General features: G+C 29.6%; 3 protein-coding genes across 13 annotated transcripts; 1 reads left to right on the top strand and 2 right to left on the bottom strand.

The window, feature by feature from the left end:
- Positions 1-22,412: 22,412 nt before the first annotated feature.
- On the bottom strand, positions 22,413-612,977 carry LOC129960044 (zinc finger protein rotund-like). Of its 6 annotated transcripts, none has more exons than XM_056073063.1 (9): positions 341,839-342,402; positions 303,328-303,468; positions 223,110-223,158; positions 167,098-167,354; positions 62,352-62,574; positions 35,125-35,309; positions 34,552-34,684; positions 24,454-24,621; positions 22,413-23,261 (listed from the first exon to the last, which is right to left on the bottom strand). In XM_056073063.1, exons 1-9 carry the CDS (start codon positions 342,142-342,144, stop codon positions 22,957-22,959), a joined length of 1,767 nt encoding a protein of 588 aa, XP_055929038.1. In that variant the 5' UTR covers positions 342,145-342,402; the 3' UTR covers positions 22,413-22,956. The 6 variants fall into 6 exon arrangements, with proteins under 6 accessions (XP_055929038.1, XP_055929037.1, XP_055929041.1 ...); XM_056073062.1 differs by having other exon boundaries at positions 24,454-24,651; XM_056073066.1 differs by lacking the exon at positions 24,454-24,621.
- Positions 612,978-871,780: 258,803 nt separating this feature from the next.
- LOC129960075 (ATP-dependent translocase ABCB1-like) lies at positions 871,781-926,927 on the bottom strand. Of its 4 annotated transcripts, none has more exons than XM_056073162.1 (27): positions 926,595-926,927; positions 916,934-916,988; positions 915,196-915,379; positions 914,155-914,276; positions 913,692-913,825; positions 913,337-913,508; positions 910,914-911,038; positions 910,476-910,592; positions 909,155-909,209; positions 905,570-905,683; positions 903,321-903,431; positions 902,396-902,521; positions 902,052-902,255; positions 899,497-899,667; positions 894,147-894,348; positions 893,715-893,830; positions 892,024-892,167; positions 891,827-891,928; positions 890,179-890,340; positions 889,862-890,065; positions 887,678-887,778; positions 882,682-882,822; positions 878,385-878,541; positions 876,956-877,150; positions 874,328-874,531; positions 874,073-874,219; positions 871,781-872,412 (listed from the first exon to the last, which is right to left on the bottom strand). In XM_056073162.1, the coding sequence occupies exons 1-27, from the start codon at positions 926,705-926,707 to the stop codon at positions 872,218-872,220; spliced, it is 3,873 nt and encodes a 1,290-aa protein (XP_055929137.1). In that variant the 5' UTR covers positions 926,708-926,927; the 3' UTR covers positions 871,781-872,217. The 4 variants fall into 4 exon arrangements, with proteins under 4 accessions (XP_055929137.1, XP_055929138.1, XP_055929139.1 ...); XM_056073163.1 differs by lacking the exon at positions 926,595-926,927 and adding an exon at positions 917,997-918,037; XM_056073164.1 differs by lacking the exon at positions 926,595-926,927 and adding an exon at positions 918,034-918,100 and having other exon boundaries at positions 871,782-872,412.
- Positions 926,928-940,019: 13,092 nt separating this feature from the next.
- LOC129960972 (putative leucine-rich repeat-containing protein DDB_G0290503) lies at positions 940,020-1,041,948 on the top strand. Of its 3 annotated transcripts, none has more exons than XM_056074753.1 (21): positions 940,020-940,133; positions 1,003,402-1,003,529; positions 1,006,781-1,006,908; positions 1,010,864-1,011,691; positions 1,015,292-1,015,387; positions 1,015,928-1,016,140; positions 1,016,251-1,016,425; positions 1,017,116-1,019,646; positions 1,024,724-1,025,033; positions 1,025,202-1,025,316; positions 1,025,403-1,025,565; positions 1,025,842-1,025,942; positions 1,026,828-1,026,939; positions 1,029,441-1,029,588; positions 1,033,940-1,034,046; positions 1,034,155-1,034,360; positions 1,034,698-1,034,746; positions 1,035,543-1,035,671; positions 1,036,672-1,036,749; positions 1,039,958-1,040,023; positions 1,041,744-1,041,948. In XM_056074753.1, the coding sequence occupies exons 2-21, from the start codon at positions 1,003,463-1,003,465 to the stop codon at positions 1,041,777-1,041,779; spliced, it is 5,658 nt and encodes a 1,885-aa protein (XP_055930728.1). In that variant the 5' UTR covers positions 940,020-940,133; positions 1,003,402-1,003,462; the 3' UTR covers positions 1,041,780-1,041,948. The 3 variants fall into 3 exon arrangements, 2 of the variants coding, with proteins under 2 accessions (XP_055930728.1, XP_055930727.1); XM_056074752.1 differs by lacking the exon at positions 940,020-940,133 and adding an exon at positions 998,072-998,170; XR_008783734.1 differs by lacking the exons at positions 940,020-940,133; positions 1,039,958-1,040,023; positions 1,041,744-1,041,948 and adding an exon at positions 998,072-998,170 and having other exon boundaries at positions 1,034,702-1,034,746.
- The last annotated feature ends 111,485 nt before the right edge of the window (positions 1,041,949-1,153,433 follow it).

Here is a 1,153,433-nt window from a genome sequence, read left to right on the forward strand (position 1 = left end):
TAGTTTCTTGGGATCGTAATCGCAATATTTGCGTTTGTTTATGATAGTTATCAGACAGCTCAAGTGATACGGTGTATCGATACGACGAGACTAATATAGCGAGTTTGGTTTTTTATGGGCTTTTTCCTAAACCATAGTAAATTCGTCTGGTTATCTTCGCATAGACACCCGTTTTTCATTCGGTACTGAAATGGTGAAGATTGATCAACTCTATAATGTTTTTTGAAATTTCTACTTCTTATGTTTTGGAAATTTTTTATTGGTTTAAAATAGTTGCTACTTAACGGTGTCTAAATGAACTGAAAGAAAGAACATATGTACCATTCATCTTCAAGTGATCAAGGCACAAGGGAATAAATTAAGTGGTGTGATATAGTAAAAGAATTGTGCGTATTAAAATAATTTATATAAAACTAGTTTTTACATCAAAAATATTATATATGAAATTATTTTAATTTTGAGCAACGCCGGTATATCATTTAGTAATGTAATATAATTTAACATTAGAGTAGTAAAGTATAATTCCTTTTAATAAATTTATAATCTTGCAAAACTACCTGGAATGAATAAGAGACGATTTTTGTGATGTTCAAACCAAAAGTTTAATTAGTGTGAACTTTTTTTGGTAGATAGAATAAAATCTTTGAACCAACCAGAACAAAACCTGAGTTGGCAGGATTAATTAAGATCATACCGAGCTGCACACATTTTAAGGAAATAAAATACTTCCTTGATTTAAGAATGAAGTGGTTAAAAAAGTGAAATTATAAAATGGTATGCTATTGCCAATTCAATTGATATGGAAGACATTCTTTGTAGTTCTACATTGTAATCGCGAAGTAAGAATATTTTTATTTACATAATTCTTAATCTTTTAACTGTTTTGTTAACTATTATCCGATTAGATGATAAGTTTCGTTTCGGAAATGTTCTATCTTTCTTGATTCTACCAACAATTCATAGAATACTTGAAGTGCTTGTGGATTATGCATTATTTTTGTATCGAATTATGTAATATTAGAATAATTTAATGTTAGTATATAAGTTTAAAAAGCGATGATTCAATGCACGTTTGATGGATGGACTCGACGATAGGGGCTAGGTCTAAAGTACAAATTTTTATGTCATAAAATACACATAGTACACATCTTTTAAATTTGATTAAAAAACCATCAGTTTATATTTTGTTATTAATTTTTTTTGCTTATAGAACAGATTCCAAACTTCGTAATATGGAGTTTACTAAAGTATGTGTTGTCTTCATCAAAACCAAACATGAAGAATCCTAGAAATGACGATTTTCAGGTTATTATAGTTTCACATAATTTGCCATAACAAATCAAGGCTGTTGAAAATTTTCCTTTTAAAACTAACTCAATTATATAAGACATTAAGTTCTGAAAAACAGCAAGATCTTTCTCTTCAGTTTTTATTTTCTTAGAAATTTGACATTTATCGACTTATTTCGTCAGGTTCCGAAATAAACCTTTGTCTATTTCTCTTGTAAAACTACTTTTAAATGTCCTTTCTTCTTAAAATCGTATTTTTAAATTTAAATAGATTTTTCCGATTGAGGTCATTTGAGGTTTTCCTATGAAAGTATGTTCTTAAAATTATGGCGAGGTATTTAATTACATTACAAAAACAATAACTGAATAATTTTAGCTACATGCTTTGGGGTATTGTTTTGCTTGCTCACATTATATATATTCATTGCATATAAAACATTTTATTATATTCAAATATTTCATTTTATTTATGATGGCATCAATAAAAAGTAAATTTAATTTACTTTTTGAAGACATTCAATCTAATGCAAGAATCGAACCCCCGATCACTAGTAGGAATTGTGTCTTGGTTAATGAATTAGAATTTTATTTCCTTCTACCATAACAAAATTAAATTATTTAAAAAAATCTGTACAAGTTTATTTAACATATATCTACATTTAGTCTCAAAAGTAAGCACATATGTGCAGCAGCAGTATCTTTATCTTTTAAAGAAAAATCAAACTTACGATATAGCTAGTTAAAAAATAATTATTTATTTCAATAAAATTATACTTTATTACAACATTAAAGCCATTACGAAAATATGAAATTTTAATTTTAAAGCTGGGAGAGATAGGAGGTCCGTCCCAAAATAGCCTTGTCTTGCTTCAAAACGGGAAGTTAAAATAACAAAAATAAAAACAAGTTTAACTGAAAATAATATGTATTTTACATTACAAAAGTTAATATTTAAACAGAAACAAAATAATAACAATTTCTTTAGAAAATTATAAAAATTAGCAATGTTTTGGGGAGTCTGGCCTTAATTATACTTTCATTCTTGACAATATTAAGTTCATTTAACTTTGGATAACAGAAGATGGTGTATATTATCTGCCATTTCTTCAGAAGAATTTTATTGAAATCATGATTTAATTTTGATTGTTTTGAATTTTGATGATGTTTAAGTTTTTTAATTTGCCGATTCAGGTGATTCTAGAAATGGTCAATGTGAGTAAAATCTAGTGGCCTTTGTGAGATTTTCAGTCGATTCTTTGTATTATAGAAGTACATTCCTGTTATACTCGAGTAGTGTACATGGAATCATTATTTTGTTGGAATTATCATTAAATTGTCTCAAAATTGCATGATTTCTATAATTGGTTGTCTATATCAAATGCTAATGTTGGCGTGTTAATTAGTGGACATTTTGTACAATCATTCGACTTTCGTGCTTACGGTCATCCGACTTTTTCAATTCGGATTGCCGACACCCTGCTCTTGTTTTTTACTTTTTGAGTACTATCTACAGCTTGAATTTTTTTCTATGATTTTTTGCACAGTTTCAGAACTTCTAATGACTATGTGCTTTTGAATTTTTCTTCTTTCTTCTGAACTTTTAAATTTCAATCCTGGTATAGCTCAATACCACTTGGTGCCATTGATGAATCAATGAACATTTAAATCCTCAGCAGCTGAAAATCAATACAAAACTTTCTTAAAAATATGATAAAACGGAAAAAGTGTTGTGTTTAACTTTTAAGAATGTTGTGGACTCTCAAAATGCGTATATAATTTTGTTATACATATTTTATTGATGGAAAAGAAAGCGAATTAAAAAATTAAAACGAAATTAGAAGAGTATTAATAACCAGCTATGTTTAATAGGTTAATTCAAAACAATGAATAAAAACCTCCAAAGCAATTATGTTGCATTTATTTGAAAAATATAGAATTCATGACTTAAAATGTAAGGCGCATATTTACTTTTGTAGCTGGCTCTATGATATCAACCAGCAATAATGATATTTCCTCCAAAAGATACGTATATAATGTGTTTTGTATTTCCGCATTATTATACGACAGCGAAATTTTATAATTTCAGAATTGCTTATTGTAGAGAATTTTAATTAGCAAGGAATTACGAGAAACGAAATTCACTTAATACTGCAATGTTTCGAATTCAAGGAACTCGGCTCAATGACAGTTTAATTTGTGATAGCTTTCAAAATAAACTGTCTTATAATACGTGAGTGGTGAGTGTCTAAACCTATACGAAAAGACAGGAGGACATGTTGAAGATCATTAGGAAATATCGCTCCAGGCTGGCGAATTTTTCCCCCTTTTTTGTCTCGGAAGAGGCATTACCCAAAGAAGTTTGATTTAAAAAAGAACCCGGAAAAACCTTATTAAAAACTAAATTTTCAATGATGAGCAAGATGGATCAACTTAAATATTATCATAAGTTCTCCCTTTTTAGTTCTCGTAGTTTCTAGTATATTTATCTAGAGACATTTTGTATTCAGAGTTGAGATTTATTTTAAAAAATAGTGTTTTTCTTATCTTCAAATTACGGCTTGTTTTTTCAAATTTAAATGACTGTAAGCACCAGGTATAACATCAGAACATCTCAGGTTGGAATAAATTTGATGTAACTTTTTTTTTGTATGGTTTACAATATAAATTGCAAAGAGAGTAAAATGACTAGGTTAAGCCTTATAAACATTAATAATAATTTACGATTACGATTATTTTAATAATCGTTTTTACTCCAACAAATTTTATGGATGTGAATGTTATGTGAATAATCTGTGATAAACTAAATCATCTGTTTAGTTTAAAGATTAGTACTGGTTTGTGAATATTTAACTTTGGTTGTATAAATATTTGTATATTCAAATTAGTTACAAATATACGATTCGTGTCTTTAAATAAAAAAATATGAAATTTTTAAATAAAGAACTAGTATTTTATTTATAATGTACTTAAAATAATTTTAAGGTTACGAAAAATAATTTTTAGATAAATATTTGTTGATTTTTTCGAATTTATTATTCATAAAATCTATACATTTGATAAAAATTTGGATTTATATGCATAAGAAATAAGCATATTAATTAAAGTAAAAGAAAAAAAGATCGTATTCATTCGTTTCTCAGAGTAATTATAATGAGTTACGTAAATTAGAAGAATAATAGATTGCATCATTATTTGTGTTGTTCAAAATAGTTTTATAAAATTGCAACAATATGAATGAAGAAGACAGCTTAAAGAATGTAAGAAAGAGAGGTAAAATTGTACAAAAAAAAAAAAAATAGTTCGCATTTTGATAACTGAAACTGAGATAAACATTGGTTTTTTTCCCCCCCGAGATTTAATTAACACATTTTGTGTCGCATCTACCATTTTCATATTATGAAAATGACGTAGTTTTGTGTGAAAATGACGTAGCAAAATGCGTTTATGAATTTACCTTATTGCGAGATTTTTTATCAATAAAATGTGTTTCACCTAGGAAATAATTTAGAATTCATCATCTTAAGTTTGGAAGCTGAATCTAAATTAACAGTCATCAAAATCGTTAAAGATTGCGTGTTTATATAGTATAACGTAGAAATGCAAAAATAGACAAAAAAAAATCAATGAAACGGGAAGGAAAACGAATTACATAATAAAAAATAAAAATAAAATGGAAAAGATTTTTGTTTCAAGCTACTCTAAAGAAATTCTTTCCATTACTCTTTATTTCCAGCACTATTTCTTACCTTTTTGTTTTTGAATTTCGATGTATTTTTGGATAGAAAGATATACATCTTTTAACCCTACATAGGTGCCGGCATTCAATGGTGTCAATTTGTGTAACGTTGCAGTCACATGATAAGCAAAAATGCGCATATCTCTAAACGCAATTAAATTATCCATGTTTGACAGCCCAATGTTTTTCTTTCTTGCGTCTTATGATTTATTTGTATATTGTTCTTAGTGTTAATTGCAAAATGTGAATTGTTATTGTCCAATTTTTGGATATTATAATTTGAAAAAGAAAAACGATTGTTTCAAGAACATTGTTCAAGTTTTTCTCAGCAATTCTGAGTTTTTAAAAATATGGGCTGCAGAAAATCGAAGGTAAGCTCTTAAACTTATTTCATAGTGCTTAGTGTTCCTTTAGGCATTAAGAGTTTTCGAACAGAGTAAGAAACATATTCATTTACTAACTTATAAAAATATTAGTTTAATAAATAATGTAGGGGTAAAATCAATTAAATATTTCAAATTTAGATTGCAATTCCTTTACAGTGCTTGCTAACATGAATGATCTCAGTCTCGAGTCAAATGATTTTAAATTTATAAAATTAAATAATTAATAAAAGAATATAATATAATTTATTTAACGCTTTAGAGTCAGAATTAAGAATTAGTTTATCAAAAATAAATAAATAAAATAAAATAAAAATTATTTCGATCGGCATATAAGAATTTTTTTTCATTATGAGCAGCATGGCTTTTGCGCCATAAAAATCTCCAAATTCCATCATAAGCAGCAATTATACAATGTATAGGTAAGTTCGAAATTTGAATTGACAAATACTTTATCATGCGATTCCATTATTCCTTAAAATTCTGCGAGCTATTCTATTATAGTATTGCATATAAATAGCAGTTTGCTCCATTTTAAAAGTATTTGAACCTGCTGAATGAAAATAATGCAAGAAATAACAATTAAAAACAATCCGTGATTTTATAAAGGAAAGAAGTACAAAACTTACGATGGGTGAAACATAAAATACCCTTAAACATGTAATAAAATATATAAATAATGAAAAGGCATAGTAACCCTTCCCCTCTTGTTTTTGAATAACATATTCCTAATATAAAGACACATTAAAGATTGCTTTGAAAGCGAACATCAGTTTTAGGAAGTTAATCTTTGAAAGTAAAAACAGAGTTTTATTGATGAATTGATTTTTTTTTCTTGAAGCTATATTCGGATGGTTATTTCAACAAAAACTTCTGCAGTTTAATTTTATATGAATGACATATTAAATTTCTGACAGGAATATTGGTTACTGTGACAGGCAATGTACATAAGGCAACAGGCACACAAAAGATGTTCTATTTAGATGATTAAGTAAAAATCTTGGCACATTTGTGATGCATTCTAATTATTTTTGAAAAACTGAAATGAATCATTTATTGAAATTATATGATTGTGTTAAAAATAGTGATAAATAATGGGTTGAATCAAGTGGTCGGAGTTTTAATTGTTTTTGAAAAACAAACTGTAACAGTTTTTGAACTGCTATTTTTGTAGTTACTTGAGATGTATTCGCTATCTGGTTCCTTTGACGATACTTTGTTTCATTTTTCCTTTAACCAGACGGATAGGAACATAAACGACTTTAAAAGGCTATCCATTCCCTCCAGGTTTTTTAAAAATTGTTTTTATTTTTCTGTGTGTAGTAAATTATTTCAGTTGAAGGTTTAGAAGAGCTATCTTTATAAAAATAGCGGTAATAGATATTTTCTTTATTATGATGAAAAGTATTAAATTATGTTTACTGTAATGTATTTGCTTTCTTCTTTCATACATGAAAAGTTGTGCAAGTTTGTAAAGAAGATGTATGAGGAGCTAAATGCTATTAACATGCATCTATTGGAAAAAACTTCTATAAAACAAAAAACCATGAGAAGATTTAAAATACCTTTATTTCTTTTGTAGATGGGAAAATGCATTATTATTATTTTACACTTTTCTTTTTCACTTGCGTTGCATGTTTATAAAAAATTTATTTGTTACTCGTTCCCTCATATGATAGATTTTTGAAATTTTGAATATTTGTCTATACTTGATGACAGCATACTATTTTAGCGTCTTCAGTACTAAATTATCAGCTATCGAGTGATTAAAATATGTGTTTCACCTGATGGTGAATTTGAGAAAAACTGAATTTGAACTACCTTGATGCTGATAACGATGAATTAAAAATTAAAAAAACAATTAAAATGAAAATTCTATTTTTAACAATGTAATAAAGGTGCCTTTTGAAAAAAAATTAAATTTTCAGAAGAAAGCGTTAGGTGATTTATTACCCACGACTATTACACACTAACACATTTGCTTGAATTAATACATTTGTTAGAAAATTTGACGGATAAATCAGGACAACTTAATCGATTTATTTAGATTCTTTTTTTAGATTTTCAACATTGTTATGTAAAAAGTATTTTGGTGGTCCATCACGATTTGAAATATCTCTAAAATGTCTCAAATGAATTAAGGTGACGCACTAGAGTCGAGATTTGTCTCCATGTTTACCTTAAAGTTTTAATTTTTGTTTATAATAATTTGTTTTTAGTTGCAATGCTAACTATTGTGATGAAATTTTATGATATCTTATTTGTGTTTATAAATGATGAAAAAGCTGCCGTTTTCTTTCTTGACATAAATGTTAAATAATTTTTTTGTGTAATATTATTGACATGTAGGGATATACATAGCGTGGAATACTTAATCCAAACGTTAGAAAGATGCTGGCATAAATTTGGCTTAATTTATCTCCCATAGAATGTATTTAATTCGTTTGTTCATCATTATATAAAATTTTCAAATATTAACTGTCTTTCTGTTTATATATAAATTTGTGGTAAAGGAAAAAGCACGAAGGAGATCATTTAATAATTTCAGCTGAAATGGAGCACGAATGATAAAAGTTTCAAATGCCCTATTCTAAAGAAACGGTCATTTCATACTAACAACGTTTTTCTTCCATTTTTTTGCTTAATTTGAAAGAAGATTCCAATATCTTCATGTGTAACATTACAAGGTCCACCTGCTTGAAGGTGAAATTCAGAGATTTCAAAATTTTACTACATCCTGAAATTTCTTCTCTTCGTATTGCAGTCAGAATTCACTAAGCCAAGGATCTTGATTACATGAAATGAAATACCCACCCCAAAAGCGATGTCTCGCACCCTATGTGCGAGACATCATATTGAATTTAAAGGGGCTGAGTTCACATAATTTCGACAGCATTAAGGAATCGATATTAATCACGATTACATTAAGCGATGATTATTGTATATGCATATTTTCCCAACATTTTTATCTATATGTGGTTGCGTTTAGTAAGTAAACTAAAAATGTGAACCATTGGGATTATTTGGTTATTTCAGACACCATTAAATATTTATTGAAATGTTCCAGAATGTTACAATTCTGCTTCCATATAACCTAGTGTAATAAAAATTAATTTAATTCATTTTGATTAATGCGACTACATTCAAATCAACAAAAAAGTATTTCGATGCTTTTTGTATTTTTTTTAGTTGATGTTGTAACTTAAACGATAAAAAAAAAAATAATGATTTTAGAGTTTCATAATCAAACCAATGTAAGAAATCGAGTATTTTTAATTTGCCAATTTCGATGTTTTAGAAGATAAACCCATTTCAAGTAGCACTAAAATATTTCTTTAATGTTGTTACTGTATTTTGCAAAGTACAGTCGCCGGAAAAAAAAGGAGCCGCCCAGTCTTACTCTGACGTCTTCAGTCATAAAAAAGAAAAAGGTATCATTCGAAAGGAATTAGGTTTGTCCTCAGTTATCTGAACAATCTTGATTTGTCAAATAATTCTGTTTAAACGCATTAAAGCGCTTTTCTTATATGCCCTTTGGAAAATAATTTTAAACTTCCAAGAACGAATACAAAATTTAAACATATATTCATTATGAAAATCTTAAGTATAATTACGCTGTTTTTGATAAATTAATTTAGATGTATTATTATGATTTGTAACTCTTTTTGTTCTCCCTTTTCTCTACTTAATATACTTGGATGATAAATGTCAGTTAAATTGAATGGATTTTGTTGTGTTTAATGGGAAAAAATTTTAATATAAACTTTTGATTATTAAGCTGGATATTTCTACGAAATTATTTTCATAATTATACGTATAATAATTATTCCCATAATTACGCCTGCTTTCATTCCAGAAACAGCAAAGTATGTGATGAATAATAGCTTAAAAAATATGTAATAACGATAATATAATTTAAAGATATGTAGAGTAAATGAATGAATCTTTATAATGAAGTTCTGTTATTTACGTTTCATGTCTGTTAAAAGCACGTATCCTGTTGCATATAATGGAATTTTTCGCAATCAAAAAATATTTGTATGGAACACTAAGTTGCTGATAAAACATGATTTACATTTATTAGGGAATTATTTTTTTATATGCTCATAAAATGGAGTGATGTATCATTTCATGTCTATTATGAGTAGCAAGTAATAATGAAAGAATAGTATATACTGAAAAAGAAATGTATGAATAAAGCGTAAAAAGGATAAAAATCCTTATTTTTTCTCTCTCAATAATTTTAACACTAAGATTAATATCTTTTAAACAATTAAAAAATGCATTGAATATTATTTCTTTCAATTATCCAACCAACATTTTCCCTTTTGATGTTTTCATCGTAATGGCGATTCAAGCTCAGATGCAAGTTAAACAAAGTGTAGACTACAAATGTTTTTAAAATGTCTCAAAAATACTATTACTGACGTACAAAGAATATCTAAATCTTTCATATCTAAGTATAGAAACAATCCTTTAACAGAAAATGTCATATCTCCCTATATAATCATGGTATATTAATAAAAATTTGTATTCAGGGTAATTTTTCCACGAAGAATCTATTCGTAATATCAAAAACGGTACAGCCATAGGTAATTACAAAGTTTCTACAATTTTAAACATGTAAACAGTCTTCTACAAACATTTTATCCACAGTATCCTTAGTATCCTTGCTAGCTTTAAAATGGCATTCTAAGTTTTCTTGTACAATAATCAAAAGAAGAATAAAGCTGTGTATCCCCTTTTTTTATTTCCGCGACTGTACCTCTAAATTATATAATATATGAACTGAACCCATTTAGTTGTTTAACGTCATTTTGTGTATTCTCTTTACTTTTAAAGTTTATATCATTATATTTTTTGACTAAATGGAAAGAAAAAGAAAATTATGTATTTCTTGGATAAATTCCAGAAAGATCCATAGTGAACATGAACTGTGATTTTGAGTCGAATTATGTTACAATGTATTCCGTCAGGATGATAATTCACTTTCTTACTTAGGGTAACAGAAATCGCGTCTCATTTATTCTATACAGTATCGTGGTTTACATTATTAATAGATTGATTTAAATAAATTATATCATTGTAGTGTTACATATAAATATAAACACGTTTCTTTATAAAAGGATTAAGATCTACAATCCAGCGCAGCATCTAAATACCGATTACAAATGCCTGATCGTTAGCGGGTTGAGACGAAATATTTTAAAAAGGAAATGCTCTAAATGTTATACCTTACTTTACCTTAAGTCTGAGCACATGGATTTTTTTCTGGGAGTTTCTCGTCTAAATTAAAAACTTCAGAAATGTTTGCATTCTTACTTTTGTTTTCTGTTATTTTTTTTCTAATGTATAAATGATCACACTGGTGTGATGGTAAAACATCAACTTCAGGGCCGAAGAGTTCGAGATTCGAACGCACTAAAACTTTCGACTTGTATGTGGACCTAGTGTACTTTAAGATCAAGGTTATTGTAGGCAAAATGCTTTCCTATTCGTACAATGAGATAGTTTAGAAAGAAAAGTGTCAGTTCAGGCATCGTCCTAATCGTTCGGAAACGGTTCAAAATTATGAGGTCCATCCCAATTTAGTTCTTATGTGTTGCATCAAAACTTGACTTGAGTATAACCAAACAAAACCGTACGTGCATGTAACATAAAGAATCATTCTAGATAACATTTTTTTTTTGTCGAACTTCTCTAGAGATGAGTGAGTCAAGTTAAAAATGTTATTTCAAAACAATATTTCGGTTTCCGCATTCGGGGGAAGATTTACAAATCATGCTCCTTGTGGCCGGAAAAAACTTTTCCCTGTCATGTAACTATATAAACAAATTTTATATTTCAGTCTAGTATAGATATTTAGATATTTATGAAGATAACTAGAAGAAATTATTGCTGTGTTATACAGTGTCTCTTCAATTATTAAGATTTCAGATTTCTATGGGGCTCAATTATTTCTAAAATTTATTTTTTTTGTTACATTTGTCAACTTTTTCTATTATAAAATAAAAGAATTCTTAATTTTCCCCCCATCATCACTATTCCCAAGAAACTATCAGGATTGTGCTGCAGGCGAGAAGTAATTGCATTGGTATGCAGAGAATTGTATACGGAAAAGTAATTCGATGAATATTTATTCAAATAATAAAAGGACATTTTATTGCTCAGTTAAATAAATGAATATAATTGTTTTAAGTTGGATTTTCTCGGACAAATTAATCTACAACTTCTTACCATTCTGTAGGTATTTTTAAAAAGCAAAATTTTTAGAAAATGTTTGCACCGTTTTGAATTTTGTCTGAGAGGAGACATCCGAGTGAAAAGGGTTAATATTTGATACTTTTCCTGTCCTAGTTTCTGTAATTATTTTACAACATTTAGCTTTTGATGCATATCCCTGAATCAAAATTTTATCGTGAAGAATGAGATTCGAGTTCATCCTGTGCAATCCTTAATAGACTTCATTTCTAAGCCTTTAATCGGACGATTTAGAGCCCCGTCTATATTATTTTAATATAGTGACTTATGCCCCACGCTCAGTCTACATTAAAGAATTCATATAATCACCATGTACGATTTTCTGTAGATAACCATTAATATATTAATATATATATTCACGTTCGACGTTTTCACAGCAAACAAGGCTTCTGTTGTTGTTAACTATTTGTGAGATGATGTAATTATAGAGATTATTTCTGTGCGCCATGCTCTCATTTTGAAAAATGAACTAGCACATTTATTTACAATGCATGAATGTTATTTCATGTTTGTTTTGCTCGTTTCATATAGGTTAGAATTTTTGATCCTGAATTTTTTGCAAGTACAATATTCATATTTTGTACTTCTAAGAAAATGATATACTTTGTTAAACAGGTTTCTAATAAGAAAAAAAAGCCAATTTTCAAAATCAATATATAATTCTGACTTATTTTCGCTTTTGGTGTAAACATGAGATTCCATATTCATGGCTAATGTAAACAAATTAGAAATATTCATTGGTTGCAAAAATTTAATTTTTTTCTCTACTCACGGAATTTTGAAAACCAAGATAGATGGTATTATTTGTTAAGCAAAGATATTCTGTTTTGTTAATGTGTTGTCATTTTTTATTTAACCAAGAACCCTCAAAATTTGCGAGAAGTTTATACATTTCACTTCACCACACTGAATTTGCATAACGTTTATGGCTGTGACTAAATGACTAACAAGTATAAATGGATATGTGTGCTACATGGGCAAATCTGTTTTGTGGTTTGTCCACTCCTCACCCTAATACTTGTGAGAAAAATAAATTGACGGGCAACATCCGGCAAAAATAACGCATGTAGCTTATTTTGAGAAATATCGAGGCTACCAGAAGCACTTCATACTTTCATTTACTAATAGAAATGTAATCTCCATAGTATGGCTAGCAAGAATACAAATTCGACGTAAATCGAAGCTACTTTTATCCTGTTCCAAATGGCTGCTTTTGGTCATTTACCACAATTACAGCTTTGCTATGTTCCGGGGCAGTTCTAACTAAAATTAGTTCTATAAAGCCGTGAAATTACTAAATGCACAGTAATGTATTGAGTTTCACAACCAGTAGGGTTGATTGCCTGGAGCCGTTGCTGTGTACGTTTCACTGCGTAATCGGTAATGATATAGCCTATTTCGCCTCGATATCTCAGTTGCATAGAATGACAGTTTGTTCTAGTTTTAGAATTTGTTCCAGCAAATTATTATTCTTGGCAGTGAGGAAAGTTCGTTATTAAACAAAGAAAAATAATTCCTACTTTCTTGTGTAGCAGTTTTGTTATATTTTGAAGTAATTATTAATTTGAGTTACTTGAAAGAACTGTTATTTTTCCTGATTAACGCAATGTGTTTTGATAAATTTGAATATGAAATTTTGATGAATTGTAATATCAATAATTTATCATTTGTTTAAAGCGTCGTTGTTTACAAAGTTTTTGTAATCGTATCATATAACCAGTTTCATAATTATTTTTAAATGTTATTTAAAAGAGTGTCGGTTTACAGATACTGTTGTTTATTAACCCTCAAACAGGAGCATCTCTGAACATCTATTTGAGATGACCTTTAGCGACCATGATGATAGACCCATTCAGAGGTTTAATAAATGCATGCTTCTTAAAATCACTAAAATCAAAACTTCTGAAAATGACAGAAGCATTTTAAAAGATCCTGATTATTTTTAGGATTATGACAAACGATTCCGCATACCTATCGTATGATTATGATACATTTGAGATGCAAATCATTCGCAAGTTAGAAATTGCGTTTTCGAGTAACCTTGAAGGAACAAAATGCCACTTGAGTCCTTTTATCAGCTAGTTTTGCAAACGAATTTCTCATATTGTTGAACAAAATAGGTATATTTTAAGGTTACTCACCGTAAATATAATTCAAAACATACTTTTTAAGTGTAATTGTATTCTTCAAAGGGTAAATATGTATAATTTAAGCAATATTACTATAATTTTTAAACTTATTTTATACGTTGCTCGCAAAATGGGGCGAATAGTCTTTCAATACATGAGCTTCATGTGCCTTATCGTTTTTTGTTATTTCATTTTCAGCAGATATTTATATAAGTATAATAATAAATACTATTATTTTGAGCCTGCATCCTGTTAGAGGCATTCAAACTCTGCATCAAAGGTAATTATTCATTAAATTAAGATAAAATTCTTCCAATTTGTTTTCATAATTTTCCAAGAAATAAATTGAATTTGTTGCTTTTTTTGTTATACCTAATTTGTAAAGCAATGTTTAATGTTTTTGCTGAATGTCATGAAATTTTACTGAATAGAAATTGCATAATCGCAATTTTCCCTTAATTTTTGGAAATCTTTGTATATTTATCATGTCAAAATTAATCTGAAATTTGAGGAATAGGCTGAATGTTCTTTTATGAAACTGAAAAAAATGTTTTGAAGTGAAAGTTCATCTTTCAGAGTAGAGAAATAGAAAAGTTTTTTTTTTTTTTTTTTTTTCTGACAGAATGCATTTATGATAATTGTTCATAAATTTTATGGGGCCGATTAATTTTGAAAGCTATAATTTTATTTAGAAGTTTCAGAAAAAATAGTTTATAAAACGTAGAATTGTTATTTAAGAAAGAGCCTCGAATAATTAATTTATTAAGTTGAATAAGGTAATATTTGAATATACAATAGTGAATACTCATTATGTTAAACTACGTTTAAGCATCTTAAATTTGTAAATAAACGCGAAGTGCGTCATTTTTAATATATGATTATTCGAAGTGTATTTTATAGAGGAATGGGTGTTTGTTGCTGTGAAGTAATATACAAGACAAATCTTATTTTAAAAATGTGATTGACGTTTATTCTGCTTACAGAGCAGTGTGTTTGTATACAATATATTTTAATCACTAGTAATAAATATGACACTATATGCTAAGGATACACAAGAAGAAATAATTTCTGAAAGACAATATTTGCACATGGCGACTAAGCAAGCACATTCTTGCTACACATTGCATAGTCCATCAAACAATCACAGAAGCAGAGCGCTAAAACACCTACAGTAGACGACATCAGCAGCATGAGCAGGATTAAAAGCAACCAATACCAACAACTGAAATGACAATCTTCAATCACCACCCATTCCTAAAGGAAAACACATTTCTTCTTATTTTTTTTTGGCAATGTACTGTTTAACCGTGTGTAATATGCCGGATGCCACAAAATAGTACACACCGTCGACAGTTGGAATCTTTATATTACACTTTTCTGCCTAGTATACTACAGTACAAAATATGTAGATAATTGTTTACAAAACTAGTTGCGCAATCCAAGCGTGTTGTCTTAATAGCTTATAATTCGATCGCGTTCTTCACCTACAAGTATAGTTGATGTTTCCAAAAGGAAACTGCATGATTATGAGGTGATCTACCTTAATATCACACACTTAAAAATAGAAACTTGTATGGCTCTACCTCCTATGCAGTAGTAGAGAGGCAGGTCGAAGAGAATTTATTTTCAGTGCATGTTTTAGAGGAATCAAAAATCAATGATTATAAGGCAGTAATCAAGAAGACTTAGAACATTTTAGATTTTTAATTTATGGGGAAAATATACGCTTATACTTTTTCTCTGTAAGGGATCATTAAAATAATTCGTTAATAACTACGAAAAATGAAACAAGACGCACGATAATAAAATCAAATTGTGCATTCGTTATATTATGCGATAAACATTTTAAAATTGTGGAAATTTGTACGTGAATAACATGGTTTGCGCAACTATATTGCCTTTTGATACGCTTAGATTTTAATGATTAGATTTAATTTTTAACTGATTTCTCATTCTTGGTTGGCTTTTATCCAATTAATCAATAAAAATATCTACAAAGTACAAATCAGTAGGAAGTCTGCAAGTTGTTGCAAAATGGATTGCTTTTGCAATAGCGCAGATTTGTTTTTATATCTATTTTCGATATATCGAGACGACCAGGAACCTACCAATGCACATTACACTGCTTAAAGCAGATATACATAATATCGTTTTTTTAAATTTTATTTATTTATTATTCGATTAAACAGTGAAGTTATATGATAAACGCTTTAAATATAACTTGAAAAATCTCAGAAAAAAGTGTTATTTTCACTATTTATATTTTGTGCTACGCCAACCACGAGCTACGACAGTCAAAAACTTAACACTAGTGTAGAAAGGGCAGAAACTTTGAGTTTTTGATTTTTGATTCCGAAGTATCCAGCAATGCAATACTGGAATTTTAACACACAAACACTGCGATAGAGCATGTAGAAAATGATTCTAAGAAAACGCAAAAAAGTCTGAGCTTATAAAAATAGTCTCTCATACGATTTGACAACCATTGCTGCCACTTTCAACTAGGATTGCTTTCTAGCTAGCCACCCAACGATTCACCTTATGTGGATCCTCATTTCAGGAAATGCTGTCCCACACTTAAATTCACACTGTTTGGATTGCATTTCTTTCGCTCATTTAAAGACAATATATATCGTATCTAGATACATAGCCTACGAATAACTCTCAGTAGCGGCTCTTTACACTGTATTCAAAGACAATTTTTTTTAGGAATTTTTTGTATTTGGCAAGATATCTCGTTTCAAGAGCGCAACTCACTTCATGTTAAAACACTTTGTGTACTTTTCAATGCACTGATTCTTTCTATAATAACTTAAAATTAAAAAAAATAGAGTTTAATTTATCTAATCAGATGACACCTTTTATTTCGGGAAAGTGTTTTTATATCAATTCAACTAAGTCCATAAAGTAATTAAGTGGTTTTTGGATTCCATCCAATGTTTGAATCTAATTATAATGCCTACGAATGACCCAATTTCAATTTATTTCAAAAATACAATATTTTAATGCTTGTGTAACGCACAAGAGCAATGGTTAAAGGATCAAATTTATTAATTTTAAGATGTTATATTGTTTAATTTCTAAACTAAAGGTTGCAATGAAAAAAATAATAATAAATGACACCAAAGAGACTTGGATTCTTAGTCATTTATTTACTTTTTTGTATCTATGTTTCTCAGTTGCAATGAACAATTTTAACGAAATTGAACTTTTTGACAATTTAATCATGAGAAATTTAGTAAATTTGTGTGTTGATCACACAACATAAAACCATAAGGATTTTTCTATTAAAATGTTTTGACAGTTTAAATGAAATACTAATATGATACATTAAAATTTTTAGTTGAAACATTTTGATGAAAGAAATCTTTTTTCTCATATCCCCCCCCCTTTTCACTCATTGATGTTGAACGATGCAATGTATAGAATTATAAACAGCATGCTTTGGTGGTGTAAAGACGGGAAGGATAAAAAATCTACTTTAAAAGTAACTCCTAGTAAGAAACGTTATCTTACACGAAAAGAAATTCACATAATTTGACTCTAAATGTTGGTTGCTTCATAAATAAAAATCAGTCTAAAATAATTCTTGTTTCAAAAATGAAAAAGAAAATGAACAAGAAATTTTCATGCTTTTATTATTAGAGATATATTTGAGATAGTATGGTTTGAGACGCGAGAACTGCATATACATTATATCATTAATAATTCTGCTTTTAAATTGAAATCTTGAGAGTCTTAAAACGTGTGAAAATTACAGTACTTCTTGAAGATCTTAACACCTTTTTATAAGTGAACCTTAAAATGTGCGTACATTTGTGTTTTTTTTCGTACAATTTAATTGCGTTTCAGCTGATAGTATATATATATTTTTTTGTTTAGGAGTGTTCCTGCGTTTCATTCCACATTGTCTCTAGCTTACATAATACAGGAATGGAAGATGTACACTAAAACAGTACACATTGTTTTGCCAATTAGTTCTTATGCGCTCTCGTAACATATTTAGAACAAACTTTTCCCTCTAAAAATCACAGGAAAAGCTTCAATATTTAAATGATGATAGTGAAAACTATGCTAGGAATACCACTTCTGGGTATCATTTAAGTTCAAAAAACAGTGCTGTAGTTAAACATACATCATATTATATATATGTACAAGTTAAATGAAAACAAGACAGCAAAAGTTATTACAAATTCATTACTAACGGACGAACATAATAAAATGTTGAGAAACAAATGAGTCCAATAAGAGATTTCTATGCATACAATACTAAGTTTGAATATTAAAGTAAGCAAAAAACAAAGTTATTAAGGAAATGGTTGATGACAAAGCTAGGAATCAAAGATTTTCTCTATGCGCTAAATTTGATACTTTGAATAGGGATAAATATAGTTGTGAACTAATCGAAAATCTTGGTATCTTGTTTCTTGAGCCGTAGTTGTGTTAGGGAGACAGGATGCCCGTGCTATTTATTTTAAAAATGTTTTGAGGACTTATTAACGCATATGTTTGCGACTAGACTCTGTTTTCTCGTCCATCACGCGAATTTAGTTTGGGAGCCTCTTTGAGGACGACGCCTGGTTCGATGATATCACTTCCAACTACGGCTCAAGAGGAAACCAAGATTATGAATTTATTACTTCATAAGCAGCATTTTTTATCGAAAGTTTTCATCAAGCATTTTTCACTTTCAGTTGGGGGAGACAATCACTTAGTGAAAAAATGAAACTGTACTGACTCTCAAAATTGAAAAAACAAAAATTTTCAAAATGTAACTTACCGGTTACAAAATGTACACTGTACCACAAATTTTTCATGTATATAGCAATCTAAAAATCTTTATTTAAATAAAATTAAATCGTATTTACTTAGGACAGCAAAAAAAAGAGCCCGTAGATTTAGAAGCGTTTCTTTCCAACGGCAATAAGACTCAAGTTTTGTGAGAAATAAATAATACCGTACCTTTTAAGAGCTCGGGATATATTTCAAGTTGCTTTCATCTTAACTTACCTTTTAGATGGGGATACAAAAAGTCTAACAGGAAAAAATGACATTTGTTAAATTTCAAATTAAAAGCCAATTTAATATTCTTCTTGACAAGCATGTAAATTGCATTTAATCAAATTTAAAAAGAAAAAAAAATTGTTTTGAAATACATTTATTTATTCAGCAATTCTTTCTCTTTGGTATTTATTTACCTGTTATATATCATACACATGATTTTTAGCAGTCTTCAAGCAGTAGTTTATACTTTGTTTTGTTTATTCATATTTTTTAAAGATATAAAGTTAAAGTTATTTTTTATAGAATAAAAAGTAATCAAGAATATTTGTTGGATTGATTAAATTTCTTTGCGATTTTAAGGAATGCAGGTGAAACGTCTCTATTTTAGAGAGTTCGGAATTTATGACGATCATTGGAGTCGTAATTATACAAAGTGTAGCTACACCGACTTTGAACTCGTTAAACGTTAGCTGTAACTCTGTTTCAAAATGGATTAAACAAAATTACTTACTCTAAAGAGCCCTAGAGATTAAGATAGAGTTCTTCTGCATTTGTTCATGCTATGTGAATTTTAATTTTCACATTTAAATTGATTTACAGTTTTCATGCTAAATGTTAGATTATGCAATTTCTAATATTTCTGTTGTACGTAATCTCGATTATACTATGTTTTACAATTAAATGTTCACTTGATATCTGAAAAAGTTCCAGCGTTCTTACAGTTGATGCACTTTAAGTTAAAAGTTTAAAATTTTCAGAATTTTAACAAATAACATCTAAATTTTTCTTCTAATTTTCTAAAAGTTTTTTTTCTCCATAGAATTTGCTTACATAAAGTTTTTATTTATATAAATTGCATAGATATTATATTATATGGCCTTGAATTAACCAAAAAAGCATTACATATTTTTTCTAACAAATGCCCAGAAAGGTCCAAATGCTTGTAAAAATTTCGATGATACGGATTTTGAAATCTTATTAGGAAAATGTTCCTTAATACATAGTTCTCTTATCCATTATTTGTAATTTTTTCCAGTATGATACAATTTTTATTAATTCTTTGCTTGATCTGCATTTAGTCACGATACATTCTGTATCTTTGTTTTAGAAGAAGTGACATCATCGCTCCAAGATTGGTCGTCAAAGAGGCAATCCTAAAACTGAAATGCGTGTATATTTAACGTCGTGATATAGTTTCGAGAAACAGCAGCTTACTCAAACATTTGCGTAGACATCTAAGTTTGAATATTAGCACTGGGCATCATTTTAATTTAGAATGCTTAAAGTAATAAATTCATTTTTGGCAAAGATTCACTTAAAGTTTTTTTACAAGTTAGGACAATAAAATGAAAGAGCAACCATTTCCAATAAAAAGTTTGAGCTGTCAAAAAACAACAGCTTGACAAGAAATAATTGCACTCTAACAACACTTACATATTTAATTGTATAAATGTAAAAAGAAAGAAAACAAAAGCATATATGCATACAATATATATAAAAATTCGGGAGCTTTATTGCAGGTTATATAGGAATCAAGTTTTCTCTATGTTTATCTCATTCTCATTATAGTTCCTTAATAGTAGTTCAAAGTCAGAGAAGTCAATGACAAACAGTTTCCTTAAAAAATAAGGTTTCCATAGTGGAAGTGATACTTTTTACTTGCTCTACATTTCTTCTCTTCTATAATTTCAGTTACATGCCCCAAGGTGTTTTCTTTTGAATTTTCTGCCTTCAGGAAAAATGGAATACCTATTATTCTTCACCAATTGATCTGTGCCATCGAGTAAGAATCCTGTAAACAGCTCCAAAGACAGCAACGCCGTAATAAAATTACGTAACATCTAAAACATTTTAAGGAACCAGATTGTGTTCAATTCAATACTTTATGGAGTGTTAAACACTTTTCAATGGAGGCACGAAATCTTGTAAACAATTTCAATGAGATCGGGTTAGGAACCGGGGCACAACATTGAGTCATGTCAGAAAGTGATTCATATAAAGTTGATAACATAATGTAACACCAATCCCACAATATGATGTAACTAACAAGAAAATTGGCACAAATGTTTACTTGAAATACAAGATTAAACAGCATAATTGTGAACGATATAAAAGTTAGATATATGCGATAATAATATAAGTAGATTAATTTTATAATATAAGGAAACGTTTGAAAGAAATATATAGTCAAGGATTTAGAGTGCTATGCACTTATTTACATCACTTCAAAACACTTTGGACATATGATGCGAGTGTTCAAGATTAACCGGAGTGACATTCATAAGAGAAGAAGAATAATGCATAGTTTATGAGAACTGATGGAAAAAACAGAAAGACAAAGGGGAAAAAGACAGTCGGTACTTATTATAAATAATACATTCATGAAGTTAGATATGTCGCTTTTATAGGTTGAACGTCCAGGAACACGAGCAGGCTTAAAGCAGTCATAATTCGTTTTCTTTCAGGAAAATTTAACTGAATTATTTTTTGGTGAAATTAACATTAACATTTTAGAGAGAATTCTCAGAAACCATGCATTAGATAAACCTATAAAGAAACAGTTGTAAAAACCAAAAACGAAAACATTCTTATAGTTGATCAGATATCACAGCTAAAGCATAATAGAAACACAAGCTACTAAATCTTTGAATTGTATTTTGGCATTAAAATTGTGGTTTAAGTTGGGACCACACTAATCACCCTGTAAAATTCTAAGCTTGGAGAGGCATTTGCAATAGGTGCGTGTGCCACATTTGACATATTTAGAGCATGTAGTCAGTGTAAAATCAGTTTCTGTTGATTATTAACTTTCATTAAGTTAGAGAAAAATGGTTGGTACAGCGGCAAATGCTGATAAGTGCATCAAGGCCTTTCGAAGCAACATGAAGATTGAGCTATTTTCACGTACATAGTTTACTTTTGGAAATGCTAGTCTTATTCACACGCATAGATAAAACAATAAAAAATAAATGCAAAAACAAATTCGAAATAAGCTCAAAGCAAAAAAGACTAAGTATTCAAAGCTTAAAAAATCATACGATTTAAAAATAAGCAACAAACTTAACATTACAAATTTTATGAAATAGTGGAACACCTTTTTAATAAAATAAGTTATAAAAAAAATCAAGCAGTAAAAAGCACAGTTACAACACACGACTTAAAAGCAAAAATAAAATTAAACAAAAATACAAAAAATTGCATTGCGTAAAAGATTTAAAAAATATTCTTAAATTTATTCTAAAAGCAGAAAAAGTATAGTGGCAGTTTTAAACGTAGCTCAAAAATAAATATTCTTTGATAAATAAATAGCAAGAAAAACTATATGTTAAATTAATACGCATATTAAAGTTTCTAACAATTGTCAATAATTCTCATATAACTCAGTATAAACTTCCAACATAAAATTTAACGTTGATAAACGTTTTAAGTAGTGCAAATTTTTAAAAAAAAGCATATATTTTTTTTTATGCAAAAATATTTTAACTTGTAAACATTGCAAATACAAAAACAAATATTTGATTTCTCATTTGGAATGAAAACATAAATGTTAATCGAGAGCACCATAAAATATGTTGATATAAATAATGCTATATCGAAAAATTGGCTTGGTACACACAATTTTAACAATCTAAGAATAAATAGAATATGAAGAGGCAATTTTCCCATTCACAAATGAAATGAAAGCTGAAATATAAAGCGTTATAAATGATATAAACATTTTGGCAAGAAGTCATCAAAATATCATATAATTCAAAGAAAACAGAAATCAGTCAAGACGAAACACCATACGCACTGCGCTTTATAAATTCTTGTCGTAAATCTTGATATAAAACTCTACAACTTTCAAGGCGTATACAGACGGCATTTCAGAATACCGAACTGTTGAGTCTTTGCAACGAATGTCGGTTGTGTAACGTAACAGTCGATAGTCAGTCACAAATAGGAATCGTATATTTCAAGGACGCCTTTTTTCATCTTTTGCAGAACCATGCACTTTTCGACTATTTGCCAATGTCTTAGGAATGCTCGAAGACCTAAGTTGCTGTACTGGCATGAGAACTGGATCTTAAAAGATTGAACTAAAGTATCTCGTGAAACGTTCATACAAGCAGAAACGAGTTTCTTTTGATGAATTAAAAATCCCTTCGAACAGGCTACTGGCCGTGGTGAGGACCGAGCAAAGGAAGTGGCTGGACACCGTGCATGTCTGTTCCACCGAGAGATCCCCCGTGCCCCACCATGGAGTGACTTGGGGAGGAAAGTCCAGGATGATTTTGCCCCATGTGAGATATGGGCCCTAAAGATCCAAGTCCAGAGGGCCCAGGTCCCCCATGTAGTGGAGGAGGCATGCCAGGAACGTCTTTCTGGCGTCTCTCGGCGGCCGCCCTACTCAAAACGTATTGGGCAGCAAATTGATGCTTGGGATCCATCCTCATGTTTTCCATGTGGTGCAAGAGACCTAGAAGAAGCGATTCACCCCGTTACATTTCAGATTAGTCTTTAAGAGATAATTTTTACTAGAAACCAATGGGGCCAATTCATGCTTAAGTGTTGGACATTAAAGCTCCGTGCTTTTTAAGATCTATTGTGATTCTCACTGTTTGCAGTTGTAGCACAACTTAGGACCCTATGGAGTTAGATGTTAAATGAGTTATGTTTATTATTTGACATCACGTGAATTGACTCCATTAGTATGTATTTTTTTAAAATAACAACTAGAACATACTTTAAAAATAAAAACAAAATTTAAATTATAAAAATAAAAAAAGTCGCCCGACATCACAAAATATCTATATATATTCGCCAAAGCACATGGTTTCTATCGTTTCGAAATTTATAGTGCATTTTGAACTTAAAAATGCTGTAAAATGATATTAAAAGCACATAAACAACAATAGTCACATGTACAGTCAGTTAGTTACATTGAAATACAAAGAAAAGCAAGGACAGAAAACAGGACACGGTTGTTAAGTTGAATATCTTTTAAAGCGTAGATATTAGATAACCTAAAAGAAGATGTGAGCAGTAGAAAATCGGTCTTTCTTAATTGTTTAATAGTTTTACATTTGATCCATTGTTTTGAAAATTAGATAAAATGTAGCAGCTTTATAAAAAAATTGTTAACCGTACTATTAAAAGCTATTTTAATGAGTGTCCAATGAAATAAATATTGCTCCAAGCAAAAATTTTGAATAAAAGTATCTTTAAAGTTGCCAAAATTTGATACAATAATACATTATGTATTGTGAATTAAAATTAATTGTAATATTTTCAATAACTGTTGTTTCTTTAATGCAAATTTAACTAACATCTGCTGAATTACGTTCTGGGCAATTCACTAAAAAATTTTTTAATAAAAAAAAACCATTAGGAATTTTAGAAGTTTGGCAATATGGGATAAAATTTTTTATAAACTCATGGAGTTGGCATGACTAGAATTAAAAAGGTTTGAAAAATCTAAATGAGAGATCAAAATTTTTAATATGGCAATTCTAATATACGACCTGGCATTCTTCATATTACTTTACCGTTCCGAAATCAGCATAATCCACATGCAACCTGATAGCCCTTGGAAGTTGAACTTAACTCCGTTCAACTTTAAGAATTGGATATTCATGTATAACTAATACTCCATGGAATAGAAACGTTACCTGACTCTTGTGTAAAGACACTCTGACACACGGTACAGGGCCACATTCTCAGTGGCGTGCTCATGCCAGAAGCTTCCGGGTGGCCAGCGATATGCTTCCTCAGGGATCCTTCGTTCACGTAAGTCTTGCCGCATACTGGACACGGATGACTTGTCGTGCGTCTTCGGCCTGTGGGGGTTACAACGTGCAGAAAAGATGCTATAACAAAGATAGTTGCCTTCTGAATTTTTACCTGTCATTTTACTAGTGCTGAAGCAGCACATATTTAATTAGATTGAGATTGCTTTATCTGCAGTTGATATATTTTGTTTACTTGCTGAAAAATGAGCACTCTTTCTTTCCCTTTTTTTTTAACGATCCCTGGAAGTTCTCATATTTCAAGACATGATTTTTAAAATGTACCATTTGATTGAAAAATTCAAATTTGAGGATGAATTTAAATTGTTTCTGTAATTTTAAGTGCTTTTTCGACTGCTAATGTATGCTAAGTTTTGAGGTTCAATACAGGGGCTGAATATGATGAAACAGCTGGAAGCATCTGGAATAAAAGTACGGCGACATGTTTTTCTAGATAGACTTTCTCTTCCGTAACGTTTGCCGATTACTCACAACTAAAGTAGACGTTAATTAAATACAAGCATGGTTGTGTGGAATTGTCAGTTTGTAGATGGTTTTGAATCTGAAGTTTAAATGGATGAAAAGGTTCGGTTTCAGAAACAAATGTTTCTAAATACAAAAATTTAGTTATCAGCAGTGGTGAATCTACAGAGTAGAAATAAATGGCAAAATACCAGGGACTCAAAATCGTAGGCGGATCGGATCCAAGGTATCACGATCACACTGCTACTGTCCAACTTTTAAAGATTGAAAAATGGGCCTCATTTTAAATTTTTCTGAGGAAGGCCTCACACTGTTTAGCCATGGCATTGATATTCAGATTAATTTCGAAATCCTATGTTTCTGAAAATTGCGCTTTTTATCATTTTAACATTTTCCAACATTGCAGATGTTTGACAAAATTCTCTGTAGTTTCCTTTATAGCATAGAAAAAACTTTTCAGAAATCATTCATGAATGCTCATATTAGCAGCTGCTATCAAACCTCAAAACCTGGCAAACATTAACGAAATTTCTGGACAAGTTTAAGAGTTTTTTTAGCATACATCTGATAAATATTTGTTAGCATACGTTTTGTTTGTGTGTAAAAAGAATACATGTACTGCTCGTTCATGTAATATAATTTCGTATAAGATTTTCTGTTCTAAATTTTTTTTATCCTGGACCTTGTACCAAAACACCAACCTAACCATACTATTACTATATTTTTAGTACGGAAAATGCATCAAAAATGTTTTTTTAAATAAATTCCTCAATATATTCATTATATGTGTTGCATTCCTAATATTTGAAAATCTTCTTAGAGAAAAATGTGCATTGCTGAACAAAAAGATGCAGCTAAAAGAATTAATAAAAAAAAAAATCTGCTTTGAAGAAACAAAAACTAAATACAGCATCTTTGATTTAAAAATGTCATCATGTTTATAGAAAAGCTCTAATTTTTTGTCATAACTGTCTTTACAATTCTATATTTTTGAAAGCATTATTAAGTTTTAACGTTTTATCTAAACTTAATTTCATATTCTTTACCGAATAGGATATTTTGTAATTTATGAAAAAAAAAATATTAAATTCTTTCCTTTCAAAGAATAACAAAAAATTTGTCCAGATACTGATTATTTCTGAAATATAATTGTATTCATGTCCTTCAAGTGTGTCTATAAATTATGTTTATTAAATAACTGCACTTAACAAATATGTTTTTAACGTCGTAAATAACGTCGTCGTTTGCAATAACGCATGACATTATTAAAATACTTATGCAGTATTATTGTTCATTGATTTTTTTTTCTGAAAAAATGTTTTTATTAATTTTTGCTGAAATCCCTTTTTAAAATTATATTCTCGTAGGAAAAGATCGGAAGGAATATACTTAATCATTTTAGCAATGAGCTGAATGAGAGGCTGATTGAAAAGGTCCCGTTCAGACCAATTAATAAGTTATTAGCCTAGTTTTCGAATAAATTTGTAAATCTTGCAAATTCTATTAATTATAGAATATAAGGGTGGTGTTAACCTTTTATCAAGTATAATTGGTCCTGTTCTATTCTGTTACGTTCACTTATTTATTACCGCATTTATAGACACTGAGTCTCTCCTTAAATAATGTACAGAAAAGTGTATTTTGCGCTATCATGTGTCATTATAATCACTTTTACACACACTGTTATAAAGTTACTAAAAATCGTCAGCATGGTGTTAAATAAAAATGTGTTGAAATGATAAATTAATGTGATTTGTTTATTAAAAATGAGACCTCCTATTTTTTACTGCCTATGACCTTAAAATTCTGAAATCCGAAACAACTTGTATGCATCTGAACTGAATAATCTTTTGTTTATAACTATCTTTTAAAATGATATTATTTTAATGAAAAACTGAAAAATCTAAATGATTTGCGTATTGCCTATTTTGCTTGGGATACTTTCTTCTATAATTCTGTCAAATATTTACTATATAGTTAATTATTTTCAAACCCTTTGAGCTTAGTAACTAGTAAAAGCAAGTAAAAATGGATATACACAGATTATAGCAAAACAGATAGGAAACTAGCAAGATAAAGAACAGTATGCTTCATACACCCGTGATAGATTGTTAATGAATTAATAAGCATTTAATTAGATTAAAGAGAAAAATACTAATAGCTAAAAAAGAAAAAATAGTGCTCATTTTTAATAGTATGCAACCTTAGAGTTAAAGCACTTTCATACTGCAAATCTTATTTTTTAAGAAACTCATATAAAATTTAAAACCACTAGATTCAATTATAAAAATTTACATTTTTCATATAAAATAAGTTTGCAGTATCAAAGAGATTTGTAAATATATAGAATTAGAGACTATTGTAAGAGCAAAAGCAGGTAAATGAGTCACGATAGTAATCTAATAGGACCGTATTAAAGTAGGTTAGTAGAAACTTCTTTTAGAGATAGGACTCAAGAGGTAAAACTCCTCAAAGGGTTTGACCGTATTAAGTAGGGGGAAAAATTGACTACCTAAGTCAAAAATGATTTTTCAGAAAAAGAAAACTCTCTTTCCTTGATTACTATCGAGTGATTAGTGACTTTTCAGGAGGGAAAAACATTCTTCCATTGATGATTGTAAAGTAATTGGTAACTTTTCAAAACAGTTAGTAACTTTAAAGTTCCTTATTATTGAGTGAACAGTGATTTCTCTAGAAAAAAAAATAGTCTCTCATTCATGTTACTTTCATTTTATTAAGTAATATATCGAGATGCCGTTGAGCTTTTTCAGGCGACAAAAATGTCGCCACAGTTAAAACAGTACAATTCACAGCTAAATAATAAGTAAAATATTCTAAGGAGAGCAACAATGAAGTGGAACACTTCTTGAATACAAAAATTATCCACTGTAATATGTCTGGCGAAGAAGCAAAAGAAACATTTTTGCAAACGGGAAAGCACTCATCCAAATATAGAATTGCAACCACATTCTAAATAAGTCAAATAACATGCAAAATAATAATAATCTATGTGACAACGAACAGAAAGCAATTTATATGCATGACTTTAAAAAACATTCAGAGAAGAATGCATTAATAACGAAATTCTGAGTTTTAAATAAAGAAATAAAAAAATATTAACTCCATTTAACTCTCAGGAGGGGGAGAATTCCAACAAAAATTAATTTCTGTTGCCAAATTTTTAACTATCTTTATTTTTTGAGGTCATAGATTTAATAAATGAAATATCAAGTTTAAACTCTGAAACCTATACTAATACCTTTTTTTTTTTGCTTTAACAGCTTAGTAAAGTTTTCTTATATGCATTAGTTAAGCTTTATTTTAAAATCATAGTTTTAATGATTTTGATTAATATGAGTAAACACATTTTAAAATGACTTTTCGTTAATCTTTAGAGCTTAAATGAGAAATATAAACTTTAATGCGCGAATATGTATTTCAACTATTTGGTAGATTTTTCTCCATTTTTTCTCAAAGAAATAAAATCGCAAAATGTTTGCAAAGTTAATAGCGTGTGATAATAAAATGAAGGGATATACAATTCTATAGCAAAGATGAGAACTTACCATGCAGCACAAATAAAAAAAATAAGCTAATAAGTAGATTTAATTGCATCAATACCCTGTTTCACGATATAAATTTGGTTTGATAGAGTTAACATGATCAGAAAGGATTAATTCAGAAATGGTAACTGTCGTCACAGGAACTTAAAAGTACACAAATCAAAAGAATCACAACAAGCACTTAACGCTTTCATTTTTAGTAACAGCATGGAATACCGCAAGACTCTAACTACAGAGGAGGTATCTAATTATAGAAATAATTTTTAATTAATTATATTTTTTCGAACAGAAAGACAATTGCCAGATTATTAACTATTGATCAATTTAAGTTTTTTTTAATGTCTGTAATACCTAAAAAAACTGAAAAATATACTGAATATATTTTAAGTAAATCGATCGAATGTTCTCACTACTTAAATCATTTTCAAGAATTTATAATCATATCAGACTTTCAAAAGTGCAAGTAAACTTACTACATGAAATTGGAGAAAGTCATCCTTAATTGTGCAATGTGTAGGATTATTGCAAATTTATTTCAGAATTTTGCAGATAAATTATTTAATACTTATTCTATTTATGAAGAAATATGATCGAAACAAAATAATAAATATATGAAGTGCAAACATACATTAAAGTCAAGAAATGTCTTCTGAATCATATTTTCTAAAAATTCAAATCTAATTCGCAATAATTTATCAGATTATAGTATATCTTTCATCCATAATTGATTTTGAATTGAATTGAGAAAGATAATTCATGAACCAAGTATTTAAAGTCTGGATTATCGATTAAATTCTAAAAAAAAAAAAAAAATATTCTTAACTTAAATAAAGCCCAAAATTTAATAATGCAATTGGATGTTTGAATTAATGCGGTATGTTGTTACTAAAAATTCAAATGAACACATTTTGCAAGTTGCATAAAATAAAACGGAACATTTAAATAAAAAGAAACAAGCAAAATTAAACAATAATATTTGAAAGCCATGCATCAAAAACTAGCAAAATTCTTACTCAGTTTTATGCATACATAAAGACAAACATTCTAATAATATAATATCAAAATAATAAAAATATGCAACACAAAAGAAAACAAAGAAATGCTTCATATATACAATTGATTATTTGATTCCATGAGGATAAACATTCTTAATATTTATAGAGGGAAAATAGGAAACAAATTTAAATCCCTCAGAAAATTTAATAATAATTCATGAAAATTTATAGTACTTATAAAATAACTATTAATAGTATTCACATTAAGCTTATTTTATGGCTAAATTAGTATTTGAAAAACTCATATTTCTTTGTTAAAAGTCATGTAATTTTTAGTATTTTTGATAAAGAATTTTCCAAAATTTTCAAAGAAGGGTTCTAAGTAAAAAAAAGACATTTTTTTTTTTTCATATTCAACATTGCCTTGAATTGAACCAATACCCAAGAAAATTCATATAAATTATTGAGGATTACAAATTTACAAAATGAAATGAAATACTAAATTAAAATTTATAGTTCCCTTAATTCGATACAAAACAATTTGATGTTTTATAATTATATTATTGTTCACTTTTAGGTTTAATTTATTTTAGTTCAAGTCTCTTTTTCAACTTACACGAATTTAAAATTTTGCTCAAATAATCAATTTATATTTTATGAAGCACATAATAATGTTTAATAATAAGCTTTCACAGGTAAAAAAAATATAAAGCAACCAGTAAACAAAAGCTTTACAATAACAATGACATAATGAAAAGAAATATAAAACATAAAAATGATAACACAGACAAAAAAAACTTAAACAAAAAAAAAGCTAAAGACATAATATAAAAGTTAAAATATAGATTTTGCTGCTTATCTATCATTTACAGTTCTTTCATTAAGCATAGAAATACCACGCTATAAGACAAACTGTACAAAACTGGTAACCAGAAAAGATATTTACAGGAGTTTTAAGAAAGCTAAAGCTTATTTAATGAATAATTGCACCTACATTAACAAATGAACATTCTACCACATATGTAAAAAAAAAAAGGGCTAAAAGACTGAGATAACTAAGCTAATAGTTTTTTTCCCCTTTATCTGAACAGGAACATTGATAGTACGGTATTATACTTATTGCTCTCATTGAGCTTAGTAGATTGGTTTGTGGTTTTACTTTAATATTTTTTTTTTCATTCGCGCTAAAGCTGCACCGAGTGTGTGGCGCACTATGGCGTCACATAAATACAGACACATGCGCTTTTAAAAGCCCATTTTTGCTATATAATCAGTTTAGCTCAATATACTTCACAGCTAAAACTATAATGAAGCTGAAATATTTTGTAATAAACACTTTTAAAGCGAAAAAAAAAAGTAATAGACCAAGAAATTTCTATATTTTTATAATTAAAGAATATTTTTTATCGTAAAGGAAGTTATGTATTTATCTTAGCTGCTCTACATTTTTGATCTCAGGAAAGAAATAAAACAAAATAGTATCTCTAAATTAACTGACTATAATTTAATCACATTTAAAAACATTAAGAATTAAATCTATTCTTAAAAATTATTTGTAGCTTTAAATAACTTTCAGTAGGATTAGAAATCTATCACAGAAAGAAAAGAAATTTTTGGCATACAACTTAAATTGCCTTAAACAACAATTAATCGTCCCAAAGCGCAGATAAGATTTTTTTTTTTTCGTTTCATACAGTAACAATAGGTCAAACTAACAACTCACTCACGGCCACAAGACTACAAAAAGCAAAAATATATATTCTAAAATGTCTAAAAAAAAAACGAATTATAGAACTGTCCACAAAGTAAATGAGATCTTTAGCTGTAATGTGCGATGAAAATCTTGAAAAAAAAAGATAAAAGTATTTTTAATTTAATTAAAAAATAATACAAAAAATATTTTAAGATATGATAATGATACAGCATCCCCCACAAAGCAATTAAGCTAAAAATTTGCTCGAACTGTTAACGTGTAAACTTTTTGTTCGACATTTCGTGTTAAAAGAAAAAAAAATGTGTGCATAAAAAATATCGATGGATTATTTGATGGTATAAATATAACAAAACGCGCCCAAATATATTCATGAGTAATGAATGAAAGATAAATTAATTTATTTTATATCCATCTAAATGATTTTGCAGTAACAATGTTTAAGAGTATCATTGCCTTTATTGCGAATTCTTTGAGTATTTAAATCTTAATAATTCTAAAAATAAAAGCTATGAAACAAATATTTAAAAACACATTAAGTAACTGGAATACTTAAAACGAAAAGGTAAAGATATATTTAAGTATAATAGGCGTATTTGGCTAGAATAAAAGCGTTCATCGGTCTTTTTTTTCTGTTCGCATACAGACATAGAACTCAAAACGGTCTAAACAGAGGATATATTGACCAAATGAGCCCAATAACATTAAAAGAAGTTCTTTATATACAAACATTATAACATCAATTGCACCAGTAAAAAAATTTCAAAATTTATAAAGTCTAATTAATATAATAAAGCATAATAACAATAAATATATAAGCTTTTGAATTAGTCAATCAACTTTTGAAATTTTAAACTAAAAAGTAATTTGATTAATACTGGATTTGATTAAATATATAAAGAAAATAAAATATTGCGACTACTTCACTAATATTATACACATCTATAAATTTGATAACTAATTTAAAATAACATTTTCATAATAAACACTTAGACTTATATAACATTTCATAAAATACGAATAAATAAGGGTAGACTGATGCACGATAGACTCTTGAAAAAGAAAATAAGTAAACTTTCAAAACAATTTTATAATTTTTTCCAGTATTTTTATACTTAAAAGTTCAAGAGCCAAACATCAATTTACCCTTGCACATACAAAACTAATACCTATTCACAAAATGCGTATAATTTGTGACATTCCAAATAGTGTTTGCTAAAGAATTGTGGGATATTCATAATAACGATAATAATGTGATATCGATTTCACACGGGGGAACCAGCATTTTATGTGTGAAAACTAAATAGCACCATGAGTATAAAAAGTGCGATTTGTATTGGAAAATACGAAAACTTAAACAAGAATTGTCATTTTTTAATTCATTTTAAATTTGAAATAAGCAAGCTGGAAGAGTAAAAGAAAACCCTTCATCCATATCTTAAATGGGAGGAAACCTTTTTAAAATCAAATTGTGGAACTTTTATCAGTTATCAATGTATTATTACATCTTTGAGCCATTCTCTAATATTAATTTATTATATCAAGAAAAGAATGAACTTTTAAAATTAACTCTGAATGAATTCTACTTGTCCTTATATTAAAAAATATAAGATGAATAACGCTGTGATGTATTATTTATCTAATTATGTATTAATATGCTCAGATTAACACTTCTCCTTTTATAGTTGAAGCACATGCATGCTTTTATGAAACCAATATCATTTTAAAAATCATTGTTAAATTAGAAATACATATAATCAAATGAAGTAAATTAATGCATAATTAAATGTTAAACTCATAATCAAATAAATAGTCATTTAAAGTTATTCTCAGTTTCGCGATTTTCATTGATATGTATATATTCCGATACAGAGAAATATTTCTGACTTTTGTAAAGTATGTCAATTATATTGGATAAGAAGCTTGCATTTGATCATACATTTAATCTAAAAGTTTAAAAAATTATGAAATATATTTTTAAATTACCACCCTTGCTCTCTCGTCTATTAGCTTCATTTTTTTTTATATAAGTATTCACTATATTTTTCTTTTTGATATTAATTTAATATTAAGAAGAAATTTTTGTTGGATAATTAGCTCAATGAAATGCAATTTATTTTCTGTCAATACAGGTCAATCAGCCAGTTTAATTTTCTTGGTTTTAAGAAGAGGGATTGATATATAAATTTACGGGTTTTTCTCCCATAAAAATTGAGGTGATTAAGAAAGAAAGAAAAAAAAACTCATGGTAATAATTTCAAACATGCTTCGAAAACGATTGATTGTAATAATGATACCGCGATTGTATGTAGTAAAGCATAATTCGAAAGCACAGAATTTTCACTGCATGATATAAATCAAGACATCCCATATAGGGGAGTCAAGCGGAGGCTTGAAGAATTTCACAATGCCTTATTTATTAAGAGTCTTCATTAATAAGTAGTTAAGGAAAATCACGATTTGTGATGTATACTGTTTGTTTAATATTTGGCTGCATAACTATTTTAAACTACATTAATTTTCTTTAATCGTTGACTAATACTTTTTTTTTGTTGCTATTTCGACATATAGGGCTGTAACAAAATTTTTTGAAGGAAAGAAAAAAAAATTAGAAAAGATATTTTTATTTATATCCATTGATAATCGTATTTTGTTCTACAACTCTGAAATATATCCCTCACAACATGATTATGCTAAAATTGATTTTCTCTATTTGTTCAAAGGTAGTGTCATAAAGACATTCGTTTCCATGAAGTTTCTTTACGATTCTGTGGAACTGAAACGTTTTTTAGAGATTATCATTAATGAATGGGGAAAACTCAGACTGTGAATTCATGGTGCTATTTCAGTTTTTACAGGTTAAGGAAAGATGGTTGTGCTCTGCCCAAAGCATGATGAGCATAGTGGTTCTGAGGGTGATTCAGGTGGTGATGGGAGCTCAATGCATGACCAGGATGGTGACCTCCCACCACAGAGGGCACCACGAAAGGTCCCATACCCATTCCCAATTGTGACATGAGTGTGGCAGTAGAACTGGTCAAAGAATTGCCATAAGAAGAGGTTGGGCCTGATATGGAGATACTGGTGTTGGGGTGAGGAGCAGGACTGGGAGAAGGGCTGTTGGGGAAGTTGACACTTCCAGGATTGGGATGCCCTATAATGGTGTTGGATGTCGAGATGATGATGGAGTCGCTAGTACGGAAGCGGGTTCGGCCCCGTTTTTTCTTACTTGGAGTGCCAGAAGCATTAGGATCCTTGTGGGCCGTACGCATGTGATCCATCAAGGCCTCGGCGTTCAAACATATTTTATGACAAACGGGACATGACTGAGAATTGGCCCCTCCAATAAGAGCCGCATGTTGCTGGAAAAAATAATAAAATAGAAAATATTATGAATATATCAAAATCAATGATAGTAATTAGAAACATTTATCAACTATACTAATAGGGGTAATCGAAAAGTTTTCCAGCACTTTTCGAAAAGAAAATCCAGCACTTTTTTAACATAAACAATGGTTTGTTATCATATAATTAGCAGTATTTCTTTAGGGGAATTTCTTTACATTTCTCTAGCAATTCCGCTCGTTTTTTATTTACTTTATAGTAGCCTTCTATAAATAAATAAATGTTGAAATAATTCAAATAAGTGTGGTTATTGAAGCAGTCGGCTGTTTTCAAAGTCGCCATTTGAAAAAAATGTGGCAACCTTACAACATGCAGCTGATTTAGCTTCAAATTTTATCTTATAGAAAGCAATTAATTTCTCAGATTTCCCCCATGTATTAAAGAATAAAATATTTACCTTTGATCTGTGCGTTCGGAGACTGCTTTCCGAAGCAAAACCTTTCCCACAGATGTTGCAATGGAAAGGCCTATTTTTGGCACGTTCCATCTGACTGTCATGGTTCCGTAAGTGCTGCTGAAGATTAGATAATTGGATGAACGCCCGACCGCATTCAGGAAGGTGGCATTTATACGGTCTTTCACCTGAAACAGAAGAAAATGTACTTATTAAAGATAAGCTTGCGTTTTTTTTTTCAGCTATATATTTTGTTTTTAAATGACTGCTCGCATCAGGCGCATTTAATATTTCATTTCAACTTATTATTTGCACCTTTTATTATTTATATATTTTATTAGGATTTTTGTCTTAAAATGAAATGGCAGATTTCTTATACTCCAATTTTCAACAATAAATATGAGAAAAATTAACGGCATTTCACTCAGTCAGTATTTTATAAGATATATGGCCCCTTATTCATAATGTAGTAGAAAAAACACGCAACATTCGATGTTTCTGCTCATTATTGTCAGTAACATCAAAACAAAGAAAAGAGTTGTTTCACAATTAAAAGTGACAATTCTTTTATTTCACGAAATATTTCATATTTTCCTCAATAAAGAGATGAAAGGCTTTGCACAATAAAACTCGTTCACAGAAATAAATAATTGAAATGCATTCATTTGTCTCATTATGTATGTAAAATTAATATCAACAGATAAATTTTAAGTAACAAATCTTCTTGGAATCTACATTTCATTTAAAATTGAAACAATGTTTCTCCCTCTCTCTCAATTTATAATAATGGATCTTCAATAATACAAAATATAAAAAAAAGCCATTACCTTATAATGGGAGTTTTACTCCTTACTTAAACATCTGTTGCAACTGTATTAATTTAAATTCTCAGCATAAATAACTATTTGCACAAATAATCTCAAGCGAAAGTGAGAATCTAAAAGGGATTATTTATTCACCAGAAATAACACAAGTGCCACGCAACGCTATCAAAATGTCTAATCTGGGCATTTTTATTTCCAATTAAATAGAAGAAAATAGAGGCAATAGGGGTTGTGAGCGAGGTTTTGTGCAAGAGAAAGAGAGAATTACAATTTCAAACTGATAAGTTCATCGCTTTGACAGCGCTTTTAATTTCCATTAAACGATGGATACGCATGGTTGAATTGCAGCATAAACACGGATATAAAATCGTGTGAAATTTTCGAGTTCTGTTTGTCGATTTTGGAGACGGAAGAAAATAAAAAGATTTCTTCTTCTTTTCCATTTGAAGATTTTCCGAGGCAATCACTTAATGAGATATTTGTCTATTCCTGAAGCGTGTTTGTGTGAAATGAAGCGAAGGAAGAGACAGCGCTTTGATAAACACCCCACCCCCTCCGATCTATTGATTCAGCACCACCCCTTTCCTCCTCTTATTCTTCCACAGGTTTTTCTGCGGAACAAAGTATCACGGACTTAAGCTCAGGGTTGTAGGATTTTGCTTCGGCGAGTCGATCCAAGTTTTAAAATTCCACGAGAAGGGGTTTTTCTAATCGGCGATGTTTGTGCAAGGCTCATCCTTTTGCAAATATCTCTCCCACCCCCTTCAGCATTCCACTGCAGCAGCAACCCACGCTTTCACAAGCGCTTGCCGCTTAGATAGTTACGTGGTGGGGGATTTTATTGCATCGTTGGGGGAGGGGGGTAAGCTCAGGTAAAACCTTTGGTGTGATGACAGAAAAGAGTTGAATATCGTCGAACTCAGTTAATTGGAGAGTATTAACTTATAAGGGATAAGCAAACACGCTTTCATTGTTGGCCTGGTTGCCTTGGAGATATGCTTTTGCAAAAGGGATCCGAGAGAAAACGCCAGTATGCAACAGCTGCACACCCCCCACGGTATGGGGAAGATAGAAGTAAGAGCAAGGGAGAGAGAAAAGAGGCCGGTGAGGGGATTTCTGGGAAGCTACCGATAGAACTAATTAGTGGATAATGGAGATTTGCATTCTCTCACCCCGTCCCCTTTAAGGGGGGCACTTGGGGGTCCCCCACCCGCTTTTACTCTGTAATTACAAACCTGCGAGGATCGAGAGTAATTAACAGGGGAATTAAAGAGAAGGGACAAACAACGCCAGGGTCTTTTCGTCATCGTTGTCTTTGAACTGCCGCTTTTCATCCGCTCTCTTCTTCCATCCGTCGCTGGATGGGTTTTGTGCAGAATAAGTCGCTTTATCTCTCTCTCTCTCTCTCTCGCTTTAATTAAAACAGAAAAATTCGGAAAAGTGCCGAGCTAATCTATGAAAGAATAATAGATGTTGTCCTAAGGGAAAGAGCTGCCGACACTGAGATACCATCGCCCACACCCCTTCTACCTGTTCCTTTCTCCCTCGAAAAAAATATGAACGGAAGGCCTACCTTTTCCAAAGGATAAACACCACTCTTCTCGATAAGACTCCGATTTTTTGTTTAGGAGAGAGCTTGACGGCCTTTTAAATGATGGTGTTTTGCCTGGATTTGGGCCACGTTCTTTAGAGCGCACAATAAAATCGCTCCCAGTTAAGAGACATGCTTTGGTTCCTGATGGATTATTCAAAGCTCTAGGCGTACATCGCACAGTTATTGAATCATTATGAGATTCCACTTTCTCAATGACAGACATTTAGAAAAGGGCTCGAAATTAGCTTTCATTAAGAGCTCTTTTTGTGGAAAAACTCTTCAGATGTTGCTTGATAGTCTTTTAATTGTTAGTGCTTAGAATTCGAGTCTTATTCTTCTGAGAGTACAATAAAATAGCTTCGGGTAAGGAGTAAAAAAAGTGGGGTAAAAAACCCCAGTGTTTGGTCTCTGATGAATCATTTCGGGTTCAAAACACTGCATCATTTAGCTCTAAAATCATTCAGAGTTTTAAAAACAAAACAAAAAAAATTGCCCAAAGATATTTTAAAGTTTTAAATGCAGCGTATATTGTATGACATATCTCTTTGTTTATCATGAAATTTTCAAACTTAGAATCCATACAATTAATGAAAGAGCTAGAAAATATTTTTTTATAATGCATTATTAAAAGAAACAGCATTTCTTTTCTCGGAAGCGTTTAACAGACTTCACATCATTATTTCTTCATAAATATTAGTGTCACTATTTTATAAAATAATAACGATAAAAAACTAAACCAATACTCATTATTTTGATTTTATTGTAATAAAGGGAATTTCAGAAAAGTATAAATGCCTAAATAAGTAACTGTCTCCTCACAAACTTTTATTTAAGGACAAATTTAAAGGTGATTTTTATATAAGATTTGTGCATTAGAAATTAAGATTCGTCATTCTTCATAAGATTCGACATTATATATATTTAAAAATAATTAATTATTTATCGAATATAAAAGAAAATTTATTTTAATATCTCTTAGTAAGAAGTATTTACTAATGCTTTGTAATGATTTGAAATTTTATTTCAATGTCTTTTAAAAGTACCCAAAATTGAAAAAAAATAAAGGCAGAAATGACGACTGATAACAAATCATTAACATTAATTTAAAACAAATGAATATACCAATTTTAAATGCAATCTAGTCTTACGGTTTGACTAGAGATTTGTCAGATTACCGAAGAGCGTTTTTATTTAACTCATTCTGTGATTTGTCAAGATTTTAAACAACCGCAGGATGTTGCTACTAGATGTGCAGTAATTAAACATAACGTTTGGTTATGATGCATTCGATTCGAATGAGTATTTTTTGCTTTAATTTCTAAAATCACTTCTGTTTCTTATTAATATAACGATAAGAACAGAATTGTACAATTAATAAAAGGGGATGTCTTCATTTGAACGTTTCACAATCAAAGAAATATATATATATATATATATATATAATTATTTAAAATCTTTATATTACGATAAATGAAGTGATGATAATGTCCAATGTATGATATTATTTGGGTATGGTATATCCTGCATGATAAACACACATGACATGAACCTTACGACATAAACACCCTAAGGATTTGTTTTCGCTATGTCACCTGAGACTGGAGCTCAAGACATATGCATACTTCCCTATATATCCCCTAAAGTTTCACCATTAAAATATAGAAAGCTAAGTGGTTGGCATTTTAATAAGAAATGCATTAATTTTGACAATGGGTAACATAATATCCACTGCCAAAATAAATGTTTCAATCATATTCAGATATGATTAAAAATTACTTTCTTCTAGTCTCTAAATTAATAATTGGTCTGATAAACTGATTTATCCAGATGCTCTGATCACTATCATCTACAGATATAACGAAAATTTCAGTTTTACATTTACATTGTGTAAAATCAAGGATTTATTAAGTTCATTTTGAACAAACGTAAGCTACATCTTTATTTCAAAATTTTTAAAATGCAGTTTCATTCAATGTAGTAAATGGTTCAATGAAATGCAACTTAAATAATGCACATGCTAACGATTGCAGACATCTAATTTCACTAAAACTAGATGTGTAATTTAATATAATATGTGATAAAGGTAGATTTAATATACATATATTTATAAATTAAACAGCTATTTTCCTCATGAATTTTAAAATTGGTAAAGCTACAATTAATATACATTTAAATAAGGTGTCACAGCGAATTATTTTATTTACATCAAATGCAATAAAGGGTATACTTTTGAATGCTTTAAGGCCGTTAATTTTCATACTACTTGTAGAACGTATTGGCGGTAAAATAATTATTCACCTAAATTAAATATTTATTCATTTTGAAATATCATGTGCAAATATTTCTACATCAAACTGCCATCAAGAAGTAGAAATTGAAAAATATTTATGCATTCATTGAATCAATTTTTAGCAAATTATTAAATAAAAACTTCCTATTAGAAATGCTGTACTTTCACATATCATATTAGAATTATAACATCAAAATTAAAGCTGCAAGCCCTTTCTTTCTGAATTTTGAACCCTATAAAATAGCTCTGAGATTTAATTTGAAAATATTATGACAAACGATCATCATTCCACTTTTCCCCCAAGGCGTATATAACTTGCCCACCTGTTGCATCAATGCGATTTTGAATACAAGGATTCAGTTTCGTTGTAGGGGGTCGCAAGATGATTTTAATTACTTTACTAAACTCATGAACTAAGCCTTTTTCTTAATTTTCTGTCAGACATTTAACACAAAAAATTTTTTCAAAAGGAGATCCTATATTTTATAGCGAAATAACACAAAAACAAACTATCAGCAGCCAAATAAAATGAATTCTAATAATGCATTTTAAGATCTTTCGTTCTAAGAAAATATATTATTAATTATCGTGTATTAAATACTGATCGAATTCAACCATTATAATAAATTATAATCAGCAAAGAAAATACATTGTACATGTTTGTAATATAATGTTGTAAATAATATTCCGGCTCACTTCGTTCTTATCTGATAAAATGTAAATTCTTTCTCCTCCTCCTCCTCTTGAGCATTGCTCCTTCTATTTGCTTTTATCTATATATTGAATCGAAGGAAAAAAAAGGGCAGTTTCTTCTTGTCGATAATAGATGGCAGCAGGGACCTTAGAAATTTTTCTGTCCCCGAGAAATGGACGGGACTTCAGAAATTAGCAACAACTTAGATGAAGTAATGTCACAAACAAGTTTCACAATTCGGGTTTACAAAAGCTGAGGGTTAAAAAATTTAAGAAATAAAGAATAATTTATAATTTTATGTTTGCATATAGATGAAATAAATCTATAAAGGTTAAAGAAACTATATAGAGTCACATAGGGTTTTTGAGATTCTATCTTTGAGAAGGAGAAGTGATTAGAAAACTTATTAAGTCAAGAATAATTTATAATTTTAGGTTTACAAATGGAGGGCACAAATTTATAAATCTCTCAATACGTTCAGGTATTCGAAATAAATTATAATCAGACAAGTTCTGAGAGCATATAATGATGAAAATTAATCAAATTTTAAAATGTCACATCATTAATTACGTATCTCAACGTCTAAAGCATTTTAATGAATCGGTGCCAGATAGTGATCTATAAGTGATCGAGTTTGCTTATGATTCAAGCACTTGATTAATAGAGTTGCGCTGGGAAATAAATTATAACGATGTAGTGGAGATATTAACATAGCAAATACTTCAATTTCAGGCGAAAAAATAACTTATGAAATTGTATGATTAATGGAACTCTTGACACAGTGATTGCAATCGAATCCTATAGGAATCGAATGATTTGAGCGATTGATTAATTTATTTTTTGGAAGATGATGAGTATAGTTTTAAATAACAAGCAAGTGAACTGCAAATGCATTTTAATCTTTTAAAAATCGGCAAAGATGTTTAGCATGGAAATTTACTTTTTAATAATGTGTATCAATATTATCTAAAAAATCCAGTTTAATTTCCATTATATTTATTAGATGAAGCATTTAAAAGAGGAAGAATAAAGAGGAAAAATTACCGTTCTTTATAGATTTTTTAAAAAAATTAATAAGCAAGGAATCTTTTGCAGATATTTCTAAAAATGCACTAAAAAACCTTCGTTCAATCCAGAAATTTCTTTTGGGGATGAATTTAAAGTAAAATATTACTTTTTATAAAATTTGGCACATAATCCACGGAAGTGCATCAAAACATTTCAAATCAAAAATGCATCAAACAGAATAGCAATAAACTGCATGACACGGTTGTTTTTACACCAATAATGAATCGTAATTTTGTTAGCACAGTGTGTCAATTGATACGATTGTGTTAATATCAAAAATTATTTGATTATCAGGCCTATCAGAAGAGTGCGATTTACGTAATTGCAGACTATAAAACACACACGAAGAAACACTATGAGAGGTTTGGCCAAAAAGTACAGGGGCTTGTGCTCTATCCCGCCCCAATCTAAAACATGCAAAGTGAAGTTTTAGTGTTACTGACCTTGAAACCTCCCACGCATGCGTCAAAAGATCGCAGCTCCCGCCATTTCAATACTATATAATTTTGCAAAATGTATGTGCTGTACTGTCGTCGTATTTGGTATGGTACAATAAATGATATGGAAACTGCACTCGAATTCTTTGAATGCTAGATCTCATTGAATCATAACCCCAGACCCATGATTCATCCACTACGACAATCATTTTCAAAAGTGTTCTCAATTTTCTGTGTATTCAAGGAGATCGACCATAGCAGAAAGCCTGTAATTTTTTTTTGTTGCTTGTTTGCTTGGTTCTCTAGAGATTAACTTCAGCGCAAACTCTGCAAATATACATCAATCTTAAGCTCAGAATGGACTGAGCTAAATCATATCTAATGACGCATTTTTTCAGATAACTTAAGAATAATGATTCAATGACTTTCACAAACAGGTGAACTCAAATCTTAACACTTTCATCTCTGTGCTGGAAGGATAATCTTTTATATGGCTCATGCAAAAGGTAGTTTTTTTTTAGCAAAATGATCGTTTTAGTCAATTGTATCACTTCAATTGCTAACTTCAAAACAATGTTAAATAAAAAAAAGTTAGCATCAGCAAGTAATAATGAAATATTTTGTGGGAAGACACATATTTTAGCAAAATAGGATTTTCAGGCATTCTTCCAGCATAATATACTGAATAATAAATTCCCTCCACAAAAACCCAATTAAAAGAGATCTGGTATATTTAGATATTTTAAATATGGTACAGTCAATTAATCAGGAAGATTAATTGGAAACAAATGAAAAAAAGAAGACATTTTTAATCTGTTATTCTTTGATGCAAGCCACCCTGTGTTTTTTAAAACCTTTTTCAAATTTATCTTTTAAACATTCTTTGAAAATGAACGGATCAAATTCGAAATTTTCAAGAAAACACTCGCACTAAGTCTATTACTGTGATTTAATATTTATTCTGACAGACCATGTTGATTTAATATTTACTCTGGCAAACTATGCTGATCTAATATTTATTCTGAAAAAACAATCGACCTGTTTGAGTGAATATTTCAAATTATTGAACAAAATAGTGAACAAACAACAATGCTTTCGAAATTTATACTTAGTTAATAAATTTATCATATATCCTTTATTTATCATATTTTTTAAAATTTAGTAATTTCTGCTTCACTTAGAATTTTTTAGCAAAAGTATCCCTCTTAGGTTACTGTATCTGTTGAAAACAATACGGAAAGAAGAATAGCCAGTACCAACAAATAGCACTGCAGTATTGAGCTCTGTGGGACGATATCTCTTTTGGCAAAACATAATTTCCTGGCATTCTGGGCATGATATCCTGAATAAAAAAGTTCCTTACGAAAACACCATTAAAAGGGGCCTGGTTCCTAAGCCAGACCAGCTCAATAGGCAATCTAGCTTGGGGTTCCATCATCGGGATAATATTGATCTCCGCTATACGCATGACAAGGTCGCCAAAGTAAGCAATTATCGAAATAACGCCCCATTGGCAAAATCCTCACTAGACCAGGGGATCCCGGCAAAAAGTGTTAGCCCCCGCCAGCCCAGCATTAATTACTGCTTCTAATCGATTTAAATGATCGAAACGAAGCATACGCGCTTATTTCATTTAGGGTATGTTAGAATTGGTTCCAGCCAGGATATTGAAGGCGTCAACGGGAAGAAAAAAAAAACTAAAATACAGCTTAAGAGTATCATTAATTAGATTTAATCCTTCTAAAAGATTCCTTTTTTTCTTCTTCTTATTTTCATTTGGTACTTTTTTTTTTTGGTTGGCTTGAAAATTCCAAGTGAAGTGAAGCTTCTTAACTGAAGGATAAAATTAGTTAAGTACAAATAAGTACGATTAAAAATGTAAAATTAGGTTAAAAGCTGTTTCGATTAGATTGCTCCCAGAGTTGAAAAGGCATAAAAAATTAATATTAAAATTTTTGTACATTAATCTATAATACTAGATTAAACTCTTAATCAAAGTCTGAAAGGGATTGTGATAATTTTGAATAACAAAAGTAATCAGTGTGAAATATCTTCTTATTACCTTTATTAGCATTAAAAGGTATCATTAAATATAAAGTTAATGTAAATACACTCAAAAATATTTCTTTGTGGAATGGGTAAAAAATGCCATTTTAGAATTATTAATCTTGAATTTAAAATGGCATGATAATTAAAATAGGAAAAAAGTTTTTAAAAAATGAAATAATTTTAAAAATGATCAGAATATTTAATATTTTATTCTCAAAGTAATATGATTTGATTTGACATTTTATATCCATGAAAAAAGATTAATGCTATTTCGATAAAATCTAACAGCACGAGCACTTTTTGAAACGAAGTTTTCCGTTATTACTTAAAATTGCAAAGGAAAGATAGGAATTTTTATTAAAATATAGTTTAAAAATATGTTTTGTAGAAAAAATTTGTGGAATAAAATTTTAACAAATATTCTTGAGGAATAAATTTTAACAAAAACAAATATATAAATATTCCTAAATAAGCCTGAAATTGAAGAAAGATTTACTTTGTCAGGAGATAAAAGGAAAAGAATTCTCCTTTCTGTCCTTTCCATCTCTAATTTTATAAGGTTTTGAAGAAAGATAGTGCAGAAATAATGCAACTAATTAGAAATTTAGATATCACAAGCATAGAATAAAAAGTCCCTTTTGAATTTTTAATTTGTGAGCTGTTATGCAGTACTTCGGTATAGTATAGTAGTATACAAATTGGAAAACATTCAACACAAAATCTGTTTGATATGAAGAGACTGTATTCCGCCTAGTTATAGTTTTTTTTTCTACCTTCGATTGTAAGTTTTTAAGTAAGTTTTAATCCCCAAAATTTTCCCCTTCCCCTCCTTGAGCTGGATGGTCCATTTACATCCTCGACCATAATACCCCCCCCCTCCCGAACATATCACTCGCTAATTCCAATCTGTTAAAATCTGCTCAAATAATCGTGTTTACAAGACAACGTAAATAATACAAAATGTAATATATTTAAACGAGGGGTGGTTTCGGTTCCTAGGGATGTGATGGAAAAAAACAGTAGAAGTACATTAAATAGTATTTCGATTAAAATGTGTGTTCCGCTTTTGTAAAAAATTTTTCGAATTACTTGTCTGAATTACATCTAAGCACAAAGCTTCTTCTGAATTAATTTATTCACGCTTCTAAATTATTTTCAAAAATTCTATAAAGAAAAACTTTAGACGTAAGTTTTTTTTTTCTTTTAATCTATTATTGCTACAAAAACACTTTTACAGAGATTCCGTTTGCATGAAACGGAATGGTGAACTTTGCTGAAAGTTCATCATGAGTACTCAACTGAAAGATGCTTCTCTTGCTTATGCTCTAACCCTGCAGTAAAAGTACTTTCACAGAAATCGTGCTCGCACGTATACTATTTTGTAATCACAATAAGCGAGATGTTTTTGTAATTTTCGTAATAAAGAATTATGCATACAAAATTAAATGATAAAAAGAGCTAATTTTAAACATAGTAAACTAGATAAATATTTTTGCAGACGACAACGCTGAATATTCATAAGTAAAATTATATTTTTGTGAATGTCTGATTTTACATTCTTTAAAATAAAGCAAATAGATTAATCATCATAAATATTCATTAATAATAGGTGGTATAAATCAGAATATCAGACATCGAAATAACTCTTCATTGCAATGCATTTTTTATAAGTATTAAAGAATTGGGCATTATTTCTGACGAATAGTTTTGTATTCACATCAGAAGTTATTTTTACAAAGTCAAGCTCATTTAAAAACAGAGAACTAACTTATTTTTCACGTAGAAGATTTACATACCATATCTAAAATTAAATAAATTCCTTAATGAATATCAGCATAAAATAACAAAAAAATAATAAGTAATAATAAATTGCTTTTAATTTTCGAAAGTATTTAAATTGTAAATTTTAAATGAAAATATTTGAAAAATACTTAACAATTTTATTTCCCTCTATAAAAACTGAATTCTGTTATTTCTTGTAAATACAGCAATATTCCAAAATAAAGAACAATTTTAATATATTTAAATTTAATTTGGGTAAAAAGATGCATAATAAATATTTGCACACCAAACAGATAAAACTAATTATAAACAAATTCCTTTAATAAACATAAAACTATCAGCAATGTATAACACAGTAAAGATGACTAATGAATAAAACAATTCATTATTTACATTTGCAGATCATGTTTTACGAGAGGGTTTAATTCAAAACCTACGACGCTTTAAGAACTGTTTTATTTCATGTGTCCGAACAAAAGCCCATTAGTAGTTTTTCCTAAGAACTTAACAACAGTAAAAAATGGATGCATAATGATGCAAGTGGAACTTAACATCTTTAATTTAGACACAAATTCTAAGGTAAACACATGAAAAAAAAGTTGGTTATTATGTCTTGGCTATTTTTTAGAAAAAGGACGCAAAAAATATCCCAAAGGAAAATATGATTTTTTAAGGACGCGGTGCCGTGATAATAATTTAAAAGTTTTTTTAGGGTTCCGTTTGCTAATGGAAGAAAGCTAAGTAAATAGAAAAACGTTTTCTGCTATTGTTAAAGAGTAGCTGGCAGTAACAAACATTTGAAGAAAACATATTTTATTCAGGCTATTATCATAGAAATTAGTTTCGCTATATTTGCTACATTGATTTCATCTATATATGCAGAGCTAAAAATGCATGTATTTTCAGTTCTGTTTAATATATACTGGGTAAATACAAAACAAAACTGTGTTTTTTTTTTTTTTGGTTTTTTTCATTATTGCTAATAAATGCAGAAAAATATTTTCCTTCTAAAAGACATCATCCCAGCTTTTAATAAAAACTCGTCGTTAAAAGCAACATGTACAGTATACATATGTACATTTCGCAAGCTTGATTAATTTTTATTAGTAAACATGTTCAGTTTATAATATAAGTTCATATATATGCAGTTCAATTTTACAAACTCATAATGAATAATCTTAAAATTAGAAAATGATAATAAAAAATTTAATTCATTTTCTTATTAAACGAAGTAAATACAAGAGTTATTATTTTCAAGTCTGCAGACGACATCAAAGAACTTTCAGTTAATATTTATTATTTTTAACAACATGGTTTGTGGTAAAATAGGCTAGACGTGAAAAAAAATTTAGAACATTCCTTAAAAAACATTTCAACATAAATTGAAAATTTTTGTTTCAAAGTCATCATTTTTGTTGAAGCACTATTGCTAATTATACAGTGTATGGTTTCATTTTGAACTATTTTTTCAAATAAGTTTACCATCCTATTTTTTTATTCGAACTTGAACAATACGTTTTGTTATTGCTGGTTTTGAGATTATGGATGCCTAAAATATTTTTATAGAAGGAACAAATGGAAGATACAAAATAAGGATACTATAAAATGCAGGAAATTAAACTGGGCTTTTTGAAATGATTTTATGGTACACCTTTCTAAATATTAATAAAAAAATTACTTCATTCTTGATAAGACCATAAATTAATTCATTAATTAAAATTTTGAAGTATTTTAACGATTTTTGATAAAATATCAAACTTAGGACCATATTTTTGGACAGCACTTTCATTTTAAGGGAAACAAAAAAGATTTTTTAAAAATCTCATTTCATATGGCTTCCAATGGATTAATAATTAAGGATCGGGCATCTCTGGGAAAGCTCGCGGTTATTAATTTAGTCGTTTAATACACACTATTCATATTTTTCGCTTCAATTTGGAACAGCCGCTCCACAAATATACTAATTTTCCTTTTTAAATTTCTTGGTTTCCTGCTAACCAAAAATTATATGAACCAATCTTAATTTTTTTTCTTCTTTTGAACTTTACTTAGCTCAGTAGAGGGAAGGATAGTTTTAGGAATTTTTTACACCTCTCCCGTATCTGAATCTTACGAAAATAATATTAATCATCTTATATTTCAAGAATATTGTTTTCAAATTTCAGGTTGCTATTCTGTTTAATAAACAATTAATAAATTTGTGGGAAATGCATTTAAATAACTGAGAGAAAAACTCCATAAATTTATTTTTAACTATTCATAAAAACTAAGATTATGATAATGATAATATATTTTTTTTGAATTGATAAGAGTAGCTTTATTAATAATCAATAATAAAGTAATCATCTAAAGAAACAGAAATTTTAGACCTCAATTAAAGTAAGTTGAAAGAAATAATGGAATCGATATACCATTTTTCATATTTTTATATTACACTAATATAAAGGTATTTGAGTCATGATTAGCATGACCGTTCACTAGCCAACTACATGGTGAAATAAAAATATTAAAAATGAAATGTGATGGCAATAAAATATCTATATTGATGATTAAATAATATAGTCCCTTTTGAGAATTTTAGAAAATTTGAAAGTTTTATTTCGGTGCGTTCCAGAAGTCAAATTGAGATTTATTATAGAGAAAGAATATTTTCTTCTGATATAATCAAAAGGTTGATGCAAAGAAAACTAGGAGCATGAAAATGAGAGTTTTCTTGCGATAAGAAATCAAATCAGTGGTACTAAATTCTAATCATAAATGCCGATACAAAGATCATTAAAAAAGTGAAGAGATAAGCTTGATTTATTCGATGATTTAGCTGTTAAGAATATTCTGTGAATATTATTAGTCCAGGAGAATGCTTCGGGGTATTATAATTGTGGGTAGTTAATTGTTCTGAGAAATGGTTATTTTTAATAGTTTGATCTAAATATTAGAAGAAATAACCGTTTCTCAGAATAAACTTAAAAAACAGTTTTTGAAATGAAGATTATTGAAAATCAAAATAGTAAACATTTTTTTAAAAATTATTCTCCACCATTTTAGTTTTTAATTCATGATTTATCATTATAAATACCACAGAATCTTGAAATCAATTTTTCTTAAATTCACAAACAGGTGGCGCCGCTGTTATGAAATCAAAATTAAATTAGATTAATCTATTTAAAAAAAAAGAGAGGAAAAAGGAAAACATTGTGGGGAAGAAAGGGATAATTTTCTTTTTTTTGTCTAAGCATCAGGAATAAAAGGTTATGAAAAATAATAAAATAGTTAATAAAATATGTGGAACTAGCTAATGAAATGAAAGATATCCTCTAACCACTTAGATTCACCATAATTTTTTGGAGAACCGCAAGTGACCATAGGGATTTCAACAGACAAAAGAAGTGTTATTTCTGCAAATGCCTAAAAGGTCATGGAAGAAAACAAGAAGAGAAAAATTCCTTGTTCATCAAGAAATCAATACACAATTCATTTCTATGTATTTTTGCAAACAAATAAAGAAACAAGAGAAGAAGAGAAGAGAGAGAGAAGTAGAAAAGAAAAAAAATTCAGGGTTTAATTATTTTTCCATTGAACACTGTTAATTAAAAAACGGCGTCTGCTAGTAAAAAGGATTATAATCATTAATGAACTAATAGAAATGACCTATTAAATAAAGGATATCCTTTTATTACCTTTAGATTTGTCATAATTTTGGACGTGCTGCAGTGGTCAGATACAGAGTGTTGCCAAACTTTAAGGAGAGAAACTACGCCCCCTCCCCCAAAACACCTAAAGGGTTAATAAAGAAACCGAGGGAAAAAAAATTCCCACTTTCGTCAAGAAGTCAGTCCACGGATACTCATTTCTATGTGTTTTGCATATAAGTGTCGAAACGAGAGGTATGAAAAAAAAGCTCAGTCCCAAATAAAAAGCAAAGAGAGAGAGAGAGAGAGCAGGACGGAAAAAGAAAAAGATGGAAAAAATCCGGGGGTTTAACATATTCTCGATTGAGCATCAGTGCTTTAGTAGAGGAATTTGGGGGTGTAATCTGGAGCGGTGAGGTGGCTCCAAAGCGTGTGATGAGGCCCCCTACGACATATGCATGACCATGATTAATGCGAGAAAAAATAGTTCCCGGAGCCGGAGGAAAAAGATCGGAGCAAACCGGAAGAGCCCACCTGCGGAAGTGTGATACGTATCCGCGGAGATTCCGTGTCACTGTCACGGAGCCGTGATTGATGCGCAGACTGATGCGAGGAGCGAAGCACTTGACGCGCCTGGATGGCGACCTCATCAGCTGGCTCCAGCTGCACGACCCGCGATTCAGCTGGGGAGAGAAAGTCTCAGCTAGGGATTAGTTAGGGAGATAGGCGAATCAAACTCCCCAGGATGAAAAGAGATGAAATCGTACCCCCGCGCCTCTCCTCCGAGAGAGAAAAAATGTAAAAAAAATCTAAGGGGGCGGAAGAAACCCAGTGTGGATAAAAAGCGATAAAAAGATAAACGCCACCCCAGTATACACTACACCCTCCGAAATTGTGCGGATTAAAAAAGAATAAAACAAAACAACATTTTTATCTTTCCGGGCATTTTTTAAAATTCTTTTTTTTAAAGACCCTACTTTACCCCCTTCTTTCTTCTACGGGGGAGTTTTTGGATAGAATAATACGGAGGTTTGAGGTAATATAATAAGACATTGAAATTTTTAAAAAAAATATCTGACGGATTTTTTTTTTTTTTTTTTTTTTGAAAGAAGGAATTCTTTTGATTTGGAATCTTTCTTTTCTTTCGAATATCTATCTACTACACCTCCCCCTCCCCTTCATCCATCCACTTATCACTCATTGTTTATTTCAATTTTCAAATTTTCAAAAAATGCAATTTTGTTTGACTGAAATTTTGTGAGTTATAAGGCTATTCAAATGGAGTCATATCGACAACATAATACTTTTTTATTGTAATATTTCTGACAGCGAGTATTAGATGATTACTAGAAAGTATTAAAATCTGCATTTGAAACAAAAATAATGTTTGATGTTTAATTTTACATCTTAATTTACAAGCTGATATACAATAATTTAAAAAATTAAAACTCAATAAGATTAGGTGTTTTTTTTTTAATTCCTGGGAAAGATTTAAAAATCTGCAACTCATTTTTATTCTGAATTTTTAAATTTTACAAAAAGTTTTTGTTTGACTGAATATATTTTAAAGTAAGAAAAAAATTATAAAATTTACTGTTAAAATTATTTGTTTGATTAAAATTTTAAAGGAAATGCACAGCGAAATAAATATTTTTCAAAATTATTGAGTAATTATAAAAATTGTACATCTCAGAAGAATATAAATATTCTATAAAATACAATAATATACGCATGCAAATAAAAAAATATTTTTTCAGATTAATTTCAGATTAACTTAATTTACATACTAATCCACCCTATTATGTATATTATAAAATTAAAAAAAAAAATCATTTTTATTTTTCTGGGAATTTTTAAAACCCTACTTTTCTCCAATTGCCATTTTCATTTCTCAAAATTTCGGAAAAAGAATTTTTGCTTGATTGGAATTTTAAGGGGAAAAAAAACGAATTATGGGTTTAATAAGTTAATTTAATTAAATGTGAAATATTTTTTAAAATTATTATATTATTTTGAGATTATACATATAAGGTGAATTTATAAAATATTGATCTAAAATAGATTTTTTTTATATAAAGTTCTTCCTTCATGGTTGTTATATAACTCCATTTGCATAATCATAATAAAATTGTGCGGAATAAAAAAAAATGAATAAAAAAATTAACTCCCACCGGAAATTTTTTAAAGAACCTTATTTAATGCTTTTTTTTAAATTGGCAATGGGATTATAGGAAGATAAATAATACCACGTGATATTAGAGTGATTAAGTGATATTAGCATGTAAAATATTTTTTTTCAATTTAATTTTACAGGCGAATTTTTCTTGATCATTAAAATAAATTTCTGATTAATTGAAATAATTTTGTTGTACATTTCAGCTCGAAAACTAAAAGAAGACATTTGCAACAATTTATTTTTGTATATAGCGTCATTAATACTTGTTACTTAATCAGAAAAGAAAAAAATTAATAAGATAGTTGGATTATCTTCTTGAATATTTAATATACTACTATTAAACAGAATCTTCAATATTTTGAATCTGGGAACTCTATTTTTTAATCCTTCAGTAATACAAAATTTTATCAGAATTGAAAATTTCTCAAATATCCCAATTTTCTGAAAAAACAAATATTCAAATAATAACTAAAAAAGAAATTTCATGGATTAAAAATTTATGCTAAAGACAGTAAAAAGGAGTCTACAAATTTATATACAGAAGAAAAGTTTAAATTGAGCATGTTTTCAGTCTTTCACAAACTGATTTAACACGGTTTAAATTACAGGCAACTAATCACTTTGTTAAATCATAATTGCCCTTTAAATTTACATTTGAATAGCATGTATTCACTTATCAAAACTGCAAGACTCTAGGAAATTACCAATTACAGCTTATAAATATATCGCAGCATTTATAAACCGTCACCACATTAAGTATATATGCACAATATACATAGCCCAAATTACACAGAGCTGCTTATATTTAGACAGAGTTATGTACATATGAAGTGCATATTAGTTCCAATTTGTATAAATGCAATATGTGGTTTTAACCGTTTGACTATAGTACATAGAAAGTTTTGCTGAAAACTTTGAAACAATTTATATAATTCGGATTTTTAGAAATAGTAAGGGAACTATGAGATAACAAGATTTCCACATGCCAACGACTTTTGTAGTAGATAGTTGTTCATGTAAACATTTTTTTTTAAATAATTGATCATTTCTAGTCTCCATTTTTCTTGGCACTAATGGAGTTATTAGGAAGTCATTTTAGCAAATATTATTAGTTTAAAGAAAGAATATCATTTTGTGTGTATATATAGAAGAATAGTAACTTAATAAAAAGATTTTCCATTTTTCAATACTTTTCAATAAAAACATGTCCCCAGGGAAAATTATGAGCAATTCACTAGCTGCTAGAAGATAAACTTTGTTATAACAAACTTTTCACTTTCTTGTACGCATTTACTTGAAATAAATTTAAAATTAAATTAAATTTTTTGAAAATCAACAGTATTGCTAAGAAAATTCAAAAATTATTCTCAATATTAAACAACTGAGGATTAAATACAAATGTTTATTTGAAATATCAAAGGTTCGGTATGCATATTCTAGAGTATAAACATACAATTTATCAATAAATAAATCACAAATTTTGAATTTTTTCTTTAAAATTCTGTTTTTCAGAATACAATTTATCAACAGTTAAAATCATTTTGTTTCTCGTAGTAAATACATACAATATTTCTTTCAATATATTGCCATCATTTTGAGATAAAGTAAAGGGAAAAAATTAATATATAGCAAAAAATGATCAATTTTAAAAAGAGAAAAAAGGACCAAAACCGTTTTGTTTAGATATTATAATTGAAGAATATTTCCGTCATTAAAATATAAACAAAAAAAAATTTGCATAGCTACATTTACAAGAGCAAAGGAAAATAAAATAATTAATACACACATTTAAAAATTAACTTTTTTCTTTTTATCAGAAGTTTTCTAAGATTTAAATCCGGAGAAAAATATATCATCACCTACCACGTATCTACCCGAGCTTTCAATTTTCAACATCTCCCGAATCAAAATATTGCTAGCAGTATAAAATCCAAAACACCGTATAAATATTTCAACGTTTAAACACCCTCAATGTTTTAAACTTCGGACCGATAGCAACAACTAACGAGCATGTGCATATTAATTCAATTTGTTACTTTTTTTTATCTGAGGTCCGCAGGTTACTTTTATTTTTATGTAAAACCTCGGCTATCATCTTGAATAAATGAACACAACGAGGCTCTTCATAGGCGGCCGTTATTCCCTTCGCTCCCCGGGATTTATCTCTTTATCCCACCTTACGTATCATCCCCCCTCCCCACTACGCCAGGTGTAAAAATTGCATCATCGAGTTATGACCAAACTAAATGCGAAGTAAATGAGTATAGGTAGGGCTTTTTATGCATTATAGGGCGCAACCAAATAGATGGGGCTTTTGCATGGGCGAAAAATCTCTTTCCTTCACGTCCAATAGCAATGGAGGGGTAGGAAAAAAAAGTCGCCTCTGCAGTGACAAATGGGGCTTTGACTGTGTAACGACCGGCCGACTGACGGGTAGAAAAAGAGATCAGAACGCGTTAAAGGTGCTCAACTCTCAAATAGAGAGCGAGAGAGTATTTTGATAGAGGATAGATCAGGATATCGCGCCCAACTATCAAATAGGAAAAACGGACGTTGAATGGGAAACGTAAAGCGGGTTTGATGAAGTGTATGGGGAGAGTAGGGATAGAGGCGGAGAGGAAGGAAGTCGCGCGGCTTCAAGTTGAAAAATAAGACCAGCCTCAGCAGTTAATGGCAGGGTTTGATGATGGGTATATTTATCAACAGTAGCCTCTACTCAGGACTTTCAGCTCGGAGTGGTTTTTTAACGTGAGAAAGAGGGCTGAAATGCAAAGGGGAGGGAAAAATAAATAAGGTGCGTTCTTAAACATGCTGGATGTAAATTTTATGTAAAAAAAATGTATATGGTTTTGGAGCAAAAAAATTTTTCAATTTGAAAACTTTCCTTATGAATATTTGCGTTGGTAAATGACAAATACATGCACAGGTTTGTACGTAAACATTTTTTTTTTATTATTATTATTAATGCGAGGTCCTCAAATGAATCCGCATACCACTAAAATTACAAGAAGATATGAAATTTTCTAAAAAGAAACCCATATTTTTTAAATTTTTCTGGGTTAATTTGAAATTTTGTAGTGACACTTTCATCATTTTTTAATCTGACAAGCGGAAATAAATAAAAGAAAATAGAATAAGTAATTAGATGACATAAAATACAAGTTAAAACGAAATACACGTAATTTCCAATGCTTTCATACTACAATTATTTGATATGCTAATTAAAAATTTATGGCTTTTAGAAATGAATTGAGGTTGGATCGCATACAAGTAGTTCAATACTTTAAAATATTATTATGTAATATTTTCCTCACAAAGTCATTAAATTTTGAAAATATCGTTCAAAGACACATAATTTCTCAAAGTTACAGTTAATAAGTTTTATGAAAGATAAATAGATAGTATTTTAAGCAGCTTATTTAAATCCATAGGATATCACTAATAATTAATTAATTTAAATGTTGTATAATTTTGACTAAGACGAAACACAAAAATACCCCATTAATTGTGGAGAAAAAGCAAGCATTTTTAAATAATAATTACTTCCCCTAAAAAAGCACCATAACTTTTTTTGGATCTTTTAAAATAAAATTTGAGTAAAGAAACGAAAAGAAAAGTAAAATAAATAAATAAATAAAACTAAAAATAATAAAGATAATATCTTCAATTTTTAACAACATTTATAATTTTTCAAGACGAATTCCGAGAATCAAAAGATATTAAATCGATTTCATACTTTTAAAGGGGGAAAAAAATGCGTCTCAAATAAGCCTAAACTATAAAACTATATGTATATATGTACATTTGTTCCCTTCCTTTAAGGGGAAAAAAAAAAATCAGAATTCAGTTGCTTCTGCTTCAAATTAACGGTCAAGAGTTTTACACACAAAAAAAGAAGAAAATCATGAAATTATTTTTAAAAATATTTTCCCTTCAAAAAGTTTCCTTATTTTTTATATAAATTTAAAAAGCAACAACAACAATATTTTTCGGTTTTTCATTGGGGGCTCTCTTCGTATATATGTGTTCAGTCAAACTGTTTTGAAGACCTCAAAAACGTATACGGAAAAGTTCTGAAAAGAGAGCAAGAAATTGCCGTTTTTCTGGCAAAATCGGAGTGATGAAGGTTTTTTTAAAAAACGAAAAAGGAAAAGATCGGATGAAAGACAGAACGCTCATCCGCCATGCTGTCTGTGGAGTTCTGACGTCACCGAACTTTCAAAGAGCAATGATAAGGGTTGCCATATTTCGAAGAGACCTCGCCTTATATTTGGCGCAAGATATGGCTCATTAAAAGCGAGTCGATCTAATTTAGAAAGAAATTCTAATTTAAAAGTTTGAAGGAAGAAATGCTTTTAGAAAATGAATAGTGCTACTTCTACAGGAGATTATCCATGTAAAATTGAATATTAGCTCTAAAAAGAGGTTTCATTAAGATAAAAACTAAATGTAATTAAAAAAAATTCGAAGCTTAAAAAATAGGAAGTAAAACATGTTAACAGGAAATATAAACTGTATGTTTTTTTTCTTGGGGAGGGAGAGGCCATCTTTAAGAATGAAATTGAATTGCAGGATTTAAAAGTTTTTATTAAGACAGGAAAAAAAAAAGAAAAAGGATGGAATAAAAGACTATCTTCAAATGCAAAAAATGATTAAAATACTGTATAAAAGAAACGAAGGAAAAAAAATGAGAAACTAACTAGCTGCGTTTCAAGCTTTTTAAGTACATTTGTTTTTGAAAAAAAAATAAATGTTTTTTTTTATTTTATTTTATAGGTTCTTAGAAAAAAAATGTGATACATAAAAAAAAACCAAGCCTGAAGTTTCAGATTCATATCTACAAAGGTAAACTTACAACAGGACATTAAAAAATACGAGAAAAAAATATTTAAATCAATCGGTAACCCACAAAACATAAAAAAAAGTTGTAAAACAAGAAGCATTAAAATTAAGGCAAGATTAGGCGCGAAACTTTTTGATGTATGTGGCAGTGAAAAATACCCAGAAGGATCATCTCCCTTGCGATTGCGCTTCTGCGTAACTTTTTCCCCGCAAAATCACGCCAACATCTCCACCCGATGGCGATCTATTCCCTATATAAATCCTATGTAAAAAACACAGTAAGCCAAATGGCGAAATTTGGCTTTTAAAATACGCGCCCAGCGTTGGTAACCTTGGGCGTGGACAGTGGGTAGCGTTGTCCAATGGGAAGAAGCGACCAGCACTCGTGCCATAAATCACAGCAGTGACAGATATTTGACAGCCGATGATGGATGTCCGTGCATAGTAAATGGCGCATTGATTTCTGTCCCTCCCCCCTGCACCCAACAAGCAGGGGGGGAAGCGCCTTTATTCAGCCGTCAAGATCGAGTATAATGGATGGCTTTTCCAAACCCTGGGGGTCACCAGCGATGTACTTCTTACAGCCTGCCTGCGACAGTCTTCTTAACGAGAATATAAGAAGGCCAGCCTGCCTTCGCTAATATCCTTGTCGGATTGGGGGGAGGGGTAAAGGGATTTAGTACTGGGGGAGGGGGGCAGCTCTGACTCGACTAGGGATTGTCTCGAGTGACCTATCACTCGATTTTTATTTTCTACACGCATTCAGGGGACGAAAACTTTGGGGACGATTTTCTTCTGCGGTTTTTTTACCATAAAGGAAAACTTGGAAGGTCCAACATATCGGTAATAAGTATATTATTATTTTGTTTATTTACATTATTATTATTTTTAATGGCTGATCATAAAGAATTGGATGGGTGAGAGGTTTTATTGGGCAACCCTTTACCTCTCAATTTCTATTAGACGTTATGGAATTTTGTTGAATTAAAAGTGTCAACAGCAGCGTGCAAACCACTCATGTTTAAGGTGTGGAGGGCGTATCTGTCAAATGGAGCGGTAGTTGCGATATTTCGCGTGTCACCTAAGCAGCGTAGCTTTTTATAGCCTGCCCTGTCTATCTTATTGCTTAAGCATTTCTGACAGGCAGAGAAGTTGCGATGCTGGGGCGTTCCGAAACATTTTAAAGAGTTAAAAAGGTTATTGTGGATATTTTAAGAGGCAGTGGGAAATTGATAATTAAAAAAGAATATAGAGGACAGCAACAAATTATTGTAAACAGCGTCAATAATTAACATGAAATGGGCAACTATTAAACAAAAAGAGAAAAAATTATTTTCAATAAAATTTAATATCCACATATCGATTCAAACTAATATAAAATACACATTTTATGTGCACGCATTTTTCTTTGAACTTAACATGCTATAAAAATTTTGCGAGAGTTTTTTTTTTTTTTTATTTTTTTATATGAATGTATGGTACCAGTTAAATTTACTGTAGAGATTTTTTTTTCTCACTTAACTTTTAAAAAGATGTTTGTTGTTTAAATACAACACAAAAATATATAATTAAAAAAACTGAAAAGATAATCAAATTGATATGACATATCTTACTTTTAACTCTAACTTTAGCATTTATGATTTATCCAGACTTTTTAAGACTTTTCTTTACCGAAAAACCTTCGCAACTCGAAATAAAAGTTTGAGGAGTCTAATGAAATTTACTCAACATAGTTATTTGATAAATATCTTTCTTATTCTTCTCAAGCCAGTTGAAGAACTGATGAGTAATTGCTCTTTTCCCCTCCAAATTTTCTCGATATTTCTATGAATTGTAAAAAATGAAAATTGTAAATTTATCGTTTCCACCGCCTTGTAATGATTATGATCGTATTGACAATAATTTGAAAGTCACTAAAAATGCTAAAATTTAGCTAACAGAAATTTCAACGTATAAATATAAATTACGATTCTTCTCATGGTATTCGAAAAAAATGGTAGGGGCAGGTAGGTAAATATATATTCTTTTTCATAGAATGTTAAAAATGTATTGACGGTTATTAAGTTTATTTTTACACAATATTCCATGATATGTATAATTTTTAGGATTTACTGCACAATATTTTACTTAAAACATTTTTATTTATTATAATAAATGTTAGTCAAATATTTTAATTAGGAAATTAACTATAATAAATTAGTCTTGAGATTACGGATAAACGAGTTCCAAAATTTTATTTTAAAACGGGAATTTAAGCAAAAAAACAGGAAAGACTTTTTCAGACTTTTTTTTTTTTGTCCTCTTCGTACTGGTTAATAATATTTTAGTATTTATTTGTTCTCTTTTTGATTTTTGCTGTAATTTTTTACTCTTTGTTCGGGTTGATGATTTATCCACACATTTTTCTTCTGCGCGTGGTTGATGATTTACCTATACATTTTTCTTCTGCGCATGGTTGATGATGTGCCAGTAAATTTTCTCTATTTACGTAAGGGTTGATGCAACCGCTATACATTTATACTATTAGTTTCATTTTCCTTGCAGAGCTAATCTCTGTGTAGTTTTATCACCCAGTAATATTTCACCCACTTATAATTCAATATGTGATAATTAGCTTTATTGTAAATGAGGGGAAAATAAAGAATGTCGAATTTAAGCCCAAACAATGAAAACGTCGATAATTGGGATTCTTAGAAGACAAGTTCTGTAAATTTGATTATGTACTTCTTTTCTGCTGTCCCTAAATTAATAAAAATAATTTAATTCGTGAATAAAATTATTTTTAGAGCTGAAATTTTATATCGGGGTGAAAAAAATTCCTAGGAAAATCTTTAACTGCGATCTGCTAAAAATGGTTATTGGCCTTTAACTATCATTATCTGCCTTTATAAGTAAAAAAACCTCTCCATATTACATGTCGTGATACAATAACACATACTATCGTATACATATATCGTGACACAATAACACAATAACGCATACTATCAGCGTAGCAATCAGATATCCATCAGATCAGAACCTCGAGGGAAATAAAATCTATAACTTTATTTGTATGATAGAGATCTTAGACTCTCAGAAATAAACGGAATTGATTCACCAATTTTTCTATCGTCTAAAGCAAAATATAATATACATTTTTAAAATTAAACTTATATCATGAATCGATACCAAACAATGAAAAAGTCGATGATCAGAAACTCTTAAGTCATCCAGAAAGCAGGTTTGGAAAGTTCGACTTTCTTTGTTTACGTATCCCATTTTTCTGTTGGTTCCCGATGTCCATCAATCATTAAAAATAATTTCATCCGGAACATAATTCAAGCCAGAGTTTCACAGTGAGGTGAAAAAGAATCTCTAGGTAAAGCGTCAACTGTGATCTGTCAAAAATGGCCATCGGCCATAAATTTCGATATCAGCAAATGTCCCATACCAAGACGAATGCGCGGACGATTGATCCTTGTTAAAAGTTTCATTTACTCTGCCCCACGGTTTAAATTTATTCCCTAAAAAACAATATCTTCGTTTCTCCGTGATTGAGAACAGTTTGGGACGAAGGGGAGAGGAGAAATATCGGGGAGAAAATTGAGTGGAAAAAAAGGGGGGGGGCGAAAAAAAGAAAGAAAAGAAAACTTGTCGCAGAGGCTGGTCGTAGCACACAATAGCTATCTTAATGCACTTACTTTACACGAGTGAATGCCTGGATATTGATTATCAATTTTTGTCTCTTTTCCAAAAGAACAAGTTGTTAGCTGTATGTGAAAAAGATGGACTTTTACCAATTTAAAAAAATCTGGTTAAATCTCTCGTTATTCTTTTCTTTTGGACGGTTTTCTATACTTCGAACTTTGGTAAAATAAATATAAGTATAAAAAAATTCATTTAGGTTGCCATAATTTTGAGTTGACCAAGGAACTAGGAAAACGAATGAGGTTTTGCTAATGAAAATGCAATGGTGACATTTGTTGCATATTTTTTTTCTTCCGTTTAGATCCAACAATTATTTTTAATATTAGATTGCATATGAGTAAATTAAAATCGCGCAATTGTGACATTTTTTTGCATATTTTCGAAACCCCTTTATAACGAGCAAAGGATTATTATATTGAACTGTAAACACGTTTAAATAAAGAGCTAAAACTTGTTTTGATAACTACGCAAAAGTGGATGTTTTAGAGACAAGCGCCATGTATTGCTTATTTACAGATATCTGACTATACTCGTAAAAATAACTTTATTTTGAAATCAATTAATGCCACTGTTCGAAACAAATAAGCTAAAATTAGCGAAAAACATCTTAGAATAGACTCAAATTTGATAGTAGCCCAAAGTTACAAGTCGTAATTACAAAATCTTAATTGCATGATTATGCTGATTTGAAGAAATTAGTTATTTGATAATGAAAATACTCTTTTCTTATCTGACTAATAGATTAGAACGAGTAGGACACTGAACTCCTATTTACGAGTAAATAACTATTCCCAATATGATTTTAAAATGATATTAATTATTATTTATATGAAAATTAAGTACAACTTAAATATGGATAAAACAAAGCATTTTAAAAATTCATAAATGTTTTCCTTTAGTTAACTCAAAGATTAATTAAATAAACTATTCTGAAACTGAAACCAAATTTTGTAAAATTTATTATTGATAATAGAATCTCGGCTGTCGAGAGGGTTGCAGAATCAAGACCCCATTCCATCAACGTCCGCCATTTTGAAATTCGTTCAACTAAGTTCCTATTGACATTATAAAAAAAAATTCTGCTTTCAAAAACGATTATCTACAGATCTTAATTTCTGGCATCTTATTACATGCCATAAACAAGAGAAATATATTTAAAAAATGACTAGACCATTAATTAATCTTACTACAATGTAAATAGCTATTTGACTAAAGATAGCAAAGCATATCTGCATGTAAAAGTAATAAAACAAATAACCATTTGGACTTGAAGCATTTAATTAAAATTTCTTAATGTAATTATTAAATTCAAATTATAATTAATTAATATTTCATGCTTTTATTTATTTATTATTATTCAGGTGAGAAAAAGTTGGAGAAAATATTTTACCTTCGAAAAGGGATTGGATGTGAAAATTTTTTTCAATGTCCTAAACAGTCAATGAATATTCATTTTTCATTTGTTTTTTACTATAATCCTTGCTAAATTGCTTTTGATTGATTCATTTGTTTGGTTCATTAACGAAAATAAAAATATTCTTTGAATTTCATCATTTTATGTTTCTGCACCAATTAATAAAAAATAAGACAATTTAAAAAATTATGCTCCATCAATAATGATTTAAAATCTGTCATAATTTAAGGTGTATAAATCTTTGAGATAAATAATTTCACAATGCACATAAATTAAGAAAAAAAAAAGTTAAACCAATAGGATAATAAAGGAAGTTAACCGATTAAAATGAATTTATTTAATAGATATATAAAATAATAAAAAAATTAAATTTAATAAATTAATAAACCCCTAATATGTTTCGTTTCCAATAAATCTGTAAACACAGAGGCAACATCGAGGCGTATAAACTTTTAATTTTGATTGATTTAAATCGCAATATATATTTACTGATTGTATGTGTGCTCATAGTATGCAATGTTCAAACACCTTTAAAACGAAGCTTACTGTTATTTATACGCAACTTTATAGCAGCGTTACTTATCCAACTATTTGGAATAATTTAAACGCAGCATCAATTATCTTCAAAGCAATGATAAGAAAAAATGGTTTCGATCAATACATTTTAACCCTCTAATGACGGTTCGGCTAGTTTCGAACGATCAGATGCTTGCAGTTTAAGGAAGAAGGATAATAGAGCCTTACCTGTGTGTAGGCGAGTGTGTTGCTGAACGTGAGAGAGTTGTTTAAAGCGCCTGTCACAATAGGAGCATTTGTAGGGTTTTTCCCCCGTGTGGATCCTTATGTGTTGCGTTAACTGATGATTGGAGGAGAAAGATTTGAGACACTGCTGGCACTGGTGGGGTTTAACTTCTCCTCTGTGGATTTCCCTTGCATGGTGCTGCATAGCCGACTTGTGCAGGAAGATCTGAAACAAAAAACACACCGTTTATTGAAAACTATTAACATTCAAAGCGAAACTACATATTGGTTGATCATAAGACGACGTGAAACAATGCATGAAAGACATATGCTATAAAAGGTTTTGTTTATTCAAATTAATATTTTATTTTAAAAGCAAATGAGGGATATTTTAAGACAGACCTCGGAATTATGAGCAATCGTTTGATGGCCAAAATGATATCTAAGCTGGCGTTTTCCTAAATAAACTTCTACATGTAGTATTGGGGAGAATAAGAGAGAAACCAAGCAGTTAGATGAAAAATTCAAAATTTCTTTTGTTCCTCTTCATATCGTATTTTTCTTAATTTTTAGAAGTTGGAAACGACATATATTAGTTTAAGTTAGCACTTAAAAGTTTAAATTTTAAAGACTTTTTTAAAAAATAGTATACGTATATATATTTTGATGTCATAATACATACATATAGAACAGACAATTCATCTTCCAAGCACTCTGAATACAATAGAAGTTGTGAAAAACAAAGAAATTATTCGTCAATTTTTTTTAAAATGAAAAGTTTTATAAACTTCACACCGAAGTCACTTTTTTCCAGGGAAAAAAACACTTCTAACGTAAGAGAATTTCACTTGTGGCTGAAAGCATCTTTTTTAAATTGAGGGGTGAGACAGAAAAACATAATTTCCTGAAACACAATAAGGAAAAAAAAAAAAATGTTCGAATTTAAGGAAGAAAACCCTTGTTTTACACCTCATTTCCCCTAAACAGATCAAAAGGCTCCAATTTATGAAGACCAACTTATTTTTGAGTCTGACGGAAAAAAACCCTCTTCCTCCAAGAGCTTTTTTCACTTCTTTGTGTCTTAGCTGGTAGCTTTTCTTCAGGTTGAATTAGATATGACCGATAACAAGGCCTTTGGGCGAGTCTGCAGCCCAGAGCTGTTTCAGATTAAGACAAAAGAAATGATGGAACGGCAAAAAATAATAATAATAACGTAAAGATGTTTGTATATATGTCTTGTTTAGGACTTTTTTCCTACTCTGCTTTTTTGTTCCATTCCTTCGTAGCTTAACTCTATTTTGTCCCGGGTATTGACAACAATGAAAATTACAACTCGTCAGCTTGCCGTGCAATAATGAGGTTCGTCGTCTTCCTTCTGAAAACATTTTTTTCTTCCTTTTCTTATATCTTACCTTAACTCTGATCAATTCCTCCCCCTTTACCCCTCCCTATCCTGATCCCCATTTATCCTGCAAGGACAAACGAATGAAGTCTCGCTGATCTGTGGAATCTGATGCCCCTGTGTCTTCATCCCAAGAGATTGGACTAGTTACAAACTGTTCATGCTGTCGTACTTTTCACCTTTTCATTGGGATACCTATTACTTTTCTTTTCCCCTGCCTTCAGCCGTGGTGTTTCAACCGTTTCTGACAAATCTTGTTAGGGCCTAGCTTCTGTACTGGGGGCTGCAATTCAAAGACAGCAGACTCTGGGACCAGGCTGGGTTAAGCTTTTTGGGGAGGGGGAATTTTTCGTGTAAAGGTAAAGCTGGCTTTGGCTTCATTTTTGCTCTCAACTAATTTGAAGCGGCTTAAGGAAGTGTCCTTCTTGCGCGGTGGAGATAGGTGAGGATTTTACTAGGGTGGTGGTTCTCTTAGAAGATTGTGGCACTGACAGCTTTCCTCGAGTTTTGCCAACCTTTCCTTTAGCTGGATCTTCTTTCTTTCGGAAGGGAGGATTAACTAATCTTCATCTTAGGGTTCGTAGGAGCGGAAGAAAATGACAAATTATTCGAGAATCGCTTAATAATCATTTGTGCTCCGTTGGCGATCGAGCATCAGGAGAATGGTTGGACAGCAGCCTAAACCGTGGGATTTCCATAAATATTAATCTATGAATGCTTTTGACAGGAACCTTCCGATGGACGCTCAATTACTATGATTCACAGGATCTATGAAATGAGACATAATAGATTTTGCAACTCGATATCTAATGGAGCAAAGCATCTTATTCGGATGGAAGCTAATAAATTGTGTGAAGGAAATGCGTTGACCACTGCTGAGATTATTTTTGAAGAAGAATGAAAGATAGGCGAATGAAGATGAATTCATAATATTTCCTTTTCACAATTAAAAGAAAAATTATTGTTTCTATTTTTTTCATTCATACTGAGCTATATAAATGGAAGAACACAGCAATTTGGAGGGAATTTCATTGCAATTTGCTGATTAATATAAATACACGGTGATTAATTTTATCAGTTAAATTAATTATAAGCTGAGATAAGATTTCAGACATTTTAACGAATTTAGAAAATTGACTGCTTTGTATTCAGAATTTAAAATGGCTTAAACTTATTTAAACTTGGTTAATGAAAACCAAAAGTATCGCCTGAATATGGATTCAAGTGACATTTTCATTGTTTATTTTATTTCGAGTAAAAAAAAAAATGTTTTATTCTATATTATTCAAATTCATAAACTTTATTTCAATAATATATGGACCCTGCGATAGAAATTCTAAATTAATTATAGCATTAGATTGATTATAAAACACATTAGTCCCTTACTTAATATCGGTACTTTTTAATTTTTTTGGCATAAAGTTTTTAATTTTAGTAGTTTTATTATTTGAATTAACTGAACAAAGCATAAGTTTATTATGAATATATTCACTTCATAACTAAAAAATGATACCAGTTTAATTAGTTTCTTCTGAAAGTTACGATTCACTTAATTTGCAATCATACTATATGTATTGGTATACTTTAAACTGAAAGTTCTTGCGTAAAAATATGAATAAAGCAGCTCCTAATGAGGAAGAGGTATTCAGTTAGGATGTGTCGCAAATAATTGGATAAAGACAAAAGACTTAAAAAACTGAAAACATCTTTTCATATAAGCTGCCCTCGGAAATTTATTATTACTCTTAATTTCATTAAAACATTTAAGTTAACAATTTGTTGCATTATTTTCATAAACTAAAATCAAAGTTTACATACGTTTTCAATGGAGATTGTGTAAAATGACAATTTCTCATACAGTTAAAACATTATCCAAGTTTTCTTGATAAAATTTTCATCTGATATTAATTAAATAAATAATATATTAAAAACTCGTCTATTTAAAAAAAAAATAAAGCTATTTATTTATATAACAATGAAATTCGGAAGATTCATTCTAGTTTTCGGTATACTATTTTAGTTTTTTAGAATCCAAATTTACGTATGGAATATAATTTACGAAATATACTTTGGAGTTTTTCAAAATTCTACTGGCAATAGAAAATCAAATGAGACCAAAATTACAATCAAATTAGATTCATGAAACCAAAAACATTTACTTAAGCTGCAAATTTCTGTTCATAAATAAACTGTACACTTAAAATTTCCCTGAAAAATGTAAATATAACTTGAAGCAGTCTATTAATATTTATTTTCGTAAGATGTATATTAGACAAAATACTCCTATTGATTAAAAGCATATTTCAAAAGAATAAATAACCTTAAGAATTGCTCTTGAGAAAAAAATAAGGGAAGGGAAAAACTAATTCATTTGGGTGAATGTTTTCCCCCTGTCCTTAAAGCCAAATTTATCATAAGAAATCTATTAAAAGGCAGCATGCTGAAACAATTCTTCTTGAAGCAATTGACAATTGCGTCGTAGAGTATAAGCAGATAAAAAGCAGCAGTAATACTCTTTTTTTAATCGGTTCAATATAAGAGTCCGAAGAAAGAAAGATCTCTCCATAGGATCATTTCAGAAGAAAATAGAGCAATAACCATTTTGCGAGTAGAATCAGTTAGTCTACTAATTCTCAACGGCTCTGTGTCTCGAAAAGGGAGCTTATCTACGAAAGAAACGACTTTTTCACCCTGAATCTTTCGAAGCTTTGAACTCTGATTAAACCTTGTCTGTCATAGTAAGCTACCTTGACATTCCAGATAAAGAGAAGAGAGTCCGATTTGGCCAGAGCAGCTCAATAGAAAAAGACAAAGAAAAAAAAATCACTGAGAAAGAAGAAAATAAGAAGAATTTGGGTTTAAAAAATTTATTTGGTGATTTTTTTTTCATTGAGAGGGAAGCTAAGTGATCGTAAAATCATTGGAGGTTTTTATAATAGCAAGAATTGTTTCGGATATTTTGTTTATTATTATTCCGTGTTTCAACTTACGCTCTTTTTTTTCTGCACTGTGTCAGAATTACTAAGGTTTCCAAAAAGTTTTCCACATAATACTACAAATTTTTTTTCGTAAGGATTTTCCCTTCCCACTTTTTTAATTTCAAAGTATTTCTCGCTTTTTTTTTTATATATTTCTTTGAGCTGTTTGAAGTGGTGTGAAATTGAACGAGACATTTGTATTTTTAGAGTTAAATTAAATCATAATATGCAATATTAGAATTTCTTTTTAATGCACATTAAAGAAGATTTTGATGCCGAATGACAATATCCAATATTTAATATAAAGTTAATTACCTATTAAAATGTCAGATATTTTTTAAAGAGTACAAACCCATATTTCAACGTTAAAATGATTTATAGTTATATTCAAATTAATTATACAATTAAAATATTCTTGGGAAGTAGTTGACAAAAATATATATTGCTCCAGCATTATTATTTTATTTCATAATATATGGCAATTTGTGTATTTGTAACACTCTTCATATTACCAGAAGTAAAATTTTAACTATTCAAAAATTTCTTAACCCAAACGCAGTGATTTCAGTTTGTTTGGTTTATCGATATCCTTGCATTATTCAAATTCATTAACCTCAATTTATCTTCACGCCTCGAGCAGCGTATAAATTAAGCCTGAAATATTCCAATATAAATTGGTGGGAGAAGCGTTGCATATAAATTGCAATTAGCTTCATTGCAACTGTATTTGAATTTATTCCGAAGTATTGCATATAAATAGCGATTAGAAATGTCTTAGTTTTATACAAAAAAAAAATCGTCGAAAATTGGATGATTAATAAGATAACAATTTTTATTGATCGATTTGAGTTTTTAAATTAGATTTTGAATAATTTTAATATTATATTTCATTCATAAAAAAAGGAATCGGGCAATGACTTTTAAAAATTACTATTTGTCAAACTAAGCCACAATCAGACAAATATGAAGCAAAATAATTTTGTTCCATCTATACTTGGCGATAGATTTATTTCGTTTCTATGACACCCTGAGTCCAGAAAGTCCTTATATATGACCTCTCCAATTGACCGTTATTCCCCTTACACACTAAGCATAATAGCTCAAGTACACTTCACTGAATGACCTAAAGATTGCTCTTTATGACTGTAGCAATGAGTCCGAGAAACAACTTTTAGCAGAATTCTGAGTCACCAGAATGTGTTCGGTTCGTTTGTGTTAAGAGATGCATTTCTAGTGGCTGTTCAGAATTATATTTAAACTATGCGGATCAACAAACAGAAAAAGAAAATATTTGCACTTTTCGTTCTGAATTTATGGAATAATAGAGGTAATTTTTACCCGAGTCAAGAAGCAAAGGTTGAACTAATCAGTTATCGGCCATAATAAAATGATTAACTGTAAATAATACCAAGAAATTAAACTTAATAGCTGATGCATTTCCACCATAATGCCCATAAATTTCTTATTCATTTAAATTCAAAAACAGCTTATTAATTTCATTTAAAAAAGAAAAAATAATCTTAAGAATATAGGTTTTGTTTACACAAGAAATAGTTAACATCAACGATTACTTGAAGTTACGCATTAATGAAACTTTGATAGACTTAATAATTTTATTTTTCTGAATAATGAATTTTTAATTGAGCTTTATTCACTTTCATATCAACTACGGGTTCAATAATTTTTCTGAAGCATTTCTAAAATTTAAAACATTGTCATTCACTTCGCAAAAGTTCCGCGTATATATTTTCAAAAAATGAGATTAAAGTTGCAATTTCGACAATAAAACATATGTTTAATAAGCAATTTTGAGGTAAATTTTAAAACACGATAGAAATATTTTTGTTGCTACTATTTAATCCATGGGATTAATATAATGCGTATTAATCTACAATCAAAAATTTCACAATTATATTTCCTTACAAATAGTGTAAAATTTGTATTCCAACAGTAAATACAATTATGCCCAATAAAATTTTTTTACAGAAAATGTTAGCTAAACAATCCTCTATTGATATTTTACGTGGAACTAAAATGATATATCTTTATAAATTACCATATATTAACAAAAAGATACATAAACTATATAGGATCAAATTTATTGAAACCTTCATGTTGATAAAATGTTCAAGGATTGTGAATAAAGAACTAGTTTGTGACAAAAGAATAATCAAATTAACTTTGATATGGCATTAAAGGTACTGTCATGTGAAGAAAAAACTATCTGCATATTAAGAATAGATTTGCGAAGAATTTAAATTAGTAATAGTTAGTCGTAAAATCATTGTCGGTTCAGTGCTATTTTCGCTTCGCTATTTATGCTATTTCGCTACTTTTGGCAAAAATGAAAGTAAAGTTGGCATTTCCGCAATGAAAAGTTTCTTGCACAACAAGTAGTTTTACAGAAACTGAAAACCTGGAATTTGTTTTACTCGCGTTTTAGTATTACTACAGCAAATTTAAAAAAAAAAAAAAAAAATCCATATTACATGAAATTATTTACGTTCTAAATTTATAGAAATCATTTACAGTTACTTTTCCCGAATGCAAAAAAGAAATCAAAAGAGGATGAATAATATGTCAACAATAGAAAACAAAAATTTTGATAATTAAATGTTTAAAAAGTCACTAAATGATATAACATAAAGCAATAATTTACCAATTGAGGTTTAATATTAAAAGTTTAAATTTGCAACTGCTGATCAAGAACGATAAAGAAACAAACAAAAAAATATGGAATAGGACTATAGTGTTGCAAAAGGGGAAAAAATCCAAGGAAATAAAACAAATATTTTAAATTATTTGTTCATTTCATACATTTTAAATATAAACTTTTTGAATTCTATTTCAACAATTCTTAGATATAAAATTTTTTATTCAATATATTAACACTGAAAAGTATAGTTATGTTGTGTACTATATGTAACTAATAAGACTCTACGTGCTGAAAATAGTGTTACAAACTGTTATTTAAAATATTAATAAAATATTTTATTAATTAAATAATAATTTATAAATTATTATAAATTTTAATTTATAAATATAATTAACTAATAGTTAATAATATAATTATTATTAACTATTTATTAGTTAATAATATAATTATTATTAACTATTAGTTAATAATTTATAAAATATTTTATTAATTAAACAAATATTTCTTCCAAACAGCATTTTTTATTTATATTTCTCGAGATAAAAGTATAAAAATAAAATAGAACTCTGACGGAAGATCCTCAAGAGTCAAACATGATTGATCCTTTTCGACGAAAGACATTAATTATTAATATATTTTTATCATCATCCTGCAAGTAATTCAAAAAGAAATAATTCTTTAAGTTTTTACATAAAGGATGAATTTTATCACTTCAACTGTAGTAAAAAGTGGATTACTCAAGGATTTATTTGACTTATTTTAAGAGATGACTTATTTAACGACTTATTTGACTTATTAGTAAGAGGCCATGAAAATAATTTACTTTCGAAAAACAATATTAAAATGGACAAAGAAAAGAAAAAACACATCGGAAACAATATTAAAAGAGATCATGCAAACATTTTTGGGGGGTGGGAGGAAAGATATTGAAGGAGTTTATGAAAGTGAAATCGTATCAACGGAGAAGATTGTCGAATCTGTATCAAAGACCTAAGAGCTTTGTAAATGTCAATATGCAACTAAGTCACATATTTTGATCTCAGTTGCAACAATGATTTGGTTTCTGAACCTGATAAATGTAAAAATTTGGCTGAAACGATGTGTAAGACATGGATTATTCTTGGTTCCATTTTCTAAACTAATCAATAAGATATATCGAAGAATATATTATTGAATTTCTATGTATATCATCAAAATCTATTTTTTTAAACTTATCGCTGTAAAATCAGGTTGGGAGAGCATGGTAAAACGATCCTATGGTTATGTTTAGATCTGGACCCTCCTCGGGCCTAATTTTTGCTGCTGATCAATAGCAAAATGTCACCCAGATCGTTATGGGGAAGCGATCAGTAATTAAAAAGGGCGGGATATAATTTCGAGATCTTACCACACGGAGATATCGCATTAATAGGGGAGGAAAAATATCTAAGGTATAGGTGTTTTGGGCCATAGTGAGAGGACTTGCATATCAATAAATTAATATTAATGGCTCGACTGGGCTGATGAAGGAGTAAAAGAGCGAATGAAGAACGAGAGATTAAAAAAAAAAAGACTTACAGAAGCGAAAGAAGAAAAAAGAAAAGAGCGCGCGAGTGAGAGAGGGAAAACTATCGCTAATTTAATTAGTCCCGTTTATAGGATGAGGCTGGTCGTCCGTAAATGTGCATTCTTGCAGGAAATGTTTTCCCCTTCACTAAAAACGAAACAAGTTAGTGAAAAACGCAACCGAGCTTTAAATGTGTTTAATTAGTGTTCGCGGCAATCTCAGCCCATTACTAGAGACCCCCCTCCTTTTCTTCTTACTCTTCAAATTCAGCCGTTTTTTTGTCTATCCCTTATCAGGAATCACAGAACCTGAAAGGCGGAGAAAACTTTAAGAGAAGAGATGAATGAAGTACGATGATGCACAGCCTCCCCCCCCCCCAACTCTCCATCTACTTTCAAGCATCCACGTTCGTAAGAGGATGTTGGAAAAGGGGAGGTGGGGGCTGGGGTGAAGCAAAATTCGTCAGAGAGGAAAACTTTTCCTGTGTACTCGTGGGTAAGAAGAGTTCTGGAGCTGGCGAAAGAAGGTGAGTGGGAAAGAAGTGGGCTGTTGGAAAAGCATGGCGGATGAGATGCGCCGCTGTTGCCATAGTAATGGGAAACGCGCCCCGCAGCGCCATCTGTCAGTTCCTGTTCAAAATTACACTATACTGAAAAACTGACCGATTAAACCAAATTTTGCATATTCAATTTATTTCATCTTAACATAGTACCAATCGAAGTTCATGTAGTGATTATTAGCCTGTTGAGCGCAGTCCGAAGAGAAAGGTAAATAGCACTATCAAAAAAGTTATAAAGTAACACTCCAAAACAATAGTTATTTGAAATAAAAATAAATAAATTCATATTCTTCATGGCGTCCAAGTATTCTTGGACATACCATAAAATTATGAAAATGAAATTAGGAACAGCAACGAGGAATTACGGGAATGAGGAATATTGTCATTCCAGAATCCGATAGATGGCACTATGTATGACATGATGATGGTTTAATGAGAAAATTTCATTTAGTAGTCACATCATGCTATTTTCAAAATTTTCTTAAATTTTTTTATGGAGAATTATGGAAAGATTGTGTGTGTCAGATGCCTTGCCATAATTTGCAAGGTTTAAGGCAATGTATCAATGTCGCTATTCAATCTGCCAAACGCTTGCAAATGCATACCGTGAAATTGAGTACCACTTTGATATACTATACGAACCCAAAGGATCTCGCATTGAAATTTATGAACTTTAACAGCTCTTGTGTAAGCTTCTATATTTTTAATTACATAATTTTGCATTATGCCTAAAATTTATTGGACACCCTGTATTTATATATAAAAAATATTACCTATAAAAAATAACAGTAAACAACATAAAAAGTACTTTCATATCAATAATTTAAAATCGTAAAATTAATTGTAATGGAGTGTCAGACTCTAATAAAATATTACGAGGAGAACTGTGCGAATTATATATCTAAAGTAGGATTGCAGATTGATCGCAAAAGATTGATATCTGTTGGGTAATTCTATTTTCCACAATAGAATTTCTAAAAACGTACTTGGTTCAGTACTTTTTGGGCACTGAATGATGTAAAAACTATTAGATGGAGAATAAATTAATTTCTCAGAAAATTTCGTTTCAGATTAACCATCTAATTAAATTATTCGTGTGAATTTTTGTTTGGTTTTCTTAAAAAATTATGAGCTAAAATAAATTATAAAAGTTAAAAACAAATTCAAAAATTACATGTAATCTACAAATATCAGCTCTGAAGGCTTTTAGTTGAATCAAAATGGCAACGCATTCCCAAATGCAGAAGATGCCGTCTAAATAGAGAGTAAGAAAAACAAAAAAGTTGAGGAGTTAATATCGAAATTAGAAAATTCGATTGAGACGGGTGGGCGAAGTTTAACTAAAACCAATGATAAAGTAATACTAACATATTTTATATAATATATAAAAAAAAATTGCAAAAACTCTAAAATTTTGCTGACTATTGCTTAGTTTATTTTTTCACATTCGAATTTATAAAAAAATAAGTCATTATTCTTCTGACCCTGAAGCAATGTAAAAGCAGTCGATTCTGAAATTAATTGATTCGTCAGAAATCTTATCATTAGATTGATATCCAAGTTCGAAAGTACATGAATATTTAAAAAGTAAGATTTTAATCATCAGTCATATTTAGATGAAAAGGACGATATCTCATCTGGCATTCTAATCTCCAAACTTCCACGCTACAGAGCAGTGCAGTGACGTAGCGAGAGTAACTAACATGAAAGGCAAAATATGATCCCTGTCGCATCATAGATTCAGCAAGTATATATGTAAAAATGGCGAAAATTTTTGCCACCTCAGGATATTTGACTTTAAAAAGCGACATAAATGCAAAAATGTTTTGTGCTCATATCACCTCATAAGACTGGTTACCGGAGCATCTATATTTACCTTGCCTCACGATTTCTGCATTACTGCATCAATGTAAAAATTGTATCTCTCGATTTAATTTTACGTCCATTAAACCCACGTTGAATCAGTCTTGATTCAATAAAATCTTTAATCTTCAAAAATTTTCAAAGTAAAAGCTTAAATAAAAGGTTACCCTAGCTCTGAGCGTCTATGAATTTATTTGAAAAATAATTATCATTAATACATTTAAATTTTAGTTATGTTTCCGAATAAAAAATAAAATGTTGTTGTTCAAAAGAAAAAGTAACAAGATCAAAATAAAGTCTTTCACATGGAATTCTCATTTTCCAAAGTAAAATTTATATTAGTGATAACTTTTAATAAAATTAAAACGAAATTTTTGAGATATAATTATATTTGAATTATATAACTAGGTACATCTGGAAGGGTGGTAGAGAAATGTATAAAAAATCTTTATATTCTTTTCCTAATTAATCAATTATCGAAAATAATTTATATCATGGGTACTCAAAACTCGTTGAATATGATACCATATAAATAATAATAAATATATGTTCCATCATGAAAACATTTCTTCGTTAAAAGTCAATGAATCTTTAATGGAGTGATTATAACCAAAGATAAAACTTCTCAAATTTGTAATGTTCATTTATATTTGTAAATAAAATCATTATATTATAATAAAATTTAAATATACTATATATTTAGTAAATATTAAATAGCAAATATTATTATTGATGAGGAGCGTTGTGAGGAAAGAGAAAGGGCAAGCTGCAGTAATGCTACAAATGCGCCAAGCTAAATTCCTGGAAAAATCTACTGCTCTAATCTCTTATTTACTATAAATCTACTATTTCGAAATCAATACCAGAGTTGTAATTAGCATATAGCCAATGTGGATGTCATCACAGGCAGCAATTAATCTCTCATTCCTAAAGTCATTCGAGTTCAAGTACTTCAGAGCATTGAAACGCCTGCATTCCTTTTTCAGAGATAAGAAATATTCCTTACCCTTTCAAAAACCGCAATAACTGCCCATGTCCTTAAGGAATTGATATAGAAAAGAGAACCCAGCTTAGCTGATATCTATTAAGTAAACTTATGCTTGGGTACACTTAGAGAATTCTCAGAAAACCTCTCTATCCCTTTTACCCATGAACGAGCGTCTCTAACAAACAAAGCACACGCAACGGATATTCAATTAATCACATAGGGAAAGGGGGAAGAAATATTCATGTGATACCCAAGCATTTCGGGTGCCGATTGTAATTTCGGTGAATGGACCTTGGTGCTTTTCATCGTTGATAGAGTTAGAGTTATGTGTCTAATATAAGTATCTGAATAATAAAGATTAAAGCAAAATTTATGAGGGGCGTCACTTTATATTCATTTTGAACATGCATTTAGACCTTTTGTATAAAAATTGTCTCCCACTTAAATAATGCAATGTTGCATAGTGCCACAATACCAAGTAGTACAAATGTACTACTTGGTATTGTAGCATGTCACATTGGTGCCATACCACATTAGTGTCAATGTAGCATGTGCCGCAGTCCTGCTCTATAGTTTGAAAAGCCCTGTTTTATATAATTTTCCACAATTGTTTGGTGTGATTTGATTTAGAAAAGACAATACAATAATGAAATATAAATTTTCACTTCAGATTTCGAATAAAATGATACAATGAATATGTCGAGAATAATCGCGGTTGGGAAATAGTTTTTTTTTAACTAGGCAATCAACAGAAATATTATTGCAAACTAGGAATTAAAAAACAAGAATAGGATTGGTAGCAAGAGAATCACAGGAAGGATCGAGAATTCGAATTCCAGTTCCGCCTTATGCTGTTTGAACCTCATGGTTGTGGAATTTCAGTATGGTTCAAAGGTTTGAGAATTGTGGAATTGTCCTTACCATAACAACGACGGTTGAATGTTACTGTGTCTTTACTATTCCACGCTGCGTACTTATAAGAACGAAAGATTAATACTGAAAATTAATAATTAAAAAAATCGAAGAATATTGAAGTTTGTTCAAGTAATATAACTGTCACATGACAAATACAATTATGCATGCCATCTAATTGTACGTTGTATAAGCTTTTTCTATATCAAGATAGGCAATGGATTACCAAACTGAATTAGTGCAACGTATGTGACTTGTATAATGTGAGCATGAATTGATGCATTTATAATTTAATACATATAACAATCTACAAGTTCTATAAATTCTCAATATTAGAGACTTCAAATTCAATACCACTAATTTCTTATTCTTCGGTGTTATTCGTGATTAGAAAAGAATAAAATTTAATCATTCTTTACAATTTCGCACTGGCTTAAAGAACAGCTATTTTTTCTCCACAGCACTTCACTCAGAGAACTGCCCAAAAGGTTGCTTTCCCTTCACCATTGTTTATTAGATCGATAAGGATATTATTAAGTTAAGGATTTGTATAATAACGGATTAATCCATCAAATTAAGCCTCTCCTTCTTTATTAAAATGATTCTTTATTCAGAAGAAAAATGTTTCACTGATCAGACCACACACTCTTCGCTAAGAAACAATGCCTCTGGGTGGTCCATTCATATACTTATGTAATAGTTTTCTACCACAATTGCGTTGGATCTGAATTAATGAACAGATGCCTTTTCAATGCGGATTGCTAAAGCTTCTGAAAGCAGAAATTCACTATTTGAAGTTTTGTATTATATTCTTTTTTTAGTATTAGTTATCCGATATCTTTAATTATCTAATTTTGGTTATTACGCAAAATTGTAGTAAAGTTAATTGATTAGAAAGTAACAAATGAGCAAAATTTACAGAGCACAAGAACATTATATTTCAAATGATAAATTAATGGGCGAAGGTTCGATGAAAATTCAAATGAAATAAATATTTAATGATGCGAATATTTCACACAATAAAAGCTCAAATAAATTGTAGATGGTTGAAAATTCAAATGAAATGCATTGATAATGATGTGAATGTTATATACAATGAATGTCTAAATAAATGATTAGTTTGATGATTGAACCCTTGATAGCGAGAAAGCTATAAGTAAATTAAATTTTTCAATTATTTAACAATTCATATTGATTATCAAATTAAAAAATTAAATTATTTAATAATACAAAATTAGCGCAGTGTTCTATAACTGCGCTAATAAGTGTTCTATAACTGAATACAACGATTTTTTTTTCAGAAAATAAACATTGTTTTTAATTCTTTTGTTTTTTTTTAGAAATTCAAAAATTAAGTTTAGAATTTCACTAAAATATCAAGACTTGATATTTCACATCTAGATTCCAGTAAGTGGTTAGATTTAATTAGAACTGGTTTTTAATCATTTAAAGTTTTACTTATTTTCGAATACTAAATAAAACTTATGAGTGTAGTCATTATGTAATCCACTCTTATGGCTCAAAGTTTTAACTTTTTTTCTTTCAGTTCAAACAATGATCATCGAAATATATCCACTCCCTGTTCTTTTTAAAGATGTGTAAAGAGCAAAAGAGGTCAGAATTTTTATTATAAATTTTATATACATATATATATATATATGCTTATTGTTGTTTCATCAGCTTCTTTACGTTTCTAAATATGCAAATAGCCATACGAAATCGCGCATTTCGTGTTTAAAAGCAAATGAGCTCGGTAAATGATTTTTTCCTTTATAAATCTTCATTTTTTAAAATATAAAATTTTTATAATATCGCGATTGTTACTTATGACTTCTAAAGATTACTGGAAAATCTAAATTGCTTCTAAACAGTTTTTTAAAAATGAATGACATATTTAGTTTTAAAGAATATTTAATTTGCTAGTAAAAGACAGTTATAAAGACAATAATCTTAAATTTCTATAACGTATTTTTTTAAGTCAAATAATACCAGACTAGCATTTGCGCACGTCCTGATGCAAGATGTTTTATAGTAGGTAATTTGCAGCTGTTACAAACGAATTTGCTCATTTATCCCTGTTGTATGCTCATTTATTAAATACAATTTAGCATACTAAGTTATATTATTATTTCCACTCGTGTCTTAAGGGATTAAGGCTAGGCATCGCTGAGGAACTCGATTTAGAAAAAGAAAATGACTGTGTTCTCAATTCATATAGTTCAAAAACTAGTATACCGATGGCACTTTAACAGAAAATTCCTCCTTGCGGTCTGATTGATTGCTGGTGGTTTTCCTCCACCCGAAACACAAATGTGGGCGAGTTTTCCTTGAACTTATAGATATTTATAAGAGCTAAATAAGACATCTAACAGCTGATACCCATGCTCTATTATCACTTTGACCACAAGAAGTTACCACAAAGGCATTTATTATTGGCTTTAATGATTCACTGGCTCAAGGAATTGTTTCTTATTTACGCTAGAACAAATGTCATTATTCAACAATAATAACAATTTATATATTATACCGTTGTAAGCTGTGTATATATAGTAATTCATTTTGTTTTAAAAATATCAAAGCTATTCTCAAGATCTCTATATTAAAAGCGATTTAAAAAATTTGCTCGCCACTGGAGGGGCTGATAGCGAAATATCTTACATACTTCTTTTCCATATTTGAAAGAGGGTTGCAACATATATAAGCCCAGAGAAATTCAGGAAAAATATAAAATAAAAACACCAAATTATATCAAAACATTACGTCAAAAACATGTACCATTATATCAAAATCATTCAATAACTTGGGGCATACTGGGTAAGGGTAAAAAGAGAATATGGTTCCTACAAAATATCAACGACCATTTTATTTATATCCAACTTTTGCAATATAATACTTTAAAAATGAATAATACAATCGAAATTTTCCTGAAGAAATCATGGCATTCATACATTTAACTAGTTACAATTCCGAAAATGCAATCGATTTATCAAAAATAAGGATATAAAAGTTATGTTTTGGCGACATAATTTCAGATTTGGCGGTGAGATGAATTGAGTGATTCGGCAGTCTCTTTCTTTGGCTTGCTTTCTACACACAGAATGGATGCGAGACGCAGAGACTACAGGAAAAAATCTCAGGAGGCACACGACCCTGGTCCAGGTAAACATTGAGGATCTTTTTTTTCCCGCCAAGTCTCTCCGCGTCTTCTGTTCCCCTGGGTATGAAACATCAAAGGAGTTGCCAAAAAGACAAGGATGCAAAAAAAAATATCATCTCGATATTGGCGCAGCTGGCGCTGAAAAAAATATTACGAAAACAAAAAATATATATAAAAAAAGGAGGGAAGAGAATAAATAAAAGTAAAAGAGAAAACGTAGTGCCGAAGACGACGACGGAGACTTCAGGAATAATATGAAAGTCAGATGGGAAAGCAAAAATAAACAGAAACAACAAGACCGAGACATTGGGCAGAAGGGAAAAAAATGGCGATCTCTGGATTTTGAAAGTACCTCCGTCGGAACGTTTGCTCCGATCCCATATGACGTAATGTTACACAGATCTAAAAGTCGCTTTCAGCAGAGAGAGTATCCAGACTATCTAAAGTCACAAAAGCACCAAGAAAAGATTAAACATCTGCCCGTACACGAAGGTATACAGAATTCCAGTCAAATCTTACGAAATAGGCTTATACAAAACTGAGCGATAAAGAAAGAAATAAAGGGCACAGAAAATTATTAATTAGACAGTAAAAAATATATCAAATATTTAGAAATCAAATTCTTCATCGGATTCGAGGGGATTGTCTAGTAATTCTATGGTGTAGTATAGAATATATAAGCTATTTCTGTATAAATTGAAGATTAGTAAAAATTTACTATTTTCATTTCTTAATAATTTTATGAAGGTGTTAAAATAATGCCTGTACTATTTTTTTCCTAATAGTCTGGCGGGCGGAAATATCTATGGTATAAGATTCATTTAATATACTTTTACTCTGTTGTATTTCTCTTGCATTGTATTGTATGTTGATCTCTCATTGTATCATTTTTTTAATTTAATAATTTTGCTTTCAAACACATTTATTATAGGTTTAGTATAAATGAATGACTGAATACTAAACAATTATATATTTAAAATTCTTACACGATACATAATCAGTAATACATGAAAATTAAAAACTTCCTTTTTTTTAATTACAAGTGTTCGGTGTATGAACTTTTTGTAATATGAAAAAAAAAAATTAAACTATAGTCAAATTTATTCCTCGCATTTTGAAATTTTGCATTGTCAATGATGATTAATGCATCACTGATGTATTACGTGACTGTTTTCGGCAGTGGGGACTTATAAACAAGGTCTTTGATGTAATTCCTTAAAAAAAAACACACATATTAGACAAAATCCTGCGATCTTGATGATCATGTGACGATGAGTAATCCAGCTTTGCCAGAAAACCCAATCCTGTTTTGTAGAAACTCCTCATTTAAGTAGACTACGAACATAGAAACCCCAACAGTACAGAGCCTCATCTTGTTGAAAGATAAAATTCGTACTATCGTCACAAAACTGTGTAAATAACCATACAACATGTCCAGATAATTGCCATCTGTTGAAAGTACTTGGAAATGAAATATGTGACATTCTCTTTATTTTCGTGTTTCACTGTTTATATTACGTGTAATAGTTTTAAAAATATAAATTTGTAAAATCCGGTCATTCGTTTATGCTAATATTACATATCAAAAATAATTCTATTATCTTTTAAAAGTTCTTCAGTTATCTTTTGTAGCCCCCTGCAATATTGAATAAAACTGAATCTTGAATATTTCACATCTATTGTCATTTAATTTATTTGCCTTTATAAGTAATGGCTTTTTAAATTCATTTACTCTTATTTTTCTAGGATTTGTAATTATTTCATTTGTATGATATTCGTGTTCCACTGTTATTGTTCGTTACTGTCAGACAGATATTTCATTTTTTTTTCGAATTTTTTTTAAAAATTATATCCATTTAAAATTGTTTTATTTGCGTAAATTTTAATTACACGTGTAAAATTTAATGCGTTATCATTTTTCACAGCAGCTAATTGCATTTTATTCCCTTGAAAACTCAAGAATAAATATGTCTCTATAAAATTTCTGAAATTTAGATATATATTCTAATTTACAATCTTTTTTGTTATGAGAAAAAATTTCTAACCTCTACATATACAAAATAATTTAGTTTGAAATATGTTTGACTGGAATTCTATACAAGATTGTGGACGTATGTGGCCTTTCTTGTGTTTATCAATCATTTAATCATTTCAATCTCTTACCACATTATATTGTATTTCTCAATTTTTTACAAGTCATCAACATTTTTTTAAATTTTCAAAGAGCTGATTTATTTTGTATCGTGCAATTTTACCTTTTTACTCGCGTTGCGCTTTAGATATTTGATCAGAATTTTGTGCATTATTGGAAAAAAGTTATTTAGCTTTAAATGGATGTTTTAATAATATTAGTTAATCATTAAAATGCTACTATAAATGCTCTTCAGATTTTCGGCATTTAAGAAATTTACCTACTCTTATTAGACATAGAAAAAAAAAGGAATATTCTTTCAATTTTATAAAATGATTTTGTGTAATTTATATAATATTTTATACATATATTAACTTTTCTTCTTTCATTACTTTACTACATTTCATTCCATTCCATTTCATGAGATTTTCAATTATTCGATTTTTTTTCATTGATATTCGTGCATGTCTCTTATTTTTAAACACATTTACGAAATATAATTTCGGAAAATACTATTTTGATTGCACGAGTTTGAAAGAAATTAAATGTATCGTTGTGGCCACAAGTAGTCTTCATATGATTTTAGTCCCTTATCATGATATTATATATGCTATTTTCAATATTTTGTAATGCATTATCATTTATTAGATTCTAAGACATCGGATTTATTCTTCAATGTATAATTAATAATTAGATGTGGCTTTCTTTTTCTATGATATTTAATTTTGCGAAAAGCAACTTCTTTTAAGATTTGATTGAAAATACTGTGTACCATAATACGAATCTTGTAATGAAGTGTTGATGTCTTTAGATAAATTCGGTATTATGAATACTTTTATCAAAATTTTACAAAGCATTACATTTTATTTGAATACTCTTGTTGTTGTTACTAATCTCGGAATCATCTAGCTATACTCTGATTGTGTTTGCAATCTAAAACCATTTTCTTTGCCCAATTTTTAAAATGAATATATTGCATTTAGATTTTCAGCTCGAATCAGCTCAGTTTTAAAAGATTTTCGTATAAGTTCTACTCGTCAACTGAAAGATTATAGTCTTTCAAAAATGTTATGCTTAAAAGGTAATAACTGTACTAGAAAAAAAAATATATTCTAACGTATTATTTCCGTCCTTCTAAAGATAGGAAACTAAATGTGAATGCAAAATATTGTTATGTAGGGGTGCATTTTCTATTGTACCATCACAAAAGAGGTATTCGATGTTCGTTCATTTCAGTGTTTCAATAGGGAATTCTGGATGTTTAAACCTCGTGGGAAATGATAGAATCATTTTTTTTTTAATTTCGGATAAATAATTCTTAATGACTGAAAAGAAAATTTAATTTGAACGTAAATAATTTTTTGTAAAAAAAAATTGAAGGCGATGAACAAACATAACAAGACGCAATATTTTTATTGACTCTTAATTTTAAAAAAAGCTAAAGTCAAACAACGAACAGTTGCTATATAAACTGCGCTTAACATAAAGACTACTTAATAAACAAAAGAAGGAAACAAAGAAGATTTTTTTTCTCATATCTGTACTCCTATTCATAATGTTCGGCAGCCTGATAATCAAATTTACTTCTGTGCCAAGTGCATTTCAATTATTTCATAATATATGAATTTTATTTTATAGGTAGTGTTATTATGCTAGATTGCATTGTTGCATATAAGGTGCTAGAAGGGGTGTTAAAATAACAGAAAAACAGGGAAAATAGGTATGTAGTGCAAATACATAGTAATGTTATTGATTTCAATCTATTACAACACCCCATATGATTATCAGCAGTCAAATAACTCGCTATAGCAGATATATCTTTTTATTTTTAATATGCTTTGTTGTTTACTTTCATTTATTTCTGTTGTTTTATCACTTTAAAAATTCTTCAAACATGTGAATCATTTTTAATAAATTAAATATAAAATCAATTTTAAATATATAAATGAACTCCATGAAAAAAAAATCTTTTTAAAGCATTTTAGAGTATTTTTCTTTCTTTTTTTTAAGAATATTTCAATGACTTCTTCTTACTAACAGTTGATTTTTAAAAACTAGTATTTCATTCTGATTAAATAAGAAGTAATACAAGGAAATAAAAGATTTAATTAATTACAGGACGCATCATTTTCTTTGCTTTTAGGCGAAAAAAAAAATCTTATTTTTACCCAAAGAATAAAATGGAATTTCCCATTAAAAAGTGTACATAAAAAAATAAAAAATAATCATCATCTTGGAATATTTGTACAACTTTCATGAAAATATATAAATTAATACTAAATTTACTTGAACAAACATATTTTTCTGTGTAAAGAGTGTTTTCATTTTTATTGAGACCAGACAAGAGCAAAAATCTCAGCACTAGTAATAGATAATTCCAATAGATGGCGCCTATTGTACAACATTTTGATTTTTCTGAAAACTTGGGAGTTTTTCGCCAGCTTCTAAATTTCTGCTACTGAAAACGGGAGAAGCCGGCAATAAATCTCTGAACTGACAGCTTATACATATTAAAAAATTATGAGCCAGCAAAAATAAAAGTTAAGCATATTAGTCAAATTTTTGTTTTTACAGTTCTTTATGTCTGTAATAGAAAAAAATTCGATATTTTGATATCAAATATTTCAGAATCGGCAAATTTGAGAATAATGTCAATAATTCGAAGTTTCCAAATAGCTATTTTTTTTAAATAAATAAATAATGTGTCATGATTTTTCAGGCATCTAAAAAAAAATCCGAAAATCTAAATTAGTAATTTGTTCTGAAAAATGACCAGAACCATTCCAAATCAGTTAAAAAACAAAAAAAGTCCCGATATGAAAAATAAATTCTGTAATCTATGTTAAATAACCTTTTTTAGATTTTTTATTAATTTTTTTATTTGTTTGACTTACTATTTTAATCAAATTATATTCTACAATTACTTATTGTCTTTGAAATAAAGGATTTTAAATGCTTTTAGAAAAATACATAGCCGAAGGACAAGTCGGTTTTTAGACGTGAAAATGATTTATAGAATTTCATCAATAAATGTACATGACATTACAAGTTTTTCATCAATTTAAAACTAGGCGCAAGACAAAAAAAAAATGTAATCACATATAACTTTGTCTTATTTCCCAATGTTGATTTGTTTAGAAAACTATTTTAATTTACAATATTTTACTAAGTCATACCAAAAAGCAGAATTCAAATGATAGTTTCATTTATTTTCCAATTAATAATTCATTTACTTATTTTATTTCTAAATGTATATCTTGGCATTAAAAAAAGTTTTTTTCAGACAAAAATGGGTAAAGCTTTGAAAATAATTTACTTTTTATATTCAATAGCATTTACTTAGAAAGTAATAAAAATTAATTCCAATTTCTTTATATGCATAGGTTATCTTTCTAAAACAATATTATTTTTTTTCACAAATATCTAAGAATAGATTGTTTAAAATAAGAATATTTCTGTAAATGCTTTTTTTCTATTACCCCCTTTCTATTTTAACATAATATTTGATAAACTGTCCTATCTTTACAAAGCAATTATTTTAAATGAAACAAAAGCGGAACATTTTTTGTGGGAGGGGGGGGGGAGAAATTAACATTGTTTTTTCACAAATATCTAAGAATAGATTGTATAAAATATTAGTACATTTCTGAAAATGCTTTTTTCCTATTATAACCCTTTCTATTTTAACATAATATATGACATACTGTCATTTCTTTAGAAGGAATTTTTTTTAAATAAAAAAAAGGGTGAAAAAAATTTTTTTTGGAGGGGGGAGCTAGCTTGGAATCTTTCGAACATGACTCTTAGCAGTATATATATATATATATATATATATATATATATATATATATATATGATCAGAATAGGTCCAAGTTGCCTGGTGATAAGGTTTCAGTTGCAACATTAAAGTGTTGCTCCACGTCCGAAATCTGATTCTACCAAAGATTCACCAGATTGTTTAGGTCTAAATTTGATGTACAGGATCAAACTTCCTGATTGACAATCTTCCTGTCTACAGTTTAAAATTATTTACAAAATCTGTCCCCAAAGAGTCTTGTGTTTCTTCAAAATAGCATATTAATATGACAATTTAAAATACCGTTTATATAATTTAAATAACCGTTTAAAATGGTTTATATAATGGAATGTAAAGAATTATGTTTTTTTAATTTCACCCTGTAAGGAATTTTTCATAAACGTTGGGTATGGTGGGAATGTCTTGAATCTGAATTCACTTTGCAAACTTTAGAAATAAAAACTACTCTGTTTTCAAAACGAATAGTTTTATCAATGATTTATATGGTTAAGTATCGAATAAATTTCAAATAATCTATTAGCAATCTTGAAAGTTTTATAAACGAGTGTCTTATGAGTTAATTTTAATCTACAGCAATATTTCATAATAAAAAATAAAACGCCATCCCTATCTAAGCATTTATAATCTTTATATATCTAATTCATTTTTACAAAGAACTTAGAATTGAATGATATACAATGTTAGCAAAATTCTTTCTGTACAGTCTCTCTCATCACTTCCTTTCTACTGTAAAATCAGATTTGTCATCGTGTTCTTTATTTGCAAAGTAAATTTTTGAAATGAAAAAAAAAAAAAAAAAAAAACCCTGGAACATATTTTTTTTTCCGACTCGAAATCTTTCAATGAACACTGTTCCTGACGAATTCTGTGCATGGTCCGAATGCAAAAGAGTTCGAAATGTTCCATTAGCAATCCTGAGGGTTTTAAAAGCGGGTATTTTTTGGCGCCTCGAAGCCTTTCTGGTGTTAAAGTAAACTAACCAAACTCAGATGAAACCAGCGCGAGAGATAAAACGAGTTTCCGTCAGAAGACGCTTTCAGAGCTTTTTCCAGCGGCATGTCCACAGCTATTGACTCAGGGCCTTCAACGATGTTGGTAAAACAGTCAAAGTCTGTACAGCGTAAAGAGTAAGGATACAGTTAATGCACCGTTACAGATCAATATGCAAATAGTCCCGAGGCCACTCTTGCGTACGTAAGACTTTAAATATTAGGATTCCTTTCTTTGGTCTTCGTAATGAACGGTAACTTTGATTGGTAAAGAAAGAGAAAAAAAAACGAGACCCGTTCAAACCCAATTTGTACACATCAACATAGAATATTTTTACTGTTCAGTTTGCTCCGGAGTTACTTGGGTGTACATCAGCAAATGTATCTTTCGAAAAGGACCCAAACTTTACGGAAAAATAAATAAATTTTGTTGCAGTTCGCTTTCTGCGACGGGTTAAAAGGGTGGAAAAGAGGTTAGAAAAAAGCTTTTAACGCAAATAAATCATACTAAGGGTTTGGGAGCTCCGGTTTTCCGAAAAGTCAAAGATAAGATCGTTTGGAACAAGTCCCGGGGGTTGAAACCTTTTCCGATTCGTGGCTTTCTCTTTCAGATTAATAAATTTCACGACGCAATCTTATTTCGTCCTTATTTTTGCACTCGCCAAAGATTCTCGTTCGAAAAGACGAATGATGGGCGGCAGACGTAGAAAAAGCGCTAACAGCCGCATCGTGCGATTTATCATACATCAGTTACGATATATTGCAGTGTCATTGCTATCGGACGACATCAAAGACGCGACTCAAAAACTCGACCTAAAACGAATGAAAGCTGAAATTAACAAGACACTATGACTCGCAGCGGTAGATGACTTCGCGATTTTTTTTACACCCAAAATGATATTTGAAGATTACACTGTGGAAGAAAGTTTTTCTTCAAATTCCGAAAACAGCAATCTAATACTGTGACATTCAGTAATGAGATTGGAGAATGAAGGGACGTTAAAGATTTTTAACTTTTTTCATTGGAGCTTAAAAATCAAATGTAAAATTTAGTGCAGGGATTCATAGCCTTTTTCCTCTTGAATTCTCCTTCCAAACCCGTTTACATAAACTAATGCTTTCTTTTTTAAAAAAGCAGCTTTTAAAAGTACCATTTTTAGTTAGTGGTGTAACAGACTAAGAAAGGAAAATTTTTCAACCCAAAAGAAAGCAAACATATTACAAAAAGAAGTACATATTTGCGTTAACCATTGATAATGTAATGACTTTGCATTTCACGAGCCTTTTACTAACTCTTTGATGTCGAACTCAATAAGCTAGTTAGATAGAACTCTACATTGGGAACTCTTTGTTTTGATCTATTAAAGAACTAACAAAGCATTAGAGATGTTTAAATATTATGCTTAATTTTGCATTTAATGATGATGGTTATGACTAATAAATATTTACAAATAAAAAACATTTATTCGATGAAGGTGTCGTGTGTGACAACAGAGAATTCGTAATCCTAAATGTAATATATGAAAAATTCGTAACATATGTTATACAGGTCATTAGCCAGTTTCAAAATGATTAGTGAGACCCTTCAACCTGCTTTAACGCATTTAGTTTAGTCAAAATAATCGTTAATATGATTCTGTATTAAGTTTATTGAAGTACTTTTTTTTATTTTGAAAGCATGATAATAAAATCTTACTCCAGTGTTTAAATCTTAGAAAAAAATTGAAAGAGGCCTATTTATTTAAAAATTATACTGATGTCAAATTTCTAATATTTATTGAAACGATAAATTGATGGTTTCTTTTAAGAAAGCAGTTTTAAAAAAATCTAAGTATTTTCGTTCTTTCATTCCATTTTTTCAATGTATCGTTGATTATTTACTCAGAATACCTCTAACAGTATTAAATGCATCCGAAGGGATAGGTTAAAAATTGCTCAGGAGGAAAATTCAGATAATGTTTACAAATAGGGTAAATATTTTAGAATTCAGTGAAAGATCACAGGAACTATTTGCTATTTGATTGCTCAACTAGTCTGCGTATATTAGTTTTGATTAAATATCTGAAATAGTAAAGAAATTTCGCTGAATAGAAAATTCAAAATTGGATTTGGGAAGTCTGCAATATCGCCAAACTGATCAAAAAGTTTTTTAATGAGGAGTCTGATATATTGAATAAAACTCTAATTAACGTGATACTAAGCAATAATTTTTTTTTTTTTTTTTTTTTTGCAGAAAAACCGAGTAAGACTAAAATATTATATGGTTTAATTTAAGCAAACATTAGAGAAATGCTAGAAATTATGCAACATAATTTTACTAAATTTTTTACAAAAATAACTTGTACATTTTTGTAAAAATTTTGTACATTTTTGTAAAAATTTTGTACATTACATGTACATTTTTGTACAAAATAACTTGCACATTTTTGTACATTTTATTATGTATACAAATACATTTTATTATGTTTGTACAAATGTTATTTTGTACATTTTTGTACATTTTGTACTTGTAAATTTTTTACAAAAATAAGTTTGTAAATATTTTACTAAGAAATTAATCACATACAAAAATTTTAACTTAAAATTTTTTTTATGAGTTGAATTTTCTAATAATAACACTATTAAATTAAATGCTTCAAATAAGTATTTATATAATTTGTCTTAATTATTATGTAAGGATATATATAATGAATATAAATAAATCTACACTTGTTATTTTTATTTTATATTCACAAAAGTTAAGTTCATCACTTTGTTACTTTGATTAAAAAAATCTAATTTAACAGCCTACAAAAAAAATTTAACAGAAAAAAAGTAAGTAATTTTAAGAAATCTAATCAAATTGTTTCATTCATTCATATATATATATATATATATATATATATATATATATATATATATATATATATATATATATATATATATATATATATATATAAGTTTTACAGAATTGCTAGAAATAATGCAATATAATTTTAATAAAAGTCTCTGAAAATTAAAAATTAATTGGTTTGTGGAAATTTGGCAAAATTATACAAACATACTTGGTACTAGTTAATTTTTAATGCGTTTAATTTCCGAACTAATTATATAAAAAATTTTATTTCAGTTTTTAAAATCTTTTTATTGTAAAGGAAATAATATTCTGAATATTTCGTATAAAATAAATACAATCCATCATGTTTAAGTTCTGATTATAATTCTAAGTATCTCAGTTATATTTTTTTTCTAAAATAACTGAGTGGTGTTCATTTAAACATGTAAAATTTTTCTTCATTAAATTCATATGGAGATAAAATGTTTACTTACTCTATTTAAAATGAATCTGCAAAATGAGTTATTTTTAATGATCCTTCATTTCGAAGATTCTTGTAAATTCTTAGCGCTATTTTTAATTCGATTAAGGAACTATATATAAGTATAAAACTGCAATTACTTTTTTAAAAAAACATTCGAAGATAAGAAATCCAAGTTCAATTCAGATAATAAAATTAGATGGTTCTAGTTCTTAGTTAAAACAGCTTTTATCAGAGTAAATTTTTACGTCTTTTCCCACGTCCACTTTGTCTAGTTTAATTTTTTCGTAATTCGAAAAAGGCGTCTATCCCGTCCATTGCAGCTGCTTTTCACAACTGAGAACAATTATTGCTTCTGAGCGAAAGCATATCTACCCTTACCCTTTAGGGCATTTTTTTTTAAACTTTACCCTTTCTTGTATAGGCTGAAAAGCCTTTCACAAGGGGTTACTAAGCGCTGCACAAACACGCTGAAACAGTTTGTTTGCCTGAAGCCCCTACTTAAATTTAGATTTAGTGCAAATATTTTCTTTATTATTTTTCATGTCAGTAATCATAGTAAAGTGTTGAAGAATGGGAGCAAAGAAAAAAAATAAAGATGATCTGTGAATTTTTTTTTTTTTTAATTTACTGTCAATAACGGAAAAGCATATTTTGAGTGTGAATAATCCTCACTTCTAGGAAATAGCTCATGAGTACATATTTAAGAGTGGAAATTTTGGATTTTAATATGCTATGATATTATATTAAGATGTTGCAAGAACACTTGGTTTAAACGGTGCATTTACTTGTTTTAGTTAAACATGATTAAATATGGAAATAAAAATTTATTAAAATTAATTTATTTCTTTGTTATTATTTTAAACTAGAATAATAAAAAAAATATATATATTTTGAAATTTCCTCAAATATTTTAGGAATGGTGTGTTTCTGAAAATGATTTTAGGTATTTTTTGCAGTATGTGTTTAGTTTATGCAATTTTTCTGACTATAATAATCTTATTTCTTTTTCGCATTGTTTTGTCAAACAGTGTTGTGAAGAAAATACTTAAGATTTATAAGGCATGAAAAAAGTGTCTGTTTTTATTTAAAGTTAGTGATGTTTAATTATATCACTGAATTGAATAATGTTTGATAACATCACTGAAAAGAAAAAAAAAAAAAAACAATACATCTGTCTAAAATATACTAGAAGTAAAAAAAATAATAATAATAATTTATATTTAAAGCCAATGATGTTTAATAACATAACTGGAATAGCAATGCTTGTTGACATCAATGGAAAATAGCATGTTTGTTTGAAAGAATTTTCACCATAAAAGATACAAACAATTAACAACAAAAAAAAATGTGCATGAGAAGAAATTGACATTAAATTATACAAAAAATTTTTAAAAATGAGCCAAATTTATTTTAATAAACTTTATAATTGGTTTCATTGAATATTGTAGTTACTGAGTTGAAAATATCGTGTGATATTTTCATTTAGCATGAAAAATGAAAGCGATAAACAATCCTTATTTTAGTCTTAACAATCATGATTCAAAATTTACTTCACGATGTTTTGGGTTTTTTTTAAAAAAAAGATTTAAACTTGGAATCTATAACAACTAAAATAAACAACTAATATTTTCTAAAGAATGCTATCTAAGCTTTACTAAAATCCATGTTAGTTTCCAAGAGTGAATTTAATTTTGTATGACAAATCAAGAATGAAGTTTATGTAAGTATGCATTGTGGGGGGCATTCAAAAGTAAACGATTCAATAAACTAAATGCATACGTTTACAAACCTTCATCGTTAAACATGTCTCTATTTGCTAATTAACGTCAAAATTCATCTGCGATTGTATACTTTGGAAAGGAATGAAAAGACATACTTAAATGAATACTGGCAATGAAAATCTGCATGAAAAGGTCGGCTACTCGTAATAAATCAAGCCGCAATTGTCAACATCAAAAGAATAACAATGAATGAAATGTTGACACTCTAAACGGAGTTTTGCTTACATTTTGACTTAAATGTGTGACTAAAATAGAACAATATAAGCTTTACTTGTTCTGCGTAAACCTTTATTTGTTATAGTGACACTTTTTGATTGATATTTTATACATTATATCCTCAAATCTGTTCAAGAAAATAGTAATTGTTATTTCAATTCCTTGGAAAACTATATAAAAAAACTTTAAATAGACATGTCATATTTATACACTCCTGTTTATGATTAGTTAAGATATAAATGCATAAATATTTAATTTAGCTTATAATAAACTTAAAACGTGATTTTTGTTGATTTTAAGCAGTTGTATGCAAAATATTTTAAAAGCATATTCCAGGGCGAGGAATTGGATAATAACACTCATATGCATGAAAAACAGAAAAAATGTCTCTCATAGAATTATTTTACCATAAAAATCCTTTCTGAAGCTACCGTTATGAATAAGAATAATATTGTAGTTTAGGCAACGCACTCTTTTCAGATATACTGTAGAATTTTTTAACAGCATGATAAATTAAACATTTGATAGACAACTTTATGACTTCATTATACTAAATATCAAGTAATGCGACAAGCATAATATGTTATATTGTTGTGTGACCAATTATAACACGTTAATTTTCTTGTAACTTCTTAGAAAATAAAAAAGAAAGATTTGGGGATGGAAAGTTTAAAAATAGAACACCATTTTAGAGACCCCGCTTTATTATTGGTTCTGTGCACTACATTTGCTGTATGTAGCTACATAATTAAAATATCTCACTTCTGATTAAAGACGTCGAAAGTATTCTATCAAAGGTCATTCACTATATTAGAGCATTGCGGGATAAGCTTTGGACTGATTTCCTTTTAAGACAAAATATTCTTAGTAAAAATGAAATCTTGTGAACTCCGTATACGTTGCTCTATATGAAATAGTGTGAGAAAAAAAATCCTGTTTTGGATTTGTTTATAATTGTTTTAGGATTTTGGATTTGTTGGATTTTTCCTGTTCCAAATCCTGTTTAGGATTTTATACGTACTACTAATGTAGGATAAATATATAAACTTCATAAAATGGTGAAATATTCCAAATATGCAAGATACAAAAATGTCTTTTGAGCGATATAAAAATGTCTTTGCACGAATGTCCCGAAATTTTGTTTCGCTAATTCTTCTATGTGAGTATATTAAATTAATTAAAACTGAATTTTTGAAACTGAATCTCCTTTTAAAGAATTTTTAGACAGTAAACAAACTCGGTATAATTTTGGGTCAATTTTAAGGTGCGCGGTTAAAACTTTTAACTTGGATAAACAGCATAAAATTGTTGATTTTAATTCTTATGTTGGGACAATTTAATTACAAAATGTGGAAAACTTTTAACTGGCTTGAACAACATAAAATTGTTGATTTTAATTCTTATATGATGCAACTCGTATTCTTCTACTCATATGAACGAGTGAAGAATGCTAGGTTATAAACAATTTTTTGAGAACGCCTTTTGGTAAATTCTTCAATACCTGCTAAGCAAATTACAACTATTTCGATTATAAATTCATTAATGACTATCAATTAGGCCCAAATTTGTTTTTTTTGTAATAATTGAAATCATGATTTTTGTTTGTTATTTCATTTGCACTTGATTATATTGGACAGCGACATATTTCCACCACAATATATATATATATATATTATAGATGATTTGCTAAACACATAAATTTTTTAACCTCCCACTAACAAGTCAGAGACACTAATAAAAATTTATAAAATTGAGAAATAAAAGAATGTTAAATCGGTTGAAATGTACTAAAGATGACGAGTGACTGGTTCATTGTTCATAAATGAGCAACTATTAATCAAATGCAAAGATTGAAAAAAAATTTGAAATGCGTTTTAAATCCGTAATATTTTGCTGTAGAAAATCTCTTTCGCGGTGAAGGTAAACAGAAGAAATGAAATATCCATAATATATGGAATCGTATACACATCAATTGGGATTTAAAAATCGTATCGCTCCTAACTCCAATATATGCATTTTAGATAATTCATCCTCGTTTAACTTTACCAGCTCTTATCGATAAACACCTGTGTTTTCGAAAAAAATTATCGTCAGTAATTTACAATTGCCTGGCACAGCATGGCTAACTATGATTCTTGTACCATAAATTCCCAATCCTCATCTAATTCCAACAACTATCTACCGTCCAAACAATGCAACAGTCTACAAAACAAACACCCAGCACTACAATCATTCGTTGTTGCAGAACGAAAAAGGAGGAGAACCGAGCAAAAATCTTTCCGATCTAAACCATTCCAAGCCCCAAACGTTCGAGAAGGTTTTTAAAAAGAGATAAAACTAAGAAAGCGGCTCGTGCGAAAGGTTATCGCCTATTTGGAAAGGTAAATAGTAAATTGCTACACTGTGTATCTGATAATGGCAAGTATGTCCCTGGGGTGGGAAGAGGCTCGCAAAAGCTTTTAGGCAGCAACAGCTGTTTGGCAGACAGGCAATATGAAAATGAAGCGACCCGAAGACTCAATGAAAGAGAATAAGACCATCACGAGGCAAAGCGGTTTTGTTTCTGATTCGTCAATGTGTAATTTGTTTGCTTCAACCGTCGAGGCGCTTTGTTCCGCTCACATGAATATACGACGAAAATTCTGTTTACCCAGATTAACTAGCTGGAGAAGCGAGTTAAAAGTTATTACGTGAAGCTATTTATTGCCAATAAAGCGGGTGTGCATGCGACGAAGAATGAAAAGGTAGACGACGATGGCAGAAAAAGAATACGTTGCTACCTACACACACACACTGGTGCAGTCGTCGGTAAGCGTTCTGTGTCGGTTAATTGATATCGCAAGTAGCTTTGTTGCTCATCGTAAGTAAACGTTCGGTGGGAACACAAAACGGAATAAGCGAGAGGAAATGATGGAATTACAATGAAAAAGGGATCCAAAATCATGTGGAAGAGATTCATTAAGCGGAAATCGAATGAAGATTCAGTAAAGACATACTTGAGAACAGTGTGTCTGGATGGCTCTTGAATAATGTTAAATGAGTGGAAATAAAAAGCGTTGTAGTATATTTAATGCAAGGGCTGTAGAATCGCTTTAAGGAAGGATGAGAAATTGAGATTGAAGAAAAAATGCATATATAAATGGTCAGATTATATTGCTTTTTGAAGCAAGATTTTGACTGACTTTAATTACAAATCAATTAATCCGATTAATTTGAAAACCTAGCATTTATAATTTTAAATTGCATCATTAATCCTGTTTTTTGTGTAGAAGAGTTTTGAAATTTTCCTACAACAAATCTCTATTTTAAAGATTTAAATGAACATTTTTTCATTGGAAATTCCTTTATAACGAGTGTTTATGTTTCTAAAAAAACGAAAGAATAATGAAAAAATTCAAATACTTGCATATACATTGTATCGGTTTTATATTATAAACTACATTAAAAACAATGAAGTTTTCAAGCTTATAAACAAACCTTGTAATAGATAGTTTTTTTTTAAACTTGTTAAACTTATAAGGGAATCAGAAAACTGAACGAAAATAACAATAAAAATCAATATTTAACTATTTTTCTCTCGTAATTAAAAGTTCTCCAGGATTAAATTAATTTGTAATAACTTGTTTTTTTGTACAATTTGTTTATTTAAATCAAAAAGTTTAAAGATATTTATATAAAACAAAAATTTCTTAAGGAGAAAAAAAAACTGGTTTTAAAATTATAAAATGTCTATAAGCTTTCCGGTTCATTTTCAAATTTTGAGTTTCTCCATTTAAAAAAATGTAGAAAAGAACTAGTGAATTCTTTATTTCAACTTGAAGAACTTATTCTCGGTGGTTAATATTATACAATTGTTACCACGACAAAATTTGCATCGCCAACAATGGATGATAATGTCTATATTTTTTTTATTTCATTATTTTATGAAACTCATCAACAAGTAACCAATGAACGCCTAATCACGTAATTTTTCGATATAAAAATAAAACGAAACTCTTAATCAAACTTTCGCATTTAGAATTTAACAAAGATATATAAAGTAACACCAGTAAAGCGCTTATGTGACCCACTCTACTTTAAAGATGAAAATGTATTTAATCATTTAATACGAATATTATTAACATAATGTAAAAAAAAATGAAAAAAAGTGCAGAAATTGATCACCTGGCTATTACAGAGCAATTAAATTGAAGATAAGTAAATATATATTTATGAGTGTTTTAGCTTAGATTAAATTAAATATTTATTCAGATATCTGTAAGAAAGTGTGTATTTTAAATTATGTTTCCGGGGAATATTCATTAATTGTTAAAAACGCTAAGTTACATACGTTTAAATTCAGTAAAAGAGGTTATGGTTTAAACGTTTTCAAAGATTAAATACAGAAGACAATCATAGTATTTAACTTAACAGAGGTGAACAATAAGTATCATTTAAAATATTCTATAATACTGAATAAATATATTTTTATTCTGATGTGTGCATTTAAAAGTTCTCGAAATGTTAAATAAATTTATGTTTTTAAATAAAAAATATTTTTAGAATCTAAGACTAAAAGAATCTCTCTCCTTCTCTTAAAACGATTTTGGCTAATATTGTTCCTTATGGTATTAAATATTGTACCTCAGAATAATTTTTAATTTGAATTGCATAAATATTGTACTGTATTTCTGGATATTTGATATTCTTGTCATGAATTAAATTTAAAGCAAACTAAATTTTTAATCTCCCAAAAATTAGGAAATTTATATCATGAATAAACTATTAATGTTTTTAACTTTTTAATGGATCTCTCATTTTCTGATTAAATTAACATTAAACTGAACGATTATATTTGAAAGTATGATTAGTCTTGATAAAATGAGAAATCATACTCAAGATGCATTAGTAAATTCGATTCAGAAAATGACTTTAAGTATTTTAGTGACAGGAAAGGGGAGGCAAGGGAGATAAATAAACAGGGCTTAAGTGTTGGACGCTTTAAGGAGACATTATATCAATAAAGTTATATCAGTCTTTAACGAAAATAATAACAGAAGGGGACGAGAAAAAAAGCATATGCTCAGGGCGCCACTTACTTAGATATAAAAAGTGCCATTGAGGCCCCAATGTTAAAAATTAGAAATTAATTAGAATCCATATGGTTAATTATGTATATACTATCGTGTTGACATGGCATAAAAGTTTGGAAAATGTGATATCGATAAAGAAGCATCATTATTTAAATATAGTTAGAAATATAAAATGTTTTTTTTTCGAAATATTCTGGTAGTTTTAGAAAAGAATGCGTTGATCTAGCAAAATAACAAACTAGTGGTGTATAATAACATTTCTTTAATTTTAAATTGAAAATTTTATGTGTGTCATGCTTAAAAAAGAAGTTCTACCTATATTTGGTGACACTATCAACAAGTTTCTTTTGGGAGCTCGAAGAAAAATATTTTTTCTGAAAGGCATCTCGTTATGTTTAAATTCTTTTCATACCTTTGCTAACTCGGACGAATAATAATTTTTTTTTCACAGCATAAGCGCTTGACTTAGAAACCGATACTCGAAATGAGGGAAGTTCCCCGTTTTTTCTAGGGCAAAAAAGCATATTTCGCATATTTACCGAAAAGGAATGTTAGAATGACAACTCCACGGAAATTCACAACGTAGGTTCTTTTTTTCTTGTTTTTTGGTCTTACTATAAAAAAAAAGCTTTTTTGTTTTATTCCAATTTTAATCGCCAGTGTTGGTTACAACGAAAAAAATGGGGGAAGGAAAAAGGGAATAAAGGAATTCAAGTGGATCTTTGTTGCTTCTTCTCGATGAAAAGAACTTCGGTGTGTTTTCTTCACCAAGTGATGTCCTGTGCCATCGAGAGATCCTGCAACTAACAATCGTAATCAAGTTAGAAACCCCTGGCGGAAAGCATTTAAAAAACTGTACAAATAAAATCCACTTCCCCCTTCAATCGAGATGCCCTATTCTTATAGGGGGTGGCGAGGGTACAAGTGAATTGGTGATATTTTTGAAGGGTGGGAAAATGTCCCAGAGTTATCTTTTGTGAGAAGGCTGGATTGCTCCTTCTTCAAACAAAGGTACCATACAATGCTTTGTTGGGAGCAGGAAAGAGCCATTGTTTTTGGAGGATCATCATCTCCCTTCCTGGACTTACACTTTAAGAGAAACAGCCGTGTGCAAATTTTCGCTCCCTTTCCTCTTGACAAGAAGCTTTTATTTTCTCTCCAAGGCAAGATAAACTTTTTTGCTGTGTGTTGTTATTTGGGACCGCACATTTTTCTACGCGGCTGCCCCCTTCAAGATTTCGCAGCCACTACCTATTGTAAGAAGAAGACTTGGATAGAAAAAAAGTGGGCATTTTCCCCAAACAATGCGTCCATGTGGACAACCTGGGGTTATTTCTTTGACGGCGTTGAGTGCATATGGTGAGTGCTTGAAATTTAAACTGCCACTTGTCCGCGACGCAGATAGGAATCTTCCAACACAATTACTGTTTTCGGATGAAGGACGAGCCTTCTATAGTAATTGACTTCGAAGAAAACGCTTCAGACACTCTCTCAACGTGGATCCGACCTGAGACAAAAAATAAGGGGGAAAAAAAAGTTATGCATATTTCCAAAGATTACACGAGACGTTTGTATTCAGTTCCTTACGAGTGCTATCGTTTTCAGCATTTGTTGCATGCAGCTAAAATAAATAAATGCCGTCCTAATTTTTTTTTTTTTTTTTTTTTTTTTTTTTTTTTTTTTTTGAGTGAGACATGTTTTGAAGGTTTCTGATACTGATATAGTGTGAAAAAAAATTAACTCAAAGTTGTGAAATAACAAATATTTCTCATCTTTTACACTGTCGCTTTCAGAAGGAATTGTTCAAAATAGTTTTTATAGGAATTTTTTTTCATTGGCAAAATTAATCAAATAATATTTTTTTCCCCATCTTATTTTCAAATTTAAGAAAATGAGTTTCCAAATTCCATAACTCAGTTTTTAACTATAATCTCAAGATTTTCTTGGTAGTATTTGGATAAAATCGTATAATACATGATCGAAGTATGTATTTCTTGAAATGATAATCATTAAATGATTTTAAAAAAAAGCATTTTGTCTAATATCTCTAAAAAACCCTTAATAACACATTTGCAAAGAAATGAATTAATTAGAAACACAACCACTTGGACAAAATAAGATATATTATTCATCCTATCAGAAACAACACACATCTTTATTTGCTCAAAGTAGTTAGGTTCTAAATTATATCATAATGATAATGTTGAGAAAGCTTCATTTTGTCATCATTTTTAAGCTCAAAATAAAGGGTGTCTATAAGATAACTTTCCCTGTTTGGAGGCCTCTTCAGCTGAAACAAATGAACGGAATTAAACCTGATATATACTGACTGTAGAAGGTACATGATATGATTCGGTAACCACGAAACGAACTACCACCGCCATGCCAAAGCGTCCGGGGTAACAACAAAGTCAAACGCGAGATGAATGCAATGTGTCCCCCAATTATGGCAGAGCCATGCACTTACCATCCACGAAAGGGTACAACTTGACATCAGAAGGGATGTAGCTATACCTCCCCCCCCCCAACTATTATTATACTTATCGGGGAGGTGAGAACCTGCTTATTATATGACAACTTCTCATCCCATACTTGAGGTTCCACCCAGTGGGACAGAATGACTTGATAAAAAAAAACTATCAAAAGTTTCCGACAGGAGAGATTCTTGAGCTGCTGGAACAGCAGATGAGTCAATAATTACAATGAATGCCCGGAAAATGGATTATGTTAAATCTCATTGATGTTCGAGTGATAAAAAAGTGCACATGCAGAATTGAAAGACATATAATGTCAAACTCGCAGAAAATTATCTATTACTAATCAGTAATAGAGTCTCCGGCCCAAGTACAATATAGTGCAACAGCATTTCTGGGGACTCATTTTCTTCTTTCTTTCTTCTTTAAGGAATTCATCTCCCCAAGCCTTTCAAAGTTTGCTAAGAAATTTGGCTTCAATCTATTCATTAGTTTTAACTGTGTATACCACTGAATAAGTAAAGTTATTTTATAGCCACTGTAGAATTTTCTGAATATCACTCACTCAATACAGCTGTTTATAGAATTAAACAGTCGCAATTTTTAACTTATTGTATCATGCAAAATTAATGCAAGATCAATCAGTGAACATATCAATGGTTATTATTTTATCTGCTTATATTCAGCAGGTAACAATCCACTTATCATTTCATAAAATAGCTTTTAGTTTCATCTAACTGATAAGAATAACAGACTATGAAGAGTTTCCTAAGTTGTTTATAAATTATACGACGAAGAGCTTTTGTGGTTTTGTTACAAAATATAAAATTCCTAAAAATGTTTGAAATAAATAACGTGATATTGTTTCAGTCTAGAACATTTTCGCGGTAAATATTTTTTCTATAATTCTTAAGGTTGGAGAATATTTGACTTAAAAAAATTTAATCCTTTGTTAGGATTTAAAAAATAGAGATTTTGTTTTATCTTCAAAAAATTTGAGGTCCCGAAAAGTTTTACTGTTTCAAAGTAAGCATAAACATAGGAAAATAAAATACTCAAATAACGCGTTAGCTGAGCTTAAATGTAGTAAGTTTAATTTAAAACAACTATCTGATAAAATCTGTGAAATATTTTAACTCAGATTGATTCGCCATTTCTCTATTTATAAATGCTAAAGAATTTTTTGCTTGTATTTTTCGAAAGCACGTGCTTTCACATTTTCACACTCCACACTTTTCCCATATATCATTAGTTCATAAAACTTATTCAGATAGAAGCAGTTCATTAAGGCATATACAAATGTATGGCAAAAATTTCAAAACTAAACTACAGTAATATTTCATAATAAAGGAAAATTAGTAGAATTATTAGCGCTTAAAAATTGCGTTATTTCAAAACTAATTCAGTCCATAAAATTTGTAATTTTTAGTTAAATATAATCATGTACAGGAAAAAACTTTTTTATAAATTTTTCCATCGATTTTTTTTTATTCGCGTAAAATTTAATTTTTCAAGACTAGGTACACTCTGATAAAGGCATAAAAAAGTGGTGAACAGAAGAATAAGTTTCAATCCAATACAATATTCTAATATATCACATTCCTTAAACTATCAAAGCGATTGCGGTCACATTTAAAGTGAAACTGAAAACGAAAAGTCTTTCTCCAGGGTAAGTCTCACAAGTCTCAACATAAATGTAGCAAGCTATAAAGAACACTAAAAAGAAGAAAGAATATGGCAGCAAACGGCTGAACTTAACACCACTCCCGGAATTTTTTGCACACCAGGGAAAAACTGCGTAACAAAAGAGAAAGGTGTAGTACAAATGTAGGTCAAAACAGGTGCAATTTTTTTTAGATTAGGGACAAAACCCCTAAGCAGACTACAATAAAAAGACGAATTTGTAATTTTTCTCGTGACCTAGTTCGAATACAATGTAGAAAGAATTTGCTCTCCCAGGGTGAAAGGGTTGGAATTTTATTAAAACTTTTTTTCATGCAATAGCGGAAGTGTGTGCTTTTTCTTTGGTGGTAGAAATTTTTTGGGAGGTTTTTGTGCCGAAGAAAGTCAGTTCGGTTAGTTACCATGGACCTATTTTAAAACATCACATTCAGAAAAACTGGTTCAAGTTCAATATTGGTAGCTTCGCAGCTGCCATGGTGGTGCTGTTTTTCCCCGCTGTGCCGTATGGCCTTTTCTGGTTTAATTCACCGTTCATGCCATTAACGGATTGTATAATGCCAGATGTGTACGTGTACATACCCAGATACAAAACGCTAAGAGCTTTTAAATGTATGTGCTTCGCGAGGTAACTTTCTTTACAAAAAGAATATTCTACAGAAAAGTAAGACATCAGAAGCATAAATGGCGTGTAGAATTGATTTAAAGTGATAAACTGATGTATCTTGCTTTATAAATCTGAATGGAAGTCATGTATATCAACTTCTGATTATCAATAATACTTAACATTTACGCGTTCATTGATGATCGGACTGAAAATTTATAATCTTTTGTGTAAAAAGTAAAAGTTACCAAAGACAGATCCAAGACAGGGCGCTAGGCTTGAAATGGGAACTCGATACATATTATATATATAATCTTCCAATAGACATTTCCCCCATTTTTCCTACGTTTTCACTTTGAAAATAAATTAATACGTAATCTTCCTTGTAACAATGGAAAAACTTTTCGAAATTTTGGTATACGATACAACAACAGTATTGATCATAATTCCATTCACATCATTTTTTAAAAATGCAAGAAAAATTTTAAAAATATATATAATAATGTAACTTCTTATTTCATTAATAAATCATGTACAAAGGTTTGTTTTGGAAATACTTTCTGTGCTATTTTGAATAAAACATTAAAATTTTTTTTAAAAAAAATCGAGGCTAAACTTCATGCACAAGTTTTTTAATTGTAAAATGAAATACACCATATATTTTATGGGCTAATCAATTAACACAATATTAAAATGAAAATATTAATAAAATGTAGTTAAAAAATTAAGAATTTATGAAATTAAATTTGAATACGTAATGTCTGACATGGCGCAAAGATGAAGTACTTACGTGTGATGCATTTAAAGGGTCCATAAAAATTTCATATTCATATGGCCTCAACGAGTTTGATCTTTATTAAGAGTTACAAAGTATAAATTCGATTTGTAAAAGTTACATCCACTTTTTGAAAAAAAATTAAATTTGGAAAATTCTTATACATTTCCTAAAATCATTGGAAAGAATTCCGACGAAAAATATTATACGGATTAATAAAAAATGTTAGATCAGTTTTGGACAAAAATTATGTAAAGATCTTAGCCAATTATTTGATTTATTGGTTCTTATTTCATCATATATCTATACGAATATTATAAAAGGCAGCAAATTGCGCGGAAAGCTATAGGATGAGAAATTATTCGTACGTCCAACCTCCTATAAGCGCTGAATTTATTACCATTTGTTTTGAAACCATATTATGCGAAACTAACGTACTTAGCACAATTATAACACAGGGAGGGAAAATCCATGCTCTAAAGAAAATATTCAAACAATTTGAAATGTACTTTGTAAAAATCATGTTTTCGGAGATCAAACAGCTTTTAACCCTTTCTAGGGCCGTGGGAAGTATGCTTACCACCAAATTCATCAATGTTGTGTGAAGTTTTGTAGTTTGACGTAAGTTCTGACAAATTTTTTAATAAGATACAAATTTAGATGCTTTAGTTCTTTATCTCACACAAAATAGCGCGTCTTGATTTGTTACTTAATTACTAATTAACACAAATAATTAATTAATTAAAGCAAATTTACCTAATAAGCTAAATGAATCCATTTTTTTAAGCCAGTCTCGATCCTAAAAGTATTTTAATATACCCTGACTAGAAAAAAATGGCCTTTTAAAGGGTTAATATGAATGCTCAAGAAAAGAATAAACAATAAAGATGGTTTATAAATAAATAATGAATGGAACATAATTTATATGACTTCAAAAAGTGCAAACCGTTTCAAATTCTTTCATTAATTACATAAGATGTGATTATGCAAAATTTAAAATTTGTTAAATGATGAATAGAAAAAGAATATATAAGAATTTATATGAGAATTCTAGACAAAATTTTAGCTTTGTTTGTAATTTCTCAATGGCGGAGGAAATTGCAGCTTTCTTAAATATTTTACAATTACTCAGAAATATTTACGAAAGTTTCGTTTGAATTGTAATGAATAATTCATATCTCCCGTCATAATATTTTACAATCAATAAAATTTTACAATACTTAGAGTTGCTGTAATATCCCAAGAAAATAGAATTTAATAACCATAGCTATCTATAAAAATAAAAAAAGTAAAAGTAAAATAAAAGATTATCAGAAAATAAATTTAACAGGTGTTAGTGTGCCATCCCTATTGAACAATTAAAAAATGTCCTTGCAATCGTATATAACGAAATTCATGCTTTATATCTGAATGCGTGTTAAAATTTCTCAGAAAAATCTCATCCGATCCTACCACCTGTCTAATCATTAAAAGTTTATATCTAAAACACTCGGAAGCTGTAAACTATTTCAAAATGCCATAGCTCAGCTGCTAATCTGGTTTCTGAAATCGCTCCAAAAGCTTTTCGCGTCTGTTAACAAACACTTTCGAATATTCGAATTACGTCATCCGGAGGGACAGGTTGACACGAACATAGCCGTGAGAAAGGGGATGGTGGGAGATGCAAACGGGGAGCAAGGTGTGTGACCTACTAAAATCGCTTCTATTAATCGCTTTTTGGGTACAATAGGTATTTTGAACGCAATCATGGGAAATCCTTAACCAATGAAATTAAATTACTGACTTCACCTTAAAATGAGGAATAATGCGTATGCGAAAGTGTAATGATTTTTTTGGATCCGTAGATTAATTCATTATAAAGCTATAATTAATTCTATATTAAAGTTATATTAATTCTATGATCCACACTACTGTGAAATCCTTGAAAGATTCGCTGTTTTTGAGGAAATTCTAAATCTGTTAGGGAGTGGGGGGGGGGTCATGCAGTATGAAACGTTGGAGTTCGATCATAGCTCAAAACCATGATCAATCGAATAGAAATAATTAATTTTGAAGGAAAACTAGTGTTGTGAGTCAGTAGCATCAATCATTTCTTAAAAATAAGACTTTTTTTTTATGCAGATCGTTATTTGAAAAAAAAAAAAAAAGAGAGGTTGAGTTTTTTTTTTATTATGATATATATATATTTATAAAAGTTACTATGATAAGAATTATAATTCAAAGTAAGTATTGGCGATTTAACCACTTTCACATAAAAATAAGAAAGCGTTATATCTTTTTTAAGTTAATAAAAAATATTTTGTTTAGAAAATACCTTGGAACTTTAAAATATGCTTTGATACTAACCATGAAAGAGATTTCAAAATACCAGCAATGTTTAAGCCAATCCCTTAATTAGAAATCTTGAAAAATTAATAAGTTCCAAGTATTTTTCCTTCTTCAAAAAATATTGAACAATAAACCTCATCTATTTATTAGACGTCGATTGAAAACGATTCCTTTTGTAAATAATATAAAATCTCGAAAATTCATGAGAATCCCTTCATTCTAATTGAAAGATTATCTGAAACAGTCAAAACTTAGATCACAAGTTAAGGAAATATTTCTGTATCAGAATTTCACTACCTTATTCTTCATTTCATATATTTCCATAATTAAATTCAAGTTTATTAAGCCTGAGTAAGATTTTCTTTTTATACAGATAATTTTATCTGCTCTTATGTAAATTATATGACCATTAGAATAAATCATGAACTGACAAAGACACCGAGAATATTAATTATATATATTCTATATGATATTTTTAAAATTTAAGAAGAAAGGTATACAACTAAATATTCTATTTTACCTAGTTCAAGAGGTGAAAACAGGCTTCAATTAGTTTAAGCTTAATTTCAAGAAGTGAAATGTTTTCTCTTTATGTTTGATTAACTTTTCGATATACAGAATAACTTTCATCAATTATTTCTGCAATATAATTTATTATTTATTACAAACAATTGCGAATTTAAATAAAAAAAGGGAGAAAAAGTTTTAATATGTGATTTATTGACATGTCCAACTTGCTAGTATTATTAATCAGAGTTTGATAAACGATTCCATTTCCGAAATAAGTTATAACTTCTTCCTTTCAAGCACGGAGCCTTCATTCAATCTTCAGCAATTGCGATTGTATTAGGCGTTTTAACAGCTGCTTTGGTAATAGAGATGAATGACTTCAATCAAAATATAAGATTACTATTAAGAGGCTGCGATTTTCTCGCATCTTCAATGACATTTCATCCGATGATCATCATTTAGCTCACATATAATCACACTCAGAATTTCCAAGAAGTTACCACGAAGAGTCATAGTCAAATTAATAATTTGGAGTGGGGTTCTAACAAAACTAAATATTCGAACGAGGGGTTAAGAAAGAGGTTGATATCATTAAGGGGCCTTTTCTTTTTAAGTGATTAGAAGGCCTGAAAGCATTCCTGTAGCGTGGGAAAGCGATTGTTTCGGAAGTTTATAGTCGCCTCACCAGTAATCTTCTGAAGGGAAGCTGTAGAAAAGCCAAAAATTGGACTCGATGCTATCTGAAAAGCGCTCCAGAGCACGACGGTTTGGTAGAAAAGCACCTGCTCCCTTGCAGCTGCCTCGTGTTAGACGTGACTTTGCTATCGCTCACACAATTGCTATCGATGGATTGTCTCAGATTTCTTGTCTCGTAGGAATCAATGAAGTGGCGTGGAAGGCGGAAATTAATGTAAGATTGCTGTTTTACCATCCAGACAACGAGACCATTAAATACATGAGCTATGAAAGTATGAAGAAGATTAAGAAATAGATGAGAAAATATTTTAGATAAATGTAAAGTGTTACAGTAATTATAAAGAGACAAGATATAATAGAAAACTTAAGACGTTTATCCTAAAAAAGGAAAATTTCCATTTCCATTGGTTTTTACTGAAAGATTAACCATAAGTTTCCATAAGGCACTCTTTTAAACGAAATCTTTCTTTGAAATTTTATAAATGCTAATAGATGATAAGTAGCGATGGATTATCTAAGTTTTTTTTTGCTGTTACTTCCCTTGAAGGAAAAGTGTAAGCAGAAAAATATGTCATTCCTACTTTCAGGTTTTTGTTTTGTCGGAATGAACTTATCTTTAGAAGATTAGTTCCTATCCTTAGAAGATATGATTCGATTCTTAGCAATGCGCCCAAAAATACATGATAGTTACTCTTCCCATATTTTTATGTGGTATGTTTTTCTGTATTCCTTGAATAAATAATAGTTTCGACATCGCATTTGAATTGACATCAACACATTCTTGTCAATAGAATCACTAATGTAGTGAGAAGGCGAACCTCAATATAATTTTTTTTGCACTGAGAATTTTATGCATAAATAAACTCTTCAGCGATAGCCAAACCCTTCAACACATAAACTAAATTATTGTAATCAAAGAAATAAAGAATAGAATGGAAAATATTCAGATTATAACAATAGGGAGATCTTAAAGACTTAGAAATAAAACTGCTATACTCAAATTATTCGAAATTACATTGACAATGAATAATAGTATGAATGCAATTTCAATATTCAGATAACAATTATACGTATTCATTTTTGTGATAAATTTATAAAATATGTTTTCTTATTTCAAATTTAAAAATATATGTCACATTTAACAATATTAAGAAAATACTAATTTTGATCCAAACATTTAGAAAATATTTTTAAAAAATGGTAAGTAACAAATAATAAAGTTTAATACTGTAAAGAAAAATTTGTTTTAAAGAAATTTTTAGGTAAGAGAATTATATGAGCCATTTTTTCAGAAAAAAAAAATCTTCTTTTGAATATAATAAAGAATAATTTTAAGTAAAAAATAATATATTTTTTTTAATAATTTTTAAGAATAAGCTTGATATTTTTTGCGGTAGCAAATGGTAGATTTCATTTTTTGATACAGATGATACGTATTTACTACGCTAAGAAATACAGAGCAATTTTTTCACCCAAATCGGCAAATTCAATTACCAAATGGAACTTAATGATTGAATCACAAATTACCCGGAAGACATCTTTCGCAAGTTTTAAAAAATGCTGAAAAGTATCGCTTCAAATGTCATGTAGCACAATTTTTTTTTCTGGCGATTTTAAAATTCAAATCGTGCATTAATTAACCATACAGCTACAGAATAAAAGATCTGGAAAGGTGCATCGCATGATCTTTACACATGAAGAGAAGGTTTATGGACTGGCATTAATGAATCTTTCACGGATCCAGCATTTTTTCAATGGCTTACCTAGATGCAAATAGGTAAATTTTGATGAGATTCATGGCAAAAATGCGTCTGCTTTTAAACGGCCACTCTTTCTGCCGACGCAGTTCTTTTGGAGAAGCTCCCGTTATTAACAGTAGGTTAACCTTCTAACTTCTTCAAGTAAAAGAAGAGCGGTTGTTCGGTGAGTTGCTGCTGTATATACTCAATGTCTTGATATCTGTCGATAAATCAAAGGCATGTGAAAATTTCTTGACTAAGCGGTCAGACAGTTGTAAAAATGCCCCTTAAAACCTCTTTTTAAGCTAATAGGAATTATGGAGATTTTGGAGGAGTTAATTTCTAGATCCGCTCAGAAAAGTTTCGTACAAGCAAGACCTTACGTATAATAATAATAAGAAAGGGAGCAAGAGAGGGGGGAAGGAAAGGAAGAAAAATTTTTACCACCCGGGCGATCTTTTATTTTATAAAAATGAAAATAATTACTTGGGGCAAAGTTTCCCCAAAAACCCCAGCAACTGTGTTCCCAACACGTGCGGCGACATTAGTGCTTTTCCTAATTACGCAGCCAAGAAACAGGCCAATTAAAAACGCAAACACGAGGCCCTGGCGCAAGCTGATTATTTCAAAAAGAGGGGGCGTCTTGAGGGGGGGTGGCTTAATTACGCTGCCCATTATCGTGATGTTGATTATCTTAATCAGAAGCCAAAAATATCTGTTCAGCTCTCCTTCGGAGACGAGCGGTAGAAAAATGCCGTAATAAAAGCATTTTGTGTGCTGGAGGATCGCACTCTTCTTATTTCGTCTAAAGACGAACAAAACAGAGTTTAATTATTCCGGCTAAACTGTTCTCGGTTTCCAGGTGTTCGGGTTCCCGCGCTATCCAACACGGAATTCATAAAACAGTTGCAAATTAAAATGTAGCTCAGCGCTAAAACTATCTCGTCTTTTCGTTTAAGTGCGGATAAAAATTTGCAAATCTTTTAATAAAAATCCTCATAAAACATTTCAACTTGGCGAATAAGAAAGATATAGAGTTAATCAAGACGCAACAGTTCGCACGAAACTCCACACGACTTTAAATACCGGCCAATAAGGAACTCGCCCTCCTCTGCTCCCTTTGCAGCCTTTTTTTTTAACCCTTTAGATGGCCTGCTTATGAATATTGCGGAAGGAACTAGATTGTGAATCACTTACTTCCGAAGTCAACCGATGTCATTTCTTCCAAGCAATTTACGACTGGAAGAATAGGGCTCTTAACATTGCGTGAGATCGATTTAGCTACGTTTTTAAGGTTTTCTGGTACTTTGATGTTTTTTTCTTTGTTTGTAAGTCATGGAACAGATTTCAACAAGTATAGAATTAAATTAGGGATTTTATTTTCGATTATTGTGAGAAAGGTTTTTTTTTTTTTTTTTTTTTTTTTTTTTTTTGTAAATCCTTACATTCCTATTTTCTGTTAGACAATAAAATATGTTCTACGAGTTCTGAGGTAAATTAAAAATGAACACATTTCAGCAGCTTGAGGTATTATCTAAAATGTCAGGGAAACTTTAGCTGCTTTTTAAGGCGACTTTTGTCGATTGAACACAAATGCCATCTAAATATGGTTCTTTTCACTTCTGAAACTTCTCTTATTCTAGAATTTTTGAATCTATGGCTTTACAAAAAAGGCAGTAATAAAGTCAGTTACACATTTCGATTCTTTGTTAGAAAAACAAAATTGTATTCTACATGTTTTACTGCATATTCTTAAATTCTTATTCCAAAATTAAGCTGTTTATAAGAATTTCCTTAACAAGGTCTAAAATAATGTAGAGAATTTACCATCTTTTGTTAAGAGAAGGCTGGCAATAATTTCGCAAACACAGAATTTTTCAAATATATTACTCTGATCTACGAGTTTAACAGTAAATTATAAATAAATATTTACTAACTATAGGAGATATTCTGTCAAGCTCGGAAAATTGTTGGATAAATTTTCGTCTAATAAATGTAAATATATCAGCTTTTGTATCATGACACTAAGTTACTGAACCCCTAGTAGATGCATTTAGTCAGAACACTTCTTTCAAGAGTATATTTGAAAATTCTTTCTGTATGTAATAAGTACAACAGTATTTGGTCCCTTTTTCTATAAACGAATTCACTTTAACAAATTAATTATTTATTAGATTTAAATACTAGTTATAGCTTCAGAAAACAGCAAACAGCTTAACAGTGGAATTGTTATTTTTGTAGTATGTTTCTTAAGAGATTAAAGAATAAACTCGAATTATTTAACATTAAAAAAAATTTCAAATTATTTATATTCTTAAAATTTTCTATTTTATTCCGTTTCTTCAAATTTTGCATTTTTAATAATCGATAGGGAAACAGATAAAGAATTGTTCGTGTAATTAAAGAAATGAAAGAAATATTTAAAATTGTTAAAATGTAAGTTAATCAAACTATGTCTTTGAATTAATTTCATTTCCTCATATGTTTGGTTTTTATATATTTAGTCAATTAGCTCAGCAGTCATAGTTAAAAGAATCAAGCTGTTAAAAAAATAAACACGGAATTGTCAAAGTGTTGAAACAAGGCTTTTTACTAAGTGGAGGAAATATCTACATCTGCAAAATTCATAAGATAATGCATTACGATCTAATTTAAATAATAAAAAATAGCATATACTTAAAAAATAATAATTCAGATTATTGAGACATTTTATTTTTCATTAACGATAGTTTAAAATATTCTGCTCAAGTCATAAAGGAAAAATAATCTATTATATCATATTTGGAATGCAGTTTAAAATCCTCAACGGAAAAGATAATAAAATTAGTGTTTCCAACATAATTTTCCTTAATCGACCTTTAAAAAATTAAAATCAAATCAATCCATTTAAAATCACGCCTTTAAACAACGTTTTCTTTACAGCGACGACAATTAAAATATCGAAAAGCGAAAAGCAAGAATCGCTTATTTTTCATTTTTTTTCATAAAATGCGCATATTGTTTAAAATTCTGAAAGAAACATCAAAAAACACTTTTAAAACAGACAGTATCTAACTTTTAAGTAAATAAAATTTAATCCGAATAAACGAGTAGGCGGGAAAGATTTACGTTTTTTAAGAAAGAGATGAATACATTTTCTTGTCTTCTTTCTTAATTTTCTTTTTCCGAGGCAAAAAGACTTAAAAGGCAAAGAATTGGCAATTAAAGGAAGTCTTGGACTGGGTGGAATCTGATAGTTGCAGGAAAAATTAGGAAGAAAAAAAAAGCACTCCCAAAATCTGAGTTTATTTGAATTTGAGTGGAATTAGAATCATCTTTAAAGAAAATATTTCAATAAACATAATCTGTTAATGTTCCTTACATTAGCGGAACAATTTTAATGATACCGCGGACAAATTCATTAGCGAAAATTAACGCGGATTCATTGAAAAAGGTTTTTTTGAGGAAAAAACCCATAAACAATCAAATCAAAGAGAAAGCCAGTGTAATCTTCTGAAACTGTACTCGCATATTCTTAATCATAAATGCATTGCAAGAACAATTTTATGCTTTTTATCGGCACATTTTTATGATGATAATACACTGACAGCGCGCCGTCTGTTTTTTTTACGAGTAAAAATTTTTGCTTAACAAAACTTGGATTAAATCGTGCATCTTATTGCTTTTTTACAGAGTTTTAAGATTTTTTTTCCCCTTTTTTCTTCTTAGTTCTTCTAAAACCTCATATTAAATCTAACTCCAGTGTAAAAAGGTAAAAATCTAACTCGACGATAAGTAAGTAGAGTGAAAAAAAAAAAAAAAAAAAATGCGGGGAGGGTAACTGAAGTCATCCGACCAATCTGATGTGATCTGCTGTCAACTGTTTGCTGCGTTGCATAGCTCCCGCCAGATGGCACTATCGGTAACAAAATAAGTTCGGGATCGTTTTGAACACACTAAAATTGTTAACGGCAGAATGAGCTACAAAAACGCACTAGAAATTTAAATTACCGACTAACAAACAACCCAACCGTATACAGAATGGTGGGAAATCAGTTTAAAGGGGGTGGGGGGACTATTTAAGCCATCATGCGAATAAAATTAATTGATACAACTTTAAAACAGTTGACTATGCCTCGGAAAAACTAGTTAACAGCGCCAACCGGAAGTAAAATGATTATTTTTACGGCGTTATTACGGCTTAAAAGAAGATAAAAAAAAATAGTAAATGAAAGAAAAATGAGCAAAAAAGAAGGAAAGAAGAAAAATACAAAAAATTTATAACAGCTGAGGGGAAGGGGAGAGGGTGACGAAAAAAATTATGAATAAAATACAAAAATTAAGCATGCATGCATAGAGAGATACCCAGTTTTATAGGAACCAGCTGTTGATGAAATCTTTTCCCGGCTTTTTGGATCGCAACGTTGTCAATAAAACACTAGTTATTTCACACTGTTTTAGTTCGCCGGTGCAGTCAGCCGCACTCATTGTGAATAAAGGAGGGGAAAAAAATCAATGCAAATATCAATAGAGAGAACATCGTAATGCAGCGACTTCTTGCAATGAAGAGTTAAAAAAAATTCACTTTATTTCACCCTTTTCTTTCGATATCTATTTCTTCTCGCCGGCTTTCGAGAGAAAAAAAAAGTGACGGGGAGGGGGTCACCACTTTAGGCTGTCAGCGGTTTGAATGAATTATTAAGATTTAAAAGTCGCGGGTATTTTTGATATTTTCTTCCAGCGTCTGATCGACTTATATAAAGAGTGAGATTTTCCTAATTTTTAATACTTTTTTTCCCGTTCTTACTTTCAAAGTTACGGCTCACCTATCGCGTTATTTCGAGACTTCTTTTTTTTTCACTCGACTTGTTCTTAAAAAGTGAGAGCTATCGATTACTGCAATTAATAAAACATTTAAAATCTGTATTTTCCAAATTATTCTAATAAATGTTTCTTCTTTTTTTGCGTGTGTTTCTGTCTTTTAGTTTTAACTCAGCGTTTATTGATTGAGGGGAGTTGTATCTTTTAAAGAGACAGTGATGGCTCAGAAAAGCTTTAAAATATTACTTAATTTTTTTTTATCCAGCCTTGTTTTTCAACAAGTTACAACTCTTGCTCTTAAGAAGATCAATGAAATGGGAGTGCAAATGTTCCGTGAGGCAGCATTAGTTACCACAGTTATCAATCAATCGGTGGAACTAAATGAAAAGTAATTTTCATATGTTAGGATAAGAATTTGATGTTTTATTTTTGAAGAAGTTGGAAAAAAAATATTTTTTTTTCCCGAGGCATTAATAGATCTCATATCGTTAATAAATTACCATATCAAAAAGATAATCATGTAATATCTATAATGTGCTGAAATATATTTTAATGGAAGATTGTACCTATATGAAAAAACTAATCTCGAAAGACGACAATTTTTTTTTTCTCATTTTAGTTTTTCTATATCAAAAATTTTATCTTTTTTCCCCTTTCCTAAACGAAAAACAACTACATTTTTTTTCTGCCTGAAAATACCATTATTGACCATATACCTAAAACAACTACATTTTTTTTCTGCCTGAAAATACCATTATTGACCATATACCTAATTACGCCTCATTTTACTTTACATCATGTTAAATAAATAATAATAGCGGGAAAATCAGTCCTTATATCAATTCAAAGAAAACATTTCAAGCAGGTAAAGAATCTTGTTGCTTTCTTGGCGTTAATTTTTTTTCATCGCAAACGCTTTATGTTTAATTTTTTTAAGTTTTTTTATATGAGCAGAATAATTATTTCTATCTGGAATATTACAATAATGTAATTAAAATCGACATTCAACAATTCAAACAGTAATTGTTATGAAAGACGAATTTCAATTACAGTTTTAAATTATTTACAAATCCTTTACGTGAATTAATGTATTAATTTTAAATAAAATAACATGCACTGCATGCAAAGTTTAACTTTGCGTGATTCATTCAATCATTCATTCAATCGTTAATCAATTAATGAATGAAAACGTGTTCGAAAAATCAGTTCATAACTGAAAGAGGTATTTGTTCGAGTTTATTGAATACCGACTAATAAGAGTATGGAATCATTTTAAGAAAAAGCAGCTACTGAATATAAACGAAGAAAAATCGAATTTAAGTAGTACTTAAGCTCAATAATTTTTTTAAAAATAGTATTAATAATTGAAAAAAAAATCAGTCTCGTTTCAGAAATATTAAAAAATAACGCTAATACATCTCCTGAGGAATTAGAATTTTTAATCTGAGAAATCCTTTCAATTATTTTACATTTTACTACTTAATAGTCTATTTTAAAAACTTACTAAATGGTTAATACTTATTAAAATCAATGATAAATGCAAAAATTCAGTTAAATCCTCTCCTTAGTTCTCTTTCGTAAGAGCTGTCATTAATTTTTTACAGACTGTCTGGTTTCGTCATCGCTTTTTGTACGGTAAGTGAACATTGTTTCTTATAGAAGAAATGTAGTTATTATTAAGAAAAAGGAAATTAAAATTAGATTAGAATCTTTTAAACTTGATTTGATTGATTTTTAACATGTTTATAATGGAAATAGGAATCTCCAAATTTTTGCTTTTGAATTCCTAATTAAGATTTATCATTTCTAATTAGTGGTATGCATTAACAATTAACTATCTAAATGAAGTTTAACTATTTATGAGTAACTATACGATATAAATATATGCGCAGTATTTATAAAGATAATATAAGTTCTACAAAAATTACCTAAATGCAAGGAATAGTAATTAAAATTATTTGATTTTATAACAACACATTACCGACAGTTTTAATTCTGTTCGTTATATGATTTGGTAATTAACATTTGAAGAAAATGAGCTACCAACAGAATTTTTAACATCTATTGAAGAATGAGATTTAACCTTTTTTTTATGAAACTATTTCAACTTATTGAATTTTTTAAAAAAAGAAATTAATAAATTTCTATCCGAAAAAAAAAATTTGTGAACAGCATCATTCTTGGTGATCAATAAATGAAGTATTTTATTTTCTTATGTATCAAGAATATTTTTACACAAGCTGTAACAGTTGAAAATCATAAGCAAAACACTTAATAAAAACTGGAATGAATTTAACAGTTTTCTATAGAGAGTAAGTTCATTTCTTTCTACAAATGTATGCATCTTTTTAGTACTAAATATATCAGCGATATATCTCGGCATAAATAATTTACAAAACCTTAAAAATATATATATTAAAATATTATTGGTTTTCTAGATCATAAAAAAAATGTCCTTACATACTCTTTTGCTTCTACGTTTACTTCTATGTTTACTCTGCTTATTAATTTAAAAAATAAAGCATTATTATGCAAATATTAATTTCTTGAGGGTAGCATAATATAGATATATAGTGTAAATAATAATGCATATATTGGAAGTAATGTAGTGTAATATATATATATATATATATATATATATATATATATATATATATATATATATATATATATATATATATAAAGTAAATAGTGTAACTAAGTTAGATTTGTTTTTGAATTGGTCGATTCCTTTTGATACATTTAGTTACACATGTGTTCAGATCTCAATTTTGCCAAATAATTATGACCAAAATGATATGTATGTTAAAATATCTGCGTTAAATCCAACTGCCTATCAAAGATACTCACAAAATCCAGAAAATTAACTGCCTTGATACTTTAATAGTATTTTCATCTGACATGTTGAGCTCTTTTCCTTCTCTGCTTCATTAAAAAATGCTTGCTTGATTAAGGTTGCAATTAATTTCCCACTGCTGATCAAAAGACTCGGGAAAATATCTAGAAAAGCCGATAGTGCTCGAGACCGGGAAAATTTACTACCGGGTCCTTTTCCAATCCTTTTTCCTCACAGGACTGTGTCTTTTCCTTCTCAACTTCATTAACTGAAATAAAATTAACCGACAATGATGCAAATTTGCTCTCTCTCTACAGGAAAAAATTCCTCCTCTGTACCTTTCGCAACCTTTAAAATCAATTAATCACTGGTAGCAACCTAACAGAGAGAGAGAGCTAAAAAAAAGGACACTTCTTTTCGTGGTATATTCATGAGTCTAAATAACCACTCCAGGGCCAGAGTCCATGTGTCAGTAGTACAAGACAAGGGAGGGCAGTGCTAACTACCGGTAAACGCCCACCCAAACTTTCATTAGGGCATACTAATGCATTGAGACCCCTCCACTTCCATTCATTAAGGGAAGGGGGCATATGTGTATGCAAATGATGCAAGAACCTAGATTTGGACACGTAAAACCAGGGTCTAGTATGGAGCAGAATTATTTCTCCAAAGACTCTTGGAATTAATTTGACGAAACAGTTATATCCAGAGTAAAAACTCAATAGAAATATTTTTCTTCGGCAATTCCAAGTTTTTCTAAATATATGAAGTCTTCTTTCAGTTCAATATGTCGTTTAATTATATTTTAATTTAAAGGAAAGGCAAAATAACACAAATTTCTTAGTTTTATTGAGATGGAACAAAGCAAACCAGAGATTTCAACAATTAATTCCATTAGAAATTGCATTTAATGATAATAATGCGAAATCAGAGCTAAATATATATATAAAAACCGACATTAAGCCTTTTTACCATGTTATGAAAAATCAACAAAGAAATCTCTGAGTAAAATGTGAGTGGGTTTTATTTATTCATTGCACCTAGTCTCATAAAAGCATGTCGTTAATGAACGATTTAATTAGTAGAAATTGTTTTGGTAAATATTTACTTCAATAAGGTCTGTTATTTAAATAAATATTAATTTATATTTGTTTTATTGTTTTATTATTACATTTAATGCAATAAATAAAAAAAATGTAACATGTATTTATAAAACATTACATAACGCTAATTTTTGACTTACGTAACCTAATAGCCATTAACAGTGTATTCAAATTAAAATGTTATTTTGATGTATTTTTAAGTATTAAGTCAAATTGACTGGCTCTAATCAATCAAAAAAAGTAACGTCTTCTTAATGATTTTTTTCCAAATATTTTACAAATAGGATATAACAATACAAATGGAAACTGGGTGCATTTTATTTTGTAAAGACATTACCGTATTTCTGAATATTATATTAACAAAACGCCTAAATTCCAGACAGCTTTTCGATAAACTGATTGCGAGCCATCACACATTAAACAACGATCAAATAGTTAAATAAAACTTCAGATTTTATGTAGAATTTAAAACGTGGAATATGGCATCCAAGCGAATAACAAAATAAATATTCAATTTTATTAAGATTATGCTCGTAACAAAATCCGGCACATTCAATATTTTCCATGTTAACAAACCACACCCATAGGCCTTGTTTCAAGGCCCACAAACTTCACAGAACCATCTCTGAACCTATAAAATCCCTCCGAATTTTATTTCTCAAAAGATTGAATTTTCTAATAAAACGAATCCCCAAAGACAACTTCATTGTGGTGTCCAATAAATATTTTATGTCTTTCGAAAACTCAACCCCAACTGATAAGTCACTTTAAGGAGATAATTAACAAAGGAAACTAAATAAGCTACTACAAACTGGCGCCATTCATGTTGCTGATTAATCATGCACCCGAGACTTATTAAAATCATATCGCATGTTCGGAAATACAGATCTAAAAGTAACAGCAGAAATATATGAGGATGGAAGGCATTCTTCTGTGGCTTCCTCCCCCCCCCCAAACAGTGACAGAAGCGAAAATAGAATGCAACTGTCGCAGACAGCTGTAGCATAATTATCGGTGTTAATAGATCTTGGTCATCCAGGCACAGAACTATTATAGCAAAGCCAGCTATTGTCGCAACTTCTCTGTGTTGCATCAGTAAAGGAAAGATACCATGCAATTTATCTTTCTTCCCTCCACCCCTTCTCTTTTTCTCTTTTTTTTCCCCTTTTCCTTTTTGTTTTTCTTCTCATCTTGCTCTTTTTCGGGGTGGTGCTTTAGTACGAAGTCACTGAGTTATTCACTGACGAAATTTGATACCTTTTTGATCCTGATGCGTCGGCGTTAGCGTTTGAGAGATAAAAAAAAAGGGGGGGGACTGCACAGATTCCTCCTACGCATTTTGTAATGACAGATTAAATGTAGGTAGGGTTACCAGATGTCTTATGTTTGATGATTCAATCTTGTGCTTTATATTAGCTTTATCACGACGCCTTAATTGCTCAGAATAAAATTTCTAACAGATGCTTGTTATTCAAAGCCATATGACTTAAGAATTGCTGGCACTGTAAATAAATAGTCTAAATTATTATTATTTTTTCAAAATTCCTCTTATTATTTGTACAGAATATGTTATAGAGCAACAATATGGTAGGTTGTTCATCGACACCAAAACAGACTGTAATATAAGTGATTTTGTCACAAGTTAAAAGTCATTTTAAAATTCGTAAAAAAATTTTCATTTGATGTTTAGCTCTCTAACAATTTTGGTAAGTTGGAAAAATACGTTAATATTATTTTTGATTAATATTTTATTTGATATATTCGGTCAATCTTTAGCTTTTAATGTTTTTTTCTTTAGTAATCCATAGCTAACTCACGAGCTTTATCACGACGCCTTAATTGCAAATTATTATTTAATTAAGGCGTAAGACAAAGTAAAATAATTTACATTCAATATCTAAGAGCGGTAATAAATGTTTTTTGAAGTTTCTTTAAAAAAGAAATGCTTTTATATACAAATGAATATTGTAGATTAAGTATAAAAAATACATGCATTATTTCTCAAAATGTATGTTAACTTCAACAATAATAAGTAGAATTAAGAAGTAAAATAATTAGAATTCAATTGAAATGTTTTACTTTTGTTCAACAATTAAGGAATGGAACTAATTCGCGGCACATTGTAGTCACATTACAAACGTAACTAGGCATATTTTCTAACTACTTTTGTCTTACGATATGGTGTTATGTCATCTCTTTGCTATGCAAGGTACTCATTGAATTCCAAAATTTAAAGGTAAGGCGTAATCGATTACGTCATCAAGTCCATTTGTAAAAACAAAAATTTCATTTATTTTAATCATCCTGATTTGATTGATTTAAGAAGTTTCGGTTACAAATTCTGCATATATTAGTATTATGCTACCAAACCATTCATGTGTTTCATTTTGATTTCCACAACTGTAATGGTTTCTTTCAAATCAAAACAGGAGCATGATAACTGCACTATGGTGACACATCGCTGATTGTAGGAAATATGAGCTGAAACAAATGGAGCAGATGTTTTCATCGGAAGTGTTCGTGTAAAAGTTAGATGGAAAGAACGGAATAAACAAAAATAGTAGAATAAAAAAAAAATCTTCAGCAAAAGCAATGCGGAAAAAAAAAGTGCGAAAATGAAAAGTGTCTGTTAGGATTAATTTTACTATGCTGAATCTGTCCACATGGAAAAGTAGTCATTTTTTTAATAATTATAATAATAAAATCTTCTTTAGTTCTTATAAGCTAATTATCACACACAGTTGCAAAACGATGGAATAACATTTGCATAAAATATTTTCGTGTTTTTTATTGAAAGGAAATGAAATTAATGGAATTTAACACGCAAATATAGAAATTTAAAATAAGACTTTAAAATTTTATTTTACGTAATATAAAAAAAAATATTTTCCATTCATTACTTCCAATTTGGCACAATATGCCCCAAGATGACTCTGTGCCAACAAAGAAAAATCAAATCATATTGAAAAGACTTAAAAAAAAATACTTATAATTTTAGTTTCAAAACCTATTTTAACGTGAAGATAATTCAAAAATATATGATATTATGACATTAATTTTGAATAGTTCAGTGGTATTAAAATTTCAATCAAACCGGAAATATATAATTTAACATTCTCTTCTAAAAGGTATTTTAGATAATCATTTCTAAAAGACAGAAATCAAATAAATACTTATCGGTAAAAGAAAATGAAATATTGCATCCATCCTTTAAATTTTACAACGAATAAAATATTTTCTCGAAGAATCATGTATTCAGTTTCGTGCCCAGAGCATAAGGCTCAAAATCGAGAAGCAGAGAAATGAAGGGCTAAGGGCAATTGTGTAACGAAGCCAATTTGAAGGGGTCTCCGTTCTTCTCGAGTTTGGAGACAGTTTAATTGTTTGAAATTTCTATACAAAAGTTGAAGAACTTCTAGTACTTTTAAGGTTAAAGATCCTTCGAGTTAAGGAAGAATTACACCATTTTCGGGCAAAAACTGAGAACACTTTTTTTTTTTAATCGAAGGAAATGAAAGAATTTTGGCAGCTTTTTTTTTTTTTTTCTTTCATAAATAAAGATATTGGATTTCTTACAGAGTTTTCAGCAAGTACGAAGAAGTAGAGAGAGGTTACATATGTAAAATAGAAAATGGATTCAGAATAAAGAGTAGCAAGGACTTTAAGCGTGATTCTTGAATTTAAAAGGCAAGGCGATATGGATGCCTAAATTGTCTTAAAATTATATCACATTAAATTGCAATTATTTTTTAATTAAAATTTTCTTCATTAAGATAAATATATTTCTTCATAAAAAAAATTGCAAATAATATGGAATCACCGTGTTCAGTTCCTTAAACAATATTTTTCTACATCTAAAAATTAATAATTCAGATATCTATTTTGCATATAAATAAGAGAAAACCTTCCTTTCCTGACAAAACAGTACGGAGGAAAAATTGAAAATAACATATCTAAATATTTCATTTACATGCATAAAAAAATTAATATTCAAGGGAGAAAGATCTTTATGAGAACTGTATCATTAGTCTATACGAATATTTTCTACTTGATAACTAAATCAATTAATAAATGTGGGATAAACATAACATCCTCCTAAAATCCTCCTCCTCCCAAAGTTAACATAACCTCCTCCTAAAATCTTCTTTAGGAGGAGGTAATGTTAAATAAACCATAGGAATGTTAATGTTTTAAACTTAACTTTGCGCAATCTACTTTACAAATACTTGACGACTATATAAAACTAATTTTAGAAAACAAGTATAACTGTAGTAACTCAAAGTTATTTTAGATCTTGCCTTACTTCCATGCTGAACTGTACAACTGCAAGAAACATCTCAATTTAATTTCCTATCACCAAATTTAGCTGTTGGTAGATTTGATCTGATAAAAACGCATGGACATAGGCGAAAAAGTAAAGGAAAAATGGGAACATATTTTTGGCATTGTTTAAACTTGAAATCTATCCTTTGACCGGAGCTAAAGGATTCAGTGAAACAATCTATTTCTTACACAAAAGTTAATAAAAAACAACTAAAAAAATTCTTTGATTACAAATATCTATTATTAACATGTTTTTGTGTAGTAAATGGCATGAAATTCTATCCACTGATACAACACTATCTCATCCATAGAGACATTCTAACAATAATGTTATCATTGCAAATAAGGAGACTCGCATCATTCCCAGTTACAGAATAATAATAATCCGAAAGCCAAATAAAGAAAGGGTAAAGTATTGTTAACAATTTTTACAATAGAAAATCAGTTAGAAAAATCCACCATGCATCGCTTGTATCATTAAGTTTGGCTACAACTGCAAGGTCAAAGTGCATTATATTTTGACAAAGATGCTTGCATCGTTTATTGTACGAAACATCACCAAGCAGTCAAACAGAAGCACTTTTTTGTATAGCTTTCTAATAGTTTTTTTTTACTTAATCTTTATTCTTTAGTAATATAATTTGCAACAAATACTCGCTTTGTAAAAAAAAAAAAAAAAAAAAAAAAAAAAAAAAAACATTGCTTACAGCATTTTTTTGCTAGATTTTTCTTTGTGCAAGCTAAATGACAGACAGATAAATATTTTTTTCCCTCACTCCTGAAAGGCAGTTGGGGTGGAGTGTAGAATAACAGTTTGGTTCCACCCCCACATCTATAAACCAGTGCTACCATTGGTTCCAATATCGAAAAGATTGGTTGGGGAGGAGGAGAAAATTGTTTTGTACTGGTTTATCTGGTAGCCGGAGGACTCGCTTTTGCAAACTTGCTAAACAAAGGGGAAATCCTTCACAAAAGGAGTGGCGGCACCGATGCAGAACCTAACTCCGATCCTTGGGTTTCTTCTCTTCTCAACTTAATTGTCAATAATTATCGAAGAACTAAAAAGACGGAATCTCTTCTTTTCCCGTAGAAAAGGAAAAAGAAGAGGATTTTCCAAGGACTAAGCCAGTAGCAGAAGCCTCAGTGGACAAAGTGAGAAAACTTTTATAAACAGCGACTAATTAAAAAAAAAAAAAAAAAGGTGGGGCGCAAGGAGCAGGAGATCGCTTTGTTTTTTTCATTAGAAAACGTAGAAAAAAAAAAGCTGGCTGTCACTTAATTATTTAGGACGTAAAGTGCGTTATTTATGCGTGGCCCCTGTAGGCTGAAGACTAAGGGAGAATAGTCTGATTACTGAAGCATTAAGAAACGCTCTCTCTCTCTCTCTCCCTTTTCTTTCCACCCAACCCCTTTTATCCCCCGCTTCTTTTTATCCCTCCCCTTTTTTAACCCTCCCCTGCGTAACTATGCACGGAATCCTCTCCTCCTCTTCCTCAGTCGCATGTGTGTGTGTCTTTTCTCTCTAGAGACAAGCAGGCAACCCTTTTCTCTACAATAATTGATCGCGGCCTTAATTACCAGTTTCATTATCAAGGATCGAAGAACTGGGAGCGTGCCCTAAGGGCGTAGCGCCCGGGGGATCTACGCCACCCTATGTAAATGGCCGAAGATAACAAGAACTATGACCGCAAGAATTTCCATATTAATACCAGTTCAGAAACTTCTTCTGGCACCCTTTTTACCAGCAATGGCTTTTTAACTTAAGGCGACTTCTTTGGAGTGCCTTTTGGTAGGCATTCTTCATAAAGTTCCGTACCACACATCAGGTACTGAAATCTTTTTCATAAAATACTCGATTCCATTTCTGGAACAACTTATTTGATACATCACAAAGTTCAACCAGACAACACGAACGACCAATAATGATGCATTCCTTACTGATAACTGACGTAAACTGGCTTGTTTGTTCGATCGAAAATAATGTTAATGAAATAAGTTTGATAGTAAATTTTAATTGAAAATAAAGAGAAGTCCTTCCTTATGTACGCTTCAGTAATTAGGTTTATAAATCAAAGTGTTTGATCCTAGTCAAAATAAAACAAACTACTGATGACAAATCAGTAACTTCATGCATATTCTAAATTTAAAAGTTACTCCAACTTTTATGTGGTGCTAAAAAGATGAAACTAGTCTTATGAAATCCACTAAAGAAATATCTTCCTTGCTTTATGTTCACTAGGTACAGAAGATTCACACCATATGCGAGACATTAAAGGTGATACATATTTTTAAATTTAAAGATTGAGATGTTCACAAATGCCTAAAGAATTGCGTGCAATCAACGTTGACATAATTATGCGTTATTTGATTCAAAACGCTTTGAACTGAAGTATTATTTAAATAACTTTAAATTGGTCTCTAATTCAAAAATGAAGAAAATCGAGTTTTAAAATATTAAAATCTACTCTTTTAGAGAAATTAAAAGAATTCATTATCAAGCGATTAAAACAATCAAAAATTGTCCTAGAAATAATAAATTTAATGTAAAATAATAGAGACTTTAATAAATTTAAATACAACTATAAAAATAGATAAAGAGAAAATTTCTTCGCATATTGAAAATTATATTCGAATGGTAATTGCAGTATGCTATACTACATATATGAGATGCTGACAAGAGTTATGTTAGATATGCTATAAAATATGACAAAATTTTATTCAATGTAGTCTTCAAAAACAAAAATATATATATTTAATATTACATATGTTTATACATACAATCATTATTTACGTTTATATATATACGCGAGACATATAAAAAAGTATTGATTATTAGTATTTCGTATCGGTTTTACGGCATTATAGTTATCTCGTTTTATAAATGTTTCATCATTTAAATATATGACAAACGGAAGTGATTAATTTAAATCTCTAAAAATCGCAGATGATTACTTGGATGAAATAAGAAATGAGAGTAACTGACCTCTAAAATTATTAAAGTTAATTCGAAATAACATGCAAAAAGATAGAGAATATTATTAAATCTAAAATGCCCCTAAATAATTCTAAAAAAACATCAATAAAAAGAAGAAATATTAAGTCAGCTTTAAAGTCAAAGTTCCTAATTTAATTTACAAAATATTTAATAGAAGTATCAGTAATGTTTCTGATGATTATTAAAACCTTTTATGGTTTAAATATGATTTATGTTTACTATTTATATGTGAATAATTTGCCATTATTATAAATTTAGCATTTCTTTAAAATCCATCATATAAATAGAAATTTAAAGCTCTTCCATTTTAAAATCCAAGTGTAAAATTGGTAAAACTTTTAGAAATTATGTAAATATTTTGAATATTTTTTTTAATTTCAAAATAATAATAAACTTATTGTACACAAACACTTCAGGATTTTCGTTACATTAATTATGCAGACAAGAAATAATGCTACATTAATAACTACATTATTATTAATAATGATAATTAATTTATTACATTTAAAACAGTGTTACATTAATAATTTGTGTTACTTTAAGAGAATTAATATATGTTCAAGCAACATAAATCAACCAGATCGCAAACAAATTTATATGTTTAATATTTTAAGTATAAAACCAAGCTGCACAACTAAAAAAATAACCACAATAGAATTTCATTTAACCAACACTAACATGCCAATCTGGGTTTCATTTCTGAAGATTATCACCGTTTCTCGAATTTAGTTTTTTATTTCTTCTTCTTTATTTCATTTTCTAGAGAGTGAAACCTTACGAAAAGAAATGAATTTTATTGTTCGTGAAGAAAAACGATCAAAATGTATACTTTTAGTAAATTAATATATGTTCAAGCAACATAAATCAACCAGATCGCAAACAAATTTATATATTTAATGTTTTAAGCATAAAACCAAGCAACAAAACTAAAAAATAACCCCAATAGAATTTCATTTAACCAACACTAAAATGCCAATCTGGGTTTCATTTTTGAAGATTATCACCGTTTCTCGAATTTAGTTTTTTATTTCTTCTTCTTTATTTTCTTTTTCTAGTAAGTGAAACCTTCCGAAAAGAAATGAATTTTATTGTTCGTGAAGAAAAACGATCAAAATGTATTTCCTTGTGATTAATTCGCGTCGGAATAAATGTTGCATCTCATGTAATTAATTTGTTAATGGAGTCGAGTTTTAATTCTTTTGGGCACACTTGTTATTTGGATCTACGGTCATTCGATAACAGGAGGGGCGTTTATCCGATACGCTTCAATAAGAAATGAAATGTTTTTTCAAGCCAATTAATTAAATTTTTAAATGAGACGAACGATTCGAAAGGCAGAAAGGGAAGAAAGAAAAAAAAAAATCTCCCACAAAGCGAATATCAATCCATTTTTCATTTGTGGAGGCTTTTAAGTTTTCCCGGTCTATAAACATATAACTAAATCTTAATTTATATTAAAAAGCAACAAATAAATAAATTCTTTCATTTGGGCGACTGAAAAAAAATAATCAAAAAATGGAAAAGAAAAAGAGGCAACATCTTAATACAGTTAGCTGTGAACTGTGCAATTAATTATATTCTTTCGGTTCGGCAAGGCATCGTTCATGCTAGAAGCGCAGAAACTTTTCTATTCAAACAAATTCATTTTTTTTCTATCATCTTCAAATACGACTAATTATCTTGTCATACAAAATATTGTCCTCACTCTTTTTATGTGAATTCGCCTTGCGTCAATAAAAGGCAGGGTAAACACCGTAATTTGTAGAGAGAGAGAAAAAAAATGTACAAGAAAAAGTTCGCTTATAGAAATTCAATGGGAAACTTTTTTCCCTTTCCCATCCAGTTGCGGTTACGGCAAAGTAAATTACCAGAACTTTCGATTGATCTGAATGTGTACGTATGTGTGTCTGTGTGTGTACACGCAAGGGGGGGGGGACGAAGGCGAGAATTAAATGCGTTTCTTAATTAACAATAACAGCTAATAAAAAGGGGCGCGAATTCGTATATGCAGTCCCCATAATGCAGACACCAATTATAAGGCAGCAGAATCAGCAGCCAGTTGGGAGGGTGCTTCAATAAGTTTTCACAACGCAGAAAGCACGTCTCCGTTCGAAATGGATGGATGGGAACTTTTCTTTATAACACGGCGCTGCGATTGTGTTTCAAAACCAATCATTTTTTTTTTTTATTTGCCAGCCTTAAAAATAAAATCTTCGAGCACTTTCGATTGTATCAATACTACCATCAAGCGACCCGTGTGATACTATTTTAAATATAAGGGCACAACTTTAGTTTAAAAAAAATATCAGTCGAAAAGTCTGCGTGCTTGAAATCCTATCTGATAGACTATAAACGAAAGGGAAATGTAGTAAAAAAATGAATAATTCTATTTTTATGGCAAGAATCTAGAAGTTGGATAATTATTTATCTAGTTTTAATATCGTTAAAATGTAAATATGAAATTTAATAGTGCCTGTATTAATGATTTCAAACCATTTCACCAAGTTTATTTTGTTTGTCTCGTAAGTAACTAGAAATTTGTTATAGCAAATATCCCACAATAGAGATACTTTTCTTTTAATTTCTCGTATACAAAGTATACCAAGAGATTGGTACTGTCATAAAATTCGAGCATGAGATTTTGGCAAATCTCCACTTTCTAGACCTCTGCAATTTTGAAGTTATAGCTCTCTGCTGAACATAATAATTCAAAGATGCTACAAGTTATATGGATAAAATTTGGTATATGATCTTTACAACAAACTTGTAGATTTCTAGCAAATTTTGAGCGAAATCCATTCGGTGAATGTCTGTCTGTCCTTCCGAATATATAAACGCGATAACTCAAAAACACGATAACTCAATGACTTAAATATATGAAATTGTGTATGCGATTTTTTTTACTACAATTTTAGTTCTGTGTCAGACTTTGGTTTCAATTGGTCAGAAACAAAGATCTCCAAAATGCATATTCGTATTTCTGGTACTTGTGTGTTAACCGTTTTACAGCGATTAATCGTCACACGCTAATAGACTCTTTCGTAAACTGTTATTTGTCACTGGCATGCTATTAATAAAACATACTTACATACATTTATTGAAGAGTATGCCAGAAAGTTTCAGAGAGATCTCTCCCGTTGGTTTTTTTTCTAATCAATGAGTATTGTTTCTTTCTCTCTCTCTCTCTCTCTTTTTGAAATAGAACTTTCTCTCTTTTTTTTATAACTTGGTTCTGATAAACTAAGAAGATGTACTACAAAGTAATTTTCTTAATTAAGTGTTGTTAAAAACTTAACAAATTTGTTGCATAACTACCATCTGATACCGATGTATCGGTAAAACCTCGAAACATGAATTATCTTTTTGCAAAATGCCATATGACTATTTTTCAAAACCATTCAGCATCTCCTTACCTGTGTTTCAAATAAAATCTCGGTCATTTTTTAATGTATTAATACGACCATTATACCACCCGTCTAATACTATTTTAATCTTTAACTGTTTTGTTTCCTAAATGTATTTCCGAAATAGAAGGTATCTAGTCATCTGACTAGATGATACCTTCTATTTCGGGAATGTGTTGTCCTACTGATTCAACTAAAAATACAAAAATTATTTAAAGTGTTATTGTATTATGTTCAAGTTTTGTATAGAATTACAGAATCTTGAAATGTTTTAATGTTAGCTTATTAAATTTGAGAAAAAAATAATTAGATGCATATATGATACACGATTTGGCACTTAAAAGGTTAAATTCAAAAGCATAGCTTTTACCATTAAAAATTTTATCGAAAATGGACTTAGTTTTATTTCCTTATATAATTTTTAACTCATATTTAAAATCTTCACAAATATATAAAAGTTAAAGTCTTACAAAAAATAATTCTATCTTTGTAACAAAATTAAAGAGTAGAATAAAACTGATTCTGTATATTCTGCCATTGTTGCAAATATTTTGTAATTGACTAATGCATATATTAATAAATCATTTTACCTAATTAAGCTATTTCACTTATTTATTACGTTACTTGAAAAAATTCATAAATCTCGCCCAATGGAATCTCAACTAAGACATTCAAGACAAATAGAAAAAGCAAATCGGACATTATTGGACTTATTTAGATTCTTTTCTGGTCACTGGGCTTTAATTAAATTTTTCTATTCAGATTTATATTATATATATATATATATATATATATATATATATATATATATATATATATATATTATTGTGAATTCTGATTTTATTATAGATAAATATTGTACTTGACATTTTGTCAAAGCTTGGCTGGACTATGACAATAAGTGAATTAAATATTAAAACTGAATTTCTAAAAATTATGTTAGAAGTTTAATCATTTAGTTGCAACTCTTCGCTTTTAAGTCCTTTCTTGCTCTTTAAGGATGATACATTTCATTGAAAAATAATTCAACATTTTCCTACTTTCTTATTTCATATCAATCTAAGATCTAAATTTCATTACTAATCTTACTTTAGATCCTACTTATTTTAATATTCATCAAGCATTATTACAGTAATGATTTGATTCATGAAAAACAAAAACAAAAAGGAAAGACTAAAACACAAATCAGTCTAAAGAAACTCTAAACAAGTAATTAACGTAAGGGTATCCAGGAGAAATTAGAACTCCGACTTTTGTCTTGTTCTACAATTATAAAAACACAATTAAACGACGTTCGACACGAATTCCAGTTTTTCAAGTCAGTAAATCATTTATATGTCTAAGTAAAAAATGCAACAGGATGCAAATCAAGTGTATATCATTAAAAAAAATATTTAGTTTTGCAATGGCACTAAACAGCTTTTCGATCTGGAATAGATAGGTGAAGTCTATATGGTGATTAGGCTACTTTTAAATAAGCATTGATGTAGATATTTTTTTCTGCAGGCTCAAAACAAATGTAAGTGCACTTCTAATTTTTCACCATTTTTTTTTATAAATGTTGTTTTTATTTGTGCCAAACATAAAAGTTCAATTCCAAATCCAAAATAATAAAATAGACATGTGTGTTTTTTCCCTCTTGGAGCACGTAGTAGCCCACTTAAAAATCTGCCAAACTGAAAGCATATTTTTCATACTTTCATCAACTTAAGTTCTGACAAGTTTTTCTGGGCAATAACTTAAGAACATTCTTAAAAAAAAATTTCTTCGTATGTTAAATTCATGTGTTTAACTTTTTGCTCATAAGCGTTTTTAAGATTTTGAATCTCAAGTTAATTTTTTTTCAAATCATTCCTTTATGAATTTCATTTTGACGTTTTAAAATCCCACGAATTTAAATGACAGAAGCTGATATTTTTTAATCTTTCTTTTATGAATTTTGTTTTACACTTAACTCCCACTATTTAAAATGCCACAAGCGGGAACTTTTTTTTCCGGCAAACTAGGGACCTCAATTATGCGCAAAATAAAAACAAACTACGCCCACTCATTAAAATGAAATAAAACAAGACAAGCATATAAATAAATAAATAATAATTCTCGTCTACATTAAATTATTTGCTTTTCCTCGACACCCAATGAACAGAATAAACTAAAAGCAACCCTCTATTGATTTGTACAGCTGCGAAATGATTTCGCTTTTTCTTAAACATCTTTAAATAATAAGAGCGTTGGAACGTGAGCTTCGAATAGAATTTGGCAAGCTATTCTTGACCGCCCAGCTCATCCTTTCAACAGCAGAAAATCAAAGAGTACTTGAGAATGATCCTTTAAAAGAGAGTTAGCGTCAAGAAAATTGGAATGTGGAGGCGTCACTTCCAAATATATGATGCAGGTAAGTGAACAAGACAGCATCGTTTCTCGCAAGTTTGGTAAAGCGTGCAATGGTCAGCTGGCATCCGATCAATAGAGTTCCACCCCGCGCCCGGATTCTTAGCATTTTCTGAAGAGGCAAAGCGGGGCCGATTACTAATTACTTTTCAAATTCCACGCCTATCTAAGTGGCTGAAAGCATCCCGGCTGCTCGACACGAATTGAAAGCAAACAGGCAATTTCGGCGATGCCAAAATGCCAGCGAAAAATATACGATCTCTTTCGGTTTGTTCCAAGCCAGCAAAAATGCCGCAAGATTTCAAATTTATTCATGCATTCCCATTATGGTACGTATACAAGACCACGACATTTTTTCATAATAATACCGCTTGCTGGACAGGAATTGAAAAAAGAAAAGATAATTACGGTGATGCGAAAATGCCGTTGAACAATAAGAGATCTGTGTTGATTTTTTGCCATGTCAGCGCAGATACTGTGGGATTTAAAATGAATGCGTATGTTATTATAATGACGCATAACAAAAATACAGCATTTTTAATGCAGGTCGATCAAGCGATTGACAAATACATTATAAATATAATCATATTGAATTTCTACTACGCCTGCAGCAATTCTAAGAAATTTAAAATGTATGCATATTTTATTATAATGATATACATAATAATAATGACTTTATTTTTATTAAAACGTTTGTATGCGTTTTTACAAGAAATACACCATACGATCAACAGATCTTTAACTTCTTATACTCAAAATTTTATTTAGAATCCATGACTTGGTGTGAGGTGTGATCTAGATTTTTTTTTCTGAGATAGATAGGAAAAAAATTGAAAGGAAAACACTTTTAAAAAAACCCATAGCTCATTTGTGGGGTTTTTTCTTGACTAATTTTATGGTATAACATAGTATGGTTAACAAATACATACGTAAATGTTTATACTTTGAAGAAATTCCATAATTTTATAAGTATGAATCATATAAAAAGTATTACAACGTGTTAATCCTTTAAAACAAAGGTCCAAATTGTACCAAAAACAGTTGAATATTAAAGATAACTATTATTAAAATTACTTTTAAATTTGATAAAATTAGTTGGTAAGTAAACAATGATAATTTCAGCCCAAAAATGCATTAATGTGTGAAATATCAGTGAGATCAAACTAAAATTATAACAAAAAAGGCCACTATTTTAAAATAGTTTGATTAATACTAAAATACAAAAGCTACGAAAAAATCAAATGAAAAAAAAATGAGTAATTGGATGCGACTTTTTTCTCTCTTCTGCTTTTTAATAGATACTAAGTTTCCAATTTAAAAAACAATTAAGAATAAGTATTAATTATTATCTAAAATTATTCCATAATTTAAAATCAGTTTAGCTAACTTATAACTACATTTTGAACTACTTTAAATGCTGTTTTTAAGTATTTTCTCATCGTCCTTTGTATCTTGTATATACTGAATGCCATGTTTATGCTTTTTATACAGGAAAGAAAACTATTACAACTTTCTTTTGTTACGTTAATTGTACTTTTTAGATTCCTCCTACCTTTTTATTTCAGATATTTTACAGTTTGTTATAAAAAAACCACAACTGTAAATTGTGACTTTATCTTTTCTATTATTAGAAAATTTAGACAATTATAAAGTTAACTCTTCTAATTCCATTAGATTGATCTCTAACAGTAGCTGGTCTGACCTTTATGATATTTAGTATTCATATTTTGAATTTTCACACTATTTTCAAATCTATTACCTGCAGATAATTGACTTAAATATCTAAGTTGTTTTTTATTGGAAGCTGTGAAGAGTTTCATTCGGATTCTCCTTCGAATTAATAACGAAGATAATTCTTTGCTCTTCCCTGTTGGAGATAAATCGCCTGCCATCATAAATTCAAATTCATTTCCCTAAAGTATTTATTGAATGTTCCAGCCCCTCTGTTATTCAAAATGAATTTGACATTAAATCAATTTTACTAATTTTGAGCATCCTAAACCACATCTCATTATAATCAATAATTAACGGTTAATCAGTTAGTTCTTGACTTTCATAAATTACTCATTTTGTTTTAGCAAATGTCTGATTTGGGTTAAAGCTAAAAATACACGAATGCATATTATGTGGTATCCCGTTTTAGGAAATATAATAATGGATTAAGACTTTAAAACTATAACGGATAAAAAATATTAAATATTTTTGTAAAAATATTAAATTTATTAAAATATTAGGATAACAAAAGTTGATTATATTTTAGGTTAAGAAAGCAAAATGTTCTTTCGCCTTTTTGTACACAAAAATATGGCTATAAAGTGTTCAACATATAATCCATTTATTTGAAATGAACAGAAATACATTTTATTAAAAGTAAAAATTCAGAATTCGTTTTATATTTCTAGTTAAAATAATGTTTCTCGGGCAGTTAGATGGTGCTATTTAAGGCACGAAATAAAAACTCGAATTTTTGAAATGTTTTAAAAAGTTTCAAACAGGAATCAAATAAGGTTTCATTATTGTTTAAAAAAGTACGAAAGTAAAGCCATTATTTTGAACTTAATTTTAAACATTTTGTATTAAAATGAATAACAATATTCAATTCTCTAATAAATAAATATTAGCGAAAGCTATGGAGAAATAAATCTGCTTTTTATATTAAAATAAATAACAGAATTTTCAACCATATAAATAGATGTCCCTCCATAAAACGGATTATCAGCTTAAAAATGAACAGAACGAACAAAAATAGTCTTAATTTTCAGATTTCAATATTTAAAAAAAATAAGATTTATAATAATTATTATTGTTTTTAATTAAACTGAAACATTACAATGATAATAAGAGAGTTTTAAATCGAATTCATAAAATCCCACAGGAATTGTGAAAATTCCAATTAATTAAATTAATAGTTTTAAGCATTGGAGTACAAGATTTTAATGACTTTTGAAAAAATTACTATGTTAAGATCAGAAATAAACTATTACAAAAACGAAAAAAAAAATGTTACTCAAAATTTATTTTTCCTGACATTTATTTAACCAGTTTCTTATTTTATCTGATGAAAGAAAAGTATCAATTTCCTCAACTTAGAAAATGATCTGTTGACTTCTATGAATAAAGCAATTGATAACCATTTTCCTAGGTGATAACAAAACTCATTTCCAACTCTAAGAACTCTGCAATTCACCTCCTCCCCCCTTCTTTACCTTTGCAAAGTGATAATCCAGTTTTACAGCTGCACATCTTATAAGAAGAAGAAGAAAAAAAAATCCAAACAAACGTGCAAGAAAACAAGGAAAAAGACATAAAGTAAATGCATTGTTTATAAAGCATAAGCAAGCACTTACAACCCTAAAGACAAGCAGCGATTACCTGAGAAACAAAATAAAGCGCAGAGTCATTTAAGCTCCAGATGAAAATCCGCGGAGATCTACAGCGTCGAGAGCAAATATCATAGAGATATTTGTCAGAATTTTTTCCCTTTTCGTTAATGGTTCCATAAAATATTTAAGAAATTCAAATGATTCAGTTTTTGTGGAAGGTAATTTCGCAATACCGATAAGTGTACATCGGAAAAGAAGTAGGAACGAAAATTTCTTTTGTTATTACACTTTTTCTTCGTTTTTATCCTTCTCTTTCTCTCTTTTTTTTAATCTTTTATTCTTTCTATAAATTTCCTTTTCTCCCTTTCCCAATAAGAGTTTCAACTTTAATCTTAAACGGGCCCTAATAAAAACGAAGCACAGGTACTTATGGATAATGTCCATATTTACCGCTTCAGCACGTCATAATAGAGCGAGAAGGTTTTGCTTCCAGTCCAGAGAAGAAATGTGTGCTGAGATGCCTTTTTGTGACTATGATTAGAAGAGATTAGTGCTCTCTGATGAGAGCACAGTAACCACTTCGCATGGGGAAAACGAACTGGTCATTTAAGCACATTCTTTTTATATCTTTCTTTCTTCTTTTCAAGACTCTTTCCTCCCCTCCCTTCGATGTCTGAGATTTCTTTCAATAAGCAAATCTGCAAATGAAGTAGAAAATAGACGATATAACCTACAGTAATGATAAAAGGCACTCGTCGATTTCAATATCGTTGTTTGGGGGAAGGAAGGTTTTCCCAGTTCTTATTATGAAATAATGAGTTAACTAATTGGAAAACGTTTCTGCATTTGAAAGTAAAAATTCTGCAAGAAATTATTATGTGCCCTTTATTTCTTTTTCCGTCTGGATCGTTTTAATAAATTCTTACCGCTCAAGATTGCTTTGAAGTCCTGCTTATTAATAATCAAAGAAGGTTTTATTATTTTAGGGAGGACATTTGAAATCATATATTGCAAGAGATTCTTGATAATTTAAAAAATGAAAAACTTTCGATAAATTTTACTCGAAAAAATAATAAATAGCTGACTTTTATTGTAGCAATTCAAGGCTTTTAAGAAAGAACGCTGAAAATAAAATGAGCCTATTTAGAATTTCACTAATACAAGAGCAAAATGTTTAATTTATATAAAAGAGTGATCAAGAGCAATGGAAGAAATTCAACTTGAAATAAAATCAAAATAAATTTTAATTGTACTAATTTTTAAGAAAATGTGGAAGGATATATATATATATAAGCGGAACTGGAATGCTTTTTTAGGAGGAAAACCACATTTTTATTTGCTTTGTTTACTATCCTTGTATTTTAGTTATTATACATGAATTATAATTTTAACTTGTCAATGAAATTAAACTAACATGTAGCTTTAAAAGCAATATTTTTAAAATGGTATAATTTGTTCATTCAACATTTAAATACGTTTAGTGGGTAAAAATTATTTGGATTTTGATCAATAAATAAAAGAAATTTAACCTATATATATTTTTTAAAAACAAATTTAAGTTAAAATTATGATTCAGATTTATGAAAGAACTGAACTTATTTTTTTTTATTTCAAAAAATAATCTACGGTGAAAGCATGATTCACATTTTAATAAATATACTACTCATAATTTTGATAATCTCTAATTCTTACATGTGATAATTTTTGAAACCTTATTTAGGAAAGTATTGAGCATTTTAAGCTACATGTATGAATGGGATGGTAAAATTGTATATATATATATATATATATATATATATATATATATATATTATTTTAAATCGGTTATAATTTGGAGTTTAGTCTTTATGAAGTTTCGGAAGATGAGCGACGTTTAATCTCAGTAGAGAATTTAATGAATGAAGAAATAAATGAATAAAGAAAATAGCTCCTTTACCTGAAGAAATGACTTTTGTTAAAAAATACATTGATATTTAAAAAAATTCCTCTTTATTTTTGAAAAAAATTCGGAAATGTTGCAGTTTATGTTGCTTTTGTAAGAATGGGAGATTTTACATAGTTTGGGAAAGATTGTATGAAAATCAACAATGTAAAGCAATCTCAATGCTATCTTTTTAACTGATCAAATATTTAAATATTTTTATTTCATTTTTTTATTGTTGATCACGCATTATAAACTATAGACGATACTTTTCAATCAGCAATCCCACTATACGTTTATTTTGACTTACTATTGAAAAAAAAATATATATTGGTTGGGGGTTTTACGAAAAAAATGTATTGTAAATACATTTAAAAAATGAGGAAAAATTTCGAGTCATAATATCAAGTGGAAATGTTGTTCATTAGGAAATTACAACGAAATTCCCGTATTTCTCTACATTCTATTAAAGAAAAAAAAATCACTTACAACAGAAGAAAACCGAGGTCATTTACATCTATTCCATATAAAATTGTTAATTAACTACACTAAAATCGAGAAGCAAGGGATTGTGAAATTCCCTCCATTATTCCCACGAACTTTGTATATTTATTTAACACCAAAAACAGCACTAAATTAAAAGGAAAATCTACTTCTTTTTTTGAGTCCGAGTACTACAATAAGCCGCTCATTAGCATTTAATACTATTTGCGAAGGCTCGAAAAGCTTTCTAATTAGACTGTCTCTTAATTAAGGGGGGACCTTTAACCCAGGGCGATTGTGCGATGTCTTAAAAGGATGATTCAGGGAGGTGTTTGCGCATGGGGGAGTTTGAACTGACACGGCAACATAAGATGACCGCGAAAAACATTTCTCCCTTCCAAGTGCGAGGTTTGTACAATGTCTTCAACCATGCGGCAAGCGTGCGGGTGCATATGATTAGCCTGTTGAGGGCCGGGTCGCCATTGGTCACTCTTGGATTAACGATCGATGAATATGCACACAAGGGGTCGACTATCCTTCGCAGCAGGGGGAGGATGCGAACTTTCGAAGAAAATGCGACGATGCGCCCGCCATATTCAGAGTGCAGATTCAAACGAAGTCGAAGGCGGCGAAGCTAAAATACAGGATAGTATGAATGAAAGAAGCCCTATTTACAATCGATAGAGAAAAAAACTGGCAAAATAACATCAAAGGTTAAATCGAATTTGATGTAGTCAGGGTGATTAGGATTATAATGTATCTATTTAGTGTATAGAACGGGGGGGGGGATCGGGAATATCAGGAAAGGCCAAATCATCATGGTATGCAATTTAGAACATGAAAAACTAAATGAAGTTAAAATGAGAAAAAGTGGAAAAAATAAAATAAACTGATCTTTTTTCAGCTTGAGATCTCTCCCTATTTTACTTATATGCGTTGATTCAATTGATATTTTTGGTTTTTTCCCCCTTTTTTTCTTCCTTTTCATTTTTATTGCAGCTCCAAAGCTACTTGAAATTCATAATTAATATGCATCACGATTATAATTGAATTATTGCACGATGAGTATTGAACTATGCTTATGCAAGAGAGTTTTTCGCTATCTTTCTTCTATTATTCATTTTCGAAGATTTATAGTGCAAACCAATCGTTTCCTCAAGTTCCTAAATGCATATCACCAAATTCTGGAGTTCTTACTATCAGTTGGCTTTTCATTACAGTGTTCTGGTTAAGGATGCTTTAATTCTAATCAACCAGTACAAGAAGAAACAGTTAGTACCGGATGAAACCATTAAATTTCCAACCAATATTTTTTGGTTCATATTTCCGTTTTTCTGTCAATGTTGGAAAGTAGTAGGCAGTAAAAAAACCAGATAAACATTTTCCCCTTAATATTCAGTGAACATCAACAGTTCCAATATTTATATATCTGAAATTATTTTGATTATATTTTTTATTTAATTCTTTTTAGATACATTTTGGATTCGCTTTATTACACGAAAACGGAAAATATATTTTATCGCTGCATGAAGAATGCTTTTAATTGTAACAAGCAAGATTATATGCATATATACAATGTAGATAAGATGCACAAGAATAGAAAAATTATCTCCATAGCTTAAAAATCAAATGGAAGAACTAATTCTATTGTATTTATTTTCTAACTAAATAAAATGACGACTTACAGTATTGAGTCTTTTAACATCTTTAATTACATTTATTACTTTAACTTTATCTTAAAGATATGAGTTATGGGATTGTTTATTTTCAGTAGAATTAATTTAAAAAAAATTAAATTGCATAATCTGTACAAAACTTTGAAACAAGAGCCATTTGGTAAGCTGGGATCTACAGCGTTTGGATAGAGGGCCATTTGGTATCGTTCCACAGCTTTGTTTCAGTTAACTTAAATATCCTATTTTTATTCATAATTTTCTAGAATTATTTACGAGTAAACTGTATGTTTTTAAATATTTATAGGGTGCAGGCAGAAATTTCAAACTGAAGCCATAAATTATCCTTATTTATAAAATAAAAAAATTTACATGACCTAATTTTCTACAAAACTTAGTTTAGCATATGAATAAAAATGAAATACATCTTTTAATACAAATACGATTCATTAAGAAATATACAACACGATATTATATCGGAGAAATATAAAAATGTTTTAATGGAACCGACTAATTTTGGAAAAGAGATAAAGTACATTAAATTTCTTTTCATCAGGTTTGAAAAGAATGCAGAAAGAAATCTGAAATAATTTCTTAATACAAATTATTTTTGAAAGAATTATTAATTTGAATCTAAAACTGGAGCTAGTTTTTCCATAACGCGCTTTTTACATATCAGATGATATCAATAAAAACTTCCCTTATTATGAAACTATCAAATTTCAATATATATTTATGAAGAAGTAGAGCGTCTCACAAACATAGATGTTGAAATTAAAAAAAAAAAAAAAGGTGTTTGCTTTCGCAGAATCAATGAATTAATCAAATGTATTTGTTTGCGGAAAACATAGAAATTTCTTAGATACGGAAGAGAAACAGCTATAAGAATATACCGATAGCAACACAAACTCGCACACATGCACAAACAACATGCAAGCCGAAAAACATAACAAGTTCATTAAGTATGAGACACGATATTTTGTTGCTAAATTATAAGCTTAAAGTTTGCTTTCATGTTTATTTCTAGTGTTTCTTTTTTTCTTATTAGATAGATACACGTATGGACTTTTCTCAGAATTATCTGAAATACATGTTTATTCCAATGAAAACGATGATAACAACAAGAGTGATTACAGATTAACTTATAAAAAGCCTTATAGAACTTGCATGAAAATATTGTTTCTACTTTCCCTCCTTATCTTTCAGATCCAGAAGGGATAAAAAATATGTCGTTTTGTTTTTTTATTATTTGGTTCAAATAATGAAAAAAAAAAAAAAAGTTCTTTCAAAGTCTCCTTATAGAAAACATTCATTATATTTTTGAAAGTATCTTATAATTATTTTCAATGATTATTATTAGATACAATGGCAATAAAATGGAATTTCTTTTTCAAAGAAAATCAAATGAGCAACAATAAATATCATGGATATAACTAGAAAATGTTCTTCAGTACTAATCAGTTAGTAACTATTTATTTAATTAGGTATAAATAATAATTTTTCTATAAAGAAAAAGAAATCTCTTAAAAATTTTTTGTGCTTAAAACACCTAATTAAACATTAGGGAAAATTTAAAAATATTTCTGTATTGAAAAAAAAAAAAAAACAATATTCACAATATAAAAGTATGTTTGAAATTAAATATAAATATATAAGAACGAGATTTAAGCATCCGCAAAAATTTTAACACATTTTTAATTTATCTCCTTTATATTTAGTTATATAACAGTTAATAATAACCTATAACAGTTAATAATATAGCAACTCGTTAATGACAATTTTCAATTGCATTATCTGAGGTAAAAATGTGCAGTATGTAATAGATATTTATTTTTAAATATATACTTTTGAAACTGATAATATTAAAAGTATAAAGCTTGCGATTCAAGTTTTACAGAAAGCACCAAAAAGAATATATAAGAAATTATATTTTGTAGAATAAATTATATAAGTATGTAAATACTCATTAGCGAGATTTATTTACTGGTATTTCATATAAATTATTTATCTGATACATAAAGAAAAAAATCGATAAAATATTATTTAGCTAACCTTCTCTTTTATTTGCTGAAACTTTTTCTTTTATAATTATCTAAGCAAATAAAAGTACGTTTTTAAATATTCACTAGAAGAAATGCTTTCCATATTATTTTAATCTATGAACTTAAATAATTTCAAACTTACAATTAACGAAAGTTTTATTAATAACATGGATACCAATTTTTTAAACAATTTAAAAGGAAAGTATTAAGCAAATAAAATTCCTTACATTAATGTTTCAGCTACGGCATTCTAAAAGTCTGAAATTAAAACCGACAGCTTTAAAGTATATCGGTAGGGCTAAAAAGATATAAATTCATTTGTGAATTTTAAATGTCGGTGAATTAAGTAAAAACGCAATGAACAAATTTTAAGAACAGTGCAATTTCGGTACTTAAATAAACAAGCAAATAAATCAGAATTAAAGTTTTGTTTTTAAAACTCAGGAAGTAAGATATCTTAAGAACTAAAGCGATATATTTTCTCAATTTACCGAAAGATTAAAAATTGAGTGAATGTTTTTCTTTCCTTTATATATATATTTCGAGCACATTTTTTTAATGCAAAAGAATTTTTTTTTCCATTACAGAGTGCTTATTAACCGGATAAAACTTTTAGAGTAAGAGATAACTTTTTTAGAGTAAAAGATAATTTATATAGTTGTGATTAGGAATATGTTTTTAACATTTGCCATCAATTACATCATATCGATGTTGTGGGAAAAATAAAGTGGTAAACGAATAATGATCTTGTATTGTGTAGAGATACTGACGACTGGTTAAGATTCAAACTAGACATGCTATCAATTATGAAGATCAATATATTACAGATGCGATAATTAAGTTACTAAGAACATAGACATATTTATAAAATATTGATATACTCATTGAAAAATGTAAATAAAAATCAGAAATAAATAAAAAAAGACATTAGAAATAAAGGCTTAAAGTGATATTTATTGAAATAGCACATGACAATGTTGTACAAGGAAGGGGCACTTGAGTGACTACAAGTTGTACCTTAACCATGAACTACAGACACATGGTGCGCGTATAACAACAATTTTTCATCATTTAATTTTTTATACAATCGCCATGTGGTTGGAATTTTCGCATCTGAGGTGACAAATGGATGAGGCACCGCGAAAACACCCGACCAATGGAGAATCAGTTGCAACAAACCAATTATTTCAAACATAGACCATTCATGGAACAACGCAAAGATACGTAGAAATAAAAAATAAAAAGCAATATTTTTCAAAAGTATTATTATATTCAATACATACAGGAGTATTACAGATACTGTTAGAACACAATTCAATCGTTTAAAGTTCATAAACAGTTCACTATTCAGACTATGAGGTTCTTAGATGAATTGTTAAACTTCTGATACACAAATTTATAAGTGACTAAGTTATGATGAGACTTTCTTCACAACACAGAATCAGCATAGAGAGTTTACAACAGACTTTTAAGTGCTGCATTCATATGAGTGTTGAAACATACCAGGTATACTAAAAATATTTTCACACTGACATTCAGTTATACACTAGAGGAAACACCTTGAAAGGGAAACAAAGCGATAAAAATTTCAATATCTTGTTATCATAAACAAAATGCATCTGGCTTACACTTACTATATTAAGCAATGTTCAGTAAAATAATGGCGTATGAGGTTCTTTTATGTTATGTGCGCTGTAAGAGGCAATTCATTATCCCGAGTTTGTTATTGTTATTATTATAATTATTATTAATATGAGTTATTATTTTTGGCTTAAACCAGGTACAAAATTCATATTTCCCTGAATGTCATCTTTGCAGATGATTTCGTTGACGCGCGATAAAATAACGGAGGTATCTGCTGAACTGCTGTCTATCCCCGATGCATTTTCACAAACTCACTGAAGAACCTCACAACGGTCATGTTTCTGTAAGAAAGAAGTTGGACTTTGACTTCACAGAAAGACATCTGGGAGAATTCTGTTCATATCTGAAGCAATCCAGCTGATACGCAACGCTTTGAAACTCTTAACATCTCTCTTCCCAATAGTCTTACCGTCTACACATCTACCCTATTGTTGACTCTTATATTGAAGCTCGTGTATTGGGATTATTTGGCATGAGATATACCTTCGCTTTTTTTTCGAAATCCAGTGCTATGAAAATACGTGATTTGACTGCGGAAAAGAGACGTTAAGATTGAAATCTGGTTTACTGAAGCGCAACCCATCCTGAGGTTCCGAAAAGTTGTGAAAAGTCATTGGTGAGTTGCAACTTGCTTAAGAAATATCGAATCCTATTTACAGATACATACATGTGCTTTATAATAAGACGTGGGCTTCCTACGTATCAATGGTTATTGGCAGTAGTTCTACAGCTTTTTAAAACCCTTTTCATCACATCTTTCAGCGTGATAAAACTCCGTCGCTCGAGGTTCTGCGGTTATTACACATGGCAATGAGGATACTACAGTCAACGCTACAATGGAAATTAGTCTATGTACACGTATACAAAATTAAATCGGATAACTACACACAGTCGAATTTATTTCAACGACTCTTTTGTTTCTTTGCAATATATTGACGAATTTTAGATATTGAAGAACAATAAGATCACGACCAACTCTGAGCAAAAACGGATCAAAGTTAATTCATTCTATAGCTCATTGGTTTTCATCATTTTTTTTTTAATATTTTGAGTCGGGCCATCTGGGATAGCCCAACGCTGCGCTGCGCCGGTGGATGAGAATTCTAAAAAGACAGCTCGGGGTCGCGCGGATAAAAAGAATCTCACAGACGGATATCCATGAATACTCAGTAATGTCACCTTACACAACCATAAAAGATTATTGAAGTGAAAAGGGAATATTAATGGAGACCCCCATGGTTTCATCACAGCAAATGAGGTAATTCGAAAAGGTATTTATTGAGGTATCTAGAGAGTGAAGAGACAGTTGTCCTCGATGGATAACAGACACTCAATGCGCAGTGGAATGCATCGTGTATTTTTAACATGAAACGAAACACCACCATAGAACAGCCGAAAATATTTTACCTCTGAGTCCCTCTCTGTTGCTTTAATAATTTAAATTAATTAATCACTAGTTGAGCAATGAATACATCCCTGAACTATGTTTCTTTGAATGGGCTGTTGATGGAAGAGTTAAGTGATATGCAGAACATTGACCAATATTCCTTTGAGAGAAAAACGCATCTCTCGACTTCTAAAAGGCAGAAATGAGGTAAGAAGTTCATTTAGCTTTCAGACCATCCCATCAAGAAAGTTATTTTTGAATTATTATATTCTGAATCTGAGATACAAAGGCAGTGAAATTATCATTAAGTGAAAATCTCTGAATATATTATTTATTAAAAGTTGAAAGCTACTCTATACATTATGAAATGCGTCTATTTTACAACCGATAAAAATTATTTATTTACAATATCACTCATAATAAATGTCATTCAATCACAAAAAAACGTGAGCTCTACTAAAAAAAAAATTCCAACTTCTTTTTGCTTTGTAATTAACTGTGTTTGAAATTCAACATCAAAATAGAAGATAAATACGATTTTAACGGATTGCACTTGCCTCGAATAAAAACATTTTAAAGATTTTTTATAACGGAATATGAGAAATTTAAATTCAGAAGTGATTGCTGTATCACAATTTTAATAACTTTTATGAACTTATTAACAGTAACAATTAAATTAAGAGTACAGAATTTAGCACTTCTCTCAAAAAGTGGATAAAATCTAGTAGTATGAAACAAAATCTAGAAAATCTGAGCTAAATTCTACTCTTAGCTATATCACTTCTAAAGAATTAGTAATTTTTTAAAGTGTAAACGAGAAATCAATTAAGGTTTTAGCTAACTAAGCTAAACAACAACAGTAAAATTAATAATATTTTTAACATGATGTCATTTAAGTTTTCGAAACATAAACGAGACAGGTAATTAGTTATAAGTTTTGAAAACTATCAACATTCAGAGACATTATAAAATGTTTCAATAATGATGATAAACGAAATTCTCAAATTCTAATTAAATACTAACCTACAAACGATTAATATATCTAAGAACAGATCTAATAACACACTTTAAAACGTTTCACTGAAATGCACGTACTAAATTTAAAATGGAACTATAAGATTGCATTTGTGAGCAAAGCTCGGTTATCCTTTATTGCATGAAATATTGAGGTGATTATTTTGCCTGAGTTCATTTACAATTAAGATGCTCATCTGCATAAAATCAAAAGGTTTATGAGGAGTTGGGCAATAAACATCTTGGATGTTTTCCCTGAAGTTGTTATATTTATTGTCTCGGTGGGCAACTAATTTCTAAGACATATATAACACGAGTAGCTACACATTACAGGTTGATGGTCAAGTTTGTTAAAGAGAGAATAAAAACACCAATAAAGAAAATATTAATACAGGGTGTTTGAAAGAGATCGTCAGTATTTTAAGTTTGTTTGGTTTTATTTAAGTGCTGTACAGAACTGTAAATACAGTGAGGCTCGAAAAAGTTAAGACCCAGCACTGTATAACAATTTTTGCGAACATACAGTGTGCGATCCTTTTGACAAATATCCAAATGATAGTTGTTTAATTCATACCATATTTTATTTTCGATGGCAAGTGTTATGGTCTTTAGAGCTGTGCAATTCTTCGTTTCATTTGAGCTGTGTCAAAATAACGCTAACAGCTTATCAAAAGAAAGGTCATTGAACTGAAATGACGGCCATCATATTATATATCAAAAGTCAGGAATAACATGAACTGAGCAAAGAAAAATTTGGACACGTGCCAAAAAGAGTGCACATTGAACACTCGTACCGCCGTTGTATATTTTTGTGTTCTCTCTGTTTCGAATCACAGTGTAATTTCGTAAAGCAAGAAAGTACCATTAAAAAAGCTATCAAACCTGATTATCCATATTATGCACCCTGTATAACTGGCGATTGGGAAGTGAGTATTCATGGATGATCCTTTTTTTTTCTGTACTGTGTGGCACAGAAGGCGCGAATACAGCAACAACGTACTAACACGTACACATCACCAAAAAATTATGATACATTTACAAAACACATTTCACATGATTTTGGTTCACATGTGGATGAGTAGAAGCATTTTTATATTGACGACGAAATGATAAGCTATACTAACAAGCTGGTTATCACAGTGTCCCCAAAACATGTTTTCTTTCTGATCGGCTTATCAATTATTTTTTTTGTCTTTCAAAAACTCCAATAACAAAAACTCACAAACACTAATATAAAATATCAACATTATTGCTAGTGCAAATATCTATGACAAAAAACTACTTAAAGCTGATGAATAACGTGTTTTAACAAACTGGACTTTTTACATGTCACAATATTCCTGCCATGTTCTTTGTACGATGGTTTTCAATGTTCAATATCAAACACAGAACACAAACATAAGAAAACTATGATGAAGTGTTATTAAAACACAGACACAAATTGTTATTTTTCATTTCCACCAAAGCAATCTCGGATGCATCCGAAACTTTCCTCATCTCCAAATGACATCAGAAGCATTTAAAATACATTGAATGAAAGATTATATATATAATATATATACGTACATATATACACACACTTATATATACAGATGTATACACATATATATGTCTGCCTATCCACATATATAAGTGCTTTATATATAAGTGAATGAATGCATCACCTTATGTACGTATATATCATACGACAATACACATTAAAACAGAGAAACAACAAAAACCCAGCTCTCAAAAAAATGACAAATACGTCTCATATCTAACAAAAGAGAATGGTGATTGAGCAAATCAAAATCTGTTGTTTGGTATAAAGCTGGGAGACTTCGATTATGTACAAATCCATTCAGAGGACAATGAACACAAGGGAATGGGATACAAAACTAACAAAAATCAGGTATACAGTCCTTAAAATAAAGAGGGAATTAAGTTTATGAAAGGCAGCTGCTACTAGACGAAGAATTTTTAATTAAAAGATTGAGTAAAAATTACTAGAATTAAGATTTTTATGAAAAATGATTTCAGTAATAGAGGATAAATGCAACGTAAATTTTATTATTCTTCAGTCTTTTTTTTTTTTAACTGACAAAGTATAATTTAAGCATATAAAGAGAATTATCTAAAGCCTTTTCATTTAGCAAATTTTCAATCATTTAATTTTATTTTTAATGATTTAAATAATAAAATAGTCATTTCTGACAATATCAGATGCGAAAATCGTTTTTTTTTAAAGCTAAAACCAGTTTTGAATGATAAAAGTTAATCATTAATTCAGTAAACGTTTAAAAAAATTGTCTTAAGCTTATGGCAGTGATTTTTGAAATTTAATTCAGGATTCAATAAGATTTGAAGACAAAACCGATGACCATTGCAATCATTACAGTATTTCATAAGCAGCAGCTACCAGGGAAAAAGAAAACAGAGCTAAGAAATAACCTATTATATAAAATTAATCCTGAATACTTCCGAGATGTATCACAATTTTAAATTCTTAATTAATCAGAGCTTATTCTTTTTTTTAATTTTAAACTATACTTCTACTCCATAGATATTAGATACATTCTTCGAGAAATGCAGTCATCTTAACGCGATGAGTTTGCATTATTTTCAGTTTAATTTTTCAGGCACAGAAAATAAATAAATCTTCCGATGTAATGAAAAAAAATGACAATATGTGATAAATGAATAATAATTTTTTCAATATTATTTTAATGAATCAATACATGCTTAGGGTGCTGTACAGCAAATGAGCTGGGCTGATTTAATTTTGGAATTTATGAAGAATCTTGCTGGAAGATAAAAGACGTGATGTCTCAATTATTGTTTATAATTTCGAACGCTTCACATAATAAGACAGTTTCAGAAATGCCGCCATTGCAACCATAATATTTATTTTCTGTTTCATTTTATATGATACTAGAGGAAAGGAAAATATGATTTTAGATTTTGGATTAAAGACTTTTTTTCAGACGTTTGTCAAAGCTTTTAAAAAAATCCAACAGAATTGAGAAGCAGAAGAAAGAACTTCACCGATATTCATCTTTTGAGGTAGTACTAAAAAGAGACAAATTTCTGAAGAATGTCTCTGACTGGAGCAGATTTTTTTCACGCGTCCTCACCACTGGAGTATGATTTGAACGTTTCTTCCATTCTATCAACAATATTTTTTAAAGAATCGAGAGAGATAACTACTGAATTGAATCACCGCAACCCAGAATGAAGGTATAAAAATATATTTTTTCCCGCTTTATGCTAAAACTCTAGATATATACACACAAGAATCTGTTGTGTGTGGTTTTAAAACGGAATGCCCTTATGGTATGATTTCCTCCTTGCCCTTTCCTTCAACAAGATTAAAGGTTTCCTTTTAGCTTTACCCATTTAAGTGGCCATTCACTGCGACTCTGACATCCTGGCGCTTTCAACAAAGCATCCAGCCTTTATCGTAGCTATGGAAACCAAGATCTGGGATGAACCATAATGTTACTACAAGACATAATTATCCTGCAAATAGGGGGAAGCTACTTTAACGCGACGTACCACGCAAATTCAAAATTACTTTGATACGTTTTTTTTTTTTTTTGTTTTTTTTTTTACCTTCAGAATAGTACTTTCGAATGACGATGAAATGCTCAGTTAGAAATTAATACAGGCATTGACTATCAAGAGTAGATAAGCTAAAAGAAGATGAAGGAGGAAAAAAAAAGGAACTGTCTGTCGTCTTATTTTACTTTTGATCTGCTTTATTCATTTCTAAAAGCTTTGAAATGTCAAATGACTCGCGACATCTGAGGTACCAGAGAATTCAGTAAAGTAAAAAGAGTCATTTCTGCTATGATTTTTTTTTTATGGAAGTCGGAAGAAGCTAGGGCCGTAGGCGGCTTGTTCAAAGGGCGCACTTTTTTGGGGGGTTCTGTTTTCAGAAAAATTTTCTTATCCGATTATTTCGCAAAGTAGTAACTTAAAAATATCAAAAGTAAAATCGAATCATTTTTTTTTTTTTTTTAGAATCGGAAAAATCTTGCACTTAGGAGGATTACTTAATCATTATGGTACTTTAAAAGCATTTGAGAGGATTCAACAGACATAAAAAGTTCCCAGTTTATTTTTACAATGCAACTAGTTCCGAAAGACTTTAACAAATTTGGGATTTTTATATCGGAAAGTTAAATTATGCAATATCCCTAGAAGTTACAACAAATAACGAAATATTCACTGTCAATTGCAAATCTAAGGAATTGGTTTTGCTGTTGTCCTTTAATTCATACTACCATGGGTGAGATAATTGAAATTGTTAGTTTATCATTTACTCACAGTTGCAACAAAAGAGAAGTAATGAGAAAATTTAACTACCTTCGTTTTTTAAAATAGATTTTTTTTAATACTGTGGAGCACGCAATTTTTGCTTTCGTCCCTCGGGAGTGAAGTTGAAAAAGTTGCTGAAAAGAAGTCCTCTCTTCGGAGACAGCAACAATGTACCTATGTCTTACACACGGTTAATTATTTAATTGTTGTCTTAGAGAGGTGATCTGTAGCGCAGACAAGATTAATCAAAAGATTTGCATTCGAAAAGCTCAAGACAAAAGGCCACGTCCTTCCCCTAAGTACATCTCGATTTGCTAAAATATAAGAGCTGTTTTCTAAGAAGGCTCATCTGCTTAGTTCACTTCTTAACTAACACGAAATTAGAAACAAGCCGCAGAAACAAGAGGAGAGAAAATCTACTTTTGTTTCAGATAATGAGCCTGAAAGTCTGAAACAGGAAATTTGCATCACAATAGAATCCCTGGATAAACTTGTTTACTTTTTGGGAAGCGCAGCTTTTAAGTATGGCGTCACTTATTGTGTAGGAAATTAAGATCGGATATCAAGATAAAGAAAACAGGAATAAAAAGTCTGTTTTCAAATCGTAATCGGGACTGTTTCTTTTTCAAGCTACCATTTTAAAATCTTTTCGTCATTAAGACTCTTAGATTTTTTTTTCTTCTTCTTAATCTTTAATTTTCTAGGAAAATAGATGAATATAAATTTCGTGAATGATTAGTTGTTTCATTTTTTTTCTGGTATCTTATAATAACACATGGTATTAATTTTTGTGACCAAATAAATGACTTAAGTACAGAGTTCACTTTAATTATAAGGATAGACGATATTCTAAACCTCTGTTTAGCATGCACCAATCTCGAAAAACAAACCAGCCCCTTAAAAACTTTACTTTCTACTGGAAGAAGCAATTTACGAAATTTCCCTTCGTGTTGCTATTTTAAAATCTTTTAGCATTACCACCGAGGATTTTTATTCCAATAGATCTTCCCACGAGCAAGCAAGATAATGAATTTTGCAGTTTTTCGTAAATAAGACCTATAGATATTAATTTTTGAAGTAAATTGAGCCATCGGAGTTTTTCAAATATTTCCTGCTTAATTATTAGAATTAAAGGAGATTTCAGTTTGAGGGTGGCCCCCCTAGGATAGTGTGTAGTCTAATTTTAAGCGATGGTCTTTATCTCAGGGGAAATATCTTTCAGAAACGTAATGCTAATGGCCTTACCTTACGACTCACGTTCCTTAAGATCGTTTAATATCCTATATCATAATAGCCGGCTAAGGTTACTTTACGTCACGCATGGTAATTATGAACGTGGAGGTTGCTAACACGTTTAGCAAATACATTTTCCGTAAACATTAATCGTTTGGCGATCCCTCCCCTACGCTTTAAAACTTCTTCCATGCATCGTCCATATTTGTTTTATAAACAGTGGTTATGTTCTCTTCAGCCCATCTAGCATCGAATTACATATTAAACCGGGGAGGAAGGAGAGAAAATGATGGACGCAAAAAAAATAATAAAACAAATAAACAACAACAAAAAAATTGTGAGAACTATATTAACTCGTTTGAATTTGCATAGATAAAATAACCCACGACAAGAGTTAACGGTGTCCAACAGCTCTTATTTTTATCGAAGCATTAAAGAGTACAGGGATGGTGGTGAAAAAAAAAATATTTTCATCGCGATTTTGCAGAAATTAATGCGCACATTTTGGGAAAAGAGTAAGGGTCCAAACACGTTGTCAGGGCCTTTTGAGCCTATGGAAGAACCCAGCGATACTTTGCATTTATCTACCCACAACACGATCGAACCCTGTAATTTTGAAGTTCCCTTTTATAAGCTGCACTGCAGCAGAACTCTGTTATTACAAAAGACAGGCCACGGTATTTGATAGATGATATCTTTGTGCTCGCGATACAACAAAAATGATAAAATTAGAAAAATTCTTTTTGTTTCTTTTTTGTTTGAAAATCCTTGTTTTATTCTGTTTCTTCATCTTCATTTTAAAGGCTTTGCTGAAACATTGCCTATCTTATATTTATCGTCACTAATTACTTAACGGCATTTTCTGAGCTGTTAGCCGTTGCTAAGTTGCAAATAATTGCCCAATAAATTTTCCGCAACATTAAGATTATGTAAAAACCTATATTACTTTATTAAGTACGTTTACGCTTTATAAGTTATTTCATGAATGCTTTTAAGCTAAGTTTATTGTATTAAAATTCTTTGTTGTCGGTTTAAAATTTTCTGGAACTTCAAACTTAAAAATATAGTAATAATAGATGAATATATTATAGTGAGTAATAGATGAATATATTAAGTTACATTAAACTGAGCATTTCACATCCATTTTCTAAAAACATTTTTTTAGATTTCATGTATTTTCCCGAATGACTGGACACTGGAATTTTAAAAGTATAAAAATTGCCAAAGAAAGCCACTATAACTGGACTGAATTTTGTCAGAACAAAAATTTCACTTCTGATTTTTTTAAAAAAATTTTCCTTTTTTTTTTATTGCAATAGTTTTTTATAATATCTGTATATATATAAAAAAAATGAAGGAAATAACATTGATTGAGAATTAATTTCGGTAAAATTGTTAAGAAATTTAAAAAAGATCACAGGTTTTCTAATAAATGTTTTTTCTTTTCCAAGTAAACATGGTAGGCTCATTGAATAAGTACATTCGCCATTTCGATTCTAAAAGGAAACCTTTATCTTGCTTTTCATAATTCACACCAGATGAAAGCCCGTCTTCAACGTAAACTCTTTATATATACACATCACTTCCTTAAAAACTATGATATCCACGGAAGAAATTGGCATCTGATGCCCATACCTTAATCACCTTCTATTCTGTTTAGACAGCGTTTGACACTGTAGATACAAATACGGGGAACAGGATATTTGGAGATACATACAAAGAAGTACTGACAATGAAGTACACCTTTTAAACTCTGCGATGGACTTGTTTGACAAGCTTTAACATCAGAGTTTCAAGGAAGTCTGCCCGTAATATATCAAATTTAAAAACCAATTGAGGACAAAGCCTCGATTAAGACTAAGCAATTCTGAGAACGCTAATCGGGTTTGAGCAGCAAGGTGAAGTCAACTGAACATCAAATAGATACTGACTACTGAATATACTAAGTCAACAATATTAATAGAATAGCATATCATGATTATATCACACTGTTCCTTGCTTTTATAAATTAAAACTAGTCTTAAACTCAGAATGGAATGGGATTTTTTTTCGTTATCTTATAGAACTCCCATTTTGGGAACATAGTCATTTGAACAACAAGCATAGAGAATTAAGAACAAACATTCGAAATTAGAAATACAAAATCCTATTAGTAAAGTACTTTTCAAATAAAACAAATATATGTATAAACATCATAGAAATAAAATATTCATATCTAGTTCGAAACTGCTTTAACATAACACAAGAATTGTTTATGCATGAATATCAATATTAAACGAACATTAATTCAGAGACATCTTTTGTAATATTCACGGTTTAGAAATAGTTCACTAGGATAAATTCAAGAATACATAAAACAAACAAAGACCAAAAGTTCATCTATGCATAAAATAAATGAAAGTTAACAAATCACTTAAAAGAGGAAAACGAATAAAGGTTTCATTGTGGGATTATATTCAAATTAATTTTCCGTTATTCAGTGGACCTTCAGTCTAATATAATTATTTCCAATCGGAAAGCAATAAAGATGTGAGAGCCGAAGAATACAAACAAACTTAAAGAAAAGAGATAACAAATATTTGACATTCAGAAATAGATAAAACATTAAAATAAGGAAACATTTCAAAAGCAAGGCACTCGTTATATGTTTAACATAAGAATAAATACCTGAATTAGCACTGCTTATTTATAAACATCGAGAAAATATTATCATATAATGAAAGAAAAATATAGTATAAATGACAAAATATCTGTATTTGTAAAAATGAATAACGTTCATCACTTTTTGGTAACTCCTAATAATTGCTAATGCTCAATGTAAAAATTAGAAAGCTTTATTTTTATTAAAAAAATTTTAATAAATTAAAAATCAATTTAAGGATGAATTATTTTTGTATTCTGGTCTTATTAAATATACGCGCTTGCTGATGAAGTTAAAAGAAAGTTTAAAAAATATATAGATTTAGATTTCAAATTAAGAAGGTAAGAGTTTAGAAAATTCATATATTTACCCATATATTGAAAAAGTACTGTTGAATGATATCTGGGGGCACAATACGTATTTAAAAATGCCATGTGTCATTTTTATACTTTACAAATCTGTAATCACAGTTATGAATCAGGCCTAAGATCAACAGTTTTGTTTTCTTCAAAAATATAACTCATTTAAAATTGTAAACACTGTGTATTTAAACCGTAATCTAAACGGCTTGATCGTCAAACGAAATACAGTCTAAAATGGTTGGACCTGAAAACACAGAACACAGTACAATCAATATTACAGCTCTTACACTCACAGAAACACACATACATAGAGGCAATGGGGGCTCTAAGTCTTCAGTGCTTCACACTCGTAGCTTATACACAGTCAAAAAATTGTATTTCATCATTTAAGCTATATATTTATATTTATATATTTATATATGTATAGATATTTACATATACATATATCTCATTTATTTACGTAGAAGTTAAAGCTTTGTTCGTCTTTATATTAACATTTTCCCCGCCCAAACTTTACTATTGATTCTCCGTGCGACTATCTTTATCAGATTTTGATCTCTCACTTTTTTACTGGCCGTAATTCCCTTAACATCAATTCAATGCAACATATTAGTGCTCTGTTAAACAAACAATCAAACATTTTTTTAAAGAAAGGAAAAAGATGAAACACAACATTTTCTCTCAGAAACATTAAAAACCTTAATAGAAAAAACACACGATTACGAATAACAATCTTATAATCAAACAAACAACAGCAATTTCACTACATCAAGAAATTAACTACTATGAAATTTTTTTCCCACTCTCTGATTCGATGAAACACTCTAATAATGTACAAATGGTGAAACGGAACAAAATGAGCGGCATTTTGCTTCGATTTAAAAACATACAAATTTGAGGTATTCAGAAAAATTTCTATATTGCCACAGAGTAGAACCTGTAGACAAAAGAAACAACGAGTTCACAACACATGCAGTCTTGAAAGGTGAGTCAGTTCTGAGCAATCTGTAGATTGGATCACCAGGTACAACACTTGGTTGGACATTCAACTACAGAGATAAATGTGATTATGTATGGTGTGTTTTACTCTTTTCATTCCATTATTTTATTTTCAAAAATCCCTGATGATAAATGATGGAATCAGCACCATATCGGCTTCAGCCTATGGTTACGTAACCCGAAACATAAGAAATGTTTGAATAAACAGGTGATCTATGCCCTATTATTAAGGTTATCTATGCCCTATTATTAATTTTTAGAAAATCATGAGTAATATTTTCAAAACTTTTACAAAATTTAATTGCTTAAATGTGATTCTAAATTTAATAAAAAAATGATTTTCAAAATTTTAAAAGAAGAAAATGAAAATAAAAAAAAATTCTTATGTAAAGGGTTACGTAGCCTGACAGACTGTTTAATTACCTTAATCACTATTCCTTTTTTTTGTATTCAGCACTAAACCAAGTTGAAAATTATATGGTAACAACCACATTTGTTTAAAACAATTTGAGCCACGAAAATATTTATGTGTACTGGAATCTATGTATTTATGCCACAACATCAGTTCATTGAATGATACCACTACAAATATCTATATATGATGAGGTAAGAGAGGAGGCAAAAACGATGTTCTATGGAAATCTCACTATTACAAGAGACGTAAAAAAAGCAAGCCTTCCTCATGTTTTCTTCCCAAAAGAACATAGCTTAAGGAATCGATTCATTTTGTTATGACAATGATTAATAACTAAAGAATTTTGATTAATGAATTTTGTAATTTTACTAAGAATAAAAGAAATGGGCCAAAAACGTCAAAGTCTGGAAAGGGATTACACCAAACTGGAAAAATAAGCATTGGTGAAACTGACGATCACTCTCAGTAATTCAAGGCACCGATATGAATCAGATGGACTTTTCCCTCGGAATCACAGGTGCAAAATCACATAACCCTTTAAGTTTTGATGGCCTTAGAAGAATTGGATAGAACAAGATTTACTTATTTCTAACGACTCCCATAAGAACAAGGAGAGTGTGAGGGAAACATTCAGAGGCACCAATGCTTAAAACAGAGATTTCCGATTTCTCTTGGGGGGAGGGGGTCCCAAAGAGTGAAAAATGGGAAAGCTAGCTTTTTTCTGGTCTCCAATTCAAGCTTCTTTGTATGCATCACGCCGAATGACCAAAAAGTACCGATTAGTTTGTGATGTCGTTCTCAGAGCTATGTGACTCGTCGATCTAGATAATGAACATAGTCACGGAGAAGTTCGACTCCAAATTTTCACGATAAATTGTTCTCTCACATTCAATAAAAATGCAAAAACAATCGCAAAAAAAAAAAAAATACACAACGCTAAAATTCACCGGGAGGTTAAGAAATGTGAGGTATGTCTTCCGGTAGTCCATTATCTTTCGGAGGACAACTTGAGCTTTAAAAAGGGTTTCACTGGAGCAGATGTAAATCAGTACTTGGATGGTAGACAACAAATGCACAGACGTTGACATTAAATGAAAGTGAACGGGTGTCGAGGTGAGGTGGGAGAAAAGAATAAAGTTTGACCATTCTTCCTACAAAATAAGGATTGGAAATATCTGGTTAAAAATCTTCTCTCATCATCGACGTCACGAGCTGCTCCTTTACTGTTGTTGATTCTTATCTTTCATGGTAATCGGATGCTCTCCTCCACTCATAGTGGGCATGGATGCATAGTTCCGAATCTGGTGAAGAGAAATAAGTTGATTGGGAAACGAGCTGTGGCTCTGTTTCACTTCCATGGACCCCATTGGATTTGTGCTCTTCGGAAAATTAATGGGTTCATAAGGGAAATATGAGGTACGAGTTGCTGACGGCATAGACAGCTGAGGTCCTGAAGAAATTGGCAGCATCCCAGACTGAATGGGAGTGAATGCTGAGGTATTCTTACTCGTGGGTGGAGGATGAGGTTGTGTCATGGGCGAAGTATCGTATTGGTTTTGACCCAAGTGTGAGCCCAGGTCATGGTCCCTGCCGTTAGTATGATTGGCATTATTGGCCACCATCTGTTGCTGTTGTTGTTGCTGTTGCTGCTGCTGCTGCTGATGGCGAGGATCCATGTGGAGTCTCGCATGGTGGTCGTTCATACTATTTTGAAGACATGTCTCGGACACGTGCGGATGTAAATGATGAGAAGGTGGAGACATAGGTGAACCCATCGAGGGATCTCCCATTCCATGATGAGTATCAGATGCAACCGAAGTTGTTGTTTTAGTCCAATAATTGTCCGCGGGAGTGGGCCCACGAAGCGATTGATTGGAAGGTATATTGAGGTTATTATTATTGGTGAGAGGTGGCAACGGACGTTTCTCCAGACGGTCTGCATGCTTCTGCATATGTTTGGCAAGGTATGTTTCCTGCGTATATGACTTCCCACAAAACTGACAGATATGCGTTTTGAGGTGCTTCGACTCTTTGTGTTTCGGTATGTGCTCCAAAAGACCCGCTTCATCAGCGAAACATTTGTAGCAGCTGTTACACTTGTATGGCTTGTCTGTCTGGTGACATCGAGAGTGGGACTGTAAATTGGACAATTGCGAGAAGGCCTTGTTGCAGCCTGGTGCACGACACTTGTATGGCTTATCTCCAGTGTGCGTCCGGATATGCTGTTGGAGGTGGGACAGCTGTGTGAACTTCCTCTGGCAGATCTCGCACCGATATGGCTTGATACCCAGGTGGATACGCGTATGTTGAGACAGGTACGAGGAGTTGGCGAACGCCTTCGAGCATTGGGAGCACTTGTACGGTTTGGCCTCACGCATGTGGATTTGAGTGTGTAGCTGCAAGTCTGCCTTGGACCCAAAGATCTGGAAAGAGTAGAGAGGGATTGCAATCAGTCACGAGTTTTTGATTCGTTTCAGAAAGTGATTTTGGAAAAACTGGCCTACCACACCATTTGAAAGGTCATTACGAGGCAATTTTGAAAAAGAGTCCAAAACGAAACTTTAAAATTTTGTCCTATTTTTAATCTGCATGACTTGTTGTCAGCTTCGTTTTTTCAAAATTTGATTTAAATAATTAATCTATTAATTTTTAATAATCATTTTAAATTGCTTTTAACTTTTAAGGGGTGTCATTACAGACGCTAATTTTGTCGGCCAAGGCAGGCTGCAGCTAAACACTTTGGAGTGGCCTCTCTGGGCATGGTGTGGCTGTGGCAGTGAGCATGAACCGGATTGGCCGTGCGTGGCCACAGTAATGCCTGGAGGGGGACACACTCCTGAAGCACTGGGCCACGAAAATCCTCCAATCCGGTGCACGGCAGGAAGAAAGAGAAAAGGAAGGGAAAGACACAGAATAACATACAACATAAACACGAACACAAAATTAAAACAATTTAAATTATTATAAAAACACAGCCATACATTCATTTTATTTAAAATACGAGATAAACCAATATATTACAATGCCAGAAAATTTCGATAATATTTCTATATTCGAATTGGAATGTTTTTCTTTCATTCCGAGCAAAAATGCGTAAGACGAAAAACGAAATGATAACCATTTATGTGCTAAAGGAAAATAATATCTGACTGTCATTTTACATTTTAATTGTTATATGATTCCTCGTTTAAAATGATTCGTGAATTTTTTTATAAAAGAACAATCATTTACGAAATAAATCTATAAAAATATGGAAGTTATCATTAATGACGTGAACGGCCATATATTAAATTGATGATAATTATGATAGTAAATGAAATTTCATATCAGTCCCTAATATAAATTTTTTTAAAGTTTTGCACACTTTCTATGAATTATCCTGAGGAAATTATATTGATTATATAAAAACAGCGCGTTTAATTTCAAGGTAATTGATGACTGAATGATGACTTTAAAACCAATTGATGACTTAATTGATGACTCTAAAATGAATGTTTTGACTACATAAAATACGAAAGTAACGAAGATCAAATGTGCAATTTTTCCTGTTCTCATATTTACTCTAAATGATTTATATATGTAAGTGAAAAATGAACAGAAATTTTTTTTCTCAGAACTTGGAATCTAATTAAAAATTATAGTTTGGTTTATCAGAATTGCAGCCATCCGTTTCAACTACTTACAAAAATAAACTCAGCTTCTTTCGGTTTATAAGCAGAAATTTTTTTACTTTACTTGAAAGGAAAATAAAATTAGAACGCGCGCAATTACTAGGGGGAAAAATAAAATTGAAGCTTCATTCATATCCCAACAGATGCCGCCACTAATACGAAAATTCTTTTTCACGAAGAGAAGGAAAAGTTACTGCTCTTCGTACTACAGCGCCAAAAAAGAGAATAAAATCATTGCTTTAATGATTAATAAATTATCTGTGGATGAAATTAAAGTGACAATCACGGCAAAAATCTTTAACAGTAAAACGAAAAATAAAAAATAAAAAAAATGGTTCACTGTTAAATGTTTTTGATTAATATACAGTAGATACAATACTTAATATTTGAAAGGAATTCAATTGTGACAGAAAAAGAAATAGCGTTTAGACGTATCGAATCACAATTTTTTTTTATATTTCTTAAATCAGACCAAAATTATTTCAGATACTCTAGTTATATTTTTAAAAAAACGAATGTTAAAAGGAGTTTTTAAGAAATAATTTTAATACACAATCCAAGAAATAATATTTCATAAAGTAACACATTGTAGTTTTTAAAACAAGGAAAATTTCATATATCTGAATTGCAAATATTAACCGAGTTTTTCAGGTAGAGAATTGCATTAATTTAACTCGTACTGCAACTAGAATAACCCCATTTCAAAGAATACTGCGTGTCAATCAAACAGTATGCGCTAGAATAAAAACTTTAGAGAGTGAAAAATATCAAAAAGAAAAGAAAAGTTGGTAAAATACATAAAAGTTCACGCAAGAAAAGAAAGGCTTGTTGAAAAAGAGAAATGGCGACGATAAAAAAAAATGAAGAGGAAAGGTTGATTACATTATTTCGCCTCAAATAAAATAGATTTAAAATTCCGGGCGCGTTATTTGTTCAATTGATATCCATTACAGATTTATTTTCTTCCACCTTTATTGCATCAAATTTAACTTTTTAGCGAGCGCTCCACCACTGTTCATACTCTACACCCCATCTAATTACATTTAGTGTTCTTATTTGCGATTTGCAATTTTTTTTTATCTTACCATTTTTTTTTTCGCTCTGCTCATCCTATTATTGGCATAGAGCAAGAAAAGGAAGGCAAAGAACTAGAAAGAAGGAGATAGAAAGATGCTGGTGTAAATTATAATTTGCCTACGCCCTAAAGGCAATAACTTCAGTCGGCGCTAATATCAATTAGCCAGAACCAGATTAATATTTCCAACACGAGCTTTTGCTTTTGAACGGAAAGCTTTTGTTTTATTATTAGCTGGGTCATTTTTTTTTCTTTCGGCTTCAGTATGGGGATACAAATCTTATTTTCTTACTATCCTCACGGTTTTCTTTATTACGCCGGGTCTATTTGTTATTAAAATATGATTAGCGTTTGAAAAAAAAAAAGTTTAAATGTTGGTAATTATGAGAACAGTGATTAATTATGTCAGCACACAACGCGAAATTTATTTAGGCAAAAGATTACGAATATATATTTTTTAAATTTGCTTCCAATTGTTACTCCTTAGTCCTTCTCCCCCCCCCTCCTCCTCCTCTTTCCTATTCGGCTAAGAAGCAAAAAGTTTCCCTCCCCTCTCCTCTTTATACGTATTATGTTATTGTTTTTCTTTTCCACTAGCCCACCTCTAGGAGTATTCTTTTTGGTATTTTTTAAGCTCTTCGTTGAAGAAGTATTAACAGAAGAAAAAAAAAATAAAGATGATAAAAAATTCGTTTATAAAATGCGCCCGTGTAATACGATATACAGCCGCAAAAAAGAAAAAAAAAAAAAAAAGGAATCGTTTGCTCTTTCACACCATTGCCATCGCTCAGGAACTCGAAAAAAAATAGGATTGTTTCATAAAATGGGCTAATATATTTTTTTCTTCATTACGTTGTCTTTCCAAATCGCGAACAAAAATAAGACAATTTTATAAGAAAGCTTACTTAGGTATAATTTTTTAAATTAGTATTTTGCTACTAAATTTTATATGAGATTAACAAAATAAACTGGAACTAGGTGATAAAATAATAACTTAATGACTAATTAGCGTTTTTATTAAATTAATTTTGTAACAAGCCTAAACAAAAACTAAAAATGATACAATTCGGCTAATAAAAACTCGATGAACATAATAAATAATATTAGACAAAATATGGAATAAATATGTAATATTATTTAAAAAAAAAAGAAATTTAAATTTAAGTATAAAATTGAGTATAATAGATTTTAGTTTAAAATTTTCAACTTATTTCTATTTCGAATGCCAAAAATAGTTTTAGGAGGAAATCGGAAAAATCATGGGTAATAGATAGCCAATACAAAATAAGTTTTTTTTTTTCTATAAAAAATATCGAAACACTAGGGAAGATGCAATCCATGAATCTAAAGCTTAACATATTTCACCTATCTAAACGCCCTTTAGGGAGATTGGAAAACCCACTAAAAGCTGCCCAAGAAACGCTACCCAAATCCAGTCGATAATAAAATTTAAAATAATACCCGTTAGCCTCTCAGAGGATGTCCATCCAAACGGGGATGGCAAGCAAGGGGGATTATTTTACTATCCACCCCTCTGCGCTACCTGCTGCAACTCTCCTCCCCGCTGCCTCTTCTCCCAACTTCGCAGGGGCTCTTCTAATTAAAGCAGCTTCGTTTTCCTCAGTTGCCATTAACATCGTATTCCCGGGCTGCTGGGGGAACACGCTCGGTTGCAGCACATAATCACCATTTCCGAAGAATCACGTGCAAAACACCCGAGTGGAATTAAAAGAAATGCGTCGCTCTCTCTCTCTCAAACCAAACCGAGACTAGTTTTGTTCTGTTTTCTTCCACTTAGCATTCGACCGCCACTGAAATATTCTACACCCCTCTTCCCACCTCTCAGAAGAAAAAGACACTTCCAGCATTTCTTGGAGTGGAAAAGCAAACGGAATGGCCACCCTGTTTTGCATTGCATCGGACCAGAACCAGAGAGAGAGAAAGAGTTACCTAAAATTCGTGATATTTAAAATTAATATGAAAGTGGTCCGAAGGATAAACTGAAGAGATCATTAAAATAAAAAATTATTATTGTTGTGAGATATGTGTGTTAGAATTTAAAATAACGAGAATCAAAAGTTGGTTTCAAAATTGGCATTTTTGAAAGAATTGATTGGGAAAAGATGGTGACATTTTCTAAACATGGAGGGCAACATTATGTTAATGTTACCGCTGTAAATTACCGATAAATTTATTTCTCAGCAATTAATTTCTTAAATACCCCAGTGTTTACTTAGTTATTAAAGAATTCAACATATACTAATAAGCCTTAAACCTGAGTTTAAAGAAACTAAATTTACGATTACCACCAAAAGATGATCGAAGAAAAATTTAATTTTGTTTTGCAAAAAATTCAAATCGACTTTTAAATAGGTAATACAGTTTTTCGTTCTTCATCAAAAGCAATCACTGAACGGCAATCAATAGCACAAAAAAATATTTAAGAATATTAAAAATCATCAATAAGCCTCGATATTCTACCTACAAATGGCTCGTTAACGTAAGAGAAATGCGGAGCGCGATATTTACAAAGCCTCCACTGGGATATGCAAAAGCTTCTTCATCATCATGTTGATGGAGTAACATTAAGTAGTTCTTATCAAAACAGCTTTCAGACAGTTCTTCGCACGCGAAAAGGAACGAAAAAAATGTGCCAAAAAGAAGATGAAAGGCTTAGAACGAACCTCTACTAGTCAGAAACTAGAAAAGTGTGTTGAAAAAAAGTACCAGAACTAAGAAAGAATAGGTAAAGAGGAGAAGGGAAAAAAAATCAGTAAGACGACATCGTAAGAGGGCAACTTAAGTTAACCATTGATGGATTAATCCCTCAACAATGCAGCATCACAACGCAATACTGCTAAGGGATTCGCTATCTAGCGCCCACAAGAAGCTTGGTAGAACGGACCTTGCTAAAGATAGCAGAATACCAGGGGACTGACTTCGACGACAAAAGAGTAATGAGTCATGAAGAACGATAGGCTTAATCAGTCCCCTTGTACACAATATCCTCATCCAACCATTCATTCAAAAAAGGATAATTTACAAGAAATACAAGAATCCTCCGTCCCCCTTCTTTTATGCAGACATTCATATGTTCGGGAAATAAATTACACGACGGCAGAATAATTCGCTTCTTGTTTTGAAAAAGCACATTTCAAAAAAGTAAAATGCAACGATGCAACTGTGACACGTCATCTTATTCCGTTGGGTTCAAGGGCTTTGAATGTTAAGTTGGGGGAGGAAGTGACTTTAATGCAACTATTATGCGGGAAATGAAACCCCAACAGTGCAAAAGAGATCAATTTCTTCTTATTTCAAATGCTCAGCCGTCATGGAAGATTGACTAAGCTTCCCTACGTCTACTAAAATAAAAGTGATGAGCGAATGACACTAGCTTTTTATACATGAGGTTTTTTTTATTCATCAAAACATTTGGTGTCTATTTCTCATAACAGCTTTTAAAATAGGGATGATTTTGATGTTTTGAACTAGTTTGTTTCATCCTCATGGAGAAGGAAATGATTCAATAAAAACACTGAGAAATCTGAGACAGATTTCTGTATTTTATAAAATTTAAACATCAAATACGTTGACTATCGAGCAAATTTATACTTTTCCGCAAACAAAAAATAAGCTCAACCACATTATGAAGAATTTAAATGTCTTTTGACTAACACAGAATTTTAGAAATTATTTCTACAATTCAAATTTATTAAATTTCCATGCTTAATATGTCTTTACTCCGAGTTAAAAAAAGCTTCAGAAAAAGAAATAATTAAATGAATGTAAATAAATAAATAAAAAAATTTATAACGCTCTTTTGACAATAAGGACATTTCAAATATTCTTATCCATTTATTGATGATGCAAAAATTTTAAGTTTTGCGAAATTAGCCTTTCAGTACAATACACTGATTTTTTTATTGAGAAAACCAGCTATTTCATAAAAAATTATCATGATCAACAAAGAATAAAGAGCAAAAACCCAATCTATAGAACTTTACATAGACAGTTTCACAATATTGCAAGTTTCACCCACACCCAATGCAAACCAATAACCCAGAAGGGTGGACTTAGAATCTCCTGGATCATTCTCGATTACTCTCCCATAGTTTTTTTCCTCCAGGCAATTAAATGTCGCTCCAGTTATAATTTCCGGATAATCCCTTTAAAAAAAAGGATCGATCCGTTGAAGGGAGAAGGGGGAGACTAGAAGACTGTTAGGCAGGATGGCAGTTATTCGAAAGACTGGAGCGTCGCTCGCTTTTGCAAGCGAATAACTAATGCCGCACGGGGGTAAGTGCATTTTCGATATGGACATCATCATTAAATAAATGGTGTGAACTCTTAGCATACCGAGATCTGACAAGGACCCAAGACCCGTGATTATGTATGATTAGTTGGAGCTAAGCGATGACCGAGCTTTGTTTGCAAGAGACCAGTGTTGTAAAAAATCGCCTCCATCTTGTAAGACCAGACGCTGTTATTAGAGGACTTGGCTAATGATATTCCGGCGTTTATGCAAAGAAGGAAACAAAAACCAATGACATATTACGCTCTCGGCTATTTTCCTACATCAACTGGAAGCTATTCTTTTTTTATCTACTTTACGCAGCAGTTTTTGGTTTGTTTTCTTAATTTATAACTTTTTTGACATGATTTTTTTCTCTTCCCCCAGTTTCCTTTTTAACTTTATTGTTGACAATGAAAAGTATTAAATGATTAACTTTGTTAATGTCCAAGACTATCTTGATTCGCCTTGTTAAGTATTCATACTTTCAATTAAAGTTGAAACCTACGTTATTTGTAAGATCGAATTTTGGTTGGATATGTAATACTTTCTCGATGGCAGTTTCGATACACTATAAAACCTTTTTTTTAGCATGTTCTTTTATTAATGTTACTTTGCCGACGTTTTTTTTAAGTTTATTTTATTCTCATTCCACAAGTTCCGTTTCTTTTAACATCATTTGCCATTTCTGATTTAATTGCTGACAATGACAGTTATTAAATGATTAATACTTTTGAACAGAGTAGGAAAATATCAAATAGTTAATAATTTCACAAGAGAACTTACAAGAGTTCCTAGATCGTAAAATTCACCACTAATGAAAGCATCAATACTTGCAATTTAAATTAAAAATCTATGAATTTCAAAGATTAATTTGTTGATATAACTAAGTAATGTTTTTGCTCTTCCCAGTCTCATGTGTGATAACGAAAAGTATTAAATGATTATTTTGGTTTTTATTTTCTGGAGTTCCTTGGAGTCACCAAGCTCTGCATTAATACCTCAAATTAAAATTAAAAGGTTCGCTATTTGCCAGGAAAACGCAATATTTCTCAAAGGTAGTTTGAAAGACAATAATGCAATATAAAGGTGGGTTTTTTATTCATATATCTTTAAAATGATTGGAAACAATTAAAAGCCAATTCTGTTTCGAAGTCTTTCAAAATGCGATTTCATTTTTGTTTAATGAAGCAATTAAATTACGACAACATTCTTCACTTTAGGAACAGCATTTTCTTCCCCGATGAATATTACAAGCTTAACCGAACAATTAAATGAAACTTGATCTACACGAACAATCCTGATATTTTCCCAAATAAGCGCGTGAAAATTTTGTATAGATTTCATAGCAAATTGAAAACTTCGTTTCGCAAGACGATTCCTATTTAAATTCGAATATTTTGTTTTTACAGAGAGTATATATTCTTCCACTAGTTCATCGGCCTGTGCATTGCATGGTTAAAATAAGAGAAAGCGAATTCAAATCTAATGCAAAAGGAAGTTTCCTTTTATATACAAAAGGGACACAACAAAGGAATTACTTATAAAGGTAATTAGTCGATGATATTCAATGCCTATTGCTATGCTAATTCCACTTGGCGCCTCTCCTATTATGTTCACGAATAATTCTTATTTAAATAACAAATGAAACATAAATATGAATTATTTATGATTTTAAAAGGTAAGTAGTTTAAACTAATTAGCCAATCGTTTAGTAAAGGCATGATTATTCTATTTGTTAAAAAGTTCACTTACATTTTACAGCAAATAAATTGAAAACGTTAAAACTGGAGATTGGAACTTCAAAGCATTTGTTTTGCGAATTAGAGTAAAGGAAACAATCATTAGAATTTCGCTTAGAAGCCGACTCCATTTAAGAGCTTCTGTGCTTTTATTATTCAGTAGTCCTTTATTTTTAAACAATAGCGTACGCAATATTTAGAGTAGAAAATGTTTTCTGATAGATGCATTTTTAACAAAAACGGATGTTATTGAAATTTTTCGGATTGCATTTTAATTTTAACATAGAAAATGGAATAAAAATTGATAAATGAGATAAATAATGTGCAAACATATTTTTGTTTTGATATCTGAAAGATCGGAAGTGAAATTATACTAAAGGCGCATTAGAAAATAATTATTGGTTTTTAGGAAAATAATCAAGATTTTAGCATCACTTTGAAATTTTAGATACGAATATATAGTGAAAAGTTGTTTTAAAGAACAGAAATTTTAATATTTTTTTTTTGTTTCGACAAGAAAATGATTTATATATTAACGGTCAAAATGTATTAATATATCCAGCTCATCAAAGCTGACGATTTTAAATGTCTAAAACTGTTTTTATTATAGCTTTCTGCAATGCATGATTAATTGAACTCCACCTGATTACAAAATGATTTATGCAGCAAAAGCCTTTACAAATTTTATGAAAGCTTAATTGAATATAGCGAAATCCTAGAGAGAACAATTTAAATTATACGGTAAATTACAATTTCTTAATTAGATTAATGCCCCTCTTTTTATTTAATAGAAAGAGGAAGGAAATCCATTTTTAACCTAAGAGGAATTAAAAATTGGAATTTCTAATTAAAAAATTTCTAGTTGATTTTCAGATAACCAATTTCCTAAAACCTGATTTTATAAAACAGAAAACTCGAAAAACAATAACATTAAAGATTGAACTGCTCAGAGAAAACATATTTAAGCTATAATAATTTACAAAAACACATAAAAGAAGATAAATAACAATAATAAAAACTTTGAAAGAACTGCACATTCTGAAATATATTCAAAGAGTATTTCCAAATCGAATACTTTTCTTAATGCGGAATAATGAATTTGTCTCTAAAACGACGTCATACTTTGAAGTAGGCAGCCAATTTTGGAGGCTCTTCAGTTATTACTTCGTTACTGTAAATTTCCAATGCAATGGATCAGATTATACAAGATGGTATACAAATCAAAGTCTTTGAAAGAAGCGCTTGCTTTCGGAGCAAAAAGTAAAACAAAATAAAAATCCATCTCGACGCTAAAGGAGAACCATTAGAAGTCTGGGACAAAACTTATTCCTTTTTAGATTGTTTAGCTTTTCATGTGTAATAACTGAAGCGATGGAATTGAAATATTTAAAAGGAAGCAGAGGGGAGAGTTTTTACTTCGGTGATTTGAAAATCAGCAAACTTGTGGAGCAAATAAAAACTCCATTACATAGAATACTCTTCCAGCGGTGCCTAGAGCAAAGGGAAACAATTCGAGGCGAAAGGGGATAGATGAAAAAGTTTATGAAAGGGGAGAAGGGAGTAAAACTCATTGCTCTTTGTAGATAGATGCTCAGGTTGTGATGTCTTAAAAGTTAAATAAAAAGCTACAAAACACGACAGTAAACTTCGTAACAATTATTGATTCTGAGAGCTTTTGGCATTTAAACAGATTTTTTCGAAAAAGCTACTTGAAGTTCGGAAAACTCGAGTTTTACATTTCTCGATTTCATTTCGAAGGATCTTTTAAGTCACCTGAATAAATAAAATCGGAAAAAAATATATATGTTAGACAATATTTTATGAGTTTTTAAAATAATTTTTAAAGCAATGTCACTTCTGAGAATATGCGTATGCGTTTAAGGATACAAAATAACTCTAACTCAAAAAAAAAAAAAAAAAATGCTTCAATACACAGGAATAATTATTTATTAAATTATATTTTCCCGAGTTTTATTTTGAGACATCTTGAGAATTGATATAAAATTTAATATGTAATTATAACAAAACCCTCATTCTTTAATTTACGAGTTCTAATGATAACAAAACGAACATGTATAATAATAGAAGCATTGTCTCTAAATAACTTTACTTAGAATAGATATACATTTCACTTTTACGCAAAATGGTAAATGAAAGTCTGAGGAATAAAAAAAAAGCATGATAATGTTCTTATTTATAAAAATAATGATAATGAACATCTAATATGATCATCATTCTCACAAATACTTTAAAGAACCAGTGGACGCATGTTTATTGACTGCTTGAGCAGGAAAATACGAGTTTAAATTAACATACCAATTTTTTAATAAGGGGAAGAGATTTTTTTAAAAGAAAGAGTTTTTGGGCCACTTTTGGTGTCTTTCGCCTGAATAGGGCAGAAGTGAAAGAAAAGAGATAAGCCTGATTCGTTTTTCCATTGGAATGTTGAGAGTTAAGAGATACAGCTGAAGACAAGGGTTCTTGCTGATGGTCCTAGTAAAGTAAGTGTGAGATCTCGTCCTCTGGGATGAATGCTGACTAGGATGTTGGGGGAGACCATCTATTGTACAGGCAAGGAAGAGAGCTAGTGGGGTGTTGCTATGGTGACTTAAACGTGACGTCATGCAGGAAACATGCAGTCGTTGACCAACTCTCTTGCAGGGGAACAGCTATTTCGAACCATCACTATGCACGGTAGCATATATTCGAGAATGAGGGCCCGGTATCAAATTGATCACAGAAATCTATAGATGATTTTGATACCCACTCATTAACCGCTCGTCATTAGTACATAAACCTCAGACCCAACTACAACCGGAAGGATATGGGCTGCTTTTGAGCATTCGTGGACGCAGGATACGATGCAGTTCCCTTTGAATGGTGGCATAGATATAGGGCACAACTATGAAAGAAACAAAGCTTTGCGGCAAAATATGGGAAGTACCTGTATAGAAGAACTTCGGAAGGTTTCCATTCGTGCCTCCTTTCCTTTTAAAAAAGGAAAATACATGGCAGCATGCGCAAAGTGTATATAAGAGTAAACAGTATTAAAAAAAAGTTTTTAAAAATTTGGACTTAATTATTTTTTATTGAATATAAAATAATTAATACTCTGTCAATCAAAAAACAAGACTTGCAAAAAATCTCTTGAATTTTGTTATGAAGAAATTGTGCACGTTACCTAAATTGGCATTTAATTTTCGAATGAATTTCTAAGAACCAATCATCATATAAAGTCTTTAAATACCATGATAATTAAACACATATATGTTTTTTTCTTTCTTAAATAATTCCAGCTTCAAAGTAGAAAGAAAATTAAATTAGTTGTTAATATTACCTGGAATATGGCGAGAAACGAATGGCATATATAAATAGTTCTCAATTTTTTAAGGTCATTACTTCATCACAAAAGTGCATCAGTCATATCCGATAATAGAGGAAGAAAAGCTTTTGGAAATCAGAAGATATAATTATACCTAGACATGTTTAATTTTAAAAAGTTACGAAGATGGACATCAAATTCCGAAAAAATTAAATTCTTTTGTCGTTCTTACTTTTTTTCAACTAGAACACAGTCACTGCGCCCTTCAATAACAGAATGTTAACACCAAAGCGGGGATTATATAAAAGAACTGCACATAACTGCTTAATTTAATAAAGGTTTGTCACCTATGGGGAAGGGGGATGAGAGGAGATAACCGACTCAGATAATAAAGATCTTGTCTCAATTGCCTGAAACTGCTGGCTGTGTTTTTCTTTTCGCTTATGTTTTTATTTGTTGTTATTCCTGCCAAACGCGGATACTTGGAAGATATCGATTTAAAACAATATTTCTAGGGCCTGTCCAAAACATGGCTATTTGAAAGGTAAGTTTAGGGGGTGGTTTGGAAAGTCCGCAGTGATTTTCGTTCAAAATTAAATATAAGTACAGTTTTAAATTTTCGAATAACTACTGTGACAGGTGGTTTTTAGTAAAGTATCATGTTAGTTGTTTTTTTTTACCGTACCGTCTAAATATTCTTGCAAAACATGATATCTGGTTCATTCAATGCAGACACTCAAAGTTCTCTAAATTGGTACACTTCAAAGAAATAATCAATTTCTTTTACTTTATAAACCGAGAACTTTTTCCTAAAGTTAAGGAATTTGGAAGGATTCAAAATTATGGTCCTAAAAGAAACCAAAAATAACATTAGAAATTAAATATTAAATCTTTCCTATAAAATCTCATGTGATATTTAATTGAATTAAATACGCTCTGCGTCTTCAGTTTTCCTTTGATTACATCATGCTATAAAGATACCTAAAAGAATCTATTACACAAATCAAAATCAGTTTCATCAGACGTGGCCCTTGAATGGTTTTTGTTGTATGTCTACATATTATCTTCAGTAAAATGAGATCGGCAAAAAAATTGTTCATCTTGCAACAATTTACGCTGCGTCTTGCTATTACCCATTCAGATATATCTAAGAAGTAGAAAGAAAAGAAAGAGAAAAAGAAGACTCACCTGAGGGCACATTTTGCACTGGTACTTCCTCCCAGTGCCATTGGTGGCCACCCCTGATGGAGCTCCAGGACCCTTGGTAGCGGCGCTAATGGGTTGGGGCACCACTAGCATAGATCCGCTGGAGCTTGGGGTGGATACGGGTGGGCTTCCACTACTGGTACTGTTGGCCCTATTTCCGTGGCTACCATACAAGTTGTGCATTTGCGAGGAGTCCATGCCTCCACCGCCTCGACCTTCCTCCAGGCTGCCGCCGGGGCCTGCAAGTACATGAGTAAATAGTCAACAACTGCTAACTGATAAAGCATTGTAAAATGAAAAAATATGATAAATTCAGTCACGGAAAGAACAAACAGTAAAGATAAATAAACTGCAACAAATTACTTGGTAGAAAGTGGTCACTCATCTTCAGTTAGATTAATTTTGGATCGACACATGTCAGAACTAATTTGGCTTCCATTCGAAAGATAGTGTGTTGTAACAAAAGTTTTGTAGACTTCCATTTTGTCTCATGGTAATGATAAATTCAGTTTCGTTAGAACGAAATAATAAAACGTAATCAAATAGAAGTGAAGAATAAAAATTATTAAGTCATTTTTAAATAGAATAACTAAAGCCTTTCAATAAAACTGGTAACCCCCAGATGATTTCAAAATTAGCTTTTGTAAAAAATGGCTGTGTAAAAAAAAATTGTGTTTTAATAATTAAATTTAAAAGAAATAGAAGCTGAAACATTGGCGTATTGTCGTATGCGATAAAAGCAAGAAATATCACTTACCACTTTTACTACCGTCAAAATGACCAAGCACTTCAATGTCCACAAACAAGGAGAGAAATAGCCTTCTCCCCTAAAAGCGACTCTTTATCTTATTTATGACATATTTTACACGCCATTAAAGACACATCGTGAGACTTAAGTAGGGGATTCCAAAATCATGCCCACCCCCCTACTAGAGTAATTTTTCTTTTATTCCGGCAGACGGAGGATGCAAAAAAGGCCAACCGCTGAGATTTTCGAACTATCTACTTTTTCTTTCACAGGGGCAATTGAATCAAGCTTCCCCCGTTCCACAGAAACCAAATAAAATAAATAAAAGTAAGAAGAGAGGAGGATGGAAAAAATGTTGAGAGAAAAGATCCCCTCTATTAAATTTACGCAATAGGATAACAATCCCAACTCCCTGGGTCGTTTAAATTTGAAGAAGCGATGCTTTTCCACGTTCATGCATCATTGAACGGCAGATGAAGAATCCCCCCATCCAACCTTTCTTACATCGCATTTTAAACTTGTCAATATTTATTTCACTTTAAGTCGATTTCTTTCCACGACAAGGCCCAGCAATGTTTATTAAGCTCTTGCGCGTAAAACCCAAATTCTATTCGCGTTTACTGCGAATTCTTTACGAAGCCGATCTATCTGAGGGCAATCTATTGGATAGAGCTAGCTTAGCTCTACGCTGTTCATTTAAATGGCTGTTAATATCGAAACAACAAAGGTATAGGTAAAAATTGAAAATGAATAAATTTTCACGATTTAACATAAATTTATTTATTTTCGTTAAAATCTTATTTAATATGAATGATAATCTAAGAGATAGCAAGAATTGAAAAGTAACTCATTTTTATGTTTTAACAAGTTATTATAATTTGCCGGTTTCTTCCCAATGTTAAGTTAAGCAATGTTTATTGAGTATTCGTGAAGAAAAATGAAATTGCTGTGAATTCTATACGAAATCTTGTTTAGTTAGAAATTTATAACGATTTCGGTATACAAAAGTTAGAAATTGAAATTAAGTGAATTTCAAATTAATGATATATTTTCGTGAATAATGAAATAGGATAATTATTTCTTGTTTTTTTTAAGTATAAAGTATAAAATTGGAATTGCATTTTGTAAAATAAACCATTACCCTTATTGTTTGAATAGTTATAAACTATTTTATACGACGCAGTGCAAAAGGCATATGGCCGTTTCGCGATATATCATATTTCATTTATAGAAACTACAATAGAAAAAAATAATTACTATACCATCAATAAAATGTAAAAGTATTGCTTTTTATTTAATTTCCCTACAAATATGCATTTAGTAGTCTATTTTTGAAATGATAAAATCTATTTAAATTAACAGTCGCAAACCTTTCTTCAAAGAGCTTGTTAAGCACTAATGTCCAAATCGTATGAAACTGCCATTTGAATAATAAATGACACATTATTTTTATAAGGAGCTTTTAATTAACAGATATGTTTTTATTTTTAAAACCATAAACATATATTTAGTAAGTTACTAAGTCTTTACAACGGATAAATTATTTATTTGAAAGTTATAATTTTTTTTAAAAAAGTGATACAATTTATTAAATAAGGATTTATTCTTTACGCGGCATGACTATTATAAAAAATTCGAATATAAAAATAAAGACAGTTTATCTTATTGACGTTTAGAATTTCCGTAGAAACATTTCAACGATTGGTTACAAAAAAAGCCAAGCTAGCATTAGAAAGCAATTTAGATAAACACTGTATTACATTTTTTACATTAAAGAAAATTCATTATATCGATTCTAGTGTAATTTATCTTCTAGTGTAATTTATCAGCAAACAGAATGGAACAACATGATCATGAAATCGATATTAATTAGTTAATAACTCTTTACAAAATGACAAGACTTAATTTTTTTTTTTTTTTTTTTTGCATGGTAAAAAATAAATAACCGATTATTTCATCAGTATAGTAAAGTTTACAAGCATTCTTTAATGATGCTAATTTAGCTAGAAAACAAATTTTGCGAATATAATTTATTAATTGCTCATAATATTAATTTTGAAATGTTAATGTAAAATGTTACGAATATACCATATTTTCCATCTTAAAATGGCCAATGAAATACGACGATTGCTTTCTAAGATCCGCTTGCAAATAATGTTTTGCCATATTTCATAGTTATTATTAATAATTTTTGAAGAGACTGGTAAAATATACAAGTAGAAAGTAAAAAATGGCAAAAATAATAAAATCACTCTGATGAATAGATTTCTTTTTATTTTTGCAAATAAATTTCAGCGACTTGAAATTCGCCTTTGTACAAAAACAAATAATAAAATTCAAGATAATTGGAAATTACCACAAATAATATTGTTCTACAGGGATATTTCAGAAAATTTATTAAATTTCTTGTAGGAAAAATAGACTTTTATATGGTTATATTTTACTTATAATTATTATGCAATCACTAAATTGTTTAACAAAATGCTTTATTGTATTCGTCCAATGGTTTTTCTTGCTTTATAATAAGTATTAAGACAACAGAACGATATAAAGTCAATAATCAACAAAAGGTTTCCAAGTTACGCTTTCAATGAAAGAGGTGCTTGAAAGATAATATTTAGAAAGATTAAAGGAAAAGATGCAATATCACTATATATATAGCAGTTTTTTTATTTTATCAAAAATAAATTCACACGGATGAAAAATTCAGTCTGTAAATTTAACATCACCGTCAAAATTACTAATGACTCAAGCCTTTGACATAAGCGTTAGTTAACATGCCATTCAATTAAAGTTGAACAACAAGCAATGTTGTTTTAATATTATTTTGTCACTCTACTTGCATTCGATACGATTTTCAACTGTGTCATTAGAACTTAGGCGAATAATTTTGATTGCTCCGAATTTTAACTGGCTTTCGAAAAGTTTTGTTGATGCTTTTGGCCTAAGGATATAGATAACAGGAAGGAAAACGACTAAAGACGACTCGTGACGGAAAGATGCAAAAAATGATACATCCTATAATTAGCTTAGTTTAAAGACAACTTAGTTTAATAGGACGTTTTGAAAGAAAATTAACGAAAGCCTAAAGCACTGGAAAAGCGCGCAAACGAACTCCTAACTGCTATTCGTCTTCAATCCCAAAATTGTTTGGAATTCACTTTCGAAGAAGAATGAAAAATTCATTCGAATATTTCTCCGGTAATTGGAAATCTTCTAGTATAAATGAAATCGTGATTTAAATTATCGATACGCCATCGCAAAGCTGCTTTCTAATCGATTAACGATAAGAACATAGATTTTGAGAAGAGTATCTTTTTTTTTATCGCCCTCTTTTGGGAAAGAAAAGTGACAAATTTCGCAATCGCTCTCGAAATTCTTGTGAAGACGCTTTCAAACGCTCCAATGGATTTAAAGTTTGATTTCTTTAGTTTATTATTATTTTTTCTTCCTTATCCCTTACTTAACCTTCTTCCAGACTCATCATCTACCGTATCTCGGAGCAAATGTGACAAAAATTTCTGCTGTCTGCTGCGTTTTTCAACTCATTTTATTTTAGAGGGCACAAAAATAAGTGGTGAAAAAATCTTTAAAAAAAATCTTCCTTCACTCTCGGCTTTTCTTTCCCATGCTCGGTGATTAGGCAGAGGCAGATACTTACTTAAATCCCAACTCGTAAAACACGTAGCTCTAGGCACACTTAGGTAAGAGTTCTAGATTTAAAACATAGATTTGCAAAAATTAAAAGTAATTAAAGAACGGGAGGACTCAGTGGGGAAAAAATCCTGGGGGAGAGTTGGGGAAAAAAAAGCGTTCTTAAATCCAGGAAATAAATAAAGTTAATTCAACTTGATGTTGGCGAACGGGCAAAATACGAGTGGCTCGGAGAATGTCAGTGTAATTACAGTTTAGGCCTAGGTAAACCGGGTGATAATTTATCTTGTAGATTACTGTAATTGAGAAGGCTTCGAACAAGCCGTGATGCACCGCACAGAAAGAGCGCGGCGAAATCAATAGATCATAATTCATTTAAAGCGCACGCCGACCACTAATTATAAACATATAAATCATTAGGAAAAGTGGAAGCTCTGATCTTCCGCACTTAATCCACATCAATCCGACACTTTCGCTTGCTCCAGATAAACCACTTGCCCATTTTTCCGACGAGGAAGCTTATTTACGTAGACGTGGATATTAACTCGACTCAACAATGAACACTACTTCGCTGAAGTACACAATTGTTAACTTATTTAAATACTGCGCGATTATTGTTTGGGAAGTGTTTAATAATCACTTAATGCATATTCAGTTTTACTGTTCAGTAATTATGAATACAATGTTTTCAGCTTTCCTGATATATAATGTAAAAATAGGAATAGAATTTGATAAAAAGCAGCAACATTTCTTTGAACCTATTGCTGTGAACATAGTCTACACAATTAGCAAACTATTACTTTTAATTTGCTTCTGAATATATGTTTCAAGTCTTTCTGGAAGACTTTACGAAAATATAATGCGTACTTGAAAAAAAAATGCGATAAAGTTTCTGGAATATTTATTATTGAGTATAGGATCAACAGCAAATTAGAATATTGTCTTACTTGCAGCCAGGTAAACTGGATAACAAAATTTAATTTTTTTTAAAAATAAAACCATCTGATACGATACTAAAAAACTAAATAGCACTTTATAGAATTGGTTCGAAATAATAGCAATTTTAAATATATATTCCTATGATTATTTTGAAGCGAAATTTATTCATTAATGATAAACCATTTGTTGAAATGCAATTGTTAATAATAAGAATAAATAAAAAATAGCTAGTTTTAATGATGGATCTTTCAAACGTGATTGATTTTACAGTTGAACGTGATCACTTGATTTTACAGTTGATCTCATTGGTTGAAAAATACATAAGTGCAAACCTAGAAAAGATAATGACGTGTCAGCTACTCAAAAGAAAATATATGCAAAAATGGAAAAATCGTATATTTTATTATAATCTTCTTAACATTTTTCAGCTATGTTCTGAAAATCAGAACACGTAGAGAAATTATTTCCCAAGATTGTTTTTAAGATTATTGTAGAGAGATCACGGAATTCTTTCTACTAGCTTTGTAACACGCTGCAAGCGACCCTAATCAGCTCAAATCTACTTCTTATTTACATGATTTTTGCAGCTGAAGAAAACTCGCCATCACAATGAATATATATATATATATATATATATATATATATATATATTGACAAGACTAGAGTATATTTGAGGAAAGTTTTAAACTTACTAAAATATTTATGATTACGCGAGTTTCTATTTTTCATAAATTTATTAGTTTCATATTAAATATCATCCGGAAACATATTAATAAAAGTAATGATTGTCAAACATATTTATGTGTGTAGTATCATTAATACAATGCAGATTCCAAAGAGTAAAACTGAATCTTTATCTTTAACGAGAAAAAATTTATTACTGTCGATAATATGCCGAAGAGAACTGTATTTTTTTCTTTCTTTTTTTTTATGTGGAAGTTTTTACTTAAATTATCGGTACATGAATTAAAACATACATATTATGCATCGTCAAGGGAATACTAATTATCTTGCAAGTTTAATGAAAACATTCTGGAGTAAGATTTATAATGCTGCATATTTACTTCACTGAAAGTTGAATTAATTCTTATTAATTTCATTTAACTGTTAACAAAAAGCTCCTTTTCGTAAAATCAGACTTATCGAGTGGTGGGCGAAAAAAGAAGTTAAAAAAAAAACGGATGGCTCAGTCAAGTTGGATTGAGCATTTAATTGTCTCACAGAAATTTGAAGTTCTTCAAGAGAAATCCTTCAAAAACTAGCAAACAATTCATTCTAATTAGGCTGCAATCAAACCAAGAGGACTCTCGGAGGAAGATACAACAAAGATCTTCCCTTCAAGCCACCCATTCCTGAGCTTCTCCAAAGGAATAATTAAGTCTAAATCTGCAGAAGAAGTAGTCGGCCTTCTCAAGGAAAAAGAATTCTTTGTCTCGAAAACGGCGGAGGGATGAAGCTGACAAATTAAGGTTTTGCATCTCAGTGACAGAGGGGAACGCCTGCAGTGTTTTTACAAGCCCGTGTTATGACCAGAATCTAATTTCATTTGCCTGCTCGTACACATACACACACCCATGCAGCGAGAACGGGCGGACTCGTTTCGTTTGCCTTGCCTTTGGATGGCTGCTTGTGAAAACACTATCACAGACTCTCTCCGCTTCTTCGCTAATCAGGTTGTCTGCTTTTTTTTCACTCTCTCCTCTTTATCTCCTACTTCTGTTATTTTAAGTTTCTTGATAATTGTCACCGACAGAATTCCACCCTAGTGCTTGCTGCTCGGTACACTCGAAGCTGGCCTCTTCTTTCTCTAAGATCTTCTTGGAAGATTTTATTACTTTTCTTTCCGATGTCTGGTCAATAGATGCAATTCAAAAACCTTTCACGCCTGTTTTTCTTTCGTATCTGATACATGTATTAAAGGAATGGAAAGGAGCAAAAGGGAATGGCAACTTTATTTTAACGAGGGTTTCCGATACAGACTTTCTGTCATCAAGATCGTGGAAGTCAGACAGTAGCAGATCGAAGGATGTCGGTGAAAAAAGTTTCTTCCGTAAAAATAAAATATGTGAAGAGAAATGCAAATACAACCGATGTGCATTTTTTAATGCTTGCTATGTTGGAGACTGTATTTTGGGGCTAGAATTACGAAAACTGAAGTTGAAAATTAATTTTTAACCAAATATTGTCTTATATGAGCTGAAGTTATATTATGGTGGGGAACGGCAGATACATCATGTCGAGGTTTTATTCAAAATAAGACATAATTAAACTCACCAATTTGAGTACCTGTAGTACACAGAAGTGAAAATCACCATATTGAAAAAACAGAATTACGTCTATTGACAAATAAGAAAAGTCAAAATAGAAATTTTCTCGAGAAACTTTTAACCCAATAATTTTTCTAAAAGCTCGCTGGGGACCTTAAAGCAGTTTTTAAATAAAATTTTCCCAATCATTTTCCTCTTCTTATGAATAATCATTTTAAGAAAAAGCACATATCAAGCACCTCCTTACTCAATACCAGCACATGTCCCCCAAAATTAATACAATACAAAAAGAGGTTAATTCAGAAACGCACTTTGTTTCGCGGAAGGTCGAAACGTCAACCCCGTTTTTCACCGACCCTCCCTCCCCCCTTTCATGACATAACACACAGGGGAGCGATAAAGAAATCTGGAAGCATCCTCCCTTAATTTTTCCCTCGAGAGTCGCCGTTTTTGCGACCGCTAAAAAACGTCCAAGAAGCGACGATCTCTTCTTCGGCTTCAAAGTAGCGTCATTAGAAAGCATTTATGGCCGCACTGTCCTATTCAGAGTGACATCTCCCCTGAAGGAAGATGACGTCGACATCCCTCCTCAAAGCCAAGAGACAAAGGAGCATCTTCTCCTAGATGAAGAAAGCAGACAAGGCCACTCGAGGCATCCTCCTCGACAGCCAACACAATGTCTTCAGGGCATCTCCTTCAGTTGACACGAGCACAAAATATCGCCACTTGCCTCCCCAACAAATACGTTTGTTTCTTTTCGCCCCACTCTTTCTCGAATAAAACAGTCTTCTCGCTCCTCCAAGTACTCAGTCATTTTTTTCACTCTTTCTCAGGTCCTCTTGTGTTGACAAGACCGTCAGGTTGAAAGATCGTTTATTACTTTGTATTAAAACAGAAAACAGGCTGCTGTGCTTGATAGGGAAGTGTGCAATAACGATCAGAACATATAGATGGGGAGAGGGGGTGGAAAATTATTAAACTCGGGAACTGGATTAAAAAAATGAAGTATATAGCTTTTTATAGAAGGAGATGGAGTGATGTTTTTTTAAAAAAATTTGAAAGCGGTATTCATTGAGTTCGATTATAATTTAGAAAGACTTGACTTTTCTTGAATTCTTTTAATACAAAAAACGGATATTTTGTAAAAACTTGTTTCGAGTAAAACGAAGTCTAAATACTTTTATTTTATTTCCGTACTTTATGTGAAGCATAAATATTTTTTATCGCGTGTAATGCAGAATTAAATCAGGTATATTAAAAGAGCATTTGCTTTGGTTTTAAAATCAGTGCGAAAACAATGAATTTTGTTTCGTAATTTTTACTGTCATTAAATAAAATATTTACCTATTTTATACATAATCACAGCTTACACAGCTTGTGGTGAGTTCTAGTATAAACTTAATTATGAGGTTTTCAAGAAAGACAACAGAACTGACAGCATGTTCGTTCTTTCTAATCATTAATTAAAATGATAACACAATGTTTTTGCTTTTACCGAAGTACTATGCATAAAATAAATATGTCTAGACTGAATTAATCTATCAAAATACAGCTTTAGGATCTAGGAGGAAGGTATAGTTGTTAGATAAAAACTTACTATAGATTAAAGAGATAGAGAAAAAAATCCTTATTTGTCGAAATGAGATTTTCAAACAATATAAAATACTTTCCACTTTTGATGAATAGGTTACGAGTTGGCCAAACAGAATATAGAACTATATTTCAAATATTAAAAAAAAATGCTTGGTCAGATTAAAAACTACGCAATAATCAATAAAATGAAAAGGAATGGAGCAGATTAAGAATTCCGTAGGGTAAAAAAGAAACCTAAATTGCAAACACAAGAGAGTCGTTATTGAGCTCTTTCATAAAAACAGTCTTAACTTTTAAGAACTTTCTAATGTAAAACGAGGAAAAGAGAAACAGTAGGATGGGTGGAAGAGAATTTTCTTTATTTTTTCTTGTCGATTCTTTCACAAATCTCTTCTTTCTTAACATTTTTATGCTGCTAAACAAGTGTGCGAGACGATGCTTGAAAAAAAAAAGCACACACATACACAACACAAAACATAAAAAGATCCAGCAGCATTCAAAACTTATCCGAAGGAGGATTCTTTTCATATGAAATTAGGTTTTAAATAAACGAAAACCAGAGGGGTTTATTTTTTCTCCCAAACATCTCATTAGATTATCCGAGAGCTAAATTAAGCTTGTGGCACGAGAAAGCAGGCATTTTTCTTCATTTTCTACTTCTCTCTTGAGATCTTCCCCAGCAAAGAAAAGGACAGAACCACTAGGGATCCTTGCCTGACTCAGTGGATAATACACAGTAGTGATCTTCCTCCCAAGCCACACTTGGTGTGGATGTCGTTATTTTATTTATCATTAACTCGCATTTGAATGCACGCCATAGTTCTTAATTACGAAGAGGCAGCGAGATATTCGGGGCTCTAATCCTCCGCCGAATCCCTTCAAATATTCACTAATTAGACAAAATCTGAGGAATTAAGTCCAACGCCGGGCTTAGAAAATCGGACAAGAGGACAACACGACTCCTTGGAAAACAAAATGAAAAAGAAGCGATGGAATAATAAAAGAACAAGGAGAGTGGAGGGCCTCGGGAGAAGAAAATCGAAAAAAATAAAGAATTCTGCTCCAACAGATGGCCATGTAATCAGAAAAAGAAACTGCGTAAGCCTGGGACAAATCCTTCGGCTATATGCCGTTCGTATTTCCATTGTAATTAATATCACATTTAAACTAACAACGTCTTTTAATCCTTTGTTTTGGGATGCAAAGTATTTTTGTGAGCGAGATAGGGTAAGCCAATAAGACAATAAGCACGCTTCCTTAGACATACCACCAGTAGGCGAGTTACAACTTAAATCAATTTATTCCTCAATGCATGAAAACACTTTAGACACTTTTTTATAGGTCGTTAAAAAAGTGGGAGCACAGAGTCGAGATAGATATAAGAAAGGTAAATAAATCGTTAATCTTCACTAGATTCGGTATCAACTGGATGTTGATATATCGTTAAAGAAATGGGTACTTAATTTGGTTGTTCGTTATATAAGTACTGGAAAAGATTATGCAATATAACAGTAGCCATCAATTAGAGTTTCTATTGAAGGATAAAAAAAAAGGTTTAAAGGTTGTTTTAGGATATATATAAAAAAAACCCCTCAAATGTAATGTAGGCCAGATATAAAATTGCTCAAACAAATAAACGTTAGTTTAATACCAGTAATAGCTTTTGTTCTTCACCATTAATAGCTTTTGTCGCATATTATGCATCAGTTCTGAAGCATGATCATTGTTTATATAAAACGAATCTAAGCATCATTTTAAATCGGGTATATGTTTCAGATACAATAATTTGAAATTTCTTGTTATATTTAACAGTCTTTCTTTCAGTGATTACCTACATTAACTGAATTATAAAACAGATTTTTACAATAGATCCCCAGTAAGAAGATTATCTTTTTCAAAGGTTTCCATCATAAGAATTCGGAAAAATTTCCCTATAACTCTTAAACATGTTAATAGAAGCATATTTTATTGGATTTGATCCATGAGATCCTACGTTGTAGAGAACGTGAAAGTCTCGATCGAATTAGATGTACTAATCACCTCAAAAGAGATGGAAATGATGAGAGTTGAAATTTTCATTTCCCAATAACTCTTACTATTAAAGATAGAAAGATAATCAAATTAAGCGAATTATTGCCTCATCATAATGTAGAACTTCTGAATTAAAAGTCTTTTCACAAATACAATCTCTTAGATGTCAGGAGTTAAAAAAAATGATTTTTGACACTTATATCTGCGATTTCTTTTTTAACCTAAGACTGTGATATCTCTTTGAAAAGCTATTTTCTATTGCATTCTCTTCTCTCTCACATTCATCTTCATCGTTTAAATTATGATGAAATTAGAGGTAGAAATGGCAGAGAGGGAGGCATATTCTTTTCGTTATATCTCTGGACAAAAGGAATCTACCTTGTTATTATGGCTTACTTCGAGGATTTTTTTTTTAAACGCCACAGAAATAGCATGGATCAGGTAATAATAAATATCACCCATTCTGAATTTGTTTAGAAACATAAATAGTAGTAGATTTTAAGATTGAACAATACTTTCATTTTCAATTTTAACTAAATACACTTGATTTTGAATGAAGTTTCAAGATGGCAATGTTAAAACTGCTGCTTTAATTCCATCACAATTGAATTCATTTTTTAAGTGAAGTTTTTGAAGATATGAGTTCAGTTAAATAAGAAAATTTTCTGCTAATCTTCAAACAAATTATTTGCATGGTTTAAACCTTGGATGCATTAATAAGGGAAGACATGCTACAGAAATTTTTTAACGTTTGAATAAATAAAATGGCATTTTTAGAACACGGAATTTCATGAAATTGCATGTCATTTTCACATTAATATTATATATATATTACATAAATACCTTTGAAATAAAGTGAACTGAAAATATTAAAGCATGGCAAGAACACAAAAGTCTTTGTTCGAAGCAACGTTCGTGCTTCAGGCGATTCCGAAGAAGTGATTTTCATTGGAAACTCGGTTTTACGACTGATATAAAACACTAACGGCAAACGCAAGTGAGATTCCAAAGTTAATATATGTAAATAAAGGGTTGTAAAAAAAGAGCAACAGTTTTAGTTGATTTAATTGTATGGCATTGAAATCTGAGAAGTTCTGTTGCAGAGGATTTTTTCCCTCCTTCCACCAAGAAAAGGAATCGAGAAATAAGAAGGGGAAAAAAAAAGAGATAATTCAATTTATACTTTATTCAAAGAAAGAAAGGAAGCGTTATTTGGAGTTTCGCACATTTTTAAAAACACGCCAACCCTTACAGAAAACAAGAGTGCTTAAAAAACTCTGTTTGCTAAATAATTTCAATCGTTGCTGTATTTAAAGGGGAAAAAATGGAAAGGGTACACTGAAAAAAAAAGTCTCATTCTTGATGAAAAAAAATATATATGTTCATTGAGATGCACCAACTATTTGAATTCGACAAGTCTCAGGCAGTCATTTTTGGGGAAAACCTCTTTCTCGTATTAGTAATTCAAAGCAAGCTTGCTTTATTCATTTGTCATTTTTTTTCCCTACATGCTGCGGCAAAACCACAATCGGACGTATAACTTGAGAAAATATTAAAGTTTGAAAGTTTTCCTCCTTTTAACAAGCACTAAACGAAAACAATGGAGTCCTGAAAGAGAAGTAGATCTGCAGGAAAAAAAAATCAGACAGAAAGAGGAACATGCGATAGATGGGTAGATAAAAAATTAAAAAAAAATCCACACATGAACCAAAAAATGAAAAAAAAAAAAAAAAAAAAAGAAGGCAAACGGGCTGTGAATTTGTCGTCTAATTAAAGCTTGCCCTGCAGATGTAATAATGGAAGAACTCCTAGTCAAACTCCCTTATCCCCTCCCCCATTCTATCTTTTGCAAGCTTGAATTGCGAATGAGTGTACTTTCCAGAAAACTTGGGGGGGGGGGGGAGGTTCTCCGGTATTCTTTAATTTTTCCTGAACGGCATGCGTGTAAAAGCCATAATATAAAGCTTCCTACAGAGTAGGTAATTGGCCCGAAGAACGAAGTACGTCGAGTTTTAATAAATAAAACAAATATTCTAGAAATAAATTAAAAGCTTTTCATGATTTCTAGGAGGGATGTGAAGAAGAAAAGGAAATATATATAAATATGTACAAAAGAATGAGAATTGGGAGGGAAGACGTATTCGAGGACATGCAGCAACCGCGTCGACAATTAGTAGAAAAGGTTCATAGCTGTACTTGTGGGGACAATTTTGGACGCATACAAGCAGACATGTATAATCAAGACAGAGGGAGTTTATTGTTTGTTTGGAGTGGAAAGCCAAAAAATCTGTCTTTGGGTATAAGACTACGGGGAAAGTCTATAAGGACTTCAACAACTAAAATTAAGTTTTCATCATTAATTTTTTCATCAATTATCTGCCTTTCCACAATCGGTGAAAAATGAGAGTGAATATATATTGATATTAAAAAATAAACTTCTCAAAGTTCTGTTTTAAAATTCAATGTAGCATATACACACAAAATCAATAAGAGTTATGTTATCTCATAGTAAAATATCACATTCATTATAGTGAAGTTTTCCTACTTGCACCTCAAACAAAGATATCAAAATCGTCAAATAAGCACGAATAACAAAAACAGAAGTTTTAATGCTTGTTAAAGAAAAAATATTAAAAGCTTATATGGTCAGCGAATATTAAAAAATAAGAATGACACAAGAGCTATTGAATCTAACAGAAGTTTATCAAGGTCATTTCATTTTTTAGAAAGCTTTTTTATGAAGAATAAGTATTCATTTTATAGTTTAATGTATGTTGTTACATTAAGAAAAATTATTAAGGTAGATTAATAGTAACGCTTAATTAAAATTTAATTAAATTTAATGCCTACGAAATTTTAAGTTTATTAAAGATACTAGTTATGTATAAAATGGTTTTTTTATTGAATAGTTCCATGGTTAAAATAATTGAACTAATAAATTGCTCATTTACACAAAAACAAAATAATTTGTTCATGTCCAGAATCTTATAATTCTCAGTGGTATGAAATTTAACATTCATATCGTAACAATCAATTTTAAGCCAGTATGCAAAAAAGTAAGTAATTTAAATAAACATACAATGAGTAATTATAACATGGACATAAAAAAAGTAATTTAAATGTATGGAAGTTAGGAATTTTATATAATTTCTAAATTTTTAAATAAATATACAGCTATCCATTCTACAAAACTTTTTTTAATAAATTATATAAAAAATCATTAAAAAACTATAGCTATATTATAAATTAAATCTCATAGAGGGTTAAAAATACACGCTTCAACTAATAAACTATAATTTAGTCTCTAATATTTCTGAAGCACAATCACATTGTGTTGAGCCAAATAACTGCATATAGATAAATTGGAAAATATTTTTATGTCTAGGTTATACCAAGAGACAAAAGGAGAGAAAGGTTTTGAATATTCGTAATGATTCAAACGATTAATGACAGAAAACAGAACCATCCTGCCAAGGCATAAATCATGAGAAAAGTAGGCCGGTCCCAAAAACTCTCCGACAAAATATATATTTTTTGGAGAACTCTGAATTGTAACTGTCTCTATATATCCTTGCTGTCACGATTAGACATGGAAAAATAACACGCCTTTCTCTTCTTTAACTCTATCACCAAATCATTTAATTTGCTTTGAACTCTTCCTATTTGCCCTCGACTCCGTATTAATGAACAAATGCCTTGTCCTAACTTTTTCAATTGAAGTCTCTTTTTATGGCGAATTCCGCTTTCTTGCTCGGATGTTTTCTTCCTTTACTTTTTTTTCCCTCCCATCCTCCTACTCGCTCGCTTTTTAAAGGCCTGAACGAAAGGAATACAGGTAGGAGGTAACTTTTAACAGTGATTTAATTTTTCACCATCGTCATACCCTGGGATTCTGGCGTGGATAAAAAGGGGGAGTTTGATAGACGACGAAAAAATTTTCCGACGAAGAGAATTTTTTTTCTTCTTCTTCTTCTTTTACTTTTTTTAGTTTCTTTTTCCACTTCTGCTTGCTGGAAAACAAATATGCAAATAAGGATGATTTGACCTTAATAACAATTTGTTATATGGTATCTCGGCAGAGATAAAAAAAATATCAAAGTAGGAACAATGTTACGCTAATGCCCCGAAAGGGGAAAAAAATTACTAAATGAAAGATATCACAAAGATATACGCTCAGAGGAGGGGAAAAGACAGGGTCCTGTGTTAAGAAGACGAAGGAAAAAAGGGTTGTGATATATTTCTACAAAGAATCCGATGTCTTCCTGTTCCAGAGAACGTGTTCAACGCTTGGATTTAAGAAATAAGAAAAAGAACAGATGCAGTTATATTTTTTGCAGACATACTCGACTATCAACTTGATTTTAAAGAAAACGTTATTTCTTTTTTTAAGCAATACATGCGTTTGTTTGATAGCATTTTAGCGACTGTTTATCAAACAAGTTTCGATAAATACACTTTTCAAAATTGGTATAATGGCAATACTGATAAAATTATTGGCAATATTGATAAAATTAAAATCCTGTAGTTATTTTAATAGGAATTTTAACGATTGCTTGAGATTTAAGAAATATATGGCAATAATAGTAGCGAAGTACATACTTATTGCACTGGTAAAACTAGATTTTATAAGCAATAAACTGGGGAGAACATTTTTAAAAAATATAATGAGTGTCAGTCAAACTTAAATTTTTATCTTATTGAAAAATGACTGCCGAATTCTGATCAATCAGTCAGAAGTTTTCATAGCAATGAAAAAAAGATTACTATAACAAGGATGGAATGGTTAATTGTCAACTTATTTAATGCATATTACCATTGTTCAATTATGATATTAACATAACTAATACGTTACCGTAAAAAAATGAAAAAGCATTTAAAAAGTAATCATATCTCTTTACAATTTACAAATAAATGTCAAGAGAATAAATATCACTCTGCCATCCAATGACCAATTTGAGTGATGTCAGAAGGACAAGAAACACCCAAAGAATCAAAGAAATCCATAAACTACTCTTCAAACTCTTTAGTTCAGGATACATACATTTTTCTGAAAAACTCAACATTTTAGATTATAAAACTGGCCAAGTAGATGCGAAATCTAGCCTAGAGGAACTAACCAGTAATCATTTAATCATATTTCATGGGAAACCATTTTTAAAAAAAAAGAACCTTCCAGTATTTCCTCAGGATGACAATTTCAGAATTTTAATCGTATGCGGCACTGAGCAAAGATGGAGATCTTTCAGGCAGTAGCCCAACTGAAGGCAAGGTCCAGTAATCCTCGCCACAGCTGACCGGTACTGAGGGAAGGAAGAAGATGCAATAGTGGCGTCAAACTCAGCGTGCTTCGCTATTCAGTAGTTGTCGCAGCAGAAATTTCTCAGAATGCATGATAAACCAATATTCAATGCCCTTTCGAAATTCTAGAATGGGATAGACAGAAACGATGTAATGTGTTTATGGAATATTGCACTATCTATTCCCGCGATTTGAATAATTTATAGAACAAAACTGCAGGAAGATGCAGAGATGAATTGCTTCGCTCTAGCGCGGTAGCTATAAAACTTTTCTTAACCTTTTATATTGGACGAATACTGACTTCGTTCCTTATTAAACCATTTTTAACCAGATGTGGTAACTGAAGAGAACCAGAGATCCATTTTTAACATAATGTGGTAACTGAATGAGAAACATATTGTTAACACGTTAGATTCTTTTACAGTAAATTAATCTCGAACCGTTTTAAAAGGAAGTTAACACACGGTAAGCCATTATCATGGTATTTGTAAAGAACGTATTTTTATAACAACCAGAATAATAAATCGATTTCGCCTTTTAAAGGAACGGGTTTGTTCTGCGTTACACAACGATAGCATTCGTTTAATTTTATAATGCTTTATTAAATGAGTATTTAAGTATTCCTTAAAGAAGAAATATTTAAAGTGATTTCTTTAAAATTTAAAGAAATTAATTTAAAATAAGTCACAGAATGTTCATATATTTTGAATCAATGGATAGCAAAGAGAAAAACTATAGTTATTTGATACAAATTTAGGAGCATTATCTCTGACGTATTTACTGTTAGTAATTCTTAATTTTTTTTAATAATGATTTTAAAAAAATGTTGTCATTAAAATTATTTGCAACAAAATTAAAGATTTATAATTATTTACAACAATGTATCCAAACTGAAGCTTATTACTAGACGGCATTTACAAACAAACAATTTCAAATTTTATAATTTAAACACAATTTTAACATTATATTTGTTGCATATAATCTAAATATGCTTCCAATGCTGCAACCTTCCCTTTTAAAGACACTATCACAGATGGTTGTTTAACAAGATTTTTTGCATTATAATTAAAATTGGCGCATTATTTTTTTAATGTTATAACATTTAAAAAACACAAACTGGTAAGAACTGAAAGTGTTTAATAGTACTAATAAGAAATAGCCTATGAATTCCATCTATGTAAGTATACAAAAGCAGAGTACTTTTTAAAGTGGATGACAGGTATTAAAAAGAATCAGACCAATAGCTTTGAACTCCTAAATTAAAGTAGAGGCATATTTGTGTTGAGAGATCGATGAAATGGGACCGGAATTGATGAATGTTCTCAGCAAAAACTATAGATAAGGTCAAATTTGCACATAAAATCGACTACTTAATTCAAAAATATATCAAAGTAGCTCATTCCCAAATAGTCTTTTATGTCAAGAAAAAGAATTATCGAACTAGATGATATCAAAAATCATTCTCACTTCTACAGAAGTCAATAATGAATTTACTTTTCGCCCTCCTAATAACCCCAAAGTGCGTCCATAACACTAAGTCTTCGATAGCAAAATCTCATTTTTTCTTCTATCTTTGAAGAAAAGCTAATGTTTAATCAATGACCGAGACCCAAATCGATATTACAAAGCTGTATTTTAACGATATCCATTCTCACCCACTGAGCTAATATCGTTATATAATTATTGGAATAGGAACACTGGTGTAATGATAAAATGATAATTAACATCCTAAATTTTTCTCTTTTTTTACTCATTCCTTCAGTTCGGTCAGGTGGGGGATGAAATGTTTTTAACAGTGAGAAAGACTCGGGATTTTAAAGCATACGAGATGATATTTCTTTATACATGTACTATATGGATAAAAAAAAAATTACAGATTTGTTCTGTTTCAATTTTTACATTACATGGCAAGGTGTTATGCGTAAGTATTTTGAATAGTTATAAAATGAATTAAATCTAACATTTCGTTTTTTAATACTATTTACATTAAAGGTTTTCAATCATATGTATTAAAGATTTTCAGCTCAAACAAAAAACATCAATAAAATTTCACTCAGATCTTTCTTTGATCAGATGTTTCCACAAGTAATAATACAAAGATTCTAAACTGCTTTCCGTGTGTCTCATTCTGTCATATAGTAGCTAGCAAACAGTTGGTTGAACATTTTAATTAACAAAAATGTTTGGCTTAGACCATCTCTCTGACAAGCTCAGAAAACTACAAATTTTAAATTCTTAGCACGGATTTATATTGTTGCAACAATTATCTTTTATGACAAACTAAATCAACAAAGATTTTAACCTTTAGAATACAGATGACGTCTCTATGGGGACATTAAGTTCACATGAATATTTTAGGTTTAAAACAGATATTATACATTTATTTTATTCAAACAGTTTATAGGCAGGCCTTTACTAAGAGAGAAATATTAAATTTGGGTGCTAGTGAAAATAATTGCTTTGTTTTTGAAGAAATTTAATTGGTGAATACGAACATCAAAGTATTATAAACATCTAATTAATTTTGGATTGCAAAGGAGCGTCAAAGGATAAAAGTTTCTCCAATGTAACTAAGTTGAAAATGTTATAAATTCTAGTTTTTGTACACTTACAAAAATTGATTTTTATATTAAATAAGTATCAATTATATTTCCTTCCATTTTAATACAAAGTTATACTTTCACAATAATAATTTTGATGCTTTCTTATACAAAAACTAGTCATTTAAGAATCAACTAAAAAAGAAAATAAATGCATGAAAATAACAGTATATTAATTTCAATTATTATTTTACTTTTAAAATATTTCATGCAGAGAAGAACATTTGAAACACTATTTTAGAAATAACAATACATTCATTTTTATAATTACATAAAGTATTACCATACCAAAAATTTTAAAACCATACTGACATAAATTCCATTGAAACTTATTTATCCGTAATAGCAAAAGCACTAAAGTGCGAAATACGTGTTAGCATTTCATTGAATAATGTGAAAAATTCATTAGTTAGACGATAAATGAAAACGATAGAAAAGATCTCAACGCAATCAATGTTTTTCGCTATACTTCACGACGTTGTTTCTAATCGGAATCTCATTTGAAGAATTAATTCGGAAAGTAAATCCGAAGCCTCTCAGGTTTTTGATTACGAATAGAATGTGAAGAAAAAAAAATAAAGCGAAGTAGAAGAAGTGGAAAAAAAAGTCCTCTAGAAATAATAAAGTGTCAGAGCAATCAGACATAACTGAATTTCACGCCCCGCCAAAACGCATTGAATTCTCAAATTATCCACATTAGCAAAATTAAAAGATGTCTGGTTAGATTTTATCTGGGAAAGTAAAATTAAGGCGGCGAGTATATTATTTTTTCCAGATCGACCGCTTATTTCTGGAGTTTTTTCTTCCTCATAAAGCCGGGCATAAAGAGAATTAATTAGCTGTTAATTATGTATGCTAGTCGGCATCAATTTTCTTACCCTATACCAGGCTTAGGAAAATAGTCAGCAGTGAATCTACCTTTTTGCCCGTGGACGAATAGGATGAGTTGAAAAGTGGAGAAGGAGAGGTTAGAAATAAGAAAAACGAAAAGAAAGGGGAGAGAGAGGGTGATTATAAAAAATCTAAAAACCATGTTTCGCATAGGACGGCATAAAAAATTCACCATTCGAGCGATTCTTTTTATTTGCGCTCATACCCTAAAGCATATATAAATACATTCAGCTTGTTTGCGTAATATTTTAATCAAGGAAAACAAATATTTAGTCGCTTTGCCTGATTGCTTAGCTAGCGACAAAAATTAGCTAAATTAGTATTTATTTCATTAAAGAAGCGACGACAATTTTCTGTACGACCAAAGAAGGGAGATACAAAAGCAAACGTCAAACGCCTCAAGCCATAAGAACCCAGCACAAAACGTATTAACTTTAAATATGCCTAACAACCGCTGCAATTCTTCGCAAGAACAATAGTTTTTTCATTCACTAACAGGTTTTTGTTCTGATAGTAATGACTCAAAAGATTAAAAGAGAGGGAGAAAGAAAAAAAAAAAAAAAAAACAATCTAATTTGCTTCATCACTTTATCGCAATTTTGTTATCTTTTTACGGAAACAATATAGATATTTTTTTTAATACTACGCATAACTTCGTGATTAGCAACCCAGTTATACTTGAAAAACATTAATAAAGTGCTCCAATAGTCATTCAAAAAATGTTCGATGAAAGCAAAACAACTCAAAATTATCCAAAAACAAGTTAAAAAAAGTTTTTTATTTTTTTTTTATTGAAAAGGTAAAATTAAACAAGGTCATTAGCGATGTCTGACACGGTATTCGGAAATTGCAATTAAAAAAAAAACTTGTTTAGGTAGACAGTGAAATGATAGCAATAAAAAAACCCAATTATCCATACATAAATCATAAATGGGACTCTTAGTACGAAATAAAATCATTACCCCAACTAATATAATTGATGTTGAAAGAGCAAAAATGCAACACAATAATGTTAAAATAGTAGTTTTGAGGGATGCAACAAACAATACCATAAAATTTTATTAGAAATGGCATTAAACATTTAAATATTTGTCACATATTACCACTGCTGTAAGCTTATCAGAACATAAATTATTCTTTAATATTTTTAAAATATTATGTTTAAGTCCTTTTAAGAAATTTGATAAAAAATTTGCGTGGAATAAATAAACATCTCAAAAGTTTAACAGACCCTTAAATGAATAAATGTGAGAAAATTCCAAAAATGGAAAGTGTCAAATAATTGGATGGTGGAAAAAGTAAAATAGTTAAATTATTAAATAACTTGAAAAACAAACGATTAGAAGATTAATAAAAGCCCCATTTAATTAGAATAGTTTAGAGGAAAGTTGAAAACCAAAATAAAATTACTTTTCTACTTATAATTTTAATGATAAGTAAATACTAATTTATTTTATGTGTCCTATTTTTATATCTTTCAGATTAATAAAAAAAAAGAAAAAAAGAAAGCGCCATCCTAAAAAAATGAATACGAATAAAAAAAACGTATCATTTTGATTTTTTACAAGTAATAAAAATCGGCGACACAATGCCCAGCACTCCAGTTGGCTGCACACTCAAAATACAGTTAAACATTAGCACAGATGCCTGACGTCATAAAAAAAATGCCAGGTGCTCATACAAAAAACACAACTTAAATCAGTTATCATGTATCTATCGAAAGACTCCATTTTGCCGGAATCATGATTCACTCTCAATGTTCTGCGACTCTTTTTCTTTAAGGATGGAAATACAGGTGTAACTTTTTATCAGATACAGCTGAATTGGCTTGAACTACAAACGGTTACCTTGAGAATTATTAATATTTAAAAAGATACAGAATACCTGCTCAAAATCTACAAGTCAGTTCGGTGTCACGAACTCAAACATTTCTTATTTAAAAATAGCTCATAATACTCTCTAGAAGAAAACGAAGTGCTTCATGGTTTAGAAAAAGTAGAACAAGGAAATGATTACCTAATTGGAAAATGCCACTTCCAATACACATTAGAATGCACCATAAATATAAAAAAAATAAAATTTATGAGCTCCTTATCTATATGCACAAGTGAAAAATCAATTTACTTGCCCATCTCAAATTTCTTATAAGTGACAGAAATTGAGATTTCACACCCTGTATTTGTTTAAGTAAATTCAAGCAAATCATTCACTTTGCATACTAAATTCATAAAATTTCGCTAAAATTTTGCTATTTTTAGATATTGTGAAATGCTTTATGATGGAATAGGTATATTTTTATAAACTGCATTTTTAATATTAATTAAAATATTTAATAACACAAAGATTTATTAAAGAAGAGCAAGAAATTGTAACCGGGTGTTTATTCTCAAAATTTCTCGCAAAAAAATGGGGAATAAGCCTTCAAGAAATGACTGACCTTGTTTTTATAATTCACGAGATGAATCTATAATTTTTTTTAAACATACTGTTTGATAAATGAATTCATAAAACAAATCTAAATAAAAGTTTCGTTTTTAAAATATTGATAAAATTGCATTTAATTGTTCAGCGCATCTTTGAAAAAGAACGTATGTAATACTTCATTCCTAACAAATACAATATTATTCCAGTGAATAATAAGCACTCCTAAAGTTAACAATTAATAGCTAATTAATTAATAAATACTAACAAATCTAACTGTCATCTGAAAAAAAAAAGGAAAGATATTTTATACAAATTTGATTTTGCAAAATATGTTTACAATCTTTTTGATTATGGTGAAAATCCGGTTTTCTCTTTTTACCAAATTCTGATTTCAGTATAATAATAATAAAAAAAATTATTAATTAGAAAGAAATAGGTATAAATTTGACGTTATTTTAAACAAACAGAAATAGTATTTTAATTATAAAATATGGTAGTGGAAATAAAGAACAAATTATATATTATTTACCATAGTTCTTCGAAGCGAAACATAAAAATTATATCACATTTATTTCTTGAAAAACTTTCTTGATTCGTGTGACTCATTTACTGCAGTTATTAATAGGATATACTTATTAAAAAGAAAATTTAAGATTTCAGGAATACTTTTATACACATATTTTCATTAAATATTTCTTCCTTTTGCAGTACGAAAAAAAAATATTTAAAGCATCGAAGAGCAGAAATTGGTATTATTTCAACAGAATAATTTCATTTTAATTCAAACACGGTTGACAAATTTTAAAAAGAAATGGAAGAAATAAAACTAATGGCTTATATAAATATAACACTCTCTAAAACTTTATATTAGAGAAGTTACAAGTTTGGTTTGGGCACAATTAATTAAAATTTCATTTATAGAAATGATAGAAAAGCAGCTAAAGATTTATACTGGACAAATTCTGTATCTTCGTTTTGGAGTAGAGAGGGCAAAAACGGGGGAAAGAAATCTCAAGGAAGCATACATCTACCAAACATTAATATGAAGGGCAAATTTCGACCACCCAATATCAAATGCATAACTTTTTCAGAGAGGAAACTAGAGACAGCGAAGTGAAAGCACCAATAAAATTCTTAATATTTCTTAAATCACCAAAGGAAAGAATGCATATGCAAAAAATGACGACCACCGTTTCCGATCGTTAAGATTTCAGATATGCTTTGGAGGTTTTGCTTTTTTACCAACAAGCTGTCAGCCTTTTGAGCTTGAGTCTATTATCCTTAGACGGCTGTAAAGCAGAGTCTAGTTACAATGAGTCTATAGGGCTTAACAATAGGCAGCGCCTATAGGGAAACGACAAGCTTTACAATGCTTTTCAGAAGTGGATTCTAAGCAACTGATTATTTAGACTGCACCTCCAAATCATTTATTTTACACCTAGGTGTTATTCAAGTAGAGGTTAGTCAACTAATAAATTAGCCACATAATATTCAAATTGAATTGAGTATAACAATAAGTCAAGGGAAGCAAAGTGTGAAGAAGTGAAAGAAGTGGTTGAAGCGTCTCATTATAATTTTTACGCCTACCTCCCCTTAAATGCGAGCCTTTGAAGGAGCGTTACCGTTAGACATGGTACTATCAGAAAAAAAAAAAAAAAAGAAAGAAAATGGACGAAACTCTTTCGCCAGAGGTATCATAACAGCATTTTCAAACTTTGCTTAAATTTAATGAATTTTGATTATAGAATATAATATTGTATAAATGTTCATAGGAAAAAGTTATACATATCAGACATTACAAAGCTAGCCTAAGAATAATCCCTCCACTTTTTTGCTAGAGATGATATATAACTATTTCAAAGTCATGTTCAACTTTACACTATTACAGTGGATCAGGTCATCCATATATATATAATGAAAACAAATATTCATGATTTCTATGAGTCAAATATTAGAAAAATATGCATTAGTAATTCCGAAACTTGTTGCTAGAGATGACGCCTCAGCATTTCGATTCCTGTTCAAATTTTATACTCTTCAGCTATGAAACACAAATGAATTTCAAAGCATCTACATGCTGTTAACAAAAAGCGAAATTTTTAAATTTTTGTTCCACAAATATTAAAAAGCTAAGCATTACAATCTTTCACTCCCAATAAAGTTTTCACACAAACAAGGATTTTGGAGATTTTGTGCTCTCTCTGTAAATTAAAGAATCTAATCGCTCATTCATTAATCCGAATTCCTTTAAATCATGCTGTTACTTTGTTATCTGAACCAACTTTAATTATCAATAATTAGCCAAAACAAAAAACAGAAATAGTATTTTCTTTTTCGAATAAATATTAAATTTCTAAAAATTTGGCTATTACTTCTTTAACTAAATATTTTCTGAATTCTTAACTAAAAAATAAGACAATTTCTTTGATAAATAAGTATTTTGAAGTACATAAGCTCTAATAATCATTGATTATAATGACGGTTTTGCAAGATAGCATGCATTATTCTTAAAGCATTTATTCATATTTTTAAATTATTGCATTTTAATGATTTTTATTTATGAATGCAATAAAATGCTGCATACTTTATTTTTTAAGTACAAAGTTAACTTCTTAAATACGTGTTAATTGTTTAATCGGCCCAGTTCATAGTGCTATTACACTATTACATTAGCGAAAATATTATTCTAAATTTTCTTATATTTCGAAGCTTATGTATGAGAAATAAAGACATTACATTAGAACATCCTTAAAATTAATATGTGGGAAATTATAAAATTATTATTTTAACGAGGAAAATATTTGTCATATTCTTAGCAAAATTTCAAAATAAGCAAAAAATAGGTTCTAAGGTTGAACATTTTGTTACTACAGGTCAAATAGAATATAATCTTGTATTGGTTTATGTAAAACAAATGTAATTCTTACCATAAAAAAATATGTTTATATGGTTTTAAAACTCAGATGTCTTTGCTAGTTTTATAATACTTGTAGAATTGTAATTTTAAAACTAAAGAAGGGTCTTTATAAATTTCCAAAGTGATTTTGCGCATTCAAAAGTTGTCATATAAGAATTGTTGAATGAATTGTTAAAAACTCATCATCCCCTATTTTTTTCCCAAACTACTATATGCATAAATATATCAAAACATGCATAATCATACATTCCGTTCAAGGATTGCATTTCTTTAAGAAATCGGAAGCAGTAGAAGTCTGAATATCATAATTTAGCTTTGACTAGTCAAAAATTATTAAAATGTGCATCTAATAACCTTTTAAAATTTGAAATACTAAATCAATCCACCAAAAAAGCAGAAATAGTCGAATAAATTAAAAAATATATATATTATTTAATGTATTGTTATAAACCCTCAAACCTGGAAACACAACTTGTTCAGTTTTTAAAATGAATCCCGCGAGCAGTTATCTTTACTTCTTTCTCAGTAATATCTTAAACAAGAAACTTCTTTTTCTTCCGACACCAACTTTCAACCAACTTGTAAGACAACAAACATATTATTTACGTCACAACTTTATGAAAAGAGTGCGAGCAAATAAATGAGATGAAAAAAAGGCAAAGGAATAATTTTTCATCCAACCCTTTTCTTACAAGCATGAACAATATTCAACAACCCATTGTAATTAGGATCTTTTCTGATTGTTTGTTATTAATCAGTCGAAAGCCCCTAAATCAAAAACAATTAAGCATTCACTTGAGAAAGAGGTGGAGGACAAGAGGGGGAAAAAAGGCAAAGTGCAAGCAGAAAAAGAGAGAATAGATTATGGCCAAGTCTTCTTCCAAATTCTAAACGTCATAGTCTAAAGTAATTTATCTCATAGCCAAAACCGAAGATGCGTATCCTTTGCCAAGAGTCTGTCTACTCATTGCTCATTACACAAGGCGATCCCCTGATTATAGCGGAGTGTTGTTCCATACAAACAATACATAGCCTGGCGTACATGGCTGCTTCTATTGTGTAATGCTGGGTATCATCTTTTCTGTCTCCCAGCGATGGATAATGGCCGAGATTTGACGAGGCATGCAGCCTCCCCCTTTCCTTTGGCACCCCTTTCCTGTTCAACCCTTTCACTAGCGGCATGGAAAGGGGAAAAAATCCATCCCTACCAGAGCAGTGATTCATCAGAGAAACCCTGGAATAAATAGAAACACTTATGCTCGTTTGTGTTCCGGCTGGGAGCTTCGTTCACAAATCCAATAAGCGTTATCAAGCATCTCATTGGTCATAGAAAATTTGTTTCGTAATTTCTTTTCCATATGAAAATGAATTTTAGATTTCCCAGAGTTTTTGATCTTTATTTGTCTTCTGCTTTATAAATTCATGAATTCTCTTCATTGACTGTGATTTAATGTTAGACAATGATGGAATTGGTGGAAAATTCTGCAGCCAAAAAAATCCATGTAAATATCACTTCCATTCGCATATTTTCTACAGACTTTATATCTTCTAAATTAATGGAGCTCACGATGTCTTGGTGTTGCTGAAAGATGTTGGGTTTTTATCAGACTTATGGAACACAGTATGGCGTTTTCCTAAATTATTCAGAAATAATACACATTGCTTTCATAGACTATATACCAATACACAAGTTTTTCTAACACTGAAACTTTAATTCGTTGACCAAATTCACAAAACAGAATTAGTACCAAAAGAGGAGATCTCTTGAAAAATTATAAAAGAAACTTCATATGACTTTCCCGCGAATTCAATGCCGAAATGTTCAACTTCTAGCCAACTTCAATTTACAACTCGAAACCAATCTGAATTTGCATTTCGACCATCTTCAAGGACCAAAATTTCCAGCATATCCTGATGTCGGTGCAAAGTAAATTACTTAATATATTAAAAAGGCTGATCAGTAATTAAGACTGAGCTTACTGTCGTTACCTTAACTAAATGCTGGCATCGGCCAAAAGTTTGAATTCTTGCCGTTTTTGTATTTTAGTCCAATTCTTCAGCACTTCCATTCAGCGGATTTTCTGTCTCGCAAAAGAATGATTTGCAGCAAACAGCAAGATGATTCAACAAGAAAAACTGCAACATATTTGAGATACGACCCCTCGCATCCCCTCAATCCATCCTTTGTCACGTCATCGGTATGATATAAACCACGGATAAAGGTAAAGAAAGGGTGCGATTCGGGAGAATTTTCCCCTCCATGCTTCCGCCTCATTACTGCACCTGAGTCAGACAACATGCTGCTTGGAAGGCTGTCAGATGCATTGATTTACGATAGGAATCATATAGGTCAGATATTTGAGAGTTTTCAGAACTTTTGAGAGGGTAGCACAGGGGAATAAAAGAAAAAGAGAGCTAGAGAAAAATGATTCGGTTTAACGCCGATGTTTTGAATGGATGTTACGTCAGGGTAAAGATGAATACAAGCACTGTATTGCCTGAGGAAAAAATTGCCGCAGGAGTGTCAGAGAAAGTAGGATATTGATCCCAAATGAACTGGAAAGTAAATACCTACAAAAAAAATGCTAGAATTTATCTTTAAAATGTGTGGGCTCAAGTAGTGTTAGTACAATTCATAATACTTTTGAATTTTTAAGCATTCCATCATTCCCTTTCCTAAATTTAAAATAATTATGACACAGCTAATTTTTATGTAGAGATTTTCCTCTTTGAAAACTGTCTACCATTTTCGGCTTCAAATGTTTATTTGTTTAAAAACAAATAAATGACTAAAAATGAAATTAAAGTACGTGTTCCTAAAAAAAACTCTTGGTGATATCCGTGAAAGTGAAAGCTACAAGTTATTGAGCACATAATAAACTAACTTTGAAAACAGTGTTTCAAATTATTGTAGAAATTCAACCAATCATTAAGATCTTACCGTCAAATATAATGATTTTGATAAAAAAACTTTAAGTAATCTGAAAGAATAGTTTTCTTTTAATTTCCTATGAATATATATATTGTTTTAATGAAATAAATTTGGTCAGGAAATTTATATTTTGACCCTAATTTTAAGTAAGAAAATTTCATAATTTTCTTCGAAGTAAGAAATATCCAGTTCAAATTTCGTACGATCAAAACTACATTATCCTTCAGAAATTATTATTGATTTCTCATTTGACTTTAAAGTTCAATTGCTTAGAATCAGAATTAGAAGCAAAGTAAGACGTTTTTCGAAATATTGCAATATTATTTACATTAAAAACAAGAATTCCACAAATTTAGATCATATGATCATAATAAAAGCGAGTAGATGCTTCGTATTCTATGAAAAATCTAGATTTAAGAGACATTAACAAGATATTTTTGAGAAATATTCAATAAACATAAAAATAAAATTTGAAAATGGAAAAAAAATCTTTAAATGTGGATAAAATTTAAACAATCAAAATATAATTAGCATCAGCAGATTTTGGGATTTCATAAAATGCCATCATAAATGTCAATATCATGAAAAAAAGAGATATATCCAAAACCAAGGATTTCTACAATTTTACAATATGATACTTCGCTTTCAATTTTCTTAAATCTGTTATAATAATTTCAAAAATCTGTTATAATAATTTTAATTATCGTAAAATCTCCAAATGCCGTTTTCGTATAATTTAAATATATTTCATCTATCCATCTTTAATACATGTAAGATTAAAATGCACCCAAAGCTTCAAGAAACAAAATCAAGTTACATCTGCGCGTGACTGATGTACATCAAAGCATTGTTCCGTTTTAGCATTTTATTCTTTCGGTTTTTTTTTATTTAATTCATAGCTTTAGATATCTGTCAGGCCAGATGATAAAAAATCTGGCTTCACTCAAAATAAGTCTTTGTTTAGTCGCTCAATCTTTTTCAACAGAATATAAAGACGAAATAAACTAAACTAAAAAATTACTTTAAAATTGTTTCAACATTCTAGGTTTTTCGAAAACTACAATGACAACATTTCAAATCTAGACAAGGTAGCAAACATGTTTCAAAAATTATCTTAAACGTTTCCATAAATATACTGAAACTCATAAAAATGTTCAAATCAGTTTAAAAAAATTATGTATTATGTATACGATAAAGTATTGAAATTATAAAGATAGATATATTTCCAAAAACTTAATTCAAACTATGCCTATTTCTTAAAGAAACAGTGATAAAATAAAAGTTAGAAAAGTTTAATAATAAACATAATTAAAAATATAGTACATACCGATAAATAATAATCAGAATTAGAAAAAATTCTTAATTTTTAAATGCCTTTTTATGTTTTCATGTATTAAATATTTAAAATGCCACAGACAAAGAAAAGCATCTAACATCAAGAAAATCAGATTGCAGCTAATAATATAATTTAGAAAACTGGTATCTATCTTGAAGAATATAAACTCGGTAATTTTTAAGAATTCTCTTTCAGATGATTGAGCTAAAATCGTGAGGGAGAAAAGTGAAAAGTTTGAAAATAATGGAGAAAAGCGATTCAGAAGAAATATCATAGAAAAATGTACAAATGTGTTAGTCTAACAAATAATAATCACGGAAGTAACATGTTTTTTATATACCGATGATACTAATAATACTAAATATTCAAATTCATCAGCATTTAATAGTATAAATATTGTTTTGGTTTGATTACGCATTAGAAGAAGTTACGAATATTTCGGAAAAAACTTTTAAAATCACTGAAACAATAAGAACTTTTCTTATTTCATATGGCAAGATTTTTTTTCCAACAAGATAATAAGCACCGTTATATACTATAGACACGATTGAAAATTACCAAGATTATATATTGCAGATTAATTTGAAGTTTCATTTGTTAAAATATAAATTTTAAAAGGCTGCACATATTTCACTCAAATATGAAGAAACATTAAAAAGTTTTTTTAAATGTTTTATAACAATAAAATAACTGCTGTATAGAATAAAATTGAGATTGATTATTCTTGGTTTAAAATAAAATCAAGAATTTGTATATATATAAAATTGCGATTTATAATCTACAATTAATGTGTAAACCTTTTCATGAAAAGTTCGCACAATTTTATATTCAAAAAAAAATTCAATTGAAATTTTATATATGTTGAATAAATAAAAACGTTTTCTTTGAAATGGCAAGGTTAGGATAAATTAAAAACATTTCCTCTTGAAAAAAAAAACTTTTAAAAATACCAAAATTTAAATCTCTTTGGCCAAAATTAAACTTGCAAAATATACAGAATTGAGCAGAAATGAAAATGTTCAACCTATAATTATCAGAAGTCATAATCAGGTAAATCATATGGGGAAAATTCAAATTTGTCACAACTTCTGTTCGTAAAAGACCGAAAAATAATATTCATCAAGTGTAAAAGAAACTTGATTCCCACAAATTTTTCCTTAATATGTAAAAAAGAAAATTCATCTACCTTAATTCTTTCAAAATGAATATCGGATATAAAGTATTAGGATGCAATGCATAGAAAAATTTTTATGATGGAAAATTATTTCATAATAATTAGCGATAGTTATAAGGAATTCATTCTAAATGAATGTCCACAAAATTTTAAAAATCAACAAACTACTTTGCTTTCCATCTTTACAATATTTTAATAAATAGGTAAATTTCGTTAAAAATGAAGATAATATCTTTAATATTGTATTCACTTATGAAAAATAACTTTTTACCTATATACCAATGCTATTTTATGAACCGAAATATTTTCTATTTATAATAAAAGAATTTCAAAATAAAAAGTGCATTTTTTAAAAGAAGCTACTGATCGAAAATTAAATATGCATCTGTGTGTAAAACATCATAATATTTTCGCTATTTACCAAATTTTGAACATCTAAGCGAATTAAAGAAATTTCCTGTCCATATTTTTCACGAAAAATAAGATTAAAAAAAATAACTAAATCCTTTTAAACTTACAGTTATATACTTTAACAACATTTCAATGAAAACTTGTTTGTTCCTTTGCAAAAGTAGGAATAATTTCTTATTTCAAAATTTAAAAAGTGTAATATTATTCTTGATTTTAGATAATTATTTTTCGAAAAAGACTAGAATTATTTCGAAAGCGTTTTTATATTTTGGTTTTAGGATACAGGTTGAGTACTCTCTTTATTCTAATTTCAAAAGATGTAACTCCTTTATTGTGGATTACAAATTATTGTACGCTGCACTGAAATAAATATGTCCCACTAATCTCGGAAGAGTTAAATGAAAAAAGTTTCAGTCTTTTAAATTGATTAAACATATAAAAGTATTTTTAACTTTAAAGAAAGTTTTGAATTATTTAGAAAGTGTTTTCATATTTTGATTTTAGGATACAGGTTGAATACTGTCTTTATTCTAATTGCAAAAGATGCAACTCCTTTATTGCGGATTACAAATTATTGTACGCTGCACTGATATAAATATGTCCCACTAATCTCGGAAGAGTTAAATGAAAAAAGTTTCAGTCTTTTAAATTGATTAAACATATAAAAGTATTTTTAACTTTAAAGAAAGTTTTGAATTATTTAGAAAGTGTTTTCATATTTTGATTTTAGGATACAGGTTGAGTACTCTCTTTATTCTAATTTCAAAAGATGCAACTCCTTTATTGTGGATTACAAATTATTGTACGCTGCACTGATATAAATATGTACCACTAATCTCGGAAGAGTTAAATGAAAAAAAGAAGTTTCAGTCTTTTAAATTGATTAAACATATAAAAGTATTTTTAACTTTAAAGAAAGTTTTGAATTATTTAGAAAGTGTTTTCATATTTTGATTTTAGGATACAGGTTGAATACTGTCTTTATTCTAATTGCAAAAGATGCAACTCCTTTATTGCGGATTACAAATTATTGTACGCTGCACTGATATAAATATGTCCCACTAATCTCGGAAGAGTTAAATGAAAAAAAGAAGTTTCAGTCTTTTAAATTGATTAAACATATAAAAGTATTTTTTACTTTAAAGAAAGTTTTGTGGATTGCTTGGGATTCTATATTACAGGAAAACAGCATTCTCCTGCAGGTAACTTAAATATTAAACTTTGCTGAAAATGATGTATATATTTTATTTTAAAAACAAAAAGCAATTTAGTTTTCCCTAGGAAATAAAATGGTTTTCGAGTAGCTGAATAAATCGTACAAAAATATAACAATATCATTCCGGTAATAACTCAGACACACAATTAAAATCAAGATTTCTTAAAATCAAAATCTCTTAAATTTCATTAAAATAAAATTTAAGAGGTTACAATATGATGGATACATATAATTTTAATAAGAATAATTTTTATGAATATAAAGAAGGTCAAGCAGATGCATGAAATAAAGAATATTAAAAGAGCATCATTATAGAAAGTTCTTTGAGTATGAAAAATCAACCTATATAAAAATAAACATTTATAACACTTGATTAAGGAAAAACTAAAATTCAATATTTTGGCTACCAGTCAGTTTTATTTTTAAGTAAATCAGGAATGAAGGAATAATTATATGAAAGCCATTGTTATAGTGGGATTAAGATAAGCTGTTGGGTAGGGTAAAGACATTTTTATCTAATGTAGTAGTTTTTAAATCTTAATGCGGCTTATATTTCAATGGAATAATTGAAATAACGCAAATAAATATTAAATAAATTCATTTATATCAATATTTAAAGGAAGCTGACTAATTTTCTACTGATTTATTGTCTAGAATCTTTGTTTGTTTTAAATAGTGTAGTGAGTAACCAACTATTTTGTAACATATAATTATTTGTGCCGAAATATAAGAGAAAGTATTTTTCGTCAATTGAACGAGTGCTTTCATAAAGTAATATTATGATAACGGTAAAAACTTTACTGGAAGTAAAATAGCTATAGTTTATATTATCTAATGATTCTCCTAGGAAAAAACTCTTGTTTTGGAAGGAAGCATTTGAAATTATTGTCAGTTATGTTACATATAAAAACTAAACATTCCACTAGAAGATGCAAATTTGAAAACTGACCATAAAAATTTGTCAACCAAACACAAAATAATATACAAATGTAAGAAAACATAGAAAAATGCCATGAAAGGAATTCAATGTAAATACTTTAATGTGCAGCAATCTCTATCCATATCAAATCTATTCCATGAACCAAATATTTTTTAAATGTCTTAAACAAAACAAAACTTCCCAAATTACCAGTTCCAACTTTACTAAAGACTTATATAATTTTCCACAGTAAATAAATTAACGTCAGCTCTAAAGATTCACACCACATTCTAAACCTAAATCTCTTCACAGCAGATACAAAATAGAAAATAAAAAACTACCCGCAGTGTTTTTCATCCTCAACTCTTGCCCTTCAACTTTAAAAATTATTTATTTGAATACATAAAGATCAAGAAATACTTTTCAGAAACCAGCTAAGTAAATCAAACAGAACATCCTACAAAACACATTCCCAACTTTTTAAAAATCAAATACTTTCTGTATGCAGAAAAATTATTGCATGTTTGTAACAGGAAGCCTTAGAACTTCATATATATATTTCTAAACTTGTTTATTCTAAATCAAAACAGAATATTCACCAAACATTATTTTCCCCACTCTTAATTTAATATTTAATTTCTTCGCATGCTTGTACTGTGTACTGAAATGTCAGTAGCTACAGCAGAGTCTTCAATAATGATTCTTCAAGTTATAAAAAAGATGCACTTGACTGAGATAAGAGCAGTAATGAGATTGATGACATTCTTCAATCTTCATATTTCGCAAAATTTCATCCACAATGTCTTCATATCAAAGCAGGATCACTTGAAAAAAAATATATCTTCTTTGATGAATTGAAATTGGAATTACGAGTGATGAATATGTCTATCACTGTGAAAGACATAACCCAGAAGATCCACCGAAAAAAACTGCAGTCCTCTTCTTTTGGTTTTGACATCTTTAATTAATGTAGTTATTGAAGATCAGCAGTATATTGGCAGTATTTAAGATCAGCAGTGATTCACACCAATTTTTCTTCTTTGCCGGCAACTTTTTACTGGATTCCAAGTATGCAGATATAACATCTTGAAGAAAAGGCAGAGACCGAAGTCATATTTAAATATCTGTATCCATCCAAATTCAAATGCAACCGAAATTACCAATCATCCAAACTACCGACAAATGCCTAAAACGCTATTTCAACACTTGACATTTAATACACAATACCCATTAAACTGTAAATATAAACTTCAATACAGCTCCTAAGACAATTTTTTTCGGAACCATTTTTTCTTTTTGAAGATCCATTTAAATGTTGTCCAGTAAAATTACGTGACTACAGATTAACCACCTCGGCCAAAGATAGAGATAAAGTATAGATGTCATAACAGCTGTTGATATGTCAACAATGAAAGTAGACGAGGCGTTTTTAGAAGCATTTGAAACGCATGACGATGAGCAACAAAATGTATCATTCTCGAGGTCGACCTTTTTCAAACAAAAAAGTACTTTTTCTGTAATAGCTTCTCATAAAAAACTGTATGCCGAAACTCCATCAAACGATCGAATCAAAACTAATGTTCTTTAATATAATGCAATGTTCTACTCTAAAAGATGTTTAAAAAGCTTTGAAGTACCACTAAAACAGCTCATAGTGCTTTTTTAGAAAATAATGACCTCCTCCTACCTATCTAAAACAAAGTAAACACACATCCACATAAAAAAGTTGTTCCAGTTCTATTCGCCGACTCGTGTAAGAATTACATTTCTAACATAAGAATTCATTTTAAAAATTCAATTTGTCTCAGTTTCTTTCAAACATCGCTCATTGAATGAATCAAAAATAAAATGAAAGCTTTTACAAATGAATTATCAAAGGAAATTAACTTCCAGCTTCATTCAAAGCTCAATTCACAATTAGAAACATTTCACATCATTGTGAGAATGACCGAGAAAAAAAAAAACTATGCACGTGGTAGCCGTTGACAGATCAAAACATTACATTCGTTGATTTTGCTGAAGGTTAAAAATATTATAAAAGGAAGTGACCGAAAAAAAAGAGTTCAACGCAGAAAACCGAAACCATTCAAAATTGACCGGTAGCCATCCAAGTCCTGAGCCGGCCCACATCCCTACAAAACACGGCACGGGGAACCGAAAACGGCGCATGTAAACAAGACAACAACTCAACGGCACAGAAAAAGAATAAGTTTCCGACGAGCGCATGACGTCAGTCTCTCTCAGGAAACGAAAACAAAACTTCCAAAACAAGAGTGGAGTGCACGGCATGGGTGAGAGGAAAAGACGGTTTTCTGACGGGCCATCATTTCGAAAGGGCGGGAAAGGGAAGCTTAAAAAGCTCGGAAGTGGACGGTCCGGCAGATATTAGTATTTGTTTTTCTACCTAATTTTTCGTGTTTTTGCAGGTAAAATAAAAATACAGGTAGAAAAATACAAAGCGGGGGGTCTTAACCCTTTGATGCTGCGCGTGGTTTGCTCGGGTGGGGTCTGTTTTGGTACTTACCATGATGAGGAAACCTGAATCGTGGCTGTGTCAAAAAGTTCTTCAGTTTCTGGAGGGATATGACAGGTGTGGCGCATGCAATGCTCGTCCGTTCCATGGCCGAAGATGAACTGAGAAAGGCAAGATGACTTGGAAGAGTGGGAGTTGTGCTGTCATGGCGATAGGATGAATTCAGCATCCGTCTGCTGCTGATCGGCGGCCGCGGTGCATACAAGGGAGAGAGAGCTGTGAGTGTGAGTGGATGCAGAGGATGAATTTACTGGAAGCTAGCCACCGCGCCGGGAGGGGAGAACAGGGGGGAAGGAAAGGCAGGGCCTTTTGTCCGACGCTACTGCCTGCTGGTGTTAAAGGGTTGAGCCAATATGATGGATTTTTTCTACCCGGTTCTCTCTTGTGCGCGCGTACTACGCTTTTCCTCCAGTTACTCGCGCTCTATCCTAGTGCCGGTGTGTGTTCACCTCCACCTCCTCTCACCGTTACTCGCCATAACCCACGTGGCACACACACAACTACTACCACTGCCATAGTAACGCTATTTTTGCTTCTCGCTCCGTGTTACATTCACAAGTCGCTGCTAGTGCTCGCGGTCACATCGATTTGTTGGGGAGGCTGTTTGGTGGGGGGCATTGTCTTTGATCTATTGATTGGTCAGCGATGACTCAAAAAAGGACGAAAAAAAGGGTGTCGGGAAAAAGAAAGATTTACGGGAGATTTGTTCGGTCGTTTTGGGGGGATTTTCCGAAGCTGATCTTGACCCAGAGAGGAATTTTGCTTTTGCTTTCAAGGATAGCTATAGGGATTTTAAGAAAGTGTTAAGAAAAGGAAAACTTATTTTTTAAAACAAATAATTTATGGCAAAATAACTTTTAAAGGTTGAAATGTTTTAAAAGTTAAAAACTGTTTAAATAGCGATAACACTATAATACAAGGTTTGGCAGTAAGAAGCTAAGGTTCGACGCTCTTGCGTAAGATCACAATTTTGATTTGTTTTTAATATTTTCTTCATCATACAACTTATGTAAAAAAAAAATATTAAGGCTAATTTCCTAATATCCCTTAATATTTTTTTAAATGCCAAAAAATACGATTTCTTAAAATTCTTGGCTGCAAAATTTCTAATTAAAAAAAAAAAATCTCAAATGCTCGAAGAAAACTTCTTTGGGGCGATTTGATTTGATTCATTAGATTAAGATCTCTTTTTGAAACTATATAACAAAGTGTGATGCAAAATCTACAGTTCCGAAACTTTAACTTTTAACTTTGAAAGAAAGTAAACAATTATAATGATTTATATATAAAAAAAAAGTTAAATACTTTCTTTTGTCTTCTTAACAAGTTTTCTGTCTTTCCGGAGTATTATCATTAGTTTAAAGTGTATTACAAATGTTTCTATATAAAAATGCAGACTACAGTACTATGTTTTTACTAAGTAGATTCGATATATCTAATCCTTTAGATCTGAAATTTACTGAGATAAAAAAAAAGTCTTGCGACCAATTAAGAACTTTTATGGAGGACGTTTTTTTTTTTTTAAAAAATAAACTTCCCCGTTCACTTTACTTAAACTAAAGATTTAAGAAATTTATGTTATAGTAAAAGTAAATAACTAATTATCATTAACATTTTTTTTTACTTTTTAAAAAGTAACTTTACTTTTCAATTGCTAGAAAGCATTTCTTAAATACACAATTAAAGTTGTAGGAATTAAGATACGCTGAAAACCAACAACCCACTTTTACTAAAAACGGCCAGCCATTGCGGCTTTCTAAGTAAGAATATTTAATGCATTGTTCCGGATGAAATAGGAATAAAGCGGCGAGCTAATGCATCGTGCTGTAAAACTTAATACCAAATTAAGCAAAAGCAAATGTTTCTTTCCAAAAATTAACAAATAAGTCATTAACAGAAAGTATGGCTAAGTAGAGCCAATAATGGCTTTAATGAGAAATACACTTTTTTTCGCTCCAATGATGATTTTTTTTTATTTATTAAACAAATAATTGCTGATAAAAAAAACTTTCTGATGGCAGGAGATAAATTTTTTTTTAATCAAGTATAGAAAGAGACGGGCAAATAAGTTTTGTCGGAAGAATTAAGACGAATATTTTGCCGTTCAATCAAATTAAAGAAATGAATAAATCACCTTAAAAAACCAATCGATAGATTGTCAAAACGTGAAAATGAAATAAAAAGCCGGGGAATGTAGCATGGGATGGGTTATTTAATAGAAAAGAATGATTATAAGTTTTAAAACACGTGCATTAAGTTACCCGTAAATTTAACAGCGTTCGAGAATTAAGCAGGGGAAAGTTTTTGGAAATGTGTTAACATTTTGGGTTCCGTCCGAAAACCACATTGATTAAGATTTAGAACTAAAGATAAATAAATGAAAAAAAAAAGTTATTTGTTTTGCTCTTTTCACTTTTAAGATTTAATGTATATGAAAAAAAAAAAAAAATACAATAAAAAAAACAGAGCAAGTAAATAATGTACTATTCCCCCCACCCCTCGAATAGCAATAATTTTTTTTAAAATACAAGTATTAAAAAAATAAAAATAATGTTTCAAAATCTAGAGCTAAAGCAAGAGCAGAAATCCAACATTCTTTTCAGATAAAAACTACAAAAGAATAGATTTTTTTTATTTATAGATGTTAAATAAAAATTTTAAACGGCGAATAGGTTGTATCACAAAAAATTATCGTTATTTTAATAAGTATAAAAAATTACCAAACTTCGCAAAACTTTTATGTGGGAAAACAATCTTTTTTCATTAGATAAAAGACCTTTTCATTACAAAAAAAAGGCATTTTTTTTCAATTTGAAAAAGTCATTTAAAAAAAATAGTTGTCATTATTTTATTATTTTTCTTTCCTAGATTTTTTAAAAAAAGGAAATTAAATTCAGATATTGTGGGAAAAAATGGTTAAGAAAACGTATTAAGGAATTGACTAGACATTTTTTTTTTCTCGTGAAACATAACTATGTGCTAAAATTATTTTATTAAGTATTTTTATATATAATGACGAAGTGGTAAAATCGAGACCTTGATTAAACAGCATGATGAAAAAGTAAAGCATTAATAAATTGTCTTAGAAATTTTAAAGTATCTATCTTACGCAAAGTTTAAATAGAATTTCATCATTTTGAACGAAGATTTTTGGTAAATGCAAGAAATACAGGCAGTGAAACGAAACCGAAACTAGTAAAGAAATCGTGGAAGACCTTTGAAATGATACAATTATTTTTATCATATCTTGAACTTTAAAAACTTAAAAATTCACATACTTGCTTCACGTGCAATATAAATATGATAACTTCAGTAAATCAAAAAGGGGAGGCCTCACAATGATAGCGGAAAATGAAAATAATAATAATAATAATAACTAAATAATGGAAACAGTAAAAACTTAGCATTTTATTCACTGGAAATTATTAAATTTCTGAAAACACAATTGCAGTAGTCGTTACAGATCTATTCGCACACGATTAAATGAAATGATTAAACTCGCTATTAAATAATTTTTTTAACTTCATTTTTTCTTAAAATGAAATCTTTAAAAATGAAAGTTTTATCTGCCGCTTAAAACTATCAATAAAACCAGATACTTTCTTCCAAAAAAGCACTAATTAAGAATTTTGTATCGAACTAGCATCTCATGAAGCCAAATGCTTGCGAAACTTGATTCTTAAAATTTGCAAACGAGTTAACTGAAAATGGCTCGTCTGAAATTCTTAACCGCCGCCATTGGACGCGAGTCCCTCTGAAAACATGCGAGGGGAAGCATTGACCATCGGCCTATTCATAGCACGCGCAGGGATAGTCCAGAGAGGTAGGGGGAAGAAGAGGGGGCAAAAGAGAGGAGCTAGCCCACTGGGCAGCTGCGCGTGCAACTAGGGGAGAGAAGGGGGCAGCCCCGTTTTCCAGCACGCACGCTGGCTATTCTAAACTCCGCTGCCAATTTTCAAATATCGATCAGTTGAGAAGGGGGGAGGTCTAAAATCTACGCCTAAGGGGAAAAAGGATGGGAGGAGTAGAGGGCAGGGGGCTCGCTAAGCCTAACTAGGCTGTACCGCACCCTCCTATGGGAAATGGACCATACCGGGGGTGATCAAAGGGTTAGGCCCGTCTTTTCCCCATAGCCGCCATGACAGTTGGACCAGAATAAATTATGAAGCTTCGAGGAGGAAAGAGGCAAGTGTACGCAAAAGGATTGCAGAACCTGCGCAAAACGAGTGCTGGAAAATCTTGACCAGTTCGTTTTCGGACACCACGCGCCAATCCGATGAGGCTCACGCGAAACTGAAAACACCCCCTTCCCCAGAGGATCGAACGATGAGTAAAACCAGCATCGATTAGCTTTCCTCCTCCATAGTTTTTGGAAGATGCTCACAGTCCTTACCAACGGTACTTCAATCCACAAACACAATGGATTCAAGGAAAGAGTTAAAAAAATAATTTTTAAAAAACTATAAATATTTGCTGCCTTCAGTGACGAATTGCAGCAAACATGATGTCATCCCTTGAAAGACGAAGAATTTCGAATTCAGGAAATAGACTTTGCTGAAAAATTAATAAATCGAAGTCTCTTAATAAAGGACCCCTTTTAGAGAGCATATATCTAAACTAAGGATTTTAAAAGCTAAGGTTTATAAGTCATTTCTAAAGAATTTACAAAGCCATGATCTTAAGTCCAAAACAAACTGAGAAAAAGAATATATAGGATTCTCGCAGGATCTATGTTGAGATAAAATAAAAAGAGAGAAGAAAAGAAAACCATGTTGTCTACTTTCTCACTTGGAATCATCTACAAATCCAAATTAACTACAAAAGATAGACAGCAGTTTCAATCAAATCAAATTATCATATCAAAGGGTTATTACATCATATAAACTTGTACTTGCAGTGGATATTATATATAACAGCAATAAGTTTAATAGATATTTAAAAAGAAAACTCAGTTTTGTATTCAGATTTGTCACATCTTCAATTGAATACGATTTGATAAAATTTACTCTGAAAGTCAGAAACTTAACGACTAATATTTCAAGCAGGAATAAAAAAAAAAAAAAAAAAAAAAAACCAGGATAAAATACAATTTGTAAAGTTAATATCTTTCCTTAAAATCGAGCTTTTTTTTTTTTCAAACTACAATTAAGTTAACCCTTATTTTCACAAATTTTGATGGCTTGACACGATTGCGAAAACACCCGTTTACATCTATAACTACGTCATCCACAATGCGTAATATCAGAAGTCTTGTGTTAGTATTTGAACAATGATAATAAAGGAGTTCCGAAGGGAAGAACAACACTGTAACTGCATCAAATTCTATATAAAACATTTAGTTCAACAATATGTCCACAGCTTGTCTTTGTCCAACATACTTTGTTCTTTTCTGCTACGAAACAGGTATCAAACTATGACAAGAGTACCCAAGTAGACATCTCATGTTACTTTAGCGGCGATCTGTCACGCAAAAACGGCAACCCAATAGCCAAGATCTCGCACGCTACTACACAGAATAAATAAATAAATAAAAAAAAAACCCGACAAAAACCCACCATAAAGAATATAAAAAAAAGAGCCAAAAATATTAATAAATAACAGGTACGTTGCAAGCGATTCTCCTTCCCCCTCCCCTCCCATTCTATTTTTTATATTATTATTCTCTGCGTGAGTAGCATTTATTCTTTTATAAAGTTACTTTTTTTTTCCATACAACATTTTTTTTCCCTCCCATCGCTCTTTCATTTTTTTATGCGCACTCCCCCACACCCTGCGATGATCGAATTTAAAGAGTAAAGAAATAGCGATGCTCAATAATCGTGACATTTTTTTTTTACGATTTTTTTTTTCCTTCTTAGCTCCTCTCCGTTGTGTTTAATATTCGCATAATGGACGCTTAAGTACAGCGATCGCCCGATCACCTTTTCGTAACGTTAGTTGCTCTCGCAAATAAAGTGATTTGCGGTTAACAATAAAATTCGGGATGAAATTATTCGAGTGTCTGGAGCGGTAACTGAGATTAACATGCGTTGTGGGTGCCGTTCCGCTTAAATCATGACATCAAATATTTCATTATGACGAAGTCATTCAAACGCGAGGAGATTGAGTTAGTAATTTAAAAAAAAAATAGTAATAAAAATAAAATTAGTTATAAAACTTTTCAGAGCTTTTGAGTTTGGATGAATATATTTAATAAGAATGTAAGTGTCGGCTGGTGAAGAGGAATTTAGCCTGATGACTAATATATAAACTTATTCAACTATTTCAGGCTAAGTATTTCAATTTCATGGTTAAAGGAATATGCTGTTAAATTTAATGGATTAAAATTTTAAACCATTGTCATGAATCTTTAATTTTAATATTAAGTTTTGATTGATAATTTAAAATGTAAGTTTAAGTTTGTGTTTTATTTTTTTAAAAAAAATATATAGATATTGCTTAGAATATTATAAAAATAATATTTTTTTTTTATAAAAATTTGTTAAATTAAAGTCTATTTCCGGAGCTTTTAAAACGATTCCGAAGTCCGAATTTTTTTTAGATTACTTTAAATTTTGGCAAGCAAAAGAAGTACATAAAATTATGTTGGCGTACAATGTTTATTATAACTAGAAAAATAATTGGTTTTAAACGAAATCCTTGTCAATTCTCATTGATTACTGCACCATTTTCTAATTCCTTTTTTAACTTGTTATGAAATTTCTTTCGGGGATGCAATATCACGAGTGAATGAAGTTTAAGAAATCTTACTTTCGCAAAATTAATACGCAGGGTATGTAACAAATAATAAAACGTTCATCATCAGCGTTTAGTTCATTTTTTAGCAGAATCTGTGAACAGAAAATGCGGTATTTATTACTAATCAACGAGGTTTTCATTTTGGAATTCTGAGAAAATCGATGCATTTGAGGAAAATCTAAATGTTTTATTAAATATCTTAAATTCAAATCAACTCACTTATTAATTTTGCTTTAAAATAACAAGACAATGGTTTAAAAAACAAAAAGCCCAAAATTTTGACAACTCAATCCTTTTTTATATTAAATAATAGTTTTAAAAAAAAATCTGACTAACAGAAATTAAAGTACTCATTTTCATTTGTATGCAGGAAATACAGATGTTATTTATTTGTTAACACAGAGTTGCAGCTCATAATTATGATAAAATGTATGCATTTGAGTACCTGCCATAGTAATTAATATTACATTTTATTTTTAATCGAATGATAGAGAAAAAGATTTTTTCTCTTTCATTATTTGGTTTTGTATTATTTGTTTCTTCCGCTGGAATCGATTACTTATTCAAAAATTAGGAACTCATTAATTTATATTGATAAGAATAAATAAATTGATTTAGTATTTTAATTTCTTGAATATTTAGGAAAACATTTTTAATTGCTTTTTGGCAAAGAAGAGAAAAATACGAATTTCAAGATTTGTTTTTCATATTCCTGCTATTCCATCAGACGAAACCTAAAATTATTATTTTTTTTATTTCATTCCCTTTGTTTCTATATTTAAGTACCAAATAAAATGCAGTTTAAGTTCAAATTTGAGGCGTTATTAAAATTTCATTCAGAAATAATATCGAAATAATAAGAGAAGATTTTAAAAAAACTTTTTTTTTCTGCTGTATATCATACAGAAAATTACTAACAAAACAAGAAGTTTTTCTAGTATAATCTGAACACTATTGATCATTATTTCAAGAAAAGTTATCTCAATTTTAATTTGATTAAAAAGGATAAAAATCAACAAATTCTTCATAAATTATTTCCTTTGCTTTAAATATCTTAGAGCTGTAAAATATTTTTTGAGTTTAAAACTTGGGAACTCAATAAGAATAAAATATTAAAAAATTTGATTTAAAAAAATACAATTCTTTATATTCCCGAAGTAGACATTTTTTTAAAAAATAGTACAATAATTCGAATGCTTCAATACATATTCTGTCTTCCATTAGAATGTTTATTATTTCCAATACAGAAATTTATTCTCCTGTGGCAATGGAAAATATTAGAGAATGTATAAAATTTAACTGGTTTAGCTTTAAAAGACAATGATTAAAGCGTTCTATGACTTAATGAATTTTAACAAGATTATCAAGTCAACAGTAAAATTAAATGAAAACTTAAATAAAAATGTCATTTCCCGCCTTGAAAAACTAGGAAAATAAAAACGCTTAAAAGAGGCATACAAAATTTTGAAAAGACAGCAATAATAATGTTACGATTTTAAATACAAATTAGCTGCAGGCTTTTCAATAACTTGCTACACAGCCAATTAATTCAAATTCCAAAACTTTAATAACTCCCTTCTCTAAGAGCAACTCGATCAGACCATTTAAGTAAAAATAAACTTAATCTGTCAGTGTATGATTAAAAAAAAAAAATCTCCCTAGTTCAGTATAAGATAATAACAAAAATGCATTAAGGAATTAAGAGCATAAGAGCCTAGAGATTATTTAAACAGGGCGAATAGTTGCCGGAATGTTAATTTTTTTTAAGACATCAACAAGCGATTTGGTTATCATGTGATTACCTCTCCTATGTTCCTTTAAAAGCAGAACGATCAGAGTCACCTTAGCTCTTTATCTTCTCTTTTAATAAACAAATAAATCTTTAGTAGCTTTAAGAAAGAGAGAGAGAAGCCGTTTAGTGAAACCGAAAGGAAAAATACAACTTTTTCTTCGTCCCAAGTGAACCGATGCAAATTTGAATTTTTATTCCTTTCTTTTTTATCGAGAATAGAGTAATCATTCACTTCCTTTAAGTTTAATTTTTTGTTTTATTTTCTTGTTCGTCTATTACTGCACAGTATCCCCAAACGTGCTAAGTTCATTTTTATTATACACAACAGATACTACGAACATTCGGCTTTTTCTCTGCTTCGCTTTTGGCTTGCGGTAGCTCAGTAAAGCAATGCGGCCGAAATTTATTCGAATCTGTGAGGAAATAAAGGGTTATAAATGTGGGTTGCGTCTTTTTATGAAGTTTGCAAAAGTTGTCCCGGAAAGGATAAATAAATTTAAGGGTCGGAATGTGTTCAATTGAAAGTTTCGGGTGAAAATGGTTGGCTTTCATGATTCGTAACACATGGAGTATCCAAATGATATGTTTAAACGATAGAAGATTTGACCTGTGATTTAAAGAATGTAATGTTTTAAACTGGAAACTAAGAGAAAATCGCTGGGTTTTTTTTTTTTTTTCAGTTACTGAAGTTTTTGTTAAAACGCGAGATGTTCAACTGGTTGATTTAACAAAAGATGATTTATCTAATGCAAAGTTTTTCTTAAGTTTCAAAAAAGATACACAAGACAGATTATGTTTAGTTAAAAATGCAAGAGAGAATTATTTGCTTGTTTTTTCTATACAGTATGAGACTGACAACTGATATGGCCAAGCAAAAAATGACTTCTCCAAAATTAAGAAAATTTTTCGAAATAATCATAAAAGATAAATAAATTACAATTGTAAAATGTTTTCAACTGAAAATTGGAAATGAAAAAAGATTTGCTTGAGTAATTAAGGACGAATATTTGACTTACTCAAAACAGTACGATGCCCATAGGATAGAAAAGAAGCGAAATTTGAAGAAAAGGAAATTCTTTAAAAATGAAATTTTTTAGCTGCCTTAAAATTGAATAAAGCTTTTTGAGGATTTTTAATAGTATTTAATTTTACTAAAACGAAAAAATAATCTGAAATTTCGAAAATTACAGCGAAAGGATTGGAAAAGCAATTAGGTAGCAAAATGGTAATCAAGAGTGTAATTTAAACCATGAAAGGATGGTGATTAAATGAATACTCTGACAAAGAAAGGGGGGTGGGATGATTTAAGTAAATAATTTGTTTAAATTCTGAAAAGATACTGATTTCTAAAACATATATTTATTTATTTAAACACAGTCCGCTTAATAAATCTAACCAGAAAGTCAAAGGGGGAAAAAAAAAAAAAAAAAAAATCGATTCTTGTATCGCAGTTTTTTTTTTTTTTTTTTCATTCTTCTAAACAATACCATGATTTAAAACAAACTAGAATAACAGAGATGAAAAACAACCAACAAATCTAAGAATAGAGGCAAAATTAGAAGGATTAAAAATATCCTTGAAAAACACCAATTAACGGGAGAAAGCACAATTTAATACTACTAAGAAATCGTTAACAAATCAAAAACAAACGATTCTGTTTCAAATAGAAAAAAAAAAAAATCGGGAAAATATTTCTATTTCCTAATTAAATTGCTAATCCTTCAAAACAGAAAAGGTGAGCTAGCCACGCCATTCATTCGCAGAACTCAAATCCTCTACCCAACGCATTTTCCGCAACATTGCAGTGACCTCATCTACTCAGCCTCTATCTTCAAGCGGCCGTCTGATTTGTGGAAATATAGATGGAGCCAGGACCCAAGTCCGCAGCCCCCCACTACTGGACCCTAGAACAGCAGCCTCCCAACCTTAAACAAGGGTCATGCAGTTGCCTTGGCAACCGCGGGCGCACCTCCTCTCCCCTGCCTACAAAGGGGAGGGGGGAAAGAACCATGTCCGTCATCAGGGGTCCATTCCGACATTGATTTTAATTATTCAGAAATCCATCGGCGGCATCTTACTATTTGAATACGCAGTCGATAAAAGCCTCCTTTTGTTTACAAATCACTCTCTTCAGGATCGAAGTCACGAGGGAACGAAGCAGCACGGATAATCAGATATTAATTATTTAACTACGCTTTCCTTCGCGTAGGTGACACTTCATTGTCTCCTCCTTCTCTTTCATTAGCCCACAAACGAATGAAAACGAGCCACTGATGAGATGGCGTCCATTGCGCGGAATTAAGAACTTCTTTTCTTTGGTACGGATAGCTTGTAGCAGATTTGATGAACCAAGTAAAAATTGCTTCAGCGGCAACACATTTATTTTTGGGAAAGAGGCATTTTATAATAAAATATGCAGCTGGAATTAAGGAAGGTAATTTCTCGCTTAAAGAATAGATGAAATAATCGGGATTTGTTGATAAAAACTCTATTCTGGATCAAAGCCGAAAGGCTGCTACACGATCAAATATTAATTACTGCACTTAATTTGTCGAGTGGAAACAGAAGATTCTTCGCTGATAATCTGTGGCATTCATAAATGAAATAATTCTTTTCGCGGTATTAATGAAGCTAACACTCTACAACTACTTTTCAGTAGTCAAATATTTAGCTCTAGTGAAGAATTTTGCGCACCAAAGCTTCTGGTAAATGTATTCTTATATAAACTTATTAATAATGATAAAATAATGTAGTTAGATCGAACTAATGTTATGAAAATCGCACTGAAGAACAGACATCTGATTTGAAGTTTTCTAGGAAAAAAATGTTCATAATAAAAAGAAGAAAAACTGATGAAAGAAAAAAAAAAGAAAGAAGGAAAAACATAACTGGTGATTTTTAAAATAAGTGATTTCTGAAAATAAAGTGGCCAGACCCGTATATTTTAAAATAATCAAACCTTGTTCGCTACAAGTGATAACATTCAAATAGAAAGTTACATAGGAAACAAACACAGACATGGCTGCATGTTTATATAAAGATCTTTAAAAAATAATAAAATACAGAATAGAAAAAAAAAAATATTTCAATAACTAAAATCTGAAATGCATTATGAAAACGTAAAAGCCAATCTAACAAAAGCAATACAAATAATAAAAGATTCAACTTGAAATACAGAATGTCCCAGGAGCCAAAAACTAAACGATCAGAGAGATGCAATCAGAGGGCACAACAGTATATACCTTTAAAAAATTCTTTTCTGAATGCAACTAATGCCAAATTACGGAATCGACAACACCCACAAACCTGCATCTTCTACACTAATCGATTGTAAGATAAAAATTTTGAATCATTTAATCACTACCATTATTTCATAACTCACTTTTTTTTTCATTGCGGCCTTCGAAAGAAATATTTGTCTTGTCTATCTAACGCAATTAGTAAGCAGCCCCTTCTGATGAACGCGATAGTGTGCCAGTAGCTTCTTGCAACGGAAGGAAAATATTCGACAATTTTAATTAACTCCCCAATTACTGCTGTCCTAACTTCTGCAGAACAGCGAAGAAATTTTTCTAGCGAATTAAGAGTAAATATGGCGGGTATACAGCCTTCTTCGTAGGATTTTAATTTTCCTTCGTGTGTGTGTACTTGTCGTATTCAATAGTCGAATGAAAACAACCTAGGCATTCTGTTTTTTTTTTTTTTTTACTTCTTATTTTAATTTTTTTAATATGTTCATTTATGAATGCGTATCAGCATGTATACCTAGTGCTTATTTCTTTTAATTGCAAGCTTCCTATTTATCGGTTCTGTTTGCTTTCGCATTGAAGCTTATAATCATCAGTACGTTTCTCAAGGAAACGTTCTTTTATATTTGTAATTAAAACGAAGAAATCAAAGCAAATAGATATAATTGCGGATGAAGATTTCCTCCACTGATACCTGGAGTGTTTTAGGTGGAGGCGGAGGAGGATGAGTAAGGAGGGGAGGTGAAGTTGATTTTATTCTTCTTTTCAAATAATTAATTTTTAATTTTAAGAAGGCAAGAGAAATAAACTCAAGTCTTCGGGTCTTGTCGAAGGAAAGGATGGAGACTAAATGATTTCATGCTCCAGTGGGGGATCTAGATTATTATTCGTATAGAAAACGCCGCACTCGATGAATGCGAATGGTTTGTTTAGAAAGAGCTATGGATGATAAAAGCAATGTGAACATCCGTAATTAAACTAGCTCGACTTATAGAGAGAATGATGTTTGAAGAACTACTGTCGATGATAGAAAACCGAAATAAATATTTATTCGAATGTCGGGTAATGTTTTTAGTACAACATGAATTAAATTTCGAGTCAGAAAATTGTGAAATGAATGCAAACAATAATTCCGTCTCGTGAATTTGCCCAACGTTGCATGAAAGTTTTTATCAATGCTCAAATAAAATGTTCAGGCTTATCATAAACAGCAAGCAAAAGCAGAATTGAAGTCAGTCGATTCTAATTTTTTTTCTATCGCCTTCCATAGAAGACAAACAGTTATCTAGAAAAGTTAATATTATTTATAATTAGAGCTATATAGGATGAGTAGATATAATTTAAATTTTCACCTAGTATTTATAAATTGAAAATATAAAATTAGTTTTGGTTATTTAATACATGAATGTGAATGTTACAATGAACTGATAAAAACGGAATAAGAAATGCCTTGAGGAACAGAAAAATTTCAATTTTGATTTAAAAAAAAGGGGGGGGGGACTTCCAAACATATTTCAAATAAAATTCGAAATGAAATACAATTTTATTTTGATATTTATATGTAGCAACGATGCAATTAATTTCAATTTAATGTAGTGTCCTCAATAGAATAATTTTTTTTTTTTTAATACTATTAGGATATAAGCAGAATTTTCTTTACAGAATATTGATAAGCTCATTTTTAAAAAGTTGTAGCATATTGTAACAAATAAAAAAATAAATACAAAAAAACCCATCAAATTAATTAATAGCTCTTTTATTTTTCTATAAGATATGGAGCTATGAAGAAAAACATTTCAAGAATGTTCTCTTGATTGTGTAGCAACAATTATTTTTTACATCATGATTTTCTGAATGCTCACAAATCTTCACTTTCTATGACAGTGAGCATGAATGGTTTTCAATAAATTGTGGCTAATTTCTTTAAAATAAATTGCTTTTCGTTAACTATGGACTGTAAAAACGGACTACAGTGAAATGGTGTTGAAACTAAATACACGTGCATTGTTATTTTATTTGCATAGACAACAATTGCAATTTTAATACAAGGAAGCTTGCGACAGAACCTTACCAGAAAGGGCGGGTTGTTAAAAAGTAACTCCATAAAGGGTGTAATAAACCACACAAAAATATCTAGAAAAGCACAATTAAAATATTTTCACTGTATACTTAAAGGACAGATGGCCTTTCTTCCGTTCTACACAATTGAATGAGGTTTATACTGTTTCAAAAACCGTTGTCTCCAAACATGGAGATTTAAAATTGAAGACAAAGAAGTAAGATAAAGAGAAAAGGGGAAGTAACTGAAATTATGAAAATACAAAAAGAAAAAAAAATAATTAGAAATATATTTTAAAGCTTCCCCCTTTAAAACTTTATTAATTGTATAGTGTACCTTTCTTAAAATTGATAAAAAAAATTATTTAGATTATAAAGAATTTTATACTAGGGAAGTCTGCCTCTCATATTTAACATTAAAAAATCAAAGTGCATAAAAATACCTCAAAATAAATTAAATTCAGGCCAATAAATTACCAGAATTCAGATAGAAAAATTGGAAAAATGAATTAATTAAATTATAAAGAAAAGAAATAATTTAGTCCTGAAAAATCATGTTTCTTTTTCTTTTTTTAAAAACAAAAATTATCATCGAAAAAACACATTGATATTAGGTTAGACTAGCGCTTTAAAAGTAAGTTAAATTATTTGAAAAAATAATAAAGAAATAAATTTAATTTAAAAAAAAATTAAATTTACAGTAGTATCTTAAAATAATTATCATCGACCACAGAAGTTATTTCAAATTTCATTAATAAGTGAAAACACATTTTCTGTATAATTTTGAAATAATTATGCACAAATGACCTTTCTTAATAAAACATAATAAATAAAAATTAAAACTACGAAATAACACTAACGAAATTTGAAATAGAATCGGAGAAACGCGTGATTGAAAGCCGAGTTGCGAATTTAACCCTTTGGTCACTTATTAATCCACTGAAGTGATCGGAAGATGGCGCCACATTCGAGGGTTCCATTTAATACTTGGTCTTGCATTCAGTTCGAAAAACGTTCATTTTATTTATTTTCCTTGTATATAATTTTGTAAGGAAATTTAGCCTCATAAAAAGCCAATAAAAAAACTAACAATTAATTTCTCTAATAAATTAGTTCTAACTATTGCCAACATAAAATTAAAGAGTTCTCTGTAAAAAATAATCTATATAATATTTAGAGTTGCACAAGTGTAAAAAAAAACAACAACATTTTGAATTAATCATGGAGAGAAAAATAATGAAGTGTTCTTGAAGAAAATAAAAGACAGGAAGTTTAAATACAGGACACAAGAAATCATAATGAGTAAATTAATAAACTTAAAATAAACCTAACCAATGAGACAATGAACGATAAAAGCGCAAATTTGAGATACTTGTAAAGTTATTGAAGAAAACTAATGGTCCTTGTATGTAGTGAAAGGGAATATTTTAGAAGTATCTAGAGATAATAGACCGAGAAGGCGAGCATAGACGTTGTGTAGAAAATTTCCAGTTTTTCTAGTTCCCCGAAGTCCAATATTTGTGCTACATGGCGCATAATTCTAGGGCGCAAAAAATTAGCGCAAAAAATCTAACACAGATATTTCTCATAAACAAATAATTTTAATCAATACAACTGCTCCCTTTAAAATTATTCCTGCTAAAAAATTATGCTCTATACAAATTTCTGACTAATAAAAATTGCGAATGGAGCATTAGCAACACTATTGTTAAATAGAATAGATAAATAATGTATTAAATTTTGCTTCTGTTTTCTTCTCATTTAAATTTAAATAGAAGTACTAGCCGATATATAAAAAAATATGATCCAAGAAATAATTATATCTCTCAAGAAAACATGTCTTACAAGAAGAATATCGGCAGAGAAATTGCATTGAAGCATTCGACTTGTTTAAAAAATTAACAATCATTTATCCAAAGACCAAAGCAATGAATTCTCTAAAAAAAATAGAACATAAATGAACGCTCAAAAAATTAAAAAAGATCAAAACATCCATCGAAAATGACAGAAAAACGCGCAAAGAAAAGGAAAAAGTCTATGGTTCCTCAATATTAGTCTCTCACATTCTGCGTGACGTCACAGAGCCCTCCAATAAATTGCTCGCGGGTCACGTGGTTCAGATGACGAAACGCTGTGTTTGCAAACAAGAGATGATTTTTGCTTTTTGGCGGGGAGGAGCGAAAGGAAGATGAAGAGCAAGAAGAAGATGGTGACGTTCCTCTTCAAGGAATGCGGTGTCCCATCGATTGGGAAGGTGGAGGGAGGGGGAACAAATCGTTTTACGATTGCGGAGATATTTTAGTTTTTTTATTATTATTTTATTATTTATCCCGCTCCCCCTCCTACTTTTTTTTTCTGGCCGCTCCACCCCACATTTCGTTCCGACTCAATGACTGAGGCTTCTTTCTTTTTCTTTGCCAGCGTCCTTATGCTTTCTTTTTCCTTACTTTTTTTTTTTGTACTTTTTTTTTCTTTCTTTTTTTCTTTTTGCAAGAGCGAGTGTCCATTTCTCAAAGTGTCTACCGTTTTAGCGTCTCATTTTGTTGCCTGATTAAGTGAATAAGAGGAAAAGGATAAGAGATCCTTTGCTCTCCAATAAAACGGCAGTTAGCATCCAATAAAAGACGCAGCAGCAGAAGAAAATGTATTACAGAAAAGGGAGATTTGAACATCGCCGCTGCTAAAATAAACACTTTACTGCGACCTATTTGTCTCGGTTTTGTATTAAAATGGGAAGAAACTCAGCTCCCGCCATTCTATTCGACGCGCGCATTTTTTTTTCTTGTGCATTTAAACTCATTACAAGAAAAATTAAAGTTTTAAAGCATTAAAAATACTTCGAAGCCTTTGAAGTTTTTGTTGGCTTTTTAGATATGTGGAAATGTGCGGGACGTCACTAGATATCACTCGAAATGGCTGCGGTGGTTAAATGCTTCTTGACAGATTTTTGGCGGAGTTTCTCTTTTGATTTTGATTCCGGATTTATTTTTGCTGCCTTTTTTTTTGTGTGTGTATTTTCTGCTTCTTTTCGAATTTTTTTCCCTTGCGAAACTTTCTTTCTGACACATTCCATTGCATAATTACTCGGCGAATGTTAATTTTAATTAAAGCTGTGCAGTTGATTCAGAAATTTTATTTTCTAAATTAACTGTTTTAGCTTAAAATGCTTGAATTTGGCGAGTTTCGATTTGGCTGTTTGTTCTCAAGAAAATGCGAAAAGAAATTCAAATTATGAATACAATTAACACGATGTTGTTGAATTTTGTATTTCCGATTTTTTTTTTTTTTTTTTTTGTCGCTTAGTTCACTTAGAGAGAAAAATGTTTTTGATTAGTTTACCACGGAAAATAATTATCCGAAACACAGACTAGCTATAAGACCGACAGATGAAATTTAAGGGTACCTTGGAAAGTTTTGTTCTGTACAATTTTATTAAGTAATATGAATTGATTTAAAAGTAAGGAGAAACTCTTAATAATAAATTAATTTAATTTAGTGCGTAATTGTATTGCATGAAAGTATGAAATTAATGATATTATGTACATAAATAAAACTGCATTGAAAAACGAAGAAAAACTGAATAAAAAAGATAAACGTATAAAAGAAAGAAAAGAATGGTTTGGAATTTCAGCATATTTGAGATATAAACAAAAAAATTTCAATATAAACACAAAAAAATATTACGTATATATTATTTCAGGATTTTTCATGTTATTCGCAAGTGATTTTCAGTTAATAATAATCGATTTATCTAATAATGATCGAATTCTTCTCTTGATTATATGGACTTATACGATGCTAATGAGTTCTGTGTAATAGAAAAATAATTATTTTGGAAAGAGGATTTATTAATTTTGAAAAGCTTTCATAAGGAAGGGATATAATCATATAAAAAATCTTTCTCACTGTAGAAAATGTATAGTTCAGGGGTTGGTAAATATATATTAAAAATAATTCGAGAAATGTTTTTATGAAATATAAGTAATTTTGATTTTTAATCAGAAACCAAAAATAAGAAGAAACACTGTTTTATATTTATACTATGCTTATAAAGTATTCCACTGAAAAATAGCATTTGAAAATTCCTTACTTCTAATTTTAAAAAAAAATAGGAAACAATATAATTGAATGGTGCATATTTAAAAGATCGCGATGATTAAGAAACGTTTGCCCTTGAAATGGCACCCCTAAAAATGGCTTGTTTTTCTTGTGGGATCTTCTAAGAGAGCACTTCTTTGCTTTTTTATGTCCTGGAAAAAAGATTAAGTAGACATGCCTGAAAGGAAAACAGTTTCATCTTTATGATAGTAACTATTTCATGAATTTTATTATGAAAATTCAAAGTATAATTTACTTTGATAAGCGCCTCAATGTTAATATTAATTCGTGAGAAACACGAATGAATTCATACCTTCAGTACTTACCTTTAATTTACTTTGTGCATCTAGGCCAATTAATATTTAAAAGGTTTAACTTACCTTTCTGTTTTTCCTTCTTTTGACATTATTACAGAAAAAAAAACCCGGAAGATTTACGGCAGAATATCTTTTTTTTTAAAAAAAATCGGAACTTCATTAAAAGCTGATTTGCGCTTTATATTTCTTAAGAAGCAAAATTGAAGAGACATCAGTATTTAAAAAATAGCGAAAACAAGGAAATATTTTTAAAAAGATTCATTAATTATGAAATACAATTCAAACTATTCTTAAGGGCTTGAAAATTGGTTTAGAGTGGGTGTGTTGAAGGGATTATTAGCTATTTTGGCAAAAATGAGACCATTAAAAATTTTGAAAAGGCTTTTTAATGAACTAGAGATTAAAAGCATTATCTGACACAAACCGATTAATTAAGAGATTGAAAGATGAATTTTAAGTCAACGAAGTAATGCAAATGGAACAATGTTAAAAATAGTATCATTTATTGTCAACATGTTTTCTAGGTTGCTGCTGGAAGGGCCTTGGAATCTGTAGGTCAAAATTTAAAAAGAAAATTAGATCATGTAAAGTAAAATGTAACAGGAAGTTTCTATATCGATACTTTACACGATTTTTACTAAAATAATAAATGCAAAGTTATTTTTTCAAGCCCTTAAATACGAGCAACACAGAAAGAAGATAATAGTACAGTAACAATACGTTTAAAAGTGGCGTAGCAATAGACCCAAGGCTTACAACACAGCAACCATTTTTAAATATGATAAAAAATTCTTTTGTGAAGATAATGGGGTAAAATTATAATTCTAAGATCACATTAAAAACCTGCCGAAGAAAATTCAAAACTATACCTTTTACTCATATCGGCCAGTTTGACTTCAAATACATCATTTATTGGTTGTGAAGTGTGGAGGATTAATATTGTGCTTAACAAATATTTTTCCAATTCACAACACGTCATTATAAAAACATAATGATTTCAAAGAGAATAACTGGGCTATTGGGAACTAATATTTCATTCATATAATATTTTTTTTTTATTTAACGTCATTATAAAAACATAATAATTTCAAAGAGAATAACTGGGCTATTGGGAACTAATATTTCATTCATATAATATTTTTTTTTTATTTAACGTCATTATAAAAACATAATAATTTCAAAGAGAATAACTGGGCTATTGGGAACTAATATTTCATTCATATAATATTTTTTTTTATTTTACGTCGTTATAAAAACATAATAATTTCAAAGAGAATAACTGGGCTATTGGGAATTAATATTTCATTCATATAATATTTTTTTTATTTCACGTCATTACAAAAACATAATAATTTCAAAGAGAATAACTGGGCTATTGGGAACTAATATTTCATTCATATAATTTTTTTTTATTTCATATATAATATTTTATTTATTTCATTCAGAGCTTTCAATAATTAGACTTTCTAAATAAATTTAGGGGTTTTAGATATTCTAAAACCAAAATATAAAAATAATTATAAACAAATAAATAGAATTAAGTAGTAGTTATTCAAGCAAAAACAAATAAATAAACTACTATAGTTAATTTTTCATTTTAAACCTTTATCTTAAAAACCAAAGAAAAACTGCAAGTCACTGAGTGAATGGTCAACAGAGTATATTATTTTGAATTATTGCTTTTATAGCTATCAACAGCACAACAGAAAGAACTTAACACAGGCTTGTTTTTAGGCAATTTACAGGGACTACGTTTTCTAGCAGGAAAAGAAAACAGTCAAACATTGCCATAGGTATATTGCCCCGCCACTCTTACAACCAATAAATTATAAAATAAAATTCAATAAATGAATCCCTTACCTTTGTGCATCGTGGATGCATTGTGCTGATCGGAAGTGTTCAATTTATTCTGCAAAAGAAAGATTTTCAAGTTAAAAAAATTTATTTTCATAGGATAAAATAAACATGTTTCATTAAACTAAATTAAAGTGGTCTTTATTATGTAGAAAATCTGCTATCAGACACAAGTAACATTTTTTATTCCGTCTGAGCTAACAAGATATTAAATATTTTTTGAAAAGTAAAAATTATCAAGATAATGCTTCCTTTTGTATTTTATTTACAAGGTTGGAAATTTAACAAACTGTAATCTTCATTTTAATTTAATAATATCCATAAGATATATTTTGAATAAAGTTCCATTCTCAAAATTTAATAATCATTGCAGAAAGTATTAAACGATATAATTTGTTGTTAAATTCAGCAGAAGGGCTTTTCAGGAAGAATCACAACTTTAAAAAAATACTTTTTTAAAATAATATTCGACCCAATTGCTAAATTACATCTTTCGAACCCATCTACTAATAGAGAGTTATAATAATACTTATAACATTTGCTATCTGCCCTTTTGACCACTAGATGGCGGTAATATACAATAAATAAAGCAGTGCATTATAAAATGGAAAATCGGTTACTTGATATGACATTCGAATAAATATTTTGTTGAATAGAAAAAGAAATATTAAATTTATAAAATATGATACACTCAATACAGATTAAGGGGGGAAAACAACACTATGTTCTTGCAACCGCATACTGTACAACAACAATTTAAGATTTTCTCGCTTACATTTACGATTTTAGACTATAAAAGCGATAGAACAAAATCTCGTTTAGAAAAGTAAAGCGAATTTTTACAATGAAACAGATTTATTCTTTGCTGCATTTCAGAAGTCAATACTTTTAAAATAACTTTGTAAATTTTAATATGCATGGATTTACATAAGGAACAAACACAAAAAGGAAATATTTTTTGTCGCTACTTTTCTAAATTTTTTTCAATCCCCCCAAAAATAAAAAAAAATAAAAAAAAAGGAAACCAACAGATGTATTTAATATTTGGACTGGAAAAAAAAGACTTCAGGATTTCATTGTAGAAAATAAATATTTATTAAAGTTGATCCAACTTGAATGACTCTACAAACGAAATGATAAATAAATCATACAATTCATATAGAAAATTTTCAAATCATTTTTTATAACGGATAAATGTTCATAAAACATTCTATGATTCTGAAAAAAAAAAAGATTTGTCTGAAAGATATCGAAATTAGATAAATTATCTTGAAAATTTTTCATTAATTCTGTTTTTGTAAGTTCTTCGCATTTATACTTTTATGATAGCAGATAAGTATTATTGAGATAAGCATAATAGATATTTATATTTACGAAAAAAAATGACTTACAAGAACATTTAAAGAGTTTTTCAAAAGCAAAACAAAAACATTAATGTGTCAATATCGGTACAACTCTCATCTCTTCAATTCTCAGTATACAAAACTGAAGAAATGGAATGGCCAAACACTTCCAAGTCAATCAGGAGTTATGCAGATATAAAAGTTACAAATCGAATGGCCGATGTTTTTCTGTGTTAGGCATCAGTTTAACATAGAGAAAGAATCAACAACAGGTTATATTTACTTACATTTAACTCGTAATAAAACAATCTTCACCATTATCTATTCACCATGCAGAAAAACAAGAACATTCATTTGTTTTCTCGGCCAATTTTTATTACCCCGATAAAGATATGAAATATGTAGTATTATTTAATATATGAGACGAGGGTCGGATTTAGGCATTTTGCGGCTCTCGACAGGTTACATCATGAGGTTCCTTTCATAATAAATTGCACAATTCAGTTTAAATTAAAAATGTGTTGAAATATGAATCAATTTGTTAATTATTTATTTAAAATTATTAGAAAAGAAAAATTATTTCTTGAAAATTCATGTTTTTGTTTATTTATAATGACTTATGACAGCATAATATTCTCGTCAGAATACTATATTATTCAAGTTGACTTTCGTTGTGTAAACATACTGTAATAACTGAATAAACTTAGTGAAAGCGAAAGGAACTCGAATCAGTTATACATGAAAAAGTAATATTAGCCTTTATGATTCATAAAATTCGTATTTTTCCACCAATTTATCTAATTGTCAACTAGGTTTATACCATTTTTTTTATCAGCTTGTCGTTGTTTTTTTGTTTGCAGCTACTCCCACAGGCCAACAGTTTTAGGCAGCAACTTATTTCGCCTAGACAGAAATTCGTGCCTGCATGAGATTCACATATAATAACCTATCTAACGGTATAAGAACTATGAATTATTTGAATCCGCAATCTATTATCTCATGACAAAATTTGCGAGTATTTAAATTCCGAATGGAACTTGCAGATCCGCAGTAACGAGACAATATTTGATAGCGCTTGAAAGTCAGATGACAGCGAGTGTCGACAAAAAGAGATTAACATGAATTTTTAAAGTTCTCCAGATTACCTTAAGATACCTCCAACAATGGAAAACAAATTGCAGGCCCCGGGATTTTTGGCTTTCGGCCAAAAGCGTGGAATTAATCTAAGCGCAGACGTCTATGTTTTGGGCAATCAAAAGAACATCAATTTGGAAGCCTATTTTCTTTTCTTTTAGCCGCTCCCGCCTTCGACTTTTCGGGAAACTTCCGAGGAAGAAGTTTCTTGAAAAGTCATACGTGAAAAGTTGAAAGCTTTGGCAGTCTGCTTTTGCAGCCTATAGAATCGACCTCCCCCCCCCCCCAGCTGCTACCAGAACGTCATTCTTTTACGCATTGATCTTACATAAAATATCAATAAATACAACATTTAAACTTTCGAACGTGTGATTTATGATCAAGATGGAGGGTCCCTTTTTTTTTTTATCCTTCCTTTTGCAAAGCGCATTACCGCAAGGCTTGGGAAACAGATTAAGAAAGTATTACTTTTGAGGTGAAGTCATAGACTTGGATCTGTCCACAGAATGAATACTAAAATGTTTTTGTTGATTGTCAAAATACGAAGGGGGATACAAGAACAAGATAAACCATGCTTTAATGTGAAACATTTGAATAAGGTAGATTAGAGGTAAAGTCGTAAACTGGAGTCTATCCTTAGAATGAATGCTAAGATGTTTTTGTTGGTAGTCAAAATGCGAAAGGGGGTGCAAATACTAGTTAAACCATGCATTAATATAAAAATTTTGAATAGAGTAAATATCAGGTAGTTGATACTCATTATATACATTTAATATAATGAAGATTAAATTTTAATTTGTTGTGATCTTTTAAGAGGGAATAGGAGATGTTGAATAAGTGCGTGCAAGTTTTTCTAAATATATATTAAAGATACAAGTCTGTGATTTTTTTACAGAGATTTTTAGAGGACATTATCTTTTAAACAAAGGGAAATTACATAAAATGGTGCTTTGTTTTTTTTTTCAAAAAATTTTAATTAGGCGTCATAATGAATTTCTTAAAAAATTTCGTTTTTGATTGCAGTATTAATAATATTAAGGAATTTTTTTGTAGTAACAAAGTATACCTACATGGGATAAGTTAGGCAAATTTCAAGTAATATATAAAGTAATTTTTAAGAAAAAAGTATACACAATTTTAAATACCCCATTTTTAATTGCATTTAAGGGGGAAAAGTTTTATCTCATTTAAACATTCCAGTGACATAGCATACAATCTGCACACACTTTTTTTGTACATTCTCTTTTTTTTTTTTCAGTTTATATCTTTTATCTTTCCCCATTCAATCTTGCTGACAAAATGCATATTCTCCTCACCCAACCTCCTCATGGAATTCAAAACATATTCCGCGACTTCAAACAAATAGCTTAGAAAGAAATTGGTTTGGAACATGACACGAAACATTACTAATATTTTCATCTAGGTTCTGCGTTTGTCCACGGAAACACCATTTTGGCCAATGAGGACAAAGAATCGGCGCCTGACTTCAACCACTATATATATAAGCACTCCCATGACCTCAGCCTTATATAAATCCACAGCAAAAATCCATACTATTTAAACAAAATCACCGTTCACACGTAGACAGACCAGAAACATTACGCAAATTAGCTTAGTACACTATGCACAGATTTCTCAATGGCTAAGCCAAAGAGAATGAATTTTAGTATTTAATTTTCAGTGAACGGCTCTTTCGAGCAGCCGTTTAACATTAGAGAAAATTTTCCCCGCCTTCAATAGTCGTTGTTTTGATCCTACGCGTTTTGTACTATGTCCAATTCTTTTTAAATAATGACTTAATCATCAATTAATATAACTCATTTTTTTTAAAGATGCAATCTTAATATTTGTGAGCAACAATTAACCATATATGAGTTTCCTTCGATATGAAAATAAAATTAAATATAATCTGAGCATTTTATTTAAGATTACATTTTATATTAACGACAGAAATAATGCTTTCAATCGCTTACAAAATCCAAACAAAAGGTTTTTACTTTCTATCATCCTTACACTTATTACAACGAAATTAATTCTCTACTTCTTAGACAAGAATAATATATGAAAATTCTCATATATTTTTTCTCTTATTCGAAAACAAAATTTTTTTTTGTCATCAACTTAATTTTTACATTTAATATTTTAAAAACATATTAATCGCACATAAAACTTCAAAATCCAGGATGGTTACTTCCATCTATTTCATCATTAGTACTACATACTGTCTCCAGCAAAATGAGACCTATAATTTTTAGACCGAAAATATATGAATGAAACTTCCCAGACTCAACTTTCAAGTCAACTCGCAGAAAGAGGGAGGAAAAAAAAAAAAAAAAAAAAAAAAAAAACGAGACACAGACCGAGGTGGAAAGAGATATCTGGCAAGACTAAAATCTGGACTGATGTAAACCGGTGACAGATTCTCAGTTAAATAAAACCTAATGATGATAAATGACTAGACCCGAAGTCCGTTTTCCAGAAAATCTTGGTGCGTTACTTTCGCTACTAATTGTAGTTTCCTCCTCTCTGCTGCTTTGTTTTGAAGTTCCCCCTCTGGAAATAAGAAAAGAAATTACCGCCTCATTTTGCTCCCAGATCTGGCACTTTCTCCAATATCTGGCTCCAGAGACATTGGCCCTCCAGTGATTGTCGATATTTCGCACGGGTGCCTGCCCGATCCTTCGAATGGCCGCCTTTTTTACCCGCCCTTTCCCCAAAGACCTCTATTCACTTAAAACTAAGAAAAGGGTAAATAATTAAGCACCAGGATCAGTTGCAGTCGATGGCAAGACAAAGAGAAAGACAGACCTTCTTTTCAATTGCTGGTACCTACTTGAAGTATTTTCAAAATTCAGCAATAAATGGCAGTTGCTCGCATAAAGATAGTCATCACTCACTCGGCGTTCACACCGAAGGACGATGCATTAAGTACGACGTAATGGTATGGATATTGACTAAGGTGGTATGATTCTACCAAGGTTTTCTTACACTTAAGTTTTAATAATGCTTTTTCTACAGTTTCTTCATGCACACGTATTATAGTATTTTGTATTTTTTTTATTTCACCAAAATTCATCATATTTTATACTTGAGGATAATTTTGGTGTGCAAGAATAAGCAAAGAATCAAGTATATACGCGAGTTTTACTGATATTGGAAGTATTCTGAAAGTTGCAAAGTTGTTTTCCTGTCTATAATTTATAGTAACTTTACATACCCATCTCACTGTTAATTCAAATCATTTCAAAGTTTATGTAAATTTGATATTGGATCTCAATCTAGCAATTATTAGTCATTTTGCACTCAAATTAAACAACCGCAAATTATATATCATATAATGGCACTACTACAAGTTGATAAAAAGTCCTTTCGTCTCTCTTATTGCTTATTCACTGCTAAGTTTGTTAATAATACACATATGTGTATAAAATGCAGTTTTGAACCCCATCTATAGCATTCAGACAAATGGAAAAAAAAATCTGCAGTTTTAATATCTTACAGGACAAAATTCAAGTTATTTTGATGATAAATGATATAGTGAGTTATATGCTAATTGGAAAGTAAACCGTGTAGCTTATTAGCTTACATTTTTTAATAAACAGAGAACGAAAAAATTATGCAATCTTTTTTCGAAATCTACATTCTTGAAGACCCCGATAACGAATAAAACGTTGGAGGTTTATGCATGTAATAAATTAACGGATATTATTGATTGTCATGTATTACTTTCCTTTTAGTAAAGGAATGGTAGCAAAACTTAGTTAAGGGAAGAAAGGATAAAAAGTATCGAATAAGAGTTTAATCAAAATAATTACAGTAGAAAATATTTTTGTGCACAGGGTCAAACATTATTAAAAGTTTTCCTTAATGCTGTTACCAGTTGGATATTTTAGGTTTCAGAAAGAAGTTAAATAAAGACGGTTCAATGAAGAAAATCTTCTAAGGTATTAAATTTTAATTATTATCATTTGTATTAATACGATTCGAAGTAATCGTGGAATTATCGAAGAGAATTGAATAGAAATGAAAGATTTCCAATACTAAAGCATTTTTATAGAGTGTTTATACATTTTAATATAATAAAAAGAAAAAAAAACCTATAAAAAATTTTACTTAAAAGTTTAATGTTTGCTAGATACTGTGTTGCGCTTTTGATTTCGAATAAATACACGGATTTAAGTAAAGAAATTTCATAACTTTTTCCTGAACTTAAAGCGAATTAAAAAGAAAATCAATGCAGAGCTTTTCGTCAAAAATATTCAAAGGATAGGAAAATTCTACAGATTCGATGAAATGAAACAACTGGAAACTTAAATAGTCTCAACTAAGCAAAGAAAATTCTGCGGACATCTTGGAGAGAAGGGAAAAAAATTATCAAATCCTTTTAAAACCGTTAGCATACTAAAATCAATTTAAAAAGACTATTAAAAGATAATGTTTGGATTTGATTAAATGGAGACGAAATCAAAGCGAGTAAATTTCACACGATCAAAGCAAGTATTTAGGCGGCTTTTAAGAAAAGCAATCCCTACAGTAAGAAAGTCAATTTGTACGAGAGGCAAAAATTAGTACCTCCTCGGCGGCTGAACCAAGGCTACACGAGTTAAGGGAAAATTTTTATTGGTTTTCCGGCAAAACTCAATCGAGCTCCATCAATTTGGGAAAAACAAACTTGGGCGAAGAGCGAATGTCAATAAGACGTCATTTATAACTAAATGAAAAATATTGCCTTATTTCATTAGCGGCTGAAGGGAGAGATGGCAGAAATTGTTTACGCTTTACAGCCCCTATTGGACAGTCTTCAATCCAATTAAATGACAGAAGCGTTTTTCCGATGGTTCTGAAACGAAGTTTTAAAAGGAAAACTGGTTTCGCATCAGCTCCAGCAGCATCTTTAAAACTTCAGGAGGCAATCATATGGTTCTGCAGGCTAATAAAACCAGGATTCTTTAATATTGGGGAAGAGATTTTCCCGAGGTGCGGGTGTCGAGCTTTAGCTTTCGCTCGAAGAGGCTTAAGAGGATGAGATGATGGCAAAAGGTTGTTTTCAATGTCTTCAGACTTCAAAGACGTCGCTTTAATTACTCTGTTAGGACTCACAATCAAAATTGGAAAACGAGGGAATAAAAACCGGAGGAGAAAAGGAGGCTGAAGAAAAAAAGGGAGGAGGGAAAAAAATGCAAAATAATTTAGTGAATGAGAAAAATCAAATAAAAAAAAAGAAGGCCAAACTAAATGAGTAAAAGACAGCTCCCACGTCTAAAACCGCTCATTAAGACTTGCCTTCAAAGCACAAAAGACAGTAAAATTCTAACATCACTGGCGGCGAAATTTTCTTCAGTTTTCTGGGCTTGAACTTTCTTCTCCTTGTTCTAATAAAGGAAAAGAAGGGGCATATTCAGAGTGCTTAATTACTCTCGTAGTTCAAAGCGCTAAATCGAGAAACAACCTGTTTAAAGGATGAAAAGGGACAGCATAAAAGAAGCTCAATTTTTCAATATCTACCTGAGGACTACACTGTTGAAACGCACTACTTAATGAAAGTGAAACAAATACGGAGACATTTGAATGGCATGGTAGAAAAAGTGAAGGCGAAATACAGTGAAAAAAATAAAAGGGGGGGGCTTTAGATTTATCTTGCTTTCCTTGGATAGAAAAGAACGTTTTGAGCGTATTTGTTTCGTAACATATTCGTTAAATGTATCGCGATGAGAAGTTTTATACTTTTTTCCACCAATTATCTTTTCTACAGATCGTTTATTAATCATTCACGTTTTAATTATAAAAATTTGGGCCGAGTTTCTTTAACAGATTATTCCTTAATAATTTACTTTCTCTTTTAAGAAGAATAAATAAGAAAGCCGAATCCTCAGAGGAAATTTATGGATTGGAAATTAGACACGGTAAAAGCGAAAACGAGGTATGCGCTTTATATAAACGTTAAATCACAGAAAAATAAATTATACCATCTAAGAGAAATAAGAATTCTATTTGATTTCACAGAGATAATTTCAATATAATAAAGGAAAAATAGCTTTGCTCATCATACCATACTTTTTTACTTATTTGTTCTGGTAAATTAAATGTTATTTCAGGTTTTAATTGCAGATTATCAAGTGAGGCACTAGATTTCATCGAAACTGATTCGTATAAGCGATCTACTGAATTTTACATGTTCATTTATTTAAGCTAAGTATAACTCAAAACATAATATATTTGAATGTTCCTTTAAAAATTCATTTAGAAAAAAGAAAAGCATGTGATCAGATAAGGAAAATGAATAGAAATTTTGAGTTCAGTTACACTTTGTTTACTAATTTTATTTCCTTCATTGAAATCAAGAGAAACTTTAATATTATTGTACTTCAAAAATGGCTTCAAACCATCTGTTACAATCATTACGGAAATCATATGTTCCCAAAATCCAGTTAATTATAAAGCCCCAATCCTTTTCTAGAAAATATTCTGAAAATCAATTTTATTTCAAAAAGATTAAATTATTTATTTAAATTTAACTCTTATAACAAGCTACCATGTAAACACGGTTTATTGAGATTTACTCTTTATTACTTTCTCGTACATGAAGTATACGAAGAAAAAGAATCGTAATCGTTAAAAAATTTGAGTTCGAGATTTTGAATAATCTCAAGAGTCCGAAAAACACATGTATGGAATTAAGCCTACCTGTCGCTCTGTCCATCTCTGAATACAATAACCCAAAAACGCTTTGCGCTAAGTGGATGAAATTTGGTATATGGACTTATAACCACATTTTTAGATTTCTATTAAATTTTAAACGAAATCCATTCTGAACAAGTCCGTCTATCCTACTGTTTGAGTGCAAGTAAACACAATAAATATAAAACGTAAAGAGAAGAAAAAATTTAATATACAGGTTTAGCACCAAAAATGTAGAACTGTAGCAGATTTGGAACCGAATCTGCCAAGGGGTTGACCATCTGTAATTTGACATGCATGTAAAGTAATAATTCGTAAACTTAAAAACTCTGATAAATGAAATATGGTTCACAGTTTTAGCATCGAAATTATAGACCTTTACCAAATTTTAAACTAAATCTGTCAAAAGACAGATCGTCCGTCTCTCGGTACTTTTGCATGCTTGGAAAGGCGATAAATCAAAAGCGCAATGATTTAAATAAACGGAATTTCATAAGTGATCTTATAACTACAATTGTGGTTCTAAATCGAATTTTGATTTCTGTTGGTCGTAAAAAAGGTATACATATTCTACACACATATTCGGTTTTCTGGTATTTGTTTAATAACCTAATATAAGCAATTAATAGCAAAAAAAGTCCACCAAAGATCGCTTGCTAATAGTCTCTTTCGTAACTACCGTTCACCAATAGTATGCGTTTAGTACCAAAGTTCGCCAATAGCATGCGATTGACACAAAGTGTCAATTTTCGTTACTATTTTATGAAACACGCAATTCCTATATGCAGAACTCTGGCAGTAAAAATTTGAGCTTTCATAACGTTCATGGTCTTATTTAATTCTACAATTTTATACGAGGGAGGGGGATGGTAATTTTATTAGATAATATATGAGAAAGTTTCAGGAGATCCCTCACTCTCGCTGTCATCGGTGATAACAACAAGAGGCTCACTGATTTATTCTTTTTCATCTTACAGACCTTATTCTCTCTTCTATTAGACAATATTATATTGTAATGATTAATTTAATGTTAATTTCATTTTCTATTAATCAGATTTATTTATTAAAAATAATACACACTAATTTCTTAAAATAATCTGATTTTATTTAAAATAATACATGGATTTAACTAAGCTCATAAAAATTTTATATTTTTTTCATCGATTTTGTGTGTTTGTTATTGTTAATTCACTGAGTACATTGGATTAATTCTCTAATCAGTTAGAACAAGATAAGATTTTAATGCAGGAAGAACTTATGTACCGCAATCTATAAAGAGTTAAATAACCAATCTAAAACAGTTAATTAAAGTAGTAACATGCTTCACTGAAATATCATGTTTGCACATTATATTCCAGTAAAAATAAAATTAATTCAAAGTCCATAAATCGTAAAATATCAACATTGAATATAAATTTGCAATTCTAGATTCAATACGCATTTATGTTGCTGTTTATGTATGTCCTTGTTAATTTCAATTTTACATTATTAAGTGCACAGTTTTTTTTTTCAATTTTAAGTTCGTTTTCCTGTAATTGAAGAATGTACTTTTTAATCATTGATATTCGTAGAATTCTGAAATATTGCCGATATGAAAAAGTTATTTCCTTGATGTAAGAATTATAATCGAAGGTTTTCACAAATATAAATTAATCTTCCTACAGGCTCAACTAGATAAGTTTAATTATTATTTCTCCAAAAAGTTTTAGTTCCATTTTGATTCAGTAATATGCAGAGCAAAATTACTATCTTTCGTTACTGTGAATAATGCCAAGTCCAGCAATTTGAAAACAAAATGTCGGCAGAAATAATCGATTGTCAACTGCGTTTAAAAAAAATATCGACAGAAACTATTTCCCATTATATAATTTTTTAACAATGTAAAGATTTTATTAGATGCTTCAAACTATAAAACCAAATAAGTTAATCGAAAGAGTCTCAAATGAATGAGAAGAATCACAGGCGGAATTTCAATTCACCAGATGACCGATAGATGGCGTTAGTCTCCCTCTAAAGTTCGGCGCAAATAGTTTCTCGCTTGTGGGGGTTTTTAATCCGCGTTCTGATCTCATGAATTGAGAGCATGGCGGGAAAAAAAAATTACCTCATGAATAAAGAATTATTTAAAAAAGAAAAAACGGCGAGTGGGAAAAAGAAATCAAGGAAACATTTTTTTGTATCTTACTTCCAAAAAAATGTGGTGTAAAAATTTGAAGTAAAGGATCCACATCGATGAAAAAAATAGTCGAGAGAAAAGAAGAAATTTTGGAAGCTTGAGATCATAGAGGACCATTTAGAAAAACTATTATAGATCTTTGCAACTAAACAAAAACAATTATTCTGTACTCATTTCAACAAACAGGCATTATTTTGTAGCCAAAACGGAATACAAATAAGTTAGTTTCCTGCATATTATATATATATATATTTCAGAATCGGACAGAGCATAACAAATAACATTGAGGAACGAGATTTATATCCATTAAGACATGCGCTAATACATTATTCTTTTAAGCGCAGTTATGATGAATAGTTATTTTGGTGAATTTGAATTTACCAGGAAAGTTGTGATGAGAAAGGTGCATCTTCTTTCATAATCACACATATACCAATCTATGACAAGTTGCTAGCTTCAAGTTGGAATGTTTTCGACCCTGTAACTAATACGTACATCAGAGATGAGCATTAAACCGGTTCTACGCTATTAATACTTTCGATTTCGTAAGCTCTTCACTGCATATGAAAACTATTCACACGCGCTATCAACTTGCGAGTTTTTTTCTTCACAAAGGTTCAGGGTTGTTTGAGTTTTCCATGAGATTCACAACAAAATTTCCAAAGTTCTTAATTACAGAAATTCAGTGAATAATAAGCATATAATCATGATGCTATTTTTGTTAGATTGATAGGTAAGCTGAATTAAAATTAAGAGACATATAGAGAAAAATTACAAAAATATGTTATAAGCAGAAGTGGTTTAAAGATAATAAGAAAAAACAAAGACTTCAGAAATAAAAACTTTGCTGAAAATTATGAACCAAATAAATTTCGTCTCGAAAGATTTTGCATATCACTTTTAAAACTTTTAACAAATCACAAAAGAGTTCAAACGACTTTTAAATTTAATAAATCCAATCAAATATTATATTTGGAAATACATTAGTTTCGAAAAATTTTACCATGTTACATAAATAATTTTAGACATCTGTTTCATATTTTAAAATTAATTATTAAAATTTTTAATCAGCAGCTTGCTGGTTTATAACATTGGGATTTTTAGACATTTGATGACATATTTAATAAAAAGAAATAATCATTGTTCACAATTTTTTTTTATTTGAAATCAAAGATCTGAAAAACTGAGAAACTTGAAAAAGCTTGTGTTATTTTTTTAAAGCTTTTCAGTATTCTTGAGCACAAAGGAGACATTAAATACTATATTGCATAAAATACGGCTAATAATTAATTTAGAAATACAAAAAAAAAAAACATTCTTTTTGTAACAGTCATTCCATTCATATTATATATAAAAATGAGGAATGTCCCTCACTTTTATTACCTTGATTTTACACTAGAATTTTTTTCAATATGTTTAAAATCGTAATAATTAGCGAATAATTTAAAATTTTAAAACCTTTCATATGTTTTTAAGCAGACATTATAATATTATGCGCGATAATCACCTATTTAATTTACTATGATATCAGCAACTTATTCAGTTCACTCGCCAAAAAAAAAAATTATACCTCAATAAAATTTCTACAAAAGTTGAATTTAAAAGTTTCATTTCTACAAAAGTTGAATTTATTTGCTTAGTAACAATCAAAATTATAAACAAGAAAGCTACAATTTTTCAGAATTTAAATTTTACTCAGTAACAATTAAAATTATAAACCAGTATGCTACATTTCAACAGGAATTGAATTTATTCACTTAGTAACAGTCAAAAATAATGAATCGCCAAGCTACCTTTCTATAGAGGTTGACTTATTCACTGTGGGCAAAGTACAGCGCGTAAATACTCTTACAATTTAAACCTAGTAATTACATTCAAATTTCAATCTATTTTCATTTAAATTTATTATTAATGAATGAATAATCTTAGAAAGTTATTCGATAGTACCTTTAAAATCAAAAAGTATATTTTATTTTAATTTTCGTTTGCGATATTGCACTGAAATTCGATAAAGTTTCAAAAGAAAAAAATTACGTAGATAGAATATTGAATCTGGAATTATAAGCACCGAAACATAACGGAATATTGACACAAATGCTCGTAAAGTAAATTTTTTAAAAGTTATTTTGCATCTAAAATTCCTGTTATATCAATGATGATGAATCTCTCAAAGCATCATATATGAAAATCTGACTAAAAAACACTTAAGAACTTGGAAAGCAAATATTCGAATTTAATGCCAGCGCACAACAGACCGTCAAGTCACATGTTTTTAAAAAACTATATGAATCTTAAAGCTCCCCTTGCTTCTAATTCTCATCGATGGAAATCAAAGATTGTCAAACCGAAATCGGCCATCGCTTTCAACTTTTTCACCCAAAAAATCATCATTTAAATCCGGAGCTGTAAAACGAGATATTCTTTGATCCTCCCCTTTCTGCCCAATAAATATGAATGACGAAAAGCAGATTTATTGCTCTATAAAAAGAGCTGTTGTTTCATTGAATATTTCTTATTATTTCCCATCGAGAAAATTCCCAGATTTTTCTTCGTTTGCCTTATTTTCTCCTTGGCAGATCCCAAATGGCGCAAAGAACAGTATTGGGGGAGTGAGTATTGATTTCGTATTACTTTTTATTCATTGTTCTTCTCTCGGAAAAAGTAAAAATGGGGCGCACCTACAGAAAAGGCAACTGAGAAACAGTTCATTTCTGAAAGGAGAAATCTGAATAGATGGCACTTGCCTAATCGCTTTATTGATCATTATAACAGAGTTATGACTCTCTTTATTACTAGGCCACGCGCTCACGCTAAAATCTTCTGTCCCCCGATCCCACCCCCAAAAAACTTTTATTATTCGAATCACGATTGGGACGCTGTAACTTTAACGTGAGCAGATTTTTATAAGAAAACTACACCCCCTTTTCTTCTTGTTCTAAAAGAGATCTTTGGGAGAAATATTTATCGCAATTTCTTTCGTATTGTGCACAGATTCGAAACGCAAACACTTTAGAAACAACAAATTTATTGCGAAAAGATGGGGGGGGGGTTACAGACGCATCACTGAACAGAATGCGTAGAGGAGGATGGTTTGCAAACTTTTTTTTTTTTTTTTTCCTTAATAAAAAAGACAGGGGGATGTAACTTTTCAGCTGTTTTAAGATGGATGAAAAGTTATTCGTTACTTGTGTGTGAGCATCATGTAACTTTTCATCCATCTAGTGTTTCGTGAAATAAAAATGTTAGTATGCAAAGTAATTTGTGCTTCGTGGTACCCATTTATGGAAATGATTATAAATCGATAAAAAAAATTCTCGCGTCTTGTTTCTCTTTAAGATTAAAAGGTTTCGGCACAGCTTTTGAAAGGCTTTAAAGCCGTTCTTTTAACCGCTGAACATCTAAAGCGGTTTTTGTTTTTATATTCGAATATTAACTTGATTGCTACGGAATGGGAAATTACGAAGTTATATTTTTTTTATAAAATAACTCGGCATTACTAACATATGTGTAAAACAGGAACGCATTTCAAATCAATGTGTAATAGAATAGGAAATAATTCGAAATTTTAATTTCCATTTTTTTTAAAAATGACATCAAAAGCTCTGATCTGAAATTTAGCTTCAAACGACATCTTTATCTTTTATATACGAACTCAAACTCTATCAATATTTTCAATAGCTTGAATTTCATATTTTCGGATTTAGAATACAAGTTCATTGAAAGAAAAAGCATCACTTTGAAAGATTTTTCCCATCAAAATAATTTGAATATGTGGGTGTCTTCTTTATCGTTTAAAATAACAGTAAAAACCATAATATCTTTATGGAATTTATAAAATTTTAATTCATGCATAGAGCAACTGTTGGTCCTGAACATTTACAAATAAACTCTTTTATTGGCTAAATATCCTATTGATGTTTGCAAATTAATACTTTGGAAATTATGAAGTTATCGAGTTTTCTTTGATTCTGCCTATACTACATAAAATTAAAGAATTTGTTCATCATTTTAATCCTAATCTAAATTTTTTTCAGAAATGTCTATATATGAAAAGATGACGGATTTTATATTTGTAGATGAAATGAAAATTACATAAAAATATTCTAAACCATATTCAAATAATGGATAATTATCCGATACATACACTTTTTTTTATTTAACCCTTTCTAGGGCCGTGGGAAGTATGCTTCCCACCAAATTTATCAATTTTTGTATGAAAGTATGTAGGTTGGCATAAGTTCTGACAAATGTTTTTAGAAAAACAGAAACTTAGATGCTTCAGTTCTTTATCTTACACAAAATGATGTGTCATGATTTATTACTTAATTATTAATTAATCAAATTAAATTTATCTGATAAGCTAAATGAATCCCTTTTCTTATTCTAATTTCAAGCCTCAAAATATTTCAACATAATATGACTAGAAAAAAATGGATCTAAAGGATTAAAGTTCATTTAAATTATCATTTGCATATCTTATATAAATTGTAAATGCTGTACCAACATAGAAAAAGAGGTTAGAAATTTAAAATTTCAAAGTGGTGACATTTCTCAGAGCAGCAATATAATGTTAAGCATAAATTATGTGTTACCTTCCCTCTATATAATAAAGAGTTCATCAAATAGTGTAAAAGACACACCGAAATTTGATAATATAAACTTTCTTCAATAAAAACGAATCGTCATTTTACCTTTAAATTATTTAATTCTACATAATTCATTTGGAAACAAAGTATACCACGAATTATTTTAATCAAATAAATCACAAAATGTATAAAAAAATATCTACTTTATCATATAGACTTCAACGATGCAAATCATTAGAACAAAAAGAAATTAACACAGCGAGTACAAAAATAAAAAAATAAAACCGAACTTCTTAAAAAATAAAACCGAAGAAACGTGTTTGACATAAAATGATTTCGAGAGATGAAAATAAATTTGAGAAACATTAACATTCTCTGAAAGTAAAAGAATAAGCTTACTGATTAAACCAAGCATACAAATACCAAATTTTGATTCCCCCCTTTTCTAAATTGTTATAGGAATTTACTCACGATATACTTTAAGAGTTTTGAAGAAACGACTAACTCTTCTCTTCTTATAGCACTTCTAATAAATGCATCCTTAAAAATTAACATGATAAGGAACATATTTTGAAATCAAGCACGATAACGCGATCATTTCGAAAAACAGAAAATATTTTTTAACTTACAAATTTTTACCCTAGAGATATTTATTTATATAGATAAGCTTAAATTTAATTTTTTCATTCATTAGCGGCGAAATACAGATGGTGACAGCTGATTAGAAATGAAATTTATTGTACAGCTCGAATAATTTAATATATTTGAAAGCTAAAGATTTTTGTCTAAAATATTTAATTTTCATCGCAATCAATAAAATGCCTCATAGATTGAATTATTCAAAAGTTTTTGAAGCAAAGAAGTTTAATCTGGAACATTTCATCAGTCATAATATTATAAATAAATAAATAAAAATATATTGTTATATTGATGGACATGATTGCCATTTAAATAAATTTTTTTTTAGACACGAGCCTAATATATATTAATATAGCACATTTTTGTCAAAATTTATAATGTGTCATTAAACAGAATTAAATATTACGCATGTCACATTCGAGCGTAACGTATTTTGTTTCATATTTATATTTCATGGAAAAACATTTTTTAACTTTAATAACCCTTCTTTTAGAAATGTTTTCATTATACAAGAAAATATACGATATTTTACTAAAATTTAAACAATCAAGCACAAAAACAGTTAAACACAAAGTGATTAATTTAATATCCTACATCTGATTTACTTATTCATATTTATAAATTAGATTGAGAATTTCATATGATAAAATAATATACTTAAGTTCTGACTTAATTATTACGCTAACACCTAATATTTCTTATTTTTATATCAAGAAACCCCGAATCTCAAGGAAAAATTGAGTATCAACTGACCTTACAGTTATCCAACATCTCATTCATTTAAGTAAATATATGAATCAAAATTATTTGTTTACCTTAAAAAATCCCCTTTTCATCTTTCAAATCTTATCATTAACAAAAAAACGAAGCTGAACGAGGTTTATTTTTACAAGAAGATAAATCAAGATTTAGAGAAGCTATAATCTATAAATAAAAGATACAGATCAATAAACTGATTATGTATATTATAAACCCCAAGTCAAACATTTTTTTTCCATGAGATTTTTCCTAGATATAGATTAACCTAACATGCCACCGAAACAATAGTGAGATAAAAAAAAAATCAAACTCGTAACTCAGAGAAAATGCGCCAAAACTCTGCTTTCTCGCACTCACAAATTATACCTGAAGAGGTTAAGGAACTATATATAAAAAAAAATATTTGAGCCTAAAAAAAGTCGAAATCTAAAGCGACGGTGGTGACTTTGTTTCAAAGAAGATATTGCTGGAAGGTGGAACGATACGCGCGACGAAGTGTAACTGGAGCCGACTACCAACAAAAATGTCTCATCTTTCTTATTTTTTTCGAATGCAACGCCTTTTTTCTTCTATTGCAACTACCCATCGTCACATTTCGTCCAGCTATTCAGTAAACATAAAAATGTCACACCTAACTAAAAGCGCACATTTTACTTTTTGCCAGAGCATCGAACTGGTCACGCTCGTCGGCGAAAAAAGTATCCCGGAAAATAATAATGATTGTTATATCAAAAGTAATGCAAGCGATACTTTACAGGACTAAAAAACAACACAACAGAAAACATGTTTTATTTTTAGGGTTTACATGCTGATATGGCGTGCGGTCGAAACAAACAATACAAGCATGGAAATAGTGGGTTTCACGGAAAATAATTTGACATTTTGAGAAAAAAATATTTTTTGGAAGATTTTTGATCATACACTTTGAGTTTGTTTTCTGTAGTTGACAGAGATATAAAAATATTTTTTTTTTTAATTTTTAAGCAAAATGATAGCGTGGGAAATGTATATTTTGCATAAAACGTTTTTGTGTTTTTTACATCAAAATAATCTGACCACACCTTGATCTTGATATATTTATTCTGCTATGTTTGTTTCATTGCTCATTTCTTAGTCACTACGTTTAATTTCAAAATATATATGGTGTTTTCAAAAACAGATATACATTTGTTTTATTAACTCGAAAACAAAAAAAATATATACTAGAAATATTAGAAATTAATCGGTGACAAGCGTTTTCGTTAAATAAAAAACGAATTTTCATAAAATTCGAGTTCAGATAGGAAAACAACAAACTTGCAATTTTTTTAAACATTAAGTAACCAGTTTTGTGTTCTATAATTTAGCTTGTATGAAATAAAATAAACTATGATTCTAAGAGAAAATATCTCATCAAAAATATTGAGATTGAAATAAATAACTAAATTTTATTCTTTTTTATAATTATAATTAATGGCAATTCAAGTTGACAGCACGAATATAAACTACGAAGTATATTACTATCACGCTCAAATAAATAGTTCCAAGATTGATCCTAGGGAATATTCAGGTAACATATATTTTAATAGAATTTTAGTATCAATATTCGACGTTCTGAGTTGCAAAAGCATATTTTTGGTGAAATTTGTTTAAATTTAGGGAGTTTTTTTTCTTCTATAAGTCAAAAATGCATGGAAAAAATGTGTTATGCTCATACAGTCAAGCCATCACTCGGAATTTTCCATACACTGCCAATTTCAGTGGTGGCATAGTTTAGATTTTTTTCAATTAGAGTATTTCTAAGCTCATTAAGTTTTATTACACCTTTTAACAATTCAAACTTTCAGAAAACAGAATTTTAATTTCAACTTGCATTAAAGCTAGAATATAATATGCTATGAAACATATAATAGAGATGAATATTTATATTATATATTATTAATTACAGCATTATTTTTTTCGCATACTCATGCTTCACAAAGCTATTAGCAACTTCTTCAGATTTTAATGTGAATTTTCATGCGAAGTTCTACTTTTCATGTGAATTATAGATGAATGATTTGTATACAAAATCAACATTTTGAAATGCGACAAAAAAAAAAAAAATTGCTGTGCGAAAATTTTTACTTAAGATGAATATATTTCATTTTAAAAGGTAGAAAATTCTTTTATTACGGCGAAATTAAATGTTATTAAATTTTTAGAATAGTTTCTTACGTGGTGTGTATTTCATAATTTTCTTTTCAGTTAAAAAATGTTAGCAATAAGAAATGAGTTTCAGCTTTTAAAAATGTTGTAATTATTTTTATAAACTGAAAAAGGCATTCTAACATTTATTAGACACTTAACGAATTTCTGCGATTGGGAATTAAATATTTATGCTGAAAATCCATCATATTTGAAAAAAAAAATAATAATTCAGAGACTTTTTTTTTTTTTTTTTTTTTTACATAGACACAATGCTTTAATTTATATCCTAAAACAAGACATCTTCCATTTACTTTTTTAAAAGTTTATTACATTTATTTTAAGGAATAAAAACTGTATTATCTTGTTTTTCAAATTAAAACTATTAGAACCACCAATTATAAAAAGTGACATGTTCATAACTGTAATAAAATTTTAAAAAATTAAAAAAAAAAAAACTCAATAAAATAATGTTTTAAGTTACAAAATTAAATAACAGCAAGGTCGCAATTAATAAGCAACATAATTTTGCTACGGTAAATTTTTACAAACCGATGCAAAATCTACATTATCTGATATTCGTTGATAAAAACACAAAAAGAGTCAAGACAAAATTAGATCATGTTATCAGTAATAAATAAAAAGAATTTAAATGAGATAAAAATAATATTACCGAAGGACAAAACTAAATAACAATATTAACACTGCTAGTAAAGGGGAGAAAACCAACTTTGCAAAATATTTTTGAACGAAACTGAGATCAAAATGATCAAAAGCTGAAATACAACTTTTCCAGAAAAGTAGAGAAATAAAAGAAGCTAAAGAAATATCCAAGCAATTTTTGAAAAGATAAAGAACAATTATAGCAGGGGCAAATTGCCTCTTTTTAATCATGAATACACACGCAGAAAAGAAATACGAAAATATGCAAAATTTCTCTCCAAGAAGTTATTATAATTGATTCAATTGAAGGGACAAAACTTAATAGTAGGATAGGTCAAATGATGGGCCTCATTTTGATAATTAATACAATGCACTAAAGAAATATGAAACTATGCAAAATCTCTCTAATGAAGTTGCTATAAATGAAGTACAGGGACAGAGTTCAATAATAACAGGAAGTAGGTGGGAGGGGCGTTCACTTCTTTTCATCAATTAATAAACACGCACGTAAGAAATACGAATCTGCGCAAAATCTTTCTAAATGAAATCAGCTACAAGACCTTAATTGAGTAAAGGTTAGAATCCGATCTTTCCACGTTCGTAAATAAACAAATAAATAAAAAGGAATTAAAGAGAGATCAAAAATAGGTTTCCGAGGGGCAGAACTAAATAATAGCAAGGGCGCAACTAAAAGAGCCTTTTCGTTCGATTTAAGTACTGAAGACGATTCGCAACAAACAAATAAAGTGGATCTCGACGGAAGAAAAAAATAATCAGATAAAAAGTCGACTAAATCGTCGATAAAGGAGCGGACAAGTGGGCCCGAAAAAGCCAAAGAGCCCGCCGATGGTCCATCGACGGAAATCGAGTCACTTTCCCCGGCGTGTCTCCGGAGGGTAGGCCCGCTGCCGAGCGACGGTCGGGGCGCTGGCTTCACTTAAGACTAAAGTAGCCATGTTACAGAATCAGCAAGGGAGTTGCATGGGAAGTAAAATACAGAGGGGGAAAAAAATGACCTAATCTCGACATTGCTTTTCTTTTTCGTGCCTTCTGTTTTTCAAGATGCTCCAGCACTGAGGGGAATAAGAGAAGATTTTAAGGAAGCAATTCGCGAGAGAGAGGAAGAGAAATTGGAGGACAATATACCGGATTTTTCTGTAGCTTTAAATAGTGGACCGGGCTATATATTTGCGATTGCAAAAGGCTTGTAACGAAAGAGGAGTGAAATATTATTGGATATAACAAATGCCTTGACAAGAATACAGAGTTATTTATAACAGTGACGAAATATTTTTAAAAATCATTTAGTTAATAAGTTTATTTTATCGATATCACTTCAATACCACACAAAACATTGATAGATTTAGTTTAATAATTTTATATAAAATAATTTTAAAAATTGTAAAATAATATTCTTGTATGTAATATTGTAAATAATATTCTTTTTATAAAAAAAATTATGTTTTTAAACTAAGCAATGGATAATAGTGGTTTTTTTTAATACCAATATTAAATGAAGGGGCAGACGTATAATATATGGCAGTTCATACAAAACTTTTTAGGTAAATATATACTTTCTAGATTAAATCCGAGAAAAATTACTGAAATTCTTTTGGAATTAGATAAGGTGTTTAAGATTTATGACAAAATTCAGATTTTTCCCCTCTAAAAAGGGGCAACTATGGAATCATGAAATATTACACGCCATATAAAATTCTTCCGAATAATGCATATACTTTCAAAACTGAATTTTAGAAATATTAATGAATATTTCGAGAATCATACAGAAGATTTCTGATTAATATCCAAATAAAGCTTTTGTGAAATTGCTAAGTGCGGCACTTAGTAATAAATACTCTTAATAATAAATAAATATATTCAGGAAATTGACAAATATTTTCAGGGACTTGATTATCAAAAATTTTCACCGGTTTCTGCATTTGTATAGGATCAAATAAAAAGCGACTTGTTTACGAAGAGTCAATATTTCTTAGAGATAATTATTTTTAAGTTGGAATTACTCTTATAATCAATAGTATTAAATTAGATTTTTGACAATATTCTAACTAAGGTATGTAAAATAGCTCTGAACTGAATAAAACTTTCCACAATTTTAAAATTCAACTTTTCAGAAGTGGTTCATAAACTTTACTGTTGTTTTCTACACTTGTATTTGATTTCATGTATTTTTCTTAAAACTATGAAATTTTTGAAAAAGTCTGATATCGTGAAAGTTTCAAATTTAAGTAAGATTTTTATTGGAATTCAGATTTTAAATATGTGTGCTTATTATCTGTAAGCTTTTTGTGAGATGCTTTGGAATCTATTTCGTGGCATATCTTCGTTCGTGGCATATATCAGTTTTACATCCACAGCTCAAATAAAAAATTTGTCCTGATTATAAATATATATGTATGTCACAGTTAAAGTATGAAATCCGTTATTTTATAGAATACCTAGTTATTCCATGAAATAACTGATCGTGTCCGTTAAAGTGTAAAACTCTCTTGCATTTCATGGTTTAACTAGTTATTTCATAGAATAACGATCTGCAGCCCGTTAAAGTGTAAAATAATCTATATCATATATCTCGCACGACAAATACATTTACCTTCCACCCCTACTGCATTTATGTTTTTGTTTATTTGTTTTAGAAATAAAAAATGTTTTTGTTTTAGAAATAATGTTCTTTGTAATTCCAAGTGTCCTTTTAGTAATCCTTGTTGTAACAAATGATTTTATGGTACATTTCCATAAATACCATTTATACGCTGCATAAATTAGATAAATTGTTTCTTTTTCATTTTAATTGTCTATCATTAGTTTAATTTCATTTTAGATAAATTGTTTATTTTACACTTTAACTGTCTCTCATTAGTTAGTCTATAGAATACCTAGTTATTTCATAGAATAACTAGTTAAAGTGTCAAATTAATAACATATTACACACTTTAACGGACACGACCAGTTATTTCATGGAATAACTAGGTATTCTATGAAATAACTGCATTATATACTTTAACGGTAACATATATATATAAAACCGTTTCAATGACTCATTAAAAAATACAGGATGGCACAATTTTGATCTAAATTGTTGAAATTATAAATTGGTAAAATAACTAAATTTTGTAAAGAATAAAAAAATGATAAACGTGATTGAAAAAAAAAAAAGATTTTTTTTTTAAATCTAGACATTAAAATAAAATGTCCTTTAATTAAATGCCTTTATTAGAAGAGAAATATGGCAGTAAAATGTATTTCTTTATCATGAGCTTCAATAACAGAAAAATTGTAATTAAAAGTCCACCTACAGACTGAGTTTGTGACAGTTTAGAATCATTAAAAAATATACTATGTTGAAACTATTAAATAAATGACTTAAAATTAAAGACTATATAAGGAAATATGTAGAGGAATGAGTGATCAATAGTGAGTACTTCGCGCACCACATTTTTGTAAATTAACTACTATGTTTTTTAAAAAATGTAAATTAATGAAAACATTCTAAATAATAAAAAAAATATTATAACAGTCATTCTTGAATGACTCATATCTACTTCCACCTAAAATGCATTTTATCTAAATTTAACCAACTGAACTCAAAGCATAATTCCTGAAATAAAATACTTGAAAATTAAAGACTATATAAGGAAATATGTAGAGGAATGAGTGATCAATAGTGAGTACTTCGCGCACCACATTTTTCTAAATTAACTACTATGTTTTTTAAAATATGTAAATTACTGAAAACATTCTAAATAATAAAAAAAATATTATAACTCATATCTGCTTCCACCTAAAATGCATTTTATCTAAATTTAACCAACTGAGCTCAAAGCATAATTCCTAAAATAAAATACAGTTAATTCTTGGGAAAAAAAAGTTGAAAATAATTCAAATATAAACCTTTTAAATAGAATTTTCAACACAAATCTTTGCCTTAGAATAAAGCCATCAACGAGACGTGGTCCCTATTATTTGAAAAAAGAAACATGCTTTTCCCAGTTATTAAAAAGAAACAGAAAATTATAGAGGGTTTGCTACTTGGGCAAATTGAAGTTCAATAATTAAAAAGATGTGTTTTATGCTCTTAAAAGCATGTAAAAGAAAATACACAGACTAGGATTCCTAATTATTTCACACAGATGTACACAGTATGACTTCACGTAATAGAGATTCACTAACTGAATTATAAAAATTCGAGAAGAAATTGCTGAATGTTTAACAACAATCATCCTCTTTACCAATTAGTGGCATTAATGGGGGAAAAAAGAGAAATTGTAACAAAATGAAAATTTCATGGAATTAATGACATAAACGAGTTAAAAACATGCCAACCAGACCATAAACAACTTCACAGAATTCTATAAATAATACGAGTATTCCATTTTGCCAGTTCAAGTAGCTTGGCAATTTTAATCCACACGGTTGAAAGAAGACAGAATGGTAGAATGTTTTATTACAAATAATAAGAAGAAATTATAGTGGAAAAATGTACAAGGAAAAAGCACTTTTTCTTTAATTTGCTGTTTCCAAAATTGCCAGAATCGTTGAAGGAAAGAAAAAAAAATCTTCCAGGTATCAACCAGTCTACATATCACCGAGACAGACTGGACAAAAAAGAAATGTTTCCGATTTAAAAAAAAAAAAGCATTGTGGAAATTGATCAGAGTTCTGGACTTGTCCAATAATTGCGTTCTGATAACGGTTTGATTAACTCCGCTGTGTCAGTATAATTTCAAAATCAATTCTCTTCTTATATTTGGCCGCTCTGATTCCAAAGAATAATGAGAAATATACAATGGTGAAAACTTAGTTACGTTCAAATGAGTTGTAAATACTGTAAGAAAAGTAGCCGATGACGCTTGCCGACGACATCTCAACAGTTCCACTCGTCCATAAAGTATATGACGCTTCGATGACGCCGAGGACAAGACAATTATTAACCTGTTGCACAAGGATCTGCTCACGAAATTATCCAGCGTGAAATCGCTTTCGGTATCAATAGCAACTTGTGATTAGCCTTACATGAAAATAAGATAAAAGTAGACCACTATCTTGTCAGTTTTGAAGGCAAGAATTTCAGATTGGTTATAAAATCATAAAAAACTGATGCGGCCCGCGCAACATACCATGGAAACGACACGGAAATTAATCCTTCAATGATCCAATGAAGTAGATCTTTGATTTAATGTTAAATTATTTCATACATTTTAATGAGAACAGAATTATTAGTAAAAGTCTTCATCTGTTGAAAAAAAAAAAAAAAAAAAAAAAAACAGACACCGTAACGGCATAACATTTTATAAAGTTTCATAAAAAAAGAATGCACCATTCCTATATTAACCTTGTATATCATACGGTGCAACAAAAACAAAAATTAAATTTAAAGGATTTTCTTTTTTTAAATTAAAATATTCTTACAATAGCAAAATTATTTTAAAATGATTCAATCTGTTATAAAGAAAATACAGATATCATAAAAATATTCATTGACAGAATGTTTTACTAGGTTCACAAATTGCTAGTTAATTAAATTTTACACCAAAATAAAAGAAAAATTTAAAGTAAAATATACTTTCTTCCTTATTTCAAAAGTAAAGATCCAGAATAAAAATTTAATTAATAAATAATAGAACTGAACTGAAATTCTGTTATTAATGTTTTTCGGATCTCAAATATTATATACACGAACATATTATGTAATTAAAATATTATTACAATAGCAAAATTATTTAAAAATGATTCAATCTGTTATAAAGAAAATACAGATATCATAAAAATATTCACTGACAGAATGTTTTACAAGATTCACAAATTGCTAGTTAAATTTTACACCAAAATAAAAAAGAAATTTAAAGTAAAATAATATACTTTCTACATTATTTGAAAAGTAAAGATTCAGAATAAAAATTAAATTAATAAATAATACAAATGAACTGAAATTCTGTTATTAATTTTTTCGGATCTCTAAAATTATGTACACGAACATATTATGTAATTAAAATATTATTACAATAGTAAAATTATTTAAAAATGATTCAATCTATTATAAAGAAAATACAGATATCATAAAAAATATTCATTGACAGAATGTTTTACTAGGTTCACAAATTGCTAGTTAATTAAATTTTACACCAAAATAAAAGATAAATTTAAAGTAAAATATACTTTCTACCTTATTTCAAAAGTAAAGATCCAGAATAAAAATTTAATTAATAAATAATAGAACTGAACTGAAATTCTGTTATTAATGTTTTTCGGATCTCTAATATTATGTACACGAAAACAATTATAATTGCTTTTTAGTTAAAAAATAAAAAATTAATAATAAATGACATCAAAATGTCGAATTATAAGAATCAGAACTCAAATCCAAATATGAAATTAGATAATAATAATAGTTTCACCACTCTGGAAGCAATATATAAATTACAAATTCATAAAAATCTATCACCAGCACACTATTCTCGACGATTTACAAGTTGGTAATAGTGCATTATTACACTAAACCTTAAGATAAAAGTAACATTATTAGCCATAAAATCTTGGAACAGAAAATGTGCACTGAAAATGCTTACAAAGACATTTGAAATGGTTCACACAACGAAGAGCTAAGCACATCCATTTTACCTTTCTGCGTAAACTAAACTCTACATATTTTTCGAGAATATAATTTGAATATTGCACTCAAGTTTAAGATAATATTCCGATATTTAGATTCAGATTATCATTAATTCTTAAATCTGATCTCATCTGCAAGTAATTATTCAAGCATCATTAAATCAAAATTGATTAAATTATAATTGTGGGCTTAAACTTACTTTCATTTCCTTTTCATCTTCGGGGCTAGATGCAGACGACATGATTAAAGAACATGCAGTCGGTAGCCGGTTAAGATGGCAAATGGCATACAGCTTAGGAGCTTCATATATGAAGACAACAAAGATAGATGTCGCAACAAATGTATTTCGCAAGTCATCTCTAGTGTCCTGCTGTTTCATAGATCATTAAATTAAATTGAGAGCAGTTTCAAATTTCCTATTTTCCTCCTGTATTAACATTAATGAATAAGAATATTTAATGCGTGTAAGAATCAAACGGTTCTCCAAAAATAACGTCAAGTTCGTTGTTGGGACGACACGTGTGCTTACAAAACGGCTGAGAAGAAATCATCTACCTTCTTCGTAGGTATCATAATGAGTAGTAAAATGATCCTCTGAAACTCAAATCGTATGTTGAAACCATAATTTGTATCTGCAAGCAAACAAGTTTATTTTTTGCGTCCAATTAGATCTTTCGTTAGGACGATTCGTTTAATAAAGCAATTTATTTTCATAATTTTTATTAAAATTAAAATGTTTTGTCAATTAAATAAAATCGTGTTATTTGTTTTCTATAGTACAAATTGCATAAAGAATTAACAACCTAATATTATTTTATTTAATGTTTGCATTTAAAAGCAGTTTTCCTCCTGAACTTTTATAAGGAAATCCACTCATGCTCTGTGACAATTAAGCATTGAGAATATTTCAAAACGAGTAATTATGATAAAATGGGCTTTCTTAACAGTGAAAAAAAAATTTACCTTTGTATTTTCGCCAACTGCTAAAAAAAATTACATCATTTTCAATAAATCTGGGAAAGTTGATAAAATAGTAAATCCACTAATTACTGATTCTGAAGTGCAGAAAAATTTAGGCCAAAATAAGCTTAATTAAAAATTAGAAATTTTGGAAACTTGATAAAAAAGAAAAAAGTAAATCTACGAACAACTGATTCTGAAGTGCAGAAAAATTTCGGACAGGCATACCAAAATAAGCTAAATTAGAAAATATAAATGAGAAAAATTTCGGAAATATGAATCAAAATTCTATTATATATTTTCCATAATAGTTTTCCTTCATACTTGTAAGAAGAGGGCATAGATACAAATGTTCTCAAAAATTTTTCCACGGCAATAAATTAATGACATAGACAATCTGAAAGAATGAAAACTCTTAAATATATACATGATCATTTTCCTACATCATTCTTGAAATAAAACAAATCGAAAAATTGCTCGAAATGAAGGCCCCCCAATACGTAAAGAATAAGTAACTTTTGAAATATTACTCCAAAAAATAATAAAGGTTTACCGAATGTGTTTTATATATTTGAAATAATAAATCAGATTGAATTCCGTATTGAGGCTCTACATTTAAAAGTTTTTAAAGATAATATCATTAAAAAAATTAAATAAGTATAACCTGAAGCTCTTGTCAGCAATATTAACAGATACTACTATTATTTCTGATTCCGCAATAAGGGGAGACGACTCATTTTATTAAATATCTGTATTTCTTGAAACTCAAAAATATATCAGAAAACGGATGAAATGCAATTTTAAAATCATACAAATAAAATGATGGCAGGTAATAAATATAATTATTACAATAAAAATCCAGCTTTAAATTCTAAAAATATCCGATTTAAAATTTAGTTTCCTTCCACAGATAAATATAAAGTATGATAGGCGTGTAGTATAAATAGTGGTATTTTTTTCACTTAGTGTTACATCCTATTTTAGCTGAAGTTTAATTTAATATCACATTCATTCAACAATAGAAGGCATGTTTTAAAGCAAGAATATCGTTACTTTCCTTTAAATAATTAGCCAATATTTTTAATTAGACAATGAACCTAACATTTTCAATGGTGAGAAATGAGGACCTGCAGCGTATTCAAAGTAAAATGTGTGATTTGGCCCTCTTCTTAAGCGGCTTTCAGAAAAGACGCATTTTGTTTTGAGTATGCGAATTAAAGGATAACTTTTAGTAAAAGAAAAGAAGGGGGAAAAGCAAACATAAAAAAAGGCACGGTTGGTGGGAAGAAGAAGCGTTGCAGTGAAGCAAAACCAGCGCAGATTAAATCATTATTCCATCATTAGGCTGTTCTCCGGCAGTATAGGCGCTTCCGCTTGTCAGGTAGCATGACAGTCGCAGCTGTCGTGGAAGGGGCTCAAAAAGGGGCGGAAGGCCGGGGCGGCTGACAAGGATATCTCAGGGCTAAAAATTGTCTTCTACCTGCCATTTTGCAACCGCTCTATTTACCTTCATAATTTTTTCCTCCCCTCTCTTCTCAAACTGCAAGTAGGATCCACACTTTGTGACACGAGGCTGAAGGATTAACGCTCTCATAACATAGCGTTAAATTGCTGTGGGAATGAAAAATTTCCAGGAAAATGCTGATGAGATCCGGGATCAGCATTTTCTTGTAGGATCACGCCCTTCTTTACACGAACGGTGAATTAGACAAAGATATTGAACAGACAGAACGCCTAAACCGCAACTGACGTGAGCGAATATAATCCTTTTCAACCACCTCCCTCAGCAGCAGCATTGGGCAGCCAAACGTAGAAACCGCAATTGACGGCAGCAAATATAACCCTTTGCAACTGGATCACTAAATGTCGCATTCAAAAAGTAAATCAGTTAAATAATAACTGTAAATTCAAAAATTACACATTTTTTTTTATCCTGGACATGTTTCTTTAATATCATACTAGGGAATATTGCTATCATGTGAATGCTTCAAAATTTAAGAGGCCTAAAAGTCGTTTTCCTGTTAACCTTGTTAAAGCTATTAATTTCATGAGACTCTCTCTCTCTCAATGTAGTCTAACTTTATATTCACAGACCACTGATAAATTATCAGAATTTACATTCAGATCATAATTTATATGCACACGTCTCTGTATGATCCTACACATGATAAGCAAATCAGGTGAGACCATTTAGACTCACAAACTATAATCATATTAGCTATTGCGCTGCCCCATAGTTAACATTTAATAATTTTGAAGACTGTATTATCCCAACTGCAGCCAACAGAGGACTCATATTCTGATAAAGAAGCGTACTCTTTTTACAAAATATCGAAAAATATAGACTCAACCAAGTGCATATATTCTAGAGTTTTCATGGAATATGAGAAAGGCTAGTATACTGCCAATCTTGCAAACAGTTCACTTGAAGTGAGAATTAATATAGACACGAAACCTAGACATAAGGCCGAGGTGAGAAAAAGGACGCATTAAAATAATACTAGCATGAAATATCGCATTAAAAAAAGGTTACATAAAGGTAGAATTCAAGCCTGTGTTAGTTAGTTCTTAATGAGATAGACGCCTTGCTACAGGATATCAAAATTCGTGTTAATCTAATTCAAAATATGGAGATACAATGATATTTTATCAATATGCCATATCTCTCAGCCCAGTATCTAAAATCTGGTTTAGCTTTGGTGTATCGGCAATTTGTTTTCCGACGCTTTTTGACACTGGATAAATCGAATATTCAATCTAGTTTTTATTTTATGATTACACAACCGAAAGTGGCTACACCCAGGCACTATGCCTTCCACACGAGAAGTATCAAATCATTCAAGAAATATCAAATATATTACTAAATTAAAATTATGAAGGATGTAGGGCAAGATTTCGCCACTACAGCTTTCCTAGTATTAAACTGGTCATGCATATCAATTAAAAATCGCATATCAAATGGAATAATCATCTACAGCTCAAAAGTGCCTCAAGAAATTGATTTCCAATTCTGAACGACATATCAAATGTAACTTTATGTAAGTTAATTCGCACAAGGAAATGCCGATTGAATGAAGCCGTAAGCATTTTTACACGATTTTATCTTAACCTTGATCTTATTCACGTTTAAATAACATGCAGAGAATAGCTACTCACAATCCATATTAAATGTGAAAGAAAAATCCGCAACACAACGCGATCTCGGTTTCACTATCATCTTATATTTTCTGATCAACATTCGTCCCCCCCTCCACTCTTTTCCCCTCTCTTCTTATTAAGACGGATTGTTCATTCTTAAAGAAGCGGTGCATGAAAGAAAGTTTGGAGTAAATTTAATTCACTTAACCACTTACGAGGTCCTTATAACAGCTATACTCAATTAGAACAGTTAGAAGTGATAAGAGCAAATGATGAGTATAGGCTTTTATACAGATAAGACAACAGAAATGGAAAAGACACTAAAATGGAAAACTTTAAATGACACTTTTTGGTAGACCATTTCTCAGAAATATAAAGAACCCCTAATCACTCTCATTTGAAAAACTGAAGAGCGATGTACGATAAGGTAAAAAGCAGCTGCCACCTGTTCCATTAAGACATTAAATGAAATGCTCTAAAGTTTTATTCTAAATGTTATATAAAAAGAATATTGCGTAACGTTCGAAATTGGGATTCATTAATCCGTTATCAATATTGAATTTGCAAAAGATGACAGATTAAATACACTTAACGAGAATATTAAATAGAGTTTCAAATCTCACGTGGATTTATTAGAAAAGATATACCGAAGAAATTAAAGGAAAACTTAGATTTATATATATGAATGTATGAAAACCTCTATGAAAAGAAGTAATTTACAAAGAACGTGAATTGAACACACATTATTTCTTGGGATGAAAAAAGGGGTAAAGTTCATTTTAAAGTCTTTCCCCGGAATATAAAATATAGTAAAGATGGCTACATATTGTGGGCGAAATGAATTTAGAAACATTATATAAAGTAGATGCGACGAAAATTAGAAAAAGTTTCAACTCACATTACAAAAAATATATGTGAAATTAATAGCTAGCTTGAGGGTATGAAAGCTTAATCAAATGATGATATATCGATATCAAATAAGTCATTTAAAACTGATTCTGTATGACAATTTAGAGGTCAATTCAAAAGAATCATTTTCCTTTATGCTAACACTAATATATTTATCCTTGAATCACTTATTATCGAAAGTATTTAAATTTTAAATAATAGTTTTGCCTAGTTTCGCGTCTATTTATATACATTAACATTTATTTAAAATATATTAACGCATTTTTTAAGAGTTTTTTTACAATACATTTTCATTTGTATATTATTTGGATGTTTTATAATAGTTTTGTCTAGTTTCACATCTATTTATTTACATTAACATTTATTTAAAATATATTAACACATTTTTTAAGAGTGTTTTTATATTACATTTCCATTTGTATATTATTTGGAAACTTCAAAAGCAAGAAATAACCTTTCCATCAGTTGAAAATTTTGTTTCTACTTAGTTCCAGTTTTGATAGAGGCTATTCAGTTTGTAGAGGATTATTTTAAATACTTGAAACCTATTCATCCATGTATTGTATGGTGACGAAAATGGGATGGAGTTTATTTTTCTGAGAAGCAAAGCAGAGCATCAACCCGGGATTCAGCTCTAAACAAATGACTATAAATGAGCAAAAATTCGTAAGCGAAAGACCGAAGGAGTGTTAATTTCTTTGTGTATAAAAGATATCCCTAAAATCTGGCACATTTTAAAAAAGTTCCGGCTCGCCTGTTATTAGATGAGGCATTTTATCAACAACAGATCAAAAATGCCTTAATCCCTAAAGAGGGTGCCACAATTATTTCCATAATGGGTATGGAAACTGCTTTGTTTGGGTGATGCAACACATTGAGGAAAGGCGCCACCTTTTGGTCAAGGAATTAAGTTCCTTTACCACAATGCACAGACACAAATGGCATACCCATAAACGTCATGGGAGGACTGATATACGTTCCCGTCACTAAAGACTACTAGACTACTTTATGAGCCATTCTGTAGGTGACCCCAACCTCATGAACTGACAAAGGACCAGTTGAGAATTATCTCTAGTTATACTTACAGGTCGAAATCTGAATGAGTGCTAATCTCCCAGTTATCCGCCTTAGCTTAAATTGCCTTCTTGAAGAGCTTATGCAACTATTATGCCCCTCCCCCCACGTGAATTTCTCGTTGTGCAAGTTTTTCTAGCTCCATTAACTGTCACACCAAGAGTTCGATAGTGTTGAGTGTTAAAAGCTGCCGCCTCTGCTAGATATTCCACTTACTTTGGGTATGAATTTATGGATTCGTGCTTTAGGAAGAGTGCAACTTTCCAAAGATGGACGTGCATTCAAAATGAGAAGGATGTGGAATAAGATTTAGGTTTGTGTGGTTGTGATACCACTACGCTGGTGGTCAGATGTGGTATTTGGGAAACCATCATAAAATGGTGCAAGCAAACCATAATAAATAATTTGAAAGAAAAACATTTTTTTAAGTTTTGAAAGAAAGAGCTAAACTGCTACCATTCAGAGACGGTGAGAAAATGCGTAGTAAATATCTTAATTTTCCAAAAAAAATTTCTTTACAGCACTAGTCATAATCTTACAGATAGATGATCTTTCAGTGGAACACTTTTAAAAATGCGCCGAGACTTTCAGAAGTTATTACAATTTTTTTAATAATTTATAACGATATTTTGAGTTTAATTTTGAAAGCTTTTTATATTAAATGTTAAATACAATTTACAATAAAAAAAATTCAAAGTATATTTATGAGCTCTTCTATTGTTTTATTAACAAAATCATTTATAGGACGTACCTAATATATAAAAGACTAAGGTCAAATTAATATTCACACATATATTGTTGCAATATATCATCATATTATTTTATTGTTTCTCGGTATTAAGGAAAAATGAATGCATTTTATCGTATACTACCATTCGACAAATGGAACGATTTATTTAAAAATAAGATAAATAGATATACAAAAAATGAATATATAAATAATATTTAAATGTACATATAACTAGAATAAAAATAAAACAAAATAATTCGAAATTTATTCTTAAAAGTTCAGAACGATATTCTTTTTTCCGAATAACTACTTTGAGGCAGTAAAAGTTTATAATAAATCATCATAAAAAAAAAGTAAATCCTTAAACTTTTCAAAATGAATCGTAGATTTATAATTCAACTTATCATTTAATACCCATATTATCTTTTATGTATTTATTTGCTCGGCATTGCAAAGTGAGGTAAATAAAATGTTTAAAATTTAAATAATGTTTTAGATAATAGCGACCAAGTATTTATTGGACAAAATAAACACAAATAATATCATTACCACAAAGAACAACCTAGTTTACGGACTTAAAAAAATTCTATTTCACGACTGTCATGAGGAAAAAATATGAAATATACTGAAGATAATCATCCAGGCAACGATTAATGATCAGAGAAGATTTTAACAGGCCGTTTGTTGGTTTGGGATTTCACGATATACAGAGAAAAAAAAAAAAAAACGTGAATATTCAAAGAAAATTGTCGAATAAATATATTTTCTCACATTTGGATTGTTTTGCACAACTCTCCAGGGGAAAAACGAAATAAATCAGAAAAAATATCACTTGAAAAGAGAAAAAAAGTTAGTCCCACGTGGGAACAAATACCTTCTGTAAATCAGATAAAGATCATAGGACTTTATTTTTCCATTGTTAAGAAAAGTCTTATTGTGTATCCTAGATGTATTTAACAGAAATTAGATCTGATATGCAACAGATCAGATTCCTTAATTTTTTCCATGAAATTATTAAAAAAAATCCCATACTTTTATTATTTATCACAACATGTAACATAAAAAATTATGTTTTAGTGAACATTTTTTACTTTCAGCAAAATGTTGTGCAGAAATGGCATTTTATTTAACTGAAATTTTCTTTAAATAATCTATTTTTAATTAGTTTCTGTTTTTGTATAAGTGCCGAGAAAATAATAAGTTGATTCGAAAGTTCTACTGATAAGTAACAGATTTTTCTTAGGAGGTGGAACGATGACGACATTGGACACACGCATTAAAAAGCAACTAGTATAAGAATTCTGAAATTAAATTCTAAAACTTCATTTATCTTGAGTAACAACCTTATCGAAGTAGTGTAAATTTCCAAAAAAAGTTACTGGAAAACACGTGAATTTTCACAAATAATGCCTATTTTACACTGCAGGGGAAATTTCAGTACTATTAATAAGTATTTATTCGTAAATATATTTTAAAATAATTCATTAAGCGTAAAATATATTTATGAGATAAGAAAATTCAACCATGTTCTATGTTACTGAACTCAATGCCTATCATTTAAGAAAATAATACCTCATTTTTCAAGAATTCTGAAAGAAGTAAGTGAGAGATTTTTATCACTATCTATTAAAAACCAGATTTAAAAACGCATGTTAAAAATCAGTTAATTACCTGGTGAGACAGTACTGATTCATGACTGTTTAAACATCAGCGGCAACTTATCAAAATGTATGCTCAACAACACTTCAACTCAACAGCCAGGTTAAGTAAGGCGATCAAGAATCGCACCACAGTTTTTAACTAACTTCTCGCTCATCGATCGTTTTTAATAAAATGCATTCCGCTGTTTTGTTTTTCTTTTCCGTGCCTAACTCTTTATTTTGTTTTTCGGCATGCCTAACTTCACGAAAGGCTCATCCAAGAAAACCGGGAAGTGAAGAAAAGACTATTGGATTCTGGTTTGGCTTTTCCTACAGGATCGAGATTTATGAGCGGCGCCTATCAGACAGAAAATAAATCATTACCCTTATTATTGTTTTTCCTTCCTCGCTCTCTTTTACGGGCGTTTATTTAACGTGGAAAGAATCAATAAAATATTATTTCGGAACCGATGATGATGAATGACAGAAGGTCTACTGCGTACACATGCTGCCATCTGGTGGAACTAATAACAGACCCTGCTTCCCCCTGAAGACGTAAGCTCATTTCGAAATTAGCCCCTATCATAAAATGAAGCAAGAAATGACTAACTGGCCTCCAAAATATTCAACCTTCGAAGAAAATGATCCCTTGCTGAGGGCTGCCTTCAAAAGGCATGAGCGCTAACCAAAAATAGAAGAGGTTTGAAAAAAACATCCGAAAATTCTCCTAAAAACCTCAAATGACAAACCTCAGAGAATTTCCTTATTTGGTTGCAGTGATGCACTTACGGATATTTTTTTCGTAAAGTGCTGATTAAATTGTTTACAAATTTTTTAATGACAAAAAGCAATCAAAACTGAAACAAATGTAATAAAAGATAAAGTAGCACAGTAGATTTCAGAGGTCAGATCTCAAAGATATTGATTGATACCTTGACTAGGATTGCTTAAAACGATATTAGCGGGGGGGGGGGGGGGTATTAAACGACTTAAAAAAACTTTTTTTTAGAGAACCTCAGATAGCAACCTTGAAACTGTTTAAAACAATAAGATTCTTGGCGGAATACGTATTTGATAATACAAGAGTTCCTTTGATTTTAAAAATAATTGATATTATTACAAAAATTATGAATAAATTATCACCAGTTCAAATTAACATTGCATGAAAATCAACTCCTTCCTTCACATTTAGAATTTTTAATAACTATTACCAGTTAAATATAAAATTTTCAACTTTAAAAAAAAAATCAATCTATTGTTCAGGGTTGATTAAAAAAGTAGGCATGTTAGCGAAAATTGAGAAGGTAAATTATTTTAGCTCATATAATTGTGTTTGTGTTGTTTTAACAACATAGGCACAAATATAGAAATTAAAATTAATAATAATAATAATAATTTATTACGTCCTTCATAAGAACTAGATCATTCATTCTCTTTCATGATGTTAAACAGAATTTTAAAAAACTGATTTTAAAGATGCTGATTTATTTGTCAGAAATTTCTTTAAAAAGTATTATTAAAAGCGAAAAATGAAAGCGTTCAAGAGATTCTAAGAACAACCAAATACCTCAGAAAACAATTGAGATTTTACAGTTTGAAAATTTCAGAGAAACTCCTTTTCCTTTTAGAAATCTAATTTAATGATACTCCATTCAATCTATTTAAATTATCAAAAATAAACGAAACTGAAATAAATGGTTTTGATAATATGTCACGACCAGAAAGAAAGAGTTTTCAGAAACATGTAATTCCTTCACACAGTTTGAAAGTAAATCAATAAATCATTTCCGTAAAAACAGTACATAAAACTACCTTTCTTTTTAGAGTGAATACTTTTCATGCTTATACAAAATTTGGAATTATTTCAATGTTTTTTTAAACTGAAAATCATAAAACATTTTTTAGAAGTCAAAAAGTCGTTCTAGTATTATAACGTACAAGGAATATAAGGCAAATATAAAACACCACATAAAAAAATTAGAAAAAGGATGGCAAAAGCAAATTACATTTAAACAAATTAATTAGCTAATTATTAAAACATTACAATATATCACGCAGTTTATCAATAATCATGAAGGGTCAATATAACATGCAAAACAAACTAAATATCTTCCAAGAAATGTTGCGAACCTCAAAGCTGCTATCTTTTCAACATATATAACACTTGACAAATGGAAATTATTTTCCTGTCTTTTCTCCATGTGAAGTTTTGTCGTGTTTTTTCCATCAAATACTTTTGCAACTAATAAATTCTTTCAACCTTCCACAAAAATGTAAATAAAATAATTGAAATTTAAATCATTGAATCCATTCAAAATAGTGGATTTTTTTTTTTTTTGAAGAGTCAACAGAAACATTATTCAATGAACTGTTAGAAGACAAAAGTGACTTTCTTTCAGCTAAATATGAAAACACGCTGGTAAATATTTTAATTAGAACATCCATCACTGAGCAGTATCTGTGAGCTGTATATTTTGTAAAAGAAAATGAAAGGAAAGAAATTACTTTTTTAGAATCGAAATATTTCTTGCAGTCAAATATTGCATGGAGCTTAAAGTGTTCTTTTTTGTCATTAAAAAATCAGCAATTGAAAAGATATCATTAAATAAATCATTAATATATTATTTATATATTTATTTTACAATATGAATTTCAATTTAGATATCAGGAATTAATCTGCTATAGCAGTCTTCAGTATTGGTTTTCTGGGTTTGGCGCATCAAAGTTCATTATTTCCGTGATAAAACCCCGATAAAAATATAAAATAAAGTTATCATTGAAGTTAATAAACTATAAAATATAACTCTAATATAGCACTCATTTTATTATTAGAAATAACACGAAATAGTAAAAGTTTTAAAATTAATACTTTTAGTTTCCAAAAGCATGATTTAATATTTTTATTTATAAGTTTGTTCATGTTAGCTACTACAAAGAAAATATATTACGGAAACACGAGAATTTCGAAAAAAGGAGATAAAATGTCAAATTTTAAAATTCCTAAAATAAATTAGTAATTAAATAATATAGGAGTTTTAATCGAGTTTAATAAATGGAATATTCAAAGGAGGACTTAAAAAAATATGTTTTTATTTTACCATTATATGTCAGCACAAGAATCATAAATGCAAAATCAAGCGCCATTATTGTAACATTTCTGTTGAAAACTTTACTCGGTGTAGAGATTGCTCTCGTAAATTTCACACAAGAATTTAAATACTTCGTATTTATCTTCCATCTCCTTTTTTTAAATAATCATACATTTAATTGTTAATTTTTTTAATTCGCATGTTTTCTATGTAATACTGCAATAAATTCTTTTTTTAAATAATTGAAATGTAGAAAAGGCATTTGCTTAGTTTGTTTATTTCCGACATTGCGAAGCTTGAGGAAAAACTTCAGAAATACGAAGAAAAGATCTAAGAATTTTTTTCACAATATAGATGGCAAAATTTATCCTGATTTCAAACTCCGAAACAGTCTTTCACATATTCACGTTTGGGAAGATTTCTCCGAGCGCTTTAATGCATTACCCACTTTTATCATAATGTCTCCGAAAATATTGTCGGCGTCGAAAAAAACTTCACAGATTAAGATTAACAACGGAAACCATAAGCCGAGACCCCGAAAACTTCTAGAAACGTAAAACTCTGCAAAATTCTCTGCCGTTGTCGGTTTAAAAATTAGAGGACATTTCCGCAAAAGTAGACTTAAAGACCATTCCCACCCCCTCGGCCACCTCCTTATCGAAGTTCACTTTAAAAAGGTAAGCAACTAGCAAAGTACCCCCAGTGGCCAAAATACTCTGGATAAAAACCGAAACATAGCTTCCAAAGAACTTCAAAAACTGCAAATGCGAAAAGCTGGCCGAGCTCTTATCTTGACAAAAAGAGTTTTCTGAAACCGCCCTCGCTTGTGTAATTTACAGCTTCAAGTCCGGAAGAACGTCATTTTGGGGGCCCAGAGTTGGGTCACAGCACGAAGACGAAAGCTAGCTTTCATAGAGATGAAGAATAAAAAAAAAGTATAGAGAGAAAGAAACACCCTGAGGAATCAAGGATGGTTCTTGAACTTTCAGAGGGGAACTTAGGGGACTACAGAGACACCGATATGGGCAAGTAGAAAATACCCCCCCCCCCAACTTTTAACTCGATCCTCACTTTTTGGCGTGTTATCGCCTGCGTAAACACATGGAATAAGAAAAGTAATGACATAAAAACCTATCTCTGACAGAATAATATTGAAGATATTTCATATTTCAGGATGAATGAAAGTGAAAATTTAAAATGTTCTGCAGCATACCCCAAGCACACATTGTACGCTCTTAAATTCATATTCAGACTTCTGCTTTTGCCATTAATTGCTCTTAATTTAGTAAAAATACAGTTTCGAAGAAATACAACTTTTACAAAGGATTCGGTTACAATTTAACCCCTAGGAATTTTTTTTTAAGTGAGTTTCCCAATTGTAAAATAAAATAAGGCTACATTTTTCTGGCACTGCAACAAGGAAATATTCGTAAAGTTAACTGTTCAGTTTAGAAAAGCGTTAATAGATCTTAAATCAAACAACATTTTTACAGACTATCAGAGAAAACTATAAAAAGTTAAAAGTTAATAAGGTGTCACTGCAATAAAACCATTTATTACAATAGAATTTTGCCTTCTTTTTAGAAGTAGAAGAAACATTTGCAACCCACAACTCAGAATTATTTTAATTGCACATTAGTTTAAAAAATATTTTCAGATAGAAGATTTACTTGAAAACCTTTGTATTCGGAAAAAGGTTATTTTATTTAAGCAAAAAAACGTCGCACAATTCTAATTTTTTAAAAGTAGGACACTAATAAATTGCAGAGCCCTACAAGTGCTAGAACTTTTTACATATTTTAAAGCTAAATCTTTTGAAAATAAGCAATTAACATGCGTGAAACATTCAGATTTAAATTCATGAATTTTTTGCACATAAACATACACATGAAAGAATCATGTCATCTTTTGTTCAAAAAATTTTAAAATCCGTCTACTGTCCAAAATCTGTATTCGAGTGTTATTTATATAAATACAGAATTTTTTTTAAAAAAATGCATTGTAGAATCATTTTTTCAAGATATTAAGTTCCAAAAGGGAAGTTTTTTGATAATCATTTCGATTGACTCATATGCATAGTCCAGAATCGATCGAGATGAATCGGAACTATGGATCAAAGAATTGGCTAAGATCTTCTTTCGCAGTCTGCCCCTTCAACTCGGGCGGGAAGGGATAAAACGGGGTATAAATAACGTGTGTAAACGGCGACAATCTTGGCGCTATAAGAAGTGGAAGAGGCCTGCAACTGTAACCCTTTCCGTCTTATTCACGTTACAAGATGGTGCTGGTGTTGGATGTTATCGTGATGCCAAGGAGCAAGTGTGGAATGATTCACACAGATGAAAAAAGATCTCTCATGGATCAGTCCTGGGGACTATCAAGGTCTTCGTCCCTCTGACAGAGGTCGCCATTACAGGTCACGAGTTAGGCTTGCCAGTGCCTCACTCAGCCCTGCATCTGCCAGTAATTAATACGGACTCCGGAGTGCTGGGATTTCACGCGAACACTTTACCAAGGATATGTGTCCAAACGCTTTACCAAGCCACGTGGAATGAGGTGTTGTTCTGTTGAGTGGATTTCACTCCTCCAGGTTTTCAGTAGTTTTCTTTTGTTTTGTTTAAAAGAGGGCTTCTTTAAATCGACGGTCTCCACTCTAAGTAGGGCCGCGAAAATAAATTTTGGAATCGTGAAAATATAAGCACCGAGCGCTCCCGTCAGCTTATTTTGTGTCAGTTAAAATATGATCCAAAAGGGTACTTAGATTTAAAATATTTCATTAAATTGTAATAGATATATTTAACTAAATTCTAATTTTTTTCGTTAATTATGGTTCTCTTATTATTTATTTAAGCGAATTATTATTTATGGGTTCGTGGGATGTTTGTGAAGTTGAAATTATTTATTGAGTGGAAAATGTGTAAAAATACTCTGACTCAAGTTGGTCTTATTAAAAAGATAATAAGAAATTAAGTTATATCGACAAGAGGAAATAAGAAAAAAAAATCTAATTATAAATGAAAAGGTATTTTAATCTAAATAATAAATCTAATATAAACGGACGAGATTTGTTTCTGTCCGCTGTTAGAAGTATTAAGTAAGTTCGTTTTATATGAAAAATATGATTAACTGAAAATAAAAATGCGAATTCCCTTTATAGAACTAAGCAAAAGAAATTAAATTATAAAGAAAATTTCGTTTTTAATTTAAATAAAAAATGCTGAATAAGAGAAATTGAAAATTCCAAATTGTTCTATTTGAACTGATTGGCAAGTTTAGTCTTTGAAAAAATTAAATATTCATTGTAAAAGATTAAAAAACAATAAAAATACGATAAAGTTAACATTGTAAAAAAATTAAAAAACAATAAAAATACGATAAAGTTAATTATTTAAGTTGTTGATTAAAATAATTATGATGATGAGATATATATTTCATAATGATTCAAAGGAATTAATAGAATTAAATTGATAAAGTTACATATTCTGCACTGATGGAATTTTCAGTAGCAATTTTAGTCTATATATAAATTTCACAGATTATGATAGGAAAATATTTTCATTTATCATAAACTTCGATCTAATTATTTAAAACTACTAATTTAATATTACTATTCTTGCAATTTTAGTTAAAAATATCACTAAAAAAGCATTTTTTTCCTACAATGACTATGTAGGATTTTTAATTTCGAGTATACGAAGTGTATAGAAAGTATTGTAATCATCAAAGAATTCGAACTCGAGATTTTGCCAAATCTCCTCGTTTCAAACCTCCCTAAGAATGAAAAACACATTTTTGGAACTATATCTTGTCTGCCTGTCTATCTGTTGTCACGATAACTCAAACACGCTTTAAGCTAGAAGAATGAAATTTGTTATATGAGATTACGGTGAGATTTGTAGATTTCTGACAAATTTTTAACGAGATCCATACTCTGGAAGTGGCTGCCTGGTTGTTCGAGTATAAATGAATTCGATGACAACAAAACACAAAAATCTAGGTCGACAAAATTTGGTATACGTGTTTGGCACCTAAAATGTAGATTCTTATCAAATTCTTGAGTCCAATCCATGAAAGGTTTGGACGTCTGTGGGTTTGTATTTTCGTATAAATATAAGCGTAATAATTTAATGAAATTCTATATTTTATCTAGGAACTACAACTGTAGTTGTGTGTCGAATTTTGGTTTCTATTGGCCTGAAATAGGCGTCCAAAATACATATTCAGACGATAAATTTAGTAAAAATGTCTATATTTCATAATTATTGTTCAGATGTACCCTGCACGGCATTCGTATCCTTTACCCATGGTTCATAATTTTAAGTGAGGGGAAAGGTATAAGAAATTTATTGGAGAGTATGCTAGAAAGTTTCGCAGAGACCACTCCCGCTGGTGAAAGTACTAAAGTAATATCACTTCATATTTACGAGCAGATGGTGAATCACACAGATTTTGATTGATCCTGGGAACCAATTTATAAATTTCTACAAATGCAGATCTTGTATTTGATTTAGAAATATGCAAATAAAAAGAAAATTAATCGGGGGAAAAAAACCCTCAACGAATTTTCTTTTAAAAAAAATGGTATTAAAGATATGCTTTCACTGACTTTTCATTCCATTAAATCTTGATAATTTAAAGGAGTTCATTTCCATAAAAAAATGGAGGAAAGTAAAAAAGAAAACTAGTTCATCTTTTGAAGGTTCAGTAGTTCATTGTCAACAGGGTGGTTGATCCCAGTCGATGTAGAGCTCTTTATCTATACGGCCATACCAGACGATTCAGAGAATGCTTAAGAGTCCAAGAGATAATACAGCCAACTGTACGTGGGATTAAAACTAAAAAGAATGTGTTAAGACGAAACTCGAGTATAACCTAATCTCGTCTATCGGGTTCTTAAGTCAGAGTTCGACGATAACGGTAAATGTTAAGGTTTTACCCAAGATAGATATATTAACTATCTTGACATGACATTAAGAAAAACACAGGACTGAAGGGAAAATAATATATTTTTTTATCTCTCTCTTCCTCTGTATGTATATTATATATATATATATATATACAAGGAATGGAGATATTAAAAAAAACTATAAAAAAGACTAAATTAAATTGTGTATTTAAAGGTTCTCGTTTATTTAGCTATTTTTTTTTTAAATCAGAAATGTACCTGGTACAATTATTAATTATTTTTCAATGAAATTCTTATAATTTCAAGTTACGATGGAATAATTTCCGATCAAAAACATTATCAATCAATTTTTTTCCCATGGAATTTAGTTTTCGGAAATATACCCTCTCAAAAATGAATAATGCTTCTTATGAACAGATTTTGTATTCACATGGTATTTATAATTAAAAGAGTTATAAATGCGTCAGTTGTCAATCATTTTATGTAATAATTTTATTTTTAAATATCTGTACAAACTAACTACTGTTCTAAAACTAATTTTATTTTTAATCGCTACCAAATTCAGTTTTCGGAAAAAACATCCTCCGATATCAGTGATACGAATAATGTTTCTGATAAACCGATTTATATATTGAGAAACATTTTGGAGATTTTTTAAGAAACAAAATGATTCGAAATACCAGTTATTAAAAAATTTTAATTTTTACGTTTTTATGAATGGATAGTGCAACATCTGCTCTAAGAAAATATTTTTTAAATTTTTTTCTTCTCAAACTCATTTTTTTTATATAAATATACTCGCTCATATAATTGAAATGAATTGTGTTTCCTTGCTTCGTTCATCAATGCATGATTACACGATCAGGAATTTCAATCATCAACATGTGTCTTCAACCGATAACATCTTATACAAAATTTGTTAAATACGATAAAAGAGAATGTTTTCAAGGTTAAATTAGATTTAGAATATCCTACATTTTTTCGGTTTCTTATTTTTTAAAAAAAGACGTAATTTTAAGATATTTTCTACCTTAAATGTGTTTGTTTATCACCTCATTTCGTTACTTTGTTTTTCTGTGGAGCCAAATTGTACAAATTTTGATAAAAATGGAGTGGGGCTCCTTATGAAAATGACAGTACTTGTAATGTACAACAAGTGAGATAATTGACTACTTCTGCAGCAGTTCCTTGAAACTCAATTCATGTTTTAAAGTTAATAGTCGGATACAGTTAAATCAAAACTTTTGAAAAAAGGGGGGAAAAACTACTAGCTCATTTCAGCAATTCAAAAGTTTTCATTCAATTTATGAAAAACAGGAATATCCCTTTCCCTATACTTTATCAAAATCAACCAAGCGCTTGGTGTCCCCAATCAATAATGGAAAGAGGGAAAAAATCCTTCTAGTAGGAAAAAAGAAGCAAACTCAGAAGCATGTTGGGTGACCAAGAGTTAGTTTAGCAGGGTTGGAGAGAAAAATTCACTACCGCTACAGCACAGTCCTCATTCGCACTAATAAGCAGCAGATACAAAATGCTGAAGAAACTTTATTCTCGGTTAATTGAATTCTACGCTATTTAGGATGTGAGCAAGTCGAGAATTAGTTTTAAATTTCGTAGCAGCAGGAAAGTCTTCGGTTATTTATACTTATTTTGAAAAGGTACAGGGAAGAGAGCTACTCTAACGAGTCCTTTCACAGAACTTTGGGGGGCTCTGGAAGTGGGGGCACAGCGGGCGAATGGGTAAAAATCTGGCTCCCTGCGGAAGGGGGGGAGTAAGTAGTGAAAGAGAGGGAGATGATGAAGTGAAAAAAAAAAGGGAACTGTTAATGAAATCATTAATGCTCTGGAAGAAAGGATAAGAAGATAGAGGATAGATGCTGAAAAGAGGGAGCTACAGAAAAAGCCTGCGACCACATTTCGAGACTTCTCCAGTGGACCCTTCCTCTAATGAGAAAGGGAGCCCTGATGAGCGAAGTCGACACTAGTGACATTAAACTATAATTAGTCTGATTGACAGACCAGCAGGGTGGATCCTCTATTTTAGCTACGTTGAGAATGCGCCTAATTCGGCTGGGGTAGAAAGCAGCGCCGAATCTTAATAGCTCCATTCGCTACCTAATCACTTCAATGCCTTCGTCAATGGAAGCGCTGTGGCCTGGCCCTCCTTTTCAAACCCAACCTCCCCCTCCTTTCGTTTTCCATCTATTTTTTAGAGGCTTTTCTCTTTTCCTTTAAAGTACTCCGTCTCTCACTGCTTTCGTTTTATTGCGTTCGAATCTCTGTTAATAATGGAAAGAGTCTCTTCATTATATAGTAACCACATCCAGAAAGAAACCCCCCACTGTCTTTTCTTCAGGATACTATCGATAAATAAGCGTAAATTGCACCATTCTTTTTATTGCGTCTCACTTTCTTAGATTAGAGCAGATCAAGTCCAAGACAAATAGAGAGGGGAAAAAAATTATAAAATGTTTAGAAGTTCGCAAAAGGGGGATATAAAAAAGGGGGGAAAGGAGAGACGAGAGGGAAAAAAGAAAACAGACAGGGCAGGTGGATGAAGAAGAAGATACTTCCTATTGTCAAGCGGCTAAGCAAAGTGTATCCGTAACACCCCCACTCTTAAAGGCAAAAACGACTTGATTGGTAGATTTACACAAACAGTTTTCAAAACACCCAAGAAAAGAAAGTAATAATAGAAGTTAAGAAGAGCGTTGTACACATTAGACATTCGCGATGGAGGATAGATGAGCAAAAAAAACGGGAACCAAACAAATAAGTAAATCGAAGAACAATCCGCTTTGATTAGTCGAATCCTTTGTGAACTTTTTCTCGCTGTTCTTTTACTGGCTCAGCGTCCAGCGCCCAGGGAAATCAGCATATTAACTGAAAGGATTTCGGATTCATTTCAAAAGACACTTTGCAAAGAGCAACTGCTTATGACTGTAACTACGCTTCGTGCCAGGCATCTGCTGCAAAAAGAATTAAATCCAGAGATCTTGAAAGACATTTAAATGCCAATAGAATTTTTAGCTCAGGAAAAGAATTTGCAAGAGAAAATTCCCATAATCATTGTAAAACCGATGATGAAACGTAAGCAATTTATTTATTTTTAAATATACGGCAGGTATAGTTCATAAATTTTTAATGAAATATAGATTTCTTAGTAAAAAAGCTGTTTACATATCCCACATAGGCGGATTCATTTTCAAGATTACATTCTGATTCTTTTGGAGCAAAGAGAGTGATGAAATAAAGATGTCGAGTAACGAATAGAACATACACTATCCGTCTAATAAAGAGAAATGAAGATATTATGCTTTTAGGCTTTTAAAACAACCATAGGTCATTTTTAACTTACTAATATTAGAGATGAATTAAAAATAACAATGATAAAATATTTATAGTGTATAATTTCATAATTATTTAAATCGACAAATTTTGGACTGATAATTTCAGTTTAAAATTATATTTCAACTTTTTTTTAAATTTTGATTTTATTTCAACTAATTCTAAAATGGCATAAAATATTTTTTAATGGGCATGCAAAAGGGATTTAGAATCAAATATTTTAATCACGACTTAACATCAAATATTTTGACAAAACTGTGAGTGTATGTGTGATCTTACTTACGCTTTAGGGAGCTTTGAAAGTTAAGTCAACTAATGTAATTTACCGATTAAATAACTATACTTGATTAAATAGATTTCAAAATTTGTAAGCAAGATCTTGGAAAATGATTTCCAATTAAAAAGTTAGATATTTTGCATATACTGTCTCGATTGGAAGTGTACGCATTTATCTAATTATCGATCCAAGTTTTTGATATCCTAAACTTCAGTTAGAAAAGCCTTAAATTAACGCCCCGAAGATCGATCATCTGCAGCTTTAAATGATGAAAAAGTTATTGTTCTATTCGCAGCAGAGTACAATGATCAGGTCTAGTCTTCTTGTCTGCGGAACAGTAATATCTATCATAAAGAACAAAAGAAATTAATAAATAAATAGGGATGGAGAGACAAAGAACGAGGTAATGATTTTTCAAAAATGCTTACGATCGTTTTGTGAGACTAACAATATGCATTTGCTAAGCTCCGAACAGTTACAGTGTATTATTCAAATTGTGTTCTTGTTAAGCTTATATACCACTTTAAGAAGCATTATTTTAATGAAGGTATTTGATAAACAAGCTGCTTTACTTAAAACAGTTACCAGTACTTATTTTATTTACTTCTTGGGGGGAAAAAAAGACTATTTCATCAAAGCATTAGATTAATGTCCTGAACAGTATACAAATAGGATTCTCATTAAGACTAATAATACACGATTTGAAATATTATTTATTGAATGTGCTATGTATAGTCAATAAATATATACATGTCATTAGCATTTGATTTATTTACTTAATGAAAAGAAAAAAACAATGCTTTATGAATGCCGTGAAATACCGAAAAATGTTATATTTATATAGAATTGATTAGAAATTAGCATTGGAGTTATTTTCGAAAACAGATTATATGTTTTAGTATGCTAATAAAAGGCAAATACGCTCCCACGAAGTTTCGTTCCACAAAAATAAACATTGCCAGACAAATATTATCAAATTTCGCTTTATATTCAGTGATAATAATGAGGCTATGAAACAATAAGATAGTATAAATATGAGAAATTCGCTTTTTCAATCTTTAAAATGTATAGCATGCCACAATGTATTTCAGATACTTTGTTTACAAATTAAGCCAAACTCAAACAGAACGAGAAAACGTAAGATAATGGAATTTATAAAACAACGAATCTATTTACACAAGAAAACATGTCTGTACACATTGTTTTGTGAAATGAATTATTGTTAAACGTTTTGTTCTACCGGCGCAAAACTGAGCTACATTGATTTCAAAAGGATATAGCTTTTCGCTCAGGTCTCGTACTACTTAGAAATGCAGATTTTCGATGAAATTTTCTGTTACTTTTCGTAGTAGGGGCAAATACTATAACTTAAATTTGAAAGAGGTAAAATAAAAGATATATTTTTTAAACATTTTGATTTTTGAAACTGGTATCGAATTTATTTTCAAACGTTTATCTCAAATAAATCATGAAGTATTTGGAAGAATCAAATAACTTCAAAGAACTTACTTTATTCATTTTTTACTTATTTAAGTAGGTTATTCTGTGAAAAATATAATAAGTAATAACAGATTGGCAGTTCAAAAAATATTACAAATATGTTATTTAATACCTCTATAGGATGTGTTCTTAAGCATCTAAGGGTAATAGCAGGAGCTTCATGATATCAAGTTCGTTTTTCTTCCAAAAAGAAAGTATCAATGCACGGAATTACTTGAGTTTAAAACTAAATATTATTTAAATATACCAAATAGTTTTTTTAGTAAATAAGCACAAATTCAAGATTCTTTGACTTCTTTCAAGGAGACATCACGAGTTTATCCTGGGTTTTAACTTGAGTTGGTACTGAAAACAGCGAACGATACCTTTCATACTAGCCATGCTTTCATCTTTGATGGAAATTTTACAAAAGACTGATATATTTCATTGAAATTATATGTACTCTCATTCAAATTCCCAAATACAATTACATTTATTTCACAATACAGTACATTGATTCCAAAATAAGGCTTAAACTTTTAATTACAAAAAATGTTAATGGAAATTCCATGGAGAATCAGTAGAAGGAAAGAATAGGTAAAACAATTCTGCATTTATTAGTGATTTCTTAAGAGTTGAAAACATTCGATCAATTTTTATGCTGTAATTATATCCGACTAAAATAGGAAACCACAAGGGAAAAACCTAAATTTAAAATAAAAAATTAAGTGAATCGCAAGTTCTGGTGGCAGAATTTGCACGAACAGATTTAATTTTTTAAATTTTTAAAATTATTCCCTCAGGATATGTGAAAGGTATGATATTACACCAAATATCATATTTCGCAACGTCAAAGGATAGTAAAATTTATTGTTAATTAAAGTCACGGAATATCATTTTCTCGAAATAATTTATAAGTTCACATGTGGAAAAAGACCCCAAGAAGCATTTATATTAAAAAACTTATTGTAATATAATATAAATATGGCATATATTTTTCAAAGGAATCCATCATTTTTTTTTAACTTACAGTATCGCAATACAATCAAACTTTAAAAAATATTTCTTATAACTTTTTTTACATTTTACTTTATGATAGAGGAAACGCCCTATTAGAAATAAAATAAATACATTCATTTTTTATTGGATATAAGAATTTATCATTAAAAAAAAAAGGAAGATATTTGTAAGTTACCAAATATTTCAGTAAAGCGGCATCTGTCTCTTATATGAAGTGTTTTTCTTCTTTTTTTCAAAAAATATCTCACGGTAAACAACTTTTATTTGCCCATTACGCGTAATGAAATGCGAAAAAAGATATCTGAAAGAAATTTAAGCCTCAAAATACAAAGGACAGGAAGCCTTCACAAGGAGACTTGAGAAGACATAGTCCAAAAGAGAATGGAGGGAAGTGAACGACTAGTTAAAATTACAATCCGTGAACACCACACTTATTACTAATGTTAGTTTAAATAAAGGGTCAAGACTGACGTGCAAAAGAAAAAGTTGCGGTCTAGCCACTACCTCCTCCTCAGATTGGTATCCAGACGCTGAAATCTGCAAGGAGACATACCTCTCAAAATGACAGATTACAGCAGATCTACGCAAATCACTACTTGCAGTTCATTTAGTGAAGAAAAGAGTCTGATATGCTTTCTTCGCATGTGTGTTTTTAAGGATAGACGTCATTTTTTCTATTCTTCGTCGAGTTTCCCTGAAACGTAAGTGCAGATAAAACGATGCACCGTAGTAGATCTCATTTTCCATAGTGGAGGTGTGCAGAGGAGGCAACTGTTATACTGGCTGTGGATAGAGTTCAGTGCTTTCCGTCATTATGTGTGTTGTTGCGAGCATAATAGATTGCTCTTAAGGGTTAAGTAAACCCCATATTACTCTCAAACGGAAAGTGGAACTCTGGAAAGATGGAAAAAAGTTAAGAAAACAAGATAGGAGAAAGGAAGCAGAGGGTAAAGAAAACAGCATTCTGGATAATGACTTATGAAATTAATCGGAATATGACAGCGATGCGTAAAATTACAGGCAAAATAAACAAAAATAACGGAGGACAGTAAAATACAATTAATGAAACCTTAGAGAAGAATGCATTGTTGTGAGATATGCTTATCCACTATAATTGGATGCAACTTAAAGGGAAGGAAAAGTTTTAATGGGGGTGGGGCTTTGTGAAAAAGTGGGAAAATCTGCCGGGAGAATGGGTTTGTGTAAAAGTTTATCACTTTTTTATAAACAAACCATTTTTGAAGAATTCAAACGACAATGAATTCTCAAAAGCAAAGAACACGGAAGAAATTTGAATACATAAAGGCACAGTTACTACTATTATATACGAAAATTGCACATTAATAATTTAGAAAAAGAAATAAAAAGATAAATCAACGGAAATCGAGATGGAGTTCTGAAGAGCCAACTATCCCCTATATTCAAAATATTAAATATACAGATGAATTTTAGTAAATGAAAAAATGTGGGTATCACATAGATTTTAAAATTTTATATGATTTTATTTCTTCCATCAAAATTTTGCTTCCCGCTATGTGACTTTTAATTTTGTCATTTTGAATTTTTCACTTCTAAGTAATTTTTATGAGAAAAAAATGCAATCCAATTTAAATTCAGTTATCCTAACTTTTTTTATACAAGAGTTTTTTTTAAAGCATAAGTAATTTCTCTGATCAGAAGACAGTGAATATTTTGAATTGTATTCACTTTGAGGGAGAGGGGCGGAATAAAGATCATATTGATATTTAAGAAGCTTTGAGCAAAAGAAAATTTGTTTTGTTTTTTTAAAGCAAAGCCTATTTAAAAATTATGAGCACGCACTAACAGGTAAAAATTCATTTAATGCAATTTAACCTTACGAATTCTGTTCTAAAACTAATCCAATCTTTTAGTGTTTCCACATTTTATAATTCTTTGTGAGTACTTTGAAATTTGTACAATTACTTTTTACACGCAGAATAATTTTATCACTTATATACGTATCTCGAATAGTATTTTTAATTAAATACTCGCTAAATGTCCATAAATTTTAAATCGAGATTTCGACTTCAAAAAGGATTTCTAAGTAAAAAAGTGTTAATCGGAGTCTTAGCTTAATTTGCCAGATATATTTTAAAACGATTATTTATACAATTGAAATTATAATATTGATATACCCCTTCGTATATATAAGTATGTACTTCGTATATATAAGTATATATTTCGTATATATATAAGTTCGTCCATCTTTCTTGACGAAAAACAAAATTTGTCATGTTTTATTTTTTTATCCATTCAGAATAAAGGAAATGAAAGCTTTATTTGAAATTAATATCTATCAATCAGATAAAGCAGAACAAGAAAAATGAACAAGAAAGTAAGTTTCAGTAATAGAAAGTTGTTTAAAACAGCTATTAAATTTTATTAACTAATCGGAGACACACTCTTGTCAACCGATTACAGCGGATTCTCTCGGAGCTCCAGTGGTGTCAGGGTTCCCCTGAGAAACCTTTGAATTATTTATTGCTGTGGCAAAAGGTTGCTGAAGGGTTAAATTCTGTACGAAGGTATTAACTTCATTGCCCTTGTCAATCTCTTCATGTCGTATTCAAAGAAATTTCCAAACTATTGGCTAAATATCATAGTATTATGCTGCGTAAAAGAGTATTTTGGCTTTCGAATAAGCATAATAAAGAGAAATTAAGTTTAATTAAGAGTTAATAAGTGTGTAAATATAAGCATAAGAGTAATTAAAATTGATTCGGAGCACTCCTCTTTCAAGAGACGAAGTTTTGCGTTTGCAAATGAATAATTTGGAGCATTTAAATGTCATAACTGTTCGTTAATGCATTTAAAAGAATCACAACAGCTATGGTCTTAACATGTTTCGTATGCATCAGACATAAAACCAAACCCGATTTTTTTAGATCAACATACATTTCTAAGCTTTTCAGTTCAAGTATTTAAAGGTAAGTATTTATTGCAAATGCTTCATCTTAAAATAACAGTTATCTTTAAATTTTATATTAATTTCATTAAATGCAACGCCATAAGATTTCAATTCAGTTGAAGAATAATGGACGGTTAAAAGATAAAAATGAAATAAAACCTTTCATTATTTATTTAGCAATTAGCATTTGATTATTGCATACAAGAATTAAATACGAGTTAAAAGAAATAGTATTGAAATATCTTTAAAAATGAAGCATTTCTTATTTGAAGAAGAAAATAAAATATTTTCTGTGTTATATTTTGATTTCACAATACCCTAAATAATAATTTACCGAATTTTAGAAATGATAATATGCATCAGAATTAATAAAATGCACTTTTCCGGTAATATTTCAAAACATTTTTTAACAAAGTATACGGAGTATTTTATTTCGTTAAATTTCGTCCAAAATTTTTAAAAACATTTTTAGCTATAAAGAAAAAAAACCTTCTAATGCTGCGTTAATACAAGGCTCAAAACAGGGAAATGTCACGAATTTAATGATGGAACTCGACAGCATTTGAAATCTCTCAATTATTATGTTAATGCGTTTACGGGGCTATTTTTTCAACTATTGGATTAAATTATTCTGTCTCTACAGAGCAAAAAGAAAATCAAAAGCAGAAAAAAAATCAACGGTATAATCCCATTAACCAAGTGACTTTAATCATTATTTTACGCATTTCTTGTAAGGTTAAAAAAAAGCGCTGATTAAGCCTTTAGGTCCATACAGAGAAAAATGTTGTGAATACATATTAAAACTAAAAAACGCAACGCCAAGGAAAGAAAATATCTCACGACTTCAAATCTTGGACATTTAATTCTATGGGTATATATGATCAGGATGTTAGAACAACTTCCATATGATAATCAGTTTAACCGATTGTTGACTTTCCTACGTCTGTAACGAGATAGCTAGGATTCTTTATCTACTCATTTGAAAGAAGAAAAAAAGTATTTTAAACAAATCATAAAAAGAAAAGTCAAGAAGAAGAAACTTGATTTTAATAATTTGCAAAAAAAAAAAAAAAAAAAAAAAGCTTATAAATTTTATTGTAATGCAAACGCAAATTTAAACCTTTTGATTCAAGTAACGCCCAATTTAATACTTGAATTTGAAATTAAATAGGCATTATTAAATTATCAAATGGCGTAACAAGAAATAAAAATGGAATTTTACAGACAAATTTTAGTTCCTTTATATTATTTTGGTTTTAAAGAAAATAAAATTTTACATAAGAGCGGTAACAAAAACATGAAAATTGTATAAACAGAAATTATTTTTAATGGCAAATATTCAAAATATAATGTTTAGAATTAACGTTCCATATCTACAAGAAGTCTCTTGATCTAAAAGACAGCCCAGGCGCAACTACATATCACTGTATTCATCATTCAGTGAATTTTAACTGAAACTTTAATATTTAGAAGAGAACATTTAATTTAAATTACTCCCATTAAAGTATTTGAAAAAGTAATTAGTTTTTTTATTAAATCTTTAAAATTATGTTTTAAAGGAATAATCATTTCTGGAATAATTTGTTTTGTTTCCGATAAAGTTATTACTAACCAAAGACAATATTATTTGATTTGAAAATAATTATTAACAACATTTAGACTTAATTACTAAATTTGGAATTTATTTATTACTACTTTTTATATATAGCCTAAGGCTAAAAGAGCCCTTTCCTACTTAAATTATATTATTAAATTAATCATAAATTATTAAATTACCAAATTTATTGATTTAAATTATATTTATCCAAAAATAGGCATGTTCAAAATCTAGAGCAGCTTCTTCAGTATTATATTTAAAAAATAATAGTAATAAATTCCCACTTTTTTCATCGATGCATTAAGAAAAAAAATGAACAATTTCAACAGCCCGATCAATCAAGAATAGGCGAAACAGTCATATTGAAGCAACAGGTCTAGACAAGCGCATACCAAACGAATGAGTTATTTTGTGTTCCTATTTTCAGAAAAAAGGGCAGTTCACCACCCTCTCACTTGTCCATGATATCTCGATATTATCCAATGATAGATATAATGACTACGTCGGGGGCTGAACTCCTAATACTGAAAATGACTTTTTCCATAAACATTAAAGAAACTTCACCCTGGGTATGATCATTCTCTGTAATATCAGGTGAATGATTGGGTCAGAGCGAGATTGGGAGCTGATTGGTAAGGTGGGGCGGCTCTATTGATAAAAGCCCCACTTTTTTTTTTCTTATTCAGAGCCTCCATTTGTTTATCAAGAGTTACAGTATGCAGCCTGCACACTTACAGAAAATGACAAACTACTACTTGTAGCCATAGTAACAAAAACCACGATGATATTGAGGGAAAAAATAGTCCACGCTAATGGTTCATTAATGCTCGGCCGCAGAGATGAGATATGGCAGAAAAGACTCACTAATTCGCATTGAGGGAAACCGACCTGTCATTGGTAGGTGGAAGCCCGCTTGAAATATGGGGCTAATAATTAGTCCGCTTTTCTAGACCACGCTGGAATGTCGGTCGCTTACATTTGGCACAATATTGCAACAAATCAAAGTGAGGCTCACTCATTATGACAAAAGAATGAATCTCACAAACAAGGAAACGCAGTTTCATTGATTGTTCGACTGCGCAAAAAGGTCTTTTCGTCTACAAGGCGTTAGACGAGGGCTGTAAAAAGTGCGCTTTAAGTGCCACTACAGCGCAAAAAAGCCCTTTCGTCAACAAGACGTTAGACAAGAGTCGCAAAAATGTGTGTTTTTAGTGCCAAATAAAGATAGTTTGATGCAGCAAAACAGTTATAATAGTTTTTTTAGTTTGTCTGTGTTGAGGCAATCTGTTAAGCGAACGAGAGATTTTCAATTAAAATAAGTGTTCAGTAACTCAACAAGAAAAAAGAAATGAATGAAATTAAAATTAATTCAATGAAAAGTTATTAGTGGGACTTAAAATTGCAAAAATAATGTAGAATATTGAAATGAAATTTATTCATCATTATAAAGAGTTAATAAGATTAATAAATAATTACAGTTTCATTAGAGATACAATTTTTTAAAAGCTTCAGAATTTTACATGAAATATTTGGCAAAAAGTTCTGATGGTGGCATAAAATGGTTTAAATTATAACTGAGGTCCCATTTAAGCAAGTTTTAGTAAAATACTGAATATCTATCATTTTCTATAACGGTAAATACCTATGTCAAATGCTAAATTAAAAAATGAACAGAGCTTCTTATAAAGAGGATAACAAAAATAAACTATGGTTTATCTAATTTGATAAATAAATTTCAATTCTGAAAGTACTAAAGTTGGAGAATCTCACAAATTTTATATAATGATTTATGCTATAGCTGTGTAGAAATTTGGTGATTGAGACACATCGCTACATTGTCATCGATATCAGATTCAGAATTAAAGGCCTAAACCTAATATACCTAGGTAGTTCCGAAACGGAACGTTACTCTAAGCAAACTGAATCAGTCAATGCATTAAAAAAAATACAAATTTGATAGAAAAAGAGAAGTCCCCCAGAGAAACTAAACGAATTAAACTTTTATCTGTAATATAATTCATATGTTTAAAGATCACAAAGAAAATAGAGATAATAAATTTTGAGACAACAGCTTATCATTTTATTTTCAAAGTTACTAAAGAAAGAAAAAAAAAAGTAATGTGAAAAAGTATTACGAACGAAAGTTTTCAATTACATTTGGTCGAAATATAAATCAGCAGATTTTTAAGTGCACAAGCGCGATTCGAGAAATGAAAGACTAAAACTTTTCAACAAAAAACCTGTAGAAACACAAAAAAAATAAAAATAATAATGATACGAATCTATTGATTGATTATGAGAGGATTGATATGGAGGATAAAGATGAAGAATCTAATCAAGTGAGACGTGAAATCCGCTTGAAATAAACCGAAGTTAGAGTAACCCGAAGATAAGTCCATCAAAAAATTTAATAAAAAGAATCATCTTGGTGTATACAACCGGATAAGTCTTTCAGACAGATGGTTTCAAACCAGAAGATTTCCGAAAAGCAACAAGAAATTTTGAAATCCAATTCAAACTCCAGTGTGATTAAAAATATGGTAGATGGTGAGGAAAAGCTTTCAGATTTTTTTTCTCTAAGTGAAAGTTCGATACCAGTAATCGAGACAACTATTTATTAATATAGAAAACCTGATCATTTTTACAATGTTCATTGAAACAGCGGTGTCTATTTTGTTTTTAGACTTAAAAAAAATGTAAAATAGGTAAACAAATTTGTTTTAGTATCTGCTTTCTCCTTTCTAAAAGGTTTGTATGGCTTAAAGCATTTGAAATATAAAAATATATTGACTATATATATATATCAATATCCTTTTTTATTTTTCAATTGATTTAAGCCATATTACTAAAAATTGATAATTTAAGTGTTCACTTTAATCAGAAGATATTATTAATGGTTAATTATCATTGTTTAAGATACATTTCTTTCAGTTTATCACTTTGTCATGATAAAAATATGGATTTCTTTTATGAAAAGTTATTTTTATGGAATATTTTTTAGACTTAATTTTGTATGATGAGTTGTGCAGAGAGTGTTAAGACAATAAGCTATGAATTATGTTAAGATAATAAGATATGAATAATGTGGAATATATTTATGTGTAATATATTTAAAAACATAAAAGTTTTTAAAAGGATATACAGGCTAGATCTTTAATTTTCTTTACAATTCAAAACGATCCGTTAATCATTTTAATTAATATGATATTGTACTTATACAATAACGTAAAGCTTCACTAATTTGAATGATCGACATATCACACAGTAATTTGGATAATTCGATGCAAATTCAGCATATTATTAAACAGATCAGCATATTTATTAAAAATTCATAGCGTAACTGATGATAGTTGAACTTTAAAAAAAAAATGTACATGATTAACAGAAGTATATGATTGTAGGTACTTTTTTTTTACTTGGCATAGGCATTAGAAAATTTTGAAATTGTTACGTATAAATTATTAATTTTTATACTTAAAAAAAAAAAAAAAAAAAAAAAAAAAAAAGCTATCTTTTTCAATCCGAACTTTCCGCGTTTCATTTTTTTTTCTTTTTTTTTTTTGCCCCCAAATTATCAATATTCTACTATATAAAAATTTTTAATTAAAAATCAAAATAAACGAATCGAAAATTGTCTGTTATTTCATTTGATAATTTCGCAAGCGTTGCACATATGAAGTGTTGTCTTGGATGAAAATAATTAACATGATTTGTATGAACATTCTTGCCGTACTGAATGTGAAACAAATAAGTAGATGACTCATAAATTTGTAATCTTTTTTAATAATTAGTGTGTACCTTGAGCTTATGTTGGCAGATTCAAACATACAGCGACCCCCATGCTTTATGGGATAGATTCCTACAGAATCTTTAAGTAGAAGATATTCATATTTAAAAATATTCTTTTTTTAAATATGTTAATAATAAATGAAGCTCAAAATAAATGAACCGTTTCCATTGATTTAGTCTCATAATTTTGCTATGCTTACAAATACAAACGGTTTATAAAAAAAAATAATTCCCATGTTTTGCATTAAAATTTCTGCACACTGAATGTGAAGAAAATCGGTAGATAGTCCTCACATTTTCAATCTTTTCTTATTTCGGTATACACATTTGAAGCTTCCCTGAAAGGTCGCTATGCGCAACCCAGTTTATCACGAGCCTCCTTGGATCGAAGTGCTAATTACTGCTGAAGACTTTTTTAATTCATTAACACAAAACTCGTTTAATCACAGACGTCAGTGATGGGATAGGGCAGATGTTTTTCATGCATCCCATAGAAATGATAATTAAAAAAAAGAAAAGAAAAAGATTACGTTTTCCCTCGTTTTATGTGAACTGTGTTATTACTTAGAGAAACGAGTCTTTCACAGGGGAGAAGGGGAATATTATTAAGGGAAGGGATGCTTGTTTTCTAGAAAGGACTGGAATAAAGTGTGTTCACCCCTTTTTAATGAAAAATGCGCGTGCAGTAAGTATGGAGTCCCCTCCTATCTTAGCAAAAAGTTAAGATCTACATTATTACGTTCCACGCTTATTATTTATAATAAAAGGTTAACGCAATCATCGTGTTTTATTAAAATGCTAATAAATAAAATTTCATAAATTGATTAAAAAATTATTTCTTATTTATTTAATCCATTTTGAGTCGAAAGAAAGAAAACCATTTAAACCCGGAACCAAAAACAAAAGCGAAATCAAACCTATATTGTGTAAAATGAAATGCCACTTTTCTGCAGATGATTAAAATTTGCGAAAAGAATAAGTACCAGATTTTAAGGGAAGGAAAATAGAAAAAAAAAAAGATAAATTCTGCTTATACACGCATTCATACCAATATACTTCCATTTAAAAATATTTCCAACATCATTTATCATAGAAATGATTTAATAACGAAATTACAGATTCTCTAAAAAGCAATAAACTTTGTTACATGCCACAAGATTCTGCTTTTTGATGCATTTTTTTCACTGCTTAACATTTTCAGATTCTAGCCTTTGGCAAATCTAATGCACCGCGCAAATCATGTTGATAACAATATAATAATTTATCAATAAAATAGAGTAACAGTTTCCAGTATTGACTTGCAACTAAGTCAACATTGGCAATTAAATGGGATAGTAAATTATCTACTGTAAATCATTCAAATTAGTGTACCACTTCTACCAAAAACAATTTTCATTTAAAATGAGCTTTCCGTTTGAAAACTTTAAAGTTAAAAATGTCTTCTCTGGAATCGTAACGAGACGGTAAAAATATCACAGCCTCTCTCTAATTAATGACGGGAAACCAAACAGACAAGAGACATTTCAAGGAAGCAATTGGCAACAGCTCTCCACTAGGAAAAACTACTTTGGAAAATGCCAGAACACTGACCAATACAAGAAGTATGGTACTTATTCGAGATCCTAACTGTGATAAATAACATAGCCTTGAGACAGAAACCACCAGTACCGGATATTTATAAGAGCGTCAAACTTTTCTCTTGGGTCAGGTCTGTTTGTCAGAAGTTGAAGACTCCATTGAAAAATATGCTCTCCCCGGAACTAAGGCTTATCGGCAGTGCGTTTTCTATTGATTTAAAAGCCAGCAACGAGCCCTCTTCCACATTCGCTAATGGGCAATTCTCACAAACAGATGTCCCTGACTTGATTCTAACGATCACTGGCTACAAAGTCAGCATCTTTCCCGGAGGTTTTTACACAGAAAAAGCGACGATATGGGGGTAAATAATTAAGATAGAGAAGGGGGCGAAATGAGAAGAGAGGATAAAGACAAATGAAAACCCGGTTTTAATGCATACAGATGTCTTAGTGAAGCCCCTTCGATTGCGGCCCTAATGAGAAATAAGAACTATCTTAACGGGAGGAAGCCATTTCCTTCTTGTTGCTTATCTCTTTTGAATGCTATCAAAATGATAAAGAGAACAGAAGATAAACTCCACTTGGGTCGGAGGAATTTAAGAAGAAATTGCAGGCTACAAAGATATCAATCGCGATAGAAAAGACAAGAGGAAAAAAGTATTGATTGGGTAATTATGGACGGGCTCCATCGAGGAGATAGTCGAAGCATATAGACAGGTGGAGTTTCTTTAGTTTGGGAGGATTAAAGATTTACTTACACTTAAGATGCGCCGTAGAAAGTTCTTTATGGTGGTAATAAATACATACCATTAACGACTCGGAAGTTCGTCAACAATCAATCCAAGAAAATGATCAGATCGTCCATGTGTTTAGGGGTAATTATAATTATAATAATAAAAAGATATCAACATGGAATAAAAAAGTGGACGCGGGTAAAATCCTAAGTTATTTATTTATTTTTTTGGTTCTCTCGCTCTAGATTGCTTTTAAAGTTTTTTTTTTTTTAAACTGAAAAAAAAATTTCCCAAATAAAGTAACAGAAACTTAACAGATAAAATGATACAATAAAAAAGTAATAACAAAAAAAAAGGATGTTAGAAATTTAAATATATATATATTTATATAGTAAAACACCCTCAACACCGAATCTTAACAATGAAGAACAAATATGTCCCTAAGTTTAGCAATAACATTACAGACTATTAATAATATCAGTAAAGAAGATTAAATGAAATTGATGAAATATGCATCGATATTTTTTTATGGATTGTTGCAATTCATACAATTTTCTTTTGAAAATAGAAAAACGTGTTTATAAAAAATTACTAACAATTACAATTAGTTTCATAAGAAATAACATTATTTTAAAATTTCACATTTCACTAGTTTACTCTATTTTACATTTGAAATAGAGAAAGGTACGGATAATCGCACTTCATTGCTCATTTTTTTTTTTTTTTTTTTTTTTTTTACAAGTAACGTTTGTCCTTTTATACTAAGCGTTTCAGTGCATTTTTTTCCTTACTTGTTTAATATACCAAGTCACTTGATAGACGGAAAAAAAAGTTTTATCAGAAATCTTAGCTGTCATCCACTGCATAATTTAAGATTTTTCTTTCTTTCCATTTTGTATTTTAAGTCATTGTACTTTTTTTTTATTTCGTTTGATAATGAACGAAGAAAATCAAAACGCATAATTTAAAGATAATTTGAAACTCAAGCAAGTGAAATTAAACTTACATAATCCTTACTGCAGAATGCGCGATAGATCTGGATCTTAATTGCTTGCGAATGATCTCTCAGACATAATTTCAGTCTGAGCAACCAAGAATTGGCTCCTAATCCTATCTAGCCACCATTCAAGCCTATTAAGCCATATAAACAGAAATAAAGATGTAAAAATGGAGGAGGGGAGGGGGAATCTTCTGAAATGCAGACGCCGCTAACAAAACTTAAAACGCATTCACTTGATTTTAAGCTGCGAAAACTATTTCGCATTTTTCCTTTTATACTGGTCCAACAGGAAGTCATTATCGCAGCCTTTCTTGGCCTGATACACATGGGCCATTAAAATCAGTCGAGTTGGAATTTAATCCATCGGTCGGCTTTGCATGTTTTAAAGTTGGGCAATATGTAGGGGGTTAGGTGTGGAGGGCTGGGAGGAGGAAAAGACAGAAAACCAGTGAGCCCGACCGCAATTAGTAAATCTACACCTTGTCAGATGAAAGTTGATACGATCTTTGAGGTCATTAAAACCATCCCCGAACAGAATTTAAGGTTACTGAGCGTAGCATTTTCCACGGTGTCGAGATGCTATCTTAGCTGCTAAGATAACACTACACAATTTTTTAGTGCCCGCCTAATTAATAAAAATTGTTTTCTTTGCGCTTTGGTTTTATCTCCCTTGATTATCAATTTTTTTTTACTCCAGCTCTTAAAAAATCTAAGATCTCTCTTCTCGTCTGTATCTATAATTTTGGGAAGAATGCGGGAAGAAAAATTAGGGTTCCAATTAAAAAAAAAAATTCTTACACTTTTGCGCGGTATGTTTCAGATTGTATGAGAGGAAATTCATCAGAAATTTAGATAAATATTAACATATTAAGAGAAGGTGCAGTTGTGAGAAATATAACATCCGGTGAATATAATAATAATTATAATAAAAATATATGAAAAGTTCGTTTATACAATTTGTTTTTATAATAAGTAATATGGTGGGATAGAAATTTAGGAGGCTTTTATGTTTAATATTTAAAAAAAAAATATTAAATTAGATAATTTCCACAGATATCGTCTTAGATAATCCCTTTAATAAACATTGACGAAATTTAAATTTAACCTTAATAACCACAGACTGGAGGAAATGTAATTTCACTATACCGGCTAAATAACGCCTCCTCGTCTGATTCTTATTACAGTTGTTTTAATAAAGGATACTTAATTCTAACTTACTTATTATTAATAGTAATGGATATTTAATAGTCTCTCTTTAATGAAAGGTAATATCTACTAAATAGGAAAGGGTAATATAACTATGGTAATCATTCCATTTCTGAGCCGTAAGTGTAGTGAAGAGTTTAAGAGAACATATATTTGGGGGGAATTATTATGCAGATCGATAAAGAAAAGATTGCAAAAACGGCAGTGAAAGCCCCTTGTATATCGGGAACAATCAGATTGAAATTCAGCAGTTCTTTGGATTCAACGTCTGCGAATCCTAACAACTGCAGCTGATAAAGAAGTGTCTATCCGCCGATTATGCGATTATTATCAGAAACTCTATGACTTTTGAGTAACACATTCATGCTTTTAAATCCGAGATTGTCTGTTCTAAGTCATCCTGAATTCAGGATGGAAATCCAGTTCAAGGTCTTGGAGACAAAACGAAAAGATTAATAAGCGGAAAAGAGACGCATAGATAAAACGCATGGCAAGAAAGATCTACACACAGACTAAGAGAACGACACATCCTTTTTTTTTTCGGGCGTAGGAGGCGTAGGAGTATTTGGGCTTGAATTTTTACTGGTAAGTTGGTCGCAGCAAGTGTCAGCAGGCGCATTTGATCCCCTTTGGGGGGAAGGGAGAAGATAGGTCAGGATTTATTGCCTCGACAGCCGTCTCGCTCATGCAGCTGGGCTTACATATATATTTATATCGTGCCCTTTCGCACCCATTTCTGAAGACTCGTTAAAACAGTTGGTCAGAGGCAGTGCCATAATATTAAACACGTGTGTGTGGCTTTTCATCGGCCAGGCTCCGAGTGACTAAGTTTCGCATGCTGTTTGACAAGCCGCCTGCTTGAGTTTGAAAGACAACGTTCACAAGAAACAAGGATAGAATTAGAAGAAAGCTGCACATGACCAACATCATGAAATGTTTGCAAACATTTTGGTTTGAACTGAGTATTATGTGTGTGCACTGAACAGGAGTTAAGTTCTTAATAGGGTCAAAAGCTTTCAGTTGATATAGAAAAAGAATTAGTTGATCATACTCAGTGAGAAAAAAGTATTACATGAGAAAATTTTGTATGAACTTGGAAGTTAAAATAGCTGAAAACATTTCAAAAATAGATATATAAATAGAGAATTGACATTTAAGTCTTTTTTAATTTTTTTCTTTTAAATTATAAAAAAAAATTATAAAGGAGTGCTAAATACTTATTATTTAATAAGTCAATGCACCCGGCGTTGCTCAGGATTAAAATCATTTTGTGTGTAATATTTTCAAAGTAAAATCAAATTTTCTATAAAATATTATAACATAAAAATTTTTTAACTGTTTTTAATAAAAATCAGAACATCAATCAAACCAGAAATTCTCAAAACCAAATGATTGCTAATTTTCTCCATATGTCATTGGCATTTTTATATTAATACTGCAAAATTTGCTCACAATTGCTGAAGTATAAAAAAAGTTATTTTCGTTTAAGCGATAGCATTAAGCTTAAAATTAAAGCATGGTTAAATCACTAGAAACAATAAAAGTACTGTCAAAAAAACGAATTAAAATAAAAGTGAATTAAAAAAAACTGGTAGAGTAGCTCAAAGTGTAAAAAATAAAATTTCAAACTAATTGATAATTTAATCAATTTTTTAGGCCATTTTTTGTGAAAGTTTTATATTATTATTTCTCGTGTTTCATATAAGAAATCTGAAAAATTTGGTTTTATTCGGTCCAGTTGTTAAAAAGGTAATGTGGAACATATATACATACATAGCCGCAGTTTTATTTATGTCACAACACAGTAAATAAAAGAAATAGTTAATATTTCTGTATCATGAAACATAGTTTTATATACGTGTCCGCCGCATGTAAAATTGCATGTTGTTTTAAAGAGAAATAATTATAAGGCTTCTACCAACATTATATATGTACTTAAGTAGGTCATTGAATTTGATGATTAAAACGAAAAATAGATGCTTAATAATTTTTATATTTTCTCAATATAAGCAGAAACTACAATAGAATCGAAAGAAAATTGTGTATTTAACAAGAACAAAAGAAAAGATAGTTCGTCTTATACTATAATTATTTAAAGAATTAATGGAATATGTATAGCTTAATAAAAAACATGCTAAAAAGATTTACAGAAACAAAGAATTAAATTGCCAAATGATTTTAAATGGAAGCTCGGAAAATGCTTTAAAAGTGATTTAACTTATGAGAACATGCGAATATACAATAACTTGCAAAGCAGCTTTAATATTACACTCAGAAGTAGTCATCCAATCACAAAATTTCAGTAAAACATTTATGTCTTTTTTATTTTTTTGCGCATCTTTTTGCATTTTATTTCCTTTAGTGAAGAACAGAATGATCCGAGACGCTTTTCCAAACGTGTTGAGTCGGTTTAAGTACGAAAGTGAAAAAAAAAAAAAAAAAGAAAAAAAATCATAATTAACAGAAAAATAAAAATATCACTCTATCATAATTAATAATTGGTAAAGCCCATCGTATAAAAACAAATCAAAATAAAGTTCACATTAGAAAATAGAAGCGATTCTTGTGACAAAAAAAAGTTTAGAAGACAGGGAATGGTGGGAGGGGGTAGTTAACGATGTAAAAGCCCAAAGCCCAGTTTACACCTAAAGTTTGGAGCGAAACCTTCAGGCGCAAGAAGTGATGAGAAAGAAAAAACCTAACTGTTTTCACCCTTACGGGTTTCGATTAATTAAGCTAATAGACGACTTTTCATATTTTTTCTCTTAATAAATGGATCGCATATTTTCCGGAAAACCTTCTCAAATGAGGCACAAACAATCTTCATTTGAATATCGACGATACTTTGAGGGGGAGGGAGAGGAGAAAAAACAAAAAGAATAAAGATAGGAAGAGGAAGAAAACGTCAAGCCGCAGTCCTTTTCTTCTTAGGGGGGATGAAGGGGCATAAAAAACCCCATAAAAGATATGTGCAGGAAACCGAGAAATATTTTCCAATAATTTATAAGTGATGCATTAGCCGCTAAGGTACATTTTCTCATTTTCCAGTAAAGCTTGATGAAAAGAAAGAAAGCTTCATGATGAAAACGTCTCCGCACACTTTCCTTCTTCCAGTTCTTTCATCATTTCATCTTCATTTTATTCAATTCCCCTCCCCCTCCCCCCAATTCCCCATCATAGTTTTTTTTTCTTTATTTCCACTTCAATCTTTTCATGGGTTTGAAAATCTCAGCTCAAAATGTTTTTACTTGCAAGTGACTAAAAATGACACCAAGTAAGAAATATTAGCCGGTGACCCCAAAACAAATTGAAATCTCTTTTTTATATTTTCCCTTCTCTCCCCCTTCCCCTTTAACTGAGATAGAAAAACTAGGGAGGGAGAGAGATCGTTCGAAAGGGATGAATTCGAACAGAGATGAAGGGAAGTTGTGGTGGGGACAGATAGGGGATTGCCAATGCCTATTTGCGTTCGAATCACGCCTGAGTACGAGTCAATACACCCCTTGAATAGTTGTACCTGTCTGATTCAATTTAAACGCTTTAACCTGCTGGTTCTTGTCTAATGGATTGGGAACAGAAGTGCAGGCATTTTATGGGCAGTACATTTAAAAGTCGGTGGGATTTTTTTTTTTTTTTTTCCAAAATGTGGAAATCTAAGATCTTTAATAAGCAGCAGAAAGATAATGACGCCACTTATTATATTATTCGGTTTTCAAAATTTAACGTACGTATCCCGTATACTTAAAAAAAAATGCTTTTCTTGTAGGTTTCCATTTTGAAACTCAATTTTTTATTATATTGCAGCAAAATCACCGATATTATATTACACACACACACATATTTATATATTTATATATATATATATATATATATATATATATATATATATATATCGGTATCCCTCTCTATATATAGTGCTAAAAATCCCTAATGGAGTATAGTTGTCGTTACAAAGGAATTTCAGCATTGCTGTAAATAAATTCACATAGTTGATAAAAAAAACACAACGAATTAAGTAAGAATATACACAACTACCTAGTGTCAAAATGAATTAGATCGAATATGAACGCGTATCAAATTTACTTAAGTAATAAGAAGTTCAACATTTTACAATAGAAGTACAGTACATTATGTGTGATACCAACTGACTAATTAAAATAAGTTTGAAAGTTAGCATACGATACAAATGGCTTGTTATTATTCAAAATCATATTGTTTTCTGACGTACAACATTTAGAAACTATAAGCCACATAAAGCATGGATTACAACAAGACCACAATAAAATTATTTATCGCTTATAATAATCCTCACAATTAACTAGATTACAGTAAGGCATCTCCAACTGACGGCTAACCTAGGATGTTTTGGTTGTTCCAGCTTTTACATAGCTCTTTCATTATGTAATGCGACCTGTGAGAACAAAAGTCCTTGTCTATACTTCAGAGACATTACAGTTGATTTGAAACAGACAGCTAACACCTATAAGTTAATTTCGAATGAAAAAAAAATATGCATAGGGGGAGAGGCGAGACTACTTCTATGATTGGCATCAAGTCGCACATAAAAAAGTAGGGGGGGGGAGTATTTTTTTTTTCTTTTACTTTCTAATACTGAGATGTGGGAGGGTGGAACGTCTATTGTTGATCCCCGCTTCGAATTATCTGTAAAACAAAGAGACCCTCTGATTAACCGATGGTACTTAATTTTTATTAAAACGCTGATAAAGAAAGAATGCTTTCGGAATAAATTGTTGCCGTTTCATCTGTCTCGAAATTAATTAGTAAAGAGCTAAGAGCGGCGAGCTTCCCCATTTTTTTTAGGATGAAGATTTTAAGATGATTGAGACGGGAAAACTGAAGCTCCTCTCCACGAGACAATGCTTCCTTTACGGTCATTATAAAATTGTCTTTAAAGATTGTTTCAGTGACTTTGGACAAGAAACGAGACAGATGAGTGGCAATAATGCTTCAAGAATAATACAAACGAAAGGATAAATCGACAGATTTGTAATCGATAGATTTAAAGAAAAATAGGGTGATTTTTCGTATCCCACAAATTACTACATTACATTACATACATTAAGTAAAAAGTTTCTAGCTACCCCCCCCCCTCCCCAGAGCATTCACTCATTTTGAATGTCATATTGGTGGATTTAGTGCTTAGAACTTTTACTTCTTTCATATGCAAAACACAAACGGAAATATAAGTATTTATCTCGCTATTTTGATGCATCTTCAAAATCTCGAGATTAATACTTAACTTCCTAAATCGGTAAATATCATTTTTCAAACTATGCCTAGCTGTCTATCTATGAGCACTAAAGCTCAAATGCGCAAAAAGTTAGATATATGAAATTTGATAACAGTTTTTTTTTAATACCTAAATTCTAAATAAATCCCTAAATTACAATTCTATAAATCTAATCCTCCGTGTAGATGCTAATATCATAACCTAATGACTCAACTCAAAACATAACAAGCAAAAGAAACAAAATTTGGCATAGAGTTTTATTACTAGAATTGAGTATATCTATCCAACTGCTGAACAAATCTGACAATGGGTTGACTGTTTGTCAATCTGTCAATTCCTGCATTTGTTATTTAAAAATGCACCAAACTAGATAAATTATATTTTGAGCGGTCTTGTCACCATAACTGTATATTTGTATCAAAATTTCAACTCAAAGGCTGAAGGGAAGAGGTCATACTCACTTTTCTTCAGTGAAGTCTTTATTAAGAATAACAAATTATATCGTGTAAGTATAATAAAGAGAGAAAAAGTTAAGAACAACAAAATGCTGCTTATTTTCACTAGTTTTTTTTTTTTTTTTACCATATGTGACCACCCTCCTCCACTTACATACATTGTTACATACACTATTTACAGATACGATTAAAAAAAGGAAAATGAGAAAGTTATTATTGATTATCAATTGAAAATAATAAGAAATTTAAATACAATTAATAAATAAGTTGTTATGAATTAAATAATATCAGGAGTGATTCTTTTTCTCTCAACCAAATTTTTTTTAAAAAATATTAATAATCTCATAAAACACGTGCGTTTAAAAAATTTTCTTCCTCTCTCAAATTAAGAAGCTTTCCCATAAATATTTAATAACTGCAAAGAAGAGTGATAACAGACATTTCAAAGTTTTACTGTTATTTCAGTGTGATTTAAAACATATCCTTTGAACATAAATAAAACAGATGTCGATGAAAACTTTTAAATAAAAATTAAAGTAGTTAACATATATACCTACTGTAAAAAATAACTGTAATGAAAGAACAATGCAAATAAAGTAAATTTTTAGAAAGAACTCTATTAGCTGAAAGGCGTCCCCGGGTCTTTTCAAATTTTATTGAAATATAAGGTTTAGAAATGCAGAGCATTATTGCATCCAATTTTTAACGAAAATTTAGAGTACTTTTAAAATTCGCCACTTTTTTTTTAATTTAATGTAAGGAAGTAATTAAAAAAAATGTTGAATCTTTAGAAATCTACTAGGACATCAATGACAGGAAACACGATAATTTTAATGCATCGATTAATACCAAAAACCATGCGATGAAATGGTTAAATTTAGGACCAACCAAGAAATTACATTCTATTTTACCCCACAGAGAAAGAGAAGTGTCTGTTCCTTCCTTCAAAAACATGAAAAAACTTTTCATGTGTGTTAAAAAAAGAGCTCCTAATACATTTCCTTTAAGCAGTCGACTTATTTGATTTTAATTACATCGATTAAATTAGAAATTTCAATTTTTATTCGAAAATTCATTTAATCTATGGCATTTGCATCAAAATATATTAGGAAAAAAATATATTGTTAATAGTATTTTTCGCTTTACTTTTGAGCAAACCTCTCAAAACAATTGTTTCTTGAAAACACCACATAACGATATTTTACGATTTCCAAACCTTTCTTTCATTTTTGTGAATCAAAAAATATATATACTTGGAATATATTAGAAACAGCAGAATACTATAAATAATATTATCTTAATAAGTTCAAATTTAACATAATTTTGATAAAGAATCTTTATAAATCCAAATTTCTAAAGCCTCTATGCATTTATTCGGCCATAAAAATATTTCACTCCATTTGACATAAAATGTCCAAATAAATAAAATCCATAAACATTTTAAAACAAAAAAGCACTGTACGTTAGTTTTAAAATATGAAACAAGATTAATAAAAAAATCCATAAATATAACACGAAAAAATTTATAAAAAAACATTTCTTCAAAAACATCATTTTAGAGAAAATATTTTCAATCTACTTATTTTAAAACAAAGAAAAAGCGATACTCATTACGAAAAAGAAAATAAGGCTAATGCCAGATACAATAAATTATTGCAAGTCAACGTATACAATGCTGCAGATAAGCTTCTGACACAATCACAAAATGGCAAGCTTAAATCCTTAAAGTAGACAAGTTATTAACAAAAACTCAAAACACGCTACCCAAAGTTAGTTCCATTCGAGAAGATTTCCGCCATTTTCTTGCCAGTTAAAGCTTTCGGGTTATTATTTAGGAAAATATATTCATAGAAAGCATCACATTTTTTTATCATTATAATCATTACCGCTCTCTTAAATTTTATTTCATTTTTTTTTCTTTCTTCGCAGGTCGTCGTAATTATTTTCCACGCAGCTTAACGGGAAAACAATATCAGTTATCCTTAATAACAATAATAATGAGCGATGAAAAGTGTGCGACGAATAAAATTGGCAAATTCGTTACGCGTCTTATTTAATAAACTTGCTCCGCTGGTTTCTGTAGCGAAAAGAGGGAAGGAGAGTTTACAATTTAAATAAAGGCGCTAATATTATTCAAGGGGAATACATTTTTATAATATTAATTTAATAAGCTTGGTTGATCGAAAACAGCGGAAGAACAAAACTGCACATGCGACTAAGAATTAAAAAAATAAATAAATAAATAAAGACGTAGAGAAATTTCAAAGGCAGTTTGTTATGCATAAAGCATATATTAAGTCAAGTAACATGGCATTTGTTTTCTTTTCGTTTATTTTCGAAAACATTTCAGCGGAAGGATTCAAAAAATGTCTAAAAACTCTAATCTCGACTCTAATATTTGTGCCTTAAGAGTAGAGGATTTTTTTTCTAAATAATAAATTATGCAAATAGAAAGGTCAATAACAAGAAAAAGGCAGAAGAAATAAAAGAAAAAGGACGAAAATATTACTGATGTTAAAAAAAAAAAAAAAAAAAAATCTTACGATTGCTTAAATAAAATATTTTAGAATTTTCCTTTCTTTTGAGACTTATAAAACAAAAATTTGAGTATAACATCTTGTAGTAATCCGTGGACACATTTGAGTGCTAACATTTAACGATATAAAAGCTTGTATTCTCCTAAAAGAAGCGATTAAAAACTATTGCAAAAAGAGATTCGGTAATGAAAGACGCCTTTTCAAAATATATCTATTCAGCCGTCTCTTGATACAATACCATTTTTTATTTGATAGCTATTCTCTTGAAACCGCTTGTTTGCCAAGACATTTCAAACAACGACGGAATCCTTTGAGAGCATTACTTTAATCAGGGAAATGCACGATCTTCCTAAATGGATCATAATACACTCAGGTACGCTGGAGGATTTTTAACACCCCCAAAGCACATCGGGAATGCTATCAAACGATTCGATCTCACTTGGCTAATGGATAGACATGCAACCAGTCATTTAAGAAACGAAGAATCTGCTTCGAGACACTCTTTTAAAAGAGATCAAAGGCACAAGCAATTAATATTTTAAATCTTAGACAATGAAAGACAACAGGACACAAGCTTCGTCGACTTGTGTTTTTTCGGCAACGAAATTTGTTTGTTCGAGGATTGGAGATAGAGGAGGAGGCATTGGAGATCTTAATGCAGAAGTCATCATTCTTTATTGCATTTCAACCTTTCAAACGCAATTTAGGTTTTTTTGTTTCCCCCTTCCCCATGAGAACTCTACTTTATGGTGGACACAGTAGCACTGTTGTGTGCGCCACTTAGAGATGTAGTAATATAGCGAGATGAAACTTTAAAGAGGAAGAAAGGATAAACGGGGAAAAAAAGAGGGCTAGGAACAAGAAAAAGAATGAAATAAACAGGGGTACAAGAGGGGAAAAAATAAAGGAACCAAGATAAAAGACCGAAAGAAATGAAGCAGTTGCGAAAAGTGAAGATTATTTAAACATGCTGAAGAAGTGAGTCGAGTGGCGACATCAGGGGGTGGGAGGCAGACCCCTAGAGCCACGAGGGGTGTAGTTTAAGGTAAGTGATTGAAATGGTATTAAGAGGGAGGGGGCCAAACCTTTTCCTGAAGTCGTGGGCGAAAATAAAATTTTGTCCCCCGTTTCTCCGCCATAAAGGCTTAGAATAAATTGGCACAGCTGTAAACAGTGCCCGTCTTAAAACAAATCTTGAAGTAATTACTAGATCCCGATCGAGTCGGCCTGGCACGACGCTTCCACTTAATTTCGTACTTATGCGACCTGAAAGGCTCATCCCCGCTAGCAAATAAGGCTCAGGCTGCGAGGGATGAGGGGGGTCACCCAAAGTGAGGGAGGCAGGCCTGACTGTGGAAACTTGAGATACAAAATTACTTACACAGCCCCTTGCATAATTAACATAGGCAGGATTGAAGGATCCTAGAGGAGGGGGAAGGGAGTCTCCCCTGCTTACTTTCTTCTTCTTGTTCTTGTAGCATTCTCATCCCCCTCCGCAAAGAATACCCCCGACTCTCTGGAGCACCCGGGGTCAATTGGAAACATCTCTTCTTAAGCAGATGGACGCTTGGAATTAAAATTCCGTCATCGCTTTTAATGCAGCTCTAATTAAACAACAGCTTCATTCTTTTCTGCAAAAGTTGAAGGTTTTTATTCTTTTCCGGGCCAAGCATGTTTTAATAATTACATTAACGGCGCCGCCTTCCTTGCTGCACACTACTTACTCGACTATAGCATGAAACGCAACTTTTTACAGTTGGAAATTTTCTAATTTTCCGAGATGCTGGCTGTTTTTATTGTTATTTTTTTTTTTCTTCCCATTCTTCTTCCTCTTCACTACTCGGTGGTTACAGAATTAGAGATCTCACTTCGTTTCTCCCTAAGAACGTTCGAATAATAATTTCCCTTTTTTTTAACATCATAAGCGGGAATAATTTACTGAAGAGAGTATATTACGAAAAAATATAGAGATAACCACAAGCGGTTGTGGAATGCTCGAAATTTCGAGATGAAACCTTAAAAAAATATTTCAGCATGTTTTTTGTTTCAGCTGCATAGCATAGGCTTTCACGCATATATCGTATAATGAAAATTACGTTTATGTAGGGTTATTTCATCAAGTAGGATCAACAGTGAAATCCATAACATGAAGCACAAACCATGTAGTTAAAAAAAAAAAAAAAAAGAAAAAGAACGCTAAATTCTTTCCCTCTCTTTATTATTTTTTCTCCAAATGAAAACGCAACTAACTAACAAACTCGCATTTTTATAAATTTCGTAAGTTTATAAATGAGCTTAAAGAGACTCCAAGTATAATTATGACACTAGGGATAGTACTTAAAATATAGAGGCGAATTCTGAAACTATTAAAAGAGCATTCACGGCAAGACGTCCAGATTAAAAACACCGAAATATTCGTAGAAAGAAAAACTCTTAAAACGGTAACTTCAAAATGAGAATTATGTTTCAGCATTTAAAAGGTTGAGTCAATGCAAGGGTAACAATTCTTAATTTTCCAAAGCGTATTTTCTGCTGCTTGATGCATATTAATAGTTGTTTTAAGTTGTTGCTTCTTTCAGATGCTTAGTCTTCGGATGGAATATTTATTATAAATAAAATGGAATTTTAAAATAAATTCATATTTCTGAACAGCAACAATGAAAAAAATATTAAAAAAATAGACTACAATTAAAAGGAAAGTAAGAAAGAGGGGTAACAATGAAACGTTGTATTTGAAATATTAAAAAACTGTGACTTGCATGAGTATATCAATGCTACAACCACTTTCAAACATAAAAACAAACATCTTAATTCGTTTCATATTAGGTCAGTTTAAATATTGAGTTGAATGCCAAATTATTTCATCGAAAAGATAATTTTGAAACCAATGGGGGAAAAAAAGACATACTAGAAATTAAGTTTGAACTGGGAAAAACATCTGGAGAAGTTGAAATTTTCTGCCAATTTCTGGAACTTGGAATGTCCATGATTATTTTAGGATATTCGCCGTGATCAATTCAATCAAAATACTAAAAAAAAAACATGAAAATTATCGAAAATCTTTCAAAGCGGAATATCAATAGCCTTTGCATTGTAAGAGACTAAGAAAATGCACTTTAATACATTGATAAAACTCATACAATTAACTAACTATGTACATTACCAAAATCCTTTAATATATTCCCAAGTCAAAGAAAGAAATGCAAACAAATTCTAGAAATTTAGTGAGAAATGCCAATTTTTCTAAAATGGTAGCTGTAATTCTCTACAAATAATTACTCATTTCTTTCTGGTGAACACCATTTTATTTTCGGACACATTTTTTGTGCCACTTCATGTAGACTATTACAGATTAGGACACCTCTCACAATCGGGTGCCACGTCTAGGTACTAGCATCGTTCTTACACACTCTACGTTCTGATACACAAAAGAATTAACAGAACTTTGTACTCGACAGATACGCCATCTATCGGCGTGAAGCTGTAACAGTAGCTTATTAATACCTTAAAAATACTGAAAAATCTGCCAAAGTGAATATTAAAAGCCTTCTATTAAGCAAAGAAATCCATCACGCTACACATACGTAATATATGTCACTTAATTGAACTTGAAGAATTGCAGACAATTTTCGCAGGAAACAAACACCTCAAATTATTATCAAATGTCAATAATTCTGGATCCCCCCCCCAAAAAAAAAAGAACTGCGAAGACGAGGTAAACGCGTGAGAAAGGACTACAGGCAGCCAAAGTGGCAGGGTTGCAATCAGCTGAGCATGTTCAATGTGTCCAAGCTTCCAGTATTGCTGATTATCTGATTGAGAGTTGCGATTAATCCGTGAGTAAGCGGCTGTTTCGGAGCCCGAGGTGATGCGCGGGCGTGAGAAAGTGGAGGAGGGAGCCGTAAATCTCGAGGTGAGGGAATGTTTATGGAAGATTCTCGGCTGATGAAGAGGGAGAAAAAAGGGCCTGCTTCTTAACGCCAAGTGTCAGGAAAGCATAAAATGTCTCTCACAAGTAGTCATTTTGATCACACTTAGTGCAAAAAAACTTGTTAAAAAGCCTTGTTTAAGAGGAGGATTTTTTAAAAAAATGGTTTTTGGTTCATAAGTGAAACATTAAAGATGCTCGAATCAGTATGTCATGAAAATTAGAGCCGAAAAAAAGACGATTTAAATAAAAATTGATATAAATATAATAGTGCAATAGAAATTTGTTTCAGCCATTGATGATTTTTTTTATAAGTGTAATTTTTGAAAAGTAAGAGGAAAAAATGAAATTATTGAAAATTAATAATTGCATGAATAATACAATATTTCCATTGCTTGATACATTTCCGCAATAGTATGTTTTTTTTCTTGTAAGGAAAAAAAAACTTATTGAATCCAGAAAAAAATATAATGAAACTTAATTTTAAATAAAATTAAATCTGGTTAGGAAGCCTGCTTATTAAAAAATATTACGCCGATGTTTCTTCCGTAGCACATTAATTAATATTCATTAACCTCACAAGTTTTTCTAAAAAATTATGTTTTTATTAAATTATTACTCATCTCTGTATACACTTCTATAATTGAATATTATACGATAAATTTTATACTTCGAAATAATAAAATGGTTACATCACCGAAATATTACATATATAAATATCTTTATGTTCTTTCGTTAATGCTTTGATAAGAAAATTGCTATTTTAATCGGAGATTATGCAAATAGATCTTAATTAAAATATTTTATAATGAATGGTTTATGTAATAAAAGAAAATATTTTTTAAATGAACATATTAGTATTAATATGAAAAAAAAAAAAAAATCTTTTAACATATTTTCGACCTATTTCGAATATTAACTGAATACCCAACTATGATGAAAGGAATAAAATTAAAAACATTTTCATGGGAAAAGATAATCTTTCATTTTTTCCCTCGAAAAATAATAAGGTGGTTTTATTCCTTTTTGCAAATATTATGATTGCGTCTTTTATGAGTATATATTACATTAAGTCAATCAAATTCAGTCATATATTCTAACAAATTTAATCAAAATGATTTAAACAATTACCCGAAAGAAATTTATAAAATTACTACAAAGAATATAATCACAAGTACAAGCAGGAAGTTCTGTTATTCATTTTAGTCCCCAAATACTTCAAAGCACTTTTAAACGAAATAGCTGAAAAGATCAGAAAAAAAAAAAGAAAGAAAGAAAATTCAGTAACCAAAGGATTGCTTTACAATCTTGAGGTCTCTCGAACTGGGTAAAACATAAAATGGGGAAAGCAACTGCCTTCTCAAGGCCGTAGGTTCTGAACAGCCTTCGCAGCTGCATGAGTAGTAAGTTGACATTTCCTTATAGGCATATTTTCATTCTGGTGAGTGGGCACACAGAAACAAGCAACAGTAAACATGCTTCAAAAAATAAAACAGAATCCAATTCAGTAGAACGGCGATAAAAACCATTTCTCGCATATCAGGGACGAATCATGATTAGAATGGTTTATCAGTTTAAGTTTCCTGAATTTCTCCCCTAAGCGTGAGTTAATATCAGCAGAGGTGAGGATATCTTTCGCTCAAAAAAACATCAGGTGCTCAGTAAAACTGAGGCGTATGGCGGTGACTTTCTTCGAATGTTTGGAGAAATAAATTATTTATTTGTATTATATCAACATAATTTTAGGAGCTCATAAAGATGAGCCAAAAGGAATATAAAAATGAAATTCTCAATCAGGAAGTACTTTTAATGAACTTTTATTATATTTTAAACTATTTCCCATTCAGTTATTTATAATGCAATGGATATATAATAGACTTTTTTTTTTTTTAAAAAAAAGGCCAAAATACTGTTCTTACATACTTGATTCTGCTATTATGGACCACAAATGAGGAACAAATCTTGCTTGTTTCAGCATTTCGAAAAAAAATTGCCCCCTTGTACAACGTTTTACAGAAATATTTAGTAAAGACAGGTGGCCTGTAATAAATGCATTTCTTATCAGAAGCCTAATAAGACCCAAATATAATTTGGTCTTTAGTACCTCTTTATGTCAGGGAAAATATGCTTCGCTAATCAATAAGTCGGTACTCAAACAAATTATATCATCTAAGCTTTTTAGAAAATTGTTCCTATTAGTGGATGAAGTGATTAGTGCTAAAAAGTAGTCACTCTCGAACTTGCTTCACCTCCATTTACCTATTTCTGAACTGATAGTAAGAAACAGCTGATGCCTGTAAGCCAAACACAAAAGACTGTTTTCTTCCCCTTGTCAAGCTTAGAACGAACGAAAATCAAATATTTGTACTAGCCTGGATTGGAGCTCAGCAGTCTTCCAGTTCAAACCCAAGAGACGTTGGGAGTTTCAGGTCTTGAGCAAGAATGTTGATTGGATAGATAAAAAAGGAAAATTCACTTTTAAAATGTAATTCCAAGCAATCTCTTTATGAGCCTTTTTATGTTTTTACAGTTATAAGGGTAACTTTCCGATTAATTTTACCAAAAGGAATATTACATAATACTTATTATTCATTTCAGATTCAAATCGCTTCTGATTTCATTTTGGAAAAATTGTAGGGATTAGAGAATCACCAGATTCGATTGGTTTCTATCAGAATAATATTTCTTTAAATGGGAGACAGATTAATAATATCATTACAGTTTTAAAATAATAAGACATAATAGTTTTAATAAGCTTAAAATTTCAATTGTCGACTAAATCCAAATGTAACTTTTCTTCAGAATGCTATCATAACATACATTCTTTGTTATATTTTCAAAGTTGAGATTATTTTAAAAAGAATGTAAAATAATTTTAGAACATTAGAAAAGGTGATTAAAAATTTTTGAGGATAATATTTCAGCAGTTAAACTTATTATAATATATATGGATAATTTATTATAATATATAAATGGATATATTATTATTACTTTTATATACATAATATAGATTATAATTAGTTATAATCAAAATTAGACTGCATAATAAAATTTTAAAGTGGCAAAAGATATCGGTCTGATAGAGCGATACAGGTGAAATAAGCAAGTTTTATTGTAGAATTCTAATGCTGTGTATTTAATCCCTACATACATTAAATTATTTCTTTCTGAATTAGTAGCTATTTAGAAATGTGATGAGGCGAAAACCCTGAAGACCCATAAATGCCCTCAATGTCAAATGCCAACAGGGCGATTATGGTATCACTCCAATGTTTATTTAAAAGTGAAATAGAAACGAAAAAAATTGATCTTGTATCCGGAGGCAGTGAGAAGGAGCTGATAACCCATTCTGTAAATGATTCATTCAATTACAGGCAAAATGGGAAAAGATGAACAAAAAAAGAAGCAGATCACCTCCGGATTTGAGTAAAACAATTTAGCCGAAGTTCAGAGAGTTAAAAAGGGACGCAGAAGAAAAGGCTTATGTTCTTTTTCGAACACTCTTTGCTTTCCCATTATAATTACAGTTGTTATGGTACTTTTATCGCTTTGTTCTACAGGAAAATATTTCCGCCCGAGGCTTTTCGAGGCCGCAGTGGGCAATGGCCGAATTTTCCCCACGCCCTGGCGCCGAAGCTCTTATTGTTCGAGAACTGGAGGATGGATAGGTAAAAAAATAAATAAAATAAAAAAAAAATTCTGAACTTCAGCGACACGCAACAAACTGCTGCAGCTGGAAGCCATTTGGAAAGGTTCTCAGGTGTCGTGTACCTGATAATCACACAGGTTACGGATTACGATTCATTTAGGGATCCAGCTCGATTTTACGGTTCGAAAATCATTCTATCTCTCCTCAAAAAGCCCCTATTGTTCAACCCGGTGGGATAATTTAAGGCGATACTCCATCAAAGCGGTGCGATACATCGTCAAAGAATAAATTCAGTTCTTCTTCTACAAGAATGCATCCTTTAAGGCTCCTCGATTCGGTTTTTAATTAATTAAGATGGAGAAGAAGAATGAGAAAAAAAAATTATCATTCTTTCACAGCCTCGGGGGATGCCCGAGATATTTAGAATGGAACTAAAAACGTTCATAAAATACTAATCTACTTTAGAACAGACTGATTACGAAATTAGTATTTACCAGATCTGACATATTTAAGATACTAAACAAAGCTGCTTAAACTGACTAGACAGCCAGGGGGTCTACTGAGGTTATTTATTTTCCCAACGAACGATACAATGAATTGCTTTTAAAATTTCTTTCTTTGGCTCAGATTGAGCTTTCATCTTTAAATAGAGATAAACAATTAAATTAACGCATTAAGAACGTTTCACGCTCAGATTTCGATGATTTTTTAAAAGGAGAATCAAATTCATCGAGAAAATCCGGAATTGAAACAATTCATCATTAGTGAATGAATATCTTATGTGCTCCTAATTTAGAATAAGCGCTGAAAATCAGTTGGATATTTCGCTAGCACTTAGGTACTTTTTTTTTGCACTAATTTTTTTTTAATATTAATTAGTTTGCTCTGTTAGTAAATAATAATGTGAAATGAAAATAAAAAGAATCGGTCAAACTAGAAGAAAAAGATAATTGATTCGGTGAATTTAATTAAACTAATTTTAATATTGTTACACTAGAAATGTTGTTTGTGAATAATAATGAATGAAATGATGATATACATACTTGCTTGACAAGGGCGAAATGTATTGAGAATTTTTTAAATTTTTATTAGAATATTGAAAACAAAATCATCAATATTCAATAAAAAAAAATATTTAAAACTAAATTTCTGTGTCCAGGATTAATTTAATGTGAGCTTTTTGAATTCAAAATCAGAGTTATTTAGTTTTTTTTTAAAAAGCCTGATTGTGAAGCAAGCTCTTGAGAGGCCAAATGAAGTAAGTTTAAATATTTTTGATAAGGATTTATATGATAAAAAAATAGAAATTTTTATGTAATTTATTCGTATACAACTGTAAATTTTAAAAAGTAATCGGCTTAGTTTCGACACCCAATTTCACATTTTTTTTTATTTGAAAATGAGACTTTTTTTAGGATTAAATTCAACGGAGTATATTTAAGCTGAACTAAATTACACAGGCGGGAAACCACCTTTGAAAATCTGTTTTCGATAGATCATATTAAAACGTACCACTATACTGAAACAACATTTTTGCCAAGGCAAATTCTGCTACTCTTACATTTTACTAAAATGCGGTCGATGACCAAAATTATACTTTTTTTTTCTCATTATTTGAGCATTTTACACTTTATTTTTTTCCAACCTTCGATTTTTTTAAACCTGGTTTTGTTTTGTTAACCGAACTTCAGTTTTGATACAAGCTCAATCGTAAGAAATGATACTTTTACTAAATTCACAACCATTCATTAGCTTGAACACTCCTAGCACTCTTTAAGAGGAGTAAGCCACACAATTTCATTTTTCTTAAAAGTAACAAATGCCGATCACATCCTATAGATATCTTTAGTGTGCAGTATAACTCATGCGACATGAGTGGTGACTATTCTTGAAGTCACTGGAATCCACAACTCTCGGTAGAGGATAGAACCCGCGAATTTAAGCGGGTTCTATCCTCTACCGAGATTTACAAATCTGAAGATGAAAACTGACACCAAAAAGGATGAAACGATTTATCGGCATAATTTTCAGTTGGTAGGAGGAAATTATAATCACAAACAGTTAAAATTCTTTTTCATGGCAAATTCAAAAGCGGATAAAGTGCTTTCAGTAAACTGAGATGTCACAATTTTTGAAGTAATACACAATACGCCGTTTCTTAGTTATTTATTTCTCTGACGGATTCGCAGGCAATGATTTTAATTGAATAAAAACAGCGACATGAACTCACCAACTCTCCGTTCCAGTGATAATGGACATCCTGTGGTTCGGATATCATGGACATCCAATAGAGACCTGACGTGGTGGGTGATAGGGAACCGCTGTTGCCCGGTCCTTTACCGTGAGTATCCTGGACCGTCGACCACACCTTCTGCAAAAAAATGCAAATAAAAGTGAATAATTTATCGAATAATAAAATATATAAATGAATAAATAATATAAAAAAACCTAATGAATATAACCCACTATAATCGTATGTATTTTAATTCGATGCCATTTCATTTTTTTTCCGCAATCAAAATATTAGAAAGAAGAAAAAAAAAAAACTGTATATTACTAAGATATTTAAAAGGTGAAATTTTGGCAAATAATAAGAATCCTTTTGTGAGTACATACTTAAGGAATTGAGGAAATTTTTCAGTATCTAACGTTGAGAATAAATAAAATTTTTTCAACTAATTATTTACTTACTTTAAGGAGACAATTAGATGTTAAACTATTTTAATTACGTTAATAAATATTTCCGAAAATGGAAATTCGGTTCTTCACATTTAAAATAAAGTCTGATTACAAGTAATACCCAAGGAGTTTAATGTTTCTGTTTTGTAATGTATTATGATTTTAATTGCAAGAAGACACATTTGGAGAATAATTATTTTTTAAACTGTTTAAGCATTAATTTATAAACAAACAACGAAATACACGATTTCAAATTAGTACTCAATAAATTGATAAAAAAAATATGAGCATAAAAACTATTACAGTGATATTTTAGGCGATCAAACACGAAACATAACAAAGGCATTTTACGTTGCGTCGAAGTCACACGACAAACATAATTGCGCATGTCATCCAACACCTCACTATATCTCATCTTATTGTGTTCTGCATATCAAACCATTATTTAGTTTGTAATATGCAAGTTCGATTTCAAAATTAAATTGGCGCAGTGCACTAGACCTGAGCTATCAGAAAATGGATTCTAGAGTACCATTGAAAGAACGTTTCTGAATACTACAGAGTGGATAAACGGCACTTGGAATACAGAAATTAGTTTTCCTCCTCCCTTGTCTCCTTTGTCAACACTTGGCTTCGAAGAGATAAGGTATTTTATATATCTATACAAAATATGCGGCCTATATTTTACATTTATACAAAATATACTGCCCATATTTTACATTTATACAAAATATGCTGCCTTTATGTATACAGTGAATATATGTATATATATTATATATAGCATTATCGGTTGGGGTATTTATAACCATTTGGAGCTTCATTTGCGTTGCTAAAGGAACGTTATTTTAACAAATCAAATGCATTTTAGATGGATTAATTTAAACGCTAAATTCAATATATTAAGGAATCACTTCAAATCTAAATAATTTATAAAAGCCACTTAGAAGTTGCCTAAACATCCACCAAGAAAAGCAGACGAATTAAAAATAATAAGTCAACAGCAAAAGCCGAAAACCGCAACCTATTTCATTCTTCTTCGAACGATTACGACCTAATGATTAAAAAAAAAATGTTAATAAATCAATGGAGGCAATTTTAAAACAGCAGTCCTTTTCTTTTAGAAAAGAAGAAAAAGAATGACCAGTTTTCAGAAAAATAATATTAAAAAAAAAGGAGGAAACCTGTAGTAAATAAACAGACAAAACGTTAGTTTATGATTTCAACAGTCACGTATGAAATCAGGAAACCATGCTATTTGATGGTGACCCGAAAGTTGTTTGAACAAGCGCATAAATGTAGATTCACACTCGTCCTCTATTATCTACACTTAAACGATTAAATGGCTATTGTACGTTCCATTCAGCGCCTTTTATTCTGTAGATTGTTTCATTTTTTTCATCTTTCTTTTTCCGTCGACTAGATAAGGGAGAAAGGGGAAAAAAAAGCTAACTAGCGTAGTTGACATTACAGCTGACAGTTCTTTCCCTCCCTCAATTCAGACCTCCCTTCACCCCCTTCTTCATCGTAACCAATTAAGACTGTCATATAACAATCAACGTTCAAGAAAAAGCGCACATGAAAAAAAAAAATTACTGATTTAAAGTATGTTTTAATTTCTTTCGTTTTAAAACTGAAACCGTCGTTTTTCTTCGTTTTCCCCACTCTCTTTAACATCTCGATAGCAAGGATAAGGAATTGAGGGGGGGGGGTGTGGAAAAAATATATTAGTCTTCACATCATCAGGACTATTTTGCGGATTTTTTCAATGTTTTTTTTCCCTCAATTCCTTTTTTTTTTTTTTTTAAGAACACTAAATGATCTCTGGCGACTATATTTTTTCAGTGATTATTGTAAAATACGTGAAAAAAAATGCAAGCATTCAAAATAATAATTATTATACGAATTTAAAAAACAAAAATTATTAAATCTTTTTTTTTTTATTTTTCATAAGTATAAGCGACTCTTCGAATATTGTACGGACTATATTTTTAAAGCATGGTTTGAAAATTCGTCCTTTGTTCAGATGGTCATTTTAATGACTGTGATAAAAATATGTAAATTCAAACAATAATTATTGATATACAAGTTGAAAAAGTGATTTTTTTTAGGTTATCACTTTTTTTTACAATATAATGAGTGGCTATTAGAGCCTTTTAAGCGCCAGTTTTTTTAAATTCATTGCTTGAAAATTAATCTCTTCTGAAGCATCAAGGTATCGACCTTAACCCGACACGTTTTATTATTTTATAGTAATTCTTTTTTATAAAAAAAAATAAAATGATAATGATAAAAATATAAAAATAATGTAATTTACGATTTCGTCACGAAAACTAATAAAAAAAGCTATTATTTGATTCTGTAAGCCATTTTGTACAATTCCATTTAAATAAAACCATTTAACTTTAATTTCCAGGTAGATTTGTATGAGGCCAACTTACTTAGATCTGTAGTCAATGTTTCTCTAATGTTTTAGGAATCATTTAATGTTGTATGGAATATATATTACACTAATAAATGTGACAATAGGCATTGATTTAATTATTTTTTGCAGCATTTATCATACGTATGATATACTTTTCTTAGAATTCGCACTACTGTCTTCAAATAATTGTTATAAAAACAAAATACTTTTCAACATATTAACAATACTTCGTCAATTATTCACTTATATTATCTTAAATGCTAGCAATGTCGGAGTAACTCATTAGTTAATATATGGTTAAAATAGTTTGGTATTATAGACTCTCTCAAAACAGGATTCAGACGAATAAAGGTTTCTGCAGTTTTCATTCGACAGCATATTTGTTTTCATTATTGTTCTCAAACTTAAATGCATTCAATTTAGCAGAGTTAATTAACAATGTAAGTAGACGGCAAACGCAATTAATAATGCAACTTTTTATAAACACCTACGTACAGTGCTTTGTACGGAAGACAATCCAAATCAGAGAGGAGCAATATTGATTAAATTGTACAATTTAGCAAAACAATGAGCGTTTTCAGAACTAATGCTTATGCTCTTTTTGAATAGTCATTAGCTAATTACGATATCGAGAAAAACGTATGTTTAATTATTCAGACGAATTTCGAAAATTGAGCTCGAATAAACATTAAGAGAATCAAGTGCCTCAGTGCTTTTTAGAAACAGACAACTACGAACGCTTACAAAAGGCTAAAATATCCACATTCGACGATGGTACTGTATGTATTCGAAATGAGAAAGATCTATTCCACATTCAATAGGTTTTATGTACAAGTGTTTCTACATAAAATAGGAATAATAATCAATTTTCTTATCGCTAATGGTTAGAAAATGAACAAATTCTAAAGACGTTTAAGCAGTTTGGACTAGAACCTAGCCCGAAGAAACACTGAGAGAATTAACTGTTTCAGTTCTTTTTAGATGAAAAGAGAGCTTCCGATGCATTCAAAAGGTTACAGGACCAAATTTAAGAAATTACATATTTTTGAAATCAGAAATATTTATTTCACATTGAATAAATTCAAAGTATTTCTACATAATACAGTAATGACAAGTAATTCTTTTATTGGTAACGGTAACTATCACCAACAAAAGGTAATAAATCCTTGGGCTGAAACGACGTTATAATTTAAATGGTTCTTAAAACAACTACCGAAAATTTCGAGCGACAAATTATGAAATTAAAACAAATGAAATAAGATTTCAAAGTATCTGAACTGAATTACAAACTGATCCTAAGATACGATTAAGCCGCGCTTATCTTGACATATAAGTCAAAGAAAAAATTAGTGAAGAAACTATAAAGTTTCAGTGTAGACGAAAAGAACGATTGTAAGTAATTCACTTTCTTTTATATATTCCTTTACTGATACTTTAATTCCATAAATTTTAAAACAGAAAATATTCAAAATTATGTATTAAGATGTTAATGAAGAGAACCAAGTAAAATACGCTTAATAACATACTTGTTCTAGGATTGTTCTATTAACTAAAAAACTGAAAATTACAATTAAATTGAAAAAAAATTAAGAGAGAACAAAGTTAATAGGTATTATATATAATGATGATCAGTAGTATATAAAGTGATCTAGGTATACACGATATTTTTTTTAATTCCTGGAGCAATTTCAATAACTATGACGTCCAGACACATATTATTCTATTTAATAATCATGAAGCTGCTTGCAACTTTCTATTAACTTCAAATAGCTATTAATCATATGAAATAGTTCAATTTTTACTTTTTGATATACGAAGTATATAAGAAGTATCGTCAAAAAATTTGAACTCGAGATTTTGACTAGATTTAAACCTTCTGGAATCCGAAAAACTTATTTTTGAAATTATGTCTGTCTGTCTGAATATGATAACTCAAAAATTCTTTCAGTTAGACAGCTGAAACTGCTATACGGGCTTACAAATTTGTAGATTTCTATCAAATTTTAATCAAAACCCATTCTCATTCTCTATCTATCTATTCGAGTGCCAGTGAACTCCATAGCAATAAAACGCAAGCACCTAAATAAATAAAATTTTGTACACAAATTTAGCATTATATATATATACTAATCAAAGTTTGAAATGAATCTTCAAATGGCTGACCGTCTCTGTCTTTACTTTCGCATGTACGTAAATGCGTAACGCGTAAACGCAATGATTTCAATCAATGAAATTCAGAATGTTATCTAATGACTGTAGTTTCGCATTAAATTTTGTTGTCAATCGGCCGTCAAAACGGCTTCCAAAATGTATATTCTCCCAATTGAGTGAATAAAAATGCTATATTTCACTCTGAAGACATATTTCGTAATTACCGTTTGTCGATGCCCCTGCAAGGTATTCGTGGCCTTACCCAAGGTCCAGAATTTTATGCGGGGAGAAGAGAGATAAGACCTTTATTGTACAATATGTTAGAAAATTTAGGGGAAGCCACCCCCCGCTGTTTTTATTTTGTTTTCAAAAAAGACATGAAAAAACGGCCATTGTAGCCACATCATTAAAAATTTGCATCATGAGTAACATCTGCTTGATTATTAGTTGGTTTGGTTATAAAACAAAAATTCAATTATGGACTTGACTATTTCGAACAGAGGTATTATTTTCTTTACCGATTTCTAACTGACGACTGTAAATGAAGTAGCTAATACAGATGACACGACCCTTTTTTTTTATTATTATTGAAAATTCAATTTTCTTAGCAAATAAAAAAAAACAACAAGATAAGATAAGGAAACAATTTGGTTGATTTCATGCAGAAACGTGATTGCAGGCGCGCGCCAACAATCGTTTTGAAAGCATAACACAAAAGTAGTGAAACCAAAGTTATCTCAACCGTGACTTCTTAATGTACAGTTCGCTGCACGCTATGCTAATGAAACATGAGATCTGTATCGGAGAATATATCATGTTAGAACAATTGAAGAGACTTACAAACATCACATTAAAAAAAAAAGAAAAAGAAAGAACTGTATTTGCCTGGACTCACGCTGATGATTGCCGACTCGTGATTCGCGTGATTGCGGATCACTTGTTAGTATTCGGATCTGCTACCGTTCACCTTGTACAATCACACTTGATGACTGGATAACAGGTAACGGTATTGATATTTTGATTCGCTAAAAATAGAATGACTTTTCTTCGGAAGAAATGCTAGCTGATGCAAGTCATTAACCACTATTGCAAAATTTACTCTTTAAATTAATTAAGAATATTTAATTTTTTATACTGATTCTTAGATTCTGAAAATACAATTCTCATTTTCATCAAACCGATATTCTGTGATTTCGTGAAAAAAACTAAAATAATGCTTATTGCTGCTTTTTAGTAATTAAATCATTAGCACCCCATATTAAATATTATGAATCGAATGTTTTAATTTTTTACCATCTAAATTGAAATCACTAAAATATATTTTTTATATTTTAAAAATATGTTTCGTTCTGAAAAATATTTAATTAAAATGTAACAATATTATGCTGGCATTTATCAAATAATGCATCACTAGTTTAGGTACATATTTTAATGCAAATGATACAAAAAGATAAATAAATAATAAATATCACTTTTTATTCGACACAAAAATATTTCAAAACTATATTTTACAGTGTGTTTTTAACTAATTGTAATGTATCTGAGAAAATGCAAGCTATACTAGATTAGAAATTTATTTAAAATCAACATTTTCAGTCACATCATCTGAAAGTTTAAAGAGAAAATTGGCTAAAATCTAGATTGAAAGATAAAGCAAAAAATTTAAATCACGTTTTATGTCAGAAGTATTTTGCACATATTTTGAACTCAAAAAATACCAGGGAAATAAATCTTGCGTGTAATATAACAAGATTTCAGAAAGTTTCCAGTTCAAAGAACGGAACTTAAAAAGGATTTTAAATTCAAGACAGATCTAAGTCAACGAGCTGATAATCCCTTGTCAGAATTTTTGGATACCATAAAAACGATGAAGATAAATTCCATAACTCGGAAAAAATGCATGATTTAAAGCGAATTCTTTCATCACTCTCATAACTGAAGAGAGCTCAAGTCAAATTTTTCACTTTGAAGATCAAAAATTAATTCTAGAACAGAAAATTATATGAAAAGCAAACATAGATCTCCTTCCGTATTTGATTTTTAAATATGAGGTAGCAAACAAACTAAAATCTGATACTGAATTATGGAGAAAAAAAAAGTGTAAAATAGAAATGACCAAAAATAAGCTAGTTAAAAACACATACACTATAATTTCTACGCTAGTTTTCATGGTAATGATGCTTTTTTGACGAATTTTCTCTGCTCGGTTTAATGCTGAAACCAATACTTTCTGAATATCATTAGATCGTATATGAATTTCGCTTCATTTTCATAAATTAACTAACATATTTTTAAAAAATGCTTCACTATTTTAAAAATAATGGAAAAGGAAGAAAGAAATCTAATTGAGTACCCAATCGGCTTTCACAATATGACTTTCAAAAACAAACATCATAAAATGTTACTAATTATTATTAAAGACTTGTAACATGTAATTGCATGCCAGAATTCGCACACTTAATCTTTTTGATTAGTTAAATATAAGCAAAAGCAGCTCACTGCTATAAATACATTACAAGCGAGAGACTGGGTATATTAAAAATCTTTCTCATTTTTCAGCAAATTACCTCAAGCCTTTTCCAGAATCATAATTTCCTAAGAGAAGAGAAAAGCAATTTCATTGAAAATCCCCATAAAATAAGTTAAAATACTGGTATTCTTCCAAATTATAACGAGTCCCATTGTCGATAAGAAGTTTGTTTCAGATTCAACAATTATCGACTGCTAAATCACAATCATTCCGTCTCGATAACGCAATCAATTGAAATGTTACGATGCTAACGAAAGGTAAGTTGAAGTCTTTAATTGGTTTCTTGTCTTGGAATCTCCGACTAAATACTCTGTTGATGGCGCTTCAGCCACTAGTAAATCAGTAGCTCAGCGATTAACGACTGGCCGTACAAGACGAAATGCGGTACAATACGTGGAAGGCAAGTGTCATTGCAAACAAGGACGAGGTAAAAGCAGAAGATTCAGGAACTAAAAATCATTCTCATTTAGCGTCGGAACATTTTTCCACCTCGAATAACGACATGCTACTGCTTTTTTCTTTCTTCGTATTTACGAGCAGTGATTTCAAAGGGGTTTCTGCATTTTGGCCCCCGGCATTGACCATCCAAGGAGCGATTAGCTTTTGCTCTTAAAAATTAACTTACGCAGTTCGGAGGGAAAAGACATAGAAAGCAAAAACTTCGAAGCACGACTCTTTCCAAGAAGTGGTTGTAAATGAAAATGGCAAGCCATTGAACTCTTGTAAGAAGGACCAGTGTGGTATTAACGACGACATCTTAACTGGTTTATTGGGCATTTCATTACTTCTGATCTTAGGGAAACAACGCGGTTCAATTGAGCAGTCATTTGTCTTTAGGCGCTTTCGTTCGCGAGGTTGTTTCCTCTCCTTTTGAATCGCAAATTATTTTTCAGAGTTGCCTTTGGCTATAGAGGGAACTGAACCGACGACCTTGGTAGAAAGGGGTCAGTCACAACCACAAGCCGCAAGGACGCCACAACGGGAACACTTCTAGCCATAGGTAGCACATTACATAACATGACATGTTAATGGAAATATTATAGAATTGCAAAAAGAGGCTAACTATCGATCTTCACACAATATGCTGTGATACTATACTAGGTAGAAATTTTGAACTTGTAGATAATTTGCTTAAGTGAGATGAAATATTGTTTTTCTAATTATGTTCTTTTTCTGCATATTAGGTTGAATTTTTGGGGAATATTAAATACAATTCGTTAAACATGTCATGATGTCAAAAATTTAAGTATGGAGACCAAATAAATTCGAACCATAATTTAAAAATAATCCCCATTAACTATTATTTCATAGTATTAAGTCAAATGCTCAATTATGATTAAATTAATTTATGACTTTTTTTTTCAACAATATATATGCTTAACGAAAGTAAAACAACATAAGAATTTCAAAAATGAGAAACTTGAAAATGACAATCTTCTCTCTATATCAAAATGTAGGATAGCCTTTGAAAATAAAAATAAAAATAATATGAATATTACCATGGTTATTTTATAATTAACATTCATTCTAAAAAAGTTATTAACTTCATTTCGAAATACACAAAGCCGTCATATATCGTTGATTGGTTCTATAAAATGCAATTGTTGTAGCTACATATTCATTAAGCATCATTCCTTTTATATATAAATTAAAACAGTTATTCAATAAAATGAAATGCAAAGCGTTGAAACAGTTCAAATTACTATTTAATTCGTTACATTTGTTACACATTAGAATCGGCACTGATTAACATTATCCTCTTAATAAACGTATTAAACGACAAGTCCTTGCAGGTCTTGAAAAACTCAATTACTCTTTAAGTTCCCAGTTTGTATTCAATTGCGATGACAATGCGAAAACATAATTGACAATCGCGAAAACGCGAGAACTCTTATTTTAAAACTCTTAATGAGTTCAAACACAAAAGTGCTAAACACATCAGCAGCGGATATATTTCGGTGTCGCATGTACTCCGTCGAAATATCCTCAAGTAGTTTTAATTTCGAAAACGTAATGCGCTTAGTCTATATAAACAAAATGAAGAGATTCCAAGGACAGTGTTACATCGCACTCACTCTCAACAAAGGTTAATTACCAAACATCTTATCTCTGCTTAAATTCCACCCTAAATTCAGCCGCTAAATAACTAAAATCTGCTTAAACACTTAGATAAAACGATTTTACTTCCTTTAAGAAGGGTTGAATACGCGAGTGATGTTCGTCTTCTTTATTAAGATGTCCCTACTTTTCAGCACACTGATAAGATTCAGAACTTTCTAAATCAACATCTCGAGCAACTATATCCACCGTTTGCTAATTGCTCAGGTAAAAATGACAAAGACTCATCATCTAAGACAATTTCACGTTCCATCGACAAATCCATTCTTGGTAAGAATGAATTTTCTCTTTTTAATCCTCGACAATTAGACAGCCAATCAAGGACGTACTTACAATTTTGATCCGTAATGAGCGTGATGATATGCTAACAATGTATCGGAGAATAGTTTTTCTTAAAATGTTCTGCTGCTTACAATAAATTAGATATATTTCATAAGCAATGCAAACGTATGAAATGAAAAAAAAACGGTAAATATTTAGATGCGTGCTCAAGTTTACTAATGTTACGAAACTTTTAATTTAGTCAACTGAGAGACTTTGTAAGAGCTAATTATAAGATTTTATCTTATAAAGTCGAAAAATAAAGATTTTTCTGTACCAAGAGACATAGAAGTCTTACTTTTAGGAAATAAATGAAGAATTTCAAATTTGTTTGAAAATGATACTTTTATACCTTTGAGATTGAAATATAGAATATTTGAAAAGTCCTTCGAATCATTTCACTCATAAATTCCCATATGGAACCACGAAAGGCAATTCGTAACAATTATTTGTAACTTTCCCCACATGAGATACTTTTTGGAGTGAAAAAAATATATTGCATACTTATCCGCCAGATATTAAATAAATAGACGTAACAATACATCCTAATGACAAATATAAATAAATCAGTGAAATTGCTTAATAAGTTGTAATGGGTTAATTTTAATCAAAGTGATGTTATTCTCCAAGTAATTGTGAAGAATAGGCTTTTCCTATTTATTTATGGACTTTGTATGTAACGTTAGAAATTATTTTATTTAAAAAGTGCCCATGTAAAAAATAAACGACTCTATTGTTATTCTTTCTAAAATAGTATACATTATCATGTATTATTATACTATTTCACCATAGATATATAATTTATAGTATTAACAATAAGAAATGAATATTTTCTTTCTCAGCACAAGGGAATTCATCTCAATGAATTTTTTCCCATCATATTCATTAAGACAATTAATTAAAGAAATTAATGTGTTTTAAATGAAAAAAATTCTTTTTTTTTAATTTTGAGGTATGCATTGTTTAGTTATAAATATATGGGGGAAAAAAACCTTTGATTTCTGACGTTTAAAAATTATATACATCACAAATTTGTGAAGGTTCATTTCGAGGATATGGTAATTTTTTTATAAGACGTATTTACAATAATATACCTCTTTCTTTATATAATTTTATATCTTTCAATTTTCAGATAAAACGAAAAAATTTTTAAATATATATATTTTTCTTTTACAAAGTGCAGCAGATTTATTTAAATTTGATAGAAAATAATGACATTTTTATGCAGCCTTGCTTAAGGATAATATAGCTTAAATAGAGAGCATGATTTCATTATCAAATGTTATTAGCTTTTCAGGTCTTATCATTTCCAAATAGCGTTACAGAATTGCAAGACAAAAGTTAATAGAAAAATGAGAAGCACCTAATCAGCAAACAAAAAATTACCATGAAGGTTAAAAAATAAATAAATAAAAGAATATCATAAAGTCATTAAACTGAATTCATTTAAAAGAAACGCATGGAGTCTGAAAACTGTCCATATTGCAAGTTTCAAATGTCTTTAAATTTATTGACGGTGATAAAAAGTACAGATAGCTGAATTTATAAAAATGCAAGTCTCATAAATACGTGCGATAATTAAGAAGCACCCGATTACACTGAGGTGTGGTTTTAATTCTAAAGGGTTTGGTGTCACTATGACCTTGTGGTAGACCTGTTCGGATTTGAAATGACTCTCTTCAATTTATATAAGTCACGATTGCTTCGGCAAGGACATTACGCGAGGAGTTATAGAGGGAGATAGATATCAAAAAGGGCCTCTGGTGTTCGTCAATCAATCAGCGTCAAGCTACCAATAGAGGCTAAACAATTTCGGAAAATCTATTTCGTCCTCTAAATCTGGGGCGAAATTTTCTTTTATATTTGAGGAAAGAAACGATTTGATTTTTAGATATTGTTGAATGCTTAAAGATTCATGCTACTATAATTGCTAAATTTGTAGAATTAAAGAAAATTATATCAGCTGGATTTGATCTGTGAGGTAAACGCAGAGTAGTTTTATTGTTTAAATTAGCAATGAACACGATACGATACCGTCTTAATAAATGGAAAACAATATAAACACAAATCATCCGGAGAAATGAATTAATTCAATGTCTTAAAATTTAATTTCTCAATACCTATATAGGGCGCTACTATTTTCATATCTATTGACTATGAACTTAAATATACATTGTCCCCACTCAGACAAAGCGGTCCCGATTTTTTTTTAAATCTCTAAAGTAAAATAATTTGAATAACCTTGATTAAATTTATGGACTTAGTAATTGTAATTTTTACTAATGAAATACATTAGAAGTGTTTTTGAAAGATTATGATACCTATTTGGCAAACTTTGCTCAATCTGGATTCTCATTGGGATATCCTATAAAATAAATATCGTTGAGATATATTTAACAGAAAATACTTTTACAAGTGAAAACGTTAAAATAGAATTAATTCTAAGGAACTAAATACAAACGGAATTTCATTTATTTATCTGATCTTTGAAGATATCCATTTTCAAAAAAATTTATAATTAGGTATTCCTGAAATGGAATGAATAACAATTCGAAACTGAATCATAACTTAAAATTTTTATCAAATTCTAATCTGAATACAGCATTTTATTCAAATTATAATAATCCTTTTTGATCTCAGTATCACTTGATATAAGCGTATAATATGCTAATAAACATGAAACAAAAGCAAATTCATAAAAAAAATAACTTGGAATGCCATTTCATTTGATTTCCTCGCTCTAATTAATCTTACATATTCATGTTTGAAATCATTCGATCTTTGCAATAATACTAGACATATGCATATAAATCTAGTCACTGCAGCCAATGATATTTATTTTTAAATCTCATATGCCAACGAATAACATTCAAAGGAACAAATAATTCTCGCAATACGTCTGTACACGTTCAATAATGCATGTAAGGTTTTCGATAATACCCAAGTAATAAGATAAAAGCATTATTACTTTTCCAAATCACATATCGGGTGCTAATAGAATTGACAAAAGAATTCCTATAAGAAGCCGACAGTCCTGCAGCAATGAAATCAAATCGACGGCTTCAATGATTGTGCCTTTATGTAAGAGCGTGAAATAAACAGGCGGCGGGAATCGCACAGAATTGTTAAGTTGAGCAGCAGCAACCTGTATGAATCACCAAAACAAAACCATTCATAAAACTAAAATGCTTTAATATAAAATCGCGAAGCTGGCTTTTGTTGCAAGAGCTGAAATCGCTCACAAGCAGAGGAACAGAACTGAATTTTAATGGGCAACAAATAAAGGAAAGCAACAACGCATCACTATTCAATAGCTGGCTGATGAAAGAGACCTCATTCAAGCATCTTTATGGAGCTATAACATGCAGATCAGATTTTTCGGCGTCTTTGAATGTAGTTCCCACTGCGAGTACCGGGACAAAGCCGTTAAGAGAGTGAGACAGAATTCACCAAAATCTCTCTCTGGACAGAAAGAAAAATGTATTTTTCACAAGGAAGTGTTACTTGCTTTCCTTTTTCGTGGTTAAGCAGGTTTAAAAAAAAAAGTGAATTTTTAACGGAGGCCCTCTGCGGTTGGGGGTTTGTTAATAATTTTTTACTTTTTGCCGGGCAATTAATATTCATGTATTTAGCAATTAACATCGTGCTTTGGATTTATTAATGGTTTAGTTCCTGGATACGAGTGTTTTTTGTGGCACTGAAGTGTCATTGAAAATATGAATAATTTTAAGCGTTTTTGGAATTCCAAGGGAAATGGTGAAATGAAAAATATCAAAGAAAAATAATAAAATTAATTTTTTTTGTTAATAGATAATGCTGATTTCTATTTTAACATATAATTGAAAGTTGTTGAAGCGTAAAACTAATCCAAACAGATTCCAAACAAATTAAACGAATAATATGTGGATATTTAATGCCTCTACATAAGAAACAAATAGTGGATATAAAAAGTAATATTATACATCACTAAATTTAGCTAGAATATGCAGATAAAATGTTTCGATGTCTTTGAATATGGTTCCCACGGCGGACACCTGAATAAAATTTCAATGAGTGTAAGTCGGAATTCACCAAAGACTCGCTGGACAGAAAGAAAAATGTATTTTTCACTGGGAAGTGTTATTCGATTTTTCTTTTTATTTGTTTTTGCCATGGGCAAAAGAAGAGAATTTTTGCCAAGACAAAAGAAGAGAATTTTCAACGGGGGACTTCTGTGGTTGGGTTTTTGCTTATTTTTTAAAAAGAGTAATTAATATTCACATGTTTAAAAACAAACATCATACTTTATAGTTTTATTTTCTGTATACAAATATTTTTTCTGACACTTGTAATTGAAAATATGAATAACTCTTAACGTTTCTGTATTGTTTAATTCCTTTCACGAATTTCATGACAAATGGCGAACTTAGAAATGTAAGGCAAAAAATCGAAAACTGATATTTTTCTTTTAGAGAATTGATGTTTGTTTTAATATCAATTGAAAGTAAGTTGAGTGCAAAACCTTTGAAAAGAAATGCACCAATATATATATATATATATATATATATATATATATATATATATATATATTTAATATTTGGTATCTTTCAAATTAAATAGGTATAAAACGCAATATAACGGGTATTTAATGCCTCTATGTAAGAAAAAAGTAGTGGATATAAAAAGTAATATTATACATCACAATTACTTCACAAATACAATTTATTGGTAGAAAATTATAAGTATCTTTTAGCTAGCATATTTATTTAATTAATTAGGTTTAAATAACTTTGAAGTGATTAGAGCTTTTACAATGTTCAATATGTATGTGACGAAAATTTCTCTCCCTTTCAAGACAATTGCTTTAGCAAGAAAACAGTTTGGTCATTAATCATAATTGCACAGACAATGAAGTATATCAAGATTCAAATTTAATAAAATGCGAAATATTTAATTAAACGTTAATGGTTTTATTTTCAACAGAGTATGAAAATAAAATAAGCATTAAAAATTGAAAGTACAATAATATCTTGAATTTATTTAGGGGGATATTTAAATTTGATTCATTTCATGGATATTTTAATAACTTAATACACTTTTCTGTACAAGACAGTTTAACATTTTTGTTCAAAAGTCTACAGTAATTTATGAGGCGCTATATTTCACATATGAAGTAATTCTTAGAAAGTAATGTTTTCAATTACGAAATATATATCTAAATAATAAGCGAAGCCAAAATTCAAATTTCTATTCCTATGAATCCATTTAAAGAAACGGTTCTAGGAAACTAAATTGATCCATAAAAAAAAGAATAAATATCCAACAATTTGTACGATTTCCGAGAAATCCTTGTTTTAAGGTTTTAATGATATTCAAAATCATATTTAGTTTAAAGAAAGAAAAAAATTGGAACACAATAGGCGAAACAAGCAGAAAATCTTTATTTCAAATAAATAAATAAAATAACGAGGTCTTCATCAAAAGTTAAAACCAGCTGTGTTTAAAACAAAATGATTATGTAAAAATCAAGAGCGAACTAAAATTATGCCATAATTATACACATTTATTAAAAGATAGGATGATTATTTTTATAAACCAAATATATTTACAAAGAAAATAATAATTTTCTAACTCTTATTTTAAAGAATCAGAGAGATCAAAACAAAATTTAAAAGTTCACTCAAAAGAGAGAAAAAAAATGCTCTATAAAGAGAAATTCAACTTGAAAGAAAACAATTAAAAAGTCAACGAACTCCAGAATTTCCAGTGGACTCCTATTTTAAAGAATGAATGGGGTCCATATCGAAAGTTAAGGAGAGGGGGAGGAAAGAAGATAGAGAATAAATGAAGGAGCTCGGCAGGTTGGGGGAAAAAAATAATGCTTTAGGTTTTCTTCTAATAAAGAAAAATTAAAGCAAGGGATAAGAAAGGAATGAAGCTTCGAAGCACTTTTAATCAATTCTCTAAGAAAGTGAGACTAATGCCGAGAACATATTTCGTGTTTAAAATATTTCTCGACAAGGGAGGGGAAATCAAGCATATTACTTGAGAAGATGAGTAAATTATTAACTAAGGACAGACTCAATTAACTGTTAGTTCACCAACTCTAGATTTAAAGGAATAATCCAATGTTTAACTTAGATTTTAAGATCTTCGTTAAGATAGAAGGATTTAAGGTCCATGGATGATATCATTATTAATTTTAAAAATAGATGGATCGGTAAAAATATTATTTCGCTGTAAATTTATGTCATAATAAAAGTTCGTAAATAATGTAAGATATCTATAAAATATTTTGTTGTCAATATTTGTTATAAGCATTTTAAAAGGAATTTTGCAATTGAGGCAATCATCGTAACAATATTTATTAAAGACAATGGTATTTAATTTAAAATCCTCAATGCTAATTAAGACGAATGTGTATCTGCTAATTGGTGCTATTTAACACTGAAATGCAATATTAAGAACAAAAGAGATGAGAATGTGCATTTCGAAGAGACTGTTTAAAATTCTAATTAAATAAAAATTAAATGAGATTCTGTAGTTGTTTCGCAAAAACTTTAGAAAGCGATATTCCACTGAAATTATTATTATTATTATTTTGTTATTTCAAAAATTTTTAAAAAGTGTCTTTTTAATGATACCCATTAAGTATCATGCAATGCTTTTCCTCAATTTCAGCAATTTTCTAAAAATATATTTTGTACATGCTTTTCTTCAATATACTTCGTTGCTTCCTTGAAATTCAAACCGTTTTCATTATTTCATCTAATATTGAATTTCTTCCATTTTTAAGAGGATGATGTCACGAAATTTTATTCTATTAAGTTGATTTATGTACATAACGATAAGAGTAAGTGTAAGGCTATTAAAATTAAACTTTGATATCTATCATAATCTGATGCATGAAATTACTTTCTGAGGGAATTAAAAATATCATGTCATATACAAGAAAATTATTAATTGAAATTAAATACAAAACAATATGCTCTGCGAACCAGCTGGTCGGATTAATAGTTTAAACTTCGATATATTGAAATTTTTTAAGCCAATTCCATTCCAGTCACTGGACAAGGCATCAATCTAAATTTTAGAATATGATGAAAAAACTGAATTTTTTTTGAAATATTTTTTGTTTTGTTTTTTCACATTTGATATCAACATGAGACAGCATGTTCATGCATGTGAGGAAGGAACAGTTATATATTTTAAATTATGAAAAATGCTTTTTTTTCCCCATTCTTTTGCAAGATTTGAAAAATTGAGATAGACCTGGTAAGCAACGACACGATATTATCTAATGTATTTTAAAATAAATCAATTTGAAAATTATTGTTCTGGTTTAAAATCTAAAGTCTCACCATAATTTTAAAAAAAATTAAGTCAAAAGAATTTTTTTAAACTGTCTTCTTTTAAAAAATTTCTTGTGAAAAAAGTGCTTTAAAAAATGGGGACAATGCCTTTTAACAAGTTTGAATACAAAAAATTCAAAATTGATTCAATTGATCAATTGATTCAAAATTGATTCAATCTGAATTTTAAAAATGGGCAGCAAACATTTTTCATACATTAATGTTGAAAGAAAAATGTCAATTAATAAAAAGCAATATTAGTAAAAATATGAACACAATTTTCATCTTTCATTTACACAGGATCCAATTAGAAATATATACTTTCTGGCATAAACAGAAGTTATATTACTAGAAAGGACCATAACACCATCATTCTTACAAATTGTTAAATAATTTTTTAACTAAAAAAATTCTTGTCTCTAATTATCCTTACAGAGAATAAATTTTCATTATTGGCTCTCTAACATCAAAATCACAGTTCAAAGAACTAAGTTACAACTCCCTTCATTATATTAGAAGTCTATTAACAAGAACGAGAATAAAGAAATTCATTTCCAATAGAGAACTAAACTATATTTTATACAGAATGTGAAGATTGTATCACTTGGTATCACGTTGACTTTTCTTAGTAACCATAGTAACATCGGCTGTAGAGCATTGACATGCAAAGCGAGAACATCTGACGGTCGTAAAGAATTGAAAGGTTATCGGACTTATCAGACAAGCTAATATCATACTTTTTTACCGAGAAATTCCGATATCTGACACGCATTTCAGATATGACATTAAACGTATATGCAAAGAAATCGGCTATCGGATTGGTAGAAAAACCAAATATAAAGAAAAAGATAATATTTCTTCAATAGATAGAGTAAACTACAAAAGTTTTTATTACTAAAAGGACTTAAAATATTAAACCTCAACTAAAATGTCCTTAATTTTTTTTTTAAAAAAAGAAGTATTATAATAATAGAGGAAGGTGTTGGGCTTTTGACCACTTTTGTCTATTCTGAAATGAAATTTGAACGATTTTGTGTTCAGTACCATAATTAACCTCTTATGACTGAATTTAAACTGTTGCTATTTTTGCTATTTTAAAGAAATGGATATTTTGATTAACAAAAATATTTACCTGCTTTCACTACTTAAAAATAAGTATTATAAACATAACATAAAGCCTAAGGGCATTTTTTGATGCAATTAAGAAAAATTAGTGTATGCACGTTATATATAGACTGATAATCTTATTTTATGCTAACTCTGATTCTTCTATTCCAAACCTAAAACGAGTTATAGATTAAACTATGAAAGCATACCATGTTGTATCTCTAGCAATACGATATACCTCATACCTCTAACCAGATTAGAGGTACAATATTTCTTATTTAGAGGAAACTAGAGTTGCTTCAACGAAAATGATTTTTCTCGGATGTTTGTGAGGAAGATGGTAATTTGCATATAGCATCTCTATTTGACTCTTGATCTTATGGTTTATCAGAAGAGATTTCCATTCAGATTTTTAAAAGCACTTCAATGATGGGAAACGAATATATTTTGGGAGTCACAGGTAAATTTTCCTTTTTCATTTTTCTGTAAATTGGAAACTTTTCTCTTAAGAAAAAAAAAAATAATGAAAATATTTTTGAATTATAAACACAGTTCAATTTACAGTTTGATACACGATATTTAGCAATGTTTTAATTCAAAGTGGGTTAATATTTGGATTACTTTTTGTCCATGATTCTTTTCTTACGAGATATCTTTTCAGATTACTTTTCGATTTTCAGATTATTTCACACGACTATTAATTTTCAATTCAATAATTTAAGTTATTTAAGAAGTTTATTAGTGATATCCAACCAAATAATATCAAAGAAGGATTCAATGTTATAGTTTAAAAGTTTTGTTCCCTTTAATAATAATAATTTTACTAATCATGAGTTTATGTCGATGAAGTCACATGAACCGTAGAAAGCTTAGTCATAGACTTTCTTAGAAGAATTATTTTGAAGTGCGATGAAATACATTAAAGCTAAACAATGAATAATAACGTATAATCCATATTCACAAATATTTTCCATTTAGTGAAATTATCAATATTTTTTGTTTTGCCAGCTCAAAAATTGTATTTTTACAGTTAAAATTTGAAAAAAAAAGATTTTTCCAAACTGATTTATTATAGAAATGATAAGAAAATTTAATTCAATTCCAATAACAAATTACAAGCATTAGTAACATATTAAAAAGCAAAAGAACTCAAAAATATAAATTAATATAAACAGTTAGAATATATATGTTTCATCATCACAGTACTTTTACTTGAAAGAAGCTCAGTCTCTTTTTCTATGTATCTCAAAAAAAAAAAAAAAAAAAAAGAGAGAGAGAGAGAGAAGTATTTCCAATAATCTTTAAGGATTAATAACACTAGAACATTTCCAATTAACTTATTGAACATATAAGCTAGTAATAAGAATAATCCAATTTCTAAACTTAATTTTGAATATATTACAAATGGTGTTCAAAACAGCATCCGAAAAACACTTAAAAATTTTTTTAGCTTTAGTTGACAGCAGGATGCAGCAAGACATTCACTGACGGTTTCTTTTAGAAGTTCATCTAAATCAAAATCTATCTGAAAATTCAGAGATCTATTGAAAATTTCTATTAGAAATTTCAATAAACTTCTTTTTTTATCAATGAAGCCAATTATTGAAACTCTGATCGCTAAATATCAATAACAAGATAGCTCCCCCCTCCCCCCCCAAAAAACGGCTTAGCTATTAACCAATTAATCAAACCAAACACGATATACAAGTGAGATAGCGATCAGAACCCAAGTCACGTGCAGGCAGTCAGGTGCCAACCCGGGTCCAAGCGAAACACTTCTTTAGTAGATTTCAACTCTCATTCCTTGGGTGACAAAGACTTAGGAATGTGAAGGCAGATTTTTCATTTTCACCTCTTCTGTAACGAATTCGTTTTTCTTTACCTTTTTCTTTTTTCGAGACGAAGGGGGATGAAAGATGGGTATTAAAGGTTATCCCCACCATTAAGGGACTCTTTTCCTCGCCTTTAATTTATTAGTATAATGCTCGAATTAATGATCTGTCAAAGGTCATTCATCACATGTTAAGGTGAAAAAAGAAACTAAGTAAAAAAAACTAAAAAAAAGTTGGATATCGAAAGATCAGAAGAGGGGGAAAAATGTATGAAAATATATAAATAGATGCAAGATATAAATAAATCGATATCGATTTATTTATATAGCCGATCAGATATCTGTAGAATTCACTGTAATATTTTAATGTTTATGTTTTTTGGGTTTTTTTCTGTGGGATAAATTGCTTATGTTCACAATTTTACTACTGCGAAATAAAAATCTTCAACAAAGAAATATTGTATAAGAAAGGGAGAGAGAAATGAATTTGGCAGTAAAATTTGAAATAATATTAATATCAGAAATTTGCAGCTAATTTCTGTAATTTTTACAGGATAAAGTATTTGGCAATAGTTTGTTGTATATTAAACTTATTTCTGTTAATAAATATTAGAATGTATTTCTGAGTGCGATCAGGAAAAAAATATATAGCAATGTAATAGAATGAATTAAAAAAATAATTTAGAATTCTGCTCTCATTAATTTAATTTACACTAACGGATGTCTATTTTACAAGTTAATCTTTCAATTCTTAATTTACTGTATTTAACATCGAATAAAAAACCCCGCTAAACTGGGGAAGTTAATTCAATCTTTATTTCACCAAACAAATAATTTGTTGATATTCATTTCATGGGAAGCTTATAAATAGTTAATATAAATAATTATTCTCCATGTATGCCGATTTGAATTCTCTAGAAAATTATAAAATAACATGACAAAACCATCTTATATTTTATAAAAATACATAAAATCACTCAATTGCATTATACATATATCTGACACAACTCATAAGACAATAATTATTCTTCATTGCTTTCAAAAATTTTCGAATAGAACTCAAAATTAATGCTTTCATTTTGAGGATTACACGAACAATGCAGCTAAGCAAAGAGATACAATATCACTAGTAGCTTGGCAGTGAAATAACCTTTCTGAGTTTTCAGAAGTATAAAAAATGCCTTAATAAATTTCTCTTAATTTTTTTACTATTGTTTTACTTTACCATATGTTTGGCGCAGTATAGCCAAACCTGGCTCTTGCGCCATAAACATCAAGCTCAAATTGTTTTACTAAATATTTAAGAAACTAAAACTATTTTATATTTCTGAAATAATTTCTCTCTCTTTTTTTTTCTATCATGATCAATGTAGCTGAGCAATGGAAAGAAATACATTGCTCCATTTTCAGTTCATTTTATTATCTTCTTCGGAAGGGTATAATCTACCTCTTAAAAATCAAAAGCAATTCATTACAATGACACAGAATGACAGAAATAAACAAAAATAAGCGATTGGGTCCAAATGGTAAACTTGTGAACGTGAGGAAGCAGCCATTTGAAATGTTTCTACCAGCAAGTTTTTCTTTTTGCCTCGAAGACAAAAGTACTTCTCTAGCCACAAATCATTTGGATGTCAGAGCCGCTGAAGTCACGTGCATTTAAAAATCAATAAGGAAGTAAATAGTTTATAGAGTAATGGCGGGAAATCATTAGCAAAACGAAATGAACAGGGCTGATTACAATCCAGTGTTGCACAGAACGTGAGAGGAACAATAAACGGCAGCTTGATCAAAAAAGAAAAAAAGTGAGCAGCAATCACGATGACGCGCTGCTAGTATACGCTGATATTCCTCTCACGTTGGGTCACTTCACCTCAACCGCAAGGCCACTTAGATCACTACTTACTACAATCTACTCACACCAGGCCTCATCAACAACGATTTGGCTTCTTCACTCATGTTTTCTGTTTCATTTTTATTCCCTGCCTACCGAAATATCAAAGTTTCGTTTACTCTCAGGTTTATGAAGATTTTGGAAAGCAATTTAATATATAATGCAAAATATTAAGTATAAACTTTTATTTACCTGATCATAAGGGAATTAAGTGAATAAATGAAAGATAAGGGAAGAAATAAATTTTGTGACATTTAATATGAATTGTCAGGTTAGAAATTGTTGGATTAGAATGCTATACTTTATAAAGTATAGTAACTTTATGCTTACATAAGCGTAGAGGATCTAAGTGCATCATTTGATGAGGAAAATAAAGGTGTAAAATGAGAGATGTAAAATTTTGGGCTATTTTACGCGGATGGTGATTTGGTTTAAAAAGCAATTTAGCAATAACTATAGAAAGAAATGGATAAAGAACATCAAATTTATATCTGCCTAGAGAAAGATCAAAGTGGTAAACGAAGACATAACATTTTTTAATATTTTCACATTTTATAAATGCCTTAAAATTAATTAAGAAAATTATTGCGGACTTTTTGTCGAATTTTATAGGATGGAATTGCCTTACTATAAAATATTTAATCAGAATGGAAAAGTTTTGTTTTGGAAGTAGTTATAGTTTTACTTTAGTTTCGACTGGGCAGTATTCAAGAATCACGAATATTTTTCAACGGAAAGACAAGTATTCGAAAGTGACACGCATAAAATGAAAATAGAGGAAAACCGTCAACTACGAGACACAGTGATATCAAATATCAATATTTTATAAAATTTAAGATATATTTTCCATAATTCTCCAACCTTTAAACAAACTTTTAAGCTTTCTTTGCAATGTCGCGGACTGTTCTTAATCATTTTTAATATGCAATGCTTGGGTAGAAACACTTGAGTAATAAAATGAATCACTGGTTATATGCTGTGCTATAAAAACGTCGCTTGGCAAACAGTATAGCATACGTACGATACAGTTTCTAGGCAGCCCGAAAAAATAGGGGAACAAAAGGACTACAAGCGCCGCCACCCTCTAGGAACTAAGGAATCCTCCAAAAAGACGCGCTTTCAAATCCTTCATGATCTTAATATATATTTATAATTGGACTGTGGGGAATAGTGACGTACAATTTAAAATTTTCTGACTTATAAAATATAAGCGTAGTTAAAATGTTTAGGTTATCATCCAATGTTACTACAAAAGGATAAAAAGACTACACTCAACAATACAAGACCATTAATGTTTTTTTCCTTTCCAAGACTCCAGGTAAAAAGCTTGCATTTGCATTTAATGCATTAATAATTATTTTATAATATACTTCAATATTAAGAGGCTTATTTCATAGCGCCAGCAGTAAAAAAACGTAGGAATGGCGTTGTACAAAATTTAATTAGCGTTCAGGATTATAATAAAACAGATAATGTAACTTAACTGCTGATGCCCATCTCAATTTTGATCATATTGGAATAACCGTTTTTTGCAAAACAAATGGAAAATTTAATTCGCAGAGGCAAAACTCGGAAAAACAATCACTTGTTTTCACGTATTTATTTATACATGATCAATTTTCACTCAGCTCACCGATTATACCTTTCGTTTTTATACACGGACAACCGAAAGAGCGCTTATCGATTTTAATTGAGAAATGATTGACTAATAGGCAGGTGTAAGAAATACGATTTCGGAGTTTGGGCTTCGGAAAAAGGCAAGATGGCGTTGATAAGGCGAAATGAGTTTATCACGTGATGAGAATTTTGATGAAAGCATCACAAATAATATTCGGCACTTTCTTGTAGAAGTCTAAGAGCATGCGACACAAATTTTGGCACACCACCGCACGCGATCTCCTGAGTGCACGCATGATTCTTTTTTTCTTGCTCGTTACAATGCCTGAAATACTGCAGCATATACACAAAATAGCTTTGGATAGAATCAAAGACTATCAAGGACTTATTGAATATTGCCTGGCAATCATAGTCATAAATTTATGCAATCAAGATTTTCAACCTTAATATTACAATTTATATGCAACGGTCTAACATGCAAGTTTAAATACCCATTATGATTCATGAGTTATTTTAACTTAAATGATTTCATTTTTCTCAATTATTTTGCATGAGAAATGAATGAATTATTTTTTTAAGCTTCAAATCTTAACGTAAATAAATGTAAGCGAAGTCTTTATAATAGAACTGTATTTTAAATATCTTAGAAAGATATTAGTCCATTTGAAAATAAAAGTTGATCTTAAAAAAAAAAAAATTACGAGAACAATTTATTCATGTTCATGATGCACATTTTGAAATAATTTTTATATAAATCAGCGTCCATCAGCGTTACTCTCTTGGATTATAAATTAGGAAATAGTATTTTTCCAGCAAAAAATACATTATATATATTTTTGAATTTAATAAATATAACAGCGCTATTTATTGAATTTTAAAGAATTTAGTTATATTACAGCTAAACACCCATTAAAAAATTTAAGTGATTTATAAGCTTAAAATTTTTTTTCTATAAATATAAACACCGACTTTTGAGTCAAAGTTTCGAAATTGGCTTGAAAATTTAATTCAAGAACGAAGTAATTACTATAGAATTCAAATCATACCCAATACCTCAATTTATAAATATTCTTTTAAAATAAAAATTGTTTACTATAAGCGAAAGTTATTAACATATGAACGTAGAAGGCGCGTCTATAAATAAAATTTACGATATTTTTGCATTTGAAAGAAAAATTTTTATAAATAGAGTCAGATTTTTTCCCCATTTCATATTAGCAGTTTATTGATACAAATAAGATAAACAGTAATGTGAAAATACCTTAAAAACCGACAGCGGAAACTAATTTCTCTAACCCTTTAACAATCGCGTCCAATTATTTTTTTTAAAAAAGTTTTTGGAACCAATCAAAACACCGAAAATAACACATTACACGAGATACACAAAAGTATTGATATAACAACATGAAAACCAATATTACCTTAGAAGAATTAAAGTAAACAAGATTTCTTTTGCTAGAGGCTCAATAATAAATTTTCTAATTTATTTCACTATTATGGCTGGTTAAAAACGAGGAGAAAGCTGCTTATTTACTGTAAATGGCTTCTAACTATATGTTGCTGACCTACAATTTGTCAGCAAAGTAATTTAAATCTCGTTTTAAAAAAATTCATAACAATACAGAAAAAAAATGTAACCGAAGTCATTAAAAATTAAGAGAAATATAAATATTTTTACTACAAACACACGCGATAAACAACGAATTTTAAGAACTGAAAGATTTCTAGAAATGAGCAACTTGAATATGTACAAACAATATGTAGTAAAAGCAGAAGCGAGATTCATTAATTTTTTTAAAAAATACAATGAAGATGACAAAAAATGCTGTAGAATTTCGCCATTTAAGATATACTGCCGCCTTCAAATTTGTAATAAAATAATTTTTGAAAATAAAATATAAAAATACACTAATTTCATTTTTGAAAAGCAATTAAAACTGCATAAAGATATTAAAAATAAGTTTGTTTACTTGTCGATTTCGCTGTTTGAATTCCGAGAACCAACGTTCTTTTCCTTTTAATTAAATGTTAAAAATTGCTCGGAATGTGTAAATTCGGATGACGAATGACATGTTTTATTTGAATCAAATTAAAAAAATATTCAAAAATACCATTCTCCGTTACATTTTATAAAAAAAATTATTTTAAATGTTTTTAAGTTTATGCATGAAGTATTATGAGCTAAAAATGGAAGTTTTTCTAATGTTCATGCGTACTTAAATTAGAAAGAAGAGTGTTTTCCTACATTTCATTTATCAAGAAAGATAACAGAGCAAAAAATCTTTATTAAAATAAAAAATAAAAAATTGACTTGAAATATTTAGCCATTTTCCTATTTCATTGGCATTTCGAAGGCTTACAATTAAAAATAGATTTAGGGCAGAATTTTCGTATTCTTCAAAAATGTAAATATTTTAATTTTAATAAAACATAAAAAAACTGCACTGATATTACATATAAACACTGTGTGTGTGTGTGTGTGCATGTGCGTGTGCGAATATAATAAATTCTTAAGTTAATGCAGTGATACACAATTGATCTTTGGAATAGAAAAATTAGATCAGTTGAATTCTTCTAAGTAACATGTTTTTTATTACTCAAGTCATTTATTCAGATTAATGCACTTTTAAATTCTGTGTAATAAGAAGGATAAAGAATTTTTAAAAAATGAGCAAATCTTGAATTCATGGCCACATATATAGTGTTTCTCTGCAACAGTAAAAGGAATATTTGGCTCAATAGTGAGGAAAAAATAAGTAATTTTTTTTTTTTTTTTGAGGCTGCGGGAATATGATTTTTTTCTATTAGGCGATTTTATTAAAATTCGATTTAAGGTCATGTAATAAAAATAATTCAATAAACCCAAACTTTCGTATACAGATATAACAATTTTTAAATAATAAGAGCAAAATCAGTAACAGATCTATCTGTTACTGCCTAGGAAAAAAACTCTTGAACACTTCCTATGCGGGACTTAAAAATGTGGGAAAATTAGATTATTAATAAGAAAATTTTTTTTAGGTTGAAAAAAGTTTTATTCAAATTAATTCAGCTTCAAACTGTTAGTTATAACAAAGAACATATAAATAAACAAAGAATCCATAATCACAAACAATTTTTTTTATCAAAAAGAGGATTGAAAACTTAAGTTCTTAAAAAAGAGCAGCAAAATAACGAGTGCTATCGCAGAAGACAGTCTTATAGTCTGCCTACTTGTGATTTAACATAGCGAGAACATTGAAAGTTTAAATTTATCTGAGTTAGACAATTTTTCGTATTACAATATTTTACTCAAATTAATTCAGGTTTAAATTCTATTTGATACATTAAGAACAAATTAATAAATTCCAAATCTTTATAAGAGATAAAGCTTTTCTTTAAAATAAAAGTAGGTAAAATAAATCCTTGCGTTTGTGGCGCTTATAAACTTACTCGTGAGATTTTGCAGCATTAAAATTCTTCTGAACAAAGCTCTTTTTAAGTACAACGTGAGACGTTTCAAAAGAAAATTTATAAACTTCCTCCCTTAATAGCGTTAAAATATTTCCAAATTAGACATTTTTCGACTAGAACATTTTAATCGAATTAATGTAACTATTAATTATATATGGCATATAATGAACAAATAAATAAATACATTTTAAATCCGTAACCACCAGATGAGTGGATTAGTGTTAGAAGTGTAGTAAAAGAACTATTTATAAATTTACTTTAAAATCTCCCCCCCCCCATAAGAACATTTTATTCGTATTAATTCTATTTTCACTAACATACTATGCACAAAAATAAAGAATAAATAAATATATCTGTTATCACAGATGAAGCGTTTCTTTAAAATGAAGATGGGCAAATCGAGTGTCAAATGGGTCGTTGCGAGAAAACCCTCCTACGCAAGGGACGGTCAAGACGTGCATTAATCAGCTAATTGGGAGGACTGCGTTCTTCCCGAGAGAATTGACCATGTGGTAGGGCAAAGGGGCGGCTCAATTACCGCAATAATGGGCCAACCACCTGCGAAGGCACTTGCCGTCGCATTGATAGCTCCGCGGCCGCCGATAATAGCCGACAACATTTTTGCTCTCCATATTCAAATCGAGAGAATTAATTAGATCACTTACTGGAAAGCTTTAAAGACACTTTGAAGAGTGCGATATTACACAACCGCTGATTGTTGAACAGATGCTCTTGGGGAGAAACCCGAGGATTGTGCGGCAGCCAATTAAAAGGATTGAATGATCCGAAGCATTGGATCGCTCGGATTACTCGACTCGAGAACAGTTTTCAAGTGACTCTTTAAGGAAGAAGCAAGACAATTGCGATCGGTTTAAATCGAGTCGAAAATTCCGCTGGTTGTTGAGGTTTCGTGTTCACTTTCACGAGAAACAGAAATGAGGGGGATATCCAGCTCAGATCTTTTAGCTGAAGCTTGAGAGCACTTAGATTACCAGTTTGGGATTTGGAAAGATATGTTAAATGTTGGAAAGAGATTGCGCTTATTAAGTGATGGAAGATTAGAATTAAACTTAGTTAAGAAATTTAAAATTAAGGTTTTGATGTGAATGAAAAGCAAAACTGTGAACTACTTTTTTATCTATGGAATCTAATGCATAAGTTCGGGGGAAAAGAATCAAACTATCGAAGCATGTTCTTAAAGAAGTCTGTAAATTTAAAATTACGAGAGCGGATAAAATGATAAAGTATTTTTGAAGTATAAAATCTAAAATATTCGGAAAATATTTAATATAATGTAATATTTGTAATTTGTTTTCCTATTTTCTATTATTAATTGTATATTTTTCCCACAGCAGTTAATTATGTTTAATTACCTATGACGAACTTACATAAACCTTATCTAATATAATGATTCAAAACTATGAATTTAATGTCCATTAGCAAAAAGCAGCCAAAAATTTATCAAAATATTTTTGTAATTTTTCTAATCAAGCAATCGACTAAAACTTGCAATGAAATTAAAATTTTAAACCATAAAGTTTAGAACTGAATTCAAATTAAAAATTAAATTTATATTCAGATTTTCAAATCTTAAATTTTAACAAAAGTGATTTTTTTTTTTAAATCACATTAACAGCATAGTGTTTAGTAGAAATTGAAAATGGTTTAAGTAGAATGGATATTTATTTTTTCAAGAGGCAGAATGTTATCATTTTAAGAAGAATTTCACACATTAATCTAAAAAATATTTTCAATTATTTAAACTCTGCTTTTTGTGTTCTTAGAGGTTCATTTTTTATAAAAATAATTAATATTTTGGATGAATTAAATATTAATTGTAAGTGGGCAAACTTTCTTCATTATCAGGCGATTTTTTTTCCATTATATTACTAAACTAGCGCTGGAAGTTTCATATATAGTAAAAAAAAAATTAAAAAATTAACTAATTTTTAATGAATCAAGATTAAAATCATTTTTTCTATTGATATAACAAACAAAGTAAATTCATACAAATAATATTTCAGGGTGCATTTAATGTTTTCTAATAAAATTTGTAGCAGTATGTATTCGTTAGTAAAAGCAATATTACCAAGCCTGCAATATTTATTCAATTTGATCAATCACAAATTAGCAGAAAAAATATCTATAATTTTAATTTGAAACAAAGAAATACAATCAAACATTGCATTCGTAGCTTTGAAAATTAAATAATCAATAACAGTTTCGCTAAAGAATTACGACAATAGACAGCACTATGATAAATTAAATTAATCGACGAAAAACGCGAGTGTCGATTCCTAGATATTCCTGAATTATGTATACTGTAAACGCCACACCCAAAGTAATGAATTAATTCCAGCATCAGTAAAAAAAAAGTAATAAGAAAGAACTTATCATGAATGAAACCCTATTCTAGAATCGAATAAAAAGTGTCAACCAAATTAACAATCCCCGAATATCTTTATCAGGAGTATATCAATTCATCATCAGTTGTATACCGGTTGCCCAATAAACTGTTCGGCTTTTCCAATATTGCTCGTCGGAGAACTTTACTAATTCCAATACCACTCATTAGAAGGAAACTAATTATATATAAATTGAGCCATCTTTCCAGATCCCGGTAGTCAAAAAGGCATGACACCCGATTCCAGGCAGGTGAAGCATCGACCAATTCCATGAAAAAAAAGGAAAAAAAAGCTGGTTTCTATTTCTTGCCTTCCACGAAAAGCTGTTCTCTTAGTTTGTCACGCAAACCTCATCGGTGAACAGTAGACGTACGGACATTTAAGTAGAAGGTCCTACGGCACGACAGTCGCAAAGAGAATTGAATACTAGCCCACCCCTTCTTAATATGAGGGAAACACTTCGTGCAGAATCTTTTCAATTGAGTTTCTGGAAAGTAGATTTTCGGAATTTGTGCCTCGTTTAGACAAACACTTCGATAACAGCATGGGGAGTTATTGATGGCCATTTACATGGAGGGAAATAGAAACGTAAAAGCGTTGGCAGAAATTTATGGAGAAATGTATATCGTGGCATTTAATAATTTTATACATTAAGGTTTCAAGAAGAAAGTAAATATTCTGATGGTATTTAATTATTTAACAGTTTTTTTAAGTCAAAGGATTCTAGATAAAAGCATTTAAAGTATATATTAATAAAGCATTTAAAGTATATATTAATTATTTCTAAAAAAGACAACATAATCCTTTAAAATATAGGAAACGGTCAAATTATTAAAATAAACGATAATTAAACAAAAGATTCTATTATTTTTTATATATAAATATTTTGCATTATTAAAATATGATATTTTAAATCTGAAATTTTACAACTGTTCTATGACTCTAAATATTAATAAAAATTACAAGATAAATATTTTTTAAGCTCTTTAAATACAGATAATAAAAAGTATGAAGCTTGTTTTTAAATTGCAATAAAATATTCAGCAAAGGTCATATATTAACGAAGCTTTGTGGGGTGGGGTGGGGGGAGTGAGCAGTTTCCTATAATTCTAAGAGAAAAAAATGCGATAAAACTAAAAATGGTTAAAAATTTGCTTATTTTTACAAAGTTAAAATAAGTGAAAACTTTTGAAGCTGAGACAATATTATATATTATGAAATTATTTTTCTGAAGTATAAATTTTTCTATGTAAAATATGTTTTACAAAGTTTGGATACAAAAAGTATGTTACATTCGATAGAAACGAAAAATATTAAGCCAAGTTGAGACAAAAGATTTCATACCTCTTGCTAAAGCAATTTTTAAATAAATTATTATACTATTTTTAATATTTTTTTCTAATATTGATATACATTTTAAATGGCTAGCAGAATGCAATACTAAGGCTCTGAAATTTTACAACCAATATCATACACAATAATTAAAGGCTAACTTTATCATACAAATCAAATAATAGTTTATCGTAAAATTTTTATGGTAATTTTTTTTTCATCAGAGAATTCATGTTTAGTTTAATTGAAATAAAATATACATTAAAAACATTTTCTGAAAGATAGCTCGCTTGATATTAGTCTATTTTGTAATATTAGTTCTCAGGTTGATATTAGGCCAAAACTAAATTCTAATAACATCCCATCAAATACTGTTCTTCAAAACGGTATTCTTGCAAATTCCATGGCTTTTATAGCAAAAAAAGAATTTTTCGAATTCATTACCTCGGCACAATTAGCTATTCTTTAAAAGTTAATAACCATATGTATGGTAACGGTTTTCTTCAAATAAACCGAAAACAAGAAATGTTGATATTACTCTGAAGAAAGAAAAACCTGATAGTGGAATTTGAATACTGATGTATCTATCCACAGAGCAGCGATCCAATAATTGGGGTGTAGATTCCCCAACAGTGGAATATGCCGCCCTACAGTAATTGATCTAAGAACAATAAAAGCCAACCTTTTTTAATGTTATATATACATTTTTTCGGAGCACACATTCTTCAAGCAGAAGCGCCGAAGCCAAGATTTAAAAATAAACGTCTACTTCTACATGTTGTGTGTGAGTGAGTGTTACTGAAGCCGGGTTTTTTTTAGCAGTATCATTAATGAAACCTACGAGTCCATTATTTACGAAGCTCGTGCTAAAAGAAAAAAATAAAAGTCAAGAGAAACACTTTTTCCCCCTAGAACTGGTGAACGATTTGAACAGCTAAAAAGAAGTAAAAACGAAAGTTGTATTTTGACAAACAAACATTCAAGTATGTGGTTTTCGCAGCAATATAATAGAATAAATATTCAGTGATGATTTTGACAATAAAAGTGATTAAGAGTTGAATGTCCAAAACTTTATGCGTAAAGTTTAGCTAAGATTGTCAAAACCTAAGTATTTGAATGAAAATATTATTGCGAAAATTGCATATAAGTATGTAAGATAAGGTGTTAAAGTATACAGAAAGTTTTGTCATAAATAAATAAAAGAAATATGATGAATCAGTCCAATAAACAAAATGTTTATAAGAAATTTTTAACCAACGTTTAATTTTTTAACAATTAGAGTTGCTTAGTCATAATGAATAAAATTTTCGGCATCATCGCAAATCAATCAGCATGAAGAAGTCTCAGGATCATAATAATACTGATTAGAATATTTTATTCTAACATTATAGGAAATACTGAAATTTTAAGCGAAGAACTTTTCAAAAGTCAAAATTCCATTACTTAGATACTATAGCGACGGAGATTTAATGCCGATTCTTGATACAAATCTGTTTAGGGACAATTCGATTGAAGATAAGTCTTAAAAATGCATAAAAACTAATAAATCAGTCGATTTTGTATTTGCGTAGAGAACTTTTTTTTAGGATGATTTATCTCAAAATTTCACTTATTTCAAATATTTTCTATCTGTGAGCTTGAATTGGAATACTTCTACAAACACAGAAACGAAATCAAATTTTATTTAAAGCTTAAGATTCGAAAATGGCAAGAGGTACTTTCAGAGACATAATACATTTTACGTATTATTAACAATATTAACACATCGAACGACGACAAAGGAGTTTTTCCAGAAGGAAATACTTTCCTACTCTAATTCTTTAAGTAAAATAAGTATAATAAATATTAAGAAATCATTCATTGTAATGGTAATTTTTTTTTAATTATAAGATAAAAAAAGTTTAAACAGCCATTTTTTTAAAAATCAAATATAAGGAAGTTTTTAATTAATTCAATGTAATGTTAATATTTGTAAAATAGATATAAAATTCAATACAATTTTTCTATGTAATAATTTAAGCCATAAGTAGTCGCAATATCTCAATCAGAAAACTAAAAAATATACTAGTAGACGAGTACATATCCCACATATTCTAATGATATATTTACCCATAATCTGCCTAAAACTTCAGTGAGTGAAATTTTTTAATAATTCAAAATAAATAAAATCAAAAGTTAAATTTAAATGCAATAAAAAAATTAGATAATTAGTATCTAAAACCAGTTATTTAGTATTATACGCAAGTTTACGAAGCCGTGGATTTATCCAATCTCACCGATATACAATTAGATTATAAAAGAAAAATTCGAAACAAAAATAATTACACTTTGAATAATTACAATGATGCGTAAAAGGAGAAAGAATGACGGAGATGGACATAATTTTTTAATTACTTATTTCACGGTTTGGTAAATTTATGAGCAGAAAGAAAAGACATGGGAATTCCTTTACGCAACTCTAAGTTTTGAAACCAATATATACTAAAATGAAAGTCCTACCCACGAATATTTTCAATGTATTTGTAAGCAGATTTATTTGCATTTGGGTAAAGAGAGAACAAGTTGTAGAAAAAAGTGAAATGGATCCCAAGAGCCACATTGTTGTTGACTAGACATAATAAGTTACGTTCATAATGTATACGTTTTGTTTCCTAGTCATGTTCGAACAGTCAAGAATCTTAACTTTAGTATGAGGCAAAATAATAATAATAATAATAAAGCATATGCATATGATTTACCTACATAATGAACGCATGCTACAGATATAATATATTGTTAAAGTAGTAATAATTACCAAAGTAATAATGTTAAGAAAATTACCTACATTTAGAGCATTCTAAATTGATACATATTGCTTTTAAATTAAAATTAGGATTAATTTAGTTGAAAAATAAATTTTCAGTCTTGATACTTTTTAGTCATACCTGCTGCTAATTCATTGGATAAGGCACGCACTGCAAGTGCGCATGTAGACTTTCTCGAAGTGGATTACAAAAAAACTGCATTTTTTTCATGTGTATTTTAACAAATTTGGTGAGAAATTCATTTAAAAGTCAACAAGTTACATCGCATACCAAATTTTTTGAATTCAATGCAGTGAAATAGAAGCAAATTAAACCATAGTCTGCTACAAATTTTATAACTGATATTATTAAATTTTACTCAGACGATAATTTCAAGTACAAAATGAAATGCAGTCGAAATTTTAAAAAATCAGCTTGTAAATAAGGAAATAAAATTCTAAAAGTCAGTTACCAATATTCGCACATTCATAAGATCGAATATTCTCACATCGAGTTGACAAATTCCAAATCTTAGAACAATTACTGACACGCATACCATTTCGGTTCGTATACTAAATCTATTACACATATCAGAATTAACTTTTAACACAAAGTGAACGCATCCTTAAAATCATTATAAAAATTTATTATTGTAAAAAAGTTATTAAAAAGTGGAAATTTTGTTAGAATTCGAACACTTTTTAAAAATGCATCAAAAGTGAAAGTTTTGAGGCTAAGTTTCAACTCTCTCTCGGAACCATCTGAACGCTTTAAAATATTGACACTAGAGATAGTGATATTCGCCACTGGGTGTCAAAGACAAGAAAAGAAGAAGTGGAAGATACTTTTTGGCAAGGATCCTACTCAAATACAACCAGAAGCAAGGGCAACTGAGGTCAAAGAATACTGCGCGGCAGTAAATGGTTATTCCCCACGATGCTTCCCCACGAGATTGCTTTTTCATTAATGTCCCACTCAGTTTGATAAACATGATGAAGAACTTATAAAATTTAGAGATAATTGCAGAATTTCCCAGTTCTGAACAAAGATAGAGTGTTTTTCAAGCAAGACTGAAATGTTTTCATTGCTGACTTCAGGATTTTTTTTTTCACTTATTAGTAAGGCTCGAATAAAACTGAAAAAGTCTTTAAATAACTACAACCACTAAACTTTGACAAACAAGATAAATGATCTACGAAATCCAGAGATAATCATAATTTTAGGTCATGAGAGAGTGTATGTTTCGTTGAAGGTTGAAATGTTTTTCTTTTTTTTTTTAATGCTGTCATGGATCTCTTTTTTTTTTTTTTTTTTTTTCTCCCTGGCTTTTCTGTATGGCCCGAAATAATTTGAAGAAGTCTTAAAAAGCAATTTCTGTCAGAACTGTCTTCACGAGACTCACTTTTAAGTTTTGGTTTAATTGCCTTTTGCTTTTCTTTTAGTAACGCTAGAAGTTAAAAGAAAGTTAATTTAATTTATGGCAATTAGTAGTTATAATTAACGAACGATGATTCGATGATGTGACAAAGAAATGATTCATCACTGAAATGCATAAAGATAAGTCGAAACTCATTTCAACCTTCACCTAAAATACTGTTTGGTATTTAACTATTTTTATAATAAACTACATTTTATGTATAATATCATGGCTGTTATATATAATATCATGGCATACAGAAATCATGGCTGTTTATTCATCGGAAATTGTTATTTCATCGAAAAACTTAAGAAAAATGTCAAATTACTCAAAGAGAAGAGAATATTTTCGGCGCATTGGATTTTTTTCATACCTAACTTTTAATACTCGGCGATCTTCATGGTCTGAAGAAAATAAAGGTAAAAAATGCCTTTCACAAGCGATGCCTTCGGTTTATGAATTTCGCGAGCTAATTAAAAAAAATCACAGATTTTAATTCAATATTTTGCATTTAAATGATCTTTCAGTTTAGGAGGATTAAAGAAAATACCCAGTCAAAAATTACATTCATTTAAAAAAATTAGGGAAATTTACTATCACCAAAATAATATCAAAAGGCTATCTTTCGTAAATAAATCATGAAATTTTTGTCACGCCTAAAAAGTATCAAGAAAAAAAAAAATATTTAAAGTAAACTTTAAATGAAAACTAATTTCTCATGAAGCAATTGTTGCAAGTTCTAATTTGTACCAGTTAATCTCCAAAATTCATATAAGCTATTGTTATAAATTTTAATTTGTATGCTTGAAATCAAAAACTTCAGACAATTTTAAGGTTTTCCATAAAGAAAGGTTAATAAATTTGCAGAAAAGTCCTATTGATAATCTACATTGCATTCATTCTAATCTATTCCTATTCAGCCTCAAAATTCAGACAATTTTAAGGATTTCCATGAAGAAAGGTTAATAAATTTGCAGAAAAGTGCTATTGATAATTTACATTGCATTCAGTCTAATCTATTCCTATTCAGCCTCAAAATTCAGACCGATTAAAGGATTCTCAGAAACAAAGGTTAAAAATTATCCATCATCGATCCAAAAGCAAGGATGAAAAAGAAACGGGGGAATTTCTGCTCCCCTTTTCCAGTGGAAGGGGTTTTTTTCGAAGGGGGAATGAGCCTGCCAAAGGGGTTGCGGGCTACCACCGGCCGAACATTCCCCCAACCGCTCCAACATGACCGATCCCAGTGAGCAAGTGGGAGAAGGGGAGCACCGGGAGGAAGAAGGAGAACGATGGAAGGAGAGCAATGTCGTAAAATGCAAATCAGGTGAAGCGGAGTGTGGCGTAAAGAATCTGATCTTTATACGTCCACGCGTTATTTCACTTCCCTCGGTAAACAATTGAGGCGTTGATAGATCAAAGTGCGCGGTCGGGAGGATTGCGAAGGGAATTGATCAGCTTCTTCGATGGGCTCGACTAACATATTTTGTACGTAATAAAAAGGCAATAAAAGGTACATCTGCTTCTCTTTCTTTCGCCATTACACAAAAGGGGATCGGAAGAGGATTCAGCAGGTGAACGAAGAAGCGCTCCGGAGTTTGGCTTCGCGAAATGGAAAGAGAAGTTTGGATTTGGCTATTTATTTTCATGGTGGTAGTCTGTTATGTCACTGAAATATGAAATCTGTTATGTCATTGAATGTTTCTGTTATATCATTGAAAAGCAATCGGAAAGAAAGGCCTGACGAAGTTTAAATTAACAGCGGGTTCATTGAAAAAATTCGTATAAAAATTAATAAAGGACAATTTCTTATTATTAGGAAATTTTACATATCAGTGTCAAAATTGTTAGTGCACTTAATAATAAAAATTGCATATAAGTGTCAAAATTTTTAGTGCACTTAATAATAAAAGTTGCATATAAGTGTCAAAATTTTTAGTGCACTTAATAATAAAAGTTGCATATCAGTGTCAAAATTGTTAGTGCAATTAATAATAAAAGTCACCAATTCCGAGAATAAAGAGATGGAAGTTCGTCAGTTTTTATTCAGAGAGACTCAGGAAAATTGTAACCAGCAGACTGATGGAAAATTTTTCATTGCACGATAAATCTAAGTGTTTTAGCGAAAATTATTTTTAAATTAAGATTACGAAGAAAAACATACAGTTAGCATGAAATTATCGCAAATTTTTAAAAAACTGAAAATATTCATGTCAACCACTAACAATCCAATTTAGGATTAGTTGAAGAAAATATATTTAGAGTAGTTCTTCATTTCATCCATTTACTCAAAAATTATTTTTAACAGTTATTTTATTATCTATTTAAAACTATTAAAGATATTAACTAAACTATCTATTAAAAATATATATTTAAATGAAAGTTAATGGTGTGTTTCACTAATTCGTTATGGCACAATAAACGACAATTAAAGATTTAAAACTTTACGTTATGAAAGCGATCAGTAGGTTATGGCTGTGCATTATAATTTCATGTGCTAGGTGCAAAGGGGGAAAAAAAGCGATTTTTTTTTAAATTGATGAATTGCGAAGCTAAAATAATTTAACACTATCATCAATAAGAATAATAAAATTATTTTGGATAAATTTAACTATTAGAATATTTGCCATTAAAAATGAATGGAGAATTTAAATAACACTTTTTAATAAAAAGTTGAATCGCAACTTAAGAAAAACTAGGAGAACTGATAACAAATTAACCGAATAAAAATTTAGATGATTTGGAAAAAAACTATAAAACCAGGCAATTAATTTTTTTTTAATTTAAGAAAAACATGAAATTCAAATAAAAAAACTAAAAGTTTGTGAAAAAGGAAAGTACGGAATAAAGCAAGCATAACTACAAGCAACATTAACGAACTCAACACAGTTCTGTCGCAAAAAAATTAAGGGTAAAAAAAAAAAGCAAGATAAAGAGGTTTAAAAAAGATTCAGTTGCCAAGAACAGAAAGCAAGGTTTAAAAAAAAGGGAAGAGATAGAAGGAAAAAAATAAATAAAGAAGTTTTAGACAAGAGTGCCAATTCCACTGATTTCGAAGACTTTACCCAGAGGGAAAACGTTAAAAATCTAAGTTATTATTTTATATTTACGATAACATAAGCCCTATTTTAAAATTTATTTTTAAAAAAATGATCAAAAGTGAAGGTAGGGCTCAGGGCAAGATAAAATGTGTAATATTAACAGATAGTTCAAGTTTATCTTAAGTGACAATCAGTTTGAGCTCACTAACTAACCGCTACTAGTCTCCAAAGAGTAAAGTAATGCTCCCCCAGTGGAATGAGGAGTATCGGGATTCGAACTCAGAGTAGAAGAGTGAAAGGTGTATTTACCGAGTACATGCCGGGCGTGGAGCCTCCAAGCATCCCGAGTCGGGGCAGGGAGTCCCCCTTTTTGGTGGCAGGTAGGTAGCAGTGCGGAGATCCATAGAAGCCTCCTCCGCCGGACGAGACGGCGGGGACGCCGCCGCCACTGCCGGATGCCGGGGACGCCGTCGTCAGGGCGCCGGACGGTTCCTCCTCCTTGATGTTTTGAGGGGGCGAAGACGAATGTGGCGAGTACTGTCGAAACGTCACATGGGGCGAACCCTGTTGGTGGTGATGATGTTGTTGGTGGTGATATTCGAGGCAGGACTGCATCCGACGGCCGACGGCACGGCCGACAGTCCGTACGGTGCAATGACAGCAGTCGGATGTCCAGTGGTGGCTCACCCACTAATGTAGAAAATGCGGCCGGCGGGAGCAACGTGGGCCGGTGCGTCCGGGCGATGCTGCTGAGAGACTACCGGAATCTAGAGTGACGGAGTTGGGCGCAGCGCTCCAAAGAAGAACGGCCTCTCCCGCTCGCATTTCGTACGGAGCGAAGTGATTCAAGGAAAAGACGGCGGCTGCGCTCTCACTTCGAAGTCTCCGCCCTGCCAGCTCCGGAGCATATTTGTAGAGCGCTTCGCGGTTCTACATCGCCAGTCTCCAATTGGACGCCGAGCCAGCGCTCGCCTCCGCTTTTTTACTCCACTGGCCGGACAGATCGGCCCACCTGACTCGAAGCACAATGGCGGGCAGTTCAACACGCGAATCACTTTCAGAGGCAGTTCACGCAGGCAATCAAATGTAAATAAATAAAAGACGCGCTAGAAAGATTCATTTGTAAACACAAACAGAAAAGACAGCGGGATGGGACGAAAAATTTTTTATAGCCTCTATATGAATAGGAAAATGGCCTTTTGAAAAAATGAAAGTTCAGAGACTTTTTTATTTTTCCTTATACTTATTATTATCAATTTTTAAGGCATCGGTGCCTCATAACAAAGGAGCGTTAAATAAAATTGACTAATTATAAAATAATGATTTTTTTTCTCATAAAGACAAACAAAGAAGTTGAGAAGTTTCGGAAGAAGCGAAACTTATATTTTCCCAGCAATATTGCAACTAAATATTTTCCTATAGAAATGTATATTATAACTGCTAAAATTTTTAATATTATATATATATAAATTCAGAATGTTACAAAAAACGCAGTTTTCATTGCTAAAGTAATAATTTTTACGGACACGAAGTTCTTCTGAAAACAGAAAAAAGTCGGAACAAAAATAAAAAGTTTCAAAGTTCAAAAGTTTTTTCCTTTGCATTTTTCGTATAAGAAAATACGAAACATTCGAAAACAAGTATATCAGCAACAGCCATATTATGTCAATACTAGTAAAAGAAATTCTAAAATATAAATTTTACCTATATTTTATTTTAATTCTATTTCTTTAAAATAAATAAGAGAACAATTCAATATATTACAATGCAGTGCGCCACAGTATTCTAAATGATTCATTTTAAAGTTTTGTATTAGTCAAATAAGCGGAAATATTATACAACTCGCATGATGTTGCTAAAATAAGAATAAAAAATCCTTCTTTATTAATGAAATTTTAATTATACTATAAGATATAATAATATATTAATATAGATTTATCTTAGTCTATTAAACGCGAATGCAAGGGAAAAAAATTAAAATAACACCTTCTAAAAATTTGCAGTTCAATTTTTCCATCCATCACATTAAAAAAATAATAATTCAAAAACTTTCTTCTATTTCAAAATTTTATTGCAATATTCTTGCGAAAAACAAAAAAAAAAAACGAATTTTTAAATACATTATACTTTTGCCTTCAATATTCGTCGATTTTCATCTGACGCAATAGTTTCGGTAACATTAATAGCAAACATTTTAATTAATAAAATAAACTTTCTAAAAAATTCTGAACTTTCATAATCTCATTTGGGATGGAGTATTTACAATCTGTAAGAAATCTGTGAAAACTGATACAATCTGTAAGAAATGTATCAGTTTTGAATACTCCAGCTAATCATTTTGTAAAATAATTTAACTTTAAAAGGTGAAGCCATCAGCAATAACAATGCTCTTTTAAGCAAAAATCCTTACTTTTCAAACAAGCTAAAATATGATTTTTTTTTTAAATGATATTTACTGTACCAAAAAGAGTGAAAACGCATCGTATGCAAAATATTTACAGACGAAAATTCTTTTAATATTATATATCAATTAAAATAAAAAAATTCAAGGAGTAAACGAATTTTTAAATTTAATTATCAATACTTGGATAAATTCTATATTAGCTACTTGTACATTATAAAAAGTCAATTGTATACAATGAAAAATATATACAAGTCATTGGATTCTACGCAAATTAATTTTAGTTACAGCAAAATAATCAGAAATAAATTATATCGCTTAAAGTATCAGTAGAATCTATTACTATCTAAAACATTAAATGCGCACATTTATAAGCTATAAAAATTATTCCAAATTATGCAAATGGAGTAAAGATTTCAAATTACATTTAAAAGACGTGACATATAAGAATCTTAAAGGTAAATACGAAAAGAAGTAACACCTTTCTATAAATATTCTTATCTATATTTCATGTAAATGATATTTTTATTAACTATTTATACACTTCAAAACGTAAAAATTACAACTTTTAAAGGAAAATATTATTAAGTAAAACTCAACAGAATAAAATGCTGTTAACCGACTTCACTGAAGCAATTAGAATAAAGATCAAAAATAATGCTATTATTGCTTATAAACATCAATTTTAAATAAAAATTCATATCCGATAATAACAGGGATTTCAATACGTATGATAATGCTAAATACAATTTCGAAATTTCAAAGATCGCTAAAAAAAAAAGTATTTAACCATCCATTCATTATGTTTTTAACTTAGAGTCGCCGCAAAAGAATTATTTGATCTATGCCAACATTTTTCATAAGTGTTAAAAATTATTTTTATGCTATTTTGACGATAAAATACTATTTCGAAATAAAGCTTAATTTCAATCAACTTCGAATATCAAATAAGTGGATTAATTTGTTTATTACGAATCGTAAAAAAGACAGAATGCGGCAAAGAAATTACAAGAAAACAAGATTTTTGTCATTTGATATCAAATTCTATAATAAATTCTGTATTAAATGTTATTTATTGATTGTTAGAGACTCCTATGGAAAATATGCATTATGTCATAGTAGCAGATTACATACAACTCCTAGTTCAAGTAGCTGTTTTCATTTTAAACTAATAAACACAAAGATTTATTATGTTAGAATATCATCCATATATAAAAAGTATTCTATAAAAAATTCCGCCAGTGTTCTGACAAAATGATATCCATATAAAGCATTTTCACAAAAATATTCCTTCTCTCTGCTAACAGGCGGACAATGAGATAGCTTTTTTTAAATAATAGATACGATACCGATTACAGAGTTAAATTTATAGTTATTAACTGATAAAAAAATTTAATAATCGAATATTCGAGTAAAAAAGCTATTCGTTATTCAAATAGTAACTGTATAAAAATAGAAATTAGTATCGAGCTTTATAAAATTTATTTGTTTTTAATTAATCTGAAAAACTTTCACAAGCAGCAATTCTGAACATGAAATAACCATACATAATAGTTATTTTCTCTACATCTAAGAAACACGTGGAAATATTGAGTCATTCGTTAAATGTTTACATTTTAAATTAATTATCTAATCATTCAGACAGAAAAATAATTTTATCTGGAAAAAAATTCAATCAAGAGCAGTTTCCGGAATTTAACTAAGGATTTATGAAAATTAACTAATCTCTATATGATCATAAACTTCCATACAGAGAAAAGTGGTAACTTACTGATGGGGAAAGAGGATATTAAATGCTAATCATTAACACGAACAAATTTAGGCAAACTCTCCGGCATTTTTATTGTTATTGAAATAATTAAATTCAATTCATTTTCCGATTAGTATTTGACAAGAAACTACAAAATAAGAATATACAGATACACATTTTATACGAAACTATACTATAGGATGCGAAGCAGTTAATTGGAAGAATTCAAGATCAACAAATTTTTATAAATGTACTCCATTTAAAAGAAGCAAAAAAGTCAATTATTTAATGCAAAAAGCTTTAAAAACATAAAAGGATAAAAGTCTTTCTAGTCTATATTTTAAGATCAATTGTTGCCATCTATACACGCACGCTAAAGTAGGAACGTTAAAATTATCCATTTCAAAAACTTAAAAAAATATTTAACATTAAATTCCAAATTTGATTCCGCGCCCTAATGAGTTTTAACAAGTTACATTAGTGCATTACAAATAGCACGTTAAAATTAAAACTTTCCTAGATATTAATTTGAATTAATAAAAATTTTAATACCTTTGAAAAATTTCAAAGAATGCTTATAAACCATCTAATACAGATTTAAATTATTTTAGACTACAGAAAATTTCTCGTTCGTCCATAAAATCAATTTATTTTCCAGCGACATTTAAAACTTATCGCATCCTATATTACGATATCAGTGGAATTATCAGTTTTAATTGTCTGTATAAGATAAATCACAGAGCGAAAAAGATATATAATAACAAATACATTATCAAGATTTAAAAAAAAAAAAAAAAAAAAAAAAGAACGCAACTCTAAAAGATCCATTAAAATATAAGAACCTGGAAATTTTCTGTTTTACAATTATGAAGCGTTTTCTAACTTAACCCGCGACATTTATGCGAATCTCATTTTGTAATAAAATTTCACCGCATTATCAATTTTAATGGCCTGTATAAGATAAATTACAGCACGAGAAAGCTGTATACGAACAAATACATTTACATGACAAACAAATAAAACGCAACTCGAAAAGATACAACAGATGATGTAAAAGACAACCGAGTTGCCATGCACGCTAAACATTCTTTCGTAATTGTGAAGGTGCGAGGACAAATATGTTGCATGGAAGAGTGTGTTTGCGATGTGGGACAGAGATTAAAGACAAACAACGATTCTAATAAATTATATTGTCTTTTGCCTCATTGCCAGAAAAGAACTTCTTTCCGACAAAACGTAAGAAGGGTGGGATCCGATTGGGGGTCTGGGAGCCACTGTGTGCAGAAGGCTCAAGAAGCCACCCTACTATTGTAGTACTCTTGGGAGGGACAGTCTCCATATTGAAAAAGAATCGATTGCCAAGTCATTGGCTTTTCGACATAATTCAATTTAATAGCGAATACTTAGAAGGAAATTCAGAAAAAGCAAACTTAATATAAATTATTTAATAGGTAATATTTTAATGAGTAATAAAAAAAATCATTGCTGCTTCGATCTTTACGACAAAAAATTTATATTTGTCTAAAAAATGTTTTTTAAATCATTAGGATGTAATATTCAATCAGTATAAGCTCTTATTTCATAAAACAAGGGCCTACCAGTTTTCAGTCAGGATAATCTCAGTAGAACGAACATCAACCGACTTGCAGAAAACTTTAGGATTCACATCTAAAAATCACCTTACGGAAAAAAAAAAAAAAAAATAATTGAATGCGAATTTCCAGAAAAATAGCTACACATCATAGAAAGAAGAATTAAAGGACTTTCCGTTTTATTCAAGATAAATGTAGCTCGGTTTTTATGTAAATTGTTCCATGAAGATCAATGGTCCACTCATTGTACACGCATGCAGTCCGAGGTCTGAGGTGTAATGATAAAAAAAAAAAAAAAAAAAAAAAAAAAAGCTGGGCCAACTTTAAAAAGCTGGCATTACGAAAAAAAAAAAAAACGGACGATGAAATTTTATTTAGAAATAGAGACTTTAACATAACATTCTATACACAGAGAAATAGCAAAATCATTTTCATCCAATTTTCAAGCAATTCATAAACGTAATACAATATAGGATATAACGTAGTTATAGTTTAAAGGGGAAAAAATGTTTTTAAAGTATCATCGATTATAAATGATTTCATTAGGAACTTCTTAAATCTAAAAACCAGTTTTAATTTATAGAAGAAAAGAAGTAAATACTTCTAATTGAAAGAAAACTTTACTATTTATTCTGGAAAGGTTTTTAAGAGTACAGAGACAATTTTCCAACATTTTTTAAAACATTTTTTTATTTACGAACAAAAATATTTCCAAATGAATTTTATATATTTCCGTTTTCTGACAGATTAAAGTTAAATTTAATTTGTTTAACTGACGAAACATATCAAGATGTACAACTCATAATTAGCAGAAATACCATTCATTCAGAAAAAAAGCAAACTAAGGCAACACCTCAATATATGTCTCTCTCGCTAGACTCTAACCAAATCAATGTACGGATGCATTAAGATTTAATCCACCGCACTTAGTCAATTCAAGGTAATCTGATTCACTAATATTATATGTACAGCTTGTCATTTTAAATCAAGGCCTTCTCAAAAAGGCAACACTTTTTGACACAGCTCTAACCAGATTACTAAACCGAGACAACATATGGATTAATTATATTTTAATTGCCAGGTACAAGTCAATCAATTCTCGGTTCACCAGTATGGCGAAATAGTAATTTTGAATCAACGCTTGCTTACATTGATATGACCTCAGTTGGACACTTTCCCTCCAAACTCCCAAACCAAATTAACATATGGGTTGATAAGGATATATTTTAATCGTCTATAATTGATTAAAGGACATTTAATTCACAGTCGTAGGGAACTGTCCTATGTCCTGTGGGCTTCATTATGATAGCCGATCCCCGTATCGGAGTGTATGCTCGGCGTATTGATTGCAAGAGGTCTGATGGACTGCGGCCACAGGATGCTTTCCTGGTTCACACCTGAGCCTCCCTCTTTTGCCCCCCGAAAGTAAAAAAAAAAAATAAGGGGGGATGAATCTGTTTTCTCTGCGGGTGTTTTATCTATTGTCGTACGACACTGGGCATTTGATTTCTCTTTCTGGTAACATTCTTCGCGATTATTTTCGACTTCGGAATTGATGGTCCGGAGCGGATTGAAAACGTTTTAAAAGCGAAATCCCACTTGAATTTGTTTTGTGTCAGTACTTTCGGGGTGAAAAGACTGATGCGAGGTATGTGCATCAGTCTTGTGCAAATGTCACGGTTAGAAGAGTGCCGAGAGGCAAGAAAAAAGTTAAAATGCAAGTAAAAAAAAAAATTACGGAATGCGAAGATCTCATCAGCTGAAAACCAATTTAGTTAAAAGAGTATTTTTAAAAAAAATATATACGAAAATTAGTTTTAAAAAAAAGAGATTTTATTAATTTAATTAGTTAAATCAATGTGAATTTTTGAATGATATTAGTAGAGGTCCCTCCTGCCTTTAGTATACATAATCATTTTTATTATTCAACAATAGTATAATAAAAATGACAATAAAAAATCTTAGTTAATTTTGTTATACATATATTAATAAACAATCCAACTGAAAAAAATATTTTAAATCATATTTAGATGCAACCTTTGAAACAATTGAATTGCTATATATGTTTAAAATAATGATCGTAAAATGCAAATCAACGCTATAATAGCAACAGGAAAAAACACTATTTTGAGGATATATTGCTGGATATCAATTTGAATACATGTGCTTTAATTGTTGTGCGAGTAATTTTTTTTCCTTTGATGTGGATTGTTACAAATTCGTGGCAGTAATTTATTAAAATTTACCTTTTACCTACGAGGAACAAATCATTTTATTCTTTAACCACTTAGAAGTATCATCACTAATGTGATAGATTTTCATTAATTCAAGAAGATTTCTATCAGACTTCTTAATGAGGGAAGGCATAGATAGAAGACCCTATGGTCGGTCAAGAGAGAAAGAAATTCGTGTCTACCTCTAAATTAAAAAGGGGAGAAACTACACTTTTTTTCTCCTAAAGAATATCCACTTAAAAATTGAGTATTTTTTTTCTCTTGTAGTGGAAAGAAAACAGTTAACAACCCACTAGTAATCTAATAGAGAAAGACATAACAAGTTTGAGCAACATGTAAGAAGAAGGATATGAGTTCTATTCTCTGGTTGGGTTTTTTAACCAAAATAATTCAAAAACTGACAAACCAAGGTGAACTTGAATTGTGAAATGAATTGTCTACTACGATGGCATTAAAGTTTTTCCTCAACTAAAGCATAAATTTGGGCTAAATACTCTGACAGCCCTCTAAAGGAGGTAACCTACCTCCATGTATTCGAGCTTTCCTCTTCAGATTTAACAAAGTTGCTTAATGGTCGCTTGACCAAGAAAAGATAGCACATTTCCCCTTTTCCCATAGACCTTGATACACGGACTTTTCCAGATATTAAGACAAATAAAATTATAAATTATTGAAATGTTTTCTGATAAAGTTGGGAACAAAGCTGCATATCACCATTCAGACTTTGCGGCTCGAAGAAATAATCAAATGACATAAAAAAATTCCATATTTTCTATTCTTTTAAATACAAAATAAACATAAATACTATAGCGGTTAATGTGTGTAAAATTTGCTTGACCAATTCATAGCATCAATGTATCCAAAGAAAGGAAGAAAAGAACTTTCAAATTACTCAAAGCTTACTTAAGCTTTGGATCGCAACATCAGGATTATGGATGCATAAGTTTTTGAGGTTGTAGGTTCATAGGCAAAAAACAAATTTTGTGAAATTAGTCAAGGAAAGTTTAATTTAAAAAAATACTGTGAATTAACAAATAATTTTATTAAATTAACATTTTATGCCATGAATTCTTATTTCATGTTCTTATCTTTTTGTATAATTATCTGTTTCAGAGAATTTCGAAGGAAAAATAAAATAGCTGAATTGTTAAATAAATAAAATAATACATATCATAAATAAATAAAAACAAACAAGAACTTAAAAACTTTTAATTCTTGTAAATTAAATTATAAAACCTGCTTTGCATTTTATAAACATGTATATAACCAATTACAATAATCCATTTATTCCATAGATGCTTCTTTATTGTGAAACAAAATCTACACCCCCCCCCCAAATTTCGTTGAGGATCGTTATTCTATATATTAACGTTATAATTATATTAAATTTCCTTCCGATACCATTTTTCCTGATCAAAAATTAGCAAAATAAAAACACAAAATTAGATAATTATTTATTTCAGCTCGTATGAATGCATGTTGTATGCATTTGTATGAAAGTATCATTTGTTTTATCGAAATTATCTTTAGACAACAGACTATGAATTTTGGAAAAGTATGAACTCGGGAATTGAAAATAGTAAAACGGTTCCGAATCTTACAGTTAAGTGGATAATACATTCATAAAGCAGTCTCTAATTAAAAAAAAAAAAAAAGCGTGGCTCGGGTCATATGCCCGAAAAAATCTATTACAGTAACGTCAGTTTCTGAATCAGAGTCCCAATTTTCCCTTCATGATAGCAGCGTTCATTCCGAATTGACATACAGAAATAATAAGATAGCGACAACTTCCAGCGGAACTCCAATTACAAGACTACGCTGCGATCAAAGTCTACGGAAAGATGAAAATCGGATATCATTCGAACGTGTCTAAGGTAACAAGTATTGAAGATGAGGGATGAATCAACAATTTTTTTTTTTTTACTTGAGAATTGGATAAATAATAAAAATTTTCCGAAACGGATGGATAAGCATTCTACGGTTGAGATGATGGAACAGCAAATATTTCCAAGGACAATGATTTATATTCGAATCTTGCTAATTTGATCTTCAGAATGCCCTTAAAATCGGACTCCGCACTTCATTAAATGTTTTTCTTGTAAACAAGGAAGATAATCATACTGATGAGCATAGCGTTCCTATACTTCAGATGGTACGTTCTGCGTAACCACTGTGAAGTTTCACAAAGGTTATTTTGAGATGGAATTTACAATTTTGAGCAGAACTTGATTTCAAGAATGACATCTGAACTGCCACTTCATCCTCAGATATTCCATGTCACATCATAATGAGGAAAGTTTAACCAGCAATGACAGATTTCTCGTACACCAGGTCAGCATTTATGGAAGATTCCGGGAAGAGCTGGGCCTCGAACTCACGATCTTCCTATAGCGAACCGAGATTCTATTACCAGATCATAGCGGCCTTCTTATTATTAAAACTATTGCTATCCAAACTTAATATAGCCATATTAACGTCCCGATTTTAACGCTATGCCAGATGTTTGACTTTTTTGAAGCAATAACTTCTTACTATTAGACAGACCTGTGTGACCCCACCATTCGAAGCATAACTTTATTGGATTGAAATACTGCAACAATGTTATAAGCAGCCCGGAGAAGATCATATTTTGAATGGTGTTTAACTTCAATGCTTCGTTTGAAACATGCCAAAAGCAAATTAATAAATAGAAAAGTGAATTCCGGTGTAATTTTAGTCCAAATTGGTTAAATAAAATAACGAAGGATTATAATAAATGTTCCTGTTTTTTTTTTTATAACACAATTTTACAGTTATTTTGTCTAAAATTTCTTCAAATTTGTTTGCCTGTAAAAATTTAGTAGGATTTGTTAAATTTTATTTTCTTTAATTTATATATAAATAAAAAATAAAGTAATATACAATATTTCATTTATTAAAACATGATTATAACTAGTAATTCTGTGAACCTACGGAATTGTGCGCAAGAGTGTATGCAAAGTCTAGAAAATTGAGATTAGTTTAACTTCGATTAATTAGATTAATAATAAGGTTCGAAAACAATTTTTAAATTTTCGAAAACAATTTTGATCAAAAAAATGATGTGACTAGAATTAAGCATACGCCAAATTTTCTAACCACACTCACGGATACACATAGAAGATAAAAAGCATACACATAGAAGATAAGAAGCATTGTCGCAAAATGCTCAGATTGTTATGGAAGAAAAAATAATTTTATTAAAAAAAATTTTTTTTGACCCAGAAGATATGATAAAAATATAAAAATTGATTAGTTCTGGAAGTAAAAGATAAATATTTATAATTTTCACTTAAAAACGAATAAATTAAATAATTCATTGTGACCTTCAATAAGAAAAAAAAAAAAAATCAAGCATTTTGATTGCACGTACTTTTTATTGAATTCTTTCTTTTCAATAAAGCAAAAATAGTTTGGAATGTTACCTTGATCCAAAATCTTAAATTAAAATTTTCTAAATAAATTTTAATAGCATTAGTTGATTAATCAAAAAGTAATACTATATGTTATTTTAATAAATGAGTTATGGAAAGCATATTTATCGTTAACAAGATTTGGTGACAAGAGAAACCCGAAAAATAGAATATAAATTTATAAACATTTTAGTAAGGATAAAAAATGACCTTTAAAAATACTTACATAATAGACCGATTAATGAAAGCGAATAATATTCATAACTAAAATTATATGAAAACATAATTTTCAGAATGAAAATATTAAAAATGGAAATGAGATTAATTCATCATATGTTTAGAAAAAAGATTAAATGTATATCGATGCCGCAACATATCGTTTTTTTTTATAACAAATGCTGAGGACTTGACTTTGAACTCACCAGGGCACACCTCTGTATACCAAATTCTTTTCAATTTTTACATGCATTTCAGGATTACATCTCAGACGCAGCTGTTTGCGGAAAAGGTTTCAAAATACTGTTAAAGAAGAAACTGTCGACAGCAGAGCTGATGCGTCAAGTACTTATAAGATCATCATGGTCTTTTGCTTATGTATTATATAACTTCATTTTTTATAGCAATTTAATTTCACGTTTAAAATGCGTTGTTTTGTTGGATATTTATTTATCCATTATTATGACTATAAAAGTTTTATTTGTGCAATTTGGCTTTCATTTCTCGTACGTCTTACTGTACATAAAACCATTATCGTCCGTAAAAATATTTTTTAAAGAGAAGTCTCAAATTGAAAAGAAAAAAGTATTACTTTTTAGTTTTGGGATTTTGATACATAAAGTATTAACCTCACGTTTAAACTTTCAAGGTACAAAAGGAATAGTGGTATAAATAGCGGAAAGTATGATTAAAGAGAAACCACTTACATGGTTAAAAATGCTCAGGAGGAAATAAAAGAGGTAAACGTTTAAAAAATTCTCGTTATTAATATTATAGGGAATTTCATTCATATTCCTGTCATTTATCTCAAATATCCAATGTAAATTAATAGCCGATATTAGTTTGTTCTTGTAATTTTGTATTTAGAAGCTAGAAGACGGGTGTTTGAAATATTTTGTAATATATTCTTGTAATTTGGTTATTTTTCATAATATAGGTATAGAATTATATAAAATACAGTAAACATTCTTTCTCTATATCAAATATTTGAATTCTTCATATCCAGCATTACATTTATTCTAGAAAAAAAAAAAAAAAACGCTATTGCTTCATACCAAAATATGAAATACAAAACGAATTTCCGTTCGCAAATCTTATTCCTTTTGCCCTTTATTTGTTTTTAAGTTCAGATAAATTATAATTATTTTCACATTCTTCTTCTACAGATGGCACAATGGTTACCCAACTTCATTCCCTCATATTGGTTTTTGTTTTGTCGCTTTAATCATCTTCCCTCCCCCAGCTCAAAATGCTTTGTAAGTGCGAAACTTACGATTTTATAAATATAAATTTGAGGACTTTTATACATTATGAATACAGGGAATCCAAAGAATCAAAACAAAATAATTCTAAAAGGCGGAAATGTAAAATAATATTGTATAAAATATTTTATTTAAGAGATGAAGCAAACGAAAACTTAATTAAAAATTTGACATACACATTTTATTATGACAAAATAAAATTTTCGCAAACAGCTCAACATTAATATCACAATTCGGAAACAAAAGATGAAATACAGGAAATGCCCTATTTAAGAAATATGCATTCAATTCAAAAATTTCCACTTCCTCGAAGAATATTCGAATTAGCTGTTTCAAATAAAATCAAAAACTCAACAAAGGATGTTATCAGCTGAATTCAAAAGCCACCATATTCTGGTGTCAGAATCTATGTCGCAGGGGAGGGATTTAAATACAACAAACATTCCAAAATGTATAAACCCTGTGTCCGTTCGAGCAGGTTGCACGTTCTTCTGTTGCTGTAGTATGGGAAATGATTAAAAGCAGCCCCGTCATCTTCTCCCCACAGTTCAAAAATATTTGATCCGTTTCAAAAATATTTTAGCTTAACTTCAAAACGATACATGGCCTAATAAAGCTGAAGATATTTTGAACAAAATAATATAATATGCGGTCAATGGTACTTTTTACTGTAATTGTGGTTTCTAATACTATCAGTAGCTACGGGTAAGCTGAAAATAAAATAATAATAAAGAAGTAATATTTTCTTTTACCAGTGAAATTGCATCAAATTTATGCACGAGAAAAATAAATGCCATAAATGCATTAGGTTTTCGAAACCGCATTCTATAATATTTATGGATCACCGAAATCTAAAATTTTAATATACAAGCAATAAAATATAATTAACTAAATTGAAAATGGTTCAATTTTTTTTAAAATTTTAGAATCTTTTCGATAATTTGTTATTTTAAATGAATTATTAACCTTCAAAATTATCGCTAACCTTTCATGAGCAAATGCTTTTAAAAATGCATTAAGAGAAAATAATTTAAACGCTAAAAACGAAATAAAAGAAATTTAGAAATAACTATTCTGCTGCTCTGTTTCTTAAAATAAAAGAATCAACATTTTGAATCAATAAAAAAAAGTTTTAAAAAAACTATTGATACACGAACTCATCATAAATATATATTCAAGATAACAAAATTATCTGATTCAGAATTATCATTTCGAAAAGGAAATGAAAAAACAAATCGTCAGCAAATATCATTTCATTAATGATAAAAATACAACAAAGATTGTTTACTTCAAATTTTACTGTATTTACTTAAACTAAGGATTGTTATTATTCTGTCATAAGCTTTGAATAAATAATTTTAGTTTGAAAACACCAACTTTTACTCAAAAAAGGGGCAGAAGACTCCTTTTTTTTGGCATTTAAAAGAAGAACAATCCATAATTTTAGAATTTTTGTAGTTTTTAATTTGCATGAAATTTATCATAACAACTTCAGTATACTAATACCAGGCAAAGGGGGGGGGGAAGGAAGGAGAAAAAATATTTCACTCTCACCTGTAATCTATTTCATTGAGTAACATTCACTTCTAAAGAAAACACTCAGAAATGCATATATTTATCCGGATGTAAGAAAAAGGACGAACTTTTCAAACAAACAACTAGGTATGGAATGTTTTGCTTCAATAACGTGTTTTAGCTTGTATGCAAAAAGTAGAGTGACTTCGCTAAGAGAGAGAGAGATGGAGAAGGGGAAAAAAATCCCACAAGATAATGTCGAAATAACATAAGAAGGAGAGTCTGATAACAGGCGTAACATAAAAATAAAGAAATTTCTTGCAAGAAAAAAATAAACGGCCCCAAAGTGGAAAATTCAATGTCGTTAAACATTTGTAAGTACGTAATCGCCTTGAAAAGAGGTGAATTAAAGCAAGGAAAGTTGAAAATACCCGATTCTCGACTGAGATGAGGAAACAGGGAGAAAACATATACCATACAGCTAGAAATTTAGGTGACTGATTGATGATTTGGCATAAACTCCTATTTGCTTTTCCAACTTTGAAAAATGAAAGAGTGTAGAAAAAACTGACTGAAAGAGTGAGAAAACAATAGCTTACGGCGCGAGTGCGGGGTAAAAAAAACCGAGGCGGGATTTTTTTAAAAAATATCTCGTGTTTCGGAAATTATTGGCTACTACATAGTTTAAAAACATTTTCCCAAAGAGAAATTGAAGGGAACATGCGATGTACTGTAAAACAAAATGAATGGAAAAAAATCCTCAAGCCGAGAATCTTCTACTGTATTTTAACGCATCAATTTACTTCACACATTATGCGCAAAAAGTCTTTTAGAAGCATATAATCCCCATTTTGCGAAACATGTTTTTTTTTACACCCCGATGAAATTTTTTCGAAGGGGGACTCATTTTTTCCGTTGTGGTACATTCAAGCTATGAATTAAGATTTTGGGAAATAAATGGTAATTTCTGAATGAATTCCGTCTTAAATTGATTCAATCCATATTGAATAATAATTTATTGTTTCTCGAATATAATTCTAACATATGCGTTTCGTAATGCATTTGAAAAATCACCGAAATGATGAATTTAACAATTTGTTACGATGGAATTCCGAATATGTATTCTAATAAATATTATATATATTCTAATTATTTACAAAAGAAATTAAGAAAATTCAGGATATGTATTCTCATATATATTATATATATTCTAATTATTTACAAAAGGAATTAGGAAAATTCAGGATATGTATTCTCATATATATTATATATATTCTAATTATTTACAAAAGAAATTAGGAAAATTCAGGATATGTATTCTCATATATATTATATATATTCTAATTATTTACAAAAGGAATTAGTAAAATTCAGGATATGTATTCTCATATATATTATATATATTCTAATTATTTACAAAAGAAATTAGGAAAATTCAGGATATGTATTCTCATATATATTATATATATTCTAATTATTTACAAAAGGAATTAGTAAAATTCAGGATATGTATTCTCATATATATTATATATATTCTAATTATTTACAAAAGAAATTAGGAAAATTCAGGATATGTATTCTCATATATATTATATATATTCTAATTATTTACAAAAGAAATTAAGAAAATTCTGGACATGTATTCTAATATGTATTATATATATTCTAATTCTTTACCAAAGGAATTAAGAAAATTCACAGATTGCCAAACATGGAAAAAAAATTTACTTAAAAGAAAAGTAGTAAAACTGATTATTTTACTTTAACTAAAATGTTAACCTTCTGCTTATAAACAAGTTATATGAAAGAATGCAAAAAATCTACAAAAAGTATTGTGTGACTTGATTTTTTTAGATTTTTTTACGAATATGAGCAATGCCGTTTGTTTGTTTTTTCCCTCTAAGCAACAACTTTATTTAGAGACTAGCTAGTAAATCTGGCATTGCTTGGAATTTAAATATTTTACAGTATAAAATTTTTAATGTAAAAAATAACTGTCTAAATTCCTGTAATACACAATCTTTTTAATACATCACAACACTTGCCTGACTACTTACTCTTTGGTTTCGGGCTTTTGTAATCTCTTGAAATGGAAGCACCGTTAAATACCTACTTTAACCCTTTATTTACCGACGATTACTTAACTACTTATTACTTTTTTTTATTACTTTAAGGACCGTTTAAATCTGGCTATATTCACAATATGCATTTTCTCTAACAGTATTTGAAAGAACACGAAGATCGCACTTCCAAAAGAAAGCATTAGATGTCAATAAAAAAAAACATTAAACAAATTTATTGTTAATTTAATTAAGGTATTTTAATTAATTAAAAAGATTCTTCTGCTCGTGTTTATTTCGTACCGAAATTTAACTAAAAGTTCAAAAATAAATTTAAAGAAATTGATGGTAAAATAATTCAGTAAATAAAGGGTTAAACCAAAAAAAAATTCAAAAGATATGAAACAGAAACGCCAAAACATAATCGTAGAATAGATTAGAAATTTAACTGTTATCGTATTTCAAAACTGTTAAATTTTTAAAAAACTAATAGAAAAGGACGAAAGAAATTTAATATCACTGAAAAGGCAAAATTTTTAAGTTTAAAATGATATTAAAACATTTATAATTTGCTCCGAAATTTCTGTAGAAAAATGGCGTGCTTCATTTAACTTTTAATTAATTGAATATTTAATTAAGTTTTGCACTTTAGATAGTTGACAGTATTTTATTTTTATTTTATCTTGTCTTAAAAAATAAGTGAGCAAAAATTGAATGAAATAATTCCAATTGTTCAGGAAGAAATATGGAACATACCTACGTGGCTGCAATGACTCCTTTTTATATTAAGATTAGAAAATTGTTATATTTCATTAATTAATTTGCGACATTTAATTAATTATTTATTTTATTTCTGGTCTGAAATTGAAGTGAATAAATGTAACTCAACACCATTGCGCATTTTAACCAAATTTCACTGAATTATTTCCAAGAATTTAAAATTCCAACCAAAATGCTTATTACATTACTTTTTAAAATTAAATAGAGATCAAATCAATGTTTTAAAATATATTCAAATTACAAAATTCTAGAAAATTAGTTATTACAAAACAAAATAAAAATTTCAGTACAGAAGAGGCTATCCCTGTGTTGAAAACAAATTATGAAGAAAATCAAAACATTTCCTAAATTTCTTGCATGTTTATAAAACAAATCCAAGGTGAAAACGCCATGAGTATCATTTAAATCGGCTATGAGTGCCTAAATTACCAAAAATAGCTAATTTGAAATAGTTGATTAATGAGGTACCTTGGCCTTGGTGTTGATTTTAAGCAACCACAAAGAAGGTTTATGGCCCTGACAGCAACTTCAAATAGAAGTAGCAAGTATAAACTTCATTTAAACATGCTTTAAAAGAGATAATTAGGCTTCTCGTCTATCGATTATTAAATTAATTCAGTTTCCTGTTTTAAAGGGTGATTAATTTCTGATGAAATGCTCTAAAGATAAGAAAATTCTTCTACAATTTTCATATGGTAAGTATTCCAATCTAAATGATATTGAATCACTACAGAATATTATGCTAATGTTTAAAAAAATGTTGCTCCTCTACACAGATATAAGTTTGCCCACTTTAATCATAATCCACTCTAACCTAATAGCTTATTTCTGAATCATCAGATATGGATATAAACAGTTCAGTTTCAGTTGGAAGAATGCTTTAACTGACTATGATTCTTTTTTTTATGTTGCTTGAATTAATAAATGTGCTGCTGAAAAAAATTACAAAATATAAATTTTTTATACATTGCTTTGTTCATGTCAGTCATATACAATAAAAATACTTGAAACACTTAAAATAATATTGATGCTGAATTCACGTTTTAAATGAACATAAAAAGCGCCATTCATCTACGACCGAAATTGACTGAGCTACGAAATTTTCAGTATTACAATTTCAGACTATTTCAGTGATCGCCTAGAAGAGGACCTGCCAATCAGCAGACAATGCATATTCGGGGCGGTCATTGATTGGCTTAAAATAATGATACTTAGCTTTCATAATTCAGCAAATTTTATTCATAAAAGAGAGGAACACTTTTTGTTTAAAATACTAGTGCTAAAAATATTTTAATAAATACGATTGAAAGGACGGGAGGAACTGTATGAAATCGAGATACCAGTTTTTTCAGTAATACATTTATTGACTCAAACAGCATAAAATGCAATTACTGCGTCATTTAAAGAAATTTTCAAATTTGAAGTAAATGCCTTCTCAAACGATTTCGAAATTAGTTATTCGGCCGCATTTAAGCATATATTTTTTCCCTATACAATTCTTCTACAGTTATTTCAATTCATAATAACAACTTCTTGATAATAATTAAAATAAACTCTGAAAAAGCATTTAAGCACTGTTCTTTATGGAAACAAATCTTAACTCCCCCCCCCCATGTTTTTATGTGAACAAAACTAAAAGCAATTTTTTAACGTTATATGGTTCATAGCCATGAGGGCACAATGGCTCCATATCCGAGAAATATCAGGTTTCCCAACGCCATTTCACCATGTGTATGATGCACGTAAAATTGCATGTTTGTATAGCGTGGAAGTTTGGGGAGTTCGGAGCTTCTTAAGATATCGCCAGTAAAACAAGATCTATTTCTAATGTCCTTCGTAAACTTGAAAACTGGGCATAAATAAATGAGACAACAACAAATAAAAGGAAAAATCCCCGCAAACATTAATAATAATTTATGACATGGAATATATTTTTTGGCCGCAAACAGCTCACCAGACAGACATTTAAAGTGAAATATCATGTCGAGTTAGAAATGGGGGGAAAAAAAAAAAACGAAAAGATCAGTTCGATTTTTTTACTCATTACTATGTACCTAAAAAGGTTAAAAAAAAAAAAACAAAAAAACGGAGAAACATTTGAATGAATAGCATAGAAAAATCTCAACTACCACGTGATTCCGAGGCGAACAGCTGCAAATTGTAACGATCATTTGAACTACGTGACAAATGGTGACCAGTTCTTAAACAGTGATGCGTGGGGATTAAAGTGACTATCAAGAGGGGTGACAGTTCGGCTCTTTAGACGTAATATCTTTTTTAAAGCCCAAAGTGATCCACCCAATGGGGCTATGCCTATTTTCGTAGATTGAGTGATGTCAGGCAACATGAAGCAGGTATGTGAAGGCTGAAATGGGTGGGGAGTTATTCATCAGATAAGTATTTGTGATATTGAGCTCATTAAATAATTCTCGTACTTCTTTTGTGGAGATGGTGAATAATTGAAATAGGAAAGAAAGATCTCGCATATTTCGCTAGCGTGTTAAAATCTGCTTCTTTATCGTTAAATATGAGGCGATTTATCAGAATTTTCAGTTACGTTTATTTATCACATACTGATAGGATATATTGTTTTAATATCGGATGCGACTAATAAATTAATGTGAAAAGATTTGAAAAATTAATTTTAAGAAAATAATATCAATTTATTCTTATGAAAAATACCAAATAATTTTTGAAGGAAAGCATGGGTTCTATTATCACAGAATAACCGTTTTGAAAAATACTATTTGCATGATGTTTGTAAGATATTTTTAATATACAAGACGATTAAATTAAAATGGAATTGGGTTTGAAAAATAATCTAGATGAATTTAAGCAAATAATTTATTTCGCAAAAATAAAATATTTTTAAAACAAAAATATTTCGAAATTATATTAATTATTTTGATAAATATTAATTGTACATCATATAATAGTGGCATCAAACAACTTATGCACAGCAAAATATCAGAAATGCGTACGTAAATTGGTAGAAAAGAAACAAGAATTATACTAGGGTTTACATTAATGCGTTTTTACCAGACGCTTTTTTTTCACTCCCGTATACTTCTAAATGTAGAGCACTGAAAAGTCAGATTAATTAAAGTATTATACCTATATCCTCATATCTAAATTTTTACAATATAAACATCAAATAACTTATTTATGAAAATATAAATGCTTATGTGACTCCCAATTACTGTTAAATATTGATATTCTTATAACTAAACACCCACAAGATAAGTAAGAAAAACTGTTAAAGATATTAAAGTTCTTGGGATGTATCTGCTTTTCACAGCAATGTCTAAATGAAAATCAGATCCCATTTAAATCCTAGTTGATCTGTCTTATAATAGTTTTGAACAATTTGTACTAATAATAAATATCTAATCTGAAATAGTCATTAGATTAAAAAAGTTCAGAAAAAAAGTCAAAATAGAAAAAAATGGGTAACCGAATCGTTCAAGAAATAAGTATAAAAAATATATATACGCACAATATTCAATAACGAAAAATAAATGTCAGACACTTATTTACAATATGATGCACCAGGGCGTCGATTAATACAAATCCTTCGTCTTTTTTGAAAAATTCGCCTTTAGGGAGAGATTTTCATGTCCAGCGAAAGACACAGTGTATCCCTTTGAGGACAAATTATTGTCGTAAAAAAGTCTCCGGGAGCAAAGAGGCTTGGTTAAGAAACAAACGCTTAATAAAGTGTCGCAAGGGCCAGCTCGAAATCCCTCAATTTAACTCCGGAAGAAAAGAAATTTATATCGGGTAGACTTTTATTTTCCGGAGCGCAAAAGATCGTCGTCTGGAAAATTTCAATAGCATCTCCTCCCGGCAGGAAGAATTGTAACAGTGCCATTGCAGTCTCGGGATAAAACCCTATTCAAAAAGCTTTAGTTTGAAGGATTAGAGGCCGTCTTCGCAAGCAGAACAGAAGAAGATTTTATAAGCTTTGCCCGGACTGCGCTAAATAGAAAAGGGAGGAAAAAACGAGGAGATATCTCAGCTGTTGTTGAGTAAAAGGACAAAGGGTTTACTATTTCGCTTAAAGGATTAGTCTAAGCTAACTTTGAGATAATTGCAAACCCCCTTTTGAATTAATTGCAGACTCCAATTTCTAGTGGAATTGCCTTGCCAATAATGTCGCCAGGTTTTCTTTTGCCTCTTTTACGTAACAAAACACGCGCCTAAAAAATTAATTACTAACACCTGGAGACGAAAATATTGTTTATAAATATTGCCACAGTTGTATGAAAAGAAAAAAATGGTAATAATTAAATAACGATAAAAGCTATTGCTAAAACCTCTTATGTTCAAATCAAGAGCCAAGGCTTTACAAGCATATGTGACTTATTAAAACCTTAGTCTCGTCGCCTATTCGAGAGTGAGGCATTGTATTCGAAATGGTGAGTAGGTACAATAAAAACGAACAATGAAGGCAGTTTTGGAAAAAAAAGAGGAATAATCGTTAAGAAATTTCTTTCTCAGTCCTCGTCAAATCCTTTTGCTTCGGTTTTGTTGTTTTTATTCAAACAAATCACTTCTATTGAATCCTGTGTTTTTGGAGTTTTCGCTTGATATGAGGAATAAATTTATATTTATCGTCTAGCTTTTGTTTCAAGTGAAGTGACAAAGCAGAAATAAGGCATTCGAGAAAGAATGGATTGTGAACAAAAGGGGAAAAGGGCGCAAAAAATAAACGCAAAAAGAGACATAAGGAGTAAGTTTTTTTTCCCCTTCAGAAATTATGATAAACATATCCTTTTTAATATTCGAGAGCAGTATTTAAACCACATTTATTATCAGTGTTTATCAATTAATGTTCAATAGAATGTTAACAGAAGGACACGCAGTAAAGCAAAACAAATAATGAATGCATCTCAGGTATATAAGATCTAAAATATTTATGTGCTATTTATGACAAAAAAATCTGCAACAAGGAAAAGAAAGCGCACGTACGGAGAGGAGAATGCGTACAACATATTACATTATCAGAAAATAAATACTAATAGATTCAAGGTTTTTCTTGATTACATATTGTACATTAAAATATTAAATATTCAGTAAGAATTACATTTTGCAACACAATCCAAAATTTAAAATATTTAAAATAATCGCTTCGAAAATTCAAAATCAAAATGAATGGACGTCGAAGAATTTTCAGGCTTTTTTTTTTTTTTTTCTTAAGTAGACCTTATTATCGTTTTTTTTTATATGCACTGTTAATATAAACAGTTACTTTTATGCATATTTTGCCAAAATGATTGTTTCATTTGTATTATTCAAATATTTAGTTATTCAGTTCTGGAGATTAAGTCCGAAAAATGTATTTATCAATTTATTTACTTAATAATTACTTTCGGCATTTAAATATTATATTTTAGCAAAATTATTACAACAAAAGCCGACGAAAATATTTTTCTCTCGACTTCGAAAGTTTGTGTTGGAATTCATAGCTGCCTAGAGCTGCTAGTCTGAGAAGAAGACACAAGCAGGTCAATTGTAAACTTCATTTTTCTGGTCGCCAAATAAATAAATTTGTAAAAAAAAACCTTAAATTTTATTAATTATAAAATATCAAGAATAAATTGGCACTTTATAAAATATAATTAATGAAGTTAGGGTAAGATTCATTACGTTTATTTAGTTATTACAGCATTTATAAACAACGAATTTAACTTGAATGATAATTTATACAAAATGAGTGCCGTGCAGTTTTGGGGCATGAAAATAAATAAAAACATTCACTTTCACAAAGTCACTGAAATAACAAAAAAAAATGATAAAATAATAAAAAAACAGATATACATTTAATATTATTTAACATAAATCATTATTTGTTGATTAAGTTAAAAAAATATTGAAATTTGAATCTAAATTGATTATTCTGTTAACAGATGGGCTATGTGTACTTCCTACGGCCACAGAATACATAATGGCAAACTGAAAATACCACTGAATATAAGTAATAAAAGTATTAATTCGAATAATGTAATAAAATGGATACAAGAAGCCATTTTATTTCAAAAGTCAAGGGTAAACTCATACCAACATAAAACGAGCAAATTCACTGGAAGCTAAAATTGTAACTTAAGTCGCGACCTTTTTTAAACTGAAGAACTTGTTTGGTTTTATTGTTAGGCTTCAGGTGGTTAGAAATTAGTTTGTAATTGTATGTCTAGCTGCTTGTTGTTTTTAAACTCGACAACAAACAGGTCAAACTTTCTTTTCGACAGCTTCAATTGTATAGTGTAGTGAATAATAGCTCCAATCCGCAAAGAACTTCTAGGAGTACTTAAAGTTGATTGGCTAGGTTTCAACCAGATTGAAGAGGAATTCATGAAGATACGGATGAAGCAATTTCAAGTTCTTCATTCACAAAGAAAATTATAAGCCTTAGAATTACAAAACAAATAATTAAATATATTAGTCTAATTATACATTCACCTTACTTTTTTTTTTTAACTTTCTAACAAACGAAAAAAATATTTTAATGTTAAAAAAATTTTATTTCGATCTTTACGTTTCAGGCCATTCCGATATTGAATTATATTTTTGAAATTATATCTGTTTATATAAGAGCGTCATAACTCGAAATCATAAAAAAAGACAGACGGATGAAATTCGGTATGTAAATTTCAGACAAAAATTATCGACTTCCATTGAATTTTGGAATAAAACTGTCAATGAATTTTATATATGCCAGTCCGTCGATTAATGCACAAGCGGGCGACATAATTTAAAAACTCAGCATGCTAAATAAATGAAATTTGATGTGTCGACTTGACACCAAAACAGTAGATATATATCAAATTTTGAAAATCAATTAAGGGAAAAATGCAAAAATGCATAACCGATTATTTTCAATACACAGCGAAGTTAAGCACAAAATTCCCCGCATTTTGCATGTATATGAGAAAGAACACTACAACTAGTTAGTTATAAAAACAACAAGGTCTTTTTTCTTGAATTTAACCATACGTTGAAAAATTCTTTAATTTTTGAACAAAATCTGCGCCGTATCCTATTATTTTTTAATCCACTGCGCATTTTGTAGAAACTCACAATAAAATGAAATGCATTGAAAAAGACATTAAACAATTTTTCTTAAAATAAACTCTAATCTGGTTGCTTTCATAGTTGATTTACAAATTCAAAGTGCAACGAATTTACTAAGCAAACTGAAATAATCACATTTAAATCTAAAAGGGCCGAAAAGGCCTACTCGAGAAATATTTCAGATATGAGCAACCAAAATACTTTAACCAATAAGAAAACGAAAAACTAAATCCGTTGCCTTTCCTGGATAAACGCTTTTTGCTAAACTTATTAGTTTGTTGGTGATAAAGAAAGATAGTTTTTCTGCAGAATCTACCACTAGAGTTATAGCGTCTTTTTTCTCAACGTATCTTCTTTGTTCCAGCTCAACATAGTCACTCAAATCCGCAAATCAATCCTGACGTCGGAATGAAAGGAGATATGATATGAGAGAAAAAATAATGGAAAGATTCTCAAAGATTTTTTTCCTCGCATATTTTTTGTGTGCTTTCGAAATACTATTTTCTAATTGCCCTGTATATAAACTGGGCATGTTTCTATGGTCATAAAATTATAAGATTTTAATGCCACCAATATGAAAAAAAAAAAAAAAAAATTAAATGCATATGCATAATATTATGAAATTTTTATCAAGTATCTAAAGCATTGATTTTTTGCTACAGGAATATATTAAACAAGGATAATTTTATATCGGATTTTATTTATTATTTATTAATTTTATATCGGAGTTTATTAGTTTCATTTTAAATTGAAGTTACTTTCTCTAATAATCACCTAGCCTATTCATAAAATTGAACGTTAAATAAATTTTCATTGATTATTTTTCTTTCGATATTCACAGACGAAATTAAATTTGCCAAAAATAAATAGTAAATTATAAACTAAATACTGAATTGCTATTATTTTGAGTGTGCTAATGAACTGTAAGGATATGTGACAATCAAAGAATCATAAAAATATTCAATACATGGAACATGATGACGCACATAAACCTTTCAGGAAAGTAACAAAACACAACAGATGCAACGTAAACAATGCTCGATGAAATATTTCAGTGGAATATTTTAAATCATTTAGTTTTTCCAAGTCCAGTAAATGACTTAGTAGAATGGCACTCAAAGAATAGTTCAAGGCGTTCAATTACTCCAAAAAATTGAATCAATAGTCTTTCTAAAAGGAAAGCATTTCAGAAAACACAGAAATAAAAAGAGAAAAATAATTTTTAACTGAGAATCACTTAAACTTTGTTCGCTAAATTACAATTAGCAAAATACATTGTATAAAAACAGTCAAAAGCAAATATTATCGGAATGGAAGCAAAAAATGCTGTTCATTTTATCATGCGCTGTTGTACCAATCTTCTGACTTTTTTTTTTTTTAACTATAACGTATTAGGTATTAAAAGCAACTTCATTTATATTAAATATATATAAGTGTTTCCATGACCTTAATGTTCAATAACATGCTTGAAATGTGAAACAAACACGAAATATTAAATCAAGAACAACTAAACAATTCGCATTAAGTACTCTTAAAATTGTCAATAAACATTTATATATTGTGATAAATTTTGCTACCTGAAAAATATATTTTAAATCACTTTATAATTAAAACTTTGAAAATGCATTAAAGATAAAATTAAAAGAATGCTTTGAAATCCCTTAGAGACCCGGAGCTTTTGTCAGTGACAACATAATAATAAAAGAATAGACAATTTAATAAAACATTTCCAGCGCTCCAACACAAATATTAAACGGGTAAATATAACAATTCTCTAAAATCCCAGAAAATGCAGACTTTATAAACTGCTTTCAACAAATCTATCGCTTCTAGTGAATCGCGAGCATTAAATTCTCACCAGGACGGCCCGTAGAGAGATAGTTCTAATTTATCTACTCATCTAAACAACAAATATAATCGAAATACGAAATGTAAAGTGACTGAAAGAATGCCAAAGCACATCTGCCAGTGAAAAAATCATCACCTGTCCCGCTCCGCTCTTTCAGCTGATCCAGGCAGGCATCGTTACAAAATTTTGAACGAGTTAACAAACTCCGCCGTTTAAAGGCGCATTATGAGGCGATTCTTTTGATGGAAAATGTATAATTCAGCGATACAGAAGAGAGCTATTGGCGAAGAGATTAAACGTCGGAAAAGAGGCTCTTAGGAAAAGGAAACATAGAGATTGTTCTACAGGGACTAAAAATGTCCCGAGCTTGGAATCTCTTTTCCGAATCTCTGTAGCCGATGTCAAATATGTTGAGCCAATATTGACTTATTCCCATGTCTCTTCAGTACTTCCGACTATCTAGGGATTCGGGACTTCATCTAGTAGCATTTCCGGAGAACAGGGAAAGCTTAAATATCTCCCTGTACCGGTTTTCTTCGAGGACGCAGATTTTAATTTCGAAGCTGAAGCGCGATTTATTTTATCTATCTTCATTAAATCGGTCGATGGTAAATTCATGTGCGAATTATTCGGTTATCACCTACATGTGTCAGGGATCTTGATTACATAGCGGATGTTTTTACATTTGATACGTTCAGTAAAATTTATACTAGAAATAATGCAACGGAATTGAAATTTTCATATTTAATAAATATTAATTTGTACATAAAGCTGTATTAATGTTTTATCTGCCTTCATTTTTAAATCAGTTGACAGTAAATTCAAAGCGAGATTCGATGTCGAAAATTTGTGCAAACAGAAAGTGATGTTTTTACATTCAGTACGTTAAAATTTCATTTCTGGTTGAATACTACGGAATTAATAATTTTCGAATTTAGTACAGATTTAACATAAAATCACGCCATATTATTCAACTTTTTTTTTTTTTACTTATTTTAAACTTATTTTTTAAGTTAACCGTTACCATTCGAAAGGATATTTTGATTATAAGAACACTGTGGGTGATTATCCGACCAATATTTTTATCATAACAGAGATTATGTACATAAAAGAAAATTGATTTAGCATTCATTAAAATGATATAAATAAATAAAGATCTATTCATTTTTAAAAAAATTATGCGAGGTTTATTGCTGAAACATATCTGCAGACTGCCAAGTGACAAAAAAATTTTAACTAACATTAAGTTTTATTTAATATTGGTTTAAATGTAAGAAAATAATCGGTAGATAATTAAAATAAAATTCATAAGAAAATTGCAAAAAGAAGTACATTTTTCTAAAAAGAATAATGTCTTAACGCATGCGTTTCTCAAGTTATTCATTAAAGCAAATTATTTCAAAGTGGAATCAATGTTCAGTAAACTTAATCCACAGTTAAAAGCTACAGGTTACATGCTTTTGTAAGAAAACAATACTAAAACACTCTATAGCATTGTGTGCATGTACTACAAAGTGTTCCAGCTTTGCACAAGTCTATACTAAACACACATCTAAATGGTTCCACGTCAACATTGACATTTTAGCAACCGAATAACTATTTCATAAAAAAGATTATATTTTCGTTGATGACTTTACATTTGCAATTAACTTAAGCCTAAATAAATGAAAAATATAAACAACTAATAAAAAATGTCAGAAAAGATAATGAGGGCTCACCATCAAAATGCCTCTTCAATGTTTTTTAAAAGCAGAAAAGACCCGTCATTTCATGCTGTATGACAACCGTGACATAATTATTACTTCCCTCCACTACAATCCAGAATTATTTATCAGGTATATCTAGAACGCTTTCTTTACTTGAAAAATAGTTTTTCTAATCCACGCATATTTCAATAATACTGAATTCCGTGGTAAATAGTTTGTTGCAATGTGTTCCTATGGCGACGTTTTTCTTGTAAAAAATAACGCCTCTAACTATCGACCATCAATAGTTACTTTTTGTCAGACAAACTAGCTCATAAAAAGCATCATTCAGAGCATCATATCTCATTGTTATAACAAAATACTGAGAACCCGAGGGTGAAAAGTGACAAAAAATATATATACTAAAAAGTTAGACAAACAAAACAGAGTCGCTAGAACAAGAATTTTACTCAAAATAATGAAAAGAAAATTAATGCCAAAATAATGATATTATCAAAAACAAAATCAATATTGCGCATAAGAATCCGAGTTCGTTGTCTTCACGGCATAAAGATATTATATATATATGTATATTCATTTGGATATATTTTATATGAATTCATTGGAAATTTATTGAATTTTTCTGACTTTTAAAAGTATTAAAAACTTCAAGACCTATAAAATAATGGACAATAATTCTTTCAAATTCAAAATATGAAATTCTTCCGTCATTAAACTAAACAAGAAAATAAAGTATCCAAAAACACTAAAAGCTTCACAGTTCATTAAATAATATTATTATTACAAAATGTCTCCTTCAATGAAATAAAATAGCGCTGGGGTCATATCAAAAATGGATAGGTTGGGATAGGATAATCCAAAGATCGATGCATGGAGTTCTATTCCCTAAGGTTCTTCAAGAATACTGCTAAGGAATGTTAAAATACAAAGTTTTTAACTCCGGTACCAACTGCCATAGTTTTTACATATATGGATATTATTTAGTCTATGCTGAATAACGAAATAATTGAAGAAAAAAATGACAAAATAATAATTTCAAATTTCTATGATATCTTTAATAAGGAGTTACTAATGAAAAATAAGAAACAAGAAACAATTAAAATAAAACATCATAATTTTTAGTACAATAATAAAAATGGACCTTTAAAATGATTATTTCTTCAACTTATTTTTAAATTTAGTAATTTAACATCACTGTTCTTTTACTTCAAATCACACTTCATGGCAACACACACAAACAAATTTCTTTAACAGGCTTGCTGTCTCAAAAATATCACTAAAGCAAATTATTAAAAATTGGGGACAACAGTTAAAATCAGTATTTACTGTTATAAAATTTCACTTTTTCATTACACGTGCGCTTGTGTATATCATCTTATTCGCAATCTATCCAAAGTTCCCATTATGCAAGCTTGAGTATGTGAAATCTGTCCACTTCCTTTTGCTACTGGAGCGTTTGTGAGAGTTTTCACATGATTCCCGTTTATGCGTTCCATTTGAGGCGGAACGGAGCAGGAGCACCCTCTCTACTGTGATCGCTCTCTTCACCGTCGACATCAAAAAGATACATTTATCCGCTCCACTCTGTATCCTCGCCATCACACGCACGCAAAAAAAAATTCCGCTTAAAGCGTTCATCGAGTCTCCTTTCTGCATTATGAATATCCATTTCACGAATTACTGGAATTCATTGTTGTCCCTACGGATTGTGTAATGCTTTCAGGGAGGGTACATTTGATCGGCATTTTGTGTACTCGGTTGTTTAAATAAATTCATGGCCGATTCTAATTTGAAAAGTTTTGTTTTCTTGTGCCCGACGGATTTTCACATTCTCCTCTTTCGTCTTAAAGTAGAGAGAAATGGTAGAAGGTACGAATGAATTTTTAAAACTTGAGATATATATCTAAGTGTAGGTTGGATTGAATGCTCATTTATGAATGCGCTGGCAATGCGAGGAAAGACAGTTATTTTATGCAAAGTAAGGAGAGATAGAGGGAAAAGTCTGCAATTTTTTAACAAAAGGCATTGAAATTTCTCGAGATTATTTAATTCTCAGTATTTATATAAAAAGGAGAAGCGGTAGATAATTTAATTTGAAGTAAGCTTGTTCAAAGATAAATTTGGAAAAATGTTGTGCGAGTTTTATCATGAAAGAATTTAAATTATGTTTACAAGAATAGTTGATTCTTTTCAACGGTAATTTATAGATCAAAATTGGGCAACGCTCATATTGTATAATTATTTATTTCCAGATTTCCATACTCTCGAGTCAACTAAATCAACTCAATTTAAATGAATTTGAAATTAATTATTATAGAAAACAACTGTAATGTTTATTAAACTAACAAATGTAATAAAGTACACATTTTTAAACAAAGCGCAGGAGAGATCTGAAGCAATCTTACTATTAAAATTTAAGTTTTCTTTCTTCTGAAAAAAATATATAAAAATAAATAGCAACGAAATTCTTATTTTTTATGGTAATTCAGACATTTATGAATCCCATAAATATTATTGAAGGATAGAAAAATTAAAAAGAATATCACCGTTTTTCAATAAATTTTTTCAATTAAACTTTGTACAGCATATATAATTTTTGAAACAGAATCGTGGCGGAAGAAAGAAAAAACTCTTTGAATTTTTATTTCATCTAAGGAGGCATGATTTATATAAAAGCAGCACGGACAAAACACGTCCGTTCACAGAGCGGCACATGAGGGAAGAAACATAAGAGAGGGGGAGAATAATTTTCCCAGTGCTTAAATACTCTCGAGATTCTGATAGGGATTTCTCACACGTGTCGTTTTTGATAAGGGAAACATAGGGATCTTTTAAAAGAATGTGCCTGCTGGACAGTTTTTTTTTTTTTTTATCCCTCCACTCGGAGCGTGTGAAGGTGCAAATTTAATCATTTTTACAAAGCTTTTGTCGAATTAATTAAATAGAAAAAGTGAAATGAGATCAGGAAACAAGAGAACATTTTTAGAATGAAGTTAATATGGGCTAAATTAAGACAAAACTTTAGAAATTAATTTTAAATTAGATTTTAAAATCTCATTATATTATATATTATATTATATTATATATTATATTATATTATATATTATATTATATTATATTATATATTATATTATATTATATATTATATTATATTATATATTATATATTATATTATATATTATATTATATTATATATATTACTCTTTACATAAGAATATACGCGAAATTTCTTACAGCATCTTAAGAAACATGATTATTCCTCTGCCTTATAATTATTTAAAGACGAGATCAGAATTGAATATGGATCTCACGAAATATCACCTATTCTTACATTCTTATGTATTCTCCCCAAAGATCGGAGAAGTTTTACTACTTACAGTTAAAGTTGCTGGGGTGCAAACTTATAAGTAAAACGTTAAAATAAATTTTGATGATTGTTTTCACTATATATCAAAAATTTGTAATGCTTATCTCTTCTATATTTTCACAAGCATCGTTAATTAACAACAAACACTTTTAAATCACATTTGTCAATACAAATTTGGTATTGAGCAATTACGTACGGTTTGAAACAATTATCAACTTTTTCCACTCAAAATATTCTATTTAAAATTATATAGCCATTTCTTTGTCTAAAGTAACTTTTCTGTTCTTGCTTTGTATTTAAACAGAAAAATAAATAATTAAATTAAGCATTGGCTTATTTATTATCGGCATGATAAACAAACGGAAATAAAATTAAAATTAAAAACTTTTAAAGAGATGTTTTAAATAAAAAATGGTTTTCTTCATTATTGTTATTAGCATCAAACAGTTTGGCATAAGCACTTATTTTTAAAAATTCAAAGTTCTCAGAAACATTCAATGCTATTCACAGAAAAAGTGGCTTTATTGCTTGATTAATGCAACAAAGGAAAATAATAATATTGGAATAAACTATGGTATAGCAAAACTTCGAATCTCTCATTTACAAAAAAAAACATAATATATTTTTGTAACATCGATTTAGGTTAAGCATCTATCTAACATATAATATAAAGCATAACTACCAAACCAAAAATTTATGGTTTAAAAAAAACTCAACAAAAAAAATTAAAATTTCAACTATTATAACTAATGACTAAATTATTAAAATATTTCATATTAACTATTCTAACAATAATCGCGGTTTTACAATACAATATAAAACAAAAAGAACTAAATAAATGAAATAAGGCATTTACTTAAAATGTTTAACAAAACTGAATTCAGCTTTTAAGTCATTTTCAACAAAAAAATATTCATAAATTTTAATTTGCTCAAAAAAAGTTTTTAGTTTAATTTCTTGTATTGTTCTTATTACAAAATAAATAGACAAAATATTTCGAAACTCTTTATTGCTATAATAATAATAATATTATATATATATATATTAATACGCGGTTTACAAACCTCTGAAAAGTATACAAATAATTATATTTTTAGCTGTCTAGTCTATAGACAGAAAAAATATCCAGCGTTTGTTACTTATCCCTTATTTGAGCAGCCTGCCTAGAATATTTGAAAGAATCTAGTTATTTACGAATCATTTGTTTATCGCCTTCATTAATTCTTCACAGGGATATTCAGTCAATTTCAAAAGGCACTTTTGTTTTAAGAAGTTCTTTATTAAAAGATCAAATGTACACTAATTATTTTCAAATAAACTCCCCCAATATAAAACAAACACGAAATGAATAGATTAAAAAAAAAAAGATTCTCTCCATCCGTATACAAAGGAAAAGAGGATGAATTAATGATAAGACAAAATCGTCATAACATATGCAATCTCTGGGGGCTCTGACTAGACATCTATCTCTAGAAAAACAAGTAACTTGTTTGAGTTTGACGCGAAAACCGTATATGAAGAATAATCACCTGTAATAGAAACCCCGAGCGATATACGGCGGCAAGCTTTTTATATAAGTTCTTTGACAAAATAAGATTCGCAGCGAGTTCGAACTGATTCAAAGAATTATTCCATTTGAGCACATGAATTACTGATTAAATTTCACGATTCAAAACAGATGGTGTAGAAGATGATAAATCTTTCATCTCTTTTGCTCAAACGAAAATTACATTTTTAATTTCGCATTTCCTGAAACACATCTCACATTTTTCGCTATTTCCTTTCATGATTTTTTTTCTAACATCGTAAAAGATTAACTTAATTGAATATTTTGGGGGAAATTTTACATATAATTCGAGAATCGTGACTTCCAAAGTACTTTATACTTTTTTTAACAAACATTTCAATAAGTATGACATTTTTTTAAAAAGGCATTTTTTTTGTCTTTTGTAAAATCAAAGGTTTTATATATAAAATCGGCAAAGAAGAAATAAACTATTATTGAGGGATTTGAAACTATTGAAATGAACGATCTTTGAACCCACTCGCATATAAATTATCTTATTATTCATGCATAATATTAAACGCCAAATTTATATCAAATAGAAATGAAATTAGCAACATTTTCAATTTGATGGCAAATTAAAAAGGTTTCTTTTACAATATATGTTGAAATAATCGATAAAAATATAAATTAACTATAAATAAAACTAATTATGTTACTAATTCAAATAATAATAAATAAAGGATAAACCTATTCTATTAAAGAGCTTAGATGAAGTTTTTTCTACAGTTTTGACTTTCGACGTTTCAAGCTTAAAATATCAAGAACAAATGAAATATAAAAATGAACAATATTTTACAGAATTATTCATATGATTTAAATCAGCAAAACAGATTTCTTTATATAAAGCTGTATACATTTTTTCAGAGGAAATAAAACTACGGTACATGGATTTCAAATGCAAAATATAAATTCAGACAATGAAAACTCTTAGGAAATAAATTCATTGAACTCTAAAGCAATAAATTTATTCTTCTATTATGTTGGAAAATTAAAATTCATACTTCATAAAAACGATTTGAAATCCAATGCTTAAAATAAAATCAGTACAAATTATAATTCACATCCAACAAACTTGAATTTAGATACAAATGTACAGACCATTCTTATTCTATTCCATAGTAGAATTTCTAAGAATATGCAAGAATTACACTCGCTTTTCAGCAACTATTATTATTATTAAACATCAAAACCAAATATGCGGGATTAATCAAAAGCATTTTCATTTCGACTAAAAATTATCATTAGAATTTAGGACAAAATTAAACAGATAAAACAAATGGAAAAGAACTGCAAACATATAAACTAAAATGTGCAGTGTTTGCGTTATTGCTATGTAAAAAAATGGTTATATGGATGAATTAAATTAATTTTACTTACAAGAAAATCAAGCAAAACTTGATCCATCAAAGCCGTCCAACAAACACTACGGCCAAACATAAAGCAATAGTTATGTCTGTATCCAACAATAATGCATTCAACGATTATATATTGTTGCGTTTGCCACTAGCTATGCTGTGTCTTGCTTTTAACATAAACAGAAGGGAAGTGACTATCCTAGCTATGTTTTACTGTAACACTAACAGAAGTCAAATGGAGTAGAAATAGATAGTCAATAACTTTTTATACGACAGCAGCAAGAGACAAATTGACACATTTTATCTTTTGTCGGCTGCAAATAAGATTCCCATTTCCAGAATTGTCCGTTTGTAAAATATCTGACCTCACTAGTCTACCATTTAACTGTCACGTTCTGTACATTTTAATCTGCTTTACTTAAGATAGCATATAGAAGATTTCGCAATTGCATTTTCAGTTCTAAGTATTGAGAAAAAGAAATTGAATATAAAGTAAAGAAAACTATCACAGAAGAGCCTTTACGAAAAAAGATATGTAGGGGTGCAAAAAAGGATCAGTTTCCTATTTCAATGAAAATGTGACTGTTAGCATTAAAATGTGAAATAAGCAGCAGCCATAATCATTACTTACTCTTTTTACCAATCGTTATACCTTCAAGTTTCTGATACCAGTCTAGTCGGTAAAGGAAGCTGAGATCCCATAAAAGATAATGCTAATCTGAGACATAATATATCAATTCTAGACATAGCAGTTACCTGGTGCTCTGCCATCCAACTACCACGCTTTAAAGTTCAAGATAGAAAACACCAGTTTCGACAATCTACTATTGGTAGGGATAAGAATACCGATTGAAGAATCACGTTTTGTACGTTTTAAATGAATTCAGGTATTATATGCCTGACATTTACAAATGCACTTAAGAGAACAAAAACTGAGTCCCGAATAAGTTTTTTCAAGAAATAAAACTGTATACAATAATCTAACATCGCTGAAATATCAGATGTAATAAATTTTTATTCATTTCCTGAGTGTATAAGAGTGTCAGCATTCTATTTGGGTCAAATGACTAAGATTAAGATAAAAAAGTAATGCAAATATCACCGTATGATTTTTAATGTATCATCGCCCCATTTTTATGATCCCAACTAGCAGATGCCGGGCTTTCAGACAATAAGTGACATTATATTGTTTACAACCTCTTAAAGATGCAACAAAATAAGATAATATCAATGAAAGGCATAGCTTTTATGCGATACACCGCAATCCAACTAACCAATGATAAAAGAATACTTGTATTAACTTCTCTTAATACGTGCAAGAAAGAAGAGAACAACTATTGGTAAATACGAATGGTCAGAATATTTTCTTCTATAATATAACATGGAAAGATCTGAGTTTTCTTCTATGATGTAACAACAGATTCCACGATTCCATATTATTGCTGCAAAAAACATCCAGCCTTATTATTCTACCATCTGACTGAAGTGTCACGCATTCTACATTATTATCTTCTTCATTTCAGATAGTTTAGATTGGAATTTATTCTCTTACTCAAGAGCCTAATAAACAAGCTGAGACACGGTTTCTCAGAGGGGGAAAATGAATATAAAAATTCTATATCGAAAATTTTTTACAGTGACAAGCCCTAATTGCTCTCTGATAGCGGAGGGTCAGCGCTCTATTTCAAAAATAAAGTTATTATTAAATGTAAAGTAGTAGACCATGGTTATTAATAACACTTCGTACTTACCCTAATAAACCAAATTTTTCAATGCCAGCCTCGATGTGACAAAGATACAGGAAAACTAAAATCTCATATAGATATTTTGAATTTCAAATATGACACAATCAATTGAAAATTTAAGCCTTTAATATTTTCACTATTTTTCATATAGCACACTGATAAACTTGGGATATCCGACTACACATTACGATTTCTATATTTACCATTAACGGTACACAAGTTCAAAGATCCCATGATTCAAGTGCTCACGATATTTTTCATCCGAAAAAGATTCAGCCATCCAGTAACAAATCGCAAATGATTTAATAATTGTTCATTTCTACACAGTCTACCTTTCCACTACCTGACGGAAATGTCAAATTCTGTACATTTTAATTTGCTTCATTTTAGATAGGCTGGCATGGAATTTATAACCGCACTTAAGAGTCCAATAAACGAGCCTTAGACAATGTTCCTCAAGCAAGAAAATATACAAAAATTCCATCCTAGAAAAATCCCTCAGCGACAAGCTGTTAACCGCTCTCTGGGAGCGAAAGAGTGGCAGCATCCTATTTTAATCAAAAGGCTACCGCTCCCGTTAAAGGGTGATAAAAGTAGCTGCCCACGGCCACTAATTACCCCCAAACCCTTTCTCGCAAGTCCGACTTTTCGAGGTCAGACCTGTTGGCAGTAAGTGACCCATAGAGAGCTATAAACAGAGATTAGCATGAATAATAAATGACCTGTGTCGGGAGTGGAGAGAGATGGAAGGTCTGGATGGAGCAGGTGGTTCTGCATCTCTTCTCTCTCTCCTTCTTCTTCTCGGTAGAGAAAAGAGATAGGATGGCGGGCCGTGTTTACACGACTTTCTTTCAGGTCTATCTAAAAAGATGCTGACAACAAATGGGAGAAGGAGGAGAGTGTAATTGCACGGAACTTTTCGGTTTCTGCTTCACATCACTACTCTCCGTTTCCAATGGCTCGAAATCGAGAGGCCAAAATTTATCTAAGAAAGCTTCTGCGAAAGAGAGTGGCAAGACGGAATTAGAAAAAACGAAAAGAGGACAGAAAAAAATTATCTCTAAATTCTCCGGAACCGATCGATGTAATAGACAACAGGAGTGGAATTAGTTCCAGTCAGGACAGGATTACAGTTTGCAGAAGCTCCATTTGTCCATCTCAGACAAAGTAATAATAGCAATTCATTTGCAAACATGGTTTGATTGTAAAGTTGGCGATTATATTTTTTAAAATCATTTGATTTCCTTAGCTCCTCAAAATACAAATGACTTTTTGGAAGGATATATCGGACGAAGATAACAATGAACTTTAAATGTCATGTAAACGCTATTAGAAGAATATAATGTGTTTTCACATAAAAAATCAATATAAAATATAATTTTTTTAAAGTAATCAATTAATGTGAAATATTGTCTTCGAAATATTTATGTTGATTGTTAAGAGATGAAAACCTTATATTGGAGACATTATTATGTATCATCATCGGATCGGCAATAACAACAGAAATTTTGAAACAAAGAATTTTTAAAAAGAAAACTATGAGTTGAAACATAAAAACATATTGAAGTTAAGTTGAACGATGAATTGAAACATAAACTATTTGCTTTAATACTTTTAAAATGTATTATTATCATGATTCTCAAAGTTTTTTTTATCTTATATAGCTGTTTTGGAATCATTCATTTATATTGAATCCTTTTTTTATTACTAGAATAATTAAATATAAAATAGTGGAAAAAGTAGAAATTTCATAAAGGAAGTTGTATTTCATATAGGATTAGAATTTAAAAAAAAATTTAACTGAGAAAAGAAATGAGTGCACATATAAGCATCAACAAAAAGGATAGATTTTTTTAAAAAAATATTAAGTATTATGTTAATAATTATTTACGTAACATTTTAAAAATTAATAATAACCGCTGTAAAAACCCACGATTGAGTGTCGAGTAGTGGAATCATTCAACTTATGATGATGCTCTTTGCTTCTTGTAAGAAATTTCAAATTTCAAAATGAATTTTTATATACCGACTACCGGGAAAAAAACCCTTAGCAATATCACCTTAAAATGGGATCTAAAATTAACATTTAAACTTACATGGCATTCGCATTTATTATCGAATATTTGTGCAAAAAACCGAGCGACCCAATATATATTCTAATCATGAATTCTGTCTCCTCGAGAAAAAAATCCACCAACTTTTATCAAAAATGAAAACATATAAAAACGGTAAAATTTTAAAGATGATTAAATTGTACAAATATTTATTCCTCATAAAAGAAATAAAAATAACAATAACCAGATCATCTGAGAAGCCTTTTTGAATTTTTATGTTACAATAAAAAAACAAACTTATAAAATTTTATATACACAGAACGAGCAACATGCTTTATTGTGGGAAAAAAAAAGCATCATTTCCTTCAGATTTATTTTGGAAAGAGTTAGATATTTGATTTAAGTGTCGAGACAGAAAGAGTCGTTTATAGGACGGAAAATACTACGAAGAGAACAAATGCCTAGAGGAGGGATGTTATTCTCATTAAGCATTTCCTCAATTTAGTAGAACTTTCCCCCAAACTCGCCGATCCACCCTTCCATGACTACTAAATAATGGGGTATCATCCAAAGTGAGGCGCACCGCCGACGTTAAGAAGTGAAGACAGAGAAAGATATATCTGCGTATTCTACGGATGGTTAGCGCGATCTGCGACCTTTTGTTTTGTTGAGGTTTTATTTCATTTTACTTTTTTTTACGAACTTCGACGAAGAGGACTCCTTTTTTTTTCGGTCCCTTGTTCTTAGTGCCCGAGGCGCACCCCAATTTTCTGTAATGTAAGCCTGGTGTTGCATAGCATTCAGTAGCGTGACGTCTCGGTAAGCTGGGCACACATTGACGTTGAAACGCTGCTTGTCTGCCTTCAACGCTTGGCTGACCAGCGGTATCCCCCATGACATAGTCGGAGCCACTTTGTATTGCCATTGCATCCAGCCACACATCGGTAGGCTTAGACACTGATAGTGGTACCTGGCGGCTCTTTATCAGTGGCACGGACCCAGCTATGTCCGCTGTCACCGAGTCTTGTTTGGAGTAATGGATAGCCCTCGACTTTCGTGGGACAATAATCTAATACGAATACTAATGACTTCACTGCACTCCATGACCTATGAGTACTGACTTGAGCGTAACAAAGTAACGGAGTCATCAGACTTCTCAAGACTCGAGGCTATACAGAACTACGTGAAAATTATGTATTTGCGCTTGAATGCGTCCTCGTCTGCCTTATCTGTATTCATATGCCAAGGTATACCTATCTAACTCAAGATAATGATAAACTCAAAGATAAGCAGCGTCGTAACTCGGACTTTATTAGCCAAGTGTAAGATCTTGTCAATTTAACTATTAGATATTTTCTAAAACATAGGAAGGTTTCCCACATTTATTCAAGATCCTCTTCTACTGCATCTGTTTAATTCGTGTGGGTGTCTAAGTACAGCTCTAAAATTATACCATAAACAATTTAAATTTTCAAAATGACTTGGTGCAGTTTTGCGGTTAGTTAAAAACAAGCTTTAATCAAAAATAATTACCTTAAGAAAAGAAGAAGTGATTTGACAACATTTTATGTATTGTTTGGTATTTTACTGAAAAATAATGAAGAATTAACTAAATCAATGGAATCAAAATGTAACGAATTTAACAAGCTCAAGGATTGTTGAAGGTAAAAAATTTTTGAAACAACTTCTAGAATGACATTACTCGGAAAATTATTTAACTTTCTTTGCTTGAGTTGTTACTTAGACGTCTTATTTTGAGTCTTCGATAATACTGAAAAAGAATCTCATAATTATGAGCAGGTAATGATATCTAAACCAGCATCAAAAGTCTCAGCAGATTTCGACAAATTTAAGCATTTCATTTGGATAAAAAAAGAAAAACAAAAACAAAAAAAAAAACATGAATTACAAAAAGGTAAACTATTTCTGAAGCAATATGATGTAAAAAAATATTTTCACGCATTGAATGCTGAAACTACAAAAATGCGCCACAAACCTAAAAACTTGCGCTTTGCAATTTCTAATTCCATTTAAAAGTAATTTTGTCTCGGCTTTCTTTGTAAGCTTTGGTAGATATTTTGTTCCGCACTCCAAACAGGCCTTTCATCTCTGTCAGTAAAAGAAAACCGATAGTAGCTCAATTTGTACGCGGTTTTGATTTCGCCTTCTTTTCTCCAATCCTCAGTAGAGACAAAGATATGTCCGCTGTCATGGAGTCTTATTGGAGGTAATGGATAGTTGCGGGAGGTAGGGACATCGCGTGGGAAAAGGCTCGGAGTTATAACAAATGATCGGGGAAGGATTTCGCCAGTTCAGACCTCATAGGCTATGATTTAATTCCTTTTGGAAAGATCTCTATGTCTCTAAATGGAATGCAGCAAGAATCCCTTTTGACGTAAGCTGTATTAAACGATGGCGGCATTTTCCCAACAAATACCTTTATTCGACTTTTATTACAGAAACAATGTCAGTTGCTAATGCTACCAACGATTTATATCAATCAGTCAGTAGAAAGATTGAGAAATGTTTCCTGCTTTCAGAAATACATTTGTTAACTCATCACCGTCTTGTAGGAGGTCAATATCACTAATAAAGCATTCATAACTGTTTTATAATAAAGTATTAGAATAAATAAGAAGCGAAGACAAAAACGTTGATTGTTTATTGATTAAAATGATAAACTAAGCCAATTTAATTGATTAAATTCGATTAAAATTATCAAAAGATTTAATCTCGATTGAAAATTACCAAAAGTTGTTTCTCTGAGTAAACATTTTAATGTTAGAAACGTCATAACATATTTTAATTTTAGAAACGTCATAACATTTTAAACTTTTTAAAATTACGCTTTTTAAAAGTTATGTCAATTGAAGTTTTTTATTCGTGTGATAATTCTGCAGGAAGATGATCTAAATTCAACACCACATGTTTCAAAGACATCAGAGTTGCAGCACAGTATTTCTGAATCAAAGACAGATTCAGAAATACTATATTTATCATTCATCATGCATATGAGTTTGAACAGTGTAAAAGATTAGTATTAATATTTATTAATTATTATCAATATTGTACTAACTTCAATCCCATTTTCTGAATACAAATAAGATAGAAAAATGAAATTTTCTTCTTTCTATATATTAATAACAAATGTTAACCTTTTGAGATTCCAAGAATCCATACATTATATTTTGAAAAAAAGCAGAAGAATAATCTGCTACCCATATTCGAACACAGCAAAACCTTTTGATATAAACGAAAGAGAAATAATTGAATTGACCAATACACAAAACCTACCCATAATGTGGCATCTTCTAGCACTTAGATCATAATAGCGCATATTACTGTGTGTTTCAAGCAACAAACTGCCCGTTATTATAGCCAGTTATTGAAAGCCGTTCTTCATTTAGACGATTTTCGAAATAAAAACCATTTTCCAAAAGTCCATCAAGGTCACTCTTTAGAAATAACTGCAAAGTGAATTTCGAAATTATTCAGAAGGATCCAAGGAAATAAATTCCAGAATTACAGCCACATGGACTACATCGTAATTCATCCAACCACTAAAAAAGATATACATCCAAATTGGAAATGCACAACGACACACTATCCGTGCATTAAATACTGCGGGATTATTATTATTCTAGAAGACAACATCTCATTTGGTAAGTAAGCTAAAAGAAAAAGAAATCATGAACCAATTTCTTTATTATCATTTTAAGCTTGTATACAAAAGGGAAGAAAGTTTGTGATAATATCGTGCTAACGTTCCATCAAAGAAAAGTTGGTAAAAGTCTGAACGATTTCAAATCGGGCGGAGAGATCTGTCCAATGAAAAAATACTGAGAAGGAGGGACCCCGAACAATACCACGACGAGAGCATTATATACACATGTTTATTTTGAGATAGATAGAAGAGAAGAAGAGAGAAAGAAAAAGGAGAGAAAGAAGAAGAGATTCCGTTCGGCCTTCGGCGTGACTCGTGAGGATCCGAAGGATAAAAACACTCATCCACAAAACTGAGAAGGCGGATATGTGTCCTGGAATGAGCGCTTAATGTCTTTTCCAAGAGCGAAGCGAACTGTGTCTATCTGTACGAATCATAATGTTCAACTGTCACGCAAACAGTACTTTTAACGCTTTTAAAAGAAAGTTTCGATTCCAATCTCCGATTTTTCACTTTCTTCACTTCCATCATTTCTCGGAGAAGAGATACGATCTCCGGCTGAGTGTCATGTGTGGACTTAGCAGCGACTCGAAGTAAAAGACGGACTTGCTCCGGACAGCAGTTAAGAGCTCTTTGTTTTCGACAGAAATTATAACAGCTGACGAGCAAATTAAGGAGTCTGACTCAAATATTTTTAATATTCGGTGTTTTTGATCTTTTTCATTTTGTATGGTCTTTGCAGTGCTTTTCATTTTAAAGAGTAACTTCAAAAGTGGAGAAAAATGTGACGAATAAGATCTTGTTCATAAATTAAAACTTAGAAAACTTATTAATGTGATTAAGAAGTACAGAACAAAAAAAATCTCCACAATTCGGAAGCAGAATAATTTCACTGATAAGAAATAATTTTTGAGGATTTCGATAAAGGAATGCAAAATAAATAAAATAAAAAAATAATAAATCTTGAATCTTCACTACAGTTAAGTTTTATTTTTTAGTATCAAGAGTAGCTGCTGCTCTATATAGAGAAGTAATTTTGAAACTTCAGCTCAGTCCAAATGATCTCTGCGTTTCCTCAATCAATACTTCTATATGACTTACATTTTGGGAACAATTTCACTTGTTAATGCTATAAACGATTTATATCAATTAAATTAGTTATCAGACTTTAGTAGAAAGATCCAAAAATCTTTTTTTGCAGATAGAAATCCATTTAACTCACTGGGTAATCCCGAATAAAACACGAGTAGCTAATTTGTAATAAAAACATTCAGTAAATAATATGCACGAAAATAAACGTTAATTACCATTGTTAATTATAAACTCAATAATTTTATTTTAATATGAAAGAAGGCAACTATGAAGATTCAATTATATGTTTCCATTTATAATTATCAACACATCTAAACACGGATTTTTTCCCAAATATTAGACAAAAATCTCCATTCAATCTTAAAATCATTAAAATCACAACAGAACATGTATTAGATATTTCTGCACATTAATGTTTATCGAGATCAATATTTGAACCTAATAATGGGTTAATTCAGATTTGGCAGCCAATTTCAGAAATTACAATTTGTTTAATTTAATAAGCAAGTGATATTTTCCTTGCAAATATTGATTTGAATTGGAAAGCATTCGCAACAACAATTAAACGTTAAAAATTAGAATACTGAAATTCTAGAATGTCAAATATCTGGAATTACTAATGAGCTAAAATTTTCTAGTTAATTTTTAAAGTAAATATATGTATATCCAAGCGCATTTGCTAAGAGATTCCCTTTATATCGAAATTCTTATTATAATGAAATTTTATCATAAGTTTGGCCGGAACATTTAGTACTGAATTATCCAGAATCCAAAACATATAAAGTCATATTTATTCAAATTCGATTAATTATCTACTTATTCTTTCTGCCCTCTTCACATATACGGAACAATTTGGAAGGAAAAAAAATTATGGTCTTTGATGCATTTATTTTACAAAATTTTTAAAAACTCGCATTATGATTAACTTTTCCCCCTAAATATGATTAATCATCCATCATAGAGCATATTCCCATTCGCACTATAATTTCCCAGGGAATAACTTATACAAAATTAGTAACATTTCAGATACAAGTATTTCTATTTCGCTAGATAAAAGATACGAGTAAAATTGTTAATTTACATTTAAACGCAAAGTAATAATCGCACCCTATACTTAACACAATGAGACAAATGAATAAATTGAAGAACATTTGAAAATTTCGAGTAAATTTATTTAACTCCAATAGTATCTCTTTAGAAATCCAATTTAATATTTGTAAAACAGACGCTGAACGAGCCACCTCGAGTCATTACCATAGAGCCACTCTTCATTAAGAAGTCTTTCATTTCCTTTAGTCGCGGCAACTTAGAATTACACATGCTTCACTGCACAACACTTCTACAAAGGAATTCCATCCAAAACTTTCCTTCTATCGCTTCCTGGCCCTCCACTCTCAGTAAATTTATTTCTCGGACAATTATGTAACGAGGTACAATCTATGCCTTTTCTGCACGCCCTTATGGACATAATCCAATCACTAACTTTTTTTCTATCCGATTTACAATAACGCAACGAAATCAGACGTACTCAACGCTTTTTCTTCGCCAAAACAAAGACGAAACCAGACCATGAACAAGGTAATCATTATGGTACAATAAAAAAATGATAAATAAATAAAAAGGAAGGAGAGGAAAATTAAGTTATAACTGCGCTTACGGATGCTTTGTTGTCGCCCGGAAGAGCTAATAACATTTAAAATTCGTCGCACGTCTCCCTCAAGATAAATGTCGCCTTTCTTTTTCTCTCTCGCTCTACCCGACTCTTTTTTTTTCTTTTATTTATTTTTTTCTCCTTTAATTCCTTCCCACAATCGGTCTAGGCTAATGAAGAGAATACTTTAAATACATTATTGCAACCCTTTGAAACCAATGGAGCTTGCTTTCGAGGATACATTTCGAATAAACTTCGGCAAATTCTTTCACTTGAGCTGAAAGAGCAGGTATTCTCCTCACACACACATTACGATTGTATTCCACTTCAGTGGAGATAGTATCGAAGTATCAAGCGCATTTAACACTGATGATTTGTTCAAAGACAGAATTTTGTTCTTTTCTTTTTAATGTCAGTTGACTCAGTAACCTTAAATGACTCAGAATACTTTTTCCTAATATTGTAACGGTAAACTAAGCTAGCAAACAATAAGATTTTTTAAAATTTCAACATCAAAGATGATGTTGCTATTATTGTTATCTATTTTTTTTTCAACGGCGTAATAAAAGTCAAATTATAATCAAGGTTTACTTTGTCTGGTAGAAATCAACAAATTGAATAGGAAAATATATGAAACATTCTTCAGCAAATGTTGATAAATTCTGAAATTAATTTTAAAAAAACGCCGACTAAAACTCCGGTGTCCCTCCTGCAAAGTCTTATTTTTACAGAAAATAGAAAGGTATATTTATCTACTTTTCAGGGTATCGTTTCTTACTACAAAATTTAAATTATCATTTGTCATCCTAACCAATTAATGCAAGTCATATTCACTAACCAAACGATGTCGTTTGACTCCCGGTTCAGGGAAAGACTACTTATTTCGCACAAAACTTGTGTTGATGAAGTTTCACATTACTCATTTCTTCTGTTTAAGAGCAGACTTCAAGCTTGACTTGATCTTAGCTATTTGACAACAGTTTAAAGTATCAAGACACATTATCTAATAGATAAGCATCAAAGTGCCATGTTAGTCTGATGCATGGAAATCTGTTCGTATGCTCAGATATTGAAAAATAAATTTTGATTAGATATCAGTAATCAATTAGCAAATAACGTAGATATGAATTAAAACAACGATTAAACTCATCAAAAACTAAAAACGCTGAATCTAGACGACTTTCTTAGCCTCTTGAAAAAATAACAATAATGACACATCGCTTTTAGGTAAGAGGAACCCTAAAATCTTGAATATTATACTCTGAAACAATTCAACTTTTTTGAATATTTGGTTAACCAATCGTTCAAATATTAATTAAAATAAGTTAATTAAAATATATACACAAATCAATCTAATGCGTCATATTTGAATCATTTGATAACAGTTGGATCAGCTCTCAAACCAATATTTTAAAATACGGATTAAAGTAAACAATCCAGAAATTCTTTCAATTCTTTTTAAATTATTGATAGATAAGATATGAGGTCCCTATCGACTATTCAGAGAATTATCTATTCTTGAAATCATTCATTGCCAATAAACCTATGACTAACACAAGGGGCCAAATCAAGGAACAGGGGAGTAAAACGGTCCACTGGGTGATTAGAGAAGAAACAAATTAGTTTTGTATATGTTTTAGGACCCTGACAGCTACGTACCAGCTAGCATATAGAAATTAAAAACAAAATCCGCTAAAGTACAAAATCTGTATCATCCGTAATATACTATATATATTCTTAACCGTTAAATTATAAATTTAATTTTTTGTTAAATAAATTATTTTTAAAATATTAATGCTAATCGTTCGTTTAAAGAAGATTTCATCAGATAAATCCTTTATTCTTGAATTATTAACATGTCTCCATCGTTAACGCAATATTATACAAACCATTTCATTCACCTCTTTATCCGAGAAGCAAACAGCTTATTCGATCCTAGTGGCATACATAGCATGTGTACCAATACAAGAAAAACTTCTACAGCCTGTACCACCCGCAGCGAAAGAATTAATTAAGCATATAAATTATTTCTTTCTCCCTTCCACAATAAAATCATAAATTTATTTTTAATTAAATAAATCACTTTCAAGACGTTCTGCAAACTTAATTTATTGAAGATTTCCCGCGAAAAATCCTTTATTCTTGATCCTTTATTCCTTCTGTCTTTGATTGGCTCCCCTCCGCTTAAATCACTCCAAAATGCACCCTTTTCCTTCGAGAAACGCACGCTTTCTTCGATCCTCTCCACTCATTCCGAAGGATCGCGAGAAACTCAAGCCTGGATTTTTAATGTGAAAAGCTGACATTCGAATCATCAACAAAGTCGTGAATGGGTAGTCTGTTAAGCGAGGAGACAAAGAGAACGGCCGATTCAATTTATAGTACGCGGGAGAGGAATGAAAAAAAATATGAGCCGGGGGTAATAACTGGGGGAAGCGCAAAGAAAAACATGATCACATTTCGTCCAGCGCATGTGTTCGCAGTTAACTCTCACAGTTCTCAGTTACTTGGATGGTGATGAAAGTGTTAAAAGTCCAGTGGATAAGACCAGTATCATTTGAAAGGATGATGATCACGTGAAGAACGCACCAGTAAGCGGGAAAAATTTTGCCGTCTCTAACGGAAATCACTTCGTAAGATTATGATACGGATTTTATTTTATATTACGTAAAAGTTATTTTAAACCTTACCCGGATTTGTGGCTAAAAACAACAACGCTGCAAGGAGAAAAAGTTATTTTTGAAGACGATAACGTTTAATTTTAAAACACTGCAATTAATTAAACTAATTAGCACATTTAGTGATATTTTAAATATAATAAAACAGTTTAATATAACAATAAGAATTATGCTTTACAATACAATTTAAGTTACTTTTTTTAAATTATAAGATGCAACTGCAATTTTAGAAAATAATTTGAATGTTACGCGGGTAATAAATCATTATTTCAATTGTGTATTAAAATAAATCTTCAGTTTTTTTTAAAACAATTAAATGGATGTCAAAATTATTTAATAATTTCATTATAATCAGATATTTATAAAATCAAATTATTCAAGCCTATTTTTAAAATTAAATAAACACTGATAAAATTTCAGGAATCTATTTAAGATTCTATACAGTTAAGATTTATCAAATTTCTTCATTTTTAATAAAGTAATAATATTTAATTATTTTTTCTTAAAATATTAAAAAATTACTTTTATGTGCGCATAAATAAAAAAGATTGTCAAAACAACAAACTTTAAATAATTTACTACTCAGTTGAGAATCTACACATTGTTCACTCATTTTAATTAGAATATTATTTCTCAGATTACATATATTTATGCCCCGGAAAAAAGTAAAATTTCATTCATTTTTTTTTAACATTTTATTATGAAATGTAAAAAAATGCCAAATTATAACCACTCTATGCACATTAATTACTAAGATCCATTTTTGATCGTTGGAATATTTGTCAGTATTTATTTTTGGCGTGTACAAAAATGTACATATATTTTGCGATTAGTTTATTTTCAAGCCTATTAAAAGAAGTTTTGCTTGTTTATTCTTGTACTTAAATGCATTCATTTTAATTATTTTAGCTCACATTAGCAAGGTATTATAAAATATTCAGATTTAATAATTATAATTTTAAAGCAAGTTTATGAATGTATTTCCATGCAGGCACAACAAGGCGCCGTTTCATCTCACCTAAATTGTATACTCTTAATTCTGCTATTTCGAATATTTATTTTACATACTTAACAAACTTGAGAAGTTTTCTTTTATTAATCCACTCCAGAAAACTAGTATTCAACGCATCATAATTCTTTTTTTTTTTCATTTCCAAGATATTAAAAACGCATTTCGCATTATAGTACTTCATAGTTTTTATCGATTTCTGTATGTACAAAACTCTTCCTGGTGACATTTTATGTCTTTTCATACACTGTACGGCAGGGCTGGTTGTCGAGGAATAGGTCGCACAGATATGTATTTAATATTCTTTCAAGCGCACAAATTTTAGCCTTATGCACTTACCTTAATAGCATCAACAGGGTAGAGTTTCTTCAATGGGTTCCTATGAACTGTTTATTTTGAAAGGGCTGCAAATTCCTCCCCCTTTTTTTTTTGAAAAATTTAGATATTAGTGTAAATATTTATTTATAACTATCTAATAATTAATATCTTAAAAATAACGATGTTTCATTCAATTTAAAATTGCTCTATAAAAGAAATTGCGTAGCGATTGATTATGAGGTCTCTAAAATTGCTCGAAACAAGAAAAAATGGGTTTGTACCACTTTCAAAATAAACTGCCCATATCGTGAACAACTGCATCTCCACTATAACTCTGGGTTGTCGAAAAACTAAAACTTTAAAAAGAATCAAATCGATTCCCTTACCTTAATATCATTAATAGGGTAAAGCTTCTTCAATTGGTTCATGTCTTGAACAACTAAATCGCCAGCCTTTCCTGTGTAGTCCCTGTCTGTATCACCGCATTCGGAAGGCGGGGTATTCCGTTCGTCGTCTTCACCCGGCCGGAAAAGACCTGCAAAGACAATGCATTGCAAGAATTGGCATCTGTTATTTTTCTATGTCTGCATTTTAAAGTTAAATAATAAATTGTAAAAAACCACACATGTATTTACACTGTAACCAGATTAACAAAACAGAACAATCGGAGACTACCTTGTGTTAAATCGAAATGCTTACTATAAGTATAAAAAGAATCACTAGCTATAGGAGAACATATATTTTTCTGGTCAGTAAACGGGTATTATTCCTATATGAAAAAAGTTATTCACTTTGGTAAAATGAATGAAATACTTGCATTTCTTGATAAAGTCGGTGGATATATAAATTTCGCATTATTATGTCAATCGCTAACTTCCGTTTTAAAGAATAACTATTGAAATAACATTATTTCAGTCATAAATATTAAACAGTAATAACCAAAGCTACTGTGATTGCGCTATATAAAATTCAATATATTAATTATTTAGGTAAAAGAATTACTGTGAACAAAACAATTGTGAAAAAAGAGACTCTTATAATAGATAGCATACGACTCATCTACACGCGTGCATGCTACAACGTGCCTGCATTTAGTTACAACCCTTACTGAAAGATTCGACTATTTCTGATATTATTTACATTTAATCACTAATTTGTACAATATTTTAGTTGTTCTTCGCTAACATACAAGAATACACCACGAAGAAAACTATGCATTGATTATTTCAAATCAAAATTCTTTTGATTTTAATGAATTTGAAAAACAAAAATTCAATGGAACGGGCTAGAGAAAAAAAAATTAATAAAGTTTACACTACATTATATATCTCTACTAATAACAGAGAAGAATGCGTGCGCATGCGCATGCGTGTTGGCACTTTACATGACACATTGAGCTAGAGCTACCAAATTCGGAACAAATATTTGGGGAGGGATGCGAAACAGTATTTTATTTAAATGTTAAAGAATTAATAATTAATTTATATTAATTTGCCTTTTCACCAGAACAAAAATACTACAGCCATAAAAATTTGCATCAATTTAAAAATCATCAAATTGTCCTTTTAATGATACGAATATATTTGTCCCGCAATTTTTCCCTGAATTTTGACATTTTTTTAAAAAATATTTTTACGTAATATTTGGCAACATATTTCATCGTTAGAATGAAACTGAAAAAGTTTCCATTGTTTTAAACAAGTGATTTTCTTCCATTGTTGAATGCTAAGGAATAAAGATTCTTCTTATTATCGCCGTACTTTAGATGAGAAATCAGAAAATGAAATTATATTACCACGAAATATAACTTACTATTTGGAGATGTTACATTTACAATGACGCTATGATGACATGGTACTTAACTCATGAAGAAGAATTATGCAGACAATAAACAAAACATATATAAGGTAATTAGAATATCAAGGTCTTTCACAATTTGATGCTTCTTCCCACCCCCTTTTTTGAAAATTGATGAACTAGTTGGTCGCCAAAGGCGATTAGTATACAATAAGAATGAAGTCAATTCACACTCATGTGACAAAGGCGTCAAATGCATAGCAATTTTATTTTGGATTCCATTGCATTTCTTATAAAAGAGAAAAAGAAGTAGCGACATCGTAAAAGACAAGTCAGACGTTAGTTGGCATGTACAATTAAGTTTATCATGTGACTATGATGTGACATGAATCGTCCTACACTGAGCCATCGTTTTAGTTCAGTTATAAATTATGAATAACATAGTTTGTAAATGAAATTTTAGTACTGAGAAAACATTGTGAAAATTACTAGAATGTCTTATGTAAAAGCAAACACGAAAACAAAATGAAGGACAAAAGAAAAATATTAAAGATTTACTATAAAAAAAACCAGTGAAAAATGAAAGTAAGAGTTGCGCAAATACTAATCACCTCTAATTTAAACTTCTAAAGTACCATAAAAATGACATTTGATCTTTTAAAATTGAATTATTTCTTAATACCATAGGCATTTACAAATGTAAATAAACAAAATGGAATAAAAACACGTCTTTATTTAAAGAAAATACTTTGTTTAACTTCAATTTCCAATGTTAATAACTCCGTTTATCAAATTTAATTTGCGGGAATTACAAAAATAATAAACTAATGAGTTTTTCACCTTGCCATTTTGAATTTCACTCATAAAACAAATCCTGTTAATATACAGTTGATGTTAAAAAGCAGTTTAAGAATCTATTGCAAACCGCGCTTCGAAACAGTTTACATAATTTTAGACTGAAAAAATTTAAGGCGATTAAAAAAGAAAAAGGACATTTTTATCTGTCGCCAAATGAGTTACCCGAATTCACCCCCACTGCCGTATTCAGGTAAAAAAAAATTCTTCAACACGTTTGTGTCTTTTTATTTTTTCACATCTTTTTCCACACACACAATTATTTGCACTCTAAGTTTTCTCCTAGGCGACAAAACAAATTCCAGATAATTACGGAAGCTCTAAAAACGTGACCTATTAGAGATCGTGTTTTCGAATAGCAAACAACACGAGTCCTTAAAAGTGCAACAATATTAGATATACCCAAGGAGAGCGGATTACTCTATTTACTTTGAAGCACTTGGCAGACTCAGATGCAAGTGATTAGCTCTCGATGCCATTTACGCGAAAAAAGAGATACAATGAAATCCCAAAAGTTACTCTTTTAGAAAGACTCGCCCATTCAAGAAATCATTATTATTTCAATTTTATAACTATACGTGTAGTAAGACATACTTTTGTTAAGAACAGAAATTGTAAGTAAATGCTGATTGTGTTAGGTCACCATTTTCTATGTCTGCATTTGTCATAAAATTTTCATCTCTCACGAACAAATTTGCTAAACCTATACGATCAAATCGCATGTATGTACTTTAGAGTTAATAAGTTTTCACTTTATTATAAAGGATGATTAAATAGAATCAATGAAAAAGTTCCATTTTTGTTCCCGATACAAGGTGTCTCCCTTTTTCTAAAGATAACAAAGGATAGAGAAAAATCATTACTTCATCTGAATTCTTTCAATATGAGACTAAAAGCCTGTATTCAATGTTTAAGAAAAGAACATCATAAGAGACATATTTATCTTATTCAGATGTTTAAATAAAATTAATATCTCTTGGAGAAGGCACTTCGAAAGCAGAAATGAGAAGCTGTTTTACTCAATATGTAGGCAATCACTCGCTTCCTTTGGGAGGAACAAAAATAGTGACGCTAATTCGTTAACGGCCTTTCCGCCGATGACTGAAAGTACCTCGTTAAGGAAGAAACTGTGTAAGGGTTGCTAGTAATGAAGGGTATTTTGAACAGGTCACATTTTTCTTATTATTATCTGTGGCGGTCAAATCATTCGTGTTTTTTTTTTTGCTGGGAAGTGAATTTCTGAAGTTATTCTATGATATTAGTTTTCATGAGAGAAACGAGGTTGGGAGTAGGGAGGGAAGTTTACAAATTTTACTTTTTACAGTAGTTTTAAAGATATATGGAAAATCTGTGATAATCACAGCTAAATAAAAAGTAATAAAGAACATGATTTATCACTTTCAAGATTAATTCCAAATAAATATTACAAATTAAAGAATAAATTCTGATAAGCAATTGATAACAAATACAAAATTTCATAACGCCAGGCCAGCAAAGTCTTAGAAAAGTATGAATTTTTGAAATATTTGAAGGTCCTCTTGTAAAATGATCATTATCATACGCTTTACGTCGTATCTAGGGTAATTATTTATACTATAGTTTGGATTCTAGATTTATATATCTTCAGCTAGATAAGCCATACGAAGCATATATAACAGCATAAAAATTGTTTCTGTAGTAAACTATAATTGTTTCTGCACTACCCACTCAGGTCAAACCATTAGCAGAGCAAATACTGGTGCTCGTTACTAAACATGAGGCAGTTGATATTTTAGACACACTAAAAAAAATACGCAAAATATATTTGTGTTAACAAATAATTAGATAATTGCTATTTTGACAACCACTTTCAAAACAAACTAATAAATATTACAGGTTTGGAAATATGCTGTTACATAAAATTAATTTTGAAAGGCAGCCATTAACAACAGATATACTGATAGACGATCACTTCATCAATTTAAAAATCACATTTGCTCAACTGGAATGTCATTTTCTATTTCATCTTGGCTGGCACATCCTCCCTTCACCGCTTACAAGTAAACAGCATTTTGAAAACAAAGTACTCCCCCCTACCTCCCTCCTAAATCCCTCCCGCTTTGTAAGTTGAATGCAACACAGAAGCCAAGCCCGGAACAAACATGAGTATTACTGGAGTCATATCCTACTGTTTGCTTCTCATGAATATTTTTACAGTAAGGATCTTGTTTGACTGGAAAACGCTCTCCTAGGCGATTCGAGAATGTGCGCTACCGCTGCGCTAGTTGCTAAGGGTGGAATTTTTTTTCAGGCTCCTCGTCCGGACTAATTAGCCTGTCTTGTGCATAATGAAGAACCTCTCACGATTTTCGTGCTCTTGCCTATCCCATTCTTCTTTTTGGTGGAGGGAACCCTCAAAACCCCCGCGCGTTTTCTTCGATTGGGGACTATCCATAAAAACCGATCTCTTTGAACAACATTTTACCCTCCCTTTTCTTCTCTGGTTGAATTCCACCCACCGAAAAGGGATGCGAAGAACAATGGCACCGTCCCAACTAAATGGATTATATTTTTCTCCCCTTAGAAAAAAATGAAGCATGTTTTGTCTGATTATGGGGGAAAAAATGGCAGTAATGAAAATAAAAATCTTAGGTTTAATTTATGCATAGAGAAAAATCAAAAAGAAATGCAGCTAAGACTTTTTAAATGGTAGGGATGGCTATTAATTCAGGAATATCATAAACACTTGTTTAATGTACTGCTCGCTACGAAGTGGAGAGTTTGGGTCGAATATGCAAAAAACACTGGGGAAGTGTTAATTTTTTAGTGCTTTATTTTTAAGAACTCAAGAAAAAAACCATAATTTAATTTCTGCTAATATTTTGATAGACTGTAGATTTTATCAAAAACAGGGGAAATTTTAAGAAAATATGATATAATTAATAAGATATATTATATATATTTATACATTTTCTGTAAAATGTGTATACACAGATATATACAGATTTTAGATTAAAATTGAGAAACAGACACCCTTTTAACAATTTAGAATCCTTAGAAAAATGATACTAATAAGGAATTTTTACTAACCGCAAAAAAAAGCAACTTAATTTCTGTAAAAACCGCAAAAAAGCTAGAAAGAAATTCAGTGCATCTGAAACCTCTGAGAAAGAGAAATAAGAAGATAGAAACCCGATAATAAAATAATTACCCTTAAAAGTTAATAAAAAAATTGCGTACAAAAACCATCTGAAGCTTTTGCCAACGAATCTAATATTTAAACATCTTCCAAAAAGAGAGAAAAGAATATAAACTGTAATGGCTTACACTCGAAAGCCTCAAAGTCTTTAGTCTTTGAATACATAATGTTTAAAATAACTTTAATATTACTATTCTTTTGATATGTCACTCTTTTTCCTTTTGCATTCATTTTAAAAATTATTTTTGAGGAAGAAACTATGCCTTCAAGGTATTTTATTGATCATTTACAGAATTCTGCAATAAATTTAGTTAGTTTTATGAATACATTTTTTCTGCGATTTCATCACATAATTTTTCATTCCACTACTTTCATCAAAAATACGAAGGAAAAAATTCTTATTTCAGCAATCACTAACTTCAGCACAGCGATTCTTCTGAAGTGTATGATATCCTTATAAGTTAGTAATCAAGCATAAATTCTGTAGCATTTCAGGAATTCATGCATATATAGCAAATTAAGACATTTTTTTTTTTTTAAATTAAGGAACAAATATCACGTAACACTTTTAAAAGATTAAAAATAATTAAAAACCTTAAAAGAATTATCTGTCCACATATATCCAAAAGTAATGTATTTTCAATTAAATATGTATTCAACAGATACATATCTAGCATTTTAATCAACCCATAAATTCCTTTAATATTAATTATGTAAACTTTTAATGTCTTCTTTCGTCGTCTTCTTGAAAAAAGGTCAGAGAAAGAAAAAAAAGTAAACATTATTAGCATTTCTGAATTCCCTTTCAATAAAGATCGTCTGTATAATATTCGTAATAAATATTTTACTGTATGTTTTTTCAGTCATTCAAAAAACAAACAATGAATTTACTTGGGGTTTTGGTTGTGTTTTTTTTTAATACACAATTACATTAACATGAATGCTAAAAATATTTATAATAACCTGCACTATTCTGAGAATTAGGTATGTGTTACTGTGAATTAAGTTACAACACAGCTTCAGTATCAGTCTTTTTTAGAATTATAAAACTAATTAACTTTTAGTCTCATGACAACTTATATCTTTTTTATGCATTTCTTTATTTATTCTTTCTGACAGAATTTTAAAAATATAAAGAACAATCACGAGAGTTTAAAACAATGAAATGTCCAAAATGCTATTCCGCTTTAATATGTTAATAAGCGTAAGTTAAGTGGAGAATAAAAAACAAGAACTATCTGCTGTTTTGTACAAAAATATTCAATTCCAAATCATAAGCATAACAACGACCCTAACTAATTGTTTAAAATCATTTTCCTCTACTTAAATTCCTATTCCCGCGAAACATGAAAACACAATTATAAGCCCGAAGTATGGATACAATGTAAGATGTGCCATAATTTTAATGAACATGCTTCAAACCTTTGAAACCAACCTTCGAATGTCATAGAAACAGTGGAGGAAAAAAGTTCATCGGAAATGTAGCGAGGTGAAGTTCCTCTCTAACTGAAGTAAACTAATTAATAACGTATAAAAAAGATATCCCTAATTAATCCCAGTTTTTTAAGATACGAAAAGAGACCTTAAGTGGTAGTGTGCAATGTCTGAAGCACAAATTGGAGAAGTATGCTTGACGCTGGTTTACAACCTTCTTTTCCAACACTTAGCAATTTTTTTTTCCTCATTCGAGTATTTATTCGAGTAGAACATTGTAGTATTTTAGGGAAACTTATAGGTTATTTATTCAGGCGAACGTAATTTATCGCAGAGTCATGATGTATATAAACATTTCGTGCAAATTAAAAAGGAAAAAAAGTAAGGAGTTGGGAGGGGAAAAAAATTCATTTCTTGAGAAAATAACAATTTTTATTAGTGCATTACATATCATCTGCATCTTTCCACTTAGTTATTTTAAAGCTTTGTGTTAGAAATTGCACGGGTTTAATTGCACTGTGGTCAAGCGCAGTTTTATTTAGTTTAGTTTAATGGGTCATTTTTTTTAAGCCATAGTAGGATTGTTTTAAGGCAGACATTTAAAATTGGAATCGAGATGAGAATAATACCAGGCTATATTCACAGTAGATCGTTGATGAAATCAGGTCTCGAATGAGTAACATTCCAGGCCTGCAAACGAAGCAAGTCATAGCGGAAACAATTAAATGGGGTTGCAATTTCGAATGTTTAAACGTGTGAGTTTAGGCAAAATTATGTTTAATTACATAAAATTAAATTACCAGAAGAGCATTATGACATTGTATTTTTGCATTGTTTGATTTCATCCTAAGTAAAAAAAAAAAAAAAAAAAAAAAAGAGAGAGTACTTACTTCGGTTATTTATATGTTTCGGTATCGAGTAAATTAATAAATAATTTTATAACGTTATAGAAATTTAGGAACCAAGAATAATAAATAGAAGAATAAAGGAATGGAAAATATTCTACTTGTTTTGCACTCATAAAACTCTTTTTTGCTTGTCTAGATTGCATTTTATATTAAATAATATTGATTGTAATAAATATTTCTTTAAAATTTTTGTACTCATACATCTTAAATAAATTTTCAATCTCAAAATAAATGACTAAAAATAAAATAACAAGCATAACATCCAAATTTAATTAATAGTCTAATCACACTTAAAAATAAAATTAATGATAATTCAGATTTTTTTTATTATTTTTTTTATTTTAAATATGGATCACAATTCATTTCTTGTCTTTACTATAATAATTTTTATTTTCCTACCTGTATGGCAAATTATAGATGGAAAAAATTCTTCGAAGAAAATATATATTTTTTTTTATTAACAAGGTATATAATTTCCGGCTTGAAAGAAATCAAATTTCAAAAGACTAAGTTTCGTAAGAAAAAGAAATATTTTGAAAATTAGTGATTTTAATGTGTGTATTTAAAACAAGGAATTGGTCCACATTTTCAATCAATTCATATGATCTCGGATTCAAATTTTATTCCTTAATTTTATGCTATTATATTCTGGCCACATTTGAGTAAATTTATCTATCATACGAGTATCTTATCGATAAAATGTTTGCATGCAAGATACAAAACCCTTTTAAATAACGAACTTCATAGAGCATAGACTGATTACAGTTTATCTGAAAATATCGAATTCTTGAGAAACACATTCACGTTAAGAACAAGACGAATTTTCGCGAGATTTAATATTTTATTTTTGTTACTTCGCACCTTTAATCATCGGGATGTTTGTTTTCAATAAATATGTATCTTAGGAGTTGATGTTTTTTTAATGAAAGTCAGCAATTTATTTATGATAAGAGTGAGATACACGCAAACCATTTACTTATATTAAATAGAAAAATTTAGGAAATTTCAACACATTGACACAAATTTGTTCAAAAAATGTAGTAGCTTGTATTCTTTTTTTTTTTTTTTAATTCGTCAAAAGATGAAAAAGACTTTGCGAGAAGATGTTTAAAAAATTAAAAGCATATTCTTGCAGTATAGTTGTTAGGAAATTTGCTTTTTACATGTGGACAAAACAATATATAACTATAAAATAAAAGATCAAATTTCATTAAAAAAACGGGAGGGGGGATGCAATTTTTCCTGAGTTTTAGCTATTGAAAGTTGGATATATCTTTATAGTAATGAAAACAGACTTCACAATCCAACATCCTTATTTATATTTCTTTTCACCCATATTTATTAAACTTAACTGTAATGTCATTTTTTCTCCAGCAATAGCAATGTCCGGAGGTTCAGAACTCACGAGTTTAAGGTTTCAGACATCTTAATACATATCGACATAAATTATTTCTCGTCTTATTTTCCATTTTTATTGAATTCAAGGCATTAAAATGATGCCATTAAATGCTTATATCATTCCAGTAAACAGTCGTAAGCAATTCATTCTAATAAACAATATTTTAATATAAATATTAGAATAGCATTCTATAATTATATTTCCTGCAAACTGAAAACTAACCAGGTATGCGTTTTTCTAAGTTATTTATTTAATTCTAGATAAATTTCGTTTCTTACATTAGTGCCATAGTCACAATGAAATAGTAGGAACAGACCTCGTATTTCAAGAATCACTGACAGATACAGGACAGCAATTAGATAACTGCAACACGTACACATGCATAAGATCCAGCATAGAGATAAGTACAAAAATAAATTCTTGCACGGGGGCAGAAAAAAGGGAATCTACATTACTCGTACGAAAAAAGCGACAGTAAATTTGACATCCCGTCACCCAATATTAAGTATACTTTCGTTTTTATAGGCTTATGAACAGCGCTATTTTGTTGTATAAATCAGAAGTTCATACATAAAAAAGTCATAAACGAAAATACTAAATAATGTCTTATGATACAAGTTTAATTTAGTTAACTCCTTGACATCTTAACTCGAATCATTCTTTACTATATTCCATTGCTTATATGATAAGAGCACTAAATAACTTGGAGATGGTTAAAAGTTAAAATATAACTATTTGTTAAGTATTTGCTTCCTTGGTACAGGTGCTCTACTATATCAGAATTGTCTTGTATTTTTTTATGAATAATGAATTACCATTTCACGTCATTTCATGCATGTTTTGTACAGGTTTTCTCTATTATTGTTTCTGTTATCCGGATTCAATTATTTGTGTATTATATCTTAGTAATTGCTTCTTAACAATAGTGTAGCAAGTGTAAGCGACACAAAGGGCATAAAATGTTTTTCCCTCGTTATATTATATTATATATATATATAGCTTTAACTAAAATCTTAGTTTTAACTTAAATAAAAAAGTGACATAAGCGAATTAACATTTTGCCTCCATGCCGCTGTCCAAACCTAATGTGACGTCACACTGTGGATAAAACCACGAACAGGGAGCAAAACTTTTTATGCCGTAAATCATTCTGACGAAATATTTAAAAAATATATACAGAAAAACCAAATAAAATTTAATTTCCATTGCATTCATTATTATCAATACTACCGGTTTCATATTTATTTTCCAAACTTAACAAACATTATCGGAAGAAAATGATGTCGTGAAAACGTTTGTGATAAAATAAAAGGAAGAAAACAAGATAGTAAAAATGTTTAATTTTTGGTCTAAAATAATTATTTTAAGTATAAAAGTCCCAATATATATTCAAGAAACTGAGATATAGGGCAGTGGAGCTATAGTATGCCTTTATTCTTGAAATTCAACCCTTCATTTAAACAATGACCATCTGTATATTCAGCTAAACATTTTTTTAAATCCCCAAAATGGTGTAAAATTTAAGAAGCCAATCAAATTTATATCTAAATTGACCAAACATTTAAATGCCTTTCCAAAATTCAACTCTCGTGGAAAGAGAAATTCCGTATTAATTTAACACCGACACTTTTATTCCCCACACTTTTTAAAAACTCTCAGAGAGCCTATTTTTGATAGTTTTTAAGATATCTCCAACGGTTTCGAGTGTTCCTCAGCGCTGCACTTAGGGGCATCTGGGCAGCATTTAGACAGAACTCGAGGAAGATAAAAGTGTCATTATCCATTCGCTTCCTCCGTAAGCAAAGCAGCGCAACAAGCACGGGCGGATTTAGAAAAGTCGAGGAGGAGGGCACAGAGAAGTCTGAATATTAACTTGCTTAGGAAAAATTCCCTTGTTAAGGGGTGTAGAGGAAGAAACGGGGAGGATGGCAAAGGGAAAAAAAAGTAATCTTAGGAAATAGAAGGAACTCAGTGCCCAAAGAGGGAGTAACTTGGGTTTTAAAATGCAGAAGCTGCGAATTGAGTGAGGGAATGTGTTGAGATTATTGAAATGCGTGCCGTGTGGGGATAGATGTATACAACGCTCGAATTGAACTTAAAGAAGCAAGTGGCGGCCTAAGCTTTTCTTTTCGCCTCGGTTTCCTTCTCTCTTTCGTTCTTCTTTTTTCTTTTTTTTAAAGCCGACACGTGCAATCCAGAAAGAATTCTCCGATGGATCTACCAGTTCAGTGCGTGACGAACAGTTTTTCCCACTTGTACGCAATGCTACGTCTCAATAGGGGAGGGTTCACAAATGGCACGTTGATTTCTGGAACTGTTTCAGTGTTTTCGAATGAAGTGTTTTATTTCCCTCGAAACCCTTTGTAAAAACACAGGTGATTTTAATGTGAATTTCCTGAATGATGAACACGAGCAAATTTATTCACTTGTGGCGCTTTTTTAGTATTGTAACTAGTTTTTCTCTACTTAAAACATTAAATACATTTTCATTTACACGTCTTTAGTCGTGCACAAAATACAGCTTAGTCAATGTTAGTAAAAAAAGTATTCAATAATCATGACAACTACTTTATTGTAAAACTTTCGATTATCGATAGACAGACATCAATCCATTTAAATTATGGACTGTCACAGCTTAAAATGCTGATTGAATTTAAGTTAATTCATAGAAAAAATTATCATATTTTAATGTAAGAAAAATTTGATGACGTTAAGCGAAGACTTTTTTAACCCAATTATCATTAAATAAACAAAGCAATATGTTAATGTTTGTTATCTCAACAACCATATAAAGAAAATTTATAATAAACAGTCATCGACATAATTCGTTAGGAAAAGCCTGGTTAAAAGCATTTGACTGAATCCTAATAAGCAACGCCCTTAGGATTCAGTCCCTATAACTGTCATATCCTTGCACCATATATGTTTCCAGTATCGAATTTTTAAACTTATTGGCTAAATGATTTATAGAACTATAATTTAATACAAGATTTTCGCGTAGTATGTAAACAGTCACATGCGATAATTAGACTCGATTGATTCAATACGACACTCCTAAAGCATAATCATCTAATTTGGTTGTACAGGAAACAAAACAATGATGATAAAATTAAAAATAACAATTTAATCTATATTTGACAATAGCTAATAACCGTAACTAAATTCTTCTATACAACAAATCAGTGAGGGGAAAACAATTTAAGAGCATAAAAATACCAAACAATCTTCCTTTCTTCTTTTCACCTCTGAGTTAAAAAATAGCAACAAAAAATTCCATGAAGCGTGTGGATTTATTGATCTATACGTTGTTACACAATTAATGCAGCAGATTGATGTGATCTTGAATGTCCAAACTAAGAAGTAGAATCCACAAAACCTCAATCCATCATTTTTTACAGGCATTAAAAAACAAAAGTGAGCATGAAAAATTAGCCAGCTCACTAGACACCTCAAAATAAACAAGGAATTAAGTGTACGATTTTCTTTATTCCCGAAGAATAGAAAGTATATTCTTGATTAATTTATAACAACATATTTGCACACTAGAAATTTTTATTTATAAGTTTAGATCGAATTACACGAAAATAATTTCTTTAATAATGAGGAACAAAATTAAAAATAATTTTCTTTTGCCTGGACAGTCTGAGGATGAAAATGATACAAAAGTAAACGCCCTGAAGCAAAATTCAGTACAATTTATTCAAGAAGATTAAACCAAAAAATAAAAATGTAGAGTCAACCTATATGATACATATTCATGATTTTCTTTAAGATGTTTGGATCGAGGCAAAAGTTTGCTTTAGGAACTTTCGTCTCGATTCAAATGTAAAATATATAGCAAAAACCGCTATTAAAATTCTTCATTGTGTTTAAAAAAATATTTCCTCTGACAGGTTAACACATTTTAATAACAGCACATTAAATTTTACGCATTTCCTTGATACTATTTTAATGTGAAATTTGGCACACATTGGTCACTAGCTCATTTTATGGGAGATACTTCACCCTATTACAGTTTTTGGTTATATCTCATTATTTTATCTTGTACGTATAACCTTCTCACATAGCATTAAAAAAATTGTTCTAATGTTCTTAAAATAAATGTCCCATGTCTGGAGTTCCAATTCGACCCTGATTGTCTCTTTTCCGAGTATTTTTAGTTCCAAGCATAAAAATGAATTAAACGATTAAGTATAGAGCATCTTCTCTGCCGTCCATTTCTTTTTTTCAAATGTTCAAAGCTGGTTCAAGACAAAACAGTGATTTTCCACCTTCCTGTCTGCCAGCGCACTGTTGTAAAAAAAGTACACCTTCCGTGACTGAGGCGTGAATTGAACTTTTTTCGCACTTTGCTAGATACGAGTTGACTGGTCCATATTTCCTTTAAATTCTAAATTGAATCTTCAAAATAAAAAAAATAATTCCAAATGACAGGAAGAAGAGCCTAGACTAAAAAATTTAAAAGTGACGAAGCAGATAAATTACAAATTAAAATCCGACGCATAAAAAAGGACTTTGGGACAAAATAAAATGAAACGCATTTTTTATTTCAGACATTTATCAACAGATCATTCACATTCATTCAGAGAAACAGATCATTGATTTTAATCAACTGAACATTTAAGCATCAATGTTTGCCATAATTATTTATTAATGAATCATTCAACATTCATTCAGATCAAAAGATCATTCATTTTAATCAACTTATCATTTAAGCATCAATGCTTGTCAATTATTTATTAATGAATTTTATCCAAATGCTCATGAGAGCATAAATGCAATTCATCTAACAGCTCGGGATAATCATGCTGGCTCAATTATTGCTGCTCCAATATTTGATAATATTCTCAAACCTATATATATCAAATATTTTTCTTGTATATGTCAATTAAATAACTAGACGGACTTTTAAAATCAACCAAAAGAATACTTAAGATAAATCTCTTACAATTGCTCAGATTCTGAATTAAATGTTTACCATTTTAATTATGTTTCAGAGAATTATAATGCTAAAATTTTTAATGATGCAAATAATAAGTGTTTATTCAACTATTTCTTTGCTATATAATACATTACAAATTATGAACTCCGATATTTGTGGAGTGTTTCCAATCGCCACTCATTTAAAAACTATTTCCATTCACATTCTGCTTGCTCTATAATTATAATAAGATTTCCTTGACCAATTTGAAATCAAATTTAGAGTGATGTAGTAATAGTCATTGTCATACTAGCATATTGCAGGATTTGTAAAGCCGTGAAAGTTCATTGGTAGAATTTTGTCGTAAATGGCATATAATATTTTTGATGCGTCTCAGTTAAAAGAACAGAGGGTGATGAGTTCGAGACCCTAATAGGTATAAGTTCAGTCTCTGATCATTCTGGGTAAGATACAAACTGTAGTAGTGAATCATATGCAGTCATTTTAGTAAGTAATGTAAGTTTGGAGAATGGGGTGCTCACTCGGATGTTATCATTTGTTCTGTGACCTTGTTGACTGTTGAAAACTGATGTCTTCCAGCAGCCACAAAAAAATTTATTAACCCATAAATCAAATCACTTTGGATAAATGCTGGTACTTTTTTTTTTAAGACTTCTGGAGTTTCAAAAACTAAGAAATCAGCGAGCGTGTTTATTCAGATTTGAATTTTTTTAAATAAAATAATTCTGAATATAAATAAAGTATATGAATCACAAATAATGTCTCTATTTAATAAAATTCTTAAAAGTGCATTGTACATGATAGATATGCATGAGGAGACTTTTTTTTTTCTCAAGTAGTGAATTCTAAGTGAAATAAAAGTGTTGCCGAAGAAATGATACCTTTGATTGTTTATTTCGAAGCGAGATGGGGGAAGCAATGCAACAGATCTGGAAAAAGCAGGCCTTTTCGCAGCGGGGCCCCCGAGACGTGCTTACATCAGAAGATGTGAAAACCGTCGGGCTTTTAAGCGGCCAACCATTGGGCATGTTTAATCCAGCGTCGGCCGAAATAACAAGTCTCCCTAGTATCAAACGGTGATAGATGATGTGGGGAAGCAATCAGTAGGAAGGAAAGGAAGCAGTAGCCATGGTTACAGAACCCCTCTAGTAAATAGACGTGATGCTGCCAGTGCTTGTTAAATTGAAATCTCGGAAAAACGAGCTTCTCGCTACTAAAGAACCTTTTTGAGCTTGTTGTCACTTTTTTTTTTAGTTATTTATTTTGTCTCCCAAAACCTTCTGTTTTTCCTCTTGCCTTTAAGGAGGTGTCAAGATTGCAAGAGGGCTTCTTTTTTAATGCGATGTTTTGGCGGAATTATTTGGGGAATTTATTGTCTCCAGGGGTGAAGGGGGGGAGACAATGTCACACTTTTTTATGGCTCTAACAAGGCGAGAGGAAAAGAATCGGAATTTAACAATCGAATTATTTTAAACTCGCCTCGAATAAGTGGGTTTGTTTTATTTAGTTATTTCCCCCTCTCTCTTATTTTTCCTTCTCCAGTGTAGCGCGATTTTGGGCTTTAAATTTTTGTGCTCTGGTTGTCCTGAGTGAGCGTTAAGTTACCGCAGAGGAACTTTGGTGACGAGTAACAAGCTACAAATCCTTTTCGGGTTACCTACAGAGAATTGGAGTTTTTCTTTTTTTTTTACTTTTTTACAAATCCCATCCCTATCTACGACAGAAAGGTTTAAAGAAAAAAAAATATATTTGCAGTAAAGCTTAATAAGGTCTATAAGGCTCACCGCCGATCCGAAGATGACAGTCACATAAACCGGAACAATGTTTGCAACATTTTGTAACACGGTGTTAGGTTTATTTATTGTACTACATGTTTCTTCCAAACGCAAAAAATAACGCTTTCTTCTTTTGAAGTCCCAGCTGAATGTAAATCGGAGTAGAATGAAGGAAACAGAACGTTGTCAAAAGGAAGATGCATTATTATGGCAGTCGGGGAGGCCTCTTTTCAACTAACTTTCAAAATAACTAACTCATTAGTGACAGTTTAAAATTATGCTGCAAATGAGAGAAAAGAAAGATAAAATAGAGGAGAGAAGAAATTTAAGATTAATAAGCAAATACAGATTTCATAAGTAATAAAAAGACAAAACCATTTTCACAAAAAAAAAAAAAAAAAAAAAATGTTCCATTGTTAAGAAATTAATTCGAACAAAACATTAAATTAAGAACATTTATTCTCAAGACAATTGTTCGAGAATGAATTAAAGGTGATTAAGTGAAGTTACATTTATTATGTATAGTGACGACAATGAAATGCGATGCAATGAAAGAGAAAATAAATTCCAAGAAAAAGGCAATTTTTTTTCAGAATCATGAAGAAAAAAAAATTAAAACATACTCCCCTTTGAAGGAAAAAAAAAAATGTAAAAATTCTTGATCAAATAAATATCATTAGACGCAAGGAAAATATACTTCTGTGTGCGTAAGTGATCTAATATTTTTACCTATATATTTATCATTAATATTAAAATGAAGCAACAATCAAATGATTATACAATACTTGATTTTTGCTTCATTAAAGCAGTTAAATGTTATTCCTACTCAGTAAAGCACAAAAATAATTGATAAATATGTAATGGAATTTATTCGTCTTTTATAAGTAGATATAGCATTTTCACCTATTTGTCTTTAAATTTAACATTCAAATATATAAAGAAAATATCATATATTATTTGCTAAAAAGATTTTATAAAAACTTGTGTCTGTCAAATTTTTATCCTTCATAATATTTTTAAATTTAATTTTCCATTTTATTCTAATTAAATTCAATCAAATTATATTAACCATATTATCCATTTTCAATTGCGTAAGACACTAAGAAAGTTATAAAAATTCATTCAAAATGCTATATGTTAAAAGATAAATACAAGTGTTATTTATCACCATACAGAAATTATAGCTTTGATTGATATTTATTATGATTTTCGCATCAATGATTGAAATTATTAAATTTCATCTATCCATATGCCATAAAAGAAACAAGCGAAATCGAATTTAGCGATATCTTTATGCATCAAATAATGTATAGCAAAATTGAAGAATTTCTTAGCATGCATTATACTTGTAATAATGCCTTTAAAAAATTTACAACGTATAAATACATTTAAAAACAGATTTAACAATAAAACGATCTAATGCGATACAAAAAAAAATTTTTAATAATTATTTCCGTGCTATGTGTATTTTAGCTGAAAAGTGTATTTCATGTTAGATGTTTATTTTTTTTAATAATTCATATAATTTCATAAAAGCCACATATACACACACACATATTACATATGAGTTTAATAATAACTTGGCCCAAATTGTGTAATTGCTTTTCTACTCGTACTCAAATTTTTCTATTGAAACTATACTGATTATTCGTCTAATATAAAAATAAAATGACAAAAAGAAAACTACAAACTTTTTCAGAGATACGAAAATTAATGCCAAAGCGATACAAAAACTTAAAATGTTTGTAGTGAACATAAAGGCAAGGAAAACCCCAGTGAAAACAAAGTAAAGATCTAAAAATCGAAAAATACGATCTATAATACCTTCAACTCATGAAAAAAATCCCCTTAAGTAAGGATTCATTACTTGATCGATATGCATTACACTATCGATCTTTATACCCTAATTAAAATGACACTCCACATGAAAGGTAGATACATGAAGCCCGGCCAACCGGTACTCTTCTGAGTTAGGCACGAGGAAATAATGAAGCTTAAATTTCGAGAACGGAAATCCCTAACAACTGAGAGGGTCTCCCCTTACGGCGTAGTTTTTCTTACCCTAACTCTTTGATGCCTTACACCCTCCGACCCGTAGTTCCTTCCGTTAGACTTAAGGGTTGAATGTACCACTAGTAATGCCATTTGCGTTTGTCAATCTCGCCTCACATAGGACTCTCCCCTTACGCTACTACTACTTTATTTTTTATTTCTTATTCTAACTGAACCCACTCCCACGCATTTACTACAAGCGGGCGAGAGATAAAAGGGACATCTGGTCTCACGCTTTAGGCTCAAAGAGTTGCTGAAGATATGTCCCACTCGTGGAGTTAGTTGTCCAACGTGATTGAGACCTTCACTGGAGACTACCGAATCTGAACAGTTTTGGCGTAACACGATAATGAACGTGAGGTGAATAGAAAAAGGCAAAAGATCGTGTTGGCGAAAGAAATATGATAGTTAGGACAGGGTTTTGAAGAAAATAGAGGAAATTTCGATTGCCATGAAATATAAATCAGAAAAATTAAAGCCTCTTGAGAAGTGACAGAGCGTGCTTGTGTCAAATATTTCAACATTAAAGAGAATAAGCAACTAATTAATGTAAGACACATCTTAATTTGAAATATGACTGAAAATGCTTAAATAAATGTGTCAATTATTTTTTAGCTTCGCATTAACTATCTATTCATTGAATTACATAAAGTGCATAAGTTTGAAGTACATATATTTGAAAATTATTTAAATATGTGATTAATCTTTTAATCGCAGCGTCAGTGAATGCCTCAACTCCAATTCCCTCGTGTTTTTTTCTCTATATTTTAATAACTGTTTTAATTAAAATTTCTTGGTTCGGTCAGCATCGTGAACCCTTTTGAAACACTAAATAATTAATATGAGTATTAGTATTAATTAAATCCCTTACCACCTCTAACTTCTTTTTATGCTTTATTGAATTGTGCATTTGCTTTAACATTCCCTTCATATTAATAGTCGTATCTCAATGAATTCAGATTGGAAATTTTAGACCGTGAACGTGAATCATTAAACAAATTTTAAATCTGATTTAAAAAATTAAAGCTGAAAATTTTTATTTTAACCTGGAATCCTGATTTATACATAAAACGTTACAACTGATCACTATTATGAATACGAAGATACAAGCATTTTTTTTTCTCGAATTATTTAACAATCAAGTGACGAAAAATTTTAGAGGTGCAGAGTAAGGTAAGAGAATTGCAGTATCGCGTAGACCATATATTTTTCACAACTACGTATGTTGACGTTAGACACATATACCCCAAAATCAGTTAAAAAAAACCTACTTCTAAAACAGTAGCTAGTCAGATATTACCCTTAATATTAAAAAACTATCATTGATACCAAGATTGGAATAATAGATATGATTGGATCCAATGGAAAAGTGAAAAAGAAAAATACGTTTAAATAAGGCTTCAACTGCGAAACATTTATAGGATTTCTTTAAATAAAATTTTACTATGGAAATTGATCAAAAATAATAAGCAAGTGGAAAAATTATCCTAGAGAACTAATCTTTGGAGATTCCAAATGTCTTTCAAGGTCAGTCACAGAAGGGAAAAGATCCCGTTTTATCAAAATAAACATTAGTAGCTTAACCTTCCTCGTGCTGATTTTATTAAAGAGAGCTTGAGAGCACTAAAAACTGACCTTGTCACATCAGATTGCGTACTACAAAAAAAATCGGGAGCGCATGTTTACTAAGTTGCATTGCAGACGAAAAATACCTTAGCAAAGGATAATGAGTCTGAAGATATTTAACGAATTCACTCACACTTTGGAAATCAGTCATCTAAACAAATTCAGCTTTTTTTTTTTTTTTTTTTTTTCCCTTCTCTAGATTAAGACTTCGTGAACTTTTCCGTTTCTGACTTTCAACCTTTTAGCATTAATTAAAGAAAAATAAAAGAGTTTCAAATTGAAATACAGATTTAATAATTTAACAATAAAGCATCAAGTCCACATTTTTTTTTTTTTTTTTTTACAAAAATTGAAGAATTTGAAGGGCGAACACAATATGAAACTTTAGGCGATTCCACTTTGAACTGCTTAAATTTAAACTGTAATTTATGGCCACATGTAGTAACCTTTTTCTAAATGAGAAAATCACTTGCTACCCCCTCATTTATATGCGAAAAACACGAACTTCATGCATAGGTGGGCTTATTTTTTTTCTTCCAAATCTTAGTGCAATAAACATAAATAAGGAAATAAATTAACCAATGGCGTAAATTCGTAAGACGTCGGTCATATGACGAATGTAACTGAATACATCATGTAGCATTTCAATACAAACTGATTGATACAGTTCGGCGATGTCACGTCTTTTGCACATGCAGAATAGATTCCAAATTTACTTAATACAGAGCATTTAACGTATATTATGGATCATTTATTGACTTCATAAACTATTGATTATGCACTTTTACTATTCGCATGTTAAACGAAATAGCCTATTTCTAATATTTCAAAGAGACATTCTTCCATACATTGCACCCTGCGATTTTCGTGACAACACAAAACTGATTGTTATTAAATTGTTTATAAATAACAATTCGCGTCATTTCTAAAGTATTCAAAATATATCGTGTAGCTAAAAAGGTCTCATCTAAATTGATTTTAAAAGAAAACAGGATGACTTAGGACCAGAATGATAAGAATGGTGAAATCATCAAATTTCATTATTTTGCTGCAAGTTATCTTTGAAATGGAAACTCGCTTAGTTCAGTTTAGATTTTGAAAGGAATTAGTTAAAAATCATGAAATTGAAAATGAAATGGCGGTAGTGCCATTGAATACTTTCAAGAACAGGTGAGGGAGACTTACAATATGTGTGGAGCAAAATTAATCTATTTCAGAACCTAAAATATTTCGTTAGCAGCAGAAAGATGATCCAACATGAAGTCGCGCTGGAATGATGCCAAGAGTGGAGCAAACAACTTTTTTTTTTTTTTTTAATTTTAAATTAGTTCTTGTATCAGTGAGACAAGATTCTAAGAGAAAGCATAAATCTGCTAGTTTTGCTTGAAAAAGAATATAAATACTTTAACTTACTTGGAACGAATTTCTTGATCAAAAGAAAATCTTTAGCTTCTGGATTATTTTGATTTTAGAATTCCTAAAAATTTTACAAACAAATGTCTTTTTTTTTTTTTTTTTTTTTTTACATAATAAGTTTCATTGGTGCCACTTATATGCAAAGTTGAGAATGCGGAAACATCCCCCATTAATGTTTTTAATGTCGAAATGGAAATACGAAGGGGGAGGGGGAGATTCAAAAACGCTTTATTAAAGAATGCATCTGTTAATTTTGCAGATATATTTACGTTTAAAATTCCTATTTGCACTGAAACTCTTTTTGTACGAGGGATATGAAAGGCATAAAAGGAAACACATCAAAAGTATACCGAAACTTCATAAGTAGTTATAATATATACTGTTTGCAGCACAGTTAAAAAAAAGCAAATTATGCTATAAAAAGGAAATTCCTAAAAAATGATAAAAAAAATTAGCTGAAAACCTAACGGTATGGTAAAAATTGTTTTTTTAAAAAAAAGACAATTAATATACAAATGGGAAAGTTTTTAAATTTTTTATTTGGTTATACATTAAATATTACACATACGAAAATTTCAAAATGTATAACAATTGTTCTTCGTACATATATAATAAAACTGGGGATACAATATGAACATATTTTTTGCAGTGTTACAACGTAATATCTGATGGGTCTTCTATTGCTTTTAATTTAAATTTCTTCTTGTAAAACTTATTCATATAATGCATTTTCATAACTTTTTACATGTCACATAAATAATAGGCACATAAAGAATCGCTCAAAAATATGATATCGAGGCTGAGTTTTTGTGTTTTATGGCACAAAAGCCATTTTTGGATAAGCTGCGCCACACTCATGGAATTAAAATACGACATCGAAGAAGAGAACATAAAAAAAATGACTGTATCTAGTTTTGAATGGAGATCTTGATTAAAGTAAATATATGATTCTTTTAAACTATTTTGATTTCATGTTTCACCGAATATTCATAGTATATTTAACTAAAATCCCCATTTTTTTTACAATTAAATTTCGTCGCTGTTATTTACAAGTGCAGCTCTGATCACAAATAAATCTGACTTATACAAATGTCGTAAGAGCATTTCCATCTCCCCCCTCCAAAATCAGAAAGAGAGGGTGAATTTGAAAAGCACTTTAAGAGACAATTCACAATAATTTAAAACGCCGTTTCATTCACATGCCAATCATTAAAAAAATAAAATCATTTCTTCCATATCCTCCTAATATTTTTGCAACAGAAAAAGTAGCAAAATCTACTTTAAGCTTTACATTTGAGATCTGCAATTAAACAGACCCGATGAGGACTCTGTATGTATCAATAATACAACAAAATCCCTCCTAGACGGTAATATTTCATTCAAAATAAACATATCAGTGAAATCTAATTCTGGATTTCAAACCTCTAGATGAAATCAGAAAAGTTTCTCGAAAGAAAGCAGGTGACATTTCAGTGATTTATCCATGTTTAATTATTGCACAGAGTGAGATAGCTTCCGTGCAGAAGCTTGAAGTCTCATAAAAATGAGATCCTCGAATGATATCCAAGACAGCCTAAGGCACAAATTGTTTAAAGACATGTTATTATAAGAAAAACATATGCTCCCTGTCATTCGGTTCGTTTTAAATAAGTATACAGAACATGGCGATTGTAAAAGTATAAATGTTTGTTCTAAAGAGGAAAAGAAATTCAACTCTTCTTTCTCCATCCCTTTTAATCAAATATATGTATATATTTAAGAATTTATATCTGCGTAGTACAAGCATTCGTATCAAAATGTCACTTTGATTTTTCTTTCTTAGAAATCTTGAGTATATATGAAATCACGTTATTTAAATATCTCTGTATGTTTAGTTTGAAACTGAAAGAAAGTTTCTTAGCTGTCATTTATTTTAAAGCAGCATAGAGATTTTTATTTTAATTATTCTATTAAATAGCCAATTCACATATTATAGCAAATTTTTTTTTCCTATTCTGAGCAGTTTACATGGGAGTCCTGATAATTCTGATTCTATAATTGAGGACATGGGAGTCTTCAATTATAGAATCAGAATTATCAGGACTCCCATGTAAACTGCTCAGAAAAGGAAAAAAGTCGAAGGATTATAGCAATTAAGCAAATTAATTAAATTTATATTTATTTCAATTTAATACGCTAAAATTTAGTAATTTTATTTAATAATATAAATCGCATTTTGTTATTATATTCGATGTTAAATAATCAAGGAAAAAGTCTATATATGGTTCCTTAACAAGAGTTATAACAATAAAAATGTTATTCAACAGTTAAAATAATTTTTTTTTTAATTTCTTAAACCTTATTCATATTGTATGTGCGTGCATGAGTACGCGCATGTTTGTAAAAATTTCTATGATTTTAAAAGAAGTAGATGGGAGTTCTTGGACAATTTTTACTCTTCATGATTTTGAGGAAATTATCCAATTTTCATCGATTATCAGAATTTTCTTGTAAATGTTATGACGAGCGAAACGCCGTGTACCGAATAGGAAGAAAGGAAGAAAGCAAGAAGAAGAGATCGTGAAAAAGTATTTTGAACATATAGGTTTAGAATGAAATTTTCTGATACCCTGTTTCTTCACTGTGGGAAAATAAACTCCTACGCAATTCAGAAAAGATTGATTCAGAGTTAGATTTATTAGATAATTATTTTTAGAATGTAAATAAACTGTAATTAATACATATATATAAATAATATATCAATAACAAACCGGAATATAAAAGACAGAATAAACGCTATCAAATCGCTTTAAATGCGTTTTCAGGGAATGGAATCAGAGCGATTTCCTTTCCGGATCATTTCGTTCTTTTTAGAACTAACATTTTTTTTAAAAATTATATGTCGTTTATCGTTAAAAAAATGCATCTAGGAGAAAACTAAATTTGAATTTAGATAAGATCTGGCAGTAATTTTGGTTGCAAAAAATGATAAATTAGTTACAATATTCATATATTTCTGTACCGCTAGGTTCATTTTTGTTATGCACTTTATGATTTTTTTTATCATTTACAAAGTGAGAAATTATTTAAAATTAATAACTTAGGCCTATTTTATTACAATAAAAATTATCCAACTTCTCCAAAAATAATATTTCTAAAGAGAAGCAATAAAATTGTAATAGGAAGTTGCTATCTGATATTATTATTTTGATGCTGATATATTACATCTCAGGAAAACAACATTCGCTCTTGGGGTCATGTCTCATTGCATTTCATGACTGTTCCTATTAACATATAAAAGTCTTGAGGCTCAATATTTTTTTTTATTTGGCCATATGAAAATATCATGTACTTTATGCAAGAAACAAACTTAATGCAAAAAACATAATTAAAAACCTATGCAAGAAACAATTAAAAACATCAACAACTAATGAAAACCTTATTTGTTTCGATATAAGTATATTATTTATATGAAAGTAAATATCATCTGCACACCATTTTCTTCATATATTTTTATTTCAGTTTATTAAACAACTATTTATTTTTATCAAGTAAAATCTAAATAATATCCAAATAAAAAAAATTGAAAAAAAGAAAGAAATTTTGCCAATCTTCTCAATTGTAAATAAAGTTTAAAATATCGCAGTCACTTTCAGAACTTGTCCTGATCAGGCTCACAAACGGTCGTCAAAAGATCCTAGGTTGACAGTTTTATAATTTGTACACATATTTACTGTACTCAAAAGTCATACAATTGATTTAAAAAATCGGATGGGGAAAATCTTTTTAAAACAATATAAATATTTAGTGTTCCAAAAGTCAGAGATAGTCACACTGCACCACTGTTATATTTTATTTCCTCTCTTGCGAATAAGTGCCTCTTTTTCCGATTAAGTGAGCATTTTGTGTGAAGAGTTCTAATCAATAATCAAAGGATACACATCAAGTGCGCCATACAAATTTCAATTTTGCAATTCATGGAAAAATTTTGTAAGAATGAAAAGTTCATGATATTTTAAAATAGAATCAATGAAATGTGCAATGATTTTTGTCATAAGACCGTGATGCCAGTTTAATTATTTTCATTATTATTAAAATAAAATATTATAAGGATTAAAAGATTGTAAGGTAAGCATAATCAAATTTAAATATAAAAACATACCTACATGCTGTACGCAAGCGATCTATCACGGATGTTATCATCATAAATGACAGATACTGCATTGAATCCCAAACAAGTAAAAGTTGGCCAGCGGTCTAATCAGCTAAGACATATTTGATGAACTTAAATTGGAAGAAGGTTACGAACTCCATCTTCTAGCTATGCTCTTAACCAGAATATTTAAATGAAACTGGTCTTCTGGTGTGCTTTTAAGATGTCAGAAGTTTTTCAGATTTTCCACCAAGCGAAACACAAATATGGGCCATTTTCCCTATAAAGTTCTTCAAAAGGCAATCTTACTACGCATATTGGAGAAAACCCAGACTTTTCATCAAGTATTTTTCGCGTTCTTCGATTCCCTTTGACTAACAGAAAATATGTTCTCACTTTCCCTATATCATAAATTCTAAATTCATGGACTTGGATAGATATGCTAAAAAAGGTGAAGTTAATATCATCACCAGATGTAATATCTCTCTGAAGAACTCATATAAGGCGTTTTCTGCTTGAGAATTATTTTCACACAAAGAAGTTATTTATCCTGTAAATTTATTTGGGGTCCCAAATAATTATTGTATGGCCTCAATTATTACCACAACTCAAAGTTTTAAAAATTTCGGCTTGCATGAAAAAGATTTTTTTAAAAAAAGAGTGCATTAATATGTATGTAATGTTTAACAAAATATTAAAGCGTATGGCCTGAAGTAGCATTTCACACAAAAAAAAAATAATAAAAAAAACCCTATCTACACAGAACTAAAAAATAAAAATAAAGCAGAAAAGGAAAAACACTTTTTTAAATACTGATCCAGAGTTATTTCGGATAACTAAATGACATCATTAATAAACGGAAAACATTAATTCTCGATCTTGACCCAAATTTTAACAAAAACCCTTTCGGATAGCGAAAGAACCCGTCATAAAAAAAATTGATACACATTTTAACACTTTAAGAATAGAAAAAAGTACATCAATTACCACACGTGCACAAGTGACGGTGATATAAGGACTTAAATTCCCCTTTTACGACATTTAACAGAGTAAGAGCTCTAGTAACCACCATACATCTGGAAATCTTCTTTTCTTCCTTGCTATGCCATCCAAAAGCGTTAACTCTGGATGATTATAGTCAATTCATGGGGGGGGGGAGAAATTACTGAACGAATCCCCCTTACGTTATTAAGAAAAAAGTTTTTTTTTAAGTCTTTAAGACGCTCCACACATTGTTTATAGTTTGCTTAACATGAAGAAAATTTTCCACAGAGAGAAAAAGCAAAACCTCCTCAAAAATGGCACCATCCATAATTTGGGCAAGAAGCTCGCTGATTTAGATACGAAGAGTTTGAGGGGAAAAACTACCCACTAAAGACCCCACGATGCTATTAAAAGCAAAATGTCTCCGCAAGAAGAAGGTAAAATTAAAAGAAAATTTATATCTATATGCTGTGCTTGCGGAATGAAAAAAGCAAAAAAAAAGGCAACACACACGCAAAAAAAATAAAATAAAGATTGGGGGAAGGGAGCTAGAACAACACAAAACAAATTGTCGCGACTTTTAATGAGAGGGTAATTTAAGCTCGGGTTGATATTGGAAGAAAGTGGAGTGGCTTTTTTGAAGCGGTGGTGCATATCTTCAGAGAATGCTTATTAAGTTTGGCATGCATTACTTACTGGTGGTCAGCCGTGATTTGGGAAGGCAGCGAAGCAAAGACCACCACAATTGGTCTCGATTCCTGATATACTTGAACGCACCAAGGGCAAAGTAAGGGCATGACTTTGGTTTCAGCACAAATCGAGAAATATCCACAAATATTCGGGTTGGAGAGGTGATAAGTCATTCGAATCGACCGAAGAAAGAATTAAAGACTATTTTCCTTTGCGGCCTTTTTTTCCCCCTTCTTATTTCCCCGAATATCACACGGCTGGCAACTAGTTTGACAGTTCTTAAAAGAATTAGGCGGATGGCTCGGTTGTTATAATGACCATCCTTTCGGGAATGGAAAAAGGCGTTAAAAGAAGTTTCGTCTACCTATTCACGACAGACTCTGTTAAGAAAGATTTTGTGTTTCATTATCTACCTACTTAACTCATTTGTTGTATCACACAAAGGAAGCTATTTAAATTAGACGAACATTTATTCTTAAAGAATAAACCAGACAATTCAATGGTCTTTACAATGTTAAACAATTATTACTGTATGAACTTACTTATCAGTTAAGACTTGAAATCATTATTCCAAACAAATTTCAAAGTCAATTATTCAAATAAGAAATAAGAAAGAAATAAGATTTCCATGGTTTCCATCATCAATACAGTTTAGCATCTTTCATGCAAAATTTACCCTACAGATAATTTTTTTTTAAAAAAAGCATTTGTAATTTTTAAATTATAGAAGCTCATGCGATTCAATGCTTGGCTATATATATATATATTTTAACATATATTGCACAAAAAATGTTTTACTTAATTTCTTCATCGAACCATTTGACTGGTTGGATAAGACATGATTAAAATGATCAATTTAAAGAAAGTTTATCAATCATATACAAGCTATATTTATAGAAAGTATTATTTCAAAATTAATACATGAAAAAATCAAATTGGCCGCAAAAAGCTCTTTCTGCTTTTCAGCCATACAATGCGAATGAGATCAATTTACCTCGAAATTTCTTCCAAGAAGACATCCTCCTTACTTACTCACCACTAAAAGAAGCATTTTTTTATACTTATTTCTACAAGTTCTTTTTTCATATATAATTATTGAACATCTTTTATTTGTTGAATCATTCAAATAACGAAGTTATATTTTAGAATCATTTCAGTCATTTCATGGAATCTTAATCTCCCTATTAGGATTGGATTTATTTTATAAAATGTTTGTAAAAACTGCGTATCTTCCAACAGAAATTCATATTTAAAGAAAATTTAAATCGCACTTGAAGCATTACAAACTAAACTAATAGAAACCTAAACTTTAAAGACTTAAAATTTCGTGTTGAAATATTTATTTTCATAGACATTTGGAATAGTCTTTATGTCTTTAATACTAAGGTTTTCATTTCAATCCCGGAAATTAAACGATGCTAACATTTCTGTAAAGTTCCCTCGCATAAAACTTTCTATGTACTTTTTACATTGCTAATAGAAGTATTCCTATCCTCCATATCCATTTTCCATTAATTTTAAACACTGAAATTAAATTCTGAAACTCTAAGCGTCCATTTACCATTGCGCAACTTTAAAGAAAATGTAAAAAAATAAATAAAATATCTCAAAATTTATTAGTAGTTCTACATTTGATTTAGAATTTTAGCTGTTCAAAGAATATGAAATAAATCTATACGCTCATACAACCATATCGACATTATTAAATAATTTATTAAGTAAGCAAAAGAACATTTAGTGACTTACAAAATAAAAAGAAATGGATAAAAATATTTTTTCTTAACCTCTGTCAAATGCAAATATTTAAAAATAGTCGAAATTCAATTAATAAAAAGGGATCCTGAAACTGCAAAGGTCATTGTGTGAATATTTATCTTGTCCTCCCTCGCATTACATCTTAATTCAATTGTTACACATAACATCCCAAGTCATCTTTACAGAGTGCCTGCCAAGCTACGTTTCTATGGTGGACTCAATTAATTAGATGGGGAAAAAGTATATTATTTAAATAAAAGTACAAAATAGCAAACAAATACGCCGTTTAACTTACAACAATGTTTCTAGCCACCAAATACCTGTGTTTTAATTCTTAAAAAAATACAGAGCGGACACTATAAAAACGGCGCGATGAAACCCAAAGAAAGAAAAACACTTCTAAAAACGGCGGCAAAGTTTGTTCAAGCCTTTACTTTTTCAGTTCCACAGTTTAAGAAAATTAAAAGACTGAGGTTATCATTGAATTGGGAGGGAGTCATACTGGATGCAAACATGGCTAGGCCTAAAGCAAATAAGATGCTGTCCGAGAACCGAGAAAAAACCAATCAAAAATTAATTAAATCAAGCACTGTGCCCGAGCTTCATTAGACCCGAGGAGGTTAAATAAGTTGATTAAAATCTCTCGAAACACACGCAAGAAATGCGGAATAGTTCTTAATTATGGGGCTCTATTTCAGAGAAAACTAACCAGGTGCGCACAGTTTTTTCAACTTTTTATCCGCTCCTTTTTTTCCGATTGTCAAAATAAAGGGCGAGAATTTCAAGAGCGGGAACAAAAACAAATTACACTTCCTCGTTTAAATGGAAATGCCGACGATGGCTTCTTCGTCAGTTACTGGCAGTGGCCCTGCCTACAAAATAGATAGGCACTGACTGCACGCTTGAAAATCTTTCTTCCAAGCAAAACTCGGAACCGTGAAATTCAGCGACAACCTAGCCGGATGTTGTGAATACGAGAAAAGATTGATTGCGACATTAGATAATGTTTCTCTGTCACTGACGATCAACTGAACAAATTCAAGGTTTTCCACGAATCGGTCCGACTTATCAAATTGAGATTTTAAAACAATTTTGATTGGGTAAGTGAATCACTTGGTGAGTAAACTCTACCATCACTAACGAAGGTAAACAGTTCCGGGAAGAACAGGTTTGCATTTGTAAATTCAAAACATAAGTAATCAAAATTCGAGATAACACATCAGAAATGGAAATTTATTTACAAGTAACACTATCTACACAAAATAATATATTCGTGCACTTTTATTTCATGAAACAATTTTTTTCTTTCATATTCCTTAAGCCAATACTTAGTTAAGTATCAGCTCATGAGTTTAAAGACTTTAATTTCTTTATAGTAACAAGGGATTTGGAATAAATATAGGTACTAGAATTTCTTAAAATCGTATATTATTTAAAGAAGGGTCCTTTTCGTGTTGGAACCCTCAAATTTTGCTTGTCAATATAAATGTTATGCGAAAGAGAAACAAGACTCATGTAAACAAACCGCCTACAATGCAATAATTTTATTCAAGTACACACTAGAAAAAATATGCATTTATATACATGCTCAAAAAGAAAATTATTTTTCGGAGAAATTAGACCAAATATCAGTATTATTTTAAGATTTTATTGATACTGCAAATAGTGAACTTCGAAGCTCCGTCTCAAGCATTCAGTACTAGTGAATTTTTTAAAGGTAAGAAATATGATAAAAAATTCATATAATTTTAAAATGTAAACCAGTTTAATAAACAAATTTAAGAAACTTCAAAAATATACATTATCTAGACAATATAAAAACATTAAAGGTATATCCACTAATCTAAAGCTCGAAGAAATACTGCCTGTTGTCATTCCTGAAGACAATAAAGATGCCTGAAGCATAAAAAAATTTATTAATGATGTTAAATAATATCTATCAATCGTTTTTGTTCGAATGACAGTTGCGTATAAACTTACGCCATCATTGCGTTGCCATCTAATTCCCCAGTTTATAATTTTTAAAAAAATCAATTACTTTTGAATTCAATTGAATGCAAATGTATATAATATTAAAAACATGTAAATATTTAAAGTCAGTTTATCAGTTATAAAGTTAATTTCGATTTCAGCAAAAGTACCTTCACGAATGTACCTTACACAGACATATATTTGATCGAATATAATACTAATCAAGCTAGAACTGACTATTGTAATTAGATTTTTTGATTAGCGGGAGATATTAATTTTCATTACTTTTGCTCTACTAGGTTAATTAGCTTAAGTAGAGGAAGCTTCAAAAATCATGGCCTCAGAATAGCAAAAGTAAAAAATAAATTCGGAAATATAAAATAAAGTAGCGGCAAGTTATAAATTCTTTCCAACTTTCTCTTTTGTTAACCTCATAATAAACTTCAAATAAAACGTCTCAAATAACATTTTTATGAATATCATCTCAATAACATTTTTTATTTGTACATTTTTATGAATTCAGGTAATCAAATAATCAATAAAAAAGAAATCAGAAATACTCTGAGCAGCAATCACAAGATACTTCAAAACAAACAAAAGAGGAGCGAATGTTAAATCTGCTATGCAATTCAACAATCATTCGGTTTGATTTTTAGCTAGCGTCATTTTGTTTACAGTATAGCACGTCTTTAATATTACCCAGGCGGCTTTCACCCTTCAACAAGAGCTCTACACCGGCTGAAGAATCGGGAATCAGGTGCAAGACCGGATTTCGCAAACTAAACAATCCCGAACGGCCTGTGTGCATTGACGAGTTTTCCTGCATGCTGCTATTGAATAGATGCAGGTAAATTTAGACTTCTACAGGGGCTTTTTTTTATTAGTATTATTTTATGAAAAGCGCTGCTCATGTTGACATACGCACAGCAGCTTTCCCCAGACAGGGTGGGTGAAAGCTCGGGTATTCAGGGTTCACGACTCACCCGGTTGGATTCATTTATTGATAGAGAAGATCCCTTCCCTGTACCCCCTGCATGCATACTCAGTACCTACAAATGTATGGGACTCCAGCGGAAAAGGATCGCGACAGGAGTTTTTGAGTCCGTTTTGCTTCCTGTAATGGCCAAACAAGATCCGACTCTTCAAAAGGTGAGCTCGGTCGAAATATGCAGGCAAATAAGGTACGTTGAAATATATTTCTGATAGGAAGGAGGTGAAGCTGAAGGTTATTCGATAGCCTAACTTTTTTTTTTTATGTTCTAAGTTTTTTTTTTCCCAATCCCATTTATTTTTAGTATCAAATTCGAGCAAATAAAATCCTTGAGGGACAGACAGGTGAATGTTCAGATCAGATGCTTACGATATAAATAATGATTGTGACATAAGCCAGTTCTTCTTATTCTAATATCAGATGATCCATGAAAAATCAAAAATTAAATATCCCCGAAGAAAATAGTGCACTTACTACAGCCAACTTATAGTAAGATGTTTTTAAAAAGTTTTCCCTATAAAGTTCTTCATTTCAGGTTATGACTATTCAAATTTCTCTCGCACTCAAAAAAGGATTTCAATTCGTATATTAGTTGTTTACAGTCAACTTTTAACGAATAATTATGGCCTCCTGCATTAAACTTTAGAACTTTTGAAAACTCAAAATGAGACAAGTAAATTCATCGTCTTAATCATTATTCAGATTTCACGATTCAAAGATTAAATTCACTCTATAGAATTCTATTTATAATATTATTATTATTATTCATTTTCAGAAATACTGCACAGAAACGTGACAGACAATAACAATAGAAGACGTTCAGAGAAAAACGTGCGTCAAGTTTGTGTTTCTATCGCATAGCCAGGCTTTTGAAATATTTGTTAATCCATGATAATAGTAATGACGAAGAATTTGGAATCGGTTAATTATCTTTTCTAATAATTAAGGCAACAATATCAAAGCAAAACACTAATACAACATTAAGATTAACATAATGAAAACCAATCAAAAGCAATTTAAAATTTCAGGAAAAAGTAAATTGCACTTGATAGGTTTACACTGTATTAAATCTACACTTTAATCCAATTAATGTTGGTAAAAAAAAAAACGGGAAATCTCACGTTTATTAAAGACAACCATTTTTTATAGATCTTTGTATCGCTCCTGGTAGAGAATGCAGGTATCAATTTCTGTTTTACATCCTGACAGGCGTGTAATTGTACCATGTAAGAAAAAAAATCCTCAAAACGTTAAGAAATACCTTTTCGTTGTATTGTGAAGCAAAATATGGCCTTTTCGTACATTATAATTCCAAATAAAGAATTAAAGTATCTTTAAACAATAACATTATCATTCCTGAGTGTGCAAATCAAAAGGGCACATTGTAACAAATTGTAACTTTTCCTCTTAAAATGTATTAAATCTTGCGTATTCAGTGATTACAAAAGAAGAAAAAAAAAATTAACCAAGTTATCTCTTGAAGAAATCAGCACTAAAAATCAAAACACACTTTGGACATTAAAATATTAGTTATCCAATAGGAAACTATACTTTTCCATTCTGTTTATTTACTTTACGGTAACCTTCAAGTTTTTTTTTTCCCCTGCTGTGTTTCTCTTCACCACGATCAGCCAGACGTCGGAAAATACACCCTTTGAAAGTAAGTTTTAAGTGGCAGAATGCATTTTTATTATGCGATTATTTATCGTTGATGCATCAGGTGTAGAAGAACATCCATCTTGGTACTACGGAATGCCAAATGAGCAGTTGTGCAACCATTTTGTCTCTCTGGAACATTCAAGTCATGTGTTTTGGTATCTCAGGGAGCAGACCTGGAAATAGGATTATTATCCCGATCTCTATAATTATGTCGAGGTTCGAGTGGCCAAATGCAGTCTAATGAGAGATGAGAACTTGACGCTTGCTCATCGTCCGGAACAGTGAAAAGAAATTCGTGCATCGCTTTCCAGAAGCGATATCATTTCATGCATCAGAGAAAAAGTCCTGTCATCGACTTTCCCAGCCTCCGCGCAATCAAATACTATGATTGCCACTGGGCTGTCGGAATCCAATGAATATTTGCCACTTCACAATGGGGATTAAATGATCGAGTGTCGTGACGAAGGATGTAGTGATGAGAAATCACTTTCAATTATTGTTTTAACTCAGTTTCGTTTTGATCGTCACGGTGATTCAAAGAGCATAAAGGAATTCAATCTCAGGGCATAAACTATACCAAAAAAATCGAAAAACAATTGTTTTCCGATATTCTTAAAGAAAAGTGCGCAATTAGAAACTTCATTCCTTTTTATAAATTTATATATAACGAGTGCTATAAACAATTTTTTTCATAGAAATATATGTATACAAAAATTTGACGTGTTAAAGATAGTGAAAAATTAGAAAGCTGTTTACTTAAGGCATGAAATGGAGGATAGAAAAAATTAAACTCTTTCCATATAATAACATGTCTGGCTAAAAGGAAATGATTATAGAATTTATTATTTAAATCTTTTACAAAATCAATGTAGAAATTGGTTTAAAAAATAAAATCATTAAGATTAGTTTAAATATCTCAAATATTCTTTACATTCTTATATAGGCTGAAATGACATTAATATCCAAAATAAAAATATGTCATTATTAAGAGGTCAAAGAGTTCATCTGAAACAATATTGTTATGGATTTATAATATTAGTTTTATCATTGACGGGTTTCGTACTGGAAAACCACTATACATCTGTTGAGGTAAGAGTCATTTTAAAATGTTGATACGAACTAGAATATATTAAAAACCCAACAAATAGTCTTCAGAACAACTTAAAAAGGTGTTATGATCGATTGATAAACAAGATCTAATTCCGTGAACAATAGAATTTTTTAAGGTACGTCTAGCATTATAATATATGGTCCAAAATTATATAACAATATGAAATTAACTTTAAACGGAAAACGCCATGTAAAAAACTGAGAACATTCGTTTTATCAGCAAAATTTCACATCATTGCCAAAAAAAAAAAAAAAAGGCGCAGGTTCTGTTTACTGTTAGGACAAGGGCATTACTTCAAAGCCGCTTTGTGATTAAGACAACCCAAGTAGAGAAACGATACAGGTTTCAACTCCCACATCCGGTCATTTCTTACACAAACAACATGATAAGCTCCCAACATGTAGCAAATATAACATCAAGAGGAGGAGGTGAAGTAAGAAGAAATGACAATGACTCTCCGAAACATCAACAACGGAATAAAAACAATCATAATTTATTTCAACCCCAAAATTATTCAGTCTAAGTTTCTTCATTGCAATATTTCAAAACACATTTTACGCTATCAAATCCAGCATATACCGATAAGCAGCGGATACTGATAAAGACTTAAAGGACGCTAATGGCTTAGTTTTGTCTAGACTGGTCTAGAGCTAAGCTTGAATGATGCCGTGATTTCAACAGTGAACGATTCCCAAACAACGCCTTTTGCGGTACCAGTTACTTACGCTACATTTCAATTTTTTTTTTTTTTTTGTGGTAAACATCCTTCCCAGTTTTAAAAGAAGCAAGTGATATAAGGTAAGATTTGGATTCCGACAAAAGAATTAGTGGCCATTTACCCTTTTAGCATGAATTTCCTCTTAATACTTTTCGTTTAACCGGTGATTGTACGATTACAGTTTTTAAAAAAAATTTGGAATCGTAAGCAAAGCATTTTCACTCAAAACCATGTTTCTTTCCCCTCCCCTCCCCATTAATAAGAATTCAGTACAGAAGAAAGCGAAACAACCGTTATATAAACATCCTCGTGTCTAAAAAAATATACAGATAAAACTTTTGACTGATTATTTCCAAGGAATTGATCACTGATGCGAGAGCAACAGACATTTATTTGTAGCGGCAAAAAAAAAAAAAAAAAAACTATGAAGATATCAGTTAACTTAAGAACTAAACAATACTGATTACTAGTTGTTCAACTGTTTGAGTTAATTTTTTTTTCTCTTCTGTAAAAAAAAAAAAAAAAAAAAAAAAAAAAAATTTACAGATTGCTTGGAAAAGTCTTAACTTTTGCAGCAACTGTGAAGTTTTATTTACGTTCATGCTGCTCTTTTCTGGCAATTTCAAAAACACATTAATAATTTATAATAGTCTTCACGCTCGAATGAAATTATAATGGTACTTTAATAATTAAAAAACAAATATCTAAGAAGGGAGAAAAAAGAGTTTCATAATGCTGTTATGTAGAACGCTTGCAAACAATTTCTTAACAATAATAACTTAAGTTTTCCGCTATTCCGTCCAGTATTTCATCAATGTCTAATAAATAGATTAATCTGATACAGTATTTTGCCACCGATATATATCTTCTATAAGGTTTTGTTTTCGAATTTCTAATTTTGTTACAAAGAAAACACAGATACTCCAAAACTTTCTTTCATCAGTGTTTTAGCTCCTTGCCAAACCAACTGTTGCATTTGGCACCACTGTTACCACTCTAATACCTTGTCAACAATTGGGCCACGACGACGACACCGAGGAAGTGAAACATTTCAGATAACAATCAAGGTTAAAAATGGCATTTATTAATGAATAAATATAGCACAAAGTCTGCTAGATTTTTTTTAAATGTTTATATTTTTCAATTTTCATCAAACTTGCCTGCAGCTAAAGAATTCTTGGAACTTTATAAAAATCTTCCATGCGAATGGTTACAAAAAATATGTGAATAAGATTACTATTATTTCATTACATTAAATTCAGAGATGAAAATTCGATCCATTTGTATACGGACACCAATGTTTAAAATTTGGAATGAAAATTTACATTTTTGAATTATCATATCTTCTTTGCTATAATATATACACAATCCGTATAAATCCTATATTCTTAAAACCGTACAATTTTTGGTGATAAATTTTAAATTTTTGCATGATAAACTTTCTTCCATTATGTAAATCAGGACTTTTTTTCCCTTCAAAGTGTAAAACAATGGTATAAATGCCATTATAAATAAATCAACTAAATCCTTCGAAGAATTTTTAGAACCAGGTCGCACTATTTTATGTAATTCGTTACTATTTGATGAAACAAGATGCACTGTAAATATTTTTAAGGTATTATGTTACTTTTAAGAAATCTGAAGTTTATCAATATTTTATTTTCTTGTACCTGATATTGAAATTTATTAAATTTAATTTCAAAAGGCATTTCATCTAAATCTTTACAAAAGTGAAATTAAAATAGATTTGAGATTCTTGTTTGTTTGTTTTTATTAATTTAAAAAATATCGGTTAAATTAACTTTTTCCCTCGTTCATATTTGAGATACCAGTGACTCGGTAATAAGGTTTTGGTTGGGAAGATTCCGGGTTCGAAACCAGATTCCACCAATTATTCACCGTGTATGTAAGTATGCTGCACTTAAATCTGAAGTCGTTGGTCAAATGTCCTTTCGAATATGTGGCGCGGAAGTCTGGAGGAAAAGGGAGGGGGGTAAGTAACTGAGGTGTTCTCGCCATCCAACTGCGGTTCTAAATGAGGAGATCTGTCCCTGAACAGCTTACGCATTGCTTCAGTATGTAACATTAATATATTTACATTAGCTTCCAGACTTGATAAAAGTAAATATTTATCTAAAGAATATAAATCTTCCACTACTAAGATATCAATTGCTTACTTTGTAATTCCTGCAGTAAAAATACCTGCTTTCATTCACTTTGTGTGTGTGTGTGTGTGTGTGTGTGTGTGTGTGTGTGTGTGTGTGTGTGTGTGTGTGTGTGTGTGTGTGTGTGTGTGCAATGACTTAAATGTGCAATTGTCTTTAGAATTAATACATAATTTACGATATTAAGAGCTTTTATTGTGCACATCTGTCAGTAAGACAGGTTGGTTAAGTTTTAGCAATTCATTTCGTTCATCTTCTTGAAACAAAACTGGAATATGAAATACAAATAATAAACTGTGAACGTATAATTTTTTCTCGAAAAAAAATAAAGAAATTTATTTAAATAAGAAAACTGCGTTTTTAATTTCCCTCTATTCTTATTATCACTACATTCTACTACTTGAAAATGAGAAATTTGCAGTACACAAGATATGACAATAATTCACATGTGTTCATGTATACATGAGTGTATTTTCAGAATTTATTAGTCATGTCAGGAATAAAAGTTGTCTTCTAACAAAAAGAATATGCTTTCAATTTGCTATAAATTAATAAAATTAAAAAAAAAATAATTCGGGTTTTTAGTAATAACTCTCACACAGATTACAACAAATATTATACATATTATTAGGAAATAATTTAACTTCTATAATAGGAAATGAATAAAATAAAATTTGTGAGGAGCTATTAGGCTAAGTTTTTTTATAAAAAAAAATCAGGAATGGCAAATATAACAAAATTTTCACCACAATCATCGCTAACTATACATCAATAATCTAAAAAACAAACAAAAAAAAACCTATTCAGTATTAATTTTGTTCTTACGTGTTTCACAACATATACAAAAAGTGAAAAGAAAGTGTAGAAAATAAAAACACCACTTGTGTAAAGAAATTATTGCACAAACATTTAAATAAACAAGCAGACTTGTCAAAGTAACAGAAAAAATGATAATCGAAAATAAATAAAAATTATATTTAATATTTTTCCTACCCTTCAAAAAAAAATCGGAGATGGAATAAAAGAAAAATAAAATTAAAAAATAAAGCAACCCGCAACGCAACACAGACCCAAAATAGTTGCAAAAGAACAAAAATAAAAGGAAAAATCTCTTTTAGTGTGTGGGGAATGAAGGGGAAAAACTTCTGTCATCGTCCAGAAATCCGCGTCCTGTCTGATTGATGATTGGCCCTATTGGAGGTCACGTGACGGCCATCCCAACACGTGTGGGCAGCGAGCTGAAATTCCATCTGTGGATCCGATAGGTGGCACCACGAGTAGCGTCTCTGGGTTTGGGAGCCAAGGAAGTTTTTTTGGGACCGTCTCCCACCCACCTCAAGAGCTCCCGATAATAGATCTCGTTAAAGAAAAACATTTAGAGGATTTGCTCCATTCGATCGCTCGAGAACATTTTTGTGCAGCGCTTTTTGTACCTCTCCAATTGTTTAAACTTTTTAACGAGATGAAAGTGGAATACTCAAATGAAAACTGAGAGTAGCAAGTTGCCAAAAGTTTCTCCGGAATACCATGTGCTTGAAGCAGCCAATGAAGTTAAATTGCTCGTAATCTCAACGAAAACCCAGAATTTTATAAGGTACTGAATAATTATTATTGAGAAAGGTAACGAAGAAAGATCAACTTCTCTAATAAATTTCCAAATTTTTCCACTTACAAATCATTTGCCACCGATTCTACCTTTTTCGATTCCATCGTATACTGTAATTTGGGACGCTTTAACATAGACCTCTGGAAGATTTTGGAAGTCGGATCAACAGGGATTTCGGTATCACTGACAATGGTTCACATTTTCCGATGTCTCAAATTCAAATGAAGGGGTTGCTCTGACAAATCAAATCCTCAAGACCTGGTTTTAAATCTTACAGCGAGGGGGAAATAAATAAATAAAAAACTGAATAGACAAAAGAAGATTCGGATCTGTATTCCATTGCAGATCTGTTTGGACCTGACATCGTTAAAAGTCTTGTGGAAGGTCAAACTTCATCAAACTGATGTGGCATGAAATGCGATGCGAGATCTCTTACAAAAGAGAGCAGATCTCAAATATCACTCTCATAAGATAGCATCCTAAGTCACGAGGCCCATCGCTAATTGGTCTTTATGTGGTCTTAAAATCGAAACATAATCCAGAAATATTTCGTAAATTTCTCTGTTTCGGATCCGAAGTAATCTACAGACCATGTCAGAATATCTTCAATAATTCTATCACTGATGCCTGAATTAGAAGGCCCCGATTAACATTAAATCAAATCATCCACCAAACCTCAACAATCTGATGCGATTAAAAAGTTTGAGGAAAGGAATGTTACCACAATTGTCTCATGATCTGACCACAGTTCAAAGATGTCTACATGTATTAAGTCCTCGAATAATTTCAAAATCTTAATAATCTAAAAATCCGATTAATATCTGATTTTATAGGCAAAATTTATTCTTGCAAATACATAGCCTTCAAACAGATTAATTTTTAAGTATTTATAACATTGTGTTTTCATAGTTTTATATAAGAATCTCATTATTTATTCACTTCAAAGAAATTATAATGTCCAAAATTGTTACTAATGGCACGAAAAAATCTTGCCAAAAGAAATAAAAACTCATTCCATATGCCATTTAATGTTTGCAATCTCATTCATATAATAATAATTAAACTTTTAAAAATGATAAAACCGCATTGTTGAAATGCTTAAAAAACTTTTAACTTATTTGCAAGTTGAATTCGGAATACTCAAATGAAATTCATCGATTAAAAATTCATACAATTCCAGTAAAAATTATTATTTCATAAACAAAAGAAAGTTTCGAATCATGTTTGAATTTATAAAAAATTAATAACTGTGGAGAAATAGTACACAATTCATCAAAATACTGAAATTGATTTAAAAAGTGATCCTTAAATTTAATTTCAAAATGCTTCTTTAATAAATTAAAATACTTCCAACTAAATAATAGAATTATTCTGAAATCCATTTTTTAATTATTCTAAAAACAATACGCATCTAATAAATGTTTTTTTAACGACGAGAATGATTTTTTATCTGTTTATTTGAAAAAAATTTAAGAATGAATCTCTTTAATTAGCAAAATTATATAAATATTAAATTTTTTTACAATTAAGAAATTAATTTTGAACAACCAACAACAAAATGATCTAAGTTTCAAGTACATAAATCAATTATTATAATAGAAGGATTATAAATGGCGTGACCAATTTAAAATAAGTGGAGAATTGAAACTTAAAATTTCATGAAAAATGAAATAATAATAATAATAATTGGAAAATAGATTTTCTTAAACTCTGTGGTAAATAGAAAATAAAAAAAAACTTTAACCGATACACATTTTAAAAGAAAAAAAATGATTTGAATTGTTTACAGTAAATTTCTAATTTTTGTTAATAGTGTGGGAAAAAAATTATACATTAAAACCTTATTTCTGTAAAAGATATAACAGAATGCACATTGTTGAAGGAAAATAAAAATATGTTCATCGTTGAAATTTAAACTTAACTTATTTTTTCGATAACATTTTTTAACCCTTTGTGCATATTCAAAAACGAGTATAACATATTTCTCAAGAAAAAACTATACTAATATAAATAAAAACATCTGAAGTACAAACAAAAGTTGTTTTGTTGGATGTTTCATAAGTTAGGAGCCGGATTGTCCTACACATGTATGAAATCTCGTGAAGAAATGCAAATCAGCATAAAATTCATGCAGAAAAGAGCATAATTAGAATGCGAGATTGTGGCAAATATTGCATTTAAAAATCTACTTGTTAGTCAAAATTTTGAGTTTAACCAAAACGATAAATGCTATTAAGACTTCCGATTTCTACCGAAATCTCAATTTATAATTTTCCTTTAACAAAAACAGAAATTTTTGTGACATTCTGACAGTTTACAACTGAAGGGAGGGGGAGATCAGGCGATCTATTACAGTCATCTTATAATAAAAACCGAATTATATATTGAAAATACAATCAATAAAGAAGTTATCTGAAGCTTCCGAAGTAAGCAAAATAAGTTTTCGGAGCTACAACTGATTCCAATTTTTTTTTCAATCATATATTATATTTTCAGTATATTATATTCTTCAAATTAAATTATATTCGGTTATTATATAAAATTTATAAATTATCTTCGGTTTCTTCACTCTTCTATTCCTTCTTACATGGGACTAAAGGATGAAAAAAAAAAAAAAAAAACATTCCAAAAAATTTCGCTTTAAATTAGAAGTGATTACTTGACTGATATATAACAAAGAAGGAGTACCCGAAAACGTATGAAAGAAATAAAGGCACTAAGTCTATGCACTAATGAAATTTTAGACATCATGAAATATTTTTTAATGCTTTCAAAGTTTTCTGTCTCGTTTTGTTAAAAAAAATCTATAATTACAGTAGTTTTATTTTTACTAGCTTCTCAAAAGGCTTTATGTGAAATTTTTAAAGTTTGTCTTTTTTTAACGAAGTTTTCGATGACGGCTAATTCACTGTTTTTAGCAAAATGTAATTTCAAAACTATAATCTAAAATCACATACAGTATTCTGGATATTTAAAGTAAAGCTTCACAATGCATGGCATTTATGATTACATAGTTTCAACAAAGATCCTTTAGATATTGTATTTACCTTTGAATGGTTATGAAGAAGTGATGGCCGGGTCCAGCACTGTAGATCCGCCATTTAATGAATGCTACATCCATTGGAGATAAGACGCCTTCTACTTAAGGTGATATGAAAGTTAGGAGATGGCACACCACTTCGAGATCTTTGTTATGAATTTCGGCAATTAACTTAAGAAATAAAGTATTTTCACTTCCAAAATCATATTATCTCTTATACTGTACTTTACTATATGATTCAAAACATTCGTTTCTCAATTAAGGAAGTGTAAACAAACTTATTCACTTCTGCGTTGTGTCATTAGCGATAATCATTTCACTTTACATCTAAATATATGACGATTTAACCAGTTAACTGCTTCTACCTCTTTGGAAAATGCGTATCTAAATGTCATATATATATATATATATATATATATATATATATATAATTATAAATATAATAATTGTCATCGAATAAACTCGTCATAACGCAAAACGTTGTACTTTTTCCATGACGAGTATAATCGTCAAAAACTCGTCAAAACGCGTATACTCGTCAAAAACAGTTAATTGGTTAATCGGAATCATATTTGTCTATCCGATAACCGCAGCTGACATGCAAATATACTAGTTCCAACAGGGTATATATATACATGTCCTTACGATGCTTAATTGCTGGTAAGTAAGTTGTAGTTGTTATAGATCGCTTTTAAAAAAATCTGATCCAACATCATAATCTTATTGAACAGACCTAGCTATTATTTTTATATCTATAGTGAATCATCTTAATTGAAATGTTGTATATAGATATGAATATGTTTTTAAATACGTTCATCTTCAAATAAAAAAATATATTTGCCATTACTTCTTGTTAAGACCAATTTTCGGACAATTGTTTCTGTTCAATAAACTGCAACAAAATCAAGAATCTAGCTTCTATGCATATTTCTACAATAATCGTCTTGTCGATAATTCGTTTCTTCCGATACAATAGCCGTGTTTCTCAATGAGAAACAATGCATCTAAAAAAAATTAACATTATTTTCTAAGAAAAGATTACCCATCTTTTTAAATGATAAATGTATAAAGAATTTTTTTAAAATCCTTTCTCTTCAGCTGGCAACTCATTTTTTCATATTGATATTTCATTTTATTATCATATTGATTTTCTGTTGCAAATCTAGACACATAATGTCATCCAAATCTCGTAAAAAAAATGATTAGTAAATACCATCAAAAACCTCAAATAAATAGAATAACAAATGATCCATTTTTTTTTTTCAAAAAAATCAAATTGCATTAAAAACTGAAATTCCAGTTCCATTTTAGCTTTTTCAATATAAAATAACGTTTAACTAAATGGAGGGGGGAAAAAAGAATTATTTCCATTCGTAAATGTAAAAGAATGCTACCCTAACTTGGCATAGATTGATAAGTTAATTCTTCTTAATACATAAAGTAAAGACATTTAAAAAAAAAATTTAAAAACACATCTAAAGTGCTATATTTGATCTAACATACCTTCATGACGAAAAGAAAATTCAAAAATTCCTTAATTCCAATCTGTTCCCAGCGAAACGATCAATTTAACATGCTTAAATGTGTATGAGTTGGTTCTACTCAACTTGTCTAAGCATCTACGGCTGTAAAAGAAGATTGCAGCAGAGTGAATTTTATTTCAAGAAAATTGTGAAAAGCGGCCTGCGCTTCATCTGACCCTGGAGCTTTACGCAGAAGCTATTAAGACCTGATGAGATACCTTATTAAATGAGAGTTCATTAAGAAGCACGTGACAGGAGTATCATATGCAAAGATATAGCTCTTTCTAACGTAATGTTGTCGTTTAATTGGACGTAGATTACTCGAGTTACGTTTTTGGTGCTGTTATTTTTAGTTGGAAAAAGTTTTTTTTTTTTTTTTTTTTTTTTTCACCTTCACTTTCTTGACTCAAGAAAATATTTATACGCACTAGAGTTGGGAAACTGAATATTTTACTCGAAGCCGTTGCGTAAGAAACTGGCAATAAAATCCAATTCATTATTTTAGAATCTGTAATGATTCGAAATTACTACGTTATCATCAAATATTTAAAATGAATCTGTCTATAGCAATTTGTTTGCACTTTAAATACATATAAAATTAATAGAAATTGGAATCCTCGACATAAATTTTTCCTTCATATTTATTTTGTCTTATGATAAATGATGCTTATTTTTAATGATATATATATAAATAATCATGAATCCATTTTTACTTTGGGAAAGATTTTGAAACTTGAAACATCAAGTTAAAAGTAAAATATCATCCAATAAGATTATTCCTTTACATCAAAGTATATCTAGACTATTTAAAAAATAATACCGAAATATTTTAATTTATCAATATAGCAACTTATTAGGAACGTCTTTTGAATCAGCTCTATAGCGAAACAGCTGCTTCTTTCTTTCTTTTTTTTTTAATCTTTATTTAAACAAAAATTACATTATTGAAATAGACTTCATGGTACAAAAGTCAAATTTGTCTGCACCGCGTCAAAAATGTAGTGGGAAAGAAGGTTACGTTAGGGTAGAACCTATTAATTTTATGTTAACCCTTTTTAGGGTCGTGGGAAGTATGCTTCCCACCAAATTTATCAATCTTTGTCTGAATTTATGTAGGTTGGCATCAGTTCTGACAAATTTTTTTAGAAAGACAGAAACTTTGATGCTTCAGTTCTTTATCTCACAAAAAAATGCTGTGTCTTGATTTGTTACTTAATTATTAATTAACAAAATTAATTAATCAAATTAAATTTATCTAATAAGCTAAATTAATCCCTTTTCTTATTCTAATTTCAAGCCTAAAAATATTTAACATAATATGACTAGAAATAAATGGCCTTTAAATTGTTAAATAAGTACTGTAAATTGTGGTATTGAAAAGGGAAAGAAGTAATCTTTTCTTAATGTTTCGGGCAAAACATATAAATTATTTATTTATTTTAATTTAGATTTTTAAATTCATTTTCATTTCCGAGTAAAATTAGCTGGAGTGATTCCCTCCAAGCATTCTTACATATTTTCGAATCAAGGTCTTTTCCTTCTTCCTCCACATAAAAATGTGGATCTTATGTAAGGCAATGAATACCTTGCACGGAATTAGAGAACGATCATTACGAAAGATAGATATTTGACGTGAATCTAATGCATGAATATACATTTCGGACGCCTTTTTTTTTCCGGCTGATTGAAACCAAAATTTGAAGCGGAACTACAATTGTAGTCTCGAGATAATATATTGAATTTCCCTACATCATTGCGTTTATGAGTTGTTGTATTTGCACTCATGCGAAAATACAGACAGACAGACGATCAAACCTTTCACTGATTGGGCTAAAAACTTTATAAGAATTTATATTTTAGATGCCAAACACGAGTGTCAAATTTTATATACTTAGATTTTTGTGTTTTGTAGTCACCGAGTTCATTTGTACTCGAACAGCCAGACAGCCACTCCCTGTGAATGATTTCGTGGAAAATTTGTCAAAAATCTACAAATCTGGTCGTAAGCCTATATACCAAATTTCATCCGTCAAGCTCAATGAGTGTTTCAGTCATTGTTTTCACAGTCATTTTACGCTACACAGTCATTTGAGTCCTTTTACGTTAATCAGACTGACGCAATGCCAACAGTGCGTTTTTTGGACTCCGGGAGATGTGAAATGTGGAAATTCGTCAAAATCTAAGGAATTCGAATTTGTTAAACGAAAAAGCGAAAAAATTTAAATAACATTTTATGTCATGTATGCGATCTTTATTTATGCCTTTCTATAATATGCTAATTTGAATCGCTATAATATTAATTTTTTTAAATTTTCATAATCAACGGGGAAAAAAACAAACTAGAAACTATCCACAGTTTCACTGCAATCTACTTTCTTAAATGTAAATACAGTATATTTTAAAGAATTTTACCAACATTTCAGATATACAATATATTTGAGGAAGCAGTGTTATTATCAACCCCATATTACATTCTAACCAACTAGATATGGCTCACTTTTACTTGTTAAGTCCAAATCATTTGACAAGTTTCAAACATCTCAAAGAACCAAAGTAACTTTTAACTGTTGTTACCCTGCAGTCATTTATGAAACATAAACCTAATCTTCAAACGCAGAGCCAACCAAATATTCAGTGCTAATCAAGGAAACTCCATTGAACCCATACGAAATATCAATTCGTCTCCCCCATGTTAAGTCAATTTGCTTTCCAACCGAAGCATCTCTCCTTTTCTCTCACTCCCTTCCTTCGGTGGAAACATTAAGCGAGAGTGCAAAAAACTCGAACAAGTCCCGATTTCAAAGAACCCTTTCGGCAGCTGTAAAATACAGGGAAGACGAGTATACAAATGAGATGCAGCTATTGTAAAAATTATCCAAAAAGCAAAGAGTCGTTAGGGGGTAGTGGGTGGATCAGATGCGACTTTGTTTAATGATACCCTTAGAAAAGAGGAAGAGATTCGTGACAATTTGGTGTACGACAGAGAGCAAAGGGAACAGTGATCGCTTGATCAGGGTTGCAAGGTGCGGTCGATCAGCGCCAATGTCACCGCCAATTGAGAATTTTCAATGAAAAGAATTTGAATACAAAAGTTCCCGTTATTATTCTTTTGACCCTGAGCAGGTGCTGCGGCTCCCCCTCGTTCAATGGAAGGGCCCAGGTGGTATAACGGTTAGAGTTCGGTATGAAGGTCTTTGACACGGGTTCGAGGTCGCAAGGGCATAAATGTTCGATCAGGGAGAGAGATGTTTCATCGGAGTTTTTCTTGTGTAATTCCAAAGGAGGGCAATGAAACCCCCTCCCTCTTTGCAGCGCTCCACTCTATATCATTTTAAGCTTGTGAGCAACTTACGGCTGTGAAGCATGCAATCATTCATCTTTAAAGTTTTAATTTCAAAACAAATAGAAATGATTTTCAACATATAAATCCATTTATAAAAATCAATTCATGCTCGCGTAGCACACGCTTATATGATTTTGGAATCCACACCACATTACACAGGAGAAAAGAGGATGAGACGGCACAAAAGAGTTTCAAACAACTTGCAGTTATATACTATTAGATAACACGCTGTATTACATCTGTTATGTAACAATAACATGACATACAACTGACTCCATTATTCTTTAACTGGTTTATTTTCTCTTCTATCTAAATACATGGCACCTTCTGTTTTAAGATTCCATATTCAAATGAGAATCTATAGAATATTTTATATATATTCCACGCAAATTATTTTGTATTGAATTACAACATTTATGAATGACTTAGTTATTTAAAAGTATAAAAATTACATACATGCGATACACTGATACAAGACCACCGGCGGATAGACAAATTAAGGGGTTAAGCTGGCAACTTTAGTACGAGGATCAAAAGATATTCTAGAGATAACTTAAAGAACAACAAGGTAAGAGTTCTCGCAGCAAAACGAAGTCAACTCAAAATTCTTTCCACTACTAAGTGAAAGCAAGTGGAAATTTTACTTGTTTGCTGCTTCGTCATTCATTTACTTTTTTAATAAATTAATTGATACGTAAATTTTAAATGGAATCCGCATAGGATTTAAAACAATATTTATATTAATCATATTGATAGATGGCTATAATTTTTAAAAAATTATAATCAGCTAAAAAAATTGCTTTCGTTAGTTAATATATATTTTTTTACTTATTTTAACAAAGATAGTGCTAAAATTAGAAATAAGTGCAAAGTTAGTGCTAATATTAATTATTTCAATTTCATATTTACTACGAGATTTAAATAAAAATCTTTAAACTTTCTATCCTTAATATTTCATTGCTATTAACCTAAAAATGGATGATATACTAAGTATAAATTTTAAAAGCATACGGGGAGACTTGATTCCATATTAGCTTTTATAAAAAGAAAAGCTAATACTCAAAGCCAAAACCTCTTTAAAGGCATAAAAATTAGTTTAACAGTTTTATAAAAATTAGATTTTTTTTCTTTTTTGTTATTACTACTGAGTAGTAAATACTCCTTTGAACTCTACAATACTCCATTGAGTTTATTCTAACAACAAAGTAAATTTCGATTGCATAAGTTTCCTTTCATATTTTTTTTTAAAACCAAATTCATACTGACTGTAAAAAATTTCATAGGAAGCAAAAAACTAGAACCTTTATAGCAAAAAAAAAAAAAAAAAAAAAAAAAAAAAAAAAAAAACACCATTTAATTCAAGTAATCACAAACCATCGTGATGAAAAAACAAACAAAAAAACCTGTGTGATTTTTGATGTAAAATAGTAAAAATATATGACATTGAATCATTCATTTAAAAAACAGTAATTATGGGTCCCCTTCCCCTTTCATCAACACATTTTAAGTATATGATACAAAGTTTATAAATAAATAAATATATATATATATAAACAATTCTCTAGTACAAAATTTTGCACTTATTTTTCAAACACTTTCACACTTATTCAAACAACACAAAAAGCCCATAACGAGTTCGTTATTTACTGAAATATTCGTTAATTTTGCTGAATTCTTTTAAGCTCTCTAGATCTCTTACTCACGGGTACACGGACGAAAATTCGCCAAATGTAGAAACCTTAAGTGAAATTTGTGGAGGCAAAAAAAGAACTATCGCGGAAGTATCCACTGAATGGAAGGTCGAAATAAGAAAATTGGGGACCGATAAGAACGACCAGGGGACAGTCGCAGTGGAAGGAAGACATACATCTATCTTGACTGACTTATTGCAAGGACCACGTTTCGAGACAAGACGCTAATTAGTGGTAAACCTTTTAATTTTTCATTAAGAAGACAAATTAACGACTTGGTAATGAACGTTTTGAGAAAGAAGGCAGGGAGTAGGATAGCCGGCAGGAGGAAAAAAAACCGACTCTGTTCTTTGAGCAAGTAAGTGCCATTAAGTAATTAGCAGGACCGTTTAGCGAACATGCAGAAGATGAGGTAATTTAGAAGCCCCCCTCGAAAAGCTCCACCTTTCTTAGGTCAGCCCCAGATTTTTTCCCTCTCCACCAAAAGACGATTTTTATTCTTGATTTGGCGGGGAGGGCGGAAAAACTTGGTTTGTCACTGTCAGCCGCGCCTGCCTTGTACCCTTCCCCTGGAGACACCAACGACAACAGCGCTGACCTCATTAAAAGGAAACCGCCAAAATTTCAGGTGCCGTCGAAAGATGAGGGCCATTTGGCGGCCAAAAGAAGGGGCCCAATTTGTTACAGCAGTGGGTGGTGCCCTCGGCTTTATTAATATGCGCGATTATCTGCTGTCTGTTTCAGAGAGAGGGACACTCTTCTTATCTCATTCGTTTGCCTTGCAAATCGTCTCTGCAGAGACAAATAACCGTCATCATTACTAAAATAAAGCTATTTATTTATGGATCAACCAACATTTGTTCCTGCTTGCCTCCTACACCCACTTCGGGAAAAAAACGCGCATTATTGTGAGAACCCCTTCAGCAGATGGTAGGGTTTGCGAACCTATTTTTCAAATTTCTAGCCGTTAATGAACTGAAAATTACAATTATTTTCGGATCGACGCGAAGAACTGCAGTTTTTGTTATTTTATGTTAGTGACTTTGCCTTTAAAGAGATGGAAATGATTTTAAAGTGACACTGACATATTGCTCTTCGGAGAAAATAAAACGTCATTGCTTACAAGGAGCGACACATTTCAAACCCCTTATTTTCTTAGAAACCTAAATCTCAGCGCTAGTCAAGACCGCAAGAAAATAGGATTATGTCACATTGAGCTTTGCAAGTTCTCGTTAAAGAAGTCCTAATCTTATTTAATTGACATAACTGAAAAACGGATAGAATATCTAGTTTGCAAGACAATGAAGGCAACCTGTATGTTTGTCGGCTATTCCAAGTAATGAAGCAGAAGAGGTTTTCCCACTTCGTCCTTGAGATTTCCCGAATTTATACCCTCTCGCGAAAACCCCCTCGATCAATTCCTATAATCTACCATGTGAAGGGGTATGATTTGGATAAGGAAGTGGACTTTCTCCGCCTATTTGAGTTCATAACTGAAGCCACAAAGTCTACAACGTGATGGTGCGGTTATACTTAAAAGAGGCTACAGAGTTAAAAACAGTACACTATTTCAGTAATTGCCATAATACATCTGCAGTCCCAATTCTGATCTCTGTTGAAAATGTTCTATGAATTTGCATTGTAAAGAGAATTTAAAATCATGTAAAATTAATGAATTTAGAAATTAAACCTAAAAAAGGCTAAAATTTGGTGAAATTGACTACATGAACTGCGAAATCCAAGTTACAGCTAGGATTGAAACTGTGTTGTGTAGACATACATTCAGTATTTCAAAAAGTTACACCGTAACATATCTTTCATTGAGTACCTCACCATCCAACGTAAATTTTTTCACTTCTCTAGTTCCGCCTCTGGTTGTAATATTTTAGGAATTTTCTACATAGAATCATTGAAAAAAAGAAGCAAAATTAATATATATATATATATATAATGTTATTTACTACAATATTTTTTCTCATTTTTTCCTATAAAGATTTGATACAAGAATCGTTACATTCTTTAAAAGCCAAATCTATATCCCATTAATCCAAATCAATATGCTACTTCTTTTTATTCTGGATATGTCAAAACATCCTTCAAGATTAGAAAAGCATGATCATGCAAATTAGAAGTTACATCCTATATGCAAGATGGTTTTTAGGAAAAATAGGAGAGACAGACACTTTTTTTAAGAAAAAAATTTCGAAAAAACAATTTCATTCATTATGAAGTGTCTCAAATTCCTTCATTGAATATATTCGAAGTAATGATTCATCAGAATGGAATCGGTGTTACAAAATCGCATCTTGTATCTATCAGCTAGTAATTGAAAAGATTTCGAAATCTTTCAACTTTATATTTTCGGAAAAAATTACCAAATGCAAACAAATACTCTTCTTTCTCTTTTCAAAAAGGCATATTATGTGATGAAGTGTTACATTTGAATCAATTTCTTCGATCGTCATTGTTGGCAGGCTATTAAATCTGCAGTTAGCAATAAAAGAAGGCAAATATTAAACCGTCACATTTCGAAGCTAATCGACTGAAACAATTACTACATTTCCTTATTCTTTAAAAACTAATTGCTCATCAGATAAAAGAAAAAAGTACGCTGAGGTTCTATTGCAACATTCAAAACCACGTTACAATGTGTCTAACCAACAATATTCCCCGAAAAGAGTAATCTTAAATTAACACGTCTTCCAGAATAACTTAAAGCCATAGCTGTCAATGTCATCATCACAGACCAGAACGCTTTCATTTCCTCAGCATCAATGTTATAAAATAAAATACATACGTACAAATATAGAGTGCGAGATCAAAAAAAAAAAAAAAAAAAAAAACAATAAAAAGACCACCGAGTGGAAAAGCAGACAAGGAGCCCAAAAAGGTTTCGCGGCAGGTCCATACGCGGCATCTTTTTTAATAAGAGGTTCTAGATACCTAATAGAAGAGGAGCTGACCCTGCGGTTTTGAGTGACAGCCGCGGAGGGTGTAAATACAGGGGAGTGATGACAAGCAGAGGCGATACAGGTGGTCGTTGATTAAGTCTCAGGGAACCAGAGACTTACAGCTTCGCAATCGGAGGATAAATTCAATTTCATTCTAGTCGATCAGATGCGTCACTTGTTTCCATGATGATTCTCGTATCCGGTCTGACTCGAAATTCGCTTGTAACAATGAATCTGTTTCAAAGGGTTTTGTTACAATTTAATGCAAATGTTAAACGAATTCTCCGAAACTCAAGTTAGCGCTTTGGAAGGAAATAATAGGAAGTGCTTTGTTAGAAATATTTGTCTTAATCTTTTATAAGCTCAAAACTTTCTTTTATCTTTTAAAAATTAGAAAGATGTTTCAATAAATTACTCCGTAGAATGAATTTGTAAAAAAAGAGCTATTATTGTTCCATCCTTTTCAATAAAAAGTGTACAGGCTGAAATTCCATTTAAAGAGCGGTGTCTTAAATTAATTTATAAGATTAAAGTTTTGTTTTGAAACAACACAAGAAATATTTTGGGAAAGATCTTGTAATTTCGAATGTTAGTTATATATCGGGGATTACAAAAGAAACAAAATTTAACTTTACAAGCTTCCAAGCAACACCAGTATAAGACCCGGGCGGCGGATTTTACGTCTACCAAAACCACATACATATCAAATCTTCTAATGAATAAAAGTCTAAAATAAGTAATCCTCAAATTTTTAAACTGTCACCTTACTTTCAAACCATCGTTGTTAGACTTATGTAAACTTTCAAAATCATTTTTTTAAAATGAATATAAATTACAATAACGCTAAATGATACTTAAATAATCAATATTTAAAAAGTTATTAAGCTATTTCAACCATTATATCTTCTTACAGGAAATAATATTTTTACAACGGTTATTCTTTTATCCAGAAAATTGGTTTAAAGACAGTTTTCCCATCTTCATAATTATGAACTTATTTTGGTTTGTATAGAAGGAATAATGCTTCGAATCTTCTAAAAAGTAAGAACTTTGCTAATATGAAATATATAAAAGTTTGCGGAAAAACTATACCATTTTAAATTGTTCCAACTGAATAAATATTACCTTTCATAAATAACGCTTTTTTATTTTATATTGACTGGAAATCCAACAATTGATGTCAAATCAATTGAAGCATAACGATCATTTGGAAAAGAAATATCATTTCTTATATTAAATAAATAAAATAAATGATGCATTTTTTCCTCATCATTTCCTCAAGTTAGAGCTGAAATTTGAAAACCTTTATGATATTTTTAAAGACTATCATTTTCAAATCAATTTAAAGGTGATTTGAAAATGATAGTCTTTCTTATTGGTCACAGATAGATAGATTTTTCTTATTGGTCACAGACTAACTGTCAACTAAGCCAAGATGCCAGTAGCTGTCATAGTTCAGCAGTATCATTCCAAATGTTTGAACGGAATTTTGAAATAAACTTCTAAATATATCAATGTTTTTTCCCCCTTCATATGACATTTAACTTAAGAGGAAAAGAAAGTTACAAACCCTGTAAAAAAAGTCCAGGCATAAGGTGGGAACAATTTTGTGCGTCATTTTCCTTTCACACACACAAACACATATACACACGGGCATACAATTACGACATAAGAAATCACAAATCATGCATTCTCTAAATAAAAGAAATAATCTGTGGGGAAAAGCAAAGAACGAATTAAGAAAATTCAATTTCTTATTAGATGCAAAACTGCATATACTAGGTGTTTATAATTAAAGAATTCCTATTCAAACAAATGTAGAGAAAAACGGGAAGACTTTAGAAAGTCAATTTTCATTGGTATACATTTCAAAGCATGGGAAAACGAATGACATATAAATGAACCATTAAGAATTTTATTTTATTTTGCTATTTTTAAACTATAAAAGAATTATATAAAAAAATTGAAATGTACTATAAAAAACAATGCGTAATATAGACAATGTCGCCGTATAATAAATATTCAACTTTAAAAGTTATAAAAGGGCAATAGATTCAAGCAATTGTCATAAACACACAGATATTCATTTAATTATTGTATATAGGTTAAAGTTAGATAAAAAAAACCTTCAAAATAATTTTTTTTTAATTTTTTCTCTTCTTTCTTTTTTATTTTTTGGAGCGCCATTCATTTCCTTGTTAACTAAAATGTATACCACCAAGATTTGACCTTTTAATAATCTCTGTATTTATTTTCCTCTAAAATGCAGCCTACATGGATTTTTTAATTTTTACTACCAAAGTTATTATAGTCTTGTTCCAAAATGATTATGCAACCCATTCCATGATTGATTTAATAAAAATATAATATAAAGCAATTAATATTTCTATATTACTGAAGCCTCTTAGAATTCAATAGATAACCTATCTACTCTGCATAGCCAGTCAAATGTTGAAAAAGACTCAAACATATGAAGGAGTGCCTATTCATCCATCTAACGAAGCAACGCAAAACAAAAGGCGTCAACTTATTAAATGCAAAATTGGATCTAGCGTCTTGTTTTAAAACGTAGCCCTTTACCCTCCCATTAAACCTCGAGCGAAAGCTAAGTCCCTGTTAAAGAGGGGTCCTCTCAACCAGAGCGAGAGGAAGAGTTTGACTTCAGAAGGAAGAAGCCATTTCTTTCTTTCCACGCCGACCACTCATTAGCACAAAGAAGACACGGCCCCCACCCCTTTCTCCTTTTTGCCTCTTCTCCTCCTTTCAAAACCCCCTTTTCATTCCAAAGCCGCTGAGCAGGCTTCCGCATCTCATTGGCTGCCTGCTCACTCCCCCCCCCTCCTTCTTTAAAAGATCCATAAGAACTTCCGAAGGGGAGGGGGAGGGGGAGATAAGTAATCTGCTATGTAGATTTAAATTCCTAAAAAGGGTCGACTCTAAACATACTCTGTCAGTTGGAAAAATAAACCAGTTGTTTTTGTTTCGGGTGGGCAGATTGCGGAAAATTGAGGCAATGGTGGAAATGTTCATGAGAAATGCTTGCCGAGCATATGGAAAGTAAAAACAATTTTGGAAAAGGGATTCAGAATGGGAAAGATGATGAGTGTTATGAGTCGTTTTGATGCACGATTCAAGACTTGCGAATTTAAAGATGATTTATCATGAAACTCTCAAGCCTTCTTGTCGTAAACGAGAAAATGTATTTTAGTTAAATTAGCTCCTACATATTTTTTTTTTTGATCAAAAAGAAAAAAAACAATAAAGCAGTAAAAATACTAAATATTAAATAAATTGTACTAATGATATCAATGCTAAAAACAGGCAATGAATATTCAAACGATAAATAAAAAATAAAATAAATGGAAATGATATCCAAATAAGTACACATTAGGAAGAAATGGGGATCGAGAAAAAAAAATGTTTAGTTCAGTTATAATTATTAAGTTACTATTTAATTATAAGTTAATTAAAGTTTATAAATTTAGCTATAAGTTATGTATACTGTTTTGAAGTGACATGGGAACTACTTTGTGACGGGACGGTAATATGGGAAGAAAAATGAGCATTATTAACAGCTCGGTGAATTATAATTCGATACTTTCAAATTAAAAGTAGTTTTATGTACAGTGTTCCGTGCTTACTTGCAATACTTTATAAATAAACGGTTTTTTTTTTTTTTTTTGCAAATTAATAAAGAAAAAAAATAATTCTTTTATTTTTATTCTGATCTTTATTTTATTTCTAGTTAAAGTCAATTCCAATTGTTTTAAAATAATTACATCTATAGTCATCTGCGCTTAAAAAAGCAAGAAAAACAAACATAAATTCCAAGTATGGGTTCCAGTGAAAAAGGCAGGCAATATAGAGAGAAGGGGGGAAAAAGCGAATTTCAAATTCATCGCTTAGCTATGAACCACTCATAAGTGTCGTTTATAAGAAAAAGTCGATTATCTGTTTTATCTTCAGAATCATTTTGGGTTTTGGCAAAAAGTTTTTATCAAAAAGTTAGATTCACACAATTTTATGCATTTTTTCAAACATTTTGAACAAATTTCTTGATTATTAATATTTTTCATTTTTGCTCTTTTATAAAATATTTGTACTCACAGCATATTTGAAATTTAGATTATTATATGACAGGAGAGATGCAAAATTTGATACCTAAATCTTAAATTTAAAATGACTTTATTGTCACAACACTCGAAAGAATTTGAAAGTTATCGTAAAAACAATGGAGAAGATGAAGGAAAAAAAAAAAAAAAAAAACGTATTTAAAGGATAACTCGATGTGTCAAATGTTTGGAACGAAAAAGCAAACTTTAAGGCCCTAAAACAAAAACTCTTCAAAAAACAAAACAAAAAAAAAAAACTTTTTTGCACAATTTGTTTTTGCCAGACCAATAATACAGCCAAAATGTGTTGTTCGTTCATTCATAAGCACACACCATTGGCATCAGATTTATTTGAAGATTCTTCAAATGATATCGCAAAATTTCTAAAACTATGATCACGCATACCAAACATGAAAAAAAAAAAGTCATCCATACACAAATATATTTATACCAAAGGAAACCCCCTTCGCGAGCGAGAACAGCGCAGTTTTACGGGAGAGATTCTCTTTTTACGAGTGCGATTGTGTGGATGGAATTCGAGTCGATTTTCACGTCGGAAATTTCCGGTCGTATAGGAAAAAAAAATGAAAAACTTTGGCGAAGGTGACTTGGCGAGAAAACAGATTTTAGGCAGCCAATTAGATCGTGCAGCCGGATCAGCGACTAGAGGCGCTCTTTATCATGAAGGATGCTAAAGGGGAAAAACTGGGCAGGAGGGAAGGAGTGGGAGGGAGCGGCGCGTGCCATCAGTGATGTGTGTGTGTGTATGTATGTGCGTGCGTGTATGTGTGTATGCGTCTGATGAAGAATCCGCCCCTTTTTAAGAGCTCCCCGCCAGTCAGGGCTAGCTGGCCGCTCGATACTGGGAATACGTAATGAAGCCGTTCATAATTAATGCGTAATGGTGAACGAAGAGTAAGAGCATTGTCAGTTAATTCGACGTCACAGCGTGCTTAGTGGAGAAGGTGTAAACCAAGCTGAAATTAGCAACCCTCTTCAAGCTGGGTGATTGGGGGAGGGAGGGACCTTTTTTTCGTCCCCTCTCATTTTCTTTTCCCCCTGCCCTTAACTTGTCGTTAGAGGGGATAGGGGAAAAAAAGCAGGAGGAAAAAATCGAAACAATTTATACTCATGTACATAACGGCAGAATAACTTCAAGGGCTTTTATATACTGTGATTAGAAAAAAAATTTTTTTTTTTCTTTCTTCCTCCCTCCCCCTCTTTCACTTCGTTAAAGTGAAATTAATTCGTCCGCTATTTGAAAAATATAGGCTACAATTCCACACGCAAGTCAGAAAAGGCTCCTCGGAGCACCAGGAGAAAAAAAGTTGCAAGCTATTTAAAAGTGGCAAAAGAAAATCGTAAAAGAGTTCAATAAATCTTTTCAATCGAGCATTTGTTAAACTGCGATCATTTTTTAATGCCCTATTAAGAAAGTATAAATATATTTAAAGAATAATAAAAAAACGCGATTTAAAGGAAACGGAAGAAAAAGCAATTACAGGAATAACACATTTTTTTGTTGTTGTTCTTGATCATTTTTGTATTTGTTTCAAGTAATCAAAAAATAATTTAATAAAAAGTTAAACTTCATAACATCTTAATTTGATAATAATCGTCGAGAAGCATAATATGATATCCAAACAGATTCGACATAAACAGATATTTGCATATTTGCAATTTTTTTTTTTTTTTTTGCTCTAAAATAGCAAAGTTTTTTAAAAAAGATAAAATGACTTATGGGACGGGGCAGCGAAATTGTAAAATGTTTAGAATTGTACATTCTGATTAAAACAATAAAAATCGCTATATTATAGTAAGAACTACTTGGATTCCATTATTATGCATTATTATATAAGGGTTGCTCTAACTGCTTCGAAATCCCACTAAACTTTATAGAAAAAAACTCTTTTTAAAAAATTATAGTCATTGAAAGACTTATAAAATGCAAAGCCTCTTTTTTTAAAAAAATAAAACTTAATTATGAAGAGTCACTAACACCCATCTTTTTTCATTTCTCTTAAAATCAAAGAAACGAATACCTTTTAAAGTATCAAGAGAAATTTTGATACATCATTATTTTGCAACGAAAAATAATCGGAAATTAAATGACGCAGCGAATTAATGACAGTAAAAGGCTTTTGACAACGATGCATTAATGCAGGAGTAAATGAAAAATAATATTAAAACAATTTACGGATTAAATACAGAAAACTTATTCCGCCTATTTTTAAAACCAGACTATTAATGTTTTGTGATGATATACGCTATTTATCAGCTAAAAGGCAAAATTACTTTCCACGGTATGATAAAGTTTGAATTATTTCATTTTGAGATTGAGATAGAAATATAAATGTGATATCTTGACATAGCAAATAATATTAACATTGTTTTACAAAATATAACCTCATTATTTTCTATTATATATGTGAGTTGTGTGAGAGAGAAAGTTTATTATAAGAATAGTCATAACGGAAAAGAAATAAAGAAAAAAAGAGAAAGAGTATAAACAGAAACAAAGAAAAAAGAACAGAGGTCCAAAAGTAAATAGGGAAAAATTCAAAGGGCATACATTTGAACGAAAAACAAGAGTAAAACAGACAGAAAACGAATATTATTAATGACTGACTAGAGATCCTGATCACAATATATTTCGCTCAAAAAATTAGTTACAAGATTCATAAGATCTTCGCTTTAACACAATAACATATACATTGAGAGAAACTGATATGTTGTATGAAGGAGTGTTTACGTTTATAATTCAGTAATACTGGTAGATTACAAGTCTTGACAACGGATGAATTCACTGATTGAGAATTCAATAAAATACAAGTAACAAAATGGAATGGAAAAAAGTGGGAATCGATAAAAATAAAGTTTAATATTAAGTATATATACTAAATCTTTTTACACAAATATCATGATAAAAAAAAAGCATCGATAAATAACTGAATCTATTTTATGAGGTTTTAATTCTTCGATTTGACTACCAGCTGTTCACTGATTAATCATCTGCAAATTTGTTGCTGAAACACAAACAGGAAAAAAGCAGATGAAAGAAGCCATGAAGCTACCGCAAATGAACAACAGATTAAGAGGATTTATAGAATGAAGCGTTTTAACTTAAAATCAAATTCACACTTTATATTTTTATAAAAGAATTTTAAAAAAATCAATATTACTACTTTTCATAAAAAAAAAATGTTTTTAGCTTCACTGATTTAATTATTACAAAACGCATTTAAAGAGTTCATTACAGGATTAATTGCAATTATTCCATTCAACTTGCGAAATAAAAATAAAAAGAAAGCGCTGTTTAAAACAATCTAACAAAAAACATTTAAAATAACATTTAAGAAGTTACAATCTTATTTATAAATAATTTAAAAAACATCAATATTCAGAACTTGTTCAAGTTCAGGTGCCGATTAAGGGCATAAAAATTATAATTTTCCATACGATTCATTTAATAAACTAATTAGAAGATCCATTTTTTTTTATCTTCTCCGTTGAAAAAAAAGACAACATTATTAATAAAGAAAATAAATTTTTCGCTTACATGACTGCGCAACAAAACGTAAAAGATTATTACACATATTTTGTCAAATAATTTCATTTCCTCGAAAAATTATTACATAATTGCGTTTCACACTATCTATCAATGCTAATTCATTCATATAATTTATTCATTAATCTTTCGTGTACTAAGTGAAAACACTACCGTTATAAAACCCTTATCGCCGAATTAAAAAAAAAAGCACAATAAATACATGATTAAAAAATTTGTATAAATAAAAAAAAAGCTAATTTCAACAGCTCATAAACTAAAAGAGCGATTATTTTTTTTACAGTAATTGAAGCACGCAAACACTCAAAATCTGAGAATTTAAAAAAAAAAAAAAAAAAAAAAAATGAACTGTTTTCTTCTCAGACGAAACTTACTGTCATTCTTCTCATAACTATTGAGACAAAATTCATTGTCTCAGAACGTACCTCTTTTCTCCCCCCGACCCCAGCTCGCAAATAATAAATAGAAAAAAAAAAGTCCTCCCATTCACAAAAACTGAATCACACTATAAAAGCGAAGTAAGAAAAAAAAAAAGGAGAAAACGGTATAACCACCACTAGAAAAAAAATTAGGAATAAAAAAAAAACGATTTTTTTTTTTAATTTCAGCAGCCTCTAATTTTGTCCTTATTATTTGAGGTGTATTCTCTTATTTTTAATAGCGTATCAAAGAGAAATTAATTTACTTATCAGTCACTTTAAAAAGGCCGAAAAAGTAAAGGTGGAAAAGTTAGGATTAGGCTGAAACATATTTAGAAATGCAAATCGAGCGGGTGTGTGTGGTAGAGTGGAGGGGAGAATTAAAAAAAAAAAAAAAAAAAACGGAAACTTCTTCCATTATGGGTAAGAAAAGGAGAAAAAAAAGTAGGTTAAAAAACACACATTGCGCGACATGGCTAGCAATTTCGACTCTTTCATCACTCTTAAGAGGTGATGTTAATAAACTGTAATTATTTCATCTTCTTGGGGTAGTTTAGCATTTTTTATCGTTCTCTCCTCTTGTCTAGTGGTAGTCACATAGATATGATTTTTATCTACTCTGCGTTTTTTTCTCTGTTGTGACATTTTTCAGAGTTTATCTGCTTTCATACATTTTTTTTTCTTAGTTTGTTTTTCCTCCGTCTGCTGTAACCTGAATGTTACTAATAATAAATATGAACACATTTATACAATAAATATTAACGAAAAGTCATCAATAATATTTCAAAATATTATTTCAAACTATCGTTTTTTATCTGATTTAATTTATTTATTTAAATTAATTTTACTTTAAATAATTAAAAACATAAAACATAATTTTTTAAAAATAACATAAATTTTTTCATCGAAAATTATTAACTAGTCGGTCATTTCATACATGGACTCAAAAGACTTGGACTCAAAATTTCAAGGAATACAATTCCTTCTTAGCGCAAAGTGTTTTATTCCGTCAACATTAAGAAAATCGTTAACGGTTGGATTAATAAATTGCAGCTATTATTTTCCTTCAACAACAGCCAAGGCAGTCTTGAATGAGTTAAATTTGAAGCTCGTATCATTGTTCTTTGCTGAACTCAAAAGTTCACATTCGCATTTTTCAACCGGAAGAAAAATAAACAAAAACTTTTCAGATTCATAAAAAAAGAAATAATATATCAGGTTTACCCATTAGAGAGAAAATTAGTTTTATACAATACATTTTTAAGCCTCCAATCATATATTAGGCACTAAATGCGAGGTTCCACTATATGCATTTAACGGATGGAGGTTTGATGTAAAACTTACTACGAAAAGCCAGAACGGAAATACACGTAAAAAATAATTGTGTACAGTGTTAAGTGAAAAATGTGAATTGTGAAATAAACATTATTCATGTCTTAAAATCTGCGAAAGCCTAAAATATGCAATAGCACTCAATAAATAAATTTAAAAAAAGCTGGAATAGTCTCACCGAAACTTTCTCGCATAATCTCTTTTACCCCCCTTCCTTCCCCAATATAAAATTATGGCTATTAGATAAGACCGCGAATATCTTAAATGACATTGGTGAACGATAGTTACGAAATATAAGATCTTTGGCGTTTTTGAATCTTGCATTTTTAATGAAGCTATCGAATTTTGAACGCATTTTTGCCGACCGGTTGATACCAAAATTTAACACGTCACTACAACTGTAGTCATGCGAATTTCATTGATTTAAGTCATTGCGTTTACGAATCATTGCTTTTACATGCATGCGAAAATACACACCAACTAATGATCAACCGTTTGACAAATTTAATTCAAAAATTGATAAGAGTCGATATTATAGATGCTAGACTTGTGTATCAAATGTTATTTACCTAGTTTTTACTTTTTTGTAGTTATCAAGTTGACTTGCATTCGAACAATCAGACAAACGGACTGCCTGCGAATAAATTTCATTAACATTTTTAAAAAATCTACAAAATCACATATACGAGAAAATAATTAAAATGAAACCTTTAGTGAATATTTAAAATATATAAAAAATTTATATGAAATACAGCATACATAAAAAATAAAAAATTATATATGAAAAACATTAATGAATAAAAAAGTAAAAATTTAATTTTTCTTTCCTAGCAAATAAAAAATTATTATTAATAATAAATAATATAATATAATAATTATTATTAAAATTTACGAAAAAGTTAGCAGCACATTTTTATTATATCAATTTCAACTTCGGATTTTTTTAAGCATCATAAAGGCTGTTGTTTGCTATAACGGGACTTAAAAAGATAGATGAAAAAGAACATTTAGATATAAAATGGCATGCTTGTATCCGATTGCAATATTTGTTTTAGTATTGAAAGAGTATTTATGTTTCAAAATTCATTAATCATAACATCTTTACTTGAAAGCTGATGAAATAACTGTGAGAACTATGAGATTGTTTAAAAACAAAAGATAAATAAATTAAATTAGAAATCTGCTAAGAATTTACGCACTCATTAAAATATCCATCAATTTTTCTAAAAGATCCTTAATTGTCACATAAATCCTGAGTTACAAAATTCAGTGTAAACACATTTTCAAAAAAAAAAAAAAAAAAAAAAAAAATCCCAAGTTTCAAATTACATTAAGAACGTAATTCCTTCACGAATACGAAGCATCTACGTCTTTTGAAATTTCTGACCCCCCCCCCGAAAAAAAAGGTGTACTTTCAATTAAACAAGAGTTTATTATTTTGTAAAACTATTGCAATATTTATGTAACATGATTCCATAGCTAAAAAGCAAAATCTCAAGAATTGCTACAGCGTTTCTATTTTTCCCCCAATTAAATACTTTTCATAATGATTTCCAAAATAATGTAATAAAATGACCGCAAAACATTCTCGTTTGGCTAATGTAATAACTTATAAGCATTTATTTTTAATGAAGCCAATTTATTTTGAAAACAATACAAATATTTCCTTCTCATATATTTTTTGATTTCATCAAGTTTAAATTCAACGCCAGTTTATTTTTAAACAAACAATTATTCTAGAAAGTGGGGTTCATTAAATGAAGTTAATAATTTATCATTTATTGTCATTTAATTTAACAGATAAAATGCAGATTAAAAATTGCTTGAACAAAAACTTTAATCATTTGAAATACTTCCTTTTAAAATTCAAGATTTCTCTTTTGTAAATACTGTTAATAATAATCTATTATATTCGATTTCAACGTTAAAATCATTTTTATAATCAAAAATTTCTTTGTATTCAATTAAGTGGTTTCATTATGAATTCTGTTTGAAATCCTGGTTCTTACGCGATATTTCAATGATACTAATATATATATTTTTTGTTTTAGTTTATTTTTATGAATTCCAGAAATTATATATAAATATGTCCCAGGTAAACTACAGACTTTCTTTCAAAAATTGATCATACACTACTGCTGAAATTAAGCTATGCATATTAAAATAATTTGCTCCAGATAAACACAAAAAATCATAAAAAAAACCTAAAAAATTATTCAATTATCGCTATAAAAAGACCGAAATACACTTTTAAAGACTAAATTTATAATGAATACTTTCTTTTCTGCTCCATTAAAAAAAAAAAAAGATAAAAGATAAACACAATTAGAGTACCTTTTAGTTATAGCTGTAAAATGTATATATATTCTTTCATCCCCTGCGCTTCTGTGTCTTTTTCCCTCTCTATTTTTTTTCCCCTTGGCTTTATTTTTTAACTTTTTTTTCATTACAAACGTTTAAACGTTAAACGAGAAAATCATTCCTTTATGTTTTCTCTCACTTAAGGTTTAGTTCAACGAAGGAGAAATTATTTAAATTAAAAGTAAAAGAGAAAAAATGCTCGAATAATAGAAATAACTGTCTCGAAATCATTTATATGTAATGAAGGCAAAAAATGAAAAAAAATTAACCGCAAATGAAAAAAAAAAAAAAAAAAAAAATGTGGGGAGGAGGGAGAACACAAACGCGACAACAAGAGAAAAAAAAAATCATAACCCAAACCTTTTTATATATTTGTACGGCTAAAGAGTGTCGAGACGATTTGAGTGTTAAAATTTATTTGAAAACTTGTAAAAAATAAAACTTTAAAAAAATAATCCTGCCTTGACAAAACCGTTTGAAGTGCTAGCAGAAACACCGTATACTTTTTTAACTGTCTTTTTTTCTTTTTTTTTTTTGCTTCCCTCCCCCCTTTTTTTTTTTTTTTTTTTTCTATATCGGGCCTTTTTCTACATACTTTTTTGTTTCCGTTGAGTTTTATTTTTTGGGCCCCAGAGGACGAAAGGGAGACGAGCGTTTTGTCATGACAAAAAATAACCGAGAATCTTCCGCCCGACCCTTTCTGAGAAAAGAAACGAAAACCCAAAATAGCAGCAGGGCCCCGTCGCTCCTACAAAGGCAATGACCTAGAATCCATGGGTCGACGTGCTCGCAGGTTTTCGCTTTCCATGGCCCACCCGCCCGTATTGACAACACAGAAATGGCGGGAACTGCAACGGCTGAAAAGTCTTGTCAAATTAATAATCAAACATAAAAATTTAATCGAACTTTCTTAATTCATACATGTGATCTATCAGCTGATACGGATTTAGCATCAAATTGGGACGCTGTGGATGTATTTTATGACTCATCAAGTTCTTCTAAATTATGACATGTGGCAAAAAACGTTGGATCTTTGGTTCAGTTTCAGAAGTAATATATGAGAATATTTTAATAAATATGGACGAACAGCTGAAATTTAAATCTAAAGTGCACAAGCTGATGGGGATACAGGTTCCCAATTCTATACTCCCACAGCCCCTATTGACAACAACAATAAAGATGGGATCTGCTCGTCTCGTCTAATGTCTCGTCAAATTAGTAATAAAACATACAAATCTAACAAATACAAATAATAACAATAAATAAATAATAACAATAACAAATCAAAATACAAATTTATTTATCTGATTTACTAATTGATACTGATTTCGCATCAAATGAAAGAATTATGGAATATCTTCTGGATTCTCCATTTTCATCAAGCTTTTTCTAAATTAATTGCCTTAGGTAAGATATGGTATCTTCTCCGTTAATTTTTTAGAAATGAAGTTCAAGAAAGAATGAATAAATAAAGCAGAATGGGCTAGTTAGCTAAAATTTAAACTAGAAATTATAGGCTGAAAAAGTTGTAATTATTTCTTCACTGCATTCCATCAGTCCTAACTGAAAATATAGAAATAATAGGAACAATAAAAACTTTGTCGTCTTTTCAAAAAACAATCGAAGATACGTCATACTTTTCCCAGAATATGTAGCAAAATCTGACAGATGTTGATTTGATCAACCACTCAATAACAGAAATCATTAAATATATATAAGATTTTCTTTGAAGGAAGGCTAATGCTTCGTTTTGGTTCTTATTTATAAATAAAATTTACAAAGAAGTTAATATATACTTTGATGATAACGCTTAGTTTGACAAAATTAAAATTGAAAATCCACGGACCAACCTATTTAAGCGTTTCCACATCCTTTGTACCACCACTTAGTAACAATACAGAAATAATCGAAAAGAACAGTAAGAAAGCCATCTCATTAAATTAAAAGTTAAAAACTAATATTCCATCGGTGAGTTTTCATCCTTTTGCATGGATGCGTGGTTTTTGGAGTTTAAAGATACAAGAACAATATATAGACCTGCCGTATCAAACATATGCTAATTAAAAGATATTAGTTATATTCTAAAGTAATCGCAGCTTATTTATGGTTACAGAAACATATTTAAAAAGGAAAATAAACATTAATCAAGTAATCATAGCGTACGAGAGATTTGTTGGTCGATTGATTGCTTAATCACTCAAGAGCTGTGCTGCGTCAAGTTGACACTGAAAGATGATCTAAACAAATTAATTTGTAAAATGAAGAGCTAATATCTAATAAATAATATACAGCAATTTGGATTTAGCAGCAAATTAAAGAAATATGGATATTTTGATGATTTCCGAATATTTCAAATTGCAATGTATTCATTTTAATCTCGAAAAAAAAATCCCTATAAACACAGATTATTATTTAAGATAAAATGCAATAAAAAGTTCATCAATATGGTTCGTAAGGTGTAATTAATCAAAATTGTAATATTAAATCAATAGTTAATAATTGCTTGCAGATTTAAATTTTAAACACAGTTCACTCATCTTTATTGATAACAATAAACAGTAAAAATCAAGACGTCTCATAGAATTAATAAAAAATAATCAAAATTCCATTAAACAGTTTTCATCCTTTTGTGTGGCTGTATTATCGGATTTCTGAACTTTAAAGGATCGTTCATAAGACATCGGAGGATTGAAAATTATGGAGAAAATGCAAATTTCACGGTGCCTTAAAATCTCACTAGACTGTTTTCAAATTCATTACTCAATCATCTTGTTAAATTTATATTCATATTTAATTGTATATTTTCATGCTTTTGAATGATTGAATACAATGACCGACCAATAAAGATTTACACAAATTAGGGAACTTTTGTAAAGAAAATGCCAATTTTATGAACTCGCTTTATTACTTTGGACACAGTCTCCCAGAGATTAGAATTTCCATTGTCGAATTTTAAGAAAATTATCTATTTCAGGGGGATTTTCTCTTGTTTTATATTAATTGTTCAAATGAACAAGTAGTAAAATATTTAATTCTACCAAACCTCATATATAAAACTAAGTTCAGACACTCTTCAAATAACTTTACGGTTTAATTTGAGTTCATACCATATAGAAATACGTTTTCCGATTATTAATTCATTTGTGATATAAAAGGAAGATACCTAGTTTATACAATGACCGGAGACATTTCGTAACTAATAATTGATGCAAAATGTAAATTTGCAAGTATTAAATGATCAAAATATTTTCATGAATCTAATCTACATGGTAAGATAGTGTTTGTAACTTTCAATTTCAAAAATAAAAGTTCAATATTTGTTGCTATGGTTTGGATATTTGAATTTAATAGACGTTTTATTGTCAGATAAATTACTTGAAAGTGAATAAATTAACTTTTACATAAAAGTTAATATATCAAAATTGAAAAAAAAAACATTTTATTTATGCTAATAAACCATTCTGTTATTTTATAAATTCTTATATATATATATTTAATTTTCAGAAAGCATTAAAAAAAAAAGATTCTAGAAAATCGTAAAGGCAGTGTCTAATGAAATATGTATTGAGTATTGATTCCATAATTATTTGAATTTAGCATTTCAAACAGAAAAATGCATATTATCTAAACCATTCAGAACATTAAAAAAATATATATATGTACCATTTACATACAATATTATGCAAAATTCTAATAATTTTGTTTATTGATGTGTTATTTTGAATCTAGATATATTTTTCACCTAAATATAATTTTTTAAAACCAAAATGTTTTTCTTTATTTAAATTATATGAAAGTTCACTCGCAACATTTTTTTATCGTAAAATATAAAATATTAAAAAGAAATTTAAGTTAGCTCCCCACGGGAGGCCAAAAATTTTATGAGAAAATAATGAAGTTTATAGAGTAATAATTTAAGATTTCATACCAGTTATTCGTTTAATTTACGCTTAATATACAAAGAAAATAGAGCAGTAGCAAAAAAATATTTAAAAATTGCAACCCTTCTTCGTAATTATGAATCATCAAATGAATAAAAGAAATTTTAAAATCATAAAACTAAAGCTAGTAACAAAATTTTAAGGTATGATTAAAAAATATATATATGCATTTACCTAGGAAAAATTGATTGCTATCTGAAAAAGGTTCTAATTAAAAATGAAATGCCATTCTTGGGGAAAAGAAGTGAGAACGATATAAAAAAAGATAGTGTTAAAGTAAAAAGAGAAAGTTTTAAAAAAAAAATGCTACGAGTCCAACATAGAATTTGATACAAGTAAAAAAGTCTGTTTTTCCTTTTATTTTTTCCTTAGGGCAACACATAGTAAAAAAAAAAAAAAAAAAAAACTTTAAAAAATAAATAAAACTTTCTTCACTAATTCCTGATGGTCATCAATGAGCGAGAAAGGAAAAAAAAATTGCATATTTTCTTCGAAACAAATAAAATCCATATTTGAAAATGTAATTAATCTACCTATTCTCCGTAGTTTTGTTCACGTCATTAGATGAAACCTAGCAATTGCTCGGCATCTCCAAATGGCGTGCTACCTTTCATAAAGCCATTTTCTCAATTTCCTTCTCGAAAACTGGGAAATTGTATGTCTTTGGCATTGATTGTGCCATTTAGGTGATAAAAATGAGCGGCGAGAAAGTGATTTGTTTTGACGATGCCCGTTTGTTGCCAAAGGACTTGAAAACCTTTTATTATTCCGCAGTCTTAAGGACAGAGACAACACTCGACGCCTGAAATTACAAATTCCAGCTCGAATTAGGAGGTGCACTTGAAAGTGCTTTGCTCACATCACTAATAATCAGCTAGCGCAAAATAACTAAGGGGATGGGGATTTTTAAAATAAAAGAGGAGCTTTTTTTCCTCTTTTCGCTTTCTTCTATAAATGCCATTACAGAAACTAAGAAAATCCCATAATTAAAAAAATATTGCATTAACTAGTGATGGATGCAATAACTTTTGATTTTGTTTCAGTTAAATAGCTTCAAATGTTGGACAAAGATTGGAGTCTGTAAGGTATGTTTCATGAAGCGTGAATTAAGAATTTTCAAAGCTTTGCATTATTCATTCAAAACTTTTGATATATGTATTACTATTTTTAATTTTGCGTAGGTTAAAAGTTTCGAATACTGGGTAAATAGCAAAAAATTTGAACAATTAAATATTAAAGAATTATTCATAAACGATTGTTCAAATTTAAAACTACATCCTACTGTTGCTTTATTTGTTCTAAATATCCAGGCAGATAATCAAAAGCAGTTTTATTATTGAACATTTTTATGTGAAAGTAAAGCAAAATAAAATATAAACTAATTTTTTTAATTGTATTTTAAAACCGATATCAATAGTATTATTTGTTCAAAAATTTGAATGCACCTAACTACTTTTTATATTGTTGCAATACTAGTTTTAAAAATAAAAAATAAAAAATTGATGCCAATTTGGAAGAATGGGATGTTCAATGAAATATCAATAAAGAATAATTAAATTGAAACTTAAAATTTGTTCAAATTGTTCTGTATTTTAAATGGATACACCTGTTTTCAGTTTCATTTAGATGAAATAGTTTCAAAATTTGAGTAAAGATTGGGCCAAGCTAAAATGAAATAATTACTTGTGAAAGTTTGTAAAATTGAAAAAAATTAATTGAAAAGTTGTAAAATTGAAATAGAAATTCATTTAAATTGGTTAAAATTATAGCATTCTTTTCAAGTTTATTTTGAATAGTAAACAATAACAAACAATGGTCAACAAATTTTAATTTTAAAATTTGTAAATAACTTTAATAATTTGATAAATAAATAGAAGCAATTTTATCGGACAAAATTTTTTTTAAGGATTAAATTACTTCTGCTTTAGATTAAATTAAATGACAGAAATGTCAGCAAAGATCGAAATAAATTGAAAATCATAAAAGTTTTTAAAAATGTATGTAAAATTTGATTTTAATCATTGCACTATCCATTCCAAATTCGCCAGCATTATATTTTTAAAAGATTCTATATGATAGTTAGATTATCACTAAAGAAATTTAGATCATATATTAAAATGTTACAAGATTATTTTCATAGAATTTAGAAAATGATTTTCAAAATGATTTTCAAGCGAAATATTTATTATTCTATGAATTTCAAATACTAATAATTTTTTAACAGTCGCTTTACCTACAGTTACAGTACTGAAAGTTTAGTTGCATTAAAGAAATGTCAGTGTAAGCAGATTTTTTAAAGGATAGATAAAAATATTTTGCATACAATAAACTAAAAATTATTTCGTAAGTCTTTATTTACCTAGAAGTTAAAAAATTAACTTTAAAACACGGTCACAAAGTGTTACCGATATTGAAGTTGAATGCACGATTACATTATGAAAGCAGCTCGTGTATTTTGCAAGTGTATAAAGATGTCTTGATATCTGAATAGCCTTATCTTTATCCTTATCATCCAACAATTCGATAAAGCGAGTTTACTCAGTAGAAAATTTTAATTATCTAACACGCCTAAGTTTCAAAAGTAAAGTGAAGATAACTAGCTTACCTGTACGTTCCTGTTGTTGTCGAACCATGACGATAAAAATATAGAATATTCTTTAAAAAACAAGAACGTCGTTTTTGCCTAAGGCAGCGAATACTCCTATAAAGACATAAATCCAATTAGATATCAGAGAGTAATTGTCAAAATAATAATTAAAAATACATAAATATGTCTATAGTAGGGCTTCCTAAACATTTTTTCCCTCGTATACGACACAAATTTTGTCAGAATTTTTTTTTTTTTTTCCATAACTCTAAAACCCAATAAAAGAAGATTTAAGGCAAAATAAATAATAAAGCAATAATGAATCAGAAATAAGAAAAAAAAATTATAGGACAGCACTCTTAATAAAGACTTTAATGAAATTCTTTAAAGGGGATTTTTAAATTTTCTTCCATAGTAATGTCACATTGAGTAGGAATTATCACTTTAAGAAGCCCTCATGTGTAGATAAATTTATAAATAGATTAATTTAATAATGTAACAGAAATGCACGATTTATATCAAAGAATGTTACGGAAGAAGTCATTAAGAAATTGAAATTGATTTAGTAATAAATCACAAAAAAATAAAAAACAGCAAACATAGGTGGGCCAAACTTGAAACTTATGGCAATTTAAGTCAAATAAAATTCAAAAATCTTCAAAAGAATCATCATCAAAATAAATATGATCAAGAATCAGTCTATGAAGAAATAGAAAAACATGATTAACGCAATAATCTAAGTAAACACGTATTGATGTTAATTGAAATCATATTTTTCGGATATTCCAAGAAAAGGGAAGAAAATAAAATCTACATCAATCTAAGAAAAGCAAATAAGTATTTATAAGTGCCAACAAAATAATTTCTTGGAACTTGCAAAACCTAAAAAATAAAAATATAAAAGTTCTTTGACAAAAACTACAGATTATTTTTTTTCTGCTACGGATTAACAAATAAACATTTATTTGCTGGATGTTTAGAGGGTGTTTTTTTTTTCAACGCACATACAAGCAACGCTACATTTTATTCTTATGAATACTGCGATGGCTAAGAAGTTTCAACACATCTCTGTCAAATTAAAACTTTTAACTGTGAATTCTACCAGAACTTCAAAACATTCAAAGGGTTTTTGACAAATTACTACAGCCAAGTTGATTTCAATCGAAACATTCCAAGCACCAGACAGTAAATATTTGGCAAGCGTTTCATTTGCTGTCTTAAATTTTATATATAGTTTAGATACACAGAAACAAGTTTGGTTTTCTGAATATTTTATACTGTTTTTGTACTCCGTATACACATATATGACAGATGCTATTAAAATATTGAACGAGTTCAAATGTAAAAAGCGTTTTAAACAAACTAAAATAACTTTGTAGTTTTATTTTGATATAAATATTAAATGAAAATTCAAAGGTGTGGAAAAAGTGAATTTCATTTATGATATGTGCTTCGTGCTTGAATAAACAGTACAAGTGGAAAATTCAAGACCTTAAAAACTGACATGAAGTAATCGGAAGAAAAAAAAAATTATTCACTCAAGAAGACAGCGTTATCCCCCCCCCCTCCTGTTTTGAGCAATACTTGTTACTGCTCCCTTATTTTTTATCTAGACGTTTAAGGTGATTTTAAATTTAAGTTTAATATGTTTTTCATTGAAAATGATCTGTAAAAAAAAATTGGCATTTATCCATAAATTCATACCGATATTTTTTTAAATGCATAATTAAGTACGGGACTTGTATATTCAGATAAGCGTCTTGTCTCAAAAGAAATAAATTCGAATCTCATGTGAAAGTTTGAACCTTATTAACTAAAATTGGACCGCATGATTTAGTTTGCTGCAATTTCAACAGTTCAAATCGACAAATAGAAAAAGACAAAAATTCTTCATAGAAACTTTCGATATCAAAAGATATTTTAATTATAAGCAAATATTAAAAATTTTCTCTCTTTATGTTTCTAGAAAAATTTCATACTTCAAAGTAACTTCCAAATACGTTACATATAAAGTTTCTTGTATTAAACAATTCCATCAGATACAGATAAAATTTTTATTTAAGAAGCATGACTTTAAACGATTATTAGTAAAGTTTTTATGCTTGGTTTCTCCACAAAAATCAAGCGATAAATTTAAAGATAATAGATAAAATTCTAAAACGAGCGGGGATAAAATCTCATTGCGATTTGAAATCCCATGCGAACCATATTAGTACACTTACACACACTTCAAATGCCAACTGTATTCTAAACCAATATTAAATAAAGAAAAACTTTTATAACCTTTAGAAAATAATTACTTTATTCAACACACATAGAAATAAAAAAGAGTGTTTTGAGAAAGGAAAAAAGTTTCAATCTCAAAACTTCGTAATTGCCAGTACAATAAGCACTTTTAAAAACGAAGTCCAGATATCCCCTCTTGCAATATTTAATTCGCCATGACTTTAGATAAAAAGACAGCAAATAAAAGGAAAGAGAGCATCGGATAGTGCCGTGACAAATGATTACTTTAAAGAGACAATATGCAGAAGGAAAAACATAAAAGCAAATAACAAAACAAGTATATTCATTTGATTTTAAAAATAGAAAAAGAGCGACAGAAAATCCGACGCTGCTTCAAAATGAGAGAATAGGGCCCATTCCATATAGTTGAAGCAACGATTGGGATTAAAGTCCCGAAATACGGCGACAACGATTATTTGATCCACATTTCGACATTGTTCTCTTCCAGGAATCCCCCTCTTTTCTTTTCGAAAGAAAAAGCAAAAGCAAACAGAAAATCCCGAGGAAATCTCTATTTCCTTTCCCTTATTTCCCCGGGAAATAATTTTAGTCCCTCCCCTAGCTCCCCTCCAGTCAATTATTTCCTTAGAATTCTGTTTTTTGGAAAAATACAAACCAAGCTAAAAGTGTAATCTAGGATATCTAAAAGATTTAAATGACTGCATGAAAACTTAAACACGATAAAGTTGTATCTTTTTATCCACTTCAAAATGGATTCGAGTGGAGGAAATTGAATTTGCTTACTGTAGAAGAAAACGTAAAAGAAGTATTTGGTGCTGCTAATTTTTCTATGCAATTTCCAATCAAATGCATACTCTTTAGATAAGACTGAGATCAAAGAGAGAGCTGAAATATGTTATAAAAAAGACTCAAACGTAGACCTGCAAAATATGAAGAACAATTTTTGGTAATTTTAGAAATAATTTAGAATTCACAAAGGGATATATTTCCAGGCTTCAGAAGTTTTGGCTTATTCTACAATACCGGATTTTGAAACTCGTCAGAAGTTGTTTTTATTAAATAAGCATTATAGACATTCATAATCAGTACTATGATACATATCAAGTTCGTCCCTTTGATTTATTTTGGATTTCATTCATCTTACAATAAAAAATAGACATGACGTCATAGCTCTGTGTATGGCAACATACAATTAGATGTCTGGTGGCATGCGCAAATACATTTATCAAGAGATTGTTATATCATGGGAATTGACAACATATTGTTTTAGCAAGTATTCAAAAGTTTTTAGTAAAATTTTCAATAATATATAAAGGCAGAAAATTCTCCCAAATTTTTTTTTAAAAAAAGATATGACCATCAATTTTATTAATTTATTTTTCAAATTTAGTGTTTTCTTTTTTTTTACTATTGCTGGTATATCAATAGCATCGTTCACATTAACTTTTGACTGTAGTGTCTCCTACTGTATAATTAGACTATCCTGTGCTATTTCGAAAATGCGTAGCCGTATTCTTCCAAATAAAATTCCACTGATCAGTTGAGATGTTGATGAATTATCGATTATATACACACGCACGCACACACACACACTGATCAGTAATTTCTCTAACTAACGCGCGCCTCCCAAAATGCCATAATAAATTCGAATTAAATGTCATATTTTAACAGTATGTATTTTGATTTTTTTATTCAAGTGAATAGTAATTAATTAATACTTAAACTAACAAACATTTTAACTGAATACACAGAACATAACAAGCAATAATCTAATAAAATACCATAAAATTTGCAGGCAGATAAATGTCTAAACTTTAATCCATTTGATATTCAACCGAAAAGGCCAACTAATTTGATGACCATCAGTTTAAAGTTCACGAAATAGCGTTAAAAAAATGGAAGTAACCACCCAGAAACCTGGAATATCGTGTTTTTCAACCGTGCTGCAAAACGCGACCTTTCACCTAGCGTTTATAATTGCTTATCCATCATCATTTAAAAAAATATTATAAAGATTTTCTATAACTTGATCTCCTCACGGAAGCTACTGAGAAACCACGAGTCCCATTGGGATTCTCAACGCATATTTAATTCTTACCTCTTCGGCTTAACGGAAGATTGATTGTGAAGGCGAAATGACCAGTAGATCCTAAAATTTCCATATATAGCATTATGCTCAAGTATAAAATGCCAGTAGGCCTTATTTTTTAAGTTAAAATAATTATGAACGTTGTTTTAACGTTTCTTTAGTTAAGGGTATGAGAAATATTCAACTAGAAAAAAAAATTGCTGCATACAAGACAAAGAAAAAAAAAAACAGCAAACAATAATAATGGCTTTATCATTATAAATATCGATATCTTTTTTTAACGCTCACGATGCTTGTTTGGAATTTTTAAAAATGCCAACAGATGTCCTCCCACTAATAGACTTTCCCGACATTCTTTTCAGATACAAATACACGCAAAATCGTATTTATTGATAATAAATCTACGGTTTAAAATATTAAAGTTACAAAGAAACGGATCAGTGACATATATTTTAGTATTTACTAATGTTTTCCTATACGAATCTTTTAAAAGTGAAAGCCATCAACATCTTTGTAAATTAAATCCTTACAACACTGAGAAGGAAATAAAATATAATGTACAAGAATACATGAAATAAAAAAATATAAAAGAATGAAATAAATTAACCATTGAAGAGAAAGGTTCGGATTTTTCTTTCCCTCCTATTCCATTCAATTTTAAATAAACAGAGTAAATTCGTAGCGTTTATTTAACATTTCCATTGATACAGTTTTTCTGATTACATTGGATCCGTTGCATATTAAAATAGTCATTTAATCTTTATATTAATGATAGAAAATCAAAAGGTTAAGTTGAAACGGAAATTTAGACAGAGAAAAAGAGGAATGTTCTCCTTTCGCGTTTTGAGATTAAAAAATGTACAAGGTGATTAGAGGATACATGCAATTGTTCCGAGGAGGGAGCGAAAACTTAACTGACAAAGTGATACAGCATCTGTACAAGCAAATAATTCTGCTAATAAGTCTGCAACACCTGTAAAGAAAAGTTCATAGCTCAAAATAAATAATTAGCATTTTAGAGGATTAACTTTTTAACTAGTTTACCCATATGCTGAAACTATTTCTGACGTTTTTTATTCTTTGAGGTACACGATTTTAAAGAAAATGAAAAATCTAGTTGCACAGATATTTTTTATTATTAAAAATTAATAAAAAAAAACATTCATTTTGATTATTTAATAGAAAACATTATTCAAAATAACAAAAAAAAATAGTATTTCTATAAGACCTTTTTTACATGGTGGGACATATATATTCCCATCATTTCACAACTTCAAAATTAGTATAAGGGATCAAATAGCATACTTTTTTATTATAAAACAATTTATTCAGTTTTAACAGTTTTTAGCCCCCAAATATTAAACAATCACTAAGCCGTTCATAAATGCTATCATTCCATACAAGAATTCCGGGGAATATACAAATATTTCAAGTATTCGATGGATTCTCTTTTGAATCAAATGACGAAATAGTTTCAAAATGAAAAGTGCCATCTAATTACAAAATAGAGAAAATAAAACAATTATAGTGTTAAATAAATTAATAAGTACATCCAAAGTTCAAGAATGTTGCGCTGTATTAAATAATAAAAAAGTTATTGGACAAACCAAATTATTTAAAGAACAAAGTATTAGATTTCGTAAAGTATGCATTTTATTACACCTAATAGAATGGTATGAAACTAATTACTTTTAAGCACAGCAGTAAGTCATTAAATAAACGCCAACTCTGCAATACCAACTAATCTCAGCTGAAGTTACACAAATATCAAAAATAAAATATCACACGGCCTAGAAATCCCCATATCCCTATCAATACATCTTACATTTTAAAATTCTCAAAAGAAAACTGTATTAGAATAAATTTAGGTATCCATAATTTGATAGGGAAGGCAGTGTAATGGTGAAAACAAACTAGTAAAGAACGCAGAATCAATCGATTTTTTATCGGCAAACCTTCAAGAACAATGTACACCCCTATTTTATAGATAATCGATTCATCGGCAAGTAGATCAAATTATGAGGCATCGATTAACACATGCACATAATCAAGCTAAGCGGAAAGATTAGGAAAAGTATATTTAAGATAAGGAGAATTCTACCTATTCTCTTATTTTTCGTTCGATTTTGGAAAAACTTGTAGTTGTTTCACTTTTACTACCAACATAAGTATCCAATTCGATAAAATCACATTAAGTTCTGATATTATTCCGTAATACACAGGGAATAAAGGGTATTGGAAAAAATTGATTTCAAGGATATGTAAAAATATGTTTCAAAAGGGAGATTTAAAAGGATTTATAATTTAATAACCAATAATTTCATTATTTGTATCTGAAATATTTCATAAGTAGATTTATGGATTTATTGCTGTTGTGCTATTATTGTAAACAAAATTAATATATATATGAATTTATAATTTTTCTAAAAGAAATATTTACATTGAAGAATTATATTCCAATCATACAAGATAGCTAATGATCAAGAACTATGCAAAAATTATTAATAAACTTTTGAAAATAATTTTATAACATTCACAAATCAGGAGAAAAACTTAAAATTAAAAAGAAAAGAATGCGTTCTCTCAATTCTAACCCTTATTTATTTTACTTTTTTTAAAATTATCTAATTAGATGACGCCTTCTTTTCCTGGAATGTCCTATCTTAGTGATTAAATTAAAAATACATGTAATACTTCAGGTTTTGTGGATTATACGTAATATTTATTACGAATCATAATAGTTCTTGAATAATCTTATTTCAATTTATAAATTTTAGAAGCGATAATTCGATGCCCCTATGACGTACTGGCACGACGAACGAAAAAATAATTTTTAATTAAAATAAATAAATTATTATTACATTTGTTGATGGACTTATTCAATTTTTTTTTTTTTTTTTTTTTTTTTCATTTCTAGGAAATAATTTTTTAAGCGGGACAATAATTTCAAAAATTTAATGAACAACAATTTCGACAACGAATAAAATGAAATGAAAACAAATTTAAACATCAATTGTAAAATTTAAATAAAACAGAAATAACTCTCCATTACTTTCATCGTAAATCCACGCAACTTTTCCAAAAACTGTTTCAATGTATTTTATTTACTTGCATTTAAGACATTATATTTCAAAGTTATCAATTTGTATTCAATCTAATATATTATCTGGTTGTAAAATTAAAGACATTCGATAACAATCGGAACTTAAAAAACAATTTACGATTGTCGTTAAGAAAACTACTAAATATTATGTACCCAAAACAGAAAATTATTACTTAATGGACAAGCAGAAACAGAATAAATTTCATAGAAAAGAAATTTTAGAAAGAATGACATTAAAGGAGATAATTAAATACAAATATTTTGCTATTCGCAAAAATGACCTATTTCATCAAAAAAAGAATGAATAAAAAGAATCTAAGCAAATTTCGTTAAATAAAACCCTTATCTTTTTTCTCTCGTACTACAAACAATCTCTTTATTTTTCTTAAATTAGCATAGAGCTAAAGACAAATAGAAATCCATTAACGTTTTTCAAAAAATAATGGAGAACTAAGCTTCTGCTAGAAGGTCAGGCTGAATCAATTCGCCGGACAGTTTATTTCCGTTTTTGCATCCAAAAGCCTTCGACGAATGCCTTTAGATTAAGGGAAGATACTTTCTCATTAAAGTCCAACCTATTTAGTCAAAGACTACCCTACGAAGCCGACTGGGGCATGCAAGCAGTAGTTCGGGGGATAAGAGTTTTTCTTTCCGGCAGAAGTCCATGAATAGTAAACATGGCAGGGACTAGAAAACTCTGATGAACTTCTGTAAAATTCCACTCGAAAGACTGGTAGTCCTTCGATGCAATTAATTGGCTACTAAGGCGGAATATAATAAACACGAGCCTAGGAGGATCTATCAATTGATTCGGCAAACTTCTTGGTGAAAGACTACACAGAACAAACAGCAGAACACGTGGATACGGGAAGAAAGAAAAAGAAAGAAGAATCCTTTCCCCGACTTCTAATGTTTCCACGGAATTAGGCGATTTCAAGAGGGTAGCTTTTATTTATTTTTTATTCCTGTTTTTTAATCGGCTTTTATTTGTTTTAGAGCGTTGTTTTTCCGGTGTGTGTCAGCGCGGAACGAGAGATCTTCGTTTAGAAATAAATACTATTGAGTAAGTGCATTTATTGAAGCGCATTCTGGTAACAACTTTGGCACTCCCCTTTGGAGATCTACGTTTTCTTCATTAGGAATAAGCACAGAAAAGTATTTTAAAATGCACGGCGAGAAAATGCGGGGATAAAAAATGTGATTAAAACTCTCAAAATTAAAACACTGCAATAGACATAGGAAGAAAGACAAGAAGAAAAAAAAATTGTTAAGGAATTTGTATTCGCAGCTCAAATGAGGAACAGAAAGTGATTTTCATTAAACTAGTTTTAATTAGAATCTTTCGTTAGAGCCTCATGGGGCCGGTCATTAAGATCCCATACGATAGGTCATTTCAGACCTAGCTTTGGGCAAAAGCTTGATTAAAAAGATGAGAGCGAGAAGTCAAACAAGTCTCGCGTCATATTGTTTTTAAAAAAAACTGGTGACGAAACCAAAAATCATTAAAGTCCAGTGACAATTTAAAGAGCGGCTTGTTTCCGTTAAAGTTTTAATTCGAATTGTCAGACTGTTTTTTTTATTTTATTTTCTCAAATGAAAAAGTATTCATACTCAAGATGTCATTGAATAATAATATAACTACTTCATAAAATGATGAAAGTAATGCAATTACGGTATTGTTTGTGTTTTAACGCTGACAGAAATTTCTATATTTTTTATTCCTCTTGAATTAAAACGTGAATCAATACAAATAAGTTTAAAAAACGTTTTGTTAATATTTCAAACTTATAAATATAGATTCACAAAGATTCTTATTATAAGTGGGGGAGGGGCGGAGTCTATCAAAACTGAATCAGTGACTTTCTCAATTATTTAATACAGAAAAAATAGTGAAGTGAGATTCTAATTAATAAATGGAAAGTAATTTAGGAATAACAAAAATGGAATTATTTGAATGAAATTCATATAATGAAATTGCAGTCAAACGATCTAAAAGGAAAAATCTCTTAAAATTAAAAGTAAAAAAAATGAATGAAGAATGTAAAACACAGTTCACTAAAGTCCGGTATATTTTCCGGTTGTTGTAACATAATTCTTTTAATACAAGTATGAAAAAAATGTTTTTAAGTACATCAGAAATAAAATTTAATAACTAATTTGTACTTGTTTTAATGAAGAATACGAAGACAAATTAAATGATCCATCTGAAATCAGAAGATGCAATCATTATACTTCAAAGTAAAGCTTTCAACTAAACTGGGAAATTACTAACTTCATTTTAAATAAAAGAATGGTCGTTTATATTAGTGTTCCTTAAACATAAGATACTGATCCAGATACAGCCACTGACACTAATTTTGGAGTTTTATAGGAAACAAGTGCCTTTTCAGTATTATTAAATAAAAATAACACAAAAAAATCAATTCTGGATCTGAACAGTTCCTTAATTGTATAATTAAGCGTGTTCAATTAAATTTCTTTTTAATTCAATTATTAATGCTCCATTCTTCTATTATATATTTCTACTTAAAGATATTCACGGTGTCGTAAAATGTGATCAGCAGATTATTATTATTATTATTTTAATTTAAAATGGAGTCTCAAATAAAAGAAGTTCTCGTTTAAATAAAGTTAACTCTGTATTAAATAATTCATCAGTCATATCTATTAACATAACCAAAAAAAAGAAAATTTCTCTTGTGTTTTTTACCCCTCCTTTCTCTATTTTATTAAATCATTCTTTTGATTTCGATTTTAATTCTAACTTTTAGCCCTCAATTACATAAGTTTTCATAACTGGTAAAGACATTCATTTTTAATGTAGATATTCAAAATAACACTAATATTTTGAAAATTTTTAGAAAAAAGCAAAAAAAAATCACAATAAGATTTAATTTGATAAATAAAAGTTCCAATTCCATGGTACAAGATGAATGGGCAACAAGATACGAAACTTGCGCTGTCATTTCACCACACCAATTGTAAGCAAGCACGGAACCATGAATCTATTTCTCATCAGTGTGGATGACGGTTAATTAATTAATAAAACCTATATATAAGTGAAATATGCGATCCAGAGACTACGAAAAAGAACCTCAAACAACAATAGTCCAATGATAACATACTGACAGAGATAGAAAATATAATATAAAATAGATTCCCAATCATCCGAGATCCTTAGAATATGAAAAAGAATCCCAGTCAACGATAACAAAGATAAGAAAATGTAAAAATTGACAGGAATAATTAATATATATATATATATTATTTAAAACAGATTCCCGAAAAACGGAAGCAATAACTTGCTCTTACTTAACTTACTGTAAACACTCACATACTTACTGAAAAATTTAAAAAAATAATAAATAGAGTAAAATCAATAACATTCCAGAAAAATTACATTGTGAAGCACGTGTATCCGGCTTTGAAAGGTGGGCAAGACACAAAGTAGAGGGTAAAAAATATAAACATTCTCTCAATCTAATATTTTAAACATGAAAATTACTCAAACACCCATATTTCAAAAAATATTAAAACTTTAATCCAATTATACCGATGGCTGTAACAACCCTTGACTCGGAAGTCATAAAATAATCGCAAAGCATCGCCAAACCCAAATCAACCGCACCGAATCTTCCAACTGTTAGCACATTCTTATTTGAAATCGTTTTGCTTTTGAAAATTCCAACCGAAACGTTTAAATGAAGTAGAAAGTAACGAATGCCCACAATTCTGTTTTGAAACTCTACGCACATTTTAATGTTCCGAGTCAACAGCGCAGTAACAATTAATTTTAATTGTCACAGCATAAGATGTAATTGGGAGGACAAAAAAATGGGCTTATTTTGAATGTAACTTTTCAAGATGGTGAGTCCTAATAATCGGCTAAAGGAGCATAGTTGGAGCACAAATTAAACATTTTTAGGATTTCCAGCAGCCGAATTTCGGGTGCTAAATACTATCCGGCTCAGGTAATTATTTGCTAGCGGGAGGAGTTCCTTTGTTTTTAGGGAGGCGGGCTTTCATTGGAGCGGAATAGTTAAGGCATTCTTTTCCCCGGTAAGTGTACTTGCGCAAATCTCATCGCCCGTGCAACAAAAAATGATGAACGCTGCCTAGATTAAAATTTCAGATATGCAGGCCAGAGTAAGGAATCCGCAACCGCCCCTAGATGATGAGTGAATCAATCTCCGAGGATGTGTTCCCGGACAAAAAGTTCCCCCCGCGCAAGACGAGGCGAACGCACTAATCCAGGACAGGGATCTGACATTTTGAGAAATCGCGCCCGAATACCAGAAACCCCTGACGCGTTGTTTTCCTTTAATTTAGAAGAATCCTAGAACTAAATATGCAAATCTGAATAAAGCACGACACATCATTCCAGAGAGCGCCGCATTTCTCCGGTGACACAATTTTCCGAGCTTTTTACCTCATTCTGCTTTTTCTCCTTTTTCCTGGGCGCTATTCCAAGCTTTGCCTTCGCTAGAAAAAGTACACTTCACCTTTATGATTAATATGGAAAACAAAGCTCGCGCTCTGATAAAGCGCAAGCCTCAGATTCCGCTGATGTCTTACCTGAGTGATAGCTTAGGTAAGTAAGAGGCGAGTCAACTTAACGAGCGATCCAATCGAGAGTTTTTTCGCTTCTTGGGGAGGCAAGAATTTTTGTGAAAGATTTCAGTGGTTGACAACTTCTCTCCGAAAGTATTCGCTTTTTCCGCTTTTGCCCACAATTTATTACGTTATAGGTGACAAGCTAGATTAAGAGCATAGCCATTTTTGAACAGACACTCCTCACACGTAATCTATGGATGCCCCACGATTGGTTCCAAGAATGCTTGATATTTCGTTCGTCGCTAGAAATCATCATGCATCATGCTTTTGTCAAACGGCGAGTATGGAAAATGGATAACTCCAGTTTAAAATACTTTACAGCAGTTGTTGGGAAAGAGGACGGATCTTTTTTTCTCATCTTGAAGAACAGGTGATTTGCTAACTTTAAAGCGTTCGCTGTTCTTCTTTCATTTGGACAATTTCCGACAACTATTTAAAAAGTTCTTTTTAACTAAAATTGACTAAAAGGAACTTCGAAGGATAGTATTTTTAATCTAATCTTTGATTTTCTTTTTTCGAATATTCTATCTATTTACCTATATAGATCCAAAAAATATAAGATAAAAATTGTTTTTAAAAAGTATAAAGTAAAAAGAGGCCTGCAGGAGTTTCTTGCATTGTCTGTCATCATGCGATTTTTTTCTTTGTACAGACAGGTATAAAAAGAAGCCGAATCACTTCGATTTTTAAAATATCGCTAAGAAAACATTGGGTCTTGTATCACATGTAAGGAAAGAATGTTCTCAATAAACGGGTTTTGCTTGAATCCAACATCTTAACTTTTCACATGGTTACATGATTATTGATGGATCATAATAAACATTATATAAAACATATACATTAAAAATTAGCAGCAATATTCTTTAAAAAATGTAATAAACTTAACGTCAAAAGAACAAAACCGTAGACTTAATAATACAATTTTCTAAGTTGTCATGTTGCGAAGTTCGAAGTTGGAAAGCCGGTGCGAATGCTTTTTTTCTTCAAGGTTAGGTTTCAAAAAACAATGTATATCAATTAATAATTTTTATTCGCATGAAATGAAATGCAAATTTGTCGGATTCGTTTATTCGATTTCTTTAAATTCGTAAAATTCAAGATTTCTGTGAACATTCAACAAGTTTTAATCTAACTATACTTTGATCTATTTCAAGTAATTTGCGTTATTCTTTTTTTTAAAAAATTCAGTTAATTTTCCACATTTTAAATAACTGCATATCTTTATATTAAATAATTATATACTATTTTATGCTTGGAAAAAAATCGTGGATTGTTTTAAATACTATAAATATAGTTTGGTAAAAAAAAAAGTTCATATATATATATCCGTATTTTCTTCATTTTGTCCACAAAACTTTGCATATGACTCCGAAGAATAATCAATATGATTTACACTATTTGTGAAACAGCCTCTAAAAGAAATAGATAAAACTAGATGTTTTATCTTTTTTCCCTCTGCAAGTAGTTTGTACACCATTAAAAACCAACTAAGAGGATAGAGGGTCTAATAAATGTTCCTTCTAGTTGTCCCCTCTTATTTGCTCAAATATTTGTCGCATTGTGCTATTGTTACGCATTCTCTTTTGGGATCTGTAGAGCCGATTTCTTCCACACAAGGCATTCAACGCGTTGCTTTCAAATCACAGACCCGGCCTTTGGCTCCATCAGTATTGACACCCGTGAGAGCAAACCCCCATAGCTTAAAGACCATAACTCTCCACTCCCCCACGTACCGAATCCTCCCGACTGCCTTCTTAGTTATTTTACGGATCAGAAAATGCGAAGAAAAAGAGTAGGAGCAGCGAGCGAGCACTCCCCCCATCTTCCAGGTGTCGTGAGTTCAAAACATGATCGAACGTCGAGCAGATTTTCTCCCCTTTTTCCTTAAAGGTAAGGGGGACCATTTTCCGTGGAGCGAGATAAAATAGCCGAGAGAAAGAAAAGACCAAAAAATAAGAGTAAGAAAGAAAGAAAAAAATAAAATAAAAATAAAAAGTGGAAGAAGTTGAAAAATATCCCTTCCCCCTAAAAAGATGGAAAGCCCTTTGCCAACCTTTCCGGTAGTGGCGGTAGTGCATGTCAACCTGCGTGTAGGCTCTTGAATTAATGTAGTCTTTCCTAACCCAATCCACAGGATCTTAACAGTCATCAAACTCGTTTTTGCACCCTTCCCCAATTTTCGGGGGTGCAGGGGAGAATTTGGGTAATATAGATGAAACCCCAGTGTCATTTCCTTCCATTGATTTCTGCTCACTTTTCAACTGGGGCAGTACTCTGGGTCTCCCAAATACTTCGCTTGATTACTTAATCGATACTCGTATTGCGATCGCGGTACGCAACTCCCCTACCCTCCACACGCACACACACACTCCGTATTCTTTTTCCTTTCCTGTTCTTTTCTCTAGCAACCCCGACACAAATATCTACTATCCCTAACCTCTTCGCTTCCACGCACTCTTTCGTTAGACCTTCATCATCTTCAGACCCCTTCGGGGATGGTGCCCCCTCCCGTTGTCCATCCCTCTCCCACTTCTTGTTGCACCTTTGAACATGCTGTGGGATGTTTGGGATGTGATTTATTTCGGCTACTTTTCTATGTTGCGGGAAAGGAGTGACATGGAAAAAAAATCTTGGGAGTGAAATTTAGAATTGTAATTGGTGATGATATCCAACCTGCGTCAATGGGGAAAACAAATTAAAAACGCCATAAAACCTGAGGGGAAAAACGAAAATTGAAAAAAAAAAAAAATTAGAGAACCAACTACTTATTCCTATTAATTACTATGGCTAAATTTAAAGCAAAATTAATCTTCGCATTCAGGACTGTTTCCTACTCCGTTTGATCCTAAATAATCTTGTCACAAATTATTTTTCACACAATTGTAAATTAAAGAGTTGCATTAAAATAGTTTTAAAAGTTGGGGAAGAATGTAAATGACTTATGAATCGTTATAAAAATAAAAGATAAAACTTTAAAAATCATTTAAGAACTTTTCATTAGTGTTTAATATTTGTTTGCAGAACAAAGCATAGGGCGTATAGTATCATAAATAAATAAAGGCACTTTTCAAAAATTATAAAGAGCCAGAAAATGATTATTTTTCCAATTTTGCTGCTTATTTTACAAATGAACAAAAAACAGTCAATTTTACTCATCCTTAGTTAAAAATAAGACAGAAGAAGGTAAAATTTAAATTTAATTTTCGCTAAAATCCTAAAAGCAGAGGTTTTGTGTCTGATTTAAAATCCCGTCATGAATGTATCCCCTACCAGGAGTCTAAGGCACGATACATTTCCTCACAAAATCACACAAATCAGTATTCAAAAACAAAAGAATTTTTTTCTTTCAGTTTTCAATTTTTGTTTACTTCTAAATTATGCAGAAATTTTGCTTGCTTCTGAATTATGCCAGTTCGTTAGATTTTTATAGCGTATCAAATTTTAGATCTAAAAAGTTTAATACTCTAGTTATTCATAAAACGAAAAAAACAAACGCCCACAATTTCTTTCAACAACTTTAAATTTAGAGCGAATCTTCATACAAGAAATAACCAAGAAGTGTGACAATTAAGAAATAATAAAGGATGAAGATACGCACGCATTTATCTATCCCCGAAATTTTAAATTTATAATTGCAAGAAAATTATCTTAATTCAAATATTTTACATCTTTTACTGAGGGCAATTAAAATATTTTCCATTTTATTATAAAACGTTAAATAACTTAATTCAAGCTTAAAATCCAAACATCATTTGCTACTTGCATTTAAAATACATTCTGAATCTAAAAAATATTTAATTTTATATCAAAGAATTAGTCTTTGTAAGTGTTGAATTAATATGAATTTAAAAATCATCCAGGAATGAAAAACGAATTAGTTTTTACATATTCATTGAATGATTAATGAAGTGCTTATTAAAAAACTCCATCCTAATCCGCAGTTATTTATTTTATCCCTAAATTTAAAAGTTAGATAAATATATGCATCTGTAGAAAACATTAAAATTGCTTATTCGAATATCATTCAAGAAAATTATGTCTCAAATAAACTAAAAAAATGAGCAAAATCAAATCGGACTACAAATAAAATCAACACAAATGTATATATTCTCAGTTAGATTGAAAGTAAACGAACTTTCAGGATAATTAAAGTATATACGAAACATATATTTCTCTGTTAAGCTGTTTTGCAGAGAGACTTTTTATTGAAAGCTGAAGTATTAAAATACTGAACGTATTGCTACTAAATCTATTAATTTCATTCAGCGTTTAAATTTCGATCTTTGCAAAAATACGAAGTTTGATTTTGACACAAAGGGCAAAAACAGGACCTTCAACCGAATTTGGATTAATCAAGAGCGCTTTTATGGCGACATTTTAATGACAAAATAACTTAATGATCCAATATGTATAGACTAGGCGTTTTAAGAAAACACTGTGGTCGTCGGTGCGAAATTGATTAACATTGTCTCTTGTGACATCATTCGAAGACAGCCTAGATTTCTAATTAAAATTGATGAGATCTCTTTTAAAAACAGAGTAATAAAATCATTGCACATCGTTAATTTAATTCAGGTGGCTCATTAATTGAGATGAAAGAAAGTTTCGCATCTAAAAACTTGCAAACACCTCAGGGAAGCTAATAGAAACTCCCAAAAGAAGTCGAATCCAACATCCTGATGAATTAAATGTACGGCTTTTAGAAATCGATCGATCATGTCATACTTGTAGGAATAAATAAGTGATGGCGCACTTTTGACAAGAGATAACTCCTATTTTATGCAAATAAGCTATTTATACTCACATGAAATAAAGAATATATACATTCATTTTACCAATTAAAGAGCAATTTATATTATAATACAACATTGTGTCTCATTATATTGTCAAACAGAAACGGTCAGTTTGACAGATTTGCAATCTGTCTTTTTTGAAGAAATGAAGGAAATGCAAGCAACCAAAATAAGCACTTTTAGGAGCATCCAATATATCTTCCAAGACATTATTCTTACATTTTCACTATATGGGTTCAATAACACCCTCCTATGAGCTATTTCAAAAAGATTTGGATTATTTATATATTTTTCCCTCACTTCAAATAGTCATTCTAAGAAAAACATTTAAAATAGGTTCTATTTTCGAGAAAGTGTCTGTACGTGTCTACACAATTTGTAAACACTTTTTTCACTAAAAAATAAACTGTTTATTTTTTATGTTGTTTATGTTTAACACCCAAGCAAAAAACAGATCAGACTCAAAAATGACCAATAAATAAATTATATGCTGACCAGCTCGTCTGCATGTGATCTTTATAGATCTAAGCGCCCTCGAACAGCACAGAAAATAAAATCTATTTTCCTTTGCATTAAAAAAAATCCAACCATATTCAATACTGCTCTAAAGATTGATAACGGGAGGAGAGCATTAAAGTCCCAAGCCCAGGGCCTGCTGAGAAAAATCACCAAAGCAAACAGGGTCCGAATTACGCGGCCCACAGATTAGGCTTTCTAACGAATCGAGCATTAGCAGGGATAGGGAATCGGGCAGGAAATAAATCCATAACAGCTGATTCTGAAGATACACGCCACTCAAAGTCCAACTTCCCCAGAGTCCCAGACCTGATCCATGGTCAGGAAAGAAAAGGGTCAGAGCAAGAAGGCCCATTTCCGGGTAAAAGGTCTTAAGAGGAAAGATCGGTGGTATTTGGGAACGATCTCTCAAGTGTCAAGATGGCTCGGGATTACAGGAACAGTTCCCGGAGCTTGCCCGATACCATCTCAATCTCAGATGCTCGAGTGTTTCGCAGTCCTGGAGAAGGGGAATTAGGGGAATGCATCCTGAGTTTCAATCACCGTCACTTACGGAGCCTCAGACGGATGGCAATCAGTGAGCTTTCACTCGTTCGTCTGCTTGGCCCAAAAAGAAAACCAACGCCCTGCCATGTTTCTTAATAAAATGCAATGGTATGGCATAGATCAAAAGTTGCGCTTCCAAACTGTGGGCAGAAGCATTAACAGGAATTTTCTTTTTGACATCAAAATAACTTATTGGGAGTTATGATATTTTAAAACATCCCAGAAAGAGTTCCGAAATATATGTTAAATGATTATTGTTAAGTAAATGGGTAGTTTACATATTCCATTTTTTCAATGTCTATGTCATTCATTGTTTATTATAATGGTCATAAAAAGCATCTAAAATTAATTTATTAAATTAGGGTAGTATTTTGAAGATTATTAGAGATGGACTTCTTTATTTTGAAGCATCGTTAGATGAAAAAAATAACTAAAATGATAAATATACCCAATTAAATCTATTTGTATAGAAATATAAAATTTACGTCTTAAAGTGTGAAAATGAAATAAAATTACAATATTTGTGTTCATTATAATAACTAACTATCTGTTATTCTTTTCCCGCTTCTTTTTACTTTCATTGCGCTTTTGTAATGTAATTCGATTTGAAATTCGGTTTTCTCTTAGGTATTTAAGAATTCTGAAAGAGACAAAGAACATATTCAGTATGCATTGATGTGTTTTAACTACTATTAATGTGCTCCCGCACATTGCGCATTTTTTAAGAAAAAGAACTAGCATGCAATGACCGATTTTTTTTTAATTCCAAAGTATTAATTTCAGAACAAAACAAAATTAAATTTCACTATTAAATAACATGAATATGAACTATATCATTTTATTCAGAAATCCCGTAGATTAGATAGGCGTACAGTTTATTTTTATTCTGCTTTTTAAAAAGTATATAGAATTCAAAGTAGATATTTATTATCTTAATATAATGTATAATCCAAAAACAAACAATTATTAAATTGCATAAAAAGTGCAAATGGACAGGATTTGAACAGAGAGAATCAGAAATTCAACAATTGAACAATATGTCGTAATTTTTTTCAAAAAATCCATTACACAGTAGTTATATCTCAAAAACGTATTTGATATTTTTTATGTCAAAGATTTTATTTTGATATTCTCACTTGGCCCAGGTATTATTAAGATACATAGAAACAGAAAATTGAAAATTCTGAGAAATAAAACAAAAGCCAACATAGCTGTTTTCATTAGAGATAAAATATCTTAAACGCAATTAGCACTGTCAGATAAATCAAAAGTCAGTAAATAAGAAAAGGTCTTTTATCACTTATCGCAATAATTAAGTTTTTTAGTCTTTAATTTGTTATTATCATCATTGGGTGTATAATCCCTCATACAATCTTTAGAAATATTTTAGATATAAGAATAAAGAGTGGAATTTTTAATACTTCGGGGAAGTCTCATCAAAATAATCTGTCGGCTCATTCTCTTTTACATTGTACTTCGTGCGATTGAAACTTACAAGACTTAAAATTCGAAACTTTATAAAAAACATCTGCATCTAATACAAATTTGGATTTTGACTGCAGCACTTTTTCGAACTCAAGTAGAAGATAAATTGTCTGCGAAGAATTTTACTCCATCGCCATTCACCATTGTTCACTCTGCCGCAATATTAATTTCTAACAGTTGATGCCGAAGTACTTTTGATCCAATATACACCTCCTGGGATCCCATAATGTCTTAAGTGCAAAGGGGCTCACTTGCCATGAGGCAAGCTGATAGCCTCCCAGTCCGCTGCTTACTCATTACCTGAATCAAACACTGAATAGAGATATTTACCCAATTCATAAACATGAACATGATTTCGTTACCAATTTCCAGTAAGAGAAATTTAACTTATCAAAAAAATATTTCTCCACAAATCGTAATAATATACAAATAATTTTAAAATATTGGCAATCTTTTTCAATCCCATTCAATGTGCATAATTTAAAACCACCCCGCAATTCAATTACACCCCGAAAAGATGCTGTGGTTATAAGAAAAATTAGAAGAAACCTTTCCAATGGCATGGGAACGGGACTCAATCACGGCAAAGGAAACTGAAAAGCTCTCGAAACTTGTTCCCAGTCGTATGGGGAGGTAAGGTTTAATTTTGTTCATTGAAGAGCACACGCGGAAGATCATTTAAAAAGTATTAAAGTCAGTAAAAAAATCCCATTGAATGCATTCGCAAAATTCCTCTTAACAAAGGAAATGAGACCCTGCAAGTAATGGATAATTGTGTTATTGAGCGCGCTCCTCAAGACGATTCTAGGCAGAAAAAGTGGAGGACCAGAATGAATCCCAGAAATTAATATTCCGCCTAGAAATTCGGAGGGTACCCTTGTAGAATTCTGCCATCCCCTTAGACTCATTAGAAGCTTTACGCTGATGGATCATTAATAATGATCCTGGGCCCTACCACCCGAAATCTGACACTTCGAGGTCTAGTAATTTTTCACGACTGGGTAAAGAACGCAGCCTCCCGACCCATCAAAAAGAGATTGCAATTAATACGTATTAAAATCTTGAGAGGAAAGCTTCGAAACGCCGCTTGCGATTTCAGAACTCGTTTCAAGGAGCGGTTAAGTTATTAACCAGCGACTCGACAGGTTCCGTGGTAGGTGTAGGCGAGTGGGGTCGGAACACCTAAGTCGACGAAAAAAAACTAAGAAGACGAAGGAAACACGAAAAGTTAATGAGAATTAAATAAATTATAACTATTCAACACTCGCGATAAAGTTTCTGGCTTTGGAAGAAACTGTCGTACCAACACACTTGTACTTAATCTTACCTATGAAAGATTGGCCTTCCCTTACCAGAAGACTCTTCAAGAAGTGAAATCTGGATGGAAGAGATAGGTCTTAGTTCGGTTTGCATATAAATTCAATTATCATGAGTTGATTTTGAAAATTTTGAAACTCTGGGTTTTTTCAATATTTCGCTACTATGATTGATATTAACGGAAAAAGTGAATTATTACCGATTGATGGAAACCTACGAACTTCGAAAAATCTACTCTCCAACACTTGTGCATCGGAGCTTTTCTGATATCATTTGATAAGCAGATTTCCAGCAAGAACTTATACTTTAATTTAATTAAAACAGATTTAATGAATGCAGACTGATTTAAATTAGGATTGCATCTTAATTCAATAAGAATCGTTTTAAACGCTTCTCTATTACGTTTTGTAACAAATTAATTTTTACTATTTAGTACATTGTATTGATTGCTAACGAAGTGACCAAATAGGAATAGTACGAACGAATACTAATACGAAGTGACCAAATAGGAATGAATGAATATACTTGCCCAATTTAATAAATAAAATTTCCCAGTCAATAGAAAAGGGCTGAAATGATGTGTTAATTATCCATTTATTTGAATTCAGTCTTAAATATAAATATGTTCTATATAATTAGATTTTAAAAACATCAGTAACAGTAATTCATACTTCCTCCAAAGGAAAAAAATAATCAGAATTCTGAATTTTTGCTATCACAATTATATGCCTTCTTTCTTTATATTAAAGTAGTTAAACCGAAATTTCTTTCTTGATATGTCACATCTTGTTTAGATGACGTACATTTTTGTGTTTTATACAACCAGATCCCACAAATAGATAATTCTTATCCATATGCTCTTCGGCATATCGTTGTGCGATAGTATACTGAATGCATGTTTTCATTAAGTATTTATTAGCAAAACTCTGCGTGTTTTATTTTATTGCAATTATTATCATTATCAAGATTACAATAGTAGAACTGCATAAAAAAATTGCTAAATATAAATTTCTCAAAAAAAAAAAAAAGTCTGGCAAAGAGTGAAAATGTTTTTTTAAACATAACGATTACTATTTACTCAGAAAATTATTAAATCAACTATGAATATTTGAATCTATACATTTATATCAATCATAATTTATATTAATCCATAACCATAATTTTCATACACGTTTATAGCATGGAAGCAAGACAGATCTTCGGCATTACTGAATCGATTTAATAAAATTTTATTAAAAGCACTCATTGTATTTTCTAATATAATCCAATACGCATATGCACAAGAATGTTAGATGAGTAGCAACAAATTTAAGACATGTCATACATAATAAAGTTATTTGACCTTGTCTACTATCAAAAAGACGAAAATTATGTGTTAGTACCAAATTTTATTTCAGCCGTAACATAAACCTGACTCTGGACATAATCACCCTTACTCCATTCGGGAGACACATTCTAAATCAGAAACTAACAACATATTCAAAGGTCGTAAATTTTTTTAATAATTTATATTGCTTTTTTCTAAACAGGAAACCATTGCATTGGTCCTCTTTTTTTTGTTGTTGTTGTTGCTGTTATTTCAACTGGACCTGATCCGTAACCGAAAAATGTCCCATTTCTTCCTCCAACAAACGATGTTTATTTATTGGCTGATAAATATCAGTGGGCGGGGAGGAAATGGCCCTTAAAAGAGGGGGAAAATTTTTCCTGTTTCAGAGGCAAACTTGATAGAAAATCCCAAAATCAAATTCGAAATCTATCTTCTCTTAATGAACGTCATTCCTTTTAGCATGCCAGAAACTGAACATTAATTACACGTTGAAAGTCCTAATGACGGCGAAAAAAATTCGTTAACAGCAATTAAGTCACTTATTAATTACGTTATGATGAGAAATAAGCTTTCGTTAATCTGCCCCGAAAGCCTCCCAAAAGTAATAAAATTAGCCTAAGTATAACCAAAAGTTAATAGGATTTTTTTTCCCTCTCGCTGTCATATGCTGGATGTGGAATCCAGTCCGGTACTTAGGACCAGCTGATTATAAGAAGTGCTTCAGAGACCGGAATAAGTGCGTGCCGAAAAAAGAAACGCGTCTCTTTTTTAGTTTATTTCATTTTCTTCACCTCCAAAACAACGCGAAAACAACGCACAGCTTCCCAACCGTGCTGATTTGATGCCAGATAACGCTTTTAAATTCACTGACTTTTCGAGAACACTGTCTTCTCTAAGGCTCCTAACAACAAGGGGTACGCGAGCCACCATGTGGGGAACATAGGCAAAAAGAATGCGCTTAACAAGGAGATTGTACCGGAATTTTATCCTTAGCCATATCATTATAAAAATGGCGCCAGGTAACATCTGATGCCTAACATCTTTTGTTCTTGGATTGGGAATCTTTCGCACCCAAATATAGGGTACGTGGTCTCCGATATTGTGGGCTCCGATATTTCCAACAAAATATTTTACTTTTCTCATTAATATCGTTATAAAAATGTCTATCAAATTCTAAATAGATCCAATAAATTTTTGATATCACAGACTTTTCAATAATTAGTTTCGCTCCCAATAACGTACAGTAGACGGACAATCATAAATAGGAAGAAAATAATAAAAAGGCGCCATAAAAAGAACAAGATCTGGCAAAAATTTCTTCGCGTTATTATTAGAAAAATGGTACCTTCTGATGAGAAATAATACTTAATTTCAAAAACTTTACAACAACAATATATGAAAGAAGTAGAGAGAAGGAAGGCCATAATAAAGATAATAAAATATCTAACCAAAATGTTTACTTTTCTCATTCCTGAATTGTTATGAAAATGATAATCACATCCTAAATAATTCCAAATAATACTTTTTAAATTATCCGCTTTCCAAGTTTGAACGTAACAACATAGTGTGTCGAGCATCCAAACGAAGAAAGAAAGCATTCCATTCCAAGGAGAATAAAGTTTTCATTGAAATATAAATTTTCTTATTTATACATTATAAAATAAAGTTACTATGTCCTAAAAAATACATCCTCAATGAATTTATATGCTTCCTCAGGGATTGTAAAGGATTACGATAAAAATGGCCTTATGGCATTTACACTGAAGCATCAGTTTACCCATTCCCCAGAGCTCAGAACATTGCTAGAAGCGAAAATAATACTCATTTAATGTCCACACATGTCGGTATCGGTGGAAAAAGCTCCTTCGGTTCGAAACTCTACTTTTAGCCCTTAAACAGTCTTTGAAATTAAAACAGTCAAACTTCAACAAGCAGCCAATCTTTTAAATTTTTAGTAAAGCTAAAGAATTAAATTACAACAGAATGGTAATTTTTCACAGTTTGGTGCAAAATATATCGCTGTTACTTTAAAAATAAGTAGAAACATGCAGAAACATGACCTTGGTGATTTTTGGTCGACATTAAATTATGTAAATATGTTTTTGAACTAACATTGTATTTCATTTTCTATAAAATTTAGTTTTGAGTATATAATAGAGGTAAGTATAATCTTCTCTTCTTCGTTTCTGAAGAAACAAATAAATAACACGAAATTCTAAAGAAACTGCGAAATTTTTTATATGAAATCCGTGTTTCTCTCCATTAAATTTATCTTCTCAGAGTTAGGATTATAAGCAAATGCTCTTAAATATCACTGCAAATGATAGCTTTAAAAATTCTTTATATGGGGATTATTAATTAATTACTTTATTTTTAATTATAAGAGCAAAACAATTCCCTTTTTCACATTGACAATTTAGCATGGTCTGCCCCATAACTTAGCTTCAACTTATTTATAGATTTACCATCGATCAAATAATACCAATTATATATAAGGGGGTGGGGGCAGGTCTTCGGAAGGGCCTAGATTTTGTTAGGCCTTACATCCTCAATTCAGATGAAATGAATGGTTGATTACAAAACAAAATGCGCATAAAATTTTATTACATTAATTAATGATGTCAACGAAGATCATCAGTTAGGCGCGTCAGTTAAATTCATGTAAATAGCAGTTTATCCCTCAATAAATAGAAATTACCACAAAAAAAAGTATATTTTGCTTTCTTAATCTATAACATGGTAACCTCAACAGATTAATAACGACTCTCATCTGACTAAGCCAAGATATTTTTTTCCATAGGGCAGAATTACTTAATTCATTGTTGCCAATGACCTAATTATCCTTTATAAAAATAATATCTTTATATACTTTGTCGTGTTTTTTTTTCAACTAAAAAGATCAAAACATGGTTTATTGTTGTAATGTGTCCAAACAAAACGCAAAGACCAAACTTCCAGTTTGAATACTTAGAATAAAACAGACTTTCTATGTAAGGTCTCAAAGAAAAAGAAGAAAGGAATAAAAAAAAGGGGAGTCAATACTTTTTCTTCTTCTTTTTTTTTTTTTTTTTTTTTTTTTCTTCTTCCATTCCTCAATTGTGGTGTAAAAACAGAAGGTAAGAAGTAGGTGGATGGAAGTTGGGGCCCTCATCAATTACGGCGCGCGACCTGTCCGGTGGGGCCACAAATCAAGCGGGGCCCTCAATCACACTGGCTGGCCCTGATACCCCCTCTCTCGGGCGTGCCCTAGGTTAGAAGAGGGGTGGTTGTTAATTAATGATCGTGCTCTCAGAGTTTAGGGAAACACAGCTTTATCTAACCGGCCGCTTAGGCCTAATGTGCCAAGAATAATAATTCCTGGCACACGAGATAACGTCAACAGTGTGCCAAGAATCGGGTGGTAGGAGTTGCTTACTAGCCGATTTGCCGCCGGAATTTTTTTTTCTTCTTCTTCTTTTGAGCTCTTTAATCATTTTCGCTCACCTCTGGCCTTCCTCACACCTTTCCACTACAATTTATTGCCCAAGCAGCACCGCGGACGCTTTAAAATGTGTCATTTTGCTATAAATTCCCCCAGAGTAGTCCTCGCTGTGAAGGGTGATAAATATTCGCAAAATAAAAGGAGATTTTGCTCATTTTAAAATTGAAACCATACGTAAACAAGCCCTCGGCCTTGATTCAAATTTAACAGAATTCACAGGAAAAAAATTAGGTTGGGGTAAAACTATTATAAAAAATGAAGCATGTTATAGAATTTTAAAGGAATTTAACAAGGGGGGAAAAAACGGAGAAAGAAACTGAATAATATTACTTTAAATCCCCCCCCCCCATATCTTCATCTAAAAATAGATATGCATCAATGAAGTAAGATTTGTCTAAATTATGTCGGGCTCTAAAATAAAGATTAAAATGCCCAGTATAGTTGTCCGTAAAAATAACTTAACACTAAATAAATAATTTTCCAAAAATTCTTGTCTAATCACGAGTTGGACGAGGCATTTAAGAAGAGATTAGCAAGAGAATTCACGTACTTCAGTTCATACGGTAAACCAGATGAGTCGGTATTTCAAAATAACCCATGAAACAACTTACAGAGAAGAAGGCATGAAATACATTGCCATCCTTTAAAAATCGATATGTGTGTATATATGCTTGTATAGTAGTTAATATATTTTGAGATAAATTTCTTATTTTATGCCGAAATAAAATAAAAAGAAGCAATAAATACTTTAAAATCGGGAGAACATTGTCACAATCAAAAATTCATACTTTTTCTTAATTTTCCGTCGCACTTTCTAAAATTTATTTTTGATTAAAAGCTTCTTATAAATTTCAATCAATAAATATGAAAACAAACTTTAAGTAGTTTGTAACGCATTCTGTAAGAACAATAAATAATTTAAACTCCTGTTTACATTCTACTTGTTTTGAGTTTAATCTGATTTAATTTAGTCACATTAATGCCCAGTTTTAAAGCCCACTTTGGGACGGACCTCGAAATTTTTAACCATGGTCAGATGACGATGATGACACCTGAAATGATACACCATTCTCCAAACTTCCACACCACACCAATAAGACGACGTTTGGCACCCGACGTTAGATTTAATGTACACTGGATTCACATACAAGATGGATGTTTAGTGAAATCGTATCCCGGACCTCAAATCCTCCGGCTGCATAATATGCCGCCACGGCTTTATAACTTCTTTGAATAAAGCAAAGTCTGAAACGTGAAAGAATTAGTCTGCAATGGGTACAGAAAATCCAAAAATAAAATTTTAGATAATTTTAAACTGATAAGTATTAGATTAGAAATTTTTAAAAAAAGCTAAAATGATATGAATTCATTAGCTGTTTTTTTTTTCTTTCAAATAAATACAGAAAAATTATTTCGATAGAAAACAATAAAATGAATCCATATCATTGAACATGCTAAAAGCAACATTTTGGAAACATTAAGTAAAAAAGATAATTATACCGTGTGATAATTGTATTTAATTCGTAAATTAATTAAATTGAGGTTTGAAATACAATACATTTTAACAGCCTTCAAATAAATTTTTTGAAAGGAAAATTTACAAAACACTAGAAATTAAATAATAAAAGAAAAGAAATTTTTTCAAAAAAAAAAAAAAAACATGAAGATTTTTTAAAAAATACATTAAATTTTTGGCAATATCGGAGCACATTAATTATGGCATTATTACCTCGAAAAATTTACGATATGTTGTTGTTCTTTATTAGATTCACGTGAAACTTGCTTAAAAATAACCAAGTTCAGTTTATGTGACGTCACATATACATGATTAAAACAAATACACAGAAAATATAAAACCTTAACTAAGCTTTAACTTGGACATCATAAAGATTTGACTTGGATTCCAAAATTTAATCGGCACAGCACACGAGATATGTTTCACGTAAGCATTCTTTTCTCATTATAAAAGGAATTAAATCTTTTCTCCTTATAAAAAGGAAAGGCGATTAATCGACTTCAGGTATATTTATGTTTTTTCCCCTCAAATGGTATAATTAGTGACCTTCGCAACACATGCAATCAAATGGCTTTTTATTTTCATGCACACTAATAAAACAAAATTACACGCAACAAAATTAAATAAATATAGTAACAGTTTTCTTTCACCGAGAATTTTGAAGAGACACACGCGCCAATCAGAATACATAAGAAACAAGAACCTTCAACAACTTGACAGAAAAGTAAGCTTTGTAGGTCAAAGAGCAAGCACAACTTATCGTTTATCGTTCATTATTAAATTTCCGGATGGAAACTTGCTTTCATTTTTTCCACCTCACATCCAATCTCATCAAGGTAAAGCTTGTTTACTTGTTGCTCGGAAACAGATAACTTACATAACTACAGCTGCAAAGCATTTTCAAATCTGGGACATTAAATACCCACTCACATACGAATTGGTTGCCAATGGCGTAGAATATTCTTTGCGGTCGAAATTATTTCCAACAAATAATGTCGTGAAATCATCTACAGGATAGAAAGGTTTTTAGGCTAAGTAATAGATAGGCAATAGAACCAATTCATGCACACGAGATTAAATGCATCAAGTGCATTTAATTTTCCAATCTACTACGTATCTTATACAACATACGAACTGGTTGCCAATGGCGTAAAATATTCTTTTTAGATTAGTCGAAATTTTTCCTACAAGTAATGTGGAAACATTTTCTGTGGGATAGAAAGCGTTTTAGAATAAGTAATTGAGATTCAAAGTAATCAATTCATGCATATGTAATATGCATAAGATGCACCAGAACAATTCAATTTTGCAATTTTTACGCATCTTACAGGAAGAAAGATGTAGCATAGCAGCATAAAACAGCTTTGAGTTAAATGCGCAGTTACGTTTATCATGCATTTATACTTCCATTTGATTCCAATGAATAAAAGCGATTTATACATAAAAAAATTTTGAAAATTGAAGGGGAATGTACACCTTATACTAATATACGGCCTTCTGTCAAAATATCTATAAGTAAAAAGGGAGGTCCAGGAAGAATAAATATTCAAATTTTAAATTATCTCCGTTTTTCAATGGGTTATTTATATTTATTTAATTAAGTCACACAAAAAAAACATCTACAATTATCAGAAAACCACCATCCTAAATCCAAAAGATTATGAGTAATTATTGAAATTCAAGAAATAATTAAAAAAAAAAATGAAACCCAAAAATAGTAACAGTTCATAAAAGTGAAGAAAAAAAAATAATAATATAACTCATGATCCATCTGATTAATACTTAAAAATCTCAGTACAAAAACCGCATTAATCGAAAAAATATTTCACCTAAGACAAGTATCTTCTTAATAATTGGAAGATTCATATGAATTTTTTTTCTCGCGCGCAAATGCATCGAAATGGCAATTAAACTGAATTATCTGATGATTCCTAATCAAATAATCGAACTAATAGGCGAAAGTTCTTTTATTAAAGAGGTTTGTATTATCTATCTACCATTTCTTACGCATTACTCAAAAGTGCTGAAGACTGTAAGAGCTTTAAAGAGCATAATCTCCATGAAAAACGTGTATCTTATCGATTTGTAATTACCACAGAAATATAGCATTAAAAAAACTTTTCTAATTGTTTTAAATATACAGGTAATAAATGCTTTATATCTTTACAGAAACGTTTCGCTACAAAGTGATTAAGTAAAAGTAAGTAAAGTACGCAAAAACGGCAGCTAAGGCATTAGCTGAGGAAACTTTTGAGTTAAAGTAAATATTGAAAAGAAGAGGGGGGGGGAGTAGGGACTTTTAAAACGAAAAACTCAATTGCCTGGGAGTGGCACTATCAATGTCCGGCCTTGATGATTTCCATCGCATAAATATTTCATTTATATCTTATGCAATATAACCTGATTTACTCGCATTGACATATTGGATTTCGTAAGCAGATAGAAATTAAATACGCATTTTCTCTAAAATTTAAACAGCACATGAACTTTAAATATATATATTATTTTGTTCAATAGAAACAACTAAATTATGTTTTCTTAAAAAATAATTCATTCACATGTCTTATTATAAACACATTTATTGCTAATCGGAACAAATTAGGATATAAGATTTTAATTACGGAAAATTGCCATTTTATTAATCTGAACTAAAAAATATTTTGTCATAAATCAAGCATAATCAGGATATGAGTTAAATTTTTAATGATTTAAAAAAATCATATATACAGAACCTGCTGCATCAAAACTTCTTATGATATATAATCTTATCATAATAATATAAATGAAAGTCACTGTGGCTACGTATGTATGTTACTATTCCAACTAAATTTTCTAAATTATTCTTTAATACAAGAGAAAGAATGCCGTCAACGTTTCAAAGTACAGAAGTTAATTAAATATTTAATTAATTAGAAATGCACAGAAATTTTGCCACTTTTCTGCAGAAACATCAGAGCAAACAGTTTCATACAAAATGTTTTAATACCACTTTAAAATTCAAAATTTTACTTTTTCAGTGATACCAAATTCCCTTTTCAGTGCATCTTCATTCTTCATTTCTTCATCTTCATTAATTCCTTTAAAATTTAGCATAGACGATTTTGAAATATAGATTCAGTAAGACTCTAATCTAGTCTACGACAATTTTTAAAAAATTTTGTTTCATATCTCCTGGATTTTTTAATCTTTTTTTTGTGTGTGTGGTTTAAAGCAGTTATTTAACGATACTTAAAAGAATTTATATAACCTTCATTTTCAAGAGACTGTAAGTAACCAAACCCCAAGGGCAGTCAATCAAATGGGGTGATATAATAAAAAACATTATAATTTAAAAACAATTAGTTTTTTACATTAAAAATCTTATACACGAAAGTATTTAAATTCTGAAAAACGCCGAGTATATCAACGAAACTGAAATTAAAATTTCGACCATATTTCTGCAATATTCATACACCCTACATGCAGTTTGATAGATAGACATTGATTAACGATTTATAACGTCAAGGTCAATCTGACTGAAAAGAGTTGACGTTAGGCCGCGATTCAATATTTTGGGTCATTATCATATCTAGAACTGATATGAAAATTTTCATTTTTCAGGTGACAATTGCAAAGCGTTTCAGTGATCAGAAAATTTTATTTTCATAAACTTCTTAAGTGCATAAAAATTTCAAACTTTTTAAAAACTTTTTCTTATTTTTCGACATTTCAATAATTTAATCAGGAAAACGATGAAATGGGAAATCTATGATCTAGTGCAATCATGTCGAAAAACTGTAGGTTAAGTTCGAATGGAAACTAAAAATGAATTTTCAATCTCAAGTAAGATTTTTAATATCACGTAGAACTATAATATGGACAAAAAATTGCAACTGAAACCTGAATTTTAATAAGATGTCAACATCAAATAGAATGATTAGAGGCAGTTATAAGTTATGTAGGTGTTAAAATGCATAAAGATTAGACGATAAACCTTAAACATGATTTAATACGAAATGAAATGTCTTATGTCAATATGTCTTTATTACTATTTATAAATAAGAATATTAAATATAATCTATATAATAATATATAAATGTAATCCATATAAAATAATAGAATTCCTTTTCACTTCCTTTAAAGGTCGGCTTTTAACAAGAAAAAAGAAAGAAAAAACTAGTTAAAAAGAGGTCATTTTCCAAATATTTTATATTATATTCTTAATAATTCAATACATATATTGAAAGAATATTAAAACCAATTTAATTATGAAACGAGGACATAGCTAGTTATAAAATGTAACTTTTTATTTGAAACTAGCTACACTTTTTAAATTAAAATATCCCTTTTTTTAAAGTCAAAAAGCTTTCAAAGTAATTATATTCTCTGGCTCAGTAAGTAAAGAAGTTACCACATAAGAAAATTATCATATTGAAATTTTATTTTTGTGACTTTCAAAATAAATGAACAATAAGGGTAAATTGAATAGTTTCCAATTACCCGTCAAGTTCCAGAAGCATCATCTTCAATCACACGGCCAATCACTATTTAAGCGTCCTGTTTCGAAACACATGTCATGGTTCCAAAGTAAATTCGCCTAACTTGTTTCGAATATCTTTTGTCCATTTATACTAATATGCAAGTGTCAAAAATCGGACAAATGGCCATTCTTCATCCACGCATTCCAATGTCTTGTACAGAACTGAAGTGAAAAAACAACTCAACTCTTTCTCAATGTATAAGTTAGTAACAGATCCGTGTTATGTAAAGAAAAGATTTGTCTACGAAAAAAGATTTTTAACAAATAAACTATTGGATTTCATTCACGGCAAAGTTCTTTTTAGATAAAATAATAATATATATAAATATATTTTATTTAGTTCTCTTTTAACATAGTAAACACAGAATATTTAATGAAATTTTGCTCGTAAGTTCGCAAATGATTATATGTAAATAAGCACATACTTAAAAGAAAGTAAAATCCCACAAACTGCAATCTTGATTGCATCAGTTCATATAACGTACAAAAGGTCCCTGTCTGAAATTCTGCCTTGTGATTACCACAGGTCTCTAGAATTCGGCTGAATTACGTAGTTATATAAATCTAAATTAATTTTAATTCTCTATCCCTCTAAAAAGTAGACGCTTATAGAAACATAACATTCTTTTGGCATTTCCTATTTCGGTGATTGATTTGTGGGTGCATCTTTGTTAGCATAGTAACATAATAAACAATTATATGCTAAAGGTATAAAATGTGTCAAATCAATGAAAGTATTTATATTCTATAACTAATTCAAGTATACATTTTAAATGTATCTATCATAAAACTTTAGTTTCGTTCTTAATTTTAGTTTTTTTTAATTAAATAAATTTTCAATTTATTACTCACTGTGAAATAAAACAATTTCATCTATTTTCTCTTATGGAAATATTCTTATGAATAAAGAATATGTAATACATTGCATAAATTTTAGAAAGTAATATAGGATCGAAATTAATATAAAATTTAAAACAACCGGAAGTTTCGAGAAATGCAGGTGTCAATTGCATTTAATTATTTTTAAAAACAGCAGGAAATTGAGCTTTCGGGTTTTAATAACCTTGGCCTGCTTTCAGAATCAAATACGTTTTCATTTCAGCAGATATTAATGACGCCACGGTATTTTATCTGAGATTATTTTGTAAGGTTAATGTTTAGAAATACATTTGCAAGTTTGCGTGTCGTCTATGCGTTTGGACAGCAAAAACTTAATCGTGCCTCTTCTATAGTCGAAACATAATCTCATTACAATGGACAATCAAAAAAACCCAACACACGCAACGATATTGATTAAAGCGGCAGATCCCATTTCACATGTTTGTTTAGAAAACAAATAAAGCTATTTTCAACAATTGTCTGTTTAAAATTGATAGGAAAAAAAAAGCTACATTGTAATATAATTTCTTTCTGAACCAAACAATTCTCGCGTTGTAATTGATAGCATGAAATGTTTGCAGAAATACATGTTATCAATTAGAGCTTTTACTTTCGGACGAAACTCCATTTTTTTTATACATCAGTTCGGCAAGTACGTAATTATCTATCAAGCCTCTTGCTGAACTCCAATGTTTTCAACTACAATGCCACCTCGCCCTAAATAATAAAAAGTAAGTTAAATAATACCAGGGGAGGGGAATCGCTTAAAAAATTACTCTTCGCATCACCTAGCGTTTAGAAAGCGACGGAGATGAGCTTTTATTGATTAATATATACTTTTTTTTTCATGTAGTTCCCTCTCTCTCTTTTAGTCTCCCTGCCGTTAAGCAGCTTATCTTCTAATATATCCGACAAAGAGGCAACTAAATTCTATTATGCACGCATCAAGCAGTTGAAGAGTATAGGTTGCACATTTAGACACACTTATCTTCGGCATGTACATTCAACTACTTCTAGTGTTGGTTAAAGCAACAAAAAAGGAAAGAAAATATAAGTAGGGGAAAAAAAACTTTCAGAAAAAGCGAGATGAAGGTGAGGGGGAAAAAAAGGGTGTAGGAAGTTCTTTAAAAAAAAGTCTCGGATCGCGTAGAAAATCAGGATATGTAAAAAGTAAAGGTAAATTTTATGTGGTGACGTCACAGGTGGGAAATTAATTTTAAAGGACTACATTATGGACTAGAGTAAACAATGTTTTTTGTGTACTGTTGTTATTATGAAAGAAGCCTTTTAGGTTTATCCCGGTTTTACCAGAAATAATGGAAAGAATTGATATAAACCGTCACATTTGTTTATGGCAATAATCATTTCAAATGAATTTGGTGGCTGATTTATTGATACATAAGCTAATATATATATATTTTTAATTTCTAAAATAAAGTAATACGGAAAAAAATGAAATGTGTTGGTAAACTTACACAAAATAGAGAGAACAAAAACTTTAAAATTTTATTTCCATACGAGACTGGCAAAATATATGAGTGATTCAAATACAACAATTCTTAGCACATTTAAAAATTAAGCTAAATAAAAAAGTTAATGCGTGTAATGGGCAAATTTAGTATGTAATGATATTCATAAGGCTTTTAAAAAAATAAAATAAAACTTTAATTATTCCATTATGATTTATAGGATCAAAAATGTAGGAATATGACTTATATTTTATGAAAAGATCAAGCTATAAATAATAACATTTTGACTTAAGCATTTTAGTTTGAACACTGTAGATAATTAATTTAATCTACTTAGCATGATTAAAATTTTTAATTAAATTCAATAAAATTTCTAATTACATTCAAATTCAATTAAACTTTCTAAATTCAATATAAAGAAAATTTTGGCAACGTATATATTTTTTTTAAATACATTTTGACAATAATTTTTTTTTCTCAGGATATGCAAATAAATGGGTATTTCCTTTTACGACAAGCATGAAAAAATAAAAAAACTTGTTTGAAATGTATTGATTACATATAACTTTTACGTTTAGTTTTATTTAATTTTTTTATTCCTTAAAATATGTTCCTTTTTTTTCTGCCACGTAAATCTTATATAAGACCAAACTGTTATTAAGCGAAATATGTTACAAGATCTTTGAGAATAGTATTCATAAATAAGAACGATTATTTCAATTAAATTATCAAAGACTCAAAATGTTTAAATAAAATAATTAAATATTTAATAATAATAATTAATTTTTAATTCACTATTTTTAATTCACTGTCCATATTTATTACAATAAATAAATATGGACAGAATAGCTTTTAACAACAAGTATATTTATTACATGGAACAGAAGATTAATTACTCTCATTAAATAAATTACCTATTAATGTCTACTTAATGATTCAAGAACGAATTCATACAATTAAAGTTCCATACAACTCATATTATTATATTATTATATGTACTCAATTCCCATATTTCAATTAAGTGAGAAGATGAAAAAGATAGTAAATCAAGTTTTTGAGTCCAATTTCTAAATCTAATTTTCCCTAAAACATCATTAATTCCTATTTATAGATTACTGCTTTAGAAATGAACAGTCTAAACTGGTTCTTTATAAATAGAAATGAATTCGATGATATTTGAAATTTTAATGAAAATGTTATAGGTTATAAGTAACTACATAGAATTCTCTGAATAAATGTGCTCCTTAAAAATTAATTACTAGAAGAAATAAGAATAAACTGAAAATGTACTAAAATATACAGAGAATTCCTAAGTCGTAAAGTCATATGTTAACAAACTTTCAAATTATCGACACTATTGAGGTGAAGGGATCTGATGACTTGCAGTCAATGATGATGCTTGCCGAAATCGCCACGACTCTCATTTGCCTTGTTGCAATATATATATCTATAAACTACAGCAATATCTCCACGCAACTTTCGACTCGTTACTTACTTTCTACTATTAGGGGGATAGCTTTTTGTTGCGCTTTGGTGTACTGGTTGGACTTTCGGTAGCTCCAACTACCAACTTTAGAACTCCCCGAGTTGCTTTTGATCACGTCGGTTGGGTTGCTTTTTTTATTACTACATATCTCTGAGTTCTTTACGAAGTTTCTTTTAAATAAAATTGAAGAGTTTGAGTGAAGTTCTGTTCTCTTTTGTTGTTTCCCTCCCCCAGTGTGTTGATGTTTTCTAGAATCTTTCAGGGGCAATTGGAGGGAGAGTAAAGTACGTGCGAAGATAGAGACAAGGTTAGCAATAATTCAACTCGTTTTTTAAACTTTTGGGAAAAAGTGATTTATAAGTAATACATGTTTTTATCTGAAAGTTCTCCTCTCAAACAATAAAAAATTCCCAGCAGGAATAAGGACAAAAACACGGAATTTTTGTAATAAAATCACATATGTTGAGATGTTAGACACAAATAAAAAAAAGTACTTTGTTCTTCACAAGACAATACAATGAAGAAAATCTTTAAAGTTGAATTCTATTTCCATATATAAATGAGAAATAAAATTAATCGGGCAAGCACACTTCTGCTCTTTGCCTCACAATAATTACTTAAATTCTTTTATTTAAAATATACACTTATTTCATAAAATTGCATTAGTACAAAGCAACAATGATTGCAAGGGCAATTCAATCGACCAGTAATCTCATTCAATAAACCAGTAATGTTACTCAAGAACATAACTGCCTTTTAAACAAAAAGAAAGGTGTGAAAAAATAATACACATTGGAATTTTCAAATTAATTTTCATATGTACTCTCCTCACCCCCCCCCCCTTCTTCTTCACTTAGAGCAACAAAAGCATATTGTGGAATGCATTTCATTGGTATTAAAATGTTCCTAAATTGAAGCTTTATCATCTATTCATCTATTTTTCATCTATCTCATTTGATTAATCTGTCTTTTTTCTCGTTTTTATCTAAATGATAATCCAATTATGTTTAAAATTGCACAAAGAAGTCAGCAATTTTGACTACGATTTAAGAATTTAGGAATGTTACTAATAAATGTATAAATCTACCAGATAACCAATAATAAGTGAAAATAATACAGCAAATATAACAATAGACAAAAAAAACTAGAAAAAAATGATGAGACAGATATCAATAAATCTCTGCAATGCAGCACTCTTATGCTACAGTTTTATATCAAATTTTAAAAACTGATCATTTTAAAATGGTTTACAATAAAAATTAATTGCATTATTCACATTTTTATTTTCATTAAAAAAAGTTTCCCATTCTCGAGAAAAACTTTCCTGAATTATTTATATTAACAGATATTGACTTATATCCATCTTGCATTTTCATTGACATTTTTTTTATGTTAAAAGAAATGTAAATTAAATTAATATATCTATCTCATACTCAATAACGAAAATTCATGGTCTCAATTCTAATCTGACCAGCATAAAATAAAATTCGTTAGAATCAGCAATAAAATCCTAACGTAAAAATAATATACTTGCAAAACCATCTTGCTAATCATTTTGATATAGAAGTATTCGCAACACGGCTTACAAGAATTCTAAATAATAGTTCAAACAAGAGTCAGTAAAAGTATTCAGGAGGAATCTGGCAATCATATTTCCATTGATACAATTCATTGTCGTATTTTCTTTCAGAAATTAGACACAGTAAGTGAACTGACTTTTCCTGTTCGAAACTCGAAAGAGTCAACAGCTGGTCTATCTCATTAAAATACTGTTCCCACGATCAGCAAGCGACGCCAAATGTGACATAAAGCTGAAGTTACGATACGCGGTTCTAAAGGTAAACTAGTCGAACTGCATGTTGTGAAATACGAGTCCATGGTCATGAAATGCTAAATGACAAAGTGGAAAGGTAGGATGATCAATCTCATGAAAGTTAAAGAGGGTTTATGTTTGCAGAAAGATAATGCATTTTTCATTTTGTAGCCGAGAGACCAATCGCAACTTTAATTTAAACAGTGTTTTGAAATATAGGAAGCGAAACTAATTCTCAAGTTGATTGATACTGAAATTTCAAATATTAGTTTCGATTTCAAATTTCTGTTTTTCACAATTTTTTTAATTGTAAAACCAAAATGAGAAATATCATGAAAGAAATTAGCTCACATATTTTTTCCTTAAACATAAAAAGTGATCTTTTAAACAAGATCATAACAGCCACAATATAAAATAAAATAAATATTTTGTACATTTATCAAAGTTATTTAACTTATCGGTTCTGTTTTCTAACTACAAATTGCATAGAAAACGATTATTCCGACGATCAAAGAAATATTTGATTAATGAACTAGAGACACAATTTTTTTCGAATTTCTGAATATCAAGATTTTTTTTCAAATTAAAAAAAAAAATCGTTATTTGCCTTTTTTGGGGAAGTTGTGAAAATAATACTGAAAATGCACGACTTGATGTCCACTCAAAAATTCTACTAAATAAAGTAATAATATTACTAAATAAAATATCTAATACTACTAAATGAAAATTATTCGAATTAGGATAGATGTTTCAACTCAGTTTATGAATCGGTTATGTGATTCAATGACAATTCACTGTTCACATCACCGGAGGTGTGTCTATCACAAAATGTTACGTATTATTATTATTATTTAATGTATCGACTTATATCGCAGAAAAGCAACATAGAAAATTACAAAGTTTTAAAAGTTAAACTACAATCAAAAAGTATAAAAATAAACTATAGCATTCTTTTTCTAATAAAAAAAAAACAAAAATTCAATTAAATTTTTATTTAAGAAATTTTAAAAAGTACTTCATGACATCACAAATTACAAAAAAAAATGTATGAACTAAACATTTAATAAATATAAGTATAAACTATTATTCAAAAAAAAAGTTACATAATTAAAAAAAGATATATTTCAGTTTTAAATGAAAAAAAAGTTAAAATACAATTTCGATTTTCCCATAGTATCAATAAAAAAAACCATTTATTGCATTCATAGAGATGAAAATTTTTATTTAATTTCGTAATTGAATTTAATTAAGACATTAAATAAACTATGTTATATTACGGACAAGATACGTATAATATCATTGTTTTAATACAAACAAACGAACATGCAAATTTCACGCACACACAAAAAAACTTACTAAACAAAATCGACTCTCTTTAAATCATGAAAACCCTGAAATTTGGCGATCACGTTCTAAAATAACTGTATAAAGTCCTTTCGTAAATTAAAATTGTGTTTCAAATGGAGCAAAAAACGACTTTCAAAACGAGCAAGAGTACGAGATGTTTCGAGGACAAGTTCAAACATGAGAATCCGAAATGTTTGTAAATAACCTTTAAATGTTGAAATCCTGTATAAATTAAACTGAGGAAGAAAACAAGCATTTGGTACGTTTTAAAATATCAAATCGTCTTTTATAATCAAAAAATAAATTAAAAAAGACAGGATTTTTTTTTCAAGACTGAAACGCAACACAAATTTACAATTTATAAAGTATCATTTGCAAATATCGGGAGGATAATTATCGAAGGTGACTGGTTACAAACTGTTAAATAAACAATTTTTGAATACTAATGCGCAACATCATTGCTTATTAAATTAGAAGCCACAAGTCCATGCGCAGTGGTGAATAAAAATAATGAGGTCGTCAAAACACTTTCAAAAAATTCTTCCAATTTCTTCATAATTTGTAAGCTAAAATAATTACAGAAATAATCCAGTCTTAAAATATTTCGGCAAAATTCTTAAATATTCATTTCAACAGAATTTCCTATTAATTACCGTCAAATAACATCGCGGTTATTTTTTTCCCAACTATGCGATAACAACACATTATTTTGATGGAAATAGAGCCGTCAAATTATTTTCCACCTGAAAAGAGGTCGTTAGTTTAAATTTTTTTATTAGTCTTGTCCAACATAAATTACACTGAATTGAGAGACGACAATTCAGAAAATAACTAGACTTCCTACCCAATCAATAAATAAATCAGAAATCGTCTTATTTTTATTATTATTGAAAACTATCAAGAACTTAAAATTAAGAAAATACATTCCATTCTTTTAAATTTTTACTAATGAATGATTTGTTTTCTTATTTATTTCCCAATTTTTGGGCAGCGGCGTTTTGACGTAGGGTAGGGGTCACCAAAATATTTTCAGTTTGAAAAAGTGTCGCTAATTATAAAATCGCAGGAGCTAGTTGGAAAATAACTGTTCTATATATATTACGCAGAGTAAGAGAGGAAAATTTGGTATGATTAGTATGTCGATACTTTATGTAATCATCAAATTTTAAAAAATAAAACGTTTTACTTTTACCATAATTGAAACGTAGCATAGAATTGCAATTAAGAGAATATCGACGTCGACATACAGAAAGGAATTAAATATTGCCTACATGTTCCCACCATTCCATTTGGCGAATTGTTATTGTTTATGAGTTACAGCGACCTTGAAGGCAACTTGGCCTCCTGCGGTTGATGGCCTTCCACTACGCTTCCTGTGCGAGCTCAACACTTTTTGGCCTTGGTTAAAAGATGGCAGGAAATAGCAGGTAGATATGCACTTCGAATACAATGGTGTCGAGATGATTATGAGCAAAAGCTGAACCTAACATCTCACAATGAGATGAGAGAATAATTGCTCCCTCCTAAATTTTATGAACGTGTTGGAAAGGAGATATGAAAACTAATCAAAATTTTGACTTTTTGGAAAATGATCTGAACATAATTATAGCTTCATGAAGATAAAATAAAAATATGTCACTTTCTTAAAGTTCAGGTATAGTGAAAAGGACAACTGAAAAGATTACTTATTATATTTTGGAATAGGTCATAAATTTTTTATGAATGTATAGCGAATAATGATTCGACAGTTACAGCAAGAAGAAATGCAGTAATAATTAGTTTTAAAGAATAAAGGAAATAACAAAAATCCCATTAATAAAAATTAATCACTCACTGAAAAAAAACTTTATAGATATACCTAATTATGCCTGTTAAAAAAAGATTCGATCAATTAGAAAAAAAAATTATGAAGTAATAACTAATTTAAGAAAAATATTTTATATACAATTATTAAAAATACTATTCTGAAAGAATGGCCACTCCTACACTTTTAAGTATTATGTTTTTGTCGCAGATGTCATCTAGCTGGAGATGAAAAAAAATAATAAAATAAAATACTGAAAACTAAAAAAAGTGTGAAATCGTTCGCGATGATCCAGTCATAAGCGAAACATAAATCAAAGCCAAAAATATCTATGGTGTTGGTTACTTTTATAACATAATTAATAAATTATCGAAAAGTCCTTTCTTAACATTAATTCAATTCTGCAGTTCGCCTTTTTTAGGTTAATTAACAATATGAAGTTTTCTACTTCTTTTAATGTCAATTTATCGAATTAAACGGTACCTCGTAATTCGCCATTTTATGCATCGATGAGCTGCACTCTATACTTATAAAAAAAAAAAAAAACTCTTTACTAAGAAGGAAACAAAACAAAAAATCCGAAACTAATCTAAATTTACTCACTAAAAGTATTTTTACGGCCTTTGATATGCATTTTCATCAAGATAAGATTCCATTTATATTATTTCAAAATAATTTAAGTGCAAAAAAAAAATAATTAAAAAAAATTAAAAAAAAAACCTAACAATTCTAACTTCATAGAACAGAGTGGGTAACAGTCTTAAGATGCGAAACAGTTTTTGGCATCAGCAAAAGTCGAAATCAAAACATTAATTGAAAAATCATTAATGACATCTTACAAACTTCACTTGCTTTTTTGTTCATTGAAAAGTAATAAGTCATGAATGAAAACTTTAAATCTCAAACTTATTCTCTTATGGCAAAGATTTTACAAAATTAATTATAAAAATATAAATCAAGCATTAGCGCAATACAGAAACAGCAATTATAAAAGTCAATATAGCTGCGGAATCCTAAAGCATTTGCAATGCACCAAAGAGTAACATTTTTGAATTTTTAAAAAAGTCTTCAGAAGTTCTCGTTAACGTACCAAGTATCACGTGATATTTATTCAAACATGATACCTACTGAATACCTCGAAAAGTTTTGCAGTCATATCCTTATAAATATTTCGGTAACATCTCTCCCAACGAAAATCAGAAATACCACACCAAATCCGGCAGTATTTTTATCGGGATATCTTTTTAAGCACCAGCGCACAAATTACCAAGAAATTTTAGACTTTTCGTTGGAAGTATTCAAATTCAAAGGCGAGGAGAAAAAGAAGATGCGTTCCTTTTTCATTCGTTACATTCTTCATAAATACCCAACCTTCTAATAATAACAGACAGAAATTAAATAGCCCTTTTCACCCCTCGTTGAACATCTGTGTAAAAATATCGTGGAACATAATTTCGGCCGTAACAGTGAGGCTCCAAAACTACGCGTCGATAAATTACACGCAGCACACACAAAAACTAAGATATTAATCATCGTACTTAGAATACCGGAAGATTTCATGAGGAGTATTTTTCGAGCACCTGCAAGAGGAAGGGGGAGAAAGCTCCATAAACACTTATCTAGTTGAAGTTTTCTCGGCAAGTAAGCCTGCTGCTCTTCCATGCACGCGTATGTGCTCAGTCGCTACCACGCACATGCCCACCAAGTAAATTATTAAAAAATACATCTCGTGACATAGAGTAAATACCATCGCGCCTTTAGGCAGAAAACCTATTTTAGAACCCCATCTACTCTTTCCTTTTAAAACAAGGATCACTTTTTATTGAAAGAGAACTCTACCACCTAATTGCTGCTGCCTTTCCTTTTACTTCTTTCACTCGATGGAAATGCACCAAAAGGATCATCAGTTTCTTGTAGTACTAATATAGTCTATATGATATTTTCACAAACTTAAAAGTTTAATAAGTCTTCTTCCCCCATCTCTTTCCTTTTCTGGCAAAGCAGGGCCTTCCATCCACACTTCTTCATTCCGAATGCGATAGAATTCCGGGCATTCTCTTTTCAGCAAGCCCCTAATGCAGAATTTTTAATTACTACCGTCGTTACGGAGAGAGCGCTAATATAGGCAGAGCCGCAGGGGGAAGGGCAGGCAGGACAGGGCAGGGAGTGAGTGGATTGCATGCATTAAGTCAGAGAGAGAAAGAGCAAGAGGATGGAGAAAACCTCGGACGAAATGCCTGCAAGAAAACCTGCTCTTCCACCACTTAACCCAAGCGTGTTCTTCATCTTCTTCTTCAAGCTTTGCGCCATCAATGACCCCCGAGTCTGCTTGTCAATGAAGCCAAGAATGATCAGGGATGTTTGTTTCGCAGTGGAGAAGGGGGGATAAAAAATGCTCATCATCGGAGAGCAGTTAATCAAAGCGATTGCAGAAACGCATTCAGTCAGAACCGTGCCTTGCCTCGGATTTTATTTTATCGAGAGCATTCATTAGAGGTCTACAAGGATGCGGGCGACATTGTTGTACTACAGGACGCCTCTCATAAATCAGTTTTTGCTCTGCCTTCATTTAGGACGTTTAATCTTTAGATGTTAATCAGCGGCCTAGGACTGGAGAAAGTTGAAGACAAAGTGAGCAATTTGTGAATGCGCAAAGATGAAATTTTTGCTCAGTTGGAGAAGATCGATAAATAGTTCATATGATCACCATTCATTTGAAAAAAAAAAGCTAAGGAAAACTCTTATTTGGTTTACAGGATAAAAGTTTCTGACAATTCGTTTGCACTATATTATTTTCAAATGTTTTTAAAATAATTTGAATGACCATTTTTAAGTGTTTAATGGCATCTTAAAAGAAAATGAAAGCAATCAATTATCCTAGTAAAATATGGAAAGCAATTTCAATGTAAATTATATGTCATTAAATTTAAAATTAAATATTTAAAGTGACTTCTTTAATGAAGTTAACGAAGTTCTTACCAGGAAGACACAGTTGTTTAGGCAAATTTTAATATACATGCATTTAACATTGCAAACATGTTTTTAAAACACAAAACTTGTAGAAAAGAGATGCCTTTATGAAAATTTTATTTTAATATGAGAAAGAATTTGCTAAAACATTTTTAATAAGTTTCAAAATTTATGATAAAAGAAAAACTAAGCATGAAAAAAGAAAAACTAAATCTTAAGGTATGTTGAATAATTGTGGTAGTACGACAGTATCAAAACACGATTTCACACAAAGAAAAATAAATTATAAACATCATCTTAAACTTTTTCGACATAAAATTCTAAAGGAAATTTCACAAATTCTTCTCCTGTTACATTTTATTTCAGATTAAAATTTTCTACAGTAAAATATATGTAGGATAAAATACCTTTAAAAATATTTAATCGATTTTAAATGAGCTTATTAACAATTTAATTGAAGAGATCATGCTCTATAAAAGTTCTATAAATTTTGTTATGCTTTTATTTTTCCTTGTCAAGCAATAATTAAAAACTTTTTTTGTTGTTTAGTCTTTTTAAACGGTGTTATTAACTTCGCTTGTTTCATGTTAGTAAAGAATGAAATTTTAAAACAGATTCTTCTCTCACTTCTCAAATACTAGAGTTCTAAAACATTTCGCAATTATTGGTTCCCGATGAAAACAGAACAATTTAATAATTTTAGAGCTCCATATTATCAACAAATATATTAATTTATCTAAAAATTATTTTCACAGAGGTGACGCCATTTAGAAATTATTTTGAGAAATATTATTTTTTAGATTCCTTAATATTTGCAACAGTAAATTAAGAAATATATTCGAAAAAATTAATATAAAAAGTTTTTAAATGCCATTTTATTACAGTAGCAGAAAGTAGGAAATGATAATTTTTTAAATCGAAAATGAAGCAGCATTATTAAAAAATTAAGAGACAATGTAATCATAACAAATAAATCCTCGTATGTTCATTGAAGATTAAAATATATTATAAATGTGATTATAATTCCAATGTACGTAGAATATTTTTATCAAATCTCCCGCTTTTATGGTTGTTTTGACATCTCTATTTTTTAAATAAAAAGTTACTTGGAGTAAGAAAATAGTAATTAAAAATGAGTAATAACAATTTATACTTAGAATAAAATTTTTATTAATGCGAACTAGAATTTTTTCTATTCGAGTAGAATAGTAAATATACAGATGATATAAAAATTAAAATATCTATGGGTAGAAATCTAGATTATTTATATAAGGCAATTTACGATGAAATTTTATATGACTATTTAGAAAATAAATTTAAAGAAAGATTGTCTATTTGGTTTACGTACGGCGTTTAATTCTCGGATAAATATTGGGTGGTTTTTATGCCATAAAAATAGTTTAATTATATATATATATATATATATATATATATATATATATATATATATATATATATATATATATATATATATATATATATATATATATATATATATATTAGTTGCAAACCGCTTTCTTTAGTGTACGAAAAATTATCAAAAAAGATCGTGGAAGCTTAAGACACAGAAAACATTATGAGAGAACTATAAATAATAAAAAGGTAAGGAACATAAATTTTCATTATATAAAAGTTAAATACATCATAAAGGTGATTGCGTTCCCAACTTATTAAATATTTTAATAATAAATCTGCACCACACACTTTTACAACTTTTGCTTTAACCTCAAAATTTTAGATAAAGAAAATATTTTTTTAATACAATGATTAAAACATTTTTTATAATTATTATTTCAATATTATGTTCTGAAATAAATGCCGCATATAACTTAAATGAATTAAATCTAAAACATCTTTGTCTTTTATAAATCAGAAATAACATTATCGCAGCTTAAAAAGATCGTTGCATCAATCAATTACAAGTCATAAGATATAATTTTTGCTCATTTGAATACTTCTCCGAATTTTCAAATCGTAACTTACAATAAGATGTGCGTTTAATTTGCACCTCAACAACACAAATCAACTTCCTAATTTTGACAACAATATTTTCAAGAAATTCCGAGATATGAGATAAATGGATCACGAAAATTCATAAAGTCATCCTTTTCCGATCCATTTTAAAAACTAAAAAAAGAAATACCTGAAAATATTAGATATTTAAAATAATAGAATATATAATAATAAATAATAAATGTTTCAAAATGAAAACTTTACAGCTTTATAAAGCTTAATATATATTAATTGGACTTTAATTTTCAATCTATTCTGGTAAATCGGTTAATCTGCCTCAAGACAGCCTTCATATATTTTCGAAACGAGATTTTAATCTATCTTTTAATGTTTAAAAATAGTTAACATAAAAAGAAGTCAAATTTCTCCGTCCTCAATTAGAATCCACAAGCACGCATACACTGATTAAAATGCTAAATCTTACTTAGTTCATTTTACGTTATGCAGCATAATATACTCTGGAAGGCTATTTAAAATTGACGGACTTCTGCTCATCACCAGATTAACTCTTCAAATGGCTAACATTCAGATAGATCGTGTATTCTTGTTCAGAAGGATTTCCAAATGTAGGGCCACTAAAATTGGGTAATAAAGGAAATAGACGCCAGTGTATACCCATCTATTTCATCTTTTAATCCATTCCTGTTTGACCAGCTACTGATCCTGTTTAATTTTCCGTGTCTAAAACATATTAGGGTAGTTTAAAGGTTCCCGTTTGATACCAGCTTCCCCCTCTACAAGTTGCAACCTAACAAGCGCGTAACGTGTATGCTTCAGCGAGTGGGATGTGGCCTGCACAAGAAAAAGTCCAGTAGGGAGGGTCCATCCTTAAGGTGTCAAGCCAGCCAGGTGTCGCTACGGTCCACTGAGAAGATGTGTGCGCAATGATGGTGTTTATCGTCACGGTAACCTTCCCTTGGTAAGTCATGCATATCTGATAGAGGGGTCTCCATTTCAGCACGGTCCGGCTGATTGTTTCAAATTGCTACCTAGAGTGTGGCACTTGTTGTGCAGTCATCCGAACACACAACTCAACTCAACTCAGCTAACCTCTCCACCATCTCCCCTCTGGTTTCTTCACCTGAATCTTTTCCTTCCTCCCTCCTACTACTAAAAAGAGAAGAAAACTTCTGGTTAATGTACGAAGCCGATGTTTTCTTTGTGAAAGAGAAAAATTTTTCCTCTATCCGGTTCTTTTCCGCCGTTTTCACAGGAATTTACTGGAGCCACCAGAAAAACAATCGGTCGAAGATCGAGCAGAGGGCAAGAAGTTTACCCGTGAGAATATCTTCCGAAATCCCACTTTCCGATTCCATATGCTAAACGAATCTCAGAAACGAGCACCAACTGGGAGGGGGAAAAAATCGGTAAAACCGTTGGGACATGCATGTTGTGAAAATGGGGGGAAAAAATAATCCTCGGAAAAAAATTGGAAAAGGAGTAATTTCGTTAATTACTAAAAATAAATATTCTTCTAAAAAGTGTCCTCTAAGGACATCAAGCCACAATTTTTGCTAGACAAAAAGTTAAAAAAGGTGTACCTTACTGGCTATTAAATTCAAATTTCAAAAAAAAAAAAAAAGTGTAGAGCGCCACACAGGAATTGGTTTCAGTTCTCTAAAAGAATTTTTGAGGTCATTTTCTCTAACTAAATTAAATGGCAATAATAATAAAATAAAAAAAAATGAAAAAAGATTTTTCTCTCACCTACTCAGCTTCTTTCATTCAAGGTTTAAATTGAATTCCACTCTGAATTGGTGGAATAAAAAGAAAACGAGATTTGTTAGCAAAATATTATTTAAATAGTTGACGTATTCTGCATTCCTTTTCACCAAGCTTTCAATGACTGTTTCTATTAAATTTTCATCTATCATATTCCCAAAAAGAAAGACAATAGAGCACGCATAACTTATTTGAAATAAAGTAATCCTTTAAAATGAATCATATCTTATTTAATGCAATTGCTTTAAAAATTCAGAAGAGACTATTTAAAACGAATTCTTTCAGGTAGTTTTGCAAATTGGTATACCCATAACTTCTGACAGTGATTAAATTTAACAAACATTAAATTATCTTGTTTATTTGAATTTTCAACAGACAAAGCGGCCCCTTCTTTTAAAAACTGTAGTATAGAATGTGCAATTTGTTAATTCTTCTCTTTAGCAAACTGCTCTTTTTAATAACAGTCAACTTTTATAACTGGAAAACTCAATATAAATCACTTAAAATAATAATAAAAATTAAGTCTTGCAATATTTTTTTAGTGTAAAAATGATTGTATTTAATCACACTTCCTTCAATTACCATTTTTAAATCCCTGGGAATAGCAAATTAAGGAAAAATTCAATCGTTTAATTAAGAATAGGAGGGGGGAAATAAGTTTTCCTATGAAATAAATATGGAAATATTTACTAAGAATTTGTCCTAACAAAAACACTATATATTAGACTATAACACAAATTCCGATTTTAAGAAAATAACAAGAATGTATCGTCGATAAATGAAATGATTCAAAAAGCGTAATATAGTACAAAATATTGAATTCAATAATCGAAAAAAATGACATTAAACCCAATAATTCAAAAATACATACACCACATAGTTACTTATAATTTTAGGTAATAGACTTAATAGTTTACTTGCGCTCAAAAACCATTTGAAATGTCAATAACACTAAAATTTTATTATCATTATAACATCATTCTATTTTCGAATTTTTTTTCAATTATGAAAAACATTGTTTATATTTCTGTGTTTTTTGAGTAAACTGTGCAGCATTTATAACATAACAGATACTTATGCGGAGTAAATATTAAATTAAATTATCACATATTAATGTTTTTAATAGTAGCAGTCGAAGGAATACCAACACGCCCTTATTTTATAAATAAATATGCACACATAATATTTTTAATGTAAAAGATTCTTTAATATAAATTATTTGCAATCTTATTTTTAATAAAAATCAGAAAATATCTTATACCAAAGAATATCTTGTAGTTTCTAGAAAATTGTAGACTATTCCAAAAGATTTTTAAAAATTACAAAAAATTAATTTTTCGTAAGCTAATAATAATTTTTAAAGAATGATATAAAAATCAAAAGAAATTTTGAGTGGGAACTTAAATATTTTTTACAGCACAGAATAAGAAGGCAGGCTATTTTGAAAGTGAATTTAAATCTCCATCGACCATTAAAAGTAAGCAATCAAATTTCCAATTAAAATAAATATTTTCCAATATCAATGAAATAAAAGAAATCTTATTTATATATTTTTCTTCTCCATTATTTGCTGTTTTATATTATTTGCAAATTTAAAAAAAAAATAACTGTTAAAATAAGTGCCGTGAAACCTTCTTAAGGAATCAAAATATTAGTGAGCAAAATTTGAAAAAAACCTATTCAGTAATTTAAATTTCTATAAGGTACAAATTCCAGTTTTATTTATACATAAGTTTCAAAGTAAATAAATATAAAATAAATTTAAGTGTCAAATGCACAAAAAAATTATTACTTAAAATAATATATTCAAAGTAATAAATTACAATTTCAAATCTTTTAATTTTATAAATAAGTTTAAAATTATCAGCTGCCTAATTTGAGCAGAATGTAGCTTTTTTTAAAGTAAATTGATCAACCTTATATATAATATTAATTAATTAACCTTATATATAAAATTAATTAAAGCCGAGAAAAATAAGATCTTTTCAACGATGGGCAGATAAGTTTGCGAATGGTGGGCATCATTTTATGTAATAATATTTAGCACATCGTTCAGTAGAAGGAGCTTTAATGATTCTTGCATGAAAGATGTTTTAACTCTGTTATCTAATTTCCCTTATTACAAAATGACCCATTTATTCGCAATTACGGGGTCAGACATTTTGCAACCCTAGGCAGTGCCCATTATGAGGTCTCTTTTTTAGCAAATTTGTCAATTTCATTTGGCATTTTAATTCATTTTTAACTTAATTAATTTTTTAATTATTTATATGAGGATAATTTTTTATTTTATTAATTTTATGAAAAAAAATATAATTTTTAATTATTTATTACAATTTATAGTTGCGTATATCCATATTTGTACACGCTATTAAGTAAGCAAATGCACATTATTTGTAAATACTGTAATAAGTAAAAGAACATAATAATACAGATAGGAACCTGATCCATTAATTATACTTGACAAAATATCAATATCTTAATAATTTATGACTCATAGAGCTCCTATTTTTTGCAAATTCATTTATTTGGAAAACAACATTATTGGGCTATTCTGCCAGGAACTCTCAGTCCACTGTTCCTTCACAAACTATGCATACCAATGCCTCAACCACTGAATATATGGTTCAAATATATTTCGAATCGAATGTTTTAGGAAAAAAAAAAAAACTAAGAACACCCGTTTTATGTAAGATATCATCAACAACGCTTCGTTTAGCTATAATCGCAAATTACTAACTAAATCACCATGAACTCAATTTTTTGAAAACTCTCTGAATTTCATTCGAGTAAAGTGTATTTACTATTGTGCCGTCTTACGAGATATTGTCTAATATATACCTATCGTATTGCTTAACTTATATAATAAATTTTATACTTTAGCTTATATTTTGTCTACAAATGAGATTAAAAATATTATGTTTGATTTCCTGCCTAAATACTTCGATCATCTTGGATTGTATTTCAAAACATATGTTTGTTTGTTTTTTTACAAATAACAGTAGCCCTTCCGAGTCAGATATAAATGCCGACGCCTCATCTAGGCGTCAATTGCTAACTAAATCGCCATCGACTCGCTTATTTATTTTTTGAATAACGCATCTCATTCGAGTAAATTGTATTTACTGTTGCAACGGCTGGTGAGATATCATCTGCCCACTGTCGTTTCTTTTCTAATGCGATAGATATAATTAGAGAGCGAAGTTTTATCTCCGAGTCTTCAAGGCGATTAGATGAGTTTCATGAAATCTCAGCGAATGCATTAGTTGCGATCATAATTTAGAATTAGTCCACAAATCGAAGTGGCTTATCGTTCGGGTGGGCCTCGACAGCACTCACTGAAGCTGGCCAAAAATTTCATTAAATGAAGAAAAGACCACAACCAGATGTTTCTAATTAAGTTCTTAAACTTCATGGCTGAAGCGAAACTTCTCATTTTCTTAGAAGAGGAAATAAAGTTTCAACATTGAAAGGGAGATGATAAAAAAAGAAGATAAAGTAAGAAAGTAAAAGAAAAAGAAAAAAGCCAGGGTGCTTCATCGATTTGTCACTTACATTAGTATTATGATAGTTCCGGAGCTTTTGAAAGGGCTTGATGAAGCTGAGATTATGAGGAAGAGTTTCTTTAGGGGCTTCTTTCTCTAAGGAGGCATTCGAAAGGACGTCTTTGCTACAGAAGAGAGATTTAGCTTTTAAGCTCTTTCGGAAATTAATTCTGAATGCTTTGGAGCTGGGATTTAAGAACATATTCCAAATTGCATAACTCAGTTAGCTCACTTTAAATACGGCCAGAGAAGCAATCGATTCGTCTCCTAATTCGTTCTTTTTCTTTGGAAGAAAACCTTTCAAAATTAATACCCAGGCTTTTTCCGACCCCCCATAGCTCTTCCACCCCTCCGAACTATTTAGTAGCGGATTCGTATTTAATCAAATGTTGAAAAGTAATGATGACTTGGAAAAGAAATTGCTTCTTCAAGGTGACGACCCTCTTGCAAGTAAATACTTCAGAAGGACGAGATTTTTATCCAGCTAAAAGTTCCACTTTTTCGCTGCTTCAGAAGTTTGGAGCTTTTAATAACTTTTTACTAGCCTCGTGTTTGGGTTTTTTTGTACATTCTAACCCTCTCCTTTTCCCATCAATTGGAATATTTAACTTTCAAACACAGGCAATTACTAATAATTACTTTTCCCAACATCAATGGAAATTCGAGATTCATGATATAAGCGAAAAACAGTTATAGATGAAAATACATCTGGAGAACTTAATTGCAATGACTTTTTTTTTACGTCGCATTTGATTGAAACGAAGGCTGGAAAGGATGTGAACGTATGTGTGTGTTTTTTAACTTTTTTTCGCAGTTTTCTGTTTATAATATAAATAGTGATTAGTGTTTATGGCATTATCTATAAAAATTCTGAAATTATAATTTTGTAACATTCTTTTCGCGTTTTTCTTTAAGTGCACATTTCGTAGTTGAAAAAGTAATTTTCTATTTTTCAAAATAAATATTCTTGCCGAAAATGAAGAAATACAGCAGTTTTTACTTTTTAAATTGGTTTAATAAACAATCATTATATTTAATAAAACGGTTTCTAGAATTACTTTAGCAGTTCTTACGAATGACAATAATAATTAAAATGATTTAATTTTTAAATTACTTCATTTAATATTTCTATTCATAAGAACTGTTCTTATTGCAACAACTAAAGCTCTGGTTAGTTCTTATCTGGTAAAACACTGCGCAATCACTTTCAATAGAGCGCTCCTACGTCTATCATTAAATGAAATAAGCATAATACAACAATTAATTTAACAAAAAACATGCCTTAAAGTAGGCAAATGTTTTTCGTATTCTTAGTGACTTAAAAGTTCAATCAATTATTTGATACGTAATAATGCCAAGTCAGGCGATTATTGGACGGCCCTTTTTCTCTCGATTCCAATATAAAATTAAGTATTAAATTTAGTTTAAAATACCTGTTGAGAGATTTCATGTTCTTTTTATATTTGCTTTCATTTTTAGCACGCTTTTCACTTATTCACGGGAATGTATACTTCATTTTTAAAGAAATCACTGAAACGATATTACGACAAAGAGATCTTCTGACTTAATGGATCAAACAAAAACTATTTAAAATTTCTACATTGTTCCAATGTATCCAATAAAGAAGAACCACCCAAGTCAATGGATTCTTTGTTGCTGTAGTAGTGGTTAAGAGTTCATACTAAGCATCTATGTTGCATAATTTCAAGCATGGTTATTTAGAATACCGTATAATAATTATAACGTAACACAAAGTTGGAAACAAAAAAACTGTCATTACAGTAGCTGATGCGCAATGAATATATATTACATTAAAGTGACCCTTGCGATGTCTCGTAATTAAGACTTCATTCCGACGTCAAAAATTCATATTCATAATGACATAGCGGAGAACTAACTATCTATCACTCAATTGTTTCTCTCGTAGCAAATACATTGCCGTCTCAAAAAAGTAAAGAATTAATTTCTGATAAAGTCGTTTATATGATGATTAAAATAAATGTAGAAAAGAGGCCGCTGGATGAAAAAGAATTTTCTTCGCGCTAAGGACAATGTAAATCTAATTTCAGGTATAAAATATTGATTAATAAAAAACATTCTTTTTATAGACTAAACTAATTCGACTAAAAATTATATTTCTTTGCTGAAGATCTTTCTTATTGGAAGGAAAAACCGCACTGTAATTTATGAAAAAAACATTTAGTCATCCAGGGTATAGAATGAATTCTTTAAAGAGCCTAAAGTTTGAAACCCCTATTGATTTTTTTTTTTTTTTGAAAATTAGGGATAATTTTAGTAAATTCTATTTTTTGTAACACTAACTTTTAATCCAAAGAAATATTATTTAATACTTATTGAGTTATGGGGTTCATAATTTTTTTATTTTCATAATTCACGTCTCCTTAACTAATATTAAATCATCCGATATTCCGTTTAACTGACGCCAATTTGAAATGAATTGAAAAAGTCTTTAAATAAAAGAAAAAAATAAGCATCCAATACATTTTCTCTGTCTTTAGGTGAACCGTGTGTTAAGTAGAAGTTTATTTTTCTATTTGTAGATCTACAACTATTTTTCTATTTGTAGATCGTTTCTATTTGTAGACCAAGGTCGTTTAGACGCATGATACCCAAATGGACGAAAAGTTATCGCTTCTGAAGACTAAAAGTCTATTAAAGCGCTGTGGTAGTGAAATTGGAATTAATTTTTCAAGAATGAATTTATTAAGCTTTTAAACAACGGTTACACTTTCGACTTTAAAACAGTCAAATAAAGTAAGTAATGTTACAATGACTCAAAAAAGATTGTCTAAATTATATTGATGCAAACTTATATTGCTAGTGGAGAAAGCCTTAACCACGGACAAAATACTTCTCATTAGATGGCATCATACAGAATTAGAAAACATTAATTTATAGATGGCTGCAAATAATTATCACAATATTTTCAAAAGAAAAAAAAAACTACCCATTTTATTTTATAGATTCAATTTAATGTTATTTTACTTATATAAAGAAAAGTCAAAATGGCTATGTTGTTTTATATGTTTATTTATCTTAAAATATTGGATTTCGTGCAAGATATTAATTTTAATAAATGATGCAAAGTATTTACATAAAAATAAGATCTTTATTTCCCCCCTAATTATTCAATATTGGCAATCGTCAGTATTGAATATTATATCGGACAACCGAGCTTTCTATAACAGACAAATTTTCCCCTTCTCCCTTTTCCTTCTACTGGTGGCATTTTTCGAATCACATAAAAGCTGATTACTCTATCAAGTATAAAAACAAGTGTCATATAAAATATTGAATCAGTGTTTATAGAAACTAGCATTTTCATCGTTGATAAAAATACCTGAAATGTAATCGCAATTATCAATGAATATAATATTAATAAATGATATTTTAAACAATTTTAAATAGAAAAGTAGACAAATTAGTTTTCCAACACGTGAAATCTCAGAGATCAAGGAATGTAACCATTTTGCCTGCATTAACAACCATATCCAATAAATAATTACAACCAACTATTCGTGACATCCTTAATAAAACTTCAAAATATGATACAATGTTGAAAGAGAGATAAAACAATCCTTGGCAAAGGTATCCTTTCTTATAAGAAAATGAAGGTGAACGATTAGATATTTCGATCGGCATAAATTACCAATCGTTTAGGAACGATTAACAAATAACTTTTGATGACAGGCCGATGACAAAATCATTAGTGGCATTTCAGGGGCTAAATATTTCCGCAGGGTAAGAAGCAATTGGGGCGAGTGATAAGGGACTTTCGATTTGCCATTATGAAACAAGTCCGGGTACAAAATGTGTGTGTATTAGAATCGAATTATTTCAAGAATTAAATCCTCAGAAGCAAGGAGCTAATTGAGCAGCCACACACTACGAGCGAAAAACGATTTCACATTAAAAAACACGTTAATGCTCTTGCCTATAAGTAAAAAAAAAGATGGTTGAAAAAACTCAAATGTTATTGATTGGGAGAGGGGAAAATTAGCTGGGAAAAAATTCATTTACAATAATTTCGCGACTGGTCAATCAACCGCATGACACTTTAATTACTTTCAGAAACTTTGTTTTTAAATAATCTTCTTTCACAGAGAAAAAGGCCAATGGATATTCAACGTATTGTTGGGAGAAGACTGCTATTAAAAGGCAATGCTCTTTCCTCTCCCTCTCCCCCTTAAATCTTAATAAATCTGCTGCATTGTGGACAATTATTATTTACCTTTTTTTTTAAACCATTATACCCTTTTATTTTATTTCACGTATGGTTAAAAAACTATAATAAATTAAAAAAATTAATGCTATTTATTGCCGAAATAAAGCAGGAATGCCAGTAAAGCATATATTTACAGTTTACAGTCTATGAAACTCAAACATATGAATAGGAAAATGTGAAAAAATAACCGATAAATTAATAAACCCATTCTTTTTTTTTTTTTTTGCACATACATCAGCGATATTCTCATATTTTAAGCAAAAAATAATAATAATAATAATACATATTTTATACATGTAAAATCTGAAGATATTTGTTAAGATTTTGTATTCCGAAGAAGAAAGAAATGAAATCGGGGAAAACTGTGAAATAAATTTCGGAAATAGACTGCGCCCTTATAATCTTTAAAAAAAATCACTTAAAAATTAATTTTATTTTTACAGGAGCAACGAAAAACCAGTCCTAGAAAAAGCATAAAATTACAAATAAAGAATGTGTAAATTCGGTTATTTTAATAAGTATTATCGCTTTTTTATTCGTTTTGTGAAAGAATACACTTCTGGAACTACTTTAATGAAATTTATAAAATTTTATTCGTATTTCTTTCAGTTAAATTAAGTCTTAAGATAAATGAGTTATTTTTTTAGGTCCGAAGTGAAATTATAAAACTCAGAATTTAGGTTCCGATTACGTGTGCCATATAAATGGAACGCCAATTTCATTTTCAAATTCTACAAAAGGCGGAAAATGTTTTATTGTCAGAATTTCCAAGTATATGCTAGATTATATGTAACTTTGAGAGTGATTGTGACGTTACTACAAATAACTTTATTAAGTGAAACTGATTTTTCTCAAGAATAAGGTTTAAAACAAAATAAATGTTTATTTTTTTAAAATCAGCTTCATGGTTTCTATTGCTATCTAAACTAATAATTAAAAATACGTAGCAAAATATTCCTGAATCAAATATGAAAGAGATTTTCAAGAAAATGATGTTTTAAAATGTTATTACGTGGTTACATACATAATGAGTTCCAATAGTTTACTTCAGACTAAGTTCAGCAATACATTCTTACTTGTTAAGTTAAAGATTATTCATACAGAAATAATTTTTGCAAGAGACAAAGAAAGAAGTAAACGTATCTTTAATTCGCAGTAAAACTTTCTTCAATATCTGGATTCATTTGGGATAATTTTAACATCTTCTATAAACCAAAAGATACTTCTTTGACTAACAACTTCGAAACGCGTAAGTAGTAATTTAACTCAAATAAAACAGTAAAAAATTTGACTTTTCACACGAACTTCAGCAATTTTAAAAACTGTATATCCAAGACATCAACAAAAGTTTTTCGTATATGAACTAAAAGAATCTTTCATCATAAGGAAGAAAGAAATTGAAAAAAAAATGAATCAGGCTCATTCATAATGAATGTCATTTCACTTTGGCCCAATGCAAAGTTTGAACAGATCTAGAAGCACACACACACACACACTCGGGCATCTGTTATTCACACAAGTGTTCTTCATGATATGTTAGCACAGATCACGAACACAAGCAATATATAAGGAAACATAAATAGTTGGAACTTTACCGAAAGGTTTTTAATCTTACTGCTTCAATTAGTTTGCGGTATGTATTTAATTGCAGGAGCACCATGGTCTTTTTTTCGCTCAAAAATCCCTTAAATACAAGGGATGGCGGTGAGGTGGGCGAAAGGAGGGAGACGAAATTCTTGACGAGGAAAGGGGGGGATGAAGAAGAATGGCCTCTACCGACATAATTAGAAAATAGTCTTGACAAAAATAAAATTTTTGGTCGGAGGGAAAACTTCAAAAGCTTGACTGAAGCTCCATCTACAATTGAAAACGAAAACGTCGAGTGGTGCGGGGATCAAAGGAGATGGTGCGCTAAAAGAGGGGGACTGCACACTAAGTGGAAAGCAGCACAAATTTTGAGCGACGGCAAAACAAACAAATAAGCTAAGCGAAAGGCTCAAGTGCTTTTGCTGCTGAAAGTGACCTCGAGTGATTATGAAGAGTGTTTTAGCGCGGAACAATTTACTGACATCGGCACTCTTCACTGAAAAAACAAATAAAAATAAAATGAGAGAGAAGAAAAGGCCAAGAGATAGAAAGGGAGAATGCCTCAGGAGAGGCGAATAAGAGAAAAAAAAAAAATTTTTTTCTTTTCGAATTCCTTTTTAATTTCCGAATTATGAGGTACGTTAATTTGTCGAATGCGAAATGTTGCTCAAAGAGCACAAAATATGCAACTCTTTTTCTTTTTTTTTTTTTTTCCTTCTTCAATCCATCCTCTTCCCTTTTTCAAGTGATAACAGAAAGTGACGATATGAAATTTCAGAAATTTTTGTTCAAGAGGAAAGGTATGTCAGGTTGCAACCATCTTTTAAAAGAAAAAGAAAAAAAACTGACGTCGAATGCTTGACATCACAAAGGAAGTGTGCATTCTACTTCATTTAGGAAATCATTGTATCAATATTTTCCCATATTCGGCAGTTCTGCATAGACAAACAAAAAAAAATTATATCGGCGATTTTCAAAAGTATTTGATGATAAATATTTTAATTTCGAACAAATCTGAATATTTGCAGTGTTGATGCTTTTACAAGATTCTCGAGAGTTTTCACGGTGCATTTAGTTATTAAAAATATATCTTCTCGCTTCAGTAACCATTTACGATTACTTGATGCTTACTGGTAGCTTAATCAATATGTATAGAGCTCCGCTTTGCGCAAATAGTAGAAATATATCAGTTAGCAAGTTTGATCATCAAGCATACAAAATAAGCTTAACATAGAATCCTCTTTTTCCTTTCGCCAAATGTAATCAGTAAATCAAATTTAAAAATAAATTTTAGAAAAGCTAAATTTAATTAGTTAAACTCAGTTACTTCAATATTCAGATATTTTCTAATTTAAATAGATTGATAAATTATAAAAAAAGGATATATTAGGTAACAAATGAGACTGGATATAATCGAAATGAAACTATAATTTAAGAGTGTTTTATGTTTATTCATGTTTAAATAAGGCTTGATATGTCGATTTTTGAATATTATTTCATTAATAAAGTCAGACTTAAGCATTTCTCGGTTCAAATGTTGAATACCTGTGCCAAAATCTAAATCATTTCGATTTTTGATTCAAAAAAAAAATAATAATAATAAAATATCGCTTGTTATACGTAAAAATAATCATTAAAAAACAAATAATAAAAATCCCATTCTTCAATCCTTTGCCTAAAATAAAACCATAGGAATTGAGAATAATTAAAAAAGGAGAACAAACACAAGTCAATAATTACCCAAAGCAACTTTTCTGAAAAAAATTGCGTTTTTATAATTTATCAGGATAAGATAATTCTGCATTATCCATATTAAGCATAATTAAGGCTGAATGTCTCGCAAATGATGCTAGTTATAAATTTCAATTTTGAAATTTAAAATTGTAGTGTCAACTTACAGGGACGTTCAAACGATAGTTTCACATATCAACTAGACATCAATTACTGATCATGAGAAATCGATTGGACAATTTTCAGCCCTTTGGCTTCCAATACAAATTCCGTCTCAATATCATATCGCGTGCATGATGTAAGATTTCACAAACCTTAATATTGTCGTAGAATCAGTTCGAGATTACCCCAACATAAAATGAGTCACACAAACACATTAATCAGAAAGATGACCCTTTGTGGTAATAGATATGACAATGAGAAGTAAACAACACGTGTAGGTTTATCGCAACCCATCTAATCTTAATAGACTAAATTTAGAAGGTGTGAGCAATGTGTGAAAGAATTATCTAATTTTACTCACTCACAGTCACTAAGCTGTATCCGTCACTGAACTTTTGAACATTTCCCCATGTTTTTTTATTAAGTTTTTTCCCCCTTTTCTCTTCTAGTCCCAGATTCCAACATCTCATTTATTGTTGTTATTATTTATTTAAATTTTTCCCTTTAATCGCGGAAAAGTTTTGTTTCCACCAAGCGTAATGGCTTCCTTTCGGAACACGTTGACGTTGTTAGAAGCAGCAAAGCATTAATATTCATGGTGGGAAAAAAAAGGCTGCAAAGAATTTAGGGGAAAAAAACTGAAGTATCACAAACCGAGATAGGCCTCAGTTACCGCGGCTGCTTGAAGCTGGAAACAGATCTTAATTTCACGCAGTGAATACTGGGGTCTTCCAATCCGAGTCAGAAGAAAATAGTTTCTTTTTGTTTTTAATTTTTATTTTTTCCTAAATTTTAATTCAAAATTCTGACAGTTACAGTTCTCGACTTCATAAGGACAGTCAGTACCTGAATATTTTACTTCAGAGAAAGAAGGGAAAAAAAAGGGGGCACAGGGTTCTTTCACAAATGCGATACTCAATCATTAAAAGCAGTTTTTTCTTAAAGTTAAAAATGTGGTATTTTAATGACTCAAATATGCAAAAACGGACCGTCTTTCAGTAGGGTAGCATGATATTTGAAAAACAATAAAAAGCGTCATTTAGAGCAAGAAGTTTGAGAAAGATTCAAAGAAAATGTGAATTTCAAATAGTAAAAGAAAAAAAAATAAGGAAGAAATTAATTAAATAAAGTTGAAACCTTCATTTCTTAAATTTTGCTAAGATTTGAGAATAATACAAAAACATTCACTAAGAATATCGACCGAGTTTTAAATAGAGAAGAAACGCAGAATACTGCAATATTTTACATCATAAAGTAATGTTTTCTTATTAAAATTCCATAAAAAAAATTGCAATTCGACTGATTTCAAATACGCCTAAAAAGAAGGGAAAAAAAACATATTTCCACAACTTTCTCTTTTATGTATTTTTTTATGACAAAAATCACTTACAATGTTATCATTAGAATTTCTGCGCGTTCAAGGTTAAAACAAACTTCATCTATAGATTGCAATTACAAACATTATTATTCTTTTAACATTACTCAGTTAATTAACAGTTACTTATTATAAAAAAAAAAACCTTCGTTGATATAAAAATGTTTCATAGAAATTCATCAAACAAATATAGTAAAGATTCCCTGCATTAATTTTTAATTAAATCTTCTTTTACTTATTTTATGTACTTGCGTGTATGTGTTTGAAATCAAAATGTTGAGTGCCAGAGTATTCTTAACACTTTGACACTCGACAACGAATTAACAAGCCAAAGTGAATGATCCCTGTGCCATTATAAATTTATATGGAATAGTCAGTGTTTTAAACCATATATCAAACAAGAAAAATATAATCATGATACTTCCCAAAGAATAAAATTAAAAATTCTTGAAATGAACCTGAAGATAAAAAGAATTCGGAAGAATAACAGGTTAAAGCTTGATCATAAAACATATTTCCTCGATACTTTAGAGAAGCATAGCAATTTTTGAAAATTCACAACTGATATTTGCCATCACATTATGGGTTTTCGTAGCTATATTTATCAATACATCCCTTTTGAAATTGTTTTAGCAGATAAGAGAATGTTAATTTTAAAATAAGAGGCCAGATTTATTTCTCCTTTCTTAATGCTTACGAGAAGAAGAAGATTCGTTTTTAAAATCATTATTTTGAATTGAGCAGCTCATAACTGTCACTGCATGCCAAACAAAAGTTTGAACTTAAATCATCTCAATAACTTTCAAAAGTATAACGTCCATATATTCTAAAACTTTATTTTCCATACTTCAGGTGGGAGGTCAAATACCTAATTCCAAGATCACTGCATCTAAATGAAGACATTCTAAGAGCGAAGAAATAATTTAGACGAATTTTTAGAGACAAAGGTCACATTTGCAATCTAATTCGCCCTAGAAATTAAACAGGAAGACCTCAGTTCTTAGGTGCAATACTTTTTCGTACTCTATTTACACAAAGCGCACTCGTGAATAGAGCGAAACGAAAAAGCAAAAGAAAAAAGGTCTTAAACAGTTGATCTCCTTGAGACTCCACTCGTATTCAGATGAAGTAAGTGCTTGCAATGATGGCATGTACACCATTTGCGTTAAACGCTTTCCGTTAGTCCTAATTTCTCTATTTCTGATTGGCAACATCAGGGAGGAAGGAACAAAGCTACTACAAAGCGGGTCAGTACCAGAGATTAACATTCATTATACAGCGTGCCGAGCACTTCGTAATTTGGGGAGTCCCATCAACGAAGTACAAAGAGACAAAAAGCAATTGGAAGGCAAAATTATGCAAGCAAATGAATCGCAGTGATGCCTTCGTTCGAGAATTACGATTTTAGAAGAGGATTAAAGGAAGAAAAGACAATGTTGATGGCGCCCGATTGGAGACGAGTCTTCTGAAGACAAAGAGGTTGGACAAAAAATCGCAACGAAAATTACAAAGCCGATTAAATAAATTATAGAGATTGCGTGTGCCTGTCTGACACTTTAATGAGCATCTCCAAGCCTCAGGATAAAGTTATCGGTATGTATTAAGAAACAGAAGAAAAGCATTTAGTTTCGTTCCATCACGACCAAGCAGAAATGCAGTCAGCATGGTATTTAGCTTTTACTAACGCTAACTGGATTTCAGATGAAAGAAACACGAAAGAAATTACATGGTTATAGATTTAAAACGCGCCGTATAGATGTTTTTGAGAAAATTGTGGGCGTTAAGCGAATTATGGAGTAGAAATGGGGAAAAACAAAATTTAATTGAAAGTTCGTGAGGAGGTGGAGGGATTTCCAAAATCATACATCTTAAAAGGATTTGCATTTCAGGAGCTTAATCAAGAATTAAAATATCTGTCACATTGATTTTGACAGCATACTGCAAAAAGGCATAAATCTGATTTGATTTATTTATCAAAACCCCAAATTAAGAATTGAATTTTTTATTCAGTACTTGAGAAACGAGCAAAGAGTTTCTATAAACATTTCAAATTGGATATTTAAAATTGCACTCATGAGACATTGAAAAAGCAGCGTTTATCATAAAAAAGAAAGTACCATTTGAAAAAACTAAAATTAATTAAATAGAGCTGAACACATTGAAGTAAAAGGATAAAATAAAAAGAGTAATAATCTCTTTACGAATTTAAAGGAAGTAATGATCTTATTGTATTTATTGGAGATATCCATTTTCTTACATAAATTTTCAAATAAACAAAGAATTTTAAAAAAAATCGAAATTTTTTTCAGCAATAAAGAAGCGATCATTGTTTTGATTAGGAAAAGTCATATTTTTCGGAAATCAGAGTAATTTCTTCTCATGAAGCGACACGAAATAATTTTAAGAGAAAGAGACTATTCCAAAGATATTTGTGTGAAGTGACGCCATCCAAGATTCTTGACTTTTTATATCCTTTACAGAATCGGTAACCCGAATTTCCGATGTGGGTACATTTTAATTCCGTTTTCATTGTGTAGAATAATCGATTGTTAAGTATAATGAACAAATAATCGATTTCTGAACTTGATACTTTTAATTGCTGTTGTCTTAAAAAATATATGGATTTTATAATAGACCTCTGTTTAGTGGAAAATGTATATACTCCTTGATAATATTTTCTTTCATGGTCTTAAATCCTTTTTGAAAATCATTACTTTCTTTGAGAGAGTTGTTTCCATTTCGGAATAATATAAAATTCGGCAAAGTTTATTCTAATTAGGCAATCGTAATAAACATGTCATATTTCCGATAGTAATAATAACCTTTTTCCTAATGTAAAAATATATTTAGAGGAAACAAGCTCCATTTAATGACATATGTAAACAGAACTCAAGACAAAAAAAAATTTCAACGAATATTCATTTTAAAATCATGCGCATGCTTGGTTCAGTGTCTTTCTATTTTCAAAAATCCGCAGTATTGATTTATATTTATATTTTTCAAAAGCCTAACAGGAAAATATAATACATTTGGGATTATAATATAAAATAATACAACTTACCTGAGAACGTATACAAGTCAGGAGACGTTTGTTGGCTGTGGAAGCATTTTTCGAATAAAAGAATTCTGTAAGAAAAAACAAACATAAATTATCCTAATAATTCTGTATTAATGTTAATTATTCAAGAAAACAGTCTAACATACAAAACATCTCTAACATAAAAAGAATAATGGTGATAAAAAGTTTCAAAAAGCTTATCAGTTTAATTTTCTGTTTATATATACTATAAAATGCTATGTTTATGTGAAAATCTAAAAAAGTAGTAATAGTAAAACTAATAGTATTTTACTTACATTTTGCTTATTTATATTTTTTAAAAAATAAGTAAAATACAAATTAGGATGCTTTTAAGATTTCTTGACATTAAAAAAAAATCCAATAGACGATTATAAAAAAAAAAATCCGGAAACAAAAATAACTTATTTATATTACATAATACTCAAAAGCTTGAATTTATTTCGTTTATTTTCAAAAATTTCAACTTTCCATTCTTTTGCAGAAATGCAAAAAGTTTTTTAAACACATATTTCAGAAATTAGTTTTTAAATTAAAGCTACATTAGTATAAGTAATCCATCTGAAAAATTATATTTAAACTAGAAAAAACATTTATGCATGATTTTAATTACTAAATTAACTAGTTAATGGAAAAAAAATGTAATTGAATTTATTTATCATGCTTCGAAATTTTCATCTAATTTATTTTTTGAAAAATACGTGAGATTAAAAAATAAATGACAAAACATTCTGATAAAGCATTTTTGTCGTTTAAAAAAAAATTAGAAAAACATTAAAAAAATGTAACATTTTAAACAAAGGAAACATACAAACACATTTTTTCTTCTTATCTTAATTTTTGACGCCTATGTATTTGTACTTTTAAATATTATCTTATTTATATAAAGATATAAGCAAAAAAAAAAAAAAAAGATAGAAAACTTCCTTTATTCAAACTTTTTTTAAGAAAACGGAACAAAAAAGCAGAGTTGAACAACCATAAAAAAACATAACACTCAAATAAACACATGCCTGTAAACAATAGGAAAAAAACAACATATATTTATTAAAAGAAATACCATCTGATTCGGTATACTTTTCAATCCGTTTTTATTATTGAACCAGACGATCAAAACTAATAGACTTCGATACCTAATACCATTTTATAGAGTACACATCAATGGCCAAATTAAAAAAAAAGGGGGGTGGAAAACCGGATTTCATATTTTTACAGAACACTAAGAAAATTTTTGGTAAATAAAAAAAAAGGGGGGGGGGAGGAGGAATTGGAAAATGCAGAGAAAACATTTTATTATTATTAGTGGTTGGAGTTTCTTTTCAAAAAAGCCGTGCGCAATGAAGCTGGGAAGACAATCACACGCGCCAAATTAGCATTTAGTCAATTTGTATCCATTGAGAGAAACAAGCCGGGTGGGTTGCGTCTCAGCTGGACAAGGGAAAGATTAATAAGCCTCGGAATTTGCACGATTTGATTATCTCGGCTTGAAAAACTTTGGCAAGCCGAAACAAAAATTATTTTCGCCGCTAGTGAAATGACTTAACAAATTTAATTAAAAAGGATCAAATGGAATAATAACTAAGGGGAAAAAATCGCAAACGCTGCTGAATTGTTAAGCGATACCGACGGGAGAAAAATAGAAAGAACTGCTGGGAAATGGAATTTCGTGATTTCCTATCATCTTGAAAAAGAAAGAAAGACAGGGGAGGCATGGAAAATAATAATAATAATAAACAGTAATGCTAAGTATCCTCCTATTCCAAAGAAAAAGCAACAGAATGCGCCCCGTCTATAATAAATAATCAAATCGCTTCTACAGATGGAAAGCTTTTACAAAAGACCAATCGTTTATTATTCGACACATTATTCAATAAATGGCTGTAATTGTTTTCATATCTTTTAGATTGTAGCATATCAGGTATTTTATACGAAACACTGCCTCAGTCTATTTAATAAAACAGGCTTTCATAATGAGTATAAAAAAATAAAACATGCGAATGCCGAAGCAGTTTTTGAAAACAATGGGTGTAAATAAAATGCGACAGCGCATACGGTAACAAAAATCTTGTTTTGTAAACCGACAACGATGGGTAAACAGTTCTTGCGACTGTAGACACGTTTTCATACAAAACTCTTTTTCAAAAAATTTTTCAAACAATGTTAATATACTTTGGAAAAGGGGAAGGTGAGAAAAGCTGGGCTTTTATGCATCTTTATGCCCTACAGGCCAGCGTTTCTTATTTTTCCGATAATTAATTTACATAATATAAAACCTAACAATCTTTAGAACAATGGAGGGGGAAAAAATTCAAATGGAAAGCGAGACATTAAATTTGAAGTATAAAAAGTGGCGCGCAGTATTTAACGAAGCAAAATAGGATAGGATCTTTTAGTATTTTAACTGAAAAGGTCTAGACTGTTTATGGTTCTGCCGATGAACAACAGTGTGGTTTAGAACGACATATCTGACAGTTCAGAAATACGACAATGTCCCAATTTTTATACAAAAAGCACTTAGATTTTCTAAATAGTAATTTTATTAAGAACCGAAACAAAAAGTCTGATAACAGAAACGTTTCTTATAAACAACGCTACAAAGGAGGTTTTTTTTTTTTTTTTGTCCTTTATTATTCTTTCCCTGATAGTTGTTTTTGAGCTCAGTTTTCCATTTTCTGTTTATTTTCGAACTTAATTTTTCTCCATTTGCATATATATAAAGAGACAGAAGGTATAGAAACAAAAGATTAAAAGATAAATAAGGGGATACATATTAATTTATAGTATAATCTGAACTCTTGAATTCATTAATTTACAAATATATTAAAACTTTATACATATAATAATACAAAAAGAGCAAGTGAAAAAACGGCAATTTTAAGAAAACTTTTTTGGGGAAAATAATAGAAAGTTACGAGAATCTAACTATATATTTGCCCACATTAGCTTATTTTTTTCTGAAAACTACTAAAATGCAAGAAAAATTAAATCAAAAATTTTTAAAAAAAATTCTTTTATAAAGATACATATAAAATAAAAAAAATATTATGTATTTATTAAAGAGCTGAAGAAATATTTCTTAAATCAAGAAATGAGAGTCATGGCATTTTTCATTTATTAATAATTTGAAATATAAAGAACAATTAATTCACATTAAAAGTGTTTGGAATTTAATTGAAAGTGCAGCTCTTCAGAAATGACAATTTTACTAAATTCTCATTATTTTATTAATCTGGATTTCACTATGTTGATGTTTATTTTACATATGATAAATATACATTTGCTTTATATTTCAGTAGAAATGACATAAAGCTCTTTTAATCTTATCGACACAAAATAAACAATGTAATTACAGTAAAAGGGCTGGTCAATGATTCAAACATGTCAGTAATCAGAAATGAACATCTAATAAAACAATAAATAGTTACTTAATTGGCTAATTAATTTTATTTTTAATTCTAAATCTCATTTAATTTTCGGTGGCTTTCTATGCGTTATAATCAAGCTTATTTTTCATTTAAACATCAATTAATATGAAACATGGATCATTTGAGTTTTTATAAGACGCTTTAAACAATTCAAAGTAAAAACTAATTCCACTTTTTAATTGTTAATTTAATTTAAAATTTTTAGTTATTGCTATATAAAATGTAACCTTAAAATCATTGTATTTCATTTTTTTTACATTGATTTATATAGATTTATACAAAAGTGTCTGAAATATATATATAAAAAAATTTCATTGTAAGTTATCATATATAAACAGTCAGGAAGTTAGCTCGGTTTTCTGACTTTTTCAAGCCTAAAGGTAAGTTGATGATTTCACAACTTGTCTATGTCCCCATTGTCTGTTCTTGCATACATATAATGCTAAATGCAATATCTGCCCTCAAATATTGCGGAGGCATAATTTTCGGCCGGTGTGGTTTTTAATTAAAAGAGAATGTAAACTTCGGTACTGGATCGATTGGTCATTCCAGAGGACTGGTCAGGAATCCGATATATCGACTTCAATGACGGATTACTTTCTGTCCGACCTTCGGCAGGTGCTCCGGTTGGGATCAAGAGACTCCCTCAGCGAAGCAAAAAAAAAAAAAAAAAAAAAAAGAAATGAAAACTATTCTTATACAGGCAGCCTGTATCGACTTTAATGAGAATAAAACCAATCGACTGTACATTTACTTTACAAATTACTCACTTTATGACAGGTTTGGCTATATTTATAAAAGAAACAAAGAAAATGTCTTGCTTTACTTTAATCTCTGGTTCTAACGCAATAGCATGGTTCTGGTCATAATATTAATAAGATACAGGATGTTACAAAAGGTCTCTAACAAACTATACTGGTAAGTTACGTACACAGTTACGTTTAAAATAGAACATGAGGTCGCAGATGTAAAGGGGAACAGCTATAGGAAGAAGAAGTAGGAGGTCTTTGTCAGAAAATTAAGTAGAATACACGAGACATACTGCAACATGTGAAGCGTGTACAGCTTCAGGCGGGATATCCTTTGAACACTTACTTTAAGAACTACTCCAAATATTTCTTATTAATACAGCTTCTTATTTGACATTTTATCTGACATGCTACGTATGACTTGTAATACTGTTGATTTTGAAAATATGTCAGTTTGCTACTGTGAATTCGAATTTCATTAAACCGGTGTAAGACTTTATTTTGTGCATCCTTTCCTCTTATTTGATTCACTGACAAGTAGCCCCTGCGTTAGTGATCTTATATTATATTGTAATAATGTCTTTTTCTGTATTCCTCATTTACGCTAAAAGTTTGCAAAAGAGCTTTTAGAAAATCTTGTATAAATTATATTATAAAGACAAGATTTAATTACATTAACGCTCCATTTTAAAACTCAGTTATTCCGAGCCAGATCTTTAGTTAGCGCCGGCCAGCAGTGATAGAAAAAAAAAATCATTTTATTGAAAATACAAACCTAGTGAAGCTTACACGACGAAAAACAAAAATTTAAACTATTCTTTTGCTGCAATGTTCTGACTTCAATTAGAATAAAAATAATCGACTGTGTCTTCATTTTATAAACTGCACGTTGTAAAACACGTAGCAACTCTGCATATATATCTAAAGAAAAAAAAAGTGTTTTGCTTTACTTCAGACCTTGGTGACAGCTGCAAAAACATAGTTTGGGATTAATGTTAAATATACGTATTATTTTCTTCTTATAGATATGATTTAGTAGAAAAAAAATTAATCCTTTTCAAACAAAGAACAGCAAAAGTGACCATTAGTTATAACAGGGATTGTTAAAAGAAAGTACAAAATCAAAAATATGTCAAAGTTAAAATAAATAACTGCAGTAAAAATGTGGACCATATCTTTTCCCACTATTTATTTTCCAGTGCATTTTATTTATTCATTTGATATCCTGGTGGCGTTAAAAAAAATTTCCAAATGCTTTTATTCTTATGAATTAAACTCTTTAAATTTACATTAAACATATTTATACTATAAAAATCATGCAGCAGACATATATTACAATGGTTATTATATTAGACAGAATTCTTTTTTTTTCCCAGTATTGAGTACTAGAAAGAATGTTCATATAGTTCTAAATCTGAATTTTTTTTTTGTGCAGATACACAATGGGAGTGTTAATTAACTACGAAAAACTCATTAAATGAAATTAACCCAGTTATGATTTACGCCCCACACTTATAAAGATAAAATAATACATAATTATACAAAATTATTTTAATTTAAAATCTTCACTCATTTCAGATATTACTTCAGAATAAGAAAATAATATGTTGAAGAAAAGCAAAAAATTACTACTAAATTTTCTAACCACTACCCTCTAAAATTTAAAGAAATATATATTAGAATGATTGAAAGGAAAGAAATCTAATTTTATACTGTTCTGAAAATTACAAGCACACAGATTACAGTACACAGCGCACAAAATAGGTGTCACATTTGGTTTATGGATCCACGGCTATAAGACTGTTTGAAACTCCGCTGCTTTTTTCAAAGCCATCAGGCCTGGCTAGATGCCAAGGGAAAACACCAGGAGAACCATATTGAAAGAAATCTTGACCAAGTTAAAAAAAATAATAATAACAGAGGGTTTGAGACATATTTTTTTAAAAAAAATCTAAAAATTTACATAAAAATAATAGCAAAACTAGTTTTTATTAAATTTACAAATATTTAGGCTTTTAAATCAAAGTTAATAATATAAGGCTAAGTTATAAAGTTAATAATATAAGGCTAAGTTATAAAGTTAATAATATAATTCTCATAATATTTATATATTTCAACGTGTACAACGTTATTCATTCAACAGTCGAATATAACAATTAGTACAATTCTAAACCAAGCAAAAAAAAAATCATTCATAATTTATACTGGTACGGTTTATGATGTTTCATAATTGTAACAGGAGAGAAAGAAAATCAAAATAAATTTCAAATAAGTTCTTTTAAAATTATTACTAAGGGTTAGAGGTTGCTTGGTATTCAATAAGTAAATCTATTCATCTATGCCAAATTCCTGGTAGGAGAAATTTTATATATGATTCATTAAATTTACAAGCATATAAATTTCTAAATGAAAGTTAATAATAACAGGCAAATACTCCTAATACTTTTAACTTCATGGTATCTAGTGATACTCATTGAGCAATCGGATATGGCAATTATTCATTGATGGAAAGTTCAAATAATCCTGTCTTAATAGCGACCACTAATACTGCGATGGATTCATAACAAAGAAAGACGATGACAATAATTTTTAAGAGTGTACAAAGGTTTTTCGTAGCAGCTTAGGTAAAAAAAAATGAGTCGTAATCCCAAATGGGAAATTGAAACAATGACACTGAATGATTCTATTAAATACTTCAGTCTAAAGTGCAAAAAACATTTCAGAAAACGGTAGCAATTTGAAATAGTTCACTAGAGTTTTATAATTAAATATATTTAACAAAATTTCTTTTTATTATTGTAGCATGAAGATACAACAGTGTATTTTATTTTGTACTTACATTAAAAATTGGGTTTGAAATTCTCGCAAACGCTTTTTAAATCATTTGAGATCTCACATTACTTCTTCAACCCAAATGGGAATATAACATTTATAAATGAAGAAACCCTACCATAGTTACTTATAAAAAAATTTTTAGAACAAACTATACATGAAAATTATAATTTTTATAAACAATAATATTAAATAAAATAAATATTTATATGAACAGTTTGCAAAAAGAATAAATAATATCTCAAGACTGTCTGAAAGAAAAACTGTATCATGATCAGATACTGAGGAAGATAGTTTAGATAACATTCTAAACATTCAAATGCCAAAGAAATAAAATGTTTACGATATATAACATAATATTTCCACAAAATTCACTGAATCATGAACAGTTGTTGTATTGTATTCCACAATTGCGATTCTTAGTTGTATTACAATACTATTTTTGGTGCAGGTTATTAAACAACAATTTTTTTCTAAAAATTCCACAATCAATTAAATTATACACAGAAATACAGGCGGAAAGATATAATGCACTTGAGAAATATGGCCCAATATCTTTAATACATTCTTTCAATTTCTACGAAATTAAATTCTGCGAAAATTAAATTAATAATAAATTAAATAATTCTGCGAAAATTAAAATGTGAAACTCCTTTAAAAGTTGAATTTTAAGATCAATTTCCATATTTCCTCAAAATAAGCAACTGCGTTCATTATTTCTTATTTTCTTCAATTACTTGTCATTAATTCAGTTTGTCATTTTTAAAGAACTCTAAAATTTAAATAAATGCAATAACAAAAGGATAATATACTTCATCGGTGAAAGAATTAAAGGAAGCACCACAAATATGCAATAGAAAAGATTTAAAATTAATTTTAAACATTTTTAAGCTCTTTGAATTCTAGAAAATCAGAAATATCAATTTTCATAACTTTAACAAAAGAATCTTGCATATAATTAAGTGGACGAAAAATGACTTAATATTATTGTATCTTTTCTCTTTTAAATTAAACAAATTCTACAAATTAATTTTCTATTTTAAATTAAACAAATAATGTAAAATTAATTTTCGAAACAAATTACATCTAAATTAGTTAAAAATTGTTAAGGATATGTATTTTGACATTTGAACGAATGGTGTCATAATTTTATTGAAACTTAATCTCTCGGTTTAAGTTTGCGGATAATATATTTCTTCGAAATTCGCCACCTAAATGATGAAGTAACGGAACAATGGGACAAAGGAAATCAATATGTATAATTAACACCTCATATGTAACATATCCATCATTTAAAATTCTAAATAAGTTTAAAAGTTTGTAAAAATATGCACGAGAACAATTAATCTACTACACGTATATCGCTTATCAATATGCATACATTTGAATATTAAAAATTAATATCCACCTTCCTTCAAGAAATCAATTAAGATAAACTTAAAAGTTTTAAAAATGCGAATATCAGAAACAAGTTAGATTTTATGAAAGGAAATTAATATTCCAGAAACAATAGATTAGACACAATTCATAAAAGTCCGATTGAAAATTGGAGCATGCATTCGGCTACTCAGAATAACAAATATATTTAAAAGCTTTGTTCCTTCATAAATGAATTATTTTCAATACGAAGACATTTAAATAAAATGGCACGCAATGAGGTAAAGATATATTCACAACTGCAAATATTTCTTTCAATTCCGTAAAGAGAAGTTTAATAAATATAATTTGTATCAGATATTAATAAGACTATTTAAATTCAAACAAATTCTTTTAAGATATATTAAATCAGTGTTTAACTCTTATTTAAATCCATACATATAAATAATCTTTCAATTTAAATGATGCCTTTTTGAATTATATTTATAATTATTATTTTTCATTTCAAAGTGACCTATACTTGATTTCAATTCATTATTTTTTGCTGCCGGGGATACTGTGAAATATTTATGTCACAGAGCAAACTATAACATAAATTGCTTATAAATAATGCAAATTATAAAAACAGTAAATATAAGTAATAAAATTTTCAAATGCATATTACAGATATGCATTTGAAGGGAAAAAAGCTAATGTGTCACTTTAAAGAATATATCTGTAGCATAAAAATATGAAATTCCGGTAAAAAGTAAAAACAATTAAATTTATAATTAATAAAAAAATGCAATATGCAATCAACTCGCATTCTAATTCCGTAACGACTTTGAAATAGTATTAATTCACTAAATAACAATAATAATTTTGTAGAATTTATCATCATTATAACAACTATTTTTACTTGAAAAGAGTTGATTGCTTTTACTTACATACTGTACGAAAGGCCGAAAGCTAAATTTAACTTTTAAAATGAATTTAAATTGTATTTTTTAATATTTTTTAATGTACTAAAAAAGGGAAATGTTGAAAAATCCTTCAACAATAAAATAATGATTTCTAAAAATATGCTTTTTAATTCAAAAAATGTGACTAAAAAATTGCAATATTACTGCGACAGTTTTTAAAAGGCAAAAATCGTTTTTGAGTTTTGGGACATGGAAAACTCAATTCTAGTTCAAAAACGTATGCATTAATAAGGGAGTCAAATCAATGCGACATTTAAAAAATAATCATTTAGCTTTGATGCAAAATATTTGGAAATGTTGCATATAAATAACGATTACTTTCAGATCGTTGCTTAATACAGAAGAAATTATCCGAGATTGAAAAGTTAATTAAAGAAAAACACTTTTTTTTAAAATTACTATTTAAGAAGTGTGAGGTATATTAATCTTTAAGCAAAATATTATTTTTCTTTACTTTTCTTTCTTTCTTTCTTTTTTTTTCTTTTTTTTTTGAATGTTGCATTAAAAAAAATTAACATGAAGTAATGACGCTTAACATTCAGAAGCGATCACTATCAATGCTTAATCAAAAAGATTTCTACATACATCCGAGTAATCAAAAGATAGGAAATGATCTCTGCCCAACAGAGATACAAAACTTGAAAACTGACCCTTTTACTTCCACTAATAGCATCTCGTTTGATTCGCCCTCGGTGAACGGATTGAGTGATAATTCAGTGTAAGTGGTCTGCTATTGTCCATCATCTGTGCCTGTCAGCGATTACGGCCGATAAGGCAGAGGAAGGGAGAAGGGGACAAACGAGACTAGGGTGCGTGGCACTGATTACTGATGCATGACAAGGGATTAAATATTCACTTAGGAAACCTCAGTTACCCTAGTAATGACCGTACGTCCTCAGTGAAGGCAACTTTCACTTTTAGTTGGGATGCTTAAAGGGTCATTTTACCGCCCTGCCCGGAATGCGATTCCATTCGAGTAAAATGGGTTAGAGTGGGGACACTTCTGTTATTTGAATTGGTGGAGTTATCCTTGATCTGGTAAGGCAACCGAAGGGTGTAATTGGTACTGTTTTCAAGGGGGGCTGAGGTCGTTTATAAATAAAATTTAAGAAAAAAATGATTAACGGAATTTTATAATTTGCGTCAACGAAACATTATTTTGTTAACGTATTATTACAAAATTAGAGAATCTGAAACCACAAAGCTATTTCGGGTTTTAATTAATTTGCAATTATTTTATTTAAAAAATAACACTTATTCATTTACCAGAACAATCTCAAAACGGTGGAACAACTCGCACAATTTATGAATAAGCTCTAAAAAAATGTAGGTTATGATACAGTGAAACATCTTCTACCACACTGCGAGAAGAAAGCATTTTAAAAGCTCATTTTTTTTTCACTCGGAAAATTGTGTTGTGACTTCGATAAAAAGGAAAGAAAAGGGAATAGTAATCATTAATTAATTAAAACACAATAATATTTCACGTTTATTGGAAATTAAGAACCCGCAAACTTTATGAAATGTTTAAAAACGAGATTATTTCTTTAGTGCCATTCGCAAGTGCCATTAGAAACAACAACAATATTAAAGAATACTGAGAAATCTGAAAGAAGATGATGATATGAAAGTTTTCACGACCCTTCTCATATTCTTCGTGACCTCATCACGAATCATTCCATCATGAGGCTGGAAACGATAGTTCAAAAATTCATGGGGTATAGGATTATAAAGAAGCATTTATAGGTTCATAAGAAATCACATATATATCCTCATTTATCATCGTTCACTTCGATTCTCTCATCTCAAGATGCCTTTGAAATGGGATGCAGCGAACAAAAATCAGGAAAGGGCACTAAAGAAAAAAGTGAGACGGAAGTGTCCGTTTTTAATGCGTTCAATCTTTCTCAATGTATGAATATTTTTGCTGAGGAAAGTTTCCTTCTGGAATTCATGTCAAATTTCGAAGTAGCAGAGTAGAAAGCAGTGACAGAGTTTGGATTGATGAAAGTGAAATTTTTGGCTTTGTTCCTGCATTCTTTTTGCCTCGGGAAGCCAGGGTCGTGTGATAGCACCGTGACACATCTGGCAAGGCTGTTTGCGCTCGAATTACGCTGCTCGGAATTTTATCCAGAATATCTGTAAGAGCAACATCACTCAGAATGCTTTCGTTCAAGTGTACTACTGCTGGAATGTTTTTAACCAAAAATACTGGAGTATTAAAATACTTCTTTATGGATGTCTTAGGCGTGCATCGTAGATAAATGTAACGTTGAATCGATTCTTTTAGAACATCCGTTTCTTAATTCTCTCTTAACATCATTTTCCTCATTAAAAAATATGATAATGTTAAAAGGTTCTGTCACTTCCTTTTTATTTCATTTATAAATATGGCATCATTATAGCATTTTCCTATTATTCGAAAATCTCTAAATATTGAGAGCCATTTAAAATGAATGAATATGTTGATCACGGTTTTTGTCTAAGATGACATGAATAAATATGAAACTATAGTATTAAATAAATATTACAGAATTATCAGACATTTGTTCTAAGGAAAGGCTTTTTAAATAAATATAATTCTACTTTCGTTATATTTTCTTGGTGAACGGTTTGACTCAGTGCTGAATATTAACTATTTTCACAACTTAAAGAGAATTTTTTTGTATCTTTTCATATTAGTAAAGCTTCATTTTACTACAGATATTCTTAAATATTCGCAGCTGAATTCATGTCGGAAAAGAAAAAGAAACAACTTTTGTTTTTCTTCTTTGTTTAAGTGTTCGAACAAGTACTGGAAAATTCATAAAAATGAAGTGTTAATTAACAATAAAGAAAAGGAAATTGTCATTCAACTTATAATTCAGTTATATCAAATATATATTTCAATTGTATTTTTAAATTTAAAATGGCCCTCATGATCATATTTTAAAGCTTCATGTCATTCATTTATCCTATCGAATATAAAATGCTATTAGAAACTTAATGTGTCGCACTGACCGATGTCCGAAGATTTTAGTCTTTGCAATTCTATCCAATACAAACACTGAACGCGTAATTCCTAGTCCTTTATTCTTAACCTTAATTGCAATGAATGTCCATAATATATAAATAAAAAAAAACATAACCCATAGAATTATAAACATACCAGGATACTATCACATCCATAAGTCTTAAGTACTTACAGTATTCCCCCCAATCTCGTTTTCCCTCTCCCTAAATATTTTTTTCATCCATCTTTGCGGTGAAGTTTAATGCACTCATTGTCCGACGACCTGACAGTGGATTACTCACAATTTAGGCTCCATTGTGCGAATTATCCTCAAAGCATTGCAGCTGAGATGGTGGATAAATGTTCTAGTGTATTTGGTGTCTTGGGCAACGACAGACTGGACAGATATAACTCGGTACTGCCAGTGGACGAAGAAAAATAACTGATATCATTTCACGTAGAGGATTAATAGGATCATGGAAGAATCAATCCGAGCGCACGAGGATTAATGAAAACATTAATAAAAAATAGTGCTCTCTTTACAAGTGAAAATATTTCATCCAACTTTTTAAAAACCAAATCGAAGATAAAATGTGGAGAATGTATGCGTGTAATAAATTAAATTATTTCCACCGTTAAAACTATTTCTTTTATTCTTTTTTTTTCACCGCTTGAATTCAAAGACATGAGCATTTTTATTTTATCTACAGAATCATGTTGACCTCTGGATTTTCTCGCGTCTCTCAAAATCTAACCATCGTAACTTTAGCTGACATTGATCTGGTAAACAGAGAAGCATCCCGAACTCCATATGATTGCGAATTCTGCAGTATTCTGAAGATTCATCATTCAAATAATGGAAAAATCCCCTTTCGAATGTATAAAATCTTAGACTGTGTTACCATCTGCCTTTTATTCTTTGGCCTCTTCAAAGTAATCAAGTCACTTAGGTTCGTAGTCATGATTCCACAATATACCTTGAAAACTGTGGCTAAGATGAAAAATTTTTCCAAATGGCCAAGAAGAAAAATAAAAGATGAACTCGTTATTCTCCATCTTATTTACCACTGTTGTAACATATATTATATATTTCATACACTTTAGTCTTATTTAATTTGAAAGCAATATTTCTTTAATATGACAAAATAAAAAATAAAAACCATCTCAGTAAATATTATAATTTTCTTTCTAAAAAAATAGGAAGTCACATGCATTTCAGGAATGAGTTTGACAAATATAAAGATATTACCCACATGTTTTGGCCTATGATATCTAAATAAGGAAATTTTCGCTAATTCGTTGTTGTTGTTGTTTCTAATGGCACTTTCCATGGACAAGCTCGCTGACGAAATCAGCGATTTTAAGCTGAAGGTGCGTATCTTGTTTTTTAGTAGCGCCAACTAGGGCTAAGAGTACGTCTTAGCTACTCATGCATCACATTCGCTTGCACAGCCCCTTTATACAGGGGGGCACATTCACACATCTCACAGATGAAGAACAACCATGCCCGAACCAGGACGCCCAGATCACGGGGAAGACGCGCTACCCCTATGCCAGGACGCCGACTCGCAAACTTGTAAAATATAAGTTTAAAATTGTTTGTTTCATTTTTCAAAGTTAGACATTAGCTACACTAAGTACATATACAAAAATTAACCCTTGTATATTTGAGAAGTAAACCTAATAATAAATGAAATAATGCGGCAAATTTTGATAAAAGAAATGTACAATGCAAAAGTTTCATATGAGGTACATTTAATTTTGGTGTTGCCGGCATTTCTTACATAGATCTTAGTTAAGTGTGGATTTATGAAAAATTGGGAGAAAAATATTACTTTGTAAAGGCATGCAGGATCGAAACATGATTCAGAAGTGAAACAAAAGGCAAAAAATGCAAAATTATAATTTACTCCTTTTACGCGAGGATTAAACCAGATGAGAGTCGAAGTTCCGTTTATCTCCAAAGTCAACTTAGGGCAATGAGGGAAGACGCCCGTCCTCCTTCAAATCTTGACAATCATTCCCAAAAGCTATACAACCAACTTTTACCACTGATTCTTTTTAGGATCGGACGAAAGCAGAGAAGATTAGAATTTACATAATTATCAGAAAATTTTGGGACGAAAAAATATGGAAGATGCGAGATATTATGGCAAGAAATATTTATTAATAGAAAAGAAAATGATAGTAAAATGTAACCAGTTTTTGACTTCAATCTTAGCATTTCTCACATCTCAAGAAGGCCTTGAAGTATCAAGTTCCTCACAAAGTTATCCACTCTCATAGCTAACTAATATCATTCAAAGTGTATTTATAAACAATTCAATGAGTTTGAGTAACTTTTCCAAACAGTTCTTAGTTCGACTTAATCTGTGATTCTTGAGTTTCAGTCCTAGAAAATGAACTGGTGAATAATAGAAGTCAGTTTAAGTAAACGCAAATTTCCGATGAGTCTCTTTCGTCACGCTGCGGGCGTTTTCCTTCGTTAACTAAACCAAACCAAACAAAGCAAAAGTACACAATCAAAGAAGAGCCATATAGACCGACCCTGCCCGACGTATTAAATTTTCAAGTCGCAAACTGTACAAAGCGTTCATCATAGCCGACAGCCAACTAGAAATCCAAAAATGCAAAAATTAAAGGAGAGAAAGGGGAAGAAAATAAATTAAGAAAAAGAAAGAAAAAATTAACAAAAAACGAAAGAAAAGAGAAAGAGAGAGGGAGAGAGAAAAGATAGAAAGTATCGCAATGAACACACACAGAAACAGAAAAGAGATAGTGCAGAGACGAAGAAAAGGAAAGGAGCATTGCTGTCTTTCTGTTCACAAGGAAATATTGTTTGTAAACTGGAAATTAATTAACCAAGAGAATTCAGAGCCGAGCGCTTTTTTAAATGGAAAGAGGAGAGAAAGAGCGAGAGAGAGAGGAGGGCACACTGGAAAGAGGAGAAAGCATACGCAGCAGCAGCAACATCGAGAATGTTTTCAGAACGCGTTGGACTTGGAAAAACATTCCTCGCAAAAGGCCGCAGAGTTTTAAAGATTCTTTAAAAGAATTGTAGTCGCGGACTTGAAGAAGATTAGTCGCTGGTGACTTTCCGGGTGTGGGGAGGGGATGGGGGAAGGAAGGCACAAAGACAACAATGTGGCTGTCTTTTCGTGTCCACAACAAAACACTGGGCTTAACATCACTAGCAAGGAGGTCTCTTTTTATTCAATATGAAATACTGTACACAAATTTAACTTATTCTTTAAGGATGAAGAGAGGCCTTGGCAAAAACAAAGATAATTATGAATTATATTGCGCTTTTCAGTGTTTCTAAATAATAAGTCAAACAAAGGGAGCATCGCGCAGTTTAAATACAAACTTTTGGTCCAGCTGAGAGGGCATAATAACGATGGGGGAAGTGAAAGAGGGAGAGAAATGAGAAAAAAATTGAGTTGAAGTGGTTGCTCTGAAAATTACAATTCACTTCCTTCTCTCGTACGGCGAGAATTAAAATAGGGAAAAATCACTACAATTCTCGGACTCAAGTCAAGGAAAAAGAAAATGGAGTTAAAATGAAAACGAGCAGGAAATTTGATAAACAACGCCCTGTTTTGTTAACACAATGGCATCGTTAAAGTCTATACTTCATTGTACAATAGACATAAAAGAAAGCTGTTTTTTAAATGGTATAGTTAGCGATGAATACTTATGAAATTCTTTACAACAAATAAATAAGTAAATATAAAAACAGCAATGGAGGGGATGTTAAATATCATTGCATTTTTTTTTTTGAAATATGCAAATTAGTTTTTTTTAATTGTCTAAAATGGCCCACATTTTATATTAGTTAAAAGCGTACAGTAAAATTATGAAACAGCAACAAAAATACCATCTTATTAGTATTTAAAGCAAACACTTTTCCAAATTTTGTAAATCATGTGAGGTGGAAAAGCGTGTCACGCATGTTGAGATGCTTTTGTCACAGAATCACCAACGATGGCAGCAATATCAGCAGGCAATAATCAGAGAAATAAAAATAACGTTCGTGGTTGTTTGCAGGAACACAGTTTACATACAGCATAGTCTTACACCAAAAATTAATTTATTTAGAATATACAAATAGCTGTCTGATTTCGATAAAGTATCAGATACTTTGTGTAGCCTCGTTGTAAACGTTTAGGCAAGCGCAGCTGTGAACTCTTGCCAGTGTAAGTGGTTAAGGTCTTTTTATGACTCTTTAGATATTTACATTTCATGCACTTCCTTGCAGTAAAATATTTAAAAATTTGGATGGCAACCAATTAATAATTAAAGGTTACTATCAATATAACTAATTTACTGAAAGCTAACCTCAAAGGAATCAAACAATATTCCAATTAAAATTTTTATATCAGTCTCGCACTCCAGCATAATAATAATCTAAAACAATATAAATAGATAAAAATATTACTGACTGCGTAATCAGCAGAAAATGCGCATGGGAAAAAAAGCCCTCCCAAATTTTACAGGTACTAATGATTTTATCATGTCTAATTGCATGAAATCCTCTTCAGTCCTGCTTTAACGCTCAAAATGATGAATGTGAAATGGAACTGAACTCAAACCTTTCCATCTAAAAGGGCCCGAATCATCACGCCCTTCATATCACGGAAGGAAGTTTCCTTTTAAATAATTCTTTTAAGAAAGCCGAGATGGCTTCCTCAGGTCAGAAGGAACAAAAGATCTCGGCGAAACTATTTCAAAATTGAGAAAGTCGACTTTTGCTCTTTTAGTTCAAAACCTTTCGTTCAAAACTCTTCTGGTAGCACTTTTCACAAATTATTTCGTTACTTGCTCCTTCATCACTTCCATTTGACAGAACCAAAAACGAATAATTACTCATTTTCAGTTACGTCAAACGTTAGCTTTGAAGCCATCTGTTTACCCCATGCTCTGATTGGTCTCTTTTTTTTACGCTTTTGCTTCCCCCCCTCCCCCTTCAAACAACGGCTTGCCGAAATATTTTTGGAATGCACAATATTCTTTTATATGATCCCCTTACCTTATTATTTTTTGTTTGCTTATCTGTAGCTACCGTTGGGGTTTATTAATTTGCAAAAGCAAATAATTAGTGAGATGACGAAGAACCAAGAACGCTAGCAAGTATGCATTATTACTAGTTACAGAGAAGACCTTTAAAAGTAGGCTTCGATGCCTCACGATATAAGTAGTTTGCATTGAAAAAGAAATTCTAAAATAATACTAATAAACTAGTTAACAATAAAAATTGTCTTAATTAAATTTACGGAATACAAGTATCTTTTCTTCCACATAGACAAGCAAAGGAAATTAGCATTCTTAATTAGTAGTTGAAAGATTTAAAATTTGCAAGTGTGTTCCACATTAGTTTATGGGTAATCATACGTGGTTGTAACTTTTCATCCATTACATTCATGAAATAGTAATTAAAGCGGGGCTTGAAAGCAATATTAAAAATATCCGTAGCAAATAGTTACTTTCCTTACTCACTGCTTAAGTATTTTCTTCTTTCAACTGAAATTCATCTCAAGAAGTCCAATTTTTTTTTTAATGAATGTTAAATTTTTAATGCTTATAATCCCTCAAAACAATGATGAGTGAAAATCAAGCTACTTAAATTTAAATAAAAACAAAATTTTAACAAATGAAAATTTTATGTATTTTTATATCATGTAGACGATCTAAGAACTTTTTTGTGAATGTTTTTAAAGCTACACTGGTAGGGTGGAAATTATTTGTATTATTTAAATCGTTCTACGTAGTACTATAATATTTTAATTTCCTTTATATATTAAAAAATAAGAATGTTTTACTACTGCAGAATGCTAAATAAGTATGGCTTATGTGGTAATAGAAAATGCAATCCAGTCATTATAGAAGGAATTATTAAGTCAGAAATTTTTACACCACATGTTTATCATAATGTCTTTTTTTTTTCAAAGCAAGATAATTTCTTTTTCTTTGTTTCGCCTATTTAAATACATTTATTTAACTTTACTTATTTCATGTTTATAAAGATAGAATTTCGAAATACATTTTTCACTTACTTCCTGCTGCTCAAGAGTTTTGAAAATTTGTAAACTTGCGTGTTCCTGATGACAATACACCATTTTAATACTTTCAAAACTGAATTAGTATTTAATTGATAAATTTATTAACTTTTGACTTCGTACGAGTGATGCCATCTGAAGGGAAATTGTGAAAAATTGATTTCAAGATTCTATAATGAATTCTAAAATGAGTTAACTAAACTTTTAAAAAATTCTACTTTCACTAATTTATTCTGCTGTTTGAAATTCTATCAAAATCTACTATTTCATAATCTTCGACTTTCTTCCCTTTGCAATTTCTGAACATTATTAAGACGAAAAGTAATTTTAAAATTTAAATAACTTTGGATAATACGGTTATTAAAATTTTACCCGGAACAACGGAACCTTCCTTCAATATTATTCATAATTGATTGCTACACAGTTAAATTATATTTGGAAACTATTTCAGTTCTTTTGTTAGAAAAAACTTTTTTATCACATTGGTTAAAATTCCAAATTTTGATCTTGGTTTCGGTTTAAAAAAAAAAAATCCGCTTTCCTATTTTCCACCGACAGATTGTTTATCGACCTCGGTAATAAATATGCATAGGAATATAATACAAATAAATATACGATTAATAACTCTCTGATCTAGTATATTTCACATAGTTATTTGGTGTGTTTATAGATTTATAACTTATTAATATTCATTAAGACAAACGAAATCTTGTGCAGTAATGAGACATCAGCTATGTCAGCTTATTTTCTGGATAAAAGTTCCAATCTTGGTTAAATACTCGACATCGCATGGCATGCGAATTTTCAATTTTTTAAAACAGTGGTTGGTTCATTAGTGTTTTAATATTTCATTCCGTGGTTTTTAGATGCAAGAATCCTCAGAAGGAAATGAATCATTAACGCAGAATAAGAGAATTTTAACTATAAATACTTATTTTTAACGGATGAGGTTCGCGAAGCTACTTTTGCTAATTTTGTTGAACAGTCAAAAAGAAATTGAAAAATGTCTTCGCAAGGACTGCAAGAGGTTTGATCCAAATTTCTGCAACCTAGATTTCTGCATTTTATTGACATGGCTCATATGTCATGGATACGTTGGTGGATAAAACTCTGTTATTTTTCTTAAATTAGTTATTTTGTGTGAAACAGTGAATATGAGGTTTGGTAATAGATTTTCGCTACATAACACTTTATGGGCACAGTTCATAGATCAAGAATCCTAGGTTTGAAGAAGTTGATTTAATATTTTCAAACTGTTTATTTTCTGTGAAGAAGTAGTAACGAGGAATAGAACAAACCAAATTAAGCCCATGAAAGTTGATCGTATCAGTTACTGGACTATTAAATGAAAATGAAATTATCACATATGATATACTAAAGTTCCTGATTGGATAAGACTTTCCAAAAGTAGAAAAAGTTTTTAAAGTTCCTTTTGATATAGACTTTAAAATATAATATAGCTATAATTATAAAAATTATAAGTCAAAAATCCATCGAAAATAATTTCTCCAAAAAAGTATAGAATAACTAAGATGTGTCAAATAACTGGTGCTTTTATATTATCCAATCAGAAACTGTCAATTTCCGGATTCCAAAATATTTATTAAATTTTTAATGTATTAAATTGTATGTATTAAACTATAAAAGTAAAACTCTGACATGACTGCAGAGAATTGAACGCAATTAAATAAGAAAAAACTGTATTAAGATTTATTTTAAATACCACTGCATTTTTTAATTGAACTTTCCTGTTTAAAAAAAATAATAAAATGTTACTTAGAAAACTAATTTATGGTTTTGCTACATGCAGACTGTAAAAAGCTATATTGGTCTAGACAAAAAGGAAACACAGGATAAAAAAAGAAACAAAAAATATAATAAACACCGCATTAAAAAAAAATTAATAAAAATGTTATATAAGTACATCTTAATACTCTCGATTCAGATTTAATAAAAAAGAAAAGATATATATATAAAAAGATTTTGTAAAAGAAAAATCACAGAATATAACATTGCCCAAATTATGACTCATCAACCGCATTATCCAAAACATATCCAAATTGTTCTTTCACAAGGCTCATTTCTCGAGAAAAATAAGCTCCGTAAAGGAGCCTACTTTTTTACATTTATCAATAATCTTTTTGCTGGTCATCGGCGGATATCAATCTTGGGAGTGTTGATGATTTGTCATGTGCAGTGTGTACATGGGGTCCTGGGAAGCACCCTTTCGGCACCCTGGTCAGCGGGAGGCGACCCTATTGCCATCTTAGTCCAGCAAAGCTGAAAAGGAAGAATCCTTGATGAAGGCTTTTGTTGAAGGCGGCCTCTGTGCAAGAACCCACGCACGGGGAGTCGAAGGATCGACCAATCAGGGTGCTGGGAGCCTTGCTGTGACAACATGATTGATGAAGTGGGCGCCCAAATTTTTATCGAAAGTTCTTGTTCCCCTTTGTGCATGGTGGAGGCGTAACGGTGCAGGAAAGACGTGGCCAAGGCGATGTGCCATTACAAAACTGGGCTTTTCAAAGTTTCCCAGCGTTTGGGGAAAAGGAAAAAGGGGGTGCTAGAAAGAAAGAATAGGGAGAAGAAAGAAAGGATGCTGTGTATGGGGGGAGGGAAGAGCCCCCGTCCTGCCGTGCTTTGCTATAAGGACACGGTCGATTGTAGTTTCTTCTTGATCAAATAAGTTTACGGGCGAAACTTTGTTCTTCTTCCTCAAATACGACTCAGTTTTTCGTGTTTTTGTAGAAAAGGTTTTGTGCGGTAGTTTTTAATGCCTTCCCCCGGCCATGGCGTGTAACCTCTTTCTCTCCGCCCTGCCTTGCTTTTGTTTTCTTCTCCACCAAACCAGACTTCCCGTGTCCACTTTCAGATTTCACGCTAAAGAGAACTTTGGGAAATCAAACTCTGATCGGCCATGACCACCCTCCCCCAACATCGAAAAAAAAAGGGGGGGATCAAAAAAAAAGGAAGGAAAAAATTCCGAATAGCAATGCTGAGTAAAGTTATCCCCACTTACCCTCTTCCAAGTGGATATGTTTTATCTTTCCTACACGACCCATTTTTACAAAGTTTAAAAGGGATAGAACTCCGTAATATATGTCACCCCTCTTGAAACATTGCCGCTGACTTTAATTCACTCGGGACATAACTGCACTGGGTGATTGCTGTTGCAACAAAGTGAGTACTCGGGCTGTTACGACATTTGGAGTAGAGGGTCACACAAAACGGTCAACGATGTTACTTTTTTTTCCATCACCAGAAAATCGTTTAGATATAAAAAAAAAAAAAATATTATAGTACCAAGCAGAGAGCAGAGCTGAAAAATAGGAATTGTTGAGGGGTCCTTTTTCTCCGTAAGTGGAGCGAGAAACAGTTTGCACTTTAAAAAAACGGATCCACGGCTTTAAAGGTTCACCACAAATGTTTTGGAAACAGAGGAAAACAGAGAGAAAGCACTCTTTTAAAACAAATACTATATATATATATATATATATATATATATATATATATATATATATATATATATAATGTTTCACTACTCCTCAAATTGGAGCATTTGTTGGACTGTAAAAAAGGAACAATTTTCGCTTTTTGATGATCACGATACTGCAGTTGCAGAAACCTATGATGTATGCATAAATGGTGAATGACCTAATGACCTTCTACACGCCTTTCGGCTATGGAAATAGTTTCATGAAAGGAGATAATTTTCATTTAAAATATGGAATTTTACTAAACAAAAATCAATTACCGGTGATTAAAACTAAATTCTGTTTCCATTTATCAATTATATCTAAATACTTTGGGATTATACTGAGGATTGTGCTAATTGAATATGATGATACTCCACTAAGTTACCCTACTCATTTCAATTGGCACTGATTATAATTGTTTTCTTTTTTCACCAGTAGAAAATAATCATACCTCAAAATTATTTAAGCTTTGGAGTTATGAAAGAGCATATTTTAAAAAGCCCGTGGGAAATCTGTTAATTTTATAAAATTTAAATAAAACGATTTTGATTTTAAGCTTAGGATCCAAACACAGAAATTATCAGATGTATAATCGAAATATTTATTTCCATCAAAACTCAAAATATTTGAAAGGACTACGATGCCGTTAAACATAAAAGCAATGAAAGAAAATGTAATGAAATTAAATTATGTGTGTATGATCTAATACCAGAAAGAAATAAAAAGAATAGTGAAAATTATTTAATCCGTTTCACTCATTACAAATGGAGTATTTCACACATGCATTACTGAAAGACGTATAAATAAATTTTTCAAGAAAACAAAATAAGATTGTTCCTTTTTTCGCATATATTAGAATCCACAAGACATTTGTTTTCAAACCTCAAGGGAAAAAAAAATTATTTTCAAATCCTTTAAGATTTCAGAGCGGTAGTTGAAAAATGAATAAATTATCAACCAAAAAATACATTTAAATTAGATTATATAGAAAATACCAATATGATGAATTATTTATCAAACATAATTATGTTATTATGAATAAACAACAATTCAGAGTATAATTACTCGGATAGATAATAAATATCTTTAGTTTATAAATATTCTGTGAATCTCAAGCGTTCAGCTGATCGTGTATTTGAAGTTATTTCAATTGTAACTATAGTAAGCAAATTTCATTTGCATTAATATCTATGCTTACATTACTTTATTTTTGACAAAATATTTGATTCAAATTTAATTAATCAAGCAGATAGATAAATAAATTTTTTATTATTAATGTATTAAAAATATTTTTCATTTTTCCTCACTTAGATACGCTTTCTAAAGACCAGTGAGGAAACATTTTAAATTGTTGGAATATTATTATGAAAGATAAGTACAATTATTATTTTTTGGATTATCGTTTATTGAGAGAGTTACAATTTAATGTCAATAATTCCTCATAAACATATATGATAGTAATAATGAATTATTTTAAGATTCGAGTTGATAAAGTGTCATAAAGCAATGGTGTAAAAGTATCAATATTTGAATTTAATTCATGCAATAAAATGTAGCTTATCTTTTACACCCTGCTTACTAATTACATTACACGCAGGATGCTTTAGAACGAATTTTAGATCTTGAATTTCAAGAAATGCAGTTTTATATTACGGTTTTAAAAAAATAAATCTTAAAAATATTTTTCCCTCTTTCGAGGGAAAAAAAGTCTCATAACAAAGATGATTTTTATACATCATACAAACATTTTTTGGGCAAAGAAAAAAAATCAATAATCACAGAAAGAAACCTCCAAAAGCACCAGAAAAAAATGTATAATTACATCTGCAGAGTAACGTAAACAAAAAAAGAAAAATCGCTACTCAGACTACACAAACCACAAGCTAAAGTTTTCCACACCGTTAAATAAAATAGCACTTACTTTTTTATTTCTTTTGTTTTTCAGCTTCAATTATTTTAATTTTAAAGATGTGATCATGTAAGAAATAATGCAACGGAATTGTTAAGCATAATTTTAAAAACGGCAAGAAAATATAAAGAACAAAAATTATACATCAATCCTAATTACTTGTCTCTGTAAATAACACGCACTGATTATTCCTAATCATAATAGATCCACCAGTCACCTCACACCTGTAACAACCCCCCCCCCTTCTCGACGACGACAGCTGAAGCATATTTAGTACTTATCCAATAAAACGAGACAGACACCCGACGCATTTTAATACGCTTCCATTTAAATCTCACCCAAGTGAAACCGAAAGGACGGTCAGAGAGAGGGTCTAGAACAAAACGAGTGATGAGATGACGAGCGTGATTTTCTGCAAACCCTTAAAAACCTTTTTTCCTTTTGACCTACACGCCAGATGGTCACATAAATCAAGGGGAAGTGATTTCCGCCAGTTACGGCATTTTATGGGTGCGTTGCGGCTCCCACCATGATTAATCTTTCACCTCTCTCCCCCCACACGGAGATACGGCGTGGGAATAAGGGAGGGAAATCTCTCTCTCTGCTCCTCAGCATCTTTCATTCCACAACTCTTCCACTGGGTCCGCTGAGCAACTGTTAGCCCACATGGCTTGCCATTGAAATTTGCTTAATCGGTATGGAATTGGTTGCTTAACAATAGCGGAGATCATTTATTTGATTTAAGTATATCATACAGCCTTATGTGCCTGATTGATGGCAAACAGGTGAGGAAGGTCGGTCTTTAGTAATTTGGAGGAAAAACGCCAAAACTTATAATAACAAAATATGTTCACGTCTTTGAATATTATAATTTCAGTGTTATTTATGATTAGGCGATATCGGTAATAATATTACACTGATATTCATGATTTGGTGATTTCAGTGATTATATTTCAGTGATATTCATGATTTGGTGATTTTAGTGATTAGGTTTCAGTGATATTCATGATTTGGGGATTTTAGTGATTATATTTCAGTGATATTCATGATTTGGCGATTTTAGTGATTATATTTCAATGATATTCATGATTTGGTGATTTCAGTGATTATATTTCAGTGATATTTCCTAATCAATGAGATAATATCACTACATGTATAAATTTGCCCAAACATCTTTCGGGGGATGTTTTATTTCTTTATAATTACAGTGGGTTCATTTTGCAAGTTATTTCCCCATGTGAACTGAAATTTGCTTGGTGACTATAAAATTGGAAGCCTTTTTTTATCACTCAAAAACTAATTAGTTTATAATGTCTTGTTGGTTGCATTAACCGATTAAATTTCTTAATAAAACTAAATTAGCAACTAAAATTAGTAGTTGCGATTTCAGTAAAGGTCTGTTTATACTGTTTGAAAAAAAATGCATCATACAAGTTTTACGTCTTAAGTACGCATGCAACCTAATATCACCGTAGCGGTGCCATTGGAGCGCAAAAGATTAATAATGAAGATCAATGATTCTAATATAGACTTTTGCACATAGGAAAGCATCTTATAATTTTAGGAAAAATGTTTAACTCAAAATCAAACTAGTTCGTAAGAAATATAACTTAAATTCTTTCGCCAGGTAAGATACTATTCTATGTCTTTTATTTAAGACAACTCACTTACGAATGCAATGAAAACGACTTCGCATTTTTCTGGGGAAGCAACATTCCTCAATTGTGACAGTGAACTGCTATCCCCCATGTGAAAAAAAAAAACGCGAGTCGAAACCTATTTATATTTATGGAATTAGTAAATTGTGACAGAGAACTTTTGAAAAACTGACTTAAGTCACGTTATTTGGTTCCAATATATTATATTAGTCCTTAATAATATTGTAATTATGGATGAGGCAAAAAATTATTTTTATTTATTTGTGGTAAAACTTAATATAATCACATTTTTTCAAAAGCCGCGTACCACTTGCAGATTTAAACAAGCGAAATCAGAGGTTAAAGGCTCGATTGTCGCCGATGTAATTAGGTCAAAATGCAATTTCTTGAGGCTCGCCCAAAAACAAGCCTTGGGGAGTTTCATAACGGGATCTGAATCTAACAAATCCTTCGATCGTACCTTCTCACTTTTTTTTTTTTTTTTTTAGATAGCAGACAGCGTCGCTTGCTTTGTATGAGAATACCACCTTAACAATCTGCTGGATTGTTGGTTCACAAGAATGCCCATGTGTCAAGAATTGCTTTTTAAGTGAAATTTTTGCATCTGTAAACGATTTTTCTCCCTGTTAAATAAGATTTATTAGTTGAAAAAGAAAGAGAAGACAATCTTTCTTCTTTTCCATATATTTCTAGACAAATATAGTGGCCCAAATCTTCCTATGAGGCTACTTTTCAATTGTTATCCCACGCACAGAGCATTTTGCAAGTTGAAATTTATTTGATCATGATGAAAATGTATAATAACAGACGTGATTGATTACCTTTTAAGTGTTCTATGTTATTAAAAAAGAAGACAGCAAAAGTTTGTTTTTTTTTTATTTAAGGAGGCCCGGGACCTTAATATATATATATACATATATTTATTTATTTAACCTATCTCACTGAAATATTGCAGATATTAAAAGAAACACCATAAAAAACAGCATGCAAAATTTCATTTCGATACATTTAATTATTTCGAAGTTATGGGTACAAATACATTTAATAATAATTAATAATCTTTACGATATATGTTACTCGCGCTCTAGAATTACTTGAAAGCCATCTAATTTTTTATTAAATACTCTAACCATCTTCAAACAAAAGATGGGATTAAATTTTATGTGTGAGAAGGGAATATCATAACGAACATATATAATTTTATGGTTATGTTAATTATGGTACAAAACGTGCCCGATATTTGATATGAAAGTAGATACATTTGTTTTAATAAACAATTAATTTTTATTTCTATTACAAAATACCTTCTTCACAAATGTTTATATACTTATTTCAGCAAATATTTAAAAAATGAAGCACATGAAGCATTTTAAAATTTGGAAAATTTTCATCTTTCTTGTTTTAAGAAAACAACTTTTTAATAAATAAATGACTTAAGTTTGATATTACCAACAAAATGCTTGAAAAGTAGTTGTTTATTTAAACTTTTTCAGTATAATTAAATGATTATATAATTTTAAATGCGCTAAAATTTTGAAATTTATTCATTTAGCTGTAAACCGCAGAAAGCTTGTGCATTGTTATAAAAATAAATGATTTGATTAATATACATCAATTTCAAAATGAAATATCATTATATTATATAATTAAAATATCCTTATATTATATTTTATAAATAATGAGATATAAAAAAATTTTAGCTGTTAAAAAGGGGCCTGGCACTTTCTTTACAAATTCCAACTGCTCGTGTTTGCTCCAAAAACTGGAATTCTTTTTTTCTTTATTTTTGCACATTTGGCAATTGATATCCCTGAAAAATTAAAAATAGTTAGGGAAATCTGTCTGGTGGCCTAAAAGTGGTGACTGCAAAAACAACAACAACGGCAACAATAAGACGGAAAGAAGATTACAGAAAGAATAAAATTCAAAAACACACCGATGAAATAATCAAACACACTAATGATTTTATGTACCTAGAGGATTATTTATTTATATTTCATTTATTTATTTGAAAGTTTATTCAAGGCCGGCTCTGAAGAAGTCCTTTTATCTTGATTTTCGAAATCAGAATAAGAGGATCAAATCCTCTTATTTTGATATTCGAAGGTGACAAAAAGTGAAGAGTTTTTTTTTTTTTTTATGAACTAATTTTTTTTTCTTCTCTAAAATGACCCCTTCACATAACGAAAAGCAAAGAAAAACATGCTCCAAATGCTTAAATACTCATAATATTGTATTAATTAATTAATTAATTTAACAAGAGCTATTCAAACTCTTAAGCAACTGTATGATGCCTCTCGTGAAATTGGAAACTGCTAAGCTGATGCAAAACATTGTTGTAAAGATCAATTATTTTTCACGATATCATTTTGCAAGAAGCGAACTCAATTACTTTAAAAGTACGAAATCGCTCATTTTTTTTATTCAAATGCCAGATTAATTTATGTTGTGTAAGAAAATATTTTATTTCACAATTTAAGTATTAGTTTATCAGTTCGAAGGTTGTTTTTTCCCTCCTAATTTCACAGCAAAATTTCTTCGGTGATAATTCAAGCAACGTGATTTTATCCAACAACAAATATAAGTTATAAGTTCGAAGCTGCGAAAAAAAAAGTTCTAACATTTCTACTATAATGAAATCAAAATTGTTACAAAAACAAAACTTTTGCTTATACGTACACATGAAAAAAAAAATATCATCATACTGTAAATAAAAACAATTGCTTAACTTTGAAAGTGTGAAAATATAATTTAAATATATTGCTTGAAAAGACGTATTTAAATCATTAAGAAATTAATACAGATCAATACTGGACAATATAGAAGTATACATTAATTAGAATTTTGAAATTTGCCACGCGAATTCTGAACCACTATTTAAGTAATATATTAAATACCTAAGACCCTTAGTGAAAAAAAAAATCCATAGTTCTTTATTATCTTTTAATCATTTAATAATCACCAAGGACGCCTCTTTAAACGACATAAAATTACGCAAAACTAAAAAGGTGTGCTTCCGAAAGCACTGAGCGGAAATTTAAAATTCAGATAACAGTATACATTCCAAGCGCGTTTTACCATAATCAGACAGAAAGACTAAAGAAGCGGAAGAGAGAAAACAACAAAGCCAACGCCCCTGACGTATCACTATGAGAAAGAAATCCAATAAATTAACAAATATTTAAAAGCGGATAGCAGTTGGTGGAGGGGGGGGTGGAGCCAGGAGGGAATGGAGGACCACTCCCGCAAGAAAGATTTGTGCTGAGATTTCACCATTCGCATATCTTATCCAAAAAGCATTGATTTTCAGACTTCAGCTGTTAGCCAAATTACAGACCAAGAAGTCCTTTTACGTTAAGAGCTCGTTCATCATGATACGACCCCAAACGCTCCTGGTCTTGTGATGAATGACCCCCCCCCCTGCAGCACATACACCAACTGAAAGGGATAGCTGAAGAAGAGGGGAGTGTGGATAAGAAGCAACCCCTTTTTTCTTATCATTTTAAAACGGAGCAGCAGAAGGGATAAAACCAGATTTTCTACAGCAAACCAAAAATGAATGGGAAGGAAAGCTTCGGCAATTAAAGTTCCATTGTTGGCGAAAGGGTTCTTTTCCCTTCTCCCTCGCCACTGCTTTCTTTTCTGGAACGATGCTTTCCTCTAATTAAGAAATCATATCAGGGTAATTTTTATTAATTTAGGCATAGCAGTATGACAGATCAAAGTTCGCCAATATATAACGCTTGTTTTTGATGGAAGTTCAATTGCATGGCTTCAATAGTTTGAAAGCATTAAAACTGACTACATGTTTTTTCTTTTCTTTTTATTACTATTTCTCTCTCTTCTCAATGTATAACAATAAATGCTTTTTGCAAGAAAAGGCTACGAAAGAGGTTTTACTTCACAAGAATTAATTCGCTGCTATCTAATGTCAACACTAATATTCGAAAAGCGGGAATTTCAAATTATTAGATGGAATTGGGAGTAGAATAGATCTTCCACAGTTATTCTAAGTGGTACAGGATACTCCTGCATTATTATATAACACCGTAGTGATAAAATATCGTTTCATTTCAATGATTATAACATTATCAAATGTATGAAAGTAAGCTCTTATCAATGTATTTCATATGTTTGTAAATAAAAATGACATTTCAATACTATCGACAAAATTCTTAATCATATATCTACATAAAAGATGCCCCAATTGGCTGCACTAAACTTAGAGCAAAATATCAAAAAGTAGAAAAGAAAGTTTAAAATTTTCTGAATTAAAAAATTCTATACAGGTCCAGATTAAAGATGAAACAATTTTATTCTTCATTTTTTTTAAAGGGGGAGAAATTTCAAAGAAATTAAAGAAAAACTAAGGATAATATTTTATAAATCTATCTCCAGTCAAGCAGAGATTTGCATTTCAGGATTGTCCTTAGTCGGTAAAAAGAGTCACATCTAGGGAATTTCAACTTAAAAAAAAAGAATCTTTATAAGATGATTTGTATCAAATTTAATTCTAAATTAGAAATATTAATTAATTAACTTGCCATCTATTATTTTTAAAATATTGGATAAATATCACGTTTTACTTTATTACTACATCAAAACCAATCAGTTCTGCATGTTAAAACTATCAAAATTGAATGAAAGCTCATTACATCAAAGTAGTTGTCTCAGCAGATATTTTCTCTCTGGGATTTTAAACTATTGAATACTGCGCCATAAAATATATCTTTCTTACACTTCAAGAGTTACAAAGGAAATGTTAAGGAAATAAGTTAGAGAATAATTTAAAAAGAAGAAAAAAAATGCTGAAAGAACTTTATCTCTCTTTGAAATTTTTATAAAAATACCGAAATCAAGTTTATTCCAGTGAACCGAAAATAATTCGAACGGGAAAGTTCATAAGAGCATGAGAAACAAGAGAGAAATGAAAAAATTACAAAGGGTTAAAATTTTCACAAGAGTTTTCCGCGTATTATAATTACGACTTTTTTTTAAACACTCTCATATCTTAACATTGTTAGAGCTTAAACCGTCTTAAAAGGAATCTGGACCGATAAAAGATTTCGGATTTATAGGAATCCCGCGAGTTCAATTCGTATAGAAATTTCATAAATAATAAAGTAATAATATTAACACTGGGTATCTGCTTTTTTTGCCAAACCTATGGGCTGATTTTGATCGTCTTTTCTGAGTTGTTTTCCAAGTCCGTTAACCGGGAGTAAAAAGTCTCATTTTTATGCGTGCAATGAAGGACGCATTTCTCACGCTGCGTTTTTGTTGGGATTCCCAAGTGGGCTTGTGAAACACTGCGTAAATCAGATCGAGAAAGTGTTTACGCCAACTGTTCGAGAGGTTCATGCAAGTCAAGAAACGTAATCCAAATTAATATATTTTTTGGTAGTCGTCTCAAAATCCTATCTAATTAAAATAGGTCTACCTCAGCATAGAGAAATTGCTCTCTACCAAAAAATAAATAAAGAATAAAAAATGGTTCCCCGCTATAGGAATAAAGAGAGGCGCGAGCGTGTTCCATTCTTCAAAGTCTGGAAGTAGAGCCCAGAAGGGAATAAAGGAGTTTTCTTCGGCGAGAAATTCGTTTTAATTATCAGCGTTATTTAGCGCAGCGCCTACTCAAAAACTAGGAGCAAAAACCATTAGGCAATTTCTCTGGGAAGAAATGCGCGGCAAAAGGCGAAGCCATTTAAAAGGGAAAACAAACGCGAGCTTTAAAGGCACCGCTGCGCTGCGACAAAACGACAGAAAAATTACCTTTACAAGAAGGACCGGGCTACGCGAAGCTGGCTTAATAACGTTAATCTTTTAGGTCACGTAGAAAAGAGAAGTGAGCCTGCATCATTAAGACTTTGCCAGTTTGCTGATACTGGTCCCTGGGCACAGACAAGCAATAGACACGTAATGACTCACTGCACTCAAAATGAAAGAAGGCAAATTAGCGGCAGAGCATTTGGAAGGCTCATATTATTTTCTCCGCTTTTGCACAGTTTGTTTCAATACTTCTTATTATTATTCCTATTTCGCGGCTTTTTCTTTATTTCTTCGTTTTTATTCATCTTTCTCTAGTTAGCTTTTAAAAGAGGATGGAGTGCACCTAGGGAGACAGCGTCTTCGGCACAGCCAATCGAATAATGCGATGTTTTGCCTGAGGGGATTGGATTCAGTTAATGAAGTGAGGATACTTAGAGAAAAATTAACGCCTGCGACTTTTAGTTTGTTTCTGACTAGGTGTGTCTCGCTACCAGTAATGACGACGCTTCAATAGGGAACTAATTCCATCAACAACTCCCGTTTCACAACCCAACTTCAAAAAGCCTGGAGCAGCAACACGAGCTTGCCAGCACAACGGTACAGGGAGGGGGGTGACTTGAAAAAGCGCAGAAATATTAAAAATCTTGAAATTACAAACAAAGTTCTTAACGGCTTTTTTGTTTTAACTATCCTTTCGACTTAATTTAAAACTCTGCATTGGTTGGTCTGCTTCTTACACGTATGAGTCGATGGGTTAAAAAAAGCCTTACCTTTATTTTTATCACTTTCAGCAAAAGAACAAACATTTTCAATGGTAATAGGAAGAAAAAGGACGGACTTGTTTAAAGCGAACCATTTTAAATGTGAGAAAGAAAATTGGTTCTTATTTTTTTTAAACTCTATCTCCTTTAACTTAAAATAATATGCAATTTTCATGTATCCATTGAATTCCAAAGAAGAAGTAAAAATAAGAATGAAATAAAATAAAATTCAGGCATCATAAATAGAATACAGCGAGACGAAGTTCAAAATTTTTTTTTCATATTCTAGGAGAAGAATAAAAACTACAACTTTGTATGAAAAGAATAAAATTTAAATTCCCCAACTCTTGCGAAATCTGGTATTCCATCAAACTTCTGGTGAAGACTCAAAGATTCAAAAACTAAAATGTTGAACTTCAGATAAAAAATAAACATTATGCTTTATAGCAGTCACTCACGATACTTAACCGCTTACACTGATATTTTTATGCGGCATGCAGCCTTTACTTTATTAATATTTGATTTTTTCCCCTATAGATATCCATACGCATCTGCAGTAAATTAACAATAAAATTAAGAGAACAGAAATAGAATATTTATCATCATTAAAATTCCTTACAATTACTATTCATGAAACAATAATTGTCTCAGTCAAAGCCAAATCGATCAAATTATTCACCGCTTCATTTCACGATTTTGCCGAATAGAAAAGAGGCAGTCGACTCTCCATGGCCGAATGATCATAGCACTGGTCTCATAATCAAGAGATCGTAAGTTCGAATCCCGCTAGAGACAATGCGATTCATAGTCTGTGTAAATATTTAATCCCTTGATTTTATGTTTCCCTTTATTTCATGTTCCAGGAGATTCTGGACCTTTCTTTAGTTTACCAGATAAGTGCCTGGACTTACTGTCTCCAGAAAAGTATCTGCAACTTTCCATGCTAGTATAAAAGCAGAAGATCTGTCAGTCACTGTGTTCAGAGTTGAGTTAATAAATTGGTTTAGCTCAACTTCTTGTGTGTGTCATTGAGTTTCATATTAGAGTATCTACGTGACAATACATTAATTTAAAAACAAGTTTTGAACTCAGAAATTTCAAATATTGTGGCTGTTTGCACTATTTACAAATATTTTTATGTTAAATAAAAACATATACAAAGAATATTTAGTGGATTTATTTTTTCATTCAAAAATGCGAACGCTACAAAAATTTACTGAATTACCAGATATAAATTTAAACCGATGATACACAAATAAATTGTTTTAAAATTTTCGAATATTGGTTACATCATCATTTAAAAACTCTTAGAGTGAAGAAAATATTTACGGCATCTCGAAATTTCGAAACAAAATATTTTGTGCAAAACTAGCCAGTTGAATTCCATTTCATAGTTTAATTCTCACTTAACAAGTTATGCCATAGTTTGTTGGAATGATCACTCCTTCTTACTTTTAGCTAACATATTTCAATCATGCACACTTAAAATTTTCATTCATCCACGCCACACGATCACCAATTCATTTAGGTTTTTATGCATTTTAAATGAATTGCCCAATTTTTTTATAGAAACTTACGATGTAATGTGGAATGCAAATGCGCAAAACTGGGAAAGCAAATCAATGAAAATATTTTTAACAAAAAATATAACATAAGTCTTAAGAGACAAGACAGAACCTTCAATATAAGCAAAATATAAAGAATTTAATTTGTAAAAATCTGAAAGACAAGAACAGAAATATATATATATATATATATATATATATATATATATATATATATATATATATATATATATATATATAATTTGCGGATAAGATACCTAGTTTTAGAATGTCAGAATTAATCAAAGATAATTCTGAAATCTTAAAAGAAATACGAGACATAATTATCCTTTATTATGCATTCAAATAAGTATTTTCAAAAGTTTCAAATATAATTAATTTCACATACATGTGGAATGCCCTATAAACACAGGTGGTTGCCAAAGGAAAAAATAACAACTAGTTAAAACAATAGTATAAACAACAAGCTTTTCCGACAAGGAAATAAACGATTTTCTATAATAAAAAGGAAACTAGCATTATTAAGAAATGAATTGTTCATCACACACAAATCCTTAAGAGAATTGAAGAGAATTCCAGTTAGAGTAGCGCTCTATTAGGCCGAAAACGTCTTGCTTATTCTAATCTCCATTTAAAGAGATCAGATCCTCTGGTAAGACAACCAAATCAACAGTTACCTCATAAAAAAGTGTGTATAAGGGAGGCGGGGGAGGCAAAAAAAATTGGAGGGTGGGAGAGATAAAACTCAAGAAAAAAGAAAAGGAGTTAAAAAAAGAAAAAAATGCATTTGAAAGAAGTGCACCACTTAAGAGGCTATCAACGCGAACATTACCCCTATATAAGAGGGAGGGGAAAAAAAGAACTATCGCTGTCAAGCATCGAGTAGCACCTGTGCCTCTCAACTCCGCTCACTATCGATTGCAGCGCCACAGCCTGCAGAGCGGCAGAAGTCGCCACCATCCATACACGTCACACTCCCAACGCTATTATCACTTTTAAAACGGTCACGGCCTTGTGAAAAAAAAAGGACTAGAAGGGGGGGGGGATGAACCGAGAGACAACGTAAAAAAATGTTGATAGAGGACCTTTTAAAGACAGGTACCTAAACGCCGTTCTTACTCGAACGAAGACATACTCAGGTCAGAAAAAAAAATCAGAAGGGAAAAAAAATTAACGGTGATAATTTTTTTTCTCTTCCATATTCCCCCGGAAATAGTGCAAGAAAAGTTTCTAATAAATCACAGGCTAATAAAAACATTATTATACTTTTTACATGCATTTTATTTGCTTCTTTTTTTCTCTTTCACCCTCTCCTCCTACTTTCATTTTATGTTCGTAAGTAATAAATGTTACACTTGTTGCTTACCCTTGACGACACATTCATCAATTGAAATTAAGACTTCTCGTTTTCATATAAATAAAAATTTGAATTCTTGAAATGAAGTATAAATGGGATGAACATTTTTGCAGTTATCACTGAAATATGCCGACAGTGATAAGGATATGCATATTTACTTGCAAGAATAAATTTCACTTATTTAAAAATTATCTCGGTGAAACTTCGATAAAAACATATCTATAAACTATCTTGACAAAACACTCATCAATTGAATTTACGAAATCTCGGTTAAATGAGTAAAAATTTCAATTTCTGATATATAATATGGAGGGAAAGATATCTTTGCAGTTGCTATTGAAATGTTTTGACAGTAATGAGAACATGCTTTTTAGATAGTAAGAAATAAATTTATTAACTTAAAAAATAACTTAATGGAATTTATAATTTAATATTTCCTTTTTTTAACGCTCATGAAAGGAAATATCTTAAATTCTTGCATGAATGCAACAAATTTCAAATATCGTTTTAAAAATCAAAGAAAATATACGGCTGTTTTTCACTTTTATTTAAATAATGTCAAGAGCAATTTAAATCATTTCTCTTGACAAAGGCAAAATTACAACTGCTTTCTTTTTTTTTCAATATTCTAAATTTCTTTATGCTAAACTCATTGTACCCACCAAGATAATATATTATTGTAATAACAAATTTTCGAGTTGAATTAATAAGAAATAATCACGTTCGCTTATTCTGGACAAAAGAAATCGCACTGTTTTAATTAAATTAATTGAAGGCTACTAATTCTTATGAAATCACAAAGGAATCGTATTTTTTAATAGTTCTTGCTTATAACAATGAAGTTTCGAAGATAGAAAAATATTCGATGTCTAAATTTATTATACTCATTACTTATTTTCTATTAAAGATAAAAAGAAATGTTGGCAAGAAATAAACTGGTCCGAAGAATCATTGATAGCATAAAGCATGGAGTCTTTTGGAAGGCCGTTATATATTTTTTGAGCATTTCTTCAGCGTTGGCGAGATTTCATCAATTTGTGGGTTTAGAAATCTACTTTCATTTCTAAATCTGAAATATTTTTATATTTGTTTAATTTCGTCATTATATTTCAATATTTTAATTACTTTAATTAAGTAAAAAAAGCAATCCATGCACAGCGTGTTCATGAAAACAGTAAGGATTTGTTTCTTCTTTTAAGAGCAATATTTAAAATTAAGTCACTTTTTTCCTTCATCAATAATTGGATTCATCAATAGTTTTTTTTATATTCAAATATATTGGCTTATGGAAATTAGAAATGTAAAAAGGGTAATCAAATTTCGCTCACACGACATGAAACCATCTGCTTTGTCCCAAAATCCAATCGTGATTCTCTATTTAGGATTTTATACGCCGATTTCTTATTTATGTGTTGTTACTTTTATCACAGGATGTCCGTACTAGAGATCATGTGATTTTGTATTTACAAGAAACTCCGTAATTCAGAAAAGAATATTCAATTCCATTTCAGAATTCATTCATTATTCTAAAATAAACTTAGTGATTATGCATCACAGAAGCGATAAATAATTCAAATAAAAAATTTAATTGATAAGATCTATCAGCAGTGTAATAGGCGAATAATTTTTATTTAGCAAAGCTTTGAGTATAATATTTACTTAGAGAAAGAAAATGTTGAAATTAGATAAACATAAGAAATATTACTAATTATAAAATAATTAAAGTTATATATAATTTTCCAAAAACTTTAGTCAATTACTTTTTCCATGGACATCAATTATCAGATAAAATTCGTACTGATCGTAAAAAGATCACTTCAAAAGTGCTTCATAATATTTAAAGCAGTGCTACGAATAGAAAATATGTCCCTAAACACAATTTATCTGTACCAAAATTATCGTATGTCTTTACCCTTAAATGCATGCAATTACTTTTGTAGTTTTTACTAATTTCTTTAACTAAAAAAGTAAAAAACTAAAGGTTTTACAAAAGGTAAAAACATTTAAAATTAAAAATGAGAATCGACGTTTTCTTTTATCCAGTTTGAGGCAATAACTGAATTCAGAATGTAGTTTCCCCGAAAATCAGATCTTCTCTTAAGAGTAGTTTTCATCCTTCTAATTTACTTTCAAGGAACGTTTAAGAATGTAGCGATTACATTTTTAAATACTTTCAGAAATTTGCAAAAAAAACATTATAAAAAAAAAGGGACACAGAATAAAACTTCGCAGTCACATACTCTTCAACATCCATCCACCCATGGATCTCCATTCATCAACAGATGCATAGGTCCATGTGTGGGTGGCCCGTATGCGCTGAAGATCTTTAATGGAAAAGGGTATCGAATCTGCAACCTTTCGATTTTCAAATCGAGACACTGCCACGAGGACACCGCGGCCTTTAAATAATGAGGTCCCATTGGGAACACGTCAGATAGGAGGATGGGATGGGGCTTTTCTATCTCCACTCCGATGATCAGTCGTATCTCTGTGAGAAATGGACGCACGTGATGCGAATTAATAGGCTTTAATGGGGATTATTATACATTCAACACAGCGTCTGTTTTAATTTTCGTAGCAATACGTTCATTCTGATTACCCCGTATCTTAAGGCAGGGTGGAGCTAACTGCTTATGTTTATGGTGAATAAGACAAGGAATAGAGTCAATTTATGTGACGTCACAGGAGCATCATAAACATAACTGCAAATCGTATATAATTTCTACTTTTACATGGTTTTACTCTGCACTGTTAAGTCGCATGAGCAACGAATTCTAGAATCAAACTGCCAGATGCATTTTGCTTGTATCCCATGAGCATGAATTGCCCCGAATAAGCATGAACCGAATTTGAGAATATTTATGTATCAAAAAAAAAAAAAAAAAAAAACAGCAAATGGCATTTTTTTTAACTTCCTTTTTTTTTTTTTCGCATTTACTTGTAAACGGAATTCAAGTGTTAGCAGCAATAGTTTATCCCAAAATACCAAAACTAAAATCCATTAGATAAGTATAAAAAAAAGCAATGTGAGAACAACTAATTTGTTTTAAAACTTATTTTAAATAACTATGATTAATGAAAGCTTAGCAACGAAGTTGATTAAAAATCTGCATTTTAAATTCTTTATTACGTAATAAACAATTTATGCTCATCAAAGGTTATTAAAACGCACACATTTTCTTTATGTTGCGCTAAAATACTGCCCACGATATTATTTCCAACATTAAAATTATTTAATATCTTTCCACAAAGTGACACCACTTTTATTTTATTTTTTTACAAGCTCCCCGACAGCAAAAAAAAAAAAAAAAAAAAAAAAACTAAAGCAACTTAGTTTCCGAGGCAAAACTTAACCCCAATCTAAAGACATACAAAGTGTTCTCCGGCTGGTATGAGATTATAGCGTATTAAGGGTCTTCTTTCTTTCATTTCTTCGGGAAGATGATTGATCTTGTTCGTAGTCGGAACTGAGTGATTGAAACCTTCGCTCAATCTGAACATCCCCATTGACACCTTCAGTGACAAGTTTGCAAAAGACTCACGGTGATTGTTAGAGGAAAGAGCGTAAGGCGTTGAAATTTCTTCAAGGGAACCAAGACTTATGAATGATGCATGACGTCATTAACGAATGACGTTAAGGAGCGATATTTGCATACTAATTACGCCCTAGCCTTTCCCTGACATAGCTTAATGACAGAATTCCGCTTATGCCTAGCCTTTTGAATTAATTCTTTCTGACAATTTCCGAAACCTGGGCAAGATTTTTTTTTCAACTACCAGGACAGGCTCTTCAACTTTAGAGAATATTGCTGCTCACTTTATATTCAAAAAGTAAAAGCACTCACAAAGGAAGGTTGAATAGGCAGGCGGATCAGGGCAGAAGCCATCTAACGGTAAGCACTTGAATTAAGACGCCCTTCGTCTTTAAGTCCCTGTCAATTTCTTGCTTCAGCTAAATTGCCGCGTTTTCTTTTTAAGCCGCGAGGGGGAACGAGAGTTGACGAGCTAGACACTTCCCTAACGCAAACTTATTACTTCCCCTTTCTAATAACTTATCGGAATATAAAATTAATTTTCTTAGTTTCAAAATAGTAAAATGCTCTAATCCCGATTAACAGTTAAGCTTGAAATAATGCCTAGAGTTGTGTGAATTATTTGATGCGGTTGACAAAGGACTTATAGGACTAAAAGTGGATGTCTTAAATCAAACATTTTCTGTTTTATTCAGATTCTAATAAAACGCGAATTTTTATTAAATTATACTTGATTTTCACTAGACTAACTTGAAGGCTTTGTTTTTGTATTTGCAGTCAGTTTTCTTCTCCACAATAAATAGAGATAATCGTATTTACATAGTTTTTTTTTTCCCTCCTTTAAAAATGATGCTCAATGAAAAGAATTAAAGATAAGATTTCTGAAACGGATAACCATGATTACATCAGAAAATTTACCAAAATATTTGAGTTTTTAAAATGTATATTTTAAAATTATCCAAAATTCAATACGTTTGAGTTGTCAATGAACTTCTGCAACTATATTATTATAAAAAAAACACCCCTTTTTTTCTGAATTTTCAGCCCAGAAATAGTTTTGTATTTAACAGCAGCCTGCTAACCCTTAAATAATAACTGATAACCTTCTTATTTTTAAAACACATTAATCAAAACTAAAAGTATTTTTGAAATATAGGTATATTTCAGATGAACTTAAAATATGAGGTGAGGAGAAAATTAGAGACATATCTTTTCAATGACTTTTGCAATATAGTAAGATTTACTTTTCTTTGTCTCATGGCCCTTTAATCTTTTTTAGTACAAAAAATGGACACGGCCCCATTTTTGCCATAAAGGGTTTCGACGCCTTTAAATAAAGTTAGCAAACAAAGCATAAGCTAATGACAGATAAGAATAAATAAGCTTTTTATAAAAGTGCAATGTACTTACTTAATAATCTTGAAGTTTTTATTAATTATATTCTTATCCTAATAAATGCGGTTTTAAAGAAAATTTAGAAGAAAATCTATGGTGTCAAAATTTTGGAAACACTATCTGCGAGTGCTATCCACAGCTTAAGAGGTTCCAATATAGAGCACCGAAACACTCTTCTGTCAGTTTTTATAATTAACCACAGAAAAGGAATTTTAACCAGACAGGCGAAAACAGAGTTCCTTATTCTTCATTATTATGCGTTTAATTTCACAGAAGCGCCTCCATCGAGAGAACAAGGCAGAGATTTATTTCTGAAAAGGGTAATATATTTCCTCAGCAGGCAGGCAAGAACAAGCAAAGATTAGATTCTACTTTTTAAAATTGTGTAGCCACTTCTCCCCAATATCTTATACCAAAGGGTAAAGATTTCCGAAACCCTTTCGCTACCGAAAGAAGATCGGAAAGCGAGGAGGACTTCGTTTTGGGCTATCAGCGCGCTAGTGGTCTGTGAAGTGCTAAGTCCTATGTTGCTCTTTAGAGCAACGTGTCTATGACCTGATAAGACCACGTGGACTCTTATCAGGAGACTCACGCCCACTGTCACAAGACAAAAAATAAAACCAGTAAAAAGAAAATCATCTCTCGGAGAAGTTGGTAAAGTTCAGCATCGAAAACTTATTTTTAAGATTATTATTCGTCATCCTTCCCAGATTAGATGGAATTTAGGCGCATCCTGGAAATCTTGGAGGTTAGCAAGTAAAATGGATTAGCCATAAGCCCATTACCTGCTTGGGTTAAAAGCTTTTTTTAGTTTCAGTAGCTTAGGGCACATTCTGTTTCAAATTTGATTTCCGCTGAGCTGAAACTTTTAGCAGAACTCCATGAAAAGCACCGTGACTCTCGACCTCGATTGCATCTCTTAAAGTTTAAAAGAAATAATAACAAAAAAAATTCGTCTGAGAATTCCATTTATGGGACCACGCGAACTAATTTTCTTGTTTGAGTTGTTTTTTAGAAGAGCAACAAAATGAAATTTACTAATAAGCAACAAGTAATGGAACATATTTGTTGCCCGGTAATAACAAAGTTGTATCACCTAGAAAGCGTTTCAAAAACTTTTTTTTTTCGCATTTGGCTAAAAGGGAAATTCATGGTTTACTTAAGGAAAATCAAGAATAAAAAAGAAATAGGTCTTACGCTAATGAAAGGGTTGAATAATCCTTTCAGTAGTAAATTCCAGTAATATTTCTCTCCTACTAATGCTAAATGCTCCTCCTTTTAATAACAGTTAAAAGCAGTTATTTGAACATAGAAGCAAATAAATGATTACAACCTGCAAACAATTTAAATAGAAAAGAAATTTTTATTTCCATTATTTTCTATTTTCCTGTGACAAAATGAGTGGAAGTGTTCGCTCTTTGACAGCCTCGAATAATTATATAAAATTTTTATGCAATATATTTAAGTTTAGCTTAATAGATTAGTGACGAATATAAAGCATGCATTTTGATTTTTATCCTTATACTACTTGAGTTCAACATTAGTTAAAAATCTACGATATCATTGTCACCAAATATCAAATTTCATGTATCTAATATGTTGCTTTCAGAGCTATCCTGGTTACTTACATACAAATAGGCAATCGATTCTTCTGCAATACTGTTCAAAATTTGAGGCAGATTCGTAATTATGGGGCTAAAATCATATAACATATTTCATCCATCTAGCTCATTGGGCTTTTGAGTTACACTATTCATTTCAATATGGATGTACAGAATTTGATAGAAATCTACATTTTTGTAGTAAAATTCGTAAATGATATTCCATCCCTCTAGCTTGTTGCGTTATGAGTTTTCATGATCACAGACAAATAGACAGAATTAATGCTAAACAGGGTTTCTTGAATTCAAGGAGGTCTTAAACGGAGAACTTCCTCAAAATTTCACGATCGAATTTTGTGACGAATACTCTTAATATATTTCGCGTACGATAAAATTAAAGTAAGCAAGCTTACTTTTACTTTTTATTGTTTTACAAGCTATTGCTTACGATCTACAACACAATCCTTAGACTGGGAATCGCAACCTCATAGAAAATTTTCAATACCAAGAAAACTTTTACATCAAATGCTTTTGTCTCATTCTTTAATATTAGGTATGTAAAGGTAATAAAGAAAATCTTTTAATTTTAAAGTATTCGCAGCAGGTAATGAACGAACTATTTTAAAATAAATTTCTTTTCACTGGTCTATCATTAATACTTCATTTATGCGTTTTATTTCCTTCATTATTAACTATTGTGGGCTTTACTATACCCGAATAAAAAATTGCAAAAAAAAAAAAAAAAAAACTGACCTACACAAAACTATAGGAAATTCATGTGAGTGACAAATGCTGAATTAAGATATAAAAATTTCTAAAAATGACATAGGTAAAATTAAGTAATTAGTTTGACTCGATTTATTCAGTAAAAATATGCAAAAGACATAAAACTATATCGCGCAATGAAATTCAGTTACAGAATAAGCAACATATAAGAAAGAGTCTGAACATATTATTTTGCTAAAACAAAGTGCCATCGTATCGCTTAACATCTTTGCGCTTTTGTTTCTGAAATACCGTAAAATTAGCTAGACATGAAAAACAAAACAAAAGATATTAACAAGAGGAAACGAAAAGGAAATCTCTTCAGTTGGCTGTTCTCAATAGGTTTAGAAAAAACACATGTTTAATGAGTCGTTGAGCACAGGCTCATCGTTTACCATGGCTGCTTAGCTAGCGTGGAACTATTTCAGAAAATAATAGGCCTAAAGCAGACGTTTTTGAAGCTTAGTAGTATTAACAAAACTATTTATTGGTTGTTTATTGTTTGACCTTTTCCCGATTAGCTTCTTTCTTTTTTAACAATAGTGAAAAAATTCGTACACATAATCATGCATCAATTTCAGAAATTCGTAAAGACCACGGAAGCCTGATTATAAGGTTGGCACTCGTGAGTAGAGGATTCCAGGTTGGAACCACGATTTCACAGAACATCCGTCGTATAAAGAGAACTGGTGCATGCTAAATCCATCGAGATAAAATCTCTCCCCCCTCGTTTGGCGCAAAATTATGGAGAGGGGTTGCTGGATCGTCCCTGTCACCTAATAACAGCTCAAAACCAAAAGATCCATCCCAAACTAGCCCTCGTATTGTTTCAACATAGGGGACGTAGATGACAAACTAAGTTAAACCAAAGCTTTTTTTTTTTTTAAATTATTTACTTCCAAGCTCTGATACATTATAAAACTGGCTGACATAAATATCTTGGAAAATAAAGAAGCTTATTATTTAAGAATATTATTTAAGTAAGTAAGTTTTGATCAAAATTTACCAAAGTTTCAACATAGGAATATATCTAATTTGGTACACAGCAATAAGGCTAAAACGGAGCTGAGGAGCTAATGTCTCCTCGAAATGACAGCTAGGAATTTCCACGAATAAAACCAGCACCACGCCCGGTGGATCTATGAAAGAAAGGAGTCTTGAATTCGCAATCTCTCAACTCGGAAGTTAGATTACCGCTTCAAATAAAGATCTTTTCCATTCGCGACTCTTTTCGAGAAGCAAAAAAATAGCAATCTAAAACAGTAGAGATAATAAATAAATAAGCCAGTGGAAATGGTATCTTTCTCAAGTATTCATAACCCCCCTCCGCATAAAATTGTGAACCTTGGGCAAGTCTGTGAATTTCTTGAGTGCTCAGACTTTTATTTTCAGAGTCTCGCACATGAGAGTAGTATGTTCATATGATGGCAAAGAAAATTGGAATTTAAGTATTAATTGCATGGCATTGGTAAACAATACTTACGAAATATCAATGTTTGGCATGAATCTAGAGTGCGATCTTAGGCATTTTTTTTTTTTGTGATTAATCGCTAGCATGCGGTTAATACACAAGCACCAGAAAATCCAATACGTATTTTCATACCTTTTTCTGATCAACAGAAACAAATTTTTGACATAGAATTACAAGAGTAGTCACAAGATCATACAACAAATTTCATTTATTTGAGTCATTGCGTTTTTCAGTTATTTTTACATGCTTGTGAAAGAACAGACTGTCTATTCTTTAACAGATGAGATTCAAAATTTAATACACATCTACATTATAGGGACGAAAACCTAAGCACCAAATTTTATCCATCTAGCTATGTTTTGTAGTAATCGTGTTCACTTGTATTTGAGCATCTGTGTAGACAAATATTACTCTGAATGGATTTCGTTCAAAATTTCATTAAAACTTGAAAACTTGTTGTTAAATCCGTATACCAAATTCCATCGTTCTAGCTCAAAACGTTTTTGAATTATTGTGCTCACAGACAAAGCAACGACAGGCATAATTCCGAAAATAAGTTTTTCGAATTTACAAAAGGTCGCAAACATGGAGATTCGTTAAAGTTTCAGTTTAAAATAATAATCTTGAAAATTCTAGTGTAATCTTCTAAACAATATTTGATATCACTGATAAGAAAAGAGGCTCTTTTGACTATTTCCAAGATCCTATTTGGAATCCTGACTCAAAGTTAAGAAACCTAATTTAGTTTTAATATATGAGTCAATAAGAAGTAAAACCTAATCTCCTATTTTTATTTTATTTTATGTCCCATGATAATAAAGACCCAAAAGACCAAAATCTTAAGACCAAAGAAAATTCAATCCATTCCTTAAGACTGCATAGAATTTGGCCAAAAATCTTAATTACTTTTAAAATGCTATTCAATGCAAACATCCACAGGAATTAAAAATACCTTTTATCCACTGTGACGCACTTTGAATCTTGTTGAATAATACGCGTGCGGAGCAGTATTTAAAGGAACAATAAATTTTCACTCGAACGGGGAAATAACAAAAGAAATTGAATTAAAAATAGAGAGTGATTAAAGAAGTTCAAAGAAGAACTCATTCAGAAGCTTATTTCGAAACAGAAAATCAAATGGGCGTGCTTCTGCAGTAGCCAGGCGCAGTGCGATTAAAAAGCTTTTTACCACTCAGTCTAAAACATCAGAAACAATCATTGACTTAATTAGTAGTTTATTTCTAGGGACTTTAAAACGGAGAAACTTATTTCATTACGCGTTTTTCTTATTCCTAACTTTAAAGGCGTGTGTTTTCTTAATCATTAAAACAATTGTCGCTCAAAATTCAACCGCTAGAGAATCGCTCCCTTTTAAAGAAAACTTAGCAAGGGAGCGATTCAATATTTCGATCATTGTATACGAGAAATTAGTTTTGACCATAAATGATTGCTTCTCGGTAAGTGCAATCTGGAAACAGTTTATGGATTCAACTAAAAACGAATTAATTTAACGTGAGTTTGATAATAAGAATGAGATATGATACAACAGAATATTGCTTTGGGCTAGTAGTCTTTAAACTTTTTTTCTTTCTTTTTTCAATCAAAATTTTTTTTCGCAACATATAAAAGTCCTGTAGAAAATCTGAAAGTACATAAAAACATAAGATAAATAAAAAAAGGAAATATAATATATGTTAAATAAAAACAATTTTTATTTTAATTGGAGATTCAACAAATATGTTAAGCCAAAATGCTATCTAATATTGTTGTATAATATCTAATCATAATAATATCTTTGCTATCTAATATTGGATGATATGTCTGACGCATCAACTGTCGAAGTATCCTTGGCCTTTTTTTCAGGGGGTGGGGAATGACACCTCATAGTTAAAGATGCTTCTAATTAAAACTACACATAAAATTCATCCTGTCTTATTTCAACATCATAATATCTACGTATTGTTGAAGCGATAAAGAAATAGAGCAAGAATTTCAATTAACCCGCCAAATACATATCCCGCTATTTCCGCGGTTTGGAAGTCAATCGATTTACTGCTTAATCCCACGATTTTCAAGGGCTTCTGTATTATCATTTATTACTATAAATTTGAATGATATTTTCTATCATAGAATAGTATATAAAAATAGCTCGCTTCATTAAAAAATAATTTGTATTTACATATTGCATTTAAATAACGTTCTAAAAACACCAGTAGTTAAAGAAATAAATATATTTGCTAGTTGAAAAATAGAAAGTAAAAGAGAAATGTGATTATAACTATCTGATTGTGATATTATTATAAGCTTCAGTTTCGGAAACAAAACAGGATAAAGATCGCCTCGTATCAGTAAGAAAAGCATGAGGCCCAAGTTCTTTTTAACTAACCTTCTTAGAAAATCTAACGAAATAATGCATTAGATAACTTATCAATGGCAGTGTAAGATGCTCTTCTGTTGTTATTTATTTTTTCTAGAACTTTGCTTAGAAAACAATCCAAACCAGTTGGATAATAAAAGCACACATATTTCGATAAAAATTCAACCTTCAGATATCATTCATTTCATAGAGAGCAAAATAAATCAGTTAACCCAGGAAGGAAATAGTATACAAAGAATTATTAGAAATCACGAAATCCAAATGTTTAAACAATCTTTTAAAAAATCCAGCACAAAAATAATTAACCATGTACCTCATATTTAAACAAATGTTATTAAAGAAAAGTGCAAAAACGGTATCAGTCACATTTTTTTACGGAATTACACTTGTTACTCTTTTTTTTTTTGGGGGGGGGGCATTATATAGAACTGGAGCATTATATAGAAGCAAAAAAAAAAAAAAAAACTAGCCATTTTTTGTTATGAGTTACTATGTTACTAAAGCAATAAGAATTCTATTTCACAAAATGAAAAACATTATACATTAATTTCTCACTTAACGCGTTTTCAAGGCAAAAGCAGGCAAAACAGAAGCAACATTTGAAGTGAAACCAAAAATACTTTACACACAGTAAAAACAACGAAAAGAAAGAAAAACAAGCAAATAATTGATCATTGTTGAATTCAAATTAAAATCCCAAGAAACTATTTTATCTGTCATCACACTGATGCAAGAAAATTAATCATCGAATTCACTTTTATTTTTCTTAACCCCAAAACTAATTCACAGTTGACAGTATCTCAAAGCCCGTAATAATAATAATAATATTAAACAATGAATTAGAGCTCTTAGATTATCCTTTGTCCTTTGTTTCGCGCATAAAAACTGAAATGATAATTGCGCAATTCTCTATGAGACATTTCCAATACCATCCAGTGAATAGCCAGCAACCAATGTTTACGAAAATGAGCAGCAATGCGGAACCAACTTCAACAGTTGTTAACCTTGGTTATTTCAGAGTCAACTGTTTAGTAATATACCTGTTTTGCTCATTAACGTTAGAAGGTTAGGCGTTATAAGATAGAGGAACAACTTAAATGCCACCTCCCACAATCAAACGTATATATTCAGTTAATGCAGCTTTAGTTCTCAAGGTAAAAGTGATCACTCAACATGCGATAAGGTAACTTAAAATGAGTCCATAACTTATTGGACAGAAATGCATAAAACAAAACTAGGAAGGTAATTTACTTAAGCTTTTAAAGATAAAATGAATTAGTAATTACATGAAACAGAAGTACAATTAAATGTAATTATTTTATTCCTTGCAGTTTTTTTAATGATGATGATGATGAACGACTTTTCAATATGATGTTCCTCAAATATAGTTTAATTTTTCGTTATCTTTTCTTGCATTTTCTTCATAAAATAAATACCCTGAATTCAGAGGCGTACCTAAATAAAATAGAATCCAAAACAAATACTAAAAAAAAACACCACACCCCCTCTTTTTTTTTAAATGCAATTCTCTCATTTCATTTGCTCTGAAACTTTATACCGTTGTCGCACAAAAAAAAAAATCCATATACCATCTTAAAATTTAAAATCTCATCTTTTCAATGATATATTCAAATGAGGCGCATTCTCCTTCCCTGCCCCTTCCAGATTTTAGCAAATTAAAAAAAAATATTAATAGATTTTATTGCTGAAATTTTAATCAAATATATTTCATTGTTTATGAAATCCCTAAACCGTCTTTCTTCTGCTGAAAAAGATCATTACATTTCAAATAGATTTTTTATTCAAGAATTTTATTTTACCTCTAGACAGTTAAAGGACAGTAATAATTTTATAACTTGCATTTACTAGATATCTCTTTCTATGTGATTTTAAGATAATTTTATTTCAGGATTAGATTTGCCATACGTTATTTATTAAGAATACATGGACAATTTAGGAAATTTTTCCCAACTTCAATAAGTATAAATATTTTTAACTATACATTTCATAAGCAAATGGCAACTTCCTTATTTTACGAGTAACGGAATCTGTAGCTATTAATGTATGTAATTCTTTGATGGGATAAAACCAAATACGCAATTTTCAATCACAAAATGAATGCGATTACTGAAATAATTATAAGAATCCTATGTGAATTTAATAGATATAAAGTCGTTATATGTATAAAATTTATTTTCTAACCAATAACAATATTTTTAGATATTTACATCATATAGTTGCAACAGTTTTTTCCTGCATATATCATTATGATCATATTATATTTCAGAATTATATTTGCTGTTCAGTATATATATATATATATTTAATGTAGAAAAATTATTTAAATGAATACCATGAATGTATACATATGTATTTAATTCTAAATGTGTATTTCAACTAACTGCGAAGTAAATTCAATTCCATTCAATCTCAAGAAGTATAGATAATATCTTTTTAATAGTTCATTATTCAATCCATGCCATCTCCCATCACAGCAAAGCGTTTATTGCTTATGATTTCCGCGCTTAGCACATTTATTTACTTTTAGCGAAATTTAATTCCCGTTTTTAAGATTCAATTTAGTCCAAAGAATTTCTAATCGGTTAGCTTTTTCAAAACACTAATCACTTTTTGCAGTATAATAGGAAAGTTCGGAGAATAAAAATATGCCCTAATGAACTTATTTATATCAAGTGCAATGTGGTGTTGATTTATTCCCTTATGCTCTAATTACATAGCCTAGAAAATCTTGTGTTATCAAATGATATTCTCACGATTCGTTTATATTACGGAGATATGCCTGAAAATGTTTATTAATAAACAAAAAATATTTTTAAACGTTCATGCCTCGATTGTCAACGCCAGAGATGGAATTGGCATTAATAAATAGTGAACTGAATACTAGAAATTTTTAGATAAAAATAATATCTCGTGATGTTAAAATGATACGAAAAAAAAAAGATCCCTATTTCTAATAATGTGAATTTAAAAATAAATGCATGCTTTTCTTTTCATTGCAATTAATTTATTCCTCAATTTCATGCCCACTCACAATGGCTCTAGGGCACGCACCTTGCTTGCCCCAGCTTAGCTACGATACTGCCAGTTCAATATCTGAAAATTTAATATAAGTAACAGGTAATTTATTTTCACAATAAAACCAATATAATGCGTAATATAAATCGAAGCAGGATTTTAAGGTGCATTTTTGTTGGTCACCAACTATGCCAGCTAAAAAATTAGATGGAAGGGGACCAATAGTATTCCTAGTTTCGCTTTAAAGTCAATTATCTTTTTCCCTCAGAATTGTAAAGAAAATAACTTAATCATTCCTTCCTCAGGAAGTTTGATATAAGGATATAAAAATAAAAGCGACAACCTTACAATATAATTAAATGATGCTACAAATGTGAAGTCCTAAAACATGAAGGAGGCTCAAGAACCTTTATGAGACTAATGTAATCACAAAATGCATGATAAAAAAATTAGCAATCGCATGATTATTAATACAAAATATATTTCTAGCACTATCAATATTAAAACCATTCATCTGAATCTTTTTAATATCTTTTGAATATATGGGTAATTTCTGTATGTGTGTTTGTCGAAATAGAAATAATCAAAGTTAACATGAAAACTAACTCAATATTATATTTCAGAAGAGAAATATCTTTGTTTCTGTGATTATATATTTCTACGTGATAAATAAGAGTTGGGAACAATGGATTAAATAATCTTCAATTTACATTAAATTTTTCGTTTCAGCCTCCGTTTTTTTTTTTTTTTTTTTTTTTCTTCTTTTTCAGGGATAAAGTTCAGGAAATTACGAGAAAGTAGGAAAATACAACCTGCGTTCATTGTTCCTGTTCTAGACTTTTTTCAAGTACAAGCACATTTTCCCCTCCCATGCCCTCCACCAGCAGAAGGGTCGTTCAACTTGCTCTATTTTTCCGATCAGGTGCACAGCATGCTCAATGGAAGAATACCAAATTTTACTCAAGCTCTTCTCAATAGATTATTACAGTCCTGTTGGATTGCTATGACAATGCCTTCAAAAGTATTTAGAGACTGGAAGTACCTTTTTCTTAATTATGTTGTATACGGATCTGTGATTAAGAAAGAAAAGAAGAAAATATATTTCCCAAAGGATTGCGCAAGGAGGTAATAATGATCTTTCATAGCACAAAAGCTGGTCGTCTTGATCACCACCGGTTCTGCCCCAAAGGAGGAATACGGCAGGTGCAAAGAGTGAGACAGAGAAATCGTGACTACAATCCCCCATCCCTTTGCCCTTCCTCATTTGGTTACCCGCAAATCGTGACCCATTTGGGTCTAAAGCCTCTCTTTCTAAAGCAACTGCTTTTTAGGCTTCCAACAATAGACCTCCAGAAGTACCTTAACTCGGAATATCGCTAAGAAAAATTGTCTTATTATCAGTTGTTGAAAGTTCATCCCCATTGTTCTAGAAACTAAGTCTCTACTTAGACATAAGAGGAATAATTGCAATGGTTGTAAAATGTAGGACGCTGGGAATTTTCCCCCATGGAATAGAAACATAAAGATAAATTTTTAATAAGAAAAGGGCTTGATCGTAAACCAGAAATGAGACAGGGTGGCATGACATGTCGGTTAGCACGCTCGGCATTTTTTGGATGCCCTTTTCTAATGGAATAACGAGGTTTAGTATAGTATCTTTTGTATCAAGTTAACAGCAAGGTCATTCTGTCAAGGCACTCAGAATATAAATACAGTAGCAGCATTTTTACGATAGTTAATAGGTTATAAAAGTTTCCTCTCGACTGCTATTGAGACCATGAAAAGTAAATAAAGCCGATTGCTACGTTGTATAGAATAGTAGCTAAAGCTCGCGGGAAAAAACGGAAAACATTTGATTTAGCCACAAATGTTTCAAAAAGAAAAGGCGAAAAAATTCCATTCCTATTTTTTATACTATTTATCACATGGTGTCTCCAAATTATTGAACAAATGTTTGAAATGTTATAGATTAAAAAAAAAAAACTTAATGAGATATTAAAATGAAAGGTGTGACGGAAAATGTTCATCGCATAAAATACCTCGCTCTTATAATAAATGTTGAAGAGGGATTCCAAAAGGTCATCTTTCGTATTCATTATAATAAACAGGTTGACGTCAAAGATTAGAATTAAATGAAGTTTTGGATTTTTCTGTTACGCACAGATGTACAATAAATGTTTATAAATTTGTGTTCTTAAATAATTCTTTTATAATTGCAGAACCTTTTTTCAATTTTTATAACATGACTGCAAAATTTTTAATCGGTAATAAAGAATTAAATTTAAATCAATGAAAAATGAAACAAGCAGAACTTGTTAAGATTTCAATTTTTTGAAAATATTTCTCCAATCTTTTATTGTTAAGTTTCCCAAGAATTTATTGTTAAGCTTTTGTCTCTCAAAGAGTTAAGTTCACAGCTTTTTAAAAACAAGCAAACATATTTTTTTAAATTTAGAACAATTTAAAATGAAAAAAAAATAATAAAAATCAACTTTTTAAGATATAAATTCTTACTTAGAAAAATGTTTGCTTAGAAAATACTTTTTCAAACTATTTCTGAGACTGATTGATTTTTTTTAAAAAATTAATTCGCATTTTTTTCCATTGCAGGGAAAATGAACTATGACAGAAATTTTTCGAGAGAACACGTATCTAAATGTTATTTCACAGAAAATATCCACATTAAATTAAAAATTAATTTTCTTAAATATTATGTTTTTAAGAATAGCAAATTATACGCAGGTATGCATTTAGAAATCATTTTCACTGTGCATATTTTGAGATACAAGTATTTTCTCAAATTAACAAAGAAAATGTACAAATGCTGCATTGTTTCAAAATTAATTATCGCATTTTAAGTAATCTATTATACAACTGGTGAAGTAAATCTAATTTGCTCTCTTAAGTACAATTAAAAAATAGCGATTCTGAAATTTACAGAAAGCTGGTTCCAATATAGTATAACGCTTTTAATTATTGTGTAAATGTGCACTTACAGGTAATATTTGACACGAACTGTCATTATATCTAATGTTATTCACATGAAATTAAAAATGGATGAAAAAATATAGTTGAAGAAATTGGATCGACTTGCTTTGACCAAATTCAATTAAATATACTTGCTAGCCTTCAGTATCATAATAAGCAACCATCCAGGTTTAACAAAAAATAACACAAAAAAATGTGGTATGTTAATTCAGGTCTAAATATCTGAAATAATTAAATCTCGTAAATATTCCTTCGTAATTATAAGCCTGAGAAATAAGAATAAGACAATGTAACTCTAACCCTAATGGAGGCTAACATATAGAATTTCTAATTAAAGTGCTTATTTCAAAGACCAAACTTCAAACCAAAAAAGAGAGATTGTGAGATTTTATTTTCATAAACTATTACCATCACACGAAAATCAAAACCAAACTTTTAATTATAATGAATAATAAGCAAGTAAAAATATGTACATAAAATTTTTATAACTGCAATAATTAAATTCTACCCACTTAAATTGCTTTGAATAGCTTGCTTAATGCCTAATCAATAAACTCTTAATGCAAGCCCTTAAATGAATTTTATTCTTTTGAAACAATTTAAGCTAAACTACCATTAAATAGAAGTCCAATCGAATATTTTGAAATCAAAAATATTCCCAGCCTCATTAATTTCCAAACAAATCAGATTAATTCTGCAAAAAAAATAAAAGTCTGTAAAGAAACTTAATAACATAATACGCCATCTTAAAAATTCAAAAGCAACAAGTGCGGTTATCCTTTATAGTTTTTCAGAAACTCTTTTGCGACTAATTTGAAGTTTTTGAAAAAAAAGTTTTTACTTTGTTGCAGTTAATGCGTTTTAAATGAGGAGAAGAGTGCAAAAAAATTTAAATCAGAATTCTAATTTATGCTTTGAGCTGAAAGAAATTGACCGTTGTTGGCATTAAAGTGCGTAAAGCTCTAATCCCAAATGTTGAAAATATTTGTTTCGGTTAATTGGAAATTTAATACTATTTATATTGTCTCCGTAATTTACTTAGTTACAAAAATCTGTTAATGAGCAAACTTTTGCAATTTTTTAAATACACCATTAAATGAGAATACTTGTTTCGGAAGCTTAATAAATGGACTAGACGACAAAAATAATTTTGTCTTTAATTATTCGTGCCATAATTCTAAAATTACTTAAGTTGAATGCGAAATGAGTTAATACTTATCAGCGAGAAATACAGAAAAAAATATTTCTACACTGACATCTAAAATTTCATGGAATAAGGTAACAGCCACTGATTCAGCTTTCGGTCTTTGCAAACATTTAATTTTGTGTTAAACGAGTGCAAAATAACAATAAACAGCTTCCATTTACGATGAAAGAAAAGAAAATGATTGGAGTTAAAGAAGATATTAAAGAGCATTAAATTCCTCTTCGCTTCCTCTCCGCCTCTTCCTCTCTCTCTTCAACAAATGTCTCGCACTAACATAATCCTGATGTACGTACTAATTCAATTAACGAATCCTAGAATAAGAGAACTAGAGGTTTACGATAACTCTGCGACAAAAAGCAAAACGCCGTCTCAAAAATTGTCGAACTGTTGAGAGCTTAATTGCGAGTGCAATTAATTAAATTCATTAAACGATTATGCAGTAAATCATCATTGATGGAAAAATTCTTAACATAGTCTTACTAATAGAAATAAAATGTGTTAGCTGAAAATATATATATTCCATGAAACGGAGGGAAAAGACATTCTTTTGAATTCAAGTAATCACTGAATTGTCGAAACGAAATAATTTTGGGGAAAAAAAGGCCGCTTTAAATACTAATCAAAATGAGCAACTCGATTTAACTGGAACCGAGTAGGTTAAAGTGGCATTTACTTTACACTTGATTCATTATCCTCCCAATGTAAAATTAGTCAGCAGGCAATTTAAACATAGAATCGGAGAGACTTTTCTTATCTGTGTATCGAACTTAAATAAAGTACACAAGTATATGCACCCAAGCAAGCATAAGATGTATAAATAAGCAATATGAATTTAATTTACTAAAGAAAGCTTTCTGCAGATTTAAAATAATAAATAATGTTTTTGAGAACTATATTTACAATACTTTAAATCCGAGTAAAATAAAATGTATCGCTTAAAAAAATATTTAAATTATGTCTTTTAGGAGTCTCATGAGTATAAATGGAACACATGAACTGATTAGATAATTCGAATTTCTTTAATTACAATTTTTCGACAGTATGTAAATTTTTTGAGTCTTTTATTTTTATCATTTTCATTTAATTGTGATGAAGCGGCCAGATATTTGGAGTTTATTCCTATAAAATATGAATTTCCAATTAGGAATGTTGGAAATGGAATTAAAATATAAATATAGGAATGAAGAAATAACATATAAATATATTTGCTAAAATACGAGCACAATAGCTAAATCTTAATGCGATTACTTCGGGACTCATGAATTTTGGTAGCGTTAACCGATTGATAACAATAACCGAATTCGATAAAATCAACTATATTTTATCTTATCAAGAGAAAAGAAGAAAAAAAAAAGGCTTACTTTGACTATAATATATTTCAAAAATAACATTTGAATGATTTATTAACTGTTGCTTATCGAGAATTATTATTTAATTATTCACTTACAAATTGCTCGTATTTGTATTATTTTTTTAATTTGCAGAATTATGATTTTTGATTTCAAGCGCTTGACTCATTTCAGCTTTTATTGGAAGATTTCTTCAACATATTCATTAATGTCGAAACTATTATTGTTTAGTCTTGCTCACAAAAAGCTCATGATTTTTTAAAATTTTACAAAAATACGTCGAAGTTTCCAACTGCACCGTAGCATTCCAGGTAAACTTCCATTCCGATTAAAAATTTCAATTTTGTCTTTAATTCTTAAATCAGTTTTTTTAAAAATCCATTTTGCTTTCGTATTTCAATCTCAGACAATAATGTTTTATTTCTATTTAAGACCTGAGGTCATACCTGACATCGTAGCTACTGATTTAAATCAATCTAGGTTACTCTAGTCCAGGCAACAACAAAAAAAAAGTGAACTTTATTCCATGGGAAAAATGACTTTTAGATGTTTCCTAACAAGTGATGCAAATAATTCCGCGAACGTCAATCATTAACGAGACTGAAAATGAAGCGCTGGTGAAATATCTACTCCAAAACTGATAACATTAAACGAATATTTTTCGGCACATTTAGATACGACGGTTCGGGATCAGAGGTTACAAGCTAATAAAAACTAATATCTCTTGGATATAAAGCGAATGATAACATTAACCCGCATCGCATCAAGCGGCTTCCACTGTATTAATCTATGGTAATATGTACAAACTGTGAAATGCTGAAAAAAATAATAAGTAATTATTTTTTTCCTTATATATTACAATTAAGAGATTAAAAAAAAATACGAATTCTGTGATTGTATTGAAAAATATTTCATTTTCGAAGAAGTTTAATCTTTTATTGATACAAAATGATAAAAGCTGATGGATTCGATTTCTAGTAATCACAGTTCAAGGAATTTGTCGGTTCTACTTTTTGAACTGCGATTCGTAACATCATGGGATGAATCTCATGTTTGGATGTAAGAATGATTTAATTAGTAATAACTGTCTCAATCGATGTCAAATTTTTTATTCATTCCACATTTCCTCTGGCGATAAGAATTTCCTCTAAATTCTGAATGCGATATTTCATTAATATGATTTTCTGGGGGATAAAATGAATATTTTAATAAAATTAATTCGAATAAAGAAAATTTGTTAAATCATTTATACAAATATATAATAAAGAAAAATTAGGAAATGGAATAAAAGAAAATTTCGTATCTATAAATAGTCGTATTTTTATATAGATCTCCATTCTTCTAGCAATTAGTTATATCTGATACATATTAATTTAAACACTAATTAAAACGAACCTAACTGAACTAAATTGTTTCGAAAATATTCTCAAGATAGATATTCAGCAATAAAATCCAAATAGTAAAAAGATTGCAAAAATCAGTTCACGTATGTCATGCACTCAATTGAGAATATGAAAACAATATAATATTAATTTAGTTACTTTAGTATAATTAATTTACCACGCGCAAATTCGATTTTCCAAAAAAAAAAATTAAATTAAATTTAGCCATTTGTAACATAATTTGAGTTTTTGAAAGCGTACCTATTTTTAGGATCGAAAATTGAACTAGGCTCCCATTTTCTATCTCAAGAACAGAGTATGAAATTCTATATATAGTATATATAATCTATAATTTGGCTTCTTGTAATCGAATTTCATGGAGCTTAATGCATGAAAAATTATCATGTATGTAATATATGATTATATCCTATGCATGCAAGATAAACCTCTAAACAAGTAAGAATCTTAATATGATTATAATAAATTATTGAAGTCTAGATTGATCAAATTTTGATTTTTTAAATCAGAATTTCATATTTCCCAATTTTTGATGTAGTACTTTATATAGAAAAACCCTATAACATGCCAAGAAACTGGATTGATCATTCTTTTGAAAAAATGATGAGACGCCGCTCATTTACTTACAAATTTCAATCACCTGAAATAAAAATTATCTGTTTCATGAAACCAATTAAAAATATCTTCATGGGAATTGCAATTGAAAGTTATGAAAATGTAGCATTTTATTCACTTTGCTGCAATCGAAATAAAATGAAGAGATCATTCTCTTCTTTGAAGCGTATCGAAGAAAACATTCCTTGCAACAAATAATAGTCATTTCCGTTTTTTACCGGAAACGTTCTTTAATTAGTAAATAACACGTGCTGTCCGCGACAAGCAGAGATTACCAGAGTGGACACTGCTACAATTCTTCTCATGAGTGCTTTTGCTTCACTATGATTATTTCTCATGTACATTTTGTTTTCATGATCATTCTTGTGTAACCAATTCTGTACCATTGCTGCGCCTTCCCGACAAAAGTTCGAATTATATTTCGATATCTTATTCGTTTAAGAAATAGATGGTAAATTATATCTTTGATTTAATGCCGGTAAAACCTGAAATTCTACTATATTATTTGTCCTCGAATTAACATTCGAATAATCATTTTCGCTTTAAAAATGATTATAAATAAAATACTGTGATAAAAAATATCAGATTGTTTCAAATAAAGTACATGTATACTAGAAATCGTTTGTAAATATTTGAATTAATATTATCGTCTGAAAATAAATTTAATATTAATGCAATAAACATTTTAAAATCATCAATTTTTCAAAATGGCGAATGTAATGGCCAAAATTGTAATTAATATTTCTTTCCTCTATATAGTTTCTCCTCCAAAATATCTCAAATATTGTAAAATGTCATTAAAGACAACTGTTTTCAGTAATTCAAAAACAATACCATTTGAGTGATATAAACTGTATAAAGAATATGGAGAATTCGTCAAATATGAGTCAAATATCGGCAGACTACCCACTCTATATAACTATCACCATGTCAATCAGATCAGAGAACTGGTAGTGATTATCGTTTGATAATTAGAGATGTATTGGACAATTTTTTATATTGGAAACGATCTGAATTGTGGCGAGATAACTTAAGAATTTTGTATCATGAAACTCATAACCTCATGATTAGTAGTGACATTTTGACAAAACTATTTAACAAGTACAGTTTCACGTGCTCCGTATTCCCCAGATCTGGCTCCAGCTGCTTCTTTACTTTTATTTTTTTTTATTCCCTTATTTGGAATGAATTGCATCCTCATTGTCACTTGAATTTTTTTATGAAATAAAAAAAAATCATTATGAACCATGAAGAAGTTTCAGGAAATCAACTTTTAAGCACCTTTTCAGAACCAGAAAAGAGTAAGCAAACATGCAGTACAGTCTCAGGATATTGCTATGAAGAAGATATAATAAATATTGACAAATAAATTCATACCTTTTGCTTTATAAAATGACTCAAATACTTTTTAAATCGTTGTATGTTCATGTTTTAGTTTAAAATAAAGAATTTGTATAAGTCTCACAGCCGCTCGGTTAAAATTTTAATCTTAGCTGTAATTCATAATAAAAGTTCGATATAATTTTTGAGCAAGTATGCGGTAAACAATCCCGCATCGTTCGGTAGAATTAGATTTTTGTTTATCAAATATTATTCATATTCCTATCCGATTTTAAGTGTTTTGTTACGAAACTTAATTTAGGAAATGCGCATAAAATACACTTAGGAAATATTTTAATTTAAACAAGCAGGGAAAATTTTAGTCAAGAAGATATGACTTTATTTTATAAGTTAACAACCCGTTTCGAAATTCCATGACAGCTAGTTTGGGACTAAATTGATGCAAATTTCAATTGAGATCAACTGACTAAAGCAACACCCCAGCTGGCATTCTATTCTCCACATTACACTAAAGAAAACATTTTAATTTACGGCAATATGTTTAACGTACAGCAGATCTTTGATAGAATCGAATATAAAACCTCCGAGCCTTAACCGCAAGGTCGATGACACTATTATAGGCGACTACAGCTCTCTTAAACAAGCATGAAAATTAAGATGGAACATCAGTCAAAACAAGAAAATTATGTATATAAACTGAAAAATAAGCTGAAATAATATTATAAAGAGTACGGCATTTATACCTTCAAGTGAGGCAAATGGAATTGGATGGCAAAGGCCTCTCATGGCAGGTTGATCTCTCATTTTTAATTTTTTTTAAAACTTATTCATCAAATTATTCCTCTTCAATCTTCTAAAGATATGACATTTTTCTTACTGAATTCACCTATATAATTCAGGAGTGATTAAAATTTATCTTTCTTAATAATGATTTTAGCTTGTGTGTGCGTGTGCGTGTGCGTGTGCGTGTGTGTGTGTGTGTGTGTGTGTGTGTGTGTGTGTGTGTGTGTGTGTGTGTGTGTGTGTGTGTGTGTGCAGCAGTCTCAATAATGTTTTGCCAGAAAAAATTATTTATTCATTTTAATTATCATTTACTGATTTTTTTATTCATTTGATTCTTTAGGTTTTTCCTTCAAAAATACATATAACTGTCCAAATTTGAATTTATCATGATATAAATATAAAAAAAGCATTAATTTAAAGAAATGAAAATTTTCATTTAATTAAACGACATATTATTTATCAATTTAAGACTACACTAACACTGAAATAAGACAAAACATGAACAGTTTTATTGCCGATAGTACAAAGCACATTTAAGATAAAATAATGAAGAGTTGATTTAACAATTATCATTATGGTACCATTAACATCCCGTATATCGTAAGAGTATCTCTAGCATTTCTTTTTCAAAAGTGAAAGTAAATAGGGCAATCAATTCCATAAAAAAGTAGACAGCGATAAGGCATTAAAAAAGAAAGGGAAAAAAATCGAAAGAGGCGCATTTCGTTATTCAACAACTACTACAGGTAAAAAAAGGTATAACTTAAAGGTAAGAACATTTCCGGGTCTACATCAGCGAGAGTATATCGTACGGAATTCTGAACGACGGAACAAAATTTCTGCTGTCATTTTTGGGTCGAAGATTGAAATAAAAAAATAACCACAAATTCCGTCGGACAGATTTCTCTTATATACAAAACTGAACGTTTAGTACAAAGGACTCCACCGACAAGTATAAATTCCTCGCACCTAACGCAAATTTGAAAGGTGAAACTACTGAAGTATGTGGCAACCATTCACAACAGAGGGGACTGGTAGAGAAAGGGAGGGGTGTATAATTTTCTACGTTTGACCTTGGTTGTTAAGCCCGCATGACATACGGGAGTTGCCAGGTCCATGGGAAGGGAGGGAAGGCTCAACCTTGAAGCTTGCCTGACTGTGGGAAAGTTCGCGAGACAGGACGACTCACAATGGCAGGGCCAACAGGTTAGAAGAGCTTCTGGAGCACTAATGCGCCCATTTCCCGAGCAAGGCAGATGGCAGGATGTAACGGTAGTTGGTAGGGAATGCCTCGTATCCAGAAAGAAGCCTCATCTTGCTTGCTGCCTGATAGAGTGGAAGAAGGTCTTTGTTCCCAGCGTCCTCAGTACACTTTCAAAAAGAAGAAAGGTCGCCCTCTTCAAGAGGGCAGCTAGGCCTTAATATAACACAGAAGCAGCCCGGAAACCTTTGCCTATATTATCCGATGGGAACATGTATTCCGAAAGAGATAGCTTTTAAAATTTTCAGCTCTGATAACAATCATGATTTAAAGTGAAATACTATAAGAAAAGGCCTCTAAATTGTATAAGCATTATTAAGTGAGTGCACATCTAAGACGAAGATCAATAAAAATTCATAAAGATTCCTTAATTTATATTGTGTTTAAGAAAATTTACCTCAAATCTTCACAGGTAATTTGAGGTAATTAAGATTACCTCAAATTACCTTCTTTCCCGATTATCTCAAATCTTTCCTTAATTCAATTTATGGTATTTTGTATAATTTTTTTCTCTCGTAAATTTTATATATATAATATGGAATACTTATAAATGTTGCAATTTTAAGCTCAATGCGAAGTGTTCCTTTTACTCTCTTTTTACTTAGTGAAAAGTTCTCTTCACCAATCCTATCCAAGTGAACGAACAATTAATACAATAAATTGCAAATTTCACAATAACATATATAAATGAATACATTCAATTTTCCTGAAGCGCCTTATTCGCATTTATTTTAAATTTGAAAATAACACTCTCCTAAAATTAGATTTAAAGAAAGTTGGATCCACAAAATGATATAAGTTTCAATTCTGATTAAAGAGAATTCAAACGCCTGACTAGCAGAAATTTCTTCATGGAATACTTCAAGATAAATCTTTTTCTATGTAAAACTCATTTAAAGTGTCTAGTATTGATAATTCATCAGAATAATTAAGACAGATGACTGAAAAATATTAAACCTTACATATAAAATCTCAATTGCATCATTAAGAGTACATTTTAACAGTTCAATCGTTCAAACAAAGACTATCTTTCTTACACTTCAGCATTTGTGAACAAAATTTGCAATACAAATATTAATAGCTTATGAAGAAAATTATTTATCGGAGGTTTTTAAAAATCGTCTGGTTCAATTGATATTCTAATTTTAATTAAAAGCAGATGATAACAAGATTTTTATATTATAATATTCTATACAAAAAAAGTAGTTTTTGTAAAGTATTATACATGAAAGGATTTTAATCCCGAGCACCACCAGGTATATCAATTAGTTTCATAAATATTAAAAAAAGTAAAAAATTCATTCAGATATGGCATAATTTTATGTTGTTTTTTTTTCTTTTGTCTCGATATTATTCATATGTACAGGATCAAAGAAAGACAAGTAAATTTATAACAATACATGACTATTATAATAATTCTTACATAAGATAAAAGAGACCTATATATGGCCCATGCATTATTATGAATTCACTATTCAAGGAATTCATGCATCCGGTTTCTAATTCACCATTACTCATAACAGTTCATGAATACAGCATAAATAGAGGAAATTATATATGCTCTGTTCATAACACTTCCTTTTCAAGATATATATCCTTTTATGAATAGTGAATATAATAACTAAGTAAGAATATTTGTTTTATATGAAACATGTATGTCATAAAAGTAAAATACATTTTTGTATAGAGAATTTGAGATATTTTTAATACGAAGAAAGCAAACAGTAAAAAAGCTAAAGCCTATCTTTCAATAAAATCTTATGATAAAAATAAATTCGAATTCTTTAAACTATAAACTTTAAGTAAGTTAAAACGCATTAAAAATGGAGTTGCTTAATGGAATGTTTCTATGGAGTTTATATAATCGTGATGTAAATACCCAAAAAAGAGGGACGCATCTGAAATGAGTGAAAATATTGCAAATGTATTTGAATTCATGTGCAGAGTCGGAGCGAAATATTAAACAAGCAAATAAAATTAAAAATACATAAGTATGTTGGAATATAAACCTGCCTTGCTGATTCTATAGCAGTATTTTTGCTACAAAGACGCCGAAATTTAAAAACTTTATTCAACTACTGTCAATACAAGCAAGTTTTATGTTTAAGCTAGATCAATATGCAACAGTTGAAACATAATCTAGTCTGCAAAAATCCCTTCTATCTGAAGATTGAAAAAGGGCAGCTGAAATATATGAAAGATTAAATGTAACTCCGAGGGCTTGATGATTTAGTTGGATGGATCGGAGTGATGTCCAACCCGATAGGAGTGAATTCAATTTGTCAAAAGTGAGGGTAGGTAGGTGATAGGACAAGGTAGAGAGGCACTAAAGAAAGAGGGGGTCCCTCCAAAAGAAATTCAAGCAGGGTGCACCAACTCTTAACATACAAAATGAGAAAGAAGGGAAAAGGTAGAGGGTGGCTTTCAGAAAGAGGGGCAAAGGAGAAAGTCTGAGCATGCGCTGCAAGTGAAGTGAAGTGGACTGGGATTTTATCCCACGGTGGCTGGATGGAAAGGTAAGGAAGAAGGGATCTTTGTTACGTCACCATTGGGGGTGCCGGGTGCCTCAACTATTGTGGAAGTCGAGCCGGGATTACTCCGCAGATAAAATGGCGCATTGAAGGGAAAAACAGATAAAGGAAAGGAAAAAAAAGCAAGAAAAGAAAAAGATCTCCGCTTGGCACGGTCAGCGAAGATTGGGGATTTTTCCGCTCTCCCATCCACCATCAAAAGTCCCCGAGCCGGAGAAATTTCACGAAAAGAGCTCAGGCGAAATGGATTTCCAACACACAGAGAGGAGGAAGAATTTTTCCCACTCACCCTCTAGAATTATCTGAACGGTTAGTGAAGATTCAGGCCCTCCGGACAATCTGGACATTCTGTCGAATTGGACGGAAAGCATATTTTCCTTCCACTTAGACTTGGGTTTGCAGTTTTCCACAGCGTCATTTTGGCCGCATTGGCTAAAAAGTAGCTCAAATGAGTACAAGATTCGTTGAAGGAGGGAAAGAAGTCGAATCTTATCGAAGCGGGTTTTTTTCTCTTAATCGAATCCATTTATTGGGCCCGTCAAGTACCTTCGGAATAGAGACTTTAGATAACGAATTTATTTTATCTGCCACTAATGGATAACAACCGGAGTGGAAGCAAAGATCTCTCGGCACGAATTAAATATCTACTTTTTCCGGCACTTTTTCAAATCAGATAGAATTTCAAGAGATGCTGCTAGAAATCAAAAAAATAAACTTTTAAATGTGGGAACTTAAAATTTTTCGATGAAAAAAATTTATCATTTTTTTATCGTTTAAAATTTAAAATTTTAACTAAACTTTTAAATTCTATTTTATTAGTAAAAGGTCAGTAAAAAATTCGAAAATTCGCATTAACAAATTAAATATGCCATATAAAATATGCTTTAAAATTTCTTGACGTTTAATGATTATCATTTGACCAGCAGAGTTGTTAGAAATTCTGAAGACCTTAATAATATGCATGTAATGCCGTTTCAGTTTGAAAGAAATTGATAAAATATATTAAAACAATATTAAATTATATATAAAAAAGTTTAAACATGCTGTTCAAAAAAATTCACTCACTAACAATTTATTTATATGTATTTCTACCTCCTTTATAAATACTTTTATAAATATAAAATGAAAATAAAAGTAATGCCATTAAACGAGATAATAAAATAAAAATTAATCTTTCCTGTGACCTGAACGGCAGAAAAAAAAAGAAAAGACACCTCAAGCAATTCAATAAAAAAAGTGTTGTTTTTTTTCTCCATATTTTCTAAAAATGACTGAAATGGATGCATTCTAAGAAGAGAAGAAAAGCGAAAAGTAAGAGTGTGGCATCGTATCCTTTATATATTTCTTGGAAATGCATCAATTTTTAATTTTCATTTCTAAATGATCTTTTATATGGATATATAATTTCAGTAGCTTGTCAAACTATAATTCTTCATCTAATATGAGAATATGCAAAATTTTCTCAAATGGTGAAATAAAAAACATATAGAGAAATATTACGAACTCTAGAATTAAAATTTAAAAAATCATTAAAATTAATCCATAAAAATTCCCCAATTCCTATATTTGAGGATAAAAGAAATGTGAAACCACATTTTAAAAATAAAACAGTGCTAAAATGCAAAACATAAATTTCACAAACCAAATAATGAAACGATTATTGTAATTTTTATTAATTTATTTACTTTTATTTATTTTTTGTTCACAATACTTTTTAATTCAGATCTTCTAAATAATTTCTTATTAGCTTCTGAACTAAAACCAATTGAGTCAATTTATGTGCCATTACAGATATGCAACAAAATTAACTGCGTCTCTTATGTAACTACACGTCGTCTAATCCTTTCTTTTTTTCCCCTCGAGACACACAAAGGATACAAAACTTAAATTTGCGCGGCTTATAGGATGAGTTTCATGGGAAATGAATTGACTCAATTTAAACCTATGATGCACGATATTCACAATTTTACCGATTAAAAACGTTTCAAATTTGTTACAATATTTTGCTAATAATTTTAACATACACACAAAATAAGAACTATTGCATCCATTAACTGATTTATTTTCATGAGAATATAGAGAAGAAATGAATAATTTACATGCATATAGAATTTCATTACACAATGAAACTTCTTTAATATTATAAGCATAATAAGACTTTGAAACAATTATGAAATCTCCTAATAAAGTAGGTATTATATATTTAAACCCGAGTAAGTAGTAAATTGTATTTTAAACTGAAATTCGATAATACGTCGTTCCCGACTGATTAACTGAACGACGCACTAAAGAAGATTCATCTTATTATAATCTATGAGGAATTCAATGGTAATTAAAACAAAAAAAAAATTCAAAATGCAATTATTTTGACCCTCAAAAAACAAAATACACCAAAAGAAAGTAAAAAAAAAATCATAACTAAAAACTTAAACCTAATTATTAAATGAGCAAGCCGAAAATCTTCTATTTTCTTTGCACCAAAGAAAACAAAGGGACAACGAAAAGATTACATGAAATGATCAGACTATTAAATCTCATATCAGAGAGAAGAAGAGAAAGAAAAAACATCTTAAAAACATATCTCGAAAATAAAACGGTGATTAGAAGTAATTGTAGGCTACTTCAAGATGTGAAACGACACTGAAGAATTAACCTTTGGAAAACAAAAATAAAAGTACTAGTTCAACTAAAATTATTTGTTGCAGCGTTTTACGTAATTAAAAACGTCACTCAAAAGAGGTTGTTGAGAACCGAAACCGGAAAAGAACCGTCCATTTTGAAAAGAATCCCAGTACCAAGTCAAACATTTACTAGAAGAGGCGAAGAAAAAAAAAATGCCTCCGTTAATCACACTGATTTTAACAGGAACTAATTAAAACACGCAGTTTTTTAAGGTAGGCTAGAAATGGTTGTAAACAAATATGCAGATTCTCCTCAAGTTTTGCGCATCGATTTTCTGTTAAAAAACTAAGAAAATGAGAAATATATTTCAATGGTAGTATTAATACAGTGGGTTATAATTCGTTAGCTTGACATTAGTTTTTTTTTTCAATTAATTTTAGGATTTAAAATTATTAGCAAAACGCCAATACTACATAGATTATCTCGTAAAAATGCCTTCAGTCAGATTTTAAAAATATATTAGAGCAAAAGCCATGAAGAAAATACGTACAAAAAAAAATTCATGTTTAAGAAAAGAAAACAAAAAGCTCAATATGTTTATATGAAAAAATATCAATTTTAAGAAGTTTGTCAAACAAAGAAAAAGTCACTAAAAGTTTTTTGAAAAATTCGCTAAATCCCTTTAATTGTCAAAGTATCAAATACCAGTATAAAGCATATAACACCACTGAAAAGAAATTTTGTAAAACAGAAGGTATTACAGAAGGTATTACATTTAAACTGTTTAACTGTTATTACATTTAAACTGTTTAACTGTTATTACATTTAAACTGTTTAAACTGATAAACAGAAGGTATTACATTTAAACTATTTGAACTGTTAAACAGAAGGTATTACATCTAAACTGTTAAACAAAAAGTATTACATTTAAACTGTTAAACAGAAAGTATTACATTTAACTGCTTAAACTGTTAAATAGAAGGTATTACATTTAACTGTTTAAACTGTTAAATAGAAGGTGTTACATTTAACTGCTTAAACTGTTAAATAGAAGGTGTTACATTTAACTGTTTAAACGGTTAAATAGAAGGTATTACATTTAAACTGTTAAACAGAAGGTATTACATTTAAACTGTTAAACAGAAGGTATTACATTTAAACTGTTAAACAGAAGGCATTACATTTAAACTGATACATATATACGTATCTTCTAGCAGAACAATAATTTTTAAAAAAAGCTAATAATGGTACCATTTATAATTCCATTGAAATAAAAATTTTATTTCAGAAAATTGAGATGATATGCAATTAACATTTATTCTACTAAATAAAGTTTCATGATGAATTTTCATTTCCCAAATATTAGTTACAAACAAAGATTAAAGGAATTAAATAAATCAAAGGAGACAATTAATTCTATAATTTATCAAAACAGGAAAAAAAGATTTTAATGTTAGTTACAAGTTAATGTTAGAACAGAGTAAAAGGGAAGAATAAAGCACTTAAAAAAATGAGGGTATTCATAAAGCATGAAATACTTACATTAAAATAAAATAAAAAGTAAATTTATCGTTTCAGTGCATTCGAATTACAGACGAATTACCTCAATAAGAAAATAATATTATGACTAAATTCACACACAAACTAAATTTATTAAAATCCTGAAAAATCTAAGATTCATAAAATGATGTCAATCAATGTACTGCAACCAACCGTGACCGTATTTCTAACGGTCTGGTGAGATACTATTTTGACCTGAGGAGGAAAAAAGAACTAAACTAAAATTTAAACAAAAAGAGAGAGAGGAGGAGGAAAGGATGGTTTCAAGTATACGGGACATCTCTAAAAGTTGGGATGAGAAACGTGCTGTTTAAAGCGTGAGTCACGTAAAATTTACGTAATGCTTCTTTCAGTGTAAGCTGGAGCTGACATGAAAGAGGGGCCCCCCTAATAGAAGGGTCGTTGACCTTCTCTGACGGAAACCAGCAACCACCAGCGGGTGAGGGGACCAAACAAGGGACCTGAGGGGAAAGCGCCAAGGGGCTGGCTACTGTTGTCTGTCTAGAACGTCCCAAAGATTACACAGCATTCCAACCTCCTCAGCAATGGATACTTCAAGCTTTTGTTCGGTACAACTCATGGCACTTTTTGCGAACACCAACTACAATAGATCAGAAAAATTCCTCCCCGGTTATACGATGTTTGGTATCCGAGGGAATATCTTGGTATCTAAGGAATAACTTCCAGATTAAGTTCGTAAATGGATAGGGTATTTGTGCAACTTGCATTCTGTGTCCTAGGTTTCTGAAGAGTCACAAAAAACTTCAGACCATGGACTAATATAATTGGTATGAACCTGGTCAGAAGTTCAAGACTCTGCTGCAAGCATCTTTGATGCCGGAGATATTATTAGTTTAATTTCGGGGATAATAGTTTTTGCCATGCGACTGAGAAAGATATAAAGCTTTACATCTTCAGTAGAAATCAGGCGAAAAAAAATAACAGCATTATGTTTACTTTGTATTTAGATAAATCATAATTTTATAATATTGTTTTAATTATAATTTCGATTTTTTTTCTCTCAAGTAACTAAGGGGAATAAAAGACCAAAAATGTTCAAACACTACCTAAAGTCTGAATAAAAACAAAAACTCACTTTCACTTCTAAAAATAAGAAAAGCTGATTTTTGCTATCAACAACATTTCACTTAGTGTACAGTCCCCCCCCCCTATATTTGAAATTGACAAAAGCAACCTTCTTTACAAAAACAAATGGCAATTTTAAATACTCTTCTAATTCTGTCAAATGCTATTGTTGAAAATTTTAATCTTTCCATGGAAACGGGTTTTAAGGTGTGTTTTTTTTTATAAACATTTTCTCTGTAAGATATCAAAAGCTTATTTCAATTACATTCAGCTAATTAAGTAAATTTAAAACCTCTGGAACAAATTAGAATTAAAAATTATATATCTACGTCTAGTTATTTACAAAATTTAAATCCAAGATTGATCTGATTATCTGTAAAATGATTATAGTCCCCTAAATTATATATAAAAAGCGTGGTGGTGAAATAAGCAGAATAAATATAATCATTCTGGATAAATTTAAAGAAAATATTCAAGCATTTATGTCACTATACAGTTGATAACATAATATAAAACTTCATAATAAATCTTTGTAACGCACAATGCAAGTAAACTGTAATTATGGATTGAAATTTTGCGCACAGATATATATATTAAATGTTTATGATGATATAAGTTATTTCAGACGAGTTTATGCGCTTAATAATAAAATGAATTTTTTACATATCAATTATTGCGTAATTCCGCATTCGTTTTCATTAATAAACTTATATTTTTGTACAAATAATTAAACATTTGTACACATTCACATGTAACACATTCCCCATAACAGATAACTTGTTGATCAAAAATATTTACTAAATAAAAGACATTAGTTATATAGTATTATTATTTATTTTAGTTATAAACTTTGTATCTTTTCATATAATGCAGAGTTAGATGTATAATAATCTTGAGAATGCATATAACAGGGTAAGATGTAGTCAATACGCATTCGATGCCTCAAATGAAAATTGAAATTTTCAATGTTCACACGAAAAGAAACTCTAGAAAACTGAAATATTGAAAATAAAAACATTTATTGTAAATTTAGATTGAAGCTCCTATAAGAGCAAATGAATCAAGTATACAAAAAGTTCAGTTTATGTCTTAAAAAGAAAAAAAATTGATCAATGCATTATGCTCCATGTTGGGATAAATCGGAAAAGAAAAACCATTTCCTTTTAAGAAATTAAAATTTTTATTGCAAAAAAAAATTGTATAAATAGCAGAGTATTTTAATTTTACATATACATATTATGTAAATTTATTATCAAATACTGCATTTTTATTTGGATTTAAAACGAACATGCTATTTTATTTTATTTTTATGTAAAACAAATTTTAAAAAAACGATTCCGTAGCTACCACTTTTTTTCAACAAGAAAACACATAAAGCCAATATAGAAAAAAGATTTCGGGGCTTCCCTTTACTAATGTGTCTATGCGGAAACGACCGGTCAGTTGAAGCATCAAGACTTCCATCTTTAAATAAAATTCCACCACTCGGAACCGATCCCCGGTCGAGCGGTGTGGGTGGACTACTTTTCACCGCTGGAGCACGGAGGGGAAAAAAAGAAAAAAAAAATGCAGGCAAGGCTGGCTCTAAGAACGGGGGATTGAAAAGAAAGCAGCAAAAGAAAAGAAACTTATAATAATAAAAAACTGAAATGTCATTTGTTCCGCTAGAAGAAACCGCGGAAGAGAAGGAAAAAAATGATTAATACTTGTAAACAAGCAGTGATAGCATCTCAGGCAGCAAGGAAGAGTGGACAAAATATTTGCAAGTCTTTTATTATCTGTTGTTATGAGCCATTATGGAAGTTGGACGACGATTTCATGCTCTCGTGAATGCGGAGACGTGCCTCTAAGTGGAGGTTGTTGATACATATATTAGAGGGAAATAAATCACACTAGGAAAATTAGCTTCACTAATTCCATCTTTTGTTTTACAGTTAGCCACGCGCCGTCACACTCATTGCTCAAGCATTGGGCATACAATTTCTATATAGATTACTGATAAAGACCACTCAATAGAGCCACCATTCACTAGCCATTTAGCATCGTTTATTTACAGCAATCGTTACTGACTTAGAAGTCCAATGAGATACCTTGCTCGGTAGATTTGGTTTTTAATCATGTCCTACACATCTGAAGCTGAAACCAGATATAGCTATATTATTTTAATAATCAATATTTGTTAATATATCTTTAATGAATTTACGGACTTTAAGCAACGAATCAAAATAAACTAAGTAATCAATTTGTATCATACTAATAACATTTTATTTTCAGTCGCAGGATCACCCTTATTTAATAAAATTGATTTTTTTCCATTATACAACTATATACGATTCTTTGATACTTAAATATTCGTCATTTAATTGTTTCCTTATATTTGCCAGCATCGTATATATATATATATATTTCCTCGTGAAATCATTTCCATTTTCACACCTAATCGAATAGTACTTCTAGATAGTTACAATAACTACCCATCCTAATAAAAATAATTAAGCTTCTTATTCTGGATTCATTTGTAGATAATAAATCATTAAAACATATTTTTGAAGTAGTTGGCTTTTTTCGGTTTAATACATTAAATGTTTTCGAATAGTTCTAAAAATATTTCTGATCCTACATAGCCAAATATGACATTTCTTCTATTAAATCACACAACTTAAACGATATTTCATAAAGGAATATTTTTATGACAAATATCATATTCTTGGTATACGTTAAATGCATATATGGTTATCGTTATAATTTTTGCAGTTGTCATAAACTTTTCATAATTTTTATAAGTCTAAAGTAAATCAATAGGCGAGACGAGGAATCCAAAGTTTAACTCTCAGTTTTACTGTGTTTGCTGACTTGAGGGTCTATTAATCGTTTATCTAATCAAATGCAAGCTACTACTGTGAAAAAAATGTAAAAAAAATATTAAATTAAGGGCATCAATAGAATGAAATAAATGATAAGGGATCTGATCCAAAAAGAATATAATGTAACTTAAAAAAAAGGATGCCTAATAAATAAATCAAATTATTGCATTTGTAATGAACATAATTCTCGTAAAGTCATAGTCACACAATAAACATAGCTGTTTATGCCATTAATCCCCATTGGATTAAATGGCATACACATTTATGTTTATTTTATTATGATCCGCATGAAATAACGTTCTTTTTCCTCCTGCAATTTATGTCATATGCTTTAAACAGGAGCAGTGCATTTGCCGTGTATTATGTGCCATGAGTTGACTCTCCTTTCTAAGCTCAGTACATTATGAAAGAAAAAAATCGATAAAATCAAATAACAAAATCCAAAGATGAAATCCAACCAACAAAATTCAAAAATTCTTTAATTTGAAGCGTGTAATTTACATGCATTTCAGTACAAGCTGTATATGAATAAGAAATGCATTCGTGAAAATTAACTGGTAGTTTTCCTATTTAAATGTTAACCATCTTCACAATACCCTATCAATCACATTCCTCTATGGCAGATGTACCTCGCTACTTTATCAAAAAAAGCAGCTGTTTTCATCCACTGCGATAATAATAACGAACAGATAAAAGAAAAAGACAGATGATATATGGTAGCGAGTAGTTAGTTCATGAGACTGGAAGAGAGGGATTAAAATCCTCAGCATTTAAAAGAAACAAAACAGAATACATTTTTGGGTTTCTATTTCTATTAAGCGCTTTTGTACAAAGAGCAGATATATAACAATGTTTTTGTGACTCCTTAAATCTAACTTAAACAATAAAAAGATGGCGTACGAAGCTACATCGAACCGCTAATAAATAAATCAACATGCCCTCGACCATCTGAATTCTTTAGTACGTGCTTTTATAAGTCATAAAATAAATCAGCCATCATAAGGGAAAGGGAGGGTTAAGGAGATAATGAATGCTTATATATCTATATGACATGATCTCATAAAACTGCCTACGAGGGAATGCATTCTCATAGAAAGTTAATCTCACTCAATAGGACTGCGAACCGATTGACGGGGAATAATTTTAAGAATGGATCTTAGCAGACGCCAAAATTAAAATTGTCAAGTTTGAAGAAAAATAAATGGTAAAAATAAAACGTATTAAAGGCAAACGAAAGTTGAAAACATTAATTAAGCGATTAATTTACTCTGTTTAGCAAAATTACTCCCATTTCTCATGTTTGGGAAAAGGTAAATAAGCCAGAATAAAATTAAATGCGGAATGTAGTTAGTGAAGTAAGACCAGTTTAAAGCTTTTCGATGCTTATAGATTATGAATGGGTGATACACGTGCACTGATAATTGGCGGTACTGCTTTTACTCAAGTTTAACTCGAGGAAATGAAAAAAATTCATATAAATGGTGCAGTTCTAGAACATCTTTAGCAGAAACAAATTAACATAAATATAATATTCGCCATCAATCTTAGTTTTCTACTTTATTATTATTTACTATTATAAATACAGTTTAATACAATGATTTTTACTTACAGTTAAAACTACGAGAAATATTATGTTGAACTGCAGCTGTGAAATTATGTTTTATGATGCGTCATAATAGAAACTGGTTTTTTACTATTACTGTAATTCTGCAAATCATAATTTTTAAGAGGAATTTTTTTTATTATATAAAACTTATATGACACAAAATAGAAGAAAAAGTTTAGCGGTTTTGGCTTATTAAAAACTTTTTTTTTTCTGAAATCAAGAAATATTTAAATGTTACTTATCTTTACGTTAAAAAAAATTTTCTTTTTGAGTGATTCATTGTTTCTTTAATATTATGATATGTTTCAACCATTACAGCAAGTCCTTGAAAGACTGGCCACTCCTTGTCATTACCTATTGTTAGTTAATGCTTCCGTTTGCTTCTTATTTTCGAAATATTTTTTGCCCTCCAAAAGGCATTAAAAATTTAGAAAGCCCTAAAATTTAAAATGCTGTGAAATAAATAACGCAACAGCATTAAAGTATTTAAATTATATGAACTGCTATTATAGAAAGAAATATTTTTATATTACAATTTGTTTCCGTAATATGCCTCTTACTTCTTAATTAGAAATCTGAAGAATATAAGAATATGCAGAGTTAAAAATAATAAAATCAGAAATTCACCTCACTAGCAACATTGGAATTAATTCTCTGAAGCAATATAGTCCATAGCTATTTAAATGATTCCAAGAAAGTTATTTTGCAATCGGTACTAGGAAGTAGCATCCGATATCAAGAATTTAAACAAAACATAAAACAGAACTCGAAGCCCATTTAAGTTAAACGCCTTCGTGTTTAACGGCCATCAGTATTTCTCTCTGAATACTAATCTGCAGTAAAACAAAAGTAGTAGTTAGTTAATGAATTCTTAAGAACAGATGATTAACTCTCGTATCCGAAGCACCTAATTACAGAAATAAAAAAAATAACAAAGAAGAGGGAAAACGGTTCAAAACTAACAATACTATTTAGCCTGCTGTTTACCAGAAGAAAAGTTTAGTGGAGACACCTGAAGCTATTTTTCCAAAAAGAAATCAAACCGAACCTCCTAAGAACAATCACAATCCTTTCGTTTCTTCGCAAGCAGCGAAATTGAAGAGAAAAATGAGCAAAGATATTTCAAGACGGTTATGAAACGAAGCACGGCTGGTCACGCAACATAGAGATCAGATTCCAGCTGATTAGATGCAATTAGATCCCATGGATCAGGCTCTTGGGTATTATGGGGCAGCAGTCAAACTGCAACTGCCCTCTAAATTATAGAGAGATGAGTGAAACTTCGAGTCAATTGACTGATAAGCAAGGGGACAAACAAAGGTGACTTTAGTGTTTAGGGACGGGGGTATTATTAAGGAATTTCAGGGTTGATCCTTTCAGCAGATGGTCATACAATAATGGCTTAATAATGATTAACACATAGCCTTCATTCAAGACAGAAGGAATGCCCCAGTCCGAATGAGACATCTCAGGTGAAACGATTTGAATCATCAGTTTATATGCAAAAAATATAAAGAATACCAGTGTCGAATTACTGACATTTAAGCCCATAAAGGTAGCGAAACCCTTAATTTTTTTTATAAACATTTCAAAAAGATAAAGCTGAAATTGTTGACGTTCACTTGTACTTAATTCAATAAGACAAAAGCAACTGACATTAAATTTGATACATCCAGAGAATCCATATACAAGAATTTCCTTTTTTTACCGTTTCACATTTCACAGTAAAATCTAACTTTCCGCAATAAAAACACTTTATTTCTAAATTCTTCAAACAGTAACATTATTAAAATGCAAATAGTTATTAAAGATTATAAATAAGTTTTATTCGAGATTTGTTGAAATTTCAAAATTAAGGTTTTGAAATAGCCCATGTTTGGTGACTCTAAGATCAAATTTCCATTGCCACTGGAAACAAAGTATAAAAAAACTAAAAATCAGCCCTTATACTTTTTCAGCAAGTATCCGGCTAAAGAAAGAATATTAAAAAGTGTTATGTTGAGAAAAATGCCGCCGGGTGAAAAATCAAGGCAATAAAAAGGCCATGAAAAGCCATCTGAAAACTTGAAGACTACTGGCCTTTAACCAATGATCATGACTCATGCAAGGCAGATCTAAGAATTCCATTGTTCCCAGCTAGTAAAATCTTTAAAATAGTGTAATGGTCGACAAATGCCACTTCGACAAGCATGCAAAGACAAATAAATCCAACCATCATAAAAAGTCCACTAACAGCATATAAAGAGGATGGCGAATTTCATGGCAGTTAAAAGTATTCTTCCAAGAATTAGAAATGAAACTTCTGTCACGATTCCTTAGAAACCTCATTCTGAACGCCAATGACCAAATATAAAAGTCAAACATTTTAATTAACACCTCTAGTTCTAACAAATATGCTTGAAGGGTGAAAAAAGTCAAGCTAATTAAGCGACTGTGTCCGAAAGTCGGCTTTTTTTCGTACAAAAACGCCCCTTTTAATAGACACACGTGCATAGATATTGGAGTGAGGGAAAAAAAATCTGCAGTCTTGTAATTGGAAGCGAGACTGGAACAGGACACAAAGCCTACTCATTTATTATATCACGGTAGTAAATGTTGAAATATAGATAACGTTGTGTTTCTGGTAAAGAAAATCATTGGGACTTCGCACAAATTGAAATCTTTTGAAAAGGAGGAACAATTGTTTGATGATAAAAAGACATTTTTAAAAATCTGAAGGGTACGCGATAGAAAGGTTTTTAATAAAGTTCCCATAAGAAACATTTTGAGGAAAAACTGGCAAAAAGCGGTAAAAGTGTATGCGAAAAAAATTCAATTTAATCTCATTAACTAAGTTCAGAGGTTTTAAAAAGTTTTGGCAGCTGATTGCTGGAATCACTCACGAATTACAGTCCCTATTTTTACAGTTACCTTATCCTTTTAATGAATGCTGTATTTTAAGGTATTTATTGTATGAGGAAAATAGTTCTGACAAGTGAACGATGACCGCAAAAAAATTCTGCAATTTTTTAAACTTTTTCCGTATGAGATTAGGAGCATAAAAGAGTCCAGGGGCTCCGTCACCAAATTACATTATGTTTTCGAGAAGAAACGCGTTGTTTCCTAATTTTAATTGAATCCCTCGATTTAAAAGGCTGCTCCGGCAATCCATCGTGACAGATGCCATAGGTTTGCGGGGTTTTTTTTTTCAACGCATTTTTTTCCCTCTCTTCTTTTTAAGTAGTTCTGATTTATTTTTCTGGAAACATTTTTTTTTTTATTTTTCTGTATTTTGTTTCGGTAGCAAAGAAATAATAACTTTCGCAAATAGGTTCATTTCAGTTAAACTTGCACTTTTCATTTTTTGCATCAGTTACAAAAATTCCCTAATAATATCATGGAAAACAATTTTTTGTGCAACAAATATATAAAATAAACTTATTTCAGTAAAAGGTTTTATACAAACATTAAAGTCACTTTTAATACAAATTAAGTGAAATATATTCTTAATAAATAAGACCAAATAAAAGGGAATTTAAAGACTTCATAAACAAAGTGAATTTTGATTTTAGATGCAAAAAATTGGTTTATAGGCAAACAAATAAAAAAGGGATTTTAAATGCAAGCGCTTTAATGTTAAGCATATCTACAGATCGACACAAATGGTATTCTAGAAAAAAAACTATTATTTTATAAAATATATTTGTCCTATGCAAAGCGCATTTTCCATTTCGTCCATAAAAAACATTATTAAAAAAAACTCGATGCAAGAAAAGAATTTAAATACGATTTCTCTTATTATCAGATATACCTTACGTTAATAATCTAGAAATGAAAACGTTCGGGATTTCTTTAAAAAATATAATTTCTCGAAATAATGTATGAAAAATAAGTATGATAGAATGGATGATTTTTTCAGGCGAATATAATATCCTTCTAGCAAACATATCACGATGATAAATAATTCCATTAAAAGTATATTTTTTTGTGATTAGACCAACTTTATTGTACTTAGAACTTTGTAAAATATCGCCGTATCTACGTACTTCGACTAAAAGAACAGGTTCCTATTAACAAAATTAGTTAATATTGCTTTAATAAATCAAGTTAAAATTATGTAATCTGTAAAACAAATGAGAATACAAGAAGTTTTATTTTTTTCTAACCTTTCCTCCTTTGACATATTTCAGTTTTAAAAGAAAAGAAAAAAAATGCAAATCGACATTAAAAACAAAAATATATGAAATTCAATCTAGAAATTTACTTCATAACTTTCAATTTACATTTTTCGTAATACTCAAAATAATCATTATTTTTGTCACTCAGTTTTTAGTGTTGCATTAACTTTGAAAAGCATAATAATCAGTGACATTATAAATGAGAGAAATACAAAATAATAACTTTATTTCAATAAAAATCACAATAAATATTTTATATAACAAAGGCTTAAAATAGAAAAAAATTGAATGATTTAAAATGTATATTTAGCAGCTGATTGTTAGAGTGAGAGGAGATAAAAAGTTAAAATCATGGATCTTGTTTACTTCTATGCAAGATGAAGTGCAACGCAGAAATAACGTTTGTGGTTATTGAAAATTATAAGTGGTTTTTAATAAAAATTTTGTATGACACATAAATCAAAAAATTAAATTAAATTTAAGCAATTGCTAAAATAGTTAATTCTATAAATCCATTACTTACTTAAACCATTTTCTTTCTTTCGATCGCAAATAACACCAGTGTGTTACAACTACTTGGTGCAAAACTAACAATAACAAATTTGTGCTTTACAAGTTTGCTCACTAATGATAAAAGCATGAAATCAGTCACAGCATTAAGGAAATCCTAACTTGTTCTTCCAGAATAGTAAGATAGCTTTTTTCGGAGACGATTTGAAAGCAATCACTTTCTGGTAATAGTGCGGTCCTTTCCCCTCAGCTCCAAAGGTCAGGGCCAAATGAGGACCCCATTATAGGAAGAGATGCCATCCATCAACTATTTGGTATCTTTGTTTAGTTGAAGAGGAAATAAAATGAATGATCGAAAACACTTCGTTTTGCTTCCAACAGAAAATAAACGAAAATAAAATACCATTCAGGATCCTCTGGACAAACACGGATGACAAGGGCTTCAAGAACAATGTATCTGTAACAAACCGGTCCTTTTTCAATAAAATCACACACACCTGTTTACGCTTAACTCGCCTCTGTACAAAATGGAAATTCGCTGAATTCAAAAACGGTGACAGTGCTCACCTACTTCCACACGCCATTTTAATTGAAATTCTGATTATATATGCTTCTTGTTTACTTGTATATATATATATATATGATTCAAAGCATCAATTGAAACCCACTCGGCATCATGATGAAAATACCCGTTTATATAATTAGAATATCAAAATCCCACATTTTCCCATATACTACCATACGTTTTTGTTCCTTTATGATTATCCTACTTTATGATTTTGTGCAATGGAAACAAAGAATAAAGAAGAATTCTACCCCTTTTAAACCGTTTTTCAACGGAATCTTCTTTATATTTTTTAAATTATACTTTTCCTTTTACTAAATTATCCCAATGCTTGTTAAAATTTAGAGGCTAATATCAGCTAAAACCCATCATTAATAATACGGTCCACGTTTCATAAAACTTATTACCTTTAAATTGATGTATATTGTGTCATATCAAATGTGAAATGACGAAAAGAATATAAGTGCAACAGAAAAATTAATAGCTCTAATGCTATTATTAAATAATACAATGCTTATAATGCTAATATATTAATATAAATGGGCTTTATAATTTAGTACGAAGCAAAGCCTATTAAATTTTGTGCCTCCACACACTTTATAGTTTAGTAAGAAGGAAAACCTATTAGGGTTCATGCATTACACACATACAATCATGCAGTAAGAGAAAATAAATGTATTATGTTACACTGAATGTTAATTTGAAATGAAGATCATGTGACATAGAGGGAAATTGTCACAACAGTAACACTACGAAAGAAGAAGAAAAACGATTTTAAACTAACCTAAAGGATTCAGTTATTCATTTCTAGTGACATTGACATGAATCGATGACAAACTGATCTTTAATTAGATATATGTGGCACCACCATTAATGTATTCTGAATTAATAAGGTATTATCACACACCAAGTCTTTTGATCTTGTCAAAAGACTTTGTTCGAAAAATTTCAAACTAGCTTTTGACATTTGAAACTGTTTACATAAATTTGTTGGACACCAATCGATTTTCATCAATAAATTTGCAGAGTTCCAACATGATAATCACATACTTATATATTTAAACAATACAAAAAGATGACTAAAACTCACAAAACCTATTTGCTATCTTAGAAATTGCGATTTTTAAAATATAGTGAATCCCTGAATGAAAAATCCTACAACTGAAAGCAGCCTGAAAAAAGAATTTTGGAAAAAACCTGACCCTAGCCTCGATTTCATTTACCAGCACTCCTGCACCTAAAGCTTAAGTTCACAGAAGAATAAAGACATCCATTCATAGAGCTTAAAAGAATTTTTTTTTCAACAAGTGGTTTTATAACCAGCCAAGTAAAAAAAAATCCTCTAAAAATAAACACGGTTGACGTTTGATTTCTTGACAAGAGTCTTGATAAAGTTGACGCAGTATCTCTAGGTTAATGAACCAGAGCAGAAGGCAGTTCCCTATTATCAGTCAGATCCTCTGTTTCCACGTGTTCATACCCCCTTTACCCCTCTCCATTTTTCGTTTCCGATTTCCAAGACAAGCTGACGCAATGTGCTCTGATAACCAAAAGCTTCGATTTCCACTCGCAGATTTTTGTCTGTTTATTTTTCTTGCCAACGCTTTTTTTTTTCTTTTGTTTGGAGATTTTCATGCTATCTTATCAAAAAGGTCACTTTTGGATGGGACAAACTACTGGATGCACCTGAAAGAATCGGAACAGAAATTTAATCATATCAGCTAGGAGAGTAATAGCCTTGTGATGAGGCAATGCAGATTTATCTCGGAATATCTCTCTTTTTACGGGAATAAGCGGATCTCCGTGTTTCCTTTTATCTCTGGCCAAAATATGCTTCTCTGTCAAATCTACTTGAAAGTTAGGAAATCATTGAAAGGAAAATAAAATTTAAGAAGGTCACCAAAGTGGTGAAATTATTCTGCCATTTCATGCCGAAGAAAAAAAAAAAAAAAACGAAAATTTCAAATATCTACGTTTTTTCAAATTTATATTGATATGATAAGTAAGTATCATTTTCGAATTTGCCACTTACAAAACAACTACTAACTTCCAGAATTGCGACAATAAAATAAAAATCTCTTCCAAAATTTTTAGGTGGTAAAATATACATTATTTCCCAATTTATGCCCAGTAAAATTATTACAATTTTTTAAGTTTTTAACTGATTAGCTAACCATCATTTACAAGATTGGCGATTGATAAAAGAATCAGTATTTTCAAAAAAAAAAAAAAAAAAAAAGAGAGAGAGAGAGAGAGACAGAGAGAGAAATTAAATAAAAAGCCCTTTTTTTACAATTTCATTTCTTTAGAAACTTTGGATTTGTTCGAAATAAAACTATAACAAGTAAAACGTATTTAAAATAATAATTCATAAATTTTCTAACTTCATTAGTTAAATAGTTAATTTTTATTAGTTAATTTTAAATCTACAGTTTAAATTTTTTTTAAGATTTCAATCGAATTCTCGTTGAAAATCTTACACTCGAAACGCTGGTTATCCATAATAATTGTTGACATTTTATTAAATTTGATTCCTTCAGTCCTGTTTTTAAGAGGGAAATAAGATAAGATACGGAATGGGACGCACTATGACGAAATGTCATTTTGAAACCACACAGCATTTGAGTACACACGTTTGTGAGCACGTGGTAAAAAACTGATAGGGAGAATCGAGATTATGCAGTTCCCGGTATTTTTGTCACTGTTATTTACCCTGACAAGGTTATAAGGTGTAAAATCCTAAAAAACTTCATATATTAAGGAACAAATTTGATTCTTAAATGTTTTATTTTATTGGTTTCTTTCACAGCAAAAGATGCTTCATTGCAATATATTGCAACTTAATCTGATGTATCTTATCTGTTATCTATAATCAAATTATGTCAGCTTTATTATGGACGTTAAACTGATTCAAGATTAACAATGAAAGATCGGAAATTTTTAAAATCCTTCACTTGTTATATTCTCTCGAAAAATAAATGTTAATTTGGAAAAGAATTTATCAAACCATGGGTTGGAGATAGCTGAAAAACCTTATTAAAATGAAAATCAGGTTGAACATGTTTTTATAAGTTCTTGTTTCCTAAAAAAATTTCAAGCATAGCTTTTCATTTAAAATTATTTTCCCGATGGTTATTGGCAAAAAGTTGTCTCGAGATGTAATGACATAATTCTTTATAAGTGCTTGTTCTTAAATTTTTTATACTGTTGTGTCATCAGGAATAATATAAGAAAACAAACATAACGATCTAGAACACCCTTATAAAAACAATTTCAATTAAATCAATTCCGAGTATTAGACAGAAAATAAAAAATAATAATAAAATAGGAGGGAGGGAGGGTGAGTGGGAAATATTCGATTCTTAATTCGTATATTTCCGAAAACAGTTGCCTCGCACTCAATCTCCATGAAGCTTAAAAAATATTTCGTTCCATGGATAATACTTCATATCTGAATACATTATGTATTGTTATAAAAAAATCAATAAATGAAGTTTACAACGTTTCGTAAAAAAAGAGAAGAAAAACTGAGTACGATAATAATACAGTACGAAGAAATTCTTTAGTTTAGCATTGATTGAAGAAAATGTATTCTATTTCATCTATTAGTATGTCATTCATTAAAATTTGGTTTCGAATTAATTCTTAGTTACTAAGGAATTTTTTTTATTTGTATTTTTCTCAAACATTTCAAAGAATTAACCGATGAGAGAGAGAAAAATAGTAAGCTACGGAATTCCTTTAAATTAGCAACATTTCACTTACGTTTCAATTAATTAAGAATCATTTATAGACATTTATTCGAAAAATCAGAAAGCTATTTTCTTGATAAAGCTCAAGAACCAGATACAAAAATTCGTAGTTCTTTTTACATAAAATTTTTTTCGTACTTTATCCAACCAGGAAGCCTTGGTGTGAAAAAAAAAATATCTTCCAGACTGAGGTTTCGAATTAATTTGTACCAAGATCCCCAAATAAAAAAATACTTTTGTTTTACGAATTGTTCTAAGATAATTAAAACTTTTTGAGTTAACTAGTAAGGTAAGAAAAAAATCATCGAAACATTTCTTTTCTTTTCTTTTTTTTTAAATTTTTTTTTCTGCAATTATCAATAAAAAACGGTACAAACTGAAAAATACACGCAACGAACATCCGCAGAAAATAAAGTCCAACTGCACATGAATTCTAATTTTTCTTTGTGCAAACATAAAACATTTATAAAATATCGTATAGAACATAAAATAAAAACAAAATTTTTACCAATAACAGAAAAAGTTTTTTTTTTTTTTTTTTTTAATTTTCCAAAATCTACATTCTTTTTCTTAAATTGTCAATAATCATTTTCTTATTTAAGCTAATTTGTGGTGAAGTTGGTAACATGATCGTTTTATAGTAACTACATGCAGAAGAAATATGGGAAGATACAGTAAACAATTATAGTAGTATTCTGAAATTCGCACAAACTACGAAAAAAATTTGTAAATAGAACTATCTTCAAAAATAATAAAAATCGAATTATAACTTAAAAAGTTTATTTTATCTTCTTAACGTATTTACTGTACTTTCTATATGAAAATGCAAATTTCAAACAAATTAATGCAATTCTAAAAATTATCAAAATACTCCAGCAATAATCTTTGATTTCATATAAATATTTACGCTTCGAATTACGTTTTATGAATCCACATTAAAGATATTGTGAAAAGTTATGATAACGTATGTAGAAGTAAAAAAAAAAAAAAAATGATAGTAAAATAAAGAACTGTATTAATTCTAATAGTGAAAAATATAAAATGCATATGGAAGTCCTAACAATGTTCTTTAACGTCTCAAATCTCAGTTGCAAATAAGTGTAATAAGGAGAATGATCACCTTAATAAATCAGCGCTATTATAAGATTATTTACAGGATTTACCGGGGCATTAATGCGCTCTAAAATGTATTGAAAAATGAATGGAATATGCATATAAGAGGTAAGCTTTTGGAAGTATTTAAAAAACAAAATACCAGGTAAAAAGTTAATTTATTTTTTAAATCGGATGCAATAAATTTAAAACCAGTAACATAAATACAATATTAAGTTTTGACATCTGAACCGAAATTTTTCCCTTCAAAAAACGAGCTTTCTCAATACAACAAAATCGTAAAAACTTTTTAAATAAAATATAAACCTTCAACCAAGACTATCATATAATATAGAGAAAATTGTTTCCAAATTTCGCAACAAAACGGTTTAGAATTTTCATTTTTTCTATTAATAATAATAACTATAATTCAAAATTTTAAAAAATCACAATTTGAATTTTGTTCTCAAAGATATTGCAGACCGAGAAAATTTAGGCAAACATAGATATATCGTCAATCTTGTAAAAATCTTGTAAAATTCATTTTTTATCGGCTAAGTATTAAGTAGTAAGCCTAGACTTTTACAATTATTATCAATTCTATAAAATGAACGAATAATATTCCTTAACAACTTGCCAAAACTTTAAATCATTGATAATATTTATATAAATATTTGATCTTTAAATTAAAAAATACATTTATTCTATCGTAAGTAAGTTAATGACATAATATGAATGAAATAAACGTACGATACAATTTAATTCATTAATTTTCAAAGTAGTTGAAGATAATCAAGCAGACATGTTACGAGCTTTTCAAGTATTGAAATATGAAAACTGGTAATCGGTAGAACAATTTATTACAATGTTTCCTTTAATTATATTCAATAGATGAGGAAAATTTAAATTAGCAATTTTGTTAAAAGATTCGAGCTCAGATACACTTTCGCAATTGCTGGTATATAGTATATGGAGGAGCGAACTATTCTGGAATATTTAAGATAAGCTTTAAATAAAGGAGTCTCAAGTTCAATACAACGTGCGCTACAAATTCTATAGTAAACTTCATCGTGGGACAAGAGGACAAATTAATATATTTTATTTCAAAAATGTTTAAATCTTCATGTGATAAACGAAACAGCTGGGTCGAGTTATATTTCTTTTAAAAAATGTTTCAGAAGAGCAAGAAATTTAAATGAATTAATAAAAACTCACATTAAAATGTTCAATAAGCTTGCTAATTTAATTGCTTGGATTTAATTTTCATTTGAATTTATTTTAACATGTTTCGTAAGAAAGCACACAGAAAATTTATTAATTCGGTTTTTAACTGCTTTTTTTTTCAATAATTAGCAATACATATTATAGAGATATCAAATAGGTTAAGCGTCTTAATTTATATTTATATAATGTAAAGATTTCAACAGTAGAGGCAAAAGCGAACTTATTTAAGAAAAAGTAATATACACAGTTAAGAGCCATTGACTATCTTAAAATGTCACAAGGGAGTTAAATTCTACATTTCTGGATAATAAATAATAAATATCATTAAAAATAGCAATATCAAAATGAATATTTATTAACCGGTTCTCTAGAATACCTTTTGATTTTTAAGTTAAATTACATTAAGAATCACATTTTAAACTAAATCGCATTTAAATTGTTAAAATCTATCAAATTTTTAAAATGTGATAGTTTTTACTATTAAAATTTTTAAAATCTATCTAGTCCTCTTAACAAAAAATGGTACAGAAAATGTAAATATTATATTTCTGGATTTAAATAAATAAATAAATAAAAACTATTAACTTACTTGTCTACTAACATTTATTAACAAATTTATATAGTGTATTTGCGATTTCTGAACACAAATTATATTATACATTTTTCTGATTTCATCATCGATCGACAACATTTAAGGTACCATTCGGAAAATTATTAGGGCACCTCCAAAGTCTAACAGTTACGGTCAAACTCCCCAAAGATATCAATTTGGCTTCTAAATCCTCAAGTGAAACGTTAAACGATGAAATCCTCTCAAAACGCCCTCTTAGCATCATTAGAGGCCTCTCAAATCATGCAAAACAGGTCAACAAACAAATCACGCACCTATTTAACACCCTCTTTAAAAGCCTCCTACACGTGCGAGATGTGGGGGGCGGACCTCACCAGTTCCCCACTTAAAGTCCGGAGTCGGCTTAATGATGAACTGACCATTTCACCTTCCATTATCGCAAGCCGACCGCAAGTCATAAATTTTCGCTCTCTAGCGTGACGAAATTTTGCACTCTTCCCCCTACCCCTGCAGACAATAGATGCAAGGCCAACTGACTCATGTCATCAGGAGCCATCTTTGATCTGTGGCAGCAATGGAATGTTCATTCATGTTCATGATTTGGTAATACAAAACAGAAAGGTAATTCTGTTTCTGTCTAATATGAAACAGAGCAGACGTTATACGTTGAATTTAATAGTGTGTGTGATACAAAAGAATTTAATCTACTTGGTGTATTTTCGTTATGCAGTCAATCAGAAAATATTAGATATAACTCAAAACCTCCCCCTCCCCGCACCAAAAAAATGGAAATATATAGAAAAATACAGAAAATAAAGAGCAGGAAAGAAATGTACTAATGATGGACCACCAACAATAAGAACTAAAAAAATAAAAATAAGATGATGAAAAACTGACCAGTCTTACATATTATTGTCTTAGAAATTAACTAGAAAATGCTACACCTCTGGTAAGGATACAAAAGTCAGAAAAATCACCAAGAATTATTTAACGATAACTTATTTTCTAAAATTTAATAATTTAATTCAAAGTAACTATAATAATTTCATAATCTTTGCTACCATAAAGAATATGTAATCACTAGTATTTATAACCCAGTTTTATTAAAGTTTATATGAAAAAAAAATTTAGGTGAAAAAAATAGTATATATTTTTTAATTTGCCTTATATAAAATGATATCAGGAAAATGGATGACATATTTTATTCTCAATATTTTTTTCTTTTTTTGTTTTATATTATTTCTTTTTTTAATTATATTAATACTGTATAATTTGTTTCTCGTGCTTTTCCCGGGATATCTTTTATCTATTATTGTAAAAACCCATTTTAATCTTTTAACATTTTAAAATATTTTCAAAATGTTAAGTCACATGGTATCTGTATTATTCATCCATCTGAAAGCGCCGTCATTTATTTATCTTTCAATTAGCTTATCAAAAATTATTTGCAAAAAAATACTTCCAACCTCAATATAGAAAAATTATACATATCAATCTTTTCTAAAAAAAAGAAAAAGAAAAAAAAATGTCTAGATATAAATTTATAATAACAGCATAAATTTTTGTTGTGGGAATTTAACAATTTCCTATCAAAATAGACAAAAATAAATCCTTCTGCCATGGAATGAATTATTACGAGCATTTTTTGGAAGCCAAAAATTGTGAGATGGTCTTAAAACTTCATACCAAGAAGCTGAACTATAAAAATCAGAAAAACAACTTTTTATCATCAATATTTCTGATAATCAAGAATAGATTCTGCGTCTCTAATAAAAAAATTATGGAAATTACATTATACTTGTTTTAAAACTAAAGTAAATTTTCTTATTTTTCACATAAAGCATAAAAATTCTCATAGGCCATAGATAAATGAGAGCAGTCTGTATATCTAAACTTAACCACCACAATTTAATCAATTCCTCCTCACATGCATTTCTATAAAAAACTAAGTGTTTACCTCTTTCACGCATTTTATTTTAATAGCCATCTACTTCATTAATTCTTTTAATTAATTTTCTAGGGCTGTAAATTTGCAGTAAACGAAAAATTAGATTTAATGACAGAGTAAGTTTGAAGGTTTCAATCATATTTCATAAGATCCAACTACTTTGAAAATATCAAAACTCTGTAAGATAACTTGTTTTCTTAAAATACTTTTTAAAACAACCAATTCAATAAATGGTTACACTATTATTACAACACCACAGAAGAAATTAACAGCGATCTTTAAAATTGCTTGCCATAAAATTAAGCATTGAAAAAAAACCTTGAATTTAACAAACAGGGAGGGAGATTCCACTTTTTACCATCGTGTAAGCCGATTTCCGTTAGTAGGCAGTCGAGAAAAATACCGTTAGGGCCCCACCTTAAAAATTATAAGCTCTAGCATGCTTTTAGTGTAGGTGGGCAAAGAGCCAGTGGATGAAACAAGAGCGGTCATTAAGGTAACGATCATCCTCAGTGAAGCAGTGCAGCTAATGAGCACAGCAGGGTGGAGGGGGGGGAGACGAGCTCAGTTTGCAAACAATGTGTCCAGTACTAGAAAGGGGGGCTTCCTTTCAAAAACCTCAACCGATTACGTTAATGGTGAAAACCACTGTTAGAACGTTGACCCACTGAAAGCGAAACGAAATGTAATAATTCCAAGTGAAATTGTCTCTCTCAGATGTTTTAAAGAGTCAGTGTGTTACTGGAAATACGTTTTTATAAAGAAAGAAAAGCTAAAGCTAATTGTGAATTATAGAAATAAGGAAGAAAGATTGAAACTGCAACGTGTGTAATGTATAAAAACAAACTTTCGATTTGAAATTGAAAGTTTCACTTTTATTTAAATAATAAGATTAAAGGAGAAAAAAATATTATGTTTAAAATGAGCACTAGTAATTTAAAAATTTGCTTTGGTTTTGACTCTCTAATTGATATTATTCGGGTAGCATCATTTCCCTTTGCAGTCGTTAATAAAATCTTTTACTCTAATAATTAAATTAAATTTTTATTATCATTAATTAAAATGAATTCATAAAACACTTTCTTTACAGAAATCTGTTCCTTGTATAACATTTATAAAGTAAAATATATTTCTATGAATTTCTGGGTTTTTTTACATGTAATTATGTAACACAAATACGATGATAATTGTATTTGTTACTAATTTCATTTAATATTATATTTTTTCATAAAACAGTGCTTTCTCTTTTGTGTTAAAAAAATCTAAAACTTTGAATAAGATAACAATAAAATAAATAATAAATGCAAAACAGAATAATATATAAACAGGATAACAAAATAGGATTAATAACTAAAAAAATATGCAGAATAAAATTCACAAGCAATGAATCCTGAATTTTGATATGAGAAAAACTAATATGTAATTTAGTTTTCACATAAAACAGCTTTTTTTTTGTTATGAAAAATAAGGATAAAAGATGATTATAAAAAATTTATAATAATAATCATGAATTTGACTCGAATGGAAATAAAATTCTATCAAACTGTCATCGATTCAACAACATCAATGCTAAATTCGAAGACCCTCGAACTACTGTTTAATGCAAATTAAATTCCCACATCAACTTAAAACATGAAGAATTAGAAACAACTGCTAGTACAAGCCCCGACCCTTATTTCCAAAAAGAAAATGTACAGTTAATAAGAAATATAAAATTCCTGATACGATTCTCACTTTATTATAATAAAGTGAAAATCAGCTTAAAAAATGTTCTATTTCTTTTAATCTTTAAGAAATGAAGGGAAATCCTGTGCTTATCATATATAACTTACAGAAAAGGACTTTACATATTTCTGACACTATGGTTAAATTAGTTTTATTTGACTCAATTATATGCTATAAGATCATATGTGTTAAAAGTGCATTAACTAAATTTTGAAATGAATAAGTTACAATATATTCAAATTAATAATTTGGACTACATTTCGATCTTCATACATTTTGCACGAATGAGAAAATTATAAATTTCAATCACAATAAAATCAGAAATAGCAGTAAAAATTCAATAATAAGAAATCGATAAAATTTTAAATGAAGTTAAATCAAAAATGATTCCTTATCTTTTTTTTCCTCCACTTTTACTGAAATATTAAAAAGAATTTTCAAAGTTACGTTTTCTTGGAAGCTCATTTTCTTATTTAATTTTAGTGTCACAAATATAAAACTACTGACTTTCGTTCGCATGAAAATAAAAAAAGACTATTAAAACGGCATTCAAAGCAGCAGAATGACAAATTTATTTCACACTTTGCAATATTAAAACATTAATTAAAAAACTAAATCAATTTTCAGGAAAAACGGAAGAAAAAAAAATGTTAAGATTTTCTAAGAAATATGATACACAGTTTCGAAACGGGAAAAACCCTATGAAACAAGATAAGGCAAAAGGACATTCCATTTTAATATTATAACAGTTAAAATCATTCTAAAAAGCGTTAATTTATTTAAGTGCTCGTCAGATTCTTGTAATAGAAGAAATGAAATTCTTTATCGAATGAAAACATACATCTTATCCAATTTTCATTTAAATTCTTAGAAAAGTATTGTCTGAAAAACATTTTTTTATAGAAAAAGTAGACGATAAATCACACTATGATGTAAAAAAAAAAACGTAAATATTGTCAGCAAAAAAGATATGATAATAAAATAAAATTAGACAGAAATGCAGACAGAGATAATATTTCACAAATTGATAAAGCAAATAAGTTTTTATACGAATTTCTTTTTATATCTCTTTTGTGGACAGAAGAAATTTGTTGCTATGATTTGGTTAAGTCATGATTTAATCGAAACTAACTGTATTTCGTTACTAAGATTTAAAAGAAAAAAAAAACATTCCGGCAAAACAAAACAATTTTTTTTTTTTTTTTTTACTCATGCTGACAGCAAAATATTAAATATCTTTTAATATAATACAAAAATATTTTTTATTTAAAAATTAGAAAGGAAACGTGAGTGACAAGAGATAAATGAAATATGATTTATCACAGTAAAAAAACTTTTTAATAAAAGTTTTTATATTGAAATCACACATAATATCACAGATAAAAGTGCGCATTTGCATCTAATGCAAACGTGAAAGTGTAAAATCGAATACAAAGACAACAAGTTATAGAAAAGTACTATTTTGTTACATATTTCAATTTTTTTTTTACTCTTTATTTTTAACCAGCATTTTCATTTATCAAAGTTTAAGAAAAAAAACAACATTTATTTATGACTAGAAAAATACTGGTTTTGAAAATTTTAAATTCAATAAAACTTTAACTTCACTCATTTCAATAACCAACATAAATTTCTATCAATTTTTCTCTTTTAAACTTTTTTTACATTTAAATTATAAGGTATTGATTTGGTATAGAAATGTATGTCCTCTTACATTTCAGCCGAGAAATCCAATTCCTACAGCAAATTCAAAATATTAAAAAAAAAAAAAAAAAAAAAAAGTGAAAAAAAAAAAGATTTTGAAAAGTTTATTTTTTGTATCAAAATAGAAAAAAGAAATATCCCACGATGCGCTAAACGAAAGAAAATAAGCTTCCGAAACAGTTAAGACGGGAGAAATTGTTTTTATTTGCGGACCGACGCAGAATACCGATGAGCAGCAGAAAGCGCGGGAGTTGCCATGCGCCGGAATTTCAACCACGCTTAAAACGAAAAATACCCGCTGTCGAAAATTCTAAAACACGTGTAAGTAATTCAGAATCTACGCGCCGCCGCCGGTAACGCACCGAACAAAAGTACACAGAACAATAATAATAAATTAATCTATTTGATCCCGGTGTACTCTGACTGAAAAAGAAAAGTTTTAACCATGCCGAAAGTGAGCGCGGTTTCTCCCAACACGGACAGCTTAAAGCGAAACGATCTAGTGACTGGAATCACTGGGCGAATTTTTTTTCGCACCATTGACCGAAAAAAAAATAAATGGTAATCAATGAAAACAAGAACTCGGAAACTGGAAGCAAAAGCTTGAAACTTTCGGGGAATAGCCATTAGAGGGCAAAAATAGGAAAAATTTTACCTTCAAGGCCAAGAGTTGATGAGTAATCTCTAATCTTCTTGTTTATATTCGAGAAAAGTACCGAAGCCAACCGTCCGCCATCTTGACTGTTTTTATATGTGTGATAGTCCTGGAAGAGCCGCGTAGTTTAAAAACTCTCCTGCAGATGGCGATACTCTCAATAGGATCGTTTCTTCAATTTTCGTAAAGCGGGGTTTTCATATTTGGCCATCTATCATCGCACGCATTTTTTTTTTTTTTTTAATCTGCGATTTCTTTTTATAGGAGAAAAAGTATTTCATAATTGGCCCTGAACTTGGCGATTTTTTCTCTTACTCTTTGCAGTGAGGTTTTCTTTCTTCCTTTCCTTTTTTTTTTTTTTTTGTATGTGTGTGTCAGTACGGAATAAGATTACCGTTACTTATTTTAGACTGATCTGACTATGCTCAAGATTTATCCATAACGGGGTTGCGTTTTTTTTTTTTTCTCGTTTCATCTTTACTTTTTCCTTGTTCAATTTATAGACAATTACATTAACCCTTTAACAATTTTCGGTAATTTATAAAAAATGTATTATTAAGAAATATTAATATTTTTTTTTCGTATTATAAATAATTTTGACCAATATTTCGATTATTTTTTGACTGTGTAATATTAATGATATCAAAATATTAATTACTTATTATATCTGCTAATAATATAATTTCAACATTGTTTTATTAATAGAGTTGACTTTTCCAGACGAAATCACATTTAGGTTTTTATTATATTGTCTATGTATAAATTAAATTAAACTAGACATTAAACGTAAGTTTAACTCATATAATTAGTAAAGTGTCTATGCGCATCTAATAAAAGCATCTTCTATTATGATCTATCATATTAGCATCAACTTCATTACAAAGTTTTATTTACACATTGAATTATTATGTTTATCCAGCAAGGCAAGCGTTTTCACGTGATATTTCTTTCTCTTCATTCTCTGTTTTAATATAATTCTTATCAATTGCTTTAACAGCAACCTTTGCGGTGTTTTTTTTTTTTTTTTTGTCCCATTTGACTTTTTTGCAACATTTTTTTTTCTTGCACAATAATCTTACACTTCAAAACAAAACAATGAATTCAATTCGTTAAATTATACGGTTTCTTTGTCATATTTTTATTTAATAAAAAGAATACTTTAACGTATTTACTTTCTATTATATAAACTTTTGAAACTAAGCCACTCAACTATCGGACAAACTGTTTATTCGTTTTTTTTTTTAATTTAAAAAAAAAAAACTTTTTTATGTAAAAGAAATTAATATACCGTAACGTCTTTCACTTCACAATAAATGCACCATGATATCAGATATCACATAAACGCTTCTGTATATGCGACTTCCACTCTTAAAACTAGTTAGATAAGGAAACTAGTTTTAAAGCATTTGTAACCAAGATGGCTTATGGTTAAGCAAACAGACATCTGAAGTCTCTTCAATTTATTCGGATGTCTAAAATTATTAAAAACGTTATTTTACATCGTAATTCTTTGATGCAATTTTAGTGATTGCTTAAAGAAAAGGCATTGGAAGCTGAATAATGCCGGGTACATACTAATATAACTATAAGCATTTATTTTTAAACTATATATATTTTTTTAAATTTGCCCCTTTAAAGTTACTTATATTAAATATGCAAATTACGAAGGAAAAAATGGTTTGCAAGGGTAGCTATCAGAAAATTAGGAATTTTTTGGGCCATTTTCCTTTAACTATTTAAACTGCCATCAGATGAAGTAATTGTAGAGTAATATCGCCAATATACTGATTGCTAAAACCGACGAAGTCAAAAGAATTTTATTTGCCGGAAAATGCGATTAAAAATTCTTTTTTTTTTATTATAGGACTTTATTTTTTTTTCTTAGTATTTACTTTTGATATTTTAATTATTTTTTGCATGGTAAAAGAATTTAGGAGGGGTGAGGCTCCGAGTATCAAAGTATTTAGAATTTAAAGTGATTTGGCTACATTTTATCTCATCAACAAACACACGCACCAAAGTATAAAGCATTGTTTCTATTAAAGAATGCAATTTAATTGCCAGCAATTATAAGCGTTGAGAACTAAGTGGCGTTGAACGAAACATTAATTAAAGTCAAATGATTAGAAACTATTCTCGTGGAAATATTTTTATTAAAATATCAGCCAATGAGTCATTCACTTGTCTGGAAGGATAAGCAAAGAATGTTGTGTTGTAATTCTTCCCTAGATGATTAAATAAAAAAAGGTGAAAAAAAATCGTTTAAAAAATAATTCATTTTTAGTTTTGTTTCTTTTACTACTTCCGACAATTTCGTCTAAGTCATCTGAAAGTAAACGATCTTTATTTGTCAACATTATTTAATTATTTGTCTATCATAAATTTAGACAGTAGTATTTTATAGGTAAACTGCTATTTATTATTTATTATCAGATGAAGTTAACGAATTTGATTAAGGTACTTTTACTAAAAGGATCAATACATTATCAATATTAAGATTGGTCACTAAAGGTAGCATTGTGAAAATATTATACAGGACTTATATTAATATGCGCTATATTTTCTGTTACTTTTTCCAACACTTGAGCATATTTTTTTTTATTCTTCGGCTTGTCTATTATCAGTATGTCGAAGATCATTCCTACTGATCACGTAACACAAAAGCCACCTCCAATATCCGAGAGAAATTAATGAGCTAATTAATTTTTCATTTTCATTTTCTAAGAAGTATTTCAAATTGTAAACAATGTTTGATTTCATATATTCAAAGAATTTTAAAACATTCTGCAATCGTAGAATGTCGCATCACAAATTTGATTGAAATTTTAGTACACTCATCTTTAGAACATTGCTTTGTAGAACATTGCTTTGTTTGGGATTAATTGTCAACTATGTGTTTCATTTAATTTTTATGTTTTTTACTTCGGATAATTCAGAGTCAAATTCGTTAAAAATATTTGCGCATACAGATGCTATGGTTAATGTAATTAACCGATCTTTATTAATAATAATGGAATGATCACCTACCTTTCCAATTGCATCTGTCCAAAATTTGAAAGCGCGAGATCGAAAGGACAGTCCTATAAAGAACCAATACACAAATACTCTCCTTTATTATATTTATTATAGATGAAATTTTGTGGTCAAACAGATTAATTGCCGTTATTTCGAGTTCAGCAATAAAAATGCAAAATGGCATAAATTAATAAATAAAAATTGAAATAAATAATCTCCAAAATAAAATATAAGTTTTAGAAAATAAAATCCACAAATTTAGATATAAAAATAGTTGTGGAGGAATAGTTTCAGTTACACTAAAAGAAATTTGAATTTAAATTATAATATTTTAAACTTACAATTTATTCACCGCATTAATTTTCAAAATATGAATTAAGGCTTTCATTAAATTAAATTATGGAAAAAATATTTGTCATATCAACTTTATCCTTTATTTGAATAAAAAATATTTATTATTTGGAACAATTTCAAGTAATATTTATACATTTCTGCGAAATAGTGAATTCTTAAATGATTTTTCTTTTCAAACAATGAAACCTTATAATTATTTATAATATATTATAATATTTATATAACATATTATTTATATAAACACCTATGTTTTATAATTAATGAAGCATTTTCTTCACAATCATGGTGAGATTAAATTTAAAATAAGATATTAAAAAAAGTAGAAACTTGATAAACAAGTTATTAAACTTTAATTTAATTACTTTTGTATTTTTTTATGTCTGATTTGACATCATTGCGCAAATTAAATTGTAAAATAAATATAATTAGCATATATAAAATCATAAATAGACCACGAAGGAAGAAAATGGTGTAAATGTGATCTTTATCTGATACTGAATAATTTTAAACACCTTTCTTGAGTTCTGTTGCATGAGCTCTTCTAATCCGTCTGGAAGTGCTTGTGGAACCTTCAGAAACGAAAATACTGAGAAACATGCAAAAAGCAACACAGATTTGATCATTAGACCGTATTAGGTGATTTATATATGAAGTAAGATGGGTTTGGATAACATTCTGAAAATACATCAATTATGAATATACATTGGTAATATTTATTTATCTATAGAGCAATTTTCACATGTGTTAAGATATTTCATATTGAAGTTTAAATCAGCTATAAAAATTATTGAAAAAAATGTATAATCGTTACATAGAATTGCTACTTTATTAAAGCTTCCAGATAAAATATCATACATTTGTTTTTAACAAATTAAATTACATTTTTGATCTTTCACTGCATGAAATAAAATAAAATGATGTAAAAGTTTTCATTCCACCGGAATCTGGAAGGTCAAGGTTTAGGGGAACAGGGGATTTACCCTTTTCCCTCCTTTCGCACATGCTCTACTAAAAAAAAAAGAAAGAAAGCGAAAGTTTGTTGACACATTTTATATGCGCATAAAAAATTGGTATCGGAATATCTGTCATCTTTCCTGCCGCTGATTCCTGTTACCCTGAGAAATATGAACTTTAGGGAATGATAGGGCCTCCGTGTGGTGCCCTTGGAACAGGCAGAAAAATTCCCTCTACTCAGATGACGTCACACACGCACAAACAATAGTAGCCACGGAGCAGCTGCGTTACTTCGGCATAAAAAAAAAAAAAGTAAGGCGGGAAAATACTACCACTCGGTTGGCGAGCAAGAAAACGTGCGCTGCAAACTTAATGTTAACAGTCTAATGAATAAAATTCAATTTTCATTTTTTGCGGCATATTTTTTTTCACCTTTTTTTTATCCACTTCGCTTACACATATCGTTCTATAAGTAGGAAGGGAAAAAAAAGATTTTGTTGCTGTTGTTGATTTTTTAGATCAGGTAGTACCGTCTTCGGGATTTTTTTTATGTATATTTTTTACGCCTCACTCGTTCGAAAGCTGTTTAAGAATTCTGCAAAGGGACGCATTTAATCGCAATGTTAGTTTTCGCTTTCTTTATAATGTACGTAGTTAAAGAGTTGACAATTAAGTGATTTGACAAGATGACAAGTTAATTATAGTACTTAGAAGTAGCCTGTGGCTCACCAAAGTAAGTGAAAGCGGTGAAATGCAAAAGCAAAATGAATTAGGAAGTAGTTAAGTATTCCGCAACCTTGAACTGAAACAAGGTACACAATCAGTTTTCGACTATTCGTTCAATCATTTTATACTTAGTAACAAAGTGATCCATACATTTATTATCCATTATTGCTACATGGATGAATATTCAATGTAATCCAAATCATATATATATATATATATATATATATACAAAAAACAAAGTATTAAAAGTATTTTTTCACAAAAAAATATCTTGCGTATTTATACCTTTTTAAAAAAATCAAACTCAGCTAATAAAAATAATTACACTTATTAAAAGTACACCCAAGAAATTGAAAAAAATAATTATTACCTAATGTTTAAAAAATTATGAAAACTGAGTGATTTTTTTGTAATATTTCTCACCAGCTATCAAATATCATTCTTTTTTAAGAATTACAATTTTCTAAAAGCCAGCAAAATTAATGTTTGCTGAAAATAAATTCTTTTCTTTATGTATTGAAATACATTCAAAGGAAAAAAAAGCACTAAATATAATTTATCTCCCTTAAACAAGTCTTTTCAAGATTTAGTTTCATTTTAGATTATATAAAGAAATATTTTCTTTGCTTTTAAAAGGATGTACTTATTAAAATATTTTATCTAATGCAAATGCTTCTAATTATTTTGTCAAGTAATTTGATTTTTCCTCCAACTTTACGAAAAATTAATTTTTTTTTCTCGAAACATCAGAATATACGATTTTAAGTTTCTTACGTAGCTTGGTTTGATATACAATTAACTAATGTAAAAATAAATATGCAAAAACGTCACTTTTAACTATGGAGAATTAAATAAGAAAAAGGCAAAGCAATAGAATAATACATCCACTAAATGCCTAAAATGATGAAATGATAATAAATATTTTTTTCCATTCATGGCGAATTTTTTTTTTTTTTTTTTTTTTTTTTTGAACAATTGACGAACAACATTGTTTTTTGAATTTAAAAAAAAATCTGAAGGGAAAATGAAAACAACTAAAAAGAATGAAAGATAGAGCGACAATAAATATTATTTATATAGTTTTATCAATCAATTTTATCGTTTAAAACAATTCTAATTTTATTTTATTTTATTAATATTTATAATATATTGTTGTTTTTCTGCATTTTTCTTTTGTTGATGACATATATTTTATCATTATTTTTTTCGATCGAAATATGAGGACGAAATTTTCTTATTTAAGATTTTACACTAAAATAATTCTTGAGGTTTTCAAAAGGGATATTATTGAGAATTTAAAGAAAAAGGTTAAATAATTTAAAAAAACGGTTTTCATGTCATAAATCATTTCTGTCATCAAAATTTTAATGAAACAAAAATATTTAGTTAAAATTACTGAAAAAAATAGAAATCATTTTACAATTATGTTCTATTTTTCTTACTTATATACGTTTAATTTATTCAAAGTCAGAACAAACTTTTAATTATTTACAAATACGTATTATTCCTTTAACATTTTAAATGTTGCTTGAAAATTGACGTTTATTAATTTAAATCTGCAAACTTAGTTCTTAATAAGAAATGTAATTTTATACATACATGTGAAATAATTTATGTTTTTAATATGTGTCAAATAAAATTAATAGAAATAATTATATAACTATATAGGAAATGATATTCCTTAAAATGAAAATAAAAACTATTATCTTAGAGATAAAAAGTATATTCAGTTGATAGTTTATTTTTTAAAAAAGAAATCACAAAATGCAAAAGAATGAGATAATTTTTATATTTAAAAATTATTTTAAAATAGGAATAAGATTTAATTATACAACGTGAAAATTTTGTTATACATTTTACGCTGACACAATTTTAATCACATGTAAAATAAAAAATGGCACTTTTGAAAGTATGATTTAAAATCAAAATTTAGGTTTATTGAAATGAAAAATATGTATAGAAAAATATAAATGAATTTATTACGAAAAATATATATCGAGTTAATAAAAAACAGACTATTTTGTTCCCTTCGCATTCTAAACTTAATGAAAATGAAATAGCAGAACATGCTGTGAAGAAAGAGCAAGATTTTGAGGAGAAAGAAAAGATTGAAGATGACAAGTATAGAAAGAAGGATGCATCTGTACGATTCAAGATTTTCATAAACTTTGCCGCATTGTTCATTTATGTCAGCAGAGGATGTTATGAAGTTTCATCATGAATTATGAAGTTCACAGTAAATCTTTTAAATTCCTTGTAAGCAAGCCGAATTCGGGCCTTATGTACCACACTAATAAATGTATAGTGTTTTTGTGATAATATATTTGGAAATCTGTGATAATATGTTGCTATTTTTCTAAAATATAGAATTACGCATGCGTATTTTAATTTTAAATAATCTGTATTTTATTATTTATCTGCATATTAATTATTTAATTGTAGTGGGAAGACTGAAATCATTGGCCAACACAGTCTTCGCATGATGCAATTTCTACAGATGATATCACAAAATATGAAGTTCTTGAAGTATGTATTTTAAAAAATCCTGAAGAATCAATATCGGAACCAGGCTGATGCCTGATAACATAGGTTCTACTGTATAATCATAAAATGTATTGATATCATTTAATTTTTACAGCAACAGAAACCAAGTGCATATTCTTCAAGAATACAAAGACCAAACTTCCTTACTTGAAATATAAACTTATAAAAAATAATTTATTGAGATAAAGATGTTCATCTGAATATTATTCCACCAATGCTTTACTTCAATTCAAGATAATTTCAAAATCACAAAAATTTTGAAAATGCTTTTAGAAGTTACATTACATGGGCATTTTAAATTCCTTTTCAATAAACTAGAAATATATAAACCAGAATGAAGGCAAGAAAAAAAAAGAAAAGAAAAAAGCTTTAAAAATTTATCCACTTCTTCAATCTATAACAGCAGAAATTTGTTACATTTTTGTTTAAAATTCCCTTACATGTTTCACATAATCATACAGTAGTTAATTATACAGCTTCTTAACTTATCTGTAAGCCTGCGGCAGAATCATACGTTTAATTTGAAGTGACACGACAGACTTCGTTCTTAGAACCCATAGAAGAAAATCCATAGTTTTCCTATGTATCAATAGCAAAGGTTGATTATGTTATCGCATTCAGAAAAAAACCCTCTAGAACGATCCCAATATAGCCTCTGAGAAGATTTTGCGCTGCATCTCTAATGATGACGCTTCGATCCTCATCACTTGCATCCTTGTCATTTTCGTTTTACAACATCGTTTCACGGAGGCATTATTATCCAGGATTAACAATAAATATCAGCTAAAACTTGGGACGATTTAATTATGTAATAAAAATTTCCCGTTCGCAAATATGATTACTTGGGCTCCCTGAGGCTTAATTAGCCAGTACAATGTTAATTGGGCAGTTGCTGAATTCTCGATGGGACTCATAAGCTGAAGAATATAAAGAGAGAAGAAGCTTAGGTATGAATATGTCCTCCTCCATACAGAAAACATCTTCTATCGAAGAAGAGTTCTTGTTTTTGGAACATTTTATGCAAGGTAACCTCTCCGTTGAAAAGAAAGTGCTGACAAAATTTTTAACAAAATTCCATCTGAAGTTTGGCAATAAAAATTTTCTGGATTGTTGGGGTAGATGAATTTTCCTTATTTTAACTTCTGGAAAGATATTTCTCCCAAATATTCTACTTTTCAAAATATTATCTACTGTTTCATATTTTCACAATAACGAAAAAACCTCGGAAAATTATGGATAATATGTAAAAATTAAAATAAGCGAAAAACCTTAATGAGCTGTTAATTGATATATTACACATAATGCAATTACATTATGATAGTGAATATCTTAATGTATTTACCTAATAAAAACATTCTAATAACCTCGCTCTTAACAAAATATTGACCAATAAAGGCACCTTAAAAAACTGTTAAACAAGTTTCGAAATCACGAAAAATTTTATAATATGCTAATTTGTAGTTAAAATCTGTAAGCTTAAAATGCAAAGGATGTTTTTTTAATTTGAAAGATTTTTAAAGTTTACTAATTAACTCCGTTGTCTTTAAATATAAATTCACGTATTGCTTATTTAGCCTCTTTATGTATACATACGCTAGATGAGCCGAACTTTATGAAGTCGAAGAGAATTCTTGAGTGGAAAAAACTCAAAAATTGAATTAATGTTTTTAATTACATTCACATTTAACATTTAATTAGATTTAATGTTCTTTATATTGAAAGAAAGAGCCCAATACAGCGATCGGGAAAGTCGCAGTGTTTTAGAAATTTACCTCTTAAATCAGCAAAGAGATGATCTGGTAGGAATTCTATTCTTAGATCTGCCTTGTACAAATAATTTTATAGCCTTTTGGATTCAGCCATTTAGTTGCAAAGATTCGGCCCATTTTAAATAAAATATACTTTGCTGCCTTGATAGAAAAGATGAAAGACGAATTGCCTTGTTAGAAATGGAAAGACGAAATTAAATTATGGGCTTCAGAACGGATATAAATTTTTGATATTGTATAAGTTTAATTAATATACTTTTGGACCATGTAAAGTTACATTTTCTTTCTTTCTTAGGATAATCTAAAAAATATTAAAAATACAAAATCATTTATTGGGCGAATAATGTTATTTCGAATTTCATAGGGATTGCCTAGTCAAATTTCAATTTGACAATATAAAAAAAAAATCAAATAAGAAGAATTAAAATTTATTTTCATATAAAGATATCTATTCCTATACTTTTCATATAATTTATCTACACCAGTTATATTTGTAGAAATTTGAAATTTATAAAATTTTTCACTTGAACCTTTTAACTCCGAATAGGTTTCATTTCCTCTGTCAAAAAATTATCAATTGAAACACGATTACATTGCTTTAAATTATTTTGAAGATTAAATCAATTGTCTATAGCAAACAGTAGCAGAAAACCAACGACCATTTATAGTCTTCAACAATATTAGCCCATGAAAGCGCTCATCAACAAACTGTCACATGTACTTGTTATCTTCATTTATCTTCCTTCAATGATAAAGTTTATCAAAGCTTCAAATTCAATTAAACAATTTGAATTAAACGAAATAATTAAATTAGTTCGACTCAACATCATTAAAGAAATGACATAGGCTGCACATATCGGAGGAGGGATAATACTAAATCAGAAAGAAAGAAAAAAAATGAGTGCACTTTTTAAAGCACTTAAGAGCCCCTATACGTATCTTTGAAAGAAATGCAATTGCAAAGTGTGAGAAGGAAGTGGTCTTAGCAATTTCCCCCTTGACGAAATCGCTAGATCTTTTCACTATAACGGAGAGAGCCTGAGACATTTCACAGTCGATTCCAACACCAGTTTTCTCTGGGTAAAACATCTACCTCTAGGGTCAAAGGCCACGTTCTGGGATGGGGGACACAAAAAAGGGGGCCAGAATCTTTTTTTTTTTTTTATCTTTCAGTGAAGCGTAGCTTTTGCTGCCACCCAGAGGACCCGAATAGGGGATTTGGTTGTCATGGCGACTAATTCCTCCAGTAGTCCGGGAAAAAAAGGGGGAAAGAAAAGGCGCTGAAGGACTCAACTTGAAGGGTGCATGCTTTACAGAACACACATATATACACATTCTCACGTCTCCCAAAGAATATACATTCAACGTTAGCAGAAGCGGAATAAATAATAATTATCTGCGCAAAAGAGGCAAATCAGTTAGCTCAATGGGAGAAAAAAGAATTAGTAGCAGATTAAATAAACGAACTTAATGCAGAAATTCAATGTAAAAGGCAAATGAGTTAAATTGGATTGAATTTTATGTGGCAATGCGTCGATAAAATGCTCTAAGTATGCCTTTTCTGTGGTGTAACTCGCTCCCTTGCCGTTTGTACTATGAAATATGCACAAAGCTTTCATATTTAAAATTTTTGATTGTTAAATGTGAAAAAAGCTGCTTTTAATTTAACTTGTACTCATAATCATAAAGAAAATGTCACTTGTTAGAAGAAAACCAACATTCAGGAAATCTGCAACAATATCTCCTCATTTAAAAATTCATTAACTGAATTTCTCAAATACTTAATAATTGCAAACTACTTATAGTGGTTTATAAAGATCCAAATTGTTTGTGAAAATATGTACAAACCAATATCTAAGAAAGAGACATTTTATTTCTAGAAAATTACAAAATCGAATTTATTTTAATTCATTGATGAAGGTATAATGTAAAAATATATACGATGTAGTTTTTCGCATATATTTTTAATCATATAATAAAATAGAACCATGTTATTCATTCCATTCTGTGACCTTACAAGCAAAATTTTACATCAAAATGCTCTTACGAACTGCTCTGATGCTGCCTGCAAATGTATTGTTAGAGGCTTATTACAGAATGAAAATGTTAAGATTTATACCACAGTACCAATCTAGCATGCCATGAGGGATATTAGTACTTCACTATGACCACATAATCACCATATCTGTCATTGGTTAAGTGACAGCTCAGTATTTTTAGTATTTCCTGTTATCATAGAAAATACTTCACTATTTTCGAATTCAATTTCACAATACGGGTATTTCTTTTTTTTTCATAAAAACTACTTCCCGATCTTTAGCATAAGTTACTCCCGATTGATTTTCAATATCACTTGATAAGTCGGATATGCATCCGTATATATTTCTGTTTTGGTTTCACCAGACTGCTCAACCATTTTTAGCTGCTTTTTCCATTCAAAACAACGTTTTTGAAAAAAGCATTATTACCATTGTGCAATAATATTTCAGAAGAAGCTTAATAATAACAGTTTCAATTAATTTATAATAAAACAATGATGGATAAACATTTTTATTTCATTTTATCACAAAACTTAAAAACATTTAATAAATTTTTGTTTTCCAAATAATTATTACATGGATTGTCAAAAGGTTCGAATATTTACCAGTAAAAAGGTAACGGAAGTGCTAGGAAGTGAATTACGCTAACTAAAGCTTCTTCCCTTTAACGCAGTATTGAAGTGAAATTGAAGCTGAATTAATTAACAAGACACTATCAATAAAGCCACAATGAATTTTTTTCCCTGGAAGAATCTGATCGCAGAATTAAAATCATCGCAAAAATGTGCATGAACGAAAAATGCTTGCTTCAAAAACAAATTGGAATGATATAAGCACAAAGCACTTAAAATACTCTATATTATTTTATAGAAACCATAAAGAAAACTGAGCATAAAAACTTCTTGATTTTTAAAGGTATTAAGAGCATTTATTTCTGCACAATATAGATAAGTAAAAAATACAAAATATGAAATGTTTTCATATATCTTTTTTAACATAATACATATGTGTGCAACTTTATATCTGGTTTACCATTTTTATCATTAATTTCGATGTATTGCACATTTTATATTGATCAAATTTAAAACGTGAGAAAATTCGAAACATAAACTAAAAAGAATTTAATTTGATAAGAAATTATCATATTTCTTAATAATAAATGGTTAAGAAATCATTATTTCTAAACCCATTCAGTTTGATATTTACTGATGTGAAAGAGCCAGTTTTATACGAAGGGTTGTGAGCAACATGGGCAATGTTAATAATATAAATATAAATGTTTAGAATTTAACTTAAAATCTTAAGCAATTATCTCATATTAATTATCAATTTGTGATCTTAAAAAATACATTGAAATCAAGACTTTGAACAATACTGAGCATAAGACTGGAAAATTTTTCATACTTTGCTGAATCACAACTGTCTGTTCATCTCCTAATTAGCTCATGGCGGCTAAGTGGTAAGATTTTAAGTTCGAGATTTTATTCAACTAAAGATCCACCATGTATGTGGGTTTGTCTATTTACGTTTCATAAATTATTCAGAGTAGGGCTCCCTAATATCGATCTATCAAGATGTCTGAAGAATTGATAATCGCGTAGGTGATGTCAGGGACACACTGAAGAGGCAGCGGGAATTGTCTCCACTGAGCGCACATGCAGACACTTGACCATTAGAAAATAAAAAAGTTTAAAATTACAAAGAAAAAAAAGGCTAGAGAGTTGGATTGGTATGATATGTTATACAAATAGAAAAGAATAAAAAAATAAGCCACCTGTGTTAACCCTCTATTATACAAAAAAAAAAAGAAAAGAAAAGAAAAAAAGGAAATCCATAAAATAACGAGTGTTCCGAAGCTGCCATATAAAGTAATAGATAAAATTTGTTTTAGTGCCCTTATTTGAAAAATAAATAAATATGTAAATATAATTTGTTATGTACAATATTTTCTATTAAGAAATTTTTTAACGGTTATTTTTTCAAGAATGCATCATTTTTATAACAACTTTTTACAAAATTATAAATTTAAAAGAAAATCTGTAAAGAAAAAAAATTATAATAAAACAGCTTTTCAAGAATAGGGTCAAAGAGAGTAGGGAAAATTATTAAAACGTATCAAGTAATCAGGGAAGAGACATCGCCACGGTCGCAGAACATCTCAGCATAATTCTGGGTGTTGTCCTTGCCAAATGACCGCGATTTATAATTGCAAGATCCACTCCTAAAAAGACCCTCGTGGAGCTTCATAATTCGACGCTAATCTAATCAGGTCATTCATCTAAATAAAATATCAATTATAAGTATCCATCGAAAGACTTCCTAAAACTTGCGTCATTTTCCAGTTTTGGGATTTAATAGAAAAATATCGGATTCTCGAAAACTACACCAGGACTTTCGATTTTCAGATTCTTCAGCATTTTTAATAAAAATAGTTAAGGAATTCATTCCAACTCGAAAATTGTCATGGAATTTGATATATAGTCATTTAATTACTATTCTTGATAGCCGATGGTCACGCAAATGAATGGAGTCATGCAAATTTTTCCACCAGAAAAATGATAGAATTTTTTTTAAAAAATTAATTAATTAAAAAGCCTTTATCTACACCATATGAAAGTATGTAAAAGGAAAACCAATATTTAAAAAAATCTGTAATCTTTTCTACATAATTAGAAGTTAATTTTTTTCATTAAATCACATCAAATTAAATGCAGAGGAATCCCTTTAATAGCTTTCTCTATTTCGTTTAACAATTAAACAAATTAGAACATGCTGTGAATTAACTAGATGGGCACAATTATCTAAGGCTAAATGCAGAAACAATTAATTGTCCTCTACATTTCAAGAAGGAGCAGTAACTTTATTAAATTTATAATAAGTTTATGTTTTGATACCGTTTATTAAAAACTCGCTTCCATTTGCCTTTTGCATTTTCAATGATTTAACAACAGCGGTATAAAACTGCATCGGTAAAAATCCGTATGTATTGAAGTTGTCGGCTGCGAGCCAATCAAAAGACAACTAATAATTTTTACCTTTATTCGATAAACAAACAGAAAGGGGAAAACATTAGACTAGCTGTCATATTGTGTATAACTGATGCAGTAGAAATAATATCAATTTTAACCTAATAACTATATTATACGGAAACATTCTTTCTAAATAATCCGCTAACATTTTAAATTTAAGAAATTTCTGGAAATTTTAAAATTAAGATAAAAAAATACTTAAAAAGAGGGCAAATGGAGATTTTAAGAAATTTGCTTCAATTTGCAATGGTTACCTGTTCGCACATAAAAAAGAAACTCATTTGAAACCATTATTGATTGCTATGTCTAGTACTAGGAGACGAAAGATGAATATTAATTATAGGTAGACATGGAATATCCCAGTTTATATCTTTACATTTCTATAGAACGTTAAACAAGTACGGAGCATGTGCAAACAAAAGAATGCGGGAAAACAATCCTTCAGACGAATAAAGAACTCAAAAATTTTCAAAAGAAATCAAACATTTAATACTTTTATTTTCAATCAAAGTAACTAAAATATAAAGAAAGCAACAAAAAAAAAATCAAATTAATTTCTATGAAAGCTACATGACCAAAATAATATCGCTTTTTAAACTGTCACGTATCAATTGCAAATTATTGATTAAATTCAGTTTTTAGCAACTTAAAAAAAATAGAAATTTTAATCCAGTTTTTTTTTTTATTTTAGATTAATTCGACTTAAAATCAAAACTAGAAGTATTTGATAATATAATAATGGTTAATGCAACATGGTGGTATCCATTTCGGCACTTTTTATCAAACTTCAAAATTTCATTCAACATTGTAAAAAGCAACAAAATTTCAGAATATCCAACATAAAATTGTATTTCCGGATGATGAATTAAGTAAATATACTTGCGGAATTAAATTTACTTCATTACATTTCAAAGCGTACTCCCCTTTACAGTAATCAATCAAATTCTACGATGTTTAGTCATTACCATACAATCCGTTACTTAGTTATTAAATTTCATTTACATGCTAAAGATTGTCACTCTCAAAAACAAGAAGCAGCGAGGGAAACAATCCTTCAAACAAAAGAAAAGAAATTCACGATTTTCGATCTCTTTCTCTCTCTATCTCATTTGTATTTGTTTTGATTTAACAACAACAACAAGAGAAGAAGAAAAAAAAAGGCATTCCTAGAAAAAAATATATGTTTTGACATCCTTGTCCTCGTGGCCGTAAAATATAAAGCCACCACGTAGCATTTACAACTCTTATTTTTATTCGACAAAGAAGCTGAAGAAAAAGAGTGTAGGGAAAAAAAGAAAGTTGGGGGGAGTGCGAAGAAAGAAAGAAAGAGAATTTGTAACAGCGCCGAAGCCTTGCCATCAGTGCTTCTCTCTCTCTTCTAAGCATCCCCTTTCGTTTTTCCTCTCTCTTTAATTAGTAATCAGCTGAAGTGCATCATAAATTAAAAATTATAATTCCCGGCTTCGGGCGGGGGGAGGGAATGCATAGGCAAGTAGCTTCCAAAGCAAATGGCAGTACATCCCCGTTCGCCAGTCATTAAAAACACACACGTCAATTAGTCGATAAGACAGAGGAGACCCCGCACACAGCTTCGGGGGAAGGGGGGGAGGCCGTGCCGGCCCCTCAGCCCCCCTGTGCTTCTTCCTCCGTGCTTTTCTAGAGAGGGAGTCAAAAAAGGCGCGAGCCATTCGTGTCAACGACAGAGTAAAACCATTACTAATATCGACGAGCCCGCAAAACGCGACGGATTTTTGGCTAGTTGTTTTTGAGGGAAAAAAAATTAATGACAATATTTTTTTAAGCCAACGGGAAAAACTAAAATGTGTTGTGAAAATAAGCAATAGAAAGAGGAAGAGAGTGGAAATGAGACATTGTTTAGGAAGGGTTGGCTGCCTGGTTGGTGAGGTTGGCATATTTTTATGGAAGAAGATAACACTGGTGTCTGGAGGGGGTTTTTTAGGGGGGGGGGTAGTGTTTGTATCTGTTTCTGAGTGTAAATAAACAGTAGAAGGAAATAGAATAATTCGAGGTAAAAGAAATCTCTCAAATTTTTTATACGATCTCTGGTATACCTTAAAAATTCCTATTACAAAGACATATTTTTTAATTATAATCTTTATTTTCCTACACTTATGTAAATTTACTTTTTAATTAAAAACTTTTTTAGTGAGTTCTTAAAAATATAGGTTTTATTTTTAGAAAATCCCTTTCATAATAAAATTCTTAATAATTATTTCTTATAACGATTGTGCACAAAAAATTAAAGAAAAAAATCAACTTTCATAATATAAGAATGAAATACTGGTTGCATCAGCTTTTATATATTCAAGAAGAGAAAAATGGAGATTTTAAGAAAAGAAAGGATAGAAAAAGAGGATTATAAGAAATCTGACGATAAGGGAAGAAGATTATAAGAAATTAAAAGGTTAAAAATGACGATTACAAGACTTCAAAAGACAGAAAATGTAGATTATATATATAAAAAACTATCTGAGATTTGAAAATGGGGATTAAAAGATATCAGAGGGAAAAAATCATTATAAGAAATTAAAAGACACTAAATATAGATCATAATAAAAAATGACAGAGTATGTGGATTATGAAAAATGAAATAATAGAAGCCAGGGATTATAGTTTGTTTCTGAACATATTTTATCAAATCTGACTTTCATCATAGAGCGTTCGAATCTTATTTACATTCGTTGCAAATAATAATATATACTCTCAATAATAATTCAATCAAATAATGTGTATCTTTTTTTAGTTTTGATTACGTAATTCAATAATCTTTTTACGAAATAATTGCAAAAACAATCAATCGAATATGCTTCACATTCAAAGCAAACAACATTCTTTTTTTTTTTTTCAATCTTTTTACTGTTTGATTCAAAATTACTTTCTGAGTAGCAATTGGAAATGGTGGTTCAAATTGACGACTCTTTTGAGTGCAAAAATAAATGAAACTTTAAGAGGTAATGAACTCAATCGCATAAAATATTTTAGCTATGCAACAAAAAAAAACATGAATAATCTAATTTTAAGACTATGGTTTGAGTGAAAAATTATTCTGTACAATATTATCTGAATAAAAAAGATTTAATTTTAAATTTGAGACCTGCGCTACGTTCAAACCATTCAAAATTTTTGAGTTGTATCTATCTGGATGCATGGTATCAATGCTATAATTATGATGGTTTGTACTTTTTTTTTAATCTTCTGCATGGCCGTATAACAATATTCACTAAAAATGCATACTTTTTTTATTTTATATCATTGAACACCTATTTAGATTGATTATTAAATAATATTTAAGAAAGAAAATTCCTTAAATATATTTTTATGCCCTTCCACAACAAACCACTCAATTTCCATTTCACTTTATCCCCTTCCACAACAAACCACTCTATTTCCATTCCTATTACGAATTCACTAAAAATGCATACTTTTTTTTATTTTACATCATTGAACACCTATTTAGATTGATTATTAAATAATATTTAAGAAAGAAAATTCCTTAAATATATTTTTATTCCCTTCCACAACAAACCAAGTTTAAATAAAGTAATAAAAATATCATTCAAACAATGGCAGTCTGTTTAGTTATCAATAATATATATATATATATATATATATGTAAAGAGCAAACTTTTATTCGAATTCTAATTAGAACTTTAAAAGTTTTTCAAGATCATATTATTAAATTAATTGCATTTTTATGACATTTTTAAAAATTTAAATCATGATTATGTTTTTTTTTATTTTATAATATTCAGAATTCTTAACTAAGAATTTTGTAAGCAAAATTTTAAAATATTTTGAAGAATACTTTAGCTTATAAAACTACAGCTTTATAAAATCATTACAAAGGTACTAAACTTAATCAAAATTTAAATTATAAAAACAAGAAAAATTACAAAAAGAAAACATAATTTACAAAATTTTTCAATTAAAACATAATAAATTCGTCCATTTTACAAACTTTCATTTTGACTGTCATTTAAAATATATAAATATATCATTTCATTGTTTAATATTTGAAAATAAATATTTCCTAGAAATATTTTCCTTACACTTACATAAGTCCTTTAGCTTCAAAAAGAAAAGGAATTAATACTTAGAAATTTCATAAGAATTAGAGAAATATTTTCTTTTACTAAAGTTTTGGAATAATGTTTTTAACTTGTTGAAAATAATTTTAAACACCAATTACTCTAATATATAAATACTCTAAATATTTCAAATTCTTTCTGCTCACTTATCAGAAACCATTATTTTCCTTCTTAAAAGAGTCAAACGCTTTTATAGAAGTTTTGTATATGGTAAATTAGTAGAGAAATTAAATATTTTGCACTGTTATACATGGATAAAGAATAATTAAATGACCTCAGAAATAAGTAATTAGTTTAAAATATTTATAACTGCCTTTCATTCAAGAGATGCCCAAGAATAACTTATTATTTTACATCACATTCTACAAACATGTAATAAAACAGAAAAGTAATTGTTTAATGTTTAGAGTTAATACACAATCCTTTTCTAATTTCATTTGATCATCAAGGCCATAAAGAAAACGATGAAAGAGTTCGAATTCATATGCTTATATTTGTCATAATTGGCATTTTTTTAAAGAAAAAATAAATTCTTGTTCTATTCAAACGGTTTTTTTATGATATTGATAGTATATTTAAAAGGTACTTCAATTTTTAAAGAAAAATTAATAAAAATTATCTAAAATTATTTTGAACTCTGAAAAAGTTTCAGTATGATCTAATTTTACTATCAAGTTTTAAAAAAATGCTTCTTAAAGTTAAAATGAGATTCAGAATAATTTTTTGAATATGAATGCAAGCCAAAAAATTGTTAAATATTAAGCAAAATGGCGATACAAAATTTTTTGTGAGTCTTTGGAATTTCCTGAACAGAAAATGAAAGCAAAAACGAATAAATATGTGTGTGTGTCGATTACATTAGACTAAATTTTTCATAATGAGAATGAAATACATTTCTTGGTTTTACCATCCATGATATTTCAATACGTAGTATTAAATTAATTTGTGACTTATATGATTTATTTTATGCTTAAAGTATTATTTCAATGGTAAAACCAAAAACCTTTCTAAGAAGCAATTGATCTATTATAGTCAAATGTTTAAGCTTTTTATAAAACATTTTTGTAAATAATTATTAATATTCAGATATAAACTTAAAATAATGGAATTGGAAATATTTTAAGAAAAAAGAAGATTAAGAAAAATAATTATAAATATTAAACAACTTAACGATTATAAAATGCCTCTATAATTAACTAAAATAATCATAATGTATAAAATTATATGAAAATATATTCAATTATATGAAAATAATATGGAAATATATTCAATTATATGAAAATTATATGGAAATATATTCAATTATATGAAAATTATATGGAAATATATTCAATTATATGAAAATATGTCAATACTTACAAAAATAGGTATACGTGATTTTAAGGAGGCTCTCCTGCTAGCGAAAGAATTCAGCTTCAGGTGTTTCCAACAAGATTAATCCTTTAGGGTTTTCACATAATGCAATAATTTTTTCGAAGCTTCAATAGCAGCATTTTGTTTTTTAATGAAAAGAAAGAAGGTCTTTAAAAGGCAGGTCATATTTTAAAAAATTTTATTCCATCAATATTTTGAAAGCACCTTATAAAATATTAATGTGCTTAAAAATCAATGAAGCAATTTTCTAGTCAACAGGGAGTAGACCTTTCCCTATTGCGAATTCATTATTTGATATTAAATATATTGTTCCCACAGTTGATACTGACTTTTAAAAAAAATAAACTCCTCAAAGAACATTGGTTAATAAATAAAACCATCAGGGCATAAAATGTCGTTTTAATTGAAAAAGCTAAGAAAACAAAAAAAGAGCAAGAAAAAACAACTGTTTGCCGCCTAAGTATATATTTTAAATTGCAATGTCGCAGTCCGTCGATGGTGTTCACTAATGATAAAAGCAGTTGATTTAAATGTTTATTGTCGAATCACTTACCCATGCATTAGTTTTCTATTCTCATGAGAATCTGCTATACTTATCGGAAATGACAGTTCGGGAGTCCTCATAATTTCTAATTGCTTCGAATAGCGTTTTCGATGCAACTGGGGCTGGCATTTATCCGTTCACGCATAAAATTTTATTTGTTTGTTTTTGTTCTCTTGTCAAAATCTGTTTGTAAGTTCCCTTTCCATCTCAGTGTTTTTGCTTTTTTTTTTCCTTTCTTTTTGCGAATTTGAGAGTGGCATATAGATGAAAACATTTGGAAATGTAAATGGGAATGCAAAACAAAAGAACACGTATATGTATTTTGTAACGTAATGTAGGAGCATGAAAATGATTATAAAATGAAATCCAGCACTGTGTAGAACTCGAAATTTGCACCACAGATCTAGACAAATAATAAGTCCGAACCCAAAGCTTATTATCCCTGAATGTGTTTTGAAACCAATAGCAAATATTATATTTTCTGAATTTGCTATATGATGTGAAAAAAAGGGCAAAGATCTAGAGATAATATTCAATTTTTACTAGAAACATGTAGCATTCTGCAGATCTAATTTTGATACCTAATCTTTTTATAATCATGTTTAACCCTTTCTAGGGCCGTGGGAAGTATGCTTCCCACCAAATTTATCAATCTTTGTAGGAAATTATGTAGGTTGGCATAAGTTCTGACAAACTTTTTTAGAAAGACAGAAACTTAGATGCTTTAGTTCTTTATCTCATACAAAATGATGTGTCTTGATTTCTTACTTAATTATTAATTAACCAAATTAATTAATTAATCAAATTAAATTTATCTAATAAGCTAAATGAAACCCTTTTCTTATTCGAATTTCAAGCTTAAAAATATTTTAACATAATATGACTAGAAAAAAATGGCCCTTTAAAGGGTTAAGTAAAATATTAATATTTCATCGTATTACACTTTCTAAAGGGAAAATTGCTAACGGCTTCAAACAAGCAAAATATGAATGAATTAACTATAAATATTTGATTTCTTAGATTAATTGAATTATATTCTGAGATTATTTGGCCATATATAAAATATTAAAAAAAATTATAATTAATATAAGAAGTAATATATCTTGTAATTGCCAAAATAATATATCTTGTAATTGGAAAGGAGATATTTCCGTTACTAAATATCTCAAATTTCGGCTGCGCATTGTATTTTTCAGTTTTTAGTTTATTTTAATTTGCTAAACGCTTTTCTAATTTATTAGGTGAGTAATCTATATCATGAACGTCTCAAATGTTTTGAAACAGACGAATGTTTTAATATAATTGGTATCATCGATTAATAAATTTAAAAAAAATATTCCTTATTCGCAATTAAAATTTTCATCTTTCTTTTTAAATAGGCCTAGGGAAACTTTTAAAGTAATCTGGAGACATATTTGAAGAGTAAATGAAATTTTTTGATTTCAGTGTCTAATCAAGAGAAGTGACGACCGTTAGGGTCAGATTATCAAATAGGAAATACAGACAACTGCCTAGAGGTCCCAGTAACTTTCCGGAGAGGGGGGAGGGGAGGGTTCAGAAGATTATTATTTATGGTATTGCCAGAATGACTTGATTAGGCTTTTATTTGTTTTGCAAGAGCCTGGGATTCAAATTTAGCTAAATTAAAATAAAATCTCAGTTTAGGCTTTAGAATATTATTGTTAAGATGTGTTTTTTTTTTCTTTCTTTCTTTGATTCCCCCCCCCTTCTCTCCCTCAATTTTATATTTTTTCCCAGTTGGTTGTCCAATTCAACAAGTCATCAGCTCTGATAAACTGTTTATTATAATATTTAGGTTGTGCCATAATGTTTTGTAACATTTTAACATTTAATTGAAATTTATTTACAGCTTAAATTAAAATTATTTTACATGGGAGATATTGACATCAAATGCTTATAAAGCTATCCACAATTAAATGCTTTGTAAATCCAATTTTTCATTATATCTGTAACTAAAAATGATTATATAGAAATTATGTTAAAAATCAATACTAAATATTTGGTTTTTGAAGTTGGAAGGGGGACTAAAATTTATTTTCCGTAAGCGATCTTTCAGTGCTTAATCCGGCCCTATCAGCGGTTCAGAGTTTAATATGCATTTCTCTGAAATGAAACCAGTTACCTGTTATTATGGAAGTAAACGACATCAACTGTTTCAAATAATTTTGGCTTAAGCTGTACTGTAACTTAACATACTTTATTTACAGATCGTGATGTGTAATGGATTTTATAATTCAATCAGCGCAGAGCAGGCATTTATTACTTGGTCACGAATTAACTCCTTTATACGTTTTGAAGATTTTTTTTCTCTAAATTTTGTCAATATTTTGGAGCCGAATAGTTATATTGTTATATGTAATGTGTAATTTTTCCGAAACGTAGGTTGCTTCTTACAGTGAAATCCAATAAGACATTAATTTTCAAAAACAAGTTGTTGCGCTTCAATAAAATAGAGCCGACGGTACTACTATTTTTTTTAAATAAACCATCAATTACAACTTTTACACTTTATATTTCTATAGCAGATCTATTTTTTTTAATTTTCTTTCAGAAAAAAAAAGAATCTTTTTTTTAAATTATTATTTCTTAAAACAGAATCAGAGGAGACAAAATCTTGCTGTTAGATAAACATAATTCTTTTTACTTTCAAAATTTAGAAGAAACTATCGAATTCAAATAAACAATAATTCCAGTAATTATAAGTAAATTAGATTTATTAAAATTTTCTGAGAAATATTTAAGGGATAATAATATTGTCCAAGAAATTATTTATTTTATTCTCAAACAAATGAATTCTCTGAAAAACAATTTCGTGCTTCGCATCGGTTATATATTCTTTTTTCACTAATTTTAAAAAGGAGAAAAATAAAATTAAACCTTTCTTTTAAATATTATATCAATAGATCGAATTATATGATTAGTTTTACGAAATATACAGAAATAAATGGTTAAAATGACAGAGTATTTACATAAATTTAATTAATTACTTTTGATAAAAAGTGGATCTTTATTTTTAATTAAAGCAATGTGCCTAAAATTTCAATTAAATGACGAGAATTTAGCATTTTTTGCCTTGTACTTTACCTATCCCCCAAAAAATAAAGTTGTGTTCTATTCATTAAGAGCAAAAGTGAAGAAACTCAGCATGAATAAGAAATTAATCGAAATATTAAGGCAAATTACTCACAACAATGGATTTAAAAAAAAGCATTTCAAGGTAGGATTCATATTATCAGTTATTTCGTTACATATTTGTAACGTAAACTCACAAAATTTGGAGGAAAAAAAAGTCAGGGGAAAACAATTTGCTTGATTAAAATGAATTTTTATTGCTTTTGAAACTATGCTCAAACTTTTAATCAAACAAAATAAAAAGAACAACAGAAAGGAAGCCACCGACTAAAAAAAATAGGTCTATTTCCTAACTTTTTTATTCAGCTAACTCAGATTTCAAGCAAAAAATATCACTCGATTAATTTATTCTAATGTCTTTTCGTTGTTTAAGATAATTAATCACTAAGTATCAGATAACTACCTGCCACATGTATGAACTATTTATGTTTGGAAAAACTACTACAGTTCCCAGAGAAACTTTTTTTCAATGCAAGCAATCAACATTTAAAACAGACATATTTTCAGTGATGGAATCAAATCATCATCATCATGTTAAATGGTTTCAGCAAATACGAAATCGGAAATAAAGTAAAAGTAAATGCAATCTGTTTAAGAGATGTTTTAGAATGTTTCACGGCAATATACTTTTGTACAATATAAAAGTTTTTTTCCCTTATGAAGGAAAAAAAAATTATCTATCTGTGAAGGTAATAAACTATGAAAATAGTTTTTAAATGTTGTAAAAAAATTTTTCTAAAAACTGCAGATTAATAATTTTTTGCACATTTAATTAAACAAAATATTAAAGTCATTCATTAATTTTGAATAATCACTAAAAAGAAGCATAGTTTCTAACAATTGTTACGATTATATAAATGTTTTGAATAATTTTATAGTAAGATACAAGATATGCAATTTAATTTAGCAGTTTCAATCAAATTTTTATAATTTCGGAAACCTGTAACACTAAGATCTTAGAAATAAATCGATACATTTCGTTTTAAAATATTATATTTAGCTTTTACGTTGTACTTTAATAAAATCATTCTTGTCATTCAGATGTAATAATAAGAAAAAATGTACATCTTGTTATATAGCTCATATTGTTCTTTATAATTTATAAAATGTCTTGATTTTAACTCTTTAAACTTTTTTGATACTAAAGTTTTATATTTAAAGGACTTGGTAGGTTGGATACCTCACTCCATATCGTTCAGTTTTCTTAGAAGTTTGTATTCGTAATGCTTCTCAAATTTTATTCATAAACCTTGTTTTATAAAATTTTATTTTAAAAAAATTGATTATTTTTCAGTTTTGGCTAGAAAATTAACGTTTGTTTAAACTTTTGCCGTTTGCAACTAACATGTTTAATTATATAAAGAGACTCTTCAAGATTTTTAGTTTCTCGTACATAAAGTATAGAGAAAATATTCATCAAAATATTCGAACTCGAGATTTTGATACTTTTCACGTTTTCAGACTTCCCTGAGTTCGGAAAATACATTTTTGAAATTAGGCGTGTCTGTCTGTGAATACGATAACTCAAAAACGCTTTGCGCTAGATGGATGACATTTGGTAAATGAATTTTGGATCAAAATGAGTAGATTTCTATTAAATTTTGTACGAAATCCATTCAGAGGAAGTCTATATGGCTGTTCAAGTACAAATGAACTCAATAACTATAAAACACAGAAATCTGGATGATATAATTAGGTATACAGATTTACCATATAAATGTAGTTTCTTTTTTAAATTTTGAACCGCATTTATCAAAGAGTACACCGTTTATAGATCTGTACTTTCGCATGTATGTAAACGCAATTACAGTACACTCTCGAGTATCTGGCCTAATGTGGCGGAAGGGCAGGTCGGATAATAAAAAAGGTCGGAGTTCTATGAACTCAATTTCTTTGCCCACCAATACCATTAGACGAAGTTTTTATATATATTTTTAGACCAAAACTCGCTGTTATAATATGTATTTTCTCATTTTTTATTGAGTACTAAGTCCTACATTTATCTCTAGCCACGTCCAATGGGAACGCGGCCACGGCCAATTGAATCATAGGAGTAGTTGCCGGTAACGTGTCAAGTTAAAATAGAAGGCTCTGTACTGGTAGTTTATATACGGTACCGTACGTTCCAAGAATTCATTAGAGAAAAAGTAAGTTAAAGGATATAAACTGTTCACATTTCAACATAAATTCTGTAATCTTCACTGTAGTACACTTAAAAAAACGTTAGGCTTACCCCAAGAACACTTCTCGAATACTGTATGTATTGTGGAGTTAAAATCAGGAATAGTGGCAATAATTGAGGTACTTTACAAATTGACGAAACGATGAACAAAGAGCAGAGCGCTGCTCTTTTACTGTCACAGCTTGTATTTTGCACACGACTTGAGGAGGATCGTAAGACGCCCGCTTCCAATGCCTTGGCAATGTTGCCAATGCAACGCTTTCCCTTCCTCAATGGTAATTTAATTATGGTAAAAGAAAACTAGGCTGGATAGAACGGAAGCCGGATAGTCGCGAACAGGATACTCGGGAGTGTACTGTACTTATAAGTGCAATGACTTCAATCAATGAAATTTGGTATCTAACCTTGTATTGACAACTACAGTTTCATGTCAAGCTTTGAGGATCAAAATACATACAAAAAGGGTCCAAAATACATATAAGCATGATAGATTCAGTAAAAATGCTGGATTCACGTCTTCTATATTTCGTTATTGCTGTTCGTCAATGCTATGCAAAGCATTCGCGGTCTTACCCAAGAGTCACAATTTTTATGCGGAGGCCAGTGGGATAAGATTTGTAGTGGAGAATATATGAAAAAATTTCGGGCAGACTACTTCCGGTGTTCAGTTTGACTTTCTAATTTCATAATTTTCTCTTTTCAAAATCGTGTTTGGTAACAGCATAACCATATTGACTTTTGTGCCAAAAATTTTTTGACTTTGACTCCAACGGATCAATTATTTACATCTTATTTTAGTTATTTAATAAGATTTTTACACTATTGTGCAAATATGTGTTTTCCAAAACAATTTATCTGCTTTTTAATGCTATTTTATAAAAATTAGTGAACGAATCATGACATTTCAATTACTAAGCATTGGAATCAATTTATGTTCCCGATATACATATAAAATGCGGCAAGCTAATTTAATTTTGGTTTTTAATATGACTTTTGAAGGAGGAAAAAGGGGTAACATCATCGTACAGCATAAGACAACATATTATTAGATAGTATGAGTAGGCACAAATTGTTATATGATTGTGATGTCATTTGAATGGGCGTCATCCAACTTATCTTATTCAAACAATCAGTTTAGTCATTATGCCCTTGACAGTGGAAATTTGGCAATAAATAAATAAATAAATAAAAATAAAAAAAAACCCATTTGATTACGATTCCTTAACGAATTTCTTTTATCTAGTTATTGCAAAAATAATTAATATATAGTGAAAGTTATGTTAATTAATTTTTTTTTCACCAAATACGTTACATAACTATCCTTTTAAAAATAATTTTATTTAAATACATTATCCTTAATCCAATAACTAGAACTACTTTTTTCCCCCGATTCATTTCCCTATTCATTATCAGGTTTTATTTGCTTTCCGATTTGTATTAATGTTTACTGCTAAGAAAAATAATCTGTTTGAATGGGTATAATTTTAAAGTGAAAATCAAATAATTCTTGGCGCTCCAAGCTGCAATCCGAAAGTCCTTGAAGACTTTGATTTTGTCTCTTATGGTACTAAAATCAAAATATTTATCCACGTTAAAAGAGCTCTGAAAAAAAAAGGGGGGATAAGATCAATATTTAAAAAGAAACATTAAGTTCATCGGATTCTAGCTTCAGCGTTAGACCTAATGTCGTATAAACAACCTAGAATACCTAGAAATAAATTGTGGCTGCTCTTATAGCTCCCATGTGCATTGTTAATCTCTTTACGAATAGCACATCGCTAAACTCCCTGCTATTTACTCGAGCTCTATTTTTTTCCGTTTATTTGTTCGCCAAAAAAGAAGCATTGGCGAGCGCCATTTTGCTCTTGACGATGGAATGCTAGGGCTTAGAAAAGAAATAGAGCGCGTTTTCTTCTTTGTATAGCTGAAATAATTGCACGCACGCTCACTTCATTCAGAAGCATGGCTTGTTGGCGGATTGCATTCATTAAAATTCTAACGTGTCTGTGGTTCCGGAGAGTATTGTACTCCTCAAAAGGTCTTGCCCAAGTGCCTCGAAAGGATTAAAAAACCAGCTTCTTTATTTTTGATTAGTCGGTCTGTATGTGCGCGTGGACCGGAGTAGCTAATTAAGAAGGTATTAAACAAGCTGGTTGGTCCATACCGTTTTCTTTTTATTGTTGTTTCTGCTGTTTTTGCTTCTTGTTTACCATTCACCGACGGAGGGCCATTACTTTGTTTCACGTCCAACCGAAACAATTCGTAACTCGATTGTATACGTGGATTTACATTCCAACAAGTTCACCACTCGATGGGTAGGAAATTCACTGAAGTCATTTCACTAAATTAAATGAAACGGTATCTATGTGTTTACGATTCTGTAATCATTTGCGATCATTAGAGAAAATGAGCATCCGTTTCGCACGTATGGTTAAACTAGTTTTAGTAGGAGTATAAAGAGTATACAACAAAAAAGAGAACAGATTTATTTCAAATAGAAATATATAACGAAAGGACTGAATAAAGAAAATTTAAATTTTGAATGCATTTTTCAAGTAGATAACTCACAGGGGCTCGTTAGATTTTCAGAATTTAAAGTTACGGAAAAAGTGTAATTAACGAGTGTCCTTTCTTCTGCTGTATATCTACATACTACGGTGTGTTTTATGTTTAGCTTCATAATATAATGTAGATAATCGAGTATGCATACGGACCTCTTCACATTGACTGAAGGGGTCCAAAATTGAATAATATCTAAAAATTTTCATACCGATGCCATATATCAAATTTCATTAATAAAGATTGTTGTATTTCTTTTTAGAGTTCACATACACACGAACAGGACAGACTGACTTCTTTTCTTAATTAATAGTAATCTACCATTTTGAGCTAAAGATCTCATTCCAAATTTCATCCTTTTAGCTCGTTGTGTTATTATGCTTGCAGACAGACAGACATAATTTCAGAAATGGGTTTGTCTGACTCAAGAATATAGTAAATATGTAGTTTTCACAAAAACTTGAAATCTAAGAAATCTTGAAGAGTAGGCGGAGTACTTGGACTGAAGGTTTTTAACCTCCACACATGACATTTGGATGGGGAAAAATGACTTACTAATCAGTAAGATGATTGTACTTTGTATAATAATGCATAGTATTGAAGATAAATTAAAATATAGGAAAAGAAACAATAAAGAAGAGAAAAAGTGATATTTGCATAACGAAATAAATTGGCAAATTTGTCGGCGAAGAATTGATTTTTTTTCGACGATTTTAATGCTTTTTTTTATATGTTATGTCTATCAGAAAGAAAAAGGCAAGATAAAATAAATTAACTACAAAAAAAAACCAAACTTTATGTCATAAAATATTAGGTAATGATTTTACCTGTATTATAATCACTGATACAGGTGAGTGGGAATTGTGAATAAAAAATCTTTAATATACAGATATTTCATATCCATCAACACATTTATTAAAAATGGAAAATCAGACGATAAAATCGTTATTACAGCATGTATTTCATGTATGCAACAATAAACTGGATTAGACTGCAATAGTCATCGGTTCTTTTATTTCATATCTAAATTTTAAAATAGAATAAAAATCTGTGAAATTTGAATAACTTTAATGATATGTATCTGAGTACATTCTGAATGTTTTGTCAATTAAGGATTACAATATATTTAGTACTTTTGAACTTTTAAGCATGGTATATATGAAAATAATTTATCATAAATCATAAATCGGGAAAATAATGTTTTGATTTTTATTTGCTGCTAACCCAACGGCTTTGTAAGAAAAAATATTTAGAGTTTTTGGCTAGGTTCAGAATGAAGTGATGGAATGTTCATTCATGTAAACCTCGGCCAAAGTTGCAGCGCCCTTGTTGAACTGAGTGCAAGAAATAAAATAACAGAGATTATGTTTATGTTCAGAATGAAATGATGGAATGTTCATTCATGTAAACCTCGGCCAAAGTTGCAGCGCCCTTGTTGAACTGAATGCAAGAAATAACATAACAGAGGTTATGTTTATGTTCAGAAGGAAATGATGGGATGTTCATTCATGCAAACATCGGCCAAAGTTGCAGCGCCCTTGTTGAACTGAATACAAGAAATAACATAACAAAGAACGGCTACTCCACCTCGCTTGGAGGCATTCGGATAAACTGAATGATTGGAAAATTTCAACAGCTTAGACAGGAATTATAATTGAGTTCTAAGGGCCATCACCGGCCACGATACGAGCTGTCTTGTACACAGTCTCCTGTGAACACGGTACAATCCCTCTCGTTGGAAGCACGTTCTGTAATCGGAAGAGGATAGCCATTTCTGTACCCACCCAGGTAGCGAGAACCAACCACCATGCCAGAAGCTTCTTATCGAGTCCTCTCTCATCCTCAATATAAATAAAATAGTTTTAAATATATTGCTAATATGAATAAACATCTAAATATTATTTTCCAACCTTTGTAAAGCTGTTCATGAAATCAAAGCAGCGTTTAAAAAAATTCTGCACATAATTTTCCCATAGATATCTGGCTCTAAAATGATTAAAAAAATAGCCTCCCAAAAATTTTTCTTAATTCATCAGGATTTTTTTGACAGTTGTATTCGTTGCGATATGTTATATAGCTGTATTTATTGCAATAGATTTGTTATATTATTGCATTTACTGCGACGCAGAAATAAAAATGTAATTCACATAAAATTAAATATCAATAGAGAAAATACCTATATTTCATTACATTATATAATCTTATGAAGTATTAACCTGGTGTTATTTTAGGTTAAAAAGACCTAACTATTGTTACAATTTCATAACTGTTTTAAATCGAAGTAGAGTAAATTTTTATATTAAAAATAAAGTTCACATCCAAAGCGAGCAAAAGTGGAAAACTTGATAACCATTTATTTAACAAATACTAAATACTCCTTTGATTTATTAGTCATTTTTATGCTGATGTGAGGGAATTTTTTCATTAAAAATAAATTTGTAAATAAATGAAGAAAAATTACATTATAACTGAGAAAAAGTGGAACACATCAGTTACTCTTTTCTTTCAAACTTAAATGTCTCCTTCACGCTTCTCGTATATTTTTAAGCCTCTTTTTGATTATCCCCATCTCTAAATCATTTTGAGCTTCGTTTTTGTTTGGCGACGCTAAGACTCTATAGCGGCACTAAAGGTTAACACGTGTCTTTCCACAAAAGACAGTTCCTTTCTCCCTCATGTTGTCATATGACACTCAAGATTCTTTCAGGGCCTGATAAAAAAGATTGGAATGCCAGTTCTTCCCATTGAACCCTCCCCCCTTGGCTTTCAAATGGTTTTTGTAAAAACCGTGAAGGACCAAGCAATTCAAAAGGAATGCACTCTTAATGCTGCTCAATAGTTTATAAAGAAAATGCTATTTTTGCTATTGACGTTTTCATAAATGCTGCATTTTAAGCACAATTTGCAAACAATATAATAAAAGAATTTAATTCTGTAATAACTTCCAAAATAATGCTTCCTTTGTTTTAATCAGGGAAACCAAAAATTAATAATAACGTAGCATGCTTTTAGATTCGTATTATAATCTTTTTTAAGCGTTTTTATTGCCAGTTTTTTTATTATATTGTTCTCAAAAAACATTATATACAGAAAAACTCACTCAGTCTCAAATTGTTATGCAGATACGATATGAATCTACAAAAACGGATGTTATTCTTCAGTTTTTACAAATTCGTACTTTAAACAATTGAATAATTTTAATAAAAACTTTTAAAAATATAATTAAATTATTAAACTAAAAAGAAGATAAAATGTAATCGCTTTCTACTTCATAGTGTTTAATTTATAAATCATTCTTACAAATATCATCATATCTTGAAATCAACTTTACAAAAAATTACTGTTAAGCAGCGCTGCTGATATAAAATCCAAATTTTATTAAATTGATCATTTAAATGTCAATTTAATTTTAAAAATTATTAAATAGGTATTACCACCGAGAACACACAAATGTCAAAAAATACCCACCTTTAACGTATCCAGAAGTGACAGAAAAATCAATTTCCAAGTTTCATCTTTTTAAATATGAACAAACTAAATAAAAGAGTGTAAGAAAAAGAAAATGTGAGTGAAACAACAACAAAAAAAATTATGTATTTTTGCTATAACACTAAGTTGCTGATTTCCTTAGTTACATGATCTGATATATTTGGCCAGGATTTTTTAGGTTACAGTTCCTGCTCTCGTCATCCATATGGGGGTAACGAAATATGATTATGGAGTTGCGAAGTAACCATTTGTATAATTTAAAAAATAAACTGGTAATAAAATATTATTAAGAAAGCAGCTTCGCTAACACATTTTATAAAAAATCATCAGACAACTGTATAAAAGGAATATTTTTTTCATTTGTTATGGAGTGTTTTCCTTTCATATATATAAACTACATTTGGAGTTGCTCAAACATTTTTCAGCTGAAGATGGCGTCGGGCAAATATAAATTTTAAAACCCGATGCTTAACTAATGTCCTGCTTAGCTTTGGATTCAGTTTGAATTTTTGTGATACAAAAGTTAAATTTCTGTAGGCCTCTCTAAAAACTGCGAGAGGTATCCTGGTGATGGAATTCATTTCTGGAAGACCTTAGCTTAGTTATATTAACGTCCCGTTTTAAAGCAACACTAGGGCTATTTTGTGACGGACCTCGTAATTTTGAACAGTGGTCAGATGACGAGGATGACACCTGAGCTGGAGCCCCCTCACCAAACTTCCGCACCACACCAGCGGAAGGGCGTTTGACCCCGAAGCATTTAACGTGCACCAGACCTACTTACTTCGGTGGAATCGGGCCTCGAACTTGAAAACCTCCTGTTCTGAAGTCGAGACCTGACAACCAGGCCTCCATGGCCCTCATTTCTGGGAGAGAATTGGCACCAGAACCATAATATTTAGATTTGATTCTAACTTGATTAGTGGCTTTTAGTCCACGAAAACGTAGAAGACATTTGACGGAACTGAAACTCACTTATGAAATTTACCTATATTAAGAATCGGCGATTTCAAAGCCATACATCTGCCATTAAATAGTATAATGTAATTAATATAAATCAAATATTTAGTAACGATAATTAAATTCGTTCTTAATTGAATCCCCGCAAGAAGCTGAAGTAAATTAAATTCCAATTTGTACAGACCGGAGGTCTGCACAAATCGTTCACAATTACATTTTTGAAAAATGCAAGATTTAATATTTAAATAACTGTAGCAGGATAAAAACTGTAATTTATTATAATCCGTATCAGAAATGAATAAAGTTGTGAATAATTTGGATATAGGTAAACTTTTTTAAAGTCATGAATTGGTAGAGCTACTTAAATTATTGCTTCTTAGCTGATTAAAAATTAGATAAACAGAATGTAAGAAGGAAAAAAAAAAAAAAAAAAAAAGAAAAGAAACAATCGTCATAAAACTACAAGGGGAAAAGCATTAAAAAATCAACCAAATATTATAATAACATGTCATTTATTGTAATTACCGTATCGTTAAAAAGTAAAACGAAGTAAAATAACTAACTTAAATGCTTTACTTGCCTCTTATTTTTAAAGAATAATCTACCGTGGTGAAAAATTGAAATTTATTTATATTACGTCGTTTATTAATGTGCGTAGAAAGTTTTTTCCTCATCAGCTAAAATTTCTATCTTGTTTGTTGTTTCTCATTTCTTTGGTTTCCGTTAACTTTGCATTTTTTTTTAAAAAAAATGTTTTAAAATATATTTCAAATTTATTTTTAGTCAGGTTTTAGCATTCTTTTTAAAAGATTATGTTATAGTTACGAAATATGTAATTTGTCTTAGTTGCTCAAACTTTTAAATATATTTAAGAATTTTACATGAATTTAATCGAATCTGTTGCATTGCTTTTGTTTTGACCGTAAGTGACAAATATATAATTCAGGAATAAAATAGAAACTGTTATAACTAATATTAAAGTCATCAGTTTATAAATTATGTCCAATAGAATAAGCTCCATTTATATGTGAGCTCTAACTTTTTATTAATTCTAACTCTAATGGTAAGACAGCTCCATGGAATTAGGATTATAATACTCTGGAACTTCCAAAATGGACAAGATAGTTATAAATTAATACTATCTCTTCCATGATAGATAATAAAAAAACATATACATTACTTTAATGCCTAGCGAAAATTAGACTTAATTGCTGCAATTATATTCTCAAGGATCATGAGAAGAGCCATGCTTCAGCTTTTGATTTTTCTACAGTTGCAATAACCTTTACAATACAACATTGCACTCACTGTACGTTAATTGCTTTGATTTGGCATTTCTTCTTCGCAATCTAATACGAATTCTATCAAAATTCTTCATTTTCTAATTATAATGGGTGATATCTTATTATACATGAAGTGATATATTATATTTATTGCAATGAAAGCTTTTCATTTTCATGCTTGTCAAAAATGCATATCAAAATCTATAAATTTTCTAAAACTGTCATTATTGAATTGCTAGGTAATCAAGTTATTTCCCCCTGCAATAATTTTTAGTGTGTTTTAAAATGCATACTATATTATCAGGGGGAAAAAGAGTACTTGGTTTTGAAACTTTGCGAGACAAAAGAGGCCCCGTGATTTGTATGGCCTAAGGGATCTTAGACGGTATAGTTCTATTCTGGATATTGAATTTAACTGAAGTAGTTTGAAAGGCATCGAGACCAAATTCAAACAGTCCAGAATTTTGATTGCCGCAATGCGTAAATTTTTATAGTATTCTGGTTTCTAAAATTCTAATTCTACTGGTGAAGCCCAATCTAGGAGTCATGGAGTCATGATGAAGGAAAAGTGATGCATTCTCTATTGGTTTAAAAAAACACGCGAAGCAACTTGACAGGATCTGAGATAAAAGTGTCATTTAGCTCCAATATAAGGAGATAAGGGGACTTCTAAGAAGGCTTTCAGAGGACTGATCAGGATTTGTGTTTACCAGTCAGGCTAATCGCAGAAGCAATTTAGCGCTAAAACACATACCAGTCTATCAGTATTTGTATAATGCTGGTAAACAACACATGGGTGATGAAACACTTAACTTTCTTCCTCCGATAAACTCAAATTTACTATGTATGTTGCGATGTGAAAATATATGTAAAATTTATGAAGTGATTTTTGAAATATATTTTTTTATTCAAAATAATGGTTAAAAATAAAAATTTGAGGTGCAAAAAAAAATCTTTAATTATAGATATATTTACAGGAAATATTAAAGAGAGTACGCAAGAGCGATGGGTTTTTCCCAATCGAGACGTTTGATAATAATTCAGACAACAAAACTTCTGTTTTTTAGCTAAATTGTCATTGATAAAGATTGTTGTTGTTGTGACTTATGGTACTTTACAAGCCCGTTGGCATTTATCTGTTAGTGATTTAAGCCAAGTGAGCATCTCTTGTTTTTTCAGTAGCGCCAACTAGGGCCAAGAGTACGACTTAGCTACTTCATGCGTCACAATCGCTTGCATAACCCCTTTTTAGAAGGGGGTACATTCACACACCTCACAGATAGAACACAGAAGAAGAACAACCATGCCCGAACCAGGACTCGAAACCGGAAAGCCCAGATCACGGGGAAGACGCACTACCCTATGCCATGATGATTATAAAGTATTACAGGTAAAAGAAACCAAATACCAAAGAGAAAGAATGGATCTAGAAATTGCGCAGGTTATAAATCCAGCATGCTAATCGAGGAGGAAAGAAAATCTTTTGAAGTGCAAAAACAATATACATATTTGTTGCTGAAGAAGGATTCTTGTAAAACATACCAATCATTTAAGTATTTGTTGACTATCTAGTCATAAAAGGCTTCCACAGTTCCGAAAGAGCAACATACACGGTAATGCGAATTTTGACACGCATTTTGTGTATCGCTTTGAAACACCCTGTACGAATACATTGTATTTAAAAAGAAATTCAATAGAGCAGCATTAAATTATTTTCCTCTAACAGAGCAATAAACTTGAGTTAACTAAAAGCAGCATCAAAATGTCAGCGAAAAATGAATGGTGTTTTCCTTAAACATAATATATTAAAAACGAATACTTCCCAAAACATAGTAAAAATAAATTCAAAAATGCCCCTTTATTTAAATAAGTGGTTAAACTTACCACCAAAATATTCGCAAATGTCCTAATTATTTCCGTGTTTCCTTTCATACCACTTTGTGTATGCATTTATGATAACAAAATAAATTAGATTTCATCCAACGAAAACTTTATTTAATGATCTTCCAAGCTGTGAAATTGCGAACAATTAAATCTAGTCTCGAAGCAAAATTCAATAAATTGTCTATGTAATCTTTTGTTGAGGTATGCATAATTAAACTGTCAATGTTTAACCGAAAAATTAAATCAATAAATGAGTGAATAAAATGGACTGCTGTATTAAAATATTCTCAAATCTAACTTTAAAATGTTTATCTTAAGGAACTAATTGTTACTCCATATTATGCATAGATCATGTTTGCTGCTTTTTGAATAGAATTTATGGAAACTAGTGGCATGGTTCTTATTGAAAGTAAGAAACGGAAAATAGCCGTCTAATATTTCTAAGTTATAAGTCGCTAGTATTAAATGTATAACAAACATAAATTAAAAGATAATTTTTGGGGCATAATAATTTTTCTTGTTTGCTTTATATACATCATTTTTTTAATTTAATTTAAATATAAAAATCATTTGAAAGTTTCTCCCTCTTATCGCGGACAAGATGATCGTTTCGATTACGAGGTCGTGGAGCTACCGTGTAAACAGGTTATAGGGTTTATTTGCGTCAAAGTAATGGGATTGTTGCTGGTTAACAGCTACATCGTCAATGGCAGGATTCATGGGCTCCATGTATAAAACAATCGTAATAGAGTATATGCTGTATGATTCTTAACTCTGTTGCAGCTATCTGTAGATCTAAGGTTATTTAAAATGTCTGTATATACAGTGAAGCAAGGGAATTCTTTATGGTAACCACATGCAAAGTAATATTCCGTCTCCATTATTTCCTTCAATGAACTGGCGGTTTTAGAACTATTTATATAAACAGCAGTTGTTATTGTTTCTGTTTTTTTTCAATAAAAAGTATTTAGACTTAACAAAAGCATTACATATAAATAATAATTTAGTATTTTATACGTAAAAATTATATGAGTACCTGAAATTGGCATGTTTAAAAATATACTGGTTCCAACTTTAAAATCAATATATAAATGCATGTTAAACATATGCTAAATAATTTTTTCTAAAGTGTGACTTAAAATGAAAAACAAGTCTTACAATTTTTGAAAGGAAAAAAATTGAATTATTTAAATTGTATATTACATTTTCGCACTACTTTTAAAGAAAGCAGAAATTACCCAAAAATTGTCTAGTAAAATACAATAACTTAAAGAGAAAAACTGTAGCTAAAGAAAACATCACAAACATGTACGGAAAATTATTGATTTGGTTATTATAACCAATCCTAACAACAAGAATAATTTTGGGAAAATGCACATACAGTCAATCAAATTACTAAAGACTGCAATCGAATCTTATTCTTAGGAGTGGTATAAATACTGCAAAAGTAAAATTACCTCCGTTCAGTACAATCAAGTGTAGATATTATTCTATCTAAGCCATTAGGGCACCACTACCCTTTAAAACTCCTCTGTTCCTCCTCTAATAGTTTTATATAGAGTTAACAGTTGCACAATTGTTGTATAGCATTACTCCAACAATCAATGAAGACGAGAATCAATAAGTCCCAAGGTCTGTCAAAAAGTGCGACAACAATCTTACAATTTAACCTTTCAGTGATATGAAAAGAAAACACGCTTTCTTTCGCCCACGAGAATTCCAGTATGAAAAAGATACAAGTCCAAAAGCGTCAGATTATAAATAAAAATGCTATTTAGAGAGCAAAGTTTGCAAATAATTTTGAAACGAAACGAGTTGTTATTTATACGCAATGTAAAACAGTAGGTATAATATAATTCAAGGCTGTAACAGCAAGAAGTAAATAAATTAGTACTCAGAAATCGCAGGATGAAGATGAAAATAAATTAACTTCAAGTCCACGTAAATTAATGGATGAATAGTATCAACGAGGATAAAAAAAACTAGATTTAAAGAAAAAGAAATAATGACTCAACAATTGAGTTTTAATAAAAAATTATTAATAATATCTATATAAAACGAAGAAATGAAGTATTATTATACAAGAAGAAAGATAACGAAATATTATTTGTCCAGACAAATAATATTTTATGATATTTATTATATAAGAAGAAATATAATTAAATGCTTTTTGCCTGGACAATTTTAAATAAATCCCTCAAGTTATGGTGACTTATAAAACTATTTTTTTCTTACTGACTATCAGACAAGAGCACAAACTGTAACTCTTTTTATGATCTCGATCCCATAGTCAAAACTGCGTACCCTAAAGCTAAATCTCTCCGACTCTGCCAATTTTGAAAGAACATCTCGAAGTCTGTGAACTCTTAACAACTCATCAATTCTGATGTACAGATAGGTAAGTGAAAACGAAATAATTGTGAATAAGTGAAATAGCTGAGAAACTAATTATCAGTCTCTTTTTTTTCCCCCGATTGGCTAAAAAACGGTATAAAAATACTTCCTATCAAAAACCACTTCTTGCAGCCTTTTGAAGCATTTAACCATCTCGATAAAATTTTTATATTTATGTATCTCACACACGTGAATTCGTAATTCTTCCCTCTTTGTAAAAAATATCAATTTCAATTCGCCAAGTGCCGTGATTAAAAAAAGTTGATTTTCTACTTTTTTTTAACAGTTCAATTCTGTAAAAAAGGCTGAATCACTTCAAATTTAAAGAAAAATTAGCTACTGGCAAAAGGGAATCGTCTATGTCTCAAGTGCTAGTTTTTTCCAAAGCTCTTTATTCGGCGTGAATTGAGATTTCTATGGCAGGGGTACTCGCTTTAAACTTTTCACAAATTAACTTCTCTCACAGCATATTTAAATTCACACAAAGCTATTCCAAAAGTTATTTCATAAGACACTTGAATATTTGAAATGAATCTTTTTATACCATTCAGTATGAGATACAGAATGAATTTATACATCGCCTCTCAATAAAAATTATCAATTTTGAAATGTCTGTATTTTGTTGTTTATCTAGTAGCGATTTTGAATAGCTACTCGCGACAGAAATACCTGAAATTTTCTATTTTAAACTTGACTGAATGCCTCTGAGCCTAGTAATACACTTTTGGCAACGATTTTATGACTGCAGTACCGAAAAGTCAATTGAAAAATACTATGTTAATCTAAATAAACTTTTCTAAGCTTAATTCTATTTTAAAGGGAGAAAATGTTTTAAAAAAGGTCTGAAAGAATTCAACGCCTATTTTTTAAATTTAAAATGTGACTTAAAACAGCATTTATTTAAACGTACAATGGAATCAATTCATGCCAACTCTAAATGCTCATGTAGCATACATGAAGTTTAATTTCGAAATCTCCGACTCACTTTCAATGAGGAATAAGTACGTGATGTCTCAACATAGTACGTGACATCTCAGCATTGAACGTGCCGTCACAGCAAGACATTTTGTAGTTAGATGAATTCAGTATCAAATGCAAAATATGACGAGTCAAAAAGATTTTTTCCTCATTGTATTCAGTATTCTATTTAAAAGTTGCCGTTCACTTGATTTTTTTTTGGGGGGGAGGAGGGTTAGAGATTTGAAGCTGCTTGAAATTTTGGTTTCCAGATAATCTGTAACAAGTGATACACTGTATGAAAAATTAAAAAAGAAAAATGAAATAAACGAGGCAAATACACAAAAAAGACTGAAATTTATGGTGCAATCATTAAGATATTGCGTATGTTTTAAATAATGATCTCTAAAACTGTTCGTTGTTGAAAAGAGATTTAGGCCCCATTGAACATAATTGATGGTAGTACTATTACATACAATGCCTACCCTTTTATATGGTTTTTTGCAACGATCCATAATTGCTGTTATAGGCCTTCTAAATCAGTGTAATATAACACAGAAAGAAGATGACTGAAATCATCCATGAAAAACAGCACGGTATGATTACAACATGAGAATAAAATTTCAGGAGTGTTTGGAAAAATAACGACAGCTTAATCATATAGAAATAAAATAGGCAAAGCAAATACAATTATCTTAAGAATCACTCAATAGCGATGTCTGCAATAGCTGTTTGTCATAGAAAGATTTTCAGAAACTAAAAAAGTATTGACAAATTTTACATAGAAGGAACAAATGATCTAACCGACATTAAATGCGAAATCAAAAATTAATGTTTAGACCGAATAAACAGCCCACAAGCGAATAAATTGAAACATGTTAATAAATGTTACATGCATTAAAGTTAAAGAAACAGGCTACTTTAAATGATATTTAAATGGTTTTACACGGAATTCTGGTCAAATCAGTAAGCCAGACTCATAATAATATTTTTAACTACAAATGCTAGTCATTAAATTAGATTAAAGAAATGAGACCATAAATTTTTATATTCATCAATTGTATTAAAGATATGTATGCTATTCAAGCATCATCAATATGTCATTCTGATATACATGGCTGTCGTATAACAAAAATAGAAATTGTGACAACCGGGAAACAAACAACACAACATTTTGACAGTATGGATTTCACATTTCACAACTTAACAACCTTAGATATTATTCATATTGCTCGAATTGCTGTTTAGATTATGCTAAATGTTTCATATTATAAAACAGGGCTTAGATATAATTAATTAGGAACGAATTATCCTTGAGCTGAATTGAACAAATTATGCTACAGAAAAGGATTTTTTATCGTAATCTCAAAAAGTCATTTGAAAAAAAGTTCTATTATGTTTATTTATTTACTTTTTAATCTTGTAGAAATAATATCTTATTTTGTTTAGACTGAATTTTTTGGAATTCGATTGATTTATTTCTGAGTTTGTAATAAAGCCATAGTACTAATGCAACGGGGAAACGAATTCGTCATGCTATACAAGAGTCTAGCGCATTTTATTACAAAAAATTGCTTTACTTCTATAATTCCGAAAAGGTATTTTTATATATACATTTCAGTTTATGTGTTTACTTTTTAAAATCTTCCGTAAATTTGATTACTTGTGCAAAATTTAGAGCACTTAAATTACTATATAGCAAGAATATGATCCATTGTTTATTTCTGAATTCGTCATAAAAGAGTGGTACAAATATTACAATTGACATCAATACAACATATACTAATAATCAACGGTATATATTTCCTAATTAGAAAAGGAAGGGGAAAGGGGACTGCAAGGAGGACGATTAAATTAACATTCCTATTTGGCAAATAAATAATTAAAAAAATACAATTTCGATAAATAATTAGAACAACATTAATACTCTGTATCACATATAAGTAACTTATATCAAATATGAGTGAAAAATAAACATCCTAAACACTTACTTATATTTGATACGTTACTGCAAAGTATTAATGTTTCAAATATAAGTGATCAGTTTCCTTTACGTCTCACTATTTTCACTAAAATATTAAAATATTTGCAAAACATCGAGGCTTTGCTTCAATCACATTGTGCACAAATTTGCCTGCCGGGAAGTCTAGAGATATAATAAATTAAATTAAAACAATACATTTTCACAAAATCAATAAAATAAAAAAAAAGATTAAACATTAAATAAACCATTAACATATTAGAACTAATAAACTAAACTGATCAGTTTATTAAAAGAGCGACTTAGCAATGTAGGGCTATTAAATAGCTAAATATGTCATTGCCAATAATATGTAACATGAATTTATGACTGTTATTTCGCTTAATATTTTTTGCTTCAATTTTGGTATTTACAATGCTTTGGTGTACCTGTGAATAAAAGACATTTCATTGCTGATTCCTAACGCATAATTTTAAAAGCCTCCAATGTACGACATGCAACATATCACAGAATGTATTTCATTTCATGCAAAAATTTGTACAAACTGCATCCTAGTCCTGTGACGACTTTCTCAGCTTCTAACGGAAAATATATTGCTGTCTTTTAATATGATGGGAGCTCCCCATAACATCAATCATGACTGTGACATCCTTTTGGAATACGCAATTTCCTCAACGGCAGATTGGACGAATAGGGGCAACCAACGTCCACCGATCTCACTGTTTTTGATTTATTCGCTAGAGTTTTGGTGTAGAGTCCTTTGTATGTTTTGCCTTTGTAATGCCACATGGGTTGACGCACTGCATACATATGAATCTCTTTCAGTGATTGAACTTTAAAAGCTATCAATGTAGCTGCAAAAAAGTGTGTAAATGGAATGTGGCAGGTGGTGAAGTTCGTTAAATTGCTTTTGATCTCAAATCTAAATTTTTTGCTTATAATGAACGAATTAAATCAGCAAAAACTTTGGATATGTATACACATTCTACGCGTACCTATGCCAATGTCATTTTTTATAGCTAAAAAAAAGTTTGCATATACAAAATTTGAAGCTCCACAAAACAGTATATTTTATGTCCAAATTTTGCTATTCTTGAGACTTTCGAGAAAGGATACCAAGTGGGTCAAAATATTGAAGAAAATGACTGAGAAATAGTAGAAATTCTTTACAAGTTAAAATGTAATTAAAAAATCCAATAATCAGTTACTTGATATATTATTTATAGGTATATAAACACAATAAGATAATAGTAATATCAAATATGGATATAAAAAAAATATATGTTCCTTCATTTTCAAAGTGATAAAAAGAGATAAAAAATTAACCTCCCAAATGCCAAATAAATAAGCATGCACAAAAGTTTGTGCAAGAAACAAAGCAAATATGGGCAGATCATAATATTACACAATAAGAGAGAAAATATAATATAACAAAGAGAGAGAAAAGAGACTAAAAGCATATGAAAGCAAATATTTTTTCCGTAGTAAATATGTACATCACAAAAGCTAATGAAATGAATACTTAACTGAAATTAATTTATAAAAATTATCCTGAATACGAGAAATAAAGAATATGTAGTGCATGATTATATTATAAATATTTACTATATAGGATGTTTCAGCAGCAGGGTTACAAACTTTTAGGAGTAGGGTACACTTAGATGACTCGAAAACACATAGCAATACTGGATCGGAAATGCTTGCCAGACACAACAGATGGCGTTGCACGAGAGCGAGATTCCCGAACGTTTCGTATAAGAACATTTCTCATTTCAGTATTCCATAGCAAGATTCAATGATCGTAGCCAATGACATCACAGTTGTCCACATTAAACAGTGCATGATCATACTCCAATAACGTAGAAATGATGTTAAAATTGAGGTCAGTAGATTCAATATGCATAGTTCATCTGTAGGGGAAAATATAATTTGCCTTCTCCCATTTACGCATGTCGGAATTTCAATTGATGACATCATCAAGGCTTTATTATTATTATTTTTAATTAAAAGGAAATAAAAAATAAAAAAAAGAAAATCCTTTTTTAAAAATATTTACTTGTTCTTCCTTGATTTTTGTTTTAGTTAGGGAAGAATTTGTGTGGAATGAATATCCCCATGCTAGAATTTTACTGTTGTCCTAAATTGTAGGATGCATTTTAGTCCACTGTGAGGGCGTTTTCCAAACTTTAACATGAACTATGCATTTTGGATCTGCTGACCTCAACTATGGCACCATTGCTATATTATTGGTTAATGGTCATGTTCTATTAAATGTGGAAAGCTGTGACGTGATTGGTTATGATTGCTGAATTTTTTTTTATTGAATGATGAAATAAAGAATCTTTTAAGAAAACTCAAGATTAATTTTAATTACATTGCACTTCGAATCACAAAGCAAAAATTTGAAATTAATTGACACTGGCTGCTCAAGCATAGGCACTGCAAAATTGCTACTTCCCCGCATATTTTTAAAGTAGAAACAGTAATTTATGTACTTTTTTTATGCAAAATTTAAATTCGTCAACAATTTAACTCGATTTTTCATATCACGGTTTCTTTAGGAGAAAATGTTGTGCATCGTTACATAGATAAAGATAACTTTTAAAGTATAATCTGTATAATTAATGTTTTTCCACTTCTGCGTATGCATTGAAACGAAACGCATTCGGTACTACTACTTGGTTCGTGAAGGTTAGGAAGTGCTGTAGGTAATATAATACCATAGACGTTAAAAGCGGTGTTTAAAATGCTCTGTCATTGAAGAAAATTTAATAAAGAGCTAAAAGAAAAAAAATCAATAAAGAATAATTAAATTTAAATAAAAAGAATTAAAGATATTTGTCCAAAATTTCTGTTGTACATAAATATGAAATTAATATCTCTAATACACATGTATTTTAACTTCAGATTTTCATGATTTTTTTACTGTTCATTCACAGTTGCATATATTTTAATAAAGAAAGCAAGAACTACAAGAAAAGGAATTAAGAAAATTTATTTTGAAATTCGATTTTTAATTAAAATTAACTAAAAATAATAATTGCTTATGATTCTTTTATTAAAACTTACTTACATCAACCCCAAAAAGCTAATTATCATTTTTATTAACTAAAAATTTAATTATTAGATATTAATTAGAAAAGGTAAAATTAAAGTTATACCGAATTGTGCAATATATAGCATATAGCATGAATTATAATACCATAAACGGCTACAATACATGAAACGTCACTGTTATACCCAATCAGAATTATAACTTTTAGATACACATGAATAGAGACTGATAAACAATCAAACCTTTGGCGTATTTGGATCAAAATTTGATAGATTTCTACATTTATGATATTAAAATCATATACAAACTTTTATTTATGTATCTCATGGCACTTTCGAGTTACCATGCTTATATACGCGCCGACAGGCGAACTTCCTTTTGACACATTTGATAGACAATTTAAGACCGTATATCAAATTTCACAGTACTAGTTTGTAGCATTTTTGAATTACAGTTTTGGCAAGCAAACTAAGAGACAAACTTACATTTAGAAGTGCTTTTTTTCCGACCCAGAAAGGTCTGAAATGAGGAAATTTCTCATAATTTTGAGGAAGAAATTTTTAAGAATTCTCTATTGTATACGAAAGATAAACGCACGAGGTTATCACCCATGAAAAATGATTTATTTGTTCGGGAGGAAAATTTTTAAAAACCCTTTCAAGGATCACATTTCATATAGTGAACGTATTTTATTTATACTTTAAACTATCCAGAAAAGTATCAAACCTTAATAAAAAAAAAGGAATTGAAAATAATTGTACATTTTAGATAATGTTGCATACATTTTGATTTTTTTCAAACTTATTTTGAGTGTTTGATAGACCCTAAAATATACAAAATCAGTATCGAGTTACGTGACTGAAAGGGCAAGGTTTATTTATATTTAAGTTGATCCCATCTCAGAAGAGGAAGCGTTCTTAAACAATGAAGATGAAAATGCAGCAACTGAAGTGAAGCAGAAAATAGCTTGCGAAAGAAAGTGGTGTTATCAGATGAGTCGAAATTCAATCTCCGTCGATCATATAACAAGCATCGTTAGAGGAGGGAAATTTTATCCAGATTGTTCAAGGTCTGTACTGAAATTTCTTGAAAGCCAGAGGCTAGTTGGTTATGTTTCATTCTATATCCTACAATTATTTGGTGGCTATATCATACCAACTGTAGAGATGCGTTCCGGTTTTTGTCGACCATAATCAAATCACTTAATTCCGTCAGGCTATATATTTTCTGATAGATTTTGATTTTGCTCTGCCATCTGAATACGGCTCGAGAAGCCTTATTAAATAGCCCTTGCATACTCATAATACACATAGTTATTCTACAATATTTTTACAGATCCGTTCAATATTTACAATTTAATAAAAATATGAAAATATTATGATAGAGTTGTATGGAATAATAAACTGAAACATCTATTGTATGGAAATTATAAACTGAAACATCTATTGTATGGAAATTATAAACTGAAACATCTATTGCATGGAAGTTATAAACTGAAACGTTTATTGCATGGAAGTTATAAACTGAAACGTTTATTGCATGGAAGTTATAAACTGAAACGTCTATTGTATGGAAGTTATAAACTGAAACGTTTATTGCATGGAAGTTATAAACTGAAACATCTATTGCATGGAAATTATAAACTGAAACATTTATTGCATGGAAGTTATAAACTGAAACGTTTATTGCATGGAAGTTATAAACTGAAACGTTTATTGCATGGAAGTTATAAACTGAAACGTCTATTGTATGGAAGTTATAAACTGAAAAGTTTAAATTATATAAAGTTTACTGAATTTCATCTGTTCGCTAATTTTGATGCAGCTGTTTCTACTAATATTAAAGACGAATGTTTACGTGTTGACTCTCTATAAGCCAGACCGTTGTACAAAGAACTACCAAAACCGTATGGTGGGAGTCCACACATTTGAACATTTTCTGCACATTAAAAAATTTATTAATTAAAAAACAGGCGAGATTTTGGCGTTTCAAAGCGATAACATTAAAAAATATTAGAACACATAAATGACTTTTATATCATTTTGAAATTCAAAATATTATCTTTCCAATTATATTAATTTATTACCTTTAATTTTTTTTTCTATTTTAATCAATTTTTATAATTTTTTTGAATTTTTTTACAACATGCAACATTTTTGAAGCGAAACTCAGATCGTTTTTATTGTTACTATTAATATTTTTTTAATTGCTGGTGATCAAGATATAATAGGCTTATTTCTTCCATATTGAATAAGTTACAATAAAGACATGCTTTTAATCAAATTTTTGATTTTGTTGTACTTGTAACTAAGATTTAATATCAGAATTAAACAATGATTAAAATGTTTGTTTCTATAAAGTACATTTTCAAATACTGTAATTTTCCTATAATATGAACTTACTAATACTGTATAATAATACTGTATTTTTACTCTAATATAATTTGATGCATAAAGATATAGACAATAATTTGTTAAATGCCTATCACAATGAACAAAATGATGTAAAGTTTCTTAAACAGTATGATTTATATCTATCTAAATTTGAAGTTTAAATTCGAAATTGAAGTTAAATTTTCAGGGGAAACCATTAAGATATATATATATATATATATATATATATATATATATATATATATATATATATATATATATATATATATATATATATAAGATATTTAATAGAAATTTTTAATAATTATAAATACTGGCAAATCAATTGGTCACCAAAGGTGTTTAATATATAATATATAAAGCAAATAAAACTTAACATTAAAAAAATAAACATGTTTCATAAATTTATGTGTTGAATTTATACCCTGACAAAATCAATTATTAAGGAAAAAAAAGAGGAAGTCGGTTCATTAAATGTTTTTATCATATTAAAAGTTAATACTTGACCCTATTAAAACAGGTGTGGATACAAAATTATATCAGCTGGAACTGAATGAGTTTTGAAGTTTTAAACTCCCCTAGCACTGAATATTACATTTTTAGACATGCAAAGAATATTTATTTCATATTTTTTTCATCATAAGGAAAGTATTCGATATCCCTAAATATCATTTCAACGGGTCATACATAAAATCCAACTTGAAGGATAAGAAAGCTTGACCGAGCACTTAAAATTGTACTTTATCTTCTAAGTTATAAGGTAGAAATACTTGATTTTTGTTGTATTATGGTAAATTGCAATTCTGCTGTAACTGTTCTGGATATCAGTGATCCAAAATAAAAAAAAATACCATAATACTCACATGGAATATCTAATTTAATATCTTTTATAACTGATGGTCAAAATTTTAACACTTAATCCTCAGTTATTGCAACAGAATTTGGGGATAACCTGCAAACTACATTAGTGGTAAGTTAACGTCTTGTATGTTTGATTGTTGAAGCTTTTTCTTTCCCATGAGACTCAATTTTGTGTGCGGTGCTTTTTTTTTCTAGTATTTGATTTTAAATCTCTTCTGGCCACCATAATAATAAGGTTGGTAGTTAATAGAATAGTTTTAATTCATACAACAAACTTTAATCATCACCATAAGTCAGCTTCTGAAAAATAACACTTCGAACCAACTAACACCATAAATCGAATTTTTGAAAATAAGATTTCGGTTTCGTTTTATTAATGTCCGTTTAGAAGCAACACGATGACTATTTCGGGACAGCCCTTCTTTCTCTGAAAACAGGTCAGATGACAAGATTGATACCGAAGCTACACCTACCTTTCCAAGCATCCGGAACGCACCAAAGAAAAGACATCTAGCCCACAATATCAGATTTAACGTTTACCAAGCTCGTACGCACGACGAATCGTTGGTATAACTGGGTTTCGAACATGAAACTCTAATGCGCCATAGCCGAGATCTTACTACTAAATCACCGCAGCTTTGTGATTTCAATAAAGAATAAAATATTGAATAAATTAAGATTTTCAAAACTTATTTACGAAATTTTTTTATCTCATATACTTACTATTAGTACACATACTTACTATTAGGAAGACTGTTTTAAGCATTTTGTACATCCTATGCATCTTATTAATATTAAATCATGCATTTCAAGTATAGAGCTTTAGAACTGGCTGAATCAATCAAACCAAAAAGAAGGAATATCTTGAACTAAATCAAAGTAGCAAATAGACATAAACTGGCGCAGTAAAAGAAAATCGCTATGACAAATCAATGAAATTAATAGAAGACAAATAACCCAAACAAATCAATCAATAAAGAAAACTGCCATGGTACAGGTATAATATTTTGGAATTTTTCAAATACATTTCAAGGTTTTAATCAATTGAAAATAAAGCATTCGTTATACATTTCTTCCAACATATCCACGTTTTCACATTTTGAAAGATTTATGTACATTTCCCATCCAAATAAATAAATACAAATGTACAAAATAAAAAAAAAATGAATAATTCCTCCTATATGCTATATAATTTAAATCGGATTTTGAAACATTGAAATAAAGCATTTAGAAACAACTCAAAATGAGCTCGTCTAACTTTTCTAACTCTTAAGCATAAAAAAGCATTTTAATCAGAATTAATTCCAAAATAGGGTTTCAGTTTTGATAGCTCTTAAATGATGGCACTTAATCAACTGAATAAAAAGACTATTTGAAGACAACTAAAAGCAACAAAATTCAGAATCAGAGCTAATTAATTAAACACGTTCATTAAATGTTTTATCTAAAGGAAACTTAATCTCCCTTTCGACTGTAAAACTTAAATCCTCTTAATCTAGTAACAAGTAATATACTTTTCATTAAATCGCTAAAACTTGCTAATTTATTTTATAAATGTTAAACAATAAGTGTTTTCTAATATGGATGTTCAACGAATCAAAAACGTATGTATTTTGAAATGCCGCTTTACGTTTACAATTTTCTGTTTTATTTTGTATTTATTCATTTACTGGATCGTACTTATAAATTTATTTGCCTTTATTTTGTTTTTTACGAAGTAGAGAAAGGAGAAATAAACAAGTCTTATTTTTTTAATGAAAAAGCGCTGTGAGCGGAATGGCCTATTTTTCGAAATTCAAAAACTCATCAATCTAATGTTTTTTTTTAATATTAAGCATGGATTTACATAGAAATTTTTGGAAGTGGTTCATAAAAAGTTAGTGATAAAAGTTATTTTATATCAAATACAGGAAGTCGAAAAATAAAGTGATAAAAACTTATTTTTTCTTATAATAATCACAGCAAAGAAAGTTTATTTGATTGATTATTTATTAGTTTTCGGTTAATTATTTTTTGCATTCATTCAAAATATATGAATATACTTTTTCATATACTGCAAAGTATATGAATACTCTTTCATATACTTTGATTCACTTAAGTTAGAATTCTATTATGAACCACTTTCAGCAATTCTGTCAAGTTACCAGCTTCAATATTCACAAGATGTTAAAATAGTTGAATGCCAAAATAAATAAATGTAGGAATTATGTTTTTAATTATTCATTCCAGGAATATCTTACTAGCCGTAGACATATTATTGCTTTTATTCTTTAAAGGCATTTATCAAATTTATTATCATTTCTTTAAAATGAAATGTTAATAAGAGTGATGACAACAGTATTTCAATCAAAGTAATATAGTTCCAATTTATTTTTTAAAAGCGAGTATTTTTATGTGAATATTTTTATGTATTAAAAAAAAATTCTTAGTCCAGACATCATTATTGTAGTGTTTTGAATAAAGATAGATTTTTGGAGTTTCTTCGACCAGCTAAAGAAAGACTTTAAACTTTCATATAAAAAAAATCCCCAATCCAAATCAAATCAAACATCAATAAATAGTTAAAAGAACGCATAGCTTCAGTCCATTTAATTCAATTCAAATCGAACATCAATAAAATAGTTAAAAGAACACATAACTTCAGTCCATTTAATTCAGTTCAAATCGAACATCAATAAAATAGTTAAAAGAACACATACTTCAGTCCATTTAATTCAATGTAGCTGCTAAAATTGTTTAAAACAAATTCGATGAGGAAGAGCTTCCTCTAAAATAAGGCAATTCCTATTTTTCAACTTTCTATCTTCTGGGGGCATCAAAAAATAATTTTACTTTCTGCAGCATAAGTGTTCCTGTATTTGAATTTCCCGAAGAAATATAAACAAAGATCACTCAACTGGTTCGCCCCCAATTTCCATTTATATTAGGCGCGTTAAATCTCCAAGCAATAGCGTTAACTGTTCAGCCTTCTGTTGTCCTTCTGCTAAAAATCCATTCTTTTTCTTGCTCCTTTTCCTTATTAATTTCCATGTTACATGGTAGGAACTTTCTTCCTATTGCTTCCTCCTTTCTGACTACAGGAAATAAAAAGTAAGAAGGATAAAATCAACGTAATACCGGTATTTAAATTTTTCAATGCATTTAAACCCCTTCATTAGCATATGCCTAACACGAAGTATCGTATATGCACGTCATATATCAAACTTCTACAAGTTTGACTAGCAGAACGGAAAGCGTACCGTCTTACGGTAGAAGAGGGGAACTTTCGCAAATTCCATCAAAGGAAGTACGGGGTACGACGGGGTTTTACTGTTCAAAAGAAAGCCATTTATTGGCCTTTTTGCTTGTCAAAGCAAAACAATAAACTTCTGATTTATTTATTTTGGAAGTAATGAAAAAAATGATATTAACTCTATTCGAATAAGGATTTTGCTTGGTAAAATTCTAAAGAAAAAAAAATCAAAATAAGAATTAAAAACTGTAATATGACTGATCTCATGTAAAATTATAAAATCGTCGACTTCTTAGTAATGTGAGTTTTAATGCACTTTTTAAGAATGCGTAATTAACTTATGATTATTTCCATTGAAGTTCACTGTGAAGTTAAATTTTTTTCGATATTTTATTAATCAAATTTACACCAAAAAATTTCATATTGTAGCCATGCGTAATTCTTTAAAACAAAAATATGATATTTTATACAAAATCAAAAGCCGAAATATTAAACGTGGTGTTAGTTTAGGTTTTTTACTCGAAATTTTCGACATCCTTATCGGAATTTGATTCAACAAACCAATATCTTTTCCTTTCGAATGAATTATTATTTTATTTTTTTAAAATTCGAGATCTATTTTTAATTGATATTTGTTTCCTAAATCTTAATACTTTTATCGCTAACCAAGAAGTGTAACAATGCTGTCCACAAAATTGCACTGAATATTGGAGTTTTGATTTTTTGCATAAGAACGGAAGACACTTATTTTAACCTTCTATTTAGAATGATTTGGTATTTTATTACTTGAAAAAAAATTATCTATTTTAAAAATTTTGGTGAGAACAAAAATCGCGAATAAATTCAAATAATTTTGCTATAACGCGAACATTTGATTATACGTAATTGTACGATAACACTGTTGCCTGCAAAATTCTATGAATCTGCCCTGTTCAATGCAAGATGATTAATCAAAATTAGATAATTAGGAAAGTAATTTCAGATTTCTATCGAATCATGAAGTAATTTCATATTCTTTACAATTAAAATTTAAAATTCTACTCGAATGTAAAAAAACTTAATTTTTAGTTTTTATGAAACATTCATGTCGATGACGATTATCTGGCGTTGCAATATTTTATAAATAATTAATCACCGGGTAAATATTTCCAAATACATTATAAATCAATCTTACTCGGAAATCGTGCCATGAAAATACCGATAATTTCATATAAAAAGAATTTTTACATAATACGGATTCAGAAAATTTTCTTCAGGCAAAATACTGGAGATTGAGACGATACGATGTTTTGAGAAAGAAAAATACTTGGATTTTGAAGCATTTATTGACAATGATATTATTAGAAATATGCACATAAGTTTTAAAATTCTCGAGATTTTTTAAAACCTTTCATTTATGAGCTTTGTTAGTGAATTATTATGGTCATTTGTAAACTAATTAATATAAAAAATAATATTGTTTTGCAAAATATTGAGCTCTGTTTAAGAAATGAAATGTGAACAAAACAATAATCTCAATTATTTTAGAATTATAAACATATTTATGCTTATATGAAACAACAAAACTCAAATATTTATCGCTATGCACAAGAATAATTACTATTCTTCATTACTGAATTAGAGACACGAAATATCGCCATTATGAAAAAACGTAACAATAATTATCTAATGCAAAATGCAATTATTAATGCAAAATGGCATTTCATAAAAGATAATATAATATAATTTCATCTATATTTTAAATGCAGCTTAACGAGACACGTTAATGTGATTAAAAGTAGTTACGGAAAACTAACAATGTCGCATTGTACCTATTCCTAAAAACAGAACTAAACAAAAACTATATCAGGTAAATTAATACCAGGAAATGTTATTATTTGCAATAATAATTTGAGATATTTTCTTTCCTATAATACGTTTTGATAATAAAATTATGGTGGAGACAGACATGTATAATATTTAAGAAAATGGTTGTTTCTATTTTTGGAAATTAATATAAAATAGCTTCTATTCAAAATAATTTATAAGTTTGATTAAAAAATAGCAAATCTTGGTAAAAGCAATGCATTCAAGTCTACAGCAAGGGAACATTTTCAGACAATTCTCCCAGGGATAAATTATTAAAATTATCAATATTATTTCAATTACTGAAAGCGCAAATGAAAGGAGAATACGTTCCACTATCTAAGCTTTTGTTTATATGTCTTAGTAGTTAATTTAAATATTATAACGTCAATTTATTGTTTATGAGAGAAAGGCGTTAAAAGAATGTCTAATTTATATAAAAAAAAGGATGGTTTTAAATAAATAAATGCTGATTAAATCAGTCTGAAGGTTTTCATGTGTGATCTATCATCTTTAAAATACTTCCTTTTTATAAAACTTAAATTATTTCGTTAGAAGTAGAGAATTCAGATTTTTCTTTATTTTAACTTAGAAAATTAATAAATCTTCAAAGTTTTTATTTACTGGTATATTTATTTTTAAGAGCAAAATTTAAAAAAGTTATGCCTTTATTCTCACTTTAAAAGATAAATAAGTATGAAATTCAATTTAAATATTCCACGCGATTTAATTTTAAACTTTGAATAAGATGCTAGAGAAAATAGAACGCTATACTGCAGTACAATAAAAAGTAAATAATACAATAATTATGTAATAATGAAATACACTTCAAATCCTGTAGGCAATTTAGTTTTATAGATCATTGACCATGTTCCTGGAATAAAAAGGATCAGATGCTACAGTACATTAAAATATATAAAAAAAATTATTGAGATATACTTTATCCTGTCGGCAATTAGGTTTTAGCAAGTTTACATGCAATTAGGTTAACATGTTGCTTGAGTAAATAGGGCACGATACAATAGAACAACGAAGAAAATGTAAAATTAAATTTTGGATGAGATCCCTGGTTGTACTGACATGTAAATGTGATGTCATTTTATTTGACTTAATTGAATCCTCAAAATATACCAAACATGCTTACATGCGAGCATTAATTGGAAATCTTTTCCCAAATATGCGATATGCAGATGAAAAAGCAAAATATCGCACCTGGACACAGGGGACTCTCAACTATTATTTTTAAATTTAAATTTCGTGGTCTTTTTTGACTAAATAAAAGGGATGATAGGATCTATCTAAGTTACCTAGCGTTAAACATAAGTAAGTTATATCACTTGTTAATATTCTTATTATGATTTTTAAATAGGAACTGAAATGTTTATAACTAAACAAAGTAGCTATTAATATTACTCAGTTAAAAAATTTTAACAAAATAATGCTAAGAAAAAAGTACTGAGCAGATAACTAAAAAATAATTTCGCTGTTATTCGTAAAAAACAAGAAAATAAAAAAAAAAATATGTTTTATTTTTAAAAGAATAATTCCTGATATGCTTGATAGTGAATGAATTTGTTCGGCTGGCAGAGGGAAATATATACAGTCTTATTATTATTTTGCATTTAATTTATTAGAAGATAAAAACAAAATAAATTTAAGTAAGTTTCTAATTTCCTTTGCGCTTTAACGCTTATAACTTTTTTTCACTAAGATCCGACAATAAAATACTTGAACTAACTTCTGCACTTTAAATGTAAAAAATTCCCATCATTGTCAAGAATAAAATTTACTTTTAAATTCAAACCACATCTTATTCTTACTCATCTAAAAATTTCACAATTAACAACTGAAATCCTTCAATGATATAAAACCATCATCATAATAATAATTTTAAAAAAACTAATAAAATCTACGTTTGAAACTAAATTCCCAGTTGTTATCAAACAACAAATCCAGTTAACAGACCAAGTAATAACGTTGATTAAATGTTCGCTTTCGAAAAGATCAAAGTAAATCTTCTTAAGACAACGAAAAGATATATTCAAAGTGGAAGAAACGATGGATTCATGCATTATTTTACAGCCTAAGAAATGCATTGAAAGATGGTTACTTCGAAGCCACCAAGAACACGCCAACATACTCATAAAAATTTCATTTCCATTTGTTTATATTAAGTTTATTCACTATTCCTTTAACAGATGTTACGGCAATCACTTTTTATTCTCTTTTATGATAATACACCTCCTCAGCGATATTGGAAAAATGCATTACTCACTCTATATTAAAAACATTGGATAATTTACATGGAGTGCTAGAAAACAGGGAAGAAATTTCATGCGCATATTTACATAAAAATATAAACAACTGCTTTCACTGCACTAGTTCCATGCAATGCACAATTCTTTTATGTTTAAAATTCATTTAATACACATTTTATTATAAACATACTGCAGTTTCGCTTTTCTTAAACAGTTTTTGTCTTTTATATGAAAAGGAACTTAATACTTCTCAGAATAGGGTCGTTCTTTTCAAGCTTAAGATTATACATGATCAATGCAATTGATGATCGTATGCAATTTAGCTTTTTTGAACAATTAAGTATTTGAACAGTTTACAATAAAGAAATATTTATTAACAAAATCAACGAACATATAATATAATTTTATTTATCATATAATGAGAAAAATAAAGGTATGTGAAGAAAGTCGAAAAAACAGCTTCCGGCAGTTTTCTTTATAACGTATTGAATTTTATTGCATTAAAATCATTTGGAATAAACCAATTTATCAATATTAGAAATAAACTTTAAGTGCCAATCTTTTATCATTAAAAGTGATTTATTTTCCAACGAATAAATGAATAGACGAATAAAAACAGTATCGTGTTAAATCCATTCAAAGGACTCATTTACAGAGCGATGTCACAATCTCTTTGTAAAGGTCACTGTGAAATGCGATCTCGTTATGAAACACTTTACCTTCGACGTTTAGTGTTGTGATAGTATTACAAGTGGTAAATCTTGTTTTTTAAGAAAATTAAATTAACGAGGTACATCCATCGAAAAACATTAAGGAATAAACGGAATAAACTATTACACCAGTCAAATGAGAATAAATTGGTTTCATTAAATAAATTTCATTTATTATGTAAGAAGAAGTTGCTGTTTTGAAATCTAAGCCATAGTTATATTTCACAACATCGCCAGAACAGATTTCCTGGAAAACTGCCTCATTAATTTGATTTCACATTGTCTCTCTACACCTTTCAAAACAATCTTATAATAGAATAAATAAGAATATAATATTTCTTTTCATGTTACATTTACTCCTGATGTCTACAAAATAAATTTTACTTTAATATGTGAGTGCATTATTATTTGCTGTTTTATAAAAATTGGAGTTTTATAACTTTAATCTTTCCAATAAAGCTTCTTAAATTAAAAAGTTTGACCTTATATGTAGTTGCTGAAAACAAAAAAAATGGGGTCATATACATTTCAATCAATATTTATAGTACTAATTTGTAAAAATATTAAAAAAAAAAAAAAAAGAAACTCGTATTGATTCTACAGATTTTTTTTTTATTAGAAAATTAACATTTTTTCATTTTCTTATGGCATATATGAGTATCTGACGTAGTAAACTCATTTTTTTTCTTCGGAAAATGGTCGCGAATGAAAAAGAGTTTAAGGAACTTTCGTAACAGAATGTTTCAGAAGCCTTTCAGTTGTAAACTTAAGTTACATTTGTGTGTGTGTATGGGGGTGCGTGCGTGTGAAACCAAGGGTGCACAAATATTTTCAATCCTTTTCATACCATTGATAGTTTGACAGTCAAAGTCGTTTCATTGCTAAGTTATAAGATGATAAGCTTCTAGTACTTGATTTATTGTTCTTAACAAAGTAAAAATATCTATCATTTTAATAAAAATGAATCGAGAAAATTTGTAATCAATATTAACAATAGATTTATAGAGCCAAAATGATTTGGTAGTAGAGTGTCGGTAACAAACAGAGGGTTACGGGTTTAAAGCCCAATATTACTAGATACCTTCCTTGACCTTGAGCACTCTCTAAATTGTATGGAGCTTATCTATTGTTATTCTACTGTTGTACTGTGGAAGACAGAAGAAAGAGACGCTAATCAAGTGCTCCCGTCATATAACCACAGTTCAAATTATGAAGTCATTAATCTAATGAAGCTGACTGTATTATTATGAAAAATGTTTTGAGGGATATTTCCTATGTCGTCTGTAATTACAGTTTGTGAAGTTTTTTTTTTTTTTTATTTCATATTTGTTTTTTATAATGAAACAAACAACAACAACAAAAAAAAAATACAAACTTTTACCGAAAAGTCATTGTTTACTTTTCACAAATATCAAACAGCAACGGAAAAACTTGCAACGGACACTCTCTAATAGTAACCCTCTAACAATATCTCAGGCGGACCATTTTTCAAATACCACACAGATACTTTAATATTGCGAGTCGGTTCACTTACTTAAGAATAATTTGCGAAATAAGTTATCGCCAATTTTCTCTTGCTTGAAATCAGATATGATACCTTTTGCTAACCATGGAAACTGGAACTGAATTCTATTCGGATCCAATCAAGCCTAAGCGGACAAAAAGCTATTTTTTCGTATTGGAACTGATCAGGAGAATATTAAATAAAACAAAATCCAGAAAAAAACCCCACCTTTTTGGATGGAATATAGAAATACTCCAAAAGAAGAATTCGTGATTGTTTCCACCGGCTAACCCAAATTACGGAGAAGAAAGTGCGTTTTGTTGTCATAGTCCACATTGAAATATTTATTTGCACTTTTTTTACCCTTCACTGGTTGATATTTTTTAAAGGGATCCAAAAACTCCCTCGCGACCGACATTAAGGCGATTAGGGACTATTCCTCGCTTTTCATCAACACACAAAACGCATTTAGTTCGGCTCTGCAAAGAGTGCCATTGGGATTTCTTTCTAAAGTATGATTTATAACGAAATCTGGAAACAAAGCCACAATCAATTCCCTCTCCTCCAGTATCTTTATTAAGCGAGCGGAGATGGGGAAAAGATGCGATCCCCCTCGAAGACCACCCCCCTGCTTTTTATGAAAAAAAGCAGAACTCCTTCTTCCACCAAATAGGTCCTGTGAAGATTTCTAAGTACCAAGCATTTTCGTTTTTGCGAAGTTGGTTTTCCTTGCTGATGTATGCCTCCCCAAGAACTATTGACATTTTTATTAGGAATAATTTAAATTCATAGGTCATTATCCCTTCACTTCGCTTTCGAAGCTTCTCAATCACTTTAAGAGTTTGCTTGTAATACGGTATTGATCAATTGCAAGAAAATGTACTTATTTTGTTACGAGGTGTTAGAACACTTGCAGAAATGATTGCAAAGTGAGGGATATTCGGATATCAAAACTTCTGTGATCGTTATATTTATTGCAATATTTTGCTTTATGTTGATGGATCTACTTTCGCAAATCGTGCTTTCGAATGCATAGATTCTAGAGTCTCATCAAAATTTTCGGCTGATCATGAAATACGAGAAATTTCTGATAATGAAAAGAATTTAAATTTTTTATTGATTATGGATACCCTGATTTATTTAATTGATTCGATTTGGTTAAAAAAATACACTTGACATAATTGATCCGAGAATACCTTGAAAGCTACGAGAAAATTCAAACGTGTAAGATTTTGGAATAATTATGTTTATAGAACGATTTTGCTTAATGCTGATTAATCATCCTTGATAATAAACAAATCTAGATGCTGAATATAAAAAAATTCTAGAATCAAGTACTCAAATTCTTTGAGAGATTATAAAATAAGAACATTTTGAGATTGAAGAGAAATCTTAATCTTTATCGGTTGTTGAAGGAATGATTTATTTAATTAATTCAATTAAAAAATATTAAAATCCTAGAATTTCAAATGCAAGCAGCGTTAATAATTATTTACTACTTTTTTTCTCATTCAAATTTAAGTCCATATATTCATAAACTCAAATAAAGCATTCCGTCATCTAGACCATAATGAATCAAATCTAGAAAAAAAAATATAAACCACAGAAATACTTTTAAAATTTAATTGTTAATGCTCTAATAATTTAATAAATTATACATTTTGAATTTTCCAGTTATTCTCTCTTCTTCTTTCAATATATGTTTAACATGAGCACATTTCAGTTATTTTTTTATTATATTTTATCTCTTTCAAATGTATTTTGGAATTTTAGATAGTCAAAATCCAAATGATATTTACATGATGTTAAATATTTTTTATATTTGAAAATCAAAATTTGTTTTATTTTAACATTTTAAATTTTAACAACCTTGGATTTTTTTAAATTTTTTTTTCATATATTTCGACATTATTTCATTTATTACGTTGTCCCCAAATCTCTCATTTCTAATGAGGAAACGAATATAATAGTTTTGGTATCACTGAGGTTTATGACATTCAAATAATATATTTCATTAAATTTTTTTAAAGTGACAAGAATTCCGAATAGACAGGCGAAACGCATTATATATTTTGATAAATATCTTTATATAATAAATTTAGAAATAGAGAAAACGAAATAGGTTTCAAATAATAACCAAGTCCGTAAGCGGATTTCTATTTATTTTTTTTTTCCTTTCCTATCTCTAATTGTCATTTCACCAATATTTTCAGTGCAACTTTAATTATTAATAATGTTTTCTTGAAAAGTTTCCGTATCAAGAATCATTTTAAGGTGTAAATGAAATTAATATAATTAGGATATTGAATTTTTAATCAGTTTGGGAATGTTTAACACTATTTTCTATTAAATAGATACTGCTTTCGTTTTTGACATAATGCCACCAATTTCATAATTTAAATAATTTCAAATTCTGCTCGTTTCGAATCCTTTACAAATATTTATTAAAAAGATGACAATGTTGACCTTTATAGAAAAGATAAAAGTGTTAAAAAATTATCAGATGAACCTTTAAAAAAATTTATCCTTATTTCGAAAAGTTTTTTAATAAACTTTCTTTTATCAAAATTTTTCCAGTTCCTTAGAATACATTTAAAGTAATGAATTTCATTGTAAAAACAGAAATTGATATTTAATAATTATTTCTCACTCTAAAACTCGTGCTTCAAATGCTATTTTTATAAAATAAAAAGATTCCAAGTGATTTTTTATCCACTATTTTTTTTCTTTTGAAAGAGGTAACGAAAATTCAAGCTCACTTACTGATAGTTTTTGAAATCTCGAATGAGATACTAAAGAATTCAAAACTGTTTTAAAAATCCACGAATGTCTGATTAAAGAATAATCTAAACATCTCGAAATCATGTTATTCACCATTACACGCTTAAAGAAAATTTCCGAAATGTATATATTTGGCTTGCCATATCGGAAAACTCATTTCCTTCCATGAAAACTTGTTTTGCATTTTACGTAGGTTAGGTACACAGTTGAAAATAAGCTCAAAGGGCTGTTTGCTCGAGTTAGAAAATGACTTCATTTAATGCTCTGTTGCATTCGCAATTTGATTCGCTTTATAGTACTTTCGCTATAATTGAGTTTAAAATATATACAAGCGTTTATTAATATAAATATCCATGTTTTCTCTCTGATTATATGGCTAGAAACAATCACGCAGACAAATAAACACAGATATAATCAATCTAAATTAATCAGTTACTTCTAATGTAAAAACAAGTTTCTGTCTCGTCAATATTTTTATTCATCGCACATTACCTGTTTATCGATAAAATTTCTCAATTTCAATTAATTTCAATGAACCTCATTAAAAGTTTAGCACCTTCATTAAAACTTCAAACAGTGTACATTAATATTGAATGTTTCGACTTCAGTATCGCCGCCTACGCAAAACCCAAGAGATATGCAAATAGTATTTGATCCAAGATTGAATCCCGCCCTAAACCAACAAAAATATTAAATATCGGAGATTTTATTTCAAAACTTCATTTGCCTGTATATAATGTAAGATAAATAATCATTTTAAGGACACAAACTGTTGAATGCATTTACTGAACCGAATATATTGGATGGATTGGACCCGAAAGCTATTTTTGCTTCCTTTTGAACGTAATATATGAAATTAACCTGTATTTGTACCGCACAGTAAGAAAGACCAAATAATTTTCCTTTCAGCTTCATTTCCTAATCACATTTTGATACTTCGGTTCAGTTCATTCAGTTTTTCATTTTTTATATAACTTAAATTAAGAATACATGTTCATGCTGATCATATGACCTTTTTTTAAATTTTACACCCTACTGGTTGAACAAAAATGAAAATAGTTATAGTTATAGTTAGAAAGAATAAAAATTTTAATTTCTTTTGAGACGAGTCGAACAACTTCTTCTAAATTATAAATTAAAATAGAAAACTGGCATTTTTAACTAAGAAATGTTTGGCAATTGAAGCTCGAAATAACTAAAAATAAAACTATTTTTGATTTTTAATTAAATCCTTTACAAATCTTTATTACCCTTACATTCAGAAGTACTCTCAGTGCTTTTTTTTGTCATAGGGTGATAAAAAGTAAAATTTAATACTTTATTTTTATTATACCTCATCCCTCAACTTGCAATAAGATATCAGTGGTAAAATTACGTCCTTTAATCATATTTCCACTGGAGTTTAAAATTTAGAAAATAGACTTTCTAGAATCTTTTCCAAATGAATTTCTTATGTCACTTTTAAATATTTCAAATTATTTTTTCAATCGTATCGAGGAGCAGCCACTAGAAAAAGAAAATTCTCGCTTGCTGAACATAGGCGTCAATACTCAATTTGTCAACGAAAAAAAAATAGTATTTTATAAGTAAACTAATTTTTATTACATAAAACCCCTTATTACTAAGTAAAATGCCACTAGCAAAATTACTTCCTTTAAGAGATCTACTTTTAGTTTAAAATTCAGAAAATCCATCTTCTAGAATCTTCGTAATGCCTTTGGGATGTCATTCCACTTTTCAAGATTTCGGCGATTTCTTCAATCGGTTCGAAGGGCAGTCACTAGAAAACGCAAATTTTCGCTAACTCAACATGACCTAACAACTTTCCTTTTGCAACATCTCAGTTCAGAATGGTCGAATCACAGCAACTCAAAAGAAAATAAATGAAAAAAAGAACGAAGAGAGAGAGAGAGAGAGGGAAAAAAACATATAAAAAAAAAGGAAAAGAGGTTCGCTTAGAAATGAAAATCCTCGTGTCCTGCAGACTTATCTGGAATTTTCTGCCGGACAGAAACACCATTGGGGAAAGTACCTTTATGCACTGCAGTCCGGTTAAAAGACCTGCTTTGGAACGACCGTTGCAAGCACTTTAGATGTTGGTCAGTTGTCAATGACTTGCCTTTTGGGCGTGATACAAGAACTCTATAAATAACAAAACATCCAAAAAAAGGGAAGAAACTCGGAAACTCTGAGTGAGAAGGGAGAGATGGTAGCAAAAAAAAAAAAAAAAAGTGGCAAGTGTCGCGTTTGTGAAGCGAATTTCTACATCTTGAGAACAGTTTTGCGCCTTTTTGGCTGGCCTTCTAGATATCGCTTCCCCCCCCCCCTTCACTCGAATCTTAAACAGACACCATTTCTTCGTATTTGATTTTTCCCACTTGTTCCCAAGATATTGCGACGTTTTCGAGGGGCGCGCTCCAAGCGGAAGGCCAAATGGTCTCTCGCCCTTGAAACATTGTGAAAAAATAGAGATAGCTAAAGTTTATATTTCCTTATTTGGTAATAAAATTAGGCCTATTTTAAAGTAAATTGCAAGAAAGGTTTTGTTTTTGAAATTATAATTCCTGTCCCCACTTTTTCCATTTATTATTATTATCGAAGGTCCAAGCATGAATGTGATAGGTTTAAGTTACAGTTTAAAATTCAAGGCATCTGTAGCTTAGGTCATTTTAGTTTGGTTATTTTAAAGCTCCGATACTAGGGTTATTTTAGGATATTTGCAATTTTGATCCTTGATCAGAATAGGATCAGATCCCACTTACATTCAGGAATTTTGGCAGAATCGGATTTTGAGCCTAGAATTCTGAAATGTTGATATCCAAAGCCATAGCCATAACAAGTCTAAAAAGAGTATAAAACTTGTATAAATAAAACGTTAATGATAAAAATAATGCTATAACGCTTTAAAAAAAGGCAATTTTTATTTTTTTCCCCCATATCACTCATTCCCCAAATTATGAAATGCAAATCATAAAGATGTGGCGTTTTTGTTAGCACTCTTTTTCTCTGTAGATGGATAGTTTATAACCACTCTTTAAATACAGACATGTTTTCGAACAACTAAATTAAGTAATTATTAGTTAAATACATTACAACATATATTTATTTATTAAAGCAAGGGAAAGTCAATATGTGATTGTCATTTTATATCTTTTTAAGTAAACTAACTTTGACTGAATATTTGACATTCACAGAACCAAAAAGTCTACAGGATTTTAAAGTCGATGAAACAGTACTCGAATCGCCAATATTGGTTCAGTAACTAAAAATTGCACCAGCACAGTTAAGATTTTTTCACCTCATCATGTTTAGTTTTAATGTCATATATGCGCTAATGTTTTGTCTCTGTGGCTTCTCTTTGGCTGGCGCTCATAGCATCCATATGCTGTCTGACTCCAGAAGATAAGCCACTGTTATAATGATAGAGATTTTAAAATGAAAAAAGGAATGTTTATCAGTATTCAAATTTGAAGAAAAAAAAAACAATTCATTTGAAGTGAAGTCATTTCCGTAATCAGTTTCAAATTTAATAGAAATATTTTAATATTTAAGTAAACAAAATGAAAGCACACACATTATCAAATTTAATAGAATAATGTGCCTTCAAGAATAATCGAGGAATTTCTAGAATTTTTATTAATTGATTATTTTAACCTAATATTATTCCCCTAATTTACTAAAACTATAAAAATATAGTCTATTATGCGCAAAGTATTTTCATTAAAATCATTCTATTCTCCCCACATTGTTTTTAAAAAAATGCAATACTATTTGTTAGTTGCAACATAAAGCTCAATTAAGATATAAAATTATAACTAATTAATTAAATTTTATTTATTTTCTTCATCGAAGATACAAATTATTATCACTAATTATAGATTTTCCCTTAAAATAAATAAAAAGAAATTATAATTATGAAACATTTTAATGATTAGAAACTCATGATGAGAAATTCAAAAACAAACTATTTGAAAAATCAAGAAAAGAATAAATTTCTTCCATAAAAAAAAACAAAAAACACTGGAAACTAAAAATGAGCACGACATAAAAAAGCATGAAAGATTAGAGCTCTTTTTATTTCTGTGAAACTGAACAGAAAAGAGAATCGCTATTCAAGTTTATAGAGACATTAAGAGCTCGGAATATTAAAATCTATCTTGCTTGAACGGCATTCATTGAGATTTCAGTCAACTCATTAGTCAATTATATCCAATTTGAATATGCAAGGAAAATTTCAGACACTTGCCAGACAAATCTTATTGATCAAAGGGTAATTACAACTTAATGCATTCCTTTCAAAGAAACATCGTAAAAAACGCAGCTTAAACTAATTTAAGAGATTGAAAAAAATGTAACGGATACTTTGAGATCTGCTACGTTTTGCATATCAAATAAATTTGATATTGCATACATCAAATGTTTTTTGCCTGTGACATTTTTTAATCGGTATTTTTGTATCAAATAATAAATGGAGCAGTTTAAATTTTTAGAACAAGTAAATAAGTGATACAAGCGTCTAATTCTAATGATAATAAATCTTTTCAAAATATGAATCTATCAAAAATTAATTTCTTTAATTTTCTACCGTAACTTTGCTTCTTGATGAGATTATTTATGATGTTTATGTAATTATTCTGGCTTTCCTTTCCATGCAGATGGCTTCTTTCAAAAATTTTAATCCTTATTTTGTGATGTCAAAGAGAATTAAAATTGATAATAAAGAAAAGCTGCATCAAATACAATTATGTTTGGTAGGGATTTAATACCAATTTGAAATGCATTGTAAAATACATTGATGTTATACATTCAGGTCAACCACTTCAAACCTAAAGATTGATAGTAACCAAATTTTTAAAAAAATTAAAAATATTATGATTTTATGGGTGTGCACAGGAATTTTTAATAAGAAATATAGTTTGAATTTCAAAATTGTAGAAAAGGTAACGAAATCCTGAAAGCATAAGTTATGGATTCTTTCTCAAAAATAATACCTTTTCCTACAGCCATCCTTTCTTTTTTTCCTTCAAACTTGCTCGCAATGATTGCATTAGTCTCCCCACTCCGCCCCCACAAAAAATAACTTCATACTCTAATTTCGTATCTGAATGGTAAATATCTGCAAACCTGAGGAATATCAACTTAATGAAATTTACTTTAATATCGGAATCCCACAAAATCATTGTTATTTCTATTAGCACAAAGGTATCGCGGTGGCCTGTTGATTGCAAGATCGGATTCAATGATTATGTAGCGAATAATCGATTTCATTCGAGATATCTCTAATATTTTGAATTAGTGGAAGTTAAATCAGTCACCGTAAGTCAAATGTTTTCACACTGATGTTGCGGGAAATTTTGGCCGGCTCAGATTTCAACCTCGTCGCTTGATCACGGGTGAAAATTAGCCGAGTCTCAAATAACCTCTGACTTGCTTTAAAACGAGAAGACAGTCGAACGATAACAAAGCTCAGTAACACTAATAAGTATATTATTTCGTTTTTGCTCTAAACCTATCGAAAAATATCATAGAAAATGTCTCTCTTCGAATAATTATTACTTAGTAATCTTTATAAGATTTCATTTTAAAGAGCAGATTTTTCCATGTATTTTAAATGCGTTGCAGTATTACTTGAATGTGATTAATTTTTATTTATTATCAGAAATTTAACTGTCAAAAAATTTTCTCCTGTCGATTTTTTCATATCTATCCATAACTTGGCGTGTTTTATGTTTTTCGTCGTCGTATAAAGAAAATAGGGTTCGTATTTGGTTTTTTTTTATTTGACTTGATTAAACCAAATATTTTATATAGATTTATTATAGTGTAAAGTATAAGTAAAGTATAAATAAAGTACAGTCCATATACTAACTTACCTTTAGTTAAATCATTGCATTTTAGAGTTCTCGAGTCCACACGAAGAGAAGACGGGCGGAAAGAAGGACAGATATCATCCAAAATTTTATAGAAATCTTTAATCTTGATTTAAAAATCAGATGCTGAATTTCACTTGTCTAGCTTGATCCGTTTCCGAGTTTCTGAGTTCAAGCATAAGCAGGCGAGTAAGGCTGATAAACAAACAGACATAATTCCCAAAATGTTTATTCCAGACTGAGGAAGATCTGAAAATGGAAATTCATCAAAACATGCAAGACCAATTTTTTGGCGATTATATTACTTTCTCCTTAAAAGCATTAAAATTTTCTTTTTTAATTAACGTTAACTCTGTCGCTGGAAAAACTTATTGTGGAATATCATGCCTCATTAATTCTACGAGAATATGCGATACATTTACAGCGAAAATATAAATCTATCAAAAATTAAATTCTTTAATTTTCGACTAAAGCATTGCTTTGAGATGGAATTATTTACAATCATTAAGGAGAATGAAATATTTATTCTTGCTTTTCTCGTCGCACGTACAGAAAATTTAATCCTTAAGATACCAAGGCGAATGAGAAAAATGAGAAAATAAAACTTTGAAATGTTAATCAAATACAATTGCTTTCGGTGATGTCTTAAGACCTTTGTTAAATAAATTTCCGTTGTGAGATCAAATTCTCTTTCTCATCGCGTTTAACTCACTAATGAGGATGAGCTCTAATTCAAAATATACTGTGAGGTAAATTCTTGCTTTTAAATTGCACACTCTAGAGTTAAGTATCCGGTAATAAGCTTCATTTAAGACCTGCTTGCTCAAAGACAAAATTGCTTAACCGAAAGAATCAAAGCAATGATTAGGCATTTTTGGGTAAATTTCGCTCAAATGAGAGGCGGAGATTATTCAGTGCTTTGTTACAATTTAGTGATAATAGTGAGTTAAATAAAATTGAGCGAAATATTAGTTCTTAAATAATTGATTTCCGAGATAATGAATAAAGGGGAGATATTAGGAAATTGGAAGAAAGATAGGGGAGTACCATTGGAGGAATTTTCGTTCTGCTGTGTATTTATCAATAATAATGAATTTCATTGATGCTGGAGATAAATTTTGGGAATATTTGCCAGTACCTATGAAATTCGAGACTGAAAATAAATATAAAAATTAGTTTTTATTTAAGACTTCAAATTACTATTTAAAGGCACTTAAAACAATTCTTCGTTTTATTCAATAAAAGAACATTTTTAATATGTTACAATGTTCTTTTATTCAATAAAAGAACATTTGAAAATGTCTTCCTGAGCAAAACAATAGTAAAACAAAAAAAAAAACCTTCGATATTAATGATTTTAACTGAAAGCTTAGAAAACTAAATAATTTCAATGAATAATACTTGAAAATATATTTTTATTAATGTATTAAATCATTAATGATTAGCAGATTTTTTTAAAAATCTGCTTTCGACTTTTCAGTTTTTGATTTATAAATTCATTATTTAAAAATTATGGAATTCAATTCATTAATTAAAAATTATGAAATCACAAAAAAAACTTTTTTCAAAAATTTAATAGCTGGTGGAGCCACGCATATAGGTACTGATTCTATTTCTATAAATAATATCGAAGAAAAAAGAAAACTTATTTAAATAAACATACATAATTTGAAATATTAATATAAGTAAGCATAAAGAACTTTTTGGCATATAGTAACTTTTAGAGCATTAGGATATAGACTTTTTTGGAATATAGAATTTTAATACATACAGGAATATGGAATATAGAAATTTTAAGAGAATTAGGAACATGGAAAATTTAGATTGTAGGAATTTTTATACAACTAAGAATATAGAATTTTTAGTGTACAGGAATTTTAATAGAAAATGGAATAATGAATATTTGAAATGTAGGTATTTAGTAGAATTAAAGATATAGAATTTTCGGAATATAAAAATTTTAAGAGAATTAGGAATATAGGAATTAAGGAATAGAATTTAGAATATACGAAATCAAATAAAAGTATAGAATTTTCTGAAACGTAGTGATTTAAATATAATCAGGAATATAAAAAAATTATATATAATTAGTAATAAACCAAACTAAACTTGGAAATTTTTAAGAAAAATTTGTTAGGTATTATTATGTTTTTTTGGGCCACAAGTTTGACAACCTTGATCTAGAACAACGGAAAGATCGCGTTTTAAAAAAGTTTTATTCTAAAGTTGCATCTTAGCAAACATGCAACAAATAAAGTTTCAAAAATGGTAGGAAATCCTTATAATAATGGCTTCAAGTCATGTGAAAACGCAGTTATTTAAAAAATATAACCAAGCATACCATTCAGCTGCACAAATAGTTTGTTTAACCATTTAAGTGCGTCCTAGAATATTCAATCAATCCAAATTATCATTTGGCATATTCGACGTGTAATTTTTTATCTAATAAAAAGGAAATCTTATTCGCTCTTTTATGATTTTTTTGTAAATTTACTATGCAGCCATTTGAATTACGTTCCTCGTGTTTATGTATCATCGCTTGATTTTAAAAAGGAGGATTTGAAGGACTTTCCGGAGTTAACTGGTTAAAACATTAATACGGTATCATACGAAATCAGCAAATTGCAATTCACCTGTATCACATTAACATTAAATTACTGCTATCAAATTCTTTCATTAATTCATAATTCATATGAGAATATTTCTCTTCGTAGAAGACTAAACATAAACCGCCTGAAATTGAACCCAAAATGATGATGATCGATAAAAATCATGAAAATTTGATGTTTCCATTTGCAAATATAAAATAAAAATAAAGAAAATTTATACAAGAATGAATTAGGTGTAAATAAATACATTAATTCACTTTTCTTCAAAACCTAAATGATGATAAATTGATATCCCAACTGTACTTTCTGAACTTTGTTTAACATTTGCGCTCGTCTCATGAGGTCAGCGTTTTATTCGCAGTATTAATTTTTTACGTTTAAACAAAAAAAAAAAAAAATTGTTTTCATTTGTTCGAGCTGCAAAATATTCAACGTCAACGCAAACAAATATAAATTTTTGAAATATGTTTCATTTTCAGCTTAGCTTTAAATAATTTTTTAACTTTTCATTATAAAGCATTTTTAAATTTCCTATTGAATTCCCTTCCTTGTTTGTTTGTTTGAAGAAAAAGAAGCGATCATTCAATATGAACTTTAGATGCGACTTTACCAGCTAAAAACTGATTAAATGTTTATAATGCTTTATTGGTCGCATTCGCCGGTTAACCAGTTAACTGCGGAATTTATTTTTATTCCCTCAAGTTCCTCTTTTTAAAGTCAAGCTATGACGCACATACACGTCGAACGCAATACAAATGATTGCATTGTAAATTATGCAAAGAATCATAATAAAGCGAATATGATTTCATTTTTATTAGATAAAAAAATTACACTTCAACTACTGCAAAATGAAGATTTGTATTGACATGTATACACGTCGAGCACACATAACTGATTAAATTCTTTATAAGACAATGCAATACTTTGATTAGCAAACAAGATTAGAGTTGTGATCTCTGTCCGTACCTGATCATAATGTTTGGATAAAAAAATCGAATGGCATGTTTTAAGCCTAAAGTAACTCAATGTTCCAGAAGTGGAACCAATGGATTATTAAAAGTTAATATAAGATTTAAATTATGTAATTCCAATTAATTTTATTAAGGAGAAAATTAAAATACATATTTAATTGAGATGGAACACATGACGATGGAAAACATAATCGTTTTTTAAAAATATCAATCAAAATTAATACATAATTTATAAATTTTCGATCATGATATGAATATTTTGATACTACATCGCTGAGAAATACTATCAACTTGTTAAATTTGTCAAATGAAGTCAAATGAAAGATAGCACACTTGAGCAATCTCCCTTCTCCAAATTTCCACACCAATGGGAAAAATTTGTCACCAAAAGTGCCTTCGATTTAATGAGAATCAAATACATACATATGGTGGTTTCGAATGGCGAAAACCCCAACTACCCAACTTCAAAAGCGTGATTCTACCCAACTTCAAAAACATGATTCTACCCAACTTCAAAAGCATGATTCTACTTTCACACCATTGAGGCTTTTGTCTGATGCTGAAACATATTAAAATCCTTCTTAGTTTATTTTAATTTGCTTCAATTTATTCATTTGTTTTAAAGCTGCTTCAATAGATAAGTTTATTTCCATTTCTTTAAAGAAAACATTTATTGAAAGAAACGAAACACTTATAAAATATAAAAAAAGAATTATAGAACTAAGCCAAGTTTTACTATTTTATTTTTGAAAATATCTTAAAACCAGCTTGTAAATGCAGTGCAGTCAAAGAAACAAACAAACAAATCTGAACTTTCAGAGCTTAAGGAATTAATTTTTAATATAGCATATTTTTAAATTCATCTGCAAATTTCTATCTCGACTAAATACTTAAAGAAGTAAAACAGAAAAAAATGCAGATATTATTACACAAACTTTTGTCTTGACTAAATGTTTAACAGAACACAACTGGAAAAATAAATGCAAATCTTTTAGAAATAAATTACGTCGGAAGTTTCAATGCGTGGATGAGTTCCAATTACCTCGCAAAACTTCGCCTACGGAATCGAATCAAGGAAGTCAGTACAACGCTCATCGATTCCAACCACCGTGAAATTTATTAGAGTTATTTCCAGTCAAAAGCTATTTAAAAGAAATATATTACGTTCCTTCCTTTTGTATTCATGTCACATTTTTGACGCTTAATAAATAGATCAATGGCCACATGATAGAAACCTCAAATTACTATAATAAGGGCTATTTGTTGACTTTTGATAAGGTATATTCAAGCAATTTGTTTCGAATAATTTGACGGTGTTCTTTTTTGTTGCACGATTTTTTTCGATAACCTTTCAAAAAATAAATTGCTTCGGAAACGGTAACTTGCTTTTGGTTTATATTAAAAATTATATTTTAGAAAGTCTGCGTCATGATCAGTGCTGGTTTTATCCCTTTTGGGACAAATCTTTGGCGTATAAAAAATGATAAACGAGAGGAGAACTTCAATACTTACAAATTCCAATATGAAATTTTGCTTTTAAAAAATGATTTTATTTAATATGTATATAAGACGCTTTCACTTAAAAAATGCATATCAAACTGAAGCGGCTAAACCTTTAATTTGCGAATCACCGTCAAGAGAGCTTGTAGTAGTATCTTGAGTGTAGAAAAAAAATCAGCAAAATGGTGAAAAAAAAGATTATATCATTATTATTGTTTTTTACCCCAATCTGTACTAGATCTGTAGTATCTGTAACCCAAATAGTACAAAATTTGTTAAAGCTACTGCTTTGTGATTTTGACTACCAATTGCAATTAAAAAGAAGCTCTCTTATTTGGAACAAATTGTGAAAGCATAAAAGAAAGCTCTAAGGGTTATGCTCTGAAATTAAAACAACTTTTAGTTATAATTTGAATAAATCCTAGTAAATAAATGGGAGCATGGAATTAAATAACCTTGAAAATAATACTAAAATATATCTAGTCCCTATTAAATTTAAGGGGCCTTTAGGCAGTAGCTAATCTGTGTATTTGGCAATCTGGCACTGGTCTTCACGCATGAAATTGAATTTTCTATCCAGCTTAGATTTATTTCTAGAATTTGAAATTACCCAAAGCTTGTATTAAGAACGACATCACAATTTCGAAGCATGATCAGATGATGAAATCTGTATCAAAACAATTTCTCTACACATGTCCGAGCTTTTCTCCTCGAAGGCAAATTTGATCCTTACCAGGTCCTCATTCATGGCAGGTGTTCAATAGAATCGAATTTTGAACACAGAGTCACCCGATTCTGAGGTCGAGATTCCTTGTCCAAAACAGTCTTTCTCAGCGTAAAAGATACAATAAGGAACAGACACAGGCAGAGGAAATATTTTGGAAATATCGCTACTTTCCTCTGTTGAAATTATATATGCACGAGTGATTTAATTTGTTAAACCATCATCCGTTTTGGAGCTACTTAATTAGTACAGAAAATGGACCCCTTAATTTTGAATGCCCTACAATGATGAGGTCAATACTTGAACCAGAACAATTATTAGCCTTTCATCTAGGTATGCTGTCGTATATATATGTGAGGGTCTAATTTCTGAGAATTTAAAGATCCAGGTAACATGATAAAAATAAGATCTGCAGTAACTGCGGATCGTACAACTGTAGATCTACAACAACAACAACAGATTTCCAATAGATTTTGGTTTAGTTATATTAACATCCCGTTTTAAAGCAACACTAGGACTATTTTGGGACGGACCTCGTAATTTCGAACTGCGGTCAGATGGTGAGGACAACACGTGAGCTGGCACTCGCTCTCTAAACTTCCATATCACACCAGAGGGAGGGCGCTTGGCCTCGAAAGATTTAACGTGCACCAGACCCACTTAGGTGGAATCGGGTCTCGAATCTGAAATCCTCCAGTTCCGCTGCCGATACCTTACCACAAGGCCACCGCAGCCCACACTGTAGATTTTATATACGAAAAATCTCATTAATTCAGAAGTTTTTAAAAGAATCAAAATTATAAACAAATATATTTTTTAATGTTGTATATCCTACTTTTAATTTTCGTTTTGTAGATGTATTCATGTATTGGACATCGATCTCACATACATGACGATCTTCAATAGATGAACACAGCTACATCCGATCCCTTAGGTGAGATTCCTTGTTCAATACAGTAAGCAATACAATTAGTCATTAGTCATTGCACATCGATCAGTTGAATCAGTGAAGCAAGTAGCTATTTTCTTTTTTCAAATAAGATAAAAATTTAATTTTGAAACTCATTTTGAAAAGTAATTTACATACATATATGAAGAAAAAAATAGTGGATATTAAAAAAAGAAAAAGAAAAAAAGAAAAGAAAAAGAAACGCACGGATTAATGTATGATTCTTTTATTTTTACTTAAAGCTCAAGGACGTGATCTACTCAAAACTTTCTCCATACTCTCTAATGAAGGTGTTCTTATTCCCCACACATAAAATTGTGGATCTTGAGTAAGGTCGTGAAGTAAACAAGTGCTCAGATTTTTATTTTGAGAGTGAGAGTTAACACCAAAATTTTTTGTTTTGGAATAAAGTAGAGAAAATCGCTACTTGTACACTAATTCCATGATGCTGGTGAAAAATAGTTACATAATAGCGGTCTATGGCGTGCATCTAGAGTGCGAATTCTAGCGAGCCATACACTTGATACAAAAAACGAGGAAATGGAACACTTGTTTTAGGCGTCTTTTTTTCAACCGATTAAAACCAATATTTAGCATACAACTACAATTGTAAGATCATATAACAAATTTCATATAATTTAGTCATAGCGTTTTTTTTAGTTATTTTTACATGCTTGTGACAAACTGATTGATTGTCGATTCTTAAAGAGATGTGATTCCAAATCTAATAAGGATCTACACTATTGATGTAAAATCTGTGTACCAAATATTACCTGTCTAGCTTTTTAAGTTTTATAGTTATATTATTCACGTTTATTCAGATAATCGTACAGATAGACTTCCTCTTAATGAATTTCGTTCAAAATCAGATACATATCTACAAATTCGGAATAAAGACAATATGCCAAATTTCACCCGTCAAGCTCAAAGCAATTATGCTCACAGATAGACAGGCATAGTACCCAAAATGTGTCTTTTGAATTCAGGAAAGTCTGAAATGAGAATATTCTTTAAAATTTTAGGTTTGAATTTTTTTTAAAGATTACGTTACTTTTCTCTTTGAATATGTCGAGGAAAAATGGGAGAATATTGCAATTTTAAAAGAATTTCGCGTTTGTAGAAATGAAATTTTGTAATCAGTTTCCATGAACTTCTAGAATTCTGAAAATCTTTACAGTTTTGTGTTCTCAATGACTGCATAATACTTTAATATCATTAGAAATTAACTATTATTAATCAAATATGTTAATTAAGTGGCAGTGAATGTGAGGAAATTTGATTTATTTTTTAAGATAATTATATATAATAATGGAATAAAAAAGGAAAATAATAATAATAATAAGCTTTCAAAAACCTTTTTTACAGTACACTGCAAATTAAAAAGTATTTTTTTTAAATGAAAAATAGGTCAAAACAAAATCACAAAAGAATGGCGCGGGAAATTACACTATAAAAATTAAGAAGAATCAATATCCTAAGAAAGAAAATTTCTAATTTTCCCATTAATTGAAGATATTTAAATGTAATTTTATTTTCAAATTATCTATACTATTTCTATCTGCGTCTCGTGTCTATGCTCTCTATAAAACATGATCCAGATTTATAGAGTTATTAAAACTTTTTCAAACTTTTCTTTGGTATCTTCTTTGCGCAATTCTGAATTATTGAAGCGCAATATGAAAATTTAAGAATGAATATTTTTCATACAGGGATGGAAATTGCAAAGTGATTCAGCAACTTATGATTTGTAGTTTGGTTTATTCATAGCAATTATTTTTAGCCGGAATTAGTTTCCTTTCAAGTTTCAAATGGGATAGATGCCAAGTAAGTGAAGGACACAAGCTTCAGAACATCATTATTAAAATGGTAATGGAGTAATTAAAAATATGCATTACAATTTTTTTAACAATGTTTTAATAATTATTTAAATGTACACTCATGATCTGAGAAAGAGATAAGTATCATAAATTCCAGACTATGTCTGACCTAGTAAAATAATTAAAATTATAATTTTTTTATCATGAATTTCATGGTCAGTTCTGTTATTAGTAAAAGTAGGTTTATTATCATAACTAGAATTTGTATGTTAGTTTGAGATTTAATCGACTTTCGTAATTTACGAAAGTTCAGCATACGAAAAAAATAAAAATAAAGAGAATATTTGGAGGAGAAAAGTAAGATTGAGTTTTCAATGAATTTGCTGTCATGATAATGCAATAAATATTCCAAAATTCATCATAAAATAAAATAATATAAATCCTTGCAATAATGAAGTTAAACAAGTGAGTAAAAACAGCATCTTTCTAGTGTTTTTAAAAGGCTGTCTTTAAAATTTAATATTTTTAAATGGTTCTGAAATAAATTAATTCATCTATTAAAAACATTGTTTCAAACAGATTTTCAATAAAAAGTAATTTTTACACATTTTAACAGAAATATAAAAATTTATAAGAAAATATGCATCTAGTTGTATTATATATGCTTCGTAGGAACGGTTATTACTAGTAGGAAACACATTCATAGAAAAAAAAAACTTGATGAACAGCGTAAAAAAAAAATTTGAACACCGTGAAAAAAAAAAAAAAATTGACGAACAGCGTGAAATTTTCACATTGACTGAACATTAATCTGATAAATAAAATGCATAAAACCTATGCATTTATATGCCAGTGAGAATTCCCCTACCCCTTTCTCAATATTTATATATTTGTTTTAAACAAAATATACACAACAAAAAAAATCCCAAATATTGTTTAGAAAGTTTTATTTCGCGCACAATATAAGGCGAGACTAACTCATCTGAATAAAATAAGAACTATTCTTCCGATTTCTTATAACTTCTGCAAATCGGTTTCTCTACCAGAACTTTTCCTTTCTTTTTCTCAAGCACCCATCCATCTTTGGCCCGCGAACACTTACTTGTACCCAACTGCTTGCGTAACGTTTTCTCTAAAAAACAACCTGGCTTACTAACTCGCCGCCACTTGCCTCGTGAAAATGGCCCCATCTGAAGACTGGCCGCAGGTCCTTCTTCTCCTGTGGCCAGATAACAGATCAGATGCCTGGCCGGATCTTTTACCACTGAAGTGAGAGTAGACCATCATTGCTCTGCACGCAATTCGTAGCCAAAGGGTTGGAAGATAACAGTTAATGATGAGAGCTATTACTTGGCCATTCACAAAGGCCGTGGCGCCAAGGACGAACCCTCCCCTTTCAAATGACCCCCCTCCATTACATCTCCACCTCCGATGCCCCAAGGTGTCCACCTATCTCAGGTAGTCCACAATTGGCGGCCAACTCGCTCCTGTATACTTTCCTGCCTGCCTGTCATTTTGCTCGATGAACCTGTAAAAAAAATAATAAAAAGTGCAAGTCTGTAACAAATTGATTTAAAATATTGTCTGAGGTATGATTTATTTGTTCTTAAGGCTACTCGCCTTTTGAAAAGTGATTTTTAATTCACCGCATGCATAGATGTGATTGATAAACAAGGAAATATGTTTGTGTTAGACTGATTAATAACGTTGGCGCTTTTTTTCTTGTCCACAGCTGCATACAAATGCTTTATTTGCCATACACAGCGTCGTAACTTGTGAAAGCTACAGGCGAGTTAAAAATAAACCATGAAATGGTACAGATAAATCATCCAATATGACTGGAAAGTTACAAATTTCATAGGATATATGGGGAAAAACTTTAGATCAGCATAGTGAAGTTTTTTAAAGTACAGGTTTACAGGCTTTAAAGTAAATTATTACATATTAAATTTTTATATTAGAAATATCTTTAAGCTAATCTCACCTTCAATACAATATACATTTCACTCACCTTTTTTATTATCTAAAAAGTCTATTTATATAATGTGCATGCATATACTAGAAATGCATAATAAAAACCATATCGAAAATTATTTTGTTACTTTGTTGATGGTTTCGCATCATTATTGTTTTTTATCGGATATTAAGAATGTTAAATCACTTTAATTTAGCTGCCAAAACAGTTTTGATTGATGTAACGATAGAATGGTATGTGATGCTAACATTAACAAGTCTTTCGTCCCTGTTTTAAAAAAAATTGTTCTTATTCCTATTTTTCACATGTTCGTTTGTAAGAACCTTTTACACATTTAATTTATTTTATACTTCACTTATAAATTCTCAGAAGATTAAAATTGTTTTCATAATCCTGCTGTAATTAAAAAATATGAAACTTTCGTTATTATAATGCCTGCAAGCATATATGGGAAGTAATGCATTATATAAACAAAAACCGAAATTTGAATATTTTCGTGTTCTGGTGTATATATATATAAAAATTCTTAAAATTTATTGATTTGTGTAAGAAATATTATGAAAAGAATTTTCATTTTAAATCTTTCCAGTTTATCTCGCATTTAATTTTTTGCCATCGAAACGAAATGATATTTGAATATGTATAGGATAAAAATAGAAATGTATTGACTTTTCATGATTATTCCAACAAATGTTCTTCATGACCCAACTTAAAACAATACTTGACAAATCAAAACTAAAAATATTTATTCATGCTCAATAGAGCACAAAGGAAATTTTATGGAAAAAAAAAATACTGAAAACCATACTCTACTGAGGTCTCAATTTCTTATGAATAAAAATGAGCTAATGAGAAAAAATATTTTAAGAAACTGAGTTTTCATTTTAAAATACGATCTCTTTGGTTGATTTCTGATCTAGAGCATTTCAAAATGTGCTTTCGTATATTTGTTGGGATGTAAGGAATAAGAAAAATAACACCATGTTAAAAAATAATAGAAATAAAAAAAGTGCAAATTTTGCTTTGCCAGATAATTGTTTATGCTTTATTTTTAAAAGAGAAATAAACTAGGCAAATCGCTATTTCAATCACTTTTAATGTTTCCCATTTTTAATACCTCTTAAATTGTCTTTGAAGCTCAAAAACCAAGCAAACTATGATAGAGAAATATAATTTTTACATTACTTTCTGAAAGAGGGAATAGATTAAAAATGTAGGTACTTCAAAAGTAGACTTTCATATTTTACCAAATATCAATGAGTTACCCTTTAAATGATTGTAATAATGAGTCCGTGACTAATAAGTGTTCAACTGTTTTAAAAGTCGGCAAGCATTTTTAAATTGGGCTTACTTACACTGAAAAGGTAATTACAAATTGAGGTCAGAACTCTCTTTGATTAGTTTCTTGAAATATAAATAAGCAATCTATGAAGAAAATGCCCATTGTTCGAGAATCCATCTTACGCAAGAATTGAAACATAATCTTATGAGAATAACAAAGGCTTGATCATTATACTGTAACCTTGCCTGAAATAATCATTGCTTCTACTAGTCTTTAAGATCAGAATTATTGGATGGACCCGTCCTTGAATGAAGTATATTTATTTTCAGATAAATAATCATTTATTGCAACAGAGGCAAGAATTAAAGATTTTTTTTTTTTCGTTTTTAATCTCCTTTGTTATTTTAATATTTTCTAGCAGGGTGTTCTCTAAATGTTTTACGCACAAATAAATCTACAGACACTAAGATCGAAACATGGAATGAAATATTGATTTTTAAAAAAATGTTTATGTAGTTTTATATTTATTAAAATTATTGTTAATAATGTTTTTGTTTTGGTGTTGGGTGTAATTTAGAAATCGTAAAACTTGAATAATTCATTTGAAATGATTTTTTTAAACTTATTGTGCATGTAGATAGGCCAGTTGGAGATTACAATAATTAAACATTTATAATTTTTTTAATTGGTATATGGCTAGTTCTTATAACTTTTTCTGTTAAAATTTGTAATTTTAAAATTCATTTTAAATATTTAAAATAATTTATTCATTATTTAAAGGATTTTTGCTTTATGAAATTTAGTTTATGCTTTATGAAATTGTCAATTTTGCTTTATGAAAGTCATACTTTTTTAGAATTGTCTTATAAAAATTAAAGAGTTGTTTAGAGAGTCTAGATTATAGTTGATTTTGATGTCTAAGAAAACAGGAAATTTTAAAATTAATTTTATCCGCTGCAAATAGTAAAAAGTTATTGCTTTATTGAAATCTATGTTAATCTAAATGAATATCAAAATTAACATTTTTTAACATCTGGGATACGACAGTATTCATTACATATTACAAGCGAGTGTGTGCCACCTGTTTTGTTCATTTAACTGAATGAAGTCATTTTAGGCTGATGTGATATATTTCCAACCTGATAAGCCTAATTTAATTTTAAAATTCATTGCTATTCTTACAAGCGAAAAAAATGACATAAATTTATGTAATAGAATGACATGCGCAGTTAGCAGTTACATTAGTGAAAGAATTTACCTTTATTTTAAAGTGTTAGTTTGTGCACGTACGCATTTGTACTTATTGAAAATGATTTAGAAAAGAAATATTTATTATTGATTTTTACTGCGCTTGAAATCTGCTTCATGGCATTAAAGTGATAGTTTTGTCGCACTGTATTTTAATTCCTGATATCGGATTTTTCATGTTATCTCATAATTGTTTAAATTGGAAATGTTAAACTTTTTTTTTTTTTGCACAATTTTTTTCTCTCAAATTAATAAATAAAGAATGCAGCAGTTTTTAACTCAAAATGATGAAATAAATTTATGCTTACGAGATACACATCAGGTATGCAATGTGATTGAATTTCTAAATCGATTAAATATCTTGCGCAAAAATAAACAAAAAAGCGTAGGGCATTGTCTCCCTGAAACTTTCTCGCAAACCCTCCAATAAATTTTTCATCTCCTCCCCCCGCATAAAATTATCGATCTCGTGTAAAGCCACAAATAACTTGCATGGCATTTATGGACGATAGTTATGAAATATAGATTTTTGGCTTGAACCCAGAATATTTATGGAATTTACCACGAGAATATATATTTTGGATGCCCTTTTTTCTGACTAACACGGAATTACATCTCTAATTACAAGATAATATAGCGAATTTCATTGATTTAAGTCATTAATTTTATGAATTATTGCGTTTACATGCATGCGAAAGTACAGACATATTTGGTTCAAAATTTGTAAAGAATTTATATTTTAGATACTAAACCTGTCTACCAAATTATATCTATTAGTTCATTGGGTTTCGAAGTTACTGAGTTCATTTGTACTCGAGAAGCCAGACAGACAGACTTCCTGAGAATGGATTGTCTTCAAAATTTCATAGAAATCTACAAATTTGATCGTAATTTCATATACCAAATTTCAGCTTTCTAGATCAGAGTGTTTTGAATAATCATATTCACAGATAAGCAGACATAATGTTAAAAAATATGTCTTTCGGACCCAGTGATTTCTGAAATGTGGAGTTTCCTCAAAATCTGGAGTTCTAATCTTTTGATGATTACAACACTTCCTCTATATTCCGACAAAGCAAAAAATGTTAATTTTATGTTCTAAAAGTAGATGATGGAGTGGAAACAATGTTTTTCAAGGCATCATTTATTCACACATTTATTATTATTATGATCGCAAAGAAGAATACTGGAGCAAGAGAGCTGTTCACAAGACGTGTTTTTTTTTTAATTTCAAAATAAAACTATTTCAAAAATATCATTACAATTTTGTTGTTTAAAAAGTTTAAGAAATTACCTTAAAGTACGCTAAAAATTTCTTTGATTCAATTTTTTAAAAGTTATTAATTGTTATTTATTTTCACTTTTGGATATATGTAAAAGTTTTCTAATATAAATAGAATCTAAAGAATTTTACGAGGGTACGAGTAGAATAATTTTAAGACTTATTTGGACGCCTCTTTAAAAATTTAATTTAAGGTCTTCTTAGACTAGGACTCTCGACCAAATGCCATCTCAAAAAGGAAGTTTAGGGAAGCAAGAACCTTGAAACAACAGGCCGCTGTTATCACGACTAATGTATGATATCAATAAAAGCATACTGATTCAAAATATATTATCAAGAATTACTGCATTAACTGTTATTTAATTATCTCCCACCAATGCTTCCAATTTTTCTGCATATTTCACCAATTTATCTACATATTTTGGTTCTTCGGATTGTTGAACTGTCTTCAAATACTTTTTTTTAAAGTGGTAAAGTATTTATAGAAGTCTATATTGATTATTTACAGTCTTTATATTGGGCTTAAACCGTTTAAAAATAATAGCAATACAGAATTTAATTGCCAAGTGATAGAAATAATTATCCATAATGTTAATTATTTATAAGAAACTTTCCCATTAAATCTTTACATTTCAATTCATAGGGGGGAAGGGGACAAAAAACAGTCTTATCTAACATATTTAAGTTGTATTTATCTGAAAAAAAGCCTTGATATAAAAAAATAGAGCACTTTCCATTTGGCGTGAAAAAATGGTAAAATCCATGGAAGTTACCATTTATAGGAAATTAATCAGGAGCATAGAAAAAAAAAAAAAAACAAGATATAATAAAAACGATGAATCTGAAACGATTATTGAAATTTACTACGTAAAAGTAAATTGTTTTCATCTTAAATTAAACGTATATGAAAAACATAGCCATTCCGGCAATCACCAAAAATAAGACGATAAAATTCAAGAAGGAAACCAACTAGAAGCCCGAGAAAAACAGGATGAGATGACAAATCGATGTCTCGAATCCCGATCTGGAAAATCAGTTCGGAGATCTTAAAGGGAAGTTGTCCCTGCTGACCGAACCCAAGGTCCCAACGGCTTTTCCCTGACTCTCTATCACAGTCATTTCCCGAAGAGTTAAAAATTGGATTATTCCGTGCTTTTTGTTCGCCAGTGAGACTCATTTAAGTCAGGTAATCCTGGCGCGCAAGCGGAGGACAGCTCTTGCTAATGAAGGTACAATCAGGTTATGCTCGCTCTCTCCGGATTCCACGGTTCTAAGGAAGGGGCAATATTTGTAAACAAGCCTTGATAAGCTGTCCAAATCCTGTTAACAGCGGCACCTCGCCTTCTCACCAAGTTTTACTTCATAATTTAAATTACTAATTCTGCCGAAAAGGAAAAGAGGTGGGGGGATGAGGTAGACAAAAAAAAAATGCGCGGATAAATAAATAAAGGAAAAATAAAGTTACTAATTCTTAAACAAGGAGAAAAGAGGGCAAGAATAGGGACAAAGACGTCAGTATGCAGCAGCAGAAAGCTTTCTTCTGTTTTCTTCTTTTTTACTGGCGGAGGCCTGACGAAGGAGTCTTTTTAGAAATTAAGAATAAGCTACTAGTAGCGTAATTATTTGACGTCGCCAGCTCTTGCGAATACATCCTTAATAGGAGAAGCACTTCGTTGGACGGTGCGACAAAATAGATGAAAAACTTCTTCGTACTTAGCACGCGACTGGATATTAAGGCAGATGAGAAAAATTTTCGGCCCTTTGAAGCTCTCAATCTCATTTCCAGACTTTTCGGATGAAAATAAAAACTCCGAAATTCCTCCTGAAAAGCTTCTGACTCAATCAGCTGACTGATAAGAGGTGACAACTTTTTGTTCGGCTCTTTGTCGAGTCTTGCTGCTTTCCAATTATGCAGCATCCAATAAAATACACTTTAAATCAATATTGTTTCCTAATTTTAGTTCGTTTGCAAAGTTTCGGCTTCTTGCGAAATGTTCTTTATATGCCCTTAATGACACTTCACTTTTGCGAAATAAAGGTGAGGAATTCTGGCGCTTAATCAACAATGCTATATGAAGCAAGCGATAAAGCAAAGCTAAACCACCGTAAAGAAGTTTTAATAATTCTATAGCGAATTTATTTCCTAAATACTGAATTGATGCTCTTGCATAGGATTTTAATGCCTAAAATGATCAACTGTATTTAGAGTTTTATTATTAATGAAAAAATTTTATTAGTAAAGAGCTAATTTTTATAACAATTAAAATCTGATTATTGCATATATTTTCCATTTTTTATTATTTCAGGTTTTTTTTTTTTTTATTTATCCTTTTTCAAAAACAAAGAATATTTTTGTGCAGATAGTCGACATATGAATTAGTTATAGTAGGCATATGGGTTTTATTATTAAGGAAAAATTTTTATTAGTAAAGAGCTAATTTATATAACAATTAAAATTCGATTACTGCATACATTTTTCATTTTTTATTATTTCGAGTTTTTTTATTTACCTTTGTTTCAAAAACGGAGAATATTTTTTTGGAAATAGTCGGCATATGAATTATTTCATTCTACTCTTAATCCAGTAGTAAATTAATATATTCTTTAATAATATAACTTTTTATATTTCTTTTAGAATAATTACGATTTAAAATGCTTCAATGCTGTCTAGTAAGTTTTTGTAATTATCCTGATCTTGTCTCATTTCAATCATTTTCATCTGCATGCAACCATTAGTTTCTATTTCTCTTTCAGTTCTTTGATTACAGTTTCTAATTATGAAAAAAAGTCATTAAAATATATATTGCTTGCTTCAAACAACTCTGAATGAAATAATATTTCCAGCAGAAGATCTTCATATCGAATACGTCCCATGATTCAGATTTATAAATTTAATGACAGAATTTTTGATGAAAAACTTATGCCTGTTTGAGATATATGTTGAAAAATTGTCACTTACAAATTTAGTGATTAAATTCTTATTATTATACTTTTATTTATTAAACAGCAACTAGTCTATCCAGTATAACACAAATTATTGGACAGAATTAGAAAAAATATATTTTTTAAATCTTGATTTAAATTTTTACAACTTGATAAGTATATTTTAAATTTTTTGTGTCAATTAAAAAAATCGTATATAACGTAAAATTTTCAAACAAGTTCAACTATTTTTTAATGAAACAAATTGTAGTTTATATGGTAATATAATATAGTTTAATATAATTCAACGCTGCAGCAGTAAAAACCATATTATGCTTCCGAAATCCCTGGTGAAGATAAAAAATAGAGGTCGTCTAATCCGCGGAAATCATAGTATATGCACTTCGAGGGTTAATTCTGCATTTTTCTATCTTTAAGGACATTTTTTGAGTAGAATTCATTAATTCATATCAATCGCAATCTTAACGCGTTTTTGAAGCAACGATGAGTGATGCCAGAGTGTTTAACATCAATCATGAGCTCCGGTTGCTATTTTTCAATGGAATATTGATTTATATCAAATTTATTTATGTTAATAATTTATCGAATCGAAGAATATTAATAATTATTTAATCGAATTTATTTAATAAAAAATGTGTATTTTTGAAAACTGTGAAAATTAAAGTAGTTAATTGCTTTACATACATACATAAATATTAGAAAATTATTGCATATTTGATATTGCTTCATGCTGTTGTTATTAAAGAAAAGCATGATTTTTCTTTGAGGTAGCCCTGATTTGTTGGTTTAGCAATTAGTAAACGATTTCTCCTTCGTTATTTTATTCCATTTTCTTATAAAAGTAAAATCTATTTATTTATATGAAATATTATAATCAGGCTGTTTTATTCGTTTCGAATTTCAGTTTGTAATCACTTATTTTCTAAAATTACTAATAACGAATTTTCTTCGTAACCTGGCAAGTTGCAAATTCAAACTTTATAATTTCAGACATATCATTTAAAAATTCAGGTAAACGTGGAAAAAAATGTTTACAAAAACCAGCTTTCTGACGCAAACACATTTTTATTCAAAAGAAATAATACCGAAAATAGCAAAAAACATCTTTGCATTCACAGCATAATTTACTGCGAGAACTTCCTAATTCATTTAGTGAAAGCATAAAACTTTTCTTGCATTTTCAATGCCTTATACCATGATGGTAGGTAAAGAAGACGCTGAAAGAAACTCTTGGGCCGCAATACTACACACCCTTCTACGATATTAAGACACAGAACGAAGGTTTAAAAAAAAACCTCATATCGGGAATGAATGAAAAATAAATGAAGCTTCAAAGCTAGCTTCTGCAAATTTAATAAAAGAAAACAAAACATATTAAGGAGACTAATTAAAAAGGAGATAAAAATAATTTTTTTCTTTCTCCTTTACTTTTTAGTATATTTTTCCTTATCAAATATTTATTTCATTTAAAAAAGAAAAATGGAATAGGTCAAGAAATCCATAAGACTATGAACGAATTTCACAATAGTTTCCAATTAAATAAGATTATTGGAAGCAAGAAAAATTGAAATAAATTAATAAATCACTGACTATTCAATAAATACATTTATTTTAATAATGTGATATATCTCAGTAAGTTAATGAAATACTGACTTCAACTGACTTTTCCTTCTGAGGGAGAAAAAGATTGCCCCAAAATTGTTGCGTAACTTTAACCTTTCTTTGCATATTTGCCATCAAAAGATTTAGTGAACAAAACATTGTACTCAAAACAAGTGTACTGTAAATTGGCTTTTGCGGGCAACTTTTTTCATGAGTATTGCGTAAAAGAAATGTAGCTGTCAATATATATCATTTGAACGAGTGTGAATTTGTCATTCAGCTGTTTGTTGGGGTTGGAAGAAAAGGGCGATTTCTTGAATATTTTTTTATAATTTATCTGAGATTTTCTCTAATAAAAGCGAGTGGAGAAATTTAGAAGAGAGGGACATTAAAGCTTTTGTACAGAGCTTAACATGTATTTTTGCATGATAATGGATATTTCGATCATACTGCTTTTTAATTATTTTATATTATACATTTATACTAGGATTATTTAAAAACATTTTTCCTTCAATCTAGAGCAGGAATTATATAACCCTTATTTATTTCACAAAAAAAGATAAAATCATGGGAAGAAGGGTTTTTCGATTTTTTTCAGATACAAAACTGCAGAAGGTGTGTTTGGAAAAAAGAGATAGATTAAAAAGTATAACAACAGTATTTAATAATTATTTAAAAAATAAAACATTTAATTTTTAACAAATAAATGATGATTCCTCATCTTCAAGGAGATTCTGTTCGATATATATATATATGTACTAGCCGCCGTTGGCGACAGCCAGTTCGCCAATCTTAATGTTCGTTAAAATTTTAATAATTAAATATTTTATGCAATATCCTACTTTAATAGATTCTTCATCAAAATATTTTAAAACTTCAAATTTTGATAGTCATATAATTCACTCATAATATTATAAACGCCTTCAGTCATAACGTAATATGTATCTCTCTAATTTTCTGTTAGTTCCCGTAGAATTTATACTATAAATTAAAGTGGAAAGGATTAATCTGCAATTAATATAATATTTTTTACTGAAACAAATATTTTTTTGTAATATGATTACTGAAAACAGTCACTGAGCGTTTAAACTTTATGGGCACTAAGGAATATCTTTCTTAACTTATGTAATATTTCAAGAATTTGTCAACAAAATATTCTCAGATTCATCATGACCAGCACGATTCATTAACAATGTTTAATTTTAAATGCATCAAACACTAAGAAAATAAAACGAATCGTTTAAAATAATCTGTTGAAAACAGGTTAAAAAAAACTACTTAAAAAACGATGTACTTAAAACTATAAGCGTATACAAAAAATATATAACTAACATAAATACAATTTAATTACAAAAACATGCAACTAACCTAAAAATAATTTAAATCATCCGTTGATAATGGTTGTCATGTCAACAATCAGAACACAATGCGCATGCGTGAATTTTCAACGCCAGTTACGGCAACGCAAATGCGTGAGTTTTTCTAAGCCAGTTGGAATAACGCTATGCAGATTAGAAATTTTTAATTTCCTTTATCCTGTTTTATTTTAATTCAAAAGTACTTAAGAATGAATCTGAAAGATCGATTAATTAACAATGTTCAATTTTAAATGCATCAAACATTAAGAAAATAAATAGAATCGTATCAAATAATCAGCCGAAAAATCTTAAGCCTAGCCTCATGACTGTTGGGGAAAAAAATTGAAACCGTACTCATTTGGCGGTGGGGAAAATGAAAAGATTTTTTTGGCGGGAAAGTTAGTTTTCAATTAATAATTAAAATTCTAATTAAAAATTCAAAAAAGGGGCTATCCTATCTTTTAAGTTAGATCAAACTGCACACGGTGTGCAAATTTGATTAAAATCGGTTAAGTGGTTTAGGAGTCCATCGCGGACAAACAACGTGACACGTAATTTATATACATTAAGATGTATTATTTATATCGAAATTCTGACATTTTGACCCGAGGAGGGTGTGAAAATTTGGAGTCATGGCATGGTCAAAGCTAGTTTATAAAAGAATGAACTTTTTTCATTTTCCACACCATATTTGGATAGATAAAACTTACGTAGCTCCATTCCCATGAGAATAATTTTGTCGCAATTGGAAAGTAAATAAGAAATTCTATTGATAACACTTGAAAGAAAGTTCAATTAATAGAAATTGTCTAGTACATTTTAATTAAGTCCTTTAAATCAAAGTTTTCTTTAAAATGTTAAAAATTACTAAAGAAAAAAGCTAATTGAAATTTTCCCATTCCGGGCGAGATTATGATTGACAGTTTAAGAAATTCTGAATTTTATCATGATTTTTTTCAGTTGCATTATTTATTCCTTTTTGTATGGAAACTGATGAAAGCAGTAATTCATGTATATTCAGTTAGCTAAATATAAAGATTACACAGAGCTGTATAAATAAAAGAAATATGAAAATGGGGACTATTATGTTAGGGAAAATAAGACAAGAACCAGATTATATATTTTACTTAAACCAAATATTATATACATTTTCATGTTATTTTTCATTGGATTTTATAACATTTTTCTTAACGATTTAGCAAACTACTAATTATCTAAAATGTCACCTTTATCACTTTTTAAATTTTTCACTAAAGGAAGTGGAACGTTTTAGGCTACTCCCCCCCCCCAATTTTTATTATTTATTTACTTATTTATTACAGTTTTGGCCTTAGAATATTAGAGACATTTCACCTGTTCCAGAATTAAGTAGTATGGATAGGTTAAAATATGGAAAATTCATAAATTAACTTTAAAACATGTTAACAAAAGGACATAAGTTAAGGACATATTCTTTTAAATGTATTGTAAAGTTAGCATACATAAAATACTTTACATTGTATGGATTATGAAATTTAATACTTAACGATAGAATTTTTATTCATTTTATTTTATTGAAATTTTATTCATATTTATTTCATTGAACTTTTACACATATATTATGCTAATTTGGGAACTGTGTTTTGTGGGTATACTTATTTATGATTATTTATTTGCAAATTATTAAATCCCAACACATATTTGATTTGCTATTAAAAAATAAATACCTTAAAATAGATCTGATTTTATGCTGCTTGCATTAAAAATATTATGTTCACAAAGACAAAATAATATTTTAATACCACAACTTCAACATTCAACATTTTATAATATTTTTGTCAATTCTTGAAACTTTTTAATCAAAAACTTTTAAATTTTCATTCCTTTACTGATCGGAGATTATGAAGCAGTCTCTAGAAATGAATTCTGTAAATTTTTATTAAAAATACTTGACTCAATTCACTCAGTAGTATATATTTGTTTTGCAATGAAAGATAAAAAAAAGTATTTGCTGAAAATCTTTTTTAGCAAAACACTAGTCAAAGAATGAATATCAAAACATCGCAATAAAATTTTCATCGACATTCAAAAAAAGATTTAAGAAGTGAAGCATTTTACTTCAATAATAAATAAATCATCGAATCTGAAAACTTTAAAGCTCAAAAATTATCTTTTATAATAATCTAAACTCTCTTTGCAAAAGAGATCGTTAAGTGATCAAAATTCCATTTGAGTCTTTAATCGCCCAAGTAACAGGTAGGAAGTCGTCATTTCCATACTTCAAAAGCGAGATTTTTTTATTTCTTTTTTATATTGAAGAATTCTTTAACAAATTTTCGGATTTGAATATAAAATTCTTTAATTCATTTTTTTTTATTTATTTCGTGTTTATCATCATCCTCCATTTCGTTTTTTTTTTATTTATTTTTTTTATTAATTTTATTTTTTTTTCTTTCAACCTGAAGACGTTCTTTAAAAGACTTCCGTGCAACACTTACATAAATTAGCGTCATAAGAAGGAATCAGTCAACTTCATTCATTATTCAAAGGTCATAAAGAAAACGATTCTTCTCCGAACGTTCTTTATTTCTTCACAAAAAGAACCGAAAGAAAAAAAAATTTAAAAAATAAAATAAAACGTTTAGATTTATACACCGAATGCAGAAAAGACATAAAAAAAAAAGGTAAGTTTCCACTTGGTTCCGTGTAGCATTTTTAACGTTTGTTTTCTTTATCATCTATAAAGATTCCTGTCATTTATGATCTCAGTTTTATTTGGGAGATGAGATTCTGAGTCATCTCCAGGTTACGTGTCATGATCTGAGAAATGCCGTGAAGAACGCCTTCAGAGATGTCATTCTTTTTGATTTTCTTAACATCATATGTGTAGGGTAATGCGATTATTGCATGATGAAGATGGACGTAAACACTTATTTTCAAAATGGTCGTATATTATGCATGCCACTGGAAATTCGTTTTAAAAGCACGTTGTGAGACAATAAAGGAGGTGATGACATGTAATAAACATTCAAATGAAGCCTAATAAAAAAAAAGACAATAAAGCGTCGTATTAAAAAGTAAATTTCCACAGGTATTTATTTCATGTTGGATTTATCCAAACCATTAGTAATGATTATTAGTTACCTGAATTAACGTCATTAGTTCTTGGTGAGAATGCTTTTATTATAATTACGCACCATAAATTCTATTTCGTAGATGAAATTCTTAGAGTTCCAATGTCATGTTTTGGTCATGATCTCATAGATGTCATGGCGAATATCTTCCGAGAAGCCATTCTTTCAGAATTTGATTGCGTTTATGTAGATTTTATTGCAATTATTGCGTGATGAAAGAGGGCATAAATATTTGAAAACTGTGATTGTTCTGCAAAACAAGAGCGCTTTGTTTTAAGATTATCACAGAGGGGAAGGCATGTAGGAAGCCTTCAAATAGACCGTAATAAAATGCACATAAAACGCATGGAGTATAATGTTTCATATTAAAAGTATCTTTCTCATGTGCGCGTAGTTTTTACTTTTTTATTTCAAGAAACTAGTGATTAATATAAAGTTACTTATTTGAGCATCATAAACTGTTAGTGAGATGCTATTCGTTTTTATTAGTTTCCAAAATTTAGCGTTATAAATTTTATTTGTAGAATGATAACCTTAAGGAATTTTAATCAACTTCCTGTTATGTATTATAATATGAGCACCGTATCGAAGGATTTCAAGCGTAATTTTTACTGATTATCTTATTATTTTGTTCGGCTAATGATGTTGCTATTCCATGATGAAATAGAAGAATAATTATTGAATAAAGAAATTTATTATTTAAACATTTTTTTGAGAAGAATTAAAAATCATGAAAGCCACAGGAAGCTACGAATGATAAAGGTTATGACGTATAATTTATATTAAAAAGGCATGCTATAAAATTTTAACAAAAAATCGTAAACATAATTGAGATTAAGAAACTTTATTATTCAGTAGAATATTTTTAAGCATTATTTTATGAAAAATTAATTAAAAAATCGAAAAATAATTATAATTAATTTTAGATGTATAAAAGATTTATATAGATAGATATATTTTAGATGTATAAATTAATTTTGAACGTGAAATTATTATGGATATAATCTTAGCTGTAAAGAATACCTTCATATATGCCATTCAGATTCTCTTAACATAGCGAACAAAGGATAATGAGATTATTAAGTTTGGTTTGGTTATATTAACGTCCCGTTTGAAGCAACACTAGGGCTATTTTGGGACGGACCTCGTAATTTTGAACCTCGGTCAGATGACGAGGACGACACCTGAGCTGGCACCCCCCTCTCCACACCACACCACACTACATCAGCGGGAGGACGTTTGGTCATGACGGATTTAACGTGCAACAGACCCCCTTACACGACGGTTCTTCGGTGGAATCGGGTCTCGAACCTGAAACCCTCCAGCTCCAAAGCCGAGACCTTACCACCAGGCCACCGCGGCCTCCAAGATTATTAAATGATCAGCCTTATTAAGAAATTTATTTCGAATACAGTTTTTATTATGTAAACCATTGAATATCGCTATAAAAAGATTGTTACTTTATATTAAGACTAACCGAAATATGAGGATGAGAAGCTTCCAAAATGTTGGTTGGTTCTCGCCTCTCTGGGGGCATAGTAACGGTATGGGACTGAGTTACCTCCTGCTAATGGCAGTATGTACCTCCGAAAGAAAGTGCCTTGGCCGATGATGGTCGTTAGGACTCAATCATAGCTGTCACCTCACTGTTACCATAGCGTCCAAATCATTCAATCAATTTCTGCATACTTCGGGCTGGGAGGGTGCAATTCCAGTGTGGTTATTCCAAGTCTATCAAAAGGGTGATGGCATGTAGTAAACATTCAGTCGAACATAATGAAGGTAATTATTTTTAATTAATTAAACTGAAATTTGGAAATGCGAGTAAGAACAGTTTGATTATTATTTGTAATTTAATTTACAACTTTATTTAGATTAGTTCGGATTATTTAGTTATATTGGATTTCCTTTTTGAAGTTGTACGAATGATATTTTGGAACAGATTTCTAAAATTTGAACCATGGTCAGATGATGAGGATGATACCGGTTTCGGCTTTCCCTCTCCGAACTTCCGCATCATACCAATAATTTTATAGAGAAGAAGCAACTATGAGAACTTTCAGACTCATCATCAAGATCAAGTAATTAATTCGAGAGACGTTGTGAGGAACGCTTTTAAAAAATGTATCAGTTCTGATTTTCTTAGTATATTTTATAAAGCAGAATATGATTATATTGTAAGATAAAGCTAAATGTCATCTACTTTTTTTATCACGTAGAGTAAATTATACATAAATAATTCATTCAAAATATCGTTTTTATCGAGAAATATAAGGGATGATATACAGTAAATATATAAGAAAAAAACACGTTATAAAAGTTAGTAACTATAATAAAACACGAAGAGAAACATCATCGTGAATAACTTATCTATCGTGACTTTTTCATTCAACGAAATTTATTTAAAATAATATTTTGAGAAAAAAATATTTACGGATTCTAACAGAAACTAGTTGAATCAATATAATAAACTAGAGATACAAATTTTATTCGACAGACGAAATTCTTTGAAATTCGGAGATATCTTTGAGTAACGTGAACCAAAGGACATCGTGAAGAATGCCTTAAGAAACGTCATTCCTCACGATGCTCTTATCACGATGTGAAGATAGACTGTGATTAGTGAGTGATGAAGATGAACGTGAGCTCTTATTTTGAAGACGGTCATAAATTACGTAGGCCACGGAAAATTGCCTTTGAAAGCAGTTCCCTCGGTTTCACAGCATTTGCTGAGGAGATGTCATATTACTGATAAAAGTTAAGAAAAACAAACTTTTAAATTAAATAGATTGCTGCCTAGTTTTATAGACTTATTGAAAAAAAAATGTCTTATCTTTCAACAGATTGTTATATTTTGTTTTAAATACAGATAGAATATCTGTATTTTCTGTATTTGAAATCTTAAAATGCAAAACTTAATTCATAAAGCTGCTTTCTCATATAAATAGAGAGCTGTACGAATATGTGCATTGACATGTATTGTACATTTAGAATTAAATTGCTGAAGAGTCATTTTATTAATAAGAGAAACTATCAATTTTAAAGATTTAAAAAGAGATAGACAGAGAGACCAGTAAAAGATTGCGTTTCGTTCCTATTACGTTTTTCTACATATCAGAGTACTTAAGAAGATAATTAGCGTATTGCGTACACCGAAGTACAATAAAAGGGCATAAAATCTTGAGTCCTTTTTAAACACTTTTTAATTCAGAAGGTATGGTTCGCTCGAAATTGTCTTACGCACTCTCTAACAGAAGAATTATCACCCTCCCCACCTCCAGCCTAAAATTGTGGACGTTTGGCAAGGCCACGTATAGCATAAATGCTCAGATTTTTATTTTCAGAGTCCCATATATTGGAGTTGTGTGTTTCGTAGTTTAGTACAGAAAACGGTACTTATACATTATTAAGCTCCTTCTATATAATGAAGAATAATCGCGTAAGAGCCTATTAGCCAACGATCTTTAGAGGTTAATACAGAAGCACCAGAAAACCGAATATGTATTTTAGATGATATTTTTTACAGCCGATTAAAGACAAAATTGGATGGAAAGCTACAACTGTAGTCATAAAATCACTTAAAAATGCTCAAATATTTAAGTCTCTGCGTTTTTGAGTTATCGCGTTTAAATATTTGTGAAAGCATTGATCGACAGACAGTCAAATCCTTGATGGATTCGGTTTCAAATTTGATACATATTTATATTTTAGAGATTAAAGCTGTGCACCACATTTCCTTCATTCAGCTTTCTTATTTTTGTAATTATTGTGTTAAACTTATATCCGGTCCGGTGTAGATTTCCTTGGAACGGGTTTCGTTTGAAATTTAATGGAAATCTATAAATTTAGTGTCAAAAATCCATGCCAAATTTCATTCGTCTAGTTCAAAGCGTTTTTTTAACTATCATGTTCACAAATAGACAGACAAAATTTCGAAAATGTGCTTTTGAAACATGAAGATTTAGCAAGAGCTTGATTACGTATCTTTTATCTGATTGTTAGTATGACTACAATATTCTCTCTTTGTGTACTTTGTACACGAGAAAGTAAAAAAGAATAGAGTCAAATCGCTTAGCATTATAGTCACATCTGTCTAAAATCTGCTCGTTGACTTAATACTGAGTCATGAGGTCATATCCGACTTCGCCCCACAGGAAACGCTATGAATGCCATCATTAACTCCTTAACTGCTTTGTTTTCTACGCTATTTAATTAATTGGTGTCTTATGTTTTGGGGCTTAATTTGACACTGCTTTCGATTTTGTGAGCAACCTCAGATTATTAAATAGGCAAGGAGATAGCTACCTAGGGTCCTTCGAGATTCTGTGATCTGCACTGTGGTATTTTCAGGATATTTAATTGTTTGCTTTCGTTTTGTTTTACAAGGTTCGTGCACTCGAAACTATTCAAATTAAACTCAAATAAATATCAATTACGTTTAAGAATTTTATTTTTATGATTTTTTTTCATACTTTTTATTTTTTCAGATATCAGCGCAGCCTAATGTTTCTTGTTTCTTTCCTTACTTTGCTTTTTTTAAACATTGAATTAAATTATTTGGATTGTGTAAAAGAAATTTTTGCAATTTTTTTTAATTGTTTAAAATTACTTCCAATATTTTTTCGCGAAATAATAAAATTATCTCTCATGATGGTGAACAACAATAAGGTGTTTTATTATTTTAGTATCTCACTGTATTTGTTACTGAAAAGTAGCTAAATATGAAGATTAAATTAAAACTAATAAAACATTTCTGGTTTTAAAAATTGGAGAAGGGAAAGATCACGAAACTTATATTGCCTATGGATTCGCAAGATGTCGATGGTTTTTAACATTTTAAACAGCTCCATCTATTGACATAAATCATATTACAAACATCATTCCTTCAAATACACCAGAATATTCCAAAACAGATTACATGACACATAGCAGACATTCTTAAAATTTGATTATTTTCATTGTGACCACTGGGGCAGTACAAACGTCTTACATTATTAATGACTCGTGAAAATTAGGGAGTTTTATACCATTCCCAGCCACAAACGCATCCCTCGTTTAAAGGTGCGGCATCAGAAAAACTGATAACCCAAACACCATTGAAAATCCCGTTCTTGATTTTTCTAAATGTCTTCCTAATAAAGCGCATTCCGTTTCTCTGGTAATCCTCATTCATCAACGTTGGTGGGTTTCTGCGAAGAATCCAACCTTCTTGACGGGTGTCTTTTACAAGGAGAAAAGAAAGATAGCAAGAAGTAACTTGACTCGAGCCGTTATCTTGAAGGAGGGGAGCGGCCACGAAGATTTATAGTGTCAGCGAGAGAAGTTGTTTCTGCTGCCCTATGATCAAGACTTGACCCTTACGCTACCGAAGAAACATTGTAGCACAAATAAAGATTCACCCAATGTAACAGACATACAGACATCTCAGGCGGGGAGACCTGTCCAGTTACTTTTATCCGTAGCGCCCACTACACTCATGCTGCCGATTAATGAAATACTTCTTCACCTGGGAGGTTGGATTTTTTATTTATTTATTCTTTTGGAAAGATGTGAGAGAGTGAGGAAAACATTAGAGAGTTTATGAGACAGTTTTTTTTTTTTTTCCTTCTTCTTCTTCTTTTACCCTCGAGAAAAGGAAGAAGTTGAAGCAATGAATATTTATCGATGCTCTTAGTTCGATTTCTTTCCCCTCACCCCCACACTTTTTTTTCTGTTTAGTATTTACTGAAGATTTTTTTTGTATTCATTTTGTACGGAATAAATGTTGCGATATAAACTCAAAGTTAGCACAATTAGTTTTGAAACGTAAAGACTACGGCTAAAAATAGTACGTATTTTTAAAATATTAGTATGCATTTAAAAAATATTTGCATTTTTAGTATGCATTTTTAAACTACGCACATATTAAATGTTTTTTTTTTAAATATTTGTATGTGATAGAAATAATTCCCAAAACGCTTGGTATGTCAAACTTTCCTTTTGTGTTTATTTTTATAAATGTAACTTTTTTTAGAGCTATTTTGGGACGGACCTCCTAATTTTGAACCGCGGTTAGATGGCGAGGACAGCACCTGAGCTGGCACCCCCTCTCCAAGCTTCCACATCACACTAGCGGTTTGGCCGTTTGGCGGAGAACGTTTGGCCCCGACGGATTTAACGTACACCAGACCTTTTTACACGACGGTTCTTCGATGGAATTGGGTCTCGAACCTGAAGCCGATGAAAATCGAGGACTTATCACCAGGCCACCACGGCCTAGAGAAAAAAAAAGAGAGAGAGATACAATTGAATAACACCTCAAGTAAGTAAAAGAAATGAAAAGGCATAATTCTGTACTTATTGTTTTAATAATACCATGGGTCAATATAATTATGTAAAAAAATTCTAAGTTTAACTTATATTTACATTAAAAAAAAAAACTCACTTTTTCACAAAAGCTCTTACTTTCAGTTAATTTAAATCAAAATAAAGTGCATACAAATACAAATATTTAACATTTACGCTAACCGAAGTAGAATTTCATGTGCTAATAACATAATGACTAATATTGTATATAACTTTACTCTGGATGTGAATGTAACAGTATAAATACAGTACACTGTTACATTCATTGACGCTACGCAGTAAAATAAAGCTGAATACAGAAAAAGTGCTTTGGTTACATATCTGCAGCTTTCGAGCAATTTTGAATCATCATGTTCACATAAACTTGCACCATTAGATAAATATTGCAAAATATCTAAAAAGTTTGAGATAAATCAAAACTTGGAGGTCAAAAATACCATGATGATTAAAACGGTTTCTCTTTTGTGCACTTCGTTTACAAAAAATAAAAAAGGGCGCTTTTTTTCTTCTCCTTCTTCTAAATATGAATTTATACAACAGTATTAATGCAAATATTGCTGATGTTTGATCAAAAAGAACTTACTAAAATTAATATTACCAAATCAAAATATATAAAAAAAAACCAATGATTTGAAATCCAATATGCATAGGTAAATATTTATTATTATAATATAAAACGATTTAAAGTAACATCCAAGAAATAAAAAGTTGTTTTTTTTATTTATTTTTTTATCGTCCAATGAAATTCTAACGAATAAAGTTGAGTAAAAGAGTAAGTATTTAAGCAAGAAAAGCTACCGAATTTTCATACTAAGACTGGATTTTATATAAATAAATGACCAGTCACTCCTCTACCTGTTTTCTGCCTCTTTTACTTCTCATCCCTTTTAAGACAAACTCCAGCAATTAATTAAAATAAAATTCTTTACCCGGCAATTCCATAGAATAAATATCTTTCCACACCGTCTTTCCATTGAATACCGCGAAATCTGCCTCGAAAACTTTGAAATTCAAATATTCACCCACTATCTGTCTTCTTGGCAAACATTTATCAAATAATACTCAGCTTAGACCAGAAGGTAAATTTAAAACCCAAAGATTCTTTGAAGTTGAACTTCTGATTATATAGAATAATCAAGGAAAGAATGTTGCAAATTTAACATTCTGTAATCGTTTCAAAAGTTTGAAAAATTCTCAATGAAGCGTTTATTATTTAATTTAGGTTCGTGAATGGTTTTGAATTGCGGTCTATTAAATTCGTAAATGAATCATTTTATAAAGCTGTATCGCCAAAGTTTTTAGAATTAAAACGTTTTAATGGCATTTTTTAAGACCTCCACTGAGAAATTTACTTTCCACGAAAACTTGCAGAATCAAAGGGTTACTTTAAAAGAAACATTGACCTGAATATAAGAGATCGGTTCAATTTACAAAATTATACGATATGAATACAAAGATTTTTACTTTCCAAAAATTAATTTTTTCCTCATATTATCAGTTTTTTTATTATTATTACTTAACATTCAGCAAATATTTTCGGGAAATATCATTATTTATTTCAGAGTTTCCGAGTTTGAATTAATCATAAGTGAAAACTTTTCATTTTGAAAAATACACTTTTCTTCTGTATATCTATGACAAAAAATTTTTTCTCTCTCTTTTCCTTTCTTAAGGGTTTTAACCGCTCAGAACAAAATTGATGCTGTGTATTTTTTCACTTTAGAGTTTGCTAAACAAATAATTTTTCTACATATATAGATACAAAAATGGGATTAGGTTCTTCCTATTTTGAGATCGACTCATTTTATCGCTTAAGATTCATTATTTTCCTGCACATGCTAATTTAAATTTTGAAAAGTTTTTTGAAGTTATATCAATATCTGTATTTGAAGTTCTCTAAATAGCATAATCGTTAAAATCGCTAAAAGTATGATTTTGAAAAAAACGTTAAGAATAGATTCTAATATGAGTTACTATAACTGTAATATATTTACTAAAATAATTTCTTGTTTCATTTCTTCTAATATAATATATATAAATCATATGAAATTCAGGGTACACACTATTATAGAAATTAAGAACACAAAAACAAATCAAAATCAAAAGAAAAAAAATGGACGAAAACATCAACCAGATGGGTTAGAGGGCGTTGTCCGCGTACGTTGTACTTCGAATTTAGCATTGATCAATTAAAGTTCCAGCTATGAACGGAGAAATTCCAACTGTTTACGAAAACTGAGATGACGGACATGTTTAACATCTTAAACCACATATGCAAACCTAATATCAACTTTACAGGCACACACTCTCAAACATATGTCTCCACACGTCAGCCATGAAGGGACTGATGAAATCTAAGTCTGTTGCCCAAATTGCAAATGAAAAGAGAAACCAGTATTTGGGAGGATTTTGAGATGGTAACTATTATAATAAACCAATACTTAAAGAGTCAGAGTTCTTTCAAATTGAATGAGAGTTAGATAGGAATAATCAAAGGAACCATAAAATATATAAGATTTGTAAAAAGCAAATTCTTTTTAAAGTCAATGAAGAGCATTTTATATTTTAAATACTGCCGATTGTGGAACTTAAAGATCGATGCACCAATGTTTAAATTATAAATCAAACCTGTTTATAAACCAAGATATGGTACCGTTTGACTGTGCTCTTTTTTTAAAAAATTTTTTAGCATTTGTTATCGGATTATATCCTTTTAAAGCTTACTTAAATAGCAATAATATATTATTAAAAATAAGATATTTCCTTTTTTTTTATTTCACTTATATATACAAACTCCATGATTAGCCTAACCTGTTCTCAGTTTCAATGCGTAACATCTCTTCTTAAGTGTAGATTAACATCTCAAGCATCAGATTCATCAGGACTTTCCACTGATTACAAGCGAACGGGGATCATTTATCAAACCCAATGGCGAAATCTACATTCTTTATGAAGTGAAACAACTGTGCCCACGATCTTCTACAATCTATGCGTTAAATGTGTCAAACCCCAGCACGTGCTCTATCCCTGAGAGGCTAATATATGCGGCAAGTTAGAAAATATATGGCAGCTGGCCTCTTTTTTGAGGCGGGGCTCGACCTTGGTAGTTACTTGTCTTGGCCTAGTCACGATTCCACACCAACTCCTACAGCCAATTAGATGGTTCATTAGACGCTTTCTCACGCTCATTTACCTGTGGCAACTAACCACACTGTGAGCGGTCAATTGTCCCCCTGGGACACCTCTCTCCAAGACACCTTTAGCGCATTTGCTGACACGATTGGAATAATGACGCATGATCGAAGAATTCTGTCTTATATAACTGATTTAATGGTGATTAATCAGCTCTGTCGTCGCAATAGATTTTGCCAACTGACTTTCAGGTAGTAAATAAATTGTAAGATTATTGAAGGTGAATATTAATTAAGGGTTTCGTTATTATTAAGATGGTGATTGCAAAACGATTAACAGGAAATGGAGCACTGAATAAAACGTTGCATGTTTTTAACTAGTTAACTGCAGAATTTAAGACCCTCAAGTCCCCTTTTATAAGTCAATCATATATAGGTTAAAGCATATACAAGTCAAACGGAATAAAATTGGTTGCATACAAATAAGAAATTTTGTAAAAAGTCATAATAAAGAGAACAAGATTTTATTAGATAAAAAATTACACCTCGACCGCGCCAAAGATTTGTATTGACGTGTATATACGTCGAATGGACTTAAAAATGATACTGTAATTTAATTTTTAATCTACACATGGCTGCAAATTGAACAGAGGGATTTATAGTATTTAAATGATTAATCACTTAATTTGTTTGTGTTTCTTCTATACAAAAATATTCAAAAATCCAAAAACGTTCGTCGTTTTCCTAATGTTTTTATTTATTCACTCCAATGTGGCGATGTTTTTAATCGTTATCCACTGAAATGCTTGCGAATGAATTCAATTACTTTTGCAACGAAGCGACTTGTATTTATCACAGGTGCTATAACATTATAAAAAATTAAATTTCAAAAAATATAAAATATTTCAGGTTTCTTAAATTGTGACTGGATAAATCATAGAAATATTTTAAAATAGAAATGTTACAGGAATTAAAGTTCCATGAGTGAAAACTGCTCGTCTCAGTTTGACAGAGGCATCGGAATAATTATAAGGCATTCGAATAAAGAAATATTCAATTTTTTTCTGAACTTACTAATTTATTATTTTAATATAATTTAATTTATATAGTATATAAATTAAATTATACCTTTATTAAATTCATATTTTATCAAAATTATATTATTATAAAATTAATTATAATTTTATTAAATTAATTTATAATTTTAATTAAATCTATAGTTAATGAAACTTATTATATGGTGCTTTCCAAGTATGAAGTCTAGGTTTTTACTTTAATAAAAATCCGAGAACAGGATCTAAATGCTGTAGGTAGACAAACCAAGCATTAACAAAGGATACAGAAAAATTTTACTGTGCCATCTGTATTACTCTATGCATAGAATGCATAATTTGGATCATTTCAGATTTATTTAAGATAAACATTTATGATTATAATTATTGACAGCTTAAGAAGACAAGGAATCGCGCAATTCATACCTAATGAATTGTCTCGACGCATCTTTGGTCTATGAAAAACACGCTATAAAATTAAATACATTTGGTTTCATAGAAAGTTTTGTAGCATTTAATGTATATTAATAGTTTAAATATATTAATTAATATAATAATATACATTAAAATTATACGCTAAATTATTTAATAGGAAGTAATGACTTATTCCACGGATTTCTACGAACTGAAACTATACTATAATTGGTTAAAGTAGAAAATAATTGCTTAAAACTCTAATTTCTTGAAATGTTAATCTAAAATTATTTTTAAAAATTATGAAATAAATAATTATCATTATGAAGCTTAATAGTTAAATTTCAGCTAATCAAGTGGATTGAACTTAAAAGTCATTAGTCAGCCGCTATTTTATCAGTATTACAACAATTTGGAAAAAATATTGAAAAGTCATATATTAACTAGACATTTTAATTTCTAAATGCTCGTAAATTACTCTCGTTATAAAAATATATAATTTACTATATAAAAATTTTACTTGATCATTTTCCTTAATGGACGGTATAAATGCTATATTAGTATATTTTTTTCTTTCTGGCATTAATGCTGTACCGTTAAGACTTTAGGGATTTGATTTCCTTCCCTGCAGAGCTAATATATCTGTTATCTGATCATCCTATAGATTGCTTTATTCTCTTATATGACTTTATACCTGATGACGGAATTACTTGATAATGAGTGAAGACAAGAATAGGTATATGTATGGCTGAGAGGGGAGGCAATTCTTGTCTTTTAACGTGCAGAAAGTAGGGCTATTTAATGGACTATTAAATTTCCCTTTATTATATTTCCTATTTTCCCATACAAATGTTCAACCACTCACACGCTGGTATCTCTCTCCTTCTACGATGCTTGACGAAAGTTTCACAACTTTATCCTTTAATATCACCTAATTCAAGATGAATAAATTAACTGCTAATGAAGAAAAACAAAATAGGAAGATCCACGAGTGACGAGAGGGACAACATGAATAATCTTCAAATATCATGAAAAAAATTGAGATTCACGATATTTCTTTTAAAATTCCAATTAAATAATATATTTTGAGATTTTATTCATCCGTATTGTAATCATTAAAAGCCGGTGATCAGATCTAGATTGCGACACCAGAGGGTCATAGCGCACACAGGTCTGATGCATGTTAAAACTGATGTCGGGGGTAAGACATCTTCCCGTTCATGTTAGACGGGTGCTCGTTCTGTTGTTGTCCTCATCATCTGAGCAAATGTACTAGGTCTGACTTAAAATAACCATCATTTTACCTCAAAAGAGAAAGTCATTATAACTATTCTAAAACTAAATCTAAAGAGTATGAAAGAAATGTTATCCTTAACAAAAATGTGCACCAAATTCGCACCCTCTAATAATTAAAATAATTATTAAACACCTTCTTGCATTTACAATGAATTCCCAATAAATTTCAAATGATTCAAATTCGAGTCCCCCCCCCCTCCTCATCATGAAATAAAAAGATAATACAATTCTTTCCAAAACTGAATAGATAAAATATCCGAAACAATGTATCCAATAAATGCAATATTACAAGCTTCAAAAGCTGGAAAATTAATATCAGGGAACGATCGATAATATTAATTAGAAAATGTTATAAAACGGGAATTAAAACCATTTAAATTAAAAATCCTAAATTGGATTTCTTCAAAAAAATGTTTCAAATTTTTCGAAAAAGTGTCAAAAACTTTCCCATTATAGATATAGTTTACAAAGAAGTTTAAAAGACAATTGAGAAGCGCAAAATGAAACTCATCGACAAAAATTATTTTAAAAGGTTAGTGATCCAATCCAATCCGACAAGTTTAATTTCTGCGCGAGAAGCGAAAAAGAAATTCGTTTTCATATCACCTGACATTGTTTCAGGCACAACGGACAAAAGAAATCATGTTCCCGATTAAAAACAATCTAAGAGTGCAACGATATTGAAACATCATTATCACCAGCAAAAAGAAAATGAACCAAGGTGGAAAAGAGCTTTTAAACGTTTGTTTCCGATAGTACTCTTTTCATATTAAGAAAAAAAATAAAAAGAAATAAAAAGAAGCCGCACACACAGAGAAGGAGAAAAAAATTCTAAGGTCGTGTCAAATAAATTGAGAAAAAAATCACCGCTGTGAATGATTTTTATATATTACCTTGATTATACTAGAGAGCGGGGATGATGATCAGAAACGGCGGGGGAAACGAGACTCCTACAAGGTTGCAACATTTGGCGTGTAATCGCTTTTTTCAATAATTTAATGAAACTTGTGATTCTTACGCTTTTTTCCGGGATTTTTTAAACGAATGTTTTTTTAACTGATGATAGCGAAATCTGTCTATAAATTGAAATACGTATAATTTAAATAGATCTGTTTTGTGGTTATTTGATATTATCTAATGCTGTCTATATCAAATATGCACATAGCTCTAGAAGATACAACACAGCAATAATAATAATAACTAATTAATTTAATTTTTGTCAGACAATGGCTTCAAACCTACTCGCATCTTTTTCAACCGTTTCAACAGCGATTTTCACAGATGGTTTAAAATATTCAATTAATAATGATTAAAAATGGAATGCAGCTGCGTGGCCGCTTTTAACGTTTTCACACTTTTTATTTAACTTGACTTATTTCTCGTTTGTAACGATAAAAGTATATGACTGATTTATTACCCGCTTTTTTTATGTACAATATTTCTAAATTTTGCACAGTTGCCTGTTTTGAATGACAATACACTATATTAATATTTTCAGGCTATAATTATCGGTGAATTGTGTGGCTTTATTAAACTTTGATTCCTTATTTGAAAGTAACATGAGAAAAAGCTGATTTTAGGATTGCAAAAGGTTTATTCTAATGAATTGTAAATTAAAGAATAAAAAAAAATTAAATAATGAAAAGCAGAAAATAATTAATGTGAATAAATTTATTGAAAAGATATGTGTATTAATGTGGTAAAAAGTGTTTTTATTTAAATTATTTTCCACTTTTAAGTCTTTAGTTTATGATTTATTTTCTTAAATACTTTGAATATCGAAATCAACGTTCACTCACATCCACTACCCGGCGCCCTCATTTGTAGAAAATCATGATACTTGAGCATCATGATATTATTCATGCAATTAATCAATTAAAGTTCTCCAAATATTAAAATAATGTGACAGCATCCCGAATGTATGATTGTATAAAATTTCAAAAATGTGAAACATCAAGTAGTTACTCAAAGATCAATTGCAAGATTATATCTTTTCAAATATGAAACGAGTCAAGTTAAAGAGAAGTGTATAAAAAAAATTCCACTATTTAGTACAGTGATAATAGTGAGTTTTTAGAAGCTGCTTTTATTAAATTTATCTGTTATATTTTTATTCTCAGACATAAGACAAACACATAATTTTCCCAATAATATAACATAATTATCTATGTCATTCATTTCCAGAAATATCTTTAAAATATCTTAGTTACAATCCTCTTCATTAACTTAGTTAATGAAGTGATAATGGTAAAGTTTTATAATATGAAGTGAGAGTAATAAATATTATTTGATAATATTGCTCTTGAATATAGTTTCGTAGGGGTCGTCTGAATAGAAGTACTGTGCGTTCTAGACTCGGATTGTCCAAAGTTTTACCATGTGCAAGGGGCTTAGTACATGTTAGATCTCATGCATCCTGATAGCTCAATGAATCTCCATGAGGGTATAGCAGCAGTTTGGAGAGTGAGGTGCCGACTCAAGTATCATCTTCAGAATTTGACCTAAATTAAAAGTTGCTAAGTCTGTTGGCAAGTTACATTCATGAAATAATTATATGTTATATAGTCACATATTAAATGATTGACTATAAATTCCTTAGAAACGCTCAATCAGTTTTATGTATTTGTTTCATTTTTAGAGAAATCCTGTTTAAATTCTGAATTAGATGTAGTGCATTGCGGCATACAATATCAGCGTAACATGATACATTTCTTTCCAGATTTTATTGACATGTTTGTTTGCTTTTTAATTTAAAAACGTTTTGCTCACAACTATAAATTAAAATTTTATTGTGCGTTACTTTTTCTTGTAAATATATTTGTTATATGACCGAATATATAGGTTTAGAACTAAAAAATTGGATGAGCAATCATCTATGTAGTGTCTTTTATAAGATATAATTTGTCACAAAATTAGATTAGGGCTTCGAGCAAACAAGTATTGGATAAAAAATAAATACAATAAATCGCGTTAATGGAATATCTCGCTTTTGTCCTAGATGTAGAAAAAATAACATCTAAAGGAGTACAAGAAATAAATTGTTTCACCTTGGATAACAATTATCTATCCATAATTTAATAGAAAGAAATCAAGTATCGTTAAATTTATTATAAAAATATAGACTTTTAAAGTTCATTTCAAACTTCTAGGTGGTTAGGAAGCCAAGGTTAATAAAGGTAAGATATCTGAATAAAATTAAGTAAATAAATATAATTAAAAAATAAATTTAAAAAAATAAAATCTCTAAATATTTTTTAAAAATCTAAATTTTTTTAAGAACTAAGAAGAATGAATATTATATTTTGCTTTTTCTTTCACTAATTTTCTTTTTGGATGATTCATCCACATTATTCATACTTGGCAGGCCATATCCTATGTACAATAAAAATTGGGGATGAGAATTCCTTAGAAAATAATTGTTTTGAAATTAAACTTGGCTAATACTTTGTTTTCAACTTGAAATAGGCATTTATAAATTAAAACTAATAGATAGAAGAGAAATAGTCATTCGAGTGAGATAGAAGGGAAATAGTCGAAAATTGGATATTCCCAATTAAAATGGGAGATCTGATAGATGTTATTGGGAAACTAAGGCTCGAAATTGAATGGATATAAACTTTCACAAATTGGAAATAAGCAGAATTGTTTTTGTTATTTAAAATCTTCTCTCATGACATCACTTAAGTTTTTCTTTAGAATAAATTTAGATTTTAATTAATAAGTCCAGAAAACCAAAAATTCATCGCCTTTCGTCTAATGTAATTCAAGCCTGGAATTTTGATTTTTGACTTTACGACATAAAATTTCAGCCTGTTAAAGACTAAAAAGCAAAAGATGTTCAACGCCCGGCAAATGGTTTGGGATAAACAAGATACAAGACGGCTTATTCACAACATCTTACCGATAGCCAGCTTACAGCTGATCTAATGGACGAGGAATGAGAACCTGTTTTTCATAAGGTATAGTCCCTGTCTTCCATGTTTCCATAAATTCAATCTCACCGAAATACTAAATTGCTCTTGTAGAGAAATAGATATCCCTTTTCATCATGTTACAGAATGTTTCTGCAACATTTTTCATCATACGGCCCATCTAGCACAGAGTGTTCTAGTTCCACAAACTAGTTCCATTCTAGTTCCACAAGCAACTCAAATTCAAGAACGGTTTAGAACATGCTTCAGAACTATACAAATCTCTTCAGGCCAAATGCTCCATAAATATATCCTCAAAGTCTTCCGTCACCATTCCAGCTCAGTAATATACAGCGTTCAAGCAGAAATTCAGGAATTCCGTCATCTTTCAGATGCAAAATATCACTTATGGCCCATCGCAGCATTCTTAAGTCAACTCCATCTCTTTTACTCATCATCTTCATCGTTAGAACGGATCTCCATTCAAGCATAATATTCTATGGTTTTAGATCCAGAAACACAAAGTCTTCAAACAAAAATAGAAACTTCGAACTCTTAATTATCGGGGCAGTGCAATCAATCATCAATACAACTAAGAGGATAACCTGTAGAGCATTGATTCAAAAAAATCTCCTCCTCCTTCTTTTTATGAAATCAGTAGACGAGTTATTGAACAGACGATCAGTCTTTTGATCATTTTCCATTTCATGTCAGCAATACTACTTAAATAATCATAATCGTTAGAGTCACAAACGTATGAAGTAGCTTTATGTTATGTTAAAGACTAGATGATTTGTCGATCGCATTACCTGAAACTATATCGCTCAATATTAAAATTATGTAAATAATTAACATCATTAAAAATATTAAAAATTCAAATTAAGATAAGCGGCTTTTCTTACTTTGTTTGCCTTGTAATAATTCGACAGTTTTGAACAACATTTCTATTACATTTGTTAATCTTTCATTAAGAATGTGAATATCATTTTCTGGGATGTTCTAAGATTGCTGCTCAGATGGCGTCCTCGCTATCTGCCCATTGCTGAATATTATATTTGTTCCAAAAGAGAACTAATATAGCTTCAAAACGGAAGAATATCTAATAATTCATATTATAATAGCAACTTGTGTAAATTTATTGTGTTCAAAATTACAGTTGTATTTTAAAATAATTGATGAATGAAAAATCAATAAAACTATCCCAAATCAATGATTATTTAAAAAAAATTACTCTCTATATATCCTCTCTTTTCTAGGATTTTTTTTTCTGGTTCATTTTTTGACTTACAATTTTTTTTTCAAAAATACCAGTAATAATCGCTAAAATTAATGAATATTGGGAAATAGGAGAATAGTCAGTCCCGTTGATTTGTTTAGAAACATGAATATTTTTAAGTATTTTATAAAACGTATAATTAATTAGACACTCGACAAAAGAGAAGATTAACTCTTTCTATTCGGTTGATTTTTAAAAATCCAAGAAATTATCCTTAATTTGGTGTATCTAGTCACTATCATGCCCGCAGATGCCCTCAAGACTGGAAAAGGACTGGTACAATTCGAATTAGACGGATAATGGGGCTTTGACTACATTGCAAGATCGTCTCGATTATTCAATTCGGTTGTAAATATTGAGACAGATATTGTGACATGATATCCCGAAAAAATACACGCGATTTGAAATTTTACAAATAAAATAAATAATAAATAAGCTAGAAATTTCGTACAGTGACACACTTTTTTCAACGATACATATTTTAATTCTATTTATAAATTTTTATATAAAAGAAATTGTTTTAAAATTGTGCAAATTTATTTCATTTTGTGTGAAAGATCATATATAACAACATCATGTAAACTTTAGAAAAGAAAGAGGTCCAAGGGTATTTACATTAATAAACTGCAATCCGGTACCACGAGTGTCACAAGAACATATTTAAACAATTGTTGACATTTTTTTAAAATTTTTAACAAATTTTTTTGTTAACAAAATATTACATATTCTATGATAAATAATTTGATACCATTCATTTACATGTATATATTTATTGTAATCTTTGCCAAGGTTTAAATATGTCTCACAAATAATTTTTTTAATAATTTGCCATCTTACCTAAACCTAACCTCAAAGCCTGTCATTTCTTAGGAAGAGACAGCAATTCAATAGTTGGTATCTCATTTGACGATTCCCATTGGCATAATTTGGATGCACGATTTCCCGATCTCAATGTAGCTCTGAGCCGTTAATTCTGCTGAGTCCATTAGATACTCAAATGATCATTAACAGACTACATAATAATATGATATGAGTATGATATGCGTGACAATTCAAGGTTTTAGCAATTTCGACAAGGAATCGAACCAACAAACTTCAGTTGTAAGATCCGAGCCATAACTTTCTACTCTACTTTGATGCAGACATATCAATCAAAATTGAATCATTCATGTAGCGTTAACTCGGTTGGTATGTATATAATACGACATTAATTTTAACAGCCATAACTTCTAAATCTTTCTGGTTGCAAGTAGAATCATTTTAAAAAAACCATTTCAGTAGTAAAATCATTTTTCTTATTGTACTACAGAACCGTAATTATAAAGTAGAACATTTCTTTATATTAATTTAATATTAGTAGCAACGTTAAATTATCATTACGGTTTTTTGGAAAGAACAGAAAAATAAGGCTTGCACTGAAGCAACAAATACTTTGTAATAACTGCGCCAAATGGCGAAAGAAAAAATGGGATAGAAAAATAGTGATAGCCAGGGAAATGAGAGAGAGAAAGAGAGCCAAGACGATGTTTGGTAGTGTTAACATACCACCATGATGATAATTTCCTGTACAATATTTCTCTTGGTAATTCGTAAATTCGCCATTTAATGTTTTGTTCTATTTCAGAATCTTGTCAATCTGTTTAGCCTAAATCATCCTAGGATAAAATAAGTTTATAAATCTATAGAGAAATATTGGTGCTTTTTTTATGACCAAGACAACACAATATCTTTATGATATACGGATCCGTAAGTATATCATACTGGTCCTAAAAATAAAAATTGAACATTTTATTTCTAAATTCAAAAGGCTGATGCAAAATCATGTAGTTGGGTGTAATAAAAAATATATCTTTAATTGCATTTCAACTTATATTTTTTATTTATTTGGATTTTTAACGCAATTTATAATGCGATGGGAGTTAGAGCACAAAAGGTTTCTGACTAAATTTTTTTGACAAAAGCCATGTAGATTGAAAAATATATTGTTTTAATAATTTTATGAAATATATGCTGGAAATTTGAAAAATTTTAATGAAATTTCGGTATTATTTTGAATATAAAATTAGGCGTTCCACAAAATAGAAAATTATGATACTCTTTCAAACAACTGGGTGGTATCAAAGTCTTTGAGTAATAAAAAAATTATTCTAAAAAACTATTATAATTTGGAATATAGTACTTACGATATATTGTAAATACTTTTTAAATAGAAAAACACGACAGTAAATTTCAATACGAGCACACTTGGTAGCTCAATGGATATCAAGGCGATATTCCAATTCTCATCATGTAATATCCAAAATCTTGACTCTCTCATTATACACAGCATCAGTGATCCCAACTTTGAGTGCATTAAAGTTTTCAGTGCATTAATGCAAGCATTCTGTCTTTTATGTAAATGGCTGATTTCAATTCATGAAAATAAAGAACACGTTAAACGTTTTCCTTCGTTGACGCCATTTTGGTAACAGTCGAACATAAAATCACTATTTCTACATTGGTTATGCTATCTGTTAGACTTATGTATTTCATCTTAAAAATTTAACAATATTATATTCAAGGGTTCTTTCGTAGTAATTTTTTGTAATAATCAGAGAAAGACTTTGCGACTATCCTGTACATTGTTTTGAAGTAATCATTCACAGTTGAAATCATTCAGTTATCATTCAGAGTAATAACTCAGACTGAAAACTGAAGTAATCATTCAGTTTTCAGAATCATCCAGATTGATACTAGAAAATAGTTTCTTTACACAAATAACTGCGATAAACAGAAAAAGAATGCGAATAAACTATTATGTTTTATTAAAAAGAAATTAATTGACGATTTCTCAAAATATATCCATTATATTTGAGTTTCCAGGGCTCTTTTCTCTTTATAGAATTTTTAGAAGATTTTGATGGAGAACAAGTAATAAAGCACATTTAGATCATCTGATCCTGTATTTCAAAATGTTTTTACTGATACACGAAATTGAATTATGCTGATTATCCTAAATTATTTTCAAAATAAAAGTGTCTGACAACACTGAATTATATTGAAGTTTTACATTATACGATTCATGATACATATATGAAATCGGTATAATTTATATATATCAATGGGTACAATCAATGTTTTTTCAATAAAAAAATGATGAAATAATTAAGAATTTAAAGAGAAATAAATTTTACAACGCAAGAAAAGGAATTTGTTTCTGATTTTATGAACCTCGATTTTAATTGCTGTTTTTTTATTAGAGATAAACCCATACAATAATCAGTTTGACTTTAAATTTGAACTATTTCATAAAGAGTTATACTTCATCCTATTATTTAATTTGGTTTGTTTTGTTTAAATTTGTTAGCAAATACACTTAGGGCTATATCTATAAAATCTAATTCTTATTACAAAAGGACTATTTTTCTTTCATTGAAAGGCTCACTTCAATAAAAAGAGACCGGTTTAATTTGTTATAAGGAGAAAATTCTGATACAGCGTTAATTTCCTGGATGATTTTTTAAGGGCATTTATATTATTTTCTACATTCGTATTATTTCAAAAGTAAGCCCTTACCATATTCACCTAATTCAAAGAAGAACCCTTTTTGTCAAAATGCACATTCTGAATCCTGACTTTCTAAACGTCGCTTGTAAAAATGCAATAAAATCCAAGCCAACAATTTTCTACTCCGAGTCACTGGAATCTAGTATCACTTCTTCTTCATGTGTTCAATGCAATTTAATATTTCCTTCAAGAAATGGAAATACGAACTTTCGAAATTTATTTAAACCTATAATGCCGAATTAAATGAAAGCTCATACATTGAAATTCCTAAAATACATTTTATAATTATAGCATTCTCGAATCTAGATACATTTTCATCATTTATGGCATGAAGGTTAGAATATTTTAAAGAGAACAAAAGTTTATCAGGATTTTCATACCATGGTGGAATTTTTAAGTACTGATAAATCAGAATATCATATTTTAGAATACTTTCAACAGTTTCAAATTTCGATACATTTTTTGTTTGTTTCTTTGATTGTTTAAGAATTTTATCTCTTGGAAATACAAAATGCTTAGTATAAGGTGACTAAATGTAAAACACAAATAAAACAGCAACTAAAAGTAAAATCTCTTTGTTTTTCAAGCTATGATGTATCTCAACATGAATCGTGAGTTGAAAACATATTATACATGTGTATAAAAATATTTCGTTAAATTCTTTAACTCCGTCTGAAAGATTTCATTGGACTAACACAACAGCAGTTAAATAGTATAAAACGGGAGAAAAAAAATCTGAAAGAATTAAGGCTAGCCTCAAATAAAACAAAGTTTCTCATTAAAAATTCAAACTATTTTCCTTGAATAATAGATGAAAATTTCTCAAACTGATATCGTGTTACCTAAACCACCCCACATCTTAAACACCCAAACGAGCTATCCAGGGCTCGGCGAGTTGTTTTCTGGCATTCCGACTCATATTTCTAAACAATGCCTAAATACGAGAAGAGGCGGTTTACTTTTGTGAAATTTCTTAAATTCGAGCCGGCACTCGCTAATTGTCTGCTAGAAGTAGGCGGCTTTTAATCTTGGGGCTGGAAGAAACACGCGAGAAAAAATGCTGCAAGCACAACAATCTTGGAGATAAAACTTTTAATTTGAAGAACAAACAAGAATTAGAGCCCATCAGACAGACACCGGGCATTAAAGCATTATCAAGGTCTAGAAGGGGAAGAAAAAACAAGAGGGGGGAGGGTAGAGATTTTGTTTTGCGCGAGGAATTTCTACTAATCGGGGGAATGGGTGGGAAAGGGGCTCCCATACCTTTTAGCACTAATTGCCACAATAAACATGAAATGAAAGCAAGACCAAGAGATAAACGAAAAGCCGTACAAATGGAATGGAAAGCTACGAACAACTGTAATTAGCATAGACCGTTGTTTTCCTTCAGCTAAGACGCTCAGCCAACTACACAAATTAGAAAGCTTGAAATAAAGCCAAAATGCGGGCGCATAACCCGAAGACTCTCCTGCTTTTTTATTCTTTTTTTAATTCCTTCGTTCAGTCCTGTTTTACTCCAGAGAGGGCCGTCCCCCCTCTACAAGGCATCAGATTATTTGTTTCTTTTTGGTATTATTTTTTTTCTACACTCACTTTGTTTCACTTGAACGAACCAACCTTAAATGGGAATTTCGAGTAAAGTACATGGAGGCTCCAGGGACTATCTTGAGGCGACACACAAAGAAAAAGAACACGCCTTAATTCCTCAGTCGAAGCATTAAAAATATTGAACTTTTCCCGGTAATCGTACGTTTAGTGTGGAGTCTCTCATTAGAAATAGTCTGGGATCATTTTTTTTTAAGTCTTTTCATCGTGTTAGTGGAGACGAAATCAGGCAGATAACTTGGCTAGAAGTACTTTGTTAATCATGCTTTACTTTATCAGAATTGTGCTGCTGTAATTAACATCGGAACACATCAAAATTAAGCGTGTTGATTTATTGCGAGAATCATTGTATAACTATCTGTCATTCTAAATGTGGGAAGAAGCCGCTGTTTTTATATTTTCAAAGAGTTTTTGTGTTTATTTAAATTGGAAATGTTTGCATTGTTAGAGAAGTTTGTTTGCGTCAAACATCGTTCCTAGTTGACTAAAGTCGAATTCATTTACCATCAAACAGCTCCAATTAGTTCCTTTAATGGAAGCCGTTTCTTATGAGAATCAGGTAAATCATAACAGGAGATATTGCTAAAAATAACATAATATGTTACCACATTGAAATACTATGAGAAATGAACACACATTAATAAAAAAAGAAAGTATTATAATTATTCATTGTTTTGAATTTATGTAAAAATAAATAATATTTTGAGAAAGAGTTCTTGCAAAAAAAGAGTTTTAAATTGAATTGTCTCTTTCCCTTTATTTAAAAAAACTCTTCATCTTTGTCGCTTTTCAAAAATGAGGAATCCAGAAATCAGGAAAAGAAAATTATAAGTCACCCCTTTCTTTCTCCAAAACAAAACTTGCCCACTCTCCACTATGTATCGTCATTAGCAGAAGAATACACGACATTTCTTATAACAACACAAATCAAGGAAACGGAACAGATTAGAAATTTATTTTGTGCTTTTAAGAGATTTATCTATAAAATTAATAATTTTATTTTGTAAAGCGTTAGAGGAGATACTGTTAGAAATGTCATAAAGGTTTCTACAATATTTAGATGCTGAGAAGAATAAACAGGAGTCAATGAAAGAGGAAAGTAATATAATCTCTCACAATATTGAATGTGTAAAATTAATATTTTTTCCAGTAAAGTAGTGCTCCAAAAAAGACTTTTTGAATTTTTTTCTTTGTTTGAGCCTAATGTCTCTACTTATTTTAAAGATGAACTCTTCCTCTTCTCCATTTTTGAAAAATGAGAAAAATAGAAAATAGGAAAAGAAATTCCAAGCATCCCCTTTATTCTCCAAATAAATTGCTTCACCCCCCCTTATAAATCATTACTAACAGGAGGATACCTAGCATGTGCTGTAACAACCCACATAAAAGAAACATTACATATTAGAAACTTATTCTGCACTTTCAAAAGATCTATCCATAAAATTAATAATTTATTTTTTTTGGTAATTTGATCATTTTCTTGATATCAAAATAGATAACTTTTTCCAAAAGAAGACACTGCAAAATCGTTTATTTCATGACTAAACCATCTGTATATCCGTCAGCTATCCAAGCATTTAATTTTCATCAAGAAATCTACTTTTTTAATTCCTGAATCCACCACCTCTTGAGGCGAATTCATCAGTTTTGTCCTTTAGGTCATTTTTGGTAAAGAACAAAAGAAAGAAAAAAAGGAACTACATCGCAAAGAAAACTTCAAGACATCGCCTCCTTGCACAAAAAACACCACCTGAGGTATCTTTACTGACTAGTGGTTCTTTCTTCCGTAACTGATATCTGATCGACCAGGAATCCAATACAAAGTTTTGCTCGCTATGGTATCGTTTCTCCTACGGAAACAATGCGTAGTACTAATTAATTCTACCGTATTAAAGAAATCTTGTTATTGTTCTAGAGAAATTGCCATCCTTTTCCACCTAAATGATTCTGTGCTGGATGTGTGCCTCACCCCCCCTCCCCTCCTTCATTAATTCCTCTGCGATCCCCCAACCTAACTCCTGAGCGGAAGCTGAGAATTCCGTTCTGAGAGATTCACTTCGTGCGAGGAGAAAAAAAAATGAAAGAAAATTTAGCTGAATGGCTTCATTTTTCTGCAATGCAGGAATCGTTGGGAAGGAAGGTGTCGAAAAATGATTCGTACAAGTGTCTTTTAGAATGAATTGATTTCGCTCGAAAACAATAGTACTCGACATTTCTATTAGCCAAGTCCGCCGAGTTGTCTTTGGAAGATGGATGCACTTGAGCAATTACATAAAGCGCGTGGCAATGTTTTTTTTTTAAATTCTGTTGTGTACTAGTATTTTTAAAAACACAGCCGAGGAAAAAAAGTTGAATGATTATATAAGTGTGTTTTGTTTCTATTCAATTTTTCTCTTCATTGTTTAATTGTGAATGTTTGAAAACCATAGATAAAATAAATTAGAATATAATGACATGCTGAACATCGTAGGCAGTCAAGTATCAGCAGAGATTACGATAACAGTTAAAGAATTATTACATTAATATAGAGATTTTTTTTTTTCAAATTTATAATCATTCGTTTTGCAATAAATGACGTATAAAATACGATTAATTTTGGATAATCCTTTGAACTTTAGAAGTAAACTATACATTTCTCTTATTTTATCAAATGCCTTTTAATTAAGATTATATTTCTTTGTGTTTTTACTTTGCATTTACTTTTACAATTATAGCTTTAATCCTAAATTGGACGATGTTTTAAATTTCAACAAAACTTACGTAAATCCATACTAAAAAATGTTCACAATATACAAAAAATAATGGAAAACTTCTGTTTATTTCAATGGCATTAATATACTAAAGAAAAATTATTATTAAATAAAAACTTCTATGCTAGAATATTTACTTTTCAAATCAGAAATATAAGAATTTTTTTAACAAAAATATTATTTTTTTTTTCAAAATAAATTGACTTAAATTGACTAATAAAATAAATGAGCTTAAAAATTTTTGTATAGTAGTGAAGTATTAAATATACATTGGCATCTCAGTCGATGGGAATTGTTGCATTTATTTAAGGGGAAAAAGACTGAACATTTGAACACTTAATTTTAGTGTTCACTTCATATTTATTATTAATTGAAAATATTTATCTTTTTTTTTACTGTGTATTTTTCGATTCATATTATTTACAGCTTTCAAATACTTTAAGGTTTAAACAACAACAACAACAACAAAAACATCATTCCATGATATGCTTCAGTTGAAAAGCAAATGCCGTAGGCGGTTTTTTTTGTTCATCCATTTTTTTAATATCTATCTTGTTTTAAATTTTTCTTTGCGCTACATATTGAATATGAAAAATTCATTGCTCATCAGTGTACATTCATTTAGATTTTTTAAGAAGTTTTATGATGCAACAATTGGTTTTTCTTCTTTCATGCACATAGATAATTTACCATTTATGAAAATCTTCCTTTATCATTATTTTTCATTAAAAATGTTTTTCGTTTGCATTTCTTGTATTATCTATAAATTCAGCGTCCGTTTAAAGTACAGTATGCTCTTGAATATCCAACCTAATTTGGCGGAAGGGCAGGCCGGATAGCAAAAAAAGCCGGATAGTCCGGAGTTCTATGAACTCATTTATTTGCCCACCAATACAAGACGACAAAATTTTTATATCAAAACTCGCTTTTATAATACGTGTTTTCTCACTTCCTATTACTCAATAAGAAGTAGTACTTAGTACTAAGCCTTCGATTTATCCCAAGCCACGTAGAATGTGAATGCTGTCGTGTGCCATTGAATAATAGAAGTAGTTGCCGGTAACGTGTCGAGATAAAATTGAAAGCTCTGCTTTAGTAGTTTATATATGTTAATATACTGTACTGCACGTTTCAAGAATTTATTAGAGAAAAAGTAAATTAAAAGATATTAATTGTTCCCATTTTAATATAAATTTTGTAATGCCTATCTTAAATGCAGGAAACATGAACAAAACATTAACGTAAATCGTAGGTCCAATTCTGAAGAAAATTGTCTCAAACTGATTTTATTTTTCACTGAAAAATTATTATACATATATGAAAAGGTAGCCCTAAGATAAGAGTCAAAACTTAATTTTGAAAAAGTCCTTAATAGATGACAATGAACAAAAAGCAGAACGCTGCTCTTTTCCTGGCATAACTTGTATTTTGCACACGACACGTAGGGGGATCGTAGCAGGCGAGCATCTTCCAGTGCCTTAGCAATGTTGCCAATGCAACACCTTGCCTTCCTTATTTAATTACGATAAAAGAAATCTAGGTCGAATAGTAGCGAACCGGATATTTGGGAGTGTACAGTATATATCAAGGCGTTTTGGGGATAGACCTTACAGTTTTGTAAGTTCAGCCGACACCTGATCTCTGACTCACATCGGCATGGTAATGTGTGACCCACGGTATTAGATTTAACTCGTACTGAGCCAAAATACACGGAGGATATTCAATGCAATCGAGTTTTAAACCAGTTTTAAGCAGCACGAGTGCTGTTTTCGGACAATCCTCGCAATTTTGAAGCATGGTCAGATAACAATAAAGACGCTGGAGACACTTTCCCTTGTAAATTTCCACACCACACCATATCAGCGGCAAAACGTCTGACTCTAGACGACCTATTTAGTGTACACGGCCCACTTACGTAGCAGAACATTAGTGGAATAGGGATACGAACCGGAAGCTTTCTCCAAGACCGAAGCTGGGTCTCTGATACCAGGTTACAAGAACCGAACATAAGCTTAAATCCCAACTCTAAGAATCCAGGAATTGTTACAAAAAGCAAATATGCAATTACTTTAGATGAGGATCTAAAAGAAATTTTGCAAATTCCCAAACATTACAATGCACTATTATGACAACCCATTGGCATTAGCAAAAATAATAGAGATGGAGTGATTAATAAATTTCAATTAAAGGAAAATGCTAAATGGAAATATAGGATTTTTTAATAAACAAGTTTCTAAAATCTATGTAAACATCTTTTTTTATTATTTTCTTTCTCCTTATTTCTTGAACTCTATGAAGCCCTATTTAGGATCGCGACGTTTCGATCAAGACGATCCTCTTTATCAACTTATTCTTTCAAACTCAGGTCGTTGATTAACTTAAATAATGAATGCTTTACACACTCCATTGTTTAACCCTCCACCTACATAATTTTTAACTCACACTTATAATTTTGACTATCGAAACACACTGTGGCACTTACGCATATAATACTTCTATAAAGATACCATAAAGCGCTTTTTTGAAAGTTTACCAGGAAAACACCATCAATTTCTAGCTGACCTGCCTGTTGGGCCGAGAGCGTTGCGTTACTGCAGAGTCATACATCAACTTGCATGGCTCAAATATATGTTGGGCGAGTTGCAAAAAAGTGGGTGCATTTTCTTTAGCGTTTCCGAATATCAATGAGGGAAAATTCATATTAAGACTGAATGAACAAATTGGAGTGGCGAACTCCAACTCCTGTCGAAACTGTCGGCCGAAGGTTTTGCTGACTGTCAAAGATTTATTGCTCTTTGCAGGCTGCAGTAATTAGTTCCGAAGGCTACCTGATGAAGGACTTTTTTCCCCCTTTACACTTTAAACCCCTGCAATTTTGTGACGAACAGTTTTCCTTAAGAAAATAAATTACCGAACGGAATTTAACTCTTCTCTGGGTTGACAATCTTGATGGTTTTTCTTCCCAAATATTCGGAAATGTTGCGTTGCAGAATAGTTTCTCGAAAGTGAAGGCCATTTTATTTCCGGTAAGAGAATTAAATGAATTGATTCCATTTTTGCAACTTATTTGCATCGAAAGGATTTGTTAATAGCAAATATTTTTTTTTACTTGTTTTTATTGTTTAAAAAAAACTGGCTCCCCTGGGAAACAAGGATTGGAACTTTATGGACATGTTAAATCTCCCGAGTTAATTTTGAATTATTTATTTACTCAAGGACAATTAATTTCTAAATAATTTGTACTTTTACTTTTTCCGTATTATAATATAATTCTTAGTTTTACATAAGTTTTGCAGTATGTTGCTCATTGTTTTTAGTAAATAAGCTGTTCAAGTAATCAGGTTTTTTCAAGGATAACTAGTTTTATAGCAAAATATTTTTTTTCTCTACAATGGTCATCTTTAACTTAATAAATTGAAACGACCATTTATGTTGTTTTTTCTTAATGCTCTCCCAGGGTATCTATCTTTTTTCTCTCCCTGTCTTTACGCGAATCATGCTTGATGCTCTGTCATGCGATATATATACCGATAATTTAGAAAATTTTCTATTTGTTTGATGTGAATTTAAGAGCAGCAGCAAATACCTAATGTTATGCATTGGGTTTTGATTTAATGGTAAAAATATATTCACTGTTTTTCCTTTCTGTGTCTAAAAAGAGTACCTTAAATTATCTTATAGTTTTTAACCTGTTAACCTGGTAATTAGCTCATATTCAATTCCTTTTGCATTGAAATATTTCGTCATACCCAGTTAACAGGTTAAAAATCCTTATAAATTTTATTTTTCCTTATAAATTGTTGTCTTGTATGGTGACTTTATTTTTGTCCATTCTAGAAGATAACACCAATTAGCATTTTGTCGTTGCGCATTTAAATACCGATTTCCAAAGTTTACAATTAATATTAATTGTGTTCTTTATGAGTTATAAAGCCCTTCCGCCATTTTTAAATGTTTTTTTTCTAAAACACAGTTACCCACTAATTTTAGCTTTGTAAGTTATAAAGCCCTTCCACCACTGGAGGAACTGGGAGATTAACTGTTTTCTTTATATTTTAAATCTAAAAAAAGAGTAAAAAAATTAATATATTATAATCAAAAAGCAAATTGAAGTAAAGAAGCAAGTAAATATAAAATTTTCAATTTTGAGGATTGTTTTAGTAAAGTTTTTATTAAGAAAAAAAAAAAAACTTTCCATATCTCTCCCCCCTTTAACCTATATACTTTAAGTGCACTTTGTCTATAATATGGTATGAGAAAGAGATGAGGGGAGATAGTGGGTACTATACCATACTTTTGTTCAGTACGTCGATGTATTCCTCATTAAATAAGATAGTGATTCAAATATCCTTCTATTAGCACGGCGTAGAAGTTTGGATAAGGGTTTTGCCAACTATAATGTCATTCAACCGAATTCCCATATTCTGAGTTTTCTTCAGTGTATTTTTCGTCTAACTTCAAATTCCGATTCCAAACCAAATATTCAAGGAAACATTTATCCAAGACTATTCAGAGTAGTATTACAGCATTCCTACACATTTTTTTTTTTCAAAGTTGAAATATATTATGCAAAACTTTTTTGATTGATACGTTGGGCATTTGAAATACAATATTAATTTTCAAAGTTAAAGGCTATTCGCCCCATGTAAACATACATTTGATTCTTTAACTCCGAACTGTGCAATGATACAAATTTGTAGCTGCAAAATTTTTGCATTCTTTTTATTTTTAAATAATTTAATGATGGATTGATAAAACTATTTATTAATATATTCTTGTCATGAAGAATGAAAGATTTTTTTTTGGTAAGAACATTTTTAATTGACAAGTTAACGTTTTAGTTAAATAATTTTAATTAAAAGCTGTTTACATTTCTTTTAAAATTTCATATATACTTAGATATTTATTTATTTATTTACACGGCTTTTAAGGCAATATAAAAATAATACAGTTTTATAGCTCAAAAACCGAATTTAAGTGAAATGCTCATTAAATACGAAAAATAAATTTCCGCTAACCAAAAGCATTTTAAAATAAAAAAAATAAATAAACGATCCAAATAAAAAATTTTAAGTGCAAGAAAAATAAATATGAATATATTTTAAAATAAATTCAAAAAATAATTGTAAATAAACAGAAAATAAAAAAATAAAATTAAAATTTACTTTAAAAAAGCCAAGCGGGTCCTCAATAACGTCGAAACTTCGCGTTCTTACTCTTTTAACTGCGACCCCTCTCAAGTTCTATAAAAGTTTTCTTTGGGATTTTATTTTTGTTCATTCCAGACGAATAAAACTTTGGATATATTTCACAGATTTAAAAGTTAGTGCCGTTCTTATTTAAGGGAAAAGTGGACTGACTCTATTAGACACTTTCGGGAATTGTTCAATTAGTGTTATGAAATTTTTTATGCATATATATTAAAATATAAATACGGCAAATTTCTTAAAAAACATCTTAAAACGTAATATATTATTTCAAAAAAATTTGAAAGATACATAATTCTTGATTTCAAAATATTCCAGACTACTTAATTTTTAATTTTTTCCATTATTATTTTCTTATTGCCCAATGTAAATTTATTTAGAACAAACGATTTTTTACGATTACGATTAAATTTACGAACAAACGATTACGATTTTTTAATTCCAGTTAAAGGCTAATTTTGTAGAAATATTTTTATGCACACTTACTGAATTTTCATAGGAATTTTATATTTCTCTGAACTAAAATCGACTTTTTTGCTAAAAATACTCAAAACATTAAATGCATCTTATTTTTTTTTAATGTTTGTTCCAAATCTTTATTACCAATTTCATTTAATTTCTTCAAAAATTAAGACACCTGGAACTTTTCAAAGATATTTAAATCTAATTACATTATTTATTACTTTGGGAAGAGTCATTAAGATATAATTTACTTTTTTTTTTCCTCTTAACCCTTCAAATATTTATGTTACTGAACAATACATTTTACAACACTATTTTAGTCGAATATAAACAGATATTTTGGTGATGAAACGATACAAATAAAATTGAAAGTTTTCGTCAATTTTTTGCTTATTTCAAAGTCCACTGTCCCCTTAACTATTGGGGTTTTAATCTTGAAAATAGACATTAAGAGTGGTATTTACTCCACTCTTTAACGCAATAAAAATAAATTTGTAAACAAAAGATCATCTTATGCTTTTATGGACTTCAAACCAAATCGCAAAAAACAGTGCATACCACTTCCTATAATTTGAATGTGCAGGACAATAATACATACACGAAAGGACCTGGTCCTTCGTCTTAAGATTTCTGCTCTATTATCAGAGCTCTCGATCGAACAGAACACATACCGAAGTTTTTGTTCCGAGGAATTTTCGAATTAAACTCAGGTCATTCATAATAATAAGCAGCAGCAGCAGCAGCAAATCCATTGTGCACTGGGGAGAGAGGGGTTGTGGAATTTTGGTAGAAACCGGCAATCAATCTGTGCTCTCCATGCTTTTAACATCCCATCTTTACTTCTTTCCTCGATTTCGAAGCAGGACGTGAAACTTTGTTTACGTCCTCGGAAGGAAGTTGAAGAGCGAAATAGATTGAAAACACATTAACACAGAAGTTGGAAGAAGGAGAGGAGGAGTCGAAGAAACACTGGAGCACGTAGTAAGGAGGGAAGGAGGATGCTACCATCACGAGCTGGAGATTACAAAGGAGAAGAGGAAGTGCAAAACAACATTTTTGGAGGAGAAAGGTCAGTCTGGAATGAGTGCCGCAAGGCCCTGCATGTCTCAGAGTAATTAAGCACTCAACGAAAGGGAAGAGTTAAAATGCTTATGGAAGTCGTAACTTTGAGACGCCGCGCCATTGCGACCTTCGATACCGGACTAAACACTCTTTGCCATTCAGGAGGATTTTTCTTTCCCCTTTCCAAGTCTAATCACCGCAATCAGACTCGACAAAGAAAATTTCGCCACGCATACAAATCGTATCTTAAAGCTGCGTTCGGAATGCCCCAGTACTTACCTGGACTCCTTTGATGATTGATATGCTTTTAATTTATCTCATCTTAAGTAGGTAAAGTAACGGAATATTCAAAGGAAGTTCCGAAGAGGGAATAGTAGTAACAGAAAATCCAACACGGTTGCTTCATTAGGTATTGTACAGGAATATTTAGTATTAGGGACAGCTGAACATTTTACTCCAATGCTTATTTACTTTCTACTTATGTCTAATACCCTTTTAGTTAATCATACTAAATATATATTGTAATGGTATATTGCGTAATAGGTATTATACAGGATTGTTTATCACAAGTCGCATCTGAAAATTTTAATCCTTCATTGCATGATTTTTTTTTGTGAAATAAATCAGGGTGATATAATTCATGCTCTAGATTAAAGTAAAAATGCCTTAAAAATCCTAGTATAAATATATAATAAAAAATAATTTTAAAAACAGTATGACCGAAATATCCATCATCATGCAAATTTACATGTTAAGCTCAGTACAAAATCTTCAATGTCCATCTCTTCTAAATATCTCCACTCTCCACTCATTATCGCTTTTATTAGCAAAAAAAAAAAAAAAAAAAATCTTAGATTAGTTATAAAAAAATATTCAAGAAATCGCACGCTTCTTTCAATCACAACAAACAGCGGAATGACAAGTTCAAACCCACTATAATAATCGTGACATTTGACTTTTTTTAAACAGCTACGTTCCTTATAACGCAATAGTCGTGAAAAAAAGTTACCAGAAACAACCAATTTACAGTACACCTATTTTGAGTACAATTTTTTGTTCGCTAAATGTTATGATGGAAATTTCCATCATCATCCAAAGAAGAGTTAAAAGTGAGTAACAAGGTAGATTTTTGTCTGCCCTCATTACCTCATATTTGTTCAATATGAAAGCCTCACTTTAAGTGGTGTCATTTTTGACATCTATGAATGAGTATAATCAATGTATATATTGATACATGCAATAAAATCAATGAAATACCGATAATTTGTAGACACTGACTGTACAAGAAATAATCGTGGTTAGTATTAAAATAGCCGGAAATTAATGATACTAACCAAACTTTCAAATCAATTATAATTATAAATGTGGTTAATATTACTAACCTGTTAGTCACATTAACTGTACACATACTATAAATTCTAAGGATAAATGTTAGACAACTTTTTATTGAAATAATATTGAAAATTCATAGAATTTTGTATGAAACAGATTTCATTCCTTTTATTTCAGTTATAACTTTCTATTATGCCACTCGTTATTTCATAAATTACATTATCACTTTTATAATTATTCATATGTATATGTAGGAATTTATTTATCACTTAATCGCATTTTAATGAAAAGGATGATGCTTATGACCTAGAATGGATGCTGTCATGATACTTTCACGACGTAATTAGCCTTAACCATTTAATTGGCAACTGGCGAAATGCTGTAATAAAAAATTTGTTGTATGCGCGTACTAAGTAGGATATGCATAATATATCTAGATGCTTTTTGAATTTTTTAATTAATAAATTAATCAATTAATTTATTCTTAGAAATAAATGTTAATTAATTTGTTTTAATTATTTTGCAGAGGCATGTGTACGAAAGCATGCTTACAGTACTCATGCAAAGCTTCTGGAATTGTAAATATTCCATAACAGCTAATGAAAAAACTTTGCTTCTGAGCAAATGCGCCATATAAAGAGTTAAGTGAATAAAGAGCAAGCTGGATAGATAAAAAATTCTAAATAAATGTACTCTAGATCGTAAATCTAAAATTTAAGAAAATAAACAGCTCTATTTTATAATAAAAAAATTTATTGCATGAGCGTACTAAATAGGATATGCATAACTTATTTAGGTGTTCTTTGAATTTTTTTAATTAATAAATTAATCAATTAATTCTTAGAAATAAATGTTAATTTATTTTAATTATTTCTCAGACGCATGAGTACGAAGGCATGCTTACAATACTCATATAAAGCATCTGGAATTGTAAATATTCCATAAGAGTAAAAACTTTGCTTCTGAGAAAATGCGCCAAATAAAGAGTTAAGTGAATAAAGAGTAAGCTGGACAGATAAATTCTAAATAAATGCACTCTAGATCGTAAATCTAAAACTTTAAAAAAATAAACAGTTCTATTTTGTGAGCTCTTCTTTGAAACCGATTCTTCGAAAATCATGACCGACCATACTAATTTGAATTTATAAGGCATTTGAAATTGCTTCTCTAATTTTATATATTTCAACTGAAATTAATTAAAACTTCTGAAGAATTTAAACTTAATAAAGGAAGAATTCGAAAGTTTCAGATAGAGAATTCTTTGTGTCTAAAATCTGCATAAATAGAAGGTTTCTTCCAAAAGAATCTCGCAAATGTAATTTTACAACTTCACATCCGGCAAATAAAATGCTTTCAAATCTTTAACACCAGTTGTACTAATTAGCAATTTATAGCCTGAAGGATTTGCTAGGAACTTTATCTAACACACCCGGATCTTAGCTTTAGAACGCGGTATTTGAATACGCTTCTTTAAATACGATTGTGACAGGTTAATTTCAAAGTACTGAAATATTATCTTCAACTTAAAAATGTATATAAACCTGAAAAGACGAAATTGCCTTTAATTTTAGTTTATCTTGAATAGCTGTATATCACAGAACATAAAAGTTTTTAGCATTTGTTAAACAAAATAACTGCTATAAAAATTTATTTCAAAAAATATGAAGTAAATTTCTACAGATTTGGCACACGATCGCTTTTGTCTTTGTTGTCATATAATTTTAATTAAATTACCGAAAATGATTGGATTAATTAGCATTTTAAATTTTATTCAGGAAACCTTTACTAACTCGTAAGTGATGGATTTTGCTATTAAATAAAATTAAATCAATTTAGTCAATTTATGTAGCATCATAATCGCATGGCAAATGAAATTAATCATGTCATCTAACATTTGATTTTATGTAATTGGTAACTGTTCTGTGACACCAGATCCTTTTTTTTTCCTGTTAAATGCTCAATAAATTCCAATATTAAATTGGCTTGGTTTTCTTGACAATCATGAGAACATGGATATTTCATATTATAGTGATAAAAGCAGATGTTTACGTAATAGTATTAAAAGGATGCTAAGTATGTATTTATATTGCTGTTACAAAACCATTAATTCAATTGTTCATCTTGTTTAAAAGTACCGCCTTTTAACAAACGAATCATCCTCCCAATACATAAAAATGTTTGTCAATTTAGCTTAGTCTGTTATTTTATGATTAACTATTTTTTTTAGTTATGGACTCCACTGTATTCTTCAACTTCTAATTATAGTTTAAAAAATGATATTTGAGTCAATTATCCCTCTAATCTAACAAAACAAAGTAGTCAATATCATAAGTATCTTGTCTTCGGGATCTGAGGATCTAAGGCTCGAGTCTTGATTTCCTCATGATTGGCGATGAACATGAGCCTGGTGGATGTTTTAAACATCGGGGATCAAACATTGTCTCACAGATCTAAATATAGAGAGAAAGGATGCCAGCTCCGGTGTCCACCTCGTTATCTAATAAAAACTCAAAATTGTAAACTTCATCTCAGGACAGCATGTTGCTTCAAAATTAACTTTAATCTAATTAATCATTTATGTCTTGGGAAAATGAATTTTTTATGACGTATATATATGTGTGTTTTTAAATGAAGTCTTTGCATGAAATAGCAAAACCTTTTAATAAAGGGATTAGTCAGATATCATGGTTGGAATTTAGTTAGTACGAGAAATGCAATAAAAGGCCCAATTTTAGTTTTGAGAATTATTTGCTCATGATTATTCTAATGCAAATAATTCAGTCGGGGGTTTCATTTCGGTTTCATGAACGTTGGAAATTCATTATTAAAGCAGCTTCTGAATACTCCTATAAAAGTTTATGAGATTATTTCATAAAAGAAATATTTAAATTTCTTTCACTCTTAGCCCAATTTCGGGGGGGGGGGGAGAAAAAAATATCCGATATCTTATTTACACTCAAAATACTCATTTTTCTCCCTATTCGTATATGTATGGAAATAAAATGCAAATACAGCTTTAGTTAACTATGACATATAATTCATTGCTAGTTTTTATTTTGTGTGATCGAAATGATTTTACATATTGTCAGTGATTAAAAATATTGAATAATCTTCAAGTGTACCTGCGTAGAAAATTTCCTTCAAAATTCTTCCAATTCATTGAGATCTAGAAACAGATTATTTATGATATCCTGTATTATTCCAATACAGTAATCAATTTAATTTTTCTTACGTCGAATTTACCTATTTTAAGTTCATTTCTATATTTATTAATTAAATTTCAGCTACTTCTCTTGCTCCGCTTATATCCAACAAGAAGTTTAGAGAACAAAATTAGTTCGTTTAATCAGCGTATTAAACAATTCCCTTTCAATAAAAGTAAATAAAAGTGATACAGAATAATTGACAGTAATGATAAATACAAAAATAATAAAATATATTTGAAAAAAGCGAATAAACGGGGTTAAAAAGACTGATCTAAATGACAAATAATTGAACGAAATTCAATCCCGAATTGATATTAAAAAAAACAATAATTAAAAGAAACAATATTCACAAAAATATATAGAGATTTAAATTATTTTTAAGAAAGTTATATGTATGTAATTTAAATCCTAAATAAAATTCATTTGTATATGCACACATATGTATATGAATTATTATAATAAAATATAATTAATTATGATTTGTCTTATGAAAAGAAAAAAAAATAGCGGAGTACAACAGTGTATATTAGATGTATTAAACCTTTTATAACACAATGTCAGTCCATTGTAAGTTTGTATGATCGAAGCTGTAACTTCATTCGTTATTCGTGAGCTATTAGATGAATCAGCAATCATATCTGTGAGAAATCCTACTTAGGTAATCTGTTTCATTCAACTACATTTCAATTCTTATCCGGTAATTTTTCGGGCAAATTCCAGTTAAACTCTCTCTCTCTTTTCAAAATGATTAAGTTCACGAACTACTATATTTTTTTTGCAAATCTCTTCCGACCGAACTTTAGTTATTAATGCTAATGACTTTATAATTATTTTCTTGTTGAAGTAGTTCGCTCAGACCATCAAGTGCGCAGTGCAAGGAGTAATTTAGAAGAAAATAAAATAAAACCTCAATCTGGTTTTTTTATAAGTGTATTCATTGAATGGTAATTGAAAGTACGAAAGAAAAAAAATTGAAAGAAATGCCCAGTAATCGGCCTAGACCCAGAGTCGTCCTCTCTCGTGTAAAGCTGCACTGAAAACTCTATTTCAACATTATTCAGGGCCTCTTACGAAAGGGTTAGGTCAAAGGCTGAGCTACTGTCCACAGAAAGCGAATCTAAACACACGCGTTGATTCCCTTCAAGCTAAGGATTACTCTCAGTGGCACCAACTGAATAGAGCTTGCGGATACTAAAGCCAGCAATTGCAAGTCTTTCTTTCCTCGAATGAACTCACCGACAACATGTTATTACCATTGCTCTGGCCTCGTAATAGCGGATTCTTTTCGTTTCCTTACAAATGATAATCACACATGGACGTCGAAATATGGAAATCACGCACCACCAGTTGAACGAGGACATTAGCTGTAGACGTCCTCTGATGATTCGTGCACGTTGGACGCATCCTTTGAGGCAAAAATTCAATTAGTTTAAAATTGGTTTCGGTAAGTAGTATTTATTGAGGAACCTGAACCTTTTATTGAGGTTCCTACTGTCCCCGATACTGTGTCCGATCCATTTTCCAATCAAGCATGGCAAACTGAAGAGCATTAGTGGTAATTAAGAGACTATTTGCCTGAACATTCTTTCTTGTCGGAAATAATTCGCTCCAGCGAAATATTATTATCTTGGGTTATTATTATGGGTTTCCTTCCATCAGCGGCCACTGAGAGAAATGCGACATCCTTTGTTTAGCACGTCAAAACTTTTCATCTTGAAGCATCACTTGTTTGACCAATCATATGAGCTTGCACAAGGATCATCTCCGTGAATTTCCTTGAACTATTAAGGCTAGATTAAAGAATCTGAGCTCTTTTTTTTCATATTAATTTGAAGCAACATCAATTTCGTTTCAGCTTTCCCTCTCCCAAAAATGTCTATAATTCATGAACCCAAATGATATTAATTTTGATTGTAGTTTTACGAAAATTTAGTCTCATAACTTATCGGGAAAACGTTTTGTTTTTAGCCCGTATTAATTTATACGAGAACTGCCAATAAATGTGAATATGAATATATATTTGAATATATATTGAAAGGAGAATATCATAAGCAGTTTGAAAGAGCATTCATATGAAATTGTATAGAGTGTAATTGGGAAATAAAATAATTTATGCAAGGCATTTCATACTTGGTGGTGTTTTTTTTATTGGAAAAAATAAACAGTTATTACTTTTAATGAATTAATAAAGTTTTGGGCATATTTCCAACATTCTTTACAATTATTTTCGCAGATTTTCACAACCCTTGCTGAGAAATAAAATATTGTGTAATGCATAGTTACGCCTTTTAAAAATATTATGTCACCTGTTAGAAGAATGTATAGTTTTAAATTGATTTTGAGTTTCTGTAAATTAATAATAAATAAGGGTATGAATTCCATCAATTTCTTGAAACATTTATTGAAACCTTTCAAGAGAACTTTAGATCAACTAATTAAAAGAACCCATTAAATGATGTGAAACATTCATTAATAAATAAATTGAGGGAATGATGTAAAAACATTATATAGGTCAAAGAGAGAGAAACTAGTTCTAAGAAAACTATATTTTAATAAAAAAAAATAAGAGTAAATTAGTAATTTATTATTCAAAATTTAATTCCATTCTTGATTCCAAGAAGCGCTGTCTAAATTTTTCCATTCACTTTTTTGAAAAGTAATGAAATAGATAAACATTCGTCGGTCAATCAGTGATTCAATTGTGAAAATCTGTATGCTTAAAAATAGGAACATTTCTTCCTAAAGCAACATTCTTTAAAGAATTTCGGAGTAAAAAAAAAAAAAAAGATTTAATAACAAGCGTATGTTTCTTAAAGCATGCGGCAATGGTTTTTAGGAACTTGAAAGATGTTGCCTTCCTAATGAGAGCTTTAAATGAATTTTGGATAATAGATTCAATTTATCCAAGAATATTATTCAATTGTAGATTCATATTCATAAATCATACATCTGAACCGGCACTCCTCTCTTCAAACTTTCGCATCATATGAGTTAATGGATGTTTGGGCGTCAACTGATTTAGTGTATACCAAGCTCGTACACATGGAAGATCTTACGTATAATCTAGTGTCGAACACACGGCCCTCTGTTTCCAACGGATTAAGCTCAAAGCAAGTTAGCAAGCATTAGAGATTTTTGATGGGATGAAGCAAATTGTCTCCAAATCAAGAATCTATTATTTTTCTCATGCATTACTTCCATAATAGCAAACATTTAAATGTACCATTCCAAATAATTAAGACGCTTTTACTTTTTGGTTGAAACATGTTTCAACCAAAGTTTGTTTCAATAAAAGGACATTCAACATATGTTTCAATAAAAGGATACAGAATAAGCTCTAATTTTACTTTAGGGAAAATATTAATAAATGAAATTTAATTGAAATGTGATGAATAATTATTTGATTTGATACATTTAATTTTAGCGTGTACAAATCTATCCAAAATAATTCAATTTCAGTAAGATAAAATAACAAACAAAAAAACCCCGGAAATTTAAATTACTTTAATTAAATTTCCTTCAACCATTGCTTTTTAGAGATATTTAAAAGTAATATTAAATTCAATCGTCGTGTTCTCACAAATCTATTGAAAATAATTTATTCCTGAAAAGTGAAATAAAATATTATAATTTAAATATTTACTTGCACTTCCGGCTTCCTTTCTTGTATTTAAGATAATATCATTGAAAAATGCTAATCAAATTTAATATTATGCAAATTTATCTCACCAGTTTAAATGAAAAAAAAAAAAAACTAACTTTCTTCGAATTATAGAGAAGCCTTAAGGTATATCTATAAATTATAATGTATCTTTAAAAAATTTGTAAATTATATGATACTTAGTAGCTACTTCAGTTAAAATATAGGAATCTTTTAGTCATAAGACAGACGTATGTTAAGTTGTTTTTTACATGCGTCTCTCGACAACTTCAATTTTTTTCCTTCCTCTTAAATCATATTTTAATTTTAAATATCAAATACGGATGTCTAGAAGACAGAATTATATTAAATACGAAAATATGGCTCAAATCGGAAATGAGTTATTTTTATATTAACCTAGACTTTTGAGAAGCCGTCCTTTGAAATATTTTATTCTGTTTATCATTTGCAAGGAGTCATGTCTTCATTTTATTTCACAGCAGCTTGGTTAAGTTCTCTAGCTCTTGATAACAGCTGAATTATTTTGTCTCATTCCATTAAAAAAATAAGCATTATGAACATCTGAGACTTAAAAAAATTCTTAATGAGAATAAAGATTTTTGTTGTTATTTGAAAATTTGGTTTTCACGAAATTTTAAATTAACAAGTAAATTTTGTCCTTTTGAAAAAAAAAAAAAAAGATATATTTTTCAACATGCAATAATTTTTCTTCTAAGGAATATATATCTGAAGTTACTGCATGAATATTTAAGCAGGAAGACGACATTATTCAAAATTTCCAAAGAAGTGCATGTAATTCTCAATAAAAATGAATGGTCATCCCTTTTTCTGTAAATTAAATGTTTTGAAATACTCGGAGCTTTTTAGATACTTATTTACTATCTAAATACGATTATTTTATTTTAGATTTATTATATCTGTTGAGGGGGGGATATTAATTGCAAGTAGATAGAAATATAAGCAATTTTATTTTATTCTATTCTATTTATTACTGGGAAAAATAAAAATTAAAACAATTAATCCAAAACAGAATTTATTTTTAAAAAATGTATCAGTATACATCAGAACGTCATTTCTTGACTTTCTATTACAAAAATCCTTTATTTTATTTCCAACATTTTTAAATGGAAGAAAGCACCATCACTTCTTTTAGAAATGACCGATTCGAATGATTTTATACACTTTTATTTAACTTGACTATTTTCATGCTTGTAAACAATGAATGTTGCAAAGGATTTTTCACGCACTTCCTGATGTACAATAGTTTTGAATCACTTAAGTGCCCCATATATTATTTTAATATTTTCAGAAATTTATAATCAGTAAATCGATTAATTAAATTAAATTTTGATTATGTACGAGTGGGGCCACTTAGAAATATATTTTAGAAAATATTTATTCCATGATTCTCTAATTCTTATAATAACGAATTAAGCAAAAATGGAAAATAATTAGAAACAAAAGAAATAAATTTAACACACAAACATAAGCGTGATTTTAAAAACGGTTTTTATTAAATTTAATTGGATTAATGTCCACTTTTAGACTAAATGAGGACTACAAGGAATGGACTTAAATTTGTTATTGCATGATAACATTGTAAGTTAAAACTGAGCTTAGATGACAAGTATGGGATCGCCCCGATCACAGCATTAATCAAATAACGTATGGAAACGAACGGTCATGAGCTCAGAAAAGAGTGGTATCACCTTCTTATTTCGCATATTTAAGTTGAAAGTTATTACTTAGTATTTTGAAAATTGCTCATTTTTATCCAGACACAATATTATATCTAGCTAGTGCATTTTAATCAATGCGTTCCGAATCCGAGACGAGTCGCATTGATAAAATTTTGAGATTGTAAATTTTGAATGCTTTTATTTCATTTTAAAATGCTTAGATGCAAAACTAATTAAGAATAAAACATCGCCGAGTACTGCATAATTTTCTTATTTGAAATTCTGCTTTAACCAATATTGGTTTTGTATGAATCAAAAATTTTAAATCAAAAAGCGTGCTCCGCATTTATGACTTTCGTAATTTGATTTGATTGTTATGTGAGCATTTGTATCGGCATTTGTGGGATACGAAGATAAGAAAAAGTATGATACTCAGACCATAAAATGTTTGGTTTCTAAAGATACAATTTTTGTTATTTTTTTATGCGTTTTTGTGTTTTAATTAATCAGATTTTTTTTAAAAATTACACTTTAATTTTTTCGTGTGCCTGTGACGAGTTAAAAAAAAATTTATTTTTTTCAATATAAAAGCTGAACAAAATTCAAGAGATACCAGCGTTGTTAAAAAAGTTCGTAAGGATGGACTTGAATCAATTGAAGGTGTCTTGAAATGCAGTGAATAGAAAGCCACAGGTGCGGACTGTTGTTTTCCATAAGATGGTGTGATGTACTATTCAGAAAGCATCGATCTATATAGAAGGAATTTACTGCCATAAAATAGTTGAAATTCAGCCTAATTTCTTCATCTTTATCGATTAATTTCAATGCTGTTTTATTTTCTGATTATACTGGCCTAGATTACTAGTTCACTATTTAAGGTTTTTGAGCTTTAAATCTAATATATAGAAACATATATTCAGGTTAATAAATCTAATCAAATAGAAAATGGTATTTGTATAAAAGTCTTGAATCTATTTTTTTTTTCCATATTATTTCACATTTTCTTTCATTCAACATTAGCTTTTCTAATTTATGTCGGATAGCTAAGTCTATCGTAATAAGATTTAAGCAAACTTGTCTTTTATTTATCATTATTAAATTTTTCATTTGTCTAACTTTTCTTTATAAGGATATTATGCGAAATAGTTTTAAGTCCATGGCATATTGTTCCGTATATAATTAATTCCATGAAATACTTTTCATGCATAGTGTTTTTCCTCTCAAAAAGGGAGAGGGAAAGAGGTTTAAATAAAATTTCAAAAGTCTCAATATAGACTCAGATTTTTAAAATAATAATGCAATATTTTTTTTAATTATTATTCACGAGAAAAAGCGCTGAAATAGGTTATTAGGAAATGAAAAGAAAAACTTTCATTTTTCACCATCTAGGCACTATTTTTTTTAAAACAAATTTCAAAGTATAACCATAAATTATCTGAAGACAAAAGCGGCAATTAAAATAATTAGGATGTTTTATCTAAACTGCTTAGATGAAAATTGCTTACTTTAAATGCGGTTAAAAGATATTAGACTGATATTTCTTTCAATGCTCATCAGCACGCTTCATACTTCTATATTGATCTAGATTAAAATTTTTATCGAACTGTGTATTAATGCAAACAATTTTAGAATTTCAATTGTCTTTGATGATGGTGTAGTTAACCGCATTACTTAAAAGTAAATATTTAAAAAAAATAGCAACTAGGTTTGATCTAAAAACAATATAGCACACTTTAAATATTTACCTTACGCGCTCTGTTTGTTTATGTCTCGATTTTAAGTTATGTTTATTCTCCAGAATGTTTTTCGAAAAGATTTATAGCTTGTTTTAACCTGCAAATAATTTTTTTTTCCGTTAGGGGCACAATTCAACACTTTAGTTACTTGTAAACGAGGAAGTAGACGTTAGAACACTACTTTAGATAAATAGGTATTTCTTGCTTAACTTAAAATTTCAACTGAAGCTCTTATTGATGGATGTTGTCTTTTCAAATATTTATTTTAATAAAAGAGAGAGAAAAGTGGCAATAATTTATATTCCTATTATGAAAATTTTAATTTGTCTAGCGTTTTAGTTAGAAAATTTACAAACATTGTATGTATGATTGTAAAATTGTATGTGATCGTGGAAGGAATAGGAGCTCATTTTATGTTTCATTATAATAAGTAGAAGTTTTCATTCTCACAACAAACCACATAAAAAATCCCATTTGTATCAAATATAATAAGGAAGAAGAACTGAATACAGTTTGAGAAATAAATTACGCCCGTACGAGTCCTATATAGAAAAATTTGGAAGCTTCTATAAAATTAAAAGATAAGTAATAATAAGCTGCATAATAAACATTAAGTAATAAGTTTCCATAAAGTAATAAGCTGCATCAAAAGAGCAACATATTTATTAAATTTCATCCGCTATGTAAAAAACGCGCTTTATAAAATATCTCAATTAAAAGATACAAGCTAAAGAAATTCAAAAAGCACCTTTTTTTTTATGACTAAACCAAACATCTAAAAATTGTTTAGAAAAAATGGAATTGTAATTTAAATATAAGAGTTGCAATATTTGAAAAAAAGAATTCAACTACAAAAGTAGCATCAAAATGTAGAAAGCTTTCTTAAGTTCAGAAATTTCTGTTTTATTTTTAAAAATTACATATTACCACTAGGGTTTGGCGGTTTTTCAAATCCGGTTTAAAAAAAAAACGGTTTTTTAAAGTAAATTTGTCACCTTTGAAAACCGGTTTTTAAAGAAATAAAACCGGTTTTCCGGAACGCTTGGATATTTCTCTTCTTCAAAAAAACAAAAAAATATTTTGAATTTTATCAGTTGTGCTCGATAGGTCTAGCAGCTGAAAGCTTAGAGCAACGAGATGCCAATTTATTAACAAGTGAAGGTATAGTATTTGAATTTCTGTTTAATGAACTAAAAAAATTTAAACACTGAAATAAGTTTGAAATTATTATATACTTCAGAAGAACGAATTCAAGGAAGAAGACAAATAGAATTAGTAACTTTTTTTCTGTATTTACAAAATCCACAAAACATTTCTATTTCAGAGAAGAAATCTAGTGTACTTTCTTTAGCTAAAAAAACCGAAATTATTAAGTTATCTGGAAAGATATTGTCTAGAATATTTCCGAATTCTTATGTGGAAACCGATTCTGATAAAGAGCAAATCGAAGAAACTACTCATCAGAGTAATGCTTTTTTAAAAGATGCCATGGAAAAATCAATTCATTTCTTGAAGACCCTGAAAAAACCTTACAAATCCAAAGACACTGCAAGCTGAACTATTTGAGGCAACGAATAAAACAGCAAAAAAAAACAGATTTTTGTTTTTATTTGTTGCCATGAAAACTATAAAAATCAATCTCAGTACCTAGTAAACGAGTATTATTGAGTATATATACGAGCAATCTTGTGTCAAAAATAAGAAAAAGCCTTAGCCACCGTTCAGTGGATATTTTGTATTTTAAAATCCTATTTTCTTAGGAGAAAGTAAAATTATTGAAAATAATAAAAATATTATTTGAAATTTTTGTTTGAATTTTCACTATTACGTGTAAGTAATATGTATATGTAATAACTTATATATATATATATATTATATATATTTTGACTTTGATATTGATTTCGTTTTTTTTTATTTTATATAATTAAATAAATTAGTTTTCCCTATTCAATTTTTTGACGAAAATTCGAAAACCGGTTAAAAGCGGTTTATTGCAAATATTGAATTCGAAAACCGGTTTCTTAAAAAGTCGGTTTTGTATAAACCTTAATTACCACTTCTTTTCTTTATAATTTTTCAGGCCGATTATCAATTTCAATAAAGTTTTTTTTCTTCCACTTTTCCCCATTCATGACTTTTTTAGGGGGAATGGGGTTGGTATAATTTTTCGGCATCAAATATGACTAAAAAATTAAGTTGTGGTCAAGACATTGAAAAATAAATAAAGAAGAGGAGGAATTAATTCTGCATAAAAATAAATTTGATTTAAAAGGGTCATAGGACAAGAAATATCAATCAAATTCACTTCAGGTCGCCACGCTGTCTTATTCAGGTTGATTTTCATGAATATATCTATACTTATAATAAAGCTCAATGTGTGTGTGTGTGTGTGTGAATGTGTGTGTGTGTGTGTGTGTGTGTGAATGTGTGTGTGTGTGAATGTGTGTGTGTGTTGGCGCTCTACAGGCCAGACCGTTCAACCAACAGCTACGAAATTTGGCACGTGTATACCTTGGAGGCCGGGAATGTGCACCTCGGGGTTATTTTTTTCGAATTTTTAATTTTTATTTATTTAAAAAATAAGCGAAATTTTAGCGTGTTTCTGCTATAACTTCCGAAAATATTACCGCACAAAAAAGATTTTTACATCAAGTTAAAGATAAAAAATTTATCTTTTAAATGATTTCAATGTTTTAACCTTAAAATTAAATTTCTATTTTTAATTAATTTTTAAATAAATAATTTAACTATATTTTTCAACAATTTTTTTCGTACAAAATAAAAATAAAATTTAAGCTGCACGAGCACGTTTCGCATTCATGGGGAAAAAATTAGCTTTTTTCAGTGTTGCCATCACATTGATTAAACCTCCAGTTGAAAATAAATTAAATCTTTTTGGAAATGAAATCTGCAAAAATATGATTTTCGTCACGTGTCTGTAGGAAATGAAACAAATATAAAATATTATTTTTTTCTAAAAAATAAAGTCAAGGAAAATTATTTTATGATCTTTTACACTATCTGTATTATTAATCCAATAAATCAGTTTTATTTTAAGGCAAGTTTTGTTTAATATGAACAGGATATCCATTCAAATCAGGGCCAAACTGCTAATTTGTAAACCTTTAGTAATAGACACAGATCTTCTAAAATGGTCTAAATGGAAAATGATTATATTTTATGTAACTTGATCCAATAAATACTCTAATATATAACGAATTTTTGATTTTACATAAAGCTTCTGCTGTGGAAATCACGTTTAACAAAATGTTCTTGAAACTCTAATATTTTAAATAAAGAATTAATTTCCAATTAACAAAATCAATCACTTAAACTGACTGATTTATAAAAATTTGAATATCACTATTCAAAAAAAAAAAGAAAAAAAAAAAAAAAAAGAAAGGATAATTTTAGATTTTCCATCGATCGTTTTAAAGAAAATACGCCAATCAGAGCGCAGGTTTCTCAAGATTAATTGGCCTAAGATTATGAAAATGTTGAGTTTTTCTAAATTTTTAACATTCAAAACTTCATAAATCAGTCTTAGTTAATCGTGTAAAATAGAAAAAATCATTCATTTATTTATTTAAAATTTGGTGTGTCCAGAATATTTCTCAGAATCTGATACCTTACTGCATAAAATTTAGACTTCATAATTTTTGAAATATATTTATAGGCCGGAACAAAATATTATTATTGATTTCATTTCAATCCTTTTGAAAGCAAAACTAAAAACTGAATTTTATGCTGAATCTGAGAAATTTTTGTTGAATTATTCTTTGAGATATTACGCAAATTATGAAAAATATTTTGTAGTTCATATAAGACTTAAATACCGAACGATTCTGTTTGCAGTACTCATATTCAATAATAATAATAATAAATAAATAACAACAAAAATGATAAATAAAATAAAACGCTTGGTTTCATTAAAAAATATCTTTACATTAATTGCAATTTCAGCCTTTTCACTTTAAATTAAAGTTGAAGTTTTAACGGAAATGACAACAAATTAGCAAAATATATATAGTAAATTGAACGAAACGATCTAAACAACAGTATAAATTTGGTATGGCTATCAAAATTTGAAGATTAAAAATGTTTTGTTTGAGAAGCTATTAAGAGACAAGTTACTTAAAATATTTAATTGAAAATTGTAGCGAGCGGTAATACTGGTGAACCGGCTGGTCGCCAAAGGCGGCTAGTTTACTAATAAATGTTAAAAAAAAATTAAAAGACGAAAGTCTCGTGAAAGGTTTTGTAATCCCAGTTGTGTTCCAGTTGACTCAACTTTGAAACAAATTATGATATATAATATCTGGATGCAATGATTAAGTAAATTCTTTGAAAATTTTTTTAAACGGGTTGGACAAAAATTCGAATTACGGGAGTTTGGATTATTGAATTCGTTTTTCGAATACATAATTCAGAGCGTTTGTTGAAAAATTTAAATCAATGAGAAACTTATTGAAATGAGTGGATGTAAAGAGATAAAAGAAAAAAAACTTGTTAATCTGTTTGAATGCATTTGGATCCAGAGAAGAAATAAGTCGTTAAATTTTTAAAAGTATCCACAACAGCTGAAAAAGACTTCATCTATCGAAACAATAAATATGAAATCGTAATAAGACTAAACATTTATATAAACAATAATGTTCAACAAGTTTTCAAGCTTATAGCATCTAATCAATAAAAATATTGTTGAAGATACTGCACTTACAATTTACATAAATCGTCTCTTCCAGAATAGGGCCTAAAATTAGCAGCGCTGTTTCGAAACTGCAAAGTACATACGTTACATTTATCGTTGTTCTAAATTCTTTTAAGAATGTAAGTACAATCTATAACTGTGATTCTACTGAAAAATTGGATAATTTTCACTTGCGCTTTGAAAGAAAGGAAGAAAAATTTTTGTAACAAAAAAAAAATCTATTAATGCAGCTTTTCAATTGTGCACCCGACTCCAAATAAAAACTTGGAAAGTTTAAAAGCAAATTTTTCTTGTCATTTTTTTAATATTTTTTTATTTATATTTTCTTTAATATTTTTTAAGTTTATTTAAATATTTAAACAAAAATTTTTTCCCTTGTAAGGGCATCATTTTGTTATTTTGAAATTTTGGGGCAGAAGCAAAATTTTACGGATAAGACGAGGATCTGGAAAATCTTTTGTGATCCAGAAAGTATAGAAAGAAATAAATGTAAACCGTAAAAACCAAAAACAAGAGCATTGTTTCTACAGCACATTTCTTTCCAGGATTTCTTGTTTTTTTTTTCCTTCCTTTTTATTTTTCTGTTTTTACAAAATCTAATAAGAATATTATTGAACTATAAGACTTCACATATTTAGAATGTATCAAACGTTTTCTTTCTTATGTTTCTTAATATGGGCTTTTAAAACAGTTTAAAAACTTTTATTAACTAAGCCGATATTTCTATCTTGGCCTTGATTACATTCTAGGCATCCTATGATTATATTTCATTTTATATACACTAGATGGCAGCACATGTTTTTTAAAATTATTTTATGAAACTCGGCTACATCTGACAATAAATAAAAATAACTTTCTTACTCAGTGGAATGAGTTTAAAATGTTTTTTCCGCTAATTTTATAATGATTAGAATGTATGATATTTAATGGTAATTATTTATTTGTTTGTACATAATGCTCTTTGATTATTTATTTTCCAATACAATTTTGAGAAAAAAAATTTACTGTTTCAAATGTTATGATGAAATATTCTCTGCGAACGAACAAAACCTAGTTCTTCAAATCCTATTATTTTAGGGTTTTCCCAAAATCAAAATGAAAAAAAAATGATTCATGCGTTACAATTGCACATGAATTATTTAAATACAGAGCCATTTCTAATCGTAACCAGGAGATAACTTTTAATACGTTAAAGATAGGTGCATACTTCCTGTTGAAAAAAATGTTTTAAATGATTTAAAAAGTATGTTTTATGTTGCTTCAATCGAAAAATTTACTGTTGAAAAAAAGCATAGAATCTAAATTTTTTATGTCGTCCACCGGTCTTTTAGTTATATTTTATGAAATATTATTGGCAAATTATATTAAAATATTATTTGATTATTATAAAATAATATTTTAAAAATATTATTTGTAAAATATTGATTGATCTAAAATAATGACATTCGAAGCATCATAATTCGATCACTGATCCCAGAAAAGTTGAGCATTTTTGTTTAAAATATTAGTGTGCCAAGAATATTTAACTTGAAATGACAAAAAAAAAAAAAAAAACACCCTGATGGAATATAAAAAAAATTTAATTTCGTAATTTTTTAGTAGTAACTTTATTTATAATATTATCTTTGCATCATTTAAATCATATTCCCAATTCAACTATATGCCAATCTCTAGCGGTTTAGAAATGAGTTACTGGACCACGAATATTGTGTACATTCTGCATATAACAATGTTTATCACACAAATAAACCGAATAGGACTGATCTCTCTTTATAATTTCACATGATAGCATGCATACACAGAACACATATTGGTAATCTTATTATTAGATGCATATTGATTCAGAGCCAAAATGGGATCTTTCATGTTTCGCTATTTCCTTAAATTTGAAAATAGTTTTTGGCGTATAATTTACCATTCTAAATTATCCACCACTCGAAACTGAAGTTAGGAAAAACTCTTGTAGTAGCAAAAGAAAAGGTCCGATTCCACACATTCTCATAAAGTCCGTTTAATGAGTTTCACACAAATTATGATTTTCATTGAGTTTCATCAGAAACGTATTTAGAATCGACCACACGGTAGTTGTACTGCTACGAAAGAGCATTACATTGAAAAAATTTGCCATGATTGGAAAAGGAGTTTAGATTTGATTCATAATTTAATTTTCATTTCTAAAAATTCAAACAGGAGTGAAAAGAGAAATATTCCTATCTCTTTGAAAATAAAACAATAAATTTATTATAAATTATAATTCTCATATATGGATAAAAGTATTATTAATTCTTATTAAAGTAATCAAAAATAACAGAAAAGAACCCTAAATTGCATTTTATAGAATGCTCCTTCATGTCTCTTTTTATTCTCACTTTACTGCAAGAAAAAGTATAACTCTATTATTTGATTTCCAACCATTTAATATTTTAAAATTATTTTTCACTTTCTTGAATGCGAAGAGGAATTATTTTAATTCTCGAAAAAATTCGACTTTGAGTTTTAGGTGAAGTTCCACATTTTAAACCCCTCTGAATTGATTTTTTTTTTTTGTAAACATGATAAATTCAAATTGCAACAGGCTAAATGGATAAAATTTGATATGCAGTCTTAAACCAAATCTATCAACATTTTAAAGAAATCTATCAAAGAAATTCTATTTTTTTATCGACAAGTGTGCACGCAAACTAGAAAAAAAGCAAAGGCAAAACAATACAGAATTTGTCAGAAGTTTTTATTTCTATAATTGTAGAATTTAATCTAAATTCGGACCAGATCCGTTCACGGGTTAATTATTTATGAAATATTTCATTTGTGCATAGGTTAATTTAAAAATGCAATGAGATAGATGCAGGAATCTTAGTATATGAATTTTAGATCTATATTCTAGAGTGGTAATTAATTTTAGAATAATTCATCAAGGATCGTCCACCAGTTTTTTTGGTTTGGTTTTCCTGATGTCGATAAACATGATTAAACAAAAATACAACAAGCATGATAAATTAAATTTTGGTCTTGATCTTAGCACAAAATTTTTGATCTATATCTAATTTTGGAACAAATAAGTAGATGGGATGAGAAAAAATTGCGTATTTTATCCTTTTGCTATACTACAAATCTAAACACAGAATGCGCTTTATTGTGTCAGTAAGTATTCCCAAATTTTTAAACATGATGATCAACATGTGATCGACTTATTAGAAATTGAATCTATAATTACCTATTTTAACCTCAGAGCAATTTTTTGTCGCACTTCACACGCTGTTTTCGAAGCAGATTTTAAGGGCCAAAAAATAAAATTTTGTTAAGAAAAAGCATTCTTAGTTAAATTTAATAAATATTTACACAAAAGACAGTGAATCGCTTCGAAATTAATTAATACAGAAACTGTATTTAACTTTCATAACGGAAAATATTTCTTATGTAAGAAAGTGAGTTGACACGAGTCGCTTATTTGTATATTGCGCTGTTTTTGTCGCGTCTCTACCTTCTGACTGGAAGAGTTTAAATCCGCATCATGTTTTCGCAATTTGTGGAAACATACAATCAAAATGCAAGCTCGTGTCCACGCCTGGCATAAGTATACGAAAAATTCAAAGAGGAAAACAATTCCACTTTTTTTTTTTTTGATCATAACGAACTCATCTCTTAAAATAGAAATTTCATAATACTTATGCTAATATCTAAAGAACGAATAAAATATAAAAAAATAATAATGTCATACGTATTTTCTTTTTCTATGCGTGAGTGATTAGCAAAAATAATTATTGTCTATTTTGCAATATCTGCGAGAAATAAAGCTGAAGTTAATACTAAAATTTTATATATTCATCATACTTCCTTTTAGAGAACTCCCAAAGAAACCGACATTTTTTGTGACCAGCGGAACAAATAAAATTCCACATTCTCTGCATAATTGATAAGAATAAGTCTAGACTGTAACACGATAATTTTTGTCATTGGTTTAGTAGACATTTTCAAGAGAGGTCATAAAAAAAATTTCTGCTGATTAGTTGTTTTGTAAAATACTAATGGGTTTCTCTAATCATAAGATGATTTTTTTAAATTTCTAAGAGAATTTTTAAGACAGAGTTTTTCAAGCGATTGAAACTGCACATTTTTGAGCTGTATGTTATCATTTATTTCAGCGAAAGATGTGAGTCTGTATACAAATGAATGCAAGGTGCGAAAAAATAATTTTAAGGAATGCTCTGAACTTAATTTCTAATTTAAGTTAATTAATTAAAAAGCAATGTTTGTTTTTAAGAGTTCCTCTACCGAAAGATTTTCAGTCTGAAAACTTAAAATATAATTATACGAATTAATTATCAAATTATTTAGAATTCCTTGAAAAAAAACAGAATCATTGCAGTGCGATTCAAATTTTAAACTTTCATATCTTATTTAACAGAAGCTCATATTCATTTCTATTGGATTAAACAGTAAATAATTATAAACCGTATCAGTTTCCACTGGCTATTTTTTTTTCACCCCACAATTATTTCAGTTCCCACTGCTTAAACGTTTTCGTCATAACATATTCGTGAAATTATTTTTGCAAAATAAGAATATTATTTGTTAGTTCTACTTTAATCCGAGTATTCGTTTGAATGTGATTGATATTATTAACGTGCAAAACTGTCTCTAATATATCAGTTTAACTGATCTCATTTATTATTTACAGCAATTAGTTGATGATTAGTGATTACTTTTTAAATATCGCCCTTTTAAATCTAATTAGATTTGATAGCTATGTATTTTCCTTTGAGGCATTCTATTGTATTATTGAGTGTTAAGATACTCAGAAATAAATCTACTCCTTTAGTGAAAGTGACGAAAATAATTAAATATTTGCAATTAAAGGAAAATACACCAATATATGTTGAAAATACTCAAAAATTTTAAACAATTTCTTATTTAATTTGTCTTTTCTTTTTTCAGTACAATAATTCTATAATTTTTAGCATTAGCAGATTTATATTTCTACTAAAGCGCATTATGAAGTTTTAGGACTATCTTTATAGACCAGCCTACAAATCTTTGCCCAGGGTTGTATATCTGCAAATGTTAAATGAAAATAATTATTTAAATGAAAAGAATTTTTAATATACTACGCTTTTAAAACGGACTAAAAAGTATATTATTATAATAAAATATTTTATATTTTTCATCCGTTTTATAAACGAGGTATAATATATATATATATATTTATTTAAATAACTATTTTCTGCTTTTTCGTCTTGTGTGAGTGAAATTATAGTAGATTTAAAACTAACTTCTTGAGGAGCTAACGACTTGGCATGGCATTATCTGTCATTAATGAAAATTTATCATCGGTTGCAAGGCAAGAAAGAAATTATAATTTTAATATTACAACGTCATCCACTTTTGTACTACGTTTAAAGAGTCAGCTTTCTAGTCATCGGGAAGTTAGTTTAAAATTGATTCAAAATTTTCAACCAACAGACAAAAAAAAAAAACAGAGCAAAGAGCTAGTTATTAAAAGTGAGTTAAAAATTGAGCCGTATGCATATGAAACTCGATTAGTCATTTATTCTTAATATGATAGTAAATACATTTATATGATAATAATAGTAATCGACTTCACAATCTATGAGGTTTATAATAATATAATAATATTTAAATAATACTATTTAATTTCAAACAAATTTAACCAGTTGCTGTAAACGAAAAATCGAATTATTCAACAGCTTAGTTTGTAATTAAATTGTAACTTTTAAATGAAAAAAAAATTCAGCCATATTTCCAGAGTTTTGCCATTTTTTAAAAATATATTGTACATAAATCAATCGTAAAAAAATATTTTTTTATTACATATGAAATGCTATAAAAGGTAATTAAATGCATGTAGATGCTTTTTTAAATTTAATAATGGGTTTGAAAATATTTTCTAATAATTTTAATGCTAGAAGGTTTAAAATTAATTATACTGAAGCGAATATATTTATCATTAAGTCACCGAGTTTCATTTCCATTAAGCTCAATATAAGTTTTTAAAAAAAAATTTATTTCATGAAATAAAATTCGTTTTTATGAAAGAAGAATAAATAAATGTTTCCATTTGCAAGAGAAAATTTTTCCACTGAAGATTAGCTGGCAATTAAACTTTTAAAAAAACAAAAGAAAATAATGAGCATTATTTCAAATGCAGAAAAACATTAAATTAAACAAACATAAAAACACTTGTTCATAAACTTTATTTTGTTTCCGAAAATTTCCAGAGTCGATTAGTCGCAAATTGTCTAAATAGTGATTAATAAATTAGGAGTTAAAATAATTTACAGAAGGGCAGTTTAGTTTGCTAATAACAAGATCAAAGAGCAAGAATTACGTTCGCTTAAAATAATCCGATAATTACTGGAAAATTTTATTTCGGATAAAATAATACCATTTTCATTGGATGTTTTATTTTTGTCGGAGCATGATGAGGCAAGTTAATTTTTTTTTCATATCGGGAATTGTTGTAAAACAATAAAAAATTACATTTTTTAAGTTTAAAATTATCTTGTTTTAAATATTCAGACTAGGATGAATAAACTCATTGAATTTGGCATTGTTAAGAAAAAGAGAAACCTGAAACGATAATTGGCTTTATTGTCCCTGAGGTCTAAAATTGCATCAAACAAGCAAAAGACTGAATTGTAAGATATATTGTAAGCAGCACATGATGAGTTTTTTAATCTGCCATTTTGAATGATTGTTACAATTTTGCCTAACAGTAGCTAATATACCTGACTCTGCTCGGGATTAAAATGCTTTCATGCCTAGCAGTTTTAATTGAAAAAGAATTTTTTTTATGAAATATTATAATACATATAATTCTTTTATCGTCTGAAACATATTTTTTTAATTAAATTGAGCATATCAATATAACCAAATGATTATTTTAAAAAAGGCCGATAGCTAATTTTTGTCCTTAATATTTGTTATATAAGTGTTTCGAATTTCGTTCACAAATACTGATGTATATGAAATATCTTAAATCAACTTTAGAGACAATTAGTTGAGCAGACCTTTTTTGAATTCTCAATTAATCAAAATTAGAATTTTTCATTCATAAAAATATAAAAAATAAATCAAATTCAATCATTTTTCTTGGTATAAATTATTAATTTTCTGCTTTCAAACTTTTCTTTTAGTGTTCTTCGAAAATTCTGCTAATATGTTCTGGCAACAGTTCTTATGAATTAAAAAATTAAAAGCAGAAATTAAAAAAAAAATTGAAAAGATTTGTTTAAGAGAATTTTAAAAAATGAGTGGCCAAAAATATCAAAATTAGAACAGAATTATTGAAAAATAAAAGTAAAATAGTTCAAAATCTCACGGTTGCTTTACAACAGATTATCTATAGGTTTTTCTTTATTTCAAAATCCTCTCCATCTATTGAGTTATTAATTAAAATTTCAAAAATGAATAAAAACTGTACCAAAATAAAATTGGTATCATTGCACAGGTGGAATTTTGAATGTTAAGATGGTTTAGAAATATTTCTTGTGTGATAATTTGCTCCTTACTGAAAAAAAACGTCAAAATTTTCGTCGATTTCTACTTAATCGAATACTTAATTAAATTTTGCGCTTTGAAAATTTCGATAATATTTTTTCCTTGTTTTAAATAATAACTGTGCAAAGTTTAATTGAATTTTGCTCAATCGTTTAGGAGAAGATATGGAACATGCATACACAGCTATGATGTCTTATTTATATTAAGATTATATTTCATATATTAAATAACAAAAAAAAAATGCATACACAGTTTATTAGAAATGAAACTGAACTATGCTATCAATCTGGTACATAATATCTTGAAATAGCCTTGTTTTCTGTTATAAAATTTCAATGCAATTTTTTTCCCATGAACTAAGACATCCAGACTTGTATGGAAGATAATTTTTACATTTTACCGCATTTAAGTATTCTTTTCTTTTTTTAAAATAAGAAAGAAATTCCTCCCTTAATTACGCCATCTACTTAATAACACAGCTGTCAAGTAATATCAAATTTCCGATGATATTTGATATTACTTGATACAGAAACATTCTCGATTTTTGAATTGAATGCTTGAATTCATACTGTTGAATCCTCAGACAGAAATTGGCAGGAAATGATCACATTTGAAGTGATATACAAATTATGTTTCTTATGCCATAACGGATTCTTCTCTGACTTAACTCTTTTTGCGTAAATGTGTTTTCATAAAATTTTTGAAAATCGAAAAATGAAAGAATAGGAAAAAACGGTAATTTTCTACGTTCAATCTCTATCCCGTTTGGAGAGAAGGGGGAGTATTAAAGCAGAATTTTAGAGTCTTTAAAATATGGATAGCACGCTTTTCGATCCGATTCTACAATATTCGGAAGCAACAGTTAATGATACGTCACAATGACGAGGAGCAGGTCGATGCAACCTAAATATACATTGTCATACTCTGTTGTGACGTCACGCCTTTTTTCACTTACAAGAGGCTGAATTCTAAAATCAAATTAGAGTTGCGCATTTTATATATATCACGTTACCATGAAATAAACACAATAAAAAAAGCATTTCGATTTTAGATATCATCTTTTATTGACGAAAGATGCTGAATTTTAAAATCAAATTAGAGCTGCTGCGCATTTCATATATATTTCGTTGCCGTGAAATAGACACAATATAAACACATTTCGATTTTAGACATTCTTTTTATATTGACGAAGCAATCTTATTAAATTATTTAATTTGATGACATTAAATATTAAAATTGATTAATAAAATTTATTTTCCGTGAAATTTTCTTACATAGTGAAAATTTGCGATAAAAGATGGATTTATATTGGGCTCCAGAATCAAGACAAAAAATAAGGTTTTGATAAAAAATTGTGTTCGTGTCATTTGAAATTTTATTAGCGGAGCTTCTAAAAGATTATATATGAATCATTGTAAAAGGAAATTACGTTATATATTCAATTCTCCTATAGCATTCTTTTCGTGTTTTATGAGAGATTTAGAATGCCGTAGACTTGAACTGTGTTACGCCGAAATTATGTAATCAAAATGCTGTGTTGCAAGACGTTTGACTGAGACTTGATTATTGAGACATTCAGCGATATTTCATTTAAAACTACATTAAGTGAAGTAATAACATTGCATTCTGTGAGTAAATTATCAAACACCAAAATTCCAGTCTCCTTAAATGTCATCGAGAGTATAGAAAACTAATTATGCATCACCCTCCCAACTTATGGCAGTCTCATATTAGAAAAATTTCAAACTTCTTTTACCGAGTAGTACTAATCTTAATTATTTCAAAGTTGCATATAAACAAAAACTACTCCATTCAACCATCAGATTTCTCTTCTACGGCAACCAGTTAACTCCTCTTGAAAGAAATAAAATGATCAAAATGTTAACAAATTTTCATACCTCACAGACTGTGTAATCGATTACCGCGACCAGTGGTGTATTAAGAGAAAGTGGAAAATAAAGTCAGTATGAATTTTTCGTCTGTTCCCTCCTGTATTTTTGGATTTGAAAATGAATTGAAACGTTTTAATTTTGTAAATTTTAGTGAAATATTTCAATTTCAGATATAAACTTGAATTACCATTGTAAATAAATTTGACCGAAAGATTCGCTATTTTCTTTTCGTGGTCCTCAAATTCTTGTAAACGATTCAACTTCTTGGCAGGATCCGTAATTTATGAATATTTTCAGTAATATTTTGTCTTAACAGCACTCCTTCCTCCACGACTAAAACCTAGAGCATATACATTTACCATGGAATTTCCTGTTATTTCCGTTTATTTTAAAATTTTATGCATTTCATTCAGCGATTTAATAATTCAATTTTACATATTGGTTTAGGAATAATTTTATAAGGATTAATCGGATTTCATTTTATGCTTACTACAAGAAAACTGAAGAAAGATTTATAAAATAGCATTGCTGTTATATGAGCATCTAGATTTTGTTTAGTTTAGTTATATTAACGTTCCGTTGTAAAGTAACACTAGGGCAATTTTGGGACGGACCTCGTAATCCTCCATGCCACACCACACCAGCGGGAGGACGTTTGGCTGACGGATTTAACGTGCAATAGACCCCCTTACATGACGGTTCTTCGGTGGAATTGGGTCTCGAACCTGAAACTCTACAGCTCACAAGCCGAGACCTTACCACAAGGCCACCGCGGGCCCCATGAGCATCTAGAAGAAATAACTATTAACGAACGAGAATGAAATTCGTTGGGAGTTTAAAACTGTGTGTATGAGAGAGAAAACAAAATCTGACTTCTCATGACGACAGTTACGGAGATTAAATTTAGAAAATACAAATGATGTAACACTCAGTTATATGTATTGCTACTCATTAGAGAAGTGGAAAACCAAAAGTGGTGTTAGAATGGTATATTTCATAAAATATAAAAGACTAAGATACAGTCGAAAAATGTAAAAACAACCAATAAGTTCACCAGCCATTGCAAGAAAAATCTGCTAAATCTTTTTCTTGGTGTCATCTTTCAAATCATGGATTCAATAAATTCAACTCTATCCATAAAATGTGCTTCATTGTTGTCAATCATCAGAGTGTGTTCGTGAAGATAAGAATATGACTGTAAACACAGGACAACTTTTTATGGAGGAACTATTTTATCTTTCTCTCTCTTGTTGTTTTGGTTTTAAAGAGTACGTAGAAGATAAGTAACTCTTTCTTAATAGAATTACTGGAATCAGTTATTTTAGTGGATTCAAAATCGATAGCTACCATTGCTCAAAATGGACGTGGAGAAGATTTAATCGCCGTACAGTCAGTTCCAAATGTCGCCAAGCTTTGACTTCACGTCACCACGTATGTGGGTCCACCTATAATCTTACAGGTATAGCTTATAGCATATTTTCGAATCAAAACCTTTCGTTGTTGTAGTTTTTCTGTATCCATATTCACTATCCATATTCTTTAAGTAGATTCGATTTAGGAAATCTACCTATTTTGAGTGTGTCACATACTCGTGTTTTTCATGCGATAATTCCAATGCCATTTATGGTTTATCACCGCATCGATTAATTAACGAAATTATCTTGCAATAACCACAACAATGAGGACTCGATTTTTACACTCGCACTCACGCGCATGCTTTGAAATACCCAATTTCATTACCATTTATTTATCGTTGTAGCTGCTAAAAGCATATGAAGTAATTTTAATATTATTCTATAAGATTTGATTCTACGTTAACAGGATGATGGTAGTTTTGTAGAAAAGTTTCAGATTGGATTTAGCTAAAAACGTGCAGTGTATGTTGAGCTTTATTAATTTTTTTATTATTTATTATCATTTTTATTTTATCAATTCTATTTTCATTATCATATTTATATATCGCATTATATATTACTTACAAATAATGAATTTAACAAAGATCTCTGTGGCGGTTTCGTAACAACTCATTCATTAATCCTTTCTAGGGCCGTAGGAAGTATGCTTCCCACCAAATTCATCAATATTTGTGTGAAATTATGTAGGTTGGCATAAGTTCTGACAAATTTTTTTAGAAAGACAAACTTAGATGCTTCAGTTCTTTATCTTACACAAAATGATGTTCTTGATTTGTTACTTAATTATTAATTAACCAAATTAATTAATTAATCAAATTAAATTTATCTAATAAGCTAAATGAATCCCTTTTCTTATTCTAATTTCAAGCCTAAAAATATTTTAACATAATATAACTAGAAAAAAAATGGCCATTTAAAGGGTTAAGTTACTTTTTATTTCTAAATCCATGCAAATGATTTTATCCCAATCAATATAAACATTAATAGCCAATAATAAATATTAATCGTTTACTTAATGTGACATGACTCAAGTCTTCAATTCAGACCTATCTAATTAGATGGCCGCTTCTCTACTTTCTCTTAATTATAATCGAGAAGGATCAGATAATCAAATGATAGAAGTGAATCATGGACGTGAATAAATGACGTTAATGTCAGTTGTTTCCCGTCAAAATATAGATTTATATAGAGACATTATATAGAGACTTAACAATTATGATCAGGATTACAACAGTTTGATATCAACCTTTGTAGTGCCAATTTATTTATTTATAATTACTATTCAGATGCAAGGTTTGAAAAAATTTCAAATATACAAAAACGAAATAAATTGGTATTTGTATATTATCTTGTAATAACACAATAATTCAGCGTTGTAGTAGCAAAGGAAAAATACATGAATCTTTGAAATTCGAGTCTGACTTTTAGACAGCAAAAATCACGAGATAATGTCTTGGAGGATTATTATTTTCGAAACAATTCTTTACTCTGATGTGGAAATCAACGTCTTCCGTAAGCAAAAGAATCTGGATATGTTATTCGAAAACAAATCATCATGAAGGTCAAAGAAACAAAAGAAAGTCAAAAGATATGCTTTGCTGATAGAAAAGTGTCAGAAACATGAATTAAGAAATAAGAAATCCTACCTCGAAATTCAGTTGATCAATAGGACAGGCAGTTTTGTTTTCCTCGTTACGTACGTGTATTCGAAACATCGAAATGGCAGATTTCAGCATTTTGCACTTGAAAAGTACTGAAAAATAATATATTTTTTGAATAAACTATGTAAAGATGCAATTTTATAAATTTCAAAAATTTCAGAATACTTTACTTATTTTTCAAAAGTTTTATTGTCTTGATGGAATATATTTTCCCATTTTTTGTCTTTTTTTAATAAGGAATTCATTTATAAGATGAATAGATCTGAAATCACATCTGGTCAAGGTGGAGCAATGAAAGAATGGTGAAATTAAAGGCGTTGTGGAAACTAGAAATAAATGCGATGTTGACCATTACTCAGATGAAAAATTTATACATATTAAAAATGTAAAGAAAAGATCTTTTTTTTTAAAAAAAAAATATCGTCCCATTTGAAATAAACACTACAAGGAGTATTTTGAGATGGACCTCGTAATTTTGAGAGCGTTCGGATAGCGAGGATAATTCCTGGGCTTGCACCCTTTTCCAAGCTTTTGCATTAACCAGCGGGGAGTCGCTGGATACTAATGTATTTAAAGCGGACCAGACTCATTTCCACGATGGATCATTAATAGAATTGGATTTCGAACTTGGAGCCCCAAGCCTTACTGCTAGGCTATTGCGGTCTTATGTAAAGGAAGAAGCAACATCTTTTATGCATTGCTTGGTTTCTACACCAAATTAAATCCGGTAGCAATTCCTATCTCAATCAGTAGGCTGAGGGATTTGATTTTTCCCTCCTTTGAATGTAACATTTTCAGAAACTTACACTGTCGTTTAACCGACAAATAATTGATTGCCTTACTCGTCGTTAACGGACAAATAATTGACATTGCTTTACTCGTCGAAATTGTTTTACTTTTATTTTACTTAACAGGTTTGTTAAGACGGAATTTTTTTATTGATACTTCATCTCTGAAATTTTGTACAGTTATGTGTTCCTGATGACAATGTAACATTGTATTATTTTCAAATCGTAATTGCTAGTTATTTTCTTATATTTAACCAAAATTTGATTCTAATCTAATATTGACTCTGAGAAAAATATATTACGAAATCTATAATAGAAAAAGCTGGCAAAATCTGTAACAATAAGCGAAGTCAAGAATATCTCCACCAACTTTGGTTTGCATCATTAACAGATGCACAAATCACGACTCCTGATTTGATGTCAACAATCCAGACAGTTTTTTTTTTATCTTTAATTTGACGTGTCTATCGAAGTGAAAATAAATATATGACGAATAAAAATTATTTATAAGATCACATATTCTTTAAATTATTTAATACTGGATTGTAGCAAGGATCAATGAATTGAAGTCTGATATTTTTATTTTTTTATATTTATGCTGTTTCTTTGGGGGAAATTGCTAATATATTCTTTTAGTATTATTTTTATTTTGTACTTAGCATTGCTTTTGTTTTATTAATGAATCATTATTTGTTTCAATCATATTTTAATAAGTAGTTTCGATTTGAATGTCCATGAATCTTATGGATAAAAAAGATTCCACTGCAATGAAACAAACTATTGACGTTACTGTATATTTCCATCTAAAAAGTGCGACAAATAATAATTTACTTTATTTTTTTAAACATGCTACTACTGGGCATGAGATTTCCTGCTATAATTTTCTTTACTTAATCTGTGATAATCATAAGCGAGTTAAAACAGCCTGTCTAGACGAGCACAACTTTTAATTTTCTAACATTAATGAATTCTGAAATAAGTTAATTATAAAACAATATAGTAAATACAAATATGTTAAAAGTAAAAAATTTTCTTTAGTTTATGAAAAAATTGAAAATATGTTTTTGTATTAAAAAATCACAAAAGCGCGACGCATTAAAACCAATGTCGTAAGGAAACTAAGTTGCTCTGACTATCAAATAAAGCAAAATGGGGGGAAAAAATTCTGAAAAATATTATAAATATAATTAAATCTCCGCTTCACTCTGTTTTTTTTTAAAATAAAAACCTTACGCATTTTTGATTCATCTTGCATTATATAATTTTTTCTCAAACAAATTTATTTTCAACTTATTGGCACACATGATTTTAGTATTCAGCTTGTTATCATTATAAATATTATAAACGACATATTTTATTTCTTTTACTAAGTAAAATACTGTAGTTGATGTAAAGTTAATAAAAAATAATAAAGTAAAGAAGGGTATATTAAAGTTAATGTCCATTAAGCCAGAAATAAAACGTTAGTGCTTCAAAAGTAAGGTTACATGTCCTCTGAAAGAAAAGGTTTATTCACGAAATCAAAGAGATTAACAAAGGTAGAAAGAAACTGGAAAATATTACTTTCCTTCATAGTCACCCAAGTTGTTGAAGCATTTGTACCATCGGTAAACTAATCTATTAAAACAAAGCATTGAAAAATCAGGGTCCAAGTCGCGAAATTACATAAAGATGGTTTCCTGAATTTTGTCGTCCGTTCTCAAATCCTGACCTTGCAGTTGCTTCTTCGATGGCGCAAAGAGAAAAAAATCACTTGGTGCGAGATCAGAGCTATCGGAAAGTATTTACAATATATTCCTTAGGAAAAGTTACAAATAACCGTGGCCATGTGTGATCGGGATTGTCATGCAATATGAGGGCGCTTTTCGAGAATAATCCCGGTCCTTTCATGTGAATTGGCTTATTACATTTTGCACTTCAAACACTGACCATGCATCCATCGATGCCATCATTTTCTGACAGAGTTTTCGGAAAGCTACGCTGCAATTAACTCTAGAGGAGATGTATGAATGCCAAAGGTGTTTATTCTATTTAGAACAGAATTTAATTTGCATGGGGAATTCGTACACCTATGAGATCTTTTGTTACTTTACTTCTTGAACGACTTTAGTCTGCATTTCAGTATTTTTGCTAGTTATAATTTTCCAGTCTTAAACATTTATCATCAAAGCAATTCAGTAGTACTTTTAAACTTGTTTGCAAACTTCTACATTTGTTCGAGTGAAAAAAAAACTAGTTTATAATAAGACACAATTACATAGTTCTAAATCTTATTAAGAGAATTAAGCATTCCCCTTTCTAAAATTTAAAAACATTAAAGATAAAATATGTTATTAGGTAATTTTATCAAATTATTCTTGTACTTTTATTATTTAATAAATAAAAGATGAATCCGTGCAGAGGTGCTGTAATCCTGTTAACAATAACTCAAATGTGATAAAATGTCATTTGGCTTTGCCTTGCCCTTTCTCTGTCAAACCACTGTTTCTTTGCAGAGGGATTTTTCTAAACATAAAGCCTCAAAGACTCAAATCAAAATTAATCTCTAAAATCGAATTGAAAAAATTAGTGATCTACATACAAAATGAAAAAAAATGTCGAAAGAAAATATTAGCAGTAACTTTTAACTGGTGTAGAGAATATAATGAATCAGCAAAAATATAAAATAATAAAAACTGCAGACTTTAGCTTATTGAACTTTGTTAAAGTCTAACATAAAAATGTAAATAGAATGGAAAGTTTATGATCCTGTAGCTAATTTTTATTCATGCTTAGCTTTACTCGTACTTAGAGAAATCAGTCAATTAAAAAAAAACCTGGCCGCTTTTCTTGACATCAAAACAAAACTTGGGATTTACACTTCCGATAATGATGCAAATCAAATGGGAGGAAATATTTTTAATTCCATCCAGCATTACAAACGGCTGATAACGATTGTAAATATAGATTTTTAATGCTGGTTTCAAAGTTAAGGATAACAATTTTTTAAAGCAGTTGTAAATGAGATAGATACTGACCTCTTCTTCAGCAATAATCTATGATTCTCTCTATTGGCTTGTAATGAGCAGTTATTTAATTAAATTCCTTTCAGGTATTGTGTCCCTGAATATAAATGTTTATATATGTATGCAAAATTATTCTATTTATTTATGATTTCCCTTAATAAATTGAATTAAGTAAAATGAAAATCGCATGTTCTTTAAAATTAATAATATCTGCCACATTGGTTGATATTTCGGCATGAAACTTTTTGTAAACTATTTAATAAAAATATGGTCATATCTTCTCTCTCTCCACAAAGTTGGGGTTTTCTCCATAGATTGTATCAGTACTCATTCCCTCAAAATTAGTTTTGATTCCTGTGTAAGTGAACCCCCTTATAACTTTTATATATTTAATAAAAAATTATAATTAAATACAAAATTAAATCACTTCGTGTAATAATTTAAATGATCTAATTAGTTTTATTGAAATTATAAAAATACACTCTCCATGTTAACACGAATCAAATAATACTTCAAAATGCACACAGCCTCCCCCCCCCCCCCCTCTTTTCTAAAGAATTATTTTTTTTAAAACTGCTTTCGCGTTTTTGGCGATCTGGCTGCTGTTTTAAAGGGAAAACATATACATGTTATCAATAAATGATTTGGAAAATTTTTTTCTGCTTTCAAATATATATATTGTATATATATGTATTGAGGTTTCCGATACGCTCCATGTAACTAATCAATAGGTATATTTTATGCGTACAGTAAAATATGCAATTATAACTTACCGTACACATAAAAGCGTTTCTGCACAAAATTAAATACAATAATATTTCACTTTACTAAGGAAACAGAAGAACTTATTTACTTATCTTATATAACCTTAAAAGACCTGATAAATATTTTTATGCAGCATATGTTTCTTATCGTATGTAGAGAATATCATTCCACAGAAATGATTGCCAAATATGTAATATTTCTTATTGCCATTTAGGGAAAAGACGCAAAGAAACATAATAAATTTATATTTAAACATGATATATATTCCAGAGGTATTTATGTGATATGAGTTAATAAAAGTGCAACATGGAATATACGCCTATATGAAAAAGTAAGAACAATAATAAGCAACTATATTTTCGTTTCCTAGAGAATTAGATAAAATACTTTTCCAATTAATGATAAGGAATGTTTGTGATGGTTGTACTCTCATACGGTGTGACATATATAGCTAAATCCAAGTCAAGAACTTATAATAAAGTGGAATAAAGCATCTTTTGTTGGTCAAAAACACTTTGGAGCACTCAGATGCATCTGAAGTAGGCTTCATTTGACCCCCAATAAATGGGGTTACGTTGCTTTCCTGGAGAAACTTCAGGGGAAAATGGTTCATATTTATTTTCGTAGAAAGAAAAGTCAGGAGAACTGTCAGCAGCAAGCTCGATCGCAATGAGAAGTTATATATCATATTCAATATTTTATTAAAATTTTATTCTTGTATAAAAGTCAAATGATTATAAAACGAACTCACTACATCACGTGGGCATCCAGTCAAATCGGATTCATCGGACTTCCTTCTATAATAAGATAGGAACAGATGCGAAAACAGACCAAATTATGAGCCTCTTACGAAGGGAAACTCTCAAAAAGATACAGATAGCCATCGGCGAAAGAGCCTTTAACCAGCTATAACATAATTGTTGTGCCACAAGAGAAACGAAAATCCTGTTTACTTATGCGAACTTTTCATCCTCGTACTCACACTTTCACACTCGTGAATGCAGAATGAACGAATGAAGCCAGAATTAGGAGAGAATTGATACTGATATACATTCAGAATAAATAAAAGTAAACAAATCTGATGGTATGAAAAGTTAAACATAAAATGCTTGTCAATGCCATTTAAACCGTGTAGTTAAAAAAAAAAGCATTACATTGACCACATGGGCTCATAGGAAGCAGCATAATATACAGAACTTTGAAATAAGAAGAAATTCTCGTCGTGCCTGAAATGGAAAATGAATCAACGAAAACTAAATTCAATAACTTGATCAAAAGATATTTTTCTTATTTCCTTTAAAAAGAAAGAAAATCATACTCAAAGATGAAAAATGCTATTTAGAAAAAAAAATAATCAAACAAACTCAATACTCAAACATTAAATCCACCGCAATGTCATTTAGGCAGCATGAATTAATAAATGTGCAGAAAAGCCTGATGCACAGAATGTATTTCCTCTTCCAGCGGAATTAAGACAGCCTTCTTTCCCAACATAACATGGAAAATCAGTTTCTGATCGGAAATCCAGTTGCAGGACGTCGATGTTGGCGAGTTGGCAAAGATTAGGCGCATCGTTGGTGACTGTCATCTGGATTAACGGCCCTCTTGATATATGATGCCTTGGAAGACATTAGGCAGTCTTTAATGCTGCAGTGTCCGGAAGAGACGAGTAACAGGTTGTCGGAGATAACGTCTGTTTGCTTTCGGCTGAGAAATCTCAGGTGGAATGGGCTCAACATTTCCATGCCGAACAAATGGATCGATGGCGACTTAATAAATGGAGGGCGAAAATGTTCGTGGTCATTTAGCAAGATAGGATGGCAGTGTTTTAGATTTAATATGGCATTGGCCAGGAATGGAGGGCGATTTGTCAAATTTTGCTATAGCCCAGTTGAGAAGATTTAAGGTATTTGTCTTTTTTTCATTGACGCAAGATTCTTTATTCTTTTTTAATTTTTTGTTCAAAATAAAAGTTTTTTTTAAACTACACTTTTTTTTTTTTTTTTTTTTTTGCATACGGAAAAAATTTAAAAAGCCAAAGACAGGAATCGGAACAGAATTTTGAAACCAGTGAGACGATGAGTGAAATGATCTAAGTAAAACATACTTTATTTAATGTATTTGAAAATATAATTTTAACTGTTTAATATTTGTTATATTTTAATACGTAAATTATACTTAAGTATTTTCATTTTTATGATATTCATTATGACTTAATATCCTCATCATATTGTGTTCAGTGCCTGGAATATTTATAGATTAATCTACATTTTTTTTAAAGAAATGATGGATCCTTTTTCGAGTCCCATACCGGAGGGGCATCTCAGATATATGGGTAAAAGAATCTTCCATTGTGGTGACTGATTCCTGTTTCTCTAATAAATATATTAACGCGACAAGATTGAGTTACCTTCACTTCCATCCGTAGGATGCGCATCTCCATCCGTAGAGGTTGTGATGACTCAACCATGGTCATTCAATTCACCCTGGAGGCCTAGGAAATGTGGTTTTAGTTTTGTTATATTAACTTCCCGTTTAAAAGCAACACTAGGGATATTTTGGGACGGATCTCGTCATTTTGAACCACGATCAGATGACGAGGGCGACACCCGAGTTTACATCCCCTCTCCAAACTTCCACACCACACAATCGGGAGGACGTTTGACCCCGACGGATTTAGCGTGCACCAGACCCGCTTACACGACGGTTCTTCGGAGGAATCGGGCATCGAACCTGGAATCCTCCGGTTCTTAATCCGAGGTCTAACCACCAGGCCACCACGGACCCCTAGGTAAGGTGGAGGCAACACCAATGCGACTCTATAAAACATTGATAAAAATAGACTTTAAGAAATTTTCATTTCTTTTTAGATAAAAGCAATTTAATTCTTCATTATAAAAATTTGGGGAAATTTGCAATCTATATTTTCTTGAAACTTTAAATTATCCAATTAACTGATAATGAAGTTCTAAAAATATTAATGTATTATACTGCCACTGGAAACTCACGTGTATAAAATTTCAAAACTTTGAACAATAGAAAGCGAGTGAAAATTCAGTAATAAAATGCAATTTTTCACAAACAGGAAAAAAGTCAAATTTAAAAAAAAAGTGTGGGCAAAATAAGTCAAGTATTAGTTGATGATGAATAAAAATGCATTTAATATAACATAGATAATTTCGGTATTTCTAAAACCATAGCTGTGTCTTAATAGTCTCTTCTTAGCAGCTTGACGTTGCATCGATGGTCTGTAAGTAAGCTCGACGCACTTCAGAATGGAGGATCGAGGACTCCAGACCCATTTTTGTTGAATATAATTTTGTAAAAGTGTCCTATATATTGAACTTGTTGTCCTGTCATGACGTTTTTAGCGAGTAAAATCTCGAGCGAGTTAATCACCTTATTAACTAAAAATTGTTCAAAATTTCACGGTTCTCCTCGAAATATTCCTAATTTAATTTCAAAATAGGACATTAATCAAATTACAATCAAAACTTAAAAATTTACTTTCCTAAATTTCATCTAAATCATTTCGTTTGTGTTTAATTTATCTAACGCTTCAGCTGTACCACTGTTACTCGTACAATGAATAGTCCAATTTTCCAAATAAAATACTAATATTCTATACTTAGCTTGTGCTGCTCTGGTATACGTTCAAGTTGTAAAGAAATCGATTTTTTCTGTTGTAGACGACTCATATTAACCAAATACGTTTTCAACAGTCCACAAACTTAACAATTTCAATTGAAGTTAACTACTTAATTGTTTTATTTCATCTACTGTCAGATTAGATGATACACTATATATAGAGAAAAAATTTTCATCGTTTTGCTTTAAACGAGAATCCATTGAATACTGGAGATATTTATCTATGCTAAACAATTTTGTATCGAATAATAACATTTGTGAAAGATTTATTTAAAAAAAAAGTATGACATGGTGTAATTAATTAATGGTTTAAAATTAACCGAAACTATCATGATATAAAATAAAAATAAAAGTAAAATAAGAAAAATAAAAAATATAAATAAAATAAGGTTTTTTAAAAAATATTATGATAAAAAAATTATCTATATAAAAAAACTGCTTTTGTTCATCAGACGTTTATACACCACATTTATACAATTAATCACCCTATTTTCGACTTTTAAAAAATTAAAATCGCAAAGTACTTATGAAACAAAATTTTGACATAATATGCGTTAATTTTATTTCAATAATAGCCTAAAATATTAATTGCAAATTTTTCCCGGAATACCGTATTATTTTATTAAGCATATACAAATTAAAATGTAGCTGAAGAAAATATAATAACAGATTAATTGGCAATTAAAATATTGGCTAATAATTATAAATGAATTATTACCAATACTTATTAACCAATGTTTCAATCGTTTAAAATTGTACATTATTTTAAATGGGGCTTGAATTAAAAATCCCATTTCCATATCATAAACATATTCTTTCTATGATTCCATATAAATGCAAATCTGAAAGGTTACATTAATCAAACTATACCAGAGAAATCGAACCCACCACGGAATGGCATCCATGATTTACTGGGTTAACTTATGTAGATGATAATGATTAGCCGTATGAATACGATCATTCGAGATCTATCGAGTTGAGCCTTTTATTACAGCTGCTCCTCCTCATTTCGGAGAATTTTTAATCATTAGCTGATAATGGGATCTGCTAGAAGTAGTGCGGCTGTTTAATTATTCATACTGATTGAAGCAGAATACCGGTTTCTGTGATCGCTGCCTGATTAACAAAATGATAAGCTGAACAGTTATTACTTCCCACTTCAGACGATGGAATCGTTACTGATTCAGAAGAGGAAGAGTCATGGAGGTGATTCAGTTTTTGGTAAAGCGGTCAAGTGCGATTATTAGAAACTGTGGAGGAAAAAAAAATTTTTTTTCTTAAATGCTAAGTTTGGAAGAGATGTATTGCTTTATTTGTATTTAATCTTACAAATGTAAAATATACGATGAGTTAAAAATTTATAATGTAAACTAGATATGTTAATATTTCTATGTTTGATAGAAAAATAACTTTAATAAAACTCATTCACATGAATGCTTGCATTTTGTTTCTTGCTTGGTACAACTGAAATGCCAAGTAAAACGAATGCGTTGAGGAGAAAAATAATGACTAACTTTATACAACTTAAAAGTGGGTCGTTCAAAAGATAATCAAGATTCTGTTTAATATGGGTTTGTTGTTAAATAAGTTCATTCTGACATAAGCTTATGAACAAAGAAATTATGTATCAATGTTCTACACTGACTGATAACACATTCAAGAACTTGCTACCGTGATTCATGCCTGCGATTTGCACATTCGATATAATCAGATTACCTTTTCTGTATGGTATTTAAAAGGGATTAGATAAAATATGTGAATCACAAGTATGAGTCAAATGGCAGCAGTGGAAGCCGGAGCATTAACCTTTAGTCAACAACCAGGGCGAAATCAAAGATCTCTTCTGAAGATGGAGATTTCAGTGGAAGAAAAAAAAGGTCATCTTTTTCTACCACTAAACCATCTTTACATTTCGCGCGATACAGATCAGTCCCAACTGATTTTTTTTTTTTTAACTGTTGGGCGTAAGCTATTACGTACGACGCTGTACCACTAAGTGATTAGAAAGTTTAATGCTTATCTTATGGGCGATACATATGCTATGCCAGTTAAATGTTTTTACTTCTGAGTTGGTGCATATGACTAGTACGACTTGGTCATATAGCTAGATTTTAATATTTACCTTACAAGTGATGTAAATGTTGTACCAGTATCTTTTTTGTTACATATGAGTCACATATGAGTTTTTGAATGCTCTCATATTTTGCAGCATTGACACGACGAGCCTCTGATCACCTTATAGAGAGTATCGCTTCCTTGTCTCTGTGGTCAACGACATTGGTGATGAATTAGATTTATTCAAAAAAAAAGTAGATAAGAATAAGTAATTCCCCAGATAGTTTCAAGAGATCACTGTTCTTATCTTTAAGTGAATTAGAAGAGGATGGAGAGTACAAGACTTTCCTTATTTTTCTCTAAAATAACCATCGTCTTGGTTTTCGCTTCTCTATTGTTAGTTGCTTAACCAATTAGTAATGTGAAACTAATATGAAACTCTTGAGATTTATTTCCAACAGGTGATAAAAAACCACTGGCATTGGTCTCCCCGGAAATTCCTAGCATATTCTCTGATAAAGCTGCTATATCCCCCCCCTTTCCGCATACAATTGTGGATCTTGTACAGGGCTGACAAGAGTGCTAAGATTTTTATTTTTAATTCTACACATCTGTGCTTCATAGTATTATAAAGAAAATCAGCATTTTTGTTTTAATCGAATGACATTGGCAAATAATAGCTATAAAATATCAATCTTTGGCATGCATCTAGCAGTTTTACAGAATCTATCGTATGAACTTTGGCGAATAATCCATAGCATGCGGTTAATACACAAATACACGAAAATCTAACGTGTCGAATTTCACATACCAAATTTAAATCCTTTATTTAAATCACTGCGTTTGCGTGCATGCGAAAGTAGTGTTCGAGGGACGATTGACTGATTCGATACAAAATTTGATAAGAATCTACATTTGAGATATTAAACCTATGTTCCAAATTTCATCTAACTGTCTTTTAACGTTTCGTAGTTATCTTAGTCACTTGTATTCGAATACCGGACAAACAGGCTTCTACTGAATAGATTTGACCGAAATCGACAAATATGATGAAAAAGTCCATATACCGAATTTCATTCGTTTAGCTTTTGTTTAATGTATTTTACGAACTCCAGATGATCTGAAACGAGGAAAAAAATTCACGTCGCAGTCGTCAAAAAATCCCACAAATCGTCAAACTTTCGAATACAAGTTCTTTTGATGATTTCATTACTTTCTCTTTGTACGTATACGAGAAACGTATACTCTTCGTATACGAGAAAATAAAAAAATTCTCTAAAACGACATCGGCACATATAGAATTCTGTTTTACAACAATATTGTTCTCTAAATTTTTATAGAATTCTGTTTTATAGTTAGCTTGATACCAAATTATATTACTGACAGAAGAAACATATTCTGCACACAGGCGAAGACTTTCTTTCAAGACAAATTTCTGTTTCGCATGCGCTATTTCTGATCAACTCAGACAGTAGATATTTCTTTTATTACTTTGTAATACAAACTAGTCAATTTGAATTTCTCCTTGGCGTGTTATTCTAGAAAATAAATTTATTTTTGTGTATATACAGACGGCAGATAGATTAATTTATATATATTTAAACACAGAAGACAGATTTGTGTTGTAGAAGAAAGATTTATGTTATTTATTATGTATCTAAGCAAACTGGTGATTTATAAATTAAAATATATTTTTTATACAAAGACATTCCAAAAAACACTATTTAATATAAATGTTACTGACTAATTAAAAAATTTGGCTTAATGCAATTAATGACATCATTCAACAAGGAAGTTGATTGAAAAAATCATCCAACACTTTCTGTTTAGCCTGATATTTTTAGGCTAACGGCAATGAGAAATTCCCTTTTAGACTAATAGAAAATGTGAAATTATTTGCCTGCTTTCATCCAGGTTTATTGCTATAAGTCTCACCTCAAGTTGAATCATTAATATATATGTATGTATAAAAATAATCCTATCACTATTCATTCCTTTCATTAGCAATCATTTGTATCAATTAAAAGCTATAACTGTAAATTGAAATATTCTTAGCTGAAAGAACTTATTATTAAGCGATGATAAAGCAACTATTGCTGCAATTCCACTAAATAATTTTTTTAAATAATAACTCAAAAAGCAAATTAAATTAAACTTTAATTATTATTAAAATAAACTTTAATTATTATTAAAATAAACTTTAATTATTATTAAAATAAACTTTAATTATTATTAAAATAAACTTTTATTATTATTAAAATAAACTTTTATATTTCCAATATAATTCTTCCAGTTTCCAATTCTAACTCTGTTTATTAATCAACTGTCCTACTTCCATTTATTATTGAATGTAATTTTATTATACTCTAATTGCATCTATCATTATGCTATATATATGTATATTTGAGGAGATGCGTGGCCTAGAAGAAACTTCTGAAATTTTAAAACTTCGATTTATTTCACGGAAGGCATTTTAATGCACAAGAAGCGATGATAAAACTGACGTTTATTTACATTGCGATACAGGTGCTAAAGAGGCCAAAATTTTCCTTTCAATGTCTTTACTATGAAATTTTGATTGGGATTTCTTTGACACGTGAAGACTTAGGAAAGGGAATCTTAGATATCTTTAAAAGAATGTTGTAAGCATTAAGGATTTTTATCCCTTCACTCGGAACGCGAGAAATGCCAAGACCAGCAGTTTTATAAAGTGTATGTACAATTATTTTAATAAAAAGGGGGAATTAGATCAGAAAATAAGGGGACATTTTAGAATAAAGTTTTTATAGGTTAAATTAAGATAAAAATTAGGAAATTACTTAGGATTTAAATTAGATTAAGAGACATCATTACGAATATAAATATACATTCTTTGCATTCTGTAATGTACAGCTAATTTCTACTAGTATAACTAATTTGTGATACATTTTCATTATTTTCATAGACGGTACCTAAGTTTACAAACTTCCACTCTACACCAAAATGTGGCGTTTCGTGATTGGGCAGATTTAATGTACTTTAGCTGGTATGAACGACGAATTCTTCTGAATATTAAAATTCTAGACTTTCCAGAAACGATGCTAAAACAGTCACTGACCACTTCGAATCTCTCGTTAGAAGGTCTCTTATACAGATTTAACATTTGAAAATGTTAAGCATTCTACAAATTTAAAATAATTACAATGGTGAATATTTCAAAAACTTTATTTTACTTGTCTTGAACTAAAATACGAACATTACTCTGTTTTTTCCCCACTCTTTGTGTAAAAATTGCGATTATTGCCATAATCAAAAGACATAAATGATTGATTAAATTCTTATACTATAATGAAACTAAGCAAGAGCAGTTTGTGAATGAACTTCAGCTTTGAAACGTGACCAATGACGTGAGTATACCTGAACTAGTGATCCCATTATGTAATTCACTCCTCTAGATATGAGGACGTTTGATATCACCGGATTTAAAGACCTACATACCGTCTTTTCATGGAATGGTAATTCCAAATAGATAATTTTGTTTAGAACTTTTTCTGCAAAATTATCTTTGAGTTCTGAATAATATATCAAGAAGTATGTTATACAGCTATTATATATAATGAAAAAAAACATGATTTTGCTATATAGTATACTAATTTTTACTAGAAGAATGTGATGATGAATTAATTTAATATCACTGTAATATCGACTTTGTTATGAAAATATTTTGAGGTAACGTAATACACTGTAATAATTTTATAATTATTGATCGATTAGGATAAATTTTACTGGCAAATCTACCTAAAAGGTTCTCTTAAGAAAATTATAAATGAACAATTTTTAAATGCAACTTGAAATCATATTGGGTTATTTTTATCCCTTTTCAGATAAGAAAGAGACTCTCTTAATGAGTCAAATGATAAGTTAATTTTAAAATGAGAAATGGAAACTTTCATTGCAAATAAAGATTTGTAAAATAAATTGAAGAGGATAAGACCTGGTTTATTACGTATTTAAGCTAGCATTTTCATTCAATATCTGCTTGGAGTGAAAGTTGGTAAAATACATTTACAGAGACAACTCTTCCTAAGCCCAAAAGAGCGAAAATGATCCAGTTCACCTTGTGGGAAACTGTTTTATACCCACTTATTCTCTCAGGAATTCCCATTGTTTTAGAAATTATTATCTAACGGGCTTTTCATTTTCAGTCTTCATAAAAACCTATTTTTAGCTTGGGTGTAACCGTTTTTATTGTGAGTAATAAAGTGTGCGTTACAGCATTTCATTTTTATTTGGCACAGTTTTTTCCCCACTTTGAATTATTAAAAAGGAGTAGCGATATTATAATGGAAAAGCATTGTACACTAGTTTTGTATTGTAGAAAATTCATATACCTGCTATGAACATACACAGAAGATAATGGATGATGGAAGCTACACTGTTGACACCTCAATAAAAATTCGTTCTTTTTCTTTTTCACTCATGCATTCTACTTAAAAATAGCACATTATTCTCGCATGCGATTTTTGTTCATATTTCTCAACACAATTCTAACATATACGTTTAATAAATGACATTTAATTGTTTACATTCTCACTATCTAAAAATTGTTCATTTTGTTCTCAAAAGAATTTTAACAGTGTGTGTGTGTGTGTGTGTGTGTGTGTGTGTGTGTGTGTGTGTGTGTGTGTGTGTGTTTAAACTATAGATCACGGACCCCAAAAGAATTCTTAGCATGAGTCGCTAAATGTATTTAATGCTCATTAAGTGTTTAACACTTCAGTACTGCCAAACAGAAAATAATCGAGATAAATATCTTAGTTTTAAACATTTCATTAAGATTTTATATATGAACACAATTAAATTTTCTTTTGTTTATTATTGAGTAATGAGTCATGCTTCTTTTCTAATTTTCTAATAGTCTACATTTTTGGGGCAAGAAAGAAAATCGTTCAATGATGGAGACAAGAAACATTTTCGTAATCAAAACAGAGTTGCTTTACAGGTTTAAGAAGGCTGGATTTAAAGGATAAAAAGCATTATTCATGATTTTGCAAAAATTATTTCTATAAACATGATTGTTTTTCAAAAAAAATTGCCGTATTGATCTTGCCCAATTTTAATGATTTTAAAAACTACTTGTCAAGTTAGATACTAAACAATTCTGTTTGCAAGAGAATAATAGGGGTTGATGCGATTGTTTGCTAGAATTTATAGCAAAATAGAACAGTTATGTTTCATTTAATTCTTCTTTAAATTTAAATTATTCCAAGAAGAAAATTTTGAGTCTGTTAAATCAATTTATTTTTGGAAAAACAAACTGCTATGGATTGAAAAATTTTAATTAATGGAGCTAATACATTCTGACGTGATAGACGCCATATATGTCACATTAATTCAATTTCGGATTCTTCGATCATCTCATTAGACAAAGCGTCCCAATACAACGAAAGGTAAGATTAAGTTGCATGTTAGATGAACTGCACAGCTAAAGTTTCATCTGACCGAAGAAATGTGAATTGGCTTCATTAAATTAAAACTTAAATAAATGTTATTCATCAAAACCATCCTTTCAAGAATATATGCACAAATTCACATAAATATTTTAAAGTCCATTTATTATCACAAGAAAACTGAAACACTGTTTATACAGATCAATACTGTGCAGATTTTTTGATTTGAGAGATGTTTTAGAATGAGATCTACAGTATTTGTCTTTCTAATAATCAATGAAAAATTACGTCCTATAAATTAATTTACAGTAAAATGTAACTATAACTGTAAAATGTAATGAAAGCCTTTAGTGACAAAGTTAATACCAGAGTTTCATATGTAATAAACAATAAACAAGATTCATTTTAAATTTCTGATATTAAATTATAACAGTGAATGCTTTCTATATAGTAGCGGTTACACAAAGTTTTTCTGTTATTAAAATGTGTCAAATCAAATCTAGTAATAGGGCCTTCTAATAAACTTTATTTATTCAAATGCCTTTGCCATTGTAATCCTTAAACTGGAAGTTTCAATATTTTATCTTTTTAGGTGAACTGATTTTGCAAAGCTATAACTCAAAAATCAGAATTTTCTCCCTCCATCTCCTTTGTAGACCATATTAGGATGTCATTTATAAACATTGGTAGAAAATAATTTTGTGTAAGCATCATTTAACCAAACAGTATTGAATCTCCATCATGTTAGAAGACTTTTACTGGTCCAATGAATATTGCATCAATAAAAATCCTCTAAACCATTAATCATTTTTTTTTTGAAACTTTAATGTGTTCTGACTAACTTTAATTTATCAAATGAAAAAAAAAAAACCTACTTTTAAACCATCTTAATTTTTTTAAAATGAACACAAAATAATAATTGTGTAATAGTTTGAATATGCTATTTTTCTGTGAAGTTTTCTAAGATACCAGTGGCATAACTGGCGAGTTGACAGGAACTGTACTTTCTTTTCTATTCAAAAGAGAAATTATATGATCGCAGTTTAATACATCTTTAATGGCACCGAGAATTAAATTTTTGAAATATTGTTATATTTCTGGTTATTAATCTCGGTAATGTTACCTTTTTCTGAATGTATTTTTTTTAGATGCTTCATTATTTAAATTTTCAGATTAAGTTAATCACAAACCAATTGAATAAAACTGAGTTATTTCGAACTCAATCTCAAAAGCAGTTCTTCAAAATAAACTCAATAATAGCTGAAAATAAAACTGAATAAAAATTAACCAAAATCAAATAAATAATTAATAAAATAAATCAAATTAATAAAAATGATTTGAAAATAGCAATGAGTTTCCTGCAATCCTGCAAAATCTTGCATATTTCCAAAGAATTAACAGAAGAAATAAATATTTGAGAATTTAAAAAAGTTAGGGAAATAACTTTCTAGTTTAATTCAAATTTTATGAATTTAATATTAATTCTTTACTCTTTTTCGAGTAGAAAATGCGCATTATCACTCTTTATCATACTTTATTTACTCTATTTTGCATCCATTTATCTTTATGGAACTCAATAGAACATGCGCATAGGTCAGAGAATAATGAAATGATAGTTAAAAGTCTCTCCAGACAATTTAACATTTCAATTTCGTCATTTTAAAACAATGTAAAACAGCTTCAGTTTTAAAAGCTTTTGCTTACCTTCGATGATTCATATTTGTGAGGATAGAATTTTATAATCGATTTTTGATAGATAGATTTCTGAAATTTGTACAGTTATTAAAATATTCTATAGGCATCGGAAACCATTAACTTTATAGCTATTAATTATTAATTAATATAATAATTTGGTCAGTAAATGATTTTTCAAAGATTACGCCATCTAGAAATTAATTTGAGAAATATCAATTTCAGATTACATTTTATTTATAATAATGGATATGAAATATATTAGAGGCTAAAAAATAATAAAAACGAAATGCTTTAAACACTTTTCTTAAGTGTAGTTAGTTGAAAATAGAAAAAAAAATTTTCAACGAAAATCTAGCAATATTAAAAAATAAATTAAAATAATTTATTAAATAATAATAAGAAATTATTTCATATTCACTGGAAGTTAAACGATATTATAAATGTGATTAAAATTCCAATTTGTTTCGTTGTTGAAATTTTAATACCATGTTGTGTTTTGTTTCAATTTCAAAAAATTTGATAAAGATAATTAAAAGTAGGAAATTAAACATATTATAAATTCTCCTTTTAAATATTTATTCTTAAAATAAGATTAGTAATCAGAACTAAAATACTTAATATTCTATCAGAATATTAAATATAAAGATTATGTACAAATTAGAATATTTATTTTTAGAAATCAAGAATATTAAAATTTTATTTTTTTACAGGATGAAATTTTATATAATTGTTTAGAATATGAGATAAACTTTAACAATGCCACACAATTTGGTATTTTTATTTCTGAGGAGCTTTATAAAAGCGACAAAAATTTTTTTATTTAGAATCTGGAAGTCAAAATAAAAATGTTAAAATCATAAGATACAGAAAATAGTAAAAGAATATAAAACGAAATTGAATATCATAAAAAGAAAAATTACGAAGGATTCATTATATAAAAATTAAATATATTATGATTGATTTCAGTTTTATTTATTTAGAACATTTCTATCTGCGCCTCACATTTTTACGAGTTTTGCTTTGACCTCCAGTAAACCTTGACCTTCGATAAAAAATTATTATCTTTCCTTTTTAATGCACTAATAAAATGTTTTTAAAAAATATGTTATTCCATTTGTACTTATCGCTGATATAAACAATACTCAGAATATAGACAATGAGATAATTTAATAAATAAATTTGATAGATCAAACTTCCAACTTGAATGCATTTTGTCAAGATAATTAGTTGAGATTTACCTTGAAAGTTAATTATATTTTATATTATATTTATTTAATTATATTTGTGGCATCTTAATATAAATAAAAATCACTGTGTCATGTATGTTTTATATGTTGTATGTCCCATATCAAAATTATTCTTCAAAACAAAGAACCAAATTTGACTAGACTTTGAACATGTTTTATACATGTCTTATTATGTAAGACATGAAAAATAATTCTGTCAATTTTTCGAAGCACAGAAATTAATAAAATATTCAGTTAATAAGAAATCAACAAAGATTTCTCTTTTGAACTATTCTACCAGTATTTTTTGTTTAATTTGTATTTATTATAATACACATATTTATCTAATCTTCTGCCAGCACTTTTATTGCTCTTAAAGCAGTGATATAAAATTAAGCTTAAGTCAATCGCTCAAATGAAAACCACGTTTCTTAAACATTAGCATTGGTAAATACGATTTACCTAACTAATATAACAATTATTAATAATTTATGGAGAAATTTAGTTATCGATGATTTTCAAAAATTGGCTGATTCAACTAATATCCTCATTTTAATTCAAAACAGATAATAAAAGTAGTTTGTATTTTATAATATTTTATACAAAAATAGTATTTACTTTAAAAATATGTTACATGATTTAAATTCCGCGCAACGCCGGATATATCAACTAGTAACTAATAATACTGCAGTCTACTATGAACAGCAATAGAGGAACTCCTTATGTAAGGAACAAATTCATTCTACATTTTTATTGCACAACAAATAAAGAGTAATTGGTGCCAAGATAAATGAGGTAGCGTTTTGACACATTACTCGATATATTCGCATTTGTAAGCTTTCTATATTAATTTTGCGGAGTTAAATGCACTTTGATAACAGCTCAAATTTATTGTGACCTATCCTGGGCAATTTTTATAATAATAGCTATGATGTATATTTTTAATAAGATGAACTTGAGGAATTTTTATCCTTTTCCTTACTAGCGTCATAGACGTTACACTAGGAAATTCTTTGATCTGCGCGAGCTGATTCAGATGACTGATCAGCAACTGTAATGGCTAAGTCATATGGCTAAGATATTAGAATTCCTATACCATCTTGTAGATAATTTGTAAATCACTTAATTATCCGATAGAAAAATTTATATTCCTATTTGCTCTGTTGTGTCATGTCCAGATTAATTGTTAATGAGAAAAGGCAAAATCAGAATTAAAATGAAGTCAGTAATTAGAAATGAGTATATATTTCCGTTTTCTGGAAGATCAAATTTCATCTTAAAAGGACATTTGAACCTTTGTTACTTTTTACATCCGAAGGCCAAGAATAAAAGTCAAGAATCAACTACAAAAATTTTGATGAAATCTGTTAAATGAAGCGAAGAACCAACAATTAAAGTTTTGATAACATAAGCATCACCTAGCACCCTCCACTTTGTGCAACAGGCGAGCAAAAGTAATTTTTCTAAGCCCTTAAAATATTTCTAGAAAGCATAATCGCGACGAGACTCCCACTATCATTTTTCAATTTCGAATCCCCTCTCGAAATAATTGGCCATTATTTAAATAAAACGGCCGTTTCCCGAGTGAGAGCGCGCGGGCCAATCCGTCTCTTTTTCCAACAATACCTCGGAATAAAAGCGAAAGAGCGAAAAGGAACCGAAGGAAGTCGGACATTCCTTTCTAAAGATTCCTTCTCCGCGCCACCCTCCATCTTCATATCCTCTTTTCCCCCAGTGAAGATGCCGCTGCCATCTCCAGGGCCAAGAAGGACCCTGGATATGTGGGCGAAAGAAAACCTGATGGTAAAGATGCTCTAGAAAAAGATGGAGGATAGAGGAGGGGGAAAAAACGAAGAAAGAAAAGATTAAAAGAAGGGGGAAAAGTCCCGGAGTGGAGAAAAAGACATTTCATCCTCCTGTATCAATCCTGTACCATTCCCACCTGGGATCTCACTCCGGGGGTCAAAAAGAGCTTAAAAGGGTAAACAGCCGCCAGATATCCGGAGCCGAGACTGCATTACAGACAGACATACAAAACTATTCTTATATTAATAAAGAAGCGCGGTGCCGCAAAATATCAAAGAACATCCATCTTCTAAAAGGTTTCTATTCCCTGATGAAGTGACTGCACCTTTTCCCCTTTTCTTGGTCCCCGGAAAACCCCCCGAGGGCAGACAAGAGGGCGTTGGGGGAGGTCGGTTGTACCATGTATCGACTCTTAAGAGATTGCCAAAATGAGATGAGGTTTCTTGTCTGAAGGATTTATTTATTGCTTCTGGCTTGATATGCGCACTTAATATCGCTCGAGATTGACACACTCGTGTCCTCCTACCTCTCCCCATCGAGTACCCCTTCGCTCTCGAAGAAATATTTTTTCTTTCAATATCTTTCGGAAGCCATTTTTAAAAGAATGCCTTTCCGCTTCAATAACTACCTTCTGGTGTGCCTTTTCCCCCTATTTTTCGAATGTTTCCCCTTCCCCCTCTCCCAAGTTTTCTCTTTCGTTTAACTCATAATAATTGTCTGCGAAAATATTTAATGTTGCGTAAGGAGTGTTGATGCTGACACAGTCTCCAGGATTCACTTACTTAAGAAGTATTTGGGTCCTAGAGAAGAGAAGGTCGAGAATACTTTTCACTCCCCCTTCACCACGTTTGTGTTTTTATTTCTCTTCGGGCTTTTTAATGGGGGGGGATGGTTAGGAGGGGGACTTCTCCGCATTTTTCGGCGTTGTCAAGAACCCAGCGCCTATGTTACCTGAGTTACCTAGAAGGAAAAGGAAGAAAAAAAATGTCATTTTTTCCCCTCATTAGCATCAGAATGGGGTGACTTCACTTTGATCTTTCAGGTATGCGGAGCAGCCCGAGGAATACTACACAGGAAAGCGTGTGAGTTTTTGTTGAGATTTTTAGTTGAATTAATTGCTGAATTCTGCAATCCATTCGTCTTCAATCTCTCAACAAGTTTTGCTTTTACCGTGGATCGCAGAATGGAATTTCTAGCTCTTCCTAGAAGTGTATTGTCGATAACTGCTTTTTTTTTTTTTTCTTTTAAGTTTTGCTTCTTCGGCAAAGAATAATTCCGCTGAAGAAATTTTCACTTCGGTGACTATTGTGGTTAATATGCAGCACATGTCGTATGGTTTATAACTTTGATTTCAGAGTGGATTTTTTTTTCTCGCGTGACCGAATTTGATGACTTGTTTGATTTCACTTAAATTTCATTGGAAGAATTTAGTCGTTCTTTTTTTCACCTAAAATATCATTTGTTATGATCAAGACAAACTTTAAAATATTTTCAATTTAATACAAAATTCTACAAACAGCAATTGCTTAAAATTAAAAACTTTCTAATAGCGAATAGAGTTTAAAATATTATTTTTAGATGAGAAAGAGCCTTAATAATTAATTTTCAAATTTAGATTCGAGGAAATTTCACCATGATATAGTATGAAAGTATGATGCTACAGGCATTTATTAATTCATTTTAATAGATCGAAGTTAAGGAGAAACGTGAAACTTTTCCTGTGTCAAATTCATTTTCAAAGACGTTCCATGGAAAAATATTCCTAGAGCAAAATGTTATTTTTCGCCTAACTCTTTGATATATTTAGCTTCAAAAGACAAAATTTATCCGCTGACATTTCGTCTTCGTAGTGTTTCTTTCCTTAAGTCTGGAGCAGGGATCATTTGCAAATTTTTTTCTTTAAATGCTAGAGGCAGAATAAATTGTGGCTTAGGAAAGGGGAGGGGTGCAAGGGGAGTATATACGTCCAAGGAGTTGGTCTAATATCGGTGCATTCATTTTCACTTTCTCGTATACGAAATATTCAAAAAAAACTATTGTAATAATTAAGAAATTCGAGCTTGATATTTTGACGAGTGTTCACGTTTCAAATCTTAGTCTCAATAATTAATTATTAATTAGACTATTATATGCCTATATAATTATATAGGCATATAATATGCCTAATTATAATATAATATATGCCTATTTATTATATAATTATGCCTATTAATAATTATTATATGCCTATATTTACAATAATTCATAAACGTTTTGAAATATACGCATGAAATTAGCATATGGACTTTACATTAAATCTTTATTTTTCGATGAAATTTTGAAGAATTCTATTAAGAGCAAATCTGTCCATCAGCTATTAAAATAAGTCAACACAACAACTGCAAAGAGTTTAGTTTAGTTTAGTTTAGTTATATTAATGTCCCGTTGTAAAGCAACACTAGGGCTATTTTGGGACGGACCTCGTAATTTTGAACCGCGGTCAGATGACGAGGACGACACCTGAGCTGGCACCCCACCCCTCTCCCCGCCACACCACACCACACCAGCGGAAGGACGTTTGACATGACGGATTTAACGTGCAACAGACCCCCTTACACGACGGTTCTTCGGTGGAATCTGGTCTTGAACCTGAAACCCTACGGTTCAAAAGCCGAGACCTTACCACCAGGCCACCGCGGCCTACAACTGCAAAGAGAAAAGAGCTAGAAGGATAAAATTTGGTACATAGGTACAAAATTTTGAATTAAATCTATCAAGGTGCTTTCTCTTGCATGTAAACGCAGAAACTTAAACGAAAATCGGCATGTGATTAAATTGGCCTGACTTTAATTAATTGTAAGATTATATCAATCATTTGTTTCAGTCGATTGGAAAAAAGGCTTCCGAAATAGTACATACTTGATTTTCGGGTATTTGTGTATTAACCGCATGCTAGGTAGGGGAGTAACGCTAGATTCAGATCAAAAATCAATTTTTCGTAACTATAGTTCGCCAGTGGCATGCAGTTAATATACAAGTTCAGGTTTTCTTTTCTATGCTACAAGCATAGCGATTATCATGTGTGGGAGCCTGAAAATAAAAATTTGAGCACCTGTGGTGTTCATGGTCTAGCCCAGGATCCATACTTTTACGCTGGGAAGGATGATGATATCTTTATTAGAAAGTATGTGAGACAGTTTTGGGGAGACTAGGCTTTTTTAGGCCAAATATCATGAAGGGAGTAAAAAAAAAAAAAAAAAAAAAATACTTTGAAACAGGTACTATTTTTCCTTGATATGCCATTGAAAATAGAATAAGCAAATTTACATGTACGAAATAGGGAATTCGGGTTTTACTTCCATTCTTTTTAGTCAACATCAAATCTGGGGCTTGAGGCATGTGTGAACATTTAGCTTTTTACCTTCATGAGGTAACATTCAGCTTATTTCTTAGCTCGTAGGATCGGAAATGTATTCAAAACCTGATTCTTTATTGTAATGTATTTGCCTTCATAAATTAAATTTCTGCCCCAGATCTGGTTATTTTAATCTTTTATTCCATTCAATATATTAATTTAGGTATTCAGTTCCTTATAATCAGCGATGTCATTTCAAACGTTTAAGCACAGTGATTGGATTTTAAGTTTAAAACAAATTTTTAAACTTTTCCGTGTCTTTACATGAGGGCAGACTTAATCTTAATTCTCTTCTTGTGTTCAACTTGTTTTCAAGCGCTACGGTGGAAAAATAAGGCATAGGGGAAAATGTTTAGTTTTTCCACCTTCCTTGCGATATTTGACACAAGTCAATGCGCTAAAATTTTTTTTTCCATATAGCAGTCGCCAAGATTGGCAATTGGGACATCTACATACCTTTGCCTTCATATCTCAAACATCGTATCTTCGATAGCCCCGTGAGGCATCGGTGAGACGGTCGGTCTCAGCTACGAGATCGGAAGGCTAAAAGCTCGAGACAAGATTCCACCGAAGAACAACCGTGTCAACTGATATGGTGCGCATTAAATCCGTCGGGGCCGCTGGAGTAGAAGTTTGGGGAAGGAGTGCCAGCTCATTTATCGCTCTCGTCTTCTAACCCCGACTTAAAATTATGAGGCCGTCCCAAAATAGCTCTAATTTTGTTTTAAAACAAGATGTTAATAAAATCAAACTGGTCCCTCGTCCCGTTATTACATATGAATGAATGTTTTTGTTACTTCTGAAAAGTTTTGCTGCTATCCTTAAAATGGGGATAGAAATATGAAAAGCAATAATTAAATAAGAAAAAGGAATTTCAGATTAAATTATCTATTTGGCAATTTTTAAATGAATGCATTTTTAGATGAATGCATCATTACAAGATAATTTTACTATCATGCTTATCAAATTAGCGACTAAACAAACAATAATTTGGTGAACATTTTTTTCATTTTTCCAACATTCTGAGTCGAATTTTATCCAACTTATAGACTATTTTCTAAAAAATTTCACTTTTTCATTTATACTTTGTATTTTTAATACGTTTTTTTACAACTTAAAAGTCATTACCTTTTAAAAATAAAGAAAAGTTAAAAATCAATTTATATAATGAAGAATGCCAAAAAATAAAGTATTTTTTATTTATAAATCAATATTTCCTTTGTAAAAAGTACTTTTATTAGTTCTATAATATTTAAAGGTATCTTAATGTTGAAATATTTTATGTATTACATACCAGACACGCCGCATCCTTTATTTAGTAAAAGAAAAAATATCTCCCCATATAACATTGAAATATACTAAATGCACGCGATTCTTCTTAAATATTTTTTCATAACCGAATTAAAAGTGTTAATGTCTTTTTTTTTTTTAAAAAAAAGAAATAACATTTTAGTAGCATTTTCTTTTTAAACATTGCAGATTAAGAAATAATAAAAGAATATTAAATGTTATTCGGTAAGATTTGATTTTTTAACTAAATAAAGAGAATAATTTTTAGAAAGGAATTGGGCTACATTTTTTTTTTATTAACAAAATGTACAATTCCCGTTATTACTCAAAAAATTCGTCGAGAATTTTATTCTTTACCTATATATTCCTAAAATGAACTGAAAAAACTTGAAATAAATAAAGTTTATCAAAAGCGGACAGTTATCTCCTTGAATACGTGTCTGAACATTTTTCTATAACGAAAATCATTTGTAAAAATGTTATCTAATGAGAAATAAAATCTTCATTTTTCATACAACAACTTACGACTTTTCTGTATAATGACTCAGCATAAATTTCCTATTTTGGACACTCGACCTATAGTTATTAAACTCCATCTTTGAGCTTTCAATTAACCTAGAAAGAAATTAATTCCTTTCAACTTCCAACTCAAAAAATTATTAATTTCTTAACATATTTAAGCCAAAACAATAACTCGCAATTAATTGGAATTCAGCAAAATAATGATTAGCAAACATTACTTATTGTAATAAAATCAATTAGTGATAAATTAAAGCTATCCTCGTACGCGAAGAATAAATGCATTAAAAAAGGAATAATTCATGACACAGAAGGCAATTGAATCTAAAATATAATGAACGCCTTTAGAATCCAATCCAGTTCGCCGCAAGTTCCTTGTCCTAAAAACACTGCCTGAAGATATCCCGACTCAAAGACAGCACCCCCCCCCCCCCACAAAAATACGAGAACATTCAGTGACAACTTCAATCATACGTGATTAATAACATTGCGATCGCGCAAGACGGAAGGAAGAAGCAGCAGCATGCAAAGAAGAAAGAAGAGGAAAAAAAGAAAGAAACAAACAAAAGAAAGGCGGCGTATTTAGAGCGATCACATGGAGCAGTAAACAATCGCGCGCAACGTATTAGTCGTGTCTAGGAGCTGGAAAATGAGGGGTCCTCGTTTTCTTTTTATTTTTTCATTCCCCTCCATCGGCCAGTGAAAGTTCGACAAGCATCCAAGTGCAATTCACATATCATCAAATAAGGTTAAGCATGCAGCTTGCGACTGAAGATAAGGTGTCTTTAGATCCAACCGGAAGAGAGAGAGGGCGCTGGGTAATCACCCTGTCGGATATGGGGGACAGGTAATGAAGGTGGGGGGGACCCAAAGCGAAGGGGAAAGGGTAGGACCGAACTACCAGCCCCTCTCGTCATTAGGCTACCTGTAATGACATTTTGATTACCCCTAAGCCATTAAGGGAGGAGGCGAAATCTTGGAAAAGGTACGGAATCATCTCTGCAAGCAACCGAAATCAGTCTAATGTCTCTCGAATAAAATCAGCCTCCGTAATCTGCGTACTTGAGTTTCGATCTCCTCTGCCATCACTTGCCAACAAGGTGATAAGCTCCCGTTTTCAGAGAGAGGCAAAGGTAACTGAAAATTACAGGGAACAAGAACAGAATGGTGACCATTAAGTTCAGTGTCTATCATTCAACATGAACAATCTGCCACTTAGAAAAGGAAAAGAAGATCGCCTCGCACCGTACGTTTAATGGGCCCGCGAAGATCATGCAAAATACATCGTCTTTAATACCACTTAAAGCTACATCGCACTCCGAGACCCTCTTAATGGATGAGACGAGGAAAGATATTGCATTTTAATATGACCTTTCAGGAAATTCGGCAGAGAAATAAACAAAAACGCTTTGTCCTTCCATTTGTCATGGCAAGCGCTCGTCCCCGGCCTCATTTATTAAAAAGACAAATAGAGCAGACCGCAATCCTCCCTTCGCAAACTATTGTTTATTTTGAAAGATTGCCGCACGAAGAGGTGAGATACGAGAAAAGGATAGATAAATAAAAAATTCCAGTCGAATTAGAATAAAGTAGAAAGTCATTTTTTTTTCTACTTGCCCTTTCTATTTTTCATTTTTAAAACTTATCACCAGAGTTGTGGCAATCAAAATAAAAAGTATCGTATCTTAATTTTTCCCTGTAGATGAAGGGTAAAATTTTCTGCGTTACGGGACCATTTCTTGCCATTAGCGTCATTTGACTGCGCAGGGGTAAACATATGTTTGGAGATACCTTTCGACGTTTTTTTATACGATCATCACGGCTTGGATACAGAACGTGCAAGAGTTGTAAACATTATGCAGATGACTTAAATTCTTGTTCAGAACAAAGGTGAGCAACATTACGTTTACATTCTTGATGAGTCCTACGTGGTAAATGCAAGTCTTTGATAGATGAGGAAATAGTTTTTGTCTACTTTCGAAAAATTTCTTACAACTTTCCGTAACTATGCAGAATGCATGTTAATGACGACTTGAATTGACGAAATAAACATTTCTTTTTTCTTCACTTATATACAAAATATACGAATAAAAAATATTTTGGTTGCAAAAAAAATAACATTTGGATAAAATATTTACGTTTCAGATATCCCTGAGTTCATTTAAAAGAAATCTAATTTTGTAAATATGTTTGTATGTCAGTTCGTCTGCATGTCTGTCTACGTGAACACGATAATCAAAAAACAGTTTGAGCCAGTTGAATAAAATTTCCTACGTGGCCTTTATACCACAATTGTTGATCTATGAAATTTCAAATAAAATTCATCAAAGGAACTATTGCCTGAATGTGCCGGCTTTCAATTATATTTTTACAGGTATTCAATTTTGTATTTCAGTATCAAATCTCAAAAAATCTGCCAATGAATGCATATTCTTTATTTATCCGAATACATGTGAACAAGGTAATTTGAAGCCGTAACGAAGTATAGAACAATACATTCTTTGTCTCTTTCTATCCGAATATATATGAACAAGATAATTTCAAACAGCAAAGAACTAGACAAATGAAAATTGGTCATTACAACAAATTTATAAATGTGTATCAAATTTTGAGTCAAATCGATGGAAGAGGAAAAGCAATGTTCCAAAATGCATATACAATTCCCTTCACTGCACGGCAAGGAAATATGTAAAACTCTCCATATTATAGAAACCATACGAAAAATTGGAACTAATTTTTAAAAAAATTAAGTATGGGCACTTTATCAGCAAAATTTGTATGTGCTATTCATGTGAAAAATCTTTTTACTGTGCTTCATGATCACCCATGAGCAACATACGGGATTATAAGTAATTTAGACTTTTATTAACAAATATAATTTAATGAAATAAATCATTATTTGTATAAAGTCAATCACATATTCTTAAAATCATCATGACTAGGATAGATATTGTACAAAAAGTGCAAAAGTAACAGAGGTAATTTAATTTATTCTTCTGAATAAAAGTGAGGTACATCGTGATTACATTCTTGATGCGTCCGTCTTCTGTGGTAATTATACTTTGATGGATGAGAAAATTTCTTTCCTTTCATTCATCGAAAAATTTCTCATGACTTTACATAATTATAAAGGGTGATGAATTAACGACTTAAATTGATGAAACAGTCATTCATGGTTATCCAAGAAAATTCTTAAAAGCTACGAAGAAGAATTGATTTTCCGAAAGTAAAATTTTTTGATTGTCGTTCAGAGAAAATAAAAGAAATAAAATTCTTTACTGAATTTCGAAGACATCCATCACGACCTTGTGGAGTTGCAACTTATTTTTCTATTGACATGTAAATTTAATTGAAAGGGAAAAACACTATACAACTTTAAAATATTATTTCTATTATATGTCCTGTTGCTTTAAAAAATATTTCCTCCTCTCGTTATTTGTATTTCGTATTTCTGAGAATTGCACAAGAATGCTATAATTTTATTCATTGATAAATATTAAAAACTCTCTGACAACGCTCTTAAATTTCTACATCAAGGATTTGATGAAATGACAATTCTAAATATAAATGCCTTAGTTTCATAGTGTCAGAGCAGTGGTGAGGTTTCGACTTTTGGGCCGGGGGTTTTCAGGTTCGAAACCCTATTCCATCGAAGAACCAATGTGCAAGCGGGTATAGTACCCGTTAAATCCGCTGGAGGCCAAACGTCTTACTACTGGTGTAGTGCAGAAGTTTTGAGAGGGGCACCACTCTAGAGTCATCCTCACCATCTGACCGCGGTTCAAGATTGCAATATCAGTACAAAAATAGCCCTACGTTGCTTTAAATTGGGACATTAATATAACTAAACTAAATTACGCTAAATAAAATTAGTTTCATATTGATAGTTCAGTTTTAATACAAGAAATATAATTTTCTGAATTACACATTACATATGTAAAAATCGTAATTCTATGGTGATTAATAAAAGAGAAAACTGAGGTAAACAAATAAATTCTAAAATAACAATACAAGTCCGGGATTTAATAAATCTATAGTATACTCAATAAACTAGACATTAGCAATTATTCAGCTCAGAAACAAGTAGTATAGCAATAATATTTCTCAAGAGAATATAATTAAAATATAATTAAAAATAGTTTCATCTTTAAATAGCCAAAATATTTAATTGTAATTATCTTAATTGTATTTCAGAAAATGACTGGTGTACCTCTTTTTTTATGAATGGTTTCTTATAAAAAAGAGAAAAGCCGAATGCATATTAAAGCAATTGAGTGTCCATCGGGCCAATATAAGAGAAACCCATGAAAAAATAAATAATAAACGAGGAAAAGTGAAGAAAAGCAGAGCAAAAGAGCGAAAGTGATATATAAATGAAGGAAAGAAAAAAATTAGCCACACATTATTGACCGTGGACCAAACCAGTTCTGCGGCTAGATCGACACAGCCATCTGCAAAATTAAAAAGTATTTTATATGTTTGGTTATTGCGCAATGAACGAATTTTGGTATTTTGGGAGTAATTTAATGATTTTCCCAACTTGTGTATCGTCAATTTATTGATTTAATGTTTTTTTCTTTCTTCGTTTTTATAATCATTTTCGTGGTTTATAGAGCTCTTTAAGTAAAAAAATAGCCAAATAAAAATGAAAAAGCAAGCTTTTAACATAATATCCCGATGAGTCTACAGCTCTGCAGCCCTAATGGGTGAAAGGCACTGAAGTAATTATGACAACTCAATATAATTAAATATAATCCTAAAACATGTTTGCTCTCTTAAACATGTTTTTAAGTCATTCCAATTTTATTGCGTGAAACAAAATACTAACAGCATTATACTAACTCTACAAACATATTCACCGTATACATATAATTGGTGCAACGCAAAAATTCAAAGTATCTTTTTAAGCAGCTAGCTTTCCAGATGTTTGCATTGTTTTCCACGTCACTGAATCCAAATACCTTCACACATGGTCATCGAACTGTTTGGATAATTTCACTGTATTGTTGCTGTACGTTATCGAGCAACATTACAGTGATTTGTTCTATTTGTCGAGACACAACTTTGCTGTATCTCGATAAATATAACAAAGAAAATCATCCTACGAACTTTCTTACTAGACTTCAACTGCATCTTTCTCGATGGCTACGTCCTTCATTGAACTTGACATATACCTTACTGTCCACAGAAATTTAAAAAATAACTGATTGTCTTCCAGAAAAGTATACTCTTTTTTTGTCCATTAAGGCTGCAAAGGATTCGATCTCAATTTGGAATCAAGCTCGCTTTGTGAAGATGGCATTTGTCAAGAAGGTTCAATGCCATCCATATCCATCGTGTGATGCACTTCGAGTGCGTACAAACTAATTTCATTTCATTTCATTGAACATCCTACAAAAATGACATGGCATCCCAGAACAGAATTGGGCAACGACATGTTAAGAAGGGTTGACATTAAGCGAATATTGTCATTCCAATATGATCAAATATGCACAGATTGCACAGGATATGCCTGTCTCATCGAGACAAGTATTTGCTATTGTCCATTCTTTATACGGATATGTGATATTACCAATTGACAATACTGGCTTAATGTAAACCCTGCTTAAGATAATAAGCGTAGTTTAGTCTTGTGAGATGATAACATTAAGTGAATTACCAGACTGGGTTCCTTGCAAATATGGTTCGGTTAGAGCTTTCCCAGTGATATTAAATCTTCTGCAGAAACATGAGCCAGGATCATTAACTTCTATTCTTCTATATTGTTAGAGAAATTTGATACTTACGTTTCCCCGTATCAGAATTTATCTGTATCGATTACTTCTATTATTTTTTTAATAAAATTTTTATGTAAGATTTCAAGAAAATGATCGATCGTGAAACGCCACACTGTTAATTTCGAATGAATGGACATCTTGATCAAAATATTGTAGTTCATTTAATCAATCAAGATCAATTTCTTCAATTTTTCATACATATATGGATCATTTCTAGCCAAAGAAACTTTGAGACATTTTGTAAGTGTGAAAAGAAAAAAAATTAATAAAATAATTTTTCAAAACGCTTATCGGTATTCTAAAACATTTTTTTTAACTTCCTAATCTGTAATTTATCATTATAAATAAAACGGATTCTGAAAAACAATTTTTACTCAAATTCACAACCATGTATTGTTGCTCTAATGAAATCAAAATTAAGTCAAATGATTAATGAAAAATAAAATTCTTAATTTTTTTTTAAAATTTATTCATCAGGAGCATATAAATGCATAAAATTTCAAAACTCTGGATCACGAGGAATTAAGCAGAAATTGGACACATTTACGTACATGAAATACATCAAATTAAATGTGTGTACGTTTTGGCAGTCTGCTGGATAGATAGTTTGATCTACAGCTACCAATTTATCATGGATTTACTAAAATTGAAGGCCAGAATGTTCACCTTGGGACGATGCTTTTTGTTATTTTACTTAATTAAAAATTAAGAGATTTTGGCGTTTTCTCGCGATAACTCCCAACAAATGTTATTGCTCATAATTGATTTGTAATACTATTTTAAAATGTAAAAATTATCTTTTTAATGATATTCTTGATAGTTTATAGTGCCGGCGCCCTGGCTTAGGGGTAGTGCGTCTTCCCCGTGATCTAAGCGTCCCCGGGTTCGAGTCCTGGTTCGGGCATAGTTGTTCTTTACCCAGTGTTATATCTGTAAGGTGTGTGAAGGAACCCCCTGTAAAACGGAGTTGCGCAAACAAATGCGTGAGTGTCATCTTCATATGAGCTAGAAGTTAGACTTCTGCCCTCGGTACTCAGAGGCCTTTACTCTCAGAAGCTACTGCACAAATTCAGTTTAAAATCGCTTACTTCGTCAGCAGGGTTGTCTATGACAAGTGCATAAGTAACAAAAACAACATAGCTTATAGTTTTGCATATTTTTTTTTTTGCATAATTTTCAACAATAGACTTCCTTGTTAGAATGGAATTCAAAACCTTTTAATTGTTTCTAATATTTAATCGTATGATTTTCTTCCATTGTTGAAGTCTAAGAGAAAAGGTCTCATTTAATTATCTGCGCGTTTTATATGAGAAATCGGAAAGTGAAATCGCATTATCAAGAATGACGAAGTAAAATTTGAAATACATTACACTATTTTGGAAACTTTTAATGGCATTATGAATAGACTTCATTAGGAAGGTTCATGTGCATAATAAACAAAAAACCCATATCTTTAATATCTCTCATAATTTTATACTTAAAAAATCTTGTTGAAATAATCATATGCATTAAGTTATAAATAAGAAATTTAATGGAAATTAAACACAATCAGTATACCCAGGGAACCAGCTGGTTGCCAAAGGCGGCTAATATTGAAATAAAAAATTACTTGAACAGAATTACTTATGACAGAAAAATTACTTATGACAGAAAGAAGGAAATTCGCAATAGAAAATAGGAAGCAATAGAAAATATAAATGGAGTTTAGAGCTGCCAGGCCTCCAAAAACTCGAAATTCTTTGGCGTCGTTTCCATATATTAAAATTTTCAATACGTTCCAATATGTGCATGCCTAATTAAGTCCGCTTCTGTAAATGAAACATTTCCTAATGTTACGAGAAAAACGTTTGACTGCATTTTCATCTAGAACTGTTTATAAACGTCAGAAACCGTTAAGGAATTCACAAGATTCGAAACATTAAAAAATTTTCTGCGGAATTGAAACTCTTTACTTTATAAATGAAAGAAAACAAAAATGACATTTATTAAGATTTTAAATTTTTTTTCCCCATTTAATAAAATTCGAATGCTTGAATATCTGATTTAAAAGATAAAAGGAAACCACTGTCACTTTATTATTTTACATTATTTTTTTAAATTTAGAGTAACAAATAAAAACGAAGAGCAGCAAAATATTGTATCTTATTTTTTTTATCTATTCGATTATATGCATATCTAAGATAACGGAACCCAATCAATCCATTGTGAATATACACGCATTCATATGTTATAATTTCTAATTAATCTACTCTCTAAAAATGATTTCCTCTATCTTTGACTCTGAGTTGCTTGAGATCATATTTTTTCCACGGAGTCTAAACGCTGAGTCAGCAAATTCTTTTCTAAAACGATATAAGTTCAGAATACTTTCTCTTTCCTATTTATACTACAATTTTCTTATCAGAATTTGAAGAATCTTAATAGTATATAAAAACTGGACTATTTCCTTGAAATTAAGAATAAAAATCGCCAAGGAATTTTATGACTACTGATCCAACGACTGACTGAGTTGTACATAAAATCATGTTTTACGTATTTATATTATAGTGTGTAAAAAGAATATTTCCCAAAAGTATATTCTCTGTACAAAGGAGAAAAATAAATGCTATAGATGCGTTAAATAATACATAGGAATTGCCGCCAAATTATAAAACGATATTAGGAGATAAGCATGAAGATTATTTAAAAGCTCAAATAAGTTTAGTTCACGTTACTTTCTTGTCATCAATATAGTTTAACCAGGAGGGGCTTCAAAATATTTCAGAGCCAGTGCCCTCACATTGTCAAAATCCGACACTGTTAAACATAAACAATATAGCAACTTCTTTCCTGTTTTCCTTATTCTCTTCCTTCCGATCTCCATAAGATTTTGCATCTCATGAATGTTTGGTAGGTTTCGGGCTGGAAAGAGAGGCACCGATATAAGGGAACAATGAGTCCACGAGAGGGATCTCCTCTCCTTCACACGCTTTATGCGTTTCTATATACACAGCGCTTTGTATTTTATAGTATGACGGGGGAAAATGCTGAATATGAGTTTTAAAAATTTTCTTTTCAAACGAGTAGGTTCGGATTTTAATGCAGATCTAAAAATTTCATCACAAAATGGTATATCAAATTTCATTTCTTAATGTCGTTGCATTTTTTAGTTATCATTTTCCCATATATACGAATAAACAGGAAAACAGAGGGTCACCCCATTGAGATATTTAGATCAAAATTTAAGTCTACTGATGCATTACTATTGATGAAATTCTAAATCAAATTTCATCCACTGAGATCGTTGCATTTTTCAATAATCTTGAGCGCATATGCATAAATTGACATTCAAACTTTCACTCAGTGGATTCTATCCAAAGTTTGATAGGTTTAAACCCTATATCAGGTTTCACCTCTCTAGCTCCATTTCTGAGCTATCATATTCACAGAAAGGAATAACGCCACCCGAAATCTCGACTCTTTTTCCCAAACAGTAAGTCATATTTCCAAAAATGGGTTTTCCGGACTCGAGAACATCTAAAACATGAAAAATCTTGAAGACCTCGAGGTCAAATTTTTTGAAGATCGCAATACTTTTTTGGAGATTCCTATAATTCTATGATTCAGATAGAGTTCGATGCCTTTAAGCATCCGCAGAGAACAGTGGTAAATCGAAACCTCACAAAAATTCATTCATATATTTTGCTAAAAATCATAATATCTTCTCATAAAACCATTTCAGTGGTTCTTTTGATTCAACGAAACGTTTGAAATCTGGAATCTGATCATTTCATTGTTCAGCGTTAAATTTTGTTCACGACCTGAACAGAAAGACATCCCAAGCTGTCGGGTTGATTATTTCCTGGTGAAAACATGAGAATGATGAGATGATTTCTAAACAGGACCAAGTTTCACCCGAACTAATGATGATTAAGACCTAGTTGAATGAACCGTTCATAATCTCTTCGAAACGCTTTATAAATGTTAATTGCAATAACTGAATGAAATCTAACACCGTGAGAGCAGGAAAGTTCCATGCTAAACATGTCTCAGAGAAACTGATGACCGAGCGTAATTCTAGATCAAGCTATGCTCTGGGCCTTTTCCTTCTTAATTAGAGTAAGCATCTGTTCCACTTAGATTCTTCGTCAAATAAGGCTGTAGCTTTCTGGAATGAAATAGATCTAGAATCTAAGTTAAAGTCATTGGATGTCGCATTAGATCTTAAGATCTATAAATGTCATTAGAAAAGAATTGCTGTTTTGAGAACTCGAATAAAACATTAAGTCGTAATGATAATTAGATTAACTCGATTGCTGTAAGTTGAAGCAATCATTTTAAAATCCTTGAGAATTTGGCATGAAGGAGATAAAAGACGCGAAGCTTTTAATACTTTACACGCTCGTCATTAAGTTCACTTCTTTCATGTTTGATGAGATGGAATTTTATAGTCGATCTTTCTCTAACTTCTTGATGCATTAGGTTTCTGAAATGTTGTAAGCATGCACGTACGTTCTTGATAATAGTTAAACATTTTAATGCTCTCAGAATGTAATTATTAGTTAATTTAGAATTTTAACAAATAAAAATTGATAAAAAAAAATAAACGCTATCTGGCGATATCATAAAATTTGTAAATTATGCTACCGATTAAGAAGTAGGAAATAAAAATAATAATAAAAGAAGATATTTAAAATACACTTTTATTAGTGCACAAATATAATGAATAGTTTTTTCAAAAAAAAAAAAAAAAAATTGGAGCTCAAAGTTTTAACAGCTGAAGATGCGAGAAGTAATACTTGAAGAAAATTATGAAACAATGAAAATCATAAGGAAAAAAAATTTCGAAACATTCAATAAAAAGTGAAAATATGTTATGAAATTGATTAAAGTTCAACTTACTTGGGGAATTTATTTCAGCGTTTCTCGCTTTTAGGATTTTGCTTTGACTTCTATAGTTTTAAAAATGTTACATCCTACTTTTCAAACGAATTTTTAAATAATCTATTTTTATTTTAACGTATATTACTGAATCCGAAAAATAGACTTCATATCATTCTAATAGTGTGAAATAAAAATTTTGAAATTTGTGTTAATTACGATCTAAGTTACTAGAAAGGAATTATTGATTCTTCTTTTGTGAATCAACCATACTTTACATTAATCTGGTAAAATTTTACACGATGAGATCTAAATATTTGAAATAAAGTTGATCTTCATGCAATATATTTGGTTTGTCGAAATTGCAAACGTAATTGCATAATAATTGTGCATATGCATGCAGTAATTAAAATTTTATGCCGTAATTAAATTATAATAAAAACGATACGTGAGAAAGAATAAGTTTCGTCCTGACGCTGAAATGAGAGAAAAAATTTGTAGCCTTGAAGCATTTGAAGGTGACTGATACTTTTACAATCGGTTTGGATAATAAAGTGGTTATGATACGAGTCTTATATGGTTTAGTCCGTGGTGTTCATTTCCCATTTCAAGTCGGTAGAGTATCTGATGCCTAGAATACACTTTTCTTATATCTTTATGATTAACATGTTTTATTTTTTATTCTTAAATATTTAAATAAATAAATTTTTTTAAAAAACTACCCCACACAGATGAGAGTTCGTGCATTTAAACCCAAATAACCAGCTGCCATAAATAATAGCAGCATCATTACTTTAAATTAATTAAATTAAAGAAAACTGAACATTAAACCACCAACACAGCCTATTGGCTTATGGTTATTTAAACAAAAATAAATTCTATTATATTTGAAGACTATAAATAATAATTTTAATTGAATATTGATTTTTCGTTAGTCATTATCATTTGAATCTTTAAATGGTCGCAATGCATCACCCAGATACAGAAATCTAATTGATGATATCTTCATCCAGTTTTTATAAATTTTTATTTATGCTATAATAATTAATCTTAGTGAACATGTAAATGAGCATTTTGTAAAATTCAAATTGCAAAACGTGAAAAGTAGGATAAAACAATAGAAAATGGATTAATGCAATATTATTTGCTTATGATTCATTGCGATTATCAGAGATTTAAAAAAATACCATCGTATAAAAAATTGAATAATATGAAAAAATCATTTGATTTATATTCGCTTTCATTTCGAAAAGAATGAGAATTACTTTATGAAAAAAAAAATACTGCCTTAATTTCGGCCTTTCACCTTTTAAAGTCAATTATATAATTAATTATCTTTAGAGTAAAGAATAATATAAAATAGCATTTTAAATTATGAAGAATGTCAATTGCTATTCTTCGTTGAACTCTATTATAAATGATGCGATTGGAAGTTGAGCATTTGCTGCTGAATTGTCAAAAATATGAATCGAGATTACTTTTCACTTTAATTAACTAGTGTAACGAATTTATTTAAATATACTAATCATGCTTTCCGATAAATTAAACTGGAGATTTAATTTTGTGTTATCACCGGTCCATTTTGTAATTACATAATAATGATTACAGATACAACCTACAGTTTTTATCCCTGGTTGTATAGCGAAAAAAGTGGGGAAAATAAAACTTTGCCATCTAATGTATCACGGCAACATGACGGCATTTAAACTTCCCTTTATTTTAGATACACAAGCACTAACCTATGATGAAACCTTCACTGGAGTGAGTATTGAGGTATCGGGAATATCTGTTTTCAATTTTCAAACTTTTACTTTGCAGCCCAAAGATCTTCTGAGGTAGTTAAAGTTTAGACACGGAATTTAACAAATAAATCAATATCCTACAAATAGCTTCATTTGGATCGGCGAGTCACTTTTCACTCATCTATTTCCCACAAGACAGTAGACATTGGAATCAGAACCCGATTAAACTGAGTGGGGTCCATTAGGCATCGCAAATTTTGGCTCGCTCTTTAAACCTACAAAATCAATTTTTTGTATTGATTTTTAATTTAATATCTATAAAAGTAGTTTTCAAGTGATAAATATTACGATAATCACAAATAATAAAATATTTCATTCCGGTGCAACGTCACAAGTGCTGGTATTTATATATTTAGTATGAAAACGGCTTTCTTCACTTTAAGTAATAAGCATCAGACTACCCGATACCTATCCTACCATCACTATAGGGGTATAAGCCACTTACAAAAAACTTAAATTTATACATAATTTAAAGTAAGATGATTTTTTAAAAATTATATCTTTTTTTTACTCATTATAAATATTCAAATATAAATTTAGTTAGGATTGTTTAATCGTGAGTCATTCATGACGCCAATTGAAAAAAAAAAAAAGGCCATAATGATTTGCGAATGAATTAATGAATTTCAATGCAAAAGAAAATCAACTCTTAATTTTTGTTTGAAGATGTTCGAATACATTGCCACTGTCAAGTAAAAAAATTGATTATTTAAAAATACTTCAAAAGTATCTTTAGTCTTCGAGGTCCCCTATTGTTGAGATACCCTTAGTCAGTTGCCTATTCGGCCGGTATGAGAATCCAGCCCTGTTTGTAGCTTCAGATCCTTTATATCACAATAACACTGAGGTATTTCATATATTTGGCGTACAACAAGCCACAGCCCATGGTGAAGCTTTCATTGTAATGGAGATTGAGAAACCAACTTCTAAATTCCAAGCCATTTCTTAATCATCTACTTAGCATCATCAGAAACATTGCAGTTAAGTTCTAAATTGAATTATTGGCATCAAATTAAAATAACTTCATATGAGCAGGAAACTCACTTTTCTGTCTTCTGTTTCAGTCTTTAATGAGAATGTTGAAATCTCTACTCACCAACCTCACTAATACAGCGAATGTTTAAGGAATAGGACCCCCCCCCCACACACACACTTTTCGCTCTTCTGTCTTACTCACGAGCGAGAATGTTAAAAGATATGCATATTTAAAGCACCAAAATCTCAAAAATATGGTAAATATTTGTAGAATAGGAAACACTGCTTTTCACCCTTCTGTTTTACTCATGAATGAGAATGCTGAAGTCTCACAACGGATTTGAGGCATATCAGCCTCAAACATAAGGGAAATGTTTGAAGAATTGGAAAGTTAGTCCATAATCTTTCGATGAAGAAATTCCCTATTCTCTATCAAGGTCCCGCGACAATCGAAATATGAAAAAGTAAATTAACTTGAGTTTTTATCAGATTTCTCTTATTGAAAGCATCAATAGTTACGCAAAATTTGGCGAAAAAATTACATATTGCATGAAGTTATTTAATCGATTGCTAGAATTTTGGTTTTACTGTTATTATTTCATTTAAGTTTTTTATTAGTGATATCCTCCAAGAATTACAAATCACGCGTAGTAATTTAAATTATTTTATTTATTTTGCCTGCTCATTTTTTTTTTCAGTCATCTGTGGGAAATTTTCTTGAAATGGGATTTCTAACAGGTACTGATAATTACAGAACATAAAATAAGATTGTTTCCCATTAAAAGAGCAAATTTGAGTACGAGTGTTAGGAATTAAATTTCTCACCGATTTACCTTTGTTATGAAATCCTCTCAATCGAAAAAGAACTCAAAACTGAGATAAAAAATGATGAGGTATTGTATTCATATCCCTTATTGTTTCAAATTGCCATTTTTAGTAAAAAAGGAGGAAAAAATATTAATTGCGGATCGCTTTCATGAAGTAGTGTAACGATTCTTTTCACTTTCTTTATGCAAAGGGAAAAAAACAGCGCTGCTCAAATTAACAATTAAAAATACAACAGGATTCGAACAAGGAAAAGAAAAATAAAAAAGAATGCTCCTTTTTCGCGAAAACATCCAAAAAACGAGATGAAAAAGTTTGATGAGCGGCAAATACATTAAAGAATAGTAAGCGCGGGAAAGAATTAAAAAAGTGAAAAGAAAGAAAAAGAAAGAAAGATCAGAAAAATAAAAGAAATTCCCCAAAAGAAAATGTCCATCTGGAAGCTGCATTTCCGATTGTTAAGAAAAGAATTTAAAAAAAAGAAAAGAAAGAAAAAGAAGGGAAAAAAAAGAAGAAAGAAAGAAATTCCGATTTTGGGTCCACTCACAGCGATAACAATATAGCAAGCAGTTCCGTTTCGAAAGGAACAAAAATTCGACCGAACAAACTAGAGGGGGTTGAAAACCTGGGGAACACGCGAGGGGGGGAAGAAACGAAAAAAAGTGGCACGTTTCCCGTGACACGGCATTGCATAAAAATCCCGCGCTTTCTTCTCGCAGCCACTCCTCTTGTGTCTGGCCGATAATTACTGGTATATAATGACTGAAGACACAAGAGAAATCGCGGCAGCAAAAGATGTAAATTAAAAATTTTCACAGTGTGCTTCTGTGTTTCCAGTACAGTGCCTAATTTAATTGGAAATAAGTCATTAAATTACATTAGCACTGCACCAACAAAATCATTAAATAGTGGGGGGTCCTGCTTCAACAACAAGAAAAGAACACATTTTATGGAGCGGCGTAGTAAAAACCATAAAATTAATACCGTTTCGAGCATTTAACATGAGAATTTGACGTCGTACATATAACGATTTAAGAAATATGTCATTAAGTACATGCCCCCTGTATCCGTAGCTTCCCTCTCTCAAAAGAACAAATGTCGCTATTGTTTTTTAGTCCTGCTAAAAAGAGCATCAAAAAAGGATGAGACAGAGAGAGCCGTTTATGACCCTCATTATCATGTTACTCGTGTTGCTTCTTTATTTCGCTTTCAAAGATTTGAATTTCAAATCGCGCGGAGCTCCCTTTTTTGTTTTATTTTATTATTATTATTATTCCTTAAGAGTTTGATGATTTTTTTATTCCTTTTTCTTCGTAACTTAACAATAGAAGGGATCAAACCTACGGGAATAATCATCCAGCATTTCGTGTGCGGAACTGAATTAAATGATCAATTATTCTCGCCCAAGAAAACTCAATTCTCTCGATCCAGTGGCTCTGGAGGCAAAAGGAGGAAAAGCCGTCAATCAGTTGATGCCGGTGAGCGGATATGGTGGGAAAGCAAACCATTTAAAGAGCGGAATATTTATCGACTCGTGTATTGAGAGCATTTGTGGTCTATCATTTTTGTAATTGGCCCAATCTAATTTATTCAGTTCAAACACACGTCAGGGATTCTGAAATATTTTCGTTTAGAAGGGAAAATTTTCGCGACCCAAAGATGCATCTGGTGAATTGTTTTTAAATAAATGTAGCAGTTTATTTTTTTTATATATATGTCCACTACTGCTTAATGCTTTATTTGTTATTTATTTTTTTAAACTTTATCTGATATAAAGGGCAAAGAGAAGGTTTTGTATTTGTCAAAAAATACGAACTCGAAATTTCTACGTATTTCCCCGCTTCAGACCATCCTGACTCGGAAAAACACATTTTTGGAATTATATCTGTCTGTCCGTGCGTGCGTGCGTGCGTGCGTGTGAACACATTAACTAAAAAATGCTTTAAATTAGAGGAAATTTGATATACATATTTTACACTAAGTTTGCAGATTTCTATAAAATTTTGAGGGAAATCTATTCAAAGAATATAAACGATAACTACAAAACATGAAGAGCTAGATAAATAAAATTTGGTTCACATATTGATATGTTTGGCTCAGCATAGCTAAATATGGCTCTTGCGCCAGAATCCACCACAAAACCAAACCATATTGTTATGTTAGAAGCGCAAGGAAAAAATGGACTACATTCAATTTTTGAGTTACATTTATATTTATTGAATTACTTTGGGCTCGCACGACATACAAAGAAATACAGCACAAAACAGAAAAAAAAATCTTCACCTGGGTTCTCTGGGGTTGTTCATATGTACAAAATGGTACAGCCAGGGAAGTGGATAATTTTACCCTTGGCACTATGAATTAGATCATCTCGGAATGCTATACATAGGTTTAACATCTTAATCGTAGATACTTATTAAATTTTACACCAATTCTTTTTAAGAGTTGACCGTCTATCTCACTTTGCTTTCGCACGTATATAAATGTAATAATTCAAAAACGCCATGACAAATGAATTTTGGTGTAGGATCATGCGACTACAGTTGCAAGATCTCTGTTTAATTTTGTTTTCAGTCGGTCGGAAAATAAAAATGGAAAAAATAAAAAAATTACAATTCACTCACTCACTCACTCTCTCTCTCTCTCTCTCTCTCTCTCTCTCTCTCTCTCTCTCTCTCTCGTGTAACTTAACCCTTTATTTACTGACGGTACTTAAAAGTAAAAGTACCATTTAAATCTGGCTTATATCTTCGTAATATGACAATTTTTGCTGATGGTATTCTAAAGAACACAGAGAATGTAACCAAAATAGCAAGAAGTTAATATAAGCTAAAAGTAGGAATTAAAAATATTTAATAATTAAATTAAGATATTTCTATTAAAATATTTTTCTTGCGTTCCCTGGGATTATTCTGCAAAAAAACTTAACTATTAGTGCAAAAATGAAGTTGAAAAATTGATGGCAACAGAATTCAGTAAATAAAGGGTTAAATGAGAAAGAAATACGTATATTAACACGTATACATGACACTTGCCTAATACATTTGAGATAATTTTCTCCCCTCTTTGACATCAGCAATATCCATCCTCAATGTCCAAAAATAATTAAGCTAAATTTTTTTTTTCACTTCATTGTCCTTGGCATCTCTTTCCCAGGATTAATATCTTTTTTTTTTTTTTTAATGCTCTCCAGTCGCAGTCAGAACCAAAATTTTCAAGGAAGAAAGTTCAGGTCGAATACAAGAAATACAATGCAGAATTTTTCCGATTTTAATTTGATACTTGAATTTTTCACTTTCAATCAAAAATCGTATTTTGCGACCTACAGAAAATTTCTTTCTGTATTTTAGGATAGCAGACATGAGAACTCTTTTCATTCGAATAATGAAATCCAGCATTCTTTCCATCCATAGCCTTGTCTCACCTCAGATATAAGGATGAGAAGTGTCCGTCATGGAGGTTGGTTCTCGTCGCCCGGGTGGAGGCAGATAAGGTGTGAAATCAACTACTCCTTACCGATTATGGGACATGCTTCCCAGGGGAACAGTTGCCGGTGGCAGCCCTTAGGACTTAACCTTCGTTCTCTCCAACGCTGTCCCGGTGGTCCGGTCATTCAGATTTTATCCATGTGTCTCAAGGCGGGTAGGAGTAATCAATGTATGGTTATTCATTGCATTACAAAAATTTTGAGAAGTCTTAGGTTTATATAAAGAATAAATTGGTTTATCTTACATAATGAAAGATGTACAACATCTTTACTTTCTCGTATGCGAAGTATGCATAGTATTGTAACCATCAAAATTATTTTACTCAATGTTTTGATGAAATTCAACGTTTGGGACTTCCATTAGTCGGAAAAAGCCCATTTTGGGGGTTACGTCTGTCTATGAACACAATACCTCAAAACCGATTTGAGCTAAGAGTTATGCTAGTGGTTTGAAATGTGGTATATGAGCTTGACACCAAAATTTTGAACCAAATCCATTCAGAGGAAGTCTGCCTGTCTAGATTTCAAAATACAAGTGTGCACGATAACTATCAAAAGAAAAGAACTAGACATATAAAATTTGGTACGCAAATCTGACATATAAAGTAGAAACATGCGTCAAAATTGGAACTAAATTCATCAAGGGGTTGATCTTCTATCAATCTATACTTTTGCACATATGCAAACATAACTTAAAAATGAAACTACTTAAATAGATGAAATTTGATATGTGGATCCTGTGACTACAATTTTAGTTTTGTGTCGAATTTTGGTTTCAATTGGTTGGTAAAAAGACGTCCAAATCACACATTCGTACTGGCACTTGTATATTAATCGCATAATTGCGATAAATTGCCAAAAAATCACAAACAAATAGGCGTTTTCATAATTATTGTAATATGAATGATCTCGTGGTTCGAGCTGTATCTTTGGAATGATAAAGTTGTCAAAACTTCTTTACCCAATCCGTTAGAGGACAAACATGAGATGACTGTAATACGAATAGCCCAGTTCTGATCTTGAGAATTCACTGTGCAGTTAGAAAAAGTAATTTCATTACGTTCTTATCCAGGGGGGTTAAAAATCACTATTAATCTTTAAAACTAACAATGCCGGCGTACTGGCATAGGGGTAGCACGTCTTCCCCGTGATCTGGGCGTCCTGGGTTCGAATCCCGGTTCGGGCATGGTTGTTCATCTGTTTTGTCTGCGAGATGTGTGAATATGTCCCCCCCCCCTGTAAAAAGGGGTTAAGCAAGAGAATGTGATGCGTGGGTAGCTTAGACGTATTCTTGGCCCTAGTTGGCGCTACTAAAACAAAAGACGCTCCCTTGGCTTAAAATCGCTGACTTCGTCAGTGAGCTTGTCCATGGAAAGTGCCATTATAAACAACAAAACTAACAACTCCGCATATTTGATAAAAGCTATTCTCACTAATACTTTTAATCGGCATTTAACACAAATCCCCTTTAGATATAAAACAATAATTAAATTGAATAAACCGTATTTATACAATATCTGAGAAAAACTGACTTACTTCTAAACAGACATTCGCAGATTAAATTCCGAAACAGTCGGGTGTCTGAGACAATATGATGGTGCATGAATCATTCGGCTCACACACTATGTATTTTTAGAAACACATAAATTAATGCTTTTATAATTATAAACTACTTGTGTTCTATTTAAAATGTTTTAGGGAATGCAAGCTGTTGGTGAAAACAAGACCTTATTCTAAACACGCAATATCAAAACTTTCATTGAACAAAAACAGCCGGTGAGGGAAAAAATTTGATTACATATTTGAATTCAAACTTTAAATAAATTAGGATTAAAACAAACACTTCATTTACCCAACACCTTTTTTACAGGTGTTATTTAAGATATACGATACTGAAATGAAAAATTCAGTTCTATTTTATAAATTGTCAATTTACTAGTTCATAGATTCTTCAGAATATTCATATGCTCTATGTAATTCCATTTATAGCATTCACAGAAAATAATTCTCTAATAATTATTGTTTTTTGGAAAGTGTTGAAAGAAAACATAGTAATCGTTAATGTTGCAAAAAATACAAATTGTTCATTTAAACTTCCATTGTTTTTTATTATTTAAAAGCAATTATAGATGTTTTTTTAATCAGTATTAGATTATTTCTCAATATTCACAATGCAGTGATTCCCTGAAGTAATTAAACAGTGTTCCCATAATCTCCCAAGTTAGTTTTTAAGCTCTCGCACTATTAGAACTTCCCAATATAGCCCAAAATTAATAAAAGAAAAATATGAATGAAAGCTGAAGACTGTTAGCTCATAAAAACTTGCCTAGAGATTTGCCGCCGCTGTATTGATCCGTGCGACCGGAACTTAAGCTCCAAATCCCCTTCCCTTAGAGATTTCACAATTGAAATGATGGAATGTACCTGAGGGTTTCCACCGAACTAGGGTAATAGTTATTTGAAACTTTGGACATCAATTAGTCGATGGTCTCAAACCTCCTCCGCTCCAAAGAGCCAAGTAACTATTCATTATTGCGGGGACGAAACACCTTTTCTTCTAATGAAGGCGTGATGTATGGATGACAGTCCCCTTCCACTCATTAATACCTCTTTTCTTTGTTCTTTTTCCACCAAAAGCAATTTAAAGGAATCCAAAACAATGGGAAAACAGCCCTCTCTCCTCAGACGCACAGATTTGTTTAGAGATCATACATCATCTTCTCTTCTTAATCTAAATGGGAAAGGAAGAAAGAACTTTGCAAGGGAAGAAACTCGTAGACCTTTCCCATTGCTGCATTTTTAATAACGATGCTGGGGATGACAGGCTGTCACTCGGTGAAATAAATTCAAGAAGGCTCGTTACAAAACCCTCAAACAAATTAAGAAAAGAGGCCATTTGAATAATATTTTATTTCAAGAAAACTTTATGTGAATAAGGGTTTCACGCTACCTTAACAGCTATTTCTTTATGCCTGTCACCTTCAAAGCACGGTTATTAGTCTGTTTATTCACTTTCAGAGTTCAGGCTTCATTTTTTCCCCATCGTTTTTGTCCTATAGTAAATGATCCCGATCGTAATTAAAGGAAAAAAATTATAGCTGATCTTACCGACTGGTGCTTGTTTAGTAAGAACTTTGTAGCTGAATGCACAGTTTGGAGAACTAAATCTTAATGGATCCGAGATACAGGATTAGACCGAAAGGGCACTCTGTGGAATAGATCCATTCAACTGTTGGCCTATGCAGATGATATAGATATTATTGGAAGGTCACAAAGGGCAGTGCGAGAGGCCTTTCAAGCTTTGGAAACTTTTGCCACTAATATGGGCCTTACCATCAACGAAGATAAAACCAAATTTATGGAATTCCCACACTGAACTATAAATCACAGATTTCATTTGTGCATTAACGGTCATACCTTCGAAAAAGTCGATAATTTCAAATACCTTGGCACAGTGATTAATGACAATAATAAACTCAAAGCAGAAATTGACAACAGAATAAAAATGGCTAATAAATGTTTCTTTGGACTGAGAAAACCGCTAAGATCCAACTTAATCAGTAGAAAAACTAAACTAAGAATTTATAAGACTCTTAACATGCCTGTTCTGTTCTATGGACTCTTAACTTCGATACGCAGCGTTCTCTGAACATGTTCTAGAGAAAGATCCTTAGAACTCTCTTTGGCCCAGTATTAGAGAGAGGATTTTGGTGAACTAGATTCAATTTTGAATTATACAAACTCTATAGGCAACCACAGATAACACTAGTTATCCGGAGCAATAGGTTAAGATGGTTCGGCCTCATCTGGAGAAGCCCTAAAAACAGCGCCCTCAAAATATCCACTTTTAAAAATCCTATGGGATCCCGGGCCAGAGGAAGACCAACTAGATGGCTGGATGATGGAGAAAGAGCTGAGTGTTCTGAGGATAAAGAACTGGAAGGGAGTTGCGGGAAGTAGAAAGAGCTGGAAAGTGCGCGTGGTTGAGGCAGCCAAGGTCTGCAAGGGGCTATTGTGCTCATGAAGAAGAAATCTTTAAAACGTGTTTCTTTACTTTCATATCTCTAAGAAGTTTCTCTAGTTTGAAGAACCTAGAATTTTAGACCTGATTTCACTTCCGATTCTTCGTTCATGTTTATATGATGTGGATTTTAGAAAATTAGAGTCAGGTGTCACCATCAGATCGTCACTCTAAATTACGTGAACCATCTTTACTATCACTCCCTCCTGCATCATGAAAATCGAAGATTGATCCAACAAATTAATCTAGTAGTTCCCGCTTAGTAAAAAACTACATGAAATCAATTTATACCAGCATTTCTTTATATTTCGATATTATCTTTGCATCTTCAAACTATAGGTATAATTTGAAGAATATTGCTTTTTTTAATTTATAAATATATCCACATAGGCCATAAGGGATGAATATATTAACTCTGATTGGAATCCCTATGGCGAGTTTGACTACTAATCTCATTTAAATTAGATTCATAGACTCAAGATACCCCACCATCTTCAGAAAAACTGAACTAAGACCATATTTAGAATATTCTTCCCCAATTGTAGGATTCTTTGGACATCTCTCAGATACATTATCTTTTAGATATATACTTAATTCAGAATACTGTTATTTTCATGTTTCTATAAAGTATGATTACTCCAGTGAGAATAATGGATGCAGAAATTAAAACTATTTTATATACATTGGGAAATAGAGCAATAAACGTTATCTTAACTTTTGCGTATGTTTATAACTAATATAGAACAGTGATATTTTCCAGTGCTAATAAAATATGCCCTTGCTAGAAAGAAATACGAGAGAGAGTCATTATAAGAATGGTATAATTTCAGTTAAAATAGAAAATATAGCAGTAATGGTTATCTTCAGTTGTTGCTAAGTGCTGTAACAATTGTAATTGAAATATATCCGATAGGAAATGGGAAAATGCAAATTCTAGTAAAAGCCATTTCATGTAGGCTTTTTTTTTGGGGGGGGGAGTATACGGATAATCTCAGCGTTCTTGTTATTTCGTATGGCTATACAGGATGTATAGCATACTTCGTTTATTATTGATTACTAATCCAACAAAAAATATTAACTATTATCGAACCATATATAAAGCGGTGGATTTAGGATACAAGATGCAGTACCATTGTCTTGAATTTTAGTACGTATCTTCATGAATCTAGCCCGATCGATGCATGCTGAATAAAGCTTTTATTAAAACTCGCAATAAGAATCTTCTGGTTTGTTCGTGGGGTAATTATTTTTTTCAACTTTATTTTAATAATCTTAGTCAAGAAATAACTCTTATTTCAATCATTCGAAAATTAGATTTAAATTTGCCAGGGAGATTAACTGGAACGGGGTTTGGTGACGATCGAGTCTTGGTTTAGAAATCAAAGAATCGCTTATTTGAAAGCGATTCCTCTTTAGATTCGCTGTATGTCTGAGCTTCGTAGACGATAAATCTGTCTGTCCAAAAGTCAAATGTCTTTCTTTTGGTTTGCAGTTGATGTTTAGATATGTGACGCTGATTTAAATATTATTCCCGTCGTCTGCCCACAGTTCAGAATGTCGAGGTTTACTCAAAATAATTGTGATTAAAAACGGGATTTTTATTGTTTTAATTTTTTGGTTTTTATTCATTTCACACAATTTCTTACTTTTATAGCACGAAATCATTTTTTTACGAATTGATTCGTCTTACGATTATGGATAAGGTGGTCTGAATTTGTTTAGTTATATTAACGTCCCGTTTTAAAGCAACACTATGGTTATTTTGGAATGGACCTTGTAATTTTATGACGAGATGACGAGGATGACACCTGAGATGGTACCCCCTTCTCCAAAATTCCACACCACACCAGAGGGAGGACGATTGTACTCGATGGACTCGCACGGCTGTTCTTTGGTGTAATCGGGTCTCGAAACTGAAACTCTCCAGTTCCGAAGTCAAGACCTTACCCCCAGGCCACCGCGACCTAAGTGGTCTGAAGTTTGACTTCTGCAAATGAGATTGAAGTTTAAGATTTCTAATTTTGTTTTAAATGAAGACAGATGCTTACCATTAAAATCCTTTATTTACAACACTTTCTAATAGGATCGAGTCGTGCCGAGCATTGGTGTTAACTTTCTAAAACTCTTGAAAAATCGGAGACCTATAGTTTATTTTCTAACTTTTATTTTGCTTCTAATGTTTATATTTATTTTAAAAAGATACAATATATATTTAAGTTGAATTTATTTAAATTTGCGAAACTTTGATAATAATAATAAAAAAAAAGAATACTGTAGTTCGAGTACGTGAGTAATTACTGTTTTAAAGTAAACGTATGGGATAAAATTTTTCTTCTCTTAGTTTCTCCTGGAACTCCATTTCTTTGTTATTTTTGAAACAGTTACAATGGTGTTCGAGATGGATTTCACATTTCATCGATTATCTTTAGAATTATTGGTTACAATTTTTAAAAATTAGGTTTGTACCCAGATTCATATAATACAAGAATAACAGAAATAACTATAACATTATGATTCACACGCTTGATCCTTCGTAAGACTTATCACTACTGAAATTTAAAATAGATATTTCAATATCTAGCAAAAAAATTAGATTAATAGAAGAGTATTGTAATTTTTACAGCTATACAGGTTTTAGCAACGGGAATTTATAAAGGAAATAAGACAATTTATGAGTTCCTGCTCCAATAATTTCATTCCTCCAGCAGTTTATCTTCCCTGAGTGTTAATCTTCCGAGTTGCATTTGCAATCCAAAGAGAGCGTCCTATGTATACTGTATAGGGTGTAGGTTCGGTGATCTACTTAAGCAGTCCATCTATAGAGTATCCTCACTCTTCCAGAAATTCATCAGCGAGGTTTTCCATTTGAGAATGAGAATTTTTGTCCATAAAGATTACATAAGCCCTTCTTGAAAATGCACTAGACTTCTAGATCTCATTTCTAAATTTCATAACAATCACACAGTCTGTGCATCAAGCGCCATTCCAGCATGATTCTTGTCCAGATCATCAATCCTGTGCCGTCACATTGGTCTTTTTCTCGAATACAGGAAAATAGGTAATAGATTCCTATTTCTCTCTAGAGGAACAACCCCATCCTCTGGAACGGACATCATTACGAAGCCCTTATATATTAGCAATACAACTTGTCATCAATGTAACACTTTAACCTCAATGTAAGTTGACACAGGGAGTAGCTAAGGTATGAAATGGATACTAAAAAATTACACGACTCTTTACTGAAACCAAAATAAACTATATTTGCCACTTATACAAGAATAAAACCAGAACCTTAAAACGGAGTAAACGTGAATAATAAAGTATTTCTTATTTAAACACAGGGATTCAATATTTTATTTTTGAACGTTATTATGAACATTTTCGTGGTAGGATGGAAATGCTTTGTATCCGAAATGGATGTATTTTCCCCATTAATCATAAATTAATAATTCTTTCTTATTTCGAAATTCTTCTTATTGCCCATGCTTTTAGGAATTTCAATAAACAATGGTTTTCATTTTTCTCACTTTTTTTTCCCCTCACATATTTATAGAAGATAAATCCATAAAGGAGTGGTCCAGAATATCGATAAACTTTACATAATTATTTCAAAATTTCCTTCATTTAACTTAAATTTAAAACAAAATTTTAATCCTGTCGACAATCAAGACTGTCTTCTCCACATGAACTTAGTATCGAAAGCAAAAGTAAAATTTAATACATAGTTAATTTATTCATGTAGCGGTAGATTATTAATTTTTGAACTTTGAACTAGGAAGAAGAATGAAGATGAACTCGACTTGTGGTACCGGATGAATTTATCTGCAACAGAAAGGACTAAAAACACCGGATATGATTGAAGCAGAAACTAAAATTTTACATTCAGTTAAAAAATAATTTATAACACATACAAGTAATACATGAGTATAGTTTGGCTTTAGATTTAAAACTGCAGAATTCTTTAGAAAGGGGGCAAAAATTGGCGGAAAACTTTGGTAAGAAGCGCGATGAAAACTAATATAAGTTGTTAGACGTTGTAACTGAGAGACGCTGCATTAAATAAATGATCTTGAAAATAAATAACCAACTTATTTTAAAACCAAAAAGCATGAACATTAAACTCGAAAACATATTATGATGAAGACACAAATGTTTCCACACTGAAGAACCCCATCAAGGATAAACTATACTTTATTTATATTAAGATTACATTTTAAAGCTTGACGGGAATATAAATTTAGTGTTGGCCTCATGAGTTTTGAACCATGATCAGATAACAAGGATGATATTTAACTTAGCAAATCCCTCTCTAAACTTCCACATCACAAAAACCTCCACACCCACTAAGACGTAAATGATAAATTTTATGTGAAAAAGGCCCTCATACGCCTCAGATCTGCGGTAGAACCTAGTCTTGAGCCTGCGATCCTTTGACCCTGTTACCAAGATTCTACCAAAAGGTAATTGTATTATCTTTAATCAAGTTCCTCTATTAAATTCAACCAACATAATCCTCGTAAAAACGGTAGTGGATATCATTCCTTCATCCATCTATTTTATTTAGTTAGATAAACATCGATTTTAGAAAATGTTCACAGTGTTTCACAGCAAAGGCCTTGTCAATTTGAATTGCTCATATATTAAAAGTGACACACTAAACCAGCATATCCTTGCTCGGGAAGGCATTGACCTAGACGAATTAAAAATCAGGCCGTGAATTTCGTAATCTAGAAACGTGATCCTCCGATTCTCAAATTGAGTTTCTAGAGCTACCCGTCTCTCTCTCTTGGATAAACAGAATAAAATATGTTTTTCTTGGAATTCACACGCATGTAAACTAGACTTACTTATCGACTTGATTTAGTCGACAAATTTTAATATTTCAGGTCAAATATGACAAAAAAGATGAAGAATGACTGTTTCAATAAAATATATACATAACTTTAGCTGTTATGTATATATTTAATGGTTGGCAACATATAACTTTGGCTGTTGATATTCTACATGCGGGCGGAAGGGAATGAAACCAATGACATGGCGAAGGTAGGTGACACCCAAGCTATGATACGATTTTTTCGCCACCCAGTCGTCATTAATGGCTTGGAAAAGGTAAATGACACATGGAAAATATATTTTTCTTTCTTTCCTCCTTTTGTTTTCTTGCCATATTTGTTTTTTTTAAGTGACACAACTCCGCTAATATTTTTTTCTTCTAGGTGCTACTCCCCTTCAAAGACTGACATTTGGTTCATCTGTACTCACTCCCGTTGCCCTCTTATCTTTCTCGTCGACAAAGGAAAAAGGAAAGACAAAAATAAAAACAATACAGAAATCGAAAAATTGTAAAAAATGTCTGCATTTTTTGCAGGTAAATATGTCACCTTCGAAGATAAACAAACACATAGTTTAATAAACTGAATTTCTAATTCAAAAAGTTTTCACACTTTTATTTAACTTAATTTGCTTCATGTTTCAAACATGGAATTTTATAATCTATTTTTCTTTTTTTTAACTCAATTCACTAGGATTAAGTAATTTTGAATGTTTGCGTATTCTCTACAATTCGGAATGTAAGAACTTAAATATCAATAAATTAGTTAATTTAGTTAAAGTTTCATCATACAGGCAACCCCTAGTAGTGAATTTTAAAAACAAATGATTCCTATATTCCATAATATTTATAGTTGTGAATCATAAAATAAGTGTTTAGTAATTAATTTTTTTAATACACTAATAAAAGTATGTACTTGAAAATTACTTTTATTCAATTGACTCTGCTCTCTTTATATTCGCATTTGCTTTCATTTAATACAATTTAAAGAGTTGTGAGCCGAAATCTGACTAAAAATAACTTTGTCGCTTCACAAACAAAATTTTAGTCTAAATCTATGCAATTCTAGTGTATATTAGATTTACGATATTATTATGAAATAGATTTATTTTCCAAATTATAATAATATTTTCATCCTTTCGAAATTCATCTTGTTCTGTTTTAAATGGTAAAAATTGAATGAGTTCTTTCAGGTTAAACTAGCTGGAATAAATTTTTCATCTAATTGAAAATATACTCGAACGGATATGGATCCGAATAGCGGCCGGAACGGTTCAATAAATTCTTTGTTGAATGTTGTTCATACCAATGTTGCAAATACTAATGTTAGTGCCCACGTGGGTTGGGGACTTGGCAATAGGTTGGGACCATAAAGTTTAAAAATTTTTTATTGTCCCCAGTTACCAACAAGTTATGGTGAAAATTGATCACATTAAAAATAAAAGATACTTAAGCTTTAATTTAAATTTTAATCAAAGGATAGCAATATGTAATCTTTGAAAGACAGCTTTAATATAATTTTTTTGCTTAATAAATACAACATATCTTACTCATGTTCAAATAAAAGTAATCCATATCTAGTGACATATTACTTCGAAAGAAAATTTAAATGATATCGGGGAGCCTGAGTTTTACAAATATTTGTCAGTAAGCTAGAACACGCGAAAATTCGCTGTAAAAATCAATAACTATTTTTCGGTGCGATCAATTATCCATTAACTTACAGTATGCTCCAGAATTATTTCAATGCACCATGATTTCAGAAGAAAAAGACAAATTATTAAAAAAAAGATTGCATTTTTTTAAAATAATTACCTCTCTAGTAATCTCATACATTTTTCCTTAACTTGTTTTATATTTGTAAAGATGGTATTTTGTTATGGAAATTTTAAAAACAAAAGCAATCATTACGAAATTTTAAAAACAAAAGCAATCATTACGAAATTCTAAAAACAAAAGCAATCATTACGAAATTCTAAAAACAAAAGCAATCATTACGAAATTCAAGTAAAAGTAAATATTTCCTGAACCAAAACTAATAAAAGATGCATTGTATTTAGAGAGTGCTAATGCTGCTACATCTAAAACACAAATGAACTTAACCAAATTGGAAACAATATTAAGTTCAAATGCAAAAATGGAACCAAAAAGATGATGAATCCGACCTGAATCTTTTTCAAGGGTTACCTTCAAGTAGGGATTCAAACTAGGGATTTTTCTGTGAGGGGTGTGACATTCCTCCAAAATATTTACCTTTCGTGATTTGAAAATCCCAAGAAATGGAGGTTTTGAGATAAGAATTAGTATCATAAAAACAAAGACAAAATTACACAATAATAAGAAAAATATTATTTCAAAAATTTTAAATCTAACCAAGACCACAACAAACTTGAATCAAACCAAACTACAAAAAGGCAATTTAATCATAAAACCAAAAAACATCAGTAAAATATAAAAGCAAAGGACATACCAGTTGGAAGCAAAAATTTCAAAACTTTGAGATGAAAATAATCCTATCAATGCAGATCCGAAACTTTAAACTGAATTCAATTTTCCCGCGTTTAAAGCTGGCTACGCCTACAAAGCTTGATCAAAATGCCACGACATCATAAGAAACAAATCGAACGGTCTCAGCGCCATCTATTGAGTTAAAAAATCAAAGTGAATAAACTAAAAAGCATATGTTTGTGAAAAAAAATATTTTCAATTTTTGTGTGGCCTTGCTTAGATTTAAAATTTTCGAAATAATATTTTTCTTATTTTTGTGTAATTTTGTCTTTGATTTTATGATGCCAATTTTTATCTCCAAAACCTCCATTTCTTGGGACTTTCAGGTCACGAGGGGTCAATATTTTGGACGAATGTCACAGCCCTCACAGAAAAAATCCCTGGTTTGAACCCTTGCCTGAGGGTGACCCTTGAGAAAGTCTTCAGATCGGATTCATCATTTTTTTTATTCCCATTTAAACTTTTTATTTCTAATTTGGTTCATCAAATAATTTAATTATTTCAAAATTGTAACGCCATTTAATAGGGAATTTGAGGGAAAATGTGAGTACTAGATTTCATAATATTTGTAATGATGAATTATAAATTAATGAATAAAGAGAAAATTGCTTGTTTTTAGTACACTAATAAAAGTGGGTTTTTAATATTATATATACATATATTAATTTTTTTTTGCAGCGCTATATATTGGAATCCTGTTAATTTGTTGCGTCTTTGCATGTGAATTTGGTCTGCATAATTTTAAAGCCTTACAATATTGGCAGTTTTTTTGGAGGGGGGAGGAGCGCATGAATATTTGATATTCAAATCAAAATCCAGTCATAATTAAAAAAAAAATATTTTTCTAATTTTTCGAAGGAAGAAGGTCGTGGCGGGGTGTTATCAACCGGAAATACAGATTCGATCCATGCCTAGATTCAAAAGGTAAATTAATGTTGTTGGTAATGGCAAAAGAAACGCCGGCATCGAAGCACCCACTCGATAATGAATATCAATGCATCATCATCAAAAACTCGAACACATACCAACATCTGAAATTTACCGAAAAAAAGGAATTCAGTTAAGCGAATTTACAAGCAAGTTGTGCGTAGCGATTTATCAACAACTTTTAAACTTTGAATTAGTTAAATTGATATCCGGTAGCCTGTATTCATTTTCTGTATTTGACGACACGTTTTCATTTTATTTATTTATTTATTCATTTTTTATTTCGTAATCCCTCAACAAGTTGAAGTTCTCGGATAAATTAGTGATTGGCTCACCATAGTTTCATCCTATCCAAAGCGAAAAGAAATTTCAATTTTTTATTGATTTATATTTGTATCGAATGTGCCGACATTCTCACTTTTTACTTTCTTCAGACGAAAAGCGTTTAAATAATCGATCCAGCGAAGTTCTAGTTTTTCCTTAAAGCTAGCTGCGACAAAATCTTATGCCGGAAAATGCAAGAATTCGACTTAAGTTTTTTGAAAATTTCCTCAATCATTTTGATGAACACCAATACAGGTTTAATTTTGAGGCTATTTAACTTCATTTAACTTAACTTTAACATCAACGAGTATCTGCCATTCTTAAAACATGTTTATTTTTAAAATATCAAGATTCTTTTCACTGAAGTTTCAGACCAGATAGATAAACCAAAAGAATGTGGAATTGGTAGCTTCCCAATTTTGTCCATTCCGACTCAGTTTAAATTTATTTATTTATTTGAAGCTATTGACTTTTTAGCCTTTAACATTTTTGATTCCCGATTCCGTTGCCTTTTGATTCATATAAAACAATTTTATCTAATTAATCGCTTTTATTTCTGCTTTATATATATATAGTGCGCGTGTGTGATATTATATTTTCAATTTTAAATACTCCACATTTTGGATACGTTTCTTTTTTCTTTTTTTTTATCCTATGTTTTCGATTTCTTCAGATTGTGTCATTCTGTTAGAACAGAATCAAGTTAGTTACAACTGTTACTAACTGTTAGTTCTGTTACAACCGAATCAGTCAACTTATTTGTTAACTGTGTTAAATAACTTAATATATTATGTGTGTGAATAGCTCATTGTGACAACTGTTTCCGCGATTAACTTTGAACCACCGGGAGCCCATTATGGTAGAACCGCGTTTTATCTGAGGTGACCAAATTAGTAAAACCAATATTAAGATGCCAGAAAAATTTGTATAATATGCTTCCAACTCAGCTATTATCCTCTTCGTCTGACCAGGCTTCAAACTATGTAGTGAATTCTCAGAATCAATCTTACAACTTCAAAGCGGGAAGTAAATTGTATCAGATCAATATCAAATCTAGCAGGTCATTTATTTATGGATGAGTACTTACACAAATTAATCCCCCGTCATCCACTCTATTCCACTCGAATACAATTTTCCAACTAATGAGCTAATCCATTTAAAAAAGATTTGAATGAAATTTAAATGCTTGTCCATTTCTTCCAAAGCTCAGTAATTTACCTCCTTTAACTAGGGAAAATATTCAATCAGTAGAGATAAAAACAACCCAAATGAAGCGAAGGGTACAAAAGCGAAGCTACCCGTTTGTGTACTCTCCAAAACAGAGTCGTTCATCAACAAATAGAACTAAGTGTCTCTAAACTCTGGTTCTTTATTCTATATTTTAGACCCCTACTGATTCTCTTTGAACTCCTTTTTGGTTTTTCACGAGCGTCTGTCGTCTTATTGTTGAGAAGTAAGATGCTTCTCAAGGAATTTATCGCCGTTTTGGCGATATTTGGCTTGCATTGTGTTACAACTTTCACATGGAATACAATGCTGTGTACACTCATTAGACAGGAATGTTCAGTGAAACCCTCAGAAAAATATTTTCTAAAAATTAAATGTCACAATCGAACCAAAATGCTTGAAGAATATTTTTATTTTATAAATCAAAACTTATTCACTTCACATTTTTCAAGAACTTTTGAATGCATGTAAACAGATTCAAAAGATTTTTAATGGACAGTCCGTGAATGTTTATTTAATGAATTTCTCTTTCCAAGGATTACATTGCAATAAAATTTACATATTTTAGGTTTTCTCCTCTAATGTTGATATTTTCTGTAGAATCATCATGTATACAATATAGAGGAGAGCTGCCAAATGTAGAAGATCACTTGGGTTAGACTATTATAATTTCAGTTCTATTAATTTTTCGATTTTTTTAATCTCATTTGCAATCATTTTTTGTGGCTATAGATGGGTTTACATTGATATATTGATATATCAATTAACTAGTTTATCAAAAGGCTAATTCTCCTTACACTGAGTTAAAGTGGCAAACTTTTTATTATTTTCTCAGAAAGGAAATGCTAAATTACTAAAAATTATTAAAATATTTTAGAGATAAGTCCAGATGGCGCCATGGTGCACGTTAAGTTTGTGTTTTGTTAAATTCACTTCAAGTTTAGTTATATTAACGTCCTATTTTAAAGCAACACTAGGGCTATTTTGGGACGGACCTCGTAATTTTGAACCACGATCAGATGACGAGAACGACACCTGAGCTATCACCCCCTCCCCCTCTCTCCAAACTTCCACTTCACATCAACGGGAGAGTGTTTGGCCCAGACGGATTTAACGAGCACAGACCCACTTACACGACTGTTCTTCGGTGGAATCGGGTCTCGAACCAGAAACCCTCTGGTTCCAAGACCTTACCACCAGGCCACTGCAGCCCTTAAATTCACTTCGAAGGTCAAACTGGCGTGAAATGAAGGAGAATGGGATTGACGTCTCAGTAATAGCCCCGCTCCTGTAATCTAGCAAAATTTCAAAATTATCAAGCCTATTCTCAAATAGCCCTTGCTTAGCTTCAAAATGGGACCTTAATCTAACCAAATCATACTAAACAGAAACCTCCATTCTCATAAAGTTGGCAGGGGTTTTTTATTTATGCATTGAACATCCCTTACTCCTCCATCAAAAGATATATTTTCATCTCCTAGAGCATTGATTTAAACCACGACATCTGAAATCGGTTAATATTCTCTTAAATAAGAACATATAATCACGAAACGCTTTGAGTGAGTTCTAACTAAAATAGCTTAGTAGATTTTGAAAGTACGTTTATAGGACTGCACTCGAATAATTAACAAACATTTCAGTGAAAACTAACAGAAGTCTAGCATTCTCGTATATGTATACAATGTGGTGCGTTTTCAGTTAACAATCTAAAAGTGCTTATAATAAAGCAAATCAAGTATGCATTTGGATCTCTACGGTTGACTGGATTAAAAATGACACAATTTTAAAGTTTTAATGTCAAGACGACATACCAAACTTTGAGTATGGAGGTTGTAAAGGCCACATACAAAATTTCATCCGTGTAATTAAATGTGTTTATGAGCTATCAGGCTCATAGATAAAGAGACAAAATTCTAAAAACGTGACTTTCAGGTACAAAAACGTCTAAAATGTGATGGTATTTCCTTTGTACACTTCAAATACTATAAGTAAAAAGTGCCATTCCCATTTTCAATAACCAAAAAGTAAACCACGGAAGAAGAAAAAAATAATTGGGGGGGGGTGGGGGGTGGAGATATAAACATTTCATTCTGACGGAAGAAAGTTCACACTAATATTATTTCATTATGTGCGCGTTTCTTTTTAATTGTGAATCTTTGTATATATTAGCTTGATTCGTATTCTCAAAATAAGATAATGACTTATTTTAGATTTTATTCCGTAAAAACCAATTTTTTCCCAAACTTATAATAAACCAAGGACAATAATCTCCTTGAAAACTTCCTCGCATACTTCCTAATAAAGGTGTTATTCCTACCTCCTGCATTAAAACTGAAGACTTTAGTTATATTAACGTCCCGTTGTAAAGCAACACTAGGGCTATTTTGGGACGGACCTCGTAATTTTGAACCGCGGTCAGATGACGAGGACGACACCTGAGCTGGCACCCCCCCTCTCCACGCCACGCCACACCAGTGGGAGGACGTTTGGCATGACGGCTTTAAGTGCAACAGACCCCCTTACACGACGGTTCTTCGGTGGAATCGTGTCTCGAACCTGAAACCCTACGGCTCACAAGCCGAGACCTTACCACTAGGCCACCGCGGCCCATGAAGACCTTAAAAAAAGCCATTGAATACCGAAAGCGCTTAAATTTTTATGTTACGCAAATGAGCAAAAAATTATTTTATGCAAATGAGCGCTTTGTACTTCGTAGGGTAGTAAAGAAAATTGAGCCGGCATTTCTAAACACATTTGTCAGCCGACTAAAATTGAAATTTCATACCGATTTAAAATTTTACTTATAAGATCACATATCAAACGTATCTAACTTAACATTTATTTTGGTTATTACATTTTTTAATTATTTTATTTACATGTATGCAAATGTACAGCTCGATAAATGATTAAACTGTTTGAGGATTTGCTGCAAAAGTCGATACAGATCTAAATTTTGCATTATAAAACAATGTACTAAATTTTATCCCTATAGCTTTATGTATTTTGTAGTTAGTGGGTTAACTTGCAGTCGGACAGACTCACTTTCGGCAAATGGGTTGCTTTTTTAATTTGGCAAAAATCTTCGAATTTGAAGTAAATATTAAATATCAAATTTTATCCGTCTGAATAGTTTCGTTTTTGAGTTTGGAAACAGTCAAATATAAGAATTTCAAAAAGGCTCTTTCCCGACTGAAATTTAAATCCTAGAGATCTAGTAAAAACCACGAGATCGAATATTCTGGCGATCACAAAAATTTCTCTTCATAGTATTGCTATAAGAGAAAGTAAAAAAAAAAAAAAAAAAAAAACATCCTTAAATTCAATTGTGCGTCTTTTGGTAATGGCACATGTCTTACCTGCTCCACCAAGTAAGAACTGATTCGAGAGTAAAATAGTATTTCGACTTGGAGCCTTTTAAGCGCGTGGCTCAGTTGCAAGAAGTTGGTAAAATAGCCTAATAAAGGCCCCGACACCACGGAGTGACATTTCAAATAAAGGAGTTAAATAAATATTAATCCCTCAATCATCATTGCTTGTGTGCTGTACAAGGCTCGGATTATCAAATCTCAGACTTATAATCTAAAAAGAAATCATTCAAAGACGTTATGATTCTATATAACAATCTCACAAAATGTTGATGATGGTGTTATTTCCACATGAGGTATATCATAGGACAAAATTTTTCAGATTTTTTTTTGTCGTGGGGAGGTTCAGGTTTCAATTAGCTCGTCGTTATCTGCCTTTTAAAACCTGCCAATCGGCAATTTTTCACCATTGTTTCTTTTGTGGCCATAGTGATATAATGCAAACAAAACTGAACTTCCAGTTTTGTCACAAGAACATTTTATTTCATCACCACTTTTACCATCATGTTCCAGAACTAGAATCGAAACTTAAGCCAGTCAAGAACGATTAGAACAAAAAAATATAATGATGATAAAACGATTATATGCTTTAAGATTTGTTGATTAGATTCGACTCTGGTTTTGATGCTATGCTAAGGTAATGACGGAGTGGATATCATTTGGAGCCATGGTCGAATGATGGGGATAGACCTAAGACACGATTTCATTATAAGGATAAGGCAAGAGGGACAAGGGACCGTTTCTGTCAGTTTCATGGTGTCCCAGACGCATATACATGGCGGGTCTTTAACAGATCAAACTGAATTAGTAACTATCTGGTTCTAAAGCCAAGAACCCTCCAATAAGCAATAGTGTCCCTATAGTAATTAGAGCTGCTCGGGTTAAAGAAAAGAATGCATGAAGTAGGATCAATTTCATGGATTGAACAGGTTTTATTTTCTCCGTCTCTCTTAAATATGTAATCAGATGAAAATCACTGTATGACAAGCAGCACGCTAACTGCCGCTGACATCATTTGACTTCTTGCAATGATTCACACTCACTACGTATTTACCCCCCTTGCACTCGGAAAAGTAATTCAATGCATAATTATTCATTTAATACAAAGTCTTGTTTATTGTTCCGAAAAACAAATATATTTAATGTTTTAAATTGAATTTCCACTGAAAAATTAATCTACATCTTCTTACCACTCTAAGTATTTTTAACGATCAAAATTAAAAAAAAAGAAGTAAATGAAACGTCAAAATGACGCACCGCCTTGAATGTTACCTGAAATGACTGTAAAGTTTTAAATATATAGAAACAATATGTAACAAGATTGAGGAATAGTAGCAAACGTGTTATGTGAGAAACATATTGACAGTATATTATTAATTAGACCATGTGGATATCCATTTAATTCCCTTTTTTTACTTTCTCGCATCATTAATTCGCTCGTATTGTAATTTTTTTTAAATCCCAATTTTTAATAAATTTTGACGTTTCGGACCTCACTGAGCCCTGAGTCCTAAAAACACATTTATGGAATTATATCTCTGTCCGTCCGTCCATCCGTCTGTCTACCTATCTGTGAACAGGATAACTCAAACACACAATGAGATAAATAGGTGGCGTCATATTTGTAGATTGTTATCAAATTTTGAACGAAATACGTTCAAAGGAAATCTATATGCCCCGCTGCAAGTGAACATAATAACTACAAAACATTAGGAACTAGATAAATAAAAATTGGTATACATTTTTAGCATCTAAAAGGCAAATTCTTATCAAATTTTGAATCAAATCTATGAAAGGATTGGCCGTCAGTCGGTCGGTACTTTCGCATGTATGTAAATACAATAACTCAAAAACATAATAACTTACAAAAATGAAATTTGGTGTGTAATTTTAGATAACTATAGCTCTATGTCAAATTTTGGTTTCAATCAGTTGGAAAACAATATAAATTCGATTTTCCGGTACTTATGTATTAACCACATATTTCTTAACTGTTAACTTTCGTGAGCGCCATTGCCATGCAAGGCATTTGCAACGTTACTCAAGAGCAACGATTTTATGTAGGGGTAGAAAATAACACTTTTATTAAAAAGTATGCGAGAAAGTTTTAGGGAGACAACTTCCGCTGCTTTAGCATTATTCCATTTGATGATGCCTCTCTTCAGAGTTCAGATTTAGATTAGTCATATAATACTTATAAAGTGAACATGAATTGTTTAGGAGAATTTTCACTGGTTCTAAAGCTTATAGATATTTATTTATGGGCTTTTTATAAGCAAATGGCAATTTAACTTATAACAAGAGTTAAAGCATCTGTTCCCATGAATTTGTTATTTATTTAAACGCATAACTAAATATGTAATTTCTAAACACTTAATAACTGCAATTATTGAAGTAACCATTAGAATTACCTGCGATTGTATTGGCTAAAAAATCGTTATATCTATCAAATTTATTTATTTCCCAATGATTTAACACTTTTACAAAATGTACAATTAAATGGTTGTAGCGAACCTTTTCCTGTGCTTCTTACAATGATCATAGGATGATATGTATTTCAAAATCATATTTGGAATGCACTTTTTATGTATACGAGTAATTTAAATGGTTACTATGAGTCCTTTTTTTAATTTTGTATTCATTATTAGCGCATTTTTACCAAATGGTAATTTTACTTCTTTTAAGAGTGAAATTACTCCAGCAATTAATATAAGCTCTTCAATTCTGATAAATGGAGTTTGCAATTCTGACATATGTATTTATAATTATTATAATGTTTCGTTAATTATTGTATTCTCATATATACGCACTGCTCAGTTTTAATTCAAAAAAAATCTTCATCGATCTTGCACTTTTGTAGTACTATGCTGTTATTTTCACAAGGTTTTACAATTTAGTCTGTAGCAATGTAACATCTCTTATTCAAAAAAAAAAAAAAACCAACCCCAAACAACTACCTAATAAATAATAACTTAATTAGCTAAAAAATGGAAAACTATTTAAATTAGCTTCATGATAAATCAAAATGATAAATAATCTTAATTAAATTGCATGTTTTTTAGAAAACCATTCTGTCCTGCGTCTTTTCAGAAGATGAATATAAAGGACGAAATCATTAACTGCTTTTGAAATAAAGCATTTAGTTAATTTTCATTTTATTTATGCATCAAAATCCAATTCCGGCAGTAATATATATATATATATATATATATATATATATATATATATATATATATATATATATATATATATATATATATATATATATATATATATATTTGTTACTGGTAGTATTTCCCTTTTTTAAAAAAGGAAATTACTGTTTTCAGCTTAGAAAAAAGTTAAATGAGTTCAGTAACTAATTAACAATATTTTGACAGTATGAAATTAATACAAGGAGCTTGATGGATGAACCAGTTGAATTTTCAAATTAATATACGTTTATAAATATTTACGTATTATAACAAACGTTTTAATGTAAATATCAACGGTTTATTTCAATTATAATAAATGGACATGATTATGATTGATTTTTAAAAACTCTAGATTTTTTAAACTTTTTTACTGATCGATATCTAATATTGGATAAGATAATTAGTGAATCAACATTTCTTGTAGGGTTTAACAATTCTAGTGCCAAAAGGCATTTTTTCCAAGATATTTACAAATTAAAAAGTATCAATTCCTTGCCGGAAATTAAATAAGTTTTTGTAAAACCTTTTTAACATCAGACAAAAAATAAATCATTGATTCTAATTTTAAAAATGGGTAATATATGGAATGAAAGAATGTAGAAATCTAGTTCGAGAACATATTTTAAAATAATTAACATAATTATCAAATTAGAAGCATAAATAAATAGGTAATATAAAATTTGAAGTGAATACTAATTCTGAATTCTTTCTACTTTAAAGCAGAGTCAAAGATTTAACTATGATAAATTTCCTCAGGAATATATGTGATACATTATGATAAAAAATATACTTCAAGAATTCAGATCCCTTTTTTTTTCATAGGATGAAATCTAAGAAAATAATTCAGCAGTCCATATCACAACTATTGAAAATATTAAAAAAATGAAAACAGAATAATAATTAAACCCCTTATTCTGAAGAACAAAGAAATTTACTGAGATTAAATTAATTTATTAAAATATCAAAAATACTACTCATTTGTTATAAATTAGATTAGAATGCTACCTTTTATTTTTTTAAATAAAGTAAGATTCAGGTGCTCAGGGTTAGAATATGAAAATATTCCGACTATATGAAATTTATACCGTTTAATTTTGCTTTAGAATTCAATGAGTTTATGTAACTGTAAAGAAGTTATTTGATAAGACATTTATGATCAAATACTGTGCAGCTATTAAACAATACATTAAATAAATTTTATTATAAAAACTTCTCAGACTGAACCATTTAGTAATACAGGGCAGTGTCACCTACAAAAAAGCTCATCTTTGCTTGTTTTTATTATTATTATTTTATTTGATGGAAGATTGTGTATATTGACTGTTTTTATGCAAAGTGTCTTTCTTCACTGTTCTGCGATTCGAACTTACAATGAAATCAATCATATCTCAAGAAGTAATCAAAAATATCTTATTAATAGTTTGCTATTAAATTCACATCTTTTATCACAGCAAAATTTTATTGCTTATAATTTCCATTTTTAGTGATACTTATTTCCGGCTCTTTGAAATTAATATAATTAGTAGAAATTCTAAACTTTCTCTTTTTTGCTGCCTAATGGGAATGTTCGTTGAATAAAAATTACTGGACTTATTCAGATAAAAATTCAATGTTACGTTGATTTTTCCCCCTCATTCTCTAGGAGGCTCACATAAGGTGGCTGCAAGTAAGCTATATAAAGAGACACACATAAGGAGGCTGAAATATCTAGCTTTATCAAATACTACTCCTGTGATTCGTTCATATTATGGCGATATACCTGTCTTTGTTTATTGATCAAAAAATATATTCAAACGTTCGTGACTCGATTGTTGATACCAGTGATTAAATTTGAGCAGGAATCTTTAAAAATTTGCATTTAAGAAATTTCAAGATTAACTGCATATAATAAAAGAAACAAAATACAAACAAAAAGAAAGAGAAAAAAATCATTTTAATTTTGAAAAATTTAGAGAATGAGTTATAAAATAAAAAATATTTTTTACTTAGATGCAGCTAATTTTTTCCTCAATTTTGTGCCCCCTGACCGCCCTGTATTTCCCATCTTACCTACGCCACTGAATGCGAGCCAAAAAGACACCGCATGACAACATTTCGTTCTTATATCGTTAAATGACGATAGTAAAAATGGATAAAAAATTTTGTTTTTGAATTGTCAAAAAATGGTTATTTTTCAAAATTTAGTCTCCATCTTTTGGCAATAAAAAATAAACTATTTTCATCTGTTTATCAACTTGAATTATAATGCTCATATGTTATGAATATTCTAGTACTGCAAATGACAAACAAGAATTTTGGGCTGATATAACATTTTTCACAGATTATTCAATATACCAACTAAAATGCTGCAGCAATGTACAATAAAATTCCTAAAAAAATTGAAAAAAAAACCAGCTTACCTTTAATAACACAGGTTACTTAGAACAAATCGCCGTTGTTGAGCTACAGATAAAAAATACTGTCTTGTTACTTCGGCATACTATTTACTGAAGCTATTACACTATCTTAGCATATAATAATTGCATAATATCACGTGCAACTAAAATTGAATTGTTGAAAGGCCTTTTACATTATGACTGATCAGAAAATAACCATTTGAATCAAAATTTCTGACTAATAGAACATTACACTGTAAACATTAGTAAATCAAAGTAACATTATTACAGAGTAAATACAGGATTTTTTTAAATCTTCAACTCACTTCTTTTCATTCTAAATTCTAAAACAGTAACTCTTTCATAATAGCTGCAGCAAAAATAAAATTCCGGTTCATTCCGGATTTTTAAAATACTGTGTAGTTTTGATTTATAAATTAGTGAAAAAAAATTATTCCAATTTTTTATCCTTTTTGGATAAAAGCGAAAAGGTAAAATGTTCGATTTGTTGAAATTGATTTAAAATGGAAACAAAAATTAAATATTTTCGAATAATGGCGTATTCTACGAAGTTAATTCTCATTATACACTTTTGAGAGAAAAGGTAAAATAAAATTAGAAGATACACTTATATCTTCATTTAAAATAAACTTTAGTTAGTCAGATGTTAGATACGATATTACAGTTTAACAATCTAATAAAAATTGCAGTTTAGATTTTAAAAATAAGTAAATTTCTGCCGGTCTTCTGGCATAGAGGTACCGCTTCTTCTCCGTGGTCTGTCGTCCTGGGTTCGAGTCCCGGTTCGGGCATGGCCGTTTTTCCTCCGTTCTGTCTGTGAGATGTGTGAATTTGTGGGCTGTGCAAGCGAATGTGATGCGTGAGTAGCAAAATCGTACTCTTGACCCCAGTTGGCGCTACTAAAAGAAGAAGAGACGCTCTCTCTCGATTCAAAATCGCTGAATTCGGAATCAGCGGACTTGTCCATGGCAAATGCCATCAAGACAAAAAAAAAAATCTTACGTTTTAGTTCACTGCTTAAGATAAATTACGGCTTTCATTTTTGACAAAATTCACATTATTCAGTATTTGTTCGAAGATATACTCTTCTTACATTTTTTTTAATTTGATCGATATTACCTATGTATGAAGCAAAAATGAAGAAAAAGCTTTCAATTCATGTTGGTTGCGATTTCAAGGACAGAGATGCTGAATTTGGAATTGTTTCTAAAATCATCCGTTGATTATAAATAAAGAATAAACCAGATGGTATTTGTAGAAATAAACATCAATAATATGTTACTTATTCAGTTTTCCCCCCAAAGTTCCCAATCAGAGCTATCCCTCATCGTATGAATACAAAGAATTTGAAACTTTAAAGACTATTAGCATATTTTCTATGAATCTAATGAGAGTTTAAACATTACTTAAAGATGTTATAATCATTTTAATGCTTCAATACAAATGTTACTTATTCAGTGTTTCCTTAAACCTACCAGCCATAACAGCTTTAAACTTTGAACTAGCAATTTTTCATCACTAAACTGCGCCAAAATTCCAGACTTTAAAAATGATTAACACATTTTTGTTTTTGCATCTTTTTAGCATTGTTGCAAAATTTCGGGAAAACTGGATGCTATTCAAAATCCATCCCATTGGCGGTTCGCTGGAAAACTTCTTGGCATCATTCGAGTGTGGTGCGAATTCTTTTGGTAAACCTGAAATAGCGGACATCTTGCTATTTTGAGTTTATAAAAGAGGGGGGAAAGAAACTGTGTCGGAAGAAAAAAGGGGGCTGCTTCAGCGCAGGGCAGCAAGGAAACAATATGACCAGTTATTCAATGTCTCCCATTCAGGAGCGTGAACACAAACCAACTGGAGATGATGTTCCGTATCATTAATTCTAAAAAAAATCGCACCGCAGCATACTTTGGGGCTCCACCCATTTCGCAAAAGCCAAAGCGTTGTCCATCATTCCGCGTCTTTTGCAGCCGAATACATTTCCATATCATAAACGGCAAAGAAAGGGATCTTCTTCTGGTCTTGAGAAAGGGGCTCGCCCTCTGAAATCGTCCATGTGCCGATTACGTGGCGGAGATGATTTAATCCCGTGTTACACCCCTCCACCCCCTTTTCGACATTGCATTCGAAACAATGTCGAGCCGAGAGGAAGTTTTTAGAAAGAAGGTGTTTCGATGAGAAGAAGGAATGTGAAGTACATTCCGACAGGACTGGGAAGAATTCCGGGTGTGTTTTTGTTTCTTTTGCGTCGAGAGGCATATTACCCCTAATGATAAATGCGTACAGATGTGTTGTGTATGTGTGTTTTTTGCTATTGTTTTTGATTAATCTCGTAATATATTTCACTTAATTTGTATATAGAGAGAAGTTTAAGTAATGCAGTAAAAGTAACATTGGAGGAATTATTATGCGGATATCAAATAATGCTCTTTGCTAACGATCCGTTTCCCAGAGTTGAAAACTTCGAATAAAAGGGATTTGCGATATCGAATTCGCAATTAAGAAACATTATTCAGAAAGTGGACAGTGGGGTAAAGGTTTTACGAAACAGTATTTCAATGAATACATTGAAATGGTGTATTATTAATGGAAAGAAATTTTTTCTCGAAATTTTTTTTTATCAATTATGATAACTATTTGATAACGATACTTCTTTGCTTCTATGAAATCAAAATCCATCTTCTAACATGCATAAAAAATAAATTTGCTATTATGCATTTAGATAAATTTGATAAAACTATAAAAATTGAAAAACTAATTTGTGCAAGATGATTATAGATTACTATTATTTCCAAACGATTTTCTGGTATCTATTACCACTGGTAATTTATAATCATACGAGTTCACACAATCAGATTCTTTATATTGGAATATAAAAAGGGTTATAAAGATAAGACAGACAGGCATTTCAAGAAATGTCTGTCGGTACTTTAGTTTCAAGTAAAAGGAAGTTTGTGAAAGGAAAAGATGGAAACTGTCTTTCGAATTTTAAGAAAAGATTTGGGGCGAGGATATTTTTATTTCGACGGAAGTTATCTTATTCTTTAATGGTAAAGGCACAGGAATGAAAGTTGCATCCTTTTTTCTTTCCTTTATCCTGTTTCAAATCGTAATAAAATTTTCGAAATTTGCAGAATGGAATTTGAATAAATTTAATAAAAATATTAAAATGGAAGCTGTTCTTTAATCATGACCCTTCCTGCAAAATTTTTGTGTTGATAACTTTGAATAAAGAAAATTCGCAATTAATTAGCTTGACTTAGAATAAATATAAAGAAGTGAGTAGTTTAAAAAGCACAGTCTAAGGAAACTCTCTTAAAAATGTGTACGATTTGTATTGTAAAATTCTATTTATTTTCGTTTTCTATAAGATTTGTCATGATATACACGTTATTTTCTCTTCTAAGGGCAAATATACAGGGTGTCCCAAAAATGTGGAACTAGAGTTTATTTCCTTAATTATTGCAATTAGACATATTCTTCTAATTGCAAAGTTCCATTACATAAGGTTCTCAAGCGTGTGAAAACACTTTAGCTTTTCTATAGAAGAGCAATAAAAAGTTACAAAAATTAAATTTTTATATGGCCCACATAGCGAGAAAAGTCAATAAATAAAATATTTTCCTATACTCATTTATAAGGACACAAAGTTTCATACTTCTGTCTGTTAAATTTTTTGAGGTATTAAAAGGCAAATTTATTGACGTAAACCATTTTACTTTACCTCTAATTGGTGTTTGGTCGAAACTGGCTCTCTAATTTTCAGCGGTAATACAAATATAATGAAAGAGAATTAAAGGCGTAGAATCAGAAAATAATAACGTATTTATTATATTTAGTTACTTTTTTTAAATTATCAGATAATATATTATTTGGAGGGCTTAATATTTTGTTCAAAATGCCTTCGACACCCATACAAAGTTGTATTCTTTTAACAATACTTGCAGGTATGCGAACGAGTTCATCTTTTTGCTTAAAGACAGGTTTTTTGAATTCATCGACACGGATCTATAGAAATATATAGTTGCTGTATGTCTTGTACCTTTAATTCAATTTCCTAAGACTAAAAATCCTAAGCTTTAATGTTGCTTAGTACTTATTTTTAAATAAATTACAGAGAGAAAACCAACATATGAAGACATGATAACATTTCAAAGATCAATAAAAACCTTATTTTGTAAAAACATTTGACAATATTATCCACTGCTCAATAATTAACATTAAAAATTAGAAATAAATATGCTCAAAACTCAGGCTTAATATGAAATAAAGATTCGTCTAGTACACTACAGAATCTTTTTTATTAGTCTATTTAGCTCATTAAATTGGAATATTTTCTAAGTTTTATATAATTTAATTTAGAATAGACCCGTCTTCCGTTCATCATTATGATAAATGAAGAGTACTCGATTCATGCATATTCAATCTGCATCAAAACGGTACATTTTCTAAGTTTTAAATAATTGGGATATGGAATATTTTCTAAGTTTAAATAATTGGGATATGGAACATTTTCTAAGTTTAAATAATTCAATATGGTATAGATCCGTCTTCCGTCCAGCATTATGTTAAATGGAGGGTATTAAACTCCTGCATATTCAATCTTCACCAAAACGTCGTAGTTGGATTTTCGGAAAAAGTGAACCTGCCAAGAATAGTCTACCAATTCAACGAAGGCCACACAAAACTACATGAATCCTCTAGTATTATACAAAAAAAAATCATTATAATATGTTAATTCATGCTGTCACGTGATACATGTCAATTTCAATTTGCATGTTTAAAAAAAACCAATGAGGAGACAGCGAAAGGAGGTGGCTTTATAACACAGTAAATAGCATGCACAGAGACAGTTACCGCGTTATTGTTACATCACGTGAACTGACTCCCTTACCAATTGATGGTATTTTAAGTCCGTGATGAGCAGAGTGATTCTTCGTATTTTCCGAAAATAATTTGGTGAACGATTCCAAAAGGTACAGTTCTTGATATTTTGAATCAACAATTTTCATGAACCTACACGCTGTCAAAAATGTGTGACGAAGTAAAAGATGCCTTTCAAGTATATTATATCTCAAGGGTTTTATGTTTACTTACTGTTGACTGATAGCTTTAGAAAAAACTGTTTCTAATGTCTACCTTTCGGAAATGGAGAAAGCTGGAAACAAAATAATTGAACGCAAGGAAAACAAACTAACTAGCACATCCCATGACTCACGCTATACTTCTTAATATATTAACCATGAAGTTTTCTTTCATGAAATCTACATGTTCGCATACAAATGTGTTTTTTATAATACAAGAGAAAAGAAATATTTCAGAAACAAGTGCTCAAAAATTTAAGAAACTTATCATTAGTAATGATTGCAGATGGCAAGTTTTAACATGGTGATTTTGTGGAAACAAAAAGTCCTAACAACAAAATAAGGAACATGACAGTTTTGAAGGTTTTTCATTAAAATAAATATCGCAGACTTGTCACTAAATTCACTTTAATAAAAAACACTTAAATTTACTTTTGAAAGCGAATGAGGCAACGTATGAAACAATTCAAAGAAATTTCTATGAAAAAATTGCACTCATCTTTTTTTTTTAGCACACTTCTTCACATACGACTGATTTTTACATGTCTTATATGGAAGCGGGGAAAGACACACCAACCTCTTAATTAACCTGTCAATATTCGACGACGCAGTGTTACAAAGATTTTGAAAAGTAAAGAATTAGTTTTAAACTATTTCATTAAGGAATGTCATGCATTCAATTTTGTTACTTCCAACAGTTTCAATAATAGTTAAGGAGACGTTTTAAATTAAGAAAGATGGAAATATCATTTAAGCTTTTTTGTTTAAAAAAAAAGCTGGCTTTAGAGAACTGGAATCACATTTGTAATTGATCTTCGTAATTTCTAATTGACACAACTATTTAAAGACGAAGAACTTAATTTTTTAATTGAAAGCATTCAGTTCTTTGTGTATTTTAAAATTTTTACCTCCGTTTATTAACTTCAAAAGCAAAAGGCAAAACTCAAGTATTTTTTTCCCAACTTTTATGCCCACATTCAATAATAAAAAGCACATAGAAAAGCTTGCAAATGGATATCCTGAGGGAAATTATGCTACTGAATAATTTAATGAAATGCCAATACCTGAAGTGCAATTTTACAATATTATAGCAATAACCTTCTAGATGCTTATGCTTAGTTTACGTGTACCAGAAGTTAGTCTATTTTTTGCTGGATTTTATGCTTTCTGCAGGCAAGTGTTTTAATCTCTTACTATAGCATGGTTGCTGTAGCATACAACCTGAATATTGTACTTAAATAATAATGATTTTTTTTAATTATTCAGATCTATCAGAAAATTTATTTTAGCATACAATAAAATTTTTTTGCAGTTACTGGATTAAAAATCACACTGTTTCATCAATGATAATAAAATAGAAATTGGATTATATTTTCTAAATAAAATCGATTCATATTCATGTAACACGGAGCATTTGAGTTGGGATAATTTAATTTTGGAATCCATTGCGAATTCTGCAAAAGGATGTGATACCACAGTAAAACATAAAGCAACTATAGTTAGATAGTAGATGACTTATACTATTATATTTGTCAACTAACACTACATGAATTGACTCCTATGTCATCATAATGACACATACCTACGCTAATCGTATTTTAGTTGAAACTTTGAACTGCACGGTAAACAAAATAATAAATACAAACCACAGCAAATTTCAAGAATCAGTCAAACCTATTAATGGTGAATGTGGTAACAGCCATATGCAATATTTAAATTTACCAAAGGAAAATTACATGCTTGCTTTCACGTGTTAATCATGATATAGCAGTGCTTAGTGAAGATATCAGAATTACTCCCACCCTGCCTAGACCTCCAGAGTAGTTGAATGACCGTAGTCAAGATAGCAAGGAGGTGGAAAGTAAGATTGAGTTTTAATATTCATTACCGACCTCGGTACAATCCTTCCCAAAGAGGGACGCCCCATCATCGGAGTGGACGTAATTTGCTCTCACGACATTGCTATACCTGATAGAAAGAAAAAAAATCACTAAATCGGAAGTTTGTCATAACAATATTTAGTAAATGCAATGATATAACTTTTTGTCTTAAGTGATAAGCAGTGCATTAAATGATTAGCAAATTGCCATTGCTAAAGCATGTCATACAGTTTTTATGTTTAAGTAAAATTAATAAACATGAACAATTTAAATTCTGACATTTTATAGGTAAAAGATTTTGGCCTGAAAAAATTCTTTGTTTTCAAGAGTGGGATTCCTAAACTAAGCATTTTTCATCAAAAAATCTTTTCTTTCTTTCTTTTTCTTTTCTTTTTTTTAGATAACAACCTATGCCTATATGTATATATAAGGTCTTTACAGGACTGCTTTCACTATTAGGTGGTTCTAGTTTATTTCCCTGGCTCGCCACAAGAATGGAGCACTTGTCCATCTAATTATACTGTCATTTTTCTTTGAACTTCCACTCATCATAAAAGTATTGGAATTTAACATGCACTTAACTATAAATATAAATGTATTATTATGTTAATAAATTGTTTATGCTTCAAATACAAGTTGATGAATATCATTTAAAATTGTTTTACCTTTTCCTTCAATTTAAATATTATCTTCATTGAAAAAAATAATAAAATTTTATATCAAATGTATTTATTTGTATCTGTTATGTTTGATCATGCATGTGAATATTGTATATGTTGATAAGGGGCTCATGTATATTTCTTTATCTAGGACGTTGTGTAGTGTCACAACGGTCCTGGAATTATTGTTAGAATTTCATTTAGAATAGACTTTCTAAGTTCAACAAAATATTCTTTCTATGTCCACCAAAATATTTCTGAAATATAATGGAAAAAGTGATTTTGTTGAGCAATTAAAAGAGTCTTTCTCGAGCACAATTTTTTTAACTACACAAAAAAGTGACACATTTTCATATATGACGTGAAGATAGAAATAAAAGTGTATGAATGTGTGAAATTGATTTGTAAAAAAAATTAACTTGATAATAGGAATTAAAAAGTAAATTTACCCTCTAACTAGAATATCTGCCATTATGTCTATTTAAATGAGTAGGCGTGGTCAGATTATAATGAAATTTCAGTTCAAATAATATACAATATTTTCCCCTTAAATATATTTTTAAACGCAATCTTTACTCAAATGTTTTTCTGAATTACTCGATTTGTTTGACTGGGTCATGAGACCCCTATCTCATATTAAAAAGAAAACTGGGATTTTCTGAAATAACTTATTTTAAGAGGTTTTCCTTGCAGCCCAGTTTCTAATGAAGTTCCAGCTAGAGGATTAGCAATCTAGTTCAGAATATCAAGCATCTAAGAAAATATTTCAACTTTTTCTCCGAATTCGATTATTTTCTTTCTAATCTACGAAAGCCCTTTTTCAACCTCTGATTACTGTAAAAAAAAAAAAAAAAGACCCGAATAGAGAATAAAATGAATTTATTACCAAAAACTATGTAAAATCACAGTTACTTTTCGATATAATCGCTGTGAAGATTCAGACATCTGTCATATTGGTGGAGCAGATATCTGAAGAATCTTTGAAGCGCATTGTTGCTAGTGAAATGAGATGGGGGAACATTATTTTGAAGCTCCTCGTTCTTTGATCTTTTTATAAGGAAAGAATAAAGAATAAAAATGTCTAAACATTAAATCTCGCAATTTTGACGTACTGGTCAGCCAGCTCGTTACCTAGAATTTCAGTGTACTCCATTTCTTTCGAACCACTTTATCAGCTCTTTGAATTAGATCTTTTGTTGCGACTGAGTTACATCCTTATCCCCTTTCATCGAGAACACGGTTTAGAGCCAAGTGATGTTCATCTCTTCTCTGAATTGAAGCATTGTCTAGGAGACCAAAACTTGAAGACTATCGAAGAGCTTCGAAGAAATGTTATGACCCATCTCGCATCTCTAGTGGCAACGCTCTTCGAAGAGGGAATCGAAAGTCTACCCTACGGATATGGCAAATGCCACAATCTTGACTTCGTTTAGTTTAGTTTTATATTAACGACCCGTTTTAAAGCAACATTAGAACTACTTTGGGGTGGACTCGTCATTTTGAACCACGGTCAGATGACGATGACGACACTTGAGCTGGCACTCACACTCCTCTCCAAACAAACTTCATTTCGATTTTGTTGAAAAGTAACTGTATTTATTCTCTAAACTCCTCCTAAAAAATTCATTTTATTCTCTATTCTGAACTTTTTATGGTCCATCAGAGGTTGAAAAAGAAAAGCCCCAGCTCTCTTATATATCCACTTATATACATGATAATCAAAAGAGTGTCGTTCAAATTCATATATGGTTTTCAGTATCTGACCACAGTTCAAAATTACGATTTTGATAGTCCTTTCTTATAAACTTTCTTGCAATCTTAAAAAAGATTTTGGATTGGTTTAAGTTATATTAACGTCCCGTTTGAAGCAACACTAGGGCTATTTTGGGACGAAATTTGTAACTTTGAACCATGGTCAGATGACGAGGACGACACCTGTGCTGGCACCCCCTCTCCACACCACGCCACACCAGCGGGAGGACGTTTGGGCATGACGGATTTAACGTGTACAGACCCCCGTACATGACGGTCCTTCGGTGGAATCGGGTCTCGAACCTGAAACCCTCCGGTTCTGAAGCCGAGACCTTACCACCAGGCCACCGCGGCCTCCAATTAAAAAAAACAAAAACTCAAGAATTTTTTTTTCCAGTTCTTTTGAAAATTTGGATTTCTTTTCCTTGTTTGTAAGTGATTCAGGTATTTTTTCCCCCTTCATTCGAGTCAAAAATCTTTTGTGTTGTTCCTTTGAAATTAGTCTGTTTTCAAAGCTATTTACCCTAGCTATCAAATTTTTCATTGATTTTATAGTTTACTTGTGCGAACACCGTTCATTGTGTAATTTTCAATTGTCTGAAATGAAGTAAGAGTCCGTATGTTTAAAGCAGACAAAGATTAAAAGGCTTGTTAGCATGTTCAAGTAACCTTTATTTAAATAATAAAACACTGCAAAGCTTATTGTAATTATTAAAATCATATTATTCTGGTAAAATGTATATTATAGAAAGAAAATGAAATCTGTGGATTTTAGAAAAGTAAAATGGTTAATGAGTGTTATTCCTTGAATATATGATGCGATAGAATCTGTTCAAAAATATTCGAGAAGACGACACTAAAATATCAGTTCATTGACACAAATTTAAAAAGGGCATTTCTTTCAAAAGTATTGCAATGGTGAAAATTCAATAAAAAGACACTTTGAACATCAATCATTTCCAAGAATTACAAACCGATCAGTATTCTTAACTAATGTTATTTAACTTGACTTGTTTCATATCTCTAAAGCTGATTTTCTTGTAATTTTTTTTTTCCATTTCCTTATGTACTATAGGATTGAAATTTTATATATGTGTGTGTGCATATTTTCGTTGACCAAAAAAAATTGTAATACTTTCAGAGCTTAACTATCAGTTAATCTTTAATTAAATTAACTTTTTTCCACACCGTGGAGCCACCTGATAATCAGTTTCAGAAATCAAAGACCTCTTAATCAGAAAATTATAACAGTTAAAAGAAAAAAGGTTCTTTTGCTTAGTATAAGTGTGTTATAAAAACTTCTATAAAAATCGATTAACTCCTAAACTACTTCAAAGAATAAATCTCGGAATTTTTTTAAAGTATGCTTTAAATGCTAAGATTAAGATAACTGAGAAGAAAAATTAAATTCCGAAAAATATAATCATTTTTTAAAAAAAAGATAATCAAAAGATAAGAGGAATTTTTTTTTTCAAAATTTTTGATAGATAGATATAAAAAGATTTTAAAAATATATCAAAATATCAATAAATAAAGATAATTTTCTGTTTCTTTCCATTATCTCGAAAATGAATAAAGGCAAAAAACAAATAAATAAAAATTACAAAATGAATCCAAATAAACTTCTAAATCAACTAATGGGTGATATATTCCAGTGGAAACTTACCTAGGAATATGAGAATACATTTTGACTTGTTAAAAAAAAAGGAACAATGAATTCTGTTGTTTTAACCAGCGAATTTAAAGTATAACTATTCCCATATGAAAACTCTGGATTTTAAAGGATTAAATTTATTTTAGACTTAAAATATATTTTTAATATTTATAGCATGGTTGCAATTATTTAAATTATGTCCCTTTTCAAACCTATACGGGGCTATTTTGGGCAAAACATTATAATCTTGAACTATACTCAGATGACCCGGATGACACCAGAGCCGACATTCTCCTCTCCAAGCCTGCGCGCCGTTCAAATGGGAGACCCTCCAACGACGGATTTGTGCCGCATACATAGCAGATATTCCGATTTGCGACTCTCCTATTTCAAAGTCTAGAGTCAGGGTCATAATTTATTTATCTACCTTATGAGCTTAGTGTTATTATTTTGTCATATACGTAGTATAGAGAAAATACAGTAATAGTCCGAAAATTCGAACTATAGATTTTGACGACTCTCCACATTTGAGACCTTTCTGAGTTCGAAAAACATATTTTTAGAAAATGTCCATCCGTCTGTCTGTGACAAAGATAACTCAAAAACGCCTTGATTTAAACGGCTAAAATTTGGTATACGGTCTTTACACCACATTTACAAATTTCTATCAAATTTTGATTAAAATTTGTTCAAAGGAAATAGCCCTATGGCTCATCTTCTTACATAATAATAATTTTGATTATCATGTTTTTATTAGCTCGCTTAGATGCAGTCAATGAAATCACAAATACAAATAAACCCTCCATTTAATAGATGTGGAATTAAATTATTTCAAATTTAACACACAATATTTGACTAATATGCTTAAATTTTGAAAGTATTGGGTTTTCGATTTTGCATATGTTCTTTCATTCTTATTTATTTCACTAAATAAAGACAATACCATACAGCTGGAAGTGGGAATTTTAAGTCGCAAGACTAGGTTTATAGCGATGAGGAAGTTTCCAAAATTTGCGACAAGTACTGCCATCTACATTTCACTTTCTTAAGTAATTACTGGAGCGTGTGAACTTGAAGTTCTTCCTTGTATTTAGCACTTTACAGGTTTCAAAAACCCAATTTCATGCTAACTATTGAGGTATCTTCATTGCATTGATGAAAGGTCTCTTCAAAATAAGGTATTTTTTTCTTTTGAATTGCTTTTTGTAAAGAAATATGTCTTTTGTGGACCAGAAATATTGTTTTTTCAGAACTGAAATTTAGAATAGATTTTGTAATAATATCCTCAGTGCATACGTTTTAAATGTTTATATTTAATTATATGTATAGTTTAATGATATCTTAAATTAAATAGCTTTTATTGCTTTCAAATAAGTTCAGATTGCCAACTCATTTCGAACTGAAGGTTGAGAACCAAAGTAGCCAATCTATCATTTTCATTAAAGTAAGTTAGGCATCATATTTCATAAACTCTAAAAGTGAACAGTTTGACAAACGCTTTTATCTAATATATCTTTTGATCCAATACGGCTCTGAAAGAAAACATGTTTACTATTTCAAATGTAAGCCTAGCTCAAGTTAATGAAAATTGTTTGTTATAAATCTCTGAACCTCAATAATATTTGAGATTTTTTTTCTTCCTATAAAAATTAAAAATTAGTTAAGTTTCATAGAGATATATCAATATCTATATATGTATTAAAAAGATTATACTTTCTACTGAAGAAAATATTAGCCCCATCTTTTGAAATATTAAATATGTTGTATTTGAATATGCCTAATTTCGAAATAACTATCTTTAAACTGCCTTCATGAGAGTATATATATATATATATATATATATATATATATATATATATATATATATATATATAATGTTGTAAACACATATTTTTGAAGCAGAGTCGTGGTCAAATAGAGAAGACAATTTGTGAATTTTAAACTTCACTTTTATTCCATCCCGGGAGCCATAATTTATTTACAAGCAAGAAGCAACGAGATACGACAATCTAAACCATGACACAAGAGCGAAAGAGGGCGAAATATTTATCCTTGATGATTTTATACTATGAGATTTTGATAGGGATTTCTTAATACGAGTCGATTTAGGGGAGATAATTATAAGTATCTTTTAAAAGAATTTGGTTAGCTTTACAGATTTTTATTCCTTCATCGGCGTGTGGGAACTTGCCAATTTCAGCAGTTTTACAGAGCTCGTGTAGCATTAATTAAATAAAAAAAAAGATGGAATTGGATCAGAGAATAAGAGAACATTTTAGAATTAAGTTAATATGGGTTAAATTAAGATACAAATTAGGAAATTAATTAGGATATATATATATATTTCTGAGATAGGTGGATCTTAATTATAAATACGGTTTATAGATTTGTCATAGTTAGTCCACGATGATAATATTGATGATATTACTAAGGATGAAAACTTAAGTGATCTGGCATTCTCCGTATAAAGAAAACTACCAACAGCACAACGCAATTTATTGCGCTGCCATAAAAGAGTCAAAAATCTTATCGGATCAATGGCTATAATGAATACTATTTGAAAAGAAAGCATTGCTTCATGCTTTCTTTTCAAATAGTATTCATTATAGCCATTTGACTAAACTAGTTGTTTCTAGCCAAATGATATTGATTTCATTTCTCTTATTCAGCAACTCATAAAATTACAAACAAATTGCTCATACAAGTTACTCATAAAATTTATACGCATTTTATAATATATGTCAACATCTTGTTTCTTTTAAAGAAATTTCATTAAAAAGTCTAAATGAAAAATTACTTATTTTTCAAAATCCTTATTGTTCTATGATTTTTCATTGAGAGAATTTCTTCTGTTTTTATTTTTTCCTGTAAATTAGTAATTTTCCTGTAAATTCATGTGCGGCACTTCTAAACGTTCTATGAGCATGAGCAGTTAGTTTCATTATGCAATTGAATAAGTATTTCTGTGTGAGGTTTCTTAAAATTTTCTTTGGATAGGAAGATACAGTTTCCGTTCTACAACACTAAAGCTAATTATTTTGTGATCTAGTGATGCCACGGTTTAAAGGAATTTCTGAAAAATATTTTTTAATAAATTCTCAAAAATAAAGTTTCCAGATACACCAGACTTTATTCATAAACTTTATCTTAACGATTTTTTATCATATATATTTTTAAAAAAAATTACGGCCATTTTAAATTGTGCATATATTTATGAACATTCCACAAACTGTTCTGTACAAAAATTCGAGATTGTTTATAAATGATGAAAAATTCCTGATATTCTAATCCTTCGCGCTTCAAGACATCATTTGAAAGTTCCTAGCATTACGATAAATTCCATGAATTGCCACGCAAACTCATCACTTTCATTCATTTATTATCATGATTACCATCATCATTTTTTATTTATATTTCATTCTTTCCCTTTTTCTTTTTAAAAACACACAAATAATAACTGATGCAATGCGTCACTTAAGTGTTGATGATTCTATCTTAGTTATCGACTTAGCTTTGCCAATAAAAATATTTTTACTTTTGAAATTAAATAATTTAAAATTTAAAATGATTAAAAAAAATTAAACTGATTAAATAAGATATATCAAAAAATTAAATACATTTATTAAGAAATTAAATAGATTTATTAGAATTAAATAATTTTGTTGAAATCAAATGTGCAGAAATTCATTTAGAAATGAAATAGATTTTTTTTAAAAAGTAAATAAATTAGAAAAGAAATTAAACAAATTTAGTAGAAAACAACTATAGGCTGTATTGGCGTATTATTAATAAAAAAGTGTTTTTATCCTATTTTATACAAGAAGATCTAGGTTTACTTTAGAAATTCTCTGAAGAGTCATGAAACATTATTTGCTTCTACAATACAACTATTCCTGGAATCCTACTCTTTACAGTAGTTGTCTTTAACGAAGCACAGATCGTGGAGAATATACTACATAATACATGATATCATCATTTAAAATGTACGAGAAATGTCTTTATTTCAAGTATAAATTTCATTTTAATTTTGTTTCTTCTTATACAAGTATGGCTACTCATTACAGCATAACTGCATAGAAAAGAGGAGCAAAAATTATTTATATTGTAATCAAGTATAGTAGTCAGTTCAAGAGATGTCATTTCGTTTGTATGGCGCCAGAATTTGGAGTGGTACAGTTTTAGGTTCCATCCTTTTCATCTTTCAAAGGCTTAAAATTTAATAATGAAAAAAAAATCTTTTAGGTCTTTGATAAAAATCATTATTTATTATATATATTCAAAAGTCTTACTTCGTTTGAATATTTATTTTTTTGTTGATAGAAATTTTTGGTTAAACTCATAAGGAATAAGTTCCTTTGTATTTACTATTCGTGAATTTCTATTTGTTTAACAAATGTAAACTAATTTAAAGACACTACTGAAACAACTAAATGTTTACTTTACACTTGTGAAATGCAAAATTAAATTAAAATAATCACAGAATGGATAAATGCATTTCGTTAAGCTGAGAAGGATCGTTCGTCCAAATCTTCGCATTCATGGCCGATTAACCTACACATTTTTAACGAAATTGGTTTTTCTTAAGATAGAAAATAAACTTATCTGTAGAATATTCATCGATCTATTTAGTTTAGTTTAATTATATTAACGTCCCGTTGTAAAACAACACTAGGGCTATTTTGGGACGGACCTCGCAATTTCGAACCGCGGTCAGATGACGAGAACGACACCTGAGTTGGCACCCTCCTCTCCACGCCACACCACACCAGCGGGAGGACGTTTGGCATGACGGATTTAACGTGCAACAGACCCCCTTACACGACAGTTCTTCGGTGGAATCGGATCTCGAACCTGAAACCCTACAGCTCACAAGCTGAGACCTTACCACCAAGCCACTGTGGCCCTCAGCGATCTGTCAGCTGGCTTATAAAGTTATAAGTAACAACAACAACAACAACAACAACAACAACAACAGCAGCAGCAGCAGCAGCAACAACAACAGAATATTTATCCTTTGAGCACAAAATTTGATAGGAAGCAGAATATGAAAGCCCGAGCTTATAGTGCTGCACTTTTTGCTATTTAGAGCTTCAGAGGTTGAAAAATGTAACTGCTGATTGATTTCGTTTCTAGATAATAATTTACGAATTTTTGTAATTTTTATAAGCGTCGAAATTATCAAAACAATTACGAATATCAAATGAAGTTCGAGGCAGGACTGTAAAAGGTTAAGAATATTAATTTGAATAAGTTTATTGGTAGATAAACTTACTGTATATATTAGTAAATGTAAAAACCAAATCGCATCTTTCAACAATCTAATGATGTGGAGACTTTTAAAATGATTATTTTGGAAATGATGTTGAAATACTTTTAAAAAAAAACGCGATGCCAAAGTAAATGGATGAATTCAAATCTAAATTATACAGTGTAAGCTTGGATTTATCAATTATTGTATCTGCATTACTTTCTTTTTTTGTATCTTTTTAAAAAATAGTTTTGAATGATTTAATAACTAATTATTAAAATAATCTCCGCATGTTATTTTTTGCCAGAGATATAATATTTTCAATACATAAATTTTAATTTAATTATACAAGTTTTTCAAAGCAGATAGAAATTAAATTATTTCTAAAATTATTTCTTCCTTATTCTTTAAACTAATGTATACTCTCTCTCACTTTACCTGTTTAAATAAATAAAAACAGAGCTGTATAAGTATAATAACTGCTATTAAGTACTCAAATACTTATGTATTCACTTGTAAAATGTCAATAAAATGGACAAGTAAATTTATCTTACTTCTCTTTCTTATAACTTAATTCATATATGTCTAGTCAATGAATTTTCTTTATAACGAATTTATTAAGTGAAACTATAAGACTTCTGTTAATAGAGAAGTTATCCATCTGTGATTATTATAGTAGGATCAGTTTAGTTTAGCAAGTATAATCAGTTATTTCCTTGTAGGTCATAAATAACCCATGCTGCTCTTGTCTATTCATTTTTCATAAAAAAATGTGACTAATAATGAAGGGAAATGAAATTGGTACATATTCATTTCTTTTTATAGACCTTCAAGTGCATAAAAAGAAATGAAGCAACAGAAAGAGGTTGATGGAAACAGAAATGGAGATTCTCTTAGAAAGAATTTAATGAAAATATGTAAAAAAAACTTGATGAAGACTTTTCTCTCTGAACGAGGGTTGATTATTTTTGTGAATTTGTGTCATTTTCTAATTTCAGAGTCAGTATTGATTTCATCATGTCGAATATGACTTCGCGCTTTCTTTGGTGGTTCAATTTTGCTTCTCAGTGTTACAATGGATTTTAAAATAAACCTTTCATTAGGAATAAAAACTTGTGTCATCCAATCACTCTTGAATTTCTATTGAATCCTTTTGAAATGGGAAAGGAATGCCAACAATTCATTGACTATGAAAGCAAAATCATCACCTTATCTTATTTCTGTTTCGAACATGAAGTAGATGAGAATTTGAGTAAGAGAGATGATCTTAGAAGCAGGGATCAAAGCAGAATCTCATTTAAAAATATGGACATATGCAAGCCAGAGAAAAGTGGTAAAAGGGAGAAATTCAAAGAACCCGTGAATTCTAAACAGAATCCCTTTTATTCTTTTCCATTTTTTAAGTTCTTTTAAACTCATATATAAATAATATATTATATTACTTATAGTAACATATAAGAAAACGACGTAAATAAGCAAGCAGAAATTTCAACTTAATTGCTCTACTAATCAGTACAGTATCAAGCAGAGTCAACTTTAAAGATGAAAATTCATGGATGATGATAGGAAAGCCTCAGGTTCCAATTTCAAATCATTAATTTTTGTTCTCGCTAATCGTTTGGTGGAAAGACACTTTTACTTCTTTTGCTTGTCCATTAACAAAACTTTCCTGGATTTTTCGAGTGAATAAATCGCTACAATTTTTGAACATCTAATAAACCAAAATGTATCCTAATTATAAAAAAATACCTTAACATTATTCCAATAAGAAATTCAAGGGACGAAAGGAAACAATTTTGAATTATTGCAGAATTGAGTTAAAAATGTTCCAATCATCCGTGAATCATAATAAATAGAATTCTCTGAAGATTTTTTTTTCTGAAGGAATCGAAAAATACGTGAGTAAGATTCTGAGAAAGAAATTATTAATAGTAATTTTGTTTTCTGTTAATAAAAAGATTAAATAGACCCGACGGCTTCTAAGATTAATATCTGGTGAATTTGTGAATCCCCCACCCCGACTTTATCTTGATATGTTACTCATTAAAATATGAATGCTGTTACAAAAGAACATTTTCCTTATGTCGGCATCATAGTTGAGTCTATGCATCTTGATTATTTCTGTTATTTTAGAATTAAAGTTAACCAAAAAGTCATCCGGATTTTTTTTTATTTTGATACATCAATCTTAATGCATAAAATTTTAAAAAATGGTTACAGAGAGTAGGAAATGAAACTTACTTTATTTTATTGAAAATCAAGTATATTTACAAAAAAATTTAGCTAAATTTTTTCAAGCGGCACATATTTCCTTGTTTTGATTACGAATTTTCATTAATTTATTTTTTATTTAATTGCTTGTTTTTAACATTATTAATGTTTTCCCATTAATCGAATTAATTATAATATGTAATTTGATAATGCCAATTCTAGAGAATCAATATACATTTAAAGTGGAAATACGAACTCTGCCCATCAATAGAAAAATAACCCGTTTTTTTTATTCTGGTCCAAATGGTCTATTTTGACGACATCTTGAAATAGAATCGACATTCTTCCCTGCAGCAAACACAATTTCGCTGGTTCGGAGATCTACAACTTTCTGTTTCGATAAATAAATTATAACAAGTAATATCATTAAGTACTCTAAAAATAATGACTTTAAAAATAAAACATCGCTTCATTTTTTTTAACATTACAATCATATTTATCCACATGTCGTCTATTTGCAGAATAAAATATTACGTTTGATTATTCTTTCAAATTTTGATAACTGATGAATAAAATACCAACTCAGAAAAAAAACACCTGTGGGTAGTTGCAGCCTCTCATCCCTCTATCACTCTGTGTGGCCTTGACTGCCTTTTTGATTCAGTTAAGAATTCATTAAGGTGTATGTACACACTTGAAACTTCGAAAATCGTTCAAAATATCGATTTTTTTTAATTGCTTAATAATGTTCTCTGATCCTTTAGCTTTCAAACGATACCAAGATGTTGTGAATATTCGAAATATTTCTCGAGTTATAATTATTTTTCTTGAGGTGCTTTCATTAAAAACTCTAGTTACGGTTTTTTCAAAACTCATTTTATGAAGAATGATATTTTTCCACTATGTTGCTTCATTCAAACAATCATAACAAGAAATTAACCAAATACAATTATTTATATATCAAAATAATCTGTATGAAATAGCGGATGTTTTGTGCCTCAATCAAAGTTATATTTACAGAAATAAATTTTTAATAGCTATTTAAAAGTTAAAATTGCAGAAACAATCTCGCTTTTTCTATTTATCCTTGATGAAAAAATTGTTAAGAAAACTATATATTTTTATAACTTGATTGAGGCATACAATATGAAGACTAATGTTAAGCATAATTTCCAACTAGAATTGTGTGTCTGTACAAATTAGAATTTAAGATATCATGTTTCAAAAAATAGGCTAATTAGCTCATTAAATATTATTTAATTAATTAATAATTAGTGTAATATGGTTTTTTCTCACTGAAATGAGTTTAAACATATATTAATGACCTACTGTGAAAAAACTGGATTTTTAAAGTTAAAATTAAAAAAAAAATCTTCTAGTGTGTACTTACACCTTAAAACACTTGGGATATTTATAATTCCAAGTAAATTTTGTACACGTTTTGAAGTTTATAAATAAATTAATTTTAGTTTATACTGTTAAAAAATACGATAAATTGATGTATGTATGACTCTCTAACAAAATAATTAATTATCTGAAACTTTCTTGGAAAAATGAATCATGTATACTAAAAATGTGAGAACCATTGCTCAAAATAAAAGCATCGTTCTATTCACTACCGAATCAATGCCCGTCACTTTATCTCTCATGAAGCGAGGTTGACAGATAAATGCACATAACAAGACAAATAAGCAATTAAAATAAGACTTAGAAGAGAAAGAATCTTGCCATCTTTCTCCCACTCTCTCTCTTCCTCCTTTATTCATTCATTCATTCCCCTTTTCTTCCTTCTTTCTTTATACTTTTTACTATTATTATTTTTACTTTTTACAGTCCGTTAAGTACTGTCGTTTCTGCAGTTAAATCTCCTGCTTCTGACGTAACTCGTGGACCTACCCACGGCACGAAGAACGAAGAAAAAGGAGATAAAAAAAAACGTTCCAAATGTTGGGAAGAAGAGAGTTAGGGCTTGATACTTCGCAAGAATCCTCAATTGGTGAGGGCTGTGAGCTCTAGGTCAGCAGCCCTCTCATCCATCACTGTCAGAAAGAGGCCAGCTGCCAGAACGCATCGAGGCCCACAATTATTCTCTCCAAATCCCTTTAGCAGATGAACTACATGACACTCTTTACAACTTTACTTTTTAAACTTTCCACCAGATTACCAGGACTCGGAGATGAATGACGCCATCAATAATTTCGCGATTCTGCCTGGATATGTTTTCGATTCCTTCGTCGGCATCTTCAGCCCCCCCCCCCCCTCTCGTTACCTTTTATCATACCGTCTGGAATATATATATCTATATATAAATGTAGAGGTATAGGTATATATATATAAACGATGTATCGGTTCTTAGAACGCAGGAATGCTGCTTTTTTGACGTGAGAGAAAATCTCGTCGACTATCGTTGGGTAATTTAGAATTCAAATTTTCGTATATTCTCGGATATCGTGCGAAATCTTTGCTTAAAGATTTCGCTTCTTAAGTTTTTTCGCTTGTAATAAATCTGTTTTAAATTATGCTGTTCAGATTACGTGGTGCAGAAGCCTTCTCGGAGACTTCTGGGAGAGAAACTATGAATTGATAAGACGATGAGGGAAATTTATGATTTTGTCTTGGCAGACCTGTAAAAATGATCAAAAAATTATGGTAATTATGCGAGATTGAAACTGAAGTATAAAATGTAATATTTAATTTTAAGATTTTCAATATTTCCTTTGTATTTTACTGTGCTTTCTTTAAGTTTTGAATTAAAACGATATTTTTTTAATGATAGATAGCACCCTAAAGAGAAAGGTAATATCTCTGAATTTAGGAATTAAGAAATCTTATTTATGTATGCGCACACTAATTTCGAAGTTTGTTTTTATCAGACTTTTCAACGCAGAAGTCTTAAAATAAGAACTGATTTACAATGTTTGTATTCAAAAGTCAAATTTATATTTCACAAAAGAATTTGTTTTGATAGCAAATTCAGCCGAGTATGAATTAATTACTACAAATATTTTACTTTATAATTTATTACCAGATCACAAAGATTTTGAATCAGTTTAGTTTAACCCTTTCTAGAGTCGTGGGAAGTATGATTCCCACCAAATTTATCAATCTTTGTATGAAATTTTGTAGGTTGGCATAAGTTCTGACTAATTTTTTTAGAAAGACAGAAATTTAGACGCTTCAGTTCTTTATCTCAACCAAAATTATGTATCTTGATTCGTTACTTAATTATTAATTAACCAAATTAATTAATTAATCAAATTAAATTTATCTAATAAGCTAAATGAATCCCTTTTCTTATTCTAATTTCCAGCCTAAAAATATTTTAACATATGACTAAAAAAAATGGCCCTTTAAAGGTTTAAATATAGTTATGTCCCATTTCGAAGCAATACTTGGGCTATTTCTTAAATTTGAAAGGTGGTAAGGTGAGAAGGAAGACATCTGAACTTGCATCCCCCTTTCCAAATTTCCACTCCTCCCCAACTGGAAAACACTTTGCCTCGACGGTTTTAACTAACCCGATTATACTGCGATTCTTCGGTGATATCAAGTTTCATATCTGGAAATCCTATGGTCCTGGAGGTGGCATTTTACCACCAGGCTTCCACAGACTCTAAGACTCTCAGATTAAGTACACTATCGAAAGTATCTCCCGATTCCAGCTAGATTTATTTTCAATTTCTTCGACAAACCTATTGCCCCACTACCACAGAAACACACTTTAACAACCAATGTTATTTTGTGTTTACCTTAAAATGAAAATCTCTGACATTTTTTAAAGCAATATTCTTTCACTTTGTTTTCATGATGCTAATGTTCTCTAAGTTGTATTTTGTTCTTTATAGTATCTCGAATAACCGCACGTGTGCAGTTTCATGTCTAAAACAGAACTATCATCAAAATACAATGCTTATACGAAAATGTGGATAATAGATGGTTTACTATTCGCAAGCACTGGTGTAACTGTATATGTTTCTAATCGGAACTGTAGCAAAGAATACTGTTTAGAATAATCCCCCTTTTGTTTGTTTAAAAAAGATATTTTTTAAGCAAACTGTTATTAGGGCATTAAAAACAGATTTTTTTATTTTTAATATTTTATACTTTTTAATCTTTAATATATATTTCAATATTATTAATAAATAACTTATCATTAATATAAATTATTAAAATGAATTTATTCTCAAATTCATCACTTAGTGGTACCACGAATATAATAATAAAATCTTAATAAAAGTAATCGATTAACCAATAATTCTATCCTTTTTAGGGTTTTTAAATAATATTGTTTGAATGAGAATGCAAAAAGTTGAATATAGAACAAAGAAAGTATTTCAAAATGTCCAAATGATATTTAGTATAATTACTATACCGCTATACAAATATGTAAAAACGAACTACATACAAATAACTTCTGCAAATATATAAATGTAAGCACTTTAACTTAATTTACATTGTTTAATTAGATAATTTTGCCATGAGCATTAAGAAAAGTTAAGTAGACAGTTAAAAAAATTGCTCTATAATGTAGATGAATGCTCTCAAATATTATTGAAATGTTCAGAAGTTTCAAAAATTTTAAAAATGAAATAGTATTTAAGTATTCTAAAATGTTCCATAATTTTCTGAAGCCTCTTATAATACCGCTTAATGATAGAAAATATTCTAAAAGGGAACAATGGTCTATTATTTTCAGCAATTTTTATGGTACAGTATAGTATTCTAGATTGTTCTAATATACATTAATGATAAATAAAAATATTTGAAAATGATATGCAATGCTCCAGAAATTTTTAAAAAGTTCTACAAAATATAATATTTTTCGAAAGTATTCAAAAACATTCCCAAAATATCCCAAAGTTTCACATTTTTTTTTTATCTTTTATGGTTTCTACTCCTCTCAACATCCCGTAGCGTTTCCTATAAAGATTTCTGGCAGCCGAAGTATTTTTGCCGAAATAAATAATAATTGCCCCAAGTTTGGTTGAAATCGGTTCTGTAGTTTAGGAGAAGATGTTGAACTACAGACATACAATGGCTTTTATTAAATTAGGATTGTATAATTCCTGTATAATTTATTTTGTATTTCATTACGTGACTTGGTACTACGAAAGTAAAGAATGAAGAAATTTGGGCAGAAAGCCTTATAAACCCTGAATTTATTAAAATTTTGTAAATGATTTCGTTTCTTTAAATGATTTCGTTTCTTTTAAATGCTTTTATCGAAAAATAGTTGAATGAAACGTTAGATTCTGATTTTACATCTATAGCAAGTTAAAATATCGTCTTTTTTAACAGCCGCCAGTATTTATTAAGGACTATAAAAACCGAAATGCAGGAAAAATTAAAGTATGCATAATTAAAATTTAATTTATTAAAATATTTATCTGAATTTCATTTTATTAAAAGCGCCTTCTTTAAGTTAACTCATTTCAATCAAACATGGAGCAATTATTATTTATTCACTGAGCAAAAATATTGTGGCTGTCAGATATCTTTATAGCAAACGCCACGGAAGATCGGGTGGAGTGGAATCCATAAAGCATGTAAAATAAAGTGGCTAATCAAGAATTTAATGGTTTTTTTTTTTTTTTTTTTTTTTTTTTTTGCAATTTTAAATGTATTGTCTTAAACAGCAATTTCATGATACTTATTCAAACAAAAATCTAATTCTCCAGGATTTAATATAGTTTATTTAATGTGTAACTAATTTACTGGAGTAAATATTTTATTTTATTGATTATATGGTGTGTGCCAATATCGGCGTTACACCGAAATAATCTCCATTAGCAATTATTACAAATTCAGAATTTAGAGTTGAAGGAACATTCTTTTCCTAAAAAACATATAGACATGTATTGATATAATAGACATAAAAATGAAAAAGTAAAAAAAAAAAAAATAAAAAAAAAACCCAAGGGAAAGTGCCACAAGCAGCACCACATGTTACACAAAGCATTACATTTTGAATAAAACAAAATAAAGTTATGAAAAAGAAAGAAAATAAACAAATAAGTAAATAAAATAAAGATAAATTATCTAAAATGGAAAGTAAATAAAAAATTTTAAAAAAAAGAAAAGAAAAGAAAAACCAAAATTGTTCATTAATTGGTATATGTGACAAAAAAAAATTCAGTTTTAAATTTGGAGGAATAAATCTGATTGACACTCACGCATATAAGCCAGCAGTCTCTGGTTTTCATTTATCAGTTCTTTTACGTGTTTCCTTTTTTTTTTTTTTTCAGAAAAAGACATCTCCATCTTAATATTGCTTCTGTGTTCCAGCAGTGGATAAAAATATATGTAATGGTTCATGTCATCACTGATATTTTCAGCATATTGGTAATAACAGGCTTTAAGATTGAAACGGCGCAGGTATTTGAGACAAAGACCATGATTTGTAACCGCTTGGGTAATGAATCTATTTTCTGCACATTTGGAAATTTTAACTTCATTAAGTATTTCATAAGTGAATCTTCCTTATTTTTCAAGATCCGAATGTCTTTGCCATTCATTGTTTACTACATTTTTCCCAATTTAGTTTTGAAAGTTCTTTCTGGAATTTTTAAATGAATATTTATATTAGCCAGAATAGTAGAATTTTTCAGCAACTTTAGCTGCTGCCTCATTACCTGATGTAATATTTAACCCAATACAGGGAGATTAAATTATTTAGCAACTCACGAGTTTCCTCTACTGGAATATTTTTTTAATTTGAATTTTTGCAGAAATGTTAAAACATTGAAACTGTCGGTAAGTACATAATTTAAGTTTTATTTTTCCTATTCTCTGTTTTCCATTTTATTGCTTGCTTTAAAGCAATGAGCTCTGACTGAAAAGCCGAATAGTGATGGACTAGACGATTAAGATGCTCGGTCAATTTATTTAGCTAAAAAACAATGAAGGCCGCTCCAACCTGACTATTTCATTTGGAGCCATCCGTAAAAATATTCAAATCAAAATTGGGTATCTAACTAATAATAAGAAAATCTAATATTCTATCGCATCTCACAGCTCTAATATTCTAATAATAACTCTAATATTAATAATGGTGTCAATATATACTCACGTGATACACATTATATACTCAGTGCAAATTTGGTTCCTGGAATAAAAAAGATGTCATAGCAAAGCATTAAATATAATCCGCAATTAGTTTCTAGGGGACACACACAGTTATGTGCTACTTCTTCCCCATGTGTCCCTTCTTTATGTCCTACTGCTTCCCCATGTGCTACTTCCTTACTACTACAAGTTACACTTTCCAAGTTTTGAGCTTTAAGAGTTTAACGCTGATTCTTAATATCAAATATATTATTAATTTCCATTAAAATTGGTAATCAATACTTCAATTCCCTCCACTTTTCGGCGTACTTTCTTAATTATTCTATTTAATTTAATACACCTAAAATCGATCAGTAACTTGAATAACGCCGGAGAAATATCAGATGAAAATTTCATCGTAAATAACAAACATCGTTTGAACGTTCTTTTCTTATTTTTTGTATTAATTGTGACAGTGTAAAATGTAAGAGTTATATGTTTTTTAATATGTTTATCTGCATTCATATAAAAACACACACAAAAAAAACTAGTTAAAAGAATATACAAAAGCTTGAAAAATAAACACTTATAAAATATAAATGTTTTATATACGGGGTGGTTTGAAGAAATGACCTATAACTCTTGCTCTTTTTGTTAAAATGGATATCATTTTTCACAAAAATGGACTTGATTCAACGATTCTTCAACGACTTGATTTTCTTGAACAAATATATAATAAATATAATTGTCTTCGTCATTTAGCATTTGTCTATTCATTATCTTAATTTTTTTTTTCCTCCAGAAAGAGGCACAATGGATTCTAAAATTAAATTGGTCCACCACACTTAACGTATGTGACGTGAGCATGAAATGATGCCATTCTTGAAAAGAATTATCACAAAATATAGCTTTTCTTTTTATGCAATTAAATTTTTAATTAAAACATTGTAAGTTCTATGAAAGAGGAATTTTCGATCTGCTTATCTAATTTCGATTACTTTAAAACCTCTCTCAGATTCAATTTTTGGTTTAGGTGATAATGTTTTTAATTTAATTTCTAATATTTACAAACATGAAATAAAGAAAGTCTCACAAATTTTTTAGAAATGAGTTTTCTTTAAAGATAGGAAAACAGTGAAATTATTTACTCAAATTTTTCAGAATAAATAAATTAACATTAAGTAGCTAAAAATATTTTTGTATTTCTACACAATGGAGCCTTTTTTAAAAAATAATTTTGATATTCAATTAATAAACAGTGTTACTTTAGACACAATTTCTTAAAATCAGTTTAGAAACAAATGAATAAAAGAAACTTCCCCAATAATTTAAATAGCTTATTTAAGTGCTGAATGATTTAGATATCTTTTATAAGTATTTATATATATTTATTCAATATATTTATAATATTTCAAACTGTTCACTGAAATATTTAAGCAAATATTAGACAGCTGTTATTCGCTTAATGAAAGAAAGAAATTTACTCTAAGATCTTTCATAGGGAAGGGGAGAGAAAATAACGACCTGTTTTTTTATTTCCCCCTTTTTTTTTTTTCTTGTGTGTGAAGACATGAAGACTCAATTTCTCGTCTTAAGTAGTTGGTGGTGCCATCTAGTGTAAAACACTGAAACAAGAAACCAATCTTGCAATTTGAAATTCTGCATTAATTCGAAAACTTTATTTGTAAAAATCAATTATTTTTCGTTGAATTCTTTGTATTTTTATTAAAGTAGAGTGACTTCAACTTAAAATTTTTTATTGGCATCATTTGATAAAATCTTAAATATATAAAAAAATTTTAAGGATGTAAATTTCATTTTGCTAAACACTTCCTTTTTTTTACCTCACTCCTTTAAACTTGGATTACAAAATATTAAAAAATGATTAAAAAAAATGAAAAAAAAATATGGTTTGCAAAATATACTTGAATATCAAATAAATTCTATATTTCTAGCTATTTATATATAGTCTGAAATTATTCTTTGTATGTAGTTGACAACATTCAGAAGTGAAAGAATAAAGAGCAGAATTATTTTATCTTTGCCTCTTAATTTATGCTGATCCAAAATTTTAAGGTGCCTTTTCCAGTGGGACCAAACTTTTCTTCGTAGATAAATACTCTGGCTCTAAAACGTATACTTATACAAATGAAAATTTCAAAATTAAAATTTCAATTTCATTATTTTTGTCGAACACAGAATTCTAATGCGCTTACAACTCTCCAGTGAAATAGTAATTTAAAGCAGGACCATTAATCTCATTGTTAAGGAATATGAAAAGGGTTCTATTCTCTGGTTGTGCTCTTAGTCAGCAGTATTGAAAAATTGACAAACCAATATGTTCCTTGACAACAAATTGTTCGCTAATGTCGAACTCACTTCTAGACATTTTCCTAATATTCTTCCAAAAGAAACACAAATCTGGGACATCTACTCCAGGAAGGAAACTTATCCCAATTTATTAGAGATAAACCAGAGTTCTATCTAGGGTTCTCCTGAGTTACTTTAGCCAGCAGAAGGTACTTATACTTTCCTTTTACTTATATCCTTTCCTAGTGAACTTAGGTACATATGCTAGATCAATTGGGATTAAAACCAATCTTAAATCTCGCACAAGATATTTAATACTTAATATTCTCTCCTGTCTAAATGGGGAATCTGTAACGGATAGTTTGGGAACAACTTGTGGCTCTTTGGACAATTACTTGTGCTTCTGAATGAACATAAAAATAAGAATATGAATTTTATTTACGAAAGAGTAATTATTATACAATGACAATTTAAACTATTTTATAGATTTTGTAAAACTTCGAGACACTAAAATCGGTTCACCATCGAATTTAACACCATTCTAAAGCAGAATGATGTTAATTATAAAAACATCATATTTTATTTGAAGGGCACCTCATTCTAAGCACATCTTGCTCAACTGTAATGCTAAATCTTTGACAGCCCCAAATACTTTCTCAGTTAATGTTCTGACAATCTTCGAGTGCACTTATTAAGATGATCATTCACTTTTTAAACATAAAATTCATTAATTAAAAATTTAGGGAACAAGGATCCAACTTGGAATCGTACCATTCATTGAAAACGTCTAACTGCAAATCTGATATACAGAAACTTATTAAAAATTTAACCTCGTTATTCACTGAGATTAAAATTCATTAGAGCGCTTTTTTGTAATTTTTTCCTCGCTCTTTAAAGGCAAAATTAATATTTTAATTTGTACATTACGTTGAATATTGCTTATTTAAATGATTCTTAAACTGTTAATAGGAATTAGGCTTTTTTTTTTTTTACTCAATGTTTGCCAGCTTTTATCTTAAGATAAGTAACTGACCCTAGAAAGTAAGTTCTTTAAGTCAAAACGAAAGCATCGCAGTCTTATTTTTTTTTTCACTATATTTGGGATAAATTTTTTTCCAATAACCAAAAACTAAGTTCTCATCTTCTATACGTTCTTTTTTATTCTATTCTATGATTCCTCACTAATAAAGGAATTTACATCCAAAATACTGACTAGGCAAAATTCAACTAAGTATAAAAAGGAAAACTACAATTTATATGGCATAATTATTATAATTAGTATTATACCATTAAAGTTCTCTTTAAAAATACTAAATTTGAAATTAAAAATTTTACCATGAGTTGAGAGCTACCATTATGCCCTTCCTCTATGAACAAACTAAACGTATTAATTTCATCTTATAATTATTGTAGAAAATGAAGATGCATTAAGGTTTTAAAAGTACTACTGAAAATTTTGTATTTAAGTAATATTAGAAATTTTTTAAAAATAAGACTTTATTTTCATACTTAAACATAAAAACGTTTAACTGTTTGTATATATTTTTATTTTACTTGGCCCATTTTATGTTTGTATAAGCAGAATTTTGTAATAAATGTTTCACTCACTTTCCAAAGTACTAGATTCCTAAAATTTTAGATTCTGGTAAGTTCTATTTCAGTTTTTTTAAGAACTAAAATTTTTAGTTAATAGTTTAATTTAATTAAATTTTGATTCTATAGAAGTGGTACCATTTTATAGGGAAATTGAAAAAATTATCCTTAATATTCCATAATGTTTATAATAATGCAATATAAATAAAAAATGAAAAAGAGGAAACAAGTTATTTTTTTCAAATTCTACCCTTTCTTGCACTAATAAAATTATTTTGTTAAAAGTGAATTTATTATACTTATTATACACTTTTATTTGACTTAACTTATTTTCTGTTTGCAAAAAGGAATTTTGTAATATATTTTTCAGTTATTTTCTGTGTTTTAAATTTGAATACAGGATTGAAAAATTTTGCAGACGTATATTCTTAATGAAACTGTATTATTTTAAAATTCCCATAAGGTAACTATCTATCAGCCTATTAATTTAGTTAACGTTAGTTGGAATTAGTTCCATTGTAAGGAATGAGAGGCGAATCGAATTTGATCCAAATTTCAATTTTTAATAGTTTGGTGAAGGTAGTAAAGTAAATTCATGATGAAACATTTTTACTGCTCTTACTGATAGATATATTTTTAAATAAATTGATTTCAAATAACAAGATTTATTAAATTTCTCATCAAAATAATATATTATTTACAAATAATTTTTCTCAGTTTTAATTTTCAGTAATTAAGACTTTAAAGAAAAATGAAATATAATTAAAAATGAAAGGCCTACCTTATTCAAACGGAAACTATTTGAATAAGGTTGACAGCAATAAAAGAGTTTTTCGTATATTTGTCTAATATATGTAGACCTGTAAATGTTTCAGTTAAAATATTAATTCATAATAATTGGCTGGAAACTTAATTATTATTTGCTACAGGTGCAAAATTATTCTTTAGGTGGGAAATGTAATACTTATTTATTATTTAATATTAATCCGTACAGATTTGGGTTAATACTAAAAAAACTCAGTCGAAATTTTACTCCCACCATCATAGAACATATTGAACTCGCATTAGAGATAAATTACGTGATTTTGATATTTTGTCCAATTATTTGCTACATTATGTTTCCGAAAGTTCAATTCAGGGTCAAATAGTATCATTGCTACCTTAAATGATAACTTATATAGGCAATTTAGTACCGTAAAATATTTGATATACAATATTATTTTGCTTTTACATTCCCGTCTTTAACATTTGCTTGTCGTTTACACACCTCAGCTTTCCTATCTTCACAATGCATAAAAATCCACAAGTTTAAGCTAATAAAGTTTTATACTTCCCGTAAGCCAGATAGTTTATGAAGGGGGGTGGGGGGATTCGAAGTATAATGGCTTTGGTACCAATCAAATACACTTCGAGTAAACATGGAGTCATCTAAAATAATTCAGATAAATTTGAGGAACTTGAAAGAAAAGCAGAGGACAAGAGGAATAAGAGATGTAACAGAAGTGTGTTTTGAATTACATATTTTGGTAGGAAGCAGTTATTGTGTTTTTCATTCAGGATGAATGTTTATTAATCTTTAAAATAACTAATTATTAAAATTTTAATACTCCATGCAGGGAAGGGCCTTTATTGTATCCTTTGTAATTCTATACCATATTTCAAAAAATAACAAAATTAAATATATATTTAATTACCAATCTTCGAGCCATTGGATAAGGAAAATTACAAATGCAGAGAAATATAAGAGATTCATTGCATTTGCTGTCTGTTTTGAGATAAATAATAGGAATGAAAAAGAAATGCTTTATAATATTAATAATGAGTATTTATGAAACATTTACTACTTTTTCCTGGGATTTATTTTTTACCAAATCGCAAGGAGAAAAGATAAAAATATCGTATCTGAGCACAATTAAATTGTTTCTTTAGTAAATATTGACGTTTCATGCATATAATAAAGCAAAAATACTATGTTCTTGGCCTCGGATGACTACTGAAATTGAAGATCAACGAATTCAAAGGACTCCATGACAGATCAAAATACATCGTTGAAGCAAATTTAAACTGTCACAATTTCTGAAGTCATGTCATGGACAAATAGGGATCGCTACTTGAATTGTGGCTCCTATTTCGAGCGTTCTGCTGCGTGTTACTTATTCCTAAGAAGTACCAAAACCGTGATTCGTGGTACAGTGAAAGGGCTAGCTGGAGGACCGAAAGTATTGTAATTTTGTTAACGGACGACATTTGCTTCTGTTCCAGTGCTATTGATGTTTCTATACTGGTTTAAAAAAAAGACCAGGTAAAAGATTTTAATTGAGTAATTTCGGGTGTACACATAGAATTAGTTATAGGCATTGCTTTAAGGAAGAATTTCAACTGATAGACCTCCCTAGTTGTGAGTCGGACAAAAAACAACAATATAGAATACTCTTGCGGTCCATTTTGGTACTGTCATTGAATACATATGATAATGCTAAGCCCCATATCACAATTGCTTTGCGACACTCCTTTGTAGATCTCAACACCCTACCATAGCTGCCATGATTTATCCGTCGACTATTGAGCATAAAAAAAATATAACTGAAAGAAACTTCTTTCTCCTCCCCACCTCACAGTGATTGTTGCTGATTCTTGTTAAATTGCTGCAACAATCGTGGGTAGTCATCACATAGAATGGAATCCGACACTTGCATTGCAATCAATTTATTTCATCTAATTAACTGGAATCAGAAGAAGTTAATTGTTTTATTACAGATTTTTTTTATAATTATCATATTTGTTTACATTAGCACGCATCTAAACAATTCAGTACCATAATTCTTAGTGCAGAAATAGTTTTGAAACCGTTCATTTGATACCTAATTGAAGAAATTTATGGATTATTCTTACCCTTTAAACCTAATAATATGCTGATGCTATATCAAGTTTGAAAGGAATGAAAATTTTATCATTCTTTTATATTTTGTTTTTGATTCTTTTATATATGATTTTTGATCCAAAATGGATAGAAGGTAATAGCAATCTTTGTTAGATAGGAATGAGGCAAGATGTGTGGGAAATTTTGCAATAGTGTCTCTATTGATTATTTTGTGTAGAAGCAGCCTATCAAAGATTTTACATAACATAAGTATTTAATAATTTAGTCAATTAGATCGAACTTTAGTTATACCCTTTCACAATTTTAGGGGAGGAATTATATTGGTTATTTGCTATTTTGGAAAAAGATTTCCTGCGATCCAGATTTCGTTGCATGCTGCTAATAAACAGAGCTTATAATAACAGGAGAGATTGTCAATGAATTCTGCATCAATTCCGTTTGATCTGTAAGGAGACTTTACACTTTGTGAATAGTTCCTGAAAGTTCTGCAGAAATGAAAGGAAGATTATAATTGTCAATTTTGTCGTAGGAAAAGGTAATATAATATAAAATATCCAATATTTTATAACGTATAGTGATTTGCGAAAACATTTCCTTAACAACTTGGAGACGATGATAACTGAAAGAACGGGAAAACGGTTTTTACCGAAGGATTTTATAGATTCTTACTGAAAAATTCGCTTTCCCAGATTTAACGTTTTTTCAACAGAAAGAATTCAGTACAATTGTCCTAAAGCCATCATCAATTGTGATGGGGGGGGGGGGGGAAAGGAAATCTTTCTTTCAAGCAGGTTCAGTACAGTACTCGGAAGCCCAACCACCTCTCTTCGTGTTAAAAGTAGGAAGATTACTCCTTATCTTCAGCTATCACCTTGGTCATATGAAGACAAAGGATGTATTCTTCGAATCCCGGCTAACCATACCGACCCTTCAGAAGCTATTCTACTTTAGGTAAGTATGGGTGTCCCAATCCCAAAATACACAGGGATATTTTTTTTCTTTTCTTTTGGCTAATGATTGGGTAGAAACCTCCCCCTCGTGTGATTTCAAATACCATAATTGGTTGGGGAAAATATTTTTAAATCCACGTAACTAGTAAGCTGTTATTGTTGTGGGTTTTAGGAATGGCTTCCAGCATCTTGCTTTAATGATGGTGTGTGGCTGAGACCGCTGTTGTTGCTTTAAGTTCTGAAAAAGGCAGAAATGGTGTATTTTCAACTGTTTGCGCAATCTTTGTTGTTGAAAAAGTGTCTTATATTGGAAATTGTATGTTATTTACTAGTTCTGGATCAACAGAGCTCAGACTGATTAGTAATATTCCGAACTCCAGAGATTTGGGGATCCTTGTCTAGTAAGTTTCAGAAGCGCAATCACTTTAGTAATTGATTCGCAGAAGTTGTTGCTTAGATTGATTACTGAGATAGTAACATCTTGGCTATTAGTATGAGAGAATTTAGTGCCGGTCAGTACTAAGAGCATGTATAGATTGATAATGAGGTTTATGGTTGTGTAACATCTGGTCTTAGACTGAAATTTCAAAACTGATGGGCAGGAGCCTCCCACTTGGCTGCATTTCAAGCCCCATAATGGATGGAGATGCTTTTTTTCTTCTCCACGTGAAGGATGTTGCTTTCTAGGTTGTTCTTTGGTAAGTAGTTTCAGCGTCATGCTGTTGTATTGGTATGTGAGTGGTGACTGCCAGTGTGTTTATCAAGTTCTTCAACTGGGCAGAATTAGGAGATATTATGTGAACTATTAGTTCTGTGAGAATTCGGAGTTTTCTAAACGATGGTAACATCTGGTAGAGTGAGATATTTAGTTTGGTGGGTAATATCTAGAATGAAGTTAGGGAACGGCTCTAGGAGTAAATAAGTAGGTGCCTTGTTCTTTGTTTCCCAGGACGCCAATGAGGAAGTCGCGCTTAGCCTGCTGCTTGTGGCTAGGGGACAATCGCCGCAAACGAGAAAGCGGTTCACAGTGAATGATGACTCAGCACACCATTATTTCTACATAGTGTGTCCATGTTGAAGGGGAACGGGTCTGACCTATCCAAAGAGATTTTCAAGTCTGAAGAATCGGCATGTTGACGCAACTATATGTAGAAGTCGACCACAGAAGGTCGGCAACATTCAATTTCACCACTGTTACGCAGTTTAACTGTGATAGCGTGATGGATACCGCAGCAGTTGACCCATACCATAACATTTAGCTGCTGTTGTTGCGATCTCGACTGTTGACTTTCTTTAAAAAAGATTTTTCATTATTTCTGGATTTTAAAATTATGGTATTAAAAATAAAGGGAATTTCTTTGTTGGAGAAAACGCAGTTCATCAGAAATGCCGAAGCTTAAGAAACTGATTTTGCTAAATGAATTGGAATTCCATGTTCAATATTTCAAACGATTTTAAATAAAGCAGATGCTAAAAAGCAAAATTCGGAAACAATGATAAAATTGGCAAAAAAAAAAAAAAAAAGGAAAAGGAAAAATGTTGTTAACATTTGAGGAACGTTGGATCATTTATTGTTTCAATAGTCCAACGATGCAACAAATATTCCTATAAATTACCACATTATTTTCAATAGGAATCGATTATATTTAATAACTCTCAGCTTAAAACGGCTGGATGGACTGTTTTAAAAAGATGCATAATTTATCCTACAAGTTCATTTGTGGCGAATCTGCCTGCCTTGGAATCTACCTGCGATTCCAAGACCAAAAGTGGATGGAGAAAACCACGACCGCATTTGTTTAAAAAGTATTCTAGCAAAGACAATTTCAATGCTGATGAGACAAAATTCTTTTATAATCTGCCTCCTGATACGACTTTTTCATTAAAGTGTGAAAGTTGTCACTTGGAAAATTATCGAAACTGCTATTGACTGTTTTACAATGCACCAATTCAGACGGAAATGAAAAGTTTGCAACATTAGTTTCTGGAAAATTAAAGAAACAATGTGTTTCAAGAATTTAAAGAGCTTTCCATCTGAATATGCCCCAAACAAAAACATTTTGAATGACAAGAATAATTTTTGAAAATTGCCTTCTCAAATTGAACAGACAAATGCGCTCACAGAAACGATACCTTTGTTATTCTTACAGATCCTTTTGTTTATTTATGAATGCATAACCCATATTGCCCAATTAAAATTATAAAATATTTTCTCTTGTTAATTGCAGAAGAAAAGCTCAGCCGTGTGATTAACCTTGTGATTTGGGGATTATATGATCTTTTGAAATTCACTATCGAAAGAAACTTCTGAAAATACTCTTCTTAGTATAGAATATGGGGGCAAAGAAGAGTCGGTTAAGATGATAAAAGCTCTTCATGTGATTTCTACAGCATGAAAGAGAATTGGGAGTAAATACATCCCAAGCCCATTTGTAACAGGTGCTTTTCTGGAGGTCAAAGGTGGTGAATTTGAGAATGAAAATTTGGATTAAAAGGAAGAATTCTTTCCCATTTCAGATGATTTTGAGGATTACATAGCTTGTGATATAAACATTCTTAGATAAGAGATACTCTAAACGATTTGATGGAAACAATATCGGATAGTTCGCATGAAGAGAAAGGTTATAATGAAGCTCGTGAAATTCCTTCTGCGAAAGAAGTCATCCAGTCTTTGGAAATAATGAAAGCATTTCTTTCAAATTTGTCCATAATAAAAGTTTGCAAAGGCTCATGTGTACTGAGAATGTGATTTGGGATGTAGCTGATGAAATCAAGACAAAAAAAATGATTTCCAAACTATTGTGAAGGAAGAAATAAAAAGTATTTAACTTAAATAAACTCTTATTTCAAGGTTAGTGTTTTTTTGTTTTTGTTTTTTTGTCATATTCCGATTTAGCGTTTAAGTTTTAATAGTTTAGTTAGCGTTTAAGTTTTTACATAGTTTTAATTTCTTTTCGATCCCTTAAATGACGTTAAATCGAAATTTGTTTGAAAGAAAGACTGCTCGATAATTAAAGAAAAATTCTGGGAATTAGAAGAAAATGAAAAATTGAAAGATTTTACTTTGTTGGATTTTTTGTATGATACGACGGACATTTTTCTAAACTTAAATAAAAATCTTGACCATTAAGGAAAAAAGGATGCAGTAAAAAAAAAAAAAATGAAAAAACTTGGTTTAAAGGGAAAAAAAAAGGGAGGGGGCTTATGAAATTGCAAGAGAAAAGTAAAGGAAAGGAAACATACTAGTGAAAAGTCCATTTCGTCGATGTTTGGCTTCGAAAATTTGTCGCTACTTTGCTTTACGGTGAGATCATTTGAATTATCGAAACGCATTTTCTTGGCTTTCAATGTTAGTTTCATTGGATTGAATGAACTAATGATATATTTTAGAATGTATTCATATTTTGCAGATTAAACTCTAAAATGAACGCTTTTTGAAATTAGAACTTCTAGTAGGTTTTTTTTTTTTTTTTTTTTTTTTTTTTTCTGAAGAATGATTTGAAAGTAGTTTGTTAAACTTCGTTTTTGTGAGGAATGGTATTAGATTTAACGAAGAAGGAATAGGTATTTCTATCTGATATTTTATATTTTCTTAAGATTTTTATAAACGTTAGAGGACTGATGCATTTGCAAAATAAAATATTTTTTGACATTGTTGAGGGTTTTGTATAAATAAGGAAAACCTTCCTTGTGGTTAATTATAATACATTGGAAACAAGTAGGATATTGCTTAACTGTCATTGAAACGGCCTCCATTTCTTCCTGTTTTGATTCATTACTGAGAGAGCGTTAAACTTCATATATTTCAATATTATTTTCTCATAATTTTAGAGCAAGGTCTTGTAGTTGGCAATTTAAGAGTATATTTCAAAACAAGAAATGAATGGTAATCTGTTCAGTAATTAGGGAACAGATAATGGGTATTTTAAAATGCTTTTGATGCCTACTAGAGCTTTATAGTTGTATTTAGGTGGTCCGTTAAACATAAGAATTTCCCTTCATGACCAAATTGTACTTGAATAATGCATTAATTGTTGTTAATTTGATTTTTTAATTATTTTTATTCGTTTTGCATAAATTTCTGACAGACTTTAATAGCGTTTTCATCATCTTTGTTCAATCTACGGATTGAAAGAAAGAGATTGAAAGCATTCACATCATACTAGGTTACGAATTCTAATTGTTCGTGTAAAATCGCATTGGACCGACGAAGATTGAATGGATATTTAATCTAGTCCCTCATAGCATTCGAAAAGATGAAAAGAAATACCAAAAATACATAGTACATAGCTTATAAATGAAGTTCTGAAATAAGAGTTAAACAATAGATTGCAGTCTTGCAGAATATAAAAGGAAAAACATATAATCTTACCTGCCAATTGCAAGAAGGAATGCTAAGCTTTAAGTTTACAGAAAGCAAAATCAATGGACGAATATACTATACAGATGTAAGCAGCAGCTGCATGTTACTCTATCACATTCGTAAAACACACAGAAAAAGTCCACGACTTCTACGGCATTAGAATTGAAAAAAAAAAAAATCAATCATTGCGCAAAACAAACACAAGGAATGACCTTTTTTATAGAATTTGTGGAAATGCATCTTATTGTCAGGTCTTGGCGCCACAGCATAAGAATAAACGAAAGTGAAATTCCAAAGGGTTACCATAAAAAGCAACAAGTTCACCAGTCAAACAATGAAGAAAATAAGAAGAAACAAATAGAAACTAATGAAAAGAAACAAAAATATGTGAACTTTAATATTTCAAATCAAGTTTCCTGAAACGAGATTCTAGCAATTGTCTATATAATAAACTTTTATTTTCAGAATTTCTGAAAATATTTTCTGAACATTTTTTTTCAAAAAATAATCACATTAGAGGTCCAAAAAAGATTAGAATGTCAAAAACTGCGCTTTCCAATGAAATCAAGCAAGAGGCATCCAGCATTATTATTACATAAGTGTGATTGCTAAAATCCTTTAAATTCAAAACGGTATCTAGTATCGCCAGGGAAATAACGTGTACCTAAAGTGACTAGGCTGAATTTATTGAGGCAAGTTACAGCGCCCCAAGCAGCAGAATAAGGGCATTACAATAAATAAATAAATGATAATAATAATAAATGAGATTAACCAAAAAATGTACGTTATATCATAACAAAAACATAGGAAAAAGTTTAATGGAGTTATCTGTAAAATTGGTGAAATATTTGCGATTAAAATTATGAACTTACCGAAATTAAAATTGGAAAATCTTCAGATCCCTCAACCTCCTCAGTACTTTTTCCAGAATATTTTTCTCTTTATTTTTGTTTACTTTCTACATTGTTTAAATTTCACTTCGTCATTGCTTAACTTGGAAAAATTGTTTAAAACCGGAGGACACATTTTTCAATTTTAGAAAGAACCCTTTTTCAAGTCATGGTAAGATCATAATTTTTATACATATTATTTTTTTACCTGGACTTTTTGGTCTCTTTCTCTCTCTCTCTCTATTTTTTTTTTTTTGTAACTTCCATATTTCGCCACTAGGGCTGCTGTAACGTGCTCTCAATAAATTCAACATAGTCTCTTTACTGTAGGTATATATCAGTTTCTTGGCTACACGAGACGCCGTTTTGAGTTTAAAGTGCTCAAAAGGACCTCTTTATAAATAGCCGTGATGAAAAATTAAACAAAATAATTCAGAACTAAATGTAAAAACTGTTAAAGAAAATAGGAAACACAAAAACAAATTAAAATGGGACACAAAATCATTGGAAATATGATGTAAAACTGCAAATGAGATGAGAATGTTGTTTGTCATCACTATAATTGCCTGTCATTTAAGATTCCGTTCTTCGCGTGAACAACTAGCAACAATTTGCGAATTCTGAAGCAGCGGATAGCATAAATTTTTAGAAGTTGAATCTACAACACCACTAAAAATATCCTTAAAATGCTGCTATTTTCGAAAAAAGTTACATTTTGTGTATGGAATACTTGACGTCACTGGAAAAAACGATCCACGATTTTATGCAATAAAGTACCCAAAATTCATCTCGTCACCAAAATTTGCGTATTTATAGTCGAAATAGAGTAATTGTCGAAATTCAGAGAGGCATTGTGCAGCAACAGGCATAAAGAACCCCGCTGCCTGTAACTTACCTCGTCGTTAGAACGTCTATAACAGCTGCGAATGTGAACGAAATTTCGCATTTTCCCGAAAGGCTTCGCCATACAATGTGCCGCCTCTGTGAAGAGGCGTAGATAAGTATAGCTATGAGAAATAAGAACGTTAAGCAATTGCTCTGGAATCGACGCGTGCAAACACTGCGTAAATGTCAAATAAACAGTTTTAATGCGTAATTTGCTTGCCAATTCCATATCTTCGAGTATTCTTTAACTTATTTGAATGACGTCTTTTGTCGTACATTCATACGTGATTCTCAGGACTTGGTTATCAAATAGGTGCAATAGGAACCTATTTGATAAACCTAGGAAACCTTTAAATCTAGGAAAACCTTTAAACCTAGGAAGCTCTTAACTTCTGAGGGTCCAAAGGCCTTTCATTTTTTTTCTTTTATATTATTTTCAAGTAATTTTTTTTTGTTGTTGTTGTTTCATTTGATATACAAGAGCAATGCACTTAAACTTTTCAAATTAAAACCAATTATCATATACATTTTAGAATATTTTTAAAATTATTATTTTCATAGTTGCTTGTAGATCAGTATAGTCCAGTTTGCTTTGCAGTTGGTTGACTGACACACAAGTAAATAGTCCTTTTGTCGGGGCTTTCTTTGTGTTAGAGTAATTGTGCTAAATTTTTTTTAATTTTTTAACTATGTTTAAATTTAATTCTTTTCTTAAACACGAGACACTGAAAACAACTCTTTTGAAGATGACACTCAAATAGTTTTTTTTCTGGTTTGTTGTAGTTATTTAAAAACTGCTTACATAGAGATTAAATTAAAATCGGCAGGAATATATTTTGGAAATTGAGGAAGGGAAAAGGAGGCCTAAAACTTACATTGCTTATAAGTCCCTATAGTGTTTAATCAGGCACTGGTGACTCTGGTTCGTTTTTGCTCTTTCTGTATCTCTTAATAATTTGAACGGTGTATTTTAAATAATCCTGCATAGTTAATTGGGGGAATGGAGTGAAGTCTCTATAGTGAATAAATCGCATAGTAATAAAAATTTCGATAACAGATTCACGGACATTTGGGTAACGATCGTCATCTTTTATCCATTCAAAACGACGCATTTTTTTTTTCTGCTTTTCCATACTGATTGATAACTGCAATTAAATATCACTGCAGACACAATGCATTAACCTCCTTTTCGGCTCGGAACTTCTATACTCACACGCTGTGCAATCCGTCTCGAATGGCTTAAACTATGTTCATTAACTGGTCATCTCTGCATATAACTTTATTTTTTTTTTCGATTATACTTTCTTTAAATATTTTCCCAACATCTTTTTTTGTTCAATAACAAGAATATCAAGTTAATTTAATTGATTAGAGCAAAATTAAAAAAAAATTAAGCATTAATTTATTTTATTACTTCAATAGATGGGTAGAGAATATTTTGCTATTTATATTTTTAATCCCTATACTGTACTTTCAATATTATAGTCTGCATATATGTAGTTAAGGGATTTCTCCGAAACATATCTCTTAGCTAAGAAAATTGAACGGAGGGAAAGACTGAATTTCCACTAAGTGCTAAAAATGTTGAAAACAACTCTCAGAATCTCTACTTATAATAAAGATGATGATGATGATGATGCTGTGTGTGTGTGTGTGTTGGCGCTCTACAGACTAAACCGTTTGACTGCAGAACTACCAAATTTGGCTCAGATATACTTTGGAAGGTGGATATACATTTTAGAGCAATTTTCTTTAATCAATTAAAAAGAAATTGGAATTTGATGGGGGGTGGGGTAACTTCAGAAAATATTCCCGTACAAAAATTATTTTTACACCACTTTAAAGTCCAAGAAATTTATATCATAAATGATGACAATTTAGTTGCAGTAAATTTTTTTAGTCCAGATTTAAGTAATTTCTAAACATATTTTTTAAGTATATTGCCTATCAATATTCTGATTGTTGTGAATGAAATTGAAATAGTTTTTATTGTTTCACCAAATATTTGATCGCATGAATTCTCGCCTTGTTGAAAGCGAGATCTATTTAATATCTATATAACTTACAGGAAGAATAAAAAACTGAAGTTACAGTACCATTAAATATAGAAAATAGATGAAATGAACATAATAGCACTATGATGTTATGGAACTGGTCTCCATTAAAAAAGCTCATACACACAATGAACAGATGTAAGATATTAAAATAACAAAGCTTTGATAATTTGACAGAATCATTGACATGAAGTTTTATAAAAACAATTTAAATGAAATTAAACATAACCAGGCAACTGGTTATGTTTAATTGGAATTAATTTATTTTAATTTATTTGGAAAAGTATTATGAGTGTCTACGTACAATGAAACTTATCAGTCGTCATAGTTTAACATCAATAAAATATTGCTCTTAAAAATAATTAATACTCTTTAATTACTTTTAATAATCAGTATAAATCAATTTGATTTTTCAGAAATAGATGTTTATATTTGAGTTAGTTTAAGCAGATATTATAGAAAAACCATAAACTTTCTTATAATTAAGAAACGTTTTCTAAAATTACTTTTCACCGAATAAACAAAAGCTAACTTTTTGTCTATAGTTAATTTTTTAAATAACTTATGAAGGAATGGTATTAAATAAAATCGATTAACCATTTTATGCACGTATTTTTCTGGTTTAAACTCAAAATTTATGGTATTTCAGAAAATATGTAATCTATTAGCCACTAAATATAAATGCTAATTCAATGTAAAAATTATATGTGTTACACCTTCGAAAGGTTTCCAGGAGAAAATTAGTTATGATAAACTATATAAAAAACATTTCTGTGAAATTATGTAGAGTACCCACCTTTCTTCTTTTATAAATGGCGTATTCGAGATTGTGTATTCCATCGCTGAAAAAGCAGCACCACTTGTCACAGTTTTGCAATAGGAAAAAGGCTGAATTTTTCACCACCAAAAACGAATAAATATTTTTTTTCCAACATCTCATATGAGCATGAGATATTATGCTCATTCCTATTTGGGAAAAAAATCAGACCAGAAATATTCATTGGTATTTGCAAAAAGTATAATTTTTTCCCCTTTTTCTTATGCGATTTGAAAACTGAGTTAGGAAGTGTTGATGATGGTGATGAGAGAGTTATTTGCAAACAGCGATCGTTTTATGTTTGATGGTTAGAAATACTTTTAAAAAAATAAGCAAACAACTCACAAGTATTTAAAAAAGACTTTATTTTCACTTTTTCATGAGTGAAAATTCAAGAACAAATTCTTCATTCAATAAAAAATAAGTTGATCAATATGAAATAAGCTATTTCAAATTATGGAATTATTAAAATTAGAAAGACGATTCTATATATAAGAACCGAATGCTAACACAAGCTAATTAAAAAAATTAGCAAAGATTAAAAAGGAATATGAGAACAATAAAACTGCATGAGATTAAAAGTCATCAAATGAGTATTCAATATATATGAGTTGTGAAAAAAAGAGATTTTTGTAATGGTATTTAAACTTACAATAAATGAAGAACTGAAATTATTGCACAATGAAAAATACTATGCCATGAAACAAACACACACACTTCCAGTTAATTTTGCTTTGACAAAATGAAATTATCACACTTTTTTCATGAAAAAGTGGTACATCAAAACTGAGAAATGAAAACATTTAACAGAACACAAAATATAAATAACGACTGAAATATTCGTCCGTAGGCAGACCTGTTAATCATTTGTATTGCTTTTTAATAAGTTTATAATAAATTCCTTTTCTATTCACAAGCTCTTGATGCGTTCCTTTCTCAACAATTTTGCCGTTATCAATAACAGCAATGCAATCTGCATTTTGTACTGTAGAAAGCCTATGAGCAATAACTAAACATGTTCTTCCTTGTCTGGCTTGATCAAGAGCCTCTTGAACAGCCTGTAAAGAAACAAGCATGAGTATTTCTGTGTAAAAAGGAAATAAAAAGAAAAAAATGCTTATTCCAAAGTAAGATACACAAAAATGTTTAAAACAGATCTTAAATGGTATATTCTCTTCATATGTTTCACACGCATTTGAATAGGTACTTCAACTTTCAAAATGCTTTAGCTCAATTGCCATATATTAATATAAGCCAATGTATTAAAATGTAAGAAGATGGAATCCTAACTAATTTATTCTTTTTTTTAATTAAAATAAAAGAAGAACGAAAACACAAATATTTATATTTCATTCTACTAGAAATTTCTTTGACTGATTGAAGACTGATTGAAATTGTGCTTGTCTTTTATTAATTACTTTTTAAGTTTCTTTCTTGTGAAGTTTTCCCCAAATTGAAATATTTCTAGTGAATTCCAAAAAAATTAAGTAGTACATTAATATTTACCATTTAAGCATTTGAATATGCTCGCACACGAATTTTAATCTATACATCCAAATTGAAGTAAATATTAAAAACCTAATTATAAGAAATAAAAAAAATATGTATTTAAACGATATTTAGAAAGAGAGAAAAAAATTAAGATTAATTCAACTTTAAGTAAATATTTTTTAAACTGTGAAATTTAATAATTTTTTTTCACGTAAGAATCAATACTCATACAGATTTACAAGGTACATGCAAAGACGAAAAATTTTAAATTTTAAAAGGCTAATATCTAAAATAATATACTTTTTTTAACCTCCTATATCAATAATTTGGACAGATTTATTTAAGATATATCATCATATATATATAGATTTATAAGGATTTTATTTTAAAACATGAACTTATAAAACATGCCTCAATTTGTCGCTTTTATCTTTTAATTCACTGATAAAGAAACTAATTGTCTGTATAGAATACAATAAGTACTTACAATTCGTACCAATAAAATTTCATAACAGTATATTTTATATCAGGCATGTATAAGGATATGAATAATTAATAATTTAGTAGCAGAATTATAATATTAATCTGTTAACGGCCAGATTACAGAATGGAATGAAGTAAAATGGGAAAAAAATATTACTTTTTTTGTGTGTATGATTGGTTTAGTTGAATTTAGTCAGATTTGAATTCCCTATCAAAACATCACTAAAGCTATTCTTACGACTGAGTAAAAAAAAAAAAAAAGATACGAATCTAAATAAATATTTTAAAGTAAAGCAAATATTTTATAATATAGATTTCTTAAATTGTTGGAAAGTCCATATTATTTATAATATCTTTATCTAAGTAATAAGTAACTGAGTTGCAATATGATCAGATATCCTGAGATGTGAAAACTTGGCCTTCATTCATCACAATCGATCTAAATAACATATCAGGAAAGGATATTTGAATAAACATAGAAGCAAATGGATAAGTAATTAATTCCACTATTAATAAAAAAATGAACATGAAAATTCAAGCGCTTCAAAGTCAATGAAATGAGAGATCAGGTCGTTTGAAAGATGATGTCAACAGTTCCAAATGCAGATCTTATCAACTTTTTCACAACGCAGAATCATTTAAATTTCGTATTTTACAAATTCAGTGAGATAAATAAACTCCAAATGAAAATATTGGAAAATGGGGGGGGGGGAATTGGAATCCTAAAGGAAAAATTGCACATACTTTTTCACTTTCTGTATCAAGAGCAGAAGTAGCTTCATCTAACAATAGTATTTTGGGATGTCGTATTAAGGCCCTAGCAATGGCTATACGCTGTTTCTGACCACCGGAAAGCTGAGTTCCTCTTTCTCCAACAACAGTATCATAGCCCTTTAAAAATTTATAAATAAGTTAATATAGTTGCAGTAATTATTCATTTTTCAAACATAAATTACTTAACAATTTTCAGAAAGAATTTTGAAATAGAAAAAAACTGACCTGTGGCAATTTTATGATAAAATCGTGTATATTAGCAATCCGAGCAGCAGTCTCAACGTCAGAATTCGATACTTTGTCTTCAATTCCATAAATTATGTTTTCCTTTATGGTACAATTGAATAAAACTGGTTCTTGACTAACAAGGGCCATTTGACTTCTAAGATATTTCAAATTTATTGTTTTTATATCAAATCCATCCAATAACTGTAAAATAGAAATGGAAAATATAACACCCAAAGAGTGAATGAATGAATATGTTGATTAATTTGAAATTTTATGAAGAATAATCAGCATTTAAGAATAAAACCATTCGACTTCCAAAATATTAATTATTCTTATTTGCTTATTAAAATAATCATTCTCTGTTATTTTAAAGTAGACTGTGCGAAGCCTCGATATTTCAAAGGAGAGATAAAAATCACAAAATAAATTCAGTATTAAAATTTATGTGTACCAGTTTTTGACTTAACACAGCAAACTTGCTCATTCATCTCTAACCAAGGGTTTTTTCCTGACGCAATATTTTCTTATCCTCTCTATTAGACTATACTAACATTTATCATTTTAATCTTTTTAACACAACACCTTTTTTTAAGGGCAGAGGACGTTTTCGAATATACAAAGATAATTTTATTTCACATGCAAAATGCATAGAAAAATTAGGCACTGAATAGAAAAATTCTAAGCATTTCTGATGTGATTTATTTATGTTTAATAAAATAAAACAAACGATGCTAATAATTGGGTTCAAGGACTACAAACAAATTAAGCAATGCAATCATACAAGATGTTAGTAATGTTAATAAAAATTTAGTTGAAGTGAGTAACAGAAAGGCTTATTTGAGTATGAGTAATTTTTTTTCCATTCGAATGGCAAAAGCTTCCGGATTTATGTATTAGATATGCTTTACTGAATAATCACAAAATTCTAAAAAATTATCATATTAATGTAATATGCACAAGTATACAAAAAAGAAACATTATTATACCAATTGTAAAGAAAGTCGATTTTTATATTCTATTAAACACAAAATTTGTTTCTAACATTCTTCAAAGCATTAAAAAATTTACAAAATAAAGTGAGTAATTTTTAATCTAGAAATATGCAAAGATTTTTTTTGCATATATAAAAGAATTATCGTGAATAGAAAAGTTCCGGATCATCATTCAATAGACGAAAGCTTTCAGGTTAAGTTGCATGGTTTTTCCATTTAAAATCAAGCACATTTCAGTATCGAAATGGTTCTAAAACTTTCTCCTTCAATCAAAATTAAAAATAATGATTAATCAAGTAGCTTAAAATGAACGAAAAACGAAAAATTGTTTGACAAATAAAGTAATTAATGAATTAACAGAAGTAATAAAATCAAATTTCCGATCTCTTCTATTTGCAGCGCTATATCTTTAAAACGGAAAAAAGGTAAAATACCCAAGTTGTCAGGAGAATGGGGTCAGCTCATCTCTCGTCCTATATCAGTAGATGCGATGGGGGTGGGGGCAGGGGAGATCTGTTGCTTATATTATGGAGATAGTTATTATTTTGCAGAATGAGAAGTACAGCCAAATGTCTGTAATACCAAAAAAGTACTGCAACTTTTGTCGCCTCAAATATCGCCAGTAATTATTTTTATTTAAAATCATCACTCGCTCCGACCGCAAAATAAAATTTCTGCTGCTAACACTAGTGACATAAGTAGGCATTTTGCGACCCTATGTAGTACACATTATGAAGCCCTTCTTTTAATAAATAGTAAATGAATTTCATATTTCAACACAACTTAAACAACATTTTAATAATTTATTTTACGCTTTTATTTTAATAAATTTGTGAAAATAGTTTTTATTTATTTACAGACATGTACATCAATGAAAAATAAAAATATTTAATTACTATGATATATTACAAGGATACAAAACTAATCGTTATTTTATGAAATACAACATAAACAGTTAAAGTAATATTTAATTTAATAAAATTATGAATAAGTAATTTTTAATTTATTCAATGCTAACTTCTAGCTCAATTGAATGTAAACACACATTATTGTCTTAAAATTTTGTAATTCATAGAATTTGTGATTTTTAGAAAACTTTTGGCTATCTGGCAACAAGACTAAGAAAAATTTTCAATCGACCTGTTTGCTGCCCCACTTAGTCCACAGGCCTTAAGCGGCAGCCTAATAGGAAAACCGCCATCAAATGAGATGCCGACGACAAAATTACAGCAGTTTTACGAAATCTTCCAAATTTGTCACTAAAACATGTCCAATTCTGACGTTAGCGCCGCTTTATGAATATGCCTTCAAACTTTAAATATTAACTTATATCTATAGACTGGGGTTTTGAGCTGCAAGCCCTTGTGAAGTATTTTCAGGTAATATGATAAATGGGCATCTATAGAAGTTCCTAAATATAAAAAGACAAATTTATAGACAAAATTTGCAAATAATATTAAAAGTTTTTTCGCGCCCTCACAAAGATGGTGGGCTTGTTTACGACCAGAAAAAAATTCTTGTTAAAAAAAAGACAGGAAATGCTTCAGAAAAATATTAGTATATATTTATTTGATAATTTTGATATATATATTTGATTTGAGTATACAGTGTCATATATGCAAATTAAACTTACAATTTGTCCACATTCAGGATCATAAAATCTTTCCAGGAGAGCTATTAATGTACTTTTACCACAACCACTAGCTCCTACTAGAGCTACTGTCTGACCAGGATTTATAGTGAGATTAATTCCTTGAAGAACTTGTACGTTTCTACGACTTGGGTAACGAAATTTCACATCAACGAAATCTATTTTTCCTTTCACTTCCTATAGAAAAATTTAAAAAATTCTCCAGATCAACAAATATAAATCAGCAAAATAATGCAAAAAGTATACAAAAACTATTAAAACTTTTTTTAAGCAACTTACATTGTGTATTAATTCATTCATTCTTTTAAGAAGTAACTTCTAAAAAAATCTTACGCTCTTAATGAAGTCATTATATACTGATAATTTAAAATTTGAAAATAAACAGTTACTACAAACCGAATTCAAATATTGATTCTAAATTTTGAAGGTAACATTTGTATTTTCTTATACACTGAAAATAATTCCTCATAAAACTCGTTTGTCATAACGTATTAACATTATTTCTATCTCTGTTTGCTGTCACATAGTTTGTATAAGCAATAAGTAATATTGAGGGACAAGGGATATAGATGCACATAGCACAAGTCTGAAAGGATAACATGGTCACTGACGAATTAGCTGGTCAGAAGACTGCCACTAAAATTCTGGAGATCGTCAGAGCATTTCGATCTGTCATTCAGTTTGATTTTATTCCAATTTAAATTAATCTTTTTGTATACTAGCACTATATTTTATCAATTAAATTCATTTTATAACAGCTATATAAGTTTTTAAGATACTTTGAATACTATAAGACAATTTTAACTTTATATCTAAAATTTTTATACATATATATTTACACACAGAGAGATATATATTTACAATATAAGGATTACTAGCAAATCAGAAATATCTTGGTTTTTCTAAGCAAAAATACTTTTTCTTCAAACAAACATAATTATTTTCCGCAGAACATTCAATAAATTAAAACTAATAAAAAATAATTCATTTAATAATATATCTTGAAATTTCGTATACATCTGAATGATGTACACAAAAAATGTATAGCCATTTTAAATTGGCGATTCTTAATTAAAAAACGGTCGACTTCGAAGACTGTATTTACTGTATGTAAAATTCTCCAGTTATTTTACATTTGATGCTCAATGTATTATTTTACTTTTATATAACAATTAAAATAAGAAAAAATATTTGTACAGATAAATGAAATAAATATATCAGAAAATAACTTTTTCTACATTAACACGATAAATAAATCAGTAATTTTCATCCAGCTAAATCTAAAGGATTAAATAAAATTACTTCTACTTATTTAAAATAATGAATAGAAATAATACATTAAGAACATAATTAAGAAATCCTTAATAGATAAACACGAAAATATTTTTAAATTATATGGAAATTTTCTTACTGGACGTATTCCTCCTTTAGAACTACTGTCAATGTTTGGAACCAATTTTATGAGATGAAAAACTAGTCCAGCAGATAGTTTAGCTTTTGCATAGTCGGGAAGATATGATGTCCATTGCCCCACAGATACAGCACTAAATGCCATAGCAAAGAACACCCTAAAAGAGATACATATATGAATGCGTAAGAATTTCTCATTGCTGTAATTACTTTCAAAATTACAAGTTAAAAAAAAAGTGAAAATCTGTTTAAATAATATCTATTATTGGAAACGAAGTCCAAGGTGTTCTTTTAATCGGAATTTAAAACTATAATGATATCAGAAAAAAATTGTCATATAATAAAAAATATTGAATATTGTATTAGTTTATTAATATTATCACACTGTCTAGCACATGACTGACTAAACAAGATGGGAATTTCATACCAACATATCCTAAAAGAAAGTTGCCAGCATACTTCATTTTTAGACACATTATTGGTAGAAAGATAAATATTCAAGATAAATTATTCCGATTGAAATACAGGGTGTTCATTAATTATTGTCGGGGTTTCCGTACCTTATAACTTTCGAATAAAAAATATTACGCAAAAACCGATTACGTATTCGTAAATTACAACTCAAAGAATTTTATGTGGCAACAATGCGATCTTAGCGCATTTATTATGACGTCATAAATAAAAATGGCGAACCGTGCAAGAAAAAGCAATGTGTGTATTGTAGTTTTTCGAAACTAATTCAGTCATAACTACTCAACGTCGCTTCAGGACCACGTACAAGAAAGATCCTCCTTCGGAAAATTCTATCAGACAGATTCAGACACTGGTTAACACAATTTCAGCAAACTGGTAGCGTTCTACACCGAAAGGGAGAGGGAAGACCGAGCACTTCGCAGGAAAATGTTGATCGTATCCAAGAAACGTTTACTCGCAGTCCACGAAAATCAACGAGACAAGCAGCTGTGCAGTTACATATGCCGCATACGACAATATGGAACGCCTTCCGCCCATAACCACCTTCATCTGAATGCCTCCAAAGTGAAAATTGTGCAAGCTTTACACCCGAATGATAAACCGCGTCGTTTTGAGTTCAATGAACAAATTTTGACTCGAATTGAGGATGATGAAAATTACCTTCGGAAATGGTACTTCAGTGACGAATCCACTTTTCATGTGTCAGAAAAAGTGAATAAACATAACTGTAGAATATGGGGCTCGGAGAACCCGCACGATTATCGAGAATTGGAAAGAGACAGCCCAAAGGTGAATGTTTTGTGCGCTTTATCACAGGTGAAGTTATTGGACTTTTCTTCTTTGCTGAAATAACAATAAACTCCGTGACACACCTTGACATGCTGAAGATGTATGCGGTTCCTCAGATGCAGCAAATCAGCCAGATGTGATATTTCAACAGGATGGGGCACCCCCACATTGGGGCATGATTGTATGTGACTATTTAGACGAGAACTTTCCCGACAGATGGTGTAGAAGAAGTGGACCAATCCCATGGCCTCCGAGATCACCAGATATAATACCGCTGGACTTCTTTCTATGGGGGTTTGTCAAGAACATTGTGTACAAGACCCCTGTGACCTCCCTTGATGATCTGAAGTGCAGAATTGTTACTGCGATCCAAATGCTGGAGAACACTTGGAGGGAAATCGAATTTCGTCTCGATGTGTTACGAGCCACGAAGGGCAGCCATGTGCAAATTCATTAATCTTTTTAATATCCTTAATAAAATTCTTTGAGTTGTAATTTACGAATACATAATCGCCTTCAGCTGAATGTCTACAAAGTGCAAATTGTGCAAGCTTTACACTTTAATATCATTAATAAAATTCTTTGAGTTGTAATTTACGAATACGTAATCGGTTTTTGCGTAATATTTTTTATTCGAAAGTTATGAGGTACGGAAACCCCGACAATAATTAATGACCACCCTGTATATTGCTTACAAGGTCTAGTGTTTTTATATATCCATAAAATTCGATGTTGCAGAAATTTAATATTGCACAAATAAATGAATTATAATTTTAATACTAATAAAATGCAAGTGCGATTCTTTTCACTTCTTACACACACAAAATTTGTCCCTTTTCTTAATTTCATGCTTACATTCTCAATTCCTAAAAAAGGAAGATAAAATAGCGTGAAGATTAATCTGCATCCATCAATTATAGAAAATTACCAAAAAGATTAAAATGTAGGAGACAATGCTATATAGCCCAACAAAACTAAAAATAACTGGGTTTTTTTTTTTTACCGCTTTTAACTAAGCAGTTAGACATTTAACTATTTCGAATAAAATCTATGTCTTTATTTTGCTCATTAATACTCAACACTTCAGAGACAAAAAATTCCAGTCATATTTGCGGCACAATATTCTAACCACAATTTACATATGAAAAAGTTTAACACTCTAACAATTAGACTGGTGTAGAAAAATCGCGTTTTTCCTTATAAATTAAAACGCTAATCTTGAAATAATGATTTTCTTTTATCAATGATACATTTTTCATTTTGTTGGAATCTGCCTTTGTTTTTTTTGTAAATAAATTTAGTATACCCAATTCATAGAAAATCTTATCAACAGAGAGAACCACCTGTGATCTAATTGCATCAGTATAACTGTGATATAACCATTCAAACAATATTATGAAAATATAAATAATAATTTGATAGCGCAAAGTTCAAGCTCCATGATGGAAGTTTGAATTTTGATTACATCACTTCGCAATAAAATTTCGATAATTTTTATGTCATTAAACATGTGCACGAATTTCCGATATCTTGGTGAAACATTAAACAATTTGCCTATTTAAGAATTTTTGCTTTTATTGTTTAATTTAATTTCACTATCTTTTAATCTACAATGGAAATTATTGATAATTCGTAACTACAACTTTCCCAAATTAATAACAAAATCCTTTCTTTTTAAGATTTTCAGCTTTCGATCCGGTTTATATTGACTCATCTCGATTGCCTCAGGGTTTTTTCACTGTTTGTTTAGCCAAACCAAATATAGACTTTTATAACACCAATTTTTATCTGTCTGAAAAAGACATCAGCAGCTGTTTATAAAAAACATTTCTCTAATTTCATGCACTGAAATATGATGAACTGAATGAGTTATGGTAATAGTTTTGGTCATCATTAGCTTGAGTTAGTCGACCGAAATGTTGGTCACTTCCAATGAAAAATCAGCAGAAAGAAATTTAGTAAACCAGTTTCGCTACGTGATTTACTTTAACTATTAGAATCATAAACTCAGCTAATCTCTCTTTGATCAACAGCTTTCTACCTTTCAAGAAAAGAAAGTAAAATTTGATGAAAATTCTTTTTTCTCATTTCATGTTTGAATCAAAACCATATAAGTAGTTTTGGATAATATTTATGAGCAACTTTTGTCAAAAAAAAAAAAAAAAAGTCACAAGACTGACAGAAATTATTAAAATAGTAGCTTTATTTCTGAAAACTATTATTGTTTCTGCACTAATCTAATATTGTAAACTTTTATATGGCAAAAAATGTATATGATTTTAAATAACATATGTTCCAAAAAATTAAATAAATATAAATAATACTTACAGAAAACAACAACAATTAGTATGAATTCTAAAAGTGAAATTATAGAAGTACTGTTCGCTAGTATTTTTCTTTAAAAAAGAAACATAAAACCGAAGAAAATCCTGCCTCATATAAATGGTTTAATTCTAAAAATATCAAATTTCAAATAAGAACATATCCAAAATATTCAACTTTAAAATTTGTGAATAGTTAACTAAAATAGCAAAATTTTTACCATACTTTCACTTTATGTAATAATTATTAAAATGCTTTAACTTGATGCTTAATACCTCAAATGGGCGAAGTTCTATTTTATCGAAAGTTTTCCTGTAATCCATTTCTTATTCAGTATTATCATTCAAGGATATTTTTTATTTTAAAATCCTTTGATAGTTTAATCGAAATAAGAAATATTTTCACAACCAATCTCAAAAATGTTTCAATAGAAGAATATTCCATTTGAAATGTCTACTGAAGTTGCAAGTTTTATTATCTATATTTGCATGTGTATACATATACATAAAGACAATCAATTAATCTGTAATTGCAAGAAATAGATAAAATCAGAATGTAATACGGAAATTGTTTCATATTAAATTTAAATTCAACTTATAAAATGATGTCAAAACAAGGCAGAAAATTCCAAGGGCATTTATGGCTGCATGTAAATTACAGACATAAAAAGTATAAACATAAAATAGTAATTGAATTACAAGAACTTTTTATACCTGTAGACATCTACAGCTTCCATCTCATTTCGAGCCACTAAATATGCTCCCAAGCGAAACGCTGCAGCATATGTGAAAAACATAACAGCTTGAGAAAAGGCATAAGCAAGAGCATAAACTCGGGCATTCTTTTTATTTTCCCTAATAAAAAATTACAAAATATACTTACAAATTTTTATGTAAACAAATACTTAAAAAATATACTTAGAAACATTAATGTTACAAATATTAATGTAATTAAAATTATTCATTGATAGAAGAAAATTAATCAAAGAGCAATGTCAGGCAATGATATGCAATGTGAACACTATTGCACAAATTTTTATAGAACATATTTAATCTATACACATAATCGTCAGATAAAAAAGAAGAACAAATACTTGAGAAGAAATGATATAATATTTTCATTTTTCGTTGTTTGAAATGGTCATTCAGAAATAACAACATGTCTCTCGAATAGTGGCCAGAAAATAGAGAAAGTGGAAAAACAGTTTATAACCGATATCATTAATGTATACTATAAACTGAAAACGGTCTCAGTGTATAAGATGCTTGATCCATCATATATTAAGGATGGTTGTCAGAACCCATTAATCGGATCCAATCGGATAGTTTGAAAATCGATAATATACTTTTTAGTAATTCAGTTAATTCCCTCTTCCCCGACAAAATAATTGACTCTGCATGGTATCATATTACCATTTATAAAAAGAAATTAGTCTTTAATACCTCCCTAGGGAAAAAAAAAAAAGGTTCAATAATGTCATGACCACAATGCTGAGTGGTCACAGTAACCATATTAAAAACATGCAATGGTATGCAGTCATCCAACACGATGCATTCTAGATATGCGTTCTCTTATTAAGAATATGATCGCTGTGTTAAAGAAACAACAGCAAGCCCTAGGCTCTTTCCAAATGATGACTCATAGAAAATTATCCTGCATACTGAATCTCGACTAAGCTCACAGAATAGGGTTCCTATTTCCACAAATGGTAGGATCTAATTTTGTCATGTATTGAGGAGAACGTACACTGCTGAATGTCGAATATAATGATCCTTCTCCACTAAACGACTGTATACAATTTCCTTGAAAATTGTTATTCCAGAAGCAGCAAGAAAGTTCCGAGATAAATCTTTAGCGATTATCTCTGAATAAGATAATGCATTTAACGCAAAAATGGCAATGGCACAGCAAGAGTAAATTATACATATTTTTCTCCTCTTACTTTTGGTTCGTAGATTTCTTTATGTAAAGTACTTTACCCATAAAAAGTAAAATAAGCTATATATATATATATATATATATATATATATATATATATATACACAAAAGTATTAAAATCAAGTTAATAGGAAAATAAAAAAAACCAAATAAAAATTAAACCAAATAAAAAATATATAAAAAAGAATCCGGCCTGAAGACTTTTTCCAAGGGTCGCCCTCAGGCATGGATTCAAAGAAAGGGATTTTTTCTGTAAAGGAAATGCAGACAAAAGTCTAATAATGATTCCTCGTGACCCGAAAATCCCCTTAAATTAGGCCCAAGAGATATACCATTTTAACAGAAAGGAAAATACAAAAAAACAAATTAGAAGAAAATAACCATTACTAAGTAAAAATACAATAACAAAAATACCATAAAATAACACTAAAAAGAAAACGAAAAGACAAGGACATACACTCACCAGTCAAGGAAATTTTAAGCTATCGATTATGATTCCCGCTTTTTAAAAACACAAACTAATGGTAATTTAGGTAAAAAATTGTAGGCTCCCAGCGCCATCTATTGAGTGATCTAATATGCAAGGAAAGTTCTATTTTTATTCAAGCCAAAGGATTAATCCCAAACCATACCTTGTTTAATTAAAAAATTGACATTACAGTAATTCCTAGGAAATTCATTTCTAATTAAATTTTTAATGATGTTGTTTAGTGCTTGATTATATGAATTTTTATTATTGCAAACCCTTTTGATCCTGTTAACTTGTGAGAAAATAAGATTTTTGAAAATTTTAGAGTTTAGATTAGAATGGTAGTTGCATAGTTTTGTTATTTTAAAGTTGAATTCATCCCTTTCATCGTATATACCAACTATTATTTTATCAGTAGCAATTTCGATTTTTAAATCCAGAAAGGTAGTCTCAAGTTGATTTTTATTTGTTTCTGTTAGAATTAAATCTTTTGGATAGCAATTAGTAACAATATTAGTATTGTCAAAGTTAATCAAAGTAGGTCATCAATATATCTCCACCCGTTTATTAAATTATATTTAATTATTTTTTTTCTCATAGTAATGTAGGAAAATATTAGCTAAAGCACTTGAGAAAGCTGTTCCCATTGGAATGCCCTTAACTTGTTTATAAAAATTAATAACATTAAAAACGTAATTTTCAGTAATATTAAAATTACATAACTCAAGCCAGTTATTTTTAGGAATGATATTTTCATTTAAATATTCATCATATATTTAAATCGGTGATCTGTGTTTTATCATCTGTGTTTTAGAAGTAGCTGCAGTTGAACTCTAAATACTATGAAGTTTTTTTTCCTGTTCCTTTTTTGGTTTTAGTTTGAATAGGAAATAATTTTTAGTTGCGACTTCGAAACTGTTTTGTTTCGTTTTCAAACTATTTCTTACTTTAGATTGGTTACTTATATATATATATATATATATATATATACTACTTACAAAGGCTAGAGAAACAATAGCTCTTGTTGGACCTTTCTGGCTGTGGTACCAAAAGACTGAAATGGTACTATAACATGGATAACATCATTCGAAAAACTCCTAATCATTCAGCAGAACTCATATCAGAATAGTCAGATGTAAACATATTGTGGACTCTCCACTTAAATCAATCGTCAAAAAAATTCTAAGAACTCATTTTAATTGTGAAAAATCAGTCTTATCATTTTTCTATCGGTCACTTTCAAATATTCTTAATAAACATATGCTTATAATTAAAGTATAAGTGTTTGAAGGACTTTAGAAGAAACTTAGTATTTGTTACAGTATAGGGGAATGCACAATAAAAAAAATTAGTTCAATTTCTTCGATAGTTGTCGCTTTTTTATTGGCATTATTTCGGAAAGTGAAATTATATTTTTCTTGTTAAAAGATATGAATTTAATTATTCAATATGTGTTCAATATGTCAGCTTTCATATCCAATCAAATGCTGCAGATACAAAACAGCATGCATCACAGTAGCACCTAAAGTTTCCTAGATAATTTCTAGTATGCGTACAGTAAGTTATGCTGCTTTTCAAATTAAAAACAATTATGTTTTCTTTATAAAGCAATCTTTTAAGTATTCCGCCCAATGAGAAGTCGCAAGTATTTAAATCAGATGAAACGATTAGCTAAATATTTCAGGAATATCTCCTAATTATGCGATTTTCACCAAAAGTTTAGTAAACCAATTGTTTAACAGACTGAGCAATATATGAAGTAGGGCTCCATTTCGCATAAATATCGTTGAATTTTGCATTTTTGTTCTTGCAAGACAGGGATAGTATTATTTTCCAGAATTTTAATGTAATTTATGCTTGTTAAGGTACATTGAGTTAAGCCTGTTGATGTCAGATTTTCGAAAGAAAAAAAATGGGCCAATAGTAAAGTCGGTAGGCAGACATACTACATTAAACTGCAAGAAACATTTTATTCAACGGTTTTCCAAAAACAGCAACCGGGTTAGATGAGCCCCATATTCTACAACTCTGAGTATTGACTTATCCTTATAAAGTGAAATGTGCTTCAGTCCAAAAAATATTTTGAATGCATGATTCGTAGTCATCAGTTCTGGAAAGAATGAAGTTCACAAAAATCAATCCTTTCTTGTGGATCACCGAGGTATACAAGTGCTTCAAAATTTTAAAGTCATACGGATAACGTCATAAAATGTAGGACAAGATTTTGTACGGTCTCTCATAATATTGGTAAGGTCTTTGCTACATTCCTAGCGCCTTCTATGTCGCTGACCCACTGATCCTGAATCAGTACTTTCCCAAATTTCTTCCCAAATTCCTAATTCACTGCGGTTCGGCCTCTATTTCCAGGAAGCATCACAAGTTCTCAAGTAGCTACAAATTAATAATTTTCTTCAAGCCCTTCGCAGACATCAGTCCTTTTCTCAAATCTTTAAGACGATGATATTCCTTCAAAGCAGCGGCATAATTGCTATGCCTGTGGAAAAACATTTTACTAACAGAGCACGTTCTATATTCCACCAAGTCATGACTACATTTTAAAGATATTCTTATTACTTTTATAAACAAAATGTTTTTAAAATTGAAATGTTTGGCATTTTGACATAATTAAGAAGGGGGAAAAGTTTAAACAACCTAAAAAGCCATCTATAGAAAAAAAATTGAACTAATTTTTTAAGTTACGTTAATTTCCCCATGCTGTACATATTACACATACCAAGTTTCTTCAACATTCTCTATATAGTTTTTCTTCTAGAGTCTTGCACTTTAATTATAACCACTTTGTATATTATATATTATTTTAACCGAATATCAAACACTAAAAGCTTACGTGGCATTCACACTTTTTCAACTATGCTCGATTTCATCCGTGTATTTAAGCTATTTGCATCTTCAATGAAACGCAACAATTATTTATTAGTTGCCATTGTTATCGACGGGCATCTTTACTTTAAGATTTTCATGCTCGATGTGCATACCAGAAAACCTCCCACATGATCATGATGCTAAAATACTGAAAGAAATTTAACTTTATCGGGACATCGAAGACTGCCAAATGAATATTCAAGAGATCTTTAGCATGCATTATAAGCATATATCATTGAAGAAAAAGAGATAAAGTGATATAGAAAAATACTAAATTTTAAAAACCAGCCAATTTTGAACGGAAACAGCCCGCGAATTTAGACTAACGACATACACCAAGATCATTAACAACAACCAACTGAACTTGTAAATCTTAAATCAAATATTAAAGAAAAACGGGATTCATAAAAATTACTTACATAAAAGGCTTAAAAAGATTACTGACATATCTTTCGTAAAATCTTTCTTCAAGAGTAAGACTTTGAACTGTTTTGATGTTTTCAATAGCTTCACTTGCAACCTAATATAAAGAACATTAAAAAAATGAAACTGCATAAATAAAGCACCAACAAATAATTACTAATAATCATTGAAATAGAAAACGTCTTAAATTTCAAATGTACTCATTCAATAATATTACAGAATTAATGTAATTTTTTCATTGATTTGAAATTTACTCATTATTTCAAACATTTAAATTTAACAACGAATATCTCACATTTTTTCCCATGATATTTTATATTAAAATCCATAGAATTATGCATTGAAATTATTTAAAAATTTTCACTTTCAGTAATAAAAATATTCAGTTTTTAATACTGAACAGCTAAATCTGAGAAAGACTACAAAGATTTTATTGATTCACATTGATGATTTTGCACTTAATTTATTAAGTTTGAAGTAACTTTTAAAGGAGTAAATGGTCAATATAGTTTAACAAATTTATTATATAATCAGAATATTAACTATGAGACAAAACTCTATATTGAATTCTATTAAAATTTCTTAAACACTAGAGAAAAATGACTTCAGTTAATTCTCATATTAAGTTAATATGACTGGAAAAATTTGATGGCTTTGAGACGAAATTTTGTAGATTTCTTAATTAAGATAAACAGCATTCATAGATACAAAATAGCAAATCAAATAAAAATCTACATCAATCAGCATTTACTTACTATTTGTATTTAACAATGTGTATTTAATTGATTACTTTTTGAAGAGTTGAAGCAATGCTAATAGAAACAGGAAGTTCATGGTTTTTACAAAGTCATAGGTTTGAAGTTTTATGTTTGAAGATATATGTTTAAAGAGAATAATCCAGAAATAAAGAAAGAAAGAACAAGAAGCTCAAAAAATTTTTGATGCACTTAGAAATAGTAAAGTTATTTCTGAGGAGAAATTATTTCAATTTTTTTCTTCTTAGTAACTTTTAAAGGCATATTAATAATCCAAAAATATTTTATATCAGTAGGGTGGAAGTTTCACATAAATTCTCATCGCAAAAATTTCTTTCTGCAACATAATTCATTTTCTCAGAAACATTGTAAAATGGTTTTATATGTTTTAGATATTTAAGCTGAGCATGATGGAATTTTCCTTTTAAAACTCTTTGCATTTGTTACGTACTAGACCAAAGTGAGATTCTTTGTCTAGAATATATTATATTCGTTTAACTTTCTTTTCAGACACTGTACTTGCATTGAGTTGAGGAATAGATGAAGCTTATTGTTGTAATGAAGGAAAAGACACAAATACGATCAGATATTTATTTATCACATTATTTTTTGTAATATAGCTTTTCAATAAGCACAGTACAGCACAATGGTTGCAAACAGAGAAAAATGAAATCAACAAAACTTGTATTACTGAAAATTAAGTACCAAATTAAACCTACAGAGTGAAGAAGCAACCCTGTTCTCCTTATATAATGTCATTCCTCACTCAGCAATAAAATAAAAATCCGTTTATATCTAATTTTCGGTTGCTGTAGGGAAAAAACTAGAATATACTAGTAATATGTAAACTAGTAATTGTTTTTGTACCACAGTGAAGTACAAGCAACAAGGATTTCAATGGGTTAAATGCACAGAGATTCAAAAATTTGCACCAGAAAAAATATTTTTAATGAAGTTTAATCGCTTTGAGGTAATTGCATATTTTAATTTCTGGAAAACTAGACAGTGTTACATGTATAAAGAAAGAGAAAGGAAGCAAGGATTGTGTGTGTGCGCGCGTGCGTGTGTATGTATGTGGGCACGTGTGTTTATATAGAAAATCGCAGCTTTAAGAAAGTATCGATTCGAAATTTGATAAAGAATTGCACAATTAAAATTAATGGCACATAAGCAAATTAGCATTTAGTAGCAGATAGTTGTAGAAGCAAATTTAGCAAACCAACAATTTTCAGGTTTGTTATTTAAATTAAGTTATGTATTTTATTTGTTTTAAAAAAGAAAACAAAGACATAATTATATAATGCTACTATTAGTGATATTTTGATGAGTCTTACTGCATGAGAGTTCTACCAATGTAATACAAGGAATTATTTCAAAAAACATAGTACAACTTTAAAAATATACATACATTCTATTTTCACTTACTTCACTAGCATTTGACATCAACTCAGCATCACGTTTTTGATTTCCTTTCAAAGTTTTCATCTGCAGAGCTCCAGCAACCAAAAGAATTGGAACCACAACGATTAAAGCTAATGCAAGCTTCCAACCAAAAATGAAAGCAATGGTAATACTAGCAACAAGCGTCACAACGGCCGATATCACAGTACCTATACGGACTCCGGCTGCCTAAAATTCAAATTTTAATACCAAATGTTAAACTTTAAAAAACAAACAAACTGAATAATACTAAAGTTAAATAATAATTTTTATGTTAATCAGAATATAAAACATATACGTACTGTTTTCACAAGTGGGATATCTGTAGCAAGTCGAGAAGCAAGTTTTCCTGAACTATGACGGTCATCATCAAACCATGCAATGTCTTGCCTTATAATGTTAGTAAATGATTGATACCTCAGCCTCATTGTCAGGTTTTCACCAGCAAAAGCATAACCTATAGTCTAAAAATAAACCAATTTAATAAAAAATAAAAAAATAAATAGAACTTTTGGTTCATGGCCAGTGGCGTATTTAGGCATTTTGCGGCCCTAAGCAGTGCACATAATGAAATCCTTCTTTTAATAGGATGGTCAATTTTGTTTCACAATTCAGTACATTTTAACATGTTAATGATTTATTTTATGATATTTTTATTTTATAATATTTGTAAAAATATATTTTCTCTTTTATTTATTTATTATGGCTCCAGATTGCTCGGAAATCCACGTTTGTGTATATCACAGAAGCAAATGTTCGGCTTCATAAATATTCCAATACTTAAGTGAACATACTGAAACATATAGGAACTTGTCCAGTTATAATCGATAAAGTGTCAATATTATCGTAATATTTTATCATTCACAGAATTTGTATTTTTTATAAACTTATTTGGCAATTAGGAGAATAAATTTTTTAACCGATTTATTTGCGTCCCCCCCCTCCTCAGTTTAGCGGCTCTACTTAGTCTGCCTAATTGGAAATCCATAATTGCTCATGGGAGAAAAACTTGCGCATAGCTGCAACGTATTTTTAAGAAAATTAGTACTTTTTCAATCGGTGTTCAAATTACATTATTCAATTATACAGAATTTTTTTATATATTAAATAATATTAGTATTTCTTGTATATGTTACCGGCAAAGTTTAAAATTTGGAAATCTACAAAATACCTAAGCATTTTACATTATGCCAAAAACTAGTCGGCAATGTATGAAATGATTCATATTTCGCATGTTTCCTAGGCTATTCTATCTAATGCCAAATGACAAACCAGCAAAGTATAAACTAATCTCTAATTTGTTTTGAATATCGAAATGAAAATTAAGTGCAATTTAAAAAAAGATTATTTCCTTTTTTTGGAGCAACATATAGATTCATATTTTATTTTGTTTCCTCTATAACAGAAGCATAAATTTTGTTTAGCACAACCAAAATTCTTTCACGTATTTTGATGGAAAAAATTTTTTTTAATGGCACTCATACATTTTTTTTTCAAAATAACATTTTTAGGAATGTACATCTTTTAAACAAATGACTTTTCAGGATGGTTTGTTAAAATCATCAAATCAAGTTTTCAGTAATAAAAAAATACAAAGTAAGGTTTTTATTACCTAGGTATTCCATTAGCCTATGAATGAACAAAAGAAAGGGAAGGAAAAATAATGATTTAATAGTTTTATTTTAATTCAATGAAAGAGATACTTGTAATGTTTTTAAGCTGTGGTAGATATAAAGAATGAGTAAAAAGTGAAAAACAGTCTCTGGTTCTCCTCTGACAATTAAATTGTTAATTTTTTCTATTAGTATAAAATCGTATTTCTAATGGAAAACTGAACTGAAATTACTTTTACTTTGAAATCTGATAAATAGCAATGCCTCTAAGATGAATTCAGATAAGAAAAATAAAGAACTTTAACACTATTAAAGGTATTATGATATAAAGAAATACCCTGAAAATATGACCCAATGCTGCAGTCCCTGCCAAAACTAGAAACATCATAGACCAGAAGAATGCAGATTCTTTTAGAGCAGCACCAGATAGAGAGAAAGTCTAAAAAGGAAAAAATAAAAACAAGTTAACAATTCAATGCAAAGAAATAACACAATTACACTTAACTAATAAAGATAACATCAAAACATACTCACATTAAATATTTCACTGTAAAAAATAGCATAAGTTGGCATAATAACACCAGTTACAACAGATGCTAAAGACCCAATAACGATTTCTTTCCACTCCCTTTTGCTTTGTTTAAGAATTTGGAACCCTGATGGTAATGGTACTTTTTCCTAATATATAAAATCAATAAATTGAAACATCACAGCAAAAATCGTCATATAGTTATATATGAACAATTACATTACACTACATACATAAAAAGGTTTTTCATAAATATTTAATCATGTATTCGCTGAATGAGCACTTAAAACATCGCAATTAGAGATAGTAGTTAGTTTATCAATCATACAAATGTGTAACTTCAGCTTGCATAACAGGTACTATTTATTTAAAAGTAAAATGAAACGTTTTTGAGATTAATTTAGTCAAAACTTACAAATTTATAAACAATTTATTACTTATTTTTTTCTCTAGTAAGTTTTATTATAAACTAGCTGATATATTAAAGTCGTTTTATGATCATATTTTTTCCATAAAAACTACTTTTCTGTAAAATAATATAACATAAAAAATTCTTTTATTGTTTTGCTTTCAATTAAAATTAGAGTATCAAATATAGCAGGCAATTTTTAAAAGCCACCGATAGCTAATTTTCTCCGTGAATTATGAAATATTTGTTATATTAATATGCTAATTTTGTTCACAAATTTTGAAATATAAGAAAGATTGTCGTCATTTGAGCAAATGATTTCTGCTTAATCTTGTGATTAAATGACTACTTTAAGACTAATAATAGTATTATAAAAACATTATAAAATAAAAGATAAATTTAAAAAAAAATACAGATAGAGTAGTTCAAAGTATATAAAACACAGAATTTTTGTTAACTTCTAATAAATATTTAATCAATTTCCGCACTTTGAAGAACTGAGTATTCACATGATCATTGAGTGCGCACATCAGTATTCCTTTTCAGGTCTTGTGTGTGCAAAATTTAATTCAGCTTAGTTATTTAACAGGTGTGGAACATAATACTTAAATATATAGTCACAAAGACTTTTATTAATATTAAGATATATTTATCCAAGAAATGAAAAAAACTTACCTGCTATCTGTATATAAAATTTTATATCAATGTTATTTAATCCAAAAATTCATACTGACAGATTGCTTTTGGATATTATGATAATTAAAAGAGGCAAGGTAAAATAAAATAAAATCGGATGCTTTTTAAGAAAGCTGAAGTTTATGTTTACTTAAAAATTTTGTAGGGAAGAAATAAACCTTGAATTTTAAAGCAAACTACTACGAGTATTTACTAGTTTTCTGTTTTAATATTTGCAGAGGTATTTTCAGTTCAGAAACGAACAAAACATAGCACAAGTCAATTTAACTGTCTACTATAATAGATGAAAATTTTATTCTGAACAGCAGGTTCATTATTTATATCCAGTACAATTTACTTAAATTCACAATTTTTTAAAAACGTCACGACAGATGCATATCAAATAATGAAATGAATAAACAAAGAAGCATTTTATGAGCACAGAAATAGCAATTGAACGAATAAAAACTAATTAAGGATGAAATATAACATATCTAATATGTTTGATTGAATAAATATACAGATGGCAAAAAGTTATTTTCCGTATAGTGATAAATCAGCTTATAAGTTTCATCAATAAGTTGCTATCAGCTATGGAAAGCATAATTTTACCTCTTCTATGTCTAGTTGAAGACTGCTAATTTGTCGATGGTTGAGATGAATTGCAGTCTTAAGACTAGACCTCTTTCTTCTCAAACTTCTGACATTTTCTGTGTCACTTAATCGAGCTGAAAATGAAATATAGGACATTATTTCACTCAAAAATAATCATATTCAGATGATGTGCGGCCAAATTAAAATCATTATTCTTTCGTTCTATAAGAAATAAAAAATAAAATCTTTTTTAGTCTAGATGTAGTTGATGCACAATGGTGAATTTTCATTTGTCATGGTATGAGTAAGGATTTAAAATAGTCGAATTCCTTGTGCATTACAGAAAAGACGCCATGAACCCAATGAATTAGATTAAAAATAGGATGAAAAAAAATTAATGACTTGATTAAAATATGTATAATTATGAAAAAATGCAAAATGACATATTACCTTCTTCAGACGAACAATGACCACTATCATCAGTAAAAATTTGATTAGTAACTAGTTGATAATATAGTCCTTGCTTTGCCATTAGTTCTTCATGTGTCCCTTGTTCCTTTATTTCGCCATTCTCCATGGCACATATAACATCAGCTGTTTTAATAGTTGAAAGACGATGCGCTATTACAACTGTTGTTCTTCCTTCTTGAGCCTAGACGTAAATATTGTCGGACGGTCAAATTTCGTACGTTAAACAAAAAATCCAGATGAAAAATAATCTCTTAATAATAAAAGTATAATAAACTGGAAAGATAAAATAAATTAAATTCTAAGAAAAACAAGTTTAGATGCAGCATTTATATGAAGGGGGGGGGGACTTAAATGAACTAAAATTAGAATGAATTTCAAAGCAATATTTTAACAGAGGTTTATGCTTTAATGATTTTTAATAAATTTGAGACAAGAAAAATCACTAGTTATATGCATAGTAGACGCCCTAAAAAAAGAAATCTTTCCATTTAATCTACATTTACCAAAAATAGCTTCAAAAAAAAAAAAAAAAAAAAAAAGGATTGTAAATTTAAACTAAATCGCACGTCAGAAAGAAAGAAAATTTCAAAAAGTATTTCTCAACTTTGAATACATAAGAATTTATCGTTTTAGCTTCCCAATTTAAAATAGTCTAAGTCTAGAGTAAGAACTTATATCTAGATTGTCACCAAACGGTTACTGTTATTAAATAAAAGCATACAAGTACGGAATAAATCAAGAAAACCGATCAATCAATACGGCACTACAAAAAAAAAACGCAAAAGAAAAAATGCTATAAAATTCACAACAACACTTATTTTATACTTTTCTTAAAAGTAAGAAAATATATAATCTTTGATTTAATCATTTATCCAATTCAGTTGACTTATTTAGCGAATAATAAAACTGGAAAAAGTTCAGAAAATTAAACTACATTGAATTAAGTTTGTTTTTCTAAATAAACGGCTATGGACATTTTCCAAAATTTATCATGGCTTAAAAGCAGAGATAAAAAGTAGAAACCTTTCATCAACATAAAGTAATTCAATAAACAATATCTATAATAACATTTTATAAATTATAATTGAATTGCTATCTACCGTGCTGCCAAATAATGGTACATTTATTACTCTCTGCACTGCAATGCCGTGTTATAGATATGAACTGTTTTATTGATAGTTCGATTGATTCTGATTGACTATTAGACATTAAGAACTCGAGTCATTCTTAAATATAAAACATTCGGAATGGTGCTTCTTATAAATACTTTCTTATATCTATGTACAAAATAATGGAGTCAGCAAACAGTTGAAATAAAATAAGGGCAAGTAAACTACATAAGGACATGCCCAATGCATATGAAATGTCTATGTATTGTTATTCCAGATAGTATTAAAGCTTCTAACACATACAAAACCTCTGATAAAACAGACAGAGTTGCCAAATTTTATCTATAAAAAATTAAGCACTTTATAAGCACCTTTAGCAAGAAAATGATCCAAAATTAAAGTAGTGATTTTTTTTATTGTAGAATTATGCGTTATGATGAAGTTAACCATGCTGAGCAAAAGGCAAATACAAATATAGAATTTCACAAGTGCTTAGTGAATATTTTTGATAATCTTTGAAGCTAAGTTATTTAAAATGTTTTTATGTTAATTTCTTATGAAAAAATCTTGATATATTGTATATTATCACATCTTATGTAGCTATATTAGCTATATTATGAAAAATAAAAACATTACACTGCTACTACATTAAAAAAAAAACTTAAAAACATTAAAAAAAAAAAAAAAAAAAAAAATTTAGAATATAAAATCATGTTCACATTATTGGATATCCAAAAAAGTTTCTTTTCAGAAATTTAATTGAATCTTTCAAAATTTGTTCAGTTTTCTCATTATTAGCTTTTTTTTTCCTTCAGAAAGAAAAATATGCACCTGGATTAAAAAGAAAAGATCCTTATATAAAGGACCATTAAAAATAAGCAATTTTTACAGACTCTTAATGATACTAGATACTCTGTAAAAGGGAATGTGTGTTTCTGTTGAAGCTCTACAAAGCAAAGCGGTGGATATAGAACTATCAAATTTAACACAGATCTACTTTCTAAAATTACAAAGGGCCCATCAGAAAGTTTCATTTGATTTTTCAAATTTTTATTTAGAATGTAAAATTATAATAAATGAACGAAACTTTAGCGTTTTTTTGGCAATATCTTTCATACATGCTATTTCAGAGGAATGACTTTCAGATCATCTTAAAATTCAGAAAACTATATTTTCAATATCATTTTGGAAACTGTGAGGTTTTCTGTAATTCTAACAGAATATTAAATAAAATTTTTAACATTTGTTGCAATGATATTTCAGCCAATTTCATTACCTGACCATATTTTTAATAAAATCTTTGTCTATTGAAATTAAGGTAAAAAGAGTGAGGATGGAGGATGATTTCTTTGGATATTGATTCCAAAACAGATTTTTATTTTCGTTTTTTTATTTTGTAGAAAAGTAATACGCCTTTATATAATGGTTTCAATATTTTTCACTTTCTTGAGATACTTATCTTCAGCCATAAAATTTTGATTCACATTTTTTTATTCCTTACTTTTGAATGTATCGAATTGATATATTAATCTATTCAATAAACTAACTATAATAAACATGACACATGCTTGAAACAAATTAAAAATAGCTGAGCATCATTAATAATGAATGGTGCCAAACAAAATTGACGATAAGTAAAAATAAGCATGTTCTTACCAACTTAAAGTATTCTCATATATTATTGCTAGTAGCTTTATATAAATTCATTGAAAATTCTATGGTTGATAATTTTTCAAAGTGTACAGCAAAAATGTTTTTGTAATATCAGATTTCATTTTGTAGAATGAACATATTATACTTAATGACAAATTGTTCAAAGCCTTTTTTATCCTCAACTAGGGTTTTGTAAATATTTATCAGAATAAGAATCATTGAAAATGTTCATTTATGTTCTGAAATAGCAATTAAAATTTAAATTAGAGATTAAGCATTAGAGACTCTTCTACAAAGAACACTATTAATTGGTACATGGATAAGATTTGTTGACGATGCTGTTGAAGACAATGATTGACTTGGAAAAAAATTGTTAGTTAAAGAATAATTTGCATATTTTGCAAACACATTCCTCACGTACTTTGTTTTTATATGGTCAGATATATCACCAAACTCTCTTTTACCATAATAAATATTATCATTATAAAGGAATACTCAACACTTTTCCACTCACATCAACATTTTATACATTTTCTGCAATAGATATGTAAGTTTCTTTTCCTCTAACTTTTAAATTACTTTTTTACCTAACCAGTCACACCATAATAATTTTATCAATACCTATACTATCGGAAACGCATAGGTGCCATTATGATGATGATAGACAAACGTAAGGGAACAGGAGTACCAAAGATGAAATTGAAATCATTAATAGAAACAAAGAAATGAATGTTTAAAAGATCACGGATCACTTCCTACATGGAGAACTGACGATCTTTTTCTCTTATTCTCAAAACTGCAAGTGGTTAGTCCCTTCACTTCATTCTAGATATTTCTTGATTGAATAAAACAGTGAATAAATAACTCGACTGTTTGAGGCAATATTTTTTTAATGATCAAACAAAACTTGTTCTTTTACAGAATACACAGTGTGTATCGAAATAATAAGTCTATTAATAAAAACAAAAAGTTATGTTTTTTTTGTGTGTGTGTGTGTGTGTGTGTGTGCACAGAGTGCTACTTTATATACTACAGTACTTACAAAGAACGTAAAAGTAATGCATAAATAACATATAACATATGAATTATAAGGAATACAAAATTATGTAAAACCACTTTTTAAAAAAATAAATCTATTGACCCAAACGAAAAAATTTTCGCCCCCCCCCCTTTTTTTCCAGAAAAAGTTTATAAATTCTATTCGACATGGTTTCTACAAGTTTAAGCTCGGCAGTTAGTCTCGATTTTTGTCCATTTGGAGGAAATAACTTTTTCCAATTCTGTAGTAGAGTTGTACTGCCTTTCATCTGCATATGCTGTTCATGTAAGTATGCTCAACATGATTTTTATCTGATTAAGGTCGGATCTGCAAGGCGACCGATTGATAATATGCATACCATTATCCAGAAATTATTCAAAGTAGATTTTGCAGTATGCATAGGAACATTGTCCTGTTGGAATACGATAAAAGGGTCTATAATGTGCTCTGATTACGAACGAAAATGTTGAAGTAGTAGCTGTTGATAGCCTGCAGCATTCAAACGATTACCACAAATATTATACCAATTTTTCTACCATGTCCGAATACGGACCATACTATGACGGAATCGTCCCAGCTTATTACTGAAAATATTTTTCTATTGTTACGCAGACCGTGTCAGTAATATCACACGATGCCAGTCTTCGTTTCAGAACATCACTTTCTATGCGAATATCAACGGCTTTTATTTGTGCTTTTTAGTCGATTTCGGAATAGCTTTCAACTTACATTAAGCTACATTGCCAAACTTCTTTACCACTATATGGATTCTAGATTTTGATACTGGAAGGTTTTATTACCTGGCCAAATTGGATAAGCTCGCACTTCCGGATTTTAACTCCTTGCGATAATACTTCTTTGTCGGGATTCAATTCTGATGGCCTTTCAGATGATTTTTTTAATTGTTATAAACATTTTTAAAACGTAAACAATTGTAACAATATTATACGATCTGTTTAAAAGTTTTGTAAATCCGCCATTCAATTTTTAATACTTTTTTAAGTGCATCAATTTTTTCCTGCTCAACCAGCAAAAGACTGAAACGACGACCCATTTCGTTTGATTACAACGTGATTTTTAAATCTGTTTAAATGCCTCCACAGAAGCCAGCGTAATCCTACAGTATGATGAAATTATGATATTTATGCAAATTTTGTGGAAATAAATACTTTTGTGCAAAGATTTATAAAGACTGACCTATTTTTTCAAAACAGTTTCAAAATGAAAATTTTCATAAAATAAAAATGAATTTTTTCCTTTTTAATAAATTGCTCCAAAATAATTTTCACGATTATTGTATAAACATCTCTACCAAAAAAGGGATTTTAGCTCTCAATTAAGAGTCGAAACTGAAAAATGTGGGTCAACAAAAAAATTTCGATAAATTATAAAATTTCAATATTTTATGACGCATAAAGAGCAGATCTGAAAGTCGAACTGATAATTAGAGCACCTTTCACTTAAGACATAGATTAAAATAATAATAATAATAATAATAAACAGGATTAAATACAAATTACACCAATACCTTATCTAATGCTTCCTGAACCACAGCTTCACTTTCAGCATCAAGAGCTGACGTAGCTTCGTCTAGAAGAAGGATTCTTGGATCACGAACTAATGCTCTGGCAATAGCAATTCTTTGTTTCTGTCCACCAGAAAGTTGTGCACCTCTCTCACCTACTAATGTATCATATCCCTGTAAAATATCGAATATTATTTGGCTTGAAAATGATTCCAAAATTTATCTTTTCCTTTAATATGTTCTATTCTCAAAGAATTAATCCTGATAAAATTATCCAAACAAGGCAAAATAACAAAAATCGTTATTCAGCTAGTTCAGACAAAAATCAAAGCCGATTTTATACATGTAACTTTAAAAGAAGAAAAAAAATACAAGACAAATACAATATCTCTCTCTGGAACAGCATGTCCTTTGAATATATTTACTATTTCAATTTCCCAAAGGTTTATTCTTAATACTGCATTCTATTTGCTTTGAATTTGTCAATAATATTATTCATCAAACTGTGACTTTTTCTTCCGTTTTTGTAAGGAAGAACTCAAACATAATAGCAAAAAACATAAAACATAATTAGAAAACTTAGAGTGTTGTTTTGTAATTGGAGAAATAGCAATACTGATTGAAAATGATTTCACTTTATATGGTGTATCTTTATTTAGTTAAAAGCAAAGAAATTATTGTATAGGTTAATAATCTTCGTATATGCACCTCCACATTGTGCTGTAAAAATTCCCTTTTTTTTTTTTTTTTTTCTATATGCTTGGTCTACTTTAAGAACTTTTGAAACACCCTGTATTACAAAATTAAAGAAAAATTGAAATTAAAGTTAATATTATTCATAACTAGATTGAACTTAAAACACTAAATGGATATTCTATACACATCCATACTAAAAACATGAAACGATTTTTTTTTTTCAGTTGATGTCCGAAAATTTAAATGAACGATGCATCTTAGAGTAAATTTAGCAAATTTAGAGTAAATTAGCATTTCGATTTCTTCAGCCGATTTGTTGGAATTCCTCTTCTCATTTTCCCAGTGATGTTAAGAAACGATTTATCATTGTTAATATGTCAGTTGACCTAATGAAATGTGGACAAAGAAAAAATAATTCCTATATTACAAATCTAAAAGAAATTTCTATTATTGTTCAAACGTTGATCACATCATTTTGTAGAAAGACAATGATTTTAGTGTAGAATTATTGGAGTTGTTTGAAGAAGTTCTGTACAGATTCCGTCCCTTTCATTCTCTGAATGAAAATCTTTCACTTAAACACTTCCTTAAAAAATCTAAAATGTGACAGTCGCATGACAGTAAATCCAACACTTCCCAACGGAATATGTTTAGAGTCAATTGGGTATCACTGGAGACACCTGGTATCATGAAGAAGGATCACTTGCTGCGACAGAATGTCCATGCACTTACTTTTGACAGTTCTGCGAAATTTCGTGCGAATTCTATAATGTTGTGCAGAACTGAAAGTGGAGTTTTGTGACAGAAAATCGTTCAAAAGTGGCCTATGGGGATCGAAGAAAAACATTAGCAATTCCTTGCAGTCGGAATTGCTCCTAATTTTTTCGATGGAGGAGATTATGATTCTATTGCACACTTGTTCTCTTTGATTCGAGTATATAGTATAATGGGTACATGGCAACTCATCGCCCACAACGCTTCAGAAATGCGGTATTTTCCTCAAGACATATTGAATGTTGCAGACCGAGGTCCATTCGTTGCTTCTTGCGATCAGGGGCATTAGTACCGACTTCGCACACACTCTACTGCACTGCAGATGATGGTGGATGATTGATCATTTCATTACTCAAATTCATCAAAACTTGAGTCAGTAAACCGTGCTATTACCATGGATTGTTCCGTTCTAGATGCACCCATCTCCAACACGCGTTAAATTCACTTTAAAAACCTTCACACGAACAGGTAAATAGGCTATACGGGAACTATCATATACATTTCGAACGCTGTGTTACAACCTTAAATGATGATGATGCTTCAATTATGAAGCTGCCACAAGTACCCACTTATCATTTGAGTACACCTTAGCGCATCTTGAGAATATATATATTCACACACAAAGACATTAATACAATTTTTGATTATTTTTCAAAATGACAATTTAATACCTTACTCGAATTTTCATAAGAGGAAACAAAGGAATATACCTTATATCAGAAACAAGTCTAATGTTCTGGTTATTTCTTTAGTCATCTAGTAATATTCTATTTGATATTTTGGATTTTTTTTTAAATTTATTATAGATATATCACATATCAAGGAATATATGAGGCATAAAGAGACTGGTAATTCTTACATGTGTTGATATGATTTAAAAACCCTTCATAAAAAGCTAATACCATCAAGAAATTTTTGGTGTCACATATAGATTATATATTAGAATGATTGCTTTTTATTTAATTCACTCGAGCAGTAATTCTGCAGAAAAACATATTTTTAACTTCGTATAAGACAAAATTTCTCTGGTTATTTAAATTCATGATACAATGAACAATTTGTAAAAACAACAGAACTTGTCAACTAACCTGAGGTAATTTAGTTATAAAATCATGGGCATTAGCCATCTTTGCAGCAGCCACAATATCAGAAAAAGTTACATTTTCATGGCCATATTCAATATTTTTTGCTATACTTCCACTAAAGAGAACAGGTTCCTGACTCACAATTCCTATTTTTGATCTTAGCCAACTGACATTTAGAGTTTTTAAATCATAATCTCCTAAGGTTACCTAAAAAAAGAACATATGTTTAGAATAAAGAATTTCTAACAAATTGTTTATTTTTCAGCTAAATTAATAACATTTCCTTATTTGCTTCAAAATGAATTAGGTTTTCCATTTTATGAATTAAAAATCACAAAAGTTCTTACGTGGCCTTTAACCGGATCATAAAAACGAAGAATTAAATTAACTATAGTTGATTTTCCACTTCCACTAGGACCACATAAAGCGACAGTTTGACCTTCTCTGATGAGCAAGGAAAATTTTTTCAACACCTGAAAAAAGTGTTGACGAATTATCAAACGGCAAATTATAATAATAAAATTCAAATATGTAGTAGTATATATAAAAACGGAAAAACCCTTCTTCCATTAAGATGGTAAGATACAATAAGTTCATGGACAAAAAGTTATCAAGGAGTTCATCATAAAAGGTATAAAATGCAAGAATGTGAATAATAGTCAGCACCAGCATAAAAAAAAAAACAGTTTCTTGCTTAATATAAAAATTGACATTAAATTTAAAATCGCAGCAAAAATGCAATTATTACACTCTGTTGTCTCTTGGAGTATTTCTAAAGGAAAACTAAAGGTGATAATCATTTTCACATCAAATTTTAACACTAAATTTCCAACAAAACAACAGATTACAAATATAAAAACGAGCGATTAGAATAAATGTTAGAAAGTTCACAATATTTAAGCCTTTCTCTTACAGAACTTACTTAAACATGATTATTAAGCTAAAGTGTTATTTTATGGCAAAATCTGCTGTATGTTTGTTAATTATGCAGACCTTCTTGAATAAAGAATACTTTTAAAAATGCCAAAAAGGCATTTGATAATTTTCTTTATTTTATACTTAACTGCAGATTCTAAAAATTACAGCAGCCATATTCAAATTAGAATGGTGCAAATTTATAGATCAACAATCATTACCAAATTATTATCAAATAAATGCCACTTAGTTGTAATTATAAAATGTTCCGTCAAGTGTTATGAAAATGGATATATGGTCTTTCAATCAATAAGATTTTTAAAACCAATAATTACAATAAAGGAATGCAAGTCTTACTTCTACAGTTTTTCTAGTAGGATACGAAAAGTTTACGTTATGAAATTCAATGTTCGCAGAAAAATCTCTTGGTTGAATACCCTCTTTTGAATAAGGGTCTATTTTTGGCACCTAGAAAACAGAAAGAATAAAAATTCACACACTGAATAGCCAACTTTTATTAAATTTATACTTTATACGATTGACCAAATTGAACAAGATAAAAGTTACAAAAAGTGTAAATAAAGTAACTTTAAATAAATTATTTGTATTGCCAATACGTGATACAAAGTTTCATTCAGTGCAATTTTCGAAAAGTAGAAATATTCTGGAGTTTCCATTAATTCTACTATTTTGCTAATTTTATAAACTGCAAAAACATTTACTCTTGGAAAATAAAACCCTGAAGTTCTTGAGATAGCGAATTCACCGTTTTAAAGAATGATTCTAAAAATAAAATATAGAAAAAAGAGGATACGTAAGCACTGGTATAAGTATTAATGGAGAAGGACAGGCAGGTGATATTTGCTTTGATTAATTAGCATAATAAAATGAAGTAAATAGTTTTATGTATGTAGAGTATTCTCCCACTGAAAAATCTTTTCATTTAAAAAAAATTACAATTTTGTTTTAAAATTTATCCCATTTTTTTACTGACATATTATAACAACTTTTTACCAATTATTATGGCTGAAGAAAGTTGGTATTGATTTGAGAAACTGAAATATGATCATTTCGGCATAAAGTATTGAATTAAGAATATGAATTTGGGGTTGAGGAGTGTAAAAAAATCTTCTTTGTATATAAGAATGGACAGTAAATTATAATCGGTATTCATTTCTTATAAGCAGGGTGTCAATTAACGCTTTAAAACCAAGAGCATAATTGGGCTTTCTTTTCTGAAAATTGAATGAATAAATCTATGATTGTCCTTACTGATGAAGCGAGGAGGTTGCAGTGAAAAAGAAAGAACCGCATTTCTCATATTAGCTCACAATATATTGAAATAACATTTAGTTTAACAAAATTTCATTAAAATGTTTTAAAATAAAATGGTTTCATATGCATTTTTGAAAGAAAATATCAACGTTCTTATAATAATGTTATGTAAGGCACTATCTGGAGTTCTACCATAGTTTAAGATTATATCATAAGAAAATAGCAAAAATATTTTCCGAAATCGTTATCTCGTCAAACATTTTGCATATACTCTACTACAATATCAAATATTTATAATAAATCAACAGGGCTGACATTTTTCAGGCCTTCGACAAAGAATTGATGCAAAATGATAAATGAAAAACTCTATTAAGTTATTATGTTATAAGTACAAAGAATATAATATTCTAAAAGAAAACAGAAATTAAATACTACAAAAATGAATTGCATATAATGATTTATCGTAGTACGAAAAATAATTTTTTTTTTTTTTTTTTTTTTTACAACTGCTACAAAACAATTTAACTTATTAAAAATACAAACTAAGTTGATTACAGTTTAAGAGATCGTATTCTTCTTGAATAATTATTGGTTTTATCTCACTAAATATTGAGCAACTGAATTTGTAAAAACAATTAAACAGTTACATCATGAAAAATAACGCTTGTATATATAAATATATACACGTTTAAAATGAGAAGTAGTCCTTTTTCATGCCCAGTAGTCTTAAGCTTTGCCTTAAAAGATAATTTCAAGATAATGTATTAATCAACTTCAATCTAAAAGAGTAATGAATTTTTTTTTTTTTTTTTTTTTTCTGCAAATGGAGATTTAGAATTTCAATTACTTGCATACTTCTATTTTAAATCTAGAGAAATCTTTTGAAATAATTTAGGAAAAGTTATAAAAAATATCCAATACACACTGTCTTTTCTCATAATTATTGCTTACTGGTTACGGAAGCGTTTGGAAACGTAATAGATATTCGAAGAAAGCTGTTTAAACTCTGCATATTAAAACAACAAAATATCTATAAATATGTTAAAGTATACAGATGAAAATTTAACTCTGACTATTCTTTTTTATACCTCATTTAAATCATTAAAAGGAAAATTTTAAATATAACATTAAAAAAGATGTCAGTAGATATAAAAAGAAAAATTAGCGATAAAATGTAGTACAATTTCTTTGAGAATGTATACGTATAAGAACAAAGTAGTTTCAATTAGCAAAATAGCAATAAATTCAATAGCAAAATTTATAATTTATTTTCTTGAGCAAAGAAATTAATAAATGAATATTAAATATTCAAAGATAGAAACAATAAATACCGTATTAATAATGTTAAATATTGAACTTGCAGATCCTTTGGCTGTAGCGACAGAAGTTAACTGAGGCATAGCATTACCTAAGGAAAATGATCCAATCATTACAGCAAAAAACACCTACAATTTAAAAAAAATCATTTTATACCAGAAAAATAAATGTATAAAAATAAGACAATAAAAGAAATAAGAAAAATGGAATGCAGGAAGCAAAATGAGTTGAAAGAGATTAATTACAGTCAAACTCAATGAGGAACAATACGGAAATTGTATAAATTTTAGCAAATACATATTTTCTTACAGATTTGCCTTTATTTTCTATTTTAAAAAAGAAATTGTAGCATTTTTGCAATAAAGTGATAAAAATAACAATGAGTAACATTAAAAGAGAAACACCAGCAATGTTTTGTCATATACTTCATGCTTTAATGAAAAAAGGCTTGTGCAGCAGCTTTGAGAACGAACATATATATAAATATTCTATATTTAAAAGCTAAGGAAATTTTTTTTTAGAAAAAGTAAATTAGTAAAAACTAAGAAAAAAATTTAAGAGCTACAATTCTGCCGCTAAAAAGATAGTAAAAACCCTATTAGAAATCTGTTATCAACTTCAATAAGTCAAATCGAGTTACAATTTTTTTTATTGCAATTCACAGTTTTCCATGCATCAACTATTCGTTTTTATTGTAAACGCTCCATTAAGTTAACAGGCCATGAAAAAAAAATGATTTCGGCTCCGATTACTTCATTTAAAGCAGGAATCTGTTTTAATCTCTTTATTGACATGAAAAAAGAGTTATTTGAAGTTTGTATCGATTACCTGCTTAACGTTCTATGTGGGAACCTAATAATCTCTAAAGTTTTGGATCCCACTTCCTTTCCCTTTTTCGTCAATAATTTACAAACGACAAATTTTTAAGAAAATTTCACCAATTAATAAAATAAAGTATAAAAATTTTGCTATGAATTATTACTTTATTATTGAAATCACTTAAAGTAATATAGAAATAATATGAGTTCCAAAAACATAACGTTTTACTATTTTGGGCAAAATAAGCATATTTTTGATTTTTTACCTCATTATTGTAACTTAAAAATGGGTAAAGACCACTTATGTAAAATACCACTATTTAGAATATTGCACTGCATCATCTTTAACTTTGAACATAGTTACAATCTTAACATAGTTACAATTCTTAATCGAATTTCGATTACCAGCCTAAGGTCAAACTATTTTTATTGCTAAATAAAGCATTAATTTTGGTGAATCAATTGACGTTTGGAAAAGAACATTCATATTACCATGCACTTACTTTATTTATTCAAACTATAAGAAATAAAGTACAAAGAAGGGAGAAATTGAAATTTATGAAATCACCTTTTTCAGAAAGAAAAATTTGGATACCTTACCGGAATTCGATACATTTGTGTACGAGTCAGCTTCAAAAATACAAATTTAAAGTAGTCGTTAGCATCTTTCTAAAACTATTTTCAACAACTTCATCACCATATAGAATAACATCATCGTCCAAATTAAATTGGTACACTGGTAAACGACATACCTCTGAAGTTGAAACAAATCAAAGAGCGCTTCATTCCTTACTGCTTACAACCACAAGCATTACTTTATCCCTTGGAAACATTTGCAGGCATCACTTCTGAATAGTTTTTTTAGAGTTTATTCATTGAATCATCCACTGAAAGCATGCATAAAAAATAGATAACTCTTTTTGACAGGTGTTGAAGAACAGAAAAGGTTTTCTGATTTTCTTTTACCAGGTTTCATCTTTTTGGAAGTCGATTAGGAGCTAAAGCAGTTAGGCTATATCAGAAGTTTCGATTTCCACCTACTTCAACCAGTTCTTCCTACTTTTTCTACAATCTTTGTTCTTCAAATAAGAATAAAGGGTAAAGAGCAGTTCCAAAAGTAAAATAGTTTTTGAGTTTTGATTTTGCTCTCCTATGAAATACTTTGAGGGCATATGGATGTATTGACACCACTTCGTCATGCAACTGTACAGTATTGGTGAAGACTCGCTTCACTTTGCTTGTCAGGAAGATTTTCACTTGACAGAATTGTTTTCAACAGTGTTTTCCAACTTAAATCGGCCTGACAAATAGAAATTTATTTTTTCATATAAGAGCATCCCTGCAGAGAGGGACACTGCTTTCAGCTATTGGGAATATATTACAGCAAAGGAAAAAATCTACAAGCTTCTTACAATCACTGTTATCTCCAGTTATTTTGAATAATCTTGCGTCCACATATTCTTCTGTGGTAGAAAACAATAGCATTCAAATTTTTTTCATTTGTTCAAAAAGCTCTATAATTGCAGACACAGCTGCAACACACTCAGATTATGTACTACCAGTGATCTTTATATCATAAGGTAAATCTTCAGCACTAGATTTCATATCTCTCTTTAAAGCTGTTTAATAGTCAAGTCACACTTAAGTCCTTACTAGAATTTATCAGATCTTCTGATAGTGAAAAAACTATTATAATAAACATTTCGTATTTATCAAACATTAGTAAGAACTTTAGTTTCAACACATCCTACCGGGATAAATGACATTATTTTGCATATAAAAATGCCCACTTGCCTGAAATTAAGTACTCATAAAAGTACTTCTGGTATGCTGTGAAGATGCATGTGCCGATTAGAAAATCAACTAAATTTGATTCAAGTTAAGCTTTCGAACTAGAACTTAATATTTTAAAATGCTTCTTTTGATACAGAATTTGATGCAGTACGATTTCCAAACGAGAGGGGTTTTTTTAATAACATATTTTACATTGCAAAAATTAGGTCAAACATCAAATAAATGCAATTTTGTTAAAGACTCTAGAGATTAAAGTGGATTTTTTTGAACTCCCATTATATATATATAAAATTTCGAGTAATTTCAAAAATGGGGTAATTATTCGAAGTAGAATTTTGTGTTATTTTATTTATTGATTAATACAATGTTCTGAGAAATATATCATTTGAGAGTTATTGGCGGGGGGGAAAAAGTCCATAAATTTAGCGGTTTGGGCCATGCAGAATATAAGAGGGAAATGGGTGCAAATTAAGAATAACTCTTTTCATATGAAAATAAAAAGATTAAAATAATTTCCAACATAACAACAATTTATCAACTTTTTTTTTTTTTTGCCTCAGTTTCATGGTTTATAAGTAATATGAATAATGAAAACTTCATTATTAGGATAAACAAGAATTTATAAGCAATATAATCAAGCAAGAATTTACTTATAAAACAAAATTATTTATCATATACATAAAAATAATGTATTTCAGTTAATTCAAGTTAAGATTCCTTCCTATGCTATTATTGACATTTACAAATGTATATCATATTAAAAATTGCCATATAGTTTCCTAATAAAAGACAGAACCTTAATAGTCCAAATTAAAAAGGTTTCCTCTTTAAAAATTAAATGTTTTTTTATTCAAAGGCTTGGAATAACAATAATATATGGTGATATTTATTTAAAAGATTTAGCCCAAATGACATATCATATCAAAGGAAGTTTATTCGAGCAACAACTCTAAAAGCAAATGTTTATGGAATTATTCATTTACTTACTGAAAATACATCACCGGGTGACATTTTGTTGGCTAAAACTAATTCAGCTCCATACCTTAAAAAAAATTAGAAAATTATGAATATTATAAAATAACTATAATAAGCATTAAATTTTTGTGAAGAAAAAAATTTGAAATTCCAAAAATGCTCATACAATTCCATAACTTAAAAAATAAATAACTTTCAATGAAATAAAATAAAGCAACAATAGAGGAATAAAAAAAATTAGGTAAACCGAAGATACAAAGGAAATCACCATCATATTGGTTTTATATTTTCAATATAAATTGAATAAAAATTAATTAGAATTTTTCTCTCAGTAAAAAGAAATATGAATTTGCTTATAGATTTCTTTTTGCTCACAAATCAAAATCCAATGAAATAACATTTATTACAAGTTGTTCACAAAATTATAGTATATTGTTGTTGAACTTAGCATTTTTTAAAAGTAAATGAAAATTCGAGAAATAAATGTGGCTAACTTAAAGGGTTATTATAAATAAAATGGCAGTACTGAACATTGTAAGACTTCAGCGCTTGAAAGATAAATTTCTCCTACACAGAACTAGCATAAATGACAGCAGACAGGATTAAGTCGATGTTTTATGGGACTTATCAAAGTGAAAGTGATTGATTTTGGTCTTAATACTTTGAAGATTGCACTTTCACAATAAAAAGTTTTTTCCAAAAATGAAACAATCAAATTTTCCATAATTGCATACTCCTTTTTTTTAAATTATATTAATTTTCAGTTTAAATACAGAAATGTTAATAGAAATATTTTTAAATCCCTTTAGAATTGAATTTTCTGTAATTCATTACTCCCATCAGCCCTAAAACAAAGTCTGCTGGCTCAACTCAATATGAAACATTTTCAAACCAAAAGGAAAATTTTATTTTCCAAAAGAAAAATTTAAAATAAACTAAAAAGTTTAATGTAGACAGCATTTTGATATTTTAAATCTAAATATTTCTTTCAATAGAATATAAAACCATTACTTCATTTTCAACAGAAGTAAAGTACATTTTTTTTTTTTTTTACTTGCAAAAGTATCTTTATGTTCAGCCGAATAACAAATTCATGTAATCAGAAACTTTAAATTTCCAGTTCCAATTTTTGGAAGTTCAGTATACTTTATCTAGTTTTGATTTCCTAATATAAGTACCATGGTACTAAATTTTTTCGTTCAATATATTTTTCATTTTTTAAATGATGCCTTCATTTGAAAATAATGTAAAGAGATGAAAATATGAAAACAGACTACATTTTAGAGCCTCTCAATAGACGCTTACTTTAAATTAGAAGGAAGAATTAACTTACCAAAATGCTAAGGCATAGGATCCATACAAAACTAGGAAAGTAAATCCAAAAGCAAATGCAACGTAAACATATTTTCGAAGTGCAACCTGCAGCCCTTCATTTAAAGCTGATTTGTACCTTAAAAGTAGATATAAATGTAATATATGAATTTGTTTGGACTTATGTAATATAAAATTATTCACTGCATATTCCACAATTTATAATATAGATTTATAGAATCTAAAAAATTGAAAATTAAATGCTAATTCAGAGTGAATGTATATGCAAAATTAGGGTGAATATATTTCATCAAAATAGAAGCAATAGTTAAAATTGTGTCATTTCTATGGAAAGAATTATTTCATTTAAATATCATCAGGAAGAGAGACTAAGATACTTTTATAGAATAAAAACGAACTACAATATAAGCATTAATCAAATAAAAAGCGATGCATTTACCTCTTGATTTCTCTATCTTGACCATTAAACATAGTAACAGTTCTGATACTTGACAAAACTTCTTCAGCAATTCCACCGGCAACAGCATATTTCTTTTGTTCTCTAGCTGAAGAGGTAGAAACTATCTATGAAAGGAAGAAAAATATATACTTTAAAGCAAATCCACTTAATTAAAATTATAATGAGCATGCATTGATTAAAATTACAGTGAATAATTCAAAATTTCAAATAAACTCAGGTAAATAAATAAATAGTTCATATTTTCACTTGACTACATCATTCACTGTCTTATCACAACTGCAGATGTTTTACAAATATACGGATAACAAAACTGTCATGCAAACAAGTTTATTATAAACAATAATGATAGACATAGAATTGGCATTTATAAAAAATTGAATTTTCCATGCTCATACACTTTTTTGATTAAGCTTTAAAAACTGTTCTGCAAAAAATTATGAAATGAATTTAACAAAATTTCTCACTAAAGTTTTGAAAAGCAAAATTGTCCAAATGTACTATTATAAAAATAAGGATGGAATGAGGCAAGCTACTTTTTCTAGAATATTTTTGTGCAGATAAACATCTATGTGATTTCGTTACCCACTTCTCTCATTCCAATCTCTCTCTCTTCTTCTCACGAACCCTTGAAGATTAGCTACGTGTTTATGATACTGAATCTGTGATCTAGTATTCATTTTCTCTATTTCTCAATTATATATATATATATATATATATATATATATATATATATATATAATTTCTTGTATGTGCGTATATTTGTGTGTTGGCACGCGCAATAAATGATGTATTGTCTAAAAAGCCATCATCAAAATCTCATTGAAAAACAACAACAAATAATAACTTTTTTTACTTAAAAGCTCTTTAGCAATGTATCAAATATCATTTTAAAGTTTAGTTATTTCATTAATTTCTCATTTAGAAGTAACATTAGGGCTATTTTGGGGCGTACCTTGTAATTTTGAGCCGTAGTCGGATGGCGATCACATCAACTTCCGACCATATAAACGAGAGCACGTTGGCCCCCGACGGATTTAACGTGCATGAGACCCGCTTATACGACGGTTCTTCCATGGAATAGGATCTCAAACCTGGAAGCCTACAACGCCTGATCACCGCGGGCCCATTACTATTTTTAAAAAACAGTATATGCCAAATAGTTACATTTAAATAACAATACACATTAAAACTTTTATACGAACTTGACTTTTTAAAACTGTTTTTAAGATGAAAAAAATAAGTATAAAAGTAATTACTAATGTGGGACTGTTAAAAATATTCACTATCTGTTATTATGCTAAATGTCCTTTATTATTATTATTATTACTTGTTTAACCTTCATGTCGTTATTTAATTTTTACCAACTTCCTCAGATTTTCGAAAATAATGCATTAATTCATTTTGTTTTTATACAATTTTAATCTAGTTTAATGCTTCTCAAATAGTTTTTGAACAATTTTTTAAAATTCTTCCATAATAATTTTGATTATAAAAAAAATGTTTTTGGCTATGTATTTTAGTTGCAAAACATTTATCTTTTCATTTCTTTAATAGAAGCATAACAATTTATTAGTTTAAACTAGAAATAACACAAAACTGATTCGCTAAAGAAATTTTTATATGAGGATAAGTTGTTTCCTGATTGATTCAGTCTGTTGTTCCATAAATATAGAAGTGAGCTGGTATCGCTCAATATAGCTGGTTTAAAAGTTAATGTATTTTCTTATATGCAGAGGAAAAAATAAATTTGTCAAAAGTGTATTATACAGTATTCCTCTTGATTATCCATGCGTGCATTCTCTTGGTGCGCTAACAGAACTATACAGTATAAATTCGACTTAAGAGAGACATCCACCTACTGGCCAAAGTATAGTTATATGAACGTCCCTTTTTTGAAGTAATTGTAAGACTATTTGGGGATGGACATCATAATTTTGAACCGTAATCATGTGACTTAGACAAAAACCCGAATCTGCAACTTTCCTCTCCAAATTTCAGCATCTCACCTTCAGGGGGATATTAGGACCAGATAAATTTAAAGTACACCAGACGAGTTTACAGGGAGATGAAATCGGGTTTCGAACCAGGAACCTACTGGCCCTGATGCTCAGACCTTCCACCTGACTATTGTGGTCCATGCATATTCGAGAGAAAAGCCTTTAGATGGGATTATAACTGCCATTGGCATGATATCTGTTCATTTATCTTAAATATGTTTCAGTCTTAAATTTGCTCAAATAGCTTTATGTTAATACTTTTTGCCAGCATGCAGAGTTAATTCTTACAGTAATATTCTTATTAAAGTATTATTCTGAGAGGATGCTCGTTTATACTGACTCTCAAGATGCTGAATTCCCTACATAAATATTGAATGATTATTTCGAAAAGAATGCATAAATTACCTTTCCTAAAAAGGCAGATGATAAAGTTAATAATGGCGTCATGGACATTATTACTAAAGTAAGCTGCCATCCTTTGATAAAGCCCACAATAAAGCCAGCAAGAAATGTAGATCCATACTGAATTACCATGCTGAATTTATCCCCAATTCCTTCTCTTACACGTTCCAGGTCACTAAAATGAAATATTTTTTTTTTTAATTTCACTTGACAAAGATACAGTTTACTCGATTAAAAAACAATATCGATAGAATAATAATAAGTTAAGACATAATTACATATTTAAAAAAATCATCTATCCACAATTTTTAGAAGACAAATTTTCATGCTATTGATTAAAAAAAAAAAAATGCCATACTCATTCAGTCGTGTTGTAAGCTCTCCACTTTGATGTTTGTCAAACCAAGCTATTTCAAGACGCAAAACTTGATAGAAAAATTCTTGCCTCATAATATAAACTTGCCTTTCACATGCCATCATCCATGACAGTATCTAAATGACAGTATCAAATTATTATCTATGCATTTTTAGTAAGTCATTTTTTAAAGTAAGACATTTAGGGCAATTTTTTTCAGACAGTTATTTCAAATTAGGCGGACAACTAACTGCAGTTCATTTAGCAATGAAAGCAAAAATATAATTATTAGCTTTAAAATATATAGCTTTTAAATATCATTAGCAATAAAAAATAACAGATAAATCAAAATTTTACACACAGATTTACATCTGTTTTAGTTAAAAGAAACTGGTAAGCATTTAATAATAAATAAATATGCATAACCTGGTAAGTGGTTTTAATTTGATACAAATGCAAGACTTACCTGAATTATAGAAGCTACAAACACACCAATACCAATATATACATAATACAAAGAAAATGCTGTCATAGACTCTTCAAAGCTGTCCAACGTAACATTTTCAATTATTTGATCCAGATATGCATCTTTAAGAAAAAAACATATATAGTATTAAAACTGTAAACCTAAATGCAAAATTCTAACAATAATGTATTAATTGCTAATCTATTTTACTATAATATTTAATCATTATATTCATTGCAAATGTATAATAAACATATTATTTACTAATTTATTTATTTATGCAGCGAAGTCTCGATAATCCGACATAAACGGGGGCGGCTGAAGGTGGATAATAAGAAAAGAAAAAGAGAGAATACTTTTTTAAGAAAAATATTCGTACTACAAATTAAACTTAATGTCTTACATGACATACTGATTTTCAAAATTAAAAAAAAATCATCTCGGCAACAAATGAATTATACAAGCCTATCTAAATAAATAAAAAAAGCAAAGCAAAACGAAAATGAATAGATTAAGACAAAATGGTAAGTTAAAAGAAAAGAACAGGACATCAAGTTTCTTCGCTGCTGACTGATATGTTCCAGTTGCCAGAACATGCTATTGCAAGAAAAATATCACTTCTGCACAAGAGATTTCCTCATGATGTTCAATGTATGTCTAAATTACTTTAATAGCAATTAATTCTTTGGTCCCTTTTAATAACCTCAATTTTAATCGATCTTATTTGGCTACTCTTAAACCTCTGAAAATGTTTCCTTTAACAGCCATAATAATAATAGAAAAAAGTTGAACTTTAAACATAATGAATCTCAGAAGAATTAAAACATTAAAACTTATTCAAAAAATTAAGGAATTATTAACAAATATTTCATATCACGACTGCTCAATCGGTTTGAAGTCTCTAGCAACCTTAATTGTTCAATCGTCCGGGTGTCACACATCCACCTCACCCTGACGCTCTACAAATAACAAAACAAACACCAAACGGAATGTCGGATATAGAGGTTACTATATTATCAAAATAACAAAAGGCAATTTTACCTTCACGAATAAATATTGAACTGTTTTCATTAGGTAAAGGTGTTGGACTTGTTGATTTTGCCAGAAAAATATTTGTCATAGATCCAAAGACAATAGCAAGTATTGGCCATCCAGCTCCATTGACAAAAGCAAAAAGTGATCCAATGATCATAAGAAATACGTCCCATTTTTTACTATAACGAAACTATACAAAATGTTACAAATTACAAATTTAAATGATATTGAAAAGTAGCATTAACAATTTAACAAAATACAATCAAATCTTAGATTTTATAACTGAAGATACTTCTAAGTTGGAAAAATAACAATATACTAATCTCCCCATAAAGGAAAAGTGAAAATCATAAAATTTTTCCACAAATACAGTCAAAATAAAACAACAGTTACAGAATATTTCAGAATATGTCGCTGTATCAAGTAAATTCCAAATTTAAAAAAATGAGAAAGAAAGATAATCTGAGTTTGCGAGATTATTGTGAATTAGTATGAATCATAAAGGACACGTTAATTTGGCAGAATTCTTTGTTATTAAATGTTATATTAGGTATTCTTTTTTGTCAACTGCGGAAGTGTTTTTAATTTGAAACTCAGTTCAAATGACAGGGATACCACAGATTTCCAAACTAAACTAATAGCAGAAAGTTTGACTCACCACAATATACAAACCACATTAGCCCACAAACACGCCATATCTTTATGCAATTAAAATTTGAGCCCATAATTACTTAAAGGTGAAAGAATTGGGACCAGAAGTAAAAGAATAAGGGGCGTGCACTAATATACAATAAAAATAAAATGCAGATTGTTTCGCCAAAATGCGTAATAAAGTAATTAAAAGGAATATATTTCAGTCAGAGTATTAGCTATAACTTTTAATAAATTAACAAAAATAAAAAAAAACTGATAGTCTAAATGATACGTTTTCTTTCAATAAATCATGCAATTACTTTGCATGTAATGACACTTTGCAGGAACATTAACTTTGTAGTATTTAATAAGCAAAACTTTAATCGGTTTACAAAAAGCAGAAATGTAATGCAATTCAAGGTTTCAAACTGTTGACAGACAAGTTGCGATACAAGTAATATATTGTCAACATTGGATCACCTGGATCTTCGAAATTTTGTTAGAGAACGATTAAAACGATGCTACCGATTAATGCAAGACAATGCCGATTAATACAAAGAGGTTTGAGTTTTACAAGGTTTAACTTACTTTAGTTATATTAACGTCCCGTTGTAAAGCAACACTAGGGCTATTTGGGGACGGACCTCGTAATTTTGAACCGCGATCAGATGACGAGGACGACATCTGAGAGTTTTACAAGGTAATGTTACTTCTACGATGTGAATTTCGAATAATACGGATAGAGATTTAAATTTAACGAAACTCTTGTGAATTAAGAAAAAGTGTGGGCAATATTTAAATATGTTTTTGTGCAATACAACATCAAAGTGAATTTTATAAATGAATTTCATCGAATACATTATTCGACTACGAAATCAAAAACTGCCATACAGCACTTCACCAAAATCCCTAAAAGTGGGAATATTTCATATACTATTACCATGTAGTGTAAACTCCTACATGAACACATTCAGACAAAACCAAACAATGTATGAAGCACAGTATATAAAGTCAAATTTGTTCATAGATATTAGCAAAATTAAGATGTTTGCATACTGCAATTAAAATAATACATATAAACTAAAGAACAAATTCTTAAAATACATCTTACCAATTGCCAGATGGATAATTTGCTTTTTTCTAAGTTTTCGGATTGCTTTTTATTTCTGAAATAAATAATATTCATTTTAAAAAAGACGCGCATTAAAATCAAAGAAATGGATACAAGCAAACAACTTAATTGAAAAAACAAAATATCAATTTCAATAAATCAAAACATTAATAAGCATTGATATTATCAATTTTAAGCCAAAAACATAATTTTTTTTAAAAAATTAAAATTAAATCTATGTATCGCAACAAATTTTACACTTCACTGTATAATACGCGAACTTTTTCTTAGCGTTTCTCAAGAAGCAAAGTCCATGCTAAACTGGGGATGTTAGCAAGAATATGAGGGGAAAACTGATAAGATGAAATAATTGCATTACACCGAACAACCCAGAATAACTTTTCCTCTTATTAAACATTTTAATTATTTTACAAAAAAAAAAAAATGCATTTATGGAACAACTGATATGTAAATACCCGGCACTAATACATAATTTAAAAACTAAGCACATATTATATATATTCTATGCTTTGAATAAGGCCTTAATGTTAACAAATAAATATACCAATAAGTATTAAACACATTGAGTACACTTCCTTTACAAAAGAAACTAACTATGGAAATAAATAAATATTATTTAACCTATTTATCAAAATTTGGAAAGAAAATGCATGATCAAATATTTTGTTATATATACCATATAACAAAATTAAGTCATACGTTTTAAATCCCAAATAAAAAAAAAATGCTATTTTGCTTAAAATCTTAAAATTCAAAAATATTTCGAAATTTTAGTTTTAATATATTGAAATCGTAAAAAATATCAAATGTCGAGCATATTAGATGGTTAAACTGTTTTTTTAGGGAGGAGGGATGCAAGAACCATTTTAGAGTTATGATGGTCAACTAAAGCACCAAGAATAAGTGAATATAAGAGAACTGGAATTTAAAGTGGAATTAAAATAAAATTTGGCCCATTAATTAATACAAATAAAAACAAACACATTACAATTAATACAAATAAAAACAAACACATTACAATTAATACAAATAAAATGCATACAAGTAACAGGTAAAAGAAAAAACCATAATGAAAATACTTGTCTGCTGAATTTTTTAACAAAGTTCATAGATCGCTTAATTCGGGACTGAAAGATAGTTATAGCTTTAAAATATGAAGTGGCGTATCACTCTGATATAAAATAAGCTTCTAAGAATGCCTAATGACGAATTTCTGCTGATGTCACATTCAGAAGATAAATATACCGAAAGCTGAGGCAACGGGAAATATTCCATATCGTAATATTTATTCTTTTACAGGTGATAACGACGTATAGAATGCAATAACTGTTAATTTAACAGTTATTGCATTCTATACGTCGTTGTCTGTCAAATCTAACAAAAATGTAAATTTTAAAGAACTCTGTGTGAAATGGCGAAAAGCTGTTAAAGAAATCATAGGCGATTTGATTATATTGTGTTGAGCCAGATAGTAATTAAAAAACAATTTTATGATAAATCATAAGTTCAATTCTCTTTTCTTATCGCATCATAACAGTTTTGACAGGGATTTAAAGGAATGTTCTTCCATTCGCATATACAAGAAGCAAGCTGTATTTTCAATATATTTCAATTCATGCATTTAAAAGTAGACATTTAACAAGCAGTTTTAGCAATAAGAACTTGGCTCTGTAATACTCTAAGACTGATGGAAAAAAAAATATCTTATATACTTTTTTTAAACTGATGATCGCAGCTTTATATATAGATCACAGCTTTTTGTTAAGTCGATGTTAATGTAGATAATTAAATTCATGTAAATTCAAATTAAACCATGCCTATCTTTGTGATATTTGTTGAATTTTGAAAACGTCATACTTTTGTGTCATAAAACCGATTTTAAACAATCGTTAATTTTCAAGTTTTCTGAAAGAGTACTTGTGAATATTAGCAAAATGAATTATAGGAATTGTAAAAAATAATAAAAATCTGATTTTTTTTGGAAGGGGGGGATCTTTTAAATATTTTTTTAAAAGAAAGAATTTTTTTTCAATACAGAAACTGTATGTTCTGAGGATAGTTTAAACTTCTGATAATGTACTTTCAAAAACATGGTAATATATGACTTATTTAGAATTGAGAATTCGAAGAAAATATAATCAGCAATATTGTTCAAAATAAAAATAAAAAAAAAAAAGGCTACAACCATAATTGGTAACTTTACTAGTTTTGTGCAAATAAGTTTATTCAAACCTAAAATACGAAAAATTACTTAAGTTGGGAGATCATGTTAAAGTGAAGAATTTCTACAAATGCTAAATTTTAAAAACTTAAAAATTGTTTTTATAAAAGTTTAATTGGTGATGATACAACGTTTTATAAAAAAATACAAAAATGAAATTTGTGTAAGACCATTTTTATTATAATACTCAACATTACAGAAGTTTTTGCCGGTTTAGCCATATTTAAATTCCATACTAAAGCTGTATTTAAATTCAGTTTTTTTAAAAAAATAAAGGCTGTTTTGAGGACAGATCTCGTAATTTTAAATCGTGGTGAGATAACCAGGATGAGCCTTCATTCTCTATATAAACTTCCGCGCATTACTAGAGAGCAGAACCAAGCCTGTTTACACAATGGTTCCTGTGCGGAATCGAGTTTCGAACATTGAATTCTTCGGTCCCGAAGCCAAGATCTTACCACCAGACTAATGCTGTCTTTAGTCACTTTTGTATATGATTAATCTTTTGCACTCAGAAAAGTAATTCGATGCATAATAATTCACCTGATAAATGGACTTGTTTATTGCTCCGAAAAATAAATGTATAATCAGTTATAAATATATATCAGTTTAGTATTAAATTGAATTTCCCTGAAAATTTAATCTACTTCCAAGCACTCTGTAGATATTTTTTATAACCAGAATAAAAAAATAAATAAAACGTCAAAATAATGCACCGTCTAGATGCATTATCAAATGTGTCAGAGAGGAGACATCTGAGTGCAAAGGGTTAAATAACTAACAGAATAGTTTTGCAAGGAAGCAGGGTCATGGCCAAGCAAGAATGGTGGCTTTTCTGAGTGACATTATCATAATGAGCACTATTTGCAAAAAAATCTGAATTTTTTACATTAAGCGGGAAAGAAGCTTTTGTTTGCTCGCCTTCAGTGCTAAAAATTCAAATTATGCGAATATTTGGAATTAATTTCATTTCAGAAAAGTTCAGCTAAATTTTCGACAGATTTTGATATTTATTTGCTAGGGCAAACAGCTTCAGTACGTTCATATAACTGACGGTTTAACAAAAAAACCGAATAAAATTCGTAGGTAGTGAGCAGATATCGTGAAGGAAATAGCATTAACCCTTTTAGTGCCGAATGACGATATATCATTCTTTCGCAGCACGCGAAAAATGCCAACGACGATATATTGTTACGTAAGCGAGGGCACTTTACTTTTCAAAAAATATTGCAATGTAATCGGCACTGCTTTATTTTCCCGTTATTTCGTAATAATTTCTTTTAGAATTTTGCAAACATATTTTTTTTTTTTTTTTTTTTTTTTCATGAGCTTTTTCACAAATCCAAGGCAATGCGTCAAATTGGTCCGGCATTAAAAGGGGTAATTAATAAAATGCAATTCCGTGCTACGAAAAAAAAAAAAAGACATATTATTTCGAAATATGTGAGTAATTATTGTTTGTTTTCTCGCTTTTATTTTGTTGCAGTAATAATTATATCTACAATTTTGTGTAATAAATTCTAAAATAATGGAAATCTTATTATTTTAAATTAATGTTTTGGAAAAATACAACGAAATAATAAAACTTATCTCGATTTTTTTTTATCAACAATAAAAAACTTGTTGACATATTTATGAAAGTAAATGTGGCGACATAATTGATGTTTTACAGCTTTGAAAAAAGCTTAATGAGTAAACAAACACAATAAAATAAAATAAAAAAATATGCAAATAATCCATCAACTCATTTCATATTTTTAACTGCTAAATTATCTAAATATACAATTCAACAAAAAACAAGTCTTTTGTGCGACGAAGAAATTGATAATTGTCACCAAAAAACGTATTTGAAAATGCTTAAAGGAAAATAAAAATATATTATAAACACAGAAAAGGAAAAATAAATAGAACTTTCAGATTAAATAACCTTTAAATTTCATTAAGCTTAGAAGACTGATTTTTCAAAAAAAAAAAAAAAAATGCGATTACTTTCAACAGTGGAAACGTTCACAAGTGATGACAGCTATTAAAGGGACAACATATCAACATAAGTTTATTATATATATGTCTATATGGAGTATTAGAGCCAGAAATATACAGGGGAAACTAGATTCAACTTTTATGCTGCTAATACAGTAGACTCCCGATTATCCGCGCCTGCTGCACTAAGTTTTTTTTTTTTTTTTTTTTTTGCTTCCAAGCAAAGAGAAAATGCTTCCAAAGCAAAAAGCAAACACAAATGACTGATTTCTTCAAAAAGGTGTAGTTTTACAGTTATGCTTTTGTAATTACCTAATACATTACAGTATTAAAACAGTACATATGTATTAATTTTTCTGTGTATCCTTGACGCCTCTCGTAAGTACAAAGCACTTTTCTGTTTTCATTAACAAAATGCAGTTTAGGTTCGTTTTGAGTGATATACTAAAATATTAAGCGTTAGTTAAACATTTCCTGCTGTTTATTTTACGTTTTATTGTACATAAAACGATTTTTCGAAGTTGGAATGACTGTTTTCTCTTTTGCTATACCCGTTTTCAGCTTTTTTCGGATTATCCGCGATTTTTGTTATCCGCGGCGGCCGCGCCACCCAATTCCGCGGATAATCGGGAGTGTACTGTATTTCTAGACTACTTTGATTATTAGCATCATAAAGACTAAATTTTTTTAAATGAGATATGTATTCAAGCTGAACTTATATCTCACTTAAGAAAAAAGCAAATATATTTCACAAAATCACCTAGAGTCAAGTCTCCCTAAAGGTAAAATATGATCCACACGAGTAAAAAATTATGAAAGATTGAGCTCCTGAAAATTTAAGTAGCAAAAATTCTTAGTTCATACATCTATGAGTTTTACACATTTGTAAGCAAAAACAATTAAGAAAACAGTATTAATTCGAATGCATTCAATTAAACTTTTAAATATTTGTAATTATAAGCTTCTGTCATCAATTAATTCTGTATTTATATTTTATTTCGCATATATTTATATACATAGTAAAACTTTTAAAATTATATAAGATGGCAGAAAGGAAGTTTTAAGAAGTTCTTTTATACAAGAATAGAAGTATACATACATATATTTTTTTAACTGCGCACTTTTTAAAAGTAAATAGAAAACAAATTAAAGTTACATAGTTTTAAATCTGATTAGACGTACGAAGCAATTTTAAAAAGCGGTGACATTATGATTGTTTCGTAATTCATTAAATGTCATAAAGATGCAGATGATTTTAATATAAGTTCTAGCAGATTTGTCCACTGATGATAATTAAAGTCTTGAGATTAAGAGAAATTTTCATTCAATTTCACAAATTTAAAGAAAATCCCCCCCCCCCTCGAACCAATAATAATAAAAAAATGTTTCCATATTCTCTAGGTTTATCAAACAATTATAAATCGATTATTACAACGCTCTATAGAGATCGTGTTATTTTCATACGCATTTTCTGGGCATAATATATCAATTATCAGGCTCGAGGCTGCTTTTCAATAATACTAACTGCGAAAAGTAAAAATAAATAAAGAGAGAGGCTTTGACAAACATAAAGGGGAAAAAATGAAAAGCAATCAAACACAGAAATGGCACACAAAAATGTCAATTCTAGACTAGAGTAGTAAAATCAAGAAAACAATCTAGTTTAGTAAAACTGAAAATTTACTGAAAAAAGTCTTTACAATTTAATGTTCAAATTTGAGAAATTTTTCTAAATGAATCAATAACTGAAAAATCAAATATGGATATATGAATAGAAATCGTAAGTTTTCTTTTTTAACATATTGAAGCTATGCACCCTTGTAAATAAAAGATATATATATTTTTTAATTTTATAAAGTGTCTAATTAGAGTAAACGCTTTTGATGAACTTTTAAGAACCTGTAGATGTTTAGAATTTCATACATTGCATTGAAAATATTATATTTCAACTCAATTAATACAAACTGAGAAAAGTGATTTTATATATATTTATATGGTATGAAACTTTACTTTCCACATTATGACATAGATTTGTTACAATATTTTATGCTTCGCACATATTTTAAGCAATTATATGATGAGTAAACAGTTAAGTATGACCCTACCCACAAAGAGAGGTGTTAAATATTTAAATAATATCAGTATATTTACTTTTACTTTATTCTTCTTGTTGGATAAGAAATATAAACTTTTATGGCCTTCAGAAAGGATTGTAGCACAATCACTGCTTTGATTCCCCCCCCCCTCTTTCATACCTTGGAGTAGACAGAACAATAACAAAGAAAACAAAGCAGAGTTGAGAAAGCCCCCCCCTCTTTATGACTGAGCAACTTTAGCCAATTATAAATAAGTGCAAACTTAGAGCTTAAATAAAATATTACTAACAAAACAAAAAATAACCACTTTTTAAAATTTTAGAATTTCTTCTGGATTGTTGATTGGTGTATCTGCCACACATCATTCTGCATCCTACTAAAAGGAATTTTATTCATCACTAGTTTCAGTTTTTCAATGAAACTTGTGGAAAACAACTGCTATTTCAGAACAGATTTTCACACAATGGGATCTTGATTTTCTTCCCATATTTAATGCATACATCCAAATTTAAATTTTAAGTTTGTTAGCTGAATGGCAAGTGCCCTATTACTTGAAAAATTATTTCTTTCCAAGTTCTAGCATAAAGTTTTTTTGTTTTTTTTAAGTGAACAATTGAATGGAACCCAAAAGAATGTAAATCCAAATGTTAATCTTAACTGAAATATAATTGAAAAAAAAAAAATTTCAAAGGGCTAAAAATAAAGAAAAACGAAATTTATACCACATTCATGAGCATACTAAACTCCATCAACCTTAAAATATATTCCACTGTCTGCTTTTAAAAACTCCTTGCTAAATATTGCTCATAAGACTATTTAAAACAAATGAATCAAAGGGAATATTACAAACAAAAGATTAAAGATTTTTTGGATAATATTCTTTCCATAATACAACTAAGATAATTTTTCACATATAACTTAATTCAGAACTCTTTTTTAAAAATTATTTTGAAAGTTATATTTATTTTAAAATAGTTAAGCAAAAAGAAAAAAAAAAAGGAATCCCATTCTTTTATCATAAAATAATGAAAAGACTAATATTATTGATGTAATATCAAAGCTTACATATATATGTTCAAATGATTTCGAAATAACATTTGTGAATTTGATTTTTAAAAAAATATGATTATCACATTAGTAGAAGCTATAAATATTTTATTTTTTACTGATCTCTATTAATAATAAATATATATGCAAGCATGCATCTGCCATTATGTCTGTCTGCGTATATGTTGGCATTCTATATATCAGACTGTTTGCTCCACAGTACTAAATTTGACACAAATGCACCTTGGAGGATAAAAATGTAAATCTTAGTGATTTTTTATGTGAAATTTTAAATAGAAGTTTAATCAGTAATAAATTAAGCCAAATTCAGTTTTTCAGCAATAACTTTCGAAAATATAATTGTATAAAAATAATTAGTACAATGATTCAAAATTCAAAAAATTATCCTTTTACAAATATTAGTTAAATAGATGTACAAATTTTTCCTGATTTTTCAGCACATTTTATTTATTTATTTGCCTAATTCACAGCAGCCTGACCTGACTTAAAATTCAAACAGTTTTCATTATTTCTTAAATATTTAATGATTTCCTTCCGCTGTTGAAAGTTAAGGAAGTATAATTTTGTTTAATATTTGTATAGTTTACAAGACAAACAAAAAAGGAATTTGCAATATTACAAAAGTTAGAAGAGAGATGAACCAGACAATTGCACTTTTAATAGTAATAAAACCTCATCAGACAGGTCTTCATTGAGAAAATTCATGCACTCAATAAACAGAACATATGGAAGACTATTAAATAACATGGTTTTAATACCTGACAATGTGACAGAAACAAGGAAATGGAAATATGCCAGATGCAATTGGAATTAAATATAAATAATATTCCTGATAAATCAACTGGTCATCAAAGTTGGATAGTGTAAGAATACAATCAATTAAAACTTTTTCACATTCAGAAGTTAACCATTAAATATATATATATATTCATTTCTATACATGTATCATTATAATTTATACATCCATAAATCATTTTGTAAAAATTGTACAGGAAAAAATAACTTCTATTTAGAGTAAAGATTTAAAACACAAACCTTTTCTTTATTATTTTTTCATATAAAACCTCTATTTTAATTTCTTGGGCAAATCTTTATTTTCTTAAAGCTGACAAATTAGATGAGAAAATAATCACATCAATGACTTATATTTATTGGCATAGCTGATTATAAATAAAGTTGACTTTTTGCTTCTAGTAATATCAAATATTACAGAAAACTGCAAAGGCCCAAATGGCAAATAAAATTTTCAAAGAAGGGATAAAAGTTACAAAAAGATGCATTGGGAGATATCAGATTTATCTTATTGACATTTACATTTTAAAGCTTATAGGTTCTTTAAAATTTGATTATATGTCAAAATTAGAACATTATTTAATATTTTAAATTTCAAGACATAGCATTAAAGAGTTTGCAGTAATTGCACAAGAATATATTTTTTTCTTTACAAAAATCAAGCTTTAAATCATAAATCATTTTAAAATTAATTAATAGTTCAAAAACCTTAACTCTAAAAAAGATTAAAAAATAAATTGCAGAAATAACTCAGGGATTGCATCCATTTCTACAAGTTACAATTCCAAAGAAAGCATTAAAATGTTGGTCTTTCTGGAGTCTTTTTAAGATCTAAAGTTAAATGAAATTTTAATCAAACTTGTTAAAATTAAAAGTTAAATGAAAGGATTATAATAAAATATTGATAAAATATTTTAAATTTTTGATTTATCCTCAAATACTGTAACTCCAATAAAATTATTAAATCGATGATGTGATTTCCTCCCTCAGTTTTGTTAACATATTCTTCCTTGCTTAATTAAAATCATTATAAATACATTTAACAAATCCTACAACAAAATTTTTATTAGCATAATTAATAACAAACTCAAATTTATTTCAGAGTAAAAATTGGTATAATATTTTCAAAATTTAATATCTTTTTCATTTATACAGATGATATACAAAAGAAGTATAAATTTTCACAATGAAATACTAATACAGAAAATTATTAGGATTCATAAATCTAAAACTATCCTCAATAAGCAACTCAAAACTTCAGAGAAAACATAACAATTCACATTTTTTAAAGCATTATTATGTTATTTACCTTGAAAACTAATCAATATAATGTCTCTATTAAAATTCTTATAAACATCAATAAAATTTCAGTTTTTATAATTTAGAAATATATAAAATATGTGAAATATATTATTTAAACAGTGTTAATATAGAAATAATTTTAAAAAATAAACAAGACAAAAACGAAGCTAAATATATTTACTTTTTTTTGCACTTAGCAACATATTTTTCTTTTGAATCCGTTTGTGAAATAGTCCCATATTCCCTAGAAGAATCATGGGAAATAAGAGTGCGCTTTTCGTCCACAACGCCCATCGAAAACAGAACCTGCCGAAGCCAAGACCACAATTACCTTTCCCGCAAGCTTCACTGAATGATAAATTTAATTCACTTGAAGATAATATTATCTTGTGAATGCCATATCTACAATACGTCAAAACATCCTGAGAACATGCCTCCCCCATTGCACCTAAAATGTTATCGATTTCCATATCTTTTAAATTACGTGACTTCATGCTTATCGAAAAATTTCGTAACGAATGTTCAACATTAAAATTGGTTGCTTCAGAACACTGGAGTTGCAAGATGCTGTTAGTTTCAGTTTCTTATAATTCCCACCTTCAGATTTGTTTACTGTTTTCAGTCGTTTCTCGTCGATGCCACTTTCGAATTCAAATTAATTTGACAGATAGTGCTTCTATAATGGCCCAAAATAGGATTTACTCAGACTATTTTGATCTTACCAAGTTTACAAATACACAAAAGGATTCTATTTAAGGCAAAACATAGTTATTTTTATTTCCATTGCAGTGTTTATTTCTCCAGATCAACTGCTGCAGCTCTAGTTCGACAGGAATACAAGCTTGTGGTCATATTGGATTTTAATAAAAAGCTGAAGCAATCATCATCGGTATAAAAGTATGGATTCATCTATCTGCCTGAAAGGAAGACGATATTAATGTATAAAATATTAAATAGAAAAGATCGTGTTTCTAGTTCTCTGAGTGCGTGATGTTGTCAGCTACACTTTACTCTTGCTTTGGTTTTTCACTTGTATTGTTCCTGGATTGTATATTATTATTACAACGCTGTATTATTACAGCGTTGTTACAATATTCCTTTCAGTAACTATGATTTTAAATGGTACTGACATTTTTTACTTGCAACACATAAGATTTATATGCACATTTTTATCTTCGTTTAAACATAAGTTTACCTTCTTGGATTAAAAATAAGAGACTGAAAGCCGTACGTAAAGACTAAATACCATAATTATGTGTATGATTTTTTTTCTCCAAAAATGCTCTAATTTCAATTTTTAAACTTTAGAGAACAAAGTTATAAAGTTGGCTGTTTATAGTTATAACAATACTTGGCACTACTCTGAATAAATTCATGAACATACAATCTTACTTTCTTTGATTTCAAAATGCGAAAGTCACATTTGAAGGTAAATAGCACTTAGTATAAATGTTAAAATTTTGATCCTGTTCAAAAGTGTCTCTTCCATTCTTTAGTTAACTATTACTGATTTCTAGAACATACAGAAAAAAAATGCATGCATACAGAATTTCCTATCATTATAAAGATGCGAACTGAAAAAATGTTTATTAGATCAACTTGTAAAAGATTTTCTGTTGAAATATTTATCCTTCATTGTCGTATTTCATTCTTCTTGAGAAAAAAAATTGGTTTAAGTAACTTTAGTAGCTTAGCACTTAAGAATGCAGAACAAGGACTATCTTTCCTGCAAATAAATAAGTCAATAAAAAAAATTGATTTCTCACATGTGTAATATTAGTTACAAGAAATGAATCTTCCATCAAACTAAAAAGATTAATAAAAGAACCTAATTGAAATGATATAAAAAGATATATAAAGAAAACATAGTTTGATAAATTAGTCAACATTTTTAGAAAAAAATATACTAAAAATACTAAAAGTATTTTTAGTAAGTAATCAAAAGTTTTAATAATTTTAAAAATCTTCTAAACTTTTTCTCAAATATAAGAAAAAAATTTTAATTTTCTGTAAAATTTTAAAAAGAAAAACATCCATTTGTATATAGGGCTTAACTCCTTTACCCTACTAAAGTTGGTGATCACTTAGAAAAAGAAAAAAGTATTGAAAAATTTGTGAATACTAGGTACTTTAGAGAGATATTTTTTTATTTTTATATCGGGCAATAATTTATTCTACGGGTTAAATCCATTCCTACTACAAATATTCAAGGTGCATAAGATTTAAAACGATGCAAAATATTTTAATGAGTATATTCCACTTTACAAATGTGACATTATTTTAAATATATATATTATTATTAAATTAAAGAAATGAAATTGTTTCATTTAAATGAATTGTTAAAGGAAAATGGGGAAAAAAACGAAATTAATCTCACTAAAATGAAAAGCACGTTATTTATACAATTCATTCAGCTAAGTAAATGATATTTCAAATGTATTAAGAATCTTAGCCGGTCTTATAAAATGGAAAAAAAAAAAAACCCCTACAATTTTTTTATTTAATTCAGAAAACGAAGGAACAATCATCCATCTTTCAAAAATAAAATATTTGTGCAGTTTAAAGTGCACATATTAAAGTGCATATTTGTGCAGCAAAAATAAAATATTCCCGTGCAGTTTCGCTAACATTGCGATTGCATAAATTGTAAAGCATTAGGATTTCAAACAGTTCTTCATTGCTGTATTGTGACATACTGTTTGTACAGGCTAATTGCACTCTCAAAATGTAGCAGAAGTGTGAAATATTTATGTGCGAGTTATTCTTACGTAAGCTATGCTATTGATCAATGACAGAACACAAATAACATAATATAATGACGCGTCTATTGAGATTATGGGACACACCAATCAGAGGCATATATTTGCATATGCAAACATTTCTAAGTTTTTTTACAAGTTCATTGACTGTGTTATTTTTTAAGTTATATTTTGTATTCATGATATAAAATTTTAAAGTATTTTTCAGGATGCATAGATTTTAAAATTTGTATTTAAAACTAAGGATATGAAGCATCTTTTATTTCCTTCTGGTGCATTCCTGCGTCGCGTCATCTGCACTGAAGCTGTAAACATTTGCATTTTAATTTGTGATTGACCTTTCACCAACTTTGTTTTAACATATATTTGAGAGTTTTCATGATAAAATTCTGAAATTTTGTACATGACCTTATTAGAGGATGGAGCACATTTTACTAGCTGGGAAATTTTTTGTACTGGGAAAATTTTTTCAAGGGATTTTAAAGTTTAATCCCTTGAAAATTTTAATCGATTTCATAACATTTTGCACTTTTTTTACACAACTTTGTAATTTATAGTATATGGCTATGATCAATATTTAAGGAATAAAAGCCTCGGTGAAGGTTTCTGAGACACCCTGTGTATTTCGTAACCCAGTGATGTCACGTATTTTTTCCTTCTGAAAGATGTGCAACGGACTCCACATTAGATTATGAAGATGCTATTGTTGTTTGGCGTGTATCTCAACGCATGAACTGATTTCATTGTGTTTAAGACCAGAAGTGATGATTTTAAGGTGGATAACCTGTTTACTGAATGAAATTCTTGCCCTTCGTCAACATGGACTTGTTCACTGATATGGCTTTAATCTCTAACACAAAAAGAGCTATCAGAATGAAAACAGTGACGATGCAGTATAACTCGACACTGATTATTAAGTAGGCAATTGTTTGTTTAATAATAGGCATGAAAGAAACAACTGCAAAGGAGTTCCGCAACTTTAAGAAAGGGTTTTTTCGATTTTTTTTGGGGGGGGGGAGGATTTTCAGACTAATTTATTTTTTTTATTATAAATTGATTTACAAAAATCATACACTCGAACTTATTCAAATTAAAATTATCATTTTAATGATGGAGCATTATTCCAATAACATTCCTCATTAATTAATTTGTTCTAAAAAGTATATTGCTTTAAAATTTGAAAAATAAATGGTATTTGAATCTATAATTAAATGGTATTTAAATCGTGTTAAGAAGTTCTCCTATTTTTTTTACTATTTTGTATATATTTACTTATATATTTAAATTTTGAATTTTTTTATCCGCAAGACACTGAAACCAACTCTTTTGAGAGTGACTCGCATTTAAATGTCTTACTATTTCAAATTTTCCAAACATTTTATTTAAAAACTATTGAAAGAGAGCTTTAATTAAAATTAATAGAATTATCTGGTTTGGGAAGATGGGGAAGGCAAACAGAGAGTTTCCGAGATTTATCATTAAGGGATTAAAAAAAAAAAACATGATTCCGAAAACAACAACTCTAGAAGAATGAATACAGCAGAAATTTACAATCATTCATCAACATTTAGAACTTGGGAGGATGGTTTTAGCATAAGTTGAAAATTTGATCGGGGAAACAAACAAATTTTCGTCAAAGTATGAAAACACAAAACCTATAAAATTAATGAAAATAATTTTATTGCAGTGTCAATTTTATCCATATTATCCAGAGTTTTATTTCAGAGCCCATTCTTATTTTAAAAATGAATTGGATCTACTATCGTTGAACGTTTATTGTTTTACTCTTGTCTAAGTCCTTCTCACGGTTAGAGGATCCACGAAATAATAAAAAACACATTTTTCCATTAAAAAAATTTTTATGAATAAAAATCATGGAAATAAAGATCTTGGTTTTTTTTAATGAGATTCCATTTTTAATAACTTTCCTTAGAATTGTAGCAAATTTAAAGTGACCAAGAAAATGATTTCTTGATAATTTCATAACTTGGAATCAGTCTGAAGAGTTTCTAATATTCATTAAAACTGGTTCATTGTATCAAAGAACAAATGTTTATGTATCAATCATGTTTACTCTTAAGAAAAAGATGTCAGTTATAATGAAGAATTTATTTCCACGATATGGAGAATGTATGCAGCAATTCCAAAAACAATACTAGTAGTAACAAATCATTTAAGTCTCATTAGATGGAATAAAATAATAAAAACACTATCATTTTAATATATTATTCCACATAATAAGTTGTTTCTTATACAAATATCATAATATGTCCCTTCCGACGGATATAATTTATAACTTAACACAAATTTTGACTTAAAATCCGCATTTCTCTTATCATTATCATCATTAAAAAGGATTGGCACATTATTAATAAAAATAAGTTTTCTTATCTAATTTTCTTGCATAAAAGAACAAACTTTAAGATGGTCTCACAAAAAGGTTCTAAATTAAAAGAAATTCAGACGATTATCAAAATTCAATAAAGAAAATATTATCCCTTCTGGATATCTATTCCCTTTCTCAAATAGATGTCTTTCTGTCTTCTTTACCACTGGACAAGGTAGATACCAAAAGGAGTGAGTATTAATTTAGGCGAGTTGCAATAATAAAGCTTTTATCCCTTTTTACTTTGTTCCATTTCTGACATTATCACACAGAGTTAAATAGCTATACTGTATTAGTTTAAACAAAATAAAGTAGATGATTATTAATTAGTTATTTTCAGTTCATGCTACGCCAAATGCATATTTATTTTCAGCTAAGATTTGGAGCTTGTCAAATGTAGAGTCCATATACTCACGAATAGTACCTTTCGTCTCACCACTTTCATTTAGTTTTAATTGGAAATCTTCCTGAAAACAAGTATAGTAGCTACGGTTATATTAACTAAAAAGGGAGAACTTTTAAGTTTCGCTATTTATTAAAAGAACTAATATTTTTTTCTTTCTAATGGAAATGTCTCGTATCAGTATTGCAAATTAATGATCTGAAGAATTCTGCAAAATTAATCTTCTTCTAAAAAAACAAAATTTCAAAACATTGCGATTCGATTGCATTTCCCAAAGGCAATAAAGATAGTTGAAACTTCAAAAGATAAATTTCTCTGCGAATTCTAAATGAACAATACAAAATTTGTGATGTTTAATTTTAATTTAACTTTTTTTCAATGCAGTCAATTGATTATTCTCCCATTTAAAAAACACTCAGAGAAGCGACAAGAGTAATTTTTTTGTCCATGTATAAAGTTTTCGATACTTGACAATCGAAATAGTTTAAAAAGCCTAAAAATTAAATTATCTATTGAAAGTATATAAAAATATAAATAAAATTAACAGAGGAAATAAACCTTTACATATAGTTTGAATATAAATTAAGAAAATTAAGTAATTTAGCTTCATTTGTGGGTCAGTGAATAATTATATCATATTATCTGTTATAACTGTTTTCGTTACAATAATGTCTTGGAAATGGATTCGTTGGTACTTTTTGCGTTGCTAAAGGAATTTTTTTAACTTCCTATTACTCGTACAGTATTCTACATTTTATTTCAGCTATTACACTGGATTTTTGTATTAAAAAAAAAGAGTCGCATTCAGCCGCTTTATATTGTACAAATGGACAAAAAAGAAGGAACAAAAATAAATTTATTGAATCGTTTATGTTGTAATTATTGAATAATTTTTCGTCTGGCATATCGGAATGCATTACCTTCTGGAAGTAAATATCATAAAATTGACAGGAAACCCTTGCTATCAAAATAAATGAAAATAAATGCTTGCTGTTTTAAGTGAAACTTCATGCTCACGTAATGTATGTTAAATAAGCTATACTAATGTAATTTTAAAATAAATTATACATTTTTAGGTACAAAGGAGATATAACGTTACAAAAAACTTAAGACAAATTACAATTAGAGAATATTAATATCTATTGTTTAATTAGAAAATATTCAATATGTCTCCAGAATTCTTTCACTTCGAGCCACTACTAACCTTAAAATGATTATATATTTGTGATTAACGAGAAGAAATTTCGATACTCTTTTATAGATTGTACAAATGGCATACAATTTAGTTACAAAGTATACGATCAAGCATAAAATCCATCTTATCTTGCCTCAAGACTGTTATATTTTAAAATGTTCAAAAAGTACTTATTGTTAAGAGGAGTTTATCTTTAAAAAGAAAAAAAAAAATTCGGATATTCAAACAGCTTTGAGATAAAAAAAAGAAAGAAAAAAAGGAGTGAGGTTATGAGAAGTAAAGCTTATCTTTAAGTTAGATTTAAAACTAAAATTATAAGCCAGATAGGAAAAGCTGATTGAAGATAATTGAAGCCAAGCTATGTGACATCACAGTCATATGACAACGCAATTCTGCATATTCTCTGATATGTTGCGACGTTAACCGTTTTTGTTTAGGAAAAATACGCAATGGTTTCCAATGTTAAATTAGTATGGAGCATAAATTGACTTATTATCATCCGAGCATCAAAGATTCTTTATTGGCCCAGCACATTTTACACTTCACCCCACTCATTTTACAGATAATGTAACAAGAAGGCATTTTATGAGCATTTAATAAAAATATTTGTATGCAACTCACAATATGTATAAATTTTTTTTAAATCCAAAAATTTATAAGCTGATGAAGAATGAAGATTATTTCTCGAAGCGAAAATAAACTTTTTGAGGATATAGAAAAGGTTACAAAATTTAGCAGAGAAGCGAGAACTCTTTTGATAAAATTTAACACAATTGTTGATCAAAAACCATTATGAAACAACTTTCATCTATTTCATTTTAATATTTATTTGTTAGTTTTCAAATGTTATTTAGAGTGATTTATATTCGATATGAGAATTCTAAAGCAGACTGGATAAACAATTTTAGAATGCCAAAACTTTTATTCATATTTTTTTTACCCTTTTTTTCCAATTTCATTCAAATTTTTTATGAGATTTGACCAAAGACAATAGCTAGTTACTTTTCCAAATATATCGTTTACAATTCTTATATTTGCATATCAGCACCATGAAGTGATTTGAAATTTTGCAGACTAATTTCGTTTCAATAATCAAATTAAAACCTTAAAATTGGTTTTAAATTCAAATCTAGTAATAAATTATGAAATAAAAAATCGCATAAATCGTTTGTCTGGTTTGGATGTGTTATGGATTTTGACTGAACCGAAGAATTTCTGGAAATCTATGCATTATATAATTGAATATAGTATATGAATTGTTGTATTCCATCAGAGACCGTTTCTGTATTTGTTAATTGGCAATCTAAATGGAAAAAGGTAATATGATCTTTAATAATTTAATTTTATTGATTGAAAGAATGAGAGAAAGTTTGTGTTGTTAATTTCTCACAGACCCAAACACAGCCATTACATATATTCACCAATATGATGAAAAAACATTTTTATTTTGATCTTTTAATTTATTTGAGGCAATTTAAAGTGTTTTCCTGCAAAAATAACGCTTAGTAATTATTTAAAAATCTCTAAACTTTACAAATTTTAGGTGTTATTCGCAGTAGTATTTTAAAATTTCAGCAATTTTTCAATGACAAATGCTTTTGTATGAAGTAATTGAAAAAAAATCCAGACAAATTTGAAGACTATTTCACAAGTAACCTTTCTTTTATTTAAAGTTGACCACTAACCAAATTATGCTGATAACAACAAAAATATGCTTTAATTTCATTTTCTGTGCTAAAGTTTCGCAAATGGAATTTCCTGAGTGGGTGAAAGGCAGGAATTAGTCTCACCAATACAAATGGCTTCCATTTGTATTGTGGTTTTAAAAACTTTATAATAAAAGTATTCCATTTATAATACCGTAAATATTACATAATTTCGTGCAATGAATTATCTCGGAAAATAAATTTATACGCATTTGTAAGACGTTTCAAAACTATTGTTAGACTGCAAAACTTATCAGTTCCACTTCGAAACACATTCACCCTAATACAATTGAGTCTTAAGTTCTTTCTTTGACGATTCACGATAAGATTGTTTAAAGACCGGGAAATGTATTGTTATCAAAAAGTATTCTTTTATCGTATACCTAACACTTTTCAAGAGCACTTACTTGCAGAATTTAAAATATAAATTTCCTTGATTCCTTTTGATAAGACGCCGCCTTTTGTACACTTATTTATCGCCATCTTTTGAGACTAAATGAACTTCTGTTTGTTTACCAGTTGAGATGCAACAATCAATGTTTTTGAAGTGTAGATATCTAGTATATTTTTTGCCACTGAGGTCAAGAAAGGGAGGGGCTTTCAAAAGCATCTTAAAGTAATTAGATATGAATATTCAAGACGCTTTTGAGATTACGATTCTGATATTAATATACTCAAGTGTTTTCATTTTTAAAAAAATATTTAACAATGCTCATTGTGAATTTACCACGATTATTTGCATGAATGTATCATAATTTTGGATAAACTAATTCTTGCATTTGAAGATTTTTATAGCAGTAGAAACAAAAAATTCCCCACCAATTTTTGGCATATTTCGTTTTTTTTTTTTTTTTTTAGAAATAATATTTTTTTTAAAACTTTTTTTTAACTAGAATAAATATATTCTTTTAAATAAACCAATCAATCCGCATTTTTATTAGTGATTTTATATTACTATTTTTATAATTTAATTTGTAAATCATAACTGCAGATGCAGTATTTTTTTTTTTTTTTTTTTTATCATGAAGTGAATATTTTCAGAATTTTAGTAGTTTAGAAAACGAAAATTACAACGGTTATTTGTTCACATTCTGAGAATATATAATGGGGTCTTTTCGCTCATTTTAAAAAAAATAAAAACTCTTGATTGGTCTTTCAGACACAATACAAAAATTTCAAAACAGAAAAGTATTTTATTCTTGCACGAAAATAGAAAATAGTGCTTCATCTGTCATGAAAGGGAAATAATTCTTCATGGCTAAAATAAAGCGTTACTAATATTAAATTCAAATCACGGTTATTAGGGTGGTGAATATTTTTACTTGAAAATCACGCAAATAAAGGGCAGTGGGTTCTTTATTGACGACATGCAGTCTTTTGGATAATGACACCATGTCTGGCAGTGATTTTTTTTTTTTTTCTTTCCAGATGAAATTCTTAGAATAAAATCTGTATAAACTCGCATTAAAAATCGAGGTGTGGGGGATTATCTTTCTTTCTTTTTGCTTTCTTTAACATTTTTTTTTCCGGTGAATTGAGCAACTGCCAAATTATATCAATAGATTTCTCCGAAATTAATGCAATCTTAAAAGTTCAAACGACTGTAATAGACCAGGTTTTCTTTTAATTTCACATTTTCAGACTAAATGTAAAGAATTTCCAGTTCGCTTATTTTAAAAAAAAGTTAAAATATTGCAAAATGTTGAAAAAATCCATCTTATATAATCGATGATTTTTTTTAAAGCATTGGCTTTGATTAACCTTCTTTGCTTACAAATATTTATAGTTTTACGTAATATATAAGTTCAATACTAAAAATTAAAGGCAAAAACTTTTCTAGAAAGCATGAAGTAGATTATTTTTCACATTTTTGCAGCATATAACAATTTCTATTGAAGCAGTGATGGAGGTTACATAAAAAAATTTCTAAGAATATCTTTTTAGAAAAGCCAATTCAAGATTAAAATAATTATTATGTTTTATTAAGGTAATAGTTATTTATTGTATTTAAAAACTACCTTAGAAGCACTCTTAATAATGATTTATATGCGGTTTTTTGCTTAAATTTGTTTGCGAAATGTTCTTTTTTATGCATTTGTTTTAAATCTTTTATGGAATTGCACTGCTTGCTTCCTGCAGGTATTTCATTGAGTAAGCTTTTCAAGATACTAAATATTAGACTACTGCATTTCTGGCCAATAATGTGACTATAAATATCCGTAAAACGAATAACGTAAAGTTACTATATCCATAAAAATTTAAAGATTCAAAACCATGCATAATGGGGGGCATTTCTAAAAGTGGCTGAAAACTCTGTTTCAGATAATATGTCAAAATACTAGCAATTTTCAGTTATATTTCTTTGTTCGTAAAAAGAAATAAAAGCAAATATTGTCAGGCTGTTATTTTTATATTTTTTAAAAGTGAATAAAGATATTTGAAATATTAATTTTATGGCATTTTAATTTCTCTAAGGACAAGTTAAAGGGGGGCAATGTAGAATTCTTCCAGTAGAAAAACATAGCTTTCTGCTTATAATAATCATAATAATATAAAAGTCACATTTCTTTGTATCGCATTATTGAAATAACATCCTTTAATCAATAGTAAAATATAGATTGTCAAAAATTCACAAATGATCATCTTAAACGATAATGGGTTTTTATCTTGATAGAAAATTAATCAAGATGCCAAGTATTACCTTACAAACAAATTAAGATAAAATGTGAGTGAATTTATCGAAAATTTCCTTCATGTAAAATATATTTTTAAAAATATGTAATAATCATTTTAATAGCGAGATTTTTTTTTCTTTGAGAAATGCATATTTCGTTTAGAAAGAAAAAACAATTAAATTTAAATTTTGAAAGACGTTTTATTTTTGAAAAATATTTAATGATATTTTTTTCCCACTTATTTCATATTTTCTAACCAAATCCAAACTGCTAGGCGTCTATGAATTTCTCTTATTGTTTTACTTTACAAGGCCTTGTTTTTCCCCTCAAATGCCAATAATATTATTCCTTGACCCTTTTTTTATCGTGTGTTATGGGTTTAAGCAGAAAAGTCTCCTTCTCTTAAATATCAGTCTTATTGAATTATCCAGAAAAACTTCTAAAATAACTGACTCGCTTTAAATTTGATTTTGAATATTACTTCGCGTTTGATAAATATCAACTAATTAATGACAGAATTCAACAAATTAAGTCTCATTGATTTTGTACATATGGTTTGGAGTAAAATTGAAAAAGAAAAGGTACTTTCTTCCATTAATAAAAATTTTTAAAGATATTTTCTGTATAATGGCTTTTTATTTGTTTTATGGATCTCGCAAAAATTACAAGACCGGTTCAAGAATGATATTTTAATAAGTAATGCAAATCATATACCATTGTCGATTGAAAGATATTTAAACGAAAAGATATCCGCAATATTTACTCTCTCCTGGCGAAAAGCAAGTGTTCAATTTGTAATCTCAATATTCTCTAATTTACAGATTCAAAGAGGGAGGGGTCGCCTTCTAACAAGAATTCTTATAATATAAATTTAAGCGACAAATTATTGATGCTAACTTGTATCTCAGACTAAAAACTATTAATTATAAACCAGATATAAGGAGGGTTTTCTGGAAAAACACCATCTCAAGAAATATGATTATTTCACAGATGGGTTAAAACTGCTAATAGCACTTTTTTGAGGGAATTTTTAAAAATAAACTTAAGATTAGTACTATGGTATATTAAAGTATTTTCTCCTTTTTTAATTTAAAAAATATATTCATAGCTTTTGAATAAAACCCCTTCAGTATATTGTTTAAGAAACCTTCCAAAAAGATTTGCTAAGAATATTGGATCAACATGTGTAGAACTACATACTTTTGCTGTACCATATAAGGGTACAGGTTTATTTTTGAATTAAATGTTCTAATCATTTTAGCATATTATGATTCAAATGCTTTTATTTTTATTTTTGACAGAGGAACCATATTTGTGCATTTATCCTTTCTTGACATTTAGCGGCAGAACATACAATTAAATGTAATTCTTATTACTGGATATATCATTATGTTTTAAATAAATTTATTACAGCAGATAAAAATTAAAATATTTGTCATTATTGTAATAGTTTTTCTTTATTTTTAATAGAATTTGAAAGGAATTTATTTTTAATAGAATTTAAAAAATTTGCGTTGATTGGATTTTAATTATTTAACTGTGAAGTGAAATAATTAATAGCCTGACAGTTTTAAAAAAAAAATATGACCGTGAAACTGCATCCCATCTGTCCCATTGCCCCCCCCGTCTTTCAATGGATTATTAACTATTTTATATGAGCCCGAGAAGACTTGAGTAGCCTAATATAAAAACAAGCACTTTAGATAACATTATTATATGGGGAGAAACGAATACAACTATATTTATTTGAGCTGTAAAAGGAAAGACCGATATGTTAGAAGTTCAAAGTAGGAGATATACTCCCAAAAAACCGCGATTCTATAAAGATATTTTTAGTAATGAAAGGAATAAATCTAGAACAGGCAGAAAGATATACTAAAGAGTTTCCATTGTATTTAATATGGATAGAATTTGTCCTTTTTGTTCCACAGGTTTACTGACTCCTAACTTATGAAAAAGAAAACTCATAATCTACAGGTATTTTAATTATGGTTTAAAATTTTATTTTTCATCACACTGATAGGTTTAAAAGCAACTTCGTCATTTGTTTGACTTAAACTATTACGATAACACGTTACTTCGACCCGCATTATTACGACTTTTCTTTTTACTGTTGAGATCTCTTCTTTACATGTTCGTGTGCTGGTGGTTATTGTGTTTTCATGGTTCATTTATCTGTTAACGTTCAACTATTAATTAGTTTAACAAATACTGTTTTATTTTTAATGAAAAAAGTAAATTTACTTTTTATGTCTCATCAAAACATTTCTCTGCGCGGCTAACTTAAAAAGATATAATGTATAAAAGAATAAAAGTTTCGTAAAAGATGAATGGCTGGGTAGAGAAAAATTGTTTCTGACACTCCTTTAACAGTGGAAAGCATGGGTAACCATAGTAACCTTTCTTGAAACTCATGCGCCGGTCATTTGATCCAGCTGGCCGTCCGAAACCTCGGACCGACGTTTATACATTTCAAGATTACGGTGGAAAGTGGTCGTTTCAGTGTCCCGGTGTGGTGTTGAGCCTTCGCTTTATAGTAATCTGTGTATAATCTCATCTTTCCTAATTGAAGTTGCTACTTCGTTCTCTTTCTCAGGTGAGCGCATTGCATTAACATTTGTATTTTTCTTTGCTTTACATCTAAAAGTTTACTTCAGTTTGTTTTAGATTATAATGATCTGAATATTCGCAAACCTTTTCGTAATAAATATGAAGTCACATTTCACAAACCAAACTAAATTTAAAGTTTATTCCTTTTTGAATAAATGTCAAATAATTTCTAATTGAATCCTCCACATTTTCAAGTGAGCAGTTTACATAAATACATTTTTATAAATAAAAATACAATGCAGTTTATTCATTATTTTGATTGAGAAATAATATTCTGGAAATCTTCATGTTTATTTAAGTGGAATATAAAGCAATTCCAGATTTTTAAAAATGCTTCATTTACATTTATTCCTTTTCAAGGAAGTGTTTGCATATTGAAACATTTTTTTTAAATAAAATTTTTTGCAATAATACACAAAAAGTATTAAATTTTCTTTAAAATATGAACGTGTTATGAATCTTTCCAAATTCAAGAAAGGCTAAAATTCCTTCATTAAGAATTAATTCTTTCTTTGGTGTTCGCAGTACATAAATATTTAAATAGTAATATTTTTCTTCCTTTTATTTTCAAAATAAAATATATTTCAATTTATACTTTATTTGGCCAGATATGATATTTGGATATTTTCATATTTATTTGAAATAAATACAAAATCACATTTAGTAAAATATGATGAATTTGAACAGCTTTTAATACAATATATATTTGCTTAAGTATATTTCAATATCTTTTTTTTTTACAAGGGAATATTTGGGCAGATTTTCGCATTCTTTCATAATTTAATCATTATTGAAAGAGTTAAAATTTTGGCAATATTAATAAATACTATAATTATTCATTCAATTTGCTGCAAATGCGATTGTTTTTATTATTAGCAATATTATGTAAGCATTTAAAAAATAGTTCCGTGATAGTGCAATATGCAATTTTTTATGTTTCCTCAATCAAGATAAATTTTTCATACTGTTATTTTATATGTATGCATTGTATCTTTTTGCTATTTATGACAAATATTGTTTTCGCTTTATTTATACATCCCTTTAAATTACTAAGTATAAAGAACACAAGAAATTCTTTGAATACTTGTGTAGCTGCTATAACAGTTTAAAATTTTATTCAAGTACTCACGATTTGCTGCAAACATAAATGGAATCCAGTAATGGATATGTAAATACTGAATTTTATACATTATATTTATAATCTTAGAAAAATGAATAAACTTCCATGCATGTAAAAGAATTATTCAATATCTGGATTATGAAATCAAGAAAACAGTTATGATTTTATTTAATGTTTCACATTTATGTTCATGTTTATTTTTGATTTATTTATTTTGATTTTTTCAAAATTGTGAAATTGCATTTTTCTTTAAAAATTATTCAAAATAAAATTTCTTAACACTGGTAGTTTCCTTCAGGGCAATTAACATTAATAACGTCCTTTATAGAAAAAATATTAAAAGTGATCTTAAGACACATTTTTATCTTGATGCAATATTATGCACACATATTATATTCTTAGAGGAGTATGAAATGCATTTCTTTAGTTTTGTATCTGAGTCAAAAATTTCTTACCTTCAAAATATCTCTGGTATACCGGTTTCATTAAAGGCATCCGCACAATTCCATCAGTGAACTATGAAAAATTATCATGAATATAAAAGCCTCACAAAGAGGTGATTAAAAGAAGCTGTTTCAAGGCTATTTGTTATCAATGATATCTATAAGATGTTAATCATACATTTATTTATCGAGAAGAAAAGACCACCGTCTGTGGAAAAAGCAGTGCTTCTTCATTCATTGCATTTCGGTCTTATAATTGCTGTTTCATTCTTCTCTATTTCTGTTTTGCGTTCTCAGCTTTTTTACATAGCTTTTGGTATTTTGTAAAAAAGTTAAAAATCACTTTCAGCCACGTTGATAATTTCAATAAAATGTGCATTGCAATTGACAAGGAAATAAGTTTTTATAATTGATGAAATTCAACCTTTTACTCTTAAGTAAATTTTTCCGTAAGAGTATAAGCTTCATTCTAACGGGACTAAAAGTTAACACAGAGGGAAAAAAAGCTTTTTCTTTTACGGGTACTTGGAACTTTCTTAATTGATTTCCCTCTAAATTTTATGCACTGATTTCCAAACACGAAAACAATTTTTTCTTTATTAAATCTACTTTTCGAGATTCAATGCAGCTAATTATGATATATTTAACATAAAGTTATTTCTCAAACATAAGAGTCATCTGAAAAGACAAAAAAAGAAAGTAACTGTTCTTATGCATGAAGTCAGGTGAAAAATGAAAGATGAATATGATGCCATAATTTAGGTCATGTGAAAAGATTAAATTTCATGAACATCAATGGGTAATTTGTATTGACTTAAAAACGGTCAACTTTTTCCTTGGTCAGCTTTTTAGATGCACAAAATATCCTTCGTTTTTGACTATATTATTACGGATCTGTAATATCCATTCCTTGACATGTAAGCATTCTATTTGGAAGAGGGATTTACAGATATTCTTAATGAATGATGAATGAATGATTCAGTAATGCCCCCCCCCCCATCTTGGCGACAAAAATGAATGATCTGGCAAATGCAAGACTTTTGGCCCTATCTCTATTAGGAACAAGATTCTTCCGGAGAATTCTTTGTGATATCATGCCTTGTCAGGAAACTATAGGTCGACGTGGTTATATAAGAAACTGATTATCTCTTTACAGTGTTGATTGCAGATCGAACTCTCTAGCGTTGCATTCTGAATGCCATATATGTTTTTTAACTAGCCATTTGTTATCGGTTTGTGTTGTGTCTACAAGTGTTGTTTTTGTGCACATCTTGGCTGTAATTTTTTTTTACCAGTTCTCCGTGTTTTCATGAATATTTATAGAATGCAGTATCTTTTTCCCTTATCTAGCGTATCGTTGAAAGAGAGATTTAGAGATATTTTTAATGAATGATGAATGAATGATTCAGTAATACTTCTCAGCCTTGGCGACTTTTGGTATATTTTTCCATTATCGAGCGTACTGAATTACTTTCATCGTACATCCATCGGACAGTTTTAAAAACAATATGAAAGTTTTCTAATATAACTTTTACTCTCAAGTGACTCGAAATTCAAGAAATTTCATTAGAATTTACTGAATGAATTTACAGATTCAATAAACTTCACTCGTATTTATGAAGCAAATTTACCTGAGTTTTCTCTAGTAGAATGACTTACTTGAAGCAAAATTCAAATTGAACAAAAAATCAAGTTCGTATGTTCCCTTTGCTTATGTTAGATTTTATTTAAATCAGAAATATTTTATATTTTGTAATTAACTACTAAAATGAAAACAATACTTTTCGATTAAAGTCAATAACAAAACACTTTTCCTTTATAATCAATAAAAGTAAATGGAAATGTAAATTATTATGTATATATTCGAACTAGCTAAATTTTCCTAATAAATCGTAGCCTTCAAAATTATGATAAGTTGCGCAGCTACTATTGCAAACAGGAAACATAAATTCGTCGACATATTTACTTTATTAACCATGACATTTATCTTTCTGATATTATCAAAAAAAAAAATAGATAGAAAAATATTTTGATATTATCTTCAGACTGTCAATCCCTTTAAAATGAATTTTATTCCAGAACCTTACCGATATCTAGCCATTGTTTTTTTACATTGAAATGTAAATTTCTTTATATTTACTTATACATGGGGAATAGGTGGAGTTTATAATTTATATGGTCTTTCTGCCCTAAAATGATTTAACAGAATCGTTTTTCAAGTAAAAAATCATCATTTCTTGAATTCAATTAAGAAATCCAGGATTTTAACAGCTTTAAAAGTAATAGGATTAAAATTTTTTGATAAAACCTGATTTAAAAAATAACCGAAACAATATGATAATTCTTCATGATATTAATTTCTGATATTGCTGAAGTTGCTTATATCAATTATTCTACAACTCTATTATATTGAAAATTCTTCTTCGTGTACTACTAGAAATTAAAGACATTTAATATTGTTAGCATTATTTTATACAAGCACATTCAAATGAGATTTACTTATTAAATAATCAGAGTTTTTAATTTCATTATGCGGATTTAGCTCTAAAATTCTAACTAAGCTGCCCTGTTTTTTGCAAAAATCAGCATGATTAAAGATTAATCTATAAAATCAGGCTAGAAAATCTGTTTTCAGAGAAGAAAATAAACACCAATTATTTATTCTAAGAAAATAATGAAAAAGTAAAAATGAAATACTTGACCGATACTGATGGCTTATGCAAATGAAATATTCTTAATTATTTCATGAAAAGAATTCGAGAACTTATCAATGGTAGTCTATTGCAAAGAATCAATCAAAAATTTAATTAATCAAAGTGAAAATAAAATAATTTTAATAAAATAAAGAATTTTGCATTTCATATGAGTTGGATATTTTTTAAATAAATACCTGTAATTGAACTATTCTACTCATTTATGAAAAAAAAAAATATCCGAAATAAAGAATTAATAATTTTTCTTTTGATGAATCAATACTAAATACCACCAATGGAGATGGTTCTGAATTATGTTACTGATCGTGAAAAATAGGTCATTAGTTAAAAAGATCGTTCTTTTAATGAATCATTACTAAGCACCATCAATGGCGAGGAATTTGCATTGTATTACTAGTCTTGAAAAATAGATCATTAGTTAAAAAGATCGTAACTTGCCTGTGATGGCAGTCTGAATTTTAGTTCTAAGTTATCATTTCAAATATTCTTCAACCTTTTTATCGATTCAAGTATTCATCTTAAATAAATAATCACATCTTTTTATATTCCTTTTAGTGTATTACTCTTCTTATTTCATTTACATTATACTGGAGAGGTTTCAAAGGACGCCACAGTTAGATGATGAGCGTAAGTAAGCAATACGTGACAAGTTATTGTACTACATACGGCAGTCCACGTCTTAATTTTCTGCAATATGTGAGTTGAATTTGAAAACTTGATATTTGTCACGAAAACAGGAATTGACTCTTGATCGTATAATTTTTCTTTAACCATTAAAGGAAAGAAATCATTGTCATAGTTAAAATATATAATTTCAATGTTCCCATGAATGAAGCAAAATAATAATTGCCATCTTTTCGAGGTATATCTGTTGTCTGAAATTTGCATAAATAAAAAAAGTAATTAATATAGTCGTTCACATTGCAACGATCCTATATCAAAAATTCAGATTGCTTTAAATCTAATAGTCAATAAGTCGTCATATCGCCAACAGATGTCAAGTCAGACAAGGTGTCAATAGACAATGAATAGTTGAATTGTCAATAGACAAGGTGGCTGCAATGAAGCAGTAATAATTAAATAATAATGGCTTTAAAAGAAATTTTTTTATCATATAATTCATATGATTTCTTTTTCTTTTTGAGTTTTCCTAGTTTGCATTTGCTCTATTTAATATCATAAACTTTATACAATATTTTGCTTTTTGACATTGGTGGGTTGGCGTCTGTTGAGAGTACGACGGAGTTTGAACAAGTGGATATCAAACAAATGGAATTTTAGTATCCGGCCTTGCGTATTGTAAATGATGATATTCTACAGAGAAGTGAAACGGAAAAATTGTAATAATAAAGCAATTTTCATCTAAACATGAGTATTTTTTTATACACTTCAGATAATTTAAGTTAATTTTCAATATATATATTTAATTTATCTTGTTTGTTCCTCAATATTTGATTATACGTTAAAAATTCAATATATACTTTTAAGTCTCGTTCACTTGAAACCAATCGAATCAAAATTTCTCTTTCCAGAATCGTATGATATTAAACATGATAAAATTTATGTGCTTTATTTTGAGAATATTCATGATAGCATAGCTTGAATTGAAATAATGAAATGTCATCATGACTGTAATCGAGGTAATATTAATGTTACTTCTGATAAAACTAAAAAACTTCATACACTGCTTTAAAATTTAAATTTCATGTCAAATTATTTTTAGGAAACGTTTTAATTATTATTAATGCTCACAATTATCTTATTTACTTAAAAAGTTCTTACCTCAGTATCATAATTAATCACAGCTTTAAATCATTTTAAAAATCCGTTGCATACACCATTCAAATGTTTTCTTTATTTTAAAAGGTATTGCTTCTTTATGATTTTCTATTGTAAATATTTGGCATTAAAGGAGCGAATAATCATTCTACGAACTCTCAAGTGACAGGACATGAGAATTTTAACAGTTTTTGAAAATTACACATACTTAGGACAAAAAGTTTATTCTTCAAAAGTATTTTTATTAAAACAGCGTTCATGTTGAACGTAAAACTGTACATAATTAGCTCCTATTCTGGATAAGAGAATGGATGTAATTATGTGACAAGCGTTTTAATGATAAGGAAGAAAACTGATTGTACATGCAGTCATCGTAAGCTTAAAAATTAAACTGTTAAATAGAATGAATTTATGTAAAATAGATCTTGGAAGTCAGTAAAAACATAAGATAAATGTTAATCAAGAATTTCTCGAAATTTGTTTCCAAATTTTCATTATTTTTTTATTAGTGCGGCATGTATTATGTGTATGGATTCAATGTATAATGGACAAAATATTAATACTGATGTACATTTCCCCTATGCATCATCGTTCATCCAAAATAGTTTTCTTCATTCGTAATAATAATGTTTATCACATTTGAAGTCATCCTTTCAAACATTTCTTTTAGAATGAATGACCTTTCATTTCTTCTCCAGTGCTGCATAACTATTTCCCTTAGTAAATTACTCGCTCCAAAATACGTCATAAAATCTCCATAAGGTTAAAATCAGTATTTCTACAATACCATTTGCATACTTTGATACGAATTAATTTCAAACAATAATTTTGTTAAATCTGAAGTTTGAAATGGTGCATTGTTTGGCATAAATAAGTATTCAGTAGATGTTAAAAGTGGAACTTCAAAATACATATTTTCATCACGAACATATTAATATACTTATGATTCCATGCTAAAACGTGTAAAATTAATGAAATAATTCCTTCTGAAGCAAACCTTTCCCAAATCATGACTGTCAATGCCAAATGTTCGTTTATAAATCTCATTTCGTTTCTATCTTTATTCTCGACGGATATAGTGTAAATAATTCCACCAAAACCAACAAAATTCACGTCCTTTTCTTCAGAAAAAAAAACAGTCATACATTTCTCACTTAAAATAACTTTTTTTTATATAATTCTACGCATTGTTAAATGTTTCATGTCGTTCAATAAAAAGAGGTTGCCTTTTAATTTTCAGGCATTGTAAATTACGGTTTCTTGATAATATATGGCGGAAAATTCGACTTTGACTCGAAAATTGCTATTTTCAAATTACAACTGCTGTGGAGAATTCTGTGAAGATGGTCTTCCACTTACTCTCCATTTTGAATATACTTTGCAATAATTTAAAGAATTATTAAGGTGTACATAAACACTTGAAACTTCAAAAATCGTTCAAAATATCGAATATTTTTTTCTATTGCTTCAAAATGTTCTCTGGTCCTTTGGCTTTCAAACGATACTAAGATGTTGTCAATATTCGGAATATTTCTCGAGTTATAATTATTTTTATTGAGGTACTTTCACTAAAAACTCTAGTTTCGGTTTTTTTAAAACTCATTTTATGAAGAATGATATTTTTACACTATGTTGCTTCATCCAAACAATCATAACTCAACAACGAATTAACCAAATATAATTATTTATATATCAAAATAATCTGTAAAAAGCAGTGGATGTTTTGTGTCTCAATCAAAGTTAAAATTAGAGAAAAAATCTCGCTTTTTCTATTTATCGTTAATGAAAAAATTGTGAGAAAAAAACTATATATTTTTATAACGTGATTGAGGCAGACAACATGAAGACTAATATTAGGCATAATTTCCAACTAGAATTGTGTGTATGTACAAATTAGAATTTAAGATATCATGTTTCAAAAAATATGCTAATTAGCTCATTAAATATTATTTAATTAATTAATAATTAGTGTAATATGGTTTTTTTCTGACTGAAATGAGTTTAAACATATATTAATGACCTACTGTGAAAAAACTGGATTTTCAAAGTTAAAATTTTAAAAAAAAAATCTTCTACTGTGTACGTCACCTTAAGAAAGGTTTGGGACAGATCCGACTATCTGCTCCAGATAACTGTCGTATAAACCCAATTCACAATTTGTCGAACAATGATCTTACAATGTTAAATAGTGAACAAGATTTTTTTTCCTCCTGTTTTAAATATACTAATAACATTCCGTATTAACAGAAAAATTAATTTCACATGCATATTAAAAATGACATAAAAACGGCTGACATTTAATTACTTGACCAGTTTAACCGTATTCTTGCCAGAAGAAATTGTTGGAAAATAAAGAATGTGTGTGATTCGTACAAGATTTTTATGCGCACAATTTGTTAACGAGTGAATATTTTTTAAATAAGATGGCGCTATTTGCTTTATTTTTCGATAAACACAATTTCGTGCTTAAAAATCTAAAATTAAATCAATCTTCTCGAAAAGACTTAGTGCTTTATATTATATTCTTCATTGCTTTTTTTAAACACATATTAAAGATACGATTAAATTACTCAAAAAATTCCTACAATATTGTAATACTTTTCTTTAGAGAAAGTGTTTTAATAAGAGTTTTAGACAGAATCTTACACTTGTTCTTCTCCATTTGTATTTTATATTTGAATAAATATATAAATATAATTTTTTAAAAATTCTCTATGAAACATCTTTGAAAAAATTTATAAAAGAATTTAGATACAGTGATGAATTCAAAAATTATATTTATTTAAAAGAATGTTTCTTTTTTCATCTAATTTTTAATTGGGCATTTTATTTAATATTTTATGATTTTGCTCAAGAAATTTCGTCAAAACGTTTGCTCTAAACAGAATATTTCAAAAATATATCTGAAATGTTTTAGCACTTCTTAGAATAAGTGAGCGTCAGTTTTTACTTCTAAAAATTATGCTACACCTATCAAATGGCATTGTATTAGGATTAATTCTGATCTTTGAATTAAGAATTTAACAAGAACAATATTTCTATAAAAGAAAATTGTTAGTAGTACAATGCTTTTTTAATCATTTTTGCGTAGTGCATTTATATTTGGATTGATTTGGATTATGTAGATTCATTATCTTTCGTAAATTTAATTTAACAAAAAATCTTCCAATTACAAAAAAAAAAAAAAAAAAAAATCTTTTAGGTTTATACACACAAGTGAAATTTTTTAAATGTAAAAAAGTGAAACTTTTTCAGATTTTATGAAGTACAAATTTCTTGTTTGTAGAAACACATGAAGTGAAGTTGTTTCTTGTTGTAGGTAAAAAGAAAAAAAAATTCTAACTTACTCATACAATCAAAGAAAAAAGAAAAACTTTATATGAGGTTTACTATACCTGAAATTCAGATGAAAAGAATTTTTAAAATTTCAGTGCCTGGAAAACAATTTAAATTTAATATTTACTTTTTAAAACATATTAAAATTTATAGGGGTAAATAACTTTTTAAAATTATATCATGAAAAATAGATTCCTTGTTAATCAGCTTTGTAAATATTACATTTTCTGTTTTGCTAATGAATTTTTTTGGGAAAATTTGTGAATAAAAATATGCGTGTCATGTTAACATTCTGAATTATTTTAATTTATAGAGGCATTTCATCACATGATTGTTTCCCAGATATTTGAGACGTGGTTAGAATCATCTTTGTAAAAGGCAAAGAGGATTTTTTCCTAAACATTTTAGCAAAAGATAAACATGAACCATTTGAATGATACATTGATTACTCTTTTCGAACAAATACCCACGGTCAAATACTCCTACTTTTTGTCCTTTGGATTTTTTTGGGAAAAATGCCTTCAATCTTTTTTTTTATCGATTATTAGTCCTTATTTTACGAAAAAAGATGAGTAATGCATGAAAATGTACCATCCAAATAGGAGGAAAAAAAAAGAGAAAAATTGAATCTGATTGAACACAATCTTCCAGAAGAATAAAACATAACCCTTGTCACGCGTTTCTACTGCTCGTTATACTAGGCTATAGCCACGTCAGGTAATGGAAAAAATTGACGAAGAAGAGAAAAAATAAATCACCTCAGATTGAACAATGCCATTGACGAAAATATTTTGCAAGATTTGTTATCTTTATTAACCTCTTTTTTTCTTTTTTTTTACCCAGTAAAACCAGAGCCTCTATTTTTACCTTAATCATGGCATTGATTGCCTCCTTCCTTTTCTCCGTATTTTTTATCTAGGCGAAATGAATTCTTCAGGAGAAGGAAATAATGCTTTTAAAGCATATGCAACACAAGGCAATGAAATGATTATTCTCTCAGTTAAGATATTGGTAATTCATGTCCGTTTAAATAATTTTGACAAAATATTGAAATTCAAAATTATGTTTTGACTGAAAAAGGGTAGTAGCATATGATTAAAAATCTAATTAGAAAGCGTTCAAGCCTGTTTCATTAGATTTTTAAAAAATAAACTTAGGGTCATCTTAAAAATTGTGAATTCATGGGTTAGAGTAATTTGGCACCCCATTAGAACCTTTGAGCGCTTACGGGCCAACCGAAATACCTACCTAAAACCGAACTTATTATATTCTTTAATACAACTTATATAGAGAGATTAAAGCTCTAAATCTGATTCACTACTATAATACAGTATGCAGCTACCTTCTTTATCATTGGTAATGTAGGAAATTGTCTCGATTTGAAAATTTGTGAGCTGGTAAACATGTTACTGTAACCAAAATCGATTGGTTAGTTAAAACGTTAATCATATTTTTATTTTTTACATATTTAAAATAACTATTAAATAGCTGTTTTAATTAAAAATTAAAATTCCTGTAATAAGTAATTAAATTACTCTGGACTACAATTCAGTTAGCACATCGTATAAAATGTATCAGGAGTAAATTAGAGCTCACGTGTAAAATGTTGCAGACATTTAATCAGTATTGAAATTTGTTCATGTTCGTTCGATATACATCAAATGCATAGTTTCAACTTAATTTTCTGAATTTATTGCACATCTTGGTGGTGGAAAAGGCATAAAACAGCTTGCAATTAGATACTAAATGACTTGGGCAGTTACTTTGGACATACGAGTACAACGCAATTTACCCAGTTATTTATTATTATTCTCTTATATTTTTTCGAGTTTCGTGTGATAATTTTGTTTATTATCGGCATAAATTTTATTGAAATAATAAATCTATGATGATAAACTTTAATATTATGTATTATGTAGACTTCAATGTTTTATTTGCCTATTGTTTCAAATGAAATGCACTTCTTTATTATTAATATTTATTTATTTATTAACTAACATTTTTTTATTATTTCAAATTAAGTCATTCTTTAAATATACTATCAAAGCGAATATTTAAAAAGAAAAGGTAAAATTAATATTATTAAAAAACATTACCTTTCTACATTTTAAAGAAGGAGCCAACACATGATCGTGTATTATATGCCAAATGTGTCATGCCATTATTTATTTATTTATTGAAATTCATTACGCATCCTGTGGGAAGAAGAAGGAGGTAACGTCACATTTGCGGCAATGCTTGGCGTGTAATTGGGGTATCATGGGAATTGACTACATTGGGGAAAAAAAGTAAATGCTATTTCATGATCCACTAATTGAAGTAAGAGAAACTAAACAGGTATGTTTAAATTTTTTAAAAAACATATAGGTTCAAATGAATAACTTAGACAAATGCATTATTTCGAACAGTATGATCACAAAAAATAGGAATGCCTGAAAAACTAAATGCATAATATTTATATTAATGATATAAAATTTATTTAGTCTATTGAAGGAAATTGACAGCAAGATTTTTTTTTTTTTGGCCAAAACATTCAGATTTTTTATTATGTACTACCAAGCAATAAATCAAAAAGTCATGTTTAATTCTGGTTTCATAGCAATCACTGAGTCTCAAGAAGTACTCATTACATAATTATATTTCTGTAATTCAGCCATTTTCAAAATTTAAATTAATTTTTTTCTTCTAGAGTGCAGATGCAATCAATTGATATCCTTCAAAAAGGTGTATTGAAACTATTTATCCAGTTTTGCTTTATTATGGTATATTTATTTCCTTGCCAAGTTTAAAAGATAATTTTTTACTGATTTATTCACTTTCTCATTTATTTTAAATGCAGTGATAATTCTACAACATTGCTCTCCTGATAGAGCGGTTTCAATATACCACAGCAGGAATTTTCGACAGTTCTCCAGAAACCAGGTCTTCTCATATTATGATTTCATAAGCTTGAATATCTCTCTCTCAAAACGAAATTCTTTTTCACACTCTTTTTATTGTCTTAATCGTGTTGGTTTAATTACATTAGTTTCAGTATAAATGCGCCAAGAGTTGAATGCATTTATACATTTTTCATAGCATATATTTTGAATTAATGAAGCTTTCCTTATTCAAGCATTATCAAATTTGCCTTTCACTTAATGATTCTGATCACACATATAGTTAAAAGATGGGTGACTAATACTTCGAGTAAATATCAAGCATAGAATATCAAATGAAGATTCAAAAATGGAATTTCGGAAGTACTCATGATAGCGGAAAGGATAAATGCAAAACAAAATTAGCAAAAGATAACAGCGAACAGATATTACATAATAAATATCCATTAATTGAAAATCACTAGAGCGAAAACATTATTCCTAACAAGGTATTCTATTAGAATTCAAGGTTGCAAACAATTTTTTTTTCAGTTTTCACCTTTGTTTTTTGAGTAAAATGGATATTGTCGACTTCCAACAAAATTAGGACATTAATGAGGTCGTGAAATGAGAATCAGTTGGAATATCTCCAATAAATTGCAACGTAGCTACTTAGAACTCACAGATAGAGATGAACTGAAATAAAACTGGGTTTATGCTTACTTATTTCACTTAGTGAGAGAGATTTTTTCCTGTTCCCATAGAAAGTAATTTCGAGTTCAGAGAATGATTTGCGTGCAGCAAGTAAAAAAAGAATCAAAACATTTTAAAGCTCACTTTATGATGAACTAATGTTTTATTCATAGAGATCTAAAAAAAGCGCTATGTAATTAATCTAGTTACGCGTCTGTGAGACGCACAGATCTATATTTCTGAAAAATATTATTATAATAAAGAAACAATTTTTATGTTATTTAAAGATTTTTTACTGCGAGAAAAAAAGAAATGTGTCAAAAATTCTGCACGAAATATTCTGCTAACTCAGTGCTCAATTAAATCTATATCAATGATATCTATATGACAATCTGAAAGAACTATTTCGAATTATCACTGCAGATAATATTTGCATGTTGATAAAGATTCGTTTTAGATTGCAGTACATGATTGGCAATCAAGGATCATACAAAAAGAATCATTGATTAACTAGTAAAAATGAATTTATTTCCCTTTAAAAAGATTAATTATCGGAGATCTACTTATTGTGGATGATATTTCTATAAATTTCCTGGTTTTATTTTGATGACAAATATATTTCTATCATAGGCTCAATTTCTTATTTAAAAGTACAGTCAACATAGATAAAAATGTTTTATTAAAAATATTTATTACACTAGTTTATGACTTGTGCATATATAAAATTCATTAATGAATGGTTCAAATAGGTTCCATTATTTGTAAATGTATCACATTAATGTTAAATAAAAATATATTTATAATGGCAAAAAAAGGAGAAATTATTCTCAAATTCTTCATGATAAATTTTAAGAATTTCAATATCTATTTTATATCATGTATCTAGCAGACAGATACATGATATAAAAATAACATAACTTCTTTGGAATTATTATTTATAGAGAACATATAATTTATGAAGTTCAGCTTACTTCTCCTAAGCAAGCGACCTGAAATCAAATCAAAATAATTTTTTATATAAAATCCACAAAAAGAATAGCGAAATCTAATTTATAGCATCCAATTGTGATTTAGTGACGAATGGGCTATTTTATTTCAATTGTATACTTCGTTTAAGGATTTATGAAACACTTTTATTATCGTTTTGTATAAAACAAACATCTGCCTTTGTTTGCGTTTCCAAAGGTTTTATTAGATTCAATAGTTGGATCTTTTCCAAATATTTCTCTTTCTTCTAAAGCAATGATATGTAAATGTTGTCTGGAGGTATTTGCAGTTTTGTCTGGAGGATAACCGATTTATTTTCTCGATTTAAAATTACCATGATAACATAAATGACTAATGTGAGAAGGAATTTTGCTTTCCCAATGTAATTTTCGAAATAGAAATTTCGTCTTTCGGTGACTAGCTACATCTAATGATACATATATAACTAACGACTCAGAATCCATTTACGTTTTGATGTAGCAAACGATGATTGATATTGAATGGGAATATAAATAGTATCATTCACGCTGCGCAATAAACCACTGGGCCCTGAAAAGGCCTATTTTAGTTTTTATGTTATAAATTTGAAGGTTGCCTATATAGATGTTTTCTAGAAAATTTGTGCAGCTTATTTCTTGCTAGTAATGAAATCATTCTTTTTAAGGGTTAATCTCTTAATTTTACTTTTAGACATGAACTCAAAAACAGTCATCATAGATTCCAATATGGATTTAATTATTAAATTCTTATCTAAAACAGGATATTTTATCTCCTATTCGTATCCGAAGACGATTCATTTTTTATTTCATGGTAATTCATCTACAGCATGAAACAGAAAATACACGTTTTGTTTGTCAAAAGAGCTCCTTCGAAACGGCGAGTGGTAGAGATATTTAATTTTCATTTGTTATTTGGGCTCCATTTCAAGCTTAACTACCTGAATTGGAAATAATAATTCAAAATAATTATTTCCAAGGGAGTTGAATAAAGTAAATTTTAAGTTAATCTTAATGATTATGTGTTATATTTAAATAAAAATCAATAATTAAATGAACTTAAATAATAAGGGCGCAAATGTTCAAATTTCCGTTGTCTTCCATTTTATTTTTGGTCAGGAATTTCAAGTTGTGACTTTCTGTAACAAAGCACATTGTGTGAATCTAATTTTAAAGAGCGAAGAAAGCTTGAATTTTCCAAAAGAAATGCTGGATAATGAAGTTAATTTTGGATTATCCAGAAAGATGCGTACCGTGAAAAATAATCATCGAAATTTGTTGGTTTAATTTCTTTGATGTAAAAAAAAAAAAAAAAAAAAAAAAAAAAAACCCTCTTCAAAAGCATAATGATTTTAATAAATACATAACGCTTTGGAGTAGTAGCAGCCTAATGATGTGATTTCTGTTGCTACTTCGAAGGTCAAAGATTTAGTTTGCAGTAAATATGATTTAGGTTAAAGTGTGTTCCAAAGTTGAGAGGTAAATGTCTTCTCATCCTTATGATAATGAAGATTGGAAAAGGAAGTACACGTTCAGGTCTATTCTTCGCCATTTGACTACAATACAAAATTATGCCATCCATCCAAAAATAATCATCATGTCGCGTCAAAATGTCAAGTAAATCATGTTAACGTCCCTTTAAAATAGACAAGATTCCTAAAAATCCAGAATCATTTCTTATATAATCATTTGAATAACATGATCTTACTCGTTGGCTCTATCTAAGTTTCAAAGCATTTAACACATGAGAGTTGAGTACTTTCTTAAGTTTGTGTGGGTCTCTAATCCCATACCATAATGTAATAAATAAACACATGATGAAGTTTTATTTAATTTTATGATTCATGGTTCGTAATATGTACAATATATAATATAATTTTAGAGAAACATTTTTTGCTATGTCTAATATTTTTACTGGAAATGTCAGATTATTCCAGTAAAGATTCCATGATCTTTCTAATGTTTATAATTTTCTTAATTTGAAAAAACCATTCACATCTATATATAAAAAGAAGGGTATTTTGAGAGTTAAAATCCAAAAATTGGAATTTTCTCAACATTTTTTTCCTATTTTCTATCTTTTTAATGAAAAACCGAAACCCGCATTTTTATTTATGAAAAAAAATCATACAACTTTTTACGCTCGTTTTCTTTGTGCAGTTTCAACAGTTTTTACTTTAATCAATAGAGTTCAATTGTTCCTGTTTCTCATTGCCACTGAAAATGTCAAAATAATTGTTTTCTAGTACATGAATAAGGTAATAAATTTGTAACTGTAATAAAGCAACTGGCATTAAATGATCGTCTACTTATGCATGCTTTAAATGTGGATGTTTTAACTGAATAAATTAGAAGATTAAAAAAAAGTTGAGAAGTAAAAAAAAAATCGATATAAAAGTTAAATTTATGCCTATAACAGTTCTGTCTTGTGAAGAGTGTCCTCAAAATAAAGTTTCTGAAAGGCATCTGAGACTGAAAAACTCTTATTTAAGCATTTGTCAAAAAAATTAAAACTTGCAATGAATATAATACATTTCAACATCGGCATATATAGTTATAATAACAATAGGGGCATACTGGCAAATTATTTAATTTGTGTACGATTTAACAATTAAATGCCATCTAACTCTTATTTAAAATGTTGAACTGACTAGAAAATTCTGGTTAATTGTAAAGAAAATCTATTCAATAATAGTAATGCTGATTCAAAATCAGGAACCGTCTTAGCCTAATGAATTAAATCTCCAAATGCTAAGCTTCTTCACAAAAGACATTCTGTTTTACTAGGCGAGGACACATTTTCAGATCACTAAATGCGGGCAAATAGAGGAGGGTATTTACCAAATTTCGTATTAACCCTCGATTCTCACCAGGTGAAAGACTCAGGGCGTTTCCCGGAAGTCACTATGAAGCGCGCTTAAATACTAAATTTTCAATCATCCTGATAGCTGAAGTGCACTGACTCTAGCAAATAAACGCACTGAATCACACTGTCATCATTTTCATTATTCATTTTTATAATGAAAATCTGCAATTTACGCAGTTCGATAGTGAATTACAAAAGATATATATATATTTTATCTCGACAACTTTAACATCGTTTTCGTTTCTTCTTTTCCTTCAGTTCAATATTTTTTCTTTCTTTTCTTTATAATTAATAAAAATATTTATTTTTATCATTTTTTTTTGTTGTTGTTGAATTCCTATCAATTCCTAATCAATATCTATTTCCAGCATATATGTCTTTTTATACGTTAATTTTCATATTTTTAAAGAGAAGGTTGAATATTTATTTATTATTTTATTATTTTAGTTATTATTTAGGTTATTATTTTAGTTAAAATAAGTAAATTAAAAGAAGATAAGGAAAGTGCAGTTAATAAAAATAAGTTTTGGAGGAACATTTTAACACGATAAAAGTTACTTAAACAAAGGAAAAAAAAATAATGAAGAAATGAGAGAATTGTGAAGATAATTTCGAAAGAGGGTTAAATGCTTCTGTTTCATTACAGGTAAGAAGGCTAAAAACATCTGTATATTTAAATTCAATTGTTTCCTCATAATAGGAAGTTGTAAATAAATATACACACAAAAGAATTAAATTATATTTTTTGTGAATTCAATTTCAATTGAGTACAAAAGCAATCGATGTAAGGTCCAAGTTTCATCGTATTATTGTCACATGAAATTTTTTAATGCTTTTTATCAATTTTTGGCATCTATTGGCATAAGATAAACCAACTAAGAGATGAGTTTTATAAAAAATTATCTTTAAATTATTAAAATCTAGTTCTGAATTTCTACTTGAAATACTATTGAAAGCATAATTTTAGTTAACTATGAACACATGAACATTTTACTTACAGAGGATTTCTGAAGGCTTATTTAAAATAATGATAGTGTTCAAAAGCATAATTTATCGATTGCAGTGAAAGAACCTAATTTTTGGACGACAATCAACATAAATAGTTTTTTTTTTTTTTTTACTTTTGATGTTATTAAGTTCAATATCAAATTAAATATATAGTGCCAAATATTTTTTTAGATTTATGGTCGATTTTCAAAAAACTAACAGATTTAAATGTTAAAGAAAAGTGCTGACGATATTTATTGTAATGAGCAAGAAATTCTAAATATTGTATTTAAAATTTGCAATGCATTAACTAACTGTTTCTTCTGATTAATAATATTTTCTTTCAGAATAATTTTGTACTTATTTTTCTTTATTGGTGACAAAAAAAATTAATCTGAAATAAATAAATCATATGATGAAAAGACTAGTGAGAAATCAGATTCTCATTCCAGAAAAAAAGAAGAAAATAAGAGTAAAATAAAGCAAAGTAACCCTACTTAAAAACTCAGATTTATGAAACATTTTTTAGAAATTGAAGCTCAACGGAATGAATCCATATTTGTCAAAATTATTTTTTCATGTAAAACTTGCACCTGTACTCATCATGAAGTAATTCCTATAACTGTCTAATGGCATAAATTTTGAGTAAACAAAGTTTATAAAATGAAAAGTTTAAAAAGATGAAAGATTCTTAAATACATTGTTTATGCTTGTCGTATTCATATAACATTTTAAAACCTCAGAGTTACTTATTTAAAAGATGATATTTTATATATTTAAATCTCCTGTGAAAAAAAGCCAGTTAAACTGAAATTAAAATTAATGTTTATATGTTTCAAACGAATCTTTATGAAAACTGTACAGAACTAAATATTTGTTTGAGAAAAATGTAAATAATATAAATTAACCAATGCTAATCTTAAATCTGTATTACTATTTCTAAAATGCATTCGACTTGGAAAAGATTTTAAAAGTTAATATTCCTAAGTTATAATACTATAGTAGTAAATGTATTTAATAATGTAAAAATAATTGTAATATTTTTTCGATATTTTAATGTAATATATATATAGAAATACTTTATACTAATAAATATACAAATAGGTCTTTATTAAATAGATTTAAGAGCTCATTGTTTAGTAACTCAATTCCTTTTTTTTTATTTTTCAATAATATATGTGTAAATCTATGTAACTAAACATAGGAATTACAAATGAATTATTGGGTTGAAGTATGCAGAATAAATAATTTTCAAAATTAATTTGTTAATTGAAAATTTATTTTCATTCTTTATTTTCATTAATTGAAAACACTAATTGTTTAGTTAAAATTTCTTTTCTGAAAACTTTCTTTTTCAAATTCTGAAATTATATAAAATGGATCTGAAAAGGTCAAAAATTTTCAAAAGCACTTATGATTCAATGATTAGCTTAGAATTAAAAGTAAAAAAAAAAAAAAAAAAAAAAAAAAAATGTTTGTTAATTGAAGCTGAAAATCCTCTGATGCTATTAGTTTTGCAGTTGCACTTTTTCTAAATTTATTGTTTACTTTGATATTTTGGCTTATTTGGAAATAACTTTGTTACCCTCTTTATAAAGCTTAAAAGATTCTGATTTTCAAAGAAAACTTTAACTAACCGAGGAAATTATTTGTGAAAACGCTTAAGGAAAGGGATTTCTTTCTTACTCTTAAATTTTTATCACCTAGAATAGCCAAGGTATGCCATTCCCCCAAGTGAGCTGCCTCACCCTACCTTGGCATCCGGGGAAGGCATCACATTAAATAAGATTTTCTATGTTAAATCTTACAAAGTCCATTAAATGGATAAACCATTGTAGTTATATTAGATAATTATTAATATCAAGCGGGAAAAAACTCGTTAAGGCAATGTTCATATTACTTACTTTACATGTCCAAAATAAAATATCATATTGTATAAGAAATATCAATGTTGGAAACCAGAAAATTAATGGGAATTAAAGAAAAAATTTAAATAAAAAAGATTTAATCAAATGTCATCGCCAGACCTAAAGAAAATCAAAGATTAGTTTTTCTGCTAAGAACCTGACTTTCATCCAAAATTCGATCCCTCTTGGGCCGAATATTTTGAGTAAAAAGTATATGTCTTACAGAAAGAAAGAAAGAAAAAAAAAAACTGGCTTGGCTGCCTGGGGTTGACCCTTTTTAAAGTCTTTAGACCGGATTCATCTTTATCTTTTCTATCTTAACTTTTTCGTTAATTCGCATTAATTTTCTGGTTTCCACAATTGATATTTCTTTTGGATAGTTTCATTAGCGTTTAAGACTCATTTTCGCACTATCATTTTACACGCTCCAAATACAGTGCTTTTTAAATCGTTTAAGAGAACAATATTTCATCAATGTTACTTTTTTTAGCATCATCTTTATTTGGAATGTTTATTTAACGTATTGTTGTAGAAAGGTAATACTCAGGTATATGAAACACTCCTACTTTCAAAAGACTAAATCATCACCTACATCTTTCTACTCTTACTATGAAAGAACAATTCAAACGTCTTTCAGCGTTGCGTGCGCCTTAGTTCTAAAACGTCACTTGCAGGCGAAAGAACTTCCAGCCTGAGCTGTATTTCCTTTGGTCTCTATCAATTCGAAGCCAGGATACTGCATTCAAATCCAGAGGATATAGATTCAACAGATTTTGATTAATTACTTCAGGACACTGCAGCAATTACCTCAACTACTAGCGAAGCGAGCATGCAGCTAGACTACTTTTAACTCACCCCACCCATATTGATCTTCTTCTCACGAATGAAAGGAGAAACAGACTCTAAAACTGTAAAGTCATTCTTTTCAGTCCATTTTATTGTTGTTTTGCCCTACCCGAAACTCTTGATGAGACAGTTGAGACTATCCTGAATTTGTGCTAAGTGCTCCAGATGATTAAAACTCCTACTACTCTCATTTGGTTAAGTAATTACTGGAATATATAACTTCCTGACTATACTTATCAAAGTCGAAGGTAAATATAGCTGACCCAGACAAGCTGGATTCCCGGGGGAGCTTTAACGAACCCAGAATACTCACGCCTTTTGTTTGTGATTTTATCGCTCCGTAACTAATGTACTAGGTACTTTGATAGTTTGACATTAAAGGTTGGGATAGTTAGGAAGGAATAAATTTCGTTTTTATGAAAATTGCTTTCACTTAAAAGCTTACGGAATAAAATAAAAAAAATCATTAAATGGATGAAGTTTTCTCTTGTTAAGAAAGATGACTTTTCACATAATTAGAATTGATTGATGTAGCAATAAATCATTGATATAATCAAGATAAGGGTATTCTTTATCAACAAAAGCAGTATTTTAAAACTTTTTTTTTTTATTTTCATTTCCTCTCTAAAGCTGAATGAGAAATTGCAACTCCTCTGTTATTCGAAAACCTTTTCTTTAATTTCAGGAAGAAGTACATTGGAAAATAAAATAAGTAAAGAAAGCAATGCTTATGAAACAAAATTACTTTATCAGATCATTTTTCCTGCCTAACAGATATAAATAAAGTAGCACCATCAAAATTCATATAACCATTTTGATTTAAAGTTAAGAATAATATGCATAATTTTATCTTTAAATAAGAAATTTGAAATGCGTCAAGTGAAACGTGACAAGCGTAAAAAAAGCTCTTGTATACGTTTCAAAACAAAACCTTGAAAATAATAATGGTACAGATAAAGCTCCAGACGTATTGCAGACAGATAGTTATTTTAGTATTCAAATAAATAGTTATTTGATTATTCATCTCCATAAATGAAACAAATCTGTTTTCTCGAACAATGTGTCAAATCCTGTTCTTCAATAAAAGAAAAAGATTAGTGTTGCATTTAGAATGGAATAAAATAAGGCAGATCTATAAATAATTCATATGTATGAAATGAAACGTACAAATAAAATTCGTTATTAGTAATGTTTAATTTACGGAAACAGACATGAAGCAGAAACCATACGTTCTCTTTTTCATTTAATAATTCTCACTTTGCATTATTAAAGAAAGTCATTCTTGATTCGATTAAAATTGTGAGCAGTATAGATGAATATGAATTGAATGAACAGTAGTGGTTTAAACATTTTTTTCTGAAAAACGTATGAATTCATACACAATTTTTGGAAATGGTTTTCTTCCTGTTGTTAATTTAGAGAAGTTCAATGCTACGTATTAGCATGAACGGAACTGCTATACAGGGATATAAAAAGGAAACATAAATAAATACACAGATAGAAAGAAAATACTCATATGCAAAAGAACTTGTCATATATTAACAAATAAAGACAGAAAAAATATTTCAATACTCGGAGAAAGTGTTAAAAAAATAAAAACAGTTTTCAGATAAAATGATGCAAAGTTAAAGATTCCTATCTCACTCATTGATCGACTTCCATATTGGAAGCGTTCACATCTCCTACCTTAGCTGATATCTAGTTCAATTAAAATTCTAAAATGCCTTTATTGGAGTCTCATTTTATGCTTCTTCTTCTTGTGTACAGCCGACCACCCCACCACCACTGAACGTAGCAGTATCGACAGGATTGTCATTTTATGCTGTTATCGAAATGAAACACTGAAATAAATTCACGCTATTCTGCTGACTTGAAATCGGGTATTTAAGGTATCCGACTAGGTTGTCAAGATGATTTTTTTTTTAATGATCTGAAAATAAAGTCCAAACCTCTTAGATTCTAAACAGACTTTATGTTTAATATTTATAAGATAGAACTATGGATACAGTAGTTTCAATAATAAATAACAAATAAAAAGGAAATCGGAAACAGTGGTATTTTCAACAGAAAATGAGTGATTTATTTTATTTTTGCAGTAAAATTCTCCACAATAGTATTTGATATGTTTATATTAACTCTCTAAATACTCAGCTGTAGTTTTCTTATTTTTTTTGGCATTTCTGTTAAAAAAGTGTGGAAACTACATCTGTTTCCAGGACATTTGGATGAACTAATTTACAAGTACAATATCTAAACGTCTTTTCTGAAGAATGAATATTTCACTGTGATTGATTCACGGAAAACGTGATACTTAAAATCAATTCAATAAAATTTTATGAAATTTGGTATGCATGTATCCAAAACCTTTGAGGCTGTGATAGACCGCGGATTTTAAGGTAGATTCATTTAGGCATGTTTTACAGACATTTAAGTTCAAAATATAGACAAATTTTGACAAGAACACATTATCGGCAACTTCAAATGCTATTAAAAGTTTTATTTATTAAAATAATTTTTATCTTGTGGTCTGTCTTTATGCAGTTTGAACTATATATAGGTGAAATAAAAATTTAATATTTACATTATTTTTTAAATTGTACTGTTTTTCTTAACACTGAAAATTTTGCTAAATTTTCATAAAATAAGCAGTTTTTTTTTTCAAAAATTAAAGGCAATGTAAGAATCGTATTTGTTTTTTCTTCTAATAGTGACCTTTCAAGTCTGTTTTAGCTATTTGGTACAATAAAAAATATTTATGTATCATTTTTAAAAAATTCGTCTCCGAAACTAGTCGGATACCTTAAACTGGTGTGTGGCAGGCTTTGAGTGAAATGAACAAAAATTTTAAAATTGAACCTTTATGGACTCTTCCACTTTCAAATAACTTACGGAAACGAAAAATTATGCAATTACGAATGGAAGGCAATATCTAAAATTTAGTTACAGTTAAGAGCATTCTTAATTATTGGCACTCTAAACTGTCTCAAAAGCTTTTTCTAATTGTTATTGTAAATTTCCAAAACTGGCAAGTACATATTTTTTTTTAAATTTGTGATTTCGAAGAGAGAATTGCCTGACAATTAATTGGACTTTCAAAAAGATCTAAGTATCTGTCTAATGCCAAACGTGAATGCATGCAGCGTCAATTATCATTAACAATATATAAATTAAAAGAAAAATTCTTAAGCTATGTTCCGTTGTCTCTCAGGAAGTGAAAGGGTGGGATTTGGGAATAATTGTTAATAAATAGAATAAAACTTATAGAATAGAATAAAACTTATTTAATTTAAAACTTCTTTAAACAATTCTTATGTTCACTTCTATAGAAGATCCAAAAAGAGGTGAAGCAGAATATTTTGTTCAATTCTATCTCTCCTTTCACATCAATTGTTGAGCAAAATATATGAATTTCAAAAAAAAAAAAAAAAAAAAAAACGTCACTTTGCTTATTGTAACTTAAGGTCAATTTCAATTTAGCCTTCAGTAAAATGAATTGCGAAAGAAGCTAAATAAAACTTTATAGGTATGACAATATATAATAAATGCAAATATACATGGTATAACAGAATTTTCATCTATTACTTTGAATCAATAAAAATGCAAAGAATGATAAATATCCTGAGAAACTAATGGAAGACCAGGCAGGTAATAAAACTTAGGAGCAAAAAAAGATAAAATTTTAAAAGACATGATAGCTCCAAACTAGGAAAATTCATTACAATTTTATATTTCTTATTCTTATCTCAATATTTGTTAGAAACTTTGATTACAAAAAGTAGCAGCGAACTGTTCATACTTTAATTTTTGAACTCAAAAACTCAAACTCGAATTTTTAAATATTTATAATGCATGGGTAGCCGTTAAATTTAGTGTAAACTTTTATAATATACATGTGAAGGCTTAAATTTTAAGAGACTGAAAGTTTCAGATACAAAAGATAAGGCTTTAAGACTTCTATATCGTGTAAAATAAACAACAGATATTTCTTGTTCTTTATTCTTCTGAAAGTTTTTCTTGTTAAGGTTTATTTTCAACAAATTTATTAAATACTCATCATATATTTTAAGAATAACTTACAAGCTGAAAAAGAAATTTAACTTCTATCAAACTGTTTTTTTTTAATGACAAAACACTGCTTAATATTAAATGTGAAGAAATACTCATTACATTAGTTATAGAATATTCCCGAATAAGTGAAAAATTAAAGTAATTTTATGAATGAAAATTCTGAAACTTCAAGTCCCGTGGCATTATCGTAATGAATTTTTGATAACCGTTTGATTATTATACCTAATATTTCAATAAAAGTCTTAAAGTTTGCAAAGTCCAAGTCCAAATAAGAAGAAGAAATATTATAATAAAAATATTTAATTTTATTTAAATAACATTCCTTAAAATTTCCAGAAAAGATATCGAGTACTGTTTATATGTGTCCTTCACCTACAAACACACCAGCCAAGTAATTCTTCAGAAAAGTTTTATAACTTATGGCATTTAATTTTCTGGCAGGAATAGGTTAACATTTTAGCTTATTATATTATCATAGTTGGAGCCACACCCATGGGTATAAGCCAAAATATTTAGACGAAATTTATATTTTTTATATCCATCAAATGTATGTTAATTACTGTTTTCAGAAAATTCATAACAGTTAAGCTTTTCTATTCATGTTGCATAGTTTTAACTGAAAGGTGAGATTTACCGCAACTAAATGCTTTTGAACATGGTGCCAAGAATTTTGAATATATAATTTTACTTGTTTTCCGCTTCATAATGTATTAAAATTTCGCGTCATTTCTAAGCATTTCTTTATCGGCTATTAACTTAATAATTCAAAACGAGCAAAGTGTTTCATTTTTTCAGAATCATCTAATAAAGCTTCTCTGTGACATTTGGCAAGAATGACTTTATAAAGGCTCTTTGCATTTTATAAACACCCGCACTTTGAACTGCTTGCATCATTTATACTTCTGTGGTAAAATATGATATTATTATTGAAGTATAAAATGCACTGTTCCATAAAATAGTTATTTCATGAAATAACTCATGAATTCATTTAAATCGCAAAATACAATCGTATGATGGTATTCCTAATCCCACTTCATTTTACATATTTAGCTAAGTCCATTAGTACTTATAATAAAGTAGGTGTGTGGCATATTCCGTTGATCAGTCTTGAAGTGTTCCGTTGATAAGTCTTGAAGTGTTCCATTGATCAGTCTTGAAATGTTCCATTTATCAACCTATTCTGTTACAACCTTGAAGTATTTAAGTAACGGAATAGAAGTCAGACTTAGCTTCAACTTATAAAGGTAGGTTGTCTCCCTGGAAGAATTTTAAGGAGAATTGTGCCACAATTAAGTTTTACTTAGAGGAAAACCTCCGGCAGAGTGTGCGATGGGTAAATCGCACTTTGGTTCATCAGTTTTTGAATAACGTTGGTTATGAGTACAGCCAAAAAATAGAATGCATAACATTTCTCAGGCATGCTGAGACTTAACCTATTATATCACCATTTTGCTTTATAATTTAACCAGATATTTCTTATAGAATAACGTCTACATCCCAATAATTCAAGTTTAAAATAAAGTAATAAGATAATTGTTTACATTTATTAGTTTCCCTTTCGATAAATCAATAATTTTAAGAAAATTCCTTGAGCTGGAGTTCAAAACATTTGAAATTGTAAGTTAAAGTGAAAAATGTGGTGTTTAGACGCTCTGAACAAAAAATAATTAAATAAATAAAGGCTTAAATCTTCGTAGTAAAGGTGATCCAAAAAAGAACAGTTCTTCCTTTACCTGTGAAAAGAAATGAGTTTTCATTTGAAAATCTAACCATTTCTCAAGAGTTAGTTTACAGAATAAATTATTTCATAGAATGTCTATGTACTGTGTGCGTAGGGGAGGGGGAGAGTTAACTTTTCATTTATAGAACTTTTCAAAAGACTTCATTCGTAGTTTAGTTAAACACCTCTTCTGTATGATATAACTATTTATATTTTATGAATGATTAATTGTAATTTAAATGGTAATATTTACAAAAAGTACAAATACATAAATCTAATACAATTGTACGTTTCAAAAATTATTTATTAAGTTATTATTAAAGCTAAATATTTTATCTCAAAGTACTTATTATTATTTTTTTAATAAAATAATATCAAAAAGTTTACGAAACCGTACACGTAAGAATAAAAAATACAAATCTTATCCTTTTGGTTTCTTCTAGAAACATATGTTATTCGGCATGGTATGAGCTATGACCAGTATAAAATTTTATTACTTTAACGTCTACAAGTTTACTGCCTCTTTTAAGTTGTTTTGTAAAGTGCAAAAATAAATAAATAAATAATAACTTATTGACATTTGAGAAAGTATACGAGCGTGATTTTTAAGACTCGATTTTGGTTTTAAAGCTTTTAGCCAATTTAAAAGTAATTTACTTTATGTTAGTAATATTGTTTGAGCTTTTGAAATAATTTTTAAAAGACTATTTTAAAATAGTTAAAAAAGAATTTATTATATTAAAGCTGCTAAAACTCATAAAAGTTAACAAGCGTGAATTTATGAAATAAATTAGAATTACAACTATAACGAAGGCAGTCAATTAATTTTTAAAAAAATCTTATTTTATAATATTTTATTCCTTTCTCCCTTCTGTTAATAAATTTGCAACCGATAACAACACTATTGGATGATTTTTATTAGCTAATTAATTGTTTGTGAAATGACTGTTTCAAATTTTTTGAACCAAGAATATAATTTTAAACTATTTTTTATTAAATATTAATTACTCGTTAAATTAAAATTTCAAGCAACAGCAATATTTTTCTTTATATCAATTTTATTCTAATATATACACAAAAATCACTGTACTGGTTAGGAAACGAAAATACAGGGGAAAAAAGATAATTTATTATTAATGCAATTATGAGTAGCCAACTAGAAACTACATTAACCTATATTAACAAAACGAGGCAACATTAAGCATGTAAATTAATTATGAATATTTTAGTTTGGCTTCGATTATGATGAATAGAAAATAGGCTATAAATGGTTTTTACAGCCATACATTACCTCAGTATGGTAAAAATACCTACCATTCTACAAGCATAAGCTGCTTCAGGATTATCACAGGCTTTACATATGATTTAAAACTTCGTAAACTGAAGCTTACGGCTCCGATAATTATGTAATATTTAGGCAAAAACTAATTATCATTAATAAATAATGTTCATATCAAATGACGACGTGCTTTTTTCTCATTTCGATTATATTTATTATAGTGCCTATTAATCATTTCTGTTCACTCCAACAAATTTTACACGGTTAATTTTTGTACATCCAGGCTGATTGTAGTAAATTTATTAGAGTTCTGCTTCTTCGAAAGGCGTAAGGAGTTGTAAGTATTTATTAAAGGAAAATTCAACTTTTATTTAAAGTTTATGGAAATTTTAAAAAAAATAAAGATTTTTCTTCCATCATTGGGCATTTAGTTATTATCTGTGTATTGATGCACATGATTAATAACTCATTTCATTCAGTTAACGACATTAATTCTGCAATTGCTTTCCATTAATTTTATCAAATCTTTTCTTGCAGATTTAGTTTTTATTAACGTCTAGATTTTTTTATATTGGCTTGCATGATTTAATAGACAAAAATAAAGAAAAAAATATATCGTCTGGGTTACAGATGTTTTTTTCACTATCAAATGATTTAGAAAATCAATCATTCAGTCTGCAGACAAAATTGACAGTAGGAATAGTTAGCATTAAGGAGAGTTCGATCCACGTATAGCATAAGAAATGACAATTTTCCACAACCAACAAGTTCCACGAAAAGTGAAATAAAACTTTCTCTAAGTAATAACGAATTGCATGCAACGTCAGTTTTATTTAGTTCGTTTCAGAAAAGGGGAGGGTCTGTATTTTTTACTTTGTTTGCTGATATCATTCTGTCTCACCTGATTGATTTTCTGATCAACAGTTCGATACCTATATATAGTAGTTAACTTCTACCATTAGAGCTGTACATTAGAGACACACCTATGATTTTGAGACGTCTGATCTAACGTAATGGAGGTTTTGTCGCCTACTTTGTCACGTAAAATTCGGAAGCCTTCTGAAAAATAAATGTTGCTATATCATGAAAGAGAATTTGATGCACTATTTTCTGTTATGTACATTATAACTCTGCTTTAAAAACATTTAAAATACATAATACTTTTTAGTACTTGTAAATTGTCTTTGTAAAAATAAAATAGTTTTATCTCAAAAATGATAATATATTATGGTAACTATTTTTTATTTAGAAGTTTATTTTTCGAAATCTTTCCGTGCTACATATTTTGAACCCCATAATGCTTGAACAGTTACTTGGCAAGAAAATTTCTATTAAAATTACTATCGGATTGCTATGCTGTTTGTTTTTTACATAATAAATATCAACAATTTCAACATTAAGTTACAGATATTAATACACCCACGAACTAAATTTGTTTCATCGAAGAATGAAGACTAACTGCGATCGAAAAGATAAATCTCGGTCACCGGGGGCAGCCATAATCAGAAAGGAAAAATTCCATCATAGTGACCGACATACCACTGACTTTTAAGCTAAAACTGTAATTAATTTTGAATGGCTCTAAACTCACGTAGAATCTATATATAATATTGAGGTAAATGGAGAAAAAGAATATATTAATTTCTTTTTTACCGATGTTTACCGATGCCAACGTTTGGTTTCTTTTCAAAACAAAATTAGTAACCTCCTCATTGTTAAACATAACTTCACAGGCATAGTCCACTTTTATATTTGTGCAAAACACACATATATATTATATTTGAAATATTGAATCATCAAAAAAAATTATTCATTTCTTCAATTCATAATCCAAATCAAAGGCTATGAATATTATATGCAAAAATACAAACAGAATATAATAATGATAAATAATAAATATTAATAACTCTATTAATAATAAATAATTAACTCTCAAATTTATAATATGTATTGTACTAATAATACTGCATTGCATTGAGTAATAAGAATTTAAACGATTGTATACCAGTTTGTTAGCCGATAACTGAAATTATCTTATTCATTAAGAGCAAAGTGAAAATAAGAAAGATATTTAAAAGGTTTTCCAGCTTCATTTCAGTAACATTATTTTTCTGTTTACCTCAAATAGAATGGAAACTAAACAATAATGTTTCTTGCACTGAATTTTCAAAAAATATTATTTTCTTCGTATAAGAAAATAAATATTGCATTATAAAAGATGCAAATGGATCCATAAGCTTTACACTCAAAAGTTACAAATTCATACATGAAGAAATATTATTGCATTCATATGGTCAAATCAAATTTGTAAAAGTAGAAAACCTTGATGAGATTAGTTATGAACATCTTGTCTTACCTAGCATGTCGATACCATTTGAGAAAATTAAAAAAATATTCTGCTTTTAGCTTCGAAAATATATAGTTTGTTTATTTTGGATACAGGCAGGTATCCGAAGTGTTACATATAGTTAGAAAAAAAATACAGTAACCGAATTTTAAAGTTTAAGGAATTATTGAAGTGAATTTATTTTTGAAGATTACATGTTACTTCGCAAAATATTATTTTATTCATATTCATTTCTTCAAATATTGGTCTGTAATGTTTCTATAACATCGAGTAAATACCAAATATTCAGCAAAACAATGCCAACCTCAGCAGTAGCAGGTTAAATTTAGTTCAAGAAAGATATTAATATTAACAATTCTATTAGTGCCTTATTTTATTCCCATAACATGTAAACCTTTTTCTTGAATGAAAGAATTACTCTTATTATGATGGAAGCTTTACATTTTTAATATCAGAGTATTGATTTAAAAAATTTAAATATAAAAATATTTCTCTTAAAAAGGAGGCCTTTCCTGTGGCAATTTTGTATCACACCGTCAATATCTTTAACGTGAGCGAAAATAGAATTAATAGCCAGTTTTTAAGAAAACAATTTTTTAGCTAATTTACTGAGGCGGTTTATAAAACACATTGCTTTTAGATATCCTATGACCTAATCTCTTGGTGAAATGCGCAGGTTTGATTGATTTAATTTTAATAGCTTTTAAATATATTTTATTCATTTCACATACTTAAAGATTTTCTGAATTAACTACTGTTGAAATATATTAATAGCATAAAAGTTCTTGAAAACTTAAAGAGAGGAGAAAACGTTGGGTTTTCCCCCCTTTTTCTGTTTTGACTAGACTCTTTCGGTGATGCATTTTATGCCTGGTGCTGATCACTGGGTGAAACAAGGCTCACTCATAATTATTAGATTTCTTCAAATAACTTTGACAATTAAAGTGTTAATAATTCCAATAGTTATGCATCATTCACTCCAAGATATTTATGAAGTGCTTCTTTCTTTATTTTAATTAGATTACCACCCCATTTTGAAATAAGCTGATGGACATTTTGGTACAGACCTCGCAGCTTCGAGGCAGTGTAAGATTTTTTTTTTATCTCTTTTGAATTTCCCCTCTATAAAAGTGGGAGGGGGTTCTACTAAGTAAAATACCTTGGATACGAACTAGGTGGCTGACATAAGTGGATTTGAATCTTGAATCGACAACCTATCGGGTCAGAAGCTAAGGCTTTGCCACCAGGCCACCACGGCACATATGGAGTCTGTTTAAACATCAAGTTAAATAATCACTCCTAAATTTTCTTCCATTTATCTATATCAAGTTAAATAATCAAGTTAATAATTTAGCTGTATTAAGTTAAATAATCATTCCTAAATTTTCTTCCATTTAGCTATATTTTAAAATAGAATGATAAATTAAAATGTCTTCATCCTTATTTAAATAATTCAATAAGAATTTCTCTATTCCATTCATTGGCATACTTGTTATATGCATCAATTATTTCCCCAACGAAGATTAGAGACTCTTGTTAATGAAAATTTAACTCAGTAGGTAATGGAGAAAGTTTGATTTTTTACTTTTCTGAAGCAGCATCGATCAGAATTGTTAAATGTCATGCAACCAAGTAATGATGAGTTAACTGCGTGACAGTTTGCTTTAGCTTTTTGCCCTTAAAACACAGTTAAGAACCTTTGAAAAGAATTCAGAAAATGTGGACACATGTGACTGTTAGTAAAGTGTTTTTTGCGCCTATTTGTGTTTGTTCCTTATTCCAAAAGCAACATAATAATGGCTTTATAAGATTTTTTCTTTGGTTTAGTTTTCTTTAATTTTAATATAGATTAAACTATAAAATTCTGTAAAAACCAAAATTATTTTTATATCTCCAGAAAAACTAGCACGTAGGTGTGCATTTATTTTTTAATAATTTAAAATACTGGTAAAGAAATAAAACTTTTAAATTTGGATATGATTCAGTAAAGAAATTGTGAAAAGGAAAAAGGAAATAAGGCTAGTTATTAAAAGAGTATTGATATTTTATTCTGCTAGACAGTTAAAGTATTTTAAAGAATACATCGCTATCTTTGATGCCTGAACATTCTATTTATTATATGATTATAATAATAACTGACTTATGAAACATTATATAAAAAGTATAGCATATCTCAATGAATTTCTTATTTTATAATAATTGATTTAGAGATATTAGTTCAATTATACACATTTTTTGTAGATGTACTCAAATATATAGGCACAGCCATCGTTTTGTGTGGTATTTTTTGCGTTAATGTAAATAGAACGATTTATAATCAATTTATAATTTTGTATTATTATTGATAAAGTATATTTGCAGACAGTATAAAATTTTTTATTGTATTTGTAACCAGAAAAGCTTTTAATATTTGTATATAATATTAATATATAACTTTAATTTAACATGTTTTTTGATAGGGCAGATAAAATTCCCTCCAAAATTATAACTTTATATTCTTTGATAAATAACTAATATTATTTTGACACTGAAAATTTGAAAATCTGTGAAAATAGAAATGGAAATTGACGTAATTTTTCTCATTTTCCAAACACGAGACTTCAGATTCAGCAACACCAATTGGATTTCAAATCATAATGGTATTAAATAAAATACTTTTAAAACATTTTAATTAATTATTCAAGAAAATTCAATTGCGGCTGCTAAAAATTTATCAATACAACTCATAAGCTGCCAAACTCAAATAGCTGATAATAAGATTAACAAAAACTGACTTAAAAAAAAGTTAAAGTATTAATGAAGTGTAAATAAAAAATAATTACAAAAAAGATAATTTATGATTTATTCTAGATGTACTTTACTCGATTTGAGTTAATTTATTAGTTTCTAATTATTTAGCTATCTTACTCTTTTAGAAGTGTTATGAAATGAATATAGCTTGTTGAACGAAAAAAATTTTAAAATATTGAATCGCTTTAAAAATACTTCGCTCAAATGGCTAACGAATTTGATTTATTTTATTAACTATTGTAGTGTAATTTCTATACTATAGAAACGCACTAGTTCCTCCATAAATTGAGTTGAATAGTTTTTTTTGGAACAAATGTAAAGCTAACCTCGTTCTCTGAAGCACGTTTTTACTGCGTCATTTTTTACTTATAGTCCTTAAGTACAATTTTTTTTATATAAAACGCCAAAAATTCAGGACTTTTAACCATCTCAGTATTCGTAAGTATTATAACATGCTCGTGAATGATATAAAAAGTATTTAAAAAATCGGGTTATTTTAACTAAAAAGACTTATGTAACAAAAATACATATATAATTTTCAGCAATAGAACAGGGTGACCTCGATTTTCATATCGCTCTGATGAATTTATATTTTATGAGCATTATTACAACACAATATAGTTGCGTGTTATACAATATAAACTTCACACGGAAATAAAAACAGTTTCGGATAAAAAATAACAAAGAACGAATATACATTTTTTCAACTAATCAATAATTTATTCACAAACGCCTGATAAAGATTTACGCGTGTAGTGACTCAAAAATAAGTAATTATTTGTTCTCTGTTCAATGTTATCGTTTGCGTGTGCAGTACGTAGATAATATTTTATTTTACTGCCTGCTTTTTTGTTAACTGTGATAAAAAGTTTATATTTAACAAAGCGATTAAAGCAATATCTTTAAAATTATGAAATTAAGATGTTTACGTATATATATAAATAACTAATTTTTTTTTGGGGGGGGGGGCATGCTCCAAGTAAGGTCTATTTTGTTTCGTAAATCCTCTGTGTAATGAATAAAAGAGAAAATTTTATTAGCGCATTTCAGCAGGAGGACTTCGTAATATAAGCTGTCTTATGAAAACCATCTAACTGCGAGCTGAATTTGGACTTATTATTATTGTGAGAATGAATAGGATAAGAAAATTTTAATATAGATTGTTTAAATATTAAGAAAAAATATTGGTAATTATTTAAAATTTTTAGAAATAATTTTAGATCACAAAAAACAATCTTATTGTTATTTTTTAAATTGTTTTTTTTGGACACTTATTTTAATCTTTTCTATTCGCATTTATTTTCATATCCTCAATCCCTTTTAAGAAAGGTCATGCAGACTGGCAGACAGACAGACAAAAAGACTGGCTGCAATCGATCTAGAGTTTAATATTTCGTCGTAATATCCTATTTTCAAAGCCTTTGAAAATCCGGATAGAAGCTAAGATTAATTTAGTCAAACAAACAAATGTACTAAAACTATCTTTATCTTATCCCTATTTCTCATATCATGTATCTAATTAGGGTCGAATATGTTGTTTGAACTGAAAAAATGAAAGTGCAGGAGATTGCAAGCCAAGATTTAAAATATATTACAACTCTCATAAAAGGAACAAAAGCATTTGTAAATGCTTAAAGGAATTCCTAAGATGAACTAAATAAACTGAAAGTTAAAATTTATCCAAATGAATTAGTGTGTTCGTTATTCAATTATTTCTTTTCTTTAATTTTATAAGTAAAATCCAAATTAACTATTAAGATTAACTACTAACTAGAAGGAAATCATCAACAATTTTTAATGAACTGCAAAGAAATGGAACAACAAATTGATGCATCACATTGTAACAATGTTTATTACATTATAATTGAGAAATTGACCTTTTAGTAAATGAGATTTTAACCCTTTGCACTCGGAAAAGTAATTTGTTGCATAATTATTCATTTAATACAAGGACTTGTTTATTGCTTCGAAAAATAAATATATATAATTGTTTAAGCAGATTTAACCCAGAAAATTAACTACATCTTCTTACCATTCCGCATGTATTTTTAACAATCAAAATTAAAAATAAATAATTAAAACATCAAAATGATGCCCCAACTTGAATTCTGCTTGAGAAGAACCATCCGAGTTCAAAAGGTTAATATTGAACTTATTTTCTGCCTTCGTAAAATTATTCAATGCCCGGAATTACTGTTAATGACTGTTGGAATCATTATTCAATACCCGAAACTACTTTCTTCTTTTAAGAACTGTTTAGAATATACAGAAATTTTAGTCAAGAAGAATATACCGAATGTCAAGGGAGTCAGTTGCCTAATAAAATAATATTTGAAAGATACAATCAAACGCAGTTTACTTCTAATTTTGTAAATCTATATATTTTTGCAGTTTCATTTTTTTACCAAGAGTTTTTAAGACAAAGAAAAGAAAGAGAAAATATAATTTTGCATTTTTTAATTTACTCGAAAGCTGAAAACTCGTTTATAGTCAGTTTATATTCGTTACTCTTCTTTGAATTTTTTAAAGCAGTTTTAATGCCGAATTCCTAAAAGTTAGATTTTTTAAAAATTGTAGTAAATATTGAAAATAATAAACTGGTACTCTTGCTCTGAATTAGAATTCTTAATAAAATTTTCCCTGCATTTTCGAAGCATCCTGTACTTAATAGTGTTTGCTTTGCATCATCAAATTATGTTTTAGAAAAGAATTTTTTTCAGAATGCGGAAAAGTTAAACTTATTTTAAAGTGTAATTGGCCAAACTTACTTATCTGAGAGGTTAAAGGTATTTAATCCTGATTTAAAAAATTGCACTATATATTTTTTTCACGTAATCTAAACGAACGGAAATTTTGATTTGTTTTACAAAGCTTGTCCGTGAACCCGTAATAAATACAATTTTTTTTTATGAAATTTGAAGTTTCGCACATTCTCGATAGAAAGAATTTTAGCATGATTATGAAGCATTACCATCGAGATTCACTAAAGAGCTACGATTTCGTTAACATATTAAAAAATTGTCGATTCGTTGAAATAAAAATATATTGAAGTTGCACCGTACAGTACTTTCTAAACTTTAATCCCGAAAAGAGTCACAGCTTCACAGAGGACACCGTTTTTCAATTGGGACTTGTGGAGAAATGTTAAAGGCAATGATTTTATGATTTCAGCCATTTGATATTTATAACTGTTTAGTTTACAAAACAATACCCATCATATACAATAAATGAGACATTGTTTCAAAATCATGGACGTTTCCAGCTGAAACAAAGAATTTCTATCATTTTGCATAAACTATTAAAGATTGACGTCTTTGTATTTCAGAAACGCTTATATATTTTCAATTACTACCGCAATACTTCTGACTAGTCAATATAATCTGCTTGCTTTTGGTTAGAACTATTCAAAAAGTATTATACTCATATGTAAACTAAGAAATGAAGTAGATTTCAAAACTGGTATTTTGAATGTGAAAAAACTAGTGTAATTAATTAGTTCAGATAAATTGCAAAAATTAATCTATATGCAATGTATTCTAGATTTTAATATATCCTTTATTTTCATGATAATGAGTTCGATACTTAAAGGTTTTTCCAAATATCGTTTGTACTTGTTAATATTGTATTACAGATTTTTTTTGTTATTAAAAGAATAAGTTGCTAGATATTTAAAACTTATAGCTTTTAGAAATTTTTAAAAGATGTATCACTTACCGGATTGGTCGGGTTTCTTTTCCTTGGAGACCATTGAATAATTTCTATTTAGTGTGATCAAATTATTGAAAACTCTTTATATAAAACTAATATGCTCTATTTATTGAATAATATTTATCACATATCCTTAATATTTTGACTCAATTCCCAGAATATCTTTTAACTCTTTTTGAGTACTAAGATGAATCTAAAACATCGATTGACAGAATTTTTTATATTCAAATCTTTATCAATCACTAAAATCGATTAATTTTATAAAATCAAATTGTTTAGAAGTATATAAATATTCCGGATGTCATTTACGCTCTTAAATGTTTTAAGTAATATCAAATGCGAAAAAGTTTGTGTCAATTAGTTTTGAAGTTTAAGTAAATTCTTACGCTACGGAGTTACATTCGATTTTTTAAACTTTTTTTTAGAATGTAACGTAATTTTCTTTCATTTCACCAACGTATTTAAAACTAGGGACTGTATTCAGAAGTGTGGTAGTTTTGTTTGTAGAAATAAGGAAAAGCAAAGTAAAGTGAGTTAAATCAATACGAAATAAGCAAAACAGTTTTTGTTCAATTTTTAAACAAAAATCCACAGGCAATTTTTTTGTTTTTGTTTGATTCAATTCGAATTTTGAATATTCGTGAAAATAGATCTCATTTCGAAATGTAACTAGTTGAGTAGGAGGGTACCTGTAGTAATAATACGTCTCCAGTCTTTCACACCATTCTAGTGGGAGGGCATTTATTCCCAACGGATTTAGCGTGCATCAAACCTGAGCCCCCAGCATATCTTCAGTGGAATTGGGTTTCGAATTCGCACCCTTCCTGTTCCGAAGTTGAGGCTGTGCTACTAAAACACTCATGATAAGCAAAATTATAGTGATAAGAGGCTTCGTCTTAATATACAATCCATGAGCTATTTCGCCCACAAGTTTGGTTATTTATGAAAATTACTTCTCAGAACAACATAAAACATGCTTATAATATTCTTTATTAGTATTTAAAACAAGTGTTATAAATAGATTATCCACAATACGTAATATTCTAAGAAACGATTATTTTTCGAAATATTTTGTGCTTACTATTAACATTTAATACATCTCAAATTTTTTCCTAAAAGGTCAACCTCGATATTACAACATTTCAAATATAAGGAAGAAATATCTCAGATAAAACTGAATTTAAAAGTTTGAATCTTTTTTCAATCATATTTGTCACTTTAGACAGTTCTCTCCCTCCAAAAAATTATCTGGGCGTTAAAAATTAATTGGTTTAATTTTATATTTAATACAATAGAAAATAAAATAAAAATTGACGCTAAACGTCTGTGAAAATTTTGACAGCAATTTCTTGCAAATGTACATATTAAATGAACTTTCCCCGCTGTTTTTAATAATACTAGAAAGCTGGCCTTGTCATTTGATTTTTTTTATCCACTGGCTGTTAAAGAAAATTGATGATAATCGTTTTCTCTTCTCATTCGTTCATGAGTGAATGACTATTCGTCCCTCCCCCCCTTCTCATCTTATTACCATTAACTTCGATGACGCTTACTGTGATACCGAGAATAAGTTTTTCGTGCTTAAAGATCGTTTCTCTTTCGTTGTTCCATATCTGTCTTGCTCAGTGTTTTTGCAGCGTTCTACATGCAGATAACGCAGTGAGCGTAAAATTCTGCAAATTCATAGATATCTACGAATTTCATTTTCATTCACAAATTTCATTTACATTTTATTTATAGCATTCAATGAACAATCTCTACATTTTTTAGCCCTATTGAATATTCACAAATTATTTCCTTACTTTTTTTTTAACTAGTTAATTGAGACTTTATGACAGAATGAATGCGTGTAAAAAAATCAGTTGAAATATAGATAAAATGTATTTACAAATACAAATAAGATAGAATTAATTTAATTAGACGAACGTTTCATTTTAAAGTTTAATCATGGATATTTTAAATACATATCTTGTAATTTTATCATTTTGCACTGAGAAAAAATAAATGAGATGCTTAATTGTTCACTGGAAACAAGGATTCATTTTATTGCTTCGAGAAGTAAAAAATATTATTGTATAATAAAATAAGTTGAAATGTGATTGCCTTGGAGTCGAGTCTCAAATCTTCAACCCTCAACCATAAAGCCGAGATTACCAAAAGGTCACTACTACAAGTTATTTTAGAAACAAATGGGAAATGTTATTCCCATATTGTTTTCCTCGGTTATTTTCTGTCGATAATATATTTATATATCAGCTTCAAAAAATAAATTGAGGAAGTATTTTCCTAATGAAATAATGAGTTGTCCTTCATTATTAATAACAATTTTTAGGGATGTTCCTCTTTTTGTTACAAATATTTTTTAAATTTTATTTTGTAATGCTTTTCAACAACAACAACAATAACAAAATTGTTCTTCACAATTGAAGAAAATAAATTTAAGAAATAATTCAGACATGTTCCTTCCTCTGTAAAATCCACAGCATTTATTTTATTTTTTATTTTTTCAAACTAAGTAATTTACAATTAAAATGTTTTGACTTAACACTGCCATTTCATTTAATCGTGAAAGAAATTGAATTAAAAAATGAATCACGTGTCATTCCCTTCAGGAATCCCAAATATTCCTTTAATCAATTAAAAAAAATAGAAATACAATATTTGCCCTAAATAAGGCTTGAGGTAATTTGAAGAAATGTATGACACCAGTTCAATTTTTCAGATAACCAATAAAATGCATCATGAAGAATATATAAATTATTGATTGTTTGAATGAAAAAGCAGCTGGTATTGATTGACGTCACTCTGCATTTTCTTGAAAGCTAGACATATCAAGAAAATAACTTTCCCGATTCAGTATTAATGTATACAGTACCAAAACGCTATTATGCATCATATAGAGGCCAATTTAGTAATATTTGCAAAACATGTTGTTAGGAATAAAATAACTTTCTTTTTTGCCATGTGTGAGTAGATATTTTTCCCTGAATTTACTTATATTTTTTTTCACTAATTATTTTATATTCGCTTCAAAGAATTGCTTTTAAAAAATATAAGTTCTACTGTTAACAGATGAAAATAACTTATTCAAAAGATAATACCAGAATTTAATTTTTAAGAGACAATTTTTTTGTGTTTTTATCTTAAGCGTGATTTTAATATTGTATGATCTTTTAGTTCCTTCATATATTTGAATAACAATATTCAAAGCTGTTAAATACTAATAACAATGTATTATTTCTTTTATACTTTTAGTATTAAGTACTCCAGTGCTTACAAAAATGCCATTACATATTTATCAAAATTATATATCAATCTTCTTGCTGTGAAAAACTCTCTAAACAATCTGTATTTGCTGCTCTGATAAAATAAAGGTTACAAAGATAAACACAAATATTTTTTCAATAAGAGTTTCGTAATGTTGTGTAAATATTTTATTTTAAACGAAAATTTGGATGTTATTCTCGACTGGAGTAGGTGTGAAGAAATCGTTTTTTAGACATACCATTGTTTTGTACCGCAGATAAGTTATCGCCGTAATCAAAATTAACTTATCATGATATTAAAAGAATGGAAAATGACAGTGCTAAAAATTGTGATAAAAAATTAATGACGTAAAACATGTTCTAAATTATAAGTACTAATGCACTTCCGTACTACTGTATAAAAACAAATTTAACAAAAATAATTTCTAAAAATATACTTTTATTAATATATTAATAAGCAAATTTATTTATTTTAATTGCTTTATATTTTATTTTCTTTAATTTAAAATTCATAATTATGATTGTTGTGGGATACTGGCATATTTTCTTCAAACTGATTACTAGATGGCATCACTCTAATGGAATAACAATTTAATTAAATTAATCAATTAATTGACAAATCTTAAAAATATTAAAATAGTGCACCGTTATAGGGAAACGCAGATGCACAAAATTTGAAAACTCCAGCATATCAGAAAATAAATAAAAAGTAAATTACAAATTTTCATCTTTGCAAACATGAACAAAAATCAAGTTAAATAAAAATACGTAAAAATCTGCATTACCCATAACTTTTAATGTGACGATTATACAACTTTTACTAAAAACTATAAAACGCATTTTTTTTAAAAACTTGCCAGTTAAAATAAAATTCTGACTCGATCTTGAATACTAAATAGAAAAATTTATTTATATGCTATACTTTATTTCTGAGAGAAATAAAAATTATTTCTCACTGGAAATCACAAAATATGCACAACTTCTGGAAAGAAGTTGCCATTTAAAAATCAAAGAGTAAATGTCATAATAATCGCAATTTCCACGTGAGTCAAAAAGTTCTTGGAGGAAAAATATTGAAGCTGTAGTTTCATTTCAATAAATATTCTCAAGATAAAAAGATATATCCAGTATCTGGAATGATATCTTTATATGAAAAATACTTTGTAGTGATGGATTTCTACATTCCACTTATAAAAATTATACTCTAGAGCTAATTTTCAAACCATGTGGTAAACTACTATATTATATTGGTTCTAAATAATTATAAAAATCTCTGATATTTTTTTAAATACACCTGCTTTGCTTAAAAGTATAAAAATCATTAAGATATTGTTTGCATAGATTTTAATATTTGTTTGTTAAATATCCCATTTTATTATTTTTTTGGTAGAAACGTATTTTTTAGATTATTTTTATGCATAGAATTTCAATTTAAAAAATTCACGAATTATAAAATTTAAAAAAAAAATAGACCAAACCGTGCTACGAATTTCCAGTATCATTCCATAAGCGCTCTACTTTGCATTTGCTACCAATGACACAATTAAAATAAAAAGATTAAAGTTAGATTTTGTAAAGTGGGATAAGAGTAAGATATGAAGAAAAAAAATATTCCACGTCATTGCCTTTTATTTGAATATAAATGCCTTTTAAAATGGCGAAAAAAAATTCAAGATGTGATACTTCGTGAATATTCTACATTTACATAAATATACATTTTCTATTTTCAGGAAAGTTATTGTTTTAATACAGAAATTTGATACAAAATACTTCAATTTTGTTCAAAATACAAACGTTCATGCGTGCTTTACTTAATAATGCAGCCTAAATTAAAAAAAAAAAAAATCTTGTAAAAGTGAAGAATCAACGAACTATTTATGCTTTGAAAAATATCTTCTTCATATGGTTGGATAATAACTACACTGACCGTAATATTGTCCTTGATGCAAAATACTTCAATTTTGCTTAAAGTATAAACGTCCATGCATGCTTTACTTAAAAATGCAGCCTTAATTTTTAAAAAAATTCTTGTAAAAGTGAAGAATCAACAAACCATTTAATCTTTGAAAAATATCTTCAACATAACTTATTTTGATATCAAAGAATTAATAAAAAGTAATTTAAATATTTCATTTTACAATACATTGGTTACAACCCATGGTTTCTGTTGTGTCACTTATATTGCTGTTAGGTAGTATTTAGTGTATATTCATTCATTTATCCTGGATACTAAATTATCAAAAGTTATGGTAGGATAATAAATACATTTTCGATCAATTACCTTTTTAATATTTGAATTTGTTACGTTGTGACCGCTACCGCTAATATTAAAGGAAAAGGGACAACAGAATGTTGCATGTCATTCAGATTAATAACTCATTCAGTGAACAAGACTACACTGATCTTAATATTCTCCTCGATTGAAACCCACATTGATTAAAATTTAATATAATAAACATAAGGTTTATTTGCATCACAAGCTTGTGATCGAATTATATGCTCTGCCTGCTGTCTTTTTATTGCGTTCTTCTAATCTTTTTCTCATGGTTTGAATCGATACTTTACTAAACAACTTTTACTCAAAAGTGGAATCTACATGCATGCAAATACAACTAATCCATTGATGCTTTATTGTCCTTTCGAAGCTTATCATCAGCTTGTCGTTTTACATCTTTGTCGGTACAGCTGTTTACATCTGTATTTCTGTACGTTTTACATCTGTATCGAGCCATGAATGGTGATTGATCGCGAATGAGGGAAAATAAAAACAGTTAATTCTACTGTCTGTGAAAAGAGCCAACATATATTTTTTAATCAATAATCTGAAGGGGAGATATTTTTTGTATTTCTTCATGAAAATTCCCTTATTGAAAGGATATTTAATACTGGAATACGGTTTTTTTAATTTAATAATTAGAGAAGTCTTCAGCTTTTAAATTTTCATATGCAAAAATAAAGCCTCGTCTTTCATTACTAGATTATTCATAAGTCCTTGTTTTGAGAAAAGCAAATTAGAGAAGAAAAAACTTATAATTACAAACTATTAACTAGTTCTTGAATTTTTTAAAAATCTCAAGGATAAATTTAATTACACACTCTTAATATGATTCAATTCAATTATTTAGTAGTTTCTTTAAAGATCTTTGAAACACGTTAAATATTTCATATCTTATTCCAGAGAAATTCTTTCAATGAATAATTTTTGTTTATAGGAATTTAATTTAATACACTTAATGCAATTAAGTATGTTAAGATTATTCATGAATTTTTAAATAAAATGTACTACCTATGTCAGAGCTTTTTAATCGGAAAAGCATTAATTGGCCACTGATTCGGTTTCTCTTTCCTGATAAAATATTAATCGCCTATCAATTTTTTCCAAAATTAACAACAGAGGCAATTAGAACACTAGAAATTTCAATAATAATACGATCTCCGAAACTAGGTTTAAAAGTAGAAAATACCGTGAAAAAGTTATAATACTGTATTCGGAGTTTTTAAAAAGCTTATATATATATATATATATATATATATATATATATATATATATATATATATATATATATATATATATATATATATGTATAAAATACCTTTCCTCCCCTCCCAGATGCCCTCTCCCTCTTTCAGTTAGCTATAATTACATAACGGAATGCATTCCACTATGCTTAAGCAATTTTTGAGTGAAGCGTTATTATTCTAAATTCGTATATTCTAAATCCTAATTTTTTTTATATATATCTAATAACAGTGTGATATATAAGCATAAGATTATTCATGTGGCCAAGAAGAATACAGAAATCAATAAAAAATACCACACCTACAAATATTACTAGTTCAGTTATATTAACGTCCCATTTTAAAGCAATACTATTGCTATTTTGGAAGCAACACTAGGGCTATATTCGTCATTTTGAACCGCGGTCAGATGACGAGGACGACACCCCAGCTGGCACCCCCTCTCTCCCCACCACACCAGCGGGAGAGCGTTTGGCGCTGACTTTTAACGTGTACCAGACCCGTTCACACGACGATTCTTCGGTGGAATAGGTTTTCGAACCTGAAACCATCCGGTTCGGAGGCCGAGACCTTACCACCTGGCCACCGCGGCCTTGAGTGAATTGTACAAAATATCAGAACAATAATTCAACGTCAAAATGAATAAAAAAAACATTTCACAATATTAAACATTTATAATTCGCTACATAACTAAATTTTGGGGGTGGTTTTTCTCTATAACCATGAGTGAAGCTTAAAATTCAAAAATGATATGATTTTCATCAGCAAATTGTGATAAATTGGCTTAATAGCATCTGTTAGCATTTCAAATCACTTTTTAAAAAAACAAGGAAAAATTAAAATATTTATCAACTTTAACCGATAAATATTTACTATTTAAGCACTCTGGTATAAAGTATTGGAAAAGAGTTCTTGACTTTATATTTCAAATATGTTGTACCAACATAATTGACTTTTCAGGAAAACGTATATGAGGAACAGAATTATTTTATGCATGTTTGTGATAATTTAAAAGGCCGCAGTTGTCATTTAATTAAGTCGCAGGTTCGAAACTCTATTCCATCAGAACCCACCATTTCAGTATGATTTCTAATTCAGTTAAATCCATTGTAGTCATGTTTTCTCCTGCAGATGTGTTGTAGAAGCTTAGAGAATATGATGATGGTTCAAGCGTTCGTCATCTGACTCGGTTTTAAAATTATGCGGTGTATCCTAAAATAACTCCCGTGTTGCTTCAAAGCGTTGGCTATTTTGAATCTTTATTCTAAAAACTGCAAAGATTTCGTAAACTATTGATAGATTGCCTTGATATTTTAAAATCATTCACCGTAATTTTATAATTTCTAACTAATATTTATACGGATGCTGCATATTTAAGAATATATTCGGCTAGAATATATCTTTATTTTTAGAATATTTATTTATAAAATTAAACTACAGTAAATATTTATGTGCGGTGAAGTAGACTAAATCATTTTTACTAATTATACTATCACTTATTATATTATCGGTATAAAGGAATCGACACTCTCTAGCTTTGAAAACACTCCTACATCCCACTGGGTAAATAAGACATTTTCATTTTATGTTATGGCATGTTCTATTATCATATGTAAACGAGGACGACAGCTATCGTTTCAGCTTCTATCTCGCGTGAAAGAACAGGATGTTTTGACTCATTGTAGGGTTGTTTGACCTTCCTGCATGCCACACTGAGCTCTGTCGCCTCCCTACCCTGTACATGATATTAGCATTATTACCGAGAGGGAAAAGACTCTTTTCCTCGAATTGTAATCGCTGACCAAAATGACCACGAGTGACCTCCTAATCGATTTTTTCGTAAATGTTTGCACCACACACCTCTCTCGATGTCTGCCATTATCGGTCATTTACCAAACAATTATTTTTAGAACTAAACCGAATGTTCCTAGAATTTAATCTTGATATTGGCTTTCTGTTCAGTTCTGTCGCAGTATTTTGCAACAAACTTTATAGAAAGAAAAAATAAAAATATTGTATTTTAAAGAAAGATAAATAGAAAAGGCTAATGATGTTTAAAAAAAAAAAAAAACTGCAGATATTTAAAAAATTACGACAAACAGAGAGAAGAGTAATTTGAAGCATAATTTATTGTTTAAATTGAGAATTATAATTTTTTGTACATAACAGAATTCGTGTTAAATACCATTCATATTTCTGAAATGAGTAGATATCCTATAAATAAATTTATTTCCTTCGCATTTTTAGCAGCATTATGATTTCTAAAAGCATCTAAACTTAAGACAAAATATGGTAAATTTTTACAAAACCTTTTGAACAGAATTTCTGATGAAGTAAAATTTACTATTTTTAGTAAATCTTTTGTAAATCGTTTCTTAACTCGTAATCACAACGTTTTTGATAAAATCTAATTTTGTTTTCTTTAATTTATATAGTTTATCATACTGTATTGGACTAATTTTTTTGTATGATGTAATTATTATAACAAATTCCTTTCTTAAAACATAACACAATTTTAATTCTGAAAATTATAAGGAGGATAATTGACAGGGTTGTAATCTAAAGAACTGTAGAATAAAGTGAGTTATCTATCAAAAGTAGTCTCGTCAATGGTTTCGAATTATTAAATTTTAAATCTTTCAAAAATGGTTAGATGTGTATGCCAAATTAGTTTAAAAATGCCGGAATTTAGTGTGCCAAATAATTTTTTCATAAATCGGAAATATTTTATGTATCCATATACTCTAAGCTAAATATTTATTGGAAAATTTAATTAATACTCTTCCCCAATAGTTATGCATGTTCTTTGTCGATTTTCTTTTAAAATATGATTCCTTAAATTAATTTTTCAAGCTATATTGTACTTTATTGAGGTATTGTTAAACTAAACTAACTACTAAACTAAAAAAGAATACATATTATGATATGGCTGTCAGAAAGAAAAGAAAAAAAAATGAAAAGAAAATGACCAAAACAACAGAAAGCAGTTATGATTTATAAGAAGAGAACAATTGGCTAATAAATGCATTTTCTTTCTTTTTGATAACAATGAATTATTATTCATTTGTTATTTCAAGAAATATCCATTAAATTATGTTTGTTATAGAAATGCAACCTAAAATAATATAGAGTGATATAAAGTTTATATATTAAGGATTTCCTTTTTGTTGTGCATAATTTAAAGGGATGTAATTACCATTCCAAAATAAATAGTTCGCCGTTGAGTCAAATGTGATCAAATCATGCTCATTTGAAGAATATCAAATCCAGCGCGTCAGTTATATTTGGAATCATTTGCATTAGAAACCAACGGAAGTATTCTCCCTTCGACTTTTTCACATACTGATATAATCTAGCGTCATTTTTTCCGTTCTCTTTCTATCCTCTTCTGCATCCTCTAAACGTATAAGGAATGTAGAGTAGTGTTGAGAGGCGGCAAATCCTCAAAAGTGACGGTAATCCGCAAGCGTGAGTATCCTCCTTAAGTTCCGCAGTATGCAGTCTTTGAGGCTATATCGAGCTCTTTGTAATATAATTAAGCAAACTGAATATGCCTTTTGGATACTTTCCTTTTCTCCGCTTATATCCAAATGTGGACAGGGATGTATAATTTTAGTTATGAAATTACGTATACTAAATTTTATTTTTTAAAGTTGTCCCATTTTTGTGTTTCACTCGCGAATATACAGATGACACATTGATTTTACCGTTTGAGAGATTTTGTCCAAAATTTAATGCGTATCTACAATTCCGATAATTAATCAGTACCGAATTTCATTCATGTATTTCTTTGCATTTTTGAATTATCATGTTCATATACATACGAATGGACAGATCACCTTCCCATTCGATGGATTTCATTCAAATTTTGTGTAAATTTCATTGTTCTAGCTTAACGTGTTTTTTAGTTACCACATTCACAGATAGACAGACATTATTCCAAAAATGTTTTTTTCTTCTGATGAAGGAAAATTTGAAATATGGAGATTCTTCAAAATCTCGAGATCAAATTTTTTGGTGATTCCAATACTGTTTATATACTTCGTATAAGAGTAAGTAAAATGAAAGGGGCATTTCAGCAAATTGTGTTACAGTACGATATTGTATAGTAAATGTTATGAGAAATTATGTTTATCCTGTGTGTTTGACGTTGAATTGAAGTGAATTGCCTTCAGTGATTACAATAATTTTTTATCGGACATTTTCAAATTCTTTCATTTAAATACATCTTTACGATTCGCTTACTTATAAATTGTTTTCCACAAAGTCAGAAATGAATTTATAGTTAAAAAATGATTGAAAAATTATGAGATTTTGAATATTTGTGAAAATCAAAAGAAAAATTCATACCTAGTATTGTCAGTAATGGGAATTGTGAGAAATGGTTACTCCAAGACATAATTTTTTTTTATTACTGGTGAACCTAATTTACTAAAACACTATTGAAGTAATACCACTATTGCTTAAAGATTCAAGCGGTATTATTTTTTTTCCTATTTCAGCTATAAATTAGATAATTAAAAAAAAAGCTATTTATTGAAACGCACTTTTATTACTGCACCAAGAGAGAGCTTTTTATTTTAATTATTTACTACTTTTCAGAATTTTTTTTATAATTTTCTATTTAAAATATTATAAAGTCTCGGAATTTTTTTTTCTTTTTCTTTTTCAGTTTGATTTTTAGGTGACGTAACTAGTATAGTTACAAGTAAACTATACGAATCATTCTTCGATAATTGTTAAAACCAGATTTGAATTCTGCTTCCATCTATTGGCAGAAAATTGAACTAATTTCTCTGATTCTTTCTTTCTGTCCCTCTTTCTTCTCTATATTTCATTTTAATTGATGTTACGTAATTTTCATTCTCCTACTTTATGACCTTGATAAGATATTAATTTACTGCCTGTCCTCTTTCTTGATGTTATATTCATTTTCAGTACTCTTCATTTTCAATAAAAATTCTATGTTTTTCTGATAAGATGCGTATCTGAAAATATCGGTCTGCAATGAAGAAGGTCTTCGATTGGCTTAAAATTTTACTTCTTTACAAATATTATCGATCAGAAAATTCGTCTATGTTCTTTAATTAATATAGCAGCTTTTTTCTACAATTTTTTACTTCTATTATATTACTCATTTAATTTTAGTTTGAAATGTGACAAGTTTGATAACAAGTGACTTCACCAAAATGATGTATTACATCTGTAAAGAATTGTTATTTTTCTAAAAGTTAATTTCTTTCGTTTTACTTCCATTCGTAATTTTATGCAAATTACAAGTTTTTAGAAAATAATAAAAATGTTAAACTTCTTTAAATCATTACTTCATCATTTGTTATTTAGATAAATACTTTCAATGATTTGGCTAAGTTTAAGTAATTATTTACAGTAATACTTCCCTTTATTTCCAATAAATTAATTAATTTGAGCAATTAATTATGTTTGAAAATACCAACTCTAATTTTGTATTTAAAATAATTATGGCAGCGTTCTTAGACTATATTTTGTACATCGTACATTCCGTTATATGTCATACGGTGTATAATATAGCACCGTTTAATCTTAAATGCCTTATTCTCCACCTACTTTTATAAATTTTTATGGACCTCCAAATTCCTATAGAAAATTTACAAATCTGAAACTAAATTCTTGATCACAATTACTCCTAAAATGTTTGTCTGTATCCGTTCCTGCATATAGTGCGGAGTACATTAGAGATAGCACTTCGCTTGCAAGCTCTTTTATAACACATACTGCATTATCTATTATTTTATATTACAAATGAGCACTTTTATTTTACAATTCATTTCTTTTTGCTAGATTTGCTTTGATTTAATTTCTTTTCTAGATTTGTTATGAGAAATTCTTACAAAAAACTGTTTTAATCATAGATTAATACTTTATTCTTATTTTGCATATTATGATGAATAAATACATTTAAATAAAATGGAAATTGAATGAAAATATTTTACAAAAAAATGAAGGAAAACTTAATGTAGAATCCGTAAAAATTAATATTAATTTAACATTTTTTCTTTCATTTTGTTTCAGAATTTATATTTCTTTAAGAAAATCTCTGTCCTTCAATTTTTGTAAAAATTGTATTGAAATGAATTTACTCTCTGATTTGACACAGAATAAAAAACAATTTTTTCATAAGTATGTATAATATAAGTAAAAGTATGAAAATGCAGACAATTTCTATATTTACAATAGTAATTGAAATTTTTATAAATTTTTGCATAGTTCTAAATTATACTAGAAATGATTTTGTGGTACTTAACTTATATCACAAGGAAAGCAAGCCATATTATGTATGATACTCTTATTGTTATATATTAATAATATAACAGCAACTTAATTTATTAATTACAATAAATAAATAAAATGAAAGAACATGAAAGCAATAAACAATTTGCAATTAATAAATAAAATAAAGTTGATATTATAAAACAAATATTATTAATTCTTATATCGATAATCATCGCTTATTGATCAATTATACATAGGCTGTATAACTGATCAATAACAAACAACTGTAAGTGGTATTCCTATTTCTGAATAATACCCCAGGCTAACTGGCAACAATATTGGCGTATGTTTTTAAGCAATGTTCAACCATAACAACATGCTAAATGTCTATACTACTCATGCCCAGTACCTGGGAAAATAACGTTTACTGGTTTTTATATAGAGTTTCAAAGGGTTGTGAGTATAAACATAGAAACTTTTCTTCTTTTGAAACTTCCTCTCATAGGTAATTTACAACGAATGCTGAAACTCCTGTTGTAGGGAAGCTTTTCTTCAATGCATGCTCGAAGAATATTCGAATGACAGTATGTATCAAACGGCAAGAAAGTTTGCGTCTTTGCGCTAAAACTTGAGATCGATGCTTAGAGAAGGAGCGGAAATACGTTGATAGATTATTTGAATCAACAGAAATGTTTTAATAGATTGAGAAAGTGATAATGAATTTGTGAATTTGCTAATAAAATGAATCTGTATGGTTAAATTTTTATTTTTTAATTCAAATTTCTTTTCTTTATCTCTTTCTTAACTTGAATTATTTTGAAGCCCTCTCTACAGTTATCTAATGAGTTGTTCTACACGTATATCATTATCACTGCTTGGAAATATGAGTGAAATAGGTGCTGCTGTTTCGAAACAGTCTTCTTGTATAAGATTAATGTCAGCAAATCACAGTATCTTTTATTTATTGAAATGTCTTAACATATTATAGAAATTACTTTAGATCAGGAAATATTCAAAAAAAAAAATTATTTAAAAAAATACATTATTTGGTTATGCTTTTAAACTGCTATTACTTTCAAAAAATTTCATCTAAGTCAGTTAAATAGCAATGAAAAGTAAATAAATATATTGATATTCCTGACGTAATTACAGAAGTTTTATTAGATATTTTTATTTAATTCATTTTTTCAAATATCTAAATATGGAGTTTTTAATTGATGTATCACCAATCTACTAATGAGCTAGAGTTTTGAAATTTTCTACAACTGCTCATTTTTGGATTGCAAAAATTCTGAAAATATTTCTTAGAACTCAGTAAAAGCATTGAGCTACAAACGCCTGTTCCTTTAAAAACTTCTTTAGATGACACTGACTACTGAGATAAACATATATGATGATACTAAAATTTTGCCAAATTGAGAAAAGGAAAAGAAAATCCCATCTTGAAAAAGAATAAAAGTAAAAATGAAATTTCATTATATCGAAGCATATTAATGAACTTTTCTAGCAATAAAATTTGTCTAAGCCTGTATTCTCAAAAATTAGTTAATTTTATTACCAATTTATCATTTTAAACAAGCATCACTTTGCTTTTCACTACATCAGGTATAAAAACATCTTTTAAATTGCATTTTCAAGAGATTTGCACAACAAAATTGCAAACAACAAGGGTTTTATAAAATCTACAATATTTATGTAACCTTATTTTTTGAATATGCAAGGAAATTAAGATAGCTTTGGCTTGAGGATCGGAAGATCGTTGATTCGAATCTTTGTTTTACTGTATGACGGCCATGTATGTTAGCTTGATACATGTCGAATATGTCATTGTAGATCAAACATTACCAACGAAGAAATATTTTTGAGAGGACCTATGAGAGGATCTCCTTTCTTTAATGCCAACTATTATGCATGATAGAAAGTCAAGCTTACCTTCAGAAGATCATGTGATTATGATGAGGCAATGATATGTATCTTTGTTTACATGAAAGCATTAAATTTAATATCCTCATGTAAGGGACGTTAGTAGAGAAACGATTTTTTCGCTCAATATTTGGTAATTGAGATGATTTACACGAGATTTTCGACTCGTGTAAATCATTCTTTAGAGTATGTTTCAGCAACTTCATCATACATTACCTTTTCTATAATAATATTTATATAGAGGATTCATGAGAATTATTAGTGGGAAAAAATGTGAAAGGGGAAAAATAGTTCTAAGTAAAAAGATATGCTTAGCAAGTAACGAGAATAAAAAACAAAAAAACAAAGCAGATTTGATCATTTTTAAAATAGCAGTCAGTAATTGCAAGCTTTTTAGTATTGAGCATTTCTTTTAGCATCGTGATTGACTCTATTCTTCGAGTCAGAAGGAAAGGAATCAAAACATCCTCACGCTGTTGTGGCGTTGAATTTCGGTGCCAATTTAAGTATATCCCTATAATCAGAGCATCATTCAAAATTATGGCCCATCCATAAATAGTTCATGAATAACTTCTTCAAGTTTGACATCGAAGAATCGCAAGTTTAGATCATTATTTCAAATATATCCAGAGTATGTAAACCTGCGTAAACTTAAGAGCACGAGCGAGTTAAAACTTCATTCTTGAATAATTTCTTTTTGCATTGGTATGCTGTGGAAGTTTCCGAATTTGAGTATCAGCATTTATACCGATGTAGTTGTCTAACTATTGTAAAAACATATGTAAGGCTCTTATCTGTTCCTTTATATATTAATCAAATCCTTAATGGAAGAAATGTGTGTAAAGAAATTATTAATGGCAAGATGGTTTGATTTCACAAGAGTTCTATTTCATGAAAGGCACGACATTTTTTAAGTGCTATAAACCAACTGAGCAAAAGGAAACGCCAAAATTACTGCCAAAGGAACTATTATGTATCCAATCCTGCAAGAACTAACCAGCCAATTTCGAGAAAATAGCCTTCAAGCTTTTTGAATAGATTATATGCTAGTAATTTGTCTCCACATTCAGCATCCCAACGGCGTTGGTATCAAATCAACAACATCATAAACGGAAGGTCGGTGTTCAATCCCCGTTGCGTCATTTTTCTTTCTTTCCTTTTGATTTTTTTCAAAATTATTCAAAATCAATCAACAATTTACAAATAGTTTTAATTAATACGTTTTTCATTCTTTTATGATAAATGTTTATTCTGCAAAAATAAATGTTTATTCTCCTCATGTGTGAATTTCTATTTAATTTTTTAAAAGAAAATTATTGTAAATGAAAACTTTAGGCTATAAAGAATTTAAATTACTGTTATCATCTTAAAAAAAGCTAAAAGCTTTAAATTTTTAGATTTTAATGATGACAAATTATTTGTTCTAACTGACCGGAACCGTATTTACATAGGAAATTAAAGAGAGCAGCTGGAAATTTTTTAAAATATGCAAGCAAACGTTTCTGATATTAATATTAAAAAAGAATTGTAGAAAGTAGGTGTTATGTTTCTGATCACGTAGGCAGATATTTTGGAATTTGAATAAGATGATATGGTATGGTAAGTATGGATGATATGGTGCGTCGCCCAAATTTCTGATGAAAGACAAATATTTTTTAATGTAAATGAAATTTGTTCTCCAAAGATCTCTTAAAGAAACATAGCTCTTGAGAACAATCATGATTTATCAGTTTTGCAATACGTCAAAATGTATTTTGTTTCCAACGTTTTTACAATAATTACCAATCCTATTATTGTATGTAACTGGAATTAATGAATGTGAAATTTCTATAAACAATGAATAATTTTTTATGATACTAGTAATTATAATTAATAATTATCATAATTTAAGTTATGTTTATAATTATTTTTTGTTTAAAAATTAAATTTTAATTCAAGTGTTAGGTGAATGAAAATATATTTTTACCCAAAAAAGGAATAATACGTTAATTAAAATTATATGCAAATCAGAAATTTAATTTAAATAATTTTGAATTAAAAAAACGCATTTATGTTTTTTTTTCTTTTAAGAATTAAATTATAATTAAAGTGTTAGGGATATAAATATTTTTTTTAAATAAAATAATGAATAACTTATTATTTAAAATTATCTTTAAATAATTAATTGAACTCATTTTTATTTAAAAAAGACATTTATATTTCTAATAATTTTTTAAAGTAGTAACGTTTGCTTATAAGTAGTAACGTAACGTGTATGCTTGGCAAAATTACTATTGCTATAACAAGAGGAGTTATAATCGTTTTTAACAGCATAAAAATGAATTTAAAAATTCACCAAACGGAATTGCATGCATGATTATAAATTATTTTTTTAAAAATTAAAGATGTTTCATTTAGTAATATGATGAATAAAATCTTTTTGCTTTTTTCTATGTTTAACTTTTTCAAACTTAACATATTTTACAAAACACTTGCGCATACATGCATATTAATTTCAAACTTAAACCATCGTTCTATGTAAAGTAATTTAATTATTTGGCATTGCAACCCAATTTTTTGTAATGTGTTTACCAGCATGATTCATTAATGATAATAACTTAACTATTTCACTGAAGAAAGAAAATTCTTCCATTGTTAAAAGAAACTGCTTTTTTAATCAGTATGCATTTGCTCTTACTAACAATGTGCTTTAATTTCTTACCTTCATTATCAATATAAGCTGATAAATTTCATCTACATATATTTGCAAAACTTTCAGCGATCTTCTCTCTCTTTATCTCTTTCTATATTTTTATTATATATTTGGCAGAACAATTATAGTTAGTTTCTGCTGAATAAAATCTAAAACAAACTAACAACGCATTTTCAGAATACGAATTATGTTAATACACACAAATATTCGGGGGAAAAAACAATGCGTACATAGTGAAATAATAGTTGTGTGAACTTTTTCTTTCAAAATAAGCAGCCTGTACAATATAGAGGGGGGCGGGCAACGTAAATATTTTTTACCCTGCTTTTTTCTTCTGCTGATAATATATATTTAAATATTTTTATTTCTGCTGATTGAAAATAGGAAGAGTACTTTTCACTTTTTTCTATACGAAGTATACAAGGAGAAAATACAGCCACATTTTAGATATTTCTAAACCTGAAAAACACATTTTTGGAAGTATGTCTTTGTATTTGTCAATGTATGCACTAATTCAGAGACGCATTCAGCTATTTGGATTGAGTTTGGAATGTAGTCTTAACAACACATTTGTAGACTTTATAAGGTTTAGGACAGAATACATCAAAAATATCTGTCTGCTCATTTGTATGTCGACATGATAACTGGAAGTGGAGAGAGCTGAATGAGTAACATTTGGTACTCATTTTTACCACTAGAATTTAAATTTTGTATACAAATTTTCGATAGAATCTATTAAAGGGTCGATTGTCTTTCAGTTTATATGTTCGCATGCATGTGAGCACGGTGACTTATTAAAGCAACGACTTAAATAAGTCAGATTTGGTATCTGGTCTTATAACTCAAATAGTAAATCTCTATCCTATTTTGATTTCATTCGCCGAAAGAAAGGCATTCAAATTGCATATTTGGCTTTCTTTATTATTCTAAACTACAAACACGTCTTTTGGTTTTGATATAGACGAAAGGGCTGGAGGCACTCCCGGTAGAATTTTCATCCATCCACTTTGCCATGATCTCCGATATCGAAGATGATAAAAGTCTGAGTACTCTTGGAATGGACTTGACTTGAACTTCAAAACAAGCCTATATCCAATCAGTATATGAATATAGAGAAGGCAAAATCATTTAATCTTTATTACGCATACTACGAGAAATGATAGTCATCCAGGGATGTTAATAGATATATCCTATTTATTCTTCTCCAAAGGCTAGAGAATGACGTACATGGTGCCCTCTTTACAGACAGACAATGCCATCACTAACGAGCTTCTTTCATAGATGAGACTTCTGTACATCAAATCTTTGTGACATAATAATATTTGTTATCTTGTTTTCAGAAACCAAGTTTCAGTAGGTTTCCCAAGTTTAAAAGAAAACACTTTATTGGTTCCGTTTCAGTATTTTAGAATATGGGATTTAAGAATTAAAAAAATATATGTATTTTTCTCTTGCACACAATAATGAGTTTTTAAATTTTGCATTCACTGGCAATGGAATCCCATCCTATTAGCACAAAATACCCAACAACATTGTTTCGCTATCTACGGGATGTTGGCCGGCAATCAGAATGTCGGACAGCATCTTCGAGATAGCGTTCAATATCTTGTGCTAATAAAGAATGCATATGCCATGTCTGCCCCACTTTTACTGCGCCATTGGGAAAGAGATAATAATTCTTATATTAGGTTTACACGTTACAGGAAAGAGCGGTGACAAAGCATTGTTGATAGACGTAAGTAATAAGAAGCCCTTTCTATAAATGAACTCCAAAACTATAGAAATAAGAACATCAAATTTGATATTTTCTAAGTATATGCAAGTATATTATCAGTCATTATTATCGAAGAAGCTTTAAATGCTAATTAATGTTTTCAAACAGTATGCTTTAAAGTTGGTATGTCTATGTTGACTCAATACTGGAATTCGAGGTAGGGATGACGAATATTTTAAGAGTGGTTATTATGTAACCAATATCAAAAAGTTCACAAATACAAGTGATCAATACTTTTCAAAGAGGGGTGTGATTCAAATTCTAGATACGATCTTACTGGTGATATTTCGATTACAGGTTTTGGATCACGATAGAAAGTAACAATCGATACGATATCACTGAAATTTATCGGAGCGGTGACTTCACTGGAAAGTAACAATCGATACGATCTGTCCAATGGAAGCTCTCAAACAAAACAGAAAAGGAGAAATCTGTGAATGGATTGAAAAGTGAACGGACCGGTTATTGGAATTATCGTATCATTGAATTGCATATCACTGAAATTTATCGGAGTGGTGACTTCACTGGAAAGTGTGAAGTCGCCGCTCCACTTCATGAGAGCAACCTGGACTTTCCGACATTCGCATTTGATGATGCACTATTCCATACAAATCCTTTTTAATTGCTTGTGACTTGACTTTCCATATATTCCGTTTACTACCGGCGCCATCTATTGGTAAAATATAGAACAAAAGTAAACATTTTAAAGAAATGACATATATATTTAAGTCATATTTTTCAGAAAATGGTTTACTCCAATAAAGAATTTAAAAAAATCAAATTTAAGAAGTTAGCTGAAATAGATAAATTAATTCAATCACACGTTACTGAAATTAGTAAATTAAATATTAATTACAATTAATAAATTTTATATTTAATATTAAGTAATAATTTTTAATTAATAATATGATTGAAATAACAGATATTTGGAACAAATATTTAAAAATAACAATAGCAAAATTATTCGTTATTCAAAAAATCGTGGATTATGCATCTCTAATTCGAGGTACCGATTAAAAACAAAACAAACAACTTTTTCGTAGAGTTCTAAAAATGTAAAGTTATCCGTGTATAAAGCCTTTTGACGGAAGCTTAAATATTATGTTGAAATTTGTTCTTCATTAAATAAGCGAAACAGAAAACATATCCGTGTAAAATCCGCAATAATGTAAGCATTTATTAAAAAATGCAATTAAAATGAAGAATTGCGATTGGCAACAGTATGTCAGGCTAATAGCAGACGATTAGTTGTTAGTTACGGTTTTTGAAAACGGAGTTATTTCAGGTCCAGCTGATCTTTTTAATCACATCTCTACAGATTGAATTGATTCGCAGTTCTCTGTTTGCTGTAAAGTATTGAGAACTCACCCCGTTATAAAGACACCACTGTTATATAAATGAGTGCCAAATTCTTTTGGGATAACATAGAAAAGATGAGCAATAGTAGACAGATTTCTGTGTTCATCTCTCAAATGAATACACAAATTCTTATTCATCTCAATAGTTATCGTAGCAAATGGAAACTTACTGTTCATGAAAAATCAATTATTAAGTGAAACAACATGTTTTTGTGTGTAAGATTAAGAATGCCTTTTATCTTCCACAAAATCTAGTAAATCCCAAAATGTAGTAATCAAAATTTTGTAAAAAATCTCATTATTAAAATTTTAAATAATTGCTCACTTATCTCTATCACACTTCAAAATATCCTGCTTAACTTATTTTGGTTGTTTTATGATATAATGTGTAAGTTTCTATTCCAAATTTTTGATAATTTTAATTATTTTATGGAAATTATCCAATAAGAAATTTTGCATCTAAGAGTATACCAAGAACAATTCCCATCTACTAAGTGTAGATGTTTTTTTTTTTTTTATTATGTCTTATTACTGATTATGATAACCATTTTTATTTTATCAATAAAACATATTAATAGACATTATTGGTCAAGCCATATATACTACACATATTAATGGTCAAAACATATTAATATATACTGGATATTAGCATACATGTTCTTACCCTCTTAGTGTGTAGTAATAGGTTATAATTTTATAAATTTAAATGAATTTCATTTGAAACATTTTCTACTCTGTGGATGAGTTTCGATCTTTTACAATGGTTGATCAGTATTTTCCAAAATTTATGAAAAGGTTTGTTTTCTATTCTTTTATGAATTTTATCCATAAAATTTTTTTAGCTTATATGAATATATAAGTAATTAATTAGGATACTAATTAGTAATATTATTATAAGTAATAATTTTACTGATTACAAATATCGGTAATTAGTAATATTATTGATACTTTAATATTTTAGTACCAGTCTTTTCTTGGTATGCAGAATTTTTCGTAAATTTAGCAAGTGATAGACGTTAACCCTTATAAATTTTGATGAAGCAAAACTTGTATAATTTTGGGGTCTGTTATTATATTAATGCCAATGCTTGGAAGTATTTTCATGGATTAGTATTGATATTTTTATAATGTAGGTTGGAAGCAGTGACATAAGCAGTAAGCACTGCATAAAGTTGTAAGCAGGAATACTAGGTCAGAGATTGCAATCTGCAATTTAGGTGTTTGTTAACCAAAAGCTTTCAGTTAGTATCTTCAATGCTGCATTAAAAAATAACAGTGATAAAATATAGCAATCTAGAAAAGGAAGTAGAAAGCAGAGTCTGAAGTTGCCAGTGGTTTAGAAAGGACCTAAACCGAAAATTTCAGTATCATGCCTAAGTGTTATCCTAAGATAAAATGCTTATATTTTCTTCCCCATTTCTTTATACAAATTATGTAATAAAATAAATTGCAGTGTAGTATTTTTTATGATAATTATTGTGCTATTAATTTATTATTGAAATAATTTATACTTTAAAAAAATTCTGTTTGGCATGCTTTAAAATGCTTTATAATCTAAACTACTGGTACAAAAATAGTTTACAGTCTTTTATTAATGAATTATATCTTCATGCTCTAATTACCTTTTATATTTTGTCAATGAGTAAAACTAGATAATGCATATTGCACCTAGGAGACTGCTGTAGTGGTTTCAAAATTTTAAAAGATTAAAAAGTTCTACTTTCATATTTTTGAACAATATAAAAATAGTGATATCATATTAAAATGGCTGTAAAAATTACATTTGAAAGATACATTTTTTTAAAACTTAGACATGCTTATAGGATTAGAATAAGATCACTAATTACACTCTTATTAGTAGCTGATATATATATAGTTTAATAATGATTTTTTTCCTTTGTATGTATTCTTTTAAAATCCCTTCTCTTTTTTGTGTAATATGATTGTTAAGATCAGGGTTTATTAATATTTTGGAACTTAGTAAGATGTATTAGTACCAATGCATTTTATAAATGTTCCAAATTGATATTGAAAGCATTAAACTGAATTTTGACTGCAAACTGGCTTTCTTCATTGTTTTGGAGGATATAATAACTTAATAACACATTTTCAGCAGATTCTCCAATTCTTGTAATCAGAAACATACAAGATGAATCTGTGTAATAATAATAATAAAAAAATGAGTAAGGAAATTTAAAATAAATTTCAGTGAAATATATTAAAATATACTACTACTCTAGGAGCTATGTTTTAATTACTTCTTGAGAAATATATTTTTTGCACCATTGCTCATTTCTGAACTGACTAGGCAGTATCATTAAGAGTAAACATAATGTATATTTGGTTCAATTTCATTTCCTAAATTTTCATATCACCTGAAACTTTTTACATTTTATATTTAAATCTTTTATTTTATATTAATGAAAAAAAAATTTTTTTTTCGATAAAGAATTGTCTTTCACATTCCTTTACACTATTATCAAATGCACAGATTAAGGAATTATGAAGATTAAAGAAATGCTTTTAATCAATTTTTCATTTCTTGAAAATATATCTATAAAAGTAAAATAAGCAAATGTGTGAACAAATGATGATAAATAAGAATATTTAGAGAGATTATTAATAGTATTATGCATTTTTGTATCACATCATAAACTGGATTACAATAAACTGGAAATTTTAAGTTTAAATTGGGCATGCATAGTCTGGCTTATTTTGTTCACTATGTTGGCTTAACATGTAAGTTTTACATTTTGTGTAATTAAGGAATCTTATAACTTTCATAGTTATAAATTTATTAAATGACATGTATAAATTTTATGCATTTCCATTATATATCAAATTATAAATCTTTTTGCAAAAAATCATTTTTTTGTATTGCATATAATAGAAAACAAATGTAAATATTTTTAATGATAAAGTTTAAAAAATTAGTTCTCAACAAAAGAATATATTTGAATGCCATCCAGAGGATAACAGACTCGCTATATCCCTCACTGTTTACATTCAAGTTCATATTTGAATGCATTTGTTTTCTGCAAAAGCAATTTGTAAGTTTAACATTAGGTTTATTTCTTAAATGAAAATTCAGTGTTTTAGTTCCAGGGTAATTTGGCTAGTAAATTATTTACCTAAATATAGTTTTATAAAATTACTGGTGACAGTTTTCATGGATAGCATTTAACTAATGATTTTTAAAAAATAACAGTTTGATGTCAGCAAGAATTTTCTGTAGCATATTGTGTAGTGTTATAACTGATATTTTGATACTGTAAATATTGATAATTCATAATTCATAAAACAGTTTGTTTTAAGAAAACACACAGAATAATATAAATTTAATTAAGGGCAAATGGACTTCATAAAAGTGTATCATATATTCACTTTGATTTGATGGGAATTCATATAACTAAAGTGTTGCAGACAAATTGTTAAAAATGAAATTTATTACATGAGAACTCTGTATAAGATGATTTTTAAACTTAATTGATTCATTTTCAGATGAGAATATGAGATTTAAAAACTTGCATTTTCTTTAATGCTATGTGAATTTAAAATTTCTGTAGTATTGTCATATCCATCCGAGTTTCATGCTGCTTCCAAATAATATAATAATCAAATAAGATATTTAGGTTTTCTTCCATTATATAAATAAATATTTATATTAAAATTTAAGCATATATTTTGCTAACACACTGTTTTATTTTTCATTTTTTTTCATTTTTTATTTTTGAGTTGTAAGGAGAAATTGATAAAAACTCACAGTGAGTTTGTTCACAAGATAAACACTCATTAAATTTTTTCTATGTGAAAATTGAAGATTGTTTTGCATAAATCTATATTATTGTTGTGAGTCAATCAAGGAATTAATTGCTGACCACAAGTTATCAATATAAAGTTTTGATTTTGAAATTTGCAGATATTTTAAAGCCTGCTGAATTTAATTGGAAAACACAGTTATATGCACTGATGTTTAAATACATCATGTTTTTATAAATACCAGCAAATTAAAAAAGAAATTACTTATTAAAAAAACATGAATTTAAGAAAAAATGCTGATTTTTAAAATTTGTGTATTCTTGTACAAGTGATTCCAAAAAAGGTTTCAAATTTTTCTTAAACAAACATATAAAAATTCTGTTATTCAAGTCTTATTCCTTGAAAGCAGTTTTTTAATGTATTATGTTTAGTTTCTATATAAGTACAATTTTATAAAATATATATTTTTAACTACTAAAAACGTTTAGATATAGAAAGATTAGTGATTAGAAGATATGATGTCATGTTATGTTGAAAAGATAGTACTTTGAATGTATCTAGGCTTGGCAATTTATTAAATTTCAAAAGAATATTCTTTGAGAAGAAATGCAAAAGGAAAATCAATTTTAAATTGTTCATCTTAATTAAACTGAAAAATGATTTTTTTAAAGAAAACTTTCCTCCAATTATTTAGTAGTAGATTTTCAATAAATTCTCAGAAGCTAATATTTAGAAAAATTCTGATGGTTTTAAATATAAATAGATTTTATGTATAAAAGCTTTAATTCTCCAATATTTTTTTAAGAATGAGTATGAGATAACAAGTAAAACTTAATATTAGAAGTTAATATTTTAAAATATTGATAATATTTTATTAACATGAAATTGAAAATACTGCAAATTAAATCTTATGTTTTGAAGGGATGATTATGCTTGCTATCAAAAAAGTTTTAAATGAATGAAAAATCTGAATGCTGTGATAAAAGATAAAAAGAATAATGTAATAATATAACTTATTTTTGTATTCAAGTACTTTGCTACAATATATCTAAACTAAACAGTTGTTTTTGCAGAAAATCCTTTTTTAGTGAATCATGGCAATTTGATTTTAGGTATTTTAGGCTATATGTCAATCAAAGTAGAATAATAATCCATTGTTTAAACTCTGCTGTGGCTATAATATACTTTATTGCAAATATTTTCTAACAATGCTTCACATAATTAATTCTTTAAAGAAAATGACATCCTTATGATATATAAAATGAGCTATGTTTAATGAAATTATTCTTTAAATATATATATATATATATATATATATATATATATATATATATATATATATATATATATATATATATATATATTATCTTATCTGAAGAAATTTTGTGCTTCTACAGAATAAGTTTTCAATAATGTTATCCAGCATATTTAGTTATTCAGTGCCATAACTATAATTCAAAGAGAGAGTGCTTGAATATTTTTGTGATATCTTAATTCACTACAAATTAAATATTAAAATTTTGAAATTATTGAATGAAAAAAATCTTGAAAAATTTCACAAAATTCAATAAATTCAAAATTTATTACAAATATTAGAAATTCATGCTAGTTGCAGTAAATTAAAATGGGTTATTTTTCTTTATACTTATATTCATTGCATACTATTGCATATTAAGTTAATCATTTTTTATAGGGAGGTGACAGACCTGAAAATGAGGTAAATAAAATTTAGCATGCAATAAAAATTTTGATAAGTACATTGTGAAAAATGTTTCTTTTCTTCATTAGTTTAAATTGCACAAAATAAGAATTTTTAACACTATCATCACTTAATCAAAACTAGTTAATATGCTAATTAATTTTGAGGCTTAAAGCTGCAATTAGTGCCTGTATAATTATGTCATTTTATTTGTTTAGTATGAAGAAGTTAGGAAAAGACTACTCTAGATTAAGGTGGAGTATACCCTAGATTATAATCCCTACTATTATCGTTAACATTTTCTTGAGAAAATAAAGAATAAAGTTGTACTTTTTTGTAACTTTAGGATGATGAAGGCTCTGCAGCCCTATATTTTAAAGAAATCTTCTTTTGCCATTCATAGATTTAAAGTATAGTTACATAAATCAATCCATGTTTGAGATGGGGAAATTATCTACCATTTTATTGTTTAATATTTCTGAAGCATTTATAAAAATAGTTTTCAGAATATCTTACATTACATTAATTCCTTTGTGTTTTATTAATCATTTTCTGATTTTTTTTTTAGGCCAGCACATTCTTAAGTAAATATTCCAACTTTATGCCTACATTTGGACGATGGTGACATTATGTCTGATCCAGAATTCTCTCCTCCAAAGCAACGAAATAATTTACCTTTACATATAGACTGCAATGGTAAATTTTATCTCGCTATAATCTATACGCTTCTCTTTTATTAATGATTTTAAACAAAATTATCAAATAATTATTTCATTACATTGCTTTGTATTATTACATGATGTTTAAACTTAATCATTTATATTTTTAATTATGCAAATGCTTTTTGTTTTCTTATTTTGTAATATTAAATATTATCTATAATTTTATTCATCAGTCATTTATTAGTTTATGTTATGTGTACAATGATATGAACAATATAGTTTGAAACTTACTAATTTTTGTATTTCATATTTAAGACAATTTTTCTATAAAGCTATTATTAATTGATTTTGAGGAAAATAAAAAATTGTGGAACTATATTAATGAACTAATGAATGATACAACTAAAAGTTAGTTTTTTATGCTGATAAGTATGAATTAAAGTGTAGCATTGTATGGCCAAGCAACAAGCAGCAAAAAATGAAATAATTTTTTGTCTATATATTTGTCCTTTTGCATGCATTATTTACTGATGGAATAGTTATATTTTCTCAGTTACTTTTAGCAGTTGGATAGCATTCTAGCTTTTTTTAATTGCCTTACTTTTTATTTTATAGTATTCAAAAAGCAATTGCTTTATAACATGAATATTTTTTTTTTTTTTACAAATATTTCATATAACATTGACTCTTATCTGTAGTAGACAGAATAAAGAATTTATGGTATGGTTCATGTCCTTACATACACATTGACAAAAATTTTTATTGTTAATTCTGTTTACATTGTGTAATAAAATCATGAGTAAAATGTTAAATAATTCTATAATGATTCCATGTGTAATTCAAAAGCTATGAAAATATATGAATAAAGGACTCTTTTTCTTATTGAACACTATTATCTTGTGCTGCAAAGAGGTTTCATTTGATAGTGAAATTTGTATATGTAGTTTTTTCTTCAAATAATTGTCCTGTCAAATGTCTTAAGAAATTGCACTGTAATTTGTACCATTTTGGAAAATAAACAAAGATTTATAATCTTCAGGATTTTTTAAATTGGTGAATAACCGCTTTTGGTTTAGTTGTTCCATCATATTTTTAAAAAAAATCAAGTAATATAAAAGTTGTTATACCATCACTGATGCCATTTATACATTATTTCTTCAAAGAATGGTGTGATTATTCATACATGGGATAGCTGAATTTAGGGTAGTAACAAACTTTGCCAAGTTTGAAGACATTTGCAAAATTTTTGAAAAGCTAGTATCAAAAATCAGAAAGGAAATAATTTTGATTTATATGCTGTATGATTCAAAATAAATTCTCTGATTTCAAAAATTCACTGTGTAATTAATAATTACTGTATATAATTGAAAGGTACATATCTTGAATTCTGGATGCAAACATAAACATCTGTACCTTTTGAAATGTGTGCCGTTCAGTAACATTCAGCAACTATCAGTTGCACATTAAATAGTTGGAATCAGATCATTCATTCTGACTTGCTTTGTATAAAACATTTGATAAAAGTTACATAGCTTAATCAGGAATTTAATCCTTCACATGTTACATTTTACTGTTGATCCTCTGATGATTCAATAATCTAAACATCAGTTTAACTATAGAAAGAAGTGTTTCTGTTTTAATATTACACTTTATTAATTCTCTGCTTTCTGTTCCCTGAAAATAATAGCATTTGATTAATTTCACTTTATTGGTTTATTTTACATTTATTCTGAATGCTTCATACATTCTTGCTCTTAGGGTTGTGAAATCTTAGTTTGAAAAGAGATCATGGAAAGGAAAAGTTCAGAAGCTGAAATGTAATGTTGCATAAAAGGTGTCACGATGTTGCTAAACATTTACTTTATAAACACACTAAATCTTTAACAATATTTAATTCATATATGTAGCTGCTATGAATTCTTTATATATTACAAGTCCATTTAGAAAAGTGTCAAGTAAAAATGGTTCAATGCTTCCATATTGTATAAATAAACAGTTACAATTGAAAATCTATTAATCTATCGAAAATTATATTTCTGGATGATATTTATTACTGTATTATTATGATACTGAAATCTTTAATCTAATCTCTAAACTGAAAGATTTAATTTCAAAATTCTTATATACGATTTCATTAAAAACCATTGTCAAAAGCAACGTTTTTTTTTGTTTGTTTTTCTGCAAATTATACTTTTTCTTGTATATCTTGCTTAATGAATTTGAGCTTAAAAATGTTTTGAATCAGAATTTGTAGGATCCAATTTAAATATCTTATCTTATTATTTGCTTTCTTTATTTCAATTCTTAAAAGTTTAAGCTCTTATAATGTCATAAATACATCTGACTCTTTAAAAATGTTCTTGTATTATGTTTTGTTATAATATTTGATTTTGTCATTCTTATTCTAAATTAGTGAAAATGCGAGCTTTTTTTTCTCTTACTGTAGAGTAATTCTTTTGTATGTCAGAGAAATTTCAGAGAGTTATTTAAAAGAATTTGCCATTAAATATTAATTTCATTAAGTTAAATAAGTACATACCACATAACTGAAGAATATAAGTGTATATATTACCGTTCTTGTTTGTCTTAGGTATGATGGTAGCTCTAACCGCTAAATAACTTAATATTTCACATTTCTCTTACTTTTATGTGCTTTACATTCCATGAGCATACAATTAATGTGTGAGAGAAGACTATCATTATTTTATAAATTTTCTATGCCTACAATATATGGATTGCCCAAACAATAATTATTTTTTAAATGAAATGTTGCTAAGAAGCAATAATGCCATTTAATTTCGAATATTTTATGAAAAACTGGAATCACACGAATCGAAAGTAAAGTCAACAATTAAATTTTTTAATTTTTATTTTTCGAACCTGCATCGATGTTAGTATTGTATGAGTGAATATCCGATTTAATTTTTGTATGTGAGATATCTTATAACTTCATAATATTTGCCAATTAATGACCTCTATATTTTTTCTAAAGATAGATATGTTGAAACATGTAAGATTATCACTATTATACTATATTATAAAGGATTCTATATTATACAATTGTTAAACAATTAGATTACGACTGTTCATTCATCAAATCAATGCACTTATTGAATTAAAAAAATGGAGAATTCTTCAGCAATTCATGGTTATTCTTTCTAATATACTTCTTTCATTAATTAAAAAAAGCGGTTTCTTTTACTGATTTAAAATTTTCTAAATTAAAACGTTTATTTGAAATTTGCAGATATTTGAAATTAACTGAAATGTTGAATATCTTTTTAGATCTTCAGTTTAAGGAGAGGGAGCCCAAATGCGTGAATTCCCTTTGCAATTTGATAAACACCAGATTGAAGCTCCTGGAAAATGAAATTTTTGCTCAGCATAGAGTTTGGGAATACATACAAAGAGAGGTGATAATTCTAATAAAAATTTGTCTATTTCATATCAATTTTTTAAGCTGAATTTTTTCAAGAACCTGCTTATCACTGATATATGCAAGATATCTATTTTTTTAGTTATGAAATAAGAAATTTAAATTCATTAAGCAGTCATCTAATATATATATTCTTCTATTAGCATAAATAATTTATACTAAAATACTTTTAAATATTCTTGCTGAAACTCATTTTGTAAAAAAAAAAAAAAAAAAAAAAAAAAAAAACCTATTTAAAACTTTTTTAGCTGTATTTTATAACATTCACAATGAATTCATTACCTTTTATTACGTTTCCATACTTTTGTTGGAGTGGGTTTTCATAAAAAAAAAAAAAAAAAAAAAAAGTACTTATTATAGCATTTATTTGGTTCATAATTTATGTGAATTCATTATTATATTAATCTGATTTATTTGTACTTAATGTTTTATAAAGTTTTCAAATTAATTTAATTAACTCTCTTTAAAAATCTCTAGCTAGGGTAAATAGTCCTTGGATTACAATATTTTTTTAGGTTTCCCACTTGACAGATTTCTCAATATATGAATTAGATCAGGATTTAATTCTGATCATGTAATATACTTATTTTTTTATACACTTCTGCATGTTTATTGTCTGCCCTCTGTTTAAATGTGATGTTAATAATATGCGCAACTTCTGTCAAGTTCCATTTGAAACTCACACAATAATATTGTGCAAATTCGCATTTTTTCATTTTTAATTTAACAATCTGAAACTACAGTAAATAAATAAATAAAAATACATAAATAAATTTTGAATATAAAACCACTTCGATTTAAAATTAAAGAGCAATTTACACTTTTTGACAGGGCATATAACAAAAGTAGAATTAAATAAATTGATTTCACAAAATTGCTCTCAGTCTAAACCTTGAAAAACGGCAATTATTTTCTCACCAATATAATAAAATCTCTTATCGAAATTTCGTAGAAAAGAAATTTGTAGAGTTTTTTTTTTTTTTTTTTTGACATTAAAACACCTTCATAAAATTTAGGTGCTCTGTAGAAATAATCATTTCTGTGAAGAAAATAACTTAGCAATTTTGTTTCTGTATATTTTAACAATAGCCATCAAAATTAATTGTGTGGAAAACGAAGATGTGGGAATTGTGTTAGAATATTTTGAATTTAAACATTAGAACTGCACAATTATGATCTTTATTTATTATTATATGATTATTTAGGAATTTTTTTGAAAAACAGAAAAAATTTTCATTAATGAATGAAGAAAGAAATTACAATGATGAATGAAGAAATTACCATTTTGAATTTATCGGATCTTATCATAAATGAATAATTTTTAATTCTGTTAATGTTTTCTGTCATTCATTTTATACTATGGTTGCATTATATATACTTTTATCATAAATAATAGGAAGAGGAAGTACATTCAATTTTATATTGAAAAACCAATAGGATGTTAAGTCTGCTGCTTTTGGGTATTATAATATTTTATATATGATAATAATTTGAAATCTGTTTTGCTAATTCTGGTTATTATAATTTTAAATATAAAGAAAATTAATAGATACATAAACTGATTATTAATTATACTTGTGAAAAATAATTATTCAATTAAAAATATCTTGAAGTACATTTTCACTTGTATATGATTACTTACATGTTTGCAAATTAAGATAAATTTTTTCTCCTTTTTGTGTTTTATTAGCTTGTAATGAAGATCGTCTGTTTCTAGTTATCTGGTATATGAAGTTGTTGTTTTGCTAAAGATAGTATTGAAGTTTCATTTTTTTTTCTTATCTTAAATGACGCATTGAAGAAAATTGCATGTACATCCGTAAGAACATATATTTTTTTGCATGTCTTACAGCAAGCTAGTTAATAATTTATCGCATGTCATTAGGATTTACTGCAGCTGTAACATTTTTGCTACGATATGGAACACATCGTAACTTTAATGCATATTTCTGTTTAGCATGTTTTAAATAGCAAACACAAATATGGAGCTAGTATTTAATAACATGACATGGCATGACATTGACATGGAGCTAGTATTTAATAAGAGCCAAGCGGCTTTTTAAAACTTTCTAAGGAATACTAAGACAGGATGGACTTTGGGCTTTTATTGCTCTACTTATTCTCAATTAGAACCTATGTCATTTTGGCCAAATACATTTGTTTATATTATGAGTTTTAACTTGATGTGCCTTTTCTTCACAGAAGTTATTCAGATTTCTGTAATCATCCACAAGTTTATTAGTTAAGAAGCCTGAAGATGGTTTCTGTAAGTAATTAATCTTATTAGTAAATTTTAAATTAAATCGCCTCTCTTTGCGAACTAGAAGCTTCTTTCCAATATGAAGCTTAAGATGCCAACTTTTTCTATCCTTGATGAAAGATATCCTTCCAAAAATTTAACTGTATGTGTGCATTGAGGGTTCTCTTGTGGAAATCCGTTAAAAAGTTGGAGTCGAAATGTATATAGTAATCTGTTAAAAATTCTTGTTAATATTGATAAAAGAGTTGAGCTAAATACTATAACTTATAACATTTGCCAGGTTTTTGACTTTTTTTCTGGGTACACAGCATATCGACATCACTTTATTATGGCCCTGTAACGATTGTGGTTTTTTTAAAATGATTTAGCAGAAATCTTCTCCAAGGCTGTATTTGACTTACCAATACATCATTCTCTTGTTGATTGCTAGTGGTTTTCGGTTTCAAGTTTATGAAGGAAGTTTTGTAAATATGCTACAAAAAATTTCTTGAAGCTGTATTTGGAGGCCCATATTTTCTTTGATCATAGAGAACTACTACTCGCAAGGCCAAAAATTATTTTCGAGAAGTTAATGATAATTATCTCCAGAAACATCTTCACCCATACTTGTTTTTTTTTCAACCCAGCTTTCTGTTTAGCATGCCTGAGATAACTTTCAACTATTTCAACTTCTGCTCTAACTTCAGTGACACTGCCAACAGTGATTATTTTAAATTTGTTAATTTTGTGCCTGTTTAAAAGTTAATGTACCATTTCTATCTGAAGTGCAATCTGTTAGAAACTCACCAATGAAATGTTTATTTGCAAACTAAATAAATTTGAACTGAAGACTTGGTGCGTTAAAATGTAAATAACGCTTTATTTGACGGGAAGAAGCAATTTGAGCTTAGTTTACCAAATATGTGTAACTAAACCAGGCAGTTATTAAATTGTTTTTTGTTAATAATAAAAATGTAATGTTATATGTTTTTGAGTATAATTTAGATCTTATATTTAATTATTTGCCAGAGAGATTTTGTTATGAAATTTGTTTATTTTATTTTACTTCAAATATGAATAGATAATATATGGTTTTCCTAAAAATGATCTTGCTTGATTATAGAAGACATTAATCTGTTTGAACTTGAACCAAGGCTTGGAAGATGAAGGGACAATATACTGACTTTTTTAGCTTCTTTTTTTCTCACTATATTTCTTACTATATAAAATGTTAATAATTATGCATTGTAGTAGCAATATAAATGCAGAGCAGCCATCTCCTTTTGTGTTATTCTGTTTTTTTTTTTTTTTTTTTTTTTTTTTTGTTATTTTTTCTTCTGAGTAAGTGCATTGAATCCGCATAATTTTTCATATTAGAAATATTAGTTTTGTTGTAATGCAGTTCTGCATATTATAAGTTTTAATGGAATAATTTTCAAAGTTCCGTGGAAAAATCTAAATATTTTATGTTTCATTTGGAAGATATTCGTTTCATGGCTTTTGAATTTTTATTGATTAAAAGAATTCACGTTTATTACTTCATTTTGATTCTTTGAAATAGGATGCATTTTTTTTACTGTTTAAATATCGGATTTGTTATAGAAATAAATGCCTGTCTTGGGTTTTAGTATTTTACAAGATTTTTATACATAAAACTATTTTGTCCCTGTCTTTATTTTGTGCTTTATTTTAGGTGGACGAAGTTAAATCTTTAATTGAGGACTGTACGTCTACTTGTGACTCATCTTCTTTAAGTGGTCATGAAAATGAAAGTGAAATTGTGGATTCAGCTCTTGAGAGTCATAAAACCTGTAATAGTTTACTTTGGGACAAAATCAAACAAGCTGAAGAAAATGTAGAAGAAAAGAAATCATTGATGCAAATTCTAAGTTCTGATGTCCTGAAATTAAAAGGTTCCAAGAAGAAATGTAAAAGAAAGTTGGAAAAAGCCAGTTCAAATATTGACTTGATACTTGAGGTCACGAATGGTTTACATGCTTTAAAATGTGATGAGTGCAAATTTTGCAGTGAACACTTAGATTTTAGAGAAGGACTTTTGTCTTCTGTTATTGACTTAATTCATTTCAGTGAAAAAAATTACAACCATTGTGTTGAAGAAAATAAAGCATTGAAATCATGCCTCCAAAAAATTTACTTAAAGACAAAACGATGCCTTCTTCACAGCCAAATTTATGTGAAAAATACCCACTTTCAGCAATTAGCCTTTGAACCAGATAATAGCAATTTTTGTACCGACAGTATATATTCTAGTTTTGAAGAATTTTGTCAACATTTTCAAAATCTTCAAGAAGAGTTGATGCAACTTAAGCATATTTTATTAGCTGCCGAAGAAAGCCATCTTGATGAAGTATTTCAAAGCTCCCATTCTTCTGACTGCAGATGTTTCAGCCATTCAAAGAAAAGAGATTCTTGTTTAGATAGTGATTTTGAAGCAAATGAAATAAAATTTACCAAAAATAATGAGAAGAATCTTTGTTATTATGAAAAGAAAATAAAAAGAGTAAGTATTTTATAAAATAGAGTATCTAATTTGTTTTATATCTTTGTCAATTGAAATATCGCGGTATTGTATATATGCAAAGAATGATCTTAACTCAATAAGAATGGGATCAGTGAATTCTTAAACGTTAGAGATAGGAAGTTTGATTAAAATCTCCTAAGTGAAATTCTGTACCATAACAGTTCTGCAGGCATTGCATCTGCTTAAAGATTTATACTGTGTATACTAAGCAAATGAAAAACAAATAATTCTTTCTTAACTGAATTTATGAGTTCATAATGTTTCATAATTATTTGATGTTTTTTTAAAGATATGGCTTGAATTTATTTGAACTTCTAATAAATTTCACCTTTTCATATTGATCCTATATTGTGTTGCTGTGAAGTATAATTTTTGCTCTTTATATTTAAAAATATACTTTGAAATCATTTGCTTATTAGTGATTGGAGCTATTGTGCTTCATAAAAGTACAGATTCTGTTCATAGATATTTAAAATAGCTTCCTTTGTAGTTCCATGGAATTTGCACTAGAGAAAAGAAGGAACAGAAGTCAGATTTTCTGGAATGTGTAATAATATCAATAAATCTTGTGTATTGAAAATTTTCAATTTTTTTGGAAGATATAAAGTTTTTTGTGATGAAAAGTTTCTGTCTTGGGCATTTTACGATATTAAAAAGGTATTGTTAGATACATATGATAACGTTTGTGACTCTTCGATTCAATAATTGTCTGATCCCCATTTCAAAAGATAAAGATTATCATTCTATACCTTATTTAAACTAAAGTCGTTGGTGCTTGTTGTGTAATTTTTGCCTTGAAATAATATACCGATTTCCACAATTATGTTCGAACATTATTATAAAACCATATTTGATAAATAATATTGATGCTTATTTCCTTAATTTAAAATATTTATTTCATTTGCGGGCCATACTCTGTGAGTATATATTTATACCACAAAAAATATGTAATACAAGGTAAGTGAAAGATATGCAATAATTTTTTCAAATAATCATTCAATATTTAAAATTTTTTTGTGAAAACGTGTCTAAGGACTCTTGAATCGTTTTATTCTTTTTAAATTGATATTTGAGTATAATTAATATACATTCTAAAATTTTTTTATTAAGTGGTTACAAACTTATTTGAAATACATTGAAATTAATGTGATCAATAATTTCTGAATGATATTACCGGGATATATATTTCACAAGTGCACATTTAGTTTGCGACCGAGGGCGGTATTCTTAATTTTAGCTAATCATTTTATAAATCAATGTTTAGAAGGGAGGAGCCTTTAATTTTGAGAGAAAATATAAACAGATACTAACAAATTATTTTCTTTGGCATTTTTTTTTTTTTTTTGTGAATGCCATCTTTAATATCAGTCTTAATACAATTATAATTTTATAGTCAATGATAAAGTTTCATTTGAGACATTATGCTTCATCATATCGTTGATGCAATAGCATAGTATTAACATATTTTATGATGATTTAAGTCGAAATTACCTTTTAATTTAAAATGTATGTATTTTACGTCTTAGCTGAACAATCGAACTTGTTAAATCATGGTAACTACTTTTATAATTTAAACGCATTTTCCCGAGACTAACTTTGTCTGGTACTCTAACTACAAACATTATATTAACCTTGGGAAGGATTGCCTGAGTTGGATAGGTAAATCGTGTAGCAAATATATGTAAACTATGACAAGACATTGATTTAAGACTAATTAAGATTTAAGATCATTACTATCAAGTCGATGCGAGAAAGTTCTTATCTTCTATGGCAAGTGAAAGATGATAGAACAGGCAAAACAACAATGCTGAAGTTTGCAGATACTCTATTTATAACCCATTTCTTTTAAAATGCCTTAACAAAATAAATATTGCTTTTTATCTTTATGTACTGTGATAAAGAAAAAAAAAACCCCTAAAGATTTGTATTTCTCAATATATTGTCAAATCAAAGTATTTCTTTAATAATTATGTAATCAGTTACACTTCCTAATTTTCAATATAGGGAAGAAAAATAAATCCCTCTGAAAATAATTAAGTTTACTGAATAAATCTTTGGGATATTTCTTATGTCATTATTTCGATCTCTGCTACAAATTAGTACTGATATCATTAGCATATTAAGCTAATTAAATTAAAAAAAAATATCAAGGTGAATAAATTAGAATGAAGAGAAAAAATACTTATTTTTTTTATTATAGCATGTCTTAAATGATTAAAAAATCTATCATTGATGATGAATAATAAAATTATTAGAGGCAACCAGTTTCATTTTGAACCGCAAGACATCGCAAAGATTTTTACATTCTTACTTTTGCATCATGCAAACATAAAGCTGTGTGTGTGAAAATTAGTATACCACTTCTGGTGCAAGATGAATGTGCACTTGTGAAATATGCTACTGGGATTACAGTGGAATAGATGATTAAATATTGTTAATTTTTTAATTATATCAAAGCATTTATTAAACATTTCTTCAGTATGGTTGTCTTAAACATATTTGTAACATGATCATTAATCCTTATTATATTATATCTTCTTTCTAAACCGTTTGCAAATATAAATTGTAATCGCTATGTTTGTTAGATTATTAAACATGTAATTTTTCTTTGGTATTCTTTTGTGTGTTATAGAATAAATAATACATTTTCTAAAAGTTTTTATGTTTTGCTTGATCGTAGGGAATTCGAATTATTTGAATTCTCAAAAAAATGTTAATTTAATTTCTATTCTATTTGTATATTTTGGGCCGTTTACTCAAAAATACTGTTTTTCCTCCAGAAAGGTTTAAATAGCTCGAATTTTTCCTTAAATTTGATTCTGAAGCAGTATCTCTGTTAACTACTGAAGAAATGGTAAAATATACTATTCCTGAAAGGGAATTCAGTTTGCATTTAATGATAATAAATATTCAAAATTATTTGAAAAAATGCTTTGGCATTATCTTGATATTTTCTGATTTGAATTATTCAAGACCATAAAGTCGAGATTTTGATTAATCAAAAATTCAAAATAATTATAAATATTTTCATTTGTATTTTAAAAGATTCGGTATTTACCATAAAGACGTATTTTTCGAAAATTTATTCTGTTTCTTTTCTATTCATTAAGATAAGTATTTTTTTTTCACATTGAAATAATAGCAATAAATAAATAAATAAATAAAAATAAAAAAAATGAGTAATCAGCTATAGAATTGAATTTTTATTGTCTTTCTGACCTAAAATTAGATTAAAAAATAGTTAAAAAATTTTAAAGAAAAGCTAGCATAACTTATTAATTTTATTTGTGAACATGTTGCATTTTTTAAAGTCTGATAATCATGTTGCGCAGAAGTGTGAGAATTGATTGATATGTGATACTTAATCCCCCCCTTTTTTTGTTGCATTTTTGGGGAAAAAGTTTTGATCCATTTTTACCAAAAGATATTTCTCTTCAATTCGGGTATACTTATGTGTAAGAATAGATTATACATGCTATTTAATGATTTTATTTATCACAATTACTTATTTGTATATACTGCAAATATTTTTTCATTATTTCAGTCTTTGTTTTATATTCAAAAATTATTAATTCTTAGCTCAGTTGCTGTGATGAACCAGAGAATATCGATCCAGATTCACTATTTGAATCAAATCAAGTTTTTGGTACTGAATCCAGTATTGCAGACAAGCAGGTATGTTTTAATGTAGTATATATTTATATCATTCTTAGTACGTATTTCTACGTCAACGTTGAACTTGCTTTTAAATATCACTCTTCGTGGAAAGTTTGACTTATATGTTTTGGAAAAGCAACACTTTGAAACTGTCTTCAGTCCTTGATTTTCATTTGCTGGAAAACTGAATTAAATCTGTAAGCTTTGTAATGTTCTTATTTACAACCATTTTCATTTAAAATTTGGTTCTTGTTTTGTATAAATTAATCTATAGAGACCGTCTTTTCAATATCATCCAATTTGACAAACTTATCTTTGTATTTAATACAAATATATTTTTGCGAACTAATTTTTGTATAAGATTAATTGTACATTCAGTATTACGTGTTAATCAGTCACCTATTATTTACTTTTGTTGGGCAACATAGAATGTTTCTCCCAATGTTTAAAATTTCTTTTGCTTTGAATCTGAGTAAATTAATGCATTGTTACTTACACCGCATTTTCATAGAATTTAACTATAACACTTTTGAAAATAAATTATTTTTGAAATTATAGCTCACAAATCTAAGGAACCGAATATTTGAAGCTGTGAGAGTCATCCGTGATGTTGAAGTGGAAGAAAATGATGATGAAAATTTAATTAGTATGGTTACTTCTTTATCTGAGGAATGTAGTGCTTTACGCCAAGAAGTTAGTTACTTAAGAAATGTGCGCCAAGAGAAAAAACGTGCTTGGAATAAACTGCAGTGTTTTATCATGGATGCTGAGGTAAGAATTACTTTGCTTGCCTGATATCTATGCTCTTAACTTAATTTAATATCTGCTTTTATTGAATGTGAAAGTATTCATGTATAATATACAGTTTCTTTATATTTCAGAGAAAACTAAAAGGAAGTAATAGAAATATATCTGCTCTACGGGAAGTTATAAAAGATTTGGGCCATGTGATAGCTACTTCTGATTCTTCCTCTCTTGATGAAACTATTCTATATATGTATACCAATCAGCTTGAATGGATTGAAAAGATTTCGATGGGATGTGAAAGCCCTTCATGTAAGATTGCAAAATTCTGTCTTTTTTAAATGCCTGAAAAGCATTTAATTTTTTGCTCAGCTTGTTAAAAGTGCCATTAAACTTTTTAAAAATCTTTGTTTCCATTTTGTGAAATGAAATTGTATTATGTAGTGGGACATCATAAATTGTTTTTTAAAGATGGCCAGATAATCTCAAATATTTTTCAGGACATTTAAGTGCATTTAAATCAGTTTAGTAATTTTTCTTGATGTCAGCCTTACAATATGAAACACAACATTTTATGAATATACAACTCTGTTAAGTCAATAAAAATTAAAAAAAAAAATTCAAATAATGCTGCTTAATAGTTTCATATTCAGCCCCCTTGGCTACAGTTTTTATTTTATTTACTTCTTTCTTTAAGATATATTTTGGAATACTAAAATACAAATAGAATAAATGGATATATACATAATTCATTTGTCTATGATGTTTAGGTAATTTGGGACATTTTGTATTGATTGCTATGTTGTTTCAATATAATATAAAAATTGAAAAATATTAAGATTACATGTGTTCTTTCACTGTGCTTTTATTCCAAATGGGTAACTATTTACTTGCTATAATTTTCTATGTTATGTCCTTGTAACTTGTACAAGCATAGGAATTATATATTTAGACATAAATTCTGTACACTATTGTTTCATTTAAGATTATTATTTCTTCCAGGTGATGATAATACTTCTGGAAATCTTGAAAATGCACCTGTTTCCCAAAATATTAAATCTGAATATGTAAATGCTTCAACACAAACCTTAAAAGAGATCCAAAATCAAGAGCTGAGTGAAGCTGCATTTATAAATGATCGAATATTATGTGATATGGCCATTCAAACTGAAGAGTTTTCACACGAATACAATGATAAGAGTACTGTTTCTTTTGAGTCTGTATTTCAAGAAATAAGCAGAGAAATTTATGTTGTTCCTGAAGTTTTGGAGGAATCTGATGTTTATTCTAATGGTCTTAATGAAATGAAAAATGCCGATGAATCAAGCATGTTAGATAATTCTAAAGAATATACTGAAGTGGAAATCAATTGCTCACCTGAATGCCAAAATATATACAATGTTAATACATCTGACAATCTCTCTGAAACAGAATTATCATCCAGTATTGTTCCATTATTTGGTAGTTTTTCTGGAAAATTTGATTCATCATCGAAAAATAATTTTAATGAACTGATATTTCCCCCTTTTGATAGAAAATCAAATTCATCTTTGTTGAAGAAATCAAATATTTCTTTAGTATTTAGTGACTCTCAATTTCCTGATGTGCCTAGTAATCAGAGTTGCAGTGAAATAAACTTCTTGGGTGATTCTGGCTCTTTTATGAATCTGTTTTTTAATGCGAGTATGGATATAGCAACTTTGTGCAGCAATGTTTTTCATAATATGCTCAATGAAAATGTCAAATCTATTGAAATATGTGACCAAGACAATAACTGGAGTTGTGTTCTTATGAAATCAAATACCTCTTCATTGCCCTTTATTTCCTCTGATAATTCTTTGCCTTGTTTGCCTCATGATGGTTTTAATATTGTAGAATCACATGATAGCGATTTTATTGCAAGTGAAATTTCTAGTGTTGAAATTCTTGACATTTCAAACCAAAATATAAACGTGCAGAATGATGATACTCCTTTAACTATTATATCTGATTTTTTACTTTTGTCTTCCATGCCAAATGAAAAAGAACAGTTGCCAAATATAGATAATGAAGATGCAACAAATGCTGTGAATACAAATGAGGCCTGTTTTAATGCATCGATGGCTGAAGTAACTGATGGGGATTTACGAGTTGAGGAGCAAGGTAATTCTAATGAAAATGTATCTTTACTTTCAAATGATGCTGAAGGAAATTTTACGTCGGAGACTTGCACTAACGTATCTGTGACTGAAATTTGTGATGTCGATCATCAAGGTGTAGAAGAAAATGATGCTGATGAAAACATATCTTTGCATTCAAAAAGTAATGAAAGAAATATGGACTTAGAAACATGTTCTAATATATCTGTGGTTGAAGATAGTAATATAAATTCTCAAATTATTGAGCAAGACGATTCTAATGAAAATATTTCTTTACATCCAAGCAATGATAAAGTTACTCTTAATTCAGAGGATTGTTCTGATACACCTATGGATGAAACTTTTGATGTGGATTCGCGAGATGTAGAAGAGGATAATTCGAATGAAAATGTACCTATGGATGAAATTTATGATGTGGATTCGCAAGATGTAGAAGAGGATAATTCGAATGAAAATGTGTCTTTGAATTCGAATGCTGAAGAAAAAAATTTTACTTTAGAACGAAGTGGAACGTTTGTTTGCGAGAAACCTATTTCCGCCTGTCGGGAAGGTACTTTCATTATAGATTCGGGTGATAAACTGACTTCTGATAAATCAAACATTTCTGAAGAGAGTTTATGCCATACTGCTATATTAACTGCTGTCGTATCAAACGAAACTCATAAATCAGGAAAGAATTATGTTTTGTATGAAGTTTGTAATCCTGTAAAAAATCACATGTTGCTACTTCAAACGATCGATCCATATCTTGTGTCAAATTTTGATGAACAACAACTCTCTGGAAGACATTTTATGCTGTGCGAAGCTATTGCCAATGATGATAATACCAACTCACAAACTTTTATTCCTAAAGCTTCTTGTTATGTTGTATTCTTTAAATCAAATCTGAAAAATGAAGATAATGCATTAACTGATGATAATACTGAAAATATTTCAGGGTTTTACCCTCTTTTACCTCAGTATTTGCCCTCAGAAAATATTACTTTTCATAATTTCGATCAATTTTCTCTTGCTCAGAGCTGTGAAATTTATATGTGCAATGAAAACAGATGTAAATTTGAAAATGACCCTGAAGGTACTGCATTTATTCCAAAGAATTTTTTCAAATTTAAAGAATTATTTCCTACTGAACATGATGAAAGTAATTTTCTCTCAGATGATAGTGGATTAGGCCAAACTGTATATAAACAGAATTTACTTCCAACATTTTCAGGGTCATTTGAAGAAAACTGTGATGTAAATCTGAATGTTGTGAAGGCTAACCATGAAAAAGATCTTAGTGAAATAACTAATGTAGCTACTTTTATAGAATCGTTCTCTGATTACTGTGAAACTGGAACTCAGACTGAAGAATCTTATGATTTATCCTCAAAAGATGCAAGCTCTGTGGAAAGAGTAAGGCAAAATTTCTATGAATAATATTTTAGCTTATGTAGGGAAATTTAATTATTTTTCTCTTGAGTTTTATTGCAAAATATAATAAGCATAAATATTTTGGTAAAATAGACGTATCAACGCATTATATATATTTTTGAATAATTTAATTGGTTGCATCATCTGTAATTAAATGATACAGTATTATAACTTTTCACCGTTTGATGATTTTAGTTTTCATGCTATTCTGGTTGCTTAAAATTTTGAATAAATTTTTGTAATTTTTATTGTTAAATTATTTATCGATGAATTTTTTTTACAACATTACAAAAATGTATATAGACAAGTCTAAAATAACAAATAAGAATGAATTAGAATATGATGGCCATGCAGGATTGCAATTAGAACAGAAAATAAGACAAAAGGCTGAAATGAAATGAATATAATGAGCCGAATAGAAAATATTAGAAGAAAAATAATAGATGAATACCAAGAAATATTTTTTAAGGAGAATGAAATAGATTATGATTCTTGAATTATTATCTTATGCTTTATTAATGACTTATAATTTAACAATTAAGTGATATTTTCCCGTTAACGCCATTTTCTTCGTAAATTTTTTTTCAGTATTTGCCTTATCTTTGATTGTTAGTACTACTTTAGGCATTTTTAAAATTTTGCACTTTATTATTTTATTTCTTCACTATGTGTTGCACTTTAGTGGATGTTTCAAAACATTTGATGCAATCCATCAAAAAAGCATCTGCCATTACATGAATTAAATTACCCAGACTTAAATAGAGAAAAATGGTATCCAAAGGTGTATTTAAGTAGTTCTCAGTATGTGTGCCTTGAGGAGTCGTGAGATATGTAATGTTATTTATTGTTGCCTATCTTATATGAAAACTATTGACTGTTTTGCGAAAAATATTTGTTTAAGAGTTTCACAAAAGGTGCTTGGGAAAAATCTAGAAAAATCTTAACAAGGACGCCTTGAATCGAAAAAGTTTGAAAACTGCTAGTGTGCGTAATTTCAGTTCACTCAGGAGCACGTCTTGATTCACACTTACTCAATTATTGCTTCTAATGACAGTGTAAATTTTGAAATTCAAATTCATATTTTTCTGATTAAAAGAGCATGTATAATTAGAATAATTTGTTATTTTAAAGTGATTATTTTATGTACTGTATAAGTTTAAGCTTTGCAATGTTAAATAAAATTGCGATTGTTCGAGGTATCTATAGATATAATCAATCGATTGCTATATACGCTATTCTCATTTTATATTAAACCGCCACATAACATAAATCGAAAGTGTGCGTTTACAATTTTAATTTGATGTTTAATAAAACTAACCATTTAATTTATGTCTTGAAGGTTATTGGATAGAAACATATAAAAGTTTTGAATTAATCGAGAAAACAATAGTAGAAACGTCGTTGGTCAAAATTGTAGCCAACTTTGTTCAGAATTTTAATCATTTCAGTTAAGTACTCTAAAAGTATTATACCAAAATTCGAAACCATTCATATAAATCAATGTTGCCACGCCACCAGCAGGACCTGGGAAACACAGGAAATTTAATAATCTTTTTCATAAACGGGAAAATGCTGAGAAATTTGAAAATTTTCATAAAAACCAGAAAAATACAGGGAATTTTAAGTTTTTTAGTGATTAATTTTTCCCAACTAAAAAATGTCGATCTCTAAAGATTGTAAGAATAAAATATCATAATCATATCTTCCAAAAACGAAACAATACCATTCATGATTGTGTAATATGGGCCCTTTTCAACTCTCTTCTCTTTTTTTTCTGTATAGATCAGTCCAGTTTCTATTTGCCCGACAGTTATTCTTTTTAGAAGAGATTCTCGAATTGTATCTATTGAGCATGCGCGAGACTTCTATAACTGCGTGAAAGAATAGAATACATTTCTCTGGCGGGAACATTTCAGTCTGCAGAAGCAGCGCGGTGGTATTTAGTTTACCATACGTGAGTTATAGATTAGTTTGTTTATTATTTGAAAAACTGTGAAATTATTCAGAGAATTAAAAAAAAAATGAGCAGTTCAAAATCCATATTTAAAACGAATTGGACGGATAAAAAAAAATTCAATCTTGATTTTGTTGAATGACTTCGAGAGGTCCTGCAAAATCTGTTTGTTGCGTATTTCTCGCTTTGTAAGAAGATAATAAGCCTAAGTAATATGGGAAAACAGGCACTTACTAGTCATGCCAAAAAAGGCAAACATACAAGACTTGTCAGCCAGTTCAAAAGAATCATCATTGATGTTGGATAAAAGGAATATAGGAAAAGATGACATATCAAATCTGAAAACGTCAAATTGAATGTCCGACAGATGTCGAACTTTTTAGTTCCAGAATAATTATGTAAAGCTGAATTTTTATGGAGATTAAAACTTGTTGCATCACATTAGACCTTTAATGCCTTCACTGATACCGGAAATATTTTCACGTATGTTCACTGAAAGTGAAATACATTACATGTACATTTGGCCGAGCAAAAATGGCGTATAAACTTATGAAACTGATGGCCGAAAAGATGCATAAGTTTCAGAAATTGATGCCCAAATGCATAAATTGACGAAAATGAATAAATTAAAAAAAAGTAATCTTGCTTTGTAAAGTTTTTTTTTTATGAGTAATTATGAAATGATTTGCAACATGATAATAAAATTGTTTTGTGTTTTATTTCAATCGAATCTTTAATTTTGTGTGATTTACAGTTAAAGAAAGAGCATGTTAGGTAATATACCCTCCCCCCTTCACATATAAATTTTTCTAAATTCTAGATAATAAATAAATATAAATTGTTTTTTTTTATGTATAATATAAACATTCTTTTAATATGCTATTATTTCGAATTATGTTGCTTCCTTTCCTTGCTTTTTCCACTCCTTAAAATCATATTGCATTATAACAAGCACATGAGTGCTAATTACAGAGACCACGTACAGGAGAGAAACAGGGAAAACATGGAACTTTTTATTCCAGATTTGAGTGGCAATCATAACATATCCCCACTTTTGCTGATTTCTAGGATAATTTAAAATTAACCTATTTGTCATTTCGGACAAGAACATCATTAAAATGATATAGGAAATAATGATGTAGGTTATAGTAATTAAATATAAAAGCATTTTTATTTTCAAAATATTTCTTTCATTATCAAGATAACTTTCTAACTTTTTTTATAACATATAATATGTAAAATAGAGAAGAAGCGACCATTCGATTTAACGAGCAAATTCGTTTTTTATATAAAGCACAAAAGAAAAGGTAGTTATTGTTTGGTTAATCGCAATGGCGGGAAATTTTTGATTCATAAACTATAATTCTAAAGTGAAAAGGATTTTTTAAGATAGATTTTTTTGTAAATTGGTATATTTAAATGTTAATTCTACCAAGTGCAAATGAATATTATTTATTTATGAATTAGATAAAAAAATATGAACAAATAAAATACTATAATAAATCTATGAATGGGTTAAATATTGCTTTCGATTTTAATATAATGACATCTTTAAAAATATATGTAATTAAATTCGCGTGAATCCCTTTTATTGTTTGCCATTCTTTGTAGTAAAAAAAAAAAAAAAAAAAAAAAAAAAAGCAGTTGAATGGTAGTACCATATGAGCTATTTTCGCAACTAATTTTATCATTTTAACTTTCAAATTTATCGTGATAATTGTATTTCATTAATAAAGGCCTTTTTTAAAACTATCACCTGATTATTACTTTTCAGCTCTCTAAAAATAATTATAATAAAATATTTTTATTCAATATCAATTGTTTAGATTTTCCAGAATAGTAGATTATTTTTTAAATCTTACAGGAAAAAATGATTTAATGAAATATTTAATCACCAATCATTATAAATCTGATTTTATATGTCTATAATTAAGTAGTAACTTCAAATTAATATATCCAAGATTTATTTATGCATAAGGGAATAAATATAAAAAGATTTTGTTTATATTAAGATTTTTTATTTTCTTTTCCTTAGTTTACTGTCCATAAATGAACATGAACTTTAAAGCATGTATTATAATTCATGTTTTGAATTACATCTTTTAGTGCTCTTTTTTTAGCAACAACTTAAAGGGTCAGTGTAAAATTATCGAATCATTGATTGAAATGTAAAAAAGAAAGCGTTATGAAAACTATATATTTACTATATTTTTATTTATTTAAACGAACCTTAGATCTTTTTTTGTTATCTTCAGTTGTTTTGCTTTGAATTACTGAAATGTCATATTCTCAGAATTTTCAAGGCTTAGAATGTATTATAAAAAAGGAACATTTAGGGTTGTTATTTGAAAATGTGAAAATAACAATGAAGATGGACTCTAATGCAAATATGATTTCCATATATTTAAAAACGACTCATCATTAAATGAAATATTTTCCTTAGTTTTCACAAATCACTGCTAGAATTAATGGTTGGAAATCAAGTGATGATGTATTGGGAGTGGCAGTTGCAGTGTTCTGAAATTATAAGATATAAGAAAGGTGGAGAAGGAGTGACAGACAGCTGGTAGCTTTATTTACGAAGCAAATTATAGAAACAGCCACACCAATGTTGTTGTAACATTCATACCATTAATCTGATGGCATTTATTGGCAAAAATACTAGTAATTTTATGTATGGAAACTGCATTCACCTCAGATCTCCAACATTGTCCGTGTAGATGAGTTTATCTGTAGGACCCCCGAGAAAGAGAGATCTGACTCTTGATGGGGACCATTCCACAAAGACATGTCCTTTATTGCTTCCTCGCCTGAGTTACTGTCGTGTTTTATGTTAACAACTTTGGCTTGTGTTTATCTATATGTATTCGTTTAAGTCAGCATCAAAAATTTTGAAGCCCCCCTTGCATTGTAATTATTTGAATTGTTTTTCTTTTTGCTCATTCTATTTTATATATTTATGTCATATGATGTTTATTTTAATGTATTGAGTATTTTAGATTAATTGTTCTATTTAACATTTCATTTATATAGTGTATGAAAATACTTTTTCTATGTGAATTTTTTTAAGTGTTTGAAAAGGAATTTCTCTTGAATATTATTTAGTTTTCTGATAAAATTCAAGAACCTGAACTCGAAGCCACGGAAGATATTATTGCTGAAGTCGAATCTCAACTGATAAATAAAACATCTATTGAATCTAATGATAAATTCGAATTGCATGCAAATCATAGTCAATCTTCTCAAGAGCAAGTGCTAAGGGAAACAAGCTTATTAGATGAAATAGAAGCTTTAAAGGACAATTTAAATCAACAAAATGCTGTTCTTCTGAGGCTTAAAGAAGAATTAGAAGAATCAAATTACAGGCTAGCTGAAAAAGAGCAACTTCTGGTAATACTTCAGTTGGAACATAGTCGTGAGTAAAACTTTTGAATTTTTTTTATTGTTGTATGAGTTACTAATAACTTTTCTTTTTACTGTATTGATTCTAAATACTCTAATTAAAGGAGAAATGCATCCAAAAATAATAGATATTGTTTGAAGTATTTTGCTGCTTTCCCCATGTAAACCTCATTTTTTAAAGGTCTTAATTCATTATTAAATGAAAATGGAATTAAAGAAATTGAAGAGAAGGAATGCCAGACAGATTTTGGAGATATGGATTCTGAAGCTCTAAAGAAAGAAGTTTATGACTTAAGGTATAAATGCATTATGTTAACTACATTAAAGACATTATTGTTTGTTAAAATGTAATGAATACATTTTATTTATTTTTTCTTTTCAGGCAAAAGAATTTACAACATTATGAAAAAATAGCACATCAATTTAATACTATCCAATCCGTTAAATCACAACTATCAACCACAATATCACATTTAAAGCATTTGAAAGATGCTGCCACAAAACAGCTGAAAAAACAAAAGCATCAAAGTCTTAAATCTCTGAAGGTAATATATTTTATTAAATGCATATTAATTGTTTTTTTGCTGTATTATCAAATATGCAAACATTGTCTAGAATAATATAGATAGATTTATTCCCTTTTGTATGATATACCCGCAATATTGTTCGATGTTCTAAATGCCGGCTACTGTCGGTTAGATATCAAACAATGTTGTTCGACATTTTGTGCTAATAGGCAATTTCATATTTAAAAAAAAGCATTAAAGCTCTTTTAAAGTGCTGTATGAAGGATAATATATCTTATGCATTTTTTTCTTCAGTTGAAACAGCAATTGCATGACACAAAAGTTGAGCTTGAAAAAAAGTGCCTGGAACTTGAAAAGAAAAATGAAAAAATATCTGACCAAGAATTTCAAATTAAGTATGTAGCAATAAAAATTTTATATTTATGTCATGTTTCAAAAGCAATCTGTAATATATATATATATATTATTTTTATAGATTTGAAAAATTTCTAATACTTCTGTTTAAATAAAAATGTTTATCTAAGATTAATAATCGAAGTAAATTCACAAATGGAATTAATCTGCAATATTAATTTTTAAAATTTTATTTAGATTAGAAACAATTTTAAAATGCAGATTAGCTTTAAATGATTTCACCGAATATACATATATAATATTAAGATCTACAGTTAAAAGTGGTGAAAAAATGAAACAATAAGAAACTATTGTGGTTCAATAATTTTTTTCTTTCACACTTCTGAATTTTTATTTTGCTTTCTTTCTCTGAAGTATTAATTAAAATTACAACTCTTTTTAACAAAAAAATTATATTCAAAAAACGCATACGATTTTGATCATTTTTTAAAAAAATTCTCTGGTAAGATTAATAACTATTTAGATTTTCCAGTGTAGTAGATTATTGCTTTTGATTTACAGAACTGATATATTTGCCTTGAAGCGTTTTGAATAATAATATATTTTATTTTATTTTGCTTAACAGTAATAGAAACGGATATTATAATACTGAAGCGCCCAGGAAGAATATTGCATTATGTTTATTTTTAGTGGCTATGTTTCCTTTTTAAAATGTTATGTTCTTCATTATTATTAAATAAGTACATTCTATATGATTATTTTTTTCAAATTTTAATCATAAAACTCATTTTTTTTTTTGAGAAAATTATCATAACCCTGAAAAGAATTTTCTCGATTTATTAATAATGCCTCAAATCATATTATTGTATTAGAAATATATTATAGTTTTTATAAGTATTTTAGTATTATATTTTAATTTTTTACAGTGAAATGCTTACCTTTTTAAATACAAGTAATGATAAACTCAGTGAAAAAGGGAATGACTCAAATGAATCTCTATCGAACTTTAGAAAAGTTGACTGTGGATGTCAGACAGATGTGAGTTTCCTTTTACTTCTTTCATTTTACTTCATATTTTATATTCTCGACCTCTTGAAATGCAGTCACTTAATTCGTAAGTAATTTGCATTCCCTCTCTTCTGTTAATATTGTTGCAGTTTGGGTAATAGCAATCTGTATGATTATTGTATTATCTCATACTGCTTAAAAAATTTTTTTCCTAGCACTTTGAGACATTTTTAACAGTAATTTTTTTTTCTGCAATGCCTTTTCCTTTTAACATTATCATTACCTTTCCTCCCTTTTTATTAATTTTTATTCCCTTAAGCAAATTTTTGACATTTTTTTGCAATTTTTCGTTATCAGCTTTTGAAAACAACTGTCTTTTCAATGATATTAGTTTGAAGCCGTGTTACTTTTCCCCTGATTTTATTGATTTTCAGTCCTCTTTCAAATTACATTCCCAAGCAATATTTGAATAAAATCGATTATAACAGTTTAAACTTGATGAGAAACATGCTAAAATATTACAATTTAAGGTATTTAAATTTTTTCTCTAATCTTAATGTTTTTTCTAACTTTATGAATTTTTTAATATGTTTCAACTGCATATGGTTATTTTAAATGCCTTCATCTAATGTTAGTTTGAGTTGTAAGAATTGCTGCCGTTTTCATTTTAAAGATAATTTGCACATTTTTATTGCTACTTTCTGTTGAAAATGAAATTCATTTAAAATTGATTTTGTAATTTGACAAGAAGCTGAAATATAGTACAGGTAAATCTCAGCTATCCGACATTCCGTTTTAACGACATTAACATTGAATTATTTGAAAATGCACTCAGTAGTTTCTCTTTTACTAGGTAGATTCTCTGCAAGGTATTTATGTTAGGTGCACCATTTGCCATTTAGGGAATTTTGTTGGTCTGTTACCTACTTGGTAATGGATGTTGTTGTTAATGTTTTTTTTTAAATTTTTGTTTATTAATGGAGGAATGCTGCTACATTGCGAAACAATTGAGGAGTACATTGGAGGAATACATTGCGAAATAATTGACTTTGAATTACTTCAGTTTGTAAGAAAGTGATAGAAACAAGTTTGAAGACACAGTTAAATGAGGTCTCTAGTGCTAAAATAACTTACAAGGATGTTTTGATTGAAGCAGTTTTGAAATACATTGATTAACATGAGAAAGTTTTCGATGTGATTCTCTTTGATATAAACACTAGAAAATATCGATTAAAAAAGAAGAGCTGTTTTATTATTTAAAATGAGATTAGCCTTTTCTTTTGATATAGATTAAATTATTAGTTTGTTGCCTATCTTCTCTTTTTATCTTGAAATGATGTATATCATAAAATATATTTACTACAGGATATTTCGCATTTCTTTCTTTCTTTTCTTACTACTCAACAGTCCCATTCTCTGCTTATGTCGGCTTACTGGTATCTGGCTGCAAAATGACGGCAGATAATTGTATACATTTGCTGTAAATTAATTGGTGATAATAATCACCAACAAATTTAATTTAGTAATTGTAAATTTCCAAAGTATGAACTTATATACTTGAAAGTGAGAACTTTTATTTTATTGGACATAATTTATTTTGACTATATCTGAATTGAATTATTTATTTTTGGGCTATTTGTATTAATCGCTTTGAAGTTGTTATCATAAAAATATATTCTTTTAAATATTTTTCTCGGCTAATAATAGTCTCTAGTTTGAATCACAATTTGAAAATATAAGGTAATGTAACAAATATTTTTTAAACTTTAAGATTTATTAATTTAACTCAATAGTTTTCCCACTTATCAGATGAGCGAACCAGATGATTGCCATATTTTGTAAAACGTATATAGTTAAAACCTAAATATAGGTGATTCAGTGTATGGAAGTCTAAACTGTAGAGATAATAAAAAGGAATCTCATACGTCCAGCTACAGATGTGAAATTCTCTTTTGGCTCAACTTACTTTTAACTTAAAATCAACAGCATTGTGATATATCAACCTTTTTTTTTCAATGTAGAAAGCTTCTAAATGTTTGCAGCACTTTATAATATTGTGTAGCATTTTTTCTAATATTACTTTATAATAATATGTAGTATATTTCTAATATTACTTTCTAATAATACTGGCACATTTTTTTTTGCAAAACTTACTGAACAATGATTTTTAAATTACCAGTTCATTAATATGCAAAAATATTAATGAGAGTTCCTTGTCAAAAGAAAGACTATCATTCATTGATTCTGATTTCAGTGATTAACATAATTACATTATTATTCCTGTGAACATATCATAAGCAATTATATTGTATTATAGTATCAGTTTTGTATTTAATAGACCAAAATAATTGTGAATTTAATTGTAAATAGATTAATGATTGAAGATGAAAATAGTGCTTAAATGAAAGTGAGCCTATATAAAACTTTCAGAACAATATATATCGATGTATTGATTGTGAAATGTGCAAATTACATTTTATTAGATTTATTAGTTTATTCTCAAACTGTTTGTAATGTTGACTTTTATTAAGGAAATTGGAATGTCTAATTCTGCTATCCAGAAAGAAGCTTATTCTCAAAATCAACAGTGTGACATGATACTGAAGAAGCATTCTGAAGAATTGCAAACTTTACAAGCAAAGTTTCACCATTTAGAATCTGTCTTGTCAAGCAAGAAAGGTATATTAGTAGATTCAGCTTCCCTGTCAAAAGGAAACATTTATGTAAAAAAAATCATTAATTTATTTTATTACAATTGGTTTTTTTTATTAAAATATTTAACACTCTTTGTGTTCATAATGTGAAATTTATTGATCGCCTAACATTTGATTTCTGCAGCAGTCGACTAGCAAATTAATTTGGAATGATTATTTTAGAATTTAATTCCACATTTATATAATTATTTAGCAATCTGTTAATATCTCCAATTAGTCAAATGCATTTTATTAAAAAAAAGAACCAACATATTTTTTCAAAGAATATTCTGTCTAAATTGGTGATTCAATGTAATATGTGCTATGAAACACACTTTTCTCTGAAGAAAATATTAATGTATTTCGCTTTCGCTGATCTTGGTTGATGGTTTTATGAAATATATGGTCCTATGATATGTAAAAAGAATGTTAGAATTGTAAAACCGGATTCTAAAATTGTTCTCTGTCAAAGAAACACATAAGCCTGAAAATGCCGTTTTGATTCTTTCTCTGAATTATTTATGTGTTAGTTTTTCATTTATCTGTGATCTGATCTCAGCAATACCATCATCTCACTTCTGGTAAGATACTGACAGAACTGCCTGTTTACTTAGTAAAATTGCGTAATTCCAGAATAATTGAGAAAAACTCAGTATCAAATTTTGCAGCCTGAAAGAACATTTTATACTACAATTTTTTTACCTCCTCATGAAATAAGATAGTTATATATTCTAATTGCATTGTACATACAATGCAGGATTTTCAGGATAATTGATTTGTCTGGAATTGGCCAGTTCATGTTTCATTTATAATCGCAATAAATTGCGCAGTTGTAATGATGAAATTTGTTCGTCATGTTTTTTGATCTACAAAACTGTCTATATTAACCCAAGAGCTTACTTGCGCGTTATAGAACCTAACCTTCGCCAAACATGCAACTGAATTCAATATGTCGAATAAGGAATCAGGCATGTAGTAACTTCAAGAAAATCGTCACTTGATTTATCATTTTACCATTATCAGATTGCTAGCCCATACATATTTTTTTTTATCTTACAGGCCTACATTTTAGATTTAAATCTAAGCGCCCGTATTTTAGCATGGCTAGTTAATCAATCAGAGGCAGATTGTGAGAGATTTTGTTGTACTCGAACGATTTGATACAATTGCTGACATCGTTAAGTAAGATAATAAATGAGCTGGCATTTAATTCTTTGCTATTTTTTTTTCTTTGAACACCAGTTAGCTTTAAATTAATCTAATTTTTTTTTTATCATCCTCAATAATATAACTCTGGATTTTGTTCATTTATTTCAAAGATAAATTTAAAATGCGATAAGATTGGAATGGAGTATATTAAGTGCTCTTTTAGGTTGGCCAAGATGAGTATTGAATGCGACGATACTGGAAAATAACAACAGTGAGAATCAGCTGAAAACTTTGAGTAAAAGGGATGAATAATTATACCTTATTAATTTCCGATAAAATCTAGCAACGATGAAAATAAAATTGTTCAAATTCTTCAATAAACATTCCGAAAAAGAATTTCTAAAACTGTGAAATACATGAGGCGAAAATAAGCTATCATTATCATTTTTTGGTTATTAATTTAAAAATAGATAATACGTTATTTTTTAAATTTTGTATTACAGTTTTAAATATATGTTTGTCTTCAAGTATAGAGATTCTTTTTGTTTTGTCTTGGTATTCAAAACCTTAAATATTTCGAACAATTTCAAATTTTTATCATTCAGTTAAAATTGTCAAAAAGTTTAATAGGATATTCAATAAATCATTTTAGAAGGTTTTTCGTTTAAAAATGAAAATTAAAATCACGAAAGTTAAAATCATTTATGAAGAGACAAAAGCTAAGTTTGAGAGAAAGTTTGAAATGGTGTGAAAACTGGAAGCAAAGTCCATATAACGAGAAATTACAAAGAGAAAGATAGTGAGATTGTAATTGTTTGCGTTTATTTAACTTTTATATTCTTGTGTTTCTTATTATTTAAGAACATGTGTTAACTTCGTTAAAATTTTTCAAAATTTAAATTTACATTTATTCTTATCAGCCATATAGAACAGCATTTAGGAGGGATCGATTAGAAGTAAATCTCAGCTATACAAGCGAAATAAAAACAATGTGTGTGAACGCCCTGGTTATCAAAAAGGAATGTTTGTAACTAAATATTTTGCAAATAAATATCAAATTAAACAATTTCAGAAGAGCAAAATGGTTTTAAGTGAGTGATGACGAATTCATGATACAAAATCCATTTTGGTATACATTGTTTCAGTTCTTCCAAGTGAACAAAATTTTGATTAGATAAATAATTTCTTGGCTTGAATAGTGAAAATATAAATATGGTTAACGAAGTTTAATTTTCATTTCTTAAAATAAAATCTCCAATATATATAAAAAAATATTATATTTTAAAAATATTATATATCCTCACCCGGGGACCATTTAGGCTCAAAACTTCGGGGTACTGCTTATTTGTTCTGGTGGTAGTTACGGTCCTACGCGACTCGTTAGAAGCTTTCCAGCGAAATGTCAAAAGTATATATAAAAAACAAGTGCTAGAATAGGAGTGAAAATTACATTTAGTTGTCTAACTTCTTAGCAATTACAGTTATTGAAAAACTTTCATTATGATGTGACGACAATTCGAATAATTTGAATTATCTTTTTATTTTCAAATTTAATGAAAATTTCACACTCCACGTTTCCATCCATTTAGATTTGGATACCTATACGAATTCGTTCCAGATTTTCACCCTTCCTACATCATGGTACTCATCGGTATCTAGCTGTATATTTTTGTAAATTATAGGCGTCATCTGACCGCGGTTCAAAAGTATGAGGTTTGTCTCAAAATAACCCTAGTGTCCTTCAAAATTGGACGATGATATAATTAAACTAGGAAACTATAGGAATCGGAAACTGCTCCATAAATTTACAGATGCTATGCATTTATCAACTGAATTTTTGCAGTTTAATGATTCTGAAAAACAAAAGACTGTAAAGTGATCGTTTTATGTTTAAAAAAATGAATGCATTGTTCCTGTAGTAATTTGTAACTATCTGTTAACATTCATTATGTGAAAATTGAGTGAAAAATGTCTGCATCTATCATTTTCGATCATTTTAAAACAGTTTTTGAAGACATGAAACTACTGAAGTTCTGAAAACCAATGCTTATTATTTACTGTATAACTTAAATAGTGCAATGTAGGAGTATTTAATTAAATTCAGGCTAGTTCTTTTCAAAACAGTTGATTCAGTAAATGAAGAGAGTCATATTGAATGACAAACTACGTTGCAATGATTTATTTGTTTAATGTTATTTCGATTTGTTTCACGCCTATTAATGACTAATCATCAAATCTGTTTAATCGAAAAGTATCATGAAAAGAATAGCAAAATGCTTTGAACTATTAATCGCTTTGAATAGTCTCGAATAAATTCTTCATTTACGCATTTGCAGCAAATAGATTTTTGAATTAATTCACTATCCCTTTTTACCAATTATTTTCTGCTGCAGTCGAAGTTATATACTTAAATATATCGATGATATATTCCCTTGAAGAGCTGCAGTCGATTACAATTGATTTGAAATACATTTCTTTGTCTAGCAAAATGCTATCACTATAATTCTCATACTATTTTGCATGCATTTTGTTTATGTAAATGATTATAATATAAGTTCTTAATAGAAAATTATGAAGTATAAACTGGAAATTTTTTTAAAACTTAGATTTAATCCTTTTTAGATTTACAATTTTTGGCCTCAGATAATAAAATTTGTCTAGTCATATATTAATATTCGTTTAAGCCGTACTGAAATGAATGTATGGGCTTTCATCATGTATTGTGCAATTTTATGATTCTCATTTTATTTGCATAATTTATTAAGTTTTTTTTTTTGCTTCAATCACAAAAATGGTCTATCTTTAATTTGACTTTCCCAATGATTGTTTTTTTATTCAAAATTTATGATGTATTTTATATTGAGCAGATTCTATGACTTGGCTGTACAAACATCAGATGAAATGATTCGTTCATTTAAATACTTATTCTATTAGTGTTATATTTACACATGCTTCCTAATATGCCATACAAATATTTTTAAGAATTATGATTTTTTTTTATATACCAAAATGTTTAATGCTTCGGTTTTGTATATGCAATTTTAAGCTTTGTTTCTTTTATTTGATATATAATTGTGCAAATATCGTTTTAAAATTTAAGTTTGTATTTTGTGTTATAGTGTTTCCTTCAGCTGCAATGTGCATAATTTTAAAATTTACTAGGTTACTAATTGATTTTTTTAATTCAGAACATAGAATTTCTACTGATGAAAGTGCAAAATCCAGTAATGATATGAAATCATCTTATGTTAAAGAAGGAAATATATGGAAACTTCTGACTGTTAGTGAACAAACAGTGAGATTCATTTTTTATCGATTATCATATTATATTAATACAGAATTCTCATTTTGAATGGAAATATGAATTATACTTATGAGTTTTTCTCTTCACTTTTCTTTTCAGTATTTAAGCCTTCTTAACAAATTAGCAGAAACATTACAGATATCAGATTTGAAAGGATCGTCTGCATTAATGCATTGTTCTTGGCTGAATTGTGATGATCTAGCTGATGCAAGGCGGCAAGATCACAAGAAAATCTTACAAAGTCTGGAAAAAATGAAGAAGAGTATTCGATATTTGCAAGAAACTGTAAACCTTGAACCTAAAAGGTCTGGTAATATAATTTTTTTTTCATGATAAATGAAAGTCAATGCCTTTATAGAAAGAAAAAAAAATCTCAGTGTGAATGACAAAAATTTGTTTAAATGTGTGATTTAAGGATTTTTTGTTTGCGGAAATAACAACAATGAAAATTTGTATTATTTATTTGGAAAGGAGAACATGAAAAACATTGTTCAGCTTATATGGTGATAAAAATAAATTGGTTATGAGTAACTGAATAGCAATGCTTTTTTTACTGAAAAGTATGAATATAAAATAGTAATAGTTTAAGAATTTTCTTACCTTTCCTATTTAGTATTCAATTTTTCATTATTTATTTTTCAGACAGAATGTTGAAAATATGTCAACTGATGAAAGGAAGCCAAATACTCTGGTAATATATTTGATTTAATTAGAAAATTGCACACTTTAATGGCTAATAACTGCTTTTATTGATAACTATAATAGTATAAATGCTACTTAATAGAAGCAATAAATAATAACTAACCATAATATACAATTATATAACCTATCTATAATTGTGCAAATTTCATAGTATTTATTCCGGTAGTATTTAAATATTAACTGTATTCTATTGTTTATGGTTGATTGATGGAGGTGTTAATAAAATACATGTATTTACTCTAAAAGAAACTATGCAATACGTGAAAAATAAAATATCGGAAAGCCCTGCTCTGTTGTTTCTTATTTGACGTTAAATTTAAATCTATTTTTATCTCAAATAATCAAGTATTTTTTTTAATGCCATACTCACGAATGTAGTTCACCATATATTATGTTCCAATGCATTATATTCATTCTTCTCATATATCTTTCTGTTATTTAAAAAGTTACACTGATGTATCATATCAACTATTTAGTTATTTATATTCAAATTCGACATAAAAGAGCATGTTTGTTTACTTTTTAAGTTTGGAAACATTGTAATCATTTGTAGGATTATTTTTTTTCTGTATTTATTAGAAACTCACATTACTCATTATCTGTACATATTTGATTAAAAAAAATTCAGCATGGGTTTTCAATCAGAAATTATTGCTTGCTTCAAATATTGCTTTTACTCTGTATTTAATATAGATAGTTATTAATGAAAACTTTGTTTTAGGTGTAGCATTTTTATTTTTCTGTATTGTTATATGAATAGTAATCTTCGAATAAAATATTTTTAGTGTCATTCTGAAGAAATACATTATCAGTATCTATGTGATGTTCTTCAAAAAGCACAAGAAAATTTAATCAAAGAATATTCTCAAAAACGATCATCTCATCGAACAGTGGTGACTGCTGGATCAGGAAGGGTAAAACTCTCCAAATGTTCTTTATTTAAAATTAGTAATTTATTTAATATTTTTGAAATAAGTTGAGTAATTTTATTTGGGAGATTAATTTTTTACTTTTATTGGAAATATGAAAAAAACATTTTAAAAGAATGAGTGATTTATGTATGTTCTCTATTTTGATCGATATTTTCATATCTATGCATAATTGTAACATTTATATTTTGTTATTAATATAATGAAAAAAAAATTGAGAAATTATAGCATGTATAATGTAATAAATTCGATTTATATTTACTCACTTTCTTAAAATGAAGTATTGTCTAATCCTTAAATTCAAACGTAAATAGAACTTTTTCTTCTTTGTTGTGAAGGGCTCTTGCTTCCCCGCACTTCCTTTAATTTCTGTATTTTTAACTGTCTAACATTGATTTGAAATTCGTGAAAAATTGCACGTCTAAAACAGATGTTTTCAGAAATACATTTCGATAAAATCTCCTTCTCGAACTTGTATAAGGTATGAATGCACCCCCGTCATATTTTCTGCTGTCTTTTTCACCGCTATGATAAGCGTTCCCTCATATCCTATCCGTTATTGTTCCTAGACACAGCTTTAACAGAAAATTTTTAAAAGCCTCTAAAAGATGAGCATTTTGCTTAATAAAGTCGAAAAAGAATAATACTGTGATATTTAAGACATTCCTCTCTTGCTTATTTGCTAAAATTAGCGCAGACTCTGACTGGAAAAGTAATAGCTCGCGCAACTCAGAAGTTAAATGAAGTTCTGGGTATGAATGATTAGAAACTAATTATTGATTATGGGTAAATTGAAATATTACCTGTATTTATAATAAACGGATTATTACTTTTTAAATAATTTTGTAATCGAGTTATTTAATTGTTTTTAATGTTCGAGTACTAAATTTGAATAAATTTTGTAAATATTTATGTATATTATAAAAATATTAATTTGAAATTTCTTACTTAAATATTAACAGCTATTTTCTTTTCTTAATTCTAGATCAGTCGACATGCAGCTTCACGAGAAAGACGAGTTCCGTTGGAGTTGAAAAATGGAAAGATTTTAGCTCTTTTAGATGTAAGATTATTTAATCGTTTATTTCTATGGAATACTGAATCAAAACATTTTTTGACACCTTCTGAATAATGTTTCGGAAGTGTCCATCTATTCAAAGCATATTTTAAAATCATATTATATTCATGACATTTAAAAATTTTCCCTTTGAGAAAATACGTGTTAAAATTATCGTTTACTTTTATAATAATATTAAATTCATTATGATGTAGAATTGCAATATTTAGTCTATTGCTAATGGAGAAATGTGTGATAGTTTCCTTCTTTGGCAAAACACATTACTTAACAATCAGTATTAAACTATATAATTCTATATGCTTATTATGGAAATACTAATTGGTAAGATATTTATTTTTGTAAGCAATTAAATAATGCGATGACTTTATTTACTCTTATTTTATAAATAGACCGGAGGAATTATTTAAACCATAATAAATCACATAACAAATAGCTATTTTTAAGTTATGACTCCGAATATAATAAATAAATAAGAAAGGAAAAATCTGAAACCTTGGGATACGAAAAACTTTTATATTGCGTTAAGGGGAGGATAAAGAATAGATTTGTCAACTCTACCTTCTTAAAAATATAGTTTAGGAATTTTATAAAAATATATTGAAATCAAGATTTGCATTTAATAAATGTTGTATAGAATGAAAAAAAAAAAAAGTGTTAAAAGTGTTAGCCATTAAAGTGTGCAAAAGTGTTATTGTCAAGTGTTAAAATTTTTTGCGTGTTCAAATCACGTCCGGGTCACCAATGTGCGGGTTGAGGTTCGAACTCGCAACGTTAGGGTTCATAGCCGAGTAACATAACCACTAGACAAAAGAGTATTCTCTTCTCTGGAAGTTGTTATCTGGCTTATAATGTTACCACCACAACTTCATTGCATCAAAATTATTTTTTGTATTTCCCTTGATATATGGTTTATAAATACATTAATGAAATAATGCGTGTGTTTTAATAAAGTATTGACTAATAATGTGCCAAGGGACTTGAAACTCTAAATTATGTGCATTATTTGACAGGTGGTTATCAAAATGACGGGAACACCTGTGAATAAAAGTGATATATAAGGATACGCTTTGTAAGCATTAAAATATAATGCTAGCTAGCAGTTTTTTTAATATAAAAAATTATATATCGTGGTAGTATGAGGTAGCTTTGCTAAAGTTGTATATGTCTTGAATTTTTGTCGAAAGCATAGAATGTCGGAACTCACAGACTTTCACAGATACTAGATTGTAGAAGCCAACTAGCTGGAGCAAATGTGACCGAAACATCCCAGCCTTTAGGCGTATTAGAGGTACGTTGTCTTAAGTCATGACAACATAAACACCGTGCGATAAGACAAGCTTGGCAAAGTAAAATAGTGGATGGAAGGAGAAGCTGAGTGAAAGAGACTGTTGGATATTAACGCAGATCGTATTGTCTGAAAAGAAAACTAGATTCTAGAAAACAAGAAAAAGATTCTTCATTGTCAATAATTACAGTTAGGAGGCATCTGCATAAACAGAACATTTACTACAGAGCAGCAATTCTCAATCCGCTTGTCGCAGATATTATTGTCAAATGTCGTGTACATTGGTGCTGTAACCACAAAATCTGATCGATTCATAAGTGGAAGACAGTTATATGGTCAGGCGAATGATTTTTCACGTTTATCTCCACAACAGGACGAAAAAATCTTTTTAAATTTTTAAAATAAATTGGTTTTTATCATATTATTTAACATTTTATTATGTTACCACTTTTTATATCTTGTTCACTATGTTAAGAGACATTGCCATGTAATTTGATCTATCAATTTCTACTTTTACATAATTTTACATAAAAACACGGTTTTTATATTTTAACCGTATGTCTGGCGCAGTATGGCCAGGTTTGGCTTTTGCGCCCCTAAACCTCACAATCTAATCCAATCCAATTCCAATCCACAACAGGACGAATACACGTTTGGAGAACACCAACACAAGGATGCGATCGTGATTGCCTTCTTCTATTTGTCCGACATTAAGTAGATCTATCATGGTACGACAGCTGTGTCGTGGTTTAGTGAATCATAATCTTGATAGGAAGGATCACTGGGAAGAAGTATAAAGAAATTTTAGCTGATCAGGTCCATTCTATGATGTGAACTCTGTTTCATGCAAGAGATGGAATTTTCAAGTATAATAATGCTCCTATTCATGCAGCAGGGCTTGTTCACTCGTGATTTGATGAACATGAGGAGGAAGTGAAGCATCTATCTTGCCCCGCACATTCCCCGTGACTTCTATATAATCGAACTGTTATTGTCTATTTTAGAATTCTATCTGGAATCAATATCCTCCACCGTCATGGTGGAATTTTCACAAAATCTCCTAATGGTACAGAATCCTCGAAAGACTATCCTGCACTTGTGGGACTCGATTTCCTGGCAAATCCAAGCTGTATTACATGCCAAAGGAGCTTTATTAATTCGCCTTATTAATAAAGATTAAAGGCTTTATTAATCAAGATTCTTGTATCCGTTTATGGTGTTTCCATTATTTTGATAACCACCTGTATCTTTGAATGTAAGTTAATGAAAGAGACAAATGAAAATTTTAAGTACGATTATTGATTGTTGTTTGAATATTTGAATTCTGACTGAATAACGAATGCTGTAAAATGCAGTATGCCTTCAATGTTTTCTAGGATTATTTGATTTTATTGCCATTAATCATGAAGAGTATTGAATTTTTTTTCAAGGTCGTAGAGAATAGAATAATAATAATAAAAACAATCATTTTTTTGGCATTTAGTTTGTGCATAGTTAATGATTAAACTATTGCTGCCAGTTATTATTAATATTGGTTAGATGCAAAAAAAAGTCATATATTTTAGCAAAGATAAAGGAGTATTTAAAGATTTGCCTTTAACAGAAACAGAACTTGCTGAAAAGCATGAAGCAGGGTTTTATTATGATTATTTTACATTTAAACTGAGAAGAGATGTGCAGCTTTCAAACGGTAATTTTGTATTTTCACCTGATTATTTATTGCAATTGATAATTGTAAACTTAGGAATATCTCTAAAAATTTAAAATAGAATTTGTGATGTGTTAATTTATGAGCTAAATGTTGTGTTTTACGAAATCTTACTCAAGATATTTTTGTGCCCTGATAAATTATATGCAAGTAATTGTTTTGCCCTGCTGGATTGTTATTATTTTTTTTATTTGTTAAAGGATAAACTGAGCCACAAGGAGCTTTTACCAAGTAAATTTGATTATAACAAAGTGGAATGCAAAGGTGTAAGTGAATGTTTTTTTTTATAAATATATTTTAATTTTGTTTGTAAATTTTTATTTTTAAGAAAAGTATATCTTTATGAATTTTAAATTACATGCCATACAATATTCTTTTTTAGTAGAAAAAAAACATGTTTACTTTTTCTGTTGTGAAAGAGCAAGGCTCAAGTATAATTATCCATTTAATTAATATTAGCATTGAATGAAATAATCTTATTTCCCAAAAGGATAAGTGAGTTCTTACTGTATGCTATGAATTCCCTTTTAACGTGACATAGTACTAAAAAAAATCATGAAAAAGGAATATTTTTTTATTTGCTGATATTATAAATTGAATCTTTCAAAACCTGCCTGTAAAACTTTCGAGCTATATCTGTATTTTTTTATTAAGTTATTGAAGAACTTTTAAAGCATTACAGGAGAGTAAACAATGCTGCCAGGCCCATTTTTCAGATCATTTGCTAGAACAGTCTGATAAAAAATTATTATTTTTTCTACCGCTCTCAAATATATAGTTAAATTGAAATGAAGTTAGTTACTCAGTTTTGTTTGCATACGATTTTCCTTATAAAAATAATGGAAGTTTTAAATTAGATGCTTTTAATTTTTGTTTTTGTTCGTTTATACTTTTCGACACACTGAGGCTTTTGAAATAATGAAAATAAAGATATTTCTATTTTTATATATGTTGTTAATTATATTTGTGGCGGAATTATGCAATTAATCAACTCTGAGATATATATTTATTTTTTAAGCTGTTATTAAGATTTTTGAAAGATTGATCATTTTTAGGCTTTTCTTTATATATCTTTTATGCATGCATAATATTTTAATTCAATAATTTTTTGCATTTTTTTTGTTTTAAACTGTATGTAATAAATTAATTATAATTTTGTAAAAGCTGTAGTTAAATGAATTTTATGTACAAATGTACAAATTAAATGAATTTTATATTATGATATTGATGAATGAAAACTTTAAATTCATTTTTTCACCAGGTTGTATTTTTGCTAAAATAATATTTTTCGAAAACCCAGGGTTTAAAAAAAAATTAAGTAGTGGGTGTGAAATTTTTTGTGAATATTCTAAAATAGATGTTTTATGAAACTTGCTATGAAGTTGGCTCTAAAGTATGTAGTATTTTTTTAAAAAAATGTTCAGTTCAAAATTAATACATTTTTCAGTATTTTGTGTGTTTCACAATAAAAAAAATAAAAAAAAATTAAATATCATTAGCTGGAGGAAATCCATATCACATTTTATGTAGTGTATTAGTAGCTACATGGAAAAAATTGTTAAAAAATTTGCATAGTTAAAAAGGTCTTAGAAATGTTAAAAAAAAATCAATTTTTTTAAAAAAGTTAAATTTTGCAAAAACTTTAGACGTGATTCAATTTTTTTTGTGGAGGACAATTATAGAGTACTATTTTACATAAAATGCAATTCAAATATAATCCCATATATTAAAATTAAAAAGGTAGTTTAAATGGTAATATTTTAAGTTAAATTTCAAAACTTTTATTTCATTAAAGTTGGTTGCTAATATATAATTTCTAAGTAAAGGAAAAAAATAATGCAGTTTGTGTTATAGATTCAGTTTTCAACATTTAATAAAACATCTTCCTCACTTTCACTTTTCACATTAAATATAGTTTAATTATTTTTATTTTAATAATTTTTGTTTTCTTTGTATTTTAATTTATTGATTTGTTTTCCTTTACAGGGTAGTTCATCATCAAAATCGAAAACTCCTACATAAATGTTATTCCTCTCTCAGAATTTAAGCCTGTGATTTCTTACATATAACTTTTACATAGTCGAATTGTTTATGCCTTTCGTTTTATGCTTTTAAATTTCTAATACCATTGTCTTTACAAAAGAGCTTAATATGTATAAATGTACAAATGAAGTGTCATTGAATCATTTGTTATAATATTTAGTGTCTCACTTAAATTGTTTAAATATGTTCGATACATAATTGTATTATTTTAATACATTTGTTAATAAAGTTTGCATTTTTGTCGATCTTTTATGGGTTCTTTAATTTTGAAAACTGCGAGCTTTTATACTTTAATAGAAGCATTTTTAAAACTGAGTAAGATAATTAATTTTTTTAACGATTTTTTAAGCAAAATCATTCGTCAAATTTATTTGAATTAAAATGGCTGCTCTATATTCAGTTTTGATTTGTGTTTAAAATAAATTTTAATCAAATTGTGTAATTACAGTTCTGAAAAAGTGCTAATTAGTATTTTATGGTATGCAAAATGAATAGGATTAAACTGAGCTTTTTTGAAACATTTATTATCCAATTTTTTATGGTGTTTGATTTAATTCATATGATTTTTACTTCAATGCATAATTCAGGAAAAAGAGGAATCAGTTGTATTTACAAAGCACATAAGACATATAAATTAATTTATCAGCATAATTACATTCACATGCTCTAAAATTTGTAAGTAACAGGCAAATGATTTTTGTACTTTACTTTATCAGTTGTACTTTACTAAGCACATAAGACATATAAATTAATTTATCAGCATCATTACATTTACATGCTCTAAAATTTGTAACTAACAGTTAAATGTTTTTTCGGAAAAAAAATTCCATAATTTCAAATTTAAATTATTTTTTTGTTTTTTTTGTGTTATAAATTTTAATTTTTCTAATAATAAGCATAATATAGATACTATAAAAATGAAATCGATTTTCAATTATATATATGGCAGAAACTTTAATTTCCTATTATTTGTATTTCCATCATTATTCTTGTCACTTCTTCATCTAGCTTCTTGTGTAATATTTTTTCACATGGTTTGGTTTTTCTTTAAGCTATAAATATTTATATATTTTTTTGCATTACAACCAATCTACTAGCATAAATTTTTTGAATTTATTTTCTAAAATAGATACAAAACAAGCGTCTTTTTCATAAAATTTAATAATGAATGGTAGCACTTCATTTTTTCTAAACCATTACCTAATTAAGGTAAAAATATATTGGATGATCTCTGAGGTAATTAATATATAGTAATATATAGAATCAGTGCGTAATAAATAATAATAGCATCAATAGATAATATAGTTCTCATTTATACGTCGTCTTATTGCAATCCCGATTTATTCATAATCATTGTAATTATAAATTATTTTTTTATACGACTTTACAAATGTAAAGCTTTATTTAACGGTTATCATCCCCTTTTCTAAAACATAGATATTTCTACATGTGTCATTATTTCTTTTTTCCTACTTGTGAGGGGAAAATTTTTCCTTGTAATACCTAATGATGATTTTGAAAACCACTGTCGCTTTAATAAAAGCTAAATTATTTCGTGCTTATTTAATTATAATAAAGATAACGCAAAGAAACTTTCTTTAAACATGCTATAGACTACATTGAAAAACTTCGAGCTTATTTTATTTTCTAAAACTTCAGTGAAAATCATTGAATTAATTCGATTTATAATGCTATTTTTAATACTCAGAGATAATCACAGATATCAAATGACTATTAAAGATTTTTTGTAATGAAACTCTTTCTTGCATGTAAAATTAATCATGCAAAATAAAAATCTATACATAATTAGTACTCAAAATATGTTATAAAGGTATGATTTTTCTCTTTTATATGCTTAAGATTTGTCTTCAATGCTATTTAGTAATATACTGATATTATCTTTAAAAAAACTTTTAAAATTATTATTTTTAAACGAATTTATGTCAGTTGTGCTAAATTTGTTATTATCAAAGTTGTTTATATTTATATATATATATGAAGAATTGCAAGTTTCCAGTTATTATCTGCTTTCATTTATGGAATAATTCGAACGATATTCATAAAAATAATCTTTATCATATATCTTTGCTTTTGCTCGAGTAGATAAATTTATGTAATAACATTAAGGAAACAATTTTCAACCTTCCTTCCTCTTTCGAAAGAGTGTTCTATTATTAATGATTTCATAAATTTTTTTCTTAGTTTGAAAATATTATACAAATGTTATATTGAAATGAAGATGGTGAAGTTGTGTGATAATACTCAGGATATTCAAATGAGATTGATATTGGTTTTAATTCTTTAAATACTGATTGTAAACATAATTGTTAATTACATATTTATGTAAACAAGAAAATGTAAAGCAGAATTTTACAACATCGATTAAAAATTGCAGTTGCAAATCATTATATTTAAGAAACAAAATTTTAAATGTTTATATGGGCCTTTTGAGTAAAGTCTACAATGAGTAAAATGTGTTTCGAAAATTTAGAAGATAATGCCTAAAATTTCAGCATTATATATAAAGAAAAGTTCTGAGGGATGAGAAGAACAAAGTAGTGTCTAAGACTACTTTTTCATCTTTGACAAAGAGCGAAATTCATCTTGGGGACTCGCATTCCCAGAATGCGAGTCCCCAAGCGAATATCCTTTCTTCCACTAATAAAGATGAGGAAACAAAGTTGTATAAAGAAATATGAATTTATTCCCCATGTGAACTTCGTAAAAATACAGTAATGTTCAAAATAAAGAGAATTTTCACTTTTGGTCGATTACCTCCGGCAGTACTAAATTGATTATAATGGCCAGCTTCTAAAAGAACATAGTTTCGCATTATACTCGTCTTTTCTCGTAGATGGTCGGTAATTTGATCACAAAAAAAGAAAGAAAGAAAAAAAAAAAGACCAAAGAAATCAAATCACATGATTTGTGGCAGCTGAAACGGGCAATATATTGATTAAAAGTTTTTATAGTCTCATTGCTTGTTTATATAATTTTTATTTATTTTTAATAGCAACAGAGAAAAATTTGTCAGTAGAAATGAACTTAAATGGCATTTATTGACGAACTTTCAAGTTAAAAAGCAAATAGAGAAACAGTTTTAATTCAGTATTTATTTAATGAAATAATTACGATACATATAATTTTATTATAAACGCTTTCTTTAAATTTTTTTTTTTTTGCAAGACATTCTTTTTTATTTTTTTGTAAATAATCTTATAAGCAGTAATGTGAAGAAATAGATTTTTCGAAAAATGTGCATCGAAATCATTTAAGGAAATTCTTTGATATAGTGAATAAAATGTCTGAAATGGAAATAAAAAACGATGAATATTGATTGTCGATAATGTTGCTGTACAGTTTACCATCGAGTTTCAAAAATTTCTGATGCGCAATTGAATTACATGATAACCTTCCAGTTGGAGATGTTTTCCGAATAAATATAATATAAGAGAGCGAAGCCCATCGATATGACACCGGCCCGTCTGCTGACTCTGATGCATTTACAGAGAGTCATTACAATAGCAGGAATACGGTATGGAACAGAAAAGCAGAACGAGATATCAGCAAAACGGCACTTCAGAAGGAAGATAATACCTTAAAAATTAAATGCTTCAAATATAAGCAGTGGGGCAATCACAAAGTCGCACAGTTCAACAACCAAAAATATTCCACTCATTATCGTAAACAAGAAAATATTGGTTTGCTGACAAGCACTAAATGGAAGAATAATTTAGCCGATGACTTTCTGCGTCTAATAAGTAGAGGCGATGGTGTCTCGACAGCAGATGTACCCAATATCTTAGCAGCGACTAATCCATATTCGTCACCCTTGACGATACAGACATTACTGTGGTGAATCTGACCAACAGTGGAACAACAGATGTGAAAGACTGTGGTAAAGTGGTCATCAAAATCGAATTGAACAACATACAGAATGTTGAAGTGAATGACGCTTTATATGTGCCCGAATTGAGAAGTAATTTTCTATCAGTGGCAACACTGTGTGATCGTGGATACACTATAAAATTTAAAGGTGATATTGCTACTTTAATTAATGAAAAAGCTAAAGTGCAATTAATAGCAGAGAGAAAAGATATTTATTATTTGCTTGGCAGTGATTTACATCAATGTGAGCCATACAAGTGAATCATTGGATATTTCGAAAAATAAATGTGTCGATTTTGAAAAATGGCATTGTAGTTTGGGTCATCTAAATATGAAAGATTTAATAGAATCTATTAAAACGCATAATATTAAGAGGCTTAAAAATATCAAAATCACCTACTAATTTTGATTGTGAAATATATGCCCTTAATAAATAAACACGTGCACTTTTCCCTAAATGGTCTAATCGCGTTACCAATTTATTTGAAGTAGCCCATCCTGATCTGTGCGGTCCAATAAGAATATCCTCACTAGGTAATTCCCTTTATTTCATGATTTTCATAGATGGATATTCGCGATATTGTGTAGTTAAGTTTTTGAAATTTAAAAGTGAAGCATTATTTATATGGCGAAAAGAGATTCATTATTTCGAGAATCGTTACATTCTTTGACGAACTTGACAATAAATCATGTAATGATGCAGGCAAATTCTTAATTCCAAACAATTTTATTGAGCCAAATAAAAAAGAACAGGAAATGACTAAGACTGAAACCGAAACTCAAAATTATATGATTGAGAAGGATAAATTTTCAGTTGGAACGGAAGTGAGCAGAATTTCTCCTCCCCCTTTAATGCAGAGAAATACGCTCTCGTCAAGCAATCGCGAAGTGTTTGTTACGTGAGTTAGAAGTATTTTAATCGGAAGATTCTGAGTCAACTGATTTTGCTTACGTTTATGGCAGCAATACCGAAATTTCAATTAAGACAGCACTTTCCAGTGCAGAATCCCAGCAGTATGAAGCTTTTGCTGACGAAATGAAAAAAATATTTTGAAAAATGAGACTTCTGAACTCGTGGAAATTCGTTCCCATTTATGAAAAATTGCATAGGAAGTAGATTTGTTTTGACGAATAAATGTAACCCAGATGGATCCCTTCTGAAGAATAAAGTTCGATTTGTGGCTAGAGGGTTTAATCAAAAACCTGTTATTGATTTTGGCGAAACATTTGCACCATTTTGCATGTCAAGGATCAAATAGAATTAAGGCAGAAATTTCAGTGCAGTTAGGTACTGAAATTCATCAGTACGATGAAACAACAGCTTATTTAAATGGAACATTAAATGAGGAAAATTTTCTGGAATGTCCTGTCTATTTTTAAGAAATATTAGAATAAATAATAAAAAATGAGAAATCTAATAATAATATTTTCTTAAAAGCTTCAAAAATGTTAAAATCTTTAGAGGAAGGTGATAAAATTATTCTTTTAAAGAAATCACTTTACGGTTTAAAACAAGCTGACAGATGCTGGAATTTTAGGTTAAGCCAAATTTTGAATAATTTTAGAGCGAATCAAATAGCTTCAGATCCATGTGTTTATTTTATTATAATTGGAAAGGATTAACTGTAATTACTATTTATGTCGATGAGATAATATTTATTTCTCAGGATCCTAACATGTTAGGAAAATTCAAAATCCATCTTAAGATGGAATTAGATGTAAAATATGCAGGTTTAGTCAAATATTGTTTAGGGATAAATTTTCAACAAAAAGGCGGAATAATGGCTATGAGCCAACAAAGTTATATTAGAGAATTCTTGAACCGTTTTTATATAACTGAAGTTAAAACTGTATCTTTTCCGATGGATTTAATCATTCAATTGACAAAATCTAATAAATGCGATACTGATGGTTTACCTTATCGTGAATTCGTTGAAGTGTTAATATACCTTCCTATCTCCACAAGACCTGATTTTGTGAATACAGTTAATAAATTGAGTCAATATTTGAATTATTTTGATGACATACACTGTAAAGCATCTAAGCTTGTCTTATCATATTTAACCCTTTCCGGAGGGGGTCATTAAAATTTTTGAAAAATAATGAAAAAACTCAATCACTGTGATTAATAGGTTGTATACACATGGATTTTGCTGTCAAAATTATTTTAGTTTGCCTCCTTTCGTGAAAGGTGGTGTCCTCAAATGAGGATACCGTACATCTGGAGTAAACTCTCTGTAAGAAAATATTTCGAAATAATTGCATAAATATCTTATGACAACAGCATAACGAATAAGCATAATAATTATGAATATTTTAGGTTTATAGGACCTTTTATTCATGTTCTAGGTAAATTGAAACATTTTAAGTGTTAAGTATACAAAATATAATATATTTACTACAAAAGTTCTAAATTCAAACTTATAAATATAAATAATTAAGAAATAAGAACTATTACAATTAAATACAAATTATAATAACGAATTATAATTTAATTCCACTAAGAATAAAAATTATCCAATTAAAATGCTAAAAATAAATATTTACAATTAAATTTTATTAATTAAGTGTTAATTTTATTAATTAATAGAATGAAAAATATCAAATAAAAAAACAAAATTTAAAATCTTATCATTTGGCTTAAAGCATATGAAAGTATCTTTTCGTCTAACACATAATAGGAAATTATTGTTCGTGTTTTCTGCACATTTTTTTGATACTGCAGAATATTTTCGAGGGGGACACTTGATGGGCATATGTTGATTTTTTTTTTTTAATTTTTCGGTGTACAATTTTTACATGCTGAATAAAAGATGAAAAAAGTTTAAATAAAAAAATTATGCTATATAAAACTAAATATTTACAAAAAAGAGCAAAAAATATAGCAGAACATGATGGGGAAACATAAGTAACAGTCTAGAAAAAAAAAGGCAAATCTCAAATATGAAATGTTTTCTGGCTTCAACCATTGGTTTCTTTTTTCCGAATCCGAAGATAAATACCCCCCTTCCCTGAACACAGAATCAGCATCACATCCTTCTCTGCAAAATAACTAATTACACCTTACACATGAAGAGAGACGGTGGCACAGAACGAAGAAACAGACGTCCTAGACGGGCGGTGTCCTCAAATGAAGACACCTGTGAATCAGCTAATTTGGTTCGTTCTTTAATTAATTTGAAGATTGAACAAAATTATGATTTAAAACCTCATGGATATTGTAAGAAAATGGGTGATTGACTTTGATAAAATTTCATTTCTTAAGATGTCAAAAAATTCCCAATTTGAGGGAAAAAATCGGGGTATTTTTAATATAAAATTAATGCCATAAAAAGAAACGAAAATTACTCATGCTGCCATCTACTGTTCTAAAAGGAGACTAAATGCTGTTTTTTCCAGCAAATTTTGGGATTTTAAAATCAATAGTTTTTTTATAGAAAATTTAAAATTGGTGTCCTCTTTTCCGTCCTGAAATGGTTAAAGAAAGCAAATGATTTTGGTTTAATATTTGAAATGTACTAATGACTCATTATATGAATTGACTGATTTGGATTTGCGATCGAAAATCGTGTACTTTTGATCTCATTCGTGTATCCTCATTTCCTACAAATTATTTCTTAGTTGTTAGTATCGCTTTACTAGCATATTTTTCACCACTCTTTTTTTTTACCACAATTTATGACCACATTTATGCCTATTTTTGTGACAGAATTATGAAGTTTTGAATATCCCTATTTTAGATAATTTTCGACTATTTCAATGATAGCCTTGAGAAAGTTCCATTAATCAACCAGAGGCCTTTGTCTGAGACGGCCGTTGAGAAGCTAAAATAATGAAATTCAACACTTCTTAACTCGAACAGTTTTAGGTGCGAACTGTAAATTTGTTTTGTTTAAAGTATTTGCGCATCAAGAATATTTTACTAAATATAACTAATAGGTCCAATCGACAGTGTAAAAATATAAATTTCGTAATTTTTTTCAACTGTTCGTTTATTGGCTCAAACAACATAAAATATATTTTTTTACGTTATAGAAAGCATTTATTTCAACTTGAAATATCTGCCTATCTCTAATGGCTTAAATGAAATTAGAGATTAAAATAAACACCTTCTGTATGCCTGACTGAGTCATTTAGTTTTAGAAAGTAAAATTTCTAGAATTTATAAATATGAAGTGTAATTACCGTCTATAAAACGAGTAAAAAATTAGTTGGGGAATAGCATGGCAATTATATAGAGTAATTGTACTCGCATATTTTCTGACTACACCCATAATGCTAACACCATCTTTACGGCACCATAAGATCTTAAGAATAGGTGTCAATAATCTGCATGGATGTAAATTTAAGGTGGAAGGCATATTTTTGTAACTGTTGTCCAAGCATGTTGTTTAGATAAATGTTTTAATCGATTTTCTTCTTATAGTCTGTGAAAAATTCTCTGCTTTCAAAGTATTATTTAATAGTTATAATACATTATCTGAATTAGGTAACACATAGAAAATATTTTTCTTGCACTATGCATAAATTATCTGAAATAATCGATGCCGATATTAAATTAAGAATAAAGAATATCTGTAACGAATCTTTTGCTTGGAATTTGAAGCGATGATGTGCTATTTTCAATTGTTAAGTGAACTAGGATGAATAAAAGTTCAAACCAAAATTGAAACAAAAGATTTTTATTATTTTATCTATTTAAAATTTCTAATAGATAATTAAATTTTTTTCTTTAATTGAACCCTTATAATTAATGGCATGTATCAATAAGAATAGTACAAATGAATGATTTTTTTTAAAAAAAAATATTGTGGAGGTGATATTTGAAGAATATGATGTAAACTTGAATATCGATTTTATTATTTAATCATGTCAAGAATGTAAAACTGAGATGAAGTCATTGATGGGTCATTGAGCAGCTTTAGTTGATATATTTAGATGGATTTTTTAAAATGACTTGATTTATTTGCCGTCTTTAGAAAGAAAAAATTATCGATGAAATAGTATATATCTATGCTTCTATTGAAGATTTCATTAGGCCCTGGATATCCCTCATTTCAGCCTTCACTTTCCATCGTAAGTATAAATAAAATCTTTAACAAGTTTTCTCGTAAATAAAAAAAATCAAAACAACTATATTTTACTTTAACCCTTCAAATAATCTCGACATCTTAGAAGTTAGCATTCATTTTCATAACACAGTGTGTACTAAATTAAAATACCTGTTGTTCTGTCATACTACATTTTTAATCTATAAACGAGGGAATGGAGTTTGTAAGCTCTTCAGACCGTGTTTTTTCTATCAGATATTCCAACTGAAAGTAGAATTATGCTATTTTCAATCAGAAACACGAATAAAATGGTTAATAAAGAGGAAAAATGATTTTTAAAAGACCGATAATCTAAATTATAAAAGTTTTATTAAGGTCGTGACTTTAAAAAAAATAAATCATTTGTTCTATTTGTAGATTGAACAACGATAAAAGTTTGAATATATCTGAAAATAATGAGAACCATTATTATATCAAATAATTTATTCGTTCTTTATAATAGTTTCCAAATGTTTATAGATTTTTTTATGCCTTCAAACATTCAAACAAATTTCAAAAACTTCACTTGATCTTTATTCCATTCGAGTATTACCCAGCTTTTAAGTTCCCGTTTTTGACGTTTTCCTGCCGTTACAACAATTTTTTTTTTATCTCCTCAGGTGTCCTATATCCATACTATGTTTAAAACGTCAAGTTTACATTTATGAACTTTTATGGTTTATTCCGTTAACACTATGTTAAGCAGTTTAAATGGGGAGGGGGAAGGAAGCGAAGAAAAAGTGCACTGTAATCTATCTGAAACACCTTAACAGAGGGATCTGTTTAGGGTGGAGGGAATAATTTCGATAATCCTTATGAATCTCAAAGAGAAATAAAGGGCATAAGGAATATTGTCTCAGACAGAAAATCGTTCTTGACTGCATATCTCGAAGTGAAATAATAATTATACTTTACATCTGGAATAAATATTTGTTAATATTGTAAATATAAAACTAGTTATATAATAATAGTTTATAAAAATCGTTAATAAAAATCGCATGTTTCTTTTAGAGGAAAGACATTCATTTCATCACGGGTAATTTCATGTCTGCTGTACAAAGAATAATCAAATGGAAGAAGAACATATCTGTTAATATTTTAACTACTTTGTTCTTAGTCAGCGGAAAAGAAAAATTGCAATAGCAGAGGTGGTATGGGTAATTAATTTACGTTAAACATTTATGTTAGAAGAGTGCTAAGAATGAGAATGAAATACTTTATAATATTAATAATGTGTGTTTGTGAGCCGTTTTCTTCATTTCCCACAGCATTTTTAACCATGTATGTAGTTTCCAGCAATTTACACAATTATTCCTCTGATTTCTTGAAACGTGTAAAAGCTAAATAATATTGTAATTAATAATAAAACTTTAAGTGTGAAAATGCAAATAAGTTAATTTTTCAAAACCAATACAAATAAATAAATAATTAGCATATTTGATTAAATTTAAATTAATGTTTACTAATTGTTGTTAAACTGATATTAAATGTCCTATTTATTTAATTTTATGTAAAAATTCTTGGAGTGAAAATGTCTGCATGAAGCAAGCATTAAAGTTGGCTTCCAACCTATTTTTTTTATATATACATATTTAATAGATGAGATAACAAAGCTGTGACTCGAATTTTGAGAAGTGTTCAGATATAATAAACAGTGATGATATATATTTACAGAGTATATAATAATGAAAGAAGACGAATTAACGAGATGACATATCGTTATATAATTACTTAAGCAAAAAGTGGAAATGAAAAAAATTCGATAAATGGACAAAACAATTAATAGAATATACAGTTTATTATTATTTTTTGCCGAATTAAAATAACATGGAACTCACATCTTTCAAAATGGCAGTTTTTTTACTTTTGATTTAAAAAAACTCATAAAGTCATAACTTGAAAACTCCAACAATTGCGTTTTTAAGAATTTTTTTTTCAAATCTTCAGTATTTATTACCCTGATAAATAGTTACATCCATCTAGTGATGATGTTTTTCTCTGTTTTGGAAAATATTAAGGTTCGTATTAATCAAACAGATCTAAGCTAATACCTATTCTTTGTTTATATAACTTGCAGTATTTTATAAAATAAAATTTCGATGTATTTTTAAAATAAAATTTCGATGTATTTTTAAAATAAAATTTCGATGTATTTTTAAAATAAAATTTGACAAATTGTTCAAATAATAAAATGTTGCTATATATATTTTTTTTTTGTCTAATGGATCTATTGAATTATTCATTCTTCTAGTTTGAAAAAAAATATTATTATGTGATATATTAAATTACATTAAGATCTAAGAGGCTAATTTCTCAAAAGATATACCAGATCATATGTCTCAATCATATTCCTTTGGACAAACCAATTATTTACTGGACAATAAATGTACTATTATGTTTTGATAGTTATGTTGCAAATATCATTTGTATTATAATATGAAAAAATATTTTCATAATTACGATTGAATATGCTACAAACTCTTGCACAGCATAAGCGAAAAAATATATTATAAATTTTGATATATTCTCCGTTACCTTAAAAACAAACCTAAAATAAGTCTCACAGTGAAGTCATATCATGATCCCGTGATACATGCATTGCGCCAATTTAACTTTAGACATAATAAAATAAGAAAGAGAGCGTGACATCACAGCACAGCGTAAGACAGCGTGAATTTAAATGACATGCGCAGTTATACTTGCTATGCGTACGACTTCATCTAGAAAATAAAATGTTCACATTTTGGAAGATACGTTTGATTGATTTTCAAAATTCAAATTAACGCTTTTAAGTCTCATTTGCACCTTTAACATAACCGAAATAATAAAATAAATTGCCACTTTGAAGCATCTTATTTTGGGCTAGTATTATTTCCAGAATAATTTAAAAAGTTGACGTATGTCGTCGATAGTTTGATTTCTTTTTTTGATGTTCTGAATGCACTTTCAACCGTTTCATTTTTCTTATCGTTAAGTAGAAGTTGCGGAAAGACGTCTGAAGACTACTACACGCAGTGAAAATAAAAGGCGGAAGAAATCAAAAAAAGTCATTCATGGTTAGACCCGTTTGGTGCATAAATCACTATAAAACAAAAAGCTAGTTTGTGTGTCTATTATAAATGGCGTAACTCAAAGAAAAACGGAAATTGTGCGTTTATAGCTCGTTTCCGAAACCACTTACGTGTTTTTGGAAGCAGCCATCATGGGGGAAAATTCATGAATTTTCAAAAGAGAATTCTGTATCTACTTATTGGTGTTGACAGACGTAAATGTGTTCCTTCTTTAAGAGGTCATGTTTTGTTAAGATTTTTGAGGTTGCCATATGGTATGCGTAAAGGTCACGTAATCTTAAAATAACTAGTTGAGTCAGCTTTTCGGAAAACTTCTTTTTATTAGTTTTGGGACTTGAAACAACTTTTCCCAGTTTCTTATGGAGGTTGTTACTTTTGAAAAATATTTGCTCTAGCCCCCTTTTTTTCCGAAACGGATATGAGTGGTTTTACTTGGAGGAAGAATAGTTTTGAGTCTAATTTGAAAAACATTGTTTATAACAACAACAAAAAAATTCCGCTTCTTTCTTTAAATATTTCTTTGGTTAGCACGACTCGAAGCTAATAGAGATAGATTGGAAAACAACATATTAAGAGAAAAAAAATGTGAGTGAAATAAATGTTAAACATAATTTTTTTTAACGTTAAATATCTTTTACATTATAAAATGTACCTTTAGAATTTACCACAAATTAATTCTGTGGAATGATGTATGAAGGACATTATACCTTTTTTTTGTTATATCATAGTAATTGGAATGTCTGTAAAAATATAAAAATTACCTAGGGAAAATGGAATTAATCCATTAAAATGTGCCTCAATAATTTAATTTTGGAATCTACTGCATACATGTGGGAAGAGAAACGGCAAAACTATACAGTAAAAGAACGTGCTTAGATGTTTGATGACAAACATCTAACTGTTTGTGATGTGATTTTGATGTCACATGATTAAACTCCAATTAGAAATATCAGGAAAATTTTGTAATTTCTTATCAGAGAATTCGAATTTTATCTCAGCATTTGTTCTCCTAAGATTTAGATTTTATATAAGCGCTTTGGATTGTATCTGGATGAAAAAAAGCTAACGACCTTTTTTCATTCAAATACAAAAATGTGAGTTACTTTTGTTATTTAAGTTAATAAATACTTCATTTGTTTTCAAAAAATAATGGCATTATCCTCTAAAAATGTTGGACTAATTCATGTATTATTTATTCGAATCTTTCGATTGAAGAAAATGAATGAATTTTTAATGAAACAATTAAAATTCTCTGATTGTGTTGTTTTTCCGTTTTATAATTTAAGAGTCATTAAGGTGACTGTACTAGGTCAGACTGAGGAAATATATTTATTGAATTTATTCTTAAAGACTAATCCACCGGAATAGTGGCATCATGCTAAATTCATTCTCAGAAAGTTTTCTATTCTATTAAAGTTTTATTTTCTATTATTCTATTCTACTAAAGTTCCATCCCGTGAGCAGGGATGACACATATGCATCCAAGAATACTCAAGTAACCACATACTGATGGATCAATGAAGTTCGGAGAGTTGGGTGCATGCTGCCTAATCACGATGCTCCATAACGAATTTTCTCATCACTAGGTAATAAGCAATTATATTGATCAAAATCGAATGCTAATGTGATAAATTAACCATACCTTAAAGTTTAATTTAAGTAGGTTTTCCTCGTACACGTTCTCGTAATTTTAAGCGTGATATGGTGGCTTGGGTGATATATGATTCGGTACCTTTCTTTCTAAATTTCCACACCTTACTAGCTGGAGAAATTTTGACTCTAAAGGATTATATATTTATTTGGTCCATATATATAGATTGTAGATCTTAGGTGGAATCGTGTCTCGAACCCGTGAGATTCCAGCCATGAAACTAAGGAGAAGAAGTCCATCGCTGATCGTTGATTTAGCGATTCTCGTATGTATATATGTGTTAGTCTTAATTATTTCCCATCTATTTTGAAAACAAAGTTTATTTTCCATTTTTTTCTTGGAAATTCTGAAAGAGACTATTATATTATTTTAAGTTGCGTTCAATTAAGTGACGATCAAATATATTTAAAAATCTATCGGATTATTTTGAGTTGAATGTTTACATTTTTAATGTGAGCGAAATAACTTCCTTTTTTAACTGAAACAGAGTAAAATAAATGCGGAATAAAGACAGTTCACGGTAATGTTTTGTTGATAGTAGCACAGCGTGAACATGAAAGAGTATAATTCGGCATTTTACAGTGAAGGGTTAGTCGAATTTTTACATCTTTGAAAAGTGACATTTCTATAACAAAGGCTGTCTGACTAGAAGGCTGGAAGGAACAGACATTCTTTGAAAACTGAGACAAATGGAGGGACTAATTTGTAGCTCTTGCGGACACGGCTATCGATTTATTTGACCTTCTTTTCTTTCTGTTCTGAAGTAATGACTTAGTTGTAAGCCTAGTTTTGTAACATAGTTCAATGATTGAAATAATTCTTCTTCTTCAGCATTATAGCTTTCAGAAAGTTAGGCGTTAATTCCGCCCTGAAAAAAAAATAAGTTGTTACTTTTCATTTGAAATTAGAAATGAAATTTAAAATTTGTTATTCTTCTCATGTTGCAATAAAAAAAACACCCTAAAAATGAGCGAATGTGATTAAGCATTCTAAGTGAAGCATCACGGTTTTCAAAAAGATGTAATAATTCTGGTATCGGACACATGATTAATTTGCTAGCTTTTTTACTATTTGGAAACCATTCGAGGCTGTATTCCGACGGGCTTCATAATTATATGTCCAAGATTCGATTTTATTATCAAGCCAAGAGATTATTAAAGTATTGAATTTTTAATGTATAAATTCACGCATAGCAAATATTAAATTTAAGAAAATGTAATCCTCCAGCTGCGCATTCCGCCATTAAAAGCGACAAATGCTGCACACCCTACACAAACTCGGGTAATTTTTTTCTTTGCCTTCTGCTATTCCCGCTGACTTGTGCGTTTACCTGTCACTATTAGCGTTGAATTATATTATACGAATATAGCATTGCATATAAAAAACAATTAGTTTTGCCTGAAAGGTATTTAAATCTATTTGAAAAAAAAAACCTATTTGAAAGGGATTTCGAAATTGTAATAGAGGATTAAGCTTTACTCATTTTCACCAGTGAAGCAATTATTTATTTTAACGGGTGCTGAAATACAAATTTTGACTGTCGGTAAATAAATATGATTTAAATTACCTAAAAAACTTATTTGTTTTGTTTTCTTCATTATCTAATCAGATTTCCATTTCCTTGCCTTTTGAGAAAATAGTATCATACTAGTTCAACTAAGAATTATGTGTAATTTTTGTATCGAAATATACCGTCTTAAAATGATGTAATGTTAGCTTAAAAGTTTCAATGCACGTATAAAGCGCGGCCACGACAAATAAGGCTTAATTTATAATCGAAATATCTTCCTAAGACATTTTTTTCTGCTATAATATTTATTTTTTGTTTAAAAATATTCCGTTGACGTTCACCGGTTACGTATTTCAGAATTTTTCGATAAAAAAACTTAATATTTAAGCATTATAAATTTATCAATATAAAAGCAATAAAATATAAATATGATCAATTATAATAAACAGAATAGTATAATATAAAACAGAAAAGCTTTAACAAGCCGTGAAGACCTATTACGTAACAAAATGAACGGCATTCTTGGAGACAGGGGGAAAATCTTCGAAAAGATTCTTCTGGAAATTCCTAGTAGTCTCCACCTTTATTTCTTAGTATTATTATGGTCACTAAACAGTTCCGAGAAGAGAAAAATGTTTCAGTAGTCAATCTTCTTTCATCGGATGATTAAACGAAACATACTCTTTTAACCTTTGAGACATTCAGAAGGTTTGCAGAATAAACTTATTTTTTGTTGCTGGTTGTTTTTTCAACTCCTGATTTTATCTTTAAAGATAAGATGAGGATGTATGGAGTAAGGCATAAGGGATTTTTTTGGGTGTAGTTTTTGAGTAAAAATCCAATTTATCGCTAAATTCACCCAGAAAATGACTCCAAAACAACTCTGGTGACTTTACTTTCTACGGATTCGAGTTTTTGCTGATGTTTTCTGACCTACATGGAGAATAAATTTCTTGGAATATATGGGCTACTCAAAAAGCGAAACAAAGGCAATTATTTAGAAACAAACTAGTGGCTACTTCTAGCTCGTTTCCTGGAACTGGAGTATTTGAAACCACTGTAGTTTCGGTGTTCGCTGAGAACTTACGTTTTTTTACAACAATTACCAACCTTTCCGTAATGAGTTCTTTGCCAAATACCGATTATTTAGGAAATTTTACGTATTTACAAGCATAAGATCACTAGACAGTCTACAGTTTAATGTAAACCAATAAATTGGTAGAAATGAATAAATGCAAATAAATTTTGTATATTTTGATGAAAAAGCATTTAATATGCATTTTTATTATTAAAAGTGTTGTAATATATATATACAAACTTGGTTTCTGAAATTACAAATTTATCGAACTGGGTCAACTTTTCTAAACTCTAAAAACGCTAGAGAGGCTGAAAATTGATTATTAACACTGAAAGGATGGTGTTCTATTCTTTGGCAAAAATATCATAATGCTGTCGGACCTAAGTAGCATGAAGTAGACAATAATTGTAGGATTGTATCAGCTTTGTATGATTATGGCCATTTCGTTATAGTCAAAGAGTATATATATATCCTTGAAATTTCTAATTTCTTTTATTTCACTCTAATTTATTTCTGAAAGAATGAAAAACCTATTGATACCATGATTAGTTTTCTTGGATATTCTATGTCATCTTATGTTAATACATACTTTATCTCGATACTCTAGTTTTTTAACAAATTTTATAAAGTCAGTTCCATCTCGAAATATGAAAAAAATTCTAAAGCTACTTTCAACGCAACATATGAGTTTCAAGGATTGATCTTTTTTGTTTGGGTCTCAAGCAAAGGCCTTCAGTAGAGTGAAGCAGCGATGTCAGTTCCTTTTTCTTTTCTATATTAAATTCGAGTCAAGAAGCTACAAAAGGGTATATTCAAGACAAACTAATTTTATGCCGCGGACAGATGATGAAGGTGATAACTTAAATGGAAGTATACTCTCTAATTTTCTATCACTTCTACGACAATCGACCCATTCCAGTAGTCTAAAAGTGAATACATACATGATAAATCTTCCGCGGAATCTGAACACAAATCAGTGATCATCTGATCTCTTAGCCGAGATCAGGTCAAATAAGTTCAAAGACGAGGAAAGACTTTAAAGTTCAAGATAATTTCAAGGCATTAGAAATCATATATACAAAGCAAATTAGCAAAATACGTATTTAGAAAATGCGATACGCGATCTTTATCAAAGTGATTTTTTTAATATCTTTCTTTCCATAATTACTCTTTATAGCAAGATGCATAATCAAGAAATATTTATTTGAGACATTTTGTGGGTTCTTGGAGAAATACGAACTTTTATTTTGATTTCTAAACTTCTAAAATTTTTTTTTCAAAAACGATTCTTATTTTCTTACGCCGTCATAAAACAGTTTTATATCATATTATGGAATCAAATAAAAATCCTGTCTGTTTTTATTTTTAAAGGCAAAGTCAATAACATTTCTTCTAATGTACACAGAATTCCGTGAACAATTTTTTTTCTTCGGTTGCCATGTTTTTTAATAAGAAATGTTTCAGAGGGTTTATTTAGTTTTTTGTCCGTTAATTAAATAATTTGAAAGGCTTTGCTTTTTTATTTACTTCTTAAACGCTGTCATATTCATATTTGTATGACAATACATAATAAAAAGATTTATTGCCGATTTCTTTAGAGTTTTTCTTATTATCAAACGAATAAAATCTCTTAGTTTTGGTTTTGGCTTTTTTCGATGAAATATTTTCTTCCTCACTAATATACTCAGTCAACATTTGTTCTGCTTTTGATATGTATTTTAGAATTTTTTTGCATTAGATTCTAATTAATATAAAGAATTTCCCAATATTGAAGCTTTTTTTACTTCTTTTTAGTGAAACTTAGAAGTGTAATTTGCTTCCTTAAAATAATTTCAACGATACATCTTGGTATTTTGTTGCAAATGCACAAGAAATTTTTATTGTTTATGCTCTAGAAATTTTTAAGAATAATGAAAATTTGCTTATTTACTGAAAACATATATATGCTTTATTCTTGTATATCCTCTATATATATTAGCAGGAAATAATTTATAAGATAAAAAAAATTGAGCAAGAGCTAATGGAGAGAGAGAGAGAGAGAAAGAGAGAAAGAGAGAGAGAGGGAGAGAATAATACCAGTCATTAAATGTAAAGATAAGAGAATTTTTAAACTAAATTTCAATTACAAGTTTTTTTTTTTACTACAGATTTAAACAAAGGTTTAAATTTGAGCAAGTTTAAACAGTACGCTGCTCTAGCAGGTTTATTTGCACAGTACAAATAAACGCAGTTCAAGCAAAAGCAAATTCGAATTATTTACAAGATTATACAAACAATTAAAACAGAATAACGCAATCAAATAGTTCTTAATACGAGCTATGGGAAGAAAAAAACAACTATTTATTTGTTAAAGAAATGACATAAGTTAAAGATTTTGTTAAAGATGTATGACATAAGATTAGCAAAAGTTAATGCATTAGATAATTCAATCAGGGTAAAAAAAAATTCCTTTAAAAATAAATGTAATGAAGGATAAAAAAAATGAGAAATACTTCAAAATAAAACTAAGCATAAAACTTATAAACAATGAAGTTAATTACATTTTTCAAAAAAAAAAAAAAAAAAAAAGAATATATATATAAACAAACAAAAAAAAAAATCATAATTCTATGCATAAAATATTATTTGTATGGTGATGCTAAGTACTTGATATAAATTATTTCAGCTCGGTTTTCAGTTCTTATCTTTTCTCCGAGTAGAATTTCATTGAATTTCTAACCATCTTTCAATAGCCGTGTATTTTAAAATAGCTATTTTCCATCCGATGTTTGTATTCATTTACATGAGGCACATATATGCCATTGATAATCTATAGATAAAGCGAGGATTAAAGCATCCTGATCTTAGTTTTGTAAAATGGAATTTTTTTTAGTATCCTAAATGAACAGTTTTGACGTCTCTGTTTACATAAAGTACAATATTTTAATTCGATCATCTAGAAAAACTCCTCTACGAATTTTATAAATATAATTTAACTGCCAAATAATGTGTATTCGCATTAATTTTTTACTTATGCCTCATTTAAAGTTTATACTTGTTTTCATGTATAAACGTAAATAAGAATAAACATCTTCCATAAATATATACAGGGTGATTGGTTAAGTACTTTTAAGTTCTTTAAATTGAAAATGGCGTCTTGTATAGCTAGGGAAGTGACGTGTTTCTATTGTGAAGTGACTATGCTGAATTTATTGAGACAAGTTACTCCTAGCGACGAAGTAAAAATAACGAAGATTGGCCAAAAAGTCCAGTTGAAAAAATGTATGCTATACCTTAATAAAAACACAGGAAAAAGCTTCAATAAATTATCTGTAAAATTAGTGGAGATCCTCAAATCTCCCCCTTCCTTTTGGGTTTTTCAGATTTTTTGCTTACTTCGTTGCAGGTGCTTAGCTCGGAAAAACTGTATCATAACATAGGAAGATACATTTTTCAGTTTTAGGAAGTACTCTTTTTCAAATGATGGAAAATTCATAATCTAAGTCACAAATATTTTCTCCAATTTTATAGATTATTCAATGAAACTTTTCCATGCTTTTTTTATTATTATGGTATAGCGATTTTGTGGCCGATATCCTTTTTTGTGTGTTAGTTTTGTTACTTTCTTACTTCACCGCTATGGAGACTGTAACCTGTTTCAATAAATCCAACGTAGACACTTTACTCTAGGTATATATTACTTTCTGATTATACAAGACGTCGTTGTGAGTTTATAGGGTTTAAAAAGATTGTACCTATTACCCTGCTTACTAGATATATTGAGAAGATCGAAGGTGATATTGTGTAATTACATCATACATTATAGCACTTCACTTAATCATTGATTAACATAATTATAGACTTTAAAAAGTAAATTCTATGTAGAAAAGATTTTTTTGAATTTTTTTCTTTTGTCGAAAATGTTATATGTGAATGTTATATGTTTGTGTTATATGTTATATGTAAATGTTATATGTTTATTCATGAAAATTGTAGAAATATTTTTCAGCAAAGCTTTTCCTTATGACTTGATGAACATGAAGAAAATTTATAAAGCCATAGAAATCTGAGCGACTAATCGGCTAATATTCGAACTGATTCTTCTTATATTTTTTTCCGATTTAAGCATTTAAATATACACTTTTTATAATTACTTAATATTGAATAATTGAGAGTCATTTCCTCCATAATTAAAATTTCACTTTTAAAATATCAAGGGAAGATGAAAGGTATCGGTAAACTGAGCAAAAGAATAATTATAAAAAAATTAAGTTCCCATAAAATAATTCAGGAGAAAACTTTTGCCTTTTGCTTTAACTTTCAATGAATCAGTAAGTAAAGTTCAGAATGCTCTTATTGTGTGCCAGCAAATATACTTTCATTTGAACTTCTCCTTAAATTTCAAAAGCAATATCAAGAAATCAAATAATTAACGAATATTTAATTTGATGCAGAAATGTTGTTAAGCATTTTCATTTTATTTCTAAAATTCTAAAGTAAATGTTTTTCTTATAATCAAATTTATAAATATTTCTTCGCTGCTGCATTTACTCATAGTTTATAGTTTTAAGAAAATATGAAAACACGAATTTTAAGCACTGAGTTTCAATGATATTTAGCAACATTTTACTGGATCTATATATTTAAATGAGGTGAAATTTAATAAACACGAAGTTGTAGCAACATAGTAGCAAGGTTAGTATCTGTAGCCATGTCGTTTCAAATTGCAAACTAGGAATGCAATAAAAAGATTCAAATTCAGAAATTTCTATCAACAACTGCAGGGAACCATTTGTTCACTTATGATAACATCAAGTTAGTTTGCATTTACAAGATTTGAAGTTAACTTTATTTATCTTTGAAGCGGATAATATGTAAAATAATGAAGTTAACACGAGATTGTATTAACTAGATTATTAACAATTCTATGATTATTTCCCACGGGGCAGTTTTAACATCAAGATCTTCATTGAGCATGCATGTAAATTCTAGCGAGAATTACTAGTACCAAATGTGTTCTGGAATTAATCTCCCGAATTAATAACATTTATGATCTTGAAACCAAATGTTTAATTTTAGAACACATGATTTGAATTTAAATATCACACATGGAAATTATAATATCATCTTTAGTTTAAATTTTTCTGAAAGTTCAAATAACTTCTTGAAGTTTATGAAACACTATGGATATCTTTTTCATTCTCTGAATCAATTTTTAATCATATATATTTTCTTCAAAAGTTAAATTTGAAATTCGAAATTCACAAATATTACCAAAAACATCAGCATTTAATTGACCCTTATTATATACTAGCCGCCTTTGGCGACCAGCCGGTTCGCCAATCTTAATGTTCGTTAAAATTTTAATAATTAAATATTTTATGCAATTTCTACTTTAATAGCTTCTTCATCAAAATATTTTAAAACTTCAAATTTTGATTATCATATAATTCATTCATAATATTATAAAGGCCTTCAGTCATAACGTAATATGTATCTCTCTCATTTTCTGTTAGCACCCGTAGAATTTATGCTTTAAATTAAAGTGGAAAGAATTTATCTTCAATTAATATAATAATATTTTTTACTGAAACAAAGCATTTTTTTATAATCTGATTACTGAAAATAGAGTCACTCAGCGTTTAAACTTTATGGGCACTAAAGAATATCTTTTTAAATTTATGTAATATCTCAAGAGTTGGTCAACAAAATTTTCTTAGATTCATTATGAGCAGATCGATTAATTAACAATGTTTAAATTTAAATGTATCAAACACTAAGAAAATAAAACGAATCGTTTAAAATAAACGGTTGAAAACGGTAGAATTTATGCTTTAAATTAAAGTGGAAAGAATTTTCTTCAATTAATATAATAATATTTTTTACTGAAACAAAGCATTTTTTTATAATCTGATTACTGAAAATAGAGTCACTCAGCGTTTAAACTTTATGGGCACTAAAGAATATCTTTTTTAATTTATGTAATATCTCAAGAGTTGGTCAACAAAATTTTCTTAGATTCATTATGAGCAGATCGATTAATTAACAATGTTTAAATTTAAATGCATCAAACACTAAGAAAATAAAACGAATCGTTTAAAATAAACGGTTGAAAACAGGTTTTAAAAAAACTACTTAAAAAACGATGTACTTAAAACTATAAGCATATACAAAAAATTTATAACTAACATAAATACAATTTACTTACAAAAGCATGCAACTAACCCAAAAATAATTTAAATCATCCATTGATAACGTTGTCATGGCAACAATCAGAACAGAATGCGCATGCGTGAATTTTCTTCGCCGGTTACGTAACGCAAATACGTGATTTTTTTCTACGCCAGTTGGGGTAACGCTATGCGGATTAGAAATTTTTAATTTCCTTTATTCTGTTTTATTTTAATTCAAAAGTACTTCAGAATGAATCTGAAAGATCGATTAATTAACAATGCTTAATTTTAAATGCTTCAAACATTAAGAAAATAAACAGAATCGTTTGAAATAATCCGCCGAAAAATACTAACCCTAGCCTCATTACTGTTGGGAGAAAAAGAAAACGGAAGCCTTACTCATTTGGCGGTGGCGAAAATGGAAGATTTTTTTGGCGGAAAAGTTGGCGGTGGGGAAAATGGAATATTTTTTTGGCGGGAAAGTTAGTTTTTAATTAATAATTAAAATTCTAATTAAAATTTCAAAAAAAGGGACCCCAGGTGCACATTCCCGACCTCTAAGGTATACATGTACCAAATTTGATAGCTGTATGTCAAATGACCTGGCCTGTAGAGCGCCAACACACACACACACACACACACACATTGAGCTTTATTATAAGTATAGATTAACTGATGTGTCGAAATGAAAATAATTTAACATCTTTTATTAATAAAATATATTAAATAAGTTTTCATGAAATATTCATTAAAATACTTCTGATGCTTCAATATTTACCTTTTGGAGTCATCTTGAACATGGGGATAAAAAAAAAAACCCATCCTCCTCTTGAGAGTGCAATAATGATAATGATAATGATTAATAATTTCATTGCCGATGATGTGACGTACTTCTTTAAGGAAGAGTTTTCCATGGACTGAGTTATTTACGTAGATCACATTATCCATATTGTTATTTGTGTTTATCTAGTCATTCAGATTTTTCTGGCAGTTTGTTGCTAAAATAGGGTTTTCATTTATGCACTGGGATTCAGTATATGTGAGAAAAATTTGATGCCCTTATAGCATAAAGTTATTATTGTCATATATCGAATCAGCTGAAGAATGCAATACTTTAACGTAAAAATAAGTATAGTATTTTTAATGCAAAAATATTTTCATGTAAAATATTATAATATACAAAATCCTTTTATTGTCTTAATAGACGTAGATAATCTTATTATTTTATCTTAATAATCTTTAAAGAATGATAAAATAAATAAAGATCGGAAGAAATAACGGAGGAAAGTAAATAAAATGGTTTAAAATGTATAATTTTCTCATTCAATGAAATGACAAAATAAAATAATCTTTTCCATGTATTGACACATAAGTTTTAATTAATAAAAAATAACTGCTTAGTCACATTTTCTTTACTGTTTAATTAGATGCCTCCATCCATTTTGGGAATATTTTGCTGTTTTGATTCAAATAAGAATCCATAAATTACTTTCTATATATTTATCTATTGCAAGTGATTTTTACATTAAATTATAACATTTATAAATGGCCAGCTGTATGTAAAAGTCTAAAGATGCTATAAATTAATGCTCTCACATTGTAAGGACTCACCAGTTAAATGTTAACTAAACACAAAACCTCAATTATGCATTTGTATTTTGAGAGATAACTATTCGTGGTTTCTATAATTTAAAACTATTTATAACATTTACTTTTATCTATAAAGATTATACGATAGTTTGGTAAAGTTTAAATCATATTTGGGATTTAAAATTAAACATTCATCATGAAATTTTGCATAGTTAAATTAGGAATATTTCCAGCATCATGCGATTTAGAAGAGAAATACTTTTCTAAAGGAATTTTAAGGCCACAATGATTTAATTACAGCGTCTTAGCTTTGAAATCGAAGGATTTCCGGTTAGAGACCATCTCCAACGGAAATCCTTCTGTTAACAACTGAATATCGACTCTTTTATTGACTTAACTGCTGCGTGAACGTAAGTTCAAACATAATTAAAGTACAGTTCTTATCATATTTCAAATGCTTATAAATATAGATATCTTAAACATAAATTGAATAACTGGATAGTCATCTAATCAGAGGTTTGATTAGTTATTTATTATAAAATGGATATTCAATTTGTATTTTAGTTAGTTTTATTAAGTTAAATATTCTGTTTAGAAACAAATCGACAGCTCTTTTGGAACGCACATAGTTGTAGTGAAACGTTTATAAGCCAGTTAACAGCTACGCTACACAAGCAATTGCTTTTGTATTGTGGTCATGTTACTGGGTTGAGAACCATAAGGTCCCAGGTTTTATCCTTACTCAATTCAACCCGCCATGTAGTCATCTGGAATTGTGATCAGATGATGAATGACACCTGAGGAGGTATCCCCTCTCCAAATTTCCATGCTACACTAGAGACTCTTGAAAGACATTTGGTTCTTGATATATTTAGTCTGCATGAAATGCGTATATATGATGAATCCCCATGAAATAGGGTCTCAAAGACACGACACTGTGTGATGAGTTCTGGATTAATTGTTGTACCGTTTCAAAAATTGAATGTTAAATCTAACAAAATATTTCAAAATGAATATGAAGCGATAAAAAAAACAAACTAAGCATTTGATATTTTTTTGGTTAAAAATTAATATCAAAATAGCGAGCAACAAAATCTAATTCGTAATACTCACTTTTAATAAAAAAAAATCAGATTCATCTTTTTTTATTATTTCATATCATTTCGATGTATCTTTTAATTTTTGTGAACAGAGCAATTTAACAACTCTCTTAATACTTAAAATTACTTTGAAACATTTTTAACAGTAACGTTAAAATGGTTAAAAACTACAATTTTAAGTAAAAGACAGGTTTATTTAATTTGCTTATTTCATGCAGAAAGAAAATATTCCGGGGGAAAAAATGGCTCTTTGCTTAAGTGAAACATGCGTCGTTTAACAATCCGTGAATTCTTCAACTTCAAATATGTTTTTGGAATGCAGCTTTATTGTTTTTTGTAACAAGTTATGTAATCAATTTTAATTCGTGTGAAAGTAAGACATGTAATGGGCAGCGAAGTGTGATTTCATATGCTACGTTGAGATTAAAATGTTATTAAAATGGCAAAAAAAAAAAAAAAAAATGAGTTCTCTTTTTTTTATAAATAACGGTTGCATTCTAGAAATAAAAACTACTACTTAAAGAATTATCTCAAAGTCTTATTTGTTATAATGGATAAATTATATAAATATTTTAAGCTGGGGATCATGAATAAGATTGTTTCAAATGCTTATTTTGATTCGTTTAAGGAATTTTAAAACTAAAAAAAATGTTTTAGCAGATTATTTATTTCATTTTGCTTTGGAGCTAAAAAATAACCTCTTCAAATGACAACGATGAATAAAGCAACTTTCTTTGGAAGGAATTGTCACTTTTCAACAAATGAAGTGAGTATTCTACGAAACTGTGTTTTAGAAGTAAATTAGTCCCATAATTGGTAAGAAAAAAATTAACATATTTGGGTTCATATCTGATAAAACGTTTTTCAGATGTATTAATGCTGGAATTCATTTTTAAGAAATTAGATGAAGTAAAAATGATTTCTGCATGTCATTAAGCTAATTAAATTAGCTTGAAAAACAATTAAAATAAAGCTGATTAAGAAAGCTCTACAAATTTTAAATTTTCATGTAAAAATGTCAGATTTATTTAAAATTATACATGAATTTTGTATTTTTAAAAATAAAGATAGCCAATAAAACTTCTTTTAATAGTTTTCATAGTTTTAATGTTTACATTTATTCAGTATATTCACTCATACTTCCGTTGAGTGCGGTGGCCTGGTGGTAAGGTCTCGGCTCGAGAGCCGCAGCGTTTCAGGTTTAAGACCCGATTCCACCGAAGAATCGTCGTGTAAGGGGGTCTGTTGCATGTTGAATCCGTCAGGGCCAAACGTCCTGCCGCTGGTGTGGTGAGGTGCGGGGGGTGCCAGCTCAGGCGTCGTCCTCGTTATCTGATCGCGGTTCAAAACTACGAGGTCAGTCCCAGAGTAGCCCTAGTGTTGCTTTACAACGGAAAGTTAATATAACTAAATTGAACATATTTCAATTTTTTGTATTTTATTTAATGTATTTGTATTTTAGATTATGGAATTGCTTAAATATAATTACATAGGAAGTTTATTTTTTCATACTTGTTATCGATATTTTAAAATCAAATCTTAACAATTGTTTAAAAAGGTAGAGCTAGAGAAACAAATTTTCAGAAATAAATTTTATATGAATATTATAAATTAGTGAAACAAAGCATTAAAATTCAAAATGAACACATTTTAATTAAAATTGATAGAATTATCGGTTGACTTAAAGATTGTCAAATGCCACCATCTTCTCCTATTAAATGGTAATATTTTAGAAATAAATAGTGACAGCATCAGTAACACTGATTACAGGCATATTAATTTCCATAAAAAAATCTTTATTTATTCAAAAGCGTTATATTGTACGTCAGTATTGAGCCATTTTATAGAATTAAGTGCTAATAATTAAACTGTCATATAGGGACAAATTTAGATGTCAATAAATACACCTTGAGTAGCACTGACTTTAGACATATTAAAAATGAGATTATTTGTAGAACCAATTTGCTACAAAAATTCTTATTTATTCAGAAATATCATGATGTGCGTCATCTTAGAACCATCTCGTAGAAATAAGTACTAATAAATAAATAAGTACTGCCTGATAGGAACAGATGTAGACGTCAATAATCTAAGCTTGTAACACTGATTGTAGGCATATTAGAAATGAAATTATTTAATGAGCCATATTGCTATAAAAATTCTTATTTAATCAGAAATGTTATGTTGTACGTCAATTTGGGTTCAACAAGCAGATATAGGAATTAATAATTATGCTGCCAAAGTAGGAGAAATGCAAGTTACAGGTATCAAAATATAATGAGAAATTAGCTTTTCTTTTGTGCGATTGCTTTTACAGTATCTAATAATAGTTTTAAAATAGATATAAAATATTTATTGAAGAATTTGTTATCTAAGTTATGAAAATTACAGATATCTGCTTCTTAAAGATACATTTATTCTAAAAATAACAACAGAACCCACTTTCATCAATGCTGATAAATAGAATATTTAGTTCGGGTTACTGGGGTTGATTAAAATCGACCGCAATTACTAAAACAAAATTACTCAATCTTATTTCCTGAATAATTATGTTCTGTGAATCTCTTCTAAGACGAAAACTTTTCCTAAGGCACTTTGCTTCAAGCTTAATCATATCATATTTGAAATTTCAATTAACAATTTCATACGCTGTTCTAAATGGCAGGAAAATATTTGCAGGCAATGATTTAAAAATTTTAGCGATATACAGTTTCACATTATCCAGTTGGACCGCAAATATCGCATGGCGTTTTGGAAATAAGAGATAATAATTTTTATAATGCGTTGCTCGTTTTCTTTTCTCAAGATACGCAATATTGAAAGTTAATTAATTCAATTAAAAACTCTGCACAAGTTAATTTATACTAAAGTTCTAAAACTATGCAATAAAGCAAAATACTTTTCTTCAAAAGTATATTAGTTTAAATGACATATTTTCAAACGTGAAGTATATTTCATTACCATTAGAAACAATTATAATCATTCCAAGAAACAATCATAATCATTTTTCTGAAATATCCTTTGATGTTTCAGAAAATTCCGTTATTGTTCCAAATTTTAGTAGATTAATAATTATTTAAAATAAAATAGTCTATGTTTTGAGCAGGAAAACTCGCTTTCTAAGTTCTAAATGATTTTAATAACAGTCTCTTCTAAAATATTCAGTAATACATTTCTAGATTAGAAGCAAATAGCCGTGAAAATGCATTTTTATTTGAATCATGTATGTGTAATCAATAATTTGTTTTGCGTCTTACTATAGTTATAATGCATAAATGTGCGAAATACACGAAACAGAATTAATTGAATTTGGTAAGGGAAAAAAAAAAAAAAAAGATCAACTAAATCTTTTCACTGTTGTTTTAAATTATCCATTTACTTTTTAAAATAATAAATCATAGTTATATCTTTAATTATTACTTATTATTTCAAGCATGCACTTAAACAATACCGTCTGATTAACCCTATATGAATACTAAAGTAAAAAGTACGTTGGCGGGTTGTAATACTAATGATACTATTGGTAATGTATCAATGCAATAATACAGCTTAAATCTATTGTAAAAATTTCATAGGGAATGACTCAGTTTTATTATTTAACTGAATGAAAATATGGAATGATGATATAAATGGTAGTAAGGCATATTGTAGTTGACACTTTTTGTTTACTAAAATAAAAATTTGGTTATTATAGTTAAAAAAAAAAATCGAGCTCTAAGTTTGGTTAGTAATTGCCTTTTGAAAATGAAATATAATTCTTATCTCCACGCCTTTAAACAATTTTTAAATATTCAACCTCTTTATTTTTGACATCCATGACACATTTTATTTTGCTTTATTTTATTTGAACGATAATCGTACACATTATACGTCATAGCTTGAAAAACGATAAAGCGATGGCTTACTAAGTCGAATAAGATTGATAATACGAAAAACGAATTGGCTAAATCTCGGATAAATACTTGTTTCAGATGACTACATCAATAAAAAAAGATACTGCCATGCTATTCTTCATTTGTTTCTAAGCTGGTCATTTCAATCGTCTTCCTGATATCAATAGAAATTCAGGCTCTTAGTTCTTGGAGGTTTTATAGACCATTTCGGATTTGTGAGGCATTTAACCGCTTTGAAATATCAAGAAAAATTCTTTACTGTGGTGACTTTTTCACCTAATGTCCAATTTAAAAGATTTAAGGATGTCTGGAAAAGAGATTCTAGAAGAAAATCGAAAGAGGCAACAAAGACAGCTTTCTCATTTATTTCAATTCAAATCTCATTAGGTTACATTTGCAGTCGAATGCTAGATGGCCAAGTTTGTTACTTTGAGTTAGAGCTGTGGAAACGTGAACCGAAAATTTCATTTCATATTCAGTGTGAACGGCAGAATGCTAATTACTACAGGAAAAGGTTTCTTGGGGCTATTATTAAATAATTTGAAATATGAGATGCAGCTTTTATTCCAATCACTGTTAATATTTTTTCTAATTAGGGTACAATTGAAAAATCTGCTCAAAAATTTAAAAAAATATATTTAGAAAGGTGGGGATAAATATAAGGATACACATACAGGCTGTCTACAAACTCTTGCAAAAAAGAAAGGGGGGAAAAAAGAAAAAGAAATTAAGTGTGATTGCTCAGAGTAAAGGAAACATAATTGTCCGAAACACAACATTCAGAACTACTGAAATGGCGTAGAGATCTTTGGGCTTAGAACCAAAACAACTCTATAGAAAGGAATGGAACCGGCCAGATTTAAAAATATATGATGATTCAGCCTCTTACCACCATATCATTCGTTGATCCAAATGAAAACAACAACAACAACAAACTGAAGAGTGGGAAATATTTTGCCTTCGTCATCCGACATCTTTATATCATGTTATATCACCAATTGTCTGTTGAACATATTGGACATGGGGTTTAGTTTTCACACCTACCGGATCTGAGTCCAATGGAAATTTTCTTTTGGGAATATATATAAAGTAGTTGTCTCCAGAGGCAATTGTGAATCTATATGATCGAATATTTGTTGCTGAAAACTCGAGTCACAGCTACTCGAGGGTTTTTTTCAAAGATAAATCAGTCCTTCTTTCCACGATATACGACAAAGCACAGGGAGGCGAATTTCAAGATGTTCGCTTCATTCAGAATTTCTTAGCTAAAAATGTCTACACGTAGTACATTTGCTACTTCAGCAGCTTTTTCTTTTTAATTCAAAACAATAGTTTATGGATGATGTTTCCTTTTCTTGTCAGTTTGAATGGATTTCACTTTTACGTCCGATGGTAAACAGCATTTGCCTTGATGAATAATATGACATCTCATCAATATGACATCTCTTCTTGGATTAGTTCATGAATTTACAATTAGATAAGTTATTTAAAACATTTAACGCAATCTCAGGAGAAAAAAAATTAATAATATTTCATAAAAAATTTGACCACATAAAACAATGCAGAAAAATCTAAGTATTCACATCTGTTTCTTATATATTTAATGTGACAGTCATATTTATATCTAAAAATTGGACACAGAAAGTCTTCTGTTAGTTCAGTTAGTCACTAAAAGCAACATAATGGTATCTTCTGATGGAATCTACATCTATAATTGTTAAATATTTGATCTTTTAAAATTTTTTAATGCTTAATAATTAGAAAGCCTTAAAATTTTTTAAGGCTTTCTAATTGATTTCTTTCAGTAAATTCTTGCTGAAGCTTGTTTGAAGGATAAATAATTCATAAAAATATTTTTCTAGATATTTGAAAAAGGTAAATTCTTGTCTTTCCAGTGGTTGAATTTTGATTTCTTAAAATAAGCAAAAGCGCAATTTCTTGTGTTTTTCTTTCCTTTTTTACTTGAGGAGAACCTAGGTTTTCAATTTCATAGTGTTTTAGTAGCTTTTTTAACATGATATTCTGCTTGAAGTAAATCTTCTTGCAAGGCATCATGTTTTCCGAATGTTATACACATTCTTTGAGTGTCGCCAGTTTTGTAACTGTATCTTTAAGTGTGATTGCCTACCAGCCTGAAGCAGAGCCTAATTTTTTTTAAAAAAAGTATTAGAGTGACAAATAGGTAACATATCTTACTATAGGATAGGCTTTGGTGATTTTCGGAATCTATAAAATTCACTGGCTTTGATTAGGTATCGAACTTGAGAGCTTAAGGGTATAAAGGCAAAATAGTCCTTACTTCAACCAAGTCGGGCAGAGAGAAGCATTTCTTAAGTGGAATTGAGAACATAGAAACTGTGTTTCTCTCAACATCTAAATGCATTATTTTTTCCTATTATAAGACTTTGCTCAAATATCTTACTGGATTATTGACTATCGTGAGCAGGAGACGAAGCTTAGGATTTCTTCAACTCTCTTATAACTTCAAAACTTTTTTCGCTCATCTCGGGTTGATATTGCATTTGAGTAATACATATGTTTGGAGGCACTAGGATTTTTCTTTTCAATGTGATGGTATTGCGAATATTCCTTTTAGCTGAAAAGGCATCATAATGAAGAAAATTAAGTGTTCAGAATTAAGTTATTAAATGATTCTTATTATCCAAGGTCGATTTATGTTTAGTTTGCCTAGATTAATGTTTCGTTTTGAAACCAGATGAAAATTATTTCGGGACGTAATCAAAATCAAAACATAGTTTTAGTTTAGTTATATTAACATCCCATTTTAAAGCAACACTAGGGCTATTTTGGGACTTTTGGTTTGTTTGGTTATATTAACGTCCCGTTTGAAGCAACACTAAGGCTATTTTGGGACGGACCTCGTAATTTTGAACCGCGGTCAGATGACGAGGACGACACCTGAGCTAGCACCCCCCTCTCCACACCACACCAGCAAGAGGACGCTTGGTCATGACGGATTTAACCTGGAACAGACCCCCTTACACGACGGTTCTTCGGTGGAATCGGCTCACGAACCTGAAACCCTCTGGTTCTGAAGCCTAGACCTTACCATCAGGCCACCGCGTCCCGGCAATTTTGGGACGGACCTCGTAATTTTAAGCTGCGGTCAGATGACGAGGATGACACCTGAGCTGACAACACCTCACCAGCTGAAGGACGTTTGGCCCCGACGCATTTAACGTGCACTAGGGCAGCTTACACGGTAGTTCTTCAGGTATCGAAGCTAAAACCCTCCGGTGCCAAAGCCGAGACCTTACCACCAGGCCACTACTGCCCTATAATCAAAACTTAAATATACCTCCTATTTTTAAACTTAATTATGTAAAAAAATAAAAGAAGATAGTAATAAGCGCCACCCAGTATTCCCACCCTCAAAATTCCCTACTATAATAATAAGAGCACGTATATTCCTCGGTGGATTTACCTCATATCAGGCTCGTATGTAAAATAGATCCTTCATGAAATTGAATCCTGAACCCCGAAACTCATCCCATTATCAAATAATCATTTTAAAAGTTCAGAAAAGTCAGCAATACTATATAACATAAAATTAATAATTTTCCTTTCTTTCAACTCAGTTCAAATAAAAAGATGTAGAATCTTTATATATTCTATATATTCAGAGTTTTAGACGAAAATACGAAAATGAAAGATGCTTCAATATGAAAAAAGAATAGAAATAAGCAAAAGACATTTGTAGATCACATAACGCTTCTAAAAATAGACACAGAAAAGAAAATGATTCATAATACATATCCTCTTTTTGAATCCTCTTTTTGTCACTTTGAAAAGGCAATGGATTAGAAAAAAAGCTTTCAAATTTTGAGCAGGCATATGCACCAAGTGCATACTTCTATTTTGATATCTTAAAAATATTTGAAATTATTCAGGAGAAATCTGAAATTGTATTCAAATGCTACTTTAAGAATGCATATTTTCAGAAAGCTGTGTCATGTGAAGAAAATATCAAGAATTTTACACATGCGATATTTTTTTTTGATTTGTATTAATTTTGAACAGAGATCTTTTATTATCTAATCTAATTATTTTCAAAGAATCAAACTTTTTTTGTGTTTAGAAAATAAATTTCGGCCTTCATATATGTGAAAAAGTAAACAATGAATTAAATAACTATTTTTCTTTTATCAGTATTAAGTAATATATAAAATCACCTTGTTAAATGATGTTATTAATATCATAAAGTACAAACAAAGATAAATCGAATCAGTAGTTTCAGAAGGGAATAAGTGCCAACAAATCGAAATGCCCACAGCGTGCTAAAAAAAAAAAGTGTTCCCATAAAGATGTTCATTGTCAATTATAAAAAAGGAAAGAAAATGACTATGTAAACCAATGATGTAAGGAATCTCATCTAAAAAAACCGGTTAAAATAATAAATAAGAAAAACAGGCAATTTTTATTTCTCCGAGAAAACAATCTTTGTATTTGTTCCCTTCTTCAAACTGTTGATTCAATTAGTATAGTACAATATTTAAATATTGATATAAAAATTATTATTCGTATGAAGTCCTTTGACCTGATTTCTTTTGGTTTTATTAGAATAAGATCATATTTTAAAACAATATAAGAGGTATTTTCGGAGAAACTCATTATTTTGAACTGTGGTATGAGGAAGGTCCAGAAGCATTACGCCTTAGCATATCATACGTTTCCAAACATCACAAAATTAGGATGCTTAATGCAAGGCATATTTAATGTGAAATCAGATCAAAACATATTCAGATTTTTATTGGAATGGGGTCTTCAACACACAAATTTTAAACTCGAAGCCGAGAATCTTTCACACAGGCAACCAAGATTTCGGACCATACTTGGCTGTTACTTGAATTGGAAAAATTTCAAAAGGTCAGAAAATAGAAGCAATGAAATCATTAAAATTATCTAAATTAACCCAAGAATACTTCATCGAAACATCATCATACTTCAAGAATATTTGAATTAATATCATATATGATCAGAAATGAAATGAACGAGAGGAGAAGTAGTACAATTTTAGAAGAAATCCAAATCGTCAAGAATAAAATAATGATCATTTGGGAAAATTAATTAAAATAATTTATGTTAATAAAAGAATATATATGAATTTTTAATGCATAAATTAGATTTTTAAATAGTGAAATGAATTTTTCTTCTCCATGTATATTCTATTAGTTCCATAATGTATTACAATACTATATAAATCTGGTTCTTTTGCGATGACAATCATATGCTTAAATTATTGTGTAGCTTGTTGTGTAGCATATGTTAATTTATTGTATGCTTAAATTATTGTGTGTGTTAATAATACGTGTGCATGCAGAATAAGAAGATTCATTAAAACTTTAGCCGGTCCTTAAAATTATGTTTTGTTGACTGCATAACTGAAACATGTTTGATGTGATACATATCATAGTGAAATTCATTACAAGTGACAAACTTTCGTATTGTTTGAATCAAACATGAGAAGCTTGTATTGAAAATAAAATGTTATTAGACTTCTAACCTATTATGCACCTTTATAATTAGAAGAGATTATAAAGGTGGTTTGTCAATGATTGTTTTAGAAGTAATTAAGTGTTATCATTTCTGTAGGAAATATGTCTAGACATTCTCAGAGAATACGAGGAAAATGGATTACCAGGAATGTATTCATGAATTTACTTCAACATAGTTTGAAAGATTAAGAGTATTTTAAAAATCTATCATCACAGTAAATTTTGTTAACACGTTTAACTGTCAAAATAACTTAATCAACCGCTAATACATCTGCTTATATCTTTAAATTTAAGAGCATATGTCTTTGTAGGTTGTCACTCCTTCCGAAAACGCCCTTCATTGTTTATAGTCTTGAAAGTTGTGAATCCCTTTGTTCTCTATTCTTAACTGCTTTATTTTCTATCATCCTTTCAGTGACATGTTAATGGATTACGAACAAACGCAACTAGTTTAAATAATTTAAGTTAATTTAAAGAGACCATTATTGAATTTGACTTTTATTTCCTTTAGAAAAGTAGACGCTTTTATAGAAAATTTTATTTTAAACTGTATGTAATAGTATAAATTCTCTGAAAGTGGATAATATATTTGCACTGTATGTTTTCTTCCTTTGAAACTTTTCTATAAGTTGATCTCGCTAGCCGAGTTTAAAGAAACTAGAAAACTCTTCACTTTATTCTATTTGTCCTCTGCAGAAATAAAATATAAATAAAGTGAATACTTTTTCCTCTTAAGCTGAGGTAAAAATTTCCGAAGTTGTAAAATACAGAATGAACGAGAGAGTTAGGCAGAGAGACAGAAAAAAAAAAGAAAATTTAAAATCATCCAAAAGACAAATTTCTAACATTTTTATTTATTTTTATTTTTACACAAGTGTTGAAAGCAGCGGACTCTAAAAATGAATAGAGAGATTTATTTTGGAAATAAAGTAAATCAATTTTTTTGAAAATTGAAAGGCACTTCAGCGTTTGTTTTGCTAATTGGTTGTCTCTGGTACTGAAGACAGCTTCTTTTTATTCATTTAAAAGGAGCGTATCCCAAAGTCAATTAAGTACTTTAAGGTACTGTTTACCTTCGTTTGAAGTGCTCCAGAATCTCACATGATGAAACAGATGAGTAAATTTAATTGTCTGTAGCTTAACTTTCTACTTTTGCTCGAATCCTTTTAAAACAACTTTTATAAATTGCTTTTAATTCTGGATGCTTAACTAATAATCGAATTTAGGGCTTTTCTAGATTTTTGGCATTGCATTAAAGTAAACAATGACTGTTTTCCACTTCTGAAATTCACTGTCAACATAGTAAATTGCATTCAATAGTCAAGTGGAACTAAAAAAAGATTCCTCAGCTAACAAGTTTTTAATGAAATTATCAAAAAATAAGTAAAAAAAAAAAATAAAAAAAAGAGCGAAAGAGGGAACTAAACAAATGTTCAAAATTTGCTAAAATCTGAAATGGAACAGAATTAAACTTTTAAACTTTTACTTGTTAAAAAATTAACTTAACTAAACTTAAGCTTAAAAAAAATTAAACTTTTTTATTCGTAACGTCCCATATTAATCAGCACTTTCAAAGAGCTAACCAGAAAGTTTTCCAAAGAAATAAATTAATTAAAAATTTTAAATGCACATAGGGCATATTATTTAGCTGCGGCTCTGTTATTTTCTGCAAGAAATTTGTTAATTACCCGAAAATTCTTGGGAAAGCCTCACTTAAAAATTTGAATACCAAAAGAAAGATAAGAACTTCAATTCCGTTCAGATAAATTGCAAGAATGTATAAAAAAAGATTTTGATGATTGAAAGAATCAAAACAGAAAATAATTTCCCAGATACTTCTAATGAAATACGAGACGTTGTGTCATAATAATGTAGAAAATTCTAGACAAGAATCATTTTTTTTCTTCATTGATCTTGAATAAGAATAAAACTAATGTTAGTAGCATAGTCTTTAAAGATGATCACGCTTTAACTGGGTTGTGATGAGAAACTGAAAGCATATATATGATAGTGAAGTGAATTTTTATTTCTTTTAAAGTAAGCAAATATGCGAAATATTGTATTTCATATCATGGGAAGAGGAAACATTTTTAATAATTATTAAAATAATTCAGTAAAGTATCTAAAATCACATGGAAAATAATTATTTTAATTATAAACCACTATAAATAAACAAAGCAATGTAACAAATATAAGCTTATTATAAACTTCTTTTATTTATTTCTTCTGTTTTTTAAGATGTTACGCTTAAAGATGTATTACAACTATTAAGTACTATGTCTCATGTGTTTATTAAATGCTTGTTTTATGCTTTGAAATATGAAAGAATATTTCTACTTTTTGAAAAAAATATATATAATGCAAATCCTTAATACATATATACAAAACCACATTTAATTCAAAATTCAAATTTTTATCTAACTTATTAATAAAATTGCCTTACTTGGCACTTTATTAAATAAAAGTACGGAGAACAAGGATTGCTGCTGATATTTTGCTAAAAGCATATTGAGAGGATTCGATAGAATTCTTTTTCACAAGGTTTCATATCCTCTGGGCCATGTAAAAAACTTATGGTGTCGCGATGACTTTCACGCAGCCATTTTTTCGCAGATTCAAATATATTTCTTGGCAAAAATACGCAACAAAATCATTTTAACATGCAGCTTTTTAAAAGTAATTGAATAATCAATAGTTTGTTTCCTTGTTTATTTTCCTATTTTAGTTGTAACAAAGTTTCAGTTTCCTATTCATTTGCAGAAAATGCATCCATAAAAATATTTTGCATGAAACAAATTCATGAGATTCAAAAATTTAAGAAGGCCTACTTTGGAAGAATTTTCAAAATTGTAATTAATTGATTAAGGATTTTAATCGCAGTCTCGGTGGTAAAGTATTTCTGCGATATTTACATTTAAATATAGCCAAGATGGCAATGAATATTTTATATAAATCTTAAGACGGACATTTAAGATCCTTCTGGGCCATGTCAGTGGATTGGTAGCAATCCACAACCAATGCTCAAGTCCGTTAATTTTGAACTCATCTATGTAAAAAACCGGTTTGAATCAACATAGTGTGAGTTGAAAGGTCGAATATCCAATTTGAATCTAATTCCTTCTCAGTTTATTTCCATCTAGCTATTTGGAAAAAGCGTTCGCTAAATGCGGTTAGAGAGGAGATAACTCCAACCTCTTAGAAACTAAAAAAGATTGCAGGCGTCCTGGCATAGGGTAGCGCATCTTCTTCGTGATCTGGCCGTCCTGGGTTCGAATCCCGGTTCGGGCAGGGTTGTTCTTCATCTGTGAGGTGTGTGAATGTGCCCCTCTGTAAAAATGACAAGTGACTGTGTGCGAGTTTCATGAGGGTCTTTACCCTCAGAAGCTACTCACCCCCTTTCCGTGGTAACGCGCGCACGACGTAATCATCAGTAAGAAAGACGGAGTGGGATTGGTGTAGAGTGAGTGTGAACGACTGACTTACACAAAATAGACTTATAGTACGTTATTTATGGATGGATAGCAAAGAAAGCGGGAATTTGCACAAATTATTCAAGACAACTAAATCTACAGATCTTCAAGGTCTGTTCTGATCATAAGTGAACCGTCTTCATTGATTTTAGTTATCTGTTTGGCATAATATTATCAGAATAATATATTGATTTTTTTTGTAATCCGTCATGATTTGAAGGAGATAAATATTTTGAATACTATATGAGGCAGAGCCGGCGTCTTTGCATAGGGGTAGCGCATCTTCCCCTTGATCTAGACGTCCCGGGTTCGAATCCCGATTCGGGCATGGTTGTTCTTCATCTGTGGTCTATCTGTGAGGTGTGTGAATGTGCCCCCTTATAAAAAGGGGTTGTGCAAGCGAATGTGTGAGTTTCATCTTCATATGAGCTAGAAGTCAGATTTCTACCCTTGGGCGCTCAGGGGTCTTTACTCTCAGAAGCTACTGCACCCTCTTTCCGTGGTAACGCGGACAGGGCTTCATCACATGAGGCAGAAATTTTAATTGTACTTATTATGTAAGCTGATTTTAATATAGGATGCAATAAATATACAATTGCAGAAGTTGAAAAGTGTATTTATTTATTTTGAAAATGTTTTTAAACTTATAACCATTTCTCTTTTAAATCTCGATCACACATACATAAATAAATTTGTAGAATTTCCAAATATATTTTCAAATACATTGGATTGTCTACGTTATGAAAGTCGAGATTTAACAAATATTTGAAATGCATTAACTGAACATAGATTAAACCTAGATTGATTTTCTCTGTCAAGATATCTGATAAGCAAAGCTCGTCTTAATATATAAAGAGATTGTCTGGCAGATAAATTTTCTGTTTATTCACAATATAAAACTTCCACCTGTGCACATATTCAGGCGAGAAATTTATATGTTGTTAAAAAGACTAGATGTTTTATCAAAAAAGCCTGTTTAAATACTTGATGCATACTGATAATGAAATATTGCTTTTTAACACTTCTGCTCTGTAATTGTTACAAAAAATGAAATTATTAGTTGTAATATAAAAATTTAATTATTGATTATTTATTCTGTTCATAATATAAAAATATTCATAAGCAGGCAGGATTTTGAGAGTGCGTTAAGGGACTTTTTTTGTGTTAATAGATGATATGACTTTTAATGTGCATAGATGATTTCAGCCAATAATTAGAAAGCTAAAAATTAATTTATTAGGTTATGAAAAATAGAAGAAAAGATTCTTGCATAGTGTTCAGGAATTAACAGATGTTTCCTCGATGCTACCAATCTAACTGTATCGTATTTCGAACTTCTCTTATTGCTGACTTGCTTCCAAACACCCATTTTCAGAGTTTTCAACACATTCCAAGTTAAATGAAAGTGAAAAAAAATGAAAATGATAAGCCATTTTTAATTGGAAATGAGTTTATCATTCCCTTCTATATTCATTCTATTACTTACTGTATAATTAGTCAATCAATATATAATTTGTCTGTTTATAGCAAAATAATATTCGAAATTTCTTTTAGTGAGTAATACAGAGGGAGAGTAAATAGACTTGTATGCAAACAGGAGGCTGACAAATTATAGTTATATGCCTGAAACCAAAAGTTTAAAGAACATAAATGATGATATACGCTTTATTGAAGTCAGTACACTGCAAAAAGTAGAGGCACATAAAATGAAGCAAAGATAATAGCAGGAGTCAGAAAGAGCAAGAAATTTAATTATATTAACATCCTCTTTTAAAATTACCAGAAAACTATTTTGGGACATGAATTATACTTTTGAATCATGCTCAGATGACGAGAATTGCATCTGAGATGGTGCTCCTCTCCAGATCACTACACTACACCAGAAGGAGAACTAAAAACAATAAGAAAACTATTCTCGGAGCTTGCCATCGGAAGGAAACTACTTCGGGTCAATCCAACTTACTAATTGCTGCCTAGACAATAATTGACATACACTTGTAGCCATGTATATTTATATACTATGCATGTGTGTTCAACCAAGAGTGAGTCACATTCTGGATTATTCATGAATGAAAACTGAAACTCACTACTTCTTGCGATTATGGGAATATTTTCAAATTTCTAACAGTACGATTTTGTGGAGAATCCTGAATTTCATCTCTTTTATGCGGACTTTTTCAGTTAAGCCATACATTTTCCAACATCCAATAATATAAAGCTTTTTAACTCCTAAAGAAGTAAGTAGTAGTAATATTTAATTTTTTGGAAAGAATTTCAGACTACGATACAGAAAAAGAGAGTAATTATCACGAAATTGAAAATAAAATAATTGGTTTAAAATAGGAATAAAAACTAAAGGAATTAGTTAAACATATTTACAAAAGGGTTTTAGCGATATTCATAAGTGTAACAACAATAACTTCAGTCTAAAAAATCAAGTGATAACGGCGAATATTTCTTCATTAGAGTTTGATTAATAAATAAAGAAAGGAGTTTTTAGTAAAGGAATATCTCAATTCGATAGCTATAAATTTAAAATATAAAGAAATTCCTCTACTGTTTGTAGACCCGAGGCTAAAATCTTATTGTATTCATACTCCAATTATTTACTTGATGGGAAAATAAATAATTGGAATCTGAAAAAAGTCCTTGCAAAAACGGAAGGAAATTTTTTTCATTTGAACTATTTTGGTATTTAACAAATTATGAAATGCTAACATTTGATAATTATCAACGTTAAATCTTCCAGAAAGTAGGTATACTTAATATTTCTTCTATTAATAATATATTTTTATATTGCAAAAAAATGTGTAAGTTTTGGTTAGAAAAAGATTAAATAGAATTTTTTTATATGCTTTCATCATTTTTTAATAGATGCTTTAATCTTTCATCATCAATTGGAGTTCAAGCCATTTTTCAAGCCGCAAGTGAAATAAGTAGTCAGATAAAAAAATAATTTAATGTTTATTCAATTAATTGCTACGTGGAATTTCAAGAATTCCTGGAAGATAATCTAACTCCTATTCAGTTCAATATAAGACGAATCAAAGTTAGAAAATCAATTCATTTGATTTAATGTTTGTAGTTTTATGATTTAGCGAGGAAGAAACATGGAGAAATCTCATTAATCTTGTTTCTTTAGCCATGAGGAGGCTGACCCTGACTGATGTTTGATTCGACTTTTAGTTTTTATCAGTTTCGTTTTTTCGTGGAAACAGAATTCAAGAGATGAATGAGTTTCAAGTGATGCCTAATTTGTTTTTGTGAAAAACTTCGTTAAGTTTCTTGTGATTGGTTCCTAGAAAAGTGGATGTAAAAAGAAATGTAAAGAATTCTTTTGAGAAAACCAGAGAGATATAATTATTTCTAAACATGTGCTAAAAATGATCATTAAAATATTTTAGTGGTGCCTCATCAAATTAAAAATTTTATTATAATAAAACATATTTTTGTTGTAGAAATTAATATTTTTTCAGATAATTACCTTAATTCAGGAATGGAAGTAAGTTATCATGATTGAAACCCCCACTTCAACTGAGATCTAGCAGCTGCATAGAGAGGAGAAAAGCTCTTTCAAGCTGTGCTTCAGATCTGAAGTTTTTAGTTGAATTAGTTGTTTCTTAAACCTTATAAGTCACGCTTAAGTCAAACTGAATCAAACAGAGAGTTCTATCAGCAAGGATTGCCAACAGAATTTTTTGTTAACAGATTTTTTGTGACAGTTTAGAAAAGAATGCAACATTTGATAATTTTTTCTGGAGTCTTTCCATTTATTGCAGGTTTCAAATGAGGGACAATGTAATAATATAATTTTTAAAGAATTATAAAAAAAATCACATTGAAAATATTTTAATAAATGGATTTTTTTGTTTCTGAGTTCATAAAATAGTTCAACTCTATCAAAATTGGCTAATCTTAGAGCAGAAGACAAATTCTTTCCACGTTCCATTGATAGGTCTTCCAAGTTATATTTTTCCATTCCTTATGTACAGAGCTCTCAATTGATTTCAAGGAATTAATAGTTGCAAACCAATTTTATTTGGCATTAAGGTAGGGAAAGCTGGAAGAGCTAATCATACTTTTAATTTTAATATCCAGTTTCACTTAAAATCAATAGCTAACCATTATTCAAATTTATAATGCAACAGCCCACTTACTAGAATACGTTATGCTCTTTGGTCGGTGAATAAATAGGTGCAACATGATATTCGAAAATGTAATATATATATATATATATATATATATATATATATATATATATATATATATATATATATATATATATATATATATATATATATATATATATATATATATATATATATATATATATAAAGAGAGAGAGAGAAGATTAAGAATCAATAATTATAACTAAAGAAATTCTGCAAAAATTTTCTGCAAAAAATTATCTTAGTGCCAATGGAAGGAAAAAATTTTAAAATCATTAACATTCCTTGTGTCTAGTTCTAGTTATTATTATCTTTAAAGCAATTTCATATAAAAATGAGATTGAATATAACTCAGACCACAAACAATTTTTATTTATATTCTGAGAAAATATTTATCATACAAAATATGAATGAATTACTGAAATGATGAATTTCTCCTTCCTCTGACTCTCATTTATATCGATTTACATACCTTTATATACAGGGTATTCAAGTGCTTAAGCTACAAACTCATCATATTGTTAGTAGTCATCAAGTCAAGCAGGAATTGTAAATTAACACAGCGGCACAATGACACATAGTCGGTGAAAATCACGAAAATATATTTGCAATACGTATCCTAAAAACTAAAATTAAGAAAAATTCAAAATTACTTTACATACTCTTAAGAGATAGTTTATAAAGATATTTAAAACATTTTCCATCATGCTGATAACATTTTATTAAGAAAATCAAGTCTTGATATCAACAAAAATTCACGTTCCTTCCTTTTTGCCCAAGATATAGCTTTTGTTCTGATCGCTCGATTTCCACGGAAATTGCTTTAAATTTCTTTTTAAATTACTCATCAATAATCTGTAAATCAGTTTTGAATTTTTTTTTCCAATTTGAATTTTTGAAATTTTTGCGAATTTTTCCAACTAATTGTCATTTGAAACACTATACACCATTGTACATCTTTTATTTTTGAGTTTTATTAACAACTTCAAAAATATTAAGAGATAACTGTTTTGAACCCTATGTGGCTTTGGCTCCCTCTGGATATCACCTCGAGTACGTGGATGAAAAGTTATTGATAAGCAAAAGGATTTTTGCTTTCCCGGAGAGTATAGCAGTGGCGATTGCTCGTATTGGTCATACTTGCTATGGGATGGATTAGGGCATGGATTGGTGATGGATATTTTGTATCTTAGTACTCGTGTTGCTAAGCGTAGTTGCCAGTCATTCGGATGAACAGGGTGGAGTGATTTTGTTTCTATATGCAACTTTGGGCATCACGAGGAAATTAAGTTGAATTAATTCTAGAAAAAGGCGTAAACGAAAAATGTTTTTTTGAAGGACTGTTTAAAGAAAATAGCTCAAGAGGGCCGGCGTCCTGGCTTAGGGGTAACGCATCTTCCCCGTGATCTGGGCGTCCCGGGTGAGAGTCCTGGTTCGGGCATGGTTGTTCTTTACCCTGTGTTCTGTCTATGAGGTGTGTGGAAGAGACCCCCTGTAAAAAGGGTTTGTGCAAGCAAGTGTGTGAGTGCTATCGTCATATGAGATAAAATCGGTCTTCTTCCCCGGATGTTCAGGGGTCCTTACCCTCAGAAGCTACTGACCCCTCTTTCTCCAATCTCTTGGGTTGTGTTGGAGTTCAATCCAAGGAGGATAAGCAAAAACAGCAACAGTTTAAGAGCTTGCTGCACATTGGGGTGGTCAGAAGAAAACCCCTTCATTGTACTGTTTCTGAGAAAATGGTGTTCTTCATGTAGATAATTTTACTTTACTTACAACATTCCTCATGTCACAAGATTTTTTTTTGAATAAAGTTACTTATAAATATGTTTTCCTCCCACATGCCATATGCGGCGCTGGGCACTACAGGGAAATTAGGATGAATTAATTCCTAAAATGGTATCAGGAAGCAATGTTTTATTGGAAGAGTTTTTCGGGGAATAGGCCCTAGTTTGTGTTGCACAGTAGAAAAACCATCATAAACGTCCAACTCTCCAGTCCAATAGCAACGCAAAATTTCTCTCTGTGTGCAATAATGAAGGAATTTACTTATATATATATTTCTTCTTTATGTTTCCTAATTTTATATTTTCAACGATTTGATTTTTATACAAAGTTACACCGAAAAATACTCATTAATAATGAATCCGACAGAACGTTGAGTAAAACCAATAATAAGTCGTACTTTTTTAAGGGAAAATGTCTATGTAACATTCAAATATCTGCAAAAGACGATTGATAAACATCGTAAAAACATAAACAAAGTTTAAATTTATTGAATATACATTTGGGAGCATAATGCCCTTCACCTTGTATTCTATTCTTACTATTTTTTTAACCTATATACAATATGTTCTAACCCAACCAAGCTGTCCATCAGTATCTTACGTTTCACAGAAACTGTTGATGTTGCGAAAGGTCTGACCCTAATAGCTGTGGTTTGATGATTTCGCCTCCGATCTTCTTCTATACAGGAGAAAATAAAATAAAAGTGCCATCGATTTTCGATCAGGGACTTTTACCCTTCCCTATTCCTAAAGGAGACAAGCCTATTTTAAGGATAAACAACAGTAATTGACTCGTTTCTTGCTTATTATGTAGAAAGGAATGGGGCTTCCAAGTTACGAGCAAGATTTAGAAATCGTAGGAGATTTTGTGAGGTATTGCTTAGTCGTAAATTTAGATGTATTTTGTAGAAAATAAGGAGAAAATATATGTCCGGAAATTTGAGATAAAATATATCTTGATTCCTCTTGGGGGAAAACCTTCTGTTCGGGGTTGATATCAACAGTTGCCACTGAGTCTTTTCTTTTCATTCGAGAATCTTTTCTTATTCTTTACGAAAATTACTGGTGAACGGGAGATTCGAGCCTTACATTTTCGTTATGATTATTTTTACCAAGATTTTAGTTTTTCCCTATAATGTGACTCATAATAAATGCAATTTATAATTAGAACAGAAATAATGAGTTTTTGTGCGTGCAAAACTCTAATGCATTCTCATGTAAAAAAATCTTATTTTTTAATGTTTTCTAACGATTTATTTTGAATTGTTTTAAATGCTTTGATGTACAATTAGAAAATGTTTTAACACTATTTAATACTACTATCTTTCATATCCCCTGAATCATGTAGTTCTTTTGTGTGGTTTTTAGAATCATGTAGTTCTTTGTGTGGTTAGAAAATTTACATATTCTAACAATATTCGGGGCTTTTAAACTCAACTATTATCCTCTTAATTGATATTTAAATTAATAGTGTTTGTTCCCAATAGCAAAGACAAATTCTTTAGAATGACGTGCATGAATTTTTAATACCATTCTTAAAAAAGTATAATTTTTTTTAATTGTAAAACAATTAGGGATTTGGAGGGCAGTCTGATCAAGTGCCGTCTTCGTCATCTGATCGGTGCTCAAAATTACGAGGTCTGGTTTAAAACAGCCGTTTTCTGTTTTAAAACGGTATATTAATATAACTAAATCAACTGAATTAAAGTAGGGAACTAGTATGAGAAGGCTGCTTTCAGTAGTGATTTCGAAGGAAGTTTCTAATATCCTGAAATATTCAGTGAATTTTTGAAGGATGTCTAAAGAATAAGTTATTCTTGAGGTCATTTGAATTTTTGCTTTTTTAGAATGATAAATAGTATTTTGAATTAGAGCGTATAAATAAAGCGTCGTAAATGTCCTACTTTTAAATGTATCGTAATGAAATTTACAAAATATAATTTTAGCTTGTGTGCAAAGTGGGTAAGTAAGTGTGTCTAGAAATATACATTCTAAGATCTTGTGGCGCTAGCTTCATAAGCCAGTTAAGAGCCTCTGGACAGAGGTGACCGCTTTTGTCTAGTGGTTATGTTACGCAGGCTACGGAGCCAAGCGTCGCCGGTTTGATCTTCTCTCAGGCAATAGCTACAATCTATAACATAGGCGAAGTTTAAAAATGCACGTTTGGAGTTGCCTTATAGATTTTTCTACTAGAAAATTGAATCGATTCAAGAAGGAGTTCCATATTCTCTGCATCTGTATGTCTTAGAAAGAAGCTCCAATTTCAATCGGTGCCATTAAATAAATTGAACATGAAAAGTTTTTAAAACACACTTTTAATAGCGCATTAAAATGTCGACTTTTTTATTTGAATTATTATTTGCTTTTTAGTTTTTAATTTGCAATACATATTTTTATCATGGAATTTTGATATTAGTCATTTATCACATTCTATACCAGGTAGCTACAAATACATTGAATCAAAATTCATTAAACAAAGCCTTTAATTGATGATTAATTTCTCAAAATATTGAAATAGTGTATTGTCATCACTAATACATAAGTGCTTCAAATTTCAAAACTTACACATTAGAAAGTGAATGAGCAATCAATTACAAAATTTCATAGTTTTAAATATGGAACAATTCAGTTTAAATTAAAGAGTATGAATAGTTCAGATGATTAACATATAGAGAAACAAAAGATCATTTATTAATGGAATACTAATTGACATCACTATTCTTGAATAAGTATTTCTCTATTAATGATGTATAACAAACTGAGCCATGCTTAGAAATAATCCTTTCAATATGAATGGAAATTAGTTTGTTTTATAGCTGTTGTTATAGAATTATGGTTTATGAAATCGAATAGTTTTCTCTTTTTGCACGACAAATCGGAGATTTGTAATGGATTATCTGCAAACTTTAACATAGAGAATGACTAAAACAAGGGATAGAACACATGATTTCATAAATGTTTATTGAACATTAAATTTTCATTATACATTCATCAAATTAAAAATCCTTTGGTATAAAAATTTTTTTTGGTACGTACAGAAGATGCTTATTTTTATTCGCAAGTCTTTAAAAAAGCCTCATATTTTATGACTACCGCTCCGGTGCTTTTGTCGAAGCATTTGAAAAAAATTAAGATATTCCAGGGATTCTTGTCTTCTGCAGATTTATTATGTCGAATTTTCTAATATTTCAAGATAAACTATGCATCTTTTGGTTATACTGGCGCTGAAATTGTCCCCAAACCGTTCATCATTATCATAAAATTTATATATTACTTTCCAGAATTTGTCAAAAGCAATTAAGGATTATTGATTAAACTTCTTTACATTGAACAGATCATAACACCTTTTTCACGCTACCTGCATTACGTATGAAAGATCAGCAAAGATGAAACCAAACAATAAGTTTGGATCAAAACTTGCAGAGAAATAAGCGTACATATTTCACGGGAATCTGTTAGGACATTAGGAAAGATAATAATAAAAAAAATAAAAAAATACAAAAGATTTTTTAAAGTTCCTCATTTGATTTTGTCTTGATTTTATATGAGAAAACAGTATCTACCGAATATTTTAATGCATACATTAATTTTTATTGCCTATCTGTAAGAGTTTAAAATTTTCGTTAACTTAAAAAAATTAGTTTTCTTAACTAACATTGGGATGTAACAACTGAAATATTATAAAAGTAGCTGCTTGAGACGAAAAAAATTTTAATAATCTGACATTTTGAGGAGTTTTACCATATTCAATGCGCTATTTATGAATAACATTTTAATTTATGATGAATTATGATTGATATATTTATTACATTCAAGACAGAAATGAATTGATTCGCCGTTATTTTAATTAAATGTAAGGCTAATGCAATTATCAAATTAAATTTATTCAAGATATTTCATCATTAAACTGATAATTTAGGTCATACACTCGCTTTTCATTTTGAGATATTTGATTGAAATCTTAATTTTTAACCATCACAATAATAATTCATTCTAAATCAAAGACGCTTAAAAAAATCAATTTTTTTTGTCAACATTGTGATCTAACAGCAGAAAAATTTTATGCTTAACAGTTTTAATGGAAAAAATCTTCACAATTTAATAATTTTTAGCATTCACAATAATATTCCCGTATTTAAAGATACTAATTAACACGAATTTATTACATTCATGACAACAATGAGTTGGAGTGTGTTTGTTTTAACTACGTATAAAGCAAATGCACTTTCTAAATTCTATTTACTAAAGAATGTTTTATCTTCTAATCTAACTAGTTCAGAGAAACGCTTTCTTTTGATTTTGAGAAATTTGAGCGAAACCTTAATTTTTAACAATCACAATCGTGATTCGTACTTCCTACTAATTAATGGCGAACGGATTACCTCAAGTGAATAAAACAGTCTTCCACCCCTGGCATAACCTTTTCCAAATTTGAAAAGTTTCGACTTCGGCATTAAACTGTCTGCCTCTCTTCTGTTTAAGAGCTCTTACAATTAAAATGATCAAATGTAACTGAGAACTGCAATTCTTCGTTAGAAACTTTTATCAATAGACACGTTGTTTAATTTTCTAAACGGTAGAATTCACAGGAAATGAACACAGTGGCACGTGTAAACGTAAGCGAGATAATTGTTTGAATTCCTTTTAGAAACCAACGGCTATGAAATGCTGCTCAACGATGCGAGAGTTCAGCAACTTTGAATTGAATTCCACGTGCGATATTTCCAAGCTTTTCTGTTTGTTGAACATAAAATTCAGACTTGATTAGTTTAGTTATGAGTTGTGGGAAAACAAACAAAAGACTGGAACAGGAATTGTGATGATCATGTTTGTGGAAAATTTTGACATTTCGTCATAGTAACTATAGAGAATTATCTTGGCTTTTGTGTAATATAATTAAAGAATATAATTAACTAAGAATAATGTATTTTATTCATAACTTAGAAATTTTCCTTAGAATTAACTAGGAAGGCTAGTTAATGGTGTATTGCGAGTTTCCCAAAATTTCCTCGATTTTATTTTATTTAATAATCTTTTTGTTTCTTTAAAATTGAAGGGAGAATGAAAATGAAAAGAATGATATTGGGCTTTCCTAATGGAAAAATTGTATAGCTACTCTATTGAAAAAATACTACATCTTACTATCAGATATAATAACAACAATGCAGAAGCATTAATATACTAAATTTTTTTGTAATTATTTTGTTTCCTCGAAATAGGCTTGATAGCTTTCGGACTGAAGATAAAAGAAAATCTATTAAAATACTTTATGGGAAACATATAAGAATGTAAATTAATTTTTAATGAGCGATTCATAAAATATTATATTGTAAATACTGATTGCAAATTCGTATAAATATATAGATGACATTATGGATGGGAGTACGTGCGATAAATTGTCTTTAATATTTTGGAAGGAAAATACTTCCTTAACACTTTATTCTTTGAATTAGATCACATATTTTGTGATGAAATATGCTTGATTTGGTGTATTCGTAATTACACAAAATTATGTCTCAGTTATTCTCATGTTTTTTTGAAATGCCAAAGAAAATAAATCTCTCATAAAATTTTAATATATAAAGAGTATTTCAAAATGACTAAAAAGAGATAAAAAAAGAGAAACACTAGATTTTTTTTAATTAAACAAGAACATTAGAAAAGCAAAAGACAACAGCAATATTTTTGTTTACTTAAAAAATTGTTTTTTTTAATTAATTGTTAAAACAATTAATTTCATTAATTTTTTTGAAATACCTTAACTTTTTTGAGCTGCAGATTTATAAATTCAGGAAAAATTATATATTTCCGATCTCTGCATCCGAGCTAATCATCAAAAAGCATGAGCCATGATGCGTTTTAATTTTACAGTTTAATTATATTTAAGATTCGCTTTGAAACAGCACTAATATTTTAAATCGTGGTTAGACACAGGAGCCGGCATCCCCCTTTCCAAACTTCCTGGCTACACCCGTCAGAGGACATTTGTACCCAACCTATTTGTCATGTATTAGACCGGTTGCATGGTGGTTCTTTGGTGTAATTGAAGCCTTTTTGGAAATTTCGAACAATTGTTGGATGATGAAAATGATATCTAAATTAGTTGTATGCCAGTTCTTTTATAGAGTTTATCTTTCTCTGCAAGCTGCGAAAGAATATTTATTTTTAATGACAGAACTATTAGTTGATCTGATGATTTTGAGTTAAAAAATTAAATATATTCTTCAGAATAAAGTATAAAAGTAATAATAGATATGTAATGTTAGAGGTAATGTGAACTTTTATAATCGACATAAACTTATTACCTATATAAGGGTTTGATGATAAACTACTAGCCTATTTTTTGAAGACTGAAAAGATGATTAAGAAGGAAAATAAAAGAATGAAACTTTCAAAAATAACAGTGAAGGCAAAGAAAGTACTAAGTGAAGTTTACATCTGAAAAAGGATTAGAACACCGAAATTCGGTTTCCTCTTACACTAATTTTCTAATATTCGTTTCTTATATATAATATTTTTCTCGAAGCAAAATTCGGGATTGAGAATTATCAAACAATTATATATGCTTGCTTTTAAAAGGAATATTCAATCGATCTTATAATTTAAAACTAAAATATTTCAAGAAAGGAACAATTTCCTATAAAATTGTAAGGATCAACTAGCGATTCATTCGCCCTTTCTGATTATACTCCCAGGAATTCTAGCTCTTAACTGCTTTAAAAAGCCAAGAAAAAATTTTAAAGCGTTGCACACCACCTAATTAAGAAAACTGACGTCATAGTTAATTTTGAATATTTACCTTCTCTTTCCAGTAAAGAATTTACGACTTTTCCCAAGCACCTTTTTAAAAGTCTTTATCGATAAGGACCGTGAAATACTTTCAAAACATGACTTTATACACAGGCGTCCCTACTTCCGAATTTATTGAATATTTTAGTTTTTCTCATGCTTGCCTAAATTATGACTCACATAAAATGGAGTGAGAAAATATGGATGTCAGTATCTAAGAACTTTATTTAAGAACTAAAATATTTTCACTGAATATTAAGTGAACTGAGCAATTGTTATAAAAAATGCAAATTAGGAATATTTTTACACTTTTTTTTTTGAAAATTTGAGTTATTTATGTTTGCATAAAAAAAAAATTGTACTCAGTTTCCGAATCACTTCCTGATGTTCTAGAGTTCTAAATTTTTTACAGTTTGATGTTTTCAATGAAAATATAACATTTTAAAGCTTTTGGAATTGACTTTCAGCTAGCTGATGAATGTTAATTCACTTTTTATTGCATTTGAGTGGAGTCATTGATCATTTATTTGTATTTGAGTTTGCGTTTTTACACTATAATGCACATAAGAGTTCCGTGAGATCAGTTGGAGAGAAATTCCTTAATTTTTCTTTGTTTTGTAATACTTTTTAATCTGATCCTTCCGATATAAAGGATCCTTGTATATTTTCCTGTATATAGCATTTTTTAAATTTTCATAATTTCAAATATTTGGAATAATTTAATTACAAATGAATGAGAAATATTAAACAAAAGGGTGTCCATTAAAATTATGATGAGAGATTTAAATTCAACATGCAGTATTTCATTTGCCCGAGAACCATAAAGTTGTAATCCATTCAAAGTGCAAGAAGTCCAATATAAAAATCACGCCAATTGCTGTAACGACATTTAAGATCGGTGCTCTGAAACAAATTGATAGTTTTTTTCCTCATCCATCCATCCCACTAAGTGAATGGAAACGATACAAGGTCAATGAAAGGTCAGTAAAAGGTACAATGAAATGTTGCAATCTTGTGAGGCAGGGAACATTCAAAGAACTAAAGGATATGTTGACGAATTGACCTATTCTTGTCATTAATTCACAATATTCTTTTGCTTACGTGCACAATTAGTCCAGTATACGAGAATTCTAAGAATTCTCATTCTTTCTCTAATAATGAATCAGCATTAAAGAGTTACATTTCCTATATTCACAGAAGTGATGGGATTGAGTTTTTAATTTGTATGGCAGGTATTACGTATCTTATATCATTTATCACCCAAATTTTCTGTTACTATGGTTTATTATTCGTTCGATATGCAGAGTTTTTTTTTTAATACGAAAAACTGCCTTAAATGTTTTAGTTTTGTTTTCTTATGTGAAATTTTCCTTATTTTGAAAGTCAGAATAATATATTTACTTTTGTAAATTTTAAGGAAAATTTTTAAGGGTGATCATTTAAAGATCAACGAAGCAATTAAAAAGAAACCTTGGGAATATAAATTAAAATTTTCTTAAAACATAACATATGAAACTACTAATCTAATTGGATGGCGAATTATAGGATAAATTTAAGTTTTCTCTTAGATGAAAAAAATTGTAAAAATGTAGATAAAAAAAATGCGAAAATGTATGTAACTTTTTTTGTGAATTTTCGAATTAAAGTGAAAAGGATCACATTTTAATACTAGTTCATCGTTGAATTTTAAATTGTTGTAAATTGGATATTATCGTCTTTATATGGGAAGATCGCTTGAGATCACATTATCAGATTAAATATATAAATATAATAAAAAACATAGTTTTATTGGTCTTCGAAATAGAGAGATTCTCTTATTTTTACTTATTTTCTGATTTTTATTCATCATATTAAATGTTTCTCAAACTTACTATCATCTGTCGCCAATGATACAGTATCAAAATTCTATTTAAGTAATTTTTGATTGATAATTAATTTCTGAAAATTTTAGTAAAGTGTACTCTTAAAAGTGTGCAGAATCTCATAACTCTAGTACACTAGAAGGGGAGTGAGGAATCGATTACAATACCTCCTTTTTAGAAACATGAGACAATAAAATGATTGGTCATTTATGTTTAAGAAATCGGCCAAATTATTTCACTTGTATCGATAAAAAATGACGTGGAATCAAGGAAGTCAAATAAATAAACAAAAAGTAAATAAAAACATACAAATATAAGATAGATAAATATAAATATATAAGTAATATAAGTTAAGATATAATTGGAAAAGAAAGTTTAAAAAAATTAATCGTCTGGAGACAAAGATATTAAGATTCAGTAATGTATTTAATTGCTGAGAACTATGCTTTAACAAAGAGAACTATGCTTGGAATCTAATAAAATAGATCTAATTTATCTACAAAACCTAATAAAAAAGCCTTGTCAGATTTCATTGTAAAGAAAGACATACAGATACAAAAATAAATTCAGTGAAAACTATATGTTTATAATTTTTATGAAATCTTTTAAATTATTTTAATTGTTTCTCGATTCTAATTAAAAGAAACTGATCATTCCAATTGTTACTCACAATTATTATGCTTTCTCCGTGCTTTGTAAAGAAGCCTGGATGCTCTGAAGAGCTGCCAGATGTTTTAACCAATAAATTATAGAAATGGAGGTGATTTTTCTTCATGACAGTCTAAAGACTGGCTAGCAACCAAAAAGTAACGTTGAATGTAGTATTAAAAGAAAACAAAATAATTGGGTTATATTAGCCTTTCTTTGAGCACTTACATTAGCAGAAGAGTGTTTCCAATGAGGAAGAAAAAAGATGAGCCCATATACTTTTCTTAATGATATCTTAATTTTATTGAAACTAATTATCAATGTCATGTAAGATATTCAAATTTAATAATACGTTAAAGTGAAACTAATGAATTAAAAAAACCTCAATAAACTTTAAATTTTATTGGGTTTAAAAAATAAAAAAGTTCTAATAATATTTAACATTTATTGGATTTTAAAAATAAAAAAAATCTAATAAAATTTAAAATTTGACTTAAAAGCATTTTTTACTTAGCGAATTAAATATGCTTTGCTTTGTAAGATGAGTAAAGGATTGTTAAGTAACAGAATTAAAGTGATACTGTTAACTTTTTAAACTCAGAGAACAAAAATTAAAACAGTTCTATTTTAACAAGAGTTATGTATAATACAAAAATCATACATATTTCGTTACTATAAGTTAAATTGCTAATAGGTTAGCTATAAAAAATAGGAAACGATTCTCTTAGAACTGACAGGGAAGCTCCTTTTATGATTTTAATTCGGAATTTTTAATAATTCAACTACAAAGTGTATTGAAATCATTAAAAAAAATCAAATAAAACAGTTATGGATGAGACACAAATATAATTCAAATGCGATTGAAGTTAAAAAGGATAAAGAATCGATGCAACGTGAACTGCTGAACTCTTTGGATGTTTAAGGATTTCAACCGGAAATTCAATTACAGCTCTTTCGATTGAATTTCCGGAACTACGGTGGTTTCTATTGATGTTTTCTTGAATAATGATTTATCTTTTTAAAAGAAGTTTTAATCTTGTTTGACTTTGTCTTGGATCATCAATCTCACTCTTTGCGTCTCGACAACTTACTCGAATGGACGTGATTGTATTTCGGGGAAGAAGATCAGATGTTAAGACTGACATCTTGTTTGGTATTGAAAAAAATTGCATTTAAACTGAGAGTGATCCTTAATGAAGGTTGATCATTCTCAACCTTCATGAAGGAATTTGATTCGACAAGCAACAATTCGAATTAATCTAATTTAATTAATTATTTGGACTATTTTTAAATAATCTTTTCCTTACGGTTGTGTATTTATGCTAGTATATCATCGCTTGCAAGCTGGTATAAATGTTATACCTCTAAGACATTACTCACCATTAAATGATTTCATACCCTTTTCTCTTTCAGAACTACTAGTAAATCTCCTTTAATCGCTCTTTTGGCAGCTTTACTCCTGTCGTATTGTATCACCTTATGTCTAATGGAACGATTATTGTTACTGGGAAAAGATAATAATAATAAATTTCACTGTAAAAATAGACTACAAATCCTTATGAATCCTCAGAATTATCCTTCTGCTGTCAGAAGAGAAGAGCAGCTATTCTGATTTCTTCGTTCGTTAAATTCCCTATTTAAGAGGATATATTAAGATGTTTTCTTCTCGTAATCTATTGGTGAATGGATTGTCGTTGAATGGCAGAAGAGCTTTGGTAATTTTACATCAAATGACGAATAATTTAAAAATAAAAAACCTTAATGTACTATTAGTGCAGGATATTAAATTATTATTCCGCAATGATATGGTAGTTTTATTTATGTTAAGTTTTACATCAAAAGCGCATGTATGCAACCAAAGAATTGTATACAATGCGCAAGGTTCAGTTCAACACCCCTTAACTTAGGTCATTCGTTTATTAAATCCTTTAAACAAGGTGTTTAAATGGATGAATTTTAGATATTTTTGCTTATTAGACCATCCATGCATATTTCATAATTTGAGAAAAAAATCCCCCCCCCCAGTTTTTGATAATGAGAATAAACGAGACAAAGAGCCTTAAAACCGTTTTCTTACGCATGATGGTAGAAATGCTTACAGTTTCTGATATAATGAAGACTAATAACTAACGTATCGATCCTAACACATGATTTAAATGGAATTGATTTGAGTTCACTTAATATTCGTTGATATTCCGCCTCCGAATAATTTTAGAATTCATCACCAATAACGTCTCTCTCAAAAGGAAAAAAAGCTTTGATATCGAAACACAGAGCTAAATAACTAGTAGTAGAACTTAGATGATGTGTCATGATTTACGGCATAATGTGAATATGCTTCAGAGTAAAAAATTTTAGAATTTTGAAACTTAGTTCAAATATTGTTCAAAATAGATGCTATCAGACAGTAAAAGTAGTACTTAAATAAAAAAATTCAGTGCATTCGGATTCTAGCCAAAGATAATAAAGTCATGATACCCTAACACAGTAACAGATAGCTTGCAGTAAGATGTAAGGTAGTAGTATATGTGGTTGCTTGTGTTCTGTAATTGTTCGAGTAATGTAAATTGACCCTATGGTAAAATCTTATAGAATTTTGAAATTAGCCTTTCAAGTTAATTAAAATGGGCATTATAACAGTGTAGTAAACAAGCTCACTTGTGAGGGAAAAACATAAACATGCACTACTCTTGATACATTAGTTTTATTATATTTCTTTCTCGCATAAGAAAAGTAAAGATTATTATAAAACCCTAAAATAAACCAAAATTTGGCTCAATGAGACATGCATGAAAATGGCTGAATAGAAATTACTCCTGATTAAAAATGATGTAGTAGAGATTTGATTGAGTACGAGGAAGTTCTAAATAAAATTTTCACTGAGTTAAAAACAATTTTTTATGCTTGAAAATATTTTACACGAAAATTCAATGAATACACTTTTTTGGATGAGGGTTTATATTTCGTCACATAGCATTGTTTAAGAAATTATTTGGTTAATTTTGAAAGAATTATTGTAATTTTAGAGACATGTGCTTTACTTTTTTAACATAAAAAATTATATGCTTCTCACAAATGGAAAAACGAGCTAGAGAATCATAAAGGTTAATAGAAAGACACGTATTATATGTAACTAATAGAAATTTTATTTCTTCAAATTATAGTACTCATGAAATATAGAACACTATGAGTTTCAGTCTGATTTTCAAACTGCGCATAAAATTAAATATTTGAATGGATATGGATTGACATTTTAAAATAGAGTTAACATAATAAGTTTGTGAAAGCAACTGGTTACTTCTGAATTTTGAATTTTTTTTTGCTAAATTTTTCTCTTTTTGCTAAGTTTTGCGTTTGCAATTACATAATAGGAATCACAAATACAGAAAAATTTACATAAAAAATTCTATATTTACAATTTACAATTTTTTATGTACATACTTTAAAAAGGTTCGAAGTTATATAATTTAATATAAATGCATTTCGCTGACTGTATAAAGTAACTCATATATAAAATGAATTCAAAAAATAGCCATCTAATCCTCTTAAAACTAAGTTACAGAACATATTTATTACATAAAATGAAAAAGAGGACATTTCGGGGAAGCATACTGAAATAAATTCTGACTTTCAAGTTTTACTCTTACATATATTATAATATTAATAATAAAACACTGAGCAAAAAGCTCAAAACTATCAAAACTTAATTATCACAAGTAAAATTATAAATATAAAACCAATGAAATCAAAACCTAATGATAATAAATGAAAAATACTATCCTATTTTTCAGTTATCATTAGGTTTTGTCTTTTATTAATTTTATATATTCCAAATTTTTTCCGTCTCTGACGCAAACTGTTTAACAATTTAAGTATTTAAATACTACTGAAATTCACAAACATATTTTTTAACAAGAAAGAAAGCATGATTTAAATTTATACAAGGGTGGTGACAATTTTCTAGATTACTAAAACAGAAAATATCCTTCGGGGAATTTAATTTCCTTAAGAGGAAATTACACGACATTTTGAAGTCTTGAAAGCAGAAAACAGAAACATTAAGATCTATCGAATCTGTACTAATACAACTGTCTAGGGAGCTTAAGAATTACCGTGGTTACTTAGTTTAATTGAAAACCTAGAAGTAAAGCAAGCATAGCCCATTATACTTTTTAACCTTTCAACTCAGTGTCATTAGTCAGTCTATAAATTGCCATGAAGCATTTCTATTCATTTATTCAGCTGTACAAAGGAGTAGTATTCATAGAAGGTTACCAGAGCAAAAGTTCTAGGAAGAAAGTAAAAATTGTAATTATGTTTTACCCCTGTGGTTTCTACATTTAAAAGGTAGTTCGAAAGTAAAGGGATTTATTTAGCTTGATTCGGCGTTGATTTCATGGAACGTATAGGTCGTCGTTCCATGAAATTGTCGTATTTGATCGTATAGACTTTTTCTCTAATGTTATACATACATTAGATCCTTCTCCTTTTATATTAGGAGTTCTTTATATAGATTGGAGCAATATAAAGGTATATAAATCAAAATATTTTCGAGTCTCCAACGTTATTATTATCACTTTAAGCACTTTTTTTAACCAAATGAATAGAAAATAAATATTTTTTTTTTATTATGGTGGTTATCATTATTATAACTATGAAGTATAGTAAATATCTTTTTACTTAAAAAATTCATATTTAAGTTGGAACTATACTACTAAAATATTCGTGACGAGAAAGGTTAAAAGGCTCATTTATGTTACGGTAACATTTATTGACAATATTGCATAACGTTAACTCCGAAACTATTTACATAAATATTACATTGAATTTTATGTATTCATAATTAACATTTAATTTTATGTATTCATAATTAACATTTAATTTTATGTATTCATAATTAACATTTAATTTTATTTATTCATAATTAACATTTAATTTTATGTATTCATAATTAACATTTAATTTTATGTATTAAATAGTAAAAAAAATCTTTAAATGAAAGGAGATCATTTCACATCATAAAAAAATCGACAAGGCTTCAGAATACATGGATACTTTATCCGCATAAAAGTAATGACACTGTCTTTAATATTCGGAATTAAATATGTGGGGATAAGAATAAATAAGTGAGGATTGAATATATCAGTATTTTAGAAACTGAAATTAATTTAACAATAATCTCCATTCATTTAAATGAAACAGTCAACGTTAAAAATCAATCAATCTTTGAGAGGTGTTATCAATGATGTAAATAATCAATAATGTATGAAAAATTTACGCCGTCATGATAATCGTTAGTTATTTATCAGGAATTATTCAGATTCTTTATATTTTTATCAAATGAGTCCTTAGAAGAATATCGGAAAAAATACTAAAATAATCATGGTAAGGAAATCAAGGTGGAGATAAACATGACATTAAAAAATAATTAAAATGAAACACGGGGAAATTTTATAGAGATAACGAATAAAATGCAACTATTTATTTTTACATGAAACAAAGGTTTGGAAACAGACCTTTAATTCTTTTTTTTAAAAATATATTACATTTACTTGGAGACACACCCTAAAAGAGCAAGACATATTGAATTTCTTGGTATTTGCCGTACAAGAATATAAAATGAATCAAATGGCTTGGATAGAATAGAGGGACGAAAAAAACCAGACCTGAAAGATTTAAAATATAAGCAATATGAAAGATAAATTACAAAACTTAACCAAAAACAAAATAAGATTAAAAAATTGGCTCAAAAGGTAAGAAATTATAAAGAAAGATCTGCGTTCTAAAGTTTGTTGTAAATAGCCTTTTTCAGATTATTGACAGGAGTTTTTGAACTGAATATGATCTATCTTGACGATATTTCTTGCCTAGCTCTATTTCTTTGTTGCTTGACGCATGCAGCATGAATGTACATCCTGTTTTTCTTTTCTGGATAATGATAAAATGAAAGTAATATGAGAAGAAAAATTAATGATATCATTCTCAGAATTTCTTTGAATTGTTGATTTTTTTGGGGGGGGGGGTAAAGAAGCCACATCTTCATGAAGGCATGATCCTTGCTCTGCATTTCATAAAGATTCTGAGATGTAAAAAATATTATTTAATTATGTTTAAAATATATAGTTTTTTCTATATAGTCATTTTAAAAATTTATAACACATGTCTAATTTTAAGTAGATGGGTGTTATGAATTTATATCAGTAAACAAAATGGATGGAAATGTAATTTTGATACACAAATAAAAAAAAGGACTAACAATAAAACAAAAATGAACCATTATTGAAAAGACAGATTCAGATGTTACATTAATACTAAACTATTTTATATTTTTAATGTTAAAATCTGACCCATTTAAGATATATATTTTATAGGGAATCAAATGATTTTCAATAATCCGCAATTCATTTTTAATTTTTAAATTAGATTTTCCAATTTTTCGGGAAATAGTATAGATCTATACAAAGAATCATTCACTAAAAGCAGGGGATGTTCTTTTTTTTAAATGAAACTTTATTTAATTGCGGAATAGATAATTATCTCTAACGGTACAGAGTTTCAGACCATTAGGTAAAGTTTTAGTTTTGCTTTTAGGGATAAAATGTGACAAATATCATCGAATGGTGATAATAGATACTCAATTTTTATTTATTATAGTTAACAGATAGCAATAAATGGGTATGAAAGAATATCTTTCTTCACACCACACGAGAAAAATTGACCTTTTCAATTTGCGAAACTAACACAAATTGTTCAAGTCATGATCCTATTATGAACTTTATTAACTTTTCCTCTATACGGTGCCTTTTCAGATGAATCTAATAAAAGATTGTTCCACCTAACTATATATTTTTTCCCTTTAAAGATGAGAATCAACGCTATAAGAAAACTTTGGAAAGTTATCCGAAAAACAGTTGCTTCTTTTGTTTTTATAGCAAGTATCCGCCGTTTAGCCATTCGTTTTTAAATGAAAAGGTAATAAGCCTTCTTAGAAAGCAGAAGATTGCTTTAGACGCCCAGCAAAAGTAATCTCCAAGAGATCAATTATTTTTATTGCAATGGCGTTAAAAAACAATAATCTTGCTGTGAAGTAGGAAGCCGGAATTCTAGGCGGTAACCAAAAAACTCTCATTTTTTTTATTCTTCTACTGAAAAGTAAAAGAGATGGCAGTCTCGCCTCGGACCCTCAATTCAGCAACTTAGAAGATGCATAAATAAGAAAATAACAAACATACCAGATAGGCTAGATATGAATACTATTGAGTTCGTATCTAGTAGTATTCATACTACTATATATGAATATTATTGAATTCATATCTAGTAGTATTCATACTACTAGATATGAATCCACAGCATAGTTAAAAAATAACTTTTAAACGCCACTTTTATTTATATTTTCAGAACGCTTGGTAAAAATACTTTATAAATGCAGTTCTTAAGTTTTTTTTTTAAAAATTTCTGTTAATAATGTCTGGTTTACAAGAGGAAAACGTGAAAAAATGTAATCTGTATAATATAAATATATAACATCACTCTATGCCCTTGCAAACAGTATCAGTACATGTGGTATTAAAGTAAACATGCTTTAAAGTGAGCAGTAGAGCTGGTTATTGCATTTAAAAAAAAATTCTTTTATAATTCATTGATAAATAATTGATGATAATTGATAATTAATGATAAATGATTAAACAAATGTGAAAAGTTTAGAAATATGGCTTTTGTTTACCTCAAATTGTGTTATGCTTACTGCAAAGGTCATGAAACGGTTCGACAGAATTTTTTATTACTCATTTTATTACGGAATTTAAAGATTTTTTTTTGCTGAACAAAGCAGTATGAAGAAACAACAGTCGAATAGTTGAGATATATATTATTTATGTAGTTGAAATTCATAACTATATATTATTTATATAGATATAAATTTGAATCTAATATTGCATTTAAATAATTACAAAGAGTGATGTAATACTATATCGAAAGATAGAGGAAAAAAATTATGTGTATGTTTTTATTACACAATTTTTATTAACTTTATCTTTTAAAAAACTTAATTTTTTCTGTTTTTTTAAATGAAGCAACTACAAGAATGAATGTTGATTGATTAATATATATACTATATACCTCTTCTTCTGGTAATATTACATATTTATTGCTCTAAAATAGGGAAATCAATGCTGGACTTTTGAAACTAGAAAATAACTAAAAATACAGCCTACAAATATTTGAATGTTTAGAAATTCAATTAGGGTTTCAATAAATTTGAAAAACTGTCCAAATTTTCTCTGAATCTGGAAATTATTAAAAAAGAACTTTTATTTTCATTTAAAGACCTTTAAAAGATGCCTATAATAAAACATTTCACAAATTAAGATTAATAAATTTCATTTAAATCTATATATGCTTGATGCGTATTTTAAAAGAAATGTAGTGACTCTGCAGCGATAAAAACAAAAGTATTCTGGATTGAGTGTTTAAACTGCATTCAAGTCCCTGAACTACTCATATATTATATTTTTCAAAAGTAAAGCATCTGCGATTGCCATTTAAAGCAGCTGTTGTCGAAATATCATTTTCACTATAAAGCAAAATTCTTAAAAGCGCATTTCTTTCGCGTTTTTATTCGTTATTGCATTTTTTTTCACTTTTTTGCTCAAATTCTGGTGGACATGAAAAGAAAAGGCAGAAAAGTATTGATCTGTGGGGACCTAAAAAGAATAAATGCCTCAAAAATAGTTATTTTCGTTCATACAAAATGGGTGTTGAATCTTAACAGTCGACCAGTGTCTCACATGAGACTATGTTAATGCAGTTGGAAATGGAGTTTGACTAGATCAAGGATTAGCAAACTTTAGTTAGCAAGTTTTATGCACATTTTGTGTGTATATATATGGATCCATTATTAAAATTGAAAATGGATATAAAAGCGTCTTTATTACATTTATAAACTTTTAAAAACTATTATTCATATAGCATTGGCTATATTTTAAATGTTTAGTCAAATTTAGAGAAAATAAGATTGGTTCTATTAGTTGTATTTTAGCATGTGTTTTTATATGCATCGTTTTTCAAGAAGAATAACTCAGATCAGAAATCCTTTCGCTGAACCGCCCTTTCTGACCTCTAACGATAAAACATCCTTGTTTATTTATGGAAGTCTTCTCGTACCTTTTTAATCCTGATCGGCGTTGTGCTTTTAAGATTCAGTGTCATTCTAAAGTGAGAGCTAATTGCTCAAACTAAATTTTGCCTGCATCTGGTCTACATACACGTTTCGTTTTTCCTAGAATAGGGATTGAAACGCCTGATTTTTCAGCGAAAAGTCTAGATATTTCCTTTTCAGGTCACTGTAATCCATTGAGGTGCACTTCATATATGGGAATGAGAAGTTTTCTATATAGTGGTTGGTTCTCGCTTCCTTGGTGGATATATTAAGGCTGTAAGGTTAAGTTACTTAACTTCCATAACAGGACATACCTTTTACGGGAAAACTGCATTGCGGTCCATGATGAGTATTGGGAATTCACCTTACTTCCTGTCTCCGTGCTGTAGAGATGGCGGCGGTAATCCAGTCACTCAGGATGCTTTCTTTTAGTAAAGCGTGAAAACTCCGATATTGTTTTAAGGTTATTATGAATTGCATACGATTACCAAACATAATCAATTACTTACAATAATTACTCTGGGAATTATTCAAGATGCATTTTATTATATTCAATCGCTTATTTTAGTTAAAAATTAATTAGAAACAAAACATTAGAAACAAACATATTTTCAAGTTTATTCAATAATAATTATTCATTAGTAATAATATTGAAATGCTTTACTGAATGAGAATTTCCGAGTTTATGTTAAAACATAAAGTAAAAATATAAACTGAAGCTTGAGAAATCAAGAGAATTGAATTGCTAGTCGAAACAACTTTAGCATTGACGTCAATTGTAACCATTGCAGAATTCATTTGTACCGGATTGACCAATTCCGATGTTAATCTAACAAAGTAAACGATGTTCCAATATCACTAATGAAAAATCTATACCTTAAGTGCACATTAGGTATATCAAGGCAGTGCATCGACTTTTCGTTTGTCTTTATATAGATCGGTCGTCATTAACAAAAATGGGATAGAATTGGTTTAATTTATTACAAATAAATTTCGATATTTATATTTTGAAAAGCATTTACAGAAGACATCTCTTTCCTTTTTGTTCTTTCTTAAATCAGTATCTCTGTATTTTTGAGTAAAAAAACTATGAAACAAGAATCAGTTTTAGTAGAACTAAATTAAATTTTATACAGACTTATATAAGCATGAATTTATACTTTCTTTTCTTTTCAGATATTTTGATTTTCGTCACTATTTATTTGTAAGCATAATTTAAGGAAGGAAATTCCATATTATTAAAAACATCACTTTACTTTTTGGTATAAACGGAAGCTCTAATGCAAGAGAGGTTTTAAAATATTGTTCACAAATGAATAAAAATTTTAACTTGAAAGAGACCGCTAGTATTTTTTCCCCTCTAATAGTTTTTTCAATTGCTTAATACCAAAATATACTTTTCATCTTTAAAGTAATGTTCACACGTATGCGAACTCAGGAAAATTTTGTTAAAGTAATTTACGATTTTGAATAAAAATGAAGTAAATATTCGATTTTATTTGCTTAAAAGTGTTATAATTTAAGATAAAATATGTAATCATAGTATCTTAGAGGAAGAATTTTGATTTAGGAAATAGAGGATTAATTGTCTAATGCTAACGAATGACAGTATGCACTCAGTCATTTAGTACAAAAAGAGCCAGCCAACCCTTTGGTGTCAAGGAGTGACATGATTCTTCAGGAGGAGGACATTTCAGCATGATAATATCCTATAAACACATTGAGCTGATGTTGATGATGTCGTGTTCGCGTTAGCACGGAAAGGGGGTGCAGTAGCTTCTGAGGTTAAAGACCCCTGAGCACCCGTGGGCAGAAGTCTGACTTCTAGCTTATATGAAGATGAAACTCGCACATTCGCTTGCACAACCCCTTTTCACAGGGGGGCACATTCACACACCTCACAGATAGAACACAGATGGAGAACAACTATGCCCGAACCGGGACTCGAACCCATGACGCCCAGGTCATGGTGAAGACGCGCAAGAATCAAGGACAAAAAAATCATTAATCAAATAAAAAGATACAAAATGGCAAATATCAGAAAAAGGCAAATATGAGAACAACCCAAAATGAATTGATAAATATATAAATGCATTGTATGATAACCATTGGCAGAGGCATTAAGAGTTTCCAAAATGGAATAAAAAATTCTTTATAATTGAATTGCAATTGAAATTGAAAACATAAAATAGAATCTAAAAGGTAACCAAATGATCACAAATGATGATTATTTCGTGAGAGCTAATTTAAGACAGCTCTTGTAATTTTAAACCGTTGTTAGATGACATGGAAGACACCTAATATGACGACTTCCTTACAATCTTCCAGATCCCGCCAGCAGTAGGACGCATGATCCCCGAAAAATTAAACACGCTGATTCATATATATGGCAGATCTGTAGAATCGAGTCTCGAGTCTGTCAATCTCCAGTCCCGGAGACGAGACTTTGTTTTTATATAGAGAAACGAAAGCAAAGGCACTCATGATTGTTACTTAGAATATCAAAATCAAAATGACAGAAATTTCATGTCCTACAATTATTTCCTAACCTGTTCTAGATAGAGGAACATCATTTTCGAGATTGAGGAGGGTTTCAAACCCAACTTTACGAAGGATCTTCTGTGCATGCGTTCCCATGTACATTGAATATGTGAAAAAGAATGTCTATGGTTGAAGTGTCTTCCCTCTAGTGTTGTTTGAAAAGCTGTTGGGGGGGGGGGTAAAACTTTTTTTATTTAAGACACATTCTCACAATTTTACTACGAACATCGAATTTAATTTTAAAAAATCTGTTGGGTACCTTTAAATGAAAGTGATTCAAACCAAGCTAAATTAGGACAAAACTCTACAAAAGCACTTGCAATAACTGAATCACCTTCTTGTTTTTTATTCTGTAATAATATTATCGTAATGTCAGTTGCTTTTTTTTCCCAGCACAATTTTTCTGTATTTTTAATAAATTTTAAATTTTTTATGACAACAGTTTTCATTGTTTATTCTCTGGATTTATATTTACTCTCATTGGTACGATATTAAATACAAATTTTTCATAACCATGCTATGAATAGTACATATATCTTTTATTTAAGAATAAAAATAAAATATGTATGCACTAATTAGATCTAAAACTTTATTATGCTACGATGTTTTGGACTAGAAGTTTGAACTTCTTTTATATTTCCTTTTGCCCTTGACGTATATTTAATAAATATATTTTTTACAGCATTTTAAATAGAAATGCTTTGATTCTAACCATTAATTCATTCATTAGTCTTTTCTTTATGGCCACGGTGGTTTGGCAAAAAGATATCGGCTTCGGGACCGGAGGGTTCTAGGCATGAAACACAATTTATAGAAGATCCGCTGAGCAACGGGTCTTTTGCATGCCATATACATAGCGGCTAAATATCCTCCCGTTGTTGTAGTGCGGAATTTCGGAGAGGGAATGCCAACTCAAATGCAGTCCTCTCTATCTGATCGCGGTTGAAAATTACGAGATCCGTTCCAAAATAGTTCTAGTATCACTTTAAATTGAGACATTAATATAACTAAACTAATCTTCGTTTTCTAGATTGCATCATAAAATTGTAAAATAATGATTTTAAAATAATTTTTAATACAAGATAATAGTTTCTGTATCGAAATACCACAAAGCATACGTTATAATTAAATTTTGTAAGGTTCTCCTATGCTTCTCTTTATTAATGTATGCCACTAAATGGTTAATAGATTTTTCAGGTAAAATTTATTGATTTCAGTTCTAAATGGATCATTATGCAATATCGATAGCAGTTAAAAATGCAATTTTAAGTATTATTTTTGAAGCTTCATATTTCCTTTTATTATATAGTTTACTTAGAAGGTGTACATAATTCGTAGAAGGGTTACATACTATTTTCTATGAAGTTCACAGAATTAAATTTGCTTTACTTTTTTGCCGCTTGTACTTTCTCACAAAATATTTCGTTCTTTTTTATTCTATATCATGAAGTCTTCTTCTTTTTATTCAATTTTGTCAGATCTTTACTATTTTACTATATTTCCAGGTGTAAAAATAAGTGCTCTGAAACACAGATGCGCCTCGCAAACTTAATTTAAAAGCCTTTATGTCACCCAAACAGACACGGCTTAAAGTGTTATATCAGCTTCTTTCTTTTTGCCTTACCTGAAAGTTTCGAGAATTTTTCTAAAAAAATTACATTCTTTTCTTTCTTTTTTATCTGAGCTTATCTGTGCGTTGCGATCAAAATAGAAGAAAACATTTTGTAGTTCCTTCCGAGAATTTTCTCTTTTTGTTCAGAGAAATTTTTTAAGTGCTTTGTCACAATGCAGTAGATTTGATGGATCAATGCATGATTCGCTTTGTATCTGAGTACAGAACACGCTTGCTTACTCTCATTTTTAAAGAAGGATATTTTATTTGATTTATCAGAAGTCGTTCTGGATTTAAAGGTTTCAATATTTATGTACCCTCTTCTTGCATATTCTTTCGAGGATCCAGGCTTATTTTCCTACTTTTTTCATTCTTATGCTTATTCATACCTGCTTTTGAATTTTTAAAGTTTGAAGGAATAAAATCGTGTCATTTATCTGTGTCATAAAAAGGGAAATTTGAACAAAGTGGATGCTCAATACTTTTACCCTATATATATTTTTTGCAAAGAGCATAGAGCTAAAAAATTGACATCTAGCATTTTTCAAAATAATTTTCTTGCACCACTGAACAAAAAGAAAAACAAATATTCCTTTTTTTTCATGGTAATTAATAAAATTTTCGTATGGAAAATTTCAATCTTGCGTTTTCTAAAACTCGATTGCTTTCTTAACGCACGCATGCGCGCACACACAAACATACATACAATGTTTTTTTTTTTTTTTTTTTTTTTTTAAATTGCATCTTGATTCTGTGTAGCTGATATATCATTGTATTTCAAATGCATTAAATTTCATACCTGAAAAGTGTAATATTTTAAAGTTATTAATAGGTAGGTATTACGTTTATTAATACGTTTAGGTAGGTGGATATAGTAACAGTTTGGGGTTTAATTTCTTCCATTTCGGCCATGATCAGTGATGGCCCTTAGGACTCCACTTTCAGTTCTCTTATTGATGTCATAACGACAATCATTTCGATTATCGCAGATACCAAAGCAAGGGGTGAGAGTTTGCAGTTCCCAAGGCAACTCATTTGTGGTCATCTGCATTTGTGACTGTTTAAGCACTCAGAAAAAGTGTATTATTTTTCTTATTTTTTCATAAGTTAATATGCATATTCTATAATAATTACTACGATTTTGTAACGCATGTAATGTTTGTTTTGGAAATTTTTTTTCTGTATACTTTATAGAAATGTATTGGTAGAATCTTGTCAGCCAATATATCTGTTTCAAGAAGAGACATCATGCAAGATTTGGATCAATTATTATATTAGCCTGTTACATGTAAATTCTGAAATTATTGGCCAAAAAGTTAAGCGTTTCGTCGTTAAGAGACGAAAACTGTCTCATAGTTACGACAAAATTACTTTCACTATGGTTGAAAACTTTGAATTGATCATCAGTAGATTGTATGCAGCTCTCCAACTGAACATTTATTTAAGAAGGGAATCTTAAGACAGCTCAGTGTTTTAATTTCTCAATCAAATCAGGGCATTCATTTTTTAAAAAATTAAAAAGGCTTTTAAAATCTCGAGACCGTTATCTGCCTTTAATGTTACTTGTTAATGCCAAATTACTTAAATTAACTAAAGGCTTTTTGTAAAATTATGCGAAAGAAAAATGTTAAATTGTTTTATTTATTTACAGTTTTACCAAATAAAATAAAATAAATTGTATGAAAAATTAATCTACAATTGACATGGATTTAGGAGTTATAGCAAATTTTAAACAGAAAATCAAAAGAGATATCAAACACTAAATTTTTTTAATAAATGTAGTCATTTTTCCAATTTATTTTTAATAGTTTTTTTAAAATAGCATTTAATATATTTACTCATAATAAATAATACTCTTCAGATATATTGTAAGGCATTAAGATACACTGTTATAGGAAAATGGTTACGCTTTGTTTGTTTTATATTTGACCTAAATATGGATCAATTTGACGTACCATGAGTTATTGCCGTCTTGGAAAACAATAGCAGATTCTTTATAACCTTGACAAAGGAATACATAGGGATATCTGCGGATCTTTATATTGCCTATGGTCCAGCTGTTCTTGTGCTGTCGCCAGCAATCTAACAATCCATAATTTGAGACCACTCCTCATCATTATATTACAACTACAATCATTAATTGTGCGTTAGAGTGAGTAAATACTGTTATAAATGTTAGATATGATGGAATATGATTGGTAGGAATATCCTATGATATGGTGCCCAATTTCAGTGATTCACCGATGCAAATATTTTCTGAAGCTACAGGGCTGCTGTGTCACGATAAAGAGCCAACTTAGTGATTAACGTCTTTTGCATCTGAAAATAAAACTCGAAATATATTAAGAACAACAAAAGAATATTTAATGAATCCATGTTTATTTTCTCATAAATATTTTCTTTATTTATAAAGTTTTAAGTATTTATTTTTTATTTGCCACTACCAGCACAGATTACCCAGAGGATATAAGATATTGTTTCGAACAGTGGGAAATGAGAGCAAAAATAAAATACAATCAAAACGTTACATAAGTACTGAATTACACAAAATGTAGAAAAGCAGCATGAAAAATACAAAAAACTTTGAATTAACTCAAAGCGCAATGCAAATATCTTAGAACAAATCCTCAATTCTTGGAAAAGCCTTAAATTAAAATGTTTGCATAATGAATTGAAATATAAATTAAAAATATAAAATACATGCATGCATGAATAAACTACTGCAATATCTAAAATTCTTAAAAGACTCAAATGAAAAAATGTCTTCTTAAATGAAATTCTCCACTATAAATACTGTTAAAAATCTAGTGAACAACATTGCCTTACGAATTGCAATTACAGTTTAGTGTGTTGGGCAATTTGCAGCGATATGAGTACGAAACAAATGGACTACGTTAAATATATATTGCAGATTTGTTAGAAATGTGAAACGAGGAACAACAGATATAAAAAAAAGGCTTGCCCGGGTTCTTACTCCAGAATTCATCGAATAGTTTGGCCAGTTGTTTAGTATGAATTCTTTAATTTTATAATTAAAAAAAGTACAATGTAAGGACATTAAACGTGGTTACTTTATTGAAGAGAGACTATCAATGTATATTTTGACTCCTTGCTTCCATATTCAATTCGCAACAAAGTTTATTGGCCCTTTTTTGAAAATTGAATTATACAATTTCTACTAATGACAAAATGTTTTAAAAGGTTGCTGTTTTCTGAACGTGCACTACAAATACTGAGTTACCATCAACCTTAGATCCTTCCTAATGCACCTGATAATGATGATTTTCTATATTTAAATTGAGTATTATGCTTTTTTCTTTAACTATTGATTTCAAGACTATTCATTATTTACTCTTTCATAAATGCCGAATATGAAATTTTCCGTGTAAGGCTTGAAGTATTATGGTCAAGGCGCGAATCCTAACAAGATTTTTAAATAATTTTAATAAAAAAATCCTTTGAATACGTATCATTGTCTTAATTTGTTTGTCTATGAGTTTCCCTGGTCCTCACATTAGATCAATAGAATACGGACCTTTCAATCAGCGTCTAGTATTAGTACATAAATGGAGGGTTTGCCAAGGCGCAAGTAAAATTTAATTAAAAAAAATAAAAATAATAAATTAAAATTAAAAATAAAAATTAACTAAAAAATAATTTTTTAAATTAAATATTAAAAGTACACTCTTATTGTTGCAATTTGATTGCAAATGATTGCACTTGATTATTACACAATTTGATTGTTAGGATGTTTTATTACTTTCTTGTATACGAAGTATGACGAAAATATTGTAATAATAATAATAATAAAGAAATCGAAAACGAGTCGATTCGACGAATCCCACGTTTCAGATCTTCCAGAGTCCGAAAAACGTATTTTTGGTATTATGTTTGCTGTCTGTGTAAACGAAACTCAAAACCTCTATGAGATAGACGGTTGCTATTTGGTACATGGGATTATGACCAAACTTGTATATTATACGATATTTATTAGAGATTATTCAGTGGAAAGTCTCTGGCTGTTCGAGGACAAGTGAATTCGATAGCTTCACAATGCAAAGAGCTAGGTGGATAAAGCTTGGTAAACAGGCTTAGCAACTAAAATATAAATATTATCAAACTTTGAATCAAAGTCTTCTAACAGCTGAACATCTTTTAGACGCCTTTGTCGTCTAATAGTTGGTCAACTGTTGTCACACAGTTGGATATCTGTTTGCTCAACTTTTGGTCATCTGTTAGATCCTTCTATACTTTCGCATGCATGTAAATACAATAGGTCATAAAAGCAATGACTTTAATCGATGAAATTCGGTATGTTATTTTGTAACTAAAACTGCAGTTTTGTGCCAAATTTTGATATCAATCGGACGGCAAAAAGGCGTCAGTAAAAATGCTAGATTCAAGTCAAAGGTCTATATTTCGTAACTGCCGTTCACCAATGCCACTCAAGCTATTCGCGGCTTCACCCTTGATCCACAATTTTATGAGGATGAAGGGGGATAAGACGACCTTAATTGGAGAGTATGTGAGAAAGTTTAAGGAAGAACTCTTCCGCTGGTTTTTTTGTACTAATATTATCAACTTTAAAAATTTAATTTGAATTCGTATTCCTTTTCAATATATATGGGGAAAGGGTGATTAAAAAACCGAAATCTCACCTTCTCCCCATGAAATATCTGTTTTGGATAATTTAATTTGCTGTGCAAATTACATTATAAGATATTCATGTTTTCCTCGAGATCCCAGCTATAATTGCCAAATGTGATAAGAGTAAGGTCGTCTGCAAAATCTGGGACAAGGTTTTTTTTTTTTTTTTTGCTATTTAAGTTTGAATTTATGTTCATATAGAATTTCCGGATAATAGGTGTAGTTCTGTTGACAACTCTTAAAGCGAGAGCATTCGATTTCTATGTCGTTTTAGAATAATATTCTTTACTGCTTTAAATATTAGTAAATAACTATTGAAACACGAAAAAAATTATAAATGCTAAAATGTTTGAAGATAATTAATCAATCTATATTATTGAAAACAGATATAATGTCGATTGAATTTAAGCTAAAGAATTATCATTTCGTAATGAACCAGCTTTGTTCAAATATTTAGAATAGTCATTTCATCATTCATAAATACTCACTACTGTGAAATAACACTAATTTTTATACGAACTATCACTGTTTTCCAAACATTTATAAAATCTTATTAGAAATAATCGATTTAGGATATTCCCACTATAGACAAAAGATAAACTGGTTGGTATGCAGTAAAAACAGCACCGACCAGTTGTTGTTTAAATTGAATTTATTATATGTTATTTTTACTATTTTCTTCTAATTCATATTAAAGATAGTAAATTTTTTTTTATATCATTGGTCAATCGGCAAGGAAACATTGTTAGCACCGCAGAGTAGCGCATCCATCGGAAATAATAGAAAGTTATTTTTTTTCGACACATCTGTTGATTGTTCCATGCCAACATTTTGGTGATCACATGCAGCAAAATAAAAAATCACTTATGAATCATATAATATAATAGCAAATCGGATTAAAAAAAGGAAATAGAAATGTTCTTTAATACAATTTAAGATAGGCAAGGATGAGAGGAATTGCCTTATTATTTGAATTTGCCCAACTGCGTATGACGGCGTTTTCAAATCTCTATCCGGAATGTAGGGATTAAAAAATATTTAATAAATAAGTAACTGGCATGCAAACAAATTTTTTTCTTCTTTTTTCCTCAACTTTACTAGTGTATTCCGTATTTACCACCAAAATATTCATTGAGAAAGAGAGATAAACATTACTATTTATTACTTATAATTTTAATCATTAAATCAGTTATTTAAATAGAGACTATTATTTTTCAAGGATGGTAATATATTTTGAATTACATTTTCTAATCAGCTTTCTAACGTGAATCGGGAACGAAATGGATTAAATAATCATTATATCTTGCTAATTTAATATTGTTTAAAGCGCTGAAAAAACAACCGACTTTAAATGTAAGAATTTTGTTTTACTAGAGGTTAAAAGGCATTGTTAAGAAATTTCTTATGTAGCACTGTTTGTCTTTGAATCGAGGGACTGCCATTGCATAGTACTCTCTTTTCTTCGTATATTTTTCCTACTTTCTTGGAAGAATTAGAATAATAAATGAAGTTCTATCCGAGTTCTGAAGCTATGCTGAAAATATTTCTTGTTCGACAAAAGGCGGATTGTAGTGCACCGGCCAGGCCCGGTTTCAATAATTAGACCAGTGCAGGGTTCTATACTGAATATAGGTAGCTGTAAGTAGCTCAAATGAAATGAGACACGAAGGCTTTGACTGAGATGTCGTCAGAAGAAGAGCAGTAAACAACGGACATGCCTTCGCTTCTAGAGAATTTGCTGATCTATTAAAATAACAATGACAAAGAAGAGAAACTTTTGCAAGAAAAGGTGAATAGTTTAAAATTATATTCTGTAAATTGCTAAAAAAGCAAATCGAAAAGCATTTCCCATAATTTTGAATATTATTATATTACTTATCTTTAGACTAATAACCTTTTCGATTTCAAAAATTATCATCTTTTCAATAAAATATTTTCTTTTATCAAATAAATTCAAAGTTTAAATTTTCCGTTTAAGGACAAAACACACACACACACACACACACACACACACACACACACACACACACACACACACACACACACACACACACACACACACACACACACACACACACACACACACACACATGCATATAATGTAAACACACATTTTTACAGCAGTTTTGTGGCCGAGAAGAGAGAAGCCGCTTTTGAATTTTTAAACTTCGATTTATTCCATCCTGGGAGGCATAATTTATGTACAAGAAAGAAGCGACGAGATTAGTCAATCTACAGCGCGATACATGAGCAAAATAGCGAAAAGAGATAGCAATATTTTCCCCCGAGTGATTTTATACTGTGATATTCTGATAGAGATTCTTTGACATGTGTCGTTTTAGGTAAGGAAAATTTAGATATCTTTAAAAGAATGTTGCAACAATGAAGGATTTTTATCTCGTCTCTCGGAGTGTGGGAACTTGCCGATTTTAGCAGTTTTATAGAGCACATGTAGCATTGTTTAAATAAAAAAAAATGTGAAATTGGATCAGGAAATAAGAGAACATTTTAGAATTAAGATAATATGGGTTAAATTAATATAAAAATTAGAAAATTAATTAGGATTTAAAGTAGATTTTAACACACACACACACATGCAAATAACAGAAAAAAATACAAACAAAAATATCACAACAAAAATTTCCTGATGAGCAATTATGTAGTTTAGACTCTATTTCCACCTTTGTTATTGATTTATGATATATATAAATATATATAAAGTGAGAAAAATAAAGTTATGATAGTTTTCTGTATATTAATATTTTTTTGGATCTCAAACAATATGAACAACAATGCATGTCAATGAATCGTTAAATGTGGATTAGAATCCTAAATCTTATCGAAGAATCAATCATGAGATTGAAAAAAAAAAATGCTGATTGTGCATACTTTTGCCAAATTTAACTACACGAAAACTTCTCAACTGAGAAAATTTCCTGTAAAATTTCATAAATCAGATATTCATTATTTTGTACTTACCGGCACTGAATTGGCTAATTTGCTTTTCTACATACGAGGGATTTTGATGTCCCCCAGTGGTTGTCCGATACCAAGAATCGACTTTGTTCGTAACGATTAATCCTTATTCTGAATATCCTAAACGATCAATATAAATGTAAACATGTAATTTGTTATCAACTGATAAAAAAAGACAATTACCGATTACTTTAGACAAATGTGCGTCTAATAATAGGTAATTAGCCTTGGAATTATGTTAAGTGAGGAATAATGATAGACTTGAGTTAATTAGTTGTATTTAGTTCCACTTTAAAGCATCACCTTGGAGGCCCCAATCTCCTTATCTTAGCCTGCTTGTTACATTGGCGGAATGGCATTTGACCACGATGGATTTAGCGTGTTCTAGGCGAGCTTATACGATTGTTTTTCGAAGAAATTGAGTTTATCCGGCTCTGAGGCCAAGGTATATTGACCAGTTCAATATGTTTGTGCAAAGCGAAGACAACAGATATTATAAGAAATGAAAGGTGATTGTAGGAGAGACCAGTGGATTTATCTCTCGAATGTGATTAATTAATGGATGATGAATAGTGATCTCATGTATCTCGTAATATTGTGTTTAATTGTATAAGTGAGATTTTTTCAAAACGTTGTTCGGAATTCTTTCACTTCATTCTTGCCGTGAACCTAAAGATTGAGATCATAAAAAGACAGAGAAAGGTTTTTTTTTTTTTTACTACGTTACAGCATGAAGTTTTATATGATTTTTCGAATGAAAATAAGTTCGCTTTTTTAATTTTGAGAGTTGATACTCTTTTAACTCAACTCTTAATGTGCAAGTAATCTGAAGGGTCGACAATGATACTGGTATGCAATTCATTATCTACAGAGCAAATGGCAAAATAATTTAGGAAAAAAAAAGAACTATAAAAGGTAAGTTCGAAGAAGTACGAAATTCACCATTCATATTAACTTTATGAATACATTTACAACAGTTCTTCGCTATCGCTGCCAGCATTATAACATTTCTTCTGCCAGGCATAAAAGAATTTAGAAATATCATGCTTATCAAATATCAAGAAAAAATGTGTTAATGTGTCAAAATTTGGGTTCATACCAGCTTGTATACTGTAACCTTTCTTGCCAATTGGTTAATCAGAATTCTTAAATTCTGTATTGCAAGCCAGCATTGTTAAACGCTTGTTCGCAAAATAAATCAGGAAGTTGAGATTGTTTGAACATTTTTCTGCTGTTGGCAAAATCTTAACATTGTCGGAACGTTTGATACCGATGCTAGGAAATGTTAGTGCTACGGCAGGACACTCAGAAAAATGAAAGAAATGGTTCGCTAAAAATCATATCTGCCAAACATCTGGTAATGTTTTAGAGCGGCGGTAGCAAGGTCTCGGCTTCGGAACAGGAGAGTTTCAAGTTCGAAAACTGATTCCACCGGGTCTGGTACACTTTAAATCCTTCGAGGTCAAACGTCCTCCCGATAGTGTGGTACGGAAGTTTGGAGACAGGGGGCTTTCAAGTTCAGGCGTTGTTCTCGTCATCTGACCACGGAACAAAATTACGATGTCTTTCCCAAAATAGCCCTAGTCTTGCTTTAAAACGGGACGTTAATATAACTAAACTAAATTGGTAAAGTCTTAAAGAAGAAGAGATTCTATTTTATATTTTCATCAAGAAAATATTTTGATATAAATCTGATAAACTTGATATCATGACGTTACTAACGTTGACTCCCTTCTTGAAGAATCCTAACCAAATATAATTTAATAGGGGAAATCTTTTTGAATTCTTATAGGCAAAGAACGATAAAAGTTATTTTTATGAAGAAAAAAATTATTTTTTTTGCTAGTAATGAATTTTATTTCTTAGCTTATATATTTCTATGGTACGTTTTAAAATGACTTATGATCTTTTTATAATTTTTCTGAATAATAAACCTTGCTGTGGAACTCGGCTTTTTAAATATTAATTAGAATTTTGGTCGTATAAACAAAGATTAAAAATTGTTTGTTGTTCATTTTACTTTCATCCACTTTGTTTGATTTTAAAAATTTCTTAAACAAAACCTTCACAATAACTTCACACAGATGGAATAAATAAGTCCAATTTCCCTTCTACAGTCTCCCTCCAAAAATATTTATTTATTTATAATGGATGGAAATAAAATATTTCTTTGTAGAGATTTCTTATTTGGATTGGTGATTTGTAGGAAGTGCATATTCATTCTATTCAGTTTTTATTCTGCATACTTTCTTGAATCTTTTGATGATTAGTTATTTGACTTTAAGCTTTATGCTTTATGGAAAATCTTTTTACCGAATATGGTATTCCATATTTATTATCTTTTAGTATTACCTGAAATGGAATCAAAATATAAACCATTCAGATTTTGGTAAACCATCTTTTTGCTGACGTCTAAGGATTATATATTCATTTCTTTTATTAATGCTTAAGGCATGCCAGCCTTTAGAATAAAACATCCACACATAAATAGACTATAACTATAATCTTGCAGACTTTGTTATTTATAAAATGAACCAACCGATCATTTCGGCCTCCTCTTCTTTCACATGCCCAAACACTCTGCTCCATATTTTTTCAAAGAATACCCAACACAATGAAAAAAAAATCCAGTTTTCATATATATTTAGTAAATTTGAAGCGATTCATACTTATTCCACATCAGCAAAACAAATCGTAAAAAAGTTCTATTCTATGCAAGAAAACAAGAATGTTTATTCATGGTATAGAATTGCAATCTAAGTGGAATTTTTGAAGTTATCGTCTGAAAATATGATCTAAATGGCCCAGAATGTATTCAGGGAAGAAAAAGTTTTTAAAAGCAGACTGTTTGGAAAACAGTTCAATGTATATATATATATATATATATATATATATATATATATATATATATATATATATATATATATATATATATATATATATATATATATATATATATATATATATATATATATATATATATATATATATATATGAAATTTCAATGATGATGGCAACAAAAGAATGTATAAAATCGTAAAAAAACCTCTAATGAACTTTTCCTTACGAATATTATACCAGCAGATTTTTTTTTTAAATTTTTCGAAAACGAATAAGATGTCACGATGATTAGGTGTTGCCTTCGGAATTGAATGAATCTAGTGTGAAACTCCCACCGAAAACATGCTCTATATATGGTTCCGATGTACGTTAAATCTGACGTCATGGGCCAAATGTTCTCCCATTGATGTAGCACGTAAGTCTGGAAATGGGTGGTGGTCTAGGTGTCGCTCTCACCATCTGGCCACTGTTCAAAATTACGAGGTATATCTCAAAACACCCCTTATGTTCCTCGAACCGGTTATTTTTTTTACAGCAATTATCGTAAAAAGTCATTAATCACCTATTTTTTCATGCGATCCTAGTTTTTATTGTTGAGTTTTCTTTCACTTTTCAGTTCTCACAAATGGCGTTTCTTTTGGTTTGCCATTACAGAAGAATGAAAAAATAAATAAATAATAATATCTTAATTTTCATATACTAATTTCTGTACAGTGAAATTTCAGTTCTGGATGAAAAATAAACGAATTTTATGCTGACAAAGATTTTTTTCATTACGATGTTTAATAGCGAGAGAGTATTCTTCCATTAACTGTCTAATACATATAACATATTATTATGTTTTTTATTTATTTTTGTGGACAAACGGAGACAATTAAGTATGTATTTTGGATTTAATATTGCTGAGCGATTTTATCCTAAGTTTGACAGATATATCTCGAAACCAAAGGGAGAAAATACTAAAGTTCATTTTCCTATCTGGTTTCGTTCTGGAATTTTTGATTTCACAACATACAGGCAGATAACAAGCAAACAGACAGGCGGAACAATAGACATTAATTTCAAAAGGTTTCTTTCATAAACTTCATATACGAGGAAATAAAAAAAAAATATTTTATCGTCAAGAAAAATTCAAAATTTCTTAATTGAAATGAACCGAAGAAGAGATGAACTCGAGAGAAAATAACTGAAATCTCAACTAAAGTTTTCTCATTTGGATTTGTATGAGCATATTACAAATTACGTCAAAAGTTTCATTCTTGAAATTACTGTAACTAGATAAAAAGATTCTTATTTCATAATGCTGCACTAAATTTGTTCTCGCCATACGAAATGTGAATGCAGATAATTGCTTCTCATCAATATTTCATTCAATTATTAGTCATTAATGAATTTTGCTCTGCGCAATTAACTCATTTAGGAAAGCATATTAATTTTGGTTCTAACCATCGAAAATTTGGATGGCCTGATATAAAGCATCATTTATCTATGAAGGTTTATAATTAGTTACAATCAATAGCCTACTGATAAAAACACGCATAGATTAGGATGTCGAAATGCTACGTTTTAAAGAATTGCATGAGTTTAGCTTTTACTTAGTAACAGTGTTCTGCCGAAAGCGATACGAATGGAGGTACTTTTAAGAATTCTTTTTATTTGTGACAGAAGCTCCTCCTCCTCCTATACTTTTTTATTTCCAATATTTTTAATTTTTCTTAGTTTCTAAAATTTTTAAATTTTTGATGTAATTTACTAATTAGCTCATTATATCGTTTTATTAAGTATCTGTATGTCATATATTATTTATCTTTTATTTGTATAGCACTATATATTATTTTATACGCATTTTCTGTAATTTTGCAAGGGGTATTATTTAGTTTTTAGATATTTTTTTGTCTATTTTGCTTATTTACGTAATATATGGGCTTTTTTGTATGCTTTTGAATCCAGAACTAATTGTAATTTTTAGTTGGGTTTCTAAATTTATATATAAAGACATCTACTCCTGAATTAGAATTCCCACTTTCTAGATAAGCTGAGTCGAAGTGGGAAGCAGAAAATTTAAGTTTCATAAACAATTTTATTGTAAAACTTATAGAACTATACATTAGTTGCATCTAGATCCAGCATCTAGAAAATAAACTTATTAAAAACTTTTATTTTCCAACGCAGTTTTATTAGTGAATTAAAAAATCACGTAGTATTAGTTCCCATTTTAATTATTTTGTACTTTTTACTCTTTAAATTTTTTTATTCATTATTATGAAGAGCATTAAATCTTGAAAATCACTTTTTTTTCTTATTCAGTATCAGATGTTGCAACTTGTATGGAATCAAAATTTAATTAAATTAATTTTCAACTGATAATTAAGTAATTATAAATCAAAATGGTAAAATTTCATTAAGAATATATAGATTAAAAAACTCTAGTCCATCAAGAATTGAATGGAAAGTCGATTGATAAAATTAATTAGTCGAAATAATCGAAAGAAAAGTTAAAGAAGAAAGCAAACAGAAGCGCAAACAAGTAAACAAAAACCACAAAAGACATTACGGATCTCCCCTTTTTCATCTATTTTATTGAAGAACCAGGTGACAGTCATATTAAAATAAAACTAAGTAGCTTTCTAATAAACTCGTGAAGGTTATATCTACGAATGTAACGTATTTTAGCCGTTCACGTAAAAGTACGTCTTTTTTGTTATAAAATTGAAAATAATGCGCCATAACGCGTTAATCTTGTCTTTTAAATAAACCTAATGTTCATGTAAGCAATCATGTTACAAACCGAAGTAATTAAGTAATCATGAAATTTTATGTAAGTAAATATGAAATCGAACTGACTGAATGATTTTTTACGGGCTTTCTGTCTGTTTTAAATAATATGAAGACTTCAAAAAGGGAGAGCATTTGAGATATTCACCATTCGCACTGCATTTTAATGATTTAAATGAGAATGTACAAGCATTACCACTCATTAATTACCTTCAAGCAACTGTCAGTGCCCTAGTGATTTAGTGGTTAGGTCTCAACCTGTGGGCTGAAAATCCAACGTGCATGTGGCAGCCCTGTTGAAATTTAAAGCCAAGTAACTTTTTGGTGTTACCGTGTGGAAGTTCAGAAAAAGGGTCCCAGTCTAGCAGTCATCTGCCCATGGCTCAAAATTGTGAGGTCTATCCTAAATAAGTCATTTTCGAAACGTGGTGTAATTAAACTGAATGTCTTGTGGTTAGCTCGTCTTTAGACGACTTCACTTTATCCGGCTAAAGTGTCAGAATTAACTTTGATTCTTATGTTTTGTCATTTAGAGTTAATAGCAAGGACGATTCTAAACAGTTGTATAATCACAAACTGACTACTACAACCCTCCGGAAACACTTGAATGATTGGATCACCGTGACAGGAACACTGGCGGGATTTGTGGTTGAGTCCTAAGGGCCATCACCGGCCACGGTACAACCTTTTCCTAAAGAGGTACGTTCCGTCATCGATGACAGGAGCCCCTTCGTGGAGTCCCTTTTTACTTTCAATACACGCAATATTTGATGTCAACGTAATATTTGATTCAGTAGAATAATATCCAATTTTGAAATCACATGAGCTTTATTTTGGGATGGATCATTCAATTTCGGTTGTGATCGGATTATGAAATCACACCTGAGCAGACACACTCTTCTAAATCTTCTCAACTGAAGAAGTTTGGGGCATCACCGATTTAAGTTGCAATTTTAGTATCTTGGCCCATCTTTCCCTGCTTGTAATGAGGAAATTGATGATGGAAACTATCTAAGTTAACTGATTTCATAATTAGATAAAGGTAGTCATAATTATTTCAATATCCCCAGGAAACAAAATATATTTGGTTTAAAGTGTCCGAAGTCTGCATGTGCAAATTGAGTATTTCAAGTCATAGATGGGCAAAAAATACCTATTTGAGGCCTCATTTTTTCATTTGGAATGTTATATGAACATTATTCAGAAATTTAAATTAACGCTGTTTTTAGTTATTTACTAAGCTGATTACTATAAGAAATTACTCCCTGGAGGCACCTCGAAAAGAGGATGAAATGCTTCCTGTATGATGGTTGGATCCGTCACCCTGGAGGGTACACAAATAGGTGAGGGATCTGGCTCCTCCCATCGATGACGGGACGTACTTCCTTCGGGAAGGGTGACCGTGATGGCCTTTCTTAATTCGTGGGCCTTCGGGCGGGTTGGAGAGCCAACGATATGACTTACTATAAGAAATTTTGTCATTTTCACATTTAATTCCTCTCCCGTAAAGCGGCGTAGAAATTGCATCTAAACTATTTAATGCAATATCAAGGTCTGAAATATTATAGGTTTATTTAAATTTAATTTAATTAATCCATTTAATTGTTGAATTATATTATGCTAACATAGTGTTTTATATCAATAAAAATTTTCTGCTTAGTGAAAATATTGCATCTACTAGCAAACGATGCACCTATATATCGATGAAAAATAGAACAGCATTAAGGGATTAATAATCCTTTCTGAAATATCCATTATAGCAAGGGATTTGGGAAATCTGATTTAGTCGAAAACATCACGGATTCAAGCATCAGTTAGGCTGGTTAATTGAAACTTTATAGTGTTAATGAGATTTTCTAAATGATTTTCAGAATAATAATTTGAATAATGGACAATGTTTCTGTTCCATGAAAACTAATCGATAATTACATTTTATAATCTTATAAATTATTTTTTAATTAAACTGAGTTAAGCTCAAAATTATTGAGTGAAATATTGTCCAGAATCTAAAATGAAAAATATCAGTCTATTATAACGTTGTCTCTTTCAATAAATAGATCGCATGTTAATCTACTTTATACATAAGAAACTGCAGAACTTAAGAAAATAGCGACAGAAAAATGATGTATGGATAAAAATGTCAAATAAATAAATAAATATTGAAGTGAAAATCCCTTTATTCCTTCAATATTCTTTTTATCTAACATTTCCAAAACTCAATTAGCTTTTGTTTTTTCGTAATAATCGATTGTGCAATGTGTAAGGAAAAGATGCCTGTTCTTCAAAATAAGTTTTAAAAAATCATGTGGAACTTTCCATCAATAACTTTATTTTATATTTTTCTTCATTTGTTGATATTTCTTTCTTTTTTTAAACATTGTTTATGTAATCAAGTGGTCGAGGGAAAGAGGTTAAAACTTATGTTAAACTTGGAAGTGAAGAAAGATAAATTAAAAACTTCGAATTAAAAACATATGAAATGCTGTAATAAATAAGAAAAAAAACATTTATCATCATAGCTGTTTATTAATGCCTAAAAATACTTGATCTTCAAGATTTTCAAATTAAAAAATGCTGCAATTTTAAAATGATCTCATACGTGCTTTTTTAAAATTAAGAAATATAAAGCAAAAGAAAAAAAAAGAAAAAGAAATATTGGAATAAAAAGACTTCTATGATTTTTTTAAAGTAATATACGAAGTTTTAAATTGCAGCTTACAATCTGTTTAGACTTTAATAACCAACTCATTAAACGTTCAGATTTGTATGCATAGGATATGGCGAGTTAGTTAAATAAATCAACAATAATGATAATTATAATTTCACTCACAAATTAATTTATAATTTTCATCAATCGTTTAATATGCATATATTTTCTTTCTCAATAACCTACTTGTTACTGAGATTGAGAACACAAATGCAATCACAGCTCTAAGTGCAATGCATGCTTTGCGTCGATTGTTATCTAATAATTAAGATGAAATATAGAACTCTGCAAATTATTTCCTTTCTAGTATATTAATTTCCAAATTTATTACGTTATGAAGCATTTTGCAGAGGTTTATTCTATGATTTTTAGATATATTCAGCTGTTGGAACTCTCCAGGAGCGAAAATTCCATTACTATTCAAATTGCGTGTTTATACTTTGTAACAAGCCCCATGGGACGGGGCACGTCGTAATTGAATATGAGAAGCATGGTGTTTTCTTCTCGCCACTCTTGTGGGGGTGACTACCTCCCATCGATGATGGGATATATTTCCTTAGGGAAAGGTTGGCGGGTGATGGCCCATAAGATTCAACTACAGTTCCTGCTAATATTGCTGTCTCGACGGGCTGGTCATTCAAGTTTTTTTGTATGCCTTCAGACGGGTCGGTGTAGTCAGTCTATGATTATATTTTGTAATAACCAATTAATTACTGTTAATATTAGGTTGTTTTCTCCTCAAAGGCTGCAACAAAAGGAAGTGGACAATTCTTAATTAAAGTTATATACAGAAGAAACATACAAGTTTACCCACAATTTTACATACAAAATGACAAATTTTTAATTAAAGGTTATATACAGAAGAACATGCAAATTAGCACACAATTTTGTATTCAAAATTTGTATGTATACAAATACGTTAAAGTCTGTTTTCTTCAATAATTAAATCGAACAATAAGTTGTCAATGACAACTAAAGAAGAATAAACGTATTTAAAATTAATATTGAAAAATAATCCCGTCCACTTTTGAATAATTATCCAAACGTCACGTCCAGAAAATACGAAAAGTGTGTCAGTTATTAGTAGCATGAAGCATGTGGATGAATTATTGTATTTCTCCAACAGCGGTTCATGAACCTCTGAGGGTATCATATCAGATAGCTCATATTTATCTTAATATAAGAGATTGTAGGCTCCAACCACACAGAATCTGATTCTCTGTTTTCTTGAGGGAGAGAATCTTTTTTGCAAGATAATAATGTAAAACATGTAATGTATAATATTGTTAAAATAATTTATGAACAATATAACATTGGTTTAATTTATTTAACTACCATTATCTGATTACAAATATCAGCCTTTGATCATCGTAATAAATTGAATAGTTAATTAATTAGATTAATTCACAGGAAAGGTGTAATCATAGTAGAAGAAATTAAACGTCGAAATTTTACTATAGTAAAATATCTGTTTGATGCAACAGAAAACATTGCATTATATAACACGGTATCACATTTTAAGAAAAGCGAAAACTTTCTTATCAAACATTCTTTGATTACAGTTAATAAATGAGTTATAGATTATAAGTATTTAAACTGAAATTCAATTATCTCTTGTTCAAATGAGAGCTGGAACGTTTTAAAACGGCATTAATACAGATTATTTAAGAAAGTTTTGATTCTAGGTAGAATTATAGAAAAATTTTGAAAAAAAGAAAAATCAATACGTTTCTAGAATCTTTCACTTTATATCGATTTATACTTTTTCGTCATTTACCTGATGGCATCATTCTTTCCTCTTCGCTTTTTTACATCCCATTGGAGGAAGATGGATACGTTACTTATTCAGTTGGGACAGACAAGCGCTTTCCAAATGGATTCAGTAACAGAACTTGTAGAAACTTCAAAATACCTTGAGTTATCTAAGTGTTTCAGGTATAAAAGATTTGAAATTAAAAATTTGGGAAAGTTACAATAATTTAAATGCAATTCAAATAGCATGTAAACTCTTATTCCTTGGAAATCATATTTTAATGTTAAAAGAAGTTAGGACTAAAAATGATAATGAGACTTTTAAGAGTTTTACTATCATAAAATTTCTGTTTGACGCAACAGAAATCTTATGGTTAAAACTCCCATCTTAAGTCCCTATAAAATTTTATGATGAAAGTAAGAAATGAATAATTAATTATTCAATGAGTTAATTACATGAATTGAATAATAAATCCAAAGTAATCAGGAAGGCGTATATGGAAGAAATTAGCATGTAGTTGCCAAAGTTTTCAGATCAATGTTTTGATGGAGTAACGCAGTATTTCTCTCAACATGATGTAATTTACAGTAAGAATAATAGCTGTTTAGCTAAAATGTACTCAAAATTTGCATTTACGTTAAAATTTTCAAATTTCAATTTCATTTAAAATGTTCTATTTTCCATTTTTAACAACAATACCATTTTTAAATCAACTATAGAATCAGAGAGGAAAGCAAAGTAAGATTTATCTCGGAAGATATCTTATTTAATATTGGAATTTTATAGTTATACTCTTACGAAATCAGAAAAATTTATTTTATTTATCATACCAGTTTGGGGAACAAGTCTGAATCTTTCTATAGAAAAGATTAAAAATGCTATAAACAATATATATGAATAAACAAGAAACAGGACTTTAACTATTTTATTCAATGAAAAAACTACTGCTAAGTCATTTTATATTAAACATAATGTTCAGTATCGATTATATGACTATGACTATTCTTATTCTAATTGAGATTTAATTTATGAAACATTGTCCTAATTAGGAAATTATGCATTTCTTATTATTTAATTTTCTATTCAGTGGGTATGTAAAAAATCCTTTCTATTATATAATTCTTAATAAATATATTAAATTCTACGAAGTCAATTTTTTAGGTGTATCTTTTCGAATTTCACAGCTATATTTATTTGGATTGCGAAAATGAATGTTAATTAGCAATAATTTCTTATAGTAAATGAATTCTTATATTCCTGTTGTTAACACATCCAAAACATTAAAACTACAATATATATAATTCTTGCAGAGAGTATAATTAATGCTTATAATGGATTTAATTAACACTCACTAAGCAAAATACATGGATATGAAATACATGTTATAAATATCATTTTTGAATTTTGTGCTATTTTCATTAACCATTTTTCTACAAGAGTATTACTGTCTATTTTTCTCTTTATTATATTCGTATCTATAATAATGTAACAGCATATTTTAGTTCCAAAAATATTGTTGATATTAATCCTTTTAACTAATTTCGGAAGAATTCACAGCTAAGTATCAGCTCACATAGATGATAATTAATATCCCTAATGGATTTTCATCAAAATCATTTTCAGTACTTTCACTGTGACTTCTCCTTTATCCTTTAACATTTTCTGAAAAAACAATAACATTGTTTTTTTAATTTATTCGATTCTAACTACAAGTATATGTTCTTATCTTGTATGGTTTGCTAATATTATGTGCGCATTATTTTGTGAAAAACATTAAGATAGGCCTTTAACCTATTGGGTGTTCACCTTCTAGTATGTAATTCATAGTCTATGCATTAAATTGGTTTTTATATACGAATAAACATGCGGTATTAAAAAAATAATGGAACTGGGACAAGTTCAGTTTAGTTTAGTTATATTAACGTCCCGTTTTAAGGCAATACTAGGGCTATTTTGGGACAGACCTCGCAATTTCGAACCGCGGTCAGATGACGAGGATGACCCCTGAGCTGGCACCCTCATCTCCAAACTTCTGCACCACACCAGCGAAAAGGTGTTTGGCCCCGACGGATTTAATGTGCACCAGACCTGTTTACACGACGGTTCTTCGGTAGAATAGGATCTCGAACCTGAAACTCTCCGGTTCTGAATCGTTATCACCAGGCCACCGCGGCCCTAGGAATTGGGACAATCACAAGCGCTTAAAACAGAAACTGTAGTATTAAGACAATTTAATTTTGGTATGAGATAAGTGAGCTTCTAACAACCCGAAATGTTTAAAAGCATGCATAATGTCTTTATTTTCACAAAAAATCTTAAACAATGTAATTGGAGCTCCTCAAAATGGTGAAATTAAGCAACATGCTTGTAAAACCGTTGTAGCATAGCCAAATCTGGTTATATATCTATAAAACATCAGGCCTAGGGCAAATGTTACATAATATTTTTTATCTATACTCAAATATTATATTATTACTATTTATTTAGTAAATAGTGTTGAGGCTGTGTTTTCCTTCATCCATACAAAATTTTTTATGTTGTTTAAATGGTTCTCTGTATAACTTTATGAAATGAGTTTTGAGAGGTAATTTACTGTGTACGTAAGACTGGATATAAAACACGGTAATGGGATCTCAGAACAAAAAATGATTGCGAAACAAACTCGTCATCAGAGATTGATTTAAGTAAAACTTCAAAGGAAAGTACGCATTTAAATATTTACATGGAATAAGCAAATGATAAGGGCAATATCAAATTCATTTTGGTTTAACTTACAAATATTTTACCATGCTATATTTGATCATTAAAAATTTTCATACATAAACGGAATTCCAAATAGGTGGTGCATTTATTTATAGCTCTACTTTGAAACAAAATATGCTACACCAGTACGAACGTTAAAAAAAAATCAAATATTATTTAAAGAAGGAAAAAATGTAAATAAAAGAGATTTGACTAAATTTTTGGATAGAAATGAAAAGAAAAATTATCTCAAGTGAGTCATTAATAATCATGGTAAAATTTCTAAATACCTAAATAATTTAAAATTTTACTTCTTTTCTTATACAAATACAACTGTGTAGACCAGAAAAATTTAATATAGAACTGCTGAATATAATATATTGCTAGAAAGTATAAAAGTCAATCAGTCGGTTTCATCAATGGCCGTTGACCTTGTAAAGCTTGTTAGATGCGAGAACAGTTTAAAGTGCAACTTTCAGTTTTTGTTTATGATATAACATTTACCAATTAAAAAAAAACCCAAAGTATTTTGTTGCAAATGTCTTATTAAAACTTGAGAAAAAACAATGGTTGTGATCAATAAGTTTTTGGGCATTGCTACCATCCTTCTTTCTTTAACCCTTTCTAGGGCCGTGGAAAGTATGCTTCTTACCAAATTTATCAATCTTTGTATGAATTTATGTAGGTTGGCATAAGTTCTGACAAATTTTTTTAGAAAGACAGAAACTTAGATGCTTCAGTTCTTTATCTCACACATAATGATGTGTCTTGATTTGTTACTTAATTATTAATTAGCCAAATTAATTAATTAATCAAATTAAATTTATCTAATAAACTAAATGAATCCCTTTTCTTATTCTAATTTCAAGCCTAAAAATATTTTAACATAATATGACTAGAAAAATGGCCCTTTAAAGGGTTAAAGGTTGAAATCATTTTTAGATAGTCAACTACAGTATATATGAATTCTTAGAGATAGAGATGGATTAGAAAGAAATTTTGTGTGCTTATTATTAATATATAGATGGTCGTCTAAGGTATTAATAATTGAATTCAAAACATAATGAAATGAAGGCTAGCAACAGATAAGAAAAATTTAAAGTAACATATTAAGCTGGTAATATATAAATAAATATAATCATGATGTGAAAGAATTTTGCCGCGATCTTTTCTGAATTATTTTTAGAAATGTACAAGATATTCGCTTATATTAAAAATATTAAAAAATGTTTGAAAAGTGTGTGGAATTTTTTTTTATATCGATATATTCTTTAATTCGATCGGCTTCAGTTCAGTACTGGTCAACGAAGATAACCTTTTAATATCTCAATTTAAACTGAAAAATCAGATTATATAACGAAAAACAATATTGTTATGGAAGATAAAATATCATACTAATACGCACTGAATACATTTCATCTTGTAAATCATTCCTTAAAAATGTTTTAAATTAATGAATGGGATCCTGTAAGAATTATTTTTCTGTTGTTTTTTGGAATGAAATAATGATAAAAACATACAGGCATTTGAGCTTTAATTTCTAAGCAAATTTTATTCTCTTTAAGCATTTCATGAAGAAATTTTCATTTAAGCATTTCATGAAGAAATTAAATTTACAAATATTTCATTAGAGATTATAAAATACGTTATCAATAATCTTTCATTCTTCTAATCATGGGACCGGATACAAATATAATTTCACATGCACGATGATGCTTGTATTAAAAACTTCTTTTAAAGAATGTTTTTTGTGTGCATTTTGATAAATAAAAAATTAATAAAATAAAAATAAAAAAGATATTTGAAATTGGTACAAAGTAAAAAAAAAAACAAAAAAAAGATTTTTTTTTCACCAACATTAAAGCATACATATAACATTTAAAAAATAAAATGAGTTATTGGTATCAACATATTTTGCTTTGAAAAATATAGTGAAAAATGTGAACAAGTAAATTCTTTGTCTCTGAATTGATGACAGCACGAAAATGGCTTATCCTTGTGGCTTATCAAATTTTAGCATTATTGCACATATATGAAATAATAATATGCATCTGTTTTACAAATTAATGAAATATTTATTTTATATTTTATTAAAATTATATATTAAATTTATTAATTATATATTTAAATAAATAGTATTTTTGTAGTCGAAATCAACGCAATACGTGTATATGAGTATTCATGAAATCATAAAACAAAAAAGATAATGATTAATAAGAAAACATACATTTGTCATAAAACCTAGAATTGCGAAGAAGGTGATATTATTTAGCTTTTTTGATCCTATATTAGATGGAACGAAACACTGATATTGTACAATGTTTCGAACAACAAAGGTTTCATGTGTTGTCATGTAAAGAAATCCATTGGGTTCAGGTCTGGCAAGCATGAAAATTAACCCTAACCGTCCAGTTATATATTTCAGTTGTTTAAATGTTCCCAGTTATGTATTTCAGTTCTTTGAATGTTCAATGTTCATACGATAATGTCATTTAGAATCCTCTGTTATCGCGATAGAAGGCCTTGGAAGCTTCTGTTTAATGATTTTGGTGAATTCAAGAAGTAGAATTTTCTGCTAAGAAAATTCGCTATCATCCTCTTTAAATCAATCATTCTTGATTTTTTTAGAACTTCGTTATTTAGAGGAAAACAGAAGAAGTTCTTTCGGTATTTCAGTATTTTATTTTATTTTTTAAAATTCAATGAAATGCTTTATATTCAAGCAACAGAGAGAAAAGAAAAATAGTTTCTTAAGATAATATTGTCTTAGAAGACAGCTTTAAAGAGATCTAAATACTCATTTTTATATTTCCAAGGATCACTTTTAAATTGATTATTTAATATATGACTATACTAAGTATATTTTTATAGTTATAGAAACAAGGCACTGGGTAGCTGATATTTATTTTCTCTATTATCTATTTTTAAGTCATTTACATAGCTAGAACCCACACTTGATCACAAGATTTCAAAAAGAAAAAAAAATCGCTGGAGAGCCATTTAAAATTTTATGAGTGGTAAGGAAACCAAAAAATGATGAAAAATCTAAAACAATAATTATGAGTATCAATTATATTCAGTACATTATTAAATGAGAGTTTTACTCACATTAGTTGATACCTTACCGAAATGATCAGCTATAGCACTTGCAGATTATTAAACTATGTGAAGCAAATAATTATGGACATCAATTCTCTTAATTCAAGATTATCTTTTAAAAAATATGCATATCTATGTAGGATTATTTTTAAACTAATGCAATAGTGCAATTGATAATATTGATGCAATCCTGAATTATCTTAATCCTTTCTGTCAACATATCTAAATCTTATTTCCTGAACTAGAATTATAAATAATATACCAATATGTTCTGGAAATCTATAAATCTGTTACAAGCGCTCTCAATATATAAGCTAACTTTTTTTTAACTTGCATTTTTCCTCGGATTTACGACCTGGACAAAAGAGAATTTAGTTCATGAAATGAAAGGAAAAACTCCCAACAATTAACTCCAAACTTTATCTCGTGTCATTCATTATTTTAAACGTCTGTTTTTCAAAAAAGAGTACTTGATTCATGATGCAACTTTTATTCAATATGATTAATTTATGTTACAGCTTTTCGTTAAAGAACGATAACAATAGCATGATCCATTATCATCCACAGCAATAGAGTGAAATTTCCATTTCTGAAAATTGCCAACAATAGTAAATGAACTAGAAAGAGGTGTCAAGGAAAAACTTCTGAAATATAACAAGAATTATTAGAAAGATGTTTTTAGTCAAAGATAGATTTTCCAACAAAGAAGAAATCATTTGTTGGAAAACCCGTTCAGGAAATGTAGCTCGGATGTGTAGCCTTGCTGCGTTATTCAATAGATGGCTCTCATTATCGCTGCCACTCTCTTCAGTTCATACAGAAAAATATTTAAATAAAAAAATTGTTTCAAATTGTGGATTTAGGATGTGGTTTTCAAAAAATGAACTTTGAATGATATGCTCGTTAACCTTCTACAGAAAAAAAAAAATGTGTTCCTTATTTAAATATGCAAAAGACAAAATAAGGAACATTAAAAAAGAAAAAATAGGATCTGTATTAAAAATATTTATGTTATAATCAGAAAGATAAATAACAAGAAAAATTTGTCTTTTTTACATAAATGCGTCAAAATCCTAGTAATGAAAACTTTAAAAATGCTGGAAGTAAAATTATTTGTGTTCTAAAAATTATTTCATAAGCTAAAGGCGATCCTTACTTTCTCACAAATATATTTAATTTCACACTCATAGCAACAATGCAATGCTCGCTATGCACCATATTTCTGCCTCAAAAATATGCCAGTTGCAAGGGAGACATATATATTTAGATTAATTTATGAGCCATAAAATATGTATTTCTCAATTAAGTAAATGCTCTGTTATTGTACAAAAGAGTATGTGATAAAGATGGCACGTCAGTGTGTTTGTATAAGTAATTTTCAAGCTTTTTCTGCTAGTTATCCGTTTTAATATGGAAAGAAAAATTTCACGGTACCAGAAGTTAGAAAAATTTTGCCACGACACTTTAAGTACTAAATTAAATAAAAAAATTAAAAAGGACTAATTAATAACACGTAAAAGGCAATTTAATTTAAATAGTTACGCAACAAATTATAATGAATTCATTTAATTAAAAAGGTTATCTTCGTGCACAAATGCTGAAGAACTTGAAAGTAAATAAGCCTATTAAAGCTTCCAGGACTTTGGGAACACGATTTAAAGTTTGAGAAACTCTGATTTTTAGAAATAATTTCTTAATCTGATTAAGTATTTTGGATGGGTTATTTTTTGTGAGTGCAAGAGTTTAAGCGAGTTTACTTTGATTTCTTATGATTGAAAGTGCAAATTTATAGAACCAGTTTGATTTAATTTTTTTATGCAGAATAATTAAAAATACGTAATGTGAAGGTAAATGAAAAAATGAGAGAGAAAATTAATTGAAATTTTTTCCCTCAAAATATAATAAAGCTGCTTTCAAAACCAAATCACTTTCTTTCATATTATATAATCTAATGATGTGAAAAGGGAAATTACTTTTAATAGCTATGCAAATGCTTTAAAGTAGAGTGAATGAAAATTAAATTTGAATTATATTAAAGAAAGAACTGAAATCCTTTTTCTACGTATTTCTAACTTCAATATCGTCCGCTTTCTCTAAAATACTATTTTATTTAAGTAGAAAATACATTAATTAGTCTCTTCGAAGAACCGTTTTAGTCAAAGAGTTCGCGTTTCATTTTTTATATGCCTCTTTCTGAATCCAAGCATTAGCTATCGATACGTTTTCAGGAGAGCGCTTATAACTAAACGGCGAGAAAAAAATAATCCCCAAAGCTTTGCATTACCAGTTTGTTAATCAGGAGATAAATTTATATAAGGGATACTTTTTTTTTACTGAAGAATGCATACCCCTATGATAAAAGAATGGAAGGAATTTTAAAAAACCACCGCAAGAGCCAATTAATTTTCCCATTATTTAAGTCTTTTTGAAGATTGTGAACTGTTTAAGATTTACGTAGTGATGAGCGCTTGGTTTTAAAGAATACTATTATTAATGAGAAATTTAAAGAAAAAAAATCTTCCTTAGCAGCAAAACTCTGAAAGTAAAATTGAACGTTAATTAAAAGGCAAGAAATGAAAGATCACCACCTATAAAATTAATCAACGTCTGATGTTCTATTTAATATCAAAGTGAACTTATTAAAAATAAATATCGTGAACTTTACCTGTATTGCTGAAAAATCGAGAATAATTTGTGCTACTTTTTTTGTAAGAAGTTCATGGATTATAATCTAACAAAAGACTAATGAATATGGCCTTTATGGAATTTGAAGAAAAATATCCCGGGATTTATTTCTAATAATTTGAACACGAACACTCATTCTAATGATTTATTTTATTGCTTTTTAGTTTAATCATTCAAAATTGTCTAGCCTTATGCCCATCCAAGAATGTGAAACATTTTAATCCAAAACTCCAGCACACACGACAGATGAAATTTGGCTTGTTGTTTTTATTAAAAATTTGTGGACCTGCTTTGAATTTAATCCCTTTTGACTGTAAATCGATATATTTATACATGAATACGATGAAAAAATTGCAATAAACTATATAGATGAAGTTCAGTATGTAACCTAACCACCAAAATTGTTAATCTAGAAAAAATTTTGCCCGGAACCATTCAAAAGAAAACTATACGAAAGATTCGCTTTATTTTCTTCATTATGATAAGAAACTTAAAACAAAACAACTAAGTGTGCAAGAAAATTGAGGAGAAAACAATCCCGCTGGATGATCTTTGTTTGAGTTGTAATGAAGAATTCATGTATTTATTTCTATTCCGTATCTGACATATTTCGACATATTTTACTGTTTCAATATAAGTTTCTCTTTCAAAAAGTAGATTAGAAGTATTTGATATGGATTTCATTTTTTTGTACGGAAACAAACGCCAATAAAATTATCGGTGGTGTCACGCTTAGTAAAGTAATGCGTTTTGCGAATGACTTCAGGTTATATTGTAGACTTCGCTAAAGGAAAGAAAAAAAAGGATTATATAATAGGGATTAATTAATTTAAAAGATTTGTTGAGAAGAGTGATAAAAATGTAATAAATAGGAACTATGTTTTCTATAATAAAAATCAATGAGATACTTGATGCAAGAGGTTTTTTTACTGCATTCTAAACCTTGTGTCCTTGAAATTTGCATCAAACGATTTATTCTTAAGTTATTAAATATACAAGAGCAAATATTAATGATCTGTATGCGCACTAGTTATATCGTTTAAAAGAGACATTACTTTATTACATAATTCAATATTTAATTTATTAAGTAGTTTCTTTCTGAATTCTTTACGAAGAATTTAAGGGTAAATCATATAAATTTAAAATAAAATTTATTTAAAAAAATCAATGTTTTTTTCAATCTCTCGAAACTGAACCACTTACATATCTTAAAATTACATATCTTAAAGTAATGAAATATCTTTATTAAAACAAACTTGTGCAGGTTTTTTTTGTCAATTTGATTGATATAAATATTGAAAAATGTTTCAAAATTTAAAGCATTCTATGATTACATGCTTTGAATTAAAACTTTTCTATAGGGATTAACAAATTAATTATAAATTTAAAATTTTTTTTTATTTTGAAATTTTTCTGTGTATGTTAAGAAATATTAAAAAGCTATTTTCTTAATATTGCAACTCATCAATTGAACTCCTTTCTTTTGACTGGTATTGTCTCATCCTGGGAGACATAAAAGATGTCGGATGATTAATCTAGCAATTAATCATTTCAAGTGAAACCCGCTTTAAGCTGGAGTAAAAAAAAAAAAAAAAAAGAACTTTTTATATGGCCGGAAAAAAGTTTGTTTCAGTATATAGGTCAACAAGAAGTTAAAATTCATGAACAAGTCTTAGTTCTCTAAAGCTGATTTCCAAAAGAAAGCTGAATTCTTGGATGATTTTTTAAAGTTGGTTATTTTTCTTTGCATTATTGAATTTTGTTGTTCTAGTTTCAATGAGCGAATATCTTATAAATATTTTTAATCCATATTATAATGCTAATACATCATTTTTTTTCATTTTCGTGCAAATAAAACTTAATGCCTACTGATTTATTTTCTTTTTAAAATAATCGAAAGCTACTTTTTACTTGTGTCGTAGTTTCTAAGTTCTGTTATGATTCGTTCTTGGAAACATAGTACATATTGTTACAAAATTTTTTCCTACTACAAATACCGCCAATAAATCGTAATAATGCAGCGGACTTAATAGCTAATTCAACAGCTTTCTTGCTGTCTAATTCTCCAGTTTCTCTACGAGTCGGCGACTCTGCCTACTCTCACACACCTCTTCTGACGATACGCACCACAACTTCCCAGCTTCAGAGTGCTCGTCTTTTATAGTTCTGGGAGGCGGGGCTAAAATCTTCAGACCAATCAGGGCGTACCTGGGTGTTATCTGGGTTATTACTGGATGGATCGTGAAACTTCTAGAACTTTCCGGTATTATCCATTTAGTCTCCAAACTCGCCAAATTCATCGTCAAGTCGCCAAATGATCGCCAAGCTCACCACGTACAGGACAGACCTTACAAAGGTTTTAACGGTTTTTTCCAGGATGACACTATTCGAGCCGGGTAGCAAAATTACAGATTTGTAACAATATTGAAGAATCTCTTTCTTAAAATAATTTTTTGTAACGTGATACCAACCGAAATAAGTTATAATTCCATACTGATTTTTTACTATTTTCCAAATCGGAAATTTTATCTTTGAAACACACTCAGTTTATGATGATTTGTGTTCAAGCAGGGAAAAAAAAAAGAGTATATAAACCTTCATTTAGGTTGCAAAGTATTCATCAATTTTGGTCGCCTTAGTACTGAACATTGAAACGAATATTCACTATCTATATTTAGTGACTTCTAGGGAGCATCAATTTTCAATTTAAGGATGTGAAAAGACCTCAACAACTTAAAAGTTATCCTGATTCCGTTGTTACAACTTCTATGGGGGAAATGAATACCTTTTTAAAATATATTAAAGTTCTCAATTATAGAGAAAGGGAGAAAAAAACTATTATTCTTCCCCCCCACTTTTATTTAATTTGATTTGTTTCATGTTTTCTGCATGGAAATTTGTAATCTATTTTTTATTCATTTTCTGGCGCACTAGACTTTTGACAATTTTTTTTAGTTTTCTTGATAACAATACACAACAGAATTTAGAAAATTTTATATAATTAAATTAAATTAAATTTTTCTTTATCAATGCTGATAATGAATTCGGAAAAAATTGACTTCAAAGTTATATAATATTTATTTTTGCGAAAAAAAAAAATTGAAGACTTAAAAGCAGAAATTTTTAAAAAATAAAAATGGTTTTTAATACAATTATAAAAAACAGTTTATAGCAAATTTATTTTTTCATTGATGCACCTTAGCAGCAGTAGTTATTTTTTTCAATAGAAATATTGAGGATTAAATCGATTTCATTCATCAAGAATTCTGAAGACGTTAGAAATAATGCAAAAGTCAAAGCTACTTTTCAAAATCGTGCATTTCAATATTTATCTAAAAGAACTATAAAAATATTCAGTTAAAAACAGCACCATATTTGAATAAATAAAAATAAAAGTTGTCTATTATTAAATATTTTAAATGTTTAACAACCACATTTCTATCTTTAGAATTTGCATTGTTCTTATTCGATATGGTCTAGATATAGATGAATTTCATTTAAAAAATACACAATGTGAAATATAATAATAACCATAACTCGATGCTTAAACCAATGATTTTTTTAAATATTTTCTTCTTATTCCAAATTATAAGAAATATTTCTAACTTAATCAGATTTTGCGAATGTATTATGCTAGCTTGATTAAATTATTAAGAATATTAAAATTAAAATATGTAAAGAAATTGTAACTAATTCAAATGAGCAAAGTTGCTAATGTCGGTATTGTCGATTTTGATATCATTTTAAATTTTGAAAAGACGAAAAGACAATCTTACTTTTTCTAAAATAGTTTGATAGAAACTTCTAACATTGTTGTCTTTTTCTTATAACGGATTGATCGGCTTCAATCAAATTAATTGAGTTCATTAGTTTCTCTTCAAAGGACTTAGTATTAAAAAGAGAACCAAGAATTCACTCATTTCGTTTGAAAATTTCGAACAAGATGAACGACAGACATATGCGGGGTAAACAAGTTTTTGCTGGGTGAATTTGTGAAAAGAAATGTTCTCGTTGACATACATCCTCATTAAAGAAAGCACTGTCTGTCAAATAGGCAATTAATCATCATAGTATTCCCTAAATAAGCTGATTAGGTATAGAACTTAGTGTTTTAATGGACATTTTTCAATGAATTAGAGCATTTACTTAATTGAGATCCTTTTGCTCACCATACAATTCATAATCTTTAAAATTTTTTTTCTTAGGAATATTTTTAGAAAAGAATATTACATTAGAGGAAAAACGACGTGCAGAGTAAGACTGAGGGAGGTGGATATTAAATGACCAGAATTATGAGGGTTATAAGGTTTTGGCGTCACATGGAAAAACACAGATATGTTTATTTTTGATTATGCATTGAGAAATATGAGAAAGGTGAGAAGTTTTATTCGAGTTCCTAGTTTAAAGTTAATGCTAGAAATACAACGTATAACCTCAACGAGTATACTCTCACCCTTCCGTAGCATTTGGAATGACAGAATGACAAAACTATCATGAATAGTAAATTCAGGCTCCATGACTGCCGCATAATGGCCTCCATTCTGAATGATACCTGCGATGATCCCACAGACAAAGGTAATTAGTGGTGGGTGATTAAGTAGATAACACCATACTTAATGCGCAGTCCAAGATAACTAGAACTTGCTTACTTCTATGGTAACTTCACATACCTGTACTTGAAAAGTTCTTGAGAACCCCATCCGGGTAACAAGCCATTGAAAAGATTTGAATAATCGGATCGCAGCAGATAATAATAAGAGAATTATGAGCTGTAAAGAACAACCTTCATTACAAGTAACCTATGCACAGATCCTTTATTAACGATGTACGTCCCGTCATCGGCGATGGGACAGTTAACCAGCATCGCTACCATTATTGGTTTCTTCTGAAAAAAATATACCTGAACACTGAGTCAAGCAGCTTTTATCCACATACTCAAGATGCTCCCTCCTCAACGTTCTATGCTAGAAATATAAGGATAAATAGCAAAATGTGTCAGTTTATGCCGCAAGAAATGGCTATTTATTCATATCAACTGTAAAGAATAAAAGAAAACTGCAGTATTTGTAATTTATGATCAAGAATGTAACAGCACAAAATGGGGCTTTTGGAAACGGCTTGCTTTATGCCCAGGCCTTGCTTTACGCACACTTCTCATCTCCGCCTATATTTCTCATGGTAATATCCATATTTTGTAAGTTTTTTCCTACTATTTTATTGAAAGAGTAGATGCAGCCATATTTAGTATTCGCAAAATTAATACGAGCCTGACACACATGCTTTGCAGTAATGTTTGTTTTCATTAAACCAAGACTCCGTCTCTGCTTATAACAAACAAGCACTTTCAGACTGAACGGTGATTATCGTATAGATAAAGACAATTTCGTTTTTTTTAAAAATAGACAATTTTGTTTTTTTTTAAAAATAATTTATAATTTCTCAGCGATACTGCCCCTTTCATTATTGCATTCTATACTTGGAGACTACAGGAAAAGAATGGACTGTTATACTTCTGATTCGATTTCTTATGATTAGAATGACGAAAATAAACATCTAGCGCCTTGGTCTGAATTGAATCATATATAAATTGAACAATAGTTTTGGATATCGTATAAGTAAGGCTATATATGCACATTTGAATTCCATTGTAACTTTTAGTGTATTAAAGACTGTATTTTCGATTTTTCTCATCTTTTTAAGAAAATCTTTTCGTGTTTATTTTATTCTGTCTTCTATTGTGCAAATCGTGAAATATGCTGAATACGTACAAATACAAATTGTATTATGTATTTTTCATAAAGACCAGGGGTAAGAGAACTGGGCGTAAGAAAATGGGTTAAGAGGATTACAGGTTCGGTGTTGCACCAATGTTCTGTATAGAAAAAGAGAACTACAAAACAAAGTTTTTGCGTACAAACAAAATGTAATGTTTATATTATCGAAAAAGCAATTAATTTTTGTAAGTTATAATGGATGTCTTTATTAAAAATAATGAAAGGATAAATAGATAATTAATCGCATAGCCATCCTTTTTTGCATTATTTAGTTCAACATAATTTAAGTTAAAGTTCTCATCTGCAGATGTGTGAGGAAACCCTTCACTTTCCTTCGTATCATCAAAATATTCAAGCTCATTTCGAACTATCATGGTCTAGAATTTTATTTCTGTTGAATGAATGCAACTGCCATTCGAAATTTCTTTGAATCGAAATAGATTGGAATATTTTTTAGAATTCACTGAATCTGAAAGCTCACAAAAGCCATGAATTTATAGCTTTTTCAAAAGAAATAAACCAATCTCCTCTCCAACTGGTTGAAGGCACTTTCTGTGTGAAAAGATATTGCCATCGCAACTCATTGCTTTAAAGTTAGCAGGGTTTAAATCCATTTGTCAAGCCATAAATAGTATTAGTGCGCGTGCGTGCTTGTATTTGTCCGTATACCAATACTCAGTATTGAGAGTAAATAACAATCAATTGTACGTATTTTTACCACCCCATTATTTTATAAAAAATATTGAAAAATAATTGCCTTTGCTATCTCATTTTCATTTAACTTGACTTCTTTCAAGTTTGCAAAGAAGGGATTTTATAATGGAATTTGTATTCACTTCTTGATGTGAGTTCGAAATTCTTCTTTACACTTGGGTGTTCTTGATAACCATATAGTATTTTAATATTTTCAGAACAAAATTTCATGTAATCAAAACATTCCAATAAATTATGATTTCTTCCTAATAACCCTACTTGGTGGAGAATTTGAATAGGTAGAATAATTGATTTCAAGATTTTATAACGTTTATAATAATAAAAAAAACTGAAGATTAAAAAGTAAAAATACTTTTAAAAAATAGTGTTTAGAATATTAATATAAGTCAAAAACATTTTTTATTATATTTATGTATCAAGTATGTTTGAGGAATGAGACATATATTTTAATCGTTATAAGATTAAGTTTCTGAACTAAATATGCATCTTTTACTCTATTGTAAGCTGTTTTGTAATATCAGTTCGAAATCATAAAAACTGGATACATTAGAATCAGGGATACATTGCCATGAGTATCATGACAATCAGCTAACTTGTTTACATATAATGAGCTAAAATCACAAATTTAGAAAAATTCGTCCGAAGAAAGAAAAACATTTTATTTTAAAAGAATTTGCTTTAAGATTTTTCCGAGAAACATTATATCTGCTACTTATATTGATCCAAAGAATATGGATTTATATTTCTTACTCATGAGAGATTTTTTATATACAAAGCAAGAAAATATTAGATATCTTTACGAAAAGCCCTTTGATTTTTCGAATTGAGAACGTTCTGAACGTTCTAAGGAATCAAATATATAAAACAACAGTAGCACAAATATTAAAGGATTTTAAATCTTGAGTCAAAATGCAAAATTTGAAAAAAAGTATTTTTAAAAAGTTTTTTTTTCCCAGAAATTATTGTATAATTTAAAGGACATAAAATAATTTGATCAAAACTAAACTATGCATATTAGTAATATAAAAATATTTATACGACACTAAATGTCGAAAGATATAGAAATAATAAAAGTTGTTTACATACAAAAGAGAAGTAATAAAGAGCCTTGTGCTATGAAGATGATATGTGCTAACTATTTCAGAAAAAAAAAAGAAAATTATTTACTTACTTTTGCATTCCGGGACTGCAAAACATCGCATTACCTAATCTCGGAAAATTTGTAATAAATTCGTAATCTGTAATAAATTTTCAATATATTCGTAATTAAAATCTGTAATCTGTAGCAATGAATGCAATACATTCGTATTGACCCAGATATTTATAAGCTTAAAATGTATCATACCATTTTAAATTTATTAATACATCTTGATATTTGTGAGTAAAAATTTATCGCATTAAGCATTTCTTAATTAATTTAACAGGGAAATTTTCATTTATATATATTTTTATTTGATCTTCCTGTTTTTGATGATCCGGGATTAAAAACTTTTTTTCTCGATGAAATAATTTCTATAAAATGGCTAACAATATTAATAATTTTTCTTATAATTTCCGCAAATCCCACCAAACATGGGAATAAGAGGTATCCTGTAAGTAAGTAGGCTCTCACTTCCCTTATGGTATTGGGTTTAGGTATCCATCAAACCAAAATGGTATTGAGTTTAGGAATCCACTGTCATGGAGTGTTGTACCTATTAAATGAGGGGTGGATAAATGGACTGAGCCATAATGGATGCTATTTGGTATTCACCACAGTGCTCGTATTATAGTATGAAGAGGTAACTCTCTTATGGCTCTTAATCCATCAGGAAAATATCTCAGATATTGAGATGAGAAGTCGTTGGTTAAGTAAGTGGACTCATTCTTTCTGGAGGATACAATAATGGTAGTGTTACATTGTTAATCGGAGCTTTGCCATCAATGAGTGCTGCTTCTTTTTTAAGAGTCTTTGTTCGTGCCGCTCGAATGGAGAAATTTGAATTTACTGTTTGCTGTGGCATGTACCTTGATGCTACGGGAGGTTGAGAGTATACTCTTTGTGACTACTAGCGGCACAGATGCTGTATATGCAGGATTTTTTCTTTGCATATGGATTGATAGAGATACCTGAAAAAATAATACGTTTGTAAGAATAATGCATTACAGACAATTATACATTACTAATCGTTCCAAGGAATTTCATTTTTTATTTTTATGTAATCCAACAATAAATGGATTTACGTTCCTGTACTATTTCAATACTCTTTCCGTGATGAGGTAATTTATTGCTAATGGGAAAAAAACAGGTATCTCTACGAGCGGCCTAAACGATTGCAAATCATATCTTTGAAATGATTTTATGAAGGGCCATTTTTTATTTCTTTGTTAGAAAGGATACTTTAGAATGATGAGAGATTGAGTCAGATAAGATGAGAATGTGTCAATGCCTTTTATTTTTGTTTGAAAATGTTTTCTATTGGTTAACAATGAAAACCAACAATTTATATGGTAACCGCCAATTAGCGCACCGTTATGAACTGAACATTCCACTGAGATTGTATTTATATTTAAGTTCAGTAGAGTTCATATAAAAACAAAATGGCACCCACAAATGAGAAACCATTCTATGATACTCCATGATTTTATATTTTTGTAAATAATAGATTAAAACGTATTATTTGAGAATAATATGCCTACATTTTGTGTTGTTTTCACTTACTCGAATAATTTAACTAAAAATTACTGTTTGAGTCTGTTCTTATTTTCTTCCTTCGAATTTAATTTTTGTTTCCAAAAATGATGATTCAACTGTTTGGTTTGGGAAAAGTTTCTAGTCATGAATCATCGTCCATCAGAATTCTTTCCACAACTGTGATTTTTTCCGAAGTACATCTGATGTGAGAAGACGTATTTTTTTTTCTTCTAAAAATGAGTCGCTTTTCTTTCAATGCTACGATGGCGTATGTGGAAAGGCGTGAATAAACTTTCCACACTCTGAGCGAAATATTTTTCGCTGCTTTAGATTTGTTGCGACAATAATCATCATTCTGTAATAGCGTTATTTTTGAAAGGTTTATAATTCTGGTTGCTTATCTTGTATGGGCATAAATATACACTTTATCTTATTGATTATTTTATATCTTTTATATTTTTAAATAGTTATTAATACTTTCTTTTTCTTAATGATAAGGAGTACCAAATTTATATTATGTCTTTGGTAAATAATTCTATCTATGCCATTTTGAGAAAAGGAGTTGCAAAATGGAGACGTGATTTCACAACTGTAATATAAACCTAACAACATATGCCATCAAATATCAGCTGGCATGTTTCACGTCGCATCCTATTTTCTTCTAAATGGATTTTAAAATAAAACTAGCTTAACGCATTTCACTTGATCGTGTGAAAATAAAATGACTATGGATCTATTGTTAGATTGATTGCTTTAGTGTCATATGCATGCAGGCGTCCTGGCATAGGGGTAGCGCGTCTTCCCCGTGATCTAGGCGTCTTGGGTTCGAACCCCGGTTTGTGCATGGTTGTTCTTTATCTGTTTTATCTGTGAATGTACCCTTCTGTAAAACGGTGTTGTGAAAGTGAATGCGTGAGTAGCAAAATCGTACTCTTAGCCCTTGTTGGTGTTGATGAAACAAGAGACGACGCTCCCTATCGGCTTAAATCGCTGAAATCGAAACACCGGGCTTGTCCTTGGCGTGTGCCATCAGAAACAACAACATATTTTATGTAAAATGCATGACAGAATAGCATAAGACTGTTCTTGCTTTCATTCCTCAATATAGCGTCACATATCGAAAATTATTGAAATGAGATTGCGATTCGGTTAATCGACGGTAGGAGGTTTTCATTTCATAGCCAGAAAGATATCTGAGGCTCAACAAGTGAAATGTTAAAATTGCCAGCGCAGCTTTTGATATTCTATCCTAAAATTCAGTCAATTTAAAAATATGTCGAGAACAATTAAATTTTATAGATCTATTCCTATAACAAGACATTGGTATTATTTTTTGAATATTTTTTATTCTGGTTTCGGTAAATTTTGGCTTTCTAGTTTGATTTTTTTCTTGAAATACATTGATTGCTTTTAACTTTTTCAAAACAGCTCTTTGTATAGTTTTGGATTACTGAGAAAAATTTTCAAATATTAAAAGTACCATTATATATGCTACTGTAGGTCTCTAAATCTATCGTATGTTTATCGTAGGATAGCCAAATGTAGTTCTTGCATTACAAAAACCTACCCATTCAAAGACTGATAACAGCTTTATATAACCTATTTAAAATGTGATTTAGAATTTGTAAATATTGTCGGACTTAAAAACAGCAATTTCAACCTTGATTATAGGTGCTGTTGTCGTAAATAACTTTCAATTATAAAACATGTTAGCATTAAAGCATAAAATACAAAAAAGTCATATTTAATAAAATGATGGATATAAAGATTTAAAAATGAAAATCAGGTTTTCTGCATTTTTCTGCTAAATGTAATGAAATAAAAGGCAAAATTTCATGATACTGTATTGTGTTGAATTTATTTAGTTACGCGAATTTAACATTTTTCAAAATAGCACGATGTTTCTTTTGAGAAGGGTATCGTCATTTCGAATGAATTTTCAAATGAAGTAGACTACTAGTGAGCAGATATCACATTTCCAAGTTCCCAAAGAATATCAAAGAAAGAAAGTTTAACCTCAACGGATATAACGTGTCAACGTGGGAGGTAGATCTTTTCGAAACAGGTCTTGAACCCGCGACCCTCCAAATACCGAAGCTAAGGCTCTGACATCAGGTCACTTAGTATAAATCGTGAAATAAATGAGAGACAGGGAATTCCCGAAATTTCGATTGGACTTTCTAAGCTTTAGTTAAAGAAATAAATTGAAAATTCAGCAGTTATTAATGACACAAAATCATGAAAAAAATAGTTGGTATAACAAATTACAACTTGTGCAACAAATGAAGTTTTTAGAGATAACATAAGATTTGAAAAATAAATTGTGATATAAATCATCTATACGAAAAATTCTTATGACCCATCAGATTTGTAAAAACAAAATTTAAACTTTCAGACGGAGGGAGACTGAAAAAATATTTGGAAAAGGAAACCATTTCCTGGTGTATTTTTTATTATTCGTTCTGGATTCTCAATAAAAATTCTTATAAAATAATAGAAGTTATTTTTGTAACTTTAGAAAGGAAACTTTCATAAAAATGCAACAGCTGTCAGTTTCTTTGAGGCTAACTTTGAAAAGTTTTGAAATGCTGAATTTCTTCGAATCCTTGAAGCATTATATAATTTATGAGGACTGTAAAGAATATGTACCGGAAAGAGAAAGTTGAGATCTGGAAATAACTACAGATTAAGGTATTAGTAATACATAAATGCTGAGTTACTAAAAATCATTTATACTAAAAACTAAAAGCTAATTTTAATTAATCGCTTGTATAGCATATTCTTTTAGATTTCATTATCAATACTTTTATGGATGATATATAAGACTAATTTTCCATTTTGTATCTACAAAAGATGAGAAATCTTATAATTTTGAACAATAATAATATTACGCAGACAATATATTCTGCTTTCAAAATTCCCACTTCAAACGTTTACTTAATTTTCTACCTGAAAGAGAACGATAAGCCGATGACAGAGGTAAAATGCACGTTGTGAATGCACATACCAGCGTTTTTAATTTTAAAAGCTGATTTTAGTTGCTCGTTTCTCCAGCATATTACTTTAATTGATAGTTTTATGGTTGATTTTCAAGACTGATATGCTATTTTGAAGTTACCTGGAAGTTATCAGTAAAGCATAGAAGCAGTATGTAAGCTGGTACTTTTGAAAGATTTCAAACAGATTTCAAATATAATGGAGATCTATTTCCATACATATTGTGTATTTTTTATTTTCTTTGCTCGATTTTGGGCAATTTTAGTTATTTATTTATTTAACATATTACTTATCATGACATATCTTATTATATTACATATACATTATCTTAATATCAGGCAATAGAATTCTGGTAATTAATTCTCCGTTTTGAAACCAGATGAGAGGAAGAGCTCTTAATTTTGAACAGTAATCTGTTAAGACAGACGACACCTGCGCTACCACCTATTTTTAAGGTTTTCATTCAAAAGAAATAATGTAAAACTTACTGATTTAATTATTGCTAAGTGTATTTGCAATAGATATATAGACTTTTTATGGAATTAGGTCTTGAAAATGCAGTTCACCAATCTCGAGACTTTTTCGAAAGCGCAGTTCCTAAAATTCGATGGAAAATATTTTACATACTAATTCCAAAGGTGAGAAAGATGAAAGAAAGTAATTACTTTTGATTTCTATGATTTTATGTTTGGTGGGATAAAATTTTTTTTAAGAATGAAAACTGATAAAAAAATTGGCAGTTTTCCTCTAATTTGTCTTTTTTGAAGTTTCATTTGTAAACAAGTAAAGCTGTCAAGCTGTAAACAAGTAAATATTTGAGTTTTGAGAAGATTAATAAAATGCATTCAGTATCTACAGAAAGAAAATGCTGGCATGATTTCAAAGGATGGTTAATAAAAATATTGACTATTTCATAAATCATTTTAATGACAGTAACAAATGTTCAGAAATAACTTTTGCTGTTTTAAAGATGAAATATATTATATATTTTAAATTGATGGATTGAATAATATATGAGCAATGTTTGTATGGACTAGCAAATAAATAAAAATCATGAAGCGGATAAAGTTTTCCTAACAATAAAATGGAGGAGATAGTTTTTTGGAGAATTTCTGGTACTGAAGAAAGAATAAAATTTCTAAAAATCTCATTAACTTTTGGGATGAATCAATGAGACTGTTTGGAGAATATGGACATCTTGAGCTTAATTATAAAGAGGTGAACTTTTGTTCGTTATTTTGCACAATTTAGGGCAACTTCCGTTCATTTGTGAAGACAAAAAAAATGCATTTAATTTTTATAAATTTTTTTATATATGGAATTTATTACACATACATAGTACTTGCAAAGTTTCCTTACAATTTAAACATTTGATTAAAAGATAAATAGTTAAAACTATGGAAATTACTACAAAATGAGGAGTACATATACAAGTGGTTTTATAATATTTTAATACAATTTTGCATGTTCACAAAAAAGTTTCATTAAATGTTACATTAAAATACATCAAGATGGAACTTAATTGTTTTGTCTTGTTTTTTGCAGCGTGGCTTTATTAATGGCCTCAATATTATCTGCTCATTCTTGAGTTCATTCAATATCGTCCTTGTCTCCATAAATTTCTTGTTCCACTTACAGATTGAGCGAAATAATGGCGATGTTTTTGATATTTCGTTCTGTGTTTTGTTATTTATGCATGCCCATCCTGTTTAGCATCAATAAACCCTTATACATATTGTACCTTTTTCTGAGATTCAGTTATTAAAGGCGGACTTACTCAACAACGTCTCTTTCACCAATAAGGCCACTTAAATATACGGATCAAATATAATCCTAAACTTTGATAACAATTTTGTACATTGGTGAAATCTGATACTGATAACTAAATCGTCAACTGACTTTTTTCGCAAGTAGAATTTTTCTATTTGAATACTGTAGAGTAAAAATCAGTGACTCCAAGAACGTCAAATGTAGATGATTTGTTTGCAGAGCATAGGCATACAAAACATTAACCAATTTTCCTCATTTAGAACTTCCAACTTTATTTAAGCTTATAAGAATTAATTAAAGGGGCATTTGATGATAATTTTAAATATTTCTTTTACGCAATTTAGTTAACAGCCAGTTTTGAAGCAACACTACAGTTGTTTTTGATAGATACGTAATTTCGAAACGCAATTAGAGAAGGAGGATGACATTTGGATTGGCATCGCTCTTTCTAATCTGCCGTACCACACCATCTAGCGGACATTTTCTCTCTACAAATTTTACATTCACCAGTCCAATTTACACGCTGATTTTTCGGTGGAATCGTGTTTTAAGCCTGGATAATTCAAGCTCTGAAACCGATACATTGTTACTAGGCTGCCGCGGCTCATTATTTTATTCAGTGATCTCTTAAAATATATTATTTTATGTGCAATCAGACTATATTTAAATTTATATGACAAAGATTGAACGATTTTATAGTAAGGTCTCATCCTGTTTTTTTTTTGGGAATTTATTATGAATTATTCGTTTCCTCATATTCTAAATTGGAAACCAACGACTTTTTTCTTTCTTATGTCCATTAGGGTTTTCTATATAAAAACTAGAGAGACTGTTTCTCTAATTACCAAGTATATATATATAAGCATTTCACCAGCGTAGAAAATAAACAATTCAAGAACATAACATTAAAATATGTAAAAATTATAAATAAAATTAAAAGATTTGGAGAAATGCTTTAATTTCTGACAACTCCATTTTCAATTGAAAATCGTTATTCAAGTAGGCTTCGATTAAAAATGAAGAAACTCAATTTGAAATACTTTCTGGTTGGGAAGTGTAATAGAGTTAGAACACCTTATCGTTTGTTTTCAAGGTCTGAGAAACACGAATACTTGAAGCATAAGAGAAAGCAATTTGTTCTCTCTTACATTTACCGAATAAACAAGTAAAGCATTAGGGCTTGGAGCGTTTCCAACATACACGTTTCGGTACGAGATAGTAAATAAAAATGTTCCTTTGAGTATACAACTGTAAATATCACAACCATAAAATAAGGTTTACTTTGAGCTTTAAAAGGCTGCTAAAAGCTTTTATTCTGCATTCTGTCTTTCATTCTGATTAGTAACGAGAGACAAAATTCAATATTAGTATATAGAATATGGATACAAAATTATAATTATTATATTTGTATTAATTGCAGTTGATAAGAAATTTTGCGAATGCGAATTCAATATGTTTTTTCTTAAATACGGAGTTCATCTTAATAGTGCAAGCCTATATTTGTTTATTTGAAAATATTGAAACATTTTTATTCAAATTGTGAATAAATGAGTTAGTTCGCCTATATTTTTTTAAATTGAACACGCACACACACACACACACACACACACACACACACACACACACACACACACACACACACACACACACACACACACACACACACACACACACACATTTTTCAATCATGACAAACAGTATTCAATGATATTTCGAAATGAAATTCCCATTTTCTACATTTTTTTTAATTTTTTTTTTATTTTTGAAACTATCAATGCATGAAATGGAAAAAATTGCGTGCTCATTTTTCCTTTTCTCTTCAATATGTTTCATATGAATATTCTTTGAATTATTGTTATTTGTACTGTCAAATATTACCAAGCAATTGTTAGTATATTTATATAATAGAAAGATACTCATAAGCATAAATGCCACAAAGTAGATTTCATTCTATTCACCATTTGTTTGCGAAAGCTTACTGAAGGAGCGAAATTCTCATTCATTATCTACTAGAGCTGCTATTCACATTAAGTGCGGCAATCTCAGAGATCATACGCAATTTTTTAAAATTCTGCTTTTATCTTCAGTTTTTATTAATTAAATATTTAAAACATGTATATATATATATATATATATATATATATATATATATATATATATATATATATATATATATATATATATATATATATGATTTATAATTCCAACATCTTGCAGAAGGTTTCTTAGTTTTTGCTTGCTTGCTTTTTTTACTTAGATTTTTTGCAAATAATTTCCATCGCTATGATTATATTTTTCAGAAGCCATATTAAAATTAAAACAAAAAGTATTACTATCAGCAGTACAAATTTCAGACAATTATTCAAAATGTGTAAAAAAATCATTTTGAATGTGAAATACATTATTATTAAACAGGTACAACAGTATGCAATTTAAAATATATAAATACAAAAATATAAAAATGAAAACTTTTATTTTCCAGAGAGAGGCACCTTTTAAGATTCGAACAGTGGTCCTTGGCAGGGGTTACTGTCGCTAAAAATTCTAATTCCTCTATGAAGATGACTCTAAGAAAATATATCAGTTTCCAAGTAAGAAAGTACGTGCAATAATCTTAGCGATTTGAGAGATCATTCTCTCCTAACGGAAAATCAATTAACTTTGGAGGAAATCCAAATTTTGAAGCAAAATGTGTTTAAGAGTAAACTAAATTTCAAAAACATTTTTATAATTTTGGAATAAAAAAATGAAGAGTTATATCTATAATGCATAAAACAATATCTTATTTTATAGAAAAGATAAATATGTATTCGTGATTTTAAGTATTCATGCATTTGGCGAAATATCTTATGTATCTGCTTTTATTTATTACAAATTCAATTATTTTAAGTGTTTGAAGCTCATTAAAGAATAAAAAAAAAAACACTTTCGAAATTCGGAAATTATTTACATATATTTAGATATTTTTAAATCAATTGTTCTCGCAAATATTCAATATTAATTTTTTTAGGTAACTTTATACGAAATTTGTTGACATTTTCCGTTGCTTTTCATCTCAGTGCTTACATTAATAATTATGCAAAAATGCGCAATAATTCTCATTATCAAGTTTTATTTGCTGTTGTAATGCACCATTTTAAATGTTTCTCTTAATCACACTTTGTCAATATTCTGGTCACATAATTCTGTTATTTGTAATTATTATTTTTTGTGTAATTATTTATATGCTAAATAGGCCACTCAATTATGTCAATAGATGGCGCTGCATGTACATTCTAAACTGTATTGTATGAGAGTAAGTAACGAGAACTTCCTTTTCTCGCTTCCGTGACTGTTCTCTGTTTAACTGGTACAATCAGGCAGATATCTGTCGTTTTCGCGGCAATGTTAATTGTGAAATACTAGGTGTTATCGTAAATGTTATGTGATTTTCGTCCATGTTTCCCTTATGTAATGTCGATTTGCAAAAATAAATAAGCAAAAGGTAGAAAGAATTGTTCATTGGACAATACCACACACCCAGTTAGAGCATTCAAATTTGCTTTTTAGATAATTAATCACGTTGGGGAGCAATTTAAAATAAAATTTTTATAAGCTGTTACCGAAATATCAAAAAATAATCCCTCTTTTAGGATTTAATTTTTACAAAACAAGAGAGATTATAAAACTACAAGGTTCATTTTCATCAGTTCTTCGTGCTCTCAGGTTTAAATTTAGAACAAATGACCTTTCAGTTTTTAAAATAAATTAGTAAATTTCGGAGAAAATAAATAGACTTACAAAATTGGATGCCCAAATCCTATACTTAAAAAAATATTTGGTAAGACAAGCATTGAAAATTGAATAAGAAGACCCATTAAAAAAAAGAAAGAAAAGAAAAAGATACATTTTAAGGACAGTTAAAAAAAATTTAAATTTTAAATTTCAGAACAGGAAAAATATTTTGTAAACTTACATTTCTGAGAAGTTTACATTTAACTACAGCAAAACAAAACTGATTTCTTGAAAATTGTTGGAAAAAAAAAACGATTGAAAAAAAAAAAGAAAAAGAAAGTTTAAAAAATAGGACCAGCAATAAATGCTTGGCTGGAATAAATTCTTCTGTTATAAAAAAGGATGAAAAGCAGGAAAACTTCTAAAATTTAGAAGACAATTTTAGAAATGTCTTAAAATTGGTGTTTTGGGAATAAAGGCAGAATTTAAGATCCGTGACACCCTAATAATCAAATTAAAACTTCTTTTGTAAAGGAAACTAGAGAAATTTAGGCAAAAAAGTGTAATTTTTTAAAAAAAAATCTTTGCATCTAATAGATAACACACACACACACACACACACACACACACACACACACACACACACACACACACACACACACACACACACACACACACACACACACACACACACATTTTGGAACATAATAGTTCGAATTGAGATATTTGCATGTCTTTACACTTTGTTGTCATTTACTAAAATCCTCAGAATTTTCTTTTATGTTTGAAAACGCGAAGAGTAATTTATATAGTAAGTATACTAAACTTTCAAATAACTCCTGTATCGCTTTCCTTTCCCAATAATGAATTTCTCAACTGAATTTATTCCGAATTAATTTTTAGAGCTAAATCAAAGGAAAGCAAGACTTTTTTTGTATTAAATCAAATGATGTATTAATACTTCATTTAAAAATGCGTAAAAAAAAATTTCCATCTTGTAAAATATTTTATGGACTAGATTCTTTCTCGAAACAGAAAACTTTCTCAAAAATTTTCAAACAAATTGAATTAAAAAAATTTTACATACTAATAATCTTCACACCACACCACACCTCCGTGTCTAGAGCTCATGTGGCCCATTTCCGGTTTGGTATAGATGTAGGTGGACTTTATTAAAAAAATTACACAAAAATT

Source organism: Argiope bruennichi, chromosome X2, assembly GCF_947563725.1.
Source record: "Argiope bruennichi chromosome X2, qqArgBrue1.1, whole genome shotgun sequence".
Taxonomy (NCBI): Eukaryota; Metazoa; Arthropoda; class Arachnida; order Araneae; family Araneidae; genus Argiope; species Argiope bruennichi.

What these genes read in the sequence shown, in the direction of transcription:
- LOC129960044 (XM_056073060.1), bottom strand. Translation starts at nt 342,144, where the DNA reads ATGCAGTCCTGCCTCGAATATCACCACCAACAACATCATCACCACCAA. An exon ending in CCACGCCCGGCATGTACTCG is followed by an intron (nt 303,469 to 341,838) that starts GTAAATACACCT and finishes ATTTTTTTGCAG; the next exon opens with AAGGTGTGGTCGACGGTCCA. An exon ending in ATCACTGGAACGGAGAGTTG is followed by an intron (nt 223,159 to 303,327) that starts GTGAGTTCATGT and finishes TTTCTTTTGCAG; the next exon opens with AATAAATTGAACACTTCCGA.
- LOC129960075 (XM_056073162.1), bottom strand. Translation starts at nt 926,707, where the DNA reads ATGGGCGTTGTGGACGAAAAGCGCACTCTTATTTCCCATGATTCTTCT. An exon ending in TTTACAGTGAAATATTTAAT is followed by an intron (nt 891,929 to 892,023) that starts GTGAGTATGTTT and finishes TTTCCTTTTTAG; the next exon opens with ACTTTCTCTCTATCTGGTGC. An exon ending in ATATCCCACTTGTGAAAACA is followed by an intron (nt 890,066 to 890,178) that starts GTACGTATATGT and finishes TTTGAATTTTAG; the next exon opens with GCAGCCGGAGTCCGTATAGG.
- LOC129960972 (XM_056074753.1), top strand. Translation starts at nt 1,003,463, where the DNA reads ATGTCTGATCCAGAATTCTCTCCTCCAAAGCAACGAAATAATTTACCT. An exon ending in TTTACATATAGACTGCAATG is followed by an intron (nt 1,003,530 to 1,006,780) that starts GTAAATTTTATC and finishes ATATCTTTTTAG; the next exon opens with ATCTTCAGTTTAAGGAGAGG. An exon ending in ATGCAAGCTCTGTGGAAAGA is followed by an intron (nt 1,019,647 to 1,024,723) that starts GTAAGGCAAAAT and finishes AATATTATTTAG; the next exon opens with TTTTCTGATAAAATTCAAGA.